The sequence below is a fragment of the Pleurodeles waltl genome, chromosome 5, assembly GCF_031143425.1.
Source record: "Pleurodeles waltl isolate 20211129_DDA chromosome 5, aPleWal1.hap1.20221129, whole genome shotgun sequence".
Classification (NCBI taxonomy): Eukaryota; Metazoa; Chordata; class Amphibia; order Caudata; family Salamandridae; genus Pleurodeles; species Pleurodeles waltl.
Genome location: NC_090444.1, coordinates 1,600,850,788 through 1,601,933,328, shown reverse-complemented (window position 1 = coordinate 1,601,933,328; position 1,082,541 = coordinate 1,600,850,788). Strand labels below are relative to the sequence as shown.

The window sequence follows — 1,082,541 nt, the reverse complement described above, 5'->3', positions numbered from 1 at the left end:
CGTAAATTAAATATTACAAGAGCAGGGCAAGGCCGGTGGAACCCAGCTGTGGATTCTGGATGAAGAGGAACTACAAAAGGAGACCGTCCAGTCCATGCAGGAGTGTCCAGGTGGGGCAGGAGGAAATGCCCACCCCTCTGTGGGTGAAGATCCAGGACGACAGTGGTGGATGAAGTCCAGCTGCAGAGTCCAGGAGCTGCAGAGGACTCCCTGAAGTCACCTAGGAGCTCTCCTTCGCTGGTCTCTAGTTTGACGACGGGTCAGTGGTCAGGAGGGCCACCAACAAGCACAATCAAGTGCAACTGGAGCTGTTGGAGATTTGTTGAACTGAAGTGGACCAGCAAGGTCCTGGAGACTTGACCATTTGAGGGGAGCTTGGGCTGACCCTGAGAAGACATGAAAGCCAGCAGAGCAGTCTGAGCCCCCGAGAGCAACCCACTGGCAGCAGGCACAGTAAGTTGCAGTGAGATCCAGGCAGCACACCTGAAAAGAAGTCCTACGTCACTGGAGCAGCAGAGAGGAGATTGTCCTTGCAGAGGTAGAGTTCTGGGGGCCAGGCTACTTGGTGCCTGAAGATCCCTCGGAGCAGGAGTCAACCAGCCTTGGTTGCTGCTACATTTGAGGTGCACAGGGCTTCTGTCTTGGAGGAAGAGGCAAGGGCTCACTGTCTCCCAAGTTGGACAGAAGGCAGAGAAGACTCCTCAGAACTACCACTTGTGCTCAAGAATCTTCACAGGTCCAGAAGACAGCAGATCCCAGCAGCCGGACGTTGTTGCCTTAGGTGCCTGCAGATGCAGAGGAGTGACTCCTTCACTCCAAGAGAGATGCCTTCTTGCTTCTTTGGTGCAGCTGAAATCTTTCTGACCCCAAAGGATGCAAAGCCATAAAAATGTTGCAAGTTGCTGACAGGAGCAGCAGAAACTATGTTGCAAGGAGAGGTTGTTTCGGTGTTGCACTCTTGTTTGGTTCCTGTGAAGTCCAGCAGCGGTTCCTGTGACACTCTCCAGGTGGGTCATCTTGTGTCTAAAAATGTGTTACTCTCTGGCGAAGAAAGTCCCTTCTGAAGGTATCAGCGCCCATTCTACTAGGGCTAAGTCTGCTTCCTCTGCCCTAGCGAGAGGAGTTCCGTTAGTCGATATATGCAAAGCAGCAACTTGGGTGTCCCTCCATACCTTCGTAAAACATTATTGTTTGGACTCTGAAGTGAGGAGGGACGGTCATTTTGCTCGTTCGGTATTGCAAGATTTCTTGGTGTAATCAGGCGGGCACCCACCACCGAGTGCGGTACAGCTTTGGGACTCTATTCATAAGGTGAGGAATCCACAGGTAGTTGTATCCATCAGAAGAACAAGTTACTTACCTTAGGTAACGCTTTTTCTGGTGGATACACTAGCTACCTGTGGATTCCTCACAGTCCCTCCAGCCTCCCCGTTGCCTGCCTGATTTCACAGTTATCTTGTAGTGGTTGATTTTTGCTTAAATCTGGAGATATGTTTATTTGTGTGTGTATGTATATATATATATATATATATATATATATTTTTTTTATGTATCTATGTAAATATATGGGTTCAATGGAAAATGTTATTGTGTGTGTATATATATCTTTCTTTATGGTTTTTGATGGGTCGGTTCTCACCTGTTCGCCTCAAGGCACGTAAAAAATGAGGTGAAACTGATGTCAGTACACCGACGAAGACCTCTTATTGGCACATTGACATCAGACAGAGTCACGTGGAGCCGTGCCATTATGACGTCCTCGTCGACGTGGACAGCTAGGAAGAAGACTTTCCGTCGGATGCTGACGCAAGGACGAATTCATAAGGTGAGGAATCCACAGGTAGCTAGTGTATCCACCAGAAAAAGCGTTACTGAAGGTAAGTAACTTATTCTTTTGCTATATAAAAACAATTGGCCTGGAGTCAGTCATTGAGTGTGTGCCTCCTTTATTGACTGTGTGTACACAACAAATGCTTTGCACTAGCCTCTGATAAGCCTAGCCTAACTGCTCGACCACACTACCACAAACGAGAGCATTAGGATTATCTACTTTAGCCTCTGTTAAGCGTCTGGGGAACCCCTGCACACTATACCTTATTTTGTTATAGTACATACAAAGCTAGCTTCCTACACTAGTGAATCAGCAGTGGAGTCTACGACTTTGCATTTGCTGGACTACTCAGCCAATATCTTATCACATGACTAAGTTCCAAAATTGCCTTTAGATCAATTGATTTTTTTCTAAATTGTTTTGTTTTAAAAGTCCTGCTAGGGCCTTGGCTAAGTCTCCTTTAGCATATCATTTTTTATTAAAAGGTTACTATAGTTAAAGAGAAGTAGTTTCTAGCTCCTAAAAGAAATCCACAGCCTTAGTAACAAAATGAGCAGCTCAGAGGACATGGTTGTGGAGCTCAACCTCACCCCTTACCTCCATCTTGGAATGAGAGAGTTTAGGTCCCTCAGCAGACTGAAACAGATTAAACTGGTTTCAACTCTACCGAGGTTAAGCTCCAGGAGCTGTTGGCAGAGTATGTAAAGGAACACCCTGCCGAGGAGGGAGACCTCCCCTCAAATGGGGAAGAAGTTAGGGATCAGGAGGATGAACTTCCCCCGCCTAACCTAACTAGGGAGGACAGGGTCCAAAAGCCCCTTACTCCAAGGACAGTACTACAGGGTTTAGGTCTCCCTCAGAGGAGTCCAGTCCCTCTGGGAACATTGAGGGCAGCCTTAATGAAGAGGGCCTTCTTTTAGCAAGGATGGCCAAAAGATTAGCTCTGGAGAGACCGCTCCTGGCCATAGAAAGGGAGAGAGATCAGAAATAGGCTTAGCACCCATTAATACTGGCAACAACTTAATCCTTAGGGGCAGAGAGCATTCTGACAACCCTAAAATCCCTAAAGGGATTGTCCCCAAGTATGATGATGATGATGATGATGGTGATGACATCACCAAGTGGTTCATAGCCTTTGAGAGGGCCTGTGGAACCAGAAGATTAAAAAAGTCTTGTTGGGGAGCTCTCTTTTGGGAACTGTTTACTGGTAAGTGTAGGGATAGGCTCCTCACATTCACCGGTGCAGATGCTGAATCCTATGACATGAAGGCTACCCTGATTGAGGGCTTTGGATTCACCACTGAGGAGTATAGAATTAGGTTCATGGGGGCTCACAAAACCTTGAGACAGTCCTGGGTTGATTTTGTAGACTACTCAGTAAAAACACTGGATGGTTGGGTAACTGGAAATGAAATGCATGACTATGATGGGCTTTATCATTTGTTTATGAAAGAACACATTTAAGTAACTGCTTCAATGACAAATTGCGTTAATATCTGGTAGACCTAGGCCCAACTTCTCCCCAAGAATTGGGAAAGAAGGCAGACCACTGGGTCAAGACTAGGGTAACTAAGACTTCCCCTGGGGGGACCAAAAGAAAGGGGTTACAAAGCCTCCCCAGGAGAAAGTGGGCGACACTCCTAGATGTAAAGAAAGTCTCTGTAGGCCCCCCAAAATTTGTCCAGGTGGGTGGGCCCCAAGATGCACCCTAAAACAAAAATGGGTATCAGGGTAAGAACTGGGATGCCACTAAGGCATGGTGCCACAACTCTAAACAGACAGGGCACCATACCAAGGACACTTCTTGTCTCAAAAACAAACCCCGTAGCAAAATCCCAAGGGTTACCAGTGTAGCCATTGGGGATGACTCCTCAGATGAGGATGTCCTCATAGCCTTCAACTGGAGAAAGGGCCCAACAAGTGAGTTGGAGATTCCAGAGGGAAGTAGACACTTCCACCACCTACTGGTGAATGGAATCCCTGATGGACACTTGTGCCAGTCACACTGTTGTGCATGACAGGCTGGTGCTATCAAACCAGTACATCCCAGGTGAGACTGGCAGAGTAAGGGTTAGCCCAGAAAAGGTCACTAATAGGCCAGTGGCTTTAGTGCCCCGGGAAGTGGGGGAGACTTTCATCTGGAGAAGGGTGGTAGTCATTACAGACCTCCCCCTTGATTGTCTCCTTTGAAATGACTACCCGGAGGATAGGCAGAGCCCAAAAGAGGAACTGGTCCAGTACCAGTCCTCTCTCAAGGATTCTGGTGGTACTGCCCTTGCAGTGTCTAAAGGTAGGCCCCAGAAGAGAATAAAGAGAAAACAGTGCAGGAAAGGTGGACAACCTTTAGCCAAGGTTTCAGCAAGCCCAGGAGATTCTGCTCCAGTAGTGGAGAACTCCAAAAGGGGCACTGGTAAAGTCCAACCTGACCCACAAGAAGTCCTGAATTGTCAGGCAACTGTTAATCATGAGTGGGTGGCTCCTCAGCTAACAGAAGAAAGAGTGGAAGGAGGGTGTTTACTACAAGAAGTATCAACCTCCCACTCTACCACAGCAGACAGGCACCCTGAACCCAAAGAAACCTGTAACTTAGCCTCTTCCCTTGTTGGTGAAGAGCTGAAGGTGTGGTTCTGGGCACTTACAGCTGTCAGTGGCCTCTGCTGAGTGTTAGCCTTTATGGCTGCACTGTCCTTGGCATGGTGGTCTGATCCAATGCCAAATAGCAAGTTAGGCCCCCTGACGCTGTTTATCATGGTGGGGTTACTTCAGCTGTGGGTAACCTCTTTGGGTAAGCTAGGTGTGACCCTTGCTAAGATAAGATTAGCAGAGGTGGATACCTCTAACCCCAAAATAAAAAGGATGGGTGAAGACCTTAAAAACATATACCAGAGGCAATTCAGATTGGGTCCCATCGCTGTTGAGGTAGGTCCATTGCCCAGAGGGAATGACCTAGACAGGAGGATGTAAGGCAAAGTAGGCCCTGCAACAAAACAGCCTGTTTCCCTGCTCTTCCGCTCATGACAGACTAGGAAGACTTTCCCCGGTTTGGCTGAGTCTCCTGGCCTGGGGGCTGGTGGTGGTGGTGGTGGTGGTTGGGGGGGGGGGGGGGGCTTATGTAGGAAAATGGCCCTTGTTGCAGTTACCCTCCCCCACTTTTTGCCTGATATTGATGCTGACTTGACTGAGAGTGTGCTGGGACCCTGCTAACCAGACCCAAGCACCAGTGTTCTTTCACTAAAAATGTACCATTGTTTTCACAATTGGCACACCCCTGGCACACAGATAAGTCCCTTGTAAAAGCTACCAGTGATACCAAAGGCCTTGTGACCAGGAAACGTCCCTAAGTGCTGCAGCATGTGTTGTGCCACCCTAAGAGACCCCTCACCTAACACATGTACACTGCCATTGGAGATTGTGTGTGTTGGTGTGGAGAAAAAGTCAAAGTCGACATGGCATCCCACTCAGGGTGCCATGCACACAAAAGAATGTCTGTGGCATAGGTAAGTCACCCCTCTAGCAGGCCTTACAGCCCTAAGGCAGGGTGCACTATACCACAGGTGAGGGCATAGCTGCATGAGCAATATGCCCCCACAGTGTCTACGTCCATTCTTAGACATTGTAAGTAGTGTGGCTATATTAAATATGTGGTCTGGGAGTTTGCCAAAACAAACTCCATAGCTCCATAATGGCTACACTAAATACTGGGAAGTTTGATATCAAACTTCTCAGAATGATAAACCCACACTGATGCCAGTGTTGGATTTATTTAAAAAAAATGCACACACAAGGCACTTTAGAGATGCCCCCTGTATTTTACCCAATCCTTCAGTGCAGGACTGACTAGTCTGTGCCAGCCTGCCACTGAGAGACTGGTTTCTGACCCCCTGGGGTGAGAGACTTTGTGCTCTCTGGGGCCAGAAACAAAGCCTGCACTGGGTGGAGGTGCGTCACACCGCCCCCCCCTACAGGAACTGTAACACCTAGCGGTGAGCCTCAAAGGCTCAGGCTTCATGTTACAATGCCCAAGGGCACTCCAGCTAGTGGAGATGCCTAGCCCCCGGACAAACCCCACTTTTGGTGGCAAGTCCAGAGGGATAATTAGGAAAAACAAGGAGGAGTCACCACCTCAGCTAGTACCACCCCTAAGGTATCCAGAGCTGAAGTGACCCCCTCCTTGCAGAATCTTCCATCTTGGTTTGAGGGACAGGGACCAATAGGGTTAGGAATGTGCCCCCTCCCCAAACGGAGTGGGCACAGGAAGGATGTAGCCACCCTCAGGGACAGTAGCCATTGACTACTGCTCTCTGACCCCCTAAAATCACCCCTAAATCTTGTATTTAAGGGCTCCCTGAACCAAGCTAGTCAGATTCCTGAAGACGTCACAAAAAGAATGACTTCTTAGCTGAAACCCCAGCAGAGAAGGAATGGAGACAACAACTGACTTGGCCCCAGCCTTACTGGCCTGTCGCCTGCTTCAAAGAACCTGCAGAAGAAAATGAACACATCCTGCAGGTCCAGCAACCTCTGAAAAACCTCCAGAGGACTGCCTGCATCACAGAGGATCAAGAACTCCCGTGGACAGCGGCCCTGTCCAAAGACGAACAGAAGAAACCTCTTCTGAAGGATTCCCACCTCACTCCAGAAGCGTGAGTCCTAACCACTCTGCACCCATTGCCCACAGCCCAAGTCCAGGTGGGCCAACCGACCATAGAGGACCCACAGGTGACACCAACCAAGTGCCCTCCCTGGGTTGACACCTCCACGACGACGCCTGCAGAGGGAATCCTGAGGACCCCCCTGACAGTGACAGCCCTGGACGAAGATAACCGACGCCAAAGGACCCAATGCACCTGCAGCCCCCAGGCCTTGGAGAAATCGACACCCGGTGCAGCGATGATCAACAGGCGGCTCTCTTCCCTATCTGACCGGTGGTGTGCCCGAGACATCCCTCCCCCAACCCCCACCCCCCCCGGACCGCGCCTGAGTGATCCCCCAGGGTCCCCTCATAGAGCTTCATTGGAAACCCAACTCCCTGTTTGCACCCTGCTCCAGGCCCCCCAGTGCAGCTGAGGGTGTAGGATTGGTGCCTACTTGGGGCCCCTCCAGTGCTCCTCTAATCCCCCCTGGTCTGCTCTCCGAACCGCAGGTACTTACCTGCTGGCAGACCGAATTCCGAGTACCCCCTGTCTCCATAGGAGCCCACAATAAAATTGCTCAACTTTGACCTCTGCACCTGGCCTGCCCCGTGTTGCTGGTGGTGGGTGTTTGGGGTTGACTTCAACCCTCAACGGTGGTCTGCCTATAACCCAGAGATTAGAACTGTAGGTTGTGTACTTACCTCTAAAACTGCACTTTATTTTCTTCCCCAGGAACTGTTCTGAAAATACAGTGTCTACTTTTAAAATAGATATTCTCTGTTTTCTTAAAAACTGTTTTGTTTGCTAAAGTGAATCAGTTACATTAATATCTGTGTTGAGTACTTACCTGCAACAGTAATTATTTCTGTACTGAATCCTGTGGTTCTAGTAATAAAGACATTGGTCTGTAGTTAAGTCATTGAGTGTGTGTTTCCTCTATTGCTTGTGTATGTACAACAAATGCTTAACACTACCCTCTGATAAGCCTAACTGTTTGACCACAGTACCACAAATAGAGCATTAGTATTATCTGTTATTGCCTCTGTCAAGCCTCTTGGGAAACCCTTGAACTCTGTGCACACTATGGTCCTCATTACGACCCTGGCGGTGAGTGATAAAGTGGCGGTAATACCGCCAACAGGCTGGCGGTAAGTGCCTCCAAATTATGACCATGGCGGTGATAACTCCTATAGACAGCCAATGTACCACACCAACGGCCAGGGTGCAAACAAGTCACCACAGCGGTAGCCGTCAATAGCCAGGTGGAAGACAAAGTACCGCCCACCATTTTAAGACACACGAATCCTCCACCTTTTTCGGGGTGGTACCAATGCCATCAAGAACCTGGCGGAAACAGAGCTTGGAAGTGAACTGACACACCATCGGAGACACAGGTAAGAACTACGCCACCATGGAACCCGAACTGCAAGTCTTCCTGATGATCTTCTACATTATGCTCCACCTGGAACACCAACGCCGATGAGTACAGCCGCCTAGCACACAAGGGAGGAAAACGAGAGTGACGCACACACCAGACACACACATACCATACACACAGCCAGTTGCAGAGGAAAAACAATGACACACCGCACAATAAAACAAGAACCAGATTTTGGAAGTACTGACAATGTATTAGCATAGCAAAACTCACCACACAAACAAAATATATACAAGTGTTCATGCCCATTTCATTTTGCTGGGAGTGCAAGGCCACAGTGTCTCAGGTGGGGAACATGCCCACTGGTTCTGGAGGGGGCTCCATGCCCATTTCCCAGTGTTTGGGAGTGCAAGGCCACAGTCTCTCAGGTGGGGAACATGCCCACTGGTTCTGGAGGGGGCCCCTTTTGCAGCCCTCCCTGGTGGGTGGCCTACATGTCCTCTGCTGGCGGTGATGGCTGCACTGCCTCAGCTGGTGGGGAGGGCTGCTCTGTGGCAACAGGTGATGGCGCCTCCTGGCCTGCCTCTGTTGGTGGTGATAGCTGCACTGCCTCAGCCGGTGGGGAGTACTTCTCTGGCAACATGTGATGTGCCTCCTGGGCTGTCTCTGCTGGTGGTGAGGGCTCCGTTACCACAGGTGGTGGCGGTGGTAGTTTCACCCTCCCAGCCTCTAATGGAGTTGAGGGCTTCATTCCATGGCAGGAGGTGTGGGAACCTTCCCTTTCCTGACTGTAGGTGTTGTGGGCTTCTTCCCCTTACTGGCTGTAGGTGTTGTGGGCTCCCTCCCCTTCCTGGCTGTAGTTGTTGTGGGCTCCTTCCCCTTTCTAGCTGTTGGAGTGGAATCCCTCACAGTCCTGCCTCCATGACTAGGAGGTGCCTCCACTGTCCCCGTGGACTGTTTGGCTGGGCTGGCTGGTTGGGACCCTGGTCCTATGGGTAGGGTGAGGGGGGAGGGGAAAGGGAAGTTGGGCAAGGAAAAGCTTTTTAGGGATGGTGGGGTGGGAGGAGGAATGTGAGCGGATGTTGAGGGAGTGGTTGTTGGAGGTCTACATCTGCTGGACTTGGGTGCATGGGCAGTGTGCGTGTGTGAGGTGGATGGCTGTTGGGTGTCAGAGTGCTTGCGTTTGTGTCCTTTAAGGGAGGGGACACAGACACAGTGGGAGGAGACACGGGACAAGTGGGTGGATTTTGTGGACGTGTCTGCTAGTGAGGTGTGTGCTGCTTGGTGTGGTGATGCTGGTGGTGGATGTTGAGGCAGTGCATGCAGGTGTGAGTGTGGACGTGACTGGGAGGGAGGTGGAGGAGGAGGGGGAGACAGCGGAGGTAGTGGATGTGGTTGTGTCTGCAACTGTATGGTGTTTGCGTGAGTGCTTGTGGGCTGAAGTGTGGTGTTTGTGTCTGTCTGTGCCACTCTTGGGTGTTGTCTTGTGTCTATGCTCATCTGTATGTGTGCCTGGGATGGGTTGGGGTTGAGGAGAACGGGACTGGGAAATGGTAGTTGGAGGGAGACAGTAGAAACCGGGACAATGACTGCCATCAGAGAGGAGGCCAGAGCCTGAATCGATCTCTTTTGGGCTGCCAATCCACTGTGAATACCCTCCAGGAATGCATTGCATTGCTGCATCTACAGAGATGGGTCTCAGGAGGTCAATAGCCTCCTCACTCAGGGCAGCAGGGCTCACTGGGGCAGGGCCTGAGGTCCCTTGGGCAAAGGAGATGCCCACCCTCCTGGGTGAGCGGGTACAGGCAACTCGCTGAGGGGCTACTGGGAGGGTGGTGCTGGTACGGGGATGGCAGCTGTACCTGCACCTAGGGTGGTTACAGAGGTGTACTCCACCACCAGGGAGCTCCCATCGGGGGAGGATTCTGAGTCTGTGTTGTCTCCTCCAGTCTCTGCCGTGGTGCACCCCTCGCCCTCCGTCCCACTGATTCCCTCTGCGTCGGTGGACTCTGGCTGCTGGGTCCTGTGGGATGCAGCTCCCCCTCTCCTCTGCCAGATGATGCTAATGCACACAAGGACAGGATGACAAAACAAGAAAGTGGGGGGGGGGGACACAAAGGATACACTTGGTCAATGACTGCCCCAACACCACTATTGGCATGCACATCACCGTCACACACAGGGAACAGGCTTGAGCACTATGCATTGCACTACCAGTGATATGGCTAGTCACTAAGGCAAGATGAGGACCACACACCGCCAACTACATCACTTCTGGGACCCACGATGCCCTAGATGAAATAGACTGCTAACAAGCTAGGTTACCTGTATTTGTCATGCACACATTACCCTTCAGTTGCTGCAATGTCTGGCCCGGCGTTAGGGGCACCCACTAACACACATCGACCACCTGGATACCACCCCACCAGCCAGAATATGTATTGATACCCACTGTACTCACCTCCTTGTGGCTGCTCTGATGCCGTCAAGCACCCATCCAGCTCAGGGTAGGCCACCGCCAGTATGTTGGCCATCAGGGGGGGTCAGGGTCTGACGGGCACCCCTTCCTCGTTGGGAGGCCATCCCCAGCTGGGCCTCTGCAGTCTTCTGCGCCCAGCGTCTCAGGTCCTCACACCGTTTGTGACAGTGGGTGCTCTGCCTGCCATAGACCCCCCAGTGTCCGCACGTCCTTAGCGATGGAACACCATATTCCCTTCTTTTGATGGGCGCTGACCTGCAGAAGCAACGCAGACTGGATAACACCATTAGACAAATAGTCCAGCCTGTCACACAAACGGCCCACCATACCCGTTTCCATCACCATTGGCACACACATAGACCAGCGCACAACATGTAACCCGCCACTAGACATTCCCCCCACCCTCTCCTCCCTTACACAATGCTTGCACACACATCTTCATGCATCCTTCCAACATGCATCGTGCCCAAAGTGTACTCACCTGTTGGTCTGGAGGCCCATACAGCTGTCCGTACTGGGGTAGGACCCCATCCGCCAGTCGCTCCAACTTCTCCAAAGTGAAGGCTGGCGCCCTTTCCCCGGTCACACGGGCCATGGTAGTTTCCAGACACAGGTCACAGCAGCACACGCAGTGTAGGTGTTCTCCTGTTGAAGGTCAGGAAGCAAGTGAGGAATCAGATAGAAAATGGCAGTCATGTCCGCGGTAGTGTACATTGTCACCGCCGGCATAGATCCCCATTGGCCACTGTACTCCACAGAGTTCCATATTATACAATGAGGAATTGCATGGTGGTGCAAGACCACCTTCCGCCACGACACCCAACATCGGCGGAATTACCTCACTTCCACCTGTCCCTCCATACAGGACAGGCGGTCGCCATTTTGGGGGAGCGGGCAGGGGGGAACAGGCCTATCGACAATTACCGTGTCACAGATTAGATTGGCACATACTTTGCCATTTACATTGTCCCAATACATCAGTGCGCCATGTGGGCTGCAGTTGTGGTTTTGTTGTTCCAATTGTGACACCCTACTCACTCTTGTGTCCCTTAGATACCTACCGCTGCGGATGAATAGGAGGTGGAGACATAACCTCGTGTACAGACCTCTGGTGGACAGGTACATAATACTGACCTATAGACTGGACAGGGCCACAATCACAGATGTGTGCCCAGTTGGAGCCTGACCTGAGATCAGCTATCCGTCATCCCACTGGGCTCCCCCCTCTTGTGCAAGTTGTAAGTGCTCCATTCCCTGGCAACTGGTTCTTTCCAAGTGACAGTGGGCTTGGCAGCAGGAATGTCACAGCCAATGTTTTCTATCGTGCTGGCAAGAGTTTTGTTTGCCATTGTGAAACACGTGCAGCTACATAGCTTTCCCCCAGATGGAAGATTTGGCCACTGTGAAGGCCGGATTCTATGCAATGGGACATAACCCCAATATCACTGGTGCGATTGACGGGACACATATTGCATTGTTCCCATCCCCCGCCAGAATGAACAGGTGTTCAGGAATCGTAATGAATGTGCAAATGGTGTGCCTAGCAGACGAGTACATCTCCCACGTCAGTGCTAAGTATCCTGGGTCTGTGCATGATGCCTTTGTTCTGAGGAATAGCAGCATCCCAAATGTGTTGGCCCAACTACAGAGGCACAGGGTGTGGCTAATAGGTGAGCCTTGGTCCCCACCCACTTTATGTTAGAGTATGCCTCTGGTATCAACCCCATAGTATTGTGTGTGGCTAAATGTTGTCCCTGAATACTTTCAGGTGACTCTGGCTACCCAAATCTATTGTGGCTGCTGACCCCTGTGAGGACTGCCAGGACAAGGGTTGATGAACGTTCTAATGAGGCACATGGGCTAACCAGACGGATCATCGAGAGGACCATTGGCCTCCTGAAAGCCAGGTAGGTGCCTCCATCTGACAAGTGGATCCCTGTGCTACTCACCTGAGAAGGTCTGCCAGATTGTAGTGGCATGCTGCATGTTTCACAACCTGACCCTCAGACGACATGTACCTTTTCTGCAGGAGGAGACTGGATATGCCCCTGTCGCAGCAGTGGATCCTGAGGACATTGAGGATGAAGAGGCTAAGGATGAGGACAACAGAATGTCAGTAATTGGTCAGTACTTCCAATGACACACAGATGAGACCGTGCAGATTAACATGTCTATGACTAATGGTGTATTCTGTGTGGCTGTGGCAAGATGACATTAACTTCCTTTTACCTCTACTTACTGCCACCTATGGTTTGTCATTTTGCAGATGTTGGTGATATAACAACTGTGTACTGATGGGCTGACTACAGCCAGCTACAGGTCATTATTTCTATGCTCTCACAATGTACAGTACATTTGCAATGAATGTAACTGTTTCCAAGAATACACAGTTTCAACACATGACATACAAGTAGTCGAGTTGTGTCCAAGGGTGTTATTGTAGTGCTAAGAAATTGAGGGGAAAGTGCAATAGAATGGGGTGATGATGGAGGAAAGTCCAGGGTATTGTTTCAGTCTGTTTGTAGCATAGGTCCAGTGTCCAAGGAACCATAGGAAGGGGAGCAAAGACAGTTCAAAGGTGACAGAGTGGGACACAAGGGGGACAATCAGGAGAATCTCATTTCCTGGCGGTGGTCTTGGCAAGTGTCTCTGGCTTCTTTTTGGTCCGCAGGGAACGTTTGTGGGGTAGTTCACCTTCTGCAGGTGGAGGGGTGCTGGTGGCATGTGGGTCCTTTGGTGGGGACTCCTGCCCACTAGCGGCAGCAGAAGTGGAGGGCTGATTGATGGACTGGCTAGTGGTAGGGGCCCGCTGGTGTGCTGATGCCTCCCTCGTGATTTGGCCAGGGTGGTGTTGATGGCTTGCAAATCTTCCCTGATCCCCCTGATACTGTTCCTCCTTCAGCCGCCTGTTCTCCTGAACGTTGTCTAAGATCTAGCCCATTGTGTCCTGGGAATGTTGGTAGGCTCCCAGGATCTCGGAGAGAGCCTCCTGGAGAGTTGGTTCCCGGCTCCTGTCCTCCCCCTGGCGCACAGCAGTCCTCTGAGTGTCCCTGTTGGCCTGTGCCTCTGTCCCCTGAACGGTGTGCCCACTGACCCAAGGTCCCTGAATGTCTTGGGGCGAGGTGTGGCCTAGGGTCCCAGTACAGGTGGGCACACTGCTGATTGACGTGTCCTGGGGACTGAGGTGTGGGTACGCAGGGTGGGTGCTGTGATGTTGGATCCTGATGGGTGAGGCTCCGTGGTGGTCTGTGAGTGGGCTTGGGTGACCAGCTGTCCTGTGATCGCTGATGGGCCAGGTCGGTCATCCAGATCCAGAAGTCCAGAGTTACTGTCATCACTGAGGGCATCTTTTGTTAGAGGACTGGATAGTCATGGCACCTCCTCTCCACTGACATTGGCTGGGGCACCTGTGGGGATGTAAGTGATGTATTATTCTTCATGTGTATGACATATTGTACATCCCTGGCTTCCCCTCTATGGTTGCTGTTGCCTGCCACCTTTTGTTTTTGTATGGGGCTGTATTGTGGGATTGTTAGTTTCCCTATGCTGTGCATGCTTTTGTGATGAGTGTCCATGCAGGGATGGGAGGGCTGTCCATGCATTGGTATAGCATGCATGGGGTTAGTCATATGTGCAGGTGCAGTGCGTGGGGTGTAGTGGAGTGATGGGATTGAGGGTGAGGGTGTGAGATGGCGTGCAGGTATGGGGTGGAGATGATAGGTAGTAAATGTTACTTACCAGTGTTCAGTCCTCTGGCTACTCTAGCGAGTTCCTCAGGATGCAGTAATGCCAGTACTTGCTCCTCCCATGCTGTGAGCTGTGGGAGAGGAGGTGAGGGTCCACAGCCAGTCCTCTGTATATGCGAGCTGGTGCCTTGCTGAATGGAACGTACCTTCCCCTGTAGGTCGTTCCACCTCTTCCTGATGTCGTCCCTTGTTCTTGGGTGCTGTCCCACGGCGTACACCCTGTCCACGATTCTCCGCCATAGCTCCATCTTCCTTGCCATGGATATCTGCTGAACCTGTGCTCCAAACAGCAATGGCTCTACCCGAATGATTTCCTCCACAATGACCCTTAACTCCTCCTCAGTGAAATGGGGGTGCCTTTCTGGTGCCATGGGTGTTGTATGTTGTATGTTGTATGTTGTGTGTTGGTGAGAGTGTGGTGGGTGATGTGGTGGGGTGTGTGATGTGGGGTGCGTGAGGGATGTATGGGTGTCAGTGGTGTGTGTGTAGTTTTCTCTGTGATGTTGGTGGCTAACTCTTGCAGTCTTTTGGTGTTGGCAAAGGGTTGTGGGTAATGTGGATGTGTGTTTTATAGTGCTGTTGGTGTGTGGGTGTGGTATATGTATGAATGTGAGGTGTGTGTCTTTAGAATTGGCCAATGTGGTGGTGTTTTGTTTGTGGGTGTCCATTCTGAGCACAGCGGTATGTACCACCAATGGTTTATCGCCATTGAATATCTGCTGTTGTGATTCATGTCTCATAATGTGGTGGGCGTTGTTTTGTTGGCGTAACGGTTTGGGTGTTGGTACCAACACTTTAGTACTGACCTTTGGGCTAGCAGATTTGTGTGTGTGGCAGTATTCTGTCGGATTAGTCTGTGTGTGTCATAATATAGAGAACAGATATCCGCCATCACAGCGGTATGTTGGCGGCCGTCAGCGCGGCGGTAAGCGGGATTTACCGCCAGTTTAATAATGAGGGCCTATATCTCATTTTGATATAGTGTATACAGAGCCAGCTTCCTACACTCCTCCAGGCTTACCAGGACAATGCAGGAGGGCAGGAGAAGGAAGAAGCAGAAACTGACCCTCCAGTCCAAGACGGGGTAGACTTAGGCTACACTGGGAGGGTCAGGAAGAACCTGGAAAACACCACAGCCCTGTTAGGAGCACTGCAGGTAGTGAGAAAGGGGGTCATGACATTAGGCCCACCTTTATTCCTAGAGGGTTGGTCCAGAGAGTCCCCCGGAGTAGGGATGGGTCCTCCTCTGTCCATACTCATGTCTCCTCAGTATTTGAGGGGATCCACTGCTCCACCTCAGTGGAAGATTCCTTAGACAGGTAGCATAGGAAACTGAGGTTGGAGGAGGCCAAGCTGAGGCTCGAGCAGCAACAGCTGGCCCTAGATAGGGAGGCCTTGACAGTGGAGAGAGAAAGACCGGATTAGGGGTTATCACCCCTTGGTGGCAGCAACCTTAGCTTTAGGGACACCAGATTCAGGGATGACATGATTCTAGGAACCCGAGCAGGGTTTTCCCTCTTTACAAGATGTGAGATGGCATTTATAAATGGTTCACTGCTTTGGAAAGGGCCGGTAAATTTCAGAAGGTTCCCCAAAGGCAGTGGGCAGCAGCAATCCTGTGGCCCTCCTTCTCTGACAAAGGTAGAGACAAACTCCTCACTGTCAGAGAATATGCAGGCAATTATACAGCTCTCAAAAGTGCACTGTTAGATGGTTTTGGTTTGACCACTAAACAATACAGGATCAGGTTCAGGGAAACCAAAAAGGAGTCCTCCCAAGATTGGGTAGATTTTGTGGACTGATCAGTTAACGCTCTGGAAGGCTGGTTGCATGGGAGCAAAGTGAGTGACTACTTATACAATTTAATTCTGAGAGAGCACATTTTGAATAACTGTATATCTGATCAGCTGCATTAGTACCTGTTGGACTCTGATCTGACCTCTCCCCAAGAATTGGGAAAGAAGGCAGACAAGTGGGTCCGCACCAGGGTGAGTAGAAAAAAAACACACAGGGGGTGACCATAAAAAGAAGGGCGAGAGGAGATCCACGAAGCCGGTCGTCCAGCAGCTGCAACATTTCCCTGGCTGTGCATCCTCTGAGGGCAATGAGTCTTCAGCCTGCACAAGAAGTAAGAAGGAATCTCCCTTGGAGTGAAGGAGTCACTCCCTGGCAACTGCAGCAATGACCCGCTGCATGGATCCTCTCTCCTCCATAACTACGTGGATCATGCATCAAGGGTAGTAGTCTGGAGTGGTCCTATTGGTCCTCTCTACCAGCTGTTCAACTTGGTAGACAGTGAGTTCTTGTCTCTCCTTGCAGGACATTACCCCGTGCACTGTGACTCTTCCCACTACCAAGGCTTGTTTGTTCCTACACCAAGGGATCTTCAGCGTCCGTATAGCCCCGTCCCCCAGCACTCATTCCTGCAAAGCACAGTCTCCTGCCTGCTGCCAAAGTGACATGGAACACTTCTTCAGGTGTGCTGAGTGGGCTTCACTGCAACTCCTGTGCCTGCTGCCTGTGGGTCGTCTGTGGGGGCTGCCTCCTCTTCTTGTGAATCTCCCGGCTGCTGACCATCACCTCGGACTCCCCTCTTTGGGTCAAGTCCCCTGGACCTTGCTGGTCCTCTTCAGCCTTGCAAAACCTTCTTCTCCAACTCTTGCATTTGCCAAGGCTGGTTGGTGGTTTTCCAGCACCACTGACTGACTGCATTACGACTGCCAACGTGGGACATCACTTCTGGAACTCCTGTTCTGCGCCTGTGCTGCACTGCTGACTTTCTTCATCCACCATCGACCTGGTCCTGCGTGTAGAGTGGGTAGTGGCTCCTGCCACAGCCGGACACTCCATCATGAACTGGACTTGGTCCCCCTCCTTTGCAGGTCCCCTTCTGTCAGGATCCACCTTTGGTTTCTTCCAGTCTTTTCTGGGTCTTGCACAGTCCTTTTTCCAAAGTCCTCCTGTTGGTTTTGTGGAAAACCAAGGGCCATATTTATACTTTTTGACGCAAAACTGCGCTAACGCAGTTTAGCGCCAAAAAAATTTGCGCCGGCTAACGCCATTCTGAAGCGCCATGCGGGCGCCGTATTTATTGAATGGCGTTAGCCGGCGTTAGCCGACCGGCGCTGCCTGGTGTGCGTGAAAAAAAAACACGTACACCAGGCAGCGCCGGCGTAGGGAAAAATGGCGTTTGGGCGTCCAAAAATGGGGCAAGTCAGGCTGAGGCAAAAAAATCGTCTTAACCCGATTTGCGCTATTTTTTTGGGGCGCCCAGACGCCATTAACATGACAAAGACAGGAGTCATGCCCCCTTGCCCAATGGCCATGCCCAGGGGACTTCTGTCCCCTGAGCATGGTCATTGGGCATAGTGGCATGTAGGGGGGCACAAATCAGGCCCCCCTATGCCACAAAAAAAAATAAAAAAAATACTTACCACAACTTACCTTTTCTTCCCTGGGATGGGTCCCTCCATCCTTGGGTGTCCTCCTGGGGTGGGCAAGGGTGCAGGGGGTGTCCCTGGGGGCTTGGGAGGGCACCTCTGGGCTCATTCTGAGCCCACAGGTCCCTTAACGCCTGCCCTGACCCAGGCGCTAAAATCCGGCGCAAATGTGGGTTTTTTTGTCCCGCCCACTCCCGGGCGTCATTTTTGCCCGGGAGTATAAATACGACGCATATGCATCGCAGTAATTTTTTAAGACGGGAACGCCTACCTTGCATATCATTAACGCAAGGAAGGTGTTCACGCAAAAAAATTACGCTAACTCCATGAACTTTGGCGCTAGACGCGTCTAACACCAAAGTATAAATATGGAGTTAGTTTTGCGTCGAATTTGCGTCGAAAAAAATGACGCAAATTCGGCGCAAACGGAGTATAAATATGCCCCCAAGTACTTACCTCTTCTCTCCTGGTCACTGAGGGGCACTCTGGTACTTACCTCTTGGGGTTCCTAGTTCATCCAGCTCCCCTCCACTGATTCCACTTCCTTGGGTGGGGGTCTGTCTTTCACATTCCATGTTTTTTAGTATATGGTTTGGCCCTCCCCAAGGACCCACCCTGTTTGGTATTGGTTTTGCCAATACCTATTGCTTTCTATGCTATTTCCTGATTGCTAAAGTGTATATAATAGTGTGTTTACTTACCTCCAGTTGGGGTATTGCCTATACAGTATTTTAGTATTTGCGTTACCATAATAAAGTACTTTTATGTTTTTTAACACTGGGTGGTTCTTTCATGTGTGTAAGTGCTGTGTGACTGTAGTGGTGTTGCATAAGCGTTGCATATCTCCTAGATAAGTCTTGGCTGCTCACCCACAGGTACCTCTAGAGAGGCCTGGCTTCCTAGACACTGCCTACACATCACTAATGTCTAGACCTGGTAAATGGTGATATCACCATAGGTGCTCACCACACACCAGACAAGGTTCCTACATTCAGGATGTCATTCCACTCCTAGAGCAAGGTGACTGACAGCTCTAGCTCTAAAGGGCACCTTCTTTCACATACCAATTCACTCTGCACACTGAAAATACTTGTCATTGCAGGCAAACATTATCAGTTCAAAGTCCTTTCATTTGGGGGTCACTACCACTCCGAGGGTTTTGACAAAATGCTTAGCAGTAGTCGCAGCACACCTGCAAAGACAAAATGTACAGGTATTTCCTTATCTGGGCAACTGGCTCATCAAACCCAGTTTACTGCAACCATGTCAACAACACACTCAGATGACAGTGGCTCTCCCCCATGAACGAGGGTTCACCCTCAACATTCCCAAATCCTTTCTCCACACGCTACAAGTTCAGCCTTACTTGGGACCAATTTTGAATGCTAAGTTAGGTTTAGCAAACCCCAGTCCAGTTCGCATTCACAATTTTCAGACACACCTCAGTTTGAGGAAAATCAATTCTATATGGTAAGGATCATTATGCATCTCTTGGGGGTAATGGCTTCTTGCATTGCTATAGTTCCCCGTGCCAGACTACATATGCATCCCCTACAGCAGTGTCTGTCTCGCCAATGGTCTCAGTCACAGGGTCACCTGTAAGATCTAGTGTTGTTAGACTGCCAAACTCACAGTTCTATGCAATGGTGGAACACCCAACAACTTCTTGAAGGGACGGCCTTTTCTAGGCTATGTTCCTCAAATCACACTGCCCACATATGCATCACAGTTGGGAGCTTGCCAAACACCACTCCCTACACATCAGCTACCTGGAGCTTCAGGCAGTATTCCTAACACTAAAAGCTTTCCTTCCTCACCCGTCTCACAAGGTTGTCCTAATACGGGCAGACAACATGATAGCCCTGAATTACTTAGAAAAACAGAGGAGTACACAGTCTTCACAATTATCACACCTGTCTCAGACTATATGGAAGTGGGATCTTCAGCACCACATTCACCTGTTGGCGGAATATCTCCTGGGAGTGGACAACGACTTTGCAGACCTGCTCAACAGCATGCAACAACAAGTCCATGAGTTGAAACTCCAGTTATACTTCAAAAAGTGAGGGGGCCCTCACATACACCTTTTTCCCACAACAGAAAATGCTAAATGCCCAAATGTTTCATCCATGTACCCACACCCACTATCCAAGGGCAGCACTCTAAGGATGAGTTGGTCAGGGATATTTGCCTATGCTTTTCCACCTCTCCCTCATTCCTTTTCTGGTTCAGAAACTCAGGCAAACATCCCTCACCATGATGCTTGTGGCTCCTACCTGGGCCTGCCAGCCATGGTTCACCACACTCCTGGATCTGTCAGTGGTCTCACACAAGAAGCTCCCCAACAGGCCAGACCTTCTTACCCAGAATCAAGGACAAATAGGATATCCAGACTCCAAGTCACTTAACCTTACTATATGGCTCTTGAGGACTTAGGGCCAGATTTATACTTTTTCACGCAAAACTGCGTTAGCACAATTTTGCGTGAAAAAGTATATCGCTGGCTAGCGCCATTCCAAGACGCTGGGCGCCATAATTATGGAAGGGCGCTATTCGCCACTAATGCCCTGTTAGCATCATTGGAAAGGGCGCTAACAGGGTGGGGGAGGCGTAGTGGAAAGCAGGGCTTGTGCGACGAATTATGACGCTACACTGTTTATAAGGAGAAAAATTGCCTTTAAGCAGTGTAGCGCCATGTTCTGGTGCACAACCCCCATGGACATGGCTCCTGTCTTAGTAAAGACAGGAGCCATGCCCACAATTCCAATGGCCATGCCCAGGAGACAAGTGTCCCCTGGGCATGGCTATTGGGGCCAGCATCATGCAGGGGGCCCCAAGTCAGGGCCCCAGAGCGGGGTAATAGAAAAAACAAAAATACTTACCGGGACTTACCTGGGTTGGGTCCTCCATCCTGTGGTGTCCCTCTGGTGTGGGTGTCGGTAGCGGGTGTCCCTGGGGCCAGGGAAGGGCACCTGTTGGCACTTTCCATGGTCTCTGACCATGGAAATATCCCTACAGGTCCCTTAACGCCTGCCCATACCCAGGCGTTAAATAATGGTGCTAAGCAAGCTTAGCGCCATTATTTAAAGCCCCCATCCCCCGTGCTGGATTTTAGCACAGATGATAAATATGGCGCAAAGGCCATATCGTCCTTTTCTGGAAGGGAACGCCTACCTTGCATCTCATTGACGCAAGGTAGGTTTTCACATCCAGAAAACGTTAACTCCATAACTTTGGTGCTAGATGAGGAGTTAGGTTTGCGCTGAATTAGCGAAAAAAAATTACGATATTTCAGCGCAAACTAAGCATAAATATGGGCCTACGAGTTTGACTACCTTGGTTTGCCCGCAGAACGTATGAACATTCTCAAGGAAGGATGCAGACCAACCACTAGAGCCTGCTGTGCTGCAAAATGGAAACGTTTTGTTTGCTACTGCCAACCCAAACATATTGATCCAATGAAATTCACAGCGTAACAAATTGTTTGCTATCTGCTTCATTTGCAGAAAGCAATTCAAGCACCCACCTCCATTTGCTCGCATCTCACATCAAAAGCTGCATATCTCTAAAATAGACAACATATCTCACTATTCAGCATCCTAGTAATTAAAGCTTTCATGGAAGGACTCAAGTGAGTCATTTCTCTTCAATGTGTCCCCAGCCTCTCAGTGGAACCTTAACATAATACTCACGATCCCCCATTTGAGTCACTTAATTCATGCTTACTTTAGTTTCTCTCATGAAAGGTGGCTTCCTTAGTCGCCATTGCTTCACTCAGACGTGTTAGTGAGCTCCAAGCACTTTCATAGAGACAAAGTAGTTCTTCAAACTAATCCTTAGGTGGTTTCCCGATTTTACCTCAGTCTGTTGAGCTCCCAGTTTTTCCCACCACCAGATGCTTTTGCGGAAAGAGCTCTTCACACCCTAGATGTCAAAAGAGCACTCATACTACATAGGACTAAAACTTTTAGGAAAAGTAAATAATTCTTTGTAACTTTTTCTCCATCTCATAAAGGCAACCTGAAATCAGGCAGAGCTAGATGGATAGTCAAATGTATTCAGACTTAGTACATAAAGGCCAATAAACCTTTACCTGTTTCTCCCAGAGCACACTCCACTCATAAAAAGGGAGCTACTATGGCCTTTCTTGGAAACATTCCCATAGCTGACATTTGTATGGCAGCTACTTGATCTACACCACACACCTTCACTAAACACTACTGTGTGGACATTTTAGCAAGCCAGCGTAGGCTAGGCAGTGCAACATACCCTTTTTCAGACTGCTGCAAATCCCAGGGGCAAGCCACTGATTTGAAGGAGGGAACTGCTTTACAGTCTATGCAGAGCATGTGTATCTACATCCACACATGCCATCAAATGGATTATGTTATTTTCCCTGTAAGCATCTGTTCATGGCATGTAGTGGTGTAGATTCACATGCGTCCACCTTCCTCCCCGGATGCCTCTGGCCATCGCAGTTACATTATTATATATGTATGTGTATGTATATATATATATATATATATATATATATATATATATATATATATATATATACATACATATATATAAATAAGTTCCTTCTAGCGGTCGCAGTAGGTAGTTTTAGTTTTATAGTTAGGACTGTGTTTCCTTAGGAAAAGCATTTTTTGACTTGCCTATATCTTTGTAGTTGTTTGATGAATCTTCATAATATTTTCCCAAAAAGTTTGTTGTGTGATTCTTGTTGTGCATGGAAATTTGTGGGGTGATCTGTCAAATGGGGACCGAGAAAAGGGAAGGAGGGGGTCCAAAGTGCGTTTCCCATATTAATTCCCATTGGAATTTTGAACACGACTACAGCCCGAATAGTGGCTTTGGGCTGGATATTTACAGTGCGTTGGCCACAATGACTGGCCACAGGCCAGGTGATGCGACCAAACCCTGCCAGGGACAGCCTTTGGAATGGTTGCATTAACATATAGTAATTTAAATTACTTTACTTTAAAAAAACATAGAAATTCACTGAAAAAACAAAGGTTACAGGGACGTTATAGTTAGTAAATCAAATTAAAAAAAACTGCAATTCACTCAAACAAAACAAAGGCTACAGTGACGTTATAGTTAGGATCTGAATTTACTCCCACAGAACCATAGAAATACAGCAGTTATAATTACGGTTAGCTCACGTAACTATAACCCGTGCCCTTGACATGCACTGCTAATTACCCCGCATAATACATCACTCATGACATCTTTGATAACTTGATTGAAAATATCAATGTAACATTTGAAGTATAATGTAGCAGAAAACTGCATGACGGGCACGCTCTTGGCCTGGTCTTGGCCGGGGCACAAGCTTCTGTGTATCCCATGCAGCGGGGAAGCATCCACGCCTGTATAGCGCATCAGGCAGGCAGATTTCAGCAGGGCTCACCCCTCCTGAGGGATGAAACACCACTCCAGGCGAAGTTACAGGCACAGGCAAGCCCCTCCAGTGAGTCAAAATTCCGTAGTGAGTTAAATCCCTGCTTGGAAGTTTGTTCGGTCTGCAATATATGCAATTTCTTTTTTAACAACCATGCCACTAGGAATATAGTCAGGAGCTACCTATGAGTTTCCAAATGCCATGTACAAAATGGCCATTTTCATTAAAGCTACCCACATGCGAATACCCTGAGTTAAGTCACTCATTGTGACTCATTTCTTAAAAGGTTTGCAGCTCGTTTTCTCCTTCCCCTTTCATTGTACTCCAGCAAGACTTGACTTTGTTTTTGCCTATCTAATGTGTTCTCCTTTTGAAACCATGCATAGCTGTCCTCTCGGGCTTCTGACTATTAAGACAGTCTACTTGGTGGTTATTGCATCAGCATAGAGGGTGATCACGCTTCAGGCCCTCACTGTTTGTTCACCCACCGTATACTACCTTCTTCCAGGAAAAACTAGTTCCTCGAATCCCTTTCACTTTGGTCAGGCGAGTACCCTTCTGACGTTCTTTGCTCCTCCCCACCGAGAAAGAGACACCATCATTTGGGCCCAGAGAGAGCCCTTAGTTTTTATATTGATCATACTAAGGACCACCGAAGGGATGATCAGCATTTCATTGGATTTACCAGAGCAAAAAAGGGCAGGGCAGGGACGTGCAGAAGAGGATCATCTATCAATGGATCATATGCTGCATAAAGATCTGCTAGTAATTAGTGGAAAAGCAGCCTCTAGAAGGCATGAGGACTCCCTCCATCTGAGCCAAGGCTGCAACTACTGCATTGGCAAAGAGGATGACTGTCCTCAACATCTACCAGGCAGCTACACGGGAGTTGCACCATACAGTCACAGAGCACTATTGTCTAGAGAGTCAGGTCTGTCAAGATGGGCATTTTGCCCACTCGTTCCCACAGGTCTTTTTGGTTTAAGCCAGTTTGTGGTCCTCCTAGGAGGTTATTGCTGTCGTATGTATTCTAAAAAACAAAAAAGGAATATGTGGTTAGAAGACTCTTTCAGAAGAACAAGTTTCTTGCCTTTTCTGGTAGAGATAGAGGGGGTCATTGCCAGGGTTGTTATGACGGAAGCACCGCCAACAGGCTGGCGGTGCTTCCCAGGTCATTACGACCGCGGTGGTAATCTGCCAGGGCAGCGCTGCCCAGGGGATTACGACTCCCCCTACCGCCAGCCTTTTCCTGGCGGTTCCTGGCGGCACGGGGCCCTGTCAGGGGGCCTCTGCACTGCCCATGCCACTGGCATGGGCAGTGCAGGGGCCCCCTGACAGGGCCCTGTGCAGCTTTTCACTGTCTGCTATGCAGACAGTGAAAAGCACGACGGGTGCAACTGCACCCGTCGCACAGCCGCAATACCGCCGGCTCCATTTGGAGCCGGCTCCTGTGTTGCGGCCGAGATCCCCGCTGGGCCGGCGGGCGGAAACTAAGTTTCTGCCCACCGGCCCAGCGGGGATCTCCAAATGGCCGCGGCGGGGGTGCGGCCGCCCGGCGGTCCGATCAAGGTCGTAATGAGGGCCAGCGACTCAAACTGCAGATTCCTTACCGACCCTCTCTTCGTCCTTGCTCTGCAAATTAGATTCCTTCTTCGGGAAGGTCCTTCTAAGATTCAGTACACTGGTAACCATTCTGACATAACTCCCTGTCTGTGGGCACAGAACTTTTCACAAAAGAAACTGACATCAGCGTGCTGTGGTTTTACTTATATAGACACTGCACACCTGACTTGGAAGACATTGACACAGCTGTTAGCGCCATCTACCGATGTACAGAGGTCCTGTCAGGATTTTCTGGATCTAGTCTGATGCCTGGGGAATGTTCTTTGGTAGGAAATCTGTGATTGGAGTCTACCAAAAAAGTCTGTTTATACTTGACTCTACCCCTGCAAGCTAAGAATGGTAGATGCCCCCCTGAAGCCTTTGTTGTGTCTTGCAGTTGAGGAGAAAAAGTAATGCTCAAAGTGATGTGGTGATAATTTGGATGCATCACAGTGCAGAAGACAATATAAGCCTTGAAAAGGAGTGCTAACTGCCCTATGCATGTATTGTAGGGCCACCTGTAATCCAACCCATGCGTAAAACATCTTTCAATGACTGCTATGCTCTTTTTCTTCATGCAGTGCTGCACAAAATGAAGCCATTGACAGCATTGCAAACAGAGTAGCAGTGACATCTACCTTGAACTACTCAAAAAGGGCACAATATAAGCAACTGCAATGCAAGGTCCACTTTCTTTGAAGCGATGCAGTATAAGCAGCAGTATAGAACTTACAAATATACATAACTGGTATAGCATAGGTGGCAGCAGAGAAAGCGTACCAACATTACCACACAATATGTACAGTTGATTCAGCAGAAGTGTAATCTTTTGTCCCAGGGCAACAGCAGTAAAAGCTTCCTTCGTACACAGACTAGGTACAGCACAGTCTTAAATGGTTCCTATGAATCAAGTAGGACTGTGTATCTGGTCAACATAAACATCAGAGTATAGGGACTCAGTCCACATATACAATGGGGAAATGTTGATACGATTTCTAGTTAGCTCACAGTGCCCCGGTTGAACCACTAAACACCCCAGGGTACCAAATGGGTTATGCAGCCTCCAACATGGCTATTCAGATTCCCAAGGAAATTGTGGAAACAGATCTTCCCTTTCTTTGTCACTCAGAATACCCAAGATAAGACACAAGAAAGATGGAAAAATTTAGTTTAGAGCATTTATTGCAACAATTTTATTCTTGCGTAAAAACATGAGCTGTGATTATTAGGTAGACAAAACAAAGCATGGTAACCAGTATTATGGTGAAAAAGATAATTCAACCTTGATTATGTTACTGTGTTGGTATACTCCTAACTGTAACTACCTATTCTGCTGAGAGAATAGTGGGAGTACCGTCTGCCAGATCAATTGGGAAAACCTGACTCCCATACCTAGGTAAGATGTTCCAAGAAGCTGTCTGGTGTAATGCAGGCTATTGGTCCTGTAGAGGGTAGAGGTCAGATTCAGGATCACGTTACGTTACTGGATAACCCCAGCAGAAGTGTTCCTTTACCGCAAATGCGCAGTCAGTTTTTATAAGACAAGCACCATTTGTGTCACACTGTCAGAGCTGCAAGCTCAACGCTATGAAATATCTACAAACGAGGAGCTGTCTTTACAGACAATCAGAATACTTAGGGCATCGCGTCCGTTGTGCTCTTCCTTGAGCAGAGAGCCCAGACTAAATGGCATCAACGCTTAGTAGAAACAACAAACATGTACAGTAATTTCTCAGTACATTGTCACATGAATGAAAAGCCATGTACAAGGTTACCGACATAAAGGAAATGCTAAGTGATTATGTGCATTTAAAAATGGAGGCTATAATTGGGCCTTTATGTGCTATACCACTCCCCCACTTGGCTGTGAGAGACAAGCATAAGCTAAAATAAGAACATAAAAACGGACCTAAAATACATATAGAACAATATACATATAAAATTAGGAATGCACTTCAATGATAAAAGCCAAGAAGACATATGTCTCCAGAAATATGGCAATTAAAAATCCTATAAAACTAATAAAAGCAATTTTATTAAAAACAAAAAAGGGGGCGGAATCAAAATCTAGGAGGTTACTGACATACTTTCATGCCCAAAGTCAATGGGATCAGGAAGAAACTCACAACCGTAAAAGACAGATTCACTGAGGCCCGAGTAGCAAGTGCTAAAGAACAGAATTGGTCAGATTCAGCCAAGTCAGCCAGTGCTGGAGGCAAGAGAGCCAACTGTGTATCCACTTGCTTAGAGACAAATTTCAGCGACCCTGGAGCTGAAGCTTCCATACCATCAGGAAACACATTCACTAGCAAAGGCAGTCTCGTGGAACAACACTGAAGGTGGATCCTCAACAAACTCATGTGCATATTAATGTCCATAGACTGAACCATTTGCATAACCAGACACAATGCCACTGCACTCTCAAAAGGGCACAGCAGGCAGCAGAACACAGGCTGCACACATTGTAACCACACTTGTCGAAAGGACAGAGACCAGTTCCTATGTTTATTTCCTGGAGCAAAGTCACTCCGAAGTACTGTATCATGCATTCACGACACACCAGGACATGTGGCAGATTCATCAATATTTATCCTCGTTGTGGTGGAACATCTATTGTGGAGCAGAAAACCCAAAATAGTGATGGCAGGAATAGTACAATCAGTATACCTCCAAAAACCCTGTAAACCCAAGAATGCAGAAAGGACAGGATCACTCCATATACAGTGTGGAATGGGCTCACAAACCCAGACCCAGTCGCTTCGAAAAACTGTACCACTCCTGCGGTGTTCAATGCATTAAATATCCGGTGAACAAGTTCACCAAAATGCTGGGGCAAGTTAGTGCACAATAGCAATTGAACTTCAGCAGAAGACCTTGAAACTTAGGGGATCATTACGACCCTGGCGGTAGGTGGTAAAGCGGCATTAAGACCGCAAACAGGCCGGCGGCAAAAAATGGAATTATGACCGCCACTTCACCATTCCGACCGCCATGGCGGTGAAGACCGCTGGGCTGGAGATTGCGGTCTCCAGCCCGGCGGTCGTCACTAGACCGCCGACGGTATCAGGACCCTGCATACCGCCATGGATCTCGGGTGGTTGGGAACCGCCATGAGATCCATGGCGGTAGGCACTATCAGTGCCAGGGAATTCCTTCCCTGGCACTGATAAGCGTCTCCCCCACCCCCGCTACCCCCCATGAATCCTCCCCCCACTCCCCTAGCCCCCTGCCACCCCCCCAAAGGTGCCACAACCCCCCTCCCCACCCCGACCCCGAACATGCACATATACACACACCCACAACATGCACTTATACACACCCCTACACGCACACATACACCCCGACAACACATACCCGCACACATACAGACATGCACACCGCCCGACCTGCACAAATTTCCCATACACACAACACCCCCCACACGCATACACTCACTCACCCCCTCTACACTCTCACATGCACACCCCCATGCACGCACACAACACCCCCCACTCCCTTCTCCCTTCCCCCTTCCCTAACAGACGATCAACTTACCTTTTCCGTTGATCCTCCGGGAGGGGACAGGATCCATGGGGGCAGCTCCGCCACCAGAACACCATCACCAGAACACCGCCACACCGAATCATGGGATGGGATTCAGTGGGTAGTGTCCTGTTGACGTGGCGGTGGAGGTTGAGCAACCTCCACTTTCCCGCCGTCCGTCAGTATGGCTGCTGGCGGCTTTCCGTATGAAAAAGGACGGCGGGCTGCCAGCGGTCATAATGGCGGTCTTCAGCACGGCTGTACCTCGGCGGTCTTGCGAAAAGACCGCCGAGGTCGTAATGACCCCCTTAAAGTTCAAAGGGCTTTCTAGCAGATGTTAAAACATCATCCTTCTGAAACAATAAGGCTTTCATTCAGCTCAGCTTATTGAAATCCACACTATAAATAGGGATGGAAGGCCACATTGTATTTTCCATTACTATGTGCATGGGCGGAAATAACACTATTCTACAGCAGTCATGACCCTGGAGACTGTCCCCATATATGGGACACCGAGGGGCATATTTATACTCTGTTTGTGCCGAATGTGCGTCAAAAATTTTGACGCACATTTGGCGCAAACCGTGCACCATATTTAAACTTTGACGCCCGCGGACGTCAAAATTCCTCCATGTGAGTCATTTTTTGGATGCAGGAAACTTCCTTGCGTTAATGACATGCAAGGTAGGCAAATTACTTTAAGTCCTGTGCGCCTTATTTATACTCCCGTGTCATTTTGACACACAGGAGAGGGTGGGCCTTAAAAAACGGCGCACAGCCTGATGTGTGCTGTTTTTTAACGCCTGGGTCTGGGCAGGCGTTAAGGGACCTGTGGGCTCACTTCCATGGTCTCTGACCATGGAAGGAGTCCAGAGGTGCCCTTCCCTACCCCCAGGGACACCCCCTGCCACCCTCGCCCACCCCTAGAGGACACCCATGGATTGGGGGACCCATCCCAGGTAAGTACAGGTATGTTGAGGTATTTTTTTTAAAGTGGCATAGGGGGGCCTAGTTTGGGCCCCCCTACATGCCGCTGTGCCCAATGACCATGCCGAGGGGACAGAAGTCCCCTGGGCATGGCCATTGGGCAAGGTGAGTAATTTCAATGGGGGGTGTGCGTCAAAAAATGGCGCAACTCCAGTTTGAGGCATGATTTTTGCCTCAAACCTGACTTGCACCATTTTTTGACACACAACTCCCATTTTTCCCTACGCCGGGGCTGCCTGGTTTGAGTCATTTTTTTTTTACTCTGATCAGTCCTCAGCGCCGTCTAACGTCATTCCTTAAATAAGGCGCCCGCATGGTGCGTAGGAATGGTGTTAGCCGGCGGTAAAAGTTTTGACGAAAACCAGCACCGGCGCTGGTTTGCATCAAGAAGTATAAATATGGGCCCTCGTTTCATCCCACAACAACCTTAGTTGTTCAGAACAAAATAACTCCCATTCGAGAGTAATCAGAACACTGGGCGAATCAAGGAGACTTGGGCACCTTTCAGATTGCAAGCTGAATTCGCCATAGACTCATTACATGCACCATTCAGCATGACCCCTTTACAAAGTAATGAGTGGCCAAAAAAGTTTCACAATCCTTTACACTAAGGAAGACTTCAGTTTTCCCATTCACAGACATGTAATTGAAAGTCAGAACTCAGGTTTCGTGAACAAAACTGTCCCCCATAGCTTCACATCTTCCTACTGGATAATGTTTCAAACAGGATGTAAACTGGAATATAGAGATATAAAGCAATTGTAAGAAGCTGCTCTATATATACTATACCAAAGTAAGGTATAGTGTGTGCAGAGTCCAGTGGTCCCCCAGAAGCTTTACAGAGGCCAGAGTAGATAATACTAAAGCTCCCTTTTGTGGTAGTGTGGGTGAGCTGTTAGGCTTATCAGAGGGTAGTGCTAAGCATTTGTTGTACACACAGTCAAGAAATGAGGCACACACTCAGGCCCATATTTATATTCTGTTTGCGCTGGATTTTTAAGCGAATCCAGCGGAAACGTAACTCTATGGGGCATATTTATACTCTGTTTGCGCCGAATGTGCGTCAACATTTTTGACGCACAATCGGCGCAAACCCTGCCCCATATTTATACTTTGACGTCCGAGCCCACGGGTGTCAAAGTTCCACCCTGTGCGTCATTTTTTGGAAGGGGGAACCAGCCTTGCGTTAATTATATGCAAGGTAGGCGTTCCCTTCCAAAAAATGACTTTAAGGCCTGTGCCCCATATTTATACTCTGACGTCATTTTGACACACAGGAGGGGGCAGGCGTTTTTTAACGCCTGGGTCAGGGCAGGCGTTAAGGGACCTGTGGGCTCAGAAGGAGCCCAGAGGTGCCCTCCCATGCCCCCAGGGACACCCCCTGCCACCCTTGCCCACCCCAGGAGGACACCCAAGGATGGAGGGACCCATCCCAGGGAAGTTGAGGTAAGTTGGGGTAAGTATTTTTTTCAGTTTTTTTTTGTAGCATAGGGGGGCCTGATTTGGGCCCCCCTACATGCCACTATGCCCAGTGACCATGCCCAGGGGACATAAGTCGCCTGGGCATGGCCATTGGGCAAGGGGGCATGACTCCTGTCTTTGCTAAGACAGGAGTCATGTCAATGGAGGTTGGGCGTAAAAAAAAAATGGCGCAAATCGGGTTGAGGCCTGAATTTTGCCTCAGACCTGACTTGCCCCATTTTTTGACGCCCAAACTCCATTTTCCCCTACGCCGGCGCTGCCTGGTGTGAGTCATTTTTTTTTACGCACACCAGTCCGCAACGCCGGCTAACGTCATTCAATAAATAAGGCGCCCGCATGGTGCTTTGGAATGGCGTTAGCCGGCGGAAAAATGTTTGACGCACAACTGCGTTGGCGCAGTTGTGCGTCAAAAAGTATAAATATGGCCCTATATCTATAGTTTGATGCTAGACACATCTAGCATCAAAAATATGGAGTTAACATCGTTTTAAGGATGCGTGAAACCACCTTGAGTCAATCAGACGCAAGGTAGGTGTTCCTGTCCAAAAAATGACTCAAACACCCTAGCGCCATATTTATCCAACAGGGCAAAAATGATGAACGGTTGGGAGGCGGACACAAAAAATGAAGCTAACTCTGATTTGCGTCAAATTTTAACGCCTGGGTCAGGGTAGGCGTTAAAAAAATGAGGCGAACACACCCACTACGTAAGGAAAACACACACAAACAACATTACAGACACAGACCAACAGGACAACTTGGAGGTGCTACTGATGCAGCTTGCAAGACAATGCTGAGCACAGGACCAACGGTGGCAGGCACCACCACCCCAACGCGGCCCGCAAAGGCAACACAGAAGGCAGGAGAGACTTTTCAGAAACAGGACAACCCTCCATGGCCTCAGGGAACAGATCATCATTCGGAGGTATCGACTCAACTGGCAAGCCATACAGCAGCTGCTGCGCCACAACTAACAGCTAGCCTGTAGACACCACACACCATACCACCTGTAACCAAGCTGCTAGCTGTCCTGCATATGTTGGTAAGTGGCTCCTTCCAGACAATGGGTGCCCTGGTCGCTGGGGTATCACAGCCCTCATTCTCGGCTTTCCTCCCCAAGGTGTTAGATGCCATAATCTCCCTTACACGCTGCTACATCAGCTTTCCCAACACCCAGCAGAAGCAGCAGGAGATAAAACAGGGATTTTATCAAATCCATGGCTTCTCGCATGGGCTCTGTGCAATTGACTGCACTCATGTCTGGATCGTCCCACATGCAGCAACAGAGCACCTATTCAGGAACAGAAAGCACACACATTCTATCAATGTGCAGGCCATAACTGACCACCAGGGATTGTTCACAAACATCTTGGCAAGTATCCTGGGACTGTCCATGACTTCTTCATATTCCGGCACAGCAGGATCAATGAGCACTTCCAGGATGGACAATATGGCAATAGCCTTCTTGTCAGTAAGTCAATAAACCTAGCAATATACACACACAGTACAACAACCCTATAGGACACACAAGATATACACCACTACAGTGACACATGGGCAGGGTGACACTGAGGTGTGATACTGGTAGTTATGTTGTACACCCTGACACAATGTGATACACACCTCTGGACAAATGACGACTGCCACAAACATTAGCTGCCACTCTAGAGCACCAAGGGACCAATGTCAAAGCCCACAGTGACAAGGACATGGCCTGCACTGTAAGTTCAACTTGGAAGATGAACTATTTACAATTACATTAGGCCACATAGTCAATCGGCCACCCTCTTAAGCAGTATGTAGCGTGGAAGGGGTGTGCAAAGTGTGTTGCAGCAGGTCTAACACCATGAGACACATAGCATGATGATGCTGACTCAGATTTAGGTGACACAGAAATACTGAGGTAGTCCCAACATCATACACCACTCCTGGGGTGCTGTTTGCAGGTTGCAATAAGGGAGTGGACTGTGCTATGAACACAACTGCTGCACACACTGAAAGAGCCAATTGTCTATCAAAACAGCATATGTACAGGGAGATGGCCATTCCTGCACAGATACATCCACTTCCACAAGGCAGTTAGCCAAGTTCCCTTGAGCAAGTTCGGTAGTGTAGGTGCACAGTTGTACATGAGCAACTGGCAGAGGGAACAACAAAGGCTTGCCTAGAAACAAGTCACACATGGGACAATTGTGCTTTGTCAATACTGAACAGATCAGTGCTGCTAACTTATGGAGATGTGTTGTGCATTGTCACCTACCCAATTCAAAGGGCCTCAGTGTAGCATTTCATCTGCAACGACACGTCTAAATGGATAGAAAGTCCAGGCCATGTAGTGCAACCATCTAAGAAAAGAGCAAACCGGGGCACTCCAAACAAAGAGAGTCCAAACTTCATATGGTGAAACGGCAGCGTTATCAGACGCTGCAGTGGCAAGCACATACGCCTTTGTTACTTGCTTCCCGAACTCTACGGTTAGAAACAGCCTTGAAAAAGTCAGAGAGGACGAAACACGTGTTGGCTGTTTTGTTGCTCATCTATGCCTGTTCATTCTGAGGAGTCAGTTTGTTATTGTAACCTGCTATATACTTTCTCATATGTGGATTCAAACAATTTTGAACTATGATTCAACGACCAATTACTGAGGTTTAAACTTTTCCACACTAAGTCATCCGACTTTTGGACTCTCTTTGTTTGGAGTGCCCCGGTTTGCTCTTTTCTTAGATTTTGTAACCTACAGCGCTCGACAGAGGTGGTTGTCGCCATCCACCTCTGTGTGTGTGCACCTTGAAACCCTCGGTGGTTGGGTTTCTCTGCACCAGGCTGGCACCCGCCACAGGACTTGCTGACGACATACTATTGTGTTTGTTGTTTTTTGTTTCTTGGTTTCAGATGTGCGTCGCTAAGCATCAACCACCTTGTTTCAGTATTGTAGTTGCCATGTAGTGCAACCATGTTACCACCACATCTGAACCCATTGTATGTGTGGATGTATCATGTCCCCTCCAGTAAAAGCACACCGATACATATGGGACACTACACAGCACATGGTACATACATACTAACCAACAGTTAGGAAACCAAATCATAGATCCCAGGTCCATGAGCCTAACACAAGTTGTCATGTCAAACAACTCAGTGCTGAAAAGACTTCACAGAAGCCCAGGAACTCACACCATACCACAAACACAAATGAGTCACAGATAACACAAGATATCAAATGCCATGCTACATGACATTCCTGTTGCAAGCACTAACAAAATACTCACTTCTATTATCTTTTGCAGGGGATCAGGGTTATGGGATCTAGCCATGGATCATGATCCCATTCCCCAACCCAAGCACAGCAGCAGAGTGTGCCTATAAGGAGGCACATCAGACGACATGCACCATTGTGGAAAGGACTTTTAGCATCCTGTCCAGAATCAGGTGCTTGGACATCACAGGAGGCAGCCTCCTATATGCCCACACATTGTGTGTAAAATTATACCGACCTGTGCATCCTGCACAACATTTGTGTGAGGATGAACATCTCATTATAAGAGCCGGACCAAGAACTGCCTGAGGAGGAGGAAGAGGATGATGGTGGCATTGAAAATGAGGGGGAACGGCAGAACACAGCTGCAGGAATGCGCCGTAGACAGCAAATTGTGCAGAACTTTTTCACTTCATAGTCGCTCTACACACCACACCTTGTTAAGAGATGTAAATAAACACCTTACTTGATCACGCGATCCTGCTCTGGTGTCTTCATTCTCTATCACATGTACCTTAGGAATGTGAGTATTACCTCAGGGAGCATGTCACAAATAGAAATCTGACTACTTCTGATGCAACATCACATGTGATGCGTATGATTGTACAGCAACTATCATACACATAACAAAAAGACTCATCTCTTGAATGTCACAAATGAAGGACACAATCAATGGACCACAACATATGAGTCACATCCATGTTGCCAACATGGTCAACTGTAGCACATGACACACAACTATGACATTATAAGGTAAATAAGGGGCCCATACATGAGGCAGTGGGTGTGAAATATCAGAAGTACAGTAATGTATGAACAGACACCTGACATTACTAAGTGTGACACTTGCAATGTCTGCAAGGAGCTTGTGTGAGAAGGGGAGGCATCATTTGTGACAATGGGTAGCATGATTGTCCCAGGTATGACAAGCAATGTTCACAACACTTGCCCTGCACAATCAGTCCTGCCTCTGCCATGGAGCCCAATCCTGACACAGAGTACACATGCCCACACACTTGGACTGGACACTTCTGTGGAATGCACATCTAAAAGTATGTGAACACATGGAGCTAGGGCAGCAGGTTCATCAAAGCAACACAAGTAACCTGCTAATTGTAATGAGTCAAACTGACATGTACAAAACATTTTATGGGTGGAATTTAGACACTGTTTCAAACATAGTACGTATCAAACATGTACACATGTCAGACATTTGTGTAGTCTGCACATGTCACCATGAACTCATAACCAACAATTAGTGACATATGAGGGGTAACATATCCTACATAGCACTCATCAATCATCCTCAATGATGCTTGAGTTGTGTTTGTCATCTGATATGTAATGTCCTCTACATCAAACAACTACACACATCAGGAGTCAACACATTTCACAAACACATACCATGACTGTTGTAGATCACTAACTGCTTCAAATGTAGATACACATTTGACACACATTCATACATATGCGTGACGTCCAAAGTATCGCATGCCGTTCCTTCAGAAACACACACATCGTTGTTACAGACCATTCACACCAACTCCCGAAGTTGCATTCTCTACCACATGTGACCATACATTATATTACACACTGCTGCCCAAACAATCCTATTTTCATGTTGATACAGGGTGCATCCATGGTAAATATAATAAAATCATGCAATCACAGATAGAGTAAACATTTTGACGCTAATGCATCGAAAAGACCCGCAAACACAAACTACCGATACATGGGCCCTTAGCGTGAATTCCACCCGCCCACTACACTCATGTGGATATCTACTGAAATCGAAGTTTACAGGTAATGCATTGTATATTGCCGCACATGTAGGTAATGCATCGAAAATAGTCACGCAAACATCTTATGCGTAAAAAAAATACATGCATTACGTAAAACGTGTCGCAAGGGGACAGGAAGTGATGTAATAGGAAATCCTGTTTACAGGCATGATACAGTGGGTGTACTTTCACTTTACAGTCTGTGTATTGTTGACTGTGTGGCTGTGTCTCAGTGTTGCTGGTGTGTTGTATGCGAAGATTGTATCTTATGGTGTCTCTCTTGTGTCTGTCGTGAATTCTGTTTGTTACTTGTAACAGTGTATGTGATTTTGTGTAGTTTACTGTATTTTATATTGTATTTGTACTATCGGGTGTCTGTCTGGTTGTTAGATTAGTTGGGTTAGTCGGGGCTCTTAAGTTTGGGCAGTAAGTTTCCTTTATTCTCATTTTTTTCACTATTTAGTGTTTGAAATTGTGGTTGAGGGATATGTCAGGAAGGGCGAGTCTGACACGGATGGGGGAGGAGGAGCTTGGGGGCTTCATGTGGCTTGTGTGCCACTTCCAAGGTATGATTCTCGAGATGGGTGGCAGGGTGATACAGGGATATCAGACAGAGGCGAGGCGGCTGCTGTGGGGCAAGGTGCCATACCAGCCGTAATGAGCACCAGCTAAAGCATCGCTGGGCTGACCTGGTGGCCAGAGAGCAGGATCTGCTGGCCCACCTTTGTGTGGGTATTGGTGGCCCTGTTGGTGAGTATCACATTGATATTGTGTACAGTAGAATGCTCCTGAGTTACAGTAGCATAAATGTTGGCATGCCGCATGCAATGTTTGTGGCCAAGTTGAATGCAACCAGAACGAAGTGTTAGTGTCCCAGTACAGAGATGGAATCCACATGTCTATACATGTTAATGCGGTTCAGAGGTTTGTTGATTCATGTACGAGTATCACTTAGGGCCACATGTACAAAGCTCTTTTTTTTCGTCGCAAACGGCCCAGTTTGCAGAAGTGGGCCGTTTGCGATTAAAAAAAGCTTTTCCAAATGCACAAACCCAATTTTGCCATTCGGTAATCACATTACTGAATCGCAAAAAGGGTTTGCGAGTCGCATTTAGGAATGGTCATTCCCTTCATAATTGCGAGTAGCAGTCTGATGTGTGATTGTTTTGTGACTGCAAATGCCATCACAAAACAATCGCAGTTAGCACCAGTTTCAAGCTAGTGCTAACCTATTCGCAAAAGGGAAGGGTCCACATAGGACCCCTTCCCCTTTGTGAATGCATGCGAAAACATATTTTCGGAGCAGGCAGTGCTTTTGTTTTAGAAATGCATTCCGTTTTCCTTTAATGAAAACGGGCTGCATTTAAAAAAAAAAAGTACTGCTTTATTTAAAAGCAGTCACAGACATGGTGGTCTGCTGACCCCAGCAGGCCACCATCCCTGTGAGTACCGCCATTCCCAATGGGTTTGCAAATTGAGACCTACCTCATGAATATTCATGAGGTAGGCCATTTGCTACCCCATTGTGAATCACAAACAGTGTAATTGACAGTGTTGTACATCAGCTTTTGTGACTCGCAAATTGTGAGTCACTAAATCTTGCAATTTGCGACTCACAAAACCTGATGTCCATACATATGGCCCTTAGTCACACATTTCAGGCGCCATGGCACCTGTGCCCATGCATTCTGTCAATGATGATCAGGCAAGACACCGTCAGGGCAATCCATGTTTAGTGCTACATTGTCATCATAACACACACATGATCCCTGCCATTATGTTGGCAAACGGGGCATACCCCCCTTAGGGGACACTGGCAATGGGGCATTTGATACCAACATACAACTGTGCCACATCAGTCATGGACCACTGAAATCATGCCATGGAGTGCCATCTTAAATGGATTAGCCACATATGGTTGTTGTAGGGTTTAGCACCACATGAGTCTTAGGCCCAGTGCATGTGTGCGGATGTGTGGCTCTCAATCACCGGAGTGTCAGTGTCAATGTGAGTTTGCAGTGGTATGTCTGTTGTACTGTCTTCATGCAGGATCATTAGCTCACTCATGTAAAATGTTACACACTGTGATATGTTGTCCACTTGTATGTACAGTTATATGACATTGAGCATATATTTCCATCCATGTCTTACAGGTGGACCTGCCCCCTACACCATCGGAGAAGTGGCAAGATTTCAGGACCCAGATGTATCCAGTAAGTGTGATAATGTCTGTCCCGTGTAGTGATTGCGGCTGTTGTGTGAGTGACAATTGTGTGTTGCACTCAATGCTAGATATGATGAGCTGGCACGTGATCAGATATCAAAGTATGCTGTATTGTGTCCTGTGCAAGGGTTACCCATTCACAAGCTGAGCATATCTTGGGAGTCTTGTGCTGCGCAAAAGGCAGCAGCGTGTGAACAAGGTGATTAGTAGTCACATGTGGGCACACATGTGACTTGGAAGTGCACCGGTGTCAATATATTGGCACTGGGTCATACCGTCATTCTCACAACACAGTGATGCACCAGTTTTCCACACAAATTGGTGCATCCCTGAATTCTAATGTACATGTAGGCCTGGGTGGGTAACTGTCCCCCGTTATGTAGCCCCATAAATTGTACTCCATTTACGTGACACTTATGTGGTATGTAATAGGCGTGCCTGCAGGTCAAGGCGAGACGTGTGCTGGCATCAATGTGGATGTTTAGGGAATCGTGTTGGCAGATCAGGTGTTGATGGTTGTCCACACCTGGACACATGAATGTAGATGTGAATGACCAATGGATACCTGCTTCCTAGGTGGCAGCCTTCCTCACATGTGTTCCACTCCCTAAATCCATGTATAAGTGGACATGCCTTTGTGGTGGACCGCAACAGTTGTGATGATGGATTGCATGCCCATCCCTCCTGAGGCACAGGGGTAGGGGAACTACATATATGTAGGTAGATGTGATGGTCACAGTGTAGATGACAGTCATTTCATTCAGGCGTGCATGTGTCCCAATCAACACTGACCCCTTATGATTAGCAACTGCATACCATACTCCCAATTACATCTACTAGTTACTGGTGTTGTAAGCTTTAAAGTTGACTCAGATTATGAAGATTAATGGGCCTGGCATCGCTTTGGTGTCAGTGACATGATGGGTAGGCAGCATTGCTGTTACATTCATCAGGGACATTGTATTATCTGGACTATGATTTGGAGTGCATGTGCAAATCGAGGCAGAGTGTTAGTGTTTCATCTCTACATACAGCACACAATGATGACACTGATGGTTGCCTGTCTCAATTTAACAGCTGCCAACATGGATGTTGTGGAACTCAGGGCGTTCCAGAAGAGGGCAGTGTGGTATTGCCACATATTGGATGTGGAGTCTGGGTACTGCAAGATGGCACAACACTATCGAAAAGAGCGAGCAACTGGGGAATGCCGGGCATTCCACCAGGGGGGACCCGCATTGGCCACAAAGAGTGGACCGTGCGCCACAGCCGCTACTGTCACATCTGCTCCACCTGCAGCACCCTCAACATCGGCACCACAGCCCACCACGCCTGCTGCAATGGACATGTCGGCAATAAACAACCTACAGAGGGACATGAAACAGGTCCTCAAGAAGCTGGACAGCCTAAGGAAGGAGGTGGACCGCAATACAAAGAGACTGAAGGTCATAAGGAGGGCACTCCAGAGCGCCAACCTCTGAACAGATGCCTCCCTTCTCCCTTAGTTCAGTCCCCTCCCTCTAGGGGTTAGTGATAGGTTAGATTAGCCATGAGCCCCTTGGCCCCCCCTCTACCATCACCATGTGTGTGCCATATTTAAAATATGGTGCACCATGGCTCAGGGGAGGGGGCAATGGTATCAGAATTGTGATACTATTGATGTAGTGTTCATGGTTAGCGCCAAAATGTTGGCACTAACCCTGGACAGTACATAGGAGCCAATTATAAATAATGGTGTGACCCCTTTTAACGCCTGCTCTGAGCAGGCATTAAAAATGCCCGAAATAACTCTTTGATTTTTTTGCTCCATTTTTGCAACCCCACCTAACAGGTGGAACGCCCCCCTTGCATACATTATGCCTGGCGCAGGCATAATTTGGTGTAAGGGGTTACAGAGAGGCGCAATGCATGCATTGCGCCACTTTGTAAATATGGCGCAGCGTTTTTGGCCATCTAACGCCATATTAGCGTAAAGAAAATGACTAGGTCCTGTTACATCTGGGGCATAATTCCTAGATCTTTTCACACATGTCCCACCTAGGTGGACCAGGCTTGGTGCCGTCTATTTGCATATAGACAAAAGGGTACAATTTACATATTAAAATGTGTATGTGTCACACATGTACCTACTAACTTATGCGAACAGTACATATGTTTCGACATAGGGAAACAAAGTTAACTCGGATATGAGCACATAGCCTTGAGACAATGGCTGGCATATATCCTTGCTGGGATGAAGGATTGGTATTTGTCACATCACTAAACACACCCCTGTAGTATGCATTACTTTTCATATATTAAACATATCTTTTCACACACAAACATGTCACATACATACCAACAGTGACACATCAGCATACCATCTCCAACAGTGTGCATGCATGGGAAACTATACGTTACATGTATTGATTTGCATCATGAAGTTTGGCCGTCAGTGCACACCAAAGTGTGAGACATATTTGCACATACATTGACATGGGTTACCAGATCTTAACCCTGCCTTCGTCAACAGCATCCTTTGCTAAACATATGTAAGGGTATATTATGCATGAACATGTTTTGGACATGACCCATCCTATCTTATGCTGTGTTGTGGAACAATGCGGTAGACTTACAATATGAGTTCCATCTCATATGTACACTCACAGTACAGACATAGTACACATGTGAAAACCTGTATGTGGAAAATAGTCTTCATACACATGCACATTTCCAAACAGTATCAGTCCTCCCATGCATCACACACACCTACAAACGCAAACACATTCATGTGTTACTGGTACACAGTGGAATACTCATGCATACACATGTTGGCCTGTCATGCAAACAACAACATAGCCCCTGTAACTAGGAATGTTAATCTGGGTGCCCTGTCAGCCTTCCCCATAAAATCCATGCATGCCCATCATGCGTCAAAAAAATTATGCATAAGGTTGTTGTTCATAGATCGCAAATACCAAAAATGACAGCTCGCACCTGCGTGTCTAATTGGTTGTGCCTTGTCAGCCTTCATACCAAAATCCACGCATCGCCCTCATGCGTCAAAAAAACAACGCATATGGTAGTCCTTCAAACATTGGGAATACAGAAAATGGCGCCTCACACCTGCGTGTCTAAAATTAATGGTTATGCATTATCAGCCTTCATATAAAAATTCATGCATGGCCGTCATGAGTAAAAAAAAAAAACTACACATCAGAAAACGTGACGCATACGCCTAGGAAGTGATGTAATAGCACTTCCTTGCTCTACGCGTGGTAAAGTGAACTTACTTTCACTTTCACTTTACAGTCTTGTAGTCTGTGATTGAGAGAGGTTGTGTGGTGTTTGTGCTGGTGTGAGGAGTGTTGGATTTTTTAGCCTTTTGTGCTGTGTCCTGTTCATCCCTTGTCCATCTTGTAATATTTGTCTTATTATTGTACATTAGTGTCCTCTTATTGTGTAAGTATTGTGCGATGTCTGTCATGGGGTTGATAAGTTTGTTGGGGTAGTTGGGTAATATTTTTTGTGGGGTTTTTAGGCTGCAATGGAGGGAACCTGCAGCATGTCTAGGAAGGGAAGGGTGCCGAGAATGACTAGGGATGAACTAGGAGGGTTTATCTGGTTAGATTGCCACTACCTCCCCAACATATTGGCTATGGGTGGCCATGTGATCAAGGGCTACCCAACAGAGGCAAGGAAACTGCGCTGGGGCAAGATGCTCTTCTAGCTGTGATGCATCCTCTTGAGGGAGTGCACTGACCACCAATTAAAACACCGTTGGGCAGACTTCATCAGCCGTGAAAGGGATTGACTCAATCACCTGGTCACTCGGGTCAGCAGAACATTTAGTAAGTACCTGTTAGGCACAGCAGCATCCTTATTTGCATGTGAATGACAGTAGGACATAAGGATTACTTCAGCATGGCATGACAAAGCTGAGGACAGCAAGTTTGTGTCTCAGCCATCCTGCATTCATTATAGGTCAGCAATGCACCGGTTGTGGACAATTAGCACATTCCTCTCTTTGTACCCTGTGTATCGCATATACATATTGAAGTGCCGAAAAGAAAAGACATGTGCAATGGTGCAAGGGTTCTTGTTTGCCAGGCACAATATTTCATGTCCATCATGGGCTTGACAACAGTGAAAATTTGCGAAGAAATGTTTAAGTGATGACAAGCATGACACTGGAGTATTGTCAGTCATGAATATGAGTGTTCCTTGAGTCATGTATTTGCAGAGTGACACAAGGACTCAAGTGTAGGAATGACTTAGTAGCTCCGAATGCAACATTAGTGTCATAGGGCCTGATTTAAGGAAAGTGGTGCAGCACCACTTTCCTTGCACCCCTTAGCGCCCCCTAACGCCACCATGTGGCACACCATAGCAGTAGATAGGGAAACTAGGGTCAACATTTTTGACACTAGTTCGGAGTTGCAAAGCCCTTTGAGACTCATTGAAAACAATGGTGCACCTCCTATTAATGCCTGCTCTGAGCAGTCACTAAAAGTGCCGTTTTTTCATCCCCCACTAACAGAAGAACACCCTCTTTGCATTCATTATACCTGGCGCAGGAATAATGTAGCACAAAGAGTTACAAAGAGGCACAATGCATGCATTGTGCCACTTTGTAAATTTGGTGCTGCATAAAACAATGACGCTAACGTGGCACAAGGAGGCGCTAGGGGCTCTTAAATCAGCCCTATTGTTTTTTAAGGTAATGCGGCTGATGGGGGCAAGTAATGCCACACCATATATCAAAAGGTGCGCAATGCTAGTATTGTGGCACTTTTCTACCCTGGTGCCACATAATGCCTGTGCCAGGCATTATGAATGCAAAGGTTGTAGTCCTGCGGTAGGAGGCACACAATACCTGAGCAGTTAAATCTACTAGGTTCTACTGTGCCATTTTTGGAGTTGACTTGAACGCGAGCCTAAGGGATGGTTGGTTACGTGACACTCCCATTGTTTTAAATGTGCCTAATTTTACTTAGCAGGTTTGGCACCTTCATGTATGGTGCAAAGCATGCTAAGTGCCAGCAAAATATTATAGTTTACAAGGTTAGTGTCCTGACATACGGCACAGTGCACCGAATATCAAATATGTCACACATATGGTGGAGTTATGTGGTTGTAGGGGGTGGCAGAAAAAGGGGAGTATCTGAGTTGATGCTCCACTTTCACATAGATTTACTACATTATACTAAGCTTCTAACAATTGACAATGTTCTGTCCCCAAGAAATTGTTAGGTGTGTATTTGAGACATCTACATATGGATGAATTCCATATCATACGTGTTTTTGTGGGCTTACAATGTATGTGTAGATGACATATTATAGATGCCAGTTGGTCATTCCTAAAACTAAGTTGACTAGGTCACTCAGCTATGCAAGTGGGATGTATAACAGTTGTCAATGCTTTTCTTTGTTTGACAGTCACAAAGCTATGTTTTCCTATCATGTCTTGGAGGTGGACCTACACCAATGGCGAGGTTTCCAGTTTTGAAGACCCCAATGCAGCTAGTATTACCTTGTATGTCAAATGTGTAGCTCAAAGGTTGTTTGTGTGAGAGTATGATGTGTGCAATGCTATTTTCAAATTGCATGTGTGTTAATTAAAACACCATCATCTATATCTAATGTAATGTTAAGGGTGTGGAATGAGTTAAATGATGCACAGGTGCTAATATGTGCTGCAATGGAGTTGAGAGTCTTTGGAAAAAATAAACATGCACACAAACAAAGTGATGGAAGACAACATATATGTGTCAGAGGTGCTGGCTTTCAGTAATGTATGGATGTTGCCAACATATTTGTCACAGCACGTTACTGCATGCATTGCGTCACTTTATGAGCCTTTGTGCCAAATTATGCATGCACCATGCATAATGTATGCAAAGGGGACGTTCTCCCATTAGGGGGACTGCATAAACGGCACTGTGGAATCTAAGAGTTTCCACTGCGCCATTTTTAGCAGCATTATTTAACACCTGCTCTGAGCAGGCCTTAAAAGGAGGCACACCATTTATTAAAAAGGGCCGCTATGTACTTTGCAGGACTAGCGTCAACATTTTTGGAACTAGTCCTGCAAAGTACATCAATAGCATTAAATATTTCAATACTATTGCCCTACTCTGTGCCATGGTGCACTGTATATTAAATACGGTGCATACATGGTGGCAATAGTGGGTACTAAAGGGCGCTAGAAAAGTGGCACTGCAGTGGATGCAACACCACTTTTCTTACAAATGCACCATAGATTTTAGCTCTACTCGTGATGGATGGGGGACATGTCTACAGATAGTAGCAAACATGATGTGTGTAGATGAACCTATGTGATCTATCCATCATGATGAGTGTGAGCGAGCATGGTCACATCACATGTTTGAGATGTGCAGGCTGAGTGTTTACCTGGTACTTAGGAGAAGTTTTAAGCTTGTGCACAGATAGTGTGCAACATTGGATAGCTGTTATCCCTGCAACATGAACAATATATTGTAGATGCTTGGGAGGCAGATTGGTATAGATTTGGGGCTTTACGATGTTTTAGGATGTCTGGTGGACAACATGTGTCATCTGAAGATGCTGTTTCCATTGCATGCCTGTTCTTCCTCTATCCTACACAGTATTTGATGTCATGTTCTACTCATGTTTTAGCGACATTAATGACTCCAGCCCAGAAGTGTGCCTTTAAAAAGAAGGCAGAGGGATACAGGCACATCTGTGAGGTGCTGAGAGGATATCACAGACAAATGGTACAGACAGGAGAAAGCATTGGGGTCGTTCTGGCATTTCCTCATGGAGGACCAGCCAAACAACCTGCTAAAATCTCAAAAACAAAGTGTAACCTCAACGCAGAGGATCAGGAGTGGGTCTGCAGGTTTGGCCCGCAACATCCATGGCACCTACCACAACAGCATCCACAACAGCATCACCCAACAGCCACCACCTGCTGCCACTGGCTTTCGTTTTGAGGTGGAGATGCGCAAGGACATGATGGTTATTAAGTCAAGGTAGCCAAACTGGAGGAGGTAAATGAGTGAAACTACAGACTCTTGAAATACATTAAGAAGAAGCTGAAGAAGCTGTAACTTTGGACAGTTCCCTCTTTCAAGTTCCTTCCCTTCCCCTAGCTTTAATTGTAAATAGGTTTAGTGGGTTTTTGGTGGGTAGGCATTGGTTGGGGTAGCATAGATTAGGTCAGTTTTATGACATAGTATAATTAGGACAGGTGGGTTTTTGGATTACTTTTTTGGGAGGGTGGTGTTAGGGAGAGTTATGTATAGGGGTATATGTAAAAAACAAAAACAAAAAAAAAGTTAAAAAAAATACAATATATTTGTTTGGGCAGTAGGTTTAGTTAGTCAATGTTTAGCTTTAGTTCATGTTGTCCTTATCGTCTAGTCTCTCTTAAGGGAGCTGGGTGGTGGTGGGAATGTTTATTGTGTAGCGTTAAATGTATAAGATGTGTTTAAAATAGGATAGTTAGCTATGGGAATAAGTTAAGATAAGTTAGTATAGGTTAGGTTAGTGGAGGTTAGTGTGTAGTTTAGGTTGTGAATAAGTAGTATATTTTTAGTATAAATAAATCTTGTTAGTTTTCTTCTATATGGTGTCCATGATGTATGTCTGGGTGATATCATGTCTGCACTGGCCATGTTAGACAAAGGCCTTTGGGTGTGCATGCACTATTGATTTACATGTGAGACTATGGGGCATATTTATAAGCCACTAGCGCCAACATGCGCCAAATTAGGGTAATATTTTTTACGCTAATGTGGCCCAACGAGGCCAAACTCCTTGCGCCACATTTACAAAGTGGCACAATGCATGCATTGCGCTACTTTGTAACACTTTGTGCTACATTATGCCTGCACCATTAAGGGGGGGTAAAAAAATGGCGCAAGGATATATAACAGATTTCCCTGCGTCATTTTGTACGGCACTTTTAACGCCTGCTCAGGACAGACGTTAAAAGGGGGCTTCCATTATTCATAATGGACCCCTATGTACTCTGAAGGAGTAGAACATTTTGGTGCTACTCCTGCAGAGTACATCAATAGCATCATGAAAAATGACGCTATTGCTCCCTACCCTGCACCAGGTGCGCCGTTTTTAAATACGGTGCACACATGGTGGCGGCGGGGGGTGGAAAAGGGCGCAAGAAAAGTAGCGCTGCACACAATGCAGCACCACTTTTCTTAAATATGCCCCTCTGACCAAGGACCTGTCAGATTGGCAGCGGGATGACATCAGCTACTTAATACACTTTTCTACGCAGTTTCTAACACTCTGATTGTGTATGGATACAAATTCTAAGACAGCTAATCAGGCAAAATCGATTGTTTGCATTAAGTTCTGTGACTTCATTAGTGAAACGTTTAGCACATTGCACTCCACCTCAATTGGGGAATGGATACTGGCACACAAATGGCTGCCCCTCACAGTCTTACATATGCCAATTTTGTTGGCCACGTCAATGTTGTACTGGTACAATTATAAGGGATACTTCCAGACACTTGTGTTCTGAAATACACATGCCAAATGTAAACTTGCATGGTACTTCTTTATCACATGCTTTGAAGACTCAGACATGTTTTTCATAGCCCACAATGCTATCAGTTACCTTAATCATGTTTGGGTCTATGTGTGTGGATTTGAGTCTGACAAAAAGCCACACATGTCCTTTTGTTCTGTAATCATTGTCCTAGTTTCACACAATGCATACATTTGAAACAGTTGATGGATCACAGAAAAAATAACAATACATATGTGATTATGTTGATTTGTTTACATGTGCAAGTTTTGTTACGGATGATGTACAATGTACAGTTCACTGACCCCATGAGAGATCCCAAGTCATTGAATGTCCAGTCAGAGTCCAAGGGTGAAAGACATGTTATGAGACATGTGTAGGATAGGTGAGATTCAGTTAGGAGGTGTGCAAATTGACATGAGGTAGAAATTGAGACTATGGCAGTCCAGGCAGTCAAGGCATGATGAGTCAACTGTGGTAGAGTGAATAGGGCACTGGCATGATTTTAAGCACAGAACTAAAGATATACTGTCCATGTGGCACAGACTGTAGCTACCGGGTGATTTTTCTAGTGAATTTTGTTCCTTTTACATCTTCATCCTCTGATGTGTGTGGTGACTCCTGTACTATGGGTGGTCTTGTTGTTGCAGTTGAGGGGGGCACACACACATCAGGGGATAGAGATGTGGAAGCAAAGGTCCAGGCAGGTGCCTTTTTTGGGAAAGCATAAGGAATCACTGCAGAAATGAGGAACTGCTGGTTTCGCAACACAGCAGCTACATCAAAGTGGTAGGCAGCGATGTTTTTATTGAGGGAGGCCAGATCCAGCTGCATGGACTCCAGGACATTTTGGATGTCCCCCAGCCTGTTGTCAATCATGCTGCTGCCATTTTTGGAGGGCAATTGTTCCAGTCTCTGCCTCAGGACAGCAGCTATGCCGACCAGGGACTGCTGACTGGAGTCCACGTAGCAGAGGGTGGGTGCCTCTGATGGGAGCAGAGTTGCACTTATTTGGACTGAGGCACCTCTGCACTCCCTGTAGGCTGCCCTTCATGGTCTCCATCTTCACCCGCACACGTTGTGCCAGCTCCCGCTGGACTCCTTCGACTGTTCTCTGAAATATAATGTCTGGGTCATCAGAGACCAGGGCTGTGGCTGGACTGGTCAGTGCTGGTTGTTGGTTTCATATAGAGACCTCACAACGCTGTGTGTCCTCCCTGTGACTGGATATGTTGTCTGGAATGAACCCAGGATATCCTGGAAAGTTTCAGCATTGAGGGTCTGCAGCTGGTCATCCAGACCATCAGGAAAATCCAGGACAGGCAGCTCACCAGGAGGTAAGGCTTCATTCTCTGCAATGGGATAATGAAAGGTCAATATAAGACTGCGTTGGCTGTTGACATGCATTATCATTTACTTGCTACTGGTGGCTTAGTAACATGGTACTGACCCACATATCAAGGCATACATTTCTGGACCACTAGTGGCACACTATGCCAGCTGAGCATCATTTCTATGGAGTCACCACTGGCACAATCTGCCGGTCCACATTTCCAAGTGTGTTACCCCCACCTTGATTGCCTTATCATGGTCTACATATGTACCCCTTTCATTGATTTGACTGTGTTACATATGCATGCCATGGGCATTGTTAGTGATTTGTGCACATACCACAAATGGAGATGTACAGAATATTTTGCATTTGGTTTTAGAGATATTTCAGTAAGTAACTGATTCCTCTGCCACTCTACATGTGTTTTTGGAGTGATGAGAGGGTTTGAGATGTCAACATGCATCCTTCTAGCCACTTTGGCCAATATTTATACTCTGCGCTAAATTAGCATAATTTTTTTACGCTAATTCAGCACAAACCTAACTCCATATTTATACTTTGGCGCTAGACACGCCCTTGTGTCAGTGAGATGCAAGGTAGGCGTTCCCGTTGAGAAAAGGACGATATGGAATTTGTGTCATATTTATTCCCCATGCTAAAATCCAGCACGGAGGGATGGGGGCCTTAAATAATGGCGCAAAGCTTGATTTGCCCCATTATTTAACCCCTGGGTCTGGGCAGGCGTAAGGGGGGCAATTGCCCACAGGTGCCCTTCCCTGCCCCAGGGACACCCCCACCCACACCAGGAGGACACCTAAGGATGGGGGACCCAAGCCAAGTACATCCAGGTGAGTATTTTTTTTTTTTCTTCCCAACACCGCTCGGGGGCCCTGACCTTGGGGCCCCCTGCACAGCGCAAGATTACTAAGACAGGAGCCATGTCCATGGGGGTTGTGCACCAGAAAATGGCGCTACACTGCTTAGAGGCAATTTTTTTTCTCTAAACAGTGTAGCACCATAATTTAGCGCACAAGCCCTGGTTCTCCCTACGCCTCCTCGGCCCTGTTGGGGTTCTTTCCAAAGACGCTAACAGGGCCTTAGCGCCATTCCATAAATATGGTGCCCGGCCGAAGTCTAGGAATGGCGCTATACTTTTTGACGCAAACCTGCGTGAGAGTCAACCACTTTGTGTGTATGTGTGCAAACAGGAATTTCTCCCTACTTGCAGAACAACACTCATCCATGTATCACAGGTTTCCTTGTTGCAGAGCTGCGAGTATGCCACTTCCATCACTCAGACAACACAGGTGAGGTGGCACAAGGATGTTACACATTTTGAGGCTTGTTGATGTGTGGATGCATCATGTTGGGACACCACATCAGGGGTGGCATTGTAGTCACAGTACTGGTGACTAACATTGTTGTAATCCTATTGTGGAATACTTTCAATTTGTGTTGAAATCATCATCCATTATTGTAGATGGCAGATAGCATTCCTGTTTGTTAAATTTGCAGGATGTGTACCTTTCTGCATACGTCCATTAGGAACGGCAAGAGGGAAACCCCTACACAATGCAGTTTGTGTGGCAAAGTTGGTATTGTCTGAGATATGGTTCGGCATAAATAAGGCTAGTTGAGGGATACATTGCCTATCTGTGACAACTACACATCCCTGCACATTTGAAATGATGCAGCATAGCACATCAAACTGAGCTGTAGCACTGCGTCTTCCTTCATAAATAGGTGAATATGTGCCACAATATCCGGACACAGACATCATAGTGCTCTACCAATGGATATTATTTTACAGTACACTCCAGTGGTGGATAGTAATAGCTCTTAATTACCATGCCAAGTTTTGGCACCTTGCATTACTTATCCTGTCCTAAATCTCATGTGCCCCTCTCACACCTGAGACTACATGTAGTAGGCATTCAATGTGTATATTTGGGATCTTCCCATGCAATACATGTGTGACCCACCCAGTTTCTGAGGCCTTTACAAATATTGCACATCTGTAGTTGGTTCAGTGTAGTCCAGGAAGTTAAGGGTGGTGTGGGAGTAACAAATGGGTGTGTGACAAATTTGTATTTCCAAAGAATGTAAGCCCAAATGTATACATCTGATAGAGAGTTCTAGCTGCAGCTTCCTTACCTTAGAATTCCCTGGCGTCAGCTTCGAATCCGGAGTTTTTTCTGAGCAGTACCCTGCGTGCGCACCGTCGGACGGCGTCGTTCGGATCCGCGTGCGTCGACCAGCTCCGCGTGCGTCGTCAGCGTCATTGGAGTCGTCTATGACGTCACGGTTGTCTATATAGACGCCGTCTCGGTGCGCGTACGTCAGTTCTTTTCCTTCCGCGCCGGTTAAGCGCAGTTTTGAAAAGAGCTACCCTGCTTCGGCGGTTTGTCAACGCTTTTTTGACTGTTTGGAGTTATGTCTTCGAGAAAGACAGGATTCAAGCCGTGTGGTGCGTGTCATCGCACCATGTCGGTGACGGATCCGCACCGAGTTTGTCTTTGGTGTCTGGACAAGGACCACGATTCCACCTCGTGCTCCGATTGTCGGGCCATGGCGCCGAAGGCCTTGAGGGAGAGATCCCTTAAGCTTCTTGCGGCCCGACATTCGTCTTCGGTGGCGCGACTCCGCGGAGTTCACGGTCTCGCAGTAGGAGGAGGTCGCTGCACCGCTCCCGGAGCCCCAAGTCCTCTTCCTCGCATTCGAGGTCATTGGAAGGTAAGAGGCACAAGAAGAAGAAGAAGTACAAGCGGACTTCGTCTTCGCCATGCCCGTCGACCGACGAGGCGTCTAGGGAACGTCGACGTTCCGAGCGCGGTTCTGCAGAGCCGTCGCCAGGGTCGACTCCGCGTCTTCCCCCCTTTCCGGGGACCGGATCGACCCCCGCTCAAATTAAAGAATTCTACGAGGCCATGTGTCTCGTCTTTGAGCGGGCTGTACCCTCGGGTGGGTCTTCAGGCCCCGCGGGGTCAGCAGGGGCCCCTTCGGATTCGACGCCGGCAGCTTCGGCCTCCGCGCCGTTGGGGACCTCAGGATCCTATAACGGATCTGGACCGGCGCCGGTCTCTCACAGTCGACCTCCTTCGGCGCCGGGTCTGACGTCGACGATTCCGCCACCGGCGCCCACCGGTGGCAGCCCCATCCTTATTCCGGATGATCCGGAGCCGGAGCGACGTTGTACGATGTCGACTCCGACTTCGACGGAGCCGATTCGCCCCAGATCATTGTCTGAGCATTATTTGGAATAGCCAGACGCAGGAGAGGAATGGGAGGGGTCTCAGGACCCTTTAGAATCAGGATTGCAGCAGGACTGGTATGTGGATCTAGGGGAGGCCAGTGGACTGGACACATCTCCAGATCCTGGTATGGTCTCTCCTCCTAATGTGGCTACAGAGGAGGAGGCTTCTTTCGCTATGGTGGTGCGTAGGGCAGCTGAGGTCTTGGACCTAGATTTGCCTACTTTGCCAGTCAGGACAAATATCCTGACAGAAGTGCTTCAGCCGGGGGTGTCAACATCAGAACCGTTGTTGCCCTTCAATGAGGCTCTTACAGACGTCCTTCTAGGTACGTGGTCCAAACCCAGCACAGGGGCTCCTGTGAATAGGACGGTCGGCCGCCGCCATAGACCCGCTCCCAGCAACCCTAGTTTCCTGACACAACACCCCACTCCTGAGAGCTTGGTTGTCCAAGCCTCTACTTCACGTGGTGCCTTCTCTTCCGCTCCCTCGGATAGGGAATCCAAGAGGCTGGATCAGCTTGTGAAGAAGATGTTTTCTTCCTCCAGCCTGGCATTGAGGTCTGTAAACACCTCTTGCCTATTGGGCCGTTATTCCCATACTTTATGGGATACGGTGGCGCAAGTGCTGCCCCAGGTCCCGGAGGGCATACGGGACACTCTCACCCAGGCTGTAAAGGATGGGAGAGATGCAGCCAAGTTTACAGTCTGGTGTGTCTTGGACACAACCGACTCGCTGGGCAGAGCGATTTTATCGTCAGTGGCCCTTCGTCGCCACGCCTGGCTACGTTCTACTGGCTTTTCAGGGGATGTCCAGTCCAGCTTGATGGACATGCCCTTTGATGGCTCTCGCCTTTTTGGCGAAAAGGCAGACTTCGCGCTTGAGAGGTTCAAGGATTCTCGAGCCACGGCCAGATCCTTGGGCCTTTCAACGCCGGCACGACAGCAGTCTGTCTTTTGCCCCTTCCGAGGCTTCTGGAGGGGCGTGGTACCACGCCAGCCACAGTTTAGCCACCGTCCTCAGGCTTCACAGCATCCCGGAAGAGGACGTGGTCGTGGTACCATCAGACCCAGAGGGTCTGGCCAGAGGTCGGCCGCCACACAGCCCCCCTCCACTGCACCCAGGCCCTCCTAGAGTGGTTCTGCGGGATCACGTCCGTCCAGTTGGAGGGAGGATTAATTTTCATCTCCCTCACTGGCTTTCCATCACCACGGACAAGTGGGTCCTGCAGATCATACGGAAGGGCTACTCCCTTCTCTTCCAGTCTTTCCCTCCTTCTATCCCTCCGACAAAGGAATGGCTGATGGAGGACCATTTAGCTTTGCTCCGCGAGGAAGTTACAGCTCTTTTGGCCAAGGGAGCCATAGAAAGAGTCCTGATATCAGAAGTAGGCAGTGGTTGTTATTCCCGCTACTTTCTGATTCCCAAAAAGAAAAAAGGCCTTCGCCCTATTTTGGATTTAAGGGACGTCAATCTCTTCCTCAAGAAGGAGAAATTCAAGATGCTCACTCTTGCTCAGGTTTTGTCTGCCCTAGACCAAGGAGACTGGATGGTAGCGTTGGATTTGCAGGATGCGTATTTCCATATTCCTATCCTGCCAAGCCACAGGCGTTACCTGCGGTTCAAGGTGGGCCGCGAGCACTTTCAGTTTACCGTGCTTCCCTTCGGTCTCACCAGTGCCCCTCGGGTGTTCACAAAGGTGATGGCGGTGGTGGCAGCTCATTTGCACAGGTCAGGGATTTCAGTCTTCCCCTACCTGGACGATTGGCTGTTGAAGGCTCCTACGCCCCAGGCTCTCGTCACCCACCTCCAGACAACGGCGGACCTCTTGCATTCGCTGGGGTTCACTATAAATGTGCCGAAGTCACACGGAGCTGTTCTGGACACAGTGCAGTATCAGGCTTATCCTCCCGATCAGCGGGTTCAGGATATTCAGGTTATGACTCCGATGTTTCGGCCTCTATCCTGGATCTCGGTGAGACAGACTCTGAGGCTGCTGGGACTCATGGCTTCCTGCATCCTGTTGGTCAAGCATGCCAGATGGCGCATGAGGGCTCTGCAGTGGGACCTGAAGTTCCAATGGGCACAGCATCAGGGAAATCTTACCGACGTGGGTCAGATCTCGGAGAGGACTGCGGAAGATCTGCAGTGGTGGTTAGTGAACTGCAAGTGGGTCAAGGGCAGACCCCTCTCCCTTCCACAACCAGATCTAACGGTAGTGACAGATGCGTCACTTCTGGGATGGGGCGGCCATCTGGGGGAGGTGGAGATCAGAGGTCACTGGTCTCCGGCGGAATCTGGGCTCCACATCAACTTGTTGGAGCTTCGGGCGATCCAGCTAGCATTAAAAGCATTTCTTCCTGTTGTGAAAGGGAAGGTGGTGCAGGTGTTCACGGACAACACTACCGCAATGTGGTACTGCAACAAGCAGGGCGGTGTGGGGTCGTGGACCCTTTGTCAAGAGGCTTTACGCCTCTGGACATGGCTGGAACAGCAGGGCATGACCCTGGTGGTTCAACACCTGGCAGGTTCTCTGAACGCCAGAGCAGACGAACTCAGCCGAAAATGCTTAGAGGATCACGAATGGTGTCTCCATCCGGAGGTGGCGCAAGGACTCTTTCAGCAGTGGGGAGAGCCTTGGTTAGATCTGTTCGCCTCCGCAGAGAACGCGCAATGTCAGCAGTTTTGCACGTTGGAGTTTCCAAGGGGGTTATCGCTAGGCGACGCTTTTCGTCGCGAGTGGAGTTCAGGCCTCCTGTACGCTTTTCCGCCTATACCACTTCTGCCCAGAGTTCTCAAGAAAATCAAGAATGACCGGGCCCAAGTAATCCTTGTGGCTCCGGATTGGGCACGGAGAGTTTGGTATCCAAAGCTTCTCAAAATGAGCAACGGTCCTCCAATCAGGCTGCCTCTTCGGGAGGATCTTCTGTCGCAACAGCAGGGGAAGGTTCTTCACCCGAACCTGTCAACTCTGCGCCTTCATGCGTGGAGATTGAGCGGCGACAGTTGATGGCTTATGACCTCCCTCCTGAGGTCTGTGATGTCATTCTGGCAGCCAGGCGTCCCTCAACTAAGTCGATTTACGCCTGCCGTTGGAAACGTTTTAGGGCATATTTATACTCTGTTTGCGCCAAATGTGCGTCAACATTTTTGACGCACAATCGGCGCAAACCCTGCCCCATATTTATACTTTGACGTCCGACCCCGCGGGCGTCAAAATTCCACCATGTGCGTCATTTTTTGGAAGGGGGAACCAGCCTTGCGTTAATTATATGCAAGGTAGGCGTTCCCTTCCAAAAAATGACTTTAAGGCCAGTGCCCCATATTTATACTCTGACGTCATTTTGACGCACAGGAGGGGGTGGGCCTTAAAAAACGACGCACAGCCTGATGGGTGCCGTTTTTTAACGTCTGGGTCAGGGAAGGCGTTAAGGGACCTGTGGGCTCTGAAGGAGCCCAGAGGTGCCCTCCCGTGCCCCCAGGGACACCCCCTGCCACCCTTGCCCACCCCAGGCGGACACCCAAGGATGGAGGGACCCATCCCAGGGAAGTAAAGGCAAGTTTGGGTAAGTATTTTTTTCTGATTTTGTTTTGTGGCATAGGGGGGCATGATTTGGGCCCCCCTACATGCCACTATGCCCAATGACCATGCCCAGGGGACATAAGTTCCCTGGGCATGGCCATTGGGCAAGGGGGCATGACTCCTGTCTTTGCTAAGACAGGAGTCATGTCAATGGAGGTTGGGCGTCAAAAAAAATGGCGCAAATCCGGTTTGAGGCCTGAATTTTGCCTCTGACCTGACTTGCCCCATTTTTTGACGCACAACCCCCATTTTCCCATACGCCGGCGCTGCCTGGTGTGAGTAATCTTTTTTGACGCACACCAGTCCGCAGCGCCGGCTAACGTCATTTCATAAATAAGGCGCCCGCATGGCGCGTTGGAATGACGTTAGCCGGCGGTAAAAGTTTTGACGCACAACTGCGTTGGCGCAGTTGTGCGTCAAAAAGTATAAATATGAGCCTTTGTTTCTTATTGTTCAGAGAGGTCTATTGATCCTCCTTCTTCTTCTCTGTCTAACATCCTTTTGTTTATTTTGTCTCTCGCCCAGCAGGGTTCCTCCTTGGGGACTCTTAAGGGCTATATTGCAGCCTTATCGGCTTTTCTTCAGTTGCCTGATCAACCATCTCCGTTTAAATCTCCTATAGTACAGAGGTTTTTGAAAGGGCTTGTACATCTGTTTCCGCCTGTGCCTTTCGTTATGCCCCAGTGGGATCTTAATCTTAATCTTACCTTCCTTATATGTGCTCCTTTCTAGCCCTTGCATAACTGTCCTCTCCGGCTGCTCACTATTAAGACAGCCTTTTTGGTGGCAATTACATCTGCCAGGAGAGTGAGTGAGCTGCAGGCTTTATCTTCTAAACCTCCTTATCTAATGTTATATCCTGACAAGGTGGTGTTAAGAACTCCTGCCTCTTTTCTCCCCAAGGTGGTGACACCTTTCCATCTGGGTCAAAATATCACCCTGCCCACCTTCTTTGCACCACCGCATCCCTCTAAGGAAGAGGAGCGCCTCCATCGACTGGACCGAAAAAGAGCGTTATCGTTCTACCTTGACCGCACTAAAGAGTTCCGGGTGGACGACCAACTCTTTGTGGGGTACGTTGGTGCAAAGAAGGGTCGGGCAGTAATGATCCATTTCGCATTGGGTCGTTCTCTGTATAAAAATATGCTACGCTTTGGTGAAGAAGCAGCCCCCTGAGGTCTTGAGAGCTCATTCTACTAGGGGGAAAGCTGCTACCACTGCTTTAGCACGTGGCGTACCGGTGGTGGACATATGTCAGGCCGCAACGTGGGCTTCTTTACACACATTTGCGAAGCACTACTGCCTGGATAGCCAGGTGAGAAGAAAGGGGCATTTTGCCCGTTCTGTCTTGCAGGACTTCCTTATATAAAAAAATATAAAAAATCTCCTTCAGACCCACCACCATGGGTTATAGCTTGGGTATCTATTCTAAGGTAAGGAATCTGCAGCTAGAAGTCTCTATCAGATGAACAAGTTACTTACCTTCGGTAACGAGGTATCTGGTAGAGACTCTATCTAGCTACAGATTCCTTACACCCACCCAAGCCTCCCCGCTCTGAGGAAATTTTTTCTCATGTGCATATGTGTAAGGAAATGCCTCCTTGGCATGGTTAGCCCCTGACTTTTTGCCTTTGCTGATGTCAAGTTATGATTTGAAAGTGTGCTGAGGCCTGCTAACCAGGCCCCAGCACCAGTGTTCTTTCCCTAACCTGTACTTTTGTTTCCACAATTGGCACACCCTGGCATCCAGGTAAGTCCCTTGTAACTGGTACCCCTGGTACCAAGGGCCCTGATGCCAGGGAAGTTCTCTAAGGGCTGCAGCATATCTTATGCCACCCTGGGGACCCCTCACTCAGCACAGACACACTTCTTGCCAGCTTGTGTGTGCTAGTGGGGATAAAACGACTAAGCCGACATGGCACTCCCCTCAGGGTGCCATGCCACCCTCACACTGCCTATAGGTATAGATAAGACACCCCTCTAGCAGGCCTTACAGCCCTAAGGCAGGGTGCACTATACCATAGGTGAGGGCATAAGTGCATGAGCACTATGCCCCTACAGTGTCTAAGCAAAACCTTAGACATTGTAAGTGCAGGGTAGCCATAAGAGTATATGGTCTGGGAGTCTGTCATGCACGAACTCCACAGCACCATAATGGCTACACTGAAAACTGTGAAGTTTGGTGTAGGAAGTTGGCTCTGTATGTGCTATTTCAAAGTAAGGAATAGCATGCACAGAGTCCAAGGGTTCCCCTTAGAGGTAAAATAGTGGTAAAAATAGATAATACTAATGCTCTATTTTGTGGTAGTGTGGTCGAGCAGTAGGCTTATCCAAGGAGTAGTGTTAAGCATTTGTTGTACATACACATAGACAATAAATGAGGTACACACACTCAGAGACAAATCCAGCCAATAGGTTTTTGTATAGAAAAATATCTTTTCTTAGTTTATTTTAAGAACCACAGGTTCAAATTCTACATGTAATATCTCATTCGAAAGGTATTGCAGGTAAGTACTTTAGGAACTTCAAATCATCAAAATTGCATGTATACTTTTCAAGTTATTCACAAATAGCTGTTTTAAAAGTGGACACTTAGTGCAATTTTCACAGTTCCTAGGGGAGGTAAGTATTTGTTAGATTAACCAGGTAAGTAAGACACTTACAGGGCTTAGTTCTTGGTCCAAGGTAGCCCACCGTTGGGGGTTCAGAGCAACCCCAAAGTCACCACACCAGCAGCTCAGGGCCGGTCAGGTGCAGAGTTCAAAGTGGTGCCCAAAACACATAGGCTAGAATGGAGATAAGGGGGTGCCCCGGTTCCGGTCTGCTTGCAGGTAAGTACCCGCGTCTTCGGAGGGCAGACCAGGGGGGTTTTGTAGGGCACCGGGGGGGACACAAGTCCACACAGAAATTTCACCCTCAGCGGCGCGGGGGCGGCCGGGTGCAGTGTAGAAACAAGCGTCGGGTTCGCAATGTTAGTCTATGAGAGATCTCGGGATCTCTTCAGCGCTGCAGGCAGGCAAGGGGGGGGTTCCTCGGGGAAACCTCCACTTGGGCAAGGGAGAGGGACTCCTGGGGGTCACTTCTCCAGTGAAAGTCCGGTCCTTCAGGTCCTGGGGGCTGCGGGTGCAGGGTCTCTCCCAGGCGTCGGGACTTTAGGTTCAAAGAGTCGCGGTCAGGGGAAGCCTCGGGATTCCCTCTGCAGGCGGCGCTGTGGGGGCTCAGGGGGGACAGGTTTTGGTACTCACAGTATCAGAGTAGTCCTGGGGTCCCTCCTGAGGTGTTGGATCGCCACCAGCCGAGTCGGGGTCGCCGGGTGCAGTGTTGCAAGTCTCACGCTTCTTGCGGGGAGCTTGCAGGGTTCTTTAAAGTTGCTGGAAACAAAGTTGCAGCTTTTCTTGGAGCAGGTCCGCTGTCCTCGGGAGTTTCTTGTCTTTTCGAAGCAGGGGCAGTCCTCAGAGGATGTCGAGGTCGCTGGTCCCTTTGGAAGGCGTCGCTGGAGCAGGATCTTTGGAAGGCAGGAGACAGGCCGGTGAGTTTCTGGAGCCAAGGCAGTTGTCGTCTTCTGGTCTTCCGCTGCAGGGGTTTTCAGCTGGGCAGTCCTTCTTCTTGTAGTTGCAGGAATCTAATTTTCTAGGGTTCAGGGTAGCCCTTAAATACTAAATTTAAGGGCGTGTTTAGGTCTGGGGGGTTAGTAGCCAATGGCTACTAGCCCTGAGGGTGGGTACACCCTCTTTGTGCCTCCTCCCAAGGGGAGGGGGTCACAATCCTAACCCTATTGGGGGAATCCTCCATCTGCAAGATGGAGGATTTCTAAAAGTTAGAGTCACCTCAGCTCAGGACACCTTAGGGGCTGTCCTGACTGGCCAGTGACTCCTCCTTGTTATTCTCATTATTTTCTCCGGCCTTGCCGCCAAAAGTGGGGCCTGGCCGGAGGGGGCGGGCAACTCCACTAGCTGGAGTGTCCTGCTGGGTTGGCACAAAGGAGGTGAGCCTTTGAGGCTCACCGCCAGGTGTGACAATTCCTGCCTGGGAGAGGTGTTAGCATCTCCACCCAGTGCAGGCTTTGTTACTGGCCTCAGAGTGACAAAGGCACTCTCCCCATGGGGCCAGCAACATGTCTCGGTTTGTGGCAGGCTGCTAGAACTAGTCAGCCTACACAGATAGTCGGTTAAGTTTCAGGGGGCACCTCTAAGGTGCCCTCTGTGGTGTATTTTACAATAAAATGTACACTGGCATCAGTGTGCATTTATTGTGCTGAGAAGTTTGATACCAAACTTCCCAGTTTTCAGTGTAGCCATTATGGTGCTGTGGAGTTCGTGTTTGACAGACTCCCAGACCATATACTCTTATGGCTACCCTGCACTTACAATGTCTAAGGTTTTGTTTAGACACTGTAGGGGTACCATGCTCATGCACTGGTACCCTCACCTATGGTATAGTGCACCCTGCCTTAGGGCTGTAAGGCCTGCTAGAGGGGTGTCTTACCTATACTGCATAGGCAGTGAGAGGCTGGCATGGCACCCTGAGGGGAGTGCCATGTCGACTTACTCGTTTTGTCCTCACTAGCACACACAAGCTGGCAAGCAGTGTGTCTGTGCTGAGTGAGAGGTCTCCAGGGTGGCATAAGACATGCTGCATCCCTTAGAGACCTTCCTTGGCATCAGGGCCCTTGGTACTAGAAGTACCAGTTACAAGGGACTTATCTGGATGCCAGGGTCTGCCAATTGTGGATACAAAAGTACAGGTTAGGGAAAGAACACTGGTGCTGGGGCCTGGTTAGCAGGCCTCAGCACACTTTCAATTGTAAACATAGCATCAGCAAAGGCAAAAAGTCAGGGGGCAACCATGCCAAGGAGGCATTTCCTTACACAACCCCCCCCCAAACGAAAGAGGATGAGACTAACCTTTCCCAAGAGAGTCTTCATTTTCTAAGTGGAAGAACCTGGAAAGGCCATCTGCATTGGCATGGGCAGTCCCAGGTCTGTGTTCCACTATAAAGTCCATTCCCTGTAGGGAGATGGACCACCTCAACAGTTTAGGATTTTCACCTTTCATTTGCATCAGCCATTTGAGAGGTCTGTGGTCGGTTTGAACTAGGAAGTGAGTCCCAAAGAGGTATGGTCTCAGCTTCTTCAGGGACCAAACCACAGCAAAGGCCTCCCTCTCAATGGCACTCCAACGCTGCTCCCTGGGGAGTAACCTCCTGCTAATGAAAGCAACAGGCTGGTCAAGGCCATCATCATTTGTTTGGGACAAAACTGCCCCTATCCCATGTTCAGAGGCATCAGTCTGCACAATGAACTGCTTAGAATAATCTGGAGCTTTGAGAACTGGTGCTGAGCACATTGCTTGTTTCAGGGTGTCAAAGGCCTGTTGGCAGTCCACAGTCCAGTTCACTTTCTTGGGCATTTTCTTGGAGGTGAGCTCAGTGAGGGCTGTCACAATGGATCCATATCCCTTCACAAACCTCCTGTAGTACCCAGTCAAGCCAAGGAATGCCCTGACTTGAGTCTGGGTTTTTGGAGCTACCCAGTCCAGAATGGTCTGGATCTTGGGTTGGAGTGGCTGAACTTGGCCTCCACCTACAAGGTGGCCCAAGTAAACCACAGTTCCCTGCCCTATCTGGCATTTGGATGCCTTGATAGAGAGGCCTGCAGATTGCAGAGCCTTCAAAACCTTCTTCAGGTGGACCAGGTGATCCTGCCAGGTGGAGCTAAAGACAGCAATATCATCAAGATAAGCTGTGCTAAAGGACTCCAAGCCAGCAAGGACTTGATTCACCAACCTTTGGAAGGTGGCAGGGGCATTCTTTAAACCAAAGGGCATAACAGTAAACTGATAATGCCCATCAGGTGTGGAGAATGCTGTCTTTTCTTTTGCTCCAGGTGCCATTTTTATTTGCCAGTACCCTGCTGTCAAGTCAAAGGTACTTAGAAATTTGGCAGCACCTAATTTATCAATGAGCTCATCAGCTCTTGGAATTGGATGAGCATCTGTCTTGGTGACAGAATTGAGCCCTCTGTAGTCCACACAAAACCTCATCTCTTTCTTTCCATCTGTGGTGTGAGGTTTGGGGACTAAGACCACTGGGCTAGCCCAGGGGCTGTCAGAGCGCTCAATGACTCCCAATTCCAGCATCTTGTGGACTTCCACCTTGATGCTTGCCTTAACATGGTCAGACTGTCTAAAGATTTTGTTCTTGACAGGCATGCTGTCTCCTGTGTCCACATCATGGGTACACAGGTGTGTCTGACCAGGGGTTAATGAGAAGAGTTCAGGAAACTGTTGTAGGACTCTCCTACAATCAGCTTGCTGTTGGCCAGAGAGGGTGTCTGAGTAGATCACTCCATCTACTGTGCCATCTCTTGGGTCTGATGACAGAAGATCAGGGAGAGGTTCACTCTCTGCCTCCTGATCCTCATCTGTTACCATCAACAGATTCACATCAGCCCTGTCATGGAAGAGCTTAAGGCGGTTCACATGGATCACCCTCTTGGGGCTCCTGCTTGTGCCCAGGTCCACCAGGTAGGTGACCTGACTCTTCCTCTCTAGTACTGGGTAAGGGCCACTCCATTTGTCCTGGAGTGCCCTGGGAGCCACAGGCTCCAGAACCCAGACTTTCTGCCCTGGTTGGAACTCAACCAGTGCAGCCTTTTGGTCATACCAAAACTTCTGGAGTTGTTGGCTGGCCTCAAGGTTTTTGGTTGCCTTTTCCATGTACTCTGCCATTCTAGAGCGAAGGCCAAGTACATAGTCCACTATGTCCTGTTTAGGCTCATGGAGAGGTCTCTCCCAGCCTTCTTTAACAAGGGCAAGTGGTCCCCTTACAGGATGACCAAACAGAAGTTCAAAGGGTGAGAACCCTACTCCCTTCTGTGGTACCTCCCTGTAAGCGAAAAGCAGACATGGCAGGAGGACATCCCATCTCCTTTTGAGTTTTTCTGGGAGCCCCATGATCATGCCTTTTAATGTCTTGTTGAATCTCTCAACTAAGCCATTAGTTTGTGGATGGTAAGGTGTAGTGAATTTATAAGTCACTCCACACTCATTCCACATGTGCTTTAGGTATGCTGACATGAAGTTGGTACCTCTGTCAGACACCACCTCCTTAGGGAAACCCACTCTGGTAAAGATACCAATGAGGGCCTTGGCTACTGCAGGGGCAGTAGTCGACCTAAGGGGAATAGCTTCAGGATACCTGGTAGCATGATCCACTACTACCAGGATATACATATTTCCTGAGGCTGTGGGAGGTTCCAGTGGACCAACTATGTCCACACCCACTCTTTCAAAGGGCACCCCCACCACTGGAAGTGGAATGAGGGGGGCCTTTGGATGCCCACCTGTCTTACCACTGGCTTGATAGGTGGGGCAGGAGAGGCAAAACTCCTTAACCATGTTGGACATATTGGGCCAGTAGAAGTGGTTGACTAACCTCTCCCACGTCTTGGTTTGTCCCAAATGTCCAGCAAGGGGAATGTCATGGGCCAATGTTAGGATGAACTCTCTGAACAGCTGAGGCACTACCACTCTCCTAGTGGCACCAGGTTTGGGGTCTCTGGCCTCAGTGTACAGGAGCCCATCTTCCCAATAGACCCTATGTGTTCCATTTTTCTTGCCTTTGGACTCTTCAGCAGCTTGCTGCCTAAGGCCTTCAAGAGAGGGACAGGTTTCTTGTCCCTTACACAGCTCTTCCCTTGAGGGTCCCCCTGGGCCTAAGAGCTCAACCTGATAAGGTTCAAGCTCCAAAGGCTCAGTTCCCTCAGAGGGCAGAACTTCTTCCTGAGAAGAGAGGTTCCCTTTCTTTTGCTGTGTTGCAGTTGGTTTCCCAACTGACTTTCCTGTTCTCTTGGTAGGCTGGGCCATTTTTCCAGACTCCAGCTCTACTTTTTCACCCTGTGCCTTGCACTGTGCTCTTGTTTTCACACACACCAGTTCAGGGATACCCAGCATTGCTGCATGGGTTTTTAGCTCTACCTCAGCCCATGCTGAGGACTCCAGGTCATTTCCAAGCAGACAGTCCACTGGGATATTTGAGGAGACCACCACCTGTTTCAGGCCATTGACCCCTCCCCATTCTAAAGTAACCATTGCCATGGGATGTACTTTTCTCTGATTGTCAGCGTTGGTGACTGTGTAAGTTTTTCCAGTCAGGTATTGGCCAGGGGAAACCAGTTTCTCTGTCACCATGGTGACACTGGCACCTGTATCCCTCAGGCCCTCTATTCTAGTCCCATTAATTAAGAGTTGCTGTCTGTATTTTTGCATGTTAGGCGGCCAGACAGCTAGTGTGGCTAAATCCACCCCACCCTCAGAAACTAGAGTAGCTTCAGTGTGGACCCTGATTTGCTCTGGGCACACTGTTGATCCCACTTGGAGACTAGCCATACCAGTGTTACCTGGATGGGAGTTTGGAGTGGAACCTTTCTTGGGACAGGCCTTGTCTCCAGTTTGGTGTCCATGCTGTTTACAGCTATGACACCAGGCCTTTTTGGGATCAAAGTTTTTACCCTTGTACCCATTGTTTTGTGAAGAGGCTCTGGGCCCACCCTCCTGTGCAGGTTTTTGGGGGCCTGTAGAAGACTCTTTACTATTTTTAGTTTTGGTTGTCTCATCACCCTTCTGCTGGGGAGTCTTTGTGACCCCTTTCTTTTGGTCACCCCCTGTTGAAGTCTTGGACACCCTTGTCTTGACCCAATGGTCCGCCTTCTTTCCCAATTCTTGGGGAGAAATTGGTCCTAGGTCTACCAGATGCTGATGCAGTTTATCATTGAAACAATTACTTAACAGGTGTTCTTTCACAAATAAATTGTACAGCCCATCATAATTACTTACACCACTGCCTTGAATCCAACCATCTAGTGTTTTCACTGAGTAGTCAACAAAGTCAACCCAGGTCTGGCTCGAGGATTTTTGAGCCCCCCTGAACCTAATCCTGTACTCCTCAGTGGAGAATCCAAAGCCCTCAATCAGGGTACCCTTCATGAGGTCATAAGATTCTGCATCTTGTCCAGAGAGTGTGAGGAGTCTATCCCTACACTTTCCTGTGAACATTTCCCAAAGGAGAGCACCCCAGTGAGATCTGTTCACTTTTCTGGTTACACAAGCCCTCTCAAAAGCTGTGAACCATTTGGTGATGTCATCACCATCTTCATATTTAGTTACAATCCCTTTGGGGATTTTCAACATGTCAGGAGAATCTCTGACCCTATTTATGTTGCTGCCACCATTGATGGGTCCTAGGCCCATCTCTTGTCTTTCCCTCTCTATGGCTAGGATCTGTCTTTCCAAAGCCAATCTTTTGGCCATCCTGGCTAACTGGATGTCCTCTTCACTGGAGTTATCCTCAGTGATTTCAGAGTTGTTGGTCCCTCCTGTGAGGGAACCAGCATCTCTGACTATTATTTGTGGAGTCAGGGCTTGAGAAGCCCTGCTCTCCCTAAGTAGGACTGGAGGGGGGGAATTTCCCTCCAAGTCACTATCTTCATCCTCTGAGTTGCCATCCTCAGAGGGGTTGGCCTTTTCAAACTCTGCCAAAAGCTCCTGGAGCTGTACTTTGGTAGGTTTGGGGCCCATTGCTATTTTCTTTAGTTTACAGAGTGACCTTAGCTCTCTCATCTGTAGATGGAGGTAAGGTGTGGTGTCGAGTTCCACCACATTCACATCTGTGCTAGACATTATGCTTCTAAAAGTTGGAATACTTTTTAAGAAACTAAAACTGGTTCTAGAATCTAATTCAAACTTTTACAAACTTTTAAACTCTAAAAGAAATGCTAAACAGGATCTAACACAAGGCCCTAGCAGGTCTTTTAAGAATTTAGAAAACTTTTCAAATTGCAAAAATCAATTTCTAATGACAATTTTGGAATTTGTCGTGTGATCAGGTATTGGCTGAGTAGTCCAGCAAATGCAAAGTCTTGTACCCCACCGCTGATCCACCAATGTAGGAAGTTGGCTCTGTATGTGCTATTTCAAAGTAAGGAATAGCATGCACAGAGTCCAAGGGTTCCCCTTAGAGGTAAAATAGTGGTAAAAATAGATAATACTAATGCTCTATTTTGTGGTAGTGTGGTCGAGCAGTAGGCTTATCCAAGGAGTAGTGTTAAGCATTTGTTGTACATACACATAGACAATAAATGAGGTACACACACTCAGAGACAAATCCAGCCAATAGGTTTTTGTATAGAAAAATATCTTTTCTTAGTTTATTTTAAGAACCACAGGTTCAAATTCTACATGTAATATCTCATTCGAAAGGTATTGCAGGTAAGTACTTTAGGAACTTCAAATCATCAAAATTGCATGTATACTTTTCAAGTTATTCACAAATAGCTGTTTTAAAAGTGGACACTTAGTGCAATTTTCACAGTTCCTAGGGGAGGTAAGTATTTGTTAGATTAACCAGGTAAGTAAGACACTTACAGGGCTTAGTTCTTGGTCCAAGGTAGCCCACCGTTGGGGGTTCAGAGCAACCCCAAAGTCACCACACCAGCAGCTCAGGGCCGGTCAGGTGCAGAGTTCAAAGTGGTGCCCAAAACACATAGGCTAGAATGGAGATAAGGGGGTGCCCCGGTTCCGGTCTGCTTGCAGGTAAGTACCCGCGTCTTCGGAGGGCAGACCAGGGGGGTTTTGTAGGGCACCGGGGGGGACACAAGTCCACACAGAAATTTCACCCTCAGCGGCGCGGGGGCGGCCGGGTGCAGTGTAGAAACAAGCGTCGGGTTCGCAATGTTAGTCTATGAGAGATCTCGGGATCTCTTCAGCGCTGCAGGCAGGCAAGGGGGGGGTTCCTCGGGGAAACCTCCACTTGGGCAAGGGAGAGGGACTCCTGGGGGTCACTTCTCCAGTGAAAGTCCGGTCCTTCAGGTCCTGGGGGCTGCGGGTGCAGGGTCTCTCCCAGGCGTCGGGACTTTAGGTTCAAAGAGTCGCGGTCAGGGGAAGCCTCGGGATTCCCTCTGCAGGCGGCGCTGTGGGGGCTCAGGGGGGACAGGTTTTGGTACTCACAGTATCAGAGTAGTCCTGGGGTCCCTCCTGAGGTGTTGGATCGCCACCAGCCGAGTCGGGGTCGCCGGGTGCAGTGTTGCAAGTCTCACGCTTCTTGCGGGGAGCTTGCAGGGTTCTTTAAAGTTGCTGGAAACAAAGTTGCAGCTTTTCTTGGAGCAGGTCCGCTGTCCTCGGGAGTTTCTTGTCTTTTCGAAGCAGGGGCAGTCCTCAGAGGATGTCGAGGTCGCTGGTCCCTTTGGAAGGCGTCGCTGGAGCAGGATCTTTGGAAGGCAGGAGACAGGCCGGTGAGTTTCTGGAGCCAAGGCAGTTGTCGTCTTCTGGTCTTCCGCTGCAGGGGTTTTCAGCTGGGCAGTCCTTCTTCTTGTAGTTGCAGGAATCTAATTTTCTAGGGTTCAGGGTAGCCCTTAAATACTAAATTTAAGGGCGTGTTTAGGTCTGGGGGGTTAGTAGCCAATGGCTACTAGCCCTGAGGGTGGGTACACCCTCTTTGTGCCTCCTCCCAAGGGGAGGGGGTCACAATCCTAACCCTATTGGGGGAATCCTCCATCTGCAAGATGGAGGATTTCTAAAAGTTAGAGTCACCTCAGCTCAGGACACCTTAGGGGCTGTCCTGACTGGCCAGTGACTCCTCCTTGTTATTCTCATTATTTTCTCCGGCCTTGCCGCCAAAAGTGGGGCCTGGCCGGAGGGGGCGGGCAACTCCACTAGCTGGAGTGTCCTGCTGGGTTGGCACAAAGGAGGTGAGCCTTTGAGGCTCACCGCCAGGTGTGACAATTCCTGCCTGGGAGAGGTGTTAGCATCTCCACCCAGTGCAGGCTTTGTTACTGGCCTCAGAGTGACAAAGGCACTCTCCCCATGGGGCCAGCAACATGTCTCGGTTTGTGGCAGGCTGCTAGAACTAGTCAGCCTACACAGATAGTCGGTTAAGTTTCAGGGGGCACCTCTAAGGTGCCCTCTGTGGTGTATTTTACAATAAAATGTACACTGGCATCAGTGTGCATTTATTGTGCTGAGAAGTTTGATACCAAACTTCCCAGTTTTCAGTGTAGCCATTATGGTGCTGTGGAGTTCGTGTTTGACAGACTCCCAGACCATATACTCTTATGGCTACCCTGCACTTACAATGTCTAAGGTTTTGTTTAGACACTGTAGGGGTACCATGCTCATGCACTGGTACCCTCACCTATGGTATAGTGCACCCTGCCTTAGGGCTGTAAGGCCTGCTAGAGGGGTGTCTTACCTATACTGCATAGGCAGTGAGAGGCTGGCATGGCACCCTGAGGGGAGTGCCATGTCGACTTACTCGTTTTGTCCTCACTAGCACACACAAGCTGGCAAGCAGTGTGTCTGTGCTGAGTGAGAGGTCTCCAGGGTGGCATAAGACATGCTGCATCCCTTAGAGACCTTCCTTGGCATCAGGGCCCTTGGTACTAGAAGTACCAGTTACAAGGGACTTATCTGGATGCCAGGGTCTGCCAATTGTGGATACAAAAGTACAGGTTAGGGAAAGAACACTGGTGCTGGGGCCTGGTTAGCAGGCCTCAGCACACTTTCAATTGTAAACATAGCATCAGCAAAGGCAAAAAGTCAGGGGGCAACCATGCCAAGGAGGCATTTCCTTACATTTGGTATCAAACTTCTCAGCACAATAAATGCACACTGATGCCAGTGTACATTTTATTGTAACATACACCCCAGAGGGCACCTTAGAGGTACCCCCTGAAACCTTAACCGTCTACCAGTGTAGGCTGACTAGTTTTAGCAGCCTGCCACACACCAGACATGTTGCTGGCCACATGGGGAGAGTGCCTTTGTCACTCTGTGGCTAGTAACAAAGCCTGTACTGGGTGGAGGTGCTTCTCACCTCCCCCTGCAGGAACTGTAACACCTGGCGGTAAGCCTCAAAGGCTCACCCCCTTTGTTACAGCACCCCAGGGCACTCCAGCTAGTAGAGTTGCCCGCCCCCTCCGGCCACAGACCCACTTTTGGCGGCAAGGCCGGAGGAGATAATGAGAAAAACAAGGAGGAGTCACTGGCCAGTCAGGACAACCCCTAAGGTGTCCTGAGCTGAGGTGACTCTGACTTTTAGAAATCCTCCATCTTGCAGATGGAGGATTCCCCCAATAGGATTAGGGATGTGCCCCCCTCCCCTCAGGGAGGACGCACAAAGAGGGTGTAGCCACCCTCAGGGCTAATAGCCATTGGCTACTAACCCCCCAGACCTAAACACACCCCTAAATTCAGTATTTAGGGGCTCCCAGAACACAGCAAGATAGATTCCTGCAACCTAAGAAGAAGAGGACTGCTGAATTGAAAAACCTGCAGAGAAGACGGAGACACCAACTGCTTTGGCCCCAGCTCAACCGGCCTGTCTCCCCACTTCTAAAGACACTGCTCCAGCGACGCGTTCCCAGGGTCCAGCAAACTCTGAAGCCTCAGAGGACTACCCTGCATCTAGAAGGACCAAGAACTCCCGAGGACAGCGGCTCTGTTCCCCAAAGACTGCAACTTTGCAACAAAGAAGCAACTTTGAAGCAACACACGTTTCCCACCGGAAGCGTGAGACTTTGCACTCTACACCCGACGCCCCCGGCTCGACTTGTGGAGAACAAACACCCCAGGGAGGACTCCCCGGTGACTACGAGACCGTGAGTAGCCAGAGTTGACCCCCCTGAGCCCCCACAGCGACGCCTGCAGAGGGAATCCCGAGGCTCCCCCTGACCCCAACTGCCTGCTTCAAAGACCCGACACCTGGTAAAGACTCTGCACCCGCAGCCCCCAGGACCTGAAGGATCTGACCACCAGTGCAGGAGCGACCCCCAGGTGGCCCTTTCCCTTGCCCAGGTGGTGGCTACCCCGAGGAGCCCCCCCTTGCCTGCCTGCATCGCTGAAGAGACCCCTTGGTCTCCTATTGATTCCTATTGCGAACCCAACGCCTGTTTGCACACTGCACCCGGCCTCCCCGTGCCGCTGAGGGTGTACTTTCTGGGTGGACTTGTGTCCCCCCCAGTGCCCTACAAAACCCCCCTGGTCTGCCCTCCGAAGACGCGGGTACTTACCTGCTGGCAGACTGGAACCGGGACACCCCCTTCTCCATTGAAGCCTATGCGTTTTGGGCACCACTTTGACCTCTGCACCTGACCAGCCCTGAGCTGCTGTTGTGGTAACTTTGGGGTTGCCCTGAACCCCCAATGGTGGGCTACCTTGGACCCAAACTTGAACCTTGTAGGTGGTTTACTTACCTGCAAAAACTAACAAACACTTACCTCCCCCAGAAACTGTTGAAAATTTCACTGTGTCTACTTTTAATATAGCTATATGTCATTTGTGTGAGAACTGTGGGGCATATTTATACTCTGTTTGCGCCGAATGTGCGTCAAAATTTTTGACGCACAATCGGCGCAAACCCTGCCCCATATTTATACTTTGACGTCCGACTACGCAGGCGTCAAAATTACTCCATGTGCGTCATTTTTCGGAAGGGGGAACCAGCCTTGCGTTAATTATATGCAAGGTAGGCGTTCCCTTCCAAAAAATTACTTTAAGGCCTGTGCCCCTTATTTATACTCTGACGTCATTTTGACGCACAGGAGGGGGCGACCTTAATAAACGGCGCACAGCCTGATGGGCGCCGTTTTTTAACTCCTGGGTCAGGGCAGGCGTTAAGGGACCTGTGGGCTCGGAAGGAGCCCAGAGGTGCCCTCCCCTGCCCCCAGGGACACCCCCTGCCACCCTTGCCCACCCCAGGAGGACACCCAAGGATGGAGGAACCCATCCCAGGGAAGGAAAGGTAAGTTCGGATAAGTATTTTTTTCCGATTTTTTTTGTGGCATAGGGGGGCCTGATTTGGGCCCCCCTACATGCCACTATGCCCAATGTCCATGCCCAGGGGACATAAGTCCCCTGGGCATGGCCATTGGGTAAGGGGGCATGACTTCTGTCTTTGCTAAGACAGGAGTCATGTCAATGGAGGTTGCGCGTCAAAAAAAATGGCGCAAATACGGTTTGAGGCCTGAAGTTTGCCTCAGACCTGACTTGCACCGTTTTTTGACGCACAACCCCCATTTTCCCATACGCCAGCGCTGCCTGGTGTGAGTCATTTTTTTTTACGCACACCAGTCCGCAGCGCCGGCTAATGTCATTCCATTAATAAGGCGCCCGCATGGCGTGTTGGAATGGCGTTAGCCGGCGGTAAAATCTTTGACACACAACTGCGTTGGCGCAGTTGTACGTCAAAAAGTATAAATATGGGCCTGTATATGCTATTTTGCTAATTCAAAGTTCCTAAAGTTCCTAAGTGAAGTACCTTTCATTTAAAGCATTACTTGTAAATCTTGAACCTGTGGTTCTTAAAAAAACTAAGAAAATATATTTTTCTATACAAAAACCTATTGGCCTGGAATTGTCTCTGAGTGTGTGTTCCTCATTTATTGCCTGTGTGTGTACAACAAATGCTTAACACTACCCTCTGATAAGCCTACTGCTCGACCACACTCCCACAAAATAGAGCATTAAAATGATCTCTTTTTGCCACTATCTTACCTCTAACGGGAACCCTTGGACTCTGTGCATGCTATTCCTTATTTTGAAATAGCACATACAGAGCCAACTTCCTACATTGGTCGATCAGCGGTGGGGTACAAGACTTTTGCATTTCCTGGACTACACAGCCAATACCTGATCACACGACTAAATTCAAAAAATTGTCATTAGAAACTGATTTTTGAAATTTGAGCTATTTTTCTAAATTTTGAAAAGTCCTGCTAGGGCCTTGTGTTAGTCCCTGTTAGCATTTCTTTTAGAGTTTAAAAGTTTTGTAAAAGTTTGAATTAAGTTCTAGAGATAGTTCTAGATTCTTAAAAAGTATTCCAACTTCTAGAAACATAGGGGGTTATTCTAACTTTGGAGGAGTGTTAATCTGTCCCAAAAGTGACGGTAAAGTGACGGATATACCACCAGCCGTATTACGAGTTCCATAGGATATAATGGACTCGTAATACGGCTGGTGGTAAATCCGTCACTTTTCCGTCACTTTTGGGACGGATTAACACCTCCTCCAAAGTTAGAATAACCCCCATAATGTCTAATGCAGAAGAGAATGTGATGGAACTCGACGTCACCCCTTACCTGAATCTTAGGATGTCAGAGTTAAGGTCTCTCTGCAAAACAAAAAAGATTAGAACTGGTCCAAACCCTACCAAAATACAGCTCCAGGATGTTTTGACAGAGTTTGCGAAGAACAACCCCTCTGAGGATGACCTCCCAGAGGGGGAAGCTATTGAATTGGAGGAAATCCCACCTCCAGTCCTAGTTAGGGAGGCCAGGGCTCCTCAAACCCTGACTCCAAATGTGATAGTCAGAGATGCTGTTTCTCTCACAGGAGAGTCCAACACCTGTGGGATCACTGAGGACAGCCTCAGTGAAGATGACCTACTGTTACCCAGGATGGTCAAAAGATTGGCTTTAGAGAGACAGCTCCTAGCCATAGAAACGGAAAGACAAGAGATGGGCTTAGGTCCCATCAATGGTGGCAGCAACATAAATAGTGTCAGAGATTCTCCTGACATGTTGAAAATCCCTAAAGGGATTGTACTAAATATGAAGATGGTGATGACATCACCAAATGGTTCACAGCTTTTGAGAGGGCTTGTGCAACCAGAAAAGTAAACAGATCTCACTGGGGTGCTCTCCTTTGGGAAATGTTCACTGGAAAGTGTAGGGATAGACTCCTCACACTCTCTGGAAAAGATGCAGAATCCTATGACCTCATGAAGGCTACCCTGATTGAGGGCTTTGGAGTCTCCACTGAGGAGTATAGAAGTAGGTTCAGGGGGGCTCAAAAATCCTCGAGCCAGACCTGGGTTGATTTTGTTGACTACTCAGTGAAAACACTGGGTGGTTAGATTCAAGGCAGTGTTGTAAATGATTAAGATGGGCTGTACAATTTATTTGTGAAAAACACCTGTTAAGTAATTGTTTCAATGATAAACTGCATCAGCATCTGGTAGACCTAGGACCAATTTCTCCCCAAGAATTGGGAAAGAAGGCGGACCATTGGGTCAAGACTAGGGTGACCAAGACTTCCACGGGGGTGACCAAAAGAAAGGGGTCACAAAGACTCCCCAGGGCTAGAGTGTTGAGACATCCAAAGGAAAAATAGTAAAGAGTCTTCTACAGGGCCCCAAAAACCTGCTCAGGAGGGAGGGCCCGGAGCCTCTTCACAAACCAATTTTGGGTACAAGGGTAAAAACTTTGATCCCAAAAAGGCCTGGTGTCGTAGCTGTAATCAGCCAGGACACCAAACTGGAGACAAGGCCTGTCCCAAGAAAGGTTCCACTTCTAAATCTACTCCAGCTAACACTGGATTGGCCAGTCTCCAAGTGGGATCAACAGTGTGCCCAGAGCAAATCAGGGTTCACACTGAAGCTACATTAGTCTCTGAGGGTGGGGTGGATTTAGCCACACTGGCTGCCTGGCACCCTAACATGCAAAACTACAGGCAGCAAATCTTAATTAATGGGACAAGTGTAGAAGGCCTGAAGGATACAGGTGCCAGTGTCACCATGGTGACAGAGAAACTGGTTTCCCCTGGTCAGTACCTGGCTGGACAAACTTATCCATTCACCAACGCTGACAATCAGACTAAAGTACATCCCATAGCTATGGTAACTTTAGAGTGGGGAGGGGTCAATGGCCTGAAACAGGTGGTGGTCTCCTCAAATATCCCTGTAGACTGTTTGCTTGGAAATGACCTGGAGTCCTCAGCATGGGCTGAGACAGAACTCAAAACCCATGCAGCCATGCTGGGTATCCCTGAACTGGTGTGTGTCAAGACAAGGGCACAGTGCAAGGCTCAGGGTGAAAAAGTGGTGTTGGAGCCTGGAAAAAGGGCCCAACCCTCCAAGAGATAAGGAAAGAAAACTGGGGAACCAGTTACAACACAACAAGAAAAAGAGAACCTCTCTTCTCAGGAAGAAGTTCTGCCCTCTGAGGGAACTGACCCAATGGAGTTAGAACCTTATCAGGTTGAGCTCCTAGGCCCAGGGGGACCCTCAAGGGAACAGTTGTGTAAGAGGCAAGAAACCTGTCCCTCTCTTGAAGGCCTTAGGCAGCAAGCTGCTGAAGATTCCAATGGAAAAATAACAGGAACACATAGGGGCATATTTATACTCTGTTTGCGCCGAAATTGCGTCGTTTTTTTCGACGCAAATTCGACGCAAAACTAACGCCGTATTTATACTTTGGCGTTAGACGCGTGTAGCGCCAAAGTTCATGGAGTTAGCGTCATTTTTTGGCGTGAACACCTTCCTTGCGTTAATGAGATGCAAGGTAGGCGTTCCCGTCTTAAAAAATGACTCCGATGCATGTGCGTGGTATTTATACTCCCGGGCAAAAATCACGCCCGGGAGTGGGCGGGGCAAAAAACCCCGCATTTGCGCCTGAATTTAACGCCTGGGTCAGGGCAGGCGTTAAGGGACCTGTGGGCTCAGAATGAGCCCAGAGGTGCCCTCCCCTGCCCCAAGGGACACCCCCTGCCACCCTTGCCCACCCCAGGAGGACACCCAAGGATGGAGGGACCCATCCCAGGGAAGAAAAGGTAATTTGTGGTAAGTATTTTTTTATTTTTTTTTGTGGCATAGGGGGCCTGATTTGTGCCCCCCTACATGCCACTATGCCCAATGACCACGTCCAGGGGACAGAAGTCCCCTGGGCATGGCCATTGGGCAAGGGGGCATGACTCCTGTCTTTGCTAAGACAGGAGTCATGTTAATGGGGGATGGGCGTCGTAAAAAAATGGCGCAAATCAGGTTAAGGCGATTTTTATGACTCAACCTGACTTGCCCCATTTTGAGACGCCCATACGCCATTTTCCCCAACGCCGGCGCTGCCTGATGTACGTGTTTTTTTTCCACGCACACCAGGCAGCGCCGGTCGGCTAACGCCATTCTATAAATACGGCGCCCGCATGGCGCTTCAGAATGGCGTTAGACGGCGCTAATTTTTTTGACGCTAAACTGCGTTAGCGCAGTTTAGCGTCAAAAAGTATAAATATGGCCCATAGAGTCTATTGGGAAGATGGACTCCTTTACACTGAGGCAAGAGATCCCAAACCTGGTGCCACTAGGAGAGTGGTAGTGCCTCAGGAGTATAGGGAGTTCATTCTGACCTTAGCTCATGATATTCCTCTTGCTGGGCATTTGGGACAGACCAAGACGTGGGAGAAATTAGTCAACCACTTCTATTGGCCCAACATGTCCCAGAAGGTCAAGGAGTTTTGTGTCTCCTGTGCCACCTGTCAAGCCAGTGGTAAGACAGGTGGACACCCAAAGGCCCCCCTCATTCCACTTCCAGTGGTGGGGGTCCCCTTTGAAAGAGTGGGTGTGGACATAGTGGGTCCACTTGAACCTCCCACAGCCTCAGGGAACCAATACATACTAGTAGTAGTGGATCATGCTACTAGATACCCTGAAGCAATTCCCCTTAGGTCGACTACTGCCCCTAGCAGGACCCCCAAAAGGGTGATCCATGTGAACCGCCTCAAACTCTTCCATGACAGGGCAGATGTGAATCTGTTGATGGTAACAGATGAGGACCAGGAAGCTGAGAGTGAACCTCTCCCTGATCTCCTCTTCACAGACCCTAAAGATGGTTCAGTAGATGGAGTGATCTATTCAGACACCCTCTCTGGCCAACAGCAATCTGACTTTAGGAAGGTCCTGCAACAGTTTGCTGAGCTCTTTTCCCTAACCCCTGGTCAGACACACCTGTGTACCCATGATGTGGACACAGGAGACAGTATGCCTGTCAAAAACAAAAGTTTCAGACAGTCTGACCAAGTTAAGGAAAGCATCAAAGTGGAAGTCCACAAGATGCTGGAATTGGGAGTCATTGAGCACTCTGACAGCCCCTGGGCTAGCCCAGTGGTCTTAGTCCCCAAACCTCACACCAAAGATGGAAAGAGAGAGATGAGGTTCTGTGTGGACTACAGATGACTTAATTCTGTCACCAAGACAGATGCCCATCTGTAGGAAGTTGGCTCTGTACAGAATGTGCTATTTCAAAGTAAGGAATAGCATGCACAGAGTCCAAGGGTTCCCCTTAGAGGTAAGATAGTGGCAAAAAGAGATAATACTAATGCTCTATTTTGTGGTAGTGTGGTCGAGCAGTAGGCTTATCAAAGGAGTAGTGTTAAGCATTTGTTGTACATACACACAGGCAATAAATGAGGAACACACACTCAGAGACAATTCCAAGCCAATAGGTTTTTGTATAGAAAAATATCTTTTCTTAGTTTATTTTAAGAATCACAGGTTCAAATTCTACATGTAATATCTCATTTGAAAGGTATTGCAGGTAAGTTCTTTAGGAACTTTGAATAATCACAATAGCATATATACTTTTTACATAAAACACATATATCTATTTTAAAAGTGGACACAGTGCAATTTTCAACAGTTCCTGGGGGAGGTAAGTTATTGTTAGTTTTTGCAGGTAAGTAAACCACCTACGGGGTTCAAATTGGGGTCCAAGGTAGCCCACCGTTGGGGGTTTAGAGCAACCCCAAAGTTACCACACCAGCAGCTCAGGGCCGGTCAGGTGCAGAGTTCAAAGTGGTGCCCAAAACACCTAGGCTTCAATGGAGAAGGGGGTGCCCCGGTTCCAGTCTGCCAGCAGGTAAGTACCTGCGTCTTCGGAGGGCAGACTAGGGGGGTTTTGTAGGGTACCGGGGGGGACACAAGTCAGCACAGAAAGTACACCCTCAGCAGCACGGGGGCGGCCGGGTGCAGTGTGCAAACATGCGTCGGGTTTTCAATAGGTTTCAATGGGAGACCAAGGGGTCTCTTCAGCGATGCAGGCAGGCAAGGGGGGGCTCCTCGGGGTAGCCACCACCTGGGCGAGGGAGAGGGCCTCCTGGGGGTCACTCCTGCACTGGAGTTCCGATCCGTCAGGTCCTGGGGGCTGCGGGTGCAGGGTCTTTTCCAGGCGTCTGGATTTTGGAATCAGACAGCCGCGGTCAGGGGCAGCCTCGGGATTCCCTCTGCAGGCGTCGCTGTGGGGGCTCAGGGGGGACAACTTTGGTTACTCACAGTCTTGGAGTCGCCTGGGGGTCATCCCTGCAGTGTTGTTTCTTCACCAGTCGAGTCGGGGTCGCCGGGTGCAGTGTTGCAAGTCTCACGCTTCTGGCGGGGATTGCAGGGGTCTTTAAAGCTGCTCCTCTGGAAACAGAGTTGCAGTCTTTGTTGAACAGGGCCGCTGTTCTCTGGAGTTTCTGGGGGCCATATTTATACTTTTTGACGCAAAACTGCGCTAACGCAGTTTTGCGCCAAAAAAATTAGCGCCGGCTAACGCCATTCTGAAGCACCATGCGGGCGCCGTATTTATTGAATGGCGTTAGCCGGTGTTAGCCGACCGGCGCTGCTAGGTGTGCGTGAAAAAAAACGACGTACAACAGGCAGCACCGGCGTAGGGAAAAATGGCGTTTGGGCGTCCCAAAATGGGGCAAGTCAGGCTGAGGCAAAAGAATCGTCTTAACCCGATTTGCGCCATTTTTTTTGGGCGCCCAGACGCCATTAACATGACTCCTGTCTTAGCAAAGACAGGAGTCATGCCCCCTTGCCCAATGGCCATGCCCAGGTGACTTGTGTCCCCTGGGCATGGTCATTGGGCATAGTGACATGTAGGGGGGCACAAATCAGGCCCCCCTATGCCACAAAAAAAAAAAAAAAATACTTACCACAACTTACCTTTTCTTCCCTGGGATGGGTCCCTCCATCCTTGGGTGTCCTCCTGGGGTGGGCAAGGGTGGCAGGGGGTGTCCCTGGGGGCAGGGGAGGGCACCTCTGGGCTCATTCTGAGCCCACAGGTCCCTTAACGCCTGCCCTGACCCAGGCGTTAAAAAGAGGCGCAAATGCAGGGTTTTTTGCCCCGCCCACTCCCGGGCGTGATTTTTGCCCGGGAGTATAAATACCACGCACATGCCTGGGAGTCATTTTTTAAGACGGGAACGCCTACCTTGCATCTCATTAACGCAAGGAAGGTGTTCACGCAAAAAAATGATGCTAACTCCATGAACTTTGGCGCTAGACGCGTCTAACGCCAAAGTATAAATATGGAGTTAGTTTTGCGTCGAATTTGCGTCGAAAAAAATGACGCAAATTCGGCGCAAACGGAGTATAAATATGCCCCTAGGTCTTTTTGAAGCAGGGCAGTCCTCTGAGGATTCAGAGGTCGCTGGTCTGGGGGAAAGCGTCGCTGGAGCAGTTTTCTTCCGAAGGAGGGAGACAGGCCGGTAGGGCTGGGGCCAAAGCAGTTGGTGTCTCCGTCTTCTCTGCAGGGATTTTCATCTCAGCAGTCCTCGTCTTCTTAAGTTGCAGGAATCTAGTTTCCTAGGTTCTGGGGAGCCCCTAAATACTTAATTTAGGGGTGTGTTTAGGTCTGGGAGGGCAGTAGCCAATGGCTACTGTCCTTTAGGGTGGCTACACCCTCTTTGTGCCTCCTCCCTGAGGGGAGGGGGGCACATCCCTATTCCTATTGGGGGAATCCTCCTTCTACAAGATGGAGGATTTCTAAAAGTCAGAGTCACCTCAGCTCAGGACACCTTAGGGGCTGTCCTGACTGGCCAGTGACTCCTCCTTGTTTTTCTCATTATCTCTCCTGGACTTGCCGCCAAAAGTGGGGGCTGTGTCCAGGGGGCGGGCATCTCCACTAGCTGGAGTGCCCTGGGGCATTGTAACACAACGCTTGAGCCTTTGAAGCTCACTGCTAGGTGTTACAGTTGCTGCAGGGGGGAGGTGTGAAGCACCTCCACCCAGAGCAGGCTTTGTTTCTGTCCTCAGAGAGCACAAAGGCTCTCACCGCATGAGGTCAGAAACTCGTCTCTCAGCAGCAGGCTGGCACAGACCAGTCAGTCCTGCACTGAACAATTGGGTAAAATACAGGGGGTATCTCTAAGATGCCCTCTGTGTGCATTTTTTTAATAAATCCAACACTGGCATCAGTGTGGGTTTATTATTCTGAGAAGTTTGATACTAAACTTCCCAGTATTCAGTGTAGCCATTATGAAGCCGTGGAGTTCATTTTTGACAGACTCCCAGGCCATATCCTCTTATGGCTACCCTGCACTTACAATGTCTAAGGTTTTGCTTAGACACTGTAGGGGCATAGTGCTCATGCACCTATGCCCTCACCTGTGGTATAGTGCACCCTGCCTTAGGGCTGTGAGGCCTGCTAGAGGGGTGACTTACCTATGCCACAGGCAGTGTGAGGTTTGCATGGCACCCTGAGGGGAGTGCCATGTCGATGTAGTCATTTTCTCCCCACCAGCACACACAAGCTGGCAAGCAGTGTGTCTGTGCTGAGTGAGGGGTCCCTAGGGTGGCATAAGACATGCTGCAGCCCTTAGAGACCTTCCCTGGCATCAGGGCCCTTGGTACCAGGGGTACCAGTTACAAGGGACTTACCTGGGTGCCAGGGTTGTGCCAATTGTGGAGACAATGGTACAGTTTAGGTGAAAGAACACTGGTGCTGGGGCCTGGTTAGCAGGGTCCCAGCACACTTCTCAGTCAAGTCAGCATCAGTATCAGGCAAAAAGTGGGGGGTAACTGCAACAGGGAGCCATTTCTTTACACCATCCCATTCCAAGGGCAGATTAATTAATTGATAAATTAGGTGCTGTCAAATTCTTAAGTACCTTGGACTTGACAGCAGGGTACTGGCAAATCAAAATGGCACCAGGAGCAAAAGAAAAGACATCATTCTCCACACCTAATGGGCCTTATCAGTTTACTGTTATGCCTTTTGGTTTAAAGAATGACCCTGCCACCTTCCAAAGGTTGGTGAATCAAGTCCTTGCTGGCTTGGAGTCCTTTAGTGCAGCTTATCCTGACGATATTGCTGTCTTTAGCTCCAGCTCGCAGGATCACCTGGTCCACCTGAAGAAGGTTTTGAAGGCTCTGCAAGCAGCAGGCCTCTCTATCAAGGCATCCAAATGCCAGATAGGGCAGGGAACTGTGGTTTACTTGGGACACCTTGTAGGTGGAGGCCAAGTTCAGCCACTCCAGCCTAAGATCCAGACTATTCTGGATTGGTCAGCTCCAAAAACCCAGACTCAAGTCAGGGCATTCCTTGGCTTGACTGGGTACTACAGGAGGTTTGTGAAGGGATATGGATCTAGAGTGACACCCCTCACAGAACTTACCTCCAAGAAAATGCCCAAGAAGGTAAACTGGACTGTAGAATGCCAACAGGCCTTTGACACCCTGAAACAAGCAATGTGCACAGCACCAGTTCTCAAAGCTCCAGATTACTCCAAGCAGTTCATTGTGCAGACTGATGCCTCTGAACATGGGATGGGGCAGTTTTGCCCCAAACAAATGATGATGGCCTTGACCAGCCTGTTGCTTTCATTAGCAGGAGGTCACTCCCCAGGGAGCAGCGTTGGAGTGCCATTGAGAGGGAGGCCTTTGCTGTGGTTTGGTCCCTGAAGAAGCTGAGACCATACCTCTTTGGTACTCACTTTGTAGTTCAGACTGACCACAGACCTCTCAGATGGCTAATGCAAATGAAAGGTGAAAATACAAAACTGTTGAGGTGGTCCATCTCCCTACAGGGAATGGACTTTATAGTGGAACACAGACCTGGGACTGCCCATGCCAATGCAGATGGCCTTTCCAGGTTGTTCCACTTAGAAAATGATGACTCTCTTGGGAAAGGTTAGTCTCATCCTCTTTCGTATGGGGGGGGGGGGTTGTGTAAGGAAATGCCTCCTTGGCATGGTTACCACCTGACTTTTTGCCTTTGCTGATGCCAAGTTATGATTTGAAAGTGTGCTGAGGCCTGCTAACCAGGCCCCAGCACCAGTGTTCTTTCCCTAACCTGTACTTTTGTTTCCATAATTGGCACACCCTGGCATCCAGGTAAGTCCCTTGTAACTGGTACCCCTGGTACCAAGGGCCCTGATGCCAGGGAAGGTCTCTAAGGACTGCAGCATATCTTATGCCACCCTGGGGACCCCTCACTCAGCACAGACACACTGCTTGCCAGCTTGTGTGTGCTAGTGGGGATAAAACGACTAAGTCGACATGGCACTCCCCTCAGGGTGCCATGCCAACCTCACACTGCCTATAGGTATAGATAAGACACCCCTCTAGCAGGCCTTACAGCCCTAAGGCAGGGTGCACTATACCATAGGTGAGGGCATAGGTGCATGAGCACTATGCCCCTACAGTGTCTAAGCAAAACCTTAGACATTGTAAGTGCAGGGTAGCCATAAGAGTATATGGTCTGGGAGTCTGTCATGCACGAACTCCACAGCACCATAATGGCTACACTGAAAACTGTGAAGTTTGGTATCAAACTTCTCAGCACAATAAATGCACACTGATGCCAGTGTACATTTTATTGTAACATAAACCCCAGAGGGCACCTTAGAGGTGCCCCCTGAAACCTTAACTGACTACCAGTGTAGGCTGACTAGTTTTAGCAGCCTGCCACACACCAGACATGTTGCTGGCCACATGGGGAGAGTGCCTTTGTCACTCTGTGGCTAGTAGCAAAGCCTGTACTTGGGTGGAGGTGCTTCTCACCTCCCCCTGCAGGAACTGTAACACCTGGCGGTGAGCCTCAAAGGCTTACCCCCTTTGTTACAGCACCCCAGGGCACTCCAGCTAGTGGAGTTGCCCGCCCCCTCCGGCCACGGTCCCACTTTTGGCGGCAAGACCGGAGGAGATAATGAGAAAAACAAGGAGGAGTCACTGGCCAGTCAGGACAACCCCTAAGGTGTCCTGAGCTGAGGTGACTCTGACGTTTAGAAATCCTCCATCTTGTAGATGGAGGATTCCCCCAATAGGATTAGGGATGTGCCCCCCTCCCCTCAGGGAGGAGGCACAAAGAGGGAGTAGCCACCCTCAGGGCTATTAGCCATTGGCTACTAACCCCGAGACCTAAACACACCCCTAAATTGAGTATTTAGGGGCTCCCAGAACACAGCAAGATAGATTCCTGCAACCTAAGAAGAAGAGGACTGCTGAATTTAAAAACCTGCAGAGAAGACGGAGACACCAACTGCTTTGGCCCCAGCTCTACCGGCCTGTCTCCCCACTTCTAAAGACACTGCTCCAGCGACGCGTTCCCAGGGTCCAGCAACCTCTGAAGCCTCAGAGGACTACCCTGCATCTAGAAGGACTAAGAACTTCTGAGGACAGCGGCTCTGTTCCCCAAAGACTGCAACTTTGCAACAAAGAAGCAACTTTGAAACAACACACGTTTCCCGCCGGAAGCGTGAGACTTTGTACTCTGCACCCGACGCCCCAGACGCGACTTGTGGAGAACAAACACCCCAGGGAGGACTCCCCGGCGACTACGAGACTGTGAGTAGCCAGACTTGACCCCCCTGAGCCCCCACAGCGACGCCTGCAGAGGGAATCCCGAGGCTCCCCCTGACCACGACTGCCTGCTTCAAAGACCCGACACCTGGTAAAGTCTCTGCACCCGCAGCCCCCAGGACCTGAAGTATCCGACCTCCAGTGCAGGAGCGACCCCCAGGTGGCCCTCTCTCTTGCCCAGGTGGTGGCTACCCCGAGGAGCCCCCCCTTGCCTGCCTGCATCGCTGAAGAGACCCCTTGGTCTCCCATTGATTCCTATTGTGAACCTGACGCCTGTTTGCACACCGCATCGGCCGCCCCGTGCTGCTGAGGGTATACTTTCTGTGTGGACTTGTGTCCCCCCCGGTGCCCTACAAAACCCCCCTGGTCTGCCCTCCAAAGACTCGGGTACTTACCTGCTGGCAGACTGGAACCGGGGCACCCCCTTCCTCATTGAAGCCTATGCGTTTTGGGCACCACTTTGACCTCTGCACCTGACCGGCCCTGAGCTGCTGGTGTGGTAACTTTGGGGTTGCCCTGAACCCCCAACGGTGGGCTACCTTGGACCCAAACTTGAACCTTGTAGGTGGTTTACTTATCTGCAAAAACTAACAAACACTTACCTCCCCCAGGAACTGTTGAAAATTGCAGTGTCTACTTTTAAAATAGCTATATGTCATTTGTGTGAAAACTGTATATGCTATTTTGCTAATTCAAAGTTCCTAAAGTTCCTGAGTGAAGTACCTTTCATTTAAAGCATTACTTGTAAATCTTGAACCTGTGGTTCTTAAAATAAACTAAGAAAATATATTTTTCTATACAAAAATCTATTGGCCTGGAATTGTCTCTGAGTGTGTGTTCCTCATTTATTGCCTTTGTGTGTAGAACAAATGCTTAACACTACCCTCTGATAAGCCTACTGCTCGACCACACCACCACAAAATAGAGCATTAGAATTCTCTTTTTGCCACTATCTTACCTCTAAGGGGAACCCTTGGACTCTGTGCATGCTATTCCTTACTTTGAAATAGCACATACAGAGCCAGCTTCCCACAATATGTGTATATATATATGTTTCTATGTGAACATATGTATATGCTTCATTTTGGCAACTTTTGCCTTTCTTACAGGCATGAAAGTGTTTTTCTCCAAACAGTCAAAGAGGTTAAAAGTGTATTGGTTGGTTCTTCCATGACTCTGTGCTTCTGTGCTTGGGGAAAAGAACTGACGTACATGCGCCGAGACGGCGTATATATAGACAACTGTGACATCATGGACGATAGACGACTCCAACAATGCTGACGACGCACGCGGAGCTGGTCGACGCACGTGGATCCGAACGACGCCGTCCGACGGCGCGCGCGCAGGGTACTGCTCAGAAAAAACTCCGGATACGAAGCTGACGCCAGGGAATTCTAAGGTAAGTAATCTGCAGCTAGATAGAGTATCTATCAGATACCTCGTTACCGAAGGTAAGTAACTTGTTCTTTTTGATGCAAAACTGCATTTGAGCAGTTTTGTGTCAAAATGTATAGAGCTGGCTTGTGCCATTCCAGGATGTCAGCCAGGCACCATATTGATGGAATGGCACAATCTGGGCAAAGGGTGTGCTAGTGAAAAAAAAAACAATTACGTTAGCCGTGGGGGGCAGTGGTATGGGAGAAGGGGTTTTTGCATCAAAAAATGACGTTAGGCTGGTTAGAGTAAAAAAAAAAATTACTCTAAACAGCCTAGCGTCATTTCTTGACGCAAAACCATCCATACCACATGACTCCTGTCTTATAAAATGACCACCACCCCAATGGCCAGCACAGGGTACAAGGGACCCCTGGGCATATTCATAGCACCCAGTGCCATGTAGGGGGCCCATTTCAGGGCAATTTGTAAAACAAATTTAAATACCTACCTCTACTTACCCTACTTACCTCTACTTACCATCCTGTGGTGTCCCTCTGGTGTGGGGGAGGTGTACCCAGGGCCTGGGGAGGGCACCTGTGGGCTCTTTCCATTGTGTTTGACCATGGAAATGGGTCCACAGGTTCCCTAACACCTGCCCTGACCAGGTGTTAAATAATGGCGTTAAGTAGGCTTAGCACCATTATTTAGGCGTGCCCGTGCACCATTTTTACACGGGAGGATAAATAAGGCGCTAGGGCCTTAGAGTCATTTTTTAGATGGGAACGCCTACCTTGCATTTCATTGACGCAAGGTAGGTGCACACATCCAATAAATGGTGCTAACTCCAATATTTTGATGTTAGACTAGTCTAGCATCAAAATATAAATATGGAGTTAAGTTTGCGCTGAATTAGCGTAAACAAAATACGCTAATTCAGCGCAAACAAAGTATAAATCTGGGCAGTAGTTGTTTGTTGCGTGTTGCATTGTGCATCATACATAGGGCAAACTTTCATTGAATTTGGTACATTGATCCCAGACCACCATTTTCCTAGCAGCCCCCTTACCCCAGACAACAACACCATGAAAGCACCTTATGTACACTGCTGGTCACTATGGTGGACATTACCCCAGAAGACTAATGAGTTTTGTCACTATTGTGATGCTCTACTGCATTGGCACCATAAATGATGGCACTAATGCAGCAAAGCACAGGGCGGTCCGTTGCTTAGAATGCTTGCGTCACTTTCACATATGCCTTTGGCAGGCCTCACAAATTAGGTCTACAGAGATCACATTGCAGTCCTTATGGAATGTCTGCCCCATTTGTTCATCCCTCCCTGCATAAGAAATATTTCCTTGCATACATCATATATGGCACAGGCATATTGTAGTGCAAGCATGTACAAAGTGGATCTATGCACAAGGGGAATGGGCAGCTTCAGTCCACATTGGCATCATTCGATATGATGCTAATGTTGCAGTAAGGGCTTTTAATTATGGGCCCCTAGTGAGAGAGTAATACCACTTGTAGCTGATGTTATGCATGAAGGTGTCCCTTTTGTGCATGACACCTTCCATTCCCACTATACAGGCAACCTTGCTACTTGGTGACATGGAAGCTACTTGTATAGCAGCACAGATGGTGATCACAGATATGCCCCCATATGTTGTATCTGACCACTTTGTGGCCATTCCCAATGGTGTATGGAGGTGTCTCACATCTCTTGTTGGCCCACCCTGCGTAACAAGCATAGTACATGTCTCCCAATGAGTGTTCTACATGGTGGTTCAGGTGCAACCTTGTAGGGATTGATGTGAGGGATGGGTAATGGTCTGTGCATAAAGGGGGAAGGTCTAAGCGCATTAGAGGTGTTTGGCCATTAATGTGTCCTGATACAACCTTTTTGCATGCATTCAGTGTGACCTATGTGCCCCCCTTTCTGCCCTTTTTTAGTTTCAAGATTGCCCACCACTGCAACTTACCTTGCATTTGTGGTAGGTCTTGGAAGACTGCACTGTCCTGCCCTGAGACTCCCCCGTCATGACCGCTGCCACCATCTCCTCCAGGTCATCCAGGTCCTCCTGTTGTGCTAAATTTCCACCTTTGGTCTGCAGTGCTGCCTTTCAGTTCCTGGCCAATTTCTCTTTAGTTCTGTGCTTGCAATTGTGCCAGCACTTCTTATAATCAGTGACAGTCCTCTTCACCTCTGCCAAACTGTTTACTTTATCTACTATTGACTGCCATATTGCCTCCTTCCTACCTATTGACAATTTGGAGGTGACAAAAAGCTGGTGTTGGTGCTGCATCACCTCTCTGACCAAGATGTTATTCTCCTTCTCACTAAAGCAACACTTCCACTTCCTTTTCGCCTTCTCCTGTGATTTTGCTGCTCCATCGTGGCTTGTACTGGGCTGATTGAGGGGTGCCTGGGGTCTCTCCTGACCTGCTTTTCATCTTGGGTCCTTGTGTTTTTTTTCCTTTCTCTGAGGCCTTTTTTTGACTGTAATGCTGCAAAATATGGCGCTAACATGATTAGCATAAAAAAGTCCAGCAAATCACGCTAACGGCACTTTTGCAGCATTAGCGTCACTTTTCCTTACGACATGTCGCAAAGATTAGCGCCATTTTTTTTATGCTCAGCTTTCTTTAGCGCCATGGTGTGTTGTTTTCTAAATACAGCGCATGGATGGTGCAAGGAAATGTATTTAGGCAACGTGAGTTTTTTTGATGCACAACTGCTCTAGCACAGTTGTGTATATTTTTTCTTAATTCTGGTCCCTAGTTTTCTTATCTTTTGAGGTGGTAAAAATATTAGGCCTAATTTAAGAAAAGTGGCGCTGCATCCAATGCAGCGCCACTTTTCTTGCACCACTTAGTGCCCCCTAACACCACCATGTGTGCCCCGTACTCAACATAGAACACACCATGGGGGTAGTTAGGGAACTAGCGCCAGTTTGGCGCTTTGCAGGATTAGTATCAAATTTTATAAATAATGGTGTGCCTCCTTTTAATGCCTGCTCTGTGTAGTCATTAAAAATGCTGCAAAAAATGCTGCAAAGAAATCTTTTAGATTTCTTTGCTCCATTTTTAGCCCCCCCCCCAATGGAGGAAGTCTCCTCTTGCATACATTGTGCCTGGTGCAGGCATAATGTGGCGCAAGGGGTTACAAAATGGTGCGATGCATGCATTGCGCCACTTTGTAAATCTATTGCAGCGATTTCATCCTCGCTGGGCCACATTAGTGTAAAACAATTACGCTAATGTGGTGAAAGGAGGCGCTAGGACCTCTTAAATCTGGGCCATTGTGTGGGGTTTTGCTTATGGATCATTAGCTTAGTTTCTCTTGGTAACAAATGAGTCTCCAGGAGGCAAGTCACATATGGAGCATCATTGCGTATGACTTTCCAGACATTGTGTCGCTTCACTGGGTATTTAAATTTCTAGTACTCCACGTCAATACTCTAAACATTATCCCCTTTGTTTAAGTATGATAATTAAAGATCATTGTTTTAGTCTCTTCTCAAGTGCCACCGTCAGACAATAAATTTTGTTGAATTCTTCCCAAGGGGCTGTTGGAGTGCAAACATTATCAATAAAAATTGTGTCATTAAAACATAATAAAATGATATGTATTAAAAGGTTACACTGAAAAAGTGTGTTTTGGAAAATGTGATTACCCTGGTGTAAGCCACAATGTGGATCGACATAAAAATAAATAGGCCCATATTTATACTTTTTTAGCACAGCATTTGCGTCATTTTTTTATGCGAAAGCGGCACAAACTTGCAAAATACAATTGTATTTTGTAAGTTTGCGCTGTTTTTGCGTCAAAAAGCGGCGCAAATGCACACTAAAAAAGTATAAATACGGGCCATAATGTCTAATGAAAATTTATTTTATTTATTCATAATTAAATGTACTGAAAAATGAATATTAACATGTACTAAAAGGATTACTAGTTAAAATATTATGAAATGTTTTATTCTTCATGTTTTAGCCTTAGTTTAAAAGATCTCACATTTTAGTAATTTTCCAGACGCAATGTTTTAGAAAGTGTTAACTCTGCAAAATAATGTTTTTCTAAATATCCTGTGTGATTTGCTTCCTGTGGAAAAGTTATGTTCTTCTGTTGTAACATTTATCTGTCTTCCTGGGATGAGATAATGTGTACCCAGGAACAATAGTCTTCAGTGCTCATGTATAACCTGCAACAATTGTATTCTACTGTGGAAACTGGTGACCAGGAGCAGAGAAAAAAAGCCAATCATGAGTGCAGAAAATGAAGAAAAGATACTTCTGAAATGTGGATCAAGGATTATTGGTTGAACACTAGACCACCCCATAGTCTGACCAATAGAAACTTAGCTAGTTGCTTTCTGGGATTTGATATAGCAATGTTTGGGTGATGTAAGGGCAGTTCCTTGCAGTTCTTAGCTGTCTACAGAGTACTTCATCCTAAGCTAGTGAAATGATGTGTTCCTGTTTTCTTAGCTCTTTGCCTCTGATTCTGTCAGTTCAGATATATTAGGCCCAAATTTTACTGAACTGTTTCCCCATTCATAGTACTGATGCTGTACAATGAAGACCAGATGTTAAATTGATGAAAACGTTGCTGCTTCCTGATCCATTTAGGAGAGGTATAACCAAATGTGCATTTGTCTTTCTTGCAGATTTTATGATATTCTCTCAACTCAACTGCTATTTTTGGTTAGCGCCATATTCAGATGTTGTTCAAATTAATTTTTGTCTTCCTTTCTTTTTGCATGACGCCCCAACATGCTTATCAAATTGGAGTAATAGGTAAGGATGCCAAAATTTAAATTTGACTGTTTTATAAAATTTGATTGTAAACAATTCCTCTGTGATAACTAAATGAATTCCATTTCCATCATTGATCTGTTGTTGAAGTTATTCTGCATGGGGGTTCTTGAATGTTTAATGATACATATTCTGTGTAGGTTAAGATTCTTTCGAAGAATTGGTCAGCCTATATTGTTTCTGTACTTATATCATTTGGTCTTGCGTTTGATTTACGTGATCTTTGCATTGTTAGTTTACAGGGCAATACATGTTTGAACTTTATTAAACTGGTGTGGTGATTAATGGCCACTTTGGTCATGATGCGTATAAATTACTGACTCCAAATTGAAAGTGATGTTTGTTGATTTGATATTGTTAATGTTGTTTGATAGGACGTTATCACACTCCTATCTGAGTCCAAAGATTAGTGTCGACCTCTAAGGGTAATTGATAGTTACCCTACATGTGCCACCTTATAAATTAACTATCAAAAGAAATATGACTGGACACGCCCACAGGGCAAACTCTCCCTCCTCACTAACCCCTCCCCCAACTACAGCAATTCAAGACATAACAATTTCAACTTTGCATTAACGAGCAACAGTTTCCATGGTATGTCTGAGTCACCGCTCTGGTTCACCCTACCTGCCTCTCATCCAATTATACACCCCTGAAATACCAATAGATGTTACTATACAGTAGTCCCAATATTCCAGAGTTTGCTCTAAAAGTTCCTTTGTGGTCACTTTATAACAGGTTTCCCCCTTTGCTTCCTCCTCTCGATTGTTTTAATCTCTTTTCCCATTGGTCTCCTCTGTTCAGTTTAACCGGTTTGCCACTGGGCTTCTCAGGTTCCTCTCTCTTTTCTGGCAGACCCAGAAATGTCAGCTCTCCTCCACTGTTGTAATCAATCTAGTCTCCCCCTCCTCCTGTTTACATATCAGGGTGAAAAGGCAGACCCATCTGTAGCTGATTAGTTTTTTCCTTAGTTCTGATGTTACTTCCCTCATCGCTCTTCTTCACGCCAGAGTAGCCTGAGATACGTCTTGGTACAGCTACAGCAGACTTTCCTTTAAAGAGCAATTCTTATGTTTTTAGAGGAAGTGTATTTGAAAATGTGTGATATGTCCTTTGTTTGAATGACTAGCAGCATCTCAGGTCTTGCTGTACTTTTGAAGAATCTGTGTGTTTCATTGGGCGAGGTGCACCTCCTATAGCATTGTCAATGTGTGCCATTTGAGGCCTGGCCTGAACGTGGAGTTGCTTGTAGCCCATATGTCTGCAACTACATGTGAGGAGAAAGATCGGAGGCCATGAAGTGGGTGATGATCGACTATCCAGTGATGAAGAGACAACAAATTCTTTATTTAAAACTTTAGCTGATTCCGTGCAGGAGGAGAGGGACACAGTGAAAATTAAGGGGCATATTTACAAGTGGACAGTTTTTTAACGCACCTGCGATGCAGGTTATAGGCCCATATCTACAAGTCCTCGCAAAGCCACTTTGCGCATCTTTTCATGGCCTTGCACATCTGAAGTAAGGCAATGCAGCGCAAGTCGCTGCATTGCTTTACTCTGCATCAAAGAGATGTTCCATGGGGGTTGCGGTGTGTTTTCCCACGCAACACCCATAGATTTTGATGCATTACCATCCATTCGTAAACCTGGCCTAAAGCATTGCAGCGCTGCTCTGCATCTCCATCCCTTGTGTAGTGGGGTGTCTTCTTTTTCGCCCGCTTATGGCAGCATTGACCGGGAGCTCTCTGCAGACACTTCTACATTGTACTGTGTTGGCCACACAGCCCCTTTGTGCACATTTTCTTCTGGCCTGCCCTATGTTTTTCTCTTGTAAACTTGATGAACTGCTAGGATCAGTGTGATCGGGTCCACTCTTTCACATGATGTCAGCATAGCCTAGTTTTGATGACTTGGGGGCACCTAAAGTGAACCCCAAACCTACAAAAAGGTGGCTACTGCAATGCCTTTTCTTAGAGTCCAGGTACAGTTTGTGGCGTAGTCAGTCATTATAGTTCAGCATCCTCTGGAGGAAGTAATATTTGCCTCTAGCAGTCCAGAACCACAATACTAATATCCTCCAGCTATGAATAGTCACGTTACTCCTTTCAGACATTGAACTCTCTCAGAGTAGCAAGGGTGAGGATGAATGGCTTACTCCACGACGTGGAGGGGTTTGGAGATTCAAATTTAGTGTGACAAAGAAGAGAACACTGAATAACATTAATGCCAATTCAGTGATTTACTTCAGAAGAAAACGAAAATATCTTAATAGCAGGAAAGTAACATAGTATGCTTACAAATATGATGAGAACCAGAAGCTCTAAAGATCTTCTTTGTAAAAGGGCTTATTTTTTTTATCTCTTTAACACTCCACTTGTAGCTAACCTATGGGGGATGATTCAGGGTGGCTCAGTCCTTCAGCTAAAATTGCTTCAAAATGCAGGCATGGGTACTAGTGCTCAAGCTTTACTTTGATATAGGTGCCTATGGTACACAAGGATGTTCTACAATAAAAAAAACAACACTCACAAAATAGTCAAAACCGAGGGGCATATTTATACTCTGTTTGCGCCGGATTTGCATCGTTTTTTTTAACGCAAATCCGACACAAAGCTAACTCCATATTTATACTTTGGCGTTAGACCCGTCTAGAGCCAAAGATCTTGGAGATTGCGAATTTTTTTTAGCGTGGACACCTACCTTGCGTTAATGATATGCAAGGTAGGCGTTCCCTTCTAAAAAATGACTCCAAGGCATGTGCGCCTTATTTAAACTCCCGTGCAAAAATGACGCACAGGAGTGGGCGGGCCTTAAAAAATGACGTCCAGCCGCTTTTGCGTCATTTTTTAACGCCTGGTCAGGGCAGGCGTTAAGGGACCTGTGGGCTCGGAAGGAGCCCAGAGGTGCCCTCCCATGCCCCCAGGGACACCCCCTGCCACCCTTGCCCACCCCAGGAGGACGCCCAAGGATGGAGGGACCCATCCCAGGGAACTTAAGGTAAGTTCAGGTAAGTATTTATTTTTATTTTTTTGTGGCATAGGGGGGCCTGATTTGTGCCCCCCTACATGCCACTATGCCCAATGACCATGCCCAGGGGGCATGACTCCTGTCTGTGCTAAGACAGAAGTCGTTTCAATGGGGGTTGGGAGTCAAAAAAAATTGCGCACATCGGGTTGAGGCCAATATTTTGCCTCCGACCTGACTTGCCCCATTTTTTGACGCCCAAGCTCCATTTTCCCCTACGCCGGCTAACGTCATTCAATAAAAAAGGCGCCCGCATGGCGCTTTGGAATGGCGTTAGCCGGCGTTACATTTTTTGACGCACAACTGCGTTGGCGCAGTTGTGCGTCAAAAAGTATAAATATGGCCCCGAATGTCTTAGAAAGTGCTTATCCACCCACCAAAAAAACACCTCCACAACAGGATTTGCTCCCTCAGGAATCCTTGGCAACTCCCAAATGGCTATCTACTTAGGTAAACTAGGGGTCAGGGTCCTAGTGGCTGGACTCTAGGAATAAGTTGAATTTGGGTAAATATACATAGTATAAAATTTGGAATATGTTGAAAAGTCAGTGCACCAAAGTTCAGATACTTCTATTTTCATTACTATCATTTTCAGCTGATCATGGGAGGGCATATACAGAAGTCCAAGGTGTCACTGGTTGTGAAGGTCCACTGGTCAACAAAATGTATCTCTGGATTACAGTTTTAACCAAAATTACTCTGAAACCATTCCATTCTATTGAAATTTAGTGAGTGCATGGCTTCCCAATGCTAGCCATAAGGACTAGAACAATGTTTCTATTGGTTCGCAATGAGCAGAACATGTATCTTGTAGATACGGTGCATTTCTGCCCTTCCCTGGTGGTGCTGAGCAGCTGCGCTGCCCTGCCCCACAGTGCTTGTTAATAAGACCTATGCGAGAATGTACTCACTCAAACTAAACACACATACAAGAGAGATCCTCCTAATTCCTTACAATAATTCTTCTATACCACTTTCCTATGCTTCCTGAACGCGCCTCTGCCTTTTCTCCGGCCTCTTCTGCCTGGAATCAGGGCTTACATTTTGACCACAAGCTCTCTTTCATGTCAGAAAGCTCTCTCCTACTTGCATTCTTCTGATGAAGCTAATTCGTAAAGTTCTGCTTTTTCTTCCAGCTCACACTCGTACAACAGTTGTTAATGCTTTTAGCACAGGACTACTGCAATGCCCGGTTCTACGGTTCCCCTCCTTAATTTCTTCACCGGCTGCAAAATATTCAAAAGGCTGGAGCTCGCACCACACCGCAGCTGCTTAAACTGGTCTCCATGACGATGGCCTTCAATAAATTGCACTGCTTACCCCTTCATAAGTGGGTCATATTTAAAGCAACGCGCATCACCTTTCATGCTTTCCATCACCTCGACCCCAAATATCTGAAAAGTACATGTTTACACTACCGCCCTCTACGCTTGCTTTGATCCTGTGCAGCATTTTTCCGAGTCAGAACTGGTGGCCGTGCCTTCTCTGTGGTGGCATTACATAGATACATACAGGCAGGAGAGGAAATAAGTGGTAAGATGGAAACAACCAGTAGAAAGTATTTTTGCGAGTTTTCATCCATGTGTGCTGCCTGGAAACGAAGGCCCTGATTTATACTATTTGACACAAACCTGCACTAGCGTAGGTTTGCATCAAAATGTATAGCGCCGGCTTGCGCCATTCCAGGACGCCTGCCGGGCGCTATATTAATGTAATGGCACAATCCGGCACAAACGGTGGGCTAGCATCAAAAAAATTGACGTTAGCCGGGTGGAGGTGGTGGTATGGGAGATTGGTGTTTAGCACCAAAAAATAACGCTAGGATGGCTAGAGAAAACAAATATGAGTCTAACCAGATTAGCGTCATTAGCGTCATTTTATGGCACTAAACCTACCATGCCACATGACTCCTGCCTTAAAAAAGGCATGAGTCATGCCTACCACCCCAATAGCCAGCAGAGGGGACAAGGGTCCTCTGGGCATTGCCATTGCACCCTGTGCCATGTATGGCATTTGTTTAAAAAAAAGGTAAATACTTACCTTTTCCTACCTGTACTTACCTGGGATGGGGTCCCCCATCGTCCGCTGTCCCTCTGGTGTGGGTGGAGGTGTCCCTGGGGCCTGGGTAGGGCACCTGTGGAATAATTCCATGATGTTCTACCATGAAAAGAGCCCACAGGTCTCCTAACGCCTGCACTGACCCAGGCGTTAAATAATGGCGCTAAGCAAGCTCAGCGCCATTATTTAGGCCTGCCTCCCTCCCGTGCACAATTTTTGCACGGGAGGATAAATAAGGCGCACGGGCCTTAGAGTCATTTTTTGCCTGGGAACTCATTGACGCAAGGTAGTTTTACGCAGGCAAAAAGTTACTTTAACTCCAATATTATGACGCTAGACGGGTCTAGCGTCAAAATGTAAATATGGAGCTAAGTTTGCACTGAAATAGCTTAAAAAATGATGCTATTTCAGCGCAAACAGAGTATAAATATGCCCCTAAGAATGGCTGTAGTACCTTGCAGCAACAGTATCACTGCTACTAGACAATACCCCTACGTTTAGTACCAACATCATCACCCGCATATTTTATTTATTTTTAAGATCAAATTCTTTCAGGGCAAGATATTTTGGGCCAGATGTATGACCATTTCATTTTGCGAGTCTCTAATTGTGACTTTTTGCGAATCGCAATTAGAGACTCGCAAAATGAAATGTTCAAATGTGTCTCAGACACATTTAGCAATTCTCAATGGGGTCGCAAAGACCTACCTCATCAATATTCATGAAGTAGGTCGCAATTTGCGACCCCATTGGGAATGGCTGCACTCACAGACATGGGGGCCTGCTGGGGATAGCAGACCACCATGTCGGTGACTGCTTACTAAATAAAGCAGTTTTTGTTAATGCAGCCTTTATTCCTTAATGGAAAATGGGATGCATTTGAAACAAAAAAACACATTTTTCTTTTCATTTTTTTGGGGTAGGCAGTGGTCCATGGGACCACTTCCTGCTCTGAAAAAATACTTTCGCTTGTGTTCACAAAGGAGAAAGGGTCCTGAGGGGATCCCTTCCCATTTACGAATGGGTTACCACCAACTTCAAGTTGATGGTAACTGCGATTGTTTTGCCACCCCATTCACGGTCGTAAAACAATCTTACATAGCCCTGCGACTAGCTATTAGGAAAGGACACTCTTGGATTACCGAATCGCAAAATGGGTTCTGTACAACCAGAAATGCTTTTTGTCTGGTGGCAAACGGTTTGTGACCAGGAAAAAGCATTGTACATCTGGCCCCTTGTGCTTAAACTCATGATGCTAATTGTATAGTGCTTTCCAAAAGTTCTTAAGCTGCTCCTCCAATAAGGGTTCCAGGCAGATAAACGTATAGATACATTATGAATTATTTGTGGTGCTTTCAATTATTTTTTAGAAGTCTTCGAAGATGGCGCACAGAATATTTACTTAAATTTATGTAGATTTATTTGCCTTTTTTTTGTCCTGAGCAGCCCATTTCTTAAGTTCTTAAAAAAAGCATATCTGTAAAAAAAGATGCCATGGTGTGAGTCAATAATAACTGTCCCTCCTTAAAAGTAAATACAAGTAAATAAGGGGGCAATAGCCTTGCCTGCACGTTTAGGGATGGGGTTGGTTCTATTGCTCCTTAAACCAGGATATTCTTGAACTCCTGCAGTGTTTCATGGGAGTGACGAATTAGCGAGAGATGGCCTAGGTGGGGGTGGCTCATGAAGCAGCGGAGCATAGCCATTCTGAACCGAGAAGACCTTTCCATTTCACTGGTAATTTAAATCCAATGATGGCAGATGACAGGACATGCATAGTGCTGAATGTGAGTCAGTAGTTGCAGGTGGAACACTGATTTTTGGGGACCAGCACTTATTTCTCCTCAACAGACGTTGATCCAGAGCGCGTGAGAAAAAAAACCACAATAGGTGGTAGCAGAACCCCTTTCAGAGAGCCATGGGGTGCGAAGGGGCTACTGGGCCCAACTGAGGGGGTTGAGGTCTCTTACTCCTGATGTCCTTGGGCCTGACTTTTTATAGATCCTGAGGAACTAGGCCAAGTACTCTTTCTGCACTTGAATCTCAGTGGTAGGCACAAACAAGATGTCTAAGGCTCCCTAAGGGAGGAGGCATGGATAAAGATTAGTGAACACAGCTCGTAACCCAAAAAGCACTGACATGCAGCAGTAGCAATAAATCAATGTGCAGCCAAATACTTAGGGCCGTATTTATACTCCGTTTGCGCCGAATTTGCGTAGTTTTTTTCGACGCAAATTCGACGCTAAACTAACGCCAACTAACGCCATATTTATACTATGGCGTTAGAGGCGAATAGCGCCAAAGTTCCCGGAATGTGCGTCATTTTTTAGCGTGAACCCCTTCCTTGCGTTAATGATATGCAAGGGAGGCGTTCCCGTCTAAAAAATGACTCCCAGGCCTTTACGTGGTATTTATACTCCCGGGCAAAAGAGACGCCCGGGAGTGGGCGTGGCTAAAAACGGCGCATTTGCGCCACTTTTTAACGCCTGGGTCAGGCATGGCGTTAAGGGACAAGTGGGCTCAAAATGAGCCCAGAGTGCCCTCCCCTGCCCCCAGGGACCCCCCCTGCCACCCTTGCCCACCCCAGGAGGACACCCAAGGCTGGAGGGACCCACCCCAGGGACATTCAGGTAAGTATTTTTTTATTTTTTTTTTATGATTTTTTTTGGCATAGGGGGGCCTGATTTGTGCCCCCCTACATGCCACTATGCCCAATGACCATGCCCAGGGGACAGAAGTCCCCTGGGCATGGCCATTGGGCAAGGGGGCATGACTCCTATCTTTACAATGATAGGAGTCATGTTGATGGGGGATGGGCGTCGAAAATAAATGGCGCAAGTCGGGTTACGACGATTTTTTCGACGTAACCTGACTTGCCCCATTTTAAGACGCCCATGCGCCATTTTCCCCCTACGCCGGCGCTGCCTGGTGTACGTGGTTTTTCTCGCGCACACCAGGCAGCGCCGGTCTGCTTGCGCCGGCTAACGCCATTCAATAAATACGGCGCCCGCATGGCGCTTCAGAATGGCGTTAGCCGGCGCAAAACTTTTTGACGCTAAACTGCGTTAGCGCAGTTTAGCGTCAAAAAGTATAAATATGGGCCTTAGGCCCTGATTTAAGAAAAGTGGCGCTGCAGCCAGTGCAGCCACACTTTTCATGCACCCCTTAGCGGCCCCCCTAATGCCACCATGTGTGCGCCATATCTAAGATACAGAGCACCATGGCGGTAGTTAGGGGAACTAGTGTCAAATGTTTTGACGCTAGTTCAGAGCTTTGCCGGATTAGTGTCAAAGATGTTGAGGCTAATCCCGCAAAGCCCATTGAGGCCCTTTGCCTTTCAACTCCTGCTCTAAAAGTGCTAAAATAAATGATCCAAATCCTAATGGGGGAACGCCCCCTTTGCATACATTATGCCTGGCGCAGGCATAATATAGCGCAAAGGGTTACAAAGTGGCACAATGCATGCATTGTCCCACTTTGTAAATTTGGTGCTGCGATTTTGGCCTCATTGAACCACATTAGCGTAAAAAAAAACGACGCTAATGTGGCGCAAGGAGGCGCTAGGGGCTCCTAAATCTGCCCTTACTTTTATAACCAAAAGTACTATTTTATTCCTAACTCAACTCATTGAAATTAAGGTTACTGCATTCACAGAAAACAACAAATTTCCTCTTGAGGTTGGGGCTCAAATGTTTCATTGGAAAGTCCCAATCTGACTCGTTCTTCGCAACGTGATCGGGGTTATTTCCCATTTACTGGTGGCTGCATCTGAATAATGCTCACTAGCAGGCCATATCTCAAGTGTCCACTTTGATTCTTTGAATACAGACAAAAGTGTGTTAGTCCAGCAGCGCTTTTAGCCATGAGTCTCTAGGGCACTGTAGGCCTGTAACAGGTATTACCCACTCCAGTAGGGAAGAAGCATGCAGCCTCTTGTAGGGTGCCTCATCTGGGGGCTCTCACAGCAGCTCTGGTCCTGCTCAGGTGAGTCGGCTGCACTTGGACTTAGCTGCAGCACCCGGCAAGTGCTGGTTCTCTCCTTATCCTACTCAGTCATACTCTGGCAGGGATCAGAGATGCTCTATGCTTGTCCTGCAGGGTATTCACTCTCCCAAAAGGGGGTGAAAGGTGATTCTTATGCTCCTGATCTTGATCCTGCTAAGGTGACAATGCTCCCAAGGCAAACTCACATGGTCCACAGGGTCGGGTCAGTTGAAGTTCTTGTTGTTCCTGGTGACGTACCTGTCACCACTGCTCACAGTTCACGGGCTCCTGCCCAATCCTCATGGCACAATTTTTTCTGGTAGCCCCTCCTGTCATACAGGGTTGCCGCACCACTGCCACACAAGGCTTCCCCAATTACTGCATGGCAGTCCTTACCACAGTGGCTCCTCCTGGCATAAGGAGTCGCCACTACACGGTCAGGCAGGCTTGGAGCCTGATCCCAACAAAGTATTTTCCGCCGTGGCCCCTCCTGCCTCTTGGGGTGCCCTCAACAGTGCCACGCAGGCTTCTGCCCTTCTGCGTCGCAGTCTTTTTAGATGGCGATCTTCTTGGTGGCCCTGTCTTGGCATGCAGGGGTTGCAGACGCAGTCCTGCACACAGGTAATGACTCGGTCGGTGCAGCAGCAGTCTCCTCACACGTCGCACCAAGAGTCCACTTGACAGGGCTACCCGCTGGAACTTGATCGCTCCAACACTCTCCTCTTCCTCGCGTGACACACTGGTCTTGGCAAGCAGGCTGATGCTCCAGGCTCCAGAGCTGGAGACCTTTATTTCCCTGGTTGATATCCCCTCACCCACCAAGGAGACTAGGAGGCCTTGGCCCCAGGTCTTGATCACAGGCAGAAGTCTTGCAGAGCTTCCCTTCCTCATGCAGCCCATGTGGCTGCTTGGCAGAATGCATTTTTGGGGCCTCAACCTCCCCTTCTTATAGTCCATCTCCAGACAACAAATGTGATTTAGGTTCTGGGTCCACATATTTCTCCTCTCCCTTTTCCTTTTGAAAAGCCGTCTGTCACAGCAAGAGAGACTCCGAAGTTGATAGTCCCACAACTCAGGTCATAGGAGTGACTAGAATTGACACCTTGATGTCAGCCACAGCCATATATGCATGAAAATGTTAATCTCAGGTTTCCAGCCCTTCACATCTAACTGATGTAGGTGGATGAGTTAAGCGCACAGCAGCAGAACTTTAAAAAGTGATTGAGACTGTTGGGTGGTCAGATTGGTAAAACCAGTGGGAAAGTCCATCAGCATTCCCTTGGCTCAATCTGGCTCTGTGCTCCACTACAAAGTCTAACCCTTGCAAAGAAATAGACCAAATGAACATCTTGGGATTCTCACCCTTTATAGCCATCAACCATTTCCGTGGCTTCCAATCTGTTTGCACCACAAACATAGGGGCATAGTTAGCAAAAATTTAACATCACCCTTGCACCACGCAAGGAGGTGCGGGGGGATGCAAAACCTAGACTAAGATTTACTAAGCCACACAAAGCCACCTTGTGTGGACCTGCATGGCTTTGTAAATCTGAAATAACAAAAGGCAGCACAAGTTGCTCCCTTGCATCACTCTGCCCAGGAAGACATTCCATGGGTGGAGCGTGGGTGTTCCCACACATCCACTCATGGATATTGGTGCATTCTCAGATTTATCATGAATGGTAGACCTGGAAATGCATCAAAATGCTACACCTTTCCAGGGGAGGCGTAACGAGGAGAAATATGTTTATTTCTCCTTGTTTTTCCTTTTTCAACATGTGCTGCATTCTGCAACACACACAGAAAGAAGCAAAAACCTCAGAGGATTATTTTTGTGGAGGAAAGTGTGCCTTCAAAGACAATCCTGCCTGCAACGCAGGCACCCGCTCACCATGGTGCAAGGGTACCTACATTGGCGCTAGGTGGCCAAAAATGCACCAGCGTAAGGAGAGAGCAGGAATGCACCATATCTTGATTTGGCACATTCCTGCCCTCTCCCTTTCTCGCAGCGCAGTGCAGCAAGGTGTTTTGCTGTGTTGTGTGAAAATTGATACATATGGCCCTTAGTGCCAAACAAATATGTGGGGTCTTACGCAAGGCCCACACAATGGTAAAGTATTCCTTCTCTATAGCTGCCCAGTTCTTCTCTCTGGGTAGTAATCTCCTATTACTAAAGGCTACTGGACAACCTCTACCTTTCTCATCCACCTGAGCTAACAATGCTTCAACATGAAAGGCCAAGTGTATTGAGGTGCGTTCAGTACCTCTGCAGTGCATAGTGCCTTCCTCAGTTTCTTGAATGCTTTCTGACACTCTTCAGTCCCTATTACTTTCCTGGGCTGATTCTTAGAGGTGAAGGCAGTTAATGTGCCAACTATACTTCCATAGTTTGCCACAAAAAGGGCTTCACTTCAGTCTGGGTAGTAGGCATGTCCCACTACATCGTAGACTGGGTTTTGGCATCCAACTGGTGAATCTTCCTGTTCCCCACCTCATGCCCAAGGTAGACTTCCGAGGACTGCCCCACCTGATATTTAGTTGCCTTGATGGTTAGTTTCTTCCCCTGGGACCCAGCCAACACCTGCTCAAGGTGCACCAGGTGGCCCTTCTATGAATTGCTGAACCCCTCAGTATCATCCAGGTAGGCCACGTGGAACTGTTCCATTCCTGCAAGTACATGGTTCACCAGGCACTGAAACGTGAAGTGTTAGGAGCATTCTTCACCCCAAATTCTGCCATTCTGCATTTTAATGGGTGACTGTCACCCATGTCTATGTCATGCAGATAGATATTAAACCTGGGGTCAGCGAGAAGAGACTGGAAAACCGTCTCAACACCTTTCTACACTCTCTCTGCTGCTCAGGCTTTAATTCAGAGGCTAAATGAACCCCTTCAACAGTGCCAATCTTCATGCCAATATGCAGTAAGTCAGTAAGAGGCTCACTGTCTTCCTTGACTTCCTCAGTCATGACATTCAACGTGTAATCTCTTCAGGAGTAAGACTTCAGCCTGCTCACAGGGAACACACTCTTGGATTCCCTTGTGGCACCTGTAAACCTTCTGAACTACTTTGTATGGCCCACACCATTTGTCCTCTAAAGCCCTTGGACAAATAGGCTTTAGCATCAACACGTCCTGACCTAGCCAGCAAAGCTTTCTGATTGTACCATTCCTTCATCAGCACTTGGCTAGCCTGAAGGTTTTCCTGCCACATGGCCAACATTTACCAAGGTCCTGCGCTTTGTAACTTGCCAGTCTTGCAACAACTGTACTCAACACTGTTCTGCAAACCACTGTGGCCCATATTTATACTTTTTGATGCAAAACTGCGTTAACGCAGTTTTGCGTCAAAAGAATTAGCGCCGGCTAACGCCATTCTGAAGCGCCATGCGGGCGCCGTATTTATTGAATGACGTTAGCCGGCGTTAGCCGCCGGCGCCGTCTGGTGTGCGTTAAAAAAAACTACGTACACCAGGCAGCGCCGGCGTAGGGGGACATGGGGTTTGGGCGTTAAGAAATGGGGCAAGTCAGGTTGAGGCAATTTTTTCGCCTCAACCCGATTTGCGCCATTTTTTTTCACTCCCAACCCCCATAGAAATGACTCCTGTCTTAGCAAAGACAGGAGTCAAGCCCCCTTGCCCAATGGCCATGCCCAGGGGACTTCTGTCCCCTGGGCATGGTCATTGGGGATAGTGGCATGTAGGGGGGCACAAATCAGGCCCCCCTATGCCACAAAAATAAATTTAAAAAAACACTTACCTGAACTTACCTTAATGTCCCTGGGATGGGTCCCTCCAGCCTTGGGTGTCCTTCTGGGGTGGGCAAGGGTGACAGGGGGGGTCCCTGGGGGCATGGGAGGGCACCTCTGGGCTCCTTCAGAGCCCACAGGTCCCTTAACGCCTGCCTTTTGCAGGCGCTAAAAAACGGCGCAAAAGCGGCCGTACGTCATTTTTTTTGACCCGCCCACTCCCGGGCGTGAATTTTGCCCGGGAGTATAAATCCGACGCACATGCCTCGGAGTCGATTTTTTAGACGGGAACGCCTACCTTGCATATAATTAACGCAAAGTAGGTGTCCACGCTAAAAAATGACGCTAACTCCATGGTCTTTGGTGCTAGACGCGTCTAACGCCAAAGTATAAATATGGAGTTAGTTTTGCGTCGGAATTGCGTAAAAAAAAAGATGCAATTCCGGCGCAAACGGAGTATAAATATGCCCCTGTATATCTTGTCACCCAGCCCAGTGATTGTCTCTCTCCTACTCATTGGCAAATTCTGTCCCTCTGCACTGTCTGAAACAGCAACCCCAGCATGTCAAAAGCATTTTGGTAACCCCTTGTGTTGGATCACAATGTAAGATGTCACTATAATGGACTCACAATCATGGACAATGTACAGATAGCACTACAGCACTTTTCAATAAATAGCACTTACACAAAAAATCTGTCTCTGGGTAATGTGACATATCAACTGTGCAGTAGATAACTGAAATGTGCCTACTGTCAAATTACGTAGCTTGTCAATACAACTGTCCTGATAATATGTAGTCAGAGAAATCTGCACAGTGCCCATGATTGCATCATACTCTGCCCATCCTGAGGGACAAATCGGATGAAGTGAGAAACCATACACCATCATGCTGTGTTGGACAGAAGAATGTTTCCTCAGGGGATAACTAAGTCATCAAATAGTGGCCGCAAAATGTTGTCAACATGCAAATATAACACAAATAACATGGCACGCTAATCTAAGCAAACACTACAAAAACTGCATAAATGAAGGTGTCTGAGTTTACATACAAATAGGTAATCATGCTGAACTGTGCCACAATTGATGTATGAGAGTCATGAAGACAAGAATACAAGAGTGCCAATGAGAGCTCATCTTATAAGGGTGTCCTTGATCATCACACTGCAGTCAGACCTAAAACTGTTTCCCCAATACCAAGTCTGGAAGCACTGTTTGTGACTTTCAAAACACACTTATCAACAGAAACACATTGTCATCCATATTAATTGTGATTGGTGGTTGCAACGAAGGGTCGACACTTTGCAAGGTAGCTCTGGGCTAGCTGCCAATCATACAGCTCAGTTGGGATTTGTTTGTAGCATAGGACACAAATGTAATAGTACAAAATGTATGTATACTGAATCCAAACCCACGATCAAGTACCATTCAATACATACTATTAACGGTTAACCAAATATTTATTAGATGCTAATCACAATAGAGGAAACTGAGGGAAAAATCTAACCTACCCTAATCTACCCTGACTACTCATTACCCACAACTGTCCCTAACTAAGCTAAGCGAAACTTACTTATCACATGCAATGAAACGTTCTAAACATCTACCCCCCCCCACCCCACTTATGAGACTGGATACATGGGGGACAACACATACTAACCTAAAGACATACTATACTATCCTAAACAAATATATATATATATATATTTTTTATTTAAACACACAAGAACCCCAACATAGCCCCCCACCCACCCACCCACACACTTAATAAGTAAAAATAGAAAGAATCAGGACCCCCCACCCACTAACACTAACTAAACTAACAGCCTATACTAACCTAACACTAAGCCCCCTAAGCCCACTAACTATAAGAACAAGGAAAGAGGAGGGAGGGGAGGGAATCATGTCCATCAAAAAATGTCTAGAGGTTGGCCCTCCGGAGGGTCCTCTTAATAGACTTAACACGCCGGTTAATGTGCCGCACATCCCGGCTCAGGTGGCTCAACTTTCACAGCACACGGTCTATCTTACGTTCCATGTTGTGGAAGGCTGCAGGGTCAACAGATGGAGCTGTGGCAGTCTGGGTACCGGTGGAGGAGGTCTGTGTGTGTGTGGTGCCAGGCCTAGTGGGCTGTCCTGCACCAGTGGCAATGTTGGGGCCTGGAAGTCCTGCAGATGTAGGACCAACAGTCCCAGCTGTGGGTGGGGCCACCTGGCTTGGATTGGTGGTTGTACTGGTGGTGGCTGTGGTAGTCAAAGTAGGGCCACCCTATGGGAAGGCTGTCCATACCCCGGAGGCCCGTTCATGGCGATATCGCCGGGCCATCCTCCTGAACCCCGACTCCACCAGCAGGATGTGCTGGTATCTCATGGCCCGGCGCTGGAATTCACGGACCTGGTCTGGAGTCATGTTTGCAGCTGTGAAGACAAATGCAGATATTCTACATTAGTAACTGCATTGTGTGAAATGGCACAAGAAGTTAATCAGACAATACATCTACTGTACTTGTAACAGCTCATTTCACAATACAGATCATTGAATGTCCCTGAGGAAGTACATGGCAGGCCAGCCTACAAAGGTCACATCACACATAGCACATCCATAACCTACAAGATGGGTAACAACTGGCTTTGACTTGCAATCTGAGTTCTAGCAGTTATCAGCTAAGAATCATGCTGCATATCCTCCGCCAAGACCTGGGCTACAAATGTCAGTGTACGGAAAGCAAAACTAAAGCCACATGGTCTGCAAGTTGTAACTGGACTTGCCAGTATAGTACCAAGTGCCAAACCTGAGTGTGTATACTAGGTTGCAACCAAACCGGCACTTATTCACATGTATGTGTCACATACTGGTAGCATCAGTACTAGGTACCCCATTCACAAACCCATGCCCGTGTTTGAGGGTGGGGGGGTGTATAAACAACTATCAATTTCCAACAACATGTACACCGAGGAGTGTATAGAAAACTCCACACGTGTTTGGCTCTAAACACACACCACAGGTAAGGTCTATCAACAATTAGGAGTCAGGAAACCCTCGAGCAATCATAGGGCCACACATGTCAGGAAATGCAGAACTTGGTACACAACATATACTTCCAGTAAGGCCTGACTTACATCAGACACAGAGTTGCAAGAACGCCCATGATCATGAATTGCATGCACATACTTGTAGCACTACATGTGGAAGTACATGCTGCTAGGAGGTTCTACCTACTGTTTCATAATTACGTAGGTAATTAGGGAAGCAGATGTCTATTGAAAAGCAATTTGCTGTACCAATCTTGGAGAATGTGGGTCTGCCAGGCTGACTAAATCGGAGCTGACTTCCAGTGCGACTCTTAGTGATACAAGTGTCATCCACATGACTAACCCCTGTACTCACAGTGGGGCCTACAGGAATGGCCTACAATCCCTACATTATACCATTGGATACGCATTGGCCAACTCAAAACATGTGAGATACTGAATTCCCACTCATGGAACAAGAGAAAAGCTTGCCCAACGCATCACACCTTGCTATGCGTTCAACTCACACGAGTCCATAACCAGCAAACATAACACATAACAGACATATCAACTCTTACTGGAGTGGTCGGGGTCCTCAAATGTCACCACCTCTCCCACAGTGTAGGGTGCCGGTCCACCTGTAAGGTATGGAAGGAAGAAATGTGCTCAAAATCTGTGCACAGCGCAACCATTTCATAAACATATACAATGTGTAGGCTGAATAAGGAAATGGCAGCCATTCAGACATGATGGTACTGCATCTGATATATCACGGCCAACTTGTACATAGCATGGGTCTCCTGTGACAGTTGCACACATATCTGCACACATAGATTGGCCCTAACTATCATGTGGTTGCAAACATGCCCCGTAATTGGTGAGCAGAAAAAATTATGGAGTGTAATCGTCTCATCATGTGCATCCAAGAGACATCCAAGGCCTGGTTACTTGAGGACTGCATTACCAGTCAAACATGCCTTGTGGCCATGACACATTAATGACACATAGGTACAATGTACAGAGGGAGGGGCAGGGACTTTTGTAAGCCCCCCTGTTGTTACATTTGATTCAATTGATGTGGCCCAGCTATGCTGATTTGCACCAACCATGGAGATGTGAAGCCATGTGCATACACTTAGACTGCCATCCATATTTGGAATGTGGCACAACTAACTCCAACAAACATTCTAAGATGTTAGCTGAGGGCACCTTACACCTTTTCACGATGTTTTCAAATCCAGATCTGACATGTATCCAAAAAGATCAAGGAAAACAATAATCCCAAACATTCATAGTACTTCCGTGAACGCTTTCCTTCCACGCTCACCAGACTCACATGAGACATATGTCTGAGCCACTTTGCTATTTTCAATTGACGTGAAGGCAGCACTCATTTTCAGCATCATGTAATGATTTTAAAGTCAGTCTAGCTATTGCCTCAACAAAATTAGCCAATATGTTGGTACATCTTTACTTCTCTGTCATTAGTACCCTATATAGACATGATTGGCTCCTATTTTGTTTGGTTTTCTGACAAAAAGGTCGCACCAATTTACTTCATGGAAAAGTATCTTGCAAGTTTGCTGAGCACGTGCTACCTGACAGCTAGCAATTGTGAACCTTGCCATAGTGCATCCATTATCCCTTTATGTTTCCCCAGCATTACACACAGTCAGCAAGTTAGCTGGCAGACATTGTGCAAATCCTCTTATGTCACTACAGAGCATTTAATCGTGCACATTTACATGATTAGATGATTAGTACTCACCAACAGTGCCACCAATCATGATTCCCAGGTGGTCCAAGAGATCCTGCTCCCTGATGATGAGGTCAGCCCACCGGTGCTTCAACTGGGGGTCACTCCTCTGGCTGGCATACACATGCTGCAGGTGATGCAGCACCTTTCCCCACCGGATTCTGCGCGCCTCTGTTGAATACCCCTGTATCACCCTGCCCCCTGCCTGGATCATGAGTGGCAAGAAATGGCACACAAGCCAGATGAACCCCACCAACTCCTCTTCACCCATCCTGCCAAGACTTGGCCTACCAGACATACTTGAAAAGTGAAAGGGAATAGGGGTAAAAGAAATAGAAAGGGGAAAAGGGGGAAAGTAGGGGTATAAATACAGATGAAAAGTAAACTTAACCACTAAAAGAGCCCAACTATCCCAAAACTAACACTACCCACAACAGACTCCCACAAACAACAAAAATACAAGATAAATGGACAAATGTAGACAAAACATAGTAGTACAGTATACAGCAACAATATTTAATTCACAAATGGACTTTACAGATAGCACACAGGACAAAAGAGCACAAATTCTCAGGACACCACTCTCTACACAGCCACACAGTCTAGAAGGATCATAGACTGCAAACTGAAAGTGAAAGTACACCCACTGTACATGATCTGTAAACAGGATATCCTATTACATCACTTCCTGTATGAAAAGTCCCGCCTTTTTCGCGTTATGCGTCATTTTTTTTCTACCAAAACTATATTTACGTCATTTGTTTTTACGCACAGGAGTGAAAATGAGCCCACATCCACATAATAGTACATGGCCTGTACAAATATCTGGATGCGGGCTAATTTTCACTCCTGTGTGTCAAATAAAATGAAGCAAATACAGTTTTGGTAGACAAAAAATGACGCATAACGCTAAGAACGTCAACATTTCAGTGAATTAACTGGTTTTGGGCATTTTGTCTTGTTTTTTTGTTATGTTACATTTGGGACACATCAGAGATAGGCTGATTGAAGACACTATGGTGTTGATGGTGTATGTTCATATGTGTGACATCATACTGCAGCGGACCATGATCCGCTACTCCCTTCACAGTATTTTTACGGTTGGCTGACGCAATAGTTGGTCATAAGTGTGGCCTACATATATGTGTTGCACAAATTGTGCATGTTTGGCATAAGGAGAGGATAACAATGTGACGCACATATGTACAATACCTAAATGCCTTTGGCTGAAAGTGTGTGCTTTGGCAACTAATGTATTTGTTGACCAAGTGTGTGTGTATCACATGAAGTATTATTGCACATATGCTTGTATGAATGTGACGTCCATGTGTCCAATCCTTAGATGCAAGTCATTGTGGAAATGAGAGAGGGCATGTGTTAGTCATACACTTAGCAACATCCGTAAAGTGGACTTCCAAGATTTAGGGTCACGTAGACACCACATGTGACATAGCATGCACCAGATAGATGGCAGACGCTTGTTCATGTCAATGGTCCACATTTTCTACATCCTATGTCCTAGAGTATTGGTAACAGCTTCCTAGGCACTAGTTGGTGAATCCCACAGTGAGTCATACACATGCATTGAGGAAGTGGGTACCATGTTGTTTGCACAGACAGACAAGGTTGAATCTCAAATGTATGATGACACCACAGTTGAGGCCATAGAAGTGAGCCCCAACTATCAAGTGGCTGTGGTGGACCAGCATACAAGACAGCACGTGTCCACATATTTCCAGTGATCAATTGCACATAGGTGTCTTGTTCATGTGTGTGGTCCAATAATGATCCTGTATATTTTTTGGGGTGTAATTTGTCACAGTTAGGTCCAGGACTCATCATGAGTCAGTGGCAGCTATTCCTGTATCTACTGAGTGTCATTGGTTGATCAATGTGAGTAAAGTGGATGTTGACATGTGAACCTACATGGGGATGGTCCCACCCTGTCATGTAATGAGACAGTCAACAGGGCAAGCTTGGTGTGCCGAGTGAGATAATGTCTCAGGTGTCATGTTCCGGCAGGTGTCATTACTACATTTGTACACAGGTTAGCCTCTGCAATTCCCACTGCATCTGGGAACATCATAGCCCCTGTGCTGATTATTCTTGCACCTATTCACCACACACAGCCCATCACTATGTTGTGAGCACTGTGATTCTGTGTGTGAACTGTCACGGTCCTGACATGTGTGTATTTTTCATGGACATTATCAGAGGTTGCTGGTTGTGCTGAAAGCCCTGTACCCAATCTCTGCCTACGGCCCTGGGACACTGTCACACTTTGTCATTCATGCATAAATGCGACCCAGACAAGGGATGGGCCATGAATTTTGCTTTTCCCAGAGGATTTAACTCAAATGGTACAGTTAAAAGGCAGATGATGCTATCCAATGTATTTGTGTATGCATTGAAGAAGCCCATGCCCAATACCCCCTGATGAATGAGAGGTTTGCTAAAGCAAGTGTGGTACATATGTAGACACAGGGATACTTTAGTGTGACGCACAGACAGATGCCAGTCAGGCTGACAGAATGCAGGGTGATTCAGGATCCAGCAATTTGACAAGTTACATAATCAGTGGTCTGACTCAGACTGTTTGGAGGACAAACTAGAGAGTTGACATGTCAAACTGTGTATGTCCTGTGTTTTTGAAGGTGACAAATGAACCCAAGGGCTGTGTTACACAGCTTAATTAGTATTAATGCTTAATGGTGTAATTGACTAAATGGCAACTCCTATGCTGTTCCAGGCATCAGCAGGGGCAGTACTTTTTTAAATGGGTGGTGTGCATGGAGGTGATCACAGGTGTGGGCTGCATCTGTTTCTCACCAGTCCTGTAGGTGAGACTTGCATTCTAAGGGCCAACAGACATTTTCACACGGGAAGCAATCTACAGGTGCTAACAGGGCTTTGAAACTAGAAGACAGTGTATAAATTAACCTGACGTCCATGCAGTCAGATGTTCTATGACAATGGCATACCATAGGAAAGGGTGTAGCACACTGGTTTGCTAATGTTGGTCTGTGTGTGTAGATGAGGGAATATCAGGGTACACATCTTAGTATTCCAGGGACCTCTTCCGACAGGTGGGTTGTGACCAGGTGCATGGGTGTGTCAGGAGTTATGAAATGGGCTGACATGTACATGGAATGTCATGTGTGCAATGCTGCTCATATGTGTGGCACTTGCGCTGTCTATGTTCTGCTTCTATGGAACTCTGGTCACAGATAGTCCTTGCAAATATTGGATGCAGTTGGACTTACTGCTGTCAAGGGTCTGGTCAGACATTCCTGTTACTGATGCAAAAGCACATTGACTGCCTCATGTATGAGGCTTGTTTTCCCCTTATTGAGTGATGGTGTCTTAGTTGTGTTCCATATGCTGCGTTGGACCTTGATTTCAACATGTATGTGTGAAATAGTTGTGGTCCTCTGCTATTGGCCTTCAAAGGAGAAATGTACATGATATATGTCATTAACAGTGTGTGTGTACGTGACCATTGTATGTTAGGCATCACATTAGCTCTGGGATGTTCAGTGTCCTAATCAGTATCTCAGCAATGCTCCATGAGGCAACACTCTTATTCTGATAAGTAGAGATGAAGGTGTGCATAATTGAATAGCCAGACCATGATATGGTGATTATTATAGGTGTTTCTTTAAATTAGTTAACTAAAGTGGTGAAGGTGATTATATTCAAAAGAAATTGTTGACGATCTGTTGCCACCTGCGTATACCAGCGGCCGTGTTCTGTGGTTCCCCCTCATGTTGCAGGCCAGCATCCTCCTCTTCCTCCTCTTCAGGCATGTGTTGCTCTGGTTCCAGGATGGGAATGTTCCTTTTGATGCAAATGTTGTGCAATATTGCACATGTTAGGATGATCCTACAGACCATCTCCGGCGAATATAGGAGGCTACCACCAGTGATGTCGAGGCACTGGAACCTTGACTTGAGGATGCCAAAGGTCCTCTCAACAATGCTCCGTGTTCTCCTATGTGCGTCGTTGTAGGCACGCTCTGCAGCATTACTCAGGTTGCCAAATGGTGTCATAATCCATGGCTGGATGCCAAACCCTGATCAGCTGCAAGAGAAAATTATTGGGATCATATTGATGTAGCTGGCCTTATTGAAATGACCTTTCATGGCAGTAGTTGTCTTGTGTTGTCTGTGACTCTTTTGTGTTATAATGTAGCATCCTAGGCATGTAGGATGTACCATCTGCATTGTGTTGTTTCCTTGGCTGAACGAGTGTTTGTCTGCTAACCGGTTGTCAGCAGTATGTTTTGGGATTTGCAGTACAGTGTGCCCTCCCTAGCATTGTGACTTGTGATACAGGTGTCCGTGTGTCTTCACTGGGGGTGAGATGATAGTTCCATACACAGGTTAAAATTGACAGTGTTGTTAACACGTTCATAACAATGTACCTTGGACATCCCATACCTTTAGACTTAAGCAATGGATTAATGTAAAGGTCATTGGGACACTTACATTTTGCAAGGTGACATTTGTGCAACCCACTCCACACGTTGTGATCTTTGACGTCTTAACATTAGGCTGTACAGTAATTTCCGATGTGTGACAGGTTCAATGGTGACCTAAGAAACATGGCTAGCGATGTCACGACCTCAGTGTGTTCCTGTCCACATGTTGCTGTTGTGGTGTATGTGTTGTGTGTCCTAGAGGGTTGCTGTGCAGTGTGTATATAAGTAGGTTTTTGTACTTACCAACAAGTAGTCCATTGCCATACCGTCCATCCTGGAAGCGTTCATTGATGGTGCAGTGACGGAAGATGAATGAGTCATGTACACTCCCAGGATATTTAGCCACAATGTTGGTGATCAATCCCTTGTGATCGACTATGGCCTGCACGTTGATGGAATGTGTGTGCTTCCTGTTGCGGTAGAGGTGTTCAGTTGCAACATGTGTGCAGTCGATTGCACCAAGGACGTGTGGGAAGCCACTGATGAGGTAGAACCCCTGTTTTGTTTCCTGCTGCTTCTGCGGTGTTAGGGAAGCAGATGTGGCGGGGTGTCAGTCCAATGATGGCATCCAGTACTTTGGGCAAAAAGGCGGAGAATGATGGCTGTAATATTCCGGCAACCAGGGCACCAGTTGTTTGAAAAGGACCACTTGCCAGCATATGAAGTACGGCAAGCAGCTTGGTTTCTGTTGGGATGGCGCGGGGTGTCAGCAAAGTGGGGGCCAACTGCGGATCAATGTTGCGCAGCAGCTGCTGAATGGCCTGCCAGTTCAACCGGTACCTCTGGATGATGTTGTGTTCCCTGAGGCCCTGAAGGGTGGTTCTGGGGTGGAATATCCTCTCCTGCCTTCTGCGCTGCCTTGGGGTCCCTGCTGGTGTTGTTGTAGCTGCTGGTATTGCTGCTGGGCTCTGCGTCTGCGTGCACGCTGGATTAGAATCACCTCCATGGCTCCCTGTTGCTGCTCTGCTGTTGCTTCTGTGTGTTCTGATTAAATACAGGTGTGTTTGCCCCATTTTAACGCCTGCCCTGACCCAGGTGTTAAATTTTGACGCAAATCGGGCTGTGCGTCATTTTCTGGCTCCGCCTCCCGGCCGTCCGTCATTTTTGCCCGAAAGCATAAATATAATGCACGGCCGTTTAAGTAATTTTTTGGACGGGAACGTCTACCTTGCATATCATTAACGCAAGGCGGGTTGCTGCATCCAAAAAATGATGCACACGGCGGAATTTTGTCGTCCGTGGGCTCGGGCATCAAAGTTTAAATACGGGGCAACGTTTGCGCTGAATGTGCGTCAAAATGTTTAACGCACATTCGGCGCAGACAGAGTATAAATATGCCCCTATGTGACTTATTTACAAGCCCCTAGTGCACCTGAAGCCTAGCTTTTAGCAACGCTCCGGTGGCGCTGTGCCATTTTCCTTATTTACAAGGTAGCATTAAAGCCACTCTGCATGGCTTAATGCTGGCTTGCAAATATGGGATCCCAACGTAATTTTCTGGGGCAGTGAGGCGTGCAATAGGTGTTGCTGTGGGTGTTCCACTGCAACACCCATTGCATTTTGATGCTGCCCCAGATTTAGAAAGGATTCGTAAACCTGTGCCAGTAGCAAAAACTAACTCCACCCCAGGGGTGGCTCTAGCATGGCGCAACAAGGAGAAATACTTCTATTTCTCCTTGTTTTTGTTTTTTCTGCAGCACACACAGAAGTAACAAATCACCATTATTGATTTTTAATGTGCAGAAAGGGACATCTTTCTGCACATAAACAATCATTCGCCGGCAAGGGTGCCTGCGTTGGCGCCAGCACTAAGGGGCATATTTATACTCTGTTTGCGCCGGAATTGCGTCGTTTTTTTTTACGCAATTCCAACGCAAAACTAACTCCATATTTATACTTTGGCGTTAGACGCGTCTAGCGCCAAAGTCCATGGAGTTTGCGTCATTTTTTAGCGTGGACACCTACTTTGCGTTAATGATATGCAAGGTAGGCGTTCCCGTCTAAAAAAGTGACTCTGAGGCATGTGCGCCGTATTTACACTCCCGGACAAAATTCACGCCCGGGAGTGGGCGGGTCAAAAAAAATGACGTACGGCCACCTTTGCGCCGTTTTTTAGCGCCTGGACAAGGCAGGCGTTAAGGGACCTGTGGGCTCGGAAGGAGCCCAGAGGTGCCCTCCCATGCCCCCAGGGACACCCCCTGCCACCCTTGCCCACCCCAGGAGGACACCCAAGGCTGGAGGGACCCATCCCAGGGACATTAAGGTAAGTTCCGGTAAGTGTTTTTTTTTTTTTTTGTGGCATAGGGGGGCCTGATTTGTGCCCCCCTACATGCCACTATGCCCAATGACCATGCCCAGGGGACAGAAGTCCCCTGGGCATGGCCATTGGGCAAGGGGGCATGACTCCTGTCTTTGCTAAGACAGGTGTAATTTCTATGGGGGGTGGGAGTCGGAAAAAATGGCGCAAATCGGGTTGAGGCGAAAAATTTGCCTCAGCCTGACTTGCCCCATTTTTTGGCGCCCAAGCTCCATATCCCCCTACGCCGGCGCTGCCTGGTGTACGTCGTTTTTTTTCACGCACACCAGGCAGCACCGGCGGCTAACGCCGGCTAACGTCATTGATTAAATACGGTGCCCGCATGGCGCTTCAGTTAAAGGGAAAGTTAAAAAAAAAAAATACTGTCCTCTCTCTACTTCTTCCCCCTTTCTTTCTCCCCACCCCCTCCCTTACCACCAGTACCCTGTAGGATTAGAGAAGCAGGCACGTACCTGCGTAAGCCACGTCCCTCCACGGACGTGGCGGGTACTGTGGTTTTTCGGCCCGACCTTCGGCGGCGTTTCCTCCCAAGGTAGCGTCTCAGATTCCCTGCCTTCGTCTCCTTGCGTCATCAGTTTTTCTGCACTCGCGTCACCGTCGTCGTCTTCTTCGCTTCTCTCCTCCACTCCCGCCTCGGACGTGTCTTCCGAGTTCGGCCTCCTTTTAACCTGGATGTCCGGGCTATAGGAAAGCGCTTCCGCTTCTTGGCCATTGATGGTGCCCCTGGGGTATCGTGTTACCGATCACAGGGTATCGTTGCAGAACAGAGTGGTCCAGTCTCTGTTACATACACTCCCCCTAGTAGAGGGCTGTTCAAGATCCTGACCTATGGGATGCCTGGAGAGGTAGTCTGCAGTACATAACTGGCTCCCTGGTAGATGACGCACCTGAAATGTAAATGGTTGAAGTTCCATAAACCACCGCAAGATTCTTGGATTCGTACCCTTTTGTCGTGACAACCAGGTAAGAGGTGCATGATCAGTATGTAATATAAAAGGGTGGCCCAGGAGATAGTATTGGAGGTTCTCTATCGCCCATTTGATTGCCAGGCATTCTCTTTCAATAACAGGATATCGTTTTTCCTCTGGTAAGAGTTTCCTGCTGATGAACACAATGGGATGATTGTTATTTTGTTCATCTTTTTGAAATAGGATGGCACCTATCCCCACATCGGAGGCGTCTGTCTGTAAATAGAATTCTTTGGCAAAATCGGGACAACCTAGTACAGGCTCAGTGTTGTAAGGGGCTTAGGGGCATATTTATACTCCGTTTGCGCCGAATTTGCGTAATTTTTTTCGACGCAAATTAGACGCAAAACTAACTCCATATTTATACTTTGGCGTTAGAAGCGTCTAGCACCAAAGTTCATGGAGTTAGCGTCATTTTTTTGCGTGAACACCTTCCTTGCGTTAATGATATGCAAGGTAGGCGTTCCCGTCTTAAAAAATGACTCCGATGCATATGCGTCGTATTTATACTCCCGGGCAAAAGTGACGCCCGGGAGTGGGCGGGTCTAAAAAACCTGCATTAGCGCCGGATTTTAGCGCCTGGGTCAGGGCAGGCGTTAAGGGACCTGTGGGCTCAGAATGAGCCCAGAGGTGCCCTCCCCTGCCACCAGGGACACCCCCTGCCACCCTTGCCCACCCCAGGAGGACACCCAAGGCTGGACGGACCCACCCCAGGGACATTCAGGTGAGTATTTTTTTTATTTTTTTTTAATAATTTTTGGTGGCATAGGGGGGCCTGATTTGTGCCCCCCTACATGCCACTATGCCCAATGACCATGCCCAGGGGACAGAAGTCCCCTGGGCATGGCCATTGGGCAAGGGGGCATGACTCCTATCTTTACAATGATAGGAGTCATGTTGATGGGGGATGGGCGTCGAAAATAAATGGCGCAAGTCGGGTTACGACGATTTTTTCGACGTAACCTGACTTGCCCCATTTTAAGACGCCCATGCGCCATTTTCCCCCTACGCCGGCGCTGCCTGGTGTACGTGGTTTTTCTCGCGCACACCAGGCAGCGCCGGTCTGCTTGCGCCGGCTAACGCCATTCAATAAATACGGCGCCCGCATGGCGCTGCAGAATGGCGTTAGCCGGCGCAAAACTTTTTGACGCTAAACTGCGTTAGCGCAGTTTAGCGTCAAAAAGTATAAATATGGGCCCTTGTTCTAGGAGGATCTTGAGGGTCATCGGCGTCTCCCCATTTTTTAATTTTAAAGAGATTTATGTGCTAAATCTGTATTTTCTTTGGGTTTTCAGATAATTCAATTTTATAGGTAATTGGGCTTATTGTTTCTAGAACTTTATAGGGGCCCTGCCATTTGGCCAACAGTTTATTTTCTGAGCTAGGCAGTAGAATGCGTACTTTTTAGCCCGGTTGGAGCTGTCCATGGGTTGTGTTTATGTCATAATATTTTTTTTGTTTTTCTTTTGCCTTCTTGAGATGGATTCGGACTTTTTCCCACACTGTATGTACTTGATCTTGTAATTGTTGCGTATATTCAAGGAGATCTTTATCGGCGTTTTCCTCTTCCTCCCACATCTCCGCAGCCATGTCTAAGAGGATTCTGGGCTAACGTCCAAAAACCAACTCGAAGGGGCTATGACTAGTAGAGGACTGCACATGCGTTCTTATGGCATAGAGAACTAAGGGTAACCTTTTATCCTAGTCTTTACCGGAATCTGTAATTTCTTTTTTCAACATCGTTTTTAAAGTGCGATTGTACTTCTCTACAAGTCCATCCGTTTGGGGATGATAGACAGAAGTGAGTATCTGGGTCATCCCTAATATCTGACATATTTGGCCCATCAGACGAGCCATAAACGGGGTGCCCTAATCTGTGAGAATCTCCTTGGGGAATCCCACCTGTGAAAAGAACCCTATCATAGCATGAGCCATGCTTTTGGTGGTCATGCTAGTCAGTGGGATGGCTTTTGGGTACCTCGTTGCGTAGTCAACTAAAATGAGGATATACATATATCCTCTTGAGGAGGGGATGAGAAGGCCCACTAAGTCCTTACCCACCCTGGAAAAAGGGATATCAATAATGGGTAAAAGAAACAAAGGTGCTTTCTTTTGGGGACCTGGATTTATCAATTGACACTTTTGGCACTGCTGACAGAATCGGCATATCTCGGAGAAGACCCCGGGCCAATAAAAGCGGCATAAGAGATATTTCTCCATCTTCTCTTTTCCAAAATGGCCAGCCCCCATATGGCTATGGGCCAGATGCAATGTTTGAGTGTGGTAGGGTTGGGGTACCACCAACTGTGTTTTCTTTTGGTTATTGTGTTTGGTCATTCTATATATTAGCACTTTCTGGACTAGAAAATACGGACCCACCTGTCCTGATTTCTCTGTTACAGCGGATCCCACGCATGTTGTAGGGTAGGGTCTTCTCTTTGACTGTTGTGAAAAGGAGGTAGGGAGGCCAGCACTACCTTACTAGTATTGTCCCCCCATGGTGGATAACTTTTGCGTTTGGTATAGTTTCTTTTCTTCTTGTTTCACTTTTTTACTTAATGTCTTTCTCTTCCTGGAGTAATGTGTGTTTGTGAAAAGGGAGCTACTTCCCACCATAAGTCTGTCTTGTCTCTACTCCGGATACTGTCCAACAGTTCGGGGAAGTGGGCATAATCGGTGCCTATGATGATTTCCTCAACTAGATGTACAATAACCCCCATCATAATCATGTCCGTCTGACCATTCCATTTGATGGAGACGGGGACTAAAGGATATTGCTTCATGTCTCTGTGGATACAACAAATAGATATGGATTCAGTAGGTGCCCGTATTGTTGTGTCCACTAGGCTTGCCCTAATTACTGATTGGCTACACCCAGTGTCGATTAATACACTAGTGGTTTGGCCATTAACTCTCATCTCTTTCATATACCGGGAGGAATCTTTCCCTGTATAAAACATCCTCCCACGTTTGGGCCCAATTTCCATGGGTTCTGGTTTTTCGTCCTTATGAGGACAATTGCGGGCAATGTGTCCCCATTCGCCGCAGTTGTAACACTGGGGTTTCTGATTAGGATTTTTCTCTGTGACTTTAGGGATGAGTGCTTCTTCGGGTCCTTTAAATGGTTTTGGATGATAGGATGGTCCAGAGAGGCGATTTCCCGTAGAGTGCCCCTTTTGTATTCCTAGTTTAAATTCAGGGGCCCGATGGTACGCACAAGCTAAATCTATCGCTGTAGTGGTATCTATGTTGGGATGTTGTTTAATCCAGTTCCAAGTCGTTGAGGGTAAGACTTCCAGGTACAGCTCGAGTAATATAATCCGAATTACTTCATCCCAGTCTGTGCCGATTGGTCCCAGCCATTTTAATCCGAGATCTTTAATCTGAAAATAGAGGGCACAAGGATTTTCCATGGGGTTCCATTTAGTCTTCCAGAACTTGAGTCGATAATATTACGTATCGAACCCAACCCGCTCTAGTGTACCCTTCTTTATGTCCGGATAGGGGGTTGTACCTCTGGGGTTTACAGCTTGATACACTGCTTGTAAAGTTCCGGTCAGGAGGGGAGCTATGTATTGGCCCCACCTCTCTTCTGGCCAAGTAGCAGAAGCGGCTACCCTCTCAAAGTTTGTAAAGAACGCATCTGGGTCCTCTCCTTCTTGGAATTTCTGAAGGACTGAACTAGGGACGTTGGGGTGTACTCGGGTTGCAGCAATCATATCTGTTAATTTTTGTAGGGGGGTTTCGTGCACTAACTGGTTATTGGCTATTATCGTAGCCTGACTTTTTAGAGCGTTTTGAAGTGTCTCTCTGTCATTCCGTGCCTCTCTTCCCATACGTCCTGCAGGTGACGCTGTCCTTCGCCAACCTTTGAATCATATCTTCTAATGTAGGCTTAGCTTCCATTCTCCTTATGTACTAGTAGGTTTCTCTGCGAATTTCGTCTCCTATCCCACTTCTGACACAACTGTAAGGGGGTTCTTGGGGTCAGGTTGGCGACGTCAGTGATATCAACTGAGTCACTGAAATGTTTGAGTATGCTTTTATTAGAGGTTTTAGATTATTCTTGTCCACATATACTGATTCAGGGGCATATTTATACTCTGTTTGCGCCGAATGTGCGGCAAAAATTTTGACGCACAATCGGCGCAAAACCTGCCCCATATTTATACTTTGACGTCCGACCCCGCGTGCGTCAAAATTCCACCATGTGCGTCATTTTTTGGAAGGGGGAACCAGCCTTGCGTTAATTATATGCAAGGTAGGCGTTCCCTTCCAAAAAATGACTTTAAGGCCTGTGCCCCATATTTATACTCTGACGTCATTTTGATGCACAGTAGGGGGTGGGCCTTAAAAAACAACGCACAGCCTGATGGGCGCCGTTTTTTAACGACTGGGTCAGGGCAGGCGTTAAGGGACCTGTGGGCTCGGAAGGAGCCCAGAGGTGCCCTCCCCTGCCCCCAGGGACACCCCCTGTCACCCTTGCCCACCCCAGGAGGACACCCAAGGATGGAGGGACCCATCCCAGGGAAGTAAAGGTAAGTTCGGGTAAGTATTTTTTTCAGATTTTTTTTGTGGCATAGGGGGGCCTGATTTGGGCCCCTCTACATGCCACTATGCCCAATGACCATGCCCAGGGGACATAAGTCCCTTGGGCATGGCCATTGGGCAAGGGGGCATGACTCCTGTCTTTGCAAAGACAGGAGTCATGTCAATGGAGGTTGGGCGTAAAAAAAAATGGTGCAAATCCGGTTTGAGGCCTGAATTTTGGCTCAGACCTGACTTGCCCCATTTTTGACACACAACCCCCATTTTCCCATACGCCGGCGCTGCCTGGTGTGAGTCATTTTTTTTTACGCACACCAGTCCGCAGCGCCGGCTAACGTCATTCCATAAATAAGACACCCGCATGGCACGTTGGAATGGCGTTAGCCGGCGTCAAAAAGTATAAATATGGGCCTCAGTCTCTTGAAGGATTTCTGTTCTCCCTTTTGTTTTATGTCTTTCCTTTTTTCTCTTCTTCTCCTTTCTTAACTTTTCTGTTCTCTTTCTTCTGGTTACGTAATGTCTTTTCTTTTGCTTCTTCTCTGTTCTATGCTTGTCTCTCCATGATACTGAGCACTGTCGCAGGGCCCAGAAAGCAAGGACAAAACTAAGGGACAAGGTAAGTGGTCTTCTTTTCTTTGCTGTTAATGAAGGGTTAGGAGGTGTGGGCGTGGGCGTGGGGGAGAAACACCCAGCGAGTGTATATAGAGATCCTGGTATATCAAGAACCAATACATAGGTATACTTTTCTTGTGGAATCAAGAAAACAACTAACCGTTCTCTGGGTGTGCCACCGCTTTGTCAGGTTTCAAGAAGGGGAGCGGGGAACGGGGGTATGTGAAACCCAGTGGATGTTAGTGAGCAGAGGGGAAAGAGTGAATGGGAGAGAAAACAAAACTATACAGCCTACAGCACCTCCGTTCTTGTTTTGGTGGGAAAGGGGAAAGTAAAAAAAAAGAAAATACTTTCTTTCTCCCCACCCCCTCCCTTACCACCAGTACCCTGTAGGATTAGAGAAGCAGGCACGTACCTGCGTAAGCCACGCCCCTCCAGGGATGTGGCGGGTTCTGTGGTTTTTCGTCTAGACCTTCGGCGGCATTTCCTCCCGGGGTAGAGTCTCAGATTCCCAGCCTTTGTCTCCTCGTGTCTTCGGTGTTTCTGCGCTTGCGTCTCCGTCTCCGTCGCCGTCTTCTTCGCTTCTCTCCTCCACTCTCGGCTCGGACGCGTCATCTGAGTTCGGCCTTCTTTTAACATGGATGTCCGGGCTATAGGAAAGCGCTTCCGCTTCTTGGCTGTCAATGGTGCTCCCGGGGTATCGTGTTACCGATCCCAGGGTATCGTCGCAGAATAGAGCAGTCCGGGCTCTGTTACAGGGACAGACAGTGGTGCTCTGTATTTTCATAAATACAGGTCATCCCTGCATTTCTGAAGTGATGCAGCACGGCGCTGCCAATTTTGGTGCAGCACCGATGCACCACTTTCTAGAAAGTGAGATCCTATGGGCCATATTTATACTTTTCGACGCACAACTGCGCCAACGCTTTTGCGTAAAAAAAAACGACGCAAATCCGGCGCAAACGGAGTATAAATATGGCCCTATGTTTATTCCCACCTGCTCAAATGGAACACCTACAACTGGTAGAGGCACTAATGGTACATTAGGCCTCCCTCCTGTCTTACCACTCAACTGGCAAGCACAATAGGTTCTACATAACCTCTCTCTGTGCTCCCCTAGCCAAAGAACAGAGGGTTTTGCCTATCCAGGGTTTTTCTAATCCCCAATTCTCCTGTCAAAGACACTTTATGGACCAGTGGCAACAGGGAGTTCCTGTGCAGTAATGGAACTACTAGTTTCTTGCTAGGTCCTGGGCCAGGATTTGCCTGTTCTCTGTAAATTAGACCATCCTCCCAGGCAACATGGGCCCATATTTATACTTTTTGACACAAAACTACGCAAATGCAGTTTTGTGTCAAAAAGTATAGCGTTATATACTTAATTTATAATTTATGGAATGCCGCAAGCTGGCGCAAAGGGTGGGTTAGCGTATAAAAAAATTACGTTAGCTGCGTGTGGGTGACAGTATGGGAGAAGGGGGTTTTGCACCAAAAAATTACATTAGGTTGGTTAGAGGCAAAAAAAATGCCTCTAAGCAGCGTAGCATCATTTTCTGACACAAAACCATCCATACCACATGAATAGAAAAGACAGGAGTCATTCCCACCACCCAATGTCCCCTGGGCATGGCCTTGCACCTTATGCCATGCAGGGGGCCCCAAGTTGGCCCCCGATGGCACTTTAATTAAAAAAAAAATACTTACCTATACTTACCCTACTTACCTGGGATGGGGTCCCCCATCCTCCGGTGTCCCTCTGGTGTGGGTGGGGGTATTCCTGAGGCTTGAAGAGGGCACCTGAGGACCCATTCCATGGTGTTCAACCATAGAAATTGGTCCACAGGTCCCCTAACGCCTGGTCTGACCCAGGCGTTAAATAATGGTGCAAAGCAAGCTTTGCACCATTATTTAGCCCCTCCTCCCACCCGTGCGTCATTTTAGCACAGGGGACAAATATGGGGCTAGCCCATATTTTAGATGGGAATACTTACCTTGCATCTCATTAATGCAAGGTAGGTTCACGCAAAAAATGGTGCAAACTCCAATATTTTGACGTTAGATGGGTGTAACTTCAAAATATAAATATGGAGTTAGTTTTGTGCCAAATTTGCATAAAAAAGAATGATGTAAATTTGGTGCCAATGGAGTATAACTATGCCCCATAGTGCTTCCTGACCACTCCTTTGCTGACTTGCTTCCTTCCAAAGCCCCATAAGTGTTGGGCACTCCTCCTATGCCTTGTGGAAATCTTGTGGGTAGGCCCTACTGCAGCTAGCAAACTCTGCAGCTCTGGAAGGAACCCAGACTCCTGCAATTGGGCCACTTCTGGAGCCTCATCCTCCCTTCCGTCTAGAGCTGAAGCAATGTCCTCCCTGGCCATTGCCTTCCTAAAGTCTGCTCTTTCCTGTAAACTACCTTGCCCTGGTCCCTGCAAATCAGAGATGATCCCAATTTCACTCCTGAGACTGATGTGCAATCTGTGCCCTGGTTAAGACGGCTGACATTGACAAAGCCATAAAGGCTTCTGGTCCTAGCACCAAGCCAATTGCTCAAGAGGCAGCCTGCTCCTTGGTAGTCCCCTACCCAGACATCAATCACAGCATCGATTTCATTAAGCTCGATGTCAACCTGGCAAATGGATTCTCCATGCCCTCTCACTGGCTACCAATCCTGTATCCTTTGTTCCACAGAGTATTTCCTCACACGTAAGGTATTTTCTCTCCAACACAGTGTGGAAGGCTCTAGTATCCCTCAGGACAGGCACTTTTCTCCCATTGATACTAACTTCCTGCACAAATCCCATTGTGTTAGGATTAGATTAATGTGCTTCATAGCATCTGGGTCCTTCGTCCAAATGTCCATTGCTACTAGAGAGGTAAAGCACAATAGGGCCCATGTAGAGACTCCATTTTAGATTGCACATTTTAACTTAGCCTTTCTTTCTGATGGTGACTTTTTCCTCAGCTTTTTTCTTATGCAATAATGTACTGAGAAACCACTGTACATGTAGCCTGTTTCTTGTAAGCGTTGATGCCATGCAGTCTGTACACTCTATCAAAGACTGGGTACACAGAATGCGATGTCCTTGCATAATGAATGTCCTTTCAAGACAGCTCCTTGCTCACCGGCATATCATTGCATCAGGTCTGCACCTGACACAGTATGATATGAATAGTGCTTTAGTTATAAAAATTGCCTCTGTGCTACATTCAGTAGAGGAGCACTTCTGCTGGGACGATAGCCTGCACTACACCAGACCAGCTTCCTGGCTTCCCATTACATCTTACTCAGGTATGGGGGTTAGACTACCAATTGAATTGGCAGGGGGTTCTCCCACTATGCTCTCAATAGTGTAGATAGTAACATATAGGAGTGTAACAACACAGTAACATTATCATGGTTGAACTGTTCATCTTTTTCACCATTTCCATAATGCTGGTTACAATGCTTTGTTTCATTTGTCTATTAATCGCAGCTCATGCTTTTTATACAAGAATATGATTGTTGCAATAAATGTGTGAGAATAAATTTTAGTATCCTTCTTGCATCTGATCTTGGGTACGCAAAATGACACTGAAAGGATAGATCTGTTTCCACAATTTCCTTGGGAATCTGAGTAGTTATGTATGAGGTTGCAAACACCATCTGGTACCCTGGTAAGTTTAGGGGTTCAGATGGGGTACTATGAGAATTGTGTCAACATTTCCTGGTGGTATAGATGGATTCAGTCCCTATATCCTGACGTTTATGTTGACCTGAAACACAGTCCTACTTAATTTGTAGGAACCGTACTGCACTAAGTTAAGCGCAAACAACTCCTCTCAGGTCCCTCCACCCATGTGTAACATAATTGCTATCATGGTTGTCACCGGGTCAGGTTCTTTCGCCTAACAATCTCTCTTATAGTGTTCCAACTGGTGGCACTTTAAGCAATTTACCACCTTGGACTTGAAAAAGCTTCCTTGCCTTTCTTTCTCCTGGCGTTTCTTCCTGGATACACCATTAGTATTCCCATGATTCCTGGGCCCTCCTTGAGTCCCATGAGAATTACCCTGGCTCTTAGCCTCCGATTTGGAACTAGTCCATGGGGAGTTCTCACTTTTTGGTGTATAACTGCACTACTTTAGTCCTTTGTGAATCCTTTTTACTAACCACTTGTCAGCCAACACTGCGGGCCTCATTTACGAGGCCTGTGGCTTGGGCCAGCAATGCAAGAGAATTGCTGCGCTACCCTGTGGCACCGGGAAAGGGCACAAATGCACCGTATCCACAAGATACAGCGCATTTGTGTCCTCTCCCGGCGTGCTGGCGCACAAATTGCTGCCTAGCCCTAATGCAGGCACCCTTGCACCATGCTGCACAAACTGCCTAAGGAGAACTTGCTTCATTTGCTCATTTACAATTTAATGTATAGATGTATTGATATTACATTTTAAATAATAATTTTAAAAAACCTACTCTCCCTATTAGAAATGGGGTCTTTGGTTAGCAGGCAGGTTACCCCCTGTCCAAGCAAGGACCCACACTCTAGTCCGGGAAAAAAGAGAATCACTCTCAGCTAACCCCTGCTTACCCCCTTGGTAGCTTGGCACGAGCAGTAGGCTTAACTTTAGAGTGCTAGGCATAAAGTATTTGTACCAACACACACAGTAACGTAATGAAAACACTACACAATGACACAACACAGACTTAGAAAAATAGAGAATATTTATCTAAACAAAACAAGACCAAAACGACAAGAATCCACAATACACAAGTCAATTTATCAATTAAAAAGCAAAAAGAGTCTTCATGTAGTTTTAAACACACACGAACACTGTTAGCGTGAAAATGTACCTTGGGTGCGTCAAAAATAACCCCGCACGGGCGAGTGTGCTTCAAAAAGGGCTTGCGATGCGTCAATTTCACTCAGAAGCGAGACCTTGCATCATTTCTTCTTTCGTCAGGTCGGGCGCGTCGTTTCTTCTCTCTGCAGGAGAGCGATGCATCGATCCAGTCAGCACTCTCTGGTCCGGGCAGGCCTTGTGTTGTTTTTACAGGCCCAGTGGTGTTTTTGCCAGAAATCCAGCCGCACGATGATCTGAAAACCACGCAGCGTGGGTTGCCTCCATCAGCAATGCTGCGCATAGTTTCTCCAGCTCCGTGCATCAATTCTTCGGTCGTGTTACAGGCGAGCGCCAAGTTTGAGCCGCGAAGCTGGCGGCGCGTCGATTTCCCGGCCGCAGATCGGAGTTGCGTCGATCTTTTCCCTGCACGGTGTTCTGTGCATGGATTTCTTCCACTTAGGCTGCCAGCTTCTCCTTTCAGGGTCCCAGGAACTGGATGGGCACAACAGGGCAGAATAGGAGTCTCTCCAGAGAATTCAGGTCTGGCAGAGAGAAGTCTTTGCTGTCCCTGAGACTTCAAACAACAGGAGGCATGCTCTAAATAAAGCCCTTGGAGATCTTCACAAGATGAAAGGCACACAGAGTCCAGTCTTTGCCCTCTTACTCTGGCAGAAGCAGCAACTGCAAGATAGCTCCACAAAGCACAGTCACAGGCAGGGCAGCTCTTCTTCCTCAGCTCTTCAGCTCTTCTCCAGGCAGAGGTTCCTCTTGGTTTCCAGAAGTGTTCTACCGTCTGTGGTTTTGGGTGCCCTTCTTATACCCAATGTCTCCTTTGAAGTAGGCCTACTTCAAAGCAAAGTCTCTCTTGAATGTGAAATCTTGCCTTGCCCAGGCCAGGCCCCAGACAATCACCAGGGGGTTGGAGACTGCATTGTGTGAGGGCAGGCACAGCCCTTTCAGGTGTGAGTGACCACTCCTCCCCTCCCTCCTAGCACAGATGGCTCATCAGGATATGCAGGCTACACCCCAGCTCCCTTTGTGTCACTGTCTAGTGTAAGGTGCAACCAGCCCAACTGTCAAGCTGACCTAGACAGAGAATCCACAAACAGGAAGAGTCACAGAAATGGTATAAGCAATAAAATGCTCACTTTCTAAAAGTGGCATTTTCAAACACACAATCTTAAAATAAACTTTACTAAAAGATGTATTTTTAAATTGTGAGCTCAGAGACCCCAAACTCCGCATGTCCATCCGCTCCCAAAGGGAATCTACACTTTAATCATATTTAAAGGTAGCCCCCATGTTAACCTATGAGGGGGACAGGTCTTGCAACAGTGAAAAACAAATTTAGCAATATTTCAGTTAGGACATATAAAACACATTACTATGAGGGTCATTCTGACCCTGGCGGCCGGTGGCCGCCAGGGCCACCGACCACGGGAGCACCGCCAACAGGCTGGCGGTGCTCCAATGAGCATTCTGACCGCGGCGGTTCAGCCGCGGTCAGAAGCGGAAAGTCAGCGGTCTCCCGCTGACTTTCCGCTGCTCTTTGGAATCCTCCATGGCTGCGGAGCGCGCTCCGCAGCCATGAGGATTCTGACCCCCCCTACCGCCATCCAGTTCATGGCGGGAAAGCCGCCATGAACAGGATGGCGGTAGGGGGGGTCGCGGGGCCCCTGGGGGCCCCTGCCGTGCCCATGCCAATGGCATGGGCACGGCAGGGGCCCCCGTAAGAGGGCCCCGAAAAGTATTTCAGTGTCTGCCTTGCAGACACTGAAATACGCGACGGGTGCCACTGCACCCGTCGCACCTTCCCACTCCGCCGGCTCGATTACGAGCCGGCATCCTCGTGGGAAGGTCGTTTTCCCCTGGGCTGGCGGGCGGTTTTACTGGAACCGCCCACCAGCCCAGGGGAAAACTCGTAATACCCGCCGCGGTCTTTTGACCGCAGCGCGGTAATTTGGAGGGCGGGATCCTGGCGGGCGGCCTCCGCCGCCCGCCAGGGTCATAATGAGGCCCTATATGTCCTACCTTAACCATACGCTGTGCCCTGCTCTTGGGGCTACCTAGGGCCTACCTTAGGGGTGTCTTACATGTAAGAAAAGGGAAGATTTAGGTCTGGCAAGTGGTTACACTTGCCAAGTCGAATTTACAGTTAAAACTGCACACACAGACACTGCAGTGGCAGGTCTGAGACATGATTACAGGGCTACTTATGTGGGTGAAACAACCAGTGCTGCAGGCCCACTAGTAGCATTTGATTTACAAGCCCTGGCCACTTCTAGTGCACTGTACTAGGGACTTACTAGTAAATCAAATATTCCAATCATGGATAAACCAACTAACCATACAATTTACACAGAGAGTATATGCACTTTAGCACTGGTTAGCAGTGGTAAAGTGCTCAGAGTTCAAAAGCCAACAGCAACAAGTCAGAAATAAATAGGAGGCAGGAGGCAAAAAAGATTGGGGATAACCCTGCATAAGCAAAACAAGTCCAATACTCCCTAATAACATTATTCTTCTTTAATACTTATTACGCTTGGTTTAAATGTATATATTTATATTTAAGTAATTTGCAAACTTTTTATGATTTATTATAATAAATGAAATGTAATTATTATATTAAACAATAATTAAAAATATGATATTTTTTTTCTCCATATATATATATATATATATACCACAGTGTACTGTAACTCCTGGTGACTTCCACCCAAGGGGGGCAGGTGCGAGGAACGGAGACAGCTCACCGTATAAATGAAAAATTATTTGGTAACCAGTTATCTTTACCAGAAGAAAACTCACACTCTCCGATGCACCTTAATAGGAAAGCTTTATTGTTTACGTTTCAACCAACAGGTCTTCATCACAGCTATGATGGCCGTGACGAAGACCTGTTGGTTGAAATGCGTTACCGAATAAAACTTTCCTTTTAAGGTTCATCTGGGAGTGCAAGTTTTCTTCTGGTAACGAGAACTGGTTACCAAATATTTCTTCATAGATATATATATATCTATATAAAATTTGTGATATAACTGACCGTATCACCTGTGAAACTGAATATGTCGTATATGTTATTGAATGTGGCTGCCATAAAAAATATGTAGGCAGCACCATTCATAAACTGAAAGTCAGTTTTCTACAACACCTTAGAGCCATCAAGAACCATGATCCATCTTACCCTTTGGCTAAACATTTTTGGGATGTACATGAAGGCAATTGCAGCTCCTTAACATTTTATGGCATTAAAACCGTCATTGCCCATCCCCGGGGGGGGGGAATAGAACTGCCCACTTAAGACAAATTGAATCGAAAATGATTCTACTCTTGGGCACAGAAAACCCCTGGGGTCATAATTTGGATGCAGAACTTCATGTACATCTGTGAAATTTTAGACTTTTATGTTATCACATCCCTACATTAGAAATCATGAAATTCCTTCTGTATTAAAGTCTTTTTCGGGATCCTGTTAATGACCAATAAGACTTCCGGATTAGGACACAGTCCATTCTGTTATTTTATTTATTATATTATTAATTTCCTTAATGGTTTTACACTCACTTTATCACTTTTACACTTCATTATTAATCTTTGAGGGAAGTTTTAGCGGTTTGTTTATATATGTCCCTGTTGTTGGATTTGATGGGGTTCTCTTTTACATTTTTATATTAATAGGATCTTTGCCTATGTCATGGATATAATTAAAAAAAATTCTGTTGATATAATATTGATATTTGGAGGATTTTTTTACCATTTTTACGTACTGCATAATTATTTATCTACAATTGAATTTTATACTGTCATCAAGATTAATTGAGATATTTATATGTCAGCATAAATTGTATAGAATTTTGGTTATCTATATCTATTATCTATATATTTGTCCCTTTTATATATCTCTTATTGCCACTCTTCGATATATATTGGTTGGAATTATTCTGTTTATTTATAGCTTTTATATAGATTGATTGTATTGAAAACAATTTATAGTACATATATTTATTTATCTATTTGTATATCAAGCTTTTGGAATTGCTAAGCCAAAGGTGGACAAGATTTTGATACTAGAGAGAGAAAAAGGAAAAGAGAAGGGAAAAAAATATTTATATGTGGGTTGTCCTCCTCTACGCATTTATTAATTATCAATTGAGAAAAAATATATTTATTTATACATTCATAGGTAACCATATCATAAATGTGATGTTGTATCACAACATAAAAGACATACATTATGTTATATTTAAGAGTTTATATCCCATCTAAGCACAGGGTCTTGACTTTCCACCTTTGAAACCTAAAACTGCTACGTTATAAAATGGCCGCTCTGTTCGCACTTTCCTCCTAGCTATATAGTTAATAGCAAAGAAGGACTATAGGGTTTAAATAGTTGGGTGTAAAAATGTCTGCCAATGTCCAGTTGAAGGCTATTGCCGAAACGCGTCGACATTTGGTTGGGACAGCGTTTGTTTGTTCTTTGTGGGCACATTTGGGGGCATATTTATACTCTGTTTGCGCCGGAATTGCGTCGTTTTTTTTTACGCAATTCCGACGCAAAACTAACTCCATATTAATACTTTGGCGTTAGACGTGTCTAGCGCCAAAGTCCATGGAGTTTGCATAATTTTTTAGCGTGCACACCTACTTTGCGTTAATGATATGCAAGGTAGGCGTTCCCGTCTAAAACATTGACTCCGAGGCATGTGCGCCGTATTTACACTCCCGGGCAAAATTCACGCCCCGGAGTGGGCGGGTCCAAAAAAATGAGGTCCATCCGCTTTTGCGCTGTTTTTTAGCGCCTGGTCAGGGCAGGCGTTAAGGGACCTGTGGGCTCGGAAGGAGCCCAGAGGTGCCCTCCCATGCCCCCAGGGACACCCCCTGCCACCCTTGCCCACCCCAGGAGGACACCCAAGGCTGGAGGGACCCATCCCAGGGACATTAAGGTAAGTTCAGGTAAGTATTTTTTTAAATATTTTTTGTGGCATAGGGGAGCCTGATTTGTGCCCCCCTACATGCCACTATGTCCAATGACCATGCCCAGGGGACAGAAGTCCCCTGGGCATGGCCATTGGGCAAGGGGGCATGACTCCTGTCTTTGCTAAGACAGGAGTCATTTCAATGGGGGTTGGGAGTCGAAAAAAATGGCGCAAATCGGGTTGAGGCGAAAAATTTGCCTCAGCCTGACTTGCCCCATTTTTGGCGCCCAAGCTCCATATTCCCCTACGCTGGCGCTGCCTGGTGTACGTAATTTTTTTTCACGCACACCAGGCAGCGCCGCCGGCTAACGCCGGCTAACGTCATTGAATAAATACGGCGCCCGCATGGCGCTTCAGAATGGCGTTAGCCGGCGCTAATTGTTAGCGCAGTTTTGCGTCAAAAAGTATAAATATGGCCCTTGGTTTTTATACGTGCCTTTTCTTTACTATACTCTTTCATGCTGTGTGAAATTAACCTGCATTTGAACTCTTTTCAATAAATTTGAGCCGATGATACTACATACGAGTGCTCTTCGATTCTACATTTTACGAGCCTGTTTGGATATTGTGCAGCCCTTTGGTGTATGACTGTATTGCACCGTTTTTTAAAATATTATTGTTCCGCGTCTGGTTCGCGGTTGGGCTAGCACGCCGCTTGGAATGCGCGTGATACAAATTTACCAGACTCCCTTCATAGAAGAATGTCTACACTGCACCGCGCCGCTTGGATACAATGTTTCTCTTCCGTATGACTGCTGTTGTTGCCGAAGAGAGCTGGCAATCTCTGAGAGGTAAGGAGGTTTGCCGACGGGGATGGCTTGGAGATATCCATTGGAAGTATAACGTCGCTCGGCTCAAATGGACCATTAGAGTCAAATATTTGAAATATCCACTTCCATTTACCATTGTGTACGCTACGCTCGTGTGACCAACTTTTGTAGATTGTAATTCACGAATCTCTGTTGGCCCGTTTTGGAATCTAATTTTTTCTACAAACGCTGTCCCATTGTTTCCGGTCCGGTGTTCATGATTTTTTATCTACAGGATTTTGATCACCTATTTTTGGAATTTGTTTTTCTCCTTTGAATTTTTTCATCTTTGACTTCTGCATTTGGATCATTCGTGTTGCAGTGTGGGATTGACTTTAAATATATAAATGTCACTCTACAGGCTTGTAGACTGAAGATCTGGTTTAACAATTGTTCCACCCGACATACCTTTAATATCGTGCACCTAATTTATCAATTTTTGAACTATTTAAAACAATATGGCCAATCCGAAAGCTCTGTGGGAACAGGCTGCTACCACTTTATTTGATGGTGCTCCTGGAACATCAGCGGCTTCAAATTTATCAACACGCACTGCAGCCAATATTATTTTTCGAATTGGAAAAGGCAAGAATCCTAGAATTGAAAAAATGGTGGGAAATTACCTCATTGACCAAATATATAGAAAATGGTTGTGTACCACAAGGTCTAAGAATCTTAATATTACCCACCCTTGGAGATATAGATCCTGATCTTTTGGAACAATGGAGAGTACATACATCTGAATGTTCAGTCAAATTGAAGGACACTTTGATTATTCAATCTAAAGGACGCATGGAAGAACAAACACATAAGATTGAACTGTTAACTAAAGAATTAGAAAAAATGGGTAACTCTCCAGAGATACAACAACTATTGATGAAGATGGAAGAACGTATTGCCAAAAAAGAGGATGAAATCAAACTCTGTAAGGCCTCAAAATTCAATAGAGACAATGAAGTAGGTAGAATTTACACATTTGCATACAAATACAGGAGAATATTTATACTCTGTTTGAGCCGGAATTGCGTAGTTTTTTTTTACGTAATTCCGACGCAAAACTAACTCCATATTTATACTTTGGCGTTAGACGCGTCTAGCGCCAAAGTCCATGGAGTTTGCGTCATTTTTTTGCGTGAACACCTACTTTGCGTTAATGACATGCAAGGTAGGCGTTCCCGTCTAAAAAATTGACTCCGAGGCATGTGTGTCGTATTTACACTCCCGGGCAAAATTCACGCCCGGGAGTGGGCGGGTCCAAAAAAATTACGTACGGCCGCTTTTGTGCCGTTTTTTAGCGCCTGCAAAAGGCAGGCGTTAAGGGACCTGTGGGCTCTGAAGGAGCCCAGAGGTGCCCTCCCATGCCCCAAGGGACACCCCCTGTCACCCTTGCCCACCCCAGGAGGACACCCAAGGCTGGAGGGACCCATCCCAGGGACATTTAGGTAAGTTCAGGTAAGTAATTTTTTTTTTTTTTTTTTTGGGGCATAGGGGGGCCTGATTTGTGACCCCCTACATGCCACTATGCCCAATGACCATGCCCAGGGGACATAAGTCCCCTGGGCATGGCCATTGGGCAAGTGGGCATGACTCCTGTCTTTGCTAAGACAGGAGTCATTTCTATGGGGGTTGGGAGTGAAAAAAAATGACGCAAATCGGGTTCAGGCGAAAAATTTGCCTCAACCTGACTTGCCCCATTTTTTGACGCCCAAGCCCCATATCCCCCTACGCCGGCGCTGCCTGGTGTATGTCGTTTTTTTCCACGCACACCAGGCAGCGCCGGCGGCTAACGCCGGCTAACGTCATTGATTAAATACAGCGCCCGCATGGCGCTTCAGAATGGCGTTAGCCGGCGCTAAAATTTTTGGACGCAAAACTGCGTTAGCGCAGTTTTGCGTCAAAAAGTATAAATATGGGCCACAATACATTTAGGGCCATATTCAAACTTTTTGACGCAAAACTGCGCTAACGCAGTTTTGCGCCAAAAAAATTAGTGCCGGCTAACGCCATTCTGAAGCGCCATGCGGGCGCTGTATTTATTGAATGGCGTTAGCCGGCGTTAGCCGACCGGCGCTGCCTGGTGTGCGTGAAAAAAAAACACGTACACCAGGCAGCGCCGGCGTAGGGAAAAATGGCGTTTGGGCGTCCAAAAATGGGGCAAGTCAGGCTGAGGCAAAAAAATCGTCTTAACCCGATTTGCGCCATTTATTTTTGGCGCCCAGACGCCATTAACATGACTCCTGTCTTAGCAAAGACAGGAGTCATGCCCCCTTGCCCAATGGCCATGCCCAGGGGACTTCTGTCCCCTGGGCATGGTCATTGGGCATAGTGGCATGTAGGGGGGCACAAATCAGGCCCCCCTATGCCACAAAAAAAAAATAAAAAAAAATACTTACCACAACTTACCTTTTCTTCCCTGGGATGGGTCCCTCCATCCTTGGGTGTCCTCCTGGGGTGGGCAAGGGTGGCAGGGGGTGTCCCTGGGGGCTTGGAAGGGCACCTCTGGGCTCATTCTGAGCCCACAGGTCCCTTAACGCCTGCCCTGACCCAGGCACTAAAATCCAGCGCAAATGCAGGTTTTTTAGTCCCACCCACTCCCGGGCGTCATTTTTGCCCGGGAGTATAAATACGACGCATATGCATCGCAGTCATTTTTTAAGATGGGAACGCCTACCTTGCATATCATTAACGCAAGGAAGTTGTTCACGCAAAAAATGACGCTAACTCCATGAACTTTGGCGCTAGTCGCGTCTAACGCCAAAGTATAAATATAGAGTTAGTTTTGCGTCGAATTTGCGTAAAAAAAAACGACGCAAATTCGGCGCAAACGGAGTATAAATATGCCCCTTAGAGCACAAGACAAAACTGTAACAACAGATAGTTCCAATGTGACAGCCAATTCGGTGGAAGATAGTTCTGACTTAAGTTCATCAGCTGATGAAGCCTCCGCAAATAAATTGGATTTTCACGGGGAAATGAGACTATTACAATCAGTTACGCCACAATCAAACAGGAGCAGAGGACGAAGTCGAGGAGTTACAAGACGCGGAGGGGGAAGAGGCAGAAATCACAAATATCAAGACTAGAGGGAACTTTTCGATCTGACAATTCCAACATCATTGTAAATATTTCTAAAGCACAACTAACTTTGAATCAAGAACGCATTCTTAATTTAGGGCTAAGCTTTTGTCCAGACAATCATTGGGATTATGTTGATACCAGAATAGAATTGTATAAATATACACGTAAGTTGCGGTTGTTGAAACATTTTTCCAAAAAAAACACAGGCCATTACATCAGGGCCCAATACTAATGAAGATATGCCTTCTGGGTTTCACATCAGTGATGTCCCTGACTTAGTAGAAATTGGGAATTTGAGTTGTGCAGATGATACAAGCAACGATACAGGTAAAGATAATGACACTTTGATAGACATGGGATTTGTTACTAATCAGACCATTTCTAGTGCATTAAAACCTTCCAGTAGATTTAATCCTCAATTACCCACAGGTAATATGATTGATATGTTCTATGAACTGGTGGTTGATGATATTGATCATTTCCGTAACAATTGGAAAAGTACAAAAAAGAAAAAATCTCAGAGAACCAACTTCTCAGCCTCAGATTGGAAAGATCTAAATGAGCTTAAATCTAATAACACTATTGTCATTAAACCCTCCGACAAAGGAGGGAATATTGTCATCATGGACATAGATAGCTATGTAAAGGAGGCCAATCATCAACTTTCCAATAAACAGCACTACCCAAAAACTAACTATCAATCCCACCAGTGAATATCAAACCATCTACTGGGAGATGCTCGATATTTGGCATACCAATGATCTTATAGATCAAAATGAATATCTTTATTTAAAAGTTACATCTCCCAGAACCCCCTGTATCTATTTTCTACCAAAAATTCATAAAAATAAAAAACATCCCCCTGGTCGACCTATAGTCAGCATGAATTTGTCCCTCTTAGAAAACACCTCTCGTTACTTGGACCTCTTCCTATGTCCCTATGTAACCGAATTGCCCTCATACCTACGAGATACCAATGACTTTCTAGCCAAGATTCACAACGTTCCATGGCAATCCAATTATCTATTGGTAACCATGGATGTGACCGCACTTTATACCTCCATCATGCACGATTATGGTATTCCAGCTTATAGTCATTATTTAGGTACTCGTAAAATTGAAGCCCATATTTATACTTTTTGACGCAAAACTGCGCTAACGCAGTTTTGCGTAAAAAAAATTAGCGCCGGCTAACGCCATTCTGAAGCGCCATGCGGGCGCCGTATTTAAGCAATGACGTTAGCCGGCTGTTAGCCGCCGGCGCTGCCTGGTGTGCGTTGAAAAAAACGACGTACACCAGGCAGCGCCGGCGTAGGGGGATATGGAGCTTGGGCGTGAAAAAATGGGGCAAGTCAGGCTGAGGCAAATTTTTCGCCTCAACCCGATTTGCGCCATTTTTTTCCACTCCCAACCCCCATAGAAATGACTCCTGTCTTAGCAAAGACAGGAGTCATGCCCCCTTGCCCAATGGCCATGCCCAGGGGACTTCTGTCCCCTGGGCATGGTCATTGGGCATAGTGGCATGTAGGGGGGCACAAATCAGAACCCCCTATGCCACATAAAAATAAAAAATAAAATACTTACCAGAACTTACCTTATTGTCCCTGGGATGGGTCCCTCCAGCCTTGGGTGGGCAAGGGTGACAGGGGGTGTCCCTGGGGGCATGGGAGGGCACCTCTGGGCTCCTTCAGAGCCCACAGGTCCCTTAATGCCTGCCTTTTGCAGGCGCTAAAAAACGGCACAAAAGCGGCCATACGTCATTTTTTTGGACCCGCCCCCTCCCGGGCGTGAATTTTGCCCGGGAGTGTAAATACGCCGCACATGCCGCGGTGTCACTTTTTTAGACGGGAACGCCTATCTTGCATATAATTAACGCAAAGTAGGTGTCCACGCTAAAAAATGACGCAAACTCCATGGACTTTGGCGCTAGACGCGTCTAACGCAAAGTATAAATATGGAGTTAGTTTTGCGTCGGAATTGCGTGAAAAAAACGACGCAATTCCGGCGCAAACGGAGTATAAATATGCCCCTGAATTCCTTCAACACACCAATATGCTTGTAAGCATGTTAAGATTCTGTCTCACACACAATGCCTTTGTATTTGACAACCAGTATCACTTGCAGAAACAAGGGACTGCAATGGGAGCTTCATTTGCTCCCACTTACGCGAACCTCTACATGGGCTGGTGAGAGAAGGAGATAGCTTGGTCTGACTCCAATAGTAAATACATGGAACAAGTGATACTATGGGTCAGATACATTGATGATCTCTTTCTTATTTGGGATGGTGATGAAGGTTCTCTTGTACAATATGTCAACATATTGAACAATAACGAGTTTAATATCCACTTAGATCTAAAATATAGTGCCCAAACTATAGAATTTCTTGATGTCCAAATCTTTGTACAAAAGGACAGTTTACAGACAACTATATTTCGTAAACCTACTGCTTGTAATTCAATTCTGCATGGCAATAGCGGTCACCTGAAAGCTTTGAAATGGAGCATTCCATATAGTAAATTTCTACGGGCTCGTAGAATTTGTTCCAATGATGAATGTTTCAATACTGAAATTTTCACCATGACACAGAGATTTCTGGAGAGAGGTTATCCCTTAAAGATCCTTAAAGATGCACATTTGAGGGTGTTGAATATGTCCAGAGAAAAACTTCTTTTTAAATCTGGAGGCACCAACAATCAGGATCAAAATGATGGATCTCCACCTAGACTGTTTCTCGAATTCAATTCCCAACATTCTCAACTAAATAACATCATACAGAAAAATTGGCATGTTCTGAGACATGATTCTGCCATAAAGGACAGTATAGGTCCCCATCCACATATAACATAACGTAAAAATCAATCATTGGGTGACCATCTCACCAGAAGTCTATTTAGCTCCAAAGCTAATTCATCTTGGTTACCTAAGAAAAGTCTTGGCTTTTGGAAGTGTGGGCATTGTAAATCTTGTTTATATGCACAAAGCACTCACACATATACCACATTCGAAGGGAAAATTTGTGATATAACTGACCGTATCACCTGTGAAACTGAATATGTCGTATATGTTATTGAATGTGGCTGCCATAAAAAATATGTAGGCAGCACCATTCATAAATTGAAAGTCAGGTTTCTACAACACCTTAGAGCCATCAAGAACCATGATCCATCTTACCCTTTGGCTAAACATTTTTGGGATGTACATGAAGGCAATTGCAGCTCCTTAACATTTTATGGCATTAAAACCATTGTTGCCCATCCCCGGGGGGGGGGCAATAGAACTGCCCACTTAAGACAAATTGAATCGAAAATGATTCTACTCTTGGGCGCAGAAAACCCCTGGGGTCATAATTTGGATGCAGAACTTCATGTACATCTGTGAAATTTTAGACTTTTATGTTATCACATCCCTACATTAGAAATCATGTAATTCCTTCTGTATTAAAGTCTTTTTCGGGATCCTGTTAATGACAAATAAGACTTCCTGATTAGGACACAGTGCATTCTGTTATTTTATTTACTATATTATTAATTTCCTTAATGGTTTTACACTCACTTTATCACTTGTACACTTCATTATTAATCTTTGAGGGAAGTTTTAGCGGTTTGTATATATATGTCCCTGTTGTTGGATTTGATGGGGTTCTCTTTTACATTTTTATATTAATAGGATCTTTGCCTATGTCATGGATATAACTATAATTTTTTCTGTTGATATAATATTGATATTTGGAGGATTTTTTAACCATTTTTACGTACTGCATAATTATTTATCTACAATTGAATTTTATACTGTTATCAAGATTAATTGAGATATTTATATGTCAGCATAAATTGTATAGAATTTTGGTTATCTATATCTATTATCTATATATTTGTCCCTTTTATATATCTCTTATTGCCACTCTTCGATATATATTGGTTGGAATTATTCTGTTTATTTATAGCTTTTATATAGATTGATTGTATTGAAAACAATTTATAGTACATATATTTATCTATTTGTATATCAAGCTTTTGGAATTGCTAAGCCAAAGGTGGACAGGATTTTGATACTAGAGAGAGAAAAAGGAGAAGAGAAGGGGAACAAATATTTATATGTGGGTTGTCCTCCTCTTCGCATTTATTAATTATCAATTGAAAAAAAATATATTTATTTATACATTCATAGGTGACCATATCATAAATGTGATGTTGTATCACAACATAAAAGACATACATTATGTTATATTTAAGAGTTTATATCCCATCTAAGCACAGGGTCTTGATTTTCCACCTTTGAAACCTAAAACTGCTACGTTATAAAATGGCCGCTCTGTTTGCACTTTCCTCCTAGCTATATAGCTAATAGCAAAGAAGGACTACAGGGTTTAAATAGTTGGGTGTAAAAATGTCTGCCAATGTCCAGTTGAAGGCTATTGCCGAAACGCGTCGACATTTGGTTGGGACAGCGTTTGTTTGTTCTTTGTGGGCACATTTGGTTTTTATACGTGCCTTTTCTTTACTATACTCTTTCATGCGGTGTGAAATTAACCTGCATTTGAACTCTTTTCAATAAATTTGAGCCGATGATACTACATACGAGTGCTCTTCGATTCTACATTTTAGTGAGCCTGTTTGGATTTTGTGCAGCCCTTTGGTGTATGACTGTATTGCACCGTTTTTTTAAATATTATCTATATATATATATGTGTGTATATATATATATATATTTATATATATATATATATATATAATATTAAATGTTAAACATGCTAAACTCATTTTATTCATTTAACATTATCTCCTTGGGGGTGTGAGTTGAGTTCCCTGTCTCCATTATTTTATATTGCCATGTGTGATGCCTGTCTTACTTCAAGGCTGGGCTCGAGTACATTTGTGCCTCTTTTGACACCTTTAGGACTGTAGTAACTTTAGAAGTGTATTTTGTGGTTGTGATTATCTTTTACCTTTTGTGGGACATAACCCCTATTCCCCCTAAAACACCTCTTGAATTTCCCTAAACCCCTTGCATTTAGTAGTATTTTTCCACCTCCCCCAGGTTCCTCCCACATTTACTACTAATTTATATACTTACTTGTAAGGTGATCTCCACCACTGTGGAAAAGACAAGGTAAGGAGATGCGTAAAACTCCAATAGTAGGTTTATGAATTGCATTTTGTAGTTTGTGAGCAATATTACCTTACATACTACAAAATTCAGTTTGTGAATCTGGGGCCTTTTTATTTCACAGGCTCTTTGCAAATACCTGCATCATCAGGATCTAAATCCTGTAAGCTTTGGACCACAGCCTTTTCTTCAATTCCCTTTGTATAAGGAGAAAAGTGTGTCTTCCATACATCTGATATGTAATCTTCACAACCCTCTAAATATTTTCGTCATGCTGCAAGCAAATCTTCTACAGTGCAACACTTTTCTCTGAAGTTGCCTCCGCAGTTGTACCACTACGGGCGGCACCCTGCTTAAACATATACAGATTAGTGATTTGGTTTTTCATGTATTCGGAGTATGTACTGAAGAACAAAAAAAGAAATAAAACTTTCTTTCTATATTTATTGTAGTATACAAAAATAAATACAACCACAATGGTGTTTCTACTTTGTTTAAGGCCACAGAATGTTGTGTACCTGGCTGACCGTATAAAACTTTTTGATAATTTTCAATGCATTTTCATACAGAAAAAAGGGAGCCTGTTCAAATACCTACAGTGTACATATTCTGTAGTTATTTATTCTTGTGAAAATCTCTTAAAATACAGTGCTATTCACACTGCTATTTTCTTTAAGCATAGTCACTGAACCCCGTTACAGCGAAATGGAGGCTTGCAACATGGCTCATGTCAGTTATAGTCGAGGATATGGAGGTCAATCTTGTAGCAGACATAGGGATAATACTCTTGGTTAGCCAGCTGTAATCCAGGAATGTCCATAGTATTCTAGAGAGAAACACAGAATTCAAACAAATGTTTTATTATAGAGGTAAACATAAACAAATGCATTTAAAAATAGTTTGCACTACTATTATTTTGTAATTTCAAAACAGCAATTAACAAAAACATCCTTTTGAAGCAAGCAAGCTTCCCCTACTGTTGTATTTTCAGTTTTTGCTAGACATAGCTTAGGCAGTTGTGCAAAGCAATTACAATCTATACGGAGAAAGTATCAAAAAGTAACCTCTTTCTAAGCCATTGCCAGTATGCATTATTTGGCACAGGCCCTGACACAGCCTGTCAGCTCCCAATACAGAATTGTGAAGGACATTAATAAGTGGTTGTCTGTTCTTGAGCCTCCATGTTTTGGCAGGAGCAACCATGCCTATCAACACAATCACACACAAACTCGCCAATCAATGAAGATCTACTTTCATATATAAAAGCAGTTTCTAAGAAATTGGGTTATTAGTTGAGAGGGGTGGAAGCTGCACTAAAATAATAAACACAGTCTCTATTAGGGATGAACCACAAAAGTTACAAAATTATCCTGTGTTTAAATCTCTAGTAGCTTGGCACAATGGAGCGCAAATTGGAAACAGGGACCAGGCTAGTGCCGCAGAGTTACATTCTCAAGTCTAGAGTGTAGGGTGCTGTTCATGTTGGAGGAGGCCACGAGGAAGAGGAGGCTGCAGTGCGAGAAGCAGGTCGAGCACCACATATGGTCAGTGATGTAGCATGGAGAGCCGGTTGACACTGGAGCTTTCCGTTGCCGATGGTCACAGGCTGTTGCTGTCAACACAAAGTGCAGGTCTTGCATTGCTGATCATTGCAGATGGTGGCTGTCGGCACACAGAGCAGTCCGACTCGAGGTTTGCATTGGTGGTCATTGCAGGCAATGAATTTGTGGCACAAAGAGGTCATTTTGTGGTAGTGAAGAGCCCCAAAACTTCTGTATCTTCCCCTTTTCTTTAGAAGGAGTTCACACTGATGCCATTCACAGGTCAAGAGCCTTGGGGCACCACCTGGGAATCAGGACTCACTCCAGCAGAGACTAGCAGCAGGATTCTCACAGGTCTGAGCAGGTCCAGTTGGTGCTGAACAGGTAGGTAGATGCAAGGTGGACTCTAGAAGCTTGTTGGGTCCCTGTAGCTCCCACAGGAGGTCAGCCAGGTTAAAAGCAAGGAGTTCCAATATTCCTTCTTCTGTCTGCAGGGCAGTCCTTCTTCCTCAGACGACAGGGCAGTCCTCCTTCTGAATCTTTCACAGATCCAGGGATGTTCTGTTGAGAGGTTCTGAAGGTCCCACTTTTATACCTGAAACCAGCCTTTGTGTAGGAGAATTCTCTGACAAACCCCCAGAACTGGTTTTGGTCCTGGCTGTAAACTGTCTAGGGTGACAAACGCAAGGGTAGATTTAGTGAGAGGTTCATGTGTGTGTACAATGGGCATGGTCCTTCAAAGTGCAATCCGGGCAAAGTATAGCTCCTCCCCAGCCATCCGGTGAGGAAGACACTCTCCCCTCACACCTAGCTTTCCTTTGTCTCACTGTCTGAAAGTGATACACAACCCACAACAGCAGAGCTTTTCACAGTCATATGACCCTAGATACTGGCAGAAAGGCACAGAAAAATGCCATCTTTCTAAAATTGGCCTTTTCAAAATTGTAACCTAAATCTGACGTTAGCATTAAAGAGGATGTTAATTACAATTAATTTGAGTAGAGACTGCATGTCGCTATGCTAAACCGAAGTTAGAACTTTTTAAGTGCAATAAGGTAGCCACGTGTTAGTCTATTCGAGAAATAGGCCTTATTTTAGCAGTGAAATAAGTATTAAAAAATTTAAAAGGAACGTTCAAGCCTGCTAAAATGTTTATTTTGCGGGCCGGATGGCAGTTTCAAACTACAATACAGGCTGCAGTGGCAGTTTTAAAAGACTACTTTAGTGGGTGGCACAAAGTGTGCTGCAGGTCCACCAGCAGAAATTATTCTACAAGCCCTGAGTAGATGTAGTACCATATACTAGGGAGCCACAAGTAAATTAAACGTACTGATCTGGTATAGGCCATATTTACCATATATTAAGGACAGAGCAAAATCAAGTGCACAGATTCCTAAAAGCCAACAAAAACTAGTTCTGCAAAGGACGTCCGAGGACGGCAAAAATCTGGGATGACCCTGTAGAAAGGGCCAGATCCGACACAGTGCTATTGAATTTGTCAGTGCTAGTTATTCTTTGCAGACTATGGTTCATGAGAATTCCCAAATTAAAAGGAGATAAACAAGTCTGCAACATACAGTAGAAAAAGTGTTATCTGTGATCATTCAAATAAAATGCAATGACCAATGGCTGTGATTAGTCCTGTCCCAGGAATGTGTTTGAAAATATTTATTGGGGTTGACTCAGCTTTTGCTTAAGTGCTCCTACCAAAGTCGAAGAACAGCATCACATGATTTTCCTTAACTGTGTTACAAAGATAAATAATGTTCATTAATGGCACAAACATTTCACTCTGCATGAGGTTAAATATGTGATGCAGGTGATATATTTAGCATTAGTCGACACAAAGCAGAGGGCATTAGTAGGTAGTATTTAGTGAGGGAAGCCCATGCCTTTCAGTAGATCATCCAATAGCTAACAATGGTAAACGTTTTCAAAAGCTTAAATCAGTTTAGGATGCCTGATTAACAATCCACTCAGAGAGTACACAGAAGATTCACTTCATTCTTTTTGGGTTGCAAATACCCCTTCTGTGCAGAACCATGGTGCTGATTCATCAAGACTGTGAAGCACAATGCAGTGCAAAAATCAGCTGTACTGTATTACATGAACGGAAAAATGACGAAGTATTACATTTACAACATGTTGTATGATGATAATGTCACTGGCCACCTAAACACAAATAATGCTGTGCTTATGTGATGCAAAACAAGATGCATAAATAGCCCTTATGGATGTGATTCCTGGTTAATACTGGGAATGACCTCAACACTTAGGCCCATATTTATAAGAAAGTTGTGCAGGGCAGAGCAGCAAGTCATGTTTCTGCGTGCATCACTGGGAAAGACAGGAATGTGCCATATTTAAGGCAGACGGTGCATTCTTGTCCTTCCCCCTGCGTTGGTGCACAATGGGCTGCCTAGCACCAATGCAGACACCCTTGCACCTTTTCGTAAGGGTGACTGCATTGTATGCAGGATTGTTTTAGTGCAGGAAGGGGCACCTTCCTGCACAAAAACAATCCTGGGAGGCATATTCCTCTTTCTATGTGTCCCGCAGAATGCAGCACACATAGAAAGAGGAAGAAATGAGTAGAAATAGAGATATTTCTCCTTGTTATGCCTCGCCTGGGGAGATGTAAGAGTTTGTCGCATTCTCAGGTTCTTGTAAGTCTGGGGTTGCATCAAAATCCACAGGAGTTGCGTGGGAACACCCATGTAATGACTCCCTTGCTCAGAGGAAGCCAAAAAAGTGATTTGCGTTGCGTTGTCTTACTCCACATTTTTTAAGCCACTCAGCCATACAAAGTGGCTTTGTGTGGCCTCAAAAACCTGACTTAAGGCTTGCGCTACTTGCACCATGTTGTGGCAAAAGAGCAATGGAAACAGGGTCATAAATATGGCCCTTAGTCAATGGTGACTGACACAACCATAAAACTAGAACACAGTACTCTCTCAAGGACCTTGTGGGTTAATAAATAGATTTCAGAGTTATCTTGGGTGAACAAAAAATATTCTTCTTGCAACAAAATGTCATTATTATTTTTCAAGAAAAGACATGTATGTGAGATATCTCTCTTTCTCGACTGGAAAGTACAGAGATTATTTTGAACCCTATGAATTAATCTTTTTTTGGCCAACAATATAGGTGATTGTCGCACTTCATTATTTAACATCAAGTACAATTTTGTGTAATAAATGAATCTGATACAAAATATTGGTGGCTGGTAATTCTTTAATCATCATCTTTTCTGTAGGCCTGGGTGAAATTAAATGCGGCTGTTGTAATTCATGTAATTTTGAGTTATGCTTGTTATGCAAAATGTCTGAAATTATGCTTGTTGGGTCACTCCCAAACGTTTTGCCTTCTGCCCTCGGTTTAGCTGAAATTGTTTTTGTTAGCCTTAGGCCTCTGTGTACTTTAACACTGTTAACCAGTGCTAAAGTACTTGTGCTCAGTCCCTAAAATTACATAAAGTATGGTAAAACTAGCTTACACCTGACTGGCATATTTAATTTACTTATAAGTCCCTCATAAAGTAGTATCCCATATACCCAGGGCCAGTAAACTAAATGCTACTAATGGGCCTGCAGCACATATTGTGCCACCCACTTACACAGCCTCTTAAAACATGTCCCAGGCCTGCCATTGCAGCCTGTATAGTGTTAAACTGCTAATTTGACTTGGCCACACCTAAAACTCAGTTTTAATACATACAAGTCACCCCTAAGGTTGGCTTCAAACAGCCCATAGGACATGGTGAGTTGTATGTAAAATGTAGGGCATATACTTTTAAATTTTAAATGTCCTGGTAGTGAAAAACTCACAAATTAATTTCTCACTGCTGTGAGGCTTACCTCTCCCACAAGATAACATTGGGTTACCTTATTACATTTAATAGGTGATAATTTGTTTGGGAGCAGGTAGGACATTTTCTGTTTGGTGTCTAAGTAATTATAATTTAAAATCCGATTTAATGGTAAAGTCAGGTTTAAAATCCCAGTTCTGAAAAATGCCACTTTTAGAAAGTTGGCCTTTTTGATGTCCTAACCATTTGGTGCCTGCAGCCTGTTTCCTGAATCACATGACTAGATGTAGTTGAACCCAATATTTTCCAAAGACAGGTTGGCTGGCCTCCTGATTAGAGCCTCAGGGTCAGAAAAGGCTCCAACCATCTTGAACCAGCACCACCTGGACCCAGCCTAAGTGAGACCTGACCCTCCAAGTGGTGTCTCTGCGGTCCTGATCACTTGGAAGTATGCTAAAGGTGCCAGATAGCCTATATCCAAACATGGGACTTAGAAACTTTTCAGCCAACAAGCTCTTTGAGAACCAAGGTGCATTGCTAGTCCACCTGACTTTGCAGCTGTTTCTGCTACATTCCTCTGGGGTGGCATGGTGAACAAATGAACAATGGATTAAACCCAGATCTGTGACTGGGGGTGAGTGTATGACAAGTTTCAGCACTCAGTCCACCATCATTTTGTGTTGCTAAAGTTGCCCTAAGTGACAAGGGTATGCCCAGACATGGGTCCGGTGCTCTCTGTGCCACTGGATTCAACCTAGCCTGGCTGATGAAGGTTATACAATGAAACCGGTCCCAGGATACTTGTTTCCGGTCCAGGGAGGACCTGCCTTGGCAGTTCGGGCTGGACTGTCCCCATGGGGAACAGGGTCAAGACTGATTTGCCTATGGCTGGATCCAAACTGGGGTGGCATGGTGAGCAAAAGAACAATGGATTAAACTCAGATCTGTGAGTGGGGTGAGTGTTTGAAAAGCTTCACAACTTGGTCCATCACTCTTTTGTGTTGCTAACATTCATCTCAGCAGCAGCAAGTACTGTTCAATAGCTTCTAGCATAAAGTGGCATCTGGCCTTGTGGAGCCCTCATCCGCTACAGTCTGCAGCTTTATCCTGCTGGAGATTTTTGACTTCAATAAAAGTGATTAAGGGCTCATATAGAGTTTTGCTGACGGTTTACCCTGTAGAAACGTAAAGGATATCACCGCAGCCATATTAGGTGCTTTGATCTTTTAAATGGTATTTTTCACTTTACACTTTAACAATTCATAACTCTGACCCTACAAATTTGATTATTGACAGTTTGATGTCAAATGATTTATTAACATTTTCTCTATTTTTCCAAATTGGTGTTGGATGTTTACTGTGTTGTATTTTCACTTTCCTGTGTTGTATTTTCACTTTATTAACATTTAAGTGCTGCATAAATACTTTACACATTGCCCCTAAGTTAAGCCTGGCTGTTTGTGTGTCAAGCTACCAGAGAGTTAAGACCAGGTTAATTCAGTGACTCTTTGTGGCTCACCCTGCTAAGGTTGTGGCTGTTTCTTGAGTTTCTTGAGTACCCATCCAAATGTTTAAGGACACAATCTAGTCAGGGCCACCTTCCGTGCGGACCTTGTCTTAACATTTTTCCCAGGGTTCCTTTTGGTTTCCAGTCCAGCCCTCACATTTATCACAAATTAACACAGCAACATTCAAAAGAGAGCCCACTGGACAATGCTGCATTCAGTGACTTTTGACACTTTTGCGGTGATTGATAAGTCCACCAATCCATTCTACTAAAACATAATGCAACCCAGGTGTATCAATGATATCTTCATGATTTTGAGGGTTCTCAACAACCAGTGACAGAGTTGTTGCTCTCGCTCAATACACACATCACGGATAAAAGATTCACTACAGATCACAGAAGGCAAGAGATCAAGTACTTTGCTGTTTTGGCTTGTACAGATGATAAGAAGATGTAAACTAAATTTTATACTCAAAACCCTCATAAAGAAGTTCTCTATTCCTATATAATCACCATCATCCCCAAGGCATGGGGTATTTTTTTTTTAAGTCTTGTGCCTACAACGCCAATTTCCAACATACAGAGGATGTCTTCAGAGAAACTAAGGTCCTCTTTGACAAATCTCCCCTAAATGGCAAGCCTAACAAGCCTTGAAGCAGTGCTTAATTTGTGCTTGTTGTTTCCGGTGCAGAGCACTGCAACTAATTTTTGAGGGCCGGCACCTATTTTTCTACCTCAAGCATTTACTGCGAGCAAAAGACAACATGGGAAAGATGAAGGAAGTTAAAAACAAAAAAGTGTCACAATGGGAGAAAGCAGAAAGCTGCTAAAGTGAGCTGAAGGGTCAGGGAGTGGATGTACATGGATTGAAGAGGCACGAGATGGTTTCAGGGTTATGCTGCCTCAGTAGCCTGTGCTCACACATTTAATTGCAATAGCTGCGTATTTAAGAGAAAGGCTTTGGGCACCAGCACATTTTTATTTACAAATTAAGCACTACAGCTTTTTTTTTGCCCTCCTGTGTTGACGCTGATTCCTAAAAATAGGGCCGTAAAGAGTGACTGATATTTCCATGCAGCTTCATACTGAGTACTAATGAACAGACGAATGTGATGCTTGTGAATTGACACACGTGATCCAAAGTGACTTTCCATTGTCTGTTATTACCGTTCAAGGAGTACCAAAATATAAGGGATTAAGTCGTATAGGCCAACCACAGCATCATTCCCAACTATTTGATCAATCAGCTTGGGCCAGTACCCATTTCGGGCAATTATAAGTATAAACGACTGTTGTATGCAACTACACCTATAACGCCAAAGTGTTCAAACATTAAATTATACAGCTGCTTATGACTCATTTTAATTGCAACTACACCAGGGGTATACATTGTGTTATGGCATCTTTATTGGCTCATCTGGGTGGGTTAAGCCAAAGAATTGTTGAGATAACACATCTGTGGACATGTGCAGCACACATGGAAGAAGAAAGTAACAAGGAGAAATACATTTTATTCCTTTTTATTACACTAGTCTCATGTAGGCGTACTACTTAGGTGCAAACCCATGTTTACACATCAATAAATCTTGGTTTGTGTCAAACTACAAGGATGGATGCATAGAGATGCCTATGTTTTACCCATGGAAGTGTCTCAGCTCGAAATGTATTGCAATGCAACACAAGAAGCTGCATTGCGATACATTTCTTTGCAAAGCCACACAGGGTGGCGCAAATGACCCCCTTGCGTGGCACTGTAAATCTGAATTAAGGATTTGCCCTGCCTTGCGTCCAACATAACTTCTAAATAAAACTGGCCCAAAATTTCTTGCCACCTCATTTGATTGCAAGAGAAGAAGAGAGATCTTGGTTGACAAGTCAAACACACTATTAGAGGAGTGAAAATAAATCTAAACTATGTCCAGTCGTCAGACAAGTTTGACCATTAGATCTTCCAATGTCCACTGGACACATGAAAGAGTGGTATTAATGTTTCACTGTTAATATGATGCTTTCACTTATTTCTGAGCTCTTGGCTACAATAAGAGGACCAAGACAATAAGCAGATATCAAAGCATTTCCTTATAAAAAATCAGGGGTTGCCAATAACTGCACAACCAAGCAAGAGATGTGAACAGTTGTACCTTCACACATGATGCAGATCAGTATTTGTGTTTAACAACACGTCTAAAATACACAACCACTAGAAAACCGAAAATCATGCCAGTACAAGAAATACCTCACGCATTGTTTAAGAAGGAAGTTTAGCATTTCACAAAAAAGAGTTAAAGGTGATCTTGTGGGGGGTCTGTGAAACTGCAGTGCTTCACGCGCCATGGCAAAATGGAAGAAAATTACATTTATAGTGTCTGTAGATCTTATCCCTTAAACGCTTTGCCACTATCAATCATGTGAGTACTTGGCCACCAAACAGCGGCCAGACAATTGCTTCTATAGCTGTTAAAACAGATTCTGACTGTATCAAGCAGACATGCATGCCTCACATGTAGGACACCAACATCCCTGCATATATGCCTGCTCTCTCCAGTTTTCTTCTTAAAATAGGAGCCAATTGATGATTGCTTTTAGGCTAATTGATGACACCTTGGTGTGCTGGTGCTCGGGCTAAGAGTAACGGAGTCACCCAGACAGTAATTTTATTCTATTCTCATGTCTTACCTCTTTCTCGTTCTCAACCATGTAGTTCGATACAACATCAATTAAGAATAACAAAAGGAGGAGGAGAAGCCATCGTCAAGCAGCTAAAAAGCATCACAACAGTCAGGCTTGGAAGACAAATCTAGGTTCCTGACAGTCAACTTTCTCTCTGACATTCTTCATATATTGTAAGCCCGCAGTTGCCTGGAAAATGCCACAAAAGTCACCTTAGCCCTGACTACACCAGATGGAAAGTGTAACAATGTCTGCTGCATGACTTAGCAGCCTTTTGGTCGGCTTCATTGCTTTTAAAGACTTTGGAGAGCATGAACACCGATTCACCAAATCGCAAGATTCTATACCTAAGTGATATCACAAGGAGTGACATCATATGACCTTTGAGCCTGAACCCTAAGAAATTAGCCAGCAGTACCGCTAGCCCAATGAAATCATAAAAACCGACGTCACTGAAGCCTAGTTTATACCTCAACAGAAAGGGTATAGCAGAGCTAAATCACAGGGAGACGCACAAAAAGAGAGATTCAATTAAAACAGTAGTGGCGAGGCCCATTGTTACGTTTTGACATAATCGCTTGTAAGGAACTATTTACACTAGCAGAGCACAGAAGTGAGGGTTCTGTTCAAAAATATATATTTTCAATTATTCAAATGATGAACTGCAGCAACAGTTTATAAAAAAGAAATTCAGTTTTTTTTTTATTTGATACATTTTGTTTGGGATTATGAAGAATGCACATTGCACTTCGGAATGTATTTATTTGTAATTTAAAGTACGATCTCTCAGTGGGCTCTGCAGAAAGTAAACAGTGTTCATCAGGGAAAACAACTCAATCTCTTTGAAATCACAGCATCCCTCCTTAAAAAAAAGCACTCGTTCTTTAAAGTAAGGATTTTACAACAATAGAGTACCTGTCTTTAAGACGATCCTCTTCCATAGGTGTGGGCGAAAGACAGAAGTAGTTTACATTGGCCTATCACCCGTATGTTAAATCTGCTGCCACCTCGCAAAGATTATTTGAAAGCAAGATTATTGTCTGACAAGCTGGGCACATAGAGGAACTAAATTTTATAGGGGCCAAACGGATTACAAAATGAAATATTATTTCACCACTGTCCACCAGAGGGGAGTATTTCACTGTTAACATGAAACTGTTCTAAATTGCTCCATTCTAAGAAGAATAGCCCCAGCACATCACTTCATCAAATCTAAGGGTTTGGCAATAACTCTACAATCAAGTATGAATGAGCATAACCTGGCTGTGCCATTATGCTTCCTAAAACGTGATAAGAAGGGGTGGTTATTTTACTTTTTGTAATGTGTAAAATGAATTGCTAATAGTAGTGCACTGAAACATATTAGTAAAAGTGCACAATGAAAGTTAATGTTTCGTATGAGCCACATATAATACTCATTTGCAAGAACGTCAATGTTATAGTATTTTAGAAAAGTTATTCTTTATAATCATCTTATGTTCAACAAGCTAGACATTAATAGCACACTGAACTAAAAGTATATTTGTGTTCATTTTAGTTTGTCGGAGTGAAGGACCAGTCTTTTTGTATGTTCTAATATTCAACGTGAAAGCTTGTTTTTCCAAACATGCAGGTGCTGAAATTAACAAGGAGTTAGTTGTGCACAACAGATAAGAGTCTGAGAGAAGCGCTACTGGGCGAAAGGAGTATCCTGGCACTGGCAACTATATATTTTGAGATTCCTTAATGCAAGGGTGTGTCAAGGTCGAGTACCACAGGCTTAGGAAGACTGAAGTGTTAGTTATAATTGATTTGGAGTTTTTTTTTTTTTAAATGATAGTTTTGGTCATTATGTCATCACACCTGACCTGGAAAAACTAAGATTTACGTGTGGTTTAGTAGGCCAGAGATTCAGAATCTCTCTGCCCCTTGCTTAGAAAGGACCTTTTGAGGTACAGACCTCATACTTTCTATGCTGCTTTATGCCCCAGCACCTCTTTTGAACTGAAGGGCAGGCGTTAAAGTGACGCTAGGCTGCTTTATATAGGCCTACCCGAGCATTGCTGGCTAGCGTCAACATGTTTGACAGTAGTCCAGCAAAGCGTCACAACTGCATAAGAAATTCTGATGCAGCTGTGCAAACGGGCACAATGGTGCGCTGTATTGTAAATACAGCATTACCATAGTGTCACTAGGGGTGCAGGGCGGCACAAGCAAACCGGTGTATCATGATTGATGCACCAGTTTGTTGTAAACGAGGCTCTTAATTTTTATAATCTAGACAGTATGTAGGTTTCCTGATTTTCCGGATTAGTTGCTATTGAAGTCTTGGTGGCATATTTATACCCCAATTTGCGCCGAATTTGGGTCATTTTTGCTATGCAAATTTGGCGCAAAACTAACTCCATATTTATATTTTGACGTTAGACCTGTCTAATGTCAAAATATTGGAGTTTGCACTATTTTTTAGATGCCTGAACCTACCTGGCGTCAATGAGATGCAAGGTAGGCGTTCCCATCTAAAAAATGGTGCTAATCCCATAGTCCCATATTTATTCCCGTGCTAAAATGATGCACGGGTGGGAGGAGGGGATAAATAATGGTACAAATCTCGCTTTGCACCGTTATATAACGCCTGGGTCAGATCAGGCGTTAGGGGACCTGTGGATCCATTTCCATGGTTGAACACCATGAATGGGTCCACAGGTGCCCTCCTCAAGCCTCAGGAACACCCCCACCCACATCAGAGGGACACCGGAGGATGAGGGACCCCATCCCAGGTAAGCAGGGTAAGTATAGGTAAGTAATTTTCTTTTTTTTTTAAAGTGCCATCGGGGCCCAGTTTGGGGCCCCCGGCATGGCACAGGGTGCAATGGCCATGCCCAGAGGACACTGGTCCCCTGTGATAGCCATTGAGGTGGAGGGCATGACTCCTGTCTTTTCTAAGACAGGAGCCATGTGGTATTGATGGTTTTGAGTCAGAAAATGACACTAGGCTGGTTAGAGTCATCTTTTTTTACTCTAATCAGCCTAACATCATTTTTTGGTGCAAAACCCCCTTCTCACATACCGCCAGCCCCACCCGGCTAACGTCATTTTTTTTAATGCTAGCCCACCCTTTGCACCGGCCTGCGCGATTCCATAAATATGGCGCCCGGATTGTGCTCAGGAATGGTGCAAGCCAGTGCTAAACCTTTTTTGTGCAAAACTGCGTTAATGCAGTTTTGCACCAAAAGGTATAAATATGCCCCTTAGTCTTATATATGTGGTTTCGGATTAATATTGTGCAACGTCTTATTTCTCCATTGGTGATTTTGTATATCGATACTATGGTTTTGAGACTCACCTAAGTAACTTTGGCTTCAAGTCTGTAATAAAGCCCTTTGAAACTTTAATTTGAACTCTGAGGTTTAATGTGTGATTACTGAGTTGCAATGTAATTGATCTGAATAATCTGGTAAATTATCTCTTCACCCCTCAGAACACAGAAAAAAAATTAATCAGACCCAAAATGAAAAGATAGGGCCCCGTGCTGAATCAGTAGAGTTGTCACTTTACTCATGATGCAAATCAGTACTTAACACATGCAAAACCCTGGAAAACTGAGAATCATGACAGTATAAAATATGCTCCAGAATCACTGATTGTTTCAAGGAACATGGTTCACAAAAACACAGGGTTAACAGTGTTGTTCTGGAGAAAGTGACAGCAGCATTGAGAAGATCTCGGACAAAAACTTCACATTACCGGACTAAAAGCACTTGTACTCAGCTATTTAAATTTTTACGGGGTGTAACCTTTGAAACAACCGCCCTTGGAGCTACACCGCTGGGATTTCCTGCATTCTGGTGGCGAGAATGCAAACTCCCTCTACATCACTTATAAAATACCTTCATGCAGTGCTTCCCAAACATTTTAGAACTAAGGCCCAATTTTTGGAAAACAAGTTTCACAACCCACCTACCGTTAATGGACATGTGGCGGGTGATTTTTTAATATAACTAAAGCATCGTGGGGTAGCACACTTTCATTTACAGACAGCATATTTTTCCTTGAAATGTCCACTAAATTTGCACCGACAAACAGTTGTACTCACAAAACTATATTAAACACAAATGCTAATCTGTGGAAATCAGGTTACAGTGAACATTTAACATTTGTGCATCACCATGTAAAGTGTCTTGATTTGTTTTAATCCTATTAAAATCTTTGTTTCCATCACACTTTAAAAAATTACAAAAAATGTGCTTCATTTTTGTTTTCCTAACTGTTGAATGTCTACAGTTCACTTACAGGTATTTACATTTTGTTGTGCACTATGAAAATTGACATCCTACGGAACTTCTTTCACATTCTCTCTACCCAAACGAAATTGGCACATAATTCACTTTACTTTTCTTTCTCTGACTGCAAAGTGATAGGAGTTTGTAAACACCAATCCCTCTGTTAAAAAAACAATAATTTATCAGAAGACATAGCCTAACATTTGACCTCTGTCTTTTAAGCACAGCAAGATAGATACAGAATTTTTAGGGCATCTTTTTTATTGTTTGGCCTTTTGCCCACCAAAAATCGGTCAGGGCCCACCAGTGGGTCTTGACCCTCTAGTTTAGGAAACAATTCCTTAGTGCAATGACACAATGCAGGTGTCTGTGTGCCATTTTGTCTTTACTTTGGCGAAGCATTTCCGAACACTGTATGGAAGATGGGCTCCACTCCAAGTATAACAAAGGGTAACTGTGATACATAATTTGGCAACTACTCGGCCAGCATCATTGCATCTAAGGCCCAGATTTGCTATGTTTTCAAGTAGCACAGCAACCACTTTTTCTGTGCTGTGTTGTGCATGCTAGAAAAACAGCGCAGAGCTATATTGGCTACTATCATCCCCTGTGGTGTTGCTCTAGTAACCTTGAGGTGGGTTAATGAAGATGACCTGCCCCTGAGACAGTGATGGCGAGGACAATGGGAGAGCATCTCCCTGCTTCACTGGCTGAAAAGATACTGTACTGAGCCCGGTAGCTAAGACCGTGAACCTAGCTCTTAAATCTTGCTCTTAATGAGGAAATCAGGGCCCAGATTTATCACGCAGGGTGTTGTATGGGCAATGCAATCCTTAAGTCAGATTGGCCAAGCCACTTGACGCAGTGCAGTGCAGCGAGTTATCTTGTGCTGTGTCAAAGTTTGAAATCTGGCCCCAGATGTCTCTCTGAGGAGCATTGCATGTACACACTGCCTGTGGGACAGGCTGTTCAAGAGGAACTGAGGGGCATACATATACTTGTTTTGCGCCAAATTTAAATCTTTGTTATACGCAAATTCGATGCAAAACTAACTCAATACTTATACTTTGGCGCTAGTCCCATCTAGTGCCAAAGTTATGGAGTTAAAGTCATTTTTTGGATGTCGAAACCTACCTTGCGTCAATGAGATGCAAGGTGGTATTCCCATGCAAAAAATGACTTTATGGCCCAGGTGCCATATTTATCCCCCTGTGCTAAAATCATGCACGGGGGGAGAAAGGGTCAAATAATGGTGGAAAGCTTGCTTTGCACCATTATTTAACGCCTGGGTCAAGGCAGGCGTTAGGGGACTTGTGGGCCTACTTCCATTGTGGAACACCATGGAATAAGCCCATAGGTGCCCTCCCAGGCCCCAGGGACACCCCCACGAACACCAGAGGGACAGCAGAGGATGGGGAACCCCATCCGAGGTAAGTATAGGTAAGTACTGGTGAGTTTTTTTTTTTAGTGCCCCCCCAACATGGCATTGGGTGCAATGGTCATGCCCAGGGGACCCTGGCCCCCTGTGCTGGCCATTGGGGTGGTGGGCATGACTCCTGTCTTTTTTAAGACTGGAGTCATGTGGTATGGATGGTTTCACGTCAGAAAATGCTGCTAGGCTGGTTAGAGTAATTTTCTTTTACTCTAACCTGCCTAATGTCATTTTTTGGTGCAAAACCCCCTTCTTCCATACCGCCACCCCTACCCGGGTAACGTAATTTATGCTAGCCTACCCTTTGCGCTGGCTTGCACCATTCCTTAAATAAGGTGCCCGGCTGGAGCTCAAGAATAGTGCAAGCCGGTGCAAAACATTTTGATTCAAAACTGCGTTAATGCAAATTTGCACCAAAAAGTATAAATATGCCCCTTAATACTGATGACAGCATGGGAAGGAGAAAAGACATCAGAGTAGGAGTGAAGATTATAAGGTTAATCTCACTAGATAAAGCGTAAACAAATCGAGTTCTACAAGACACAGAGGTATGTGGATGTTCACACTGGCTATCAAAACTATTAACAGTTCTTCTAAAAGAACCTCAAGGCATCACATTATTATATAAAGGGCCTCAAGGGCAAGATATACAAAGTACTAGCTGCAAACACTCCATTTTCATTGTTCAGTTAAAATGTTTGTTTTCTCATGTACTAATCCTAAATTAGGATTAGGCATGTTGTAGGAGTCCCATCTAAATACCAAATCAGTATTATGTAACAGTGTTTTCCACCTGAAATCCATCGCAAAAAATGATATTTTACTGACACCTCAAAGAGCTGGTAATGCACTCATCTTTGTGAATGTAAATAAATATTTAAAGATGAGTCAGCAGTGGTCCAGAAGACCACTGACAACTCTTAAACATACAAAAAAAGTAAATTTCTCTTTTTAAATACTGTCCTGTTTCCTTTAAGAAACTCCTCTAAAAAAGTATGCTTCATTAAAAATGAATCACAAAAATGGTGGTCACAACTTGAGACCAGTAATTTGCGACCAAATATTTGTACATCTGGCCCAAGTGCTTTCCTCTTTTTTATACATAAATTTTGGAAGCTTCCTCAAAGCAAAACACACCAATGTGGGATATGCTGGACATGCAACATGTTTAGAATGAAATTAAGTGATTGTACTGTTAACTACATACAGCAAAGAAGTGATTTGTTGTATAAAGGCGGGATCTTTACACAGTGGTTATGAGGAACATTCATTTCTCGAGTACATTTGTTCAGCAAGAGAAATCACTATGTTTGCTCCTATTAGAGGTGTGTAGTTCCATTACATCAGTGACATTTCTTGGGTCCCAACTTGGGTTGAATGGAAAGAATATTAAACTTTACTCACTGGCTTCACAAAGAGTCACTGTCAAGAAGAGTGAGTAGAATAGACTCTGTCTCTGATCTGTTGTGATCAAGAATGAAAACTAGCCACATCTACCAGTGTTCAGAGGTTCTGAGCAATCCTTCCTAGCTTAAGTGGGCTGGGAGATCTTCCACCCTTGGGGACACTGGGGCATATTTACGAGAAAGTGGTGTATCACAGATGATGTGCCACTTTTCTTGTGCCCCCCCCCCCCCACCGGCACCTAAAGACACCATGGTTGTGCCATATTTACCATACGGCACACCATGGCAGTTGTTAGCACAATAGCATCAACATTTTTGACACTATTGTGGCGCTTTGCTACACTAGCATCAAAACGTTTGACGCTAGTGCAGCAAATTACAGGGAGGTCTATTGAATATAATGGGTGTGTCATTTTAACACCTGCTCTGAGCAGGCACTAAAAATGATAGAAAAAATGATGCTTCAAATTATGTAAATTTCACTGCACCATTTTTTTGGGCATCCCTGCGCTGGAACATCCCCTTGCATACATTATACCTGATGCAGGCATAATGTGGCGCAAGGGTTTACAAAGTGGCGCAAGGCAAGCATTACATCACTTTGTAAATATGGCACAGCAGAAAAGCCACCTTAGCACCACCTTAGCATAAAAAAATGAAACTGTGGCTAAGCTAAGGTGGCGCAATGGGCTTATAATTATGCCCCTTAATTTCCTCTGAAATCTCTGCACACGTACCTGGAGATATAACGATCCTCCTTGGATAGAGAATGAGGTTATGCATAGGCCTGAGAGAGCTTTTTCATTACTTCCAATAGATCACCATACTTGTGTGTTCTGTACCAATTAAACAGACTTTGACATGAGGACAGGAATTCAGAAAAGGTGCATCACACATACTCACCTTCTTCCTGCACAGTGACCATTGTAGTTTCCATGAAGCTAGTTCAGCTCAGTCAACATTTTGGTCTTTGGAAAACAATACCCCACAGCTATGCCATCACCAAGGCATTTGCTGGTTTCAGTGTCACAGTGACCTATAATACGCCTACTCCTTCACAACTACATTCTTGGACTAGAATGCTGAATATGAAAGAGAATTTCAAGCTACCTTAATTTAAGGGTTTCTCATCTGATATTACACACTATCCACAGAAGGCACGGTTAGCTTAAAAGACTGTGACCATGAGGATACTAGCGAGGAGAAATATCAGTCACAACCCATCGATATCATATTTTGAGGTTGCGATACTTTGGATATTTCTTGATGAAAGAGAGACTTATTTTATAGTGCTCAACAAAGCTGCCCTTTAGTTCTATGTACTACGATAAACCTTTAAAATGAATACTTATTCTTGTCCATTCTGTCATCTATTTGGGAAAGCTCAAGCCAAAAAATACTTTTCTCAGCTTGAGTCTGCACTCCTGTAACATTCAGCACGTGTTAAGAATACGCTTTAACATTGCGGATGGGGCCAATATACTAAACTGTATCCTCTGTATAGACTGGGCTGGTACCAATCCATAGTGACGCTACACTACATCTTTCTGGGCATTTCCCTCTCCTATAAAAGATATGTCCGAGCTCAGAGACACCACGATGCTCCATATGAGACGTGAGCAGTTAATATTGTTCTATTTTTTTTTCCCCTTCTGCTCCTGTTTTTTTTTCACAAGGAGAACGTGTACCAGAATACAAATTAAAACAAGCATTTGCAATGCAACGGGTCTCGCGTTTGCTCATGTTAGAGCTGATAGCGTTGTAAACTCCTAACCCGACTTTTCAGCTATCGGCAAAAGTGCATTTATATACATAACCTGAAAAAGTGCAATTAACTATGTAAAGCGCTCAACTTCTGCCAAGCGAGATCGCACTAGTAAATTAGAGAAAAAGTAGTCCACGAGACCGATGGAAAACAGCGAGCCTCGCATGTTTTCTGTACTTGGTCGCTGCGCTCGAGGAGGGCTAGCCACCGGAAAAGGCATGACGTATGCTTGCCTTCGACTAATGAAAGCAAGCAGATTTTATTAGGCAAGCCCACGAACCAATGAAAAACACTGACGTGACGTCGACAGGGCTCCGAGCCTTTTTCTAAACACTAAAGCGTCTCACTGTGATACGCATGCGCGAGCGCATGCAATGCAGGCTCGACCCTAAAAAGCAAGAGAATAGCTATGACCACTGATAAACACTGGTGCTCCAACCTCAATATTTGGTGTTTTTTTCGCAAAAGTAAACCCATTCTTAATAGGATTGAAAGAAAGTCTGTCAATGTGGTGGGAAGTGGGTGGACCCCTATAGAAAAATAATCGTGCTCGTTTATAATCATAAAGGGAAAGACGGTGTAGGGTGTGTAGGAGGCGTTTTAAGAGCTGACACTGCAAACTGCATGCAGCCAGAAGACACAGCCATTTTCATGTCAGTAATATTTAAATATGTTGTTGGTTGACAGCATCTTAAGTATTTGAAAGTTGCGCAAAATGTTACTTTCTGAAATACCACTTGCAACTAACAATATATTGCACGGTGTAATCTGGTGCAAACAAACGGCTGGGATTAGAATACTCTGGCGCGGTCCTCTGGACAGGATGGACGGCTGACGTGCACCAGTGTGTTTAATGGACGATGGCAGAACTGGTCCATTTGTGCACTCCTTCCCTCACCTCCAGCCTTTCTGTTGTTACATCATGTTTGTTCTTGTAGTTTGTGTACTGTGTGTGACCTGGGTGTTAGGAATGAAGCGCTGAGGGTGGTGGGGTTACATTCATTTTTATGTACTCTTTGACTGTGTGTCAGTGTGAGCTGTGAAATGAGCGTTGTCTTGGCTCAGATAGAGCGCGGTTGTGTGCCGACGGCAACTCGCATCTAGTGAGGTGGTGGTATATTGGTATATTGTTGGTCATTTGCATATATCTACGCAAGGGAGGTTCGTTTTGGTGAGGGATCAGATTGCAACAATGAGCAGTGCTGAAGGTGCTTATGTCGATGTAATCCTATCAGGTGCTCAGTGAGTGTGTGGGAGGGGATGGGGACGTTGTGTGCCTGTCAACTATGTTCGTCCCTCTGATGTTTGTTTGTTGAGCTAGTTCTTTCCTGACCAGATGTGGCCATGCTTATGCACCGTTTCCCATACAGGTTGTAGTGCTGATGGGCGTGTTTAGTAATGTACTCAGAGGTGTACGTCTGGGTGTCGTTCATCCGTGACTGCTGGAAAATTGTTATATATGTGAGATCGGTTAGTGGTTTACTTTATGGGTGGAAAAAGCTCTTCTCCTCGGATTAATGTGCTACGAAGTCCCATCCCTTTATTAACACTCAATCCTACGATCAATATCACTTTCGTTTTCCCCTTGCCTTCATCTACACCCATACTACAGATTATATGAGGCTAACTAAAATTGCTACTGACCACTGAAAAGGTGCTCCCGCCATAGCATGCCATGTCATTTCCTTCCCCTGCACACGCCTTCCATCAGGCTCTGGGCTCCTGGTGCTTGTATGTGCTAAAATAATTTGTTTTTATTTAATATAAAGAACCAGTTTCTAGGTTTAGACTTCATAGCTATTGATCTCTATTTTCAGTTGCCTTCTCTTTTTATCTCACTGAATAAGTGAAGTCCATTACCTTTTTCTTACATTGTTTTTGGTGGGAATGTCCTGCTTGTAGAAAGTGAGAGTTGTTGGACTTGACTCGATGATTTTTTTAAATTAAAAACAAAAATAAAAAGATTCCCCTTCCTGTGACGGTAGTCTCCTCTTATGTTTCTTCTCCGCAGAGAGCTATAACAGTCTACAAGATGCCTGTGTACTGAAGAGCAACTAATAAAATGCTTGCACCCCATCTCTCCTGTATATGCTTATTAACTCATCTGCAAAGAGGGCATCAGCAAAGGACAACCCTCTGGCTGCGTTTTCGCTGGTCCCCAACGCCTGCATGTTCTCCCTGCCCCACCTCAGTACCAAATGCTAAACACCCATGCACACTCTTGCTTCGAGACAACCACCTCAGTGCCAATGGCAATGCACCACTCTCATGAACACGCACACACCGCTACTAATGCTCAAGTCCTCAGCCCAGGGTCTGCATACTTCCAGAACCAATGCTCAATGCCCATTCTAGGCGCTGTGCCTTGATACCACACTAGAGGCAGTCATGTGCAGTACAAACATCAATAACATAGCAGTAGCACAACATAAGGTAAAATATCAATATACTTTTAGTTGAAATAAATTGAAAATATTAAACCAACACGAGTGGAAATTATTTCCGGCAGCTTGGCATTGATCTCTGAATGTCTTATGTTCTTGCTGGAGTAGCACAGGACCAGCATTCTATAAAAGTAAGGCCCAGATTTAAAAGAAAATGTGGAACGTGTCACTGCACCACATTTGTCAGTGCCGCACTACGTCATTTTCAAAGCGCAGGGTTTAGCTGTATTTAATAGAATACGGCGCACCCCCTGTGTTGCCCCCTGCGCCGGCGCTAAATTTGCTGGTGAGTGCCAATGCAGCCACCCTTGAGCCATGGTGCAAGGATGGCTGCACTGTGGGGGGGATTGTTTTTGTGCAGGAAGGAACACTTTTCTGCACAAAAACAATCTTCAATGGTGATTTGCTCTTTCTATGTGTTCTGCAGAATGCAGCACATATAGGCAAAACACTAGGGGAAATGAAAGCATTTCTCCTCGTTGTGCCATGCTAAGGCCACCCTACGAAAACTCGTAAATCTGTGGAGGAGTCAAAATGAAATGGGTGTTGGTATAGCACGCCCACAGCAACACCAGTTGCACACCCATTCCATGCAAACTGCTGTGTGTGAAGGGGCCGTATTTACAAGGTGGCGTTAAGCCACAAAAAGTGACTTAACGCCACCTTGTAAATATGGCGCACTGCATAGCGCCACCGCAGCATCACTAAAAGTGAAGCTCCGGTGGCGATAGGGCCTTTTAAATCTGGCCCTAAGTATGAGTGAAAGTAACTCACAATGTGCAGTTCTGTTGCCTGTGACAGTATCGGTGGATGCAGGCATTCACAAAACTCACTAATGTGTTTCAGTCACACAAAGGGGCATATTTATACTTCGTTTGTGCCGGAATTGCGTCGTTTTGTTTACGCAATTCCTGTTAAGTATAACTGGGTTTAGGCATTATTAACTAGAAAAATGTAATACATACATCTACCATCCCAGATGAAGCCGCCTCGTCCAAATGTTTGAAGATGGCATTTAGAACGTCTCTTAAGCGTTTTGTAGATTTCTTGTTTGCTTGCAGGAGCATTGCCTGAAAGTTCACTGGCAGCCCGTACCTGAAATAAGTGAAATACATAGGTTCCTCGGGTTATTTCCAACATGTTTAAAAGCAGCAGTACTGTCATATTTTTTCCAAAATAATTTAGAATTTTAACTTCATTTTGAAGCACGTGCTGAGAAGGCACGACAACATTATCCAAACAATAGAAAGTTGCAAACGTTAACATTACAGAAAGATAATTAACCGTGAAGCCTTTGCTTTGATGCTGCTTTGTGTGTTTTTAAACCTATGTTTATTTTCTAGTTGGTTCTAAATATATTATTTTCATTTTCTTGCACGGTTAATTCAAAAGATTTGGAACTGTATTCTAGGATAGATCTTGCATGTGCATGGAAATATTGTAAAGGTTGGGGTTTGTCCTCGGTTCTTCCTCCTCCATTTACAAATACTCTTATTATTAGTGTCGAGCCTACGAGGGCATGAGCCTGCGTCTATTATGCGAGTCGCTGTTGTGTTCAGTAAAGGGCATAGAGCCTGCCTGTCGCTCACTATTTATTGGATTGCGTGGTTCTTTTCTTTACAGCCTCATAATTCGTCAAGGCATCTCTGGCATCATTTCCATTCCTCTATGTGGAGCAGGGATCAAGCACTAATTGATTTCAACTTAATTAGTACCCGTCCACTGCTCCCGATGTAATCGCGGTACTATTTTGTTTTAACTTCGAGTGCCCCGCAGAGGGGTTGTGACTGGGAAAATGGTGCCCAGCAGGACAAACAAAATTGCAAAGTTCTATTTTTTCAAGCTAACTTTATTTTATTTTGTTAAGTTGTCTTTTCTCAGTTTCCACTCATGTTGTTTTTTGTTTTTGCTAGTGGGCGCTGTTGTCAAAAGATGACAGTTAACTTGTTCGAAATATGCGAGACCTATTGCATTGCAAATGCTTATTATTATTTTGCACACCTTTGCTCTTTGAAATCTCCCCCAGATAATTCAGGACTCCACATGGGCAACCTTCCAAACTGGGCCAAGTTTCCAAATTACGTTATATGGGCTAATTTGTACACAATATTTTTTACATTTTGTGGTAGCGTTTGCACACAATTAGATGACATGGAATTACAATGAAGGGAAGCTATTTGTTTTTTATTCTATAAACGTTTTCAAAATAAAAATAGCCATGATATATTTCCATTTGGGAATCTTTGGCTGTACAATGATGAGTTACATTACAAAAGGACAGTTTTCTTTTCTGTGTCAGAATGAAAGTTAGTAAAGAGTCTGTATTCAACTACTGAGGAAGTCTAAAAATACTTGTGTTTTTTCTTAGTGCATGAAGCGATGGTACAGGTAGTGGCACGATGTAAAGTGAGAGAAAAACAAACAGGTGTTTCGTCTACATTGGACCTTAGCAAGGCTGATTAGGTGGATTCACTTTAATCCAAAGAAACACATAGCCGGTACAAAATGTTTCTCCGTCCTAGGTTAATGGCCTTATATTGGGCAAGATATAGTAAGTATAAGAGAATGCATAGCTTCAATGTCAAGGATCAGGAAGAAAATAAAAAAAACTGCTCTAATAATATATAGCTTCTGAACTTGTGGTGTTACGAGTAAAGGACGGAGATCCAGTTACGATTGTAGCAAATCTTGAGTTAGCTCAACATGGCGGGTGGCTACCATACACCAGTTTCCTTTTACGTGACAGCTTACTATGATCTTTTGTCCAAGATTTGCTTGATTCTTGCACCCATACTACGATCCCAACTCAACTCATCTCTGTGCTCGTAACACCACAAGTTCCGAAGCTATACATTACTGGAGCCATTTTTGAAATTATTTCCTCATGATTGACATTGAAGTTATGCATCCTCTTATACTTAATACATTTTGCCCAATATAAAAGGAGTAAGCTTAATCACTTAGGGGCTTATTTATGGGGAACTGGCGTAGGGCAGCACCGTAAGTCTACTGCCAGTGGGTTGCTTCAGGACACAGAGGAAGAGCTGCAGATTGAAGGAATGCAAACGTTCAGCAGCTTGTCCTTCTCTGTAGGTACCCTGACATTCTATTGCAAACTATTTGCAATGCAATGGGTCTCGGGTTTGCTCGACTTAGACCTATTAGCATTGTAAACTCCTAACCGGACTTTTCTTGCCACATAAATTGAAAATTTAAAGTAAAACAGTTTCACATAACTAACCGGACTTTTCTTGCCATATAAACTGAAAAGTAAAAGTTTCACATAAGCGAGCTAACGGCTGACATCAGCGCAAAGCCGATGGCATGCAAAGCGCTGGACTACTGGCCTGCGAGATCTTGCTGCGAAATAAAGAGAAAAAGTAGTACAGAAACCAGACGGAAAACATCGAGCCTCGTATGTTTTCAGTAGCTGGTTGGTGCGCTCAAGGAGGGCTAAACAAAGGAAAAGGCATGACGTATGCATGCTTTTTACTAATGAAAGCAAGCAGAATTTAAAAGGCAAGCCCACAAACCAATGAATGTGACTGACATGACATGGGCGTGGTAGAAGCCCAAGAGAGATTACAACAGGGGACGGAGTGCTTTGCGCTTGCCCCTAAAAAGGAGAGGATGATTGAAAAAAGTTGCTAAATTAATAGGGCTGTCATACAGATAAACGTATGGAACATAAAAATGGCAATCTAATTATTAAGCACAAAAAATCAAAACTGTGGCCTATATTTATACTTTTTTAGCGCCGCATTTGCGTAATTTTTTTTGACGCAAAATAGACGCAAACTTACAAAACACAATTGTATTTTGTAAGTTTGCACCGATTTTGTGTATAAAAACAACGCAAATGCGGCGCTAAAAAAGTATAAATATGGGCCTGTGTTTGCAAGGTTTTATGTAAAGTTACCACTTAACCAAAATGTTGAGCTTCAATCTGAGGACAAACCTGACTTGTTACTCCTTACTGACTCGCAACGTGTACAGGCATCACACTAAATAAGATCACGTCTCAACATATTTCAACATAAATGCTGTAACTGCGGGCATTTTGTTAATAATTTAGGCACAGGTCTGTTCACTTACCTCAAAACAGATTCAACAAAAACCCGTAGTGCTTTTATATGAATCCACGCAATAAATGCTTCACTGAAATTCACCTTTAACCAGCGCAATAATGGACCCTGGAAACAGAAATGTTAAGGAGTTTGAATATTTTTGTGAAAAAAGTATGACAAGAAGGCGAGACTGTAATTAACATGTTGAGAAGGAGGCCACCGTAAATAGAGAACCTTCCATTTTAATCCTACTTACATATTGTTGCTTCTTATCAGCAGTTAATCGTGTCAGCTCTTCTTTTTCTGACTTCAGTTCTTTCTCATCAAAATAAAATTCTCGGACAATAAACCTGAAAGTAAATAACAGGTATAAGATTATGATTCTACATTTAGTAAAGAATCGCATGTCTCTAGTGCAGCGTAGAGACATGCTAGGGTAGTCAGTAACCCTGGCACACGGTTGTATGACATAATATTATGAACAACACTACCGACATACCAGAATATCCTGTCAGAAATACGGTCTACAAAAATATTGAGGGCCGTATTTATACTTTTTGGCGCACAACTGCGCCAACGCAGTTGTGCGTCAAAAAATGTAACGCTGGCTAACGCCATTCCAAAGCGCCATGCGGGCGTCGTATTTATGGAATGACGTTAGCCGGCGGAGCTGCCTGGTGTGCGTAAAAAAAATGACTTCTGTCCCCTGGGCATGGTCATTGGGCATAGTGGCATGTAGGGGGGCACAAATCAGGCCCCCCTATGCCACAAAAAAAAACAAAAAATTAAAAAAAATTATACTTACCTGAACTTACCTGTACTTCACTGGGATGGGTCCCTCCATCCTTGGGTGTCCTCCTGGGGTGGGCAGGGGTGGCAGGGGGGGTCCCTGGGGGCAGGGGAGGGCACCTGTGGGCTCATTCTGAGCCCACAGGTCCCTTAACGCCTACCCTGACCCAGGCGTTAAATTCAGGCGCAAATGCGGGTTTTTTTGACCCGCCACCTCTTGGGTGTGATTTTTGCCCGGGAGTATAAATACGACGCATTTGCGTCTCCGTCATTTTTTTAGACGGGAACGCCTTCCTTGCATCTCATTAACGCAAGGAAGGCGTTCACGCTAAAAAATGACGCTCTTTCTTCATACTTTGGCGCTAGACGCGTCTAACGCCAAAGTATAAATATGGCGTTAGTTTTGCGCCGAATTTGCGTCGAAAAAAACTACGCTAATTCGGCGCAAACGGAGTATAAATACGGGCCTTAATATCTTGGTCTGTAGATTGTGCTTTTTGTGATTTGGTGTAAATCCGTTTAGTAGTTTTTGAGAAATTAATGCCCAGATTTATGAGGGCTTAGCGCCTCCTTGCACCACATTAGCGTAATGTTTTATGACGCTACTGGGGCCCAACGAGGCCAAATTCGCTGCACCAAATTTACAAAGTGGCACAATGCTTGCAATATGCACCTTTGTAAGCCCTTGTGCCACATTTGGCATGTGCCAGGCATAATGTTTGCAAAGGGGGCGTTCCCCAGTTAGGGGGACCACAAAAATGGCGCAGTGGAATCTAAGAGATTCCACTATGCTATTTTAGCAGCTATGTTTAACGCTTGCACAGAGCAGGCATTAAAAGGGGGCACACCATTGTTTTCAATGCACCCCTATGTACTCTGCAGGATTAGTGCCAACATTTTGGAGCTAATCCTGCACTAAACCACTCAAATAATAGTACATCAATAGCGCCCAAAATGTTGACTCTATTGCCCCTACCCTGCACCATGGTGCACTGCATATTAAATACAGGGCACACATGGTGGTGGCGGGGGCGTGTAAGGGGCCGCAAGAAAAGTGGCGCTACATGTAATGTAGAGACACTTTTATTAAGTCTGGCCCTAAGAGTAAAACATAATTGTATATCTGGCTGCAAGAGGTTCAATAGAATCTTGCAGGACCACCAGTTTAAAAATGGAGCATTCTGGTTGGCCTAGAGAGCTATATTTCCCTTGGACTATCTCAGTTCGGCGGTAGTCAGACTCTAATTGGCTGCCAGCAACACATGAAAAATTTTGCTGTCAGCCATTACAGGACTCAGGGACTTAGAAATAGAAAAATAATATAAGGGAGCAGGGCAGGGTATCCTGACCCAATAGGCCCTATGAGGGTGACCCAGAGGAACCCATCTGGGGCCAAAATCAACAAAAGTTTATAAAAAAATGCAGCAGTCCAGGAGACTCGTATAGGATTGAAAAAAACCCACCAAAAGCACCACCAGGCCGCCTTTATTAATTTCATACCCGGGGAGCCCACCCCTGGGGCTGTATTCATATTCATAAAGGGGATGGGGTGCTGCATTGCTCCCCTCCCTGAGCCATTAAGGGCCTCGGGAGCCCACCATTGGGGCCGTAATCATGAAACAAGGGTAGGGAGGCCGCCAGGTCCCCTTCCTCGAGGCAGGAAAGGCCCTGGGAGCCCACCCCCGGGGCCAAAGTTTGCATGTTAGGGGTGTTAGGCCTCATGGCTCCCCTCCCCAAGCCTGCAAAGGTCCCAGGGGGAGCCCACCGCTAGGGTCACAATTTGCATGTTAGGGGAGGGGGCCACGTGAAATGCTTTCTTTTCAGGGAAAACAATGGAAAGTATTAATAGCATCATTAGTGAAGCATAACTCCTGACTTTTCTGTAATTTGGTCACATGGGGCACAGAGATGGAGATCCATCTATTGGAACAGATATGGGAAGTGCTGCAGCCCTATTTCAAGGAGGTCTTTAATGATGCAGAGAAGATCAATTAACAGCAAATGTGTTCCAAAACCTTGTTATTTTGTACACAGTCCCAGAATTTTATTATGCTCTCTTTTTCTTTACTGCTCATCAAGCATGTGCACTGGCAGAGGGATCTACTCTAACACTCCCTTGTGGTTTTTATTACTTCCAAAGTAGTGCACAGAAACTACAATCAAGAGCTGGAAATGCCAGACAGGAACAGTGATATGCACCCCCAAATCAGCACATCTACCAGCAAAACACTCTGATGCTGCTGTGATGCGGGGATTGCATGGGGGAAGACGCCTCTGTATTTTGGTGTCCCAGTATCACATAAGGCAGGCCTCAGTAATTTAATGCAAACTGAGAGCCTGTGGGCCTGATTACGACATTGGCAGCTCGACCAGCCCACTGCCAATGCCATGGGGAGGAAGCCACTGCCATACCGGTGGCGCCCGCCCTATTACAATGTTCCTGCTGGGCTGACCAGAGGGAACATTGTACTAGAGCGTTCCCGCCAGTTTGGTGGGAACAGTGCTAGGGTATAGGACTCGGGAGCCCACCACAAGGCCACCTCACAAACTATGTCCTGGAAAGCCCACCCCTGGGATATAGCAATGTGTTCTTGCTTGGAGGGATCATATCTGAATCTCCCAAAAAGTGGGCACAAACACCAAGGCCACTCCCAACCTAAGATAACTATAACTTGTGCCCTCGCCATGCACTGAGGTGCTAGGGTATAGGACTCTGCTCCCTTAAGGTAGCCGAGCCCTATACCGTAACACAGAGGGGGTTGACAAGCACCTTTGGAATGTGCACTGTCTGCATTCCGATGCTGCTGGGCAGGGGGGCCCGCCACTGCATGGACAGTGCTGGTGCCCCCTGTGGCCTTGGTTTTGGCTTTCCGTGGGGTCCCCACCATGACAGGGTTGGTAGGAAGTGGGGTTGTAATCAGCTAGGCGGAGCTGAGGTCAGCACCCCCAAGGCTGGTTACAAGCCCGACCGCTGTAACCCCTTCGGGATCTATGATCCTGGAGGAACGGCAGTCTTTAGATGGATCTGCCCACCAAAGTTGTAATTGAGGGGTCGTACGGCTTGGAGTGCAGCGGTCCAACCGTCAACGTGTAATGAGGCCTTATGATTACATATCAATCCCTATCATGCTGGTCTTTGTCTTACATGTTCTTGAGTATCAATTTATTTTTGTTTTAATTAATTGCAGTTTTTAATGGTTCAAACGTATATTCTCATAGATATGTTTTAAGAATGTCTAGCAGAACCCAAGGGCATCATCAACCCATAAGCAGGCACCTTTAGAGCAAGGCATGGCCCACAAGCTTTTTTTTTACAAGAGACCTGTGTGCATGTGAAGGGTAGTCTTGGGCTGAGGATTGAGGACACTCCTGGTGTACTACCCACCAAGAATTCAAGGCAAACATTACCCTACATGTCTTGGCAGGTTGTGGCTATTGCTGTCTCAACACCAGCGCATGCACCCAGCTCAGGAGGCAGTGTTTCCATACTTCTTTAAGTTTCCACATCAACAAATACGTTTTCAAAGGTAATATAGGTCAAAGAAAACTTGGGAAAGAGAAGGTTGAAAACAAAGCATGGGTGTAGAAACAGAGAACAAATAACAGGAAAATATGAGAAGAACGTCCAAGCCACAGGAAATCCATGCATGAACAGTGAGAAAAGACAAGTAAATTGGCAATCCCTAAAAAAGAAGCGTGGAGGACAAAGGGAAATAAGTAGCATGTCAGGACAGAAGAAGCCCAGCAGGCAAGAAGAATTAAGCTGTTACCGAATGAGAAATGACCAAACATCCTTTAGGACAAAGTAAGGGAGAAAGATTGTGGGTGTAATTGTAGGGAACAGTTTGAGAATAGCATGGCTTCCCTGTGACAAAATGAAAAAATAAAAAAAGTCTTCAAAGTAAACATAATTGAAGAGAATAAATCAAGCAAGGAACTTTTGAAAAAAAGCATATTCAGAGTGCAATATTTGAATTTATAATGTGAAATGTGGGTAGGGCCCAGAATTTTCTACACCACAATGGACACTACGAATAAGTAGGGAACAGTCCCTGGAATCTCTTATGGAGCTAAGATCACTCTGGTTAAGTTCTGAAATGAGAATGAACACTCTTTATTTTGATCTGTTGAGCTTGGTCATGTGAACTAATTCTGTGAAAAATTCAGTCCCTGGTGTGACTTAGGGTTATGGCAATGGATTATCCTCTGATTAGTAAACCCATTAATCCTGTAAGGGGAGCAAATATAAATGAAAGATGGACAGCTATTTTCAGGGGCTCTCCATCTTCTGCCCTTTCATTTGCCCACTAGTTCTTGGTTGATTGACAGTTGATTAGAGGTTGGAAGCCCTGCTGCAGGGCTGCACTTTCCTCGGGTCTTCAAATTAAAAATATGATTAGAAGTTTTGGAAGGATCCTCTGACACTTCTAAGAAGCAAAGCAATTGTGCAATATTTTGAAAACGCATCGGCCTATAGAGGTACGCCAAAAAAGACTACATTTACATACTTGTTTTGTCTTGCTTTGTTTTTGAAATCCTCCATCACTTTTCTGAACAGAGTTACAGTGAACAGCCCTGCTTCTGCATCTTCTGCAATCATTCTGCAAAAAGAAAAGAGCTTCATTGTACACATTTGAAACGACTTTTCTTTTACAATTTTAAATACAAATTACAACACAGGGAGCAGTGTGATTTTGCTGCAAACCTTGATGTCACAATCATGTCATATGTATCCATAACAACAATAAATGTGTGTTTAACATTTGACTAATGTAAAGTGGTGCACTCAAAGTCAATAATAAATTGCATTCACTGTAGTGTTAGGAAAAATATATTGTGTGCGTTAACTTTATTAAATGAAATGTAAGCAATGAATTGAATTTCATAACCATCCTCAGGTAATTTAAATGTTTTTGCACTAATAACGATAATTTATGTAAGGTGTGCACACGTTTTAGGTTTAATGTTGAAATATACTTCTCCATCATATCTCAACTCACTTATTAACGTTTGCTGCATTTATTTTAAATGTAACATGAAATTCTATTTGAATCTATGTACATGACATTTATATAAATATAGAATTGATATGTGCAAATGTATAAGGTGAAATTAATTGTGCATTAGAGAATAATGTTTTGCGTTTACATAACTAGGCCTGAATTTCTCTAAAGTGAGAAACTATTCTTTGATTTTCTGTTAACATGTCATTTCATTGCAGGTGCATGCTTATTTAGTTTGGAAATAGATGTGTTATTTTTTTACTAATAGAGGACCTCAGAGAAAAACCTTGAAGCGAGAACTCGAAGAGACCAAGAGGGAGATGACTGTCCCTTATTCACACATGTTGCAACCTATGTCTAGAGGACCAAGGACAATAATATTCTCAGGACTGGTATGAAAAAAGAAGCTAATGTTGCAAGTTAAACCATGGGACAGGAGAATACAATGGAGCCTGTGATGGTGTGATCTGGAGGGCGTTACCTAATTACATTTCATGGTATTAACTTGGGCTTACACAGATTGATGTTACAGACACTTTCTCCTGGACTTTGAAAGGTACCAACTTTCCCCTTTTGTCCCCCATGCTTTGCTGACTGTGGCTTGGACCTTTGCGTAGCTCTCTAAGAAGACCCTTGACAGAGCTTTTGAAATGCTGACATCTTCTTCTCACTTTCACCATTCATTTTTGCCTTAATTCTGCTCTTCACCTTTTCCCCATTGATCCATAGATACATAGTTAGATGCTTTTAACTCATGTGTAAGAGGGAAGACCGCCAATTTTTTTCCGAGCACCAGATATTGTTGTTGATTTTCTGTATTGTTGTAACAGAATTTTTGGTTTGTCTTATGCGAACCCATTTAAATTTCTTCAGAAGATATGGCTACCCTATTGTGATTTTGTATCTCTACAGTATATTTTTGAAATTTGTTTATATTAACAGGAGTGGTAATTTGTAATAAAACCCTCTAACTTTATTTCTGATTAGGGTCTTCATTGTGTGGGTAAATTGGTTACACTGTAAATTAATGATGACTGATTGCTACTAATTTACTAGTTAATCCCTTCGAGGGAGCACAACAGACCATCGCCTCAAGAATAGAGCATACAAATGCTCCATCACTATGCGTTTGCCCACGCTCGTGCAGTGTGGTATACAGTGTCAGCCAACTTCCTTCTCTCTTGCACAGTTTTCAATTTGAAGGTGGGCTAACAAGATGGCAATTGTTCTCCGTGTAAGCGCATAGCAGCATAATGTCAGTTGTACACAATTATATAGTAATGGCTTCCTCTATGGCTCTTGAATGAACAATGGGCTTCTGAAAATCCAAGAAAGTGAGAGATTGAGACTTGATTATAAATGACGCTCATTAAGCACACAACATAGGTTCAGACAATGAGAACACAAGTCTCAAAGACTAAGGGGCATATATATACTCTGTTTGCGCCGGATTTGAGTCATTTTTGTTTCGCAAATCTGGCGCAAACTTAACTCCATATTTATACTTTGGCACTAGACCCATCTAGTGTCAAAGTTATGGAGTTTGCGTCATTTGTTTACCGTGGAAACCTACCTTGCGTCAAAGAGATGCAAGGTAGGCGTTCCCGGGCAAAAAATGACTTTAAGGCATTTGCACCTTATTTATCCTCCCGTGCAAAAATTATGCACGGGAGGAGGAGGGCCTTAAATAATGGTGCTAAGCCTGATTAGTGCCATTATTTAATGCCTGGGTCAGGGCAGGCATTAGGGGACCTGTGGGCTCACTTCCATGGTCAGAGACCATGGAAGCAGTCCACAGGCGCCCTTCCCTGCACCCAGGGACATCCCCTGCCACCCTCACCCACCCTTGGAGGACACTCATGGATGGGGGGAACCCATCTACGGTAAGTCCAGGTAAGTTTTTCCTAATTTCTTTTTAAAGTGCCATTGAGGGGCATAACTTGGGCCCACCTACATGGCACTGTGCCCAATGGGCATGCCCAGGGGACAGAAGTCCCCTGGGCATGACCATTGGACAGGTGGGCATGACTCCTGTCTGTGCTAAGACCGGAGTCATGTCCATGGGGGTTGTGCATCAAAAAATTACGCTAGTCAGGTTAGTGTCAATATTTTTGACGCTAACCTGACTTGCACCATTCTTTGACGCACAACTCCCATTCTTCCCTACGCCTCTCCTGTCCGGTTAGCGTCATTTATTTTGACGTTAACCGGGCCTTAGCACCGGCTAGCGTCATTCCTTAAATACGATGCCCGGCTGTCACCAGGAATGAAGGTAGCCGGCGTTAACTTTTTGACACAAACCTGCGCTAGTGCAGGTTTGCGTCAAAAAGTATAAATCAGGGCCTAAATGCCGGAAACAATCAACATCAGGTAGTTCTCACACAATGTAGGAGGGTGAGAATGTACATGAAATTAAAACGTATTAAAAATGATCACCCCCTTAAGACTTGGAGGCTATTTGTTTCTCAGGGGTTTTGAGGAGCCTATGATCATGTCACACACCACTCAAATAATGCTTACAGCTTGCTTCTTGGGACCAATAACTCATTATTAAACATCATAATAGTGTTATCACATAAACTGTGCCACAGTTTCTAAAAGAAGAACATTAAAAACCCCTTGTTTAATAATGAAATGGCACAGAAAGCTTGGCATTCAAGGCTGTAATGTTTTGTAGGGCAGCACTCATTGGAATCATGTGGTTTGATACATGTATGAAATCCTTTCCCTGGCGATAGATATGAATTGCACTATCCCTTTCCACCAATCACATTTGTGCACTTCTTAATACCACTTTGAGCAATGCCCTGAGTATACAGAGTGGCTGTTGAGCTTGTGCAGGTGGTCAGTGGGTTGTGAATGACCCCCACATGTCCTGAAGATCAAATATTTAATTTCCATCATGGAGTCCTTTTCTTACCTCAGCAGATTCAGGCTGATCTTGCTTGAATGACAGACCATCACACATGAATACTGCCTTGCCAGTATGAGATATCAGACAACATTTAGTTGGTGCACATCTGGCAGAACTTTTTCACCGTCCAGCAGGAGCCCAGGCACACAAACGGCCAATGTTATATGTAGTGCAAGACACATTCAAAAATAATTTAGGTTGCTTTTGTGGCCATATAATTTGGTTAATAAAGCCAATCTGCTATCAGTATGCATGTCAGATTATAGAACTGTGATGTCTTCCAATAGACATTGTTAGAAATGGGGTTTCTGGTTGGCTAGGGTATGCACACAAGCCAGGCACAACCCAACCACTCTAGTCAGGGCGAGGGAGTTACACACCCAAGATAAATGCCCTGCTCACCCCCTTGGTAGCTTGGCACGAGCAGTCAGGCTTATCCCAGAGGCAATGTGTAAAGCAATTGCACAACATACCCAGCACATGTGATGCAATAAATACACCACAAAGGAAAACACAACACCCAATTATATACAAATAAACTGTATTGCATAAAACATCACTAGACCAAATGTGACATGTATCAGTAGTACCCTGCTACACAAGCAGTTGTCAGAACATTACATAGGTTACTAGTACTCTGCGAACATAAGCAGCAGTTAGGTAAACATATAGCGTACTTCTATTCTGCAACACAATCAGTAGTCCAGTTGTCATTATTACCAAAAATGCCCATATCATAATAAGCCCAGAGTCATGAATGGCAAGACAACAGTATGAATGCACATAAAAGGGGCATTTATCATGAAAACATTTCCATACTGTTCTGGTCACCAGTTCAGTTGCAATGCCCCTCCTGAAATGTATAGCCTGAACCTACACATGACAAGCACAACGTGATGGGAACTCTCGGGCAGGTTATACCATAATATTCAGCAGGTCACGAGAGCATAGCATCCTGGCGATAGAGACCAAGACTAAGGAGGTAAACCACTCCACGGTTCCTCTGGTATAACAGTTGCAGCTCTGCCATGATTCTTTTAAGCACAATACGGGAGCCAGGATGCGCTCCGTCCCCTCAGGAGCTCTTGTGCTCCTATTACTCAAGAGGGGGTAGGTAAAGGTGACAGTAACAGCACAATACCTCCGTTGAGGTTCGTCTCCTGTTCTGGCCAGCTGACATACACTGCCAAAAAACAACCCCTACCTCGAGGGCCAATCTTCCTGCAGTCAAGGGCCTCTGTGAAGAGGGCCCTGTGAGGGAAGAGAGGGGCAGCTCCAGCCAGATCTGTCTCCCTCCGTCATGTGAGACCCCATGACTCAGATAACAACATGCCAGGTGGGGCGAGCCTTCTGGGTCAGGACCCCATCCTGCCCAGAGTCAGGCTCTCCTAGGCAGAGGCAGGGGCTCCGACAGAGGAATCTTCTTACTCCAGCCTGACTGGTAGGTGTCCTTCTCCTTGGTGGCTTCTGGCAGTGCGGCAGCCCCTCTGGACCCACTTGGGTCGCGGCAGTTCCTGCTTGTGCCCCGGGGGCACCACAGACAGCGCAATTGCCCGCACAAGCTTCTTTGCCCCTCGTGACCTCTCCCACATCAGAGAGGTGGAGGGAGCCCACACCGGGGACACAGGTGCTGCCTTGTACCCCAAGCAGGGGCTGAGTTCAGTACAAAGAGCTCTTTGCGCACTTAGAAAAAAAAAAGAAGAAAGATGAAGCACTCCTCACGCTCAGGCATAGAGGGAACACAGCGCTTCTGTGCCTCTAGTGCTTACCTCGTGTTGGGAAAATCAATGGCGAAGCGCCCCTCCTCCGCTGTGAGGAAGGGGAAAATGCAGGGGAACTGGGGGCACACCACCCAGCCCCTGGAGACAATAAATGGGGCATAGGGCTGCAGGAGTCCATTCAATATCCAGATGCACTCTTGTGACACCTCCACCCTCCCTGGGTGATAAAAAATCCACCTATACCAGTAAGCAGCATTTCTCACTATCATTACAACCATAGCAACATACCTATGCTACCCCTCATATATTAGACAATACCACTTAGACATATGTTAGGGCATTTCCAATGCAATCCTATGAGAAAGGCAGCACTCACAGTAGTGAGAAACCCAATAGGTTATAAGCACAGAGAAAGGCCCACTTTCTAAAAGTGCCATTTCTATAATGGTGATAAAAAATCCACCTACACCAGTAAGCAGCATTTCTCACTATCATTACAACCATAGCAACATGCCTACGCTACCCCATATACATTAGACAATACCACTTAGACATATGTTAGGGCATTTCCAATGCAATCCTGTGAGAAAGGCAGCACTCACAGTAGTGAGAAACCCAATAGGTTGTTTGTCACTACCAGGACAGGCCACACAACCAGGCACATGTCCTGCCTTTTACCCACACAGCACCCTGCCCATAGGGGTGACTTGTAAAGTTATGTAGTAAAAGGGGAGTTCCAGGCCTGGCAAGTAAATGTGGATGCCAGGTCCTTGTGGCAGTAGACTATGCATGCGACAGGTTTGAAAGGCTACTTCTGTGGGTGGTGCAAGTTGCGCTGCAGGGCCACTAGTAGCATTACATATAGGCCCTGGGTATAGGGATACCAATGTACCAGGGACTTACAGATAAATTAAATGTGCCAATTAGGTGTAAGCCAAATATATCAAATTTAGAAGGGAGAGCACATGCACTTTAGCACTGATCAGATCAGCAGTGAGAATGTGCTCAGAGTCCTACAGCCAACAAAAAGAGGTCAGAAAAAATAGGCGGAGGAAGTCAAAAGTTTGGGGATGACTCTGTAAAAAGGGCCAGGTCCAAAAGGCATGAACACATCAATTATGTCACAAAATATGTAAAAGATGTATGGCTTAACACATTATATTAAGAGGAAAAAGATCTGAACATTCCTCAACTCTAAGGCCCAGATTTAAGAACGCCTAGCATCTCATTGTGCCACATTAGCTTCACTTTTCATGACACTCGTGGCTCAACGAGGCCAAATTCACTGTGCCAGATTTGCAGTGGCACCATGTATGCAGTGTGCCACTTTGTAACCCCATGCGCCATATTATGCCTGAACCAGGCATAATGTATGCAAGGGGGGCGTTACCCCGTCGGGTGACCACAAAAATGGCGCACTTGAATCTATGAGATTCCACTGTGCCATTTTTAGCAGCTATTTTTAACACCTGCACAGAGCAGGCATTAAAAGGGGGCACACCATTATTCTTAATGGGCCCCTATGTACCTTGAAGGAATAGCGCCAACCTTTTTGGCGCTAATCCTGCAATGTTCTACAATAGCATAAAAAATTATTACACTATTGTCCCTAATCTGCGCCATGGTGCGCCATATGTTTAATACAGTGCACACATGGTGGCATTAGGGGGGTGCTAAGGGGCGTAGGAAAAGTGGCAGTGCCCATTCTCAGTCCTCTTTCTGTGTCAAACTCTTATCCGATGCCGGTAATAAAAGAATAGCCGTTCAGTCAGCGCGTCCCTAATAATGGCGACAGACGCGCCTGACTGCTTTTCTTCGCATTCGCGGTTTAAATTGTAGTATGGGTAAGCACCATTCTTGTAGCTGAACACCTAGATAAGGTCTCTATCTCCTTTATTCTTTATCTATTCCTTTCTGTTTGAGAATTATTCTCTTGCAACCTGGTCATGTCTCATGATATTAATGAGCCCTGTTTGGAAACTACACAGCCGAGGTCCCCATTATGAATATGTTTTGCTTATAATGTTACTAATGATTACAAAATATTGTTCAAAAATGTGTTTGCGGGCACCTGCACATCTATAGCTATATGTCCTTTTCCCATGTTTTTATTGTTAGCTTATTTGCAGTGTTAATAATTCCTTATGTTATTAATAGAGGTCAACACGCACTTAAATAATGGGATGTTACTTATCTACGTGAGTTACTTCATTGAGCCATTGATTCTAGTTTTTGATGCGTTTTAATGGGAAAATTAGCACTTTTGAATTTCTGCATGAACAAATACCCAATAACAACAACTGCAAAAATTTCATTTTACGCATCACTAAAATATTGCTCTAAAACTGTCGTTAGATTAGAATTGTTAGCTCTTGATACTGGTCCAACAAAAGATACATGTCCTTTTCTTTATGTTTTCGTTTTCAGAATAGTTGTTGTGTTAATGGTTGTTCAGGACATCCTTAGAGGTTCAAATGTATCTTTATGGTATGCTATTCTTTTGTGTCAGTTATTCTATCGTTTAACTTCTTACATCACCCTAATCCAGGGTGACGGATCATTTGCATACTAATACTCTGCGGTGCTGGCACCACCAACTAGTCACAGATCTGAATTATTTAATAAACTACCTTTTCTCTCCACTACGTTCACAACTTGCGGTCTTAAGTTCTCACTTTCATTCTAGGTACCACCATTTGATCATCTTCTTTCCTTACCACTTTTTTAACTTTTTAAACTTTCAATCAGGGATTGCTCTATACCTTGGCACCCCTATTGCATGGATTTATAATGTCAACCGTTACTCTATTCTTCTTCATGGATAGATATGGACAGCATGCAGGCTTATGTATTCCTGATGAACCTTGGGTTCTCACGTCTTGGTGTTCTTTGGTTCTTAATTTCTAATCTCCCAGTCTTCTTAGATTCTTTTAAATTTGTAACTCCTTTTATCTTCCACAGCCTTGAGAAAGCCCAGGTGAATGCACCCCTTTGGGCGAAACATGTGTCGGCTGGCTGAATGTTCACTCTGTCCTATGATTTCATCAATCAAGTACAATATGGAATTGATCTATTTCTTCTGAATAAATTTCAATTTGGATAGCCCTTTGAGAAATGTCTTCGAATATTTCTAGGAACCCTCAAGAATAATTGGCAATTGGTTGCTTTAATGTTATTGTTACAAGTGGGAACCTACCATATACCAGCTAGTTTACGCCAAGTTTGGAGGATTAGGGTCCATTTCCTCCGGTTCGAGTTCCCACGTCCATCGCATGAACAGGCAATTGACACGGGAAGCACTTCAATTGGACCCTTTGTATACCCTTATCAGGCATCAGAAATGACACAACTTCAGCAATGCATCAAAAAGTGAGGCGATGCATTAGTACAGATTGACGCATTCAGCCTAATATGTGAGCACCACATGGTGGAATATTACCATCTACACTTTAACATTGGTTCTGAAGTAAGAGGTAATGTATGAGGTATGGTTATGTGTCACATTACAGTGGACACAGCCTACGTATGTGTATGTGGAGACCTGAATAGGTGTGACATAGTGAGTGCCAGTGTAATATAAGTGAATATAAGTGTATGTTGGAATCTGAAGTGGAAATACATGTGTTACCTATCTTATAGGAATACTTACCTGCTGTCCTTTGGAGTACGCAGACCTGGACTTGGGAACCCATTTCTCCTTCCAGAAGTGACAGTCCTGACCTATCCCTTGCAAAAAGTACATAACGTCACATTGCCTTGCTACAGTGGATGATGGGATCATAGGTGCCATGGTACGAGGTTGGTCAAAGGGTCCTACAACATGACTGGCACATGTGTAGACCTACTACAAACAGTGGAGAGGTGCAAAACAGACATCTTCAAAGGTGTGAAGTGGCTTCAAATGGCTAGATTCCTGTTTTAAAGGGTTTGCGTCAGTACCAATGCCTGGGTTTGGCTGGCATAGGAATTCTGACGCTTTGCAGGCTATTCATGAGGCATCTTGCATAAACATCAAATGGAGAAAATGTTGTAAATATCACTGCCTCAGTTGAGTCACTTTTTGCCACAGAAAGTCAACTTTGTATACATTTAAAACTATGTGACGTTTTTTTCAGGGCCAGCAAAAGTGACATATTTGGCCAAATGCATCACATTGTGAATATGGAGCCAGCACAGCCCCGCCAATGCGTCAAAAAAAATGATGCAAAGGAGGAGCAAGCTCCTTGTAGGTAAGCCCTGGACTTCTTGTATAAGGTTACAAATGGAGCTAAAAGTGTAACCATCCAATTGTGTATATCTCTTCAAAGACTTCCTTTCTCTTTTATCCTCCACCTAAAAACTGTAGATTGTATTTTTGTCATTCCAAGGAGGTACTATTTCTTTGTTGTGATATGTTAGTTTTTGTTTTTATCACTCATGGCTTCTTTAAGTTAATTGTTTCACTTTCAATTGTAGCTCCAGGTATTATTTTTTGGTTTTCAATTAATTAAAGAAAGTGTGCTTTTTTGTGTCAAAATGGTGTGGTTGTCAGGAGTGTGCAGAGAAACGTGTAACTTTTTACTTTTCTTATGCATATTAATACAATTTCACTTTTCAGGTCCTGGTTCAGTTCCAATAATATGCATCTGAATAACTTGAGGGACCAAAACCTTATACCCCAATGAGCATAAAACACAATTATGGTAATGTCAAACGAATTACCCCTCCCTACACCCTGGGCAGCAATATATTTAGTCATTGTTTAGTACCACGCATTGTATTCAGTGTAGCCTTTCAATATCCAAAGATCCCAGTAGCGCCAACCATTATTATATGTCATGTCATGTTATTATATGTCATGTTTACTCAGGAGGGTGTGAGCATCAGCCACTAAGTATTCCATCCATATATTTCACGCTGGCCCAGTCACAACTTACACACAATATTTGTCTTGTTATATGAGCATCACTAGAAAGGGTCTTTGGCTTCTCCACATGTTGGAAGCCAGGAGTACCTGTTCTGATTGGGCAGAAGTGGTGTGCTTTCAAAAACAATTGCATGCCCTTCACAGGGCTGTGATCATTTTATTTATTTATCCACATGTCTGAGGTTGAACTTTCAGGGGCACCCACACAACACTGTAATGATATAAAAGTGTCTAAGATAACCAGATAATTTAAGATGCTTTTCGCTGGCAGTAGAACAGAAGGGCAATCATTAAGACAACCATGTCTTTTTAGGTCTGGCTTAACAGTGCATTAATAAGTCAGACCTATTGGCATTACCAGTGCTTGTTAGTCTCACCCAATATGACAGAAGATGGTCTGATTTAACTTAAATGGCTATCAGGAAACCCTTCCACCTGCCCACTGACATGCTTCCACCACTCCCCCCAACCCTTTAACAGAGTGTAGGGTACGTAGTTCTGCCATTGTCCACTTATTTTCAATCTTCAGCCATGCCTTACATGCCACCCCATTGCCATGTTCCTCTTAGCAATCACCAAGGCAAGCTCTATATTTCAATATACATTCTTAAGGGCTTTGGATCACTGCATCTGCCCTAGTAAACACACCAAGGGAACCAGAAGCACTGTCTTCGCCATAATCTCTTCCGTAAGTTCCACAATTGAGAACCAAACCTCTGAATCTTTGAACATCTCCACACCATATGGTAAAAATCATCCTGTATTTGTCGGCATCTAGCACACAGGGCAGGTAACACAGGAAACCACACAGCTATCTTCTGTGGGAACAAACATGTGTGGTGTAAGAAGTTTATCAGGGTGTATATAAACCAGGGTTCCTCGTAACAATCTTCATGTAGCCTAATATACTGGCCCATGCACCATAACTAATCTCTCTTCCTATACATAGTTCTCAACACACCTTTACTTGCCGTATCTCGAAACAGAAGGCAGGCTCCATTGTTATGTATAGTATGGTCAGAGCATGTCTACAATTGTCTAGTGTGAGATTTCTACTGAGGACCTTGGATTTGCATGGTTGCGTGTTTTCTGCCACTAATGAGAGCTTGCAACAAGGTGAATTGCCCATCGGGATAAAAGTATCATTGCGTAGGCCCTCATAAGGGCACATTGTGCTTTCCTGACATAAGAGTACCCCAGTTCCCTGAATCCCAGTAACACTAGAGTGGTATATACAGTGCATAAATCGCCCCACTTTCAGATCTACTTACATATTTTTGCCAGAAGTGCTTAGCCACATGGATGGCCTTGGGGTAGCACTTCATTCCCTTCATGCTCCCCAGCAGTAACTATAAAACTCTGCCTCGCCAAGATTGTCTCAGATCTCCAAACTTTCCTAGTCCACTGTTTCTGTAATTCATTGGATTGGGCAGATCAACAGTGCAGCACAGAAGTACACCTCTAGGTTTGGCATTCTCATACCACCCTTATTTAGGGACATCGCAATGGCCAGTCTCTTCTTTTTAGTCGTCCAAATTAAGGCCCATATTTATCAAGGTTTTTCGTCACCTTTGTGTAATGCAAGGGCAACGCACAACTTAAATTAGATTTACAAAGCCCCACGTGGCTTGATTGTAACGCACAGCATTGCAAATCGCTGCCTTGCATTACTCTGCAGCAGTAAGGCATGCCATGGGTTGAGCATGGGTGTTCTGATGCATCCACCCATGCATTTTAACGCATTACCAGAATTACCAATACTGGTAGACCTGGGAATAGACTAGAACTGTACACCCCTTCACCAGAGGTGCAAAAAGGAGAAATATCTTAAATGTCTTCTTTTGTTTCCTCTTTCTAAGTATACTGCATTGTGCAGCACACATATAAAGAGGAAAATGCCTCTGAGGATTGTTTTTGTGCAGGAAGATGTCCTTTCCTGCACAAAACGATCCTGCTTACAACGCAGGTACCCTGCACCATGATGGAAGGATGCCTGCATTAGCGATAGGCAGAAGTTTGTTTGATAGAGCAAGCAGAGAGCAGGAATGCGCTGTATAATGTAGTATTCCTGCACTCTCCTTTCACACAGCGCAGCAATGTGTCTTGCTGCATTGCATGAAATATTGATAAATATGGTTCTTCGTCTATTAGGAGGCTGTTAATTTCTGTGAAAAACACGTTTTTGAAAATGAAACGGATGGCCATAAAGTGGTACCTCTTGGCACAGTTCACATTTTAGCAATAGCCATCCATCCCATAGGTGAAACGGGGAGTCTAGTCCAAAGGGGATGGAGCATCTAATTCCAGATACAGGGGCATATTTATACTCTGTTTGCGCCGGAATTGCGTCATTTTTTTAAACGCAATTTCGACGCAAAACTAACTCCATATTTATACTTTGGCGTTAGACGCGTCTAGCGCCAAAGTCCATGGAGTTAGCGTCATTTTTTAGCGTGGACACCTACTTTGCGTTAATTATATGCAAGGTAGGCGTTCCCGTCTAAAAAATTGACTCCGAGGCATGTGCGTCGGATTTATACTCCCAGGCAAAAATCACGCCCGGGAGTGGGCGGGTCAAAAAAAATTACGTACGGCCGCTTTTGCGCCGTTTTTTAGCGCCTGCAAAAGGCAGGCGTTAAGGGACCTGTGGGCTCTGAAGGAGCCCAGAGGTGCCCTCCCATGCCCCCAGGGACCCCCCCTGTCACCCTTGCCCACCCCAGGAGGACACCCAAGGCTGGAGGGACCCATCCCAGGGACATTAAGGTAAGTTCAGGTAAGTTTAAAAAAAAAAAAAAATTGTGGCATAGGGGGGCCTGATTTGTGCCCCCCTACATGCCACTATGCCCAATGACCATGCCCAGGGGACAGAAGTCCCCTGGGCATGGCCATTGGGCAAGGGGGCAGTCATTTCTATGGGGGTTGGGAGTGAAAAAAAAATGGCGCAAATCGGGTTGAGGCGCAAAAATTGCCTCAACCTGACTTGCCCCATTTCTTGAATCCCAAGCTCCATTTTCCCCTACGCCGGCGCTGCCTGGTGTACGTCGTTTTTTTTTAACGCACACCAGACGGCGCCGGCGGCTAACGCCGGCTAATGTCATTCAATAAATACGGCGCCCGCATGGCGCTTCAGAATGGCGTTAGCCGGCGCTAATTGTTTTGACGCAAAACTGCGTTAGCGCAGTTTTGCGTCAAAAAGTATAAATATGGGCCACTATTTTTCTGAAGTTTCCAGCTACAAGACATCCGTTGCTATGGTAGATCGGTTCCCTAAGATACTTGAAGTATCTGGCTCACATTTAAGGGGGTGTCAATGTGCAGTGGGTCAGCCAGACCACAGACTGGGAAAATCGGAAACAAACAGGATTTACCTTCAACCCAGATTATAGCCCAACTCACCCAACATTCCCATGCCTCCCGGCAGACTCGGCTACATCTCCCTCAGATACAGTAGAGTGTTATCTGCATATAAGGATACCAAATGTTTACCACTTGACAATCCAATATGTCACTTCAGGTCCCTTTCCCGAAGGGCACATGCAAGTGGCTCCTTTGCCACTGAAACTGTAGCAGAAAAAGCGGACACCCCTGTAGCATGCCCCCTGGGCCGGCTTTTGGGCGGTGCGAGCGGTGCGACTGCACCGGGCGCTGACCTCTGGGGGGCTGTGTTTAGCAATTACTTACGAAACTTGCGATTTAAAAGCACTTTCTGAAAAGTTCCTTGTGCGTTTAGCCTTCAAGAAACAATAAAAAAATGTCAAGATACCTCTTTTGATTAATGTTCCTGCTAGAGAGAGAGATGGTAGTTTTGCCTAGTGGCAGCTTTGACTCAACATAAAGTAGCATTGAGGGTTAATATGCCTGCTGCAAAAAACAGAACTAAGTAAAGTGGCGCTGCACAAAAGCCGGCCCTGCATGCCCCTCCGGATTACCCATGGTTAAGAAAACATGTGTCCCTTACGGACACTGGCCACAGGGTCCTTGTACAATAGTTGGATTCCCTTAGTATTTACCCCTAGCCACATTCTCCGTAGCACACACTCTCCCCAGGAGGGGGATAAAAAAGACAAGCTCTGTAAGTGGTGAGCAGTGCACCCTGGCTCAGTCAGCATGTAGCCCTCAGGCCTCCGAAGTCTATGCACACATGTCCACAGTCACATTTGAGGCATCCAATAATATACTACAGCTCACAGCCCCCCCCTCCGGCAATATCACCATGGTATCCCCAGTTTGAGCACCAGGGGGTGGGGGACTCATCAGTGCCAGCCAAACCTCACCTCAGCTCAATAGATTGTTTATGAATTCCGGAAGGAGGCATGAATACAGATTGGTGGACCACACTGATGACCCCCCACCTCACTGTTCCTAGTCCTCTACATTCAATGTACGCCTTGGCTTTTCTTTGCTTTGGCGTCTACCAACGAGCGCGATCACCTGAGGACCAGTTTTATTGCCTCAAAAAGCCAGCTATGCCATCCTGGGGGGTGGGGGCTCAACCAGTGCCCACCAGCAGCCGCTACACAAATCCCTTCTGTCCAATTCCATAAGGCCAATCTTTAGAGATGGAAAAAATGCTCTGATGGCGCCCACCTCTCTGTCTCTTCCATCATTTGGCTTCACTCGCCAGCAGCAGGGAGGCCTGTCCGGCGCCCGCAACCCTTTACCACTTCCTCCTCTGGTCCTCAAAGGTCACCTTATAGGACCCCAGCCAGTCCCGTGGGTCCAGCTGGCGCTCGATCAGCAATCGCCTCTCTCTGCTGTTGCTCCAAACACCGACCTCTGCTGGTTCAAGATGGCAGGCCGATCAGCCTGCTATAGTCAATATATTGGTCAATTATGGGGTGTCCTGCAGGAACAGCATTAGAATGCAACTTGCTCCATCTTGTGCTTGGCTACACCCCCCGAACATGTCTGGAATCATGATGGTGCATTCAAAGTTCCCTCTCTCATGCTGCTGAGTTCCACTGGCTGCAGTAGGCCACCTGCACGACTTCCGAATCTGTCCTTTTTGTTACAATACGAATCAGAAAATGGCAGGCATATTACCGTGCCATTTTATGGGCAGTTAAGCAGTGTTTCATTTGCAGTGCCCATGTGACAACAGTAGCTGTTTCAAAAGCTAAAGCTGTATCAAAAACAACAGCTATGAAAAGAGAAAGACTTTTTCACACAGAGTTCTTCTTTTTACTCAGGAGAGGGTGAAATGGCAAGATCCGGCAGCAATGTTACATCTCAGGGAGACTCTCTGATTTTGTGGCTCTTTAGGATCAACAGAACACTACCATTAACAACAATAATAACCTCCATCAAGGCATCCTTCAGTGCCTTAGACCACTGACCAAATCAGATGATGAACTGTGTAGCACTGAAAACAAGCCTGCCCCAGTTGAAGTGAGACAGGCCTGGTACTTCATATCAGAACTGTGAAAAGAACTAGCATACCTGAGATACAGTCAAAGCAGAGCTGAACATCTCCCAGGAGCAAGAGAGGGACATGAAAGTGGCCAGTAATCAATGTTTGACATTCATAAATTGTGACAGGGTCCTAACGTTGTCAGAATACTGCAAGAACACTCGAAAAAGCTGCAGAAACTGCAGACCATCAGGAAGGAGTTACTTGGTGATATGATTGAGGCACTACTGTAATATCCAGCAAAAACCATGGTGACACAGGAATGGCAATACTTCATTTTTACACAGGTGTGATAGATTTTAAGTGATTAGAGGAAGTTTAGAGCCAGTAAATTAAACCTATGTTTGGATGTGTCCTACAAACTGCTCTTGGCATCCAATGGTGAACAAAGAATGATGAAGGAGCTACCTTTTTAAAGGCCTTGGGAGTGAGCTTAGGGAATTACCATTTTTGCAGGCAATTATAATTGCCATTTCATGGTGTGGGGGAACTTGATTTCAGATGTGTGAGTAGTGAGTAGTGCAGACTGCGAAAGGTTTCAGGTCATGTTGAGCAAAACAAAAGGTTGAATCAAGTAATTGATAAGACTTGAAAGAAATCCTACACCAATTTATAAAAATATAGCTTATTTTTATATACATTTAGACACCAAAATGAACAGTATAGGTTTGGGAGAACTAAAGATATTGATTTTAGAAGCAATAGAAAATCACTGCAGAAATGGCATTTAAACGTTGCATTGCCATCAATTGGGAGATGTCATATGTTGCAAAAGTGCACTTAAAACACGAGATCCATAGAACCCTTTGGTGGGGTGGTTAAGGTAGTGCAGTCCCTGGGACCTGATCATGACAGTCACAGCAGTTTTACCTGGCCCATGGAGTGAGGTACACTATAAGTGCAGGCCGGCCGGCCCATAGAATAACAGTGGATTTAAGCCCCAGTTGACCAGGGCTGCTAACTCCATTATGGTACCGCCTAGATATGTCGAGTTTGGTGTCAAACAATATACCTTCTAGCACAAATCTCATGTCGAGGAGCAACTGGCATGCATCCAGATGGCGCACTAGAGGTTGCTCAGCAGTTTACCACCCTCCTTTGTGCTCTGGCCGGGCAGCTCATGCTTTTCCTATGCTTGCTGCTGGCCAAGACAGAGTTCTGACCTCCTGCAAAGCAGCCTGATTGCATGGGCAAGCTAGGTGCCACTTTAGCAAAGGTGTTTTTTTTCATAATTAGTGTCAACCCTGTTACCAATTACCCAGCCCTCCAGTACTATGAGTTAACAGTCCACAAAGTCCACCCAGGTCTGGTTCTGACCTTTCTGGGTGTCCCTACACTTCAGTCTGTACTCCTATGTGGTGAGTCCAAACCCTTCTATGAGAGTCTCCTTCATGTTTGTAGGGTTCAATCACGAGTTACATGGAACGCTTGGGGGGGTTACACTACTGTAGTTCCTGGGACCAGATCATGACAGTCAGAACAGTTTTACCTGGCCCGTGGAGTCTGGGTGCAGAGTTGTCCCTGCTGTCTGTGGTGCTGAACGGGACTTCCATTGAGGTCAATGGCAGCGGTGCCACTGGTGACAAACAACAACTTGGGGGTCGAGCTGTGGGAAACCCCTGCAAGGTTAAGCTAGTGCAGGCCCTGGGACCAGGTACAACAGTCAGTTCACTTCTACAAGGTTTGTGGGGGTTTGGGTGCAGAGTGGCTATCTGTGGTGCTGAACGGGGTTTGCACTGGCGCTGATTTGACCATACATACAGTACTGTGGCAAATGGGATGCAAAAACTCAGTTGTGGGGTTGTTGCTGATGTTGATCACAAGTGCTTGGCAATGCTTTCCTCTTGCAATGTCGAGTTAAGGGGTCAGTCACCTGGCTGGTGATCAATAAGCCTTGGCAGCTGTAAGCACAGCAAGATGCTTTGGAGACGTCTTGAGGCCCAGGGGGAGTGTGGCAGCAGCCTGTAACTTTGTGGAAGGCTGGACTATGACTCCCACCAACTGGATCCATTCAATCCCTCGACGGGTCAAATGGCTGACTATTTTTTAGTTCCGTGCGTCTTTTTACCTGCAGCTGGCAGGGGACTGGAGTTTCCTTCTTTTTGCTTTGGAGCAGTGGGCAGTTTCCGGTTGTCGGTGATGCCAAGCTTTTCTGTGTCCTTCTTTGAAGTGAGTCCATCAAATCTAAGGGTCTGGTTTTAGGGGTGTCTCTTAAATCCTGGATTTAGGGGAGTTAGGGGTGTGGAGACTAATGGCCAGTAGGCAGCTAGCTCCTACAGCTAATCTGTCCCTGAGGTGACCACATCCAGTGAGACAGGTCATCATTAGCTACCCAGAACCCTCTATTCTGAAATGCCTAATATGGCAGAAATAAAAATGTACTGCACAGACCCGGCTGCTCACCCTATAGGTGTGGTCAGCAGGCTGGGGATGTGCACAGTCCTGCAAATGTGCCTGGGGGTAGGGGGGCTGTGTCCTCGCTGGGGGACAGTGCTGATGGCTGGCAGGGGCGGTGTAGCTGTTGAAACTCACCGCGCTGATGGATCTATTCAGTAGGCCGGCTGGCGGGGCAGGAGGTGTGACCTCCTGCCCACCTCAGCCCTTTGTTCTGACCTCTGGGAGTGCCCAGGCTGCCAGGCAGGAGGTCAGAACTTTGTCTTGGTGGTAGCAAGTGCAAGACAAAGCACAGGCTGCTCGGCCAGGTGTATGCCGGCCGTTCTTCGACAAAAGATTTGTGTTGGGGGAGAGAAGGCACATTGTTTAACACCAAAATCAACATATCTAGGCAGTGACATAATGGGGCTAGCAGCCCTGGTCAACTGGGCTTAAGTCCCCTGTGACCAGCCTACACTTATAATGTACCTTAACAGAAAGGATGCTACAGAGGCATATAAGCTCTTCCTTACATGCCTGCACCTCAAATATAATGCACCCTGCCCATGGGCTGCAGGGGCCTTCCGTAGGAGTGTCTTACATATATGTAAGGCAGTGGATGGGATTTTGCCACTCATGGTGAGGGCACAGTCAAACTCGAGCTGTCTACACTGCTCTGGCAGTCTACAAAGGCAGACGTACCATTAGTAGTTTGCCTGGGTCCTCCAGGGTGGCACATCCTTGTGCTGCAGCCCTGGTGACCGCTTTACCACTAATGCCCTGGGTACCATCTACTAGGGGCTTACAAAGGGGTAAAGCTTTGCCAGTTAGGAATTCATCATGTCAACAATTAATTTACAGAACAAACACATACACTGGGGCCTGGTTAGCAGGTGTCAGTGCAACAGAGTTGAAAAAACAGCATCTATGGGTTCCAATGGGGGTAAAAATGGGGGAACATCTGCAAAGAGCCCAGTTTTCTCACAATGGAGAATTCTGTGCGTACTCTGAATGATAAAATCACAGCTGGAGGCATACTAGAAGAAACTATGCTAAAGACGCACAATGGAAGAGAAGAGAAAGCAGGCTCATTGCTACCAAGTGGACCTGCTGAGGACCCCAAACAATAGCACACTGATGAGAATGCAGGTCATGGAGTAGATTATTTAGTAAATAGATGAAGATGCAGATAGTGCTCAACTACTACATAATTAAATGAGTATTTAGGTGTGCCTCAAAATGAAGCAGCAAACCAGTCAAAGAACTCATCAATCAATCAATCAATCAGAGAATTTATAAAGCGCACTATGTACCCGTCAGGGTTTCGAGGCGCTGGGGGGGGGGGAGGGGGGGGGGGGTACTGCTAGCGTTCGAAGAGCCAAGTCTTGAGGATTCTCCTGAAGGTGAGGAGGTCCTGGGTCTGGCGTAGTGAGGTGGGGAGAGAGTTCCAGGTCTTGGCGGCGAGGAAGGAGAAGGATCTGCCGCCAGAGGTCTTGCGCTGGATTCGGGGGACGATGGCGAGGGCGAGGTTGGCAGAGCGGAGTTGACGTGTGGGGACGTAGAAGTTGAGTCTGGTGTTGAGGTAGGTGGGTCCGGTGTTGTGTAGAGCCTTGTGAGCGTGGGTGAGGAGTTTGAAGGTGATCCTTTTTTCCACGGGGAGCCAGTGGAGGTTCTTCAGGTGGGGGGAGATGTGACATCGGTGGGGTATGTCGAGGATCAGGCGGACGGATGCGTTCTGGATGCGCTGGAGTCGTTTGATGTCTTTCGTTGGGATGCCTGTGTAGAGTGCGTTGCCGTAGTCAAGTCTGCTACTGACGAGGGCTTGAGTCACCGTCTTTCTGGTTCCTGTTGGAATCCACTTGAAGATTCTGCGGAGCATGCGGAGTGTGTTGAAACAAGAAGAGGAGACGGCGTTGACCTGTTTGGACATGGTGAGAGCGGAGTCGAGGATGAAGCCGAGGTTTCTTGCGTGGCTGACTGGGGTGGGAGGGGGTCCGAGGGCTGTGGGCCACCAGGAGTCGTTCCAGGCAGAGGGTGTGCGTCCGAGGATGAGGACTTCCGTTTTGTCGGAGTTGAGCTTCAGGCGGCTGTTGTTCATCCACTCGGCGATGGATTTCAGTCCCTCGTGGAGGTTGTTTTTGGCGGTGAGCAGATCTTTGGTCAGGGAGAGGACGAGCTGGGTGTCGTCGGCGTAGGAGATGATGCTGAGGTTGTGTTGTCGGGCAAGTTGTGCGAGGGGGGCCATGTAGACGTTGAACAACGTTGGGCTAAGAGAGGAGCCTTTGGGGGACACCGCAGATGAGGTTGGTGGCTTTGGAGCGGAAGGGGGAGAGTCGGACTCTCTGGGTTCTGTCGGAGAGGAAGGATGAGATCCAGTTGACGGCTTTGTCTTGGATGCCGGCTTCGTGGAGACGGGTTAGTAGGGTGCGGTGGCAGACTGTGTCGAAAGCGGCTGATAGGTCGAGGAGGACCTCATTGCAATATACAAGTCAAAATATTTATCAATTGCCACTTATGGAACAGTTGTTTCGTGGTCTCAAGGCAATGGATGCTTTACAGAAGGTGGAAAATGAGTTTTTTGAAAAGGCTGTCACCGGTCCCTCAGAGCACTGCTACCCATGTTTGTCACACAGAGCTAGGCATGGACTACACTAAGACCATATTAGGCTACACCCTCTACTCCTTTGGTTGAGTAGTTGGACAAAAGAAGAGGCATTATTTAATCATTTGGTATTGTGTGACTGCCTGCAGACACATAGGTGCTGATTATGATTTTGGTGGTAATTACCGCCTACCGCCACAGTGACGGCCTCCAGCATACCACCGCAGTGGCGACCATCCGTCCGCCAGATTATGAGCAATGCCTGTCTTCCGCCACAATAAGGGCGGAAATCCGGCAGTGTTCATACTGGTGGACGGTGGTGACCTGGCGCTGCTACCACCAGCACCGCCCTGCCAGTAGAACGCCACCAGCCGTATTTTGAGCTGAAATACAGCCTGAGGACGGTGTTCTGCTGGTGGGGCGCTGCTGGCGGTAGCAGCTCCCCCTCCCTTTGCCTGCCAGAAGACCTCCTCGCCCAAGGTAAGTTGGACTTCTGACACGGGAGGGGTTGGGAGGGTGGGGGGTGTTGTGTGTGTGTGTGTCTGAGTGTGTGAGTGCATGTGTGAATGCGTCTGTGTGTGTTGTATGCCTAGTTGTATGCGTGTGAGTGAATGCATGTAAGAATGGTGCAGTGAGTGCGTGTCTGCATGTCAGTGTGCCTGTGTGTAAGAATGTGTGTGAGTATGTCTGGACGAATGCGTGTATGCCAGTGAATGCGTGTGTGGTTGTGGGGGCAGGTATGTTGTGGTGCGTGGCTGCGTGTGTGTGTGCGTGCGTTTAGGATGGGGTGGGGGTGAATGCTTGTATCGGAGGGGGTGGGGGTGTTTCAATCAGGGAAAGGGGGTGGGGATGGGTGTTTGGATGGAGGGGGCTGGGGGATGTCAGGTGTGTGTTAGGGGGCTGGGGGAGCCAGCTACTGGTGACAGGGAAGAAATTCCCTGTCACCGGTAGGGCCTACCGCCATGGTTTTTGTGGCGTTGCTAATGCCACGGAAACCAGGGCGGTAGGCAGGCTCATAATGCCACCGCTGGTACTCTGTGGGCCGCAGGGCCGGAGATTGGGATCTCAGGCCCAGCAGCTCATACTGCCATGGCGGTATGAGTGCAGAAGTGGGGGGTTGGATGCAGCCAACCCACCACACTCATAATGTGGAGGTATGTACTGCCAGCCTGTTGGCGGTACTACCACCACATTAACCCTGGCAGTCAAAAGACCGCCAGGGTTAAAATGAGGGCCATAATGTCCTGAAAATACACTGGCCAGCGTACATAAAGGAACTCAGCCTCAAGCTGAATCTGACTAAGTTATGCAGTGAACCTTTCCACTCTGTGCAAATATACAGTCAAACTAAAATGTCTTTCTATGTGTTGGTAGGAGAGGGAGCGTTCAGAGAGTTTGAAAAATACTGTGACAACTTAAATGAGTATTAGCACGACCTTAGACATTAAGCCCTACCTTACTTGGGTGCGTATAACTCAACATGGGTTCTTGCTGAGGTGCCTGAGATTGAAAACAGTGAAGCATTTAGTTGCTTTTTGCTACACCTATGTCTTACATGAGGCATTTGCCAATGTGTCACTGTGACTTTTGTAAATTCTATGTGCCCACTGGGAAAAGATATTTGGTTCCAATTTTAAGGAGTGCCAATTTTCGGCAATGTAGACGTGTGCTGTTTTTTATTCAATCACTCCCATTATTACATGTGCTGTTGTGAAGATTTGCTTAAGGTTGTTTCTGGCTAGGTTGAACATTTTATTCACCTATGGATCATTTTATAATGTGTATCACAGTTTTTATGTGGATGCTGAACATTTGCAGTGAGTATTATTTTTATGTATTTGTCTCTTTTATGGTTAAAAGTTTTAACCAAATAAAGAATTTGATCGAAAATGAATGTACTAAGCGCCAGCATTCAGAACAGATGATGGACAGAATGCTGAACTATGTCAAACATTTACTTACAGATCTGGGTCTGCATCCATTTTTGTTGCTCGCCACGCCATTCCAGTTTGGACTCAGCCATGTGCAAATGAGTCTTGCCCTGCTCCCAATGGGAAAGTCCAGCCTGAACTGCCAGCCCAGATCCTCCCTGGACTGGAAAAATCCTCCCTGGACTGGAAAACAAGCATCCTGGGACTGGTACCGACATCCAGCCATATTGGGAAACCAGATATGGACAAAGTGTGATGCAGATGACGCACGCTGACAGGGCAGACGTTTCAATGTTGCACTGCCCACCTGAATCAGGAAGTCAGACACTGTGTGATCAACAGAAAAGATCTGTTTCCTAAGAAGGTTTATGTGTTCTGTTCCATCTAGAAGGTGGCAGCATGAGAAAGACAAGGGTAGTAGTTGATTTTTTCAAACCTGAACTAGTGACTTCACTCCAAACGGCAGAACATGGCTCCCCAGTATTATTAATTGAGTCTACAATTTACATAATCCTAAACTACATAATTAAGGTAAAAGCAAAATAATGAAATAGGATCCCAGAAGAACACCTAATGGAGAGGTAAAAGACAACATACCAGATGACAAGGGTGAAGAGAAGAAATCAAAGATATCTCTGGAAATTTGAAAGGGTTTATTTGACTACAGTCTGCGTCGGTCTCATCCTGGTTCACAATGAATGGTTCTGCTCTTCATAGTCTGGCTACCAAGGAGAGAGTTGGCAAACAGAAACTTCAGTTCTCATCATTGAGAGGGAGAAATTTTAGATCCAATCTGAGTCATAGCTACAGCTATAGAAATATAGAGCTTTGGGATGTGTTTGAGGTAGTAGATACCCTTGGACAAACATGGTAAGATGCAGTGAGGAGACGTGATTCCAATTAGACTCTGGTCCTCGAACATTCTGATGTCAGGTCCAACATCTGAACTAGCACTTGTAGAGAGGAACAAATATGTGTAAGACAAAAGAGAACAAGAGTTATGATTAGAAATCTTGTTCCTGCCTTCTGATAATGCATCACCATGCTCATAAAAAACTATTATATGAAAATGCAAGGACATAGGGTTACGACTGCAGTTATTTATTGACAGTGGATAAGGCACATCTCTTTTAATCTCTGTGCCTCATAGTTCCTAAACTGCTACCGGCAGCAGCAGGGTCATGATGCCTCTATGGGGCTCCAGAGGCTCGGCTGAAGCAGATGATCCCCGCCAAGCGGCAAGAGATTTCCTAGCAGAAACTGTGGAAGCACACCAGAAGAACTTCACCATGATTCAGAGACACCCTCACCATGCTGTACCAAGTGAGGGATATCTGGAAATTGGGCCACCAGGCGAGGTCTTCTTGCAGGGACCATTCTGCCACTCCTTTGCAGATTGCTAAAGATGCATGTATGTTGACCGTGGTCTCTCTTGATAGCAATCTCCAAGGCTGACGCCTCTAGTGCGGCTTAACTCCAGCTCAACTCCGGTTGATGTTCAGGGGACCTGGTGATGTTACAGAAGATCAGCCTCACAAGTCACAGCACAGTGGTACAGAAATTCATTTAAGAGGAGTGCATGTCACCATCCTAGGAAGTGAGAATAGTGTTGATCCATTATAGACATGTTTCACCGGCGAATCCTGATTTTTTTCACACATAAAGATTTGAATGGAAACACAATACAGGAATTCTTTAAAAAAGAGAAAAGAGGAAAATATATTGCCTACTAGCAAAGCAGAGGTGAAGAAAAGAACGGAGGACTAAGGGAAGAGGTTGTATTAGCTAAACTTAGACTATCATCATTTCTTATCATCCAGGAAAAGGGTAACGGCCAAGTATCTACCACATCCACTGGACCTTAGCTTTATGCTTGGTAAAGAATCCTATGTTGGCAATGGGAGATATTTCATAATCGTTTGAATCTACTTAAAAGTAACTTTCATGTTTTAAGTTGTAAGTAATCCACATTACTATAAGAATTGGCAAAGCCAAATGGCTTGTTTTACATATGTGTGGCCAAATGTTATTGTGCTTCGCAACACTAAATATATACAGGACCCATATGCATTCAAAACCAGATGTATGCATGCTCACAAACGCACACAAGCAGATTCATACACATATAATAATAATGTGTAAAGGGAAGAACATACGTGCATGTACCTATCTGCGGGCAGATACAGGAACACATGCATTGTCTGACATTGATAACATCTCGTTTTTAAAAAGACCTCTTCATTAGTGTAGCTCACAATGTACTAAATTAAATAGTGTGTGAACTATAGGCAAGAAGCATAAAGAAATGTTTCAAAAGTGTGAGCTTTTGAATATGGACAAAACCGTCATAATATATCACATGTGACTTGACTAAACATGATCGCCACAGAATGTTCTTATTACAGCAACCTTTCTTTGCTGCTTAGTGTGTCCCTGGCTTAAGCTGCTTGTGAGTACTTTTATAATATTGCTGTTGCATAAAATAACAGCATGAAATATTAAAAAAACTAGTCATGTAGTAGAAACAAATAGCTTATTAATATAACTATGCGATTTTTCTTAATTATGATAAACATAGGGTCCTTTGCTCAATAGATTGCTGTTAGAAATTGGGTCTCTAGTTGGCAGAGGTATACACCCTGCCCAAGTAGGGACCACAATCTTAGTCAGGGGAAGCCAACAACCCAACCTAAATTATTCCGCGCTCACCCTCTGGTCGCTTGGCACAGAGCAGGCAGACTTATTCTTAGAAGGCAATGTATAACATATTTGTGCAAAAACTCATACAGTAACACAGTGAAAACCCCACAAAAAGACTGCATACCAGGTTGGATAACTTTAGAATATTAGAGTAAAACAAGACCAAAATGACAAAACTCCATCCAGTGAAAGTCGAGATATGAATTTTTAAAGATTAAATGTGAAAACTATGATTAGAAGTAACTAACAATGAAAAGGTTACTTGAGGTCACGAGGGACGGGTGCAAATCCAGACCAACTGCAATGGAGGGTAGGCTGGCTACAGAACCCAAGCAGGGCCCGTTGAAACGGTACATTTGGTGCAGCAATAGGCGACGCTGAGGGTACGATGCGTCAATATTTTCCATGCAGTCGGGTCACTGCATCGGCAGAGGGCTTCGTTGAGGTAAATGCGATACAACGTCAGGCTCTAAACCCACTGTTGGGAGACAGCTGCTGTGTCATCGTCATTAGAGATGCAATGCGCTGATTTTTCTGCCGCACTCAGGGCGTGCATTGATTTTTGTAGAACTGAGCTGCAGAACCCACTTCTGAGGCCCAGAGCTTGGAGTGGGTGCCTCAGTCAAGGGGGAAGACTCACATAAGGCAGAGTCCAGGAGAGTTGTGGGGAGTCTTTGTAGGAGTCTGGCCTGGCTTGTAGTGGTTACCAATGGTACTTACACCTTGTGCCAGGATCAGTTCTCCCTTATTAGTAGAGTGTAGTAGTGTTCTAGCAGCTTAGGCTGATAGAGGTAGCTATAGCAGAGCAGCCAAGGCTGAACTAGGAGACATGCAAAGCTCATGCAATACCACTTATATCATATAGGGTACTACATCATAAGAAAGACAATACTCATAGTTACTAAAAATAAAAGGTACTTTATTTTAGTGACAATGTGCGAAAAATATCTCAGAGGATATACTCCCTTAGGAGGTAAGTAACACACAAAATATAGACAACAAACCAAATCAGGTAAGTAATACAATAGGATGCAATAGGCCTAGAGGCAACACAAACCATATACTAAGAAAGTGGAATGCAAACCACGAATGGACCCTGAGGCTAGTGTAGTGTGTAGAGGGTCGCTGGGAGTGTAAGAAAACACCAAGGGTGTAAAAGATACCCCACCCCAAGACCCTGGAAAGTAGGAGTAAAGTACTACTATTTCCCCAGAAACACATTAAAGTTGTGATAAAGGATTTAGCAAGGACCACAACAGACTGCAAAGCACTAAAGACGGATTCCTGAACCTGAAGACCTGCAAAGGAAGGGGACCAAGTCCAAGAGTCGCTAAAGTGTCCAGGGGGGGGGGCAGAAGCCCACTAAACTCCAGATGAATGTGCAAAATGGATGCTTCCGGTTGGAAGAAGCTAAAGATTCTGCAACAACGAAAGGAAGTAGGAAGTTCTTCGAGCAGAAGATGTCCCACGACATGCTGGAGGATGCAGAGTTGTTTCCTTGGCAAAATACCGCAAACAAGCCTTGCTAGCTGCAAGAGTCATGGTTGGAGAAAAAGAGTGCTGCCGGGGCCCAGGAAGGACCAGGATGTCGCCACTTGGGAGAGGAGACAGAGGGGCCCTGAGCAATGTAGAGAGCCCATGCACAAGAAGGAAGCACCCGCAGAAGTCCTTGAACACGGGTTCAAGAAGACTGAACACAGCGGTTGTCTCAACACTGCAAAAAGAGGTCCCACAACACCGGAGATCAACTCGGGGAGCTGAGCATCGAAGGACAGAGTGCTGGGGACCTAGGCTCGGCTGTGCATGTAGGATTTCTTGGAAATGTGCACAGAAGCCCTTTTAGCTCCAAATCACACGTGCACATTACAGTCTGGAGAGGGGAGGCAAGGACTTACCTCCTCAAAATGTGGACAGTTGGACCACTGGACAGTCTGGGTCACTTGGGTCCACCACCTGTGTTTCAGGGGCCATGCTCGTGTGGATGAAAGGGGTCCCAGAGTACCGGTGAAGCTGAAGTTTGGTGCCTGCTGAAGCAGGGGGAAGATTCTGTTGACCCACCTGAGATTTTTTTGTGGCTTCCAGTGCAGGGTGAAGGCAGGTAGCCCCCGGAGCATGCACCACCAGGAAACAGTTGAGAAAGCCAGCTGGTAGTCTCCCGGCTACTTTGTTGTAGTTTTGCAAGCGTCCTGGAGCAGTCAGCGGTCAATCCTTGGTAGAAGTCGAAGAGGGAAGTACAGAGGAGTCCTGCTGGATTCTTGCACATCGTTATCTGAGGAAAAGCCCACTGGAAAGACCCTAAATAGCCCTCAGAGGAGGACTGGCCACCTAGTCAGGTAAGCACCTATCAAGAGGCCTCCAGAGTGCCCTCACACCTCTGGAAACAAGATGGCAGGGGTCTGAGACACACTGGATGAGCTCTGGGCACCACCCCTGGGGTGATAATGGACAGGGGAGTGGTCACTCCCCTTTCCTTTGTCCAGTTTCGTGCCTGAGCAGGGGCTGGGGGTTCCCTGAACTGGTGTAGACTGGCTTATGCAAGGAGGGCACCATCTGTGCCCTTCAAAACATTTCCAGAGGCTGGGAGAGGCTACCCCTCCTCAGCCTTTAACACCTATTTTCAAAGAGAGAGCTCTCAGAGGAAATGCTTTGTTCTGCCTTCCTGGTACTGGGCGGCCCAGACCCGAGGAGGGTATAACCCTGTCTGTGGGGTGGCAGCAGCAATAGTTGCAGAGAAAACCCCAGGGAGCTGGTTTGGCAGTACCCGGGGTCCATAGTGGAGCCCCTGAGATGCATGGAATTGGCTCCCCAATACCAGATTTGGAATGGGGGGACAATTCCATGATCTTAGACATGTTACATGGCCATATTCGAAGTTACCATTGTGAAGCTACATATAGGTATTGACCTATATGTAGTGCACGCGTGTAATGGTGTCCCCGCACTCAGAAAGTCTGAGGAAATGGCCCTGAACTATGTGGGGGCACCTTTGCTAGTGCAAGGGTGCCCTCACACTTTGTAAATTTGCACCTAACCTTCAGCAAGTGAAGGTTAGACATATAGGTGTCTTATAAGTTTCTTAAGTGCAGTGAAAATGGCTGTGAAATAAAGTGGTGGGGGTGGGAAGGACTTCAAAGAGTGGTTTTGAAGTGCACCAGTTCCTCTTTCAGCCCAGTCCTGTCTGCAAGGAGATATGTGGTGGCTACTCAGTCCTTTGTGTGGGGTAAGGCCACTATCATTTGAAGTGTAAGCGAGAGCCTCTCCACCCTTCATGCCCAGGAAGACTCATCAGTATACAGATGAATGGAGATGCAGTTGACTGTCCTGTCTTTATGGCTGTCTGGATGGAATGCAGAAGGGGAGCAGTCGCCCAGATCAGTCGTGGACTGGAAACAGGATGTAAGGCATATAGAGCAGTAAGAGCAGAAAAATGCCTAATTTCTAAAAGTGACATTTCTAAAATAGGAATGTTAAATGCAACTTTACCACTATAGAGAATTTATCTTTAGTATTCCAAAGATATGAAACATTATGTAGCTACTCCTTTCTGATCAGGAATTACAACTTAAACATATATTAAGAAATTCCCAATGCTGGCCTATAAGAGGAGCAGGCTTCCCTATGGGGAAAAACTACTTTGAGAGTTTTTCACAACCAGGACATGTACAATTTAAAAGTACATGTCCAGTCTTTTAAATACACTGTAACCTGCCCTGTCGGTTACATAGGGCCTATCCTAGGGGTGACTTATGTGTAACAAAAGGGGAGTTTAAAGCTTGGCAAAGTGGTTTAAATGGCAAGTCGAGATGGCAATAACACTGCACACACAGGCCTTGCAATGGCAAGCCTGAGACATGATTAAGGGATTACTTATGTGGGTGGCACAATCAGTGCTGCAGGACCACGAGTGGCATTTAATTTACAGGCCCTAGGGCCAATGTTAAAATGTTTAGGGGTTAGAGAACAAGCACTTTAGCACTGGTCAGAAGTGGTAGAGTGTGCATAGTCCTAAAACCAGCAAAAACGAGGTCAGCAAAATGGAGGGAAGCAAGCACAAAGGCTATCAGGTCTAACAACTGCATTATCGGATTTAAACCGTACACTCAAAGAAGAGCGTTATAAAAAAGAAATCATAAGACAAAACTATCTTCTGTGTACAGTTAAATATAGAGGTGTGCAAAACCTTTTTTTTTTCAAAGGTGTGTGAAATGTTGCTAGAGTAACATGACATTGAGCAAACAGTTGAAGTTTGGTTTGCTGCTACCTTAGTGAAATTTTTAAGTGATGGCCTACCTCACCTAAATATGTCACACAAGACACCTGCTGGAGACTGGTTCAAGTTGAAAATGTCTCTTGCCATGATATTCTTGCCTCACACAAGCAAAAACAATTATGCAAAATTGCATAATGTGATACTTTGTGGCATTACCAAAGTTCTAAAATGTTGTGATTATAAATAAAAATGTGTACAGGCTTACATAGCATACATAAACAGCAAAATATTGCATATATAAATACCTTTAATGAGAAGCCAGTATTTTTGTTGCACCTTAAAGAATGCCCATGGGCATACACATCTTTATTTTGGAAACAAAAAAAGGTGTATGTCCAACAACATGTTATCATGATAGTAAAACAAACAAATGTACCTATGTCTTCATGACAGGCTACGCATTCAAAACAATATACACTTCATAAAGAAAAAAGGTAAGATTCAGAAATAAAAAATATGTCATCAAAGTTGATTACAAACTACACGTCATGTTACATTTGCAGTTTAGCGAAATAACTACTTGATGCCCTATAACCAAAACCTAGTGGCATTACAAATGGAACACTGACCCCATCAATAATTTATTATGGTCTTGATGGACAGCCCATCCACCAAAACTAGACAAAACTAGAAAAACATATGAAGGCCATTGGCTCAAGCAGGGCTGCCACAAACTTCATTCTCTATCTGTACTCCTTTTATGGGACTTTTTTGAAGAATTGATGAGACAAAGGTAGCAACCAACTAAGGACCGGACTTAGACTTTGGCGGACAGGATTTACTCTACTAGGACGATGGAGTAGAGTATCTGGTTGCCCTGAGGGGGTACCTAGCCCAGTGGACTTCTCTCGCATTGACATTTGATGAAGCCATATGGCAAACTTTCAATGCTTGTCAATGTTTCAATATTTGCTTTTGAAAGTAAAACAAAGCAATGACCACCTCACCATGGGAGTTATCTCCCACCTCATAGGGGTCATTTTGCCGTTCTAACGGCCCTTTATCACCAGGATTTGCCTGTTGGTGATGAACAGTGAAAACTTACTATTTATTCGCCCACTCTAACACTCTAAATATGGCAGACAGACCAATGGCAAAGCCTTCAACGATCCTTACTCTGTTGAGCTGCCAGAGGTGTATGTTGGCCAGGGAGATGGAGCAATCTCTGCTCCTGACAACTGAAGGTCCACCGACTCTAAATGAAGAAGGAGGACCTTTGGTTTTGCAGAATCTTTGCAATGAAGTAGGCTGTCCACCAAACTCTGAATGGGGCCCTCAATCTTTCTGTAGCCAAACCAAATTAAAAGTTTTTCTGCATTCTGAAACCAATGAAATAATCTTACTTGTTGTGAAAAATTCTTACCACATCTGCAATAGTTTCTGTTTGAGACGACCAATAAGAATTATAATGAAAATACTGAAAATGTTACTCACTTAGTAGAGCGTGGAACCACCATATCGGAAAGAGATTCATATGTTTTCTGCCATGCAGCATAACTGTTTCTTTGAACAATAAAGTTAAAAAACATAAGTTAGTATATCAGAAGTCAAGTTTTTTTAACTGAATTATATTTAGTTTATTAAAAAATACAAAATATCTTACTTTGGAACTACAACCAGAAGAGTTATGAGATATTCTGAATTCAAGACAAAGTCTTCTCGTTTTACTATATCAGTTAATGTCCGTGTTAAGAGACTACCCCTGTAGCAAAATATAAAGAAATACATACAATTATTCATAGAAAGATTTTCTTCACTGGTGCATATAACAAACAATTACTGTAACAAACATATTTTCTTGAAAACACATGACAGTGAAATGTTTAGCAATTTGGGTCACAGCTATACGGGAAAGTTTCAAAATTATTCTTCATTTTGAGATCAAAATATAGCTATAATTTCATATTCCCTCTCTCTCTTTTCACTACATTCAGCCTTCCTACCGGCATCCCGCCCTCTTCCCTCCCAAGCATCAAATAAGACGGAAAAGCATTTGTTCTGAGACAAAGGCAGCTGTTCCCCCTCCAAATAGTAGGTAGGAAAACAAAGCTTTTCTGGGTAGACACCATCTGTTGACCTCCAGAACATCAGCTAGGACAAAGTGTTTCTGCTGAGATAGCATTCACTGACCTATCAAGTGTTGGCTAGGGATACAAAGCGGTTCTACTGAAACATCAGTAGCTAACCTCCCACACATAAGCAAGAATGGCAATGTATTTCTACTTGCCTCTAGGAATACACCAGCCACTGATCTACAAAACATTAGCTGGGATGATAAGATGTTTCTACATAGACACAGAAGTGTTTCTCCCAAGTATTAGTAAAGACAGCAAAGTGTTTCTAGCAAGTTACTAGTTGCGGATCTCCCACCATTAGCTAGGACAGAATTCCTCTAGGGAGACACCAACCGTTGACCGACTGAACATTAGGTAGACTGACAAGGGTTTTCTACTAAGACTGAAAATTTATTAAAATTATATTAAATAAAACAGTGGCTCAATGCGCTCTATTCTAATACATGGGACTGACCAAGGAGTCTACCCTATATTCACTAGGAAGTATTCACAAAGTACGTGTTCTCTCCGGACTGCGACAGCAGCCACTATAAATTCACTTGCTTTCACCAACCTGCTGAGGGTTCTATGTACATAACATAAAACACAGGAATGTTTTCTTTTTTATCTCAAGCCCTTTTTGTCACCTGGTGATTACTTTATTTGTGCATACCTATAAGAAGCATTTCTGAATGGACATTACATTTCCAACAACTCTGACACTAGAAAGATTCTGTATTGAAATACAGACTTCTTTAGGGTCTTCTTTTAGGAAATGCATGGTTGTCCTTTCTGTCAGCACATACTGTTACAAATGTCAAAAACATACTTATTTGTTTATGCTCTGAAGTTATAGATCTGAAGCATGTTAAAATGCTACAGGCTATTTGTGTTTTATTTCATAAATGTATAACATGCATGGTCGTTCAACACAATGGCACTTCCCAATCTGGATAGGAATAGTTTAACTAACTTACATGTTTATGTGAATCAACGTCGTTCATTTAAATGGGAAAATGACTTCTGTTGCTAACACTGTTATAAGAAAAAAGAAGCTAATGAGCGTGGCCAGATTATCCATGACCTGGGAAAATCAGTGTTAATGGGACAGTATCTGTGGAGAGTACAGACATTTATTTCTGGAGTCTTAGGGCATTTAATACAATTGCACTTAAACTTGAAAAGCCAAGTTACTTCGGGCCATATTTATACTCTGTTTGCGCCGGAATTGCATCGTTTTTTTTTACGCAATTCCGACGCAAAACTAACTCCATATTTATACTTTGGCGTTAGACGCGTCTAGCGCCAAAGTCCATGGAGTTTGCGTCATTTTTTAGCGTGGACACCTACTTTGCGTTAATGATATGCAAGGTAGGCGTTCCCGTCTAAAAAATTGACTCCGAGGCATGTGCGCCGTATTTACACTCCCGGGCAAAATTCACGCCCGGGAGTGGGCGGGTCAAAAAAAATGACGTCCGGCCGCTTTTGCGCTGTTTTTTAGCGCCTGGTCAGGGCAGGCGTTAAGGGACCTGTGGGCTCGGAAGGAGCCCAGAGGTGCCCTCCCAAGCCCCCAGGGACACCCCCTGCCACCCTTGCCCACCCCAGGAGGACTCCCAAGGCTGGAGGGACCCATCCCAGGGACATTAAGGTAAGTTCTGGTAAGTATTTTTTTTAAATTTTTTTGTGGCATAGGGGGGCCTGATTTGTGCCCCCCTACATGCCACTATGCCCAATGACCATGCCCAGGGGACAGAAGTCCCCTGGGCATGGCCATTGGGCAAGGGGGCATGACTCCTGTCTTTGCTAAGACAGGAGTCATTTCAATGGGGGTTGGGAGTTGAAAAAAATGGCGCAAATCGGGTTGACGCGAAAAATTTGCCTCAGCCTGACTTGCCCCATTTTTTGGCGCCCAAGCTCCATATCCCCCTACGCCGGCGCTGCCTGGTGTACGTCGTTTTTTTTCACGCACACCAGGCAGCGCCGGCGGCTAACGCCGGCTAACGTCATTGAATAAATACGGCGCCCGCATGGCGCTTCAGAATGGCAATAGCCGGCGCTAATTTTTTTGACGCAAAACTGGGTTAGCGCAGTTTTGCGTCAAAAAGTATAAATATGGCCCACCATGTCCAAACATTCAAGGATCCGGCTTCTTCCAAATGGCTAAAAATTAGTTGGGGTCATCTCACCCACAGTAAAAAGATGTAGTTAGGATGCTCATGAGACCAGAAGACAGATCTAAAATGTTTTACTGTTAGTTATTCTTTAACATTTTTTATTGATTTTTAATGAATGTGAAAACAATGCAAACAGTGGTAGCGATGAGCCCAGTTGCACCTCTCTCTGGTTGATTAAGATACTCTCCACCGTTTGCCATAGTGAAAGGGGGTAGACCGTGGCTGTGGCTGGGGTAAAAGGGTGCAGGCCTCTGATAATGACTAATGTTGGATAATAAAGCAGGGAGACTGGAGGTGGGGAAAAAATATGTCAGTGGAGTGGGATCCAAAGAAGGGATTGAGTAAAACTGGGAGGAATAGGTAGCCAAGGGTTAAAAGATGAGGAAATGGCTGGAGGAGTTGGGGGATGGGAAGGGAAAGAGGGAACTCATTAAAAGCTGTGTTGGTTGGGACTACATGCTAATTGCGGGGATGCCGAGGAAGCTGGGGGGCAGTTAATCTGGACAGCAGTTTTTCCCTGACATGGGCAATCAGTTAGCGAAGCAGCCTCTTGCCTCCTCCCAGCAGAGGGCCACGGTATCGGCCCCCACCCACTGGATGAGGGCATGTTTCCAAGTCACAGCATTGGGGAGTCATGGGTGCTTCCATTTCATTGTGATGGGTGCTTGACCAGAATGAGGGCCATGACTAAAAACATATTGCCGTCTTGTAAGCCTTAAGGCAAAAACGTCCCAAGAATTGATCCCTCTTATCTTTGTGACACCCTTGAGGTGGCAAAGGACCTCATCCCAGAAGGGCCAGATTTGAAGGCAGTCCCAAAGGCTGTGCTTCAGAAACACAGCAGGAACAAAGCATCTAGTGCATCTGTCAGAGGCTTCTTAGAAAATCCTAGAGATGCCATGGGGTAGAGATAGGCATGGTGGAGCATATAAAATTGGAATCCGCTTGTGACGGGCATTCCCAGAGATCTTTTTTGCGTAAGCCAGGGATTGAGTCCATTCATTCTCATGGAGGTATCTGGCAAATTTCTCCTTCCATAGCTCCCTACGTGCTTGGAGAGTGACTTGGGACTAAAAATGGGCGATATATTCCACCGGCAGAATTGGCAGAATTTTGTCCAAGAGTAATGCAGAGTCCTGGCCAAATTCCACCAACTGCAGTGGGACAGAGTTTTTTCTTGTGTGCGGCTCAAAAACAGTAAGTTGGCAAGCGAGATTTGGACTCCCATAGCATGATTTTTGGTGACTAGCAGGGCACCCAGCTAGATTTCTTCAAATCGAGTGGTTGCGACCATTCGTGGTCAGAAAGCTGGCATTCGAGTAGAAAACCTACTTGAGCGGCAGCAAAATCAACTAGAGAAGCTGCGCCCTCTGTGGTGTCGTTAGCACTGATTTTTCAGCATGGAACTAGCTCCCGGTGGTAAATCACAGCACGGATAGCATGAAGTGCAAATTTCCACCTGTTCACTAAATTTCACAGAATTTAGCAGAGTTTTTTTGTAACTTTATGAAATTCCCAGGCTTACTTGGGATGGCTCAGTGAAGGAGCAGGCCAGATGCAGATCCCCCGGCAACAACTCACCATGGTACGGAGAGGGTGAGTGGGGGGCTGTTCTCCCAGGACTCCTCAAAGATCTCAGAAGGTACAAGCCATTATGGCATAAACCAGAAACTGGCCTTCATGGAGGCCAAATTGCTCTCTTAAGGCCGCAAAGGGTAGATGCTGGCCACCTTGGAAGAGGAGTACCCCGGGAAGGACAAGGCTGCAGCTGTTGATTGTGATATGCCCACCCCAAACCTGCAAGCTCAGAAGAGGAATAATTGATGCATATGGAGCCAGTGAGCAAGTGAGGTGCAAAGTTCTACGAAAGCAGACTAGGTCCACTTAAAGCAACTGGGAAGAGCTGGGAGAGCTCTGGGGATCAGTAGTGGCTCGCGGGGCATGGTGCGCAGAAGGGGTGGCGTAGCGCACAGAGGGGGGGAAGGGAGGGAATAAACATTTATTTTATTTAAAAAAATAAAAACACTTACCTTTATTCGCCGTTGCTCCTCTCCTCCATCGCAGGCTGCAGACACAGGCTCCCAGCCTGTCCTGCGGCCAATACTGACACTGCTCCGAGCAATGTCAGGATTGGCTGGGAGCGCCCAGCCAGGGCACTCCCAGGCAGACTGGGAGCCTGTGCAAGCTCTCTCCAGCCCGGCATCTGTGTTGCTGGGCTGGAGAGAGCCTACTGCGCATGTGTGTTTGGTTGGCCCGAGACGGCCGGCCAAACACACATGCACTCCCCCTCACTGCTCGTCACCCCAGTGGCCTCGCCCCATTACAAGAAAATGATAATAAATCAAGGCCCATATTTATACTTTTTGATGCAAAACTGCGCTAACGCAGTTTTGCGTCAAAAAAATGAGCGCCGGCTAACGCCATTCTGAAGCACCATGCGGGCGCCGTATTTATTCAATGACGTTAGCCGGCGTTAGCCGCCGGCGCCGTCTGGTGTGCGTTAAAAAAAACGACGTACACCAGGCAGCGCCGGTGTAGGGGAAAATGGAGCTGGGGCGTCAAAAAATGGGGCAAGTCAGGTTGAGGCAATTTTTTCGCCTCAACCCGATTTGCGCCATTTTTTTTCACTCCCAACCCCCATAGAAATGACTCCTGTCTTAGCAAAGACAGGAGTCATGCCCCCTTGCCCAATGGCCATGCCCAGGGGACTTCAGTCCCCTGGGCATGGTCATTGGGCATAGTGGCATGTAGGGGGGCACAAATCAGGCCCCCCTATGCCACAAAAAAAAAAAAAAAAAATACTTACCTGAACTTACCTTAATGTCCCTGGGATGGGTCCCTCCAGCCTTGGGTGTCCTCCTGGGGTGGGCAAGGGTGACAGGGGGTGTCCCTGGGGGCATGGGAGGGCACCTCTGGGCTCCTTCAGAGCCCACAGGTCCCTTAACGCCTGCCTTTTGCAGGCGCTAAAAAACGGCACAAAAGCGGGCGTACGTCATTTTTTTTGACCCGCCCACTCCCGGGCGTGAATTTTGCCCGGGAGTATAAATCCGACGCACATGCCTCGGAGTCGATTTTTTAGACGTGAACGCCTACCTTGCATTTCATTAACGCAAAGTAGGTGTCCACGCTAAAAAATGACGCAAACTCCATGGACTTTGGCGCTAGATGCGTCTAACGCCAAAGTATAAATATGGAGTTCGTTTTGCGTCGAAATTGCGTCAAAAAAAACGACGCAATTCCGGCGCAAACGGAGTATAAATATGCCCCCAAGTCTATTATTGTTTTCTTGTAAAGGTTTTGCAGCTGCTGCTGCTGGCAGAGGGCAACGCTCCTCCTCCCCAACAGAGGTGTCGCCCCTGCTGGGGATTAACCACCGGAGTAAGGATGCTATGAACAACAGGGTATTGGAGGTCCCTGTGTCTCCTAGGTATCTGCCCGGAAGCCAGTACACAGACTACTGGAGCTGGGCAACCAGTAAGTAATACTAAAAGTTGGGGGCACTAAAGCCATCCCGGCCAGGGGGATACTGAAGCTTCAACAGTGCCATGCGCCAATGCAAGTTATGCTACATGAGGTCTCCCAAGAAGGCGCGCAGTCCCCGAAAAAATGCACTGGGAGAATCATCAGGAGGTTTGCAAAATAATAAAGTAAACGGAGAAGGATCACCATCCTGGAGACTGCGACTCTACCCGCTGGACAGTGGGAGAGATCGCCAAAACGTCACCTGTGAATGGAGGCCCTCTAGTTAGCGTCCAATAGGTCTGCAGTTTCATCGAAGACATGGATAGCCAGGAAGAGGAAGGAATCCGGTTCCCAACAGATCCCCAAATGTTGAGGTGCACCAGGGACAGCCCCGGCGACAGTGGGAACATGCATGATTTGAGCCAGTTGACCCAAAGGCCCAAAAGATCTCCAGACTCGAATAGAAGCCAGGCAATCGGGGCACAATCAACAGCAACCTCCACTAGATAGAAGAGGGCATTGTCAGCATACAGTGAGATGGTGTGGGTAGCATCTGGGAGGGGTATACCCCAGGCCTCACCCAGCTGTCAAGCTACCAGGAGCTTCATTGCCAGGGCAAAGAGAAGAGGGGACTGAGGGCAACCCTGCCTCATTCCTCTGCCCACTGGCATGGCCCTAGAAAATAGCTTGTTATAATGCACTAAGATAGTAGTTCCCGTGTAGAGAAGACGGATTAGAAAAGTGAGGTAGGGTCCTATTCCAAACCTCTCCAACACTCTGAAGAGGAAATTCCAACATAATGCATAGACGGCTTTGTGGAGATCCAGAACCTAGGCAGCCACACTTGGCCAGGACCACCATGCCGCCTCCATGACCCTGTGGAAGTGGCGGAGATTAAAAGAAGTATGCTTCTCAGGGACAAATCCATTCTGGTCCATGTGAATAAGACAGGAAAGAATTTGGCAAAGGCGGTCAGGCAGCAACTTGCTGAGGACCTTACAGTCCATATTTAGGATGGCCATTGGGCAGTCTCCCAGGTATCTCCCAAGTTTCATCAGGGACACCAGGGATGCCTTACACAATGTGGCCAAACGAGAGCGCTCCCTGGTGACCATGTTAAAATGTTTAGACCATTTGGGGTTTAGGATGGCAGTGAAAGTTTTATAGAACACCGCAGGAAGGACGTCTGTCCTGGGGGTATGTCTTGCTGTTTGGTTAACTGTGCCACTGTGACTCCAGTGGACCAGAGGCAGTTCAGCAGACACCATTTTTTGTCCCAACTAGTAGCTACAGTCAATGTTTCGGCTTGCACCATAAGGCCCTAAATAAGAGGTGAATGGAGAAGAATGCCAGTGTGGAATTCCACTCTACTCAGTCATGAGTAGGCCAAAACACAGGCGCAGGAATAACAGACTTGATTTTACCAACTGGAAAATCCAGCCAATATAAATATCTTGGGATTGGGGTGCATTGTAGCCTGGCTCTATTCCCTGGCTCACACCGACTCCCCTGCCAAGGCACAGGGGGAGCATATTATACCAAGCAATATCTTCTCCTTCTCCTCTCCTCCCAACCTCATTTCCCCACCAGCCACCATTTACATTTACTGAAAACAAGTGGAAAATGTGACTCTTAATCCCTATATAAAAAGGAAATAACTTACAGAATTCTGCACGTAAAATTGGATCTCCCCATATTATTTTCTAGTACACAGGGATTCATCATAAATGTGAGGTTGTAGCAGGGGGTTACTTAGTACTGGTGTTTACAAGTGTGGAGTTAATACCCTGAGGCCCATATTTATACTTTTTTAGCGCTGCATTTGTGTCATTTTGTGACGCAAAAGCAGCGCAAAATTACAAAATACAATTGGATTTTGCAAGTTTGTGCCGCTTTTGCGTCAAAAAGTGGCGCAAATGTGGCGCTATAAAGTATAAATATGGGCCTGAGTATCTGGCAACACATAATTGGGGTTGAATTATGCCGTCTGTCGGGGGGTTACCAAACTACACCACCACATCTACCAATCTACTAGTTTGTAGCAGTAGACTAGTGTGAAGGTCCAACTCTTACTTCAAACTGTGATAGCTCTGGAATTGTGAGGACTGAAGATGTGCTCAGTTATGTCATCAGCTAATCTCATCCAACAAGATACTACCCTAAATCTTTAGGCAGGTTGGAGTAGCAGGACGTTTTCAGATTCTAGGCTTGGTCTGAACTTTGAGGCGTTCTAATGACATATGGAGTCCTGTTCCTAGGAACTAATCCCTTGTGATGAGGCGAACAAATGTATACTTGAAGTCAATATGATGAGCAAGTCCAGACACTCCATGTTTATCCTATTTTATGGGCAAGCAGACTGACCGAAACTGTCAAAAGTTTGAATGTGTGGTTAAAACAATCCATCTAGTCCTAATGATTGAGCCAGGGGAACTCAACACATTTCTGGGAGAACTGTTACTGTCACAACAGGGAACTTCAGACAGTGTTTTTGTATATGGACTACCAATGTGGGATCTGGGTAAAACCCATAGGAAATCATTTGATTTATATTTTGCCAGAAATACTGGAATTTATATTTTGGCGGACGGAATATACGTTACTGTTGTGATGGAGTAACCTGTCTGCCAAAATCTAAATCAGGCCCTAAGTTTTCAAAACTCAGGCAATAACGACTACGTGCATCTTTGAAGTCTTTTTTTTACAAGGGTGTTGGACAGACACTAAGGCCCAGGTTTAAGAGAAATGTTACGTCATTACATGAAGTACCTCTTGTCTTGAGCCCAATTGCATCCCCCCAACCCCACCATGTGTGGACCATATTAATGATACAACGCACCATGGTGCACGTTAGGATCAATCCTGTCATAATTTCTGATATTATTGTGGTACTTTGCAGGATTAGTGCCAAAAATGTTGTAAAGTACATAGAGGCCCATTATAAACAATGATGCACCTCAATTTAATACCTGCACTGAACAGGGGTTAACAATTATGAGAAAAATGGTGCAATGGAATCTTATAGACAGTGGGCCTCCTAACGGAGAAACACCCCCCTTGCATACATTATACCTGCCGCAGGCAGGCAAGGGTTTACAAAGTGGCGCAATGCATGCATTGCTCCACTTTGTAAATATGCTGTGTTGTTTTTTCTACCTTACCGTGTAAGAAAATGACAGTAATGAGGCTCATGGTGGCGCTAGGGCCTTCTTAAATCTGGCCCTAAATGTCAGTTTGTGCACTCCAGGAAGCGGCCAGTTAAACACTCCAAGCCACATCTCTCTGTTGGGAGGCACATTTGTAGTTCATACAGTAGCTGCCATAGAGGTGTTGCTGAAATAGTAGCACCTCAACTTTGTTTTACTTTTCAATCAAAAGGTAAATTATAGCAACTATAACAGTCAACACAAGAGCATTCTTTATTTTTCATTTTCAACTCTATATAGTAAAATAACTAACCCTCTGTTGAAGATGACTTATTCTTTGAGCCCACTTGCAGTTGAAGGTAGCTTCCTTAAAGATACGTATGTTTGGATATTAAACTTTAGGTAGGAAGGGGCATCCCTACTCTTGTCCGTGTGGAACCATAGAATGTCTACACTCCGGGGTCTCAGGCAGGGTTTCATGTGTTCTCTGAGATTCAACTTCTACCACTGGTGTAGATTTTTTCAGGGCTCCTTCCTTTTGCTTCTTTACGTTTTAGGAGGCATCTATATAACTCACTGACTATCATTCTCGATTTTTCCATTTATGGTTTCCTTATTAGGCCATCTGAACTCCTCGTACAGCTCTCTACGTAGTTTCCCTTCTGTTTTCAAACTTCTACTATTAGTTTTTACTGCCCCCTCTCTTTCTACTTGCTCTCCCTATATACCAGGTTCCCCTACTTCTGCTTTGCGTCATCTTCCTCCTATTTTATCTTTTTTGAAGCCTTTCTTTCCAGTGGGTTAAAATCCTTTTCCTTATCAGCTCCTTTCTTTTGCTTTGTGAAGCACCTTCCAGCTCATTAGGGGCCGTATTTATACTCCGTTTGCGCCGAATTTGCGTCGTTTTTTTCGACGCAAATTCGACGCTAAACTAACGCCAACTAACGCCATATTTATACTATGGCGTTAGAGGCGAATAGCGCCAAAGTTCCCGGAATGTGCGTCATTTTTTAGCGTGAACCCCTTCCTTGCGTTAATGATATGCAAGGGAGGCGTTCCCGTCTAAAAAATGACTCCCAGGCCTTTACGTGGTATTTATACTCCCGGGCAAAAGAGACGCCCGGGAGTGGGCGTGGCTAAAAACGGCGCATTTGCGCCGCTTTTTAACGCCTGGGTCAGGCATGGCGTTAAGGGACAAGTGGGCTCAAATGAGCCCAGAGTGCCCTCCCCTGCCCCCAGGGACCCCCCCTGCCACCCTTGCCCACCCCAGGAGGACACCCAAGGCTGGAGGGACCCACCCCAGGGACATTCAGGTAAGTATTTTTTTATTTTTTTTTTATAATTTTCTTTGGCATAGGGGGGCCTGATTTGTGCCCCCCTACATGCCACTATGCCCAATGACCATGCCCAGGGGACAGAAGTCCCCTGGGCATGGCCATTGGGCAAGGGGGCATGACTCCTATCTTTACAATGATAGGAGTCATGTTGATGGGGGATGGGCGTCGAAAATAAATGGCGCAAGTCGGGTTACGACGATTTTTTCGACGTAACCTGACTTGCCCCATTTTAAGACGCCCATGCGCCATTTTCCCCCTACGCCGGCGCTGCCTGGTGTACGTCGTTTTTCTCGCGCACACCAGGCAGCGCCGGTCTGCTTGCGCCGGCTAACGCCATTCAATAAATACGGCGCCCGCATGGCGCTTCAGAATGGCGTTAGCCGGCGCAAAACTTTTTGACGCTAAACTGCGTTAGCGCAGTTTAGCGTCAAAAAGTATAAATATGGGCCTAGATGTTCTCCATACCAAGCAGCGTCGGTGTTTACGTTATGGCTCTTCTGTGACATGGGGGGTCATTCTGACCCTGGCGGTCCATGACCGCCATGGCGGAGGGCGGCGGAAGCACCGCCAACAGGCTGGCGGTGCTTCCTGGGCTATTCTGACCGCAGCGGTAAAGCTGCGGTCAGAAAAGGGGAACCGGCGGTTTCCCGCCGGTTTTCCCCTGGCCCAGGGAATCCGCCATGGCGGCGCTGCTTGCAGCACCGCCATGGGGATTCCGACCCCCTTCCCGCCAGCCTGGTTCTGGCGGTGTCCACCGCCAGAACCAGGATGGCGGGAACGGGTGCCGTGGGGCCCCCTAACAGGGCCCCACAAAGATTTTCACTGTCTGCTTTGCAGACAGTGAAAATCGCGACGGGTGCCACTGCACCCGTCGCACCCCTGCAACTCCGCCGGCTCCATTTGGAGCCGGCTTCCTCGTTGCAGGGGCTTTCCCGCTGGGCCGGCGGGCGGCCTTTTGGCGGTCGCCCGCCGGCCCAGCGGGAAAGTTGGAATGACTGCCGCGGTCTTTTGACCGCGGTGCGGTCATTCGGCGGTAACCGCATGGCGGGCGGCAACCGCCACCCGCCGCGGTCAGAATGACCGCCATGGTGTCACAGTATATAGATCTCAAAGCTGTATTCTTTTACAGCTATGCCTAATTTAAGGATCATGCATGACTAGGCATTAAGAGTCCCATTACCCAACTTCTGTTTCAAGAATGAAAGCCAGACTTTAAAACCTGATTCCTAGTCAATCCACTTTATGTATCAGGCAGTCATCATGGAACGTGTTCTACATTCTGTGTCCCTTTTCATACATCAATAGCTCCTGAATCAGATGTTTTGTTGATAGTGTTGACCCAATGTTTCTATATTTTGATTATTTTCAATACAAAAAATATGTCACAATGAGCAAACTGACCAGTGTAATACCAGAAAAAGACTAGGGGGCATATTTATGAGGGCCTACACCAAGCAACTCCCATGGTTATTGATGCAATCCCAGATTTGCCACACTTGGTAAACCTGGGAATGTGCCAAAAAGTTGGACCTTCTCAGGAGAGGCATAACAAGGAGAAATATCTTTATTTCTCCTTGTTACTTACTCTTTCTATGTGTGCTGCATTCTGCAGAAATAGGAGTATGCCTGTAAAGATTGCTTTTGGCCTGGAAGCTGCCCCATCCTGCAAAAAAACAATCCTGCATGCAGCTTAGGCACCCTGCCTGCATTGGCGGTAGGCAGCCCACTGTGCACCAGCGCTGGGGAAAGGACAGGAATGAACACTATGCCTTAAATATGGTGCATTCCCGCCCTTTCCAAGTGATGCAGCGCAGCAAATCAAGGTCAATTGCTGCGTTGCGCACTGTGCCATAAATATGGCCCTAGATTTATCCTGGATAGTTTTCCCCATTTCCATGCTGACACTGCAGGACTAAGCATTCCCAGTTCTGGCAGTGAAAGAGTATGAGCAGCACTTGCATGGACCATGCCGTCATGTGAATACAGTCCTGCAGGTGTAGTGAAACTTAGCAGTGTGCTGTAGCAGCAGCAATGTGAAAGGGTCAGCAACACACAGCTTTGTGCTGTGGGCTACAGAAGACTGTTAATGACCAACTGTGACTTTTTTGCCATAATATCAAATGGGCAAAACGTATTATCTTTTTTCTCGTCAGGCCAAACGATGCTCATCTGAACCTGCAGTGGTAGCTTATAAAACAGGACTTTCGTAAGCGCATTGTGGCATCAGATATCTTAACATTTGACAGCAGCTGTATGGGTAATCTGGAAATTCACATAAGCAGTAAAAGCCAGAAAGACAGCTATTTCTTATTAAATCATCAGAAAAAATAATAAAGTATGATCCACTGAGTGAATCCAGTTAGTACCTAAAATCATTCATGAAAGGTTTGGTTGTTCGCCCCCTTGTGCAAATGTTTGCAATTTCTAAATAACTAGGCACTAGGGCCCAGATTTATGCTTTTTGCTTTTTACAGTTATGCCTAATTTAAGGATCATGCATGACTGGGCATTAGCAGTCCCATTACCCAACTTCTGTTTCAAGAATGAAATCCAGACTTTAAAACCTGATTCCTAGTCAATCCACTTTATGTATCAGGCAGTAATCATGGAATGCAAAAGGTTTAGCACTGGCTTGCATCATTTAACAACGCCAGCTGGGCCCATATTTTTTGAATGGCGCAAGCCGGCGCTTAACTTGGGCTAGAGCCTTAGAAGAAGATGCTAGCCGGGTGGGGGGTGGTGGTAGGAAAGGAGGGGGTTGTGCGTCAGAAAATGACCTGAGCCTGGTTAGAGGCAAATAAAATGCCTCTAACCAAACTAGCGCCATTTCCTGGCACACAGCCACCAAAAACATGACTCCTGTCTTAGGAAAGACAGGACTCTTGCCCACCACCCCAATGGCCAGCATAGGGGACAAGTGTCCCCTGGGCATGGCCATTGCACCCTGTGCCATGCAGGGGGCCCCAAGTTAGGGCCCCCGATGGCAAAACAAATAACTAAAAAATACTTACCCAGACTTACCTGGGATGGGGTCCCCACCCTCCGGTGTCCCTCTTGTGGGGGTGGGGTGTTCCTGTGGCTTGGGGAGGGCACCTGTGGACCCATTCCATGGTGTTTAATCATGGAAATGGGTCCACAGACCCCCTAATGCCTGGTTTGACCCAGGCGTTAAATAAAGGTGCAAGCTTTGCACCATTATTTGGCCTCTCCTCCCACCCGTGCGTCATTTTAGCACGAGGGGATAAATATGGGGCTATGGGGATAGCACCATTTTTAGACAGGAACGCCTACCTTGCATCTCATTGATGCAAGGTAGGTGCACACATCAAAAAAATGGTGCAAACTCCTATATTTCGACGTTAGACTTGTCTAATGTCAAAATATAAATATGGAGTTAGGTTTGAGCCGAATGGGCATAAAAAAAAAAATGCAAATTCGGTGCAAACAGAGTATAAATGTGCCCCTAGATGTTTTAAAAAAAAGCTTTTTAAGGAAGCTCATTAAGCCATCCTTCTTTTTAACGTTTTAGACGCTGCTTCAGAATCATTATGCTTGAACTGAAATAATGGCCATTGTGAATACTGTGGCCGGAGAAATAGCACTCATCCGTAGTACTGTGCTAGGAAATAAAATACCTGTGTAAAAGCCTATATGTGGATACCTTGCAGATTTCTCATATCATAATCCACCAGACCTTCTGTGTGAAGAAACCATGTTCCTCACTCCTGCTAGAATGGCGGGGCTTATTAAATCTGCACCCTGCCACATGCCAAATTCAGGATGCTCCATAGAGCCTGGACCTCTATAATGCAAAACCATTATTAAATCATTGCTCAAAATGTCAGGAAATAAGTACATATACAATTAAAACAATAAATAACATCCCATTAAAAAATAAAACAAGACAAAACAGTAAACACTGTTCCCTTGCCATCCCATTGATCCCCTGTCTAACAGAGACAGAAATAAAGCGTAAACAGGCATTAGGACTCCATATCTGTGTCACAGCCCTAGGGATATTTTGGAAGATCAACCGTGATGGGCTAACAAATTCATCTAGGATGCTATGTGGCCATTTGTCTGATTAAGTAATGTGGTGTAATGCGGATAGGTTCTTAACAGTGTACTAGAGTATGGTGTCTAATTGCATGTTTTGCTTTCCAGAGAAGAGGCATGGTTTTGGGTTCCACCATTTGTTGAGTCATCAATAAACCAAGGGTCAGCTTTATCATTACTTCATGCAGTGCAGTAAGCCAGCTTGCTGCGCTGCGTGAAAGGGCAGGAAAGGGCTGTATTTACCATGATAAAGATATTTCTCCTAGTTGCGCCTTCCCTGGAAAGGCGTAGCATTATGACACATTCCCAGGTTTACTAGTGTTAGTAAATCCGGGAATGCGCCAAAATCCATGGGTGGATGCATGGGAACACCCACACATCCACCTATGGAATGCCTCCCTGGTGCAGAGTAACGCAAGGCAGTGATTCACGCTGCCTTGCATTATTCCAGATTTATCAAGCCACTCAGGCCACGCAAGGTGGCTTTGCATGGCTTGATAAATCTGACTTAGGTTTTGTGCTCCCTTGTGTGGAGCAAGAGCGATGCAAAAGCATGCTAAATATGCTCCCTAGGTTGTTTGGGGGTCACATTTATCAAACTTTCATGCATCGCCGCAAGCAACTTCGTTCCGCTGCGTGAAAAAGAAAGGGCAGGATTGTGCCATATGTTACATCATACAGCACATTACTGTCCTCTCCTTGCGCTAGCATCTATTTGGCTGCCTTGCGCGAAAGCAAGCATACTTGCACCATGGTGCAAGAGTGTTTGCATTGTAGGCAGGACTGTTTTTGCACAGGAAGAGATGTGGCAGTTGTAGATATATGACATTAAAGTAATGGATATTTGCAGGAAAAGATTTAGAAGCTTGTGGGTAAGCAACAACTTTTGAAAGTGAATCCACATTGGAACACCCACAAACCCTCTCCGTGACTATATTAGTGGACTTTGCACATGAAAACACCGTCATTGCTGATTCTGTGAATTAAGAATGAGATTTTGCCATCTAAGTGGCTTTATCTGTGCATATATGTTTCACTTGGGTGAGCAAATAGGTTTGTGAATCAGGCTCCAAATTTTTACGTAAAACCAGCCTACTCCGTGTATCTAATATAATTTGCTTAAAACAGATAAATACCACAAATACAAAAGCAGTTTATCCTACAATAACCATAACAGCAGGAAAGCCATATGGAAAAGTAGATCTTAAAGTTGACTGAGAAGATAACTCCTGGTGTGGACCTAAGGAAATGGCAAAATATTAAAAAGTGCTAAGGTTAATTATCAGTGGATTGTTTGGCGACAACTTGCATCATTTTAGTGTCTAAAGAATTGTTATACTGTCCTTTATCATATCAGCTTCTACCTATCCCTCGGTCTGCATTACACAACGTAAACTGGACTGTTGGTCTATGGCCTGGTTGTTTATCACCTGCTGACAAAACCAACAGGTTTACACAGTTAAAGTATTTATTTAAATGTAAACGTTTCTAGCATTGTTTCCCAACAGTACAACTGCTCTCAAAGGCAATGCCTTGGTCTCTCAAAACTATAAATAACAGTCTGTATCAGTGCCAGTACTTGTGACAGAAGTTTGCAACTTCACAATTATTAACTGAAATATGCATTAATTTGAACATGTTTGATCCTTGTGTATGTGTATCAGTGTGCATCGTGGACTTCTCTGACAGTCTTTATGATACAAAAATATGTGTATTGAGTGTTATAAAATAAATAAAAACAAATACAAAAAAGACTCACATAAAGGTCTATACATACACAGTTTTTCTCTCCAGACTTTGCAAATTTCCTTTTATGTTGTTATATGCAGACGCTCGGGACTTCAAATCTGTATCAATCTGTGACATTTGCTAAACATGAAAGAGAAATACTCAATATAAGGTAATCTCTAAAAATAAACAAAGTAGCATGACTATAAATGCAAAAATAATATCATACAAATCAGCAATAAAACAAAATGAATGCATGTTTATGTGTCTTCTGTAATGCTCAAACAGTGTCTATTTATTTATTGTCTCTTGGCGCAGAGATTTACATCATAAGTCATATTCACAAGAAAGTGCTTTTCATGATAATAGGTTACAGTCTATATATGAATAATGGAACAAGAATAGACTTTAGTTGTCCAACATAACCTGCAACATGACTTTGCATAAAGAATCAACAGCTTCAAAGAACAATATCCATGGGCGAAACAAGTGTTCTGGTGATGTTCAGAAAGCATCAACTGTTTGTCAAGTAAAGAGACAAATGAATATCTGCTCTCCCTTCCATTAGTTAAGGTTCTGAATGTTTATTTAAATCCTATTCCCTCCGCCAAAGATAAAGTACAACAAGCATTGGCAAAGCTAATATGTTTTTAACTTTGTCGATGTTCTTAACTATGTTGCACTGAAAGTAAAAGAAAAACGCTATCATGCGGCCAGATATGTAGTACAGCAGTACGAGAAAGTGAAAAAAGCAATATTACGTGGGTAGCACTGGCTGTGTCATGGCACTTTTTTTTATGCTGGAGATTGGGTAGGATGCGTGGCAAAATGGTGGCAAGCAGTGCGTGTGGTGGGGAGCACTGGTCCCGAGTCACATTGTTTCTCTTTGTTATGGTAGTTTGGCGAAAGGAGATGGACAAAGGAGGATGTGGCGGGTGACAGGGACAACACAGAGATGGAGGGAAGGCGGGTAGAAGGGGCAACACAGACAAAAGGGGAGGGCAGATGGCAGGGGCAATAGCGCGACCAACATAAATTATAAGTGGTGGGGCAGGTGGAGCGGGTGCATAGGGATTGCAGAAGGGGGGCCTCAAGTGGGACGCATGGGAGAGTTAATTAAAAAAGAAAAACACCTGGCACTGCCGGCCTCTTTGCGCTCCTCTGCTTCCTGGTCCCAGCAGGGACATCATGAAGACTCCCTGTGCAATCCCTGCGCTGCTTTCATGCTATTACCTGGCATGAATGCAGTGCAGGGATTGGCCTGAGCGGGCTGGTTTGCCGCTCGCTCAGGCACAGGAAATCTGTGCTGATTCTCCAACCCAGCTGTCAAATACAACTGGATTGGAGAAACTAACTGAACATGTTGGTTTGGCCAGCCTAGGACGGCCAGCCAAAACAGACATGTGCAGTTAAGGGCACACTCTACTCCACCGCCTCCCTCCCCCCTCCCAGGCCCAGCACCCTGTGCCCCATCCCCCTGCACTCACTAGCTGAGCCAGCAGCAAAAAAATTAAACAATATGAAATATCATTTTATTTTTCTGCTGCTGGCTTTGAGCCAGTGGGGTGATGCTCCTCTGCCATTGCGGAGGAGGTGCCACTAAGGGGCAACACAGACAATAGGGGAGGGTGGGTGGCAGCGGTAACATGAACAATGGGGGAGAGGGGTGGGAGGACCAAAGCGTGTGCAAGAGAAACACAGACAACATGAGGAGGGCAGGTGGTGGGGGAAAATACTGAAAAGAGAGGGACAGCAGATGGGAGGCAACAAGTACAATAGAGTGACGGCAGATGGAGAGGGCAACACTGAGGAGGGAGAAATACACGAGGGAGACAGCTGAAAAAGACACACTCTGGCAGAGCACCTAAACGAAAGAAAAACAGTAGCACCTAAAAAAAAGAGCACAGGACACAGGTAAATCATGTACACTCCAGGAGAATGATAAACACATGAAGAGGAAGGAAACCTATGGCAGCTGACCAAAAATAGACATGCAAATAGACATGCAAATGAAAGTGACAATTAACGAAATCAGTAGTAAGCAAAGGGCGGCCTCTAAGTCCCCTGTTAAAAACAATGTGTCTCGCAAGAGACATAATGGGATGCCAGTAGTTCTAGAACTGCCACAGTACCAGATAATGTTACAATGATATACTTTGGATCCAAGAATGAGTATCCCAATGGTGTCTGACAAAGCTTCTCCAGGAATTAATAGATTTTCTTTAACACTTAGTAGCAGATCTAGTTCTTTAGCTTGTAGCAGCAGTACTAGTTTTAGGTACTACTTGCTAGTTTGTTATCTATACCAGAGTCCTAACTGACAAAGTAGCATCTGTGGGTTTTCTGCCTTTCGTCTATATAAGGCTAAAGGTAAAGGTTTGCATTGACGTATAAAATGGGTTTTACAATAATTCTGGCTTGAAGAAAGTAGCAAGTAGAACCTATTATGACACTACATGTCACTGAAAATATTTTAGGAAATCAGTTTAGATTAGTATAATTATGTTGATCGACAGGCCCAAGTGTTATTGCAGAAGCTGTGATTTCCTCCTGTGATGTGTAATGCTCTATAGCAAAACATTCTGGTTTATATTAACTATCCCTTTCTGCAGAGCCTGCACTGAGGGATGGGTGGTTAGCATGGTGGAAAATGCATCCCTTAGCAACATAAAAGACCAGTGGTGTAGCAAGAACCCTATTGGCCTTAGAAGAAGCAAGGGAAATTACTTATCCTTGCCCCACGAGGTTTGTGAAACAAAGTGAAATCCTGACTGCTATCTTGACATACTTTCAGCAAGAGACCATAGTGAGGGAGTTAGGTTTCATTGACATATTAGTGAATCTTGATACTGTTATCTGCACAGTGTCCACAGACATTGACCTCAAAATAGGAATCAATGCAAGGTATACAGAAACAACCACTCACACTTTCTCCATCTTCCACAATCAACACACACATATCTACAGATGGACAACACACTCCGGCACACAAACACAAAAGTGCAGCCCAGCTCTCCTACAAGCCACACGCCCAATCGCACTAGATGTACAAACCAACATGAATAAGTGCCAGGTCGAAAAATGCACTTTGTCTGCTCCCAGCACCATGCCCTAATGAAACTGTATCAGAAAACATCAGGATCTCTTCTGAACACAATAATGACAGCCTTCAGTCGACGCATACTGAGAAATTATCAACACAACACAATAATCAAGCAGTAGAGCAGTCCAGCAATACCACCATTAACACCAGACCACGTTAGCAGGAAAAGAAGCACTCACTTACAACACGCTAGAGCAAAATTAAACACTAACATTCAAAGACAATACTGGCCAACTCCCTTAAAAGCAAACAGAATAAAACACACCACAAAAGAATCATACGCTTGTGGATATCATCCAGCTATCATCCACAACACCACAGAGTACTACACACTCTACATTTTTATGCACAGGGTATTTCGCATTTCAGCCTTGCACATCAAGGTACATCTCTACTCCTACATTGCACCTCTGAGGTACTCCAAATACAACTTCTTACAAAGAGCACTGCACTTCCCCAACTTAGCACACCAGGGGTTACTTCCTCAAGCAACTTTTCACAATAGGGTACTATACTTTCCCAAATTTGCATACCATGGGGGTGCTCCCTGCATACAACCTCTAGCAATAGGCTGCTACTGTTTCCCAACCTTCCATACCTTCGTGTACTCCCCCATACAAGAGGGTACTGCACTCCAGTTCACACTAACACCCACACGAGTGTACTACACTTGTATTACTCACAATGAGGTTTTATTATTCCCCACATCTGGGACACTTTGGCATGCACAACCAGCACGTATCCATCCACAGAAGACATAGGTGAGTACTACACTCTCATCTCCAAACTGCCAATGAGACTTCATTTGGAATTAAAAGTAAATGCTCACATAGTATTCCCAAAAAACAATGTTGGATAATTTAAACTTCCCAACTTGTCATGTATAATAATACAAACTCCATGAAAGCCAAATAACCTCGCTGATTAAGTAGCTACATGTCATAATTTGACATTTCAAACGTATAAAAGCGAGGCAGACAACATTTGGACTTCCCATGGCTTCAGGACACAGCACTTTCAATCAATCAATCAAGGATTTATAGAGCGCACTAATCATCCGTTAGGGTCTCAAGGCGCTGGGGGGGAGTGGGGGGGGGAGGGGAGCTACTGGTCATAGAGCCATGTCTTGAGGCCTTTCCTGAATGTCAAGAGGTCTTGGGTCTGGCGAAGGTGGAGCAGTAGGATTTCCAGGTCTTGGCAGCTAGGTGAGAGAAGGATCTTCCACCGGCGTTGGTGCGGCGGATGCGGGGGATGGAGGCAAGGGCGAGGCTGGAGGAGCGAAGATTGCAGGTGGGGGTGTGGAAGGTGAGTCTGTCCTTGAGGTAGGCTTGGCCTGTGTCGTGGAGGGCCTTGTGTGCGTGGATGAGGAGTTTGAAGGTGGTCCTCTTTGATACTGGTAGCCAGTGAAGGTCTCTGAGGTGGGGGGAAATGTGGTCGCGGCGTGGGATGTCCAGAATGAGGTGGGCGGATGCATTCTGGATTCTTTGCAGCTTTGTTAGGAGTTTGGTTGTTATTCCTGCATATAGGGCGTTTCCGTAGTCCAATCGGCTGCTGACCAGGGCGTGGGTGACAGTTTTCCTGGTTTCGGCGGGAATCCACTTGAAGATTTTGCGGAGCATGCGGAGAGTGTTGTAGCAGGAAGAGGAGATGGCATTGACCTGCTGAGTCATGCTGAGTGTGGAGTCCAAGATGAAGCCTAGGTTGCGTGCGTGGGTGGTGGGTGAGGGCACGGTTCCTAGGGAGGTGGGCCACCAGGAGTCATTCCAAGTTGAGGGGTTGGTGCCAAAGGTGAGGATTTCTGTCTTGTCTGTGTTTAACTTGAGGTGTCTTGATTCCATCCAGCTGGCGTTGGTGTGAAGTCCGTTGTGGAGGTTGTTCTTTGCAGTTGTAGGGTCTTTCATGAGGAAGAGGATGAGCTGAGTGTCGTCTGCGTAGGAAACTATGTTGATGTGGTGGGTTCGTACGATGTTGGTGAGGGGGGCCATGTAAACGTTGAAGAGCGTGGGGCTGAGCGAAGATCCTTGGGGAACGCCACAGATGATTCTGGAGGCTTCTGACAGGAACGGTGGGAGGCGGACTCTCTGGGTTCTGCCTGAGACAAATGACGAGATCCAGTCGAGTGCCTTGTTGCGGATTCCACCGTTGTGGAGGCGTGTGCGGAGAGTGTGATGACATACCGTGTCGAAAGCTGCGGAGAGGTCCAGGAGGATGAGTGCTGCTGTTTCTCCTTCGTCAAGCATGGTCCTAATGTCGTCTGTGGCAGCAATGAGTGCAGTCTCGGTGCTGTGGTTTCTGCGGAATCCGGATTGGGAGGTGTCGAGTACCTTGCTGTCTTCCAGGAACCGGGATAGTTGGCTGTTTATGATTTTTTTTATGACCTTGGCTGGGAAGTTGAGGAGGGAGATCGGCCGGTAGTTCTTGGGGTCGTCTGGGTCTGCCTTTGGTTTCTTCAGCAGGGCGTTGATTTCTGCATGCTTCCATCTTTCTGGGAAGGTGGCTGACTCAAAGGAGCTGTTGATGGTTTTGCAGAGGTGGGGGGCGATGATGATATTTGCCTTATTGAAGATATGGTGTGGGCAGGGGTCCGATGGTGATCCAGAGTGGATGGAGGCCATGGTGGTGGCGGTGTCCTCTATGTTGACGGGGGTCCAGGTGTGGAGGAGGTGGGTGTTGCTTGGAGCGTTGGGTTCTTGGGTGTTTGTAGTCAGCTGGTGGGTTTGGGGTTTGAAGCTATTGTGGATTTCTTCTATCTTTCAACGGAAGTGGGTTGCCAGTGAGTTGCAGAACTCCTGTGATGGTGGGGGTTAGTTGGAGCACGTCCTGGGGGTGGAGAGCTCATTGATGATGCCGAAGAGCTCTTTACTGTTGTGAGCGTTGGTGTCAATGCGTTTTTTGAAGTGGGTCCTTTTGGTGGTGCGGATCAGTTAGTGATGTTTGCGTAGGGTGTCCTTGAAAGCGATGTGGTTGGAGTTGGTAGGGGCAAGGTGCCAGGTTTTTGCCATTCTGCGACATAGCCGTTTGGATTCCTGTAGTTCTGGGGTTAACCAGCTGGCCTTGATTCTGTGGGAGGTGTTTGGGGGTTTTTTGAGCGGTGCGAGGGTGTTGGCGCAATCTTCTATCCAGTGATGCAGGTTGGTAGTGGCTGTGTTGGGGTCCGGGGTTTAAACAACATAGAGCTCGATTTTGAGTTTGATGAGCATGGTACTCTATTGTGGCCCTTCAGGTTTATACCAATGGAGTAAAATGTACTTTGCCAGCGTAAACCTTCCTCTGACAGCCCGAGAGAGTACATTCCGTTGGGGGTAAGCCATTGAGCCATCTGCCCTATTTACACTGGGTAGTTGAATGCTTTTTTTTTAATTGCTTTGTATAAATCACCATGATGGTGGTTCATACAAACCCATGGAGTTCACTGCAGGGATGGTGGTGAACTATAAATCTTGCCAACATAGTAGAGGCAGGGTAGCAGATGTGAAGTCTTCCTCCAGACTGTCTTTTCTCCATCAGCCAACCACTTAATCAAGCCCACCATCTAATTAATTTCTTCATTGTCCTTGTACAGTTAGACTTTTCTTTCTAAATTAAACACGGTACCAATATGTAGCCTTTCTTCAACATCTCCAGACCTGCTCCAATCAAACATCAGCCTACAAACATTTTTCATGATGCCCAAGTCTACATAATCAGTGCCTTTACTCCGATGCCCAAACCTAGATCAAAGACAGATGAGATTATTTTACGGCTAAGTAGCACTGCTGTGCTCCAAAACGCCATAATTTCTTCCAGTACCAATTAACTCATGCCAGAGAGGAAATTCCCCATGCACCTGGTGCTACATATTGTCAGAAGAACTTTGTCCAATGCCTTAATCATAGCATGAAAGAAGCTGTGTCATTTCCTCTGGTCACTCAATGCTGGACGCCATAAAATATGCGGCATGAACACAGGACCCTCAGAAGTCATGAAGTAGCCTGTGCCACAGTCAGCTTAATTGAGAAACCACGTCACATTTAAATGTATAACTCCCTGAAGCTCCATGGTTCATTTTAGAGTAATGCTTACTGTAAAAGATGTTTTCTGCCTCTTCCTCCTGTCTGCACAGCACTGCCCTTATAACACTGTCCCATAGCATTGTCCTTAAGCATAGGACTATACAGTGGGGCATGCCATCTCAGTTTATAACTCCCTTCAGCTGGCTTTATGTCCTTGCAGATCTTGTCATGCCTTGCCCATCTTCCTCACTGGGCTCCTCCAGGCCATTAGCATGTGCTGACACAACCTGGCAGTGGATTTGAGGATGGGAGGCCCAAACTAGTCTTTCATGGTCACAGAGCCATCTTTCTTCTCACAAGAGGCATCCTCCTCTGCTAGGGATGGCTCCAAAATCTCACCAGTGTCTTGCTGCATTTTCATGCAGGTCTGTTAAGTACTCATCGCTAAAATGTTGTAACTAGAGGGGAGAATATTATTACAAGATTCTTGAACCATTCACATTGGAGATAAGCTCTTTATTTCATGTTAGGCCCTTATATTACAGCAATAGCAAGTAGGTCCTGCTAGGGCTCCATCCTCTCTTCATCTGTCCCTATCTCCTAGCTTCCAATTCACACTTTCATGCCACACCACACACCAGGATTCTATTACATCATTCACCCTCAGCATTCCAAACACCAGCTCAGACATACATGGAATGGGGGACTCATAGGATACTACAGCACAGAAATAGATCTGCTTTAGCAGTCTTTGCTCATTCTATATATGTAGATATCTGCTAAGGCTGCTGTATTTGAGCTGTCGCCCATTGTGGCATTCTTGCTTTAATTATTGTACAGGAACCTGCCTTAGCAGCCCAGGTTCTTGTGGTAATTCTAATCTCACCTTCCCTGTTACCTTTGCTGAGCTTACCTCGCAGAGTGGGTGGACAGGGGATGACAGGTCTAAGTCTCTCACAATCTTTGGAAGTTTTGTCTAGCTGGCTTTTCTTTGGCTGTGATCTCACAGGATCACAGGCTACATGGGTACTGGTTGCTATAAAAGCAACCTGAAGAAATAAGCAATTCTACTTTGGAATTGAGTGTTCTGCATTCAAGTGCCATAGACACCAGAAAGTGTAGCACTAAGTGAAGACACTCTGAAGCCACTGAGAATGCAGTTCAGGAGCAAGGGGAGAACGCTATTACAAATCCAACTGACATTCCCTAACTGGGAAAGGTACTAGAAATTATCAGTATTATGGTTGATGCAGCACTGCAAGCTAAACAGGGGCCTCCAGCACCCAAGCTTCCCAGAATACAAATAGATCCTGACAATAATGACCCTGCTGAAGAGCAGGATGTGCTATATCTAAGGGACTGACTTGGAAAACATTTTGGTCCATATAAAATATAATTGTCAGAGTTAGCCTGTTCCTGATCCAGTATCAGAAGGATGCTATTGATGTTTTCACAACATTAATCCACATAGTTTGAACAATTACCTATTTTTAGCAATGTCTATAAATTGCAAGTCCGAATGTTAAAGGAGGAGGAAAAAATTATTTTTTCTGACACTCCTTTCGAAGTAATACTATTTACAAGGTTTCACCAAAGAGTTTCTTTCTCCAGTGGTAAAAGTGGACTCTCTTATGGTTATATTTCCAATGGTTCCATAACCTCAAAGAAGCATTATCTTTTAATTCAGTGGATAGGAAGGTGTAAGTGGCATTAAACAGATAGTAGTCAGCACAACACCTCTCTATTTCATCCAACCTCAATGTCACTTATGTCATGCAATCACTTTTAAGGAACTTTCAAGCTTCAGCAAATGCTATGCACCAAGGATTAAACTGTATGCCTCTACTTTTTATGATGGAGCAGTCAGTAAGGCTCCTGTTGGATATAAAATTTTATTTTCTCTGTGGCTGTGGCTCGTGCTTCAGGATTTTCTTTGACTGCCTACAGGCACTTGCTGATGTGCTCCAGGAGGGTAGACAATTCAATAATTTTAATGCATCTTTCCTTTTCTGGTTCAAAGCTCTTTGGCCCACAACTAGAGGAGATGGGATGAGATTAGCGGAACATCAAAAGTGATGATCCCAAGCAGACGTTTTCTCAGAAGAGCCATACGTTTCCCTGTGTATTCTAAAGCTCAAAGGCAGCCGTTAAGAGGGAGGAGTTAAGACGAGGGGGCCCTCTCCCAGAAAAATCCCAGCTCCAGTCTTCCTCTACTCCTACAAAGTCTTAGCTATCTTAAGATGGGGGCTTTAGAAAAGGTTCCTGTAGGAGGTCGGTTGGGGAGGATCGGATTGGGACAGAACAGGGGGAGATGTATGGGGGCTTCAAACTATTTCCCAGGGTTACATTTAATTTTCAGAATCCTCTCCAAAAACTTTTGAACAACTCCAGTTCTCTGATGTCCTATCTGAAAAGAAGCTATTGAAAGGAATAAATGACTTACTTTCAAAGGGAGCCATCATTTTAGTACTAAAAGCAGGGCTAAGAAGGGGTTCTTATTCCATTTGTTTCCTTGTTCATAAGCCAATGAAAGGGCATTGTTTTAAACCTAAAGGCATCAAGATTCCTCATACAACTTTCCCAAATGACAACACTTAAGACTATTCTTCCATTGATCAATTGAGGGTATTATCTGATGTCCCAGGTCTTAAGGTGTGCCTATCTGCATGTTCTGAAGCATCCAAAGCCTCAGAGGTTCCCCCAAATTTCTGTTTTAAACTAACATTTCCAGTTCTCTGTCCTGCTGTTTGATCGTTCCTTGGCATCATGGCTATTTACTATCATTTGTCCTGACTAGAGCATGTTTTATATTCCAGAGGCATCAATGTTTTTCCATGACTTGGCAACTAGGTAATCTCTGCTGCTTCGTTTTCAAAAGGTCTCAGAGATGTCCAAGTGGTTTGCTGAGTGTTCCAGTTATTAGGCTGGGTAGTCATCTGAAGAGAAATCCCTTCTCCATACAGTGCAGGATTTCCAGTGCACTTTTCTGAATGTATTTGGGACTCATTTTTCTTCCCCAGTCAAGAAAGGACAATCTGACAACTCAATTGAACTCTCTGATGTCCAAGAATCAAGCATGTGCCAGAGAGTGGTTGATGACTCAAGGAGAAATGGCAGACAGTCTGAACAGGGGCATGTTTCTCTTCCTTCCAACTCCTGTGGTAATTTCAACAGATGGTGGTTTACAGAGCGGGGAAGGAATTATGGGGAAGCGCTTCTTCTGGGGGTCATGGTCTTAAGAAGAGAGACAGAAGCCCTCTCATTGAAAAGAGTTAGTAGCCATCCATATAACCCTTCTTCACTTCCAGGATTCAGGACAAAATCATACGTGTAAAAACCCACAATCAGGTTGCCCACTTCTATGTCAACTGTCAAGGCAGTCCAATATCCCAGGCCCTATCAGCTTTAGCCCGGGATATATTTTAGTTGGCATAATGCAATATTCTTCACCTGATAGCTGTGTATTTTCAAGGGAAGGGGAATGAGCCTATTGACTGCTTAAGCCAAGTGTTTTCAATCTCAGTGTCACTGAATCTGTGCCTTGGGCCATTTCAAGTGATTGCGAAGGGGTTTGGTCAGCCATGGCTAGATCTCCTTGGCAATGGAACCAATGTTCATCTACCAAAGATTTGCTTCCTGTTTCTGTTTAGGAAGGGGATGCACTCTCTATAGCCTGGCCACAGCGCATTTGCATTCCCATTTGAATTGATCCCAAAAGTGCTGAGAAAAGTTATATATGAGATATTCTTCTAGTGGTACAGTGTTGGACCAGGTGGCTCTAGTGCCTTCTGTTAGTTTGTCTATCAGTCTAAGACCCATGAATCTTACCCCTGCATCCATCCTCCTCAAGCTATAGTCCTCACCCCTCATTAGGCTGATATTGAAGGTCTGGATCTTAAAAGGCAGGCCTTAGAAACTCAGGGTTTATTTGTTGTGGTGGCCCTGGGAATTCAGTAATCTCAAAGACCTAAAATGCTAGGAGTTTATGGCAAACAATGGAAGAATTTAGTTACCTGTGTTTTTCTAACAACCCTCAACTACCTTCTTATAATTGTGTTAAGATCCTAGATTTTATCATGATAGTTTAATTTTAGGACAGGCAGTCTCTACCTTGAAAAGTCAATGGGCAGCAATCAAAGTATTCAGAGGGGGTTTCCGTTGTGTCCCTACTTTTCAAGAGCTTTCTAAAAAGGCCAGTTGTCCAATACTTGAATCTTTCCTGGGATCTGGTTTGAGTCCTATAGGGTTTGTAAGACCTGCCTTTTAGACAATTATAGCCAGCAGACTTTAAATTCTTTTCCAGCAAAGTTTTTATTTTTTCTGGTAGGTATCTACCTGGGTCAAGAGTTGGGGACTTGGGGATTTTGTTATGCAAATTGCTGTTTCTTATATTTTTTCCATCATTAATATTTACCAAAGATTCGTTCTTCATTTCATTGTTCCCAAGACATTACAGGGAGTGCAGAATTATTAGGCAAATGAGTATTTTGACCACATCATCCTCTTTATGCATGTTGTCTTACTCCAAGCTGTATAGGCTCGAAAGCCTACTACCAATTAAGCATATTAGGTGATGTGCATCTCTGTAATGAGAAGGGGTGTGGTCTAATGACATCAACACTCTATATCAGGTGTGCATAATTATTAGGCAACTTCCTTTCCTTTGGCAAAATGGGTCAAAAGAAGGACTTGACAGGCTCCGAAAAGTCAAAAATAGTGAGATATCTTGCAGAGGGATGCAGCACTCTTAAAATTGCAAAGCTTCTGAAGCGTGATCATCGAACAATCAAGCGTTTCATTCAAAATAGTCAACAGGGTCGCAAGAAGCGTGTGGAAAAACCAAGGCGCAAAATAACTGCCCATGAACTGAGAAAAGTCAAGCGTGCAGCTGCCACGATGCCACTTGCCACCAGTTTGGCCATATTTCAGAGCTGCAACATCACTGGAGTGCCCAAAAGCACAAGGTGTGCAATACTCAGAGACATGGCCAAGGTAAGAAAGGCTGAAAGACGACCACCACTGAACAAGACACACAAGCTGAAACGTCAAGACTGGGCCAATAAATATCTCAAGACTGATTTTTCTAAGGTTTTATGGACTGATGAAATGAGAGTGAGTCTTGATGGGCCAGATGGATGGGCCCGTGGCTGGATTGGTAAAGGGCAGAGAGCTCCAGTCCGACTCAGACGCCAGCAAGGTGGAGGTGGAGTACTGGTTTGGGCTGGTATCATCAAAGATGAGCTTGTGGGGCCTTTTCGGGTTGAGGATGGAGTCAAGCTCAACTCCCAGTCCTACTGCCAGTTCCTGGAAGACACCTTCTTCAAGCAGTGGTACAGGAAGAAGTCTGCATCCTTCAAGAAAAACATGATTTTCATGCAGGACAATGCTCCATCACACGCGTCCAAGTACTCCACAGCGTGGCTGGCAAGAAAGGGTATAAAAGAAGGAAATCTAATGACATGGCCTCCTTGTTCACCTGATCTGAACCCCATTGAGAACCTGTGGTCCATCATCAAATGTGAGATTTACAAGGAGGGAAAACAGTACACCTCTCTGAACAGTGTCTGGGAGGCTGTGGTTGCTGCTGCACGCAATGTTGATGGTGAACAGATCAAAACACTGAAAGAATCCATGGATGGCAGGCTTTTGAGTGTCCTTGCAAAGAAAGGTGGCTATATTGGTCACTGATTTGTTTTTGTTTTGTTTTTGAATGTCAGAAATGTATATTTGTGAATGTTGAGATGTTATATTGGTTTCACTGGTAATAATAAATAATTGAAATGGGTATATATATTTTTTTTTGTTAAGTTGCCTAATAATTATGCACAGTAATAGTCACCTGCACACACAGATATCCCCCTAACATAGCTAAAACTAAAAACAAACTAAAAACTACTTCCAAAAATATTCAGCTTTGATATTAATGAGTTTTTTGGGTTCATTGAGAACATGGTTGTTGTTCAATAATAAAATTAATCCTCAAAAATACAACTTGCCTAATAATTCTGCACTCCCTGTATTGTCACTTCTTACTTTCCCAATCTAACTTCTGAAAAGAAAGAACATCTACACCTACAAGAAATCCATAGGGCTTTGTGTATTTTTTTAGACAGAACCGCTTCCTTTTAAAAATTCAATTTTTCATTTGTCACTTTTGATTTAACAGGACAGGGCAAACTTCCCTCTTATTTTACCCTCTCCAACTGGCTTAATCTTGCTATGTCCACGAGCTATGATAATAGAGGAGCATGCTGCATTTGGCAATAAAAAGAGGCTCAAAATAAGGATTTATACCTCCTGGGCCTTGTTTAAGGGAGCTTCAATCAAAAATAATTGTTATGCTTGTTATGCTGCCACATGTTACTTGCCTCACACTTTAATGGCCCTTTACCATTTACAGTTTAGACACAGGTTTTAGCAGATTTTACTGAGCATGTTCTGAGTAATGTAAGTGCATTCTGTTCAAGAACTACACTTGTCGATTTTTTGTTTGGTAAGGCCCTGCAACAATATATCTATGAGCTTGGGTATATTCTCGCTGGGTAAGTACTGGTGCAAGGAAGACAGGTGAGCAGGTAATGGGCAAGGATCTTCATTACTCCAAGTCTAAGTCTTCCTCTACTTTTTCCTTCCCTCCTCGTCCATTACTTGCTGAAATAGGAAGTAATGGGAGTGACGTTGCTCTTCTTCCAGCAAGAGGTGAGATTACGTTAGGCACCTAAGATAAATTACAAGTTTGTTTTTCCTGAGTATGGAAAATGCTGTCTGTGGACGGAGGCAGGAACTCAGGTGGAAGAGGAAGACTTGGACTCAGAGTAATAAATATTCCTGCAAAATAACCATGTCATTAATGTCATTAATGTTAAGCTTGGCAGAACAGTGAGGGTTGAGAACTAGGTATTAATCACTGAATAAAGCAAAAGAAGGTTTTCACAATAAACAATTTTGATTTGCTAGATCAGATAAAAAGTCTTGTTCGGTTCTCAGTGAAATATATAAAGTTAGTATCGCTTAAGCTTTAACTTGCCACTGACAGTTCTGTTTATATCACCAGAGTAAATGTACAGGTAAACCATACTCATCACATATGTTTAGTCTAACCAACTTTTCCTTTCAGTTGTTCCACAGAATCAGGCACTGATGACATAGTGACTGCGTGTAGGAGGCTGGACTGGCTTGTAGTGAGTACCAAGGGGTACTTGCACCTTGCACCAGGCCCAGTTATCCCTTATTAGTGTATAGGGTGTCTAGCAGCTTAGGCTGATAGATAATGGTAGCTTAGCAAAGCAGCTCAGGCTGAACTAGGAGACGTGTGAAGCTACTACAGTACCACTTAGTGTCATATGCACAATATCATAAGAAAACACAATACACAGTTATACTAAAAATAAAGGTACTTTATTTTTATGACAATATGCCAAAGTATCTTAGAGTGTACCCTCAGTGAGAGGATAGGAAATATACACAAGATATATATACACAATAGCAAAAATATGCAGTATAGTCTTAGAAAACAGTGCAAACAATGTATAGTTACAATAGGATGCAATGGGGAAACATAGGGATAGGGGCAACACAAACCATATACTCCAAAAGTGGAATGTGAACCACGAATGGACCCCAAACCTATGTGACCTTGTAGAGGGTCGCTGGGACTATCAGAAAATAGTGAGAGTTAGAAAAATAACCCTCCCCAAGACCCTGAAAAGTGAGTGCAAAGTGCACCAAAGTTCCCCTAAGGACAAAATAGTCGTGTTAGAGGGAAAATGCAAGGAAAACACAAATCAGCAATGCAACAACGATGGATTCCTGACTGAGGGTACCTGTGGAACAAGGGGACCAAGTCCAAAAGTTACAAGCAGCTCGGAGATGGGCAGATGCCCAAGAAATGCCAGCGGTTGGTGCAAAGAAGCTCTTACTAGGCTGAAGAACTGTGAATACTGCAGGAACGACAAGGGCTAGAGACTTCCCCTTTGGAGGATGGATCCACCACGCCTTGGAGAGTCGTGCAGAAGTGTTTTCCCGCCGGATGGACGCCAACAAGCCTTGCTACACGCAAATCGTGCGTTTGGCGTTTTTGGATGCTGCTGGGGCCCAGGAGGGACCAGGAGGTCGCAAATTGGACCTGCAGAGAGAGGGGACGTCGAGCAAGACAAAGAGCCCTCACTGAAGCAGGTAGCACCCGGAGAAGTGCCAGAAACAGGCACTACGAGGATGCGTGAAACGGTGCTCGCCGAAGTTGCACAAAGGAGTCCCACGTCGCCGGAGACCAACTTAGAAAGTCGTGCAATGCAGGTTAGAGTGCCGTGGACCCAGGCTTGGCTGTGCACGAAGGATTTCCGCCGGAAGTGCACAGGGGCCGGAGTAGCTTGCAAAGTCGCGGTTCCCAGCAATGCAGCCCAGCGAGGTGAGGCAAGGACTTACCTCCACCAAACTTGGGCTGAAGAGTCACTGGACTGTGGCGGTCACTTGGACGGTGTCGCTGGATTCGAGGGACCTCGCTCGTCGTGCTGAGAGGAGACCCAAGGGACCGGAAATGCAGCTTTTTGGTGCCTGCGGTTGCAGGGGGAAGATTTCGTCGACCCACGGGAGATTTCTTCGGAGCTTCTGGTGCAGAGAGGAGGCAGACTACCCCCACAGCATGCACAAGCAGGAAAACAGTCGAGAAGGCGGCAGGATCAGCGTTACAGAGTTGCAGTAGTCGTCTTTGCTACTATGTTGCAGGTTTGCAGGCTTCCAGCGCGGTCAGCGGTCGATTCCTTATCAGAAGGTGAAGAGGGAGATGCAGAGGAACTCGGCTGAGCTCATGCATTCGTTATCTAAAGTTTCCCCAGAGACAGAGACCCTAAATAGCCAGAAAAGAGGGTTTGGCTACCTAGGAGAGAGGAAAGGCTACTAACACCTGAAGGAGCCTATCACAAGGAGTCTCTGACGTCACCTGGTGGCACTGGCCACTCAGAGCAGTCCAGTGTGCCAGCAGCACCTCTGTTTCCAAGATGGCAGAGGTCTGGAGCACACTGGAGGAGCTCTGGACACCTCCCAGGGGAGGTGCAGGTCAGGGGAGTGGTCACTCCCCTTTCCTTTGTCCAGTTTCGCGCCAGAGCAGGGGCTAAGGGGTCCCTGAACCGGTGTAGACTGGCTTATGCAGAATTGGGCACACCTGTGCCCAACAAAGCATTTCCAGAGGCTGGGGGAGGCTACTCCTCCCCTGCCTTCACACCATTTTCCAAAGGGAGAGGGTGTCACACCCTCTCTCAGAGGAAGTTCTTTGTTCTGCCATCCTGGGCCAGGCCTGGCTGGACCCCAGGAGGGCAGCTGCCTGTCTGAGGGGTTGGCAGCAGCAGCAGCTGCAGAGAAACCCCAGGAAGGGCAGTCTGGCAGTACCAGGGTCTGTGCTACAGACCACTGGGATCATGGAATTGTACCAACAATGCCAGGATGGCATAGAGGGGGCAATTCCATGATCATAGACATGTTACATGGCCATATTCGGAGTTACCATGGTGAAGCTACATATAGGTAGTGACCTATATGTAGTGCACGCGTGTAATGGTGTCCCCGCACTCACAAAGTTCAGTGAATTGGCTCTGAACAATGTGGGGGCACCTTGGCTAGTGCCAGGGTGCCCTCACACTAAGTAACTTTGCACCTAACCTTTACCAGGTAAAGGTTAGACATATAGGTGACTTATAAGTTACTTAAGTGCAGTGTAAAATGGCTGTGAAATAACGTGGACGTTATTTCACTCAGGCTGCAGTGGCAGGCCTGTGTAAGAATTGTCAGAGCTCCCTATGGGTGGCAAAAGAAATGCTGCAGCCCATAGGGATCTCCTGGAACCCCAATACCCTGGGTACCTCAGTACCATATACTAGGGAATTATAAGGGTGTTCCAGTAAGCCAATGTAAATTGGTAAAAATGGTCACTAGCCTGTCAGTGACAATTTGGAAAGAAATGAGAGAGCATAACCACTGAGGTTCTGGTTAGCAGAGCCTCAGTGAGACAGTTAGGCACCACACAGGGAACATACACATGCACACCTATGAGCACTGGGGCCCTGTGTGACAGGGTCCCAGTGACACATACATATAGGCCACAAACCTATGAGCACTGGGGTCCTGACCAGCAGGATCCCAGTGACACATAACAACCATACTGAAAACATGGTGTTTTCACTATGAGCACTGAGGCCTGGCTATCAGGATCCCAGTGAGACAGTGAAAACAGTGACAAACACCCTGACATACACTCACAAACAGGCCAAAAGTGGGGGTAACAAGGCTAGAAAGAGGCTACCTTCTCACACAACCCCCCCCCAAACGAAGGACAATAAGGCTAACCTTGGCCAGTTGAGACTTTATTGTCTAAGTGGTGATAAGTAGAGAGTAGCTCTGCAATAGACTGGTTACTCCCTTTATCATCCACTATATGGTTACTTCCCTGTGGGGATGTAAACCACCCTGTTTGAAGTTTTTTAGCTAAGCAACAATGTGAAGATGTATTTTCAGAGTTTCTATCAGTAAGTTTTAGTTTAGAGCAGTGGGAATTGTCCACTGAACCTATTTGTAGTGATGGAAATGCCAGACAGGGATGCTGTCTCAGAAAAGCCATAGCTGGGCAAAAACTTTGTCCATCTGGCTGGAAGAGAGAACAGGGATGCTGTTTCTCTTGAGTTGGAGCAGGGCAGGGATGCTGTCCTATGAGCTCCACACTAGGGCAGGGATGCTGTCCTAAGTGTTGTGAGGTAGTGCAGGGTTTCTGCACTAAAGTTTCTCTGGAAGGGTTGGAGGGATGCTCCATGTTAACTAAAATGGTGCTGTTTTTCTCACCAATGTTAGTTATCCCACAGAGAGGTACTTCCACCTCAGGGAGTCCAGCTTTGCCAGCTGATGATTCCCTTAGAACAGGTGCCACCCCAGGAGAGGTTTCTCCCACCACAGGAATAGTATCCTGAATGGTAGGGTGGTTAGGGGATACTGTGATACCCTTTTTACCTGTTGATGGAGAGGGATCCTGAGTTTTCAGGCCTTCTCTCCTTTGCTTTTTCATTTCACTTGAAATGAGAGGGAACAATTCCTCAGGGATGCCCAGCATGGCTGCATGGGCATAAAACTCTACATCAGCCCAACCTGAGGCCTCTAGGTCATTACCTAAGAGACAGTCTACAGGTAAGCTAGGTGATACCACCACCTGCTTAGGGCCAGTAACTCCACCCCAACTAAACTGAATTATAGCTAAGGGAAGAAACTTAGTGGAGTTATGGACATCAATAATCTTATACTGTTGTCCAATGATGTGTTGTTCAGGAGGCACTAGGTTTTCAGTCACCAAAGTGAAACTGGCACCTGTGTCCCTGTAGGCCAAGGCCTCAACACCATTTATTGAAACTGTCTGCCTGTACTTATCCATTGTAAGGGGACAAGCAGCCAGTGTGGCAAGGCCAATGCCACTAGGTGTGACAGAAACTGTCTTGGGACTGATTACATCAGTTTCCACTATGGACCCATAAGTGAACCCAACTACACCCTTTGCTTGACTGTTGCCAGCAGTCCCACCACTAGTACCACTACTGCTAGGGGCACTAGAGCTTGATGTATTAGTGGTGGTAGGCTCAGGGGGTTTACCTGGACAGGACTTATCCCCTGGCCTATGGCCTCTGTTTTTACACACAAAGCACCAAGGCTTTTTAATGTGTGCAGGTTGGGAAGAAGAGGAAGAATTTGTTTTATCCCCACCCTCTGAAGAGTGTTTAAGATTTGAAGTGGGATCTTTGGTTTTACCCTTATCCCCATGCTTATCTTGAGATTTTTCACCATCTTTCTTCTTATTGCCATCTTTGTCACCCCCTGTATGAACTTTTCTGTTCACCCTTGTTCTGACCCATTTGTCTGCCTTCTTTCCCAATTCTTGGGGAGAGGTCAGATCAGAGTCTACCAGGTACTGGTGCAACAAATCAGACACACAATTATTAAGTATATGCTCTCTCAGGATTGTGTTATACAGGCTTTCATAATCAGTAACTTTACTGCCATGTAACCACCCCTCCAAGGCCTTCACTGAATGGTCAATGAAATCAACCCAGTCTTGTGAAGACTCCTTTTTGGTCTCTCTGAACTTTATCCTGTACTGTTCAGTGGTTAAGCCATAACCATCCAGGAGTGCATTCTTAAGAACTGTAAAATTATTGGCATCATTTTCTTTCACAGTAAGGAGCCTATCCCTACCTTTTCCACTAAATGATAGCCATAGGATAGCAGCCCACTGCCTTTGAGGGACATCCTGTACAGCACAGGCCCTCTCAAGTGCAGCAAACCACTTGTTAATGTCATCCCCCTCCTTATAAGGGGGAACTATCTTGTGCAGATTCCTGGAATCATGCTCTTTTGCAGGATGACTATGGGGAATACTGCTGCTGCCACCATGGGTATCTAAACCCAACTTCTGTCTTTCCCTCTCTATTTCTAAAGACTGTCTATCCAAATCCAGCTGTTGCTTCTTGAGCTTCAGTCTGGTTTGTTCCACTCTCAATCTATTGAGCTCCCTTTCTAACAATCTGTCATCAGGGTGGGTGGGAGGGACATTTCTAGATACAGAGGTATGATGGGAATGAACAGAAGGAGACCTGTCCCTTACAGAGGGCACCCTAACAGCTTGGCTACCAGCATAATGTGAGATCACATCATCAGTATGGTGTGATTCAACCTCTGTACCAACTATGCTAGACTGTCTAGTAATGGGCAGGCTGAGAAGTTTCTTTCCTGAACCTTTTCCTGGGGGAGTCCCTGGATCAGATTGAGAACCATTAGCTACTTTTTCTACAGATTGGGCACTTATGGCCTTATCCTGTACTCTAAGCATATTAATTAACAGTTCTAAGGAAGGATTCTTCCCTACACTCAAACCTCTCTCTATGCAGAGACTCCTTGCTCCTTTCCAGCTAAGGTGATCATATGCAAGTTTGGACAGTTCAACATTTTGGCCTGTGCCAGACATTTTTAGAGAGAGTTAAAGTGATAGACAAAGAGAAAAAAGTTTTCAGAACTTTTTGGAAAGACAGAAAAAAACTTTTTAAACTTTTAAGAACTTTTTGAAAGTTTAGTAGTACTTTTCAGCACTTAGAAAAGAGTGAAAAGAGGAAATGCAAAACTTTTTGGCTATGTGTATATACACTGACCTTGTTTTGTATATTTTTCTCTTATGAAAAGTACAATGACAAGAGTGGTAAGTAGTCTCAAGCACTTATCCCACCACTGCACAACCAATGTAGGAGGCTGGACTGGCTTGTAGTGAGTACCAAGGGGTACTTGCACCTTGCACCAGGCCCAGTTATCCCTTATTAGTGTATAGGGTGTCTAGCAGCTTAGGCTGATAGATAATGGTAGCTTAGCAAAGCAGCTCAGGCTGAACTAGGAGACGTGTGAAGCTACTACAGTACCACTTAGTGTCATATGCACAATATCATAAGAAAACACAATACACAGTTATACTAAAAATAAAGGTACTTTATTTTTATGACAATATGCCAAAGTATCTTAGAGTGTACCCTCAGTGAGAGGATAGGAAATATACACAAGATATATATACACAATAGCAAAAATATGCAGTATAGTCTTAGAAAACAGTGCAAACAATGTATAGTTACAATAGGATGCAATGGGGAAACATAGGGATAGGGGCAACACAAACCATATACTCCAAAAGTGGAATGTGAACCACGAATGGACCCCAAACCTATGTGACCTTGTAGAGGGTCGCTGGGACTATCAGAAAATAGTGAGAGTTAGAAAAATAACCCTCCCCAAGACCCTGAAAAGTGAGTGCAAAGTGCACCAAAGTTCCCCTAAGGACAAAATAGTCGTGTTAGAGGGAAAATGCAAGGAAAACACAAATCAGCAATGCAACAACGATGGATTCCTGACTGAGGGTACCTGTGGAACAAGGGGACCAAGTCCAAAAGTTACAAGCAGCTCGGAGATGGGCAGATGCCCAAGAAATGCCAGCGGTTGGTGCAAAGAAGCTCTTACTAGGCTGAAGAACTGTGAATACTGCAGGAACGACAAGGGCTAGAGACTTCCCCTTTGGAGGATGGATCCCCCACGCCTTGGAGAGTCGTGCAGAAGTGTTTTCCCGCCGGATGGACGCCAACAAGCCTTGCTACACGCAAATCGTGCGTTTGGCGTTTTTGGACGCTGCTGGGGCCCAGGAGGGACCAGGAGGTCGCAAATTGGACCTGCAGAGAGAGGGGACGTCGAGCAAGACAAAGAGCCCTCACTGAAGCAGGTAGCACCCGGAGAAGTGCCAGAAACAGGCACTACGAGGATGCGTGAAACGGTGCTCGCCGAAGGCGCACAAAGGAGTCCCACGTCGCCGGAGACCAACTTAGAAAGTCGTGCAATGCAGGTTAGAGTGCCGTGGACCCAGGCTTGGCTGTGCACGAAGGATTTCCGCCGGAAGTGCACAGGGGCCGGAGTACCTTGCAAAGTCGCGGTTCCCAGCAATGCAGCCCAGCGAGGTGAGGCAAGGACTTACCTCCACCAAACTTGGGCTGAAGAGTCACTGGACTGTGGCGGTCACTTGGACGGTGTCGCTGGATTCGAGGGACCTCGCTCGTCGTGCTGAGAGGAGACCCAAGGGACCGGAAATGCAGCTTTTTGGTGCCTGCGGTTGCAGGGGGAAGATTCCGTCGACCCACGGGAGATTTCTTCGGAGCTTCTGGTGCAGAGAGGAGGCAGACTACCCCCACAGCATGCACAAGCAGGAAAACAGTCGAGAAGGCGGCAGGATCAGCGTTACAGAGTTGCAGTAGTCGTCTTTGCTACTATGTTGCAGGTTTGCAGGCTTCCAGCGCGGTCAGCGGTCGATTCCTTATCAGAAGGTGAAGAGGGAGATGCAGAGGAACTCGGCTGAGCTCATGCATTCGTTATCTAAAGTTTCCCCAGAGACAGAGACCCTAAATAGCCAGAAAAGAGGGTTTGGCTACCTAGGAGAGAGGAAAGGCTACTAACACCTGAAGGAGCCTATCACAAGGAGTCTCTGACGTCACCTGGTGGCACTGGCCACTCAGAGCAGTCCAGTGTGCCAGCAGCACCTCTGTTTCCAAGATGGCAGAGGTCTGGAGCACACTGGAGGAGCTCTGGACACCTCCCAGGGGAGGTGCAGGTCAGGGGAGTGGTCACTCCCCTTTCCTTTGTCCAGTTTCGCGCCAGAGCAGGGGCTAAGGGGTCCCTGAACCGGTGTAGACTGGCTTATGCAGAATTGGGCACACCTGTGCCCAACAAAGCATTTCCAGAGGCTGGGGGAGGCTACTCCTCCCCTGCCTTCACACCATTTTCCAAAGGGAGAGGGTGTCACACCCTTTCTCAGAGGAAGTTCTTTGTTCTGCCATCCTGGGCCAGGCCTGGCTGGACCCCAGGAGGGCAGCTGCCTGTCTGAGGGGTTGGCAGCAGCAGCAGCTGCAGAGAAACCCCAGGAAGGGCAGTCTGGCAGTACCAGGGTCTGTGCTACAGACCACTGGGATCATGGAATTGTACCAACAATGCCAGGATGGCATAGAGGGGGCAATTCCATGATCATAGACATGTTACATGGCCATATTCGGAGTTACCATGGTGAAGCTACATATAGGTAGTGACCTATATGTAGTGCACGCGTGTAATGGTGTCCCCGCACTCACAAAGTTCAGTGAATTGGCTCTGAACAATGTGGGGGCACCTTGGCTAGTGCCAGGGTGCCCTCACACTAAGTAACTTTGCACCTAACCTTTACCAGGTAAAGGTTAGACATATAGGTGACTTATAAGTTACTTAAGTGCAGTGTAAAATGGCTGTGAAATAACGTGGACGTTATTTCACTCAGGCTGCAGTGGCAGGCCTGTGTAAGAATTGTCAGAGCTCCCTATGGGTGGCAAAAGAAATGCTGCAGCCCATAGGGATCTCCTGGAACCCCAATACCCTGGGTACCTCAGTACCATATACTAGGGAATTATAAGGGTGTTCCAGTAAGCCAATGTAAATTGGTAAAAATGGTCACTAGCCTGTCAGTGACAATTTGGAAAGAAATGAGAGAGCATAACCACTGAGGTTCTGGTTAGCAGAGCCTCAGTGAGACAGTTAGGCACCACACAGGGAACATACACATGCACACCTATGAGCACTGGGGCCCTGTGTGACAGGGTCCCAGTGACACATACATATAGGCCACAAACCTATGAGCACTGGGGTCCTGACCAGCAGGATCCCAGTGACACATAACAACCATACTGAAAACATGGTGTTTTCACTATGAGCACTGAGGCCTGGCTATCAGGATCCCAGTGAGACAGTGAAAACAGTGACAAACACCCTGACATACACTCACAAACAGGCCAAAAGTGGGGGTAACAAGGCTAGAAAGAGGCTACCTTCTCACACTGCGTTATCAGACAGTTCAAAATTATCTTAGAGCCAGTTGACAACTCATATCTGACACTTAAAAAAAACTATCTACGAAATATCAACCAACTCCTCTTTACCTTATGTAAACACCAATCAGTGCATTGCATTGATTCCTTTCCCGCAAAAGCATACTTGTTAATTTGAAATAGATCTGATTGTAAATACCCAGTTGTAGCCTGATGGTGTAGCCTGTTATTTGCCTCATGGGAAATTTTGTTTTGTTGCCAAAACACTGTTACTGCAAGGTATATTTTGGGCCTGAAAGGCTAACATCCAGGTTATCTGTATCGCTGAAATGCTTGGCAGAAATGGAGGCGGCTGCAGCTTCTGTGTGGCTTAATTATGTGTGAGACTGGTTATGTTAACTGATTATATTTCATAATTTTAATACATTTATTTGTATTACTATTCTCAAAAGCAAATCTTGGACAATAACAAATGGCAACAGCAATGACATACATAAGGGCATATTAACAAGGCAGTGATATAGCTTGGCGTTGCACCAAAATTGGCAGTGCCGCGCTGCAGAAAGCAGCACACATAGAAGTAGCAAATCGTCAATATTTAATTATTGTTTATGTGTAGGAAGGAACACCTTCCTGCACAAAGACAATGATTAATGGTTTTTTGCTCTTTCTGTGTGTTGCAGAATGCAGCACACATAGAAAAAAACGAAGGCCCATATTTATACTTTTTGACGCAAAACTGCGCTAACGCAGTTTTGCGTAAAAAAATTAGCGCCGGCTAACGCCATTCTGAATCGCCATGCGGGCGCCGTATTTATTGAATGACGTTAGCCGGCGTTAGCCGCCGGCGCCGTCTGGTGTGCGTTAAAAAAAACGACGTACACCAGGCAGCGCCGGCGTAGGGGGATATGGTGCTTGGGCGTCAAGATGGGTGTTGCATGGGTACGCCGACAGCAACACCCATTGCACGCCCCTTTGCTGCAGAAAACTGCATCATGGGGCCATATTCACAAGGCAGCATTAAGCCACAAAAAGTGGCTTAACAGTGCCTTGTAAATATGGCGCAGGGCACAGCTCCATTGCAGCATCACAAAAAGTGACAATCCGGTGGCACTATGAGCTTGTAAATATGCCCCTTAGATCTTCATCTTCATCAAGGCCTAGATTTATGAAAAATGGCGCTGCGCCTAGTTCTGCGCCACTTTGTGCCCCCCTAACGTCACCATGTGTGCGCCGTATTTAAAATATGGTTCACCAGTGCAGTAGTCAGGGAGACTAGCGTCATCATTTTCTACACTAGTGTAGCACTTTGCAGGAATAGTGTCAAAAATGTTGATGCTAATCTTGCAAAGCACTCAGAGGCCCATTGAACACAATGGGAGCCTCTGTTTAATGCCTGCGTTTAGCAAGTGTTAAAAAATGCAGATAAAAATGGTGCAAAGGAATCTCATAAATTCCTTTGCGCCAATTTTACAGCCACCCTAGCGCAGGAATGCTCCTTTGAATACATTATGCCTGGCGCAGGCATAATGTGGCACAAGGGGTTACAAAGTGACACAATGCAGGCATTGTGCCACTTTGTAAATATGGTGCAACGTTTTTGCCCTTCCAACGCCACATTAGTGTAAAAAATGATGCTAATGTGGCATTGGAATGGCGCTGCATCACCATAAATCTGGGCCCATATGTCTCACAAGAGACTGTGGATGAATGCCCATTGATGTCTTAAAGAATGAGTAATAACAGCAGTGCTAAATTTGATTTGGTGATTGTAAGTGAAGCCCCCTAGCACTCCTGGATGGGGATCTGCACTTATTTTTCCTCAACAGACTTTGATTCAGAGCATGGGAGAGGAAAACATAAAAGGGGGAAGTAGAAGGAAGGAAAAGACAGAAAAACAGTGAAAAGGGGCGAAAGCATGGATGAAAAATAACCTGCAAGAATACGATAGAGAGGCAGGAAAAGTCTGGTAGGGAATTAAAGAGGACTCAAGAGGAATCAAGGATATGCAATCTTGGTATACGGCACCCCAGTCTTCGAAAGTAAAAGGCACGGGCTTCTGTAGCAAAACGGTGGGCCCGGCAAACTAAGGGCCTGATTTAGAACTCGGTGGACGGGTTACTCCGTCACAACATTGACGGATATCCCAGCCTCTGAAATCTAAATCCCATTATGTCCTGTGGGATTTGGATTTCGGCAGACAGGAGATCTGTCACTGTTGCAACAGAGAAAACCATCTTCTGATTTCTAAATCAGGCCGTAAGCACTGAATGGGAGAGCAATGAGGTCAAGAGATAATGGTAATTGGGCTTTGATTCCAGTGAAGATAATTTTTGTCTGAGTGCTGATATCTCATTAAAAAATTGGTGAGTGGGCACTGATTTGTACAGAAGTAGCTTTTGAGTGATATCAATTCAACAGGAATAAAACACTGAGAAAAGTACTCCTGTGAAGCTGTAACTGGGCATGTCAAAGTAGACACTCAAAGAGAGGACACATGTCACAAGAATTATTCAAGTATTGATGTTACAAATTATTTGGTAATTGGGCTGCTTAGAGCTCACAAAGCAATCATCTTACCTTCAAGTGTTATGTAAATGAGCTGGATAAAATAAAAGCACCCTTACCTTTGATAAAGATTCCGTAATGGTCTTCAGAGGCTGCTTTATTGGGTATTTTGCCATGTCCCACTCAAAGCGAGTCAGGTAGGTCATGAGATCCACTGTAAAGATAATAAAGGTTATACCATATTTCCTGGGTCTTAGACGTGTTCCCAGATAAAAGTAAACACTCTACAATGTGCAAACAATGCACACTTACTCCATTAACAAACATCATCACCTTTACACTTCGTATCACTCCACGTCTCTTAATACAACCAAGATATTCATATTTCATGTTGTATAATCTACATAAGGATGAATTTGCAAACAAGAGAGAAAAGGATAATCATGACAGAATAGTATAATGCAGGGGTGAAGAACAGAAGCAATGCCTTAAAGTCTATTCAGGATTAGGTGAAGGGCCAGCCCCGGAAGTCCTGGGAGAAGAAATGAGACCTGGTCATCATGCCTACTCCATACCTGATGTTTTCTCCTCCTTATGGCTCCCTCTGCTTCCTTGTTTTTTCCCCACTTACCGGGGATGTGAAAGGTGATCCTTTCGGCATACTGTCTACATACTCCAATTTCTTCTCCTATGCTAACAGTCTGGCAGGTTATATGCAGGCACCTTCTGCAAGAAGCTAACCATCCTGGTCTCTTCTTTCACCGTGGAGATGCTTCTAACTAACTCATCTCTTGTTAAATAATAGGAAAGTGGAGTGGGTAATGGGTGGCTTAAACGCCATCCTCAGTAAATACTGGCTAGATAGATATATCATGTGCTTTTGACCTATTCTGAGCGGCTTGGTCCTGGGGAGAAATACATCAAAGAACATTAGGAAACTATATAAAATGAAGGAGTCACCATAACATCACGAAGCCTCTCTTGTCTTTGACCTGGAGAAGACATTTAATACACTAGCAAAGAACTAATTCTTTAAAGTCCCAACTAAATTCAGGTTCGAAAATTGCATTCCCTTATACAGCTGCTCTTCACTGACGCTGTCGCTTGAGTCTGACTGGGCAAGCTCATCCCTGCCCCCTAAATTTAGGCAGGGTAACCGACAGAGTTGCCACATGTTTCACGTACTTCTCAAGTTGGCCATTGTATCACTGGCCATGTGGCTGAGGCACAAGGGACAAGCATGGTGGATCCCACTACTGGAAAAAAACCATGTAATTTTACTTCATGTTAATATTGCCCTACTTTATTTAAAAGACTTTAGAAATGATCATTTCAGAATAGCACAGACTCTTGATGAGTTTGGAGCATCCTCTGGCATCTTTGTCAACTGGACAAAGTATTGCCTATTCCTACTATGCCCAGATGTACCCTCAATCTTATGTCAACCTGGGGAGGGTGGCCCCATTAGATGGAGAAGTGCTTCTTTCCACTAGATGGACAATAGATGTAAGAAATTGGGTCTCTAATTGCAGCGGTATGAACCCCGTCAAAGTAGGAACCACAATCCTAGTCAGGGTAAGTCAAAATACATGACCTAAATGAACCTGTGCTCACCTTCTGGTGGCTTGGTGCAGAGCAGGTAGGCTTAACTTAGAAGGCAATGTGTAAAGTACACACACACAATAATCACAGGAGATACACCACAAGAAGACTCCACACATATGTAGAAAATAATGCTTGTTTATCGGCATGAATCAAAATCAGAACAACAGAGATCCAATTATTCAATTATTAATTATTCACTTTGCAGGATTAAGTAAAGCAAGGTTTATAAATGATGATGGGATAGAAGAGGGGGTGTCGGGACTCCTTGGCATGCGTTCACATTGTCTCCAGAGAATATGGTAATGTCCAGGGCACACTCCTCTTGGAGAGCGGCTGAGTGTGAGGTTCCCGGGCGTGGTCACAAGGAAAGCAGGTGGGGACCGTGGAGGGACTGTGAGGAGGAGGCCAGTGAAACTGGGGGGGTGAGGGGGGGGGGGGGCAGAAGTCACTGCTGCGGCCACGAGCCCTGGGTGAATGAGCGAAAAGCAAAGCGTACAAAGCCGCTCTGGACCTTTGCCAAAAGTGGGAGGCAAAGTTCAGCAAAGGCATTCAAGGTTGTCGATCAAGGTGGGCGGACGAATTTAGCAAAGCTGCTCAGGGTGATTGATGTGAACGGGTGGCAGAATCCAGAAAAGCTGCTTGTGGTGCTTGTAGAAAGTGGGTGGTGAAGTTTAGTAGTGCTGCTAAGCGTGATTGTAGAAAAAGGGCATCGAAGTTACTCAAGATGATTGAAGATCGCGAGAGCAAAGTTTACCAGAGACGCTCAGGGTGATTGTAGAAAGCAGGCGGCGAACTCCAGCGAAGTCCAGCAAAGCCACTCAGGATGATTGAAGAACATGAGCGGTGTAGTTAAGCAGAGCTGCGCATGGTGATTGTAGAAATCGGGCAGCAAAGTCCAGCAAAGCCGCTCAGGATGATTGAAGAAGACGACCAGCAAAGTAAAGCAAAAGCTGCTCAGAGTCACTCTGGGGTTTGTGGATGGCTCCTAGGGTACTTGGCAGAGATCAGCAGGCAGCAGGGTGGTGCAGCAGGGCAGTCAGCAGTTCCTGGGAACAGCTAACCCTGGAAGAGTGGCAATCCTGACACACTGCAGCCTTTACTACAGCAGCGGTTCCTTGGGTCCAAAAGTGCACTGATTTGAGTGGGTCGGCCCACGACTCACACTAGAAAGTGCCTTTGATGAGGGGATAACTACACTACAAAGACTTCCTGTGAAGTGCACAGGTCCCCTCTCAGGACAGCCCCAGCTCCAGACTATCAGTGGGAGATAAACAGCCACTTTGTGTGGACTCTCCTCACTAGCCTTTGAGGTGAGTCTTTACCACCCTCCACCCCAGGAAGACCCATCCACCACAGAAAGACCCATCAACATGAAGATGAATGATCAATCAATCAAAGTATTTTTAAAGTGCACTAGTCACCCGTGAGGGTCTCAATGTGCTGATGGAGAGGTGGGGGGGCTGCTACTGATCAAAAAGCCAAGTCTTGAGGTGTCTCCTGAAGATAACGCAGATGCAGCTGAGTATCCTGTGTTGTGGGTGACTGGAGGGAATGCACAAGTATAGCTGTCACCTAGCCCAGGCCAGACGTGTATTGGAGATAGGCTGTGGGCACACTGGTGTGTCAGTTAGTGCAGAGAAATGCCCACTTTATAAAAGTGGCATTTCTTAAATAGTAACAATAAATCTGACTACCAGTAAAGAGGATTTACTGTTACTATTCCATTGGTATTAAATATCATGCAGCTACTCCTCTCAGATCAGGAATTACAGCTTAAGAGTAGTTTAAGGAAATCCCCATGCTAGTCTTTGAGAGGGGCAGGCCTCATAGTAATGAAAAACAACTTTGGGGGGGGGGGGTTCATTACCAGGACATGAAAATCTTAAAAGTACATATCCTGCCTTTTGCTTACATGGCACCCTAGGGCCTACCTTAAGGGTGACTCATATGTAAGAAAAGGGGACATTTAGGCATGACAACAGGCTTTAGATGCCAAGTCAGGTGGCAGTGAGATGCACACACAGGCTCTGCAGTGGCAGCTTGAGGCATGTTTACAGAGCTACTTTAATGGGTGGCACAATCAGTGCCGCAGACCCACAAGTAGCATTTAATTTACAGGCCCTGGGTATATGGTATACCACTTTACAAGGGACGTACATGTAAATTAAATATGCCAATTGTGGATACACCAATGTTACCTTGTTTAGGGGAGAATCACATGCACGTTAGTACTGGTTAGCAGTGGTAAAGTGCTCAGAGTCCTACGGTCAACAAAAAGATACAGCAACAAAACAAGAGGTAAAGCCAAAATGTCTGGGGTAGGACCACCCTAAGGATGCTAAGTCTAACAGTTGCCTATATCATTCTGAGTGAGATCTGCAAGAGGGCATTCTCATCAGAGCAGTGAGCTAAATCAGGACACAAGTAACCTTTTGGAGGACACTTCCACTCTCAACTATGAGACGCATTGTTTTGTCCAAAATGGTGAAGCTACCCAGTCTCCTATATTACTTTGCTAATATCTCGGTTTTCCTCACCTAAATGTTTTTTGAGGACTGGACATGCTTCTGGTAGATCTCATGTGTGGAAGTGGTTGCAATAGGGATGCAGTGGCCAAGCTGCACCTCCTGTTTAACCAAGTAGGGCCGGAATCACCCAAATTTGAGCATTCTTTTTTGGTGGCTATTGAGTCTTTCACTGGAAGAAACTGGTGAAGTCAGCCACCACATGAGCCTAGCAGAAATATATGACAGTGCCCTGAGAGTCAAAACTAGATGTGAGGTTTCTCGATTGGTGTGTGTAGCACAGCATTGCCTAGCCTGCAGCCTGCTGATCACTAAACATGTGATTCCCAATGCTCGCAATATACCAATGCTTGGCCTCCTCGGTTATTTTGAGATGAAGGACCTGCACTGTTGGGAGAAGGAAGGCATTATGACTTTGGATGACGTGTTTCAGGACGGCCTATTGCCACACTTCTACTTGCTTAGGGATCTGTTACATTGCTTAGGGGCCAATTCCTCAGACATTGCCTTCTACTCCATATTCTTAGATCCAACTGGTCTGAAAATGATACAGAATCTGCAACTCATCCTCTCATACAAATGTTATACCTAATTGGAACTTTGAGGAAATGCATCAGCAGGCTGTGCTTCAGAGTTATACACTTACTTCACTACAAGGCATATCAGACACCTGAGAAGCAAAGTTTGGAAATTGGTATACGAGGAATGTTACAGGGTACTTGAGTACCCACACACAATCTTGAATAATGCTAAGTTTAAATTAATAAAATTATTTCTCCTACATATAGAGAATATCTCCCCTTCAAAAATAAACAAGATGATCTTCTTGCCCACGATGAACTGCATCAACAGCAGATCTAGAACATGATATGTGACTGCTCATCTCTGGTGACATTTTGGTTGGAAGTCATGAAATTACTGGCGGAGAGCACAGGATTGCCTGTCTCTGATTCTTGGGAGGGCTGTAACCTGGACCAAGAACAATAAATTGGCAGCTCCGTTTCCACACTTGTATTTTTCAATCCTAAAGGCAATCTCAAAGAATTCAAGTATGTGGACCAAGAACAATAAATTGGCAGCTCCATTCTCACACTTGTATTTTTCAATGCTAAAAAGGACAATCACTTTGAGGTGGAAACCCACACTTCTACCCAGGGCCGGCACCTCCGCTAAGGTGGAGGAGTGTCGCCCCCCTGGATTTTCCATAAAATTAAAATTAAATGATAATAACATACAGTACGTTATTATCATTTTATTTTTCCTTGTAGTAAGGGGTGGGGCAGGGCTGGACTGGAGGGAGGGAGCGGGAAATGGGCTATGTGCACCGCAATAAGTGTGCATGTCTGCTTGGACGGCCGTGCTGGGCCGGTCAAACAGACATGCACACTTTGCATGTTTTCCACCCGGCTTTATTGCACAACCGAGTAGAGAACATGCCCAGACTCCCATTCCCAGTCTGAGTGGTGAAGGAGGCAGCTCAGACCAATCACGACACTGCTGTCATCCTGTTGACAGCAGCATAATGATTGGGTGGGAGCCTGTGCAGCCTGGAGGAGGAAGAGGATGGAAGGGGGACAAACACGTCTCCCCTCGAAGTTTTTTTTTATTCTATTTTTTTTTTTTATCTCCCATGTCCCTTCGTGCCCTGTGGTGCCCCACCACCCCTGTACAGTGGCTGTCGACACTACTTCCACCCTCCATCATGGCCTGCCGTCAAGTCACTATGAAATGAGCACAAGCAGAAAGAAAAGCCCTGCACAGGGAGGAGGCCAGGGCAGTGTGCACGAGTTGCTATTTGGATTGGTCTGTGGAAGGCGCCTAGGGACAATAACTTGCCTCCATAGAAGTCATCTGATAACTTCTCAGTGAATCAATAAGGCTAACACTTAGACTTGAATACTTTTGCAGGGACATGAGGTTCCCTGCCTCACCTCTACGCACACATGGAACGCATACTATCCATTGGAGTCCATCCCAGACACTCTTCCCCACTTCCATGCATTTTTTATTTAGACCTACTCGATATTCTAATTGAAGACCTGCTATCCTCACTTACCCCCAAGCATCTCTACTATTCGACATACTGGACTTTGCTCACTTAGTAGCTCCTGACAAGGGAAAGAACACGATTTAATGGCTACCTTTTCTAGCCCCCAGCCCTGTTCATTGACTGTTTGGTTTTTCACTTGCAGGGATACATTGACAGACATCAACTGCAAGTTATCTTCAATTGTGTATATTTGATCCAAAGTTGGTGCTTTTGTGTGTGCCCCCTCATTGCTCAGCATTGACAGCATTATCAGTAATTACACTGTAAGCATGCGTTGTTATCTATAAATACCCTGGCATATGTTTCTTTGAATGGCGTCTACCTGTTTATTAAGAAAATACCAATGAAGATAATAAGTGGATCTCGTGCGTGAGTCAAAACAGAAAATGGTCCATAAAAATACACTCACCTCAAGGCCTTGGACAGAGAGATGTCCCAAATTTGGAACAAACAGCAAGGCCGTCACAATGCTATGCTGTTTTTTTTAGATAATTAGGGGAATGAGAAATCCTGGTCTTTGATTTTGCTTACTCTGTTTTGCTTCCAATCGACCTTTAAATTAGCTAAAACCTAATACGTAGGAAATGTACTGTATGTGTCGAACAGACCAAGGGGCATATTTATACTCTGTTTGCGCCGGAATTGCGTGTTTTTTTTTTACGCAATTCCGACGCAAAACTAACTCCATATTTATACTTTGGTGTTGGACGCGTCTAGCGCCAAAGTCCATGGAGTTTGCGTCATTTTTTAGCGTGGACACCTACTTTGCGTTAATGAAATGCAAGGTAGGCGTTCCCGTCTAAAAAATTGACTCCGAGGCATGTGCGGCGTATTTACACTCCCGGGCAAAATTCACGCCCGGGAGTGGGCGGGTCAAAAAAAATGACGTACGGCCGCTTTTGCGCCGTTTTTTAGCGCCTGGACAAGGCAGGCGTTAAGGGACCTGTGGGCTCGGAAGGAGCCCAGAGGTGCCCTCCCATGCCCCAAGGGACACCCCCTGTCACCCTTGCCCACCCCAGGAGGACACCCAAGGCTGGAGGGACCCATCCCAGGGACATTAAGGTAAGTTCCGGTAAGTACTTTTTTTTTTTTTTTGTGGCATAGGGGGGCCTGATTTGTGCCCCCCTACATGCCACTATGCCCAATGACCATGCCCAGGGGACAGAAGTCCCCTGGGCATGGCCATTGGGCAAGGGGGCATGACTCCTGTCTTTGCTAAGACAGGAGTCATCTCTATGGGGGTTGGGAGTCAAACAAAATGGCGCAAATCGGGTTGAGGCAAAAAATTTGCCTCAGCCTGACTTGCCCCATTTTTTGGCGCCCAAGCTCCATATCCCCCTACGCCGGCGCTGCCTGGTGTACGTCGTTTTTTTTCACTCACACCAGGCAGCGCCGGCTAACGTCATTGATTAAATACTGCGCCCGCATGGCGCATCAGAATGGCATTAGCCGGCGCTAATTTTTTTGACGCAAAACTGCGTTAGCGCAGTTGTGCGTCGAAAAGTATAAAAATGGCCCCAAGTGTGTAGGGTTATGTTCCAATAAACTGTCTCAAAGAACTCTGTAACATAATGCAAGAGAGCAGCCGGTGAGACGTAGGCATACATCTGATGAAGTTCTTTTTGGAAATTCTGTTAAAAACATCAAGAACGGATGGGAAGACTGGGGGGCATATTTATACTTTTTGATGCAAAACTGCACTAACGCAGTTTTGCATCAAAATGTTTAGCACTGGCTTGCGCTATTCCTGAGCACCAGCCGGGTGCCATATATATGGAATGGCGCAAGCGGGCGCAAAGGGTGGGCTAACTTAAAAGAAAGGACGTATGGTATGGGAGAAGGGGGTTTTGCACCAGAAAATGAGGTTAGGCTGGTTAGAGGCAAAAGAAAATGCCTCTAACCAACCTAGCATCATTTTCTGACGGAAAACCATCTATACCACATGACTCCTGTCTTAGAAAAGACAGGAGCCATGTCCACCTCCCCAATGGCCAGCACAGGGGACCAGTGTCCCCTGGGCATGGCCACTGCACCCTGTACTTAACTATACTTACCCTACTTACCTGGGAAGGGGTCCCCCCTCCTCTGGTGTCCCTCTGTTGTGGGTGGGGGTGTTCCTGGGTGCTCGAGGAGGGCACCTGTGGTTCCTTTCCATGGTGTTTAACCATGGAAAGGGTCCACAGGTCCCATAATGCCTGGTCTGACCCAGGTGTTAAATAATGGTGCAAAGCAAGATTTGCACCATTATTTAGCCCCTCCTCCCACCCGTGCGTCATTTTAGCATGGGGGTAGATATGGAACTATGGGGTTAGCACTATTTTTTAACACGGAACGCCTACCTTGCATCTCATTGACGCAAGGTAGGTTCACACATCTAAAAAATGGTGTAAACTCCAACATTTTGACGTTAGACGGGTCCAACGTCAAAATATAAATATGGAGTTAGTCTTGCGCTGAATTTGCATTAAAAAAAACTGACGCAAATTTGGCGCAAATGGAGTATTTAATCCTTCCAATTGCTATTGTGTATTCTGCATTCCCCATGTCTCTACTACTTCAGTGCTTTTCTTGACATACCCATTGTGCAGTGAGAGTGGAAGCATTTGGGAGAGGTCCCACAGACCCTTTCAATATGTACCCATGTTTACTACTACTGGACCACTCTATAATACTGCCTATGTAAGATGTCTTGTAATATGCTGAAGTATCTGGGCACACTAAGCCCCTTTGTCTTGAGGTTACGATTATTGTCAGTTATTTAATAACTCTTGCATTAATAAAAGAGGATCAAATACTAGGAGAGGTGGGGGCACCGTTTTTTATCAGGAGTAGTCTGTGTACACTGGGCGGTAATAATTTTTGTGGAATCTGCACTGAGTCCAGAATGTGGCACACCAACCCTGTATTTTTCTGGTTCTGTAGGTTTTAGAAATGCCCAGGGTTCATTTATGGTTGCTGGCTGACCAAGAGCCAAAATAATTCGGCCATTCACCATATAAAGTGCAAGTAAATTAGTATTAAACTTCTTGATAGCCCTTATGTCAAAATGATGCCCAAATGAATCTAAATTTCCACTCGCTTGTCATGGGGATAGGGATGCTCTAGGCAGCAGAAAGACTGTTGAGGCTTTAGGAGTGAGGGAAAGGCACAATGATGGGACGAACCATCCCACCATATATTATTATAATATCGGGCATGCCACTTGGTGGAAGGCTAAGGAATCCCTTCAGTCTTTCTGTTTCAAAACTCTGAAATGATCACCGATCCTATCTTTTAATGCCCTCATGGTGCTGCCTACATGCACCTTACTTCATGCACAGTGTAGCATATACACAATGTATTTGGTATTGTAATTTAAGAATTCATAAATATTGTATTCATTTATTTTTTTGTTTGAATCTGTGTATTCAATTTAAATCATCACATTTTACAATACAGCAATAGAGTCATCCACATTTAGTGCAAAGTAGCCCATAACGTAATGACAGTGTGTAAATATTATCAAATGACAATCTTATTGTGACAAAAGAAATACAGAAAATACCCTAGGCATATCACATATGGCAGGACATACATGCATACATACATGCAATAACCTTGCTAAATTAACATTTTGACCAAACAACTTGATAGACCATCCAGCCCAGCCAGCTTCCACCCCATGTCACGATTGTTAGCTTGAAAATCATCACGACACCCCAGAATTGAGGACTTCGAAAAGTGTAAACATGAGGGACATTAGGAGGTGTGATACAGATAATATCTTGCAACAGCCTCTGTTATGTGTCCGGTATTCTTGTCACATTGCTAGTGTTATCACCTGGTTTGTGTGTTTGGTTAGACTGCAGATCAACGAGAATGTTGTCCCAGGGGGCAGCGATGGGATATTTCCACCGCCCGAGTGTGTCCTCTGTGCAAGGCCACATTTTCAGCTTGTGCCCAGTTCAGCAGCCATCGTTTCCAGGAAATAGGCAGTGGGGGTTCTGAAGATTTCCATCTTCAAATGATAAGCCCCTTGGCCACTATGAATCCCAGGTCTAAAAAGCGGGAAGTCATGCGTTTCTTGTGTCTACGATACAACCTTAGAAGGCATATTTCCCACTTCTGGCATCTTGTGCAAACTGTTAATGATGCATACCCAGTAAGCATGTAGCTTGAGACAGGCCCATAACATGTGTAGGAAGTTGGCATCCATGAAGGCACAGCGCAGGCAGGCCGTGTCAACTTTGTGAAAAACCAGTTCACGTTAGTAGGAGTAAGGTAAGCCCTGTGTACTATGTACAACTAGATAAGCTTAAACTGGGCATTGCACAGTACGTGTTTTGGTCCCTCTGGCAGGGCGGCCCATATCTTGCTGTGCCAGGGTGTGTTAAATCTCCTTCTAAACGTTGCTGCAGTTGAAGTAGTTGTGGAGCAGCCTGGGAACAAAGGGAGTCAGCAAACCAACCTATGAGGCATCTACCCTTGCCCATGACACGTAAATATTGAACTGTGAGATGAATAGGTGGTTCAGTAGACAAGTCTCCCCAGTGACCCTCAAGTGTGGCAACCAAGGAATTGTATAATAAGAATTGCCATGGGGGTAGGCCATCTTCTGCTATCAACATCTCAAATGGTGCTAGGGTACCATCCGTGTATAAATCACCCAGGGTCTGCAATCCTGCAGCATGCCATGTGGTTAATTCTGCTACCGAGATGGGTCCTCCAGTTCTGGGCATTCCCAGCAGTGCTAACTCTGTCGTGTGACGGAGCGACTGTTTAGTGATGCGAAGACAACGACAATAGCAACTAATGCTATCCCCAGCTATAGTGAGTCAGGCACTCGTGCACACGTGCAAGGGTGAAAGAGAAGTAGAAGAGCTGACAGGCTCCAACTAGGGGAGGATGTGGCCGTATCTGACAGCTGCAGATCTGCCAGCCACCTGGCAATCCACTGGATTTGGGAAGCTAGATAATAGTAATATTATATTAGATAATAGTGTTCAAAGTGCAGGACAGCTAGCCCCCCCCTATTTGTGGGTAGACAAAGTTTTGCTAATGTCATTCTGCATCTCGACTTATGCCAGATAAATTCTGAGATCTGTTGGTCAAATGCCCAGAAGAACGCTGCAGGAATATGATTAGACAGGTTGGTAAAGAAATATAGAAGATAGGGTAAACCCACCATTTTCAATAGTGAGCCACCCTCTCCACTACCGTCAGTGGCAAGTTGCGTCAAAAGGCCATCAGAGCACATACTGCTGGTACGGTGCGTGTGACATAGTAGACAAAAAAGGTGAATTAAAGAGTAGTACAGCCGCACTCCCAAGTATCGAAATGTATGTTGCTGCCAGGTCATGGCTGCCCCCTCGATAACAAAGCCGGGGTCTGGAACATCAGGAAGAAAAGGAAATAGGCATGACTTTGCCCATTTCACCCGTTGTCCAGAAATTACCACAAAACGGGCAAACAACATATTTGTGTTGCATGTCTGTTAGCTGGTGAGTGGTACGGGGAACATCAGCTGCCCTCGTCTCCAGAACTAGGTGGGAGAGGTCCCTATTGTTCAGCTGTCTCATGTTACCCTGTACTCCCAAGCAGTGTCCCTGCAGTGTCACCTTAGAGGCATCCCACTCTATCAGTCTCGTAAATGTTGTGTTAGCGTTATTATCAAAATACTCCACAACCATTAACCCAAGGGAAGTTCTGAATGGGGATCTTCTCGTAGTGCAGGTTGCAGAGGCCATTTAGGAATGGGAAGCTGAGTGGTCACTCAACGTAGCTATAGTAGATGAGAATGTGATCAGAATGGGTATTCCCCATTTATTCCACATTTGTAACAGAGGGGAGCAGCGATGATGAGCCAACAAATCTGTCTACACGGATGTGTAGGTTGTGCGGTACTGAATGAAAGGGGTATACCTTTGCGACTGGCTTACGGGCCCAGCAGAAACAAACAGATCCCATTGGCAGAGCCGATCGGTCAATGTTTTGACGTTGGTAGTCGCAGTTGTACAGGGTAGTTGGGTGAAAGAACAATCAAGGGTAGTATCCAGTACACTATTAAAATTTCCCCCAAGAACACATGGTGTGTCACTCCATCAAGATAGGGCACTGGAAAGGCTATGTAAAAAGGTGGTCTGTTTGGTGTTGGGGGCATAAATCGAGCTGAGCAGGATGGGGTGGCCATCAAGCCGGCCTTTCACCAGAAGAAAGCGGCCTTCTAGATAACAACGTGTCCTCAACTATGAGCGGAGCCCCAGGTTTAACCCACAGCAGTACCCCCCACAGACCTCACCCCCAGCATTAGTAGAATAATGTGTGGCAAATACCTGCCCACGCCCACTTCTTCGCAGCTTTAGAGCTTTGGAGTATATAGGATGGGTCTCCTGCAGCAATGCTATGTGTGTGCATCATCTCTTCAGGTAGGAATATACAGAGTATCAGTGTGATGGTGTGTGCATGCTCCTCATGTTCCAGGCGAGTATATTCAAATTAATCATAGTGAGAGGTGTACATCGCCCAAACAAAGAGGGTCATGGTAGTGTCAGCGAAAGGATAGTGGCGCTGGATGTGCTGGTGGAGGGCCTAAAGGGGGGCTGTGCCATGGTGGGTCTATGATCTTAGCTAACGTCATACAAACCTGTGACAGAAAACTTGAAATGTCAATGGAGCAGAAATACAACATGTTTCTGCCCAATGAGATAACTAGAACTCAGCAAGAATGAGAGAGATAAGATAATGAAGGGGGTGTACCTAGGTGGCCAATGAGGGAGTGCCCTGTATGCTGAGAGAGAAATGTACGGGCGCCCATGTATATTTGTCAGTGCATGGCCAGTCTGCTTACCACGGCATAGTTGTATTCAATGTAGGTTGTCCAGGGTTCAAGCACTTTTTTGGTCCCATGATGATAATCCCCTCCCCCTGCAAAACAGAAGCCAAGGAAATTGCATATGTCTTTTAGAGGAAGATGTGTGTGGACATGCCGGCTACTGAAAAGGAAATTGTCAGCCTTGACAACCATGTGAGTAGTGTATCAGATAAAGTCATCTGCTTCTTGTGGTGTGATATCGGGAAGACCCGCGAGTCTGTTTTGGACAGCCAAGTACTAGTAGATCCATCGTCGCCAAGTGTCTTGTCTGAATCATCATCCAGCCCAGAGCGTCGGTAAAGCTTACTAAGTGCTACGGCCTTCTGTAATGCCTGACGCCTCTCCTGTATTACTTGTTCCAGGTCAGGTGCATTTTTCAGCTGCAGGGATTGCCATGGATGAGAAACCCTGCCTCGGTGTTGTGAAGCTTTCCCAACATGTAACGTAATGCCAGAGCAGGCATGGCATTCTGCTGTGGAATGTCCTGTTGATTCCAGCCAGTCCCACACTTCTTCCGGGGTGCTGAAGAATTGTGTCTTATCCCCGGTTCTCACCCACAGTCGTGCCAGAAAGAGGAGGTCATTTTGGATATCTAGTTTGCAAAGTCAGCATTTAACTGCAGGAAAGGCGTTCTGCTGTTGTTGTACTATTAAAGTGTAGTCAGGAAAAAACATTACTCTGGTGCTATCCACAGTGACTTTATCGAGCTGCCGTACCTCGCCCAAGACAGCGTCTCTGTCTTTGTAGTGCAGTAGGTGAAACAGGTACAGTTGGAGGTTGGATCCTGTTGGAAATGGGCCTTTTTGCAGGGTTAGCCCTAAACTTTTTGCCTTCTTCCTCCTATTCTTTTAGGTCTGTTTTTGCTGGTTTATTGACTCTGTGCACTTTACTACTGCTAATCAGTTCTAAAGTGCAAGTGCTTCCTATAGAAATTGTACTGTTGATTGATTTATCCATGATTGGCATATTTGGTTTACTGGTAAGTCCCTAGTAAAGTGCACTAGAGGTGCTCAGGGCCTGTAAATCAAATGCTACTACTGGGCCTGTAGCACTGGTAGTGCCACCCACATTAGTAGCCCTGTAAACATGGCTCAGACCTGCCACTGCAGTGTCTGTGTGTGCAGTCTTAAACTGCCAATTCAACTTGGCAAGTGTACCCACTTGCTAGGCCTCAACCTTCCCTTTTACTGCATGTAAGGCACCCCTAAGTTAGGCCCCAGGTAGCCCAATGGGCAGAGTGCAGTGTATGTTAAAGATAGAACATATACTAGTGTGTTTTATATGTCCTAACAGTGAAATACTGGCAAATTCGGTTTTCACTGTGCAAGGCCTATCCCTCCCATAGGTTAACATGGGGGCTGCCTTTAAATATCCTTAAAGTGCAGATTCCCTTTGAGAGTACATAAAAATGTGGAGTTTAGGGTGTCTGAACTCAAAATTTAAAAATATATCTTTTAGTGAAGTTGGTTTTTAAATTGTCTGTTTGAAAATACCAATTAGAAAGTAGGCATTTTCTTGCTTATACCATTCTGTGACTCTGCCTGGTTGTGGATTGTCTGCCTGAGTCAGTTTGACAGTTAGGCTGTTTTGCACCTCTCTAGACAGTGACACAAAAGGGGGTGGGGTGTAGCCTGCATATCCTGATGAGCCATCTGAGCTAGAGAGGAGGGAGGAATGGTCGTTCACACCTGAAAGGACTGTGTCTGCCCTCACGCAATGCAGTCTCCGACCCCCTGGTGTGCGTCTGGGGCCTGGCCTGGACAAGGAAGGATCTAGCAAACACTTGAGACTTTGCTTTGAAGTCTGCCAACTTCAAAGGCAAAACTGGGTATAAGAAGAAGACCCAAAACCCCAGACTTTTAGAATCTTTCTGGAATCAAGAGGAACCTCTGCCCAGGAGAAGAGCTGATGGAGGAGTACTGTCCCTTTGCTGTGTTGCTTTGCTGGACTGGCCTGCAGTTGCTGCTTCTGCCTGAAAAGAGTGCAAAGGGTGAACTTTGCTGTGTGTCCTGCTTGTGAAAATTCTCCAAGGGCTTGGAGTAGAGCTTGCCTCCTGTTGGATGTTTCAGGGACACCAAAGACTTTAATTTCCTTGACCTGCAGCACTGGGAACTGTGTGTTTTGTGCTGTTCAAGAGGAGAAACCACTGCGACATCGCCAACGACGCTGCTGGCCTGCACCGTGACATGCCGACGCCACACGGAGTTGCATTGCCCCGCTTCGCACCGCGACCCTGGTCTCCCCGACACCTGTGGACACCTGTGGACACCGCTTGTGAGGGCCACGAAGCACCGTCCCGTCCTGCACAGCTGGCCTGGGCTTACCGACGACAGCGCTTCAGCAACGACGACACCACTGCCTGCACCGTGACCTGTGGAAACCACATGTCGCACGGCCCGCTTCACACCGCAGCTCTGGTCTCACCAATGCCGATGGACGCTGTCACCGAGCCGCTGCCTACACCGTGACCTGTGGACACCGGACGTCAAATCATCCTGCTGTGCACCGCAGCCCCGACGCCATCCACGCCAGCACACCTGACTTCACCAGCCTGGAGTTCGATCTGCAACACGTGTGACCTCAAGGGCCTGACGACTCCTGCACCAACTCCGGAACCGACACTGTGACGTCAGTGACGCTGCTCTCCGGAGCTCACAGCGAGGATCAAGACACCCTGCAAATCCAAGGTGCTGTTTGCAGGTCTTCCCAACACCATAGATGGCTTGCAATGCCGCGGCCGGCCTGAACTGTTGGTTTTGTTGATCATGACGCCGTGATAGCACCAGGTGGAGCTATCGACTTCAAGGAACTGTAGTTTTGAGTAAGTCTTGCAGAATTCATATTTTTCTTACTGTATGTTGGGTTTTTATCGTATTTGGTCTTGTTTTTATAGATAAATATTGGCTATTTTTCTAAAACTGGTGTGGTGTCCTTTTGTAGTGTTTTCACTTATTACTGTGTGTTATATGCAAAATGCTTTACACATTGCTTCTGAGATAAGCCTGACTGCTCGCGCCAAGCTACCAAGGGGGTGAGCATGGGTTATCTGAGCGGGTATCTCCCTTATCCTGACTAGAGTGAGGGTCCCTACTTGGACAGGGTGCAAACCGACTGCCAACTAGAGACCCCATTTCTAACAGATCCCGGTAGCAGTCTGCATGCTTGTACATGGTGAGCATGCTCCACCATGAAAAAGCACGAGAGAGCATCCTGAGGAAGTAGTTGGCGCAGCCATTGCTCCACGTATGTGACAGCCTCTGATCCTTCTGCTCCCTCCAGTAGGCCCACCACGCACATATTATTGAGACAAGATCGGCCCTCAGCATCATCCAGATGGGTTCCAGGATATTGACCAGTTCAGCCATCTGCTGCATTGGTAAGTCAAGGCCTCAAGTCTGGGGTTGCAGTTCCTCAAGAGACAACTCAGTGGTGTGTACCTCCTCTGCAAGTTTTCTGTGATCCACATGTAATAGTGACAGATCTCTTGTCACCATGTCAATTTTGCTATCACAAAGTTGAGTTTATCGCTTATAGAAAGTGGGGGTGCAGTAACATCTGAGGGTCCCGCATCCCTCACCAGTCGATCATGCTCCATGGAGGGTTTTGAGGGAGTTCCTTGCGTGATAGTGTGCAGTCGCCCCATTACCTTGGGTTGTGGCCAGTCAGTCCAGGGCAATATCTTGTCTCTACTCAGGGGCCCACTTGCCAGGTTGCACCATGGCCATTGTGGATGGCAGCATGTGCAGCCACTGAGCCCCGAAGGTCCAACAGACACTGTGGCCCATATATATCCTTTTGACGCACAACTGCGCCAACGCAGTTGTGCGTCAAAAATGTTACCGCCGGCTAACGCCATTCCAACGCACCATGCGGGTGCCTTATTTATGGAATGACTTTAGCCGGCGCTGCGAACTGGTGTGCGTCAAAAAAAATGACTCACACCAGGCAGCACCGGTGTATGGGAAAATGGGGGTTGTGCGTCAAAAAATGGGGCAAGTCAGGTCTGAGGCAAAATTCAGGCCTCAAACCTGATTTGCGCCATTTTTTTTTACGCTCAACCTCCATTGACATGACTCCTGTCTTAGCAAAGACAGGAGTCATGCTCCCTTGCCCAATGGCCATGCCCAGGGGACTTGTATCCCCTGGGCATGGTCATTGGGCATAGTGGCATGTAGGGGGGCCCAAATCAGGCCCCCCTATGCCACAAATAAAAAACGGAAAAAAATACTTACCCGAACTTACCTTTACTTCCCTGGGATGGGTCCCTCCAGCCTTGGGTGTCCTCCTGGGGTGGGCAAGGGTGGCAGGGGGTGTCCCTGGGGGCATGGGAGGGCACCTCTGGGCTCCTTCTGAGCCCACAGGTCCCTTAACGCCTGCCCTGACCCAGGCGTTAAAAAACGGTGCCCATCAGGCTGTGCCCCGTTTTTTAAGGCCTGCCCCCTCCTGTGCGTCAAAATGACATTAGAGTATAAATATGGGGCACAGGCCTTAAGTCATTTTTTGGAAGGGAACGCCTACCTTGCACATAATTAACGCAAGGCTGGTTCCCCCTTCCAAAAAATGACGCACATGGTGGAATTTTGACGCCCGCAGCGTCGGACGTCAAAGTATAAATATGGGGCAGGGTTTGCGCCAATTGTGCGTCAAAAACTTTGACGCACATTCGGCGCAAACAGAGTATAAATATGCCCCTGTGTACTTCCAATATGTCAAAGGGGGACTAAACAAGTTGTGTACTTGTTCCTAAGGTCTCCAACCAGAGATTGGCTGCCAATAAAAAAAAAAGGCAGTAGTTTGAATAGGTGCGTGCGATAGGGTCCACTTGCCTGTGCCAAATGATTGTTCAGGGCACGGCAGCACAAGCAGTCCTGCTTTTTAGATGGAAGGGGTATTCCGATCTAGTCTGACAGATGGCAGATAATCATCTTGGCATGGGCTGCTACAGAGAGTTCCACTGTGCCTGCTGCTTGTGTGGGGATGTGTAGGCAATTATACTTCACCCCCAAGTGTCTATTAAAACCCTTGAAGTCTGTTAGGCACTTATGTAGGACGGTTTGTTAATGTCCAGGTAGCACCTGTTTTTGTGCCATCTCATCTCTCAGTGTGTAGAGAAAAGTGTTTCTGTACCTGTGTAGAGCTCCCTGAGTCATGTCAATGATAACTCAATTTACATGAGGCTCCCCAGCACTTACAGTCTTGTGGGAGTAAGTAAATCTGTTTCTCACTTGTAGTTTCCATGCGTGGCAGCACAAAAGCGGTGTCTCGCTGACAATGCAGCCTAGCTCCGTGTAGCTCCGATATAAGTAGGCTGCATGATAAAGATAGAGGAGGGAACGGGGGGATCGGCCCGGTGTTCCGCCTCAAGCCCCGAATCAAGCACCAGGTGCATAAAATTTACAGGGAGACCCCCGGATTTGATAGTGCCTCAGCACAATCACAGCGCACGTTCCTCCCTGTCCACTGAGGCAGCAAGAGGGACAGCTCGCTGCACCCTCCGTGTCCGTGTGTGGCGCTCTAGGCCCTACCGGGTCTCAGGTGCAGTGAGGGCCAGCCAACTCACATCGAGGACCGCATTTCCAATACGCCTCCTTTGGTCCCTCGTCATGGCTAGTAACTCTGGGTGCGCGTCTGACTCTAGTGCCCAGAGGCCGCTCCGCCGGCGTGTTTATGAAGAGGTGCAGTTCTGCCGCTAGTCTCAGCCCCCATCAGCAACGGCTTCGCTCCCTTACCTCATCCGTCTGCGATGATGGTCTAGCAGGGCTGTGAGATGGTGGAGGGCACCTGGGGGGGTTGATGAGCAATGTTGATGGTGGGTTCTCGGTAGGATGGTTGCCGGATATGCGGGGCGAGCAGCTGAACTCTTTCAGAGCGTGTCTGCCATACTTGCCATTCAAGCATGCCCCTCATCAATTTTGTATTCATAGTTTGTATTGTATTGAAAGGACTTTATGCCATTTACCGCTTATCTACACATATTCTACATCTCCCACATTTGAAAAAAACATTTTTATTTATGTGCAACTAATTGTACTTGATAAGAAGTGCTAAGTAGCTAGGGCGGCTGATCAGGCTTTTGATTGTCCTGTCCCTCCTAAATTCAGTTGCTTGGTCGTCCAGTAATCAATTTCCTGGTGAGTTGATCACATGTTAGTGAATGCCAATGTTGTTTCAAAATGTTACTACTTTTACCAATATTGCAATTATAGTGCTTTCCCTCATGTCACAGAAGTCATCAATATGTGACAATATATGCATGTTAATCAAAGTATTAGTAGTTTGGATGTAGAAAGATGTCATGGAAAGTCATTTTAACTGTGCATGCATTTAAACTAGTGTTAGAAACCCTGGCGGTATTGCTTATATATCAAATGTTTGCAAGATTTAATTTATATTATGTTGTAATTTAGACCTTAGACTAACAGAATGTATTGAAACAATGTTGAATTTCTAATGATTAATGATTTAAATAAGTGTGCAAAAATAGAGAAATGCAGTTCTGCAATATATCAATTGAAATGTATTAACAGAAGTATTTTCGTTTAAAATGAATTCAACATGGATATTAAAGAATCCCTAATGTAGAATTCATAAGTTTGCATAATGAAATATTTCTATTGAAATGTATTAATTAAATGTATTGCTGTAATTCAATTAAATTAGCCTAAGTGAGGCCTGTAGTTTTATTTTGTGATTGTGCAGGAAACGTTGAGTCGATTTCATAATGGCTTTCTTTCAGACTTAGTTTCCATGACAAGACTAGCTTTTGGTAACAGGCATCTATTGTTTAGACATAGAGAGAAAATGTAACAGCGTCCTTGAGACTGGAACATCCTGAGCAATGGACTAACAAATTGTACAAATGTTTCAAATCTGTGTGGAACTTCATGGATGGATGAGTTTCCATGACAGACCCGGGAAAAGATGTTAATGCTGCAAACTCGAGAAATTTGACTGATTATTATTGGATGATGCCCCTTCAACATAATATGGACTGTCTTTCAGAGAGAATCAGATTGCTTTATGTACTTTAATATATCAGTGACCAGTTGGACTTTGGTCAGATTTTACAGATGCCCTTTGACCAGAACCTTTGCTGATGAAGAATCCCTCAATGTTGGGCCACTTAGAGAGGTATCTTTCTCTCTGCTTTGCCCCTTTGAGATGGCCCGCTGAGACTTAAAGATTTTTCTTCCTAACACTTGCAGAAGACTCTTGATTGAGCTTCTGACATGCTGATGCTTTCCTCTTTTACATATCTTTTGCCCACCTTGGTTAGTACCTTGTTGCCCACAACTTCCTTTTTCCAAATTCTTTTTGCCCTTTTTGTGCATTTTGTTTTTTTTGCCCGCACGTGCTCTGTCCCACACATGTTAATCCTTAATTTGGCTATGTTAGGGTTTTCCTTTGATCATCTGAAAACCATAACTAATGATTTGAAACTGACTGATGCTTGCTAAGCCTGAGAAACATGTGATCTCCATATCACAATTGACTTTGTTAATGTTCTGTACTTTCCTTATTGAATGCTTAGTTGCATTCTTGTTAGTCTGCCTGAATGTATTTTGTTGCCTTGGACCACCCTTGGTGATCCTGTAATTTTATAATTTTGTTTTGAAAGTTGTCTACATGGCTTTGAGCTTGAGTTTGTAATACATCCCTTACCTTTATACCTGACTGGAGTTTTCCTTGTATGGCCAAATAGGTCATACTGTTTAATTTAATTGGTTTGTACTGAAATAGAGTTGTATGATTCTACCACACCCTGTCACAGTGTCCAAAGGTCTGTCGGCCTTGATGAGCATTGATTCCTGTGAAGAATTAAAATGCTCGAGCACTGCTGACCTTATCATTTACGTTGCCCCTTTTCTTTCTCTTTTTGGAGATTCAGTGTAGATTCTCTGTCCACATGCTGTACTTGTCTATTTGTAGCATCTATCAGTATCATATCATATACTCGTACTCTGGATCTGTTCTTCATAACTAGGATATTCCTAGCAAGTTCAAGGCCAATATTACAATTTCTCTGTGTCCTTATCATTTTGCCAACAGGAGGGCCTTGATTTGGGATTTAGAGTGCAAACGTTTAGCATGCAGAATCGAATTGCAGAACGTCTCCTTCTGGAACATGCTACTGTTTAGCCTGTTCTCATACATATATATCTACAAATGTAAAAGGTTTATGTAGTTCTTACTATGACTTAGTGTAAAGCTCATATTGAACTCTTCTGATTTAGGTAGGCGACAAAGATTGTTCAGTTCTGCTACAGTACCTGTCCAAATTAGGATAATATTGTTGATGTATCGCCTGTAATAAAGTATTCTGACTATCCATTTCGAACAAGTGGGACCCAGACCACCTCACCCCCAAGACAGTCCATAAAAAGCCAGACAAACGAGGTGGCGAATCTGTAGCCTATCACGGTTCAGCATATCTTATGATATCACTTCTCATAGGAAAAAAAACATTATCACATAGGATAATATTCATCATCTCCAGCGGGATAACAGTATAATCCATTGAATCGGCTGATCTTTTGTTTAGAAATTATGCAAGTGCATGAATACTTCACTTATGGGTGATAGTTGTACAAAATGAGGCCATATCTAATCTTGCCAGGACCTTGTACAGCTCCCAAGGTAACTCATTAATTAGAATTAATATATGTTTAGTGTACCGTATATATGATAGAAGATTAAAAACATGCTGTCTCAAAAAAATTTCAACATATTCATAAAGTCGTTGTGTTGGGGTGTTAATTCCTGAGATGATGAGTCTCCTAGTTGAGAACAGTGCATTCTAACGTATTTTTGGTAATGTGTAGATACACCGATATCTAGGTACTTCTCTACCAAACTGTGGGCACATCTTCTTGTTGCACTTCTTTTTTTCTCATTTTGGCCTGAATACCTGGCACTTTCATTCTCCTGCATTCCCTTTCTCTTTTTTGGAGGCCGGTATATCTCTCTCACAAGTGCAGGAACTGTGTTGTGTAAATACTTGGTGGAAATACTGTATAAGACTGATTACTTTGTAGATCGATCTTTTCAAGCCCTCAAGAAGTAATTGTTCTATATGACATGTGTTGGCTAGATTGTGGCCAGATGAAATATTAACCACAGAATAAAGTGTCAATAAAGAAGACTTGGTCACACAGCCATACAGAGACTTTTTTAGATGTGCTTGCACTTTTTATATGTGCTTGCGCTTGTGCATGTGGATTGTGGTACATTTGTCCCGGATTGGGGACCAATAGCGAGGCTGCTTCTCCCTTTATGCTGAGGAGCACCGCTGTTTAACTTGGATGATTAGAACTCCTAACCAAATGATTCAGAGTGTGCCAACATTAACTCAGCCACCAATGCATTTTTCTCTGGTGTGTAGTGGGTTTTGTGAGTCCTCCTGGAGAGGGGGTAACTTTGGTGTATCCCCCTCAATATTGCCTCCCGGGAGGTAGGAAGACTGTTAGGCACTTTCTCTGGTGGGCGTATGGTCGAAACCTGGGTAGGCTGCCCAATCCTTCTTTTTAGGCCAATTTTTCTTTGGTATGTAGTGAATCGTCTGTCACCCTCTCCCGCAGGGAGGGGGCAGATTAAGGATAGATCCCTCCGATCAAAGACTGCTGGGTCTGTTCTGGGGTGAAGGCACGGCCTGATGCCTGGACAGGCTGCCTCAACCCCTTCTTTTTTAAACTTTCCCCTGGTGTTTAGTGGCCTTCCTCCCCCCCACCTTTTGGGGGTGAACCCCACCTCGGTCTGACCCCAGGAGGGCAGAACAACTGATGGGCTGGTTCTGGGGTTGGGGTTGGAGCCAGATATCTGTGAAGGCCACACCTAATTTTTTTTCTCATCTTCCATGGTGTCTAATAGGCTTTCTGCCCTTCCCCTGCTGGGGGAACAGATTGTGAGTTCTGTCCCAACCACTTCTTTCTTTTTCAATAGATTTCCCATCTCGTATAGTAGGCTTTCATGTCCGTGTAGGGCAGAAAGACTGATTACCATTTCACCCTGAAAACCTATTACCTGGTGTCTAGCAGGTAGATCCCTGCTTGGGAATCACAGCCCTGGGCGATACTCAAGAAGGGGTTGGAGGGATTGAGTAAGGAGGGAAGACTGAAACAGGGCACATTGCTGATAGTGTAATAGTACACAGGGCCCTGGAACACAGTGGAAAATGTTAACACCAGATACCAGATGGCCGCCTGCCCAGTTACCATATCCTACCTCTCCTAGGGCCTTTGATAAAAAGCCTGACACATCAGCATACGTCTGAAAATCCAGTTAATGGCTTTCTTGATGGTCACAGTAAGACGCTTTAATTAGGTATCAAGGTATGAGAGGGAGTAAGGGAACTCCCTCTAAAGTTGTAGTTTTGTTTGCTGATGCTCAATAGTTGTTAATGAAACCTAAACGTTTCCTGTTGTCAAGAAAATACATCACCCACTCTTTTCAATAGTTTCCTACCCCAGCTAGAGCCTCAAGTTGCAATAATAGGAAGCGGTGGTTCTGTGGTGCAAAAGGTGATGCATGTTTGGTCCAGTGCTCCTTTTCTATGAAAGGAATCAAGGTTGCTTCAATCTCCCTAATACTGGCCTGCAGTCTAACTCAATGAAGTCCCTTAAGCTATGCTTAACCCCTCTACATGTTTCTCAAGCTACTAGCACACCACTGCTACCATTCTCTGAGTCTTGTCTACAGTCAGCAGGTTTAAAAGGTGAAAGAAGTTTCATACATCATTTGGGGAAAGGCTTAACATTTGAAATGCCTGAGTGAACACCGCTGTCTGAGGCTTTTCAGGAACCAGCCAGCTGCTCAGGGGCTTTTACAGCACTGATGTGCACTTTATTCCCTTGCTTATGTGTTTTTCGTGAATGGTCATCTTTTCAAGGATCAGTTGATTAGGAATACAAAAGGACGTGCCAATAAAGGCATGGTTTTCATAACTGTTACTGTATAGAAATGAAAAGGAGACAACCTTATAGCACTGTCTCCCATATTTATGTTTCGTTCTGCACAATAAGACTTTGGTATGATGGAAAGTATGATGTTCATCACTATGTTCCTAATTGTAGTTTATTGTGCTAAACAGTTTGATTATGTAACTTACAACACCTTTGCAAGGCCCAATTAAGATTTGATTAGTAGAGGCTAGTCTCAGCTGCCAATGTTCTTGCAATGGCCATGCTAACTAATTAACAGGAGGGGAATGAGGTGGGCATTCCACCAAATATAGTGACATTTTGGCTTCTGCCCCTGCAAACAGGGAACCAAGCAAAGAAACATGTCTGGCAGGCACCACGCATTCATAGAATGGTGACCTGGGAGAAAGGATGATGGAGTGATGTAGAAGGGAACTGCCAGCTCAGACTTGGTGGGAGCTCCTCTATCTCCCTACCTGCGCCAGAGGGAATCCTAAGGTTCCCACTAGAGATGCCCATTTAGTCTCTTAGAGGAGACAGCAGTGGCTCACTAAGCGCAGAAGAGGCGGCTCGCGGGGGTGAGGTGGGAGGAAATAAAAAATACATTAATTAAAAAAAGAAAATAAACGTACCTTTGCCGCTGCACGCCGCACTGCTCCTCTGCTTTGTCGCTGGCTGCAAACAGGCACAGGCTCCCAGCCTGCCCTGCGCCAATCCTGATGTGGTTCTGAGCAGCATCAGGATTGGCTGGGAGCACCCAGTCAAGGCGCTCCCAAGCAGACTTGGAGCCTGCGCCGGCTCTCTCCAGCCCAGCAAGAGAGAGCCCAGTGCGCATGTATGTTTGGTCGGCCCGAGACGGCCGGCCAAACATACATGTGAAGTGAGGGGGAGTGCTGTGAACTCTCCCTCACTACTCGTCACCCCCGTGGCGCCACCCCTTTTACTGAAAACCGATAATAAACTTGGTTTATTATCATTTTTCAGTAAAAGCTTTGCAGCTACCGCTACTGGCGGGGGGACACACCTCCGTCCAAATGGAGGAGCCGCCCCTGGGAGACAGGGAACTCTATCACTCTTGCACTTATTTGTAATCCCTTAAATCATTCTCCTTTCTGAACGTTTAAGATATTACTGGCAATAAGAAAGCCCACTGTACATGTACATCTGTGTGATGGGGCTGAGAGAATTCATAAGTTTTCTCTTTGGCTGGGGGTAATTTTAAGCATACTAGAGGATAATCTAAGGGGTTATCATTATTCATTGTGCTTAAAGGAATCCTTCTGATTCTATACACAGTGTAGGGCGAACAGGGCTCAGTAGGAGGTGGTGTCAGAGATTCTCCAGGCCTGAGATACGGAGCATCCCTATTATTTCAAGATGTTAGTTCTAAATTCTGCCGGACTACCAAAGACTTTTGCCTAGGGAACAGGACACTCCATCAAGGTAGCCTACCATCTTGCTTATGAACTTTGTTGCCCCACCATCACCCTCCCACGGCCTGGTGATCATGGCATGGAAATTTTGAGGTGGAGATAAGAAAAGGCAGGGATAAAAGGAGGCCAAAAATATTTTCTGTAATCTTTCAAATACATAATTGCATTAAAATAATTTGTGTTTTGAGCAAGCTAAAAAATATAATGCAGCAGATAACACTGAACCTCAAAACTTGGGAAAGAGGGATCCTGTTATTTAATTATACCTACATAAGAAACCCACTCACTGGCTTTCTTGGATAAAAAGTTAAAAGATGCTAGTTTAGGTTGACACAGTGGCAAGAGTGAAACAACCTACTCTTATTGCCAAACAAGACAAATAATGGTGTCTATTCATGAACTGCATTTTGTAGTACTTTAGCAGTACTGCAACAACAGCAACATGATGGATGGAATGCTGAATTAATCTCAGCTACTGGTAATCACTCTGGACTGCATCACAGTCCATCACTGTTTGCTTACCATTCCACCTCGGTTTGGACTCAACAGTACTACAAACGAACTACAAAATGCTATTCACAAAATGGTATTCACAGTCATGTGTGCAGAGGTTCTGCCTCTCTGCACATGCAAGTATAAATGATAGTGGTAAATGTGGGAGGGACAATGGGGAGTGGCTGGAAAATTAGGAATATTTAGGACTAAAAGGGGGGGATTAGGGAGGAGTGAGGAGGGGTAAAGGGAGTGTTAGGGACGGATGTGCACCCACCACAAAAAAGTAATCCCATTGTGATTCACAAACTGCATGTCTAAAGTTACCATAGTTAAAAAGGGACCCAAAAGAGTAGTAAATTGCTCCAGCTCAGTAGGAGACTAAGCCCAGCACCAAACATGGCCAACCACTAGTACTGCAACACCCTCTCATAAACAAATATTGGAGGTAGACACTTAAAATAAAACCCCATATAAATTATTTAAAGTAATAAAAAATTTAAACAAATATAATTTATTGTTAAGAAAATTAAAGATAGTTTTATTTCATTCGTTTAATTATAAAATATGCTAATAACAATAATAATTAAAAAAAATCTGAAACATTAAGTTTTATTAAAACATACATTACTTTTAATTAATTCTTTACATCACTTTTTATAATTATTTAACAGAGCTTTTCTGGCCTCTAGCCATCCCAGGCTATCTATCGTTAACAGATGTCAACGTTAAACAAGTCGAACTTGCAAAATTAAGCAAAGTTTGTTTTAACACAGAAGCACGATTCCCCTTCTATAAATATGACAATCATAACAGTTCCCGAATTAGCATGAAGTCAAATGGTTAAGAAAATACCAAAAAATTCCATGCAGTGCTAATAATGTGTCCACCTTTTTTTTAATAGTCTTGACTTCAAAGACTATGACCTGATTTAGATCTTTGAGGTATTACAGCCAACCCGTGTCGACGGTGGGCCTGAAAAGACTGTCAAGGCAGCAGTCTACTACTGCTGTATTTAGATGTACTGCAGCTAAGCCAAAAACTGCCACAATTGAGTGCACACCGTCGCGCCAGCTGCATCCCGCAGCCGACACGGCGGGCTCCAGTGCTGACGAGTAGGCCCTCTTTCACCTTCTTGAGGGCAGCATTCCACTAAGCCTATTTAGATCAAGGAGCTGTGCTGGCGGTGTTTCAGCAGCGGGCTTATTACACCAGGAGTACATCACAGGACCCGTGCAGCATAGTACCATGTCTGTGACCACTGGTTGGATGTAAGTAGAACACAGCTGTTGTACACCTGCAAAACACACTATAAAAACTCTCCATTCCAGACCATGATCCTTTGCCATTACACTGCAGCAGACCATTCAGGCACCGGATATTTCTTGCCAGGAGAGAGGTTTTGCTTTATTTTGTTTTCCTCTCTCTGTATGTGTTTTGGTACAATTTACTTAATTTCATAAGCTTATTTTTTTGAGTACTATAAAAAAAATGTTGGTATTAAAATCCACAATGGCAGAGAGGAGAAATCCCTGTTTCCCAGAGGGAGAGCTGACTGTCATTGTGGATAAAATTATTAAGGTCGAGCCACAATTGTTTGGAACACAAGAACAAACTAATACCATTTCCCAGAAAAGGCAAATGTGGTTCAGAAAAGTGGACAGAGTGAATGCAGCAGCACACAGTAGGAGATTAGGAAGAGGTGGAACAAGCTGCTCAGAGGCCAGTGAAGGTCCATTCCCTGGCCTCCAAACGTCACCAGAGGACTGGTGCCCCCCTTTACAACTATTTCCCAGGGAGGTCTTGCAGTTTCTGAATCCTGAAGACTTCACTGGATTCCCTGGTGGAGTGGAGTCTGGTAAGTTGCACTAAGCAATGCCTACACAATCACAAATGGAGTTCTTTTCCTAAGTAAGATGTTTAGAATGCTTCAATACCCCTATCAAAACACTTTAAACTAAACCTGACTCCCTAAAATATCTTGTGTCATACCAATAACTAGCATCATGGTTGTATCTCTCTTTTGAAACAATGTGCAATATGTGAAGTCAGATGGTGTGTTGTTCACCAGGAATCATCCCTTGCATTCGTGTAGGCCCTTGGTTCCTATCAATGTTTGTTGCTGTTCTCCCAAAAACAGGCCCAAACTCTTCTCCCAAAAACAGATCCAAACCTCCATCCATTTGCATAGGAGGTAAAGTGTCTGTAAGTGGTATTCTCACCTATTCACATCATACCCATATGTGTGTGTATGTTGTATATATGTGTTCATCTCCACAATAGTAATTATAACGGATATCTCCAACTCGTTTCCAAACAAGTGTTGTCCATGGTGTGAACAGATTGTTATAACTACCACAAAACTCTGTTTTTGTAGCTGAAAAACTATAGTGTTGTGTAAAGTTGCTCCCACTTCCGTAACTTCCTTATGTGTCTCAACAAATTGTGCAATTCACAGTCACAATGTCAAGCTATGGTTTAAACTGTCAGTTGTTGTGTATCTCAAACATGTTGCCACCTTCTCATAGCTACCTTGAAGTGATGGAAACGCTCACATATCACATAGTCCTCTGCATTCAAGAGTTCCTACATTGTGATGTGGTATGCTGTGTAAAAGTAATATTCTCACACAATTTGCATTACACAGTCCATGTTATGACCAATGACAGTTACATTTTTAAGATGACACACATTGCTTCAAGTGTCTTTTAGTCTGCAAGGCCTTGGAGTGGTCCAGTACTGCAATCTACGCACCACCGTGCTGTATTGAATGTCTACTATATAGAATGTACAATGCTGAAATAACACTTTTGCATTCCAGAACATTTCTACAATGTCATTGCTGGAGTTGGCATTCGTGAAAATCAGCCTGCATGTGTAAAACTATAAAAAATCACATCAAGGCCTAATCAGTCGATCAGTCTGAATTTACTTTTTTAGACTGCCCCATTTGTAGAGGAAGACACATAACATGCACTAACTAGATATTAATTACATATTCTCTACATCCTTCTCAGGTTCAACACCCCGGACCAGTGGAACAACGACTGCCATCCAAGACACCTACACTCCTGACCAGGAACAAGCCTTCAGTGAGGACACTACTCCTAGAGCCCCAGTCCAGCAGACCCAAGACGTGATGGGGCACGTAGTAATTAAGCTCAGGAAAATCAAGGAGGTGCAGAGGGAGCTCATGTTGGAAATAAGTAATCATAATGGAAATATGACCTCCCTGACTGGGGTGCTGTTCAGTATATACCACTGTCATCTTCATTGGGCATTTCAACATCCTCGCCATGTGAGCAAGGCTTTTCCTATTACACCACTGCCAGCCACAGACAGGTAGGCCCTGCCACAAGAGGAGCCTGCTCCTCCCTCCCCAGTCCCTGCAATGCCCCGCCCCCCTTCCGCAGAGGGGACGGTCATCCGGACTACCAGGAGAGGATGACAAGACCGCTACCATCACTTCCAAAAGATGCAAATCCTATTTTCCTCCAGTGAGTGTCTAGCATTTAAGTAGTCATTCCGACCTCGGCGGTCTTTTCAATAGACCGCTGAGGGACCGCCGTACGGAAGACCGCCAGTGCTGGCGGTCTTCCGCACGGGCCATTATGACCGTTGGCAGCGCTCCGCGTGTTTCCGGATGAAGAGCCGCCAACAGCGATACTGGCGGCAGGTGGGGAAGTGGAGGTAGCTCCACCTCCACCGCCACGCCAACAGAACATCGCCCAGCGAATCACGACCTGTGATTCGCTGTGGTGGTGTTCTGTTGGCGTGGCGGTGTCGGGGGAGCTGCCCCCATGGGTCCCATTCCCTCCCGGAGGATCACCGGAACAGGTAAGGTGATCGTCCGTTAGGGAAGGGGGGTGGTGGGGTGTTGTGAGTTGTGTGCGTGCATGGGGGTGTGCGTGTGTGTATGTTGAGGGGGCGTGTGAGTGCGTGCATGAATGCGGGGGTGTGTGTGTATGTGCATGAGTGCGTGCATGAATGCGGGGGTGTGTGTGTATGTGCATGAGTGCGTGCATGAATGCGTGCGTGTATGTGTGTGTATATGTTGGGGATCGGGTTGGGTAGGGGGGTCCTGCAACCTTTTGGGGGTGGCAGGGCTGGTGGGGGGGTAGGGGAGGGAGTCGGTGGGGGTTGGGGGTGGGGGAGATCCCTATCAGTGCCAGGGAAGGGATTCCCTGGCACTGATAGTGCTTACCGCCATGGATTTCATGGCGGTCCCAAACCGCATGAAATCCATGGCGGTAAGCCGGGGTCAGGCGGGTTGGAATACCGCCGGCGGTATGTGACGGCCGCCGGGCTGGAGACCCAGGTCTCCAGCCCGGCGGTCGTTACCGCCATGACGGTCGGAACGGTGAAGCGGCGGCTGGCCATGGCGGTAACCGCCATGGTCAGAATTCATGAAAAATGACCGCCAGCCTGTTGGCGGTCTTACTTCCGCTTCACCGCCGACCGCCACGGTCGGAATGACCACCTTAATCTGTGGACTATTTCTGAGACACAGTTACCTTTTCTGAGGGCTGATGTATTTTGTATATTGGAGTCCAAACTGTTTTTGCTTGTACTACCATACTTTCATCCACCATGATAGACGTATATCTTTCATTTCCACTTTTTTGATTGACATTTCTGTTCTGTTTCTAAATGGTATGGACACAGACTACAAGATTACTATTGTATTATTTTGTGGCCTCTCATTTGTCAAATCTGTCTTCCACCATCATGTAGTTGTGTCTTCTGAAGATTTATTTGCAAAAGAAAAGTTCGATTGGCAAGGAGGTGGAGTGTTATCTAGTTTATTCGAAGGAAGCAAATACAAGTCATTATGCATATGAACATAAATAAGTTGGCAACATATCATTGAAGAAAATAAATCTGGGTTTCAATTACCAGGCCTAACACCAAGTGTCTGTGCTATACACTCCACAACCTTTATACAATGGAGGAAAGGGAATATTTGAGGGGGTCGAGTTAAATAGGCAAACTATCACTGAAGCATGACCTCCGTTGGGGGGCATACATCCTGCTCTCACAATAGGAATCCTAGATCAATAACATAATAGTCTAAATCATGGCAGTAACAGCATGTGAGGCTACATGACCAGCACAGGACATTGTGGCAGTTTCTTGTGCAATGACACATTTAATACAGAATGACCCTGTGCACTTCCAAATACTCATTTAAACCAAGTAAACAAACCTATGTGTGTTTTTCAGTGTTATCATGCGCTTTCTCTCTTAATTTTTCGTACATTTTCCCAGGCTCTCGGATTCTGGATGAGCACAGGTACGGAGTTAGGCCTCTTGATGTTACCTATAGTCTTGGCGTCTGAAATAGTGCGTAACGTTAATGCGGAGGGCATTTTTTCTTTCTTCAACTGGTTTTTGTGTTATTATAGATATACGAGTCTGTTTATATGCACGGAGCTTCGACTCCGTTGATCTGGACGGCTACACGTTTGTTCATTTTCTGATTTCACATCTCTAGTGGCTGCGAGGATTCATGGCTCTATTACTCACGTTTTAATTTATGCACATGGTATTTATTATACATGCCCTTGCCGCACCTGGCTAGGATATCTTTGTGCATTTTGTTTGGTGGTTTCTAGGATAATTAAGTGGCTGGATAGCTATATCAGAGTCAATTGAGGGCTCTATTTTTCATATTTAAAGGAAGATACTGCATACTACGTGCTCTCAACCGTTGTGGGTTCTCTGTATAGAATGTAGCTAATGAGTCTTCTATCTCGTTTGTATACTCTCCACAGGCTGGGTCTCATTGGACCGTCTTTTCAGTGGTTTTGTTGTAACACGGATACACACCACTGTACATTCCCTCATTTTTGGAAACGTATTTTTTTCCTGTATCACAAGGGACTACGTTACAATCCTTGGTAGATTTCAACTTGCCCTCCGCTTCCCCTTACTTATGCTCTTCACTTTTTTAATAAGAATCCACTATTATAGTCCTTTTTCTTTTTGGATTTTCTCTCGTAGACATAATACTACAAGTGAGGCATAACAGAAATACTCTCTATACTCCTTCAACTCAAACTGAGCGCTTGAGGTAAACAATTGCTCCCATTGGCTGCGTCTTTCCCACCGTGTACCTATGGTTTATGGCACATTGGAATACCATTGTTCTCTATTCCTTTGCCCAGTTTATCATCTATTCTTGTACCCAATTCTCACGTGGTGGCTCTTGACACTTCTACTCACTTTCACCATGACCTTGGTCCCACCTTTTTTCATATATTCACCATTTCCATGTAGGGTGTTATGTCCTCTGGTGTAATGCGTTAACAATGAGAATATCTCCACTTTGGTCTAATCCGTGCATGTTAGAAGGGATGTGCACCATGTGCAAAATTTATTTGCCTTTAATTTTAACTTGAAGGGGCTGTTTCACTGTTAAATGTTCCTACCGGATGGTAGTGATACTATTTGTAAAAATGCCTATTTGTCTTTGTTCTAAGCCTTGAAAAAGTCCGTGAGGACGAAACACATGTTGGCTGTTTCTGAACTCTCACATGCCTTCAGATGGATTTGTAATACTTTTGAACATTATTTCGTCTTCTCCAACACAAGGAATTAAAATATTTTATACGACTTTATGCATCTTGGACCTATTACTTGTGCAGTGCCCTGGTTGCTCTTCTGTTTGTTAAACCTATGTGTGTATAGGTGCTGCTTGGGTAATGGAACCTACCTGAAAACCCAATGGTGATCTAGAAACCAGACGCACTGCTGCAAGCCCATGGGCTTAGGTTACAAATCAATTTTTTAGCAAACTGTATAGCAATTTATGTCAATGGGTATGTATGATTTATTCATAGTTCATTGACAATTACTTCTAATATACCATTGGTTGACATTGAGCGTTGTGTATAAAAATTTTCTTACGCTTGTAATTTAACAACAATAAGCAACTAAACATGAATGATCAGCAACACAATCCTTTTGGAGAACCCAAAGTATTTTGGTAGGTATCACCCTTTGTCAGGGGGGTAGCTATAATAAACAAATAAATGCCATCTTAACCAACTGTGTTTTTCTGTGGTGTTCTTTAAAGCAAATATTCCTGGCAGCACAACATGTCAATTATAAAAGGTACTGGTTTTAGTTATCTACATGCTAACAACTGGAACCCTTACCACCAATAAAGGCAAACTATACTGAAGGTACACACAATAAGATCCAATTATGCCCTGTGTGCACACCACTTTGTATGAAACGCGCTCTTTTAAAAGCCGCCGAAAAGGAACAATCAAGATTCTGATATCCCTCATGTGCATGCACAAGTTTCACCACAAGAATTCCTTTTGTAGAAAAACAACAAAATGTGTTCCCTGTATGACGCAACTACTCAAAGCGATAGTACTTAAACAACTCCGGTGTAACAAGTGCTTCTGAATGTTAAAAGAAAGTGAATACAACACCCAGCATGCATCATTTTCTTGGTATGCATTGCTGTAAGGAAATGAACGAATGCTGCAAACCCAAAACAAAAGCCTAAAATGTTAAGATGTTAAATCTGCAAAATAAAATCCTTCAATGCGATATTCTGAAAAACTGAACAAATTTGTGTTCATGCAAAATATTATTTGCGGTCAAACATCTGAGAATGCATCTCCCAGGCACCCAGCTAACGAACCATCATTAAAAGGTTCCAGTTCTCCCAATATGCCTAATATTTAAAAAGTGCCAATTACTAACAATAGCACAGAACTCACAAAAATAAAGGAAGTATAAACAACTCAGTCTGGAGTTGTCTGATGCTGTACTGTCACATGGGATTCCAGCACATAATGTGTATTAGGTTGATCTGCATGATTTAACCCTGACATGGAGCCACAAATAGGTACAGTTAGTTTATATGCAGCAAGTTCAGATGACACTCACTCACAATCATCCATCCCAGTTTGTCCCATTCCAACACACACGTGTTCTACCATCCCCCAAATCCCTGCTCTCACTGACACATAGCAGCCCTTCTATCTTGCCCTTAGTCACTGTATGTGATGCAGACCATGGGTTCTGACACCTGGGAGTTGAGGCAGGAGGCCAATGTAGCTGTACGTGGGATTATATGCAAGGATTGTGCAGGTGGTTTTCCCTTTACTAGCTCGCAATGACTGTGTGTAATTCGGGGTGACTCTCACAACACGATAGGTTGCATAGCTCTGGCCAAGATGATGTTGTAGGCCTGATTAGGAGCTGCAAGCTACCAAGCAAGTAACAGCTAGCAAGTATTGATGGTGCTCATGAGATCACTGCAAATAAGTATTTCCAAGCTACCTGTAATATTTGGTTTAAAAAAAATCTAGTTACTGTTTGGTGAATGAATGTGTGAATATGCAACGTGTAATGTCACAGCAGTAGTGCCAAACATAAACACTCAGATTTGTTTTCTTGTTCTTTTCTGTCATCCATACAGGTCAACGCCCATCAGAAGCAGGAGATTTGGAAGGCCATCGCAAAGAAGGTGCGGACTCTGGGGGTCCACAAGTGGCACAGCCTGCACTGTAGGAAGAAGTGAGAGGACCTGTATCGCACGACACGGAAGTCTGAGAGCCAAGTTGGGCATTCCTCCCAGCGATTAAGGTGGGTGTGCCGCACTCTACCCCTCCCTCCCCCCCCCCCACCACAAGCCTGCATCCTTGTGGTGGCTTACCCAGAGCTTGATGGGCAGTTGAGGGCCCAACATCAGCAACAAGGGTGTAAGGCACTGTTTGCAGATATTGTGTGTTGACCTCTTTACTTTCCAGCTATGTTGTATGCCATCAACATTGAGGTTGACACTTACAGATTTCTGGAGATGTAAGTTGATCAGACAGTGTCTGATGCTGTGTGTGGTGTATTGTTTTGTGCTGAAGGACACCACTAGGTTCTTGCACACAAGGCAATTACTGTTGTGGGCAGACACATGGCTGCATGTAAGCAAATGTATTTCCAGCATTTTCACAATGACATAAGGGACAGTTTCACAAAACATGCCCATGTCATGATTGGGTCAGGTGGGATTGGAAATCACAAATGTGTGTAGTGAATGTAGGCCCCATTACTGGTAACTGTGGCAAACTGTGCAATTATAATTCATCTGATATATCAGAGTTGACATTGGTAAGATGTTGCTATGACAATATGAGAATGTGCATCTGCACCAAAAATACTGGAATTCTGTGTACAGGTGCATCATTCCTTATTTGACATGTTTGAAAGCTGTTTGTCCACCAAACATCTAGTAAGTTAATGTGGACAGTAGCCAGTAGGCCTGAGTCCTTAGTCCTTCACAAATGTGCATGTGAGCTAGTCTGTGATTACCAACATTAATTTGTCTGCCAAACTGTATTGATTGAATTGGACAGGAATGTGTCCACATTGGTGAGAGAGTTGTACTTCCCACAGACAACATTTTTGTGTCCTTTGTTCTGTCCTGAGGAGAAATTGATGATAGAGAGCAATGTGATACTGAATTAAACATTTGCATACGTAAGGTTACATCAAACAGATGTCGTGGTATCCCATCTTGAGCATCAATTTCCATCCCAAAACTCTGCCCTTTGGGAGACGTGAATCAATTTGGCTCTGTACTGCAGTGGTTCAGAAGTGTCTCCAGACCTATGTGTTTACTCATGCTGTGGGAACCCTTTGACATGAGAGGTGGAATGGAGGATTATTGAACTTAGTGCAAATGTTGTGTGATGTACATTGATGTCCAACTGTATTCTCACAGATACCCTAAAACTTTTGTATCTGTGTTTTCAGCATCATCTGTGCAAGGTGAAGGTGACAGTGGCCAAATCGGTGGGAATGAAGCTGGCCACTAGGGATCGGCTGTGGACACCAATGACACTGAGGGACAAAGTGCAACGGAGGGTGAGGGGATTGACCTGGAGGCCACAAGTGATTCAACATCTTCCTCGGAGGCCTCCAATGAAGAGCAGTCCGTAGTGTGGGCATTGTGATTGGATCGGCAGTAAAAGGGTCTGTCGTCCCACCACCAGCCACTTTTGCTTATGGGGCTGTCGTGCCATATGGCACCATTGACGCCGCTGACATCTAAATGGGACGGGCAGGCCGTCAGTGCAGAGGGTGGGCTTCCAGTCAAAAGGATGACAGCTGGACTGTTACCGCCATCATCTAATTCGGGCCTTATATTTGCTTGCAGTTTAACCCAGAAGTATATTTTTTAATGTTAAACAAGCACTGCCAAAAGCTGTGAGATCTGGCTTTCACGTACTATCAAATGTAAACAAAACAAATGCTGTTTGTATGCAATGTATAAACAAATGTTGTTTATCATATTAAAACCTGTCCTAGTGGCTTTGCCAATGCTAGGAAAAAGTAGCAAAAAATATTGCTCTCTGTGTTGAATGCATATAGAAGATACAAAACTGAATGTGACAAACGTCATAGTTGAGTTTATTTTTCAGATTTGGAATAATCCCTTATGCGTTCTAATGGAAACACATCATAGAAGGAGGGATGATACATCACCAGCTTATGGCATGAGATGAGAAAGTAATACTTCTCTGGATGGAGCCAAGCAAAAACTCCTGTTGTGCATATTTTAAAGAATTGCTAGAAACGTGTCCTCCAGGCTGCTGCACTGTCAAGCCAGACCAAAAAAGGAAAGTTTACATCCTGAAGAGAGGCCATTATTATGGAAAATTAACATTTGGTGTATTTTGTCATTCAATGACATACTATTTTAAAAGTGGTTTTCAGTGAATTTTTCACTACTTTTCCATTAAGAGAAAAGTACTGCATGCCTGTTAGTACCAGAGCATAAGCAAAATGCTGGTGCTAATTCTACACCAATAATTGTGGAAAAAGAGACAGAAACAATGGTTGCCAATTTATCTCTAAATTTGCAGTAATGTCACGCTAACTAGTAATGGTAACGGTATTACCGAATTGTGGTATAACAGTAAAACATCTGTTATTCTGAAAATGACTCCTTTAGTGAGGAGGTGCTCATTTCTACAAATGGCAATAAGGCACAGCTCCATTGAACACAAACAGCAGAATGTACTTCTAAAATTGCTTCCACTCTTGCCATAAAAATATTCTTCTAACTCAAAAGAAAAGGTTTTCCGTATTGCTCAACACCACAAAGGGCCTTATCATATGTCTCTGCTATCTCCTCCCCAGAGTGCATAATACTGGGGGCATTGATAAATGTGGAAAGGGAGGTGGCTATAGAAATAACAGGAATCACATGTCAGGCCCTGTGGGGCACCTTTAGAAATTATGAATTACCAGGGGAATCAGTAATTTGATTCATGGTTCTTCCCAGTGTTTCACTCTTAGTATTCCCATGCTTTTAGCAGGCAGAGTCCCTGAGTGACCGTTAAGAGGGAGTAAGGAGTTTGTAAGGTTCTGGATAGAGAAGCATTAGGGGTAGTAAGGGACTTTTATGATTCAGGGAAAGGTAGTTTTAAGGGGTACTAAGAAGTTTTTCAGGTTAACGGAAGGGTAGTGAAATTTTCAAGTTTCAGGGAAGGGCAGTGTTAAGAAGAGGAAGGGTTTTTGTAGAGTTCAGGAAAGGGTACTGTTAAGGGGTAGTTAGCATTTTTAGGGTTGAGGGACCGGTACTGTGAAGAGATAGTAATGATTTTTAGGATTCATGGAAGTGTTGGGTAGAGGGGTATTTGTGCATTTTTAAGGTACAGGGATGGGTTGAATTAGGTGTAGTAAAGTAGTAAAGGGTTTGTAGGGTTTATGGATTTGCCACATTAAGCTGTAGTAAAAGGTTTGTAGGGTTCAGAGAAGTGCAGCGTAAAGTGGTATGTATAGTTTGTGGCAGGATAGTATTAATGGATAGTAAGTAGCTTTTAGGTTTAATTCAGGGAAGGTTAGCTTTAAAGAGTAGTGAGGAGTTTTTAGGATGCAGGAAAGGTAGTGTTAAGGGGTAATGAGAGTTTCTTAGGGTCCAAGGAAGGATAGCGTTAAGGGTACCAAGGGGTTTAAGAGTTTAGAAAAGGATAGTGTTAAGGGGTAGCAAGGAGTTTTACGGTCCAGGTAGAGGTAGTGTTAAGAAGTAATAAGGAACATTAGTCTTCAGGGAAGGGTAGCATTAAGGCATAATAAGGTTTGCTAGTCAGGGAAGGATAGCGTTAAGGGGCAGTGATAGGGTTTTTAGGTTCTGGAAGGGTAGGTATAAAAGTGGGAAGGATATTTTAGCATTCAGGGACAGGTAGCATTAAGGAGTAGTAAGGGTTCTTAGGGTTCATGGATGGGTATCATTAAGGGGAAAGTAAGCATTTTTAGGGTTCAAGGAGGGGTAGCGTTCAGGGGTAGTTTGTGTTTAGGAATGGGTAGCATTAAGGGATATTAAGTGTTTTGTAGGGTTCCAGTGAAGAGTACCCTGAAGCGATATGTAGGGTTCAGAGTAGGGTAGTGTTAAGGAGTAATAAGGGGTTCTTAGGGTTGCTGGAGGCATAGCAATAAGGGGTAGTAAGGGGCCTCTAGGGTTTAGTGAAGGATAGTATTAAGGCGCAGCAAAGGGTTTTTATGGTTCGGATATAGCACCAGTAAGGGATAGTAAGGTTTTCTGGTACAGGAAAACATTAAGATGTAGTATGGCATCTTCAGGGTTCAGGGAAGGGTAGTTGTAACAGGCAGTAAGGATTCAGAGATGGTTAACACTAAGGGGTATTGATAGTAATGGGTTTTAGGGTTCAGGGAAGGGTAATTTAGAGGAATAATAAGGGGTTTTTATGGTTCAGGCATGGGCAGTGTTAAGGGGTGGTAAGGGGATATTGACATTCAGGACAGGGGTAGGGAATAGTAAGGGAGTTTTAGGTGCCAGAGAGGGGTAATGTTAACAGGTAGCAAGGAATTTGTAGGATTTACAGGCTATTAGCGATAGGGGCAGGAATGGATTTTTTAAATTCAGGAAAGGGTAATTTAAAATTACAGTATATTAAATAAGTAAATTAATTTCATGTAATATATAAAAATATTAAATCTAAAGTAAAATATATTATTGGTAAGGGTGTGAAAAAAAAATATGATTAAATTAACTTTTGAGAGCCAAGGAGGTTAAAACAAGTCTATCCAGTCCATAAATCTTAAAAGTAGAAACTAGAAGGAAAAAACACAATTTGCTCAAAGAGTGCCCTGTTAAGGTATCTCAGAGGTTGATATTGGAAAGGGAAGGGGGGTAGCTTTGACTTCAGGGCATACAATCCATCAGTTTGGTTAGGAAACACACATGAATTACCAATTACCATCACAAGTCCATAAATCACCAAGGGCCATATTTATACTCCGTTTGCGCCGAAATTGCGTCGTTTTTTTTGACGCAATTTCGACGCAAAACTAACGCCAACTAACGCCATATTTATACTATGGCGTTAGAGGCGAATAGCGCCAAAGTTCCCGGAATGTGCGTCATTTTTTAGCGTGAACCCCTTCCTTGCGTTAATGATATGCAAGGGAGGCGTTCCCGTCTAAAAAATGACTCCCAGGCCTTTACGTGGTATTTATACTCCCGGGCAAAAGAGACGCCCGGGAGTTGGCGTGGCTAAAAACGGCGCATTTGCGCCACTTTTTAACGCCTGCTCAGGGCAGGCGTTAAGGGGCCTGTGGGCTCAAAATGAGCCCACAGGTGCCCTCCCATGCCCCCAGGGACCCCCCCTGCCACCCTTGCCCACCCCAGGAGGACCCCCAAGGATGGAGGGACCCACCCCAGGGACATTCAGGTAAGTTCAGGTAAGTATAATTTTTTATTTTTTATATTTTTTTTTGGTGGCATAGGGGGGCCTGATTTGTGCCCCCCTACATGCCACTATGCCCAATGACCATGCCCAGGGGACAGAAGTCCCCTGGGCATGTCCATTGGGCAAGGGGGCATGACTCCTATCTTTACAATGATAGGAGTCATGTTGATGGGGGATGGGCGTCGTTAAAAAATGGCGCAAGTCGGGTTAAGACGATTTTTTCGACGTAACCTGACTTGCCCCATTTTAAGACGCCCATGCGCCATTTTCCCCCTACGCCGGCGCTGTCTGGTCTACGTGGTTTTTTCCCACGCAAACCAGGCAGCGCCGGTCTGATTGCGCCGTCTAACGCCATTCCATAAATACGGCGCCCGCATGGCGCTTCAGAATGGCGTTAGACGGCGCAAAACTTTTTGACGCTAAACTGCGTTAGCGCAGTTTAGCGTCAAAAAGTATAAATATGGGCCCAAGTATCATCATCAGTGTACCAGTAGTAATGTGCCCACATATATAAAGGGACCCCTGCCCTCCTACTAGTGGGGTTACAGTACTTCTTAGAGAGCCTGGTAGAAACAGGAAGATGGGGCACAGAAGCACATGGGCGCCTACTACTTATAATACAGTAATTTCTCCTGTGTGGTGTTCCTACTTCCGCGAGTTCTTGATGTGGGCCTCCATAAAGGACTTTCCCTGCAATGTTCTACTGAACACATGCCCCCAGGTAAGTCTCCACAGGTGGGGGGTACACTAATGGCACTAATGGCAGGACTGAGCAGAGAGACCTCGTCGGGTCTCCTGCGTCTAAGGGAATCCATGGCAGCTGCCTGCGACCGTGCAGCACAGCTGCTGTGGACACTAGCTGTCAGGAGCCGGTCCTAGTGAAGGGATTCCCCCACAGCTTTAGGAGGGGGCGGCCGTTGGGGAGATCCTTATTGTTTGGGCCATGCACCAAACTGAAATGCGGCTTTGGGGCTCAGCGCGTGCTGCCAGAGGAGCCCTCGCTGTCAGGACGTTGTGTATAGTGGCAGCCATCCAGTGCACAGTAGGACTTCCCTGCAGCTGCACATATCATATGACCACTGACTCAGGCTCACAAGGTGGTCTGCAGCACCCGACTCCTGCTCCTTGGAAAGGTGGTGCAAATGGGCCCCAGACACACTGCCCTGCAGTCCACAGGACACTTCCTTTGACAATCTGGTGCTGGATACAGGGAGCACATCATGCTGGGTGGCTCCTTGCCACTCAGAGGTCAGCTACGCGTTGGTGGGGGAAGTGCCCTGGCAAAGATGAAGAACTCCCCAGAAGCTGACAAGGAATGAAGCGCTCACCACGCGCTTGGGAAAACATAAGAGCTCTCCATGTGCAAGAGGCTACAAAGTGGGAAATGAAGTGCTCACCATGCACTGTACTTTGCAGAAGCCAAGGAGCAGGAAACAGCGCTCCCCACAATCTGGGCTCCTTCGGGGGCACTTGAGGTGCACAAAGGGGCAGGCAGGCCAACACAAAGAAGCAGGTAGGCTATATGACGGTTCCTCTTGCAGCGCAGGAATGCCTTGGCAGAACAGAGTCAGGAAGCAGCTGGCACCAGGGCAACAAACAGAACAGGAATCCAGTGAGTACTTTATGCCACCGAGCAGCCAACAGGCAGCAGGGCAATAACAGAAGAGCGGTCCAGATGAATCCTTTGTGCAGCTCAGTAGTCCTTCAGACAGAGATTCAGTCCCAGTTCCAAAAGTGCTCTCTCTAATCATGGGGTCAGAGCCCCTGTACTTATACCCCAAAATGTCTTTGTTTAGGGGGTGACTTCAAAGGGACTCTTTCAAGTGTAAACCAAACCATTTCAACACAGCCTTGGCTCGAGACATCGGAAGAGGGTAAATCAGCCCATTGTGTGAGGTAGGGACATAGCCTACACAACTGTAAGTGTGCACCGCCTCCCTCTCTCCCAGCCTTGGAAGACTATCAGTATGCAGATGCACTCAGATCCTCCGGTGTGATAGCTGTCTGAAAAGTATGCACAAAGTGTAGCTGCCACTCACCTCCAGACATGGGTTGAAGTCAAGCTGCAAAGCACATATATTTATAAGCACAGAAAAATGCCTTCTTTCTAAAAGTTGCATTTCTAAAATAGTAATGTAAAATACAACTACACCAATAAGCAGGATTTCTCACTACCATTCCAAACATACTAAACATGCCCATGCTACTCCTTCCAGATCAGAAATGACCACTTAAACATATATGAGGGAATTCCCAAATGCTAACCTATGAGAGGAGCAGCCCTCACAATATTGAAAAACAAAATAAGCTTTTTGTTACTACCAGGACATACAAAACATAAAAGTACATGTCCTACCTTTTATATACACAGCACCCTGCCCATAGGGCTACATAGGGTCTACCTTAGTGGTGACTTGGGTGTAGTAAAAGGGGAGTTTAGGCCTTGGCAAGTAGTTTGAAAAGTCAATGTGGTAGTAAACTGCGCATGAAGGCCCTGCAGTGGTAGGCCTCAGACAGGTTTGAAAGGCCACTTCTGTGGGTGGCACAATCAGCGCTGCAGGCCCACTAGTAGCATGTAATTTACACGCCCTGGGTATCTGGCATACCACTTTACAAAGGACTTACAGGTAAATTAAATGTGCAAAACAGCTGTAAACCAATCATACCACGTTTTAGGGGAGAGTTCACATGCATTTTAGCACTGATTAGCAGTGGTAAAGTGCCCAGAGTCCTAAAGCCATCAGAAAGAGGGTCAGAAAAATAAGAGGAGGAAGGCAAAAGGTTTGGTGATAACCCTGCAGAAAGGGCCATTTACAACAACCATCAATAGAACTACCAATAATACTACCCTCCATATCACGGACCATATCACAAATGCCACGAGGGACACAAATACCACCTTGAATACCACTACCATCAATACTAGCACCAGCAGTAAAAACAAAAATGCCAGACCACAATCACCATCATTAACATTAGTACCACACCCACAATGAATACCACCACCACAATACCACTACTACTGACAGCATCACAACCAGTACCACACCACAACCAATACTGTCATTAATATCACAACCACAAATATCACCGACAACACCACAATCAACAACACTACTGTCAGTCTCCCCACCATCACCAGTAATGCACACTATTACAAATAATAACACCAATACCATTGTCATAGATATCAACATTAACATTACCACCAGTAACAATTCAACACATCCACCAATAAAGCCACCAACATACCAATACCGCCACCAACACTAATATCACCACCTCTAATAGCACTGCCAATACTGCCTCCACTAATATGAATACCACCAACAAAAGCACAATCCGAATAGCACTACCACCAGTACCAAAATCAATATGACAATATCCTCACCCAAGCAGATATGCATCCACCCACACCTCACTACTTATCTTTCACAACCGAATATGTATCCATCCACGCATACTAGGATCCATCCAGCTATACATGAAAAAATAGACCCATTCAGCTAATCAAATGGATTCAAATGGCCTTTCAACCATCCTTTAATTTGTATACACTACCACACAACCATGAATTCCTCCATGTATCCAATCATAATTCATGTTCTACCTATGTGTCGGAGCTTAGAGCCTGGATCTAGGATCTTGCTGATGAAAAATTTGATGTCCATCCCAGCAACCAAATTTTTAGAAGAGAAGGAAGAATCTCAGAGGTTTATCTATTTTACTGGGACTAATTCCAGTGATACACCGGAATCAAGCCTACTCAAGGTACTCCTTTCAGACACCTACGTAACCTAGAGCTATACACTAATATCATAGTGAAGACACTGGAGCCCCACTTGCCTGAAGGTTCCATCTCCTAGACATGCTCATGGAAATGAACCATGGTAAGAAGTCATGGAGCATACCTCTTCATCACCCTAACTCTCTCAAACAAAGTCTAGGGTATGGCTGTTGAAGGCCACCTGTAAATTTTGTACAGTTATTATAGTATCCACTATACACAGTATGTTGCTGGAATCACAGGAGGAATGTTCATGCAGCTTCACACTGGCTCACAATAGGCCAGGACCATTAGCTCAAACGTTTTCTTTGTTTTGTCTGCTGAGAGGTAACTCTAATTAGAACACTGGAAAGGTGAGAATTTCACTGACGACAATGAAGGTTCCATAATGGCTGGCATAAGACTTCTGCTACAATATTCAAAAATGTGTCCTTCTGTGTATTTACTCTTTAGTTTATAATATTGAAGCCCCTGTGGGTGGAATGTTCAAATAGCTTTATAGCCCTTCTGCTTCACCCTAATTGTAGGCTCTTACCTGCAGCTCAGGGTTGCAACATCGGGTTCAGGGCCTTTAACAACTATTATAGCCCTCAACAGCAGGCTATAATGCTGAAATATAATGAGCATGACAACTTTGCCTCACGATATCACCTCAAGACATGGGGAACTCTACATGAACTGCATTTGGATAGTGCATAAAGAGGTTTTAAACTAATCCAAAGCTAAACATTGCCCCATTTGTGAACGTAAATGACTCTGCTGCATATCACATTATTAGGGAAACCTACTTCCTTCTTCCAATTAACTTCCCATGTATTGGGAAAACTAGTTTTAACACACGATCTGATGCCATATGACACATTGTTTATCGCCCTAGAGTTTACTTGGAAAATTTTGGGGAGTGTAATAGCGGTTTGGTTTTACTGAATCTATTACTCTTCAGAAGTCGAGAAAGTGAGTATCATTAAACTAGGAAATAGTAACTGAGGTATTACTTGCTAATAACCAATATATTATTATCATACGTGGAAATAATGATCGGTAATACTAATGTCCAGGAGTGGAAAGGTTGTGCGCTCATTACATGGAGTGATATAGTAATCCGAACCCAAGCCATCTATCACATATCACTTAGTAAGATAACTTTTCCTTGCACTGAGATCACTAAACGGTGCTCACCTCTCAAGTACATGTAATTATGTGTAAACCTTTCTGTTCATCCCTCGACTGTTTCCATATCAGCTGAGAATTAGTAATAAGCCCATGTTTAACTGCCGCATTTTCCAGGGACTAGAATGACTGTGCAGAGCGGGCTGCAGGGGCCTGAGCGGCGCATGAGTCACTGTCAGCTGGCTCGGAGCTTCTTTCCATCTCACAGAACCGAGTCTGTAATGGATCTGCGGCCCAGCTATTCAAGGAAACTCCTGAACTCTTTCTCTTTTTACGACGAGGTCACACAGACCAAGCGGTTCTCATGTTGCACAACATCAATTATGATTCTTTACATGGGTTCCGCATACTGTTTCCGGCTGTTAACCCCTTAGCTGCTGGGCCTTTCCCCCCCCCAGTGCTGAGCCCTTTTTTGGCTATTTGGGGTAGTTCGCGCTTAGGGCTTCATAACTTTTTGTCCACATAAGCTAACCACGCCAAATTTGCGTCCTTTTTTTCCAACATCCTAGGGATTCTAATGGTACCCAGAGTTTGTGGTTTACCCTGGAGGAGACCAAGAAAATAGCCAAAATACAGTGAAAATTTAGTTTTTTCCAAAAAAATGGGAAAAAAGGGCCGCCGGAGAAGGCTTGTGGTTTTTTCCCTGAAAATGCCATCAACAAAGGGTTTCTGGTGCTGAAATCACTATCTTCCCACCTTTCAGGAACGGGCAGACTTGAATCAGAAAACCACATTTTCCAACACAAATTTGGCATTTTACTGGGACATACCCCATTTTTACTATTTTTGGTGCTTTCAACCTCCTTCCAGTTAGTGACAGGAATGGGTGTGAAACCAATGCTGGATCCCGGAAAGCTAAACATTTCTGAAAACTAGACAAAATTCTGAATTCAGCAAGGGGTCATTTGTGTAGATCCTACAAGGTTTTCCTACAGAAAATAACAGCTGAAATAAAAAAATATTGAAATTGAGCTGAAAACAACAGCCATTTTTCTTTATGTTTTACTCTGTAACTTTTTCCTGCGATGTCAGATTTCTGAAAGCAATATACCGTTTTGTCTGCTGGACTCTTCTGGTTGCGGGGATATAAAGGGCTTATAGGTTCATCAAGAACCCTAGGTACCCAGAGCCAATAAATGAGGTGCACCCTGCAGTTGGTTTTCATTCTATACTGGGTATACAGCAATTCATTTGCTGAAATATGAGGAGTGAAAAAGAGGTATCAAGAAAACCTTTGCATTTCCAAAATGGGATCAAGATAAGGTTTTGAGGAGCAGTGGTTATTTGCACATCTTTGAATTCCGAGGTGCCCATACTAGCATGTGAATTGCAGGGCATTTCTCAAATAGACGTCTTTTTTACACACTCTCTTATATTTGGAAGGAAAAAATGTAGAGAAAGATAAGGGGCAATAACACTTGTTTTGCTATTCTATGTTCCCCCAAGTCTCCCGAAAAAAATGATACCTCACTTGTGTGGGTAGGCCTAGCGCCCGCGACAGGAAATGCCCCAAAACACAACGTGGACACATCCCATTTTTTCACAAAATACAGAGCTGTTTTTTTGCAAAGTGCCTACCTGTGGATTATGGCCTCTAGCTCAGCCGGCACATAGGGAAACCTACCAAACCTGTACATTTTTGAAAACTAGAGACCTAGGGGAATCCAAGATGGGGTGACTCGCGGGGCTCTGACCAGGTTCTGTTACCCAGAATCCTTTGCAAACCTCAAAAAGTGGCTAAAAAAACAAGTTTTCCTCACATTTCGGTGACAGAAAGTTCTGGAATCTGAGAGGAGCCTCAAATTTCCTTCCACCCAGCGTCCCCCCAAGTCTCCCGATAAAAATGATACCTCACTTGTGTGGGTAGGCCTAGCGCCCGCGACAGGAAATGCCCCAAAACACAACGTGGACACATCACAGAAAACAGAGCTGTTTTTTGCAAAGTGCCTACCTGTAGATTTTGGCCTCTAGCTCAGCCGGCACCTAGGGAAACCTACCAAACCTGTACATTTTTGAAAACTAGAGACCTTGGGGAATCCAAGATGGGGTGACTCGCGGGGCTCTGACCAGGTTCTGTTACCCAGAATCCTTTGCAAACCTCAAAAAGTGGCTAAAAAAACAAGTTTTCCTCACATTTCGGTGACAGAAAGTTCTGGAATCGGAGAGGAGCCTCAAATTTCCTTCCACCCAGCGTCCCCCCAAGTCTCCCGATAAAAATGATACCTCACTTGTGTGGGTAGGCCTAGCGCCCGCGACAGGAAATGCCCCAAAACACAACGTGGACACATCACAGAAAACAGAGCTGTTTTTTGCAAAGTGCCTACCTGTAGATTTTGGCCTCTAGCTCAGCCGGCACCTAGGGAAACCTACCAAACCTGTACATTTTTTAAAACTAGAGACCTAGGGGAATCCAAGATGGGGTGACTCGCGGGGCTCTGACCAGGTTCTGTTACCCAGAATCCTTTGCAAACCTCAAAAAGTGGCTAAAAAAACAAGTTTTCCTCACATTTCGGTGACAGAAAGTTCTGGAATCGGAGAGGAGCCTCAAATTTCCTTCCACCCAGCGTCCCCCCAAGTCTCCCGATAAAAATGATACCTCACCTGTGTGGTAGGCCTAGCGCCCGCGACAGGAAATGCCCCAAAACACAACGTGGACACATCACAGAAAACAGAGCTGTTTTTTGCAAAGTGCCTACCTGTAGATTTTGGCCTCTAGCTCAGCCGGCACCTAGGGAAACCTACCAAACCTGTACATTTCTGAAAACTAGAGACCTAGGGGAATCCAAGATGGGGTGACTCGCGGGGCTCTGACCAGGTTCTGTTACCCAGAATCCTTTGCAAACCTCAAAAAGTGGCTAAAAAAACAAGTTTTCCTCACATTTCGGTGACAGAAAGTTCTGGAATCGGAGAGGAGCCTCAAATTTCCTTCCACCCAGCGTCCCCCCAAGTCTCCCGATAAAAATGATACCTCACCTGTGTGGTAGGCCTAGCGCCCGCGACAGGAAATGCCCCAAAACACAACGTGGACACATCACAGAAAACAGAGCTGTTTTTTGCAAAGTGCCTACCTGTAGATTTTGGCCTCTAGCTCAGCCGGCACCTAGGGAAACCTACCAAACCTGTACATTTCTGAAAACTAGAGACCTAGGGGAATCCAAGATGGGGTGACTCGCGGGGCTCGGACCAGGTTCTGTTACCCAGAATCCTTTGCAAACCTCAAAAAGTGGCTAAAAAAACAAGTTTTCCTCACATTTCGGTGACAGAAAGTTCTGGAATCTGAGAGGAGCCTCAAATTTCCTTCCACCCAGCGTCCCCCCAAGTCTCCCGATAAAAATGATACCTCACTTGTGTGGGTAGGCCTAGCGCCCGCGACAGGAAATGCCCCAAAACACAACGTGGACACATCACAGAAAACAGAGCTGTTTTTTGCAAAGTGCCTACCTGTAGATTTTGGCCTCTAGCTCAGCCGGCACCTAGGGAAACCTACCAAACCTGTGCATTTCTGAAAACTAGAGACCTAGGGGAATCCAAGGAGGGGTGACTTGCGGGGCTCGGACCAGGTTCTGTTACCCAGAATCCTTTGCAAACCTCAAAAAGTGACTAAAAAAACAAGTTTTCCTCACATTTCGGTGACAGAAAGTTCTGGAATCTGAGAGGAGCCACAAATTTCCTTCCACCCAGCGTTCCCCCAAGCCTCCCGATAAAAATGATACCTCACTTGTGTGGTTAGGCCTGGTGCCTGCGACAGGAATAGATCACACAACGGTCAATGTTGGTCCTTACGTGAGGCAGCTGTTGACCCTGGGGTGATCCATTCCTGACACAGACACTAGGTGTAGGCACTCAAGTGGGGTAGTGTTTTTATCAGGACAGGTGAGGAGTCACTGGGTGGTAGGAATATTGTGGATCCCAGCATATTCCTGTAGTTTGTGTGACAGAAATGCGAGAAAAATTGAGTTTTTTTTCAACATTTCAGCTTTGCAGGGTATTCTGGGTAAGAAAACTTTGGGGAAGCCACACAAGTCACACCTCTGTGGACTCCCCCGAATGTCTAGTTTCCAGAAATGTTTGGGTTTAGTGTGTTTCTCTATATGGCCGCCGAATCCAGGACCAAAAACACAGATGCCTGCCTTACAAAACCAGTTTGTTTTGCCATGGATAATTTTGATGTCTCCACAATATGATTTGGGTGGTGGAATTTGGGGCTGAACTAAATTGGGGAGCTCCCAAGAGAGCACTCTCTCTCTGCTTGCCGCCGCATTCACCTGCTCTCTGGGTTGACCTAACCCACTATTACCCAGTTGCACAAACAGCTTGCGAAGGGACAGCAGGACTGTCCTCATCACCTCCCTCAGAATGTACTGGAAGAGGAGTTATCGAATGGGACTCCTCTGACTGAAAAATCACTCCCAGAGTCTGCGCCATTGTCCTATCCCTCAGATGCTGTCTCAGTATCTGATGTCTCAGTCTCTGATCCTATGTCAGAGCGGTCCTCTATAACCCGAGTGTAGGCAGCAGTCATCCATCAAGATGCCATCTCTGCTATTGGCTAAACTGTTGCTCTAAAACACTAGCCTACTTAGACAGTCACAAAATCGATGGTGTGTGAGATACGTGCAACAGTAGAGGCCACCTTACCTGCGCTTCTTCCCTCAATCAGCACGTACTTTCAAGACACTCAAAAAACACCTTGTCACATACCATTCGTCACAGTCTTTAGCACCTCCTGCGCCCAGTCCAACAATCATTATTGGTGCTCCCACTCCCTCCTCCTCGGATTCCCTCATTACCACCCAGCAAAAGTGCCCTTCATCTCTCCATAGACTTTGCTAATGTACTCAGCTATTTACATAAAATACAGATTTGCTCTTTGCAGTAGGCATATAAACCTTCTGCGCTTCTTTATGGCACTAAAACTGCCACTAGACAAGTCGGACCCTTTTCCCCCCAGGGAAACCACACACATATTGACAAAAGTGATATATATATGACAGCCAATCACCTGAAACTCAACTCAAGCAAAACCGAAATAATCCTCTTTGGCCCACACAAAAACACCTGGGACCCCTCATGGTGGCCCACCACGCTAGGCCCTGCACCCACCCCCGCCAACCACGCACGCAACCTCAGCATCATCCTAGACTCCTCCCTCTCGATGACCCAACAAATCAACGCTCTCACCTCCTCATGCTTCAACACACTCCGTATACAGAAAAACATTCAAATGGATCCCCACAGAGACCAGAAAAACTGTCACTCACGCACACATCAGCAGCAGGCTTGATTACGGAAACGCCCTCTACGCCGGCACCACTCTAAAACTCAAGCGCAAACTACACGCATCTAGAACTCAGCAGCACGACTCATCCTCGACCTCCGCCGACACGAACACATCTCTCCACACCTCAAATCCCTCCACTGGCTCCCCATTGACAAAAGGATCACCTTCAAGATCCTCATCCTCGCACACAAATCACTCCACAACACAGGCCCTGCCTACCTCAACGAGAGTCACCTTCCACACCCCCACACGAAACGTCCGCTCAGCTGACCTCTCTCTCGCCTCTGTCCCCCGCATCAAACACACCACCACCGGGGGCAGATCCTTCTCCTACCTTGCACCCAAAACCTGGAACGCCCTCACAACCCACCTTCGCAAGACCCAAAACCTACTTCTTTTCAGGAAGGGCCTCAAAACCTGGCTTTTCGAACAGTGAACCTCCCAGCCCCTTTCCCTCCCCCCGCCCCCCCCGCAAGCGCCTTGAGACCCTCACAGGTGAGTAGCACACTTTATAAATCTCTTTGGTATATATAGATCTACCTCTATATATATATATATATCTATGTACATAGATATATCTATAGATATATCCATGTACATAGATATATCTATCTACATAGATATATAAATATAGATCTATATATAGATCTATTTTTTTTAGTTGTTGTATGGTTTCCTTGGGGGCCAAAATGGCCCCCAGGGAAACCCTACAACATCTAAAAAAAAAATTGCCCCCACGGGGGGTCACCCTGCCCACGGGCGACCCCCTGTCATTTTTTTTTTTTTTAATTATTATTATTTTTTTTTAAAAACAATCCCCTGGGGGGGGGGGCGCGATCGCGCCCCCTCCCCCCCCCCCAGGGGGCACCTACCTTTTTTTTTTTTATTAATTATGCCCCCGGGGGGGGCGGCCCGTTTTCCGAGGGGGCCGCCCCCCCAAAGTGAAATCCCTGGCGTCTAGTGGTGTTTCCTGGCCCCCGATCGCAGCTGTGCTGCGATCGGGGGCCAGGAAACACTTTGAGAAGGCCTCGTAAGAAAGGGGAGACTCTCCCCCTTTCTTACGAGGCCTTCTCAAACTGTTTCTGGCCCCCGATCGCAGCACAGCTGTGCTGCGATCGGGGGCTAGGAAACACTTTCAGGAAGGCCTCGTAAGAAAGGGGAGACACTCCCCTTTCTTACGAGGCCTTCCCGAACGTGAGAAAGGCCGTTTTCCCCATCAAAGCAGGAAGCGGCCGCAAGGCTGCTTCCTGCTTTGATGGGGAAAACACCTTCGCGGCGCGCTGACGTCACAAAGGGGCGGGTGGGGGGGCGGGGGGAGACACGGAAGCTTCCGTGTCTCCCGGGGGGGGTTTAAAAAAAAAAAAATCCTCGGGTGCGACGCACCCGAGGATTTATTGATACCCTTCCTGGTGTCGGCCACTGGTCGTGACCCGCACCAGGGAGGGTGTGTGGGCGTTGGCCAGTGGCCGACGCCCGCACCTAAGCGGTTAAGCATATGATTAATTTAAGGGTTTGGTGATCGGGAAGAAAACAATCCAGATTTAACAAAGGTATTCGGTGCTTTCCGTTTGTGACAGTAATTCTGAGGAGGTGCTGCATACATAAATAGTCTCCCGCTTGTCTGTTAGCACGGCTACAAAGACTACGGCAAAATCATGTGCAACGTGTGTCTGCACTAACTGATGTGAGCAAAGATGCGCATATTTCATCAGTGGGGCCCCCATTAGTAGCTTGCAGTAGTTTGGTATGGCAATTTATGATTCCAGCCGGTATCCCTGCGCCAAATTCCAGGAATTATGGCCCATATTTTTACGTTTTGATGCATACCAGCGCCGGCGCTGGTTTGCGTAGAAAAATGTACCGCCGGGGAACGGCATTCCTAAGCGCCATGTGGGCGCCTTATTTAAGGATTGACGTTAGCCGGCGTAGGGGAAAATGGGGGTTGTGCGTCAAAAAACAGTGCAAGTCAGGTTTGAGTCAAAAATCATGGCTTAAACCGGACTTGCGCCATTCATTGACACACAACCCCCATTGAAATGACTCCTGTCTTAGCAAAGACCGGAGTCATGCCCCTTGCCCAATGGCCATGCCCAGGGGACATCTGTCCCCTGGGCATGGCCACTGGGCACAGTGGCATGTAGGGTGCCAAAATTAGGCCCCCTATGCCAATAAAAAAATAATACTTATCTCAACTTAGCTGTACTTACCTGGGATGGGTCCCCCCATCTATGGGTGTCCTCCTGGGGTGGGCGAGGGTGTCCTCCTGGGGTGGGCGAGGGTGTCCCTGGGGGCAGGGAAGGGCACCTCTGGACTGCTTCCATGTTCTGAGACCATGGAAGTGAGCCCACAGGTCCCTTAACGCCTGCCCTCACACAGGCGTTAAAAAACGGCACATATCAGGCTGTGCACCGCCTGTGCGTCAAAATGACGCAGGAGTATAAATAAGGCGCACAGGCCTTAAAATCATTTTTTGGATTGGAACGCCTGCCTTGCATGTCATTAACGCAAGGCAGTTTCCAGCATCCAAAAAATGACGCACACAGAGGTTTTTTGACGTCCGTGGGGTCAGGCGTCATAGTTTAAATATGGGGCAAGGTTTGCGCCAAATGTGCGTCAAAAGTTTTGACGCACATTCGGTGCAAACAGAGTATAAATATGCCCCCTATTTGCCACAGAATGCAGATTAACCGTACAAACTCTGAAATACCAGGTCCTTTTCAGTGTTATTTTTACAGTCTCCGGGCAAAAATTATCTGGTAGGTGGAAAATGACAGTGGGAGGGCTAATAAGGGTCAGAGGGTCAAGGGTTGGAAGATCAGGGCAGGTCAAGTCTGGATAATTGTTTCACAAAATTTCAGTTTACAGCATTTTTTATTAACACTATAAATGAGAACATAAACTGCAGACAGCACCGTTCACAATGACGTGAAGTGGCTCTGTCTATTTTTCTGAGCTCTGTTATCTGCAGTTTATGTTATAATTCGCTGTGCTGCTTGAGTTAGCACGTGCAGGGTTAAACTTCATGATTAGGTGAAAAACGGATGTACAGCTCCATTTTGACCCTGTACGGAGGCACACATGGTCTACATTTTATGGCACTGTCCCTAAAGCAGAATATATTTGCACTAACTTAGGTGGCTACTAGCTAGAGTTCAGGCACCGCCCAGGAGCAACGAAGCAGGGCGGAGAAGGACTAGTGGCGGAGGTTAGGGGAGGAGATGAGAACCTTTGAGCGGGCTGCACCCACTGCTCCATTAATCGCACCCCAATACGCAGCCTGATTTTACTGCGCCCGTTACCTGTCTTCAGGCTCCGGGGCCCTAAATAGACAGGTGGGAGCGCAGAAGTGCCCGCCATCTTTCAGTTTCTTTAAGAGGGCCCCTGAGACTGAAACTCACGATGAAGAGGAAAACAATGGCCATGTCTAAGCCGAGTAAGGATTCCTAAATATTTAATCACAAGCTTTTTAAGCAATGCAGCGGGTGCAATAAATTCAGAAAATTGAATGCGGGGAAGAAAGACTGGGGGCGTTCAGAAAGCATGAACACAACCTTATGACACAGATTCAGTTAGTATAGGGAATCTACACAGTGTGATTTGACAGGCGATGTCATTAACTTGTGTCTTTAATGGCAATTTATTAATTACAGGTGAGAGCACCCTGCCTAGTATTCTGCCATCCAGCAGGCTTGACCCTGCAGGTTTCCCACCCTCCAAAACGAAAAGGGGTACATCCTGTTCTGTGAACATCCAGGAAAAAATACTTAATCCAGGAGCTAAGCACTTACCCCCCGGGTTGTGGAACAACATTTGCCCTCAGCTTTGGACAAAGTGCATGATATTGAACAAATAGTAAATAACTCTGTTAAGATCCTCAAGGAGGTGCTCAAATCATAATTAGAGCCTATATTAGCTACACTCAGGGTCATTGAAGTATCCTCAAAGGGCTAATAGAACAAGACTCCTAAATCACCTTTCAGTGGTCAAGAGAGGTTTGGAAATGATCACAAACCCGGTGAATCCAGGCTGGTTATGGGATACGTAGGAAAAACAACTGCTGACCCTGCCACAATAAGTACTTTGGCGGCCCCTTGTATTAATGTTATGCCCTCATCTAGAGGTACCAAAGTAAGGCCACAATTGGGGCATTTCCAACCTCATTCACATGCTACTATATTACAGAATTGCTCTTCCTACTCTGTGCATCCAGATAATCTGTCACATCCAAAGGTTCTGCAACTACCTCCGGAAGATACACCACTGGTGATTGTCCTCAGAAATGTTCCCCCTATACAGTAATACCAAACTGAGGATGATATCCAACTTACAAATAAAGTTAGTCATTGGATGGGAAAAGCTCTTGAAAACAGCTGTAATGGAAGATCAAATAATGATATTTGTTCTGTAGAGAAAGTCCCGTGAGTGGGTAATGGTCCCAAAAGGGAGATGGGGAATTGTGCTGTTATTAATTTCAAGGACCCACAATTGGTTGGTTTCTGTTATACAGGCTCAATAGTACTAGTATTGTGGACAGCAACATAAAAACGGCCCTTTTAGGCTACTTTGACAAGTCAATCAACTGCACAATTTCTGATAATGGTTCTGCTTGTGGTCCAAGGAAAGGAATCCCTCTGATGATTTAGCAGGCAAAATCACTGAAATCAACTGTAATCCCTATCATGTTCAGAATTTACTCATTAATATTCCTGCTAGATGATCAATTGTTAGTGACAACTTTTATCACAATAATTTAATCAGTGTAATGCTGAACTTTCGAAGTCATTAGATTGTGTACTTAGTACCATACTTTTTAATTTAAAGGAGGAATTTGTAGTAATTTCGGCCAGCGACTTCAATAGTAAACTATGCACCTTTTCATGTGATGCAGGTTGTGACATATCAGGGTATCCTGATAACGTGGATTATTTGCATTTTAATCATACCTTGTGCCAAGAATTGTTTAATTAGATTATAACCAGGTTTGAATTAGTAATTAGTAAATAGATTTGGCTCCAATTGTGGAACAAAATCAAATTATTTTTACGGGGAAAGGGTAAAGAAAGCATGATTGATTATATTTGTATTTCGAAATCTATGGAGCACTTGGTTGCAGATTGTACTATTTTGTATATTTGTTTAAGTGATCATCATCCTTCGATACTTCCACTGTCCCTGGGTGGTGCACTCTTAAAACATGCCCAGGTTATAACTCCATTAAAGACGCATGTTAAAAGGGGTATTTTGAGAAAAGGTGTGAGCACTGACACAGTTTTTGTTGCAATGAAAAGGTGGGTCAAAATAAGGCTGAACTGTTAGTTTGTTTAAGGAATGGGGATGCCCCGCTGATCTACTTAATTGCTACAGCTCTATTTCTAGCACAGTCAAAGAAGTGTTAACAGCTATGGGTCATCGTAACAATACATATGTGTGAGGATTTGGTGGTATTATACGATTGGGCTATGGGGCCTTATCATGGGATACTCTGGCAAAATCTGTTTTGGCTCCAGTCAGACTCGTTTGACCAACCTTAAGCTCAATCCTGGATAACTATAGCTTTTGAGCAGTAAGGCTTGTTTGTACTAAGGAAATTAGTGTGAAGCATTTAACAGTACCAAACAAGGGAATAAGAAAGTCACAAAACACTAAAAGAACCAGGACACTAATAAAATATAGTATTTTTATGAATTCTAGAGATCTTAATGAGCATAATCCACCAGAGGGTTCCGAAGGTACAGATCTTAGAAGATATTATCACTTTTAAAGCAACCACAAACAAGCATTGGTCAACAAAAAGTTTGTAAACGTTTTAAAAGTTTGAAAGAGTTAGTTTAATTCCTCAGTTTGTCTCCTCCTTGGGCAACCAAATTCAACAGGATGGAGATCTAGGGGTACAGAAAGGCTACTTTGAACAGTTACTGGCCACCAAAGCCTTTTTCAGTACAGTTCTGGCATTTAGAGAACGACTGCAATAGAGTATAATGGAGTGGTCCTGATGCAGGGTGAAATGATGCTCAAGGATGCTTCGGTTGAGGTGCAGTCGACAGGGCTGCATTGGTGAGGATTCCTTGGTCCACTGGTGAAGTGCGGTGAGTTTGGCCACAGGGGCTGGGGTCCCACAGAGTCCTCTTTGATGCAGTAGTCGGCCAGCCGATACTGGGCTACTGGTCTCCTTGCACAGCGGTTGGGGCGAAATCCTTTGGTGAGGGCTAGTGTCCTTCTTGGGTGACCAATCCAGACTCAGTGGCATAACAAAAGACCCCGTGGTGCTGCTGTCTGGGTGCTCCTGACTGAGTACGGAGAATGGGGCGGCCCTCTTTGTATTTTGCAGGGAGACTCCTCAAGTTTTGTTACACCACTGTCCAGACTCTGACAAGACTCCAGGGTCCGACAGACTCAGGTGCAACTTTTGGCTATTTTGGATCAATCTCATGTGGTGCCCAGCAGCAGGTAACAGCGAGGCATCTGTGGTGGCTACCAGCTTGACACATTTGGGCTTCTTCAGTTCTAGTGTCCCTGGAGTTGGTTCCAGGGGAATCAGTTAACTGATCCTTTGAGTCACTACTTCAATCTAGGAATGAACTTTTCCCAAGCCTGGATTCACAAGCACAGTCCAAACTTCACAAGCCCAAAGTACAGCAAGTGCAGTCCTTCCGATGGGATAGCCTCTCCTTGTGCAGTTTCAAGTTCAGCAAGGCAGTCCTTCTTTGGTCCTTTCTCCAATCCAATGTGCTCTGACGTGCAGGGGGTAGGGTACCATATTTATCCCAGAAAAGTGTCCAGAAGGGACCAGGTGGTCACTAGCCAATGGGGTACCAGCTCCCATCCCTCCTGGTGACACATTTCCTGCCATGTGTGGCATCTGGCACATGCCAAAGTGAACTATTCTAGACACTCTCAAGATGTAGGAATCCCTCTTTGGTCATCAGGATCTTGGTTGCCCACCCTAGAGATGTAGCTACCTGGGGACTACAAGCCCACCGGAAAACCAGTTTGGGGATGTTTTTTCCCTCTCTTTCCCTGTCTTCAACTTGTCTACATGAACAAAAGGCAGCGTGCTCAGGAGTGTTATCAGCATTTGCCCTTCAAAGATGATTTGAAGCCTGCTTTTTGGGCTAACACCTCGAGTGGTTTCCTTGAGAGGGAAGGTAATACCTCGCCCTCACCCTGTAGCAGCTGCCTTTGTTCCTAAGCCTCGGAGTTGTTCACACGTCTCCCTGGGGTTTTACTTGTGACATTAAATTTGACCTGGACATCAGGTTGGGTTTAATACCACTATTGTTTTGATACCTTACAGTACCCACTTAGGTAGTCCTATTCAGAAAGTTAGACAGGCTGGGGTGCTAGCTGGTAACCTTGTGTTAACCAATTGTCCTACTAACTTTTTCCCAGCAAAACGACAATTTGGGGGGGTTTGCTGTTAAGACATATATAGAAATATAAGTTGCATATTTATACTTTTTAATGCAAAACTGCACTAACGCAGTTTTGCATCAAAATGTTTCGCACCGGCTTGTGCCATTCTACAGTGCCAACCAGGTGCCATATTTAAGGAATGGCGCAAGCCGCCTCTAAGCTTGGGCTAGCATAAAAAAAAAGCATTTTTCACTGCATTCACTTTCACTACACCATCACGATAGGAGCACCGTAAGGATTGAATTCAAACTCAAGAATGACTGTGTTTTTTTGTGAATATATAATAAAATATAAATTGTTGACAAAATGTGCACGTTTGAAGATTGTTTAAATATAGTTTACCAGGAAGATAAGGGTTTTACTTCCCCTTGTAGGACCATTGTTTAATTGCTTATTTAAATACCCAGGTTCTAGGGCTACGGGATATGCCTACTTTTCTCTAAATAGTTATTAGAGCAGTAGGTTGACTGCGTAGGCCTAAAAAACATAGTTTTGTAAGGCTGAGACTGAATAGTCCAACATAAAATTATGTCAGATAAAGACACTCTATCCTACATGGAAGATTACATAGACAGAATTCTAAGAGGCTCTACTTTCATTAATCAACCATCAATAACAGTGGTAGATGCCTTACAAGAAAAAGTGGCAAAACTTGAAAGGATAAAGAAAAAGCTAGTAAGAACACAGTTACATGGACATCTCATGAAGGAGTATTTACGTTCAAATGACATACTGATAGGGCTAAAAGTAAGGAATGAGCCGGCTATACTTGTTGATGACCCTAAATATAAGAACAATTTTAGCTTTGTGGCCAACCAGTGTTCACGACACTGGATGGTGTGGGGTATTGACACAACATTGGAACACATAAATCAATTGGAGAAGGAGATTACGGATTTAGCGAGAGAGATATGCGAAGACACCGCAATCACAAATGCTAAAGAAGCTTTAGAAGCTCTTGAAAAAACCACAGCTGAATTCTCATATATAACACAACAAAAAAAGCTGGATAAACTGGCGAAAGATTTGGTTAAATATGATAAGAGCATAACATACCCATACCTACATGAAGACTATTACAAACAGGACGAGACAGGAAAATATGTGAGTAGGGGCAGAAGTGGATACAGAAGGTACACAGGCTTCTCTGATACTTCAGCCATAGACAGCTCAGACAGTGAAGCACCTTGCCCTAATAAAGATAAGAGTCAAGAGGGACGTGGACATACAGACCACCCTGAGCCTTCTTTTTTAGGGTGGGGCAAAGGCCCATTGACGACACAGAGGGGGAGAAGAGGTCGAGGCAGAGGAGGATACAGGGGACGTGTTCCGTTTCAGGAAACTCATGGGGAACGTCAGACCAGATGACAACAGTACACCTGGTAGCCAATATAAGAGATAGAGCCACAAACCAAAGGGTTTTAATGGCTACCCCCACATCAGAACAGAATCCCGCAACTGTGGAAGGGACCACAGAGGTCCTTGCCACTATTCCCATACTCACACCCAGTCCTGAAGAAGTAGGCAAGAGTAATCTGGAGTCCCATATGGGGAACCACGCCTTAAATAACGTGACACCTATTTTTAATGTTTCTAAGTATGAACTTAAGGCTGAGGGAAGGTCGATTCTGAGTAAAGGTCTCTCCTTTTTACCCGCAGCTCACACAAACTTCTTTGAAATCAAGTTGGAGCTTCACAGAACTTTTAGAAAAATACAACTCAATCACTTCTATGCAGGGTCGTCTAATATGAGACAAGCGGATGTGACAGGTCTGAGACCATCATCCTGTTTCACACCACCATCCTATACTATGCCAAGTGAGATCCTGACCCTCGAAAAGATGGTCCTAAAGGATGTAGATACACTCAGTGAAAAGAGAAAGTATGTGAAATATAATCTCACTAATGATGAGAACAAGGCAATAAAAGGACTGAAGGATAACCATGACCTGGTAATAAAAGCAGTAGATAAAGGTGGGCATAGTTTTACAAGACATTGCCACTTATCACCAGGAAATTTTAAATCAACTCAGTGATGCCAAACTATACTAAAGAATAAGGAATGATCCAACAAAGGAACTTAAATCCAAGATTGGCTCATTAACTAAATTGGGCCTGGAACAAGGTTTCCTGAGTAAGAATAAATATATTTTCCTGAATAAAGAACACCTGAGAAAGACGGTTATTTATACTCTACCAAAAATACTTAAGAGCTTGGAAAATCCTCCGGGCAGATCGATCCTTTCGGGATGTGGTTCTGTTTTGGAACCCCTCTGCCAGTATTTGGATTTTTTCCTAAAAGCATTTGTACCCCTGCCTAGCTCATATGTGAGGAATAGCACACATCAGATCTCAATATTTGAGGATATGCCTTTTGATAACACCACGGATATTTTAGTCATCATCGATATACAGTCTCTGTATACCAATATCCCCCAGTGGGAAGCTCTCTGTGTTGTGACAAGCATTTTGGACTCTCGATCATAACCGGTCAAAGTACCTACTTGGTTTCTAGCTGCCATAATGGAAATAACTATGATGAAAAAAAAATCAATTCGAGAACTGCATCTATTACCAAGATAAAGGTGTGGCCATTGGGCCAAGTTTAGCCCCGGATCTAGTGAACCTTTTCATTGCAGACTATAAGGCACAGATTATTCACAACCCTGCAAACCCCTTCATGGAGCATATCATAAAATGGTCCAGGTACATTGACGATGTTTTTTTCGTTTGGAGAGGTTCAGTAACAGAGCTACATGCATTCCACAAATGGCTTAATACAAGATCAATAGACATACAGTTTACGATGGAATACAGTAAGGACAGCATTCTGTTCCTAGACTTGAGAATAGGAAATGAGGAAGGCAGGTTGTTCATGCCATTATACAGGAAACCTACTGAGAGAAACACATTGCTTCAGTACAATAGCTACCACCGAGAAGCTTGAGGGATAATCTACTATTTGGGCAGTTCCTACGCATCCGAATGAATTACATGAAAAAAGTTGATTGGTTTAAGGAATCGGACATACTGATCACTAGATTAGTTGAGAAGAGAGGTTATCCAAAAAGACTGGTGAAAAGGACGAGAAAGAGAGCATGGTTTAAGCATAGGGACAGCCTTCTGGAACCCAAAATTGAGAAGGTAGACATGGTTAGACTAACTTGTGTAACCACTTTTTGCCCCGCCAGTAATGACATTAAAAAAATAATCAGACACCATTGGAAATTGGTTAAGGAATATCTGACTGAAAAAGACTTCCCCCTTTTCTCTTTTAAGAGGGGAAAAAAACCTTAATGACACATTAGTGAGAGCTGCCCTACCGCAAGCCCTGAAAGAACCTGTGAACACATTATGGGGTTTTCCAACTGTTCTAGGACATCATAAATGTGGACAATGCATAGCATGCAATTTTAGTTTTAACACAATTGTGTTTTGTCACAATAATATTATGATAAATTGACTACTTTCAGTAATTGTAACACTCAAGATTTTGTCTATGCAATTTGGTGCCCATGTAATTTACTTTATATAGGTAAGAGCACACAGAAACTCAAGTGCAGAATTCTGCAACACAGGAGCAGAATCAAATGCAATACAGTGGGAGCTCCTCTGGTGGAACACTACAGAGCTTTGGGCCATAACTGCGAAGATATGAAATGGCAAGTGATAAAGAAAGTCACACTGGGACCCCGAGGGGGAGATAAGGACAGGTGTCTCTCAAAACGAGAACTGTACTGGATGGAGAAGTGTGGGACATTAACTAATGGCCTTAATAGACTGGAGGATTAGGGACAAGCATCCACCATCTCAAATTGGACATGATAAGTGCACAATTGTTTTATAACATAATTGTTGAGACATTGTTGTGTACATCTCCATGCATCTCGTTCTATCGTTATAACAAGTGCACAGCTGTTTTGTAACATAACTGTCGAGACATTGTTGTGTATGTTCTCCATACATTTCATTCTGTTGGTATAACAATAATTGGTATAAATTACAATCTGGAGACTTTATGATGTATGTCCTCTAGGGCTACAACACTGTTCTGATGGAAGCGACATGTATGTTTTTTTTTTAAACTAGATCTTTAGAAAGTACTAACAATGTAAGAAAAGGGGATTACAGATTCATCGTGATACTATTCACTTTTAAATCTGGCCCAGGCATGTTACACCCTAATGACAACAGAGGGCGCTCTATGGCCACAACGTGCACGCTTACGCACAGGATAATCTATTTCAGTGAGTCATTTGAGCGCCACCGGAGAGATGCAAGCAGTTATCCTCCAGTATGAAAAACAAATGAGTGGTGCTCGTTTTCGGCTTTACAATATGTTAAACTTTTGCAACAAGCTCCACTAGACAAGGGCTTTTCTGGGGCAGAGAGAATCCATGAACTAGGCTGTAATTTTCTGTTTCAATCCATTTATCTGTTTTACCGGTATGACAAAAGTAATGGGCATTAGACATCCTTTTGTTTATGAGGGGCTGAGACACTGTTAGTACGCATATTTTGTTAATGTTTGGAAGGGAGTATAAATAGCTGCAGGAGACAGGATGTTTTTTCAGGAAAGCGAACCCACAAATCCAGCTATAACATTCTGTCTAAATTAAATTATGTAATTGTTTTACCATCAAGCTGAACAGCTTTAACACAGATGTTACCAGTGTTCATTTAAGAAATAGTGCAGGATTGAATTGTTTCACACTTACAGAACTGTAAAATAACCTCAGTAATCACTGTGGGCTGCCAAATGATATGAGTTAACCAGGTGATTGGTATGAAACTAGTTGGGGTTACATTCAGTGGAGAAAATGGTCACTTGCTTAGTGAGTGTATTTACAAGCAGCTCCAATACAGCCTAGACAATTACGTGCTAGGCTAGGGCATGTGAGAGACCACAGGTGGGCTAAGCATTGCTCCTTTTGCCTTATAGACCATATGGAGGTACAGGGAGTGGACAGATACTAGGATCTAAAGCCAATGGAGGATGAGATGATTAAACAATCAACCTAAGACAGAATACAATGACTGACTGGTGCTACCTATAGCAAACAGCCCTGATGATGAACCTGGATAGATTGATCAACATAAATGGGGTCAAAAAGTCAAAATGTTGATAGTGTGGATTTTTCTTAACCCCTTAGCTGCTGGGCCTTTCCCCCCCCCAGTGCTGAGCCCTTTTTTGGCTATTTGGGGTAGTTCGCGCTTAGGGCTTCATAACTTTTTGTCCACATAAGCTAACCACGCCAAATTTGCGTCCTTTTTTTCCAACATCCTAGGGATTCTAATGGTACCCAGAGTTGGTGGTTTCCCCTGGAGGAGACTAAGAAAATAGCCAAAATACAGTGAAAATTTAGTTTTTTCCAAAACAATGGGAAAAAAGGGCTGCCGAAGAAGGCTTGTGGTTTTTTCCCTGAAAATGCCATCAACAAAGGGTTTCTGGTGCTGAAATCACTATCTTCCCACATTTCAGGAACGGGCAGACTTGAATCAGAAAACCAAATTTTTCAACACAAATTTGGCATTTTACTGGGACATACCCCATTTCTACTATATTTGGTGCTTTCAGCCTCCTTCCAGTTAGTGACAGGAATGGGTGTGAAACCAATGCTGGATCCCGGAATGCTAAACATTTCTGAAAACTAGACAAGATTCTGAATTCAGCAAGGGGTCATTTGTGTAGATCCTACAAGGTTTTCCTACAGAAAATAACAGCTGAAATAAAAAAATATTGAAATTGAGCTGAAAACAACAGCCATTTTTCTTTATGTTTTACTCTGTAACTTTTACCTGCGATGTCAGATTTCTGAAAGCAATATACCGTTTTGTCTGCTGGACTCTTCTGGTTGCGGGGATATAAAGGGCTTGTAGGTTCATCAAGAACCCTAGGTACCCAGAGCCAATAAATGAGCTGCACCCTGCAGTTGGTTTTCATTCTATACTGGGTATACAGCAATTTATTTGCTGAAATATGAAGAGTGAAAAAGAGGTATCAAGAAAACCTTTGCATTTCCAAAATGGGATCAAGATAAGGTTTTGAGGAGCAGTGGTTATTTGCACATCGCTGAATTCCGAGGTGCCCATACTAGCATGTGAATTGCAGGGCATTTCTCAAATAGACGTCTTTTTTACACACTCTCTTATATTTGGAAGGAAAAAATGTAGAGAAAGATAAGGGGCAATAACACTTGTTTTGCTATTCTGTGTTCCCCCAAGTCTCCCGATAAAAATGATACCTCACTTGTGTGGGTAGGCCTAGTGCCCGCGACAGGAAATGCCCCAAAACACAACATGGACACATCCTATTTTTTTTATAGAAAACACAGCTGTTTTTTTCAAAGTGCCTACCTATAGATTTTGGCCTCTAGCTCAGCCGGCACATAGGGAAACCTACCAAACCTGTGCATTTCTGAAAACTAGAGACCTAGGGGAATCCAAGGAGGGGTGACTTGCGGGGCTCGGACCAGGTTCTGTTACCCAGAATCCTTTGCAAACCTCAAAAAGTGGCTAAAAAAACAAGTTTTCCTCACATTTCGGTGACAGAAAGTTCTGGAATCTGAGAGGAGCCACAAATTTCCTTCCACCTGGCGTTCCCCCAAGTCTCCCGATAAAAATGATACCTCACTTGTGTGGGTAGGCCTAGTGCCCGCGACAGGAAACGCCCCAAAGCGCAACGTGGACACATCCAAATTTTTGGAAGAAAACAGAGGTGTTTTTTGAGAAGTGCCTACCTGTAGATTTTGGCCTCTAGCTCAGCCGGCACCTAGGGAAACCTACCAAACCTGTGCATTTCTGAAAACTAGAGACCTAGGGCAATCCAAGGAGCGGTGACTCGCGGGGCTCGGACCAGGTTCTGTTTCCCAGAATCCTTTGCAAACCTCAAAAAGTGGCTAAAAAAACAAGTTTTCCTCACATTTCGGTGACAGAAAGTTCTGGAATCTGAGAGGAGCCACAAATTTCCTTCCACCCGGCGTTCCCCCAAGTCTCCCGATAAAAATGATACCTCACTTGTGTGGGTAGGCCTAGCGCCCGTGACAGGAAACGCCCCAAAGCGCAATGTGGACACATCAAAATTTTTGGAAGAAAACAGAGGTGTTTTTTGAGAAGTGCCTACCTGTAGATTTTGGCCTCTAGCTCAGCCGGCACCTAGGGAAACCTACCAAACCTGTGCATTTCTGAAAACTAGAGACCTAGGGCAATCCAAGGAGGGGTGACTCGCGGGGCTCGGACCAGGTTCTGTTACCCAGAATCCTTTGCAAACCTCAAAAAGTGGCTAAAAAAACAAGTTTTCCTCACATTTCGGTGACAGAAAGTTCTGGAATCTGAGAGGAGCCACAAATTTCCTTCCACCCGGCGTTCCCCCAAGTCTCCCGATAAAAATGATACCTCACTTGTGTGGGTAGGCCTAGCGCCCGCGACAGGAAACGCCCCAAAGCGCAATGTGGACACATCAAAATTTTTGGAAGAAAACAGAGGTGTTTTTTGAGAAGTGCCTACCTGTAGATTTTGGCCTCTAGCTCAGCCGGCACCTAGGGAAACCTACCAAACCTGTGCATTTCTGAAAACTAGAGACCTAGGGCAATCCAAGGAGGGGTGACTCGCGGGGCTCGGACCAGGTTCTGTTACCCAGAATCCTTTGCAAACCTCAAAAAGTGGCTAAAAAAACAAGTTTTCCTCACATTTCGGTGACAGAAAGTTCTGGAATCTGAGAGGAGCCACAAATTTCCTTCCACCCGGCGTTCCCCCAAGTCTCCCGATAAAAATGATACCTCACTTGTGTGGGTAGGCCTAGCGCCCGCGACAGGAAACGCCCCAAAGCGCAATGTGGACACATCAAAATTTTTGGAAGAAAACAGAGGTGTTTTTTGAGAAGTGCCTACCTGTAGATTTTGGCCTCTAGCTCAGCCGGCACCTAGGGAAACCTACCAAACCTGTGCATTTCTGAAAACTAGAGACCTAGGGCAATCCAAGGAGGGGTGACTCGCGGGGCTCGGACCAGGTTCTGTTACCCAGAATCCTTTGCAAACCTCAAAAAGTGGCTAAAAAAACAAGTTTTCCTCACATTTCGGTGACAGAAAGTTCTGGAATCTGAGAGGAGCCACAAATTTCCTTCCACCCGGCGTTCCCCCAAGTCTCCCGATAAAAATGATACCTCACTTGTGTGGGTAGGCCTAGCGCCCGCGACAGGAAACGCCCCAAAGCGCAACGTGGACACATCAAAATTTTTGGAAGAAAACAGAGGTGTTTTTTGAGAAGTGCCTACCTGTAGATTTTGGCCTCTAGCTCAGCCGGCACCTAGGGAAACCTACCAAACCTGTGCATTTCTGAAAACTAGAGACCTAGGGCAATCCAAGGAGGGGTGACTCGCGGGGCTCGGACCAGGTTCTGTTACCCAGAATCCTTTGCAAACCTCAAAAAGTGGCTAAAAAAACAAGTTTTCCTCACATTTCGGTGACAGAAAGTTCTGGAATCTGAGAGGAGCCACAAATTTCCTTCCACCCGGCGTTCCCCCAAGTCTCCCGATAAAAATGATACCTCACTTGTGTGGGTAGGCCTAGCGCCCGCAACAGGAAACGCCCCAAAGAGCAACGTGGACACATCAAAATTTTTGGAAGAAAACAGAGGTGTTTTTTGAGAAGTGCCTACCTGTAGATTTTGGCCTCTAGCTCAGCCGGCACCTAGGGAAACCTACCAAACCTGTGCATTTCTGAAAACTAGAGACCTAGGGCAATCCAAGCAGGGGTAACTCGCGGGGCTCGGACCAGGTTCTGTTACCCAGAATCCTTTGCAAACCTCAAAAAGTGGCTAAAAAAACAAGTTTTCCTCACATTTCGGTGACAGAAAGTTCTGGAATCTGAGAGGAGCCACAAATTTTCTTCCACCCGGCGTTCCCCCAAGTCTCCCGATAAAAATGATACCTCACTTGTGTGGGTAGGCCTAGCGCCCGCGACAGGAAACGCCCCAAAGCGCAACGTGGACACATCCAAATTTTTGGAAGAAAAATGAGGTGTTTTTTGAGAAGTGCCTACCTGTAGATTTTGGCCTCTAGCTCAGCCGGCACATAGGGAAACCTACCAAACCTGTGCATTTCTGAAAACTAGAGACGTAGGGCAATCCAAGGAGGGGTGACTCGCGGGGCTCGGACCAGGTTCTGTTACCCAGAATCCTTTGCAAACCTCAAAAAGTGGCTAAAAAAACAAGTTTTCCTCACATTTCGGTGACAGAAAGTTCTGGAATCTGAGAGGAGCCACAAATTTTCTTCCACCCGGCGTTCCCCTAAGTCTCCCGATAAAAATGATACCTCACTTGTGTGGGTAGGCCTAGCGCCCGCGACAGGAAACGCCCCAAAGCGCAACGTGGACACATCCAAATTTTTGGAAGAAAACAGAGGTGTTTTTTGAGAAGTGCCTACCTGTAGATTTTGGCCTCTAGCTCAGCCGGCACCTAGGGAAACCTACCAAACCTGTGCATTTCTGAAAACTAGAGACCTAGGGGAATCCAAGGAGGGGTGACTTGCGGGGCTCGGACCAGGTTCTGTTACCCAGAATCCTTTGCAAACCTCAAAAAGTGGCCAAAAAAACAAGTTTTCCTCACATTTCGGTGACAGAAAGTTCTGGAATCTGAGAGGAGCCACAAATTTCCTTCCACCCGGCGTTCCTCTAAGTCTCCCGATAAAAATGATACCTCACTTGTGTGGGTAGGCCTAGCGCCCGCGACAGGAAATGCCCCAAAACAGAACGTGGACACATCACATTTTTTCATAGAAAACAGTGCCTACCTGTGGATTTTGGCCTCTAGCTCAGCCGGCACCTGGGGAAACCTAGCAAACCAGCACATTTTTGAAAACTAGAAACCCAGGGGAATCCAAGATGAGGTGACTTGTGGGGCTCGGACCAGGTTCTGTTACCCAGAATCCTTTGCAAACCTCAAAATGTGGCTAAAATACCACGTTTTCCACACATTTCGGTGACAGAAAGTTCTGGAATCTGAGGGGAGCCACAAATTTCCTTCCACCCAGCGTTCCCCCAAGTCTCCCGATAAATATGATACCTCACTTGTGTGGTTAGGCCTGGTGCCTGCGACAGGAATAGATCACACAACGGTCAATGTTGGTCCTTACGTGAGGCAGCTGTTGACCCTGGGGTGATCCATTCCTGACACAGGCACTAGGTGTAGGCACTCAAGTGGGGTAGTGTTTTTATCAGGACAGGTGAGGAGTCACTGGGTGGTAGGAATGTTGTGGATCCCAGCATATTCCTGTAGTTTGTGTGACAGAAATGCGAGAAAAATAGAGTTTTTTTTCAACATTTCAGCTTTGCAGGGTATTCTGGGTAAGAAAACTTTGGGGAATCCACACAAGTCACACCTCTGTGGACTCCCCCGAATGTCTAGTTTCCAGAAATGTTTGGGTTTAGTGTGTTTCTCTATATGGCCGCCGAATCCAGGACCAAAAACACAGGTGCCTGCCTTACAAAACCAGTTTGTTTTGCCATAGACAATTTTGATGTCTCCACAATATGATTTGGGTGGTGGAATTTGGGGCTGAACTAAATTGGTGAGCTCCCAAGAGAGCACTCTCTCTCTGCTTGCCGCCGCATTCACCTGCTCTCTGGGTTGGCCTAACCCACTATTACCCAGTTGCACGAACAGCTTGCGAAGGGACAGCAGGACTGTCCTCATCACCTCCCTCATAATGTACTGGAAGAGGAGTTTTCGAATGGGACTCCTCTGACTGAAAAATCACTCCCAGAGTCTGCGCCATTGTCCTATCCCTCAGATGCTGTCTCAGTATCTGATGTCTCAGTCTCTGATCCTATGTCAGAGCGGTCCTCTATAACCCGAGTGCAGGCAGCAGTCATCCACCAATATGCCATCTCTGCTATTGGCTAAACTGTTGCTCTAAAACACTAGCCTACGTAGACAGTCACAAAATCGATGGTGTGTGTGAGATACGTGCAACAGTAGAGGCCACCTTACCTGCGCTTCTTCCCTCAATCAGCACGTACTTTCAAGACACTCAAAAAACACCTTGTCACATACCATTCGTCACAGTCTTTAGCACCTCCTGCGCCCAGTCCAACAATCATTATTGGTGCTCCCACTCCCTCCTCCTCGGATTCCCTCATTACCACCCAGCAAAAGTGCCCTTCATCTCTCCATAGACTATACTAATGTACTCAGCTATTTACATAAAATACAGATGTGCTCTTTGCAGTAGGCATATAAACCTTCTGCGCTTCTTTATGGCACTAAAACTGCCACTAGACAAGTCGGACCCTTTTCCCACCACACACATATTGACAAAAGTGATGTATATATGACAGCCAACCACCTGAAACTCAACTCAAGCAAAACCGAAATAATCCTCTTTGGCCCTCACCAAAAAAACCTGGGACCCCCCATGGTGGCCCACCACGCTAGGCCCTGCACCCACCCCCGCCAACTACGCACGCAACCTCAGCATCATCCTAGACTCCTCCCTCTCTATGACCCAACAAATAAACGCTCTTACCTCCTCATGCTTCAACAAACTCCGTATACTGAAAAACATTCAAATGGATCCCCACAGAGACCAGAAAAACTGTCACTCACGCACTCATCAGCAGCAGGCTTGATTACAGAAATGCCCTCTACGCCGGCACCACTCTAAAACTCAAGTGCAAACTACACGCATCCAGAACTCAGCAGCACGACTCATCCTCGACCTCCACCGACACGAACACATCTCTCCACACCTCAAATCCCTCCACTGGCTCCCCATTGACAAAAGGATCACCTTCAAGATCCTCATCCTCACACACAAATCACTCCACAACACAGGCCCTGCCTACCTCAACGAGAGTCACATTCCACACCCCCACACGAAACGTCCGTTCAGCTGACCTCTCTCTCGCCTCTGACCCCCGCATCAAACACACCACCATCGGGGGCAGATCCTTCTCCTACATTGCACCCAAAACATGGAACGCACTCACAACCCACATTCGCAAGACCCAAAACCTACTTCTTTTCAGGAAGGGCCTCAAAACCTGGCTTTTTGAACAGTGAACCTCCTAGCCCCTTTCCCTCCCCCCCGTCCCCCCCCCAGCGCCTTGAGACCCTCACAGGTGAGTAGCGCGCTTTATAAATCTCTTTGATACAGATCTACCTATATATATATATATATAAATATATATCTACATAGATATATCTATAGATATATCCATGTACCTAGATATATCTATCTACATAGATATATATATATAGATATATACATATCTTTTTTTTTAGTTGTTGTATGGTTTCCTTGGGGGCCAAAATGGCCCCCAGGGAAACCCTACAACATCTAAAAAAAAAATTGCCCCCACAGGGGGTCACCCTGCCCACGGGCGACCCCCTGTCATTTCATTTTTTTAAAAATTTTTTATTTTTGAAAAAAAAAAAATCCCCTGGGGCGATCGCGCCCCCTCTCCCCCCCCCCCCCCCCCCCAGGGGGCACCTACCTTTTTTTCACCGCTGTGCTGCGATCGGGGGCCAGGAAACACTTTCAGGAAGGCCTCGTAAGAAAGGGGAGATTCTCCCCTTTCTTACGAGGCCTTCCTGAACGTGTAAAAGGCCGTTTTCCCCATGAAAGCAGGAAGCGGCCGCAAGGCTGCTTCCTGCTTTCATGGGGAAAACACCTTTGCAACGTCAGCACGCCTCGCGGCGCGCTGACGTCACAAAGGGGCGGGTGGGGGGAGACACGGTAGCTTCCGTGTCTCCCGGGGGGGGGGAAAAAAAAATAAAAATCCTCGGGTGCGACGCACCCGAGGATTTATTAATGCCCTTCCTGGTGTCGGCCACTGGTCGTGACCCGCACCAGGGAGGGTGTGTGGGCGTCGGCCAGTGGCCGACGCCCGCACTTAAGAGGTTAAGAGACTAAAAAGTGACTTCTGGACCTCTGGAGTAATATGAGTCCGTTTATAGAAGATCGCAGAGAATTTATGTTTTAACCACATCTTGTATATATTGTACAGAGCACATTTGAACAAATGTTTTTCACTACATTCACTTTCACTGCGCCATCACTATAGGAGCACCGTAAGGATTGAATTCAAAATCAAGAATGACTGTGTTTTTTAGTAAAGATATTATAAAATATGAATTGTTGAAAAAATTTGCACATGTTTGAAGATTGTTTACCAGGAAGACAAGGGTTTTACTTCCCCCTGTAGGACCATTGTTTAATTGATTATTTAACTACCCGGGTTCTAGGGTTACGGGGTGTGCCTAATTTTCTCTAAAATGATTTAGATCTCGACGGAGAAGGGGTTACTCCGTCGCAACAGTGACGGCTATATTATCAACCGAAATCTAAATACCACAGAAAACAATAGTTGTTAGATTTTGGCGGGCGGGATATGTGTCACTGTCGCAATGGAGTAACCACCCTGCAGAGATCTAAATCAGGCCCAAAGTCTAGCGCTATTGCTTCACACAAACAAAATGAGTCTCTACCAACCACAGACATGAACTATTACATTATAAGTAATATGCACTTCATACACTTCACCACATGCCCTAGCAAAGATTGATCCTGAGTAATTGCACCAATGCCCTAAATGCACGATGTACTATGCTGATTTTGTGGACCTTGTTTGGAACTGCACTGTCCTTAATGCATATTGGGTAAGGATCTTTGGCTTGATCTCAGATAAGACAGAGCATATAGTTGACCCCGATTCATTAATGGCGCTAATGGGCTAAGTTAAACCATTGCACCCAGGTTACTATTGGCCAAGCAATGCATAGTCCTTTGCTGGGGCAGCAGTAGAATCCCCACCACAAATGAATGGCTGAAAGACATGATTTACTGCAATATCATTAGTGAAATCCACACTCCACTGAAGCCACCAGCTTCGACACCCAAAGGCATTTGGCAACCCATACGTGATTATCTATTGACTTTCGAAAGTGATGTTGCTGATGATACCGCTGACTGAACTTGTTACTCATAACCTTCTGAGTCCCTTGCAGGAGTTATTCGCAGAATATACATGTGCCCGATGCCCCCTCTATATCCTATTTCCTGTGTCTCTGCTTTTATGTTGTGCCCGTGAAGCCTCACACATGCGCAATGTCTTCAGTATCTATTGTTAAACTACATATGTGTTTCTCTTACTGTATGACCTCAGGTGCAACCTACATGTATTGTGCAACACTGTCTCTGTTTGTCTTTGCAACAAATGAAGTTAAATACAGTTTTTTTTTAAAGGAGAGAAGGATAACCATTAGACAGGATGCTTGGGCACAAATATGTGAGGCCAATAACAGGAATGCCTTGTCTCTCTTCTGGAAAATGGTAAATGCGCCTTTTTCACTGATAGCCTAAACAGCACTGTGGATACTGTTATATCTTCCCATCAGTGAGTAGAGCATTTCTCCAAGGTTTATAAAAAACCCACAACAGATTTGAGAGGATATGGGGCCAGATGTAGCAAACGTTTGCGACTCGCAAACGGGCCGAATTGCAATTTGCGACAGTGCAAAATCGGAAATGGGATGCAAAAAGCCCATTTCCGACTCGCAAAAAGCGATGTGCCCCGTTTGTGAGTCGCACCCGTTGCGACCCCCTTTTGCGACCCGCAATGTGCGTGTTGCAATTTGCGAGTCGCAACCCATATGCAATTGCAACTCTCAAATTGCGACTAGTCGCAAAAAACCCAGTTTGCAAGTCGCATTTACCACTAACTCAGAGCAGGTGGTAACCATTACCAAAGTATAAAAGGAGACCCAGAAGGCATCTGGGTCACTCAAGATGGCAGACATATACCTGATAGCAGTGAGGAGGAGAGTCTACGCAGCCCAGCAGAGGAGGAGGAGGGGCCACAGACAGGAGAAGATATATAGAACAAGGCAGACCCTTTTCCAGCAAACTGAAGAGGAGATCTATGATAAATACCGCCTTAGCAGCGCTGCCATTCTAGAATTAATAGATTTACTAAAACCACAGCTAGAACACAAGACTCTGCGTGGCTGCGCCATCCCTACGCATGTGCAAGTACTATGCGCACTGCACCTCTTGGCATCAGGGAGCTATCAGGGGGTCATTGCCGTGGCAGGTGGGGTATCCCAAAGTGCAGTGTCAAGGTTCCTCAGGGCATTCCTAGATGCCTTAGTAGCGCACAGGTCTCAGTTCATATACTTACCAAGGAATGAGGCAGAAATTAACAGCACGAAGCTGGACTTTTACCGCATTGCCCACTTCCCCCAGGTCATTGGATGTGTAGATAGGACACACATTGAAATATGCCCCCCGCTAATCTGGAACATATTTTCCGCAACAGAAAGTGTACCCACTCACTCAACATACAGGTTGTTTGTGATGCCCATTACGTCATCACGGACATCGTAGCTAAGTTTCCAGGCAGTACCCATGACTCATACATTTTTAGACATAGTGGGATACATCAATGCCTGGAACGTGGGGAGTTTGGAGACGGATACCTCCTAGGTAGAGCTGCATACACCTTGCAGACATACACACAGGTCACTGTGCACGACTATCTGGACTTACTAACAGTGTACTTTTGTGCCCAACAGGTGACAGTGCATATGCTCTAAGGCCATGGATCATGACTCCATTTTTAACACCCAGCAATGATTCAGAGAGGCAATACAACAGTGCGAATAAGAGGACAAGGAACCTGATCGAGCGCACCTTCGGACTCCTGAAGGCAAGATTCCGATGCCTCCACCGCAGCGGAGGCGCCCTCCAATACACCCCCATTACCGCCTTCAAAATTGTGGTCGCATGTGCCATCCTCCACAACATAGCCACCAGACGTGGGCTACCTCTCACCCCTGCAGACCCAGATCCTGATGAGGAAGAGCAAGAACAACCACACCGCCATCATGGGGATAGGAGTCTAGCTAATCAAGGCAGACTGAGACAGGAACACATTGCAACGCAATATTTTGGACGGTACGTGTAAACTCCCACCATACTCACCCATTAACCAGACACTCCTTTTGTTAAGTGGAAGAAAAATAACTGTTTTAATAATGTAATGGATGAACTATATACAAGATTCAATTGTCCATGGGCAGGGAAATGCCAACCACTCATGTGGCACATTAAAGCCATGTGCCACATTTGTTTGTCCGGGCTGTTGGCTAACTTCTCCTGCCCGCCTGGCTGGTCCCAGCCGCATCTATGGTGCTCTGCCTCCCACTCCTTAGCACCCTACTGTCAGTGGCAGATACACTGCTCACTGTGGAGCCCTCTTCACTATCTTGGGGTGTTTCCCCGGTGGCCCTCGACATCTCACGTGTCTCCATTAGTTCAATGATATGTGTGAGACGTCCCAGGCCCCTGGCAACATCCCCAGCAAAATGGCCCATCTCAATTTGCAGGCCAACTGTCCTCCTCGACAGGCCTGTTGTGTTGATGGCTAGCCTGCCGATTGATGTGGCCATCCTGTCCAGTCTTAACATAATCTGCCTATCCCTGCGCCGCCCAGCCTCTGCCTGACCCAGCAGTCCGGCCGCCAGTTCCCTGATGGCAGAGGCAATGTCCCCAGTGTTCTGGCACATCAGGTCCATCCGCCTGTTGAGGTGCCGCATGCTTGCCTGGTTTTGTCTTTCAATGCGGTGCAGCACCCCACTGATCCTGCCCAATGTTGTGTTCTGCAGGCGCTGACCCCGCAGCAGATGTGCCTCACTGCTGGTTGGAGGATGAATCTGGAAATCAGACGCTCTTGCCCTGCGACGCCTGCGCAGTGGTGGCTGCCCTGTCCTCGCACCTGTATCCTCCCTGGCTGTTGCTGAGGCAGCTCCTGGCGTTGCTGTTGCAGCAAGCGTTACAACTGCAGGAATGCTGCTGACTGTGCATGTGGGGGTGCTGGAGGGTCCTGGGGTGTCCTCCTGGGCCTGGGTGCTTGGGGTGTAGGGGGTGTCTTGCTGGAGACCTGTGGGACATGGGGAACACACTGTCAGTGTCTAGTATCTTTTGCACAATTCCTAATAAACATTTGCCTATGCACTGCCTATTGGACTACATTTCCCATAATGCATCATTCTGGCTTTTTCTACCCTGAAATGGAGCTAATTTGGTTGTGCATGCACATGTGTACATGGTGGGTGGGGTATGACATTGATAGGGGTACAGGCTTATCACATGGTACTCACCGGTTGATGTGCTGGGCTCTGAAGTGTCCAGGTCCCCAAATCCACACACTGCCTCCGGCTCAAAGGTTTGCTCAATCCTGTCTTCAAGGGGTGTGGGTGGTGGCACAGATGATGGTCCCCCTCCAGTGCCTCTCATCTCCCGGAGCCTTTCTGCCACCCTCTCCTTGGTCCGGGAGCGGAGGTCATACCACCTCTTCCTTATGTCCTCAATTGTCCTGTGGCTCACCCCCAGGGCATTGATTTTCTCCTGCATTTCCTGCCAGATTTTTTTTTTGGTGGCCTCTGGAACAGTGAGGGCAGCTCTCCCAAAGAGCTCATCATGGTGCTGACAACATTCTTCGGTCAGCACCTCAAGCTCCCTCTCTGAGAATTTAATTTTCCTTTTTCGGGGGGTTCCCTCCATGGCTGCTGAAGCTAGCTCAGTGTGCAGACTGGCAGTTGTAAAAGGGTGTGGTCCAGCCTCCTCCCAGGTGTATTTGTTAACTTCCTGGCTGTGATGTCATCATCATGTGCCAGGAAGTGTTTCCAGAGTGTTTTGGTGTGCTTTCTGGAGTGTTCTGCTGCACCTGCAAGCAATTTTGAGGGAACTCGCAATTTGCGACACCAACTCGCTATTTGCGAGTTCGTTTTTTGCACACTCGCAAACAGCGACCTCGCAATCTGCGGACTCGCACACAGCGTTGCGAGTCCGGATGCGAGTCGCTAAATCGGACCGGTTTCTTTCCTGGCATACCAAATTGCGAGTCGCATTTTGCGAGTCGCATTGACTCGCAAAATGCGACTCGCAATTTTTATTTTTCCTACATCTGGCCCATAGTGCTTTGTGGGGCACAAGATGGATTGTACTGATCTTCCAGTGATCAGTCTGAAAGAGGTAATCACCACTATTGAAGAAAGCACAAGGAATAAAGCTGCAGGCCCAGGTGGGGTCCCCAATGACCAGTTCAAAGATAACTTAGCGCTCTGGGCACCACTTTCAGTAAATTTACTTAGAAGTGCCATGATGATAGGGCCTCTAAGGTCATGATCATACTGATCTATTATTCCCATATAAGGAAGGGTGATAGAGCTGATCCCCAGTGCTACTGCTCGATCTCCCTGATAGATTCTACAACTAAAATACTTGGTAGACTACTGTTAGGTCAGTTGGAGCGTTGGTCCACTGAAAAGGGGTATATTATGTGATATCCAGTACGGGTTTAGACAGGTTGCGGGGACCACAGAACAATGTTTAATTAGCAAGTATATGAGGGTGAAGAAAGTCTGTGTACATTTTACTTTTATGGACCTCATCTATATATTTGATTGTGTAAATCGGGCAAAGTTGTGGGACAGAATGCTTGAAATGGGAGTGGAGCATCATGCTTTTTAATTAAATTGCACACCAACCTGTCTGGGTTTATTAGGTATGGGCCGAACGTATTTTGTACTCCCCTTTTAAATATAGGCAGGGAGTTAGGCAAAGGTGTGTGCTTCCTCCCTTTCTTTTCTGCCTCTATATAAACAAGCTCAAATCTTAATTGCTGTGTGTAAAGGCTGACACACCTAAGGTGGGGACTAGACACCTCCCTGTAATAATGTACGCAGCTGACTGCATTCTAATGGCTAGAAAAGCGGGCAGTCTACGGAGATTATTAGAAAATCTTGCCCATTTCATGGATGACTTGGACATGTCTACCAATGTCTCCAAATCATACATCATGTGGCCGGTAGAGTAGGGAAGTGAAATCATACTGTTAAAAATACAAGACTATTATGTGTGTGCATGTTCACGCACTTAGGGACCCCTTTTGATGACAAAGTTTCTTGGGCACACTTAGTGAAAGTCAAGAATTCACCACTGAACCAGTCCATAGCTGCACTTTTCAGGTTTTCTGCTAAATTGGGCTCTAGTCCTCCAGATGTGAAGACTTGATAAAGCTAAATCCATTTCTGTGGCCACATGTGGTGCAGGGATTTGGGGAACTTGAGAGTTATCAGAACTCCATGTGACTGAAAATGAATTTGCCTAAAGATTGCTATCTGTCCTTTGTGGTACGTCCACATACATGTCACTTAGAACTAGGGTTATCATATTTTGAGGATTATGTGAAGCTTTTCCTTTTGATGTTGTAGCTTTCTGTATCGTCTAAAGCAGTGGTTCCAACCTTTTGACTTCTGTGGACCCCTACTTTATTATTACTGGCACCCAGGGACCCCCACTGAATCATTATTGGAATCCCGGAACGCCCTACTAAGGGCCTGATTACAACTTTGGAGGAGGTGTTAATCCGTCCCAAAAGTGACAGTAAAGTGACGGATATACCACCAGCCATATTACGAGTGCATTATATCCTATGGAACTCGTAATACGGCTGGTGGTATATCCGTCACATTTGGGACGGATTAACACCTCCTCCAAAGTTGTAATCAGGCCCTAAGTCTTTACTGAAAGCTGGGGACCTAGTCTGTTAATATTATTTTTTTTTTTAAGCAGTCGCAGACCACTGAGGAGGCTTTGCGGACACCCAGGGGTGCCCGGACCACAGGTTGGGAACCACTGGCCTAAACCACAAATTAAACTTAATCGACCTGTGATACTAAATTGCCTGAGGCATTAAAAAGCTCATAACATTCCATGGTTCATGTATATTAAAGAGCAACTCGTCCTGATGGGGCAGCCCGAACTTTTTGCAAACCCAGAATGTATTTACCATGCTACTAAAGCAGCTGTCAAATGGGAATATTTTGCCATGTTTATGAGGATTATGGATGTGGCAGAATGCAGCAAACGGAGGTTGGCTGCCTATCAATCATTATCGACCACAATTTAAATACAACGTTACCCTTATTTTGTACCTAATCAATCTCACAAATTTTATTTGGTTAGATTTCGTTTAAATATAGCTTTTGGTTTACTATATTAGAGCAGTGTATAGAGAGGTGGACCTGGCAACCTGGCCCATGTGATTCCACAATCTATGTTGCATTTCCTTTTCTTTTGTAAGCTCTATACAACCCCAAGGAAAATGTTTTTAGTACCCTTAAGAAAGTCTCTTAATAAAAGGAACTGCAGACTCGCGCTGTTGTAACTGCATCGTTTACAAACTGAATTTTGTCTGCTTAATGATACACAAATTTATTTCGGCTGCGGTCAGGCTAAGAAACATGATAGCCATGTAATTCTGGTTCATAATTTTTGTAAAGTAACTGAGCTTAGTACTTATGTTATATTATAGTTTGCTGTACTTTATTCTTAAACTGATTATGGTAGATAGGTGCTGTTTTTTATTATGTACTTTGGCACTTTAAGATCCAATCTAAATGAAAAAGCTTGTTATTGTATTTTAATTATTTTAATCATTTAATTTAGAATTTCAAAATTCTAAAATGATTATTGTTTAATGATTTGCTTGCACATGGATTAATTTTTTTATATGTATGCTGGCTCTACGATTTATGCTCATGTTCGATGACGCTGTGTACAATTTTTAATGTTTGATGTATAAATGCTCTTTTTGCTTAGGTACACTTTTATGGTTTATTATAAAGGAATAAAGGTTTTTCTGACCGAATTAGTACTTTTTAATCTGCTAAAATTATTCATGTCACGGTGCTCAATAGGATCAGAGATATGTGTTTTACAAGTGTTTTTCAAATTATTTTGGACTAATTCATAATTTCACCGGATCCTTAGCACTGCTTTAAATTGGTGCAAATATGTTTTGCCACAGTCGCAGCTGGGATCATCTAAGCTGTGTACTACTGATAAACACTTAAAATGCGCTACTGTCATGCTCATTTAGGATGAATAATGCGCACAGAAGTAAGGCCCATGTCGGTTTCATGTTTCAAGTTTATTTGTGTAGTTAATTAAACCAGTTGCAATGTATACAACTCTCAGTAAAGTAAAACATATCGAACGCAAAACGTTAAATTCTAAATTGTTAAAATGCAATCAATTTATGGGACAATACCCAGGCCATCAGATGCAGAATTAAAACACAATAAAACAAAATGCTCGACCATGTAGTAACATCTGTTTGTAAACAGAATTTCATTAGAAATGGGCCCATTCTGTAACTGTGTACATGCGTAGAACATGTTCATGACACAATAATATTCTGTCAGTGTAGCCGTGAGCAGGCAAAAGAGCGAGAAAAAATGCCTAAACTAAGGTGAGGAAAATCATTCAGTGCTTCATTTACTCAGTCCCAATGTAAATAAAGGGGAGCATAAATCGGTGCAGAAGAGCTGGAGGCTTAAAACCTTCCTGTCAGAAATTACTAGAAACTATTATCTGCTCATGCAGCACACCCACAAATGACGTTAGCTTTGTAAGCTGGGATTGCAACTAGCATGCATCCATTAAGCCTTCTATCCCAACATACAACTAGAGTTTGTCAATACCTTCATATTGCCTAACTTTGAACCTGATTATGACCTTGGCGGATGGGATAACCCGTCACAAACGTGACAGATATCCCGCCTGCCATTTTACATAGGATATAATGGAACTTGTAATACGGCGAACGGGATATATGTCATGTTTGTGACAGAGTATCCCATCCACCAAGGTCTTAATATGGCCCTTTGTGTTTGTGCTTCATGTGCGTTGGCTGTACATGTCTGCTTCCACAGTTTGTGCCTGCACCTATGTTTACGTGTGACTTGTATGAATGATGCCCACTCTCATCTACTTTGTGGTGTGCCTTGAACACTTCACCTTATTTGTGGAGATGGTCTCCTGTCTTGTCAGCATGTGTGTTCCCTTTATTCATCTTTGCACAAGGCACGGTGTAAGTGCTGCGGTCCAGTCTTGTCCCACATCGCTCCTAAAGTATGGAATGGCCTGCTGCTACACATAACAGCTTCCTCCTCGTTTTTTGAATTCCGTAAAAAGCTGAAGACCTGGCTTTTCGAGTAGTCCCACTAGGCCCTAAATGTGGCTGGACGCACACCTGCTCAGCTCCAGGAAACCCTCTGAGGTGATAGTGCTGTCTACAAATTTGAATAACATAAATATGTCTACAGGAAAGTGGTTGTGAGAACACTCCAGTCTTACTTACACAGAGCTTGTCTAATAGAACATGTCAGTGCCAACGGTATGCTTGGAAACGTGTTAGTGTTAGCAACGTCTCCATAGCCACCAGCGTTTTTTTAGCCTGTGTGAATGTTTGTTGTACATTGGCATGAAGTGCTTATTTTCTTTCAAGGCACTACATTTATGATTGCCTACTTTTCCCGTTGGTGACATTAATGTCTTGCTTCTGCGTAAAGCAAATATACTTTATGCTCGTTCCCATGTTGTGTCCCTGCTTGAAGAGAGATGTACAAAGTCTTAATTGCCCATTTTCATTTTTTTTACTAGTACTTGTCCTGAAATATGACATACATGTACATACAGCTTTTATTATTCAGCAACACCTTTTTCTTGTAATGCAACCAAATAAAAACCATAGTTAATCTATCTGTGAGAAATAGGAAACAATGTACAGGGAAGAAAGGAGACGATCATACTTAAGGTGGATCTTACCATCGGCTCCTTCTGTGGTAGTGATAGTTCATGCATTGTGCATGCAGCTGTCAGAGAGTAAGAGAAACGAAAACACACCAAACTCCACACGAATGTCGCTCGTTGAGTCGTATGGATATCGTGACCAAGCTACGAGGTTGTTACTTTAGAAATCCATCGTAACCTGATCACTGTATCCCTCCAGCCCAAACAAGACGCCTCCAGGAGACAGGTGAACACGGCATGCAAAGCAAACACAAACACAGCAACCTTCACAAATCGACCTACTTGGGAAACACGTCCTTGGCGCTTTCTTTCCTGAAAAAAGTATGGTAGAAAAAGCAAAAAAGTCGTAACATGTTCAAGGGAGGCGAGCCTTCAAGGTCCTTGTCTGTAAAATAATCAGCCGCGTAATAGGCAGGCCAACATAAATCAGAGAGCAAGGTGCCAGCAATCACCGAACTATTCTCTTGTCCCCAGGAGGCTACAATTATGTGCCTAGCCTAAAACTCCGCTGTAAAATGCTTCCAAACCCCTCTACTGTAGTAGAGGGCTGGATTTCAAACATTTTAGATGTATTTCCTGTATGATCCAGACACAGTGGTTCTTTGTAGGAAGTTCATTAAACATGCATCACTTTAAACACGGAACAAGAAACAGTACAATCATGCAGCACCCTAAACCAGACCTGTGGCTACGGCTTTACAATAGAGCATTTGTAGTCAGCTTCCTCTTTTCACTCTGTAAAACTGAAAAAAACAGAACACTTTGGGATTGGTCATGATAACAGGGTTTATAATCCCCGCGGCACAAACAGAGAACAACTTTAGTAATTGTTTGTTTATCACGCAGGGGAAACTACATTCTTGACCATTTTGGGTCAGGTTTTAAACAATTTTCAGGAAATCGCATTTTACAGGGATCCTTGCTCCCGGGCTACAGTCTGTGGGATTGTCGTCGATCCGCGAGACCAGTTCTAATCTCATGCTATTCCACGGTCATCCCTGGAAGATGGGTAGGTTTTTATCAAGGGGACGCGTCACTGCAACATGCTCATGGCCCTTCAGTGTCAGTGGAAGAGCTGAATTATTTAGGTGTCTTGACACAACGAAGTCAGTTTTCGAAACCCTTCTTTTCAGAAAAACATATAGACTCTGATCTAATGTTACATCCTTATACACCCACCCCCAGGCCCCTTCTGAGCTGCCCCAGTCCCTGCACTGGCCACACCTGCCTGCCACCACTCCATCACGTGCTCGAGTGAAATCCTACCCCAGCTTGCATAGCTTCAATCACCTAGGATCTCATTCACACAACCCTTTGTGGATGCTGCTAACACTAAGTGAAGATGCTGGGATGCTACTTTGACATGTTATGTTTTTGTATATTGCTCTTTATTTCCATTCACTTTAGGCAGCATTATAACAACAGGTTATATATGTTATCCGCACCACACATCGACCTTAGGGCATTCAGGGTGCTTTGGTACAAATGAACTAAACACTAGCTTTGTAAGTGCAGACGGGTGAGGGACAGTAATTAGAAGTGACTGTAAGTAGTGACTATGTATGGGAAAACGAGTCTATTCGCCATTAAACTGGACAGGATTAATTGTGTCAGGCAATTGGAAGGGTCATCTTACTCGGTTACTGTACTTGTCATTCTGTCGAGTGCTGGTAAATACTGTAATATAAATCCCTGCTGCCTGTATTTCTAGCTCAAAACTGGTCTCAACGACTCCGTTTTTTTACACTTCAAAGGTCAGGGTGGACTGGCGTAGATAATAATTATTATTATATGCTGATATAAAGCACTGTAGAAAACTGGTCATGTTATGAACAGTTTTCCGACTCAATTTTTTTTTTTTTTTTTTTAAGCCTGCTTGTTTAAATGTGAAAAATTATTAAAATGTATGCTGTGAGTCCATCCAGATGTTAATAGCGAGACTTATTAGCAGAAGCCTTGTGTACAGGTATCTGCTGAAAGTCACCAGGTAAAACCTAATGCTTTTCTGTGCACATTTCCTTCTTGCTGAAAGCAGCAAGAAAATATGGGCCTAAAGGATCCAGAACTGGGAATCTCATGTAGAAGTAAATCAAGCAATCTCAGATTTCGCAGGCTATGGCCCATTCCAGCCCCAGTACCTCGTGATGGTTGGTGTCTAAAGTGAAGATACGGGCCCGAAACTGTAAATCCAGGCCTTGTATCTCCTTTTTCAGCAACCAGCCCTCTAGGAATCGGCCCCTCAGAAATCCCTCTCCACAAAAGGATCGTGAGGGCCAAAGCTTGACGCAGCACACTACAGGCCTCATCCCGAGTTTCGTGGGGTGGCAGCCCCCGGTGTAGGGAGAGAGACCGCTCCAGGCACAGACAAGCTTTAGCGTTTCTCTCGGCCCAGGAATCCAGAGCTGAATGTGGAGCTGCGGGCAACTCCTCCGACCTGCCTCCAACAGCTCATGTATAGTAGTATGGCGGGAGCAAAAAGGTCCTCACAGCTGAAATAAAAAGCTCTCAGCCATCTCTTTGCCCCCTCGGCCACCTCGGCCTCTCACAACCAAAACAAAAGTCCCCACACCTTTTACCCCATGCTTTATGCAGAAGGTAAATGGGTGCAAACATGGGAATTTATTTTCCCCGAAAGGGGAAGAACACGTGGAATATGACTCGGTATTCCAGGGTCTGTGTGTTATTCTGCTTTCCAGGGAAATAACTTGTAATTCTTATTAATTTACAGGGAGATACTAGCCAGAATGTTATGTATCTCCCACTGGAGTAGTCAAGGGATTTCCTAATGACAGACAGAGTAGGCAAAACAATTAATACATTCACCTGCCCGTAGGTTGGAACTGGTGATTAATCTTGTCGCCAAGTAGCAGCGGCATTTGCCCGCAAAATAATTTCTCTACTTTAGGAATGAAACATAAGGATTCCCCTTAAATGACTAAGTGCAGATTAGTTTGTTACCTCCATTTGCCAGCAAATTTTCTTGGACCTTATCTTTTGAATCTTCCATCACATCCCCGATGTATTGTGCAAGCTTCTTGATGACACTGAAAAGTAACAGGAAATATATTTTAGTAATCAAATGACCACGAAACATCACGGCAATAACCTTATCAGAGCCTACCTGTACTCTAAAAAAGGATGCAAAGCGCCTTATTTGACTACTTATAACATTGATGTAAAACGAGAGTGAACTAGGCAAATGAAAACCAAACCAAAATAATCCCAATAGAAAGGGCTAATGCCATTTAATGAAAATATGGGATGCGTGGGTGTAGGAGATGGGTGTGAGACAGTGGTGTGGGGAGTCAACCACTTAAGCAGCCTAAGCGGGGGCTGCCACTGGGCCTGATGAACAGTGTCCCACTAAAACATCAATTAGAGGTTCATGGCCTATTCAGTCTCCAGGTCTGCAGACAGTGTTCAGGAATACCATGACATTAGGGTGTGGGAGTCAGGCTGATATGCACAGAAAAGGAAAAAATATAAATGATGAAATTATGAAAATAGGGGAATTCCCAGAGAGCAAGGGACAAAATACAAAACGTGCCCATAACAGAGTTAAGAATGAAAACTAAGGATGGCAGGCTGAGTATGGTAGTTAGAAAGAGGAAAGAAAAACCAGGAGGAGAACGGAAAGGTGGAAGGAAGGCAATTTAGAAGGCTGCAAGGAAGGCCATGTGAAAGGATATAAGGAAGAAAATTATTAGATTGGAATGGTGAAGGGAAGGGTAAAAGAATGAATGGATGGAAGGGTGAAATGATAGAGGATAGATAGATGTAAGGTAAAATCAAGGATGGAAGAGTGAAAGGACAGACAGGTGAAAAGGTGAATGGATCGTCAGATGAGGAATAGACATGGGGAAGAGTGAAATGATGGATAGATGGATTCATTACTATATTGGTGGATGGATGACTAAAAGGATGGATATGTATATGGATGGATGGATGGGTAGTGGGATGGGTGAACAGATGGATGGAAGGAAGATGAAATGGAAAAAGGAACTCTCTTAAGGAGGGTCAGATTTACTTGCTTTGCACCCTTGGTATAACCAGAGGTACGGGTCATGTGGAGTGATTTTTAACCTACTGGTTTCTGCCTTGCATATATGGGCTTTTGGACAGCAGGTTTCATTGATTGGTCTGGTAAATTCTCAAGCGCACTTTCCTTCCGCTCAATACAACAAACAGCATCATGCATACTTAATTTTCCCCTCTGACATACATTAAAGCAAAGGCAATTTTAAGTTGGAGACAGATAAAATAATGCCATTTTTGTCCTGAAATGGATCTGTTGGCATCTATGAGCAAGAGGCGATTAGATGAGCCCACTTCAACCACTGGCTCTTCGCATGAGTGACAGCATTTTTTCACTTTATCTATGTGTTACTTTGCGACTCACTATGCTTTAAAGGGCAAAATAGACCTCTGGCATCAAGAGGTTCACTGGCAACACAGTGATGGGCTTCCTAGATCACTGTTGCGCTACAATAATGTAGGGTGCATCTTAAGTGCCAGAGCTAAAAAATCAGGTCAGGAGTGTTCCCAGTGTGGATGTGCAGCTGGTTCTACATGACTTTCCCTTTTAGTACCCCCAGCTTGGTCCTACGGTGCAACTGTGTATATGTGGGAATTTGGATGTAAACACCCAACGAGGGACTTCATGATAAATACATATGAATGTACTGTGCACCGTGCAAACGATGCTGGCAGCCATTTTAAAACACACCTTTTCAAAGAGAATCATAGGCACCTGCAGGGGGAACTAATATGCTGTAAAATGGTTGTTGCCTTCATACCGCTATCCCTAGCAGTTCTGGTCACCAGCCCCTTTTCTGTGTTGACAGCTGCTAACCTACGGTCTTGCAACTTTCCAAATCTCCAGCTTATTGGCTGGAGAGTTGGAGCCACCACCAACAGGAGAGAATGTGGGTGTTCTAATGTAGGGTCGTCCCTGTTCTTTGCTATTTCAGATCTTGTTGTGCACACCCGAGCCTGCTCGGATCTCCACTCGATGCTCCACTGAGTGTTTTGAGGCCCTCTAAGTTTGCTTTACATACTTTGATGGAACATGCGCAGTACTGCTACATCCAGAAGAGGAAGGGTGAACTTCCCGAAATTGTTTCAAGTGCATTCATGTCCTGGCACAACTTACGCCTATGTGAGGCAATTACATGACAATTCAAAGCTAAAAACTTCCCACCATCGCACAGTTAAGCAATCGTTTTTGTTCACATCGGGTATTGTTGCACAGACTTCTCGTTTTAAGTGATGTGCCTCAGTACTTCTCGTTTTGAAACAATTAGGTTTTCTCTTAAGGCACTATGAAAATGAAAATCATATATCCGTTAAAGGGTCGTTTTCATGCATCCACGCCATGGGAAAGAATATGCCTTTCTATTGCTAGTAAAGTCAGGAACACATCCCTAAAGCTTGCTGCTCAAGTAAAGGCATTGTGAATAAGAAATACTCCAGCAGATTCAATGAACGCACGCCAGTGCCTGCCGACAAGTTTTACAGCAACGCAGGGCGTTACACTTCAGTAATTTGCATTGGAGGCAGTCGCCTTCCAGTAGTTGCAGTCTCTGGCACCGCAGGCCGCTGGATGTGACACATAGCTCCAGTTTAGATTGTCCTTACCAGTGCTGCTTGTCTACGACCCATGATTTACTAAGGAGCTGAGACTCCGCCTGTGTCCAGGGAACTAAACTGGTTCCTTTGATGGCCGTAAGAGTTGTGTACACAACTGTCTGCTGGAGAATAGCAGCAGGTGTCAGGCTACAATTTACTGGACTGCAAATGACTCTCCTATAGGATAAAGAAGCAAGCCCTACACACTATGGGCCATATTTATACTCTGTTTGCGCCGGAATTGCGTCGTTTTTTTTGACGCAATTCCGATGCAAAACTAACTCCATATTTATACTTTGGCGTTAGACGCGTCTAGAGCCAAAGTCCATGGAGTTTGCGTCATTTTTTAGCGTGGACACCTACTTTGCGTTAATGATATGCAAGGTAGGCGTTCCCGTCTAAAAAATTGACTCCGAGGCATGTGTGCCGTATTTACACTCCCGGGCAAAACTCACGCCCGGGAGTGGGCGGGTCAAAAAAAATGACGTCCAGCCGCTTTTGCGTCGTTTTTTAGCACCTGGTCAGGGCAGGCGTTAAGGGACCTGTGGGCTCGGAAGGAGCCCAGAGGTGCCCTCCCATGCCCCCAGGGACCCCCCCTGTCACCCTTGCCCACCCCAGGAGGACGCCTAAGGATGGAGGGACCCATCCCAGGGAACATAAGGTAAGTTCAGGTAAGTAATATTTTTTTTTTTTTTGTGGCATAGGGGAGCCTGATTTGTGCCCCCCTACATGCCACTATGCCCAATGACCATGCCCAGGGGACAGAAGTCCCCTGGGCATGGCCATTGGGCAAGGGGGCATGACTCCTGTCTTTGCTAAGACAGGAGTCATTTCAATGGGGGTTGGGAGTCGAAAAAAATGGCGCAAATCGGGTTGAGGCGAAAAATTTGCTTCAGCCTGACTTGCCCCATTTTTTGGCGCCCAAGCTCCATATTCCCCTACGCCGGCGCTGCCTGGTGTACGTAATTTTTTTTCACGCACACCAGGCAGCGCCGGCGGCTAACGCCGGCTAACGTAATTGAATAAATACGGTGCCCGCATGGAGCTTCAGAATGGCGTTAGCCGGCGCTAATTTTTTTGACGCAAAATTGCATTAGCGCAGTTTTGCGTCAAAAAGTATAAATATGGCCCTATGTTTCCACCGGTGTGGGTCCGTCGAAGTTCACACACAGCATCTGAATTTGCTAAGCAATCTGTGGCTGCTTAAGCGACATTCGAGCACAGCCCTCTGAGGCAGTTTGCAATGTTTTCCCAACCAGCTGCATCTAGGATGCTCTGTGTCCATATGTTTGTACTATGTATGTGGCACCCATAACATCTTGGCCCAAACCAGCTCAAGGCAACACCAGTGCTTAATGTTTGCTTGTTGTAACCGGTGCTGAGCACCGGCACTTATTTTTGAGGGCCGGCGCTTATTGTTTTGCCTCAAGCATTTACAGCGAACTAAAGACACATATGGGAAAGACGGAGGAAGAGAAACACGAAAAAGCTTTACAATGGGAGAAAGCAGAAAGCTGTAAGAGTGGGCTGAAGGGACAGGGAGGAGTTTTAAATGAATTGAAGAGGCCCGAGATGGCTTCGGGATTACGCTCTCAGTATTCCGTGTTCGCACATTTAATTGCAGCAGCCGCGTGTTTAAAAGGAGGGCTTTGAGCACCGGCACGTTTTTATTTACAAATTAAGCACTGGGCAACACATTAGATAATTGTATGTAATACGTCTCGTTTATCCTTCTAATTGGAAGTTGTCACTGCCGTGACTAACAGCATGGTGGTGGTTTGTCAAGGGCAAGCCCCTTCAGGGCTACACCCTACATACTTGGGGCCCTCATTTCTGCTAAACAGATGCTACTGGGGTATGTAACAAGCAGTATTGTCATTTCATTCTGAACCGCTGGGACTTGCTTCTACTGGATTACCACTTAACCTAATTCAAATTAATGCACAAGTCAGTTTTACCCCTGTCAATGTCGTGGTAGAGGATACCTGGTACTATAATGAACATATAGCACTGATTCTCCTTCTCCACTAAGGAGGGGGGTGTTTCAGCCTTAGCCTGCTTGTCTAAATCCCTGCTTGTGACCTTACTATCGTTGTGTAGTATGGAGCCTGCGAATAATTCCGCAAAAATACACATTTTTGCTTTCAATTCCAAAGTAAGTTATATCATATGTTGTATTAATATATTTGTATATGTTTTAGAAAGCGCAATGAGTGACGCACTGCAGCGAAAGTGTTTTTTCCTATTGGGTGAATGTGTGCTTCACACGATTAGTACTTATGTTTCTAGTAACAGGGATGTCTGTCTTCTTTTTAGCTCCCGTCCAATATTTATACATTTGCAGCCTTGTATTTGACTATGATTAACACTCCAGGGCAAGGCTTCTTTATTTCTGACTCAGAGCCAGTGCTTTAAACGGGCCGGTACTGCCCGGTACTGAGTACTGGCACTTTTTTATTTTGAGAGGGAGAGTACCGGCACATCTCAAGAAAAACGTAATACATTTAATTGGAGAGTAACCGCACTTCTCAGAAACAAGTAGGTACTCTGGCACAGAGTACCTGCACTTCAATTTTTCAATTTCAAGCACTTCTCAGAGCCTAAATCGTTTTTGGTCCACTGAAGTAAAAGGCACAATTTACGGAAAGGTGGTCTTCAGCCTAGTGATATGTTGTATATTCCATATCATAGTGCCCGCCATTCTGTTAAGCACAGACTGGAAAAGGCAATTTCTCCCCAGAGTCGAGGCCTACTGTCGCCCTGACCCTGCCCATCTTCAGATCAGACACACAGTTGCCATGAATCTCCTGCTGTTTGCGGGGAAATCACAAACAAAGGCCCAGATATACAAACCTTTTGCACTTGGCTTGCGTCACAAAAATGACACATACCCACACAAAATGTTTTTTGTGGGATTTACCTTCCAGCGCACAACGTCAAACGTGTTTTATGCTGGAAAGGTGCCTAAAAGTAATGCAAAGCAGTGCTTTTCTGCTTTACATTTCTCTGCGCCAACGTGGCTTTACATGGCTGGTATATGGATGTTCCCATGCAACCACCCATCATTTTTGGCGCCAGACCCTATCTACTAACAACGGTAGAAAGGGTTTTGCGCCAATAAATAATGGCACTTTCAAGAAGGCATTAAAAGGAGAAATACTTTAATTTCTCCTTTCTTTTCTGGCTTTGCATGTGTGCTGCACTGTACACAGTAACCTTTCAGCACAAAACCTATGGTAGACTCACTCAGACACCTCTGCGCTATTGTGTGAAGGTGCATGCATGATGCTCTTCAGACTGACTGTGCGCCGGTGCTACGGAGGAGGGGGGAGAAGGCCATATCTCTGTAGCTATGACACTATCCTTCTCTCTCCTTCACGCAACGCAGCGCAGCCTTTTTGAGAGAACCGCTGCGTTGCATGAAAGTTTTTGTAAATATGGGACAGAATTTAATCCTTCTTAGGTGAATAACATATGGATGGCGACGTTGGGTAATGGAAGTATCAATGCAAAGAAGAGAAGGGATTAATTTAAAACAGGGTAGTTTTGAGTTAGGATTTTTTTGGCAAAAGTGATTCGTGGAATCTAGCTCAGCATGGAGCGCCGCACATCAGAACTAAGCTGCAACGGCAAACCTGCTTTTGAGGTCCTAGGTATTTAAATCCAAATGGTGCTGTACATTAGCAGAGAGTTACTTGGAACAGCTGTTTGAGGCCTCCCAGCTTTGGAGTAGTTGGGTGGTGCAGGCCAGGTTTTGGGCGACAGGGCTGCATTCAGATCAATCGTCTGAAATAACGAGGTGCTGCAGGTAAGCGCTGGAGGAGATGTTACAAACATGCATGTGCTTCGCATTTCTGGAGCTAGAGGAAGTGGCGTGCTTCGGCACTGTTTGCAATCCTATTTTATGTCTAGGGTGCTGCTGGTTTTACCTCTGCCAGTTTTCGACTTGCCACATCTCACACAGACTGAGCTTACTCTGAGGTCTCCGTGAAAGATCCCTGTACTTACGCCTAATGTTCTATTTTCCAAGACTGAAATCAAACTCACCAATCATCTGTTGCGTAAAATACCAGAAACAACCCATCTCATAAAAAAAATGCGCGGATATTACACCATTAGCTAAGACACTAAAACATAGACTTTGCTCTAAATACTTATTTCTCAACATCAAAAGAAACAAAACACAGGATTCTATGACAATGACCCAAAATTTCACTGCCATCAGTAACATGTCACTGTGCCAGCAGCAATAAACAAAATAAAACCCAACTGCAGTGACACACAAAACATCCTACCAGCAGTGATCATACATCACACTCCTCTGCACAGTGACACTGCACACCCTGAGAGCAGGGACACAAAACACACTCGCAGTTCACACTAGCAACGGAGACACGTGCCTCAAGCTTAAATGACATTCAGCAACCTGCATATAGTGCCATATGGCTTTAAAGTGTTGTTGGTCTGTGCATGCTCTGTAGGCAGGTCTGCCTCTTGGATTTGTCAATGCCTATTTGATTTTGCATTCAAAGTGCACATCGAAATGCACGTGTTCCCTTGCTCTCTCCCCCCTGCTTGTTTCCATACCTACAAAGACTTTAGGACAATTTCAGGAGCAATGCTCAACTGCTTCAATTCAGGGACAATGTTGTTGTAGATTTTGAAACCATATTCCTTTCAGGATGGGTTTTCAGATACAGGAACGTGATTCGAGGAAAAGGAGGGAATCCTCAGGGTTAGTACAATACATCAGTGCAAGGTTTTACAAAGGCCAGTGTTGTTTTTCAGACAGCCGACCATTAAAGAGAAATCATTGTTCCTTAAGAAAACACAACTTCTGGCACAGCAGTACAAAGAGGATAACTTGCCTGGCAGTGGTGGACACACACCACCAGAGAGAGATGTATGGCTATGTAGAAGGAGTTCTACAGGGATGAAAAAGGAGAGCAGACCTTGCTATCTTTCTTTGCATTAGCTTCATGTAAGCTGCAGTAGGGTTACACTCAGGGCCGGCTTTAGAGCTGGTGGCACACAGTGCAACAATCTTTTTTGGCGCCACCCCCCTTGACCTCCTCGAAATCCCTCATTACCACCTGGCAAAAGTGACCTTCATTTCTCCATAGCCCCTATCATGCATTTGATTTGTTTTAAAGCACAGGTAGAGGCTGGTTTTACTAATCCGCACAGATAGCTACATAAAATACACAGATCTGTTTTGTGCAGCAGGCATATTAACCCTCTGCACTATTTTATGGCTATTCAAAACTGCTACTAGACAAAACTCTGATTTCCCTCCATTACAAGAGTTCTCTTGGCATTTTTAGTGTTCCCTGAATTGTGGACACACAAGGAACTCTGCAGCAGGTGTTTTAAAAAAAAGTCACTGCTCAACACTGCACTAACCTGCCAGTTCAGTGCCCCCGCCCCTTCCAGGTCAGTGTCCAGTGCGGCTGCACCAGTCGCACCACCCTAAAGCTGGTCTGGGTTGCACTCACGACAGGGAATAGGACTGCTGTGGATGTTTCATGGTGTTCTTCTTTCTCATCCCTGCACTGAGAAGACCTAGCTAATTAGAGTGAATCAGATAAGTTCTGTTCTACTGGAACTATCTGAGGAGCAAATCCATCAAGTTATTAAGCTTGGTTGGCATCCTGCATGACTGATTGACTCTCAAGGTGATCAACAGAATGATAAGGCAAAGAACTTAAGGAACTAGTAGACATCTATTATCTCTAATTTGTAGCAAAATCAAGCCAAGAGGCTCCTTTACATAGGTACCACCTACACAGCAGTACAGAGAGAGCTGACTCTGCAAGATTTAATCACATGAAAAAGGTCCTACAGTTCAAACATATCCCTGAGATCATGCACCATGGATGATCTCAAAGACCAACCTTTCTCGGGCTGTTTCTATTCACAGGACTTGAGGAGGCTTTAGATACAGAATGACAGGCCCTGATCTCACAACAATGCATACAGATCTATTACGTACACTCTTTACCAACAAATGGACAGTTCAAGAGATGATGTAATTGCTAATTAATCAGTTGCTGATTTTATGATGATTTTCTGTTTTCAAGACCCTACCTAATGAAGACAAAAAAGCACAAGATGAGTGAAACCTTTTATAAGATGATAAGCTCTATAGCAATTGGTTCCCTAACAATGAGCAGATAAATGTTCAAGATCAAATTTTCAAAGATTCAGGACGAAAAATGTTAACTTCTGATTTTAGTACTTGTTAGAAACTGGGTCTCTGGTTGGCAGTCAGTTTGCACCTTGTCCAAGCAGGGACCCTCACTCTAGTCAGGGTAAGGGAGTTACACTCATAAGACAACTCCTGCTCACCCCCTTGGTAGCTTGGCACAAGCAGGCAGGCTTATCTCAAAGGAAATGTATTAATTAACTTTGTCGTAAAGAGGCTGCATAGATCTGTCACTTAGGGTCTGTGGAAATGGGCCATAATACTGATGATGAACTTCATTATTTCTTCTAACATTATTCTTTGGGGATCATTGGCACCATTGAATCAAGCGTGTTGTTTTTAACACATGCCGTAAATATGACAGATGGAAGTATAGGGTGATTGTATGTTGTCTAAATATGGATGACATGCTTAGGTTACATGATATCTTGGTCGTAGTTGGAATTTGAACATATTATATGTTGATTTACTGCTATTTTGATTCATAAACATAATATTCTGTTTTTTTTATTGAATAATTGATAAGATGCTGGCATCAATGAATTGGGTATGACCAACATTTTTGGTCATTAAATATTTCCTACATATGTTGCAGTGATTTTTTACATCAACACCACTTTCGATCTAAGTATGGATGATATGCTCAGGTTACATGACAGTCTAGTCACAATTGGAAGTGACAGTTCCAAATGAGGGGATCTATTTAAAGATGGCCGTTATGGTCACGATTAACTCCTACAAATGACACTGCTTTTAAAACTAGTATTAATCTACTATGAGATTGAAGTGATGAAGAAAAGTAAGTTGTAATTACTCTCACAGTCTATGTTGAGTCATGAATACAACATCCGGCTCGCCCCCGTTTTTTTACTGTTAACAACTAATGAGATGATGGTTTTACAAATCGGCGACATCTTTGACTATTAAATATTTCTTGTTTATGTTATAGTGATGGTACATATTGGTATTATTTTTTATCTAGATTCTTTAATATTTTATTTCTTTATTGGTAGACATCTACAGTACGTTTGGACATAAATGAAGGGACCTGTTCAAAGATGGCTGCCATGGTTATGATAATTTTCGGGGAATGGTGCTCTTCTACACATGTGACTGGCTGCCTCGGGTTGATTGGTGGAACATCTCTGATGATGAATTGGGGGTAACTGGAGAGGCGGGTGTTTAAAATCGGGCACCTCGAACAACTCGGTTTGTTACATGTCTTGCGTATGGACACAGCGAGGACTGGTGTTCTTTTCTTGGCATGCATGAAGGTATTGGAAATTTATAAAGGCTATGACGAATCGCTATATTTTAACTATTTTCATTTTGAGCTTTCAAATATAAAATCATTTCTGATATTTGAGGAAAATGCCAAACACCAACAGTTTATGTTAACACGTGATAAGGGAAGTGTATGGACTCAGTTGCTGTTTTAAGATTATCGATGACTGCTACAAAATACGTATAACTCGCTATGCGAGGACTGTGTTTTGCTCTGGAGCAACATTGTTATATGAAATGGCAACAACCTATCTTTAGGTGCACATTACAAGTTGCTTAAAAATATCTATGATTATTATGGAGTACACATAACTCGTCCTTATGAGGACTTTGTTTCCTACTCTGGAGCAACATAGTAACAACTTCAAGGTGTTTGTTACATGTTTAATGGGTAGCGGACATGCTCCCTATTTAACATGATGTTACTGATCTTAGTGGATTGTGATCGGCAGGCAACTAGTAGATTGACGACTCAAATGAATGGCTTAGCAGTCCTTGATGGACCGCGTCTGTTAATTAGTAAATGAACTACTGACTCTTTGATTCTTTGTTATCATTGATAGTGAATTGTGCTTGCCGGTCGAATAAGATTGTTGAATGGTTTAATTGTAAAAATATCTAGTGTCGACATGTTGGAACATTGGCTCAATAAACATAGTTTGCATTTTAATGTATTAAAATCTTTTGGTGAAGTGATGCAGTCTCTTATTTTATATTAGGCACTGATACTGGATGTATTTGATATTTTTATCACATTGGGAATGACCCCTCAAATATGGCGGATCAAAGTGGAATCAAATTATTTGGTATGTGCAAGGTTTTTTATACTTACGCAAGTAATTATGGCTTAAATAAAAGTATAATATTATCATATACATTTTGTACTGGGTTACGTGAAAGGGTTTTATATTTAGGGTTTCAAACATGGTCTTTTGCATAATAAATATATATTTTTCAATTTTGGGATATTGATTAGAAAGCACATATAATTGGATATTTGGATAATTGAAAGTCTAAAACCAATTTAGTTTGAAACGGGATATCCCAGGTGTGTTTTTCAAATATAGGTTGTTGGTAGTATGTAGTCCTTTGCTTCTCCTTTCTTCTACATTTGTATATTTTCTGTTTTTCACAGCCGTAATATCTTTTTGTTTTGTTTGTATGAATAATAGGTTATTAATCTTTTTGTTTCTTCTGTCTTTTGTATATGTACTTTCTGCTTTTCATAGCTGAAGCATTCCCTTGTCAGGTTCTTTTCACAACAGGTTAGTGATCAAACTGTATGGTTCTTTTAAGAAGATGTTTTTCTTTCTTTAAAATATAGGTATCTCTTATATGTATTATTTTGTTTAACTTTATAGTGTTTTGTTGTTATGTATGTTTGTTGAAGTATATGTAAATGTGCACACTGAAAGGGAGTCATATTTATTATATTGTAGCCCTGAAGAAGTCCTTTGTTAAGGACGAAACACGTTGGCTGTTTCTGCTGTGAATATGTGCAGTTTTAAAAATTAAGAGAAGATCTGAATGAAACTACATTAAAGAATTTGACTTTTTAATATTATTGATTGTGATGTACTGCCAGTATTTAAATTGCAATGTGTAAAGTCTTTGTACCAACAAACAGTAATACAGTGAAAACACTACAAAATGGACACCACACTAGGTTAGAAAAATAGGCAATATTTATCTAAATCAAACAAGACCAAAACGACAAAAATTCAACATACACAAATAAAGTTATGAATTTTTAAATTAAAAAGTCTTACTCCATAGGAAACAATGGAAACGTTGTTACACAAAGTACCTGGTTTGCGTAAAAAATAAAGGTGCACGGGCAAGCGTGCATCGGAAAAGTCAGCAGTGCATCAATTCCTTACTCCCAAGTTTGGCTGTGCGTTGTTTCTTCTCCTGTCGGGTCGTCGATACATCGTTTTTCGATCCAACAAGAGAGCGATACGCCGATTTCCAGACGGGACACCTCGAATCCGCACAGGTTCATGATGATTTTGACACCCAGCGACGATGGGTGTAAAATCCGGACACACGGGGATGGAAAAAACAAGCTGTGAGGGGTTTGAGTCGATTTTATAGCCACGTTGCAGGTGGTGCATCAAAATTTTCCTCGTATGGCTTCCTGTGCATGGATTTCAGCCTTCTTTTCTACCAGCTTCACTTTCAAGGGCCCAGGGACTGGATAGGGCACCACTTGGCAGGGCAGGAGTCTCAGCAGAGAGTCTAAGTGCTTGCAGAGGAAGTATTTGATGGCCGTGAAACTTCAAAACAGGAGGCAAGCTCAGTCCAAGCCCTTGAAGATACTTCACAAGCAGGAATATACCACAAAGACCAGTCTTTGACCTCTTTCAGGCGGAAGCAGCAACTGCAGGTTCCTCTTGGTTCCAGAAGTAATATGAAAATCTGGGGTTTTTGGGTCCACTACTTATACCTCTTTATGTTATTGAAGTAGGCAAACTTAAACAAAAAGTCTTTGTTGTTCACGAAATCCTGCCTTGCCCAGGCCTGGCTCCAGACTCACACCAGGGGGTTGAAGACTGCATTGTGTGAGGGCAGGCACAGACCATTAAGGTGTAAGTGATGACTCCTCCCTCCACTCTAGCCCAGATGGCCCATCAGGATATGCAGGCTTCACCTCAGCTCCCTGTGTGTCACTGTCTAGTGGAGATTCACAAACAGCCCAACTGTCAGTCTGACCCAGACAGAGTATACACAAGCAGGCAGAGTCACAGAATGGTTTAAGAAAGAAAATGCCCACTTTCTAAAAGTGGCATTTTCAAACTGACAGTTTAAAAACCAAATTTCCCAAACAATGTATTTTTAAATTGTAAGTTCAGAGACCCCCAAACTCCACATCTGTATCTGCCCCCAAAGGGAAACTAAACTCAAATGTTATTTGAAAGGCAGCCCCCCATTAACCTATGAGAGTGATAGGCCTTGCAACAGTGAAAACTGAATTTGGCAGTATTTCACTGTTAGGACATGTAAAACACATCAGTACATGTCCCACCTTTAACATACACTGCACCCTGCTCATGGGGATAACTCAGGCCTACTTTAGGGGTGCCTTACATGTAGAAAAAGGGAAGGTTTGGTTCCTGGCAAATGAGTACACTTGCCAGGTCAAATTGGCAGGTAAAACTGCACACACAGACACTGCAGTGGCAGGTCTGAGCCATGTTTCCAGTGCTACACATGGGGGTGGCACAACCAGTGCTGCAAGCCCACTAGTAGCATTTGATTTATAGGCCCTGGGCACCTCTAGTGCCCTTTACTAAGGAGGTGCCATCCTTTCTATCATATATGCCAATCATGGAAAAGCCAATTACACATACAATTTACACAGGGAGCACTTGCACTTTAGCTCTGGTCAGCAGTGGTAAAGTGCCCAGAATACCAAAACCAGCAAAAACAAAGTCCAGGACACAGTCAAAACAGAGGATGCAGAGGCAAAAAAGATAGGGGAGACCAAGCCAAGTATGCCAGGTCTAACAGCCCTCATAAGTCTTAATCCACCACTGAAGTATACTTCTCAAGCACCCCAGCATCTCAGGGGTGGCACCCAGAGACTTACTAGCAAGCAGAGGCTACAGCAGAGTCCAGTACAGGTGCAGTTGCTACTGGTCAGCTGGGCAGTTGCACGAAAAGGCCTCTTGTGGCTTGTTGTGTCCCTGTAGCTGTAACAGGAGGTGAACCTTATGGCCATTGGAGTCCACTTCTTTGTCCTGGGTACAGAAGGGAGAGTGAGTCCAGTTTCCTTGGCTCTTCTCAGGTCTCAGACACCAGGTGCAGTCCTCTTCTGATCTTCACAGGCCCAGAAGTGTTCTGCAGTGTGTGCCTGGAATGCCAAATTTATAACTGGGCCAAACTAGTGGGTAAAACTTACCTTGGGGACCCCAATGAGGTAAAGGCTCCAGGGGCTACACCAATGAATTAGGCTTGTAATAAATATTTTAAGAAGTCCACATATGAACTCAGTAGCTGTTTCCTAAGCTGAGATAACAAGTATTACAATTAAAACCCTGCCACAGTGAAAATAGCCTTGTCACTCTAAGGACAAGTTTAACATTCAGACTTTACATGTCCTCCTTGTATATACACCATGCACTCTGTCTTTTGAGCATGTAAGGCCAACTTAGTGGTGACATTAATATTTTAAAGGAGGGTTTGGGCCTGTCAAATGTGGTCCTTTTGACAGGTCATATTTGCAGTTTAAACCTGAACAGCAGGCTACTGGTGGCAGGCATGCAGTCATGTTTACATTGCCACTACCGTGGATGGCACAATGTGTGCAACATTTTACTTGTGACATTCAACTTACAGACCCTGGGTACACTGTGATACTAGAGACTTATAGGTAAACTAATTATGCCATGTTGAAATGAGGAGTAGAAGCACTTTCCACTGGTTGGCAACAGTTCTATTGCAACAGTTCTATAGCCAGTGTTAGAAATGGGATCTCTAGCTGGCAGTCAGTTTACATCCTGCCCAAGTAGGGACCCTTACTCTAGTCAGTACAAGGGAGTCACACACCCAAGATAACCCTTGCTCACCCCCTTGGTAGCAAGTCAGGCTTATCTCAGAGGCAAAATGTAAAGTCTTTGCACAAACACATAGTAACACAGTGAAAACACCACAAAAGGACTTCACACCAGTTCCAGTTTAGAAAAATAGCCAATATTTATCTAAATCAAACAAGACCAAAAGAACAAAAATCCAACATACATGTTAGACCTGACAGCCTGAGGGTGGTCACCCCAAACATTTTGCCTGCCCCTTCACTTTTTTTACACTGTTTTTGCAGGTTTTAGGACTCTGCACACTTTACCACTGCTAACCAGTGCTAAAGTGCATATGCTCTCTCCCTTAAAACATGGTGACATTGGTTCATACCCAATTGGCATATTTGATCTACTTGTAAGTCCCTGGTAAAGTGCCCAGGGCCTTTAGATTGAATAATACTAGTAGTGGGCATGCAGCACTGATAGTGCCACCCACAGAAGAAGCCCCTTAACCATGTCTCAGGCCTGCCATAGCAATGCCTGTGTGTGCAGTTTCACTGCCACTTCAACTTGGCATTTACTTGCCAAGCCTTAAATTCCCATTTTTCTACATATAAATCATCCCTAAGGTAGACCCTTGGTAACCCACAAGGCGGCAGGGTGCTATGTAGGTAAAAGGCAGGACATATACCTGTGTGTTTTATATGTCCTGGTAATGAAAAACTCCTAAATTTGTTTCCCACTGCTGTTAGGCCTGCTCATTTCATAGGCTAGTATTAGGGCTACCCTAATATACTGTTTGAGTGGTAGATTATGATCAAAAAGGGGTAGACAGGTCATATTTAGTATGGCCAGAATGGTAATACGAAATCCTGCTGACTGGTGAGGTTGGATTTTATATTACTATTTTAGAAATGCCAGTTTTAGAAAGTGAGCATTTCTCTGCACTTAAAATCCATCTGTGCCTTACAGCCTGTCTCCAATACATGTCTGGTTGGGCTGGTTTACAGCTCCCTTGTGCATTTCACCCAGACAACCACAAACACAGAATGCTCAGTCACACCTGCACTCATCTGTATACTGAATGGGTCTTCCTGGGCTGGAAGGGTGGAGGGCCTGACACTTATCTTTTAAAGGACAGTGGCCTGCCCTCACACAGTGGACTGCCAAACCCCCTAGTGGGACCCTGGCAGACAGGTTGTACTGAAAGGGGGCCTTGTGGACTTCAAAACCACTCTTTGAAGTCTCCCCCACTTCAAAGGCACTTTTGGATATATAAACTGGGTACCTGACCCTACCAACTCAGACACTTCCTGGGGCAGACACTCTGAACCAGATCCTGCAACCTGCCAAGAGGAGCTGCCTGGCTGTCCAAAGGTCTGACCTGGACTGCTTTGTTGTGAAGGACTGCTGCCTTGCTGGCCTCTGGCTCTGCTGAGAAGTGCTCTCCAAGGGCTTGGATTGAGCTTGCCTCCTGGTCCTGAAGCCTTTGGGCCAAAAAGACTTCATCTCTGCAAAGGAACTCCTCGTGTGGCGAAAATCGATGCACAGCCTGCCGGAATCGCCGCACAGCCTGCCTAGCGGTGAAAGAATCACGCATCGCTGACCCGCAGCAACGCAGTCTGGCTCACCGAGTAGAGATCGATGCAGCGTCAGCGTTGCGACAGAAACTCCGACGCATCGCCAACTGGATCGACACAGCACCTGTGACTTTGTCCTGCACGCCCAGGATTTCCACGCATTGTCCCTGGGCGTCATAACACCCCGCATCGTAGTGAGGATTCAAGACTGCGTGCTGGAATTCGACTCAAAGCCCTTACCTCGAGGATAAGAATTGACGCATCGTCCGTGCGTGTCTGGAAATCTGACGCACACCTTCCTTTTCCACGCATCTCTTCCTCTGCGGTCTTCGTGCGTGTAATTTTGACGCATACCAGGTACTTTGTGCACAAAAGAGACATTTGTTGATTTTTAAAGACTTAAGACTCTCCTTATCATTGCAAAAGTGATATTTCAACTTGTGATTATCAAATCTTGATTGTTTTGACCTTAATTTACTCAGATAAATATCTTATATTTTTCTATACATGTGTGGTGTATTTCTGTGGTGTTTTCACTGTGTTATTGCATGATTTATTGCACCAATACTTTACACATTGCCTTCTAAGTTAAGCCTGACTGCTCTGTGCCAAGCTACCAGAGGGTGGGTACAGGATAATTTGGATTGTGTGTGACTTACCCTGACCAGGATTGTGGTCCCTACTTGGACAAGAATGTATACCTCTGCTCACTAGAGACCCCATTTCTAACAATACACAAAAAGAGATGTTTACAGTAAAAAGGCTCTTAATCCATAAGAATCAATGGATGCGTTGTTTTAGCAAAAAGTACCTGGTATGCGTCAAAAATAAAGCTGCTGGAGAGGTGATGCGTCGATTCCTTACTCACAAAGTGAGGCCGTGGGTCGATTCATTTCCCGACAGGTAGTTAATGCATCGATTCTTTCCAATGCAGGCGAAGGATGCATTGATTTCCGGACACGTAGCCTCAGGTGCTTGCTGAGATGTTGAAGATTTGACGCCCAGGGTTAATGTGTGAAAAATTCCAACGTGCCGTGTAAAGGGTCCACATGGAGAACAGGTGCTGCGTCTATTCACAGCCAGGCCGAGGCACAGAATGGTTAAGCAAGAAAATGCCCACTTTCTAAAAGTGGCATTTTCAAACTGACAATTTAAAAACCAACTTCACCAAAAGATGTATCTTTAAATTGTGAGTTCAGAGATTCCAAACTCCATATCTCAATCTTCTCCTAACAGGAAACTACACTTTAATAAGATATTTCAAGGCAATCCCCATGCTAAACTATGGGAGAGATAGGCCTTACTATTGTGAAAAACGAATTTAGCAGTATTTCACAATCAGAACATGTAACACACACCAGTACATGTCCCCCTTTTAAAATACACTGCACCCTGCCCATGGTGCTGCCTTGGCCCTACCTTAGGGGTGACTTACATATAGTAAAAGAGAAGGTTTGGGCCTAGCAGGTGAGTACACTTGCCAGACCGAACTGGCAGTTCCAAACTGCCTACACAGACACTGCAGTGTCAGGTCTGAGACATATTTACAGGGCTACTCATGTGGGTGGTACAATCAGTGTTGCAAGCTGTAATAGGGGTTGCGCAATGATGACACTAAGCCCGTGGTTAGATAGTATACACACAGTCTTTATTTTTAGATTATAGACAGTTCGTTCTATAGATGTTATATTGTTTGGCCACTCTTCCTTTGGTTGTTATTTCTTGTCTTCTTCTTTCCAGGAAGACTCTCAGGAGGCACATGTGGGTAGAAAACGGAGACAAACAATGGTAAGTGGCCTGGTGAGTGGGGTTTCTTTGTTTTTTTCCTTTCTTTCCTTTCTTTTGTGTTCATTTGTTCTTCTCTATTCTTCTTTTTTTCCTTCCTCCTGTTACTCCCTCTTTTCCCTTTTTCCTTTCTTCCTATTGTTTTCTTTCTTTTCCTTTCTTCCTGTTATTTTCTCTCTTTCTTTTCCTTTCTTCTGGTTCCTCTTTCTCTGTCTTTTCCTTCGCCTGGGCCTTTTCTTTTCTTTTCTTTCCTTTCTTTTCTATTCCTTTTCTCTCTATCGTCTCTTCTTCTTCCTTCCTGTCCCTTTTCATCCTAGTCTTGACGTATGTCTCAATACTATAGTGTCACAACTGGTGCCCGTAATGAAAATGAAATTGTGTAGAAGGAAAATAAAACAAAAATAAAACAAAAGATAAACAAAATAAGCCCACAATAAACCTTCTCAATGCTCAACGGGGAACTGTTACCCGGTTTATACTCTCTCTTTAGTCATCGTTTTTCTTCTACTCCCCCCTCCCTTTGAATTAAGTAAGTTCTGCCCCACACACCTGCTGTGGCCACGCTCTTACCAAAACGTGGCCAGGGTCTGGTGAACTGCCTCCTGGTTTTCCGCCGCATCTCCTGGTGCCGCTCTCCACCTCCAAACTGCCGCTTGGACTTCCTCTGCCTTTCTCCTCTCTGCCGTCCCCGTGTCCTCCACCGCCTTCTCTCTGCCGGGGTTTGCCACCTTCACTCCCACCGTCGCTGCTGCTGTTCCTCTCGCTGTTGCTGTCGCTCTCGCCGTCTCTCCCTCCTCTTTCCGCTTTCTCCTCCTCGCCGCTGTTGGTGGCGGTGCAAAGGGCCTCCTTCTGCCCCTCGTCACCCGGAAGTTCCGCCTGATTGGTTCCTGACCGGAGAACATCCAGGTCGGGAATCGCATCCATGGCGGTGCCCCAGGGGTATGGCGGAGCCAGCAGTTCCTGCCCGTCACACAGGCCCACTAGTAACTTTTGATTTAAAGGCCCTGGGCACCTCTGGTGCACTTTACTAGGGACTTACTATTAAATAAAATATGCCAATCATGGATAAACCAATTACCAATCCAATTTAGACAGACAGCACTTGCACGTTAGCACTGGTCAGCAGTAGTAAAGTGCCCACAGTCCTAAAGCCAACAAAAACAGGTCAGAGAAAACTGGAGGCAAAAAGGTTGGGGATGACCCGACAAAAAGGGCCATTTCTAACAGCCAGCAAAAATAGGGTTAAGCCTTAAGGTCAAAAAATTGGGGTGACCCTGCAGCGAGGGCGAATTTCCAACAAGAACCGTGCAGAATTTTGGTCCTGCAGCCTTCAGCAACTCCTCCACTCGAATCTTGTGTACCTACTCTGTCTTTGTACACCATATTCTGGTGAGGTGCATTTTGGTTTGACAGGTTCCTGTTTGAAGGTAACACGCCCTGATCACCCAAGGAAGTAGAAATCTTGTACGGGCTCACACATTGTGTCAATAGGAAGGAGATGCTTACTTACTTGAGGTGTAAAAATCCAGACATCACCTTATTGTAGGAGAAGGACCAGTCAACTGCATAATGTGAGAAACTGATGTGTGTTTGAGTAGGCAACATACCATTTACAGTTACAACACAGTCCTATTTCACAGATTAGCAGACTTTCATGAATGCAAAAAAGGTGAAGTTTCACTTTTGATCAGGACGACCCTAATGGTTCATACTTTGAAACCTCTATCTGTCCCACTGGATTGCTATGGTTTTGTCAAAGTGAAGCTACAAGACCCAGTCTTCATAGAGGGAACCATTTATACTACAGTGGGTGACAGCGGTCAAATTCTGTTCAATCAACTTTTTACCTCCTATGTTCATAGTACCCGTTTCTGCATTGATTTCTTCCTGTCAATGACCTCCCACCCCACCAACTGCATACGGTTTCAGCAACCAGAATAGTGCCTGGAAGTGTGTCAGACAAAGATTGTATATACAAATATATATACAAATATGTCTATACCTTAGTTTGACGAAGCCACCGATGAAAACAGATGTATATAAAATAACAGAAGACAAAAAAGAGGCTAAATTCTTATCTAGAATCATGTGTGGAGGCCAATGAGAGTTCGGGCCACTCCACTTGTGTTGTGGGCATCCAAAGAGGCTTATATTTAAGGGGAGTTAACGCAGGAAAATGCCAACGTTAAAAGAAATCCAGGGCTGTTAAGACTGCTCTAGAAGACACCATTCACGAGCTTACCTCAATCAATGATTTGTCCCCTTCCTCAACAGCAAGGAGAGCCCTCACAAAGCCAAATATGGCCTCACCACCCTCTATAAAGCCCAGGCAGAATATACGCTTTGCTACCTAAAGAGCCATGGTATGAATATGGGGAAAAGGTGAGTATGTTACTGCCAACTCAGTTGAAGTGACAGGAATCCCAAAACAATAGAGTGGCCATTCATAGTGGACAGGATGGCTTTATGTCACACCACCTGAAATTAGTACAGAATTCACCTCATTCTTTAGGACCCTCTATGACTTTAAACACCTTGACACATCAACAGATGACAATGTATGTTGAAAATCAATGAAAATCAAACGTATGGCCTTGATAGAAAGTGGCAGGGCCTGCTGCATAGGGACATCAAATGAATAAGAACTATCAAGGGCCATTTATGGTAGGAACACAGGTAAAGCACGGCTGGGTGATGATGGCTTTACAGCTTAATATTATAAAATGAATAAAGCGAAGTTGCTGCCACAGGGTGTACAAAGATGCTGACGATCGTAATAGTTTACTACTTTCTGAATTTAGCAGAGCCAGGGTTTCCTTGTTTTTAAAAGCTGTCAAGGACTCCCAATTTATGGACCAACTATAGACCAATTTCTTTTAAGTAAGATGAACATGAAAGTATTGATCAAGGTCTTTGAGAACAGGCTGTGAAAATTGATACCGCTGCTCATTCATCCTAAGCAAGCTAGGTATTTTCCAGGCCGATTATCTGGCAATCACTTTAGAACCTTTTAACATCTGCTCTGGTAGATAAAGGATGATGCAGACAACAAACTGGCATCATCATTGGATGCAGAAAAGGCCTTTGACTGAGTGTAGTGTATTATCTATTCAGAGTAATGGAAAAATTACGTCTGGAGAGGGATTTCACTGATGAGGTCTGGTAGCTGTATGTGTTCCTTCCGTCCTGAAAACCATCCAAAATTGCAGGGGTCTAGTCAAAGGGATTCTCTGTCACTCCCCTCCCCCCATTATGTTTGCTGAAGCTGGAACCTCTAGTGATGGCGATTAGCCATAAGAGACAGTCTACAATACAACATCTTCTCACAAATTCCACCGTCCTTTATGGAGTGAGCAGGAAGACACACATTCTTAGATATCTTAAAATACAGAGCAGCTGCTTCAAAGCCACTCCATGTTTACAGAACAGGAGGCAACCTGCTTGCACTTTCAAGAGGGATTAGCGATCCCCTAGCAAGCGGGTGCAGTAAGTGACTGCACCTGCCTGAATTGGGATGTCTGTGGGGGGTCAACGGGATCCTGTTTCTCGCCTTTAAGGGTTGCTCTCAGGGGGTGTACTGACATTGCGCCACTTTTTTGTGGAGCACTTTCAATGTGCCTCCTGAGGGCACATTTGCTTCTGCACCCATTGGGGTAATATGGCAAGGGTACAGAGGCAAAGTTATTCCCTCACTTGCATGATGCCACACCCCAACGCAAATGAGGAAATGCCCTCTTGCTGTAGTACTGGTGCTACACGTACACCAGTGCTATCAGTGTTACAGAAGGGGCTGAAGCTCTTCTATAATACCTAAGCGCCGCAGGGGTGCAGAAAGCGGGAGCACACACCCGTTACACCCCCCTGGGGCAGTATCGGCAATACAGCCCATAGGTTTGATTAAAATATTTCACACCTCTGCTGGGAAAAGTGCTAGAACAATAATTAAAAGGAATTTTCCACTTAGTTTATAAAACATGAACTAATGTTGAAATCAGATTTGTGAAGCCCTTAGTGGAAAGTAACAATATACAAATTTACTGTTGGCTGCCTTTGGCAGAAGTTGCTTAAAACCAGTTCTGTCACTCATCAGAGCTACAGAGGACACAACACATCCTCAGTTGAACTTGATGGTTCGTCCTGCCAAAGCAGACTAGCCTGACCTCTGGACTCAGGAAAGCAGATGCATTGTCGCTAACTTGTCACTTAGCATGGACTGGCCATCTAGGAAGTATATAGGACAGCTGGCAGAACAAAGGACAGCCTTACCTCAATTTTGTTTTGACTTTCTGATACTAAATGGAGCTGACAGGTTGTGCTGGGTGTGTTTTAATAGTTGCATGTGCCTGTCTTTACCCCTAGTTTGCCTTCAATTACCTCCACCCATTTAGTAGCAGATATTCCCCATTTTCCAACCACTTCCCTTTGCCTCTCCCATATTTACATTTAAAACGTATAGCTCTGCTCCAGCAGGGTAGAGAACTAGCTGTAACCGTGAGAGAGGAGTGGGAATCTCATCTAAATCGGGAAGGGTCTAGAGGCCTGCCTGGTTCTGTTCTATAAATAAACCATCTTACAAGTAGGACTAGTAACTCAGATCCTTCACTATATGACTGAAAATCATCAAAGCCAAAAGAGTACGGCCTTGGCTGAGTTAGTACCCATGGTACCCACTCCTTCAGGTTAACTGTAGCTTGGAAGGGTTTAAACCTAGGCCCATATTTATACTTTTTGACGCTAAACTGCGCTAACGCAGTTTAGCGTCAAAAAGTTTTGCGCCGTCTAACGCCATTCTGAAGCGCCATGCGGGCGCCGTATTTATGGAATGGCGTTAGACGGCGCAATCAGACCGGCGCTGCCTGGTTTGCGTGGGAAAAAACCACGTAGACCAGACAGCGCCGGCGTAGGGGGAAAATGGCGCATGGGCGTCTTAAAATGGGGCAAGTCAGGTTACGTCGAAAAAATCGTCTTAACCCGACTTGCGCCATTTATTTTCGACGCCCATCCCCCATCAACATGACTCCTATCATTGTAAAGATAGGAGTCATGCCCCCTTGCCCAATGGCCATGCCCAGGGGACTTCTGTCCCCTGGGCATGGTCATTGGGCATAGTGGCATGTAGGGGGGCACAAATCAGGCCCCCCTATGCCACCAAAAAAATATATAAAAAAAAAAAAATTATACTTACCTGAACTTACCTGAATGTCCCTGGGGTGGGTCCCTCCATCCTTGGGGGTCCTCCTGGGGTGGGCAAGGGTGGCAGGGGGGGTCCCTGGGGGCATGGGAGGGCACCTGTGGGCTCATTTTGAGCCCACAGGCCCCTTAACGCCTGCCCTGAGCAGGCGTTAAAAAGTGGCGCAAATGTGCCGTTTTTAGCCACGCCAACTCCCGGGCGTCTCTTTTGCCCGGGAGTATAAATACCACGTAAAGGCCTGGGAGTCATTTTTTAGACGGGAACGCCTCCCTTGCATATCATTAACGCAAGGAAGGGGTTCACGCTAAAAAATGACGCACATTCCGGGAACTTTGGCGCTATTCGCCTCTAACGCCATAGTATAAATATGGCGTTAGTTGGCGTTAGTTTTGCGTCGAAATTGCGTCAAAAAAAACGACGCAATTTCGGCGCAAACGGAGTATAAATATGGCCCCTAGTTTCCAGTGAGCCTCGCTCAAATGCTCAGACCATCTAAAGGCTATTAAAAAAAAATACGTGACAAGCTGTTATGCCCCGATTACTGAGCATTACCTTAAAGTGCGGCTGAGAAAGAAATCAAATACGCAGGGATGGAAAGTATGAACATAGCCCTGATGAACAGTCGGTGACATGGAAAGACACTCTCACAGTTACCGTCTTCCCTGTAAATTAATAATCAAAGGATGTGGAAACAATACACCCTGAAAACTCCTGTTCCATGGAGAGAAGCGGTGCTGGCTGGTTCACCCCGCCTCTCTTCACGGGCTTATCTGTCCTTGTGGAAATAGCAGGCTAGCAGGGAGCCTGCACCACTGCTCGCTCTTTGTTAGGTCACCGGGTTCTAGGCTGTGAATGCTCTTTTGCGCACAATAGAGTTTACGTCATCAGTATTCAGGAACGTTTTTTTACACGTGAGCTAAATTTACACCATAAGGGGAATACAACAAAACTCTACACGAGTTTGCTTTCGTGCACTGATCTTGTCACAAAAACGCGTTTCGCATACACTTGCTAACAACATCACATTTGTGTTGGCTGCATGCAAACTTAAGCAGACTAACTATGGCACATCCGAAGTGTGTGGGAGTGCTAGTCAAATAGTTACCGTTGGCTGGTTTGCCTCCTCTTTAGTCCTAAACTACTAATAAAAATCAAGCACTGAAAAAGCCTGCACGTCTCCCTTTTTTATAAGTGAAGGTGTTATTTACTTAATGTGTATGGTCGTGTGGACTGCGTGAGTGGGCGGGTGAGAGAATGAGTCAATGGTTGCATGGATGAATAAGTGGCTGAGTGTACGGATGGATGCATGACTGAGTAAATGAATGGGTTACTATAGATGGTTAAATGGGTTAGTGCACGGATGGAGGAAGTGGTTAGTGCATGAGTGGTTGAATGAGTGAGGAATTAATGAATGCGTTGTGACTTCGTCTCACAGAGAGTAACGGGGCTCTTAGGAATCGGTAGCAGAAACTGAGGAAACAGCACATCACGTGTCAGCAGGATCTCCAAACAAAACAAACGAGCATTCACACCCACAAAACCAATCTTAAAACAAACCATCTTTACACAGCTAGGTGGATTGTCTAAAAAGAGAAATGGCATGCATAATCAAGTACATTGATTGTACAATTCAGTTTTATCACACACAACAGTTCGACTCCAGGGTTTCCTTAGGGCTCCCCAAATGTCTTTGTTCACATGATAGATGTGGGGATATGTCAGCATGTGTAGGGTCTCCATTATGACAAAGCGGTACCAGACATGGAAAGAGGATGGACTGCACCACACGAAGTAAGAAATACTGTCAAATGTTTTGAACTTTATATAGAAAAATACATTCTTAAGCTTATGGAAGACACACAGAACATTTAGAAGTGCTCCATTAATTTTCAGCTAGGTTTGTCCTTTACAAATACCACAACATATGTACAGACCCTCCCCCCCAGAATCTTATTAATCTAAAAATTATGCAACATAAAAGTGGACATTTTGCGGCACACATTTGCATTTATTGCAGCATTTTTTGCAGCAAATACAGCGATTAAAACTTTTTATACTTTTTAGGATACCTCAGTGAGCTACTCACTCCCAAAAGACGATTCCAGGCATCTTGCTACCCACAAACCATCCCTAAAAACCAATATACTTGTCATCCTGCATCTCTTCTCACCCGTCATAAGACTGTGTCATTGTTAGAAATAAAGCCACTTGGAAGACAATCTGTTACATAGCTTAGAAAAGCTGTGCATTCCTGCATTGTAAATTATTTTCTAGCTAGCTCTTCATTTTCCTGTAGTGAACTTAGCAATCATGCAAATCCACTGGAAAGGCACCATCTTTTTTGGTGCTGTTTGCCATCCATGCGGCAATTGAGTGGCCAGAGTCACCATATGTGTTCTTCCCCACCCAGTTGCGACTGCCTCTTCAACCCAAACTATGTTGTAACTGGAAGTGTTGGTACTGGCCTCATAGTAGAGGGTCATAGGCCTTTGCTTCTATACCTGTAGATGGAGAATGCCCATCGACTTTCCCTAAAGATCCACCAGGTGCCTATAAATTTATTTTGCTTGCCTTCTTCATGTATGGGCATATGTGAAAGTTATGTGTAGATGTGTATGTGGTTTACACAAGAAAGATTACACTGTGGTTCCATTTTGACCCTGTGTGCGGTGGAGCATGACTCTCTTTTGGAAAGACTGGGTATTTCCAACATGACACTTCTCCCTCACAGGCCAGCCTCTGCAAAACCAGCTGTAACAGCAGAATTGTGGAAGATCACTAGCATGTTGCTTTGATCTAAATAGCATGTTGTAATATGTTATACCTAAAAACATCATCATACAGAAATAGCCTGTCTTAATACCCTACAAACTGTACCTGTAAATTACACTAGGTGTACATTCCTTATTGATAACCCCAGTAGGACGATATGTTGGTAAACTATACTTAGGAATCAGTATTTCTGTCTGACAATATTTGGTTACAGTTTTCTGGTACCATACTGCCTGAGTGAAACTCAACCATCCCCATCTTCCAGTATTATTGCTGGCCTTCTAGAAAATAGTAGCAAATTGGGAATTGTGTTTGATCTACAATTCACAAAGTAACAGGAACAGTTGATACTGCTTTGACCTGTGACACTTGGCTTTGTAGCTAATGAAAACTGTACAATGACGGTGAGATGCTCTTTGGCCACCAGAGAAGGACAAACACATAAGCCATTATTTTGTACAGGGACTGTGCTATGAGTAGTATACTACATCAAAACAGATAAAAGATATTTCAGTAAGACCACAGCCCTGCTGAGTAGCTACTTTCCATCCGGACTGGCCAAAGTTCAAGAATCCTATGTGAAATCTCTGCAATGACCTGAGGAGAAAATAATAGCTTATTTGACTGCATTAGGAGCTAGACTGTGCCTGTCAGAAGAAGCCACCTTGATTTTTGGCATATCCACACAATACCCAGGTGACTGGATCATGGGTGTGGAAGAGGTTCCATTGGGAAAAAGTCACTCAGTAGCCCAGGTGGTCAAAATAACAGAAAGAACATTCATATGAAATGTCACCTGCCTTCAATAAGTAGATAGTCCTTCTCCATTCATGAACTATCTTGTAACTGTAGGTGTTACATCGAGTGAGGTGGGATTGACACTGACCCACAAACACATGAGTTGTTACAATTCATAAACACAACATGGCACAGGAAAAGACCTGTAATTTGGTTTTGCCAAGTGCTAACAAACATGACTAAAACTAACATAAATGACCAGAAAACAAAATGGGAAATGGGCTTGATTAGTTACGTCGACAACCGAGAATGGGGATGTATATTACGAAATACAACAAATCATAAAGTATGAAGAAATGCTTGCTTTTAATATACATAATGTAATTTCCTACTTCGCACTTACTTAATTCCCAAGAAACCACATAAGATACCTGAGACAACACCATTGACAGTCTCTAGATGCTTACAGACACTGAGGGGCATATTTATACTTTTGGATGCAAAACTGCACTAACGCAGTTTTGCATCAAAAGGTTTAGCATCGGCTTGCACCATTCCTGTGACGTTAGCCGGGTGGGGGTGGCGGTATGGAAAAAGGGGGTTTTGCACCAAAAAATGACATTAGGCTGGTTAGAGGCAGAAAAAATGCCTCGAACCAGCCTAGCATCATTTTCTGATGCAAAACCATCCATACCACATGACTTCTGTCTTACAAAAGACGGGAGTCATGCCCACCACCACAATGTCCAGCACAGGGGACCAGTGTCCACCTTGGCATGGACATTGCACCCTGTGCCATGCAGGGGCCCCAAGTTAGGCCCCTGATAGCACTTTAATAAAAAGAAAATACTTACCTCTACTTCCCTACTTACCTGGGATGGGGTCCCCCATCCTTCGGTGCCCCTCTGGTGTGGGTGGGGGTGTTCCTGTGGCTTGAGGAGGGCACCTGTGGACCCATTCCATTGTGTTTAACCATGGAAATGGGTCCACCGGTCCCCTAACATCTGGTCTGATCCAGTTGTTAAATATTGATGCAAAGCAAGCTTTGCGCCATTATTTAGCCCCTCCTCCCACCGTGTGTCATTTTAGCACGGGGGATAAATATGGGGCTATGGAGCGAGTACCATTTTTTAGAAGGGAATGCCTTCTTTGCATCTCATTGACGCAAGGTAGGTTCACATATCTAAAAAATGGTGCAAACTCCAATATTTTGACGTTAGACGTGTCTAACATCAAAATATAAATATGGAGTTAGTTTTGCACCGAATTTGCGTAAAAATAAATGACGCAAATTCGGCGCAAAGCAGGTATAAATATGGGCCTGAGTTTTATCATATGGTATGGAGCTATCCTGACTTAGACAGAGGGCTTAATGGAGCAGCTTGAAGATGTAACAAGGAGAGTGAACATGTGCACACCCAAAGACTGCTTCCTAGGCTGCTTCATGCAACTCAAGGCTAAGATATTGGGTACCAGATTTGTAAACCTGGTTGACTATGGCCTGGAAATGTCCCACAGCCCCATCTTTGAACAATGGAGGCGATGGGTACAAAAATGGACCAATGTTGAAAGTGTGACGCTGTATAGGGAAGAATCTTGAGCCTTAAAGAAAAATTACACTGCACGTCATTAAGTACTACTGGCCTTCCTCTCATTGCAGGATAGCTTTTCAGCATAAGTTGACAATGGCTAGCATGTATCCTGCTAGGTGTACAATATGGGTGTGGGGAAGGGGTGGAGGTGCAATCAAAGCAATACTCTCAGTTACCCTCCATAATGCCCACAGTATGACCCAAGGGTATGACTAGGGAAGGTAAAATATTGAAGCCTGGGCTCCTCGACTTTTGCACACTAGGGACCCCGCACATGGTGTATGAATCAAGCTCACACAGGAACACTTCCCTACCACGACTATTCACAAACTACAGGAGACAATACATTTAAATAGATAAAGGACACACTCCCAATTTCAGCTAAAGCCAAAGAAAGCATACACAATGCCAACCCAAATGACCCAACAGTTCTTTCAGTTGAAAAAATAAAACAGCTGACTGGCTGTGAGCTTCACCCTCACCCCTACAGAGAAAGACGTCTCTCGTTTCCTCAATTCAAAGAACGGCAAAGGTGAGACGGTAACTATAAATGAAGAGGACCTAATTTATCAACACTGCATCGGTTTGTGTCCCTTTTGAGATTAAAACCAGGCATAAAGTGTTAATTTCGAAATCTACTTTCCAGAACAAAGCATATTTTGTGCTGGAAGGCAGCTTCAAAGTAACCTAAAGTAGGATTTGCACCACTTTGCATTAATGGGGCATACAATGGTGTGACGTGAGCATTCCTATGCAATCACCCATGGGTTTTTGACAAAAAATCCCTATCTACTAATATTGACAAGAGATTGGCAACATACACCTCCTTGAGGCAGGCGTAACATTATAGAAAAGTTATGTTTTGTCCAACCTTTTCTATATTGCATGTATGCTGTATTGTGCAACACACATACAAAGTTATAAAAGTGTTAAAATATGTTAAAGCAATAGTGGAAGTATTTTGTGCTGGAAGGGTCCCATTCCAATACAAAACCTATACTTGACATCACAAGTACTCTGGCACTATGGTGCAAGGGTGTGTGAATTTGCAAAATACAGCCTACAATGCACCAGCACAGGGAGAGAGAAAGTGAGATATCTTACTAAATATGGCACTGTTTGCTCTCTCCCTTTCACACAATGCAGCATACCAATTCTTATTGCTGCTGTGCTGTGTTACAGGAATTCTTTGTAAATTTGGCACAGACAGTATAGAAATTACACAGCTCATACGACAAAATTGTAAAGGGTTTATGATGAACAATAGATAATGTTCACAGTATGACAAAAAAAACTTGAAATGTGTTATAAGGTGCTGTAATAAAAACAAATTGGCAATAAAGTGGAGTTTAGCTTTTTGTAACATTTTGTGTGTATATATATATATATATATATATATATATATATATATATATATATATATAATAGAGCATACACATTAAAATATTTCCATACAGTAATTGACAACAAATACAACTCATTGCAGTTATCAAACTATTGTTTAAATGACAACTGAAGTGTCATTATTTGTTTCCAGTCTTCTCTTAACATAACGCATAGGATTAGTCAACCCAGACAATGTGCTGAGAGTTTTATAGCACATTTCCTTGTCCTTTGCCACTGGATCAACTGACTGCAAGGATTCCTTTGCTTTTATAGCAGCAAATTCCGGCAATATTGCGGGGATCAGGCTTCACAGCTGATTTTGCGTGTACTTTGCAAAGCACAAAATTGCAGAAAGCTGGAGGGACTGATATTCACCACAACATATATACATTCAACATGGGTGTAAATGAATGAATAAGGACTAGCGATTTAGTACAGTGTACTTATCCACTGATTACACATCACAATTGAATACTAGAAACAAATATGCCTATGGTAACACAATATCTCATTACTTTAGATTATATTAGTAAATACAAAATGTAAAACAAGGTGCAATATTGTAGTAACCGGGTGGGAATCTAATTGGAAAATTTTGTACAGAATGGATCAAACAATGTATTCATGACAGGGGAAATCTGACAGATAAAAAAAAAATATATACATAATTTTTAAAAGGTGCGAGGTATAGTTAGCTTAGGGCGCGAGTTGTAGTTACTTGAAATAAATCTAACTATAACTGCTGAGTTTATTATAACCTCCCTGTAACTTTTGTTTTTTTTCAGTGAATTTCTATGTTTTTTTTTTTTAACGTAAAATAATTTTAATTGGTATACCTTAATCCAACCACTGACGTATACAGCCTGTGGCAGTGCATGGCGGGGGTTGGCCGCAGGGCCTGGCTGCTGTCAAGCCCTTATAACCACCCAACCTCGCACTAAGCACAGCTTTTGGCCTCAGGGGTGAGTGGGTATGTGAGTGTCCGAGTAGGTCTGAAAGTGGGTGTCTGAGTCTATGAGTGGGTGTGTGAGTCGGCGCATGAGTCTCTGGGTGCATGTATGAGTGAATGAATTAGTGAATGAATGAGTTTGTAAATGGTTTTTTACATTTTTTTACCACCATGTGCAATATTCGTCAAATATTTGCAAATATTCTCAAATAATTTGTAAATATCGCACATGATGAAAAAAAAAACGTAAACCCATAATTCGACCCTCAGGCACCCCTACATCACACTCCTGGGGTCAGGGTACCTTCTCCCTGACCAGTTATGCTACTTTTAATTTTTTTTTCAGCCACAGAGACCGTGTCCTGGGATATTAAAATGGCGCCTGCAACTTTCTGTTGAGGTTGTGGCCAGACAATTACAGCGCTTCTATTCGCAAATATTCACAATTTATTTGAGAGTCCTTCACGCCTCTAGATATCTATATTTCTTTTAGTATCTAAAAAACAACTACTAAACAGATTTTCACCAAACAAGAAAAGGGTTTCTTTCTGGAGCAAATCTGGTGTAATTCCGTTCAGCAGTTTGGGCTGTAGTCGTGTTCAAAATCTTTATGGAAATTAACATGGGAAAAGCAACTTTTTTGACGCCCTCCTATTTCTTGGCCCCCGCTTAACGGCCACCAGCAGCATGAAAGCAGCATTAGGATCGAACTCAGGACAGGCTGGGAGCCTGTGCCTGCTGTGAAGGACCAGAGCAGATTGGAGCTGCGCAGCGACAAAGGTACGTTTTTTAAAATTATTATATATTTTTTTGTCGTCCTCCTCCCCGTGCCATCCCGCCCCTTTTCCCTACTGCGAGCTGCAACTGAAGACATCTTTTACCTTTGCAATGTTATCTAAGTATAGAAAATGGTTACATGCTCTTACCCATAGTATTAACATATGTACAATAATGTGTGACAGAACCGAGGAGGTCCACGTAGATGTTAAACATGATAGAAGACACTAATACTTAGGCAGCTCAACATGAAAGTGAACAGATGACAGATCTTGAAAATCCTCTTCATACTGATAGAATTTTTGTGTATCATTCTGAGTTACCCAGGTAGAACAGCCAATTGCCACCTAAAAAAGGTAGATCGCCAGCAGCACAGAGGCCTGAAAATACGCGGTCTGACCTCCAGCGCCGTCAGCACCACGACCAACCACTGACCTTATTACAAGCACACAGTCACCATAGCAGACCCATATGGCGGTGAGCCAATGGCGGTCCGAACCACGGCAGTCTGCGTTCACCAAAGTAATACACAACAGCACACTGAATTAATTTTAAAACAACACATCTGACATACATTGCCACACTGGACACACCTGCAAAGGTAACTATTAAACACACCCCTACACAGGCCACAATCTTTTGCATTTAGAGTGCAAGACAATGAAGCCCGAGCACCTTTTTCTGTAGAGTACATAGATGAGGCACCACTTTTTTACCATCCCATTGAACACCCTGCACACACTTTTGTCCATTCACACCCTATTGCACTTCCCCTGTTAAGTAAGTCACGGTCACCCATTTATTTTTATTCCACCATTCCACCATCCCACCACGTTCCAAAAATCCCAGTTTTTCTGAGGATAAGTTAAGAGTCATGGCGGATGAAATCATAAGATTTGAACCACAATTGTATGGAACACAAATCCAGCACACTCTTCTCAGTAGGAAAATCGAAATGTGGGACAGGATAGTTGCGCAGTGTGGTGCCTGCAGCATTCACTCTGTCAACTATCCTGTCCCACATTTCGATTTTGCAGGCACCACACTGCGCACAAAGGAGGGCATTAGGAAGAGGTGGAATGACCTCATGAGCAAGGTCTGCTCCAGGATCTCCAGGCACTAGCTGCAGGCCACAAAGACTGGCTGTGGCCCTCCCAGTGCCCCATTACATATTGTTTCCTGGGAGGAGAAGGTCTTGGCAATCTTGCATCCTGAGGGCTTGGCAAGAATACCTGGGGGCGTGAGGTCTGGTAAATATCAACACTAAAAATGTCACGAAAATGCAATGTCATGTATGCTCACGTGTCACCTTTTGCCTCGTTTACTGTTACTCCACTCACCAGCCCAGTGTTCACCTGTCCAAATACCTCTATTTGGCAACTCTCAATTGAAGTGTACTTACCTGGGGAGATGACACTTGTATAGTGTGTGTAGTACAGGGACTGACATGACTCCAACTCACAGCGGGCACTGTTTCTATAATTCCTAACACCACCAACGTGTTCACTTGTCCAAATAATCCTGTTTGTTATCTATACACCTGGAGAGATGACACTTGTATAGTGTGTGTAGTACAGAGACTGACATGACTCCAACTCCCAGCGGGCACTGTTTCTATAATTCCTAACACCACCAACATGTTCACTTGTCCAAATAACCCTGTTTGTTATCTATACATTTAAGGGTCCACACCTGGGGAGATAACATTTGTCAAGTGTGTGTAGTAACTGACATGACTACAGCTCCCAGGAGGCACTATTCTTGTAACTACAAACACTAACACAGTAGTCACATACTACGCCTGTTAGTGAACTCTTCAATTGAAGTGAACTCACCTGGGGGTAGAACATTTGTCAAGTATGTGTAGTAGAGAGAGTGACATGACTGCAACTCACAGGAAGCACTGTTTCTCTGACTCCCCACACCCGAACAGTGTTTACTTGTGTAAAGATCACTGTCTGGCAACTCACAATTTACGATTACTCAGCAGGGAGGATACTATTTGTCAAATATGGGAAGCAGAGGGAGTGACATCACTACTAAGGCCAGGAAGGCCCTGTGTCTGTAAATACAACCATAAGTCCAGTGTTCTCTTGTCCAAATACCATTGTTTGGTAACTCTCAATTGACGTGGACTCACCTGGGCGGTTAACATTTGTAGAGTGTGTATTACAGGGAGTTACATGGCTGCAACTGCCAGCAGACCTTGTGCCTGTACCTCCAAACACCAGCACAGGGTTCACTTGCTCAAATACACCTGTTTGTAATCTCTCCAATGCTCTTCACTCACCTGGGAGTCTACCATTTGTCAAGTGTTGGGAACTAGAGGGGGTGACCTGAGTGCAACTCCCAGCAGGCCCTGTATATGTAACTCCAGCCACCAGCCCAGTGTTCTCTTGTCCAAGGGTCCCTGTGTCTTAACTCTCAATTGAAGTGTATTCACCTGGAAGGATACCATTTGTATAGTGTGCAGTACAGGGAGTTACATGACTGCAACTCCCAGGAGGCTCTGCTACTGTCACTCTAACTACCAGTCCAGTGCCCTCTTCTCTAAATACTCCTGTTTGGCAACTCACACATGAAGTGTACTCACCTTGGGGGATGATATTTGTATAGTGTGTGTATCAGAGAGAGTGATGTGACTGCAACTCCCAGCAGGCCCTGTATCTGTAACTCCAAACACCAGCACAGTGGTCACTTGCCCATATGCCCCTGTGTGGCAACTCACAAATGAAGTATACTCACCTCGGGATACAACATTGGAAAAGTGTGTGAACTTGATGGAATAACCTGACTGCAACTCACAGAAGGCATTGTTTCAGGAACTCAAAACACCAGAACAATGTTCATTCGTTGAAAGGCCCATTTGCCAAAATGACCGTTGTCAGTAGTGGACTGTGCTCTCCTGTTAAATGCCATCTGTGCACTACAACATACTACAATGGTGTTTGAGTGGTAGGACCTACATCAGAAGACAGGATAAGGACGTTTGTGAGGTCAAAAAAACTTTATTGCAGGTGTGACTTAGTTTATAAAACCCAATACAGCATTTCAGGCTGCCAAAATGACAGCTGCCTGACCTACTCCACTGAACATTAGGAACCGCCCGCAATCACCAGCGGAAGTTGTCATGGCGGTAGGCGGTTGCAATCATGATAGACACAGCCACAGGCTAACATTGTTGCCATCTGTGGTCGCGGGCCAATGGCTATGCATTCCAACGGTGACGACTGTGTACATGGCAGGTGTGAACGCCATGTTCTGTAGATTTACTCACTTGACTCTTCACACTGCTGTCAACAACACTTCCACGACCTGAGCTGCTGTGTGCTGCCTCTGGGAGCAATCATGCCACGTCCAGCAGGTGATAGGGCCCCTGCCTTCTCTCCAGAGGAGCTGGAGAGGCTGGTAACTGTGGTCCTACCCCTGTATGAACAGCTCTATGGCTCACTATAGGAGCAAGAAAGTAGCTTATGTGTACAATTTTCTCTGTACTTCACTATCCTTTCCCTCCTCATAGGCTAGAATGTGCCCATGTGGGCCAGTTAGACATCTTATGTGCCATTTGTTGCAGTCTGTGTGGCATCAATGGGATGGAAAATGTGCAGGTATTGGTGGCCAGTGCCATATGTTAAGTTCAGTCACATTGTGTTGTGTGAGGTTTTTGAGGTCCTTGAGCCTCCTTGTGTTGGATGACATAACTAGGTAAGGAGACATTACTGCCAACCACTGACATCTATTTCCTCATGATTTTCATAAATGTATGTGCATGACAGGATGAGCTGTGTATGCATGTTGTACGAGTCAATTGTGATTCATGTGAGCAATGTATATAGTGCCACAGATCTTTCAAACCACATCTAGCCCTGCTAAACTGTTGTCTGCAAGGCATATCATGACTCACTCTGCCCTTCGGGTTGCCACACACGCCACATGCCGAGTTGCTGTCGGCCACATGATGTACTGTCATGCATGGAAGTGATGGGAATGGAGTGTCATGTAGGTTCTGTCTGCTCAGTCTGCGGACGACCAGGCCTGCCAAATGTATCGCCCAGTATGGGTCCTAGTCTAGGCTGTGGGAGATTTTCAGTGGTTATGCAACTGTGGCACCGTGCCCACTGCCTGTATCCCAGTAGATATGGGCATGTGGCCAATATGATCCTCTAGTGGCACAACTTGCCAGGAATGCCTCAGTCCTTTGACTAGATTAGGCATGGGTACAGAGATAAATCATTCATCTAGTCCATATGTGCATTATGCATCATTGTCAATGCGTGTCTTAGACTCATGACATGTGCCCTACTCCCTCAGCTCTGTTGTCACCTTCACACAGGTCATATTTGTCCTATACAGGTGTATTGCATAACTGACAGTTCCATAGTGCAGACAGTGTTGATTCCTTGGAGGCCATGATATGTGACTCAATAGCTTGGTCACATAGTAGAAACTATTGGATACCATCTATATAGGATAGAAATATATGTCCAAAGGAAGGAGTGTTCTGTGGTACAGGTACATACCACAGAACCCCTCCCCTAAAATGGCATGAGTCTGCATTTGATATTTCACATATCCACACATGGACGAGGAAGACACTTTCTGCACCCACCATGCCAGCCCCTTGATTGTTACTCATATGTAATGTTGGAGTTTCTACTCTGGCAGTTGTCTGTAGGGACTGTATGCGGAGAGTCATTCTCACAGATTGTGAATGTGTTGGTCCATTCATGCCTAAGGAGTTTACCCTTCAGAAGCCACATAGGTGTGTAGTGTTTAATTGTGGCCCACATCACAGTACAGGTTGCTAGAGCATGGGCTACCTGATGTCAGTAAGCTTACTTAGTCATTGTAGGCCATAAGCAGGGTAGTGAGTTAGTCTGCAGATGCAAATACATATAACTGTAGTCAGGTCCCGGTAGTTATTGGCTTGTGTGTTTCACACTTGGGGAGTATTAACAAATAGAAAAGTCTTGGTATTACTGACATGTAGGTGGCTCAACCATTTGTGAAAAACTTGTGATTGTAATCTCTTGATTTGTCTTTTGCATTCATGCCGGTCAACGCCCATCGGAGAAAGGAACCATGGAGAGCCATCACCAAGAAGGTGTGAACCCTCAGGGTCCAAAGCCGGTGGAGCGCCCACTGTCAGAAGATGTGGGAGGACCTGAGTCGTGGGCCTGGAAGGTCGCAGAGGTCCAGCTGGGGATGTCCTCCCAATGAGGGAGGGGTGCCAGTCGGACCATGACCCCACCTAATGGCTGAATTCTGGTGGTGGCCTACCCAGACCTTGATGGGCATTTGAGGATAGTACAGCAGCCACAAGGGGGTGAGTACAGGGCATATTCCTGCCTGTAACATTGCCAAGTGAATGTGTTAGGTCTTGACAGCTCCCCCTGACGATTTAGGGATGAGCCATGTATGACACAGTAGATGAGTGATTGTTTGTGTAGACATGTCATGTGTTGTACACTGATGTGCTTTGCCTACTAGCCAAGGTACCTAGGACAGAACTGTGTACAATCCACAAACAACTTGCTCTCCAGGGACAACATATGGCTGTGTACATTGATCAATCAAGTACTGTTTGTTGTTGTAGTGGTTTTAAATTCTCTGCAACAGACCACTACTGCTCAGTGTTACATGCCAAAGGTAGGGAAGTGATGGATCACTGTCCTCAGCAATGTGTCTGGTTAAATGAGTATTTTGGCATCTGCCACCCAGAGGCTAGTTGTCTTCAGTGTATGATGTGTGCTGGTGCCTCACTACTGTCTGTAATGTGAAGATGGCCATCATACATGTAACAGAACATACATTGTTCTTTGAGTGCATCTACAGATCAATACTTTTCCCGTGATGAGTTGGAAATGCCCATTGACATGATTTATATGCCACTACTGTTGCCAACATTCCTTATGCCTACATGTCAGCATGTGGCCCTTTCTCTTTAGCAAAATATTTGTAAGCAGCTGTTTCATGCATGATCTACCTGTGTTGATCGGATGAGGTCTGTATTCCCTCACATATATGTGCATGCCAACTTGTGTGTGGAATAAGACATTTACAACGGGGGTACATTTTATGTTCTGCCATGTGTCACCATTGTTTGTTTGCTGACACATACTCTTACGTGTCATAGCATGTCATTTGGCATGTACAACTGCAGTAGCAATGAGGGACATAACAGGTAGGCCTAGAGTTTTTAGCCACAATGTGCTTTTCTATGCCATTAATGTAAAATCATATAGCAATGTGCTTAGCACATGTGAAATGGGTAAGGGTTGTAACCTGACTGTTGGCATGCATAACGGACTGACTTGTAGTTATGTTGAGATTAAATGTGTTTGGGGTCAAGCATTCATCTACAGACCTCTGGGTTTGAATGACCATAATGAAGACAATGATGTAGCTTCCAATTGGGCAACATGTTGAGAGCCTTCTACAAGTACTTGCAATTCTCTGGGCTGCTCCAACATCCAAGGGACCAATGGCATCTACTGATGAACTCAGAATATGTCATTGTAAGGGGTACCAGACATTAGTGGTGATTTCCCTGGGACTTGCTGATTCATTGTGTTGTGGAGTTTAGAGACATAGCTCCCTTACATATTGCACATAATGTCTACAGTGTACATTTCTATGCCAAATGTGTGGCCAGCTGAGAAACCTTAGTACTACCTCAATGAATCTACTGGGACAGATATCAATTGGTGAAGAGTGCATAACTGCTTCCAGTGTGTCAGGAGTATTTCCATGTCACCTTCTCCAGGCTATTGTACTTTTGTCAGCAACATGCCAGTATTTAGGAGCATCATTTATTATTGTTGGGTCATTATGTATGTGAAAAATAGATGTGTGCATAACCTTGTGTGGGAATGCAGTTGGCATTGGCCTAAAATTGTATGACAACAGGTAACTGAGGTATGCTCCATGGGGCAAAGCATTGAGGGTGATTAGGTCTCCTAATAGTTCAATGGTTACAGTGATTGCACAACTTCATCCATGCAATTGTAGTTGTCTGAGATCCTGATTTTCATACGGGCAACTGTTGAAAGTTCAGTTGGCATTCATGCATATGGTATGGCACATATATGGGCCACTTAGGTAGAGTTTGTTGCTGGGGCCTACTTGACATCATGGTAATGTTTGCTAATCAGAGCTGCTGTTCAAGTGTGATCAAGGACATGTGATGACCGCATTTCTCTTTATATTTGCAGCATCACCCCAGGGAAGCAAAGGAGACAGTGCACTGTTGAGTGAGGAAGTATGTGGCCACGGGACCTCGGGTCAAAACAGCATTGACACAGGGACCCAGTGTCCCAGAGGATGAGGGAAGTGCCACAGGGGAGACCAGAACAACAACCTTTTCATCATCGGATTCGTCCTGCAGTGGCCACTCCCTAGTGGTGGCGGGCCCATTGGGGCATACCCATGTACCATCCTTGTCTGCCACCCCCAGTTCTATCGCCACCCTCCCTGTTGCTCCCGACCCAGTTAGCCGTGCCCACTCACCCAAGAAGGTGGGTGCCCCTTTGCCTCAGGCACCTCTGCCCCAGCCCCTGTTACTCCTGCTGCCCTCAGTGAGGAAGCTATTGACCTACGAGGAGTATCTCTATGGGTCAGACAGCCATTGTGAATACCATCAAGGGATTGGCAAACCAAGGTCTCAGCCAGTCCGCCTAGTGGGAAAGTGGTGGCAGCATTGTCTCCGGCTAGTAATGGAGCCAGAGACAATGCTGTCGCCTGCAGGGTGCACCAGCACCCTCTAAGTGTTCACTGTCTGCACAGCAACAGTGTGTGTGCAACAGTAGGGGGGGTAAAATGTACTATTCCCACTGCAGTAGGGAAAGCGTTAGACTCGGGAGGGGTAAAATTTATTATTCCCACTCCAGTGTGTGAAACAGTAGGGAAAGTGCTGGACTCAGGAGGGGTAACATTTACTATTCCCACTCCAGTGTCTGCAACAGTAGGGAAAGCGTTGGACTCAGGAGGGGTAAAATGTACTATTCCCACTCCAGTTGCTGCAACAGTAGGGAAAGCACTGCACACCAGAGGGGTAAAATGTACTATTCCCACTCCAGTCGATGCAACAGTAGGTAAAGTGCTGGACTCAGGAGAAGTAAAATGCACTATTCTCACTCCAGTCAGTGCAACAGTAAGAAAAGCGTTAGACTCAGGAGGTGTAAAATTTACTATTCCCGCTCCAGTGTGTGCAAAAGCAGGGGCAATGTTAAACTCAGGAGGGGTGAAATGTACTATTCCTACTCCATTCAGTGCAACAGTAGATAGAAAGTAATTCACTTCAAACCAATAACATGTTTTAACAATTCTATTAAATACACTTTTTTTAAATTCTAATTATATGTCGAAATTTTAACAAAAATAAAAAAAAATAGATATTTATATTTTTTTTTAATAATTAGTCATAATTAGCAGTTAAAACAAAAATGACTAATATAATGCAATTGAAATAAAAAAGTATAACACACCACCCAATTCCTCTACAAAGTGAACAACACACAAATAAAATATAACTTAACAAATAGGATACTTTATCAATTAACATAATGGTAAATTAAATCATTAATAATAAATTAGGGATTCATTACTAATAAATTATTTCTTAATTAACTTCCCATCCTTTACCCCGACAAACTCCACAACCCGCACCTAAAACAAAAATCAAAATAAACTACACAATTTACATAATGATCAATTAAATAATTACCAATAATTTAAATTAATTCTTAATAATTAACTTTCACCCTTTACCCCTACAAACCCTACAACCCGCACCTAAAACATGACTTAAAAAATAAATTAATTATGCAATTTACTTAAATATCAATTGTCATTAATAATTAAAATTATTCATTAATTATAATTAATTTACTCCCTACCCTGTGCCCCTACAGACTCCACGACCCGCCATGACACTAAAAATTACAATTAATAAATAAAATGTAAAAACCACTAAAAATTTACAAACTATATTAAAAAACATTAACAATAATTATACAAACAAATTATAACATATACAGTTAAAACATATACAAAAATACATAAAGATAATTAAAAGTGAGATTCTTTACCACAATATTTTTGTAAACAATATTAAAAACATAGATAACATCGATATTACTTACCTTAGGCAATTGATATTTTTGGCAGTTATATTCCTGCATCACGAAATTAAGTGACACAATATTAAAAACTTGATATTTGTGTGCCTTGATATTTTTAACTCAATATTTTGTCTGAATACCATAATAGCCATCAAAGGGATGGTGGCCTGATGGGGTCAGCAGTGCACCATTACTGTGATAACTATGTAATAAAGCAAACTTTTTTTTTTTTAAATGCAACCTGTTTTCCGTAGGAAAACAGGATGCGTTTAAAAGCAAGAATGTAACTTTTAAGTTTCATTTTTTACATTCTCCAAGGGGAAGTGGCCCCTTGGAGTCCCGGTCCCATTTGCAAATGGTTCCCACAACCTTTTAGTAGTATGTAAAAAACAGAATGTTTTGCAACCGCAATTCGGCCCAAACTAATTCATACATCTCTGCAATTCTGAATTTGGAAGGAATGTCCTAAACAAGCCCCTTCCAAATACTGAATCTCTAAATCAAATTGTGATTCAGTAAAAAGTTACAGAATCACGATTTGGCATTCATAAATATGTAAAACTTTTTTTTAAGTCAGAAACGGCCCAATCGGCCCACTTCCAACTGCGAAAATGATTTGAACTTATGGCCCTAGATTCCTCAATATATAAGTGAGCAAAATGCTGTACTAAACATTGTTACACATAAAGGGGGTCATTCTGACCTTGGCAGTCCATGACCGCCATGGTGGAGGGCGGTGGAAGCACCGCCAACAGGCTGGCGGTGCTTCCTTGGCGAGTCTGACCGCGGCGGTAAAGCCGCGGTCGGAAAAGGGGAGCCGGCGGTTTCCCGCCGGTTTCCCGCTGGCCCAGGGAATCCGCCATGGCGGCGCTGCTTGCAGCACCGCCATGGGGATTCCGACCGCCTTCCCGCCAGCCTGTTTCTGGCAGTGTCCACCGCCAGAACCAGGATGGCGGGAACGGGTGCCGTGGGGCCCCTGGGGGCCCCTGCACTGCCCATGCCACTGGCATGGGCAGTGCAGGGGCCCCCTAACAGGGCCCCACAAAGATTTTCACTGTCTGCTTAGCAGACAGTGAAAATCTCGACGGGTGCCACTGCACCCGTCGCACCCCTTCAACTCCGCCGGCTCCATTCCGAGCCGGCTTCATTGTTGAAGGGGCTGTCCCGCTGGCCCGGCCGGCGGTCTTCTGGCGGTCGCCCGCCGGGCCAGCGGGAAAGCCAGAATGGCCGCCGCGGTCTTTTGACCGCGGAGCGGTCTTTCGGCGGGAACCGCTTGGCGGGCGGCGACCGCCGCGGTCAGAATGACCGCCAAAGTCTTCCACAAGAACCCTTACTGAATGCGCTGGCACCAAATTTTAAACTGTTTGCATTTACAAGTGAGCACCATTTACTGAATGCACATACAATCTGATACTAGATTCTTCATGATTGCATATGCAATGTAGCACTGTATTGGTCATTATTTGCACATATTAACTTAACATATTGGGCCTGATTGGGGGTTTGTGAAAATCATTCGCCGAACTTCTGCCACACTGGCTACCTCCTCGTCTGACCCATTAAGAGTCTCCCACTAGGCTGGTGGGTGGAAACCTAGGTTTCTGCTCACCAGCCTAGCGGCAAACAGGCTACAGCATTGCCTCCGGCTCGTAATCAAGCCGATGGCAATGCTGTAGCCAGCAGGGTGCACCAGCACCCTCGCAATGCTCACTGTCTACAAAGCAGACAGTGAACACTGCAATTGTGCTGGGCAGGGCTGGGCAGGGGGGCCCTTGCACTGCCCAAGCCAAATGCATGTGCAGAGCAGGAGGCCCCTGTGGCCCCCTGCACCTGTTCTCCACCAGCCTTTTTATGGCGGTGTTTCCGCCATAAAAAGGTTGGCCATGAACAGGCTGGCGGAGAACAAGGTCGTAATCTGCAGGGCACACTGCATGCAGTGCTGCTCTGGTGTGTTAGGATCTCTGCAACTGCTAGACTGCCAGATCCAAGATCCTGGCAATGCTGGCGGTCAGACCGCCAGGACTGTTATGTGGCGGTCGGACCACCACATGAGGCCCATAATCTGTCACCTAATTTCTCACACAAGTTATTAGGGAGTCCCTGCTCATTTGCTTTTGGTTTGGGCCCATTGGTTTTGCTACCTGATTAAACATATCACAGGTATTGGAGATCATATGTCCACAGGGAAACTCTGTCATCCATTGGTGATGCTTGCCAGAAAGATAGCAGAACAGAAGTTGTTTGCTCTCTGCATGATGAGCCCAGTAGGACAAGTCAAAATGTTCCAAAAGTTCTTTATATTTTTAAGAATACCCTCTTTTGGAATCCCTAACGGATGGTTTAGGTTGCTTATCAGCTGGGTCATTGCCCTACTCTGAATAGGTATGGTCCCGACAGCGCGAAAGTCCACCCTTCTTCGATGGCCTGTGAATGGTGACTTAGTAATTCCAATGCCTGAAAAATATTACTGGTCCTCCCAAGTATAAATACAATACTCTTGGTTTAGTAACTTCACCTGTCTGATCCATGTCCAGACTTACTGGTGAATACTATATTGTCACCCTTGAAATTACTTAGTATTTGATTCAACGTCAGGTGAAATCACGCAAGTCCATTGGGCTGTCTACCTATTTCTGACATAAGACACTGAAACAGCTCAACTACACCCAGAAATGTCTACATTGGGCAAGCCAGCAATCCTTCTATCACTGCTATGGCAAAGGTATAGAAACTGCCTAGTAGTACAGGACCTTAAGTAGACTTCTCTCGTAAGCTTTTCAAAACTCTTAAAATGGAGGATAATATACCCCCTCGGAATTCCTGTCCTATCAACTCCATTACATAAATTACAGAGCCAGACTGGATTGCTTCAACTACCACTACCCATTCTTCTGACCTCATCTGAGGGGAGAAGGACTGCAATACTGTTAAAAGCCCCTCTGCGTAGGCAAGATATAGGTTAATTAGAAACAAGAGTCTTCATTGCACATATGTCACCTCCAGGAGGCTGCATTCAATCAATCCTGCTAGATCTGGTGAATGCCTCCACTGTCTGACCCTTGCTTATTACATATGGTCTGGGATTGCCCCAAAGACCATAACTTATGGTCTGTTATCATTAATAATTAATACTTTGAGTGCATTGTCAGCTCAGCTTTACCACCGCCCGTGACATTCTGCCTACTACTTACATTGTCACCCATTGAAGTTTATATAGTTTGCTAAGCTAATAGCTAACAGGTTCCTTGATATACACTGGCTGTATTTGCCAGTTGCCATCTATTCCCTTTAGCTTCATGCGCTTATTTCTACTGCGCAGTTATGACCAATCTATACCACTGTCCGCCGACCCTGTTTGCATGCTTTGAACTATGCAGAGCCTAGTTTCCTTCTGAAACTTGGGACCTGTCCCGACAGGTCCAAGGCACTCCCCATTATTTACACGTTTCTTAGAAAATGACTGAGTGTATTCATTTAGTTACCGTTATTGCTATCTGAGGTTTTATGTTTAAAGATAAAAACAAATATTAAAAATAGAGCACTGTAACAGAGACTAAAATAGACCTTTTGGCTCTTGATGTAGGCCTTCTACGTGATTAACAGAAAATGACCAATAAGGTTAGTGAAGCCAAAACTACTTTGTCAGAATCGAAGCTTGGTCTGGGGAACTAAGCAAACTGGTCATGGAGTGGTTAGAGAGGGTGTGTTGTTTAGACTATAGGTCAAAGGATGCTGAAGAGTGATCCAGGTGTAGTAAAATAAGGATCATGGGAGTACCTGAATGAGCATAAGGGACCAGCATCAAACTCCTCCTGCAGAAGTGGTTGAACACCACTGTAGTAGCAAAAGGCCTGATGAAAGTTTTCTCTGTTGAAAGAGTACAGAAAGCACCCATTCCTCCACCCCTGCCTGGGGCTGTCCTCAAAGAGCCTGTGTTAAAGGGGTAGTATAAAAGTGAACAATGAACAAATACTTATTTTTTGGATAACACAGTGGTGGTATAACAGCAATTCTGGTCTTTTGGAGGTTAAAAAAGTTCCGCTAACTGCACATTCAACACTTATTGCTATTCCTGGCAAAATTTAAAGTACTCTATGGTGGAAGTGACTTTTTCTTTACAAACACTTCAGATGTCTTGGACTAGTTGGAGAGACAAGTAACCGTGGCGGATACGAAGCTGCAACCCCCAACCACTGAGAACCTGTACTAAGCCCAGAATTCAGGTATGCAATTGAGCTACCTTGAAGGCCTCCTCACAGCAAGCGATTGACGGTAGAGTGACAGTGGTAGAAATAGTTGGGGTGATCAAGAGAGGACAGGCTCATTGACACATACAAGCGGCAAGAAACATGAGGGCTCATCATCCGGAAATGACACATCTGGCCACCGAAATTGCTCCCACAGAATCTGATCATTTTTCTGACACGTGTTCACATGAGCTAAGCTGTCTGCGATATGTGCAATGGAAGGTGGAGTGAGTTGTGACCTCATGAACGACATGTGGATTTTATTATACCAAAGCTTTGAGGATGATTGTTGATGTAGTGGGGAATGGGAGATGGTGGGCGATTTCTCTACCTAGTCTACTTCTAATTATGGAGCTGGAGTTTCTACTTAATGTCCCATATACTGAGTAGCCTTGTGTGTGATATTTGACATTAATCCAGTGTCATGTTTGGGCACACAGAGTAAACTCTTGTTTGACAAGTTTGGGGTATGGGATCATGTTGGATTTATGTTAGGGTGACAGGCACTATGCTCAATGGGCTAGTGGGCAGTTTTAGGCTCACAGTGTGACAGGTGGGTAGGGTGGAAATGGGGAATAGTTGTTTGTTTTGTAGTTGGGTGAAAATGGTGTGACATGGATATGAGAATGATCCCCATGATTTGGTCCTCTACTCCATTTTTACCAGCTGCAATTCCTTTTCCAATGTACGTATAACTTTAGGCATCCTGATAATTTGTTTGACTTTCACGCTGAGGGTCTTTCTGTTCTGCTTTAGCCATCCGAGATGCACTTAAGTCTGCTGTATTGTATATTTAAATAAATTAGCTATGCAGCAATAGTGGTCAGTTCTGGTGGGACAGGAAGGTCTCCAGGGTACCTAAATCAAGACACCTGTAATTCTTCTCAGAGTCTTTAGTGGAACATTGTGATCTGTGTGTCCTTCATTCACTGAGTCGGAGAAAAAAAAACTTCAAAAATGGCCCGCATTGGATAGATAGTAAATCATGATTCACATAATGCCTGTCAAACTTGAGTTCAAATTCTTTCATGGAGTTAACATAATATCCTAAAGTGGCATTTGTAGATTCAACGTTAGGAGTGGTCCAGGCCAAAGCACTGCCATCAATGTTTATCAGAACAGCAGGACCTTTTGTTCTTATTTAGTGTATGTCAAGCTTCGCACGATTCCACCAGGGCCGCAGAGGGATGTACTTAGTTGCCCTGGTGACTACAGCCTGCTGTATTTATTGTTCTCCACCAGACAGATGGAGATAGCTGTGCCACGGTGGCTTTGCTGTGAACATACCATGCTCAATGTGTAGAGAGAGCATAAAACAAACTCCCAAATGCGGAATAGATTTTGGAAAAAAAACAGAGTTCCTCGACAAGCATTAGTTTTCTCCAAGAACATGGGGTAATGTATTTATTTTCTTATTCTGAGCAACCAGGTTTTCCCACAAGACAGAAAATAAACACTAATCTGTAAAGTTGCAATGTTTTTTTACATGTTATTTTTTTAATTAGAGGTACAGTACAGCAAGTGGTATAATGAAATCAGAGGAACAATTATACATCTTCAAAGACAACCAAGAAAAAAATAGCAGAGTGTACATCAAAACATATTGGTAATCCAATCAATCTGCAGGTTCAGCCTCACACAGATTTAGTGCCACGTTTACCAACATGACACAGGCAGAGGAGCAACAGAAACCAACTGGACGGAACTAGGATTATCACAATAGCAGATCATACCAAACAGGATCCCAGAAATTTATAGGGCGTAATTTAAAATGGAATGTTTCAGTATACTCCCCAAACTCAGTGTTGCAATATGTAATCTCCCATAGCCAGTGTTTTACCTTGGGTGCAGTTCTACTCTTTCAAGATATTGCTGTCTGCATTTTAGCCAATAAAAGGGCCATTTCAACAAATAGTCTCACTGTTTTCGGCATATCTGAGTTGCACAAAAAAGTGCTAGGCTTGGATCCCTTGGAGATGGATATTCACCGTGCTACGCCACTTAGTGAGGAGCACAATGACCCAAAAGTCTTGTAGCTTAGGACATGACAATGCCATATGCAAGAAACCCACATTCAACATTCCACACTTTCTGCATGTAATGTGAGTATGGGGAGCAAATGTAGCCATTCTCTCCAGAGTGTACCAAAAAAGGTTGAGAAATTTAAAACGTAATAACTTATGTCTATAATTGAATGGTAGTTCTTTAATGTAAGTATAACAATATATCCATGTCTTATTAGAGATGGGTCATCCTAGCTCTCTCTCCCAGTCCAGCCTGACTTTCAGTGGAGGATATTAACCTAACACCATCATTTCTAAATATAAAAAAGGAGATAGATTTACCTGCATTGGCACGTTCTATATACTTAGGGAGAATCACAAATTCTTTAGGGGGATTGGGGAAGTGTGGGAAGACGGTTTATGTCATAGAGCGCAGCTAGTGATAATAGACGATGGCCAAGGGAGTGTCCGGATATAAATGAACCAACAGGGAAGAGGTCATCCAGCGTTGTTATCCCCAACCCTTGCAATTTTGTCCACTGCAGTTTCTTGAGTTGGGGAAACTAGTAGATTGTGGTATACTGGCAACACTGGGGAATATGGTAAATTGCAGTGCGCGAGGTGTTCAGGTTTCCACCAGGCACTTCACATCGTGCTGATCACATGGACATCATCCCTCAGAGACACTGACCTCTGGCAAATTGTAACCCTCAGCGGAGTGGGGCGTTACAGGGTTCGTTGTGTGTGTGAATGAACAGGTGGTGACTGCAGAGTAAGTCAGTATTTAGTATAGTGTGGCTGAGCCACAAGAAAATAGACTCAAGGATCTGGCACCAACAGACCACCATCCACCACTGGCCTGACAAGGACAGACCATTGCATGTATGGCTGTTCATGTTCCCATATCTGCTGCGTGCTGGAAAAATTCTGCAGCACTGCCTACAGGGATATTTGGAAATAAATACAATATTTTGGATAGAATAATCGTTTTGATAAGAGCAATCCTGCTGAGCATTGAAATCTGTGAGCACAGCCATCGCTTTATTTGGGTTTTAAATTAGGCCAATGCAACCACAATGTGCATCTCACCGATCTGGTGATGTCCCTGATTACATAGAGTCCCAGGTATTTTACTGTCTTCATACACAACCTCAGAGGGATACTCTGTAGTTATTCTCCCTGTGCCATCAGTCAACAGGAAAAGCTCAGACGTATCCTAGTTGATCTGGAGTCCAGAGAAACCCCCAAACGTAATAATCTCCCTAACAATAGGTGTAAAGTTAATGTCTGGTGTTTGTACGCATATGATGACATCGTTGGCATTAACGGACACTATGGAGCTGCCACCAAAACACAAGGGATGATGCAAGTGGGGCTCCTAATTCCAGAGCAGAAAATCAGGGCCCAGAATGGACATCCCTGTCTCATGCCTCTGGTAATTGTGATTCATTCTGATTATTAGTTAATAATTTCGACTCGTGCGCTTAGGTTTGTGTAAAGTAGAGTAATCATTTTCGTTAAATAAATGAGCAAGGAGGTCCGTGCAGTGGAGAACCTTGTGACCACAAGGCCACTCAAGGGCACCAAACGCTTTTTCAGCTTTGAATAATACAGCCACCACTGATCAATGCAGATCCACATGGTGGAGCAGAGCCATCAAGGTACGAAGATTAAAGGCCCTGGATCTATTGGGTAACCCCAAATGTTCTGGTAGCACTGAACATTGCAGGAGCGGTACCAGATGCTGCATTAACATTTTCGGAAATACTTTATTGTCAGAATTCAGCAGTGACAAAGATCTATAGGAAAGGCACTGCGTCGGGTCCCTGCCTGCCTTTAGCAGAACAGGAAAGGTAGCGTCAAGTGTCAAGGAAGTGACTTGCCCCTTAATAATGGTCCCATTATAGACATCAAGCAATCTGAGGGCCAGCTCATTGCTAAATTCCTTGTAAATTCAATAGAGATGCCATTTCCCTCATTGGCACTACTACTAGCCAGTGCCTTAAATTGTACCCTTGACATCTTCCAGAGTCAGCGGAAGATTAAGTAACTCTTGTTTCTTGCCCTCTACCTCTATCCAGCCCAGTTCTATGTCATCAAGATATTTTGAAACTTCACTTGATAGCCATTGGTACCTAGCTGGGTATAAGGAGCGATAATATGGTGTAAATGCCACTATTGATAGTGCGAAGGAGAGGGTGTCATTGCCCATTTTTATACAGGAAATTTGACTATGGGCTGTACATGTTGTGACAACGCAAGCTAACATTTTCCCAGGCCTATCCCCTTTGTCAAACTGTTAATCGCTGACCTCTCGGTTTGCTGCTTTACTGAACACTTCAAGTGTGGTAAGCAGCTTATGCAAGGTAGTTTTCACTTTTGAGGCAGATTATCTCCAATGCTTTAAAGTGATCCAATGTATCCTGCAAGGACCAAAGGATGCCTGATTCTTTGGAGATACATTTGTAAGCCTTGAAGACCATAAGGTATCACCCTCTGACACCAAGTGTGTATTTAAGGCAAACTTCTCTAACATGGCCATATGCACTCCACGCAAAACACGGGGGGCCTGATTACAACTTTGGAGGATGGTGTTAATCTGTCCCAAATGTGACGGATATACCACCTACCGTATTACGAGTCCATTATATCCTATGGAACTCATAATACAGTGGGCAGGATATCCGTCACATTTGGGACAGATTAACACCGTCCTCCAAAGTTGTAATCAGGCCCTGGGTCCTTTAAGCCAGATCCCTTTAAGCACCATGTATTGAAGCACCAAGGCATCAGGGGGTTCATCATTGCCAGCGCCACAAGCAAATGGTCCGGCAGTGTACTTGGCAAAATATGAACCTTGGGGGTCTTGTCTTAGCTATCATATTCCATGTGACCAGCCACATGTCAATCAACGAAGCCATGTTGTGTGCTGATGAACAAAGGGTGTAATCAATTGCATCAGGATGAAGAACCCTCCATGCATCAAACACCCCCTATAATTGCAAATAACCCACCTTCATATACTTGCCACAAGTCCAGACTGCCTACCCATTTGTGAGAGCAATACAATGTAAAAATCCCCACCCCACAAGAAGGGCCAATTACTATTCTTTGCACAGTTCAACATGACATCATGAAAGAAGGCAGGTTCATCAAATGTCAGAGCCATACACATTCACCAATAATATTGGCCTGGAATTAAGTATGCCGGCACCTATCACCATTTCGCCCTTAGTATCAGTTATACGTTCTTTGAATGCAAACGTCAGGGACTTTTTTTTATAAGAGTAACTTCCCCTTGGCAATAAGCAGAATATGAAGAGAAATAACGATGCGGGCCCCATGCAGATGCAAATTAGGACCTGGGCGGTAATGCCATGAGTGTCTCCTGCAACAATGTGACGTCAATACTATGGCCCTCATTACAACATTGGCGGGCGGCGGTAGTTGTAACTGCCGTGCGGCCGCACTCCCGCGGTGGCCATTACGACATCCCAGCTGGGCAGGCGGGCGGAAACCGAGTTGGCTGCAACACAGGAGCTGGTTCCAAATGGAGCCGGCGGTGTTGCGGCGGTGCGACTGGTGCAGTTGCACCTGTTGCGCTTTTCACTGTCTGTTATGCAGACAGTGAAAAGCTCCATGGGGCTGTGCCATGGGGTACCTGCACTGCCCATGCCAAAGGCATGGGCAGTGCAGGGGCCCCCAGGGGCCCCGCGACACCCCTTTCCGCCAGCCTTTTCATGGTGGTTCCTACCGCCATGAAACGGCTGGCGGGAAGTGGACTCATAACCCCCACTGTGGTGGAAAACTGCCGGTCCCGGCGGTGCGACCGCAGCGCTTCTGCTGGGGTCGTAATACCCAAGATTGCACAGCCAGCCTGTTGGCTGTGCAATCGACAAAACAGCGCTGGTGGTCTTTGACCGCCAGGGTTGTAATGAGGGCCTATGTCTGTCGAGCTAGGCTAAAAACCTGCCTAGCCTTGCGATGATTGTTAAGACCTCTAATGTTGCAGCTGACAAAATGAACCATAGTGTTAAGTAAAATCCAATTCAGGTGGTACGCATCTGCACCAAAGAAGCATCATTATATTGAAAATGATCCCAGATAACATGAAAGAAAGGCCCCAATGTAATTTCCACAATAATGAAAAAGGAAAACCATATAACATTCCCAACCTCCCACTTCCACGATCCGCCACCCACGTCAACCCCAATTGTCAGCGAATCCCAATATTCTAAAAAAACAAAGAACAAACCCAGTACAGCATTTCTCATGAATGCCTTATGTGTGGTCCATGTAAGGTGGTGCTGTGGAGCACAAGCCAGACCTGGGATAATATCCCTATCTATTGCTAATACTAGAAAGGTCCCACATGAGAGAGAAAAAAAAAGAAACAATAGCAAAAAAAAGAAAAACATCAACAAACAAATCTGAAAAAAGACTGCACTCAAACCAAAGCTACAAGTGAAGTGCATGGTGTGACTGTCAATGTATACAACAAGAGAGTGACAGTTCAAGGCAAATCATAAGGAGATCATAACATGGAGAGAGAGGCAGTGATAATCATAAAGAGGGAAGCACCACACCTCCCCAACTCAGCTAAGATATATGAAGCAAAGAATCACCACCTGCCTAAAGGATGGAAGACAGAAATGATAGTCTCATAGTGACTCAAAATCACTCAAATTGGAGTCGGCTGCCGACCCAGAAGTAGATCTCTGTCGAAGATGGAGATTGGTGAACTCAGTCCATCTCAGAGTACGGCTGTGTGAAAAAGTGCATTTTTTGGTTGTGTTCAACGCAAAAATGGACTGGGAGAAGCATAGGGTACTTTACAGCATTTTCACAGAGGATTTTCTTGACTACTAGGAAGGACCACCATGCTCCTTTCACCACTAACATAAAATCAGGATAGAATGCTCTGGGTGTGGCAGCATAAGTGATATCGAGGTGGTTCTATCAAGATGAAGGAATTGATCCCTATTCCTGCAGCTAGGAGTTTCACTATAATGGGCCTAGCGCTTTGTCTTTCCCGCAGTTTAAGGGCTCACTTCACTATGAAAACACTTGATAGAGAGTCACGACCAAAGAGAGATTCTAATAATTGTTCTACAAACTCTTCCATGTTACCTATATTGGTTAATACAGCCACCCCTATTATGCGAATATTGTTGCAGCGGGATATACCTTCTATGTCTTAATTTTTGGTGTATACTGCCTGCATCTCATGAATGAGACCATTTGATGAGTCAGTTTGTCTGTTTTGCTGTCTATTGTACAAAGACTTACTTTAATGTCTCGTACGAGTGAAGTGACATCACTATGCAATACATCCGGCACAGGCGATTGGCTGCCCTCAGCTTGGGAAGCACCCAGCATTTTATCGACTGCCATTTAGATTGTTTATGATCAACCTTGTTCATGTTGATCTTTATGAAAATGAGTGGGCTGTGTGGGAGAAATACTGTTTCTTCTCAAAGTGGCAACCAAGTACTAGAGCAAATACAGGGAGTGCAGAATTATTAGGCAAATGAGTATTTTGACCACATCATCCTCTTTATGCATGTTGTCTTACTCCAAGCTGTATAGGCTCGAAAGCCTACTACCAATTAAGCATATTAGGTGATGTGCATCTCTGTAATGAGAAGGGGTGTGGTCTAATGACATCAACACCCTATATCAGGTGTGCATAATTATTAGGCAACTTCCTTTCCTTTGGCAAAATGGGTCAAAAGAAGGACTTGACAGGCTCAGAAAAGTAAAAAATAGTGAGATATCTTGCAGAGGGATGCAGCACTCTTAAAATTGCAAAGCTTCTGAAGCGTGATCATCGAACAATCAAGCGTTTCATTCAAAATAGTCAACAGGGTCGCAAGAAGCGTGTGGAAAAACCAAGGCGCAAAATAACTGCCCATGAACTGAGAAAAGTCAAGCGTGCAGCTGCCACGATGCCACTTGCCACCAGTTTGGCCATATTTCAGAGCTGCAACATCACTGTAGTGCCCAAAAGCACAAGGTGTGCAATACTCAGAGACATGGCCAAGGTAAGAAAGGCTGAAAGACGACCACCACTGAACAAGACACACAAGCTGAAACGTCAAGACTGGGCCAATAAATATCTCAAGACTGATTTTTCTAAGGTTTTATGGACTGATGAAATGAGAGTGAGTCTTGATGGGCCAGATGGATGGGCCCGTGGCTGGATTGGTAAAGGGCAGAGAGCTCCAGTCCGACTCAGACGCCAGCAAGGTGGAGGTGGAGTACTGGTTTGGGCTGGTATCATCAAAGATGAGCTTGTGGGGCCTTTTCGGGTTGAGGATGGAGTCAAGCTCAACTCCCAGTCCTACTGCCAGTTCCTGGAAGACACCTTCTTCAAGCAGTGGTACAGGAAGAAGTCTGCATCCTTCAAGAAAAACATGATTTTCATGCAGGACAATGCTCCATCACACGCGTCCAAGTACTCCACAGCGTGGCTGGCAAGAAAGGGTATAAAAGAAGGAAATCTAATGACATGGCCTCCTTGTTCACCTGATCTGAACCCCATTGAGAACCTGTGGTCCATCATCAAATGTGAGATTTACAAGGAGGGAAAACAGTACACCTCTCTGAACAGTGTCTGGGAGGCTGTGGTTGCTGCTGCACGCAATGTTGATGGTGAACAGATCAAAACACTGACAGAATCCATGGATGGCAGGCTTTTGAGTGTCCTTGCAAAGAAAGGTGGCTATATTGGTCACTGATTTGTTTTTGTTTTGTTTTTGAATGTCAGAAATGTATATTTGTGAATGTTGAGATGTTATATTGGTTTCACTGGTAATAATAAATAATTGAAATGGGTATATATTTTTTTTTTGTTAAGTTGCCTAATAATTATGCACAGTAATAGTCACCTGCACACACAGATATCCCCCTAACATAGCTAAAACTAAAAACAAACTAAAAACTACTTCCAAAAATATTCAGCTTTGATATTAATGAGTTTTTTGGGTTCATTGAGAACATGGTTGTTGTTCAATAATAAAATTAATCCTCAAAAATACAACTTGCCTAATAATTCTGCACTCCCTGTATAGTGCATCATGGAGCCATCAAGAGAGGCGAACCCCAGGTCATGTTGTGTCAGGTTCACCTCCCCACGCTTAGGGAGCACTGTATGCGCCCTGCAGTGCTCAAGGAACAGGCCAAGCTAGCATTCTGCTCCACCCTCGATGAGCAGTGCCCTGCAGAGACACTAAGGGTGAGACAAGCGCTCCAGTCGCCATGACTGCAGCATAAAGGACAGTCCCCAGGGTCATACACCATCCTGGCGTGGGCCAAGTAGGAAGTGTACTCATCCCAATAGGTGCAGTCCAGCTCCCTGGGCAGCAGCTGCTATGCAGTTAAGTGTGTTCCTGCTGACCCCCCAGCAGTAGTGATGAGGGCCCCCCAACGATCTACTGATGGCGAGTGATAGGCCCAGGTCAGGTGCATAACAGCCTAGGCCCAACATGTAGGAAAGTACCATCTTGCCTGGCATGTTACCCCCATATTTCACTGTATATATGTTGTTTTAGTTGTATGTGTCACTGGGACCCTGCCAGCCAGGGCCCCAGTGCTCATAAGTGTGCCCTGTATGTGTTACCTGTGTTATGACTAACTGTCTCACTGAGGCTCTGCTATTCAGAACCTCAGTGGTTATGCTCTCTCATTTCTTTCCAAATTGTCACTAACAGGCTAGTGACCAATTTCACCAATTCACATTGGCATACTGGAACACCCTTATAATTCCTTAGTATATGGTACTGAGGTACTCAGGGTATTGGGATTCCAGGAGATCCCTATGGGCTGCAGCATTTCTTGTGCCACCCATAGGGAGATCTGACAATTCTTACACAGGCCTGCCAGTGCAGCCTGAGTGAAATAACGTCCACGTTATTTCACAGCCATTTACCACTGCACTTAAGTAACTTATAAGTCACCTATATGTCTAACCTTTACCTGGTAGAGGTTGGGTGCTAAGTTACTTAGTGTGTGGGCACCCTGGCACTAGCCAAGGTGCTCCCACATTGTTCAGGGCGAATTCCCCGGACTTTGTGAGTGCGGGGACACCATTACACAAGTGCACTATACATATGTCACGACATATGTATAGCGTCACAATGGTAACTCCGAACATGGCCATGTAACATGTCTAGGATCATGGAATTGTCACCCCAATGCCATTCTGGCATTGGGGAAACAATTCCATGATCCCCCGAGTCTCTAGCTCAGACCCGGGTACTGCCAAACTACCTTTCCCGGGGTTTCGCTGCTGCTGCCAACCCCTCAGACAGGTTTCTGCCCTCCTGGGGTCCAGCCAGGCTTGGCCCAGGAAGGCAGAACAAAGGACTTCCTCAGAGAGAGGGTGTTACACCCTCTCCCTTTGGAAAAAGGTGTCAGGGCTGGGGAGGAGTAGCCTCCCCCAGCCTCTGGAAATGCTTTGATAGGCACAGATGGTGCCCATCTCTGCATAAGCCAGTCTGCACCGGTTCAGGGATCCCTCAGCCCTGCTCTGGCGCGAAACTGGACAAAGGAAAGGGGAGTGACCACTCCCCTAACCTGCACCACCCCTGGGAGGTGCTCAGAGCTCCTCCAGTGTGCTCCAGACCTCTGCCATCTTGGAAACAGAGGTGCTGCTGGCACACTGGACTGCTCTGAGTGGCCAGTGCCAGCAGGTGACGTCAGAGACTCCTTCTGATAGGCTCCTTCAGGTGTTGCTAGCCTATCCTCTCTCCTAGGTAGCCAAACCTCCTTTTCTGGCTATTTAGGGTCGCTGCTTTGGGAATTCCTTAGATAACGAATGCAAAAGCTCATCAGGGTTCCTCTGCATCTCTCTCTTCACCTTCTGCCAAGGAATCGACTGCTGACCACGCTGGAAGCCTGCAAAACTGCAACAAAGTAGCAAAGACGACTACTGCGACCTTGTAACGCTGATCCTGCCGCCTTCTCGACTGTTTTCCTGGTGTTGCATGCTGTGGGGGTAGTCTGCCTCTTCTCTGCACTAGAAGCTCCGAAGAAATCTCCAATGGGTCGACGGAATCTTCCCCCTACAACCGCAGGCACCAAAGAACTGTATCACCGGTCCTCTGGGTCTCCTCTCAGCACGACGAACGAGGTCCCTTGAACTCAGCAACTCTGTCCAAGTGACTCCCACAGTCCAGTGACTCTTCAGTCCAAGTTTGGTGGAGGTACGTCCTTGCCTCCCGACGCTAGACTGCATTGCTGGGAACCGCGTGTTTTGCAGCTACTCCGGCTCCGGTGCACTCTTCCAGGATTTCCTTTGTGCACAGCCAAGTCTGGGTCCCCGGCACTCTAACCTGCATTGCACAACCTCCTGAGTTGTCCTCCGGCTTCGTGGGACCCTCTTGTGCAACTTCGGGTGAGCTCCGGTTCACTCCACTTCGTAGTGCCTGGTCTGGCACTTCTGCGAGTGCTGCTTGCTTCTGAGTGGGCTCCTTGTCTTGCTGGACGCCCCCTCTGTCTCCTCACACAATTGGTGACATCCTGGTCCCTCCTGGGCCACAGCAGCATCCAAAAACCCTAACTGCGACCTTTGCAGCTAGCAAGGCCTGTTGGCGGTCTTTCTGCATGGAAACACTTCTGCACGACTCTTCACGACGTGGGACATCCATCCTCCAAAGGGGAAGTTTCTAGCCCTTGTCGTTCTTGCAGAATCCACAGCTTCTACCATACAGTGGCAGCTTCTTTGCACCCACAGCTGGCATTTCCTGGGCATCTGCCCACTCCGGACTTGATCATGACTTTTGGAATTGGTCCCCTTGTTCCACAGGTACTCTCGTCTGGAAATCCATCGTTGTTGCATTGCTGGTGTTGGTCTTTTCTGCAGAATTCCCCTATCGCGACTTCTGTGCTCTTTGGGGAACTTAGGTGCACTTTGCACCCACTTTTCAGGGTCTTGAGGTGGGCTATTTTTCTAACCCTCACTGTTTTCTTACAGTCCCAGCGACCCTCTACAAGGTCACATAGGTTTGGGGTCCATTCGTGGTTCGCATTCCACTTCTAGAGTATATGGTTTGTGTTGCCCCTATCCCTATGTGCCCCCATTGCATTCTATTGTGACTATACATTGTTTGCACTGTTTTCTATTGCTATTACTGCATATTTTGGTATTGTGTACATATATCTTGTGTATATTTGCTATCCTCATACTGAGGGTACTCACTGAGATACTTTTGGCATATTGTCATAAAAATAAAATACCTTTATTTTTAGTATATCTGTGTATTGTGTTTTCTTATGATATTGTGCAAGTGACACTAGTGGTACTGTAGGAGCTTCACTCGTCTCCTAGTTCAGCCTAAGCTGCTCTGCTAAGCTACCATTTTCTATCAGCCTAAGCTGCTAGACACCCCTCTACACTAATAAGGGATACCTGGGCCTGGTGCAAGGTGTAAGTACCTCTTGGTACTCACTACAAGCCAGTCCAGCCTCCTACATTGGTTGTGCAGCGGTGGGATAAGTACTTTGCAACTACTTACCACTTTGTCATATTGAACTTTTCATAAGAGAAAAATATACAAAACAAGTTCAGTGTATGTACACCTAACCAAAAAGTTTTGCTTTTCTTCTCTCACTTCTTTACTAAGTGCTGAAAAGTACCTCTAAACTTTCAAAAAGTTCTTAAAAAGTTGTAAAAGTTTTTTTTCTGCTCTTTAAAAAGTTCTGAAACTTTTTCTTACTTTTTCTGTCCCTTAAAACTCGTCTATCATGTCTGGTACAGGCCAAACTCTTGATCTGTCCAGCATAGCTTATGACAACCTTAGCTGGAAGGAAGCAAGGAGTCTCTGTGTAGATAGAGGTTTAGGGGTAGGGAAGAATCCCTCAAGACAACTGTTAGTCAATATGCTCATTGAACAAGATAAGACCTTAGTTGGCACTTCTGGTGAGAAATTAGCTGATGGTTCCCAATCTGATCCTGGGGCACCCCTAGCAAAAGATTTGGGAGGGAATCTTTCCAACCTGCCCCTTAGCAGGCCACCTAGCATAGCTGGTACTAATGTGAACTCACATCACAGTGATAGTGTTGCTTCTCATCACAGTAGGAGTGTGACTTCTGTAGGCCACAATGTTAGAGTGCCATCTGTTAGGGACAGGTCTCCCTCTGTTCATTCACATCATTCTTCTGTGTCAAGGCATGCCCAACCCACCCTCCCTGAAGACAGAATGTTAGAAAGGGAACTCAATAGATTGAGAGTGGAAGAGTCCAGGCTGAAGCTTAAAAAGCAACAGCTGGATCTAGACAGGGAAGCATTTGACTTAGAAAAAGAAAGGCAGAGGTTGGGGTTTGGACCCCATGGTGGCAGCAGCAGTATTCCAAATAGTCATCCTGCAAAAGAGCATGATTCTAGGAATCTGCACAAGATAGTTCCCCCTTACAAGGAGGGGGATGACATTAACAAGTGGTTTGCTGCACTTGAGAGGGCCTGTGTTGTACAGGAGGTCCCTCAAAGGCAGTGGGCTGCTATCCTATGGCTATCTTTCAGTGGAAAGGGTAGGGATAGGCTCCTTACTGTTAAAGAAAGTGATGCCAATAATTTTACAGTTCTTAAGAATGCACTCCTAGGTGGTTATGGCTTAACCACTGAACAGTACAGGATGAAGTTCAGAGAAACCAAAAAGGAGTCTTCACAAGACTGGGTAGACTTTGTTGACCATTCAGTGAAGGCCTTAGAGGGGTGGTTACATGGCAGTAAAGTTTCTGACTATGAAAGCCTGTATAACGTAATCCTGGGAGAGCATATTCTTAATAATTGTGTGTCTGATTTGTTACACCAGTACCTGGTAGACTCTGATCTGACCTCTCCCCAAGAATTGGGAAAGAAGGCAGACAAATGGGTCAGAACAAGGGTGAACAGAAAAGTTCATACAGGGAGAGACAAGGATGGCAAGAAGAAGAATGGTAAGTCTTCTGACAAGGGTGGGGACAAATCTAAAAATGAGTCTTCATCAGGCCCACAAAAACACTCTGGCGGGGGTGGTGGGCCCAAATCCTCTTCAAATCAAAACAAAGAAAAGAAACCATGGTGCTATTTATGTAAAATAAAAGACCATTGGACAACAGTTCCCAGTTGTCCATAGAAAAGCACCAAGCCTCCTACCACTACAACCCCTGCTGCTACACCTAGTGCCCCTAGTAATAGCAGTGGTGGTGGGAGCAAACCTACTAATAGCCAATCCAAGGGAGTAGCTGGGCTCACTTTTGGTAACTTAGTTGGGGTTGGTCTGATTAGGGAGTCCACAGAGGCTGTGTTAGTCTCGGAGGGGGCTATTGATTTAGCCACCTTGGTTGCTTGTCCCCTTAACATGGATAAGTACAAGCAACTACCCCTAATAAATGGTGTTGAGGTTCAGGCCTACAGGGACACAGGTGCCAGTTTTACAATGGTAATAGAGAAACTGGTCTACCCTGAACAACACCTACTTGGTCACCAGTACCAAGTAACCGATGCTCATAACAACACTCTTAGCCACCCCATGGCTGTTGTGAATCTCAACTGGGGGGGGGGGGGTTACTGGTCCAAAGAAAGTTGTGGTTGCCTCAGATTTACCTGTAGACTGTCTATTAGGGAATGATTTAGAGACATCAGCTTGGGCAGAAGTGGAGTTGGAGGCTCATGCAGCAATGCTAGGCATTCCAGGGCATATTTTTGCTTTGACCAGGGCTCAGGCCAAAAAGCAAAAAGGACAGGGTGACTTGGATCCTGGAAGAATGGACCAAGTGCTCCCTAAAGCTAGGGTTAGTAAAGGTAAAACACTACCTACTATCCCTCCCTCTACAGTGGATTCAACTTCTGAGGAAGAAGAATTTCCACCCTGTGCAGAACCTACACCAGAGGAGCTGGAAGCAGACACTGCTGAGCTTTTGGGTGAAGGGGGGCCTGCCAGGGAGGAGCTGAGTGTGGCACAGCATACCTGTCCCACACTAGAGGGTCTAAGGCAGCAAGCTGTCAAACAAGCAAATGGGGATGTCAGTGACTCTCACAGAGTTTACTGGGAGGATAACCTTTTGTACACTGAAGCAAGGGATCCAAAACCTGGAGCTGCCAGGAGATTGGTGATTCCTCAGGAGTACAGAAAGTTCCTCCTAACTCTAGCCCACGACATTCCCTTAGCTGGACATTTGGGGCAAATGAAAACTTGGGACAGGCTTGTTCCCTTGTTTCATTGGCCTAGAATGTCAGAGGACACAGAGGAATTTTGTAAGTCCTGTGAAACCTGTCAAGCCAGTGGCAAGACAGGTGGCACTCCAAAGGCACCCCTTATTCCACTGCCAGTGGTTGGGGTTCCCTTTGAAAGGGTAGGGGTTGACATAGTTGGCCCCCTTGACCCTCCTACTGCTTCAGGCAATAGGTTTATCTTGGTGGTAGTGGACCAGGCCACCAGATATCCTGAAGCAATTCCTCTAAGGACCACTACAGCTTCTGCAGTGGCAAAGGCCCTCCTGGGAATCTTTTCCAGGGTGGGCTTCCCAAAAGAGGTGGTATTAGACAGGGGAAGCAATTTCATGTCTGCTTACTTAAAGGCCATGTGGACGGAATGTGGTGTGACATACAAGTTCACCACACCCTATCATCCACAAACAAATGGACTGGTGGAGAGATTTAACAAAACTCTCAAAGGTATGATAATGGGACTCACAGAAAAACTCCGCAGGAGATGGGATATCCTGTTACCTTGCCTCCTTTTTGCTTACAGGGAGGTACCCCAGAAAGGAGTGGGCTTCAGCCCCTTTGAGCTCCTATTTGGACACCCTGTGAGAGGTCCTCTAACACTTGTTAAGGAGGGTTGGGAACAACCTTTAAAAGCTCCAAAGCAAGACATAGTGGACTATGTACTTGGCCTAAGATCTAGAATGGCTGAGTACATGAAAAAGGCCAGTAAAAACCTTCAGGCCAGCCAAGAGCTCCAAAAGCAATGGCATGACCAGAAGGCTGTTTTGGTTCAGTACCAACCAGGGCAGAAAGTGTGTGTCTTGGAGCCTGTGGCCCCAAGAGCACTCCAAGACAAATGGAGTGGACCCCACATTATTGTTGAGAAAAAGGGTGAAGTCACCTACTTAGTTGACTTAGGCACTGCCAGGAGTCCCCTTAGGGTGCTCCATGTCAATCGCCTGAAACCCTACTATGACAGGGCTGATCTCACCCTGCTCATGGCAACAGATGAGGGACAGGAAGAAGAGAGTGACCCTCTCCCTGATCTTTTTTCTTCCACAGAACAAGATGCTCTAGTGGAAGGTGTAGTACTGGCAGATTGTCTTACTGCTGAGCAGAAAGACCACTGCATAAATCTCCTGGGTCAGTTTTCTGAACTCTTCTCTACTGTGCCAGGCACCACTTCTTGGTGTGAGCACACTATAGGTACTGGAGACAGCTTGCCTGTCAAAAGTAAGATCTATAGGCAGCCTGACCATGTCAGAGACTGCATAAAGCAAGAGGTGCAGAAAATGCTTGAACTGGGAGTGGTTGAGCACTCTGAAAGTCCATGGGCCTCTCCTGTGGTACTTGTACCAAAACCTCATTCCAAAGATGGTAAAAGGGAAATGAGATTTTGTGTTAACTACAGAGGTCTCAACCAGGTAACCAAAACTGATGCTCACCCTATACCCAGGGCATATGAGCTAATAGATACACTGGCATCTGCCAAGTATCTAAGCACCTTTGATTTGACTGCAGGGTATTGGCAGATCAAGTTATCAGAGGATGCAAAAGCAAAAACTGCATTTTCAACCATTGGAGGCCATTACCAATTCACAGTAATACCTTTTGGATTGAAAAATGCACCTGCCACTTTTCAAAGGTTGGTGAATACAGTCCTGCAAGGGCTGGAAGCTTTTAGTGCAGCATATCTTGATGATATAGCTGTCTTTAGCTCTAGCTGGGATGATCACCTGGTCCACCTATGGAAAGTTTTGGAGGCCCTGCAAAAGGCAGGCCTCACTATCAAGGCTTCAAAGTGCCAGATAGGGCAGGGCAAAAAGGTTTATCTGGGACACCTGGTAGGTGGAGAACAGATTGCACCACTTCAGGGGAAAATCCAAACTATTCTAATTCTGAGGGCCAGGATCAACCTGTTGCTTTTATCAGCAGGAGGTTGACCCCTAGAGAAAAACGTTGGTCTGCCATAGAGAGGGAGGCCTTTGCTGTGGTCTGGGCACTGAAGAAGTTGAGGCCATACCTGTTTGGCACTCACTTCATTGTTCAGACAGACCACAAACCTCTACTTTGGCTAAAACAAATGAAAGGTGAAAACCCTAAATTGTTAAGGTGGTCCATATCCCTACAGGGAATGGACTATACAGTGGAACATAGACCTGGGAGTACCCACTCCAATGCAGATGGACTCTCCAGATATTTCCACTTAGACAATGAAGACTCATCAGGGCATGGCTAGTCTTATTGTCCTTCCTTTGGGGGGGGGGGGGGTTGTGTAGGAAAGTACCATCTTGCCTGGCATGTTACCCCCATATTTCACTGTATATATGTTGTTTTAGTTGTATGTGTCACTGGGACCCTGCCAGCCAGGGCCCCAGTGCTCATAAGTGTGCCCTGTATGTGTTACCTGTGTTATGACTAACTGTCTCACTGAGGCTCTGCTATTCAGAACCTCAGTGGTTATGCTCTCTCATTTCTTTCCAAATTGTCACTAACAGGCTAGTGACCAATTTCACCAATTCACATTGGCATACTGGAACACCCTTATAATTCCTTAGTATATGGTACTGAGGTACCCAGGGTATTGGGGTTCCAGGAGATCCCTATGGGCTCCAGCATTTCTTGTGTCACCCATAGGGAGATCTGACAATTCTTACACAGGCCTGCCAGTGCAGCCTGAGTGAAATAACATCCACGTTATTTCATAGTCATTTACCACTGCCATTAAGTAACTTATAAGTCACCTATATGTCTAACTTTTACCTGGTAAAGGTTGGGTGCTAAGTTACTTAGTGTGTGGGCACCCTGGCACTAGCCAAGGTGCTCCCACATTGTTCAGGGCAAATTCACCGGACTTTGTGAGTGCGGGGACACCATTACGCCTGTGCACTATACATATGTCATGACATATGTATAGCGTCACAATGGTAACTCCGAACATGGCCATGTAACATGTCTAGGATCATGGAATTGTCACCCCAGTGCCATTCTGGCATTGGGGAGACAATTCCATGATCCCCAGAGTCTCTAGCACAGACCCGGGTACTGCCAAACTACCTTTCCCGGGGTTTCACTGCAGCTGCTGCCAACCCCTCAGACAGGTTTCTGCCCTCCTGGGGTCCAGCCAGGCTTGGCCCAGGAAGGCAGAACAAAGGACTTCCTCAGAGAGAGGGTGTTACACCCTCTCCCTTTGGAAAAAGGTGTCAGGGCTGGGGAGGAGTAGCCTCCCCCAGCCTCTGGAAATGCTTTGATGGGCACAGATGGTGCCCATTTCTGCATAAGCCAGTCTGCACCGGTTCAGGGATCCCTCAGCCCTGCTCTGGCGCGAAACTGGACAAAGGAAAGGGGATTGACCACTCCCCTGACCTGCACCTCCCCTGGGAGGTGCCCAGAGCTCCTCCAGTGTGCTCCAGACCTCTGCCATCTTGGAAACAGAGGTGCTGCTGGCACACTGGACTACTCTGAGTGGCCAGTGCCAGCAGGTGACGTCAGAGACTCCTTCTGATAGGCTCCTTCAGGTGTTGCTAGCCTATCCTCTCTCCTAGGTAGCCAAACCTCCTTTTCTGGCTATTTAGGGTCTCTGCTTTGGGGAATTCCTTAGATAACGAATGCAAGAGCTCATCAGAGTTCCTCTGCATCTCTCTCTTCACCTTCTGCCAAGGAATCGACTGCTGACCACGCTGGAAGCCTGCAAAACTGCAACAAAGTAGCAAAGACGACTACTGCGACCTTGTAACGCTGATCCTGCCGCCTTCTCGACTGTTTTCCTGGTGGTGCATGCTGTGGGGGTAGTCTGCCTCTTCTCTGCACTAGAAGCTCCGAAGAAATCTCCCGTGGGTCAACGGAATCTTCCCCCTGCAACCGCAGGCATCAAAGAACTGCATCACCGGTCCTCTGGGTCTCCTCTCAGCACGACGAGCGAGGTCCCTTAAACTCTGCAACTCTGTCCAAGTGACTCCCACAGTCCAGTGACTCTTCAGTCCAAGTTTGGTGGAGGTAAGTCCTTGCCTCCCCACGCTAGACTGCATTGCTGGGAACCGCGTGTTTTGCAGCTACTGCAACTCCTGTGCACTCTTCCAGGATTTCCTTTGTGCACAGCCAAGCCTGGGTCCCCAGCACTCTAACCTGCATTGCACAACCTCCTGAGTTGTCCTCTGGCTTCGTGGGACCCTCTTGTGCAACTTCGGGTGAGCTCCGGTTCACTCCACTTCGTAGTGCCTGTTCTGGCACTTCTACGGGTGCTGCTTGCTTCTGAGAGGGCTCTTTGTCTTGCTGGACACCCCCTCTGTCTCCTCACGCAATTGGCGACATCCTGGTCCCTCCTGGGCCACAGCAGCATCCAAAAACCTTAACCGCGACCTTTGCAGCTAGCAAGACTTGTTGGCAGTCTTTCTGCACGGAAATACTTCTGCACGACTCTTCACGACGTGGGACATCCATCCTCCAAAGGGGAAGTTTCTAGCCCTTGTCGTTCTTGCAGAATCCACAGCTTCTACCATACAGTGGCAGCTTCTTTGCACCCACAGCTGGCATTTCCTGGGCATCTGCCCACTCCCGACTTGATCGTGACTTTTGGACTTGTCCCCTTGTTCCACAGGTACTCTCATCTGGAAATCCATTGTTGTTGCATTGCTGGTGTTGGTCTTTTCTGCAGAATTCCCCTATCACGACTTCTGTGCTCTTTGGGGAACTTAGGTGCACTTTGCACCCACTTTTCAGGGTCTTGGGGTGGGCTATTTTTCTAACCCTCACTGTTTTCTTACAGTCCCAGCGACCCTCTACAAGGTCACATAGGTTTGGGGTCCATTCGTGGTTCGCATTCCACTTCTAGAGTATATGGTTTGTGTTGCCCCTATCCCTATGTGCCCCCATTGCATTCTATTCTATTCTACTTTTGGCATATTGTCATAAAAATAAAGTACCTTTATTTTTAGTATATCTGTGTATTGTGTTTTCTTATGATATTGTGCAAGTGACACTAGTGGTACTGTAGGAGCTTCACTCGTCTCCTAGTTCAGCCTAAGCTGCTCTGCTAAGCTACCATTTTCTATCAGCCTAAGCTGCTAGACACCCCTCTACACTAATAAGGGATACCTGGGCCTGGTGCAAGGTGTAAGTACCCCTTGGTACTCACTACAAACCAGTCCAGCCTCCTACACAACAGGCCCCAAAAATATCTCTGAGGCCAGGCCCAGTCCAGCCTCCTCAGTGCACCAGGAATCATGGCCTGAGTGGTCCCCCAACAACAACCCGGGTATTGGCCTCCTCCTCCCCCCAGCCACCTCCAACCTGTCTGCTGAGCCCAAACGGTAGCACAGGGCAGCATTCAGGGCAGGCCATATACAAGGCCTTGCCAGCCTCAGCGGGCCAGTGGAGGCAGACGATCTAGGGGTAATCTGCAAGACAGGGCACCTACTATATGAAATGTTTGGGCCCAAGGAAAGCACAAGAGTGCACCACCACAATATTCTTCTGCCTGTGGCTATATGTCGTGTGGGAAACTATTAAACAGAAATGGGCCAGTGGAGCTCAGCCATCAAACCACCTTCTGTATGCTCAGCTCTCTGATTCACCCAACCAGTTGCAGTCTTAAGGGGCATATTTATACTCAGTTTGCGCCGAATTAGCGTCGTTTTTTTCGACGCAAATTCGACGCAAAACTAACTCCATATTTATACTTTGGCGTTAGACGCGTCTAGCGCCAAAGTTCATGGAGTTAGCGTCATTTTTTGGCGTGAACACCTTCCTTGCGTTAATGAGATGCAAGGTAGGCGTTCCCGTCTTAAAAAATGACTCCCAGGCATGTGCGTGGTATTTATACTCCCGGGCAAAAATCACGCCCGGGAGTGGGCGGGGCAAAAAAACCCACATTTGCGCCTCTTTTTAACGCCTGGGTCAGGGCAGGCGTTAAGGGACCTGTGGGCTCAGAATGAGCCCAGAGGTGCCCTCCCCTGCCCCCAGGGACACCCCCTGCCACCCTTGCCCACCCCAGGAGGACACCCAAGGATGGAGGGACCCATCCCAGGGAAGAAAAGGTAAGTTGTGGTAAGTATTTTTTTATTTTATTTTTTGTGGCATAGGGGGGCCTGATTTGTGCCCCCCTACATGCCACTATGCCCAATGACCATGCCCAGGGGACAGAAGTCACCTGGGCATGGCCATTGGGCAAGGGGGCATGACTCCTGTCTTTGCTAAGACAGGAGTCATGTTAATGGCGTCTGGGCGCCCAAAAAAAATGGCGCAAATCGGGTTAAGACGATTTTTTTGCCTCAGCCTGACTTGCCCCATTTTGGGACGCTCAAACGCCATTTTTCCCTACGCTGGCGCTGCCTGGTGTACGTCGTTTTTTTTCACGCACACCTGGCAGCGCCGGTCGGCTAACGCCGGCTAACGCCATTCAATAAATACGGCATGGTGCTTCAGAATGGCGTTAGCCGGCGCTAATTTTTTGGGCGCAAAACTGCGTTAGCGCAGTTTTGCGTCAAAAAGTATAAATATGGGCCTTACTGTCTTACTAAGACACCACTCCTGAAGTGATTCTTCACTTTAAGAGTGGGAAGAGTTTCTGCTAGCCTCTTTCATTGGTACATTGGAACCTCAGTCACCAATGGGTCTGTAGTCAATGACAAACCTTCAGAGTCCAGTTGTGCACAACTTCTGACAGCAAATTGGTAATCCTGGAGCCTGGTTACTAGAAGCAGCAGCACTGTGTCTGAAGGTGAACTGCCTCATTCGTGCAGGCCGCCTTTCCATGGTGTTTCCATACAACACTGGGCTACCAAAAACGCCAATGCAGAAAATGGTAAGATGGGCTGAATCTCATATTCACAGTGCAGATGCATGGAAGGGTTGGACTTCATCACTACTTAACAGGATCAAGGATTTTGAATGAACAACATGTAGATGCATTAATAATGCAGATGTCAGGAGCAAACAGTTCCTTCTTTCCAAATTGGGGGTGTGGTATTGATCAGTACAAAAGGTTGTTTTGCCCTGTTTTGTTGGTCCGTTACCTTTTGTTAAAGATGTTCGAACTCTGGAATTTTAACTTTACCTTTGTAAAGTGATGGTAGAGGGAACCCCTTAACATGAGGACAAGGCTATCTTATATTTACAGAAGATTGTGAGATATAGAAAACATTTTTGTTTAAATAGCCAGGTGAGACTGTGAAGTTTAATTCAAGGAAGGTTGTTTTTAAGGGCACTGTCAGACCTGTTTTGGGGGGTGCCTGAAGACCAGGCAGGAGCTACTAGGCCACACGTGTGGTGTTTCTGGTATCCTGGGGCCTCTCCTACTGTGGCTTCTCCTACTGTGTCTCAGAAAACTGTCCCAAGTACACCCTTTCCACTCTTGACTCTCAGGACACTGAGGGAATGCAGTAAGAGGCAAGGTAGAGTGGGGGAAAGAAACTCAAGCAATCAAACAACAGACCCAAAAATTCACTACTCAGATTAGTGGATGCTTTTAATAAAAACAATGTAGTTTAATATCACAGCTAAACAAAATACTACATAATTAGATAGGGGATATAACTACATGGTTAATAACCCCACCCATGGTCTCTTAGTTAAGCACTGCCCCCTCTACAGTGGCCTTCTCCCATACTCTAGTGTTTTCAAATATATATGGTGACTTCCTTGCGATTAGATCATAGGCAAGATTAGGCAAAGGTGCAAGTTCCTTAAGCCGTTGCCACATCTGCAACTTGTAGGTCAGTTTGAACAGTTCTTAAGCCGAAAGAATCCTCACAGGCACCTTCCTATGGCAGGATTATGTGTGTGCATTCACAGTCTTTCAGTCTTTGGATGGCAGGCCTTGCGTTACCTGCTCAGCAGAGACACAGCTTTGGGAGTGCTGGATGGTACGCTCCTTGGGCTTGCAATGTTGGTGTCTTCTTCGGCATCACTCTAAAGTGTTAGGGGCCTTGATGTTCATTCAGGACACTGAGGGTATTAGTGCTGTAGGCTGCATTGACAAGTGCTTGTCGTCAGCAGTTGTGGCCTGCGGGCTGGGGCACTTCAGGAGCAATGATAGCTCTTCAGCAAAATATGCCACATAACACCAGCAGCAGCACCAGTCTTACAGGCACGCATCATGGGTGCCTGAAATAGGAGCATGGCATGCTGCCGTCATTTCACTGAAAACGAAATTGAAAGGAGCCGATCAGCTCATTTCACTTTCTCTGCCTCAGTGCTCAGGGGGCTATCTCATCCGCACCCAGCACTGAGGCAGACAGGTGAGATATCATTGGAAAGGGGAGAATATCCCCTTTCAAATGGTACCCCTCCCTAGTAGATTCCTGCTTGGGGATTGCCACAAGAGAGCTAAACCCAAGCAGGAATCCACCACTAGACACCAGAGAGGGGCCCCTTTGGCAAAGGCTTTTGATCCCCAACTTATTTTAGGGAATTCTGTCTTTCTGCCCCCCACCCCCACCCCAGGGAGCAGATGGGGACAATAGCCCGATCAACCTACCTCCCCACCCCCGGGGTGGGGGGCAGAAAGCACACTAGGCACCAGAGGGATTATTTTTTAGCTAGTATGAAGGGGTGGGGGCTGCCCAAAATAGGCATGCCAATGTCCCACCCTATTTTAATCAATGGGCAGTCTTTCTGCCCCCCAAGGGGAAGATGGGTATTATGACCCCAAATCTCACTAGACACCAGGGATTGTTTTCTTTTTTTTATAAAAGAGGGGTTGTTACACTGGGGGTCAGATGTGGCAATAGCCCCAGTCTACCCCTTGCCCCTGGGGGTCAGGAGGAGGCAGAAAGCCCACTAGGCATCAGGGACTTTTTTTTAAAGAAACGTCTAGGGGTGGTGGCTGCCCATGCCCACTCGCCCCCCCCCCCCTCTGGGGGAGTCCACATCGGAAAAGGAGAGTCCGTTTTGGGTGGAAAAATGCAGTGCATCCATGTTGCGTTTTGGGCCATTCCTTGTTGTGGGCACTAGGTCTACCCACACAAGTGAGGTACCATGTTTATCGGGGGACTTAAGGAAATGCTGGGTGGAAGGAAGTTTGTGGCTTCCCTCAGATTTCAGAACTTTCTATCACAGAAATGTGAAGAAAATGTGTTTTTTTGTCAAAGTTTTAGATTTGAAAGGGATTCTAGGTAACAAATTGTGGTGAGAGCCAAACAAGTCAGCCCACCCTAGATACCCATAGGTGTCTTCTTTTTAAAAAAGGTAGAGGTTGATTAGGTTTCCCTTGGTTCCGGCTGAGCTAGAATCCAAAATCTGGAGCTACCAACATCGGAAAAAGAGGGTCAGTTTTGGGTGGAAAAATGTGCTGCGTCTACAGTATGTTGCGTACTGGCCCGTTTTCTGTCGTGGGCACTAGGCCTACCCACACAAGTGAGGCACCATTTTTATCGGAATACTTGTAGGAGCATAGAATAATAGAACATTTGGTATTACCAACTGGATTGTGCTGCATTTGTGTCTTTCAAATGTAAGCCACTGACTAAGAAAGAAGACATTTTGAAAAATATCCTCCAAATCATACGCTGGTACGGGTATCTCCAAATTCAGAGATGTAGAAATATCTACTGCTCCTAAACTCTATATCTTGTGCCCATTTCGGAAATACATAAGTCTCCTTGAATACACATTTTTCACTCCTCCTATTTTGCTCTAAGAATTGGTCTGTACTTGGTACTCAATGAAAAACCATTGTACGGTGCTGCTAAGTTGTTTGCTCTGGGTAACTTGGGTTCTTGGAGAACCTACAAACTACATATCCCCGTAACCAGAAGGGGCTATCGGGCGTCATGGAATCACAGAATATTGCTTTTGTCAATCTGCCATCATAACAAAAAGTTACAGATAAAATTGTTGTCACAAATGCCAGTTTCTTCCTAGTCATTTTCAATATTTCTTTTTTTAACAGTTATTTTCCTTGAGAAAATCTCGAGGGATGTACACATATGACCCCTTGCTAAATCCATAATGTTGTCTACTTTTCAGAAATCTATAGCTTTTCTGGATCGCCCATGGGTTTTGTTCTGGTTTTCACCACAAACTGGAAGTAGGTTCAGACCACAAAAAATAGGGAAAATAGGCTACCGCTTGGAAAAAATAACAACAATGTGGTAAAAGATTTTTTTTTTCTTTAGCTCTGCATGTTTCTGAAAGCTGGGAAGATGGTGACTTTAGTATAGCAAACTGCTTGTGGATGCCATTTTTAGGGAAAAAACAGACACTTTTATCTGGAGCACTTATTCCCTTTTTTTTTTTTTTAAACTCAAAACTTTGCTATGTTTTGCTTGTTTTTTGCAGTCTCCTCCAGGGTAATCCACAAACGCTGGGCACCTTTAGAATCCCTAGCATGTTGGAAAAAACTGATGCAAAATTGGTCATGGCTACCTAAGTGTACCAAACATATGGAAGCCTAAGCGCGAACTACCCCAAATAGCCAGAAAAGGGCTCAGCACTTGGGTGGGGGGTAACCTAACAGCAAAAGGGTTAAAAATCTGTTGACTCATCTCCTCTCCCCTACTATCCACCTAATGGTCAGTGGCGTAACAAAGGCCCCCGCAGCCCACGTAGTCCGGGGTAGGGGAGCCGAACCTCATGCAGCCGCCTCAGCACAGTACACAGTGCACAGGACCATGACTGGTTCCGGGAATCAGAGGGCCCTCTACAGGTACTTTGCAAGGGGGGCCCTTAAGTTTTGTTACGCCACTGCTAATGGCTGTGCTCAGCAGAACTAGTCAGCTAATAAAAATGAACAGCATTTTCTTGCCACTTGTCTGAGGCTCTGTATTGAAAAGTGTTCTGGTGGAGAGAATGAGGGTGTCGGTCTGGGTGATATCCTTGCTCAGGGCGACAAGGATGCTTTATCAGTTTTCATTCGGTTGGCTGTCTGCAGCTCTTGACGCCATAATCTATGCTCTTCTTTTGCAACGTGTCGTCCTCTGCCTGTGCTCTGTGTAGGCCCCAAAGTGGATTATTTTATTGCCAGATTAGAGACAGTTGATTAAGGAGGCCACTTCTGTGACATCTCCTGAGCCAGTGAAGTGCCATGTTCCCCGACAACACATCTTTTAACGTCTATTTTATGCAGTACTTAGGGCCATATTTATACTTTTTGACGCAAAACTGCGCTAACGCAGTTTTGTGTCAAAAAAATTAGCGCCGGCTAACGCCATTCAAAAGCGACATGCGGGCGCCATATTTAATCAATGACGTTAGCCGGCGTTAGCCGCCGGCGCTGCCTGGTGTGCGTGAAAAAAAACGACGTACACCAGGCAGCGCCGGCGTAGGGGGATATGGAGCTTGGGCGCCAAAAAATGGGGCAAGTCAGGCTGAGGCAAATTTTTCGCCTCAACCCGATTTGCGCCATTTTTTTCGACTCCCAACCCCCATAGAAATTACTCCTTTCTTAGCAAAGACAGGAGTCATGCCCCCTTGCCCAATGGCCATGCCCAGGGGACTAATGTCCCCTGGGCATGGTCATTGGGCATAGTGGCATGTAGGAAGGCACAAATCAGGCCCCCCTATGCCACAATTTATTTTTTTTTAAAGTACTTACCGGAACTTACCTTAATGTCCCTGGGATGGGTCCCTCCAGCCTTGGGTGTCCTCCTGGGGTGGGCAAGGGTGACAGGGGGTGTCCCTGGGAGCATGGGAGGGCACCTCTGGGCTCCTTCCGAGCCCACAGGTCCCTTAACGCCTGCCTTGTCCAGGCGCTAAAAAACGGCGCAAAAGCGGCTGTACGTCATTTTTTTTGACCCGCCCACTCCCGGGCGTGAATTTTGCCCGGGAGTGTAAATACGGCGCACATGCCTCGGAGTCAATTTTTTAGACGGGAACGCCTACCTTGCATCTCATTAACGCAAAGTAGGTGTCCACGCTAAAAAATGACGCAAACTCTATGGACTTTGGCGCTAGACGCGTCTAACGCCAAAGTATAAATATGGAGTTAGTTTTGCGTCGGAATTGCGTCAAAAAAAACGACGCAATTCCGGCGCAAACAGAGTATAAATATGCCCCTTAATTTGTAAAAATCTGTGCAAAGGCTTGTGTATTTCTCAGGAGTCTCTTGTAGTTGTCCCAACGCACTGTCCCTACCAGCACTGCCAAATACTAACAATCAAGCAATACCAGCGTGACATCGTGGACTATTTCAGCTCACCTGAAGCTGTAAGGACGGCCTGAACCCCCGGTTTTATTATTATTATTTTAAGTATATTAAACACTTTGTTGATGAACTCTGCTAAATAATAGATCAATATCGCCACCATGTGGCAAACTGCCATAAATAATAACTCTTGTTTAGAAATTAGCGCCGATGCCGTGCACCAGCAAAACAGAAGCACAAATTAATCACTAATTGTATGACACTTGTGGATTTAGTCAGAGGACGAGGATTATATTTTCATTTGTATATGGAAGGTTGTGGATTACAAAATAGACGCAGATAGTCCTTTAAAGCCAACATTCAGACTGCGCTTGTATGTCATAAATCTCACACATGATGCTGTTACACCAGGCCATTCTGAGACCTCAGTATTGCTCCCAATTACTGTGGCATGATCATATGCCACGCCAAACACAGCTGGGTGTGTGGCCTACAGCAGTAAGAGTGGCGCAGATCCTCCACAGAAATTATTGTTCAAAGACAAGCAAAAAGTATGACTATCATTATCTAGCAGTGGAAGCCGCTGAAAGACGAAGGGAATATCAGCAATAAAAAGGGGAAACATTAGCAACTGGAAATTTCCCAACCGCGTACTCATAACAACCAAGTGGGCTGCTAGTGAGTCATTGTCTGCGCCATCCGCTGCTGGAGAAAACCAAAATACACTCGACTCTTCATTCACTGAAAACACTGCTGACCTTCAGCGGCAAACCAGATCAGGCGCTGCCTTCTGGTCCCCTGAGTTGTAGCCACAGCTCACCCGGCCGAGACACGGATTAAACCAAACCCAACCACCTCAGAGTAGCTCTGCAGCCAGGAATAAACAAGGCCGGCCTCGGTCTGAACGAGAACGCTGTGTACTGCAAAACAAAGCCCGCTGCTGGCTTGTGTGTAGTAAATAAGAGCGAGTTTACCTTTCAGCAAAGATATCGAGTTTCCCCAACTCGTCCGAGAGGCCAACAAGAGCGTCCAGTGTCCCCACCTGAAACAGTCCACACAAGGAAAGGTTAATTTACCAACACACGGGCAGCCAGCGCATCGTACAAGTACCAGCGAAACAGCAGGATTACACAGCTGTCCAAGCAGGCGCTGGCAAAGCCAATCGGTCTCGCCTTTTAATGCGAGTGCCAAACTAGGTGCTTTGCCAATGTTTGCTTATGAAGCCTCGTTTTTAAAAAAAAGAAACACATTACAAAATACTGGAAAAGCAAACATATGCTAAGGTATCTCAAAACAATACATCAAAATCAATGTTTTCATATCTTTGTAAATGGTAAGACATACTTTTCATTACGGAAACTCTGAACAGAATTTAAAACGAATAAGAAAATGTCAGAATATAAAGAAAAATGCTTGCCAAAGTCTAGTTTACTTTTCATAGCACCCTTGATCTGTACTAACGTGGAAGAAGTTAAGGCTATCTTATAATACATGTGATGCATTTCACATCTTACCCAAAGCATGGCGTAATTACTAAATATTAAACTTCTTGTTTTCTTGACCTCAGAAAGATAAAATGTTGGATTGTCTAAGCATTTTATACAACGATCACTGCGATAGTCTCAAAAATATATTGTATGTGAAGCATTCAGGCCCATGATCGCTATATGCAACCTACAATGTCCTTTTTCAGAAGCTTTCCTCTGACTTTCCTTTTTCAAATCATTGCCATCAGATTTGTTAAAGCAATGGTGTAATTTGAAACAAATCAAAACCACAGCTAGTAGAATGTGCTGGCTGAAAACTCAACAATGAAAATATGCTACCCAAGTGTGACACGAATCAGCAGGCCATGCTATCTTGTCTTTTACAAATTCGTGCTTTACATTGCCTTAGTTCAATAGGATCAACCTGAACAGACCTAGACTACAACTCCCAGAACGCGTTAAGTTGCTAAATAAAAGCTCATGAGTGAAGCAGTGTGTACTTTGTGACATGGAGCCATCTGACAACCTTACACTATGCTTGCACTAAAATAGTGGAAAGGGTTAATGCATCTGCTGTAGGCACATGTAGGGCAACTAACTGCAGGTTCAAGCGTACGGTTAGCTGATTACTACAGAACTCACTCTGTCCCATGTAAACATATCAGACAGAATTTTATTATCAACAAAATGACTTCTAGTCCATCCTTACTTTTTAGCCAACAACAGTCATCAGTGCTGTGCCTAGTGTTAGTCCATTTTAATCGTAAACTGAAACTACAAGTCCCAGCATGCTTGTGGCTTTTGGTTGACAAGCAGGCCTAGTTAGCTGAATGTCCTTCTAATGGCATGGTGCCAGCTGGAAACTCGGGGTCATATTTATGGCCAAGTCAGACAGTGCAGCACAGCAAGTCACCTTGCTGTGCTGCACTGCGTCACAGGGAAAGGGAAGGAATGCGCCGACTATAAGGCAATACGTGCATTCCTGCCTTTTCCGCTGCGCTGGTGCCCTTTAGGCTGCCTAGCACCAACGTAAGCACCTTTGCCTGTGTTGCATGCACGATTGTTCATGTGAAGGAAGGGGCCTCGTCCTGCACAAAAACTATCCCCTCAGGCTTTTTCCTCTTTCTATGTGAAAATAAACATATTTCTGCTTGTTACGCCTCTCCTGGGGAGGCTTATCTTTTTGGTGCATTCCCAGATTTACAAGTCCTTGTAAATCTGGGAATGCGTCAAAAGCCAATGATGTTGTATGGGAACACCCATGGAAATGCCTCCCTGGCATAGAGTAAGGTGACGCAGCAATTTGCACTGCATTACACTACTCGTGACTTCATAAATCTCAATTTTCATTTGCATCACTCTTGCACCAAGTTGCGTGGTACTAGAACGATGCCAAGGGGGCTCATAAATATGCTCCTATGTTTCTAGAGTTTTTATCTTGTATCATTTACATTTCAGTACTGGTGTCCTGCACTTTGAATGCTGACATTTAGGCCCTGATTTATGTAGGCGTAGCCATTCTAACGCCACATTAGCATAATTTTTTTACACTAGTGTGGCGTTAGAAGGCCAAAAACGCTGCACCATTTTTACAAAGTGGTGCAATGCTTGCATTGCACCACTTTGTAACCCCTTACGCCACATTATGCCTGCCCCAGGCATAATGTATGCAAGGGGGACATTCCAGCGCTGGGGGGGGGGTCGAAAAAATGACACAAAGAAAGCTATCATATTTATTTGCGGCAGATTCATCTGCATTTTTAACAACTGCTGAGAGAAGGCGTTAAAAAGAGGCTCCCATTGGTTACAATGGGCCTCTGGTTCCTTTGCAGGATTAGCGTCAGAATTGTTAATGCTAATCCTGCAAAGCACCGGACTAGCGTAAAAAATGAAGACGCTGGTCCCTTTGACTACCGCCACAGTGTGCCATATTTTAAATATGGGGCACACGTGGTGGCGTTAGGGGGTGCTAAGGGGCGCAAGAAAAGTGCCTCTTAATCTGCCACTTAATCTTCAAGTACCAGAAAGCAGAGTGTTGTGAGCTAAACTGGTAGGAGTCGTTTAAATCTGAGAACACACAGTTAGCCAGGGCTGGGTCGTTGTTAGGATTCAGACTAAAACCCTATCAGTGCTGCCATGTGCAACGCCTCATGTGGTATTTCCATCCATTCCTGGCTTTGGAACCACAGTCTTGCCTGTGACTTCTGCATTTGCGCATCCCACTCACACCACAGGCATCTTGTGATCTGTAAAGCACTGGCCTGGAATCTGACTGGCTCCTGTGGTCCGCCATTGGTAGGTTTAGAAGTCACTGCTCATGGCCCTTGTCTACATGTGGAAATGCCATGATGACGTCTATTGTCACCACAAAGGCAAACGTCTGCGCACTTGTGTGTCATTGCAGCAAAGAGGGCCGGACCCGGGAAGAACGGAAGAGGAGTCTGATCCTCGTCTACCGCTGTGTGTCCTCGAAGCTCGCTGGTGAGCAGTGTGGAACCATGTACCGCTCCGCGGGGCTCGCTCTCTCCGTGCGTTCCACCAGAACACCAGCCAGCGCCTAGAAGTGAATCCGTTCACCAGCTCTATCAGTGCTCGAAATTGATAAATAGAAGTGCAGGTTACCTGCTTATTTCTGAGAAGTGCCTGTACTCTCCAATTAAAAGTGTTACGTTTTTCTTGAGAAGTGCAGGTACTCTCCCTCCCAAAATAAAAAGAAAAGTGCCGGTACTCCGTATCGGACAGTACCGGCCCATTTAAAGCACTGATGCTGCTCTGTCCTACAAAACACATGCCCATGATATAGGTGCCTAAAAGAAACACGGGAACCACGGCACAGTTGGTGTGCCTGCCCACACGAGATTTCAGATAGGAAAGCTCAGATGGCCGAGCACCTGCTCCAAAGAGCTTGTGCAAGGGTCTCCCTGTTACTGTTGAATATGCCCGTCGTTATTTTGTGGGTTAAGCAAATACGCAGTACAATGTTGGAGAATGAAGAACTCGGACCCCTCTCATTTACTTACTGAATATTAAGTGTGGACATTTATTAACGAGCCGTATTACTGTTGAATATACCAACAAACACCTGCTGTGGGGGAAGAGGACAAGAAAGGTTCTGCAGGAAGGAGCAGTAAAATACAGAACTTCTGCACGTAACTGCCAATCAAGCATCTGAATACCATTCTAGAAGGTTCAAATGCTTAGTATAAATACCCAGCCCACAGGAGAGCTGTGTAGTTCAGCTTGGCGTCTACAGTTTATCCAAGAACATTTTTGTGTCATTTTGTGCCTCTTTCGCCAACTCAATGCCCTGCATACAAGATACTGAGAAGTTTCTTTGCCAACTCCTCCTCACAATGAGTGACAATATTGGGGATAAACCATGCTCTTCCTTCCCCGTCCACACATTTTCAGCCACGGCACCTTTACACACATGCCTCTGTGCACTGGCCAAGCCAATGTCTTGCTGACCTGTTGGCTTTACCAATGTGTTTTGCCGATGCTGAACCAAATGTCAACCTGAACATGTTCAAAAATCCATCTTGCCTTCTGCAGAACAGAGCGCAAGCACCGTAAGAAATGGGAAGCATATTTGTCAATAATTGGAAGCTCACCACTTCCCCTTCGTTCCAAACCTTAATTTCAGTGAGCTAGGTTTCAGTAGGTAATCATTTGTAAAATGTGGTGCGTATCACTCTGGGATCAGGGGACACGAAGTGTCTGTGGTTACGTGCAGTTGGACAAAGACGCAAAATGGCACTGTGCGAACGAGCGCGTAATGAGGGAATAGCTAGTTGTGTCCCATCAGAGGTATAAGCACTATATGGCAAGGGTTCTTAATCTTTTTACTTCTGTGGAGCCCCACTGAACCATTACTGGAGTCTGAGGGCCCCCACTGAGTCTTTATTGGAAGCTGGGGACCTTCGGCCTACAATGCACAAAATGCAAGAACAAGTATACACCGTACAGATGTTCAAATATAGAAATATTTTGTTTACTTCACAATCAAATACAGAAAAAGTTTTCACATTTCTAATTGTGTTTGTTTCTATATACTTCATTAATGTAAATGTATTAATGTTCATATTATTTGATTTTGTAAAACAGTTGCGGATCTCCTGAGTAGACCTCGCGGACCACCAGGGGTCCCTGGACAATAGGTTAAGGACCACTTCTGTATGGTACTACTGCTGTGCTCTTTCAAGAGGGGGGAGAAAAAGATGGTGAGAACAACATGGAGCACGGGGGGGTAGGGAGCTGAAAGAGAAAGGTAAAAGGAGCACAGAGGAACTGGGTGGGGTTAAAAAGCACAACAGAGAGAAAGGAAAACAGCATAGAAGGGGGAGTATTTCGAGAGGTATAAAGCACGAGATGGGGAAAGGAACATGGAACAAATGGGATGTGGGGGTAAAAAGCACATAACAAAGAGCAACAAGGAGTGAGGGTTTTTTGCGGGGGAGATGAGAGACAACGCAACACAGAGTGACAAAGAGGGGGAACTCAGGATGGAGACAACTGGAAAACACATGCACCCTCGTGTAGTGCTTAAGTGGAAAGAAAAAGTCTTTCCCTAAAAGTGAACAGTGGAAGAACACAAGAGGCTATGGTCCGGATAAGGAGCAGGCACAAAATAGCCAAGGCAAGCCATTAAATCGGAAGCAAGCAAACGGCAATGATAATAGTGGCAACCTAAGGGAAGGCATTTAAACCCCCTGTAAGGTTTGATAAACTGGCATAGGTTTCTGGCTACGAGGCACCTTGTGATGTCTGGTAGGCTCGACCGAAAAATGTGTTGGTGTCGTTTATACATGTTGAAATGCAAGTATGTTAAGTACTTTACTCTTTAATGTCAAGTTCTAATTACATTCAGTAATAATTATAGCTTCATGTGGAACATAGTATACTAAAAACTGTCACAAGATTGTCAATTCACTGAAATGCAAGGGGGAGTGGAAATGACATCAAGCACCCTTTGCGATTCCATGTCATCCCGTGTATGGCTCCTTGTGCCACCGCTGGACAGCGCTCCTCGTATGTGCCCCTGAGTGGCTAGCAGGAAAAGACAGGTTGGGAAATATACCGCTAAATATGGCTCTTAAGCTGTTATCTTTTTGTTGCCTTTCGGCACCCTTCCAGATCCCTTAGACCAATGGTAGCAGCTGAAGTCTCCCAGCCGACTCCCTTGTCTATACAACAGCCATGAAACTTAACAGGCAATGTTGACAGGTAATGTGAACGGCTAGCTGGGGTAGTAAACATGATATGCTTCTATGTGAAAGTAGGCGAGCGTCAGAGTGATCTTAAGTGGCGCGTGGCAAGTTTACATCACCCTACCTCCACCCCCAGTCACGAAGTTGCATAGATGCAGTCTATATCTTAAGTATGCACAGTTCTATGTGTGTGTGCGTGTATATATATATATACACACACCCCCCCGTCCCTCCGCCGTCTGCGTTGTATGTGTCAAAGTACTCAGGTATATATCTTAATGCCTATTTACCATCTGTACTGTATTTCTCAGACTATATATGTATATATATATGTAAATGCCTACCTATCACAGTGAGAGACATATATATCAAAATGAAAAATGATGACGTTGTCGGTATCTTAGTAACAATTTCATTGTTCCACATCTTTACTTTTTCTTCATATCTGCACCTGCGGCAGGTGGAGTACCGCTGCTGAACACACGACCTGTATGCGAACGGGGCCCTGCTCAAGCACTGCAACCTTCATTAAGGAGGGAGGGGGTAAGGTCGACGAATATATCATTGAGGAAAAGGCCTCTTTTTTTTTCTTTTTTTCTAGCGGTGGTGTTCTCCTTTTGAGAGAAGGTCAGCTGTTTTTTTTCTACCTGACCACAGATTCGCAGTGAGAAGTGTGTTTTAGCTAGATGTCTCTAGAAAAATGTTATTGCATGGGTAGGCACCGCCTCGCTTTAGAGAGCTGCACGTTTCACGTCATGTACCCACACACCTTCAGCATCTGCCCTAGCTAGAGGTAGAAGTTGAGCCGGGGACACCGATGACCCACCCTTCCGGTCATGTTTCATAATTCCTCTGCTAACACTACAGCCTCAGGGAAGAGCTCTCGGAGCACCTGACCCCCCTGGGCTGGAAGTGCCTTTTAAAAGACACAAATGTATACGCTTCAAAGAAGCCGCTGAAAGTCCACGTAACTTGTCCTGTCTCGATCTCTATGGGAAGTCTGAGGTCAGCATGGGTGGATGAATGGGTTTATGCAAGTAAGAATGCATGAATGGATGCATGAATTGATGCATGATTCTATACATTAATGGACACCATAATGGACGGACACAACAGGCCCATGAATGGATTTCAGGCCATATGAATGAACACGTGAATCAATACTTGAGTGAATTCATAGACAGATGAATGAACGCAGGCCTAATACAATAATGAATAAAAGCATGCCGCGATTGAACGATACACGAATGAATGCATAAACCAAAGTAATGAGTACAACCACGGATACATGCCTGTACATGTGAATGAATTACTCGATGAATGAACGCGAGGGTGCGTGAAATACTAAACCATTTTTAGCATGAAATGGTCCGATATGCCAGTCCAGGGGCACCTCTAAGCCTCCCCCCAACACATACACACAGAAACCTACCTTCAGATCCGGGATAACGAATCTGGAGTTGGTAGAAAGGTTGGACTTGGAGGTGACCGTGTTCATTCGCTCGAGGGCCTGCAGATTGCTCTTGTCCCCAGGAGTGGATATCAGCCAGAACTCCGACATATTGACGGGCAGAAGCACCCACGACACTGAAATCACTGAAACCCAAGAAAGAGGATGTGAGAACGACTCAAAAACACCCACAGAGCAGCAGGGAAGGCTCGGCCCCTTGTGAGCGAGTCATGCGGGCTCCCGGCCCTGGGGTGGGCAGCGGAGCTTCGCCCAGGCGTCCTACCCAGAAGCACTGCTTACTATGCCAGTCACCGAGCAGGGGACGGGCCGAGGCTTCCAGAAGCCTAAGAAACAGAGCAACGTCAGATAAGCAATACGAGCAATGGAAAAGATTCCCCAGCATGAAAATATATTTACATAAAGGTTTTGATTAAAAAAAGTGCATGCGTGCACGCAGCTTGGCACGTTACATAGCGAAACCACGCACTGTACGTGGCAGTTAATAAAGTGCATGAAGTAAATGAAATTAACCATGTAGCACAAACGTGTAGAAAACTAGGCGAGCCCTCTGGGAGCTGTGTAGAGCGGTGTAGTTCCTTCCATATTTATTGGAATGGTGTTGCATCCGGCGTGCGTTTTTCAGGTGATGTTGGGCTGTTGTAGTGTGGACCGTGGGGTCCCCTGGGGGAATGTGACATTTTAGGCGGCGAGATTTTAAGACAAAAAGTGGTAGTCGGTTGGCTAAACAATCGGAGCATTTAAAGGATGCTGTTATGTGGGCTACTCGAAAATAAGAGCTTTGGCCTGAAGTGGCTAGAGTAGTTCTCACCTCAAGGCAGGGACATTAAATGGGGACACTTGCTATCAAGTTTAATGTGGTGTCACATTCAACGTTTGGTGAGTTGCCTTTTGGGTATATATACTGTTTTTAATTGTATTATATTGTACAGGCATTTGTACTGTGCTATCCTACCTATTGTGAGGCGCTGAGTACTTTCTGGGTGGGCCAACCGTATGTATATAGCACTTTATACCCTGGTAAGGCTTTGAAGTGCTCTGATTTGCACTAGCATCTAGGCGCCCTGGAGTGTGCGATTGAAAGGGCGTTGTTTTTTATTTAGTCTCTTTGGGGCTTGCTGGGCGAGGCACATGAGATTTGATGAAATGGTGAAAAACATGGTGTGGGTAATGTTCCTGCGCATTAAGTATGTGGTGTGGCAGAGGGTATGTTAATAGAAACAGTAACCAATGTGGGTACTTACCATCTTTAGCAGTGGACAGTAGCATACATAGAAGCATGATACCACCAACTATAAACAGGCATTTGTCTGATGCCTAAGGACGCATTGGACATCTATGATTCTTAACACAATGTCTGGGGCATGGTTTACTATACTTTTACTTGTCAGTGACTACCAAGTCACATGTACCGCATCCTATAGGTTTAACTGATTAAAGAAATAGCTTTAATCTAATGTTAAACTATAGTTACAGAAATTTAGATTCAGCTCTTTGATGCATTCCGTATAATACTACTGTTGCCGGCAATAGGCTGATCCTCTGTCGCTGCTGGCTGAACTCATTATAATATTTCATGGTGGCTTAACAGTGCCTCCATTGGGTTAGTCCTCTAGTTTTTCTCGGGTAGCCTTAGTGTAAAGGTGAGTAGCTAGAATCTCAGTTCTACCGTGGGAGACATACAAGAAGTTAAGAAGTTCCATTTAACGCATTCGTATTTTAAATTCAGAAGACAAACGTACTTAAAGGGATACTATTCAGCGTATACTGTGCCGTCTCTTCTGTGGAATCCCCCTGCGTTACACACTAGTGCTTTCAAACGACGATTTCCTAGTCTGAAACATTCGTTACAGATTTTGATAAAAACGATTTTACTCTACCCAAATTAGCGGCACCATCACTACATAATACAAACAATTAAATATGTAATTTCTTAGCAGCTAGGGAACTCTGGCACTCAGATTACTCGCCCAGTCTGTTCTGTATTACTGAGGTAAAACACACGGCTCATTTAAGGTAAAAGTGCACGCAGGGATACGACTAAAACATACTGCTTTTTGCTATTTATTTGCGAAAAATTAGCCCTCACCCGACTCAGCATGCCCCACGTTATTAGAGAGGCGCAGGGTATCCGTTAAATGCAGGTGGCGTGGAAGAATAACGTTGTGCACCTTCTGTTATAAAAGTCATTAAAAACCGAAAACATTGTTTTTTATTATGTTTTACATTTTGGAAACTATTTATTTTATTCTATGAAAGAATAAATGTTGAATTGATTTGAAACTGGTGCCAGACCTAATCACCACGAATCCAGTCAGTCAGCCTTGCAGCAGGCGTATGATTGTGAAGATGTTCTTGGTGATGTGATTACTTGCCAACATAAGGCAAAGCGCCGACGTGACGACAGAGTGTGGAGGATTTGGCTATTGTGATGCATTTGAGAGAGGAATATTATAGGATGTATAAGGTGAGCGCCCCACCATTAAAGTATGAAAACTTTCCCTTCTGAATGTGGCGCGTCCACAGATTGGCATGGCGATGTCTCCTCCCGTTAGCACCAGTGGATCAGTTCCTACCTTATTCCGAGGAAACTCTGTCATCCCAGGTGCAGTTACTGTGCTGCCGATCTGTACAGTGTGTTGGCTCGGGTGGCAGAGGGCGAAAGTGCCTTAGCTGTCAGGTTACAGTGTTGGCAGTTCTGCTTTCCCCAGAGTTTTCCGACCAGGCAGTTACAGCACTGACAACTCTGCCCCTGTCCTGCACACTTTATCCTAAGTACACCTGATACAAGGGGACCACTCTGACGTCACCGCACTCAATTGTCTGGCGGCTCCTCACGATTTGCATATGGAGGAGGACCTTGGAGAAAGATTCAATGAGATAGTTTGTGGGTGTGTACGCCGAAGACGGCGGTGCTTTACAATCCAAGCCTCTCTTTGGTTCGTGAGTTGCTCGTTTCCTGCTCACTTATGGAGCTTTTCGCAGCTCAAGCATAAAGAAGTTGGGCCTTAATCAGTTGGTCAGGCCCAACTTAATTATTGGTGCAAAAAAGAGCATTTTTAAAAGCTATTTATAAAACGACAGTTACTAAGCATTTACAATAATTAAGTCAGAATAAAGATCACATACACATTTTATTGAAAAAATAGATTTTTATCAAGCATAATTTATTTTACAGATGTTAAATACAAGTAAACGCTGTTTCTCGTTAGTGAGAAACATTTAGGTCACTTTAGTTAGTGCCTTCACCCCTTTACAGCCACACTGACGTTCTTTAAAGATGGCCGCTCCTGTCGTAAGCGTTTCACAAACTTGCGGAACTGTTTCTCGTAGTAAGATATTTCTGCGCATGCGCTGCTGTATGGCAACAACGTGGGTACAGGGCAGCGGAAAAGTTGCAGCTGCCTGTGCAGCTTGAGAGTGTCGGCAACATGCAGGTATCCAACGTGAACGACGTAAAAATCTACAACTTAAGCTGCGGGAAATCTCTACCAGAGGTGAGTCTGTGTGATGGACCTGGCAGAATTGTAACCCGCTGCATCCTTTCCTTTGGCACTCACCAGTCTCGGCAGCCCATCACCCACTTTCCAAGCAGCACAAATAGCAGTGACCATCAAATACCGGTCAACATAACTTCCAACCAGCCAACCATTCACTTCTACGCAACTTCGTACCGCTCTTTTACTCACCTTACCTGTGACTACATTTTAGCAGTCGAGGGTTACCGTGGAATACTGTATTTGAGTACTATGAATCGTGGAGCGCATTTGTGGGGTTTCGCAGGCAGTCTCAGATGATATAACACGGTTGGACTTTGAGGTTGCAGAGTGTGATTCCTCTGTCCTATTGTATTTGTGTTCCACTTCCTTTACCACCTCCTGGAGTAAACCATGGCTGCACGCTAGTGCCTTTGTTGAGAAACAGATTTACAAAATAAATAACTCGGATCTTCAGGTGGAATGTAAATACCTCTGATGCCCAGAAATTCCAGTGGTAAATATCAGTGCCAACCACAATTCTGCCCAGAAACTGTTTACTGCAATTGAACCAAAAGTAAAGCTTTTTAAATGTACTTATTTCGCTTTTCCATTTGTCGAAATATTTGGAGAGGTTAGATACAGAGTCAGTGTAGGTAGCGTGTCTTATAGGATAACCATGACAGTATTTCTAAAGAGGTGAGTACGTTACTGGGGTGGTTACGGAACAAAATTAGATGTAATCCGTGGGTTCGTTTTAGACATGGACGTTTTAGACATTTGTCCTTTAATCTCGGCTTTATAGCTACATTTAAAAATACTGTAAATAAGCACTGTATTCTAAATCTGGGGAGGTCTCACAATCTAGTGGCATTTCACTGGAAAGGGCAGTCATTTGGCCCGGCCATCAGAATCACTGCCACCTCTGTTGTGGTCAAGTGGGCTAGTTGAAACTGTGGAATCAGGAGAAATGTTTTTTTTTTTTTTATTTAATCCAGGCCTCCCTTTTTCCAAATGTTGTGTTCTTGGGCAATCACTTTTTGAATGTGTGCCTCAGTTCTGTTTTTTTTTTTGGCAATTATAGGATTATTAGAAATCTCAAAGTTGCAAGTTGATGCATGGTAAAAAAAAATAGCAACTGAATATTATCTCAGGGGTGAGGGGGACTGCACACATTCATGACATATTCACCAGAATTCAATATCATGGCAAATTTATAGCCCGTTAAGCAAATACTAGTGTGTTGTAGACTCTGGTCTCCTACTTTAACACGTTGTTTGATCTTGGGCAAATCATACTCTCCTGTGCCTCTGTTGACTACTCTGACAATATGTGAACACTCTGAAAAAGCCTTAATGAAATAAATAAATTCCAAAGGTATATTCCTAGAACACAATCCAGTCATGGGGGTTGTTTAATGGCAGGTGGCCACGTTCTGCATTAGACCCTGTATAACAGAGCATGCTCCTTAAGTTGCATTTTGCAAGATTCCTCCTGTGCTGCAGCTCTTTCATCCTAGGCTCCATTAGTCACGTCTGTTACAACACATATAAAGACTTGCAAGTTCCGAGTTGAACATCTTCAAAGTGTCCTGCCTGGCAGCTCCAGTCCTCCCCTTCTCCTTGACTTGTGAATGATGAAAAGGACTTTGTTTTCCCACAGTAGCTCATTTTGGGTAGCAGGAGAGACCAGCCAAAAGCTGAGGAAACAGATCAGATGACCACTCTATATCTGAGTTGTAATTCCCATGCTACCTTGTGGAGCTATCCTTGACTGGCCGCTAACATACCCTTCGAAAGTCAAGTGTACAAACTTGTTGAAAATTGGGTTTCTGGTTGGCTAGGGTATGCACGTAAGCCAGGCAGAACCCACCAACTCTAGTCAGGACGAGGGGGGTCACAAACCCAGGATAACCCCTGCTTACCCCCTTGGTAGCTTGGCACGAGCAGTCAGGCCTAAACCGGAGGCAATGTGTATAGCGTTTGCACAACACACATGACACACTCTCCCTACCAGAAAGGAAACACAACACCAAGTTATATAAAAATGAACTGTATTGTAAACAACATCATTAGACCAAACAAAAGATGTCAATAATACCCTGCTACTCAAGCAGTCAGAACATTAGTCAGCATTAGTACTCTGCGAAAGCCAGCAGTAGTCACATAAAACACATAGGTTACTGGTATTCTGCAACAGAAGCAGTAGTCAGGAAAAACATTACTAAGGTACTGCATATGTCATAGTATCTCCATAAATGTCCATCAGAGGAACATCATAAGGCCATAGACACATCGTCAAAAATGACTATATCATAGTAACACACGATACAAAAAGGCCAAGACATTATTGAGAATACACCCTCACCCATATTATCCTAGGGGCGGTAACCCCATCCCCATAGATGAGGCGTAGGAGCTCCTCTGCTGGAATAATGGGGGCGGGGCTGGGGGCATCCACTGAGGATCACCACCCCGGCCTGACACCGATGCTGCAAACAAGAAGGGGATGGCCCCGGATTGGGGGGCGATCGGTAAAGTGACTGGGCCGGCATGGGACCTCCGTCGAGGCTCTCCCCCCGTTCCAGCCAGCCGTTCTCCTCTTTCTGCAGCACCCCTACCTCGGGGCTCATTTCTCCCCTGCAGCCCAAGTCTTCTGGGAAGGGGACATGTGAAGAGAAGGAGAGGTGGCTCCGGCAAGTCCTGTCTCCCTACATCGCAGAAGACCACATGTCTCCTGTAGTTGCACGCCAGGTGGGACGAGCCTCCTGGCTTGGAACCCTGTGTATCCCCAAGTTTGGCCCTCCAATCCCCAAACTGAGGATGCTCCGTCTTGAGAATCTTCTACCTTCTCCGCCGGCTTGGCGATGGCCCCCCCCACAGACTCCGACAGTGGACGTGTGCTTGTGCCCCAGGGGCACTATCCACAGTGCTTTGGACCCTGGGGACACCCAGCAGAGCACGGTTGCTCCGGGCTTCATCTCCTCGTGCCCTGGTGGTATGCTAAGAAGTGCGTTTCGAACGTGTAAGTGTAACCTGGGTCTCACCGGGTGTAAAGAAATGGCTCCCTGTTGCAGTTACCCCCCACTTTTTGCCTGATACTGATGCTGACTTGACTGAGAAGTGTGCTGGGACCCTGCTAACCAGGCCCCAGCACCAGTGTTCCTTCACCTAAAATGTACCATTGTCTCCACAATTGGCACAACCCTGGCACCCAGGTAAGTCCCTTGCAACTGGTACCCCTGGTACCAAGGGCCCTGATGCCAGGGAAGGTCCCTAAGGGCTGCAGCATGACTTATGCCACCCTAGGGACCCCTCACTCAGCACAGACACACTGCTTGCCAGCTTGTGTGTGCTGGTGGGGAGAAAATGACTAAGTCGACATGGCACTCCCCTCAGGGTGCCATGCCAACCTCACACTGCCTGTGGCATGGGTAAGTCACCCCTCTAGCAGGCCTTACAGCCCTAAGGCAGGGTGCACTATACCACAGGTGAGGGCATATGTGCATGAGCACTATGCCCCTACAGTGTCTAAGCAAAACCTTAGACATTGTTAGTGCAGGGTAGCCATAAGAGTATATGGTCTGGGAGTCTGTCAAAAACGAACTCCACAGCTCCATAATGGCTACACTGAATACTGGGAAGTTTAGTATCAAACTTCTCAGAATAATAAACCCACACTGATGCCAGTGTTGGATTTATTTAAAAAATGCACACAGAGGGCATCTTAGAGATGCCCCCTGTATTTTACCCAATTGTTCAGTGCAGGACTGACTGGTCTCTGCCAGCCTGCTGCTGAGAGACGAGTTTCTGACCCCATGCGGTGAGAGCCTTTGTGATCTCTGAGGACAGAAACAAAGCCTGCTCTGGGTGGAGGTGCTTCACACCTCCCCCTTGCAGGAACTGTAACACCTAGCAGTGAGCTTCAAAGGCTCAAGCTTTGTGTTACAATGCCCCAGGGCACTCCAGCTAGTGGAGATGCCCGCCCCCTGGACACAGCCCCCACTTTTGGTGGCAAGTCCAGGAGAGATAATGAGAAAAACAAGGAGGAGTCACTGGCCAGTCAGGACAGCCCCTAAGGTGTCCTGAGCTGAGGTGACTCTGACTTTTAGAAATCCTCCATCTTGCAGATGGAGGATTCCCCCAATAGGATTAGGGATGTGCCCCCCTCCCCTCAGGGAGGAGGCACAAAGAGGGTGTACCCACCCTCAGGGCTAGTAGCCATTGGCTACTAACCCCCCAGACCTGAACACGCCCTTAAATTTAGTATTTAAGGGCTCCCCAGAACCTAGGAAACTAGATTCCTGCAACCTAAGAAGAAGAGGACTGCTGAGCTGAAAAACCCTGCAGAGAAGACGGAGACATCAACTGCCTTGGCCCCAGCTCTACCGGCCTGTCTCCCCCCTTCTGAAGAAAACTGCTCCAGCGTCGCTTTCCCCAGGACCAGCGACCTCTGAATCCTCAGAGGACTGCCCTGCTCTAAAAGGACCAAGAAACTCCCGAGAACAGTGGCCCTGTTCACCCAAGACTGCAACTTTGTTTCTAAAGGAGCAGCTTCAAGGCAACAGCGTTTCCCGCCAGAAGCGTGAGACTTGCAACCCTGCACCCGGCTACCCCGACTCGACTGGTGGAGAAACAACACTTCAGGGAGGACCCTCCGGCGACTCAGAGACTGTGAGTAACCAAAGTTGTCCCCCCTGAGCCCCCACAGCGACGCCTGCAGAGGGAATCCCATGGCTCCCCCTGACCGCGACTGCCTGACTCTAAGATCCCGATGCCTGGAAAAGACCCTGCACCCGCAGCCCCCAGGACCTGAAGGATCGGAACTCCAGTACAGGAGTGACCCCCAGGAGGCCCTCTCCCTTGCCCAGGTGGTGGCTACCCCGAGGAGCCCCCCCCCCCCTTGCCTGCCTGCAGCGCTGAAGAGACCCCTTGGTCTCTCATTGATTCCTATTACAAACCCGACGTGTGTTTGCACACTGCACCCGGCCGCCCCCGTGCTGCTGAGGGTGTACTTCCTGTGCTAACTTGTGTCCCCCCAGTGCCCTACAAAACCCCCCTGGTCTGCCCTCCGAAGACGCGGGTACTTACCTGCTGGCAGACTGGAACCGGGGCACCTCCTTCTCCATTGAAGCCTATGCGTTTTGGGCACCACTTTGAACTCTGCACCTGACCGGCCCTGAGCTGCTGGTGTGGTAACTTTGGGGTTGCTCTGAACCCCCAACGGTGGGCTACCTTGGACCCAAACTTGAACCCTGTAGGTGGTTTACTTACCTCCAAAAACTAACAAATACTTACCTCCCCCAGGAACTGTTGAAAATTGCACTGTCTAGTTTCAAAATAGCTATATGTGTTGTATTTTAAAAGTATATATGCTATTGTGATTATTCAAAGTTCCTAAAGTACTTACCTGCAATACCTTTCATGCAAAGTATTACATGTAGAATTTGAACCTGTGGTTCTTAAAATAAACTAAGAAAATATATTTTTCTATAACAAAACCTATTGTGCATACTATTCCTTACTTTGAAATAGTGCATACAGAGCCAACTTCCTACATTGGTGGATCAGCGGTGGGGGTGCAAGACTTTGCATTTGCTGGACTACTCAGCCAATACCTGATCACACGACAAATTCCAAAAATTGTTATTAGAAATTGATTTTTGCAATTTGAACTATTTTTCTAAATTTTTAAAAGTCCTGCTAGGGCCTTGTGTTAGTCCCTGTAAGCATTTCTTTTAGAGTTTAAAAGTTTTGTGAAAGTTTGAATTAGATTCTAGAACTAGATTTAGATTCTTAAAAAGTATTCCAACTTTTAGAAACATAATGCCTGGTGCAGATGTGAATGTGGAGGAACTCGACCTCACACCTTACCTCCATCTTAAGATGAGGGAGCTAAGGTCACTCTGCAAAATAAAGAAAATCACAATTGGCTTAAGACCCTCTAAACAACAGCTCCAGGAGCTTTTGGCAGAGTTTGAAAAAGCCAACCCCTCTGAGGATGACAACCCAGAGGATGATGTTAGTGACATGGAGGATAATTCCCACCTTCCAGTCCTAACTAGGGAACCCAGGGACCCTCAATCCCTGATTCCAACTGTGATAGTCAGAGATGCTGCTTCCCTCACAGGAGGGGCCAGCACCTCTGAAATCACAGAGGCTAGCCTCAGTGAAGAGGACATCCAGTTAGCCAGGATGGCCAAAAGATTGGCTTTGGAAAGACAGATCCTAGCCATGGAAAGGGAAAGACAAGAGATGGGCCTAGGTCTCATCAATGGTGGCAGCAACTTAAATAGGGTTAGAGATTCTCCTGACATGTTGAAAATCCCTAAAGGGATTGTGACTAAATATGAAGATGGTGATGACATCACCAAATGGTTCACAGCTTTTGAGAGGGCTTGTGCAACCAGAAAAGTAAACAGATCTTACTGGGGTGCTCTCCTTTGGGAAATGTTCACTGGAAAGTGTAGGGATAGACTCTCACACTCTCTGGAAAAGATGCAGAATCCTATGACCTCATGAAGGGTACCCTGATTGAGGGCTTTGGTTTCTCCACTGAGGAGTACAGGATTAGGTTCAGGGGGGCTCAAAAATCCTCGAGCCAGACCTGGGTTGATTTTGTAGACTACTCAGTGAAAACACTGGATGGTTGGGTAACTGGAAATTAAGTGCATGACTTTGTTGGGCTTTATAATTTGTTTATGAAAGAACACATTTTAAGTAACTGCTTCAATGAAAAGTTGCATCAGTATCTGGTAGACCTAGGTCCAATTTCTCCCTAAGAATTGGGAAAGAAGGCAGACCACTGGGTCAAGACTAGGGTAACCAAAACTTCCACTGGGGGTGATCAAAAGAAAGGGGTTACAAAACCTCCTCAGGAGAAAGTGGGTGACACTAGAAACAAAGAAAAAGAGTCCTCTGTAGGCCCCCAAAAACCAGATCAGGTGGGTGGGCCCGAGACACAACCCAAAACAAAGGTGGGTACCAGGGTAAGAACTGGGATGCCACTAAGGCATGGTGCCATAACTGTAGACAGACAGGGCACCACACCAAGGACACTTCTTGTCCCAAAAACAAACCCCCTAGCAAAATCCCAGGGGTGACCAGTGTAGCCATTGGGGATGACTCCTCAGATGAGGAGGTCTTCATAGCCTTCAACTGGAAAAAGGGCCCAACAGGTGAGTTGGAGATTCCAGAGGGAAGTAGACACTTCCACCACCTACTGGTGAATGGAATCCCAGCCACTGCCCTGAGAGACACTTGTGCCAGTCACACTATTGTGCATGACAGGCTGGTGTTCTCAAACCAGTACATCCCAGGTGAGATGGCCAGAGTAAGAGTTAGCCCAGACATGGTCACTGATAGGCATGTGGCTTTTGTGCCCATAGAAGTGGGTGGGACTTTTAGCTGGAGAAGGGTGGTAGTCAGTACAGACCTCCCCCTTGATTGTCTCCTTGGAAATGACTACCCAGAGGTTAGTCAGAGCCCAAGAGAGGAACTGGTCCAGTGCCAGTCCTCTCCCAAGGATTCTGAAGGTGCTACCCCTGCAGTAACTGCAAGTAGGCCCCAGAAGAAAAAGAAAAGAAAACAGAGTAGGAAAGGTGGACAACCTTTAGCCAAGGTTCCAGCAAGCCAAGGAGATTCTGCTCCAGTAGGGGAGAACTCCAAAAGTGGCACTGGTACAGTCCAACTTGACCCACAAGAAGTCCTGGCTAGTCAGGCAACTGTTAAGCCTGAGTGGGTGGCTCCTCAGCTAACAGAAGAAAGAGTGGAAGAAGGGTGTTTACTACAAGATGTGGTAACCCCCCACTCTAATACAACAGACAGGCACCCTGAACCCAAAGAAGCCTGTAACTTAGCCCCTTCCCTTGTAGGTGAAGAGCTAAAGGTGTGGTTCTGGGCACTGGCAGCTGTCAGTGGCCTCTGCTGGGTGTTAGCCTTTATGGCTGCACTATCCTTGGCATGGTGGTCAGACCCCATGCCAAATAGCAAGTTAGGCCCCCTGACCCTGTTGGTCATGGTGGGGTTACTCCAGCTCTGGGTAACCTCTTTGGGTAAGCTAGGGGTGACCTGGCTAAGATAAGATTAGCAGAGGTGGATACCTCTAACCCCAAAATGGAGAGAATGGGTGAAGACATTAAAAGCACAGACAAGCAGCAGTTCAGATTAGGTCCTATCACTGTGGAAGTGTGTCAGTTCCCCAGAGGGCATGACCTGAACAGGAGGATGTAAGGCAGAGTAGGCCCTGCAACAAACCAGCCTATTTCCTCTACTCTTCCTCGCCTGACAGACTAGGAAGACTCTCCCAGCTTTGGCCGAGTCTCCTGGCCTGTGGGCTGGGGGGGGGCTTGTGTAAAGAAATGGCTCCCTGTTGCAGTTACCCCCCACATTTTGCCTGATACTGATGCTGACTTGACTGAGAAGTGTGCTGGGACCCTGCTAACCAGGCCCCAGCACCAGTGTTCTTTCACCTAAAATGTACCATTGTCTCCACAATTGGCACAACCCTGGCACCCAGGTAAGTCCCTTGTAACTGGTACCCCTGGTACCAAGGGCCCTGATGCCAGGGAAGGTCTCTAAGGGCTGCAGCATGACTTATGCCACCCTAGGGACCCCTCACTCAGCACAGACACACTGCTTGCCAGCTTGTGTGTGCTGGTGGGGAGAAAATGACTAAGTCGACATGGCACTCCCCTCAGGGTGCCATGCCAACCTCACACTGCCTGTGGCATGGGTAAGTCACCCCTCTAGCAGGCCTTACAGCCCTAAGGCAGGGTGCACTATACCACAGGTGAGGGCATATGTGCATGAGCACTATGCCCCTACAGTGTCTAAGCAAAACCTTAGACATTGTAAGTGCAGGGTAGCCATAAGAGTATATGGTCTGGGAGTCTGTCAAAAACGAACTCCACAGCTCCATAATGGCTACACTGAATACTGGGAAGTTTAGTATCAAACTTCTCAGAATAATAAACCCACACTGATGCCAGTGTTGGATTTATTAAAAAATGCACACAGAGGGCACCTTAGAGATGCCCCCTGTATTTTACCCAATTGTTCAGTGCAGGACTGACTGGTCTCTGCCAGCCTACTGCTGAGAGACGAGTTTCTGACCCCATGCGGTGAGAGCCTTTGTGCTCTCTGAGGACAGAAAGAAAGCCTGCTCTGGGTGGAGGTGCTTCACACCTCCCCCTTGCAGGAACTGTAACACCTATCAGTGAGCTTCAAAGGCTCAAGCTTTGTGTTACAATGCCCCAGGGCACTCCAGCTAGTGGAGATGCCCGCCCCCTGGACACAGCCCCCACTTTTGGCGGCAAGTCCAGGAGAGATAATGAGAAAAACAAGGAGGAGTCACTGGCCAGTCAGGACAGCCCCTAAGGTGTCCTGAGCTGAGGTGACTCTGACTTTTAGAAATCCTCCATCTTGCAGATGGAGGATTCCCCCAATAGGATTAGGGATGTGACCCCCTCCCCTCAGGGAGGAGGCACAAAGAGGGTGTACCCACCCTCAGGGCTAGTAGCCATTGGCTACTAACCCCCCAGACCTAAAAACGCCCTTAAATTTAGTATTTAAGGGCTCCCTAGAACCTAGGAAACTAGATTCCTGCAACCTAAGAAGAAGAGGACTGCTGAGCTGAAAAACCCTGCAGAGAAGACGGAGACATCAACTGCCTTGGCCCCAGCTCTACCGGCCTGTCTCCCCCCTTCGGAAGAAAACTGCTCCAGCGACGCTTTCCCCAGGACCAGCGACCTCTGAATCCTCAGAGGACTGCCCTGCTCTAAAAGGACCTAGAAACTCCCGAGAACAGCGGCCCTGTTCACCCAAGACTGCAACTTTGTTCTAAAGGAGCAACTTAACCCCTTCGCTGCCAGGCCTTTTCCCCCTCGTGTGCCAGGCCTTTTTTTGCCTATTTGGGGCAGTTCGCGCTTAGGCCCTCATAACTTTTTGTCCACATAAGCTAACCAAGCCAAATTTGCGTCCTTTTTTTCCAACATCCTAGGGATTCTAAAGGTACCCAGACTTTGTGGGTTCCCCTGAAGGGAGGCCAAGAAATTGGCCAAAATACAGTGAAAATTTCGTTTTTTTCAAAAAAATTGGAAAAAGGGGCTGCAGAAGAAGGCTTGTGGTTTTTCCCCTGAAAATGGCATCAACAAAGGGTTTGCGGTGCTAAACTCAGCAGCTTCCCAGCTTTCAGGAACAGGCAGACTTGAATCCGAAAACCCAATTTTTCAACACAATTTTGGCATTTTACTGGGGCATACCCCATTTGTGCAATTTTTTGTGCTTTCAGCCTCCTTCCAGTCAGTGACCGGAATGGTCATGAAACCAATGCTGGATCCCAGAAACCTAAACATTTCTGAAAAGTAGACAACATTCTGAATTCAGCAAGGGGTCATTTGTGTAGATCCTACAAGGGTTTCCTACAGAAAATAACAGCTGAAAAAGAAAAATATTGAAATTGAGGTGAAAAAAACATCAATTTTTCTCTACTTTTTACTCTGTAACTTTTCCCTGCAATGTCAGATTATCGAAAGCAATATACCGTTACGTCTGCTGGACTCCTCTGGTTGCGGGGATATATAGGGTTTGTAGGTTCATCAAGAACCCGAGGAACCCAGAGCCAATAAATGAGCTGCACCCTGCAGTGCGTTTTCATTCTATACCGGGTATACAGTAATTCATTTGCTGAAATATAAGGAGTAAAAAATAGCTATCAAGAAAACCTTTGCATTTCCAAAAAGGGCACAAGATAAGGTGTTGAGGAGCAGTGGTTATTTGCACATCTCTGAATTCCGGGGTGACCATAGTAGCACGTGAATTACATGGAATTTCTCAAATAGATGTCTTTTTTACACACACCCCTATATTTGGAAGGAATAAATGTAGAGAAAGACAAGGGGCAATAACACTTGTTTTGCTATTCTATGTTCCCCCAAGTCTCCCGATAAAAATGATACCTCACTTGTTTGGGTAGGCCTAGCGCCCGCGACAGGATATGCCCCAAAACACAACGTGGACACATCACAGAAAACAGAGCTGTTTTTAGCAAAGTGACTACCTGTAGATTTTGGCCTCTAGCTCAGCCGCCACCTAGGGAAACCTACCAAACCTGTGCATTTCTGAAAACTAGAGACCTAGGGGAATCCAAGGAGGGGTGACTTGTGTGGCTCGGACCAGGTTCTGTTACCCAGAATCCTTTGCAAACCTCAAAATTTGGCTAAAAAAACACATGTTCCTCACATTTCTGTGGCAGAAAGTTCTGGAATCTGAGAGGAGCGACAAATTTCCTTCCACCCAGCATTCCCCCACGTCTCCCGATAAAAATGATACCTCACTTGTGTGGGTAGGCCTAGCGCCCGCGACAGGATATGCCCCAAAACACAACCTGGACACATCACAGAAAACAGAGCTGTTTTTAGCAAAGTGACTACCTGTAGATTTTGGCCTCTAGCTCAGCCGCCACCTAGGGAAACCTACCAAACCTGTGGATTTCTGAAAACTAGAGACCTAGGGGAATCCAAGGAGGGGTGACTTGCGGGGCTCGGACCAGGTTCGGTTACCCAGAATCCTTTGCAAACCTCAAAATTTGGCTAAAAAAACACATGTCCCTCACATTTCTGTGGCAGAAAGTTCTGGAATCTGAGAGGAGCTACAAATTTCCTTCCACGCAGTGTTCCCCCAAGTCTCCCGATAAAAATGATACCTCACTTGCGTGGGTAGGCCTAGCGACAGGAAACACCCCAAAGCGCAACGTGGACACATCCTAAATTTTTGAAAAAAACAGAGGTGTTTTTTGCGAAGTGCCTACCTGTAGATTTTGGCCTCTAGCTCAGCCGGCACCTAGGGAAACCTACCAAACCTGTGCATTTCTGAAAACTAGAGACCTAGGGGAATCCAAGGAGGGGTGACTTGCGGGGCTCGGACCAGGTTCTGTTACCCAGAATCCTTTGCAAACCTCAAAATTTGGCTAAAAATACACGTTACTCACATTTCTGTGGCAGAAAGTTCTGGAATCTGAGAGGAGCCACAAATTTCCTTCTACCCAGCGTTCCCCCAAGTCTCCCGATAAAAATGATACCTCACTTGTGTGGGTAGGACTAGCGCCCACGAAAGGAAAGGGCCCAAAACACAACGTGGACACATCACATTTTTTAATAAAAAGCAGTGCCTACCTGTGGATTTTGGCCTGTAGCTCAGCCGACACCTGAGGAAACCTAGCAAACCAGTGCATTTTTGAAAACTAGAAACCCAGGGGAATCCAAGATGGGGTGACTTGCGGGGCTCTGACCAGGTTATGTTACCCAGAATCCTTTGCAAACATCAAAATTTGGCCCAAAAAACACTTTTTCCTCTCATTTCGGTGACAGAAAGTTCTGGAATCTGAGAGGAGCCACAAATTTCCTTCCACCCAGCGTTCCCCTAAGTCTCTCGATAAAAATGGTACATCACTTCTGTGGGTAGGCCTAGCGCCCACAAAAGGAAATGGCCCAAAACACAACGTGGACACAACATATTTTTTCACAGAAAATAGAGGTGTTTTTTGCAAGGTGCCTACCTGTGGTGTTTGGCCTGTAGCTCAACCGGCCCCGGGGGGGGGGGGGGGCAGAAATGCCCTAAAATAAATTTGCCCCCCCCAACCCCCACCCTCCCCCGCCGGGAGCGACCCTTGCCTACGGGGTCGCTCCCCCTGCGTGACATTGGCACCAAAAAACAAATCCCCGGTGCCTAGTGGTTTCTGCCCCATTGGGGGCAGATTGACCTAAAATTGGCCAATCTGCCCCCAGGGGGGCAGAAATGGTCTAAATACAATTTGCCCCCCCAGGGGAGCGACCCTTGCCTGATGGGTCGCTCCCCATCTCTAAAAAAAGAAACAACAAAAAATAAAAACACAAAAAAAAAATTGCCCTGGCGCCTAGAGTGTTCTGCCCCCCCCCCCCGGGGGCAGTTCGGCCTAATAATAGGCCGATCTGTCCCCCGGGGGGGCAGAAATGGCCTAAAATAAATTTGCCCCCCCAACTCCCACCCCCCCCCCCGGGAGCGACCCTTGCCTACGGGGTCGCTCCCCCTGCGTGACATTGGCGCCAAAAAACAAATCCCCGGTGCCTAGTGGTTTCTGCCCCCTTGGGGGCAGATTGACCTAAAATTGGCCAATCTGCCCCCAGGGGGGCAGAAATGGTCTAAATACAATTTGCCCCCCCAGGGGAGCGACCCTTGCCCGATGGGTCGCTCCCCATCTCTAAAAAAAGAAACAACAAAAAATAAAAACACAAAAAAAAAATTGCCCTGGCGCCTAGAGTGTTCTGCCCCCCCCCCCCCCCGGGGGCAGTTCGGCCTAATAATAGGCCGATCTGTCCCCCGGGGGGGCAGAAATGGCCTAAAATAAATTTACCCCCACCCCCCCCCGCCCCGGGAGCGACCCTTGCCTACGGGGTCGCTCCCCCTGCGTGACATTGGCGCCAAAAAACAAATCCCCGGTGCCTAGTGGTTTCTGCCCCCTTGGGGGCAGATTGACCTAAAATCGGCCAATCTGCCCCCAGGGGGGCAGAAATGGTCTAAATACAATTTGCCCCCCAGGGGAGCGACCCTTGCCTGATGGGTCGCTCCCCATCTCTAAAAAAAAGAAAGAACAAAAAAAAAAACCACAAAAAAAAAATTTGCCCTGGCGCCTAGAGGTTTCTTCCCCCCTGGGGGCAGATCGGCCTAATAATAGGCCGATCTGCCCCCAGGGGGGGCAGAAATGGCCTAAAATAAATTGCCCTCCCCCCCAGGGAGCGACCCTTGCCTAAGGGGTCGCTCCCTTTGCGTGAAATTCACGCAAAGAAAAAACTCCCTGGTGTCTAGTGGTTTCTACCCCCCTTGGGGGCAGATTGGCCTCATCAGAATAGGCCAATCTGCCCCCAAGGGGGGCAGAAATGGGCAAAATATAATTTTCCCCCAAGGGGAGCGACCCTTGCCTAAGGGGTCGCTCCCCACCAAAAAAAAAAAAATGAAACAAAAAAAAAAAAATGGTCCCTGGTGCCTAGAGGTTTCTGCCCCCCCTGGGGGCAGATCGGCCTAATAGTAGGCCGATCTGCCCCCGGGGGGGGCAGAAAAGGCCTTCCCGAAAATATGCCCCCCCTGGGAGCGACCCTTGCCCAAGGGGTCGCTCCCTTTTGTCAATAACAATAAAAAAATAAAAAAATCCCTGGTGTCTAGTGGTTTCTACCCCCCTTGGGGGCAGATTGGCCTCATCAAAATAGGCCAATCTGCCCCCAAGGGCGGCAGAAATGGTCATAATATAATTTTCCCCCAAGGCGAGCGACCCTTGCCTAAGGGGTCGCTCCCCACCTCAATAAAAAAAAATGAAACAAGAAAAAAAACAAAAAAAAACAAATGGTCCCTGGTGCCTAGAGGTTTCTGCCCCCCCTGGGGGCAGATCGGCCTAATAAGGCCGATCTGCCCCCAGGGGGGGCAGAAAAGGCCTTTTAAAAAAAATGCCCCGCCTGGGAGCGACCCTTGCCCAAGGGGTCGCTCCCTTTTGTCAATTTCAATTTAAAAAAAAAAAATCCCTGGTGTCTAGTGGGGTTTCAAAAGCCGGAGTGCAAGCAATCCGGCTTTTGAAACCCTCGGAGGGACTTCAAAGGGAAGGAAATACTTTTCCTTCCCTTTGAAGCCCCTCCGGGCCTCCCAAGTGATTGAAAAAGAAATGCTTTTGCATTTCTTTTTCAATCGCGCTGGAAGCTCTGCGCCCCTGCTCTGCGCGCGCTGACGTCACAGGGGGGGGATGGGGGGGGTCGGGGGTGGAAGGGGAAGGTCTTCCCCTTCCATCCCCGACTTGGGGGGGGAAGGGGGTGCACGGGGGGCGCGCTAGCGCGCCCCCAAGTTCCCCTGTGCCATGGACGAGATGATCTCGTCCAAGGCACAGGGGAACTGTAGCCTTGGACGAGATCATCTCGTCCAAGGCACAGAAGCGGTTAAAGGCAACAGCGTTTCCCACCAGAAGACTGAGACTTGCAACCCTGCACCCGGCGACCCCGACTCGACTGGTGGAGAAACAACACTTCAGGGAGGACCCTCCGGCGACTCAGAGACTGTGAATAACCAAAGTTGTCCCCCCTGAGCCCCCACAGCGACGCCTGCAGAGGGAATCCCGAGGCTCCCCCTGACCGCGACTGCCTGACTCTAAGATCCCGACGCCTGGAAAAGACCCTGCACCCGCAGCCCCCAGGAACTGAAGGATCGGAACTCCAGTGCAGGAGTGACCCCCAGGAGGCCCTCTCCCTTGCCCAGGTGGTGGCTACCCCGAGGAGCCCCCCCCTTGCCTGCCTGCAGCGCTGAAGAGACCCCTTGGTCTCCCATTGATTCCTATTACAAACCCGACGTGTGTTTGCACACTGCACCCGGCCGCCCCCGTGCTGCTGAGGGTGTACTTCCTGTGCTAACTTGTGTCCCCCCCGGTGCCCTACAAAACCCCCCTGGTCTGCCCTCCGAAGACGCGGGTACTTACCTGCTGGGAGACTGGAACCGGGGCACCCCCTTCTCCATTGAAGCCTATGCGTTTTGGGCACCACTTTGAACTGTGCACCTGACCGGCCCTGAGCTGCTGGTGTGGTAACTTTGGGGTTGCTCTGAACCCCCAACGGTGAGCTACCTTGGACCCAAACTTGAACCCCGTAGGTGGTTTACTTACCTACAAAAACTAACAAATACTTACCTCCCCCAGGAACTGTTGAAAATTGCACTGTGTCTAGTTTTAAAATAGCTATATGTGTTTTATTTGAAAAGTATATATGCTATTGTGATTATTCAAAGTTCCTAAAGTACTTACCTGCAATACCTTTCATGCAAAGTATTACATGTAGAATTTGAACCTGTGCTTCTTAAAATAAACTAAGAAAATATATTTTTCTATACAAAAACCTATTGGCCTGGAATTGTCTCTGAGTGTGTGTTCCTCATTTATTGCCTGTGTGTATGTACAACAAATGCTTAACACTACTCCTTTGATAAGCCTACTGCTCGACCACACTACCACAAAATAGAGCATTAGTATTATCTCTTTTTGCCACTATCTTACCTCTAAGGGGAACCCTTGGACTCTGTGCATATTATTCCTTACTTTGAAATAGTGCATACAGAGCCAACTTCCTACACCGGGGATTTCTTCTTGGCCACAACACAGTAGGCACTCACAAAGCGCTAAAGCCCCCAGCAACACCAGTGCTCTTCAGAGGGTTTGGGCCAACAAAAGGAGGGGTGCCCTCCAGGCACTAGAGGAATCAAGTGGCGTGCTCTGCGGGCACTTCACAAACAAAGCCAAGCACTCCTTCGTGCAGCAAAGCCAGTAGATGTAGGTGGCAGTGGCAACAGCACCCAGCCCGAAGAGGACACAAGGAGAGCACAGGTGGTAGGACCCAAAGCAGGCCAGCACAAAGGAGTGTGCAGTCAGTGGCAGTTCCTCCTAGTGACCCAGCAGGTCGCAGGTCAGCCCAACAGCAGTCCAAGGTGGTTCTTTGTGAGTCCCTCGAGCAGCATTCTGTGTCTAGTTCCAAGTATGTTTCTTGTGCATTTTTATGGGGAAAAATCCCCTGTACTTATACTCAGTTTTGCAAAGCAATTTTAATGAGGGGGAGAAGAGGTTCCAACTAGTTACAACTGGTTCCAGGAGTGCCCCCTCTCTCCTCCAGGACAAGCTCCAGACATCATTTGGGGGTAAACAAGCCCTTTGTGTTAGGCCAGGGTACAGCCTTTACAAATGCATGTGTGCCCCGCCTTCCCTTCTCTTAGCCCAGGAAGACCATTTAATATGTAGATGCTCCTCTATGACACCTCCACCCTCCCTGTGTACAGGCCATCTGAAAAGTATGCACAGAGCCCAGCTGTCACTCTGCCCAGACGTGAATTTGAGTCAAGCTGCAAAACACCAGAGTTGTAAGCACAGAGAAATGCTCACTTTCCAGATGTGGCATTTCTATAATGGTAATAAAAAACACTTACACTAGTAAGCAGCCTTTTTTACTACAATTACAACCATACCAAACATGCCTACGCTACCCCTCATAACTCAGACAAAACCCCTTAGAAATAAGGCAGGGCATTTCCAGTGCAATTCTTTGAGAAGGCAGCACTCACAGCAGTGAGAAACCAAATAGGCTGTTTGTCACTACCAGGACAGGCCATGCTACTAGGCACCTATCCTGGCAAGTAAGTTTAGATGCCAGGTCCCTGTGGCAGTAAAACTGCACACGCAGGCCTTGCGCTAGCAGGCCTGAGACAGTTGGATCTGTGGGTGGCACAAGCAGCGCTGCAGGTCCACTAGTATCATTTAATTTACAGGCCCTGGGTATAGGGATACCACTGTACAAGGGACTTACAGGTAAATTAAATGTGCCAATCAGATATAAGCCAATCATACCAAGTTTACAAGGGAGAGCACATGCACTTTAGCACTGATTAGCAGTGATGAAGTGACCAGAGTCATAACATCAGCAAAAAGAGTCAGAAAAATTAGGAGGAAAAGGCAAAACGTTTGGGGAATGACCCTGTAGAAAGGGCCAGGTTTAACAAAACTGATAGATCCTTTATTGAATTAATTAAGTAGTGTCATAGGCTCTGAGACACCAATGGTAAACATCAGTATCTACAGTGTAAACAGCTCAGTGACCACTTACTGCCTGGGACGTGTACGGAAGGCTGTCACTGAATCTTTCTGTGGTTGTCCTCGAGAGCTCCCAGATAGAGGCTTTATTTAGGCACAAAGTGTGCCATTCACTGGAGTTTGTATACACCAGCTAGATATGGCTCTGTGAGAACTATGAGACCTGACATCTACAATGGTTTTTACAGTTTTACCCAAATATGCTGACATTAAACACTGCAATTAAATGTAGATAGGGCTCCAGACACGGTGGTATTCCTTAAGGAGGTAAATCATTGGGTTTTACCATCACCCCTTCACCCCTGCACAGTTGTGATTTAGTTGATAAATTGGAACCTACAACCAGTAGACATGTTTTTTAATCCCTTTCTCCCCATGCAATCAAATTGTATGCTCTTGGTAAATCACTTTTGAATATATTCCTCTTCATCCCCTCTTGTTTTTTTGTTGCAAAAATTAGAGATACTTGTAATCAAGCTAAACATTGACAGCAAGTTTGTAGTAAGAGATTTAGACTTTATTCCAAACTGCTATAGAGGTAATTTTATAGGTCTTGAAACAGGCAGTATTATGTTGCAGTCTTGGGTTGCCGACTTACACAAATTGTTTGATCCTACGCTCTTCCTATACATTTGTGCTGTTATTTCCTATTATATGAGAACTTGGAAGCAGACTGAATACAGCGGATGAGTATTGAGGGTTTATTTCCTGAAAACCCCCCACCCCCGCCCAATATGTCTTTCATTCATACGTAATTATGTCTTCATTTTTTGTGATTATATGGGGATAGATGGCAGGCAATGGCCACTGATAAAACTTTTGTCCCTTATTAAAGGAACTGCATAGCACCCTATTTATTTTCAAGTGCTGCCTTTACTCTTATTATTGATACAATAACTGTGGGTAGAGATGTGTCCCAAAGCGGTGGAAAATAGATTTAATAGATTCCCGAAGTCACAAATAAATATTTTCCTTTTTTTTTTTACAGTAAGTTTATCAAACAGTGTGCTTAAAAAGGGGCCCTAAGATACCTAGGATACTTAGTCTAAAGAGTCTGCCTGGCTAACCAGGCTAATATAAAGGCTTTAGTTTTAGGGCTTCTTTGTTGCTGGTTTAGAGACACTTCTCTACAAATGCTCACATTTATCCTTAGTAACACCTCTAAAAGTAAGCATGTTGCTAAAGTGGCACACTTGTGACACCTATGCTGCAGGTCCTTCGTACAAATTGCCATGTCAAAAAATGCTGTCCCTTCGTGCTTTCCTCTTCGTGCCCTAGGTTAGTGTCAGTGCTAGGACTTCTTCCAGGCTAACTGCTTGAGACTTACCAGACACCTATTTGCTTTCTCCTGATTAACAAGCTGCTCTGAGGAGATTAATCTGTCTTCTCGGAGGTGTCCCCTATGAAGCATAACGCTAGACATTTCTCACCCTGCCCAAACTGGCTTAGCCCTTAGGACACATAGATGTGTCTGCTGTGTCCTGCATCATGTTGGTACAGTCCAGCAGAAATCTGGATGAAGTGCCATCCTTCTATCACTGACACGTTTTGGTGAATGTCCAGTTCTTTCAAAGCTTCCTGGGTTGTTATTTATGTTGATTTATGGATGCAACCCCAGAGATTTTTTAAGGCACAATCAAGTTCGGAAAAGGGTTCTTGGACACACTATCATGTAAAATCACTTGATACTCTCCAAATAGATCAGTCGTAGCTGAGCATGCAGCATCTCTCTCGTGCAGCATTTAAAGTAATCCTGAAAAAAACAGACAAGATCACTCTAAAAAACAAGTGATATGGCAAAACTGAAGAGTTCACCGGTACTACAAGAGTGGCAAAATCTTATGCCAATATGCAGTAGTATTGCCTGAGCCCGCAGCTATACCTTCACTGTTAGATCCGGAAAGTCTGTCTCAAGCAAATCATGGCTTCAAGGCTGATGGGCCTACAAATCAAAGAACTAAACCTCAAATGGCTCTTCCTCTCTCTAAGATTGTAATCTACAGACTTTACAATAAAAAAAAAAACATGAATCTTTTAACTATCTGCTTTGCTGCTGCCTGGTACTTCTGCACCCTCGGGGTACCCTGTTAAAACCACTTTTTCTAACGTGATCAGAACCTGCACAAAGGCAAGGAATCTTGTTTTCTCTATCTCAGCACCAACCGGTCTGGCCAACTTTGGCAAGTATACCAGCCTCACAGAAGCACTCCTAAAAGAGCCTAATAAGCCTGTACAAACTTTGCCTGGAAAGGTCAATCCCGATCTTAGCTAGTTATTGCCAGAACGTGGCAAATTCATATTGAACACATGCAGTGCCCGTTTACCACACCCCAAGGGCAGTCCAAAGTTCTCTGCATAGGAATTTCTTTCCAGCTGGTCTGTTTGCATTCAGTTCCAGGTACTAGCACTCTATCTGACAGATGCACTTTTCTGACAGATCTACTCAGCTATCACTAAGAACCGTATAATTCTGTGTGTACTTCCATGAGTGCTGCTACAATTTTAGGTTCTTTTCTCTGCACATAATGCTGTCTTAATTTATTTTAAGCATTCACTAATTTCCATTTAATGTATTTGTTCTTATATGCTCTATACACTGTAATCATTTTAACATTGTAAAGATTTTAATTAATTATACAATAAACTTGATGTTGGATGACTGACAATCAAGTTTGGTTATAGCTCAGCCCCACTTCTAAGGAATCTAAGATTGGGTTGAACAGATGCCTGCTGGTACATGTGAACTAGATTGCAGAGCTGCTGTCTGTTCTGGAATTGGGCTGTGCCGGGTGAACAGAGCTGCATCATAAATTTTATAACTCATATCTCCTTTATAAATAGGCAGTGCCCATCATGCCCAAAACCATAAGTTGTTATTGCCTGATCCATGTACACAATATAAAAACTTCTTGAAACTTAGCATACATTGATTTATTTTTAATTTTGCATTCATTTCATAGGTTTTTATTTAGATTAATTAGTTGCATTTTGACACAGTTTGTTATGTTTAAAAGCGTGCCTTCCACATGCCAGGTTAGGTATTGTGTGCACATGTTTTCTTACAGTTGTACTTGGGTCTCCTACTACTTTTTTGTGGGACATTACATTAATTTCATATCACACTTATTTTTAAGGCCAGGCATGTCTACAAACAACCCCAATGGTAACACTGCCACCCATCGTTCATAAACTTTGTGTTGAGAGGCTACATTCTGACAAAACGTGCTCTAGATAAAATCCATGTAATGTACCATTGAAGTGGGGTTCAGAATTTGCCTATGCTAAGAATTACTGTTATGCTTTGCAAACTAAAAACTGTTTTAAAGTGCATTTCCTATAAGGGATGCAGCTTGGTGTGCAGATTATAATTTGCATGCTGAAAAGCACCCCTTTTTAGGTCCACGCAGATGATTCTGAGGGGACATGGCCAACAAGATGGCTGAGCTCAGCTTCGCTTGTACCAAAACCTTTTAAGTATCCTGTGCCAGTGAATGCATCCTGATTCTCAATGCATGGGTGAAGTCATGCTGCACTTAAACACATCATTTGTGGGTGCCAAATGCAGAAAATGTGTCCGCAGGAGGCATGAATATCTCTGTAGCCCTGCATGAGAAAAGACAATCTCCTTCATGAGGCAAGATAAAATGTGTAGAAACACCCTGAGAAGAGAGGAGGAGCAGAGCCTATGACAGCAGAGAGCCCCGGATTGGACACTTGCTGCTGGAGGGAGCGTATTTGTGGCCCTACCCCTCCGTGTCTGGCAAACCAAAGAGGTGAGTGCCAGGGGATGGGAGCAGAGTTTAGGCCATTCTCTCTTTGTAAAATATGGTGGTGCAAGCTCTGTGCAGAACTGGGGGACAGTGAAGAGGCGGGGATGTGAAATTGGCGGTGGCTCAACCCTGGGTTTTTAAACTGAAGTAAGGAGGGTGACTTAGGGCTTTGCCTTTCCCTTGTATGGAGGACCTCAAAGACAGCCATGGGATCAGGATGACCTTGCTGGCGAGCTGGTCATAGAGGTGCCTGACACAGCTCTATGTGGGTTTTTGTGCTGAGAAGACTGCTTCTGGAGGCCAGAAATCACCCAATAAGGTGTAGCCTGGAGTTTAAGAAGGGGGTGGCAACCCTGGTCCCCCATGCAAAAGTCACTGTTGTGGGGAAGAGGTGAGAACTTAACTGGACCAACCCCTTGCAGCCTGCCTTGATTTGGGGAGGGTTGCTTAGAAAGTAACAGTCACCTCTTCCAAATGCTGTTGGTCTTAGGCAGAGAGGCCCTGATAGATTGAGGCCAACACTGACAGCTAGGAGCACGGCCAAAAAGGTTTGATATGTGGGCAGTCCCAGCAAATATGTTTAAAGTCACCAATCATTCTACACCAGTAAAGCTCAGTAGTTTGAGGGTAGAAGTTTAGTTGTTTAGATGGATATAGGTACCAATCATACACCAGTTTATATTGATATTCTGTTCTGTAATCTATATGAACGTTTTGTATTGTCTTTCCAGAGAGAGGATCCCATTGTTTATCTTCCACGGTTTTCCCTAATATAGTGGTCCAGCAGTTCTGAAACAGATGAAGAGTCACCTTAGTGGCGTGTAAGAGTTTTTTTCTAGAGTGCAGTTATTCAACCTTTAGTATCTCCTGCTTTGTTAGGGCAGGAGTAGCTGCAAACCTAACAGTTGGTTGTGCATAATGAAAGTCTAAGTGATGTTTCTGTTTTCTTTTTGATCTCCTGGCCTAACCACAAATCAGAAATCTTTCATTTTTCAAAGTCTCATGAGTGCAGAGCTGAGGAAAAACCTTGTCTAGTATGATTTGTAAAATGATCCCATACCTCCAAAATGTTTGAGTCGGTGCACTTGTCTAGGTATTTGGTAATCCCATATCACTTGTCCAGCAATTTCTCTAGCCATGCTGAGCCACTGCTTGTCAGTAGTTTGCATGGACCAGTCAGCTATAATCCACGGTTGGGCAGCTTTGTCGCATAATGGAAATTCAGGATGTGCCAGACCTCCTCCAGTTTTGGTAATAGTAATATTTTGTATCTCATTGTGGCTCTATGACTTTGCCAAATCAAAGCTGAGTATTCTAGTCTTTAGAGCAGCAAATAAATCCTGTGGGACTAGGATAAAGAGAGCTTAAAATAAGTAGAGAACTCTCTGTATAATGTACATTTTAATTAAATTGATTCTGCCCAACCATGATAGAAAAATTGGTGACCAACAAGGGGTCTTCCCATAAAATCTTCATCAATTTGGGATTATTGGTTTTGTAGAGTTATTTGTGTCTGGGGTAATATCAATGGCAATTTTAATAGATGTATTTCTCCATTTAAAAGGTGTTTGACTCTGTAGGGAGTTTTCATCAGTGGAAGATAGTGTTAAATTTTAATATTTCCAATTTATTGATATTTATTTAGAAGCCAGATACTTTTTCATAACAGTCGAATTAAAATAGCAAATGTCCCAGCAAGGTAGATAGGTATGTCAGGGTAAGACCTCTGCAAAGAGCTTAACTTTATGCCCCTTCCTAGCAAAAGGAGTGTCTTTTATGTTTTTTAAGCTCTAATCACTTTTGTGAATGGCTCAATACTAAGAGAAAAAAGCTTTATCTTGATACTGGCCTTGACTAGTGCTTCTTTGTAGCAAGATAGGAGCAAAAGAATTGAAACTAACGGTAACAGACGAGCAAGGGCTATAGCATCCTGTCATCACCATGTGTATAAAGGTGTAGCAAAATAGTTTTACTTAAAAAAAAAAAAAAAAATTCCAGTTTACCTGGTTGTAATGATTTGTGTTTTGACCACTGACTCCATGTTGCACCACTTTGCACTTAGCTTAGTTTGTCCACTGTCACACTAACGGTCACCAACTACAGACTCCATTTAGTATTCATCTTAGCCTTAGTCGCACTGCCATGTTAAAACTGCAGGTATTATTCCGTGAACAGCATGTTTTCGCTCATGTTTTTATTCTACGTGTCTGCGTGTTCTTTCTCATCAAGAGTTAAGGCATAACATGGGGGAGTTAGGCTGATAAGCATGTGGTAGGATGATGTTTATGATACGGCAGGAAATGGTTTGGTTTTGGGAGAGACACCTTGGGATTTTGGGAAGTTCCAACGTGCCCCTTTCAAAACTGACCTGATGTAGCCAGCATTTTTTAACAACAAATTATTGAGTGGGGGGGCGTTCTAGAAATCTCCTCTGTGGCTTTTTTAAGGTATATAAGAGACCCAGGATTGACGGTGGGGAGATTCAGGGACTTCGGTTCAGGGCCAGGACGCTGACGCCTGTCGTCCCCTGAGGGTAGATCTCTCTTTCTTTTCACTGTCGATCTTGGTGGTCTACGACTTGAAGCTACTGAGAGAAAGATGAAGCAGCAACTGCACCCCATGGTGATGAATTTTTACTAATTATTTGCTTTGCATTGTGTATGAATATATATATCTATATAGATATTTGCATCTTTGATTTTATATTTGCTGTGTATAGATTGAAGATTCTTTGTACATGTTTTCATTTAATTATTTTGCACGTTTTAAACGTGCATCCTCGGTTGTACTGACCTTCTTTTATGAGCCTTGCAGAGTGATTTAATACATGTATTCTCTAGACTAAGAGGTGCATTCCAGAATTGTTTTTCAGTGTGTGTGTGTGTATTTCAGCTCTGTCAGCAGTAAAGCAAAACACCGGTGGAAGGCTTTCCCTGCACTAAGTAATGCTGTTATGGCAGGGCATGTTTTCTCTTTAGCCTTTTTAACTAGGAGAAATATCCTTATGATATTATCATGCGTTTGTCTCCCCTTTATGAATCCTGACTGATCTGAATGAACCTAGATGGGAGTAAGGATTTTAATCTAGTCTTGATCTTGTAAGGTGAGCAATGGCTATTACAGGTCTTGGAAGACATTTCTTGCTAATGCCATAAGGACCCCTTCAATAATGAAGCCTGAGGAAAACATTTGGGCCCCATTATCGATAAGAGCCAGGTTTTTAAGAAGTCCACTCTGTCCAAGTTTTCCAGAAATTTGACAAAGCAGAGATTATTCTGGCATGAATGTCCCTCTTCTCATTTTGCGAGTTCCTTGGTGGATGTCAGCAAATGACCCACAGTTCTGGTGAGGTCCTTGACTGTTTCTTCATATGCAGAGATTCTCTTCTCTGTTTCAGTTACTTTCTCGGCCACAATCCAGAGATTCTGCTGTATGGGTGTTAATCATATAGATCTTGATATCCAGATTCAGCAAAGCAATGCACCTGTAAGAGTTACATTGCTGTGTGTTTTTTCCCTGGTTTCAAAATAAGGAAAATACTGGCTTCTGCTGTGGATGGAGTTACCCTGCCATTCTCTCCAATTGAGTTGAAAAGGGCGATCCGATGAGTAGCCAGTGTGCTGGAGAAAGCTTTGCAGAAATTGACTGTGTAGCCATCTGGGCCTGGAGCTTTGAGAAGTGTTGATGATAAGATTACTAATTTTACTTCCGCAACAGTAATTGGAGAATTGAGATACTCCTTGTCTACGTCAGAGAGCTGTGGTAGATCAAGCAATTCAAAGTACTTTGACTGCTGACCTCCATTTGGGGGAATCTTTGGTGTATAGAATGGTGTAGTATTCTCGAAAGGCATCTAGTTCTCCCTCGTCATTATTTGCAATTTGGTCAGTGCTAAGATGTTTGGCACTGTCCAAATTGCAGATAATCGACTATATTGTTATGTTCTAATTTGCACCTGAGTTGCCTAGCTAAATGTGTGCCTACCTTATTTCATTGATCATAAGCGGTTTTCGCAAGTTTCATTAAAGTAAGCTCAGCTCTGTTGGTGGCTAAGGCATTTACTTTCCCTTTGCTTGATATAACTTTCTATTAATTCATTTTCCTACAATATAAATATATATACTGTGTTTGATCCTCCTTTGTTTTTTTTAAATTAGCTAAGGCATATACATACGCCACTGCCTTAAATGCTTAGCAAGTGCATCCTACGCTGTCCCCTTTGAGGGATTATTGTGAAAAAAATCATGTGGTATGTTCTCTGGGCTCACTTTTTTTTTATACCATGTCTATTAAAAGGACTGTGTTAAATATTATGGGGCACAGGAGGCATTTTGTTTTTAGAAGATACTCCTATTTTTAAAAATATATATACTCAAACAACAACATGCAAAAAACATTGCGGTGATACCTAACGTCCGCCCCCCCAGGCCTTCCAACTCAAACCGACAGGTAGCTCATAATTCTGAATCTGGTTGAATATTAAAGTATGGCAGAGATACTGCAGGATGCGGCCGGTCGGTTCCAGATATCCAAGACACCGATTCCTCTGCCCCTTTCCCTGTCCGCCTCCCCTAAGGTCCACCACTAGACTTCATGGCTCCCTTGCCCTATTCTCACATGGATACCCCCCAACACTCTGTGAAATTTTCTTGAGGGCCCCAATGCTCATACACTAATTCCTCTGGCAGACAGCAGACCAGGAGGCATTTCCTGGGCCCTACATCAAGGTCAAATTGATTGGAGCATGAAGACTGATTGGTCCTTGTGTCGCATAATAGTGGCAAGAGCACAATACTCAGTAGTATGTAATTTGTTCTGGAGTATGTCTTTTATGAACATGGAAATAGAAATTATGGTCTGTTTGGGATCTGTTATGTACCCATATGGGATCCCTCAATCCCAGATCTTCTAAGTTTTCTTCAGCTTCTTTGAGAAGGCTTCAGATGAAAGGATTGCTGTCCTGATCTATTTAATATAGGGTCCCACCCAAAGCCAAAATCTCCAATTGAAACTATGTTGCAGACAGAAAACCCTTCTAACACCCTACGAAAGGGTGTAAGAAATGCATCTTAGCCTGTTAGGAGCATATAGCTTTGCTACAGTAAGTAAGTGGCCCCATAGAGACCCATTACCTATGACATATCTCCCTTCTTTATCTGTTTTTTGAGCTTGCAGTTTAAATCCCAGAGATTTGTGCAGGAAGCCTCACAATGATATTTAGTTCTGGGTGAAGAATGTAATAATCATGAGTATGCCCTATGGTTCAAGCAGAGATGTGGAATTCCTGTAGCCCGATGCTCAGGACATATTGTTTGGGGCTAAGGACTACACGTTTTCATGATTATTTTGTCCTTAGGACAAGTAGGCACAAAACCCTGCACCACAAACCCTTTAGCTGATAGTTTACACTATGTACTATGTCATGCTCTCTAGCTACTTTACTCAGATATCTAATAATAGGAACAAATGAAAACACAACATCATGGTTTGAATAAAAATACTTTATGTACTCTTGATTATAGAACCTTGTTAGTAGCAAGCTACAGCTTATTCCGTAGACTCATCGATAGACTTACATCATCCTAATGGATTCTTGGGACTCTGTTGCATCTTATTTTTACTTACATATATCCGAATAGCTAAAGCCTTGACAAAGTCTTGAAGACGAAACACGTGTCGGCTGTTTTTTCTGTTTGGACTTGTATTTTATGTGGTCACTTGATTGGAATTTTGACCATTGTGTGCTCACCTGTAATAATTATCGAGTGTCACCTGTTTGCCGGACGTTGATTCAATTCCTGAAGCACCATTTGGATCTACAATACGAAGTTATACTTTGGGTGTGCCCTGGCCTTTTGTTCTAATTACACAGGCTACCACTCAGTGATTCCAGTGGGTGTTCCTTTGACACCTGAGGTGGCAGGTGCACGGCTAGCCTGGTACCCACTACTAGCTGTTGCTCGAAAAAGACAATTACTAACAAACATTTGATTAACCTATGTCGATGTGCGAACGTCTTTGGCATTCCCCACCTGTTTTTGCTGTAATTTCAGTGACAAATGATTGATGAACTGATTGATGAACTCTGCTATTAATGTAGATATATTCATCTTTGTTAGCTAATGCTGAAGCATTAGAGCATATGTTTTCTCAAGTTCTGATTAGATTATGCTATTGGTGGTCACTAATGAGCTAACTTTGAACTGATTGAATAAAGTTTGATCTAACCTGATGACTTAGAATTGTAACAAATAGGGAAATAAAATTGATAAAACGTATAATTGAGTTGGGTTATTCATGAAATGGTGACGTTAATGTTTGATGATTAAGGTTTTGTTTATTGATTATTGATGTTCATCAATTACTACATGGCTAGGATACTCCATGCGATCCAAAAGGTTCATCGTCCTATATGCGTCTCCTTGTAAGTTTACTTACTAAGGACCAGGCGCGCTAACAGTTTTTGGTAGCAGCTTTATGGTTAGTTTCCTTAGAGAACTAGTTAAGTGGTGATTAATAGTTATGGTAGTAGTTTGAGCTAGGGTCATTTATTCATTTTATGAGGTTTGAATTTTGTGTTTCTGAAATGGCAATTGTAGCAAAGATGATGTCCCCTTAAGCCCAGAAATGACTCTCCCAGATCCTGGATCCCGATATTAAAGATGAGTATGTTCTTGGCGTTTTAGTGATGGTATGAAAGTAATAGGTTGTGCTTGCAGAGGCTTATGCAAACCGCAGGTGAATTGTGATGTATATGAGGAAAGTAGGGAGTCTGCGTACTCCAGTTGAGGTTTAGTAGGAGTGTGCGTACTCCTCAGTATGAGAGTAGGGAAGTCTAACTTCATATGTGTGTGACGCTTTGTGCTAAAAAATTGTTCACGTGGTTGTTGGTGATGTACGGACCCTGTGTGGTCTAGGACTATGGGGTATATTGACAAGTGTAGGAGACACTTGGTTATATGTTGTAATCTGTCTGGTTTAGTTGGTTGGTCGGGCGTGGTCAACAAGTCGGTGTGTAAGTTAAGTGAGTAAAAGATATGTTCGACTGAGATTTGGCGAGTCCTATGTGCACCAGGACAGACCCATTGATCAGTTGAGAGTGAAATTCATGGGTCGAATTTTGCTTGCGAATGTGGGAGACTGAGAAAGAGGAATAGCTGCACGAGCGAAAGTGCCATCAGTGAAAATCCATAAGGTCTCTGAAGCAATTGTGCACCTTCCTGTAGTAAACCAGCTGATTTGTTTTGGTTATTGGTTTTTGGTTAAGTGCTCGCAATAATTTTGCATTCGTTTTGTGTGAGTTGAAGATTAGGAGGACAAGCCGCAAGACTTTGTCAGCCGCAGTGTGTGTGTGTGACATCAGAGTGAGCCGTGCTAGGATAGGTTGTTTAGTGAGAAGAGTCGCGAGCGGATTGGCAGCCGTCTGTTAGAGGCAATTGGTTAAAAAAGTTGGTGAAAGGAATCTTGGGAGTAAAAGTAATTTCCTTATTGAATCGAAAAGTTACAAAAGAGAAAATGAAGTTTGTCAAAGTGTTTAGGAGTACCATGAAGGGCGATAGTAACATTAAGGCGACAGTGGGTGAGCCGACCCCCGAGAAAGGTCTACAGTATTTATTGGGATGGAGGAGCGAGGTGTCGCGCCATGTCTTTGGTTAAAAGCAGTGGTGCAATTTGACAGAGAAACAGGGAGCTTTAGCGTTTCCAGAGCATAGAACGTTTAATTTGAGAATTTTTGATCAGTTGCGAATGACATTATATGAGACTAAGCTACTTCCGAGACCGGCATAGTTTGAGGCTTTAGCGGTTTGGGAGCTCATAGCAAGACAACAGCAAGAAATGAAATTCCAGAGGAGAATAAGGAAGGTAGAAAAGTCTCTAGCAGAAGCGAGATGGGATTCTTAACAGAAAAAGTGGAGAGTGACAACGTTGCAGGGAGTTAAGGTATTTCCTGCAATTACAGAAGAAGATGAGTCAGAAGAGAAAGAGGATAGTAGCAAAAGTAAAGAGAGTTCAGGGAGCAAGAAAAAAAAAGACTTGCGTGGAAGAAGAAGATTCAGATATTGAGGACCTTATTACTCAGGTGTTGAGGGACCGACCTCCACCATATGCGGTGCAGAAGGGGGGGTCCAAGTACTAGTTTTGCTCCAACTGCCCCAGCCCAAGTGATGGGGACAGTGGGACCAGTGCAAGCAGATAATGGACAGGTACAAGGGTTAGTGCAGAGTACTCCTAATGCAGTGACTATTTTGGTGATTCTAGCGCAGATGCACCCTCCACCGATACAGAAAATTTATCAAGAAGTACCAATTCTTGAGACAACTTCGAACTTAGTTGTGCCGACGGAGCAAGTGGTTCCGAGGCCAATGTTAGTTCAGACTGAGCCGACTCCAATGTTGTTGCCTCAGGCACAGCCACGGGGTTTGCCGAAGTTCACACCAATGACAGGGACACAGTCAGACATGACACCAGTGATGAATCAGAGCATGGGAGTAGCCTTTCCACAAAATGCGGGTGTCAGAGCGGCACCAGATACAATATCGTTGCCAATTACTGTTGGTCCAGCAGTACCATTGTTTGCGCTAAATAAGCCGATTGCAAGAAAACTGGGTGAAATGTCATAAAGCTTCGTGAGGAGGGGGTGAGAGATCATGTGCAGGTAATTCATCTATGGGTCAGACCTTTGATGAAACTAGACCATTAATGGATCTTAGTCCACTTGTTGCACTTCCAGATGCTGTAAATGGCCCGAGTGAAAGTCAGAACTTGAAGCTTTTGACACCGCAAACTCCAGGTGCAGTGGTGCCACAGAAGCCATTGCTGAATGCAAGTAACATCTTGTTACAGGGATTAACAGCACTGCAATTGAATGAGTGGTTGGATTGTTTGAATTCTCCTCAAAACACATCTAAGGGTGAAGAGCAGATTAATCGTGTAAGATTGGCTACAGAGAGAACGCAGCTAGTTGAAGGAATGATGGGAGTGAATAGGTTAGAATCCTATACTGAAGAAGAGCTGAGATACTTGTGTCAGAGAATTACGAAAGAAGTGGGCAAGATATATCAGAAATTGGCAGATAAACATGATATAGAAATTTAAAAAATACAGCAATTGAAAAGGAGCTACAGGTTAGATTTCAAGGCAAAATATTTTGAACACATGAGGTCAGCAGGGATGAAAGCGCACCTTAGAGAATTATTGCAGAGTGCTTAGATTTGGGGAGCATTAGAGAAGTGGGAAGGCAGATGGGCTAAGAAGAAGGATAAATGGAAACGAGATTCACAAGAAGGGTCTGAGAGTGCCCAGAAGGAAAAGGATTCAGTAAAAATGTTTACCAATGAGAGAAATTCCAGGAGGGTAATTTGTTCATGTACCTTGGCACAGGAGTGATATTCTGTTATTCACAAATGATTATCCAAAATTGAGAGAGAAACCAGTTGAGTGGTACCAGCAGACAGACAGATTTGTGAAGCTTTCTAAATGTCTGTGGGAGGACTTGAATACTCTATTGGAGATAGTGGTTGCTGCTGATTTGTGGGTTGAGTGCAAGGGAGCAGTGGACTGGCCGGCGAGTGAACCAGAAAGAGATAGAGTTACAGGTGCACCATGACCTGAAGTATGAAACATTATTATAAGGTGATTGAGTTCCTGAAAACGAACATTTCGCCTAAAAATATTGATTGGCAAAGGACTGACAGGACAGTGCAGGAAGTGAAAGAGTCGATACATACTTATTATGAGAGATTGTTGAAACCATTCAAGGAGTACAGTGGAAAAGAAGAAATTGAGCCGAAGGACATGTTGCACTTTGTGTTCAGGTTCGTAGAAGGATTGAGACCTGAAATAGGTCAGATGATTAATAGTCATTTGATTTGCTGGCAAGCGAAGCCGACTGATGAGGTATTGCAGTATGCAAAATACTGTAGTGATAAGATTGAGTTGAAGCAGAAGTTGAAAGAGAAATCAATGGTGATGCAAGTTAAGGCAGCTCAAAATGGAGTGCAAGGAGCTTTAGTGCAACAGATGCCGCAACAGCAGAGAACTGTCATGTTCCAACCTCAGATGAGAGGTAGGGGTCGTGGAGTCAATATGAATCGTGGTCCGGATTTAAGTACTATAGTGGTTCAGAATGATGTGCAAGGGATGAAAAAGATGTTACTGTGTCATCTGCGGAAACGTGGGACACTGGAAGCAGGAGTGTCCGTTGATGGTGCAGGATGGTGTTGTTCAGCAAAGTGGTGATGTCAATACATTTAAAACTGTGAAAGTCCCTAGAATGAGAAGACTTAATCTGAATTTTCAGAATCAAGTGCAGAATTTTCAACCCATGCAACAGGTGTAAGTTCCTTGTGCACAAGTGACACAGTTGCAACCAATGCAGCAGCAGGTTCCTATGGTACATAGATAGCAAATGCAGATACCTCAAGCCCCAGTGGAACAGCAACATGTGACGCTTACTCAGCAGGTCACAGGTCAGAGACAAGATAGAAGAAGTGACAAAGTGCACCAATTACCATTACATAGTGAGAATGGAATAAATGATGAATGGATGAGTCTTAGTTTGGATGAAGAGCCATGTATGCTTGTAGCGTCCCTAGAGGTAGATCAGAGAGGACCTTTTGTAAAAGGAAAGGTGAAGGGTTATAGGGTCTAATTTCTAGTAGACACAGGAGCTACACGCTCTATATTCAGAAGTGCAGAAGTTCCGAACTTACTTCTATCAGGCAGAACAGTTCAGGCTGTGGGGGTAGCAAACAGACAGCTGATAAATCCGATCCCAGATCCAGTACAGGTTGAGATTAGCAACTTCCTTGGACTGCATATGTTTGAAGTCTGCGACTCAAGTCCAGTATCTCTACTGGGAAGGGACTTGTTGTGCAAAACCAGATGTTCAATTAGTTGTTCAACTAATGGAATAGAGGTTCAGACGAATAGTGATGATGGAGAAGAAAAAAATCCTGAAACGGAGACTGAAAACATTAATGAACAGTTTGTCCCGATGTTTACTGTGAAAGAGTTGCATGCTGATTTGCAAGGAACAGTACAGGAAAATTTGTGGGATCTAACAGGTAATGAAGTGGGTTTGATCAAGGGAGTGGAACCAGTTAAGATCACTTTGAAGCCAAATGTAGTGTTAACGCAGTTTCCACAGTATAGCATGGCACAAGATGTTCTGATGAAAGTGGCGCAAATAATTGGAGATTTTCTGAAACAAGGCGTTTTGAAACAAGGGGTTTGGAAAGAAGTGTTGAGCAGTACATGTAATTCACCGATAATGGGCTTAAGGAAGCCGTGTGGGAAAGTGCGCATTGTGCAGGATTTGCAAAAAGTGAATGATATGGTGGTCAAGTGTTGTCCTGTAGTGCCGTACCCAGCAGTAATATTGTTTCAGATTCCATGCGATGTTGAGTGGTTCACAGTGGTTGATTTGTCACAAGCGTTCTTTTCTATGCCTCTCCATGAGGATAGTCAGTTTCTTTTTAGTTTCAAATTCCTAGACAGAGTCTACAGCTGGTGCAGGCTTCCTCAGGGGTACACTGAGTCACCGTCTCTGTTCAATCAGATTTTGAAAAAGAATCTGGAGTCACTGGAACTACCGTACCAATTGACTCTGGTGCAGTACATTGATGATTTGCTTATTGCGTCCAAGACAAGGGACAAGTGTAAGTACGACTCGATTGCCCTGTTGAATCATTTGAGAAAATCTGGACATAAATTGTGAACCTTTGAAATTGCAGTATTGTCAGAAATCAGTGAAATACCTGGGACACCAAATTGAGAAAGGGTTATATGACAACCTCCAGGGAGAGGATTACAATGATATTGCAGATAAGTCGAACGACTTCACAGAGAGATGTCAGGATGTTTCTGGGAATGGTAGACTATTGTCGTCAGTGGATTCCGAATTTTGCTGAGATTGCTAAACCATTGCAGCAGGTGTCACATAACGAGGTTACAGATCCCATTACACTAGATCAGGACCAGATGAAAGCATTTACTGAGTTGAGAGAGAGTTTGTGCAGAGCTCCAGCGTTGGGAATGCCTGATTACACGAAGCCATACACATTGTTTTGTCATGAACGTGATGCTTGTTCTTTGTGTGTCTTGACACAGGTCCATGGAGGTGCTTACCGCCCAGTAGCCTATTTTTCAGCTACCTTGGATCCAGTCACAGCAGCTTTACCAGGTTGTCTGCGTGCTGTTGCCACAGTTGGTCAAAGCCTTTCCCAATGTGAGGGAGTAGTGATGGGATACCCTCTGACGGTAATGGTAACACACTCTGTTGAGATCTTATTGACAAGGATGAAAACGCAGTATTTGACTGGTGCCAGATTGACAAAGTATGAGACGAGCATTCTAGGTGCTCCAAATGTAACATTGAAAAGATGTACAGTGCTGAACCCGGCAACATTACTTCTGAGTGATACTGTTGAGATTGAAAAGGAGGAAGACATTGAGCATGATTGTCTCGAGGTAGCTGAGCTGTGTACAAAACCAAGACCAGATATCAGAGATACCCGATTGGAAGAAAATTACCAAATTGTCTTCATTGATGGCTCATGTCTAAGAGATGGTACAGGAACACTGAGAGCAGGATATGCTGTATGCACAATCACAGGTACATTAGAAGCTTCCTGGCTTCGAGGTGTATCTTCTGCACAAGTGACAGAATTGGTACCTCTTACTAGGACGTGCCATGTTTCTGTGAGACTGAGAGTCACAATCTATCCTGATAGTGAATATGGATTTGTAATTGTTCATGATTTTGGTCAATTGTGGGCGCAAAGAGTTTTCCTGACCTCTACTGGTTCTCCAGTAAGAAATGGTGACAGAATGAAAGAATTGCTAAATGCAATACAGTTACCTGAAGAAATTGCCGTGGTAAAATGCAGTGCACATCAAAAGACACAGGACTACATCTCACAGGGAAATAAATATGCAGATCAAGTCGCAAGGTTTTGCGGATTGAACTGTACATCGTTCAAAGACAAGTGGGAACTGATGTCAGAAGAACATAACCCATGTACAAGTTTTGCATTGAGAGTGATCAGTACTTTGGAAGAATTAAAAACATTGCAAGATAATGTTGACAAAGAAGAGAAACAACTCTGGTCCAAATTAAAATGTGTCCAACGCCCTGATGAGATTTGGGTTTCTGAGGAGGGTCAGATGGTCCTGCCCAATAATTTATTGTCACAAATTGCCCGTTATTATCATGGTCAGGCACACATTGGGAGGGATGCCATGGTTCGTTTGTTCAAGATTGACTGGTTTAATCCCAAATTTAGGCATGCAGCAGAGGAAGTATGTCATGGCTGTATAATTTGTCAGCAGCTAAACGTGGGAAACCGGACAGTGGTGAACTTCAGCCACACTGGAAGAGCAGGAGGTCCACTCAGCAGAATGCAATTGGATTTCATTGAAAGGCCTGCGTGCGGGGGCTTGAAGTACATGTTGGTGATTGTGTGTGTTTTTAGTCACTGGATTGAAGCATACCCCACAAGAAGGAATGAGTGTCTCACAGTAGCAAAGTTGTTACTTAGGGAGTTGATACCACATTTTGGATTTCCGATCTCTTTAGAATCAGATAGGGGAACGCACTTCAATAACGAGGTGATTAAACTCCTATGTGCGGCACTAAACATTGCTAAACATTGAGCAAAAATTGCATTGTAATTACTGCCCTGAAGCATCAGGACTAGTGGAACGGATGAATGGTACCTTGAAATCAAGAACTGCAAAGATGTGTGCAGCTACGAATCTGAAATGGCCAGATGCAGTGCCTTTGGTGTTGATGTTGATGAGAAATACACCTGGCAGTAAGATAGGGCTGTTGCCCCACGAAATTCTCATGGGCAGAGTAATGAGATTACCAGCAGTTCAAGGAAAGGCACTTGTAAACATCATAGATGATATGGTTTTGGACTACTGCAGGGGTCTGGCTGATGTGGTTCGCTCTTTCTCTCAGCAGGTGCAGGCCACCACCCTGCCACCCATCCACGATCCAGGGCACAATCTGAGAGCCGGTGACTGGGTCGTTGTCCGGAAACATGCACGCAAGACGTGTTTAGAGCCACGCTGGAGAGGGCCTTACCAGGTGGTCCTAACAACCACGACAGCTGTGAAGTGTGCAGGACTTCCAAACTGGACACACGCAAGCCATACCAAGAGAGTGGTACGTCCACAGGATCATGAAGAGGTGTTGTTGAGAGCACCAACAACAGCGAAACAGGTTGCCGCACCTGAACCAGAAAAGGAGCCAAGAGAGCCCGAAGTTGAACCAGAGCTGGTGGAAGATGGTTCTATTACCACTGTAAGAGACAAGAGAGAAGAATTACAGGAGGGTGCGGAAGAATCCATCTCAACGGATACAGCAGGAGAGCCTAGCTCAGCAGAGGTTCTCCCAGAAGCAGAGGGTGCTGAAAAGCAGACAGAGCAAGTGTCAGACCAAGAGGGGGAAAGAGTTGAGAGACGGATCAAAGTCAAGGTGATCTGACTCCTCCTGGGCCCGTTGTCGGAGAAAACACCATAGAGAAAGAAAAAGAGAAGAGTCCAATCCTGAGAAGAATACTAACAGAAGGATCGAGAAAAGGAGACAATTGGCCTGAGTCGCATGTAGGGAAAAGAAAGGAATTGGTCATAAATGAAACAATAGAGGAAGAGGTATATACTACGAGAAAAGAAGAATTGAGTGAGGGAGACCTAAGTGGTGATCGAAAGTTGAAAAGAAAGAGAATAGGAAGCCTTCGTTACGCAGGCCCTGAATGGGTGTATGCAACTACTAATGAATGGCAACACGAGTTTATGTCCTTTTGTTTTGATAAAGAAGTTCTGAGTCAGTACTTTGATGTACCCTGAAGGGGAACAGAGAGCTGATTTGTTGAGTTAATCTGATAAACCGGAAGAGACATTGATACCCAAAAGAGACTGCTGAAAATAAACTGGAAGAGTAATTTATAACCTGATTTGACATAAAACCGGATGTGTCAAGCTGCTAATCGATTTTGACAAGGGAAAAGGGTTCCTGGATGTGAAACTAAACTGTGAGAGAATTTTTTTTTTTCTTCTTTATTTTTTACTGCACTTTATACAAGAGTTACTTCTGCTTTCTGATTCTCTACAGATCATGGCTGAGCTAAATAATCGAGGTAGAAATACTAGGCGCTGTAGATATGAGTGTTGGATTGGCAATTATGTGTGGAATCTTGTTTATTGTGATGATTGTGGAATGTCTGTTCTTGATACGAAAAGAGCTGATCATACTTCTACGACTGAAACTACTACACTAACTGCTTTGGAGAAGTTTAAGTTAGATGAGAAATATTTGCATGATTATACTAATGCTCAAGGAGAGCTTTCTTCTAATGTCTTCTATCGCTTGTTGAGTGAGTATGGTGAGACGATGGATGCAAGGGATTGTCTTGTGTGTACACAAATTCCTTAGTCAGTAGAGGGAGTTACATACCTTCGTCAGTAGAGGAAATTACAGCAAAAACAGGTGGGGAATGCCAAAGACGTTCGCACATCGACATAGGTTAATCAAATGTTTGTTAGTAATTGTCTTTTTCGAGCAACAGCTAGTAGTGGGTGCCAGGCTAGCCATGCACCTGCCACCTCAGGTGTCAAAGGAACACCCACTGGAATAATTGAGTGGTAGCCTGTGTAATTAGAACAAAAGACCAGGGCACACCCAAAGTATAACTTCGTATTGTAGATCCAAATGGTGCTTCAGGAATTGAATCAACGTTCGGCAAACAGGTGACACTCGATATTTATTACAGGTGAGCACACAATGGTCAAAATTCCAATCAAGTGGCCACATAAAATACAAGTACAAACAGCAAAATCAGCCGACACGTGTTTCGTCTTCAAGACTTTGTCAAGGTTTTAGCTATGCGGATATATGTAAGTAAAAATAAGATGCAACAGATTCCCAAGAATCCATTAGGATGATGTAAGTCTATTGATGAGTCGATCACGTGGAGTATAGTAGCAAAGAAGGGCTATGATAGGCCTTGTGGTAATTAAAGTGTAACCATGCCGGTCGCGTCGGTGTCAGTCGAGGAAGACTCAACATAGCTAAAGCCTTGACAAAGTCTTGAAGACAAAACACGTGTCGGCTGTTTTTGCTGTTTAGACTTGTATTTTATGTGGTCACTTGATTGGAATTTTGACCATTGTGTGCTCACCTGTAATAAATATCGAGTGTCACCTGTTTGCCGGACGTTGTTTCAATTCCTGAAGCACCATTTGGATCTACAATACGAAGTTATACTTTGGGTGTGCCCGAGTCTTTTGTTCTAATCATTTGTCACTTTCAACGTCACCCAAAGAATACCTTACCTAACCCAAATTAGCATTAGCATGCGGAACTTCATGCAAAAACAATTTAGAAACACAAATTTAGAAAACATCTAGCCAAGAAAAACGTATTCAAACAGCGCAGTTGGTACCTAGAAAGAAAGGCACAAAAAGTTAACAGTCACATTGTCATAGCTACCTATCCACAGAATGGATCAGCAACAAAGTCAGTGTTTGTCTTCAGGTCATCAATCGATCAGCAATGCATCAGGCTCTCAAGAGCGTGAGCTCAATGATAGAATCTCAAATCACGTCTTCTGATATCATGAATTCACTCCTCGCATCTCTAAAATTTGTACCCTTTGTCATGACTTTTTATTAAGGTTTTCCAGTCCAACCCCCTAATTCCTAATTGGTCAGTCAATCACCAGTTAGTACCCTAACCAATAACTTAAATTTTTCAAATCAATGAATTCTAATATTACACCGTTCTCAGTTCATTGATTGGTTCACTGTACGATGTCCTCATCATCCGGCTCATCAGGTATCAAAAATGTTGCATCTTCTTCTCCAGTCAGTACTTCTATTGTTCAAGTCCTGGGAAAGTACATCGAGTCTGTCTTACACCAAAATTGTTACATACTCCAGTCCCTCATCTCCTGTTCGTCAGTACATTGCAGAAAATTCAAGCTTAGCAGATTTTATTAGCATACGCAGTTCATGGACAGTTCAACGCACCAGCTTCTCTGCAGGACGCTAGAAATTCAGCTTCTGTATGAGGCCTGGTAACTAGGCCACAACTTCGGCTAAGTTAACTCTACAATATAATGCAAAACATAGGTTATACATCTTAATATGACATACTACTACATTATTATTATGCATTTTCAATATTTTGTGCATTTTTATAATCCTTTTACTACAAATTTGTATAAACTGGCTGTCACTCTGTGTGGGCACATTTTCAAACGTGCATGTAAGGAAATGCCTCCTTGGCATGGTTACCCCCTGACTTTTTGCCTTTGCTGATGCTATGTTTTGAATTGAAAGTGTGCTGAGGTCTGCTAACCAGGCCCCAGCACCAGTGTTCTTTCCCTAACCTGTACTTTTGATTCCACAATTGGCACACCCTGGCATCCAGATAAGTCCCTTGTAAGTGGTACCCCTGGTACCAAGGGCCCTGATGCCAAGGAAGGTCTCTAAGGGCTGCAGCATGTCTTATGCCACCCTGGAGACCCCTCACTCAGCACAGACACACTGCTTGCCAGCTTGTGTGTGCTGGTGAGAACAAAACGAGTAAGTCGACATGGCACTCCCCTCAGGGTGCCATGCCAGCCTCTCACTGCCTATGCAGGTATAGATAAGTCACCCCTCTAGTAGGCCTTACAGCCCTAAGGCAGGGTGCACTATACCATAGGTGAGGGCACCAGTGCATGAGCACTGTGCCCCTACAGTGCCTAAGCAATACCTTAGACATTGTAAGTGCAGGGTAGCCATAAGAGTATATGGTCTGGGAGTCTGTTTTACACGAACTCCACAGCACCATAATGGCTACACTGAAAACTGGGAAGTTTGGTATCAAACTTCTCAGCACAATAAATGCACACTGATGCCAGTGTACATTTTATTGTAAAATACACCCCAGAGGGCACCTTAGAGGTGCCCCCTGAAACCTTAACCGACTATCTGTGTAGGCTGACTGGTTCCAGCAGCCTGCCACAACCGAGACATGTTGCTGGCCCCATGGGGAGAGTGCCTTTGTCACTCTGAGGCCAGTAACAAAGCCTGCACTGGGTGGAGATGCTAACACCTCCCCCAGGCAGGAGCTGTCACACCTGGCGGTGAGCCTCAAAGGCTCACCCCTTTGTGCCAGCACCGCAGGACACTCCAGCTAGTGGAGTTGCCCGCCCCCTCCGGCCACGGCCCCCAATTTTGGCGGCAAGGCCGGAGGAAATAATGAGAATAACAAGGAGGAGTCACTGGCCAGTCAGGACAGCCCCTAAGGTGTCCTGAGCTGAAGTGACTCTAACTTTTAGAAATCCTCCATCTTGCAGATGGAGGATTCCCCAATAGGATTAGGGATGTGACCCCCTCCCCTTGGGAGGAGGCACAAAGAGGGTGTACCCACCCTCAGGGCTAGTAGCCATTGGCTACTAACCCCCCAGACCTAAACCCGCCCTTAAATTTAGTATTTAAGGGCTTCCCTGAACCTAAGAATTTAGATTCCTGCAACTTACCAAAGAAGAAGACTGCTGAGCTGAAAACCCCTGCAGAAGAAGAAAGAAGACACCAACTGCTTTGGCCCCAGTCCTACCGGCCTGTCTCCTGCCTTCTAAAGAACCCTGCTCCAGCGACGCTTTCTCCAGGACCAGCGACCTCTGAATCCTCAGAGGACTGCCCTGCTTCCAAGAGACCAAGAAACTCCCGTAGACAGCGGCACTGCTCCAAAAGAACTGCAACTTTGTTTCAAGGAGCAGATTTAAAGACCCCTGCAACTCCCCGCAAGAAGCGTGAGACTTGCAACACTGCACCCTGCGACCCCGACTCGACTGGTGGGGAACCAACACCTCAGGGAGGACCCTCCGGTGACTCTGAGTCCGTGAGTAACCAAAGTTGTCCCCCCTGAGCCCCCCCAGCGACGCCTGCAGAGGGAATCCCGAGGCTCCCCCTGACCGCGACTGCCTGAACTCCATTCCCCGACGGCTGGAAAAGACCCTGTACCCGCAGCCCCCAGCACCTAAAGGAACTTAACTCCTGTGCAGGAGTGACCCCCAGGAGGCCCTCTCCCTTGCCCAGGTGGTGGCTACCCCGAGGAGCCCCCCCCTTGCCTGCCTGCGACGCTGAAGAGATCCCTTGATATCTCATTGAAAACCATTGTAAACCCGACGCATGTTTGCACACTGCACCCGGCCGCCCCCGCGCTGCTGAGGGTGTACTTTTTGTGCTGACTTGTGTCCCCCCCGGTGCCCTACAAAACCCCCCTGGTCTGCCCTCCGAAGACGCGGGTACTTACCTGCTGGCAGACCGGAACCGGGGCACCCCCTTCTCTCCATTGAAGCCTATGCGTTTTGGGCACCTCTTTGACCTCTGCACCTGACCGGCCCTGAGCTGCTGGTGTGGTAACTTTGGGGTTGCTCTGAACCCCCAACGGTGGGCTACCTTGGACCCAAACCTGAGACTTGTAAGTGATTTACTTACCTGACAAAACTAACAAAAACTTACCTCCCCCAGGAACTGTGAAAATTGCACTGTGTCCACTTTTAAAACAGCTTATTGTTTTATGTAAAAAGTATACATGCTAATGTAATGATTCAAAGTTCCTAAAGTACTTACCTGCAATACCTTTCAAATGAGATATTACATGTAGAATTTGAACCTGTGGTTCTTAAAATAAACTAAGAAAAGATATTTTTCTATAACAAAACCTATTGGCCTGGATTTGTCTCTGAGTGTGTGTTCCTCATTTATTGCCTGTGTGTATGTACAACAAATGCTTAACACTACTCCTTGGATAAGCCTACTGCTCGACCACACTACCACAAAATAGAGCATTAGTATTATCTCTTTTTGCCACTATCTTACCTCTAAGGGGAACCCTTGGACTCTGTGCATGCTATTCCTTACTTTGAAATAGTGCCTACAGAGCCAACTTCCTACAGTGCACATTAATTTTCCACATTAATTTCTACTGACATTTTCTTTGTTAATCAAAAGGCATGACATTCATTAATAATTCTAATTAACATATCTGCGTCAGCACTGTATTAAACCAGAGTGCACATGAAACACAGAAGACTCTTAACGAAGTGTTTATTAGCATTAGAACCTATTTCTTAAATAAATGTTTAGAATGCAAACCATGAACGATACAGACAAGTGTAAAATGTGCAGATGAAACACTGAGCAAAAATTATGTTAAATAAAAGCATGTCTTGTACTGCAGGATCAGCCTAGGTTCTTTGTGCGTTTCCACCTCTTGGGTTTGTTTGGACAACTTGGATGACTGCTTAGTAAAGCTGAACTTCTGTATAACATAACCATTGGAAATAGTCACCTGGCTGTGCCTTGACTAGATTATAATTTATCGATTTCTTGTCTTGCAGTAGCTACATTTTATGGGTTACACTTACAGGGACATTTAAGGTTTGACGCAACATTCTACTAGTTTCAGTTACTGAATTCTCTGTTCTGTTTCTGATAGTTGTTTCTTTTTTTTGACATCTTCATTGAAGCCTTTATGTTTTAAACAAACCATACCTTTGCAGTCTGCTAAGTCTTTATAACGCCTCAACGAGTTCAGTTCATAACTACCTGAGTTACTATATTTTCATTATACATTTTTATTGGTTAGGTTTTGAGTATTTAACCATATGTGTCTTGTACTTGGAGCACTACCATGGCTTCCCGTGGGGCAGTTGCTTACAAGAAACATATCTTTTTTTTCAAAGCCCTTCAAATAAACACCCTGCATAGTTTACACAGACTAACAGTCTTATTAGAACAAACAGATTTCAGAATCAAAGACCAAAATTAATTACAAAAGAAATTATCAGTGGATGGGATTAATTCAAGCATGCCATCCATTACTTTTTGTATTCTACATTGTGATGGCTTATGTGCAGCAGGGATGGTGAGGCGTGGGTCCCGGGGGTTACTGTGCCACCTGACTGAAGAGGCACAAATAGGCCGAAAACAGTGTTTGGTTGCTTGTGATCCAGTTCAGAAAGGACCTGAGTTGGCAGTTTGACTGGACTGTTCCTTTTGGAGCAGGATCAAGGCTTATTTGCATATAGCTGTGTTGAATATGAGGCGGTATGATGGGAAAAAAAGACGGGCTAGGATGGGACCCTGAGCAATTACTAGTGGCTGACATTAATGCTGGCTTTCTGTCCCATCAATTTTTTAAATTTAGATTTTAAACATGGGCATCCCAGTTACAAAACCACATGTATCTGCCTACCAGAACTGCAAATTACTGAAGACAGCTTGTGATCTGAGACGTCATACTTGTCACTGACAAACGAGGGTGTGTGCTTCATACAGATAAATCGCACATCTGAAGGGTTATGACCTAGTGGTAGTAACCTGCCTCGCCTGTTTAAGTCAGGAAAATCATCAAGCAGGAAATATTCTGATCATTTCTTTCTCTCAGAGGTCCAGATATATATAAAGGGTCTTCTCCTGGTCTGTCAATGTCAAAGAAAAAGGTTCCAACTAATATACTTTTAGACCATAAGTAATAAACCTCAGAATTGCATACAAGACATCTTATTAGTGGTGCTAATGGCTCTGTTAGGAACATTTCATGGAAAAAGTCAAAGTAGATATGCTGTGTAATATTTATTATGTTCTATATTTTACTGAATGGACATATTTGAATGGTATTTGAATGGTTTAAGCATTTTGTGCAGTGCTCATGACTATATGTAAACATAAGCTGTGCAGATGTGGCATGCACATCAGTACTACATCAATAAATTGGGCAATTTTAAAACATACAGTTACAATGTTTTGATTAAAAACAAAAATGTCATGGCTACTATGCATCCTATGGATTCTAGAGCCACTGTTCTTTTATTTTGTTAACCACCACTATGTAGGAGCATACAAGTTTTTTTGTCATGAGATATTAGTTGCATTGTCGTCCCTCCCCTTTTTAGAGTCGAGCCTGCAACGCATGCGATTGCGCATGCGTTTCGCTTGCGAGACGCTCTAGGAGTTAGAAATGGGCTCGGAGCCCCGTCCACGTCACGTCAGTGTCTTTCATTGGTTCGTGGGCTTGCCTGTTAAAATCTGCTTGCTTTCATTAGTGGAAGGCACGCATTCGTCATGCCTTTTCCGGTGGTTAGCTCTCCCTGAGCGCAGCGACCAAGTACTGAAAACATGCGAGGCTCGCTTTTTCCCCGTCAGGTTTGTGGACTACCTATCTTTTGTTGGCAGAAGTAGAGTGCTTTGCATAACATCGATCCTGTTACATAGTTAATTGCACTTTTGCCGGTTACGTAGATAACTGCACTTTTGCCGATAGGTTTCACTACGAGTGAACTGTAGCAGCGTGATCGCGCTGTTTTTTTCCATTCAATGTGGCAAGAAAAATCCAGTTGGGAGTTTACAACTGCTAATAGCTGTAACTCGGAGAAATGCGAGACCCCATTGTATTGCAAATGCTTGTTATGTATGGTCTGAGTTGACAACGCTGCTGTCGCCAGACAATTATGTGAGCGATACTAAAGAGGGGCTTTGACTTCGCCCACATATTGGGATCCAGAAGTATATGTTTTGATTGAGCAGAAGTTGTATGCTTCCAGAAAAAAAATGTGCGTGCCCTCCACAGAGTGGTGATCATTTTATTTATTTACTCAGCTGCCGAAGTTTGAACACATGACGTTGAAAGGCTATTAAAGGGTCTTAGATAATTAGATACGTTTTGTTGTTTTTATTTCACAGCAGCACAGATTGGAGGAGGGCTGTTATTAACCTACATGCTTTGTTAGGACTGCCTTGACAGTGCAACTGTCACGAGGCCTTTAATCTACCCTTATGTAATTCTAGTTGTTTGCTTTCACACAAATACATTCTCATGCTATTTACATGTAATCTTTCATATTACCAAACTATATGTTTTAAAGCTAGACCTATTGTTATTGCCAAATGCTTGTTTATATATTGAGCAAAATTGTAAGTTTGATTATTTCTCTATATAGACATTATTTTAATGCCTATTGTGATGGTGTATGGATAAGTGTGTCATGCGGTGTATTTCCGTCATTTTAAGCCCTAGGAACCCAAACTACTGCTTTATTGTGAATTTTTATGTTACTAGTGAGTGCAATTTTAACTTGATGACATCTACTGACACCTGATTGTAGCTTTCGACTACAAGGCTTAGACTGAGCCATCAAGTTGACGTGTTTGCAATTCGTGGACTGAATGCCATTGATATGAATATCAGTCACAGTTACATACTGGCCTTTGAAATGTTGTTTCCCTCGAAGAATGGTGAATGGTCAGTTCTGTTTTATGTGTAAGGAAATGCCTCCTTGGCATGGCTACCACCTGACTTTTTGCCTTTGCTGATTCCAAGTTATGATTTGAAAGTGTGCTGAGGCCTGCTAACCAGGCCCCAGCACCAGTGTTCTTTCCCTAACCTGTACCTTTGTCTCCACAATTGGCACACCCTGGCATCCAGGTAAGTCCCTTGTAACTCGTACCCCTGGTACCAAGAGCCCTAATGCCAGGGAAGGTCTCTAAGGGCTGCAGCATGTCTTATGCCACCCTGGGGACCCCTCACTCAGCACAGACACACTGTAAAGAAATGGCTCCCTGTTGCAGTTACCCCCCACTTTTTGCCTGATACTGACTTGACTCAGAAGTGTGCTGGGACCCTTCTAACCAGGCCCCAGCACCAGTGTTCTTTCACCTAAAATGTACCATTGTTTCCACAATTGGCACAACCCTGGCACCTAGGTAAGTCCCTTGTAACTGGTACCCCTGGTACCAAGGGTCCTGATGCCAGGGAAGGTCTCTAAGGGCTGCAGCATGTCTTGTGCCACCCTAGGGACCCCTCACTCAGCACAGACACACTGCTTGCCAGCTTGTGTGTGCTGGTGGGGAGAAAATGACTACGTCGACATGGCACTCCCCTCAGGGTGCCATGCCAACCTCACACTGCTTGTGGCATAGGTAAGTCACCCCTCTAGCAGGCCTAACAGCCCTAAGGCAGGGTGCACTATACCACAGGTGAGGGCATATGTGCATGAGCACTATGCCCCTACAGTGTCTAAGCAAAACCTTAGACATTGTAAGTGCAGGGTAGCCATAAGAATATATGGTCTGGGAGTCTGTCAAAAACGAACTCCACAGCTCCATAATGGCTACACTGAATACTGGGAAGTTTAGTATCAAACTTCTCAGAATAATAAACCCACACTGATGCCAGTGTTGGATTTATTAAAAAATGCACACAGAGGGCATCTTAGAGATACCCACTGTATTTTACCCAATTGTTCAGTGCAGGACTGACTGGTCTGTGCCAGCCTGCTGCTGAGAGACGAGTTTCTGACCCCATGCGGTGAGAGCCTTTGTGCTCTCTGAGGACAGAAACAAAGCCTGCTCTGGGTGGAGGTGCTTCACACCTCCCCCCTGCAGGAACTGTAACACCTAGCAGTGAGCTTCAAAGGCTCAAGCTTCGTGTTACAATGCCCCAGGGCACTCCAGCTAGTGGAGATGCCCGCCCCCCTGGACACAGCCCCCACTTTTGGCGGCAAGTCCAGGAGAGATAATGAGAAAAACAAGGAGGAGTCACTGGCCAGTCAGGACAGCCCCTAAGGCAACCTGAGCTGAAGTGACTGACTTTTAGGAATCCTCCATCTTGCAGATGGAGGATCCCCCCAATAGGGATAGGAATGTGACCGCCTCCCCTTGGGAGGAGGCACAAAGAGGGTGTAGCCACCCTCAGGGCTAGTAGCCATTGGCTACTGCCCTCCCTGATCTAAACACACCCCTAAATTCTGTATTTAGGGGCTCCCCTGAACCTAGGAAATCAGATTCCTGCAACTTACGAAGAAGAGGACTGCTGAGCTGAAAAACCCTGCAGAGAAGACGGAGACACCAACTGCTTTGGCCCCAGCCCTACCGGCCTGTCTCCCTCCTTCAGAAGAAAACTGCTCCAGCGATGCTTTCCCCAGGACCAGCGACCTCTGAATCCTCAGAAGACTGCCCTGCTTCCAAAAGACCAAGAAACTCCAGAGAACAGCGGCCCTGTTCAACAAAGACTGCAACGTTGTTTCCAGAGGAGCAGATTTAAAGACCCCTGCAATCCCCGCAAGAAGCGTGAGACTTGCAACACTGCACCCGGCGACCCCGACTCGACTGGTGGAGAAACAACGCTACAGGGAGGACCCCCCTGCGACTCAGAGACTGTGAGTAACCAAAGTTGTTCCCCCTGAGCCCCCACAGCGACGCCTGCAGAGGGAATCCCGAGGCTCCCCCTGACCGCGACTGTCTGAATCCAAAATCCCAACGCCTGGAAAAGACCCTGCACCCGCAGCCCCCAGGACCTGAAGGATCGGAACTCCAGTGCAGGAGTGACCCCCAGGAGGCCCTCTCCCTTGCCCAGGTGGTGGCTACCCCGAGGAGCCCCCCCCCCCCTTGCCTGCCTGCATCGCTAGAGAGACCCCTTGGTCTCCCATTGAAACCTATTGAAAACCCGACGCTTGTTTGCACACTGCACCCGGCCGCCCCCGCGCTGCTGAGGGTGTACCTTCTGTGCTGACTTGTGTCCCCCCCGGTGCCCTACAAAACCCCCCTGGTCTGCCCTCCGAAGACGCGGGTACTTACCTGCTGGCACACTGGAACCAGGGCACCCCCTTCTCCATTGAAGCCTATGCTTTTGGGCACCACTTTGAACTCTGCACCTGACCGGCCCTGAGCTGCTGGTGTGGTAACTTTGGGGTTGCTCTGAACCCCCAACGGTGGGCTACCTTGGACCCCAATTTGAACCCCGTAGGTGGTTTACTTACCTGCAAGAACTAACAATAACTTACCTCCCCTAGGAACTGTGATAATTGCACTGTGTCCACTTTTGAAATAGCTATATGTGTTTTATGTAAAAAGTATATATGCTATTGTGATTATTCAAAGTTCCTAAAGTACTTACCTGCAATACCTTTCAAATGAGATATTACATGTAGAATTTGAACCTGTGGTTCTTAAAATAAACTAAGAAAATATATTTTTCTATACAAAAACCTATTGGCCTGGAATTGTCTCTGAGTGTGTGTTCCTCATTTATTGCTTGTGTGTGTACAACAAATGCTTAACACTACTCCTTTGATAAGCCTACTGCTCGACCACACTACCACAAAATAGAGCATTAGTATTATCTCTTTTTGCTACTATCTTACCTCTAAGGGGAACCCTTGGACTCTGTACATACTATTCCTTACTTTGAAATAGTGCATACAGAGCCAACTTCCTACATTGGTGGATCAGCGGTGGGGTACAAGACTTTGCATTTGCTGGACTACTCGGCCAATACCTGATCACACGACAAATTCCAAAAATTGTCATTAGAAATAGATTTTTGCAATTTGAGCTATTTTTCTAAATTCTTAAAAGTCCTGCTAGGGCCTTGTGTTAGTCCCTGTTTAGCATTTCTTTTAGAGTTAAAAAGTTTTGTGAAAGTTTGAATTAGATTCTAGAACTAGTTTTAGATTCTTAAAAAGTATTCCAACTTTTAGAAACATAATGCCTGGTGCAGATGTGAATGTGGAGGAACTCGACCTCACACTTTACCTCCATCTTAAGATGAGGGAGCCAAGGTCACTCTGCAAAATAAAGAAAATCACAATTGGCTTAAGACCCTCCAAACAACAGCTCCAGGAGCTTTTGGCAGAGTTTGAAAAAGCCAACCCCTCTGAGGATGACAACCCAGAGGATGATGTTAGTGACATGGAGGAGAATTCCCCCCTTCCAGTCCTAACTAGGGAACCCAGGGACCCTCAATCCCTGATTCCAACTGTGTTTGTCAGAGATGCTGCTTCCCTCACAGGAGGGAACAGCACCTCTGAAATCACGTAGGATAGCCTCAGTGAAGAGGACCTCCTGCTAGCCAGGATGGCCAAAAGATTGGCTTTGGAAAGACAGATCCTAGCCATAGAAAGGGAAAGACAAGAGATGGGCCTAGGTCCCATCAATGGTGGCAGCAACATAAATAGGGTCAGAGATTCTCCTGACATGTTGAAAATCCCAAAAAGGATTGTAACTAAATATGAAAATGGTGATGACATCACCAAATGGTTCACAGCTTTTGAGAGGACTTGTGCAACCAGAAAAGTAAACAGATCTCACTGGGGTGCTCTCCTTTGGGAAATGTTCACTGGAAAGTGTAGGGATAGACTCCTCACACTCTCTGGAAAAGATGCAGAATCTTATGACCTCATGAAGGGAACCCTGATTGAGGGCTTTGGATTCTCCACTGAGGAGTATAGAATTAGATTCAGGGGGGCTCAAAAATCCTCAAGCCATACCTGGGTTGATTTTGTTGACTACTCAGTGAAAACACTGGATGGTTGGGTAACTGGAAATGAAGTGCATGACTATGTTGGGCTTTATAATTTGTTTATGAAAGAACACATTTTAAGTAACTGCTTCAATGAAAAGTTGCATCAGTATCTGGTAGACCTAGGTCCAATTTCTCCCCAAGAATTGGGAAAGAAGGCAGACCACTGGGTCAAGACTAGGGTAACCAAAACTTCCACGGGGGGTGACCAAAAGAAAGGGGTTACAAAGCCTCCCCAGGAGAAAGTGGGTGACACTAGAAACAAAGAAAAAGAGTCCTCTGTAGGCCCCCAAAAACCAGACCAGGTGGGTAGGCCCCGAGACACAACCCAAAACAAAGGTGGGTACCAGGGTAAGAACTGGGATGCCACTAAGGCATGGTGCCAAAACTGTAAACAGACAGGGCACCACACCAAGGACACTTCTTGTCCCAAAAACAAACCCCCAAGCAAAATCCCAGGGGTAACCAGTGTAGCCATTGGGGATGACTCCTCAGATGAGGAGGTCTTCATAGCCTTCAACTGGAAAAAGGGCCCAACAGGTGAGTTGGAGATTCCAGAGGGAAGTAGACACTTCCACCACCTACTGGTGAATGGAATCCCAGCCACTGCCCTGAGAGACACTTGTGCCAGTCACACTATTGTGCATGACAGGCTGGTGTTCTCAAACCAGTACATCCCAGGTGAGACTGCCAGAGTAAGAGTTAGCCTAGCCAGGGTCACTGATAGGCATGTGGCTTTTGTGCCCATAGAAGTGGGTGGGACTTTTAGCTGGAGAAGGATGCTAGTCAGTACAGACCTCCCCCTTGATTGTCTCCTTGGAAATGACTACCCCGAGGTTAGTCAGAGCCCAAGAGAGGAACTGGTCCAGTGCCAGTCCTCTCCCAAGGATTCTGGAGGTGCTGCCTCTGCAGTAACTGCAAGTAGGCCCCAGAAGAAAAAGAAAAGAAAACAGTGTAGGAAGGGTGGACAACCTTTAGCCAAGGTTCCAGCAAGCCAAGGAGATTCTGCTCCAGTGGGGGACAACTCCACAAGTGGCACTGGTAACGTCCAACCTGACCCACAAGAGGTTCTGGCTAGTCAGGCAACTGTTAAGCCTGAGTGGGTGGCTCCTCAGCTAACAGAAGAAAGAGTGGAAGAAGGGTGTTTACTACAAGATGTGGTAAGCCCCCACTCTAATATAGCAGACAGGCACCCTGAACCCAAAGAAGCCTGTAACTTAGCCCCTTCTCTTGTAGGTGAAGAGCTAAAGGTGTGGTTCTGGGCACTGACAGCTGTCAGTGGCCTCTGCTGGGTGTTAGCCTTTATGGCTGCACTATCCTTGGCATGGTGGTCTGACCCCATGCCAAATAGCAAGTTAGGCCCCCTGACCCTGTTGGTCATGGTGGGGTTACTCCAGCTCTGGGTAACCTCTTTGGGTAAGCTAGGGGTGACCCTGGCTAAGATAAGATTAGCAGAGGTGGATACCTCTAACCCCAAAATAGAGAGAATGGGTGGAGACATTAAAGACACAGACAAGAGGCAATTCAGACTAGGTCCTATCACTGTGGAAGTGGGTTAGTTCCCCAGAGGGAATGACCTGAACAGGAGGATGTAAGGCAGAGTAGGCCCTGCAACTAACCAGCCTATTTCCTCTACTCTTCCTCGCCTGACAGACTAGGAAGACTCTCCCAGCTTTGGCTGAGTCTCCTGGCCTGTGGGCTGGGGGGGGCTTGTGTAAAGAAATGGCTCCCTGTTGCAGTTACCCCCCACTTTTTGCCTGATACTGATGCTGACTTGACTGAGAAGTGTGCTGGGACCCTGCTAACCAGGCCCCAGCACCAGTGTTCTTTCACCTAAAATGTACCATTGTTTCCACAATTGGCACAACCCTGGCACCTAGGTAAGTCCCTTGTAACTGGTACCAAGGGTCCTGATGCCAGGGAAGGTCTCTAAGGGCTGCAGCATGTCTTGTGCCACCCTAGGGACCCCTCACTCAGCACAGACACACTGCTTGCCAGCTTGTGTGTGCTGGTGGGGAGAAAATGACTAAGTCGACATGGCACTCCCCTCAGGGTGCCATGCCAACCTCACACTGCTTGTGGCATAGGTAAGTCACCCCTCTAGCAGGCCTAACAGCCCTAAGGCAGGGTGCACTATACCACAGGTGAGGGCATATGTGCATGAGCACTATGCCCCTACAGTGTCTAAGCAAAACCTTAGACATTGTAAGTGCAGGGTAGCCATAAGAATATATGGTCTGGGAGTCTGTCAAAAACGAACTCCACAGCTCCATAATGGCTACACTGAATACTGGGAAGTTTAGTATCAAACTTCTCAGAATAATAAACCCACACTGATGCCAGTGTTGGATTTATTAAAAAATGCACACAGAGGGCATCTTAGAGATACCCACTGTATTTTACCCAATTGTTCAGTGCAGGACTGACTGGTCTGTGCCAGCCTGCTGCTGAGAGACGAGTTTCTGACCCCATGCGGTGAGAGCCTTTGTGCTCTCTGAGGACAGAAACAAAGCCTGCTCTGGGTGGAGGTGCTTCACACCTCCCCCTGCAGGAACTGTAACACCTAGCAGTGAGCTTCAAAGGCTCAAGCTTCGTGTTACAATGCCCCAGGGCACTCCAGCTAGTGGAGATGCCCGCCCCCTGGACACAGCCCCCACTTTTGGCGGCAAGTCCAGGAGAGATAATGAGAAAAACAAGGAGGAGTCACTGGCCAGTCAGGACAGCCCCTAAGGCAACCTGAGCTGAAGTGACTCTGACTTTTAGGAATCCTCCATCTTGCAGATGGAGGATCCCCCCAATAGGGATAGGAATGTGACCGCCTCCCCTTGGGAGGAGGCACAAAGAGGGTGTAGCCACCCTCAGGGCTAGTAGCCATTGGCTACTGCCCTCCCTGATCTAAACACACCCCTAAATTCTGTATTTAGGGGCTCCCCTGAACCTAGGAAATCAGATTCCTGCAACTTACGAAGAAGAGGACTGCTGAGCTGAAAAACCCTGCAGAGAAGACGGAGACACCAACTGCTTTGGCCCCAGCCCTACCGGCCTGTCTCCCTCCTTCAGAAGAAAACTGCTCCAGCGACGCTTTCCCCAGGACCAGCGACCTCTGAATCCTCAGAAGACTGCCCTGCTTCCAAAAGACCAAGAAACTCCAGAGAACAGCGGCCCTGTTCAACAAAGACTGCAACGTTGTTTCCAGAGGAGCAGATTTAAAGACCCCTGCAATCCCCGCAAGAAGCGTGAGACTTGCAACACTGCACCCGGCGACCCCGACTCGACTGGTGGAGAAACAACGCTACAGGGAGGACCCCCCTGCGACTCAGAGACTGTGAGTAACCAAAGTTGTTCCCCCTGAGCCCCCACAGCGACGCCTGCAGAGGGAATCCCGAGGCTCCCCCTGACCGCAACTGTCTGAATCCAAAATCCCAACGCCTGGAAAAGACCCTGCACCCACAGCCCCCAGGACCTGAAGGATCGGAACTCCAGTGCAGGAGTGACCCCCAGGAGGCCCTCTCCCTTGCCCAGGTGGTGGCTACCCCGAGGAGCCCCCCCCCCCCTTGCCTGCCTGCATCGCTAGAGAGACCCCTTGGTCTCCCATTGAAACCTATTGAAAACCCGACGCTTGTTTGCACACTGCACCCGGCCGCCCCCGCGCTGCTGAGGGTGTACCTTCTGTGCTGACTTGTGTGTCCCCCGGTGCCCTACAAAACCCCCCTGGTCTGCCCTCCGAAGACGCGGGTACTTACCTGCTGGCAGACTGGAACCGGGGCACCCCCTTCTCCATTGAAGCCTATGCGTTTTGGGCACCACTTTGAACTCTGCACCTGACCGGCCCTGAGCTGCTGGTGTGGTAACTTTGGGGTTGCTCTGAACCCCCAACGGTGGGCTACCTTGGACCCCAATTTGAACCCCGTAGGTGGTTTACTTACCTGCAAGAACTAACAATAACTTACCTCCCCTAGGAACTGTGAAAATTGCACTGTGTCCACTTTTGAAATAGCTATATGTGTTTTATGTAAAAAGTATATATGCTATTGTGATTATTCAAAGTTCCTAAAGTACTTACCTGCAATACCTTTCAAATGAGATATTACATGTAGAATTTGAACCTGTGGTTCTTAAAATAAACTAAGAAAATATATTTTTCTATACAAAAACCTATTGGCCTGGAATTGTCTCTGAGTGTGTGTTCCTCATTTATTGCTTGTGTGTGTACAACAAATGCTTAACACTACTCCTTTGATAAGCCTACTGCTCGACCACACTACCACAAAATAGAGCATTAGTATTATCTCTTTTTGCTACTATCTTACCTCTAAGGGGAACCCTTGGACTCTGTACATACTATTCCTTACTTTGAAATAGTGCATACAGAGCCAACTTCCTACATTGGTGGATCAGCGGTGGGGTACAAGACTTTGCATTTGCTGGACTACTCGGCCAATACCTGATCACACGACAAATTCCAAAAATTGTCATTAGAAATAGATTTTTGCAATTTGAGCTATTTTTCTAAATTCTTAAAAGTCCTGCTAGGGCCTTGTGTTAGTCCCTGTTTAGCATTTCTTTTAGAGTTAAAAAGTTTTGTGAAAGTTTGAATTAGATTCTAGAACTAGTTTTAGATTCTTAAAAAGTATTCCAACTTTTAGAAACATAATGCCTGGTGCAGATGTGAATGTGGAGGAACTCGACCTCACACTTTACCTCCATCTTAAGATGAGGGAGCCAAGGTCACTCTGCAAAATAAAGAAAATCACAATTGGCTTAAGACCCTCCAAACAACAGCTCCAGGAGCTTTTGGCAGAGTTTGAAAAAGCCAACCCCTCTGAGGATGACAACCCAGAGGATGATGTTAGTGACATGGAGGAGAATTCCCCCCTTCCAGTCCTAACTAGGGAACCCAGGGACCCTCAATCCCTGATTCCAACTGTGTTTGTCAGAGATGCTGCTTCCCTCACAGGAGGGAACAGCACCTCTGAAATCACGTAGGATAGCCTCAGTGAAGAGGACCTCCTGCTAGCCAGGATGGCCAAAAGATTGGCTTTGGAAAGACAGATCCTAGCCATAGAAAGGGAAAGACAAGAGATGGGCCTAGGTCCCATCAATGGTGGCAGCAACATAAATAGGGTCAGAGATTCTCCTGACATGTTGAAAATCCCAAAAAGGATTGTAACTAAATATGAAAATGGTGATGACATCACCAAATGGTTCACAGCTTTTGAGAGGACTTGTGCAACCAGAAAAGTAAACAGATCTCACTGGGGTGCTCTCCTTTGGGAAATGTTCACTGGAAAGTGTAGGGATAGACTCCTCACACTCTCTGGAAAAGATGCAGAATCTTATGACCTCATGAAGGGAACCCTGATTGAGGGCTTTGGATTCTCCACTGAGGAGTATAGAATTAGATTCAGGGGGGCTCAAAAATCCTCAAGCCATACCTGGGTTGATTTTGTTGACTACTCAGTGAAAACACTGGATGGTTGGGTAACTGGAAATGAAGTGCATGACTATGTTGGGCTTTATAATTTGTTTATGAAAGAACACATTTTAAGTAACTGCTTCAATGAAAAGTTGCATCAGTATCTGGTAGACCTAGGTCCAATTTCTCCCCAAGAATTGGGAAAGAAGGCAGACCACTGGGTCAAGACTAGGGTAACCAAAACTTCCACGGGGGGTGACCAAAAGAAAGGGGTTACAAAGCCTCCCCAGGAGAAAGTGGGTGACACTAGAAACAAAGAAAAAGAGTCCTCTGTAGGCCCCCAAAAACCAGACCAGGTGGGTAGGCCCCGAGACACAACCTAAAACAAAGGTGGGTACCAGGGTAAGAACTGGGATGCCACTAAGGCATGGTGCCAAAACTGTAAACAGACAGGGCACCACACCAAGGACACTTCTTGTCCCAAAAACAAACCCCCAAGCAAAATCCCAGGGGTAACCAGTGTAGCCATTGGGGATGACTCCTCAGATGAGGAGGTCTTCATAGCCTTCAACTGGAAAAAGTGCCCAACAGGTGAGTTGGAGATTCCAGAGGGAAGTAGACACTTCCACCACCTACTGGTGAATGGAATCCCAGCCACTGCCCTGAGAGACACTTGTGCCAGTCACACTATTGTGCATGACAGGCTGGTGTTCTCAAACCAGTACATCCCAGGTGAGACTGCCAGAGTAAGAGTTAGCCTAGCCAGGGTCACTGATAGGCCTGTGGCTTTTGTGCCCATAGAAGTGGGTGGGACTTTTAGCTGGAGAAGGATGCTAGTCAGTACAGACCTCCCCCTTGATTGTCTCCTTGGAAATGACTACCCCGAGGTTAGTCAGAGCCCAAGAGAGGAACTGGTCCAGTGCCAGTCCTCTCCCAAGGATTCTGGAGGTGCTGCCTCTGCAGTAACTGCAAGTAGGCCCCAGAAGAAAAAGAAAAGAAAACAGTGTAGGAAGGGTGGACAACCTTTAGCCAAGGTTCCAGCAAGCCAAGGAGATTCTGCTCCAGTGGGGGACAACTCCACAAGTGGCACTGGTAACGTCCAACCTGACCCACAAGAGGTTCTGGCTAGTCAGGCAACTGTTAAGCCTGAGTGGGTGGCTCCTCAGCTAACAGAAGAAAGAGTGGAAGAAGGGTGTTTACTACAAGATGTGGTAAGCCCCCACTCTAATATAGCAGACAGGCACCCTGAACCCAAAGAAGCCTGTAACTTAGCCCCTTCTCTTGTAGGTGAAGAGCTAAAGGTGTGGTTCTGGGCACTGACAGCTGTCAGTGGCCTCTGCTGGGTGTTAGCCTTTATGGCTGCACTATCCTTGGCATGGTGGTCTGACCCCATGCCAAATAGCAAGTTAGGCCCCCTGACCCTGTTGGTCATGGTGGGGTTACTCCAGCTCTGGGTAACCTCTTTGGGTAAGCTAGGGGTGACCCTGGCTAAGATAAGATTAGCAGAGGTGGATACCTCTAACCCCAAAATAGAGAGAATGGGTGGAGACATTAAAGACACAGACAAGAGGCAATTCAGACTAGGTCCTATCACTGTGGAAGTGGGTTAGTTCCCCAGAGGGAATGACCTGAACAGGAGGATGTAAGGCAGAGTAGGCCCTGCAACTAACCAGCCTATTTCCTCTACTCTTCCTCGCCTGACAGACTAGGAAGACTCTCCCAGCTTTGGCTGAGCCTCCTGGCCTGTGGGCTGGGGGGGGCTTGTGTAAAGAAATGGCTCCCTGTTGCAGTTACCCCCCACTTTTTGCCTGATACTGATGCTGACTTGACTGAGAAGTGTGCTGGGACCCTGCTAACCAGGCCCCAGCACCAGTGTTCTTTCACCTAAAATGTACCATTGTTTCCACAATTGGCACAACCCTGGCACCTAGGTAAGTCCCTTGTAACTGGTACCAAGGGTCCTGATGCCAGGGAAGGTCTCTAAGGGCTGCAGCATGTCTTGTGCCACCCTAGGGACCCCTCACTCAGCACAGACACACTGCTTGCCAGCTTGTGTGTGCTGGTGGGGAGAAAATGACTAAGTCGACATGGCACTCCCCTCAGGGTGCCATGCCAACCTCACACTGCTTGTGGCATAGGTAAGTCACCCCTCTAGCAGGCCTAACAGCCCTAAGGCAGGGTGCACTATACCACAGGTGAGGGCATATGTGCATGAGCACTATGCCCCTACAGTGTCTAAGCAAAACCTTAGACATTGTAAGTGCAGGGTAGCCATAAGAATATATGGTCTGGGAGTCTGTCAAAAACGAACTCCACAGCTCCATAATGGCTACACTGAATACTGGGAAGTTTAGTATCAAACTTCTCAGAATAATAAACCCACACTGATGCCAGTGTTGGATTTATTAAAAAATGCACACAGAGGGCATCTTAGAGATACCCACTGTATTTTACCCAATTGTTCAGTGCAGGACTGACTGGTCTGTGCCAGCCTGCTGCTGAGAGACGAGTTTCTGACCCCATGCGGTGAGAGCCTTTGTGCTCTCTGAGGACAGAAACAAAGCCTGCTCTGGGTGGAGGTGCTTCACACCTCCCCCTGCAGGAACTGTAACACCTAGCAGTGAGCTTCAAAGGCTCAAGCTTCGTGTTACAATGCCCCAGGGCACTCCAGCTAGTGGAGATGCCCGCCCCCTGGACACAGCCCCCACTTTTGGCGGCAAGTCCAGGAGAGATAATGAGAAAAACAAGGAGGAGTCACTGGCCAGTCAGGACAGCCCCTAAGGCAACCTGAGCTGAAGTGACTCTGACTTTTAGGAATCCTCCATCTTGCAGATGGAGGATCCCCCCAATAGGGATAGGAATGTGACCGCCTCCCCTTGGGAGGAGGCACAAAGAGGGTGTAGCCACCCTCAGGGCTAGTAGCCATTGGCTACTGCCCTCCCTGATCTAAACACACCCCTAAATTCTGTATTTAGGGGCTCCCCTGAACCTAGGAAATCAGATTCCTGCAACTTACGAAGAAGAGGACTGCTGAGCTGAAAAACCCTGCAGAGAAGACGGAGACACCAACTGCTTTGGCCCCAGCCCTACCGGCCTGTCTCCCTCCTTCAGAAGAAAACTGCTCCAGCGACGCTTTCCCCAGGACCAGCGACCTCTGAATCCTCAGAAGACTGCCCTGCTTCCAAAAGACCAAGAAACTCCAGAGAACAGCGGCCCTGTTCAACAAAGACTGCAACGTTGTTTCCAGAGGAGCAGATTTAAAGACCCCTGCAATCCCCGCAAGAAGCGTGAGACTTGCAACACTGCACCCGGCGACCCCGACTCGACTGGTGGAGAAACAACGCTACAGGGAGGACCCCCCTGCGACTCAGAGACTGTGAGTAACCAAAGTTGTTCCCCCTGAGCCCCCACAGCGACGCCTGCAGAGGGAATCCCGAGGCTCCCCCTGACCGCAACTGTCTGAATCCAAAATCCCAACGCCTGGAAAAGACCCTGCACCCACAGCCCCCAGGACCTGAAGGATCGGAACTCCAGTGCAGGAGTGACCCCCAGGAGGCCCTCTCCCTTGCCCAGGTGGTGGCTACCCCGAGGAGCCCCCCCCCCCCTTGCCTGCCTGCATCGCTAGAGAGACCCCTTGGTCTCCCATTGAAACCTATTGAAAACCCGACGCTTGTTTGCACACTGCACCCGGCCGCCCCCGCGCTGCTGAGGGTGTACCTTCTGTGCTGACTTGTGTGTCCCCCGGTGCCCTACAAAACCCCCCTGGTCTGCCCTCCGAAGACGCGGGTACTTACCTGCTGGCAGACTGGAACCGGGGCACCCCCTTCTCCATTGAAGCCTATGCGTTTTGGGCACCACTTTGAACTCTGCACCTGACCGGCCCTGAGCTGCTGGTGTGGTAACTTTGGGGTTGCTCTGAACCCCCAACGGTGGGCTACCTTGGACCCCAATTTGAACCCCGTAGGTGGTTTACTTACCTGCAAGAACTAACAATAACTTACCTCCCCTAGGAACTGTGAAAATTGCAGTGTCCACTTTTGAAATAGCTATACGTGTTTTATGTAAAAAGTATATATGCTATTGTGATTATTCAAAGTTCCTAAAGTACTTACCTGCAATACCTTTCGAATGAGATATTACATGTAGAATTTGAACCTGTGGTTCTTAAAATAAACTAAGAAAAGATATTTTTCTATACAAAAACCTATTGGCCTGGAATTGTCTCTGAGTGTGTGTTCCTCATTTATTGCTTGTGTGTGTACAACAAATGCTTAACACTACTCCTTTGATAAGCCTACTGCTCGACCCCACTACCACAAAATAGAGCATTAGTATTATCTCTTTTTGCCACTATCTTACCTCTAAGGGGAACCCTTGGACCCTGTGCATACTATTCCTTACTTTGAAATAGTGCATACAGAGCCGACTTCCTACACACACTGCTTTCCAGCTTGTGTGTGCTGGTGGGGAGAAAATGACTAAGTCGACATGGCACTCCCCTCAGGGTGCCATGCCAAACTCACACTGCCTATGGCATAGATAAGTCACCCCTCTTGCAGGCCTTACAGCCCTAAGGCAGGGTGCACTATACCACAGGTGAGGGCATAGGTGCATGAGCACTATGCCCCTACAGTGTCTAAGCAAAACCTTAGACATTGTAGGTGCAGGGTAGCCATAAGAGTTTATGGTCTGGGAGTCTGTCATACACGAACTCCACAGCACCATAATGGCTACACTGAAAAATGGGAAGTTTGGTATCAAACGTCTCAGCACAATAAATGCACCCTGATGCCAGTGTACATTTTATTGAAAAATACACCCAGAGGGCATCTTAGAGATGCCCCCTGAAGACATACCCGACTTCCAGTGTGGGCTGACTAGTTTTGCCAGCCTGCCACACACCAGACATGTTGCTGGCCACATGGGGAGAGTGCCTTTGTCACTCTGGCTATTAACAAAGCCTGTACTGGGTGGAGGTGCTTCTCTCCTCCCCCTGCAGGAACTGTAACACCTGGCGGTGAACCCTAAAGGCTCACCCCCTTTGTTACAGCGCCACAGGGCATCCCAGCTAGTGGAGATGCCCGCCCCCCCCTCCGGCCACGGCCCCACTTTTGGCGGCAAGGCTGGAGGAGATAATGAGAAAAACAAGGAGGAGTCACTGACCAGTCAGGACAACCCCTAAGGTGTCCTGAGCTGATGTGACTCTGACTTTTAGAAATCCTCCATCTTGTAGATGGAGGATTCCCCCAATAGGATTAGGGATGTGCCCCCCCTCACCTCAGGGAGGAGGCACAAAGAGGGTATAGCCACCCTCAGGGCTAGTAGCCATTGGCTACTAACCTCCCAGACCTAAAAACACCCCTAAATTGAGTATTTAGTGGCCACCAGAACCTAGGAAGATAGATTCCTGCAACCTGAAGACGAAGGACTGCTGACCTGAAGCCCTGCAGAGAAGACGGAGACACCAACTGCTTTGGCCCCAGCCCTACCGGCCTGTCTCCCCACTTCAAGAAAAACTGCAACAGTGACGCGTCCCCCAGGGTCCAGCGACCTCTGAAGCCTCAGAGGACTACCCTGCATCTATAAGGACCAAGAACTCCCGAGGACAGCGGCCCTGTTCCACAAAGACTGAAACTTGCAACAAAGAAACAACTTTTAAAGGACTGCACGTTTCCCGCCGTAAGCGTGAGACTTTCCACTCTGCACCCAATGCCCCCGGTTCGACCTGCGGAGAAACAACACTACAGGGAGGACTCCCACGCGACTGTGAGCCGTGAGTAGCCAGAGTTGATCCCCCTGAGCCCCCACAGCGACGCCTGCAGAGGGAATCCAGAGGCTCCCCCTGACCACGACTGCCTGCTTCAAAGAACCCAACGCCTGGTAAAGACACTGCACCCGCAACCCACAGAACCCGAAGGATCCGACCGCCAGTGCAGAAGCGACCCCCAGGTGGCCCTCTCCCTTGCCCAGGTGGTGGCTACCCCGAGGAGCCCTCCCCTTGCCTGCCTGCATCGCTTAAGAGACCCCTGGGTCTCCCATTGAAACCAATTGCAAACCCGACGCCTGTTTGCACACTGCACCCGGCCGCCCCCGTGCCGCTGAGGATGTACTTTTTGTGCTGACTTGTGTCCCCCCCAGTGCCCTACAAAACCCCCCTGGTCTGCCCTCCGAAGTCGCGGGTACTTACCTGCTGGCAGACTGGAACCGGGGCACCCCCTTCTCCATTGAAGCCTATGCGTTTTGGGCACCACTTTGACCTCTGCACCTGACCGGCCCTGAGCTGCTGGTGTGGTAACTTTGGGGTTGCACTGAACCCCCAACGGTGGGCTACTTTGGACCCAACTTTGAACCCTGTAAGTGCTTTACTTACCTGCAATACTCAACCAGGAACTGTTGAATTTTGCAGTGTCCAATTTTAAAATAGCTTATTGACATTTTTGCCAAAACTGTACACACTATTGTGTTGATTCAAAGTTCCTAAGATACCCGAGTGAAATACCTTTCATTTAAAGTATTGTTTGTAAATCTTGAACCTGTGGTTCTTAAATTAAACTAAGAAAATATATTTTTCTATACAAAAACCTATTGGCCTGGAATTGTCTTTGGGTGTGTGTTCCTCATTTATTGCCTGTGTGTGTACAACAAATGCTTAACACTACTCCTTTGATAAGCCTACTGCTCGACCACACTACCACAAAATAGAGCATTAGAATTATCTCTTTTTGCCACTATCTTACCTCTAAGGGGAACCCTTGGACTCTGTGCATGCTATTTCTTACTTTGAAATAGTACATACAGAGCCAACTTCCTACAAGTATTAACTTGCACTATCTACATCTTCACTGCGCAATAATCAAGGTGTAATATACCCAGTGTTTATATAATGTGTGCAGTCGTCAAGTGTAGGTGGAAAATGACGAGCCTTCTGATATACTTTTCTGTGAAAACAAAAATGTTGAATGGTCAAGACTATACTAGGAAAACCCTAGTGCCAAAAAATTGTGAAATTCTAGGGGATTTCAGACAACTTCCCACCTTTATGGGGAACAGGAAACATAGACCTAATTGAACTTGGCAAAAGGCAGTAAAAAAAATCACTAAGATGTGTGCAGGAAGTGCAGGTTTGCATTGGGATGTTTTGTAAATGGGGAAAAGCATTTGAGAATTAATTTTGCAATTTTAACATTTCTCCAACCCTGTGCGTGCACAAAACAAACAACGTGAAACCTACACAAAAGGTTGCTGCAGTAAACATGCAGCCATCTTTAAGAACACCAAACATTCAGCTTGTGTAGATGAAATAACCTATGGAAGTTTCTAATAATAGTGGCATAAGTTGCAACTTTCTTTCGAAACACTTCATGAACCAGTCCTTAGCAGTGCTAAATGATATGTTATAGAACATTCTGTGACTAACATTTTCATCTCCGTTTCTTCCAGTGGCTGTCGGATAGGAAGAAACGAGCACTACAAAAAAAAGATGTTGGTGAGTTTACTTTAAGTGTTCCTTAATTTTGGTGCAAGACTCCAATTAAAGTGCAGACCTTGCATTCAGTAGGGTTTACGAGTTGCTAACACAGAGGGTTCAACCGGATTCATGTTCTTAAAGTGTTACTGCTCCACCTCAAGAGAGGGTGATTGAAAGTTCCAGACTATATTAACAGTAGATAGGGAGTGTAATTCGAATTGTACATTTGCATTGTATTGTTTCAAGTGAACACGTGAATGTGTGAAATATTTTGTCATTTTCCATACATTCTTCTGCATCTTTCTATGAATTTTACGATATTATCTGTAATGCTGTGAAGCTGATCTTAGTACTGAGTGTTTAATTAAAATGGATTATGGTGTAACAGCTGTGTATTAGTTATGGCGAGAGCGAAAATTTCAAATGGTTTGTTATAAATGTTGTTAAGAATTAATGTTGTTTGTATCCACTTTGCTTTTGCTTTCTTAAAATAGAGACATTAAGTAACCCGGAAAAGTGTGATTCTGATCCTTTGTCAAAAGTTTTCTTCAGTTTATTGGAGGAAGCATCTAGCAGTTTCAGAGGTTGTATCGCACGGTCTGCTTACTAAACTAAGTTTCCTGGAAGTAGGTCTGCAATGGTTAGACAGGACTTGCTGTCATTGTCTTGACTTTCCAGAGGTATCTGTAGTCGAGCAGTCAAGGCTTACTAATTAACGACCATGGTGAAGATGCCTATGAATCTATATAGTGTGTGATAGTGTGTATGTACACCCCAAATGGCTTCTTGACACTAGAAATGCATGCTTCCAAAAAATAAGCCTAAACAGAGAAACAGAGATATTCTGTTACCAAACATAAAATAGACTTTTATCAAAGCAGAAATATCTGTAGACACTTTCTGAAGGCCAAGCTGTCCTGGATGTGCCTTTGCTGCACCATGACGTCTTTCCACAACTTGAGACCAAGGTGGCTACTTCAGGCCAAGCTCATCCTTGGGTAGAAAGGGGAGCAACGGCTCTAGAGCATAGACAGACTGGTAAATGTTATTTTATCCCTAATTGACCTTGAAAATCACATGATGCTCATTATAAAAACAAATCCTCATGAGTATTGGAAGACAGTGGAATTACTCCATACCTCATTAACATGATCAGATCTCCTCATCCCAGTGATTGTCCAGACTGCTACTGGTCCAGGACATATTCCGAAAGGTAGGGAATGTTACTATAATCTAGGCACAAGAAGAAGCAGGAGGCCTCCCCTTCACATAATGTTCACTGGGAATAAACAGCATAATCTTCCTCACTGGTCGCAGCAAAGATAAATATGCAGCCAAGATAGAGTTCTTTTGAGTCTTATAGTATAAGTCTTTTTCTAGAAAAACACCCAAACATTTTTATCTTAGGTGCTGTCATAGAGGAGTGGCCATAAAATTGGGTCACATCCACCATCATGTTGGATTTAGGCAGATTACAATGAGGTATGTTTTGTTGACACTAAATTATGAACCGTTACGACCCATCCGAATTGTACATTTGCACTGTAAGTTTGCAGGCAAACATATTAATATGGCAAATGAAGTCAAATTAAAATACCAGCTACGCCTGTTTATTGACTTTACTGATTCACAAGAGTATTTGAACTCTAACAGTCTTTATCCACCACAAATCAATTTGCGACTTTCCATTTGAGTGCCTTCAACATAATGTTCCAGACAGAGCAAATTTATGAGATCTGGGAACAAACTGAACATTTCAGGTGTGGAACAATGCAACGCCTTTCCTACATTCACGAAGGCTTTGCTTTTGTTGGATTCCTTAATTAAACATTTGAAAATGCACATTTCCATACGCAACTGAATGGCAGCCAGTCACTCAGTTTATAGTGAGTGGAGCATGTTGATCTAGACAGGCAATCGGTTATTTGCCATCAACCTATGACAGACCTTACAAGCCAATTAACTGATCTATTGAGTGAGTAATCTCAGACACCTATTAAGCAACATGCAGAAGATAGAACCTGAAGGCACCCTTCAATGAATTCCAACATGTTTAAAGCAACAGGAAATGAAAATGTCTGACGACACTGTTCTGTATAAAAAAAAAAACGGTAGTAAGCCAAACTGATACAAGGGTTCTAATCTCAGAATTATAGTCAGGGTTGAGTAATATAATAAAATCATCCCCACCAACATTTGTGTGCCGTTGACTTCTTCAAAGCATAACTGTCAGGTGTCTACTCCCTCTGTATTGTCCAGATGGAGTTAAAGCTGCTGAGTGAGCAAACTCCGTAGTGCGTTTACCTAGCACAAGTAGTAATTTGATAGTGTGAAAGTTATTGACCTTACTACTGTCAAAGATCTTACTTAAGCAGAGTGGAACATTCCCCTGATTTCTTTTTCAAGGACAATTAGCTATTAGAAGGGACAAGTTGATAGGTGCAGGTATGCACCCTGTAAAAACTGGGGGCAAAAGTCCTTACGAAGGGCAGGGGGGGCTATCAGGGTAATCCAGATTTGAGCGATTGTATGATGGAACCACGCATGCCTTAACAACACGGTCAGAACTACGACAGTGTTGTTTCTACGCATGCTTTTACCGCGCATGCCTTTACAACCATCAAGTCAACAAATTTTGTTGTAAAAGTATGCCTAGTTAAAGGCATGTGTGGAAACTGCATGCGTGGCTCTTTCATACAATCCCCCACCTGCCCTAAGGCCCAAGCAACTCTCAACCCTAATACCTAAACTACCCTGTCCCCCCCACCTGCCCTGAGCCCTAAAACCTTCCTCCTTAAATAAACTACCCCTCACCCCTGCCCCAACACCACTTACCTCACCATGTCCTTTCCCGAGCCTTCATCCTCTTCTCTCCACCTGCCCTTCCTTAAACCCTCCTCCACCCGTTTAAAAATAAACTACCCTGACGCCAACCCTTAGCTCTAAGCAAAAATAACCAAACTCCTCCAACCCACTCCTAAAAAATAAAATAACCCAAACACCTCCCACCCAGCCCCTAAAAAACAATTAAAAAAAGACTGACTCCCCACCGAGCCCTTAATCCATCCCCCACCTCGAAAAATTACCCTCAGCCCCACTTACCTCACCGCGTCCTCTCACGATCCACTCTGCCTTTTCCTGTGCCTTAACAGCGCATATGCGTAGTTTGTGACGTGTGGTTAAGGCACATAAAAAGGCAGTCGTTGTTTCGGCAAGCTTGCGTGGGAAATGTCTGCGTTGTTTACAACACGTTGTTCAGGACGTTTCCTGATTTGAGCCATTTTAGTGATGATGACACCTCCTCATTTCTAGCTAAAGAAACAGAAGAACAAGATTGATCTGTGGAAGGAGAGTAAAGCAGCATTGCCACCGGACGATGAAGTGATTTTAGGCCTTAATAAGTGATCTGTATTTTACTCACAAAAAAGCCCTACCATTTCATGCAATGCGGAAAACCTTTGAAGCAGGTATTGTACTTAAGGAGAACACTGGTTTCACAAAGGCCTTAATGTTGTTGAGTGGTACAGAAGACTTTTTAGCTTTGGATACAAGTAGACAGAAATACTTTTTTTGGCTAAATGTAAAGCTGTCTCATAACTTTTCATGTGATTTTTTTTTTTATATATAATGTTTTCTTAAACTTTCATTACATCAGTAATATTGTACCATTGACAACCTTAAACATATAAGCCAAACCCCCAAGACATTCTACTGCGGTAGTAATTCCATACAACAGGATCAATGATTACAGAAAAGGTACATCAGACAAGAACATATTGTGTTCTTTTCCCCATATTATACCCAGTGGGTAATCCAGAATCTTTGTAGTGTCATCAAGCGAGGGTTCCTCACCTTCCTCTAACTTTGTAAATCTTCCTTGACATAGTCATCTCATCTAAACTGACGGAGCCACATTTCGTCTGACACTGCCCATTCCCGCACATCTTTAAGCCAGCGCTTTACGCTGGGTCCCTGTGTGTTCAGCCAATTGATGGCCATCCGCCGTTTGGCTAGCAGTAAAGCCAGGTGCATAAAGTTTCATTAAATTTTTTACTCTTTTTTTGTCTTTTAACATCCCGTAAGAGGCATATCACCGGATTCAGTTCACGTTACTCCCACTATACACTTCAAGCTCTATAGATGTGGGAAACTAAGTGTCTACCTCCTCCATATTCCAGGAGGGTCCTGAACAATGGTGATGAGGTTGGGGCATCCGGGTACGTGGGCCATATTTCCCATACTGTATTAGCGATACTTGCGTGTATTAGAAATTGTCCCTGACACAGCCCAAAGGCCTCTTGTGCCGCCGCAAATGTTATGAAGATATCATTGGGGTAGAGATCTGCGAGTGTAAGACAATCTCCATCTCTCCAAGCACTGACATCTACCGCAGTGGTCAGCCGTTGAAAAGCCAGAAGGTCCCAGAACTCAAACTCCAGAACCTGAACTACAGTGCAACGGGGGCCCGTTTTAAAACTACCTTCACTGCTCATCCCAGACTATTGCTGTGTGTTTTTGTGTGTATGATAATGTGGAATCGGCCCGTCCACCCTCATAAAGCAGCTGCAGGAGCGTATCCTGACTAGCAGCGCCTTCTCCCACTAATCCTCCTCCGCCAACCAGTGTAACGCATGTGGCAGCTTTCAGGCTAGGTAGTAGAACTATAAATTAGGCAATCCCAGTCCTCCTCCTAACGGTAGGTGCAAGATCTCACGGGTCACTCTACTATGTCCCCTGGACTATACTAGGGTTATTAATAATGAGTGTAAATGCTTAAAGATTGACCTGGAAAGTGTATAGAGAGAGTGCTGCAGAATACATAGGCATCTTGGTAGGAATACCATCTTTGCTACTGCCACATGCCCCATTATCTACAATGGGAGGGTGTTCCAGAATTGCACAAACATAGTTAGAACCAGAATTACACGCTCTTTAATATGTTGGTTTCTGTGCCTGACCATATGGGCCACTGTTATTCAGAGGTATTGGAGTGATCAGTTTCCTATCTTAGTTGTAAATCCAGTAATGTATTAGGGGGCTGTGTGGCTAGATATCCCAGTAGAAATATCAGTGATTTATTCATATCGATGCGTAAGCCAGATAGGTACCCAAAGGTTTCTGGCTGTCCTATCAGTATTGGAAATGAATCCTTTGGTGCCATCAGATAAAAGAGCCTATCACCCACATATAGCGAGATCAGATGGTTCACCCCTCCCATCTGGATGCCCAACCATATCTTGGCAAAGCTCCAAAGCCATTGCAAATAGCAGTGATGACAATAAACACCCCTGGCTCGGAAGCAAATCTGAGCACAGGCCACCTACACTAACCCTAGCTGTTGGTTCCTTATAAAGAAGTAGGACTCATTTTTGAAACTGTGGCCCAATCCCCATAGCCGTCAACACCGACAGGAGGTAGTTCCAATTCACTGTATCAAACGCCTTGGCAATATCTACTGAGACCAAAGCTAGCTCATCATCCCTATCCTCTACTTCATGGAGAATGTGCATCAATCTACAAATGTTCTTGGTTGTATTCCGCCTGGGTATGAACCCACTTAGGTCTGGGTGGACCAGTCGGGCTATCTCCAGGCCCAGCCATATGGCGAGGACTTTACACAGGATCTTTGCATCCAGATTGATCATAGTGAAATGGCAATAAGATGCCGGATCGGATGCAGCAGCATCGGGTTTTGGGATCATTGCGATGATCCCTTTACACATTGACAATGAGAGTTTGTTGGTAGCTAGCGCTTCTTTCTACATCTCCAACAGCTGAGGAGTCACCACTGCAGCAAAAGTCTGATAGAACTTTGCAGTGAAGCCATTTTTGCCAGGGCTCTTACCCGATGGGAGAGGTTTAATGGCAGCTTTGACTTCCTCTAGGGTGAGGTCTAAATAGGATTTGTTCCGCAGCTTTGCCTAGCTGCAGTATTTGCATCCCTTTCAAACATTCCGACAGTCAGTTGCGTTCTGGGTCAACCGGACTGGCATAAACCTGCTCTAGGTGTTCCCTGAACACAGCCAGTATGTCTCTCTGTATTCTTGCATCTCCTCTCTGGGTGTTTGTCAGGTGGAATACAGAAGTGTTTTGCAGCTTCCATCGGAGGAGCCACGCAAGAAGTCTTCCACACCTATCATGATGTAGGAGTTGTTGATAAGATTTCATTGTGTATTATTCTAGTCTGTCTCTGGTGTCTGTCAATTGTCTCGAGCTCAGTTTCATTCCCTTGCCTGCATCCCTCACCTACTGGTCTCCTGCCATGCTGCTAAGGCTTCTTCCTTGTGGTGCAGTTCCACCTGCAGCGTTCGTCACACTCCACATGTGAGGCCCACACATCTACTCTGGATCACAGCTTTCAGGGCCTCCCATTCTGTCGCCCGACTCTGAGTAGTCGTCCAATTTTGTTCCATGTATTCTGTTACTGGCACTGCTATTGTTTCCCTGCCCACTCGGTCTTGGAGAATCTCTGAACGTAAACTTCTAGGTGTATATGTTTTGGGGGTTGCCTCCCCACTGAAATGTGCATGCAACTGGAGCATGGTCAGACAGGTATCGTGTAAGATCGATTACTTCTTGTAGCTTGGGAACTGTATGTTGTGTCACTGATATGCGTTCCGGTCTACTGAATGTGTCATGTGTTGTCGAGTGACAGCTGTATTCCTGGAGGCACGGGGATTGTCTCTCCATGCATCTCCAAACCCCAGCTGTGACATGGCTTCTACCAAGCTCCTGGTCTTTCTCGGCTTAGTACCCTGCTGAGGGAGATATCTATCAAATTCTTCATCTACTACACAATTGAAATCCCCTAAACAGAAAGTGTCAATCACCATGGCTGTTGACATTACACCAGTTAACGCTGGGTAGAAGAATTTGTCGTCTGTGTTCGGGAGACAGGAGTTAAGTACCTTCAGTTCCTGCCCGTCTATTATTGCCCGAATCAGAATGTATCTACCTTGAATATCTGCCTCCAAGTATGTCAAGGAAAAAGGCACCCCAGGGCTATCCAAATAAGCACCCCCACTAGCGAATGAGGAAAACGTAGCTTAGTATGTTTGCCCCCTCCATTTTTTAGCAAGTTTCTTTGCTTCAGAATCGGTCAAGTTGGTCTCCTGGAGACAAGCTATATCTACCTCATGGCACTTGAGTAGTGACTTTAGGAAGCTGGTCTGGTGTGTGGTGACCCCCTATTGTGTTGTGAGCCCCTATGGTGTTATCACCTTATACCAGGTCCAGGTATCCCCTAATAGTTGAATGTAGGCAGTGTCTAGGAAGCAAGGGCTTTCTAGAGGTAGCTGTGGATGAACAGCCAAGACTTATCTAGTAGACATGCAAAACATATGCAATACCACTATAGTCACACAGCACTTGGGCACATGAAAGAACCACACAGTGTTACAAAAATAAAAGTACTTTATTATAGTAACACAAATACTAAAATACTGAGTGGGCAACCCCTCCGCCCCAACTGAAGGTAAGTAAACACACTATTATATACACATTAGCAATCAGTAAATAGCATAGAAAGCAACAGGCATTGGTAAAAGCAATAGCAAATAGTGAGGGTCCTAGGGGAGGGCCAAACCATATACTAAAAAAGTGGAATGTGAAAGGCAGCCCCCCACCCAAAGAAATGGAATCAGTAGAGGGGAGCTGGAGGAACTAGTAATCCCAAGAGTTGAGTACCAGACTGACCCCCAGCAACCAGGAAAGCCGAGGTAAGTACCTGGGTTTCCCCAAATCTAACAGGAGGACTTTGCAAAAGGATTATGCAAAACCCAACGAAGACTGGAAGAACCCAAAGGTGGATCCTGTCAGAAGACGACCTGCAAAGGAAGTGGACCAAGTCCAGTTCGAGTTGGAGTGTCCGGTTGTGGCAGGAGCCACTACCCACCCTTCTGTGGATACAGGACCAGGTCGAAGGTGGACAAAGAAGGTCAGCAATGCAGCACTGAAGCCGAAGAGGAGTACCAGAAGTGATGCAAAGTCTGCTGTCGAGATACAGCCAGTCAGTGGTGCTGGAAAACCACCAACAAGCCTTGGCGAATGCAAGAATTGGAAAAGAAAGTTTGTAAGGGTGAAGAGGACCAGTAAGGTCCAGGGGACTCGACCCTAGGAGGGGAGTCCGGGGTGACCCTCAGCGTTGCAAGAAAAGGAGGCATCCCCCACAGGCAACCCACTGGCAGCAAGCACAGGTGGCGCAGTGAGACCTACTCAGCACACCTGAAGAGGAGTCCCATGTCGCTGGAGCAGCAGGCAGGAAACAGTGCTTTGCAGGAAGGAGTGCTGAAGGCCAGGGCTCCTTGGAGGAGGAACAAAAAGCCTTGATAGCTGCAAGAGTCACGGTGCACAGGAGGGATACTCTCCTGCAAGGACAGCTAGTAGAGAGGACCAAGGGGGGGCACTACAGACTATCACCTATGATGCAGGAACCATGCAGCTCCGGAGGAGAGACGATCCATGCAGATGGTCATCATTGCAGTTAGTGCCTGCAGATAGAGGGGAGTGACTCCTTCACTCCAAGGGAGATTTCTTCTTACATCTTGTAAAGGCTGAAAACTTGTTGCCCTCAGAAGATGCACAGCCGGGGAAATGTTGCAGTTGCTAGAAGAAGTCAGAGAAACAATGTTGCAGTGCGGAGTCCTCGCTGAAGTTGCAGATTGTTGGTTCCTGGAGGGTCCAGTTGCAGTCCCGGTGTCCAGAAGATGAAGTAAACGATGCAGAGGAATCCTGCTGGAGCCCCCAGAGTACTGGCAACAGGATTGGGGTATGATTCCGAAATGTTTGATGCCAAACAATCCCAAGTTCGGAGTTACCATTATGTAGCTGGATACAGGTAGTGGCCTGTGTCAAGTACACATGTAAAATGGCTTTCCCGCACTTATGAAGTCCAGTGGAATGGAGCTGGAGTTCATAGGGGCACCTCTGCTCATGCAGGAGTGCCCTCACACACATGTACCTGCACCCTGCCCTCTGAGCTAGGAGGGCCTACCATGGGCTACTTAAAGTGACCTGGTGCAGTGACCTGTAGTGAAAGGGTGCATGCACCTTTTCACGCAGGCTGCAATGGCAGGCCTTCAGACACATTTTGCATGGGCTTCCATGGGTGGCACGATGCATGCCACAGCCCACGGGGAACCCCTGGTGCCCCAAAGCCACGGATATAAGTACCATAAACAAGGGACTTATATGAGAGCACAAGTATGCCAATTGTGGGGTGTGCAAAGTCCTAAGCAACCAAATTTAGAGGAAGAGAGCACAATCACTGGGGTCCTGGTTAGCAGGATCCCATTAAAAACAGTCAAAACACACTGACAATAGGCAAAAAGTGGCGGTAACCATGGCAAAAAGAGGGTACTTTCCTACAGTGACAGCACTCTATATCGCTTAGTGCTGCTACCAAGCCCTCCCACATTCCAGGAGAGGAGTTTATATGTATTACGGACAACCATTGTGTGATGTGTTCTGAGGTCTCAATCTGCAAGAATATCTCCAGGCTAGAAAGGCTATAATCTCCCCATAACAAACTGTAATCCTTAGAGATAGAAAGTGAAACGAAATTCCCATGTCCCTTCCCACCCTCGGACAACCACGGCATTAACATGTAACTATCGGACCCCATTCACTGTAGTGTCAGGACATTCTCAACACACCTGCTGGTGTAACTGGGATCTGCTAACCATAACCGTGTCCAGCTCTTCTCCCAACTATCCACCCCTATTACTTTCCCAAACTATAAAGTACATTAATACTTTATGCACATTTATAATTCGAAATGAATGACCTGGATTCCTCTGATCCAAACCGGACGTGCGATCTGTCACCACCCCTTCCATCGATCTGCCCAACCACAATAAGTACCTTTATCAATGAGTTTGATGAAACATTAGTTTCTAAGGAGGTAGTTTGCAGATGGTCATAACAGATGGGACCTTTCCTTGGCTTGGTGATGAATCTCCTCAACCCTTTCTGAGCCCACTCTCAAAAACGTTTGTTCTGGAATCATCTCTGATTTGGGGCCATGATGTAATGACTGTCGAGGATAGCTGTCCTGGTGACTTGTCTACTCTTTCCGGTGATGTTGACTGTCAGGTGCATGGCTCCATCTTCCCCTATGCGTATTCTGTCTGAGCCCAAGGGGGTGAGATTTGGATTGTCTCTGCTGATGTGTGTGTTCACCTGGGTCCTTCAAGTGCCTGTCCACCGTTTCCAGCGCTAATTAGTTCTGCCCTGGGCTGTGGTATTAGGGACCCAAAGCTCAAGCCACTCCCAGACATCTTGAGGCCTATTAACAAAATGCTACTTGCCATTGTGTAGGACTTTCAGTTTAGCTGGGTAAAATAACATATATTTCAAACCCATTGCCCTCAGCTTCTGCCTGGCGGCATGAAGGAATTGTGATGTTCCTGGACAAATTTTTGCCTAATCCGGGAATATAGCAATGTTGCAGTTCTAATATTGCCGCACTTCTTGTTCCCAAGCTGCTCTCAAGATGCAGACTTTGTCCCTATAGTTGAGAACCTTAATAATGATGGCACTTGAAGGGGCTCCTGGGCGTGGTGGCGGAACCAGAGCTCTTGGGCCTGTTCAGTTACAAAGATGTCTGAGCGGAAACGGAGTTTCAGGGCTGATCTTATTCATTCTTCAAAGAGGCGTTCCACAGAGGTTTCCTCCACCATATCCGGGAACCCCATCATCTGAATATTGCAGCAGCGGGAGCGGCCTTCAGCGTCTTCCTCCCTTCTACCCAATTCTGCTACCATGTTGTTTAAAGTCGCCACTTCCCCCTGTAGGGCCACTATGTTACTTTACGCAGTAGTGACTTTGTCTGAAACTTTACATAAGTCCGCTCTCAGAAGATTAACATTGATGGATGCGATCTCTATCTGGCGTTCCAATGACGATCCTAGTCCCTGGATGGTCGCCATCAGATCCGCTCTTGTTGGTTCCAATGTGGTTCCGTCAGGGCCTTCTTCAGCCAAAGTACGTGACTGCCTTGTCAGCCTTTGGGTAGGTTGTCATGGGGTGGTATACTGTGTTATAGTGTTCAATCCCACTGCTCGAGCCACCTTGTCTTTCCCAATGATGGTCATCTTCAGACAGTCCTGTAAGGTGACGAAAAGTCACTTAGCTTTTAATTGAGACCGGGTTCTCTGTCCGAGCAGCGCAAGGGCCAAGTCAAGTATAAGTTGGTGGGTAGTTCCCTAGGAAGTTCAAAGCGGCTCTCCACATACTTCAAAGCCGCTATCACAGAGACTCAACCAGCGGCTTACTTCTCCCAAGGGCACCCTCCGTCCCCAGATTAGTCCTTTTGATTCACTGCAGGACTCATTATCAAAGACGGAGACCTATGAGTGCTGCCGTCCATGTGCGCTACCATCGAGCGATCCAGCCGTGCTAAGCTCCCAGAGGCAGCTATTTGTCTGATTATCCCAGCGCGAGCTGGTGCCCTCAAGTCACCGGGGAAGCCTCTTTCTCTGCTGTAGGTAGTATGATGCCACAGGCTGGACCTAGTGGAACTCAGCATAGGTTGGTTGCACAGCATTAACCCACAGAACGTTTCCAGGGGTCACTGAAAAGAAAAGGAGGAGGAGCCTGGGTAATTCGTTGATGTGCTTTTATGCAACTCGTGGGCTGTAAATAAAACTGCTGGGCCAGTCCCCTGTGGCGCTGTGGGATTTGCCCTAATCAGTCATAATTTCTGTCACTTAGTAGAAATGAGAGGCTTATTGAAGCCCCACTCGCATCTCCTGCGACCGCATGGCCCCCTCACTGGCTGCTCGGGCCCTCGCTTTGCCTCCAAGGACCTATGTTCGGTTCTGCTGCGTGCTGCCGGCAATTGCACTCATCGGACCCCAGAGAGGTTGCGCTGTCTCCCCTGGTCGCTTTACTGCTAGGTCTGCCATCTCAAATGGAGCAGCGCAGTGCAAGCAACCGCTCGCTCTCCGCAATCAGGTAGGGTGGGCACCATTCTGGATGGTTGTCTCCACTTGGGCGCCTCGAGGCGATATCCGCAATAGATGGGAGTCGCTGTAGTAGTTCTTAACTCCCACTACCATGGGCAGTAGACAGTCGGGCCCGATCCGTTCTCCTCGAGGGGCAACCAGGTCCAGGTGGGGCGGTAACTGCTCTCGCTGCCTACATGTGGGCACCCTCCTCACTCTCCGTCATGGCCTGCAATGAGTGCCGGCCACCGTAGGCAGGCCTTGCTTGCCTTTGCCTAGGGATTTGATTAGTCCGGCACAGTGGCGACCAGCAGCTTTGGGAGGGAGGGGGGCGGGCGGGACACACACACGCACGCACACACACACACACGCACCAAACATTCATTTTACAAGATCACACACATTCATTCTTTCACTCACATCCATTAACAACACTCATAACACTCAAACATGCACGTGCGCACCAAACATTCAATGTAAAACATAACACACATACATACACACACACACACTTACCCTCAGCCTCCAGGTCCCAGGCGGGTTTGGACTGCTGCCTTCCCTCAATGGCTGACCTTAGGTCAGCCAATGAGGGAAGGCAGCAGTCCCAGCCTCGTCACAGAGTGGGATGGGGTCAGTGAGACTGCTGACCCCACCCCACTCTGTGACGAAGTGTCACTGATTGGCACTCGCCCTGGGCGCTTCAGGGCTTAACCCTGAAGCGCCCAGGGAGAGTGTCAATGGGTGACGCTTTCCTCGTCACCCAGGGGAGGGCCTTGAGGCACCTTTGCTGGGCCGAGGAGGTCACGCCCATAGGAGCTGTGATCTCCTCTGCCCAGCAAAGTTCAGCTCAGGCAGTCAGGAGTCTGCGCAAATCGCGCATGGCTCACTCCTGGCTGCCTGACCTGAACATGAAGAGTGTCTGTCAGGCTGACCTTTGTTCAGCCTGACAGACACTCTTCATGGGGTGGGGGGGCGTGGCCTCTCCGCCCTAAAGGACGGGCTGCCACTGGTCCGGCACATCCATCGCCCCGGAGTGGGGGTAGGTCCAGGTGGGGCAAGTGCTGCACGCTCCGCTGCTTATGTGCGCATGTCTTCGGCCCTCGTCATCTGGGCCTGCCGCGGGTTCTGATCGCTCCATGTAAGCCTCAGTCTCCAGGCTCTGGGTCACTGGTCTCGACCAGCTCCCCGGGTGGGGGCTCTGGGTCGTCTGTCGCTTATGCTTTATCTCTGCCCGCAGTGCGGCAGAGTTTGGTGTCTAGTGAGGCTCCCCCGAGCCCAGGCCCTCTCATCCTGCCTCAAGAGTCTCGGGAGGGGACGGCCACAAGTTCTCCATTACCACCAGGCCTCTTCAGCCAGTCCTGTCCTCTCACTGCATTCTCCGATGAGTGACAGTCACAGCGGAGCTCTCCATTAGTTGCTATGTGTGTACCTTTGAAAAGTAGTCGCCGTGAAGGCAGGATTCTGTAGGATTCGAGGAGCAAAAACTCCTGGCTTGGAGAGAGCTCGGGAGCTCATGTCCTGTTGGCTATGATGTCAGACCACCTCATTTCATTTGGGATTTATGTGAGGTGGTGTGTTTGTTACTATTACCTGATTCATTGTAACACAAAGCTATCACAGTCAACTAAGGATTTTTATTATGCACTTTAATTGCGTAAAAGAAAAGTTAAAATAATTTTCTTACAAGCAGTCTTTTCCCCTAAAGAGGTATATAAATTGTATATGTTGCAGCTGTCAAGGACCTTGGAGTGATTTTGGATGGTGCTATGACACTGGTCCTGAGTCTATTGAATCTGTCAACCTCATTGAGCACTTGATCCTCCTTTCTGTAGTGAAATGGGTTCTGCCAATTTAATCCGCCCAGTTTTTTTGCTTTTGGATCACCTGGTTTTGGACTTTTATTGTGGATGAGCCCCACAACTGGTATCTCACCCACCGTAATCACATGGTAAATGGACTGCATGTGTTTACCGCCTATGTCGGCCTTTTAAGATAAGGGTTACGTGACGCAGCAAAGGTAAAAGTAGCTGTTTACATATGAACATGTGTGCACACGCATGTGGGTGCATGTGTGAGACCACTGTCGTGCGCAGCCCAGTAACTGCGCACAGATAGCTTGGTGCAGCGGGGATTCCGTGGGGTTAGGTATTGACCTTGGTGGGCCGTGTATTGTTAGTGGGCACTCCTTGGTAAAGTCAGTATGCTTTACTGTTTTGTCTGTAGTGACACTTTATTATAGAAAAAGAGGGAAGTCTGCCTTAGAATGTGTGTTCTCTTCCCTTTGGTCTACAAAATCCAGCAAGATGTCAAACTGCTGTCAAAAGTGTGTGCCCAGTCCAACTATGAAAGTCCCATTCAGATATATATAAATCTTATGGTCTGTCTAGAATTTTCATATTTCTCTGGCTTATTTCTCTGGCTCTGGATCAGAGCCCTGGCCTTTTGCCACCCTAAGTTAATTATCCTGCTCCACAGCAGAAAGAACAAAGTCAGCAATTAACAGGGCTTCACACTGCTCCAGAGAAGGAAGGAGAGGGAAGAAAATCTCTATCTGTTAATTAGCTGAACCAGGAGTGGGATGACCTAGGCCCACTAAACAAAGGAGGAAGCCCAGACTTCTGGAGACAACACCGGAAGGGGCTCCTCTTTGAAGGTTTGTTAGGAAAGGCCCTGGCAATAATGTCAGCGAGGGGGCAGCGCTGAGGCCTCAGGAGGAGATATGGCCAGTGACTTCCAGGCGACGCTGTCTTGAAATGTCCCAGTATGCTATGCAGGAGAGTTGGGACAAGGATGGAGAGGTGATGTGGCACCATAGGATTGACCAGGGGTGCCTGGCTTCTAGAACCCCCTCCTCCATATATACAAAAATAAATAAAAACTCCAGCAAAGGGAGAGAGTGTGCTTCTTTTTGTGTAGTTGGACAATGGAACTGGACAGGAGCAGCACCATGGACAACGGGAAGGACAAGCCCCTGATGTCCGAATGGACTAAGGATTTTGCCTTCAGTTGATCCCAGCACCTGTGGCTTTCTCCTGGACCAGGTAAGTTGGTCCCCTTAAATCCCCCACTGACCAGTGGGGAAAGAACTAGATTTCTGTGCTCCGGCAGGAGGATGGACACACCGGAGGACAAGAAAAAGGAGAGGTATGCAGGGGGCAAGTAGAACCCGCTCCCTGCAGAGTGTGTCACGTTCGAGGCCAGAAAGCCTGTGGAAAAGGCTCCAGGTGAGTAGGACTCACCATCAGGAGCAGAATCTGCCCTAGATCGTGGAGAACAGCTCAACGGGGTCTGAGAGATCACACAGAGAAGAATTTGACCTTTGACCCCCAGCAGAGAAAGCAGAGCATGTGGAGCTCCGTTGCAAAAGCTCAAGATGTCCCTGGGGTAGGCCAGTGCCCAGGGGTCGAAACAAGGGTATTGAAGAACCCTAGAAGGGGAATTTCCCTCTCCCCATACATCTTGTGGCCAATCCCAGGCCCTGTTCATATATGGGGGGTCCCCCATCTTTGCACCTGTGCCACAAAGGAGGAAGGGGAGGGCTGCTGCGCCATCCCCCAGGAAAGAAGATAGGGACATGGAACCCCGTTTCTCGGACCCTGACGCCACAGCAGGGGGAGTACCATTGGCCCTCAACTGCCCTCCCCAAAGAGGAAAAGAAAGGGGCCCGGGACCCCATCTCCAGGCCTTCAACTGCAGTGGCCCGCTTCTGCTACCCTTGCCTGGGGGGAGTGGACATGGCTACCGAACAAGGAACACCCTGCTGCATGGAGCGGGCGAGAGAGAAGCCAGTGGTCGGATCCTGCACAAGCTGATATGGATGCCCGCCAGGCGGGGATCCTAGCTGGGCAGCTGCAGGGTGGGCTCCTCATGCTGATTTGCATATGGCTGGGTCCAAACTGGGGTGGCATGGTGAGCAAAAGAACAATGGATTAAACCCAGATGTGTGACTAGGGGAGAGTGTTTGCATTGTTCAGCACTCCGTCTATCATCCTTTTGTGTTGCTAAAGTTGCCCTAAGTGGGAAGGGTATGCCCAGACGTGGGCCCCTTGCTCACTGTGCCACTGGATACAAGCTAGCCTGGCTGATGAAGGGTGAAACCCTGAAACCGGTCCCAGGATGCTTATTTCCAGTCCAGGGAGGACCTGGCTTGGCAGTTCGGGCTGTGACCTTTATTGGTTGGCTCTGTGGCTGCAGGGTTTGTTCCCTAAAGTGGTTAAAGAAAGGCTCAGGCACGCTTTATGATTATACAATGTTTTTATTTAAATGTGTTATTTCTGACCGTAATGATTTTTCATGAAATACTGCAATGCTTTATTTATTATAATGATGGGAGATTGATTATGGTTACTGAAGACAGTGATTGAGTGGTGTGTTATAACGTGGTTCTGGTCTTTAAGCGTGTTAATGTTGACAATTCCAATAAGCCTGCTTGATTTAAAGTGAGACGCTCCTATATGATTATGTGCTACATTATCTTGGGGAGGGGTGCAGTGATTTCTTGGGTCACAACCCTTTCGGCGTCAAATGTAATACCATCATAAGGTATATCCACCAACCTTATATAAATTACTGCATGGTATTAAGTAGTATGTGGGTAATAAATGTACTTTTCCTTTCCCAAACAAAAAGCATTGACTGGACAATCATTTATTGAGTTTTATTATTGTGTGCCTGCGAATGGTGATTACTAGCCCACAACACCTCCCCTGAGTAGGCTTTTGTCTGCTGTGCTTCACTACCCTGAAAGAGCCAAGTACTCAAATGAGGTGCTTAGTTCCTAGTGAAGGGCTAATTGTGGACCTGTTACATGCACAGTCCTCACATCCTGCATTATAATAGCCCGGTTTCTTACACTATCCTTGTTTCTGTCCATTTATGAGTTCAGAGGTAAAATCGTAGTATAGATCCTATTTTACTTCAACAATCACTCCTAGGGTCTCTGACATCTACCCTCTTAAGTTTGGGATGCCACATGGTCTTCTCTCAGCACATTTTACCATTTGCATGTCTTCAACTTCACAAAAACATCTGTCCATGTGATCTTTTTTTGTGTTGATAACTCTCATTGAATTTTGCCTCTTACTTTGAGGGTATAAAAGGTATAAAATAGATCTTTTTAACATAATGGCAGCACAATAAGAAATAAGTGTTAATAGAGTGGGCTGGGACATGTTAGATTTGTGTAGATGTCCATTCTTACTTTTTTTTTTTTTAAGTGTGGCCTTCAAAGAAAGGTGTACACCTATGCAAACTGTGTGCAGAAGTCTGCAATTTGTGCATTTATCTTTTTTGTGACAAGGGCATTTATCACCCTTGTTTTGACAAATTCACGAGTGCTTGGGAAAAGGCTAATCACTAGTATTGAACCTATTCAAGCACATTTACTACAAAAGAAAAGAAAACCATGCTGACAATTATTTTGTCATTTCTAAGTCTCACTACAGATAGCTTAATCTGTCTGGGAGGCCTCATGTCACTAATGCTTTAAACATTGTATGCAGATTCCAAGTAGTAGAGAGAGTATAGACTTCGTGTCTGCCCCTTCCAGTCATTTTCTCTCATTCAGTTTTTAAGATTTTGCATTGGTTTGTTGGGCAGTCGTCAAGCCTGTAGCAATTTGTGTAAAGACACATTGTCCCATCACTGCCCTCATTAGGGTTTGGTGCTAGAGGACGTTGTTACTTAGAAGTGGTTGCTATCAAATATCCATGAGCCGAGAAGTTAACTGCCTTCATTTGTCCGCTTGGATACTATCAATTCATTCATCTGACCCTACAAACATCAGGAGACCCAGCCTCTTTCAAACACTTAATAAAAGAGGTTTTCAGACATAAGTTATCAGGAGGTAGCGGCATATCATGATCACATTGTTGTTTTTGGCAGGACTCTGGAAGAAGAAAAACACAAATTACTGGAAATGTTGGACCTAAATGAAATACAAAGTCTGAAAGTCACTATCTAGTTATAGAGAAAGCCCTGAAAGCATGACTAATACCAACCGCTAGAAACCACATTGTTTCTGAGGTGTTTGTGGCTTCAGCAAAAGATTTGTATCTAGTCTTTTAAAAGTTGCAGGCCAATGACTCGGTTAACAAAAGGATATTCACACTATAGAAAGAAGGAGAAACATTAATTGAAACCTGTAGCAGTTTACAATAAAGTGTATGAACTTGTTTGGCTTAAGATGCAATCTACTGTGTCAACAATCATTCATTCAGTTGATCAGGAAACGTACCACAGCAGCAGCATTGGCTTATGCTGAACCACAGTTACCATACGTTCTGCATGTGAATGTAAGGCCATGTAGATTAGTTCAGTGGTTCCCAACCTGTGGTCCGGGGACCCCTGGGGGTCCGCGAAGCCTTCTCAAGCGGGCCACGAGAGCCTAGAAAATTAAAAAATATTAACAAATATTGACAAATTATGTCCCCAGCTTCCAGTAATGACTCAGGTGGGGGTCCCTGGATTCCCATGATGATTCAGTGGGGGTCCCTGGGTTCACTTAAGGTTAAAGTGGGAGTCCACAGAAATCAAAAGGTTGGGAACCTTACTGTTCTAAGGAAAATATGGAGAAGCAAGAATAATTGCTTTCAAAGTAGATGTTTACTCAGGGAATAACTATCCAGTGCATAATGTACATACTCTAGCACTCAGCTAGGCCATAATGGAGAAGTTTGATGATTACTTCCACAGAAGTAATCACTAGGACACAGTAACAACTGAAAGCAACTAATTAACATTTATGGCGAAGAAAGCAAAGTTTTATACAAATGGTCACATGATTAGCAGCTTCTCCTTGTACAATTTCCTAATCCTTTATCACCTTGAAAAGCTAACACTGATTCTTTGCCTAGAATAGCACATCCAACATCTACAGTGAATTGGTCTGAAGTACCAGAATTGGGCCTAAAAGGTATTGGTAGCATCTTAATTGATCAGTGTTATTGATCTATATGCTGTAGAATTTTGGGGCAAAACATCTTAAGCAGTACCTGATGTATACTGTAGTACTGTGAATCTGGCAATGCCAGAACTTAAGACTATATCGGAAAGTCGTAGAAATCTGATCCAGGAACAACTGAAGTGCTCAGTGCCAAGATGAATGGAGACCCTTCAGATGTAAAGAAGAATGACAATCCAGAAGTACATACACTACTGAGAATCCAGAAGAAATTGATTCTCTGTACATAATTTATCATTGCACAACCATGACTGCAGAATACCAGTCCAAGTTTCATGTTACTTGTAGACTATAGAAAACAAGCCTGTATGGACTTTGTGATATTTAACATACATTTATGACTAGATAATACTCTTGAATTAGTAAGAAGGACATTTCTTTGGCCGTACCTGGGAAGTGCTGTGGAAACATACTACGAAAAGTGTACTTGCTACACTGCTAGCAAAAATAAAATATCTAGGCTAGCTATATACATGAGACACTTGGAGACTACCATGGCCATTCCTTCTGTCATTAGAAATGGGCCGGAAAGAGATACAGAACTTTCAGATGATAACTTATAATTTCTTTACATGCTGGCATTCATTCTCTGCTAAAGATCAAAAGGCATTAACTGCTGTCAAAATCTGTTGGGAATAATACCTTGTCCATTAGGGCTAGTCTGTAAGAATACATTCTGATCAAGGAGTAGGCTTTGAATGCATATTATGGAAGCCAATGGCAACTTTATTGGGTTTTAATAAGATCAGAACACCCCGATCCAGGAGAAGGTTACGTAGAGCATTTCCAGCTCTCCAAAGGCACAACAGTTGAAACTAATACCTACTCCGCTGCCTACCAAGATCTCCATGGTCAGGAGCCCTGTTACCATGTAAGCACAGTCATTCTGCCATGTCGAAAGCACTAACTGACCTATCCCCTAGAAACAAGCATTGGCAGTGCCAATATGTCTGGCTTCAAATAAATTTTATATGGTAATGTGAACATTACAAGTAAACAGCATAGGAATCGATGTGTATTTGTGTGGAAACAAAGAACTGTAGAACAATATTGGTGTAGGTTTAAAGGTCAAGTAACAGTTGCACTATGTAGCCAGCCCTAAAAATCTATGTAAGTTAATGACTGCCCTCCTTCTGTCTGTGCTGCTGCCAGACAAAAATACCATAAATTGTCTAGTTATTGAAGACTCTTTAATACCATTACAGTGGATTTTGTGTTTGCTTTGAAAGTTCAATCTCAGGCAGCTGGATAAATGAATAAAATTATGATAGCTGTTTGGAGGGCAAGCACTTTATTAAGGAAGCACATAACGTCTGCCTAATCAAAACTTAGTTCTTGCTCCCTACGTGTGGGTGGAGTTGAAACCCCTCTCCTGGTGATTGTCACATAATTGTGTGGTGACAGCTGCGCTGTCAATACAGATCATAATAAGGTGACCCAGGAGCAGGCAAACAGGCTTGCAAAGTAGTCCACCAACTTTGGCTAACTTTTACCCACAGGAGCAGCAGATATTAGCTTCCCAACATGCACTGTTGGCTATGCTGACTGCTGTTGGATAGCAATGCACACATGCATCAACATTGCCCCTATTGTTTCATATGTTTATAGTCTCCAGCTTCACCCTGCCTATTTGAAATGGTAATTTCCCAACGTTTTAACTGAAGACCCCTGATTTTGTTCTGTGTATTTTATTTTTAGGTGTGGCTTGGCACACAGCTGTTGCTGTACCGTATGTGATCAACATAAAAAAGAGCTTTCAGGAGTAGTGGAGAGAGGGGCTTAGGCACTGCCCATATGTTGGTGGACAAGAGCATATGTTGTGATACCACCAAAGTTGTATTCTTATACTGAAAAGAGTGATTGTATTTTGTCTTGTGGGAAAGCTTTGGCTCAGCAAAGCAGGGCTGAGTTAGTTATGGCAGCAAACAAATGATGCTTGTAGGCTTGATCTGTTTATTATGAAATATGATAAAGCCAGCAGGCCTAACGCATTTATTGTAAAAAGCATGTGTTAACATAAATCCATTTTTGGTGTTTGCTATTTCACACACTACTGTACTCTATGCAACCCAGGGGTTTTCACTGTGATGGTTCTCGTTAGGCCCGATTGAGAGAGTTTATATATTGTTTTGCAAATTCTATTTTTCTGCATATCTGTTATTTTATAACTATGCTTGATAGTTTGCCAGTTTATGTGCACTTGAATAAGCCTGTGTTCGCTATGGTGCCGAGCCAATGGTAAAGGCTGTAGGCTTTATTGGTTCATTGGGAAAGGTTTTGCTGGATGCTGTAGGTTTGATCTGTTAATCATGAAAAGTTATGACAAAGACTGTAGACCTCACTTATTGTGACGAGTATGTGTTAAAAGCAAAAAGCTTTTAACAAGCAGTCATTATTAAAATGTGCAAAAGCCTGTAGGCAGGTATTTTATTACAAAGAATCTCACAAATTGCCATAATAGGCAAGGGGTTTGGTGCCGGGTGACCCACCTGAACAAACCGTGGGGATAGGCAATGTACACTACGATGATTTTTTTTTAACTTCTCTTGATAGGGATTTTATATTGTTTTGCCAACTGTGATTTTATATATATTTGTAATTGTACTACGGTATTCCTGATGTTTTGCCTTGTGGAAAAGGTTATTTCCAACAATATAGGTCAGGATTGATTATGGTGACAAGCCAATTGTCAAGGATATAGGCCTGATTGTTATGAAAAGTTACAGAAAAGGCAGCAGGCATGATGTATTTACTGTGAAAAGCATGCTTTAACCCCTTCTCTGCCAGGCCTTTTCCCCTCCTGTGCCGAGCCTTTTTTCGGCTATTTGGGGCAGTTCGCGCTTAGGCCCTCATAACATTTTGTCCACATAAGCTACCCACGCCAAATTTGCATCCTTTTTTTTTCCAATATCCTTTTGCAAAAAACGGGGTTAAAAAGTGCTGCAGAAGAAAGCATGTGTTTTTTCCCCTGAAAATGGCATCAAAAAAGGGATTGCTGTGCTACAATCACCATCTTCCCAGATTTCAGGATCAGGCAGACTTGAATCAGAAAAACACATTTTTCAACACAATTATGGCTTTTTTACTAGGACAAACTCAATTTTTACTATTTTCGGTGCTTTTAGCCTCCTTCCAGTTAGTGACAGAAATGTATGTGAAACCAATGCTGGATCCCAGACAGCTAAACATTTCTGAAAAGTAGACCAAGTTCTAAATTCAGCAAGGGGTCGTTTGTGTAGATCCTACACGGTTTTCCTAAAGAAAATAACAGCTGAAATAAAAAAAAAAATTGAAATTGAGATGAAATAAACAGCCATTTCTCTCCACGTTTTACTCTGTAACGTTTTCCTGCAATGTCAGATTTTCAAAAGTAATATACCGTTACATCTGCGGGACTCTTCTGGTTGCGGGGATACATAGGGCTTTTTGGTTCATCAAGAACCCTAGGTACCCAGAGCCAATAAAAAAGCTGCACCGTGCAATAGGTTTTCATTGTATACCCGGTATACAGCAGTTCATTTGGTGAAATATGAAGAGTGAAAAATAGGTATCAAAGAAACCTTTGTATTTCCAAAATAGGCACAAGATAAGGTGTTGAGAAGCAGTGGTTATTTACCCATCTCTGAATTCGGGGGTCCCCATAGCATGTGAATTACAGGGCAAATCTCAAATAGTCGTCATTTTGACACACTTTCTTACATTTGGAAGGAAAAAATTTAGAAAAAGGCAAGGGACAGTAACACTTGTTCTTCTACTCTGTGTTCCCCCAATGGTACCTCGTGGGTAGGTCTAATGCCCGCGACAGGAAACGCAACATTGACACATTTTTACATTGAAATCTGACTTGTTTTTTGGAAAGTGCCTAGCTGTGGATATTGGCCTCTAGCTCAGCCGACATCCAGGGAAACCTACAAAACCTGTGCATTTTTTTAAACTAGACACCTAGGGAAATCCAGGAAGGGGTGACTTGTGGGGCTCTTACTAGGTTCTGTTACCCAGAATCCTTTGCAAATGTCAAAATTTGGCAAAAAAAAAATAAAAAAATGTCCTCACATTTCGGTGATGGAAAGTTCTGGAGTCGGAGGGGAGCCACAAACTTCCTTCTACCCAGCGTTTTCCCAAGTCTCATGATAAAAATGGTACCTTAGTTGTGTGGGTAGGCCTAGTGCCCGCAACAGGAAATGCCCCAAAACACAACATGGACACATCACATTTTCCCAAAGAAAAAGGACCTGTTTTTTGCAAAGTGCCAGCTGAGCCGGCACCTAGGGAAACCTACCAAACCTGTGCATTTTTAAAAACGAGACCAATAGGGGCATCCAGGATGGGGTGACTTATGGGGTTCTCACCAGGTTCTATTACCCAGAATCCTTTGCAAACCTCAGAATTTGGCAAAAAAACACTTTTTACTCCCATTTCGGTGATGGAAAGATCTGGAATCTGAGGGGAGCCACAAACTTCCTTCTACCCAGCATTCCCCCAGGTCTCCCAATAAAAATGGTATCTCTCTTGTGGGGGTAAACCCAGTGCCTGCGTTAGGAAATGCCCCAAAACACAACGTGGACACATCAAGATGATCTTTACAAAACAACCTGTTTTTGCAGGTGGGGCACCTGCCTTTTTGGTCCCAGGTGCGGCGGTTATCTAGGGAAACCTACCAAATCCAGACATTTTTTAGAACTAAACACCCGGAGGAGTCCAGGGAAGTGTGGCTTGCGTGGATCCTCCAAAATGTTCTTACCCATACTTCTCTGCAAAGCTCAAATATAGCTAAATAAAATCACATTTTCCAAACTTTTCTCTGTTGGTGTGCCGATTAAAAACGATACCTCACATGTGTGGGTGGCCCAGGTGCCTGCAACAGGATTAGCCAAAAACGTGTAGAGATTGAGGGGATAGCACAGCAGTTGATGAGCACAATTTGTTTTAGTACATTTTTTGGTTCACTCTGCTTTGGGGACCCACACAAGTGAGGTATAATTTTACTTGCGAGACTGAGGGGAATGCTGGGTGGTAGGAAATTTGTGCCGACGCGGTGGTCCTATGAAGAAAAGTTAGAAAAATATGAATTTTTTTAAGCAAATGTTGAGGTTTGCAGGGAGCATGGGTAAGAATGTTTTGGGGGATCCACGCAAGTCACACCTCCCTGGACTCCCCCGGGTGCCTAGTTTTACAAAATGTCTGGGTTGGGAAGGTTTCCCTTGATAACCGCCACACCCGGGACCAAAAAGGCAGGTGCCCTCCCCCCAGAAAAACAGGTCGTTTTATAATAGATCATTTTGATGTGTCCACGTCCTTCTGTGATGTTCCAAACACTAAATCTGTTAAAAAGACCCCTAACCCACCAACCAAGTTGGTGAGATTCTTCATCATCAGGGTCCCACCCGAGACACCTAGCATGTCACAGGTGTGCTTCAACGCCTGATTACAGCGGAGCAGGTTTTTGCCATTTTTACCACACACACTGGTTGCTTTTGGACGAGGGTTAGTGACCGTTCAGTAGACCAAATTATATTATTTAGAGATTTCACAAAAATGAAATGCACTGTTAATAACTGAAAGGCCAACAAACTGAACCAATGACTCGCAAGCTGTAATGCTGCGATAAGGCACCAACCGCTTTACAGTCCATTCACACACCTTTCATACATGACATGCACAAGACCATTTATGCCGCCAGCCGCGGGCCCTGCACATTACAACACTTGCATCAACAGACAGTGCCATTCAAGGGCCCATCACTTTCACACGGCCACATGCCTGACACAGCATTCACACCAGCTGATGGGAGTGTGTGGACCGGCATTTGGCTAGCAGTCTGATGCAGTGGCCAACAGCAAGTCACTATTTACACCGCCAGCCAAGCGCCACTCCACGCACACTGCCAGCCAAGAGCCACTCCACGCACACTGCCAGCCAAACGCCACTCCATGCAAACCTCCACCCTCTTTTTGTTTTTTGTTTTGTTCTATTAAACAACGAAGAAACCACTAACTAATTATAAATAAGTACAAAACTACAAAGACAAAAGCTCTAGCTAAATACGCCCATGGTAGTTCCCAATAATTTTTTCGAGTGTGGTAACACCTGAACCAGCCACCCACACACAGCCCAGGCTTTGAAGGACAATCTGGGCAGTACATACAAATCTCCCTCCGGATATCTCTTCAAGCACAGACTCTACATTTCTTAGTGGAATAGTCTTTTGTGGGCGTGAGAGGAATGTGCTCAGCAAATTGGTGATCTTTCAATCTAGCCACATCCTTCACCACTGCTTCTCTAGGAACTCTTCCCTGTTCCACCACAACAAGGCTCGCTATGACAGACTCCTGAAATTTCACAAATGTCATCCTTGACTCTGGAGAACTATTCTTGAACACAACAAAAGCATTAAAAGTTGCCAAGTGGAAAATGTGAATCGCTAACTTCTTATACCAAACGTAAGACATACGAACAGCAGTATAAGGTTCCAACCTCTGATCAACTCTATCTACACCTCCAATGTGCTTATTATAATCTAAAATGCACACAGGTTTGCACACTTCGGCAACCTGTCCCCAAACAGTCACAGGGGAAGAACTCTCATCATGGGTGGTAGTTAGCATGTAGATATCCCACCTGTCTGTAAATTTGAGAGCTAGCAGCTCATCATTCCGCAAAGCACTGCCCCCTCTCAAGTTTTTTTTTTTACAGACAAGCTCCCTTGAATAGCCTTTCCGGTTAGAACAGATTGTGCCACAAGCAACAGTGTCCATTCTAAACAATTCCTTGAACAATTGCACTCCAGTGTAGAAGTTATCTATGTATACAATGGTGACCTTTGTTAAACAGTTGTCTACCAAGTTCCCACACAATTTTCTCACTATCTCCAAAAGTGGGCAGACAACCGGGGGGGGCATTACTGGAATCCCCACCAGTGTAGACCCAGAAATTATAAAATATCCTGTAATATCATGTACTACTTTCAGGCAGCATATACATTTTTATTCCATACTGTGCCCTCTTGCTAGGAATGTACTGCCTAAAAACCAAACAACCCTTGAACAGGACCAAAGACTCGCCCACAGCTATTTCTTTGCCTGGAACACAGACCTCCGAAAACCAACCTACAAAATGATCAATCACAGGCCTAATCTTAAAAAGACAGTCAGAATCAGGGTGATCTCATGGCAAGGCTAAAGCATTGTCAACAAAATGCAGCATCCAAAGAAGCAAATACCGATTACGACTCGTGGTTGCATTAAGGGACTAGTAGACCATGAAGAAGCCAGTGGCGGCTTCTTTATCAACCCCATCAAAAAAATGTAATCAAATAACTTTTACATTGCTTCCAAATTTGTGGGAATCCACTGGGTAGCTTTAGAGTGTGGCCTAAGTCTGGCAGCGTTGTCCCTCAAATACTGCTCTGCATACAAATTAGTCTGCTCAACCATCTCTTCCAAAAATACATCGTCCATAAACAGCTGAAAGAAATTGACAAGCAAAATGTTTTCCATATTTACCCAATACCCCCGGAGACCAGTAAAGACCGGCAACTCTGGCTGCTCCATGTTTGGGGCAACCCAGAGTTCAGGGCTTCCAGTGGAAAACCTTTCAGCCCCAGGCTGCTGCACTATTGGCACATCAGTGTCCTCCTCTAAAACAGGCCCTTCCTCTACACTGAGAGTGGCTTCATCATCAGAAGATTCCTCACAGCCAGAAAATTCACTGCCAGAATCTCTCACATGCAGTCAGTCTCATAATCATGGTCAGAAGACGACTCAAAAAGCATACCAACAACCTGCTAAGTGGTCATTCTGCGGCTAGCCATGATCCTTCCTACAAAAGTAACTGGACAAATGCGCCACCAACACACAGCACTGTGTAAGTTAAGTAATAAACAAAGTGTGGTTTATCACAAAGAGTTATGTACTCAAAAACTATACCACTCACTTGCCTGAAAAAGCTAGACTCACCAGTAACTACGCTGCACCTACACAGCAATCACCAATGATATTCTACTAAAAATAAAAAAATAAAAGAATATTAGACATAAGACAACACAAATATCATTGTGCACAAATGTAAGGACAATTTCAGACACACAATCCTGCATTTAGTGCACCACTTACAAAAATGTTATTCATGCATGGCAACTCGTTTGGAGTAAATAGTTTTTTTCTTACCTAAAACGTGCAACTACGCAAACTGCAGGTCAACCATTACCAAAACCTCAAGGAGTCACAGCAAAGGAAGCAAAAGTTTTGAACTAGAACAAAAAGGAGATACAAACCGTTATAATCACAAATGTAAATACTTTGCCTGTTGACAAACACCCCGCCACCAAACATTTAGAAATTTCCCCTGCTGTCTAGTGATTTCTGCCCCCCTCAGGGGCAGATGGGCCTAAAAACAAATAGGCCGATCTGCCCCCAAGGGGGGGCAGCAATGGCCAACAGTCAAGTGCCCCCACAGAAAAAAAACCAAGGAAAAAAATCCCTGGCGTTCCAATGGCTTCTGCACCCCTTGGGGACAGATCGGCCTCATAAACGGAAAAAAAAAAATATCCCAAGTGTCTGTTGGGCTGTCCTACAGTACGATCGGGCAGCAGGAATGCTAAAAGAGACATCGAGGGAAAGGAAAACCCTTTCTTTTCCCCTGCTGCCTCTTTTTTTATTCCTAAAAACACTGTGGGACGTAACCAAATACGTCTGCAGCACACAAGCAGTTAAAATCAATAGGCTTTAAGTGTAGTTTGTTATTATTTTGTGCTAAAGCCTACGGATAGCTATTTTGCTAAATGAAATCTCACAGATTACAGGAGTAGGCAAGGGTTTTGGTGTTTGTGACCCATTCTCACAAATAGAAGATTTTTATTTTAATCATTTTTGTAATGGCCAATAAGAGAGGTTACATATTATTTTGCCAACTGTAATTTTGTACATATTTGTAATTTTAAAACCTGTATGCATCATGGTTGACCGTTTATGTGCACTTCAGTTGGCCTGTGCTGGTTTTAGCACCAAGCCAGTGCTAATCGTTGCAGACCTGAATGTTATGAACAGTTATGATAAAGGCAGTAGGCTTGACGAACTATTGGTATGGAAGATTGGCACTGTCAAAATATCCTTGTTAGACCTTCTTGGGAGACATAGTATTTTGTGAACTGTAATGGATACTTTTGTAAATTTAGGAATGTATGCCTAATGGTTTCATTGTGGTAAAGCTTAAATTTAGTAGGCCTCAGTTGGTTATGGTGACAAACCGCTGAAAACAGCTATAGGCCTGATTGGTTGACTAGATAACGATATTTCACATGACATAGGTCTGATATTTTGAATATGAAAAGCCAGCTGGCAGGACATATTTACTATGTAAAAAATACGTTAAACCCAATAACCTTTTAGTGTTTTTGCACTGTTAAAGCCGGAAGTCAGTTATTTTGTTCCATGGGATCTCATAAATTACCTTTTACCGTTGATGACCTTCTTTGACAAACCCTAGGATATAAGATTGGATATATATATATTTATATCTATCTATCTATATCTATATATATATATATATATATATATATGTGTGTATTAATATATTTTTACAGAGTGGCGGGTAGCCATTCTGTAGTTATAACTAGGGTTACCAGAATTAGGGATTTCTTAGATTTTGGTCCCTTAATAACTTTCTACCCATTTGACGAATCTCTGCAAAACATTGCAGACCCCTTGCACCTGTTACATTGTTGAAGGATTGAAAGTTTTCTGCCGTGTGAACAGAGTGGGGCAAAAAAAAAGGGTTGGTTGAAAGATTCCCCAAACACGTTTGAAATCCAACACACTTTACATAGAATTTTGTGTTTCACGCAGGGACAAAATAGTTGAATGTATTGCAATGAAATTTCACAGCAATGTACATTAGACTATGTATGTATGTATATATACACAATGAGGTTCATAACAACAGTACAGTTTGTATTATTACATTCTTTGTTTTTATAATTTGTGAAACACTGGTTCCTTACAAGTACACACAGTTTGTACATTTCATTTTTTAACACAGTCTGCAAATCTTGCTCACATCTTTCTATATTCTAATCTGTACCTCTCAAAATCTATATTAACACATCTACACTTCCCCAAACAACTTTACACTCTGTAAGCATACTGTAGAATAAGTGGACCAACATTAGCCAACTTACTAACACTTCACAACAGCGTTTTTGAAATATATTGCTAAATACCTGCATTTGGAGTTCTTTCTTAAATCCAAATGACCATACCAGTCTGTTTCAACTCCAAATAAATTAACTTCTGCTGAGCACAACTCAAAGACACTTCATTCTCTTCTAAAGCACCAAGGACAAACCAAGTTATCTCTGGTTCTGCACACAGTCACATCACAGCATTTCTCCAACCATGTAATAAGAATGGTAACCATTGGTTGAGCCTTGGCCCCTTTTGTTTTTTTACCTCTCTCCATACGATCTTGCGTGACTCTTGTGGCATTATAAAACTTCCTGTGTATGGCCCAGTAATTTTCCATGCAAGTCTTGCATGATTGAATGACCCTTATGAAAATTATCCATCTACTCATAACAGTACTTATCTCCCACATGTCTTCTCTCAAGAACAAGCACCACAATATGCATTAAAACTAATGGAGTGTATGGAGAACTCATCTGTTCCTTTTCCCTTTTCGTGATCTCACAAGATCGTAAAAATTAGTTACAACGATATTCATCGGGGCGTGGGTAGCAAGATGGCCGACCGCCAGCTCTAAACTGGAGCTCCCGGCCCGCGGATAACATCCTACAACATCTTGCCGCAATGCCAACAACACAGTAGTCTCTGTGGACTGTAACAACACTGGGGCACACAAAGGCACATTTATATGCCTCTGGCTGCAGTCTGTGTCTCTTGGGGAAAGGCGTGGACCCGAAGGTGTGTTTGCCTGGGGGAGGGGCTGTGAGACGCAGAGTGGCTCGGCTGGTGAGAGACGATGCTAGAGGAACAGTGTGGTGACTTGCTGACTGCCCGCCTGCTGCCTTCCCTCAGACCCTGGAGTGACCAGTCTGGGCCTATGTGGGGACCGAGTTATGCTCCGTAACAGTGCGCCTAAGATGTCGGTGCCCAGGATCTGTTGAGGCCTTTTGCGTGGACTGGGCTTCAGCTGCTTGGGCATAGCTGCCCCATTTGTAATGGCGCTTGAACTTACTAATGCCTGGGTGTTTTGAACTGCATGGCGAGCGCTGGAGAAGCCGCTGGAGGTGCAAGTGCCGGAGGCCGAGTACACAGAGGGGAAAGTCTGGAAGCCTGGAATGCAGCCAACATTGCATGCAACGAGGACCCTGCTGTTGAGGCCTACATGGATACAGTGAGTGTGCCCCATTTCCCCCTCCTCCTCACTGGTGCTTTCCCTGGTGGAGACTGTGGGTGACCTGGCTGGTGGGGGCTGCAGGCCTGAAGGGCTACTGTGGGGCCTGCATGGAGACTGAGGCGTGAGGGGGCCAAATGGAGGAGAGCACTGAGCACTGAGCACTGTTAAGTGGGGACTGCTGCAACCCCAAGGCAGTCGGTCCTAGGGCCTGGGGTTACCCCTCACCGCTAACTGCCGCATGCAGAGACTGGGGGAGTACAGGCTTGAAGAGACAGATTGGCAGCCCGTTGTCTGTATTTGACTGACGTGACGCGACGCCCTGCAGCACTCCCAACACCCTTGAGGCCGATGTCCAAAAACCTGACATTGGACACCATGGGAGTGGTGCAGCAGAAGGCCCGCACAGACTTTCGAGGTATTGTCCGGGAGTGGTCACTGAAGTAACTCCCTGAGCAGGGAGCGGATATCAGAGTTCCCACAGTGCAGCAACAATGGGAGGTGACTGACGCTGCTGGTGCAGTTTGTGTACTACCATCGCTGAGGTACCCAGAAACTCAAAGTGGTATGGGGGCTTAATAAGTTGGCTGACATTCCTCCTGGATGCCTATGACTGCTCCTCATTGGAGATTTGGTCTGAGGGGGAACTGTCGGGCCCCATGTTTTAAAGTAACTGATCCTCCTAGGGCTATTGTGCTCGTAAGTGAACCGTGCCTTATTTGAGGACGAACAGGTTGATTGTCTGTGAACCCCTTGACGTGATGGGCAAGGACAGGAGCACATGAAATGGTCACCAAACAAGAATCGGCCAGTTCACGATGGGTCCAGGAGGTGGGGTGGACCCACCACTGGAAAGTGGAGCGTGGAACTGGCCTAGACTAACCTCCGGTCCCCACCAGGATGCAGATCCTGGCTGCGATTAAGTTTTCTGGTGCCGAAATTCAGGGAAAAATAGACACTGTATCCATTGAGGATAACCTGTTGCAAGTTGACCTCAGGAAGGTGGTGGAGTGATCCTTGGAGACGGAGCAACAGGTTCAAAGGCTCCAGGAGGAGGTGACTAGTCTTTATTCTACGGTTGCCGCAGTGACCATGCAGACGCACATGCTGGAGATGTGAGCGGAGTATGCATAGTGTCTCTTCCACCACAGTAATCTGTGTTTTGTGGAATTCCCGAAGGGTGCTGAATGGAGTGCCCCCAAATTATTCCTGCAACATTGGATTTTTTGTGTGTTGCCAGGGATCACTCTCCCCCGGTCTGTGTGGTGGAGCGTGCTCATAGGGCTTTAGAGCTGCCTCCACCGTTTGGACTCACACCCCTGGGACAGAGACACCATCCTGCAGGCGATCCCCAAGAAAGGAGACTCCGCCTTTGAGAACCAATCGATTCTTATTTTTCCAAGTTATAAGCAAAAAGTGCAGAAATTATGTCAGTCCTCGGGGGGGGGGTGTCAAACAAAAACTGAAGGAGATGGGTCTTACCTATATGCTCCACTTTCCTTCGAAACTCAAAGTACACCATGATGGGTGCTCCCATTTCTTCACGTCTCCTGAGGATGCATGGGAGTGGTTGGATGTCAAGAGAGAAGCCAGCATACTAGTGCCAGTGCCAAAGAGTCCGCAAGAGTAGTTGCAGGTTCAGAGCTTGGGTGATTGTCGCGATGGCAATGAAACAAAGGCCGAAATAAATCAAGATCTGATGAGTGTTGTGGTTTGCCATGATAAAAGGCTGGATGTGGGGACCCAGAGGTTGAAAAGAGAGGAGACGGCCAGTTGTGGAGTGGGTGACTTCTCCTTTGAGTGAAGGCGGCTTGGCAGTGGTCAAAGACATGCCAGAGTTCAGTGCCAGAGGCAGTGGTAGAAGACATGCCAGAGGTGAAGGTTCCTTGATGCCCAGAGGCAATTTTGCACCTTGGGACTCCTCTAATAAGATGGGGGTGTTAAGTCACAACCGTTCTCTGAGTGGTGAAGTTGCTTGGACCGCCCCTACCCCCCAACCCTCCCTTCTGTCCGGACCCATTGGACCTTGGACTATGGACTATGGACTAAGGACTATGAACTGCGGGTGTTATGTTCTGAACAATCTTGTGTCTCTGTGTGGTCTTAATCGGTCTTACTGCTCTGTGGGCTGTTGTGAGTGTTGTGGCCTTGGAACGTTGTAGCTCTTTGAGGGAGCGTGTGGGAGCACTTGACTTAAACACTGTACTGTACTGTACTATACTGTACTGTTTGTGTCTGGTTGTATAAGTGAGATTGTGTGCGTGGGTGGCTGTGGGGAGTGATTGTTGACCAACTGGGGCTAGAGCTCCTGTTTAATGCACACTTTGCTGCACTTGAAATTCCTTGGCCCCTGAAATAGGGGGGTAAGAGTGGTTCTCAGATATTATAAGCTTTTTGGGTGTGTCTACATGATTAGGGAGACACCTTTTGGCGTTCAGTGTGTTTACCTGGGGGAGGTGAGGAGGATTTTGGAGTTATGTTAAGATGTTCTTTTAGTTTTATGCAGCAAGAGGTTGATTAGGTGCTCAACTACCTGCCCGTGGTGCGACCTGGTGGGAGTCAGAGGGAGGCCCTTGTATGCACGGGTTGGCATGGGCAGAGTCAATATGCGATTCCTATTGGAGGGCACATGCAAATGGTGACCTGGAATGTGCGGGGTTTCAGCACATTTGCAAAAAGATACAGAGTGAATGTCTACTAGCACAAGCTGCGGATACAAGTTGCCATGTTGCAGCAGATGAAGGCAGATGCCCAGAAGCTCCCAAAAATGTTTTTCTCTTCCAATTCTTCTAGTTATACCAGAGGGATCTCCATCTGGATAGCACCACAGGTCCCTTTCAGGGTATGGAGTTTCAGAGCTGATATTGTGGGGGCTTCCTTGTAGTCTGTGGAACCCTGGACGGGTATAGATCTGTTTTATTAATGTGTATGTTCCTAATACTGTTAATGGGAATTTCTTTGTAACATTGAAGGAGGAGCTTATGCTGTATGTGGGGGTGCTGCTCATATGGTACAGACACTTTAATTGTGTGTTGGACAGTGCACTAGACAGGCATCCCCCTCGGTTTAGCACTAAGTCTCACATGACAGCTAACCTGGTGGAGTCCATGGACACGATGCGTTGCAGGGATATCTGGCGTGAGCTAAATCCGATAGTTTATTCTTGCTACATGCTGGCGCACAGGGCATACAGCTGGCTGGACCGGTTTCTGTTGACTGAGGAAGGTGCACATAGTGTACGCAATATTCCCATTTTCTGTCTGACCTTGCTCTGTTGCTTCTGGAATACGGGGATACACTGAGAGGCCGGTAGATCTGTTGTGGGTACTCCATCCTGAGGTGTTGCAGGATCCGGTCTTTCGTGACGAGCTTCAGGAGGTCCTTGCAGGTTACTTTGATTCCAACTGGGGAATCCACAGCAAGCCGCAGTACAGAATGGGGAACTCTAAAGATGGTGGTGCAAGGTGACTGTCTCTCCAGGGTCGGCGGCTTCCGGCAGGGACTTCAGTGGGATCTTACAGAGAGCCAACAGGCTTTGGCTTGCCTCCAGCATCGGGATCCTGACCCCGGCAGAGGCTGGGGACCTCATTGAGGCACATCATAAGGTGGCAAATCTGTGGGAGTTTCAACAGAGGCTCCATAGGGAGGGAGATAAATCGAGATGCATGTTTGCCTGGCTGCTCCAGAGAGAAAGACTCCCTTCTCTGATACTGACATTAGGTGCCCAGGATAGCTCTAGAGTATCTGGCCAGTTGGGGATCAATAAGTTACTCAGGACTCAGATGGCGGAATAGTATGAGAGCTCAGCCGCTGGTACAATGCACACTATTGGGGAGTTTTTGGTGGTGCTCCCGGGCCTTACTGAAGCCCAGAGGGAGCCTTGTCTAGAGGAGGTCACTGGTCTCCCTTTTTAATTTTATCAGACCTTTTTGGTGCTACTTGGTGCGCGAGTGCTTGGGGTATGTGCAAGGCCTGGGGACAGGGAGCATTGCCTCCGTCCATGCGGGATTTCTTTGTAGTTATGATCCCCTAGCCTCACAAAGAGTCGGAGGACCCGGGGTCTGTACCACTTGCTACCGATGCTAAGCATTGATGCAAAAGTGGCCTCTAAGATCATGGTCTCGCAGCTGTGCACTGTGGTTGCTAGCTTGGTCGCGGAAGACCAATGCAGTTTCATACTGGGTCAGGGAACACACATGAATCTACAATACCTTTCATATGTCATGCACACAGTGTATGGAACTGATGTAGAAGCCTCCCTAGTGGCGCTTGATATCGAGAAGGCGTTTGACACCCTGGACTGGGAGTACATTTAGGAGGTGCTATGGCACATGGGTATTGGAGAGAAGTTTCTTTCCTAGGTATGCCTGCTCCATGTGGAGGCCACTGCTCTCATTCGGACCAGGTCTATTGTGTCGGGACAAATACAGGTGCGGCAAGACAGGGTTGACTGCTGTCTCCACTGCTCTTCGCATTAGCAGTGGAGCAATGTGGCGTTCTTCACGATGACTGAGACTACAGATTTGTTTCAGTTGCAGCCCGGGCAGTTTTTGCAGTACGCAAAGATGTCCAGCACAGTCTGGGAGATCTGGACGGATTTTCCGGCCGAGCCAGTGGTATCCCATGTGCTCACACTGATTCTGGACATAGGATCAGATAAGGGTTTGATCTCCCGCCGGTATGCAGCACTGAGAGGGGATAGATGCCTGGATTTGGAAGGGACTTTTCTAGGCTGGAACTGAGTGTGTTGTGGGATCAGCTGACAGAAAGGGCACAGGTCCATGATATGGCTAACAACACGCGATTTAAGTTAACACAATATTTCTATCTGCATTGCGCTTGTCTCGCGCGACAAAGATTGCATAGAATTTCCCAAGTAGTCCGGACGGCTGCCCCAGGTGTGGAGGCACACCTTCACACACAATTCAAATGGCATGTGAATGCGCTAGACAGGGGGTATATTTATTGGACTGGGATGGTTGACACGCTACGCAGGGTGACGGGTGCTAGAGTGGAGAGGGGAATGAAACACTGCCTCCTGGGCTTATTGCCATGCCCGGTTAAAGGGAGTAAGATGAGGAATTGCTTTGCCTTGCTTGGTCTGGTGCTAGCAAGGAGACAAGATGCTGTTCACTCACTGGCCAACCCTGCACCGCTGCTATTGATACGCTGGCTGGCAGATCTTAGGGAATGGGCAGTGGCTGAGGAATGTAGGTTGAAAAGAGTGAGACAGGATGAACATGCAAAGCATGATCTGGAGATTTGGACCTAGGTTACCCGGAATGATTGGACCCCGCTGGAGCTGGGAGTGAGGCCGGCTGCGAGGCGGAGCCACAGTCTGTGGGGAGAAAGTAGTTTTGAAGACTATGTGAAGGGCTGGATAGACAATTGTGGCTAAGAGCGCGAGGGTTCAGTGTGTTTTATATTTTTTTTAACCTCTTTCTCCTCTACCCTCCTTCCCCTCCCGCCCACGTGACATGGTTAGTTACGGAATTCTGAGTAGTGCTATGGCATGCCAATGTAATACTGCTGCACAGTTGCATTGTTGGCAAATTGCTGTGACTGTTAACAAAACTGTTGTTAAAAACATTAAAAAAAAACAATATTTGTTTATTTTCTTCACAATAGTTATCCTTTAGACACACACACACACACACCATTTTCAACTCAAACCTTTCTCTTGGGACAGATTTTCTCTAGCCTACACCGCTACTTTTTATTTTTTATTTTTTTTAACCCATCCCACAAGACTTCTGTGAGTCTGGGAGCACCCAAACGTCTGCCTTCAGCTGTGTATTTGTCCGTGTCTTGCGAGTGTATTTCTCATGGACAACAAGTCTGTTTCCTTCAGTGTGGATAGAAGTAGAGTATTCAAACACATAAGCCTGAGCACCGACAGCACATCTCTTTAAACAATTTTCTTTACTGCCCTTTACCTTTTTTTTCACGATCTTGCGAGACCATACATTTTTTGAAGTCACATAATCTACACTCATTCATTACAGTACTTATAACTTTTACTTCCTTCTCCTAGGACTTTAGGAAAAAGTCACCACTCCAGCCCCAGCTTTCCACACTATGCCAGCAGTATATAGTAGGGAGTGAGGACAGACTGAACTCTTTAAAAACACCTCACCACAGGATAACCACGCTACATAGCTGTTTATAATAGGGACTGGCCATTCCACTAAGTCCTGTCCCCAGGACAACAAGGATGTGCAGTACAGGAAGGTGAAGAAGGCCTGGCCTCAACACTGTAAACCGTTTGATGAAGGGTGTGTGTATTATACTGTAGGAAGAAACTGACCTCTACACTGAGACCTCTCTCAGATTACAGTTGTGTGTAGTAGGGGGTGGGGCAAGTCTGGCCCCTATCCTTAAATCTCTCTCTTGGATGATGTGTATGCATAGTAGGGTGCTGGAAGGGACTGGCTTCTCTGCTGGGACATCTGTTAAATGGCTGATCTACAACTAGGGTGTGGGGAAGAAATGAGCTCTATACTAGAGAATTTCTCTTGGATGACAAGCATACAGACTAGGTTATAGAGGGACTGCTGCATCAGCTCAGACATCTCCCCAGAGTAACACGTGTACAAAATAGACTGTGAGTAGGGACTCCTCTCTGTGCTCATGACTCTCCTCATGATAATAAATGTCATTAGTAGAGTATAAATTGGAGTATCCTCTCTGTTGAAAACTGTGTCTTGGACAACCTGTGTGCAAATGTGAAGGTAAGGACACACCCGCCTCTCTCTTAGACACTGCCTTATGGGATTAGGGATGTATAGTAAGGTGTACACAGAGACACACCTCTGCACTGAAACTTCTCTCCAGAGCGACAGGCGTATTTCCTAAGATGTGCAAAAGAGCTGCCCTGTCCACCAGCTGAGAGCAATGCGTATTTTATTATGAGAATCCATTCGCTTTTGTGCCAAAATGTATCTCTTACATAAAAATCTTTATTCTACAGTGGGAAGAAGCACTAATCTCTCTATAGTACCATAAACATACATATGCAGCAACATAGTTACAGCTCTTGAAGATGGAACTGCCACTTTAAGTCAACATTGGAAGACTGTAATAATATTGAAATCTTTAAAAGCTATTGAGGAAATAAATCAGTAGTAACTTTAAACGTTTTAGTAAAAAACAATTTTACAACATTACACATAACTACTACAGTAACAAACTACAACAACATCTGTAAAAAAAAAAAAACAACAAACTTGAGCAATGTTTTACATTTTTTGTTTTTTCTCAATGCTAGGCAGTAACACTTTCCCCCTTTTTGCTTAATTTCCCTACTGGATGTACATAGATCTTCATTTTTTTTCCTTTATTTTATTTATTTTGCTTTGTTTTAGCCACCTTAGCCTGTCGAACAACATTGCCTTTAATCGACTTTTTCTGGCAGGCCACATGGCAAAAGAGTCTCTCCTCCTAATTGACAGATGTTTTTCTGGAATGTGGACGGTATTGGGGAGAAACATGTTAACAGTAACTGGCTTGCCCTGATAAGAAAATAAGCAGTCTGCCTACAGGAAACATGGGCTAACATAGATATCCATATTAATGGATTTCAATCAATCACAGCCCTGGCACTGTGAATGCCTGCATGGTGAAGTAGCGGGGGTCTGCTGACTTTGATTATTCGTTCCTCTGATGCTAATGTGACCAATCATAGAACTGACTCCTTTTACTATCAACTAGTGATGCTATTGGTGAAGGGTAGTCCGATAATGCTACTAGTTCATTTCTATCACAAAATTTTTTGAGATCTAATGTTGGGATCATATGTGCCCTAGCCAGGGCTTTTGAGGAGATGGTATATTGTATGGATAAAGATTATTTAATTGAGTGGGGTGGGGATTTTAATGTCTCCCTCTGTGTTGTAGAGGTTGATAAGGTCTGTGGAATATTTTGTGAGGATGACAATTACTCTCATTTTTCTCATAATCCCTGTTGGGACAAGTTAAATAATCTTATGAGGATTTATGATTTAGCACTGGCAAGTGATGGTTCAATTAATTGTACTACCCCTGATTTACTGGGAGGGGGCTTGGTTCGGTCATCTATCATATAATGATGTTAAGGTCATGGCTACATAAAATGGGTGCCTTTCAGGTAATTCCCAGCGGTTTAAGCGACCATAACCCACTGGTCATAACAATCTATGATGGTTTTAAAAAAACAGAAGCCTACTGAAAAAGGGATGTCCTATCAAATACCATAGATATAAAGGCGTACTATGTAAATGGCAAAAAGTGGATGCAAAAGCTCTCTTATCTTCTGTAGTTGGTAAAAACCTGGCAAATTTTGAAGCTTGTTTAAATGCGGAATCACCTCCAGCCCAGGTTTTGGGAGCTTTTGCAGATATCTGTGCGTTGAATCAAACCAGTAAAGTGGCTTGACAAAACATGTACACACACCCATGCTAATCTTATATGGGCCACTCCAAGGAATCAGACAGAAGTTACATGGTGTAAATCCCAGTATAAGAAGGCAGTCTCATTAAGGAAAAAGATGATTAGAGAAGAGGCATGGGAGAAATTAGTGGTTGCCTCAGCAGTAAATGATGGGGCTCAATTTTGGAAAGTAGTTAATACTCCCTTTTTTAGCCCTCACTCAAACAAGGGTGTTGAGGTTCACATCCCAGAGCACAGCTGGATTTCTCACTTTACCAAGATTTATTCATGTAATATGAAAGAGTGCGAAAACACTGACTCAAACAGTTTTGATAATCTCATTAGTGAGGAAATGGATATACATTTGAGTGAGGTGATATTGGCAATTAATGGCTCATCCCTCGGTAAGGCCCCCGGACCAGATGGTGTCCCAGTCGATCTTTTTAAGAACAATTTAGAACTATGGGCGCCAATTTTGTTTAATGTTTTCAGAGCTGCTGTGTTTGGGCCCCCTTTCTGTTCACATTTTATAGATAAAGCTTAGAGGAAGCCTAAATTGATGAAAAGGCAGACCCCCCTAAGATTGTTGGCAGACCACAACCGGTTCTAATGTATGCCGCCGATTGTCTCCTTATGGCCAGAACCAGGAGGGGCCTTCAAAAACTGCTAAATAAATTTGTGGAGTTTGACGCCGCTGGGTTTGACCACTAACAAAACAAAATCTTATACCATGGTTTGTGGCCGCCCGGGAAGTAGAGTGCCTCAGTTTTATACCGAAGGCACCCGTTTGAACTGTGTGAACACATTCATGTATATGGGGATTCCCTATGACAATGAGTGCAACTAGAATCACCCTAGAGAAATCAAGAACATGCAATACAATCAGGCGGTGGCAGCTTTGCACAAATTTATTACCCCACTAAAGGCTATCACCAGTATCTATAAGGCAAGGCCGACATCAATTGCTAGATATGGTGCCGAGGTGTGGGGCATATATACAGGTGCACCATCTTTGCAAATAAGTGAAAATAAATTTTTGAGAAGCTTACATTCCCTTCCTCCAAATGTAATCACCATTATTCCACATGAGGAACCGGGACTCACTTTTACTGAGGATTTGATCAAGTTAGCCCCCTTAACTCTCTGAATGTCCATTCGGATTAGACCAGAAGGGGCCCTTATTCAGTCATTGCTCATGGACTGTATGAGTCTGGACGGGTTGCAGAGGTGTATGTGGGTTATGTATGTTAAAGAAACCCTGGTTCACACTTAATAGATCAGACCTATTTTTTTATCCTAGGTCTATAACCAAACAGGGTGCTATGGTGGTAAAAAATTAATTTTATGGAACAATGGCTGATGGTAGATGGAGGTGTGACCTGGGGAAAGGTATAGTGGCAGCGTATCTTCCTCTATGTACTACGCCAAAAATGTATCCCTATCGGTTAGTTGTCCCATAGATTTTATCTGATGAGGCTTCGTCTGGGGCTGGCTCACTTTTTGGTGGCTTACCCACCAATGGTATAGCGCCCCAGTGGTCTAATACCCTGTCTATGCGATGCCCGTTCAGAGCAATCACAAATGCACATGTTTTTATTTTGTAAATTATACTGAGAGCAAAGAAGGGCTTTTTGAATTCCAACCACTAGGCTATTAAATATTAGTGCATGTAAGCAATTTTCTATCTGCAGCTATCACCATCCGATACGGTGTGCATGGTGATCTACCGTTTTTTTTGCTTCAGCAATAAAAGAGAGGAAAAGGTGGGTATCAGACTCTTAAATGTATGGATCTTTTGCTGGATATTTTCACAGTTTATAATACTCACTTAATCCTAATTTGATTCAGTGAACAATTTTAACAGACATAAAAGCTGTTTTCAATGTTATTTAAACTTAAGTAATGTTTCTGATGATGTACCTATCTGGATCTTTCTTTTATTCATTTTTGTAATGTTTTGTACGTTCTTTTATGGATATTTTTAAAAGATCAGAATAAAGATTATGGCTGACTGAGTTGAGCCGGGAACCAGTGTGTTACATCCATTTCAGGTTTGTAGAAGTATTGTAGATGCAGTTATTCTGAAACTTAGCTCTTGCTGCCAAACTACACAGTTCTTCAGCTGTCTATATATTCTTTCAACTGGCAGGTACAACTTTTCCACAGTTACTTACTGCTCAAGAAGATAATAACTCTGCTTGTATAAATAAAGCACTTTTTTGCTGTTTAAGTAAGCAAATATTTTGGAAATAAAAACAAGTAGAGCTACAGAGGACACACTTCTCCAAGGGTACAAATGCCGCTGTAGGCTGTAACAACATTATCAGCTGTACAATTAAATTTTTTCATGACTTTCCACACATTTACTGTCCCATCTTTCTTTCAAATTTTTGTTTTCCTCCTCCATATATTGTGTGATGTTACATCTGCTTTTCAAAGCTTCTGTTTTGCATTTTCCTCCTAAAAATACAAAATAGCCAAGAATGTAAAGTTATAAACTGATCAATAATTAATAACAGTAACAGTGATACATCACTATATTATCTGAAGATTGCTACATTTTCTACCCACAGTCAAAATATTTACAAGTATAATATCATTAAATTCATATTCCTTTCTCTTAAAAAAAAAAAAACTCCACACCCGCGAACACTGCATGTATCCACTATAAAATTATAACATGCCTTCAAACATGGTTCCAGAACAATTTGTAAAGTATCACCTTCCTCTTTACACACCTTTCCTAACAGTGAGCACAGTGTTTTACTCTAGAAATAGCAATACCTTTACTCAAACATCTCATAGGGGTAAAATATGTGTACAGTAATGTTGATAAAATACTAGGCCTTGTGTTAAGAGATTGCAGCTTCTTTTTAAAAAAAAAAAATCAGAAACACAGCCTCTTTTACTTTCAGCTACATACAGATTACACATGTCATTTTTAACACAACGTATAATACTCAGTGATATCGCTCTACATTCTTAGTTCTACCTCTCTAAACCTATATTAAGAAACAACACCATTACAAATAGATTTTGAATCACTAAACCTTGTATAGAATAAGTTTACCTACGGTCAGTGCTTAATTTTAGCCGGTGGTTTCTGGTGCAGGGCACTGGCACTTATTTTTGAAGGCTGGCACTTATTTTTCTGCCTCAGCACTTTACTGTGAGCAAAAGACACATATGGGAAAGACTGAGGAAGAGAAAAACGAAAAAGAATCACAAAAGGAAAAGCAGAAAGCTGCAAGAGTGATCTGTAGGGGCAGAGAGTGGCTGTAAATCAATTAAAGAGGCCCGAGATGCCTTTGGGACTACCCTGCCTTAGTATTCCATGCTCCTACATTTAATTGTACCAGCCGCATGTTTCAGAGGAGAGCTTTGGGCACTGGCACTTTGTTTTTTAATACAAATTAAGCATTGCCAGCAGTAGTGCTCTTACTGACACTTTTCAGCAAAGTTCATAAAGCATATTTTAATTATCTGAACTCAGAGAAGTTTCTTAAATATAACTGAAGACACCAGTCTATCTCAGTTCAAAATTCAGTCACTTGTCTTAAGCACAACTCTAGGCTTCCTTCTCCTCCAAATCATCAAGGACAATGTGAACTATCTCTGGCTCTGCACCCGATCACATCACAGCATTTCTTCAACCATGTAATAAAAATGGTAACTATTGGTTGAGCCTTGGCCCTTTTCTTCTACTCCCTCCTCCCCCCTACCACGATCTTGCAAGACCATGTAACAAAAATGGTAACTATTGGTGAGCCTTGGCCCTTTTCTTCTACTCCCCCCTCACTACGACTTCGCAAGACTCTTGCAGGATCGTGAAACACCTTGTGGTTGGCTCAGTAATTTTCCCTCCGGTCTTGTGAGCCTCTTGCAAGATTGCATGTGTCCATGGATTAAGCTTCACTTCCTGAAGCTTGTGAGCTACTATTGCAAGAGTCTTGTGGGTTCAGAACAAAATTGTAGGGAAATAGTATTATGTAGGATGGAGTATCCTCTCCACTGAGACCCATCTCTTACATGACAGGGTGGGGTGAGACTTTCCACACAGACCTCTGTCTCAGATGACAGGCGTACATAGTAGTGTGTGTGGAGGGACTGGCCTCTCCACTGACACCTCTCTCTTGGATTACAGATATGCATACAAGGGTATGGGCAGAGATTGGCCTCTTCTCTTTGTCCTCTCTCTTAGATCACAGATCTGTGTAATAGAGTGTAGGGAGGGCCGGGCCTCTACAGTCAGACCTCTGTGTTGCCTGATAGGTGTGCGTACAAGAGTACGTGGAGAGAGTGAACTCTCCACAGAGACCTCTCTCTTGGATGACTGATATGTATAGTGGAGTATAGAGAGAAACTTGCACTTCCACTGAGACCCTTCTCTTGGATGATTTGTGTGAATACTAGGGTGTGAGGATAGACTGGCCTTTTCCCTCACACCTCTCTCTTACATGAGGGGTGTGCATAGTAGGCTGTCTGAATGGACTGCCCTCTCTTTCTACACCTCTTTCTCATATAACAAGAGTATGTAGAAGAGTGTGTACATGGACTGTCCTCTCCTTCTAGACCTCTCTCTCAGGCTGTTTAGTAGAGTGTATAGCGAGAGACTGCCTCTCCACTAAGTCCTCTATCTCTCTCTCTGATGACTTGTGTACGTATTAGAGTGCGTACATGGACTGGCCTCTTCTGTCAGACCGCTGTCTCACATGATCTCTGTGCGTAGTAAGATGTGTACCTGGACCAGCCCCTCCTTCCAGACCTCTTTCTCAGATGACAAAATTTGCATAGTAGGGTGTGTGAAGAAAGTCTGGCGTCTCTAGGGAGATCTGTGTCTCACATAATGGGTGTGCATAGTAGGGTGAACACACAAACTAGCCTCTTCTGTCGGACTTCCGTCTAAGATGATGGCTGTGCATAGAAGGGCGTGTACATGGACTAGCCTCTCCCATAAACCAATCTCTCAGATGACAGGTGTGCTTATTAGGCTTTGTACATGGACTGACCTCTTCTGTCACAACTCTATCTCAGATGACGGGTGTTCATCGTAGGGTGTGTGGCGAGAGAGTGGCCTCTATTTTGAGTCCTCTCTCTTGGATGACAGGTTTGCATAGTATGCTCTGTCCAGGGACTGTCCCACCTGCTACTACCACTCTCTCTGATAATGGGTGTGCATAGTAGGGTGTGGGAAGAGACTAAACTCTACTCTAAACTCTTACAAAGTCGATGGGTGTAAATACTGCCCTCTGACAAACACCATCTCCAGTAATACCCCTTGTTACAGTAGCAAGTGTACATACTATAGTGTACTCATAGATCACCTACTTCTTTCTTCTATTCACGATCCCGCAAGAGTCTTGCAAGATCCTAACTTTTTTTTAAAAATAAAAATTAACCGTCTGCTCATCAAGGTTTTATCTCTTATACACTTTCTCTCAAACCATTTCATTTCTAGCATTCCAACAGCCAACCAATCAGAGCACTCGCAGGAGCCTCTCACGAGAATGTGAAGACTCATGGGGAAAAACAGGCCATTCTTTCTGTATCGTCTAATTTTCCTATGGAAAATTGCATGGGGAAAACGCATTTTGGGATCAACCAGAAATTTTCGAGGAAAAAGCTGAGGTGAATAAGAATTTTTTTTTGGTAAAGTTTTGCGAAGATTTGTTCAACAGCACCAATGTTAATAGCAAACCAAAATCCATTTCCTCTAGTAATGTTATCCTAACTATAGCTACCCACTGGGTAATATTTACACGAAAGGCTCACAAATTTCACAGAGACAAATTGGATTATGAACATGGCAGAATTTATACTTTTACACGTAAATGTGACACCTTGAGAAGCGAGGATAAGATGAACACTAGAGAGAATGTAAGTGTACAGCTCACTGATGTGAGTTCAGATTCAGGCTCCTATGCTGATGAGGCACCACTTAACAAGTTGAATTTTCAGGGGGAGATGCGATTGATGCAAATGGTCACGCCATATTCAGGCAAAAGCAGAGGACGAGGGCGTTCAGGCACAAGAAGAGGCGGGGGAAGAGGAAAACGCAGCAAACACCAGGAATAAATCGACCAAGTCAGTCAGAGACCTTGTCGGATGACTCCAATATCATTGTGACTATCTCAAACACCTGTCTTACACCAAATCAACAACGTATTTTGAATCTAGGACTGAGTTTCTGTCCAACAACAAATTGGGATTATGTTGAAAACATGTATCGAACTATATAAATTTGTTCGTAAATTACGTTTGATGAAACATTTTTCAAGCAAAATCACTATTTCCAATTAAAATTTGGATATTGACTGCCCTGAATTCTCAGGATTTACTATTGAAGACACCTCCGCTTTAGTTTCGATTAATGACCTAGCTGAAGAAGCAACAGATAACCCTATGACATGTAACAAAGAACGTGCGGATGGAGTGACTCTTAAAACTATGGGCTTTACCACCAATCTGACTGTAAAGAGCATGTTGAGACCGTCCAGTAGATTCAATCCCCAATTACCTAATGGCAATTTGATTGATGTATTTCATGAACTTGTAGTTGGCGATATAGATACATTTCGTACAAACTGTAAAATTAAGAATGTTGGATCTAACAGAGACATCCCCAGTAACTTTACATCTAGAGATTGGAGGGATCTAAACTCCTTAAAAGCCAATAACTCCATCATTATCAAACCCTCTGATAAGGGCATTGTTATCATGAACATGGATGATTACATACATGAGGTGCAGCACCAACTATCCAGTGAGAGTCATTATGAGAAGCTACGCATAAATCCAATTGGACAATATCAGAAGATTTATCATGACCTGTTAGAACGTTGGTTTTTTGACAAATTGATTAACCTTAATGAATATCTATATTTGAAAATTGACTTTCCCAAAACTCCATGCATCTACTTCCTGCCCAAAATTCATAAAAATGTACAACGTCCCCCTGGGCGACCTATTGTGAGCATTAATTTGTCTCTTTTGGAGAACACTTCAAGACATCTGGACCTTTTTTTTATGTCCATATGTAACTGAATTACCATCATATTTGTGTGGCACTAATGATTGTTTAGCCAAAATACTTAACATCCCGTGGCAGAAGAGTTATTTAATGGTTACTATGGACGTTGCTCCTTTTTACACTTCAATAAAGCACAAGTATGGCAGGGAAGCTTGTAGATATTTTCTTAAAACACACCATATAGAATTTCTACAACACAGTGAGATGCTCATGTCTATGTTATCATTTTGTTTGACACATAATGCCTTTCTGTTTAATAATGAGTACTATCTCCAAAAACAGGGTACAGCCATGGGTGCTTCCTTTGCTTCCACATATGCAAATCTCTACATGGGATGGTGGGAGGAAGAGATAGCTTGGTCAGATGCATATGACACATTCATGGACAAGATAGTACAGTGGGTGCGTTATATTGATGACCTGTTTTTAATATGGGATGGTCAGGAAGAATCTTTACCTGAATATATTCAGGTGCTTAATAACAACAAGCTGAATATCTGCCTTGAGACAGCCTGGAGTAGAGAGTCCATTGAGTTCATGGATGTCCAACTGCTCATCAAAAATGATAAATTGGAAACCACTGTGTATCGTAAACCCACGGCATGCAATTCTATACTGCATGGCAACAGTGGTCATCCGAAAGCTCTAAAATGGAGCATACCTTACAGTCATTTCCTGCGGGGGCACAGGATATGTTTGGAAGATGCTGGCTTTGGGGTAGTTATGGAAGACATGACTCAAAGATTTTTGAAGAGGGGTTACCCCCATAAAATTCTTGTTGATGCCTATAACACGGTCAAAAATAAAAATAGAGATGAATTGCTCTTCAAAAATCAATTCAAGTTGGACAACCCTGGCTCCAATCGATCCCCACCCAGATTGTTTTGGAATTTAACCAGCAACATATGACTCTGAAAAACATTTTACAGCGCAATTGGCACATTTTACAGCATTATCCTCACATTAAGGATAAGATTGGTCAACATCCCCAGATTACTTTTCGGAAGACCAATTCACTGGGAGTCTATCTGATAAGAAGTCTATTTACTACCAATGACAATAGGTCGTGGTTGACCAAGAAAAGTGTAGGATTTTTTAAGTGTGGCCATTGCAAGGCCTGTAATTATGTACGGAATACACAGAAGTATCGAACATTTGATGGAAGAAAATGCGATATCAAAGAACAAATTACGCGTGATACTCAATATGTGATTGAATGTGGCTGCCAGAAAAGATATGTTGGTAGCACCATTCTTAAGCTCAAAATAAGATTTTTACAACATCTCAGAGCTATCAGGAACCAGGATAGAACTTACCCTTTGGCCAAACATTTCTGGGAGGCACATGGAGGTGATTGTAGTACGTTATGTTTCTATGGAATTACATCTATCAAACTGGGCCCAAGAGCAGGCAATAGACAATCCAAATTAAGACAAACGGAATGTAAGATGATTCTATTATTGGGCTCATAAAATCCGTGGGGACACGATCTTGATGCAGAACTCCATGTCCATTTATGATATGTCACAGTATCATCTCTCATGGTATGCCTATGTTATTCATTATTTGACATCCATGGTCAGTATATAATCATTAGGTGCTTCTGCCATGAACATATTGGTGCTACTATGTAATTATCTGGATTTTGTAAGTAAGGTGGTTTATGTCTTTGTTTTTGTATACACATTTTGTTAATACTGTTTTTATTATTCAGTAGGCATAAGCACTTTTTTGCACTAGACACTTTAGGGTTAGGCCTGTGAGCTCTTTTAGAAATTAGTTGTGGTCTTCCTCCATTACTGTAGACAAGAGATGATGTATCTTGTGTATTAAGGTTATGACATTCAGGGACACAATGTTGCATAATCATGTTTAGGTGAAGTTGTTCATGTCTTTTCCTTTAAAATTGCCCAATTAGATACCCATGATGTATATTGATGGATATATTTTTTAGATTTAACAAGAGAACTTCTTGTTTTGATTCAACTATGCAAATAATTGTTGAAATTTTATGTTGACAATCATTTTATAAGAAAGATGTACACATTATTATTCAGGGGTTCAAAAAGTGTGAATACTGTTAGAGTGATATGAATAATTGCACAAATATTGCACTTTATGTCATAGATGATAATATCTTGATTATATGTCATGGGTTAAGATCGAACAACATGCCTATTTAAAGATGGCCGCCGTCTTTACAAACATCAGCTGACAATGGAAATAGATGAGGGCTCACAGGTGGCACATATATAGTGTGGGCTTTGAGGGGGCAAACATGTCCGGTTGAAGGCGTTTGCCGAAACGCATTGACATTTTTGACGGGTGCCAGCATTTTTCCTTTATAACGCATTTATAATAAAGCAGATGAACTCTATATATTACACCCCCCTATCCTACCATGGATCTGTCTGGGGTGTTGTTTACATCACTTACACTCTGCTTCCATCCATGGCTGCATGGGATAATGTTTAGTTCACATCAGTCATTAGCGCTCTTCCCCTGTGAATGATTGCATTTTCTGGTCATATGTGCTTCAACCTGAAACTTAATGTGCTTTAGTGTCAGGGCTGGTTGGCCTGACCTTTCTTTTTTAATTTCCTTGTTGTATAGTTACGCTTTCATTTGTTTTTATTCCAATTTTTCTTAAGCTCCCCAGGCAGCGCGAACAGGCTGCTTACTTGCCTCCCATTTAATTTGCAGTGTTCCTTATCCCAAATTACCACTTCCTCTAAACGAGGCAACGATAAACTGCGTACAATATCACTGCAAGACGGACACCTGTTGCTATGTTTACTTTTGCTATTGCAAGCATTTTTTGCTGTGTTAAGATGCCAAAATGTTTTTTTACCTCCTTGTCTTCTTTCATTTTATCTGGCATATGTTGTTGAATTTGTGTGTGTTTTATTGTGGTTGAGTCAGAGAGCAAACGCAAGAATGAGTCAGTGGATGGATGGATGAATGAATGCATGAGTTCAAAGGTGACAGAGTGCATTTATTAAGAGCTATTGACTTTCTACGCCCCCATCAGCGCCTTCATTCATATATCCTATTGGTATTGCCATTGCTTGTTTACTATGCTATGTTATGTTATGCTAATCATTTGTAAAACACATGGCAACCTGACGGGCTTCCCAGTGCTGAAGTCATGTCCTTTCGTTAGCTAGCACGAAGGGTGAATCACTCAAAAAGATGGGTTTTGAGAAGCTTCCTGAATTTGGTTTCTTTGTCCGTCAGTCTTAAAAATGGAGGTAGTGAGTTCCAGAGTTTAGCTTCCTAAAAGGCAAAGGAGCATCCTCCACTTTTTCACCTTCTTGATTCGAGGTGCCAAAAAAAGCTGCTGGTCAGCGAAACAAAGTGACCTTTTGGGAGTGTAAGGCGTTAGCAAGCTCTGAATTAAAGGGGAAATTGTATGTGTGATCATTTTATGGGCCAGACAGAGGGCTTTTAATTTGCTTGTTTTATAAACCGGCAGCCAATGCAGGGTGGCAAGGGAGGAAGAGATTGAATGATACTGTTGAATTTTCATCAAAACGCCTGCTGCAGCTTTCTGGGCCATCTGTAAGCCCTTGACCGCATACTCTGGACTTCCCAAGTGTAGTGAGTTACGTAATCGAGGCGGGACAGCTTAAGACCTTGGACCACGGTTGTTCAGGTGGCGGGGCAGCGAGCTCAAAATTTTCATTGGGGTCCAGAGAAGGCCGAACCAGGAGTTGGCAAGTTTTCTTACTTGGACCTCCATAGTTAGAAGACCGTCTATCGGAAACCCCAAACATTTCATTCCATCACCTTACTAATGCATGGAAGAAGAGAGCCTGGTCTGTCCCTTTTGGGTAAAGAGGAATCCAGCGTTGTTTTTTTAAGAAGTGGCTTCAGCATGGCATGTTTCCTTCCCAGAGGCACATCACCACTCTCTAGGGAGTGAAGTGATTGAGTATTTTGGCCATGAGGGGACAGATGGTTTTTTTACCTTTCAGTAGGATGTTAGGATGGGCAATGTCTAGCGGGGATCATGATTTGATTGTAGTAAGAAGACTAATATGTCTTCTGATTTGATTTCAGCAAAAGAAGAAAGATATTTCTTTCTCTGTTGCTGACATGTTGGAGTGACTTCAGCGCATGGGGGCGAAACCTTAGGCATAGAAGCACAGATATTATTGACCTTACCATAAAAATGGCTAGCAAGCATATTATTTCTGGCTTCAGAGGTGATTTGTTCAGCTTAGGGAGTAGGAGATTTCATAAACATTTTGACCATGTCGAAAAGTTATTTTGCAGAGTTGGCTGTGCTTTCCATCTTGGCACTTATAGAGGAGACCCCGGCCTTCCTAATGGCATAATGGTATTTTTTTTTACCATGCTGTTGTAGACTTTTTTTTACTATTGGTATAATGTTTTCTCCATCTTCTTTCTTTTTACATTTCTTTTTCAGGATTAGGAGATCATAAGAGACCCATGGGGCAGATACTTGGGTATGCAACTTTTTCGTATTTTCTTAGGAATAAGCTGGTCAAGAAAATTCTCAATCCAGTTTTCAAATGTGATGTACATTACGGCTAACTCTCCTTTTATGGGAGGAACTGAGGTAGATAGGATAGGTTCCCATTTTTCAACATTCAGTTTAGCCTAGCTTCTACATGGTCGAGACTGCCGGGTGGATGAAGGTTTAATTCCTTCTTTATTAACATAAAATGTATCCGATAGTGGTCAGACCAGCACACAGGGAGGTGATGTTCTAACCTTAATTCATGTAAGTTTGAGAAAATAGGGTAGAGTAGGTGCCGTTTGTATGTGTGGGCAGCAATACTTTTTGAATAAACTGGATGGCCTCAAGTTCCTGGATTAAATTGTTTACAGTGAGGCACTTTGAATTTTCAAAATGTAGGTTTAAATCACCCAGTACTAAAATATCCATCAGTCAGAGTTTGTAAAGTGCAACTGCTCACCCCTAAGTGTTTCAAGGCGCTAAGGGGGTTTCTCCTCAGAGCTTCAGTCTGAGCCAGATTTTAAGGTCCTTCTTGAATTGGGGTAGTGATGGTTACCGCCTGAGGTGCAGGGCCAGGGTGCTCCAGCTCTTTGCTGCGAGCTAGGCGAAGGATCTCCCACCTGTCGAGGTCTTCTGTATGACGGGTACGGTGACTAGTGCTTGTTGAGCGGAGAGGTCTTGTGGAGTAGTAGAAGGTAATGTGGTGTTTGAGGTAGGCGGGACCTAGATCGTGGAGAGCTTTGTAAGCATGAACAAGGAGCTTGAAGTTAACTCTCTTCTCAGTAGGGAGCCAGTGGAGGTCTCTTAGGTGATTGGAGATATGTTCGCAGCGGGTAATGTCCAGGATGAGTCAGGTGGAGGCATTTTGGATGTGCTGTAATTTCTTGAGGTTCTTCTGGGTGGTACGGCGTAGAGGGCGTTGCCACAGTCGAGCTTGCTGGTAACCAGGGCATGGGTTACGGTGGGTAACGGTGAGCCTTTTGCATGTTTAGTTCTGCCACTGTATTGGGCAGTGCCTGTAGGAATTGGGTGGGTGATACCAGAGGGCTATAAATTAATATACCAGACAGGGTGAACATGTGGGGCTCAGTAGAGAATGCAAGACTTTCACATTCAGGAATAGGGGTAGAAGAGAATTTACCATTCAGATCTTTTTCTCTCCTTCTACCTTGTTTTTGCTGGTCTGAATGAGATATTGTATAATTCTGTGGCAGGGTAACCATATCATTCTTCTTTCAACCAAGTTTCTGTCAAAAATAGCTGATCTGGCTGGGATTCCTCAAGGAGAGTGAAAGGTTATATTTTGTGTTTAGGGAGAGACCTACAATTTATTAAATAAAACTTTCAATTGGTGTTAGTTTCCCCCTCTAAAACATTTTTTACTTTTATGATTTTTTTTCTCTGAGCTGCCTGAGTATTTTTTGCATATTTTACAAGTAAAGTTACCAGTGAGTACGACTTAATTTGGATTTATACTATGTGTGCCACTCTTGCCTAGGGGCTGTTTTAGCCGATGTAGTTCCTCCTTTGAATCAATTAACCGGATGCAGAAAAAATGGGAAGGGGTTCTGGCTACTGGCCCCGTCTGGCCGTGGACGGGCGCAGGTGGGCTTGCCTCTGGCGTGCCTTTAGCACGCCAGATGCACACGTCCGCTGTACGTCCAAATCATCAGTCTCGTTTTAGTCTAATGTGGTAAAAACAGCCAGAACGCTAACAATTCTAGCATCTGGTCTACTTCACCCTCGCCTGGTGCTGAACATGGCCAGTGAGAGTGCAGCGTGCCGTTGGTAAAATCAGTTAAAAGCAAAACAAAGCACAGCAGTAAATCACTTCACATATGATTAATCTGCTCTTGTTTTTTTAAATTCAAACTATAAAAGTGCTCCCATAAAGAAATAACTGCTTACTGGGTGAGTCAGGACAGACCTACTCTGCTCTACAGGGAGTGCAGAATGTTTAGGCAAATGAGTATTTTGACCACATCATCCTCTTTATGCATGTTGTCTGACTCCAAGCTGTATAGGCTCGAAAGCCTACTACCAATTAAGCATATTAGGTGATGTGCATCTCTGTAATGAGAAGGGGTGTGGTCTAATGACATCAACACCCTATATCAGGTGTGCATAATTATTAGGCAACTTCCTTTCCTTTGGCAAAATGGGTCAAAAGAAGGACTTGACAGGCTCAGAAAAGTAAAAAATAGTGAGATATCTTGCAGAGGGATGCAGCACTCTTAAAATTGCAAAGCTTCTGAAGCGTGATCATCGAACAATCAAGCGTTTCATTCAAAATAGTCAACAGGGTTGCAAGAAGCGTGTGGAAAAACCAAGGCGCAAAATAACTGCCCATGAACTGAGAAAAGTCAAGCGTGCAGCTGCCACGATGCCACTTGCCACCAGTTTGGCCATATTTCAGAGCTGCAACATCACTGGAGTGCCCAAAAGCACAAGGTGTGCAATACTCAGAGACATGGCCAAGGTAAGAAAGGCTGAAAGACGACCACCACTGAACAAGACACACAAGCTGAAACGTCAAGACTGGGCCAAGAAATATCTCAAGACTGATTTTTCTAAGGTTTTATGGACTGATGAAATGAGAGTGAGTCTTGATGGGCCAGATGGATGGGCCCGTGGCTGGATTGGTAAAGGGCAGAGAGCTCCAGCCCGACTCAGACGCCAGCAAGGTGGAGGTGGAGTACTGGTTTGGGCTGGTATCATCAAAGATGAGCTTGTGGGGCCTTTTCGGGTTGAGGATGGAGTCAAGCTCAACTCCCAGTCCTACTGCCAGTTCCTGGAAGACACCTTCTTCAAGCAGTGGTACAGGAAGAAGTCTGCATCCTTCAAGAAAAACATGATTTTCATGCAGGACAATGCTCCATCACACGCGTCCAAGTACTCCACAGCGTGGCTGGCAAGAAAGGGTATAAAAGAAGGAAATCTAATGACATGGCCTCCTTGTTCACCTGATCTGAACCCCATTGAGAACCTGTGGTCCATCATCAAATGTGAGATTTACAAGGAGGGAAAACAGTACACCTCTCTGAACAGTGTCTGGGAGGCTGTGGTTGCTGCTGCACGCAATGTTGATGGTGAACAGATCAAAACACTGACAGAATCCATGGATGGCAGGCTTTTGAGTGTCCTTGCAAAGAAAGGTGGCTATATTGGTCACGGATTTGTTTTTGTTTTGTTTTTGAATGTCAGAAATGTATATTTGTGAATGTTGAGATGTTATATTGGTTTCACTGGTAATAATAAATAATTGAAATGGGTATATATTTTTTTTTGTTAAGTTGCCTAATAATTATGCACAGTAATAGTCACCTGCACACACAGATATCCCCCTAACATAGCTAAAACTAAAAACAAACTAAAAACTACTTCCAAAAATATTCAGCTTTGATATTAATGAGTTTTTTGGGTTCATTGAGAACATGGTTGTTGTTCAATAATAAAATTAATCCTCAAAAATACAACTTGCCTAATAATTCTGCACTCCCTGTATATTATTTGTACTGACAATTAAAAGTGATGCTTAAAGTATTTGCCACTAATGATACGTTTTTATGTACTGATTCTGGTTAGGCTGTACCTGGAATGAACTGTCAAACAACTTTCTGTTGCCTTGCCTTGCTTTACTAAGCTTTTGCAGGTGAACCAGTGGCACTACACAGCTTTTATTTTATGACTGCGTTCATAGCTTAGTATCCAGGCCTTTAGGTAGTCTATGCTGTACCACCTTTGGGAGCAAAACATGAATTTGCTACTTGAATCTCATTAACTGTCTCACACTAGGTGAGGGAGAGAAGGTATGTTAGAGATTAAAAGTGAGGTATTTTTGAAGATTATGTTCAGCTGTGATTCCATACACCTAAAAAGGCACATATTCAGATGATAAGACCGGTAATTACTCCAAATTGTCCAAAGAGATGAATAAACATAGTCTTTGGTGTTTTAGTATATAATTCAAAATGAATTGTTGTTTGCTGGATTTGTTTTAGTAGTAGACTGAGACTAATAATACATTGATGTTGGGGAAGCCCAGAGTAGTAGAGTTGCAAATTGCACACACTTTCATTTGCGGAATATCCCACTGTGCACTTCTCTGCTTCGTGTTACAAAGTAGTGAAAAGTGGATGCAATACTTGATACAGCAGCTCAACGTGTGGATTTTATTTATGTAGTTATAGTTTATGGCAAACTCAGCATAGGGTCTTTACACCCCTGCTAGAAGTGGAGGAGCCACTAGAGACTAGTAGTGATCAATGTGCCTTGATACTGGAGTAAATGGATAATAGGATCATGAAGAGAAACCAGGTGCTGAAGAATGAAGGGTGGGAAACACTGGTAAAAGTAGTCTGTATCAAAATATCGCAAGAGGAAAGTTAATTCCAAAATGTAAAAGAGTGGGCAGAATATGAATATCTACATAAAGGATAAAAGGTAGAAATCAGTGTCTGATTTTTAATAAATGTCAAAACATCTTTTCTTATTATGTATTAACACCTGTGGCCACTGGAACGGCATTAAATTCTCATGAATTTTCATGAAGGTAATTATGATGGAATGTTACCTATTTTGATAGTTATACTTATGATTTTAAAATGTTTTCTAGTTTCTATTAAATGTCGGTGCAGATTTTGCAGTACTTGGGTGATGTGATCATATTTTCTTGACCCAGTAACTGGGGTTTTGGCTGAATATAGTGAGTGACTACACCATGCTGGATATTAAAGTGTAGCTCACTGTGATGTGCAAGATCACCAGTGCATCAGCTACAGATCTGATTCTGCAGTGTGGCAAGAGAGCTGTAATTCTTCTTTGTTAGCACAATTGAGTGGTTGTCTATTTGTTTTACATGAAGTTTCTGCTGAAGATGTAAATCAAAGTGAAGAGAATTAACCTTTGTGTGCTTGTGTAGTGCAGGAGCATTGCTAAAGGTTGGTAGGATTTCCATTGAAAATTGAATTCTTAGAATGTTTATTCTTCAGTAATTGTAAGGACTTGTTTGGCAAATTTATTTCAGAGAGTGAATAGACTTTTTATGTGAGCAAAGGCTGTTGTGATGGTGATAATATCAACAAAAGCAGATAACTTTATGACTAGGTAAGCTACACATACCTGTGGCTGTCCAAGATCTTCAATTAGGATTGATGTTGGATTTTCTCAAAGGTTTTTTTTGGCCTTCTTGTGTGAATTACAGGAGAGTTGTGCCATAGGAATTCCGTCCCTCTACATGTTTAAGTTTATAAGTTTGATGTCAATCTCTTTGATATCTGCATCACTCTTCCTTTATTTGAAAGTACAAATCTGTCAAACTGTTCAGTGATTGCTCTTATGAATATTGATATATATGAAGCCAATGTACCGTCCATTGCTAATAGCTTTTATTTGAACTCTTACTAATGTGATCTGGTCTTAATTGTGTGATTCGGGAAGAATCTAAATTGTTCGTGCTTAAAATTATGAAAATGTATTTTACACTACACGTAAGTGTTGGGCTTTAAAGTTGGCCTTGATAATTCTACTGCCAGTTAGGATCATTTTGGCACGCAACCCTGGCTGTTACTGGCTGAAGAAGTAGAGTAAAACATAAAATGTGTGGGAAGGAAGGTAATTCAGTTTTGTACATGAATACCTAGCAAGTGTGCTCTCAATTTGGTAAGTGTATCGTTCTCCAGCATACCCTTGCTAGAACCACTCATTCAGTGTATTTATTTTAAAAGCTACCTATAATGCAGACAAGTGTTTAAGTCAATACAAATATCTGCTAGATTGTATCTTCTTTTGTATTTTTCTGTGAAAGTAGAGAACAGTAGATTGATTTTAAATGACCAGTCTTTCTAGATTTAAATTTAGGCCTCAGAAAAGCCTGTTTGATCTTCTCAAATCTGTAAAGCCACTTTTCTGGAAAATATACTTTTTTCTTGGGAAGACTTATGAAATTGAGTTATATCTGTTCACCAGTACACATACCACTTATCTCAACAGTCTACACAATAATCTGAACATTTAAAGACCAGACATTTTTGTGAATTTTAAAGATGGATTTTATTTTGGTTAAGCATGGCCCATATAGAGTTGAAATAGAGATCTCATGTTTAGAGCTAACCAATTATTTTGTCTCCATTTTACAGCCCTTCCTCTAATAACAAATTAATTTATGTTTTTTTTTTGCAGATGTTAGAAGAAGAATAGAACTCATCCAAGACTTTGACATGCCCACAGTTAGTACAAATCTTAAGGTTTCGAATGATGGGCAGTATATCCTGGCAACTGGTGAGTATGCTGTCCTTTAAACTTTCCTGATGCAGAAAGACTTCTGTACATGGAGGTCTGTGCCACAACTTCTGTTCTGCAGTGTATACAAGAAACTGGTCTCATGTTCAAAACCTTTTGATGCTAATTTCTCATGGCCAGATTCAAAACGTTCATGGTAAAAAGTGTTTAAATAAGAGAGTTTTTCTGGGATCAAGCCTCCTTTTGTAACAAAGTTTAGACCAGTGGTTCCCAACCTGTGGTCCGGGGACCCCTGGGGGTCCGCGAAGCCTTCTCAGGGGGTCCGCGAGAGCCTAGAAAATTAAAAAATATTAACAAATATTGCCAAATTGGGTCCCCAGCATCCAGTAATGACTTAGGCGGGGGTCCCCGGATTCCCATGATGATTCAGTGGGGGTCCCTGGGTTCCATTAATGTTAAAGTGGGGGTCCACAGAAATCAAAAGGTTGGGAACCACTGGTTTAGACATTTATGTGATATCCACTGGGAAATCACTAAGAAATCTAAAACCTATTTGTTTTTCTTTGACTACGCATATTGCTAAAATGTATTTATTCATAATTGTGCTGAGATGTAATGTGCCACATATGTAAATAGAATGGTGTTGAGCTTTTGGACATTTAAATAGTTTTGTTTCTTCAGGGGAAATCGTCATTTTGCCCTGCAGAAATCTCTTTTCTTTTCAATTTGGCAGTGCTTCCAATCCAGTCTTAAAATAGCCATCCCCTTGGAAGTAGTACTTTTTCATCTTTATCTAGGATGAAAGATAACCTACAAAGCTATTGTGAATACCTACCAACATAAGCCTTTGTGGGAGTTCAGGCGATTGGCTATAAACTTGCATAATACAACAATTCTTTCATACCAGTTGAATTTCTACATTCATTAAGGCCACCAATAAGTGCACAATTCCAGCATCTCCGATTCTGTGAATCAGGATTGGAATTTTACATTCATGACTTCCTGTTTGTCACACCAATTCGTCAAACGTTTGCATATTTTAGCCTTGGGTATTAAGAAAGATAAGTAATGTACAGGATTTGATTAGGTATTGTATTTTATGTTGAAGGCAATTTTCTAAATTAATAAGTTCCATAAATAGAATTTTGTTAAATAGTAAAGCTTATTGGTTTGTTTTAAAAATGTACACTTATAGCTGAAGGAAGTTTAAAAGTTAGTTTTGTGCCTATCAATCCTGCATCCTGAAACTGCAAGAAGCTAACTGTTGACTCATCTTTGCACTTATGACTCGTTGTGTGCAAATTGTTCCTGTCAGTTGTGTAATCCTGCGTAAAGATGAAACCATTTGATAAAATTAATGTAATGACTACTGATGGTGCTTGAAGAAATAAAATTTAAAAATAATCTGAGCAACTTTATTTATTAAGCATTAATAGGGTCTTACTATGTCAGTGTTCACTATATTGACAGGGATTAAGTCATTAGGATTGAATTAATAAAGCAGCAGATGGAATGGTATACAGTGAAACAAACATATTACATGTAATTTGTCAGAAGTTCTAGAAGTGTACGAAAATAGAGATCTGCATGAAAAACAGTGTTCTTTTGTTTGTAACTTCTTATAAGTGCTTTGGGATTCTGTATGTTTGATGTGGTTTAAAATTGTCTGGCAATTCCACATGCATGTTGAAGATAATGTGGAGCTTCAAAGCACTACAGTAAAGATAAATTGGGATGTTGATAATTATTTGAAGAGAGTTGCACTTATAATGGCCTCACGTTTGAGATGATATATTGGAGTTGGGAATCCTAAATCCATTGACTTTAAAGGCAATGTTTAACTTCCATATCTGAATAATCATGATTGAAGTCCAGACTGAGGTTTTTGGGGTCTGATTGTTAGTACGTAGATATCCTCTTTTAGGTGATGCTTATTGATCACTAATGATCTAGGTAGGCACAGCTGTAGAGTATTCGTTTGACTTGGTGACCCTGTTTCCCTTTCAATATTAGACCAGTATGAGGCCAGACTTCTGCAAAAACATATGAGAATATATGCATTGTGACTATCTTAGTTATACCATGTTTATGAGAAACTGTAGGGCTTCACAGTCACTGCTGTCCTTTTGCCACCTTTAACGAGCACTCAATTTTCACTTATTGAATAAAAAATATAGTGGTTAATTTGTACATCTTTCAATTTCTCCACAAGGGAGTATCATAACTCATAGGAGGTTTGCCTTCATGTGCCTCTGAATTTAATTTTAAACTATATAGATTTCTTTGAATAAATAAAAATGAAGTTGAGAACTTGACCATCAAGCTTCACTGAAAACTAAAGACATTTGACATTAGCAATTGCTTCAAGAGGATGTGGCGAAAACAAGAGTCCAGGGTGCCCATTTAACAAATTGTACAATAAGGAACAATGAGCAACTTTCTGAATTTAGGACAAAGGAAAGGAACCACATCAGCTAGGCAGTTACAAGTGTGAGGGTACATTTTAATATCTTCCACAAGTTAACTAACCCTGACACTACGAGAAATATTCCATGGACAACCTCACAAAACTGTGAAAATCTATTATTATTCTTCGAGCCTTAAATATCGAACATTTGGAAAGACAATCTAAATAAGCTAGCAGAACTTCTCACTCTCAAACTGTATCCCTGCCCGTCCCCAAAGTCCCACGATGTATTTAAAACTGTTGCAAATAGAGGATTAAGGAAGCTGGAACACACATTTATATGATTTAAATAATTGATGGACTTCTTCCAGCCTTATAAAGCTCTTGCAATGATATCCTTTGATACCAAGATCATCATTCATGCCTTCCTTGACATGGGGATAGTACCCTGTTAGACATGACATCTTTGGTGTGGTCTCCCCTGGCACACCTTTTGCCTTCTGACCTTGTGTTTTCTGACTTAGTTTCTGCTGGCTTTAGGACTCTGGGCATTTTGCCACTACTCCCCAGTGCTAAAGTGCACGCGCTCATTACCTAACACATGATACCATTGGCTTATCCACAATTGGCATATTTAATTTACTTATAAGTCCCTAGTAAAGTGCACTACATCTGGGTATTGAACACTGTATGCCTCTAAGAAGAGGTGTGTAGGAAAGTGCCACTGTTGGCATGGTTACCCCCTCAACTTTTTGCCTAGTGTTGATGCCAACTTTGATTAAAAGTGTGCTGGGATCCTGCTAACCAGGCCCCAGCACCAGTGTTCTTTCCCTAAAACTGTACCGTTGTTTCCACAATTGGTACAGCCCTGATACACAGTTAAGTCCCTGGCCTCTGTTAAGCCTCTGGGGAATTCCTGGACTCTGCGCACACTAAATCTCACTTTGATATAGTATATACAGAGCCAGCTTCCTACATCATTGTTGTAGGAGATTAACTAGGAATAACATTAACACATATATAATGACATGACTTATAGCACAATTAACATTTGCTACAATATAAATCTATGACAATAATTTTTTCATATAGCTAATAACTTGTAAAATATTCTACACTTCAAGTGAAAGAAAGCATGCAACCTAAATTAGCACAGGTACCAAGCACTCCCCAAATCAAGATTCGGTTCCTATCCCATCTTCACAACACTTCCCAGAAATAATCATGACAAGAAGACATGGAGAGACATACACTGCAAGAAAACAAAGTATTTTCTTTATTAGTTTTCTTATGGCTACATGCCGTTTATGTGATAAATGCAGTGCACTCGGTGCATAGAGAAAGGAAACATATACGAGATACTTACGAACAATATTAGGATATGTTACTTCCCAGGCTCTTTAATTTGTCATACTCACATATGACACATTTTATGTTATGTTTTTATGTTTGACTGAATAGGCAATGTCTAGCATAAAGCGCTTCATTCTTTCATAAAAAAAAAAAATATCAGTGGTACTTACGTTAACCTCAGAAAAAGTGCACTGAATAGAACAAATCACATCTAGGTTGAGATATGTCTGCAAAAAAAGACAATGAAATATGGAATTATCTCATGAATTTTATAGTTTCCTTCCTTGACTGTTCCTTCTAGAAGTGTCATTGTAACAGCTCTTTTGCTGCATGGAACACTTGTGGGGATCATAACACACTAAACCCTTGTTGCGATGTGTAAGTAAGATTGCAAATAAATGGTCACTGCTACTGATAATCACAAGCTCATGGTGTTAGCTTAGGATGAAAGAAGTGGGAACTAGCAGAAACAAATCACACTCACCTTGATGTCACTCACTGGTGGCCAGAATCACATTTAAGAGTCCTCGCACCAAACCCAGATGTCTTACTCAACAGACCACACTGTAGCTTCCACCAGGAACCACTGGTCAGCTATTGCATTGACTACCTGCCAACTAAACTTGAAAACACTAAAACATAAGGGGAGAACTCTGGGAGTAGAACCCCGGGCCTAATTCTCTCAACAACTTTTCTTTAAAGCTCTTCCACCAGCAATAAGACCACAGCTGAACAACCTGTCCTTCTGAAAAACTGGGCTGATCGGACACCACAATGTGTAATTCAATATGTTCCGAATCCTGCTATGCACAACAGACTCAAATGCACATACTAAATGCATCATCATTTCCAAAGTACTAACTAAACTCTGGGATGGCTGCCATTGATCCACGGCTGACCAATGAGGTTTACCACACAAATATCTTACTGTATGAGCCTTATGGCCAGCATATACTCACACAAAAGTATTTGTAGCCATCTTGTCTGACTATAGGTATGTGCTTCGAACCGACACATCCACTCATTCTCTCACTTACTTTTTTTGTTCAGAGCCCCTTAACTAATCATACTGTCTTCCTTACAACGCATCAAATTAAAGAATGCAACATACAGTACAGATTAGACACTATTTACCACCACTTTAAAATGTACCACTGGATAACCATTACCTTAAGTTGTAGTGGTAGTTTACCTTCTGCAAAAGGTTGGGGGCCCTAATTCTAGTCGGAAACTGCAATAATATGGAGAGTTGTTGGGACAGATAGATTCCTCACACTTCGTTTTTTCCATAGTATTTCTGTAGGTCGTCACACGTGCCCAACGCGGTGTTAATTTGAAATACTTCACTGAACAGAATTGAACACCAGTTTCTCTATTCTGTTTGTGGTATCCCTACACGTCCTCCTAAGCTATCAGGCATCATTACCCTCAGCCAGATGAGATTTACTCCCATTCGCTGAGGAGACATGTTTTTATACTTGACAAAAGGGAGTTTTCCCTAAGCAATTTTCTCTTTTGGATGAGCAGGCTGCTCATCAACAAAGACTGACCAACACAGATGTTTACGGTAACTAACTCCGGTGTTGTTTGTGTTTATATAGCTTTTTTTAAAAATCTGCACTGACTTGGCTTATGCACTTTCTGGTGATGATTAACTGGAGACTTCTGATATCATTTAGATTGTCCAAGGAGAGACTGTTTATAGAAGTGGTGATCTGTAAACTGAACATAAAGATATTTTTTCAAAAGAGTTATTCTGGATAGAGCAGCGAATGCGAAAGGAAAAATACAAAATTGTTTTTATGTGAGTGTGTGGATCTCACCTGTCCCTAGTGAGGCATAGGAGTTGACTATGTAATGCATTTGCTTGTACTCGTCTTCTAGTTCTCACGGCCGAATTGAGGAAGAAGAGACCAAACATTACATCTGAGCCTATGGCTTCAACTTACATTCATGAGATTTGATTCCACAGGAGTTTCAATAGTGACTCATGTTATTTGGATGCATGCAACAGAAATAATTTTAAAATAAATGAGTTGTGACCAGGAACTTCAAGCACATTTCCTTACAATCTCTTTTCATGATAGATTTATCTGAGCATAATTGTGCAGTTCTTTTTAGGTAGTTTGCCATTTGTCTAATATAGGACCATTTTGTGTTTCAGGAACGTATAAACCCAGGATTCGTTGTTATGACACGTATCAGCTGTCCCTGAAGTTTGAACGATGCTTAGATGCCGAAGGTCAGAATGCATGACATGATACTTTCATAAGAAAAACACAATGGTCTTCTTTGCTTCGTTTCTTCCTTCTTCCTTCCTTCCATATGTTTTTTCGTTCCTTCCGTCTCTTGTACTTCGTGACCTAAACTAACAATATTTTCTAAATATATACTTTTTCTAAGCTTTCTCAGACCACATGTGTAATACTGTATTAAACAATAATGGCTTTATTATATCAGTAAAACAATTTACAAATTAAGCAAAAATGCTGTAAAGTGGAGCTAGAAATAAAGTCCACAGTCAGTGTAAGGTTTGCGTAATGGTGCAATCTATCACCTGCTGTAGGAGGAGTAGTTGCAATGATGCATAGATGTCATATATAATAGGTCCTTCCTTTCACAGGTTAGCAGTATGTCATTCTTCATCCATGCAAACTTCACAAATCTGTTTGTTTAGCAAAGCATCCTACATTTAGCTTTTTCTGATCTGATGAGGTTGCTTTCTCATAATGTAGCATACTACACGGTTCTACTGATGTTTAACTGTCTTTTGTTTTTCAGTTGTTAAATTTGATGTGTTGTCAGATGACTATTCAAAGGTAAGTGTTTTAGGATTCACTTTCTTTTTTATAATAAAACATGGGTATTCGAGTAGCTACTTATTGCTACTTATTCAAGCTTAAGCAGTGTGTGAGTTAATTTATAGCTAAGGGCTGTAAAGTCATGCAGCAGTTCCAAAACAGCCAATTTACAATTGTGCGTCAAAAATATTGCAATGATCTGGAATCTGTTTAGCAAGGCCAATGCCTGAGCCAACATGTTAACTTCACATTCCTAACCTTACTCATATCCCCTTGCTATTGGCCCACATCCCCTTAGAGTGGTTTCATCACAGTTCATGAATATTAATGCAAGGGATTCTGTTGTGTAGATGGTTAACTTGCAGAGCATAGGCTGTACAGACGGACCCATGTTAGTGTTACCATTGTAGAACATTGGCTCCTTCCATACTATCCAAACATTTGGTCTTAGTACTTTAAATAGGTCCCTAGAAACACAACTATTCTGTTACTAACCAAGGTGGCCTTTTAGGGTGAAAGTTCATTGATTCTAGATTCTAGGTTACCAACTGTCTATCTCTTGAAGAAAAGTTTAACGTAAACGTGTACAGAAAATACCTTTGGTTTAAGCTGGGGAAATGGGTAAAAGTTATTTGTGAATCAGGGCAAGTATCTGAGAGGAGATTCAGATTGACAGTCAGTAATGATAGGCTAAGGATAAGTGGGCAATTGTGTTTTTCAGAACTGAGGTAGGCAATATAAGATGAGCACATGCACAGCAGTGTAAATATCAGTGAAGATCCTCTTTTCAGCAGGCGATACAAAATTTGTATTAAACTAAAAATTGAAGCTAAAATAACTGTTACTACTGTTTTAAGGCTTATATAGTACTTGTGTTTGAATTTTAAGTGACATAGAGCAGAGTTTTCTTGCATGCACTATTTACAATATGATTTATATAGGTGGCAGAATTTTGTGATTGTCTCCTCAAAATCTCAGTGCTTTGGACAGCATTTGTATAGAGGTGAAGGCTCCACTTCTAGAGTTAGCAGAACAGGCCGGAAAAAAAACACGGGCCAACCAAATCCAAATCATACTGCTGCCTCAGTGAATGTTATGCAAAGCGCCTACAGTTAGTCCTTTTGGATGAAATGCAGCCAGATACGCCACCCTGCTTCTGTCAAGAAACTGTACCCCTGAAGCCCCCGAACCATTTTTATCGCTCTATCGTCCTTCACATCCACTCACCTTTCCCTAACATCAAAGAACCCATCACCTATGCACTAAAACTCCACCTCTTCTGCACTTCATTGGCATGCCATCTCTCTACCTGATCTACATCATCCCGACTGGCTCCTTTCCTTGTACTTCTGAGTCCCTCTTTTTAGCATTCCACCCCAAAATCCAGATTGCCATGCTCCCCTTTTATTGTTTACTCATTTGCCTGCTCTTCCTTTGTTTCACCACTGCCTCTGACCTCTTAGATCATTTGAGTTAACCCTCTCTTACCTAGCTCCTCAACTGCTCTCACAGTCCTGTCCCATTGTTCATCTACTGCCCACTTGGGTATTGCTGACTAAAATGTCCACTCTCCTTCTCCTCCCCCCCTCCTCTCCAAGCCACTCCCCTCATGGCCTTTAATTAATACTAAACCAGTCTGATAGCTTCACAAACTAATAGATAAATGATGGTTTCCCATTACAGGCTGTGTATTTCACAGATTAAAATCTCAGAGGGATCTACTCTGCCATTTACCCTCCTACAGTCCCTAAAGCCAAAGTTGTGTTGAATTGGGCAATAATAAATAGCTGTTGTTGGTGCCATGACAAAACTTTAGTAGTGACGATCCACTTTTCAAATATAGATTTTTATGATATGTTAACCCAAACGTACCATCATAAGCCACCCCTGTTTCTACTTAAGTCTTTTTTGATCTATGGAAGGTCCAGTCCCTATGCAGCAAACCAATTTAATTAAAGAACACTTCTATTAACATTCCTTCTTTTTTCCACCCCCTCTTCCTCTCTCCTTCCAGACCATCTTCACTCTCACTGATACCTGGAAACAACAAAAGGCACGACTCTTTGCTGGTTTCCACAATGGTCTGACCTTTTTCACCTCCTCTTCCAAAAAGGGCAAATATTTTTGTTATATTTAGCAAAATCTTACACTATTTGCTCAATCCCCTCCTATTTTTCCTTATATGAGTACCTCAAAATATCCTTATAGGACAGCAAACTGTTTATTGACATTCTCTTCCCTTTATTTCCCCTTCTTTCCTCAATGACTGCTTCCTATACTCAACCTTCACGTCTCTCTGCTGACTGTCCAAGAATATAGGTCCTGAACTCAAACTGCACCTCACTGATAGGGTCCAACAAGGACAAAACTGTTGTGGGATTATTGCTTGTGTACCTGTGTAGAGGGGACTGGCCTTGTTGGGTAGGGCTAAGACGTGTCTGCATATGCTTGGCCTCAATCTTTGATTGCACAAATGAACTTCAGAATAGTGGACTGGAATGTATCTCAGAGTACTGACCAATTCCTGAGATGAATTCAAATATTCAAGCCATAACCTTTTTCTTAAGCTGGCCCTATTAATTAAGAAACTCTCAGCAGATCCCTCCACCCTATTTCCTAGATTGATTTGTTCTTCCTCTGACTTTGTGGGACGATTATACAAAATCTCTTTACACCTTTCTTGCTCCTCAATCATGACACCCACAAAAGGGTGAGCCAAAGATCCTGTCCTTGGCTTTCTGCTAGTTACCCGCTTCACCATATTCCTAGGTAGCGTTATGCCATTCTTTGGTAACATTTCCAGCAGCCTTACACGTAAGAAACTAATGTGACGTTTTGAATTCAACTGATCGGTTTAATGACCATAATGTAAGATAGCTAGAGAACTAGGACAGTTGTAATATTTTGATTTCTGCTTCCAGATTGTCTTCCTGCAGTGTGATAGATATGTTGAGTTCCATTCACAGCATGGACGTTATTTCAGGCTACGCATACCAAAGTTTGGAAGAGATTTCTCCTATCACTACCCATCCTGTGACCTATATTTTGTGGGAGCAAGGTAAAAAACCAGGCACATTACTTCTGTTTGACTGTTGACTTGTGACTGCTTGTTTCTGTTGATCAGTTTACTGTTGTTTTTCAAAGACAAAGGGCCTGATTACAACTTTGGAAGAGGTGTTAATCCGTCCCAAATGTGACGGATATACCACCAGCCGTATTACGAGTTCCATAGGATATAATGGGCTCGTAATACGGCTGGTGGTATATCCGTCACATTTGGGACGGATTAACACCTTCCTCCAAAGTTGTAATCAGGCCCAAAGTGTCACGTTTAATGATTACTTTCTGTTTGGAGTCCTACTGAACAGTAAGTTAAAAGGTCATTGGATAATTTTGTCAGTACTGAATCAGTTCTTATGAAACCTAGATTAATATGAAAGTTACTAATTATATAAGCTGATCCCTTATCACAGACAGTGTTTGGCAAAAATTGAAGTAGTGTGGGTGTGGTTGAACCCGCGTTTGTCGTTTGGTATATACTCATGAAACAGAAATAGGAGGCAAAGATAGATATATGCATTTCCACCTACAGGAAGCTGCATTGTTGAATCTTTTCAGGAAAGGAGCGAAGTGGATGCTGCCAAAAAAATGTGACTTTCTGTTTGACATGGTGCTATTGTTCTGGCCAGCCAGGGACATAACTCAGGCCCCTGCAGCCCCTCACTTCAGGGAGTCCCTTTGCAGTTTAAAGCTTCTGGATAGTGGTGAGATGTGGGAGTATCAGGGGCACCTCACTACCTTCTGCAGTGGGGTCACATCGTTTTGCTTTACGACGCTGTGGTCAGCTCACTATCACAGCCTGAATTGTGCACCAGGTACTTATCCATAGTAAACATATTAACCACATTCGTAAAAACACCAAGAACTTATGGTTTTATTAGAAGAAGGAATTGCTGTAGGAATTGAGAAGCCAGCCAGAACACGGCCACTTTTCTTTTTGAATTTTAAATCAGTCCCTCTGATTAAGTGATTGTGTGTCTTAAAATTTCCATTGTGAAAGATAAATCCTAAAATGTTTTAGGTTTGGCTAGTGTTAATTATTTATCATTTTAATGATGCAGTCAGTCATGTTGTAGGGGAATACTTTGCAGGTAATCAATCAATCAATCAAAAAATGTGTATAGCGCGCTACTCACCCGGAGGGTCTCAAGGCGCTGGGGGGGAGGGGGGACCGCTACTGCTCAAACAGCCAGGTCTTGAGTTGCTTCCTGAAGGAGAGGTGGTCGTGGGTCAGACGGAGGTGGATGGGGAGGGAGTTCCAAGTCTTGGCTGCCAGGTAGGAGAAGGATCTTCCTCCCATGGTGGCTTTTCTAATGCGTGGCACGGCGGCGAGGGCGTGGCTGGTCGATCGTAGCTGGCGGGTGGGAGTGTAGAAGGTCAGGCGGTTGTTGAGGTACCTGGGGCCCAGGTCGTGGAGGGCCTTGTGTGCGTGGGTGAGGAGGAGGAACGTGATTCTCTTGCTGACGGGGAGCCAGTGCAAGTCTCTCAGGTGTCCGGAGATGTGGCTGTGTCGGGGGATGTCAAGGATGAGGCGTGCGGAGGCGTTCTGGATGCGTTGGAGTCTTTTCTGTAGTTTGACCGTGGTTCCGGTGTAGAGGGTGTTACCGTAGTCCAGTCGGCTGGTGACGAGTGCCTGGGTGACCGTCTTCCTGGTTTCGGTGGGGATCCATCGGAAGATCTTTCGGAGCATGCGTAAGATGTTGAAGCATGATGAAGAGACGGCGTTGACTTGTCTGGTCATCGAGAGGGAGGAGTCCAGGATGAAGCCCAGGTTGCGTGCGTGGTCCGTTGGTTTGGGTGCGCTGCCCAGGGCAGGGGGCCACCAGGAGTCGTCCCAGGCAGAGGGTGATGATCCAAGGATGAGGACTTCCGTCTTGTCTGAGTTTAGTTTCAGGCGGCTGTTCATCATCCACTCGGCTACGTCTTTCATCCCTTCGTGCAGGTTGGTTCTGGCGGTGGCTGGGTCGTTGGTGAGGGAGAGGATCAGCTGGGTGTCGTCGGCGTAGGAGATGATGTTGAGGTTGTGATGGCGTGCGATGGCTGCGAGGGGGCTCATGTAGACGTTGAAGAGGGTGGGGCTGAGTGAGGATCCTTGTGGTACGCCGCAGATGACTTCGGTGGCCTCGGATCTGAACGGGGGGAGGCGAACTCTCTGGGTTCTTCCGGTGAGGAACGAGATGATCCACTCTAGAGCCTTCTCTTGAATTCCGATGTTGCTGAGGCGCTGCACTAGGGTGCGGTGGCAGACCGTGTCGAACGCTGCGGAGAGGTCCAGGAGGATGAGGGCCGCTGTTTCCCCATTGTTGAGCAGGGCTCGGATGTCGTCAGTGGCTGCGATGAGGGCGGTCTCGGTGCTGTGGTTGGCTCGGAAGCCGGACTGTGAGTGGTCGAGGGATCCATTAGTCTCGAGGAAGGCGGCCAGCTGTCTGTTGACGGTCTTCTCGATGACTTTGGCAGGAAACGGGAGGAGCGAGATGGGGCGGTAGTTCTTGAGGTCGGTGGGGTCTGCTGATGGTTTCTTCAGGAGGGCGCTGAGTTCGGCATGCTTCCAGCTCTCCGGGTAGGTGGCGGTGTTGAAGGAGCAATTGATGATGTCCTGGAGATGGGGTGCGATGACGGAGTCGGCCTTGTTGAAGACGTGGTGGGGGCATGGGTCGGTTGGTGATCCGGAATGGATAGTGTTCATCGTATGGATGGTGTCTTCGGTGCTGACCGGGGTCCAGGCGCGGAGGGTGGTGTTGGGGGGGCGTCTGTTTGGTGGTTGGGTGCGTGGTCTGTGCGCCGAAGCTGTTGTGTATGTCGGCGATCTTGCGGTGAAAGAACGAGGCGAGTGAGTCGCAGAGGTCTTGTGAGGGGGTGATGTCGTTGTTTCCGGCGCTGGGGTTGGAGAGCTCTTTGACGATGCTGAAGAGTTCCTTGCTGTTGTGTGCGTTGTTGTCTAGTCGTTCTTTGAATGCTGTCTTCTTGGTGGTGTGGATCAGCTGGTGGTGTTTACGGGATGCGTACTTGAGGGCGGTCATGTTGTCTGTAGTCGGGTTTTTTCGCCAGGCTCTCTCGAGGGTGCGGCAGTTCTTCTTGGAGTTCTTGAGGTCGTTGTTGAACCAGGAGGCTTTCTTGCTGTTGGGCCTGATGGGATGGGTTTTCAGAGGTACGAGGTTGTCAGCGCAGTTGGTGATCCACTGTGTAAGGTTGTTGGCTGCTTGGTTGGGGTCCGCTGAGCTGGCGGGAGGGTTCTGGCTCAGTGATGTGGAGAGCTGGTCGGTGGTGATCTTGTTCCAGCTCCTGCGGGGAGCCTGTTGTGGGTGGTGGTGAGTCGTGGTTTTTCTGAAGCTGAAGTGGACGCAGCTGTGGTCTGTCCAGTGGAGTCCGGTGGAGTGGCTGAAGGAGATGTACTTGCTGGAGGAGAAGACTGGGTCAAGCGTGTGTCCGGCGTAGTGGGTGGGGGTGTTCACCAGTTGCTTGAGTCCGAGGTTGGCGAGGTTGTCCAGCAGCGTGGTGGTGGTGTTGTCGTTGTTGTTCTCCAGAACAGTAACAGGTAACAGTAAGAAAAATGCTTTGTCACACTGAAAAAGGGTGCTAGTATGTAGGGCTAACAAGTATAGACAAAACCAGTCAATAGGACAAGACAGAAGAGAAGAAGTGCACTTTTAAGGCATTCTGGAAAGCAATCAGTTCAGTATTCATTTGTATCTTTTCCAGAGGTAAATTCTAGGTTCTCAGGTGAAAAAAGAGAAAGCTTGTTTCCGCATTTTTGAGATCTTGACATTCAGGTTTTCCGAGGTGAGATTTGATTTACTTTGTTCAGGTAAATTTAAAACCTCTTTCTTAGAGAAGTTTGTAGAAATTTCTGCTTTAACGTATAATTGTCCTCAAGTGAGTTTCACGTGAATGTATGCCTCTTTAGAACTGATATCATGAAGGTCACGTCTGTACTTAATAAAACACTATAAATAAATAAATAATCCGCTTTTGTTTTTTCAGCTCAATAATCATATATCTTCATGGTATTTTACACCAACTCTTAGTGCGAGGCCTTATATAGGTCATCACTAATTTGATCAATTTGTTTCTCCAGAACTATTCTGTCAGTTTCAGCATATTTCACCAAAATTCGAAATAATCGGTCCAATGCCTCAGTATTACTGTCAGTCCATTCTTTGAGCATCTCCGGATTAGGATTTTCAAAACTCTGTGCTTTAATATTCCGAGGCCCCTGGGTATTTGCCCCACATTTAAATATTTCTGTAAAATTTGTGCTCTCACCACTTAGTTTTTCATTCGTTTTTCCACAGTGTTAGCTTGTTTTTAGTGTTGCTGCTGTTAAGTCCTGCAGTAGCACGTTGGGACACATTCTCTGTATTTGCTCCTTAAATTTCCTTCTATTTGATAGGCCCGCCATATGTAGGCGATACTTCTGATGCTCTAATATCACTTCTCTCATATAGCAACACAACTAATTTTGTCCTGCTATCGGTTGCCGCAATCCCCTTTGATAACACTGGCCGAGAATCACACTCTGTGATCAGTGTTGTTTTCCACCTCCCTTTTACAATCCGGTTCTGTCCCCCCGAGAAGAACAGGCATATATCACAACCTCAAGCTACTATTGCTCTTCTCTGCTGCAGTAAGGTTAGACCAACATACAAAACTGTACCTATAGTCAGTAACTCAGGGATTGCATCTGGATTCCCCTTTTTCACTTTGTAACTATGAATATTCATCCATGTTCACAGCGCTCCCACTGAGAACCTGAAAGAGGAAGCCTTGATTTTACACCATCTGATGAGCCTTATAAATAATTTTCAATCTTTTGTCCCACGCTTTATACACAAATTGTAGACTACCGCCATATTTGTCAGACACATAACTAGTAGCAGGCTCTTCCCCTCTGTAATAGACAAAGCTCAATTAAATGTTCCTGAGATAAGGAGCCTTGGAGATGCAGGGAACGAATCCTTGACCCACATCAAATATATTTTTCATCTTTTCATTTTTATTTTTCTATATTGTGTTTTGACTCTTAATTATTTCAACCTTTCAAACATAATTCAAAACTTTATTTAAATGTCCAAAGCGCATGAGGATACTCTTCTGTATTACACCAGGCCTACGGGCTCCCCTTCACCGCTTAGCAAGTAGCTCAATGGTAGAGTTAACGAGCTTTCGAACAGTGGAATGCAGGGTTTGGATCCCCTTCCCCCATTATTGTTATCACACAAATAATTTTATTTTCATTTTGTATGAAGTCTTCCTCTTAATTTTGCAAAATGCTAATTCCTCTACCAAGCTTCTGGAGTCTTTATGGACACCATCTACAATTTACTAGACAGGTAAGCCTTCTGCATCGATATGCGGTATGGCCTTGCATGCCTCAGCTGTTTCTAATCAGATCAATGCGCCCAGGCAAAAAACAGGCACCCTTCGGCCGTGTTTATTTAGGAAAGAGAGCATCAGTTATTTTCTTCCTCTTGTCTATCTCATCGGGAGAACGAGCTAGAAGCGCTCCTCATTGTGGGAACGTCTTCCAACTTATACTAACCGCGTCTTTGAAAACCAGGTAATTCTTTTTCCTGAGCAGTCAGCAGCATGATTAATTTCTGATGTTTGACCTTTTCAGGCTTAATGAGTATGATACACAGAAACGAATGCATTGTACGTTCCACATACTTCAATTGGTAAGCCTTGTCCCTGTAAGAGAGGACTTTTCTTCCACAGTATACTTTTTATTTATTTTCTAATATATGCTTGCTTTTGGATTTTGCCTTGTAGAATCTTATGCACTGTGCCAGGATGCGGTATCTATCCAATAAGTCATCTACAGTGGCTACCCTATTGTAAGGCAACCAGTACATATATCCTACCCTAGTACTTTGACTTTGCAAACAAAACCAGTAGCATTTTCGCTCCTTTTTTAATTCTACTCTTCATATTAGTTCCCCAGGTCACTGTTTGTCCTGATTAGACCCTAGTATCCTTCCCAAGAGTCGAAACGTCCTCAACTGCCTACAAGACAGACCTCATTTGTCTCTATTTAGCCAAAGGGATGTCCTCAATAGATATTTCTGTCTGAACATTATAGAGACTGTCTTTGTGTAGATACACCAATAATTGAAGAAATAACAGTGATTGAGTATTTTTGTTGTTGTTGTGGTGTCCGTTTAACTTGGGGTGCACTTTTCTTCACCATTGCATCTTGTGTGATTACCATAAAAAGATAGCTTATGCTTGGATGGTTTCTCATAATGATAACAAATAATGTGTCTTTTATACATTTGAGTACTGGTTGCATTGTAAAAGAAGAAACAACGAAAAAAAAATTGTTGATAGATTGCTTATCTGTCTGTAACTATGCATTGCTCTCAGATTAACATAGGGGCAGAAATTTCAGCTTTAACGTATAATTTTCGTCAAGCAAGTTTCACATGAATGTGTGCCGGTTTAGAATTTAAACCTAGGTTCACATGAACATTCTGAGTCGCTCTTGTGTTCATTTACACACTTTACGGTATCAGAGCACTGTGTAAGGAAAGCTAATGATGGTTGTCGTACAGAAAATATACCTGTCACATAAAATACACTTAACATATAGTTTGAAGAGCAGCATTGTAGGAAAATGGCTCCCTGTTGCAGTTACCCCCACTTTTTGCCTGATATTGATGCTGACTTGACTGAGAAGTGTGCTCGGACCCTGCTAACCAGGACCCAGCACAAGTGTTCTTTCACTTAAAAATATACCATTGTTCCACAATTGGCACATCCCTGGCACACAGATAAGTCCCTTGTAAAAGGTATCAGTGGTAGCAAGGGCCCTGTGACCAAGGAAAGTACCTAAGGACTGCAGCATGTGTTGTGCCACCCACATGTGAAGGGACCACTCACCTAACACATGCACACTGCCATTGCAGATTGTGTGTTTTGATGGGGAGAAAAAGGCAAAGTCGAAATGGCATCCCCCTCAGGATGCCATACACACAAAATACTGCCTGTGGCATAGGTAAGTCACCCCTCTAGCAGGTCTTACAGCCCTAAGGCAGGGTGCACTATACCAAAGGTGAGGGCATAGCTGCATGAGCAATATGCCCCTACAGTGTCAAAGTCTATTCTTAGACATTGTAAGTACAGTGTGGCCATATTAAGTATATGGTCTGGGGGTTTGTCAAAACGAACTCCACAGCTTCATAATGGCTACACTGAATACTGGGAAGTTTGCTATCAAACTTCTAAGAATATTAAATCCACACTGATGCCAGTGCTGTATTTATAAAAAAAAATGCACACAGAGGGCATCTTAGAAGATGCCCCCTGTATTTTGCCGAATCCTTCAGTGCAGGACTGACTGGTCTATGCCAGCCTGCCACTGAGACGAGCTTCTGACCCCTTGGGGTGAGAGCCTTTGTGCAGTCTGAGGCGAGAAGCAAAGCGTGCACTGGGTGGAGGTACTTAACACCACCCCCCCCTGCAGGAACTGTAACACCTAGCAGTGAGCCTCAAAGGCTCAGGCTTTGTGTTGCAGTGCCCCAGGGCACTCCAGCTAGTGGAGATGCCCACCCCCTGGACACAGCCCCCACTTTTGGCGGCAAGTCCAGAAGAGATAATGAGAAAAACAAGGAGGAGTCACCTAACAGTCAGGACAGCCCCTAAGGTGCCCTGAGCTGAGGTGACCCCTGCCTTTAGAAATCCTCCATCTTGGTTTTGGAGGATTCTTCCAATAGGAATAGGGATGTGCCCCCTCCCCTCGGGGAGGAGGCACAAAGAGGGTGTAGCCACCCTCCAGGACAGTAGCCATTGGCTACTGCCTCCAAGACCTAAACACACCCCTAAATTTAGTATTTAGGGGCGACCCTGAACCCAGGAAATCAGATTCCTGCAACCTACAACAAGAAGGACTGCTGACCTGAAAGCCCCGCAGAGACGACGGAGACACCAACTGACTTTGTCCCAGCCCTACCGGCCTGTCTCCAGACTCAAAGAACCTGCACAGCGATGCATCCGACAGGGACCAGCGACCTCTGAGGAATCAGAGGACTGCCCTGAACCCGAAGGACCAAGAAACTCCAGAGAACAGCGGCACTGTTCAAAAACAGCAACAACTTTGCAACTTTTTAGCAACTTCCAAAGAACTCTCTCTTCCAGCCGGAAGCGTGAGACTTCTCACTCTGCACCCGACGCCCCCGGCTTGAGCTCCAGAGAACAAACACTGCAGAGAGGACTCCCAGGTGACTGCGACGACGTGAGTAACCTGAGTCGACCCCCCTGAATCCCTACAGCGACGCCTGCAGAGAGGATCCAGAGGCTCCCCCTGACTGCCTGGTAACAAGGAACCCGGCGCCTGGACCAAGCACTGCACTAGCAGCCCCTAGGACTGAGAGGAACCAACCTCCAGTGCAGGACTGACCAGCAGGCGGCCCTCTTCCTAGCCCAGTTGCTGGCTGGCCCGAGAAGCCCCCCTGTGCCCTGCCTGCATCGCCTAAGCGACCCCCAGGTCCCTCCATTGCTTCCTATAGCAAACCCGACGCCTACTTAGCACACTGCACCCGGCCGCCCCTGTGCCGCTGAGGGTGTGTTTTGTGTGTCTGTTTGTGTCCTCCCTAGTGCTCTACAAAACCCCCCTGGTCTGCCCCCCCGAGGACGCAGGTACTTACCTGCCAGCAGACTGGAACCGGAGCACCCCTGTTCTCCATCGGCGCCTATGTGTTTTGGGCCCTCCTTTGACCTCAGCACCTGACCGGCCCTGTATTCCTGGTGCAGTGACTTTGGGGTTGCCTTGAACCCCCAATGGTGGGATGCCTATGCCCAGGAGACTGACTGTGCAAGTGCTTTGCTTACCTGAGAAACTTAACAAAACCTACCTCCCCCAGGAACTGTTGATTTTTGCACTGTGTCCACTTTTAAAGTAGCTTATTGCTATTTTAACCTAAACTGTGTGTACTACTGTTTTAAATCAAAGTTCCCTATTTACCTGTGTGAAGTACCTTGCATTTTATGTACTTACCTCAAATCTTGAATCTTGTGCTTCTAAAATAAAGAAAATATATTTTTCTATATAAAAACTATTGGCCTGGAGTTACGTCTTTGAGTGTGTGTTCATCATTTATTGCCTGTGTGTGTACAACAAATGCTTAACACTACCCTCTGATAAGCCTACTGCTCGACCACACTACCACAAAATAGAGCATTAGAATTATCTAATTTTGCCACTATCAACCTCTAAAGGGAACCCTTGGACTCTGTGCACACTGTCTCTCACGTTGAGTTAGTATATACAGAGCCAACTTCCTATAAATATATAAAAAGAAATTGTGTACCATAACTAAACATGTGAGTGACAGAAACAGTAGAGTTCTCCTACATAGAGTTTGAGTAGCGAGGCATAATAACAGTAGTGTACAATAATGAGTAGGGTGGGTGACACTTATGGCACACGTTTTTTTAGTAGTAATGCTTTAACTTTCATCTTGAAAAGCCTGAATGAGGTAGTTGCTCTCGCTGCAGGTGGTAGAGAGTTCCATATTTTCTTAGCAGATCTGGCTTGTTCTAGTATGAGCGATAGAGCACTTCTAGAATCCATTCCTCCTCCTGCTAGTTTGATGCTACATGCCCTGTATTTTGGTCCAGAATCGTGTAGGGCTTTGTGTTGAATGCATGCAAAAGCATGAATAAAATGCAAAAAATAATTATCAATCAACACAAAGCACAAACGTTCCTCTGAGCTTAGGCAGACTACCGTTGCACGCCAATTTGATAACTTAAAGCACCAGAGGCTTACAAAAGGCAACCAATTATTGCAAGAGAATAAATCAAGTGAATCTGACTCACACTTGAGCTCAGAAATTGAAACTGGCTCAGAAGAAGGATTCGATTACAAGAGGAGTCAGCCTAGTGACAGGAAAGCTGTCAGTAACTGACAAATTAAATATTACATATTGTGTAAGAACACAAGGCCAAAAATACAAAAGCAGCAAAGGAAGTGGAGGAGGAGGAGAAGGCGCCAGCAACAAAACATCATCAGCAACATAACCAAACCAGAAATGGAAGAGAAAGTAACAAATCGCAATACAATTAGTAATCTCTCCAATATTGTATTAGGTAAAACAGAACAACAAATCTTGTCATTGGTGGTATTGTATTGCCCTGAAAGTGACATTTTCAAACTTACTAAAACATTTAAATTAATGAAGTTCCATCTTTCAAAAGGAAACAACAAGATGTGCCAACATTAAGAACTGATCTAGGTCATGAAAATGTGAAGATTTCGAACACTGGATTTATGAAAGAATTGAAGAAATTAACGAACAAATTATTGGGCATCACGGAACCCCTACCGAGCAAAACATAATTGAAACAATGCATCTAGATGTATATGGAGAAGCTAGCACCTCTATAAGCCATCATCAACATTCCTGCCAAGACATTCCATATATGTTTTCAATGATTTGATTTTCAATGAGGTTAAGAAGTTATATACACTTACATGTAACAGCAAACTGAAAAGGGTCTGGTAATCAGGAATTAGGGCGGGGAGGTAATATTGTTCTGTAGCCAATGGCGAAGTGCAATGATGAAGCATACTGACAATTGAATAATGCATCCTGCTATGCTAGAAGGAGCCATGAGGCAGTTAACAGTTAGCCGTGCTAAGACTCTCTGCCATCTGAAATTATTAGAATGGAGGAAATTGGGCTTGAAGATCTTTTTTCTATGAAATTATTATCCAAAAATTCTTTTTTTTTTTTACCTGATACCAAAGGTCTATAAAGATCCTTGTAAACTATCTGGCAGGCCTATAACATCGGCTCCAGATACCACATTTGAAAATACTTCCAAGTACGTAGATGTCTTTCTCCAGGAATATGTCAGCAACCCGCCATCGTACATCAAAGATACAGGGGACTTTTTTAAAAGAATATGACATACCACAGAAAGAGGACTATTTATTAATGACCGTTGATGTAAGTAGCTTGTATACAAGCATTTGTTAAAATGACTGATTACATGCATTAGACCATTTTCTGAGAGGAAGACCTTTGAATTTGTTCAAACATACCCAAATGCCGGTATCTATGATTACGTGGTGCTTGGAAAATAAGTTTTTCATGTTTGACAAGAAATTAGTTAATCAAATAAGAGGCACAGCGATGGTCACCTGTTTTGCCTCCTGCTATGCATGTTTGCATATGGACTGGTGGGAGGAACAGATTCTCTCAGGTGATTGTATGTCAGCACGGAGTGACCATATGGTATTTTGGGTAAGGTTTATAGATGATTTGTTTGTGATTTGGAATGGCTCGCTCAACATTACCAATGCCTTTATAGATAAGGACAATTTAAACTTGAATATTACAAGTTTAATTAGCTACTTTAAAGTGAAGTTATTACATTTGAAGTGTTTATCAAAGATGACAAGATTGAAACAAGATTATTTAGGAAGGCAATGGATGCTAATACTAAATTACATTCTACAAGTTTTCACCCTAAAAACCTAATGATTAGTATCCCCTTTGTAGAAATGCTGCAGATAAGAAGCTGCAGCAATGCAGAAGACATGTGTGTATGTCAGCGAGACACAATAGGCAGATTAGATTTAAAGAGCAGGATACTCAGGTGACCTGTTAGAGAGAACAGCCATGAAAGTCAGTCAGAGAGACAGTGAATCCTTGTTATTTGAAAAGGTCACTAACAAATCTGAAAGGAAAGGAAATTCAACCCTTTGATTAATCACAACACACTGTAATCAGTATGAGGCTTTGGGAGGGATTATTCGCAAGCATTGGCATCTGGTGAAGGGAGATCCCATCATGGGCACATCAGTTCGGAAAAAAACCTGTCCATTACTTTCAAGAGGGCAGATTCTATGCAAGAACTTCTAGTGAAAAGTAGCCCCGATATGATAGTGCACAATTCTTGGCTCCAACAAATCAAAGGGTTCCGAAGGTGTAATAGTTGTAAAGCCTGCCAAATTGGAATCAGTACTACTCAGTACATGACTCCTTTTCATGATAGGCCATTTAACACCCCGGGACATAGCAGGAGTCAGCCCTGGCAGATGTGATCCACAGGACCCTTAATGGCTCCAGAGGGGGGCTGTGTGCCCCCCCCCCTCCTCTTCTCAATATCGGCCAGCCCTGGGGAATGGGGACCCTGGGGCCGTAATTGGTCTGGAGGAGGCTACGTGCGCCCCCTCCCCTATAATAATATAAAGAATTCCCTTCAGGGCTGGCCTACCCAAGGGGGGGCAAAAAGCAAAAAAAAAAAAAAAAACGAGCACTTTTTCATTTTGCCACAGATCAACGCATCCTCTGTGGACTTTCAGCAAAAATGTTTAAAAAAAAAAAAAATGGGCCCCTGACAATGTGCCTGTGGAACTCACTCCAACACCACCCCTAAGGGGGACAGTGTATTCCTACCCTGCCTTCCTGTGTTTTTTATGTTTTTTCTTGGGACTCGGCTGATTCCCAAGATTGCTGCCAGCTTTTCCTGGTTGAAGTGGTGGCAGCCAGTCAGATTTCAGCATGAGATCTGTTGGATCCACTGACCCTCTGTGTCTCTATATATACATGAATCTTTTTTTTTATTACTTAAAAACTGCTGAAAGAATTTACACCAAATTACAAAAAAGAGATATTTCTTGACCAAGATCTAGCTTTCTGCCAAATTTGGTGTAGTTCCCTTTAGCGGTTTGGTCTGTCGTCTTGTCTAAAATCTCAATGGGAAATTGCATTGAGAAAATGCACTTTGGGACCCCCCCTTTTATTTCAGCCCCCGCTTGATGAATCACCCCAAAGCTTGTCAGACAGCAACTGAAGTGAGTGGCAAACAAGTTTTGAAAATTTTGTGAAGATTTGTGTAACACCACTAGTTATTAGCAAAAAAAAAGAAAAAAAGCTTTTCATATGGAATCTAGGTCCTTACCATAGCTATTACTGGTGACAGCCTGCAGGTAATATATATATCTTCCTGGGACATAGCGGTTTCCCTGCTCACATTGGTGCAGAAAGGGAAACCTGTGTTTGCTTTTGTTTGGCTTGAGCAATTTCAAAGCTCCCGCCAGGTCCACTTCCCAGCTGGTAGGACCTTTAAAAATGTTCCTGCTTCCTGGGAGCGGACTTCAGATCTGTTTCCCTGCCCACAGTGATGCAAGCAGAGAAACAGGTCTGAATATTGCTCCCACCCCCTGGGAGCAGTATTGTTGGCTGCTCCTTATGGGCGGGAGCAGTGCCGGCTCCTGCTTGATGTGGGGAGCTGGCCAGGGCTGCGGGGGCCTTAGGGCTCCTGCTGCCCCCAACCGGGATATGGTGGGTACCCTGGGTGGGAACCAGGGCACCCACCCTTGGTTTGCTGGGCCACAGTGGGTGGGGTCCCTGGGGCCAAAATCAGCCCCCCCCCCTTATTAATTGGCTACGCCCCAGGGGATAGGGTCCCCGGGGCCAATAACCGTGGAGGAGGAGTGGATCTAGCCCTCTCCCCATTTAAAAAGATAAAAGGTGGTGGGCCCCAGGGGATGGGGCAACTGGGGCCAAAATCAGTGCAGCCTCCCCCATAAATGTAGTGGTGGGGCTAGGGGGATAGTGTCCCCAGGGCCAAAAACGGATGTGTAGGTGGGCCACATACCCCACTTCCCTAAAAAAAAAAAAAAAAAAGTATTTTGGCCCCGGGGGATGGGGTCCCTGAGGACAAAATTGCCCATCTGCCCTCTTCCCCCTAAAATATGGTTGCAGGGATCTTATAGTTAGGTTCAGATTTTACACACTCATAACCTTAGAAATTCAGCAGTTGTAGTTATAGTTATCTCAAGAAACTATCATTTGTGCTCTAAGGTAACTACAACTTGCGCCCTTGACATGCACCCCATTACCCTACATATTACAGCACACATAACATCTTCTAATATATCATTGATAATATCACTGCAACATTTGCTGTAAAATTATTGATGAAAAAACTCCCCATGGCGGGGACGCGAGTTATAGTTACCTTAGTGCATGAGTTATAGTTACTAGAGAACTATAACTGCTGAATTTCTAAGGTTTTGTCTGTGTGAAATCTGAACCTAACTATAACATCCCTGTAACCTTGTTTTTTTTTTAGTGAATATATATAGTATACATGTTTCAACTGTCCATTGAATAACGTCCTTAGGATTCTTCCAATAAATATATAGATCTGCTAAAACAATGTTTGAAGGCAAAGAGTTTTCAAGATTGTTGAGATGTTAGATTTCACAGAAGTGTAGTTTAATAGTCGTATAAATCGGAGAGTCTGTAAGAGGGCAGGACTGTGCAGATTTGTGGATAAGTGCGGTTCTGCTGCTATGTGTGCTGAACCGATCTATCTATCTATCTCTCTCTAGCATTGGGGTCATCTTCAGGGAGAGTATGTGAAACAAAGATGATAGATTCTGAGCAAGTCTGTAATTCCAGCTGCACATGCTTTGACTAAGGGAGTTTTAAGCTTTTGTGATACATATGAGTGAAATGAGAGAAAGACACACTTCAGTTTGCCATTTCGTGTGTTAAGTGTGGGGAAAATCGAGGGAGTGGTAGTTCCAGCTGGAGATAGTCTAATGGGTTTGATTTCAGTGTCACTAAAAACTGGCTGCACCCCATAGCAAAGCTAAAGGTTACATTTGATGTAGAGAAAACACCCCGTTGTATGGCTATTGTCAGAAATAAACTAGACCAGCGGTTTTTAACATTTTAACTTCTGTGGACTGCCGCAGAATCACTACTGGAAGCCAGGTACTCCAAACTATGGAGTGTTTTAGGATTTGAACCTCAAAATATCACCAAAACTACAGAAACCAGTAAGGATTAAATAAATACATCCATTATAAATAAAATGCACTAACAACTTAATATGCTAAATTCAGAACGTTAAAGGTTGGAGCTTTTCAAAATGTAGTTTTGTCTCTAAAACAGTGAAGTGATATGGTGAACTCTAGCATATCAGTTTTTGTTTTGCTCCTAATATATTCTCTGTATAGAGTGGTCATTGCTAGATTCTGTTTAGTGGACTTCCGTTATTCCCACGAATTAAGACCAAGATACCAAACTTAATTTTTGTCTTACAGTTTCAAATTCCTTCACATTTACAGAGGTTTCAAAACTTTGTTTTACTTTTAGTGCATTTTTATTTTTTTCCATCTGCTAATATTTATTTTCTAAACAATTGCAGACCCCCTGAGTAGGCCTCCCGGACCCCATGTGAAAGACTAACACAGTTTAAAAGGCACTAAAGTGGAGATTGATAGTATTAATTCAGGCAGCAGTTGTTCTGCGTATGACCGGTTGGTGGCAGTCTTGTACTACAGAATAATTGGAAACTTAACGGAGCTAGCAATAGATCCTTATAATACATGTTAAGTTTGAGGCCGCTGAATCTTTGACGTGTTGTCCGTACACGTACCAGAGTGAACTCGGGTAGAGCAAGGGGAGAGTAAGGAAGATGTGAGGTATCAGTGGCATCGCTGAAAGTTATTTTTAGGGGAGCATATAGGGGGTCATAGATAAAACTGGGGGGCACCTATAACGTGCAGTCATGAACAGTGTGTGCACGTGCAATAAATATATTATTTCTCTCTCGCGCTATCTCTCTCTGTGAATTAAACATTACTAAGGTCTGTGGAAAGTGTAGCTGGTCCTCGGAGTTCTCCCCTTCACACCACTTTCTTCTGCAGTCTCTCCGTTAGACGCTGACCCCGTTTTTATCCTGATAACATTCTGAAACCCACCATCTGCATATCTGGCCCTTAATCTCTTTCCTGTTCAGCACCCTAAGTTCATTCTCTCCTGTACATACCTGCTCGCATCATCTTCACGTTACGTCCCCAAGCGCACACAAAGCATTCACTCACCTGTAAGCACTGCATGCTGTAAGCGCAGCATTCTGTAAGCGCTGCATGCTGTAAGCGCAGCATTCTGTAAGCGCTGCATTTTCTATAACTCGCCCTGACAATATTTTGAGCGCTGTGTATCTCCTTCACACACTTTCACGTAGAATCACAATTACAACTGGCACAGCTAACCGTGGCGTTGTGCACTGTGCAGAGAGGTCAAGGATTGCATGAGCATGCAGTTTGAACCACTTTATTACCCACTGACGGTCACTGCGAGAAATTGCCACTGCCTTTGGCCTGAACTCCAGAGCTCTCAATCGTGGCCCATCATAAACACCCACCCGCAGCCTGAACTCACACAGATTCAAAGAGCGGACTCTTCTGACTGTATGAGTAATACTGTATGTTGCATTGAAAAAAAACAGAAACCCAACATCCTGGGAAAAGCAAATACTCTGAGAAGAAGACAAGAGTAAGTAGGATGTAAATAGGAACAACTTAGCAGTTCCCGTGTTGAGAAGGCAGTGCGTGTTTTTGCTCGTTGCAGCTGTTCTCAGGTGGTAGGCCCGAAGGGAAGGGGCACCAGGACAGTTACGGGTGGGGGACCGGCCTCTTGCCCTCACTCCCTTTTAGTGATGCCACTGAGCGGGGATTAGTTTTATAAGTAAACGTAATGAAACTTTAATGTGCATTGTCAGCAATACATTTTCTGAGCTTTTCTCTAAACAGCATATTTTTTTTTTACTCTGTTTTATTGAGTTGATAACACACAATTTGAAATAAGAACAAAACAAGCAGTGCATTTTCATACGAGATATCACAATGTCCATTGTTCTCCGTGGCGGAGGATACCTATAGGCAAAAACATGGAACATATCCAATCAGACTGGCAGTAGCCCCCCCACCAAACCCCAAGGAGCTCCCATGTAACCAAATTGTTCATACACCATGTTTACCAGCGTTACTCTATTACGACAGTTGGTTGTCACCTATGTGCATAGCATAACATCCTACGGTCAAGGATCCTCATCTCCAATCAGAACTGGACTCCTGGGCTCCCGTGAAGCGTTCTTACAGTGTACTCCAGGCCATTATGTCTTCCAGTGCCCCTTCTTCCCTATGTATCAGTCTCATGTTTTGTTCTTTGGCCACACCCCATTCCAGAACATCACGGGACCAGTTGGAAGGGGATGAGCTTTGTGTACCCATCCACTCCATAGCCACCCTTCGCTTAGCCAACACCAAAGCAAGCTGCGCAAATCTGTATGGGACGCGCCTACCCTGTGGTCTCTGTATTGTACTCTAAACAGTTTTAAGTGGATTTGTTGAGCGAGTTGGAGAGAAACGGTTGTAGAAACTCTGCAGACTGTAGGTTCACTCTGCGACTGTAGGTTCTCTTCGAGTATGATGGCTAATATTTCCTGCTCTTAAGGGATCCAGTCAAAGTCGAAGCTGAGTTAGAGTATGCTATTCAGGCTTAGAGAAGGGGATAAGGTAGCAGAAAGAGAAAGCAAGGCCTACCATAAAAATTGCTTATGTAATGCATACTGTGCAGTACAGATTGTAGCCTGTTTCCTGTTTTATTACTTGGCATCCTTAGCACTCTTTGCAATAAAATTATTTATTTCACCATAGGAGGGCCCTTCTCTGAACCTGCAATAATAAACTGGTTAGTTGTACTGGGCAAGATTTCCAAAGGGTGTCTTGGCGCTAGGACTAGAGACCAGGTGTTGGCAAGCCAGGCATTCTGTTATCGCCCCTAAAAATGACCCGACAGAATAAATGATTTTTTTACGCTTAATGAATCTCCATGGATAGAGATTTGGTGCAATGAGATGCATCTCATTCGATTTGTAGGGACGAGAATAGGAAAATCTCTACTTCCACAATGTGCACGCCTATCGTGGGCCACTGACAAAAGAGAAGAAGCACCAGGGCAGAAGCAACCTCATGGAACATAGGGGTGAAGTCCGTCGAGACATATGGTTCCAAATCCTGACAAGAAATATGCAGCCACAGTGTTGTAAATATCGTGATCTGCATTATAGAGTACCAGTGGGGCTTGCAGCACCCTATCCGAAACATAGTCAAACCTCTGGAGACCCACAGCACCTGCACTGCCATATTCTGGACCCTAAAACTGAGATTACTGTTTGTCCCTCATGTTATCGTTGCTTTCTGTTTTTGTTTGCATTCTCAAAACCTGTCCTGCGCTTAGACTGTGTGAACTATTGCAAAAGTGTGTAAGCAAGTCATAAATTACGTTTTTTAATGAGACTCGAAGAGTTTGTCTCTAAAATGCTATATTTAAATAAAGTACATTATGCATTCCGATCAGCTGATATTATAACGAGACAATAGATGATCCAGAACGTAATTGAAACGAGAGCACATCTTCTAAGGGTCAGAACAAACGTTTTCAAAGAAAAGAAAACATTTACAAAGATGCTTTTAGTTTAACTGGAGCAGTCATAGACAAGTTAGTCCATTATTAGTGCAACACATCACGTTTTAAATTTTTAGTAGCTCCACATTAAAATCCATGATGTTTCTGCCCTCTGATGCAGTTTATGTGGCATGGACGTCATTAAAATAAGAGAATAAATGACAAGTCTCCTCAAGTCATCGGTGAAGAAGTGCATAGCAAGTCCAGAAGAAGAACGAAGCAAGTGTCATTTGTGTTCGCAACCTAGAGTGGGATCTGAACAATTCAGCCAGGCGTTTAAAGTGCAGAAGTGAAAAAAGTTCTAAAGTGTTCTTGTCTTGAGACTAAAGTGACCAAACAAATTTACCCACCTGTTACTGGGCTCACAGAAAGCTTCAAGAGGACATGATTAAATTGAGGAAACCATTCAGAAACGTCACGATACAAAAAGAAAGGGCTCTCGGGTGCTTGAGCATCGGATTCGTGAATCTTCTTTCTGATGCTCCGTTGAACTGGAACTGTATGTCCTGGGACATATTGTCTATAACAGACACAAAGCAGTGCTTGCACGTACAAACGCCTAACCGATTTGGACCGTGAATACGCAGAGAACCCCAGAAATGGCTGTGGGAGAATGGTGACAGCAAGGCATGCACATTAGCCCCAGTGGTGGACTCTCTGTGCTTACGTGGGTGTTGACGCCTGCGGGTGCTTACATGGAGGGTAGTAAACATTTCCCAAAGAAAAGTACTTGGTACATATTTGGAACCTGCTGCATCCTTCGTGTGACACTGCAGGAATAGCTGCATATCAGTGCTGTAAGAGTCAGAAGAGCACTACACCCAGTGAAACATTCAACCAGCACTTCATGGTATTGGAGCCTCCCTTGTTGACTATCCAGTCCTCTCTGTTCCCATCACCATATCAACCATTCAGAGTGTTTACTGAAATTGTTTTGTGTTATATTTTCTCTTTATTTACATAGCTCTTTCCATACCCTTCGTGAACCCTAAAGCACTTTTGTTTCTTGAGTAAATAGCTACACCGTAGCTCCAGGGGGCATTGAAACACGTCACGTTTGAAATGGCCCTGGGACACCCTTTTGTTTGTGATTTAAAAGGCTGCAGCTGGACGTTTGTGAGGCAGGCTTACTGCAGTGTATGTGGTTTGTAAGAACGGTACAGCTGTTCAGTGAACTTCATGATATATGGGGTAGATGTTATAGAATAGTGAAAGGCTAGGCACAGCGGTGCATGGAGGCACTTACCATCTCTTTGTAGTGGTTGTTGTAAAACCATTAGGTCTGGCTGCATCTGGTTGCGTTGATTGAATGGGAAGCTTTCCGATAATGTTGGTACATCTAGTGAGGTTGTTGCTATAAACCACGAGTCTTCAAACTCGGGGGTATCAAGCAATTCCGGCGAAGAAGTATAGCGGAGATAACCGTGCTTTGTTTTGAGCAGAAAAACATATATTGCATTTTTAAAAATGTAACGGAACTTACCTGCAGTGTTTAAATACGTGTAGACATATTTAAGCATGGCCAACTTAATAGAATTGTGAAAAATGCTAAAGGGGGATAGCGATTCCTTCCCTCCCCCCATCCTTTCACCCCACTAGGTTAGTGCAGCATTAAAAAGTTTGAAAATCACGATGTAACCTCATTGACTCTGCAGTAAAGCCAGTAGGATTTTGATCAATATAAGAAATTGTGGCACTACCCAGTTCCACGTTATGTGCTGCAAGTTAGTTGCCAGTATTTTTAGTTTTAGTTCAGTTTTTACAAGGCATATAATTTAGGAGGTTGAATTTTATTTTGGAAACAGGCAAGTTTTTATTGCCTTATCGAATTCTAGGTGGCTCTGATTCCCTTTATTTTTTGAGGCATACAGTCAAATCTGCTGGGTCAGTCTCACCACCTGTTTCCGGTACCTTTTGACGATTTTGAAAAGTTTAGGGGTAACTAGATAGCTACATCATAGTTCCAAATAAAAATGCTATCAATATCCCCCCATGTCGTGGTTGGCTATACATCCCTTGTTTCTCCAAACGCAGCCCCACCAGCCATCAAGAAAGCCACTGCGATTCGTCGACTGTATAGTCTAATTCATTGTGTGGAGCTCCCAGACCTCCCTCTCGAGTGGAATGCTAAAGTGTCCACGGTGGCAACCTCAGCCTGCCCCCATACCAGATCAGCTCACACAGCAGTGTGTCCAAATCTTTCAACCATGTCTGCAGTATCCAAATTGGGAGATTTGCTAAATAGTGTAGGATTTGCGGGAGGATCACCATTTTGGATAAAATGATGTCCGCCATAACGGGTAATTGGATACCCAAAAGGCATCACTACCAAAGAGTGCCTGCAGGGTCATACCCAGGTTGCCCTTGCTCACATCATTGTCTGCAAGATATATATTGACTCCCAGGTATCTCCAAGTCTGGGGCTTCTACTGGATTCTCTGTTGGGTTACTGACTCTGGGGGTTGTAATTTCTTAGGTGCGATTGCGAAGGCGCTCGTTTTCCTCCAATTGGTGCACAAGCTGGAGAACTGCCCATGGCTCTCCAGTTGGGAAACACATCATGGTACTCCAGAGTTCGTGTACAGAAGATACTTAAGCAGATTATCTGCATATGAGATGACATGCTCTGTGTCACCCAGACCGATGCACTGCCCTCATCCCTTCTTTCTCACCATACTAGTGAAGGGCTCCACAGCATAGGAAAAAAGGATGGACGAGAGAGAACAACCCTGCCGAGTTCCCAGTAATACCTGTAAAGTCTGTGAAATACATTGCACTATACACACAATGGTGCCCACATACAACAGAGTAGCACATTTTTCCCATATGTCACCTAAATTCATGTGCCGCATGTCTGCTGTGAGATGGAACCAGACCAGAGCGTTGAATGATTTTTGAAGGACAGTACCAGAGCCCCCAATCTGTCAAGTGGAGAAATGTCATCCAATAAGCAATGGATGTTTAGTGATGTATTACACTAGGGGATGAAACCATTCTGGTCTATGTGTATTAAAGACTGCAGGTGAGGCTGTTACCGGTTTGCGAGGACCTAGCTGAATATTTTATAATCCAGGTTGAGCATTGACAGCTGTCTGTACAAAGCCACGTCTAATGCCTATTTTCGTGGCTTAACAGTTGACATTATCAAAGCCTATTGAAAAGATGGTGACAGTGATCCCTCTGAAAATGCCCCTGCATACAACTCCACCAGGCGCAGCACAAGTTCTCGGCTTGTGTTACCCCCACCAGCAATCACCCAGCTTTTCCTCCCAACAGCATGATCTCAGTCTTTACTGTATAGTGGTGTGCTGTTTCCACATTTCCAATAGTCCAGGTTACACCGAAGGGTCGAGCGGGATATCTGTTTCCAATCTCTTTCTAGAGTGCGCCTCACTCCCACCTTCTGACTCGAATAGTATCCCCGTATCCCCAGTTTGAAGGCTTCCCATTCAGTTTGTTTATAGTTGGTTGTGTGACTGTTGAAATGAAAAAAAAATTGTGGATCCTCTCCTCTCTAATGGCTCTCTTAATGGGCGGTCCTGTATGGAGGCAGTTGGGAATCTCCAAGTCTGTATCGGGATCAGTCAATGCCCCTATCGTAAATGTATGAGTAGTGAGTTATGGTCTGGTAATATACAACCAAGTACTCAACCTGCATGACCTTATCACTAATTCTAGATGAGCAGCATATTTTGTCCGGTCGGGAATGCAAAATGTGAACTGGAGAGAAGAAAGAATACTCTCCAGGTCCCTCATTTCTGATCCTGCAAACATCACTGAGTCTTCACTGTCCAACCCATTCTCCGTAGCCATGAGCTAATTTATAAATTCAGGGAATCCCGCAGCAGAGAAGTGGAGCGATCCAATGGCACATCTGCCACACAATTAAGGTTCCCACCCGATAAAGTATGGGTGATATGGTGATAAATGGCGATAAAGTCTCCAAAAAAGGCATTTGTCCAGTATCCAGAGCATAGAGTGCCCAGCCTCACCTGAAGGCCATCTAATCACCCGTGCCGTGGAGGACTATGTTCCACCTTTCTTGGTCTATGCTAGCATTCGTGGCTTCAGATAGCACCCCAGTTCTAATCCAGAAGAGGGAGCCCCTGACGTAGGAAGAGAAGCCTGTAGCCTATATTGAACGACCCCATCTCCTCCATAGCTTAGCTCTCTTTCTCTCCACCAGCTAGGTCTTCTGAAGGAATGCTGTATCCTTTCCTCTACTCTTCAAGTATGCTAATGCTAACACGTCGGTCCTTAATAAGTAAACTTACAAGGTGACGCGTATAGGTGGATGAACCTTTTGATTCACATGGAGTATCCTAGCTATGATGTGACCAATGTTCTCAGTAATCAGTGCACAAAATTCAATAACCATTAAACAAGTTGTTAATCAATAAAAGCAATAAACCTCACACCATGACTTTCCAGCCATGAATAACCACACCTTAGTGTACGTTTTAGTATTTTTATTTCCCTTTTGTTACAATACTAAGCCATGATAATAATTCAGATCAATTCAGATAAGAACAGCATTCATTTGTTAGAAGACGCCAAAAACATAATCTAATCAAAGCTTGCATCAAAGTATATTCTAAAGCATTTGTACAAGTCAATAAGAGAATCAAAGGTAATATTTCAGTTCTAGACATGAAGTTCAGCAAGACAGTCCGTCAACCTACTTCGTCTCTGTAACTTGCCAATTGTCATGTAATAAACCTTAACTAACCCAGATTAGCATCAGCATGTGGGACTTCATGCAAAACAATTTAGGAACAAGAATTTAGAAAACATCTAGATATGGATACTATTCAGACAGCGCAGTTGGTACCTAGAAAGGAAGGGCACAAAAATACAGTTCAGTCACATTGTCATATCTACCTATCCACGGTATGGGTCTGCAACAGAGTCAGTCTTCGTCCCCAGGTCATCAGTCGATCAGCATCACATCAGGGTCTCGGTCAGAGAGTATGAGCCCCATGATAGAATCTCGAATCGCCTCTGCGGTCTCGCAATTTCGCTCCCCTAACATCTGAATTTCAGAGTAAGGTTCTGAACTCTTTTCCCTCTGTCACGTTGTTATGTCAAAGTCACCCAGACTATCCCCCAATTTCCAATTGGTCAATTAATCGTATGTTATTACTCTGTCCAATAATATCTATGCACCAAATCTATGAGTTCTAATATTTCACAGTTCACATGTCGTCGATTGGACCGCTTTACGATGTTCTCATCATCTGGCTCGTCAGATATAAAAAGTGTTGCATCTCCTTCTCCAGTCAGTGTCTTCATTGTTCGCGTCCTGGGAGAGTACATCTCCTGCATGTTATATGCAAAAATGATACATTCTAGTAGCTTCATCTCCTATTCGTCGGTTCTCATGGAAAGCTTTGACTAAGCATTTTATTTAACAATGAGCAGTTCACAGTTAGTTCATTTTGTCAGCAGTTTCCATTAAACGTTAAGAAATACAGCTTCTGCATGAGGCCTTGCAAGACTAGATCAAGACACTCGCTAAGTTATGACCTACAATTATTAAACAAAGAACATATATTAGAACTCTTAATATGATATATTACTACATTAATCTAATACATTTCAATATTTCCTATATATTAATCACTCATTTAGTACATGAGTACTGGTGGCCGTTCTCCGAAGTCACAATTTCAAGTGTGCACATTATTTTCTACGTTATTCATTTTCTATCAAATTCATTATGGAAAATACATAAACATTCATTAATAGTTTCTAATTAAGACATTTGCGTTAACACTACTACTTTCTACCTTTTGCCCACTAAACCCTTGCCTCATATATTCTAAGTAAGGAATGTGTATTCATTTCTAGTGTATTTTATTTATTTCTATTGTGTGTCCTTTGTCAGAGTGTATTGTGGCCCATCCGCCAGTGCCTTCCATTGCAAATTCCACTACATCCTCGTAAGAGGGATGGCTGTCATGTGGCCACTGTTTGTCTATTTGATTTTATATGGATTATGATGCGCGTGGAACCAGACTGGGTGTTCAAAACAGAAAAAAACATTCCCCAGGTCAGAGTGGCAACGACCACCCGTCCATTGAACTGCAATAACTGCATTTGTTTGACGAGCTCGGGACTGCCCCCAACCCCCTCTGCCCCCCCAACCTACGTAGTTTGGGGGGGTGTTGCTGCAGAGTAGTGGCTGTGTTAGTGCTGTCGCTTCCACACCCGATCCCTCCATCTGTTGAATTATATATTACAGCTCTCATCCTGCAGGTTTTCCTACCCACATTAGGCAGCATTATGCATCGCCAGATGTGCAACCATACAGACACACGTGCCCCCTCTCAAAGACATATTATCTCTATCCATAAAAATAAGTATTCATCCTGGGTGTCAAGCTCGGGTATCACCAACTCCACACAGGGCCACATCTGGATCTAAGCTATCTCACAATAGATTAATAGAATTCTCATTCGGTGACTGCACAGTGAATATTCTGAATGTTCTGTCTCTACTAATGCCAACTTTTCTTGTTCCACATGCTCTCTATTTGACCTTTGGGGCACTGATTTTTCATCTGCATCATTGTTGCTGCTTGTGCGGTGGTGATCTCTAATCTCTCATGCAATGCATCAGAAAAGAGTGGTTTAAGTTTTTAAAATTATGAAAGTGAAGATGGTAAGAAATTAAATGTACACCTAGACGTAGTGTAAAGGCCTTAGAAGAAATGGTTTTAAATGGAGAGCAAGTGGAAGAGTGCATTTATATAATTGTAAATGTACTGAGAGCGGCTAAAAGTAAAAGGTGTTCAAAATAGAATTTTTATTATGTTATAAAAAGAAATGTGCTTGGAGAAGTTGGGAAAAACAGAGAGTGGGTTAAATGAATGCACTCATGGAGTGCTTTCAGAAAAAGGCAAAAAATGGTGAAAAGCAGATACTAGTGGAAGGATAGAGAGAGACAATCATAGAGATGGCTGTGCTCCATGGAAGGGACAAAGACTAGATGGACAGGCTAAAACAAATAAAACCATCAAATAGAAAGCACGAAAATAAGAATAACAAAACTAAAAGACAATGAGTGGAGTTGCTTTCCATGTCAGCTATCAACATGTCCTCCATGAGTTTTTCGCAACCATAGAGCTGTGTTCACTAGCAGACTTCGACCTAAAAAGTGCTGATAAGTCAAGTAGCAGTAGGGCAGCAACTCATTTTGAATATACAGTGTTCTTAATGTCATCCCAGATAGCAGTTAGTACTGACTCTGTGCCTCTTGTAGGCCAGAATCCAACTGTTGGTCAAAGAGGAGCTTGTTATGCTCAGTAAATCCAAAATCTGGGTCAATGCTGCCTGATTTTGCGGTTAGTTTACCCAAACATCATCTGTTCGATTTAGACCTATAGTTTTTCTGGTTGTTGGATTCAAGTCCTTTCTTTTTCAAAGTCGGTTTAAAGAGATGATGTTCTTAGTTTGGTGGGGAATTTTCCTAAGAGATTCATTTTTGCCAGCTCATGCTGATATGGCTGTAGTTGTAGTTTTGGGGATGTTTTGAAAATATATGAGTTTTGCATGTGAGTTGCAGCTGTGGTTTAGGCCAGGTCTAATGTGATGCTGTTAGTAATTGTTTTTATTAGAAAGTAAGTCTCACGATTACTAGCATTTTAAGCAAAGTTGTCATTCTCATAGTTGGTCTTTGTTTTTTGCCTGAAGGACACTGGGGCAGGAATGGGGATTGTGTAACTTAGACTTATCAATGTGCCCAAGGATCTGTTGACCTCTTTGGTGGGGTAATTGAGCATTTCTGTAGTCAGTCTAGTGAGTGTGCTAGTGGTTCATCAGAGCTTTTCTCTATAGGTACGAGCCTTGGATTCCTCTGGTCAGGAGTACCTTTTAGAAATGTAGTCATCTGTTTGCAAATTTGCAGTGGAGCAACCATGGACAACGGTGTTCTACTAAATCTATTGTGTGTACGCATGATTTAATCATATATTGTTCACTCCAATATTTGAAACCATTTTTGATGTCGTTATTGAGGACGTCGCTAAGAATGCACAGTGTCATCAAAAAAATGTGCAGTGGCTTTGCTGCAACATAGCTTTTCTTTTGTGTTACTTTTTTAGGTCTTGGGTAAGACAGAGCATGTACAGTCTGTTTGCAAGACATATTGTTAGCTTACAGTGGTCTTACAATTCGTTGGCTACATAGACACTCACATTTGCTTGCTATCTATTTGTCAGCTTCTGTATGTTGGCTGTCCATCCTCTTCTTGGATTTGTCCCTGTCCTGGTGCATGGATGCTTTACTTGTGTCCTTCAGTGGCTCATTTTTCCGGTGCTACTTTTTTTCTTTTTTTTAAGGGTCTTTATGGGAGTGCACGTGTTTTACAGCTGGTTACCTTGTATACTTCTCCCTATGTCCTTCTTTCTTGCCCTTTTTCGGTTGCTGTTCATCCTGCCCACCTTCCCTTGCCGTTTTGCTTCATCACCCCTTGTCTGTTTGATTCCCCAGCATCTCCCACCCACTGTCTGTTGTCACCTTGCTGCCTCAACCCTTCCTGCCCATCATCCATTGTCAACTTGCTGCCCCATTCCCTCCCACTCACTTTGTTGTCAGCTTTTCCACTCTCCCACCATATTGCCATAACCCCCATTCCTTCTCCCATGTGTTATTTTGTTTAATTAAAAACGCGCATTCGATGTGTTGTGTCATTGCGCTTTTTTTACTAATTATTTTTAGTAGTGCTATGCAACAGCCGCGATTCCTGTTGTCTTTGCCAATGCTTGTTGATTAGGTAGTGTGTAGTATGAAATAAATTGTTGGCCTTTTATCAAGGCAGATTTATGTGTCGTAGTGATGCTGTGCATTTCATTGTCTGTTAAACGTCTGTAAGCACAACCTCATGAGAACACATTTGATGCTTTGAATTTTTCTACTGCTTTTATATGTAGTATTCATGCCTTTATGTTTATTTTCTAATAGTTCTGAAGTGTACAGGTTGAACCTGGAGCAGGGACGATACCTAAATTCCCTTCAAACTGATGCTTCGTAAGTATCTGTACCGCCTTGTTGTGTTATAGTGTGGTTAAACTGCTGGGGATCGATGTCGTCAGCGATCTTCACTTTTACTTGTTACTAATGTCAGTTGCGTCCTTGTGACGTCGCTGTTGTAAATAATTGTTAACATTGTAGCTATGTTACTGCCTTTAAGGCAGCAGATGCAACGCAATGTTGAGAAGTGACATATTACCAATACCTTTTGTGAGTTCTCCTTTTTGTGGGTATCGAGCCCGCAGGTTTCTCATGTAAGAACATGTGGAGGGACGCATGTTGGAATTGTGCTTATGCGGCTATCCAGAAATGGAGTGTCATGTACCGAGTATTCAGTGAATCAGACTGTATTCTAACGGGTACATTTTTAGAGGTTGATGAAATATTATGCCAGATTTTCCCTTTTTTTACCGCTGTAGAATGGGATCAGGTTTACTCTGCTGCTCCACAGGTGGCAAAGAAAGAAAGCCCAGCTCAGGAGCTCTGCTAGGAGGCCAGTCAGTATGTTTACCTGACTGGTAATAGCATTACGGTTAAATCTTTGCTACAACCCCTGACGGTGCTCTTGAAACAACTTCCCCATCAGGGCAACACATGTGCAGCGCCTCCCAGCAGGGTTTACCTGGTGCTCTGAGGCAGGTGCCACGCACCGGCTCCCCTGCTTGTGGCTTGCTTTGATTTGCTGTAAGTGTCTGGACAGTGTAATTAACTTAATACAGTTACCATTAAGGCAATTACAGTGCTGGATGGCACAAGAGTTCCTCGTTCTGTGCATTACTCACTGCGCACAACCAGGATGACAAATTATTGTGCTGCCGGGCATGTTGCCTACATGTTTCAGAAAACGTGGACATCTTCTCCCTAATGTTACAAAACTTCATAAATGCTAAAGAATCCTAGGCCAAGTTCGCTGTGACCTATATAAATAGAAGTTGTCCGCGAAACAGATCTCCGACAGAAAGAATTTTCCTCTCTTTGGTGCTTTTAATAAATCCCCCTCTCCCCAAATTCCCGCCCATAGGTTGCTATGGGGACACACTGGGTAGAATACATGTGCATAGTCGAACTAAGAAGTCTTTCACCAGTGGGTGATGGGAGACTCCATACAGATCCAATGGCTCTCAAGAACGTCTTCCTACATAGCATAACATGATGAGCCCATGAGCCAGAGGAGCTAAAAATAACCCCCGAATAAGGAAAATTGCTGGTGTTTAGTAATACTTTATTACCTACCCTAATAGATATAGACTTATTCCACTTTGGCCCAAACTACATTAAAAATGACTTAGTAAAATTAGTTTGCAAATTTAATTTTGCAATAAAGTCGACAAAATTGTAAACTAAGAGACACAGGGCCTTAGATGTGTGGGCTATTAAAAGTGTATCATCTGCATAAAGTAGTACAGGGAGGGGAACACCCCTGACCCTAGGCACATCTAGGGTACACCTGCTCAACTTTGTACTCAACTAATTCATATATAAAATGAACTGGAGTGGTGAAGGGTCACATCCCTGCCACACCCCCTGATCAGTTCCAAATTCATGCACCACCTCCCCATTTCTCCCAAACCTAACTCTGGCCTCGGTGCCTGTTTACAAGGAAACTAGCAAGTGTACAAGGGAAGAATCTATTTGTAAATAAATAAGAATTTGTCAAAGCTTTCCTCGGTCCACACAATCAAATGCCATGGATAACTCCATAAAGGCTAAATATAAAGTAGACTTCTTAGCCACTGTATACTTGCCAATGATCAAATTTAAATTGTCATTGCTCTGTCGCCCCAAGGCTACTTCCAAAACCATACTGACACTTATGTATTACATTATTATCATTGGCCCACTTAACTGTCCTATTATATAATACTCTGCCCAGAAATTTAGCTGATATATCAATCAGAGAAATAGGCCTATAACATTTGGGGTCTGCCCTATTTCCCTTTTAAAAAATTGGGACTATATTAAAGTCAACCAAGAACAGGGGATCAGTGATTACTTCAAACATTTGTACGCATTCGTCAACAGCAGGGCTCAAAGATCTATGATACATTTAGTAACATCTATTGGGACTCTATCAGGCCCAGGCTCTTTCCCACCCACACTCTCCTGAATAGCCAATGCCACTTCGTGCAAGGTGAACAATGGAAAAGATGGGACATCCCATGACCGAAGCTGCAAAATACTCACAGTGTCCGCTGTGTATATTTGTGTGAAATGAGCTGCCCAGTCCTCCCCCTTTATGTGGCAACCAGTCAACACCGTTTTAGAATCCAGGTAGCACAGATGAGAAACAGCCCTCCAGAATGATTCACTATCCTTCATACAAGCCACAACAGCTAGGGTTTCCCATTGTTCAGTAAAAACCTCCTTCCTTCTCCTACCAGTAACTATTTTATACATTTTGGGCCACTGAAATACGGTCACGGGTCTGATGGTAAAGCCCTACACAAGGCCCGGCTAGCAAGAGAACAATCCTGGTCAACCACTGTGGACACCCAGAATCAACTTTAATAGGTTTAGAGAGGGAGTGTTTGATCTGCTTACATAGGCTAACAAAGGCATTGAAAAAATTAACTTTGCCTGCACACAGTTGTAAGCACTCCAAGACCGTTTGCACATTTTTGGTAATTATCTAATTTGTAATTTCCAACATAGCCTGAGTTTATCACGTGATGGGTATAAATTCACAAGGCTTGGTACTTCCTGATTTAACTCCTTATGCGGGACTCCCAGAGTAATTATATTTGGGTTATGATCCCCATAATTGGTTGCAATAATTGCCCCATGCAACAGCAAGCCCCTCAAGTTATGTGAGCTAAAGATATAGTCATTAATCGAGGAGCTTTTTCTGCCTTTATAAGTTGGTAAATCCTGCGTGGATATTCCATCCTCCTCCATAACATTGAATTAATCTGCCACGGCCACAAAAGCTGCCAACTCCTTGCCACGATCAATACACCTGCTAGCCCCTATTAGATCCCCCTCTCCTCCTAGGTGTAAAAGGCTGGCATTAAAGTCCCCCCACCCCCCAAGGCACAGATACAATTTTGGGCCATGCTGAGTTCTATCTTCCAGTAAATTGGAGATATATGAATAGAGACCTGGGAATCTTTGGATAGATACATTCTCAAATTAATTATTATAAAAATTAATGAAGGTTAGCACCATTGCCCCTGCAAGCTGGAAGTCAGAATTGCGTGCATTTACTTCCTCCGCCCGATACCTTAAAAAAAGGTTAACCCAGATTGATAACCTGACAGCCGTCCTACCCGACCGAGAGGGTGTTTCTGGAACACTAAAGCACCTGTACCCATCAAACCCAATCGTGTTTACTTCCCATGTTTCCTGCACCACAACAATGTCATACGATCTAATAAACTTTTGCCAATCAGGTAGTATAATCTTAGCACATAATCTGGCAATGTTTCAATTTATTATCTTTAACCCATTGTTTTTGATGGGCAAGAAACTAACCACAGGTATTTGTTCGCTGCACCCATGCATTTGCCTAATAAAACCGGGCAACATATTATCAAGGTACTCAGTTACACCGACAATACCACAATCAGTTCGGTCATTTGGGCCTCTCAATATGGGCACCTCAATTACTTCCAATGAGGCCTCAATTACTTCTGTCAAAACTCCATGACAAGACCCCGGAAATAGGGGGTTAACCTTTATGCTGGGTAACAGACATATTTCCACTCTACCCCATCAGAGTCCATTAATGGGGCAAACCTATTTTGGCAAGAAAAGCCCCATTCTATCGGCCGTGACACACTTTGGAACTTGCTCTCGCTAGGTTGAATAATCAACTTATAAAAATAACCCAGGGGCAATGTGGTAATCTTAGACCTCTTTAACATACTCAAAGTGTGGACACCCAATAATTTCTTTACGATTACAGGGTGCTTAAAATTGACTACCACGCAATCACTATCTATGTCTTTTTTTGATGGGCCAATCCACACTACGCACCATAAGGATGTGGCGACTGAAAAGGTTATACATACTCAGCTAGCTAGAAATCTATTATTATTATTATTTCGAACACTGTTCCTTGATTCATTCTGGCCAGCTCGCAGCGTGGGAACCCCTGCCATTATCAGCACAAAGGGACATGATGCCGTCGGTAAAACTCAAATTAATTGTGCTAGGAGCAAAGTATGTCTTCATGACTGTCATTTTGAGCAGCTGGATGACAATTTCTAAGATCAGCAGAGTTATCAGAGAGGCTATCAGCAGGGAGAGAGCAGTGTTGAGATACGTTGGATGCACATTAACACCCGACTGTGAAGTGGGCCCTCCAAACCAATGAAAGAGCACAAGTTAATACTTAGGGCATGTTTCCCTGCTTACTCATAATAACACTTGTATGCTCAATATGCCCTGTATGCTCAGAACCTCTAACAGTAGTGGCTAAATGACTTTCAATCTTGTCAAGGCAATCCCTTATAGGCTGCAAGAAGGAGGTGAAGATTCTTTCAAAATTGCTAATGCCTCAATGGAAACATTAGCCGGAGATGCCTTAGGGGTGCTAGGTTCCTTTTTTGACCCTATTGCCTCCGCCCACGTTACCTGCATAGAAGGATTATTTTAAATAAGCACAGGTATAGAAATGGGCAGGGTAAGAGGAGAAGAACTGGCCTGCAACAACACACCCCTCTTGATATTTACTTCAGAATTAGCAGTTCCCCTCCCCTCCTCCGGGACTGCAGCTGGAGCTGAGGGCACTGTATGCTCATAGGTGCTTTCTGTCATGCTATTAATTATTGAAGTGTCACCAGTCTCTACCAAGGCTTTGCCTGGCCCCCCCAAACCGCATGTCCCAGAGACAACCGTCGCTCAGTGAATGCAATTTCATTACCCACCACTGATACATCGCTTTCCAACATTACGTCAATGGTTGTAGGTTTATAGGGCACCTTTTGAGGCGGGCCTGGCCAGGCCACACCCTTGTTCTTTCCCATGCCTCAGAAGGTATCCGCACAAATATAAAAATACAAAACGGTATCTCACCACTGCAGCCACAAGTTCAAACACCATCCGCTAGTACAGGAAAAAGGCGGGGATGGTTCAGCCCAGCCACAGTTGGCGTGGACCGGTGCAGACAGACCATGTCTTGGCCCGGTCTTTGCCCCGGGCACTGCGGGACACCTGGTCTGTTTATGCAGGATGCCTCTGGGTGCAATGTTGTCATTTGCGGCCTCCAGCCGCAACTCCTGCTGGGAAAGGTAGTCCTTCTGTAGCCATCACTTTCTCAGACAGGCTCTACTCCCCTCGATGTGGGACACCCCCGTCTGTTTATGTAGGACACCTCCGGGCACAGTGTTGTGGTTGGCGGCCCCCAGATGCAACTCAAGCGGGAACCACTGCGGGCTCCACCGCCTCAAACAGGCACCGCTCCCCACACTACGGGACACCCAGTCTTTTCATACAGGGCACCTCTGGTCGCAATGTTATTGCTGGCCCACCAGGCTCCGCTCCCCATGCTGCAGGACACCCGGTTTGTTTATGTAGGTCGCCTCTGGGTGCAATTTTGTCATTGGCATCACACCAGCCGCAACTCCTGCTGGGAAAGGTAACTCCGCTTCTAATGTTATAGTCCTTCTGTATTAGGCAATGCTGGTCTTAAAGGCCCCCTTCCTTGCTGTAGGTCCTTGTCTATAGCTTTGGCCTGTTATCAAGGTGGAGTTATTTAACAATCGGTATAGCTCTTTGAAGCATGCTATAATTTGGAATACTGAAATTGGCTCAGCAAATTGGAATACCAGCATTAACTACTTTTGTTTGCCAGCATTTAAACTTTATTTCTTTTTTGGCTGTGTTGAGTTATATTAAAGAGGTAGATGGTAATAGCCCTATTGTCGACATCCTGTCCGATGCTACCAGCTTTTAATAGCTTTTCCCTGCATTTAAAACCCTCAACTTAGCCTTAGATTCATAATTCTGCAGTGTGTAATTACCCATTGTTAAAACCACTGTTAATACTATAAGCAAAGGAAATGAACACGTAAAGATTATAAGGCAGATAGTTTTTTCCTGTATGTGAGCTTTTAAATAGCCACTTGCCTCTCCTCATCTTTATTGGAATCTAAAAATAGATCGTTGGTGTATGTGAGATGCCCCGGTGAGGTAAGAGATATAATAAAAGAATATTGATGAATATGTAGTATATAGGTTCAAATCCAATCTACCTAATTGTTGTTCTTCACTTTTGTAGTATGATGAAATTAATCTTGTTTTCAGTACAACAAATGGTTTGTGATATTATGTGGCATAATGAACAATTGATACAATAACACTGTTGTTTTATTGATCCATAGACAGTCGGTGTTGAAATACCTAATAAATACCTAATAAAATGTGTGTTTCTGTTCTTATACAGAGAGAACAATTGTTGTGATATAAATCAAGTTCACCACCTTTTTGCAACGGGGACAGCTGAGGTATTTTTTCTATTATTGCAAATAATTTTGACAGGTTAGCACCAGTATGTTTATTGTATTACAACAACTGATTAGCAGTATAATATTCGATACTGGACATATGTTCTGCTTTACTTCAGACCGAGAGGGAACAAAGTGAAAGAAATGCAAAAAATGCAGCACTCTTAGACTGAGTAATGAATTTAATAAGCCACTTCCCAAGTTACACGAAGATTATAACGTGAGCAGCACATGTGCAACTCTTAAAATAATCAACCAGGAGAATAATAATGATCAAACAAAATGCAATACATCAACAATGAATATATATATATATATATATATATATATGTATGTATGATATATATATATATATATATATATATATATATATATATATATATATATAGATAGGTAATGGATAGTGCCTACGTATTCATGCATGTACACTGCAAAGCTAGACAAAATTTCACTACCATAGGGCTTGACTTCGACATCATCCCTTGTCTCCCAACTTCAGGTTGTGGAACTCTGACAACCGAAAGACAAAATAGAACCACTCTAATGGGATTATTTTCTGGGCAGTGCGTCCATTTCCGGAGAGGAGTTCCTTCTTCTTCTAGCCGTCAAGCTTCCCCACATTACATACTTTAAACAAACTTAAGAGGAAGTTTCTAGAACCCCCCCTCCCTTTGAGTAAGTTGTGAAATTCAAGTGCTGGCTGTACCAGGTCATTGTTGAAAAAACACAATCAAGACTGGCCAGATCTCACAGTGTATTTCCAAGACCGAGCTGTACCCTGCTCTACCATAAACATTCTCAGCCTGGTACATCCTTAGCTACATTCCTCCCCCATGTTATGTTCCCTTTCCTAGTGAGAAAAAGCTAAAACACTTTAGCAAGCTGTGTGCATAAAAATACCTGCACTACCAATGTGACGGCGTTTGTAGCTAAGCTAAGCACAAAATAGAGTCAGTGGTCAAAATGGAACCAGTGTTTAAATACAGATAGCATTGCAACATACTGCTGGGGAAAAAAAGAAATATATAACATTTGAAGCTCCATCACACAATCATCTTTAATAATTGTAAGGCCTCTGTACTGCACAAATGTCAAAAGGTGTGTCAATGTCTTTGGCATATGTGTTTACGAGAAAACAGGGGGAACCCTATAACCCTAGCCTGCCCAGGGTAAATACAACTGATTTAGGGCCTCATCAGGACTGAAGAAGGGCAATCATAGTTTTGTAGAAGAACACACGAAGGACACCCAATCACTTTTATTGTCTCTCTTCCTCAAACGTTGCGCCAAGCTGATATTGCTTATTTAGAACGAAGTTAACCAGCGAGGCTCATACTGACCACCGGGTACGGCGTGTCCTGGTAGCACTTTCTTTTTCGGCACGATGTCCGTTGCTATGTATAGCGTCAGCACGCTGTAGTGAACGTGACGTTGCTTAGCAACTACCCATATACGGAAGACGTGTTCCGAGGCAGCCGTGCCGAAAAAGAAAGTGCTACCAGGACACGCCGTACCCGGTGGTCAGTATGAGCCTCGCTGGTTAACTTCGTTCTAAATAAGCAATATCAGCTTGGCGCAACGTTTGAGGAAGAGAGACAATAAAAGTGATTGGGTGTCCTTCGTGTGTTCTTCTACAAAACTATGATTGCCCTTCTTCAGTCCTGATGAGGCCCTAAATCAGTAGGCCGAAACGCGTTGACTTCATTTTATTGCAAGTGCATCGGGCTTGTCAAATAACGGACTATATTGTAAAGACTTAAAAATGCACTATATCACGCTTGTGTGAAAGAAATACACAATACGTTGATATTAAAGTGCATGAAAAGCCCATTGCCTTAGTTAATAGAAGTGGATCACAAGCGAAGTTATGCAATAGTGACCACTATTCAAATATGCAGGGTATCAATTTTGGTTGGTTTTTCTTCACTGTGGGTTATTTGTGATTATTGTGAGTAATGTTCTATCCATTCATGTAATATGTATTAAGTTTTGTATTAGACAATCATAGATCCTTTTTTACTATAAAATCTTTTTGAAATAAATAAGTGAAATAAATAAATTGAGGAGTAACAGAATTAATGACTGTTCGTACAACTTAGGTTTAAATTTGTCCCTACCTGCCATCTTCTTTTTTCTGATGATTTGGCATATGTGTTAGCAAGTATAAATGCTTGCTTGTATTCACCTCTTGCAGTAAAAATGTATTTCCCATTGTCTGGTAGATATTACTCAATATTTAACGGGGTTTACATTTGCCATTGCCACTCATGTGTGCTCCCCTGAGAGGATTAAGGGAGAATGGCCCAGGTTGCATACAGATTAAATCTGCACGTATCAAGAGATGTCCCTGTTCATTCCTGGATTGAAGGCTGACTTTTTGACTAGAGATGCCAACCACTCCCCATATACATCCTCTACTACGTACTTTTTTTAACTTGCACTATTTGTAAAGAGGAACATTTTGGTACCTGAATTTATCTGGATGTGACTTGGAAACTTGCTTCTTTAGAATGCAGATATTTTTTACTGTGGGTCAAACATATAATTATCACAAGCTCTGTCAACTGAACCTCTTTAAGGCAAATACACCCCAAGAGTATACATATTATGAGCAATCTGGATCACAGGACTCAACCTCTAGTAGATCCCCCAGACTAGTTAGAAATCGAAACTGTGGGGGAGTGTAGGAAGTTGGCTCTGTATGCACTATTTCAAAGTAAGGAATAGTATGCACAGAGTCCAAGGGTTCCCCTTAGAGGTAAGATAGTGGCAAAAAGAGATAATACTAATGCTCTATTTTGTGGTAGTGTGGTCGAGCAGTAGGCTTATCAAAGGAGTAGTGTTAAGCATTTGTTGTACATCCACACAGGCAATAAATGAGGAACACACACTCGGAAACAATTCCAGGCCAATAGGTTTTTGTTATAGAAAAATATATTTTCTTAGTTTATTTTAAGAACCACAGGTTCAAATTCTACATGTAATATCTCATTTGAAAGGTATTGCAGGTAAGTACTCTAGGAACCTTGAATAATCACAATAGCATATATACTTCTTACATAAAACACATTTAGCTGTTTTAAAAGTGGACACAGTGCAATTTTCACAGTTCCTGGGGGAGGTAAAGAAATGTTAGTTCTTGCAGGTAAGTAAACCACCTACGGGGTTCAAATTGGGGTCCAAGGTAGCCCACCGTTGGGGGTTCAGAGCAACCCCAAAGTTACCACACCAGCAGCTCAGGGCCGGTCAGGTGCAGAGTTCAAAGTGGTGCCCAAAACGCATAGGCTTGAATGGAGAGAAGGGGGTGCCCCGGTTCCAGTCTGCCAGCAGGTAAGTACCCGCGTCTTCGGAGGGCAGACCAGGGGGGTTTTGTAGGGCACCGGGGGGGACACAAGTCCACACAAAAAGTACACCCTCAGCAGCGCGTGGGCGGCCGGGTGCAGTGTGCAAACAAGCGTTGGGTTTCCAATAGATTTCAATGGGAGACCAAGGGGTCTCTTCAGCGGTGCAGGCAGGCAAGGGGGGGGCTGCTCGGGTTAGCCACCACCTGGGCAAGGGAGAGGGCCTCCTGGGGGTCACTCCTGCACTGGAGTTCCGATCCTTCAGGTCCTGGGGGCTGCGGGTGCAGGGTCTTTTCCAGGCATCGGGATTTCAGAGTCAGGCAGTCGCGGTCAGGGGGAGCCTCGGGATTCCCTCTGCTGGCGTCGCTGTGGGGGCTCAGGGGGGACAACTTTGGTTACTCACAGTCTCGGAGTCGCCGGAGGGTCCTCCCTGTAGTGTTGTTTCTCCACCAGTCGAGTCGGGGTCGCCGGGTGCAGTGTTGCAAGTCTCACGCTTCTTGCGGGGATTGCAGGGGTCTTTAAATCTGCTCCTCTGGAAACAAAGTTGCAGTCTTTGTTGAACAGGGCCGCTGTTCTCTGGAGTTTCTTGGTCTTTTGGAAGCAGGGCAGTCCTCTGAGGATTCAGAGGTCGCTGGTCCTGGGAAAAGCGTCGCTGGAGCAGTTTTCTTCTGAAGGAGGGAGACAGGCCGGTAGGGCTGGGGCCAAAGCAGTTGGTGTCTTCTTCTTCTCTGCAGGGTTTTTCAGCTCAGCAGTCCTCTTCTTCTGTAAGTTGCAGGAATCTAAATTCTTAGGTTCAGGGGAGCCCTTAAATACTAAATTTAAGGGTGTGTTTAGGTCTGGGGGGTTAGTAGCCAATGGCTACTAGCCCTGAGGGTGGGTACACCCTCTTTGTGCCTCCTCCCAAGGGGAGGGGGTCACATTCCTATCCCTATTGGGGGAATCCTTCATCTGCAAGATGGAGGATTTCTAAAAGTTAGAGTCACTTCAGCTCAGGACACCTTAGGGGCTGTCCTGACTGGCCAGTGACTCCTCCTTGTTTTTCTCATTAATTCCTCCGGCCTTGCCGCCAAAAGTGGGGCCGTGGCCGGAGGGAGCGGGCAACTCCACAAGCTGGAGTGCCCTGTGGTGCTGGAACAAAGGGGGTGAGCCTTTGAGGCTCACCGCCAGGTGTTACAGCTCCTGCCTGGGGGAGGTGATAGCATCTCCACCCAGTGCAGGCTTTGTTACTGGCCACACAGTGACAAAGGCACTCTCCCCATGTGGCCAGCAACATGTCTCGAGTGTGGCAGGCTGCTAAAACCAGTCAGCCTACACGGGTAGTTGGTTAAGGTTTCAGGGGGCACCTCAAAGGTGCCCTCTGGGGTGTATTTCACAATAAAATGTACAGTGGCATCAGTGTGCATTTATTGTGCTGAGAAGTTTGACACCAAACTTCCCAGTTTTCAGTGTAGCAATTATGGTGCTGTGGAGTCCGTGTTTGACAGACTCCCAGACCATATACTCTTATGGCTGCCCTGCGCTTACAATGTCTAAGGTGTTGCTTAGACACTGTAGGGGCACAGTGCTCATGCACTGGTGCCCTCACCTATGGTATAGTGCACCCTGCCTTAGGGCTGTAAGGCCTGCTAGAGGGGTGACTTATCTATACTGCATAGGCAGTGTGAGGTTGGCATGGCACCCTGAGGGGAGTGCCATGTCGACTTACTCGTTTTGTCCTCACCAGCACACACAAGCTGGCAAGCAGTGTGTCTGTGCTGAGTGAGTGGTCCCCAGGGTGGCATAAGATATGCTGCAGCCCTTAGAGACCTTCCCTGGCATCAGGGCCCTTGGCACCAGGGGTACCAGTTACAAGGGACTTACCTGGATGCCAGGGTGTGCCAATTGTGAAAACAAAAGTACAGGTTAGGGAAAGAACACTGGTGCTGGGGCCTGGTTAGCAGGCCTCAGCACTCTTTCAAATCAAAACATAGCATCAGCAAAGGCAAAAAGTCAGGGGGTAACCATGCCAAGGAGGCATTTCCTTACACAACCCCCCCCCCCCAAACGAAAGAGGATGAGACTAACCTTTCCCAAGAGAGTCTTCATTTTCTAAGTGGAAGAACCTGGAAAGGCCATCTGCATTGGCATGGGCAGTCCCAGGTCTGTGTTCCACTATAAAGTCCATTCCCTGTAGGGAGATGGACCACCTCAACAGTTTTGGATTTTCACCTTTCATTTGCATCAGCCATCTGAGAGGTCTGTGGTCAGTTTGAACTACAAAGTGAGTACCAAAGAGGTATGGTCTCAGCTTCTTCAGGGACCAAACCACAGCAAAGGCCTCCCTCTCAGTGGCACTCCAACGCTGCTCCCTGGGGAGTAACCTCCTGCTAATGAAAGCAACAGGCTGGTCAAGGCCATCATCATTTGTTTGGGACAAAACTGCCCCTATCCCATGTTCTGACCCCCCATCTGTCTGCACAATGAACTGCTTGGAGTAATCTGGAGCTTTTAGAACTGGTGCTGTGCACATTGCTTGTTTCAGGATGTCAAATGCCTGTTGGCATTCTACAGTCCAGTTTACCTTCTTGGGCATTTTCTTGGACGTGAGTTCTGTGAAGGCTGGCACTATTGATCCATATCCCTTCACAAACCTCCTATAGTACCCAGTCAAGCCAAGGAATGCCCTGACTTGAGTCTGGGTTTTTGGAGCTGCCCAGTCCAGAATAGTCAGGATCTTAGGCTGGAGTGGCTGAACTTGGCCTCCACCTACAAGGTGTCCCAAGTAAACCACAGTTCCCTGCCCTATCTGGCATTTGGATGCCTTGATAGAGAGGCCTGCTGATTGCAGAGCCTTCAAAACCTTCTTCAGGTGGACCAGGTGATCCTGTCAGTTGGAGCTAAAGACAGCAATATCATCAAGATAAGCTGCACTAAAGGACTCCAAACCAGCAAGGACTTGATTCACTAACCTTTGGAAGGTGGCAGGGGCATTGTTTAAACCAAAGGGCATAACAGTGAACCGATAATGCCCATCAGGTGTGGAGAATGCTGTCTTTTCTTTTGCTCCAGGTGCCATTTTGATTTGCCAGTACCCTGCTGTTAAGTCAAAGGTACTCAAGAATTTGGCAGCACCTAATTTGTCTATCAGTTCATCAGCTCTAGGAATGGGATGGGCATCTGTCTTGGTGACAGAATTAAGTCCTCTGTAGTCCACACAAAACCTCATCTCTCTCTTTCCATCCTTGGTGTGAGGTTTGGGGACTAAAACCACTGGGCTAGCCCAGGGGCTGTCAGAGTGCTCAATTACTCCCAATTCCAGCATCTTGTGGACTTCCACCTTGATGCTTTCCTTAACTTGGTCAGACTGTCTGAAAATTTTGTTTTTGACAGGCATGCTGTCTCCTGTGTCCACATCATGGGTACACAGGTGTGTCTGACCAGGGGTTAGGGAAAATAGCTCAGCAAACTGTTGCAGGACCTTCCTACAATCAGATTGCTGTTGGTCAGAGAGGGTGTCTGAGTAGATCACGCCATCAACTGAGCCATCCTTAGGGTTTGATGAGAGAAGATCAGGGAGAGGTTCACTCTCAGCTTCCTGATCCTCATCTGTTACCATCAACAGATTCACATCAGCCCTGTCATGGAAGAGCTTAAGGCGGTTCACATGGATCACCCTCTTGGGGCTCCTGCTAGTGCCCAGGTCCACCAGGTAGGTGACCTGACTCTTCTTCTCTAGCACTGGGTAAGGGCCACACCATCTGTCCTGGAGTGCCCTGGGAGCCACAGGCTCCAGAACCCAGACTTTCTGCCCTGGTTGAAATTCAACCAGTGCAGCCTTTTGGTCATACCAAAACTTCTGGAGCTGTTGGCTGGCCTCAAGGTTTTTACTTGCCTTTTCCATGTACTCTGCCATCCTTGAGCGAAGGCCAAGTACATAGTCCACTATGTCTTGTTTAGGCTCATGAAGAGGTCTCTCCCAGCCTTCTTTTACAAGAGCTAGTGGTCCCCTTACAGGGTGGCCAAACAGAAGTTCAAAGGGTGAGAACCCTACTCCCTTCTGAGGCACCTCTCTGTAAGCGAAAAGCAGACATGGCAAGAGGACATCCCATCTCCTTTTGAGTTTTTCTGGGAGTCCCATGATCATGCCTTTTAATGTCTTGTTGAATCTCTCAACAAGGCCATTAGTTTGTGGATGATAGGGTGTAGTGAATTTATAAGTCACTCCACACTCATTCCACATGTGTTTCAGGTATGCTGACATGAAGTTGGTACCCCTGTCAGACACCACCTCCTTAGGGAAGCCCACTCTGGAAAAGATACCAATGAGGGCCTTGGCTACTGCAGGGGCAGTAGTCGACCTAAGGGGAATAGCTTCAGGATACCTAGTAGCATGATCCACTACTACTAGGATGTACATATTTCCTGAGGCTGTGGGAGGTTCAAGTGGACCCACTATGTCCACACCCACTCTTTCAAAGGGGACCCCCACCACTGGAAGTGGAATGAGGGGGGCCTTTGGATGTCCACCTGTCTTACCACTGGCTTGACAGGTGGTACAGGAGACACAAAACTCCTTAACTTTCTGGGACATGTTGGGCCAGTAGAAGTGGTTGACTAGTCTCTCCCACGTCTTGGTTTGTCCCAAATGCCCAGCAAGGGAAATATCATGGGCTAAGGTCAGTATGAACTTTCTGAACGCCTGAGGCACTACCACTCTCCTAGTGGCACCAGGTTTGGGATCTCTTGCCTCAGTGTACAGGAGCCCATCTTCCCAATAGACCCTATGTGTTCCAGTTTTCTTGCCATTGGACTCTTCAGCAGCTTGCTGCCTAAGGCCTTCAAGAGAGGGACAGGTTTCTTGCCCCTTACACAACTGCTCCCTTGAGGGTCCCCCTGGGCCTAAGAGCTCAACCTGGTAAGGTTCTAACTCCATAGGCTCAGTTCCCTCAGAGGGCAGAACTTCTTCCTGAGAAGAGAGGTTCTCTTTTTGTTGTTGTGTTGCAGCTGGTTTCCCAGCTGTCTTTCCTTTTCTCTTGGTAGGCTGGGCCCTTTTTCCAGACTCCAGCTCTACTTTTTCACCCTGAGCCTTGCACTGTGCCCTTGTCTTGACACACACCAGTTCAGGGATACCCAGCATGGCTGCATGGGTTTTCAGTTCTACCTCAGCCCATGCTGAGGACTCCAGGTCCTTTTCCAAGCAAACAGTCTACTGGGATATTTGAGGAGACCACCACCTGTTTCAGGCCATTGTCCCCTCCCCACTCTAAAGTTACCATAGCCATGGGATGAACTTTAGTCTGATTGTCAGCGTTGGTGACTGGATAAGTTTGTCCAGCCAGGTATTGACCAGGGGAAACCAGTTTCTCTGTCACCATGGTGACACTGGCACCTGTATCCCTCAGGCCTTCTACACTTGTCCCATTAATTAAGAGCTGCTGCCTGTATTTTTGCATGTTAGGAGGCCAGGCAGCCAGTGTGGCTAAATCCACCCCACCCTCAGAGACTAATGTAGCTTCAGTGTGACACCTGATTTGCTCTGGGCACACTGTTGATCCCACTTGGAGACTAGCCATTCCAGTGTTAGCTGGAGTGGAGTTAGAAGTGGTAGTTTTCTTGGGACAGGCCTTGTCTCCAGTTTGGTGTCCAGGCTGATTACAGCTACGACACCAGGCCTTTTTGGGATCAAAGTTTTTACCCTTGTACCCAAAATTGTTTTGTGAAGAGGCTCTGGGCCCACCCTCCTGTGCAGGTTTTTGGAGGCCTGAAGAAGACTCTACTATTTTTGTTTTTGGATGTCTCAACACTTTTCCCCTGGGGAGGCTTTGTGACCCCTTTCTTTTGGTCACCCCCTGTGGTAGTCTTGGTAACCCTAGTCTTGACCCAGTGGTCCGCCTTCTTTCCCAATTCTTGGGGAGAAATTGGTCCTAGGTCTACCAGATGCTGATGCAGTTTATCATTTGAACAATTACTTAACAGGTGTTCTTTCACAAATAAATTGCACAGCCCATCATAATCATTAACACCACTGCCTTGAATCCAACCATCCAGTGTTTTCACTGAGTAGTCTACAAAATCAACCCAGGTCTGGCTCGAGGATTTTTGAGCCCCCCTGAATCTAATCCTATACTCCTCAGTGGAGAATCCAAAGCCCTCAATCAGGGTACCCTTCATGAGGTCATAAGATTCTGCATCTTTTCCAGAGAGTGTGAGGAGTCTATCCCTACACTTTCCAGTGAACATTTCCCAAAGGAGAGCACCCCAGTGAGATTTGTTCACTTTTCTGGTTACACAAGCCCTCTCAAAAGCTGTGAACCATTTGGTGATGTCATCACCATCTTCATATTTAGTTACAATCCCTTTAGGGATTTTCAACATGTCAGGAGAATCTCTGACCCTAGTTATGTTGCTGCCACCATTGATGGGACCTAGGCCCATCTCTTGTCTTTCCCTTTCTATGGCTAGGATCTGTCTTTCCAAAGCCAATCTTTTGGCCATTCTGGCTAACTGGATGTCCTCTTCACTGGAGTTATCCTCAGTGATTTCAGATGTGCTGGTCCCTCCTGTGAGGGAAACAGCATCTCTGACTAGTATATTTGGAGTCAGGGCTTGAGCAGCCCTGTTCTTCCTAAGTAGGACTGGAGGGGGGGAATTCTCCTCCAAGTCACTATCTTCATCCTCTGTGTTGCCATCCTCAGAGGGGTTGGCCTTTTCAAACTCTGCCAAAAGCTCCTGGAGCTGTAGTTTGGAAGGTCTGGGGCCCATTGTTATTTTCTTTATTTTACAGAGTGACCTTAGCTCCCTCATCTTAAGATGGAGGTAAGGGGTGATGTCGAGTTCCATCACATTCACATCTGTACTAGACATTATGCTTCTAAAAGTTGGAATGCTTTTTAAGAATCTAAAACTAGTTCTAGGTTCTAATTCAAACTTTCACAAAACTTTTAAACTCTAAAAGGAAATGCTAAACAGGGACTAACACAAGGCCCTAGCAGGACTTTTAAGAATTTAGAAAAATAGTTCAAATTGCAAAAATCAATTTCTAATGACAATTTTTGGAATTTGTCGTGTGATCAGGTATTGGCTGAGTAGTCCAGCAAATGCAAAGTCTTGTACCCCACCGCTGATCCACCAATGTAGGAAGTTGGCTCTGTATGCACTATTTCAAAGTAAGGAATAGTATGCACAGAGTCCAAGGGTTCCCCTTAGAGGTAAGATAGTGGCAAAAAGAGATAATACTAATGCTCTATTTTGTGGTAGTGTGGTCGAGCAGTAGGCTTATCAAAGGAGTAGTGTTAAGCATTTGTTGTACATGCACACAGGCAATAAATGAGGAACACACTCAGAAACAATTCCAGGCCAATAGGTTTTTTTTATAGAAAAATATATTTTCTTAGTTTATTTTAAGAACCACAGGTTCAAATTCTACATGTAATATCTCATTTGAAAGGTATTGCAGGTAAGTACTCTAGGAACTTTGAATAATCACAATAGCATATATACTTTTTACATAAAACACATTTAGCTGTTTTAAAAGTGGACACAGTGCAATTTTCACAGTTCCTGGGGGAGGTAAAGAAATGTTAGTTCTTGCAGGTAAGTAAACCACCTACGGGGTTCAAATTGGGGTCCAAGGTAGCCCACCGTTGGGGGTTCAGAGCAACCCCAAAGTTACCACACCAGCAGCTCAGGGCCGGTCAGGTGCAGAGTTCAAAGTGGTGCCCAAAACGCATAGGCTTGAATGGAGAGAAGGGGGTGCCCCGGTTCCAGTCTGCCAGCAGGTAAGTACCCGCGTCTTCGGAGGGCAGACCAGGGGGGTTTTGTAGGGCACCCGGGGGGACACAAGTCCACACAAAAAGTACACCCTCAGCAGCGCGTGGGCGGCCGGGTGCAGTGTGCAAACAAGCGTTGGGTTTCCAATAGATTTCAATGGGAGACCAAGGGGTCTCTTCAGCGGTGCAGACAGGCAAGGGGGGGGGGCTCCTCGGGGTAGCCACCACCTGGGCAAGGGAGAGGGCCTCCTGGGGGTCACTCCTGCACTGGAGTTCCGATCCTTCAGGTCCTGGGGGCTGCGGGTGCAGGGTCTTTTCCAGGCGTCGGGATTTCAGAGTCAGGCAGTCGCGGTCAGGGGGAGCCTCGGGATTCCCTCTGCAGGCGTCGCTGTGGGGGCTCAGGGGGGACAACTTTGGTTACTCACAGTCTCGGAGTCGCCGGAGGGTCCTCCCTGTAGCGTTGTTTCTCCACCAGTCGAGTCGGGGTCGCCGGGTGCAGTGTTGCAAGTCTCACGCTTCTTGCGGGGATTGGAGGGGTCTTTAAATCTGCTCCTCTGGAAACAAAGTTGCAGTCTTTGTTGAACAGGGCCGCTGTTCTCTGGAGTTTCTTGGTCTTTTGGAAGCAGGGCAGTCCTCTGAGGATTCAGAGGTCGCTGGTCCTGGGGAAAGCGTCGCTGGAGCAATTTTCTTCTGAAGGAGGGAGACAGGCCGGTAGGGCTGGGGCCAAAGCAGTTGGTGTCTTCTTCTTCTCTGCAGGGTTTTTCAGCTCAGCAGTCCTCTTCTTCTGTAAGTTGCAGGAATCTAAATTCTTAGGTTCAGGGGAGCCCTTAAATACTAAATTTAAGGGTGTGTTTAGGTCTGGGGGGTTAGTAGCCAATGGCTACTAGCCCTGAGGGTGGGTACACCCTCTTTGTGCCTCCTCCCAAGGGGAGGGGGTCACATTCCTATCCCTATTGGGGGAATCCTTCATCTGCAAGATGGAGGATTTCTAAAAGTTAGAGTCACTTCAGCTCAGGACACCTTAGGGGCTGTCATGACTGGCCAGTGACTCCTCCTTGTTTTTCTCATTAATTCCTCCGGCCTTGCCGCCAAAAGTGGGGCCGTGGCCGGAGGGGGCGGGCAACTCCACTAGCTGGAGTGCCCTGTGGTGCTGGAACAATGGGGGTGAGCCTTTGAGGCTCACCGCCAGGTGTTACAGCTCCTGCCTGGGGGAGGTGATAGCATCACCACCCAGTGCAGGCTTTGTTACTGGCCACAGAGTGACAAAGGCACTCTCCCCATGTGGCCAGCAACATGTCTCGAGTGTGGCAGGCTGCTAAAACCAGTCAGCCTACACGGGTAGTTGGTTAAGGTTTCAGGGGGCACCTCTAAGGTGCCCTCTGGGGTGTATTTCACAATAAAATGTACACTGGCATCAGTGTGCATTTATTGTGCTGAGAAGTTTGATACCAAACTTCCCAGTTTTCAGTGTAGCCATTATGGTGCTGTGGAGTTCGTGTTTGATAGACTCCCAGACCATATACTCTTATGGCTACCCTGCACTTACAATGTCTAAGGTTTTGCTTAGACACTGTAGGGGCACAGTGCTCATGCACTGGTGCCCTCACCTATGGTATAGTGCACCCTGCCTTAGGGCTGTAAGGCCTGCTAGAGGGGTGACTTATCTATACTGCATAGGCAGTGTGAGGTTGGCATGGCACCCTGAGGGGAGTGCCATGTCGACTTACTCGTTTTGTCCTCACCAGCACACACAAGCTGGCAAGCAGTGTGTCTGTGCTGAGTGAGGGGTCCCCAGGGTGGCATAAGATATGCTGCAGCCCTTAGAAACCTTCCCTGGCATCAGGGCCCTTGGTACCAGGGGTACCAGTTACAAGGGACTTACCTGGATGCCAGGGTGTGCCAATTGTGAAAACAAAAGTACAGGTTAGGGAAAGAACACTGGTGCTGGGGCCTGGTTAGCAGGCCTCAGCACACTTTCAAATCATAACTTGGCATCAGCAAAGGCAAAAAGTCAGGGGGTAACCATGCCAAGGAGGCATTTCCTTACAGGGAGGAACAAGGGGAACCAAAGGCATTGCATGCCTCAGTGGTAGCACATTAGCAAAATCCAGGTAGGTCCCAGCCTCAAAGATATTAATTATGGACCTGTCTCATAGATGTCTAGAGTATGACACCACAGTGCTCCAGAAGTGTCTATCCACTTCCAAGCAACATTTAAACAAACTAATGATTTATTTTTCGAGTCCGTTTATGCAACCGCTGCCTCGTTCCAGGAGGACTTCCTCTCAGTCTTCACATTTAAATTGAAGACCTGGTGCCACATTCATGTTTTTGGACTTGAACTCTTTCTTTATTGCCTGCATCTTCTGTGTGCACCAAAGGGTCCCGGGATGTAATTCAGGAATAACAGTTACCCATCCATGTGGTGCAAGCTATTTTTGCTTACCGGGTGCTGTCAGTACTGCCCCACAGTCTATGTGCTGCTTAGTTCAGCAATTATGGTGCCTCTGTCCCCTTGTCCCTTTTCATAGCGTATTGGTCACCAGAACTGCTGGTCGGTAAGAGGCCATCTTAACCCCCTTTTCTAGAAACCTCTGTATTTTGACACATAAAAACACCCCATTATCTCCTTGAGATAAGAATCTCAAAGTGCATTGCATAGAAGCCCTTCTAGCACCCGCTAAGATTTCAAGCTGGGTCTTCAACTGCATCATGGCTAGCACAGTACAGGATGGAAGGTCTTGTAGCCACTTGTTCGATACATGAGGCTTCTCCACTGACATCTCCAGATTGGATACCAAGGTTTTGACCGCAGCATGACCCTCTTTACTGACCAGAAAAAAAACACTGTTTCCTCGATAAAGAAACATTTTATTCAACTGTAGCTTACATTTGGAAAATCAAAGCACATAGTGCCAGGCAGGGGTTTTTGTTAATAGAACCTGTAATCCCGACCAATTCCAGGGAATACTCAAAACTTAGTGCAATGTTCGTGTTCGTCAGGGAGCCCGGTTTGCCCCTCTGTTACAGTAGATGGCTTAAATGTGTAGAGAATACTTCCTTGTTTGTTAAACTGTTTACTAATAGTGCTTAACACTAAGTGAGAATGTTTCTACAGACAGGTGCGAAGTCTTAAGTAACTGCTCAGAATAGAACTCTAAGTACATTTCCAAGTATTGCAGTTCTGATTGCTTGTGTTTTTTTTTTTGCCTTTTGATGTTCTGATTCTCCTAAGGCTGTTTTTTGTTGATCTAAAGTGCTATTGGTAACAGTGTTCTCTTTCATTTACGTTGGTCGGGGAGGAACCTTTTGTATGGCATCTGGTTACATTTCTCTTAGAGGGTTTATTTCTCTGGCCTTCGTCATGTATGACTGTATTGTAAGATGTTATTTTGGAAAAAATGGGGCAACCCAGTACCCTGGGATCTGGGTAAGTGAATAAGAAAGATTTTTGGTCCCTCCGTGGGAAGGATATGAATTAACTTCCACGACAGTGGTTGTACCATAAAGAACTTTCTGTACCGATGAAGTTTGTGAATAATAGATCACATTTACTAGGAACTCCACAATTTAAAGTAAAGTAATCAAGGTGCAGTGTGAGTGAATTATGTCTTAGTATAAGTGTTGCAGTGCTATTTACATGAAAACTAAAACCAAACTGGTTAAAAGCATGAGTTCTCAGATAAGCACCTATAACAGTAGGTGCTGTCAGCCTGCTGAAGTTTTCAAAAGCCAATCCATATTTCCAAATTCAGTGTCGACGTTTCGACCCCCAAAAAATAAATTAATTCAAGCGGGTCATCATCAGTACAGAATATTAAAATAGGAAGCACCTAAAATACAGTACAGAAAGCATGTATCAGTACTTTGCCCTCCATCTGGTCAGCATCTATTAATTCAAAAGTACAACATATTATATGGGTATATCATCGAATCCATGTTTGACATGAGGTCACTACTTCTTTATGTGATAGTTAATCAACCTCATAAGAGATAGAAAAAAAATGTACCTACTTAATTTGGAAACTAAACCAATTTGAAGAGGTTCTTGCCCCCCTTACATGTGCAGAGGCAGAGATAATTCTGATTTTCAAGAAGGGCCTAAGGTCTCTTCCTTACAAATTGTAGCCAATTAATCTTATTGATAGCTCCCAGAAGCTCTTCAGCTGTATCGTGTTGAATAGGTTGCCTGACTTGACAGAAGATGTGGGCCTGTTGACTCCTTTGCAAGCTAGGTTCCGGGCAGTGACTACCACAATTGACCAAGTATTTTGATTAATCGACTGGAAATATGTTAACCTAGGGGGTAGATGTCTTTATGTAGTCTCTGTTGACCTCTGGTCAGCCGTTGTCCTCGTACTGATGGAGGCCCTACAAAGGGTTTTTACTGACCTGGGAGTTCCCAAATACCTTGTAGATATTAATAGTAGGCTCCATTTAAACAACTTTGCACAGGTCAGATGCAGCTTCCTTGGTGAACAGACAGTGCCCATTCCAGTCACACAAGCCATAAGACAAGGGTGTGTACTAGCTCCCACCCATGTTTCTATTGTTTATTGATAATCGGGTGGCCCTACTAGAGTTGTACAACCATGATGCCCCGAGTCTGGCCAATGGGAAGGTCTTGGCGCTCTTGTTTGGAGACAACACCTTACTGGTCTCAAAATCTCTTATAGAATCCAAAATCTGCTAGACCAGTTTGCAGTCTTCTGCAGACAAAGAGGCCTGGAGGTTAACCATACTAAAACCAAGTAAACAGTCTTTTATCCCTGCCCCTCGACTCAACCACATCCAGTACCTAACTGAGTCCCCCTGGAGAAAGTCTGCACATTTGAATATTCAGGGTTCACGCTCACAGACCAGTTGGGCTGGTGGTCGCAGATACAGAAGAGCAGACTACACGGAGGACATCATGAGGGGTCTGCATGGCTCCACATTTTATCCAATATCCCCAGACCTCTAAATTTATAATTCACAAGTGCTTGGAGCATCATTATATGGTGGGGAACTTTGGGGGCATAAGAATGTAACTGATATAGAGTTAGTTGAGAAATGTGTTCGTCGTCTCCTTACTAACCTTCCTGTTGGTACCCCCACTCACTCCCCTCCGGTTAGAACTAGGCATTAGAGCCCTCACTCACAGAGTAGGTCTCTGACCACTGCTTTATTGGCTAAGGGTCTGGGCATCTGCATATCTAGTGCCCTATCGGATGGACCTAGAGAAGATTTTAAAACAATCTGGGGCTGCCAGGATTCCCTGATTCAGGTTACTCAAAAGTTGCCTAATTGAGCTTGGGTGCGAGTATCTTTGGATGAATCCAGAGATCGCATGCAGAATTCCGAGTCTCTTCTCAAGGGGCTATGTTGGATGGTGAAATCTGTAGGAATGGGAGGGTGGGCTCTCATACTACAAACTTCCTTGAGTTTAAAGATGTGTACTCTTGGGAGATTATATGGACGAAATTGAGCCCCCACTTTCCAAAGCACTGTATATACAATTTTGCATTGGGATTTGCTTCTTCGTACGGTCACTGTTAAATGGCCACACGTTTGTATAGCGTTAGAGATGTCTTGTCCCTTTTGTCCTGAGGCAAAAAAATTATTGAGCATGGTGTTTTTTTTGTCCCTAATATGATGTCCTTAGGAGGAAGTGGATATTGTTGCTTTGCCACAGTTTTGAGACTAGGGATTTCAGGATAGCTGCTAGGATATTAAGAACTACTACAACACAACCTATTGTATTTGCTGTCTCTTTCTGTTAAATATGTGGAGAGGTAGACAAAAAAAGCCAGCCCCTTGAATGTTGTGAAGGCTGGATACTGAGTTAGCATCTCGAGCTGTGTGTACAATTATATGATTTTATGACTTGCTAAACTTTATGCTCGATGGGCTGTATTACAAACCATGATTGCATCTATTAATCCATGTTGCAATTTTATGAATTTTATATGTATTGCTTACCATGATCCTAAGGCTTTTACTAGATGTTATGCCCTTAAATTTGTATTCTGGACAGTTACTGCACCTAGTAAATTATACTGCTGCTGTATGAGTTTTAATTTTACATCAAATGTTGAGATGATTTTAAATGGTTTTATTTTATTGATGTTTTATTTGATGTCCTTTTGTGGCAGTTTCTGCCAATTAAAGAATAAAGACAGTTTACATAGTGGCGGGTAACTACCATATTACTTGTCTACTTAATTTTGCGCAGCCTGTGTCTAGCTAATCTGTGTAAGTATTTACAGAACACATGTGTTCCTAATGTAGTATAGGTGTGTAGAGATATTAAACATATTGTAAATCTTTATATTGAAGAGTAACGCTGTGTGCAGGTGACATATTTATTGAAAGGAAAAACAAATGTATTAAGTGCACTAAAACCAACCTTATCAAAGTGATGAGTAAAAAAAGTAACAGATCCCGAGAAGCCCAGAGGCAGAGTATACAAAGAGAAGAGCCATGTTTTCAAATGTTTACAAAACAAAGATGCTGTGCATTCCAAAGATTTGCTGCAGCGCCCGAGAGGGAGCGTCCTCCCCATCTAACTTTGCGGTAACTAGGAATAATCACCTTTCTGCTGGAAGATGATCTGAGAGATCTGCGTTCCTTGTACTGATTGAAGAGTTAAGACGCCTAGGTCTGTTGTGATGTAATGCCAAGATTACCATACAAGTCACTTTAAAGGTTTCCCTTTTTAGGTCCAACGCTCAAGTGCTTTGACCTGTTGTAAGTATTGTGGGCTTTTAACCATCCCCATCACTTTCATTCATTCATGGGCTTGCCTTTCAAAAATCACTTAATGTCAATGTTAAATGCTTTATGTTTGTCCCGCCTTGAGGCTGTCTTTTCATGCTTTGCAGACTGCCCCTGTTACATGGATTATTGCGCGATTGCCAAAATACTCCAGCCTGGATGAACTATTTTCTTCTTTTGTATCTCCCCTTTGTGCTGCATGGCCGCCATGGCGCTCACAGCGCGAACAGGCACAACAGCGCAAACTTGATCGCGGTATTAAAGCGATGGTCACATTGTTCACAGTTACCTAATCAGAGTCATTTCTTGTGGCTCTCCCCTTTAAACACCTGAAATTGGTAAATGCTTGACGTAAAACAGAAATTCACACAGAGAAAGCGGCTCTCCTGGCACAGCCGGAGAGAGCCAATACTGTAATTATCACTGCGCATAGGAAACTCTTCCCATAATGCTTTGCATGGCATTACTTTTACAAAACATTTTTGCTCATAACTCAGCATGCGGTGGTCCTAGGACAATGGGACCATCACCAAAATGTTCAGTACCTTGCACTCTGTCTTTCTCGGTCTAATCTAGGTCCCCGTGCTAGGTTAGTGGGGACCCCAAAATAATAACCCCTCCCACCATTCAGTGTCTTTTTGAGTGCCCTCATAGCTGGAACTGTTGTTTTGCAGCTCGGAGTAGCTTGTGTTTTAAGGGCCTTAAAAATGTGTAATACACGCCCTCTAGGGGCTAAATATATGGCTTCACTGCATTACATTCTCCCATTCTTTTTTCATGTGGTAATGCTTTCTAAGTGCTGAATAGTTGGTTACATGACCGTGTTTCGTACAAATGATATTTTTTGTTATGGTGCCCTCTAGACCCTGTTTTGAGCATTACATTCTAATGCCAAACGTTTATTTCTTTTAAAGGTTTATATGATAATTCAATCAATCAATCAATCAAAAAAATGTGTAGTGCGCCCTACTCACCCGTGTGGGTCTCAAGGTGCGGGGGGGAATGGAAGTCAGGTTCACTGATCGAACAACCATGTCTTGAGGTTCTTTCTGAAGACTAGGGGGTCTTTGGTTTTGCAAAGGTCGGTGGGGAAGGAGTTCCAGGTTTTGGGGACGAGGTAGGAGAAAGACCTGCCTCCTGTGGTGGTGCGTTGGATGCGGGGGACTGTGGCTAGGGCGAGATCGGCTGATCGGAGGTTGCGTGTGGGAGTGTGGAAGTTGACTCTTTTGTTGAGGTAGGTTGGGCCGGTGTTGTGGAGGGATTTGTGTGCATGGATGAGGATCTTGAATGTGATTCTCTTGTCTATGGGGAGCCAGTTAAGGGTTTTGAGGTGTGGTGAGATCCGTTCGTGGCGGGGGAGGCCAAGGACGAGGCGTGCAGCTGTGTTCTGGATTCTCTGGAGTTTGCGTTTGACTTTGAGTGTGGTGCCGGCGTAGAGGGCATTACCGTAGTCCAGTCTGCTGCTGAGGAGTGTGTGAGTGACTGTCTTTCTGGTTTCTGGGGGAATCCATTTGAAGGATTTTTTTTAGAGTGCGGAGTGTGTGGAAGCAGGAGGAGGTTAGAGCATTCTATATGTTTTAATAATCTTTCCTTGTTACAATTATGCCCATGATTCAGGCCAGTTTAACATCCTTATTACGCTATGTCTGTTTGAACACTCTTGGTATGTTTGGGTGACCCTTCTAGCTTATTTTTTCTCTGTGGCTGTATTGTGTCTGTGTTTTTTGGGGAATTGTGTTAGCCAGCCAGCACCTCCGATAGTGGGGTGATGAAAGTGGTATTCTATTGGAATTAGCATGGCAAATTTAAATTAGGATGCTAAATGGCAACATCTTCATTTTTTGCTGCAGATAGAGGAAGAAGGTAAATGGACGCGCTTTAGTTATATGCAGGGCCACTGGAATTATATGGCAGAAAAACACAAAATTATGAGGCAGGGTTGACCAAGTTATATAGCAAGAAATGTCCAGTTGTGAATTAGCATACCAGAAGCTCTAACTCGAGCAAATGCAAGACCTATTGCACTGCAAATGATTGTCCTACCTAGAAGCCAGTAGAGCGCATGAATACACTCTCTAACTGAGAGACGCTTAGGGATATTCAGAATGAGGCGTGCATTTTATCCATCTTTAGCTTTAAGAAATTATCTTTAATCTAGATGCTGATGCTGAACGTACACTGTTTTAATTTGTACCAACTCTACAGAAGGAGAGACTAACAAACGAGCCCAGTGGCACCCCACATGGAATACCAAAGGCTGTAGCCTTGAAATTTCCACAGCTGACAATTTGCACCCTATCTGTGAGAAATGAGTGAACAAGATTAAGAGTAGTATTACACACTCCAACATGCTGTAATCGTGGACCATTCGTAAGGATGCGAGGGTAATCAATGTTACAGACAAGTTGAGCAGAACTAAGATAGCTGCCCAGCCCTGATCTACCTGGAGCCGAATACTGTCTGCTACACCAATGAGCACTGTATGTATACTGTGTCCACTCAAACCCATTCTTTGATGTATCCAGGATATCATGAGTGTCTATCAGTTTCACCAGTTCCTGGTTCAAATATTTATCTAATATTTTGGCTGGTTCGGGTAGCAAAGAGATTGAGGTGGGAATTTTTCAAACCGTCGTGGTCAACATTGAGTTTCTTCTGTAAAGGAATAACTATGGCTCCCTTCCATGGTCTCAAAAAAATATGAGTTTTCACCATATAATTAACAACTCTTTGCACATTTTCTGAAATACAATGAGGTGCCAGCTGCAAAAGTTTAGGTGGACAGTGGTCGGCAGGGTACCCTGATTTAATGCTCATCAGAAGTTCCTTAGTTTGCGGGGTAGAAATAGTTAACTAAGCAGAGAGCAACAGGGAATAGACGGAAGTGGTAAAGCCTCCACTGGAAAGTCCCTAGCCACTAAAAGATTACATTGACTATATATTAAGAATTCTATCTTTAAAATAGGTTGCTGGTTTGTCGCCGAACCCTTGCGAAGTGTCCATGGAGCCTTGAGTAGGGGATTAGACAACTCTTGAACCACTTTAAAGAATTCCTTCGACAAGTTACTTGCTAATTTAATTTTCTCACTATAAAAGGATGATTTAGCTTCACCTATAGTACGTTTGTAGCAGAGTAAAAAGAGCTTTATGTTCCTCCTTTTCTGTGTGAACAAGAGTTGCTTGCCTTCTCCGCTCTTGTCTGCAGCATTGCGGTCTAAGGTTTTAAGTTCTTCCAAGAACCAAGGCACTGTTGGTTTGCTTCTGGTGCAAAGTTTTACTTTTAATGGTGCCACAATTTCTAAAGCTGCCTTAATCCACCCTTGAATGCCTTCTGCTATATTTCCGTAATAGCCGTCATTACTGGTTGCAGAGATAATGAGTGCCTGTTCCAGGCCTGTCGGGGTAATTGCGCTCAAATTTCTGCCAGACACTGATTTGTGTTTAGGTTAGGCTGAACCTGTGTTTTGCACTAACTGCTGCAGATGGCTATCGAAAATAACCTTCTGATGATCTGGACAACTAAGGGGAAGTACGGTCTCCTCAATAGAAAGGGCATTAAAGTTCGTAAAAATACCATCCAAGGTATGACCTGCCATATGGATGGGTTATTTTATCAAGTGGGAAAATCGAAAAATTTGTCACAAGTTTCAACAATGAGGTTGAGTCTCTACTAGAAAGATCTTCCAAATGAAAATTAAAATCACCAAGAATGGTAAAGTTGGGGTGAATAAGAAATGGTTCTGTAACTTGACACCAAGCTGCCAGAAAATTAATTTGTGGACTAGGTGGACGACACACCAATAATCCAGAGAAAATAGTTCACGCGAATGTTTAAATCTGAAGAGAGCCACCTCACAAGAATCCAGTGAGTGCATGGGTGCTGGATCGGGGAACAATTAAAGGAATCTCTGGATATAATCGCCAGTCAATTTCCCCTGCCCCAAGGCGATCTAATCTAGAAATAACATAACCCTGCAGGATTACCTCAACCAGATTGAGTCCAGGATCCTCAGCCCATGTTTCTGTTACAAACAGCCAAGAAGTAAAGATGGAACTAACTTGTGGGCTTCATTGTTTTCTTTAATCAGAGAGCAGGCATTTATTAAAGCACAGGAGACCTCACTGTGTTTAACAAAGCCCTTACCTGTGCCCTCAAGCCACCCTTAACCTCTGAAATAGGTGTCCGAGGGCCTCCCAACACATTAAAATGAATATTACAATTAGAACAAAGAATGCCTATCTCATTAACTAAATTTAACTTCGTACAGTCCGCCTTATTACCTTCGGGGCATAGCTCTAGTAACTTTGTTCAAGAGTACTGTAGCACGCTGGGAGCCGTTATCTCTGATTGCAAACTGGTAAACTATAAAGCAAACTAACACACTCATTGGATGATGTAATCAATGATGCCATCTATGATTTCATTTGAGATGTCATCAGTGATGTCATAAAACATCTAATGAGTGATATAATATGTGAGTTCATAAGTAGTGCATGGGGTAGGCTCAAGTTATTGTTAGCACTGCTAAGTATAACTGGTGAATTTCTGAGCTTTTTTTTGTAAGATGAAAATGTTCATGTTGTTACTGACTTATTCGCAGGCTTTTTCAGTGTGGAAATAATATAACCTAGTGGCGGTCGTCATAGGTAGTTAAAGTTAGGAGGATCATGTTACCATAGAATAAGCATTTTTTTACTTGCTTATATCTTTCAAACTGTTTCACGAATCTTGATGAAATTTTCCCAAAAAGTGCCCCAGGGATTCTTGTTGCGCATGGAAAGTTTCAAGGTGATCTGTCAAGCGGGGGCAGAGAATAAGGGGGGGGGGTGTCAACAAAGTTGCGGTTACGATGGTAATTCCTATAGGACCTTAAGACACGACTACAGCCCAAACTGCTTGACAGAATTATACCAAATTTGGCAGAAAGGTAGCTTTCGGTATACAGATATGTTTTTGCTTATTTGGTGTGTATCTGTTCAGTAGTTTTTGGGAAATTTAAGGAAATCCAAATTTGTATATCTCTGGCCGCGAGGACTTTATGAATAATGACGCTCTTGTGCAGGGAAATGAACAGCTCTGATTGGCTGCCAACACTTCAGCCAGGAAGTGTTGGCAGCCATCTTGTGACTCGGCTTCACCTGAGTCCTTAAAAACAATAAACAAAAAACGTGGAAAAAAAGGAAAGGGGCCAGGATAGAGATACCCTTACCCCTTAGCCCTGGGCATAAAAGCATTTTAACAAAAACATTTTTTTTTGCTGCAAATCCACAAAATGCACAAATTTGCTGTGAAAAATAATAAAGAATAAAACAGCAAGCACCATCTCCCGGGCTTGCATATTTTTAAAGCCACTGGTGGGCCAGGTCCCGGGGCAAATAAATAAATAAATAAGGAGGGGGTACACGCCATTCCCCCGCCGCTGGGCTGTTTAGTTCCCTGGGGACTGCCACTTTCCCAGGGATTATTTTTTATTTAATGCAGGGGGTGGATGTCCCCCTCGCAGCCCCGGAATCGCCACCTCACCCGGGCTTCCTTCTTTTTGAATGCAGGGGGCTGCGTGCCCACCACCCCTCCCTGCAGCCCCAGGGATCACCACCTCCCCAACATGAAAAAAAATAGAAAGGGTTCTAAATTCACAGTTGGAGGTGGGCCTGACGGACCCCCTCAAGGAGCCAATAACTAGCATGAGGACTGCCACACCCAAACCCCACCCCAGCTGGCATGTCCCACCAAGCAAACAAACCTTGCTTTTTGCAACTGACAGCTCTCACTTGTAGAAAGTGGAGTTTTCTTCTGTCTTCCCTGCATGCAAATATGCGTGCTGGGAAGACAGATGAGAACATTGAAAACATTACCTGCTTGGGTGAGCAATGCCGGCGCCTGCAGGACACAGGGAGCTGGCTAGGACCGCAGTGCATTTAGACTCCCCCACCGTTTTCTTTTTTATTTTCTCTCTCTTTCTCTCTCCTTCTCCTCCTCCTCTTCCTCCCCCCATTGATGGGATGGAAGAGTGAGAGATTGATACTGCAATGGGCTCTACATACAGTGTGCCTTCTAAGCATCACTGTTGCAGGATGTTTGGTTTGGCAGACATACTTTTTGAAGCACAGGAAGACGGCTTTCAACACATCTTCTGCGCAAAGTTGAGCTTCTTTGTGTAACCTTAGGGTGTTTTTATGTTTTCTAAGGCAATTTCTGTAGGACACATGCCCTGGACCGCCGCATGATGTTACCATTTAGGAAGAAAAGACAATGATTATTGTAATGATTATACTGACATATCGTATGCTTACTTACATAAATGTAAAGTGATTGTGATTTAGACTGTCAACTGAGGTATAGATGTACAGTTTAAACTAGACAATACAGAGATCTCAAGAGCCACCCAGGATGACTGCACTAGTTAAATACCCAAGCATCAGTTTCAAAGGCCATTGTTTCTGTTTGTAACTCCTGCTTATGATGCAACTCAAGGTGCAGTTAACACCACTCAGTTCTTTTGTGCGACAAGACACTCCGACCCCTACAGAGTTTGTGCCAAAGCAAAGTTGTCCTCATGTTATTTTGATGTGGGATAGCATTTTGAGCATTAGTGTAACTCTATTGCTCACAGTTAAGTGCAGAGGTTTAACGTTCATGGGTGAATTTGTAAGCTTAAGATCACTAGCAGTGTTTACAAGAGCTTGGTCTCTGAATCTGAGAAAGAAAATATGCATATGCAAACAATGAACCTGGGTTTCCCGGTCATGCTGTGCCTGGCTTGCCCGGCTTTTGGGAGCCCGGTAGGCCAGTGTGCATCAGCTAAGATAATCACAGGAATGCAAACTGCTTGATTTAATTTATTATAAGAACATGCATCCTATCTGATGATCATGATATTTACATCCTGCATGCCTGTTCAGGGAGGGTTTTCTGCCATTGCTGCTGCTTTAGTGTACAGCAGAAGCAGGTCTGCTGCCTGCATGTGCCACACTTCAATGTTTTGAATTCCTTGATGTGCTTGTGATGAACTCCGTGTTATTCTACAGCAGTAACAAAGACAAGAATTTGTGTCCACCTTGGAAATGTAAAACTAAAGTTTCTTTGACTGTATCAAGGTAGAAATGGTGGTCTCGAAAATTGGGTATTCTTTATTAAAATAAAAGTAGAATAAGTTCAGCTCTCAAGCCATCGTGAAACCCAGATGTACATTCATGTAGATTGCTGCAATGTGCAGTTGTTTGTGCATCACGCCAGCCTGAACTACTAAAAAGCACACACCAAACCTAGCTTGTTATTAAAAAAAAAAGTAGGTTTTATTTTTGTATATTAAGAAGTTCTCACTACTTCATAACTTCCCAGCCACTCAGATACTGATCGACTCACTCATAGACCCATTCAGACATCACACATCCACTCGCAGACCCACTCACACCCTCACGCACCTATTCAGACCCTCATGCACCTACTCAGACCCTCACGCAGTCACCTACAGACCCACTCATACACTGACACACCCCCTCAGACACTGACGCGCCCACTCCCAGACCCACTCAGATACTTATGCACCCACCACACACCAACGCAAAACATCACACATCTGCTCACAGCACCACTGAGACCCTCACACACCTTTTCTCACACCCTTCTATGCCAAAAACATTCTCATCCTTGTACACTCTTGTTAGCGTTGCATCCCCCATGCTATTTTCCCTTCCCTAGTGAGAAAAGCGAAAACACGTTAACAAGCTGTGCGTGGAAAAATACCTGCACCACCGATGTGACGGCTTTTGAAGCTAAGCTAAGCACAAAATGGAGTCAGTGATCAATATGGAATCGTGGTTAAATACAGATAGCATTACACATGCGCAGCAGTAGTAGGATTGACGTATAGAAATAAAAATTACTTTATGAACAAAAAAAAACCAAAGGTTACAGGGATGTTATGAATTTACTCATACAAAATCATAGAAGTTCAGCAGTTATAGTTAGTTATTTCAAGTAGCTATAACTTGCACCCTAAGGTAGCTATAACCCGTGCCCTCGCCATGCATTGCTAATTACCCCAGACATTACAGCACTCATGGCAACTTCTATAATGTCATTAAAAATGTAAATGAAACATTAGCACTTAAATTATTGAAGGGAAAACACTTCATGGCGGTAACTATAACTGCTGAATTTCTGTGGTTTTGTACAACTAAGTTCAGAGCCTAACTATAAAGTCCCTGTAACCTTTTGTTTTTTCAGTGACATATCTATATGTATGTATACATGTGTGTGTTGCAGTCACCAGTAGGTAGTTATATGCAGGTCCTAGTTTCCATATGAAAAGCCCTTTTTGTTTTGCAAATAACTTTGGCGCTGTTTGCCGAATCTTCACACAATTTTCTGAATTAGTACGACAATCACTTCAGCTGCTGTCCTGAAAGTTTCTGGGTGATTTGTCAAGCAGGGGATTGAGAAAAAAGGGAATGGGTCCGAAAAGGATTTTTCCCCCATGCAAACTCCATAGGGATTTTGAACGAAATAGAGGTTGAGTCCTGAGATCCAGATTGCTCATAATATGTATACTCCTGGGGAGTATTTGTCTTCAAGAGGTTCAGTTGATAGAGCTTGTGATAATTATATGTTTGACCCACATTAAAATATGTCTGAATTCTAAAGAAGCAAGTTTCCAAGTCACATCCAGATATATTCAGGTACCAAAACTTTCCACTTTACAAATAGTGGAAGATAAAAAAAAAGTACTTAGAAGAGGATGTACATGGGGAGTGGTCTCTAGTCAAAAAGTCAGTTTGCTTTGTGTCGATTTAATCTGTATGCAACCTGGGCAATTCTCCCTTAATCCTTTTAGGAGAGCACACACGAGTGGTAAAGGCAAGAGTAAACCTACAGCCCGAACCACTGGACGGCATTACACCAACACCTCTTGGTCAATAAAGTGACCTTTTTGTAATTTGGTGTAAATCCTTTCAGTAGTTTGAGATTCCTACAAAAAAAAAAAAAAACATTTGTATATGTAGAGGTGCAAACACTTTGCAAAGCCTCCCGATCTTGTGCAAAGATCTGATTGGCTGCCAACACATCTACCAGGAAATGTTAGCAGCCATTTTGGGACTCTGACTCAGTCCCTCCAAAAAAAGTAATAAAATAAATTAAGAACAAGTTAAAGGGGGTAGGGTAAAAATACCCTAACCATCTAGCTTTGTTGCTGGGGTAATCCTGGGAACCCGCAAGGGCTAAAAACTTTAAAAAATAAAAAAAATAAAAAATTGTGCTGCAAAATAGTGACAGAGGAAAACAAAAAAGCAGTCTCTCCCACGTTAGTTAACATTATGGCCCCCAGGTGGGCCAAGTCCAAGGACAGATTAAGATGTAAAAATAAGGAGGGGTCAGACAAGACCCCCCTCCTAGGGCTCTTTTGAACCCCGGGGACCACCACCTCCCCAGGGCTTTATGTTAAAATGGTAGTGGGGCCATGCACACCCCCCTCCATTGGGCTCCTTGAAGGCCTGTGGACCACCCCCCCAGGGCATTATTTTTAAAATGGATGGCGGCCGCTTGGACACCACCCCCTCTCTTTTTCCTGGGGCTTAACTTTTTCCTGGGGACTACCACCTTCTCGGGGCTAAATTAAAAACTATGCTGGGGGGCTGTGCATAATCCCTGGCCCCAGGGACCACCACCTGCCTGGGGCCAAAAAACATTTTGAAAATGGACCAAGAACTAACTTTCTGCTAAATTTGGTGTAATTCCGTCCAGCAGTTTGGCCTGTAGTCGTGTCTAAAATCCCTATGGAAAATAGCATGGGGAAAAAACATTTTGCCCCCCCCCCCCCCCCACACACACACTTTTCCCAGCCCCTGCTTAACGAGTCACCCTGAAACTTTCAAAACTGTAGCAGAAGTAAGTGACACACTAGTTTTGACAATGTCATGAAGATTCGTCAAACAGCACCAAAGTTATAGGAAAAACAATAATTGCTTTTGCTATGGAAACTAGGGACCCGATTACGATCTTGGCGTATGGAATATTTCGTCACAAACGTGACAGATATTCCATCTAGCGTATTATGGTCTCCATTAGATATAATGGGATCGTAATACAGTGGACAGAATATCCATCACGCTATCCACAACCGCACACTCTATCTCTTGTGATCACTCGCTTGCTGAAATAACCGTTTTTTGCTGAATTTGAAAGCTGTTTTTTTATGTATGTTTTAATGTCTGATAGGGTAAAGTGGAGTGCTGGGACCCTCGCACACGTAATCGAGTAGGACTACTAGATTGTGCTTTGGGAAGCTTAACGTCAGACACAGAGTAAGTAATACAATCGAACATGGATGTATTTAATTTCCTGAAGCAGCATTGCAATACACAATACAGTTTATGTATGTTAATTTACAGAGGAATAAGTTAATCATTTAACTCAAAAAAATTCTTGGTAATCTTTGCATTACGAAATTATGTAAATATATTACAGTTGGCGTATTCATTCTTACATTTCTTCATACCATTTCTGAATGTCCACTTTTGAATTGCAGATACATTTTTGAGAAATAATATCTTAACAAAAACATACGCAGAAAAAAATATTGTGTTCTATTTTCTGGGCATGCAAGCAGGGATTTCGATCCCATCGGTAGGATCGCTTTTAGACCCTACAGTTGATGAGATAGTCTGTTAATCTGCAGAGTAGTGAGTACTGTCAGGTCTCACTAATCCACCTAGGGGTTCTGTATGGAGACTTAACAGAATTGCATGAGACCCTGGCAGAATTTCTTTAGGTATGCTTCTGATTTTGGGTCTGAGAAGTGAAGGAACAGGACAAGACTCTTTCACACATCTTTAATATACTCTGCCCTAGTAAAGGAAGAATGGTACACCACTGTTTCCAGTGATGATAAAAACATTAGTGTAGGTCAAAAATAAAGAGGAACCAAAGAAAATACCTAACATCTTTTAATAACTATCTGATAGAACCTGGTCTTTTTTTCTGCTATTGTTTTGAAATGTACAGAGTTCCACATATCTCACATTTATTTCAGGTTCATAGATAGAGGAATCATATCTAGTGCTGTGGGATTGTCTAGCCTTATATTTATTTTGATACTTTATTTATAAGGTGACACATATAGGGTAACCATCAATTACCCTTAGAGGTCTACACAAATCTTTGGACTCGGATAGGAGTGATAACGAACAGCATTGACAATATCAAATCAATAAACATCAATTTCAATTTGGAGTAAGTAATTTATACGCACCGTGACCTATATGGCCATGAATCACCACACCAATTTTGTAAAGTTCAAACATGTATTTCCCTTTAGATTAATAATGCTAAGATCACGTAAACCAAGCACAAGACCAAATGATAAATGTACAAGAATAACACAGGCTGACCAAATCTTCGAAAGGATCTGAACCTAGACAGAATATTTATAATTAAGCATTCAGGAACCAGCATGCATAATAACAACAATAACAGATGAATGATGAACACAGAATACATTTAGTTATTGCAGATGAATTATTTACAATAAAATTATATGAAACAGTCGAATTTAGACTTTGGCATCCTTAACAATTAGTAAATTTGATAAGCATGTTTGGGCTTCATGCAAAAGAAAAGACAACAACAATTAATTTGGAAAACATCTAGCTATGTCGCTAACCAAAAAAGCAGTTCGATTTTCTAAAAAGAGAAAACATAAAAATCTGCAAGAAAGACAAATGCACATTTGGTTATTCCTCTGCAAAATGGATCAGCAAGCAGGAACGTCTTCATCAGTGGAGCATCTGGTCTTCATTGTTCAGCATCAGTATTATGAATGGGGAAACAGTTCAGTACATTTTAGGCCAAATGTATCTGAACTGACAGAATCATAGACAGGGAACTCGGAAAAACAGGAACACATCATTTCCCTAGCATAGCTGACATCACCTACACTTTGCTATATTAAATCCCTAGACAGCAGCGAGCTACATTTCAATTGGTCAGACTATGGGGTGTTTTGGTGTTCAGCCAATAACTCTTGATCCACGTTTCAGAAGTATCTTTTCTTAATTTTCTCCATTCACGATTGGCTCATCTTCTCTGCTCTTGGTCACCAGTTTCCGCTGTAAAATGCAATTGTTGCAGGTTATACATGAGCACTGAAGACTATTGTTCCTGAGTACACATTATTTCATCCCAGGAAGCCAGAAAAATGTTACAACATAAGAACATAACTTCTCCACAGTGTGAAAGTCAGACAGGATGCTTAGAGAAACATCATTTTGCAGAGTTAACACTTTTAAAACATTGCCTCTGGAAACATACTAAAATGTGAGGCCTTTTAAAACCAATGCTAAAACATGACAAATAAAACATTTCATTATATTTAAACTATTAATCCCTTTAGTACATATTAATATTCATTTCTCAGTACATTTAATCATCATTAAACACAAAACATTTCATTTTACCTTATTTATTACATATTAATGCATATTATTTATGGTGCCCACCATATCAACTACACGTTTTGATTTATTGATAAATGATCTCAAATAGACTTTTTAATATGTTATTTCATACTATATTTAATAATACCATTTTTAATAATGTTTCCACTCCAACAGTGCTCGTCCTCAGAATGTACCATAGCACAGCAATTATCCTGGTTTGCTACCTGCTAAAAAAGTGGACATTTTCTGTACTGTGTTACGCTAAATAAAAATATTTGTGAACAGTTAGTACAAGTAAAAGAGTATAAACAGACAGTACACATGTCCCCACATATTCTTGAGAAGAAGGCATGAGATTTGTACATGTCTGAAACTCAATACTAACAATAGGAATTCTATTTTCCATGTGGCCTATCATGTCATTTTACAAAAAAAAAAGAATTGAAACAAATATAAAAAAACTATACAAGCCTATTAAAAACATCACTAATCTGCAAGTCTTCATTGCATTGGAAAATTACACAATACATCTTGTATTGTATTTCCTTACCAAAGACAAAGCTTAAAGAGCATGGGTCACAAACCTTGGGTCAAAAATCAAGCCCTGACACATAGGCTTCTTTTTTCTTATTAATAATGAATCATAGAAAACCATCACATCATATCAAATATAAAATATACTGAAAATAAGGCAGTAAAAAGATGCCTCATGTTATTTGATATGGCCCTTGCCAGAGCAGATTTTACAGTTTTGTGTATGGTAAAAATAGCAGTTCTCAGTATTATCCAGTCTAATGGAACTGTACTGACCTAGAAAGGATAAACGTATGAGCCAGTCGTTCGAGAATTTTAACCTCTGACCTGCTGTTTATTCACAGATTTCTGCATCATCCACTTATCAACTTATCTCAGTGTACTGGTGTACAGTTTCAAGTTGTATTTGCATTGGGCCTTTTCACTGGGAGTTGGAGCAATATTCAACAGCAATAATTGCAAAAGTAATGGGACACAGCAAATGGCTGCATTATGCAGTTCATAATTACAGCACAGTAGTACATTTGGTGACAAAATGTAAATAGGATTTGGATGGCTGTTGATGTAAAGTAGATGTGGGAATTGTGGAGGGACAAAGCTCCAGGCAATAGTTCAGCAATATCCTTTTCTGAGGAATTGGCTTCTTCTGGTTTGTGCGTAAGCATCAAAACAATAATCGGCCAGCAATATGCACACTAGCGTGTACCCCTTGTCATTGATTGTTAAAAGAAGGTATCTTTGTATACACATTTTGAAATGTTCATTTTCAGTTTGTATTGATGTATTTCATATCACCCTGACGAGAATCAACTCTCTGGAACTGAGTCTATGTCAGCACATTCTAAGTAACATTTTTATAAAACTTGTTTTGCAGGATTGATGGTTTACCCTCCATTTCTGCGCTTAAGTTTAATGGAGCTTTGCAGATGGCTGTGGGAACATCTACTGGACAGGTAATAGTGGTGGACTTGGTTGTTTCTTAAACACAAAGTGAACATTTACCTCTGCTCTGAGAACTCGGCTTCCCCTCCAGTTACTCATTGTATTTATGCCTCTCACCATGTACAGCTCTTAGCTCCCTTTTGTCTGCCTTTGTGCATCACAATTATCACATACAAAGAAATGTGAATTCTTGTAGGAGACGGCAGTCAGCACATCAGATTGCTGATATGGTACTCTGGCATCGCTGTCCCAAAAAAATAAAAGGAGCTGAGGGATAATTGAACCTCAAGTGAGGATGAAATGCTTCGAACAAGAGTTGTGCCCCAAGGTAACCCTGCTATGTACTGGCACCATGAGAATAGCCATTGACATCCTCCGAGTGTAGCCCTCGGAGTCCCTGATTAGAGCACAAAATATGGCTGCAGCTGTCCCTCCGTGAGAGCTGCTGCTGCTCCTCCCTCTGACTTACAGCTGCAGACTAGGTGGTGCATGATGGCTGGTGCCTCCTAATCCGAATTCTGAGATTGGAGGTGGAATCACAGAGCTGACTGATGCCACAGAAGGAACAGGAAAGCAGAACACCTAAGGAGTTCTTCCTCTGCTGGGAGTCAATATGGATTGGCTGAAACAGAAGGTGACTCCTGGGTAGCTCCTTAAAGTTAGGGGAAGCAATATTGGTGGACGTTTTTAATGATTTAACTGCTGCCATTAGCAGTATTAATTCTACAACGTCTGCTTGTAAAGTGTTTAGAGGGTTATAGAGAAACCTTGGAGGACTAAGCAAGAGGATACAACATCAGAAAACTTGGATTTCCACAATTTCAGGAGGCCAACCACCTAGGGTGTTTGTGTGATTCTTCTTGGAAGCTATGTTGCAGAGTGAGCAGGCTGTGCAGCTGGTTATACCTTTGCAGCAGGAGGTGATAAACTTGTTTTATGGGCATTTTATAAAACAAGAACAACAAAATTGCTCCGTCATCAAGTTATGTAAGATTTGGGTGGGTCTTTTACATTCAGTGCTATCCGCCATCCTTAGTTTGCCCCTAGTTCATTGAATTTGATCAGGCTGATCCCAGTGTGTGGCTTCACACAGATGTTCTTGTACTTTCAGTAGCCACCATTTGCTTCCCATGCAAGGGAGGAGATAACTTGGGCTACATCCAAACTGAAGGACCGAGCATCTGAGACTGTAAAATTATATTTGTTTTAAAATTCAGACGTACAGGCCAGGACAAATGAAAAGAGTTATTAAGCAAAAGAAGAAAAGCCTCCTGACTTGTAATGTAACAGCATCACTCTGGTACTCAGATAGATTATGAGTCTTTAAGGGGGATATTCTTATATCTTTAAACAGTTTGTTCCACTCTTGATTTCCTGAACTATAAACATATTGAACGCCATGATTCACATTGTTGGTGCCCAACTGTGCAAACGCTTCTGAAAGGCCCTGGGCAAGCAGAAGTTATTGGGCCACAAACTTGGTGTTTGAGGCCTTTAACCACTTCTGTCCTTGGGCCTGGCCAACTATGGTGTTTCAAATTGAACTCCAAGACCACCCTTTCAGCTCTTGACCCTCAGATTAGGAGGCAAGTAGTCCAAATCTTTTCAGCCAAAGAGTGGGAGATTGAGTCTCAAAGCTCGAACGTTATCAAATAGTATGCAGTAATGACTGTCCAATCCAGTGAAGATAAGTAATTCATTAAACAAATACACATAAAGAAATATGCCTGTGGGCACAGGTGCTACATGGGAAATATTAGCAACACAAAAGGATGATGGACGGAGTGCTGACAATGCAAACACTCACCCCCAGTCACAGATCTGGGTTTAATCCATCGTTTTTTTGCTGCCCATGCCATTCCAGTTTGGACCCAGCCATATGCAAATCAGTCTTGACCCTGTTCCCCATGGGAACAGTCCAGCCCGAACTGCCAGGCCAGGTCTTCCCTGGACTGGAAACAAGCATCCTGGGACCGGTTTCGGGGTTTCACCCCTCATCAGCCAGGCTAGCTTGAATCCAGTGGCATGGGAAGCACGGGACCCACGTCTGGGCATACCCTTCCCACTTAGGGCAACATTAGCAACACAAAAGGATGATGGACGGAGTGCTGACAATGCAAACACTCACCCCCAGTCACAGATCTGGGTTTAATCCATTGTTTTTTTGCTGCCCATGCCATTCCAGTTTGGACCCAGCCATATGCAAATCAGTCTTGACCCTGTTCCCCATGGGAACAGTCCAGCCCGAACTGCCAGGCCAGGTCTTCCCTGGACTGGAAACAAGCATCCTGGGACCGGTTTCGGGGTTTCACCCCTCATCAGCCAGGCTAGCTTGAATCCAGTGGCATGGGAAGCACGGGACCCACGTCTGGGCATACCCTTCCCACTTAGGGCAACATTAGCAACACAAAAGGATGATGGACGGAGTGCTGACAATGCAAACACTCACCCCCAGTCACAGATCTGGGTTTAATCCATCGTTTTTTTGCTGCCCATGCCATTCCAGTTTGGACCCAGCCATATGCAAATCAGTCTTGACCCTGTTCCCCATGGGAACAGTCCAGCCCGAACTGCCAGGCCAGGTCTTCCCTGGACTGGAAACAAGCATCCTGGGACTCAAGCTAGCCTTGCTGATGAGGGGTGAAACCCCGAAACCGGTCCCAGGATGCTTGTTTCTGGTCCAGTGAGGACCTGGCTTGGCAGTTTGGTCTGGACTGTTTCATTGAGGAACAGGGTCAAGACTGATTTGCATATGGCTGGGTCCAAACTGGGGTGGCATGGTGAGCAAAAGAACGATGGATTAAACCCAGATCTATGACTGGGGGTGAGTGTTTGACAATGTTCAGCATTCCGTCCATCACTTGTTGTTTTTGCTACATGGGAAATAGGCAAAAATATATCCTGCTTAGAATTATCTCACAGGTGCTGGCTCAGTGCAAATAAAGTATGCAGACCTCTGTGCTGGTGGCCCCTGGGCGAGCCCCTCAGTGCCACAGTCACTAGCACACCCCAATACAGCTTTTCTTAAAGGTGAAAGAGTCCAACTTTCTGATGGATACTTCTACCTGCAGATTCCTTACCTGTAGAATAATCTCATGTGACAGACTGGATCCGGAAACTTCAAAGCTCTCACGTCACTAGCAGGGTGTACTGGCTTTTTGACAACAGAAGTGGAGTCAGTTCACATCATTAAAGCCTTATAGCACCTGCCCCAGTGCAACATCATCAGTTCCCTTTTTTACTGCGTCTTTGATGCGGATCGAGAATTCATTTTCTCTGAGAGTTATGAATTTTCCTCACAAACACATTTTTTTAAAATTCACTGTTATGTCTCCCCCACCCCACACCCTCAGGCTTCAACCCTTATAGGGACTGCAAGGGACAGATATCCATCAGAGACACCTACACCATCTGCTTGTGGTGCCTAGGCTCTGGCTACGATTTCTGCTACTACAACGTTTTCAGAAGTATGCACCTAAAGGGGGTAAAGGAGCCAGAAACCAAACTCTGTATGGCTTGGACCCTTGAGCAAAGACGTTAGAGCGAGGACAACGTCCTGATCCCCATCCTCTCATTCTTCCAAAGCAAAGAAGCACAGGAAGCACAAGAGGCATGAACGGAGGTAAGTTGCCCAAGCGGCCTGGACTCCAATGAGATATTCGTCTTCTGAGCCTAAATTAGTTGAAGTAAAGCCTTCTAAACCTTCTGCAGCTGGTTCTAAGCCTGTTCCACAGCCAGACCTGACCCTTGAGCCGCCCACACCAGCGTAGGCTACATCGGCGTCAGTCCCAGGTTCGTCTGGCACCTGAGTCTCCAGTGCTGGGTACAGGCCCCACAGCATTCCTCAATGCAATGTTTGGCATCTTTGCTATGACTTCAAACTCCTGTGGAGTACCACTGGGAGCTGGAGCGCCATATGGCCTTCGTATGTTTATACCAGTGGGTCCATACGGCACGAAAACTAGTGCTTCAAGACTGGTTTCAACCTTTAGAAGGTGGATAATTACTCCATTCTGCCTTCAGTGTCTTGGCCAGCCTTGCCCTGAAGCCACCGATGACTCCGCATGAGTCACAGCTGGAGTCGCTGGCACCACCACCCCCACCACCTCTTCCTATGGAATTACCCCTGCCTCGGAGGTCTAGAAAAGGAAGTTCAAAGCTTACTGGAAAAAGAGGAATCTAAACTGGATCCATGACCTGTTTGATTTGGACTCTGATCCCCTGAACCTTTGCGCTCAAGAGGGTGATCAGGAAGCTAATCTCTATGAAGTTCCAGGATTGTCGTCAACTAGTGGCCTGGATTCTTCTTCAGAAAAGGAGATGGAGTTTCCTACAGGACCTGACTCTGGATGTTGCCTTGTTTCACTGAGTGGTCAGAAAGGCGACAGAGGTGATCGAACTACAGTTCCTGTTTGTGGACATAAAAACTAATGTCCTCAGGGAGGTGCTTCTTCCATCTGTTCTGACATCGGAATCAGTGAGGCTCTGGTAGAACCAGTCCTGGCGGCTTGGATAAACACTCCTTTGAACTAGCAGTTAACGCGTTGTCAGGTGACATCGCCCTGCTCTAGAAGACCCATCTTTTTTCTCAGCTCACCCTTCACCAGAGAACCTAGTGATCCAGGAATCCTGTTCTTCAGTCCACACACACTACAACACTGGTAGCTAACACACTTAAGAGAGAGTGAGAGGAGTTTGTACTCTGTATAGACAAACATACAGAGACAGCCAAACCTCTTATGGAATTATCATATATTCATGTGCTCACAAAGAATGATCAATCCTTACTTACTTAATTGGTATGCTACACTAGTGCATTCCACACCAAGCACTGGAAAGCATCCCAGAGCACTGCTGTTCTCTGGTTGTACAGTTTCCTAGTTATGGGTTCCCTAGTATAGGTGACACTAAGTTCCTATATCGTCAGGTATTTTATCCCTTTCTTAAACTGCTACACCTTTATTAAAATTGTACGTGGGTGACCTGAAAATGGTGTTAACTGGTGTATCTACCATTAAACGGGGTGGGCAAGTGTAGGAAGTTGGCTCTGTATGTGCTATTTCAAAGTAAGGAATAGCATGCACAGAGTCCAAGGGTTCTCCTTAGAGGTAAAATAGTGGTAAAAAGAGATAATACTAATGCTCTATTTTGTGGTAGTGTGGTCGAGCAGTAGGCTTATCCAAGGAGTAGTGTTAAGCATTTGTTGTACATACACATAGACAATAAATGAGGTACACACACTCAGAGACAAATCCAGCCAATAGGTTTTGTTATAGAAAAATATCTTTTCTTAGTTTATTTTAAGAACCACAGGTTCAAATTTAACATGTAATATCTTGTTTGAAAGGTATTGCAGGTAAGTACATTAGGAACTTTGAATCATTTCAATTGCATGTATACTTTTCAAGTTATTCACAAATAGCTATTTAAAAAGTGGACACTTAGTGCAATTTTCACAGTTCCTGGGGGAGGTAAGTATTTGTTAGTTTTACCAGGTAAGTAAGACACTTACAGGGTTCAGTTCTTGGTCCAAGGTAGCCCACCGTTGGGGGTTCAGAGCAACCCCAAAGTTACCACACCAGCAGCTCAGGGCCGGTCAGGTGCAGAGTTCAAAGTGGTGCCCAAAACGCATAGGCTTCAATGGAGAGAAGGGGGTGCCCCGGTTCCGGTCTGCTTGCAGGTAAGTACCCGCGTCTTCGGAGGGCAGACCAGGGGGGTTTTGTAGGGCACCGGGGGGGACACAAGCCCACACAGAAATTTCACCCTCAGCGGCGCGGGGGCGGCCGGGTGCAGTGTTAGAACAAGCGTCGGGTTCGCAATGTAAGTCAATGAGAGATCAAGGGATCTCTTCAGCGCTGCAGGCAGGCAAGGGGGGGCTTCCTCGGGGAAACCTCCACTTGGGCAAGGGAGAGGGACTCCTGGGGGTCACTTCTGCAGTGAAAGTCCGGTCCTTCAGGTCCTGGGGGCTGCGGGTGCAGGGTCTTTTCCAGGCGTCGGGACTTAGGTTTCAGAGAGTCGCGGTCAGGGGAAGCCTCGGGATTCCCTCTGCAGGCGGCGCTGTGGGGGCTCAGGGGGGACAGGTTTTGGTACTCACAGTCGTAGAGTAGTCCGGGGGTCCTCCCTGAGGTGTTGGTTCTCCACCAGCCGAGTCGGGGTCGCCGGGTGCAGTGTTGCAAGTCTCACGCTTCTTGCGGGGAGATTGCAGGGGTCTTTAAAGCTGCTCTTTTGGATAAAGTTGCAGTCTTTTTGGAGCAGGTCCGCTGTCCTCGGGAGTTTCTTGTCGTCGTCGAAGCAGGGCAGTCCTCAGAGGATTCAGAGGTCGCTGGTCCCTTTGGAAGGCGTCGCTGGAGCAGAGTTCTTTGGAAGGCAGGAGACAGGCCGGTGAGTTTCTGGAGCCAAGGCAGTTGTTGTCTTCTGGTCTTCCTCTGCAGAGGTTTTCAGCTAGGCAGTCCTTCTTGTTGTTGCAGGAATCTAATTTTCTAGGGTTCAGGGTAGCCCTTAAATACTAAATTTAAGGGCGTGTTTAGGTCTGGGGGGGTTAGTAGCCAATGGCTACTAGCCCTGAGGGTGGGTACACCCTCTTTGTGCCTCCTCCCAAGGGGAGGGGGTCACAATCCTAACCCTATTGGGGGAATCCTCCATCTGCAAGATGGAGGATTTCTAAAAGTTAGAGTCACCTCAGCTCAGGACACCTTAGGGGCTGTCCTGACTGGCCAGTGACTCCTCCTTGTTGCTTTCTTTGTTCCCTCCAACCTTGCCGCCAAAAGTGGGGGCCGTGGCCGGAGGGGGCGGGCAACTCCACTAAGCTGGAGTGCCCTGCTGGGCTGTGACAAAGGGGTGAGCCTTTGAGGCTCACCGCCAGGTGTTACAGCTCCTGCCTGGGGGAGGTGTTAGCATCTCCACCCAGTGCAGGCTTTGTTACTGGCCTCAGAGTGACAAAGGCACTCTCCCCATGGGGCCAGCAACATGTCTCTAGTGTGGCAGGCTGCTGGAACTAGTCAGCCTACACAGACAGTCGGTTAAGTTTCAGGGGGCACCTCTAAGGTGCCCTCCGGGGTGTATTTTGCAATAAAATGTACACTGGCATCAGTGTGCATTTATTGTGCTGAGAAGTTTGATACCAAACTTCCCAGTTTTCAGTGTAGCCATTATGGTGCTGTGGAGTTCGTGTTTGACAAACTCCCAGACCATATACTCTTATGGCTACCCTGCACTTACAATGTCTAAGGTTTTGTTTAGACACTGTAGGGGTACCATGCTCATGCACTGGTACCCTCACCTATGGTATAGTGCACCCTGCCTTAGGGCTGTAAGGCCTGCTAGAGGGGTGACTGACCTATACTTGCATAGGCAGTGAGAGGCTGGCATGGCACCCTGAGGGGAGTGCCATGTCGACTTACTCGTTTTGTTCTCACTAGCACACACAAGCTGGCAAGCAGTGTGTCTGTGCTGAGTGAGAGGTCTCCAGGGTGGCATAAGACATGCTGCTGCCCTTAGAGACCTTCCTTGGCATCAGGGCCCTTGGTACTAGAAGGGACTTATCTGGATGCCAGGGTCTGCCAATTGTGGATACAAAAGTACAGGTTAGGGAAAGAACACTGGTGCTGGGGCCTGGTTAGCAGGCCTCAGCACACTTTCAATTGTAAACATAGCATCAGCAAAGGCAAAAAGTCAGGGGGCAACCATGCCAAGGAGGCATTTCCTTACACAACCCCCCCCCCAAACGAAAGAGGATGAGACTAACCTTTCCCAAGAGAGTCTTCATTTTCTAAGTGGAAGAACCTGGAAAGGCCATCTGCATTGGCATGGGAAGTCCCAGGTCTGTGTTCCACTATAAAGTCCATTCCCTGTAGGGAGATGGACCACCTCAACAGTTTAGGATTTTCACCTTTCATTTGCATCAGCCATTTGAGAGGTCTGTGGTCAGTTTGAACTAGGAAGTGAGTCCCAAAGAGGTATGGTCTCAGCTTCTTCAGGGACCAAACCACAGCAAAGGCCTCCCTCTCAATGGCACTCCAACGCTGCTCCCTGGGGAGTAACCTCCTGCTAATGAAAGCAACAGGCTGGTCAAGGCCATCATCATTTGTTTGGGACAAAACTGCCCCTATCCCATGTTCAGAGGCATCTGTCTGCACAATGAACTGCTTAGAATAATCTGGAGCTTTTAGAACTGGTGCTGAGCACATTGCTTGTTTCAGGGTGTCAAAGGCCTGTTGGCATTCCACAGTCCAGTTCACTTTCTTGGGCATTTTCTTGGAGGTGAGTTCAGTGAGGGCTGTCACAATGGATCCATATCCCTTCACAAACCTCCTGTAATACCCAGTCAAGCCAAGGAATGCCCTGACTTGAGTCTGGGTTTTTGGAGCTACCCAGTCCAGAATAGTCTGGATCTTGGGTTGGAGTGGCTGAACTTGGCCTCCACCTACAAGGTGGCCCAAGTAAACCACAGTTCCCTGCCCTATCTGGCATTTGGACGCCTTGATAGAGAGGCCTGCAGATTGCAGAGCCTTCAAAACCTTCTTCAGGTGGACCAGGTGATCCTGCCAGGTGGAGCTAAAGACAGCAATATCATCAAGATAAGCTGTGCTAAAGGACTCCAAGCCAGCAAGGACTTGATTCACCAACCTTTGGAAGGTGGCAGGGGCATTCTTTAAACCAAAGGGCATAACAGTAAACTGATAATGCCCATCAGGTGTGGAGAATGCTGTTTTCTCTTTTGCTCCAGGTGCCATTTTTATTTGCCAGTACCCTGCTGTCAAGTCAAAGGTACTTAAGAATTTGGCAGCACCTAATTTGTCTATGAGCTCATCAGCTCTAGGAATTGGATGGGCGTCTGTCTTGGTGACAGAATTGAGCCCTCTGTAGTCCACACAAAACCTCATCTCTTTCTTTCCATCTTTGGTGTGAGGTTTGGGGACTAAGACCACTGGGCTAGCCCAGGGGCTGTCGGAGCGCTCAATTACTCCCAATTCCAGCATCTTGTGGACTTCCACCTTGATGCTTTCCTTAACATGGTCAGACTGTCTAAAAATTTTGTTTTTGACAGGCATGCTGTCTCCTGTGTCCACATCATGGGTACACAGGTGTGTCTGACCAGGGGTTAGGGAGAAGAGTTCAGGAAACTGTTGCAGGACTCTCCTACAATCAGCTTGCTGTTGGCCAGAGAGGGTGTCTGAGTAGATCACTCCATCTACTGAGCCATCTTTTGGGTCTGATGACAGAAGATCAGGGAGAGGTTCACTCTCTGCCTCTTGATCCTCATCTGTTACCATCAACAGATTTACATCAGCCCTGTCATGGAAGAGCTTAAGGCGGTTCACATGGATCACCCTCTTGGGGCTCCTGCTTGTGCCCAGGTCCACCAGGTAGGTGACCTGACTCTTCCTTTCTAGCACTGGGTAAGGGCCACTCCATTTGTCCTGGAGTGCCCTGGGAGCCACAGGCTCCAGAACCCAGACTTTCTGCCCTGGTTGGAACTCAACCATTGCAGCCTTTTGGTCATACCAAAACTTCTGGAGCTGTTGGCTGGCCTCAAGGTTTTTGCTTGCCTTTTCCATGTACTCTGCCATTCTAGAGCGAAGGCCAAGTACATAGTCCACTATGTCCTGTTTAGGCTCATGAAGAGGTCTCTCCCAGCCTTCTTTAACAAGAGCAAGTGGTCCCCTTACAGGGTGACCAAACAGAAGTTCAAAGGGTGAGAATCCTACTCCCTTCTGTGGCACCTCTCTGTAAGCGAAAAGCAGACATGGCAAGAGGACATCCCATCTCCTTTTGAGTTTTTCTGGGAGCCCCATGATCATGCCTTTTAATGTCTTGTTGAATCTCTCAACTAAGCCATTAGTTTGTGGATGGTATGGTGTAGTGAATTTGTAAGTCACTCCACACTCATTCCACATGTGTTTTAGGTATGCTGACATGAAGTTGGTACCTCTGTCAGACACCACCTCCTTAGGGAAACCCACTCTGGTAAAGATACCAATGAGGGCCTTGGCTACTGCAGGGGCAGTAGTCGACCTAAGGGCAATAGCTTCAGGATACCTAGTAGCATGATCCACTACTACTAGGATATACATATTTCCTGAGGCTGTGGGAGGTTCCAGTGGACCAACTATGTCCACACCCACTCTTTCAAAGGGGACCCCCACCACTGGAAATGGAATGAGGGGGGCCTTTGGGTGCCCACCTGTCTTACCACTGGATTGACAGGTGGGGCAGGAGAGGCAAAACTCCTTAACCTTCTGGGACATATTGGGCCAGTAGAAGTGGTTGACTAACCTCTCCCACGTCTTGGTTTGTCCCAAATGCCCAGCAAGGGGAATATCATGGGCTAAGGTCAGAATAAACTCTCTGAACGACTGAGGCACTACCACTCTCCTAGTGGCACCAGGTTTGGGGTCTCTGGCCTCAGTGTACAGGAGTCCATCTTCCCAATAGACCCTATGTGTTCCATTTTTCTTGCCCTTGGACTCTTCAGCAGCTTGCTGCCTAAGGCCTTCAAGAGAGGGACAGGTTTCTTGTCCCTTACACAGCTCTTCCCTTGAGGGTCCCCCTGGGCCTAAGAGCTCAACCTGATAAGGTTCAAGCTCCAAAGGCTCAGTTCCCTCAGAGGGCAGAACTTCTTCCTGAGAAGAGAGGTTCTCTTTTTCTGACTGTGTTGCAGTTGGTTTCCCCACTGACTTTCCTTTTCTCTTGGTAGGCTGGGCCATTTTTCCAGACTCCAGCTCTACTTTTTCACCCTGTGCCTTGCATTGTGCGCTTGTTTTTACACACACCAGTTCAGGGATACCCAGCATGGCTGCATGGGTTTTTAGTTCTACCTCAGCCCATGCTGAGGACTCCAGGTCATTTCCAAGCAGACAGTCTACTGGGATGTTTGAGGAGACCACCACCTGTTTCAGGCCATTGACCCCTCCCCATTCTAAAGTTACCATTGCCATGGGATGTGCTTTAGTCTGATTGTCAGCGTTGGTGACTGTATAAGTTTTTCCAGTCAGGTATTGGCCAGGGGAAACCAGTTTCTCTGTCACCATGGTGACACTGGCACCTGTATCCCTCAGGCCCTCTACACTTGTCCCATTAATAAAGAGCTGCTGCCTGTATTTTTGCATGTTAGGCGGCCAGGCAGCTAGTGTGGCTAAATCCACCCCACCCTCAGAGACTAGAGTAGCTTCAGTGTGGACCCTGATTTGCTCTGGGCACACTGTTGATCCCACTTGGAGACTAGCCATTCCAGTGTTACCTGGATTGGAGTTTGGAGTGGAACTTTTCTTGGGACAGGCCTTGTCTCCAGTTTGGTGTCCAGACTGACTACAGTTTCGACACCAGGCCTTTTTGGGATCAAAGTTTTTACCCTTGTACCCAGGATTGTTTTGTGAAGAGGCTCTGGGCCCACCCTCCTGTGCAGGTTTTTGGGGGCCTGTAGAAGACTCTTTACTATTTTTATTTTTGGCTGTCTCACCACCTTTCCCCTGGGGAGGTTTTGTGACCCCTTTCTTTTGGTCACCCCCTGTGGAAGTTTTGGACACCCTAGTCTTGACCCAATGGTCCGCCTTCTTTCCCAATTCTTGGGGAGAAATTGGTCCTAGGTCTACCAGATGCTGATGCAGTTTATCATTGAAACAATTACTTAACAGGTGTTCTTTCACAAATAAATTGTACAGCCCATCATAATTACTTACACCACTGCCTTGAATCCAACCATCTAGTGTTTTTACTGAGTAGTCTACAAAGTCAACCCAGGTCTGGCTCGAGGATTTTTGAGCCCCCCTGAATCTAATCCTATACTCCTCAGTGGAGAATCCAAAGCCCTCAATCAGGGTACCTTTCATGAGGTCATAAGATTCTGCATCTTTTCCAGAGAGTGTGAGGAGTCTATCCCTACACTTTCCTGTGAACATTTCCCAAAGGAGAGCACCCCAGTGAGATCTGTTCACTTTTCTGGTTACACAAGCCCTCTCAAAAGCTGTGAACCATTTGGTGATGTCATCACCATCTTCATATTTAGTTACAATCCCTTTAGGGATTTTCAACATGTCAGGAGAATCTCTGACCCTATTTATGTTGCTGCCACCATTGATGGGTCCTAGGCCCATCTCTTGTCTTTCCCTCTCTATGGCTAGGATCTGTCTTTCCAAAGCCAATCTTTTGGTCATCCTGGCTAACTGGATGTCCTCTTCACTGGAGTTATCCTCAGTGATTTCAGAGTTGTTGGTCCCTCCTGTGAGGGAACCAGCATCTCTGACTATTATTTGTGGAGTCAGGGCTTGAGAAGCCCTGCTCTCCCTAAGTAGGACTGGAGGGGGGGAATTTCCCTCCAAGTCACTATCTTCATCCTCTGAGTTGCCACCCTCAGAGGGGTTGGCCTTTTCAAACTCTGCCAAAAGCTCCTGGAGCTGTATTTTGGTAGGTTTGGGGCCCATTGCTATTTTCTTTAGTTTACAGAGTGACCTTAGCGCTCTCATCTGTAGATGGAGGTAAGGTGTGGTGTCGAGTTCCACCACAGTCACATCTGTGCTAGACATTTTGCTTCTAAAAGTTGGAATACTTTTTAAGAATCTAAAACTGGTTCTAGAATCTAATTCAAACTTTTACAAACTTTTAAACTCTAAAAGAAATGCTAAACAGGATCTAACACAAGGCCCTAGCAGGTCTTTTAAGAATTTAGAAAACTTTTCAAATTGCAAAAATCAATTTCTAATGACAATTTTGGAATTTGTCGTGTGATCAGGTATTGGCTGAGTAGTCCAGCAAATGCAAAGTCTTGTACCCCACCGCTGATCCACCAATGTAGGAAGTTGGCTCTGTATGTGCTATTTCAAAGTAAGGAATAGCATGCACAGAGTCCAAGGGTTCCCCTTAGAGGTAAAATAGTGGTAAAAAGAGATAATACTAATGCTCTATTTTGTGGTAGTGTGGTCGAGCAGTAGGCTTATCCAAGGAGTAGTGTTAAGCATTTGTTGTACATACACATAGACAATAAATGAGGTACACACACTCAGAGACAAATCCAGCCAATAGGTTTTGTTATAGAAAAATATCATTTCTTAGTTTATTTTAAGAACCACAGGTTCAAATTTAACATGTAATATCTTGTTTGAAAGGTATTGCAGGTAAGTACATTAGGAACTTTGAATCATTTCAATTGCATGTATACTTTTCAAGTTATTCACAAATAGCTATTTAAAAAGTGGACACAGTGCAATTTTCACAGTTCCTGGGGGAGGTAAGTATTTGTTAGTTTTACCAGGTAAGTAAGACACTTACAGGGTTCAGTTCTTGGTCCAAGGTAGCCCACCGTTGGGGGTTCAGAGCAACCCCAAAGTTACCACACCAGCAGCTCAGGGCCGGTCAGGTGCAGAGTTCAAAGTGGTGCCCAAAACGCATAGGCTTCAATGGAGAGAAGGGGGTGCCCCGGTTCCGGTCTGCTTGCAGGTAAGTACCCGCGTCTTCGGAGGGCAGACCAGGGGGGTTTTGTAGGGCACCGGGGGGGACTCAAGCCCACACAGAAATTTCACCCTCAGCGGCGCGGGGGCGGCCGGGTGCAGTGTTAGAACAAGCGTCGGGTTTGCAATGTAAGTCTATGAGAGATCAAGGGATCTCTTCAGCGCTGCAGGCAGGCAAGGGGGGGCTTCCTCGGGGAAACCTCCACTTGGGCAAGGGAGAGGGACTCCTGGGGGTCACTTCTGCAGTGAAAGTCCGGTCCTTCAGGTCCTGGGGGCTGCGGGTGCAGGGTCTTTTCCAGGCGTCGGGACTTAGGTTTCAGAGAGTCGCGGTCCGGGGAAGCCTCGGGATTCCCTCTGCAGGCGGCGCTGTGGGGGCTCAGGGGGGACAGGTTTTGGTACTCACAGTCGTAGAGTAGTCCGGGGGTCCTCCCTGAGGTGTTGGTTCTCCACCAGCCGAGTCGGGGTCGCCGGGTGCAGTGTTGCACGTCTCACGCTTCTTGCGGGGAGATTGCAGGGGTCTTTAAAGCTGCTCCTTTGGATAAAGTTGCAGTCTTTTTGGAGCAGGTCCGCTGTCCTCGGGAGTTTCTTGTCGTCGTCGAAGCAGGGCAGTCCTCAGAGGATTCAGAGGTCGCTGGTCCCTTTGGAAGGCGTCGCTGGAGCAGAGTTCTTTGGAAGGCAGGAGACAGGCCGGTGAGTTTCTGGAGCCAAGGCAGTTGTTGTCTTCTGGTCTTCCTCTGCAGAGGTTTTCAGCTAGGCAGTCCTTCTTCTTGTTGTTGCAGGAATCTAATTTTCTAGGGTTCAGGGTAGCCCTTAAATACTAAATTTAAGGGCGTGTTTAGGTCTGGGGCGTTAGTAGCCAATGGCTACTAGCCCTGAGGGTGGGTACACCCTCTTTGTGCCTCCTCCCAAGGGGAGGAGGTCACAATCCTAACCCTATTGGGGGAATCCTCCATCTGCAAGATGGAGGATTTCTAAAAGTTAGAGTCACCTCAGCTCAGGACACCTTAGGGGCTGTCGTGACTGGCCAGTGACTCCTCCTTGTTGCTTTCTTTGTTCCCTCCAACCTTGCCGCCAAAAGTGGGGGCCGTGGCCGGAGGGGGCGGGCAACTCCACTAAGCTGGAGTGCCCTGCTGGGCTGTGACAAAGAAGTGAGCCTTTGAGGCTCACCGCCAGGTGTTACAGCTCCTGCCTGGGGGAGGTGTTAGCATCTCCACCCAGTGCAGGCTTTGTTACTGGCCTCAGAGTGACAAAGGCACTCTCCCCATGGGGCCAGCAACATGTCTCTAGTGTGGCAGGCTGCTGGAACTAGTCAGCCTACACAGACAGTCGGTTAAGTTTCAGGGGGCACCTCTAAGGTGCCCTCTGGGGTGTATTTTGCAATAAAATGTACACTGGCATCAGTGTGCATTTATTGTGCTGAGAAGTTTGATACCAAACTTCCCAGTTTTCAGTGTAGCCATTATGGTGCTGTGGAGTTCGTGTTTGACAAACTCCCAGACCATATACTCTTATGGCTACCCTGCACTTACAATGTCTAAGGTTTTGTTTAGACACTGTAGGGGTACCATGCTCATGCACTGGTACCCTCACCTATGGTATAGTGCACCCTGCCTTAGGGCTGTAAGGCCTGCTAGACGGGTGACTGACCTATACTTGCATAGCAGTGAGAGGCTGGCATGGCACCCTGAGGGGAGTGCCATGTCGACTTACTCGTTTTGTTCTCACTAGCACACACAAGCTGGCAAGCAGTGTGCCTGTGCTGAGTGAGAGGTCTCCAGGGTGGCATAAGACATGCTGCTGCCCTTAGAGACCTTCCTTGGCATCAGGGCCCTTGGTACTAGAAGTACCAGTTACAAGGGACTTATCTGGATGCCAGGGTCTGCCAATTGTGGATACAAAAGTACAGGTTAGGGAAAGAACACTGGTGCTGGGGCCTGGTTAGCAGGCCTCAGCACACTTTCAATTGTAAACATAGCATCAGCAAAGGCAAAAAGTCAGGGGGCAACCATGCCAAGGAGGCATTTCCTTACAGCAAGGAAATAACTTGCATCTGTTTTCTGTTTCAGCACTCAAATATTGCCCTAACGGGTCAGGTGCCTTCCTCAGGACTGTAGGTCTTGGTATCCAACATCAAATATTGTGAAACAGTCCCTGTCGTAGGGCATGTTAAGCAAGTGCGTTCAAGTTATCTTTTATTTTTCCATAGGATAGGGGCAACAGCAGGGGAAACATCATTTTCTCATAGAAAAGTTATACTCTGGGCAGAAATTTTGCATGTTTCCCGCTTCAGGAGACAAGTGTAGCTAGGGCAGCAGCAGCATAAGCTTTCCCCATCATAGGACATGTGCACATCAGGCAGCAGCAATGCAAGCTTCACTTTCTCACCGAACATGTACATCATGACTGTAGAAAAGCAAGTTTCCCTCTTTCACAGAAGGAAGCAAGTGCAGTCTTTTATTACCTGCAGTACAGATAAGGCAGGGCAGACTAGCAGAAGATTTCACTGCTCACAGACAACGTACAGTTTGGGCCTCAGTGATGTCGTTTACAGATAGATCTCTTCCATGTGTGCCTAACTCATCGAAAGGAATATAGTGGATAAGTTACTGAATAAGCCATTTCTGACACCATTCTCACATAGATGATATTCCGCGTCAGCATCCTGGTGGAGCTGCTGCTGTCACCTGAAGATCTGCGGTTAGTGGTGATTCTTTGGGTGTCCATGTAGTGAGAAATAGCCAATACTTAGTAGGGTATTGTTATTTGGAGCAGTCCCGACATATCATAGGCTACTATGATGCAAACTGGACCACAGATTCCAACCTGCTTGATAAGATTTTAATTCCGTGTGCTAAATAGGGAATAGCAATGTCAGCCTCCATGCTTCATTTGTTCAAAATAGCCGCCACTCCTCCCTTTTATTTACATTTAAAACGGTCTGTATTGTTTGGATTAGGACATGAAAGGCCTGGCCAATCGGGTATGAATAATATTAACTTAATTTTCTTCTTGGGTACAATGCCAAATTTGCACAGTGGTACACGCAGCATTTCTTATGGAAATACAGACATCAATCAAAAAAATAAAAAACACCTGCCTGCTGCCTGCATGAAACTGTGTTAAGCTTACACCCATTTTCATGTGCCTTCATGAGCATTAATCAGTAACACATGCTTAGATAGTGGCCGGAACTTGTAATAAACTGTTCATACTAGATCAATGATATTTACATTAAAACCTACTCGAATTCAGTTTTTATTTGCAAGACTTAAGGTGTACAGTGGACCGCCTTACACTCATCCCATGGTTTCCCTATTTAGTTTAATGTAAGGCGCGCTCCATTTTCATTGTTTAAATGCATCTTTCTGATTTTGTTTCTCTGATGAAAGACTTGTTTGTTTGTTGCAGGTTTTGTTGTATGATCTCCGATCCAGTCATCCATTAATTGTTAAAGATCACAACTACGGGCTGCCAATTCAATCTATACAGTTTCACGACAATTTAGAGTTGATTTTGTCTGCTGATTCCAGAATTATAAAAATGTGGAACAAAAATACAGTAAGTATTTTTAGCTGGGATCGTAACTTGTGCTTCCACAATGAATTGCTTAGTAAAATTACTTTGCTTAGGTATGTTTTTTATCTGAAATTGAAAGACCTGGAAAATGTTTTTTTTCTTTTTTACTCGACTGTACTGCTCATGGGCTGCTAACGTGCCATAGGATATTTCTTTTTTATCTTGTTTGCAGTGTCCTCTGGAGTAGAGCCACACATCATGAAGATTTATTTATTATAAACTGTTGGTCCCAGACAACTACTCTGTCAGATTAAAAGGGACCTAATGTGAGTGGGCACGTGATCTGTTACCTTTAAATGTTAATCCAGATCAGACCTGGGTAAGCCGTCAGCCGACCACTTATATTTATAGATACAGACTGTCTTCTTAGCTTTCTGCCTCCTTGCGTGTACCCAGAAGACCAGCGATGCAAGGGGTATATAGTGGTAGTGGAATAATGCATAAGATACCACAATGTAACGAGTTTTTCTATGTGGAAAGGAAATCTAGCCAACCTGTGCACACATGCATAATATACAAATTAATAAAGGGATTGCCCCTCCAATAAGTTAAAACAAAAAGGCAGCACTATCTAAAACGTATTATAGTGCTGCGTTTTTCGATGTCTGTCTAATTATCCTCTAATGCCTGCCTGCTGCAACTCTTAAACAAAAATGAACCGAATCACTTTATTGACTATACTCAAATTATTTCTTTGACATGGCCCTATTTTACGTAGAAACCCGAGCAAGACAGTGTATTGACCCAAAATAACTTGGTATTTTTCATTAATCAAATGGAAATAACCTAGCTGTGAACGTACATTTAATTTTCGCCACAGTGCAGTGGTGTCTGCTTTCTGATATACTCCATGTGCACCTTGCGTTCATCATTTGCGGTAGCTATATAGTGGTGTTAGGAGCACATTTCAGATGTCACTAACACAGCATAGTACATTCTTGAACAATTAGACCACATCATTCCAATCCCTCTGTTACCCCTTTCTCCATCTTGCCCCTCTGACCTAAGCAATTCTTTCTTAAACCACTTTACCTGTCTCTCCCCCCTAAAGGGACAAGTGGCCATATGTACGAACACTTTTTCCCATAGACACAGAATGGGTAAAAACCTTTGTTACATCTGGCCCAAGATACCATACAACAGTTCTCGCCCTAGAAAGCCTCAGGTTTTTGGCTTGTGCTGTCCACGACTAGATGTCATGTCAGTGGAATCACCTAATGCAGTGCTCCAGTGCTATCTGACTTTGAGCCTCCTCATCAAAACGCCATGACTTTTATTGATACAGGCGGCCAGTGCTCCCCGATTGCCACCCAATGTGATACAAGTGTTGCAGAGAGCATTGCAGCTCAGTAAGGCGCCCACATGCAAAGGGCAGCTGTCATATCTGGGTACGGCTGGTGCAGAGTGGTGTTTGCAGGGAGTGGTTTCAAGCAGTCTGCCAGAAGCGGATCTGGGACAGTAAAGGGAGAAATAGCAATAAGTAAAGTGAAAGACAAATGTCTGTTTCTCAAACTACCACAGACTGCTCAGTTCTCTTATCCCTTCTTGAGTTGAACGTGAACCGTCAGTGCAGAATAGTGTCTAAAATCGCACCCACTAAGTCAGCCTGACACCTACTCTGGTTGTATAAACTTGATGTAGAGACACCAAAACTGACCATTTTTGTTTTTTGCTCATAGCAACATGTTTGTAAATCTCTCTATTCATCCTGCAAAACACGATAAAGGGACAAGTAGAATAAAAGCAGTTAGCACCCTGGGTGTACGTTGGGAGCTGGACAGCCAATGAGATGGCTCCCTTTGTGCACTATACATATTGTTATAGGCTCGTTCAAGAGGCATTCTGTGGTTCCAGCTGGCCCCAGCCTAACGGCAAGCAATGGGGGCGGCAGGAAGTAGACCAAGAGGTGAATCTCACCTGACATAGGAAAAAAAATGCTTCACTCCCACGGCCTCCTCCTCCCTCCTGCACGGTAGCAGCTATTTCAGACATGTCGGCCCTCCAAATGCATTGATAGTATACATAAATTTGCTTTAAAAAATGTTTTAACTGCTCTGTGTCAACCTGACTTACATTTCCCTTCAGCAAGGGAGGTCCTTAAACAGCCTGATCTGAAGTGGGCGCTGTGAATGAGGTAGAAGTAACAAATAATAGAGAGATTTCAGCTGCTGCTGTGCTACCTGTTTTGAGTTATGGCGTTGCTAATAGCCTTATTTGTCTTACCTGCAGGACAATGATAGCTGTTAATTAACCCCTACTTGTTATGTGCTGTCACCTGTGGCTCGGGCCCATAACTGCAGGCAGAGCTTTTAGCAGCTCTTACTAGTCGCAGGTTGGGACACTAAAGTTTAAAGTTTATTTGGAATACTAACATTTTGGGAGCTCCAATGAAGATAACTGCTTGTGTAGGCCTTCTTCAGTTCCAACATTCAAATGCTTGACTTTCTGTTTCTTCCTGCAAAATTGTTAGTCTTTGTGGGTGACAGTTTTTGATTAGTAAATATGTTATATTAGGGGTTCTTTTGGGTGTCGAAGCTGAGAAAATAATTCCTGTAATGAGACATAACAGGTGTTGTGTGTTAGAAGCAGTGGCGGTCGGCAGCTTTGGGTGGGAGGGGGGCGGGCGGGAAGCACACACACGCACACAGATACACACACACTCATTCTTTCAAACATAGAAACGCATGCACGTACGCACATCCATTAACAGCACTCATAGCATTCAAACATGCACACACGCACCAAACATTCATTTTAAAAGTTCACACACGCTCATTTTGCACACACACACACGCACGCACGCACGGACATCCACTAACAACACTCATAACATTCAAACATGCACACGTGCACCACACACTCATTCTTTCACACACACACGCAGGCACACACATCCATTAACACTCATAACATTCAAACATTCACGCACTCACCAAGCATTCATTTTCAAACATCACACACACTTACCTTCAGCCTCGGAGGTCTCAGGAGGGTTGGGACTGCTGCCTTCTCTCATTGGCTGACCTTAGGTCAGCCAATGAGGGAAGGCAGCAGTCTCAGCCTCGTTACAGACTGGGATGGGATCAGTGAGACTGCTGACCCCACCCCACTCTGTGACAAAGTGTCTCTGATTGACACTCGCTCTGGGCGCTTCAGGGCTTTAACCTGAAGCGCCCAGGTCAAAGTCAATTGGTGACGCTTTCCTCGTCACCCAGGGGAGGGCCTCGAGGCACCTTTGCTGAACTGAGGAGGTCACGCCCATAGGAGCTGTGACCTCCTAAGCCCAGCAAAGTTCATCTCAGGCAGCCAGGAGTCTGCGCAAATCGCACATCTCTCACTCCTGGCTGCCTGAGCTGAAAATGAAGAGTGTCTGTCAGGCTGACCTTTGTTCAGCCTGCCAGACACTCTACATGAGGGGGAAAAGGTGGGGGGCGTGGCCCCTCTGCCCTAAAGGACGGGCTGCGCCTAGTTAGAAATCTTCTGGGCAAACTGCAGATCCAGTCCTTCCAGGCCCTTGATGTGTATTTACCCCTCGAGACAAGCAACAATGGTAAGGATCAGTTGGAGTGGTTCGGTCATTGTCAGAGGAAAATCAGATCATCTAAGTAATAATTGTGGCCAGTTGTCCCCCATAAATGCACCTTTGTGCTCAGTGATAGTATTATAGATCTTTAGTATTTAACAAAGTCCCAAGAGAAACCAGTTCTTTGTATTTCCCCACTCTTAGGTGCTTCATTTTGATAATGCTTCCCTGTGGTTTGAACTCCCTTAGAACAAAACACTTAGTTCGATGGCATCTGTCGCTGTAGATACACATGGTATGCATGAGCGCGGGACCGAGTGACTCCACCTTCTGTGCTCATTGCGCATGGGCGTCGACTCCATCTTCGATTGTTTTCTTTCCGCCATCGGGTTCGGACGTGTTCATGTCGCTCCGAGTTTCGGAACGGAAAGATAGCTGAAGACGGAAGATTTTCGACGGTATCGTTGCGATCCGGTTAGAGATAGACACATACGACGACGCGTTGAACATCGAAGCGCTTCGGTGCCCTTCGGGGTAGATTTCGGCACCCCGTCGGGGCCTAGTCGGCCCGACCGCGTGGAGGACAACGCCGATGGATCGGACCCCGTTTCGATTCTGCCCCGAATGCCACAACAAATATCCTTATACGGACCTGCACTCGGTCTGTAATCTGTGCCTGTCACCCGAGCACAGTGAAGAATCCTGCGAGGCCTGTCGGGCGTTCCGGTCCCGAAAAACTCTGCGCGACCGTCGAGCGAGAAGACTGCAGATGGCGTCCACGCCAAAAGAGCGTCGACAGTTCGAGACAGAAGAAGAACAGGAGGAATCCTTTTCCATCCAGGATTCAGACTCCGACGAGCTACACTCTACAAGAACTGTGAGTAAGACGTCGAGATCAAACCTTAAAAAAGGAAAGAAGGCCCAGGGGACGCCACTGCCAACCGGCCATGGCTCCACCCAAATTCTCGGTGACCAACAATCGGCACCGAAAAAGGCCCATTCAGTGTCGAGATCGTCCGACTTCGGTCGAGACACCGGCACGCAGCCTCCTCGGGACCGAGAGAGTGCTAAACAGAAGCATCGACACCGAGAGTTCGGTGTCGACACCGATCGACGCCGAGACAGTGGCGCCGAAGACCATAGAGGCCAAGAATTTTCGGCACAGAAAAAGAGGAAGGTTACCTCGGAGCCGAAAAAACAATCGACAGGGCTTTCGGAGCCGAAAAAAGCGACACCAGACCCTGTTTCCGGCTCCTATACCGAAGAGCATTCTATGTCTTCTCAAATGAAGAAACATAGATTTGAACAAGAACTGCAATCCACTGACGTGGATCACACGCAAAAGCGTATCTTTATTCAGCAGGGGACTGGGAAGATCAGTACCCTTCCACCTGTCAAACGAAAGAGAACGCTTCAGTTTACTCCTCAGCAACAAACAACACAAAAGGTAACACCTCCTCCCTCGCCTCCACCTGTAACTCCGGCTTCGCCAACTTACACCCCATCACATTCGCCAGCTCACACCGCCATGAGCCACGACGACCAAGATCAGGATGCGTGGGACTTGTACGACGCACCAGTGTCTGATAACAGCCCAGACACATACCCAACTAGGCCATCACCACCGGAAGACAGCACAGCCTACTCACAAGTGGTGGCTAGAGCAGCTCTATTCCATAATGTGGAACTACACTCGGAACAAGTAGAGGATGATTTTTTATTTAACACCCTCTCCTCAACCCACAGCTCCTACCAAAGCCTGCCGATGCTCCCAGGCATGCTACGCCATGCAAAGGACATTTTCAAGGAGCCAGTTAAAAGTAGGGCAGTGACGCCTAGGGTGGACAAAAAGTATAAGGCGCCTCCTACGGACCCTGTCTTCATCACCTCTCAGCTGCCACCAGACTCTGTGGTGGTAGGGGCTGCCAGAAAACGGGCAAACTCACACACTTCTGGGGATGCACCTCCCCCAGATAAAGAAAGTAGGAAGTTCGATGCAGCCGGGAAGAGGGTTGCTGTCCAAGCAGCAAACCAGTGGCGCATCGCAAATTCACAAGCGCTGCTAGCGCGATACGACAGAGCCCACTGGGATGAGATGCAGCATCTCATTGAACATCTCCCAAAAGATCTGCAAAAAAGAGCAAAACAGGTTGTTGAGGAGGGTCAAAACATTTCCAACAATCAAATACGCTCCTCCATGGATGCAGCAGACACGGCCGCAAGAACCATTAATACGTCGGTTACCATCCGTAGGCACGCATGGCTCAGAACGTCTGGATTCAAGCCAGAAATTCAGCAGGCAGTGCTTAACATGCCAGTAAACGAGAAACTTCTGTTCGGTCCGGAGGTCGACACAGCTATAGAAAAGCTCAAGAAGGACACTGACACTGCCAAGGCCATGGGCGCACTCTACTCCCCGCAGAGCAGAGGATCTTATAACACCTTCCGCAAAACACCTTTTAGAGGAGGGTTTCGGGGTCAGGCCACACAAGCTAGCACCTCACAGTCCGCACCGCCCACCTACCAGGGACAGTACAGGGGAGGTTTTCGGGGCCAGTATAGAGGGGGGCAATTTCCTAGGAATAGAGGAAGATTTCAAAGCCCCAAAACCACTACCAACAAGCAGTGACTCACACGTCACTCACCCCTCCCACACAACACCAGTGGGGGGGAGGATACATCAATATTACGAAGCATGGGACAAAATAACTACAGATACATGGGTCCTAGCAATTATCCAACATGGTTATTGCATAGAATTCATGCAATTCCCTCCAGACATACCACCAAAATCACAAAATTTATCAAAATACCATTCACAACTTCTAGAGATAGAAGTTCAAGCACTACTGCAAAAAAATGCAATAGAATTAGTACCAAGCACACAAATAAACACAGGAGTTTATTCACTGTACTTCTTGATACCAAAAAAGGACGAAACACTGAGACCAATTCTAGACCTCAGGGTAGTAAACACATTCATCAAATCAGACCACTTTCACATGGTCACACTACAAGAAGTGTTACCATTGCTCAGAAAACACGACTACATGACAACCCTAGACCTCAAGGACGCATATTTCCATATACCAATCCATCAATCACACAGGAAATATCTAAGGTTTGTATTCAAAGGAATACATTACCAATTCAAAGTATTGCCTTTTGGTTTAACAACCGCTCCAAGAGTATTCACAAAGTGCCTAGCAGTAGTCGCTGCACACATCAGAAGGCAGCAAATACATGTGTTCCCGTATCTAGACGACTGGCTAATCAAAACCAGTTCGCTCACACAATGCTCAAACCACACAAATCAAGTCATACAAACCCTCTACAATTTAGGGTTCACCGTCAACTTTGCAAAATCAAACATTCTGCCAAGCAAAGTACAGCAATATCTAGGAGCCATAATAGACACGACAAAAGGAGTAGCAACGCCAACTCCACAAAGGATCCACAATTTCAACAGGGTCATTCAACACATGTCTCCAAACCAAACAATACAAGCAAGAACAATACTACAGCTCCTAGGCATGATGTCCTCATGCATAGCCATTGTCCCAAACGCAAGACTGCACATGAGGCCCTTACAACAGTGCCTAGCCTCACAGTGGTCTCAAGCACAGGGTCACCTTCTAGATCTGGTGTTGCTAGACCGCCAAACTTACCTATCGCTTCTATGGTGGAACAGTATAAATTTAAACATAGGGCGGCCTTTCCAAGACCCAGTGCCACAGTACGTAATAACAACAGATGCTTCCATGACAGGGTGGGGAGCACATCTCAATCAACACAACATAAGAGGACAATGGAACATACATCAAACAAAACTGCATATAAATCATCTAGAATTATTAGCAGTTTTTCAAGCACTAAAAGCTTTCCAACCAATCATAACCCACAAATACATCCTTGTCAAAACAGACAACATGACAACGATGTATTATCTAAACAAACAAGGAGGAACACATTCAACGCAGTTAAGCTTGTTAGCTCAAAAAATATGGAAGTGGGCAGTCCACCATCAAATTGGTCTAATAGCACAGTTTATTCCGGGGATCCAGAATCAGCTGGCAGACAATCTCTCTCGAGATCACCAGCAAGTCCACGAATGGGAAATCCACCCACAAATTCTGAACACCTACTTCACACTCTGGGGAACACCACAAATAGACTTATTTGCAACAAAAGAGAACGCAAAATGCCAAAACTTCGCGTCCAGATACCCACACAAGCAATCCCAAGGCAATGCCCTATGGATGAACTGGTCAGGAATATTTGCTTACGCTTTTCCTCCTCTCCCTCTCCTTCCTTACCTAGTAAACAAATTGAGTCAAAACAAACTCAAACTCATTTTAATAGCACCAACGTGGGCAAGACAACCCTGGTACACAACACTGCTAGATCTGTCTGTAGTACCACACATCAAACTGCCCAACAAACCAGATCTGTTAACGCAACACAACCAACAGATCAGACACCCGGACCCAGCATCGCTGAATCTAGCAATCTGGCTCCTGAAATCCTAGAATTCGGACACTTACAACTTAGCCAAGAGTGTATGGAAGTCATAAAGCAGGCCAGAAGGCCATCCACTAGACACTGCTACGCAAGTAAGTGGAAAAGATTTGTTTGGTACTGCCATCATAATCAGATACAACCACTAGAGGCAACTCCAAAACATATAGTAAATTACTTGCTCCATTTACAAAAAGCAAAGCTAGCCTTCTCTTCTATTAAAATACACCTTGCAGCAATATCTGCATACCTGCAAACTACATATTCAACTTCCTTGTATAGGATACCAGTTATCAAAGCATTCATAGAAGGGCTTAAAAGAATTATACCACCAAGAACACCACCTGTTCCTTCATGGAACCTAAACGTGGTTCTAACAAGACTCATGGGCCCACCCTTCGAACCCATGCACTCTTGCGGAATACAATTCCTCACCTGGAAAGTTGCCTTTCTCATCGCCATTACATCTCTAAGAAGAGTAAGTGAAATTCAAGCGTTCACAACACAAGAGCCTTTTATACAAATACATAAAAATAAGGTCGTCCTACGACCTAATCCAAAATTTTTACCAAAAGTTATTTCTCCATTCCATCTAAATCAAACGGTAGAATTACCAGTATTCTTCCCACAGCCAGATTCTGTGGCTGAAAGAGCACTACATACATTAGATGTCAAAAGAGCATTAATGTACTACATTGACAGAACGAAGAACATCAGAAAAACTAAACAGCTATTTATTGCATTCCAAAAACCTCATGCAGGTAACCCAATATCAAAACAAGGTATAGCCAGATGGATAGTTAAATGCATCCAAATCTGCTACCTTAAAGCAAAAAGACAACTGCCCATTACTCCCAGGGCACATTCAACAAGGAAAAAAGGTGCTTCAATGGCCTTTTTAGGAAACATCCCAATGCAAGAAATATGTAAGGCAGCCACTTGGTCTACGCCTCACACATTCACCAAACACTACTGTATAGATGTGCTATCCGCACAACAAGCTACAGTAGGTCAAGCTGTATTAAGAACTCTATTTCAGACAACTTCTACTCCTACAGGCTAAACCACCGCTTATGGGGAACTAACTGCTTACTAGTCTATGCATACCATGTGTATCTACAGCGACAGATGCCATCGAACTGAAAATGTCACTTACCCAGTGTACATCTGTTCGTGGCATCAGTCGCTGAGATTCACATGGACCCACCCACCTCCCCGGAAGCCTGTAGCAGTTCAGAAGTTACCTTCAATTTTTGTACATTTGTATATATATTACTTAATCCTTTAATAGGTACATACTTACATTTTTCATTGCGCGGGCACTATTACTATAGTACAACTCCTACCTCACCCTCTGCGGGGAAAACAATCGAAGATGGAGTCGACGCCCATGCGCAATGAGCACAGAAGGTGGAGTCACTCGGTCCCGCGCTCATGCATACCATGTGAATCTCAGCGACTGATGCCACGAACAGATGTACACTGGGTAAGTGACATTTTCATTACTTCACTCCACTAGCTGCCCAGTACCTGCGCGACCCCATAGCTCCTCACAGGGGTCTTGGCAAATTAGGGGACTCTGAATCTTGCTCCAGGCGTTGAGCAGATTTCAGTGTCTGAGTAGAGATCTTTCGATTGCTTTAGCCTTTGGTTTTTCAACCCATCTTCCTCCACTCTCCTTTTAAACTCCCAGTTTCCTCAGGTTTTGTCTTTAATGCAGTCCACTAGTGATATTTCACTTCCAGGCCCTGGGTGCACTTTTTACCATATACTAGTCACTTATAGGCAGGGCCACTGGAATTATGCGTCAGGAGAAGGCCAAATTATGCAGCAAGGTGGAGTAAATTATGCGGCAAGAATACCCACATTATGCGGCATAATGCGGCACATTTTGTAAAAGTATAACTTTATTATTTAATCATTTTTATACTTGTTAACACTGTATGGAATTAGTTGCACACCATTAGTACCAGTTTAACACCCAAATATAGCAATAAGCAACAGAAAGGTGACCAGAACAGCTTTGCAAAGGGCCTTCCACTGCGCTGCAACACGTATTGCTGCAGCCTTAGTCACTTTTTAACCTTTTGAGCTGCAAACATTTTTTTGTTAAAATCAACAGATTATGTGGTATATGATATCTTATGTAGCAAATGCCTCAAATCTTTAATTATGTGAAAATTGTCGCAGCCGCACAATTGCATAATTCCTGTGGCCCTGCTTACAGGCAAGTTAAATACATCAATTAGCAACATGCCAATTCGACCATGTTATGGAGAATGAACCAGGACAAAGCAGACAGGTACATGTTAAAATCTGCCCTGAAGACCCTACCACTAAATGATCCTGGCCATCTAATGTGCCCCGCTGGCATACTGCATTGATGCCAGCACCAACATAAGCAAAGAAATCTTTGCCACTGTGAAAGTTTTTCACCTTACCATCGGCCACCTCCAACTTGATCACCCCCTTGAGGGACCTCTGCAGCAGTCCCTCACAACTCTTCAGCAACAAACTCACTGATATTTACATCAACTTCAGCCCGCAACAGAACCGGACAGACCTTGGCCTATATTCACTCCAGAAGAAACCACCAGCACCATGAAGTTCATCCACTAAGGGGCCCCATCGGACCCCTGCCCCACCACCCTTACTTCAGAGGACTGCAACCCATCAGTGCCATTCTCACATCCAGTCTGAATGCATCCACCTCTTTTGCGACCTTCCCAGATGATTGGAAATATACAACTGTCCTCCCATTGTGGAAGAAACCCTTTGTGAACCCTTCAACACTTGCCAACTACAGACTGATCGTCCCTGCTACCTTTCTCAGCCAAGGCTTTGAAGAAACTCATCAACAGACACCTCAATGACCACCAACTACGTATCGCCACTTAATCTGCTTTGAGATCCAACCACAGCACAGAAACTGCCCTTATCACTGCTACGGAAGACATCAGTATGACTCTGGATAGAGGAGACACAGCAGACCTCATCCTCCTGGAACTGTCTGCAGCATTTAACACAGTTTCCCTCCCCATCCTCACCCAACTCCTACACAACATTGGAATCCAAAGACACGCACTCAGATAGACCTGCTCCTTTTTTGACTGGATGGATCCAGTCAGTCAACATCACACCATACACCTTGGTTGCCCACGATCTCATCTGCAGAGTTCTGCAAGGCTCCTCCCAGAGCCCAACCCTTTTCAATGCATATATCTAGCCAGCATCATCCGCTCTCACAGTATCAACATTCTATCCTAAACTGATGACATGCAACTCATTCTCTCTCACTCACTGATACGACGCCCAGTACCTGGATAAAGTTCAGGGCCTGCATGACTGAAATCACTGACTGGATAAAGAGCACCTGTCTAAAGCTGAACACCGACAAGAACAAAATCATGATTTTTCAGAAGAAGACATCACCGTGGGACTCCACTTGATGGTCAACAGAGATAGCAGCGACACCCACTCCCACCGCTCAAGCCAAGAACCTGGGGATCATCATCAACAGCAAACTTGACATGACCTCCCAAGTCAATGCCCTCGCCGCCTCATGCTTTCATACCCTAAAGATGCCAAGAAGGATTTTCAAATAGCTCCCAAACAGCACCCGGAAAACCGTCATGAATACCGGGATCAACAAAAAACTCACCAGAAGGCTGCAGACCATTCAGAACTTGCCAGCCAGAATCACTTTAAACCTCCCACTCCTGCCTCACATCACACCACACCTAAAGCAGTTACACTGGTTCGCTTGCTAAAACTAGCACATTTTAAACTACTCACCCACACGTTCAAGGCAGTACAAAACACTGGCCCTGCATACCTCAGCTCATCTGGACTCCTACCTGCAGAATTACCACGCATACGGAAAACCAGATCTGGTGGTCGAGCCTCTTTCTATATCGCTCCTAAAGCCGGGAACGACCTGCAGCAACACATAAAAGCCTCTTCCTCACTTCCTGAATTCTGCAAGAAGCTGAAGACCTGGGCAGGTGTGCCTAGGCTCACACCTGCTGAGTGCCAGGATACCCTCCCAGGTGATAGTGCGTTCTACAAATCTGCATAAAATAACATGTGTAAAGGAGGAGCACAGGCACCTAACAGGTTTAAAACTCACAGACTTCTAAAGTCAGAAAAAATATAGGGTCCTTAAAAGGCGAAAAAGATGGAATGACCATGCAGAAAGGGTGGATTTCCTTCCAGTGTTATATGACTTATATCACATGCACAGTACCTCGAGTTTAATTTGCATTTATAAAGCATTTAACCACTACGTATCATTTAAAAGCATCCAGGATAACTTAAAAAGCTAGGTACAGTTTTTCTGTTTTAGAATAGATTCCTATCTATCAGTCCTGAGTTTTTCACACTTGTTGTGAGAACGCATATAAAGCAGGTACGACATAGTACATGTACTCTGCAAGGAGGAGATGTTTTAGCTATTAAAGTCCCATCACGTCCATATCAGTCCCAGTTTGATTTTCTTTTCCGACTCAACTCTGAATGCCCATATTTAGGTATTTTTCTTTATGCCTTTAGCTGCTCTTCCATAGTATCAACTATTGGGATGTCCTCTTCTGAAGGTGGCACACAACTATACAGGCATAAATGAGCTTCACCTGAATCTTTTGAACATGTCTGTAGACACATTAGGGATGGAAGCAAGCCATCTGTTTACAACTATGTAGTGCCAAAACAGAGAAGACCTTTATTAGTATAAGTGGTTAATTGTGTTGCTGATTTGCACTGGAAGACGATATAGACATTTCTGTTGAGAGGAGCCGCAGGAGATCCTGAGGCTGCAGTAGATGTGTGATAGTGTGCTGGAGCACTCAGAAGGATTAGTTGTTTATTCTAGTACGTGAAGATTGCTGCCAATTCCATTTTATGTGTGACTTTATAGCCTTTGGATCATGGAGCCACTTCTTAAAATTTGGAGTTCCGTGAAGTGCTGAACCCTAGTGTACAATGGTGAGGCATACATTAACCTCCTGCCACATTGTCAACAGCTTGTTTGGTCACCTTGAGCTCTGATTTGGAATTGCATGTTTTTACTTATATGCTGAAGGTGAGGTTGGCTCTAAGGCGTATGTATGTAACTGATCCTGTGATGAGTTCCTCTTTGAAGTGCCGCTGTATTTCACTCATTAATAGAATGTGTGGAATGCATCTCTGATGGCTCTTGAAATGTGACACAAAACTGGTGACACAGTGAGAATAAAGGGAAGATGATTTGAATTGGACTGAGTCTCTGTGAGCTGTAGTAATTGAGGAATATCCTGCCAGTACTTGTACATGACGCTCTGATGGCGACAGGGGTGAGTTACGTCTTTTATAGTTTCGTCACTCTTTTAGAATGAAATGGATTTTACCACACATCTTCACACAACAGTTCCTGATTATAATTTGTTTGTAATTGAAGGAAACAGAAGACATGGCTTAATTTACTATTTAATTCCTTAGTACTATGGTTACCGTTTAGAGTATTATTAATCTTGCAGACTTGTTTTCAAAGATGTCTCTGAGAGCTGGTATGCCATTTTGCACACATTAAAAAGTGGCTAACAAAAAGACTGTGTTACTCAAAATGGCAATCACGGCATGGTTTTGGGACCCTAATGAGACATGTGGTGTTTGGGTCCCATGAAACAGCCTGCGACTGGGTCGATGGCTGTGAGAACCTGCGTGGGGCATCAAGGAACCATAAGAAAGTAGTAGAATCCTTGGTACTGCTTTTTCGTTGACATTTGTTTATCTTACATGGACTGTGATATTAGCACCCACTCGGCCTGCAAAGTGAAGGGGATTAAGATGGCACTCTGACTGTCACTTAATGACTGATTTACTTATATGGAATATCTCGCTTCCCTGCCATATTGGCACTATGTCAAACAATCTGGGCTGTGCTACTTTCTTAAGATAAATGGGGGATGGGCCGGCACCAGGGTGAGCACTCTCATTTTTCAGTTTTACTTTGCCTTACTGGAGGCAACACTCCCTGTCCCTAGTGCTTTCCTGCTGTGGGATAGTGGTTTGTGGATTCCTGCCTTTTTGACTGGAACGTTACAATGGATTTTGTGTTTCTTTTCTGTGCTGAGTTGTGTAGTTTTGTGGAACATGGTCTATTGGTACCACCATTTTTTCTGTGTGCCTTGTGTGGGGAACGCTTTTTGTTTTTTGTAGTCACCTCAGGCCTCGTTCCTTCTTGGGGGGGGGGGAGGTGGAGGATGTGTGTGTGTGTGTGAAGGAGGTACGAGGGAGTGATGGCAGTGATGCATTTCTTTGCTAGTTCGGTTCAGGTGGCGACACTGATAGCACACTGGTGGATGTTGCAGCCAACTGGGATGCCTCGTGATGATATTTTGGTACTGAAGATATGGCATGCACAGAGCATATAGTGACCTGGAACGTCAGTGGTCCCTAAATGTATCCTGAAACGCACAGTATACTTTTGCACATAAAGGCACAGTTGCTCGTTTTTTTATCTTCCTACAAGGAACACACTTCAATGCAGAGGAATATTGAGAATTGTCAAAGAAAAGGTGTGGATAGTTATTTTTTTCTTCACATTCGTCTCATTCTATGGAACATTCCCAGTGGTGCATGGTGTAAACTTCCACCCAAGTATGGTTCTTAAAGTTTAAAATAACAGGTGTGTGTTTGTACGTTCTAATAATTCTTATTTCTGAAATCTGATGTGTGAATAGTGAGTTTATGAGTAGGAATTTGTTTGACCATTCACTGCTGTTGATTGAGTACCATTGAGATAGACCCTGCATACAACCCAATTGGTGATTCCAGGTGAGGATGCTGGATTTTAATTGGATCTCTGCACAAGATACAGTTGCCCCATGTTGACAAACTGAGGTGCGGAATCCTCTGGAACCCCAAATTGGGAAGCCATAACATAGATGTGGAATTCCTATCGCCCAACGACCGTTACATATTGGTTGGGGTCAAGGGCAACAAGTTTTCATGTTTATTTTGTCCTTGGGACAAATGGGCCAAACCCCATGCAGCGCAAACCCTTTGGCTGCCAGTTTACTGCGAAGGGAGCTGTCTGCAGTTGAGGTAATATGTGTGTCCGTATGTTAATGCAGTTCAAAATTGTATATATGGTTCATTAATGAAACCCTTCATTATTAGGGTGAGTGCTGTAAATAAACAGTTTAAGGTAACACTGCACTACTGACAGTGGTTCCAGAAAAAAAAAGTGTACACATGTTTGAAAAGTTTAACAATATGAGGCTAAGTATAATGCTCCCAGAATGCTCTCTGGTTAGAGGCAAGAAGCTTGTAAGCAAGAGGGCTGATTCTTTGATTTCAAAATAAAATGTTTAGAAAAAAAATGCAAGTTGGAATAAAACGTTTCTCTACTAGGGCATTTTAGGTGCTATTTTTTTGAAGCGTCATTTAGAAAAATGTGTTGATGCATGCTAGTATTTCCCAAAAAATATTCCTAATGGAAAATCAGTGTAACCATTTTCAACAAGATTATGGGATGTGTGAAAATAAACAAGCACTGGCAAAGACAAACCGATCCCCAAAAAAATTGTGAGTCTTTTGGTATGGTCAATGCTTGTCTTGTTTTGACATGGCTTTTGTAACACTTTATTGTTGTGGGAGCCGCTAGGCCCTCACCATTGTAACAAACACTGAGAAAAAGAAAAAAAAAAGTTTTTGGTCTCAATAACACACATTGCCATCAGTGGCGTAACAAAAGCCCCACCACCTTCCTCCAGGGGGACCTGCTAGCTCAACACCTGCCCTGAATGAGTCTGAAGGGGACCCTCCATGTTTGTTGCAGGAGAGGGGGGGGGTATAGTTTTGTTACGCCATTGATTTCCAGAGTAGTTCCTGGCACTGAACAAAACTACTTTGTGGGCCAACATGCTCCTTGCAGAAGAGCAGAATGAGATCACTCACAGTAAAGCTAGCCAATAGAGACAGAAATAGAAGTTTAATAAAAACTCAATGTCTTTGTTAAAGCCAGACATAATTAGGGACCCAATTCTTAAAAAAAAAAAAAAAAAGTGCACCCATGGTATATGTCTTTGAATTAGTGGCTTTCATGAATTCACAAGAACTTGCGGAAGTAGACCAGGAAATCGTACTCCTTGAAAATATTTGTGAACTGTATTTTAGCACAAGCAAATATGCATGTGTAGATTTGTGAAAATCTATTGAGCGATTACAAGTTTACTTTCTCTCCAACCACTTTTTTCCCAACCCTGGAAGAACTTCTACTTATGCCATTGTCAGGAGGAAGTTTCCAACCTTTCTCTTTATGGGAAAAGATTAGATAAGAGCTGGTGAAAATCCTTAAAACATGCAAGTTAGTCGGTTTGCAGACTCAAAGTTATTCCAGCCTTGGAACTTTTGCTTATTGCTTCCTCCAGCCCCAGGATGTAGATCTACAGAAAGGTGGCAAAATAAGGGAATTGCTATAGTAGGGATTACAATTGCAAGTATTCAAGTCCTTCTATAGTAGTAGCCCTGGCATAATCAGAGAGGCTATTATAAGAGCTCTTACATAATGAGTTTGCTGCCATAATTTGTTGCCACACTACATGGCACCAAAGGGATATATAGATTTTTTTACTGGACAAGTAGATTTAAGAAGCAACCTGTCCCTTGGACAAGTAGATATTTTATTAAGTTCCACGCCCCTGCATTAATGTGGTGGTACATGAGCCCTCCTTCGGTGAAGTATCATAATATATCCATAACCAGCAGTGGTTCCTGCCTTAGATGTCCGATGATAATGGTGGGTTTCTTGTGGTATGGTCATGCCCAGTGGTAAATGATTATTGGAAAGATTCACTAAATCATCTCTGTGGTGTGGATGAGCAGATTTGTGGCTGTAGCATTACGGATGGTTGGAGTACTCAAGTCTACCAACATGTCATTCAAAGCCATTCCAATGCACTTCCTGATCTCTAAGGGAAATAGAATCTTTTTTGTCCCGGAAGTGTAGTTCTGGATTCTTCTGCCTATCAGTGTCTTTGCCTTGCAATCTGTCTGCTGCTTGTCTATAACGTAAACAGTAGCTGTTTTATTTTTTCATTCACTGTTAAGAAGTACTCTCCTCTCTCTCTAAGAAATACTTAGCCTTCTTATTAGCCAAGAAAAGTCTGCAGTTGCATAGACCCATCAAGGTTTTAAAACGATTACAATAAACTGGCTATTACTTCTGCAATGTTGTGCATCCTTGAGCATAGCAGAGACATGGTAAATAGTATCACAAAATCTTCGTCCCAGACAGAGTATTTTCACTGCATTTGAACTTCAAGAGAGTTTTATAATGCCTGTACAGGGCTGAAATAAAAATGAATACCCCAGTGAATTTCTACAGATAGATGCCCTCATTACGAGTGTGGCGGTCCACCACATTACAACCGTACCGGAGCCACCAGGATCAGACTGCCGGCAATGCCAGGTTGCCACCAGTCAACAGCCTGGCGGTCTCAGCAGTCGTAATCTGCCAAGGCAGCGCTGCCCTCCGGATGACGAGTCCCTTTTCTGCCAGCCTTTGTATGGCGGTCGGACCGCAATGCAAAAGCTGGTGGAAAGGGGACGTCACGGGCCCCCTTGGACAGCCCTGTTGCACTTTTCACTGCCTGAATTATGCTCAGTGAAAAGCACAACAGGTGCTGTCGCACCCAACGCACTGCAACATTGCCACTTGCTCGATTACAAGCAGGCGTCAATGTCGTGGTGAGTTTCCCGCTGGACCGGTGGGAAATTGTAATAGGGCCTGCACAGGGATGGCCGTATAGGCAGTCATCCCGATGCAGGACTTTGGTGGGCGGCAAAATCATAATGAGCCCCAGAGTCTTTAGTCATAATAAAGAGCTGGGATTTCTTTTCACTGACTTACTGACTGCTGGAGTATATATTCCTTTAATCACTTTTCATAGTTTTATTTCTTAGAGTGGACTACCTTAACATATTATACAAACTTGTTTTACTTGTAGGTTCAGGAGAAAGAGATATAGAATGTAAAGGGAGAAGGGAGCAAGAGAGTTGGTTCGTTGGAAGCAAAAAACGTAGAAGAAATAGAAATTAGAACAAATTGGCCTCAAGCAAGTGCATGTCTACCTTTTGCTTTTTACATTTCAGTACACTGTTGTGAAATGATGGAGGTTACATTTGTATAGCAAACAAAGAGATTAAGTGGCAGTACATTTCGCCAGTGACTTTTTTTTATCTAGCTGTGCTGGAATGTTGTGGCAGGAGCTCGTGGTGATCAGGCGATCTTATCTCTAGACACGATAAAGGCTGGTGGTTGTTGTCATAGGTCCCCGATTTGGCCTTCTCCCATTATTGGGGACAATAAGGTAACCATACTGATTACTTATTAAACTCATGGATCCTCCCTGTATAGTAGATAGGAAAGGGTTAGAATTTAAAAGACTTAACATTGGGTTGTATTTTTTTTTTTTGTACGTATTGAATTAACGCAGCTATTCTTTTCTTCCTATCAACAAGGGCCCTTGGATAGAGCAGTGTGTGTGACTAAAGTCAAAGACGGGATGGGACAATTTGAATGTCTGCTACACTGGTATCATTCACATTGATGTCTGGATTGTTTCCTTCTATGGCAGCAAAGCTCTCTCATATATATATGCTATTGAAGTTTAAAAGAGAAGCCATTGTAGTACCCACCTCCTGCTGGGGGTGAAGAGCGCCTGTTGCTGAACCCATGTTCCATTTTGAACTATTGCAACTCAGAGCACATGCTTGCCATATGGAGTTCATACTCTGTGTTTATAGTCTGGCCACTGGACTTATGTGACAGGAGGATTAAATTATGCATCAAGGCCTACTAAATTATGCAGCAAGAAAAGGCAAAATATGTGCCATAATGTCGGTGTGTGTGTGTGTGTATATATATATATATATATATATATATATATATATATATATATATATGTTCGATGGCATGTGTAGCTGCAGATACACATGCTTTGCACATCCCGCCTTCTAGTGTTGGGCTCGGAGTGTTACAAGTTGTTTTTCTTTGAAGAAGTCTTTTCGAGTCACGAGATCGAGGGACTCCTCCCCTTTCGGCTCCATTGCGCATGGACGTCGACTCCATCTTAGATTGTTTTCTTTCCGCCATCGGGTTCGGACGTGTTCCTTTTCGCTCCGCATTTCGGTTCGGAAAGATAGTTAGAATCTCTGAAAATTTGACTGCATTGTTTGCGTTCGGTATCGGGTTAGTTACAACAGATCGACACCGAATTTTGAAGAGCTCCGGTGGCCCTTCGGGGTTTTCGATCCCCTGGCGGGGCCTGGTCGGCCCGACCACGTGCATCTTCAAGGCTAATGGAACGGACCCCATTCCGCTTCTGCCCCGAATGTCACAACAAGTATCCTTACACAGATCAGCATCTGGTCTGTAATTTGTGTTTGTCTCCAGAACACAAAGAGGATACCTGTGAGGCCTGTTGAGCGTTTCGGTCGAGGAAGACATTAAGAGACCGAAGGGCGAGAAGACTACAAATGGCGTCGGCGCCGACAGGACAAAGACACTTGGAGGAGGAAGAAGAAACCTTCTACATCGAGGATTCGGACGAGGTCAATCCCGAAAAGACGCCAAAAACCGTGAGTAAGACGTTGACACACAAAACACACGGAAAGTCCAATAAAGCCCAGGGGACGCCACCGCCAGCAGGCCATGGCTTAACTCGGAAAGTAGGTGACCGACCATCGGCACCGAAAAAGGGCACGCATGTGTTGAAAGCATCCGACTCCGGTCGAGATACAGGCACAGAGCAGACTCGACCCCGAGAAAGCGGGTCAGAGCAATTTCGGCACCGAGAGGGCGGCACCGAAGCAAGTCGGCATCGAGAGATCGGAACGCCGAAAATTAAAAAAGTGGCGTCGGAGCCGAAAAAGACTGCCGAAAAAGTTTCTATACCGAAACATCCGGCCTCGGAACTGAAATCAAGTTCCTACACAGAGGAACAGGGACTGTCCTCACAAATGCAAGGACATAGGTTTGGACAAGAACTAGAGTAAATGGAGCCAGATTACACTCAAAGAAGGCTCCACATCCAAAAAGACACACTTCCCCAAATTCGGATGAAAAGAAGACTTGCCTTCCAAGAGAAAGACAAGCAGCCACAGGCAAAGGTGACAAGACAAGTAACCCCGCCACCATCTCCACCACGCTCAACACAACCATCACCGATAGCCACTCCACCACTGATGCAGTCTCCAACTCATACTGGAATGAGTCAGGATGATCCCGACGCATGGGATCTTTATGATGCGCCAGTATCAGATAACAGCCCAGACTGTTATCCAGCGAGACCGTCACCACCTGAGGACAGCACAGCCTACACACAGGTGGTGTCAAGAGCAGCGACGTTCCATAATGTCACCCTACATGCAGAGACTATTGAGGATGACCTTTTATTTAACACACTATCGTCCACACATAGCCAGTACCAGAGTCTCCCTATGCTACCTGGAATGCTAAAACACTCCAAACAGGTGTTTCAGGAGCCTGTGAAGGGCAGGGCCATAACTCCAAGGGTGGAGAAGAAATACAAGCCGCCACCAACAGACCCTGTATACATCACACAGCAATTAACACCAGACTCTGTGGTAGTAGGGGCAGCTTGCAAGAGAGCAAACTCACACACCTCAGGAGACGCACCACCTCCAGACAAGGAGAGTCGCAAATTCGACGCTGCGGGAAAAAGGTTGCAGCACAAGCAGCCAACCAATGGCGCATTGCCAACTCACAGGCATTGCTGGCGAGATATGATAGGGCTCATTGGGACGAAATGCAACATTTCATTGAACACTTGCCTAAAGAGTTCCAAAAAAGGGCCCAACAAGTGGTGGAGGAAGGACAGAGCATCTCGAACAATCAAATACGCTCTGGAATGGATGCAGCAGATACAGCTGCTAGGACAGTAAATACAGCAGTGACCATAAGGAGACACGCATGGCTGCGTACATATTCAAGCCGGAAATACAACAAGCTGTGCTGAATATGCCATTTAACGGACAGCAGTTGTTTGGGCCGGAGGTGGACACTGCCATAGAAAAACTTAAAAAAGACACAGATACGGCCAAAGCCATGGGCGCACTCTACTCCCCACAGAGCAGAGGCACATTTCGAAAATCACAGTTTCGAGGGGGGTTTCGAGGACAAAGCACGGAACCCACAACCTCACAAACAAGGCCCACTTATCAGAGCCAATATCAGCTGGATGTTTTCTGGGACACTATAAAGGGGGGCAGGTCCCAAAAAGTAGAGGAAAGTTCCAAAGTCCCAAAACTCCACAGAACAAGCAGTGACTTCGACGTCACAAATCCCCAACACATAACACCAGTGGGGGGGAGACTAACCAAGTTCTACAAACAATGGGAGGAGATAACAACAGATACTTGGGTCCTAGCAATTATCCAGCATGGTTATTGCATAGAATTTCTAAAATTCCCTCCAAATGTCCCACCGAAAACACACAATATGTCAAAACAACACATGGATCTTCTACAACTGGAGGTCCAAGCGTTGTTACAAAAACATGCAATAGAACTGGTACCAGTTCATCAGAGAGGAACAGGAGTTTACTCGCTGTACTTTCTCATACCTAAAAAAGACAAAACTCTAAGACCTATATTAGATCTCAGAACATTAAATATCTACATCAAATCAGATCACTTTCACATGGTGACACTGCAGGACGTAATCCCATTGCTCAAACAACAAGACTACATGACAACACTAGACCTAAAGGATGTGTACTTCCATATACCGATACATCCTTCACACAGAAAGTACTTAAGGTTTGTATTCCAAGGGGTACATTACCAATTCAAAGTGTTGTCATTCGGGATAACAACCGCGCCAAGAGTTTTTACAAAATGCCTGGCAGTAGTGGCTGCTCATATCAGAAGGCAGCAAATACATGTGTTCCCGTACCTAGACGATTGGTTAATAAAAACCAACACGCAGGAACTGTGCTCACAACACACAAAGTATGTCATAGAAGCCCTTCACAAACTAGGTTTCTCACTCAACTACAACAAGTCACACCTTCAGCCGTGTCAAGTACAACAATACTTAGGAGCAACAATCAACACAACAAAAGGGATTGCCACTCCAAGTCCACAAAGGTTACAAGCATTTCACAATGTAATACAGGCCATGCACCCAAAACAAAAGGTACAGGTCAAGATAGTGATGAAACTACTAGGCATGATGTCCTCATGCATAGCCATTGTCCCAAATGCAAGATTGCACATGCGGCCCTTACAACAGTGCCTAGCATCACAATGGTCACAGGCACAGGGTCAACTTCAAGATCTAGTGTTGATAGACCGCCAAACAAAAACCTTGCTTCAATGGTGGAACACTATAAATTTAAACAAAGGGCGGCCTTTCCAAGACCCAGTGCCTCAATACGTAATAACAACGGATGCCTCCTTGATAGGGTGGGGAGCACACCTCAACCAACACAGCATCCAAGGACAATGGGACCCTCAACAAAGACAGTTTCACATAAATCACTTAGAATTACTGGCAGTATTTCTAGCGCTGAAAGCTTTTCAACCTATAATAACACACAAACACATTCTTGTCAAAACAGACACCATGACAACTATGTATTATCTGAACAAACCGGGAGGAACACACTCAACACAGTTGTGTCTCCTGGCACAGAAAATTTGGCATTGGGCGATTCACAACCACATTCGCCTAATAGCGCAGTTCATTCCAGGAATTCAGAATCAGTTAGCAGACAATCTCTCTCGGGATCACCAACAGATCCACGAATGGGAGATTCAACCCCAAATACTAAACACTTACTTCCAAAGATGGGGAACACCACAAATAGATCTATTTGCAACAAAAGAAAACGCAAAATGCCAAAACTTCGCATCCAGGTACCCACAGGATCAGTCTCAGGGCAATGCGTTATGGATGAGTTGGTCAGGGATATTTGCATACGCTTTTCCCCCTCTCCCACTCCTTCCATACCTAGTAAACAAATTGAGTCAAAACAAACTCAAACTCATACCAATAGCACCAACTTGGGCAAGACAACCCTGGTACACAACACTACTAGACCTTTCAGTAGTGCCTCATGTCAAACTGCCAAACAGACCAGATCTGTTAACTCAACACAAACAACAGATCAGACACCCAAATCCAGCATCACTGAATCTAGCAATTTGGCTCCTGAAATCTTAGAATTCAGACATCTAGACCTTTCACATGAATGTATGGAAGTCATAAAACAAGCTAGAAAACCTACAACAAGACATTGCTATGCAAATAAATGGAAACGATTTGTTTATTACTGCCATAGTAATCAAATTCAACCCTTACACGCATCTGCTAAAGACATCGTAAGCTACTTACTGCACTTACAAAAGTCAAAACTAACTTTTTCATCCATTAAAATGCATCTCACCACAATTTCAGCTTATCTGCAAATTACGCATTCAACTTCACTCTTTAGGATCCCAGTCATAAAGGCTTTTATGGAGGGACTAAAAAGAATTATCCCACCAAGAACACCACCAGTTCCTTCGTGGAACCTCAACATTGTCTTAACACGGCTCATGGGTCCACCGTTTGAACCCATGCACTCATGTGAGATACAATATTTAACATGGAAAGTAGCGTTTCTCATTGCCATCACATCTCTAAGAAGAGTAAGTAAAATACAGGCATTTACCATACAAGAACCCTTTATTCAGATACACAAGCATAAAGTAGTTTTACGAACTAATCCAAAGTTCTTACCAAAAGTCATATCACCGTTTCACTTAAATCAAACCGTAGAACTACCAGTGTTCTTTCCAGAACCAGATTCTGTAGCTGAAAGAGCACTACATACATTAGACATCAAAAGAGCTTTAATGTACTACATTGATAGAACAAAACAAATACGGAAAACAAAACAACTGTTCGTTGCTTTTCAAAAACCTCATACAGGGAATCCATTATCCAAACAAGGCATTGCCAGATGGATAGTTAAATGTATTCAAACCTGTTATCTCAAAGCAAAAAGAGAACTGCCTATAACACCAAAGGCACATTCAACTAGGAAGAAAGGTGCCACTATGGCCTTTCTAGGAAACATTCCAATGACTGAAATATGTAAGGCAGCCACATGGTCTACGCCTCATACGTTTACCAAACATTACTGCGTGGATGTGTTAACAACACAACAAGCCACAGTAGGACAAGCAGTACTACGAACATTGTTTCAAACAACTTCAACTCCTACAGGCTGAGCCACCGCTTTTGGGGAGATAACTGCTTACTAGTCTATGCAAAGCATGTGTATCTGCAGCTACACATGCCATCGAACGGAAAATGTCACTTACCCAGTGTACATCTGTTTGTGGCATGAGACGCTGCAGATTAACATGCGCCCACCCTCCTCCCCGGGAGCCTGTAGCCGTTTCGAAGTTGATCTTCAACATTTGTAAATTTGTAAATATATCACTTTAAACCACATTATGTACATACATATTTACTCCATTGCATGGGCACTATTACTATAATACACAACTCCTAACTCACCCTCTGCGGGGAAAACAATCTAAGATGGAGTCGACGCCCATGCGCAATGGAGCCGAAAGGGGAGGAGTCCCTCGATCTCGTGACTCAAAAAGACTTCTTCGAAGAAAAACAACTTGTAACACTCCGAGCCCAACACTAGATGGCGGGATGTGCAAAGCATGTGAATCTGCAGCGTCTCATGCCACGAACAAATGTACACTGGGTAAGTGACATTTTCCATATATATATATATATATATATATATATGTCACAATGCAAAGCAGATAACAAGAATTAGAAATGCATTACCATGAGGCATGGGTAAATCTGCGTCATCTCCCTCCTTATCAGCATCAGACCGCCAGATCCCAGAATCGATTGTGGAGAGAGAGATCAATTATCCTCACAGGAAGGATGACACACCTCAGTGTCTTGAGCATGTCCAAGATCTGTGTCACTCCCCGGTCCATCTGGTCTCGGCCTCTTATACACTTTTAAACAAACCAGAGAGGAAAAGTCTAGAAACCCCCCCTCCCACTGAATAAGTTTATTATTAAAAAATGCTGGCTACTTCAGGTCGGTTTTGAAAAGAACACGTTGGGAATTGGCCAAGATCCCAAGGTGCCCTCTCTCAAAACAAAACTGTTCCCTGCGTACCATAAACATCATCCTAGTACATTCTTATTAGCCTAAGCCCTTGTTGAGAAAGAACATGCAAACACGCAGAATAAAAACATGAGCACATTGAATAACGTGGGCATGGAAAAATACTTGCAGCTTTTAACATGGCAGTGGCTAATGCTAAAATAAAGTCAATAGGCAAAATGAAGCTGGTGGTCACTAAGGTGATGGTGTGCTGCTAGGCTAAGTGCAACGTGGAGTCAGTGGTCAAAACACAAATATCTTTACACATTCCTAACAAATCTTCCTGCTAGGTGCTCGGTCTCGACTAGCCTAAGTTCCCTTATTTGGCTACAAGTCTGTAAAAGAGCTATTTTTTAAGCTACTCTGCCATGCGCACCAAACGATTTATAATACTGGGCCAGCAGCTCTAAATGGTAAAGTTGTGTTTCACAAGTCAGTGAGAGCCCGTCAATCTGTCAGTCAGGCCATTATTCACTATAAGAGAATCAGTAGAACTCATATGGGTGGGCCGCTTCTTCACTTATTTCCACTGGAAAGTTCTTCCTCTTTACTTACGTTCAACTCCTGATCTTTTGACTTTTCTTAAGCTGTTGAAGACGTAGCTATTCCCTCATTTTTTGTTGTTGTTGTATTTTGTGGACATGGGGTTTAGGCTGATGTGCTTTATGAGTATTATAAATATGAATATAAAAATAAAGATACTGAGCAAAGGAAAAAGAGGACCATGCACTCAGACTTGAATCTGTATAAGCTTTCAGTTTATTAGCTATACAGACACAAATATAGTTCTGGTACTGTGCAGAATCCCATCAAGATCCTCTTGCTATAGCATCCACGTGCTACACCTGGCTTGAAAATAAGTCTAAAGAATATTGTAGGGATATTTAACGAGGCTAAATGGATTCACCACACTTTCATAAAAAATCATCCACACAGTTGGCAAACCTGCCCTAGGGGTCTCCCTGAAATGCTAGATTGTATGTACATATTTGGACTAGTAGTGGCATAGCAGACAGCAACATAACACTGCAAATGAAAAAAGTAAAGGAATAGTTTATGGTAATGTGTAAGAAGGAATGTCCTACTTGCCAATGTCATGTAGGTAAGGTTTATTTTAAGTAGACTGGAAGGAATTAGCAACAGTAAATCCCACAAGCTTCTGCTAGCTTCCCTGAACCGACTCCTTTCAAAGAGCAACATTCTCACAACATGATCGGTGGACTGATATTCTTAACTGTAATTAAAAAATTCTGTCAGTAAGTGACGAAAGGCAATCTTGAAAACGCATGTATGCTGTATTCATAGGTGGGTACAGGTAGTCCTGGCCCCTTGATAGCGCTCATTGGGAAAAAAAATTGTCCAGAGATTTTTATTTTTGTTTTGTGTTTTTGTATTATTAGAGAAGTAATTTAGCTTGGGTAGGCATTGGTGAACTGGACCAATAATTATTATATTTTTTTGTCTTTTCTTGATGAAATTTTTAAAAACAGCAGATGTGTTGTGGTGATGATGTAATATTTAATTTACGATGAGACCTATACTCTTCATTTTTATATCAAAACATATGTTTTGGGAGTCACGTAGTCTTATAGAGACCAAAAATAACTCCTCGGAGCAACCCTTCTGCCATTTTCCATCATGGCGGCTCTTTAATGATGTGTTTTGACCATCATATTGGTTATTTATTTTAATATTGTTTTTGTTTCATGTTTTCTGTTGATTCAAATTTGTAAACATGAGGGAAGCAGGCGGTAGCAGAGGATCTTTACCTCCTGTCAGAGTGTTGCTGACTAAAAAATCTGAGGACTCCTTGAACAAAGAAAAATATGTGATATGCCACACTAATCTGAAAGAAAAGCTAACATCAACTGCAGCTGGACAGACAGGAGTTTGAGATGCTGCCGAAATTCAGCAAGACAAAGTTCACAAAAGATTGAAACTGATGGGTGAAGAGGATCAAATATTTTATTGTTGTAACAACAAGTGTTCCAGGTCACATACAATGGAAAAAAGCGTAGAATTTTTTTTGTCACAAAGCAGCAGAAACGAGTTAATCACAACAAGAATCTATATCTTCTGATAGAGCGACGACAAACTAACCCAATGCCCATCCACTTAGAAGATCGATGGCTACCCCTCATCCACTTCCAACAACTGATCAGAAAGCAGAGGATCTTCAATGTGTTACCTGTGGTTTAGCCAGAACAAGGGCCAAAGGGATTGACAAAAGAATAAAGGACCGAGTATGTACGTTCTTGCTGCCAAAATAATATCACAGGATGCAGTAAAATCCGCACGAACCATTTTAAGAAATGTCCAGAAAGTTTTAGATTTTGGTCTTAATGACAAATTTTGTGATGCCCCAGAGATCCACAAATCATGGGAGTCAACAAGAATGCCTGATGTTGTCTTAACATTTTTTACATCGTTGTTTAATATCAGCAAAACAAAACTGTTACAAACTAAAGTTCTTGAGTTCGGAACAGAAGCCAGCAGCATTGCTGACGGCTTTGAAGATATAAGCGAAGAAGTTGAAGACAAGCCAATGAACCTACAGGCTTATGCTGTGCAAATTTACTGTCTTTTCCAAATCATGTTTTATGATTTACATCACGGCAAAAGGAAAACTCTGCTACACATGATGACTGCCCATGCAATCTATGACAAGTGCAAAAGTAGACAGCTAGTCACTTAAATGAATAGGATTGGTGTATCAACAAGTTATAATGACAGTACGGAGCAGAAACTTGTAAGAAGGTCATGCTGTGAAATCTTGTGAATCAGACAGCACACCACTTCAAAATCACTTTACCACTAAAGGATTTACAGTTACTGCTCTTGATAATTTTTATGTTTACTGCATTTTTCTTTGTCTGGAACATCTATCACACATGATATTGCCATGGTGTTTTTTCAATACTGTACAAATAAAGCAGCTGCTGGAAAACAAACTGTGTCAGCTGTAGGCATAAACAATTGAAGCTGTAAACTGTTAACCCAACTTCCTTGCCAACGTTTGCAAAATCACTACAAGCCATCAACGCGTCTGCCAGAAAGATTCAAAGTGGCTGACGACATGGATCTTCTTCTACCTGATGCTGCAGCCCACAGAGCTGATTTAACTGTATTTATCATTTTGCCTATTCGGTGCGGACTGAAGGATGAGGAAAAGCCAGTTCCTCCTTAGCTGGAATTAATGCTTTGATGTCACATTATACTGTCCCACTGAAGAAGGTTGGGTTTTTACAAGTAATACCATCTCCAGTCACAAACTATGCAACAGTATACACAGCTCTAAAAAACAAAATCCAAAATGTCCATACTCAGCTTGAACACATCAGCTTATCCTGCCAATTTTCTGCGATGAAGGTGTTTTCCGTACTGTAGCTCATATTTTTAGGAGCAATCCAGTAGAATTTGATATCCAATGATGGGCTTTTTCCACATGACTAAAGTTGTGTTGCAGTGTACAGGAAGTTATCTCGGTGAATGTGGCATAGACGAGGCAGTTATTGAGGCTGAAATCTTTGGAAACAAAACTGTCCCGTCAGTATTAAGCAGAAATCATTATGTTCATTCGTTACAAGGTATGCTCATCATATCTGAGGCTAAACAAACATTGCGTTGGAATGCTTTCTGGAACAAGAGTGACAAATTAGGTTTTTCATATCTTATCTCAGCAGTGAACAAGGCACAGGGTGCACTTCATTCAAAAGACAATGCAAAGCAAGGCAATGTTCAATACTCTCAGTTCAAAATCAGAAAACATGAAAACCAAGTTCATAGAGTTTGTCAAAGAATGTGAATAAAAACCAGAACTTTGCAAGTACTGGGGAAATGTTTTACACATGATAGCTCTAGTGAAAAACTTGGTACATGCTGATCAGGAACGTGATTGAGAGCTGCATGTGAAGACTGTGGAGTCACTGATTACTGTGTTTCTTAAACTATCTGAGATATGAATCCTGGTATTTGGAAAGAGTGAAGAAGCTAGAGGTGAAAAAAACATAATTCTACAGAAAATTAATCCAAAGACTTTTTGTGGTGAAAGACAGAGACGGAAGAGTAAATGCAGTGGCTCCAGATATGAAACTGGAACAGACGATCCAACGATCACAGAAAAGTTCCAATGGAGTTGTTAGTTAGACATGTGAAAGTGAATATGTTGCTCAATGGCAGCTAGTTTACCATGAATTGCTTTCTATTTGCAATATTTTCAAAGAGATGACAGATTCAAAATGAATGGACCATTGTGAAACTGTTCCTCACCACGGACTGGTGGGAAAGAGAGGGGAACGTTGTGATAAACATGTTGACAGCCTTCTTCGTTTCATGCAGCATTAAGGACACCCCTTTGAAATGACTGAGTCTGTGCGACTGCACAACTTTGTGACCAAACAATATGTGGATAACTATATAAAGACCCATCTACTAGATATTCTGGAACGTGGATCGAAACTGTAAGCAGAACTGAAGCAGGAGAGATTTGTATTGAAAGAGAATAAGCTATTTGACAACATCGCTAAGGCTAAACTTCCATGCTTTAATTGCCATAGTAAGAAGTTCGTCCATCCAGCCACTACAAAACAGGGTACAAAAAACAACTTTCGCAAGCAGATAGAGAAATGGATGTATCCAAAGAAAGGGGTCAATTTATAAAGGGCATTCTGTCGCATGATCTTCTTCCAACAAACGCATTATTTGATGGAGATGCTGCAACCAAACCAGTGAAGCACAAACTCGTACAAGAGTTTGAAAAAAATCTTTCATCTGAAGAAGGTTTCCTGATTGAAAACTGATGTTGTTGTGGACTATATGTCACAATTGCGAATGGCCAATATTTCATTCTTGCAAAACTTCAGAGAGGTTGTTCAGACTGTTGTACAGATATCAAAGTCATTGTGCACCTTGCAAGAACTGCACATTGTCTTTGACAGTCAACTTGAACTAGCCGTCAAAGAAAGTGAGAGAATCAGATAAATGTCTACAAATGAAACAATTGACCTTGCCTGCATCAAAAATTCAACACCTATACCTGCGCAACCTAATAAATTCTAGTCATCAACATCGAACAAGATGAAGTTGAAGATATTAACTCACCAAAACATTGCTGACGCTTCATTGAACACTGAATTTCCAATTATTGCAAGTGGAATGATTGTCAATGAGGAGTTGGTGCCTGCATAGATATATTCAAACAGGCCATATTGTTTAAGAACTTAACAGCAAATTGGAGGAAGCTGACCTTTGTGTTGTGCCAGATGTTGAGTGGGCTGTTCAAAATGGTTCCAATCAAGTCATTGTGCCGTCAAGTGACACAGATGTTATTATTGTGCTACTTAGTTTTGTTGCAATGTTCATAAGTCAAGGATTGTCAGAGTTATAGATACATTATTGAGCAGGTGAGAAAAGACACTTAATGCTGCTTCATATTCTGTACAAGAAACTTGACCCAGAGATACCCAGTGTTCTTATCAAGGCCCATACTCTTAAGGGTGATGACACTATGAGCAAAATTGGAAGAAAGCTTGAAGTTTTAACTGCTGAACCTGTGAAGTTTCTAAAAGGATTTGCTGAGACAGAAAAAGAATGTGACTTTAAAGATGTAGAAAATTACCTAGTGCGCGTGTGGAAAATGATTTTGGAGTGTCACACATTTGACGATCTTCAGTACAGTGAGTTCAAGAGATCAGTCCTGACAAGTGACCTTCTACCAATGTCCTATTCTGTGTGTGGACACATTAAAAGAGCATTCTACTTGATAACAAGATGTGTAAATATTTTGAATCATGCATATGTAGAGAAAGATATGTGTGAATTTTGTTGGGAAGATATTGATGAGGTATTAAAACATACGAAATTTCCAAAGCCTCTATCCACAGAACTTACGTGTACATGTACTTGGAAAACCTGTGCTACAAAATATGTCCCTGTCGATATGCTCTTCTAAAATGTTCATCAACATTCTGCAAACATACCACGAGCGATTGCCGAAACAAATAAGTAAAGTGAACTATGAAGATGTGTGTAAACAGGAGTGACACGCATTTTTTATTTTCATTTTCAGATAATAAACATTGTTTGGTGTTGTATTAAAAGGATTAAAAGGCATTATTGTCTGTTTCATTTCTGTACATGTATCTTCTTCCTCTTTTATAGCCTCAGTTTTGGAAAATGGCAGAAGGGTTGCTTTGAGGAGTTATTTTCTGTCTCTATAAGACTACTTGAACCCCAAAACCTATGTTTTGACACCAAAATGAGGTATATAGGTCTCATGGGACCTGAAATATTACCTCATCACTGCAACAGGTCCGCCACTTTTTAAAATGGCTTCCAGGAAAATTCAGTCCGGATCAGCAATGTCTACCCAAGCTAAATTACTTCTCTAATGATCCAAAAACACAAATCAAAAATGAAAATCTCTGGGCAACAATTGGTTTACTGAGGTATATCAGGAGGCCGGGATTAGGGTCCTGTCACACAAAATGTTCACCTTGCTCCACGTGATATCATTAGCACTATGAGTTCATTTCCATAGGAGGTTTGGCTTTCTTAACTAGCATTGAATAGGAATTCGTTTTTGTAGCAAGTTGGGCTTGTAGTAAGATGTGGAACGGTAGACTCATGCTTTTCACTTCAGCAGCATTTCTTGTTGCAGTGTCAGTCTGAGCCATACTGCAGAGAACGTTGGTGAGAAGAAACATCCCAGCTAGCACCTGCTTGTTTCCCCTACCAACTTTTAAAGAGAAATATTCTCAGAACGAGAACAGTGGTACCGCTTTATGCGTTTTATGACTAGTGCACCGAAAACCCCCCGGGGATAATTGCGAAATAACCACATCGTGCTCAGTGTGGTGGCAGTTCTGGGGCTGTAGGAGCTCAGTGACACTTCAGCTCCAGAGACCTATACTTGGGACAGATTTCCACGTGTTTGGGCTGCACCAAACCAATGGCCAAGCTGTCATGGGCTAAAGGCCACCCTTTTGTGAACTGAGTGGAAACCTGTGGGACCAGGTGACACCACACAGATTATGGTCACAAACACTACATCTGTCCATGCCCGCAATATACAGGTTCAGATCCAATCCTCAAATGGCAGGAGTCTGCATAGCATGTGGTTCTATGCCAGCAATGAGGCTAAATGTTCAGGTACAAGTAAGTATCATCTGTCCGTGATTCCTTTGCTACATGTTGCTGTCATTTTTATTGACATCCTGCTTATTTTCTTAAGAAAGTGAAGGGCTGCTGTTTCCAGTTTTCTGGGCTATAACACCGTGTTTTGCTGGCTTTATTAATTGAAATGTCTGACATTTTCTGCCTTTCAGGGAAAGGTTTTTACCTCGATAGAGCCAGAACATGATGTTAATGATGTCTGTCTTTATCCTAATTCAGGTATGTGATGAAATACTTATCTTAATTTGCTTTGCTGTAACTTTTAGTTTTTACACTTTGCCAATATAAACGTGCATTTTAGGGTCCGTTTTTCTCTATGAAAATGTGGGACATATGTTAGTTTTTCATTGAGTTGACTGAAACCAGTATAGTTCACAGTCGATCACCATCACTGTACCCAAATAAAACACATTCTTATATAAACTTCTTTATATGGAATAATAATAATTGGAACAGAACTATATCCATGTTATCTTGCACGAAAGATCTCATTTCCGATTTTCAGAAGTGGGACAACTATTGTAAATCGGCAGATGTGTTGCCTACTAAATGAGCCCCTGCCCGACCTCATTTAGAAATGGTAAAGCTGCCTGGTTTGCGACAGCAGAGCCTCAGAACATATTAGAAAATATATGGATTATGTTTGAATAAAACACCACCTAAAAGTTGAACCATTACAATGCAAGTGAGCTTGTTCTGCCTGTACTTCTCCATCTCATTTAAGACATTTGTATAGATGAACTTTTACCAATAGATGTTTTGAGGGAGCAGATCCTCACCTAAATACACTTATTTTTACAAAATGCATAATTTGTAGGCTATTTGGCGAGTGGAGTGGCATCTGACAGATTAGCTCAGCATGGAGTTTTGGATTTTATTCGTTACATAGATGATCTACAGAATGAAATCTGACACATCACCTCTATAGTAAATTGTGCGGGCCAGACCCTGTGCATCAGAGCCAATACTGCATCAGGACAATAGATTCCCTGGGAAAGTCTTTGCTTAAATATAAGGTAATCACATTGGGATTAACCTTTAATTGCGAAATTCATTTTTTTGTGAATATTTGCAAATCAATAAACTTTACACTTGTTCATGCTCCTACCAACTATACAAAACAAGTAAAGTAATCCTTGAGGTTAAATAAAATGTCCAAGCTTCTTTTAGGTAAGCTTTTACAGATTTGTTTAAACATTTCCATATTATAATTTCTTTAATAAAATCTCCCTTGGAATTGTTTATTTGACTTTATGGGAATTTCTGCAACTTTACAATGTTTGGTAATTATAGAGCTGGGACTAAGATCTATAATTACCAAAAATTGGAAATGGTGGCAGAAGTTGCTTTCTTATGGATACATCTTCTCATAGATTCTGTGTCTTTGGATCTTCTCTTGATGTCAGACTGGATCAAGAAACATTTTCTACATAGCAATAGTTCCCCTGCGAAGCAAAGTTGTGCCACTGCAACTCCAGCTATGCAGGTGCACTTTGTTACCCTGGTTATGATGCAGATGATCCATATAGTTACTATTTGCATTTCTCAAGTCAGTTGCTATTTTCTGTCTTCTACAGATATGAGAATAAGTACCTCCTTCCATTTTTGTAACTATTTTTCAACTTTGTCCGTTTTTAACTGGTCCTCTCCCCAAAAATCTGCACATGTTCAATGAGTTATGTCTCCCTTGAAAACTTTGGAGTTTGAGCACTTGCACTTTACATTATGTAAACTGTGTGTGTATATATGTGTCAGCTTACATGTGGTGTTTATCGCCTCTGCACAGTGCTGCTTCCTATGAGAAGTGTTCCAGAATGTACAGAAAATCCAGAGTTATTTTAAGTCCTATTATGTTGGGATGTTGGATTAAACTCTTGCTTATCAACATAAAGATGTGCGAGTTGTCAATTAAAGTCTCCTTGTCACAAGAAGAAGTGAGATTTTCCTCATCTAGGTGCCACTTGCCGTCCAGCAGAGGGCAGAGGAGTTGTCCACACAACACTGTCTCCTGAGGATGTGGGACTTCCTTAAAATGTACTATTCTGAAAAAACAACCTCCTGTTCAATTTACATTTTCTTTGCAGTTTCCTCTCAGGTAGTGATATTCCTTAAACCAATGCTAGGTATTTTAGAAGGTACATCAGTCATCTGATAAGCCCACTGAAGCTCCTCTAGTGGAGTCATCTGCTCCATTCTGGCCCTGAGCCCACAACTTGTGCTTCTATGTTGTTGTAACTTCATTCTGCGGCAACAACACTGTAAGTGCCATAGACCAATTAAAAGCTCATTGAGATTGCACCAATAGAGTAGGCCTTGTCAGGAGTGATGCCAGGATTAATCCTGTCTGGGTTAGCTACAGGGCCAGGACAGTCAGATGGAGTGGCTTTTCAGGTATCGTTTCCAAAACATCCTTGGTAGATGCTGTTTTGAGGACGGCCAACAAGCGAGTGGCTGCAGAACATGTACAATTGCCTCAAATATTGTGCCAGTGTTGAGCCTCTTTTAAGCTCATATTCAGGTGAGTCGCAGTATCAGAAAGGTGACAATGATGATAGCGAAATAGACAACTTGTTATCTTGTGTGGACTCTGATGCCTGTCTCTGTCTGGGCAGAATGCCAGTAAGTGAGTTGACTGATATTATTTTGAGCATTCTCATGACTAAAAAAGGTTTGAGCAGCTACTTGTTATTAATATATTTGGAGCTGGGCATCATAATGATGTGGGTCTATCTGGATGTTATCCAGAGCGCACATCCGCACTTTAATATCAGAGTGAGAAAAGGCATTGGAATAAGTAAGTGTAGGTATTCTCAAGAGCTAGGCCATTCTCTGAGCAAGTTTGGTCTCTAGCAAGTGTTGAGGGAATCTCAGCATTAGCAGGAGGTAAGACACCTGCTCCTGGGTACTAGAAAGAGCAGAAACAACTAAATAGAGCCATTACTATAAAACACAAACATTTACTTTAGTTCTAGCATCTGGACACTAGACATCTTATGGATTCCATTAGTAACAGGAAATAAGTTTTAGGCGGTAAAATGTTCTCCCAGTGTTTTAGTGATCCACTTCCATCATCCATCTATACAGGAAGTGATATCATTGGATATCCCATCATCCATCTGCACAGAAAGTGACATCACTAGATTTCCCATCATCCATTTGCTGGAAAGTGACATCACTCCTGCCCTCCCCCCCCCTCCAAGGACATACTTGATGGGGGCTGCCGCACAGATGTGCAGTGGACGTGCTGAAGTCAAGCCGTCTGTGCCAGGACCATGCCCAGCACCATGAACCTTGGCCCTTCCCCTTCCTGACTCTACACCACTGTGATCCCCCTCCCATTGCCCTTAACCCTGGCTGCTGCTCCCAGGGCTGCTAGGTCACTGCATCACACAACGAAGAGGGGGCGTTCCTGCTGCACTTCTTGTAAGTTTTCATGCAGGCACTCATATTCAATAGTCACAACATCTGCACTATTAGCATCCGGCATCTCACTCTCCCAAACTCACACAGTCCTGTAACCACCCAGACAACAATCCACAGTCACACGTCTGTTTCTCAATACCTTCTCATGCACCAGACATGCCACAGAGATCTGGGACCTGCTGCACAACAGCGCCCAACCTACTTTTCCTCTAGGAAACCTGACTGAACCCCGCATCGACACCTGACATCGCCACAGCTACCCCCGCCAATGCTCCCAGCTACAAGATTGCCATGCAAGACATACTTCACAAACTCAGCGGCAGAATGGCTATCATCCACAAAAATGCCATCAGCTGCACCACCTTCACGGACACAACATCCTCCGACATGGAACATCTGTTGTTCAGGCTCTCGCACTACGTGGCGCTCTCATCTACAGACCACTGGGACTGTGCACCAACTTCACCAACACCATCATGGACTTCGTGGCACCGCTCATCCTCAACACTAGCATTTGTATCCCACTCGGAGACCTGAACTTCCACCTGGAAGACCACGCTAGCCCCAACTCAAACTCACTCTTTAAAGACCTTGATAGTCTAGGCTTCACTCAACAAATAAAGGGACCCACCAACGTTGCCAGGTACCTCTTGGACCTTATTTTCACTTTTCTTTGACATCTTAGTCCATGAGCCCACACCAGTCTTCTGGATAAACCATGTGCTCATCAAGCTAAGCATCCCCTTCTTGGTCCAACAGACACACACACACACACACACACACACACACACACACCCCATCAGTGGACAAACCCACTGAAACTGGTACAGCATCACTGATCAGGACTGGAACACTGCTTGCAACAGCCTGCCATCTCCCTGGCCACTTTCAAACGCAGCAATACCACAAGGTCTAAACCCTATGCCAGTAGATACATGAAGGAACTCAAACTGATGAAACGCCACTGCAAACAACTGGTGTGCAAATGGAGAATGAGTCTGAAGCCTGTTCAAATCCACCCTGAGTTGATACCACCAAATGATCCAGACCAATGAACATGCCAGTCTGTCAGACTGCATCAACGCCAGCACAGCAGAAGCAAACACATTTTCGCCATTGTGAAGGGTTTCACATTACCAGAAATTGCTGCCAGCTCGACCACCCCATCAAACTTCTGCAGAAGTCCCTCTCAATTCTTCAGCAATAAAATCAAGGCCAATTACAGCAACTTCAACCCACAACTGGAAACTGACAAACCTTACCAAACGCCTGCAGATCTTATCCGAAGAACCTATGCTAACTATATGGCTTGTTGTCACCTCAGGAAAAACCACAGTCCACTCAGGGGTCCCATTGTACCCCTGCCCCCATCATGCCTACTCCCAAGGACTGCAGCTCAACAGTGCCATGCTCACACCCATGTTGAATGTCTCCACCTCTTCTGTAACCTTCTCAGGCGGTTAGAAACGTGCAACTGCCTTCCATTGCGGAAGAAACTCTGCAGACCCTTCAATGCTCACCAGCTACAGACAGACCTCCCTGCTACCATTCCTGGCCAAGGTCTTAGAGAAAATCATCAACAAATGCCTCACCGACTACCTCAAATTTCACCAACTCCTCAACACCATTCATTCTGATTTCAGACGCAACAAAAGAACAAAGGCTACCTTTGTTGCCACCATGGATGTCTGCATGTCTCTGGATAGAGGAGATATGATGGCCCTCATCCTTCTGGACCTTTCTGCAGCATTTGACACAGTATCCTACCCCAACCTTACCCAATGCCTACACGACATTGGAATCCAAGGACACATATGCCAAGATATATTCTCCTTCCTGACTGGAAGTACCCAGTCAGTCAGCCTAGCATCATACACCTGGGGCTCGTATGACTTAATTTGCGGAGTTCACTAAAGATCCTCCTCAATGCGTTTATGATCCCGCTAGCCAACATAATCCTGTATTGTGACATCAAAATCCTGCACTACGCTGCTGACATGCAACTTATTCTTTCCCTCAAGGACAACGCACCCAGAACCTGGATCAAGTTCACTGCCTGCATGACTTAATTCGGTGACTAGATGAAGACCTACTGTCTGAAGCTAAATATATACAAGACGGAAGTCATGAGCTTTGGGAAGATCGCTTCACCTGTGGCCAACAGAGTTAGGTTTGACACCCACCCCTAATATCCACATCAAGAACCTCGGTTTCATAATCCACAGCAACTCAACATGGCCACCCAAGTCAGTGCTGTCACCTTTTCATGCTTCCATACCCTGAAGATGCTGAGCAATAATTACAAATTGCTCCCAGTCAGCACCCTAAAAACTATCACTCACACCTGGACACAAGCGAGCTGGAACACACTAACACTGTCTATGCTGCGTCAACAAAAAGCTCACCAGAAGGCTGCAGAGCAGTCAGAACTTGGCAGCCAGAATTGCTCTCAACCTCCTATGCTGCACTCACATCGAACCCCACCTGAAGGAGTTCCACTGGCTCCCCATACACAAACGAGCACAATTCAAACTCCTCACCCACACTTTTATGGCACTACATATCACTGACCCAGCACACCTCAAAATCTCATCTGCTTTCACAAACCTTCCAGACACCTCTGGTCCTACAGACACTATTTGCACACATCCTGGGCATACGAACAACAAGATCCAGCAGTTGAGCCTTCTCCTACATCACTCATAAAACATGGAACAACCTTCTACTTAATACAAGAATCTCCTCACTTCTTGAATTCCACAAGAAACTAAAGTCCTGGCTTTTCGAGTAGTTCTACTAGGCCCTATGTTTGAGTAGACTCTAACCTGCTCAGCGCCAGGATATCCTCCTGGGTTATAGTGCACTCTACAAATCTAGACAACATGATAACACTTGTTTTTTTAATATCCTCTCACTGCAAGCTGGCGATCCACATTGTAAGAAAATGGAGAACATGACTACTCATTAGCAGAGCTCTGTCATAGGGCTGCTTTCTATTCTAATTTGGGCTTATTTCACTTACAGATCACTGCATCTCCAATGACACCTCTTCTAAGCACCATCGTTGTCTAGTTATTTTGCAGACATGAGTTATAAAGGGAGAATGCTACAGAACTTTGCCTCAATTTAATTATTTAAACTGAATGAAGGGACGGTTCACCTCTCCTGGATGCAGAATTTCTTGCTAGGGAGTTACTCCATGTAGTCGGCTTGGAGTAGTGAGGTACTGATTGAAATAGAACCTTAAAAAGGAGAGAAATCAATTTTCAAAGTGCCAGTTTGGACAGAGAAACATCGCTAAGAATTATACTTGCTGGAACATTCTCTTCCTAACCTAGAAGGCGTTCAACATGCTAGACTTGGGAGTACATGATTTAAGGTATATGTGATTTTTATCACATTGATGAAACTGGCACACACTTCCCCGATAGCCATTGTCAGAACTAATAAAATCTTCCTTGTCAGTCTGGATTTACCATGGTATTCTACCGAGCCGTCCCCTGTACCGTTTGTTCATTGCCTTAGCTACAGAATCATTGGACTGTGATTCCACAAATAAATTACATCAAAACAAGATCAATAATTGAGGAGCCCCACAGCTAATATTGCAGCATGCTGATGACATCTTTATCTGAAGAATCTGTCAGCAACGTGCTCAGATATCCTAGTGTTATTGAAGGGCTTAAGCATGCTCGGAGTCCTGAGAATTAATTGAAAGCAATGACATCTGTATCCGGTATTGGGTTGTGTAAAGCAGCAATTTGAGGGTGTCAAAAGAGCCATCTAGGATGAGTTTAGAGTCAGAGGAATTTTGTAATATGGATTTGACAGAGAAGCCACAGAATGATTGCCATTTGATTGGACTTCATGGGCAGATTCTTGCCTTGACGGATAGAATGTATTTCACTGTCTAAACTTCCCTGTCAGCAGTCCTTGACTGCTGTATGTCTTTCGGGTCAAGCTAATGCATATGCTAAACACTTTCTTTTTAGAATTGATAGGGCTATTTCCTTCTTCGTTTAAAAGATGAAATGGTCAGGATTGTTCTTGACAGTTTATTGCTTCCGCATTACAAGCTAGGTTTGAAAAGCCTCTCTGCGAGCATTATTACCAGACAGTTGTGCTGCAGCATGGAGTTGTCTTACTCGACTCCCCCTACTGGAGTCAGTTTCTAAGCTTCTACGATTGGTACTGGGAGACATGCAGATTATTTTCCTGCAATATCAACTAAGTTTCTGGCTACTGCTCCGACCATGAAAGCTGTGTGGACTGCTGAAGTGCCTAACAAACCTCTGCCCCTCTGATAGAGCAGTGCTTGCTGTAGTTAGGGATTCCCCACATTCAGAGCAGCAATCTCATTGCCTTTAGAGCAACCACTGGTATGGCGGTTGCTCTGAAAGCAGAAGAGTTTACCAAAGAGGCACCATGTCATTTTATTTTCCAAAAACAAAACTTTTGAAATCAGGAGTTTGTTTCTGAAAAACAAAAACTGTGACTGTGTAGCACATTTTGTGCCTTCACGTTGGGGTGGGGGTGGGAGGGGGGGATTGGAGGGTCCAGCCCAGGACCAGCATATCTTGCCCACTACCAAATGATCCGGTTTGTCAAATGTTTCCAATAGTTGAGCTCCAGCTCCGGAAACCCGGCACATTTCCCACCTGTAAATGAGGCACACATACTGGGAAATGCTGGACAGGTGGTCTGCCAAAATCTAAATGCCCTCACTAAATGTCCACTGCACATAAAAGCAGTTCTCATGGTGAGAAGCTATATGCAGTGCCACCACATGGACAGCATATAGTAATTGAAAATGATCAGCCAGCCACAGGAAGATTGCTGATTCATTACTTTTGACAGAACCACAACTTGTTATAGATATCTGCCAATGGGATTTCTGTAGTGTGAACTCATTGCTTTGGGTGCCTGAATTAGGTGTCTAAACTTCTCAAATGTTGGGGGAGAGGGAGCGGCACACACAACCTACTTACCTACACTCGCCTTTGGAACACGGGGCATGGTATGAGCGTAGCGCAGCAGATCACCTCTCTCTATTCTATATACTAAGTCTCACTAGTGTGTACCTCTGACAGTTGCACAAAAAGTGTATGCTAGGTGGGAAGTAGATCTAGATGCGCAGCCAAGTGCAGTGTTAACTGGAACATAAAGTGTGAACATGTTAGTCATTGCCTGGAACAACAGATTCAGATTTATTCAGCAAGAGAACTATCCCAACTCCACAAGCGATCCACAGAACGAATCCTGCTTGTAAAGTGCCCAAGATGTTTCAAAGTAGGTGTGAACTTCTGGTATGTGTGGTGGGAATTTGAAGCCTTCAAACAATTGGGGGACATGGTAGTGACACTAGGCAGTCTTCTTAAAATAGCATCTCGTGAAATAGTGCAGCCTGTGCCTGTTGGGGTTCTCATCAACCCAAAGGAACGCAGCAAGTTTGTGTTCTGCTAGTGCGCACACACTTGAGAGCCATGGAATGGAAGTACATATATGATGTTGTGGAGGATATTAGAGCTCTAGTGGGAAACCCAAAATTGTGTTTTAAAATTTTCATATTAGGTTAGGTGACATTTATCTGGTCCAGTGCTAATGGTTTGGGGTGAGACTGATTTCTTCTAAGGTGACTAGCATGATTGCATTTACTGTGCTTTTGTAACCTGCTGTAAATAAGCTGTCTTTCTCTGTGTTTGCTCGCCATCCCGGACGCTATGTCTCTATTACTATGAGTTGCTCAAGTATTGAGTTATTGGCTGTACCATACAGTTGTATTTGTATTTATATAGACTGCTATTATGTTGTATTTTTGTAAGGTAAAACAAACATCTGTATTTATTTAACTTTTTATATAAAATGAACCAATAGCAATAGCAGTGCGCTTTACAATTGTACATAAGCTTTTGTGCTATACATTCAGAAATATATAAATTATCCAGAAGACATACGTGGGAAACAAGAAGGCTCGGAGTCATCTTCAAATGCTGTTAAAAATGAATAGATGGCATACAAATAGAAATAATATTCTGTTTTTGTTGGAGCAACAACACACAGCTTGCACATGATCATAGACTATTTTCAAATTAACAGTTAAACATTTTACTTTACAACTTGTATTCAAACAGTCTCGAGATAAGTCAGTGGAGGACATGAACATTGGGTTTATGAACTCTTCATCAGTTTTGTAAGTTTTTTTTAAAGCAACAGTATAGGAAGTGCAGGTGATATATACATCTTGCCGTCAGCATACCTGAAACCCATCTCACTAGAGCGGGCCTTCTTGCGTAGTCCAGTTACAAATTCAAACTTCTGATAGCATTGATAAAAGTACTGCTCACAAATTTCCCTCTAAGGCTCATTCACAAGACTGAGAATGGGGGTGGGGTTAGAAGCAGGGTGCCCACAACTTAACAGTTATACACAGCTCTGGCTTACTATCCAAAAGGCACAAACATCAGTAGCACTAACTGCCCCCTGTCCTTTCAGTAAGATTAGAAATCCGATATCAAACTAAAGTCAACATGCGATCAATTACATTACCCAGAGCTGGTGTATCCTTTCCCATTTCTAGAATTCTTTTTGGAGCACAAAAACTCTCATTTTGCCTCAAGTTGCACAAATTGGAAAGTTTTGTCCTCCTCCTGGATTGTCACTCCTGCAGAGTACAGAAGAGAAGCGTCTACACTTAGACCACTCAGCTTGTTTTTATTGAGACTTGGAGGTGTCCGCATGAGTGACGTGATTAGATATGAATAAAATTGAGCTTTTAAATTATCTATCTATAGGTCTCTCTTCCCACCAGTGTTCATAACACTTGTTCTAGTGGCCGATGATTTACAAGGTTGGCAAGGATTGTCCCCTGTCCCTTTGTCCTGGGGACCTGTGGTATGAAATCACACAACTCTAAAGCATGGGATGCATTTCAGGATGCAAGCCAGACTAAATTAACTATAACTCGGCCCTCTATCATGCACACTCTTCTTATAAATGATGTAATTTCAGAAGCCATGAGTATTCCGAATGCTATGATTTAACTTGCTATATGTAATGTGATATGAAAAGGTATAAGCAATGCATGGTGAAAGCGTGAGTTGTAGTTGATTTAGTCTGGCTAGCAAGTTGACAGTGCTCTTTACAGAGGTGCCTGAATAGAAGTAAGATTTTGGTGGGGCGTAGATTATAACTTTAAGTTATATCTATAACTTTAGAATTTCTAAGGTTTGTGCAGTTTAGGTTGGTTTTATATGGAAATAGCACATTAAGTTTTCCTAACTGTAGTCTTAAATCTTTGTTTTTTTCATTGAGTTTTTTTTTTTTTTTAATTTGTTGCTAATCATATAGGGGCTCAATATAACATTGGCGGTAAATACCGCCTACTGTCGTGGTGACGGCCGCCAACATACCACCACGGCGGCTACCATCCGTCTGCCATATTATGAGCACTGTCTGACTTCCGCCACAATAAGGGCGTGTCTGCATGTCATTGTGATTGTGTGTGAGAATGTGTATGTGTGGAAGTATGCGTGTATGAATGCATGTATGCCAGTGTAAGTGAATGGGTTTATGCGTGGTGCGTGCGGAGGGGGTATGGGGTGAAGGGCGCTGTGACTGTAGTGGGGAAGGGGATGTGATGTGTGTGTGGCTGTGGGGAGCGTGGTCAATTGTGTGGTGTGTGCGTGTCTGCGGGTGTGTGCATGTGGGGGGTTAGTTTGTGTATCGGAGGGGGTGGGGGAATGAGTTTGGATGGAGTGGGGGTGGGAATGGTGTGAGGTGACTGTTGGAGAGATGGAGGGGCCACCTATCACCGGTAGGGCCTACCGCCATGGTTTTTGTGGCGTTGCTAACCCCACGAAAACCATGGTGGTAGGCCGGCTCATAATGCCATGGGCGGTACTATGTCGGCCGCTGGGCTGGAGATAGACATCTCCGGCCCGGTGGCTCATACCGCCATGGCAGTATGAGTGGCAAAGTGGCGGGTAGGCTGCAGCCAACCCGCCAATCTCATAATGTGGCGGTATGTTCCGCCAGCCTGTAGGCGGTAATACCACCACATTAACCCATAATGAGGCCCATAATATAGTTTATTATGGTGTTAATTCTTTTAAATTTTTGTTTTGGTACCACAGTACTTTTGAGAAAAGGCAAAGATCAATATGATTGTCAGTGTCATCTGCGTAATTGTTTTGCTTTCAATAGCAGTTCCTTAACAGTACTGCTGTACCTCCATCAATTTTTTAAAATGATATTTACACCAAACAATTATTTTATTCAAACTATGGGTTCACGGTTTCATGGTTTGTTATGTTTGTTAATGGTATATATGTTAGCACTGTAGTGTAGGCTGTGTAGTACAGAGATACCCCGAGGTAATTTTGCTTTTCTGAAATAGCAATTCATTAGCTGAGAACTCTGTCAATTGTAGGAAACAGGAAGCGTATACTCCTTATCTCTATACAATTTGATATCTTCAAAGAAAAAGGTTGTGCTCTTTGAGGGAGGGAAAATCTTTTGTTTAAGAGCCACCTTGGAAGTTCTGAACAACTGCAATGGCTGAAGAAGATGATCCTGGGCTGTTGCAAGAGGAGGTAGAAGAGATGAGGTGGAAGAAGAAATTTAAAGAATCCATAGTATGAGAATCTTTTTCTTTGCCACTTGGTGGCAAAGAAAATAATTCCAAACTTGTTACATGCAGACAATGAAGCAAAGCTATTTCCCAAGGGAACAATAAACAGTACTCCTTTGGTACCACTGAGTGCAGGCAGTTCCTTCCACCAGGTTGACACATGCAGAAATCAGGCGTCAGAAGGAGGTAGGAAAGGCCGTAGCAGGAAGATCAGTAAAGGCCACTTCTTTGGTTACTGTAACAGCTTTGACTGCTTCTGGTTCATAAGCACCTCCCAATACAAAGTTATATCTCCTGTTCTTAGGTTGATAATTAAGCATCCAGGTAGTGAAAGATTGGATTTTAACAAAAAATCCAGGGGAAAAACCTTTGTATTGGTTTGGCTGAACTCCATCCCCTATGCCTTTCTAAAAGGAGTCACTCTAAATTGTTGATATCTTCTGCACCTCTAGCAACACCTGGTGCCTCTGTCCCTTCTAGCAGTACCTGCTCCTGTTGCCACTGTACCAATACATCTTTGAGGTAGAATTTCAATATAGTATAGTAATTTGGCAGCACAGCAACATACTGCCTCCTCTGCCATACTGTCATTGTTGCGGGAAAAAGAGATATGACCGTCTATCATGAACTTGTTATGGCTCACCACTGTCCTCCCCAACAGCCTTAGTATTGCCTTTGTTGTCCTCCTGTTTCCAGACTTTTGTGTTGTTGATCGTGTTGACCTTGTTAAAAAAAAAATATATATATTTCCAGAAAAAATCAACAAAAAAAAAGAAGAGGGAAAAAATTGTATTTTCAGAACATACCAAATGTCTCAAAAAATAAAAATAAAAAGCTTCTAACAATATTAACCATACTGTTTCAGGTGTCAAAAATATGAAATTGTAATTAATATAAAAATAAATGTAAGTGTGAGCTAAGTTGAATATGTGCCTTATAGGGACTTCTATTAGATCACAAGTTAATAAAAGACTACTACAGTGGCATCTGAATGTATTATAAACATAACACATTCAGTCCATCATTGTTTTCCTTGCTATGTGTTTTCAGACAATACTACCATTTCTATTACAGTACTGTCATCATTTACAACAAGGTGCCCATACGGTAGTAGCCATCATGAAACATTGGAAATAAAAAAACTCCTTTGATGCTGTGCATATCCATGGGAATGAGAAAAAACTTGCAGGCAATTCATTCCACCAGGTTGGTGCATGCGGAAAAAAGCGTCACAAGGAGATAGAAAAGGCTGAGGCAGGAAGATCAGGAGCGGACACTTTTTCGGTTAGACAACACCTTTGGCTTCTTTTGGTTCATCAGCTCCTCCATCTCCACCCATTGCATCTGCCCATCCAGTAGCACCTTCTAATTCTTCTGCTCCTTCAGCACCTCCACCAACTACCTGGCGCATCTATCCCCCCCCCCCCTCCCCTTCCCCAGTACTTGCTACTGGTACTGCGGTGCCAATACTCCTTTTCAAGCAGAATCACAATATAATAGAGCAATATGGCAGTACAGGGTCTTATGATGGCTTCATAGTAAATGGTAAGTTAATAATAGACTTTTACAGTGTTATCTGATTGTATTTAATAAGCATATCACAGCCAAGCCATCATTTTATATTGTCATATATATATTTTTAGATTTACATAACTACTGCAGCACTTTCTCGATTCTGTCAAGCAAGTACTCTGGTACATTTTAACCTTTTAAAAAAATATATAAATCAATGAAAATACTTTGCCTATCTCTACAGACTTTGCTATACTGCATTTCTTCCTATACATTACAAAAAGAGTAACAAGCTATATTTGACACTGAAACTCAGAACTAAGACAAAGTGTGGCCTAAACAATATGACTCCCTTTTTATTTTGCAAGGGATTTGATTAACCACAAATATTGTCATCGCCCGGTAATGCAGTATGACGCAAAGGTACCATGGTATACCACAGCTTAGTATATTGCTAGGTTTTTGTTTCCTATCACTTAAACACAGCTGAGCAAATTCAGATCAAATAACAAAAAGGACCCTTTCCACACCATAATCTATATTCCTGCCAAATTTACTGTAAATCGGTTCAGCCATATTGTGGCTATGTCTGTTTGAAAAGTCTATGGAAAATGCATTGGTGAAAAAGCCCCAATTTTTTCTTTGCACCCCCTTAATTAATCGCCACAAAACTTTGCATCATCAGCCAATATAGAAAAAATTATATGTCTACAAATTTTCCTTGAGATTCATCAAATGGTGCCAAAGTTATTAGCAAGCACAAATTTGAAGAATTCCTTTCTCTCTGATTCTAACTAACATGCGAGGTGCAAAAAGGAAACATGGCGACGCGTTTCGGTCTGGATCCTTCAACTGGCTATAGTGTTACATAGTAACAGAGTGTATGTAACATGTGGAGTTTCACCCACCACCTATTAAAATATATCATACACTGGACCGCTAACCTTATAGTTCTGTGGTCACCATCTTGTCTCTCCTCGGTTGCATTGGAGGTAAAGATGTTTCACAAAATTCTTTTCAACACTCTATTTTTTATTCTTTATTTTTCTATTTAAAGAAGAGTGTACTGTGCTGGTAAAATGTTATAAAATAAAGTGCTGATCTACTATTTGCATTTCAACGTGACCTATGCACATGACCCTGATTATGACCATTACTTCTTGGCCGTATTTATATATCCCTAGTAAAGTACTATTTATTACCACTCAATACTCATTAACATAATCTCTCCCATTACTAATCCTCCTCTCTGTTCTTCTTACACTGTTTATTTAACCACAATTTTTAGGTCTAGCCTACAATAAAGTACTGACTATGGTCCGTTATTTTACCATATTTCTCATTATTATCAAATTGTATCCCTCCTAGCATTGTCAAATCATTATGGCACTGTTACAAAGAGGTGAACATTATGGCTGATTGGATAATCAAACTGTATATGTAGCTGAAGGTGCTTTTGTTTCTTCCTAGATTATTTGGTGAAGTAGCCAAAAACCTCTACTATATGCTCATTATCTGGTCACAGGCACCTTCTATTTTCTTGATCTTAATGGAGGAGAGAGCTTCATTTTTACTTGGGTATAATCCCTATTACTAGTTTCAGAAAATCCATAGAGAAATTTCAAAGAAAGAATTCGAACAAATTTCAAAGTTCAAACAGTCCAAAAAACATTGATTGAGTTCATGGAAAAGTATATATATACTGGTTAGAAAAAGCCAATAGTTGAAAGTGTATTAGAGGCAATAGGTCTGTTTGACAGCTGTGCTGTTAAAACCAACACCTAACAACTACCTTACTGGCCTGTTAAACCTCTTAAATACAAAAACAAAAATTGAGCCAAATTCTTCCATTTCTTTATGAGAAAAAAATAATCAAGTGCTCGCTCTTAAAAAGGACTGGGCCATATTTTTTAAATTGTATTGTAATGGAGCCTTTAGTGAAGGTTCCCTTGTCATTAAGTGCACAGAAACAATGATTTTCAGAAAATCACCTTTCATGTTCTTGATCTCTGACCTTCCTTACATTTTACTGATCCTATTCCAACCAGGCCTGTGAAAGACCTTGGACCGTCCATCACCAAGAAGTGTAACACAGGGCTCTGCAGCACAGGGGACATGCCTTCCAGGGAGCATCCACCCCTTCAAGTGGGAGCCTATTCAGGCCAAGGAATATTTGGAAGATATGGGAGATTCAAGGCCCTTTCATCACATTCTACAGGGTGGGCCTATCATTTTATGTTAACTCACTGCCCTCACTCCAAAAATACAGAATATGTACAGTGCTTGTCTGAGTCAAATTACATGCCCTAACTGTCTGCAAATAGGGCGCAATACAACATTAAAAATTCAGACAGAGACCTAAATAGTTTTCACCCTTTAGCTGACCTAATTTTCCTTGCAAAGGATCCAGTAATGTGTATTGCAATGCCACTTAAATTAATGACTCAAACAACTTATGCTATGAATTTTCGACAAAGTTGAACCCTATATCCTCCTTTGTCTTCACCTGTTAGCATCAATCCTATAGAGAAGCTAGTTACAGATTCCTTGCCTTAGAATTTCCCCAGGTGTCATTCTGGATCCGGAGTGATTTCTTGAGCAGTACTCCTGCGCTCTTTTAGGTGGCGTCGATCTGGTGTCCTATATAGGTGCCAACCCGGTGAGCTGACGTCAGTTCTTTTCTTTCTGCACCGGCCAGCAAGATCTGAAGAAAAAGCTACCCCTCAGTAATTTTTTTACTTTTTGTCAAAGTTTTTTGAGTAGCGATACTCCTGGTGCATCGAGGAATGTCTTCTCGGAAGACCGGGTTTAAGCCCTGCGGGTCCTGTCCTCAGGCAATGTCGGACCTCTGCCTTTGGTGTTTGGAGCGTTACCACAACCCAGAGTCCTGATCCCAGTGCCGGACCATGCATCCAAAGGCTTTAACGGAGCAGTCCCAAAAGCTGATGGCTGCCGGGCGCTCAACTCTGTCTAAGTCCCGATCTCGGTGGAGAGGGAAGGTCTCAGGATCAGTCACGGAGCCCCCCTTCTTCATCATTCCACTCCAAGTCCTCAGGGCGATCGGGTAAGTTGAAGCACAAGAAGAAGTCAAGGAAGACCAAGCGTTCTTTGTCTTCACCCCGGCCGACGAGACAAGGGAATGGGAACATCGTCGCTCTAGGCCTCTGTCCGTGGAACCTGCGTCTGGGCCAACTCTGCGTCTCCCCGAGTTTCCGGGAGCCGGAGCGACCCCTGCCCAACTCTGAGAGTTTTATGAAGCTGTGTGCCTCATTTTTGGACAGTTCAACTGCGCTGAAGCGCCTTCAGACCCAGCAGAGTCAGAAGAGGCCCCTTGGAGTTCAGCGGCTTCGGCTCTGAGGGGCACCCAGGGATCCATTTCTGGGTCCGAACCAGCATCAGTCAAACCACCTCTACCTTCCTCCACGCTGGTTCTAATGTAGATGCTCCTGTCACCACCCGTGCCCCCAGGTGGCACCTACCCCATCCTCAGAGCCGACACGGAACCGGATGGGCATCATATGACACCAACTCCAGTGCCGACAGGGGCCTTGCCCCCATATGTCAGATCCTGACCCTTATTCATATGGATTAGGTTGTGACAAGGAATGGGAAGGGTCGCTGGACCCTTTAGAATACCAGCTCCAAGACACCATGGACTGGCGTACGGAGCTGGGTGAAGCCATTGTTCTGCATGCCTCACCAGATACTTGCATACTTTCTCCCCCTACTATGGCTATGGAGGAGGGAGGGTTCTACTTGGTGGTCTGGAGAGTAGCCAAGCCCCTGGACCTTGAGCTGCCGTTGGTGGCAGTCAGGACTAACCTCCTGACAGAGGTGCTTCAGTCTGGGGCTTTAACTTTTGAACCCCTTCTCCCATTCAGTGAAGCCCATACGGATGTCCTGCTGGGTATCCCCAGCACAGGGGCTCCTGTGAACAGGACAATTGGCCACCGCCATTGCCATGCACCGTGTGACTGGGGTTTCCTGGCGCAACACCCTACCACTGAGAGCTTGGTTATCCAGGCCTCCACCTCCCAAGGCGCGTTCCCTTACGCACCCGCGGATAGGTAATCCAAGAGGGTGGCCACAGTTGGGAAGAAGATGTTTTCTTCCGCCTGCCTGGCATTGCAGTCCGTGAACACCGCATGCCTTTTGGGCTGTTATTCTCACACACTGTGGGACACAGTTGCACAAGTGCTACCACAGGCCTTGGAGGAGGCCCGGGCTGTACTTTCCCAAGCAGTTGCTGATGGGAGAGACGCAGCAAAGTTCACGATCTGTTGCGGACCGGACATGGCCAACTCACTAGGCAGAGCGTTACTTCGACAGTGGCCCTGAGGCACCACGCCTAGTTGAGGATGTCTGGCTTTTCGAGGGGTGTTCAATCCAATCTTATGTACATGCCCTTCAATGGCACCACTTTCTTCAGAGAGAAAGCAGATGCGGCGCCCGAGCGCTTCAAGGACTCTCGGGCTACGGCCAGGTCCTTGGGCCCCACAGTTGCTCCTCACCCCCCTCAGTCTGCTTTTCGCCCGTTTTATGGCTACGGAAGGGAAGGCCTGCCATGTCCATTTCCCTCCAGCCACCGTGCCATGCATGATGCTCAGCCTCCTCATGGCCGTGGATGTGGGATCCACCGAACTTGTGGATCAGGGATCCAGCGGTTCGGCCAGTCGACTGCCCCACCTCTGTAGTTGCCTTCAAACCTCACTAACCTGACTCTCCTCAACCAGGGGCCAGAATTTGCCATCACCTGCTCTGCTGGAAATCCATTGTGTTAGACAGTGGGTTTTGCAGATAGGCTCAAGGGACCCCTCCCTCCCCTCCTAGACTACCAATCCATCCATAGCACTATCCTACGATCAGAGGATCACTTCGCACTTCTCTACGAGGAGGTTATGGCTGTCTTGGCCAAGGAAGCAATAGAGAGGGACCCTGTATCAGAAGTAGTTTGTGGTTTTTATTCTCACTACTTTCTGGTACCCAGAAAGGAGAGAGCCCTCCACCCTATCCTAGACTTTCGGTCCCGCAACCTCTTCCTCAAGAAGGAGAAGTTCAAATTGCTCATTCTGGCTCAGGTTCTGGATCCAGGAGACTGGATGGTAGAGTTGAACTTGCAGGACGATTAATTCCACATTCCCATCCTGCCTTCTCACAGATGTTAGTTGCGATTCACAGTAGGTGACAAGCACTTTCAGTTCACCCTCCTTTCCTTTGGCCTTAACAGTGCCCTTCGGATGTTCACCAAGGTGATGGTGGTGGTTGCAGCTCATCTGTGCAGATCGAGGTTGAAGACGGACTCGCCCCAGGCTGTTGCCCCCCACCTCCAGACTATGGCAGACCTCCTGCATTCTCTGGGGTTCACTATAAACGTGCCAAAGTGACATCTGGCGCCCTCTCAGACACTCCCTTTCATCGGATCTGTTCTGGACACAGTGCAGTTTCAGGCTTATCCTCCAGAGTGGCGAGTCCAGGATATTCAGGCTATGATATCAATGTTTCAGACTGTATCCTGGATTCCTGTGAGAATGTCTCTGAGGCTGCTGGGCCTCATAGCCTCATGCATCCTGCTTGTGACACATGCCAGATGCCATATGTGAGCTCAGCAGTGGGACCTGAAGTTCCAGTGGGCATAGCATCAGCAGAATCACTCCAACATGGTCCAGATCTCTGAGGGAACTGCATGAGATTTGCAGTGGTGCTTAATGAATCGCAATTTGGCCAGTGACAGATCCCTCACCCTTCCTCAACCAGATCTCACAATAGTGACAGATGCATCACTCCTGGATAGGGAGGCCATCTAGGAGAGGCAGAGATCAGAGGCATCTGATTTCCGGCAGAGTCCGGACTCAACATCAACTTATTGGAACTCTGGGCCATCAGGTTACCATTGAAAAAATGTCTTCCCTCTCTCAAGGGGAAGGTAGTGCAGGTGTTCACAGTCGACACCAGTGCCATGTGGTGGTACTGCAACACGGAGAGCGGGATGGGGTTGTAGACTCTTTCTCAAGAAGCTTTGCGCTCTTAATGTGGCTGGAACAAAATGGCATTTCACTGATGGTTCAACATCTGGCAGGCTCTCTGAACGCCAGAGCGGACAAACTCAGATGGCAATGCTTAGTCGATCACGAATGGTGTCTCCATCTGGAGGTGGCGCAAGTTCTCTTTCAGCAGTGGGGAGAGCCTTGGTTAGACCTGTTTGCCTCTGCACAGACCGCGCAATGTCAGCAGTATTGCGCCTTGGAGTTTCCAAGGTGACAATCCCTCGACAACACTTTTTGTCTTGAGTGGAACTCAGGCCTCTTGTACAACTTTCCGCCCATAGTTCTCAAGAAGATCAAGAACTACTGGGCCAAAGTAATCCTTGTTGCTCTGGACTGGGCATGAATGATCTGGTATCTCAAGCTATTGAGCAGGCCATTCATCCTCCGATCAGACTGCCACTTCGGGAGGTTTAACTGTTGCAGCAGCAGGGGATGGTTCTCCACCCAAACCTTTCTAGTCTCTGCTTTCTTGCATGGAGATTGAGCGTCAACAGTTGACGGCTTTCAACCTTCTGCTCAAAGTCTGTAATGTAATCTTGGCAGCCATGCGTCCCTCCACCAAAACTGTATACGCCTGTTGTTGGAAGAAATTTGTGGCATGGTGCACAGAGAAGTCTGCTTCTCCCTGAGAGGTTCTATTGTTTATACTTTCGTTAGCCCAGCAGGGCTCTGCTTTGGGCACTCCTAAAGTTTATTTGTCTGCAATCTCTGCTTTTTTAAGGTTGTCTGATTAATCTTCTTTGTTTAAATCTCCTATTGTAAATAGGTTCCTTAAAGGCTTTGCTTATATGCTTACTCCATCCCTATTCATTATGCCCCAATGGGACTTGAATTTGTTTTTTATATTTCTGATGTGCGCTCCTTTTGAGCCTCTCCACAATTGTCCTGATCACTGAAAATATTCTTGATAACATAGCATTGCAGTGTGGGATAGGGGATTAGCCACAATACCAAGAATTCAAACCAAAAAGTACATTTATGGCTCCTATATCACACAAGTCACTTGATATTTTTGAAGCACAGGGGAAGAAAGATTTGGGTCTTTTGAATTTCAAATTAAAGAAACATGGCAATATGTCTCACAAAGAGTACGCAGTCCTAAGGTGTCTATCAACAAATCAGCAAGTTACTTTCCAACTAGCAGATAAAGGAGAAGCTTTAGTTCATTGAACATGTGTCAGACACAGCCACTTACATGCCACTTGGCCCAGGTCCTACAGCAGCTTTTGTGAAGATTCTGTCTAGTATTCTAGATAAGGCATTGTCTCTAGTATGGCTTAGTACAACCACCAAGTTGTTTTTGACTTGTGAATATCTGCGACAACTGTAATTGTACATGCTACCGAAGATACATAAATATCCTACTGATCCACCTTTTAGGCCCATTGTTTCTGGTCGTGCATCGATCCATGAACCTCTGGGTAGATACTTAGAATTTTTTCTAAAACCATTTGCACAACAATGGAGGTTTTACATTAGAGAAGCAACAGATTTTCTCAAGCAATTGCAGACCATTTCTTTGGAGAGTTCAGCAACTTATTGGCTGTGCACTATTGATGTGACATCTTTATATAAATCTGTCCCACATCAAGAAGGGATTGGGTAGTGGAGTGGGCATTGTTGCAGCAATCAGGAGTCCCAGCTAATAAAGTTTTATATTTCTGTCCTCACAGCTATTTCACCTGGGTTGGAAAGATTTACTTGCAAAAAACAGGCACATCTATGGGTTTTTCAGGGGCTCCGGTGTATGTCAATACCTTCATGGCAAAATTTGAGAACGATTACATCTTTTAGGAGCTGTCATGGATACAAAACCTGGTGATTTACTGTTGTTACATAGACAATATATTTGTGGTTCGGAGAAACATCGAGGAAAGTTGGGAAGAAAACATCAGTCTTTTGAACTCAAAGAATCCCAGGATACATTTCACTTTTAACATCATCAACACGCACATAACATTTATGGATGTTAGGGTTGATTTGGTTGAATCGAGTTTACGTACCAGTAAAGAACCATTTAAGAACCAGTACCATTTAAGAAACCCACAAATAGGAACAGGGCCTTATTATTTCAGAGCTTTCATCCCACTTCTTTAAAACGACATCTGTCTTACTGACAATTTTTAAGAATAAGGAGAATTACTATTGATGATGCTAAATATGAGTCTACCATTGAGGAGCATTAAAAAGTTATACTTGGCATGAGGTTACCCCAAAGACTTACTGGATGAAACAGCTGATTGAGTGAAACAGCTTGATCGTAACACTCTTTTGCAAAAGAACAGTGTTTCTAAACCAGAAAGAAGTATTTTCATCTCCAGGTTTTCCACCAAGTCAATGGCCATTAAAACACCATCAATAAGAGATGGGTAAGTGTTACAAACAGAACATGACTTAAAGGGTATTTTTAAACGCAACCCGTTTGCCCAAACCCATTCTCAGAACTTGAAGGAGATCCTTACAGCTACCAGGACAGTAATATCTGAATGGAGAGGAACTAAGAAATATTCCAATTGCATCCACTACAATAACGTGATTACTGGCAATTCAGCCTTTGACCTGATTAGGGGTAAACAAATCAAATTGAAGCTTTCGGTGGACTGTAACACCAGTGATAATTTACAGCATAAAGTATCCGTTCAGATTGCTGTATATCGGTAAAATTAAGAGAAAAGTGAACATTTGGATGACTAACCATAAAAGTATGATCCACAAGCAGAATCATACCTTAATCCGGTTCCGCTTTCAGGTCTTGGAAGTCATCAGAGCTAATCCCGAGACTAACTTGTTGAGACTGTTAACACAACGTGAAACTCATTAAATTAGAAGCTTTGATACTTTAGCACCTCGAGGTCTAAATGATACGTTAGATCTGGCATGTTTTCTTTAAATGAGATCTGATGGTATGAGTCGTCTCTTAAAGTAGTAACTTGATCCATGTCAGATATCTTATAATTACATAAATTCAGTGTGCTGTGATACGGTGGTTCCAATGGGAAAGTTGGTTTATTATGGAGTGTTCACATGGAAACTATAAGCTCTTTCATACCAAGTCCGAGACAGTCGTCTCACTGTTCAGTTTGCACATTAACAGATAGAGTAAGCACTATAGTTTGATTAAGACAGTCAACTGATTACAGTTATTAGTCGAGAAGAAAGAACATGTTTTTAAGCACGTTCGGTGTAGTTGCTTAAATTGATTTCTGTAGTGATTATTTCTCATCCTGACATTCAGTGACTGCTCCTAATTTTGTATGTAAGCACAGATACCATAATCATGTTAATTTTTCATGAGACTGAGTGTTGCTATCGATTCTCATTGTTTCGGTTTCAGTGACTGCTTGTACCTTTGTATGCAATCACTGATAACATAATCACGTAAAAAAAATCACATGGCTAAGTTATTACTGCATGTTGCCATTGATCCTTGTTGTTTTGTTTGACATGTTTAACACAGTTAGATACTGATTATGATTGCACATGGATTTTTATAATTGGAATCACACTATTAAAGAATCCGTACCCAAATGATTCATTGGGGTTGGTTAGAATAAATAATGGCAAACAGGATGCTGTTGATGATTATAATTTTTCATATATATAATGCACAGCATTGCATGATTTTACCTCTAGATTTGAGTTTCAACACAGAGTAGTTACATACTGTAAGAAGTTGGCTCTGAATATACTATTTCAAAGTAAGAAATAGTGTGCACAGAGTCCAAGGGTTCCCCTTAGAGGTAAGATAGTGGCAAAAAGAGATAATTCCAATGCTCTATTTTGTGGTAGTGTGGTCGAGCATTAGACTTATCAGAGGGTTAAAAGTTGGGTCCAAGGTAGCCCACCATTGGGGATTCAAGGCAACCCCGAAGTTACCACACCAGCAGCTCAGGGCCGGTCAGGTGCAGAGGTCAAAGAGGTGCCCAAAACACATAGGCTTCAATGGAGAACAGGGGTGCCCCGGTTCCAGTCTTCCAGCAGGTAAGTACCCGCGTCCTCAGAGGGCAGACCAGGGGGGTTTTGTAGGGCACCGGGGGTGACACAAGCAGGCACAGAAAGTACACCCTCAGCGGCACAGGGGCGGCCGGGTGCAGAGTGCAAACAGGCATCAGGTTTTGTATCGAAAGCAATGGGGGAGACCCGGGGGTCTCTTCAACGATGCAGGCAGGCACGGGGTGCTCCTCGGGTAGCCACCACCTGAGCTAGGCAGAGGGTCACCAGAGGGTTGCTACTGCACTAGAGTTTGGTTCCTTCCGGTCCTGGGGGCTGCGGGTGCAGTGTTGGTTCAAGGCGTCGGGTCCCTTGTTACAGGCAGTCGCGGTCAGGGGGAGTCTCTGGATTTCCTCTGCAGGCGTCGCTGTGGGGGCTCAGGGGGGTCAACTCTGGCTACTCACGGGCTCCCAGTCGCCGGGGAGTCCTCCCTGTAGTGTTGGTTTTCCGCAGGTTGAGCTGGGGGCGTCGGGTGCGGTGTAAAAATTCTCACGCTTCCGGCGGGAAATGTGAAGTCCTTGTAGTTGTTTCTTTGTTGCAAGAAAGTTGCAGATGGTTGAACAGAGCCGCTGTTCACGGGAGTTTCTTGGTCCTTGGGTGCAGGGCAGTCCTCTGAGGCTTCAGAGGTTGCGTGTCCCTGTTGGATGCGTTGCTGTTGCAGTTTTCTTCGAAGTTGGGAGACAGACTGGTAGGGCTGGGGCCAAAGCAGTTGTCGTCTCCGTCTTCACTGCAGGGCTTCAGGTCAGCAGTCCTTCTTCTTCTTTAGGTTGCAGGAATCTGGTTTCCTAGGTTCTGGGGGGCCCTAAATACTGAATTTAGGGGTTTGTTTAGGTCTGGGAGGGCAGTAGCCAATGGCTACTGTCCTTGAGGGGGGCTACACCCTCTTTGTGCCTCCTCCCTGTGGGGAGGGGGGCACATCCGTAATCCTATTGGGGGAATCCTCCATCCACAAGATGGAGGATTTCTAAAAGTAAGAGTCACCTCAGCTCAGGACACCTTGGGGGCTGTCCTGACTGAGGGGTGACTCCTCCTTGTTTCTCTCATTATCTTCTCCAGCCTTGCTGCCAAAAGTGGGGGCAGTGGCGGGTGGGGCGGGCATCTCCACTAGCTGGGATGCCCTGGGGTGCTGTAACAAAAGGGGTGAGCTTTTGAGGCTCACCGCCAGGTGTTACAGTTCCTGCAGGGGGAGGTGAGAAGCACCTCCACCCAGTACAGGCTTTGTTCCTGGCCACAGAGTGACAAAGGCACTCTCCCCATGTGACCAGCAACATGTCTGATGTGTGGCAGGCTGGCAAAAACTAGTCAGCCCACACTGGAAGTCGGGTATGTTTTCAGGGGGCATCTCTAAGATGCCCTCTGGGTGTATTTCACAATAAATGGTACACTGGCATCAGTGTGCATTTATTGTGCTGAGAAGTTTGATACCAAACTTCCCAGTTTTCAGTGTAGCCATTATGGTGCTGTGGAGTTCGTGTTTGACAAACTCCTAGACATATACTCTTATGGCTACCGTGCACTTACAATGTCTAAGGTTTTGCTTAGACACTATAGGGGCATAGTGCTCATGCACTTATGCCCCCACCTGTGGTATAGTGCACGCTGCCTTCAGGCTGTAAGGCCTGCTAGAGGGGTGACTTATCCTATGCCACTGGCAGTGTGAGGTTGCCATGGTACTGCTGAGTGAGGGGTCCCTAGGGTGGCATAAGACATGCTGCAGCCCTTAGAGACCTTCCCTGGCATCAGGGCCCTTGGTACCAGGGGTACCAGTTACAAGGGACTTACCTGAGTGCCAGGGTTGTGCCAATTGTGGAGACAACAGTACAGTTTAGGGAAAGAACACTGGTGCTGGGGCCTGGTTAGCAGGGTCCCGGCACACTTTCAAATCATAACTTAGCATCAGCAAAGGCAAAATGTCAGGGGGTAACCATGCCAAGGAGGCGTTTCCTTACACATACTAACTAATGTCCACGTACTAATATGAAGGTAGCAGGAGATTTAGTTGGGTGGCATAAATGTTTAATTATGAAATGTATTCCATTGTAACTTTAAATGGTTATGATTGGACCTTCTGTTCTGGTTGGACACAGTAAATAAAGGCTTGTTTAAATTCATTAATTTTTCAATAGGCTTTCAGTTGTAGTCTTTGTCGCATTGCTAACAGTCTGTTGTTTGTGCCTATGATGTGCGATCACTTATGGACGTTTTTTACAGAGAGGAAAATCCTGCACTAATCAGAGCGGGTATTCTTGTTGAGATGGCGGCTAGTGGAGAGCGTCATTAATTAGTAGGCAGCACGACATAGGGTAGTGCGTCACCGCTGTAGGTCAAAAAGTTTCTTATCTAACGATGCAGCGTTAGCAGAAAGAGTAATTGTCTCCTTTTCCTTTTCTTTGTTAATAGTTTTCCTTTTTAGACAGGACTAGGTTTCCTTCACTTTTAAGTGCTAAACGCAGGGCAGAGGCAAAAACACAACCATGAGAACGGATTTTAAGGTAATCTATAGAGCTTTGAGTTCAGTCAAATCATAATTACTATTTGTGTACTTGACGGAGATGAGACCGATAATTATAAGGTTTTATGTCTAATTTTCAGAAACGGCAGAAATCAGTTTTACACATCGTTTGAGTTGCCACTATACGATCAAGTGTTTATTATATTAGAATTATTTTAATAGTTAGTGAAGTCTGTAGTAATCTCACAAACCTGGTTTCACGTTCAAGATTATGATTAGGCATGGCAAGAGTTGATGGAGGTTTTTTTGCTTTCGAGCGTTGAATGTGCGCTTGAACATGTGCTGGATAAGTCGGAGCGCCATCGTTTGTTTTTTTTAAGAATCCGCAATAGTACGTGAACTTGTTCAGTAGATTGACTAATATGCACAGAGGGAAATGGAGGAGCACGATTGGAGGTGGTTTATTGTAACATCACTGCCTAGAACATCCATTGAGGGGAGAGATTGTTTTTCTTGAAGGGTGGGAACCAAAGTGTTTCAAATTGTGTGTTGGTTCATAGGTGATGGAGGAAAGTCCCTCTTTTTGGCATGGTGACCCCCACTTGTTGCCTGTTATCAGTGTGCTTAGACTGTTTTCATTGGGATCCTGCTAGCCAGGGCCCCAGTGATTGTGCTCTCTCCTCTAAATTTGGTTGCCTTGGTACTGTTTGCACCCCACAGTTGGCATACTAGTGTACCCATGTAAGTCCCTAATATATGGTACTTAGTACCAGGGCACTGGTACACAAGGGGTCTCCCAACTATGGTAGGCCGTTTCAGTCCAAAGGGCAGGGGCAGGTTCCTGTGTGTGAGGGCAGCCCTGCATGAGCAGAGGTGCCCCTCAAACTCCGGTTCCAATGCACTGGACATTGTAAGTGCGGGGAAGCCATTTTACCAGTGTACTGGCCACAGGTAGTCCAGCTGTGGTCCAGATAGATAATGGTAACTCTGAAACTAGGCATGTTTGGTATCAAACATGTCTGAATCATACCCCAATGCTAATGCCAGTATTGGAGGCATGGTTGCATGCACACTGGGGGCTTCTTAGAGGACCCCCCAGGATTGCTCCTACCAGTCTTCCAGGGTTTGCAAGCACCTCACCCTGCTGCAGTCCCTCAGACAGGTTTCTCCACCCACCCGATGGGTGGTGCCCAGAGCTCCTCCAGGTGGCCACTTGATTCTGCCATTTGGAAGCAAGATGTGCAGAGGCCCCTGGGAGCATCTGGTTGGCCAAGACAGGTAGCTGACGTCAGTGACCCCCTCTGATAGGTGGTCACCCTGCAGCGTGACCAAGCCACCTGTTAGGGCTATTTAGGGTCTCCCTTGTGGGTGGGTCCCTGGATTTGGCATGCAAGACTCCACCAGGACTCCTCTGCAACAACCGCTTCTGCTCCTGGCCATCGGAACTGCTACTGTACTTCTCAGGAACCAAACAAGCCTGCAGCACCCAACACGACCTGTCCTTGTGACATTGTTTCTCCAGCTCCTTCCAGCAATTGCACAAGACTTCAGCTGCACCAAAGAAGCAAGAAGGAATCTTCCTTGGAGTGAAGGAGTCACTCCCCTGCATCCACAGGCACCCAAGGCAATCACATCTGGAAACTGGGATCTGCTGTCCACTGGAACTGTGTGGATCTCCCAAAGCAGGGGGTGGTTCGAGTGGTCCTCTTGGTCCTTTCCTCCTTCTGTCCAACTTGCGAGACGGTGAGCATTTGCCTCTCCCTGCAGGACAGAATCCCTGTGCACCGCAACTCTTGCAGCAACCAAGGCGTGTTGACTCCTGCTCAGAGGGATCAATCAATCAATCAATCAAGGACTTATAGAGCGCACTAATCACCCGTTAGGGTCTCAAGGTGCTGGGGGGGGGGGGGGAAGCTACTGGTTGTAGACCCTTGTCTTGAGGCGTTTCCTGAATGTCAAGAGGTCTTGGGTCTGGCGAAGGTGGAGCGGTAGGGAGTTCCAGGTCTTGGCGGCTAGGTGAGAGAAGGATCTTCCTCCGGCGGTGGTGCGGGGGATGGAGGCGAGGCTGGCGGAGCGAAGATTGCGGGTGGGGGTGTGGAAGGTGAGTCTGTCGTTGAGGTAGGCTGGGCTTGTGTTGTGGAGGGCCTAGTGTGCGTGGATGAGGAGTTTGAAGGTGATCCTCTTTGACACTGGTAGCCAGTGAAGGTCTCTGAGGTGGGGGGGAAATGTGGTCATGGTGTGGGATTTCCAGAATGAGGCAGGCGGATGCGTTCTGGATTCTTTGCAGTTGTGTTAGGAGTTTGGTTGTTATTCCTGCATATAGGGTGTTTCCGTAGTCCAATTGGCTGCTGACCAGGGCGTGGGTGACAGTTTTCCTGGTTTCGACGGGAATCCACTTGAAGATTTTGCGGAGCATGCGGAGAGTGTTGTAGCAGGAAGAAGAGATGGCATTGACCTGCTGAGTAATGCTGAGTGTGGAGTCCAAGATGAAGCCTAGGTTGCGTGCGTGGGTGAGGGCGTGGTTCCTAGGGAGGTGGGCCACCAGGAGTCATTCCAAGTTGAGGGGTTGGTGCCAAAGATGAGAATTTCTGTCTAGTCTGTGTTTAACTTGAGGTGTCTTGATTCCATCCAGCTGGCGATGGCGTGAAGTCCATTGTGGAGGTTGTTCTTTGCAGTTGTAGGGTCTTTTGTGAGGGAGAGGATGAGCTGAGTGTCGTCTGCGTAGGAAACTATGTTGATGTGGTGGGTTCGTGCGATGTTGGCGAGGGGGGCCATGTAAACGTTGAAGAGCGTGGAGCTGAGCGAAGATCCTTGGGGAACGCCACAAATGATTCTGGAAGCTTCTGACAGGAACGGTGGGAGGCGGACTCTCTGGGTTCTGCCTGAGAGAAATGACGAGATCCAGTTGAGTGCCTTGTCACGGATTCCAGCGTTGTGTAGGCATGTGCGGAGAGTGTGATGACATACTGTGTCGAAAGCTGCAGAGAGGTCCAGGAGGATGAGTGTTGCTGTTTCTCCTTCGTCTGTGGCAGCAGTGAGTGCAGTCTCAGTGCTGTGGTTTCTGCGAAATCCGGATTGGGAGGTGTTGAGTACCTTGCTGTCTTCCAGGAACCGGGATAGTTGGCTGTTTAATTTTTTTTCGATGACCTTGGCTGGGAAGGGGAGGAGGGAGATCGGCCAGTAGTTCTTGGGGTCGTCTGGATCTACCTTTGGTTTCTTTAGCAGGGCGTTGATTTCTCCGTGCTTCCATCTATCTGGTAAGGTGGCTGACTCGAAGGAGCTCTTGATGGTTTTGCAGTGGTGGGGGGCGATGATGATGATTGCCTTATTGAAGATATGGTGTGGGCAGGGGTCCGATGGTGATCCGGAGTGGATGGAGGCCATGGTGGTGGCGGTGTCCTCTATGTTGACGGGGGTCCAGGTGTGGATGAGGTGGGTGTTGCTTGGAGCGTTGGGTTCTTGGGTGTTTGTAGTCAGCTGGTGGGTCTGGGGTTTGAAGCTATTGTGGATTTCTTCTATCTTTCGACGGAAGTGGGTTGCAGAACTCCTGTGATGGCAGGGGTTCGTTGGAGCAGGTCCTGGGGGTGGAGAGCTCATTGACGATGCTGAAGAGCTCTTTACTGTTGTGAGCATTGGCGTTGATGCGGTTTTTGAAGTGGGTCCTTTTGGTGGTGCGGATCAGTTGGTGATGTTTGCGTAGGGCATCCTTGAAAGCAATGTGGTTGGAGTTGGTAGGGTCAAGGTGCCAGGTTTTTTCCATTCTGCAACATAGCTGTTTGGATTCCTGTAGTTCTGGGGTGAACCAGCTGGCCTTGATTCTGTGGGAGGTGTTTGGGGGTTTTTGTTGCTTATGTGGGTGTGAAAAAACGTCGGGCAGTGCAGAATAGAACCATCTCCAGATTGTTCGTACTCTGCATTAAAATGTGCTAAGAAGCACCGCCTTGATGGTTTGCATGCTCATTCTACCAGAGCTAAAGCTGCAACCACTGTGTTAGTACATGAAGTTCCAGTACTGGACATCTGTCAGGTGGCAAAATGGGCATCCCTGCACACGTTTACCGAACACTATTGCCTGGACAGTTAGGTCTGCAGGGACGGACACTTTGCCATTTGGTCCTGCGGGACTTTCTAGTGTGATCTTGGTTCCCAGACCCACCTTTGGGGATGGTTTTGCTTGGGTATCTATTCTAATGTAAGGAATTAGTAACTAGGTGTCTTCAGGCTCCAAGTAGCCCCTGCCTTCAGCACGTCATCCATGCAAGGACAGTCTCCTCTCTGCTGCTCCAGCGACATGGGACTCCTCTCCAGATGTGCTGACTGGGACTCAGTGCAACTTACTGCTGCCAGAGGGCTGCCTTTGGGGTTACAATTGTTTCTGCTGGCTCGCCTGACAGCTGATGTTCAGCCCGGACTCCCCTCCAAGGGTCAAGTCCCTTGGACTTTGCTGGTCCTCTTAAGCCCCGCAGCTCCTCTTCTGCCTGGTTTTGCACTTCCCAAGGCTTGTTGGTAGTCCTCCTGACCACTGACTCATCTGTAACTTGGCGACCGACGTGGAACAGCTTCTGCACGACTTCAGGGACTCTGCAGCTCCTGGGCTCCACAGCTGACCTTCATCTTAAACACACCTGGTCAACCTTCCTACAGGTGGGAGTATTGTGAGGTTCCACCATGTGGAAGAGGAGAACAGTACATGTTACTAGGATGAGGATGAGTACCTTCATGGAATCAAAAGTGACTAAATATAAGTCCATGGTATTTTCCTTTAATTTGCTAATGAATATGTATGCTTGTTGGGGAGCAGTACATTCATAGATGATCTTCACATGTTACTAACAATTGGTGGTGGATGTGAAAATATTAATCTTGATAGTGAGGGCATCAAACTAGAAAATAATATAGTATTTATTTATTTTACCTTCTAGGCTATTCGTTTTTAATTTCCTGCCTTATTCTCTTTTTCACAGTCACCTCTGAAGAAGGGACACTGTTAGTCCCGAAATGCATGGGTTTTCAGCTTATACTGAAGTTCGAAAAAGCCCTGACAAAAATTGATAGTTGTTAATTGGATTATGTATATTCTACGATGTTATGAAAACTGAGAAAAAATGTCTGTTTATTTTTTATCTGATATTTATGATTTCATAAGAACAAATTAAAATAAATGTATGATAAATTTTGGTAAAATTGAAATGAATTTTCACCGCAAGCAGTGCACACTGGGACCGAATCACGGTTGGTTTGGCTTAGTGACTACTTTTTATGTACCCCCATATCCTTCTAAGGAAGAGGAGAGACTGCACCTCCTGGACCCAAAAAGAGCATTGGCATTCTATCTTGATCGTATCAAAGAGTTCTGGGTGTATGATCAACTTTTTGTTGCTTATGTGGGTGTGAAGAAACGTTGGGCAGTGCAGAATAGAGCCATCTCCAGATTGTTCGTACTCTTCATTAAAATGTGCTAAGAAGCACCGCCTTGATGGTTTGAATGCTCATTCTACAAGAGCTAAAGCTGCAACCACTGCGTTAGTGCATGAAGTTCCAGTACTGGACATCTGTCAGGTGGCAAAATGGGCATCCCTGCACACGTTTACCGAACACTACTGCCTGGACAGTTAGGTCTGCAGGGACGGACACTTTGCTGAGACATTTAAGCTTCTGTCATGTATATGCTGACGACACTCAACTGTACATGAAAATCTGATCCCTTAAGGACATAACTGCCCTTGCTCAGACCCTCAAGGACGTTGAACCTGTCACGTCGAGCCAACCCACAGAAATGGAGTTCCTTTAGATCCTGGCTAGATGCAATCAAAGTGCTTGACTGCAAACCATCTGTTGTCAAATGCAAAAAATCACTGGGCTTCTTTCTAGACGATAAATTTAATGCAAATGCTTACAATATCGCTGTAACTACAGGAGCTTAATTTTAAATCAGACTTGTCCATGGAATAAAATCCATTATGCTCAGAGACTTTAAATAAAACTTAAATATGTAGCACTTGTCATTTCAAGATTGACTTTGGAACCTCACTACTGAGTATCATCCCTAACATACACCAGTCTTTAAAAATAACCCGGAATGCCACAGCTTGGCTTATATCTGGACACTAAAGCCCAGAACCGGTGATTCCAGTCCTTTAAAAAAAAAAAAAAAATGGCTTCATATAGAAGGCAGAAGCTTATAGAATAATACGTATAAGTGCATAAATGTATTCACATAGGTGCAGCAAATTACCCAAGCAATAAATTGATTATTTCAGGATGTTCCTGCTCAATCCAAAATACTGACATCCTCCTTACAGAAACTCTTCAGAAAAGCAAGCTCTTTAAAAGCTTTTTCAGTGAGTGGTCCTAAAGTCTGTGATTCTATCCATACATGTTTGTCTATCCACCCATCCATGAATCCATCGAATAACCTGTCTGTCGGTAGAAAAGTGCCCTCTTTCTTGGCATAGTTACCACCGCTTTCTGCCTGTTGTCAGTGTGCTTGACTGTGTTCATTGGGATCTGTTAACCAGGACCCCAGTGATTATGCTCTCTTCACTCAATGTGGTTGTTAGTAACCTTTTCTCTCCACAATTGGCATACTGGACCCCCCCATCTAGGTCCTTACTTTATGGGTACCTAGGTACCCAGGGCATTGGGGTTCCAGGGATCCCGATGGGCTGCAGCAGTTATTCTGCCACCCATAGCGAGCCCATGCAAAGGGTTCTGCCGGCCTGCCATTACAGTCTCCGTGAACCGGGTGCATGCACCCGGTTTCACTAAAAGTCACTGCATCAGGTCACTGAAAGTCACCCGTTTGGTAGGCACTCTCAGGCCAGAGGGCAGGGTGCAGGTACCTGTGTATAAGGGCACCCCTGCACTAGCAGAGGTGCCCCCACAAACTCCAGCCCCATTTTACTGGACTTTGTGAGTGTGGGATGCCATTTTATATGTGTACTGGACATAGGTCACTACCTATGGCCAGCTACATAATGGTGACTCCGAACCTGGGCATGTTTGGTATCAAACATGTTGGAATCATACCCCAATACTGTTGCAAGTATTAGAAGTATGATTGCATGCACTCTGGGAGCTCATTAGAGGACCCCCAACATTGCTACCATCAGTCTTACAGGGTTTTCCGGGCAGCCCAGCTGCTGCCACCTCTCAGACAGGTTTCTGCCCTCCTGCTGCTTGATCTGATCAGGCCCAGGAGTGCTGAACAAAGGATTTCCTTTGGGAGAGGGAGGTAACACCCGCTCCCTTTGGAAATAGGTGTGACTGGCTTGGAAGGGGTAGCCTCCCAAGCCACTGGCTTTGCTTTGAAGGGCACATTTGGTGCCCTCCGTGCGTAAACCACTCCACACCGGTTCAGAGACACCCAGTCTCTGCTCTGGCACGATAGTGGACAATGGAAAGGGGAGCGACCACTCCCATGTCCATCACCACCCCATGGGTGGTCCCAGAGCTCCTCCGGAGGGTCCCTGCGTTCTGCCATCTTGGATCCAAGGTTGCCAGGGAACTCTGGGAGCATCTGAGTGGCCAGGCACCCTGTGATAGGTAGTTACCTGGTTAGGTGACCAGATCCCCTCTTTGGGCTATGCTGGGTCTTCCTGTGGGGTGGCTCCTCAGATTCGGCTTGCAAGATACCAGCAGGACTCCTCTGCAACCTCTACTTCGACTTCTGGCCTCCGGAACCGCGACTGGACCCTCCAGGAACCTACAAACTGCAGATCCATGAAGAAGACTCTTCTTCAACATTGTATCCAGAATTCCTGCCAGCTTTGCAACATTTCAACAGCCGTACATCCTCAGAAGACTGCAACTCTTTAGCCTGCACAAGAAGAATAAGGAATCTCTCTTGGGGTGAAGGCATCACTCCCCTGTAACCGCAGGCACCTGGCTGCAACGACGACCAGCTGCCTGGCTCTCCCCTCATCTTGAGTGGCGTGGGCCCTGCATCAAGGGTGGTGGTCCAGAAAGTCTCACTTGTTTTTTTTTACCACTTTGGTGGTGGTAAGTCCTTTCCACTCCATGCAAGACAGCACCCCCGTGCACAGCGTCCTTTGCAGCTGCCAAGGCTTGTTTGCTTCACCTCCAAAGGGAACATCAGGCGACGTGTAGCTCCAGCCCCCAGCACTCCCTCCTGCAACTTGTGGGCCTCTGCATGGTCTTCTGGCGACGTGGGAGCAACTTCTGTGGTGCTGCTGCTGCTGCATGGGCTGCTTCAGCAACTTCTGTGTTCCTGTCCTGTGGGACGCCTCTGGGTGTTGCCTCTGCTCCTGTGGGCCTTCAGCGATGCAGAGTGTCCCCTGGATAGAGTCCTCCTGGACCGTGTTGGTCCCCAGCACCGCCTCCTTTCTTCCAACCGCGAATTTGCCTTTGCCAAGGCTTGTTGGTGAAAATCCTTCACCAACACCCATCTGCAATCCAGCAACCAGCATGGGACACCTTTTGCAATCAATCAATCAATAAATTTATAAAGCGCGCTATGTACCCGTTAGGGTTTCGAGGCGCTGGTGGGGGGGGGTGAATGCTGCTATTGTTCGAAGAGCCATGTCTTGAGGAGTCTCCTGAAAGTGAGGAGGTCCTGGGTCTGGCGTAGTGAGGTCGGGAGTGAGTTCCAAGGCCTGTTTGCTTCACCTCCAAAGGGAACATCTGGCGACATGTAGCTCACGCATCAGGAACTCTTCTACAGCTTCTGTGCTGCAGTGCTGACCTGTCTTCCTTCTTTGTCGACCAACTCCAAAAGGTACCTAAGGATGGGTAGTATCGCCTACTCCTCCCTGCACTCCACAGACACTTATGGACTTGGTCCCCTCTTTCCACAGGTCTCCATCTTTGGTAATCCACCGCTGGTTCCTTGCAGGCTGTTCTCTGTGACTTATTTTTCTTCTTTTCATCCTTAGGGGTGTTTTTGGGGAAATCCAGTGTTTTACTCCTGCATTCCTGGTCGCTGGGGGGTACTGCATTACTTACCTTTGTGGCTTCTTAGTACTCCCAGCTCCTCTCTACACGATTTACTTACCTACGTGTGGGCCCTGTGTTTGCATTCCACTTTCTTAGTGTATGGTTTGGGCACCCCCTAAGGGCTACTATTGTTATTTCTATTACTTTTCCAACATTTTCATGCCTCTTTACTGTTTACTAGTGTGTGTGTGTATATCTATATATATATATATATATATATATATATATGTATGTATATATATATATATATATGTATATGTATATATGTTCGATGGCATGTGTAGCTGCAGATACACATGCTGTGCACATCCCGCCATCTGGTGTTGGGCTCGGAGTGTTACAAGTTGTTTTTCTTCGAAGAAGTCTTTTTTCGAGTCACGAGACCGAGGGACTCCTCCCATTTCGACTCCATTGCGCATGGGCGTCGACTCCATCTTAGATTGTTTTTTTTCCGCCATCGGGTTCGGACGTGTTCCTTTTCGCTCCGTGTTTCGGGTCGGAAAGTTAGTTAGAATCTCGGAAAAATCGTCGGTATTGTTTGCGTTCGGTATCGGGTTAGTTACAACAGATCGACACCGAATTAAGAAGAGCTCCGGTGGCCCTTCTGGGTTTTCTTCCATTCCCGTCGGGGCCTGGTCGGCCCGGCCACGTGTCTCTTCAAGGCTGATGGAACGGACCCCATTCCGCTTCTGTCCAAAATGCCATAACAAGTATCCATATACAGATCAACATCTGGTCTGTAACTTGTGTTTGTCACCAGAACACAAGGAGGATACTTGTGAGGCCTGTCGAGCGTTTCGGTCCAGGAAGACACTCAGGGACCGAAGAGCAAGAAGACTGCAAATGGCATCGGCGCCGACAGGACAAGAGCGTTTTGAGGAGGAGCAAGAAACATTCTCCACCCAGGAGTCGGACTCTGAGGAGATAGATCCTGAGGAAACACCGAAAACCGTGAGTAAGAAGTCGAAAGCAAGAACTCACGAGAAAAGCGCTAAAGCCCAGGGGACGCCACCGCCAACAGGCCATGGCTTAACCCGAAAAGTAGGTGACCGTTCATCGGCACCGAAAAAGGGCGAGCTGGTGTCGAAGTCATCCGACTCCGGCCGAGATACCGGCACACAGCAATCTCGGGCCCGAGATAGTGGCTCAGAGAAGATTCGGCACCGAGACAGCGGCACCGAAACGGGTCGGCACCGAGAGAGCACGACGCCGAAAGTAAAAAAAGTTTCGTCGGAGCCGAAAAAAGCAGCCGAAAAGGTTTCAGTACCGAAATATCCGGCCTCGGAACCGAAAACAAGTTCCTACACTGAGGAACAAGGACTGTCCACACAAATGAAGACACATAGATTTGGACAGGAATTACAGGCAATAGAGCCAGATCACACACAAAGACGGCTCTTTATTCAAAAAGATACAGGGAAGATCAGCACTCTTCCTCCAGTCAAAATGAAACGCAAGCTTGCCTTCCAAGACAAAGACAAACAGCCACACGCAAAGGTGGCTAAACAAGTAACACCGCCACCATCCCCACATCACTCTCCGCAACTATCACCGGTAGCCACTCCACCAATGATGCAATCCCCAACTCATACAGGAATGAGTCAAGTTGACCCTGACGCATGGGACCTTTATGACGCACCAGTGTCAGATAATAGTCCAGAATGCTATCCAACTAAACCATCGCCACCAGAGGATAGTACAGGCTACGCACAGGTGGTGTCAAGAGCAGCTGCATTTCATAATGTCAGCCTTCATTCAGAGCCCATTGAAGACGACTTTCTTTTTAATACACTGTCGTCCACACACAGCCAATATCAGAGTCTTCCTATGCTACCCGGAATGCTAAAACACTCAAAACAAGTGTTTGAGGAGCCTGTTAAAGGGAGAGCCATTACTCCAAGAGTAGATAAAAAATATAAACCGCCACCAACAGACCCAGTGTACATTACACAACAGCTAACACCAGACTCTGTTGTAGTGGGAGCAGCGCGCAAAAGAGCCAACTCTCATACTTCAGGAGATGCACCACCTCCAGATAAAGAAAGTCGAAAATTCGATGCTGCAGGCAAAAGGGTGGCGGCACAGGCAGCAAACCAGTGGCGTATCGCAAATTCGCAAGCTTTGCTAGCCAGATATGATAGGGCCCATTGGGATGAGATGCAACACCTTATTGAACATTTACCCAAGGAATTCCAAAAAAGAGCGCAGCAAGTAGTAGAAGAAGGACAGGGTATCTCCAATAATCAGATACGGTCAGCAATGGATGCTGCAGACACAGCTGCTAGAACTGTCAACACTGCAGTAACAATAAGGAGACATGCATGGCTGCGTACATCAGGATTTAAACCAGAGATACAGCAAGCTGTGCTGAATATGCCATTCAACGGACAGCAGTTGTTTGGGCCGGAGGTGGACACTGCGATCGAAAAACTTAAGAAAGACACTGACACGGCCAAAGCCATGGGCGCACTCTACTCCCCACAGAGCAGAGGCACATTTCGAAAGACACAATTTCAAGGGGGGTTTCGAGGGCAAACCACAGAAGCCACAACCTCACAAGCAAAGCCCACTTACCAGAGCCAGTATCAGCGGGGAGGTTTTCGGGGACAATTTCAAAGGAATAGAGGAAAGTTCCAAAGTCCCAAAACTCCTCCAAACAAGCAGTGACTTCAAGGTCACAAATCCCCAACACATAACACCTGTGGGGGGGAGACTAACCAAGTTTTACAAACATTGGGAGGAAATAACAACAGACACTTGGGTCTTAGCAATTATCCAGCATGGTTATTGCATAGAATTTCTCAAATTCCCTCCAAACATCCCACCGAAAACACACAATGGGGGTTATTCTAACTTTGGAGGAGTGTTAATCCATCCCAAAAGTGACGGTAAAGTGACGGATATACCACCAGCCGTATTACGAGTTCCATAGGATATAATGGACTCGTAATACGGCTGGTGGTAAATCCGTCACTTTTCCGTCACTTTTGGGACGGATTAACACCTCCTCCAAAGTTAGAATAACCCCCAATATGTCAAAACAACATATAGATCTTCTAGGACTAGAAGTTCAGGCATTGCTACAAAAAGAAGCAATAGAGTTAGTACCAAAACAACAAATAAACACAGGAGTTTACTCCCTGTACTTTCTGATACCCAAAAAAGACAAGAGTCTGAGACCTATACTAGATCTCAGAACATTGAATACCTACATCAAATCAGATCACTTTCACATGGTTACATTACAAGACGTAATCCCACTGCTCAAACAACAAGACTGCATGACAACACTAGACCTAAAGGATGCATATTTCCATATACCAATACATCCTTCACACAGAAAGTACCTAAGGTTTGTATTCCAAGGGATACATTACCAATTCAAAGTGTTGCCATTCGGAATAACAACTGCACCAAGAGTTTTTACAAAATGCCTAGCAGTAGTAGCTGCACATATCAGAAGGCAGCAAATACATGTGTTCCCGTACCTAGGCGATTGGTTAATCAAAACCAACACGCTAAGACGGTGTTCACAACACACAAAATATGTCATAGAAATCCTCCACAAACTAGGTTTCTCAATCAACTACACAAAGTCACACCTTCTGCCGTGTCAAACACAGCAATACTTAGAAGCAACAATCAACACAGCAAAAGGGATTGCCACTCCAAGTCCACAAAGAGTTCACACATTTCACAATGTGATACAGACCATGTATCCAAATCAAAAGATACAAGTCAAACTGGTGATGAAACTACTAGGCATGATGTCTTCATGCATAGCCATTGTCCCAAACACAAGGTTGCACATGCGGCCCTTACAACAGTGCCTAGCATCACAATGGTCACAAGCACAGGGTCCGCTTCTAGATCTGGTGTTGATAGACCGCCAAACATACATCTCGCTTCAATGGTGGAACAGTATAAATTTAAACCAAGGGCGGCCTTTCCAAGACCCAGTGCCACAATACGTAATAAAAACAGATGCTTCCATGATAGGGTGGGGAGCACACCGCAATCAACACAGCATCCAAGGACAATGGGACATACAGCAAAAACAGTTTCACATAAATCACTTAGAACTGTTAGCGGTATTTCTAGCGCTCAAAGCATTTCAACCCATAATAAGACACAAACACATTCTTGTCAAAACAGACAACATGACAACAATGTATTACCTAAACAAACAGGGGGGCACACACTCGACACAGTTGTGTCTCCTAACACAGAAAATATGGCATTGGTCGATTCACAACCACATTCGCTTAATAGCACAATTTATTCCAGGAATTCAGAACCAGTTAGCAGACAATCTCTCTCGTGATCACCAACAGATCCACGAATGGGAGATTCACCCCCAAATACTAAACACTTACTTCCAAATGTGGGGAACACCACAAATAGATATATTTGCAACAAAAGAAAACTCAAAATGCCAAAACTTCGCATCCAGGTACCCACAAGATCAGTCTCAGGGCAATGCGTTATGGATGAGCTGGTCAGGGATATTTGCTTACGCTTTTCCCCCCTCTCCCACTCCTTTCATATCTAGTAAACAAATTGAGTCAAAACAAACTCAAACTCATACTAATAGCACCGACATGGGCAAGACAACCTTGGTACACAACACTACTAGACCTCTCAGTAGTACCTCATGTCAAACTACCAAACAGACCAGATCTGTTAACACAACACAAACAACAGATCAGACATCCAAATCCAGCATCGCTGAATCTAGCAATTTGGCTCCTGAAATCCTAGAATTCGGACACTTAGACCTCACACAAGAATGTATGGCGGTCATAAGACAAGCTAGGAAACCTACCACTAGACACTGCTATGCAAATAAGTGGAAAATATTTGTTTATTACTGCCATAATAATCAAATTCAACCCTTACACGCATCTGCCAAAGATATAGTAGGATACTTACTACAATTGCAAAAGTCAAAGCTAGCTTTCTCTTCAATAAAAATACATCTGACTGCAATCTCAGCCTACCTGCAAATTACGCACTCAACTTCATTATTTAGGATACCAGTCATAAAAGCATTTATGGAAGGCCTAAAGAGAATTATACCACCACGAACACCACCAGTTCCTTCATGGAACCTCAACATTGTCTTAACACGACTCATGGGTCCACCTTTTGAGCCCATGCACTCTTGTGAAATGCAATATTTAACATGGAAAGTTGCATTTCTGATTGCCATCACATCTCTAAGAAGAGTGAGTGAAATTCAAGCATTTACCATACAAGAACCATTTACTCAAATACACAAGCATAAAGTAGTTCTACGAACAAATCCAAAATTTTTACCAAAAGTGATCTCACCGTTCCACTTGAATCAAACGGTAGAATTACCAGTGTTCTTCCCACAGCCAGATTCTGTAGCTGAAAGAGCACTGCATACATTAGACATCAAAAGAGCACTAATGTACTACATTGACAGAACAAAACTAATTCGAAAAACAAAACAACTATTTATTGCTTTCCAAAAACCTCATACAGGGAATCCAATTTCTAAACAAGGCATTGCTAGATGGATAGTTAAGTGTATTCAAACCTGCTATCTTAAAGCAAAGAGAGAACTGCCTATTACACCAAAGGCACACTCAACCAGAAAAAAAGGTGCTACCATGGCCTTTCTAGGAAATATTCCAATGAACGAAATATGTAAGGCAGCAACATGGTCTACGCCTCATACATTTACCAAACACTACAGGGAGTGCAGAATTATTAGGCAAATGAGTATTTTGACCACATCATCCTCTTTATGCATGTTGTCTTACTCCAAGCTGTATAGGCTCGAAAGCCTACTACCAATTAAGCATATTAGGTGATGTGCATCTCTGTAATGAGAAGGGGTGTGGTCTAATGACATCAACACCCTATATCAGGTGTGCATAATTATTAGGCAACTTCCTTTCCTTTGGCAAAATGGGTCAAAAGAAGGACTTGACAGGCTCAGAAAAGTCAAAAATAGTGAGATATCTTGCAGAGGGATGCAGCACTCTTAAAATTGCAAAGCTTCTGAAGCGTGATCATCGAACAATCAAGCGTTTCATTCAAAATAGTCAACAGGGTCGCAAGAAGCGTGTGGAAAAACCAAGGCGCAAAATAACTGCCCATGAACTGAGAAAAGTCAAGCGTGCAGCTGCCACGATGCCACTTGCCACCAGTTTGGCCATATTTCAGAGCTGCAACATCACTGGAGTGCCCAAAAGCACAAGGTGTGCAATACTCAGAGACATGGCCAAGGTAAGAAAGGCTGAAAGACGACCACTAATGAACAAGACACACAAGCTGAAACGTCAAGACTGGGCCAAGAAATATCTCAAGACTGATTTTTCTAAGGTTTTATGGACTGATGAAATGAGAGTGAGTCTTGATGGGCCAGATGGATGGGCCCGTGGCTGGATTGGTAAAGGGCAGAGAGCTCCAGTCCGACTCAGACGCCAGCAAGGTGGAGGTGGAGTACTGGTTTGGGCTGGTATCATCAAAGATGAGCTTGTGGGGCCTTTTCGGGTTAAGGATGGAGTCAAGCTCAACTCCCAGTCCTACTGCCAGTTCCTGGAAGACACCTTCTTCAAGCAGTGGTACAGGAAGAAGTCTGCATCCTTCAAGAAAAACATGATTTTCATGCAGGACAATGCTCCATCACACGCGTCCAAGTACTCCACAGCGTGGCTGGCAAGAAAGGGTATAAAAGAAGGAAATCTAATGACATGGCCTCCTTGTTCACCTGATCTGAACCCCATTGAGAACCTGTGGTCCATCATCAAATGTGAGATTTACAAGGAGGGAAAACAGTACACCTCTCTGAACAGTGTCTGGGAGGCTGTGGTTGCTGCTGTACGCAATGTTGATGGTAAACAGATCAAAACACTGACATAATCCATGGATGGCAGGCTTTTGAGTGTCCTTGCAAAGAAAGGTGGCTATATTGGTCACTGATTTGTTTTTGTTTTGTTTTTGAATGTCAGAAATGTATATTTGTGAATGTTGAGATGTTATATTGGTTTCACTGGTAATAATAAATAATTGAAATGGGTATATATTTTTTTTTGTTGAGTTGCCTAATAATTATGCACAGTAATAGTCACCTGCACACACAGATATCCCCCTAACATAGCTAAAACTAAAAACAAACTAAAAACTACTTCCAAAAATATTCAGCTTTGATATTAATGAGTTTTTTGGGTTCATTGAGAACATGGTTGTTGTTCAATAATAAAATTAATCCTCAAAAATACAACTTGCCTAATAATTCTGCACTCCCTGTACTGTGTAGATGTGTTAACGGCACAACAAGCCACAGTAGGTCAAGCTGTACTACGAACATTATTTCAAACAACTTCAACTCCTACAGGCTAAACCACCGCTTTTGGGGAGATAACTGCTTACTAGTCTATGCACAGCATGTGTATCTGCAGCTACACATGCCATCGAACGGAAAATGTCACTTACCCAGTGTACATCTGTTCGTGGCATTAGTCGCTGCAGATTCACATGCGCCCACCGGCCTCCCCGGGAGCCTGTAGCCGTTTAGAAGTTGATCTTGAACATTTGTAAATTTGTAAATATATTACTTTAAACTTCATTATGTACATACGTATTCACTCCATTGTATGGGCACTATTACTAGCATACACAACTCCTACCTCACCCTCTGCGGGGAAAACAATCTAAGATGGAGTCGACGCCCATGCGCAATGGGGTCGAAATGGGAGGAGTCCCTCGGTCTCGTGACTCGAAAAAAGACTTCTTCGAAGAAAAGCAACTTGTAACACTCCGAGCCCAACACCAGATGGCGGGATGTGCACAGCATGTGAATCTGCAGCGACTAATGCCACAAACAGATGTACACTGGGTAAGTGACATTTTCCTTCTTGTATTTGCTTACCTCCTATTGGAGGGTTGCCTCCCTAGTATTTTTTGATACTGTGTTTCAAAAATAAAGTACTTTATTTTTGTACAACCAAGTGTTTTCTCTCTTGTGTGTAAGTACTGTGTGACTGTAGTGTGGTATTGCATGAGCTTTGCAGGTCTGCTCGATAAGCCTTGGCTGCTCATCCGCAGCTACCTCTAGAGAGCCTGGCTTCTAGACACAGCCTACACTTCACTGAGAGGGGATGCCTGGTATAAGATGTAAGCTTCCTACACTGTCCATCAGTTTATACATCTATCTAACCTCCCTTCTCGCTCTTTCTTCATCAGTCACACACAACTATCCATCTGCCTTTCTCTTGCCCTGTCCATTCACCTATCTTGTTGTCCATCCATTCACACACTGGCTCATTCTAACCAGTTTTACTTCTGTGGATACACCCATTTTGTTTGTCCAGCCATCCTCCCACTGTCCATCTGTACAACTATTCATACATCGATGGAGTCCACCCATCACTCTATCCATCAGCCTTTTTCATGTGGGTGAATGTCTGATGATGTCTGTAGATGTGTGATGGCTCGATTTGGTGATTGATGGTAAGTTTGAATGTGTGAGGGTGTGCATGTAATCACAAATACAAAATCAACGAAAAAACTCATTAACAAAATTGCCAGTCCAAGATCTCTTTGGTGCGTCGCAAAGAATATTAATAGCTCCTGGGCATGCTCAGTGTATCCTCTTGTCTATTTTGCCTCATCTGCCCGTCAACCATAAACCCCATATAAAGAAAGGATGTCTAACAATTTAAGAGATTTGTACTTTAAGATAGAACCTCTATTCACTCACGTAGTTTATTTCCAAATACAACAGCACTCATGACAAGGATGGATAAAAGCATACAAAACCAGATTAATTCAATTGAATAAATAGAACATCAGTGCTGAAGGAATTGCCCCAGAAAGCTTTACATATGTATTTATATACCATATGTTATATAAAGTTCAATGTACAAAAATTAAAAATAAATCCAATTTAACAGATGGAGCAATTGCTACAATGCTGTCTTGTGCAGCATAACAATTGTTATATAAAGGTCTGTTTAAAAAAAAAAAAACGAGTGCGGTTACCAGAGTGCGCGTTTTGTAACCCGATAAATCCTGAGAAAAACATTACTTTGAACTTGTAGTCTTTTGTGATCATGGCTACATAGCATGGTCACTGATGAAAATATGTGTCAGAAAAATGACATCATCCTAAAGCAGTAATAAACAAGCATAGGGATAAGAGGCAGATGTGAGCCTTACGCTGCTGTTTACTGCAGGCTCCTTCGACTACAGCCTATATGTAGCATGTACTATTTTACATGAGATTCTAATAAACCAGATCATGTCAGTTAAGAACATGGTCGTTCAAAATCAAAAAACATTATGTGCTTCCCTTGATGGGTCCAAAGCCAGCTAGGAAAGAGTTTTTTTTTTAATTCTGTTATTCTCACAAAAAGCACACGTACAGCATTGTGTATGTTAGAAAGGAAGGTAGCGTTATGAAAACCAAATAATACTCATTTATACCATTATTATATTATATAGGGAAGTGCAACACTCAGCGTGCCAAACAACAATTGAAAGTAACTAAGTAACCCAACTTATTTCAAGGTGTTGCACGTAGTGGAAAGCATGTTTCAAGAGAGCAGAGGAGTGCTTGGTGCTCAGTACGTAAGCATCCACCAGAAAGGCATCCCAAAAGAAAATGAAATTGTACTGGGAATCACTGCAAAGTATCAGTAGTTTTCCTGCCGAAATAAAACTTACATGTTCAGTTGCTTTCTTTCGTGTTAGGGGAACACATTTAATTACCAGCACTAAGAAGTTTAACAGAAGGCAGGAGTAGAAACAAAATAAATGGACATTTTTTATATTTTGCTGTCCTTCAGACCGCTAGACTTGCAGCAAATGGGCCGGGAATCGTTTTCTGACGTGCTATTAAAAGATAACACTATGATCTCTTCAAGGGACAACCGACCTATAAATCCTAGCAATTATAAAAGCATAATTACAGCTCCTGGTATCCCAATATGAGGCTTCTGTGGCAGCTAGTGAAACGACGAGGCTTTTAGGCAACACCTTCTGAAAGGCGCGCACTTCATAGCTATTGTGTGTGGGGGCACCCACCAGTAGATATGCTTGAGAAGTTTAAAGCTATCGGGGGCTGTACTGGTGGAAATTTGCACCCAGATAAGCACTGCAAGTGGGAAAGCATGGGTGGATGGCACAAACTGGGGCCCTGAGCCATGTTGCGTCTTGAGCCTTCATCAGCACATGCACAGGAGCTCTGCTCGAGGCAGAGGAACTTCATAGAAACAAAGATAAGCACACCAGTCAAAACAGATGGTGCCAGAGGACATGAGGCGACCTCTAAAATGTAAGTCATGGCTCGGATTGGCAGCTGTACAGTTTCATGAATAAAGATTCTGAAATGTGCCTAAAAATCTGTTGCAAAAAAACATAAGGAACTTCTTGTAAAAACAGAGGTGCAACTTTTAATACTGCAGCAGGTTCAGTGGCTGTGGGGCCCAGATGTGCGAGGGTCCCACTTCACTCCAGTTGGTGACTGTTTTGTTGCAGTCCATATAAGTTGCTTGTATTAGTCCTTGGCACCCTTGCCCAGGTGCGGAGCTTGGTCAGTAATTTTGGATGGGGTGTGAGCTTCAGATTTCACAACAACCACGCTGGCCTATCTTAAGAAACATTATCTTAGAAGCAGGACATGAGGGGTAAGTGGAAAGAGAGAGTAGTGCGGATTATTAGCAGCACTTAAAACAAAATATTTGATAAAATAACCAACATTTGTCAAGAACTTAAAAACAGGTGAGAGCGAGAGTGTGTATATGTGTGTTTTAGTCTAAGAGTGCATGTAAAAATCTAAGGTGAAATCCGACACACGTTTCACCATACCCGACTGAAAGCACCTGTTCCCAACTATTTACTACAGAATACATTTATTAAGGGGGTGTAACAAAAGCTACGCCCCTGCCCTTGCCACACGCCTCTGGGTAAAACTGACTGCAAAATCTTTGAAGCTCATTTCAAAAGCCAAGAATAATAAGCAGTTTGAAGTGATTACATTGGCCAAATGTTTTTAGAAACAAAGCCTTGTTTTAGGTTAACAAAAAGCTCAATGAGGAGAAGCACGTGGTTGAAACTAACAAAAACAGGCAGTGGCGAAAGAGTAGGAGGGCAGGGAACTATACTGGTAGGAGAGAGCAATACAAGTGTTGGTGAAGAAAGCAGAAGCACACGGGTGAAACAGCAATATGGAGTGTGAGCAGTCATGCTCACAGGTCACAGAAGGGGCGGGGTGCACGGGGGGGACACATTACTTTATAAAAAATATTTTAAAGAACATTTACCTCGTTCCTCGACAAGCCACTCCGCTCCTCCGTCTCACTGCAGACACAGGCTCCGAGCCTGCCCTGCGGACTGGCAGCCTGGGAGCCTGTGCAGGCTCTTTCCAACCCGTCAACTGTGTTGCTGGCATGGAGACACCCTTTTGCACATGTGTGTTTGGCTGGCCCAAGACGACCAGCTAAACATACACTCCCCCCTCATTGCTCATCACCCCCGTGGCCCTGCCTCTTTTACCCCCTAAAACGATAATAAACACAATTTAGTATCATTTTTGGGTAAGGTTTGCAGCTGCTGGCGGGGAGGCTATGCTCCTCGGCCCTTACGGAGGAACCGCCCCTTGAGTGTGAGGTGCAATTGGGGGTGTGCACAGAAGCACACCCTGCGAGAGAGCATGGGGGAGAGCAGCATACAAGGTGACACAGCTGTAAAGCATGCACACATATTCATTGTTTCCATCAAAGAAAGAGTTCCTAGAAAAGCGGGCACTTGTATAACAATAGAAGGAGACAATCAGAAAGGTGGTAAACAGGTTGTGCTTCACAGGAGGACTTTACACGAGCTGAACAGCTTAAAACAAATAAAGCCAGTAGTTAGAAAACAAGCAAATGTGAGTGACAGAAAGGACAGCCAATGGTAAGCGATGGGTGGAATGGATTTCTAAACAAGCTTTCAGCATTCCCCACTGTGGACCTGATTACCATCATGTTGGTATTTTAACACCCCTTTGTGTAGTATTCAACTTAATCCTGTGCCTTGAAAATGTGGGTCAACCAGACCAGGATGAAAACCCATGAACCCCCAAGGATTACGCTATTGGAGTAGCACAGGGATGCTAAACCTGCAAAGGGAATATGTACCCTCTCTCCATACCCCCGAGCTCAGTCTTCCCACCCTCTGGAAATGTATTAGTTTTCCTATCTCCCCAGTACACCCCTTTGTACTGTCTTATGTGAAGCTCCCTGACCCACCCGACTTTGAGATAACATTTTCCGGCACCGACTAACATCATGTCACATTTGCCCTTCCTGGCAATGGCAGTGTCGCTATTCATTTCACACCTCAGTTACCGGGTGGCCAGCAGCATGACCTTAAACTTTACGTCCCTTTACCTAACGATGGCTCACAAACGAAGGCTGCAGGAGTAATTGGAAAATTAACGGGAGTTAGCTTTATTCCGTGAATTGTTCGCTTAAATATGTATACATTTGGTTAGCTTCAGGGAAAGCCCAGCTGGCTTGATGTGACGAACAATCCTACCAAATTCTGCTTTTACTGAACCATTTTCTTTTACACTACTGCCGGACCCTTGGATTGCTGTTGGCGGCTGGCCACAGCAGCAGTCAACAGTGGCGGCCGGGGATGGTTTCATGGTTTCCTGTTGCTGTTAGATGAATGCGGGTGCATTAGACTGGTGGAAAACCTGATATTTCCCCTACAAAGGAGCCAGGCTTGTGCCCCCCACCCCGACAGCACAGGCAGGATTTTTATCAGCTGCGCCACCTTGTTCTGCATGGGTGCTTGTAGGACTTGTTTTTCTGTACACACGGGCATGACAAAACACAAGTACAACCAAATTACCGTGTATTAATTACCTCTGTGCAGAAAACCGGGTTTTGCGTAATTCTCTTATTGTGACAACAATTCCATATTCTGCGTAGCCTGGTTGATGCTGCCTAAGTTTGAACAAAGTGTTCCTTTTAAAGTCTTATTTGTATTTCTGTGCAGTTTGGGCTCTGCCTGTTCTGAATCTTCATGTGCCGAGGACCGGCTTGGTCTGTTCTCAAGTAAAGTTCCCAAAACAAACTTAGCGACTGGGCGCATGAGATTGTGAGCTGGAGCCAAGCTACTTCAAGAAAACATGATGAGAGTTTGCACAGCAGCGTCTTATAAATAGATGTCTGGCCTTGGAGCACAGCCTAGCAACATAACCAGCCTGGTTCGCCGCTTTAACTGTCCTGTGAGTTAGCAATCGATTTATCTCGCCAGTACAGAAGGGTATGGGCTAGTTGTGAACAGTTACAAATTATGTTAATTACAAGGTTGATTCTCATGCTCTGAGTGTGACCTCTTTGGTGCATATTCTTTCTGTAAAGACATAGCGGTGGCACCTCCCACCTGGTCTCCCACCCGGATCCCACAAACTCAGACCACACCAATTTTTGCTTTTGTGGAAGAATTGAGGCCGCAGTTTATTAGGCAATTTTCAACTTACAAGCGATCCTTCAACCACCATTTTCACTTCTTCAAAGAGCTATTGCCCTTCTTTTCATGGGCCTCCAAAGCACTGTGCTCTACATTCAGTGCCGGCCCATCTGCCCCAGGTGCCTTATCACCATGGGGTGTGTAACCATTTGTTTGCATTCAGGGCAAGCGTCTGCTTCCAGCCCCAACCGGAAACCATTTGTTTGCATTCAGGGCAAGCGTCTGCTTCCAGCCCCAACCGGAACGAGCCTGTGCCCTCCTTGTCACGGCCCCAAGCACTGTGCCCTACATTCAGCGCTGGCCAGTCTGACCCAGGTGCCCTATCACCGGGTGACCTTTCACTTCCGGTGCATCCACTCAGTTCCTTCCGGGTAAGCGTCTGCTTCCAACCCAGCCGGGTGACCTTTCACTTCAGGCACCACCACACCTTCCTTTCGGGCAAGCGTCTGCTTCCAGCCCACCGGGTGACCATTCACTTCTGGTATCACTATTAATTTCAATCAGGGCAAGCTTCAGCTTCCAGCCCAAGAATGAATTGGTATCCTGGGTGAACGTTTCCACCCTTCTTTGCCAGTTGACCTAGTCACCTCTACACCAACTTCTTCCGGGCCACAGGCTCTGCCCTTGATTGTTTCCTTCCGGTTTAACAAACAAGGCCATTGTGGTAGCCTGTCAGTACCACCCTGGGTCCTGACTGTCACCTGTTTGTGGCCTGTTCCCCTCCAGCAACTTGCCATTATTCTTTAGGATCGCATTGTAAGTACCGCCATGCCTTGCTGGGAGCTTTCGCTGCCTGCAAGGCCCCCCCACTAAGTAGGTGCGCCTCAATTCTTCCACTCTACGAATTACCTCTTTCATTCAATGATGCACATCTGATATGTGTACCCCATGGGGACAATGCTAGTCTGGCTGCTGCAAATTAAGCTATGCTTAATCCTACCTCTGGCTACCCCCAACAGGAATTTGGTCATGAGGCCGTTTAGCCTTCATCTTGACAACTATATGCTATATTGGGATTGAGCCCCTATCTAGGACCTCCTGGGGATGGTCTCTGATGATATCACCTCTTTCACATCCATGGCCCTAGCCAACTCAGTGAGGGATTCCCTCAATCTGAAACAAGGTGCCCCTCGATAGCGGATGATCAAAATATCTGAGTATCTTGCCCGGGCTCGGCATGCCTGAATTCTACCCCCTGCAGCCCAGGCTTTGCGAGCCATTCGACCCTTGCGTGCCGAAGCAGGAAAATTGCATCCTCCCCCTGCTGCCGGCTCTTTATGCCCTTCCACACTCCTGACAGTGTGCTGTCACCGGCTCATCCCATTCCTCGAACAGGCATCAACTCCGAGAACTCATCCAATTCACCATTTTTCAGGCATTAGTGGAACCTCCTTGTTGGCCGATCCCTTTCCTTCAATACTGCCACTGAGCCATGCACAAGTGTATTTTTTTTTTTTTTTTTTGCTACCCCCTGACACCTCCATTATCTTTTGTTGTGGCTTGTGGTAGCACACCGATACGCCCAAGTTAGTGTTTAGGTATTACCAGTTATAAAATTCCCTATTGTGACTCCTCTATGTTCTTTGAATGTGCACTCTGGTAAGGGGGACGGGGGTAGTTGTCGCCTCCAGAGTATGTTTTCCAGCCTGGTAGTTCACCTCCTGGTTCACCCCAACCAGGACCTGCCACGTCCTCCGAGGCCAGACCTAAATCGACGCTGTAGGGCACTCCCTCCTCAGGACTCGTATGATCCACATCCGTTTTGCAGCTGACCTAAAATGAAATAGGCGTTAGCATAATGAAAGGTGTCAGTGTTATTGGAGTGCAAGTGCGGGCACCTTTTTTATATTCTAACTAGTGAACCCTGAAAATCATTGGGGTAATGGAACGGACTTAAGGGTGTGTCCACCTGTAAATGCAGATGGACCTGACTCAATGGAGAGACATAAGATCTGTCCTACTTCCTTTCCCATAATCAGACCCACTAGTCCAACACTTTACTTAACCCCATCCACCTTACTATTGTGCATCCATTATGAGACTGGAACGAGGGGGTCTGTGGGGCTTTTATTGTGGGAGGGAGGTTCGGGGGTATAAGTACTTGGAAATACAGGTGGACTCCGTCCATCCATACTAGCACCATAGTTTTACGAGCAGAGAGAAAACAGCTCAGCCACACTTACTGTGCCTCCCGTTCCTGCTTGCTCCACCCAGTTGCTTAAACTTATCTGGTGTTCTTGCCCCCGGCCCTTTACATTTTTCCTGTTTCCCTTTTCTTCATTAGTTACCCCCTTTGCCATTTCCCTGCAGTCTCTCCTTCCTTGTTAACAATCTTGCTCAATTTCACCTGACTACATGCATTTGCCCCCCTGCTGTCCCTCCCTGTCGCACTGGACACGTGCATTGCAACACCTGATATGTCCAAGAGTTACCCCATGCTTTTTTTCTTTTTTTTTTTATTGTTTTTTTTTTATTTTCTCTTCCCTAAAAGCCTGCTAGGCATCTACTACTGTTCCTTGAAATTACGGTATTAAGCTGAGTTACCTTTGGCACGTTGTATGCACTCAAGCTGCTTTGACTACCCACTCATCTTTCCTTCACATGTGTGCTCGTCACTGAGGAGTGCTTACTTGTGTCCAGGTTAACTTTCCCCCGCCTGAGTACCTGCCAATGTTCCCCTTTATTTTGTGTGATAGTCTTTATTTTCCATCTGTGAAAATTCTTCTTCTAACATCTTTTGTTAAACGTTACTGTGCTCACCTACCTAGAACAATGATGACAACCTGAGGATGCCTGAGAGGCAACTCAATCCCTTCCCATTTCACCACAGACCTAAAAGCTTTTGAATCCCCCAATATAAAATTATCCAGTTTAGCATTTGTTTTGCCGCACTTTGACTTATACCCATACTTGGAATTGAAAACTGTTTTATGTGCACCAACCTCCAACAATTTCTGCCTTTCACATTCCCCTGATCAGATGTGTTTCTTTTTTTTTTTTTTTTTTTTTCCAAACCTACTACTCTTTCTGCCTTTCACCAGGCCTATATTATGCCATACCGCACTCCCCTTGACCCACCTTGCACCGATGTGGCGCACTGGGGAGGGGGAAGAAGGAGCGGAGAGTGCTCAGTATCTCCCAACTCCCTCCACCCCAAACCCTCGGCGAGGTGCCTTGCACAGCCACCCAAGTCAGAAGAGGGCCCAGGTATACCTCCCACTACAGCCAGCCGGGTGGGCTTTCTATTGCAAACTCCCCTGCCAACCCCGAGGACTATGCACCTGCTGTAGAGATTGCCGTCTGTCCAGCAAGGTGAGAACCTAACAGTAAAAGACAATGCTGTTGTTGAGGCAAGTTTTTTTTTTTTTTGACTCATTGTAGTTTCACCCCCTTGGGTCACCCTGAAAGCCTAAAGGGTAAATAATGCTAAGGATAGGGGTCTCAACCGTAACGCACGTGCATCACCACTTGTGTAACTGGTTGATATGCTCCCCCATTTAAGGGTAGTACCTAAAAAGACCCACCAGAAACACTGCATTTGCTAATTGTTGTTGGGTGATTGTTTGCACATGTTCCCCTTTTGCATATCAGTCTTTTCGATCCCTCTTGGTTGTGCTTTTCCACATCTCCTTCATCCCTTTAAATACATTATGCACCCATTCCCCTGTAACCAGTGCATTTTCATATTTATTGTTTTGTGTGAGCCTTATTCTTTTTTTTTGTATACCTCATTCCCATACCTCTGCTAAAAATTACCATTGCCAGCAGAATACATCACCACTGTACTCTATGCCACACTACTTCACCCCATAGTAAATTACCATTAGTGAGTACATACAAACCAGGAATTAGGCAAACCCTGTAGGATGCAGCATCTGGCTTGCTGCCATTGTTAGTGGATCTGACTACTTGGTGGTAAAATACTGTTAACCATATCCTTGTGCCCCACCACTCCTCCTATTGTCCTTCTTGCCTTGTTGTCAATTGACCCGGTATTGTGACGCGATCACCCTGGGCAAGGTTATCCGGAAATGCCACTGTTCTCTATAAAAGGTTCCAGACTTACCTTGCATACTTTGTCCCTGAGCCTTAATTCCTCCTCCTGTACCCTTTATACGCCACTGCTGACCCGGGTTGCCCCACTACTGTCACTGCCTTTGCTCAGGTGAACATTGCCTTTTCCACCTCGTGGATGAACTCCTTCCTTCATTGTCTCCTAGAACGGAAAACACCAGGGGTACCAGTTACAAGGGACTTACCTGGATGCCAGGGTGTGCCAATTGTGGAATCAAAAGCACATTTTAGGTGAAAGAACACTGGTGCTGGGGCCTGGTTAGCAGGGTCCCAGCACACTTCTCAGTCAAGTCAGCATCAGTATCAGGCAAAAAGAGGGGGGTAACTGCAACAGGGAGCCATTTCTTTACACAAGCCCCCCCCTAGCCCACAGGCCAGGAGACTCAGCCAAAGCTGGGAGAGTCTTCCTAGTCTGTCAGGCGAGGAAGAGTAGAGGAAATAGGCTGGTTTGTTGCAGGGCCTACTCTGCCTTACATCCTCCTGTCCAGGTCATTCCCTCTGGGGAACTGACCCACTTCCACAGTGATAGGACCTAATCTGAACTGCCTCTTGTCTGTGCTTTTAATGTCTTCACCCATTCTCTCTATTTTGGGGTTAGAGGTATCCACCTCTGCTAATCTTATCTTAGCCAGGGTCACCCCTAGCTTACCCAAAGAGGTTACCCAGAGCTGGAGTAACCCCACCATGACCAACAGGGTCAGGGGGCCTAACTTGCTATTTGGCATGGGGTCTGACCACCATGCCAAGGATAGGGCAGCCATAAAGGCTAACACCCAGCAGAGGCCACTGACAGCTGTCAGTGCCCAGAACCACACCTTTAGCTCTTCACCTACCAGGGAAGGGGCTAAGTTACAGGCTTCTTTGGGTTAAGGGTGCCTGTCTGCTGTATTAGAGTGGGGGGTTACCACATCTTGTAGTAAACACCCTTCTTCCACTCTTTCTTCTGTTAGCTGAGGAGCCACCCACTCAGGCTTAACCGTTGCCTGACTAGCCAGGACTTCTTGTGGGTCAGGTTGGACTTGAACAGTGCCACTTTTGGGGTTCTCCCCTACTGGAGCAGAATGTCCTTGGCTTGCTGGAACCTTGGCTAAAGGTAGTCCACCCTTCCTACACTGTTTTCTTTTCTTTTTCTTCTGGGGCCTGCTTGCAGTTACTGCAGGGGCAGGACCTCCAGAATCCTTGGGAGAGGACTGGCACTGGATCAGTTCCTCTCTTGGGCTCTGACTAACGTCTGGGTAGTCATTTCCAAGGAGACAATCAAGGGGGAGGTCTGTACTGACTACCACCCTTCTCCAGCTAAAAGTCCCACCCACTTCTATGGGCACAAAAGCCACAGGCCTATCAGTGACCCTGTCTGGGCTAACTCTTACTCTGGCAGTCTCACCTGGGATGTACTGGTTTGAGAACACCAGCCTGTCATGCACAATAGTGTGACTGGCACAAGTGTCTCTCAGGGCAGTGGCTGGGATTCCATTCACCAGTAGGTGGTGGAAGTGTCTACTTCCCTCTGGAATCTCCGACTCACCTGTTGGGCCCTTTTTCCAGTTGAAGGCTATGAAGACCTCCTCATCTGAGGAGTCATCCCCAATGGCTACACTTGTCACCCCTGGGATTTTGCTAGGGGGTTTGTTTTTGGGACAAGAAGTGTCCTTGGTGTGGTGCCCTGTCTGTTTACAGTTATGGCACCATGCCTTAGTGGCATCCCAGTTCTTACCCTGGTACCCACCTTTGTTTTGGGTTGTGTCCCGGGGCCCACCCACCTGGTCTGGTTTTTGGGGGCCTACAGAGGACTCTTTTTCTTTGTTTCTAGTGTCACCCACTTTCTCCTGAGGAGGTTTTGTAACCCCTTTCTTTTGGTCACCCCCAGTGGAAGTTTTGGTTACCCTAGTCTTGACCCAGTGGTCTGCCTTCTTTCCCAATTCTTGGGGAGAAATTGGTCCTAGGTCTACCAGATACTGATGCAACTTTTCATTGAAGCAGTTACTTAAAATGTGTTCTTTCATAAACAAATTGTAAAGCCCAACATAGTCATGCACTTCATTTCCAGTTACCCAACCATCCAGTGTTTTCACTGAGTAGTCTACAAAATCAACCCAGGTCTGGCTCGAGGATTTTTGAGCCCCCCTGAATCTAATTCTATACTCCTCAGTGGAGAATCCAAAGCCCTCAATCAGGGTACCCTTCATGAGGTCATAAGATTCTGCATCTTTTCCAGAGAGTGTGAAGAGTCTATCCCTACACTTTCCTGTGAACATTTCCCAAAGGAGAGCACCCCAGTGAGATTTGTTCACTTTTCTGGTTACGCAAGCCCTCTCAAAAGCTGTGAACCATTTGGTGATGTCATCACCATCTTCATATTTAGTTACAATCCCTTTAGGGATTTTCAAAATGTCAGGAGAATCTCTGACCCTATTTATGTTGCTGCCACCATTGATGGGTCCTAGGCCCATCTCTTGTCTTTCCCTTTCTATGGCTAGGATCTGTCTTTCCAAAGCCAATCTTTTGGCCATCCTGGCTAACTGGATGTCCTCTTCACTGGAGTTATCCTCAGTGATTTCAGAGAGGTTGGTCCCTCCTGTGAGGGAACCAGCATCTCTGACTATGATTTGTGGAGTCAGGGCTTGAGAGGCCCTGTCCTCCCTAGATAGGACTGGTGGGGGGGAATCACCCTCCAAGTCACTATACTCATCCTCTGTGTTGCCATCCTCAGAGGGGTTGGCTTTTTCAAACTCTGCCAACAGCTCCTGGAGCTGTAGTTTGGAAGTCTGGAGCCCATTGCTATTTTCTTTAGTTTACAGAGTGACCTTAGTTCTCTCATCTGTAGATGGAGGTAAGGTGTGGTGTCGAGTTCCACCACATTCACATCTGTATTAGACATTATGCTTCTAAAAGTTGGAATACTTTTTAAGAAACTAAAACTAGTTCTAGAATCTAATTCAAACTTTTACCAAACTTTTAAACTCTAAAAGAAATGCTAACAGGGACTAACACAAGGCCCTAGCAGGACTTTAAAGAATTTAGAAAAATTTCAAATTGCAAAAATCAATTTCTAATGACAATTTTTGGAATTTGTTGTGTGATCAGGTATTGGCTGAGTAGTCCAGCAAATGCAAAGTCTTGTACCCCACCGCTGATCCACCAATGTAGGAAGTTGGCTCTGTATGCACTATTTCAAAGTAAGGAATAGTATGCACAGAGTCCAAGGGTTCCCCTTAGAGGTAAGATAGTGGCAAAAAGAGATAATACTAATGCTCTATTTTGTGGTAGTGTGGTCGAGCAGTAGGCTTATCAAAGGAGTAGTGTTAAGCATTTGTTGTACGTACACACAGGCAATAAATGAGGAACACACACTCAGAGACAAATCCAGCCAATAGGTTTTGTTATAGAAAAATATATTTTCTTAGTTTATTTTAAGAACCACAGGTTCAATTTCTACATGTAATATCTCATTTGAAAGGTATTGCAGGTAAGTACTTTAGGAACTTTGAATCATTACATTAGCATGTATACTTTTTACATAAAACACAATAAGCTGTTTTAAAAGTGGACACAGTGCAATTTTCACAGTTCCTGGGGAGGTAAGTTTTTGTTAGTTTTTGTCAGGTAAGTAAATCACTTACAAGTCTCAGGTTTGGGTCCAAGGTAGCCCACCGTTGGGGGTTCAGAGCAACCCCAAAGTTACCACACCAGCAGCTCAGGGCCGGTCAGGTGCAGAGGTCAAAGAGGTGCCCAAAACGCATAGGCTTCAATGGAGAGAAGGGGGTGCCCCGGTTCCGGTCTGCCAGCAGGTAAGTACCCGCGTCTTCGGAGGGCAGACCAGGGGGGTTTTGTAGGGCACCGGGGGGGACACAAGTCCACACAAAAAGTACACCCTCAGCGGCACTGGGGCAGCCGGGTGCAGTGTAGAAACAAGCGTCGGGTTTTCAATGGAAATCAATGAGAGATCAAGGGATCTCTTCAGCGTTGCAGGCAGGCAAGGGGGGGCTCCTCGGGGTAGCCACCACCTGGGCAAGGGAGAGGGCTTCCTGGGGGTCACTCCTGCACAGGAGTTCCGTTCCTTTAGGTGCTGGGGGCTGCGGGTGCAGGGTCTTTTCCAGCCGTCGGGAAATGGAGTTCAGGCAGTCGCGGTCAGGGGGAGCCTCGGGATTCCCTCTGCAGGCGTCGCTGTGGGGGCACAGGGGGGACAACTTTGGTTACTCACGGACTCGGAGTCGCCGGAGGGTCCTCCCTGAGGTGTTGGTTCTCCACCAGTCGAGTCGGGGTCGCCGGGTGCAGTGTTGCAAGTCTCACGCTTCTTGCGGGGAGTTGCAGGGGTCTTTAAATCTGCTCCTTGAAACAAAGTCGCAGTTCTTTTGGAGCAGTGCCGCTGTCCTCGGGAGTTTCTTGGTCTCTTGGAAGCAGGACAGTCCTCTGAGGATTCAGAGGTCGCTGGTCCTGGAGAAAGCGTCCCTGGAGCAGGGTTCTTTAGAAGGCAGGAGACAGGCCGGTAGGACTGGGGCCAAAGCAGTTGGTGTCTTCTTTCTTCTTCTGCAGGGGTTTTCAGCTCAGCAGTCTTCTTCTTCGGTAAGTTGCAGGAATCTAAAGTTTTAGGTTCAGGGAAGCCCTTAAATACTAAATTTAAGGGCGTGTTTAGGTCTGGGGGTTAGTAGCCAATGGCTACTAGCCCTGAGGGTGAGTACACCCTCTTTGTGCCTCCTCCCAAGGGGAGGGGGTCACATCCCTAATCCTATTGGGGGAATCCTCCTTCTACAAGATGGAGGATTTCTAAAAGTCAGAGTCACCTCAGCTCAGGACACCTTAGGGGCTGTCCTGACTGGCCAGTGACTCCTCCTTGTTTTTCTCATTATCTCTCCTGGACTTGCCGCCAAAAGTGGGGGCTGTGTCCAGGGGGCGGGCATCTCCACTAGCTGGAGTGCCCTGGGGCATTGTAACACGAAGCTTGAGCCTTTGAAGCTCACTGCTAGGTGTTACAGTTCCTGCAGGGGGAGGTGTAAAGCACCTCCACCCAGAGCAGGCTTTGTTTCTGTCCTCAGAGAGCACAAAGGCTCTCACCGCATGAGGTCAGACACTCGTCTCTCAGCAGCAGGCTGGCACAGACCAGTCAGTCCTGCACTGAACAATTGGGTAAAATACAGGGGGTATCTCTAAGATGCCCTCTTTGTGCATTTTTTAATAAATCCAACACTGGCATCAGTGTGGGTTTATTATTCTGAGAAGTTTGATACCAAACTTCCCAGTATTCAGTGTTGCCATTATGGAGCTGTGGAGTTCGTTTTTGACAGACTCCCAGACCATATACTCTTATGGCTACCCTGCACTTCCAATGTCTAAGGTTTTGCTTAGACACTGTAGGGGCATAGTGCTCATGCACATATGCCCTCACCTATGGTATAGTGCACCCTGCCTTAGGGCTGTAAGGCCTACTAGAGGGGTGACTTATCTATACTGCATAGGCAGTGTGAGGTTGGCATGGCACCCTGAGGGGAGTGCCATGTCGACTTACTCGTTTTGTTCTCATCAGCACACACAAGTTGGCAAGCAGTGTGTCTGTGCTGAGTGAGGGGTCCCCAGGGTGGCATAAGATATGCTGCAGCCCTTAGAGACCTTCCCTGGCATCAGGGCCCTTGGTACCAGGGGTACCAGTTACAAGGGACTTACCTGGATGCCAGGGTGTGCCAATTGTGGAATCAAAAGCACATTTTAGGTGAAAGAACACTGGTGCTGGGGCCTGGTTAGCAGGGTCCCAGCACACTTCTCAGTCAAGTCAGCATCAGTATCAGGCAAAAAGTGGGGGGTAACTGCAACAGGGAGCCATTTCTTTACATTAAGCAATTACACATCGTGTCTGTTTTTTAAAGCAGCAGGCGTTATTCTGACCCAGCAACTATGATATTTTGATTAGTGTATTGTGACAGAACAGAGAGCGGGCTGTCGCGGCTCTACAACGCGATCCCGAACTCAGATCAGGAAAAGACACCCCGGGACTTCCAAGTACGGGGATCTGTGCAACCATGCACGATACACCGTGTGCCTGATGTTCGGTCTACCAGGGGGCATGCCCTCATAATCTTCCCTTGTATTTTTTTTTTCTCTTTTTTTCAGGCATTTCTTCTCGGGTGAGGACACTTCTAAGTGTCAGGCGAACCTGGGTGTCTGGCGATTAGGGCACTCAAGGGCATGCTCGGGGTCACTTCCTGACAAATGTGAGTAGCGCTCTTCCTTATCGCCTAGAAGAGAACTCGTGGAGAGAGACCATGCGGGGAAGGGCGCTGGGGGGAAGTGAGGGTCGAGAGGCACTAAAGGGAGCCCAGACAGTAATTTTTGTGCAACTGACCCAGGGCCACATTCCATTCCACCTCAGTCACTTAACTAATTTTGTAGCCCTGGTGCGGTGGCCTGGCGGGGACACGGGTAAATAGAGGTCAGTGACCACGTGCTAGTGCCTATTACATGCCAATAGACTCTATTCAAGCAGATGACTCCTGATTTTTGAAGAAAAAAAAAAAAAAAGGTTTGTTTAGCTGTCTACCTTCTGCATTTTCCGCGACTTGCAACATTAAAACATATGTAGCCACTTCAGAGTAGAGCCTGGGTCATTTGCGATCACTTCAGTTAGCAAGGAGGGCTCACACTGCCTGCTTTCTGCTTTGTTGCGCAGCGTCCCGGGCTCTGGCAACAGCGTCTCCAGGGAACCGCCCTCCCGCCCCTACCTCCTGGCTGCCCCGGCCCTGCACGTGCAGATCCGCGGAGATAGCCGGGGCGCCGCTTTCAAGTTTCGGCGCATCCTGCACGCGCTCACGAACCCCGGTGATGGTGGTTTCTAAACAGCTGAGCCTCGGAAGCACCAACAGCCGCACGCGCAGGCCAGAAGTACCTTGGCAGGGACCAATGCAACGAGCATGAGCTGTGCGGGAAAGCGGGACACAGCAGTACCGAAACAAGTATGTCAGCCGTACATTTGGGAATACGTGCAAAGAACGTCATGTTTAACAGATGCTTCGAAGCACCTCGATTTTATATTTCTCCTGCAGACTAGACATTATGATGCTCGAAAATTCATACCAATCTACCAATTGGGTCTCCATTGAAGGGGAGATTCAGTGTATTTGTGGGGTGATCCCACTAAAATCACGAAGAGCGAAACATTTTTTTTTTTTTTTTTTGGACAGTGGACAAGGTAATTCAGGGCGGTTTTACAGTCAATATCCATGTTACTTGTTTGATGGGTGATCCGGCCTTGAAGGGGGCACCCTCCAAATACGGGCGATAGGTAATCATGCAAATTGCCTGCTTCCTTTTATGTTCACCCTATTAATTCCGTAAGAACAAGTCAGACGGATTAAACGAGAAAAGCACAAATTATGACTGTACCTAAATATCTTAGTGAAACAACGAGTAAAATGCACAACACATCCCCTGTAATCTTCAAATGAAGATATATGTACATTCCCTATGGAAATCTATACATCGCTAAAATATGTATGTATACCTCCTAGATCAAACTGAAAGGATGCAGGCATTTTTCGCCCCCCTCAGCAATTACTTACAGATATCTTCTTTCCCCGCAGCAGCCTGGGGTGCGATCGAATCGTGTTGAATTATGCCCAGCTGAGATGGCTCCTTCCAGCAGCTCCTAGCCCACGGTCCTGTGCTTGCATCGCACTCCTCCCTGCGTCCTCTGAAGAATCCCCAGGAGAAAGAGGGCCCCGTGCCAGGCGCCCACAGTTAAATACCTTCCCGGACACATTCCTTTTGCTAAATTTATCACCGGGCTGGACCCAGTGTCCCATTTCCTAACCAGTAACCTTCCTTGCCTGCCTTATCTCCCTCCCTTACGCCTGCCAGGTCCGGGTTCTGCTCCTTGGGGGATGGCCTCCACTAAGGCCCATGGTCCAGCTATATCCCCCCCCTGAAGGGGGGGGGGCTGTACCAAGGGGAAGTGCTTAGGAGCCAGAGCTCGGACTTGCTGTTGACAATGAATGTTAAATCGCTTTGCCCTTGGTAACCTGGCTGCCTTTCAGCTCTTGTTTATGGGTGCATAAGACACGTTTCTTGTGCACTAGGGAGAATCCTTTGCCTTTGTAGCAGTACCCCAAAGGAATTGTTTATTTACAGTATAGTCATCACTCGGAGCTGTCAATTTTCTGAGGTCCATGCGTGAATAGATTACCAAGACTTGAGGTTTCCTTTGCATTCTGGTACCAGTAGTCTTGCTTTTGTAAGGAGATAAACAGGATTACAAGTTCCAGAATAAAAAGAAAGAACCTGGACTGGATGAACTACTAACTCGTGGAATTTGGAAACTGGAGCCGGTGGAAGTCACTTGCACTAGTGATAAACCGAGGGGCAAAACCATTTGTTCAACATTGGCTACATGTGAAGAAGTGGATTGGAGCTTACTGTATATGCATGATGGCAAACATGATAAATCTGACTTCACAATATGTTCTTGTGTTTTTGTCGTGATAAATTGGGAAAATGTATTTTCTCTTTTCCGATTCGAAAGATGGGGCTGCAGGGATGTGGAATTCCTATCGCCCGACGCCCAGGACATATTGTTTGGGGTCAAGGACAACAAGTTTATATGTTTATTTTGTCCTTGGGACAAGTAGGCCCAACCCCCTGCAGCACAAATCCTTTGCTTGACAGTTTACAAAGAAGGGAACTGTCTGGAGTTGAGGTAATATATATCTCCATAAGTTAGTGCTGTTCGAACTTGTATTTATGGTTCATTAATAAAAAGCCTTCATTATTAGGGTGAGCGCTGTAAATAATCGTTTTAAGATCACACTGCATTACTGACAGTGGTTCCAGAAAAAAAAAAGTGTAATGCTTCCAGAATGCTCTATGATTAGATGCAAATGTTTGCTGAAGCTTGTAAGCAAAAGTGATGATTTTTTTGCTTTCAAAATACAATGTTCAGAAAACAATTCAAATAGGAAAAAAATCATTTTGCTACTATGACATTTTAGGTGCTATTTCTCTGCATCCTCATTTAGTAAAATGTGCAGATGCATGCTAGTATTTCCAATAAATATTCCTAATGAAAAATCAGTGTAACCATTTTCAATAAGATTATGGGAAGCATGAAAATAAACAAGCTCTGACAAAGCCAACAGATCCAACATTGTTTTGGGAGTCTTTTGGTTTCATAAATGCGTATCTTGTATTGACATGGCTTTTGTAACACTTTATTGTTGTGGGAGCTGCCAGGCCCTCACCATTGTAACAAGCACTGGCAAAAAGAAAAAAATGTTTTTGGTCTTAAAAAGCACACATTGTCACCTGTGGCATAACAAAGGTGCCGCAGCCCACTCCAGAGAACCCCCCTCAGCACAGCACCTGTCTGAGTGAGTCTGGAGGTGGGGTGGTCTGCATGTTCTTTGCAGGGGGGCGCCAGCTTCGTTACTCCACTGATTGCCACAGTAGTTCCTGGCACTGAACAGAACTATTTTGTATGCCAATATACTCCTTTTGAAAGAGCAGTAAAGCCAGCAGATAGACAGAGAAATAGAAGTTTACTAAAAACAAAATGTCTTTGTTAAACCAGACCTAATTTGGGACCAAATTATTAAAGAATGTCACAAACATGCCCCCATGGTATATGCCTTTGAGTTAGTGACTTTCATGAATTCACAATTACTTACAGAAGTAGACCAGAAATCCTGCTCCTAGAAAATATTTGTGAACTGTATTTTACCACAAGCAAATATGCATGTGTAGATTTGCTCATATGAAACTCTGTTGAACATGTACAAGTTTACTTTCCCTCCAACCACTTTTTTCCCATCCATGGAAGAACTTCTACTTCTGTCATTGTCAGGAAGAAATTTCCAACCTTTCTCATTATGGGAAAAGATTAGAGAAGAGCTGGTGAAAATCCTTAAAACATGCAAGTTAGGTTTGCATACTCAAAGGCATTCCAGCCCTGGAACTATTGCTAGCTGCTTCCTCCAGCCCCAGTATGTAGATCTGCAGAAAGGTGGCAAAATAAGGACATTGCTATAGTAGAGATTAAAAGTGCAAGTATTCAAACCCTACTATAGTAGTAGCCCTAGCATAATCAAAGAGGCTATTGTCAGAGTTCTTACGTAATGAGATTGCTGCCATAATTTGTTGCCGCACTACACAGCACCAAAGGGATAAGTAGATTTTTTTACAGGACAAGTATATTTAAGAAGCAACCTCTCCCATTGACAAGTAGATATCTTATTAAATTCCACACCCCTGTGGCTGTCTTTTGAGGGGATATCATTTTGTTCCGTATTGTTACACACAAGTGACAAAAACGATGACAGATCAGTTTGTTTTTTCAGTTTGCTAGTCGGTTGCATTATGTTGCAAATCTCCTTGTGATGCATGTAAAATGATCTAGAACCTCAAAAATGTGTAAATACGTTTGAGTGCCACTGCAGCATATTGTTTCGAGTGTTGACATGGTGCAAAACATGTCTATAATATGGAATTGCAATAATTTGTTAGTTTCGTTCCTTACAGTCATAAAAAAAAGCATAAGTCAGATTTGCACTGTTATTAGTACCAGCTTTTGTAATATATCCCCAATCTCCATCTCCTGTGGTGTGTTTTGATCCCTTAATGGGCTTTTTTCAAACACATTTTTGCCTGTGCTCTTAAGACAAAGAAATCTGCATTATTTAACTCATTCCTGAATGTGTGTGTAGTTCTTAGACCTTTTAGCTGCCTTTGTGTACTAAACCAAAATCTTATAAGTGGCTAGGAGCCTACCCGTTGCTTACCAGTGGTTGGCTTTATTGTCACTCCCCTTTGGTTGCTTTTTATACGACTGCTTACTTTCTTATTCTTGTGTTTGTCCCTCCCCATGAGCATAGCATCTTTCCAATCCTTTTGATTGGATGATTTGTATTCTTCCTCTGCTCTCATTCAGGGAACTACTTTGTTTCCTTTTTCTTTCAGCGCTCCCTCATGTGCTGCCTCCCCCCCAGACATCCCCTGTGGACTCTGTTGCTCACTGCCCCTTACATTTGACCATTGCTTTCCTCACATCCTCCCTGGCTTTTCTTTTTCATTATTTTTTTCTGGCCTTCCACAGGCCCAGCCACCAACACCTTCTTTGCTCTGTTTCCCACTGACTTGTTACTTCCCCCATCCACTACTTCATTGCTCCCTGAACCCCTTGCAGTCCTTTGCAAATGTATTCATTTAGTTTGAGGGCCCACCAGCTGCCAGTTGCTACCAGCCCACTTTGCTGCGCAAAAAACAATTTTGCACAACTGAAATTTCATTTTATTTTTTAATTTAGCATTCCAAATGGCATCTGCTTTCTTGGATCGGTAAACAAACATAGCAGCGACAAAAAGCATTAGCAAAACCAGTAGGTCAAAATGGGGATCACTGTTTGTTATGCCATGTCTTATTAATTTAATTTTCATTCTCTTTGCTCCAGACTGCAGAGGTCTGGTAGGCTCGACCTAGTGGAACTCCCGTTGACCCTGGTTTGATCAGTTTTTGTCATGGATACTAGTCCCAGCCACACAAGTGGTGTGGCATTTTTATCAATACAAGTGGGGGAATGCTGCGTGGCAGGAATTATGTGATTCCCTGCCTATTATGAAAGGTAATGTCACGGACATGCAAGGAAATGTGTGATTTTAGGCAACATTTGAAGTTTGCAGGGCATTGTGAGAAAGAAGACATTATGGGATCCACACCACCCTGGAATTCTTTGGGTTTCTAGTTTTAAAAAATATCTGTGGTTGGTAGGCTTCCGTGGGTGGCAGCCAAGCACGACCGCCAGTACTGCAGCTACCCCTATCGCTGGTCTCTCCACAGAAGTCTTTAATGCCTGTTTTGTCCTGGTCTCTTGGCCCACCCACACAAGTAAGTACCTTTGTTATCGCGAGACATGAGAACTTTGAGTTGTAGGAAATTTGTGGATCCCCACAGATTCTGGAACTTCTCCATACAGGAAAATGTGCGTTTTTAGCCAAAGTCTGAAATTTGCAAGGACTTTTGGGTAAGAAAACTGGGTGAGACAGACAAAAGTCACACACCCCTGGACTCTCCCAGCTGTCTAATTTTCAGAAATATGGAGGTTTAGTAGGTTTCCCTAGGGGTCAACTAAGCTCTGGCACCAAAAGCACAGTTAAGCAAACTGCAAAAAAGGATTGTTTCTCAGTGGAAAAAGTTGATGCATCCATGTTGCATTTTGTGCCCTTTCTTGTCGAAGGTGGCTAGGCCCACCAACGCAGGTGAGGTACCATTTTTATTGGAGGACTTGGGGGTGCGCTGTGTGGTAGAAAATTGTGGCTCCCCACAAACTCCAGAACTTTCCATCATACACATGAGAACAATGAGTGTTTTTAGCCAGAGTTTGAGGATTGTAAGGGCTTCTTAGTAAAATACCCTGACAAGAACCAACCAAGATGCCACCCTGAACTCTTGTAGGTGTCTAGTTTTCAGAAAAGTAGAGTTTTGGTAGATCTCCAAAGAGGCTACCTGAGCTAGGACCCAGAATCCGCTGCTACAAATTGCAAAAAAAAGGAACGATTTTCAGTGGAAATAGTTGGGGTGTTCATGTTGCGTTTTGGGCAATTTCCTATTCTGGGGGCTAGGCCCACCCATAAAAGTAAGGTACCATTTTTTATTAAGAGACTGGAGGAAACTATGGGCAGAATGATATTTGTGGCTCCCCGTAGATTCCAGAACTTTTAATTTTATAAATGTGTGTTTTTAGCCAAAGTTTGAGGTTTGCAAGGGCTTCTGAGTAAAATAACCTGGTGAAAGCCGCACAAGTCATGCCATTCTGGACTCTCCAGAATGTCTAGTTTTTAAAAATGTGCCAATTGGTGGGTTTCCCTGGGTGCTAGCTGAGCTACAGCCCAAAATCCACAGCCAACAAAATTGCAAAAATAGAGTTGCTTTAAATGGAAAAAGTTGATATGTCCATGTAGCATTCTGGGCCCTTTTCTGTCGCCAGTGCTAAACTTACCCACACAAATGAGGCACCATTTTTATCAGGAAAGGCGAAGAAACTCGGAGCGGTAGAATATTTGTGCTTCCATACAGGTTCCAGAACTTTCCATCACAGAAATATGAGGAAAATGTTTTTTTATAACCAACTTTATTTTCTACAGATAGAGCTAGCTCGATCCATACTGTACAGGTATTGAATGATGATTTTCCAGATCTGCAATAACACATACAACAACCCTTGCAGGGTTCAAGCTATCTATAGCATCAACCCATGGTAAGCTTGCCATTTCCCCCACACTTTGTCATGCTTCTGAGGACAGCCTTGTGAGTCATAAATAGTTTTTTTCCTTGCTGTGCACACCAGTCAAACCCGGTTCGCTACACTGATATTGACACAGGTGTAGACTGCTTCCACATTCGGGCTGTGTCCTTTTTAGCTACAAAACAATCCATCCATATAAAGGTTCGGTCTGCTCATAGCCCCTCAGTTCCTCCAACAGTCCCAGCAGTGCTATCCTGGAATTAGCATAATCAGGTGCCCCACGACCTCTGAGATCGCCTGCCCCACTGCTCTCCAGAAGGGTTGGAACTCAGGACATTCCAACACCACATTAGAGGTCTGCTGCAGGATGCCCACATCTTGCACAGATAGGACGGGTATTGGAGAACATTGTATGCATGATGAGTATAGATAGGTCATGTGAAAGCAGTTAACCTGTACCATACACAGGTACGTGGATATTGCCAGGCATTCCTCCCTCCAGTCATCATTGTCATGGTCCCCCACCCAGTCCATTTCTGTCGAAGAGATTCAAAGCTATCTGGGGCATCAGTAATCAAGGCTCAATAGATCTTAGTTGTCTGTTTTTTACCCAAGCGCCCCATTCATATGTTAGCCTTAAGCGGCCTATATTCTGGGAGTTGCATGTCTGGGGTCAGGTGTTACCTGGGAACGTGACACTTCTGAAGAAAATTGTAAAAAGTGGTTGGTTTTCAGTGAAAAAAGTTGATGTGTCCTTGTTGTGTTTTGGGCCCTTTCCTGTCATGGGGACTAGTCCACCCACCTAAGTGAATTACCAGTTTTATAGGTATGGTTGGGGGAACGCTGGGTGGTAGGAAATCTGTGGCTCCCCGCAGATTTCAGAATTCTCCATCACAGAAATGAAAGGAAGAAGCCAAAGTTTGAGGTTTGCACGGACTTAGTTAGAACCACAGAAGTCACACCACCCTGGACACCCCCGGGTGTCTAGTTTTCTGAAATGTCTGGATATTTTAGGTTTTCCTGTGTTGCGGCTGAGCTAGGGCCAAAAATCCACAGCTACCCTTGTTGAGAAACAAAAAAACATTGATTCTGCTGGGTAAAATAAGATGCTACCAGGTCACTATTAGTGTGTGAAGGGGGGTCCAAAACCACAATCTTCCTGTATAAGAATGCCTTTTAATAATGCATAGCGTGGGAGCTTCACCAGAGCACATTGGACCCTAGTCCTCCATAGGGAAAGCGTAATTCGAAATTAGGTGTGTTCCCACTAATTAAATACAGTTTGTTTCTCAAAATCAGCTTGTCTTTAAACGTGTAACATTCATCAAGAAGGCTGTAATCAATGTAAATATTGCTCCAAATCCAGTTTTAATTTTAGAAAAGCAAACAACTCGCAGTAGAGATGTAGACAATCATAAATCCAGAAAAGTGTGTGAAAACTAGGCCAGCCAACACGTGTTTCGCCCCACAGGCGCGTAGGCCAGGGCTTTCTCAAGGCTGGGAAAGAAAGAGAGATGTCATAAAATAAGAGAATAGTGTAGTTATATTAAGAAGGGTGATGAAAAACCAAGAACTACCGAAGAATCCCAAGAGATCCCCAAAGGAATGGAACCCAAAAATCCATGAGAAGAGTCATGCAATCCAAAGACATAGTTCTTAAATCCAAGAGAAGCCAAAAGAAACCTGTGCCGAATGATAAGTAAGCAAACAGTAAAATGAAAAATATACAGAAACTAATGAATGAATATTGGTTGTTGGTGACTGTTACAGGTGTCCTTAAGAATAAGGAAAGGTGACCAAAAGACAGTTGTAGAGTTACCAGGACTGACTTATTATAAGGGAGAGCATGCGATTTAAATGAAAAAGTTTAACGTTACGCTGAAAGATGGTAATGTGATTGGAAGCAATAATTGTGAGTGAACAAAAAATGAGAAACCACATACCATTCTTAGTAAGTTGTGTTCTGGTAGCAAAAATAGTCAATAGTTTAAGCACTAGTTCAACAAATAACCTGAAACATAAGTATATACATATAACACCATATAACTGTATAATTAACTTAAGTGAAAGTCGACAATCAGAGGAAAATATCTTGGAACGGAAACGGGCTAAGTGGTAGTGCCTAGTGTTGAGGAACTATATGGAAAATAGTATCAATTCCATAAGAAATACAACAACTTTAGAATTGCCATCTTGGCTCAGAAAAGAAAGTGAAGATTAAATTGGTGCAAAGAGCCAGTCGGTAAAGGTCAGTGTTTGTAAAGTTATCAGAGGAAAGTATGTAAAAATTACTCACATTCATATTGCCTAAAAAATACTAGAGAATGACACTCACCCGTTATGTGTCAGTAGAATGATTCAATTATGAATGTAGCTGTCCGTCGCCAAGAAAAATTTATAAAGAGAAGGCAGCGCGCCGATTTCACACCGCGTCTTATATACAGGACCGGTGTGTTTTTTTGTGTGTCCTACCTCGATGTTGGGTATGAGGTATGGACACCGAAAAAGGACTAAATAAATACAGCCTCGATAAGAGCAGCCAAACAAATGGACGGTGCCATCTTGATTGTGTACAGAGGCGGCGCCATCATGCAATGGAGAAGAATTTGTCCAGCTAGCTACCCACAGTTAAAGGTCAATTTAATTTGGTTTCTTTTTGATGCAGTTTCCCTGCTTGACATTTTTTAATCAATCCTATACATCCTATCTCTGGCTGGGTCCACAAGCGGAACTGGAGAGTTTTACATAGCTAAGCTGGAGGGATACACAGTTAATCAGCTGAAGGGCTTTTGTAAGGGGATGGCGGTACCTACCCGTGAGGCCTCCAAGAAAGAGGAGTACCAAAAGGCGCTAAGAGTCTGGGCAGAAGCCTGCTCACAAGAGCATAATGATTTGAGGGAGCAAGTGGATGGTTCTTCTGAGGAGCTGCCAACAGAAGTGGGGGATGATGCCCCTGTGTCTCAGTCACAGCCTGACCGCAGAGTAAAGGAGAGAAGAGAGAGAATTCAGGCTTCAGTTGGCTAAATTACAAATGGAGGCAGAGGAGAAGAAGGCTTAGAGAGCCTTGGCAGAAAAGAAATTGCTTCTGGCTCATGAATTGAGTCTAAAAGAGCTGGACCTCAAGGGTAGGCAGTCTGAGTCCAGCAGTGATGGTGGCAGCATACATACAGTTCCTGATGGAGACAACAAGGTTCGTATACCCAAGGGTTTGGTTTTCTGCTTATGAATTTTAACTGAAAGGGTCTTCCTGGGCTGGAGGGGTGGAGGGCCTGACAGTTACATTTCAAAGGCTAGTGGCCTGCCCTCACACAATGGACTACCAGACCCCCTGCTGGGACACTGGCAAACAGACCTGTACTGAAAGGGGAACTTGTGCACTTCAAAACCACTCTTTGAAGTCTCCCCCACTTCAGAGGCATTTTGGGGTATATAAACTGGGTGTCTGACCCCACCAAATCAAACACTTCTGGACCTGAACCTGCAACCTGTTAAGAGGAACTGCCTGACAGCCCAATGGACTCATCTGGACTGCTTTGCTGAGAAAGACTACTGCCCTGCTGTTGCCCGGCTGCCCTCTGACTTTGCTGATTGCACTTGCCTCCTGTTTTCCGAAGTCTCGGAGCCAAAAGTCTTCATCTCTTCAAGTACATCCTTGTGTGCTGAAAATCTCCGCACAGCCTGCCTTGCGACCGAGAAATCCTCGCATAGCCAAACTGAAACGATGCAGCCCGACTTCCGGATTGGAAATTCGATGCAGCGCCTGTCTTGTGACAGAAAATTAGACTCACAGCCCTACTGGATCAATGCATAGCCGAACCGGAACAACGCAGCCGATTCCCCGAGTGGAAAATCAACACAGCGCCTGCCGTGGAAGAGAAGATTTGACGGATTGTCCTACCGGATCGACACAATACCTGTAACTTCTTCCAGCATGCCCAGGATTTCCCCGAATCATCTATGGGCATCAAAAAGGTCGCCGCTCCACAGTGAGGAACCAAGACTGCGCAGCAAAAAATGATGCAAAGCCCTTGCAGTGTGGAAAGAAACAGCGCATTGTCTGTGCCGCGTCAGAAAATCCAATGCACACCTTATTTTTCCACACATCTCCTCATCTGCATTCTCTGTGCTTGTTATTATCTAATCAAACCAGGTACTTTGTGTAATCAAGAGACAACTGTTGAATTCTAAGATTTAAGTCTCTTTTTAAACTTGCAAAAGTGATGTCTTAACTTGTGCTTATTGAATCTCTGTCATTTTGACACTATTTTATTCAGATAAATATCAACTATTTTTTTTAACCTGTCTGGTGTATTTTTGTGGTGTTTTCACTGTGTTACAGTATGATTTATTGCACAAATACTTTACACATTGCCTTCTAAGTTAAGGCTGACTGCCCAGTGCCAAGCTACCAGATGGTGGGCATAGGATAATTTGGATTGTGTGTGACTTACCCTGACTAGGATTCTGGTCCCTAATTGGACAAGGGTGTATATTTCTGCCAGCTAGAGACCCTCTTTCTAACACTTAAAATTTGTTTTACAGAGTTGCGCCAGCACCAAGTTAACTCTAAGCTGACTGATCCCAGGAAGCTTGCTGAGGAGGTGGACCTCTGGGCTAGCATCAGAGTGTCCAAAAAGGTATCTGGGAGGACACCCGCAAAGGTGGTCAGGGTTCCCAACAAAATAAAGAGGGTTGGAGAAAAACCTAAAAATAAGGAGTTCTCTAAAGGCACCTAAAATATTTCCGAAGGGAACAGTGGTACCTACTCCTAGTCTGGTACTAAGAAGAAAGGGTTCTTTGATCACAAGACAGGGAGGTGGGTTCCCCAATGTGCAGAGTGCCCCAAGTGTGGACACGCTAAGGGCGGCTCCAAATGTCTAAAGAGGGCATAGCCCCCCACTGATGGGAAGACACCTGGTTTCGCTAGTGTAGGGCTCAGGGAGGAGGTAGTCCCAAATAGCGTTGGGGAACAGACAGTGGTAAGCCTAGTGTCCCAGGGGAATGCAGATATGGTGCCATAAGACCATATGCTTGCCAATACTTCTAATTATAGGCAGTGGGGCACTATTAATGGGTAACCGGTTGAGGCTCTGCGTGACACAGGAGGCAGCAGAGCTGGTTCTACTGAACAAATTTCACCAATTCATAGTCAATGACAATTGTGAGAGCCAACTACCGGTGGCTCTGGTTCCCTTTGAATAGGGGGGGTCTGGGGTACTCTAAAAGTAGCTGTGAGTCCTGCCATGCCTGTAGATTGTCTGTTAGGTAATGACCTAGAGCACAATACCTGGAGGGAGGTAGAGCTCAGGTCTCACTTGGAGATGATTGGACTGCTCGAGTGGGTCTGTGAGACCACATAGTCCATGGCTGCCTGGGAGGGAAGTCAAGGGCATCTGCAGCATTGAAAAATGTCCCAAACAGCTGCCAAAGAGAGGTGCAGTGGGCGTGGGATACCAGCCCCCGAAGTTCCCAGTGTGGAGGTTTATGGGGTCCCTGAGGAGGGAGGGCCCTGAGCCAACCAGGGAAGACATTTCCACCCTAGGTGACCTACCTGAGCTTGCTGGTTGGCAAATTAAGGGTGGGCCCACCAGAGAGTCATTCTGCAAAGCATAGAAAGTGTGTCCCACTCTTGAGGGCTTGAGGCTACAGGCCCCTCAGCTAATTTAGCAGGTGATGCCTCTGGGAATCACCTGATCTACTGGGAGAATTAACTCCTATTTAGTGAGCCTAAGGCTCCGGGTACTAGGGCAGGACGTGTGCTGGTGGTCCCCCAGTGCTTCCGGGCCTTCCTACTGGGTTTGGCTCATGACATTCCCCTGGCAGGACCTTTGCCAGGCTTGACACCCACTTCTCTTGGCCCGAATGAAGACCGTCTCAGATACATTCTGCAGGTCCTGTCACACATGCCAGGCCAGTGGAAAGTCAGGGTAAAAGCTGAAGGCTCCCCTGATCCCACTTCCCATCGTTGGCACCCTCTTTGAAAGGGTGGGTGGGCTTTGACGTAATTGGTCCATTGGACCTCAAGACAGCCTTGGGCAATAGGTTCATCCTGGTCTTGGTGGACCATGCTACATTCCATCCAGAGGCAATTCCTCGGAGGACGGTGACTGCACCTGTGGTGACCAGATCTTTGATGGGGATCTTTACCCATGTGGAATTCCTCAAAGAAATAGTGTCTGACAGAGGCACTAACTTAGTGCCTGCATACATGAAGTCCATGTGGGATGCGTGTGGTGTAACTTACAAAATTCACCACATCCTGTCACCTTCAATCCAGTGGTCTAGTTGAGAGATTCAGCAAGACCTTGGAGGGCATGATTACAGACCTACCTGAGGCATAAGTGGGATGTCCTCTTGCCATGCCTTCCCTATGCTTGCAGAGGGGTGCCCCAAAAAGGGGTAGTGTTCAGTCTCTTTGAGCTTCTGTATAGCTTCCTTGTCAAGGCGCACCTAAGCATTGTCAATGAGAGGTGGGAGAAAGCTCCCAGACAACCCCTCCAGGATGTGGTCAATTACATGTTGGCATTCCGCAATCGGATGTACCGCTTCTGGAAAAAGGCCAAAAGCAACCTTGAGGCCAGTCATAAGGTAATGAAATGCTGGTATGACCAGAAGGCCACACTGGTGGAGTTTTAACCTGGTGACAAAGTATGGGTCATGGAACCAGTGGAGCCCAGGGCTCTTCAGGATCGCTGAACTGACCCATATAAAGTAAAGGAGCATAATGGGGAGGCCACTTACCTAGTGGACCTCCAGACCTCTAGAAACCCCCTAAGGGTGCTCCATGTAAACAGACTAAGGCCTCACTTTGAGAGGTTTGAAGTCACCATGCTCCTAGTGACAGATAAGGATGTGGAGGAGGAGAGTGAACCTCTCTCTGATCACCTCTCTGTACAAGAAAGTGATGGGTCAGTGGTGGGTGTAAACCTCTAGGAATCCCTGACCCTATACCAGCGAGGTGACTATTTACGGTTACTGGGACAGTTCTCGACCCTGTTTTCTCTCAACCCTGGGCTCACTCATTTGTGCATCCATGATATTGACACGGGAGACGGTCCCCATGTAAAGAACAGAATTTACAGGTTGTCAGACAGGGTGAAGGCCAGCATCAAGAAGGAAGTTAGGTGCTAGCTTTGGGGGTGATTGAAACCTTTAACAGTCCATAGTCCAGCCCAGTGGTGTTGGTACCTAAGGCTGCCCCACCAGGCGCCAAACTAGAACTTTAGTTCTGTGTTTTCTACCGAAATCTCAACTCCATCACTAAAACTGACACACACCCCATCCCCAGAGCTGATGAGCTCATTGACAGGCTAGGCGTTGCCAAATTCCTCAGTACCTTTGATTTGACATCAGGATAATGGCAGATCGCCTTGACTGAGCGGGGAAAAGAGAGGTCAGCATTCTTACCCCGCTGAGAGACATTACCAATTCCAGATGATACCCTTTGGCTTGAAGAATGCCCCTGCCACCTTCCAACGGTTGGTTAACAAGGTCCAGGCTCTGTGCCGCCTACTTAGATGACATTGCCGTCTACAGTGCCAGGTGGGAGGAAGCCCTGCTTCACCTCCAGGAGGTCATCCAGGCCCCTGCAACAGGCAGTACTGATAATCAAAGGCAGTAAGTGCTAGTTTGGGCAGTGTTCCGTGGTGTACTTGGGACACCTAGTAGGTGGTGACAAGGTGCAACCCCTCTAGGCCAAGGTTGAAACAATCATGGCTTGGCAACCAGCTAGAACTCAAACTGAAGTGAAAGGTTTCCTAGGTCTCACTGGGAACTACTGCAGATTTGTTATGGGATATGGTACAATGTTGCCCCCTTAACTGAGCTGACTTCTAAAAAGCAGCACAGGTTGGTGATCTGGACAGAAACTTGTTATAAAGCCTTTGATTCCTTCAAGGAAGCCATGTGCACAGCACCTGTGCTCAGGGCCCCTGATTACTGAAGGAGTTCATAGTGCAGATGGATGTTTTGGAGCATAGCATAGGGGCAGTCTTAGCACAGCTGAATGAGGAGGGCCTAGACAAACCAGTAGCCTTCCTTAGCAGGACGTTACTTCCACAGGAACAGAAGTGGAGTGTCATTGAAAGAGAAGCATTTGCTGTGGTCTGGGCACGGAAGAAACTGAGAGCATATCTGTTTGGGACTCATTTCTGGGTTCAGACAGACCACAGGCCCCTCAGATGGCTCATGTAGAGGAGGGGTGAAAATCCTTAACTCTTGAGGTGGTCCATCTCCCTTCAGGGAATAGACTTTACGTTGGCGTATCGCCCGGGGACTGACCACGCCAATGCTGATGGTCTCTCTAGACTCTTCCGCCTTATTGATAAGCGCTCTTAAGGGGATGGGGAGCTCTCCCCACTTTCAGCTAGGTGGGACACATGTTAGACCTGACAGCCTTAGGGTGGTATTCCCCCAACTTTTTCTCTGCGTTCCTGCGTTTTTCTGACCCTGTTTTTGCTGGCTTTACGACTCTGTGCCTGCTACCACTGCTGTCCAGTGCTAAAGTGCATATGCTCTCTCCCCTAAATATGATAACATTGGTTCCAATCCAATTAGCATATTTATATACCTGTAAGTCTACATGTGCCCAGGGCCTGTAAATTAAATTCCACTAGTGGGCCAGCAGCCCTGATTGTGCCACCCACCTAAGTAGCCCTTTAACCATGTCTCAGGCCTACCATTGCAAGCCCTATGTGTGCAGTTTCACTGCCACATCGACTTGGCATTTAAAACTGCTTGCCAAGCCTTAAACTCCCCTTTTTCTACCTACATGTCATCCCTAAGGTGGGCCCTGGGTAACCCATAGGGCAGGGTGCTATGTAATTAAAAGGAAGGACATGTACCTATGTGCTTTACATATCCTGGTAGTGAACAATTCCTAAATTTGTTTTCCACTACTGTGAGGCCTGCTCCTCTCACAGACTAGCATTAGAACGGCCCTCATGTTCTTTTAAGTGGTAGATTCTGATCTGGGACCCTGTATAATCTATCTATATGTTGGAATAGTTGGTTTGTTAATGATTTATACAGTCTAATGTGTCCCACTGAAAAAGCAAAACAAGCATCAATTGCATATACTATTTGTGTTTAGTTGTTTGTGACTCCCTTTGTGCGGTAGTCTCTGTAGTGCTGCACATGTATGCCATCTGAGTTGTTTGAAATATTTCTGCTTTTGTGGTTTCTGCAATGCTGCTAGCTCTACAAGCCACCTGGAATTTTAAATGTTGTGATCACTCGGAAAATAATTGTCAAAAACACTAGTATAATGCTGCCAAGGCTACTATTCTGTGTCAGCTCTTATACGCCTGGACATTAAAAATGTATAGTTTCTGAAACATAGGTTGTGTTGAGAATTCTGTTTAATTCAAATGTTCCCAGTACTCTGTTGGCTTTGGTTCATTTTTTAATGCTGTAGAGATGATGCGATTTCTGCCAGCCTTTCGCCTCCTGGATTGGGCACTGTAAACATTGCGTCTTGTAAAAGAGGATCTCTGGCTAATCCAGTCCGAATTGCCTCAGATAATATGACTCACAAGTTCGCTGTTTGATATGTGTCAAATTCATTGAGATAACCTTTTCTAGGTCTTGCTGCAGACTATGCCCCATTTAATTAATTATTCAAAATGTTACAATAAGAAAATGCATAGAATACAGAAAGGAGGAGGTTTGGATCAGCCCCCTCCCGCCAAGGGCCAAGAGGGTTCTTAATGCTTCTTGAGAGCTTGGGTGGGGATGTCTGTCCAGACCTTCCGTTTTCAGGAGGATTGTATTTTCCCATTTTTTTGATGAATTTGTGAAGGAATGTTAGTCAACTAGTGGTTTGGAGTCATCTGACTAGCCAATAACTTATTCTGATTTACTGCAAATTAAAGTTCCACTTGTTCACAGTTCAGATTTAGAATTAGCATTGACATAGATTCTTTGCCTTTCTTCATCACCTTTCCCCATCAGTAGGGCTCTGCACAGTATTGGAGGTCATTGTACCCTACCTTGTGTCTAAGGAGATATTAAACAATACAAAACAGTACAATAATACTTTTTTGAGGGTAGTGCACACTCCCTCAATCTCTCCATACTTGCAAGGAAGTATCCCTATCAGTTTCACCTCTTTAGAGGCATGATTTAGAGCTTCACTTACAGACCACATCAAGTTCTACCACCCCATCAACAGGCACCTCAATCCTTTCTGTGTAAAAGATCCATCAGTTACCTTCAGGCCTGCCAGGACGCGCACCTCCTGGTTTCTATCCCAACTGCCATGCCGCTTTTGTTTAAACTTTTAGCGGCACATGACCACCACCCCTTTGGGAGGTAGGATTAGTCATTTTCTCCATAGATGGAAAGCCATAGTATCTGACAGGTGGATTCTCCAGATAGTGTAACAAGGTTATGCCCTGTCATTGCTTTCTGTTTTGCTTCGTCTTCCATCCTCACGAGAGCAGCATTTGGAGGACTATTTGTCTATTTTACTATTGAAAGTTCAGGTGCTTTTGGACAAGAGGGCCATAGAGAGGGGCCCTGCATTAGAGATCAGAACTGGATTCCACTCCTGTTATTTTCTCATGCCTAAAAAGGAGGAAGGTCTCTGCTCTAATTTTTACCTTCAGCCCCTCAATTTCTTCTACAAACGGACAAATTCAAGTTGCTTTTGCCATGGATTTAGGAGATTGGATGGTGGCTTTGGACATTCAGAACATCCATTTCTATATCCTCATCCTGCAGGCTCACAGGACCTACCTGCAGTTCAATGTGGCCACAATCGTTTTCAGTCCGCCATGCTCCCTTTTGGCCTCACTGTTACCTGTCAGGTGCTCATTAATATGATAGTGGTGGTTGCAGCAAAGCTTTTGGTGGTTGTGCGTCCTAGTCTTTTCCTACTACAATGATTGCCTATTGAAAGCGGGCTTGCCACAGTTTAGTTGTAGACAACCTCCAGGCAACGGCTGACCTCCTGGGTTAACAATCAATCAACATATCAAAGTCACACCTGACTCCTTCGCAGAGGCTCTCTTTTATCAGAGCCATCCTGGAAATGGTACTTTCTTTTGGGCCTTCCCTCCCAATCAACGAGCCCAGGAAATTTGGGTTATGATCCTGATGTTTCTTCCTAAGTCTAAGTGAGGATGGCTGTGAGGCTTCCCGGCCTACTGGCCTCCTTCATCCTGCTCGTCGACAATACCAGATGGCACACGGAGGTGGGAAAGTGTGTATTCTAAAAATGGGGAGAACCCAGGCTCCATCTGTTCACCACTTCAGAGAAAGTGCAGTGTCAACACTTTATTTTGGAGTTCCTAAATAAGTTTACTCTTTGAGGGACAATCCACTTAGAGTGGAGCAGGAGACTACTACATGCCTTCTCCCTGCTGCCTATATTGCCTTGAGGTTAGAACAAGAGTAGGAACAACTGGGCCCAAGTCATTCTAGTGGCTCCAAATTGGTCCAGAAAACTGTGGCACCCGAAACGTCTGGGTATAAGCATCTGTCTTCTGATCAGGCTGATGCCTCATAAGGATCTTCTCTCACAACAGCAGGGCAAGATCTTGCACCGGGACCTGTGCAACCTACACCTCCTTACGTGGAGGTTGAGCAGAGGCATATTATTCAATTTGATCGACCTCTTGAAGTAATGGATGTCGTCCTGGTGGCCAGGCACCCTCCTTGAAAGTCTGTGTACACTCGATGATGGGACAAGTTTGTGGTTTGTTGCAGCACCTGTAACACAGTCCCATTGTAGGCCAAAATGTCAGATGTGTTACTCTGCTTTACCTTTGGCTCAATAAGTACTTACAGTGGGCTCTGTTAAAGGTTACTTGATCGCCCTTTCAGTTTGTTTGCCTTTCCAAGACCTCCTTCCTTGTTCAAATCACCTGTTGTGATGTGTTTTCTCAAATGATTGCTCCATGTTTGTTCCAAAGCTTTTCGTGATGCCACAATGGGAACTAAATTTGATTCCTAATTTTCTTATGTGTATTCCTTGTTAGCCGTTGCATAGCTGATCCCTACATCCCCTGACCCTGAAGACTGTTTTTCTCATTGTGATCACTTCAGCTCATCTCGTGAGTGAGCTTTTGCGTCTTTCAGTGCATCACCTTCTTTCAGGACAAACTGGTACTGAGGACTAGAGCGTAATTTCTGCCAAAGTCTGTGACTCCCTTTCACATTGGTCAATTCATCACTCTTCCAAAGTTCTTTGCCCCACATCACCCCTTGAAAGAGAAGCATAGACTCGATCGTTTGCACGCCCAAAAGAACGCTGAGCTTTTACATCAGTTGCAGCAAGGAAATCAGATGGACTATCAGCTCTTTGTTTGGGTCTCTTGGGTAAATTAAAGGCAAGGCAGCATAGCAGAGAACTTTATTCAGGTGGATAGTCCTCTCCATCAAGATCTGCTAGGTTTTGTCAAAGAAGCAGTCCCCTAAGATATTGAGAGCTCACTTCACCAGAGCTAGTGCTGCTAAGAATGGGCCGGCATGAGGAGTCCCTGTCCTGGGTATTTGTCAAGCTGCTACATGACATTAGTGCACAGGTTCACTAAGCAGAATTGCTTTGGCATCCAGGTCCAATGAGAAGGGCATTTGACTGTTTGGTTCTCAAGGTCTTTTTGGTCTAAGTCATTCCACGACCCTACATAGGGGGAAGTACTGCTATGGTATCTGTTCTTAAGGTTAGAGGTTAGAAATATCTATTAGATGAGTTACTTACCCTTTGGTAGCGCTTTTTGCAGTGGATATTCTATCCAACCGCAGACTCCTAACCACCCTCCCACCTTCCTGTTCTGTGGGATGGACTTTTTTCCATTTAAAATGTCCCAATATAGAGCTCTGCATGCTGGTATGGACAGTTGTTTTTGAGCTCTGTGTCTGAGGGCATGGAAATTGTTCAGAAAGAAGCTAGCATCAGTGTGTTTGGGTGGCACCTATATGCAGCTCCAGCTTACACTGTCAGGGTGGATCAGAGTTGACACTGAGCCGCCAGATAGCACCTACTGGCGAGCAGGGGCGGTGCTGAAAAATCTTCCATCAGCCTAAAGGTGAGAAATCTGCGGTTACATAGTGTATTTATCAGAAAGAGTTACTAATGTTAAGCAAGTTGTTCACTTGTATGATTTATGGGTTTACAGTTGTTACCAAATGTTTTGCAGTTGTATGGTTACTATAACCATTTTATATAGAAGTGTGTCTCCGATGTTGTCAAAAGCTCACACATGCTTCCTTTATGCCAGCTCTGGGATGTTCCCTAGCAGTATGTGAATCTTGTCCTCATACTTAAGACTTCTGAACTGAATTATACTCAAGGCAGGCCCCCCAAAATTGTTTCTATGTTTTGCCACATTACGGACCATATATGAGGAAGTAAATTTCAGTTCCAACTAGGCCCAAGTCCTGATGTTGACGGATACGGCCTGCTGTGCTTTCCAGGTTTGTCTTTTGTGCTCTCTTTTGGTCTTTGCTCTGTACTTGGTCATCAGTTGCCTGTGTATGGACCGCTTCACTGTTGTTAAATACACACTTTTGCCATGTAGTTTCAATTGTGTTAGAGATTTTAGTGGTAACCTCCAGAACTGAACTGAGAACAGCATTCACCCAGACTCCTGTCTTGCAGCCAAATTGTTCCAAATTGTAGAAACTAGCGATCAGGGATGTGTTTGGTTTCATGAATGTTCTTACTGTCTTGTACTTCCAAGATATGCAGAGTATTTTCTGGTTCAAATGCTGAGGCATATTGTGATGTTCACACTTACACCAGAGAAGACCACATTTATGCTTCTACACATGTTTTAAACAAGAACATCATCAACTGTTGTAGCACTCAAGCAATAGCTAGTTGGGTGGCTACGAAACGGGCACCAATTGTATGAATGCATTTGAAGATAGTTAAAAAGAGAAACCACAGAATGGCATGGACATTTTGTAAGATGTATAATATATCTGAATGATCTAACTATATTGGAGCCACGCTGAGCTGTAGATCAATTTGGAAGAAGATTTATTTGCATCAAGAAAGGAAATAGTTGTGGGCGTAGCCGGCAAGATGGTCCATTAGCAGCACTCTTCGCGAGCTCAGTCGGCTCAACCAAAATCCTTAATTGATCCTGCCCTACATCTGCAATCCAAGCTTAAAATTGCCCCCCAAGATATTTGGGGTCCCTGACGCCATTGGTGCGTTTGTGCCTTGGAGTGTCTAGAGCTTCCGAACGATGGCCATAGCGACTTCAGCGCACTGGAAAATGGCCGTGGCTGGGACTGGCGCAGAAATCAGCCTTGGGTGAGGGGTGTGAGGCAGTGATCAGAACAACAGGCTGCAGCTGCTAGTGCAACACCCGGCATAGACTGATGCTGCCTCACACCCCTCACCCAATGCCCTCTCTGTCTGGTGCTGTGCAAAGTACCGGAGAACTGCTGGGGCTGTGCCAGCAGAGGCAGCATCTGTATGAGCTGAACCCAAGGCAGCAGCCCGGCAGTGAAGAGGCGTATGCTGGCATTCGGTCCGCGCTAGAGGAGGGTGTGCATGCACACACTGATAGTGGAGCCTGCCACTCCCTTCTCCCCTGTGAATGCAAGTTTGGTGACACACAGGGAGGTCGGGGGCTGGATGACATCACCAGGAGCCCTGCTTTCATCACCGCACTCCCGCCGGCAATGGCACCCGGAGAAAGAGGCCTGGATGTGGACCATACAATTCAGTGCCCGGCTGACCTTGCCTGGGGCCCTCCCCTCTCCTCCTGCATATGAGAGAAGCAAAGGCGGTTGGCCTGACTGCCTCAGTTTACCCGTTCGCTCGCTGATGCTGCAATTTGAATCAAACAGTGGCGGTCTACTAGTGACTCTCAGTGTAGATCCCACCAGTGTCAGGGAGGGACGAAGGACGCCGCTAGGTTACCTGATGGAATGGACCAGTGCTGGTCGGTGATCTCCCTCCTATTGCATTAGCCACTGATTGCAGTGTCTGGGGTCAGGAAAGCGACCTCGACCACCTGGTCCCCCTAGTGGCTACACAGTGTAAGAGTGCAGGGAGCTCAGAACCTCACATGCATACATCTAGGGACACCGTCAATACAGGTTTTAAGGAAGCGTGGGTGCTCAGCTAGGCCCCAGTCTACTCTCAAGACGACTGGCACAGGAAGTGGCAAGCTGGGAGAGGGAAAGGCAGTGACCTGCAGGGACAAGAGACCAGGACACCAGTGATGCAGGGACACACTGCTCACTTCCTCCCACAGTGCAGTTAAACACATGAAGACAAAGAAGCAGAGGGTTGGGTGCCTGTGGGACAGCCAGTTGGGGGCCCTGCAGGCCACGGAAGGGGGAAGCCAGAGTGTCAATGAGTTCAGCTGTGCTCATGAAGCAGCAGCAGCGTAGAAATCTTTCACAAGGCCAGCGTTACACATCTGGGGAAACCATCTGCTTGGTGTGGACGGAGCCCACGTCACGGTCCGAGATAAGGACCACAAACCCCTAAACAGGGGAAAGTGGACCATTACACAAAGATTATGACCCATTGAGCAGAGGCAGAAGCTCCGGCTATGCCGGCCAACGCATCGCTTCTGATGGTAATTCAATCCTCCAGAGAGGTCCTGGAGGGAAGAATAAAGGAGGTATGTTCTGAGGTCTCCCTTCTACGACAAGACTTGTGGGATGTCTGAGAGGGTCAGGACAGCAGAGGATAGAATTCTCAGAGGTGGAGGACATAGTGAAGGGGCAACAGAAAACAGTGACTGAGCCCGGTGGCACAACAGAGGAGTTGGTCTGGAGAATAGAAGATGTGGAAAACCACGAAGAAGAAGCAATTTGCTATTTGTGGGCTTTCCAGAGGGGGCTGAAGGGTCCAACATGTGCACTTATATGGTCAAGTGGCTGAAGACCTCCCTCTCAACAGAGCAATTTTTATCCTGTTTTGTCATAGATTAGGCCCATAAGGTGCTAAGTGCAAAACCACCTCTGGAAGCCCCTCATGGCCTGCGATTGCACTCTTCTTGAATTTTTTGGACAGATAGATTATACTAAGGGACGTTCATCACATGGACGAGAGTCGTCATGAAAATTCCAAAATAGTGGTGTTCCCAGACTACACCTTTGAGGTGCAGAGACAGTGATGCACATTTGACTCAACGAGCCCTTCTACAGTATATGTTGTTCCGTGCAAAACTCAAGTTCCTCTATGAAGGAAAGGCATTATTCTTTCATTTGCCCAAAGAGACATGGACCTCGGTGGAGGAGCGCCCACCCTGGGGGGCAGGTGGAGGAGGGCGTCTGAGTGCCTCCCAGATGGTGGGGCACGAGGCCCAAGGACCCGGGGGAGGAGAGAGGATCGTGCCCCTGTATCACAGCACACCGGGATCCCACTGACAACCCGGGGACAGGTACAGAAGTCTGGAACCTCCTTAGCCACTGAAAGTGCGTTACCCTGTTCCCAGAAAAAACTAAACATGGCAGAGTGCCACTCTGGACGCTTCAGAGAGCTATCTGTCATCAGCCTCTGACGGAGCCAACCCTCTGGCTGTAAAAATAGCTAACCTGGAAAACGACCACCTCCTAGGTTCTCCCCGAGAAAGGTGTGAACTTGAAGCCGGATGGACTGGTCAGCTGAAACTAGGCATCGAGCGGAGCCCATAAGGTCAATTCGAAGCTTGACTACATCTTCATTCCCCAGGGAGAGGTGGGTGAGATTGCCCAGGCAGACTTCCTGGCAAGGGGCCTTCCGGACCACTCGCAGTTTTTAGTCCAAGTGGGACAGCTGGGAGGGTCGGAGGGCCACAGGGTTGAAGTTGAATGCTTGAGACCTGACAGACCGGGAAGTGGCACAGGGTAGTTTACTGAAAACAAATGGTCCATAGAATCCAAGATTGTGTTGTGGGAGTCGTTTTAGACTGTGCTCTGTGACAGGGCCCAGAATTAAATTGTACCGAAGAAGAGAAGGGAAGTGGCGGAACTCAGAGTAGGCAGACCAGATCCTATAGCTCAAGGAGTCACTGGAATGGAAGCCCGACCCCCTTGGCCTATGACAGATTGCAGCACGACAGGCGGAATACAGGTACTTGGCACAAGACGGGCCAAAAAACAGATGATGGCCATGCTTCATCGCCTATTCAAGACAGGGGACAAGGCTGGTAGACTCCTGGTGTGGCTGAGTAGACGAGAACAAGAAATGCGCTGGGTGTATAATATCATCACTCAGTCTGGGGTCAGGTGTTACACAGATGCACTAACTGTTGTCAGGTTTGCTCATTACAATGAACAGTTTCATAAGGCCAGACCATTTAATGACTCTGGCACCATAGTACAATACTTGGCCTCTGTGCCCAGAGTCGCTGGAGGACAATCTAACATTGAATGAGGTTCAAGCTGCCATTGCCAAACTGAGGCCAGGAAAAATTCCAAGGCCTAACGTAATCCCAGCTGAATTCTACAAAACTGTGCAAACATACTGGGACCCATACTTGCTGAACCTGTTCCGGGAGGTAGGGGAGAAGGGGGAACTCCCTCCAGATATTCAGAAGGCTACTATCGTAGCTCTCCCCAAAGAGACAAAACCTAGGGACTGGTGCAGCTCTTATCGGCCAATCTCTTTGCTCAATATTGGGATGAAGATACTGGCCACTATCCTGGCCACACGACTCATGCAGGTCATCACACTCCTAATCCATTGTGACCTGGCAGGATTCATGCCATGCAGGTCAACCCGCCTGAACTTGAGGGGCTCAAGTCAAATCATAACTGGCTGATGACAGTGCAGGCACGTCAGTCACCACATGTTTGTCTCTCACTACACATGGAAAAGGCACTTGACACTGTCCACTGGCCTTTTCTCAAGCAAAAGCTACTGAAATTTGGCTTTGTCCCCCAATTTTGGAATTGGGTGGCAGTGCTGTATTGTAACCTTTAGGTTACATGGAAAGATGTCCGCTGAATTCCTGATAGAAAGAGGAACCAGGCAGAAATGCACCTTGTCCCCGCTCTTATTTGCCTTAATGATAGATTTTCTGTCCTGTGCGGTAGGGCCTGCCCTTGCAGTTGACGACATTGCAGAAGATATTGTTGTACACGGACGATATACTCCTATATGCAACAGACCCAATTACCACTATTCTGATACTCTTCCAGATACTAGAGGAATATGGGGCCTATTTGGGATATGGAATTAACTGTGAACAATCAGTGCTCTATACTCCTCAAGGCATACAAGACCCGCTGTCACTCCTGCTGGGTTTTCACGTGGCTGACAACAGCTTTAAGTACTTGGGGATGTTTATAATGGCACAAAAGGAGCTCTGCTCCAGCCATAATGTTGGAAGGGTTTTGTCAAGCTTTTGGGTCGATGTTGCACAATAGAGGGGACTTCTATTCTCCTTGATGGGGCAGACTGACTTCTTTAAAATGATTAAACTTCTCAAATTGTTGTATGTGCTCCAGAACACATATTAGCCAGTTTCCCAGATGGTGTTCACTAAGATTAATGGGGACCTGAGGACTTTGCTATGGGACAGGACCACCCTAGGATATCACTCAGAACTTTACAATGCTCCCAATACAAAAGGGGGCTTACACTTGCAGATACTGAGGGATACTATTGGGCGGCCCACTTGACCAACATCAATACCTAGATCTCTGGCCCCAAGGATCACCCAACATTTAGGCTTGAGCGAGCCATGCTAGAACAGCGATCACACACACATTACCTCTGTGTAGTTAGAAGAGCCTAAAGATTTCCACCAGCACCACAGGTTGCTCTGATGGCTTGGGGCAGGGCCACAAAGACACTGGGTTGGGCACATAGTATCAGCAGGGAAACACCCCTCTGGATAGGGACATGGCTGAGGGAAATAGCGAAGCTGTGGCGATTCTGGCGTGGGATACCATAAGAATCTTTCAAGTTTGAGCCATAAACAAGAAAGGTGACATTATACCCTTCACATCGGCCCAATGGGAATACCACCTGCACCCAACCCAATTGTTTAAATATGAAGAACTACGGCATGCCTGGTGGGCCAAGGGGTTGGAGGAGACAGAGACTGGAGTACGCCCCTCGAGGAACGTATATTAATGGAAGAAATGGGTAGGGTTGCAGTCTCCCAGACATACAGAACTATCAACAATAATATGCCAGATACACTGGGTCAGCTCAGAGAATGTTGGGGCGAGACATGGGCAAATTTGAGGACAACGTTTTTGAGGCAGCGTTGATGCACCCACAGGAGGTTGCCATTTAGTAGCACCTACGCTTGATACAATTCAGAATACTCCTAAGGTATATTATGACTGCTGTAGACTGCACACTATGAGTAGGGCGCCTACACCAAAACCGTGGTGTGTTGAGGCTGAGAATGTCCCCATATACAAATCTATTGGAGAGCGGTTATCCAGGAGCTCTCTGACATTCTGAAAGTCCCACTTCTGCCAGTGCATTTTCCCTCACCTTTCTTAGGGTTCGAAAAACGCTTTATTTTCCTTTAGGTCGATGGATCTTTTTCGCTCAGTGAAGAGTGTGGTAACCATTACAATCAATTCATCCTAAACAACAATTTAAACACTATGACCCATGTGGCCATGGAAGAACCTTCCAGTGAAGGAAGTTTCAAAGCTTGATTTTATAACCACAAAGCCAAAATCACAAAAATGGAGTAGAAAATGAAATTGTAAAGAGAAAAACAAGTTTAATCTACTCAACATTAACACAAATAAACATTCAAGAAGAACAATACATATTAATAAAGCAATCACTTGTGAGATAGTGACATGTTTCAGTTTAGACAGTGAATTCATTAGTCAAGTCAAATTGCACAGTTTCAGAATTCAGGGATTGTTACATAGGTTCTCCCTACTACTGACCTAATCAGGACAAACGTGTGGGAGCTACACATGTGGGCAAAAGTCAAAAAGAAAAGACAAACATAATTTGGAAAATGCCTATCTGAGATAAGGTAAACTAAGAAAAAATAAAAGACAGGTGTCAGCATGCCAGCTCTACTCAGAAAAGCAGGTCAGGGGAAAATAACATTTACATTAAAATATACCTTTTCTAGGTTCAGCATTCAGTTCACTTTCATCAGCAAAGTATGTAGATCATCAGCAATGCCTATTAGAAGCACCATCAGGGGGGAAAGTGCATAACTCGGGCTGCACAATGAAATCTGGAAATATCCATGGGGGACAAGTTAACAGAACACAATTCAAGAGGGGACTGCCACAGAAACTTACAAGTGCTTCCCTAACTAAAAATACTCAATATAGTTTGATTTGGTCTATTTGATGAGTCCACATTACCCAAAAGGGGCAATATCCAATCCGTCCCTTGGCAAATTCAAGCTTGCAACATCACTGCAGTTTCACACGTTTGGTCTGGTGTCATCTCCTGTTTCCATGTGACTCCAGTAAATTTAACAATTTGTAAATCACTGGTTGCAATCCATGTTCCTTCCCATGGCACAAGATGTTTTTCTCCTTTCTCATGGCAACAGCTCCTTTAAACAATAGTACTACTCTCCTTTCAGCCATCATGTTACAATGTTGAAACAACAAAGGACACTGCAGTGTAAAACTTACACAAAGTACAATAGGACTCTTTACTAATCATGTGAAACAACCTAATGGAAAAATGTATGTAAGAAGGAAAGAAATGATTTAGCATTTTACTACTGCTGCTGCAAATATGAGGACGTCAGGCCTAATTACGCAGACGCAAGAAATACAATGCCGTAATATCGTTAATAAAACACATAGGGCCTGATCACAAGTGTGGTGGTCTATAGACCGCCACACCCAAGGTCCAACCGCCACATTACAAACCTGGCAGTCGAACCGCCAGCTCCACCAGGAACTCAGATTCCGGCGGCCTGGAGGATGGCGACAGTCCAAATCCACCAGGGCAGCGCTGCCCTGGGGATTACAACCTTGTTCTCCGCCAGCAGTTTCATGGCGGTACCACCCCCAGAGGCCACTGTACTGCCCATGCACTTGGTCTGCAGGCTACAGCATTGCCACTGGCTTGATTATGAGCCAGGGACAATTATGTAGCCTGTTTCCCGCTAGGCCAGTGGGTGGAAACTCAGGTTTCCACCTGCCGACCTAGCTAGAAACTCTTAATAATTCCGGTGGAGAGGTCGCTGCGTAGGCGGCGGCTATCCTGTCGGGAGTTTGGTAGACGGGCTTTACCGTCTATTAAACCTGTAATAGGGCCCCTAATATTCAAGCTTATAAATTCAGCATTAATAATATATTATCAAAATATGCAGAAGCATTTTATTAATGATGGCAATCTTGGTTAGAACATCACACTAAGTACGACAGATGTGCATTTATTTTTCTGCACACATAACTTCATACTAATAAATGATAAGTCATTATGGGCCATATGTACCAAAGCATTTTCCCATTGACACAGAATGGGTAAAACCCTTTGATACATCTGGCCCTATAAATCATATTCATTTCTACTAATAATCATTCTAATGATTACAATATATTTCAACAGCACTTAGTCAGTTCTGGTCGGCACAATGTCTGCCACGGTAGGCACAATGTCTGCCATGAAATAAAAACGTGAACACTTTTAAAATACGTGTCAATGCAGCTCTCTCTACGTTAGGCTTTTTAAGCATGAATATAAATGTTGCCTGTTGCTGACTTCTGGTGCACTAAAAGTATTACTAAAATTGACGCTCCAACTCTCCCACTTGATCCAAAGTATATAATGCTGGGGATCACCAGATGACATTGATATTCCATGTATTAAGCTCCTCTTTAGTGCCCTGGAATTTCTGGTATCCAAAAGAGATGTGGCCAAGTACTGGGGAGCACCAGAAACATCCACAATAAACAAATGTAGACAGATGACAGACATCTATATAGTAGCAGAGAAGGTGACCTACCACAGCAGGGGCTTGCCTCAAACTTTTCCAAGATCTGGGGATGGTGGAAAGTGTACTGTGGGTTGGAGCTAGCAGAGGCTAGCTCTGGGGTACCCCCTGGTCCGACTGCTGGACAGACCCCACCTAATTGAGGACTGTATTGCCAGGCTCCACAAGTACTACTTAATGTCTATTATTTGTGTTATTGTGTGCGATGTCTGATACTATTCAATTTTAATGTATCACTGTGCACTTAGACTAAGTATCAGTGAACCTTGGCGCATGTTGCTCGTGACCGTATTGGCTTTGTTGGTTTGAGTATTAACAAAAAAATAAAAACGTATTTGGAAAAAAAAAAAAAAGCAGAACATAGTTTGGATATGAAATTTAGGGGTTGAAGAAGGGATCGTAAATTGCAATGCTAATGATAACAGAGTGAAATTGCAGCTATGGCAACTAGTACACCAATCAAGAAGACTACAGTGCTATTACATTTGGTTAATTTTAATTACCAGCATTATGCAGCTACATGCTGCTGAGACCATTTTTAAAGCCAAAGCCAAAGGCCTACAAAGATTGGGTGGCAAATCCAGTATTGTGCTATGACTGGCCAAAGAATGACTTAATAATTTATTCATATATTTAATTGTTGTATAAAGCGCTGGCTTGTTGCCTTTCTTGCACTTAACAGCACTTGAGAGAATGTAAACATATGACGTTTCATGGAATCTCAGTTCAAGGCAGTGGGGCTCTAGACAGTCCTGAGCTGTAGCTCCATTACCTAGACAGTGTGAATTGAAACCTTTTCTGCACAGGGGTCACGAATGAAATTGCAGTGTGTAAGGAAATCTAAGGTCTTATAATTACAGTATGTGTTGATTTTCACAGCAAAGCTGAAGGTGCTCTGCCAGGGACGAGCTTTTAATTCCCCATGGAGCTTGGGATTGTATAAAGATCAATACAACAAGGCAAAAATAATGACAGGAGGAACAACAAACAATGAGCAACGGCCGCAAAAGATAGGAAACATCTAGTGCTACAAAGAATAAAAGAAGCAAACAGAATGAGTTCCGAATTGGGAAGTATAGATTAATTTGTAAAAACTAGGAAGGTAGTGACAATGACTGGGGACAAGTTAAAGACCAAAACAAGAGATGACAACAAGCAAAAGATAGATCTTGCCTTAGACATTGGACATTAATAGAGCCGTGCTGGAGAGCTGCAACAACTGGAAAAAGTAGTATACATGAAATATAGACAGGGGAAAATAAGTTTGGAACACCGGGAATAAAAGAAGGTTTTAAATAGCAGACGTTGTCATGCAATACCTTGGTATATTGAGAGTAGGGTGACAAGTTGCTTCCTTCATATATCAGCAAAGAGTGGGATTGGCATCTTCCTGGGTAGATGAAGTGTTGTTGAAGGACTTAGGCTTTTATGGGAGGGAGCTTGGGAGTTGGGAGTTTCTATGTTGTAATGGGTGAGAAGTTTCCAGACACTTTTTCATTAGCATGGGTGAACAGTTGAATTCCTCCTTGTGGAGGTTATAATTGACACAGTGCTAATCAGAACCAGAGCCGTTATGGGGAAGATGGGCAATCCTAAGGAGTTGGGCACAGCCTGAAATGTATAACCTGGAATGCTAACATGCTTAGGTATCAGATTAAAAGAGGGTTAGTAAGGCAGGTGGTGAAACAACAGAAGCTGGATGCTATTTACACAGGAATATCATTTAGTGGCAAAACAATGTCACTTTGTAGGTTTAACATATGAAAATCCATTGGCCCGTGGAGAGTGATTTAAAGGATCCTGAGAGGAGTGTGGAATTTTGTTCTTGAGAATTAAGCATTTAGGAAGGAGAAAACTGGGATAGACCCTATTAGATACCACACAATAATCACTGTGGGTCCTGAGTGCAGACTGATGGTGACGCATGTGTATGTGCGCTACACTGTACAGTGCGGTATATGAGAAGAGTAGATTGCTAATTATGGAATTACCGCTAGGCCAAATAGAGTGGAAGGCTTTAATGCAGTTATGTCTGAAAATTAGGACATTCATTTTGTCGCAAACGTAAGGCTTGGGACCCACTGTGTTAATGATATATAGAAGATGCTTCATAGAAATGGAAACTAAAATCCTTTCTTTCCAGCGCTTCAAACTCTGTCAAGGATGGACTTCTCTTTCATTACTTGCAATGAGGACAAACAGATAAGAGTAAATAAATGTTTTTGAGTGAGGGCTTTCATATCACTCCTCTCTACTTATGATACTTAGGTACCCACTACTGAGAACCTCTGATAAAGTTGGTAACAGTGTTTACTTGCTCCATTTGGATTATGAGACTCGTGGTAACACACTGCACTCATACATGTCCCCCAGGGATACTGATCGCTGAAAGCAGATGAAATCTGTGGTGAATAATGCAGTGCAGAATGGGAATGTACTGGGGGATAGGACCTAGAATTGAGTGTCTTCTCAGTATTTCCTCATTTTTCAGGAGATTCTAAGGATTGAACTTGGAATCCATGTTAATTCTACGCCCCTAACAGCATCCCTATGATCCCCTGGAGGTGAAGAATTAACATTCCTGCACAGATGGCACTCAGAATGAGGCTTTATGTGGGTTAAGTGGATGAGCTTGGCCACATGTGGAGACTTAAGGTACCTGCATCTTCCGGAGATGGTCAAACATCTGACCAGAGTTAACCATCTGGCTCGTCATGGTAATATTTTGATGTAAATAACACTTTGGTCCCAAAGTCAACTTATTTGGAGTATTATAATCACTGCAATGTGAAATGCCACAGGCTTCTTCTTTCATAGAAAGAAATGTGTGGAGATAAGATTAGACAGATTGAGGGGGGCCGTATAGATCCTAGAGAATAAATGTTTGATTGGCCTAAAGCTTTGCCACTGTGGCATTGGAATCAGACATTAGTACTCCTCCGTGGAGTCCATCTGCGGGATGGCAGCTATTAAGTATGGGCTAAAAAGACTGAGATTACAAGGTCCAAATTTAGTCAGTCAAACCTGGAAAGAACATTTTTCTATCCTTATGAAATCCTCACACGCATCCAATGGGAAAAAAGCTTGTCTATGACCTCGAACATGAACCTACTGTCATAGAAATGGATAAATGCCTCTTTCAGCAAGCAATTTTCCATCATAAGTCTAAACCCAAAAATAAAATGAGACGCCTAAGGAAATTTACACCTTGGCGGTATTGTTGACTGGTTTGATTCCTCACAAAATGCCCAGTAATACCTAGTCCTGCTTTAAACCAAAGCGAATGAGGACTCTTCACAATGGCGAGTGGTGGTTTCCTGTTACTAAATGCCACCAAGAATAGAAGAAACCCTGCCGAATCAGACAAATGCCTCTGTGGTGTGAGAGAGAGGACATGGAATACTTTATGCTGTCATGCAAGTTTTACAACACAGATCCAATTCAATAGCTAAGATCTTACGCAAAGAGCAGCTCAGTAATTCTGTGGAGCAAATATTTGATCTGTTAAGTGACTTTGTAGACCACACAACCAATGCAACTGGTTTGTATCTAAAAGCTGGGATATCCAAACAATACACCAGGACGCATAGCAGCCCAACGGACTATATAGGAGTCTTTGTATATATTTTTAGGGATAATATTTTTATAGGATTTTTAGGGTGTTAAACCTGCTAAATATGGTCATTTTTAGCACACTTTTATTATATAACATATCACAAATTGTGTTTTGTTGTATTTTGTAAAATGTTAATCTTTAAATGGTCGTATGAAAGGCAGCTAGCTATGTTTTCCATTGTTGATCGAAAGCTCTTTATAAAATGAAATAAAATCATTTAATGTAGGTGTTGAAAGTATTATTGTATTAAACGGTGTGTTGTACCAGAGAATATCCTGCAAGCATTTGTTAATCCTGCTGATCTCTCCTTCATATCATGGTGTCTGCCTTCTCTCCATGATAATCTGTCATTCATGTATGAGCTATATTTATTATTTTGTCTTCGGTCAGATGGATGGACAAGATGTAATAATTTAAAACAAGCTTTCAATATTAAACAAGCAGCCATCTTTTCTGTTTGCAGGAATGCTGTTAACAGCCAACGAGGCACCAAAAATGAATATCTATTACATACCTGTAAGTCCTGCATATTATATGTGTTATGTGTTTGATTTATTTGAATTGGGGATTTTTCAAAAGCTTTTGTAAACTGGATTAAAATGATAAGCATTTTGTGGTCTAATTACGGATTTGACAGGAGGAAATTATTTCCAACTATGATACTTAACTCTCAATCCAAAGAGAGGGGTTGGTTTAAAAAATATAATTGTCCTTATGTTTTTTTTTAAAATGAACTAATGCTGCTTGTTATTGTTACTATTATTGTTAATAACACCTGCACAGCACCATCTGCCATTATTGCAAGCCTTTTTGGGACACATAGGGAAAGGACAGTGGTTGCGGAAATCAGCGTTATGATTGGCTGAAAGAGTCAACTGGTTTAGATTTATGAATTATGTATGAAGTGTAGCTATTACACTGCACTAACGTGGCTTCTAGATCGTTCTGTGGTGCCGCTGTTACAGAGCAATACAGTTTCACAAGAAGCTGTTTGACACAGTTGCCTTCTGCAGTAAGTTGTGTGGTTATCAATAACGGACTCAATTGTGTCTTGTTATTAAGATTTATTACATGGGCCTATTTTCAGCAGGGAAATAAAAACAGGAAAATCGTCTATTAGACAGGCAGATGGAAAGATTTGGAAAAAAATATCTGCAGCATGTTTGGTTGTTTGTCTGTTCATTTGAGGGAAATGAACAGAAGTAAAATTATCAAGATTATTAATACACCATGTATGTTGTAGTAGAAAATTAAACCTGGTCGGGGTCATTGATAACCCCTTACCATTTTTTTAGAATGTGAAGATCTTAAAAAGCAGAAAACTCTTTTTTCATAACCACACTTTACAGTATAAATTGTACCAGCATGTCGGAAAAGGAAAGATTTAAATTCTTTGAAAGTAGTATAATAAAAACAAATTAAATTGCCAACATCCCAAATCCATACTATGGGCCTGATTCTAACTTTGGAGGACGGTGTTAAACCGTCCCAAAAGTGGCGGATATACCACCTACCGTATTACGAGTCCATTATATCCTATGGAACTCGTAATACGGTAGGTGGTATATCCGCCACTTTTGGGACGGTTTAACACCGTCCTCCAAAGTTAGAATCAGGCCCTATATGCTTTTATTATTTCTTTAACCCCTTCACATGTTTATCTCTGCATGGGCAAATGTGATGAGTTGCCTTTGTCATGGTTGACACCTTAAGCCAGTTTTTTAACACTTTTTTTAGCCACCAAAACTATGTATCTTGGAACTTGTATCTTTGTTTTAATATTATATTATATGCCTGCCTGTGTTCAGGCAGGTCACTCCCTCTGCCACCGCGCAGACCCCCTGTGCGCCGCTGCTTCTCCTGACTGCCTCGTTGCTCCTGTGTGCCCTTGGTTGCTCATTGTTATTTTGTTTGTGATTCATTTTTTTCCCTTCGTTTTTCGCTATTTGTGTGCCCCTGTGTGCCCCTTCTCTGCCTGCCTACACTGTTATTTCATTTTGTGATTCATTTTTTTCCCTTTGTTTTCGCTCCTTGTGTGCCCCTGTGTGCCCCTTCTCTGCCTGCCTGCACTGCCAATTCGTTTTTGTGACTCCTCAGTGTGTTTTTTGCACTGTGCCCTCTCCCCCTCCAGCCCCCTCTTGCCTTCTGTATCACCTGCTTCCCGCCGCTCGCGCTCCCCGCGGCCCCGCCCCCCGCTTCCCATTGGCCGCCCCGCTCCCGCCTCCCAGCTGCTCCTCCCTCCCTCTCCCCCTCTCATGGAGGCCGCGCAGTGGGCGTGCCGAAGGCAAGCCCATCAGCGCCCGTCCGCGCCTGGACCGCGCCCAGCGCCAGAACCCCTGGCCCCCGTCAAGGACAGCCCACCAGACGGATCTATGATGCCACCACCCTCCACGCACTCAACACCGGCCGGACCCCCGCCTGCCACCGAGCAACCCCGAAACGCACCCACGTACCCTTCACCTGCCAAGCCTGCAAATTCACCTGCCTCCGCACCTCCCCCCCCACCCGCCGGACCAAGCATCAACAACAACCACCTCAAGTGCATCCTCCTCAACACCCGCTCCGTCCACAAACACGCCGTCGAACTCTGGAACCTCATCGACACAACAGCACCAGACGTCGCCTTCCTCACAGAAACCTGGATGAACACCTCCTCAGCCCCCGACATCGCCATAGCCATTCCTGATGGCTACAAGATCACTCGGAGGGATCGCACCAACCAAACCGGAGGAGGCATCGCCATCGTCCACAAAAACACCACCCGCATCACGACCAACTCCAACGACACCCTCACCGCCGCCAAGCACCTTCACATCCAGATACACACCGACCACAAGACCACCCTCAGAGGCACCCTCATCTACAGACCCCTGGATTCACTTCATCAGCCCACTTGCCCTCACCTCCTCAGACTACATCCTCCTAGGGGACCTCAACTTCCACCTGGAAAACAACAATGACAACAACACCACCACCCTGCTGGACAACCTCGCCAACCTCGGACTCAAACAACTGGTGGACATCCCCACCCACTATGCCGGCCACACACTTGACCCAGTTTTCTCCTCCAGCAACCACATCTCCTTCAGCCACACAACCAGACTACACTGGACAGACCACAACTGCGTCCGCTTCAGCTTCAGGAAAACCATGATCCACCACCACCCGCATCAGGCCCCCCGAAGATGCTGGGGCAAGATCACCACCGACCAGCTCACCACCTACCTGAGCCAGAACCCCCCCAGCAACACAACTGACTCCAACGAAGCAGCCCGCAACCTCACACAGTGGCTCACCAACTGCGCCGATGCCCTTGCACCAATGATGAATGCCCCCAGCAGACCAGGCAGCAACAAAGCCTCGTGGTTCACCAACGACCTCAAAATCTCCAAGAAATCCTGCCGTACCCTCAAGAAAGCCTGGCGCAACAACCAATCAACAGAAAACATGACAGCCCTCAAGAACACCACCCGCAAGCACCACCAGCTGATCCGCACCACCAAAAAGACGGCATTCAAGGAACGGCTGGATAACAACACCCACAACAGCAAGGGACTCTTCAGCATCGTTAAAGAACTCTCCAACCCAAGAGCCAGCAACAACAACATCACGCCCTCGCAAGACCTCTGCGACTCACTCGCCTCATTCTTCCACCGCAAGATCGCCGACATACACAACAGCTTCGGCGTCCACACCACGCTCCCATCCACCGAACTAACACCCCCTACCACCACACTCCGCATCTGGACCCCCGTCAGCACTGCAGACACCACCCACATGATGAACACCATCCACTCTGGCTCCCCAACCGACCCATGTCCACACCACATCTACAATAAAGCCGACTCCATCATTGCACCCCAACTCCGGAACATCATTAACTCCTCCTTCGCATCCGCCACCTTCCCAGAAAGCTGAAAACATGCGGAGATCAGCGCCCTCCTAAAGAAGCCCACTGCGGACCCCACAGACCTCAAGAACTTCCGCCCCATCTCGCTCCTCCCGTTTCCCGCCAAAGTCATTGAGAAGATAGTCAACAAACAACTAACCGCCTTCCTCGAGACAAACGGCTCCCTCGACCCATCTCAGTCAGGTTTCCGAGCAAACCACAGCTCCGAGACTGCCCTCATCGCAGTTACCGACGACATCAGGTCCATGCTCGACAACGGGGAAACGGCTGCCCTCATCCTCCTCGACCTCTCGGCCGCCTTCGACACTGTCTGCCACCGCACCCTAACTACACCCCTCCACCACGCCGGTATCCAAGGAAAAGCCCTGGAATGGATCGCCTCCTTCCTCGCTGACAGATCGCAGCGAGTCCGCCTTCCTCCCTTCCACTCAGCAGCCACCAAGATCATCTGCGGCGTTCCTCAAGGCTCCTCGCTCAACCCCACCCTCTTCAACGTCTACATGAGCCTCCTCGCAGCCATCGCATGCCAACACAACCTCAACATCATCTCCTACGCTAACGACACCCAGCTGATCCTCTCCCTCACCAACGAACCCGCCACCGCTAGAGCCAGCCTCCAGGAAGGAATGAAAGACGTCGCGGAATGGATGAAGCTCAGCCGTCTGAAGCTGAACTTGGACAAGACGGAAGTCCTCATCTTCAGACCATCCCCCTCCTCCTGGGACGACTCCTGGTGGCCCCCTGCTCTGGACACCGCCCCGAGCCCACGGACCACGCACGCAACCTGGGCTTCATCCTGGACTCCTCCCTCACGATGACCAAGCAAGTCAACGCTGTTTCATCATCCTGCTTCAACCCCCTGCGCATGCTCCGAAAAATCTTCCGATGGATCCCCACCGTAACCAGAAAAACGGTCACCCAGGCCCTCGTCACCAGCCGACTGGACTAAGGGAACGCCCTCTACGCACGAACCACAGCCAAACTACAGAAAAGACTCCAGCGCATACAGAACGCCTCGGCACGACTCATCCTGGACATCCCCCGCCACAGCCACATCTCCGCCCACCTAAGAGACCTGCACTGGCTCCCCGTCAGCAAGAGGATCACGTTCAGGCTCCTGACCCACGCACACAAAGCCCTCCACGACAGGGGCCCCAAATACCTCAACAACCACCTCACGATCTACACACCCACCCGCCAGCTCCGATCCGCTAGCCTCTCCCTCACCACTGTCCCACGGATTCGCAGAACCACCATCCGGGGAAGATCCTTCTCCTACCTAGCGGCCAAGACATGGAACTCCCTCCCCACCCACCTACAGCTGACCCAGGACCATCTCTCCTTCAGGAAGCAACTCAAGACCTGGCTCTTCGAGCAGTAGCAGCACCCCCCCTCCCAGCGCCTTGAGACCCTAGCGGGTGAGCAGCGCGCTTTACAAATTCTTTGATTGATTGATATAATTTTTTAATAAAAAAATCTCACCAAACTAAAGTCATTAGGCAAAAAACATAAGACTGAGCATGTACGTTTATTAGGCATAGGGCTTTTTGACAGGTGTGCCTCTCTGTCTATACGTGACTTGTGGTTGCCCATATATGTGTCTGACATTGTCTGAATGCACGTGTTTATCTTGTCTATGTGCATAGGGGTCTCTAAATGTGTTGGTCTGTATTGCCTGGAAGCCTGTAACTGCTATGCTATTTACACGATGGCCTGTAGGTATGCAGGTCTTTTTCTAGCATTTACCTTTGAATAAGAATTATACAAAAGACAAAAATATTAGCTTGTTAATGAGGTTTTGATATGGCTGTAGTCTACAGTCACTGATTTGACTCAAATTTTACAGTTGTGACTTAAAAGATCTTGTACCAGCTGAAGCATATTTTTATCTCATGAGACAGCCGTCCTACTCTAGTCTAAAGCCACTAATTTGGTTAAAATTTTGCATTTGTGACTTTAAAGATCATTTACCAGCTCAAACCAATTTTTCATCTCTTGAGCCAGCTGTCATACTATGTGTATTGACTCCAAAAAAGGAAGGCACTCCTTCTCAGCTTTACACAGTTTGTAGAATGAAAGGCCTGACATTTTCTTTGCAGTTTGAAATGCCTATATTTGAAAAAAACTGTATGCCCACTGCTTAACAGCTACATACTATTGTACCTCCATTTTCCAGTTGTCCTGGTTTTTGCCCTTGAGACATTTGCTGTTGTGTTGCAACAAAAAAATGGTTATTTAGACAGAGAACCCTTTACAGCAAACCTAATAAAATCTGGATGCTGCTCTGTTGAAGGCCTGGTTAAGCTATTGAAGTATTTCATTATCCAACTATTTGATCTTTTGACTGGAAGGGCCAGAGTTGGAGCAGGTCTTGTCTATAATTAAGCCTGGGCACAGTTCGCAGAGTTCTGCTACGTGGAACTCTGCGATGTGCCGAAAGTGTGGTAAGTCGCACTGCTTACGCTGATTTTGAGCACCAGGAGTTTGTCCTGTGCTGTAAAATCAGCGCAAATGGCACAATGCGCAGCACAAGAGGTCGCTGCTTCTTTCTGCCACTTGAGTAGATTTTCTACTTGAGCAGCAGCTTCCTCAACTTGAGCGGCAGGTTTCTCAACGGTGATGGTCTAGTGTGTGATTTTTCTCGCTCATCAAACTAATGTTGGCCAATCCGCAAGAGAGGAAAAACTCTGCTCCGCGCTTCTCTGCAGAGTTTTTCCGAACTCAGAACTCTGCAAACTCTGCCGGCAGAGCAGAATTTATCACAAACCCCTGTATACAATGCTTTGTTCAATAGAGTGAGATTGGTGCATCTTGGTAAAGGGCTCTCCAGATACCCCTTGAAGTCTGGAAGGGCAATCATCTCTTCTTCTGGTGCCAGCATCAACACAGTGCCACCTATTGGTGCAACAGAGCTGCTGTGAAAATCGGCCAAATCCAGTCTGATTCCTGAGGAAATTCACATTTTGAGGAATCTGCAATTAGATAGAGTCCCTGCCAGAAACAATGTTACTAAATCTTGGAAATTGCCTTTTCTGCAGCTTTTTGCTTCTGACCTCCTGTTTTGATCCTCTACTGAATTTTGTTTTTGCTGGCTTTAGGACTCTGGGCATTTTACCACTTTTGACAAGTGCTAAAGTGCAAGTGCTCTCTGTCTAAATTGTATTGGCGATTGCTTTGTCCATAATTGGCATATTTGATTTTGAGTAAGTCCCTAGTATAGTGCATCATGTGTGCCCAGGGCCTGTAAATCAAATACTACCAGTGAGCCTGCAGCACTGATTGTGCCAACCATAGGAGTAGCCCTATAAACATGTTTCAGATTTGCCACTGCAGTGTATGAACTTGCCAGCCCAAACCTTCCCTTTTAATACATGTAAGTCACCCCTCAGATAGGTGCAAAGCATTCCCATGGGCAAGGTGCAGTGTATTTAAAAGATGTGACTTTTACTGGTGTGTTTACATGTCCTTATAGTTAAATACTGCTGAATTCAGTTTTCACTATTGCAAGGCCTGTCTCTCCCATAGTTTAAGATGGGGATTGCCTTGAAATATCTTTTAAGTGTAGCTTCCCATTGAAAGCAGATAGAGATATGGAGTTCGGGGTCTCTAAACTCACAATTCAAAAATGCATCTTTTGGTGAGGTTGATTTTTAGATTGCAAGTTTGAAAATGCTACTTTTAGAAAGTGAGCATTTTCTTGCTTAACCATTCTGTGCCCGTCTGGGGCAGGATGACAGTTGGGCTGTTTGTGAATTCACTCCAGACAGTCACACAAAGGGAGCTGAGGCGTGGCCTGCATATCCTGGTGAGTCTTCCTGGGCTAGAGTGGAAGGAGAAGCTGACACTTGAACCTGAATATGGCTATGCTTGTCCTCACACAAAGCAGTCTCCACCCCCTAGAGTTTGTCTGGGGCCAGGGCATGAAAGGCAGGGTATTGTGCACTACAAAGACTTTCCTTTGAGGTTTGCCTACTTCAAAGGCAGAAATGAGTATAAGTATTGGACATCTGAGACCACAACTTCAGAACACTTCTGAACTGAGGACATTCTGCCAGGAAGAAGAGCTGGATGCCATAGGAGAGACTGGCACTCTGTTGCTTTGATGTGCTAGCCTGCTGCTTCTGTCCTGGGAGTGGAAGGACTGGACATTGCTTTCTACATCCTGCTTTCCAAGGTTATCCACGGGCTTGAATTGAGCTTGCCTCCCGTTAGAAGTGGCAGGGACATCAAAGTCTTCATCTGCCAGTGCCAAATCCAGTCCCTCTGCCCTTGGAAGTGGAAACTGGTATCCTGAAGAAGGAAATGCACCATGGCTGAAAAGCGAAGCAACACCTGGCTTGTGGCTGAAGAATAGTTGCAGCGCCTGTCTTACTGTGGTACAATTGATGCAGCGCCTGTTCTATCGCGGCTCCGTCATCACAGCGCATCTGGGTTTTCCCACTCATTGTCCTGGGTGTCACTTTCTCATTGCCCCACACCACAGCAAGGAACCACGGGTGCATCTCTGCAAGAAGAGAACCAATGCATCACCATCCCTGTCAGTAAGGAACCGACACATCACTTCCCCTGCCAGTAAGGAACCAACACATCACCTCCCCTGAATAGTATGGAACCAACGCATTGCCTTGTTTTTATGGCGTCTCGCCTCCTCTGCAGCCTGCATCGTCTTTGTTTTTTAAGCATCCTAGGTACTGTGTTAAAAATATACAACCATTGATTCCTCTGGATTAAGACTCATTTCAATTTTTTTTAAAGTGATATCTTTAAGTGTGTATGTTGGATTTTTGTCGTTTTTGGTCTTGTTTTATTCAGATAAATATTGGCTATTTTTCGAAAGAAGTGTGAAGTCCTTTTGCAGTGATGGGTGGGTGCATGCGTTTGAGTGTGTGTACACAAATACTTTACACATTGCCTTTTGAGATAAGCCTGACTGCTTGAGCCAAGCTACCAAGGGGGTAAGCAGGGGCTATTTTAGCTCTGTGACACCCTGACTAGTGTAAGGGACCCTACTTGGACAGGGTACAAACCACTGCCAACTAAAGACCTCATTTCTAACACAAAATATAAATACCTTGTTCAGTTACCTTAACTGGTAATTTAATCCCTTTAAAGATGAAGAGCAGCATTCAGGAGCACCGGTGGTTCTAAGGGATTTTTTTATTTTAATCGCGCCTTACAAGGTTTCTTTCTGGGTGTATGATGGAACAACGCATGCGCCAACCATGCATGCCTGAACAACGTTGTCGGAAGAATAACAGCATTGTTTCCATGAATGCCTTTACCACGCATGCCTTTATGATGATTTTTCATTGTAAAGGCATGCCTAGTAAAAGCATGTGTGGAATGGCCTGCGTGGTTTTCACATGCCACCCCCCCCACCTGTCCTGAAAATAAAACAGCCTGCCACTCCCACTCGCCCCTAAAAGCTACCCCGACCCACCCTAAACCCTCAAACCTACCCTAACCCCCCACCCGCCCTAAAAACAACTGACACCCACCCCCAAAAATAAAACTACCCCACTTCTAAAAACAAAATTACGCCAACCCCCCCCACCCCGCCCCTAAAAACCAGACCTCCCCACCTGCCCTAAATACAAAATTACCCAACCCCCCCACCCTGCGTCTAAAAATCCACCCCCACCCACCCTAAATACAAAATTACTCCACCCCAAAAAGAAATTACCCCAACCCCCCCACCCCTGCTTCAAAAACCATAGTACCCCTGCCACCCAGCCCCTTAAAAAAACTACCCTCAACCCTTTCCCAGCTCCACTTACCTGATCGCGTCCTACCCCGACCCTAAAAACAAAAATTAGCCCTAGACCCCTGCCCCTAAAAACCCAACCTGCCCTAAATACAAGATTACCCCGACCCCCCCACCGCTGCCCCTTAAAACCCGACCTTCCAACTTTCCTAAATGCAAAATTACCTCACCCCCTAAAAACAAAATTACCCCTATCCCTTACCCCAGCCCCTAAAAACAAAATTACCCCTCCCCCTGCCCTAAAAACAAAACTAACCCCCAGCCCCACTTACCTGACCGCGTCCTCTCCCAGTGCTGACTCCCTTTTCCTCTGCCTTAACCATACATGTGTATTGTTCAGCACATGCGTTGTTAAGACAGAGAAAAAGGGAGTCGTTAACGCGAGTGTGGTTCTACTTGCGTTAACATTGTAGTGGTGCCGCCATCATTGTTCCGAACGTTTCCCTTTCTTTCTGTAAGTGTAATCTCTGAGTTTATGCGGAGCTGGTAAACATAGAAATAATGTACACATTTTGAGCACTGAAGAAAGATCAGCTAATTTTAAATTTAAATTTCATATTACATTTATTGGTAGACACTATCACTGACTGCAGCCGTGGTCTTTCAAACTAATTATGGTACAAGGCACTGATTAAATGTTGTTAAGAGTATGTCAGGAGCATTTTGCTGTCAAGGGTTAGAGCATGAATACTCAAAGTACGGCCCGCGGGCCTCATGTGGCCCCTCTGACCTTTACATTCGGCCCCTGGGGCAACAGGAGCACTGGGCAGCTGTTTGCTCGACTCCGCACTAACAAAAATATTAAATACACACACAATCATTTATTTCAAACTTAATTGGTGCTAAAGAAAGGAAGTAACTAGGGACTCCTGCACTTAACTTTAGAAACGCCTTCATTTTTAAATAAATCTTGCAGCATAAGTGTAAAACTAAGACAGTTTCTTCAAAATTAATTAAGTGTATTTAGTTAACATGCAGAACCTTTTCGCCTTAGTACAATTTATTTTATCAGTGCATTGAGATGTATTCTTTTTAAAGTGATAGTTTTCCAACATAAATTTGGAAACATTAATTATTTCCCTTACCATGAGAACACCACCAATAGTAAATTAAAGAGGCAAGTCACTTGGTATGTGCACTTTAGGGGTGGCCTGGGTTCCTATCATACATAAACAACGTTATAGTTTATTAAATCAAACATAGAAGCAGGTTTTGTGCAGCGCACACCATGAATCATGTATTTCGAGGTCATCCTAAATGTGATAATGCGGAAAAAGGAGGGAAAGTGACACTAAACAATTGCCTAGGATTACACAATTTGGAAAAGTGGGTAAGCCTGGATTAATTCCAGGTTTTCTGGTTTCCCATTGTTTATTTCAGCCACTAGATGTATATCCTTTGCTTCCCCTACACCTACCTTGCCACCAATCCCCCTAGTCACCCCACTGCCACCACCCTGGCATCAATGCGGCCCCCAGGCACGTCACAGACCAAACTTTTTGGCCCCTGGGAAAATGTTTGCGAGTACCCATGGGTTAGAGTAAAGGGAAGCTCGCAGACGCCAGTTGGCTCTGCTGAGAGCATGCAGGAGTTTGCACCATTTTCATGGACTCCAAAGTCAAAATCGATTACTGGGCATGTGAACCACACACTGGGCCTCACTCAAATCCCGTACCAAATGATGCAGTTACTACACAGTACTGGTTGATCACACCCCAGTCATTTTATTCATAAGTGTTTCTCCCTTTGTTCGTGAAAAAACTAAAAGTTTTTAGTAGACTGAATTGCGGCATCGTATAATTATCGACAGTAGACTCAGCTTACTTAGAAGAATAAAGTATTGGTCACTGACCTGCACGTCACCTGCCTTTGATGTCTCAGTGGCAAACGTCTTCAAGTTCTGCTACAAAGACTTTGATTCATCCCAGGGCCATCAGGATGCAAGCTGGCTCACAAATCCTTGAATACTGTGTTCCTCTTGGGCTGCTACACACAAGTTGTGTTGGAGATGGCAAGCAAAAACTTGCCTGCCCTCCTGAGGATTTCAGGGACTCCTTTGCCTAGGCTATTCAGGATGGCCATGGTGCTTCTTAATAAATCCTGAGTGACGGCCTGGATGTTACAGATTGTGTCGCCGAACCATGGGTACAAGTGTTGTTGTTCAGTACCATGCTTGGATGCATACTACTGCCTTTTCCTGAGATGTCCAAGCTTCCCTGATTGCCATGGCTTTTCAAGGAGCTATTCTTTTGGGCAAAAAAAACAGATTTTGTCCTGAAATGGTTTGAGGACAGTTGAGCTATGGCTTGCTCTTTTGACTACTTTCTCACCAGTTTCATCGGCAGTACAAGGATCCGATGTTACTTAAGGTAGCCTTGCCGACTGTAAAAGGTAGTTCTCGCAACTTGTTCAGGAATCACTACAGCTATTTCATGGCTGTTAGTGGTCCAGCAACCAGTTCAGCCCTTGCATGGTGCCAAATTAAGGACGTAGGCAGGGGGCGTTGCAACCAACAGATTCCACAGTTCTCTTTTTTATTTATCTTTGTCTGCTGCAACCTCAACCAAGCCACTCTAGTTTGCTTTTCAATAGTCATCTGGTACCTTTAGGGCAAAATCTGTTTTTACCTATCCAGTTGGCATGCAATTCATTAGGAGCAGTGGGTCCTTCAAGCTTTTTAGTTCGGATACAACCTTTCATTTATATCTGCTCTCATGTTTTTTCAAGCTTTTCACCAGACATCTGCACGTCATACACATATTAGCTCTGTCTCCTTAAAACTCTGTTCACCAAGGTCAAGATCGAGGTAGTGACCAAGTTAGAGAATTGCACCAGATGCTACTCTTCATACGTCCTTGTTCCACAAAGGATGGGCCTGAGGCAAATACTAGATCCTGGGCTTCGAAACGCCTTCCTAAGGAAGAAGATGTTAAAAAAGCTGATTCTGGCACCGGTCCTCTAAGCCTTGAATCCCGAAGCCTGGATAGTATTCTTGGTCGTGCAGGATGTGTATCTTCAATGTGCTGATCCTGCAGTCCCTGAGGAGCTACCTGTGGTCTGTGGTATGCTCAGTATAAGTCAAATTAATCGTCCTGTCGTACAGCTTTAACACAGCCTCCTGGGTGTTCACAAAGGTGAAGTCGGTAGTCATAGCCCATCCTGGTCATGGATACACTTATTGCCAAACCTTGAAAACTGGCTGCTGAATAAGGTGTTGTCTCAGCTAGTTTTTTACCACCTGCAAGCAACAGTTTCTTTGTTGTCCTACCTTCCTCTTGTTCTGGCCTGGATAGTTCTGAAGCTTCTTGGGCTCATGCCCTGTGTCACATGCAGGCCTTGCTGGTGACCCTTAACCATCAATGGGACAACACTGAGGCTGCCTTTTGGACAAAAAGCCAGTATCAGACAATGTATCCTTAATACATAGTGTTACAGTGTAGCCAGACCGAATTTCCTTCAACACTCCTGGATGGGGCATGCTCTTGGAGCTGAGACAAAGTGCACATTTACACAGGAGCATTCATAACTTCTGAATCTAGTCATGTGAGTGATGCTTTAAAAAGTACAAGCAGGTGCCTAGGCTGAGATCATTAGAACAATTCAAGCAACCTTCAAATATTAACAATAATTTGAAAACATTTCAGTTGAGTAAGCTAGATTAGATATGTCTTGAATGCCACGAGATAGCTACGGTTCAACGTAGTAGATGAGCAATTCCTGGGCCTTCTTTAGCATGAGTAAAGAGCATAACTGAACAGGTTACTGTTACACTAATACATTTCTGCATTTTATCTTTAATAATTAGACTGGCATTGTTTTGTCAAAAACTGAGAAACCTATTGAAAAAAAGTTAAAGTGAAGTTATGTTTGTGATTTCCAGTCGACAAACCGCTGAAATCGCCAACTTCTCATGGTTCTGCCATGCATGGCACATGATCTCATACATGACATCTGTAATGACATCCCATATGACATAATTGAAGACAGCACTGATGAGATCGCATTAGCTCACAGAGGCCATCACTTCAAGGGAAGCACAATGCCTAATGTAGAGCGTGTGAACGACAAGAGAGCAATAAAAATGTCCTGTCAGTCAGTCACTAAATAAGACCCTGAGAGAGTTAATACTAGCCACTGGCATCTTTTATGATCTGTAGCTCACGCTGTTGAATTCCATCCTTCTGATCTTAGTAAACAAGTTACTGTTAAATTGTTTAGTAATAGCCCTTGCAATTTAAAGTGCTTTAGTTGGCAGAAGTGACTTTTGAAGGTTAATTTTGCCACAGTCACCAGTCCACAAGACCACAAAACATACCGGCATCACTACACACAGACAACAGCCATACACAACCATGTGTAGTTGGATTCTCAAGCAGTTCTGCATCGGTGCCACATAGGCTGATGTGCAGCAAGGGCATGGAGGTCAATTCACAAAAATGGCAGGGGTAGCGGAAGTGACATCACATACCCTTTGAGTCACTCACACAGATATACTTACACATACACAAAAAAATCACTTATATACACTCTCTATCTCTCACTCACACATAAACACAAACTCATCCGCAAACACACTCTCACAATATACACTTAAAAACGTTTTTTACTAACCTCAGCTGCCGTGGAAGGGCATATTTCAGCTAATTGTACTCTATTTTAATTACATTGTTGTACTGTAAATTGACAGAAAGCAAAGAGTGGAGCCCCCACTGACGTCCATAAAGACGAGCTATCATTGTGGGCCTGGCGCAGTTTGCCACCACTGAGGCCAGGGGTCGCAAAAGACACACCAGGAGTCGCAGCTGCGACCCCTAAATGAGCCCAGAGCAAGGGGTGCAAGTAAAGTAGAGTAGAGCAGAGGAGCGCAGCGGGATGTGCTCTCCACTGGACTTCAAATGAGGCCCTGCAGGGGGGCACTAGGGGTCACGTGAGAGTAGTGGGTAACATGCTATAGGGGAGCACTATTGGACTCGCTTAAAAATATCTTTAGTTAGATAAATGTCCATATTAAGGCAATATGATAAAACATGACAGAATGTATCTCCCGATGTGAACACAAGGTGGAGCTGCTTATCCTGAATGAAACCCTTCAAATGGTCCTCTCTTGGGCCTGAATCTGATAGCCACGTGAGACGGTCCCAAGTGCAGCATATCGTACCAGTAATTCGATCCCCTTTGAAGAGAACTTGCTGAGCGGCATGAGTCAGCTGTCATCAGCAGGCAGGGGCGAAGGGAGTTTGAAGTCAACTCCTCAATGAACGCCAGTAAGAGGAGACCAGTGGAATAGACTGCAAGCACTGACAAAGCGCGCCACACATACAGGGCTGCGGCGCTCAGTCATTGAGATGCTTGAGAAATCCTGCCAGGCAAGGAACTCTGATCCACGCTCCGACCCGTACACTTCTTTTGAGGCACGTCAAAGTCGGTTTTAGAGAGATTCAGACAGAAGAATTCCAAGTTCAAAAGAAGGAAACCTAGCCTGATTGGGTCTTAAACAACCGTTAGCCGTAGTTAGAGATATTTAAAATGAGTGTGACTGTGGTGGCGCACGCGTTTGTGCGGCTATTGTATTAGTCTGACTCTGGCATATTGGAAGGTCCCAACTGCACATGGCATGTTCAGAGCGGCGCAGGCTATGAACATTTAAACAGAGGTCCTGTGAGTCAATAGGGGCCTTTTCGGAATGTGTAACAGCGCCTCTTTTACGTTTTTAGACATTCACTTCTGTAATGGTCATTGCAATTCAGAACAAACTTGAATTTTACGACTGTAACTGAATCTCTGCGGTGAGGAAATTCTGCTAACAGCCCGACCTCATAGAGGCAGACCAGCAGCATTTATTAAATTAAGTTTCTGTATTTCAGTATTTAACAACTTCCTCGGATTGGGGACTGGGTGCCACCCAAAGCCAGCATGGATCCTCGTGCTAACCACTTCGCCGGGCCCCTCTCTCCAGAGCTCTCCATTTTTAAATTCCCCACCTTGAGAAAGCGGGGGCTTTCAGTCCGTGATGCAGCCCAGTGCATTGCCCTGCCTCCCCCCCACACCGCCATAACTCCCACAACATGTGGCGTTCATCAAATACAGCCAGTGCACAAGTCCTTAAAAAAGAAGTAGGAGGGACTAACCAAGTTAGGCAGTATGCAAGTGACATCATGGCATCACAGGAAGTGACATCACAAGAAGTGACAAAATCTTAAGACCTCACACATAAGTTTGGCAGGCCTATCATGAATACATTTAAGCTCATTACAGTATTTAGCAAATTAGTTTTTTTGTTGGGATGTACCAAAAAAATGACAGAATTCCAACGCAAAATGTGGGCCTTAACTTATAATTTTTTTTTAAAACCCTGCCACAAAGAAATTGACAACAAGGAGACACCTGGCAGTAAATCTGTTCTGCTTAGTTGGTTGCAAAGTCAGCATTTTAAAATATCTTATGGGGTTAAGACACCTGCTGCAGAGATCTTTGTGTGCCTGGTAAATCTCATGGAATAATAATAATGGTAAGATAACTCCAGAGGTTTAAGTATTTGCTGGAGAGACCTGTGTTTTATATAAACCCAGTTTTAACTCAAAGTTGCATAGAGGGTTAATATGTCTCTTGCAAAGCACATTATGTAACACGCAGATGACAGATTTTTATTTTATATAGCTGGGTAAGTAAGTTACTGCTTTTAACACAGATCCTCTTGTTATTTGCAGTTTACAAATTGTAAACCTTGTAATATAGCACAGGGAGCTATGGAGAACATGTGGCAGCTACACCTTCTAAACCTGACTGACTTATCAGACCTAAAAAAATCTACTTGCCCTTTCACTATGACGAGTCATGTTTTATCAGGTCGAGCTATCTTTAGGACCTACTCGCCCCTTCTAATGAGTTGACAAAGAACAAGTGTTCTGTTTAGTCAGAAAGTGAAAGAGCAATAAAGACACCTTTAAATTGTGTTCTTGTCACATTTGCTCTGTGTTCAGAGACAGCGGTCAAAAGTCAGTTCGTCTTCTTACAATTAATTTTCCTTCTGGCTGCAGTATATATTTATTTAAAGTGAGCACTTAAACATAAACTGAGAAACACTCCTGCCCTGATGTCAATTCTATTAGTAAACTAAGATGCAAGTCATGGATCATGTGTCTCCTATATGTGGCCTAGATTCTTATTATGCATGGAAGAAATGTTTGGTCTATTTAATCAAACAAAAAACTTTTTTTTTTTAGTACAGCAGAAATGCTGAGCTCACGTATTTGAAAGTGCACTCATGTGAGAATGAAGAAAAAGGCGACCCTATAAACTAAAATATTTGCCTAGAATCACACAATTTGAGACCCATTTACAGGTCAAGTACATTACAGTTCGGTTGAGTAGATTATTGAAGTTACTCGACCTGCAGGTCTAGTAACGTTTTTATGATTTCTCGAGGCCTGCTTATGTTACAAATCCTGTACATTGATTTACAAACATATGATTTATTATCAATGTATAATGTGTACGTGCCTGATGCCCCCTTAACTTTGGTCTTTGTTATGGGCCCAGCTAGAATCACTCCAAGCCTGATCGTTGTTGCTCCTAACGGAGCAGGAAACACGCAGGCGCTGCTGAATGTGTCCTAATGTCTGAAAAATACAGTGGGACACGTTGAGCATATTCCTGTGGGGAACAGCTTCTTGACAGGGTAGACAGCATCCACTCTGTAACAGAAAAAAAGTGGGGTAGACTTTGTCTACCCAGGTCTACCCTCAACTTGTGCCCTGAATACAGCGTTGTTATTTAGGTCTAGCTGATGACGCAGCTAACTGTTATGTATTGTTAACCAATTTTCAAAACACACAAATGATGAGACTTGCGGCCATCCAGAGGAACTGTTAGTGCTTCACTTCTTGCTGTTGGCTGTTCAGTGCAACATTCTGCCTTCCACCAAATGCTTCATGAGAAAATGTTGCTTTAATGCATATCTACACTAAAGACCAGAGGCGTTTTACAAAACAGGAACAGTTGGTTTAGTTAAATGCAGCGACCAGGAGAGTGCAGTACAGAGTCGGGATCTGATGACTGTCTCTCAAAGTTACAGAGTTCTTAGCACCCTTATATACAATTGTTGAAGGGTTATAAAACAATTCTATACATTCTTTATAGAAAGGAGTCTGGGCCTACTCACAGAGTTGTAAATCTGACCATATGATAAAGTGCTCAGGTGGGTCTCGACCTTGCATGAGCAAAATGCGGGCCAGTAGGCAACATGTCCAGATGTCTGGCATGAGAAGCGCATGATAACTGCATGTTGTGTGTGTGCTGACTGTCTGAGTGTTCCTAACTTCATGTGGCACCTAACATTTATGGTGTTTTTGGAATGTGTGCCCCTCCGCCCAAATGTGTGTTATTGGGGGCCAGTCTCCTACGACTATTGTGGTGTCGCTGCCTATCTGAGGGATCGATCTGGGTTTTTCCTATTAAAGCTTTTGTCTACAGGCTACATGTCACCCCACCTGTGATCTATTAATCAGTAGCTTCAGACTTATGTTGCAGGGCTTGCCTGACTACGTATTTCTGACTCTGGGTTGATGGGGAGGTCATGTCAGGTGGATTCAACAACAGTGATGCGAGTTCGTTGTTATGCTGGCACATATCATGGCATACATTGACATCCTTTTTAGGCATATTAACATTCCCCCTTTAGTTGAATTTTAAACTTCTCTATCCACCCAATAGTTCATGACAGTCACATTATTTGAGGTTTGACGTGTTTCTGTTGTATCCACTACTATTTTGCTAGTTACTTGCATTCTACCTAATTTGAGGACTGCGTTTTTACAGCAGAAACCCCTTACTTGTATGAAACAGCGCAAAAACAGCACAAGAATGAGGATCAGAAGCCATAACATGCACAGTCCGGTCTCCCACTGGGCCAGGAGCACCCCCCTCCTTCTTCATGTTGGCTTGTAGATGATGCAATGCTTGGATGGCAGAAGTTAGTGTCCCATTGTTTAGGTCATTACCGGGGATAAAGGTACAACAAGATGCACCGATCTTGGTGTATATCCCATCCTCCATTGCGGTCATCAAGTCTAACACATACCGATGTTGCATCACTATGAGGCGGATGGCTCTTAGTTCCTCCCTGATGGTGTTTAGGCCGAGCTCAGTATCGTTATCATTTTCAACATTTCCCACCTAGTTATCTGCAACCAGCAGGTGTTTGCTTTTGTCTGTATGGTGTAGAAGGGTATGGACCCCCCTGCGTTTTCTTGAGCATCAGTGAATAGTCTGAATTCTTCCAGCATGTCCTTGTACTGAGTCCATCCAAAATAATCGTCAGTTTTTTTTTTTTTCAAGGCTGATTTAACAAAGTTGTGTTTTTTCCTGTAGCCAATATTGGAACAACTCAGACAGGTCTTCTCTAGGGATTGCCAGGGTCGGGGAGGGGGGGTGTTTAGTCACGAAGGAACAAAAGCCCTTCCATCCAGGGGCAAGCTGGGCCTAAGAGAAGAATTTTGTACACTGCCAGTAGAAGTCCATCAGCGCGGAGCTGCCCTAGTGCATGTCTGGTATGTGCAGTATTGATTCACAGTTCTCATTTGTGCCAAGCGGAATCATTTCTTTTCCTCTGAAACACAAGGAATACAGTGTAAGTTTTCATACAATTAGGCTTTCCCCTCCCACTTCAACCACTTGTACCTATCTATCTCAGCACCCCAGATTTCCTGACGTGGGGCATCTATGCTGGTATTTAATCCTCCTCTATGAGACTCTTGTATCAATAAGGTGTGTGGCCCTACACAGCAACTTCATGTCTGGTGTCCATTCGTTATTAAAGAAGACTGTCCCAGACACGCTAAGGGCCACCCTGGGGCCACTGACGGAGGCGGGTGCGGATGAGTTTGTGCACTGGTGTGTTGATTTTGCTGCCTCCAAGAACCTCTTTTCTGGAAAGTCTCAGAGCCAAACAGTGTCCTCCCCTAGTTATCTGCAACCAGCAGGCGTTTGCTTTTGTCTGTATGGTGTAGAAGGGTATGGACCCCCCTGCGTTTTCTTGAGCATCAGTGAATAGTCTGAATTCTTCCAGCATGTCCTTGTACTGAGTCCATCCAAAATAATCGTCAGTTTTTTTTTTTTCAAGGCTGATTTAACAAAGTTGTGTTTTTTCCTGTAGCCAATATTGGAACAACTCAGACAGGTCTTCTCTAGGGATTGCCAGGGTCGGGGAGGGGGGTTGTTTAGTCACGAAGGAACAAAAGCCCTTCCATCCAGGGGCAAGCTGGGCCTAAGAGAAGAATTGTGTACACTGCCAGTAGAAGTCCATCAGCGCGGAGCTGCCCTAGTGCATGTCTGGTATGTGCAGTATTGATTCACAGTTCTCATTCGTGCCAAGCGGAATCATTTCTTTTCCTCTGAAACACAAGGAATACAGTGTAAGTTTTCATACAATTAGGCTTTCCCCTCCCACTTCAACCACTTGTACCTATCTATCTCAGCACCCCAGATTTCCTGACGTGGGGCATCTATGCTGGTATTTAATCCTCCTCTATGAGATTCTTGTATCAATAAGGTGTGTGGCCCTACACAGCAACTTCATGTCTGGTGTCCATTCGTTATTAAAGAAGACTGTCCTAGACACGCTAAGGGCCACCCTGGGGCCACTGACGGAGGCGGGTGCGGATGAGTTTGTGCACTGGTGTGTTGATTTTGCTGCCTCCAAGAACCTCTTTTCTGGAAAGTCTCAGAGCCAAACAGTGTCCTCCCCTAGTTATCTGCAACCAGCAGGCGTTTGCTTTTGTCTGTATGGTGTAGAAGGGTATGGACCCCCCTGCGTTTTCTTGAGCATCAGTGAATAGTCTGAATTCTTCCAGCATGTCCTTGTACTGAGTCCATCCAAAATAATCGTCAGTTTTTTTTTTTTCAAGGCTGATTTAACAAAGTTGTGTTTTTTCCTGTAGCCAATATTGGAAGAACTCAGACAGGTCTTCTCTAGGGATTGCCAGGGTCGGGGAGGGGGGGTGTTTAGTCACGAAGGAACAAAAGCCCTTCCATCCAGGGGCAAGCTGGGCCTAAGAGAATAATTTTGTACACTGCCAGTAGAAGTCCATCAGCGCGGAGCTGCCCTAGTGCATGTCTGGTATGTGCAGTATTGATTCACAGTTCTCATTCGTGCCAAGCGGAATCATTTCTTTTCCTCTGAAACACAAGGAATACAGTGTAAGTTTTCATACAATTAGGCTTTCCCCTCCCACTTCAACCACATGTACCTACCTATCTATCTCAGCACCCCAGATTTCCTAACATGGGGCATCTATGCAGGTATTTAATCCTACTCTATGAGACTCTTGTAGCAATAAGGCGTGTGGCCCTACACAGCAACTTCATGTCTGGTGTCCATTCGTTATTAAAGAAGACTGTCCCAGACACGCTAAGGGCCACCCTGGGGCCACTGACGGAGGCGGGTGCGGATGAGTTCGTGCACTCGTGCGTTGATTTTGCTGCCTTCAAGAACCTCTTTTCTGGAAAGTCTCAGAGCCAAACAGTGTCCTCCCCTATAATGCCTCACCTGCGCATCCTGTCTAGCTCAGATTGAATATCACTAGGCTCGGTGTAAAGGTACAGTGCAATGGGATTGGTCTCATATGGAGTGACATTTACTGCCACCCTATGGGATCCCAATCTAATAGTTTGTAACTTGGCTCTGACCCTACATAGGTACAGATGGATGAGGCATTTTGCTTTCTCTGGAGCTGTTTCCTGGGATAAATAAAGCCTATCAGCACCTACGGTGTGAAATCAGTGCACAGACTAACATGGACTGGCTAATATCTGGGTGCCCATGGAGGTCATGTGCTGATACTCTGTGTTGTGTAAGAGTGTTCTGTGTAGTGCATGTGGAATACTAACATTAGGTTCAGTGTAATTGTAAGTGATGTGGGAAAGGGCCCTACACAAGTGCTGTAGTAATGTTGAGGTAGGCTACGTGTGACTAAGCAGGCTTTTGGCTATGGATGGATGCAGCCTTGCCCCCAACAAACAGAGGGTATACAATGTTGCAGGAAATCATAAAGTTTGGAATTTTGCTGGTCTTGGGATGGTTTGCTGGGGAAACCTCTGCAGTCTTCTGGCGATCGGGATGTTTCTGCTCCTACAAATGCTGCAATATTGAGGTTGTCTTTACCTTGGTAAGAGCGTTCCTATAAGAGTGTCCAAAAAAAAGTCCAAAAGCAGTCAGTGGTCTTTGTCTTTCCACACTTGGGTTTTGTCAGAGTTCTGGATGTTGTTGCTGAGGAGGAAGCGGTCCACTATACAGGTGGTGCACTCATGGTTTGGTCGCAGATCTGTTGGATAAGAGCTGTGGGCTGTAGGGTAGCTTTAGAAAAACATACCTCATTATTTAGTCTCAGGAGATTCCTGTGCATTTCTTTTAACACACGTGCTCTGCATGTATTTTTAAGGTGGCCCAAGTTGGGACAACTACATTAGGGAGCGAGGAGTGTTTTAGTCATGGGTCATCTGAGTTTTGTTTTATGGGTCATTTGGTCCTCTCCTCACACCATGGCAGAGGAGACTGTTTCTATAGGGTGATCTTCATGGGACTATTCCTTTTTTCCCCCTAACTTCTGTTTCCTAACGTGTGTGTGTGTGCGCTTTACTGATGTGGTTGGAACTTTTTGACCTACACATGCGTGGTGCAATGTGAAAGAGAGGGGCGTGTCGCAATTTGGGTGTTGCTTGTGGTTGCAGCGTGTTCCAAGGACACGTGTATGCCCCTCTAGTTCTTGCATGTGACGTGCGATGAGGTTCTTCCTAACAGAGTCGGGTGTCTTGGCTACGTCTTCTCTCTGAAAGCTTAGTTTTGGGCTACTTTTGTGTGTCGTTGGGCAATTCCCTAGATTTTCATGCAATGCTGTTTTTACTGCAGTATGCAGGAGAGAGTCGGAGAGGTACTCTGTGGCGTCCGTGCGACCTTTGATGCAACAGTGACTGGGATCAGGCCTATTGCTTCCTTGGAGTGTGTGTTTGAGGCTTGTATGATTTGATAGGCAGGCCGGACGCAGCAGCGAATATATCTGTGCGCCTTGCATGGGTCTGTGATGGTCATTTACAGAGTCCCTTTTTTTCCTGGCACCCCCCTCAGATCCAGGATGTTTTAGGCCTGCTGCCCTCAGCTGTGGCCAGGCACTTCTAACCGGCATCACGCTACTCCCGCTATTTTGGTGGGACATGATCCAACAAGCAGACTTTGGAAGCCTTTTGGGGAAAGGAGGAGGCAGATCATTTGCTTTTGGTGGGAGTAAGGTGCGCATCCAGGAATCACCAAGATTTGCCCGATCTGGGTAATGAATTGGGATGGCTTATTGCTCTGGTGAATTTCCCTACTGACTTGGTGCCATGTTGTTGCTTCGTAACCTGTTGGATTTTCATGGACTTTGATGTTTTTATGGGGACATTATTATCCCAAGTCCGTGGAGTACCTGGCTCCCAACACTGAAACATCTCTTTGTTTTGGAGCTGAAAGGAGGCTTCCATTAGCTGGAGGCCTGTTGTTGATGAATCGCGTCCTTTCGACTTGTACCCAGTCAGCAAGGACTTGGATGCGGGGACATGGGTGCTTGCTTTTATGGATTGTTGGGGGGGGCCTGCCCTGCCCTTTCATCAAAATGCTCCACCCCCCTGGGGTGTGGCCAGCCAACACCCTCCCTGGGGGACCAGCAGCAGGTTGGGGCCTACACCCCCTGCAGGCACCTGAATGGCAGACTCTAGTGTGGATTCCCGATAGATCTAACTTACAGCAGCCCTGAGTCTTCCCGAATGCAAGTAAAGGCATGAGTTTTTTCCTAATGTTGTCACTGGTCTTTATTTTCGAGATGGGTTTTGAAATAGGTATGATGTAAATGTAAACTTTCGGGGGATTTCGGACCAGCTGCATACTTGGATTTTGCGATTGTGTAGACACTGCCATCCCAGACAGTTACCTCTCCCTGCCGTGGCTGTGACCTCGGTCCTTTCTGGGCTGGGTTCCCTGTCTACTACTGCTGTTGCCATGTGTTTGGCCAAGAACTTGGTCCCTTGTGGAGTGTTGTGGTGTCTGCCTGATTTCCGTGCAGCTGAAAGTAGGATGCATTTGGGTAGACCTGGTTCTGTGGATGAGGATTTTGCAGTGACTGGCCAAGGCTTATCACACTTTGCTCATGATACGCCTTTAGGCGGCATTGGTTGGCCATGTGGCCTATTCTGCAGCAATAGTAGCACTCCCTGAGATCTGGCTGCTGCCAGCCTTCCCTGACCTCTGTCGCTGCGACTGAGTGAAAACCCTCTGGGGTTGTGAGGTGGAGCTCCCTTCAAGACTGGTGCCGTTTGCACGCTTGCGGCAAGTGCATCTCCCTCGGGTGGTATTTTTTAACTTATGTTGGACCAATGTAGCGTTGTCTCTCTTGGCTTGCTCACGTTTTCCCTGTCCTTTTCCTGTTTCTCCCTGTGGTAGTGTAATATGTGGGCCTGTATTTTCCGCCAAGGTTTGGTGTCTTACCCTACTATGCTGTCCAGCCCACTCTGTATTTTGGTGGGCAGCCCCTTTTTGAGGATTTTGAAAAAGAATGCAGCCTGGGGGCAGGTGTCAGTCCATGGCTGTCCTGTCTGTTGTCCCGATCACTGCCTTGTTCTGACTAAAAAGTCAGTCATGGTTTGCCCAGTCTTCATACCTTCTGCCATCAATCCTCCTATACCAGGCAGTCAGGGTACATTTCCCTCAGGGCCGTCCATATCTGGTGTCTGAATGAATTGAATACGACCCCATCATGCTCCGTATTCGTCGTCATAGCTGTTGGAATGTGGGCTCAGGAAAACACAGTGTTAGTCTGCTCTCCGATGATGCTTCTGAACAGACTGTTTTTCTCAAAATATGTGATCCATTTTCCTGCCTCACCCTCAGTGGGGTAGTTTGGTCCTGAGCCCTTCTTTGTCCATCTGCGCCCATGGCACGTAGATGGTCACTGATGTGCCCTTCTGTAACAATGGACATATTTTGGCTGGAAATGGCTCCGCTGGTTTTTCCTCAACGTAACGCTCCCATCTTATCAAACATTCCTACATGTAGGGGAAGTTCCATTTGGGATTCAGTATTCCTCAACTGCCCTGTCCTCCAGTTCAAAGGATCCCTCCTCTGGCCAGGGTTTATCATACTGGCCCTCCCTTTCGGTCCAGCGGGCCAGCAGGTAGCAAAATGGTTGTGCAAAGCCTTGCCTTCTTCTCTAGACACTATCTCTCTAGGGGTCAGTCTGTCTGACTTGCGTGTCCAGGGAGAGTGGTGGATGTCTTCATCGCTGCTTTCCTCATGCGAGCGTACAGGTGCCATTTTGCATCTCCGGTGTCTTAATTGAGTTTGGACGAGGCTTCTGTGATCCCTTATTTCTTGGTCTGCACCTCTCCTGAGCTAACAGTCTGGTGGGGTTTGAGTTCTTGATCGGGCCTCCCTTCTGTTTCTACTTCAGAATCCTCTTCATGTGGAGCCCTGGGCCTGGCTTTACTGTCCTCTAGGGGAGGTCCCCCTGCTCTGCACTTCCTAGGTGAGAACTCATGCGCTCTCTCTCCTTAACCTGTGCCTTTGTCTAACTCCCACCTGGGCTGCCTCCTTCGCTTGGTGCTGCGTGTGCTTCTCATTGATGGGAATGTACCCTCAAACTTACTTTCTGTTGTCTCTTCTGCTGCCTGTGCATACTTTGGAGGAGTGTACCCTGTGGCTTCCTCTCCGACATTGAACCCTGGAGGGCTGGGAACATTTTCCTCCCCCCTACTGATGGTGTCACTGTCCAGGACCACTCTGGACCTCCCAGTCATCTGAGCGCGTTCTACCAGACGGGTTGGAGTGTATTCCACATGCGCTGCTGGGGTCTAAACAACGGAGCATTACAGGTGGGGGGGGTCGAGCTTGTGAACCCCAGTGCAAACCTGGGCTGGGAGTGGCACCCCCCAGCCCTGGATTCAACGGTTTGCTGCCCAGCGGGGAACACTCAGGGCCCCACTACCAGTGGATTAATGTAACCTAGTGCGGGCAATGGCTGGAATTACTGCTATATCAGAGAAAACACCTCTGTACCTACATATGGTGGAGGAGGTGTAGAAACCTTGCTTCTGGGTGGTTGCATGTTGGGCCTGTTAAAAATGGGGTCTTTGGTTGGCAGTCAGGTTACCCCCTGTCCAAGCAAGGACCCTCACTCTAGTCAGGGTAAAAGAGAATCACCCTCAGCTAATCCCCGCTCACCCCCTTGGTAGCTTGGCGCGAGCAGCAGGCTTAACTTCAGAGTGCTAGGTGTAAAGTATTTGTACCAACACACACAGTAACTTAATGGAAACACTACAAAATGACACAAAACAGGTTTAGAAAAATAGAGAATATTTATCTCAACAAAACAAGACCAAAACGACAAAAATCCACAATGTACAAGTCAAGTTATCAATTAAAAAGCAAAAAGAGTCTTCATGTAGTTTTAAACACAACGCTAACACTGTTAGTGTGAAAATGTACCTGGGTGTGTCAAATATAACCCCGCACGGGCGAGTGTGCATCAAAAAGGGGCTTGCGATGCGTCTATATCACTTACGAGCGGGACCTTGCGTCGTTTCTCCTTCAGTCAAGTCGGCGTGCGTCGTTTGTTCTCTCCGCAGTAGAGCGATGCGTCGATTCAAACCGCTTTCTCGGGTTGGGGCAGGTCTTGCATCGTTTTTGCATACCCAGCGATGTTTGCATCAGAAATCCTGCCGCACGATGACCTGAAAACCACACAGCGCGGGTTGTGATGTCACCAGTCTCCATCAGCGATGCTGCGCGTCGTTTCTCCAGCCGCAGGCGTCGATCTTCTGGTCGCTTTGCAGGTGAGCGTCTATTTTCAGCTGTGAAGCAAGCGGTGCGTCGATTTTTCCCCTGCACGGTGGTCGGTGCGTGGATTTCTGACTCTTGGGCTGCCAGCTTCTCCTTTCAGGGTCCCAGGAGCTGGATGGGCACAACTTGGCAGAGTAGGAGTCTCAGCAGAGGCTCCAGGTGCTGGCAGAGAGAAGCCTTTGCTGTCCCTGAGACTTCAAACAACAGGAGGCAAGCTCTAAATCATGCCCTTTAAGAGTTCTTCACAAGAAGGAAGGCAACACAAACTCCAGTCCTTGTCCTCTAGCACAGGCAGAAGCAGCAACTGCAGGATAACTTCACAAAGCACAGTCACAGGCAGGCCAGCTTTTCTGCCTCAGCTCTTCTCCAGGCAGAGGTTCCTTTTAGTTTCCAGAAGTGTTCTAAAGTCTGTGGTTTTGGTTGCCCTTCTTATACCCATTTTGCCATTTGAAGTAGGCCTACTTCAAAGAAAAGTCTCTCTTGTTTGTGAAATCCTGCCTTGCTCAGGCAGGCCCCAGACACACACCAGGGGGTTGGAGACTGCATTGTGTGAGGGCAGGCACAGCCCTTTCAGGTGTGAGTTACCACTCCTCCCCTCCCTCCTAGCACATGGTTAGGCTCATCAGGAAATGCAGACTACACACCAGCTCCCTTTTTGTCACTGTCAAGAGAGAGGTGCAACCAGCCCAACTGTCAAACTGACCCAGACAGGGAATCCACAAACAGGCAGAGACACAAAAATGGTTTAAGCAAGAAAATACACACTTTCTAAAAGTGGCATTTTCAAACACACAAGCTTAAAATTAGACTTTACTAAAAGATGTATTTTTAAATTGTGAGCTCAGAGACCCCAAACTCCACATTTCTATCCACTCCCAAAGGAAATCTACACTTTAATCATATTTAAAGGTAGCCCCCATGTTAACCTATGAGAGGGACAGGCCTTGCAACAATGAAAAACAAATTTAGCAGTATTTCACTGTCAGGACATATAAAACATATTACTATGGGCCTGATAACAACTTTGGAGGAGGGTGTTAATCCGTCCCAAATGTGACGGATATACCACTCGCCATATTACAAGTCCATTATATCCTATGGAACTCATAATACGGTGGGCAGGATATCCGTCACATTTTGGGACGGATTAACACCCTCCTCCAAAGTTGTAATCAGGCATTATATGTCCTACCTTAACCATACACCGCACCCTGCCCTTGGGGCTACCTAGGGCCTACCTTAGGGGTGTCTTACATGTATGAAAATTGAAGGTTTAGGCCTGGCAAGTGGATACACTTGCCTAGTCGAATTTACAGTTTAAAACTACACACACAGACTGCAGTGGCAGGTCTGAGACATGATTACAGAGCTACTTAGGTGGGTGGCACAACCGATGCTGCAGGCCCACTAGTAGCATTTGGTTTACAGGCCCTGGGCACCTCTAGTGCACTTTACTAAGGACTTACTAGTAAATCATATATGCCAATCATGGAATAACCAATTACATACACATTCTGTATAGGAACACTAGCACTGGTTTGCAGTAGTAAAGTGCCCAGAGTTACAAAAACAGCAAAAACAGAATCCAGCACACATCAACAACCTGGGAAACAGAGGCAAAAAGTTAAGGGAGACCATGCCAAGAATGAAAAGTCTAACAGGGCCACCACAAAGATGGCCCATAGTTCTAACAGTGCTTCTCTTTTAGCCTTATTTTGCCCTACAAATTTGCTCTGCATTTGTGTCCTTGTGTGCTCTATTGTATTGGAGAGCGCATGTGCCTTAGTATGTGCATGCCATTCACAGCAGTATTTATCTAGCTTTTTAGCCTGCGTAGGGAATCTAGTTTGCTTGTGGCTTAACAGCAACTCCATGATGGGTTGGGAACCTTTTTACGAGACTGGTACAGTTTGAACTTTCTTAAATTTTATATAATCCTAAATACTACTCTGATTGTGGGGAAATATGTAGATGGGATTATGCTGGCAATAGCTGTTAGCTGTGAGCAGGAATGCACCAAACAGACTATTCACAATATATAAAACAGCACATATCAAAAAATCACAACCAGGAAGAAAGTGCAGTGGTTACTTTCAGTACATTATGAAACATAACGTTTCAAAATGAACTGTTTTTTAGGCAGAGAGCAGATATGGAATAAAAGTCTGTAAGAGAAAATTAGCAATTCCTTCATACGCTCATCAAATCACTTAACAAGACATAATATTTCGGCATAAAATATAGTTGCAATAGGTTATCAGCACCACAGCATCAACAATGCATCAATTAAAATCCACAATGGAAATAAAGAGAAAAGAGAGGGGGAAAAAAATGACAGAGAAAAAATGCTGACTTTGTCCAAAAAAAAAAAAAAGAAAAGCACTTAACCCACTGCTAGTGCATGCTGCCCGATGCCAAGGGGATGCTCTGCATGGTAAACAGGAATAGGAATAAGTGAGCCCGATAGTCTGTCAATATCAGCTTTGGGACAAAGAAAGCAACAATTTACACAGAGAAGAAGGAACAACTCGACAACTACAGGCCCTCTTCATCCAAGCTCAAGCTACACCTAATCCCCAAGCTCCAAATCTTTCCCTAATGTCCAAATTGCACCCTGTTTCACATGCCGGGGCTTAGCGTACCATCTGTCACACCCAGCAGCCCAAACAAATAACACCATTCATTTCTTTCGGATATAACCTGAGACCGGTAGTGCTGAGAAAACACTTTTAGACTAAAAAATAAGATTGAGATGTTGGTTCTCTATTACACCCAGAGCTTATGTGTCCCATCTGTGTCATGCCCTCCGGTCCAAGCGTTGAGGCCTCATCCCTATGTCACACTCGGGGGTCAAGTATACCACCTCTATCTCGCCCAGCGGTCCAAGCAGAGTACTGTATCACATCCAGAGTCATGTGTACTATCTGTGTCTCAACCAAAGGTCCAAGCGGAGCCCTATTTCACACCCAGGGTCAGGTGTACCATCTGTTTCTCGCCCAGCGGTCCAATTGGGGCCCTATATCACACCCAGGGTCCGGCATACTATCTGTGTCTTGCCCAGCGGAGCCCTAGTTTTCCATATGCCAAATGCTGGGACTAAGGATCAGATATAGGGATTACTCCGTCCCAAAACGTGACAGATATCCTGCCCGCCACTTTATAAGTTCCATAGAATATAATGGAACTTGTAATATGGCGGATGGGATATCCGTCACGTTTGGGACAGAGTGATCTCCTCTGCCAAGGTCGTAATCAGGCCCATAATCTCTTACCAACTGACATCGGTTTCAGGATGGACCTCTGCCCCGCGGATTGAGAAGAGCTTTCCTTTTAAAATTAACGATGTGCAGGTACTCAGTACTGGACATTACCTGCCCATTGCAAAAGCCAACAAATTTGCTGAGGCATTGAAAAAAAACTAGCATGTAACCACACAACACGTGTCATTTAAAAATATAAGAAGGTTCTTTAAAAATGCAGAAATGCCATTAATGTTTCATTTAGTACATTAAATAATATATTTGTATTTAGAGATGCGTATTAAAGTAATAGTATCTAAAAATTAACATACAAATTCAAGATTTGCATCCCATCCCCCACCCAAGGCGCTAAAGACCTTCCCATTAGGGACCCGAGAACACATTTGTTTTGCATAGTGCACTATATGTGTAACTAATTTTGCTACTATAACAGTAGCAGCGCAGTGGTTCTTAATCTGTAGGTGTCCCGGGACCCATGGGGGTCTGCAACTGTTTAACAGAATCAAACAATATTAAAATAAATTAACGTTACTAAAGTATATGCAAATAAAAAAGCAAACCTGAATATGTTAAAACTTTTCCAAATTTGATTGTGAATCAAAGTAAATATGACAGTGTTTGGGCCTTTTTTTGATGTATATATGTCTTTGTATTTTTATGTATTTGTTGGACTCAGATCATAGAAATTAAGGCTGAGGGCCCGGCTATCATAATAAACTCATTGGGGGTCCCTGGAGTCCAGTAATGATTCTCTGGTGTTTCACAGCAGTCAAAAGGTTAAAAACCACTGCTATGGCACATTAAACTGTACACGAGTGAGACTTTTTTTGAAGTGCGAGCTCAAATATGAATTACCTTGAGGTGCTCCCAAATTTGACAGACTGGAATAATGAAACACAATTAAATAAAGTGATGGCCCGAGCATGGCACAGTTTGGCCAAGTGTGCAAGCCGGGTTTGAACATAGATTTCATGGTCACACAATTCAGCACTGGGCAATACCGGCTCATTACTCCAGTTTACCACTAAAGTGCAATGCAATAACTCATCTTGTTTCTTTTTTTTTAAAGAATTGGCGAAAATGCAAATGCTAGGTGGTACTTAAAAGAAAAGTATATTGACAAGTTGGTAGTGCAGCAGTGATGCACGTCCTTGAGCCTTTAATTTGTATTTCCCCTCTTACCATTAAAATTACCCCCACGAACAGTGAAGGGAGCCCAACATGCTGTATTTTGTCTTCATGTGCTGAGGGATAAGTCCTGGAATTGAGTCGCTTTGTTCATTGGAGGCAGTGAAGAGAAAGGAGTAACGCTTCCTACTTTTCATTCAAAATATGTGGAATCACCAACCATGAGTGGACATGCCAAGTAACTGTCATAGCAGAAGTGAGGCAGTGACTCACCTACGATCAGCACAGACATCCATAGCCTCGGCCCTGTGTAACTCACCCACCTTTGCTCTAGTCTCCTATCCAAGTTGTACAGAAAGTGTGGTTAAAGCATTGCAGTTAGGCTTTAAAGAGGCATTAAGCACAAGGAGGGTTAATCCTCTTTTCAATTGCCACTTGTTTATTTGCCTTAAGTAGTCAGTGTTATAATTCTGCAGTTACCTTTATGCATCCCACTCCCAAATTCAAGGTCCATGGTTCCTCCAGGAAGCTCAGCCTTACTGGTGGTCAATCACGGAGCCTTGGGCATTTTTAGCCCTTTCAACCTTCACCTGTTTCTGTGAGATCTCCAGGAACACTCACCAAAAGCTGTGATATGGTTGTATTATAAACACCCCTCTGGCAATTCCCGAGGCCATTTACGTTCTAAGGTAAAACTTGCATTGTGTGATATTGTCTTATGTGTAAAACACTAGACTGCTATTAATAGAGTTTATTGGTGCTGAAGTGATATTGAATATGGTACATCATTTGTCCCTCCTTTTGCACACAAAAGCTACGTTTTAACAGATTTGACCAAGCTTGAGTATCCTGTAATCCTCCAGATGCCAAAAGGACGAATGTTTTAAACCTTTGCTGAGTTCATTGTGGGAGCCGGAGCCCCCAGCCTAAGCATGGAAAATAATTTTTGCTGTGTCTGAATTTTAACAGAAACTCCTCTCGAGGAAGTTGTTGTAGTGTACAGAGTAAGCACCAGTATTGGCCTGCCTTGGGATATATACCTCGGGGGAAGACCCTTTTGTACACTATATTTAGCATATTGGGGTTGTTATTCGGATAGGGCAAGGCAATAGAAGTTGTGGCTTTTCTGATATGGATAACATAGTACAGTTGGCTAGTGAGTCAGAGGATGTCATCAAATGGCGATCATCTTGGAGACCTACAGTTCTTATCATTGCCTCAGACAAAGGAGAATCAATTAGAATGTCACACTCAACACGCGGGCTTTGTGGATGTCTTATTCTAGGTGTGAAATGGCTTTTTCCGTAAGATTCTTGAAAAGCAGGAGGTATGTTGTCTCTTTTCCCAGAGGAACAGCAGAATGTTGAATTATGATAGTACTTCTCCAGAAGAAAATCCTGGCAAGTCATTGTCTTCTTAGCCTTCTAAAGATTAAATAACATATGTTTTTAAAGCTGTTGACCTTAGAAACCATTCAGAACATCTTCTTGTAACTTTGAGACTTTTGTCTACCGTACCTGAGGTAATATGAAATTGCCTTGCTAAGTCTTCGGAGCCAAATCATAGAATACCCCAGCTGTATGTATGTATGTGGTATTTCTGTAGCGTGAATCTAGCCAAAATGCAATTAAGTACTTTACAGGGTCAAAGGCAAGCATAATGTCAATTAATATTGTTTGAAGTAGCTGGTTTGTAGACTCATAGCTGACAAAGTTTCAGATTGCTTATGTGTGACATTTTTATCGTTTCATTGTCCTTATGAGTGACATTCAATGACCAAATGTGTGACAATTCAAGGGCACTTTCTCGTTAGCAAAATCAAGCAATGAAGTCCATGGAACAGATAAATATCACATAGCAGCCAAGTTTTAGGTTTCATTATGTGTGACATTTCCATGTTTGTAGGCTGCTGATGTGTGACATTTCCGTACCTAATGTGTGATGCCTTTGCCGGGTAGTGGCGTCCAAGCAATGAGCTAAATTTTCAGCTATTGCTACTTAAAATTAAAACTTGCACTTTAGATATGACCCTAAGATGGCTCAAGGTTCCGGAACTAGTTACACAGGGTCACTTACCTAAGTCCCTTCTCTAACATAAACAAGTATTTACAATCAAAGATGTGTCCAATCCTTAGTATAAAATAATGTACCATACACAACTGTTTATATTTACTTAAAATATATTAACCAACACTTGGTCCTGCAGACAAAATACATCATACTCCTAATTTCAAAGTTGTTTTTTACTGTTAGCATGATTAGACCCACAAATAGAACATGCAGGACTCACTTCAGTTGCTAGGAGCTGACTGGCTGGCTGGTGGTTATAGAGCAGCATCAAATCATGCCAAGACAGGTGAACTGTTTTCCAAAAGTAACCCGATAATATATGAGATTTTCGGCCAGTTATGACATTTCTTATCCTATATAAAGTTGCATTCTGGAACTTGTACGTTTACCTGAACTGTTCTGTGTACAGTTGACTGAAAAGTCAGAACTCACCGAAGAATTCTGACAGGACAAATAAGACAAGAAGACATGGAATGTTCTCTGTTATTGGAACAGAATGCTTCGTATGTTGTGCACTCAACAGAGACCTCATTTGTACATGTTCCTGACACCATGCATGCAGGGCTACAATAAGTATTCAGGGCCTGCTGACAGTTTAGAGTTAACACAGTCCCTTATTAGTACACCTTGAAGGGCAGGAGCACCCTTGCACGGCTGTGTCGCAAAGCATCCAAGGTTATGGTCTCTGCTGAGATCACCATATTGCACAGTGCCTACTGGCAAGGCCTGGGAGAAACAAAAAATGAAAGCAGCCTTAAGTGTGGCATGGGGAAATGTCATGCAGGCTATTTATAGTAAACTAAATTCATTACAAACATTGTTCTAATGTCTGCCCAAAACACAAAAGCACACAATTACATGAGGTTTTGGATTCATGACATGTTTCCATTAAAGGAGTTATAAAGAAAATGGTATATAACACTGAAGCATTCTAAAGATCTGTTGTCAAAACATTATTAAAGTAGCCATATGTATTTTCAATGAGTGTCTGGAACTGTTAAAATGATGAAAATACAAGGAACGAAACTACAATTATATGGACTGCTTCTTTTGTGATACTTTGTCAACAGAGCTTTAGAGTGCTTCAGAGTTATATATCTGTTGGACCAGGCCCTTTTTCCAGGGTCATCCCCAAACCTTTTGCCTCATTCCTCCTATTTTTCTGACCTGTTTTTGTTGGCTTTAGGACTCTGGGTACCTTACCACCGCTGACCAGTGCTAAAGCGCATATGGTCTCTGTCTAAATTGTATTGGTGATTGGTTTATCCATAATTAGCATATTTGATTTACTAGGAAGTTCTTAGTAAAGGGCACTAGAGGTACCCAGGGCCTGAAAATCAAATACTACTAGTGGACCTGCAGCACTGATTGTGCCGCCCACATGAGTAGCCCTGGAAGCATGTCTCAGACCTGCCACTGCAGTATCTGTGTATGCAGTTTTAAACTTTTATTTCGACCTAGCAAGTGGTTACCACTTGCTGGGCTCAAACCTTACCTTTTTCTACATGTACATCACCCTTAAGGTAGGCCCAAGAAAGCCGCATGGGCAGTGTGCACTGTATTTAAAAGGTAGGGTAGGTACTGGTGTGTTTTACATGTCCTAACATTGAAATACTGCTAAATTCATTGTTTCACTATTGCAAGGCCTATCTCTCCCATAGGTCAACATGGATTGCTTATAAATACCTTCTGAGTGTAAATTTGCATTGGGGAGCAGATGGAGATATGGAGTTTGAGGTCTCTGAACTCATAATTTAAAAATACATCTTTTTGTGAAGGTGGTTTTTAGATTGTAAGTTTGCCAATGCCACTTTTAGAAAGAGGGCATTTTCTTGTTAAACCATTCTGTGCCTTTGTTTGACTGCTGAATCCATCTCTTGGTCAAACTGACAGTTGGGGTGCTTGTGAACTCACTCTAGACAGTGACACAAAAAGATCTGAGGTGTGTCCTCCATATCCAAATGAGTCTTCCTGGTACTAGAGTGTGTGTGTGTGTGGGGGGGGGGAGGGGAGCTGTCACCTGCACTTGGAAGGGCTGTGCCTGACTTCACACAGTGCAGTCTCCAACCCCCTAGATTGTGGCTAGGGCATGGCAAAGAAGAGGCAGGGTCTTGTGCACTACAAACACTTTCCTTTGATGTTTGCCTACTTCAAAGGCAGAAATGAGTATACGTATTGGATTGCTGACCTCACAACTTTAGATTACTTCTGGATCAAGAGGAACCTCTGCCAAGGAGAAGAGCTTGATGCTTGAGGAGGGTCTGCCACTCTGCCTGTTGCTTTGCTGTGCTGGTATGCTGCTGCTGCTTCTGCCTGGGGAGTGAAAGGACTGGACTTTGCTTTCTGAAATCATGCTTGTGAAGTTTCTCTATGGGCTTGGGCTGAGCTTGCCCCCGTTCTGAAGTCTCAGGGTCATCAAGGACTTCATCTGCTAGCACCTGGGCTCTCTTGCTGAGACCTCTACCCTTCCTAGGGGTGTCACATCCAGTCCCTGGGCCCTTGAAAGAAGACGCTGGTGACCAAAGGTGAAGATCCATTCTCTGGAGCTGAGGTGCACAAAAATCGACGCAGTGCCTGCACCGCAGCTGAAAATTCGATGTAGCACCGGGGAAATCGATACATCACCATCGCAAGGTGGATTCATCGCTGCAGAGTGTCTGGATTTTCCACGCATCGTCCCTGGGCATCAAAATCTTCAACGTCCCTGCACGGACTCGAGGCTGCTTGTCTGGAAATGGACGCATTGCTTACCCGGTGGATAAAGAATCGATGCACAGCCTCAATTGCGAATAGGAATCGACGCATTGCTTATTTTTCCAATGCACATTCGCCTGTGCGGCTTTTTTTTTTCTACGCACACCAGGTACTGTGTGCTAAAACAATGCATCCATTGATTTCTATGGATTAAGAATCTTTGTACTTTTAAAAATGCATATCTTTGCTTAGGTATGTTGAACTTTTGTCGTTTTGGTCTTGTTTGATTTAGATAAACATTGTCTGTTTTTCTAAACCGGTGTGGGGTCCTTTTGTGGTGTTTTCACTGATTACTGTGTCTGTTTCTACAAATACTTTACACATTACCTCTGAGGTAAGCCTGACTGCATGTGCCAAGCTGCCAAGGGGGTGTGCAGGGGTTATCTTATTTGTGTGACTCCCTTTCCCTGACAAGAGTGACGGTCCCTACTTGGACAGGGTGTAAACTGACTGCCAACTAGAGACCCCATTTCTAATAATATCAATGAGTAGAACTGACAGTGATTGCTGGGGTGAGTGTTTGGACTCTGTAGTTGCACAGACATGTCTGGCAGCAAGGACCTAATCCATTCACTGTCTTCAAATGTCAGTGGCACAAACACGAGCACAGTTTAAAAGTTATTTCCCACATGCATTTCCTAGCCAGCCAGGTTCTACTCTTTTGTCTTGCTTTCACTTGTGGAGCTCTCCATGTGCAAGCCACAGCCCCAGTTTGTAAGCATGACAACCACCTCTCAGTGCCTTCCAGGCAGCAGCTAAATGCTAGTCAAGTTCAGCACAGGATTAAGATAACCCTTGTAAGCCAACACCCACCTGCATTCATTCTTACTTGTCTGGATCATTCAGCCAGTCCCCTTAAGAGAAACTTTAATATGCGTGACAATTCTGGCAAGTGCAGGATGTGGGAAAATTCCTAAATGTGCGTTAGCCTAACCCATGTTGAGTGACGCTTGGCAGGACTGTAGACTCTTAATGCATTGTGAGTCAATGTTATTTAAAGAGGTGCTTCTCCAATTCTTTCCTAAATTGGAGCAGGGTATGAATGGTCCTGATGAATTTGGGCATGTTGCTCCAGACCCTGGGTGCATACATGGAAAAGGCCTGTTGTCTTGTTTTTTTAGTTTTTACATGTCTTAGTCTGCAGTCTGATGGTGTCCAGGCTACTAGTTTGTCGAGAGCCTCCAGAGATATTGATCTTGACTGTAGGATAAATGAGGGTGTTGGTCCTGACAGCTTTGTAAATCATGCAGCTTGTTTCTAAGATGGTGCAGGCTGGCAAGAGGAGGTGATGAATTTCCATCAGGATGTGGGTGATGTGATCATATTACTGAAGGCCCAGGATGAGACGTGCTGCGGTGTGTAGGATGCCCCTATTGATTGTCAAATCTGGGAGGCCAAGGAGTAGAGTGTTACCACCATCAAGAAGTTCGAGCACAAGGGCCTGATCGGTTGTGCTAAAGTTGTTTTCTGGAAGCAACAGTTTGACTTTCTTTAGAAGAGAAAGCTGGCACTAGGCTGTAGCTGTCTTATTTCAATGTGTTTCTTGAGGGTTAAGTTGGTATCCAAGGTGAATTCAAGTGACTTGGTGTGCTGTAAAAGCTAGGGTTCAAAGCTGTTCAGTACATTTCATTGAGCCAGGTTTGTATCATTTCTTGCTTATTGTCCTTGGCAAATAATAGGAAATCTGTCTTAGTTGGGTTGAGCTTTGGGTAGACGCCTGCCATCCAGGTCTGAATGAGAAGTAGGCAGTGTTTGAGAGGTTGGATGTTTGGAGCAGAGGAGACTTTGTATAGTCTGCATATTGGTGAATCCTGATGCTGTTATCTGTGAATAGAAATCTAAGGGGCTCAAAGTAGAGGTTGAAGTTGATAGGAGTGAGTGTGGAATCCGGAGTGATGGCTCTGCAGCCTATATGAATCTTTTTTGGGACCTATAGTTGCCCATATGATTTAACAGATGTTGAATGGAAATAGAGAATAATCATTGAAGGACATTGCTGTAAATCTCATTCTAGACTCCATGGTGTGGATGGGGATAGGATTGTCGACTATGTTGAAGGCAGCTGAGAGACCTGCAATATGAGGAAGCAGGGGCCATTTTCATCTGTGGTCAGTGGGGTTTTGTCAGCATTCAGATGTCAAGGTCCTGATACTTGTCCATTTCAGATGTCAATGTCCTGAAACCTGCCTAGTGTCTTGATTTCCTCTTGCAGGTTATCCATTGCTGGCAGCCTAGATGAGGAGTGATCAAAAGTGTGTGTGTGTGGAGCACAATCCAGCACAAACACACTGTACCACTTGTATTGTTTTCTGTCTGTTCGGAGATGGAGGAGAGGCAGAATGGGACTATGGCACCCCTAAGACAGAGCGAAGCAAAGTAGGATGCCAGATATCAGGGTGAGTGCAAGAAGGAGGAGAACCTTCCCAAAGTGTGACTTATCCTTTAAGGAAGGAAAACCATATCCACATCGAGCTGTGCAGTCACACTTAGCCCCAGCCCAATCCTGCCTGCAGAAACCTGTGCAAAAAAAGAGGAAGCATGGGTGCTTCACTGTGGCATTGACAGAATGTTGCTGCCTACTGGCCGTGCTTCCGTCCACCATGTCAACTCTTTCTTTTCGAGAGAAGACTAGTTCTGCCTCATGTACCTGCACCCTACATTGTGTGGCTTATTGGAGCTGTTCCTATTTGTTTTGCATAGCAGTCATGGGACAAGTGGTAAAGGATCAGGGAAAGTTTTACCATACCTGGACAGCCTCTCACCCAGACCAGCAGCGTAATGATGAGTTACCATGGTCTTCTCAGCACAGTCCTGAGATTGGATAGTAATGCATCAGTGACATTGATAGTTTCCCACTGTCAGTTGCTGGCCTGCAGGAATCTTTGCCTGAAACCCAGGGAATGAGCAACATCGTCTAGTGTTGCACTACCAACCGAGAACAAACTGAATGATGCTGGTTCCTTCTGCCATGATATTGGCACTCGTGCAGTGGAGGGCTTTCTCGGATGTCTGTCAGTCTTTGGCTGTGTCCTTCCACTCCAGGGAAGTGTTTATGAAGGGTCATGGATTTGTTGGGGGTAAGTGGAGGGCTTTCTCGTATGTGTGTGTCAGTCTTTGCTTGTGTCCTTCCACTCCAGGGAAGTGTTTATGAAGGGTCATGGATTTGTTGGGGGTAATGAAAGGCTGTCTTAGAACCAGGCAGCGAGGTGGGAAAGTGCTGCTGCCCTGTGATACCCGTTGTGATACCAAACTAGTAGCACTGCCCGAACCAGGACAACACGCCTCCAGCCGTGTACATGGTCCCACCGTGGTCAGTACCGTGCTCTACTTCCTGATACATTTCTCTTTGTGAGAGACTTACATTTTGCCCTGTGTTTTCAGTAGATTAATTAATCAATATTGTAGGCCTATAAAAAAAAAAGACAGATAGAAGCAACTTCGTAAATCTGAATGCTGATGTAGTGTCAGTAGTGCAGTTCAACACTTCTGGAGTTGGGAATGGAAGTTCACAGATACTTTATGCCTTGTACGTATTATTCATATATATATTTGGGGGTTACAACGTCAGCTGATTCTTATCAGGTGCTGGGGTGACTCCTCGCCTGGTATAATGACCCCTTGTATGCCACATCACACTGTTTTTCTGAGAGGTTAAAGGTACATTGGTTGAAAGTAGAAGGGGCTCTCGATCGAAGATCAAAACCTTCACCTTCCCTGAATAGCTTGCTTGGGTGAGATTTGCATTAGACGTATCGCATCGTTCTTCTGTACTCTACCAACTGTGACTACACATCGTGGCCACTGCGATATGCACATTGTATGCACAGTAAAGAGCTCTGATGTAGCTGGACTGCTGGCTATGTTGTTATAGAAACTGTTTAACAAAACAAAGTTACTCTAACATATAAAGCATTCAAATCCTTTCGTCTTATCAGAAATCCAAAGTTCTTTTAATGCAGCTTCCTCGATCGCACGCTTCTGTGAATACACTTAAGTGTTGGTGGACGACAGGAAATATTGGGTGTCAAGTGCACGGTTAATAGTGGCTGGAACGTGTGCGCATTTCCGGCAGTGGAAACGTCTGCTTCCTATCTGGACGCAAACACTTTCAAGGTTAACGAAAGCAAGCCTGGCACGCTCTACCGGAGGAAATCCCGCTCATTTCCCACCAAGACCGGGTTGAACAGGAAGATAAGCCTCTTGTGTGGCAGGCCAAAATTGTAAGGCTCGTACGGGATATTTATGGACTTCTGTCTGTCCTGTTCCTTTTAAACAAGACATACCACATTCCACTACGTGCTGGGGTGGCGGGAGGGAGTGGTTGTTTTCGGGTGTGGGTGCTGTTAAATTCTTCACTCTGTACTCCTCCCTGCTCACCAACGACCTTACTGTATGTGTGAGGCGTCGTCAACACCTTTTAGGTGGAAGCCTACCAGACAGCGCTTATCACTTCTTGTGGGCATTATGAAAGCTTCCCTAGGAATCCCTTTTCCCAATTGCTTACTATTGGCTTTGTGGTTTGTAACTCACTTTTGCTTGCTTTTTATTTGCTGTCTCTTTTTGTTTAAGGCTGTCCAGCTTGATTCGTCCCTCCCATGAGCATCTTCTGTAAACAGGCCTTTAAATCGTGTTCTTCTCTTGTCACATTTGCTGTGAATTCAAAGGCAGAGGTCACATATCATGCTCTGTCTCTGATGACTTTGGTGTTTTTACTTTCTTTCTCTGACATTAAAGTGAGAGAGTTTTGGGGTCATTCCGACTCCCGCCGGCCGCGGTAACCGCAGGGCCGGCGGGATCCGCCAGAATACCGCTGCGCGGTCAGAAGACTGCCGCGGTTATTCTGAGTTTCCCGCTGGGCGGGCGGGCGACCGCCAGAAGGCCACCCGCCCTCCCAGCGGGAAACCCCCTTCCACGAGGATGCCGGCTCCGAATGGAGCCGGCGGAGTGGAAAGGGTGCGACGGGTGCAGTTGCACCCGTCGCGATTTTCAGTGTCTGCATGGCAGACACTGAAAATCTTGGTGGGGCCCTGTTACGGGGGCCCCTGCAGTGCCCATGCCACTGGCATGGGCACTGCAGGGGCCCCCAGAGGCCCCACGACACCCCTTACCGCCATCCTGTTCCTGGCGGTTTTGGCCGCCAGGAACAGGATGGCGGTAAGGGGTGTCGGAATCCCCATGGCGGCGCAGCAAGCTGCGCCGCCGTGGAGGATTCCCCAGGGCAGCGGGAAACCGGCCGTTTCTGACCGCGGCTGTACCGCCGCGGTCAGAATGCCCAGGGATGCACCGCCAGCCTGTTGGCGGTGCATCCGCGGTCCCCGGCCCTGGCGGTAATGACCCCCTTTGTGTCAATCCATCCTGCTGGGTACCCATGTGAGAGGGTGTATATTCTTTTTTGTAGCATACAACAAAAATGTACGATGCTGGTATTCCAGAATGCCTCAGAATTAGGAAAGTAGAAACAAAGTACCTTTTTTTTGTAATTCTGGTGTGCACCGTAAAACTGTGTGTCTGCAAACGTAATAGTAATTTCAAATGGAATTGTGTTGTCTGTAATGACACTGCATTAACGCACATGCATGCGCCGCTCTGTCACTTGACTTTACATTACTCCAGTCTACAGCACTACTTAACACCACTCTTCTCTACAACACTCTAATCCTCTCTGTGCCCTTCCACTTCATGCCACTCCCTTCTACGACACTTCACTCCAGGACATGTCACCCCACTCTATGCTCCTCCACTCTGAGACACTCTATGGCACGTCTTGTAACGTCACTCGACTTCACACCACACTGTGGTACTCCACTCTACGCCTATCCACTCTACACCACTTAACCCACTTCACTCCAATGCATCCCACTCCATTCTACACCACTTAACCCACTTCACTCCAATGCATCCCACTCCATTCTACTCCACTCCAATCCACCCTAACTCAGTCTTTACCACTCCACTTACTCTAACCCAATCCACTTCACTCAATCTACCCCACTTCACTACAAACTACCCCAATCTACTTCACTCCAATCTACCCCGCTCCACTCCACCCAATCTGCCCCACTCCACTCCAGCCTACCGCACAGCACTCCAATCTACCCTACTATATCCCATTCCACTCCAATCTACCCCACACCAGTCTCCCCAGTCTACCCACTCCAATCTACCCCACTCTACTCCAATCAGTATACCCCACTCCACTCTACCCCACTCTACCACAGTCCACCCAGTCTACTCCACTCCATTCCAGTCTACCCCACTTCTATCCACCCCAATCAGATCTACCTATCTCCAATCAGATCTACCCAACTCCAATTATATCTACCCCATGCCACTCAAATCTACCCCCTACACTTCACTGTACCCCACCCCACTTTACCGAGTCTGCCCCACTCCACTTCAGTCTACCCATTTCACTCCAGTCTCCACTCTACCCCAATCTGTTGAACTTCACTCCAGTCTACTGCACTCCACTCCAGTCTACACCACTCCACTCCGCCCCACTCCAATCTACCCCACTTCAGTCTACTACAACCCATCCCACTCCAATTTACCTCAGTCAACCTGACTCTTGTCCACCCCACTCTACCTCACTGCAATTTACCCCACCCCATTCTACCACACTCCACTCAAATCTACCCAACTCCACTCAAATTACCCCACCCCACTTCAGTTCAACCCACCCCACTTTACTGTACCCCACTCCAATCTAAACCCATATGCTCTACTCCAGTCTACTATGCTCCTCTCCAGTATACCACACTCTGCCCTCACTCGCCCCACCCCAATCTACCCCACCCAATCTACCCTACACCATGCTACCACACACCACTCTACTCCACTTCACTCCTGTCTATCCCACCCTAATCTACCCCACCCAAATCTACCCCAATCTACTCCACTCCAATCTATCCCTATCTACATAACTCCATTCCAATCTGCGCTACTCCAGTCCACCAAATCTACCCCACTCCAATGTACCACACTCCACTCCATTCTGCCCTAACCCAGTCCACACCACTTTACTCTTCCCCAAATCTAGCCTCCCCACTCCAGTCTACCCCACTCCAATCTGCCCCACCGCACTGTACCTCACTCAGGTCTACCCCACGCAATTCAAGTCTACCTCACTTCACCTCATTCTACCCCAATGCACCCCAGTTAAATCTACCCCACTCCACCCTACTCCAATGTATCCCTCTCCACTATAAACTACCCCATTCTACCCCACTCCAATGTACTACACTCTATTCCACTACAATCTACCCCACCCCACTCCATGCCACGCCACTAACTTTTAGCCATGTGGAGCACCAATCACACTGGTGTACAGCATGGCTAAAACACATTGCCAAAGCCAATAGCTCTCACACAGGCGCGACCTGTTGGCTTGCCAGTGCTTTTTAATATTATTAACTGTGTGCAGTATGATATCCCAACATCCGATTGTGAAGCATGTCATTTATATTTCCGAAACTCATTGATCACTTATTTATTTATGTTGGATTGCCAGAGAAATGGTATGTACTAAGGCAAAAAAGAAAGTAGAGGTTCATTAAAAGATAAAAAGACTTGTAATTACTAGCTCAGAAGATCATGGTAGACAAATCATCAGAGAAAAATACATTTTTTAGAACTGATTAGATTACAGTGGCCTTAAGATAACTAGCAGGACATCACCAGGTCAGGTCGGGCGGAACTTCTCTTCTTCAAGCGAGATTATTTATATGCACTACGCCCTAGCAAAGCCGAGAACCAGCTCGCGTTCCCATTGCTACTTATTTCTTTACGTCCCCACCCTGGAAAGATTGAGCGGGACACGGGCAATGGTGACCTGTGCTAATGTGGGTTTTTCTTGGTGTAGCTGTTATAGTCAAATTACTCATTACCCATAAATGTTCGAACTTGGCATGCCAACGAATTGTTAAGGGTGGCATTTTGGGCTAGTAATATTATGTCCCGCCAAACCCACATTTGGATAGTCTGCAGGAGAAGTGCTAAATATAGAGATAAAAATCCAAGCATTAGTTTGGCCCCTGCTGGTTCCAGTCAAGTCCCCCCCCCCCCCCCCCGCCCCATACCCGCTATTCCTCCCTACTTTCAGATCCTCTCTTTCAGTGCAAAGGATAAGGCAACTTGAGACGTGTCGTGTACGCACACGTACAATATTCTTCTTTGTGAATAACTTAGCTGCTGGCTTCCCCTTTCTACATTCTTGCTGCGCGTGAGGATGGAGCAAAAGCGTGTTGTAAAGAATGCAGTTCACGTAGATACCATCTTTTGTTATGCATTCCACACACGCTGTCTCTACGGTGCCTGAAGCCAGGTTCTCATGTTTCCTTCGGGAGAGTCGGACTGGGACAGAAAATAGGCCCGGGCACCAAAATTAAAGTGCCACCCATTAGTGACTTAAACAGCTAAAAAAGTGGCCCATGTTTGTAAACTGAGGCAGCGTTGAACTTGTGAAGACATGGCGGTATACGTATTTTTCAAGACATAGAAGACTACATAGATTTTAGCTTGCTATGGCCAGTATTTGTTTTGAAATTGGGGGAATCCGCAATAAAAACAGGCCCACCAGACCATAAAATACTGCTAGAGAGGCCCATCAGACACTGTCTAATTGACCTATAGGCCAGTTCTACCCCGTCCTTCGGCATTATTTGCAACTCCGTTGAAAATCATGCCTATAATGCTGCTACAGGATATTGAGGCTCTTCTGTTTAGGTTAGTTGGGAGCATATGCATTAAGATAAAGACGTTCCTGTTCTGTGGACCCTTGACCAGGTGTGTTCTTCGCTGGTACATTCCAATAGGGCAGTGGTTGCTATAAACGTTCGTCCTTGGACCCCAAGAAATCTTGGAGGGATCACAATGAGTTATAACGCCGTTCAGTAAAAGTAAACTACTGCCAGTGCAGGGGAGGGAGGAGCACCTCTAATCAGCTGCACAATGTAGAGCTTTCCAGGGGAGTGCCAGAATGAGTCAGAAATAACAAACCGTGCAGATTAGTAATACTTTACAAAACCACGCATAGCCTTTATATCTCAGCACAGTGCCCTCAAGCATCACCACAAAAGACTTGTGCCGATCTCACACCATGTGCAGTCTCATGTGCCGTCCGATATTGTTGGCAGAAGAACAAATGAGGTTTCTAATATTTTTGGGGGCGATATTATGATGGCCAAATACGACACATCTTGTAGTGTACTCAGTGGCATGCCAGGCTAGGGCAAAGCCAATAGTTCGCACCTTTTGGACCTATTTGGTTTGCCAATGCTGTTTTGCTTTGCAGAAAAAGGTGCAGAATCGCAGCCACTATTGCGCATAGCATCTTTCTGTAGGTGTGTGCATGCATCACCACAAATGCACACCTACAGAATTATGCAGGCATCATTTTACTATTTTATTGACCAATCTAAGATGGCAAGTTCCAGTTAGATAGGTTGTTAAAAAAAAAAAAGTTAACTGTGTTATAGTGCTTTTGATGTACCAGAGTGCCTAGGAGCAATTGGCAGCAGCGGGGCCCTTTTAAAAAAAACAAAAAAAGTGCACAAAAATAGTTGAAATGCCCCTGAAAGGTAGGAGAAAGCAACTTGGGTGGATAAAATATAAATAAAGTTGAGTGGGTGAGAAGGGGCAAAGCAGCGCATGAGGGAGATAGCAACATAGAGCACAAGAGCAGGATAAAAATGCAGAGTGGTTAGCCAGCAACGTAGAAGAGAGAAACCAGTATGGGGGGGCAGAACGGGGAGAAGCACACGAGAGAGCAGCACATCAGGGAGAGAGCAACACATAGCACGAGTGGCAATAAATGAACCAATTGTAAGTAATGGGCAGGCTCGAAGGTAACTACGTTTTTAGTAAGCTCACCATAGGTAAGACCTAAAAACAAGTGGATAACTTTGGGGTGCTCAAATTAAAATGAGGAAATTGCCAGAATTACTGATTCCTCTGAAAGACCATAAGAGAGGAAGAAGTCAGCCACACATCAAAAATGCCTTTCAACTGTGAAACATTTGAAAGAGATAAAATGAGCATCATTCAGGTCGATAATATTAATAGCTGTATTTTATGATGGGCCAGATTGAATGGGACAGAGTCTGTCACATGCCACTTACGTCGCACTAAGTCTTTAATCATTCTGAAGGAGAGACATTGGTAATTTGTCAAATTTCCACTCACTGCCAAGGGAGCATTCTAGTTACAGTGTCTGTTACACATACAGCTATAATGTCAGTTTTGCCTCTTTTCCCATCACTTTCATTTGATAAGGACGGTTGGTAGGTTAACGTGCCTTCTGCCACGGCTAGACTGTAACAAAGTTTAAAGAGTGATCCACAGTCTGTCTCATGTAATGATTGAGCATTCTAAAACCAAGAAAACCCATTTGTCTGCGCTGCCTTAGAAATACGCTGCCTTTAGTAACTCCCAAAGACTTGAAAGTGTTTACAGCGAAAGCTGTGGTCATGGGGAAACCGCTAAAAAAAATTATTTGACATGTTAGCTCTCAGACAACACATTTCTTTCATTGCGCTCAGTCCGCCAGGAGTAAGTAACCATAAGTATCTTTACTTTTTCCTTTTTATTTTATTTTATATGTTTCTTTTATTTTTACATCAAATATCAAAGGTTGGTGGAGAATTAGAAGGAAAAAAGCAAAAGTACTTATGGTTACTGAGAGAAATTGTGTGACTGGTCGAGGGGGGCAAAATCCTACTCAAGCAGGAATCACAATCCTTATCAGGTTGAAGCACAAGTAACCCCCAAATTAACATGTGCTCAACCCTCTGGTAGCTCGGCACAGAGCAGTAAGACTTAACTCAAAGGCAATGTCTTAAGTATTTATGCAGCACTTGAAATAGTAATAAAAATGAAAATACAACACACGAAAAATCCCACACCAGTTCAGAGAAATACTGTACAATGTAATAAATAAATCAAGACCAAAACAATCAAAATCCAATAAGTACAACCGGAGATATGTAATTTTAACGGTGTAAGTGAAAATAGCACCAAAAGCACTACTTTCAGCTATTTGGTCATGGGAGACAGGGAGAAAGTCACACATTCAGGCTGACTGTAATGAAGCGCGGTTCAGATACAGGTAGTAGCTTAGTCCCACTGAAATGTTACCTTCTCAATCCAGCGAAAAGAGTCCCGTTCTCAGAGGAGGGGGTCCCAAGGAGTAGGGAAGCATCGCAGATGATCATCGATGTAGCGTGAACAGTAGGCTTGCCGTCGCAGGCGGTCATCAGTGTTGCACCAAGATCCTGTTGGTGTCATGAACAGTTAACCCTCTTCTTTGTGATGCTCCCCGTAAGCAGTCAGTGCTGTATGCGCAGAGGGTCGCGTTGAAGGAACTTCACGTTGGCAGGAAGTGTGAGCGACAAGGTTTTGGTGCCAACAGGTCCGTTCGTGGTTGTAAAAAGTCTAAAAACTTCAATTCTGCTCCACTAAGGCCATACCAAAGCCCTCGGACCAGAGGGGAACCACTTGGACGCCAGGGGCTTGCTCCACCAGGATCTGAGTGCTGGTTCAGATGGTTGAGAGCCTGTTATGTCCTTGTGGCTCTGAACAGAAGGCCAGCAGACTAGCCCTTGGAGTCACTCTGGGAGTCCTGGTTCCGGTGCAGGTCCAATCATTCTGACTTAGGCAGGAGGGCAGCAGGACAGCAAGGCAGTAGTCCAGCAGGGAAACAGTCCAAACGTGTGGCAGTACTTTCACCAACACAGCAGTCCTTTTTCCGTGCAGTGTCTCCATAGGTCCAGAAGTTTACTGAAGAGTTGGTGTCTGAGGTTCAATATTTATTCCAGGCACCTCCCTTGAAGTGGGAGAAGCTTCTAGAGGTTTCTCTTTGGAGTGCACAGGTTTCCTGCCTCCCCTGCCCTGGCGCCAGCCTAACTACAGGGGGTATGCAGCCCTTTCTGTACAGGCAGGACATAGCCTATTAAAGTGGGAGAAGGGCTGTACCCAGCTCGCCCCTCCCATCCTGCCAGTGATGGCCCATTCATGCACACCTAAGCCCTCTACTGTGTGTGGATGTCTAGGGGGAATACACAGAACTCGACTGTCATCTACATCCAGTCATGTGACCCAGAGACAAGCTACTTGCACTTAAAGGCTAGGGCAGGAAAATAACAACTGTGTAAAAGTGGCATTTTCAAAACTGTAATTTGAAATCCAAATGTACTATACAAGAGGATTTGTCATTGCACTTCCAAAGACACTGAACATGAACTGGTTACCTGTTCCCATTTGGAAGATATAGCTTATTAATAATAACATATCTTCAATGTTATCCTGTTGGAGAGATGGGCCTTGCAGTACTGTAAGAGTTTTTCACTACCAGGACATGTACAACTAAAAGGTACATGTCCTACATTTTAAATACACTGTATCCTTCCCTCTGGTCTATCCAAGACTTACTCTAGGGGTGACAAATGTACTAAAAAGAAAGATTTGGACCTGGTGAAAGGTTTGTTTCACCAGGTCAAAATGGCAGGCCTGAGACATGTATGACAGGCTACTTAAGTGGGTGTCACAATAAGTAATGCAGGCCCACTAGAAACATTTAATTTACAGGCCCAGGATACACATAGTACCACTTTACTGGGGACTTCAAAGTAAATTAAATATGCCAATTGGGTATAAGCCAAATCTACTATGTTTTAAGAAGAGAACAAAAGCACTTTAGCACTAGTTAGCAGTGGAAAAGTGTGCAGAGTCTTAAAAGCGAACAAAAAAGGGTTTGAAGACAGGCTGGAACCTGTGCAGCCACAACTTCTAAATTTGATGAGCATCACAAAATTATTAGCACTAATATCACAATACAGAACAGATTATTACATTATTGTGATACATGTGATGTGAAGATGGCAGCTCAAACCATTAGGCATTTCTAAAGGGTTTATTGTCTTTCTGTAGATCAGAGAGAGTTGTAATTTTTAAGAATATTCTCAGAGTAGCTTGAGACCATAAGTTCATCTAATTACAGATACTTCATGAACCTTAAATTGGCATTTATTTTTTGAAGCTAATCAAAGGAACCTTCACTAAAGATGCCAGCTGGGTCCTCTAGTCATTCATGTGTTTGATCAAGCCACTGATACGTTATCTACTTGGCGAATCGAGTCACTCCTAAATTCATGAGGTTTGTTGTTTGCTCACACACACATTTGACTAGGACTGTTTTTGGTCATGGTATCATTGAAAAGCAGTTACGATTTTCTACCCGTGAGCTACTATTTTGGCTCTAGACAGTAACAAAAAACCTGTGTGGAAACAATGACGTGTAGTACTGCAGGGAGGCTTCATCGTACACCTCAGTTACCAGCATGTCTTCTGTGAAAACAATCCCAGCATATTCATTGATTAAAAATATCTCCTAAAATCATCTGAGGTTAAGCTGAGAAATAATTGCCTCGGGAAAATGTATCTAAGAAGCAGGACAAATCGCAGTAAATTCAGACTTTGAATCTGTTTGATCAAAATAAGTGTTTCAAGCTGCACTGGTTAAAAACACCTGTTTTCGAGCCTTGGTTTATCCAACTGGACTGTTCCTGTTGGTTGCAGTTTGTTATTCATCGAGCTGTTATCTTGAAAAAATAAGCTGACTACGAAGGAAACTGTAGCTTTCTTGGGAAGAAAGTTTCTTTTTACTGTTTATGCTGAAGTTGAGCCTTGTAACACTGATATGTGTCACACACAGAACGTTCTTTGCCTAGGACAGTACAACCAGAATGCAATACTTCTTGGTACTACAGAGAAAATGATTGTTGATTTGTAGGGAGTATTGTATTCCTTTTTTTCTTATAGATATGCAGTGTGTGTGAGATAAAGTACCTCATACCTTACATTATAAAGCACCTGTGTGACGCAAAGGAGATTTTTAAAACATTTTCAGCGTTTAAATGTGGGGGTGGTACGTCATTCTTTATAACACGTTTTCACTCTCACCCTCCTCCTTAACACTTATGCTGTGATGCTTTCTGTAAGGCAAGGGTTGTCTCTGTGCAAGTAAATAAACAGCGAATCCAATAGGTATGGCTTGCTTTTTAAGCATTAGATAAATATTTTTTTGTAAAAAAAAAAAATCTTACTGCAATAAAAAAAGCAAAACAATACTTTTATTTTCAGTAAACAACGCGTCTATGAGATAAAGGTTTTAGTGTATGATGATGTAATGCACTTTGATGTTTGAGATGTAAAATAGCGAGTGGTGGAAAGTAGGGGGATCGGTCCAGATCCCAGTTCCCACAGCTATTTCTGGGCTAGATCTGGGATCCATCCGACCCAGGTAAATATGCTGAATTTGTCCTGGTGACACAATTCAGCACCACACGTTCTCTGCATTCCGTTCGGTGTAACAACGTGCAGGCAGAAATTGGACTTACTTATTTTTACTTTCAGCCAGGCAGTAACAAAGACCTAATTTAAAGTGCCGTCAGCTGTTCTTTTGGTCAGTTATCATCCTGGCTGGGTGTCATTTGGAGCCTAACACCTAGATGCTAATGCAATGGAAGAAAAACAAAGTGACATAGCTTATAAGGTCACAAGTACTTTAGAAAAACTATACGACTTGGATGCAGGTTTTTGACTTTGTTCATCTCCCCACTGTAAAAGAATGTGCACTGTAAAAAACCATTATTTATCTGTGTGTAGAAGTATTTACATTGATAATGATTTAAATGGCACCATCTAATTCATTTTTATTTAGTTCCTTCATAGCGCTACTCATGCACTGTAGAATATCGGAGGACTTTACTTCACACACAGAGACATAATAAATCACATGTGTGTAAATCAGTGTGCAAGAAATTTTACTTAAGACAAATGAAGGCCAGAAGGTGTAGGAATTAAATATCGTCCATGCTTCTAGATATTTTATGTTAAAAGTGAATGGTCTGGAGAAACACAAAGTCAGGATATAAAACGTAGTGCAGTGATTGGGGTTGTTTGTAGTAACCAGACTTAATAATTACCAAAAAAAATCCCTGCTTTGCTATCCCAGAATGACAACAGATTGAGAAAAAATAATAAGGATCTAAATACCTGACTTACATTTTGGGTACAACACATTGATAGCCAGTAAATAGATCACTGTGTTGTATTAGAAGGATTGCAACTTATGAACTGGAAGTGACAAAATGATCTGTGACAAAAGCAGTAGCCTATTTACCTTTCTACATAAAATACAAATCTTTAATCTGCGTGTTCAACAATGTGATTCAACAGGCACAGTAACCCTCTATGCTACTTTGAGTCATAGCTGTGATTGAACAAATCACAGAACTCTCATCTCAGAACTGCAATAACCACCAGAGTTATGTTTTAGCTATTATAATCCCCTCAACATTTCTGGGCCCACGAAGATCTCTGCAGCAGGCTTTGTGACCCTCAAAGATATTTTAAAATTTAGACTCCATGTTACTAATTAAGGATGATAGAACATATTTTCTGTCACATTGTCCTTGTTGCCAATTTCTTTGTGGCAGTTTCTTTTTTAAATAAATGTATACGTTGACTGTCAGGCTTTGCTTTTCAAGCTGCTCCCGCTTCTCACTCCTCCCCCTTTCCTCTGCCACTACTTGACCCCCAATCTATAAGTTGCTAGAGTAATTTTTCCCAATTCCAGCTCTGAAAATAGCTCCCCAACATAAAGGATCAGAATGATGCTTCAAACAGCCAATAGCATGAGGTGAAAGAGTGGCATAATTCAGTGAGCCGAGCCAAAGCCAACTCCACATAAACTTTGAAGAATTGGTAACAATATGTAAAACAGACCACGGCTGGGCGGTCAACTGGACCTGAAAATTCAGAATCCATGTTATCAAAACATAGCACACCATCTTGAGGCTTCAATTTGTGGCAAAAAAACGTGAATGAGCATGATATATTTTACATACCCGTTTTAAAATATGACCGAAAATGCACGTCTTCTCATTTTAGCTGAACTTTAGTAGCACACCCCCAGTCAGAAGAACAAAACCGCTACAAATATAATTTATTGTCTTCATATCAGCTAATGACTGACCCTAGAGGAATTCACAAGATAAAAATCTGAAGTGGATATTTATTTGCATCAGAAGGTACTGCTGAAACCAAAGTGAGGTGAGTACATGGAAAGTATGGCCAGAATATATAAGGATACCCCAGCACTCCATGTGTTACAACAACCTTATGTGCGGTGGCTTAGTGCTGAAGTAGCCTTATAGCACGAGGCTCTGCAACTCTTGTTGGATTGGTTTGCGCATGTTCAATTCATGAAACCCTGTTAGTGTCATACAGCTTTCATGTAGGCATGCCCTGTGTCTGTGTTTGTATATGGCATTTCTGTAGCACAGTCCTACCAACAGGCAGCAGAGTGCTATAACAGGTCAAAGACAAACAAAAAGTAAAGTAGTAGGAGGAAGGAAGCTGAGTTGTCGATGGATAATGCACTGTGATATAGTCTCCTTCAAATAGAGAGTCTTCCACTTCCTAAATTGGAGCAGTGTTGGGGCTGTTCTGATGGATTCGGGGAGGTTGTTCCAGATCATGGATACATAGGTTGAAAATTCCTCCTGTCTTGTTTTTTTCCTTCTTTTTTACACTTAGTCTGCAATCTGGTGGTGTCCTGGCTGTGGGTGTGCAGAGAACCATCAGTGATGATGAGCCTGCCTGCAAGGTAAACATCGATACTGGTTGTGATAGCTTTGTAAATTATGCATCTGGTTTTGAAGATGTTGTGGACTGGCAAGGGGAGCCAGTGGAGTTCCAACTTAAGGGGGTGATTTGATCATATTTCTTCAGGCTCTGGATGCAATGTGCTGCTCATAGGATACCCCTAATGAGTTCCAGTATGGAATCTGGGAGGCCTGGAGTAGGGCATTACCACCATCCAATTGCGAGCAGTTCTGAAATCCCTTTCTGGAAGAAACAGTTTGACTTTCTTTAGAAGAGAGAGTTGCTGCCAGACCATTTTTAGGGTCGAGCCTGCGTTGCATGCGTACCGCAGCGAGACGCTTTAGTTATTAGAAAAGGGCTCTGAGCCCTGTCAACTTCATGTCAGTGTGTTTGATTGGATCGTGGGCTTGCCTAGTAAAATCTGCTTGCTTTCATTAGTGGAAGGCATGCACACGTCATGCCTTTTCCGGTGGTTAGCCCTCCTCGAGCGCAGCGACCAAGTACAGAAAACATGCGAGGCTCGCTGTTTTCTGTCGGATCGTGGACCACTTTTTCTCTATTTTCCTAGCTCGATTTTGCTTGGCAGATGTCGAGCGCTCACACATTTCACTTTTTTACGTACATAAAAGCACTTTTGCCGATAGATGAAAAGTAGGGGTAGGAGTTTACAACGCTATCAGCTCTAACAAGAGCAAACGCGAGACCTGTTGCATTGCAGATGCTTGTTGTTTTTTGCCAATGTGTTTCTTGAGGTTGAGATTGTTGTCCTGGGTGAATACAAGTTACTTGGTATTTGGTGACCTGATCTTTTGCTGAGAAGAAATAATCCACTTTGTAGTGGACCAGACCCTGGAGTCCTGCATTATTTTAGAAGTCTCTGCTTGTAATTGTTAGTGAAACATGTAGCTTTTTTGTAAAATATGTTTAGAAAAGTGTGCTATTGTATGAATAATTCGAGACACATTAAAAAAATATGTTTCTTGTTGGACGAACCCTCTCACCTCTGAACCCCGTTGTGGATTCTTGAACTTACACATTTGTTTGCCTTTTTCAGTCTGGGTCTGCTATTGAAATCTTTTTCAGGGCTCCTCTTGGTTCAGTTCAGTCCAAAATCCTGAATAATCTCGAATAATTACAGCTCCTGTCATAGCCAGGAGTGAGCAGTGGATTGATGTTATATTTAACCTTGAAGGCGAACGGCAGCCCACAAGTCAGTTGCCTTTTGCAGTCTAAAAGTGCTACTATAGGCAACATCTGTTGCCCTAAGAAGCTATAGTCTATTGCTCATGGTCAATGTGAGATCATTGGCTTTTCACACGCACTTCAACAGTCTAATGTCATTTAGAGAGGACTTTCCTTTAAGTACTTTTACAGATGTGATCCAATGCCATATTTGTTTGGACTTGCCACTTCGTGGCTTTGAATGGTACCCGATTCCAGGTTCTGGAGCTGGTCAGAAGTAAGTTTGATACTATCTTATCCCCCACACCCTTTCTCAATGAGCTTTATGATGTATGCCAATGACACACATCAGTAATTTAACTTAACATGTTAAAATATATTTTGACATGCACACATCCAAAATAGTGCAGCCATGCTATTATCACTGTAATTACCAAAGAGGAACCACTTGCTGTGTGGACAACGCAAGCAAAACATCCCTTATAACAGTAATCATCCTGCCTAAGATTTGGTAAGGTAAAATATATTTTGTTAGTCAATTAAAATCATTACAAACAAGTCAACTTTATACATATACTCTATGTGCATATTTCTGGTTATCATAGCCCTTAAACAGAAACTAAGAAGCTCACTCGTCTGTAGGAGAGCGTGACAAAAACCATAAACAGTTCATAAAACGTAATGATTAAACTCAAAAGTAAAGATATTATTAGTCACCTTTGAATCAGTAGTTAAAAATTTGCATCAGTGTGTTACAAAAAAACTGATAGTATGCGCGCAAACTTTACTTTTAAATCCAGCTGTTGGAAGCATTGTCCCTGTATCCATCACAAGACAACATTACAGCATGTGTAATACTTTCAAAACCAGCATGCAGTAATCATGCCCATTTGTCTTCTTGCTTGCTAGATGAAAGAGTGACTCCTTCCTGTAGCCACACTGCCTACCTGCGACAGTTAGCCACATGTGAGCAATACCAGTGTCTTAAAAAAACACACACAACACAAGCATTGGCATTGCAAATAGGTCTCACCTTTGGAATCTTATAAGTATTTAGCCATGCAGCACATTAAACCTTTATCAGAAATAAACTGTGTTTGTGCATTCCTTCATACATCCCCTAGAGGGCACCACAATAAAAAAAAAGCATTTGGAAGAAACATGGTTATGTAACCATACAGTCAGCCCATAGAGGGCATAACCACATAAAAAGAGAAGGGCAGAGAGCATTGCAGTATAACTATATATTCAGCCCCTATAGGGCATAATACATTACACAATTTCAAGCTACCCCCAGCTGTAAAGCAAAAGCTCCAGCCATGAGAGAGCTTAAAAAGACATTGAATGTTGGGAAAGGTTTTGATTTTGAGGACTCCCCCAGCCTCGTGTGTGGGAGTCAGAAGATGAGCTGGATAGAAAGAGCATGTTGTGCTGAATGTTTTAGTGGTGGTCCCATTACCACCACGGGCTGAGTTATGGGCAACAATGTGTTGTAAAGGGAATGCCCCGCAAAGCATTATGGAGTAAGTTTCTTGAGTGCAGTGAATATTGTAGTTTTGGCTCTCTCACTGTGCCTGGGAGAGTCGCATTGAGGATTTCCCTTGTGTTCTTTCCATTCAAAAAGCACTAGTTTGTATATTTTTCAACTGCTCAACTTGGGAAGAATTTAGGGCTGCAAATTTAGCTGGTGCTCATGTAAATGGATCCAATCTTTTTGTCGAGTTTTAGCTATATAAATGAATAATAAAGAATCCCCCTCCAGCGTGCAACTTTTGTCAGGTGCAGACACAGCAAAGAAACAACGAGATGCCAGAGGAAGAAACAACACACCGCCATGAGCGCAAAGCGGAGAGGCAAAAGAAAAAAGTAATGCGCCGACACTAAGGTTTATGGCCAATCGTGCAATAAGCCATGTAACAGGGTCAGTCTCCAGGGCTGGAACAAAACCACCTCAAGGCCAGAATAACCTAAAGCATATACATAGCAAGCCAAAGGAATTTTGAAAGACAGGCCAAAGAACGAATGTAAGTGATGGGCATGTGATGGTGACGGTGAAAGCACACGTAAATAGATTGCAGCATGTCGAGAGAGAGCGCATGTGCGCTGCCTAGGCTCGACCTAAAGAAGGGTTTGGGCAGAAATAACCTAATTTGAAAGGCGATGTAGGTGATCTGATAGGTGTTGCTGAAAAACTGAAGAAAAACACTGTAGTACTGTAAACAGGGCAGAGGATAAGGAAGAAATCAAGTGAAAAATACAGAGCAACCTGAAAGACTTGGCAAAAGAATACTAGGAGAAAACTATCAGAACAAGGGGATTGAGTGCAACAATAAAATATTTGAAATCATTTCTGCTGAAGGACTCTTTGTTCCAATTGCTTTTATATAGAAAGAGATTTTTTTTTACATAAGATCAAATTTGACATCATTGAAGATTGGCAAATTTCATCTCTCTTCTATGGGGTTGTTTACATTTGAGTTTGGAGTGTTACTGGGGCAGGCTCCTTTCATTCAGACATGGTAGAAAACAGAATGACAAGAGACAGGTAAGTGTAGTTCCTCATTGTAAGGTAGTGCCACACCTAAGAAGGCACATCGCGTGTGCATGTTGGGACCAGTAAATAGTCTTAGCCACTTAGAGGATGCTGTGAGTGGGAACAAGACCTTCAGCAAGGATGAGTGTTGTGACCAGAGAAACCCCCAGTCACCTGTAGTTACAAGGTTGGGAAAAAGGACATGATGCAAACAAATTCCTGTTCCAGCACTTGACAGCAAATAAGCAACACAATGAGAATGATGTGCAATTGTAAAGCTGTTTAGCAATAAAGTATCCTTTAAAACTGTGAACCTGCCAGACCTGACCCTCCGCTGCTCGGCATAACAAGTCCTAACTTGTGAAATATTAGACATACCCTGCCCAACACCTGACTTGTGCATTGTACATAAGACAAAGACTCCAGGTTACAACTACTTTGTCATCATCCTCTCTCAATTTGTGAAGGTTCACTAATTTGAGAGAAACATGGACCTGAAAGTTAATTTCATAAATTTACATTTAAGTATCTTGGGAATAGGTATGTGCATGTAAAGCTGCCCAAGTGGCGAAGAATCCTGCACCAGCCATACATGTTTTTTCTTTGCAAGATCCAGAAACTCACCCTTAATTATGTATGACAGCCGTGGCAGGCGTGCTGGCCAATCTGATGACAATGCCTCCATCACCCAAAAATAGGAAATAAAAGAAAGAGATAAATATACCTATGGTTGTTTTCACTGTGAGTTCAAGAGACAATGTCACAATGTTGCTGAAAGCACAATACAGTTGGAAAACAAGTGAACGAAGAGAAAAGGAAGCTGCATGATGCTCAGAGCTTACTGGGGCCATCTCCTGCTGACAGACTTGCAAAGAAGTGCTTGAAAATCAGCTTCTCAAGTTAATTTGTATCTTCTAAGTGTATCATCAAAATGGCACTTGGGTGCACATTTCATCATGTGGCACCAAAAAAAACAGTCACTGATTGTCATTGCATGAAAAAATACCACTTGCCATGCTGTGTATCTTTTTCACTTAAGAGTAATGTTTGGGAGGAGAGGGATTACTTAGAGAAAGAACTCTGTGCTTGAGGTGGCCGTAAAATGGCCCAGAAGTTTATTTCATGGCCTTCCCTGCCATCTTCTCCTGGAGATCTCCTAGATGTTAAATTGGGAACATCCCTGCCTGGCAAATTAGTGTATTGGCAGTTTCCTTTCCTCCCTCCACCCACAATCCCCTTCACAACAAAGAGGCTCTTGCCTCTCTTGATTTTTGAGGCGGAAAAGTCCTTTGCAAGCTGATAGACATGCACCCCTGCCCTGATTGCCTCAACTGTATTGATATCTGGATCCCTAATACAAATTTTTGTTGTCCTGGCTGGACACAGACCAGCAGTTATGCAACACAGTGGTGGCAGCCTACTGTATAGTGATAAGTAGTGGTGAACAGGTCCTTTTCACCCATGTCACTGGAGTGAGGCCTACAGGTTCTCTCACTTAAAGTTCCACTGCAGTTTGCTTAAAGCACCCTTGGCATACATTGGTTTGGTGTGTAGTGCTGCCAATGCATTTGGGGTGTATGTGTTCTGAGTGTATGTGTGCATGTGAATGGTGCAATACAGGGATTATGCAGTGCTGATCTGTGCATGTATATTGTATGCATGTGCTGAATGTATTTGTGCCTGGTACGGTACAGTACATTTAAGACTCAGGTTCCATTTTGAGAGCTCCAGGTCTGACTGGAGGAACATGTGTAGAGGAGATTGAGGAGTGCCCACAGGCAGATTTGTGCATTGCTGAATTCCTGTGAGCTGAGTGGGACACACTGGAGGAAGTGAGAGCCAGGCTCATCATACACTTCAGAGTGCCCTTTGATTCAAGGATAGGTCACTGGGAAGGGGCCTGAGTACATCTCAGTAAGGAGATGGGGTTGATAAGAGAATCAAAAAGAATAGGGTTGAGGCCCTAAAGTAACCTTTTGATACACTTATCACTGCGACTGACGTCCAGGTGTGAACCTCTAGTTGTTCCCATGGCCTGTGTTGTGCAGCGGTTAGATTTGGAGTTGCTCCTGCTGTGACAGACCTTTTTCTGGAGGATGAAATACAGAGGAAAGGACACCTCAAAAGGAAGCACACTGCCAACGTAAACCTCAAAGACTCACTCTAAATCACATTTGGTGTCTTTAAATGGACTAAAAGAAGGGGAGCTTGAGACCTCCAAAATCATCAACTACCAGCCAGTCAATCGAGCTGTGCAAGGAGGAGAAGCTTTGCAAGAATTCTGCCTGCGACCAGGATTGGGAGACAGTACCTGATACCTGATAGTCTCTCTGCTGGTGGAGGGGGACATTACCCAGGGAATCCAAGACCTCTTGCTATTGGAGCCTAAATCACCAGTACTGCCTGCCCTGTGAGGGAGAGAGTTGGAGTGGATCCCTGTAGCTAAGTATAGGGAGACAGCATCTATACTGATTGATTCAATGCCTATGTACTCTGAAAAGTCGTCAACCCCTGTATGACAGAGGAGTGCAGCCATGACGTGAGCTGTGACCGTTGCTGCACCGAATGGGTCATTCCCTGTGTACAGTCCCAAATAGGCACCCCCCCCATGCCAGATGGGGCTACTGTGAAGATTGCTGCCATGCTGAACGGGCTGTATGTGGTATCAAGTCAGCAACCCTATATGCTAGGTGGGTCCGCCATGGAGATTGCTGCTGAGCCAATTGGGCCGTAGGTGGTATCAAGTCAGTGATCCTGTATGCCAGGTGGGGCTACTGTGAAGTTTGTTGCTCATACCGATCGGGCCACAGCCCGTGTGCCGAGGAGGAACTGTGACCCTGTGTGCTGGGGTGAGTCTGTGGTCTGGTTGAGTCCATTGACTGAGGAAGGAGGCTACAGTGATGACTTAAGTGCCCAAGCCATGGCTGAGGACCAGGATCATTGCACCCCCCCAACCCATGAGAAGGAACCCATGAAACATTACCAAGCATCAGAGAAGCATTGAGGATGCCGCTACAGGACAGCAGGTGAGAAACTCTAGGATATCTGACAGACCTGTCAGCTCTTGGCATGGTTTCCCCAGTCTTTTTGGCTTCTGACCTCCTGTTTTCATCCTGTGCTGAACTTTGTTTTTGCTGTCTTTACCACTGCTGACCAGTGCTAAAGTGCAAGTACTCGCTGTCTAAATTGGATTGGTAATTGGTTTATCCATAACTAGCATATTTGATTTACGAGAAAGTCCTGAGTAAAGGGCCCTAGAGGTACTCAAGACCTGTAAATAATATGCTACTAGTGGGTTTTGTGCCACCCACGTGTAGCCCTGTAAACATGTCTCACACCTGCCACTGCAGTGCCTGTGTGGGCAGTTTGGAATTGCCAGTACAACCTCGAAAGTGTACCCACTTACGTGGTCCATACCTTGTCTTTTACTTCACAGAAGTCACCCGTAAGGTAGGCCCTAGGCAACCCCATGGGCAAGGTGCAGTATTTTTAAAAGCTGGGACATGTACTGGTGTGTTTTACATGTCCTGATAGTGAAATACTGCTGAATTTATTTTTTTACTATTGCAAGGCCTATCTCTCCCACAGTGGATTTAAGTGTAAGTTCCCATTGGAAGCAGAGATGTGGAGTTTGGGGTCTCTGAACTCTCAATTTAAAAATACATCTTTTGGTAAAGTTTAGTTTTTAAAACGTTATGTTTGAAAATGGCACTTTCAGAAAGTGGGCATTCTCTTGCTTAACCATTCTGTTCCTCTGCCTGGCTGTGGAATACAAGTCTGGGTCAGGATGACAGTTGGGCTGTTTGTGAATTCACTCTTGACAGTCACACAAAGGGAGCTGGGGTGTGCCTTGCATATTTTAATGGGTCTTCCTGGGCTAGAGGGGAGGGAGGAGTTGGCACTTGCACCTGAATAGGGGTGTGCCCGTCCTTACACAAAGCAGTCTCCAACCCCCTGGAGTGTGTCTGGGGCCAGGGCAAGAAAGGCAGGGTTTTGTGCACTACAAAGACTTTCTTTTGAGGCTTGCCTACTTCCAAAGCAGAAATAAGTATAAGCATTGGGCCTCTAAGACCACAACTTAAGAACACTTCTGGACCAAGGACATACCTTGGATGCGTCAAAAATAAAGACGATGCGGGCCGCAAAGGAAGTGATGCGTCAGAAAAGCAAGTGATGTGTGCTATAAGGATACAACCATTGATTCTTCAAGCTTAAGGCTCTTTTCAACCTTAAAAAGTGCTATCTCTCCGCATCAGGACATAGTGCGCTCTGCATCAGGAATACGTGTGACTGTCCCTTTCCTGTTTTTTAAGGGGTAGAGATTTGCTGCTGCTGATTTAAGCCCCTCCCCCAATACATTATGTAGATGGGTGTATCTGAATATAGTCACTGGGCCAGATAACAAGTGCCCCCCATGAAGCATGCATTGATTTTGTAAGATTAAACAATTAGTCCTGCTTCTGAACAGGGTGTACAGACTAGATGAAAGGACCGTATTTCATCAAGCTTGGTAATTATCTACAGTTGTGAAGTGCACCCTCATTAATGCCAGATTGGCTGCCTTCTGTAGGCTTGGCAGTCATCTGTAGTCATGAAGTAACCCTCATTAATGCTGGATTGGCTGCCCTCCATACACAGTATGACCAAGACAAAGACTGTTATCAACAAACCATGTGTGCCTATCCAATATCCTTTCTGGGGGCTAATCTCGGGAGTCCCCTTCCAATTCAGGTCTCTCATTGAGTCTCAGTTTCTCATCTTAGTCTCACTGTGCATGCAGCAGGCTAAACAGCAACACTGAATGGTTTTGGCATAGGACGTGTTATGCAAGTGCCCATACTCGTTCACTTATTGACTGCTTTGGTGCTAATATTGGAAAAACCTTTCTACCAGGTGGACTTGTTTGGATTTGTACAGGCAAGCAGTCAGAAGATTGTAAAAGTAGACTAGTTGATTTCAGCTCTGTTCTTTCTTCTGGCTATATTTGTGAAGCAATTCTGATTTGCTGATGTTAGCAAACCTAAATTTTGTGCTCAGCAGTTGGTAGGTACGTAGATATATTTGTAAAGTGCAGACCTAGCTGGACAGCAAAGAAGCACAAAACCACAGAGGTGGGCTCTGAAGTATGATTACTGATTTATTTACAAAAGGCAGATTACACATGGGTTCCTTTTGAATGGACTAGTAGTTTTCTTTGAATTGCAGGATGGTAGGAGCCGTTCTAATGTTAATGTGGCCATTGTTTCAATTTTGGGTTGCATGGTTAAGGAGAGCCTATCTTTTCTCAATTCCATTCTGGAGATATCTTCCATCCTGGTTTGGTGCTGATCTAAGGTGGTAATTTTCTCGGTCAGGGATGCAAGGATTCTCTTTTTGATAGCCTTGTAGGTCATGCAGCCGGTCTCGAAGGTGATGCAGGCTTGGAGTGGTATCCAATGTAGTTCTTACATTATTTGGGTGATGTGGTCAAACTTTTTCAGGCTTTTGATAAGGTATGCTGCTCGTGTAACATGCTTTTTTAGGGGTGCCAAGGTGGTAAGGAGTCCATCGATTAATGTGTTTCCTCCATCTGTGTAAGAGAGCACTAATGTCTATACAGGTTTGGTGGGCCCAAAAGGAGACATAAGCTCACTTATAATTTGCAACATGGCCTCTTTGAAGGCCTCAATCTGGTGTGGGATTGATGATGACCCAGGAAACTCGGGGTCATCAGGATCAGCTGAGGAGTCGACTCAATGATCAGTGACCTTAACGGACTGTGACTCACATCTTGATGCTCTTGAGATTTCTTCTTGGGGTTGATGTAGCAGAAACTTTAGTGTTGTCCCTCATGTCACAATGATTATCTATACGTGACAGCTTATGCATTATATTAACCAAAGTACTAATGGTTTGATTGTAGAGTGATGCACTGAGAAGCCCTTTAGGTGTGCATTAAGTTAGACTAATGACTTACACCCTGATGGAATGGAAGTTGAATTAAATGTTTGAAGGATTAAACTGACATTATTTTATAGTTTAAACTCTGAACTAAAAGTCTGCATTGAAACAATATTGAATTTCTAATAATTAATGTTTTAAATATGTCCCTAAAAAATAGGAAATGTAGTTCTACGTTATACTGACTGAAATATATTAAGAGTCATTTTATTCACAGTTAATGTAACATGGATGCAAATGGAGAATTATTAATGCAAAATGTATAGTGTGCAAATTAAAATGTGTTTTATTTGATGTAAATGGTAGAGACTTCTAGCTGCAGATTCCTTACGTTAGAATTCCCTGGCATCAGCTTTGAATTCGGAATTTTTCTGTTGATCAGTACCCTGCGCATGCCGTCAGGTGGTGTCGCTCGGATCCGCGTGCATCGTGTAGAAGACACTTGGTTAATTTATTGTCTACAGTCCGGTACTTGTTATGAGACGTTGTTGACACTGCCAATAGGTTTCCTTGAGTGAGTTTTGGTTGGTGTCAAGTGAGTGAATCGTGAGTACACATGGAGGATCTGTGTCAACCGAAGTGAGAATTGCTGGTCAAGTTTCACTCAAGCGATTGTGAATGCTACAGCTGGAAAGTGTATCTTCACTCAGCTTTGAAGTGTTTGAGTTCCTACCCTGTAGTGTACAGACAAGTTGTTGGTTTTTGGCTCACAATATTTTGCATTAGGTGTTTGATCGAATGTGTGAGAGACAATTGTGAAGTGACTGAATTGCTGAAAAGAGTGAGTGTCACTTTAAAGTGTGCTGCGCTGGTGTAGGTCGATTGTTGTGAAGCCACGCTGGTATTTGTGGACAGTGCCGCATTGCTATTGGTTGAGAACATTTAGAGAAAAGGATTGTGGGATTGAAGTTACTTGTACTCAAGTTCCAAATCACTGGACTAGAAATCGGAGAAGGCAGCCTTGTTTTGCTCTCTGGCTTTCCCTTACTTTATAAATAAAGTACTTTTTGATGTAGAGAGATGACAGAGCAACTGCGCCCTAAATAAACCAAAGGGGGTGCCTGTGTGCTCTCTATTTCCCTCTTTCTTATTCTAGTTTCCCAAACTTGTATAAATAGGGGGAGGATGAGCTGAGAGAGAACGTAACCAAGATGCAGACGTTGGAGATGAAGATGGTCATGCAGCATGAAGAGGCCAACTGTGCAGGAATAAAAAAAAACAGAGATTGTAAGGAAGGGTGGCTGGATGGTTCAAAGGGTCGCTACCAACAAATGAGGGTTAGATGTGCGCAAATAATTATTTTGCCTCACCCCAGGGAATCAAAACAGAAAAGTTGGGAGCCTTTTATCGGCATGACCTACAAAAGCCCCACAGCAACAGTGAAAAGAAATGTCATTAGTTCCTGATTTATTTTTGTTCTGCATAGATAAGTGTCCTAGAGTAGAGTGCTTCTAGGATTACCTTCCCATCCCAAATCCTGTGGCATTGAGCCACATGGAGATATTTATCTTCTGGACAGAGGGCCATTTAAATGTCTGAATGAGGCGCAATTTGAGGCAATGCTGGCCTTGTCAAAAGTAGAATATAGCTTTGATGTATAGATATCAAAGAACTAAGGACTAAAATTATGGACCAGAATGCTTATAAAATTTGGTTGGTGTAAACTCTAAACATATGACGGGACTGCCAACAGGAAGGGGTTGAATGCACAGATATGACTTATTTTACAAACAAGTATGCTTCTTCTGGAAACTCTGAAGCAGCCAACAGGATGCATAGTGAGTGGTGTGCAAAACCTGACTGCCATAACAGGGAAGATGCAAGAGATATTACAAAGTGTTGTCTAACAAATAGAGTTGTAGTAATCAGTTAAATTGAGAGTCCCATGAATGGACAATTAAACAGCTTGTAGAATAAAAGGCTGCAGGGCTATTAAAATCATACTTACTCCCTTACCTCACGCTGGAAGAACTGGGAGGAAGGGAACATGATATTAAATTATATGAAAATTGTAAATATTAAATGATATTAAAGTGTGTAACAATGATGAAAATATTAAGTTACTAAAGAAGTGAACTTATTTATTTATTCTGTAACAAGAGGCAGGAGGTACCATACGTATGCGAGACACAGCCCAATCATTTAAGAGTTACAGCCTCTTAAGGTCGACCTCGATCAACATGTCCAAGGAGAGAAAGAGCGAACCCCACCCATAGCTCCCCCTTGTTGAGCTTTGTCTTGTAATCATGGGACTAGCAAGGGTTCGTCATCCGACCTGATAGAAATTACCTTCAGTTAGTAGTAGTAGTGCTAACTTGGTGAAAAAGAAAGAAAAGGTTACCACATCTTGACCCTTTCCTCCAAAACATTAACACAATCGAACCTGCCAATACTCTTTCCTGGATTTAACCAGTCTGTGTGCATAGGAGGTAGCTTAGAAAACCAGTTAACACAAATGTCTCTGCGTGCAATTAGTACCAAATTAAAAATAAGGTAAGACTGAAGCTTCCACACTTCACCTCTTGTCCCTTACCCTCCCTGTAAGCCAAATATAACCAATGCCAGGCTTACCTTTATTTCTCTTCTTATTACTGCTGAGAAAGTCTTACTCAAATCTTGCCAGAAGGTTTGGATGTCTCGACACTGCCACAGTAGGTGTACATCTGCTTTCTCCATGGCACACTTTGAGCAGGACCTCATTCTCTGCCCTCCTTGTTATCGCCAGCTTTTTCATCAACCAGTAGGCCTTGCACAATGTAAACAGATGGTTTCTCCTGAGAGGTATGGACTTCACAGCAGACCAAAGCGTGCGTATTGATACTTGTCAAAGGTGCAAGATGTCGTACGAGGGCAGGCCTGCCTTCCAAATACCTTCTGGCAGTGTGAGGGGGCATCCTCCGCCTGTGCCAGAATCTCCAGTACCATTTAGTTACCTCCTTCTTTGGGTCCCGAGTACTTTGTTATTCCTCTTTCCATTCTGTTCTGAGCCCCTCCTTGGGTTTTCCACTGAGCCAACTCACTAGTTGGAGGAATTTAAATCGAAATAGCCTGTTGTAGACCTGATTAAGGTGTTCCATGAGTTCAAAGCAACACCCTCAACCAGCTGTCCCCATCTTATTATTCCTGCATCCATTAATGGAATGGCCATCGCTTCTTAGGGGCACTGTGGTGTCCCAGGGAAGTTCCATATTGGGGCCATCTCACTATGGTATGGGATTCCCAAGATTCTTCTCACATGGAATCATACTATGCAGGCCACATTTAACACTCTAAGCCTTCATAAAGTATTTCAGATGTCCAAATTTGCAGAGAAAATAATTACCTTCCTCCCACAGGTCTCCTGTGCATGAAGGCGGGGGCGCCTGCTGATAACCCCTAGAAAGTAGTAACCTGACATTTTTTCAATTGGAAGGCCCAACAATATAACTGAAAGTCTGGAAGGGCAATTCCACCGTCTATTTTTCTTTATTTTTTTTGTTTTTTAAAATTTCTTCGAGGCAATTCTCAGACATTTATTCACCCAGATGAAACTGGAGAGTTCCCCCTGTAATGTGTTAAACTATTCAGCTTTAAAATGTAAAGGTAGGGCATTAAAGATAAACGTAAATTTAGGAAAAATCATTTTGATTACATTAGTTCTTCCTAGGATGCAGAGTGGGAGGCAGGCCCATAAATGTGGGAGTCTCTTAGTTTCTAACATGAGTCTAGTAAAGTTTACTTGTGCCATGTTTCCCAAGTCCTTCACCACATGAACTCTTATGTATCGGATTTCCTCCTTTTCTAGGGGGTTATCGACAAGTCCATTCCAGGTCATCAATTCCATCTTGTCAGTATTAATGAGATGGTCTGAAACTTTCCCAAAGTCATTTAGGATATCTAATTTTGCTGGAAAAGAGCTTTGGAAATGTTGTGAGTAGATCATTAAATCCTCTGCATAGAGAGCCTCCTTGTTGACCCAGTCATGATGTTTAAAAGATAGGATCCTCTGATGTTGCCTAATCCGCCTAGTGAATGGTTCAATAAAAAGGTTGAACAGTAAGAGAGACAATGGACACTCTTGCCGGGTGTATCTTCCGATTTGAAATTGTGATGAGAGATTACCATTAACTAAAATCCTTGCGAGAGGGGTTTTGTAGGTCGTGTTTATTTCCTTGAGGAAATTACCTCCTAACTTATTCTGCTTAATCACTGCCTGTAGGAAGGGCCAGCTCACTCTTTCAAACACCTTGGCGTTGTCAGTCCTTATGGAGAGCAGAGAGTTTGTATCCCCTGCCACATCTATTGCGGAAACCAAATAGTGGGTCAATTCATATAAATGCCTATCTCTCATGAAACATTTTTGATTGTCATGAACCAACCGTCTCATTACTTTGTCTAACCTTTATGCCAATATTTTTTTTAACATTTTATAATCATTATTATGCATGGGTCTATATGACTCCCACCTTTTGGGATCTTTATTCAGCTTTAAAATCAAGGTTGTGATAACTTCATTACAGATGTATGATGGAACAACGCATGCGCCAACCAGGCATGCCTGAACAACGACTGCGTTGTTTCCATGCATGCGTTTACCACGCATGCCTGTGCCACGCATGCCTTTACAACGATTTTTCGTAGTAAAAATATTCTTAGTAAAGGCATGTGTGGATCGGCATGCATGGTTTTTGCATGCCACTCGCCCTATAAAAACAACTACCCCGACCACCCACCCACAAATTAAAACTACCCTGACTCCCCCCCACCTGCCCCAAAAGTAAAGCAACCCCAACCCCCTCACCTGCCCCTAAAAACTACCCCAATACCCTCCACCCACACTGAGCCCTAAAGCCTACCCCAATCCCCCACCAGCTCTAAGACAACCGACTCCACCCAAAAACAAACTACCCCACCCCTAAAAACAAAATTACCCCAACCCACCATCCTGCCCCTAAAAACCCACCCTGCCCTAAAAACCAAATTATCCCCACCCCGCCATAAAAAACCATAGTGCCCCGACATCCCACTCCGCCCTAAAAACAAAACTACCCTGACCCCCACCCCTTAAAAAAAATAACCCAACCTACACCCACCCCTAAAAACTACCCACAATCCTCTCCCAGCTCCACTTACCTGACTGCATCCGACCCGCCCCAAAAAAACAAAATTACCCCGAGCCCCCCACCTCGTCCCTAAAAACCTGACCTCCCCATGCGCCCTAAACACCCACCCGCCCTAAATACAAAATTACCTCGACCCCCCCCACCCTCACCCCTAGATATCCATCTCCCCACCCCAAATACAAAATTACCCTGACCCCCCCACCCTGCCCCTAAAAACAAATTACCCTGATCCTGCTCACTCCCACCCTAAATACAAAATTACCCCCACCCCTAAAAACCCACGCCCCCCCAAACCTAAATGCAAAATTACCCCATCCCCTAACCCCCGCTCCTAAAAACCTAACCCCACAGTTCCACTTACCTGACCGCGTCCTCTCCCGATGCTGACTACCTTTTTCTCTGCCTTAACTACACATTTGCATTGTTCATCACGTGTGTGGTTAAGGCAGAGAAAAAGAGAGTTGTTGTTTTGGTAAGCGTGGTGACAGCATTGCGATAAATGCATCTTGTTGCATTTACCGCGTTGCAAGTGATATTTCCTCTTCGTTCCATGATGCTAGAACAGGAGAGGCTTCTATGAACAAACGTTTATTTATAACTCACTTGGTATGCCAACGGGCCTACTTCTGCAATATTGATCTGTTGGTTAAGGTTCTGTTGCATATCGTGATCTAATGTAGGAAGGGCATCCCCCTTTAACCACTTGCCTATTTCCTCTTCATTGGTTAAAGCATCATCGGTATGTAAGTCACAAAAAAAGTTAACAAGGGCCATCTCAATGTCGCGGTCTTCTAAACAATATTAATTGGTCTCTTTGATCACTATTTCCTTGATTTTATTTCTGGCGTTCTCTGTCCTCACCTTCCAAGCCAATAACCTCCCACACCTCTCACCATATTCGTAATGTGCTAGCTTACTAGCTTCACACTTCTTACGCACAACTCCCTCTAAGAATTCCACTAGGGATCCCTTGGCCTCTCTAATCTGTATTTTTTTTAATCTACTTGTCTAAGGGGGTCATTACAGCTGTTGAGCATTCCATATAATTCATCAGTTTTTGACTCTAACTCCTTCACTCTGTTATTATTCTCTTTCCTTCTATATGCAGCATAACTGATCAGTCTTCCCCCGAATAAAGGCTTTGTATGTATCGGTTGAAGAAAGACTGGGGGGTATTAAAGAAAACACCTTTTTACTCGCCCCCCCCCCACCCCCCCCCCCCCACCCATGTCCAAGACAAGTAACACTGTGACTATGGGAGGGGTGGAGGGAAGGACCCCCTGAAGGCTAGTAAGGCAAAGAAGGGGCGCAAGATAACAAGCATACAAAAGGGATGTGTCCTGCAGACGAACTAAACATCTCCTCTGGTAGAGAAGACAACCTGTCCATTAAAGATAAAGATGCCATTGTGTGTGGAAGATACTCCCTATAAAATGGAAGAAGTCCAAACCATAGAATTTGAGCATGTCGAAGCCAAAAGCCTCCAAATCTAACGGGTCTAAGTGGAGCAATTCCCTGGCCTGTAAGCCATCTTATATACCTGGGAAAAAAACAGACGGTGGAACCCGTGGGTCCCCAAGAACCCGAGGCCAATTGTGGGGACAAAGCCTGCATGGAATCCTTGTTAGAGAGAGCCCTTAAACCTCTAGTAAACTTGTTGCAGAGTATAGACTCCACACTAAAACACTTACTAGAACCCACAAAGTGTAGCCTAACCCTTATCCTGAACACTGAGCCAGACACGTGGTCTGTCCCTCAGGCCCAGCACCAGAATATTGTGCTGTGGTACATCATAATTGCCAACATCCTAGATTAGGAGGACCAAATAAGCTGATGAACACTCGTATGGAGCAGCCCGCCAGTTGCAGTAGAATTCCAGCTAATTCCTTATCTCCACCGTTAGGGAATAATGGGGGAGGACAGGCCCCTGGGAGTACAGGGCTGACGGAGTTTAAAGCACACAATTCATCTATGGGAATACAAATTCTCCAACCTATGGAAAAACAAATTCTCCAGCTTCCACCACAATGTATCCCTTACTTATCCATGTTGAAAATGTTTCCCCCCCATCACCCAATACTAACGAGCAGGATGACCAACTCAAAAATAAAGTTGTCCATTGGCTAAATAAAACTCCGGGGGGAACAGTGAGTGCATTTGGAGTGGTATTATTGGAGTAAGGAGGGTACTTTGGTTGGGTAACATTAAGAAAAGCCTCCCAGATGATTGTGTGGTAGTAAATTTTAAAAACCCACAGCAGGTAGTATGGATACTCAAGTATTGTGAAACCACGCAGCAAAGTAATGTCACCATCCAGGCTGTACCACTGAGCTATTTTTATCAGCCACCCAAGGGCATCAGCAGCAACCCTGGTAATGCCTCTACATTTTCTGTCCCCACTAAGAACATATATAGTTCTCTGGGCCATTATCTAGATGAAGTTGATTGACTTAGAGAGAGTGACAGGCCTTTGACTTTGACCCATTCGCTCACTCTGACACAAATGATGAATGCAGACATAGCCAATCATAACTGCAGTCACCCTCAAAATAGTCCTGATAGTGGGGGCACGAGTGAACACAAATTCAGAAAGGAAAACCCTATTGACCAGAATTTGGAAGTTGAGAGTTTTGATATATGGGGCACAATTCCATTTCACAGCATGCAGGGGCTGAAAGATCTTCCACGCAGCACTGGCAGACACTTTTGTGGAATGTAGCAGGTATTGGGAAGAAATACCACAGTAATGATTGGCTCGCCTTGTTAGAACACAAGCAGGTGGTTTGGCTCCAAGAAACATGGGCCAATAGAGCAATTTATATAAATGGGTTTTAGACAGTCACAACCATGGCTACGTGAAAACCTGTCGGGCGCAGCAGTGGGGGGCTAATGATGCTGATCAGCAGCACCTCAGACGCTAAGGTAACTAAAGGTACAACTGACTGCCCTTACTATCAACTAGTGTTGCTGTCCATGAATGGCAGCTGGTTAATGCTCCTGGTCAATTTTTACCATAATAATTTTGTGAGCTCTAACATTGAGATTATACATGCCCTAGAGAAGGCCATTGATGAAATGGTTTGTTGTTTGGATAAGGATTTCATAATTTTATGGGTTGGGGATCTCAATGTCTCCCTTTGTTCCACAGGGGACGATAGGATTTGTGGATTAAATGATGAAGATGATTACAACTATTTCCACCTTACCCACAACCCCTGTGGGGACAAGCTAAATAATCTTATGAGGACTCATGATTTAGTGATGGCAAGTGGCATCTCACCGACCTTTACTCTCCCCGATATTACTTTCATTGGGAGAGGGGCGGGTCTGTAATTGATCATGTAATGATATCAAGGTACTGGCAGGACAAACTGGGTGTTTTTAAGGTTGTGCCAAGTGGCCTCAGCAATCACTATGCGCTGGTCCTGTCGTTCAAATATAGTTCCAAAAAGAGAAGTCTTTAGAAAATGGGAGGCCCTGTGGAATACAATAGGAATACCAGCGTGCTATGTAAATGGCAAAAATTGGACAAAGAAACTCTCTTAAGTAGGGTTGTGGGCAAAACATGGACACCTTTGAAACCTGCCTTAACACTGAGCTACCCTGTCCAAGGTCCTGGGAGCTTTCCCGGACATCCGCATGGCAGTTAGGGCACATTTAACTCCACCTACCCAGTATCCCAAAATCAAACTTGTGAAATGGTTTGATAAATCAACCACTTACGCTGATTCAAATCTCTTTCGGGCGTTAAAATCCACTTAGAGAAACAAATCAGAGGTCACGAAATGCAGGGCTCAGTATAAAAAGGCAGTTTCGGCTAGGAAGAAAGTGATAAGAGAAGAAGCATGGGAGAAATTGACCATTGCCTCCGCTATTAATGACGAGGCACAATTCTGGAAAGTTGCCAATACCACTTTTTTTTTTTTTTTTTAAGCTCTGATACCAACAAAGGTACACATCCCAAAGCAGAGATGGGTCAGTGATTTTAGAAAGCTGTATGAAGGTTGATTGGATGACTGCGAAATGGCTGTCGTAAATGCCCCTGCCATGCTTGTCATTGAGGAACTGGATATTCAACTGAATTGTGTCATACTAGCTATTAAGGGCTCATTGCTGTATAAGGCCCTAGTGCCACATGGGGTCCCAGCTGATCTCTTTAAGTAGAACATTAATCTTTGGGCTCCCGTTTTGGTAAATGTTTTCAGAGCTGCATCAACATCTGTCCTTCCTCCTTCATGGTCCAGTGTCATTATTGTCCGGATTTTTAAGAAGGGAGACCGTAGTGATCCCGCTTATTATCGTCCAATTTCTGTGATTGACGCCACCGCAAAGACTTTTGGGAGAATCCTCCTTGATCATTTGGAAGACTGGGCTCTTGACAAATACATCATTTCCAAGTCTCAGTTTGGTTTCAGGAAGGCGTTTGGGACAGTCGATTAATGTTTGAACCTCCACCTGATCAGAGAAAAGTACGTGGGGCGAAGCAATGGTGTCTTTACTTTGCATTTATGGATCTAACGGCAGGTTTTGATAATGTGGGCATAAGCAAATTATGGGCAATTCTAACCTATAAAGGTGCTAATCCAAAAATAGTGTCCCTGTTGGCCCAACTTGACAATGATGTGGAAGCTAAGGTCAGATTTGGGCAAGAGGGGCGCAATGCACAAGCCCCTTTAAGGTTAGGAAAGGGGTAAGACAGGGTTGTGTTCTTGCACCCTTCCTCTTCGGGTTCTATATAAATGGTCTAGAGGAAGCTGTGATTGGTGAAAAGGCAGATCCCCTTAAGATTGCCAACAGACCACAACCGGTATTAATGTATGCCGATGATTGTGTCCTGATAGCACGAACTTGAAGGGGCCTTCAAAAACTTTTAAACAGATTTGTGGATTTCATGACAGCCTTGGGTTTGTTCACAAACAAAACAAAATCATATACTATGATCTGTGGCTGCCCAAGAACTAAAGCCCCTCAGTTTTATATTGAAGACATCCAACTGAGCAGTGTGAATAACTTCACATATTTGAGGATTCCCTTTGATAATGGGTCTACCTGGAAGCACCTTAGAGAAATTAGGGTCACACAATACAACCAAGCAGTGGCAGCTTTATGCAAATTACTTATCAAACTAGGCTGCGGACCACTAAAACCCATCACCACCAACTATAAGGCAAGGCCTACTTTGATTGTCAGATATGGAGCTGGGGTATGGGGCTATACAGGTGCATCATCTCTGCAAATAAGAGAAAACAAATTTCTGAGAAATACAATTCCACATGCAGAATTAGGTCTCCCTTTTCTGGAGGACTTGATTAAGTTAACTGCTTTAGCCCTCTGGATGTCTGTTCGGACTAGGCCGGAAGCAGCTCTTATCAGACACTGCTTTTCGACTGCACGAGGCTGGATGGAGTACAGAGATGTCCCTGGGTTATGTACATTAAAGAGTTCCTGAGCAGCCTTAACAAATCAGACATATTCTTTAACCCTGGGGCTATAGTCAAGCAGGACATCCCAGTAGTAAACAAGCATTTTCAATGCAACTGGTCTCGCATTTCTTGAGTTAGTTATTAGCAGTTGTAAACTCCCAACCGGACTTTTCTTGCCTCATTTAATGGTTAAAAGGCATTCACACTGACCATGTCAATAGCTCTTACATTGCCGAAACTTACTGGCTTTGCCAATACTTGTTTAATATTTCACCTAACTACTGGGACGTCAGGCAATAACACCCGATCCTGCGCCCTAACTTGTACATCGTGCAACACTTCTATGCTCTTCCAGCATTTAATGGTGCCGCACAGCTCGCTCTTAGCGACAATTTTAACCATAAAGAGCATAGAATTTCCCAGTGAAGTTTAAGCCTTCCATGTAACAGAAACATATTAAATAGATACATTTTTTTAGTGCTTGGTGAAGAGGTACTAATGCCAAATAAATTTTAGGTGAACTGTTCCAGTGATGGGCGGCCAAGTGTTTTTGCGAGGTGCGTGCTTTGTCCCCCGGTTACTATGAGCTGTTCACTAAGAGCTACGTCTTATGCAATCACGCTGCTTCCTGTTGCTAAAAAAGCACTGTGGATGATTGATTTACTCCAGAATAGGGAACATGGGAAGATGTTTAACACTTCCTGCTACACATACAATACGCACAAAAGCACAACAGCCTAGTCGTGCGAACAAAGGTCTCCCTAGACTTAGTCTTCCTCCAACACCTTCATTTCAGAACTACTTGCAAGCTAACTAAAGTGGTCTATAAAGTCACTGGCCCTTTACTGTTTTAAGATGCCCCATTGTGCTTCCTCTGGAGAGCCGGATAGGCAGCCCATTAAGACACTGTTTCTTTCCCTTCTCTAGGCTCTACGTTATGCAACCACGCGATGGTGACACACTGTCATTTTGCACTGACATGCGCACCATGTAACTGGAGCCCTAAATTATTTTTTGTCCTTACTTGTGCAAATGCTGTTTTTGCATCAGTTGCTCACAGCAGATGTTGCTTTTGCGCTGGTTGTGAAGTGCTAAGGTAAGCCAAGTGCAAAATGGCACCGCACTTATAGATTGTCCTGTGTAAGGTAAACTGCTTTGCATGAGTTAAATTCTCCACAATAAGGAGCGACCAAACCGGAAGCCATTGCAGAAAGTGAGATAGAACTGTCCAAAAGAAGGGGCTTGAGAATATCTAGAGGCATAAAGGACCCCCCCCCCTTCCACAGGGTTGGTTTAAGTATGTCAGAAGCAGTTTTGTTTTTCACAATTTGACTTGAACAAATACAAAAGGAACTATGCTGCTCATACCGAGTTTCCAACACTGGCTGCACATGGGGTCTAAAAAAATAAATAAATAAAAAATGGCACAAATGTTCTCCTTAACTTTAACCCCCATACACTTCACTGGCGCCAGGCCAAAGGGCAGCTTCTATTTAGCAGACATTAGAAAACCACCCTTCTGGAAAGTGTCCAGAACCCTTTCTTCTTTTAACTATAAGCACGAATGAAAGTTCCGCTGGGACTCGTTTTAGCCCATGGTGTAAATTCTTAGAAATACTACGGATGTTCTTTGATTGTACACAATTTCAAATTGAGGGAGTATTTAGTTACGTTTGCAGTCTAAGCAAAGCATGCTTGCCACATTGAATGGAAAAAAACAGCGTGATCGCGCTGCTACAGTTCACTCGTAACCGGCAAAAGTGCAGTAAACTGTGAAACAGGTTCAATGTTATGCAAAGCGCTCGACTTCTGCCAAGCGCGATTGCTCTGCGAACAAAAGATAAAAAGTAGTCCACAATCCTGACGGGAAACAGCAAGCCTTGCATGTTTTCAGTACTTGGTCGCTGCGCTCTAGGAGGGCTAACCACCGGAAAAGGCATGACGTATGCGTGCCTTCCACTAATGAAAGCAAGCCGATTTTAACAGGCAAGCCCACGAACCAATGAAAGACACTGACGTGACATGGACGGGGCTCCGAGCCCTTTTCTAACTCCTAAAGCGTCTCGCAAGCGCATGTGACGCAGGCTCGCCCCTAAAAATGAATTTCAAGAGAAATTGCCCACTGATAGAGAGAGGCACGATTTGGGGAAAGGCATGGTGATAGCTTATCTTCCCTTACGTACCACACACAAAATCAAACCCTATCTTTTAACTGTCCATCGGCACCATAGATTTTTTCTGACAAGGTTTTGCCTGGGTCTGGCCCATTTTTAGTGGCTTATCCCCCATAGGTGTGCCACAATAGTGACCTAATACCCTGTCCACGTGATATGTGTACAGAACAATCAAAAATGCATATGTTTTTATTCTGTAAGCTGTACAAATAGCAGGGGAAGGTCTTTTTAATGTCACTTCTTAAATCACTAAATATCAGGAGGTGTAAGGAAGCTATTCGACATCTGCAGTTACTCCAGTCTGATTTGATATGCATGGTCATTTATAGTTTTATTGCTGCAGTGATAAAAGAAAGGAAATATCTTGATTATAACTGCTAAGCACTTAGTTATAAATTTGCACAGCTCGGCAAATATTTTAGATGACCAAATGACTATACAATAAGGTATGCACATTTTAAGAGGTTCTAATTATTTTACTGTTCATCTTATGTACATATAACTCATTTGCTATTTTTTGATGCACAGTTCGGCAAATAATATTTTAGATGACCAAACGACTATTTGATTAGGTATGCAATTTTTAGAGGTTTCAATTATTGTAATGATCATCTTATGTGCATATATCCTATTGCTATTTATTGATGTTTCTTTTTATCTTTTTAACTTATTAATTACATTTGGACATATGCTCTTTTATGGATATCTATGAAAGATCCTAATAAAGATTTTTTTTAAATTTGATTTTGATTTGTATCCCATACAGTGTGAATTGCAATGGAGCTCTCATTTAGTTAAACAAATTCTTTGGCGTCTCGCTTCAGATGATTGATGATCTCATGCTCTCTTAGTAGTGACCTATCGAGGGTCCCAGTAGGGGGAGGGAAGGAGCCAACAACCAAGAGTTCCACTTGCACCGCAGAGTGATCTGAGAGGTGCCCTGGCTGGTGTGATACCCCCTTGAACCTGACATTCATAAAAAAAAATATAGATTCTAGAGGCATGTCTGTATTTTTTTGTTATAGTAGGTGTAACCCTTAGTCTGACCAGCCAACCTGCACTAGGCGCCTGTTAAGCCCAGGTTCTTCATTACATGGTGGATACACTCTCTCATCCTTGGTGAGTTAACCATGGGCCTAGAGGTAAATTTATCTAAGACGGGGTTTTACAAAAACTTAAAATACCCTCCTATTAAAAAATTCCCCTTCTCAGCTAGTTGATTATAGAACTCCCGATGAGGAGTTCCATGTTTGGACCATATTAGGTTGCAAGTGAGTAGCGTTTGCCATGATGCATGTATTCTGATATTGGCAATGGGTATTTGCACATCTCTCAATACTAGCATGTGAATTACAGGGCATTTCTCTAATTCACTTCTTTCTTACACACTCCCTTACATTTGAAAGGAAAAAAGTAGAGAAAGACAAGGGGCAATAACACTTGTTCTGCTACTCTGTGTAGCCCCAAGTCTCCCGATAAAAATAGTACCTCACTTGTGTGGGTAGCCCTAATGCCCGCGACAGGACATGCAACATGGACACGTCACATTTTTACATTCAAATCTGATGTTTTTTGGAAAGTGCCTAGCTGTGGATTTTGGCCTCTAGCTCAGCCGGCACCTAGGTAAACCTATCAAACCTGTGCATTTTTCAAAACTAGACACCTAGGGGAATCAAGGATGGGGTGACTTGTGGGGCTCTCACAAGGTTCTGTTACCCAGAATCCTTTGCACACCTCAAAATTTGCCCCAAAAACACTTTTTCCTCATATTTCGGTGATAGAAAGTTCTCGAGTCTAAGAGGAGCCACAAATTTTCTTCCACCCAGCATTCCCCCAAGTCTCTTGATAAAAGTGGTTCCTCACTTGTGAGGGTAGGCCTAGTGTCCGCGACAGGAATTGCCCCAAACACAACATGGACACATCACATTTTCCCAAAGAAAACTGACCTGTTTTTTGCAAAATACCTATCGGTGGATTTTGGCTCTAGCTCATCCGGTACCTAGGAAAACCTAGCAAACCTGGACATTTCTGAAAACTAGACACATAGGGGAGCCCAGGATGGGGTAATTTGCGATGCTCTGACCACATTCTGTTACCCAGAATCTTTAGCAAACCTCAGAATTCGGCAAAAAAAAAAACACTTTTTCCTCAAATCTCAGTGCTGCAATGTTCTGGAATCTGAGGGTAGCCACAAACTTCCTTCTACCCAGCCTTCCCACAGGTCTCCCGATAAAAAAGGTGCCTTACTTCTGTGGGTTGGCCTAATGCCTGCGACAGGAAATGCCCCAAAACACTACGCAGACACATCAAAATTATCAAATACAAAACTACTTGTTTTTGCAGGGGGGCACCAGCATTTTCGGTCCTGGGCTCAGCAGCCATCTAGGGAAACCTACCAAACCCAGACATTTCTGAAATGTAGACACCCGAGGGAGTCCAGGGAGGTGTGACTTGCATGGATCCCCCAGTTTTCTTAACCAGAATCCTCAGCAAACCTCAAATTTAGCTAAAAAATTATTTTTTTCCCACATTTCTGTGTGGGATCACTGCACCGGTACAAATTTCCTACCACCCAACGTTCCCCTCAGTCTACCGATAAAAATTATACCTCACTTGTGTAGGTGGGCCCAAGTGCCTGTGACAGGTAAAAGCCAAAAACATGTTGAAATTGAGGGGGGAACCAAAGCCGGTCAAAAAGGGCAGTTTGGAAAAAAATGTTTTTAGGCTGACAACAGGGGCAGAATTTCATCGGTACAGATACAACAATACTGGGTGGTAGGAATTTTGTGGATTCCTGTAGATCCCGGAAGGTTCCATCACAAAAATGTGGGGAAAATGTGTGATTTAAAGCAAAGTTGGAGGTTTGCAGGGCTTTGTGGGTAGGGAAATGGTGCGTGGTGCATGTGAAGCACACCACCCTGGACTCACGCCGATGTTTAGTTTTCAGATGTGTCCAGGTCTCCTAGATGTTTCTACATGGCAGCGTCCCAAAGTCCAAAAAGTGCAGCCCTCACTGTTCCAAGTGGGACGATTTTGAGAGTTAAACAAGCTCTCACGGCCCAAATGTAAAACCAAAACCCAACATAATCAAATGTCCTCTTGCTTGTCGTTGGAATGAGATCTTTTAGTGTGTGGGGGGAGAGCCGAAAGACTGTTACCCCCTTTAGTTGGGGTGGGGTCATAACCGTGCCCATACTGATTGGTAGCCACCACCCCACTATTTTTTTTATTTTGATAATTCCCTGGCATCTAGTAGGCTTTATGCCCCCCTCCCTCCCCCCGGGGAGTGGATCGGGGGTAATTGCCCAATCTGTCCACCGGTGGCAGAACAACTTTGTCCCCATTTATTTGGGGTGGGGGTCTGGCCATACCCCCCCTCTTTTTTCGAAAACAATTCTTCCCTAGTCTCTGCTGGGGTATCTGCCCCGCCCTAGGGGGGAGATGGGGCTTCCAAAAATAAGCCGATCTGCCCCCAAGGGGGGCAGAAATGCCCAGCAGCAATGTGCCCCCATGGGGAATGACCCTTGCCCAAGGGGCTACCTCTCCAAACAACACACACACACCATTCCCAGGTGTTTGAGTGGTTTCTGCCCCCCCCTTCCCCCCTCCCCAGGGCAAATCGGCCTAATTAAATTAGACCAATATGCCCTCAAGAAATGGCCTAAAATAAATTTGCCCCCCAGGGGAGCGACCCTTGCCTAAGGTGTCACTCCCCTTGTGTGTAACTGACCTAATAAAAATAGGCCGATCTGCCCCCACGGGGGCAGAAATGGCCTAATCAATAATTTGACCCCAGGAGAGATATCCTTGCCTAAGGGGTCGCTCCCCTCCTGTTGCCAAAAAAAAAAAAAGTAAATAATCCCGGAGGGCAGAAAAGGCCTTTAAAAAAAAATTGTCCCCCTGGGGAGCGACCCTTGCTCAAGGGGTTGCTCCCCTTGTACATAAACAAACAAAACAACAAACTCCCTGTTGTCTAGTGGGCATTTCTGCTGCCCGCTTGCTTCACTATCGGGCTGCAGAAATGCTCAGAGACATCAAAGGAAAGGCCTTTCCTTTCATGCCTCTGCCTGCCTCTACCCCCGAGAAATGCTTTCTTCCCATTGCTCTTTGCGTGGGCAAGGTAACCGCCCTGTTCTGCTGCTGTGACCCACTGAAATCCCTCTTCTTGTGTTGTGGGAACTCTGAATTCACCTTGTTACCCCTTGTAGTGAGCTTGTTTCCGCCTCCAGATCTTACTACGTCTGTGTCTAGAGAACCTGCAGAGCCCGGCCGGTCTATTCTTTTACTAAGGGCCTGCCTCATGGTGGCAGAGGATTTTGCTGCTCCTTGGCATCTGTTTTTGGCCCTGAGCCCAGATGCACCATATGTAGGGCTCATAGGTCTTTGTAATTGCGTGTCCTGTGCTGCCGGCTTTACTGAAACTACAGGGGAGAAGAGCGATTGCAGCTGCCAGCTTGTGCTGACTCTGCCTGTACCCACCGGTAGCCTATCCAGGCCGCGGCACGCCAGCCCCAACGAAGCCACAGGGCAGCCTGTGACCACAGGAGCCACAACGTCCCATCACCTGTGGGACCAGGTTGCAAGGAGCAGGAGAGGTCGAAACCACTAAAATTAAGCCACCCAGCCAACCTGTAATGCTCCAGCAAGGTCACTTTGATAATCCCAAGGTAAGAGGAAGCCTCAAGAGCTGGTCAGCCGTAAGTCACGGCTCCTGAGAGAGGGAGAGCTCCCAGTCTGCATGCCATGTGGCCGCCATGTTCCCCATAAGAAGTGAACTTATGTAAAGAAACATATTAGGTGTACTGTGGAATTTTGGGGTTGTGTAAGATCAAAGCAAAGTTATTGTGACCTTTGAAATGCTATTTCTCAAATTAGATCTGCTCTCTCAAAAAGAGGTGAAAGTATGTCATTAAAATTCAGCCCTCTTTCTATAGGAGGAAGAGAAGGGCTATTTGACAGACAGGTCCGCCTTCCGAACAATGTATGCACATATTAAAAGAAATATGAACATGATTAATCTGGAAGTGTTAGGAATTTAGTTTTGATAGTTTACACATGAAGTTACTTGAAGAGGTCTTGGTCTAACAACTTGAATATTCTTATGGAGTCTTCTAATCTCAGATTCCTCACCTTGTTAATGTCCCCAGTCGTCAGAATGGATCATGATATTCAGAAAGTAATGCTCCTGTGCATGAGTAGATGCACTGTGTAGCTCCACATGGACATATTTTGACAGCAAAAGTGAGGAACGCAGCCTCATTTAAGCATCACCCATCCACACTAACATTAGTTGCTTTCTTTCCACGCCTTCAAATGTGGATCCGGAGCTCAGGTCTTTTTCTTCATCTCTTGAAGAGATTTTTTTTCTTGACTATTTTTTTCTCCAAATCTACCAGTTTACAAGAGAACATATCACCTCCTAAAACTACAGAGTTCAAATATGTAGGGACTGTCACAAACAGATGTCTGTGACAGATCCCCACAAGTTGTGCCTATGATGTTTGCATTTGGTGCACGATTCCAAGGCCTGTGAGTACTGCACCCAAAAGTACCCCAAGGCCAACCAAGAACATGAGGTGAAGCCCTATGTGGCAAAACGCCGCAAGATTTCATGGAGGTACTGCTCCTAGTTGATGCTTTGTTTACGTAACAGGTCTTTATCTCAGTGGAAGTGTTTAGATAACTCCAAGAAAGAAAAAATAAGAAGCTCAGGAGGGACTCTTGACTCTTCTTGCTCCTCACAAGAGAAGGTGTGATGTGTCACTTTGCCACTCTGTCTCACTCTCATTCCACTGAGGAGCTGAATCTAACCCTGGTCCTCATGCACCGACCTTCTGGGTCCATCCACAATGTGACAACAAATTGAAGACTTTAGGGAGGCCATACTACCCATCTTTGGCACACTCCTAGCCCTCTCTGGTGCATCTTTGGGCCCAAAGGATCCACAGGCTCCTCCCGTTGGGTTACCACCAGCAGCTATGTTCTTGGCACCATCTGTGCCCTTTGAACCCACTTCGGGTTCCACACCGGCATCAGTGCCAACTCAATTCTGGCACCAAAGTCAGCGCCGGTCCTGCAGGGCGTTTTGCTTTGAGTCATTCCACAGACCACCATGGGAGGTACTGCTTTGATATCTATTCACAAGGTGAGGAATCTGCAGTTAGACATATCCATCGGAAGAAGAAGCTACATATCTTTGGTAACACTCTTTCTAGAGTGTAATCTCTCTAACTGCTTATTCTTCACTGCCCTCCAACTTCGCCGTATTGTGGAATGGTCTCCTTTTCCATTTCAAAAGTTTCCAATTTAGGAATTCTCACATTTGTCCTTCTAATTTGCTAATGTGCTCTGTGCCTGAGGGTGGGGATAAGCCTTTGAAAGAAACTAATGTCAGTGCACATGGGTGGCACTAATATTTAACACCATTCACCACTTCCGGGTCAGAACAAAGTTAGCACAGAGACTCACAGCGTTACCTACTGGCAATCAGGAGCATTGCTTTTCCAGTTTCTGGATCCAGTATGGCGCCTGGGAATATTCACAAGGTGAGGAATCTGCAGTTAAATAGAGTATCCACGAGAAAGAGTGTTACTGTTAGACCTGACAGCCTTAGGGTGGTCATCCCCCAACTTTTTGCCTGCCTCCCTTAATTTTTCTGACCCTGTTTTTGCTGGTTTTATGACTCTGCACACTTTACCACTGCTGGCCAGTGCCAAAAGTGCATGTGCTCTTTCTCCTAAGCATGGTAACATTGGTTCCCAGACAAATGGCATATTTAATTTACTCCACAGTAAAGTGCACTAGAGGTGCCCAGTGCCTGTGCATTAAATGACTAGTGGGCCCGAAGCACTGGTTATGCCACCCATTTAAGTAGCCTTTAACCATGTCACAGGCCTGCCATTGCAAAGCCTGTGTGTGCAGTTCCACTTTCACTTCGACTTGGCAGTTAAAACTACTTGCCAAGTCGTAATCTCCCCTTTTTCTACATGTATGTCGCCCCAATCTATGCCATATGTAACCAATAGGGCAGGGTGCGATGTAAGTAAAAGGCAGTACATGTACTTATGGGTTTTACCTGTCCTGGTGGGGGAAAACTCTCAAATGTGTTTTCCACTACTCTGAGGCCTGCTTCTGTGATAGGCCAGCATTAGAACTGCCCTTATGTACTTTTAACTGGTAGATTCTGATCTAAAAGGAGTAACCTTTTCATGTTTAGTATGGCCAGAATCTTAACAGAAAATCCTGCTTACTGGTAAAGTTGGATTTAATATCACTATTTTAGAAATGCCACTTTTAGAAAGTGGGCATTTCTCTGCACTTATTGCCATCTGTGTCTTACAGCCTGTCTCCAATCCACGTCTGGTCTGTGCTGGTTGACAGCTTCCCTCGTGCATTCCACCCAGACAGCCATAAACACAGGACACTCAGTACCATCTGCATTTGTCTGCATACTGAATGGGTCTCCCTAGGCAGGAAGGGTGGAGGGTGAGCACAGGATAATTTGACTTGTGTTGAGACTTAACCTGACTAGGATTGTGGTCCCTACTTGGGCAGGGTGCGTACACTGCCAACTAAAAAACACATTTCTAACAGTTACAACGAGTAATTAAGTTGTTGGTCTAAACTTATTTGATCACTTGCACGCACCCAAAAATATTCCACCTGTCAGTCATCAATTTTTATTGAAATAGCCATATCAGTTTCCATTATATCTCTCTGAAAGTCACAGCTTCTCAGTGTTGCTTTGAAGAACTAAATCTTTCATTGAGAAATATAGCTCATAAAATATAGCTTGTATAAAAGTCCATCTTCCTTTGAGAAATGTAGCTCATGAATTTCGGGGAGGGTAGATTCTCGTGGATCACTTTTACGCAATGCCATTCACAAACATGAGGTCATATTTTTTGGAAGAAAAGTGTATTTATTTTGCTTCTTTAGCAACATGTATATTTAAAATGCAAGTTTTACCACAAATTTGACTTTCATTTCGGTCACTATGTTCATATGTATGTACAAGAATGTATAGAAGATGAATTTAGCCAAAGAGCACTGTGCATGAGTAAACACCCTTTATTAGGGAGGTGCCACACAAATGAGGTGGTATTTGTAATGATGTGCATTCAGTTCTACCAGAAGTAAAGGAATAAACAAGTGAGTAAGATGTGTTCGGCCCACAGTGACATTACAATCCAAAACGGGCTCTATCCTGTATACACAGCATGCTACACAGGGTGAGCTCTAGTTGCATTACACATAGGTATATCAGTCAACTGCAAATACAGGTCTGGAAACTGACCCTTTCTCGACCAACCTTACACTACTCCACGTTACTCCAGATAATAAAGCAGAGCTGGATAGCCCTCTTACGTTGATGGAAATAGAGATGTAAAACACTGGCAAAGCCCCTGGACCAGATGGAATACCAGTAGAATTCTACAAGGCTTATGCAACCCAACTGGCTCCACACTTGCTGACAATGTACGAGGAGGCCCTCTTGATTGACAGGCTCTCAGGTTCCCAGAGGGAGGCCACAGTCATCTCCTTAACAAAGCCCAATAAAGACTTCTTACTCTTTGGCTCCTATAGGCCACCAACACTACTCCATTGTGCACTGCTCCACAATACTCGTGGACTGCCTGGCACCCTTGGTCCTGTCTTTGGTTCACCCAGATAAAAACAGGTTTGTTCACACTCACAACACTTCCTTGAATCTGCGCTGCTTCTTCAGTCATGACTTGCCATGACTTATGACTAGCATGCATGGCCTCGTGCTGGATGCCTGGTCCTAGACCTTGAAAAGGCCTTCGACTCGCTGGAGTGGGGGTATCTCTTTTCCATGCTCTCCCGATATGGTATTGGCCACCGTTGTCTTCGTTTTGTGAAGTTGTTATATCCCAACGCCTTAACTAGGGTCAAAACCGGGCATTTTCTCTATAATGTTATTGCCATACATAGGGGGACGAAGCCGGGTTGTCCGCTATTGCCACTATTGATCTCCCTGGCAAGTGAACCCCTAGCACTAGCAATGCACCATTATGGGGCACAGTGGGGCATCCCCTTGGAAGACAGGAAACATGCAATATTGTTATATCCAGACGATATGTTACTGTACATCCGGGACACACGCAACATCCATGCCACAATAGCCTTGACACTGACCCATTTTGCAGCCATCTCCAAACTACGAGCCAATTGGACGAAATCTTACCTGTTCCCTTCTTCCTCAATGTACCTGATCCATGCTTTGTCATAGATGGGTCTCAGTTGGACTGGTAGCACCACACATTCAGATATTTGGGAATGCAAATTTACCACTTTCTAAGTGACATTTTTTAAGGTAATGTTACATGGTCGGTAACATTGTTGCACGCACAGATGGCCTTTTGGCGCATACTGCCACTGGGTGTAGTGGGTAGGGTGGCATTGCTGAAAATGGTGGTTTTATCTAATCTTTTATATTTCTTTACTAATCTTCCTATCTACATTCCTAGTGGATTCTTCGGTATGTTTGAACAACAGATTCGTGAAATCATTAGGAACAAGTCAAGATGTAGGGTGGATTTAGAAAAACTCTTCTTGCCAATTGACAAAGGGAGACTAGCTGCCCTGCATTTCAAGCAGTATTATCTTGCTGCCCAAATTCAGTGGACAACCAAGTGGACTCAGCTGTTTCCTCCCTTAGCTGGAGTTTGCCCACTATTATGCACTTATTTCACCCTTGCACATGGACCAGGTGTTCAGAGACACTATCACTAGGAGTTGCATTCCGTTGTTTTCGCAGGTGTCTCTATATCACCCAACAGGTAATCCCATATTCTCCAGGATTGGCCCTGCTGGGTACACATAGGATATCAACAGCTAGGCTGGCATCATGGCATGCAATGGGCGTACACACACACTGGGAGAGCTGTACAGGGAAGGTACACTGGCCACGTTTGAGGTGCCAGTGGAGGATGACGGCCTTCCTCCGGGTCAATTATTGCTTCATAATGCAGTAATTGCCACGCTGGGGCACCATTTGGGCAATTTCACTGCTGAACTGCCTGTGCACCTCACGATTCAATACTTACATGTGATGGGCAGGGGTAGACACCTCATACGCTGATTCGCTCTGTTTCCATACTGCTCCCCAGCTCCTCTCTCTGTGCCATTGCTGGGAGGCGGATTTGGGATGTCTTTGCACCGAAAAGGAATGGACTGCCTACTAAGAGAGCCCACATCATGTGTCACGCAACGCCCGATTTAAACTTACTCAGCTTTATATTGTACATAGGGCTCACCTCACACTTGCGAACATCCATAGGTTTTATGACAGGGAGGATGGGGCTTCCCCGTACCGGTCCCATGTAGATGCTGATGTATAACATATGTTGTGGCCCTGCCCCGGCTTACACACACGTGTCCTACGTCACTTCACGCTTGTCTGCTTGTACCGAACGCCCTGATCTGCATAAGTGGGAGGTATGCCTTTTGGGATTGTTTCGTAGTAGAAAGAAGCATAGGGGGTCACATCCTGCTTTCTAGATTTGGGCGTCATAGTTGCCAAGAGACTTATTACCCGTAGATAGAAAGCCCTGAAACCGCCATCGATAGCAGCATGGGAGCAGTCAGTGCTCACCGGGCGCAAGCTGAAAATGCCACCCTGCACAGAGAAGACACACTGGGGCTAAGAAAATAACCCATTGCTATGCACTGGTATGCCATTTTATCCGAATTGCAATCACACGAGTCTTCTGAAACGGACAGCAGCTCTGGCCCAGCAGCAGAGGCGCTGAATGACCAGCAGACGGCGGTGCACTGATGTTACCTATTACACCTATGCTTGCACCTCACACACTTTTCCTCCCCAATCCCTTTTTTTTTTTTTCCTTTCTTCGTGATGATAATTAAATCACGCAGTATGGTCGGACCTGGCATGCACAGTTCACTGTGACGGCTGTTAATTCGTGGGGTTCATTATATTGTTCAGTTTGGATGTCTGTTGCTCAATATTTAATCAAAATACGTGATTGTGTGCCAGTGTCAGTTGTGACTCCACCGGTGCTCTCTTGATGGGAGTAGTAATGGATGAGACTTATCATCTGAAAGAGAATACACATCTTGCTTACGTACCCTTAATGTAGCTAACTTCTAGAGTTTCCCATATTAAATGGCTTACCGAGGCATGCGTATAACTGATTCAACTGTGTTGTTGAATCAAGGTGATCATAACAATGTGCTGTTAAGAATATATGCCACCGTGTTCTTCACTTGTATGCCATGTTATTCGCTCCTTGCTCTGCCCTTGTATTATACGAAAATGTAAAACTTTAAGAGAATAAAAAAAAAAAAAAAAGTGACAAAGATGGGTGGAGTTGCCGATCCTTGGAGTGTAGCAGATGGCTTGTCATCTCTTTGGCGGCTAAGGAGTTTCATCAGTATATGTATGATAATCAGTTGCACCTGACTACATCATCAGTAACTGACAATCCCCTCCAGTGAACTCTACCTTGTGAAACCCCAACAATGGATGTAGGACAAATTCTCAAAAAGTAACTTCCTCCTACTCAAACACTGAAATAAGTTTGACCGCATTCCTCTAAACAAACCATAGGCCAATTTCCCTTCCTCCTCAGTGGCCTTAATTGCTAAATCCCTGTAATTCATGTTTGCCATTAAGCTCCTCACTTTTCTATAACATCAGCAGAGTTACTTAGCCTGGTATTGTCCACGACGACTCTGCAGACAAGCTGAAGCACAGTCCACCACCCAAATGAAATTTGAAAGTTACATTTCACATTTGGACTTCAACTATGTGCCAGATGTATCATCACGGCCCTTTGCGATTCGGAAATAGCGATTTGTAAGAAATCGCTATTTCCAACTCGCAAAGTGTCAGGTATCACATTTGCTATTACCGATTTCTTAAAAATCGCAAATGTGATTACCGAATTGCAAATTGCGATACCGGCCCCATTCGCAGCTATGGGCCTGTTGGCCCATATCTGTGAATTTTAGGCATTTCCAAAATTGCGATTTCTGAACCAGAAATCGCAATTTTGGAAATGCAAAACCACAGGGTGCTAGGGGGCTAAGGCCCCCTCTGCTGCACCCCAAATTATTTTGGGGAGAGACATGTAAGGTGCACACATGCCAAAAGGGCATGTGTGCTTTACATGTACAATTTAAAAATGCAGTTTAAATGCATTTTTTAATTTTGCACATGGTTACCACCAATTCAACTTGGTGGTAATTAGCGATTCCTACAGGCCAAAATCGCATTTAGGAATTGCTTCATACATGTGCTAAGAAATCGCAAATAAGGAATCCTTATTTACGATTTCTAATTTAGAGAGTCGCAATTTGTTACTCTCCAAACAGGGTCGCAATTTTAAGGAATCGTTATTTTAGCGATTCCTTAAAATTGCGTTCAGAATGTACTTCATACCTTCTGAAATGGCATTTTGCATTCGCAAACGGGCATTCGCACCGTTTGCGAATGCAAAATGCTTTCATACATCTGGCCCTATATCTTTTCATATTAATTAAGAATCCATATTAAATTACTTTGTTTGAATTTAGTTGCTTTAAACATTATTTATTTTCCTAGACATCATTTACACATAAGATTTGGTTCCCAATGAGTAAGTTAGAACTCTGAATCCATCCCTGTTCTTTACTAAAAAATTATTTGACGCTTCATGTAAACTGTGATACTAAACCAGCAGTTCTCTGTTTGAACTGTTTATCCTTAAAAAATATATATTTTTTAATATTAGGTTTTGTAACCCCCCCGCCTCCCAAAAAATAGTCTTGAATCTGATTTATTTATTGCCATTCCCATCTGGATGGTAGTGGACCAATCAGATTGAAATTTGAAGAAACATATTGATATTTCTAGAGTTTCTAAAACATCAAGTTGAAAGCAAGGCTAAATGTTTCAACGGCCTGCAAAGAGCACCAGATTGCCAAGACCTCTTTAAGGCTCTGCCTGTCTTTCCCAGCGAAAGTAGAAGTTCATCCGTCAAATAAATGAAAGCGCCCAAGAGCGTCAATGGCTATCTTTCTTTGATAAAGGCTAATCTTTGTAAGTGTGCAGTTGCAGCAGCTAAGCACTGACAGGTTGGGAGGTTGATCTTTGGCACTGCGGCAGAGAACTCCCTGGGAGCGGCATTACCTGCGTTTGATCTCGCTCTCTCTCCTGAAAGATGGATTAGTTAATTACCTGCTTATTTGTTGAAATTAGCTTTCCTTTATATTCCCTTCCTACGTTTTTTTATGATGCCAATCTGCACTTTACTTGTTTGTATATTATCAAACGTTTCTATTTTCGAAAAATATTTATTTCAAAATAAGTGAAGAGAATGTCTTGGATATTATTTTTCTTAGCATACCTATTAAACCATTGGTAAGTTCTTGCAGCAGTTTAGTTTCTTTGAGGGCATGGCTGCGTGCCAGTAACAGCCCCACGTTATAGCTGAGTCACACCCATGGCCCCACGTTCTCGGTATCTGTCACTACCGGGCACCGAACCTGCTGTTGATGTAGCTGTGACACGTTTTGGGAGGGTGCACATTAGATAACCAGTGTTTCCAAGTGTTGCTCAATTATAAACCTGTACAATATCGTTTTAAATTATCAGTATTCTAAAGTAAATAGCGTGGTTTTCAGCAGCTATCAACGACCTGAGTCACAGAGCAGAAATGTTGATTTTATTGTTGAGGCAGGACGATAATGCCATGGACTTCTACACCTTATAATTATAGTAAAAAGTAAAAACCTGTTGTGGATGCAGACGAGCAGTTTCATTTACACACCGACTGCACTTATGATTCTTGCAGTTAGGGGTAAAACCTCTTTAAAATGTTGTCAGGTGGTAGTGCCTTCTCATTTTTCTCAAGTGCTCCCGTTGTAAAGCATACCACTCATAACATAATGAAGTGCGCAGTTCCTATATAATTACCAAGCACCCGGACCATTATTAATATATCAAGAACTTTACCTGTTAAGAGAATAAATATGTCTGTGATGCAAGCACACCACGAACAAGCCTCCCCAGTGCATTACATTGACTCTGATATTGTCAAATTCTGCACTATAGAACCAAACAACAATAGCTTCATCTGATGTTTATTGTAATTTTCATCATGTAATTAAAACCAAAAATTACACCACCTTCCAAGGTTAATAAAGAACTAAGGTTTATTGACACCCAACACGCGTGAGACATGTCACCGACACATAAGATGAAGAACATATAACCCCACCACAGAATCAATTTCTTGCGATGTGATGAGAACAACCTACTTTTGAAAATGACAGATGAGCCAAGGGGTTTGGAACCACGTGGTGTTTATTTGTCAAAGGAACGGAATGCTTCGGACGTCTACTCGCCCTGTAAAATAAAAAAAAATGCACGTGTCTCATTCAGTGTCATGAATTGAGGTGATATATTATGGCACCATTCTCATTATATCAGAGCTTTGATAACAGCCACTCTAATTATGCCCAAACTCATATTTTGCTTCGGATAGGATGCTAGGGCGGAATTTATTATACTACTTTTATGATTATTCTAGACTTTCAAATATACCTGGGCTGTGGTTATGTCACATATTTAGCTATTCACAGGCATATCGTATGCTGAAGCTCTGTGTAGGCCAGCTTTCTGATCAAGGTAGGATTCTCAGTTTGCCTGCACTTTAATTAGGCCAGAGATCTGATCATAGCTGAGTTCAAGATATATAATTTTCCTAATTGTATCATGACTCCCGTTCTTACTTTAGTTTTTGAAAAAGCGTTTTGTAAATCGCTTTGGCAGATCACCTTTGAGCATTTGCTCGACTTCACAAAATGTTAGTTTAAAAGAACCCAGAAATTAATCAAGCCCAGTGCTTAATTTGTGCTTGCTGTTTCCGTTGCTGAGCACCGGCACTTATTTTTGAGGGCTTATTCTTCTGTCTCAAGCATCTGCTGCGAGCAAAAGACACATTTGGGAAAGACGGAAGAAGGGAAAACCGAAAAAGCGTCAAAGGGAGAAAGTAGAAAGCTGCAAGAGTGAGCTGAAGGGGCAGGGAGTGGCTTTATATGGATTGAGGAGGCCCGATATGGCTTCAGGATTACGCTGCCTCAGTATTCCGTGTTCCCACATTTAATTGCAGCAGCTGCGTGTTTAAGAGGAGGTCTTTGGGCACCGGCACGTTTTTATTTACAAATTAAGCACTGATTAAGCCTGACCTCCGCATGACAACAGTGTAGTTAGTCCTTGGGCAAATCGTTTGTATTGCTGTGCCTCAGTTCACTTGGTTGCCATATTTGCCAGCATGTACCAAGTACTAGATTTGTTGGTGGTTTCATTTTACTACAGGCCTTGTCAGTCAAAATGGTATCTGCTCAATAGTGAAAGCTATATGCACGTTTGGCCTACACCTGCAAAAGTTGTTTTAAACTCATAAAAGGATTTAGCCACATGAAGATTTTCATGTGAGCAAATCTACTTACATGGCGTTTGAAGTGGGTGGGACTTGGCGGTTTCAGGGTTGGAAGCCTTGTGAGTTTGTGCGTAACCTCTAATGTATATGTTTAAGAAACTACGAGTTTACCAATTCCTCTTCAGCCCAGCCTGGAGAAGTTCGAAAAAATAGTCCTGACGAGCTGAAGGAAAATGTTTCCCAGGTTGTCAAGTGACCTCACCCCCTACGAAACAAGACTTGCGGAGAGGGGAAAAGAGCTTCTTTATTTCTCCAAAATGAATATATTTTCCCCCGGGGCAAAAAAGAAAAAATGTTTTAATGCATGCATTTGTATTTGCTCTACAATTATGAATTTGGATTTGCCTTACAGCTATTTACATGAACAAATCTACGCAGGTACATTTGCTCAGGCAAACTAGAAATTCACGTGATTGTTAGGAGCATGTGTTCCAGACCTTTTTTGTAAACTAGTGTGAATTTCTGGAAGTCTTAAATTGGCACCCACGCAAGGTTTGAGAAATGTAGATGCACTTTGGGACCCTCTTTAATGACAAAGTGACTAACATTTTCTTTTTAACATATTAGCCATAATTGTTTTACACTTCCTTAAAACAATATTGCCTTTATTATTCTGCATTTATTTGCCTATATAATCAAGGAGAACCCCTAAGGCATTATGAATAGCCAGCCATTATCAACGTCAACAAACATATATGAACATATTCATATAGGAATCAATGTCCCTCATGCAAGCTGAGCTTAAACTCTGTGTATTTTCTAAGAGCGCTCACCCTAAAAGTACAGGCTTTGCATCAGTGAATCCTATGTACTGTTTTGAACATCTTATATAAAGGGATGATTATTTTGCAGCAGACAATCATTTTTCCCCAAGCCATACTATAGAACTGTAAACTGACAGCAAAAGTATTTGTCTTATAAGTTATTTGGCCTACTTATTCACTGGACACCGTAAAGATGATGACTTATTGGCTTGACCCTAAACAATATGTCCTGAAGGGTGGGCTGTGGGAATTCCACACCACTGTGAGCCTATATTCTAATTTGGGTTTATGACCACAGTAACCAGGATATTAAAAAGCCATAATCTCGTAAGGTGGCTTAGCTATTTATACTAGACTTTAATTTAGCTTTGTAAATAGAGAGTCAACATGTCAGAACATGGACCAGACTTACGGCCTCATTACGAGGCTGGTGGTGCTAGGACTGCCAGCCCCGCGATAGCGGGTATACCGCCACATTACAACATTGGCGGGCTGACCCGCCCAAAGACTGCCGTCCCACCAGAAACATGGTTCCCGATATGGTGACGGCAGTCAGGCTTGTAACTAGCCAGGGTAGCGCTAAACTCTGCGCTGGCTGGTTTATGACAGCCCCAATTTCTGCCAGCCTTTTCATGGCGGGGACTCTGCCATGAAAAGGCTGGTGGAAAGCCAGTGCCGGAGGCCACATGGGGGCCCCTGAGCACCTTCGGAAATTGCACTCTCTGGTTTGCAGACAGTGCGCATTCCAAGGGTGCTGGAGTGCTAGGAAATTGGCCTCAGCTACCCTAACGGAGCTGAGGCCAGTATCTTAGCACTGTTCCGGCCGGTCAGCCAGGTGGGAACATTGTAATATGCTCAAGGGGGACATCACTGCCATGGCGGTGGTGCCCTGCCCCATGAGTTTGACGGTGGGACCGCCAAAAACTTAATGAGGCTCTAACTATCTTTGACTCAACCCTAGCTTGCATTTTCTTTTCCTTTTTCTCTTGGATTTTGTGGAGAGCCTTGGAAGAGATCAGTTCTTTATGCTGGTGTTTCTTGGGTCCAAGTAACCCCTGGCAAGTTGATGTCACTGTTTCTTTGATCTTCTCCCACTGACTTTCTACTAGGTGTTTGTGGTGCTCTAAGTATTTCAGGACTTGAAACTTTTTATTGAGGGTGAGTAAGTATTCACTCTGTTTCTGTGCATCTTTGAGGAGGGTGCTGTTAGGTCGCTGGCTTTGATTTGTTGGTTCAATCCATTCTTTCTTCAGCTTTAGCTTTCACCTGACCACAACAAAGTGATGGTCAAATGCTATGTGCGCTCCTCTCATCATGCCTTTGGAACTTCTTGGCAATGCAGACATGGGTGATCTAATTCTCTGTTGAATGATCTGGTGACACCCATGTTGCCCTGTGTATTCTTTTGTTTGAGAATACACTACAGCCCATCTCTAGATTGTTCACGGGATAGAGAACCATAAGCTTTTCACCATTCTCTTTCATGTTGTCAATGCCATGGTTGCCCATGACTTCTTCATACCCAGTGTTGTAACTTCCCATCTTGGCATTGAGGTCCCCCATCAGTATGGTGATGCCTCTCTCACAGCACTTTTGTAGGATGAACTGGAGTCTGTTGTAAAATTGTTATTTTTCCTCTTCTTTGCAGTCCTTTGTAGATGCATAGCATTGGATAACATTCATGCTGATCCTCTTTTCTTTGTGCGGAAGGTCGCTGTGATGATTCTAGGACCATGGACTTCCCATCCAATCAGAGCTCTTTTGGCTGCTGCCGTTAGCATCAGTGCTGCTCCCCAAGCATTTGGGGACATTCTGTCCCTCTTTTCCAGGATACAGCAGCATTCCAGGACATCGCTGCATTCCTCCTGGAGCCAGTCTTTTCTGTTCGTACTGTGTCCATCTGGTCTGGAAGGAGGGCTAGCTCATCAAGATCCCCAAGAAATGTAACCTTAGTAAGTGCACAAACTACAGAGGAATAACACTTCTATCAACCCCAGACAAAGTGTTCATCAGAGTTAACCTGAGCAGAATGAAAAAACAAGCATTTGTAATGTAATGGTTCTAGCATTTTCTTGAGTTAGACCTATTGGTATTGTAAATTCAGAACTGGACATTTCTTGCTACATAAATTGGTCAACCCTGTCTCATAATTTTGTCTTTTCCTGCCCTGTTTTGGTGGTCACTGGTGGCTACTGACATCAGAAATCAGAAGCCCTTGAGTAGAGAAGAGACTTCAGAACAGAAATTGGAAAATAAGACTGGCAAAATATTTTATTTGTATTTTAACAAAATGAAACGTCTTGCAAGAGTTCTTGTCTGCTTTTCAACAAAGCCCTAATGAAGTTAACAATATCAGAGCTGCCTGACAAGATTTATGGCCCCAGTAAAGGAGATAAACAATGCCCTGTGTGCCACGTCCTGCATGCTGGCAGGGAGGGGCCCTGGAGAAAGAGTGTCTCTGTAAGGCTAAGCAAGTTTCACATCATTGCTTCTAAGTTTAGCTACATTCTTCCAGAAAGGGCTTCTGTGAGCAGCGAGCTAAGCAACCTTGTGTTTCTTTTGTAAAATAAGCTTACTTAAGGAGCCAGAGGTAAACAAGGACATCACTGGAATAAAGAAAAAACAAATGTCAGCAACATGGGAGAAGGTGAGAGGAACAGAATGCTGCAATAAAACAGGCAACTACCAGCCTAAAACACCCACAGTGAAAAGGCAGCAACAAAATAAATAATTTAAAAAAAAGTCTTTCACAGTAACAGATAAAGAAACCAAAATGGAATAATACAGTAGTTGGTCACTGCTGTGAAACAGAAAAAGGATGGAGAAAAGGCAGAACTGGCCACTAGCGAGCAAGTATTTTTAAAGGACACTGCAACCAACTAATAAAATTGCTTTAAGCCATAAGAAGTATACCAAAAGTATACACGAGGTCGAATGTTTACGCTTGATCTAACAAGTCAAAGCTCAGTTACGAGATCAGCAAGGTGGCTTCCGCAAAGATAAATCCTGTACAGAAAAGATTGCAACACTGTGCATCATCATTAAGCAGTCTATGAAATTGAACTCTTCCCCCCCGTATGTCAACTTCGTCGACTATGAGAAGGCATTCAACAGCATGGATAGAGAGACCCTTTGAACCTCCCCCACCACTATGGTATGCCAGATATACTTGAAAGAATTACCTGCAACTCTCACAAGGGCATGACCTGCAAGATTTTCCATGGAGGTCAACTCACGGAAGCCTTCCAAGTGAGGACCGGAGTCCACCAGGGTTGCTTGCTCTCACCTTTTATCTTCCTGCTGGCCAACGACTGAATCATGAAGAGATCCATAGAAAGGAGAAGAAATGGGATCCATTGAACACCCTGGATGCGCTCGACAACGTGAAATTTGCAAAGGACTTGGCCCTACTCTCCCATACCCATCTGCAGATGCAAGAGAAGCCCAAAAATGTGTCAGCCACATTAGCACAACTAGACCTCAACATTCATAGAGGGAACAATCAAGATCCTAGAGGCAACCATGGCCAGCACAACTGCAGTCACTCTTCCAGAAGGTGCATTCGAAGAGTTTGGGGCCTTCACCTACTTGTGCGGTGTCCTAGACAAGCAGAGTGGCACAGACTTCAGCGTCAAGGGAAGAATCTGCAAAGCAGGAGTTGCCTTCATTCTGCTAAAGAAGATCAGGAGCTCCAAGGGCTTAACATCCAAGGCCTTGGGCTGACTGCAAGGACACATGTTACACATAGAGGCAGATTGAAATGAAAATCCCAGGACAGAGGTAGTTGGAGAGTGCTGGTTGTTGGCCGATACCCAAGGAGGGGTAGTAGCCATAAGTAAGTAGTAAGTAGCTAGCATTTTAGCCTCTTTTTCAGTTTTTTTGTAGCATTTTAGTCTCTGATATAATGGTTCTACAGTATTTAGTTGAGTAGGTGGATGTGCTGTTGCATGCATGCATTACTTTAGGGGTGTGCATTGTATATGGACATTATGGGCCTTATTACGAGCTTGACAGAGAGGTTTCCTCCATCACAAATTTGGCCATCTGCCATATTATAATCCCATTATATTCAATGAGGATCGTAATATGATAGGCGAGATAACCGTCACATTTGTGATGGAGGAAACTCCTCCGTCAAGGTCATAATAAGGCCCTCTGTGCCTAAGTTCATCTTCTGGGCATTTTGCCACCTGCATTCAGCAGCAAGATTACATACCACAGCTGGTGCAGATGGGGGAAAAGTTTTGTAGAGGGGAGAAATAGAAACCCCTTTTAAGACAGAGAGAGATAGATTTATGACTGAGGAAGCGTGTATTAAATTAAAGAAAAACAGACTTTGGTTTGGTAAAGGGCCATCCACTGCAATGAAGGAAAGCAAACGAGGACTTGAGGTACCCTGTTAAAAATATAAATGCCACCACCAGTCAATGTGGACCTTTATGTTGGCGTTAAGGATACAGCGGCAACAGAGTATCCTTATTGCCAACATAATGGTCCTCCCAACAAATTTAAAAGCAGTGGACAATAGTTTGGCAACAGTGAAAGCTACTTCATTTTTCCATGGCTGAACTTCTCCGACAGCATGACTGAATAACGGCTAATAGAGAATTGGCTATATGTTTGCCCGCCCAATTAAAATGGGCTGACAAATATAGAATTATTTACTGCTTGTCACCACCAGGAAAACCCTGGAGGAAAGGGACGGTAAAAATATAAAAAAAAAATTGTATTTTCAAAAAGAAAATCCTGTACTGTAGCTTCTGTTCTAAGATGGGAAGGTGGAAAGATTACCCCAATGTTTGGAAGGGGTGGTTGCAGGGAAAAGACTTTCCTATGGGGAATTATGTTTTTCCCACATAGAAAATAATTAAATTGTGCAAATACACACAGGTTCACAGTGTTCTTTAATCTATGCAATGTACATTTCGGCACAGGGAGAATAGGAGCCTGTGATAAGTCTCCTGCTGTTCTCATTAATACACTTGGAAACCTGAGCCTGGTGCAGCCTTTCTGAGGTACATCTGGAAATTGTTGAGAATTTGAAAAAAGCTTAAACGTACTTTCAGGCAGTAATGCAAATCTGGACCCATACTTTTATGTTTTTTGCATGAATGAATGCTGCCCAATTTGTAGGGGAAACTTAATTATTTGTCCTTGAAGCCTTTTAAATCAGGCAAACGACAGGACACTATTGTCCAGCGTGTTCAAGAAAGTCACATATTCATCAATGTCTATAAAAACACAAGATGACAAAAATGTAATTACCTCTGATTTAGGTTTACTTTGTCATTGGTCTGGATTGATCACTAAAACTCTAAAAACTTTTTGCCCATAGTCTTCTTGTTGCTGCCACGATTACATAAAATACTGTGAAAGTTAGCGGTCTTCAGAACCATGAACATTTTGATACACGTTTGCACGATCTTGCTGTGTACAGGCTACTGCAATAACCGTTGTAATTCTTAGGAATAAAACTTATTGGAGAATAAAAGAACATATGTTTTTAGGAACACTCTGGCTATGATCTGAAGTAGTTGACATATGTTGATAAAGTATGTCACCCCTTCCCCACTTCCACATCTCACTAAATGTAAAGAGAGAGAATATCTCTTTCTCTGTCACTTAATGTTTCCTTCTGTGGAGAGCCTTTGTGCTTGCTTCAGAGCTTGCCTTTATTGAAACTGGAGCTAAAACAATTTTTATAATTTAAGAAGCTTCGTTGGCAGACTTAAAGCTGATGCCGCAGAACAGAGAAGAGGCCTCATCTTGCTGTGAACCACTGTGGCCAATGTTTTAGGACAGAACACATTTCAGCCATTCAGGGAGCATTTAGGAAATCTGTATTTTTGTTAGAAAGAGGTATTATTCCCAAATTCTACCACATGGTAAATATTTTGTTATATGAAAATATATCTTTTGGTGGTGCATTGCATGATGGGCTTTGGCCCATCCTTCCTGGCATGTCTTGGGTTATTATACAGGAATCCATTGGCCAGAGTATGAGGCAATGGTGCAATATCAAGGGAGTTTACGGTATGAAGGCACCTAAACCTCCCCCGACCTACCCCCCCTGCTGTTTGCTGTTGTGATCAAGCCACTGGTGACATGGATACTGGGAAAATGCAATTGTTCATGGTCCGAGATGGGATCTGGAGTGGGTGGAAAAACTTGATTTCACTATATGCTTACAACATACTCTTATATCTGGCTGACCCTGGGAGATTCATCTCGAAAACTCTGCAGATTCTCAAGCTGTTTGGGACCTATTCTGGGATCGGCATCAAGTGGAGCAAATCTGTAGTGCTCTCCCTGACTGACTGGGCACCGCTGAGGGTCTGGGGCTCTCTCTTGAAATTGTTCTCCACTTCAATGCTGCCCACAGCTACCATCTCTCTAGAACTTTCATCTCTTCCTGTTAGTTATCCCCCCCACACCATCGGTTTGTTTCTTTCTAATAAAGCTCTTTCTCCATAAAGTCTGCTCTTGGACACTGCTCTGTTGCACTGTAGTTATATTAGTAAAATAAAAAGGTTATACATAAATACATACATATAATCAGTACTTCTCCCAGTTTACATACCGTATTAGACCTGCAGATACCATGTTAGACATATTTGTGACACCAGAGTATCACCATGGTTTGAGAGCATACAAAGAAAGTTGAAGTCTGTAGCTAGAAAACAGGAAACATAATAAAGACTATTTCTAGGTCTTGACTAAACCACGTGCCAAGAAGCCCTTGCTGAGTAGATGCCAAAAAAACATTGAAATAAAAAAAAAAATACTTTTGGATTATTTTAATTGGCAAGCCGTTTCATACGTAGTTGCTCCATGTTCTCCGTGGATGGCCATAATTTCAACGTGATTTTCATTTTGAACTAGGAGTGTGGGATTCCTCCAGTACAGATATTTTGTGGAGCAGTTATTTTCAATCTTAAATTTTCTTCATTTTCATAATTCTTTTTAACGAATCAGTGAAATCTTAGCAAAAGTACAATTATTTATGACATCAAAATGAAGCTTTTGTGTCGCATATGAGCAGCAGCTACCTAGCCATCTTCACTTTCATTATGGATCATTGGTGTTGAGATTTAGGTCTGTGGTCCACCATTGTATAAAGTGCTGCAATAAAGGGCTTTCATTTTGGTCTGTAGTTAGTTTGTGTCTAGGTTATGCAAACTGCAAAAGGTGCAGTTCCTAGAATAGAGTGATGGTCAGGCTAACAAAAAGTTACATCAGTCCCTCTGTTAATAGCTCAAAGTGAAGGATATGGGTTCTTTGAAAATCTTGTTTGTGTTCTGTACAAAGTCCAAAGGCCATCTTGCAAAGAAAATGCCATTCTCATGCAGCATATATTTTGGCATTGCCTTTCAAAGTTATTGCAGCTAACTACAAATGTCTGTATGAGTGGGCCCCAAAATGTGAATGCTAGTACATTAGTAGACATGCCACAAATTAACTCTTGTGTTATGCCTTACAGAAAGTGATTGTAGTAACCAAGCTGGAACGTTCCCGAGGTTAAGGATAATTTATTCAGGCACCACCCCAAAGATAGTGCTCACATCTAAACACACAAGAGCAATTGCCAGTTTAGATTATACATAGATTGGAAAACTGAGAAGGTAAAATGTAGGTGAATTCCATTGGGACAGTCCACATTTAATTAAAAATATAACACATCTTATTCCCTTTACAGTTCAAGAATATGCAATGTAAGATTAACTTCTTGGGTGCCGCGGGCGAGCTGGTCTCGTCCAGGAACACAGTTCCCATGTGCCTGGGACAAGACCAGCTCGTCCTGCACCCAGCCCACAGTAGGAGTGCTAGGGCTCCCCCATGGGCCTCCCTCCTACACCCCTAAAATATTTTTAGCCCGATCTGCCCCCTTGGGGGTGGCAGAAACCTCAAGACACCAGGGATATATATATTTTTATTTACTTTATGTTTTTATGTATGGGTCGCTCCCCTGGGGGTCAAATTGTATTTAGGCCATTTCTAGCCCCCTTGGGGGCAGATCAGCCTATTTTTGTTAGGCCAATCTGCCCCCACAGGGGGCAGAAACCACTAGACACTAGGGATTGGTGTGTGTGCATGTGTGTGTTTTGTTTGGGGGGGGGGGCAGCCCCTTGGGCAAGGATTGCTCCCCATGGGGGTACATTACTGTTGACCATATCTGCCTCCCCCCCCTTTGGGGGCAGAAAGCCCACCAGAGACCAGGGAAGATTGTTTTTTTTCAAAATAAGAGGGTGGGGGTATGGTCATACTCGCACTCCAAATAAATGAGGCCAAAGTTGTTAGTTACCCCCAATCCACACCCCGGGGGTGGGGGTGGGGGCAGAAAGTCTACTAGATGCCAGGGAATAAAAAAAAAAATTGTGGGGTGGTGGCTACCAACCAGTAGGGACCTGGTTTTGCCCCCACCCCAACTGAAGGGGGTAACAGTCTTTCAGCTCTCCCCCGCACACTAAAAAATCTTATCCCATGGCAAGCAAGAGGCCATTTGAATATTTTGGGTTTTGTCTTTACATTTGGGCCATGAAAGCTTGGTAACTCTCACTTGGAATGGTGAGGGCTGCAATTTTTTGACTTTGGGACGCTGCCATGTAGAAAAATCCTCAAGACCTAGACACATCTGAAAACAAAACATCTGGTTGATTCCAGGGTGGTGTGCTTCACATGCACCCGCACCATTTTCTTACCCATAAATCCCTCAAACCTCCAACTTTGCTGGAAATCACAAATTTTTCCCACATTTTTGTGATGGTACCTTCCAGAATCTGCAGGACTCCACAAAATTCCTGCCACCCAACATTGTTTCATCTATACCAGTAAAAATTCTGCTGCACTTGTCAGCCTAAAAATATATATTTTTTCAAACTGCCTTTTGGACCCGCCTTGGTTCCCCCTCAATTTCTACATGTTTTTGGCTCTTCCCTGTCACAGGCACTTGGCCCACCTACACAAGTGAGGTATCATTTTTACCGGGAGACTGAGGGGAACGTTGAGTGGTAGGAAATTTGTCCCAGTGCGGTGATCCCACGCAGAAATGTGGGAAAAATGTGATTTTATTAAGCTAAATTTGAGGTTTGCTGAAGATTCTGGGTAAGAAAACATCGGAGGATCCACCCAAGTCACACCTTCCCGGACTTCCTTGGGTGTCTAGTTTTCAGAAATATCCGGGTTTGGTAGGTTTTCCTAGGTGGCTGCTGAGCCCAGGCCCAAAATGCAGGTGCCCCCCGTAAAAACAGGTAGTTTCGTATTTGATCATTTTGATGTGTCCAGATAGTGTTTTGGGGCATTTCCTGTCGCAAGCACTAAGCCTACCCACACAAATGAGCCCCACAAGTCACCCCATCTTGGATTCCCCTAGTTGTCTAGTTTTCAAAAATGCGCAGGCTTGGTAGGTTTTCCTAGGTGCCGTCTGAGGTAGAGGCCAAAATCCACAGCTAGGCACTTTGCTAAAAAACAGCTCTGTTTTCTTTGGGAAAATGTGATGTGTCCACGTTGTGTTTTGGGGCATTTCCTGTTGCGAGCGCTAGGCCTACCCACACAAGTGAGGTACCATTTTTAACGGGAGACTTAGGGGAACTCTGGGTGGAAGGAAAGTTGTGGCTCCTCTCAGATTCCAGAACTTTCTGTCACCGAAATGAGAGGAAAAAGTGTATTTATTTTTTTTGGCCAAATTTTGAGGTTTGCAAAGGATTTTGGGGAACAGAACCTGGTGAGAGCCCCACAAGTCACCCCATCTTGGATTCCCCTAGGTGTCTAGTTTTCAAAAATAGTAGGATTGGTAGGATTCCCTAGGTGCCGACTGAGCAAGAGGCCAAAATCCGCAGTTAGGCACTTTGCAAAAAACAGCTCTGTTTTCTTGGGAAAATGTGATGTGTCCACGTTGTGTTTTGGGGCATTTGCTGTCCCGGGCGCTAGGCCTAACCACACAAGTGAGGTACATTTTTACCGGGAGACTGAGGGGAACGTTGAGTGGTAGGAAATTTGTCCCAGTGCGGTGATCCCACGCAGAAATGTGGGAAAAATTTGATTTTATTAAGCTAAATTTGAGGTTTGCTGAAGATTCTGGGTAAGAAAAATCGGAGGATCCACCCAAGTCACACCTTCCCGGACTTCCTTGGGTGTCTAGTTTTCAGAAATGTCCGGGTTTGGTAGGTTTTCCTAGGTGGCTGCTGAGCCCAGGCCCAAAATGCAGGTGCCCCCCGTAAAAACAGGTAGTTTCGTATTTGATCATTTTGATGTGTCCAGATAGTGTTTTGGGGCATTTCCTGTCGCAAGCACTAAGCCTACCCACACAAATGAGCCCCACAAGTCACCCCATCTTGGATTCCCCTAGTTGTCTAGTTTTCAAAAATGCGCAGGCTTGGTAGGTTTTCCTAGGTGCCGTCTGAGGTAGAGGCCAAAATCCACAGCTAGGCACTTTGCTAAAAAACAGCTCTGTTTTCTTTGGGAAAATGTGATGTGTCCACGTTGTGTTTTGGGGCATTTCCTGTTGCGAGCGCTAGGCCTACCCACACAAGTGAGGTACCATTTTTAACGGGAGACTTAGGGGAACTCTGGGTGGAAGGAAAGTTGTGGCTCCTCTCAGATTCCAGAACTTTCTGTCACCGAAATGAGAGGAAAAAGTGTATTTATTTTTTTTGGCCAAATTTTGAGGTTTGCAAAGGATTTTGGGGAACAGAACCTGGTGAGAGCCCCACAAGTCACCCCATCTTGGATTCCCCTAGGTGTCTAGTTTTCAAAAATAGTAGGATTGGTAGGATTCCCTAGGTGCCGACTGAGCAAGAGGCCAAAATCCGCAGTTAGGCACTTTGCAAAAAACAGCTCTGTTTTCTTGGGAAAATGTGATGTGTCCACGTTGTGTTTTGGGGCATTTGCTGTCCCGGGCGCTAGGCCTAACCACACAAGTGAGGTACATTTTTATCTGGAGCTTGGGAGAACGCTGGGTGGAAAGAAATTTGTGTCTCCCCTCAGATTCCAGAACTTTCTGTCACTGAAATGTGAGGAAAAAGTGTTTTGGGGCCAAATTTTGAGGTTTGCAAAGGATTCTGGGTAACAGCCCTGGTAGAGCCCCACAAGTCACCCCTCCTTGGATTCCCCTAGGTGTCTAGTTTTTAAAAATGTGCAGGCTTGGTGGTTTCCCTAGGTGCCGGCTGAGCTAGAGGCCAAAATCTACAGCTAGGCACTTTGCAAAAACACGTCAGATTTCAATGTAAAAATGCGATGTGTCCATGTTGCTTTTCCTGTCGCGAGCATTAGGCCTACCCATGCAAGTGAGGTACCATTTTTATCGGGAGACTTGGGGGAACACAGAATAGCAAAACAGCTGTTATTGCCCCTTGTCTGTCTCTAATTTCTTTCCTTTCCAAATGTAAGGCAGTGTGTAAAAAAGACGTCTATTTAAGAAACGGCCTGTAATTCACATGCTAGTATGGGCACCCCGGAATATAGAGATTTGGAAATAACCACTGCTTCTCAACACCTTATCTTCTGCCCATTTTGGAAATACAAGGTTTTCTTGTTACCTATTTTTCACTCTTCATATTTCAGCAAATGAATTGCTGTATACCCGGTATCGAAGGAAAACCCATTGTAATGTGCAGCTCATTGATTTGCTCTGGGTACCTAGGGTTCTTGATGAACCTACAAGCTCTATTTATCCCTGCAACCAGAAGAGTCCAGCAGACGTAACAGTATATTGCTTTTAAATATCTGACATGGCAGGAAAAAGTTACAGAGTAAAACGTCGAGAAAAATGGCAGTTTTTTTACCTCAATTTCAATATTTTTTCCATTTCAGCTGTTATTTTCTGTAGGAAACCCTTGTAGGATCTACAAAAATTACCCCTTGCTGAATTCAGAATTTTGTCAGAAATGTTTAGCTTTCTGGGATCCAGCATTGGTTTCACACCCATTTCTGTCACCAACTGGAAAGAGGATGAAAGCACAAAAAACGTAAAACTGGGGTATGTCCCAGTAAAATGCCAAAATTGTGTTGAAAAATGTGGTTTTCTGATTCAAGTCTTCCTGTTCCTGAAAGCTGGGAAGATGGTGATTTTAGCACCGCAAACCCTTTGTTGATGCCATTTTCAGGGGAAAAAACACAAGCCTTCATCTGCAACCCTTTTTTCCTTTGTTTTGTTGTTTTTGTTTTTTTAACAACATTTTTGCTGTATTTTGGCTAATTTCTTGGTCGCCTTCAGGGGAACCCACAAACTCTGGGTACCTCTAGAATCCCTAGGATGTTGGAAAAAAAGGACTTAAATTTGGCGTGGGTAGCTTATGTGGACAAAAGGTTATGAGGGCCTAAGCACAAACTGCCCCAAATAGCCAAAAAAAGTCCTGGCACCCGAGGGGGAAAAGGCCTGGCAGCGAAGGGGTTAAAACATGATTTTAGTATTAAAGAAATTGCAGAAAACGACGTACAGTAAAAGAATTTTGCAAGGAAATATAAGTAATGACAATTATAGAATTGAGATGGGTATCTGGTGAAATTTCTGAAATGGCATACGGAAAAGTTAATTACATACATACAGTAGACTCTCATCCAGCAAGCAGGATGTCTCCTGCTACCATCTCCCAAACCCTTTTTGATTTCAAAGTGTTGCAGTACTTAGACCACCCCACTCCTTTCCAAGGGATCAGAGGTACTTCCACTACCACCTGAAATTGCTCTACCTGTGCTAATGTGACTACTGGAAATCACCTCGTAGTCACTCATGAGCATTAAACCACTACAGCCCTCACTGCCACATACAGCTTGTGGACAGTAACCACCTTTGTGATACAAGGCTACCCTCCTCTGATTCCAAAGCTGGTCATTCACCAATTCAACCCAGACACTTAGCACTTTTCCTACTCCGCAAAGACTCTTGAGCGTGGAAAACCACTAAACAACTGGTGTCCCTTCCCCACACGACTTTCATGCTAGAGATTTTGGGAACAATTCTTCTGCCAATCAGGAAACATCTTAGAATCTCTAATCCTGCCCTTCATCAACAGAAATGGACTTGTACTTTCCATTTCTGCAGTGATCCATTGGATGGAGGGTTAACGGAAGATTATGCAAGGTGATCTTCATATCTTTTATACCACAACCCTTCAAAAACAATTTTATCTCCAGCTAAGTCAACGAGGATCTCTTGTCCATGATAAGGACATAGGAAAACCTTCCCTATAGAAAATATACTTGATGGTGGACTGTGCGGCTATAGCCCTCACAAACACCTGTTTTATCCACTCGAAATATGTCAGTCACTACCAGTGCATATCTTAATGTTCTTGTAATGACCTAAAAGACTAAATTAAATCAAGGCAGTTTTCTCCTGTGGAACACCTGGACCTTCTGTATGCCTGCACCACCCCTGTTTTCAAAACTTTGTCTCCTTCCTTACAAATTAAACATGTCACAATCCACTTGTGTGTTTCAGCGCCCTGTCCCGCCCACCAAAACCTCTCATTCAGGCATTTACTTATCAATGTCTGGCCCAATTAGCCTTCATGGGCTAGTGTGAAAGGTTTGGATGTAATGGCTTGCAGACGGATAAACGTATATTTAATGACACACTTACTAGCTAACATTAGCTTATCTAATATATGTAAGTATGACTTGGCACACACTGGTACAGATCTTTCTTTTGGGCGTCTTGCTTGTCAATTCCTTCACAACCATGAGGACACTATCCTGGGCCATGGCAACTTCTCTAAATTGCTTTACATACACTGACTAACCCTCAGTCTCCAACTCCTCAGTAGCCTTACCAGCATCAGGTAACCTCAATAACTAGTCTGCCACACAATCTGTCCATCCCAGGAAATACTCGAGGATAATTGAAATGTTGCAATCTGGGTGCTAGCCTCAGCAGTTTTCCTCACCTAGTTGTCCCTAGTATTTTGCACAGAGGTTTGACAGTCTCCCTGCTACAAATGTTTTTTGCCTTATGGCACACTTTCTGTATATTCAGTGTTTGCAGTTATAATTTAGGGTGCTATTTTTATGATCTGTTTTGTAGATGTATTTTGAATTTTAGGCTCAAGCTTGTCTTCCTTAATCCTGAGGAAGCGTTAAATTACAACAGCCGAAACGCGGCAATGTCAATGGAGTTTAATTGAAACATAATTTTTTTTTGTGATTTACTTCATTCAAAGAGAAACAAGGAATCTGATCACTATTTTCCCTTTTTGAAGACTTTGACTATCTCAGGGTGGATTACTTTTTGGATTCACTTTATAACCACACCACTTAAAGAAGCAAAGACAAAACAAATTGACAATTAACCTTTTCTAATATGGACACTTCCATTTTCGCATCTTGAGGACTGCAGCTGTGGCCTCTGAGGGGTGCCCTCTTTCTCTTGGCTTCATACTGGCGCAGTGCTCTGCTTGCCTTGTGGGTTCACTTCGCTTGTTTGAAGGCATGTTTCCTTTTCATTCTTTCTGCTGCCATGCCTTCGTGCTTCCACTCATTTGTGTCTTCTCCTGGGGGCAGATGCAGAGCAGTTACTCTGTGTTGAACTTGCTGTACCATGGCGAAAGACAGGCCTCAGTGAAAAGTGCAAGGTAACACCATCACCCAGTACACTACTCCATGCCAGGCCACACATAGGATTACCAGACAGGGTCCTTGGGATACGCTGGAGCGCACTCAGCAGTATCAGGAGGAACCATTGCATGTTGCCCTTTTGGAATCCATTCAGGGATCCAGGGTAGCATTGGAGAAACAAATTGCAGTTGTCTCTGTTGGGCTTGAAATGTATCACAGTCTGTGGAGGGTGTCTCAGGCCGTGTGGTACTCCATGATGACGGCACTATGGAAACAGTAGCAACGGAACTGCAGAAAGTTGGAGTCCCTTAAGGAAGCATCTTCCAAAGTCGATGAGGATTCCGATACTCCAGCGAATACTGGTGACATTGTTCCTGACACTAGGACATGAGGGGTGGGCCTCCTTATTTTGGGGGTGGGGGAATCACCTTGGTTGTGCAGTTTCCTTATTGGGGGTTGTAAATATATGATGCTGGGCGTGCTGGGGATTGCCACAATGGTATTTTTGAGTGTGTAGTTTGAAGTGGGTGTTGTACGGAGAATGGGGAGGGTGGTTAGTTACCTCTTCCTGGGTTTTTTGCGACAGTTTGTAGACGTTTCCACCTGTTGGGGTAGAAAGGTGGGAGTTGGGGTGTATTTGTAAGATTTGTGTCTGTGCTTCATTGTCTATGAGGATGTCCGTGTGGTCACGTTCCTGGGCATCGTAATTAATATTTTTTGTTGTTTCATGTATGTGGTTGGGGGTAGGGATGACCTATGTCCGGTGTGGGGGATAGGGTGTTTTGGTTTGTGCGAGATGGGAAAGCGATGATGGACATCCTGGCACATTGATCACTTTGGACTTGTGCATGGTTCTTAATTAATGCTACTTGACTGGGAGGATTGGGAGGTTCTGTGAGGCTGATTCTTATTTTAGGTTAAGAAGTTCAATGCCATCTTGACATGTGGTGGTGTAAGTGCTTTGGCCACTTGGGGTTCAGACTTGATGGCTGTCCCGAGCAAGTATAAGCTCCTGTCTTGGAATATGCGGGGTCTAGGCTCGTACAAAAAACATTATAGGGTGTTATCTCCCCTTAGCGGCATGATGTTGGCATGGCATGCCTACAGGAAATCCACCTTACGACATTGAAGCTATGAAACTAGCAAAGAAATGGAGAGGCCAGGTGTATTACGCCAATTATTTATCCTTCTCTTGGTGTGGGGGGGTGATGGATTGGTTTGCCCCTCTTGTGCCGTTCATACAGTATTGACTTACATAGAGGTGGAGGAGCGGTATCTGCTATTGCCGGGTAGGTTGAATGGTGTTGAAGTGGCTTTTGCCAGTTCCTACGGGCCAAACACGGATGATGCGTCCTTTTATTTCACAGTGCGGGATGTGGTCTCCCCAGCAGCTAACACCAGTTTGAAGTGAGTAGGGGACTTTACCTTCATTATGGATGGTGCACTTGACAATCTCCCTCCCCGGGCACACCAAGCTTAAGATGGCGTCCATGCTGCAAGAGGTTATGGGGCACTTGGAGTTGTGTGCTGTTTGGAGGGAGTCCCACCTAGCGAAACAGGAGTTTACCTGCTTCTGTCCAACCCATGGTACTTTTTGCAGGCTTGATTGTATCTTCTTGTCTACCCCTTTGGCCTACAAAGTACTAGAGATGACTCAGCTGTCCGCTGTCTCTCTTATCATGCTCAGGTGACATGTTTGCTTGAATAGGGGTAGCCCTTGGTCTCCGTCCACGTGGAGATTTCCCCCAGAGATATTGCAGGATCCTGTGGGCAGAGATATGCTGGAAGGTGACCTGATTGACTATTTTGAGATAATTTGAGCTTCCACTCAGAGCCAGGCAATGGAATGGGAGGCAATGAAGGTTGTCTTGTGGGGATATTGTGTATACACAGAGCGATGTAGTATAGACCCTTAGGAATCACTTGGCTCAAGTGTATACCTACCCATGGCGAGCGGATCCAGGGCCTGTTGTTGACTTTTTGGCAAGTTCACTGTTTCTGTGGTTGGGGGTTGTGGCGGCCTAGGAACTGGATGCAGACCTGACTTTAGAGGAGGTTAGGATGGTTCTTGCTTGCCTTACGGGGGAAGATGCCGGGGAGGGATGGCTTCCCTGCCGAGTTTTATTCTGCCTTTGCCCCAGGCATCACACAGCAGCTGCTTGAGGTGTATCAAGAAGCCCATGATCATGGTGTTTTGCCCCATCCCTGCACGAGGGTTGTATAGACATGGTGTTGAAGCAAGGTGCAGTGGCCTTTGACCCATCAGCCTATCGACCTCTTACAGTGACTAACATGGACACGAAGATTTGCTGTAAGGTGCTCGCTCATCTGGCACATGTGGATCAGTGTGGTTGTATTCTGAGGTGTAATGCTACCATGAACCTGAGACAGCTGATGCATGTAATAGAGAATAATTGGCAGTGGTTTCTATTGATGTTGCTAAGGCGTTCGATACAGTGGACTGGCATTATCTGATGTTTGTGCTGGAAATAATGGGTTTGGGCACGTAGTATTGGTCATGGGTGTGACTGTTGTATACTGCACCAATGGCTTGGGTGAAGGTTGGTCACTTGTACTCTGACTCCTGGGTAGTGGGTAGGGGTACACGAAAGGGCTGCCCTCTCTCGCTATAGCGCTTGAGCCACTAGCGATCCAAATTCGACAGAAAATGTTGGAGTAGGGTATCCGAGTGGGCAACATCATTTGGTGTCCCTCTGTGCAGACAGCACCCTCTTTTATTTTACTGCCTGTGGTAGTCCTTACCTCTGCCCCAACAATGTGTAGACACACTTTTGGATCTTACAGATCTTAGGATTAATCAGGGGGAATCACTGCTGTTTTCACTGGGTGTCCTGGTGGACGGAGACCCTGGCGGATGGAGACCCTGGCTTCCTGCCACTTCTTCCCTTCCGATGAGAAACCTATCAGTTCTGTGGTCAGGATCATGGTGGCCCGCACTGCTCTGCAGTGATGACGTTGCAACATTGATGCAATTACGGAGGGTCTGAGTGCCTTGATCCGATTTTGGAATTCGCTTCTGCTGTCTCATGGGTCGAGTAGCCAGAGCTAAGATGGTGTTTTTGCCACAGTGTTTGACCACCATGCAGCATTCGTTTGACACTCTCCCACAGGATGCATTTCGGAGAGTGCACTCTTTTCTTAGGACGCTTGTATGGGCAGGTGCTGTAGGAGTAGGGTAGCACATGAATTTCTGTTTTTGCCTACTTTGAAGGGTGGATTGGTTGTCCCTAATATTGAGATGTATTATCTGGCCTCCCTGCTACAACATGCTGCTCATTGGTTGTCAGAGAGGGAGAACTGGGAGAAAACACTTCTGGCGGGTGGTACACATGGTACCACTCTCCCACAGTTGTTGTTCTCGGGGGGGGGGGGGATAAGACACTGCTATTGTTCCTCATTAAGCATACGACGCTCCTTTGGGAGAGAGCCGTCAACGTGGCGCTGAGCAGAACCCCCTTTGCACATGAGTTTACTTTCTGGGATCTCCCAGCTTTTCGTACTCTTGCGGAGTCAGTTGATGTTTCTGTCTGGCTTGTCGGCAGATGCGAGACCCTGGGGGACTTGTATCCCATTGAGGACTTTATCACATTTGAATTGGCCCTGGGTGCCTTTGGAATAGGGAATGGACACTTCTTAACGCGTGTCTGTATTGCTGCCATAACCGGGGAAACATTGCCCACGTTTCCGGCTGCACCGTCCACTTCAATTTTGTTTTGTTCCGATGATTTTTGGAGCTGGAGGTGCCCACCACTTAGTCTCACACCTATATAGGGCCATGATCCCTGACAGACCTGTGACCCCGTTCCCGGCCAGGGCTGCCTGGGAGGAGGAGCTGGGAATGCCCCTGGAAGATGCATAATGGACTAAGTCATGTTCTATGGTCTGAACTGACTTCTGAAGTGCACGATTTAAACTGGTCCATTTTAATTTCTTGCACTGTACATATATCACTTTGATGCTGCTTCACAGGATAAACCCCAGTAGGCCTAGAAGTTGCCACCGGTGTCCGGCACAGGTGGCGTCGTTCTTGCACCTTGCCTGGGGCGGCCCCTTGCTCACCACCTTTTGGGAATCTGTATAGGGAGACGGGTGGCCACAGTCATTAGTGCTGAGTTGGAGCTGGATCCAGTTGTCTGCCTTTTGGGAGCTATTAAAAATCGTAAAAGCAGAAAGGTAGAATTTAAATTTCTGAAGTTGCTATTGTTGCTTGTGAAGAGGAAAGTTGCATTTACCTGGAAAGGGCAGGGTGGGCCTAGTCTGGATGTTTGGGAGTGGGATGTGAGTGAGTGTCCATTGCTCCCAGACATGTTAAGAGCCACTGCCCTAACGCCTATGAGGGTGCGCAATGTGGGATCAGTTCATTTGGTGCTCGCTCCAGAGAATGATGTATGATACAGTATATAATGCGCCTAATGTGTTTCATGTGTTACTTATGACACGTGCTTTGCTAAAATGTGCCATTGGATATGGTTTTACACAAGTATCAAATAAAAAGAATAAAAAAACTGAAATGGCATACTGGACAAGTTGTTGTACTCCATAGTTAACTGTAGTTGCCAAACCCTAAAAAATGATAGGACATTGCTGAGCTCTGAAAGCAACAGGCAAGATTTTTGCATAATCCAAATGACCAGGTTTCTAGTCTTATTGTGTAAGCCTCGGTTTCTCTGTGGTCAGTCATGAATGGCCATAGTTGGAACATGGTTTTGCCTGTGCTCTTGAACATGGTATTCTTTTGTAGTGTGGGATTATTCCAGTATAGTGTATGGCAAAGAAGGTGTATCATCATATACTGTAAGTATATTTATTTCTGCTTCACAATGACTTTAAGTTAAGCATGCTCGAGTGACACAAAGGCTTTCCCTTGGTTTATGTTGGGGCTCTGTTGCAGCTTAAGTAGATGTTAAGTTAGTAACAATGCAAAACTGTTTTGGGAATTTGATAACCCCAGCCGGAATGGGACAATATCGTTAGGATTATGGTATAATTGAAAGTAAGCCCTAATTGAATAGATAATCAATAAACATTACCTAACCCAGGAAACATGGAGAGTGTCGAAACTTTCATCTTGGCCAGGTCCTGACACATGACCCAGTTGCACCTGATTCCCCCTCCCTAGAATTGTGGATATTTGTATTTGTCAATGGAATGTGATTTAGAAAACTTAAGATATGTAGTGCTTTTGTATTTTTAATGGATATACTTCCCGTCTCATGTTATATTTGCGCCACAGTAGGTAGGACGTCAAGAATATTTCACTCACACTTAATTGTGAATTGCAGTAATATCATTGATAGATATCTTATAGACGTTCAGCTGACAGCTAAGTAATTGACTGCTCTCCTCCCTAACCACATCAACATAATATGCAGGGACTCAAAGTCACTGTACCAGCCTTACAAAGACAAAGACTGGTAAGGTGACTGACTCTAATCTAGCCCTTACGGCCTTCAGGAGGTACCAGCCAAGCCTGTGATAGTCTGTGCCACACCCTCTGACCCCACAGTATTTTTGTCTTGTATATGACATGCCATAACAGTCCCACCAGCCTTCTAGTTGCTTTAGCTACTTATTAGGCTTTTACCTTTTTAGTCACATGACCCTACGATGGTACATGTGCTACATTATTTCAGCTTTATCCTATCTGTACCAGCCATATAGAATCATCTTGCTTGTAGGTGAATGACTGCATTCCTGTGCCAGTCTCTGAATATTCAAGAGCAGTTGTTAGTCTGATACGTGCAGGGAGGGTAGTTTCGATCAAACTAAAACAATAAGGCAGTGGTTCCCAACCTGTGGTCCGGTGATCCCTTGGTGTCCACGAAGCCTCCTCAGGGGGAGTCAGCGACTGTGTAGAAACTTAAATAATATTAGCAGATTAATAAAGTGTATATAAATAAAGAAGTTAAATGTACAATTCAAAATTGTAAAATGTATGGTAAAAGTGAAGGAATTGGAAATTGGGGGCTAAAAATTAAATTTGCATCTTCAGATTGATTTGTGGGAGCAGTGCAGGTGCATCAAACAGAATATAGTATGGACAATGAGTGGTCTCCATTAAATTTAGAAAAGCTCCACCTTTCTATTAAAATTAAAAACGTTTTTTTTTAATAAACGTGTTTGTGGGTGAAATAAAATGTGTCATCATTTGTGTATTTGTTTGTGAATGTTTTTTTCTGTACTTTTGTGTATTGTTTTGCAGTTCAAATCATTGACAATGCTTAGGCTGGGGTCCCCGGCTTCCCATAATGACTAATTAAGGGAGGGGGAGAGTGGGGTTTGGGGGGACGGATCCTCAGATTCCAATAATTCAGTGGGGGTCCCCAGGTTTCAGTAATGTTTCAGTAGGAGTCTCCAGAAGTCAAAAGATTGGGAACCACTGCAATAAGGTATTCATCCGTAGTTGCATCAATGGGAAAAAATAAATAAGCAACAGCTTTTGTTCATCTCATTGATGCATAGCTGATCCCACATTGGTACAATTCCAGTTGTGCATGTGCTAACCAAACGCACTGAGGTACCCCGTCCATACACTCAGACCTTGATAGCGCATTCTTCAGTAGCCCAAATAAACTTCAGTGTTCCAGAATTTGTTAGGGTTATGGGTTAATCACAAATGATAAATGCTCAGACAGCTCACTGAATGCCACTTTTTAATAGTGCAAGCATCTATCACTCAACTTGCCCCTGGTTTCTCTGTTGGGTGCCTTCAAATCACAAGCTCATATATTTAAGCAGGAGCACTGGTATTAGTACTAACGCCTACACAATGTGCTGTACCTCAAAGGTTTGTATAATAAGCTCTACAATGATTTAAATGGGATTCCAGATGCTTCCATTACCACATGATAACAGGAAGCGATTGCCTACATTGCCATAAGATCAGGGGTTTTTGAAGCACAGCCATCTTGTTTAACAAAGTCCAATGTGAAGCAGCACCATTATGAAGAGCTTTTTAAGCCTGTCTTGGAAATTGTTATTGAAATTTGTATTTCTTTGTCAGATCTATGTTTCCAGTGAAGTGTAGCAAGAGTTGGTCTCCTTCAAGTCTGGGTGGTGCCATCTTGCAGGACAAATAGAACATAACATAAGAAACACTCCCTGTCATACGAGCATGACCTGACCCCTACCATGCTGACCTTTCAGAAGCATCCACCTATGATCTGATCAGCGCTGACCCAGAATGAACAACCCCTCGAGAAAACAGCAAGACGCAAACTAATCTTAAAGGCCAGCATGGTAGGGGTAAGGAAACCCTGCATCCCCTACTTATTTCATTCTTATTTTGGTTGCCTGGAATGTGCTGGAAGATTTCTTCCTACCAGGCACACAACATAGCCATATTTCCCAGTCTCTTGCTCTGCACCAGTTCTTGGTAACTTGTTTTCCACACCACTGTAGGACTTGTGTTGGGGGGAGGGTTGGCACGGGGGGGGGCTAATGGCTCTAGGTCACAGGTTCCTTATATCAAAACAGTGTCATGGCTCACCTGATAAACAAAATGACCAAAATATTCCTTATGGGTTTCCAGATGATGCATTTTTTGAAATTTGTCCTTTCAGCACGGTTACCCTGGATTTTTTGCCAAATCCTATTTTTTACTGCCCATAAAACTCTGCGAGCTTTACTGCTGCTAGGAGTAAAGAGGTTATGTTCTCCCATTTTAGCATGTTGAAATTGGTATGCACCTGATTGGAATTTTCATTTACCTATAATTACCTAGTAAATGGTACAGATTGTAGTGAGGATCTTTTAGTTAAATGTTACTAGTGGGCTGCTTCATCTACTATGCCACCGACTGCGGTGGCCCAGAAAACCTGTCTCCAGATCTACCATTGTATCCTGGCTGTTGTAAACTGTCCAATCAACCTGTCAAAATAACCCTTTATGAAAGGTTAAAACCTTTCTTTTATATATATGATTGAGCCATCCCTATTTAGACCTTATTGCCCACAAAGCGTGTTGCATCATATTTAAAAGTAGGATATGTAAAGATTTATTTTTCCACATCTCCTCACAGTAAAAACAGGCCCCAAATATATTTTCAGTGTAGCAAGGCTGGCTGCTCCATTTTGTTTAATGGGTTACATTATTGCATCAAATCATGCTATAACTATTAAAGAAAGTGTCCTTTTGGAACATTATCTTTTCCTGCCTAATGTCAGTGGAAGCTAATCTGCAATTTTCTCACCCACTTCTGCCACCCAGTAATTAGTGCCTGAATAGGTGTGAATGTGGCGTGAACCTGCTCCCAAGACAGGGACAAAGGGTCCTGGATATAGGAAATGTTGTTGTGCCCTTAATAGGGATGGCCTGTGGGCTGGAGCCCAGGAGCTTGATTAACTTGAAAGAGGTCTACCCTGCACAAGCAGATGTAGCTAACATAAAGGCCTTCACCCTTCTTTGGTCTCCCCAGCCAGACCGACCACAGTCACAGTCGGCCTCTGCGTCAACTATTGCTGGAATGTCAAGAACTGCTTGACAGCTCTTATGGGGTTCTACATATCCCACTTGGGGCGCATTTCTAAAGGGCAAGAGCCAGATGCCAAAACAATTCATTTTGTATTCACTCTCTGGTTGCTGATCAACTGTGATTTGTTCTACTAGGTATCTATCTCTGGGTTTGTCGTAGATATAGGGACTGCCTCAAACCAGATTTTGGTGTGAGGTGTGGTAGCGCGCTAGTATTAACATATTACACTCCTTACATACACTCCAAACCCTTAGTGTCCACGTTTAGTGTGGCCAAAAGCGGCTGCCATCTTGGAAATGCCTAAAGTGGGCACAGTTATCCTTGGACATCTTTACCCAATTGGTTTGGTCATGTCCAGTGGGTCATTCCCACCCACTAACTTGTGCCAGGCATAACTGTGGCATTTCCTTGCATCCACTTCTGAAAACTCCTTGTCCTGAAGAAAAGCAGAAGACGACAGGACCTGCTGTCTGTGACCTGAGAAGGGCCTTAGAGGAATAGCCTTGGTCTCCCTCTTGTACCCAGGAAAAAAAAGTGGACTCCAGGGGTCATAAGGCTCACCTCTTGTGTTCAAGATACAGAGATACAACAAGCTACAAGAGGCCTTTGCTGTAGCTGCACAGCTGATCAGTGGCAACTGGACCTGGAATGGACTCTGTCAGATACTGTCTGACACTCAGTGAGACTCCAATTGCCTCCGCTGATGTTCTGGGGGCTTTAAAAGTGTACTCTTGTGGTGGACGGTCAGGAGGTATAATATTTGACTAGGGTGACCTTGGTTGATGTATCTGACCTGCACTATTGCAGAAAACTTTAGTTTTCCAATTCAGTTTGGGATTTTTATTGTTTTGCATTTTGAATTTATTACTATTTTGAATCTGCATAAATGCTTTTCACATTGTCTACATGTTAAGCCTGTCTGCTCCATGCCACAGTTACCTGGAGGTTAAGCTCAGATTTATTTAGTGACTTTTGTGGGTCACCCTGAAACGGGTTGTGATTCCTACCTCCTTCAGCTAATAACCCAATTTCTTGCATGCACTACTTATGGCCTTGATTTAGACCCCTTTTTTTCTCTCTCGATCTCTGCACTGTTAATGGTCCCAACACCCCTACGGGTGACCTACTTCCTGAGCCCTCCAATGCTACTTTTATCAGCCACTCGCATTACACTTAAAAGCCAGTCCATTCTTTTCTGCCGTGCCCAAGACTTTTGTTAAAAATGGTGTCTCTATTTGGCAGTCGGTTTACACCCTGTCCAAGTAGGGACCCTCACTCATCATGGCATTTATCTAAGTGTTTGGGGACGGAAGCAGTGTTGCAGAGTGGCTTATTATGGCTTTGATTCGAACTGGAATTAATATACTTTGACCAAAGGAATAATACAATGGAATATATGCAGTTGAAAACTTTCAGGAAGTGTAATGGGAAACTTTAACCTTCTACGCAAATAAAAACACTGATGCCCTGAGGAAGTACACAGGTGGTGAATGAAACACTTTGGCTGTTGTCTGTTATGTTGAAGAGAATAAAGGATCCCATTGAGCAGCATATTTGGATGATTACTTCCTATATGAACTTTGTCGGTGCCCCTCTAATTGCAATTCAAAAATAGGGACCCTCACTCTAGTCGGGGTAAGGGAGTCACACACCTAAGATAACCCCTGCCCACCCCCTCTGTAGCTTGGCCCAAGCAGTCAGGAATATCTCAGAGGCAATATGTAAAGTATTTGTACACACACACAGTAACACAGTGAAAAATCACAAAAGTACTCCACACCAGTTTAGCAAAATAGCTAATATTTATCTGAATAAAACAAGACGAAAATGACAAAAATCCAACAGACACAAGAACAGTTAGCAAATGTTAAAGTATAAAAGAGTCTGAATCCATAAGAATCAATGGATGTGTTTTTTTTTAGCACAAAGTACCTGGTATGCTTCAATAATAAAACCGCAGGAGAGGTGATGTGTCAGAAAAGCAAGCGATGCGTCGATTCCTTACTCATAAGTGAGGCCGTTCATAGATTCTTTCCCCGCCGGGTAGGCAATGCGTCGATTCATTCCCCCGCAGGAGAACGATGCATCGATTTCTGGACACACAGCCTCAGGTCCTTGCTATGATGTTGAAGATTTGACACCCAGGGTCGAGGCATGGAAAATTCTGACATGCTGTGTGAAGGGTCCGCGTTGAGAACAGGCGCTGCAATTAATTTTCAGCAGGGTACAGGCGCTGCATTGATTTTATTTTATTTCGAATACTTGAATTTCTTTTTTGATTTATTTATTTTTCTATCTGCTCCCAATGGGAAAGTAAACTTAAAAGGTATTTAAAGGCACTTCCCATGTTAACCTATGGAAGGGATAGGCCTTGCAATAGTGAAAAACTCATTTGGCAGCATTTCACTATCAGGACATGTAAAACACACTAATACATATTCTACCTTTTAAATACACTGTACCCTGCCAGTGGGGGTGCTTTAGGCCTTATTTAGGGGTGATTTACATGTAGTGAAAGAGGTTTGGGCCTGGCAAGTGGGTGTACTTGCCAGGTCGAACTGACAGTTTAAAACTGCACACACAGACACTGCAGGTCTGAGACATTTTTACAGGTCTACTCGTGTGGGTGGCACTATCAGTGCTGCAGGCCGACTAGCAACTTTTGGTTTACAGGCTATGGGCACCTCTAGTGCACTTTACTAGGGACTTGCTAGTAAATCATATTTGCCAATTATGGAGAAAAACAATCACCAGCCTAATGTAGAGACAGAGAGCACTTGCACTTTAGCACTGGTCAGCAGTGGTAAAGTGCCCTCAGTCCTAAACTCAGCAAAAACAAAGTTCAGTACAGGATCATAACAAGAGGTCAGAAGCCAAAAACACAGGGTAAACCACGGCAAGAGCTGACAGGTCTAACACCTTTTTTTAACCATAATGGCACAGTAGATATTTTACGAACAAGAGAGTAGGGCACCATATTTCTCCTCTTTTCTCTTCTCAGGAAGATGATCCAGTTGGGCATTATCTGCTTGGAGCATCACTTATTCCTTTTTCTATTTCTTCTCTGATTACTTCTCATGGAAAAGAAAATAAGACTCATATTAGCAGGTATCTTAATAATGAACCTGGAAGAAGGAAATAATTCAGGTTAGTTTTAATTTAATTTCTTTATCCCAGATTTCCTTTGCCATCTGTGAGGAAATTGGGTGCATTTTATGGTTTGGTTGTGTGGTTTAACTGTGCAATACACTTACAAACAAATCCCTTGAGGGCCACTAGGTTTCGTTTGCTAAACCTTAAGTTCATCCTTGAGTGGCTGTTGTACTGAGCAGCAAGGCTTACACAAAAGAACAAGTGTAACACATTTAAACAGTACCAAAATAATTGGAAAAAACCTTACAAGACACTCAAGAAATCTGACACCAGTTTATAAAAATACTGTATTTTAATGTATATTTAGACACATCAACAAAAAAGATCCACAAAAGGGTTCCAGAGTTACATCTATTACAAGGCATGGTACATATGTACCTTTTCACTTAACAGCGAACACACATTGGCAAATTCCACAAATTTGACATGTCTAAACTTTTTCAAGAAACACTTGGGTAAGTATCAATGCAGATACTCTTGGTGACCAACTCCAGCATGGAGTCAGTCAGGGGGACCAGCAAGGCCCTCTGAAACTGTTACCTGAGAGGAAGAAGCACTCTTCAGGAAGTTCCAGGCACTTTGATCCCTTTGCTATAGGTTTCTATGGAAGTGGTCTGGCTGCAGGGGATACAGGATGCTGAAGATGCTCAAGGATGCTGTTAGTGTGATGCGGTTGACAGGGGTTTTCCTGCGGCTGCTCCTGAGCGAAATCCTTTCCTGGGCAATAACTTGCTTTCTGGGCGACTATGCTGCACTCAGACGACTATCCTTGGTCCAGCAGATTCGGTACAACTTTGAGTGTCGGGTACTGGTCTCTACTGCTGCACTGCAATGAGAAATGGCCCAGGGAAGATTTGAGCTACCAACTTTCCCCAGCAGGCTACTTCAGCTGTTGTGGTCCTGTGCTGCAAACAGGAGGTCAGATAGTCATTCATTTGATTCAGCTGGACTCCAGAGATGACTTCTCCAGGAGCAGGACACAGCAGGCATATTCCCTTCTCCTTTCCACCCACGAGGTTTAGCTGGTACATTCACCACTAGTGCAGCCTCTCATTGCCTGTTCTTTGGTGCAGCAGGTCAGTCCTTCTTGAGTCCTCCTCTCCAGTTTGTCACGATCTGAGTTCTGTGTGCCGGGAGTAACTTATTCATACTCAAGAATCGTCCTCAAGGTGGGATGCATTTGGTGGTCAATGGGCTACCCCGCCCCCTACGGATGACCACTTTCTGTGAAAATTGGCATCTGGGAATTCTAGGATGCATCATTCTGCCCCACTTCCAACATGGCAGAAACCCTCTCTTGGCATCCAGAGCCACCTAGCCCAACCTAGAAGTGTGGCTACCAAGGGGGCATCAGGGGCCTGGAAAACCAGTTTACCAACTGGTTTCCCGTTCCCTACTTGAGTACCAGCCTTTTTTCCCTCAACAGTAGGACAGTCCCTCTCCCAAGTGTTCCCTATTTGCTAGAAAGCCAGAAATCTATCTCAAGGAGAAACCCCTTAATACAGCTATAGATGGACATGGGATTTAGGGCAACAATGAGGCAACTTTGTAACAGATGCACATTTCAACAAGTTAAAGTCTTTTAAACTTGAGCGTCACATTGGGCTTAGTGTAACAAGTTGTTTGATAACGTACAATATCAACTTTAGTAGTGGCAGCCTGCCTCTCTGTACTCACCAATGGAGCTCTGGGCCTTTTTCATAGTAAAAATGACTACTGAAGGTTTTTACTGTAGGAATCTGTAAAACACGTTTCACTTTATAATGTACAGCACCCTGCCTTATGTCTCGCTAGGCCTGCCTTTGGGGTGACTCATGTACATTGAAAGGGAGTTTCCTTGACTTTAAATAGCAAAGTTGAGTTAGCAGTTCCAAACTGCCCTTTCAGCCTGCAGTGGCAGACTAGGAGCCATGTTTTGCTTTTGTCACACCCAGGGTTGCACAGCCAGTGCTGCAGTCCATGAGGTCATCTTCTAGCTTACCAGCCCTGGGTACCTGTGTACCATGTACTGGGGACTTACAAGTAAGTTGGCCTATGCCAATTGGTATAATTCAATCAACCATACACAGTTTGAGGTCAGGACACAGGCACTGAGGTCTGGTAAGCAAGCCTCAGTGCACTAACAGAGTAGAAAACCCAGCGGCATCAGTCTAAAACTTTGGAGGTGCCTCCTTCTTTTGATTTTGAGATTTTAAATTTGTTTGGACAAATTGGAGAATAATACTTAGAAAAGTCAGGACTTCTCTTGAAGGGTGGAACTGAGTATGGGTCTGCCGCTAAACCGTGGTCAGTAGATTCAGTTCAGATTTATTTACTGGCAATGAAAAGTAATAATTTTAAATGGAAAGACATAGGACATTCACCCAGAGATGGCATCCTGGGAGTTATTCCCTATGGACGAGGGCAAGCTCTTTATGCGCCTTTACTGACTAAACTGCTCCAGTTGATCTGGGCAGTTAATGAGCTAGAGAAGGTAAAGGCCACCTTTCATTAATCCATCAACAATAAGTGGCTTTTCATCACAGCAAGGAGTGTGAGTTTGTAACCAACAAGGATTGTTTATGAGAGTAGGCTTGGTACCAAAAGCGAAAAATTGACTGAATCTTATACTCCTTCAGAGGGTAGCAGCAGCCAGGTGTGTGTTTTCTAGAATGGAAACAACAAACTTCCTGCCTGTGTTGCCTAGAACCAGCTGTTTCACAGGTCAGAAGCAGATAGGTAAAAAAGGAAGCTGTTCTTTCCAACAGCTCTTGAGCATCCCTGCTCTTCCACATTACTTGTGAATGGGGAGTTGCAAATGTCTTGTGTGTGCAACTGATTACCTTGGAGTTATGGATCCTCACAGTTATTCAGCTTTTTAAATTGGTGTTCCTCATCCTCCCAGGACAAAATATCTGGAAAGAGGGAGGATCAGTTTGACAGAGAGCACATTTTCTTGGTTGCCTTGGTATATTAGGATGGTTAGGAATTATTTTTTTCCTGTATGTGATTTATTAATTTGAAAGAGATTTCTAGTTGCAGATTTCTTACCTTTGAATTTCTCCCTGGCGCCAGACTGGATTCAGAGACTTTTGTGAGCAGTACCCCTATGCACCGTCAGGTGGCGTTGATCAGCTCTGTGTCCGTCGTCAGTGTTGTCTGCGCCAGATATGATGTTACGATTTCTATGTGGACGCCACTCCAACGCTCGGATGTCAGTTCCTTTCTTTCCATGCCAGCAAGTGCTGACCCAAAGGAAGCTACCCCGCAGTCACTTTTTGACTAGCTTTTTTCCAGAGATTTTTTCAAATTTTCAACTCCTGGTGCATCGAGAATGTCATAGAGGAAGACTGAGTTCAAGCCCTGCGGATCTTGTCATCAGGCGATGTCCATGACAGATCCACACCTCTTGTGTCTTTGGTGTCTGGAGTATCACCACAACCCAACAGTCAGCTCCGTGCAAGTTGAAATCTCGGTCGAGAGGAAGGTCCCGAGATCAGTTGCGGAGTCCTCCATCATCGTCATCCCACTCCAAGTCCTCTAGGCAATCATGTAAGTCGAGGCACAAGCAGAAATGTAAGAAGTTGAAGTATTCTTTGACTTCTTGTATGTCAGCCGAAGAGACAAGGGCCCGTCAACATTCTAGGCCTAGCTCTGCGGAGCCTACGCCGGCTCCGCACCTCCCTGAGTTTCCTGGAGCAGGAGTGACCCTTGCCCAATTCCCTGAGTTTCCAGGAGCAGGAGTGACCCTTGCCCAATTCTAAGAGTTTTATGAGGCCATGAGCCTCCTTTTTGAGAAGTCCGACACTGCTGGCGCACCTTCGGGTCCTGCAGAGTCAGAAAGGGTCCTTTCGGGTTCTGCGCCTGTGGCTTCGGCGCTTAGGCGCACCCAAGGATCCGGACCAACATCTTTTACCGCTCCAACCTTCCCCGACACCGGTCCCAACTCCTGGCGCCATCCACATTGTAACACTCAACCCCCACACGGAGCCAGATGGGCGTTGGATGACGCATATTCTGACGCAGGCAGGAGCCTTGCCTACTAGGTCAGATCTTGAGCCCCTTTCTAATGGGCTAGGTTACGGAGATGAATGGGGGGGGTTGCTGGAACTTTTAGAATGCCAGCTCCAGGGAGAACAGTCTATAGACTGATATGCAAACTTGAGTGAAGTCAGCAGACTCGATACTTCCCCAGATCCTGGCATGCTTCCTCCCCCTACCATGGCTATGGAGGAGGAAGTTTCATATTCTGTGGTGGTGAGTAGGGCAGCTGAGGTCCTGGACCTTGACTAGGTGGCAGTCAGGACTAATCTCCTGACAGAGGTCGGAGATGTGGAATGCCTATTGCCCGATGTCCAGGACATATTGTTTGGGTTCAAGGGCAACAAGTTCTCATGTTTATGACACCCGGGACATATTGTTTGGGGTCAAGGTCAACAAGTTCTCATGTTTATTTTGTCCTTGGGACAAGTAGGCCCAACCCCGTGCAGCATAAATCCTTTGGCTACCAGTTTACAGAGAAGGGAACTGTCTGCAGTTGAGGTAATATGTGTGTCTATATGTGAATACTGTTAGAACTTGTATTTATGGTTCATTAATAAAAAGCCTTCATTATTAGGTTGAGCACTATAAATAAACTTTTTATGTGCACACTGCACTATTGACAGTGGTTCCAAAGGGGGGGGGAAAAAAAAAGTGTACCAACATGTTTGAAAAGTTTAACAATATGAGGCCAAGTATAATGATCCCAGAATGCTCAATGATTAGATGCAAATGTGTGCAGAAGCTTGTAAACATGAGTGACAATTCTTTGCTTTCAAAATCAAATGTTAAGAAAAATATTGCAAGTAGGAAAAAAAAAGTTTTGCTACTATGAAATTTCAGGTGCTATTTCTTTGAAGTGTCCTTTAGTAAAATGCGTTGATGCATGCTAGCATTTCCCAAAAATATTTCTCATGGAAAATCAGTGCAACCATTTGCAACAAGATTATGAGAAGCATGAAAATAAACTGGCACTGACAAAGCCAACCAATCCAACATTTTTTGTGAGTTTTGTGGTTTCGTCAATGTGTGTCTTGTTTTGACATGGCTTTTGTAACCCTTTATTGTGGGAGCTGCCAGGCCCTCACCATTGTAACAAACATTGGAAAAAAGCAAAAAAAAACGTTTTGGTCTCAAAAAGCACACATTGCCACCATTGGTGTAGCAAAGACCTCGCAGCCCCCTCCAGGGGGCCGACTGGCACAGCACTGAGGGAGTGTGGAGGTGGGGGGGTCCCTTCATGTTCTTTGTAGGGGGGCCACCTCTAGTTTCATTACGCCACTGATTGCCACAGCAGTTCCTGGCACTGAACAAAAAAACTTTGTGTGCCAGTATGCTCCTTGTGGAAGAGCAGAATACGATCACTCACAGTAAAGCCAGCCGACAGATAGAGGGAGAAATAGAAGTTTAATAAAAACAAAATGACTTTGTTAACGGCAGACCTAATCAGGGACCCAATTCTTAAAGAAAGTCACAAATGTGCACCCATGGTATATGTCTTTGAATCAGTGACTTTCATGAATTCACAGGAACATCAGGAAATCGTACTCCTGCAAAATATTTGTAAAGTCTATTTTAGCACGAGCAAATACGACTGTGTAGATTTGCTCATGTGATAATCTATTCAGCGTTTACAAGTTCACTTTCCCTCCAGCCACCTTTTTCCGAACCCTGGAAGAACTTCTGCCATTGTCAGGAGTACATTTCCAACCTTTCCAATTATGGGAAAAGATTAGAGGAGAGCCGGTGAAAATTCTTAAAACGTGCAAGTTAGTAGGTTTGCAGACTCAATGGCATCCCAGCCCTGGAACTATTGCTTACTGCTTCCTCCAGCCCCAGTATGTTGATCTGCGAAAAGGTGGCAAAATAAGGAAATTGCTATAGTGGGGATTGAAATTGCAAGTATTCAAGCCCTACTATATTAGTAGCCCTGGCATAATCAGAGAGGCTGTTATCAGAGCTCTTACATAATGAGATTGCTGCCATAATTTGTCGCTACGCTACATGGCACCAAGGGGAAGTAGATCTTTTTACCGGACAAGTAGATTTAAGAAGCAACCCTTGAGAGGTGCTACCACTGGGAGCTTCCACATCAGAAGCCATGCTCCCATTTAATGAGGCCCTCAGGGATGTCCTTCTGGGTACCTGGTCCAAACCCAGCGCAGGGACTCCTGTGAACAGGACAATTGCCTGCCGCTATGTCCCGTTCCAGGGGACCCACGTTTTCTGACGCAACATCCCGACCCAGAGAGCTTGGTTATCCAAGCCTCTACCTCCCAGGGTGCATTCCCTTCTGCACCCCAGAATAGGGATTCCAAAAGGTTGGACACACTTGGGGAGAAGATGTTTTTTTCCACCAGCCTTTCATTACGGTCCATGAACACTGAATTAGTTTTGGGCTGTTATTCTCACATGCTGTGGGATACAGTTGTGCAAGTGCTGCCATAGGTCCCGGGCAGTACTTTCTCAGGCTTTTGCCGATGGGAGAGATGCAGCTGTGGACTGGACACCACTGTCTCGCTAGGCAGAGCGGTTTCCTCGAAAGTGGCCTTCAGGTGCCATGGCTGGCTTAGGACATCTGGCTTTTCAGGGGATGTCCAAGCTACCTTGATGGACATGCCCTTGGATGGCATCCATCTCTTCGGAGACGAGGCAAAGTTGGTGCTCGAGCGATTCAAGGATTCTTGGTCTACAGCCAGGTCCATAGGCCTTGCAGCAGCCCCTCATCCCCCCAAGTCTGCCTTTCGCTGCTACAGAAGAGGTTTTTTTAGTCTGACTCTCCCCCACCTAGGGCTAGTTGGAGGCAGGATTTGCCATCACCTGCTCCGCTGGCAATCCATCACGTCAGACTGGTGGGTTTTTGGGAAAATTCCTTCATCTTAAAGACTACCCCTCCATCCATGCACCATCCTACGATCGGATGATGTAGGATCACTTGTCCCTTCTCCCCAAGGGAGTTATGACTCTTTTGGCCAAGGGAGCCATAGAGAGGGTTCCCAGGCCAGAAGTAGGTCATGGTTGCTATTCCCGCTACTTTTTGGTACCCAAAAAGGACAAGAGCCTCCACCCTATCTTAGACCTTCGGCCCCTCAATCTCTTCCTCAAGAAGGAACAGTTAAAGATGCTCATTCTGGCTCAGGTTTTATCTGCTCTGGACCCAGGATACTGGATGGTAGCGTTGGATTTGCAGGACACTTACTTCCTATTCATGTCCTGTCTGCCCACAGGCTTTACTTGCAGGTTACGGTAAGCCACAAGCACTTTCAGTTCCTTGTGCTCCCCTTTGGCCTTACCAGCGCCCCTCGAGTTTGCATCAAGATGGTGGTTGAAGCTCACCTGCACAGATCAGAGGTTTCAGTCTTCCCCTATCTCGACTACTGGCTTTTGAAGGCGGGCTCGCCCCAAGCTGTAATCTCCCACCTCCATACTACAGCAGACCTCCTGTATTTGTTGAGGTTCAATATAAACTTGCCGAAGTCACGCACGACTCTCTCTCAGACACTCCCTTTCATAGGAGTTGTTCTGGACACATTGCAGTTTTGGGCTTATCCTACTGAGGGGGGAGTCCAAGATAGTAAGGCTAAGATTTTGATATTTCAGCCTGTATTCTGGATTTTGGTGAGAATGAGTCTGAGGCTGCTGCGCCTGCTGCATCCTGCTGGTGACACATGTCAGATGGCATATGCGGTCTCTGCAGCAGGACCTGAAGTTCCAGTGGGTGCAGCATCAGGGGAATCTCTCTGACAAGGTCCAGATCTCAGAGGAAACTGTGCAAGATCTGTACTGTGGTTAACAAACCGTGACTGGGTCAGAGGCAGATCCCTCTCCCTTCCCCAACCAGATCTGACAGTAGTGACAGATGAGTCACTCCTGGGATGGGGCGGCCATCTGGGAGAGATGGAGATCGGAGGCATCTGGTCTCCGGCAGAATCCGGACTCCACATCAACAATACCGCCATGTGGTGGTGTTGTGAACCCTTTGTCAAGAGGCTCTGCGACCCTGGATGTGGCTGGAACAGCAGGGCATATCCTTGGTCGTTTAACATCTGGTGGCATCTTTGAACGTCAGACCAGACGAACTCAGCCAACAAATGTCTAGTGGATCACGAATGGCGTCTTCATCCAGAGGTGGCGCTAGGTCATTTTCAGCAGTGGGGAGAGCCTTGGTTAGCTCTGTTTGCCTCCGCAGAGAACACACAATGTCAGCAGTTTTGCATATTGGATTTTCCAAGGCAGCTGTTGCTCGGATACGCTTTTCATCTCAAGTGGTATTCAGGCCCTCTCCACATCTTTCCACCCATACCACCTCGGCCCAGAGTTCTCAAGAAGATCAAGAACGACCATCCCTAGTAATCCTTGTGGCTCCGGACTGGGCATGGATAGTCTGCTATTCTGAGCTGGTGAGCATGTCCAGATCAGACTGCCCCTTTGGGAGGATCTTCTGATGGAGCCGCAGTGGAGGGTTCGGCACCCAAACCTGTCCACTCTCCACCTTCTTGCATGGAGATTGAGTGGTGACAGTTGACAGCTTTTGAACTTCCTCCCGAAGTCTGTAATGTAATCTTGTCCGCCAGGTGTCCCTCCACCAAAACGGTATATACGCCAGTCGTTGGAAGAAATTTATGGCATGGTGCGCAGACAAGTCTCTTGACCCCCTTTGTGCTACTCACTCTCTGAGGCCCTTTTGTCTATCCTTTTTCTGACCCAGCAGGGCTCTTCTGTGGGCACCCTAAAAGGTTATTTGTCTGCTATTGCTGCTTTTTTCAGGTTGCCTGATCAGCCTTCTTTGTTTAGGTCTCCTGTTGTAAATAGGTTCCTCAAAGGTCTTGCACATCTCTTTCCTCCATCCCATTTATTATGCCCCAGTGGGATCTGAATTTGATTTTGACATTTCTGTTGTGCGCTCCTTTTGAGCCTTTCCACAATTGTCCTCTCAGGCTTCTCACTTTGAAAACAGCCTTCCTTGTGGCCATTACATCTGCCCGCAAGGTGAGTGAGCTGCAGGCATTGTCATCTAAGCCGCCCTACTTTTCCATCTATTCAGACAAAGTGGTGCTTCACACTAGGAGGGCTTCCTTCCTGCCAAAAGTGGTTACACCCTTTCATGTGGGCCAATCATCACCTTTCCTACTTTTTACGTACCACCCACATCCTTCTGAGGAAGAGGAGAGACTCCACTGCCTGGATCCAAAAAGAGCATTGGCGTTCTACCTTGATCGTACAAAAAGAGATCCGGGTGGATGATTAACACTTTGTCGGTTATGTGGGTGCAAAGAAAGTTCGGCAGTGCAGAAGCGGACTGTTAGAAATGGGGTCTTTGGTTGGCAGTCAGGACCCTCACTCTAGACAGGGTAAGTCACACACAGTCCAAATTATCCTGTGCCCACCCTCGGGTAGCTTGGCACTGAGCAGTCAGGCTTAACTTAGAAGGCAATGTGTAAAATATTTGTGCAGTAACTCATACAATAACACCATACAGCACCACAAAAATACACCAGTGTTTAGAAAAATATATAATATTTATCTGATAAGATGCAGGTCAAAACGATTAAAATGCAATAAGTAAATGTTGAGATATCACTGTAAAAGTGATATAAAGGGGGTGATTCTCACCCTGGCGGGCGGCGGAGGCCGCCCGCCAGAGTTCCCCCCTCCAGAATACTGCACCGCGGTCATTAGACCGCTGCGGGTATTCTGGGTTTTACACTGGGCTGGCGGGCGACCGCCAAAAGGCCGCCCGCCAGCCCAGTGGAAAACAACCTTCCCACGAGGACGCCGGCTCTGAATGGAGCCGGCGGAGTGGGAAGGTGCGACGGGTGCAGTGGCACCCGTCGCGTATTTCAGTGTCTGCAAAGCAGACACTGAAATACAAAGTGGGGCCCTCTTACGGGGGCCCCTGCAGTGCCCATGCCATTGGCATGGGCACTGCAGGGGCCCCCAGAGGCCCCACGACACCCCATACCGCCATCCTGTTCCTGGCGGGCGAACCGCCAGGAACAGGATGGTGGTATGGGGTGTCAGAATCCTCCATGGCGGCGCAGCGAGCTGCGCCGCCATGGAGGATTCATTTGGGCAGCGGAAAACCGGCGGGAGACCGCCGGTTTTCCACATCTGACCGCGGCCAAACCGCCGCGGTCAGAATGCCCTGCGGGGCACCGCCAGCCTGTTGGCGGTGCTCCCGCCAACCCTGGCCCGCCGGGGTCAGAATGACCCCCAAAGTGTTTTAAGTCTTTGAAAAACAAATAAATGTCTCTTAAAAACAATAAAGGTCTCTTGCAAGCACAAAGTACCTGGCTTGCGTTCAAAATCTCCGCAAGGGACCACAGAGGAGGCGATGTGTGGAAAATGGGGAGCTGGGCGTCGGTTTCGCCCCTTCGCACACCGACTTGCGTCATTATTTTCCACGCAGTGGAAGACTTTGCATCGATTTCCGGCACGCTGACTTGTTTCCTCTTCGAGTTGCAGGGTTTTCTGGCACCCCGGGGATGGTGTTTGGAATCCTGGGCTTGTGGAGTGAAGCCACAAGCGCTGCGTCGATCCAGTGGGCGTTGCATGGAAATTTCTCCTGCACAGCATGAGCTGCGTCGATTCTTCTCTGGAAGTCAGGCTGCGTCGTTCCAGGTTGGCTGTGCGTAGATCCAGTGGGCCGTGCGTCGAAGTTCCAGTCTCTACGCTGGTGCTGCGTCTATCTTCTCATTGCGAAGTCGGGCTGCGTCGTTCTGGTTCAGCGTGCGGTACATTTCTCACCGAGTTGCAGGAGTGAAGTCTTTTTGGTCCTGAGACTTCAGGGAACAGGAGGCAAGCTCTATCCAAGCCCTTGGAGAGCACTTCTCAGCACAACCACGGAGCACCAAGGCAGCAATCCTTCTCAGAAAAGCAGTCCAAGAGAGTCCTTTGGGCAGCCAGGCAGTTCCTCTTGGCAGGTCTGGTTCAGGGATTCTTCACCAGCAGGTTTCATGTCCAGAAGTGTCTGTGAGGTAGTGTGTCTACCCCAAGAAGTGTCTAAAGTCTGTGGTTTGGGGTGCTCTTCCTATACCCATTTTGGCCTTTGAAGTAGGCTCACTTCAAAGGAAAGTCTCACTTGTTGATTCTGAAATCCTGCCTTGCACAGGTAAGGCCTCAGACACACTCCAGGGGGTTGGGGTCTGCATTGTGTGAGGGCAGGCACAGCCCTTTCAGGTGAAAGTGACCACTCCTCTCCTCCCTCCTAGCACAGATGGCTCATCAGGTTATGCAGGCTACACCCCAGCCCCCTTTGTGTCACTGTCTGGAGAGAGGTGCCAGCAGCCCAACTGTCACATCAGTCCAGGCAGGGAATCCACAAACAGTCACAAAAATGGTTTAAGCAAGAGAATGCCCACTTTCTAAAAGTGGCATTCTCAAACACACAATCTCAAAACCAACTTTACTAAAAGATGTATTTTTACATTGTGAGTTCAGAGGTCCCAAATTCCATATGTCTATCTGCTCCCAAAGGGAATCTACGCTTTAATCATGTTTAAAGGCTGCCCCCAGGTTAACCTGATAGGCTTTGCAACAGTGGAATCCGAATTTGGCAGTATTTCACTGTCAGAACATATAAAACACATTAGTATATGTCCTACCTTAACCATACACTGCACCCTGCCCATGGGGCTACCCAGGGCCTAACCTAGGGTTGTCTTATATGTAGGAAAAGGGAAGGGTTAGGCCTGGCATGTGGGGACACTTGCCAAGTAGAATTTACAGTTTAAAACTGCACACACAGACACTGCAGTGGCAGGTCTGAGACATGATTACAGGGATTATGTGGGTGGCACAACCAGTGCTGCAGGCCCACTAGTAGCATTTGATTTACAGGCCCTGGGCACCTCTTGTGCACTTTACTAGAGACTTACCAGTAAATCAGATATGCCAATCATGGATAAACCAATCAACAGTACAATTTTCACAGGGAGCATATGCACTTTAGCACTGTAAAGCCAACAAAACAGGTCAGAAAAAATAGGTGGAAGGAGGCAAAAAGTTTGGGGATGACCCTGCAAAAAGGGCCAGGTCCAACATGGACCATTTCCAGATGTGTTGTTCTCTCTATTAAGACCTGCTACACACTGGCCTAGATGTAATCTTATGATGGTTTGCGTGCACATTCTAGCTGAGCTAAAGCTGCTACCTCTGCATTAGCATGCAGAGTTCCAGTCCTTGACATCTGTCAGGCAGCAACATGGTCATCTCTGCACACATTAACCAAACACTACGACCTGGACAGGCAGATCCATAGGGACAAGCACTTTGCCTGTTCATCCTGCAGGACTTTCTAGTATGAACTTGGTTTGCAGTCCCACCTCCGGGGATGGTATTGCTTGGGTATCTATTCAAAGATAAGGAATCTGAAACTAGAAGTCTCCATCAGATCAACAAGTTAATTACCTTTTGTAACGCCCTATCTGATAGAGACAACATCTATTTGAAGGCTCATTATCTTCCCACGCATCCTTCCCGCTTGTGAACTGATTTCTAGGGTCAGGTCCTCCCCTTTCAGGACCTTAGTTTTGATGTACCAGTAGTCAGCTTTGCTCTTCTCTCATGAAAAGTTGTGAAAAGAAACAGACGTCAGCGCACCAGGGTGACATCTATATAGGAACTGTGACGTCATATCTGGCGCAGATGATGCTGACAGTGGATGCAGAGCCAATCATTACCACCTGACGGCGCACAGGGATATTTTTCACAAAATTCTCAGAATCCAACCTAACACCTAGGGAAAATTCAAAGGTAAAGAATCCTCAACTAGATATTGTCTCTACCAGATAAAGGGCCTGATTCTAAGCTTGGCAGGTGGCGGGAGCCGCCCGCCAAGCGGGAACCGCCAGAAGACCGTACCGCGGTCAAAAGACCGCGGCGGTCATTCTGGGTTTCCCACTGGGCTGGCGGGCAACCGCCAAAAGTCCGCCCGCCAGCCCAGTGGGAAACACCCTTCCCACGAGGAAGCCGGCTCCGAATGGAGCCGGCGGAGTGGGAAGGTGCGACGGGTGCAGTTGCACCCGTCGAGAATATCAGTGTCTGCAAAGCAGACACTGAAATTCTTTGTGGGGCCCTCTTACGGGGGCCCCTGCAGTGCCCATGCCATTGGCATGGGCACTGCAGGGGCCCCCAGGGGCCCCACGACACCCCATACCGCCATCCTGTTCCTGGCAGGTCAGGATGGCGGTATGGGGTGTCAGAATCCCCATGGCGGCGCAGCAAGCTGCGCCGCCATGGCGGATTCCCATGGGCAGCGGAAAGTCGGCGGTACACCGCCGGCTTTCCGCTTCTGGCCGCGGCTGTACCGCCGCGGTCAGAATGCCCGGCGGAGCACCGCCAGCCTGTTGGCGGTGCTACCGCCGACCCCGGCCCTGGCGGTATTTACCGCCAGGGTCAGAATGACCCCCAAAGTGTTAACAAAGGTAAGTAACTGGTTTGTTGGTACTCTTTTTTCCTTAAAAAATGTGGTTAGTGGAATTTGGGAAAGCTTAAACAGTTTCTGGTTTACAGCCAGGAAGATATTTTTCTCCTCAGACATCTTGATTAAAAATCATTAATTAACATAGCTAAAATTGAAAGATTCTTATTGTTCGATTATGATAGGCAGCTTTTTTTTGTGGTTAGCTTCATGTTTTTTGGATGCATACAGTTGAAGGCCTCAAATGCCAGCTCTTTGTCACCTCCAGGGTCCTTCAGAAAGATCCTGTGATCAATTATGGTGCTCCTCGGGTTGTGGTCCTTGAAGGAATTGCTTAAATAGATGATGTTCTCCAGGTGTTATAGGCTTCCATGAAACTTACCTTGGTACGCAAGGAGTGGACAGAAAATATTAGAAGGGCCTATCTCCTGTGAATAGGTAGATTTAAGAATCATGGGCATGGGCACTGGCCTACTCTCAAGTTTTATTGAGAATCTGTTTCCAGGTCCCTGACATTTGTTATAGTAGCTTCACGATATTTCAGATAGAGTGCAAGAGACATGCCTTATATATTACGATATGATCAGATTGAATAGAGATACCAGGTTTGGTGCCTTTGAAACATGGAGTCATGGCTGTGCCATTTTTAGGTCTTGCAAAATCTCTTCATAGAGACTGATGATCTCATTTTGGTTAGGGTGCTTCCTACAGAAAGGTGTTCACAGATCAGGCTTGGAGGATGTTGTCATTGTCTCACCTTCAAGTTTTTGGTGAAACTTTTCACTGGTGAGCTTCTCAGTCTTTCTAAGAATAGACCGTATGTGACTGCTACATAATGTAAAACTATTTAGAAGGTCAAGGATCAGTGACATTGTAACACCTGCTGTGGCATTTCTACGAATTCTGTCTAAGCAACAAGATATAATTTCCAATGTTCTATGGTCCAAGTGCCTCTGATGAGACAACAGATTGATAATCCAGCAATTAGAGTCTCCAACCCAATATACTCTGTTGTTCAGCAAATGCTGGAGAATTGCCTTTTCCATCTGTTCACGGATATGTAAAGTGCTCAGTTGCAAATCCCTGTGCAAGCAGGAACCACCACTTCTAGTCAGGGTACACTAGATACACACTTAGAGATTACCTGTGCTAACCCTCTGGTAGATTCACACATAGCAGGCAAGCTTATCTAAAGAGGCAATGTGTAAAAGTATTTGTGCAACACGCACACAGTAACACAATAAAAACAACATAAAAAGACTCCACACAGATTCAGAAAAATAGAGAATGCTTATCTGAATAAAATGAGACTAAAACAACAATAATCCAATTAGTAGAAGTCGAGATATGAATTTTTGAAGAATAAAGCAAAAATAGTGCTTAGAAGTCAGTAGCTTTAAACGTTACTTGAGGTTGTGCTAGATTGGGGTACATCCAAAAGGTCAGGCTGACCATGATGGAGGGCAGGCCAGCTACAGGACTCACGCAGGGCCCGCTGAAAGAATACCTTGGATTGAGCAAGACATCAGTGTCGAGATCAAGTTCTTATAACTAAAGGTGCCTTTGAAGTGTGGGTGACTTCAAAGAAGGGTCTTTGAAGTATACAGAGATCGTTTCTTACTAGCTCTGGCTCCAGACTATCAGTAAGGGGTAATCAGACCTTTGTGTGGGGACAGGCACTTTCCTTTACAAGTGTGTCAGTTCCCCTCCCCCTTCCTGTCTAGGAAGGCCCATCAGAAATCAGATGAGTGCTCAGACACACCTGGCTTTCCTGTGTTTGTGGCAGTCTAGAGGAAATGCACAAAGTGTAGCTGTCACCTACCCCAGACTTGTATTGGAGATTGCAAGGCACACAGAGCAGAGAAATGCCCACTTTCTGAAAGTATCATCTCTAAAATGGTAATGTCAAATCCAACTTTACCAGTAAAGTGGATTTATCATTACTATTCCAATGATATGAAACATGATGTAGCTACTCCTTTCTGATCAGGAATTACAGCTTAAAAATATAATAAGGAAATCCCAGTGCTGGCCTACGAGAGGAGTAGGCCTCACAGTAGTGAACAAATGACTGGGAGTTTTTCACTACCATAGCTACATAGCTTCCTGCCCTATGGTCTACCTACGGCCTACCTTACGGGTGACTTACATATAATGAAAGAGAAGTTTAAGGCTTGGCAAGCGGTTTTAAATGCTGAGTCGAAGTGTCATGCCTGACACAGGTTCAAAGGACTACTCAAGTGGGTGGCACAATCAGGCCCACTAGTAGCATTTAACTTGCAGGCCCTGGTTATGTGGCAGTGGTTCTCAACCTTTTGACTTCTGTGGACCCCCACTCTTTATCGTTACCGGTACCCAGGGACCCCTACCAAATCATTATTAGAATCTTGGGAACCCCACTGAGTCATTACTGGAAACCGGTGCCCCGAACTAAACATTGTCAATGATTTGAAACACAAAACAATACATAGAAAATACAGAAACAAGCATTCATCAAACACATACACAAATGAAAACACATTTCATTTAATTTGCAAACAAATATATATATATTTTTTTTAAGCATTTTAATGTTAACAGGAAGATTGTAGCTTTTCTAAATTCAATTGACGCCACACATCGTATTCTATATTATGTTTGATGCATCTGCACTGCTCCCACAAATTAATCGAAGGATACTAATTACATTTTTAGCCTCCAATTTCAAATTCCTTGACAATTACAGTATGTTTTAAAAATTTCAGTTGTACATTTAGCCACTTTATTTATGTACACTTTATTAATCTGCTAATATTATTTCATTTTCTAAGCAGTCACGATCCCCCAGAGGAGGCTTTGTGGACCCCAGGGGTCCCAGGACCACAGGTTGGAAACCACTGGTATATGGTATACCACTTTGCAAGATACTTACAAGTAAATTAAATATACCAGTTGTGAATACACCAATGTTACCCTGTTTAGGGGAGAAGCACATGCACTCGAGCACTAGTCAGCAGAGGTAACGTCCACAGAGTCCTAAGGCCAGCAAAAAGATACAGCAAAAATGTGAGTCAAGCAGGCAAAACATTTGGCGGAAGACCACCCTAAGTCTGACAGATCTAACACCTACTGTTTATTCTTTTATCCTTTTGCAGTGTTAGATCACAATTAGACAGCATGTTATTGAGAACATGTAATGCTGGTGATCCTGGCTTGGCATAATCAACAGTTGTTTTCAAAGCTCTTTCAGTTGCTTGTTGAACAGCCAGTCCTGTTTCCCCCAAGTGTGAAGCACTGACCCAAAGGCCTACCCCGCCCTCCGTCAAAGGGGACAAGTTTCATTATGAAATCATGAACCCCTAACACTCGGAAGAAATACTGTTCCCTAATGTGCTTAATTTTCTGCTTGCTGCCATTGAAAGCATGTAGATCTTGGAGCTATCTTATATAACTTAATAGATGATGTGATATGCACAATTTCTCCAGTTGAGAAATACTTTGTGGGCCAGGATCTGTTGTAAGATTGCTGAGGTCTTTTAAAGGGGCCAAACGGCTGACTCCCAAGTATTCACATAAATAGGACTTCCACATATATTCATTAGGACTAAATGTCATAATGTATTACTGCCTCTGAAATGTCTTCTTAGGGTTACCAACTATTTGTTTATCATAGGCCCTCAAATATGGTGCTATTCGAGGATTTCCACTATGCATCTTTGGCTCCAGCTAGCCCTTTTCAGCTGATGAAGAGAATCAAAAACAAACTCTTCTCTTACTTTGTTTTACTACTTTACCTGGTGGAGTTGACCTCCATTGGCTACAACTGATTTGCCCTATGAGATGCACCACCTCTTCATAATTCCTGGATGTCAAAGAAAAGTCTCATCAGCCTCCTTAGCAAGGGCATTATGGGACGGCCAGGCACTTCTGTCTCCATCTTCAGTACTCATTCTGTGGTGGGAAAGCTAATAGCAAAATGGTCACGTTTGAAACTTGGGTGGGGAGGTGGGGTGGGCAGATTGTGCTTGCGCCTCCCGTTTTCACAAGTTTGGCCCCACAGTTGTAAAACCTGCATTTTCTTACTCCTTGCTTAGATTACATGCAGGCTTTATACTTGTAAATACCAGGTTCTGTGAAGTGCCTTAAAATGAAGATTTACCAAAAGGCACTTGATTGAAAGTTATAATTTTACAGATGGGACAGAGAGGCCGAATAACCCACCTCCCCATCTCACTGGTTTCCTTCACCAGGTTTGATTAATTATTTGGGTTATTAAGTGAGAAGGTTCCATAAACTGAAATTGGATGGTTGGCAGAGCCTATTGCTGGCTAACGGAGCCCTGCTGGAGAAAGGACACTTTATTCTGTTAAATTTTGAGTTTGTCTGGAAACCATTCTTCATGGCAAAATGAGAGGAGGAAACTTCACATCGACATCATCTATTAAGAAACGGGTTGTGCATCATAGCTCAGACTCATATGCTTCTCTATCGATGTTTAAATATTTTTTAGTTTTTACTCTTTTTCATGCATTAATAAGGACATCAGGTCACCATTTTCTGCACCTTTTTGTTGTTTAAAATATTCTGACTTTACTTCACATTTGTAATCGAAAACCTTTTTATATTCTGAGGCTGTCTTGCCCTACCCTCTCCTTTTCTGCTTTTTCTAGATTAAAATGTGGTGTACTTGCTGGTGTCGCTGTAGTAAAAGTATCCAGATGGATTCATTTTTCTGAAACCCTACGTGGTAGTTTAACTTCCGGTTTCCTCTCCCCTCTCACACCATGTGGTAGTAGTTCCCATTGTCAGTGCTTCTCTTTGGTTTATCATAAACGTCAGCTTTATCACTCCAGGTACACACATCAGTAATTGGAAGGGACTCAAAATGAAACTTCCATAGAGATTTCCAAGACAAATGTAACGTTATCTTTTGCGTAAAATAAGTTGCCAAGAAAGCATAAGTTGAAAGAGAATGGGCTCCCTGTTTATCCAAACAAAGTTTTTTTTGCAAGGCTGTGTATCCCCTTGATCAAGAAGGGAACGTCAGTGCTGCCTTCCACCTACACCACTCCTTCTTCTCGGGTTTACTATCCTCTGATTTTTGTTTTTCATTCTCTTAAGAATGTCTTCGTTTTCCAAGAGATTTGTTAAACACAAAGATAGGTATTTAGCCTAACTCTGACAACAAAGTATATGTGTTGTTTTGTGTATCTGTTAAATTTCTCACAGATATAGCACACTGAATTTTCCATTAGGTACTCTTTATTTCTACATGGTCCAACAAATAAAATATCTGTTTTCATGCTTTATGTTATCTGGTATCGATTGTCACTTCCGTGTGTTCCTAGGCTTTGGGTCCTGCTCCCAAGTGGTGTTCGTTCCTAGACAACTTGACTGAGGAGTTGGAGGAGAATCCTGAGAGTACAGTCTACGACGATTATAAGTTCGTAACTAGAAAAGACCTGGAAAACTTAGGTAAACCTTTGACATGTACAATTTGTTTTCACCTGTCATTTATGATTGCAACTCAGTTGTAGTTTTGTGAATGTTGATGTATCATAATGCTAATACTGGTTTGATATGGCCTCTTCGAACTCTCTCCACTTGTCCATTTTTCAAATATAAAACGAACATAACTCATTTTCTACATTGGAACTAGAATGAATTAACCTTTTCCTGCATGCCGACAGACAGATGTGTAAGTGAACCGAAAAGAATATTGCCTTGTATTGGATTATTATTTTGGATATTGGACACTCCTACCAACTCAGAAAAAAAGCAGTCTAGTTAGGCTTGAACACACCATTTGGACAAAAACTTGCTCAGCTTGGCACTAGCAGCAGGCTCAGTTCTACAGAGTAATGCATGTTAAGTTCAAGTAATACCAATACTTTTAAAGTGAAGAAAACACTACAGTTGAATTCCCCGACCAATTTAGGAAAATAGAGGAACATTTAATGAGCAAAAAGACACCAACATTTTTGAAGTTTATAAGGGGAAGTGAGCTATGAATTTTCAATGTTTTTAAATAAGCACATAGAAAAAGTAAGGCGCTAATGAACAAAATGAGTTTGTGGTGACTGTGACTTAGGCTCATTTTCAGGCTCAGGGGGATTGGGCAGAGGATGGATACAGCAAGCGAGTCACCCTGGTCGAAGGGGGGTGGAAGCGCAGTGTTCGCTATAAGCAGAAGCGGCAGTGCTACTTTATTCGACTGCCTTTCAGTAATTCTGCTGTGGTTCTGTTGTGTCGCAGGCAGCACATCGAAGATGCAGCAAACCCTCTTCATCCAGTTAGTCTTAAGCTGCTGCAGTATAGCACAGTCCCTGAATTTGAAGGGAGAATTCCATGCAGTATTACCTGACAGCGTGGGACGGAGGTGGCAAAGCAGCGCAGTCCTGCTCCTTTAGTCTCAGCCTGTCGATAGTCCTGCTCTTCTCTCTCTTCCTCCAAGCCGGCTAATTGGGAGGGTGGTGGTACCTGGAGGAGACAGTACTTCTGTGACCCACCTACGAGTGGTTTATAGCAGCTCTGCCCTGCCCACTCCCACTTCCCTTTGTCATTATACAGATGCAGGCAACTGGCTTCTGTTTGCCCCCTGATAGGCCTTTGCTTAAAACAATGTGTACAAACTATAGATTTCATATTTTCCATTTAGCTTGAGCTGAACTGGTTTGCCTATAAGCAGTTTCCTTTGGTAATAATTCCTTAATCCTTCTTTTTTTAAATGCAACATAAGTTATAGGATTTTCCTTCAATTAGCTCTTAATGCAACACTTTGGAAGTTCACATTTTCTTGGGTAAGATTTTTGTATGGCTTCTCTAGTTTGATTAATAGTTCTGAGTCTCTTAATTTAAATGAATTGAGAGAACTGTTTATTCCATTCGCATTTTCCTTTCTCTGGGCTTCCTTTCAGAGCAGCAATGCCAGTTCTATTGTAGCATGTTCAGAAAAGTGAGCATTACAAATCTCAACATGTGCAAGTATATTGGAGATAGGTTTCTGCAATAGAAAATAGTCAATCTTTGATTAGCAATTTCGAATCGAGTATAATCCCTTTTAGATTGCTTGACTAACTTCCAAATGAGGCATAGACAATGTTCCGCCACTTAGTGCGGTCAACTCCCCACTTTTGAGACTTATCCTTGCTCCTACCAAGCTACTAAACTGAAGTCCACTCCATCTGTTACAGCGGGTTCATGCCCAGCTACTCCATCTAATACAGAGTGTTAGTGTCCTGTATCTTCTGTGAAATAAAAAAATGGCGAAGTTCTAGATTGGCCAAAACATTGTCCTTACCTGGTGAATTCAGTTTCACCTGGAGAATCTTTCTCTGATCAGTCGCGACAGTGCCTTTGGTGCAAACTAGTTATTTTATGAAACAGGATTCTCAGTCCTCCACTCTTGAAAGGAAACTATCTGCGGCTCATTAGCTTCAAAGTGCAAAAATACCATTTGAGTTTAAAAAATAATAGGGTATGTTCATGCACCAAATAATTTAAGTCGTGTGCAGTCTGTGTTATTACCTTAATAGCACTGAATAATCAGGAAATAGGAACATATTGTAATGTTCCACTCCGGATCGGATCAAACTACCCTCAAATAAAAAGATAAAACATTATTTAAAAACATAGATAAAAACTGTGGGGAGCACGCCAAGCAACAGCAAAATAAAAAAATAAAAATAAAATAAATGAACTTGGATACTAGGTGTGCTATAAACACTGTTTCTCTTATTAATTTCTCGACTTAATTAAACTTTTGGGGGCTTGCATTATTTAGGGTCCTGGTGTGCCAGTGCACTGCACACATGATCCCACCTGCACGGATTTTAAGAAAGCAGTTTCTTTACGTGGTAAATCGCAGCAGAGCAAAACATCTTGAATGATTGGTTTTGTTATATTTGTTATCAAGTATATTATTTTGATGATAGTATCAACGAACTTTCTGCAAGCATGTATTTAGAGAGTATGTTTAATATCCTAAATTTTCGTTTTATTTGTCCTCCGGTTATTGGTTGTCACTTTAACTTCTTGCGCCTTGACTGGTATACATTAAAAGCTTTACAGTTATCAGTTTGCTATTAATTTATTATTGTATAAACGTATGTAGCCAAATACGGCACAACATCTTGTTGTGCCTTCATCTCCAAAGAGGAAATCGTTCAATCACTTGAATCCCAGCTTAAGTTGTGTTTTGTGTTTCAGGTCTGGCTCATCTAATTGGATCGCCAATGCTTAAGGCATACATGCATGGCTTTTTTATTGACATACGATTGTATCATAAGGTAAGAAAAAAGGGAAATAAAATGTGCCTGGTTTGTCACCTTGTTGCACATACTGTGTGCAGTGTGGTGTAACTTGAAGCGTGCACCTCATCCATATTTTCCCCTTTTTGTGTCTAAAGGTGAAAGCAATGGTTAATCCATTTGCTTATGAGGACTACAGAAGAGAAAAGATAAGACAGAAGATCGAAGAAACACGCGCACAGAGAGTCCAAATAAAGGTGAAATTGCAAATATGCCAAATGTTGCCATTTTACATACTCTTGAATGTCATTGTAGCTGCACAGCGTATATCATTTTGAGAAATGTGTGCTGTAGCTGGTTGTGCTGCAGTGTCCCGTGGGCAATGGGGGAGGGTGGGACCACACCAGTGCTCTAATAACCTGGGGAACTAAGAAAAACGAAAAGGTGAAATGTGTGGCTTAATCTCACTCTGACAACAACTGCAGCTGTTTTAGACTTTTGAAAAAAGAAAGAGATGCCTACGGATTCACTGTTGTGAGGGCGGTGGATCAGCCACACCATTAAATATTTGTGCTCAAATAGGCCTTGGAAGTGTACAAAGGAGCACAGCTGACGTTTGTGTCCTTTAATATGGTCTCGCCTCCGTTCTCCTTTGTGGTCACGTCTGCATCACATAGGATACATCAAGGCGGTCCATGATTTAATAAGAGTCCATCATCGGAAAAGCGCATGATGTGGCCTCTTCGTGCAGGGAGAATGTAAATCAGACAGCGTAACTGCTGAGAAGACTGGAAATAAAGTATTTAGGACTTGATTCATGCAACAAAAGTACAAAGAACTCATAAACCAGTTGAATTTGAGAACATTCAAACCAGCACTGTTTTTTCAGCTTTGCTGCCTTTACAAATCATATGGTGTGTAACAAATTAGAGGTAAAGCTAAATTGGTTAAAAAAAAAATACTTTTAATTCCATACATGAAAGTGATCCGAAAGCGCAGAATGTTATTGACAGTTGATGTCACAGTTGTTACCAGGTAGATGACAGCAGGTTGTTCCTCTTTCACTGTGGTGGTGTTCCTGCCAAGCCTCATATGTCACAGTCATACGTGACTTAGTGCTTACTGGACATTCTACCCTTGGAACACCATCCTCAAACTTCTAAACTAAATGGTCCCCACATGTTGCCAGACAGCAGCCATGATGAATATTGGTGTAATCCCAGTGGCTATATACCCAAACGGAGGAGTGTAGAAAGCTCCATTTTGTTTTTGGGTACATTTTGCTGTGTATCTGACTGCAAATCTACAGCATTATAGGTTGAAGGGCTTGGTCATCTTGTACAAGGCCGATGTTGGCACATTCCAGAGTGCACAAAAGAAGAAGTTGGTGGTGGTGGTGATTAATATTTCTGCCTCAGGTCCCGGAGGAGGTCAAGGCCATACTCTCCCAAGCACTAAAAGACGGGAGGCACGCAACAAAGTTGACCATTTCGTGTGACTTGGATAAGACTGGCTCGCTAGGCAGAGCGGTTCCGTCAATGGTGGCCTCAGAGTGCCATGCCTAGTTGAGAACATCTGCTTTTTCAAGGGAAGTCCAGGCAAACCTAATGGACATGCCATTCAGTGGGACTCGCTTGTTTGGCGAGAAGTCAGACTGGGCACTGGAGCGCTTTAAGGACTCTCGGGGTACAGCCACATCCTTGGGCCTCTCGACAACCCCTCATCCACCATCTGCCTTTTGTCCCTTTTGTGGCAATGGAAGGGGCGTGGTACCATGCCACCCCTATGCCAGCCACTGTCCTACGCAACCACCCCAGGCTATGCGAGGACAACAGCACGGTGCCTTCAGTCCTAGAGGGTCTGGAAGCCAGACGTCATCTGCCACCCAACCCCGGCAGCTGCAGCTTCAAAGCCCTCCTAGTTTGGTTCTGCAGGACCATGCTTGCTCAGTTGGGGAGAGAATTTACTATCATCTCCTCCACTGGCAGTCCATCACATCGAACGCATGGGTACTGCAGATCATCAGGAAGGGCTATGCCCCACCTTTCAAAACCTTTCATCCTACAATATAGCCAACATTTGAACGGCTGGTGGAAGATCATTTGTCTCTACTCCAAGAGAAAGGTACGTCTCTCTAGGCCAAGGGAGCCATAGAAAGGATCCTGATATCAGAAGTAGGCAGTGTTTGTTATTCCCACAACTTTCTGATACCCCCCCAAAAAACAAGGGTCTTTGCCTTATTTTAGACCTACGGACCGTAAATCTCTTCCTCGAGAAGGGAAAGTCCGATATGCTCACGTTGGCTCAGGTTTTGTCTGTCCTAGACCTAGAAGACTGGTAGGTAGTGCTGGACTTACAGGATGCGTATTTTCATATTCCCATCCTGCTGGCCCACAGGCATTACCTGCAGTTCAAGGTAGGCCACAAACCCTTTCAGTTCACAGTGCTGCCATTTGGCCTTACCAGTGCCCCTCCGGTGTTCACCAAGGTGATGGCAGTGGTCGCAGCTCATCTGCACAGGTGTAGGAAAGTGCCTCTTTTGACATGGTACCCCCACTTTTTTGCCTGGTTTCTGGTGTAATTTTGACGGAAAGTGCACTGGGTCTCTGCTAAACAGGTCCCCGTTGCCAGATCTCTATCCCTACAACTGCACAGTCGTTTTTCCCAATTGGCAAACCTTTAGTTGCCACTGTAAGTCCCTAGTAAATGGTACCCCTGGTACCTAGGGCATAGGGTACTAAAGGCAGGCACCTGAGGGCTGCAGCACACATTGTGCCTCCCTCAGGGACCCTCTCACCTAAGTGCACCCAGTGCTGCCTTGCAGACTGTGCGTCTTGGTGCAGACCCAAAATGAAATCACAACATGGCACACAATCTGTGTGCCCTGTCCAGCTATACTGCATGTAATATATGTAAGTCATCCCTCTGGCAGGCCTTCCAGCCCTAAAGGCAGATTGCATTATATTACATGTGATGATATATCTGCATGGGCAGACATGCCCCTGCTAGGTCTTTGTCAACTCTCAGTCATAACCAGTGAACAGTGAAGCCATTTTAAATACATGTGCTGGCAGCCAGTCAATACGAGTTCCTCTGTATTCTTTGTAAATAGAATGTCCTGTTTCAGATTGAGTGAATCAATTTAGATGCAACAGCACTGTAGAGCTACAAAAGGACAAGGTCAGTAAACCATGTCAAATCGAAAGTCCTTCCGTGTATGTGTCGCGTTACATACACGGAAGGACTTTCGACACAGTCCGAACGGACTACAAACTAGGTTACGCAGTGCATAAATCACCCATACCTGTGAACTGTACATTTGGATTTTATTGTATAAACAACTACAGGTTAGTGATACTCTTGGGCTTACTGACTTCGGGACACCTTTGTTGCTATCTTCATTTGACATGGTTTACTGACCTTGTCCTTTTGTAGCTCTACAGTGCTGTTGCATCTAAATTGATTCACTCAATCTGAAACAGGACATTCTATTTACAAAGAATACAGAAAAATAAGCCTTGATAAAGTCCCGCTTGGGACGAAACACGTGTCGGCTGAATTGGATTATGGCTGAATTGGATTGTTGATCTACAAATTTTTTCTACATCGGTCTGAAATGGATTATTAAATTACATGTCGATCTTCCACATTGGATGACAAGAACTTTCAGTGCAACAAACCAATGAATTGGATATTACTCGGCTACTGATGAACTTATTGCAACATGAGGCTTGCACATTGCCAAAACACAAAATACGAGGCTGTGACTAAGTCATAGGTCTTGGGACAAATGTGTGGTGTTCTTGCTTATTCTTGACTTGGCTTTATTATAAATATTTCTTGTTGGTCTTTCACAAATTTTTTGTTGTACACATGCACATTTTATAGATATGCTTGGTATTAAAAGTATTGTAACAGTACAGTCTCGGATACATCATACACCATTGTCTTACAGCGTAGGTCTATTTTTCTCTTAAATCACAGTACGACTATTTATCAAATTTCTCAACAGTATTATGGATTCCATGTATTGTACTAGAAATTGTAATCCCTTTCACTTGTTTAGGTGTGCTCCATTCTTAATTTGAGCTATAAGTTGTTGGTACAAGTTCTCTTGTCCCAGAATACATGTTTGACAACAGGCATGTTCAGAATGTATTGAGCACCAATACTATACTCTACACTAATGGGAATGTGAGGCCATATAGCAAGGTTTTCTGTTGTCATGTTAATTAATTAATACGAGTTCCTCAGCTACATGATGGCTTCACTGAATATAGGGATGTTTGATATCAAACATCTCGTATTAACAAACCCTCACTGAATCCAGTGATGGATTTATTAATTCATGCGCTCAGAGGGCACCTTAGATGTGCCCCTGCAAAACCTACTAACTCCTAACGTGGGCACGGACTGGTCAGAACCAGTACTGCCACCTTAAACAAAGATCTGGCTCCCTGAGGTGAGAGCCAGTGCTCTCAAGGGCTCGGAACAAAATTCTGCTCTGGGCAGAAGTGTGACCTCATCTCCCAGGCAGGATGGACATTCCAGTGTGGGGAGCTTCAAAGCTTTGCTGCCTTTGAAATGTGACCCAGGCTTCTCCAAATATGGAGGACGCCGACAGTTCCTGACCCCACTTTTGGCTGCACATGTGGCGGGAACAGTAGGTAAATTAGGAGGAGTGCCCACTTCATGCTAGCCCCCCCCCCCTAGGGTCGACAAGCTGAAGTGGACACTAGTTTTAAAATTCCTCCATTTTGTGTGGAAGGAATTAGGCCAGTAGGGTTAGGGATCGAAATGATGTAGTCACAATAAAGGTGAGTACCATATTGGCTACCACCTGGCACTCCCTGTAACAACCCTAAATTCAGTATTTAGGAGTTACACCTGAACCTTAGAATCAGATTCCTGCAACCTTAGAAGAATCAGACCCGTTGCTAGCAGAGAAGACTGAAGACATCAGCTGACCTGGCCCCAGCCCTGCCCGCCTGTATGCAGCCTTCAAGAAAACCTGCATCCAGAATATTGCTATCCTGCAGCCCAGCGATCTCCAAAGCCGTGGGAGGACTGACTGCCTTCGAGAAAGACCAAGAACTCCTGTGGACAGCGGACCTATCCAGAAGAAACCATCTTTAAAAAAGAGGAAGCCTGGCTGAGGAACTGTGAAACCCGACACCAGAAGTGACCACTGCACCTGACGCCCCTGGCCTGAGTCCAAGTAGCCCACCCATCCAGTAAAGGTTCTCCGACGCTTCCAACCAAGAGTCCAATGTGGGTTGACCCCTGCCGGACTCCCCAGCGACGCCTGAAGCCTGAATCTGAGGGACTCCCACAGACCACAAGCTGTCTGGTGAGCGGAATGCTACGTCTAAAGATACACCTGCACCCAGAGCCCTTGGGCCTTGGGGAGCTGAACCAACGGCGTCCCCATGACCCCCTGGCATCCTAGCTTACCTGGGCAGCTGTTGGTTGACCTCTCCTGGCCAGACTATGCAGCCCGTTTCTGGAAGCCACCTCTGCCATAGAAATACATAGGATGCCAGATGCTGTATTTGCAATCTGCACCCAGCCGCCCCTGAGGTGCTGAGGGTGTAATTTTGGTACTTCTTTGTGGCCCCCCCTTGTACTTACCTCAACACCAGGAGATTGACCTCTGACCTTGCTGTACTCACCTATGTGCAGCACTGCAGCAGATAATCCCTGTCTCCATTGGAAAGCTTTGGCGGCCCTACACTGTGTTGGCACTCTGCACCCAGCCGCCCATGTGCCCCTGAGGGTGTAAGTTTGGTGCTGTCTTGTGACCCCACAGGTGCTCACCTTAACCGCTGGAGACGGACCTCTGCCCCAGCTGGTACTTACCTGTGAGCAGCATGTCAACTCCTCTCCCCAGCCTCCATTGACTAACAATTGGGCATCAACCTCAAATTAAACCTCTGCACCCAGCCACCCCGTGCCACTGTGGGAGCACCTTAGATACCAACCTGAACCTTGCCCAGTGGTAGCCTAAACCCGTGAAAAGTGGGCCGTAAGTTGTGTACTTACCTGCGAAACTGTATCTTTGTTTTCTTCTATAGGCAAACATTGAAGATTCTGAAACTTGCAGTCGATTTTATAAACAGTAAAATATTTTTAATCTGAAAACTACTTACCTTATAACTAAGTTCTATGGTTCAAAGCATATATAAAAGCAACTGTTATTTTTCTAAATTGGTCTCGGATTTATTCTTTCTGTGTGTCTCTCATTTATTGCCTCTGTGAGTACAACAAATTATTAGCACAACTCCTTTATAAGCCTAACTGCTCGACCACACTTCTACCATTAGAGCCCTAGAAATATTGATTTCTGCTTCTGCCCATCCTTGGGAATCCCCTGGACTCTCTGCACAGTGTACTTCATTTTAGTATACTATATAGAGAGCCAGCTTCCTACGGCAGTTCAAGGGTTTCAGTCTTCCTCTACCTCAACAGCTGGCTGTTAAAGGCAGATTTGCCCACAGCAGTTGTCTCCCATGTCCAGACTACAACAAACCTTCTGCATTTGCTGGGGTTTACTATAAGCGTGCTGAAGTCACACCTTACTCCCTCTCAGATGCTTTCTTTCATTGGAGTTGTTCTGGACACTGTGCAGTTTCAGGCTTATCCTCCCGAGCAGGGAGTCCAGGATATTCAGGCTATGATACAGGTGTTTCAGCCTCTATCGTGGGTTTTAGTGAGACTGATTCTGAGGCTGCTGGGCCTAATGGCCTCCTACATCCTGCAGGTTAATCATGCCAGAGAGCATATGCAGGCTCTGCAGTGGGATCTGAAGTTCCAGTAGGTGCAGCATCAGGGAAATCTCTCTGACCTGGTCGAGATCTTAGCAGGAACAGCAAAAGACCTGCAGTGGTGGAATTATGAACCGCAATTGGGTCAGAGTCAGGCTCAACTCCCTTCCGCAACCAGACCGTATGGTAGTGAGAATTTCTTTCCTCTGTTAAGTGGAAGTTAGTGCAGGTGTTCACGGACAACACCACCGCCATGTGATACAGCAATAAGCAGGATGGGGTGGGGTTGCTGACCTTCTGTCAAGTGTCCTTGCGTCTCTTGGCATGCCTGGAACATAAGAGCATAACCTTGGTGGTTTAACACTTGGCAGGTTCTCTGAACACTAAATCGGACAAACTCTGCTGTCGATGCCTGGCTGATCACAAGTGGTTTCTCCATCCGGAGGTGGTACATGGTCTCTTTCAGCAGTGGAGAGAGCCTTGGTTAGGTCTGTTCGCCTCCGAAGAGAACGGGCAATATCAGCAGTATTGCACGTTGAAGTTTCCAAGGCAGCAATCGCTTGGCAATGCTTTTCATCTTGAGTGGTGCTCAGGCCTCCTGTATGCCTTTCCGCCCATACCACTCCTGTCCAAAGATTTTGAAAAAATCAAGACTGACTGGGCCCAAGCAATCCTTGTGGCTCCTGACTGGGCACAGAAAGTCTAGTATCCCAAGCTTCTGAAGTTCAGCATTGGTCCTCCGATCAGGCAGCCCTTTCAGGAGAATCTAATGTCACTGCAGCAGTGGAGGGTTCTCCACCTGAACCTGTCAACTCTACACCTTCATGTGTGGAGATTGAGAAGCAACAGTTGACAGCTTTCGACCTTCCTCCCAACGTATGTAATATTATCTTAGTAGCCAGGCATTCCTCCACAAAAACGGTATATGCCTGCCAAAGATTTGTAAAATATTGAACAGAGAAGTCTTGAGATCCTCTTGCTGCCAGTCTCGGTGATGATCTTCTTTTCATTCTATACCTTGCCCAGCAGGGCTCTGGGCATTCTTAAGGGCTATCTGTCTGCTCGAACCGCTTTCCTGCAGCTGCCTGACCAAGCCTCAGTAGTCCTGTATTGTTAATAGTTTTCTAAAAGGACTTGTACATACGTTTCCACCTTTGCCCTTTATCATGCCATCTAGTTCATACATACCTAATTTGTGCTCCTTTCGAGCCACTCCACAATTGTCCCCTCCAGCTGCTTACCATCAAGATAGCCTTCCTAGTGGCAATAGCATCTGCCCGGAAGGTGAGTGAGATACAGGCATGGCAATCCAGGCCTCCATATCCCACAGTGTTTCCTGATAAGGTAGTGCTTCACACCCATACCGCTTTCCTTCCAAAGGTGGTGACCCCATTTCATTTGGGACAGACTGTCATTCTGCCCACCTTCTTTGCTCCCCGCATCCCTCTAAGAAAGAGGATCAACTCCGCTGGCAGGACCCAAAAAGAGCATTGTCGTTCTACCTTGACTGCACAAAAGAGTTCTGGGTTGACAACCAACTCTTTTTGGGATATGTGGGAGCAAAGAAAGGTCGGGCAGTACAAAACTAACCATTTCACGATGGGTCGTTCTCTGTATAAAGATCTGCTACGCCCTTGCTAAGAAGCAGCCTTCTGAAGGCTTACAAGCCTATTCCATCAGGGGAAAACTGCAACTACAGCATTAGCTCATGGAGTCCCAGTCCTGGCCATATGTCAGGCAGCACGTGGGCATCCCTGCACACGTTTGCCAAGCACTACTCCCTGGACAGTCAGGTCCGCAGAGATGGGCATTTCACCTGTTCAGTCCTGCAGGACTTTCTGGTTTGAAAGCATTTGTCCGCAGCCCACTGCCAGGAGAATATGGCTTGGGTATCTATTCAAAGGTAACGCATTATCTGGTAGAGACTGTTATCTAGCTGCAGCTTCCTTACACCCACCCATGCCTCCCTGCCCTGCGGATTTATTTGCTAGGGTGAGGGTGATCCCTTTCAGGGCCCCGGTTTGGGGACACACACTCGTTAGTTCTTGTCATGGCTCTGAACTATTGGCAAGGAAAGTCGTGGATAAAGTAACTGACACCCGGGCTCCTGAGTGGTGTCTATATTGGTGATCACAACATCACTTTTGGCGCTGAGGATGCCACACGCAACCGAATGGGGCCACTCAAGGTTCGCACAGGTGTATTTCTCGAGCAAAAGTTTCCGGATCCAGTCAGATGTCAGATGTCTGGGGAAGTTCAGAGGTAAGGAATCTGTAACTTTGACTCCAAGGTGCGAAGGAGAATGGTTCACCCACACATTAGGTGGGCACCCAGTGTAGGGGCTTTCTCCACATGGATGAATATTTTGAGTGGAGAAAATAAAAAACAAAGTGTGTGTTTACACAGGAGCTCCATCCCCCTGTGCAGACATATCTGCTGTGGAGAACAGTGTGCCTAGACTGTAGGAGCTGTTGCCTAGAATCACTTGAGTTTCCCAGACAAGTGTCGGCAAACTTGTTTGATGCAGTTTTCCAGGCATACTTCTAAAGAGGTTTGTGATACCCAAAAAAGTAGGACATCTGCAAAGAGACGTAAATCTATAAGTGCCAATTTACTACTTTATTTCTGTAATTGGACCCTTCGTTTTCAAAACAGCTAGGTTTGCTTACACAGTTTCACGCTTTACAGTACAGAGAAAAGGTCCTAACCTTTGATTAAGATGACGTATTTATCATTGCATTCCCAGATCTTGAGATTTGAACTTCGTCCAGCTCACATGCCACTCTTGCTTTGATTTTTAAGGTGATTTCTCCTTTTACATTGTGTGTATGCCCAATTTCTCATGCTGTGCTAGCTGAAATGCAGATTCAGCGTGGAACAAGAGAAATACCTCAATCTGTGCTTTGTTCCAGGGTCTGTTGCTAGTCCCACAGAGAACAATGGCCTTTGTCATCGAGAGTCATTAGTATGTTAATAAGGGATCCTTCTGAACTGACCAGCCCTTGACATTCATAGGGAAGCTAGTATTTTGTTTGTTTCACCACTCCAGTCCAAGGAATGTGCATTGGGTGAGGCTTGAAAACAATAACAATCATAACCAACAAAAATGAGTTTTGTAAAAGGAGCCTCATATACTTCTTTGACTTACTGTTTTATCTAAATATATATCTATTCACTGAATTCGACTGGCTACCATAATGCCTACAAAATATATTATTTTAATTCTTAATAAACACGTCCTAATAAAATAGACGTTTAGTTCCAAGTGCACAATGATATGTACAGTATAGCACAGCATGGTTTAGACAGTGGGAAAATGTGAACATCTTACTCTGTTCACTTGACAGAATGTACAGTGACTAGCAGAGGCAGCTGTATATGTGTTCATTGTATTGTACTGCAGCATTTATATACTGCTTACTACACCTAGAAGTGACACTGAAGCACTTGGCTACATGACCAGCATGCTACACCACATAAGGTGTGTGGTTGGAAGGCTGTTGTCTTTGTTTTGTGATCGTATGTAGGATGGTGGTGATGATCACAGTGCGGTTATCATGTCCTGGGATGCAGCGGTTAGCAGTGTGTTGGATGATGATGTGTGAGAGACACGCAATTTAAAGTTTTCATTAGGGTCTTCCTTATGATCATTGTCTTCCTAGCCTGGTTAGTGCACTGAGTTGTCCAACGTTAAATTTTGCTAAAGTTTTATTCCTGAGCTGGCACTATTGGAGAGAGAGAGAGAGAAAGAGAAGAACTGAAAAATATACTGGCATGGGCTTTGTTACTACCATCCTATATCTAAGTTAAATTGTGAGATGTAAAAAAGGAGTTATTTGGGACCTGCCTTAGTGACTAGATTAAAATTGAGGCACATCTGTTCAGTTACTCAATACCGGTTCACTTGGTGGAGGCTGGTTTATTGGCTGGCACAGTACTAGCGATGGATAAGTTCCATAGCAGACATTAATTAACACCAGTGTAAAAATGGTAGGTTACAGTTGGCTTTCTACCACTGAGTGTCATGATACTAGCATTAGGAAGGGCTAAAATGCTATATATAGATTGACATGACTGTATAATATTCTGATGGACAATAGATCAACTCTTTTTCCCTTATCTGCATTTTGAAAGTAGTTTGCTGGTTGAGTTATTCCCAGTCTTTGGACTGTAACCTGGGGATGGAACTTGAAGATGTGAGTAATTGTCTTTCCTTGTTCTATCTGATGGATTTGGGATGGTGTAGTTATCTTTGAAATAGCCATGTTTTCAAAGGTCTTCCGAAGTTCATATGCTCCTCAATGCTTCAAATGTTCGCTGGTGGTGCGTTCCAGAGCTTTGCAGCTTGTCCTGAGAAAGAACAGCCTGCTATGGATTCCTTGAGGTAAGGTGGTATGATGATGGGTGGGGCAAGCCTGGAGAGTGGTATTCTGTTTTGTTTGTGTTGCTTGAATTTAACTTGTAGGTATAGTGGTCCTTTCCCTTGGGAGTCTCTGGGACAATGCAGGATGATTTAAGCATTGTCCTTCTATCTGTAGGCAGCTAGTGGAGTGGGTGTTGAGCAGTAGATGGTCTTTCATCATCCATGTGTTTGTGGTGTGAAGTCAGTCGTCAAGATTTGAGTTTTAGGGGTTTTTCGGGCAGTCAATTTTAGAATGATTTGAGTGTCATCTGCACAGTTATAGCAGATGAGGCTGAATGTTTTAATTAGATTTGGTAAGGGAGTTAGGTAGATGTTGAATAATGTAGATGTTTTGGACCATTGAGAGATGCCACTGTGTTGGATGTGAGGAGCTGATGTGAAAGGTGGTAAGTATACTGGACTTTGCCTCTGAGATAAGAAGCAATCCATTTTAGAGCATTTCAAGTACTCGGAGATTATGGAGTCTTTGTAGTAGTGTGTGGTGTTGGACAGTGTCAAACACACCTGGTAAATCATAAGCAATAGGGCAGCCACTCTGTTCTTGTACACTACAAGTTTTATATCATTCCAAATGGTTATGGTGGCTATGTGCTTCTGCCTGGTCTAAAGCCGGACTTTTAGTCTGCAGCATGTAGGTTTCTTGGTGGGGGCTGAGGGTTTTCTTTTGTGAAGTGATCTAAAGTAGGAGGTTTTGAGCTTGGATGACAATGAACGTAGTTCCAGGGACTTGTTGAGTAAGCATCTAGCTACCTCCCCTGCATAGGTTGTACAGCGGATTTATTAAGAATTTTGGAGGTACTGAGTCTAAAGTTGATTCTAACGGTCTACATGTGCTGATAATGTGAAGGAAATCCTTTTTGAGAGGGTATTGAAAGTATGTATTGAATGAAGATTGCTCGTGCCTCTATGTTGGTTAGGTCATGTGTTAGTGTGGTGTTGTCTGTGTTCTCCTTAAAGTGATTGTTGTCTTTTTAATTTTTTTAGACTAATTCATAAATGTATTTGAATTGTTTTGGCACTCTGGATTGCAGAATTCGGCTAGAACCTTGTGGAGTTCTTAGAAGTTAAGTTGGTTTCAGTTATACCTGTGGAGTGGTGTTGCCTTTGGGGTTCTGATGGCTCTTCTGCAGTCTCTGTTATAGTGGCATAGTATGCTATTGTCAGTTTAATTTCTTGATTTTCTCTTCTTATACTGTAGTATGTTGAGTTGTGTTTCATTCTTGGTGTCATCAATCCATGTGATGTTCTTATTGTGGTCAGCCACGGATATGGTCTTTATTGGAATCTGTTTGCCCAGAGCAGTGGAAATCCAATTGTAGAATGTGTTTTGGTTGCATGTTGTTTGGGGTGCTTTCAAGATGGGAGTTGAGTTTGTGGATGTCTGTTGTTTTCCTTTGTCCGTATGAGTGTTTGTTGTTGTTTTTTGTGTCTTGGAAGTGTTGTGGTTATTAAGTGTGTTGATCCTTGAAGGTAATGACAATATGGCTGCTCCAGCTTACACGTCAGTTGTCTGTAACTTAGGCTTGTGTTAAGGATGCAAATATGACATCTACAGTGTGTCCAGCGGAGAGAGTTGAGCCAGAGGCAATTTGTAGGAGATTGAAGGCTTCAAGGTTGGTTGTGATGGCTGTGGTTGTGGTTAGATTCTTCTTGTCAAGCCATAAGTTGACATCTTCTAGTATGAATTGGTGTGGGTGGTCCAGATGGGTCTTAGTCACTGTAGCTAGAAAGATATCTTTAAAGTTTTCTTTGCTGGGTGGGGGTCTGTATTCTAGGAGGAAATGAAAAAGTGCATGTGGGAAAACTGGGCTGATCACAGAAGCCCCCTCACTTTTTGCCCCTATTTTTAGCTGATACTGGTGTTTCCTGACTCTGACTGTGCTCTGGTCACTAACCCTTCCCAGGGCCAGTGCTCTGTGCCCATTTCCTGCTCCCCCAGACAGATGGGAGCCTTAGTGATTAGATTAGGGGAGGGGCTGGAAAGAGTATGTTAAGATAGACTTAACCACAACAGTGGGTGGACTCAGCCAGATCAAACCTCCAAGGATGAATTTTCTCCATGTTGGATTTTTGGAGAATGTTGCTTTCTGGGATTGATTTTTGCCACACTTCACAGGAAGTGGTCAGCCCAGAGGGTGTCACCCTGCACCTCATTGAACAGGAGCACCCCCTTGATTTCCAACTGGGGAGCAAGGATAAATATGGCAGAGCTGCCCCCACAATTCAGATCCCTGCTGGAAGAAGATACTGGAGAAGATGGACTGCCCCATTTGGACCCCTGTCCTGCTCCTGAAGAGCTACACTCACAAGGACTGCACCAGCTGCCCACTTTGGACTTCACCAAGCAAAGGGCTTTGCCTTGCTTCTGCAACTTCAGAAGTGGACTTCCTGTGAGCTACAGGTCCAGAGGAGCTAACCAGAGTCCCCTGCATCAAGTCCTGCAAGAAGAGCTCAGCCGGCCAGCGTCCAGTGGCCATTTGAGGATTCTGACCAGTTGCATTCTAGGAATTGTAGTCCCAAGGAGCAAGTCAGAGATTCTGGAACCTTGGATCAAGTTTATGGACACTACAAGAACCCAACTGGACATCTGGAAGACGATCCAGAATTGTGGAGAAGTTAGGAGCAACTGTTGTACAAAGCATAAGTTGAAGAGGTGTATTTTGGGAGTGGTAGTCCCAGATCCAAAGAGAAAAACCAGAACCTCTGAATCCTTGGCTCGTGCTGTGGACAACTTTCCTTTCACTTTTTTTTTTAACTCTTTGAACGTTATTTGCTTCTAAGCGCTAGTTTTACTTTTAATCTTTAAAAATGAATATCTCTGCCTCCCTACTTTGGATTTTTGTAATTTTGGTATAATTTTAAAGATAAAAATATTTCTTATTTGTATAAATTGATGTTGGATTTTTGTTCTGTGTTGTGCTTTACTTGTTTACTGTTAGGTTGATATTTAAATGCTTTATACACCTGTCTCCTAAGTTAAGCCTAACTGCTCGTGGGCCAAGGTACCAAGGGTTGAGCAAGGATTAATTTATGGAGAATTTGTCTGGGTCTAGTGGGGGATTGTGGCCTATTACTAAGTGTAGGTACCTATCTGCCCTTACCAATCCCCCACTTTCCAAAAGTGCACGTTTGATTAAAATGGGAGTCCAGTTATGCGCCTGCTCATTCAGCCAAGTCACACATACTGTGGCTGTATACTTGAAAGAAGCTGTGTTGTATTACAGCGGAAACACCTAGGGACTGAAGACAAAAAAATGTGTGTCAAAACGATGAACAGTGTGGAAAAACAGTCATGTTAGTGCCACACGTGATTCCCATGCTTTTTAGCAAAATCTGGACTTTCGAGGTGCATATGGGAGCCTCAATGTGCAGATCAGCACCAGACTGCCCTAATATTTGCGAGGTTCAGTGATTTAAGTATTGACTGCACAGATCACATGGCAAAAAGTATCTCCTTTGAACAGCAGCAATACCACTATAGATATATAGTGTGTTCAGTCTAAGCTGGCACTTTGTGATAGACTAAGGTAAAAAGCGCGAACTAGGTTTCCACAGCTATCTTTAGGATTGAGACAGGAAGGTTTAAACAGTCTTAAAACTTTTTTAAACATATTTGGAAGAGCGGAAGATACTCAAAGACTTTTATGGCGATGATTTGAATTATTGCATTTATTGTAATTTCCCAAAAAAAAAATATTGCATTTACAAATTAAAAGTCTGACTAAGTATGCCCTAAAGTTAATCTGCGAAGCTTCTGTTTTACATTGTTACTATTTGTGACCGTGATTGTCTATTTTCGGTCACGAAGGCCATAGTCTCACAGGTTCTGAAACAATTGTTCATTCATCTAGAGATAGATAGTATCCAAGCCACCGTCTTTCAAACATATGTTTTTGTGTGTGGAGAGTGACGTGGTCATTTAACATGTATTGTAGGAATGTCAACAATATATCAGTCCTTTGCACAGCGTCTGTAATTTAGTTCCTAGGTGTTTGATCTTGAGCTCACCTCTGAGGATCTTTGTTTTAGACTGGCACTTCCGTATACATGATCATTATATATTTTCGACTTTTGTACAGTTGATTTCAATATGGTGTAAACAATTGTAGTGTCTTGTCTTTTTACTATCATAAAATAGTAAAAGTCGTATTTAAAATACGACAAGTATAGATATACATTGTGCTACTGTAGAGCAACCAATCACCACTCAAATACAAAGTGTAATTATATATGACAAAATACATGAACTGTTATTCAGGAATCAGACTCAAAACTGTTCAACTTAGGAAGTGCATACATACGGGGAATAGACTGAACTCACCCCGTCCAGTGTCAACTGATAACATTCCCTTCACTATTCCTACAATCAAGTTGTTTGTTATATTTATTGAATTTGTTAGCTGATCTTAGGGTCCATCTGTGCATTGTGATTCTAGCGTCTTGTGGATTGAGTGGTAGTACAGTTTGCTCTATGTTAACGTCTGCGAGATGTATTCTATACCATAAGTTACTGTTTTTGACCGAGGAAAAGGTACCGATGGACTAGTGAAAAAAAAAAAAAAAGGTTGTCTGAAACTTCTATAAATTTATTTTCCTTCGTATTACCTGTATGGATTCCTCAATGCATTTCCATTCATTCACTTGTAGAAATTGCCAAAGGTTAATAAAGAGCTGGCTCTGAAGTTATATGAGGAAGAAGAAGAACGGCCAACGCAGAAAAAGAAAAACAAGGTACAGCAACCTTTTCCCTCTTTGTGTTTTTTTCCTTGTAGAATATGTTCACAAAGCTCATTTACATTTAAATGCAAAATATGTCAGCATGCCTACAAGGGCTGTGGTGGGCAGCCGGCCAGGCGTGGGCTCCGTCAATCTGTGCTCCACCCAGCCCCAATCTCTAGAGTCCCCAGCGACAGGAGCAGGCGCGGCAGTGGCCATCTCAGGTGGGTGCAGTAATGCAGCCCCGCCTGGGCAAGGATTATTGCAGCCCAGTGGTCACAACAGTTGTGGCCTTGATAGCACTGGAGGTAGGTGCAGCCCTGATCACATCTACTAAGGTCACAGTGGCTGCAACCCCTGACTGGGCCAACTTTGATCATGACAGTTGCGCCCCTCCTGATGCGGATTCAGTGAACTGTGCAGCTACAGCCCCCTTATGATGGTCACAACAGGTGTAGACACCAGGGAATTTTTCTATTTTTTTGGGGAAGTTTTCATAAGGGGAGCGGCCCCTTGGGCAAGGGCCACTCCCCAAAAGGGGCATTTTATTTAAGGCCATTTCTGCGCTCCCCCTCTCCCCCGGGGGCAGATCAGGCCTACATTAATTAGGCCAATCTGCCCCCAGGGGGGCAGAAGCCATGAGACACCAGGAATTTTCTAATTTTTATTTTAAAATATATTGATAAGGGGAGCGGCCCCTTAGGCAAGGGTTGCTCTCGGGGGGGGGCAGCAAGTTGTTTTTGAGCCATTTCTGCCCCCGGGAGGGCAGAAACCACTTAGACACCAGGGATTGGTGTGTGTGTTTGTGTGTGTTTTGTTTGGGGGGGCAGCCCCTTTGGCAAGGGTCGCTTCCCATGGGGGCACATTACTGTTGGCCATATCTGCCCCTCTTGGGGGCAGATCGGCCTATTTTTGAAAGGCCCACCTGCCCCCAAGGGGGGCAGAATGCCCACCAGAGACCAGGGAAGATTATTTTTTTTCAAAATAAGAGGGTAGGAGTATGGCCATAATACCGCCACCCCAAATAAATGGGGCCAAAATTGTTCTGCCCACCAGTGGGCAAATGGGGCAGTTACCCCGGATCCACACCTGGGGAGGGAGGGGGCAGAAAGTCTACTACATGCCAGGGAATAAAAAAAAAAAAAGAATAGTGGGGTGGTGGCTGCCAACCAGTATGGGCCTGGTTACCTCCTCAACCCACCTGAAGGGGATAACAGTCTTTCAGCTCTCCCCCCACACACTAAAACATCTTACCCCACGGCAAGCAAGAGGACATTTGATAATTTTGGGTTTTGGTTTTACATTTGGGGCATGAGAGCTTGACTAACTCTCAAAATCGTCCCACTTGGAATGGTGAGGGCTGCACTTTTTGGACTTTGGGACGCTGCCATGTTGAAAAATCCAAAAGACCTAGACACATCTGAAAACTAAACATCTGGGCGAGTCCCAGGTGGTGTGCTTCACATGCACCCTGCACCATTTTCTTACCCACAATGTTCTGCAAATCTCCAACTTTGCTGGAAATTACACATGTTTCCCCATTTTTGTGGTGGAACCTTCACCCTACCACCCAGCATTGTCTCATTTATACCGATAAAAAATTCTGCTCCACTTGTCAGCCTAAAAATGTTTTTTTTTTCAAAATGTCCTTTTGGACCTGCTTTGGTTCCCCCTCAATTTCAACATGTTTTTGGCTCTTCCCTGTGCCAAACACTTGGCCCACCTACACAAGTGAGGTATCATTTTTTCCGGGAGACTGAGGGGAGCGGTTGGGTGGTAGGAAATTTATCCTGGTGCAGTGATGCCACACTGAAATGTGGGGAAAAAATTATTTTTTCTTTTTAGCTAAATTTTTGGTTTGCTGAGAGTAAGAAAACACTGGGGGATCCATGCAAGTCCCACCTCCCTGGACTCCTTCAGGCGTCTAGTTCTCAGAAATGTCTGGGTTTGGTAGGTTACCCTCTATGGCTGCTGAGCCCAGGACCAAAAAATGCAGGTGCAATCCCCCCCACCCCCCACTCCGCACGAAAACAGGTTGTTTTGTATTTGATAGTTTTGGGCCATTTCCTTTTGTGGGCAGTATTCCTACCCACACAAGTGAGGTACCATTTTTATCGGGAGACTTGGAGGAACGCTGGGTGGAAGGGAATTTGTGGCTTCTCTCACATTCCAGAACTTTGTCACCAAAATGTGAGGAAAATTTGTTTTTTTGTCCAAAGTTTGGGGTTTGCAAAGGTTTCTGGGTAACAGAACCTGGTCAGAGCACCACAAGTCTCCCCATCTTAGATTCCCCTCGGTATCTAGTTTTTAAAAAATGCACAGGTTAGGTAGGTTTCCTTTGTTGTCGGCTGAGCTAGATGACAAAATCCACATCAAAGCACTTTCCAAAAAACTGTTCTGTTTTCTTTAGGAAAATGTGATGTGTTCACATTGTGTTTAGGGGCATTTCCTGTCACGGTCTTTAAGCCTACCCACACAAGTGACGTACTATTTTTAACAGGAGACTTGGGGGGACGCTGGTTGGAAGGAAATTTGTGGCTCCTCTCAGATTACAGAACTTTCTGTCACCAAAATTTGAGGAAAAAGTGTTTTTTTGGCCACATTTTGAGGTTTGCAAAGGATTCTGGGTAACAGAACCTGGTGAGAACCCCACAAGTCACCCCATCTTGGATTCTCCTAGGTCTCTAGTTTTCAAACATGCACAGGTTTGGCAGATTTCCCTAGGTGCCGGCTGAGCTAGAGGCCAAAATCTACAGCTAGGCACCTTGCAAAAAAACACGTCAGATTTCAGTGTAAAAATGTGATGTGTCCATGTTGCGTTTCCTGTCGCGAGCATTAGTCCTACCCACGCAAGTGAGGTACTGTTTTTATCGGGAGACTTGGGGGAACACAGAATAGCAAAACAAGTGTTATTGCCCTTGTCTTTCTCTACATTTTTTTCCTTCCAAATGTAAGACAGTGTGTAAAAAAAGACGTCTATTTGGGAAATGCCCTGTAGTTCACATGCTAGTATGGGCACCCCGTAATTCAGAGATGTGCAAATAACCACTGCTTCTCAACACCTTATCTTTTGCCCATTTTTGAAATACAAAGGTTTTCTTGATACCTATTTTTCATTCTTTATATTTCAGCAAATTAATTGCTGGATACCCGGTATAGAATGAAAACCCATTGCAAGGGGCAGCTCATTTATTGGCTCTAGGTACCTAGGCTTCTTGATGAACCTACAAGCCCTATATATCCCCGCAACCACAAGAGACCAGCAGATGTAACAGTATATTACTTTCAAAAATCTGACATCACAGGAAAAAGTTACAGAGTAAAACGTGGAGAAAAATGGCTGTTTTTTTTTTTTTACCTCAATTTCAATATTTCTTATTTTAACTGTTATTTTCTGTAGGAAAACCTCGTAGGATCTACACAAATTACCCCTTGCTGAAGTCAGAATTTTGCCTACTTTTCAGAAATGTTTAGCTTTCTGGGATTCAGCATTGCCAAATAGCCTAAAAAAAGGCTTGCCACCTGAGGGGGAAATGGCCTGGCGGTGAAGGGGTTAAAGTGGTTTCCCAATTCCATATCAACTAAACCATTGAACTACCAGTCTTTTTTCCACAGCGTGACTCAGTTGCAGAAAGAGCTCCACACACTTAAAATGTTAAACCTGCACTTACGTTTACATTGACTGGGCAAACGATTTTAGGAAAACTAAACAGCTATTTGTAACTTAGATGGATAGTAAAGTGTATACAAACTTGCTATGCTAAAGTAAAGAGACAGTTACCTATCACTCCTAGAACACATTCTACTAGGAAAAAAGGAACCACTATGGTTTTCCTTGGAAACATACCTATAGCTGACATTTGTAAGGCAGCTACATGGTCTACACCACGTACATTTACAAACCATTCCTGTGTGGACATACTAGCACGTCAGCAAGCCCCAATGTAGGTCAAGCTGTGCTACAAACAGGTTTCCAGTCAATTGCAACTCCCACAGGCTAACCACCACTTTTATGGAGGGACTGCTTTACAGTCTATACAGAGCATGTGCATCCACAGCCACACATACCATTTAATGGAAAATGTAACTTACCCAGTAAGCATCTGTTCATGGAATGTAGTGCTGTAGAATCACGTTCACCATTCCTCCGCCCCGGGATCCTGTGGCCGTTTCAGTTACTTTATGTTGGTATATTGTTGTACACATATAGTTACATTTGCATGAACCTCTCCTTATACTTCCTTTACACTCCTTTTCTCAACTGCCTGCGGGAAAACAGTCAAACAAAAGAGTCAAAGTATCCCAAAAAGAGGAGTCACTCCATTCCTGTGACTTGAAAATGCTTCTTCTAAGAAAAACAACTTTCAATACTCCAGACCCAACACTAGTTGGCAGGAGTATGCAAAGCATGTGAATCCACAGCCACACATGCCATGAACACATGCTTTCTGAGTAGGTAACATTTTCCTTTCTTATGATTTTCCCCATGAAATTTAGGAAGGGTGCTCCAGATGCTAAAATGAGAACATATTTTCTATAAAGTCACACTATCTTTCTCAGCCAAATGAGAATAACGTTTGACATTCTCAGTAAAACATGTACTTCCAACAGGAGCAGCCTATCGGTTGATTCCTTTGTGTTTAACTGCAGCCTCCCAGAGTGTTCTAAAGAACAACTAGAGTGATAACAGTCTTACTTATGACAAAAGTGTGGCACACCTAAAGCCACCTTGATTGAATCAAACTGGTAAGCCTTTAACATTTAATTTAGAAAGGAACAAAATGAGGGGTTTGTTTTGTAGTAGAAATTATGGTTAGAGCTGCAGAAAGAAAAATTAAGACATGTTTTAAGTGAGTACTCCAATATCTTTTTCTTTTATTTCAATAAAACATTCTGACATCCTGACTGAAACATTACTTTCAACACCAACAGCAGACTGACAGTTACTTCCCTGGTGATCAGCAGCTTACAGTGGTCTAACTAGCAATTAGACTGCTGACATTCAGAATTTATGCCAATCTGGCACATCTGAACACCATCTGGATGGAATCAGAGTGGATAACAGAAAGCCTTTTCTACTGAGGATACTGCAGTAAATAAGGAGATTAGGGAGCTTGATAACAAATAAGTCTCCCAAGATGCCCACCTGAGAAAAAAGAGCCCAAATGTAGCACACATATAACCAAAATGTAGCCCAATTATAGCCCAGTGACAGAAGTGTGCAAAACACTTAGGGGGTCATTACAACCTCGGCGGTCTTGCAAAAAGACCGCTGAGGCTGCGGGAGACAGAATACCGCCATTGCCGGCGGTATTCCTGGCTCCCTATTATGACATTTCTGCTGGGCCAGCGGACGGTAACAGTGTTACCGTCCACTGGCTCAGCGGAAATGTCACATCAACATTGCTGCTGGCTCGTAATAGAGCCGGCAGTAATGCTGATGTGCAGCAGGTGCAGTAGCACCCGTCGCGCATTTCACTGCCCGAAATTCGGGCAGTGAAATGCGCGACAGGGCTATGCCTGGGGGCCCCTGCACTGCCCATGCCAAGTGCATGGGCATTGAAGGGGCCCCGCAGGGGCACCCCAAGTCCCCTTACCGCCAGCCTTTCCATTGTGGTGTTTACCGCCACGGACAGGCTGGCGGTTGGGGACTAAGTGTAACAAATAAACAAGTGATTAACTGGATAAATAACATAAAGATAGCAAGTAGTTTAAAAGTGGTTTGTGGATATTTGAGACCTCAAAAAATATGTCCTCATTTTAGTTTTTTAGAGCACTAACCATAAATTATTTGGAAATAAGACCCTCTTGCTCTATAATTTCTAAAGGAAATGCTTTAGATATTACTTTTGTATAAATATAGAATGTTAACAATCTAGTTGTTCATCAGTATACTGTGGGGAGGCAGAGGTCAGGGGCACGGTCTCAGATAATTGAGGGCAGGGAGGAGGGTGCAGAGGCAACAAGAGGACCATGCTGGGCAGGCGTGAGGGGCAGTAGCAGTACAACGGACCATGAAGGGCAGGAGAAAGGGCGCCAAAGGCAACAAACTGACCATGCAGGATAGCCAAGAGAGGCTGTGGCAATATAACAAACCATTGAGGGCAGAAGGAAGAGTCAAAAATAGTACAACCACACATGCCAACAGACCCAATTCAGGCAGGAGACTCCCGATGTTTTTAAGGCCTAAATGGCTTTATTTGTTTCTGTTTCCTGCCTAAAATCTCCTCTTCAGTGTAAGTCAATGGAGAAAACCAATTCTCTAGTTTTTGTTTTCAAAATCTCCCTCTTACCAAGTTTAAAATGTTGGTAACTATGGTACATTGGATCACAGAGGGCAGGAGTAATGGGGTAGTGACATGGACTCAGATAACAGAGAGCAATATGGAGATGGGCAGTGGCACCAAACTGACCTTACCGGGCAAGCGTCAAGAATTGCAGTAGCACAATACAGCACAGAGGCCAAGCGGGGTGGCAGTACAGCAAAAGCAATAGGGTGGGCAGTGCCATGTGCATGGACAATAGAAAGGAAAGACGCAAGGACAGCAAGCTGACCATACCCGACAGACAGGAGGGACCCTTGCAGCATAACAGACCATGAAGGGCAGGAGGGAGTGGACTTGTGCGTGGACTTGGACAACAGAGGGTAGGGAGGAGGTGGATGAGGCAGAGAAGGAAAGGCAGTGGCAGAACACTGGCCGCACAGGGTTGTAGTGAGGGAGCATAGGCATGGACTTGGATAATGGATGGGAAGGAGGAGGTGGGAAAGGAGCAGCAAGCTTGGGTGGGGGCAGCACAATGCCAGGCCAGGCCCTGCATCCAAAACCCCACTCCCAACCTCAACACCACCCCTCCACATCCCCCACGGGTGCATGGCCATGGGCATCTTGCATAACATTTTTTTTAAACATAGAAATTCACTGAAAAAATCGAGGTTCCAAGGACGTTATTATTAGTAACGCAGCGCTGCCCTGGGGATTACGACCTCGTTCTCCACCAGGCATTTGGCTTGCAAATAATGGGTGCAGGGGGCCCCAGGGTGGCCCATGCACTTGGCATGGGCAGTGCATCCCCCCCCCCGACCAACACCCTCGCAATGTTCTCTAACATTGCGAGGGTGCTGGTACACCCTACACTCAACAGCATTTCCCCTGGCTTGATTACAAGGTGGAAACAACACTGTAGGCTGCTTCCCGCTAGGCCAGCAAGCGGAAACTCCGGTTTCCGCTTGCTGCGCTAGTGGGAAACTCTTAATGGGCCCAGCGGGGAGGTACCCAGAATGGCGGCAACCTCCCCGTCGGATGTTCGGTGGACGGTGTAAACCATCCGCCGAACTCATAATCAGGCCCTATATGTTTGGCGGAGTTGTCTAAAAGGGGGGGTGTTTGTAGTTCATTAAAGAAGGTAAGATCTTCTTGATTGAACATATAGACTGAAGCTATGTTAAATGTAACTGCCCCAGTTTTCAAAGTGACAATTTCACACCTCCTTTAGTGGCTACCATACTATGCATAATCTGCAATTGTTTTTTTGAAAAAGAAGATTGTGGTTCCCTTAATAGAGCTATTGACAAAGGTGTCACAAATTAGATTGTAGTATAGCCTGTCTATTTTTTTATATTTGGCTTTCTTGCAGGCAGGGATATCTGGTTTCAACCTCTTCAATTCTTGATTCATTTGTTTTTTGTTTAATTTTAGAATTTAGCCCCTTAATGTTTAAGTTAACAATCCAGATGCGTGATGAACTCATCGACACCATGCCTCAAAATTCACACTTGCCTTCGACTCCAATAATAATTGCAGATGCCTGGTTTTTGTTTTTTACGCAGCACCGCGACCTCTCTTGCTCTACAGGGTTACCCAAGCACCCTGCTTCAGTACCTTCCAGATTTTGCTTACTACCTCCTCCAACTGTGGTCCCCTGCAGCTCATGTGGTTAGTCGAAAGGACCTCCCCACATCCTTTCTATTGGATGCAAAAGTGCACATACCAAAAAATATGGTACCCCTACCAGTGGTTCTCTGTTTTATATCCTCTCATTCTGATTCTTCAACCCTAAAAAAAAATCCATTATGTTTTTCATCTCGTAACTGTAGTCAAGTGTAGAAAAATACATTGTTGAGTATCGGTTGAATCTGAGAAATCCTGAAATGCACCCTCCCAGCTAATTCTTAAATTGAGACCCTCAATCGACACTGAAATGAACAGAGCCTTGAAATCAGGAATCCTAGCAAAAAGATCTAGTTTTCTATTGACTGTCTATGCTGCTATATATGGGAGCATGGAGAAGGAACACCCTTGCTTGGAAAAAAATGCAATCTTTTTTTGGCTACTTAAAATGTTAGCTTTTTCAGCCTAAAATCCGCAAACTACGCAATAATGGTTCTAGGTTTGATACTGGATTTAGGTGCAGCTGCAGGAATACAATGAGCCCTAGCAATTGACAGGCATGGAGTAAGGATAGCATATTTCAGCTCATTGTATCTCTTAGTAGATGGGAGCCCCGAAGATGCATGTTGGATTTGCCAATTTATGTGCCTTCAGAGATCCCTACCATATGTAAGTTTAAATGCCTAGACCGATTGTAAGGTCTTCACACATTTTGGGCAGTGTCTTCAGCTGCTGATCATACCAACTGATATTGTTCTTGGCTTGCTTCTCGAGCCGTAAAATGCCTATATTCCTGTCTTTGGTTCAGTGAAGCCGGCAGGCCACAAATCAAGGGCATCCACTTTTTTTATTTATGGCTTCAGACTTTGGTATTAGTTCTGCTTGAGTTCTTTTCATACCTTGTGTTTTCTTTTAAGATACTTTTGAACACTTGATTTCTAGGCTAGTTGGGCTTATAGACTGTTTGTGAACTAGCCAATTCAGCTAAATGTCCCAATTCTAGGCGCATGGGTTCACAAGGGGTTCAGGGGAGACTCAATAGCTCCATATATTTGTGGTTGTTAGGCCGGATGGCCCTGTACTTGGTTATTCATCTCTACCAATTGGTTAAATCAGGTAGAGTATGGGTAAAGGTGGATGTCAGGAACACCTGCAGTAACAAGCATGTATTGGGCATATTTTAATAGATTTCTAGCACTCCTTCTTCTCAAATATTCACAGTAATGAGATCTCGCATAGTACTAGAGTACTTTCCCTTGATTGTGGTAAATTAAGTAATATACCAGTGCTTTGTGGTAGTGTTTAAGGTGTTGCTGTTACAAGTAGCATTAAGTTGTCATGAGATTCTGCTTGGACTCCCATTGGTTTCTCTGCATCATTTTCTTCTTCTGTCAGATAACTGGCCTCGTATTGTGGTTGCTTTAAGCCTCATAAATCCTCTGCTTGTACCATAGTCGATAGGGGGGGTTCTGCCACAGGTGGAAGAGGTTCTCGAACCTCCAGACCATTCGTAATGTTGGGGTGGATACTTCTTGGACTGCTTGGTGGAATACTTTTAGGCTCGGAACAGGCTTTGCCCTCCCCGCAGCTCTTTTTGGCTACCTCTGGACTATGTTAGAGCAGCTGATCTCTTTCACCAAGGGATGATTTACTGCCTCCTTCTTTGTCTTGGCCACCGTTGTCACCACATCAGATACCAGACTTTTGTTATTGTGTTGTTTTCCACCCTCTGTGAATTGAGATAAACACTAAATATAGATTTGGTGTCAGAAATAGAGCCGCTTGGCACAGAAAGATGGGAAACGAAAAAGGGGAACCCTGAGGAATCAAAGATGTTCTCAACTTGGGGGACATATATGCAGTTCCTTTTTATTCACCTTCTCCTCTGTTTCCTTTTATTTTCCTTCCTTCCCTTTCTCTTCTTTTCCTTTTTTTCACTCTCTTTTCCTTCATTTATCTTACTCTTCCACTTATAGGTATTGTTGCCCCTCAAGAAATTAACATGGGGCAACCCTGTATTCCTGGGTATCTGGGTATCAATTGTATCTATAAACAAAGGTTCCCTCAGACAGTCAAAAGCGTTTGCTCCCTATGCAAAACAAGTGTATACAGTAACAATTTCTGTTGCGAGATTTAATAGAAATAACTATATGCGAAGACCTCAAAAGACAGACAGCTTAGTATTTGAATAGTGGGAGCTCTAGTGAACGATGCAATGAGTCATGCCAAAAGTGAATGCTGATTCCAAAACAAAGACTAATACAGGGAGTGCAGAATTATTAGGCAAGTTGTATTTTTGAGGATTAATTTTATTATTGAACAACAACCATGTTCTCAATGAACCCAAAAAACTCATTAATATCAAAGCTGAATATTTTTGGAAGTAGTTTTTAGTTTGTTTTTAGTTTTAGCTATGTTAGGGGGATATCTGTGTGTGCAGGTGACTATTACTGTGCATAATTATTAGGCAACTTAACAAAAAAAAATATATACCCATTTCAATTATTTATTATTACCAGTGAAACCAATATAACATCTCAACATTCACAAATATACATTTCTGACATTCAAAAACAAAACAAAAACAAATCAGTGACCAATATAGCCACCTTTCTTTGCAAGGACACTCAAAAGCCTGCCATCCATGGATTCTGTCAGTGTTTTGATCTGTTCACCATCAACATTGCGTGCAGCAGCAACCACAGCCTCCCAGACACTGTTCAGAGAGGTGTACTGTTTTCCCTCCTTGTAAATCTCACATTTGATGATGGACCACAGGTTCTCAATGGGGTTCAGATCAGGTGAACAAGGAGGCCATGTCATTAGATTTCCTTCTTTTATACCCTTTCTTGCCAGCCACGCTGTGGAGTACTTGGACGCGTGTGATGGAGCATTGTCCTGCATGAAAATCATGTTTTTCTTGAAGGATGCAGACTTCTTCCTGTACCACTGCTTGAAGAAGGTGTCTTCCAGGAACTGGCAGCAGGACTGGGAGTTGAGCTTGACTCCATCCTCAACCCGAAAAGGCCCCACAAGCTCATCTTTGATGATACCAGCCCAAACCAGTACTCCACCTCCACCTTGCTGGCGTCTGAGTCGGACTGGAGCTCTCTGCCCTTTACCAATCCAGCCACGGGCCCATCCATCTGGCCCATCAAGACTCACTCTCATTTCATCAGTCCATAAAACCTTAGAAAAATCAGTCTTGAGATATTTCTTGGCCCAGTCTTGACGTTTCAGCTTGTGTGTCTTGTTCAGTGGTGGTCGTCTTTCAGCCTTTCTTACCTTGGCCATGTCTCTGAGTATTGCACACCTTGTGCTTTTGGGCACTCCAGTGATGTTGCAGCTCTGAAATATGGCCAAACTGGTGGCAAGTGGCATCGTGGCAGCTGCACGCTTGACTTTTCTCAGTTCATGGGCAGTTATTTTGCGCCTTGGTTTTTCCACACGCTTCTTGCGACCCTGTTGACTATTTTGAATGAAACGCTTGATTGTTCGATGATCACGCTTCAGAAGCTTTGCAATTTTAAGAGTGCTGCATCCCTCTGCAAGATATCTCACTATTTTTGACTTTTCTGAGCCTGTCAAGTCCTTCTTTTGACCCATTTTGCCAAAGGAAAGGAAGTTGCCTAATAATTATGCACACCTGATATAGGGTGTTGATGTCATTAGACCACACCCCTTCTCATTACAGAGATGCACATCACCTAATATGCTTAATTGGTAGTAGGCTTTCGAGCCTATACAGCTTGGAGTAAGACAACATGCATAAAGAGGATGATGTGGTCAAAATACTCATTTGCCTAATAATTCTGCACTCCCTGTAAACAACCGTGTAGATAAGACAGCACTTTGCTTTAAACAAAAACAAGACTGGTTTAGAGTACAATTTGAGCAGTTGGCTCTGAATGAAAATCTACATGTTGTAGCTTTGACCTTTCGACCCCTTCTATATTACTTAGTTGAGTACTTCCTCAGCACTAGGTGGTAGCACCTATAATAACAATTGAAGAAACAAATGTTGTAGGGGTCATCAAGAATGAGGCCTAATTTAGGAATCCATGCATGTGTTCCACTTACCATGAACAATAAATGATCAGGGACAAAAAATGATTAAAGCTGTCCCTTTTGTTGTCAGGATACACTATTCTGAGAAATGCAACAAAATCTGCTCTTGTATTACACATTCCGTGTAGCCTTACACCACAAAATAAAAAATCATGCACCATGGGCATACATCAGAAATGGAGGCTTGAAAAATAGGGAGATGTGACTTAGAATAGGTCAGTTGGGAAATGCACCCTTTCATGCAAAAAATGTTGAAAAACAAGTATCTATATTAAGAATTTAGCTAATCCTGAGGAATTAGAAGAATCGTTTATATAAGCTTTAAAAGCTTTTTAACATGCATCGTTCTGAACGCTATATGACCAAGACACTTCAGCAAATAAATTGAAGTAGTGGGCCTCCACTGCTTCTTTGGTGTTGACCTACATCTATCCATCGGTCAGAAAACTGGCAGATTCCTTGGCTAGAAATATGGCAGTCCCTGGACGACATCATGGGTGAAGTAAAAACTAAGCATTCATGCTAATTATGGAGGCTCGTGTATTGGAAAAAAAAATGAAAATAAAAGAGGATGCTCCCCGTACCAGACATTGTTATTTAGTTGGTTATCTATGTAGCCACTACTAGTGAAAATAGAAATAACTTTCCTTATCCTCACTCAGAAAATATGCTGAACCTAACAAATGGGATGGTGAAGGGATCTGTTGAAACCGATCAGAAGTAAAAGGAGTATGTTGGAAATGAGATAGGAGGATTTATATATACTTATGTAATTGAAGATAAGATCCTCACAAGGAGTGCTGCCAGTATGTGTATCACAGAGTCCTCAGCCACTCCAACTGCGAAACCCAAATGACTTACATTGAACCGTCCCACATCATTCCCTGTTCCACATTCCACCACCACTCGCAGCATTTTACTTACCAATCTGTATCCCACACACCTTCCCCATTGAAACAATGAATAAAATACACAACAATATAGAAGTGAAAAATAGAATTAACAGGAAAAATCCAAATAGCACACTAAGATATAACACACAAATAGCCAACTGATAATCATCAAAAATGTGCAGGTGGTCTCCTTACTCTTGCACCCAGCCGCACATACTCGTGTATTCCACAATAATTGTTCCTTTCATTCACACCACAACCACCACTACTTCCGCCACCACTTCATTTTGCTACATGTCAGCCATGTCCGGCAAAGAAGAATCCAAAATCCAAGATTATGTATGGAAAACTGCATCCCAATTATCTGATGTGACCAAATCATAAATGTTCAATGCATATTTAGGAAGGGAATAAACAAGGTTAATAAACATACCTTGAAATTGTGTGGAGGAAAAACACAAGAAAGATCTAGAGTGTTAGGAGCTAAACGGAAAGACCCCACGGGAGTTATAAATCTGAACAGGACTTAAAAAACAAGAGATGGGACCAACCAAGTAGCTAGCATTTAATTCATGTGTACAGGGTTGAACTACGTTTAAAGCTTTCAATTGACTGGAATTATATACTAGGTTGTCCGGAGGAGCAATAGACAAACGAACATGATGGCTTAGGCGGTCTTGCCTTGGATGCACCTGTGCGTGCCAGTGTGCAAAATAATTGGGCGAAAGGGGGAATGAGGGCCCCTCCCACCAAAAAGAGTAGAGCATGCCAAAACCCAAAATAGCGGATCTGAAAATGCAAGTCAGGTATAAAAACAATCCATAAAACGTGAAAAATACAAAGATAGTCTTTTCAACTAGTGCCAGTCTAAAGTTAAACATTTTTAAATTCAGAGCAGTGACACAGGCTCTAACTTGAGCTGCCCGTCTGTGCAAATGAGCGAAATTAATTGACGAAGGCCAGAGAGAAGGCCACACCCACCAAAAAAGACTAGAGCATGCTAACACCCAAAATGATAGCTCTGAAAAAGCAAGTCAGGTATAAAAATAATCAATAAAAAGTTAAAAATACAAAGATAATCATTTTAACTAGTGCCAACCAAAGTTTAAAATACATAAAATAAGGGTAGCAGCAAACACTCTACGTTCTGCAAAAGAGGCATTTCTCCACGAGTACCATTTGTGAATGTTCTTCTTCATATCTTATTTACATATTCAAAAGAATGCATATTCTTTCCAGGCCTCAGCAGTATGCAGTCCCCTGGAAATCATTTGCACTTTTTCGATCCATTGTATCTCTATTCTAGATAGTAGGTTGGAGAGGACTCCTCATCTCCCATCTTCTCTAATCCTTTCAGCTACGAGCCGATGAATGTCCTCTGACATGTGCCTCTGTGCTTGATGATGTTCAACCAGCGTGCCCCAACAGGGACACACTTGATCCAGCTACTGTGCTGTATGGTGTGATTATTTACCATCTGTGTAGTCTGGCCAATGTAAATCATGCCACACAGGCTCCAAATTGCATATATCACATCTTTAGAGTTCAAGTTTGTAGAGCTTTTAAAATCTATCTTGACATTCTGGTGAGTGAGTGTCTTGCTGTTTCGGCTACATCTACATGCCACAGTGTGTCCTCATTTGTGATGTTCTACCAGCGTTGAGAAAACACATAGGGTCTCATTACGAGTTTGGCGGAGGGGATTACTCCGTCACAAACGTAAAGGATATCCCGTCCACCGTATTACAAGTTCCATTATATCCTATGGAACTTGTAATACCGTGGGTGGGATATCGGTCAAGTTTGTGATGGAGTAATCCCCTCTGAAAAAATCGTAATGAGGTCCATAGTTTGTCGATAGCCTGCCCTCTTGGTTTAGGTACGGCAGCCCTGGCTTTGCTATCTTTCAGATTTGTCCCCCCATTAAACAAGGACTAAGGTTTATCAGTCTAAGATGCCTGATTTTTCCACAGTCCCAATGTTTGAAAATGTTTTTTTATTTTATTACTCACTGTACTAAAGCTGTTAACACAGATCAAACGATATAAACATGTCATTTGTTTCTGCTGAATAAGCTTGCAACACGAGTACTCAAAGGACGGCTGACTCTTGGTATATGCTGTCGGAGAAGCTGGCCTTGTGTCACAATGTAACAGTTTTGTGTTCACATACATCTTGTTATATAACCATAAATCAAGACTATGAACGTCTTGAGCGTGATTACTGTTGAAAGTTTTAGCCCTTCGGCTTGTGCCCTTCTACACTGATTCTTGCTATAAGCCGTAGTAGACCCCTCGTAAACAGTGCGTAGCTGAGTACTCGCATGAGCGCAGGCCTGCAAAGCAATCCGGAACAGAACACAAGACCGTTACTGCGGACGGAGATCCCTGTGATGCCATTTTGGGCCCCTCCTCACCTCCTAGGTATCGGTTACCACAATGGCTAGACCGCAGTGGTTTTCAAACTTTTTATGCTGCCCCCTCCATAGGAAAAGAAATTATCAGGTCCCCCTCACAATTTTTCACAAATATTCTATTATGTTGGCAAAGTTTAAATATGTCTAGACTTAATTAAACATTGCAGTTCTGGTACCTTTTCAAAAAATGCAGTGAATGTTTTTCTGCTTAGAACAAAAAGCACTGTTATCTACATAATGCTGCTTTTGGCCAGAGCCTAGCGTTCCCCGCCCCCTGGGATCGCTTGAGCCTCCCCCAGGGGGCCCCACCACCCAGTTTGAAGACCCTTGGCTCTCCAAGCACCCCAAGAAGGCCATTTTAGTCACTAGGCAGGTCCCTGCTTTTAAGCAACCGAGAAACCTGGTGCAGTGGGATAAACTGGACGAACGCCTTAAGTTGACTGCTGGTGATGCTAAGGCGGTGCTACAGGGAGTGGGAGCAGCCTCTCGACTTAGCTCCCTTGCCGTGTTTTCAGAAGGCTCCCTCCCTTGTTACAGCTGAAGAGCAGTAACCGGCCACTGCCATGGGAGTCCTGACAGCCCTCTCACGTGTCCTCGTTTTTCTGGATTTTTACATTCTAGATATTATAGCTGCAGCTCTTTACTCCTTCCTTGGAACCCCATTTATTGCTGGACTAATAGAAACGTGGACATAATTCATTATATTCAGCATGAAAAGAAATGCAAGCCAAGCAGTGAGTTCGTTTTATGGTTGGTGATTCACCGGTTTATTATCCCTTTCTTTGAAACTTGACAGGTAAAGTTAAAACAAAAGCACTTTGCTGATACAATGCAGGGACAGCGTTCGAACATAGCTCCTAGGAACACTGAGGGAAAGTATGGACCTGCAGTCGGGCTCGTGTGCAAGCATTTGGATTGTTTGTGGGATTAAATGTGCAATTTTGCATTTGTAGGAGATGATGTACTTTTCTATTTACGCGTACATGACTGTCAAAACAACTTTACCAAGGCAAGCCCGTTGGAAATAAATGTTACTGCTGGAGGCTGCGAATATAAAGCTAAAAATATCATTCGCAGAGTGAAATCAAGCCTGAGGTTTCCAAATAACAGCTTGTGTTCAGGAAAGTGTACCCCATCGACATTATCACTACGGTTGACTCCATCTTAAACAGCGTGGGGGTCGGGAGTCATAGGCATTTTCGTTTTGGAACCAACAGCTTCTACGTAGTTTTATACCAACGTGAGGAAATAACAAAATATTTCGGTTAAGGCTGAGGATGAGATTAGCTTCAGATATTTAGCCTGGTATTAACTTTAAAAAAAACAGGCACTAAAAGTCTGACGACGTTTTTAGGAAATATTGATGAGTCCTGTATGTGTTACCTTTTAGATGTCGTGTAAGTAATACTAGCCTCTTCTATATCCTTGTATCTAAGGGCACCAGTCATGTTGCGTTTTACCACTTTTAAAAGTAGGTTTGCGGTGATCGCTGGACATCAGTAGCCTATTTGGGGATTATGGAATGCTAGCCATACTTCCTGCCTGACTGTGATTGAGTACGGCCCTCCTACAGTGGTTGTCACTTACAAGCAAATGGTAGGTGTGGTTAGGAGAAGATGCGGTGGTTATTCCTTCAAGGCGAGCTTATCGGTGTCAATCATTTTGGCTTTCTGTGGCAGTGCAGCTGGATGGATTCCTCGGTGTGCTTCTCAGTTCGAAACAACTCCGGGAACTTGTCCTGCGTGAAGATCTCCATACATTACAAAGCGCTTAGACTCGAGCGATGATTAATATTAGTTTTTGTGGATTTTTAAATTGGAAGCGATTTCTCCTCGTTCTCTTGGCTGGTGATAATTAGGAAGGAAAAGTGTCCCCATTTAATTAGCAACAAAGAAGTGTCAGGAACTAAGTACTAGAAATAATAGACTTGTTCTTATTATTTTATTCAACGGCTTGTTATAGGGTGAACTTAGCGGCAAGGGCAACAGGGTGCTTTTGTAATTACCTAAGATGATCAGTCAATACCATATACATTGACAGGAGTAATAGAGGGTTTTAGGTGTAAGTAAGAACAGAAGATATACAACGGGAACTTTTGCAGGAGCACATGGCATAAGACAACATTATTCCCTTTGACCACAAGATCATGGCTGGTGTGTTCTGCAATCACATTCCACCCTCTAAGTTTAGAGTCTGACCTTTTGGTATTGTCCAAAAGTACTTGTATTTAAACATGTCCAGCTACATGAACCAGAATACAAAGTGTTTTGGCAAAAAAGCCTTAACTGGCAAAGCTGTCACCCTTGGCATGGGACTACTTGGTGCCTATGTGTTGGATGGTTCCTTTATGATTTAGAGGCAGATTTTGAACAGGTGTTTATATGCGCACGGACCTGTGCATCTACAATCATTCTCAGCCCAAAATACGTTCTTAGTTAGTTGGGCCTGGATAGCTATTAGCAAGCCAGCTCGAACTCCTGATTTTATTGCTAATGATGGAGTCAGTGTATCTATGAATAAAAAGCACAAAATGTATTGATGATAAACGGAATCAAGCTCATCTTCACTTTCTTGTTTGACAGGAACATTTTGTGCCTTGACATTGAGGCGTACTTGTATCTCTTACTCTACTCACACTTAGTAGATATATTAAACTCCACAAGCAATCTGGGTGTACTATTGGTTTTATACAGCATTTTACTTACAGTGGTTACAATTTAGATCTTGCTCCTTTCGCCCTCCTTGACAGAAATGGTTAGAAAGAGAAATGCATTGACTATCCAATACTTTTGGGTTTTGTGTAGTTAAAATAGTTAGAAAATGTAATAAGTGGCAAGTGAATGGACTTTACTTCTGGGTACAGGCCCCCAATGTTTGTAGCAGTGTTCCCTTATCCTTCTATCATGACCATTTTTATATGGTCTTCCAACTGGCAATATCTGGCTATTTTGGTGACATTTTATCACATGGTGCTATAAAACCTTTTGGGGGTTTGACCGCTTACTATAACTTTCTCTGTAGCACAGAGAGAACAGAAGGGTGGAGGCTGTGGGTTGCCATCTGAGGAATGTGATTCAAATTAGATAGGCTTTAGTTGATTATGGAGGGATGTATGCAACATGGACTTTGGGGGCTAGGGTGAGTTGACAGATGCAAAATGCATCCCAAATAAGTGATTTTTTACCATTTTGGCGTAACCACACATCATTATCATTTTATAGGCACATACCATCATTTTCTGTGCCCTTTTTCCAGTGAACGCGACATTGCCCTATTAAATTAAGCACACAGCACTAACATTTCCAGTAAACGTTACCGCCATTTTGCAGATCAGAGCCATCATTGCTAATTTCCAGTAAGTGCACCATGGTCAGCTTCCTGATCTGGCATCACTTCCAGCTCTTGTTTGGCATTACAATGCTAAATCACTGGTACCGCACAAATGGACCCTAGGTTCTCACTGTGTATAAGGGGTTCACTATGCCAAGAAGCTATTCATGGTGCCAGGGTTTATGCTCAGTGCGATAGAGCATGTGCAGGTTACATACAACTGCACATGCTACGTATAGCCTAAGATAACATATCTGATATTGCCATAATGCCAGTTTCCCTGTTGTCAATTAGTGTAAAGCACATCTTACCAAGACAGATTTTTGCATTCTCTCACAACGTTTGAAAAACGCATTGCATTGCAATTTTCCTCATAAAGTGCCAAGTCAATTTCCCTATTACCGCATAGTGTGAATCGTACAACCAATTGCCTCTACACTTTCAGCAAACCACCTTATGTACGTTTCCACATTGTCCCGTTGTGTGAAGCATGTATTACATGTATGTATATTTTGGCATTTCTTAAGCGCACACGTAATTGGCTAGGAAAGGGGCAAGCTCCAATGGGGATTTTTGAAGGAAGAGTATAGAGTGACAAGGTAGAGCTAGTGGTTGCGAGTAACCACAAAAGCAGCACTCCTAGGCTACCCATTCCGGTGGACGCCAAAACGTCTTAAATACGTAGGAGTGCTTGTTAACCCTGGACTGGCACACATGGTGGCGGACAACATTGACCCTCTCATCACGCGGGCGAAACTGGACTTTGTGAAATGGACCCAGTTAGGCCTCTCCATGTGGGGCAGAGTACAAGCGGTTAGAATGGTGACGGTACCCCACTTCACCTATATCCTAGGTCTCCTGCCCTTACAAGTGCCCCTTTCCACACTAAGAGGCATCAATGCACTAATTAGATCATTTGTGTGGGGCACAATGTGACCACGGCTATCACCAGCCAAGCTTTTGGCCTGCCGCATAAACGGGGGAATGGGACTCCCATCGGTAGAACACTACTCTTTAGCCCTCCAAATGTCTCAGCTATCCAATACACTATCGAATATACCAGACCCCCCCTTGTGGATAGCAGTAGAAAAACGACTCCTGGCTGCGAACGAAGGACTCGGTGGACCCTACCGTGCAGACCTCCCAGCCACTAACTCAGTGAATCCTATCCTGGCGGCGACCAGGGCATCCTGGCAAAGGGCCCACCGACTGTTTGGGGTCCACCCCCTAATACACGCCCAAGCGCCCCTGTGGCACAACAGTGGCCTACGCATAGGTGGCGAGGTACTCCATTGGCCGCAATGGAAACAGGCAGGCATCTTCACCCTCTCACAGGTCCTGGAGAACGATGTGCTCAAACCCTTCCCCAAGTTACGGGAGGAGTTCGGCCTACACCCAAACCAGGAATGGAGATACATGCAACTCAAGCATTGTCTCTCCCGAGGGAATACACCTCCACTGCGGGGCTCCCTGCCCTCACCGATAGTGGCTTACCTGCAACAATGGGGACAATACAAGGGAGTAATGTCGGGTCTCTATGATCTAATTATTCGACGACTTTACTCCCAACCGCTAATGGACAAACTACGTCTACAGTGGCAAACCCGGCTGCAGCAGGATCTAGACCCAGATGATTGGGAAGCTATCCTAGAGGCACTAGACAGAGGTACCCGGGAAGCACGCTTGAAATTCTGCCTCTTCAAAATCTTACATGAATGGCACTGGTCCCCAGCGAAACTGCACAGGACCGGACTCCTCCCGGATGCGAACTGCTGGCGATTTCCAGAAACATCCTGTGACCTGATACATATCTTAGTAAACTGTACAACAGTACGACCACTCTGGGATGCTGTGAGCTCCACTCTGGCTGAAGTAATGTCACTTCCGTCACCACTTCCTCCTGCCCTCATACTTCTGCAAGATACGACCTCCCTACCAGACCTCCCTAGACCACACAAGAGACTGTTGCACACAGTGTTAGCTACTGCAAAAATTTGCATACTCAGACACTGGCGGTCAGAGAACCCCCCCCAACTCCGGAGGAATGGATTATAGCCATGATCCGCACTGCTATGCATGAACGGATCATCTATAACTTACAAGACCAAGCTCAAATATTCCTACAGGTATGGGCTCCCTTCCTTACAAGGGGGCGATAGTGCCCTACCCGGAACCACCACTGTTCCCTTCCCTTTCCCTCCCCTCCCCCACATGCGTCTCTTCCCCCCTTCTCCCCCTCGCTTCCCTACCCTCGCTCCCGTACCTCCCCCTCCCTCTGTACTCTTCCCCCTCTCCCCCTCCTTATCTCCCCTTCTCTTCCTCCTCTTCTCTATTCTTTTCTCCTCTTCCCCTCTTCCCCTTCTACTCTCTTCTTCCTCTTCTCCCCCTCCCTTTTCCTACTGTTTCTTCTTTTCTCTTCCTTTTTCCTTCTTTCTTTCTCTATTCTCTATTCTCTCTCTCTCTCTCCCCCCTCACCCCCTATCCCCACGCCTCTTTTTAAATACCCACTAGAGTCCGAACGTCGCCTTCCAGCAACACTCCAAACTGACCTCCATGGTAGATCCTTCTTCCTATGTCGTCTGATAGTCACCTGGTTCCAGCCGAAACTGACCACAGAGTTGACATGAGCTGCAACACCCATTATCCGCGCAGCGACATCCCTTGCTTCCCAAGGTGGCACTCCCCGGTCCCCTCGTCTGAACAGGTACAACCTACCCCTCACCCTTATATCTTTATTCTCTTTAAACCCCCCCCACATAGCTTAAAATATGTTGGAAGTGAACTCTACCTCAGGTTTTCATATTACGATTGATACCTTGTTTGTGCCTTATGCGTTTTTCTTCTTCTTTGGTTTTCTAATATCACTGATCTGCAATTACTTTCGAATTATGGGACCCTGATCCCACTGACTTTGTATCATACTGTGTTATTAACAATAAAAGAAAAGTAAAAAAAAAAAAAAAAAAGGTAGAGCTAGTGGATGGAGTGAGAAGACAACTTATCCGAGATAGTGTTGAAGAGGTTAATTTTCAGTTTCTTGGCTGGATTGATGCACCAGAAAAGCTGTAGTGTTCATATAGTGCCTTGAATTTCAAAACCAACATCGCTGATGGACCCGCCCAAGGTGTAGCTTTGGTGTCTGGGCTCAGGGCATGACTCCATGTTGTACAATGAGTGTGCATTATACAACTAAAGGCATCCCGGCAAGCTGTACATCCCCAAACATCGAAAGAAGTCACAAAACATGTGTAAGTATCTTTCCTAGTCCAAGTCCAGGGCGCTGACCCGTTCCATCTCTTGAGCTCAGTACCACAGCAGAACCTATTAGTGGTCAAAAACATTAGGTAAGTCGAAGAAGAAATACAAGAAGGTGAAGCGGGACTCTATCCGATCCCACCACTCTCTATCGAAAGAGAAGTCAGAAGGGCATCATGGTACTGGTCGGTCTCGCAACCGATCCCTGGTGGAGGAGCCGATTCCGCAATTGATTCTGTTGCTCCCAATATTCCCGGCACTATTGACCATGTCTTAGTGGTAAAAGGACTGGGTGCAGGAATTGATTAGCAATGAAGATACCATTCAACAGCAGGAGGCCCAACATCTAGAACATAGTTTTAAGGTTGCACCAAGGCAGCAGGACAGCATGTTGCTACTCCTGGGCTTTCCATTCAACAACACTATACATGCTTGAGGTTGAAATCTGCTTCAATTAAACCCACTGAATTAACAATTTCAGACCTACTCTGAAAGGAAATACAAGGTGCACAACTTGATACATCCCTTGTGACACCCCAACTCTTGGGGGAACTATAAGAGCCAAGTGTTATAAATTGACCCAGTATTCTGTGGTCCACTCCATAATGTCAGTGGTGTAACGCAGTAATGTTGGCCATACTGCAGAACGTGAAGAAAGACCCGTGAATATAACATATCTCGCATATATTCATTGACCTTGGGTGGATGGGGGGGCCCTTCAAATTTTAGGCGGGGGCTTAAGGTTTGGGGCCACCCAGTGTTATGCCCATGTATAACGCAGGTAGAGTGTTGATAGTGAGGGGAAAAAAAACAGACTGTCCGGATGGGGGTGCCCAAATCATACTGTTTAGATACAGCTGAAAGCAGAAGGTCCAGTTAACACAGCTACATAGTGAGAGAGGTAGGCATGGAAAGCATTCGGAGTGCGTGTGTAGCGTAATTTCTGGAAACGTGGCCCTCAGTGCCTCCCAGAGTACTCCAGCCACGTTAGTAACTGGAGAAAGCCTGGAATATGCTGCATCCTAGGAGAACAGTGCACTTCTGGCTCTGAGCCACAAGGCTGCAGGAGAAGCCCATCCTGGTTGCAGCTGTCAAGAGTCAAGAGCCACAGCGCTGCTGTTCAGCTTCCTCGCACCCATAAAAGACATGGTTTTCCCAGGAATGCGACCACCTGCTGCGAATGCCCCTCTGAGGTACTGGTCCATGGATACCAGACGTGGCTTTTCCCTCCACCCCAAGTTTTAACAATCTACCTTGTCAGACACGGACTTTAATTATAACAAATGTCGCCATACACTTCAAAACCCCAAACACACATCATCAAACACAGCAACATTGAATAATGTCCTTTTGTTGGTGGTTGTTAGCCATGCAGGGCTCCGACGAAAGGCTTGGCAGTTTTGTCTCCACTGGAAGCGCTCCCCCCCCAAAAAAACGAGAAAAAAAAACGTCCTTCCTCCCTTTGTGGATGGGTAGGTCAAAGGGCTCTGTTGGTGGAGCCTAGCCTACCGCCTACCCTCTGCCCCCCAAAATCCTCCAAGAAAACCGCGCCTAGGCCACTGTCAACACTAGCTAGCAATGTCTTAAACCCGGGCTGCTGTTGCCTTGTTATTCACTGCTTCAGAGTGAGGGAACGCACAGTTACTGCTTTTTATAGAATTCTAAAAGGATTCAAACAAAATCCCCCAAAATAGGCAGACGGTGGTGTGATTTTTATTACACTAAGATTGGCTCAGTGAACCATTCAAGTTTAGTGTGTCCTAAAACTTGGAAATAATCATGTTGTTTTATTTAATTAAGAATACCAAGTGCTTGGCAGGGCACATGGTCTCCTATAATAATGTTTTTTTATTAGCCTGTTTTACACACACTGTTTTCGCTATGTCTTGCTCATCTTGTAACATCATGTAAACAAATAATTGTTTTTATATTTTTAGAGCATGCCAAACATCCTTACTGATGACCGATTCAAAGTCATGTTTGAGAACCCGGACTTCCAGGTTGACGACCAGAGCGAAGAGTTCCGACTTCTTAATCCACTTGTTTCAAAAATAAACGAGAAGAGAAAGAAAAAACTAAAAATTTTGGAAGAACAGGAAACTCGAGCAGAGGTAAATGTGACTTCCCTCTGTACGGAAATTGGATTGTGTTATACTTATAAACCTTTAGCGTAAGATGATGTCAAGGAAAAGTAAGTTGTATACGGATTCTGAGACGGAAAATTCCTTTGTTAATGGGTGAGATTTCATCTTTCCACAGTGCACCATTGAATAAACCGACAGTGCGATATACTGAATAATGGGCACTGCAAGCAGAAGCAATTGGCGTGTGTGCAAAACCCCAGCCTTTTCCACAAATCTTCAGCAGAATAGTGAAGACACTGACAACTGCGCGAGCGACAGAAATAAACTTAGTTAATAGTTTTCAAAACTAATACGTTCAATTTCAAGGTTCTAAAAAATGTTATTCATACACCAGAGCACGTTACCCTTAGTCTGTGCTCCTCCTATGAAAGATTTAATTCGTAGCAATTATATTGAGCAAAGGGAAAGTTTACTGCTGGCATAAATTGACTCATTTGGTTTGGGGTTGAGTTCGGACAGTGTTCTTTAACTGGACAGGTGTATTGCATTCATTGATTGACACCTTTTTGGTTTCGGTAACTGAACAGTGATTTCAGACCATTTTAGATTTCTTTAACTTTGATGACCTGCTAACTGCTTGCACCATATAGGCTTACCAGAACAGGCCTAGGAACAGTCGTCTCTCCTTCCTCAAATTGTTCATGGAAAAGTTGTTTGCAGTCCTGAATTGAAAAAATGCTTTTAGGAATTGATCTGAAACAAAATTCGTTAGATGACTGTTGTGCCAGGGGAAGATTCATTTGAGGTGCAAGGTCCCGAAGAGTGAGTACCCACCTTATTCCAGACACCTGATAATATGTAGAAAAAGGTGAGGGCAGTTCACAGAATTAGTTAGCTCACCAGCATGAGAATATTTTGCTGAGTTGATCAGCACTGTCACACCCGGTAGTGCGCAGCACCGATTGTTCAGGCCCTAGTTGAGAGTGGTAGTTTAAAACATCATACCATTAAGGCTTTTCATGGATGTACTATGAGTCCTGCGTTTTGAAGGATAATGACTTTTATCTCATCAGAGGCTCTTTCTGGATTTGGCCAAGACAGGAAAGGGATGTACTCAGCTTGCAAATTCATTAATGTGTTCCTGTAATTGGGTCAGGCCGTGAGGAGCTAGTTAGGCTATTCCTTCAGAGGAAAGGGACAAAGCTCTGTAAAGGGTTAGTGTTCAGTGCACAACGCTGATAGGTGGGGATGGGGTGGCACTGCGTTTCCTGAAGGAGGTTGCTGCCTCTCGCCCCCTCTACAATGGCAAGTGTAACCACAAGAGAAAGTGGAAATATAGGTGGGATGGTGGTAAGTCCTCTGCAGGCACACGCACAAGGTGCTTGCAGAGGTGTTAAGTCCTCTGTTGATCAGCCACTACTTTGCATCCAGACCCACTAATTCAGATTGTGCGCATAGGGAAGCGACCATGCATAGTGGCTTTGCTCACACTTCCAAGCCCCTTCTTCTGAAAAATTAGTGGCGTGGAAGAAAAATACTGTGTCAGTGTAATCACTTGTTGCATTAAGAGGTTTGTGGCTAGTACAGTTAGCAAACCATTGGTCACGTTTTTTTATGACTTAGGCCCAAAATAATATGTATTTCTGATTAATACTTCTACCCACATAGTCCTCATCTTAAAATAATTCCCAGGCACAAGACTGGTCAAGAAACATTTCTCCAGCTGTGCTCTGCAAGCCGAGAGGTGGTTCCATGCAGCTCATCGTTAGCTCCATTCCCCCCCAGAAGGGAAACACCCGGAAGAACGATTCCGGAACCACAAGGTTGTGAAAAACGAAAGCGAAACAACACTTTCGTTTTCCATGACTTCCTGGTTTTGGACCCTTAACCAAGCATGTCTGAACAACGTACATGCGTGGTTTACGGTACAGAAGGGAGTCGGAGTGGATGCGGTGAAGGAGGAGGTAAGTTGGGCTGGGGCTTTTTTTTGGGGGGGGAGGGGCTGGGGTGATTAGGGTTTAGGGGGGCAGGGTTTAGGTTTTAGAGGCGGGGTGGGGACTCAGGGTATTTTTAGTTTTGGGGTGGGGGTGATTAGGGTTTAGGGAGGGGAGGGGGTCAAGGTTTAGGTTTAAGGGGCGGAGTGGGGGGACTGGGGTGGAAGCATGCTGGGTCGTGCATGCTGATTGCTAATGCCTTTACCAGGAATGCGTTTACAACAGTAAAATCTTTGTAAACGCATTTGTGGTAAAGGCATTAGTAGTTAGAACGAGGTCGTTGTTGAGCCACGGGTGGTTTAGGCACCCGTGGTTCCGAGATATAGCCCCCCCCAGAACTTTGGAAATAGAGCCACAAATAAATGCCAACACTACGCTCTGATGTCAGTTCCTCTTTCTTTTCCGGCCTTGCAGTGCAGATCCGGAGCTCCGTTCCAGATTTCATAGGCATTCTCACGACTTTCAAACTTAATCTAGTGTGCTAAGAAACAATGTTCCCTCCCTAAAAACAACAGGTTTTAAACCATGCAGAACTGTAGGAAGCAGATTTCTGATAGAGACTTCTAACTGCAGATCCATCACCTTTTCAACATTCTCCCAGGCATCAAACTGGATCCTGAAAATCTTCAACAGTATCCCTGCATGCTGGTAGGTGGTGCCAGCGACCCCACAGCAAGGTTGTTCCACCCCAGGCATGACGTGCGCTGCCCTGTGTAGTGCCCTATATAAGTGCACTGACATCTGTTCCTTTTTTTTCATGTCAACCGATGCAGATCTTGAGCTACTCCTCCTGCAGTGATGCACCCCAAGGTTATCTGGGATTGGGGAGCCCTTCAATAAGACTTTACCTCATGACCAGTCGAGGTTGAATGCCAAGTCACAGTCCCGTTGCCAAGGACAGTCCCGCAACAGATAATTGTAGCTATCTAGATTCTCAAATAAGTCCAAGAAAAAAACTCAAGAAGTCCAAATGGGTCTCAGTCCCATCCTGTCATTCCTGATCTCTTGAGAAGGCGCAAAGGCTTCATAATGCCTTGAGGTCTCACTCCTGAAGCCATTCCACTTTGAAGTCGACTCTGACCCTTGTTCCATGGTAACTGGAATTCCAGGTCTGTCAGAGATGCTTTGGGAGATTGAGGAGTTCCGTTGCAGCTTTTTGGTACATTACCAGTTCCTTCTGGTGCTTTGGGTCCTACGGGCCCCAAGGAACGAATAGGCCTTCCAACTTGGATTTTGCTATTGGGTTTGCCATCTGTGCCAGCTTACGCCCTCAGGATTAATCTCAGGATCCAGACTGACCGTGGTAGAAGTTCCCTCTCCAGTGCTACCCCCATGCCAGAACATGAGCCACTGAAGCCAGGGCCATCAACTCCGGACATCAGTGGCAAACACGTAGTGCTGACTAAAGCTGAGGCAGTGCCACCTGATCCCAACCAAGGCCGCAGGCAGGTTTGACTATGCCACAGCTGTTTATCCAAGCTGGTTGACTGATACAGGGCCTCTGCCATCCGGTAGGGCTCATGTCCTACACAAATTGTTTATCAAAGACTTAGACAATGGTAGCTGTGAGGTTAAGAACAAACTTTCCTAACCTTATCAGGAGGATAACTGGGATGAGGACCTCCAGACTGCCAATGTCTGGATACCTCCCCAAACGCTGGTTTGGTTTCGCCTCCGGGTCCTGCCATGAAAGAAAGTGCCTCCTTCCCCAACATTATGCAGAGGGTGGTAGAGGTCTTAGATCTTCAGCTTCCTACCCAGGAAGTGAAGACCAACGTTTTTTGCATCAGCCGGGCGAAACAAATTCTGAGCCTTTACCTCCCTTTAATAAGGCTCTTACTAACATCCTTTTGAAGACATTGCTTGAACTCTGTTCAGGCTACCCTGTCAATTGACTGGGTTGCCAGGTGCCATCGCTCAGCTCCAGGTGATCCAGTTTTCCTCACCCAGCACCTTAATCCAGAGAGCGTAATGATACAGGCTTCGGGAGCTAAAATACACTCAGATGTGTTTCTAACTACTTCCCCTGACAGAAATTTGAAAGAAATAGAGACCTCTGGAAAAAGGTGTTTTCCTACACAAGCTTGCCTCTTTGTTCTTCAAAACCAGTTATCTCCTGGGCTGCTATTGTCATGCTTTATAAGAATTGGGGCCCCAGGTTCTACCCATGGTTGCAGAGAAAGCCTGTGCTCTTTTATCACGGGCTATGCAGGTCAATCATGATTCGGGCAAGTTCACAATTCGCTGTGGGTTGGACACAGCTGACTCACTTGGTACAGCCATCAGCGCTAGTGCAGCCCTTTGCAGGTATATCTAGAAGTGGTCCACTGGGTTTTCGGGTTGTTCCAGAGAATATGCTGGACATGCCCGAGCCTATTTAGTGTGCCTCTGCCAGCACACTGCCATACTTTCAGAGGGAGGATCTGACATTTTCTGTCATCGTGGCAGGCAATAACTGCGGACAAGAGGGTCCTGTGAATTGTTGAATGGAGTTACTTGCTACCATTCTTTGACACCCCACAGCATCTTCCACTATCCCCAAAATGGCTGATGTAGGATGACCTGTCCCTGTTGCAGCAGGAAGTGAAGGCTGTTTGGCCAGTGGAGCCACAGAGAGGGTGTTGATGTTGGAAGTTGGTTGTTGTTGTTATTCCTGCCACTTCCTTGTGCAGAAAAAGGGGAGAGGCCTTGGTCCCATCTTGGATCTCCACCCTCTCAATGTCTTACTGGAAATGAACAAATTCAAGTTGCTCACCTTGGCCCAAGTCTTGTCTGCCCCGGACCCTGGAAACTTGGATGGTTGAGTTGGACCTGCAGAATGCTTATTTTAACAACCCCTTCCTGAGGGTCCACAAGTGCTACCTACAGTTCACGGTGGGCAACATTTTTAGCAACCTGCTCTTCTTTGGTCTCACCAGTTCTCCTTTGGTGTTCATAAAAGGGATGTTTGCAGCACATTGTGAGAGGTGGGGGGGTCTCATTCTTACACTACCTCGACAACTGGCTGTTGAAAGCAGACTCGATCCAGGCTGCAGTCACTCATCTCCAGACTACAGCAAACGTCGTAACCTTACAGGGATTCACTATCAACGTGAAGAAGTCACACTTGATTCCTTCTCAGATGCTCCATTTCATCAGAGCAGTTGTGAACCTGGTGCAGTTTCCCTCAGAGTAAAGATTCCAAGATATTCAGCTATGATTTCATTCTCTGTCCTGGATCTCAGTGAGGGTGACACTGAGGCTGCTGGGACTGATGGCCTCCTGCAACATGCTTATCAAGCACGCCAGATGGCAGATGTGGGCTCTGCAGTGGGATCTGAAGTCACAGTGGGAACAGCACCTCTGGGATCTTTCCAGTGTGGTCTGGATTTTAAAGGAGCCTGCAAAAGACCTGCAGTGGTGGCTGCAGAATTGCGATTGGGTCAGCAGCAGACCCATCTTCCTATACCACTCAGAGCTCACAGTGGTGACCGATGCATAGCTCCTCAGTACGGGAAGCCATCTGGAGGAGGTGGAGATCAGAGGTGTTTGGTCCTTTTGGAGGCCCAACTCCATATCAGCCTTCTGGAGCTGAGAGCTATCCGCTTGGTGTTGAAAGCCTTTCTGCCATCCATTAAAGAGAAGCTGGTGCAGGTGCTCACAGACAACACCAACCCATTGTGGTGCTGCAACAAGCAGGGTGTGATAGGGTTTGTGGACTCTGTGTAAAGGAGGCTTTGCTCCTCTGGACAGGGCTGTACCGTCTAGGAATTGTTCTTGTGATGCACATCATGGCAAGTTCCTTGAACTCCAGAGTGGAAAATGGAGCCTTTGGCACCTAGCAGAACAGAAATGACAACTACATCTGGAGGTGGTGCAGAGTATTTTCCATGAATAGAGAGAACCCTAGATCGATCTCTTCACTAATACTGAGAAAACGCAGTGCCAACATTTTTGCACCTTGGAGTTTCTAAGGTGTCTCTCACTCAAAGATGCTTTCTATGTATAGTGGTACTTGGGGCTGCTGTATGCCTTCCTGCCTCTGCCCTTCCTTCCCTGAGTTTTGAAAAAGATCAGGAATGACCTGGCCCAAGTCATTCCAGTGGCCCCTGATTGGACATGGAGAGTATAGTATCCCGAATTCGTAGGCTTGAGCATCTGATCAGGCTGCCCTTTCGGGAGGATCTTCTGTTGTAGCAAGATGGCAGGGACCTCCACCAGAACCTGCACAGTCTATACTTCATGCATGAGCGGCAGCAGTTGATTGAATTTGATCTGATGCCTGAAGTGGTGGATGTCATCCTTGCCGACGGGTTACCTCCCACAAAGTTAATTTATGTGGGCATCTCTATAAATCTGTGGCCTGGTGTGGTATCCACGACATTGACTCTTTAGAAGACAGGCTGTAGGATATTCTTTTGTTTGTTTTGTCTTTGCCCCAGCAGAGTCTTGCAGTGGGAACTAACTATTAAAGGTTATTTGTCGGAACGTTCGTCTTTTCTACTTGTGCCTGACTAATCATCCTCATCTGATAGAGACTTCTAGTTGCAGAATCTATACCTTAGAATTCTTCCTAGGCGTCAGACTGGATCTGGAAGATTTTCGTCTGCGCCAGAAATGATGTTGAAGTTCCTATATAGGTGCCACCTCGGCACGCTGACATCAGTTCTTTTCTTTCCGCACCAGCAAGCCCTGATCTGAAGAGAGCTACCTCTCAGTCGTTTCTTTCAATTATTTTTTATTTTATTTTTTTATTTCTTTTAAGCATTTTTCAAGTGTTCTACTCCTGGTGTGTCCAGGATGTCCTCCAGATAGTCCAGCTTCAAGCCCTGTGGATCCTTTCATCGGCCATTGTCCATGATGGATCTGCGTCTTGTGTGTCTGGTGCCAGGAGCGTGACCATGGCCTGAAGTCATTCTCCGAGTATCGAGCCGTGTATCCAAAGGTTTTGAGGGAGTGGTGCCTGAAGATGATGGCCGCCCGATGCTCAAATCCACGCAAGTCGAGATCCCGGTCGAGAGGAAGGTCCCGTGATCGGCCTCAGAGTCCTCCTTCGTCTTTGTCCCACTCCAAGTCCTCGGGCGATCGAGTAAGTCGAGGCATTAGAACAAGCCCTCATCCATTGGCCGATGGGAAGAGGGAGCGTTGACGCTCTAGGCGCCCATGTGCGGCACCACTCCCATTGTGATCCCCGCCTCCGACACGAAGACAGATGGGCATCAATGCCAACTCCAATGCTGGCAGGAGCCTCGCCTTCTAGATTTAATCCTGAGCCCTTTTACTATCGGTTAGGCCTCGAGGATGAATGGGAGAGGTCGCTGGACCCTTCAGAATACCAGCCCCATGGTGGAATGGACTGGCGTGAAGACTTGGGTGAGGCCAGCGGGCTGGATACTTCTTCAGATACTGGCATGCTTTCTCCCCCTACCATCGCTATGGAGGAAGGAGAGTTTTATGCGAAGGTGGTGAGGAGAGCGACTGAGGTCCCGCAACTTTAACTGCCTATGGTGGCCATCAAGACCAATCTCTTGACAGAGGTGCTAAAACTGGGAGCTTCCAGCTCCCATATAATCACACCCTCATGGATGCCCTACTGGATGGCTGGTCCAAACCCAGCCAAGGGCTCTTGTGAACAGGACGATTGTCTGCCTCCACCATGGCCCCCAAGTTTCTTGATACAGCACCCCACCCCTGAGACCTTGGTGGTCTAAGCCTCTACCTCTCAGGGCGCGTTCCTTTTCACTCCTTTGGATAGGGAATCCAAAAGGTTGGACTCACTTGGGAAGAATGCGGTTTCTTCCACCAGCCTTTCATTGCTGTTTGTGAACACTGCATTCTTTTTGGGCCGTTATTCTCACATTCCATGGGCCACGGTTGTACAAGTGGTGCCACAGGTCCTGGAGGAGTCCTGGGCTGTACCTTCTCAGGCTGTTGCTGATGGGAGAGACACAGCAAAGTTCACAATCGGTTATGGACTGGACATAACTGACTCACTGGGCAGAGCAGTTTCATCAACAGTGGCCCTCAGGTGCTACGCCTGGCTGAGGACATCTGGCTTTTCAGGGGGTGTACAAGCTTCCTTGATGGGCATGTCCTTTGATGGCACCCATCTCTTCAGAGACAAGACAGACTCTGTGCTTGAGCGCTTCAAGGATTTTCAGGCTATGGGCAGGTCCTTGGGCCTCACGATGGCCCCGTGCCCCTCAGTCTGCTTTTTTCCCCTTTCGTGGGTATGGAAGGAGCCTCCAACCACGTCCATTCCTGGCCATCCACTGTGCCTCACATGCTTCCCAGCCTCTGCATGGCCAAGGGCGCAGGATCCACCGACCTTGTGGATCAGGTAGTCAGCGGTCTGGACCGTGTGGCGCCCCTCCCTTAGCATCAGCCTTTAAACCTTCCTAGTCCGACTATCCACACCATGGACCAGCTGGCGGCAGGATTCGCCATCACCTGCTCCAATGGCAGTCCATCACATCAGACAGGTGGGTTTTTCAGAGAGTCTGAAGGGGCTTCTCCCTCCCCTTCAAGAGTACTCCTCCGTCCATGCCACTGCCATACGATCAGATGATGGAGGCTCACTTGTCCCTTCTCCGTGAGGAAGTTATGGCTCTCTTGGCCAGGGGAGCCATAGAGAGGGTTCCCGTTCCAGAAGTAGGTCATGGTTGCTATTCCCGCTACTTTCTGGTCCCCAAAAAGGACACGTGTCTCCACCCTGTCCTAGACCTTTAGACCCTCAATCTCTTCCTAAAAAGAAGTAGTTCTGGATGCTCACTTTGGCTCGGGTCCTATCTGTCCTGGACCCAGAAGTCTGGATGCTAGTGTTCGACTTGCATGATGCTTATTTTCATATCCCCGTCCTGCCTGCCCAGAGATGTTACTTGCAGTTTCACGGTAGGCCACGAGCACTTTTAATTCACCATGCACCCCTTTGGCCTTACCAGCTCCCCTTGGGTGTTCACCAAGGTGATGACGGTGGTTGCGGCTCATCTGTGGAGAACAGGGGTTTCAGCCTTCCCCTATCTCGACAACTGGCTGTTGAAAGCGGACTCGCCCCAGGCTGTCGTGTCCCACCTCCAGACTACGGCAGACTTCCTGCATTTGCTAGGGTTCATTATAAACGTACCAAAGTCACACCTGATTCCCTCTCAAATGCTTCATTTCATCTGAGCTATTCTTGACACAGTGCAGTTTCGGGTTTATACTCCTGAGTGGCAAGTCCAGGATAGTCAGGCTATTTTACCAATGTGTCCGCCTCTATCCTGGATTTCAGTGAGAATGACTCTGAGGCTACTGGGCCTCATGCTACCTGCATCCTGCTGGTGACACATGCCAGATGGCATATGCGGGCTCTGAAGTGGAGCCTGAAGTTCCAGTGGGCACAGCATCAGTGGAATCTGACAAGGTCCGGATCTCAGAGGGAACTGTGAAAGATCTGCAGTGGTGGTTAACAAACTGTGATTGGGTGAGAGGCAGATCCCTTTCCCTTCTCCAACCAGATCTGAGCGATGGGTCACTCCTGGGATGGGGCAGACATCTGGGAGAGGTGGATATCAGGGGCATCTGATCGCCAGTGGAATCCGGACCCCACATCATCCTGTTGGACCTCTGTGTGATCTGGCTAGCATTAAAAGCATTTCTTCCCTCTAACAAGGGAAAGATGGTGCAGGTGTTCATGGACAACACCACTGCCACGTGGTACTGCAACAAGCGGGGTGGGGTCATGAAGCCTTTGTCAAGAGGCGCTGCACCTCGGGATGTGGCCAGGGACGTATCCCTGGTGATTCAACATCTTGTGGAACCTCTGAACACCACAGCGGACAAACTCAGCTGGAAATGACTAATGGATCACATATGGCTTCTCCTTCCAGAGATGGTGCAAGGTGTCTTTCAGCAGTGGGGAGAGCCTTAGTTACAGTTTTCAAGGTGGCAATCGCGTGGAGACGCTTTTCATCTCAAGTAGAACTCAGGTCTCCTGTATGCCTTTCCACCAATACCACTTCTGACCAGAGGTCTCAAGAAGATCAAGAATGACCAGGCCCACGTAATCCTTGTGGCTTCAGACTGGGCACAGAGAGTCAGGTATCCCTAGCTGGTGAGCATATCCACTTTGTCTACATGAACATGTAAACTTTTCAAAATCTCAAATTTAGTTTCCATTTTTAGGTCGACCATTAGCAGCATGCAAGCACTGCTTTTGCTTTTCGACTTGTGGTTATCTATCCTGTGGGGTTAAACCACACCCATCACTTTCAATAGCTCATGGGCTTGCCTTTTAAAATTGCTTTGATTTTATTAGTGAAAGGCATGCATACGTCATGCCTTTTCCAGTGTATAGCCCTCCTCGAAAGCACCAGCCAACTATAGTTAACATACACAATGTTTTACACATTGTATCTGGACTACTTTTTTTAAATTATTATTTCTTACACAGTGTGAACTCATGCACTCCATGGCGATTTCAAAGTTTCACACTGCGTGATCGCGCTCAACTGTTTTGGAGAAATTTGCATGACTAGCAGTGGTGGCCCGTCCTTCAGGGCGGAGGGGCCACCCCCCCCCCCACCTTTTGCCCCTCATGAAGAGTGTCTGTCAGGCTGACCAAAGGTCAGCCTGGCAGACACTCTCCATGTTCAGCTCAGGCAGCCAGGAGTGAGACATGCGCGATTTGCGCACACTCCTGGCTCCCTGAGCTGAATTTTGCTGGGCTGAGGAGATCACAGCTCCTATGGGCATGACCTCCTTGGCTCATCAAAGGTGTCTTGAGGCCATCCCCTGGGTGACGAGGAAAGCGGCACCAATTGACACTCTCCCTGGGCGCTTCAGTTTAAGCCCTGAAGTGCCCAGGGCGAGTGTCAATCAGTGACACTTTGTCACAGAGTGGGGTGGGGTCAGCAGTCTCACTGACCCCATCCCACTCTGTGACGAGGCTGGTACTGCTAGGTCAGCCAATGAGGGAAGGCAGCAGTCCCAACCCTCCTGGAGGCTGAAGGTAAGAGTGTGTGTGTGTGTGTGTGTGTGTCTGTGTGTGTGTCTGTGATGTTTTAAAATGAATGTTTGGTGCGCACGTGCATGTTTGAGTGTTTTGAATGTTTTGAGTGTTGTTAATGGATGTGCGTACGTGTGTGTGTGAAAGAATGTGTGTGTGTGATCTTTTAAAATGAATGTTTGGTGCGTGCGTGCATGTTTGAATGGTATGAGTGTTTTTAATGTGTGTGTGTGTCGCGCCCCCCCCCCCCCACCCCTTCCCCCTCCTAAAGCTGCTGGCCGCCACTGATGACTAGAAGGTACTTTTGTTGTTTATCCTTTGTGCCCGAGGCCCTTTTGTAGTGCTTTCCTCGATTTAACTCCAACCCCCATTTCCTGTGCACCCAGGCCTATGGCGCAGCAGCTGATGCCCCATTCATTCAATTGCAGTGTTTATGTTCTGGCCGTGCATCGTCACAAATGAAAGTCAAACTTGCACGCTAGAACTGCTTATGTGCCCATAATAATTTGGTTCCAACTTGTGTTCAGTCAGTATTGTCAATTACGTTCGAGCAGTGCCTCCTGCGACCTTTACAACCAGTGATGCGACTTTCAAGTAGCGGTGTTACCGTAACGCGTTATAAACTGTACTCCTCGGGAGCATATTATTTTAATGTATTTCTGTGGCAGTTGGTCCTTGTTTGATTTGGAGATAGACTTGAAAGTGGTGACCTGAAATAATTCACAAAAATATAATTTTAAATTGAAAAATGTTTATTTTTTATTTTTTTGTGTGTACATAGAAATAATGTGCATCATTGAATGGAAAAACTTGCGTATGTTTAAAATGAATTGTACAGCACAGTATTGCACGTTTATTTCTGTATCATCGACCTGCTTCTACTTTGCATACTGCAGCTAGATTTCTACTTGCCACACCCTCAAGTAAAATAAATCTCGAAGTGTTGGCAGATTTTTCGATGTCTGACTCCGTTCTGAAATAACCTGCTTCTGTCGCTTCCCAGTATCCAGGATCATTTTATTTTCCAAAAGTCAATAGCAACTTTCCTGTTTTGCTAATCCCTATTCTATCCTTAAAGATTTATAGTCGCAAACATTTTTCCACAGTTATCAGGAATTTGATGTTTTCTCCTTTGCAGTTAACAAGATCAAGGCCTTTATATTTGAAATTCTTCTGCTGTTATTCCTTTTACTGTTCTCTGGTGGTCCTCATACTCATTTTATTCAAGAAGAAAATGGGTGGTCTCTCTAACTCACAAGATCATATGGCCAGTTAGTATAACATATTTGTGCATCTGTGCACATACCTGAATTCCTCTATGAAAACTGTAACATCTACAGAACTTTGGATGCAATTCCTCCTTTGCATTTAGGATTGACTGCATTTCTCTGTAGTTGAATACCCTGTAGACATCAACGCTGGAGAACAGCTGCTGCAAACACCTCTCAGGATCCCCTGCTGATCCACTGGTGAGACGCACACTGTAGGTGATCCTCTCCTTGCACTGGAAGGCACTCAATACTCAGTCCTGAGCCAGGACGCAGTTCCCTTTTATAGTGGCAACCACCAAAGATGGCTGCTGCCTAGTCTGCTTGGAGTTGTAGTCCAAAACTCCCCATAATTGTTAGCATGCCCTAGAAGTATTAACACTCCTCAAAAGTCCTTCGTATTAATCCAAGTACTGTTCAATGCAATAACCTAAAAAACGAAGGGCCAGATTTACAAGGCCCTAGTGCCTCCTTGCGCCACATTAGTGTAATGTTTTTACGCTAATGTGGCTCAACAAGGCTAATCTATAAAGTGGTGCAATGCATGCATTGTGCCACTTTGCATACCCTTGCTACAGATTATGTCTGCACCAGGCATAATGTATGCATGGGGGTGGTCAGATGGTAGGAGGCCCGCACAAATGTCGCAATGAAATCTCCAAGATTTCATTGCACGATTTTGGGCGTCATTTTTAATACCTGCTCAAAGCAGGTGTTAAAAGGATGCACTCTTTGTAATCAATGGGCCTCCTTGCACTTTGCTCCACTCGTATCACAATTTGTGACACTAGTGAAGCAAAGCACCACAGTATTGTCAAAAATTTCAACACAATTGTCCTAACGGCGCAACCATGGTGTTGTTTGTTGGTGGTAGGGGCACGCAAGAAAAGTGGCGCATCAAGACTGATGCTCCACTTTCTTGTAAATCTTGCCCTAAGTCTTCCTGCATAGTCAAAAATGGCTAAAAACAGTGTTTTACAACAGATAATCATTCTTTGTTTTAAATCCTCATACCAGCTTCATCCTTAATCCCCATATCTGTACTTTATGCAATTCTGTTCAGTACCCTGTCGTATAAGATTGATACTTATAGCAATTTAGGAATAAAAATGTCTATCTGATTTAGGTCGAGCGTGAAGTGCTCTGGCCTATTGTAATCTCTCTCTGGGCTTTTAACCATGCCCATCACAAGTGCATCGCTATCACTTGTTCATGGGCTTGCCTTTCAAAAATCCTTTGTTTTCATTGGTAAATGCTTTACGTTTGTCCCTTCTTGGGGCAGTTTTGATACCGCCTTGGGCATCGTCCCTGTTACATAGTGAATTACACGTTTGCCGATACGTTTTACTGCGAGCGAACTTCTTATTCTTTTTGTGTCTCTCCTTCACGCTCATGCTCTTGGCGGCCATGGCGCTTTGAATCAGCTCGCTTATTTCAACTGTTTTACTTTTCATTTTCAATGTATGTGGAAAAAAAAGTCCAGTCTGTTCAATGTGTTTTTTTACAGATTGACGGGGGCCCAGCAGCTTCTTCAACAATAGAGTTTTCTATAAACAGTGTTGCCAAGGCCTATTAGATTTCCAGTCCTTATTTTGTATTATTTTTATAGCTCGGCTTGTGGGTGACTATAGATAGACTTTGTCATTGCTTCACTTTGCATCTCTAAAGACTAAAGGGCATGGGGTAGGTAACTGTGAATGCCTGTAAACCAGGAAAATGCAGCATGATAAATAGTGGAAATGTGTATACTTTGTCATGCGTAGGGAGGCAGCTGAACAGAGTAACATACACTCTTTCATTTAAAATACAGGTGTTTGTCTTACTTTTACCTGTTCTAATTATTTATAATTGGGAAAATTGTGCACATCGGCATTTGTAAATCATAGGTAGGGTCTACATCCAACGCATTAATTTAAGTGACCTGCTAGACTTTTCTTCCCTAACATGGTGCAGTTCATTTGTGGATTTTCGGAGACGTGTTGTGGCATTAGGGAGCGGACATCAGAACAAAACTGGTACGGGGGTTCACTGCTAACATCGTGCTTTGTCGGAGGTTAAGAGTTTGAATCTGGAAAAGCAGACTCAATCTTTCCATCTTTTTGTAAGCTGTGACACTGAGTATCATACATTAGGTGATTATAACGTGTTTTTGTTGTTGTTTTTTTACAATTACACCTCTTAAAATAGCCGAAGTGCAGTCTAACGTTATTACTGACCTATTTTATTCTGAGCATTCACCTTGCACGTGAATGGAGCGCTGGCAACCATCTCATTGCTTTTACTCATGTATTTACTGCCAAGCAGCATCAGTAGTTTTATCTTTACGGGCTATTGTTAATGTTTTTAGAAAGCAGGTAAGAATGATGTAAGTGCTGGCACTTCCCCATCATGGCTGTGAGCCACGCTGGCGATCAGCATGTATTTGTGCAAACTAATGCTATCTTTTACTTTTAGTCTACGTTTCCTATTTTCTTAGAGAAGTATTCTGCAACTAAGTTTGGGAGTTTTGACAGTGCAGTGTAAGCACTAGTATTCTTTTGAAGTTGAAGAGCGATTGTTCTAGTTCCTGCTGCCCTGGTGGTTGATGGAGCTTTCTTCCCGCTGCTTACAAAAGGGCATTTAATGACGTACATAATATATGTGGAACACTTAAAGTGATGCATGCTGTAGTTGTATTATGATTCTTTACAGCTATCTGTAGAACCGTAAAAGGAATGCACACATTTTCCAAAATCTTTGAGAAGATGGCCTGGATAAATAATGCATGCACTGTAATAAGGCCTTTAACACAAATGTATGGTACAAGTATCATGGCAAATCAGTGGTTAATTTGCTAACACTTGAAACCTCATGCACGCACAGGTGCTCATTGCAAGATTTATAACTCTAAAGTCCGAACTATTGACTTTTCCAATGCTAGTTCATGTATGCCGACTGATCCTTAGTTTAAAAATCATGGTTGTGATTCTCTCAGTACTTTCGGTTATAAGATGGTGAATGTGGGACATTTTTATTTGAAAAGTCAATCCTCTGAAATCCGAAATTCTCCTCTCTCCTGCATACTCATTCCATTTGGTTCTTAGTGTCTATATTCCATGTAAGGATCAATTCACTCCCTCCTGTGATGGTTGGTATTCTAGGCATTTTTCCGGATTCTGAGCTATTGCTTAATCAATAGCATGACACTTCCAATAGCAGCACCAATGGACTGGACATGAGCATTATCTCCTTTTCTCAGGATCGGGCTGAACAGAAAAAAGGCTCAGGCATCAAATTAAAAGTGACCCCCATTACCGAATCAGATAACTAAGAAGTGGCCCATACAGACCTTGTAATAATAGACTTATCTAGGAGTTTTGCAAGCTACAGGGAAATGCATGCATTTGAGCTTGCTGTAGTTAATGTTTGTGATAGAAACAGGAAAGTCAACAGTAAAAACCGTCCTGCAAGACCATAAAACGAGCCCATGTAAAACCTAAAAAGAGGCCCACACACTGATCTTTCAAACCAGCTCCTCAGGCAGTGTCAGATAGCCTTATAGGCCAGTCCAATTCTGTCCTTTCTTAGGTTCTTCAAATAAGAAATTGCTAAGAATCCATATGTCTCTTGTTGATGAGACTTTGTCAATGACTTTTATCACTATCTACAGAGCTATGCTAAAACATGCTGGCTTTGGGCTCAGACCATGACTGTATATACTTTGCTGAGATGTAAGAAGTTTGAGTGCATCTGCTATGGTTTTTATGCTCTGCATGGACATCTGTCCAAAGTCCTGTTATTTCTGCTGAATACTACTTTCCGCATATTCCTCATGTTTGGACTATCCCCAGGCGCAACCTGGATTGGTAAATGTTTCCTCTTAGCAGTAGCTCTCCATCTTTGGTAAATGGCACCATGTAACTCCAGTCATGGCTCTGCCCATCCGGGAATTGACAACACCAGCCTAAATAAGGCACCATGAGTTGCCCTGTCATGTGTTTCTGTTTTTCCATGCCTTGCCAATGCGGGTCCAGAGATATCCCTTAGTTTTCACTGATTCCCTTTAAAGTCTAACAACATTTGTTCAGCACACTAGGTCAAATGTCACCTTCAATGGTATCAAGGTTCATACAATATCGATGTTGCAAATAGATGCACATGTCTTCCCTCCCCTTCTCCCCCCCAAAACATCTTCATATGGTGCATGATCACAGTCTATCAGCGTGTGACTATCACGCCTCTATGTATCTGAAGGCCAGCAGGGAGTGGAAAGATACGTTATTCTTGACTCCTAGCCTTAAGGATACCTCTTTGTGTTCTCTTGTTCCTCCTTCAGGATAAAGGAAACATTATAGAAAAAAGTCCATTTATCAAAGACCTAGTTCCACTTCCGAGACCATTTGGAGAGTCAGCAGCACTATTCCTTGATGCTGGCCCCTTTCTCTTTTTCCTCTGAGTTGATTCCAGTCCTCAAGAAGCTTTCATCATTTTGGACTCTGTCCGACACTCTGAATTTGAGACTTTTCAACAGATCATGTATAACCTTTTTGGTACTTTCTAAGTCACAAGAGTGGACCAGACACTCTGTCCCAGTGATTCTGGGTGTTCTGCCTCAAATGCCACCCAACTGCATGTCTTCACAGGCTGTTGCTTTGTTGCAACTTTTGCGGAAGCTGCCACAGTCTAGGTTACCAGTGAGTCTGATATCATTGCCGCTTTCAATGTCATATTTGATGCTGCCTTTAGAGTATAATTCTCGAAATCTATGAATGGGCCTATGTTAATCTTCTTCAATATGGCCTGAATATTTGTCATGAACCTGGAAAGCATTTGATATTTAGGTATCTTCTTTTCCGGTAGACACAATTCATATCTACTTATACAGCTGAGAGACATTTTTGATATATTTCCTTCATGCTCTAGTTGCATTTATCTCTTAGTCAAAGCTCTGAAATACTCTACTACCACCCATTTGGATGTAGCCAAATGACTTACACTTCAGAATCTCTACCCCATGAGGACCCTAAATGCTATCTCAATGAAGAAATATTCTACATCAAGTAAACCTCTAAAATACCTTCTGAATTTTACTGCCTCCCTGGTGATCTATTTGGTCATTAAGAACTTTTACCTCAGCATGCGCCTACCCGACCTACGACTACCATAACTATGATTGTTTCTATTGCACTGTGCTCAAATTGCCCAAAAGATTGCCCTGCTGGTGTAACATACGAACATAAATATTTGTTGGTCAGGCTTTTCTGGATGATTTGCAGCTTACTCTTGGGTGAGCTTACTCCACTTCAGGAGCTTGCTCTGTTGACAACAGCAGCGACACCACCATTTGAGATGGTGCAGTGAGCTCCATGCACTGTTTGTTGAGAAACCATCCACAATTTTCTTGGTGGCTTTTGTATTTCTTTGTACTCATCCATGCTTTCTGTGGGTTGTTCAGATGTATTAATTAATGCATTACCCTAAGAGTGTTCTTTTCTAATGCAGTTCAGCCCACTGTGCAAAAGCTGTGTACCTTTGATTTTAAGAAAGCCATTTATTGCCGTATTGATTAGACCACTCTGTTCAGTTGCAGCTTTTATGTTTTTCACTTGTCTCCTAATGATAAAACTGTCTACAGACAAGGAGTCTGCCAATTTGAAGTCAGATGAGTTGTGCTGTAAATTAAATATCTATTGCTTTTTCATCCTAGGCCCCATTTATATGCCACTGCAGCAGTCTTAAGAAATATTTTCTTTGTGTAACTCTGCTAACAATCTTCCCGAAGATGTGTTCATACCATCTCTTCATACGTTCTTTAAGCATTACTCTCCTGATTCTAATGCCAGGTCAGGCTGATAACTGAAATTTCCTTTAGTTAAACTGTTCTCTGCCCGAGTTATGTAGTGTTTGATGCAGCTTGTTAGTGTATGCAAGGATGCGAAAACACTATGTGACTTTAGAGGTTGAATCAATTTACTCAGTTAATAAGTTCTTATATACCCTGACTCTCTCCTGTTTTCAGGGTAGAAGACTTTCACCACTCTTCATATCAATGAAGATTTCTTCCGACCCTATATACTGTGATCAAATTTATACTGCACATTTACTAAATCAGGCACACAAGGGTTTTGCACCCTTGATGGCACAAAGCAGCCCAGTAGGTGCCAGGGGTCATCCACTTTCTGTCACGGTGGCAGAGCATTACATCCGATAGGTGGGTCTTCCAAATTGTCCAGCAGGGCTATGCTCTGCCTTTCCTTTTGGGCCCGCAACACCTGCCACCTACATCAGAGCGGGTCTCTGAGTACTATTTGTCCATTTTCCATCATAAGGTGCAGGCTTTTTTACCCAAAGGAGCATTAGAGAGAGTTTCAACCTTGTAAGTAGGGACTGGATGTTATTCCAGCTTCTTCCCTGTGTCAAGGACAGAGGCTTTTGCTCTATCCTAGATCTAAACCCTCCGAATGCCTTCCTGCACAAGGAAGGACAAACTCAAGATGCCCATGCTGACACATGTTTTCTCTTCCCTAGATTCTGGAGACTAGATGATGGTACTGAACTTGCAGGATGCCTTTTTTCACATTCCTGTTGTGCAGGCCCACAGGTCTACCTGCCGTTCAAGGAGGGCCACAAGCATTTTCACTTTGCTGTGCTCTTTTTCAACCTCACCAGCCTTTTGGTGTTCACGGTGGTCACTGACCATCTTCAAAGGTCAGGGGTATCAGTCTTCCCCTACCTTGATTACTGGCTGTTGAAGGCAGGGTCGCTACAGACATTCGCAGAGCACCTCCTAACATCATTGTCTGGAGGGTGCAGGCAAGCGTGTGAAAGAAACTGATGTTGGAGCGCATGGATGGCACTTGTATGCAACTCCATCCATCACAGTGTCATTGCAGAAACTCACTGCTCCACCTACCAGCATTTGGGAGCGCTGCTTTTTGACTTTCCAGAACCTTCTGGTGCCAAGGGATATTCAAAAGATGGGAAATATGCTGTTAGAATAGCCACTACCAAGAGTGCTACTGTAGGAAAATGGGTGATTAGTTGTGCAGGATGTAAGGTCTGCAGAAGTAATAGGTCTATAATTGTCTCCTTTCTGGGACCCAAGTACCACATTGTAGCACTTGACTATCTCGGGGTAGCAAAGCAAAGGAGCCACAGGTCTACTCAGGGGAAGTTGTTCGTCTGTAATCTCCATCTGGTAGCATGCAGTAACAACACCCAATAAATCATTGTCCAGTCAGTGCTTTTTCTTTGGAAAATAAATAGTACATTTAATACACACACACTACTAAATGCTATGCATTAATTACAAATATGTACATCAGCTAGATGACAGTACCATTGGTGGCATTCTCAAATCACATTTGATCCCTAGTGGGTCATGATTCTCCATAAACACAATACCCCCACCTATACCAGATATAATTATAATATCACATGATAAGGGGGAGTCGTAATAAGTAAAGAAGGCCTATTGGCTTTATCAAAGGGTCACCACATGTAGCTGCATGTTAGTACCACCATTGAAACCAATAGAAACAAACACATTCATTATTACTAATGCATTGCAACATGTCTCATTAACCGTTGTCAATAAAGCATAGTCAGTAAAACACTTTGAGCAATGTTTCGCAAATAAAACTACTTTGTGTCAGTTTTTCTTTGCACTCATTAGGCAACTATATTGTAGCCTTAGAAACCAATAGGGCCCGATACTCCCAAGCTGTAGAGCAAAAGCTCCACATCTCGCAGTGCTTACAAATATAGTCAAGTCTCCCCAGGTCATGCATTCTAGGACCTGGGAAAATAGGGTTCATTTTTTTTTTAATTAATCCTATGTGTTGGGGGCGCTGCTGCACTCTGTGCTACTCCCACAAACTAAACTTATCATTGGCGTTGCCTCTGCGCCTCCTTGGGGCACCACAAGGAAATACTTATGGCAATAATCCCTTGTAGGCATTATGGTTGCTCCTCTGGAGAGCAAAATGCATATTTTATGAGTGGGTTCACCCACTGTGCGGCTTTGCAGCACATGTTTTTCTTTCTGTTTTCTTTTGTTCCTTTTTGGTTGCTCCAGTCCCACCTGGGGCACCCACAGCCTCAGTCAGCATGTGAGCAGTGTGGAAAGTCCGCTGTTGTGCTGCTATACCAGCTCCCTGACGGGCAGACGCATTGCTGGCGCAGGAATTGACATGCTTACTTTCCTGTCTGAGTCATCATGACATGACGGTGTGTTTGTACTCTGCTCCCCCCAGGTGATGCCCTGGGGGAACAGGAGGCAGCACACACAACAATGCGCCCCCCTTTTGCCTCCTGTGTCCTCCTTTTGTCTGGGATGGGGTCCTGGAGCCTGCCAGCAAGGAGATGGCCCAGCAGCCCTCTTTGTTGTGCTGAGCCCAGGGAGATGGGGGTCCCGGGGCCATCAGCTTTCAGGGGGAGAGAACCCAAGCAATACTGCTCCCCTAAGCAATAAAACAAGGAGAGCTATTGATTCACTGACCCCGCAGGGCCTGGCCCACCCTGGAAGGTTTCCTGAAATGGAGGAGGAGTGCAAGGTGCTTCGGTTTTCATTTTAGGTCAAAGGTCAAATCTTTACAGGTGCATATCTCTGACCCCATTGAGCCAATTTCGGTGATCTTTGGCTCATTGTGCTCCTAGTGGTGAGCTCTAGCCACCTGGAATCTTTTTAGCAGGCTTCCTGGCCACTGAAAGGGCATGGTTTGCGGGGCACTGGTTTTACTTACTCCCTGCGCCAGCCTCCTCCTCTTCCTGCCCTGCACAGGCCCCGTAGCCTCACAGGGTGGCAGTGGAGTCCAAATCGTCCTCAACTATTCGTCTGCACATAAAAAAGCCAGAGCCACTGGCCCTAGGTTAAATAATAATGAATGGTTCACTGAGGAAGTAAAGATAGCAAAACGTTAGTTGTTTTGAATTCATCCAGGTGAAATTCTGATTGGACTGCGAGAAAACATTTTTCAAACAGTATGTGCCAAATACAAATTAAATGTTAGGCAGCTAGTGCCTGGGATTTGAAAAGTTAAATGTTACTGTTGTAAAACACTTCCAGCCATTTAGTCTTCCTGGATGCTTTTCATTTGATCACCCTGTTTTTGGACCTTGAATATGAGCGAGTCTCCCTCACAGTAATTAAAAGGCCATTGGACTGTTAGTGTCGGCTGCCAGTGTCTGTCTTTTAAGATAAGGGTACTGCCGCACAATTAGGGTAAGGGGCACTGGGCTAGTTACACATCAACACAGGTGCACATTTGTGTGAATCAGTGCTTACTGCACTTAAGAGACTACCGTTGTGCGCACCTTAGTAGCTGCACCCAGATAACATGCCAGTGGCAATTTTAAATGCCAAATTCGACCCTTCAAAACAACTCCTTTTGACAGGCTTAAACCTTCCTTTTAAATATTAATAGGTCACCCTAAAGAAGGCTTCACTGCCAAAAAACAGGATGCACTGTATTTAAAGATAGGCCATGTAAAAGTTACATACAGTAAAAAATGTTTTTCTTGTGAAATACCCCCAGTAGCTATTTTTTTCACTGTTGCACGGCTGGCTGCTTCCTAAGGGAGACACCATTCATTTGTCACCTGGCAGGACCTCCTCTCACCTGGATGGTCCTCCTGTGGTGAGATGTGTATTGCTCCCCGTCAGAAGATAAAGGGCTTGATTGTGGAAATGTGCTGTCCTTCCCTTAATAGGATGGTTTGGTGACTGTCACCAAGGACTTGTTACAGTTCAAAGGGGCCTACTCTGACACAAACGGATCAACCTGACACCAGGCCAGCCCCCTCCTCCCTTCGTTCCTTTAACCAACTTGGCTCTAAAACCATTGGGAGGGGAAGCTGCCCCAGAACTGGTTTGGAGTCACCAGAAGAGAGGGCTTGCTCATTACCAAAGCCACACCTCTGGGTTTGCGGTGAAGCTTGGAACAGGGAAAGAAGGATCCTGCCATATTGGGATGTCCCAGAATGTTGAAACATACAAAAGGTGATGGGAGAAATGATTGCATTTTGTCTAACTACTGGTATTCACTATGGGTAGTATCCCAACTAATTTCTGTTTTTCTCATGCCACCTCAGTTTGGATCCAACCATATGCAAATCAGTCTTGAATCTGCTCCTCATAGGAACATCCAGCTTGAATGGCAGGTAAGGTTCTCCCTGAACTGGAACTCAAGCACCTAGGACCGGTTTCACCCTAGTTATGTGCTCCTCAGCTGGGTACAGCTTGGCTCTAGTGGCACAGTGAGTGTATGACCCATGTTTAGGCATAACCATGCCACTTAGAGTGGTACATGAAACACACAAAAGGTGATGGAAGGAACGCTGGTAATTTGTCTAATTACTAGCAATTGCTCAAGGTAGCATCCCAACTGGTTCTTTTGCTTACCATGGCTTGGCAGTTCTGACTGGACTGTGGGGCAGGGTCAGTGCTTAATTTGTGCTTGTTGTTTCCGGTGCTGAGCACCGGCACTTATTTTTGAGGGCCGGGGCTTATTTTTCTGCCTAAAGCATTTGTTGCAAGCAAAAGACACATATAGGAAAGACAAAGAAAGGGAAAAACGAAAAAGCGTCACAAAGGGAGAAAGTAGAAACCTGCTAGAGTGAGCTGAAGGGGCAGGGAGTGGCTTTATATGGATTGAAGAGCCCGGACATGGCTTCAGGATTACGCCGCCTCAGTGTTCCGTATTCTCACATTTAATTGCGGAAGCCGGGTGTTTAAGAGGAGGGCTTTGGGCACCGGCGCATTTTTATTTACAAATCAAGCACTGGGCAGGGTTGAAACTGTTTTGCATATGGCTGGGTCAAAAGTGCGGTGGCATAAGAGCTAACAAACAATGGGTTGGAGAGCTACCCCGAGTTATTGTCAGGGGTTAAACTTATTGCAAGCAGTCTCCCATCACCTTTTGTGTATTTCATGCACTGCCCTAAGTGGCTTGGGTATGCCTAGAAATGAGTCTCATGCTCACTGTGTCACTGGAACCAAGCTGTACCCAGCTGATGAGCTCATAACTAGGGCAAAACTAGCCCTTGGTTGCTTGTCCTCCAGTTCAGGGAGGACCTGGCTTGGCAGTTCAGACTGGACTGTTGCCATGAGGAGCAGGGTCAAGATTGACTTGCATATGGCTTGGTCCAAACTGAGGTGGCTTGGTGAGCGAAAAAAACAGTTAGTTGCAGTGTGACCCCAAATGATTTCCAGTGGTTAGACTTACTGTAGGTAGCAGCCTTGCATCACCTTTTGTGTTTTGCATCTTAGGATTGGCCAGGGGCACCTGCCATTTAGAATGTTCCACCCACAATTATACATCCCTGCACAAAGGAGAGGCATTGAGCAAGATCCTCGACCTGGATGGTGACGAAATCGGAATGATGGACACCACCTAATGCTCTGCTAAGAACCCTGTCTGCAGATGAGCACCATGACTGTGCACATGTGTTGGCGCGTAACCAGCTCAGTGCCCCTTACCCTAGTTGTGCGGCAGTACCCTTATCTTAAAAGACAGACACTGGCAGTAGACACTAGCAGTCCAATTTCCTTGAAATTACTGTGAGGGAGACGCGCCCACAATAAAGGTCCAAAAACCGGGTGATCAAATGCAAAGCATCCAGGAAGACAAAATGAGTGGAAGCCTTTTGCAACAGTTACATTTAACTTTTCAAATCCCAGGCACTGGCTGCCTAACATATAATTTGTATTTGGCACATACTGTTTGAAAAATGTTTTCTCGAAGTCCAATCAGGATTTCAGCTGGTTGAATTCTAAACAACTAAAATGTTGCTACCTTTACTTCTTCAGTGAACCATTCGGTATGTTTGTTTGAGGCATCCGTGCTGACATGGTTGCATTGTATGCTTCTGAAAAGTCGTCCCTGTTATTATCTTCAGATTCTTAACCCAAACAAATTCAAGGTCACCACACTTGGACGGACACTCACTAACAATTGAGAACTGCACATAAAAAGCCTACAGTCACAATCCGAAAAATAGGCAGTTGTTTTCAGAGTAGTCAATGCAGTATTAAAATCGAAAACCATTGCCCGGCACTTGTTGTGAGGGGATCTTTTAAAACTTTGACTATCACTAAGATTTTTAAGATGTCCTACAAGTTTCTTAGGAAGCGTCACTCATCTATCATGCAGTTAGAGTTTAAAAACTCTTAATAGGTAGCTTGTTTCAGCAGACATAGCTAGCCCCATTTGTGATTTAGTCATACAACTTGGACATGAAAAATGCTAAATTAAAAGAAAGATCTTATTTAGAGTACATTTCACAGCCACTGTGCTTGTTATGTATTTTAAATCAACGGAAATACTTGAATTTCCACAAGCAAACAGGAACACAAATATGTAATTTTGTGAAACAATCCCACAGCGAGTTTGATTGAATGCACTGCATAGCCGATGCCTGGCTCATGACTGCTTGTAGTACAACAACCCTTATAGCCAGTGGTTAGTTTGTAAATAAAAAGGTGTAGGTGCCCCTCCTCTTAAACACGCGGCTGCTGCAATTAAATGTGTGAACATGGAATACTGAGACGGCGTGATGCTGAAGCCATCTCGGGCCTCTTCAATCCACATAAAGCCACTCCCTGCCCCTTCAGCTCACTCTTGCAGCGTTCTACTTTTTCCCTTCATGACACTTTTTCGTTTTTCCCTTCCTACGTCTTTCCCATATGTGTCTATTGCTCGCAGCAAATGCTTGAGGCAGAAGAATAAGCCCCGGCCCTAAAAAATAAGTGCCGGTGCTCAGCACCGAAAACAACAAGCACAAATTAAGCACTGCTTATAGCATGTAAGCTGCCTTCACTCTCGCATCATTCAATCTGTGACCATAGATCACTGATTAACTGAAATGTAAATCCTATAGCTGTGGAGAATTTAGGTTACTCTTAAGACTCTTTACATATGTATTACTCTGAATACTTTAAGTTTGAATCCAGTAACTGTAGCATATTTGTAAGAATTGTGTACTCCTCTGTAAATACACCATGCTTACCCCATTTCTCTGAATGTCCCTTGCTTTCAACACCCTTAGCCATATTCACATATAAGAAATACCTCTAATAAAACTTAATAAATACCTCTGACCGCACTTCATGGTTGTATAAAAGAAAACAAATGTTGAAAGGGTAGTAATTATGTTGGTTTTGAATATTTATAACTGTGAAGTACGAGACAGATTGCCTTAAAAGTGTTGGTTGTATTTACAGCTCCAGACCAGTTATTTTATTTAAAAAAACCTAGAAATGAAATGAAAGACCGCAGCACTATACCACTTTCATGATTTTCATCACCAGTGTTCTAATCATAAAACGTGAAGGCTAATACCTTAATGCTTGAAAAGAATCTTCATTAATCCAATAGTGTTGAGGATGGAGACCTGGAAGTGGCTGTCAAAAGAAGGTCATACCTTGGATTTGATTCTGTTGTAAGGATGGTGCTGTATGGCCAAATTATTCAATTAAACTATGCGTCTTATGCCGTTAAAACAGAGATCCTTAGTGCCTGAAATCAAACCTCCTGGTGTGCTCAATAGTTATAAGGCAGGTTTCTGAATTTGTGTGTTGATCCTGCTTGTGACATCTGAGAGGTTACTCCTGTCGTACCTATGATGTTGATGGTGTTGAGGACAAGGGGTTGGAGTGGGTGTCATTAGAAAGGTGTACCTTTCCTGATAGTCTGGCTCTTCAACAGATCATTACATCATAGGTCAAGGCACCATAGCTGGTGCATCTGTGTTGCTCAGGGATTATACATGTTCCTACTACTACTGCTAATGAGGAAATGTCTATGGGCTCCTCCTATGGCAGCATCATCAACTTCTTTGGTTCCTGTGACTGCAGATTAAGTAAAACAGATAAATTCCACATTTGGGTCTGTTCAGAGATGTGTGATATATTCCAGAGTTAGTAAGGGCAAAATCACCTTAACTCGCCGACACTCCAGAGGAAAAAGTTAAGGACGACCCCAAAAGCGATGACCTGGAGATAGAAACAAGGGGAAAGTACATTAGATGTTAAGTGATGAATGAGGTTATAGCTCATCTCTTGAGAACCAGCCCTCCCACATCTACAGGTTTGTCACACCTCCTAAGTACTCAAAAACTGATTATTTACTAGAGACGAGCACCTCAGGAAAGGACCATCTTTCAGTTTTGGCTTTGATCCTACTCAATCTATGGTTCAGGACTACCATTTACAGTGATGTTGGGTACTAATGCACTTCTTCCAAGTCTGGCTACTTGGATTGCAGTAACTGTAGGTGCAAACACTCTACTGAATGTAGGATGGTGGCTCAGTTTATGGTGTACACCTATGGTGTGGCACCCTATAATGAGTCCAGGCAGCTCTTAGTGATAGTGAATAGGTGTCCAGATATCAAAAGCTCTCTAGGGTTAGCTGAGGTGAGCAGCTAAAGCTTATCCAGGAGGAATGTAAAGCACTTACAATAACACAGTAGTCAGACAGTACCTCACTCACAAGAAAGAACCACACAAGTGTTGCAAAAATAAAGCATACTTTATTATAGCACTACTACTAAACTGGCATTGGTATATCTCCCTTTGGAGATATTACACACAATCTACACATAAAATAACCATCAGAAATGGCATAAAAATATACAGAGTCCTAGGGGAGGGCTAAACCATATACTAAGAAAGTGGAATGGGATATAGTGACTCCAGCCAAGGCAAGTGTGGTGGTTAGCTAGGGGCTGGGGCGGTTAGGAACACCAGAGGTAAGTACAGTAAGTGACCCCAGCAACCAGGAGTAAGTCAGTTACCCACACAGTTGTCCCATAGACTAACAAAGAGAGTAGTGGTTGAAGGTTGTGGAATTCAGGACAATTCCCAGTGGACCCAGAGGGAACCAGCAGGTAAGAGGATGGATGAGAGTGCCCCTACCCCAGGATACCCAGAAGACAGGAGTACCTACACCAGGGACCCGGATGTAGAGGAGAGAAGGGCCTCTGTCTTAAGACTGTGGATGCCTTAGATTGTCCAGCTGCTGTCACAACCCATTGGCCAGGCCAGTGGACCCCAAAGACGGATTCTGGACATGGAGGACCTTCAAAGCAATTGGACAGAGTCCAGTACCTTTGGAGGTGCCCTGGTGATGCAGGTGGCAGTGCCCACCCTCCTACAGATAAGGCTCCTGCAAGTTGGTGTACGAGGAAGTCACGCTGCAGGGTCCAGGAGCTGCAGAAGATCCCAGGAGTCACCTACGAACTGTCCCTCAACGGTCGCTGGATTGCAGGAATCTGAGGACCCACCCGCAAGGGAGCCCTTAAGTAACCTTAAAAGGGGGTTGGTCGGTCTCTGCAGTTACCCAGCTATCAGAGGGGTCATTGAAGTCATCTACCTGGCCTAACCAGTCAGATCCTCCTGGGGGCATTTGCACTTCTTATTTCCAAGATGGCAGAATCAAGTGGCCACCTGGCAGAACTCTTTGCACCTCCCTAGGGAAGGAACTGGACAGGGGGTGGTTACTCCACTGTCCTTTATGTAGTTTTGTGCCGGAACGGGAACCGGGTGTTCCTGAACTGGTGCAAACCAGATTATGCAAGGAGGGCACCAAATGTGCCCTTCAAAGTAGTCTGGTGCTCAGATGCTACTCCACCCACCCCTTAGACGCTTAATACACAGGGAGAGGTGGTCACACCTCTCCCTTGCAGGAAATCCTTTGTTTGGCTCCTCCAGCCTGGCTCACCAGCAGAAGGGCCGAACAGTGTCTGGGGTCAGCAGCAGCATGGGCTGGCCGCTAGACCCTGTAAGGCTACACAGGCAGAACTTGGGGATCCCCTAAGGAGCCCCAAGAGTACATGATATCTTGCAACTAACACTGGAATCCGTGTAGTTGCATGATTCCAACATGTTTGATACCAAACATGCCTAGGTTTGGAGTAGCCATTATGTAATTGGACCACTTGTGTTGACCAGTGTCCACTACATACCTTAAGATGGGTTCCCCACACTTAGAGTCCATGAATTGACCTGGGGTTCGTAGGGGTACCGTGCTCATGCAGGAGAAACCTTACTTAGAGACATGCCCCCTGCCCTTGGACTGAAGGGCCTACCAGAGGGGTGACTCATAATGTCTAAGTGCAGTGGCATGCACCCTTTCACGCAGGCACAATGGCAGGCCTGCAGTCACAGTTTGGATCCTATGGGTGGCATAATATATGCTGCAGCCCATGGGGGACCCCTGGTGTACCAATGCCCTGGGTACCAATGCACTGAGTACCATATACTAGGGACTTACATGGGTGCACCAGTATGCCAATTGTGGGTGTGAGAGGTTACCAACAACAAAATTTATGAGAGCGAACACAGTCACTGGGGTCCTGAATAGCACAATCCCAGTGAACTGCAGTCTAAACCCACTGACATCAGGGAAAAAGAGTGGGTAACTATGCCAGAAAGAGGGCACTTTCCTACACTGAACAGCAATGATAAAATGATAGAGGAATCATTGGAGTGGGTTCATTCTGTTTTTGCCTTTTTACTTTGCTCCTAAACTTATTCAGCTTACAGAGCCAAATGATTGGTGCATGAATTTGTTGCCCCATCTGTTGTGAGTTGGGAGGGGGGATCCCAACCATGATATCATTGAGAACTAGTTGTAGTTCTGTATGTGCATCTTCTGCAACATTCACAAAGCATCATCTTGTTTCGGCCATGGCAGGAAGAACCAAAGTTGGTTACGTATTTGACCTGGAGAATGCTCAAGAGAGGCTATGCTGCTGCAAAAATCATTCATTGGCACCTTTATCCACAGTTTTACCTATCTAGTCGTTTCTCCCCTTCTTTCTTCTTTTCTGGATCAACCAGTGATCCACCTCTCATATCAGAATAAAAACATGGACTTTTCGCAGGAGGAGAGTTGAATTAGGTCCCGATGCTTGTGCTCTCTAAACATTGCAAGATGCTTGCAATATAGACGGACGTGGAATGTCTATAGCCAGGACATATTTTTTGGGGTGAAAGGCAATAGGATTTCATGTTCACACTTCGACTGCCAGTTTACAGTACCACATTATGGAGAAGGTAAGGGGCTTGTGTGCAGATGAGGTCATATTTGTGTCCTTATAGTAAGGCTGTTTGAACTTATATTTATGGTTCGTTAATGTAAAGCCTTTATTATAAGCGTGAGCACGCTAAATAAATGTAAGCTCAGACTGCATGACTGACAGTGGTTCCAGTAAAAAATGTGTAAACATGTTTGCACAGTTCAACAATATGAGGCTATGTGTAATGGTCCCAGAATGCTCTCTGATTATATTCACATATTTGCAGAAGCTTGCAAGTAAGATTAATGATTCTTTGCTTTCAAAATAAAATGTTCTAAAATAAAATGCAACTAGGAAAAAAAATGTTTTGCTAAATTAGTTTGAAATTTTAGATACCATTTCTTTGAAGCATTATTGAGTAAAATGTGTTGATGCATGCTGTATTTCCAACAAAATAGTCATAATAGAAAAATCAGTGTAAGCAGTTTCGACAAGATTAAGGGAAACATGAAGATTAACGATCATTGGCAAAGCCAACAGTTCTCACAGTGGTGGTCAGCCTTTTGGTTTTGTCACTGCATGTCTTTTTTTGACATGGCTTTTGTAAAATGTTATTGTTGTGGGAATTGCAGGGCCTTCACCATTGTAACAAACATTGGCAAAAAGCAAAAAAAAAATGTTTGTTCTAAAAAAGTATACATTGTCCACAGTAGTTCCTGGCAATGATCAAAACTACTTGGTGTCCTGATATACTCCTTGTGAAAGAGCAGATTGCTATCATTCATAGTGAAGCCAGCTGACACACAGCCGATAGAGAGACAGAGAATTTTAATAACAACAAAAGGTCTTGGTTAACACCAGAGCTAATTAGGGGCCCATTCCTTAAAGAACAGCACAAAAGTGCACCCAGCATACTTGTCTTTGCATTAGTGCAGATTTATAAATTTCATGAATTCACAAGCATGTACATAAGTAGACCAGAACATTGTAGTCTTAGAAAAAATGTGTTAACTGTATTTTAGCACAAGCAAATGTGTAGGGTTGCTCATGCGAAAATCTGTTGAGCATTTACTAGTTGACTTTTCCTCCAACCGCTTTTTTCCCAACCCTGGGAGAAGTTTTAATTCTGCCCTTGTCGGAAGTAAATTTCCAGTCTTTCTCAGCATGGGAAAAGATTAGAAAAGAGCTGGTAAAAAACCCTTAAATCATGCAATTTGGTAGGTTGGCACAGACTCAGAAGGGCATTCCATCCCTGGAACTATTGCTTACTGATGACTCCAGCCCCATTATGTAGGTCTGGGGAAAGGTGACAAAATAAGGAAATTGTTTGTATTCAAGCCCGTATTAGCTCTGACAGAATCTGCAAAGCTATTATTAGAGCTCTTATATAATGAGATTGGTGCCATAATTTGTCGCTGCACTACATGGCACCATAGGGACAAGTAGATTTTTTTCCTTTTTTTACAGGACAAGTAGATTTATGAAGCAACCTGTACCATGGACAAGTGGATATTTTATTACATTCTGCACCCCTGATAGAGTTCTGATCTGTTGCCCCAGATTTAGAACTGATTTGTACTCTATGGCCTTTAGACACAGTAAAAAAGATTCTGTACAAACAGAGATCACATAGCTTCATTGTAGACCTGTCAAGGAAAGGAATTTGGGAGTGCTTTTCATTTTGTTTGTAATATTAAAATTATCTGACTCACTTTGTTCCTTTAAAGACTTAGAGGGTGATCTGATCTGGTTAGGCAATATTATCATACAGGATCACAAGATAGCAGTGGGTAATACTATTGATGGCTCTAGGTGTGTTCCTGGCAACCATTGGGCATAATAACAGCCTACTTCCAAATACCTATCAACCCATGCCACGTTAAAATGCTTGAATTTGCAAAACAGTCAATTTAATTTCAATGTCCTCCAATAAGGCCTAAAGTCTATTTTCAAACTAGTTTGAAAGCACTAGTTTCCATAGTTGGAATTTTGCATTCCAGTGAAATTTCTGTCGACGGCTAATGAAACGCCTTACTTGCACATGCATATTTTCATTCTGTCTTGCTTTGTTCTATTCCTTCAATATACTGTTCCTTCTTTAGCACCATGGTACCTTTTCGATATCAGTGTGCTCAATGGAACTTCAGTAAGGGCATTAATTTTAACCTGCCCATAAGGAAGTTGTAGAATAGTTAATACAGAAAAAGCACTTTCTGCCTTTGGTGGCCCACAGGGGCAGCAACCCAGTATCAAGGAAGGTATCAAGCCAATTGGCGTCCTTTAAGTTTGTATACAAATTGTTGTCATTATAATGTGATGGCAAATCATACCTCTCATCTCCATTATCTTCTCCTAATGGCAGGAAACCCTGATCAGATTCAGACTTGAAAAACTGGTGGACCAATTGAGGACAGCCCCGTGGTAGAGTCAGTCTGAATCTCACTATACGGGAATTGGGTGCATCCAAATGAATTCAGGAAGTGATTTTGGTCAGGCCAAGACGTGTTCTGCTTGGGGTTAGCCATTGTCATTGGCAAAGAATCATCCTCCGGTGCTGGTGGAGAAGGGGCCAGCATCGACTTTGAAGGAACCAGCATATTTTGTAGAGCTGCAGAGGAAGTCTGCATCGGAGTCAGTGTGGTACCCAAGACAGGTACAAGAGGCACAGACTGCGCAGAGCATGGATTCACCAATGGGGTTCTAGATAGAGGCCCTTGCAACTTACAGCTTTGCTTCACTGTCCCTGATCACCTTTGAGTTTGTGAAGGCACATTCTTCACATGTTTTAGAAATGGGGTCTTTGGTTGGCAGTCTGGTTGCCCCCTGTCCAAGCAAGGACCCTCACTCTAGTCAGGGTAAAGGAGAAACATACCCAGTTAACCCCTGCTCACCCCTTGGTAGCTTAGCACAAGCAGAAAGGCTTAACCCAGAGGCAATGTGTAAAGTTTTTGTACTAACATACGCAGTAGTACAGTGAAGCACTACGGAATGGACACCACACATGTTTAGAAAAATAGTAATATTTATCTGAATAAAAGAAGACCAAATACAATAAAAATCCACCATACACATTTAAAAATATGACTTTAGCACTTAAAAACACAAAAATAGTGCCCAGAGTGCTGCAATCTGATGTTAAAGCGGCATTGTGATGGAGCAGTTTCCCACAATGCGACACCACTGGCGCTGTTTACAGAGTCGCACAAACCCCCAGGTACAGTACCTTATCAAAAGTGTGGAAGAACAAGCTGGTGTACGGAGTTAGGCATCGCTGGATCCGATGCGGCGTTGGTTCCAGTGCTGCAGGGTGAAGGAGAGGTGGAGTTACAAAGAGGCGTCGGATCTTTGTTGCGGAGCGGTTGAGGTGAAATGGCGTCAGTAGCGAGGATACGGTCCCTTGGCATCTCTGGCAAAGTCAAAGTCCGGCAAAGTCACAATGCTGCAGGGCGACCTCACAGCGTTGTGATCACATCATAGGGTCACAGGTGATGCAGTGGAGTTGAGTGTCATGAACGTTGGGTGTACAACACTCCACCTCACAATTTCGTGCAGATGTCAGCGGCTGCAGCAACGCTGGGCCTGCGATGTTGGTGAGTCATTGCGCTTCTGCAAGGGCCACGGCTTCAGGTGTAGGCGGCCTCCTTTGCGAAGACGCTCCGAGTCGTCCGCCGTCGTATCACGGGGTTTCACCAGAAATTCACTTCCAGGGGCCCAGGAACTTGAATGGCACCCTCTGGTAAGCTAGAGTCCACAGTAAGCAGACTTGGAACTGGTTGGTCAAGCCTTTGCTGTACCTGAGGCTTCAAAAACAGGAGGGAAGCTCAGTCCAAGCCCTTCGAGATACCTCTCAAGCAGGAATGCACAACAAAGTCCAGTCTTTGTCCTCTTTCAGGCAGAAGCAGCAACTGCAGGCCAACCCCAGCAAAGCACAGTCACAGGCAAAGGGTCAGTGCTCCTCCAGCTCTTCAGCTCTTCTCCTTGGCAGGGTTCCTTTTGAATCCTTGAAGTAATCCAAAGTCTGGGGTTTTGGGTCCACTACTTATACCCCTTTCTGCCTTTGAAGTTGCCCAACTTCAAGGAAAAGTCTCTGTTGTTTACAGGATCCTGTCTTGCTTAGGCCTGGCTCCAGACACACACCAGGGGGATGGAGACTGCATTGTGCGCAGGCAGGCACAGCCCTTTCAGGTGTAAGTGACCACTCCTCCCTCCACTCTAGCCAAGATGGCCCATCAGGATATGCAGGCTACACCCCGGCACCCTGCGTGTCACTGTCTATTGGAGATGCACTAACACCCCAACTGTCAGTCTTACCTGGACAAGGAATTCACAAACAAGCAGAGTCACAGAATGGCTTAAGCAAGAAAATGCCCACTTTCTAAAAGTGGCATCTTCAAACTAACAATCTATCTAAGAACCACCTTCACCCTTCACTAAAAAATTTAAATTGTGAGTTCAGAGACCCCAACTCCACATTTCTATCTGCTCTTAAAGGGAAGCTGCACTTTAAGGATATTTAAAGGCAGCCCCCATGTACATGTCCTACCTTTAACATACACTGCACCCTGCCCCTGTGGCTACCTAGGGTTTACCTTAGGGATGCCTTACATGTATATGTTTAGGCTTGGCAAGTGTGGACACTTGCCAAGTAAAATTGGCAGTCTTAAACTACACACACAGACCCTGCAGTGACAGGTCTGAGCCACGTTTACTTGTGTGGGTGGCACAATCAGTGCTGCAGGCCCACAAGTAGAATTTGATTTAAAGGCCCTAGGCACCTCTAGTGCACTTTACTAGGGGCTTACTAGTAAATCAAATATGCCAGTCATGGAAAAGCCAATTACACATGCACAGTTTACACATAGGGAGCACTCGCACTTTACCACTGGTCAGCAGTGGTAAAGTGCCCAGAGTAGCAAAAACAGAGCCCAGCACATAGCAACAACCTGGAAAGTCGAGACAAAAAGTTAGGGTAGATCACTCCAAGGGTGCCAGGTCCAACAACATGACTTGAAGTTATGCCTTGAGTCCAAATACCAAAAGCACATCCTGTGCGAGTCCGCCACCGATATCTGTTTCCCACAGTCATGGCATAGTTTGAACCCTGAACTCTTAGGTGGGGATATTGGTCCTTTACCCACTGGATTTCAGTTTTTGGAAAACGTTTGTTAATTCTGACTAAAAGAGGTAGCACATAAAGAAAGGAACTGGCATTGACACCACAGTATGGTGCTTATATGCAGCTTTGTTCCCTTTAGAGGGAAACAAAGTCAGCACGGAACTGCACAATGCCACCTAGCACCTCGAGGGAGTACAGCTGTGAATACTTATAGATCCATTATGTCGCCAAGGGAATACTCTGTACAATTAGAAGTATCCATCAGAAGCATGTGCTCTGACTCTTTAACTAAAACCTTCCACATTCCTTTTAGCAGACTCCTGGCCATTGAATTCCAGTTGTGGCTGGTAAAAGTCAATATTTCTTAGCAGAAGGCTCTATCTTCACTCGGCCAACTAGTAATTATAGCTGATGCCAAGAGTTGGGTGCAGTGTTACCCCTCTTTCTGGATTTCACCCTCCACCCGGATAGTTTCACCCAGATCTACAACTAGTTCAACATTCAAGTCATGGAAGGATTCCTGTAAAGGACAATATTCTACTAGATAAATATTGCTCAAAGTACTGGAACAATCATTCCCATGCTTAGGTTTGTCATTTGCGTGTCTGGTCCTTCCTTGGTCGAACAGGACCATTAACATGATCAGTAGGGTGGGAAGGAACTTGTGTCAAACATTTAGCTCCCTTTTACTTTCAGAAATTATAGTTTCTTCTCCATCTGATATCATGTGCTGCCAAGCGGATTCTGCACCTCTCCCTGTCTGCCTGTGGATGGCCAATGGTTCCTCCAGTCCAGACACTTAGATAAAAATTGACAGCCAGGAGCCTTAATTTCTTGGTCCAAAAGAAGTAGCAGTAGTACTTTCACCATTTTGCAGAGAGACCACCATTACTGTCAACACGGCGATCATTTTATGCCTGTTATGCTATATTGCCCCTTAGATTTGGGTCCTATGATCCCCTACAAATACCCGATTTTCTTCAAGATGGCTTCTACTCATTTGGTTTCTACCATATTAGTCCAGCTTACTCCTAAAGTGTATATGGGAAACCAAATACAGGGATGAATAGAAATGTATATGTCACATTTAGGCTGCTTCTCCTCACACATACCTTCTTTCCTTTGGCTGGGATCTGCCTGTAGTTCTTAAGGCCCTGGCTTCTCCATTAAGCACCTGGAGGACATTCTTTCAAAATATCATTGGGTAGGTTGTGTTTTTGGTCAAAATTACTTCATTGAGAAAACTGGGAGAGCTGGGTGCCCTTTTGCTTAACGAGCTTAAGTTTATGACAGAATGCTTGGTACTCTGTTTCCAGCTTACATTGGGCTTACAGCCCGCAGAATGCTTACTGTTGCTTGGCTTTATTGTCACTCTAATTTGCTTGCTTCTTATTCTATGGTTTGCCTTCCTGTTCCTCTCGACCCTCGAAGCATAGACTCATTACAATACTTTTAATTGGCTAACTTGTATCCTTCACCTAATTACATTTAAAGAACTACTTTGTTTCATTCGTCACTCGGTGAGTGTACATGTGTTTTGTAGCTCTATTACTTGTGTGCTTTTTTCCCCTCAGAAACACCAGACTCCATGCTTTGTTACTCCTCACCCCTCTCAGCTTGTCAGTAAAAGCACAATAGTAGGAATATGTCTTTTAGGTATGACTGTAGAGAAGACTTTTGGGTGCTTTTCTTTTTTCCTGCATTCCACATATTGAGTGAAAGCTCATGCTTTGGCACATAAAAGCTTATGATCCTGGGGAAAAGCCAATTGTTGCACTCACATGTCTGGAGTCTGAGGCACATAAGGTATACTTAGCATGACACATGTCCTGTAGACCCATGTTATATGTTCCTTGTTACTTTCTAATTATAACACCCTTTCATTGCTTGTGTGATGACTAACTATGCCAATGCTTTTTCTTTTCTTGCAGTCTCTTGCATTTTGTACAATCTATGGAACAACGTTTTTTTATCGGCATGCACATCTCTTTTTGATTCACATTTTTTAAATTGAAAGATATAGCTCAAGTAACTCAATTAAATTCTTGGATAGCTTGGTATTTATTCTCTCGAGAATTACCATATGCCCTGTGAGAGAGGAGGATTTCAAGCATGAGGAATGAGTGATAACATTTTGATTTAAGTGAATCAACTGTGTTTCCTTCCACAGGAAGACGAGGAAGAACCAGAAGGAAAACCCAGTGATGCAGAAAGTTCTGAAACTTCAGATGAGGAAAAGGGCTGGGTTGAAGAAGTTAGGATACAACGAAAGCTTATACGTGAAGAGAAAAAAGTAAAGAGGCAAGAAAGAATCAAGGAAGATCAGCAAACAACACTGAAACCTAAGTTTTTTGAGATCAAAGCAGGAGAAGAATTTAGAAGTTTCCAGGACGCAGCCAAAAAGCAAAATTTAATGAAGTAAGTGCCATGTTAATCTTTGTATTCATAGTTTTTCTTTTTTAACCATGTAAATCTTAATATTCATAAACAAAAATACCATACCTTGGATGTCAATTAATATATTTGACTCTACATACGATTTTTACTTTGGTGTAGCATCCCAATTCCCTTATTTAAGTTACATACATGTGTATTATGTATATATTTGCGTAATAAATGTGCCTCCTGTATAAATTTGCATGTTCAGTCCTTTTTTATTGATATTCTCCATTTTATGCCACAATCGCATGAACTCATTCAATTTGATGCCATGCTTCACCCCAAACTCCTTTCCAATTTCTACTATTCATCTTCTCCTCACCTGGTATCATTGGATAGACCCCTCATAGTGTGCCAAGGCTTCACGCAGCTTACATAAATCACAATGCAGTACCTCTGAAATTTAACCTAGGCTCTTGGCAACTGTTCTTCATTGATATTTTATCTCTCAGTTACATGTTGACCAACTATAAGCTGTATACCCGGGACTGGAACTCTATCTCTGTTTTATTGTCAGCCTCTCTGTGTGTGGGAATTTTCAACTTTTTGTCACACTTCTCCAACACCATTGCTTGGGACTTCCATATGGTCTTTTGACCCTCTGTCATACCCAGAGGCTCGTGACTCAGTGCTATCACCCACACACTTTTGGCCCTTATCTGTGCTGCTTGGCTGTTTTCCTGGGATAACCATTGCAGTCAGGGCTGTCCAGACATTTCCTTTAAGACTATTAATTTTGGGTATCTCATAGTTCAGGAAGACACCAAAAGCCTCTTGGGTCCAGTTCACTAAGAAAATAATGCTCAGCCTGCATACTAATGTGCCTCATTGGGTCTGCAGTACTGTTGGAGATCATGACCAACTTGGTTGGCTTTCCATCAGTTCTTCCTCATAATGCCTCCTGTGATCTTACTCTTTACCAAAGTTTGCTATGTGACTTCAGATATCTTTTCTCCTGGGTTTACTAGAGCTCTCCTCTTCTTTATCCTTTCATTCCCCTTTTCGTCTGCTACCACCATTCTGCCACACAACACAGAGTGCCACTCTTAATGAAAGGAGGTAGGGGTTAGCATCTCCATTTTGCCTATTTTTCTTTTTTTTTAATGGATTGTATTATTTTACCTGCAGATTCCTCACCTTTTAAATATCTCAGGCATCAGTCAGGATCCGGAAACTCTCCAATAGCCCTCCACTCTGGTATGGGGTGCTGGCTCCTTATCATTGCCATATACTGCATCCTTGGAGCCATACAGCTCCCCTGTTGGCTTGCTGATGTCCTGTACCCTTTTTTCACGCCTTTCATGCAATCCGGAACTCTCAAAATCTCCTTAGGAATTTTCAACCAGTCGATGCTTTTCACTAAAAACATTTTGTACAGGTGCAGTTTCATCGTTATGTTACCACGCAAACGGTCAGGTTCCAAACCTTTTAGGGAGTGTGATGGGCACATGTCCATCACAGATGCTGGACAGATGTTCTTCATAGATCTGAGCCTGACGTCAAAGGTTGCTGCACCTCTGAAGATGCATCCTAAGGCCATAAAAGAATGAGAAGCATGCACTAAGGGCAAATTTCTTGAACGCCATTAATCCAGACCAAGACGGGAGCCCCCGACGTACTCAGTCATTCAAGGAAAAGCATAAAAAGAGGAAGAGACATGAATCAGGATGGCACCATAAGTGCCTAAAACAGCGGCCTCGCCTCAACCATTGGCACTGACCAGGAGCCGATGGAGAAAGACACAGAAAATCTGAAGCTTGCGACTCCTTCTGACCAGGGACTGATTCAAGAGATGCGATTGCCTGTTCCACTGGCCCCAAGGCTGCAGTCTAATCAGCCGGACATGGGGCTTTCCACTCCAGGGGCAAATTTATCAGTGTTCTTAAACACCATGTCTGACATCTTTCTCAGGTCCATGGTACCCTCTCGAGCACTGACTGGCCCCATGGGTCTGATGGCATTTATATTTGCAGGCTTAATGATGTCATAATATTGAGCACTCTTCACGTCATTCCTTCCCTTGCCTCCTGTTACGTGGGCCACAACACCAGTGCCATTCAAAATGTCAGGTTCAATGCCACGACTGATGCCACCTCCACTGACTATCCCATCTGCTTCATCCTCATCCCCGGATCCCACAAACCCTATGCACCGCAGTTGACGCCACCATCAGCGATGCAGACAACACCATCAAAACTTGGATCAACACCCCCAGGGAAGCAAATATAGAGAATCCTTTCTGGCAGGATTCTTTACATTTGACTGCTGGTTTTCCACCAGGGTAGTGATGAGTCCATGAGCCGCCCCCCGTGGGTCCAAATTACTCTGAAAACTTGTAGAATGACACATTTTTGTGCTTGTCATTTTGGTACATAAATGAGACAGACAAGGTTCACACAGTGCAAATGAAATATAATGCCCAGCAAATGAATGAAACTAAGCAATAGTTACTGTGCACAGCTAACTAGCAAATCGACTGATTCTGAGGTTCCAATCTGTCATTAAGGCGTAGTCCGATAGAATAGGTGTCAGAACATGTTGACAAATAGAAGATATTATGTTTGACACAATTATGCTTACGTTCTCTGTTGACAGACTGTGAACATCCCTACCAATGCAAGATGCTGAAATGGTTGCAGGTTACAGTGTCTATATTTCCCACACCAGATAAAGAACCAAAAAATCCTGTCCTCGTCACGTAAACCCAAAACACCATTACTAAACAAGATAACAGACTAATCTAAAAATGGCCAGCCAACAGCAAGGCAAAACTATTCTTCTGAGCAGTACAGACTTAACCCAACGAATAGCTGTCAACCTTTATAGAGCCCCTTTAATTCAAATCAACTGGGTATGAATTGACCAGGATCAAAACAATACTATCCCGAACACCAGTACTAACTTCACCTAGACACCTTGTGCTCACCAGAGACTCAGCAGTGTGTGGGATAATTACTGCCAAAATTCACAAGGTGCCTTTGAAATTAAATAAGTCCTTCACTTCATCGTTACATGACTCCATGCCCAGCTTGGGAGTTGGATCTAAGCCTTAAACTTATCAGTGCTCTCTCGTTTGCCAATCAGCCTAAAGGAGTAAACAGCATAGGTAATAAAGATGACTTATTCCATGTGCATGAAGAGGACTTAACTATGATGGACACCTGTATTTCACTCCATTGCACTTTCTTTACTACTGATCTTCTGAACAGCGACTTAAATAGTTCTGCCAATACAAACATAATGCAAGGCAAATTGAGCATTAGCCAACAAAATAATACAACTCCTGAAACCCTGCCCGCCCAACTTATCCTCCCACTAATGAAGAAAATGTGTTGGACATTTGACAAAATAGCAGGGATTTTGACCTCCCAGTCAACAAAGTCGGATGCCCAAGTTGTGGTTATGCAAGAATTGGCATCTTACATTGCTGCCATCAACAAAAGAATTGGAATAATGGCTAAGGCAGTGAAGGATTCACTGAAAAATCTCGCCACTCCTAAGCAAACCTTATATGTGCTCAGCAATTCTAATTTAGGAGAATTTCCAGAAGTTGTCCAATCAGTGCTATCAGATTGTAGAAGGAGTATAATGTCCAAAAGGAAACATTAAGCAAGTCAGTTACTGACAAGTATGATAAAAACAACCACAGTACCCCTCCTAACTCATACTCATTATTAGAAAAAGACCCAACGGGACCCAACTACCATGGCGGACAGGCAGGATTCACACAAAGAAGCTGCTGTGCAAGCCATATTCACTAAAAGCCTTCAAAAAATGAAAAAACTGCAGTTACAAAACAGAAACACAAACTATGGGAAGAAACTGTATGCAAAAGTTACGAGAGAACTATGTGAGCTTACCACGTCCTCGCCTGTAGTTCGTGAAGAAGACGAACTTTCAAATGAACGCTTAAATATCGATTCAGATCAAAATAATTTTCAATATGAACCCTAAGCTACCTTGCGATAAGTCCTGGACAATACACACCCACGTGCAGAGAATTGCAATATAGACCTAAAAGTTGCAAGGGAGGATGCATTAGTGGATACACCATCCAGTTTGGCCAGTCAAATTGATTCCACCACCCCAACTAAATTGCACACACTAGAGACCATCTAAGGCTGGGGCATGGATCAACTAGATGAATGGGGCATCCAAGGGACCATGGGTGTCTGAGCAGGCTTCACCAGCACATCTCTTCCATCTCCTGAAAATCACTTTTGTGTAAATAATAACGTCCAGCAAAATAAATCATTTTTTACCACCAAAAAGATCATCCTTAAATGCAGGGGCAGAACCCTACCATGCCTTCCATGCTCACTCTAAATAACAACAAACTTTATTTAATCTGGGCTTCTCACTGAAGGAATGTGAAAGGTCCAATTAATAGAATATATACAACCTGCAAATTCTAAGAAGAGTTCCTTTTGATGTGAACTAAAAGTCAGCTGTGCAGATTAGTGTAATTTACTAAAAATGTAGGATGAGAAGGCAAACAGAATGACTAGGACAGGAAAGAACAAACAATGAGAACATCGACATACCTTGTGGAGGAGCATCAGATGCCTCTAAAGCCCCTGGCACTCTTGTTAATGTCAGACTGGACATTATCCTTTCCACTCCAAGGTATTGATCCAGGAGACCTCATGAAATCCTGAACTTGGAAAACATATTGAAAATTATCAATTCTATGCCAGGCCTGGAGCCCATCTCATCAAATAGTTTGCTATCTGTAAGACTCCTGGACCTGAGCTTGAGTGAAAATGGAGAGTCCTCTGAAAAGATATTGGCTAACTGGAACTTGATAGAAATAAATTCGACCCACCATGAAATACTAGAGAATTGGGTCTAACAATCACCAAAGGAAGAGAAGAGCCTTACCCAAGACATCTTTGAAGACCGTGAAGGGGGAGCTCTGAAATGTGAAACATACAATTGATTGCTGATAGGACAACATGCAATATTACTTCACATAATTTAGATGATCTATATAACCTGAAGATTAAAATTCACCAAAGCAACAGAGTTAAAAAATCCTTGAGCCCTAATATAAGCATCATAATAGCTCCTCCAACTCAGTTCACCAACGAGGCTTGGTGCTGGCTACCAGTGACTTTATATGAGCCACTGAAAAACCAATCTGATAGAGACTTCTAGTTGCAGATTCCTTAGCTCAGAATTTCCCCCAGGCGTCCGACTGGATCCAGAGATTTTTCTTCAGGCAATACCCTTGCACGTCGGTAGGTGGTGTCAGGCGATTCTGCGGGCGTCTTTGGCGTTGTAGTCGACATGATGACGTCATTAGTAGTATATACACGCCACCCTCACGCAGTGACGTGAGTTCTTTTCTTTCCGCGCCAGCGCTGATCCGGAGAAGAGCTACCCTGGTCTTTTATTTTTACCAACTTTGACTTTTTTGTAGAGTTTTTTGTGAGAACTTTGGTTAGTCGAGGATGTCCCCGAAGACCAGTTTCAAGTTGTGCGAGGAGTGTCATCGTACGATGTCGGTGTCGGATCCTCATCGGGTTTGTCTGTGGTGTCTTGAGCACGACCACGACCCGAAGTCGTGCTCCCAGTGCCAGGCCATGCACCCGAAGGCTTTGAGGGAGCAGTCCCTAAAGCTCATGGCGGCCCGGCACTTGACTCCGCGTTGGTCGCGGAGCCATCACCACTCGTCTTCTTCCAAATCCTCAGGTCAAGGTTAGAAGAAGTAGAAGAGATCCCATTGCTCTCGACTTTGCCCCATCGCTCGGCTGACACGACTTGTGAGGAGCGTCCACACACAAGGCCTCCGTCCTCGGAGTCTGGGTCGGCTCTGTGCTTCCCAGTTTCCCTGAGTAGGAGCGACCCCCGCCCAGCTTAAGGAGTTTTATGAGGCCATGCTCCTCATCTTTGGGCGGTCCGACCCCGATACGGCACCTTTGGGCCCAAGGGGTTCGGATGAGGGGCCTTCGGGTTCCGCGCCGGCGGCTTCGGCTCCAGCCACCGAGGTCACCTCCGGATCCGCACGCGGATCTGCACCGGCACCGGTCGCACCTTTGAAACCTTCCCTGGTGCCGGGTCGATTGTCGATGCTCCCAACGTCGGTACTGGCCACTATCGGCGTTGACCCAATTCTTATCCCCGACAACTCGGAGTCGGAGTAGCGTCGGCTGACGCCGCCTTTGCCCTCGATGGGGCCTATTCACCCCAGATCAGATTCTGACCCTTTTTCTAATGGGTATGAATATGGGGAGGTATTGAAGGGGTCCCTGGACCCTTATGAATACCAGGATGACCCTTCTGTGGACTGGGCTCAGGAATTGGGCGACACCAGTGATCTGGATACTTCTCCTGGCACTGGCATGCTGTCTCCTCCTACCGTGGCTATGGCGGCGGGAGCGACTTATAGTATGGTGGTCAGTAGGGCAGCTGATGTCCTTGGTCTTGAGCTTCCCACTATTGAGGTGAGGTCTAATCTCCTGACGGAGGTGCTTCAGCCTGGGGCTTCTACTTCAGAACCCCTTTTGCAGTTTAATGAAGCCCTCACCGATGTCCTTTTGGGTACCTGGTCCAAACCCAACACAGGGGCTCCTGTGAATAGGACTATCGCACGCTGCCATCGGGCTGGTCCGAACGACCCTAAATTCCTGTCCCATCACCCCACTCCTGGGAGTCTTGATATCCAGGCTTCCTCTTCTTCAGGCACGTTCCTTTCCGCACCCCCAGACAGGGAATCCAAAAGGCTGTAACAGTTTGACAAGACGTTATTTTCTTCCTCCAATCTCGCGCTGCGGTCTGTGAACACCGCATGCCTTTTAGGCCGTTATACCCACTCTTTGTGGGATACGGTTGCGCAAGTCCTGCCACAGAGATACCGGAGGAGGCCCGTGCTATCGTCTCCCAAGCTGTGAACAATGGGAGAGATGCGGCAAAGTTCACAATCCGTTGTCGCCTGGACACGAGCGCCTTACGACGCCACGCCTTGTTGTGTACTTCTGTTTTTTCTAGGGATGTCCAACAGTCACTCATAGACATGCCCTTTGATGGCTCATGTTTCTTCGGAGACAAAGCGGACTCAGCCTTGGAGAGGTTCAAGGATTCCCGGGCTACATCTCGGTCCCTCGGTCTTCCCTCTGCCCCTCGCCCACCACAGTCCGCTTTACGCCCCTTTCGTGTCCAAGGAAGGGGCTCCCTGTAACGTCCTCCACCCAGCCACCGTGCCACCCATGCAGTTTGGCCTCTGCGTGGCCGGGGATGTGGAATCCAATGTGGCCGTGGAACAGGGAACCAGAGGTCTGCCCAGTCCACCTCTGCCCCTGCTGCAGCCTCCAAAGCCTCCTAGTCCATCTCCTCACTCCCGTCCAGTTGGTGGCAGGATTCGCCATCACCTGCATCACTGGGAAAACATCACCACGGACAGGTGGGTTTTGAAGATAGTTTGAAAGGGCTACTCCCTCCCTTTCAAGTCTGCTCCACCAACCAAGCCTCTATCCTTCAGTCACCTTCCAGAGGATCATTTGTCGCTTCTCCACCAGGAAGTCGCAGCTCTCTTGGCCAAAGGAGCTATAGAAAGGTCACTCTGCCCAAAGTAGGTTGTGGTTGTTATTCCCGCTACTTTCTGATACCAAAAAAAGGACAAGGGCTTACGTCCTATCTTAGACCTTCAGGACTTAAACTACTTCCTCAAGAAGGAGAAATTCAAAATGCTCACCCTGGCTCAGGTTCTGTCTGCCTTGGACCCAGGCGACTGGATGGTAGCGTGGGACTTGCAGGACACTTATTTTCACATCCCCATCCTTCCTGCCCACAGATGTTACCTACGATTTGTGGTAGGTCACGAGCACTTTCAGTTTACCCTGCTCCCCTTCCGCCTTACCAGCGCCCCTCGGGTGTTCACGAAAGTGATAGCGGTGGTTGCAGCTCATCTGCAGAGGTTAGGGGTATCGGAATTGCCCCAGCAAGTCGTCTCCCACCTTCAGACTATGGTGAACCTCCTGCACACGCTGGGGTTCACTATAAACGTGCCAAAGTCACACCTGACTCCCTCTCAGATGCTCCCTTTCATCTGAGCTGTTCTGGACACAGTGCAGTTTTGGGCGTATCCTCCCAAAAAGCGAGTCCAAGACATTCAGGCTATGATTCTGATCTTTCAGCCTCAGTCTTGGGTTTCGGTGAGACTGACTCTGAGTCTGCTGGGCCTCATGGTCTACTGAAACCTGCTACTAACACATTCCAGATGGCATATGCGGGCTCTGCAGTGGGACCTGAAGTTCCAGTGGGCTCTGCATCAGGGGAATCTCTCCAACATGGTCCAGATCTCAGAGAGGACTGTGAAAGACCTGCAGTGGTGGCTTTCGATTGCGCATTGGTTCCACGGCAGATCCCTCTCCCTTCTCCAACCAGATCTCTGTATAGTGACAGATGCATCACTTCTAGGTTTGGAGCGGCCACATGGGAGAGGCGGAGATCAGAGGGCTCTCGTGTCCGGTGGTGTCTGGGCTCCATATCAGTCTTCTGGACCTCTGGGCGATCAGGCTTGCGTTGAAAGCATTCCTTCCCTCTCTCAAAGGGAAAGTGGTGCAAGTGTGGACAATACTCGACAAACAGGGCGGAGTAGGGTCCTGGACCCTTTGTCAGGAGGCACTACGCCTCTGGATATGGCTGGAACATCAGGGCATTCCCCTGATGGTTCAACATCTGGCGGGTTCCCTCAATGCCAGAGCGGACGAACTCAGCCGTCGATGCACAGCCGATCACGAATGGCATCTCCATTGGGAGGTGCCTCAAGGTCTCTTTCAGCAGTGGGGAGAGCCTTGGTTAGATCTGTTTGCCTCTGCAGAGAACGTGCCATGTCTGCTGTTTTGTGCCTTGGCGTTTCCAAGGCGGCACTCGCTCTGAGACACTTTTCATCTTGAGAGGAACTCCAGCCTCCTTTAAGCCTTTCCGCCTACACCTCTTTTGCCCAGAGTTCTCAAGAAAATCAGGAACGACCGGGCCCAAGTCATCTTGGTGGCACCGGACTGGGCACTGAGAGTATAGTATCCAGAGCTATTGAGCATGTCCATCAATCCGCTACTCAGACTGCCTCTTCTGTTGATACCCTTTCTGCCCCTCTATCAGAGGTTCTTTTGTTCATTCTTTCTTTTGCCCAGCAGGGCTTTGCTTTGGGGATCCTTAAAGGGTATTTGTCTGCCATTTCGGCCTTTCTTAGGTTACTTGATCAGCCCTCACTCTTTAAATCTCCTATTGTGAGTAGATTCCTAAAGGGACGCACCCATTTATTTCCTCCCAACCATTTATCATGCCTCAGTGGGATCTCAATCTTGTACTTACTTATTTGATGTGTACTCCCTTTGAGCCATTGCATAATTGTCCCTTGCGTCTCCTCGCCTTCAAAACTGTCTTTCTTGTTGCTATCACCTCTACTCGCAGGGTGAGCGAGCTTCAGGCCCTTTCCTCAGGCTTGCTTCCTTCCTAAGGTGGTCATGCCTTTTCATGTAGGCCAGTCCATCACCCTACCTACTTTCTACGCACCCACTGTTTTGCTTTCTCTTATCTTATGACAGAGCTGACAAAACTTCTCTGGAATGCACTTCTTAGTTTAAAGAAGACATTTATTATTACTTCACCACGAGGTTCCTGAGAGATGAGATTAGTAGGTTGGAAGCACACGTTTAAAAGTAGTCACAACAATGAAAGGAAAATATATCAAAGTACTTCTCAATTCCAATGTACACAGCAAATACATGTGATTATATTATAGCATAACTTCAAAGCAAAGAATAAAAGTCAAAATTCATCACCGTAGGGCCTATCACTGCTCATCATCTTTCTCATGCCTGCAAGTTGATGACTCCTTTTCAACTGTGAGAAAGAGATTTTCCACCCATACAGGAGGTCAGGCAGCTGACGTCCGCTCCTTACTGAAGTCTTGGAAAATTCCCCTCGCTGCTGCCCAGGGACACTCCTTTATAATGAAAAAGCCTGCTAACAGGCCCTTTCCTCTAATAGTCAAAACATGCTGGCTGCTGTACATCAGAGTGGGAAAAGAACAAGCATTGGAGAGTGGCCAAGTCTCCAAAGCTCGCTCGTTCCCAGCAGAGGGAAAAACACCAAATATACGCTCTCTTATCACGCTAGGGCTCGGTGAGAATTCAAAATACGAAAAACACAGCTTGGTCTACCATGTGGAAAAACACAGCTCATCTGCAATGTCTCAACTGCAATGTCTAACTCCACGATAAAGCCAATAGGCAGCTAAACTAAATACAAAATGTAATGTCTAATGCCACGTTAAAGCCAATAGGCAGCTAACCGAAATACAAAATGTAATGTCTAATGCCTTGTTAAAGCCAATAGGCAGCTAAACTGAATACAACATGTAATGCGCTACTGGTGAACATTGAACAACTAATATACGCAGTTGTGAAACACAAAGTCAGTGGTCAAACACAATTAATGGCATAACACCCCCACATCCTTCACACGAGGAGGAGAGACTTCACAGTCTGGACCCAAAAAGAGCGTTGGCGTTGTACCTCAATTGTACTAAAGATTTCTGGGTGGACGATCAACTCTTCGCTGGGTACGTGGGTGCAAAAAAAGGGAAGGAAGTGCAAAAGGGTACCAAGTCTCGATGGGTGCTTCTTTGCATCAAAATGTGCTACGCTTTGGCCAAGAAGCAACCTCCTGAGGGCTTACATGCTCATTCCACAAGAGCAGCTGCTGCTTCCAGTGCGTCAGCATGCAAAGTTCCTGTCCTGGATATCTGCCAGGCAGCTACGTGGGCGTCCCTGCACATGTTTGCTAAGCACTACTGCCTGGACAGTCAGGTCCATCGGGACAGCTATTTTGGTCGTTTGGTCCTGCAGGACTTCCTAATATGATGTTGGTTCGCAGCTCACCACCGAGGATGGCATTGCTTGGGTATCTATTCTAAGGTAAGGAATCTGCAACTGGAAGTCTCTATCAGACAAGTTACTTACCTTCGGTAATGAAATATCTGGTAGAGACATATTCTAGTTGCAGATTCCTTACCGCCCACCCATCCTCCCTGCTTGCGAACTGATTTCTAGGGGCAGGGATTCCCCCTTTCAGGTCCTTAGCTCTATAGCACCAGTCTCAGTATTCTTAGTGGCTCTGCGCCCTGGCATGGAAAGTCGTTAAAAGAAACTGATGTCACTGCGTGAGGGTGGCGTCTATATACTACACCCGATGTCCTCACTGCGACTACGACGCCAACGACGCCTGCGGAGTCGACCGACGCCACCTACCGACGCGCAAGGGTATTGCTCGAAGAAAAATCTCTGGATACAGTCTGACGCCTAGGGGAATTCTAAGGTAAGGAATCTGCAACTAGAATATGTCTCTACCAGATATTTTGTTACCGAAGGTAAGTAACTTGTACGTCATGTAAAACATACTTGAATTATACTGGCCTACCATTGTATTCAGTCCTTAGTTGTAACATGGCCGGTGTCATATGAAAAAACAAAGACGACAAAGAGTTGGGCTACCTTTATAAAATCTTAAGATATATATGCTGTGTCCATGCAACCTAGGCATCAGAAGAAATCGAATTGGATGACTAAACCTCTCATTTTGTCCCTGCAATTAAGCTCAGAAAGAGTAGGCCCAAGTGTGAACTAATGATCTGGGTTTCCACATCCCTTACAGTTAAAATGCAAATAAGCACTAAAATTAACAACTACATACACCATCTAATGTTAAAAAGCGGGCAGTGGTTATTGGATAGCTTCAAAATATACCTCCCACCAGGCAAAATGCGTAACAGAAACTCTCTCTTAAATGAACTAAAACTAATTAGAATCAAGACAAGACATAAACTAAACAAGCATTTGCAATGCAATGAGTCTCGCGTTTGCTTGAGTTAGAGCTACTAGTGTAAATACGTAGCTGAACTTTTCTTGCTACATAAATTGAAAATGAAAAGTAAAACAGTTGACAGAAGTGAGCCGATTCAAAGTGGCATAGCCACTATGAGCATGAAAGAGAAGGAGAGACACAAAAGGAAAAATAAATTTGCTTGCAGTCAAACATATCGGCAAAGGTTATCCATGTAAAAGGGTCGGTGTACAGGGAGGTAACAAAACCTCCCCAAGGAGGGAAAAACGTAAAGCATTTACCAATGATAAAGGATTTTTGAAAGGCAAGCCCATGAACGTGTGATATTGATGGGCGCGCGGTGGGCGTGGTTAAAAGCCCACATAGATACCCAGATGTCGGAAAAGCAGTGCTTGCGCACTGCTATGCTCAACCTAAAATTGAGGAACTTCAGAAAGAAGCAATGGAAGTCCGGATGCAAGCCAGGTAAAGCAGTGGTAAAGAGGAAATGCTCCATGGGAAGGACAATCAAAAGACTGACAAGCTAGGGCTCAAATTAGAATCGCGCAAATGAGCATCAAAGAAAGCTAACCAATGGTAAACATTGGGCAGGCTCCAAGCCTATGTTCACAGACGGCCACAATACGCCTTACAACAGAATAGAGAATATGTTCATGCACAATATGGCATATACTGTCCACAAAGCTCGTACTATGCTGTAAACATATGCTATTCTGAACACAAACAGCACTCGCATATATACTGTGGAAACCATTTTCAAGCTAATATGCATGCAATACCCTAAACAAATAAATAAATAACTCAAAACAATGGGGTCTTAGAAACACACAGCATGCTCGCACAACATGCAGACTACACACTGCATAAGCTAAGAAATTACTGTACAAAGAAATCATGCCATTGACTGTTCCAACGCTTAATCTCGGCTTAAATGCAAGTTTTTTTTATTTTATCACGCACATACATTTTGCATCCACAAACATGAGCAGATCTATCCATGCAGAAACAGCATACAACATCCAAGTGAGCGGTGGCAGAGAACTGGCAATGTGTCTTGCAGTTAAATGGCTGAAGCTACCCCAGGATAAACCCTCAGCACTACAAACGTACAGAACAGTGCAGTAAAGGACAGACACACCAAAAACTAATTATCGGAAACAAAGAAGAAATATATTGTAAAATGTCTTGGAATCATTGTCTTTGTGCACAGTGAGAGATTTCTTCCAAATACTGGATGTAGGAAGTTGGCTCTGTATATACTATCTCAAAGTAAGATAAAGTGTGCACAGAGTCCAAGGGTTCCCCTTAGAGGTTGATAGTGGCAAAAGTAGATAATCCTACTGCACTACTTTGTGGTAGTGTGGTCGAGCAGTAGGCTTATCACAGGGTAGTTTAAAGCATTTGTTGTACACACACAGGCAATACATGAGGAACACACACTCAAAGACTTAACACCAGGCCAATAGCGTTCATATAGAAAAAATATATTTTCTTAATTTATTTTAGAACCACAAGATTCAAGATTTGAGGTAAGAACATAAAATGCAAGGTACTTTACACAGGTAAGTATGGAACTTTGAATTAAAGCAGTCGTACACACAGAATAGGTTAAAATGGCAATAAGCTAGTTTAAAAGTGGACAAAGTGCAAAAATCAACAGTTCCTGAGGGAGGTAAGTTTTGTTAAGGTTCTCAGGTAAGTAAAGCACTTACACAGTCAGTCTCCTGGGGATAGGCAGCCCCCCGTTGGGGGTTCAAGGCAACCCCAAAGTCACTACACCAGCAACACAGGGCCGGTCAGGTGCAGCGGTCAAAGGAGGGCCCAAAACACATAGGCGCCTATGGAGAACAGGGGTGCTCCGGTCTGCTGGCAGGTAAGTACCTGCGTCCTCGGGAAGCAGACCAGGGGGGTTTTATAGAGCACTGAGAGGGACACAAACAGGCCCACAAAACACACCCTCAGCTGCACAGGGGCGGCCGGGAGCAGTGTGCAAAGTTGGTGTCGGGTTTGGTATAGGAAGCAATGGAGGGACCCGGGGGTCACTTCGGCGATACATGCAGGGCACAAGGGGGCTTCTTGGACCAACCACCGACTGGGCTAGGAAGAGAGCCGCCTGCTGGTCCTCTTGGTCCTGGGGGCTGCGGGTGCAGTTCTTGGTCCAGGCGTCAGGTTCCTTGTTACCAGGCAGTCACGTGAGGGGGAGCCTCTGGATCCTCTCTGCAGGTATCGCTGTGGGGGTACATGGGGGTCGACTCAGGTTACTCACGTCATCGCAGTCGCCTGGGAGTCCTCTCTGCAGTGTTTGTTCTCTGGCGCTCGAGCCGGGAGCATTGGGTGCAGAGTGAGAAGTCTCACGCTTCTGGTGGGAAGGGAGAGTTCTTTCAAAGTTGTTTTAAAGTTGCAAAATGTTGCAGGTTGTGAACAGTGCCGCTGTTCTCTGAAGTTTCTTGGTCCTTCGGGTTCAGGGCAGTCTTCTGAGTCCTCAGAGGTCGCTGGTCCCTGTCGGATGCGTTGCTGTGCAGGGTTTTGAGTCTGGAGACAGGCCGGTAGGGCTGGGGCCAAGTCAGTTGTCGTCTCATTCGTCTCTGCTGGGATTTCAGGTCAACAGTCCTTCTTTGTGTAGGTTGCAGGAATCTGATTTCCTGGGTTCAGGGTCGCCCCTAAATACTAAATTTAGGGGTGTGTTTAGGTCTGTGGGGGAGTAGCCAATGGCTACTGTCCTGTAGGGTGGTTACACTCTCTTTGCGCCTCCTCCCTGAGGGAGGGGGGCACATCCCTAATCCTATTGGGGGAATCCTCCAATCTCAAGATGGAGGATTTCTAAAGCCAGGGGTCACCTCAGCTCAGGACACCATAGGGGCTGTCCTGAATGGTGGGTGACTCCTCCTTGTTTTTCTCATTATCCTCTCCTGCCTTGCCGCCAAAAGTGGGTGCAGTGGCCGGAGGGGCAGGCATCTCCACTAGCTGGGATGCCCTGGGGTGCTATAACAAAAGGCATGAGCTCTTGAGGCTCACTGCCAGGTGTTTCAATCCCCGCAGGGGGAGGTGAGAAGCACATCCACCCAGTACAGGCTTTGTTCCTGGCCACAGAGTGACAAAGGCACTCTTCCTATGTGGCCAGAAACTCGTCTGGTTGTGGCAGGCTGGCAGAAACTGGTCAGCCTAGCACTATGAGTCGGACTGGTATTCAGGGGGCATCTCTAAGATGCCCTCTGGGTGTATTTTACAATAAATCCCACACTGGCATCAGTGTGCATTTATTGTGCTGAGACGTTTGATACCAAACTTCCCAGTTGTCAGTGTAGCCATTATGGAACTGTGGAGTTCGTGTTTGACCAACTCCCAGACCATATACTCTTTATGGATACCCTGCACTTACAATGTCTATGGTTTTGCTTAGACACTGTAGGGGCATAGTGCTCATGCACATTTGCCCTCACCTGTGGTATAATGCACCCTTCCTTAGGGCTGTAAGGCCTGCTAGAGGGGTGACCTACCTATGCCACAGGCAGTGTGAGGTGGGCATAGCAGTCTGAGGGGCGTGCTATGTCAACTTAGTCATTTTCTCCCCACCAGCACACACGAGCTGTGGGGCAGTCTGCATGTGCTGAGTGAGGGGTCCCCAGGTTGGCATAAGACATGCTGCAGCCCTTAGAGACCTTCCCTGGCAGCAGGGCACTTGGTACCAGGGGTACCATTTACAAGTGACTTATTTGTGTGCCAGGGCTGTGCCAATTGTGGGAACAAAGGTACGGTTTAGAGAAAGAACACTGGTGTTGGGGCCTGGTTAGCAGGGTCCCAGCACACTTTCAGTCATAACTGGCATTGACAAAGGGCAAAAAGTCAGGGGGTAACCATGCCAAGGAAGGCATTTCCTTACACCGGCACAATAACAATACTAACAATGGACATTTTTCAGCCCCATCAACGAGGCCTTATATTAAATGGGTATGGAGTCTTGACTTAAACCTTCTGGTGGACGGTGTGAGAAGCTAGCATCTGTGGCCAGTGTGAAATGTTGGCTCAGGTGAGCAGTGAAAAGGTGTAAGTGATGGCCAGTACAAGGAACGCACACTGCTGTCAAGCACTTCAGACCAGCAGTGCTCTCAATTTCATATTTTTCAGCCAGTCCAGATGCCCACAATGATGCCACCCAGTGCGTAAGTTCACAAACGGAACACGTGTACACAATAAAATAACACCACAGCCCTTACTATGTGACAAATGCTTCCAATATGTTTATGTAGTTTCCAGCCTACCTGTTTTATCCTCGCTGATTAGAAATCACTGTTCATAGAGAGACAAGACTTATTTGTGTATAGTTAGTCTTTGTCCTGAGCCCAGCACAGTTAATCTCTGTTCAGCAGGACAATTATTAAAAATGAAAAGAAAAACAGTTTCACATAAAAGCGGCAACGTGAAAGTCATAGGCCATCTAAAATAAACATTTGTACTTATATTTACTGTGGGGTGGTTGGGGGAATAATGCGCTATTGTACCGACACTTGCAGGTATCTAAAAACAGTAAACATCAAGGAAACAGAAGTTCCCTCAGAGTCAAACGTACAGGCAAAAGTGTAATTTTCCATGTAACCGACAAAGGTTTATTTATCCATGTAACAGGGTCGATGTCATGCAAAGCACTCGACTATTGCCCAGCGAGATTGCTCTGGGTAGGAAATAAAAAGAAAAAGTAGTCCAGAAACCATACAATAAACATCGAGCCTTGTATGTTTTCAGTACTTAGTGGTGCGCTCGAGGAGGGCTAAACACTGGAAAAGGCATGACGTATGCATGCCATTCACAAATGAAATCAAGGGAATTTTAAAAGGCAAGCATGCGAACCAACTAAACTGATGGGCGTGGTTAAAAGCCCACAGAAAAATTACAACAGGGTAGGGGGCTTGCGTGCGCTCGACCCTAACAAGTGTGGAGCAGAAGCAAGAATATGAAACGCAACTCATGTTGGTATCTAGCAAATGTAATTTTAGATTGTATCTCATGAGGCAGAAGCAGAGAGTTACGCAGTGAGGAGTCGTATTGGGAATCCAATATTTATACCTAATAATCTCAGGAGCACCAGACCAACCTTTAACCACGTTAATGGCTGCGATCGCTCGCTCTACACTCAATTGACGCACTGAATCGGATGTGCCAGTAAAACAAACCATTTAGGCCTAGCAGACATGCAGGTCTAATTGATTATACGTTACTGACTCTTGAGTCATGGCACCTTGCTACTCGTATGTCGTTGAAAATAGAATCAAAAGTGATGACAAGGCATTAATTAACAAATTCCTTCTACCTGGCCTTAAGTTTTGCCTGTTTAAAATAGAGCGACATTTTGCTTCTGCCAACTTGGCACTTAAAGACAAACAACAAAATCTTGGCTGCAAACCTACAGCTACCAAAACGCGCAGCCATGAAGTGAGTGAGCACTGGAAATATAAATACCGTGGCATATTAAAAATGGAGGCGGCATCCTGTAAAGGGGCAATTTACAGATTGGAAGCTTTAATAAAATAAACTTTGGCCAGTCCTGCCAAAGACTGCATCTAATACTGCTACAAGGACACAGATTACCAATACCGAGTGGTTCAATGACAAATTCCTGAGATGTAAACAGAAATTAATAACTGCACTAAATACTAGTCACTAAAGCCCAATGACAGAAGAGTCTCAAATGCCTAAGGCAAGATTATAAAAAATTAATCAAACTCAAAAAGAGGCAACTCCAAAATGATAAATGGGAGGCACTTCAAACGTCTTTCAAATCAAAGAACTCCAGGGAATTCTGGGAGCCTGGTAGATGGGGCTGTTAGGGGGTCTCACCAAATTTGGAGACAGGAGTCTGCTCTGAAGACTATGCCAGCACTTCTCATCCTCAGCTAGGAAAACAATCACCTTTGATTCAACTTTCGGGGAGGTTCTGTTAACACATGACATATCGAACTATTCAAGTCCAGGACCAAACAAATCTCAGTACCTGAATTCACAGAAGATGAGGTTACTAAAGCAATAAACACCCAAAGGCTGTTTCCCTTTGGAAGTTTTCTGCACCAATTTAACATGTTGGGCTGCTTTCCTGAAAACTGTTTTTAAAACTGCTTGGGTACATGGAGAAGTTTCATCTTCTTGGAGAACGGTAATTCTAGTTCCAGTCCATAAAAAAACGCTCTTGTTCGATTTGCTGTTTCCAGGATTGCACAGAAAATTTGAAAATGATGTCTGATTATCAGGCTGGCTTTAGGAAAGGATTGGGGGCTGTAGACCAAGAAATTAGATTTTACTTCACATGCATGAAACCTATGATGTTAAAAAGATCTACTCTTTATATGCTCTTCATAAACCTAAAAACCTAAAAACATTGCTAGCGCGCCTGGTCCTTAGTAAGTAAACTCACAGGGGAGCCGTATAGGTCGATGAACCTTTTGAATCGCATGGAGTATCCTAGTCATGCAGTAACTACTGAAACCGTAGCTAACATCAATAATCAAGAAACATTTTATGAAAAACAATGTTAAACCATACTAATCAAGAATAACCACTACTCAAGAAAGAGTTTAACAATTTTTATTCCCTATTGATTACAATTCTAATTCATTTGTTAGTTCAATCTTTATTCAAATGTATCTTTTATTTACTCATTAATAGAAAGACATTAATCCTTAAAGAAAACATGCAACAATGCAATACGATAGGCTATGAATATCAGCATTAATAATGTAATTCAACAATTAAGTTTGTCATTCATTTGTCACTGTCAACGTCACCCTTAACAGCCTACCTAAGCAAGATTAGCATTAGCATGGGGGTCTTCATGTTAAAACAAATTAGAAGAAAAGGCACAAAATCGTCAGTCACATTTTTATAGCTACCTATCCAGGATGGATCAGCAACAAGTCAGTCTTCGTCTTCAGGTCATCAATTAGTCAGCTGCGAATCAGGCTCACAGAGTATGAACCCAATATCAGCACCTCTGACAGCGTCTCCTGATGTCATCGATTTCTCCTCCGAATTCTCCTAAATTCTGAATTCTTAGCCCCTTGTCATGACTTTTTGTTAGGGTCTCCCAGTCCATCCCACTAATTGCTAATTGGTCTGTCGGTCTGCAGATATGATTTTAACCTATAGTTTTTGTTTACCAAATCTCCGGCATCAAAATTGGTGCATATGGCTCTCCAGTCAGTGCCTCTATTGTTCAAGCCCTGGGAAAGTACATTTAGCTTGCTCTACACATAATTGTATCCAATTGTCTTCATCATCTCCTGTCCGTCGGTACATTGCTGAATGTTCTAGCTACGTAACTTGAACTTTGGGCAGTTCAAGGTTGCTGTCCCCGGTTACCAGTCCCTTGCAAGGCGTTTGATTTCTCCGTGTTCAGAGTGTGCAAGGCCAAGTGAAACTAGGCCTCTAGTTCAGCTAATTTAATAATACAAAATAGAGGTTATGCGTCTCATTACGACATACTGCTAAATTGTTCTTGTATATATTCATTATTTTTCACATTTTAGTCGTTTTAGTACACATGGTGATCACTCCCCGAGGGCAAATTTTCGAACGTGCACATTATTTCCTACAATTAATTTCTCTGCACATTTTTCTCATTAGTAAACACACATATTTCATCATTAACATTCTTAATTTGCATATCTGCTCCAACAGTCCCTTCTCTGGTGACTAAATATGTCATCATACCTTCCCTTAACGTCACCTTACAATTCTGTTTCAGCTGTACTTTGCTCTCTCTTCCAATTTTCTACAATAAATTATTCTCCTAGGTGGTTCTTCCCTCCTCTGATCATTCTTGGTTTTCCTTAATTTTATCTTTTGCCACAATTTGCATGTACCCCATAATCCTAATATAGAAACAATCATAATTAATATTCCCTGGACGATTTTCCATAATACCCCATTCCAAATTTGACTAAACCAATTACCCACAGAAGCAAATCCATTTCCAACCTTTTCCCAAACTCCTGGCTCCTTCAATTCCTTCAAATCCTTACTCAAATTAGTTAAATTAGTAAGTAAGTCTCTTATCTCCTTATCATTATTGGGTATGAATGAGCAACAATGCCTAGCATTAATCATTTTACAGACTCCGCCGTCTTTCGCTAAAAGTATGTCTAAAGCAAGCCTATTTTCAAGCGTCATAGCTCTGTCCGCAGCCAATTCAGTATCTAACAGTAGTATTGCCCCTGTAAAGTTTGTCAGCATGTTATCCACAATAGTAGACAACTTTCGTATCGTAATTGCATTCAAAATAACTCCTACAGAAGGAGTTACTGCACCAAATATATTTCCCACAATTGCAGAAGAGGTTTCCCTTCTCTGTCGCTTATGATGTAATTCAGTCACTTTCGGAAACTTCTTTAAATCATCTATCTGATAAATTTAAGGGAATAACTATCCCCAAATAGCATGTCCCATACCATCCTCTAGGAAGACGGTAATAAGCATTAAGTCCACAAATATAATAGATCCCAGGAATCGCACGGTCCTGGCCATTCATCATAAAAGTCCATTTACTCTGAAAAAAAAATAACACATGCCTACATTCACTCGTTCCCACAAATAAAGTGTCAGTGCGTGATTTCGACCTATATATACAAAGCTTTCCTACATGTAATGCATCTAAAGCTAATTTCCCTTGCATTTTAATAGCAGTGTAAGCATAATCATTTTTATAAGTCCTTTTCTCCAATCCTTTCTCTAACTTCTCCTTCAATGCCTTCCTTCTGTCATCAGTATGCCCTTTGAAGCTCTTCTCTAACGGGGTTAGTAAGCAAGTTAAATTATTCCTGTGAACGTACGCGGTGCCAAACGTTAATGTTGGTTCAAAGAAGCCTCTAACAAATACTATATCATGCTCTTTAGCTACTTTACTCAAATATCTAATAACCGGAACAAAGGAAAACATGAGGTCATAGTTAGAATAAAAGTACTGAATATACTCTAGGTTATAGAATCTGGTTAGTAGCAGACTACAAGTTATGCCGTAAGTTAAAGGCAAGCTATGGTACGTAACCCCTTCTTCCACAGAGGAAGGAATATGCGGACACACAAGACAATTCCTTGCATCCATCATCTCAACATACTCAATAACCGATAGAACACATTAGAAGAAAGTTCTCCTTGAGCATTAGTATAGTCATGCAAGTATTTTTCATCTAACTTAAACCTCTCTAAAGCTGTTAGTGTAGTAATCCCAGGAACAGAAGCGATAGTAGCTTCCTTCATTTCGTGAACAGACATTCCCACAATCATTATTATGAACATTATTCCACACATAATTGCCACTCCAATGCTCAAATACCTACAATATCTAATATTTCTAACACGGTTATTTGACTCAGCCATGATCTGTAAAGAATCAGAAAGTAGAAATAACTCTTAGATAAAGTGCAACAGAAAAAAATCAAAAATTAAGAAAAATAATTCTTCCTCGCAGTTCAGTTTCACACAGAGAAGCCCTTTTCTCCTTTGTCAAAATTGGTTAGCAGCTTGTCACATCAGGTTATCAATGTCTTTTCTGGTTTTATTTCAACAGTCGCTCTTCAGTTTTACTTTAGATCAGCTCAACAACTCAGTCTATTGATCGCCTTCAGGTTGCATCAAAGTTCTGATTCGGAACGTCTCTGTCGAAGCAAAAGGACATAAACTTGTTTTGCTATTCACTTGTTGCTTCATATGCCCACTCAGGACCTGCGTATCTTCGACTTGCCACTCTCTTTCTTTTCAACCTTCGATCTCCACTTAATTCTCCTGCACTCAGTTTGTCTTCTCTCGTAGCATCCACTTCCTCTTCTATTGGTTCATGTATAACCAATTCCTTTTTCTTCCCGATTCGCGACTCACTTTTGTCTCTTACAGGGGTGATTGACCCATCTTCCACCAGTTCAGGATCAATCTCATGATCAGCTTGTTCTTGCTCCGGCTCAGGTACAGCCACCTGTTTTGCTGATGTTGGTGCTCTCAACAGCACTTCTTCATATTCTAGCAGACTCACCACTCTCTTTGTATGTATTCAGTTTGGCAGTCCTGCACACTTTACAGCTGTGGTAGTTGTTAGCACCACCTGGTATGGACCCTTCCAATGTGATTCTAAACAAGTTTTTTGAACATGCTTTTTGATGATGACCCAATCTCCAGCTCTCAGATTGTGACCTGGGTCATGGATGGGTGGCAGGGTAACAGCCTGCACCTGCTGAGAAAAAGAGCGAACCACATTAGCCAGACCTTTGCAGTAGTCCAACACCATATCATCTGTAATATTTAGAAGAGCATTGTCAATATTACAGTGTTTGCAGTAGTCCAACACCATATCATCTGTAATATTGACAAGAGCATTGGCTGTAATTGCTGGCAACCTCATTGCTCTGCTCTTGAGGATCACAAGGGGTGACAGTCCTGTCTTCCTGTCTGGAATATTTCGCATTGACATCAGTATACCAAAGGTAATGCTTCTGGCCATTTCAGATTAGTTGCAGCACACATTTTGGCAATTCTTGATTTCAATGTACCATTCATCTGCTCCACCAGCCCTGATGCTTCAGGACGATAACTGCAATGTAACGTCTGCTCAATGTTTAATGCTGCACACAAGAGTTTGATTACTTTGTTATTGAAGTGTGTTCCCCTATCTGATTCTAAAGAGATCGGAAATCCGAACCGTGGTATTAACTCTCTAAGTAACATCTTTGCTACTGTGAGGCTGGCATTTCTTTGTGTTGGGTATGCTTCATTCCAATGACTAAAGACACACACAATCACCAACACGTACTTCAATCCACTACATGCAGGCATCTCAATGAAGTCCAACTGCATTCTGCTGAATGGTCCTCCTGCTTTTCCAGTGTGGCTCAAATTCACCGCTGTCCCTTTTCCCACATTTAGTTGCTGGCAAATTACACATCAATGACATACTGCCTCTACTGCCTGTCTGAACTTCGGATTGAACCAATCAACCTTAAACAGTCTAACCATGGCATCTCTTCCAATATGTGCTTGGCCATGGTAGTACCTGGCCATCTGAGTCAACAAACTATTTGGCAACACCATCTGACCCTCCTCAGAAACCCAGATTTCATCAGGTCTTTGAATACACTTCAACCTAATCCAAATTTGTTTCTCTTCCTTATCTGCATTCTCTTGTAATGTTTTCAATTCTTCTAATGTGTCAATTACTTTTAAAGCAAAATTTGCACAATCATTTTCTTCTTCAGGCATTAGTTCCCACTTGTCTTTAAACGATATACAGTTCAATGCGCAAAACCTTGCGACTTGATCTGCATATCCATTTCCCAAAGAAATGTAATCCTGTGCCTTTTGGTGTGCACTGCATTTCACCACAGAAATTTCTTCAGGTAACTGTATTGCGTACAACAACTCTTTTATTCAGTCACCATTTCTCACTGGTGTTCCAATAGAGGTCATAAAACCTCACTGTGACCATAACTGGCCAAAATCATGAACAATTCTAAATCCATATTGGCTATCAGTAAAGATTGTAACTCTTACTCTTGCAGAAACATAGCATGCTCTGGTAAGAGCTACTAATTCTGCCACTTGTGCAGAGTATACACCTGGAAGCCATGAAGCTTCTAATCTTCCTGTAATTGTGCACATGGCATATCCTTCTCTCAGTGTGCCTGTTACTTCTATGAAACATGAACCATCAACAAAGACAATTTGGTCATTTTATTCTAAACGCGTGTCTCTAATATCAGGCCTTGGTTTTGTACACAGCTCAGTCACCTCAAGACAATCATGCTCAATATCTTCTTCTTTTTCAATTTCAACAGTGTCACTTGGAAGCAAAGTCACTGGATTCAACACTGTACTTCTTTTCAATGTTACATTTGGAGCACCCATTACGCTCGTCTCATACCTTGTCAGTCTTGCACCCGTCAAATATAGCTTTTTTGTCCTTGTCAGTAAAATCTCAACAGAGTGTGGTACCATTACCGTCAAAGGGTATCCCATGACTACCCCCTCGCATTGGGAAAGACCTTGACCAACTGCGGCTACCGCACGCAGGCAACCTGGTAAAGCTGCTGCGACCGGGTCCAAGGTAGCTGAAAAATAGGCTACTGGGCTATAAGCACCTCCATAGACCTGTGTCAAAACAGACCAAGAACAAGCATCACGTTCATGACAAAATAATGTGAAAGGCTTTGTGTAATCAGGCATTCCCAACGCTGGAGCTCTACACAAACTCTCTCTCAATTCAGTGAATCCTTTCATCTGATCTTCATCTAAGGTAATGGGATCTGTAACTTCCTTATGTGTCAACTGCTGTAAAGGTTTAGCAATTTCAGCAAAATTTGGAATCCACTGTCTACAGTACCCCACCATTCCCAGAAACATTCTGACATCTCTTTGTGAAGTCAGGGGACTTCTCTGCAGAATCATGGTAATTCTCTCCCTGGAGATTCTCCTTTGTCCCTTCTCAATCTGGTGTCCCAAGTATTTTACTGATTTTTGGCAATACCGCAGTTTCACAGGTGAAACTTTATATCCAAATTTCCCCAGGTGATTCAACAGGGCAATTGATTCATGTTTACACTCGTCCCTTGTTCTGGATGCGATCAACAAATCATCAATATACTGCGCTAGAGTCGATTGGTATGGCAATTCCAATGACTCCAGATTCTTTTTAAGGATCTGTTTAAACAGAGATGGTGACTCCGTAAACCCTTGTGGAAGCCTGCACCAGCTGTAGACTGTCTAGGAATTTGAAACTAAAAAGAAACTGACTATCCTCATGAAGTGGTACGGAAAAGAAGATCTACCACTGTGAACCACTCTTCATCACAAGAAATCTGAAGCAGTATCACTGCTGGATTGGGCACTACTGGACAACATTTAACCACCAGATTATTCACTTTTTGCAAGTCCTGTTCCACACGCACTTTCCCACATGGCTTTTTCTAGCCCATTATTGGTGAATTACATGGGCTGCTCAACACTTCCTTCAAAACTCCTTGTTTTAAAAAGTCTCCAATTATTTGTGCCACCTTCATCCAAACATCTTGTGGCATGTAATACTGTTGAAGCTGTGGTAATACTGCATTGGGCTTCAAAGTAATTTTAATCGGCTCTATTCCCTTAATCAGACCTACTTCTTTACCTGTCAGGTCCCAGACTTCTTCCCTTACTGTTCCCTGCAAATCTGCTTGCAATTCTTTCACAGTGAACATTGGGAAAAATTCAATCAACGGGTACTCTTCATTGGCATTGTTAACTGTCATTTCAGTCACCTTCTCTTCCTCATCATCACTATTTGTTTGAACTTCTATTCCAGTGTCCGAATAATTAATGGAACATCTGGTCTTACACAGTAAGTCTCTTCCCAGTAAGGATACGGGGCTTGAATCACTCACCACAAATCTATGCAGTCCTTGGTAATTACTAATTTCTACGTGCACTGGTTCTGTGATTGGGTTTGTCAACTGTCTATTCTCCACTCCCACAACTTGAACTGTCCTGCCTGATAACGGTAAATTTGGAACTTCTATACCCCTTACTGTAGAGACGCGGACCTCCTGTATCCACTAAGAATGAGACCTTGTAACCCATCACTTTTCCCTTCACAAAAGGCCCTCTCTGATCTACTTCTAGGGAAGCAGCAAGCATACAAGCTCTTTCATCCGAACTGTCACTCATCCATTCTTTGTTTATTTCATCCTCACTGTAAAATGAGAACTGATGCACTGTGTTATTACTACTGTCTCTGACCTGTGACCTGCTGAGTAAGCATCACCTGTTGCGGCTCCATCGGGGCTTGAGGTATCTGCATTTGCTGTCTAGGTACCATTGGGACCAGCTGCTGTACTGGTTGCAATTGGGTAAGTTGTGCACGTGGCACCTGCATTTGCTGCACTGGTAGGAAATTCTGTCCCCGTTTCTGAACATTAGGAATAAATTCTTTCATTCTTGGTACTTTCTCAGTTTGAAATGTACTGACATCACCACCTTGCTGAACAACACCATCATGCGCCATCAACAGACACTCCCGCTTCCAGTGTCCACGTTTCCGCACAAATGACACAGCAACATCTTTTTCATCCACTGCATGTCATTCTGAACAACCACAGTCCCTAAGTCCGGATTACGCATCATGTGAACTCCACGTCCTCTACCTCTTACTTGAGGCTGGAACATAACAGCTCTCTGTTGCGGCGACATAGGCGGTACTATAGCTCCTTGCACTCCTGTTTGAGCTGTCTTTATTTGCATCACTATTGCTTTCTCCATCAACTTTTTCTGTTTTATTTCAATCTCATCACCACAATATTTTGTATATTGTAATACTTCATCAATCGGCTTTGCCTATCAGCAAATCAGATGACTCTTAATCATCTGTCCTACTTTTGGTCTTAAACCTTCGACAAATCTGAACACAAAATGCAACATGTCTTTCGGCTCAATTGCTTCCTTGCCACTGTACTCCTTGAATGCTTTTAACAATCTTTCATAATAGGTATATATTGACTCTTTAGAATCCTGAACTGTCCTGTCAGTTCTCTGCCAATCAATTCTTTTGGGAGAAATTCTTGTCTTCAGGAACTCAATCACCTTATAATAGTTTTTCATCACCTCAGGTGAAGGTGCACCTGTTATTTTATCCCTTTCTGGTTCACTCGTTGGCCAGTCCACTGCTCTCTTACACTCAACCCACAAGTCATCTGGTACCACTATCTCCAATAGCGTGTTCAAGTCTTCCCACAGACATTTGGAAAGTTTCACAAATCTATCTGTTTGCTGATACCACTCGACCGGCTTCTCTCTCAATTTTGGGTAATCATTTGTAAATGACAATAAATCACTCCTGTGCCATGGGACATGAACAAACTGTCCTCCTGGAATCTCTCTCATCAGAAACATATTTACTGATTCCCTTTCTTTCTGAGCATCTTCAGACTCTTCTTGCAAATCCCGTTTTCGTTTATCTTTTTTCTTTGTCCATCTACCTTCCCACTTCTCTAATGCCCCCAAATCTGAGCATTCTGCAGCAGTTCTCTCAAATGTGCCTTCATTCCTGCTGACCTCATGTGTTCAAAATCCTTTGCCTCGAAATCTAATCTGTAACTACGTTTCAAATGCTTTGTTCTCTCAAATTCAATGTCATGTTTTTCTGCTAGCTCTGCCAATTTCTGATGTATTTTACCCACTTCTCTTGTTATCTTCGGGCACAAATACCTCAGCTCATCTCCTGTGTAATATCCCAGTCTGTTCACACCCATTGTTCCCTCAACTAGTTCAGTTGCTTCTACATTCAGCCGTACACAATTTATCTGATTCATGCCCTTGGATGCATTTTGAGGAGTGTTTAGACTATCTAACCTTTCCCTCAATTGCTGAGCTGACAGTCCCTGTAACAAAATGTTACTTGCATTTGGCACTGGTATCTGTTGCACCACTGCACCTGAAGCTTGCAACGTCAAAAGTTTCAAACTCTTACTTGCATTTGGGCCATTCATTGCATCTGGAAGTGCTACAAGTGGGCTAAGATCCATTAAAGGTCTGGATCCATAAAAAGTCTGACCTGCGGACGACATCATCTGCACAGGATCACTCACTCCCCTTATAATGCTCTGTGATATTTCATTCTGCTCTCCTGCATTTGGTTTCTTTTGCGCAAATAAGGGTACTCCGGGACCAACAGTAATTGGTAGCGATTTCGCATCTGGAGCTGCCCTGACACTCGCACCCTGTGAAAATGTTACCCCCATTGCCTGGTGGTTCATAACTGGTGTAATATCTGACTGCATTCCTGTCATTGGTGTAAACTTTGGCAAACGCTGTGCCTGTGCTGAAGGCAATAACATTGGTGTCGGTTCTGTCTGAACCAGCATTGGCTTTGGAAGCACTTGCTCCCTTGGCACCATTATGTTCAAGACTGTCTCAAGAACTGGTACATCTGGATAAATTCTCTGCACCAAAGGCGTATGCATCTGCGCTTGGGCCACAGTAGTAGTCTCTGCATTAGGTGTACTTTGTACTACCCCTGGTATCTGTCCACTATCTATCTGAGCTGCTCCCTCGGATCCTTGTGCTTGTGTTGGAGCTGTTGTAGTGGCACTAGTACTTGGACCCCCTGAGTATGTCGCAAAAGGTGGAGGTTGATTCCTCAACAACTATGTAGTGAGATCCTCAACCTCAGAATCTTCATCATCTGCATAACACCTTCTCTTTTTCTTTCTTCCTGCACCTTCATCCTCTTTAGCACTATCTTCCTTTTCTGTCTCATCTCCCTCCATAATGGCAGGAAACAACTTAGCACACTGTAATGTCTCTATTCTCCATCTCTTCTGCTCCCAATCCCACCTAGCTTCAGCTAAGGATTTCTCGACTCGCTTCATTCTCTTTTTAAACTTCATTTCTTGTTGCTGTCTGGCCACTAGTTCCCAAACCGCTAAAGCCTCAAACTGTGCTGGTCTCGGTAACGGCTTAATCTCTTATAATGCCATTTGCAACTCATCCAAATTCTCAAATTAAACATTCCATGCTCTGGAAACGCCATAGACCCTCGCTTCTTAGTTAGCTTGCACCATTGTTTTAACCACAAACACAGTGCTACACCTGGTTCCTCCATCACAGTGTAAGCCAGGGAATTTTCCAGTGGGGTCGGTTCCCCCACTGATGCTTTAATGTAAGAATCGCCTTTCATCGCACTTCTAAACGCCTTGAAAAACTTAATTTAGTCTATTTTATCTTCTTTGATTCTATAATGAAATGACCTTTACTCCCAAGATTCCCTTCATCCACTTACCCAACCAGTTGCCTCTTACGGACGGCTACCAATCCGCTCGCGACTCTTCTCACTAACCAACCTATCCCTGCGCAGCTCACTCTGACGTTACACCCACACACAGCGGCTGACAAAGTCTTACGGCTTGTCCTCCTACTTCGACTCACACAACTAATGCAAATTATTGCGAGCACCTTAACCAAACAATAACTAAAACAAACCTGCTGGTTTACTACAGGATGGGACACAATCGCTTCAGAGACCTTAAGGATTTTCACTAATGGCCCTTTCGCTCATGTAGCTATTCCTCTGTCTCAGTCTCCCACTTTCGTAAGCAAAATTCAACCCGCAAATTTTACTCTCAACTGATCAATGGGTCTGTCTTGGTGCACATAGAACTCGCCAAATCTCAGTCAAAATTTCTTTTACTCAATTTTTCACACACACCGACTTGTTGACCACGCCCGATCAACCTACTAAACCAGAGAGATTACAACCTATACCCAAGTGTCTCCTACACTTCTCAATATACTCCGGAGTCTTAGACCACGCAGAGTCCGTACATCACCAACAACCACGTGGATCATTTTTTAGCACAAAGCGCCACTCACATGTGAAGTTCAACGACTTCCCTACTCTCATACTGTGGAGTACGCACACCCCTACTAACCTTAACTGGAGTATGCAGACTCCCTACTTTACCTCACATACATCACAATTCATCTGTGGTTTGCTTAAGCTTGTGCAAGCGCAACCTACCACTTTCGAACTATCACAAAACACGCCAAGAACATACCCAACTTTACCAGCAGGATCCAGGATCTGGGAAAGTCATTTCTGGGCTTAAGGGGACATCATCCTTGCTACCATTGCCATTTCAGAAAAACAAAATTCAAACCTCATAAATATACGAACAACTAACCCTAACTTAAACTACTACCATAACCAATAATCACCACATAATCAGTTCCCCAAGGAAACTAACCATCAAGCTGCTACCAAAAACTGCTAGCGCGCCTGGTCCTTAGTAAGTAAACTTACAAGGGGACGCGTATAGGTCGATGAACCTTTTGAATCTCAAGGAGTATCCTAGTCATGCAGTGACTACTGAAACAGTAGCTAACATCAATAATCAAGAAACATTTTATGAAAAACAACGTTAAACCATACTTACCAAGAATAACCACTACTCAAGAAAGAGTTTAACACTTTTTATTCCGTATTGATTACAATTCTTATTCATCTGTTAGTTCAATCTTTATTCAAATTTACCTTTTATTTATTCATTAATAGAAATACATTAATCCTTCAAGAAAACATGCAACAATGCAATACGATCGGCTATGAATACCAGCACTAATAATGTAATTCAGCAATTAAGTTTGTCAGTCATTTGTCACTGTCAACGTCAACCTTAACAGCCTACCTAACCAAGCATTAGTATGGGGGTCTTCCTGCGAAAGCAAATTTAGAGAAAAACATCAATTTAGAAAAATTCTACCTAAGTGAGAATCTCTATAAAACAGCGCAGTTGGTACCTAGAAGAAAAGGCACAAACTCATCAGTCACATTTTTATAGCTACCTATCCAGGATAGATCAGCGACAAGTCAGTCTTCGTCTTCAGGTCATCAATTAGTCAGCTGCGAATCAGACTCACAGAGTATGAACCCAATATCGGCACCTCAGACAGCGTCTCCTGACTTCATCAATTTCTCCTCCGAATTTTCCTAAATTCTGAATTCTTAGCCCCTTTTCATGACTTTTTATTAGGGTCTCCCAGTCCATCCCACTAATTGCTAATTGGTCAGTCGGTCAGCAGATATGACTTTAACCTATAGTTTTTGTTTACCAAATCTCCTAATTTTCATACGGTTCAAATCACAAAGGGCTGACCGGTTCTTAATGCGATGGCCTCATCATCCGGCTCTTCTGGCATCAAAATTGGTGCATATGGCTCTCCAGTCAGTGCCTCTATTGTTCAAGTCCTGGGAAAGTACATTTAGCTTGCGCTGCACATAATTGTATCCAGTTGTCTTCATCATCTCCTTTCCTCCGGTACATTGCAGAATGTTCTAGCTAAGTAGCTTGAACTTTGAGCGGTTCAAGGTTGCTGGCCCCAGTTACCAGTCCCTTGCAAGGCGTTTGATTTCTCCGTGTTCAGAGTGTGCAAGGCCCAGTGAAACTAGGCCTCTAGTTCAGCTAATTTAATAATACAAAATAGAGGTTATGCATCTCATTACGACATACTGCTAAATTGTTCTTGTATATATTCATTATTTTTCACATTTTAGTCGTTTTAGTACACATGGTGATCACTCCCCGAGGGCAACTTTTCGAACGTGCACATTATTTACAAAATAGAGGTGATGGTTCTGAGCCAATTTTACTCTTTTCTTTTTTCTCTCTCCTACATACACCTATAGTCTGTGTTCATCATAGATCTGACCATTCTTGGTAGAAGATCTTCGGTTAAGAACTGCCACCTTTACAAGGGGTGGCCCGTCAGACATTGCAGCGCCGGTCTGACGAGGAGCTTGCCCAGTGATGAAGCTTGACATCCTATTGGGTGTGTGAGGGCTCTCCTAGCTCCTGACCATCTATAGCCCTGTGTCTTTTTCAACATTTTCATTTCTGGAACAGTGTACTTTGTGATTTTCACTGGAGGGAGGCCTACAGGCTTACCGTCATAAAAGTTCAGCTGCTGTGTGCTTAACCTACCATTGGCCTACACTCAGTAGCGTGCTGAGTGCTGACCAATCCTGCTCAGCACTCAGTAGAGTGCTGAGCAGGATTGGTGACTGCATTGGATGTATGCATGCCTGGGAAGGCTACAGTACAGGAATAGAGCACTGCTGTGCAGCACAAGCATGGTTAGTGCTTGTACTGAGAGTGTGTATGCCTGTGAGGAGTACATTCCATGAGAAAAGTAGTGCTGTGCAGTGCGTGCAGTTTGAAAGCATGTGATGGGTGTATGTGTGCTTGCAAGAAGTACAAAACATGAAAGGTGAAGTGCTGTGAGGCATGCACATAGTGTGTGTCTGTGTGTGTGTGTGTGTGTGTGTGTGTGTGTGTGTGTGTGTGCTTGCAGTGTGTGTTTGTGAATAGCACAGCTTGGTACCATACAGAAAGGATACAGTACTAAGCAACGTGCACGGAGGTTACTGTGTGTGCTGGATGTATGTGCACCTGAGGTGCAATACACGGAGGTGTCGGTACTGGACAGTATGTGTGCCATTTATGTACAATTAGTTCAAGTGTGCCTTCTATGGTACATTACATGGAGGGCCCTGGGTTCCTTTTTGGGAAGCCCCAGTCTTCCTTGTGAAGACATGAGAAGAAGAGGAATCCCCAAGACAGATTTGTGGATTGCTGCATATCTGTGAGCTGGGTGGGACACACTGGTGTAAGGGGAGAGAGACTCCCCCTGTAAACTTCAAAAGGGTGCCCTTTGATTGAGTGATAGATCATAAGGAGGGGGCATGAACACATCCCAGGAAGGAGATGGGCCTGATAGGGGAATCACAAAGAGCGGGTCTGGGAGGCTGGGATTAACCTTTTGATGCACATATCAATGTGTCAGACAACCGGATGTGAACTTTAGTCACCCTTATGGCCTGTGTTGTGGGACTATTGGCTTTGGAGTCTCTCCTGTTGTGTCAGACAGTCTTTCAAGAGGAAGAGGAGAGAGAAACGTGTACACTTCAAAAGAAGCAGAACCCCAGCATAAAACTTCAGAGACCCAGACCCTCAATCACATTTGATTGTGATCTGTGTAAGAAGGGAAAGCTCTGCAAGACTTCTGCCTGTGACCAGGACTGGGGGCCAAGGCCCGCTAGTCTCTCTGCTGGGTGCGGGGACATCACCTAGGAAAACTAAGACTGTCTGCCTTGAAGCACCTGTCTGCTTACCAAGACCAGTGTGACTTGTGAGGAATAGAAGAGGGTTGTAGGGAGTGAGATCCAGTGGGGAGCCCTACCGAGAGGACTCCCTTTGTGAGGAGACTGCTGTGTACCAATCGGTTTGTTGCCCGTATCCAGGAGTGATTTGATTACACCTTGTCTGCCAGGATAGGGCCGCTGTGGACTGAGCCTTGCATTGAGTGCCATGCAGGGAGCAGCACGCCCATACCACCTCGTTTTAGTGACCCCGTATGCCAGAGGGCGCTACAGTTGAAGTGATTGTTACGCAGATGGAACCACTAAGGGCTGAGTTGGGCCTATACACTATAGAACCTGTATAGAGTCAGTCTTCTTTCTCTTGGAGTGCTTTCACTCCTAGCATTCACAAAAACTGGTCCAGCAGCAAAACCACCTAGGCCTCTGTGACTGCATAATGGGGGCCAGGGAACTTTGTTGCACTTTATTCTCCTGTGCACCTAAATACTATAAACGAGGAGGCAGCACCTCTGCCCACTATTTAAGAAGCATATCGCGAGACTTTGCAGGGAGGCTAAGGTACTATGCTACTAGATGGATTCAGACATCCGCTTCATGACGGTTGCCTCCTATATTGTTTCAATGTGGATCACACTCAGACCTGGCCGTTCCTAGCTTCCTGATTTGCTTAACTTTCTTAACACTGCTTGATTTTATTAACTTTGACTGATCGTTCGCATTTTAAACAATTATCTTATGTTGATTGTTTTATCTGTATTGCTTTTTAGATGGAACAATCAGTTCAAATTGGAGAAGGTTCTCAAGGTTCAAAGAGATGAATATACACATGTTCAAATCGACAGTGCAAAACAGTTAGCAGAATATGGCCATTTTCTTCCCATTCCTAGGCACTGGGCTCCATGTTTAGACTCCAGCTATACCCCAAGTCCTATTGTCTTTTATAAGTTATGTTTTATTGTACTCTGACCACACTTTCAAACATACCACTTATTTACAGTCAGTGTCTAAATTGCAACTTTTCTCATTTGCCAAGGCTTTGGAAGGTCATTAGGTTCCGTGAGCACTCGTCACTTTTCCAGAATGCCCTTAAGCAAAAGCTCTCTGGTTTTACAAGTGGGAAATCCATAATATTGTGTTGCACTGGACCTTGAGTAGGTGGGATATTCTAGAGGTGGACGTGTTTTAATGGACATGAGCAAGGAGTGAAATCTCTTTTGTTCCAGATAAGTTATGATTATCTGTTGAGGCTTTCACCTTTTTTATGGTATTTAAAATGGCCAACTTGAGGACTTTAGTTGTTCCAGTTCAATTGTAGAACTTTTAGTCTGCCATTGTGTGTCCAGCGTGGCTGCTGCTGGCTTTGGGCCTGCTCTTCGTTATTGAAACATCTGTACTCTTGTTTTCCAGGCATTTTCCTTTTGGGCCATAGGAGATTGTAGGTCTTCTCTGGATTTCATCGTTGAATCGGATGAGTGAAATGAGATTCATAATTACCTCTGCTTCAGAGATTTCACACACTCATACTGTTTGTTGCATCAGCTCAAAGTTGATGTAATATAGCCACTTGTGTACGGCTACAAATTGATTATAATCATTGTTTATTTCTAGGCATTTTTTTATGCTTATGATTTAAACTGTGTCCACTGGTGGAAGAAGTATTGAATAACATCTTAGGGCCCCATTAAGAGTGCATAGGTAATCCCTGAGTCTGGGGTTACCAATAGTGGAAATTTACTACAGTCCAGAATTTCCCTGTTGAGATTTCACCAGGACAAACCTGACGATATGTACACGTGGCAAGCAGGTCAAAGAGAGGCCAAAAAGGCTGTAGTTTGATGTGCAAAGTCCAATACCACATGTTATGTCTCATTCAGACCTCCTTATCTCAGGATGTGTCAGTAATTTTGCAGTGTGGTAATGCACCCAACTATATAGGTTTTACCACATGAAAAATTACTGCACAGAAGCCCAGTGTAGTCACTTTTGTAATAGTTGTTTGCAAAGCAAGCGTGCGTTGCTCAGTAGATAATATGAAAATGTATTGATTCCAGAAAAACCCTTGAAGATCGTTTGAAAGTTGAAGAAAAGCTTGGAACGCTGAATGTTTCTGACACCGCAGTAGGCAGCAAACAGTTGACTTTCACATTGAAGAAGGTAAGTGAAAACTGAAATGCTGGTTAACAGTTGTAAAACGTTTTAACTTACTTCAACTATATCCTTAAAATTTTATTTTCACTACTGTCTTTGTATAATTTTTCCATAATCGTACGGTTACAGAAGCTTCCTACAAATGTGTCTTCTAGTACGTTAACCAAAATGATTTAATACTTGTTGTATGACTGTTCACGAATGGATGAAAACAGAACTGAACCAAATCATAAGTAGTAATGTGAATAGATGATAAGCGATCATAGATGAAACAGAAAAGTCTAAAATATAAAGGCAAAAAAATGAAAGTTAAAAATTTTGGAATATTTAATTTGAAAAACATGTTCATTCTTTTTTGTTTCTCACAAAGTTGTATTAAATCAGGGTACCAAGCTAGGCTTAATTTTAGGGTTCGGCAGAGTCAGAGCTAGGGTTAGGCACAGGGATAGCATTAGATTTAGAGTTAAACCTAGCATCTAATAGAGACTTTTAGTTGCAGATTTCTTACCTTAGAATTTCCCCAGACGTCAGACTGGATCCAGAGATTTTTCTTCAAGCAGTACCCTTGCGCGCCGTCAGGTGGCGTTGGTCGACTCCATGTCCATTCTTGGTGTCGTGGTCACTGTGATGACGTTGGGGTCATATATAGGCGCTGCCTTGGCATAGTGATGTCAGTTTTTTTCTTTCCACACCACACGCTGATCCGGAGAGAGCTACCCTGCTTGTTTTTTGACCGAATTCAATACTTTCGTCGAGTTTTTTTTATGAGTTTTGGTGCGCCGAGGATGTCTGCGAAGTCCGGTTTCAAACCTTGCAAGGTCTGTCACGCATGATGTTAGTGATGGATCCACATCGGGTCTGTTTGTGGTGTTTGGAGCGCAACTACGACCCGAAGTTGTGCTCCAAGTTCCGGGCCATGCACCCAAAGGCTTTGAGGGAGCAGCCTCTAAAGCTCATGATGACTCGGCGCTCGACTGTGCATCGACCCTGTCTCGCTTGAGAGGAAGGTCTCAAGACCATTCGTGGAGTCACCACCACTCGTAGTCCTCAAAGTCATCGGGTCACTCGAGTAAGAAAAAGAAGTTCAAGAAGGCTAGGCATTCTTTGACTTCACTGCGCCGCTCGATTGTTGCAACGTGGGAGGAGTATCAACGTTCCAGGCCTATGTTCGCGGAGCCTATTTCTGGGTCCGCTCCACACCTCTCTGAGTTTCCGGGACCCGGAGCTGCCCAATTAAAAGAATTTTATGAGGCCACGCGCCTCATATTTGGGCAGTCCAACTCCTCTGCAGCACCTTTGGGGCCTGGGAGTTCGCATGGGACCCATTCATGTTCTGTGCTGGTGGCTTCAGCCTCCGCCTCTGAGGGCCCCTCCGGATCTGCTACCGGATCCGTGCCAACACCGGTCGTATCATCACAACTTTCCCCGGTGCCGCCTAGGTCGTCGACACTCCCAACGTCGGTTGTGCCTACGATCGATGTTGACCCAATCCTGATCCCGGACGACCTGGATCTGGAACGGCATCATTCAATGCCACTTCCAACTTCGATGGGGCCTACTCACCCCAGGCCAGATTCTGCCCCTTTTTCCTTTGGGTACAAATATTAGGAAGGATTGGAGGGCTAGCTAGACCCTTATGAATACCAGCTGGATGACTCTAACATAGACTAGGCAAAGGAATTGGGTGAGGCCAATGGTCTGGATACTTCTAAAGATACTGGTATGCCTTCTCCTCCTACCGTAGTTACGGCGGAGGGATCCTCCTACTCTGTAGTGTTCGGTAGGGTGGCTGAGGTCCTTGGCCTCGAGCTGCCCACTGTAGCGGTCAGAGGTGCTTCAGCCTAGGGCTTCTGCTTTGGAGCCCCTCCTCCCCTTCAATGAAGTCCTCACTGATGTCCTTCTGGGTACTTGGTCCAGACCCAGCACAGGGGCTCCTGTGAATAGGACAATTGCTCACCGCTATCTGCCAGTCCCAAACGACCCTAAATTCCTGTCCCAACACCCCACGCCTGAGAGCCTTGTTATCCAGGCATCCTCATCATCTGGCGCATTCCCTTCCACTCTCCCAGATAGGGAATCAAAGAGACTGGACCAAATTGGTAAGAAGCTGTTTTCTTCCTCCAGTCTGGCACTGCGGTCAGTGAATACCACATGCCTTTTGGGCCGCTATACCCACTCTTTCTGGGTCATGCAAGATCTCCTGAAGATCCCAGAGGAGGCCCGGGCTATCATCCCCCAAGCCGTTGCTGATGGGTGAGACGCAGTGAAGTTCACTACTCGATGTGGGCTGAACACAACTCACTATCTAGGTAGATCGATTGTGTCAACTGTGGCCTTGAGGCGCCACGCCTGGTTCAAAACATCTGGTTTTCGGGGAATGTCCAACAGACACTTATAGACATGCCCTTTGATGGCACCCGTCTCTTTGGAGACAAGGCGGACTTGGCACTTGAGAGGTTCAAGGAGTCCCGGGCTACGGCTCGGTCCCTTGGCCTTTCTGCTGCCCTTCGTCCCCAACAGTCCACCTTTCGTACCCTTTCGTGGCCATGGAGGGGACTCCCTGTCATGTCCCTTTCCCAGCCACTGTGCCACCAACGCTACTCAGCCCCCCTGCATGGCTGGGGATGCAGAATCCCACAGGCTCGTGGGACAAAGAACCAGAGGTCTGCTCAGTCCACCCCACCCCTGCTACAGCCTCCATACCTTCCTAGTCCGTACCCCAATCTCAAACCAGTTGGCGGCAGGATTCGCCATCACCTGTCCCACTGGGAATCCATCACTACGGACAGGTGGGTTTTGCAGATCGTCCAAAGGGGCTACTGCCCCACCTTCAAGACTGCCCCACCAGCCATGCCTCCATCCTACAGCCGTTTACCGGAGGATCATCTGGCACTTCTCCATGAGGAAGTCGCGGCTCTCTTGGCCAAGGTAGTCATAGAGACAGTCCCTGCTCCAGAAGTAGGTTGTGGTTGTTATTCCTGCTACTTTCTGGTGCACAAAAAGGAAAAGAGTTTACGTCCTATCCTAGACCTTCGGGCCCTCCATCTCTTCCTCAAGAAGGAGAAGTTCAAAATGCTCACTCTTGCTCAGGTCTTGTCTGCCTTGGACCCAGGAGACTGGATGGTAGCGTTGGACTTGCAGGGCGCTTATTTCCATATCCCCTTCCTGTCTGCCCACTGGATCTGCGACGCTTTTCATCTCAAGTGGACCTCAGGCCTCCTTTACGCCTTCCCGCCTATACCACTTCTGTCCAGAGTTCTGAAGAAGATCAAGAACGACCGGGCCCAAATAATCCCTGTGTCTCCAGAGTGGGCATGGAGAGTATGGTATTCAGAGCTATTGAGCATGGCCACAGATCCTGCAGTCAGACAGCCTCTTCGGGCAGCAATAGGGGAGGTCTTATACCCGAACCTGTCTATTCTTCGCCTTCATGCGTGGAGATTGAGTGGCGGCAGTTGACAGCTTTTGACCTTCCGCCTGAAGTCTTTGATGTTATCCTAGCAGCTAGGCGTCCCTTCACCAAAACGATATACGCCTGTTGTTGGCATAAATTTGTGGCATGATGTACCAACAAGTCTGTTGATCCCCTCTCTGCTCCTCTCTCTGAGGGTCTTTTGTTCATCCTCTCTCTAGCCCAGCAGAGCTCTGCTTTGGGCACTCTTAAAGGTTACTTATCAGCTATCTCAGCCTTTCTTAGATTGCCAGACTAGCCTTCTCTTTTTAAGTCTCCTATTGTGGGTAGATTCCTTATGGGCGTCACCCATTTGTTTCCTCCCACTCCGTTTATCATGCCTCAGTGAGTCCTCAATCTTGTTCTTAGTAATTTGATGTGTGCTCCCTTTGAGCCGTTACACAATTGTCCTTTGCGGCTCCTTACTCTTAAAACTTCATTTCTTGTTGCCATCACCTCTGCATGCAGAGTGAGTGTGATCCTCAAGCTCTTTCTACAAAGCCCCCATTTTTGTCTGTTTTCCCTGACAAAGTGGTGCTCGATACAAGGACCTCCTTTCTTCTCAAAGTAGTCACACCTTTTCATGTAGGCCAATCCATCACTTTGCCTACTTTTGACGCACTCCCATCTCCTTCTCATGAAGAGAAACTCTACCATCTACATCCAAAAAGAGAGATGGTGTTCTACCTCAATCGTACAAAAGATTTCCTGGTGTATGATCAACTCTTTGTTTGATATGTGGGTGCAAGGAAAGGGAAGGCGATGCAAAAGCATACCATCTCATGATAGGTACTACTTTGCATCACAATGTGCTATGCTTTGGCTAAGAAGCAACCCCCCGCCCCCATGCAAAGAATGTGCCCTCATCAATCCAAAGGTGATCCAGGAACATGAATCAAAGCTTTTGGTCACCAAACACCGATAAGAAATTGTGCAAGTCCTGGTCATGTTTGAAGGTGAGAGTGCAGACAAGCTACTGAGGTCATTACTGTGACATGTCTTTGTTGGAGGCAAAGTCTTTGGGTAAGTCTAAATCATGGTCAAAGTGGAAACACAAGAAAGGAAAGCGGTACTCATCCCCATCTCACCTCTTTCCGTCTCCAGCAAAGTTGAAAGGGCATCAGCGTGGCATTAGGCTTCACTCCCGATCTACTGAGGTTCCAATTCAACTATAGGTCCAGATGCACCCAGAGTTCCCTAGGTCACCAGCAATGGGGCAACAAGTTGAGGCCTTTAGAGAAGCCATGCTACACATCTTTGGTACTCATCTGGTTCCTCTGGTGTGCCTTCTTACCCCTGTGATCCACAGGGGCCTCCAATTAGGTTACTGCCAGCAAATCACTCGTTATCAGCGACAACTGTGCGTATAGGACCTGCTTGGGGTTCCACACCTTCTTTGGTGCTGACTTCTGCTCTAACACCAAAATATGCACTGGTCCCTTCGTCTTTGATGTTGATGCCAAAGGAAGGGCCTCTGTCTGTGTTGGTGTTCGACTCTGATCTGAACACGTCTGTAAGGAAATGCCTCCTTGGCATGGTTACCCCCTGACTTTTTGCCTTTGCTGATGCTATGTTTTGAATTGAAAGTGTGCTGAGGCCTGCTAACCAGGCCCCAGCACCAGTGTTCTTTCCCTAACCTGTACTTTTGATTCCACAATTGGCACACCCTGGCATCCAGATAAGTCCCTTGTAACTGGTACCTCTGGTACCAAGGGCCCTGATGCCAAGGAAGGTCTCTAAGGGCTGCAGCATGCCTTATGCCACCCTAGAGACCCCTCACTCAGCACAGACACACTGCTTACCAGCTTGTGTGTGCTAGTGAGAACAAAATGAGTAAGTCGACATGGCACTCCCCTCAGGGTGCCATGCCAGCCTCTCACTGCCTATGCAGTATAGGTAAGACACCCCTCTAGCAGGCCTTACAGCCCTAAGGCAGGGTGCACTATACTATAGGTGAGGGCACCAGTGCATGAGCACTGTGCCCCTACAGTGTCTAAAACAAACCTTAGACATTGTAAGTGCAGGGTAGCCATAAGAGTATATGGTCTGGGAGTCTGTCAAACACGAACTCCACAGCACCATAATGGCTACACTGAAAACTGGGAAGTTTGGTATCAAACTTCTCAGCACAATAAATGCACACTGATGCCAGTGTACATTTTATTGTAAAATACACCCCAGAGGGCACCTTAGAGGTGCTCCCTGAAACCTAACCGACTATCTGTGTAGGCTGACTGGTTCCAGCAGCCTGCCACACTAGAGACATGTTGCTGGCCCCATGGGGAGAGTGCCTTTGTCACTCTGAGGCCAGTAACAAAGCCTGCACTGGGTGGAGATGCTAACACCTCCCCCAGGCAGGAGCTGTAACACCTGGCGGTGAGCCTCAAAGGCTCACCCCTTTGTCACAGCACCACAGGACACTCCAGCTTAGTGGAGTTGCCCGCCCCCTCCGGCCACGGCCCCCACTTTTGGCGGCAAGGCTGGAGGAAATAAAGAAAACAACAAGGAGGAGTCACTGACCAGTCAGGACAGCCCCTAAGGTGTCCTGAGCTGAAGTGACTCTAACTTTTAGAAATCCTCCATCTTGCAGATGGAGGATTCCCCCAATAGGATTAGGGATGTGACCCCCTCCCCTTGGGAGGAGGCACAAAGAGGGTGTACCCACCCTCAGGGCTAGTAGCCATTGGCTACTAACCCCCCAGACCTAAACACGCCCTTAAATTTAGTATTTAAGGGCTCCCCTGAACCTAAGATTTAGATTCCTGCAACTTACCTGAAGAAGAAGACTGCTGAGCTGAAAAACCCATGCAGAGGAAGACCAGAAGACACCAACTGCTTTGGCCCCAGTCCTACCGGCCTGTCTCCTGCCTTCCAAAAGAAACTTGCTCCAGCGACGCTTTCCAAGGGACCAGCGACATCTGAATCCTCTGAGGACTGCCCTGCTTCAAGAAAGACTAGAAACTCCCGAGGACAGCGGCACTGCCCCAAAAGAACTGCAACTTTGTTACAAGGAGCAGATTTAAAGACCCCTGCAACTCCCCGCAAGAAGCGTGAGACTTGCAACACTGCACCCGGTGACCCCGATTCGACTGGTGGAGAACAAACAACTCAGGGAGGACCCTCCGGCGACTCTACGACTGTGAGTAACCAAAGTTGTCCCTCCTGAGCCCCCACAGCGACGCCTGCAGAGGGAATCTCCAGGCTCCCCCTGACCGCGACTGTCTGAACTCCATTTCCCGACGGCTGGAAAAGACCCTGCACCCGCAGCCCCCAGCACCTAAAGGAACGGAACTTCGGTGCATGAGTGACCCCCAGGAAGCCCTCTCCCTTGCCCGGGTGGTGGCTACCCCGAGGAGCCCCCCCCTTGCCTGCCTGCAACGCTGAAGAGATCCCTTGATCTCTCATTGAAAACCATTGTGAACCCGACGCGTGTTTGCACACTGCACCCGGCCGCCCCCGCGCTGCTGAGGGTGTACTTTCTGTGCTGACTTGTGTGTCCCCCGGTGCCCTACAAAACCCCCCTGGTCTGCCCTCCGAAGACGTGGGTACTTACCTGCTGGCAGACTGGAACCAGGGCACCCCCTTCTCTCCATTGAAGCCTATGTGTTTTGGGTACCTCTTTGACCTTTGCACCTGACCGGCCCTGAGGTGCTGGTGTGATAACTTTGGGGTTGCTCTGAACCCCCAACGGTGGGCTACCTTGGACCCAAACCTGAGACTTGTAAGTGATTTACTTACCTGACAAAACTAACAAAAACTTACCTCCCCCAGGAACTGTGAAAATTGCACTGTGTCCACTTTTAAAACAGCTTATTGTGTTTTATGTAAAAAGTATACATGCTAAAGTAATGATTCAAAGTTCCTAGAGTACTTACCTGCAATACCTTTCAAATGAGATATTACATGTAAAATTTGAACCTGTGGTTCTTAAAATAAACTAAGAAAATATATTTTTCTATAACAAAACCTATTGGCTGGATTTGTCTCTGAGTGTGTGTACCTCATTTATTGTCTATGTGTATGTACAACAAATGCTTAACACTACTCCTTGGATAAGCCTACTGCTCGACCACACTACCACAAAATAGAGCATTAGTATTATCTCTTTTTACCACTATTTTACCTCTAAGGGGAACCCTTGGACTCTGTGCATGCTATTCCTTACTTTGAAATAGCACATACAGAGCCAACTTCCTACATTGGTGGATCAGCGGTGGGGTACAAGACTTTGCATTTGCTGGACTACTCAGCCAATACCTGATCACACGACAAATTCCAAAAATTGTCATTAGAAATTGATTTTTGCAATTTGAAACTTTTCTAAATTCTTTAAAGTCCTGCTAGGGCCTTGTGTTAGTCCCTGTTAGCATTTCTTTTTAGAGTTTAAAAGTTTGTTAAAAGTTTGAATTAGATTCTAGAACTAGTTTTAGATTCTTAAAAAGTATTCCAACTTTTAGAAGCATAATGTCTAGCACAGATGTGAATGTGGTGGAACTCGACACCACACCTTACCTCCATCTACAGATGAGAGAGCTAAGGTCACTCTGTAAAATAAAGAAAATAACAATGGGCTCCAGACCTACCAAACAACAGCTCCAGGAGCTGTTGGCAGAGTATGAAAGAGCCAACCCCTCTGTGGATGGCAACACAGAGGATGAAGATAGTGAATTGGAGGAAGATTCCCCCCTACCAGTCCTATCTAGGGAAGACTGGGCCTCTCAAGCCCTGACTCCACAAATACTAGTCAGAGATGCTGGTTCCCTCACAGGAGGGACCAACTTCTCTGAAATCACTGAGGATAACTCCAGTGAAGAGGACATCCAGTTAGCCAGGATGGCCAAAAGATTGGCTTTGGAAAGACAGATCCTGGCCATAGAAAGGGAAAGACAAGAGATGGGCCTAGGACCCATCAATGGTGGCAGCAACATAAATAGGGTCAGAGATTCTCCTGACATGTTGAAAATCCCCAAAGGGATTGTAACAAAATATGAAGATGGTGATGACATCACCAAATGGTTCACAGCTTTTGAGAGGGCTTGTGTAACCAGAAAAGTGAACAAATCTCACTGGGGTGCTCACCTTTGGGAAATGTTCACAGGAAAGTGTAGGGATAGACTCCTCACACTCTCTGGAAAAGATGCTGAATCTTATGACCTCATGAAGGGTACCCTGATTGAGGGCTTTGGATTCTCCACTGAGGAGTATAGGATTAGATTCAGGGGGGCTCAAAAATCCTCGAGCCAGACCTGGGTTGACTTTGTAGACTACTCAGTAAAAACACTAGATGGTTGGATTCAAGGCAGTGGTGTAAGTAATTATGATGGGCTGTACAATTTATTTGTGAAAGAACACCGGTTAAGTAATTGTTTCAATGATAAACTGCATCAGCATCTGGTGGACCTAGGACCAATTTCTCCCCAAGAATTGGGAAAGAAGGCGGACCATTGGGTCAAGACTAGGGTGTCCAAAACTTCCACAGGGGGTGACCAAAAGAAAGGGGTCACAAAACCTCCCCAGGGAAAAGGTGGTGAGACAGCCAAAAACAAAAACAGTAAAGAGTCTTCTACAGGCCCCCAAAAACCTGCACAGGAGGGTGGGCCAGAGCCTCTTCACAAAACAATTCTGGGTACAAGGGTAAAAACTTTGATTCCAAAAAGGCCTGGTGTCGTAGCTGTAGTCAATCTGGACACCAAACTGGAGACAAGGCCTGTCCCAAGAAAGATACTACTTCTAACTCCCATCCAGCTAAAACTGGAATGGCCAGTCTCCAAGTGGGATCAACAGTGTGCCCAGAGCAAATCAGGTGTCACACTGAAGCTACATTAGTCTCTGAGGGTGGGGTGGATTTAGCCACACTGGCTGCCTGGCCCCCTAACATGCAAAAATACAGGCAGCAGCTCTTAATTAATGGGACAAGTGTAGAGGGCCTGAGGGATACAGGTGCCAGTGTCACCATGGTGACAGAGAAACTGGTTTCCCCTGGCCAATACCTGACTGGACAAACCTATCCAGTCACCAATGCTGACAATCAAACTAAAGTACATCCCATGTCAATGGTAACTTTAGAGTGGGGAGGGGTCAATGGCCTGAAACAGGTGGTGGTCTCCTCAAATATCCCAGTAGACTGTTTGCTTGGAAATGACCTGGAGTCCTCAGCATGGGCTGAGGTAGAACTGAAAACCCATGCAGCCATGCTGGGTATCCCTGAACTGGTGTGTGTCAAGACAAGGGCACAGTGCAAGGCACAGGGTGAAAAAGTAGAGCTGGGTTCTGGAAGAATGGCCCAGCCTACCAAGAGAAAAGGAAAGTCAGCTGGGAAACCAGCTGCAACACAACACCAAAAAGAGAACCTCTCTTCACAGGAAGAAGTTCTGCCCTCTGCGGGAACTGAGCCTATGGAGCTGGAACCTTATCAGGTTGAGCTCTTAGGTCCAGGGGGACCCTCAAGGGAAGAGTTGTGTAAGGGACAAGAAACCTGTCCCTCTCTTGAAGGCCTTAGGCAGCAAGCTGCTGAAGAGTCCAAAGGCAAGAAAAATGGAACACATAGGGTCTATTGGGAAGATGGACTCCTGTACACTGAGGCAAGAGATCCCAAACCTGGTGCCACTAGGAGAGTGGTAGTGCCTCAGGGTTTCAGAGAGTTTATCCTGACCTTAGCCCATGATATTCCCCTTGCTGGGCATTTGGGACAAACCAAGACGTGGGAGAGGTTAGTCAACCACTTCTACTGGCCCAATATGTCCCAGAAGGTTAAGGAGTTTTGCCTCTCCTGCCCCACCTGTCAAGCCAGTGGCAAGACAGGTGGGCACCCAAAGGCCCCCCTCATTCCACTTCCAGTGGTGGGGGTCCCCTTTGAAAGAGTGGGTGTGGACATAGTTGGTCCACTAGAACCTCCCACAGCCTCAGGAAATATGTACATCCTAGTAGTAGTGGATCATGCTACTAGGTATCCTGAAGCTATTCCCCTTAGGTCAACTACTGCCCCTGCAGTAGCCAAGGCCCTCATTGGTATCTTTACCAGAGTGGGCTTCCCTAAGGAGGTGGTGTCTGACAGAGGTACCAACTTCATGTCAGCATACCTAAAACACATGTGGAATGAGTGTGGAGTGACTTATAAGTTCACTACACCATATCATCCACAAACTAATGGCCTTGTTGAGAGATTCAACAAGACATTAAAGGGCATGATCATGGGGCTCCCAGAAAAACTCAAAAGGAGATGGGATGTCCTCCTGCCATGTCTGCTTTTCGCTTACAGAGAGGTGCCTCAGAAGGGAGTAGGATTCTCACCCTTTGAACTTCTGTTTGGCCACCCTGTAAGGGGACCACTTGCTCTTGTTAAAGAAGGCTGGGAGAGACCTCTTCATGAGCCTAAACAAGACATAGTGGACTATGTACTTGGCCTTCGCTCAAGGATGGCAGAGTACATGGAAAAGGCAAGTAAAAACCTTGAGGCCAACCAACAACTCCAGAAGTTGTGGTATGACCAAAAGGCTGCACTGGTTGAATTACAACCAGGGCAGAAAGTCTGGGTTCTGGAGCCTGTGGCTCCCAGGGCACTTCAGGACAAATGGAGTGGCCCTTACCCAGTACTAGAGAGGAAGAGTCAGGTCACCTACTTGGTAGACCTGGGCACTAGCAGGAGCCCCAAGAGGGTGATCCATGTGAACCGCCTTAAGCTCTTCCATGACAGGGCTGATGTAAATCTGTTGATGGTAACAGATGAGGACCAGGAAGCTGAGAGTGAGCCTCTCCCTGATCTCCTCTCATCAGACCCTAAAGATGGCTCAGTAGATGGAGTGATCTATTCAGACACCCTCTCTAGCCAACAGCAATCCGACTGTAGGAAGGTCCTGCAGCAGTTTGCTGAACTCTTTTCCCTAACCCCTGGTCAGACACACCTGTGTACCCATGATGTGGACACAGGAGACAGCATGCCTGTCAAAAACAAAATATTTAGACAGTCTGACCAAGTTAAGGAAAGCATCAAGGTGGAAGTCCACAAGATGCTGGAATTGGGAGTAATAGAGCACTCTGACAGCCCCTGGGCTAGCCCAGTGGTCTTAGTCCCCAAACCTCACACCAAAGATGGAAAGAGAGAGATGAGGTTTTGTGTGGACTACAGAGGTCTCAACTCTGTCACCAAGACAGATGCCCATCCCATTCCTAGAGCTGATGAGCTAATAGACAAATTAGGGGCTGCCAAATTCTTAAGTACCTTTGACTTAACAGCAGGGTACTGGCAAATCAAAATGGCCCCTGGAGCAAAAGAAAAGACAGCATTCTCCACACCTGATGGGCATTATCAGTTCACTGTTATGCCCTTTGGTTTAAAGAATGCCCCTGCCACCTTCCAAAGGTTGGTGAATCAAGTCCTTGCTGGGTTGGAATCCTGTAGTGCAGCTTATCTTGATGATATTGCTGTCTTCAGCTCCACCTGGCAGGATCACCTGGTCCACCTGAAGAAGGTTTTGAAGGCTCTGCAATCTGCAGGCCTCTCTATCAAGGCATCCAAATGCCAGATAGGGCAGGGAACTGTGGTTTACTTGGGACACCTTGTAGGTGGAGGCCAAGTTCAGCCACTCCAACCCAAGATCCAGACTATTCTGGACTGGGTAGCTCCAAAAACCCAGACTCAAGTCAGGGCATTCCTTGGCTTGACTGGGTACTATAGGAGGTTTGTGAAGGGATATGGATCCATTGTGACAGCCCTCACAGAACTCACCTCCAAGAAAATGCCCAAGAAAGTAAACTGGACTGTAGAATGCCAACAGGCCTTTGACACCCTGAAGCAAGCTATGTGCACAGCACCAGTTCTAAAAGCTCCAGATTACTCCAAGCAATTAATTGTGCAAACAGATGCCTCTGAACATGGGATAGGGGCAGTTTTGTCCCAAACAAATGATGATGGCCTTGACCAGCCTGTTGCTTTCATTAGCAGGAGGTTACTCCCCAGGGAGCAGCGTTGGAGTGCCATTGAGAGGGAGGCCTTTGCTGTGGTTTGGTCCCTGAAGAAGTTGAGACCATACCTCTTTGCTACTCACTTCCTAGTTCAAACTGACCACAGACCTCTCAGATGGCTGATGCAAATGAAAGGTGAAAATCCAAAACTGTTGAGGTGGTCCATCTCCCTACAGGGAATGGACTTTATAGTGGAACACAGACCTGGGACTGCCCATGCCAATACAGATGGCCTTTCCAGGTTCTTCCACTTAGAAAATGAAGACTCTCTTGGGAAAGGTTAGTCTCATCCTCTTTCGTTTGGGGGGGGGGGGGGGGTTGTGTAAGGAAATGCCTCCTTGGCATGGTTACCCCCTGACTTTTTGCCTTTGCTGATGATATGTTTTGAATTGAAAGTGTGCTGAGGCCTGCTAACCATGCCCCAGCACCAGTGTTCTTTCCCTAACCTGTACTTTTGATTCCACAATTGGCACACCCTGGCATCCAGATAAGTCCCTTGTAACTGGTACCTCTGGTACCAAGGGCCCTGATGCCAAGGAAGGTCTCTAAGGGCTGCAGCATGCCTTATGCCACCCTAGAGACCCCTCACTCAGCACAGACACACTGCTTACCAGCTTGTGTGTGCTAGTGAGAACAAAATGAGTAAGTCGACATGGCCCTCCCCTCAGGGTGCCATGCCAGCCTCTCACTGCCTATGCAGTATAGGTAAGACACCCCTCTAGCAGGCCTTACAGCCCTAAGGCAGGGTGCACTATACCATAGGTGAGGGCACCAGTGCATGAGCACTGTGCCCCTACAGTGTCTAAAACAAACCTTAGACATTGTAAGTGCAGGGTAGCCATAAGAGTATATGGTCTGGGAGTCTGTCAAACACGAACTGCACAGCACCATAATGGCTACACTGAAAACTGGGAAGTTTGGTATCAAACTTCTCAGCACAATAAATGCACACTGATGCCAGTGTACATTTTATTGCAAAATGCACCCCAGAGGGCACCTTAGAGGTGCCCCCTGAAACCTAACCGACTATCTGTGTAGGCTGACTGGTTCCAGCAGCCTGCCACACTAGAGACATGTTGCTGGCCCCATGGGGAGAGTGCATTTGTCACTCTGAGGCCAGTAACAAAGCCTGCACTGGGTGGAGATGTTAACACCTCCCCCAGGCAGGAGCTGTAACACCTGGCGGTGAGCCTCAAAGGCTCACCCCTTTGTCACAGCACCGCAGGACACTCCAGCTTAGTGGAGTTGCCCGCCCCCTCCGGCCACGGCCCCCACTTTTGGCGGCAAGGCTGGAGGAAACAAAGAAAACAACAAGGAGGAGTCACTGACCAGTCAGGACAGCCCCTAAGGTGTCCTGAGCTGAAGTGACTAACTTTTAGAAATCCTCCATCTTGCAGATGGAGGATTCCCCCAATAGGATTAGGGATGTGACCCCCTCCCCTTGGGAGGAGGCACAAAGAGGGTGTACCCACCCTCAGGGCTAGTAGCCATTGGCTACTAACCCCCCAGACCTAAACACGCCCTTAAATTTAGTATTTAAGGGCTCCCCTGAACCTAAGATTTAGATTCCTGCAACTTACCTGAAGAAGAAGACTGCTGAGCTGAAAAACCCCTGCAGAGGAAGACCAGAAGACACCAACTGCTTTGGCCCCAGTCCTACCGGCCTGTCTCCTGCCTTCCAAAAGAAACCTGCTCCAGCGACGCTTTCCAAGGGACCAGCGACCTCTGAATCCTCTGAGGACTGCCTTGCCTCAAGAAAGACTAAAAACTCCCGAGGACAGCGGCACTGCTCCAAAAGAACTGCAACTTTGTTACAAGGAGCAGATTTAAAGACCCCTGCAACTCCCCGCAAGAAGCGTGAGACTTGCAACACTGCACCCGGCGACCCCGACTCGACTGGTGGAGAACAAACAACTCAGGGAGGACCCTCCGGCGACTCTACGACTGTGAGTAACCAAAGTTGTCCCTCCTGAGCCCCCACAGCGACGCCTGCAGAGGGAATCTCCAGGCTCCCCCTGACCGCGACTGTCTGAACTCCATTTCCCGACGGCTGGAAAAGACCCTGCACCCGCAGCCCCCAGCACCTAAAGGAACGGAACTTCGGTGCAGGAGTGACCCCCAGGAAGCCCTCTCCCTTGCCCAGGTGGTGGCTACCCCGAGGAGCCCCCCCCCTTGCCTGCCTGCAACGCTGAAGAGATCCCTTGATCTCTCATTAAAAACCATTGTGAACCCGACGCGTGTTTGCACACTGCACCCGGCCGCCCCCGCGCTGCTGAGGGTGTACTTTCTGTGCTGACTTGTGTCCCCCCCGGTGCCCTACAAAACCCCCCTGGTCTGCCCTCCGAAGACGCGGGTACTTACCTGCTGGCAGACTGGAACCGGGGCACCCCCTTCTCTCCATTGAAGCCTATGTGTTTTGGGCACCTCTTTGACCTTTGCACCTGACCGGCCCTGAGCTGCTGGTGTGATAACTTTGGGGTTGCTCTGAACCCCCAACGGTGGGCTACCTTGGACCCAAACCTGAGACTTGTAAGTGATTTACTTACCTGACAAAACTAACAAAAACTTACCTCCCCCAGGAACTGTGAAAATTGCAGTGTCCACTTTTAAAACAGCTTATTGTGTTTTATGTAAAAAGTATACATGCTAAAGTAATGATTCAAAGTTCCTAGAGTACTTACCTGCAATACCTTTCAAATGAGATATTACATGTAAAATTTGAACCTGTGGTTCTTAAAATAAACTAAGAAAACATATTTTTCTATAACAAAACCTATTGGCTGGATTTGTCTCTGAGTGTGTGTACCTCATTTATTGTCTATGTGTATGTACAACAAATGCTTAACACTACTCCGTGGATAAGCCTACTGCTCGACCACACTACCACAAAATAGAGCATTAGTATTATCTCTTTTTACCACTATTTTACCTCTAAGGGGAACCCTTGGACTCTGTGCATGCTATTCCTTACTTTGAAATAGCACATACAGAGCCAACTTCCTACAACGTCTTGATGACATCGTGTCCCATATCTGCTTTGATGCACCCAGTCCCTGTTCAGTCAGGTTAATGTAGAACACTGCCTTTGACACAGACCCACCCTCAGATGCCCCATCAACCTTTTGGGTCAGATGCTGATCAGTCAGTCAGCTTTTGAAAAAGACAATGGAGATGAAGGGGATGACTTACCCACCACATTATGATGATGGCAATCTCTTCATGGATTTGGAGGAGGCCAGTGGGCTGGATACTTTCCCTGATATTGGGTTGTTTATTTACCCCCTCCCAGGACCACCAGTGGAGGAAAGTGTTTCCTTTACTATGGTGATTAGATGTGCAGCTGAGGTTTTGGACCTAAAAAGCCTTCTGTGGAGGTAAAGACTAATGTACTAACAAAGGTGTTCGAACCTAGGTAGGCTTCAGCTGAACCATGCAACTGAATCCTTATTGACAAATTAATGAGCACTTGAGTGAAGCCTTCTGGCCCTTCAGTGAACATTCAGGTTGCCTGATGCCATAGACCAGCACCAGGCAACCCCATTTTCTGACTCAGCATCCAGCTCCAGAGAGTCAATTGCTTCAGGCTTCCTTCCACCAGCAAAGTAAGCCCCAAATAATTTCCCATGACCCCTCTCATAGAAAGTCAAAGAAAATTGAGGCATTTTGGAAAAAGAGGTTTTCAGTGGTCAGCATACCCTTGGAGTGTATCAATGTCAGTTGCCTACTTTGCAGATATACACATGCCATCTGAGACATTGTCGGTGAGATCTTACCGGCAGTTTTTGAAGGCTTGCAGGCCTCCCTGGCACAAACCATTCAGGATAGTCAAGATGCGACTAAATAAGTTATTCTGTCTGGCCTGAAAATTACCAATTGCTTGAGTCAGTCAGTTGGCATCAGTGGTTGCTCCATTGCCCCTCTTGGATGAGATCTACGGGCTTCTTTGGGGCTCTCTAGGTGTTCTTCATGAATATGCATTTTGACAGGTCTCACTTGATTCACAAGAAGGCAGATTCAGTCCTAGAATACTTTAAGGAAGGCCGAAACAGTGCATTCCTTGGGCCTTTCAGCACCCACCTGGCACTTTTGAACCTTTTGGGGATACTCCGGAGGGTTATCATACAGGCAGCACCAGCCGCCTCCTTACCTCACAGCAGGCAACCCAGTCATTTTGGGATTGAGGACGGGGTTCAGTTAGAGAACTTGCAGATTAGCAGGGGCAGCGATCATCCCAGTGCTGCAGGCCTATGGCATCAGCTTCCAAGTCACTTTAGCTTGCTCTTAGTGGCAATATCCAACACTTTCTACAAGGGTGGAAAAAGACAAAATCCAACAAATATGTCCTCTAGATTATTAAACATGGCTGTATCCTTCCATTATTGTCCAGCCCACAGAATCTGTCACTCTCATTAGAATGGCTTTCAGAGGAGCTCCTGGCCATTTTGTTGTGCATGATGCAGGTGCTGTTCTTCAAATGGGCCATATTGAGGGTACCTACCTTGGAAATATAGACTGGTTGTTGCTCCTGCTATTTCCTTGTGCTGAAGAACAGAAGCCTTTGTCTAATTTTAAATCTCCACACTCTGAACTCCTTGTTGAAGGACATATTCAAGATCCTCACACTGGTCCAGGTTCTGTCTGCTCCCTATACAGGCAACTGGATAGTAGCCCTGGACCTGCAGGATGCATATTTCCATATACCTGTCCTGCAGTCCCAAAGATGTTACCAGTGGTTCAAGGTAGGTCGAGATCATATTAAATTTTCTGTGCTCCCCTTCGGCATCACCATTGCCACTCGGGTATTTACGAAAGTGGTGGTGGTGGTCACGGCACACCTCCAGTTTTCCTGTGTCTCGATGACTGGCTATTGAAGGTGGACTTGCCAAAATCAGTCGTAGACCACCTTCAGATGACAGCAAACCTCCTGACATTGTTGGGAACCACAATCAATTGTGCTGGTATTCACAAAAGTGATGTTAGTGGTTGAGGCACACCTTCAGAGGTTTGGGGATACCAATTTTCCCCTACCTCAACGACTGGCTGTTGAAGGTGGGCTCAACAAAGTCATTTGTGGCCCACCTCCATACGATGGCGAACCTCCTGTTGCCATTGGGTTCACAATCAACGTGACAAAATCACACCTGATTTCTTCACAGAGGCTTCCTTCATTTCAGACATCTTTGATATGGTGCAGTTCATATTCTTTTCTCCATTGTAATGGCTTCAGGACAGTCATGTTCAGATTCTGGTGATTCAGCCTCGGTCATGGGTCTCAGTGAGAATGGCTCTAGGGCTTCTTGGCCACCTGCATCCTTCCTGTTGACTGTGCCAGGTGGTATATGCTTGCTCTGCAGTGAAACAGTGGTGTTAGTACACATGTTCACTAATCACTAGTGCCTTGATGGAGAGGTATGATGGGAAGGACACTTCGCTTATTCAGTCCTGCAGGCCTTTTTGGTCTGAGCCCATTCCATAGTCCCTCCATTTTCGGAGGAGCTGGTTTGCTATCTTTTCTAAAAGGGTAGAATCTGCAATTGGAAGCACCCGTCAGAATAACAAGCTACTTATCTTCAATGGCGCTCCTTCTGGTGTATAATCTGACCTCAAATTTGTCACTGCCCTCTCCACCTCCCTGTTCCACGGAACAGTCTCTTTTCCCATTTAAAGAGGTCCTAAGCTAGAAATCTGCACAGTGGTACTCTGTCTGTTTTTTTGGGCTCCACATCTGAGGGCACAGATAGAGGCTAGAAAGAAACTCACATCAACATGCAAAGATAGCGCTTAAATGCACCTCTGTTTATCACTTCTGATTGGAACAAAGTCTGCCTAAAGCCTCACAGCGCCACCTGCCAGCACACAGGAACTCTGCTATATAAAAGTTTCCAGATTCAGTGTGGCACATGGGGATATTCTAAAAGGGAGGAATATGCAGTTAGATTGAGTTTTCTCCAGCAGAAGTGTTACTGAAAGTAAGTTACTTGTTCTTTATTACCATTGATAGTATGGGCCACAACCTATGAGAGGCAACGCTTTGAGTGCAGTGGTGCCTCTCCACTCCCTCTAGATTGGTAATCAAATAATATCATATCACTTGTAGCACATCTTCATATATGGTTAATACGATGTCAGTTTTAGATCTTACATAGACAGCTTTTGCTATTTGGCAACCCCTCATGTGACCACTATACACACACTGCCCATCGTACAGCACAGAGCATACAACCTACACAGAGAAATACAGAAAGACTGAAATCTTGAGAAAGGGACTCTGGATCACCCTTCTTCAGTCATTGGCTTCTTTCTGTGTTACCTTTAGCCATTGTCTGACCAGGTTGTCAGTCAGGTTTGTCATTGCACTTTTCAGATGTCTACATGTTTTGTCAAAGTTAATGCTTGAAATATTTGTTGTATAGTCATGATGTTTGTTTTTATTTTTTTGTGTACAGGTTCTTTAACTAGCATTAGTTTCCTGTAAGCTACTTGCCCATCAGTGTTTGCTTTAAGGCATTAGCAGGTGGTTATGTATATTAGAGTAAAAATTTGAGTTGTGGCTTCTTTGAGAGATGTCTCTAAGACGTCTATAGGCCGTGTTCCAGCAGTATCAGGAGCTCACTTCCCCCACCACCAGCCTGAAATGTTGAAGGCACATTCCTTCAAGCGCTGTGGCTGCTCACTCTCTGGAGCCTCTGTAGTAAACTGGGGCCGTGGCTACTCTCAGTCCTACTCTCTCCTTCGCTGACATGGTTCCACACTTGCGCAAGCTCTGCTCAGAGACGTAGCTTCAGGATTTTTTGGGGGATGTGACACCCCTAAATAAATGCATTCTTGCCTTAGTTGGGCCTAGGGGCCCTGAGTCGGGTCTGCTATCTCTATGTTGGTTTTTCCAGTGATGAGCCAAGAATGAAAGACAAAACAGTGGCCTGTGATATAAACAGGAGAGAGAGAGAGAGAGAGAGAGAGAGAGCCCGACAGACAGACAGAGATACCCACCTAGTGACTGAATTTAAAAAGGTGGGACCAGATAACCGGGAATCAATACCAGCTTCACTTCTTCTCCAAACTGTGTGATCCTAGGCAAATATTTTATTTCACAATCCTCCTTTTTCTTTATATCACATAGGAGTCTACTTTTAAATCCTTGAGTTCAGGATGTGTGTTGTACAAGTACCTTTTATGTTTGATTTTAATAGACTGTAATGTTGCTCCATCTGTAATAAGAATCTAGGCCATGTTTAGGGTTACATGACTATTGACTTGCTTCTTAATTCAATAATGACACTGTCATTATGGGGGTGATCCATGAATGTTTCTTAAACTATCTCATTTAATAAATGTCTGTTTATGCACTGATTTAAACTGATGTACTGAGGTGAAAAGGTTTCTATGTGCTAAAGAAATACACGTTATTTAAATTTTGAAGAGATTGTATCACATTTTTACATTATGGTTGTTGCACGATATATATGTCAAACCTTTTCATGACTTGGCATGTGCACTGCCCATGGTTCAGCTCTGGCTCGACTCGCCCTAATAATTTTCCTGCATGCCCTCCTCTATTTGCAACTCAGCTTAATACTTCAGGCCATCAGTCACTAGAAAAAGTGATTTGTAAGAGACTAGGATTAGAAACATGAAGCCCTGCCAACATGCACTGATTTAACAACTCTACCATCAAGGCTTCATGTAGCAGAGACAAAGAGGGCATGCAGTTAAAATACTTTTAAAATAAGTGACTCAAGGCTGTTTGTTGTTCGTGACCATAGCCAGAAGTTCCCAGGGAGACCTACCAGTCTCAGTTGGGATGGACAGAGGAGTAGCTTTCTAGGGGATGTGTTCAGGGCTTGATACCCCTCAAATGCATTTTTCTTTGAGAGTTCGGTCTCGGGTCCCTGAGTGAGGTCTGCCATGTCTATGTAGATTTTTCTTGTCGTTCTCATTTCACTAAGAGGTTGTAACGTGTTCATTTTTTAAATTGGGTTCTTAACTACATATAGTGACTGTTTTACCAAAATAGTAGTAATTTTGCACCCACAGAAGTACTCCTTGAATGGGTGCAGATTTATTAGTTTTTAGAATTCACAAGTATTGGCATTAGTAGACTTGGAAAACTGTGCTAGTCTCAGGTTTCCAGCCATACTACTGCCAATCAAACATCCAATGCTTGCATATAGTCTAACCAGTGGCAGTCGCTCAGTGTATGATTGAAACGCATTGCTTTTCACCAACGTTGCCACCTAATGCTAATCAGTACCGACCTTGTTCCTCATGGTAACACTCAATCCCAACCCTAGGCCATCTCACCCCACCACCCCACTGCTTTTTCAGTTAGGAAATTTGAGATTCACATCTCCTGAATCTCACTGACTAAGTTATGCCTCTGCTTCTTGCCTTAACCTAGCAGGATTCAAAAGTATTGGTATTCTCTTGCTGGGTCTATTCGTTCTGACAAATAGTTGTCAAGCTAATGTATTAAAAATATGGGGCTAAGGCACAAGCTATGTGGATTGCCACATGTAAGAGAAGTAAACTCTGATCTGAAACAAGGGAATCAAACAGCTTCTGTGCATCCAGGTAAAAAAAAAAAAAGGTTTGATTAAATGTAATGCCACGGAGACAACACAGATACTGCAAAGCTTACTTATCAACATTGGATGGTTGTTAGCATTGAACGCTGCTAACAAATCTAACAAAATTAGGGCAGCAACCCTGCCATAATCCAAGGCAACAATAAGAGCTGTTTCCTTCCCATGGGTAGGTCTAAAGTCTATTGGGTTGGACAGAGTGGTGCTTTAAAGGGTCCTGGTTGGTTAGGAAGTTGCTTTTGAACCAATACAACAAGAACTTTGGAATGCAGAGGAAGTTGTGAAATAGGTCTGTAATTTTTAATTTCTGAGAGGTTCACAATGGATTTTGTGGGTAAAGGAAACACAATTGCCTGCTTTAAAAGAGAATATCCTTTCAACATGGAAGACCCAAGGATTACTGGGGACCTGGTGTAATAACTATAACAAACATACACTGGTCCCTAGTAACAATACTTTAGATTCAAAGAACCAAAAGGCGAATAAAATGTATTCAAAGGAGTTTATGAAAAAACTTTCAAGCCACATAGCAATGCAGTGAATATTGGTGGAAAATAAACATGCTTGGTGCTCTCTTTAGAGGTGATACATTCAAGTGATAAACAGTGTATCAACAAACACAAGAACACCACTGTACTTTACAGCCAAATCTCAACAATCTTATGGGGTCAGTGTTTTTAAAGCTGATACCGTTGCGATCCCAATAAAAAATGGCAGGATCATCATCAGAACTCCGGGGGATGCAGCGAGCCTGAGAGAGAGATTATGAAAGATTAATGCAGTTGCAAAAGGAGAGGGTCCCTGGTGGCAAGCCTCAGGAACAGAGTGGTTGGGATTAGCCTGAGCTGTTGATATACTGGATACCCATGGGGGGTTGCAATCAACTCACAGTGGGAAGCACACGTGATCTGGGTCTCAAGGATGAGTGCCAGATTGCTTCACTGGGCTTGAATTAGTCCAAAAATAGAGATTCACTTTTAGCACTGACTGGAGGCATGAAGTCCTTCCAGGACAATGAGTTCTCAGAGTGTTGCCCCACATCCCCTACATCAGTCCTTACCTTTGTGTAGTCTGGCCAGCATGAGATACCAATATGTCACAATCTTAGCAGCAGCTTCCATGCTTGAGGTGTTACAAGCTGTCCTGCAGATTTATCTTGTGCGAGGGGGGCAGTGCAGGTCAGGAAAGCGTAAAGTTTAGTGATCATGCATTTGTCGTTATTTGTAAGTAGGGACAATTTCTCACATGTGGTGAGCATTCTTCTTGCTCCCTCTAAGATCTCTGGATCAGGGATGACATATTGTGTTTTCAGTTGCTCGAATGGAATGGTACTGTCAGCATCAAAGTGCCCAATGACCCTACAGCCAGCCTGTTGCCAAGCCCGGAAGGCCATGGGGTGGAAACCGGAGTAAAGTCTGGGTTACCCACAATGAGTGTGAGGGCGAGTAAAGGGAAGTTAGGCCTCGTTGTGTAGCCACAATATCCTAAAACTGCAAAAGTAGCCCTGGTGATTAGTGAAGAGTAGAGTCCCCACATCTGGTGTTTCCATTGTAGCCACATTATTTTCCAGAGGTGCACCCCTGTTACAGCTTGATCCATGAAGTACCAGTGCTTCTCGGATTCCAGAGGGCCCACTCCACCAGGAAGCAGAGTTGCGCCGCCTAGTAATAAGGTAGAAGGCTAGGTACCCGAGGCCTCCCTCTCCTGCAGGCCGATAGATCAAATGGCAGCACATACATGGAAGTTTGTTTTCCCGATACAAAGCTTTTAGCTCTGCCTGGATGGAATTGAGCAGTCCTGCAGGTGGCACCACTGAAAGGGCTTGAAACAAAAACAGGACTCTAGGAAGAATTGTCATTTTCAAAGCAGCTATACATCCGAACCATGAGAGGCAGCAGTGCCTCCATTGGGCAAGGTATGTCTTAATCTGACGGAGCAGGGTGCTATAATTAAGACAGACTGTGTGCCAAAGCATGGGGGCAATCTGAATCCCCAGATACAAGGACATTGCCCATGCCAGAGGGTGAATGGCTGCAAATTGCTCCTATACTTTGGTGGGGGAAGATGTGGCACTGAGAGGTTGAAGGCCTGGGATTTCTGTAGGTTTATGCTATAGCCTGCTACATTGCTGAGCCGATCCTGTTTCTCCAGAAGGGCTGGCAGGAAATGCAGAACGGTCATCAAGCACTACAATAACATCGTCTGCATAGAAGCCTATGGTGTGGGAGTTGCCTCAAAATTTTTATCCGGCGGTTATCGTCTGTGCCATCAGCTCTATGAAGAGAGCAAATAAAAGGGGTAATAATGGGCATCCCTGTTGAGTCCATCTGCGGATGGGAAAGGGGGCCAATAGTTTCCCGTTGACATGGATCACCACAGTAGAGTTGCTGTAACAACTAAGAACCCATCTGTGGAACCAAGTACCAAGGCCAAAATGGGCCAGAGCAGCTTCTAAGTATGGCCAATGAACTCTGTCAAATGCTTTTTCAGCTCCTACTGTTAAGAACATAACCTCCTGGCTGGAGCGCACAGCCCTATCAACCAGATGTAGAGTTCTCTTGATATTATCTCTGCACTGTTGTGGAGAATGAACTTGGATTGGTCTGGATCCACTAACCTGGCAGGAGGTGGTTGAGGCGTGTCGCCAGGGTGCCGTGAATAGCTTGACATCTACATTTATAAGCAATATGGGAAGATAGGAGCCACAGCAGCACCAATTCTTCCCGGGTTTAGAAATGACCATGATCGAGGCATCCAACATATTGCGGTGAAGTGTCCAAGTATCAGCAAAGGAGTTAGTCAGATCAGTATCGGTACAAGGATGCGGCAAAAATTTAAAACAGTGCCAAGAAGCCATCTGGGCCAGGAGATTTGAATGGCTTTAGCCAAGAAATAGCTAAGATGATCGAGGGAGTCACCCTGTTGCCTGGTTATCAGAGAGGTAGCAGCACCCCAAAGGCATTGGTGGGTTTCGGTCGCCTAAAGATTTTGTGTACAGAGAAGAGTAAAAGATGTAAAATGCCACAGCTATACCAAAGGCGTCTGTGACCTCAGCACAGTTGTTTGTCATTATTGCATGACCTGCTCAGCCTGGCATTTAGCTTTGAGTTTATGGGCCAGTAACCTACCACACTTTTCACTTCCACCGTAAAAGGTGTCTCTCAGGCAAAGCATGGCGTATTCCGTCCTATCCAGGTTGAGGCTGCGCAGCTGAACCTGTACTGCCTCAAATTTCTGCCAGACTCGTGGTAACTGGTTATGGAAAGCCTTGAGCTCCCTCACCTGTCCTCCAAGTCCCATCGCTTTTCTTAATGCAGCTTATTTTCTCCTGCAGAGGTGGCAATGATCTCTCTTCTCCCCACTACCTTTCAAGTCTCCCAGAGCATAGCTATAGTTGTGTACGCAAGGTCATTGGTGGCAAGGAAGTCAGTGATAGTGTGCATGAGCTTTTGGACTGTCTTTACTGTGGAGTAGACTGTTCCAAAGCAACCAGGGAGCAGTCAGCCACTGAAGTGTGTTGACCTGTAGTGAGTTCAAGGGCAGCATGGTCCTCTAGAGACTGAGGCACGATCTCAACCCCGTGACCCTCAACTGCAAGACCAATGTCCCTGGAAGAAGTCTATCCTGTAGTACGTTTTTTGTGCCACTGAAGAGAAGGTGTAGTGCATGTTTGTGGATGGGCTGCTGTCAACAGGTCACATAGTCCCACCTCTTGTAGGCAGTGGGCTTCTCTGCGAGGGAGGGCCCTCATCTGGCCATAGCACTAGACAGATATGTCCCATTCACTATTTATAATAAGGTTCAGGTCGCCTTCTGTCAAGACTGCCTGGTCAGGGGAGTCTAGTGTCTCCAATAGTGCCTGTTTCAAAAATATCTCTTGGTTATGATTCAAGATGTATATAGGTGCAGTGGCAGGGCACGTCAACCCATGTGTATGCTGTCTGCAAGTAATCTACCCCATATTTCAGCCACTTCCCCCCCATAGTCCCTCGTAAGGAGTGGCCGCCCTCCCCCACCCGTTTTTAGTGTGCCTGGAGGAGAGGAAATAGCGTGATTTCAGCCTATAACAATTACATGTCAGTAGGTGTGTTTATTGGAGAAAGCATATATCCCCTCTGCTGTGCCCAAGGTAGGACAATACAGCTTTGATTTTGACAGGATTGTTGAGCCCTCAGACATTTAGGGAGATAAACTTCAAATCAGAGTGTGCGAGCGTATGGGCGCATGTACGAGCGCCAACCTCTGGCAGGGGAGTGAGATTTGTAGGAGGGGCTGTCAGTGTGGGGTGTCATAAGTACCATGGTCTGTGCTGAAGTACGTGTGCCGAGAGTGCTGGTTGGTGGAGTGAGTGTGTTCCCGGAGTACACCCCAACAAGAAAAAAAACATAACAACATCTCATTGGATATTATGGATCCTTTAGGAGCTCTGAGATACGGGTTGTGATAGTACACATCCGGTTAACTGCTGCAGGAGGTCTGCCCACCGACCCCCAATGCATGCGGTGGAGTGGTGTGCCTCATTGGCACCGCTGTTGTCATTTCCAGAGGCCCCCAGTCTCCATCCTTATTCTTCTGTGGACACTCTGCTTCACTCACCAGGTTATCAGTTATCACTTGCCTCTCTAGAACCATAGTCTCTTGATCCGATCGTAGGCCCGAAGACAACCTAGGTTGGTGCAAGGCTTCCTCCCAGCAGAATATGAGGCGGAACCTGTGACCCCAGCTGTATGAGACACCTTCGTCCCTCAGGTATTCCGTGACTGGAGAGAAGGTTTTACGTTTTTGCAGCGTCAGTGCTGGGAGGTCCTGGTACAGCGCTGTTTTGTAGCCTCAGAATTGTACAAGATGGGTATCTCTCACTTTACGCAGGATACTTTCTTTAAGCTGGACCCACGCAAGGATGCCTGGAGGGTGTCCCCACTTTGCTCTGGGGGCCGTACTCGGAGGACCCTGCCTAGCTGCTGTGTGGTCTCATTGGTCTCATCTGCTGAGTCCAGCATGTGCCAAAAGAGGGCCTGCACGTGGTCCGTGGGATCCGGTCCCTGAGCTCTGTGTGGCATTCCTCTGATACAAATGTTATTCCTGCGGGAGCTGTTCTCTAAGGCCTTTGTGTGGGTTTGTAGCGTTGCTTGCTGATTCTCTTGTCTCAAGACTTCTTGTAATAGGTGTTCTACCCCGCCGATGTCACATCTCCCCTCACCTGAAGGACCTCCATTGGCTCCCCGTGGACAAGAGGATCACCTTTAAACTCCTCACCCACGCACACAAGGCACTACACGACACCGGACCTACCTATCTGAACACCAGACTCAACTTCTACGTTCCCTCACGTCAACTACGATCTGCCAACCTTGCCCTCGCCATCGTCCCCCGAATCCAGCGCAAGACCTCTGGCAGCAGATCCTTCTCCTACCTCGCCGCCAAGACCTGGAACTCACTCCCGACCCCACTACGCCAGACCCAGGACCTCCTCACTTTCAGGAGACTCCTCAAGACATGGCTCTTCGAACGATAGCAGCACCCCCCCCTAGCGCCTCGAAACCCTAACGGGTACATAGCACGCTTTATAAATTTATTGATTGATTGATTCTACCTCTTCACTGCGGGATCTCGTTGTCTTCAAGTGTAGAGGTCCTGTTGTTTTCCTCCGCTAGATCATGCTTCACCTCTCGAAGCTCCTGCGTGAGTTCCCTTATGACTTAGTGGATGCCTTCCCCTGTAAAGGTAAAAACAGCTTCCATAAATGACCTAGTTTTTGGTTCCTCTTCCTTTTACCGCTCCACCATGTCTGGAAGTTGTTGCGTTTCATGACAGTCCCCTGTTTGGCCCCAGTATGGTCTTTGGAGCATCTCCTTCACTAAGCAATCTTTCTTCCCTCGTACCTCTGTCATGGTGTGCTGCTGATCTCAGGGCTTAGGACCTTGGCCTCGTTTGGGGCCTGCTGCCCTGCGGCCCAGTCAACTTCGAGCCGCAAGGCCGATGAGCCGTCCACAGCGCGCAGCTGCCATGGAGTATGGATGCAGAAGCAGGCTCGCCGAGGCAGGAGCATCTGTCTGCAGAAAGGAGAATTCAGAAAGGTGAGAGCGGCAGCCTCAGAGACCGATGGGGTCCATTGCAGACAGGCCGCAGCTCATGAGTGACAGGGCCCAGGCGTGATCCCGTCAGCGAGCAGGGGCCCCGATGCTTTATGTAGTCATTGTCTCTAGCGAGGGGCCAGCGCTCTTGCAATCATGGTGGCAAATGCCCCTGGTTTCTGTTACAGTCGTGGGGGAGCAGACCCTCACCACCACTCCCATCAGGGCACCTTCTGCAGTTCTGGATACTACCCCACCGGTAGGCATGGGAGCCACAGCATCGGTTCTGGGTGCTATTCGCACCCGCTGCCAGCAACAGTCTGCAGCACGTCTGCTGTCCGCTGCCATGATCCCCGTTCTCAGGCAAGTCCATTGCCCCCAGGTGCCGCCGTTGCCATGTTGTGTTGCGTGGCTCGCGGCCGAGATTTTCACCATGGGTTCAGAGATTTTCAGACATGGTGGCTGGGGACCTCCACCCGGCCCGCGTAGCTCCAGATCAGTGCCCGGAGAGTGCCCCTCCGATCTGCGACAGCTCAGCAGTTGGGGACCGGTTCCAGGCACCTTGTACAGCGGTGGGCGTCCAGAGGGGTCGGTTCAGGCGTCTCACACGACAGCCATCTTGACAACACACCCTTTATTATCGTTTAAAGCCAGTGGTTGTTACTGTTGGTGAATAAGACCTTTCTTTTATGCACCTGCATTTATTTCCCTGGTGAACACTCACAAAACTAAATCTGTTCTCGGTAAAGTTAGTGGGCCCGATAAAACATGGTAGACAACTGAAAATACATTATAGGAAAATATGAAGTGCCACTGATTGAACAGCTTGTAGGAGTCAGTAGAGAGATTACCAGCAAGTAATAATCATGACAATCCCTACTCTCACCAACGTGAAAGATATGAGAAGTCATCTGAGCGCTTAAAACATTTAATTGACTGGGCAAGCTTCAGTGCCCACGCCGAAAGGCAAAACCGGGGCTCCATGGTACAGAATTAATACTAAATGGCTGAGAAATGTGTTTTTTCCATTGTCTGGGCCGCATTCCACTGCCTGGCGCATGGTTTTCAATTAAGTGTGGTGGCAGACCCTCTCTCCATAAAGGGTGGTGACATGCAAAGCATCATTTACTTAACTCGCTAAACTCGTATAGTATGCCAGAGTTTTGATTCTCTTAAGTTTGGCCAACCACAGCTACAGCACTAACCTGTTACCTTGCAAAACTTTGACTCCCTTTGGTTATTTTGTATTAGAAAATGTTTCTAAAGTACACTAACATCAGTAGGTCTCATGGTACTATACTATAATACAATTGTAAACAAAATGGAGAATTTATGGAAAATACAGAACAAACATAAAGCATATTCAGTACTTTTTAAAACTATAAAATGGAAGGCATTAATCTAGTCTACATGAAGGAGCCAGTCAGGGGGGCCTTGCAGAATCGAGGAACTTGCATTAGTGGAAATTGTGCTGAACCTAAAGATCTGTGTGTACAGTATCTGTGGATATAATTAGTAATGGATTTAAGAAGGTTTCTACAGGTAGAACCATGAAAAATGCACAAGACTTTAGAGGTAGTACATGCCTGTAAAGTACAAGACAATAGACGCAAGCAATACACAGTTAATTCAGTTATACTTTTATAAAACATGGTCATGCTGTCCAGACAAAGCAGGAAGTCCAGCCCTGGGATGTGCTTCACCCCAGCCCGCTGGAGACATCTCTCTCTTTCCTCTGGTTCATGGGGTCATCATGTGGAGCCCCGGCAATCGCTCTACTGTTTCTGTAACATAGACAGTTCACAGCCAATGCACCAGGCTGATAAAGGCAAACATCACCCTCAGGTTAGCCTATAAAATCTGACATGCGTTCCGTTGAAAATAGCTAACAAGCAAGCTAAAATAATGCAAGCCAATTTCCATTTCAGTGTCCAGAGCTTCACTGTTACTCAGTTGGACCATGTGATGCTAACATTCATACATTTTTACACATTCTTAGACATTTTCTATCAATGGAAGTGAGTAAGAGCAAAATCACCCGATAAAACAAGAGCTTGAAGATAATGACTACTGAGCAGGTGCCAGGTTCTTCTCCTGGGAAGAAATGTGAGAAGTCCTTGACAATATGAAACGAGTAACACTAAAGAGTTGACTCCACTACTTTCTAAAATCCTTACTTTGCTGTGCCAGCCTCAGAACGAGGTTAAGTTGTATTAACACAGTTCAGTATATGTTCATTTGTACACTATGGAATTATATAACTTCAGTACATTTAAAAACGATGTAAATGTGCAGGACTTCGAAGATTTTATTGATTTTAAGCTGGTATGAAAATGACAGCAAATCAATAATAAAATATGTAACAGTGCACATTAAGGCACACACCAGCAATGCCATTTTCTTAGTGGACATATATGTTTGTAGACACAGATCTGGGTAAATTGATTTTCTAATGAGCTAATAAACAGACTTCAGAAGAAGAGTAGCGAGGCTGAAACAAGAGGCTGCTACTAATAGCATCTGGTTTTGGGTGAAATGTAACAGATCGACTAAGCTGGAGTTAATTCCCAAATAAATGTTTTCGCAGTAATCGAGGCAGGAGCCTATGAGTGCTGTTGTAATGACACACAGATTCTATTTGGACAAGAGAGGCAGTTTTCCCCAAGTGAAATGTACAGACAGAAGTTAGTGAGGCAAACTGATTAGTCATAAAAAGAGATGAGGGCAAATTCCACAGTCAAATGGCCAGTGGGTGCCTATCCAGTTCCTCACTGCAGAGAGACAGTTTTTAATGATGCATCATTAATTAATTATTCACTTAATCAGAATAACATTTGAGTGTCGGTTTATGGATATAAAGGAGGCCAAAAAAGCACCTGAGGGCTACAAGAGGCCTCATATGTAGATCAAACAAGGAAGGTGACTAAAACCCTAAGAGATCATGTTGATAGAAGGTTAAAATTAGCTCAAAATAATTTACTGGGATCTTTCAAAAACGAAAGAAGAAAACCATCCTAAAACTTTATCATGGATATCCCCACCTGAAAATAAGTTAACAGACGTTCATGACGACAGTGTCAAATGCAGCTGACAGACCTAATAAAATCAGTGCACTGACGCTGTTGATAGCTGCAGCCAAGCAGAGGTAGCATAAGACTGCTTGTGATATATCTGCTACCCTGTGGATACATTTAAAAAAGTGCTGGAGCATCATCTAAAATTTAGATTTTTTTCAGGAAAATAACAGAGCACGCTGTCCACATGAAATTCTAACACTTTGGCAGTAGCTGGCAGTGGGAGGTAGCCTTATAATTGAGCAGTGTAGAATATTCAGTCAGGGTTTGTTTTTTGAAATGATAGTCTTTACACTTCTTTTAAAAGATGAGAGCCAGCTGTAAGCGATGAGTTCCGGATCGCTAAAGGGGAGATAAAATACCTTTAAGCATAGTAAATAACAAAATCAAAATAGAGGTCTGAAGAAGAGCCAGACTCGCAGTGTGTTAAAAATTGTAAAACAGAGGGCAGATCTATTAAATGAAAGTTTATCTACAGAGTGCAAGATGAGCTAATGTGAGAGTAGACAATGTATGTGGTATTGTTCCTTGGCAATGCTGTCTCTGATGTGTTGGGTTTTTAGGATGAAGAATGACACAATCAGGCCAAAGAATTGTTGTGCTAGAATCCATAGTTAACAGCTTTCTTGCTACTGAACAGTTCAGTAATGAACTTAACCAGTTGTTTGTTATTGGCAGAGGAGATTCTCATTGAGTAGTAGGAAGCCTCCTTTAAAGTGGATTTGTACTTGGACAGACTAAGGGCCTAATGTAGAGTTTGGCGGACGGGTTACTTCATCACAGACCGCACGGATATCCCATCCGCCTTATTATGATCTCCATAGGCTATAATGGAATCGTAATATGATGGCCAGTATACCCATCACGTTTCTGACAGAGTAAACCCATTCGCCAGACTCTAAATCAGGCCCTTTGTCTGTAATCCCCATTATCGATGAACTATAGTTCTTCTGCCAAGGGCTATGCCCATTTTGTGAGTTTGTTTCAGGGAGCCAAGGAGGACATAGGAAACATTTATGTTGATGTTTGACCAACTTCATCGTAGTAGAGGAGATAGAGTTGAGATCAGCATGCAAGTTACTACATTAGTGCAGGGGTGGCTCCTCCATTAGCGCAGAAGAGCGTCACCCCCCCCGCCAGCAACGGCAGCTGCAAAACCTTTCAAAGAAAAATATAATAAACTATGGTTATTATCGTTTTCTTTGAAAGGGGCGGGGCCACAGGGGTGACGTGCGCTCGCCCTCACTGCACATGTATGTTTGTCCGGCCGTCTCGGGCTGGCCAAACACACATGCGCACAGAGGTCTCTCTGGCTCAGCAACACTGTTGCTGGGCAGAGAGAGCCTGCACAGGCTCCTAGTCTGCCCGGGAGAGCCCTGGGTGGGCACTCCCTGCCAATCCTGATGCTGCTCTGAGCAGTATCAGGATTGGCCGCAGGGCAGGCTGGGAGTCTGTGCCAGCACCAAGAAGATGGAGGAGCAGATTGATGCAGCGCGACGGAAAGGACGTAAGAGCTTTTTTTTTTTGCTTATTTAATTTAATTTTAATCCCCCCCTCCGCGCACACCCTGCCCCTTCTGCACCCTGCAAACCGCCACTGCATTAGTGCACATATTTTTCTGTCTGAAGTACCCACTGGGAGAGACTGATCAAAAGACAGTTGTATATCAGAGATATGCAGAGTCCAGTGGATCACCAATTGGTATAGCAGAGGCAGAAGTAGATAGGATTAATGCTCTATTTTGTGATAGTGTGGGTGAGCAGTTAGGCTTATCGGAGGGTAGTGCTAAGCATGTGTTGTACTCACAGAGGCAATAAAGAAGACACACACTCAAAGAATAAATCCAAGACCAATTGAGAAAAATAAAATGTCATTTTATATATGTTTCAAACCCAATAACTTCATGATCAGGTAAGTAGACTTTTAAGCATAAAGACTTTGCAGTTTCAGAAATAGACAGTGCAATTTTCAGAGTTCTCTCAATGTTATTCTATGGAGAAAAACCATCACAGGGTTCAGCAAACACAGGGTTAACAACGACTTACAAAGCCAATCTCACTGAGTTAAAGTAAATACAGGACATTGATCAGAACCACACGAACAGGTCACACCGGGCAGCACTGGGGCAGCCTGGTGCAAAGGTGCAGTAAGGCATGGGTGCCCAATAGTTTCCTGTGGGAGTTTGGTCCTCATGAAGACAGGCTGCAGGCTCTGGCTAGGAAGCAGTCAGGGACAACAAGCAAGTGGGTATTAGACTTGGGATGCTCAGGGACGTATGTACACCTTTGTTCCTCTTCTCCTGTGTCCAGGGGCGACGGATGCAGGGGTGTCCTTAGGGTTGGGTTTTCATGTCCGGGAGCACTCGCGGTCAGGGGTTCTTGTATGTTGAGGCTGCAGGTGTCGTGGGGGAGTCCAGCAGGGGTGGACTCGAGCTTCTAGGAGCCGGGGGACGTCATTGGCACAGATGACCCCCCTCAGGTCCGGTCAGGGGCCTCAGGTGCGGTGGTTGCTGTAGCTGTTGACTTTTCTCTCGCCACCAGCCTGTGTGAGAGGAGGCCTGCATGCAGTGGCCGCAGATGTCTCGGGGGAGTCCAAGATGGGTGAGACCATACTGGACTCTATCTCTGGGCAGCTGGGGAACCGCTTTGGCATCATCGGTTGCCTTCACCTCAGGTCGGGTACATGAGGTGTAGTGGTCACTTCTGTTGTTGGGTTTCCGGGGTCCAGCAGCTGCTGAGTCTTTTCTTTGGAGTTTTCTTCTTGCAGGGCAAGTTTGCTGTTTCAGGAAACTTGAGTTGAAGGCTGGGCGAGTTGGCTTTTTTTGTGCAACATTCCTTGAGGCTAGCAGGCAGGCCGGGTTGGTTGCTTCCAGGTCAGCTGCTCCTTCTTTTCCTCTTCTGCGAGTGCAACTCTTATTTGTAGAAATCTGAGTTCTAGGGTTCAGGGGTCCCACCTAAATGCTCAATTAAGGGGAGTTACAGGAAATGCAAGGCAGTAGCCAATGGGCTGACCAACTTTACAGTGACTACATTCTTCTTACTACCACTTTCCATGGGAAGTGGGCATAACCCTAATTCCTTCCAAACAAGGTGGAAGAATTTTAAAAGTAGTGTCCACTTCAGTTTGTCCAACTTAGGGGTGGGTCCGGCATGAAGTGGGCACTCCTTATAATTTAACGAATTTTCCCGCCTGTGCTGCCGCCAAAAGTGAGGTCAGGACAGGGGGGTTGGTCATCTCTGCCATCTGGAGAGAACTGGGTTGCATTACAAAGGCAGTAAGGCCTTTGAAGCTCCCTGCCCTGGACTGCCCATCATGCCTGGGAGAGGAGGTCACACCTCTGCCCAGTGCAGGGTTTTGTCTCCAGTGCCATAACGAAGACCCCGGCAGCCACTGCAGTGCAAGGGCCCCTCTCAGGACAATGCCCTGGCCTGAGAGCTCCTAGATGAGTTCAGAGGGGGGTCCCTCTATGTACTTGGCAGGGGGGGGGGGACCCCCCCAAGTTTTGCTACACCACTGTTTGTCTTAGGCCCTAAAGAGTGCTGGCCACTTGGGGTGCCAGAAACGTGTCTGTGGTGGCTGAACTGTTCAGGACCAGTCAGTCAGTGCAGTAGTAGTTGGTATGTTTTCAGGGGGCATCTCTACAGTACCCTCTGTGTGCATTTTTATTTAATTCATCACTGGGGTCAGTGAGGGTTTATTATTCTGAGATGTTTGATACCAAACATCCAAGGATTCAGAAAAGCCATCATGTTGCTGGAGTGCTAGTAATGATCAGTATCCAGCACATGCATTTAGAATGGCTTCCCTGGACACTTACTATGTTTGAGAACCGACAAAGGCATAGCAGGGGCATATCTGTCCATGCAGATATTCCCTCACATGTAATATAATGCATCCTGCCTTAGGACTGTAAGGCCTGCTAGAGGGGTGACCAACATATATTGCATGCAGTGTTTAGGGGACATGGCACACAGATTGTGTGCCATGTCGTGTTTTCAATTTTGGGAGCACCTTGTCACACAGCCTGCAATGGCAGTCTGCATAAGGTTGGTGCTAGGTCCCTCAGAGTGACACAAAATGTGCTACAGCTCTGAGAAGCCCTCTTCAGTACTCATGCCCAAGGTACAAGGGGTACCATTTACTGGGAACTTACAGGGGGTCACAAGGGCCTGGTCACTTGGTGATCAAGTGACCAGGTGTCTTGGTTTAGAAAAGTGACACTGGCACTGGAGACCTGGTTAGCAGGTACCCAGTGCACTTCAGTCGAAGTTGCATCTAAAAAACAGACAAAAGGTGTGTGTGTGAGGAGGGGTACTGCAACCAGAACCTAGCTCCCTACAACAGTTTTAAAATAGGTCCAAACATAGTAGTTGAGATTTTGGTCCAGTCTCTGGAGAGCCCATAAAGAGACTGAGGTGCATACGGTTTGATCTTTAAAGGAGGCACAAACTCAGTCATGATGGTCTGACCAGCCAAAAGGACTGATGGTAGAGTCCTTAAAGAATCCAGCTGGAGCAGTAATTTCAAAATATGATCGACATCATGAGACAGATGACAAAGCAGAGTATGTTTAATGTCAGTCTGTGGGTGCATTAGGGCTCAGAAGGGATATCAACATGAATGTTAAAATCACCCCAGACGATAAGGTTAGCTTAGAAGTAGCAAAATCCACAGTGACATCGGAGAACCCCTTAAAAATATTAGTGGTGCCAGATGAGTGGTAAAGCAGCATACACTAATAGGTTGTGTGAGAAATGGGAGTACTGTTTAAAACTAAAACTTCTGGTTTGTGCAGAGGAGAATGTAAGTGGGGGGAAAAATAACAAAAATGGCATCTCCTCCACCACACTTTTCACCTTCACGATCAGAGATATACTTCAAAATTAGGGGTGCGGCCTGTGTCAAGTAGGTGGAAGACCAGTATTTAAGGTAGGCTTTACTAATATACAAGGTGTGTAAATATTTCTCTTCCAGAAGGTATTGAATTTCACTAATTAAAACTGCTTTTAATTAATGTGTTTCAGGAGAGGTGTTTTGCATCAGAAGAGTGATAGGCAGGAGTATCTTCCAACAAAGAATTGCAGATAAAGAGATAAAAACTTGATAGTCTGAGCATGACTTGAGATGGTTGATCAGTTTGACTGTGTCGAAGACGTAATCATTTTGACACTGCGAACTCAAGGTATCTGGCACTGTTAAGTGGAAGAATGGAAGTCAATAAACAGGCAGCATTGCTGGCCTCTGGACTCAGCGAGGCACCAATGGGCTTGCTTTTGGCACTTGGTTGCGTTTGGCACCTGTGATGTGCCACTATCATGCCCTCTGCTAAGCTTCAATGGATAAGCTTTTATTTTGTCCTAGGTCTCTGCACATGCTCAGAAGGACGGTCAGAGCTAGACCACAGAGAACAGCACTAAGCAGAGAACCTGGGGCATGTTGAGGAAGAAAGACCTGATTCGTAACCCAGGAATAGGCGTAACAAGGGAACAAGCATTGGCAAAGCCAATAGGTCTGGGTTTAATGTGCTAGCATGTAGCATTATTACAAAGGACTGAGACAGTACGGGAAAGTGGCACGAGGAGCAGACAGAGAGGATGGGCATTGTCAAGTAGTCCCTCCTGCAGTTCATGCACTCGAGCAGAGGTGAAAATACACTCATGCAGCCAATAGCATGAATATTCCAGGCTGTGCAAAGGCATGATTGACAAAATCACAAGCCAATAAATGAAGGAGGCTGGTCAAAGAAAGCCATTGGCTGAAAGGGGTTGACTCAAAACTCACTCCATGTATATTTTTAGTAATAGTTCTGTTTGACAGCTCCATTGCCAAAACTAGGGGTGTGATATAAACTCCACTCTGGCGGCAGAGTTTGCGAAATTTTGGCCACTCAATTCCAGCCAAATTCCACCGAATGCGTTGTAAGAAAGTTTTTTCTCCAGTGGATCTCGCCCAACGGTAAGTGGCCAGCGTGAGCAAGAATTGGCGTCCCGTAACAGGAATTTCTGGCGCTATGAGGGCACCCAGCGACATTTTCCTACAATGGGCGGTTGCGACCATTTGTGTTGGGAAATCTGCCGCTTGAGTAGAAAACCTACTTGAGCTGCTGTAAAACCAACTTGAGCAGCAGTGCCCTCTGGCATGCTGTTGTTCACTCTCATTTCTCAGCGTAGAACAAACTCCTGTTGCTAAATCGTCCCACTTGCGGAACTCTGTGGAATCTCGCAGAGTTTCAATGTAATTCTGTGGAATTCACGGAGTGAAACTCCACGAGTTCCGCCTACCCGTAGTCAAAATGAGACTTTAATACCCTCATTTAACTTTAATTGAAGAAAAAGAGGTGCACGGTAAAATGACAACTTGCTTTTTTGTTTTTATCAAAAAACCTACAGCGAGGTAACTAAACGTTGTAAGAATGATTGTAAAACTTCGATAAGACTATGGCGAGATAAATTACATGCAAGAATTCAAAGAAATGAACATGTGGTCTGGAAAGGCAGGGACAATGAGGAAACGCGGGAAAGAGTAACAGTCCGGATTCAGTATTAACATGTACAGTATTGTTAAAACGAGACCCTAAAGGCGATAACCTTGATTTATTCCGGTCTGGACTTGCCACCCTGGCTTTCCAACTGCTAAAAAGATGACTCTGAAAATGGTAATGTACTTAACCGAGTCATGCACAAATATTAATTAATAAGTCCATCCGTGGAAATACGTAAGAAGGAAGCAAGCGTCCGGTCATCACGGAGGGTGTGCGGTAAGAGAGTTCTCACGTAATAAAATATTCACTGTGCATGTTTCAGAGTAAACGTGAGTACGCTCTCAATAGCAACGAGGAAGCCCTAGCAGACCCTTCTCATCTGTGCCCAGTTTTTTTGTTTTATTTGAGCTCACTCACCAGTTGCTGCAACTGATAAGGTCCTGCCTTGCAGAGTCACAAAACGGCCCCGCTCGGTAGCGTAGGCACATTCCTCTCACAGTGACGTTAAAATAGAAAGTGCTGAGCCAGGAGCGCTTCCCACTGCACAGTTCACGAGCCTGGGATGCCACAGCTTTGGAACGCTGCTAGCATGACTCGTACATTGCGATGCCGCTTGGAATGAATGGATTCAGCTCGAAACGGGTCAGTTTTGAAGAGGACCACACGCAAAGGTGCATGCACGTGGCATCAGTGATTAATACTAGGTGCTGGTTATATGAAAGTACAACGTAGTAATCTCGTATGAGCAGTCAGACCACCCTAGCCTCTCTAGGATTGGATGGGATTTCATTAGCTGACATTTTCCTCTCCGTGTCACGGCTCCCTCTCTCCCAGCTGCCTCGGAATGGGGGAGTTCGCTCTCTCCTATCCTATTATTAGGCCTTCTTCGCCGTATAACTTTAGTCTTTCAACTTCATGGCCTATTGTACTTAAAGATTCAGTTGCTCACTTACAAATGGTTTCTACTTCATATAGATGATTACATATTTTCTGTACATTGAATAACCCATTATATAGTTTGCTAGAACAGAGGAGAAGCGCACAGATTCGGCCGAATCTGAAGGAAGCTTTCAGTCACTATCTTTCTTTTGCTAATGAATAAAGAATATACCAACAGAATGTTGTGTCCTGTGGAAGTGCTGTGAGTCAAAAACAGGACTGTAGCTGAGGAAACTTATTCTACAATGAGAAGCCAAGTGCTGCTTTGGGGGAGGGGCGCCTTTGCAGTAAATTTGTCAGGTATCGGTTTTCTTTACCCTTCACAGGTCTGTGAAGCATCCTTGTGTGGAAACTTGGCATTAGACTTTGGGTAGATTGCTGCTTGAGCTTACTTTCAGGTAGTTTTTGTTTTATCTTTGTGATTCAAGGTACCACCGTCAAAATTGTTGGGTACAGCGAAATAATCTTAAAAAAGCAAATTAATCCGCTGAGTTGTTTGAAATGAAGAAGCAGAGCAAGGTCGTGCCGTTTAGGTGCCTGGGTGCGGTCATGTTCTGGTGGTGATGCACACACCCAGCAACCATGACAGGAAACACAGTAGCAATCAGAACTAACATTACCAAAAGTATGTAATCTTTCACATCCGTTGGCGTCTCTTCCACTTAACAGAAATTATAAGTAATTACAAGTCAGTTTTCTCATATGAAACAATTTGTACTTTAAAAAGCGAAATTTGAGATTAGCAATAACCTGTATGGAAAGGATAAAACGTGTGACACAGCCTCATCTTGTAATCGAGTTAATGTATTTGCAGTATACTTCTATCTACATATTTGTCAATTTCTATTTTCTGTAGCACCTTGAATTTTCTGTCCCTAAAAAGTCTTGGCAGTGGTCCAAGCACCTGCGGCAATACCGGCTGAGTGGATTATCTGAAAGACAACTTTCTGGCAGCTTGTTATGTGGAAAAAAGATCAGACCTGTACCTAGAGATTAAAGGAGAAACTGAAATGAATGCCCTTCTCACAATCTGTCTTCCCACAGATCCCCAGCCTCCTGAAGCTCTTTGCTAATAATGCCACAATACACATTAGATTGTCTACCAGTGATTTGAACCGTGGCATTACTTATCCTCTGACTTCAAGTCAGCTGAACCTGTTATCTAAACACCCACACAGTCCTCATGAAATTGGCAGAATTCCTTTGGTGTCTAGTTTCGGCTTCACCGACACAACTTTTTTGCTGCCATTTAGTTTTCACTATGTCCTTTTTTACTGCAGGCTTGTCTTCAGTTGACTGCCTAATCTTGTCTGCCAAATAAGGCTGTGTCATTTTTTTTTTACTAATCAAGAGTTCCTGTTGTGTCTTCGTCTCGGACATATAGTTATGTGGAATGCCTTTATGTTACAGGGAGTAGAATATAGATGTCAGTGCGATTTACACTGGTAACGTGGGGGCTGCGGGGACCTTTGTTACACCACTGTTACTGACAGGTGACATTAGTAGCAACTAGTTGCAACCAGTGGCAGCTCCTCTGTATGGGCGGAGGAGCGTGCCCCTCCACCACCACCCCCCCCCCCGACCCGCCAGCAGCAGAAGCTGCAAACCTTTTACAAGGAAGGGACAATAAATTATGTATATTGTCCCTTCCTTGGGGGCGTGGCCATGGGGGTGATGAGCAGTGAGGGGAGTGCTCTGTGCACAGCGTATGTATGTTTGGTTGGCTGTCGCTGGCTGGCCAAACACACATGCGCAGAAGGCTGCCGGGCTGGAGAGAGCCTGCACAGGCTCCCCAGTCTGCCTGCGCTCCCAGCCAATCCTTGCTCTGCTCTTAGCAGTGCCAGGATTTGCGCAGGGCAGGCTGGGAGCCTGTGCCTGCCTGCAGGACAGAAGAGGAGCAGTGTGGCGAGAAGCGGTGCAGTGTGGCGAGAAGCGGCGCAAAGGTACGTTTTTATTATTATTATTTTTTAACTAAAAATTCTGCACCCCCCCTGCGCACACACTCACATGCCACACCGCCCCCTGTAACCTGTGCGAGTCGGTTCTGGTTGCAAATGAGTCCAGAATAGATCTTGTTCTCTATTTTCTCTGTGCATGACCCATCTTATGAACGGCGAGGAGATTCTGGACTCATTGAACCACTGTATGCACAGAATGGGCGCGCAGGGCCCCTTTGAAATTATATGACAGTGGTGCGCCTAAATCATTGGGTGGATCAGGAGGTGTTAAACCTCAAAGTCTATGAGACAATGTGTCCCTGGAGATGCGTTTCAAAGCAGCATCAGAAAATAGTCATTAAGAAAGTACGGACTCAAAAACACGAACGTTTATCAAAAAAGAAATTAACGTACACCACAGACATAGTAAAATGTCGTCGCAATAATAATCTCACTGAATTACGTAGCAGTCATTTGTCATGAACGCTACCAAATACAGAGTAATATAACAGTAGGCAAACATTGGAGTAATGCTAAGTACCAAGTGTGCAGCAAATTCAGCAAGAACTTGGACAGCATGCCTCAAGCTTGGGAAATGTTTCTTGGCTCACCACAACAGTTTTCTTGCATAGAAATTATAAATACTGCAAAGTTAACCTAAGTCAGAAAAACACACTTTAACCCATCATAACGAGTTTGTTTCAGTTGTAATAGCCCTGTGTCAGTATGTATATGTGTGAATAAAGTGCAGAGCAGCTGATATTAAATGCACGTTTTAACAAATTCACACAAACTCTAACATTAGCATTTGCCAGTGGGTGTCTACAGAACAGACGTCTGGGATATTGAGCACTTATTCATCTCTGCATTTGGAGAAGGTCTGTGTGTTGGTGTTGCAACAAGCTCCTACTACTCCACTGTGAAGATCCATAGCGGAGCTGAAGCTTGTGAGCTACTCCTTTGTGGAGTTTCTTCAATTAATGGTGAGTGGCTTCAGTGGGATGGGCCTCGAAGGCCAGGCAAGCAAAGTCAAGCACAAACAGTGACATGTGGACATATGCATTACTGCGTTCTCTGATGCACATCCACATCAGCTTGTATGGTGTGTTAATTGGTTGTATGTGATTTCATAGAAAAACAATTTTATGGAAGGCTATTTCCGAGAAGCCATTTCATATAAAATGTTTAATGGAAATTTTCTGAACGAATAGCATTTCCCATTTCATAAAAAACAATTCATAGAGTGTCTTTTTGTACATCTTGGCTTTTTCACACTTTCTTTTTAAGGTTTAAATATAATGGCTGCAGGTGTATATTCAGACAGTTTTGTGGGAGGTATTTATTTTAGTACTTTACTTCAGGGGACATTATTGCAGATGTATATATTTTATATATTTTACTCCTGATATTTCTGATGCTTCTAATTGGCTGAGCCCTCACCACCCCTAAACATATTTCATCCCGGTCCCCTCACAAGCCCTAGACACCATCCATCCCTCTTGCCTGAAAACCCCTCATGTCTATAAAACACCCATCCCTGAACTCTAAATACCCTTTCTATCCATAAACCCCATTCATCCCAGAAATCTACACCTAAACTGCACCTATCCTAGACCGCCAAACTACATCTGTCCCTGAACCCTAAAAGCGCTTTCTATCCCTACACTTCTCCCTTCCATACAGCTCCTCAATACCCCTAAAGTATACCCATTCCTGAACCCTACAAAACCCTTTCTACTCCTAAACCCACCCATTCCTGGCCCCTTAAAACCCCTCATCACCTGTAACCTTCACCCATCCCCGAACCCTAAATAAACTTACCACCCTTAAGCATCACCCTTCCATGACCCCTAAAATTATTTACCACCCCTAAACTTTGCCCATCCTTGAACGCTAAAAACCCTTTCTACATCTAAACACCACCTATCCCTGATTCCTTAAAACTCTTCACCACCCCTAACCTCCACCCATCACTCAACATCAAAAGCCCTCCGTGAACCCTAAAAAACCCTAAACTCCACCTATTCTGGATACCTAAAAAAAAAACCTCACATCTGTAAACTCCTCCAATGCCTGAACCTTTATTAGAAATGGGGCCTCTAGTTGGCAGTGGTTTGCACCCTATTTAAGTAGGGACCCTCACTCCAGTTAGGGTAAGGGAGTCACACAGCTAAGATAATCCCTACTCACCCTCTTGGTAGCTTGGCACGAGCAGTCAGGTTTATCTCAGAGGCAATGTATAAAGTATTTATACAGTAACACAGCGAAAACACTGAAAAAACACTCTACACCAGTGTAGAAAAATAGCCAATATTTATCTGAGTAAAACAAGACCAAAAGGACAAAATTCCAACATACCCAAGCAAAGAAACGAATTTTCAAAGATTAAATCGTAGTATACCGCTTAGAAACACAATAGCTTTAACTGGGGCTAGCACAACACCTTGACGGAGTCGTTCACAACAGTCTGACACCATCTGCGAGGAAGTGCAGGCGGTCATGGAGTCGCACGGACCCCAGATACTGTACCTTGGAAAACGAGGAAACAAAGACATTGTACAGAGTCGGGACGTGAGGCGTCGCTGGAGCCGGTGTGGCTTTGGTTCCTTACTGCTACTGGGGAGGTGAGGTGTTGGTTCCTTACTGCTAGGCAGGGGAGGTGAGGCGTTGGTTTCTTATGGTTGCAGGGGAGGTAATTTGGTGGAGAGGCGTTGGTTGCTTACGATCCGGCGGCATAGATGAATCCTGCAGATCTTAGACGCAAAGCGTCAACTTCCCGGTGTCGCAATCACGCCATAGGTGCTGCGGTGGAGTCTGATTCGGGTGTCACGGATGTCGGTGACACAGCACTCGGGACTCACTCTGTGGTGGCACTTCGGCGGTACTGCAGCAGCGTCAAGCCTGCGGCATCAGTTGCGGTCATTGCACTCAGCAGGGACCACAGCTCTGGTGCAGGCAGTGGCGCGGATTCCAACAGCAGCACCAGTTCTGAAGTTGCTCTGGACTCGATGTGCTTGTTTCTTCTTGGTTACACCAGAACTCACTCCCAACGCCCCAGGAACTGGATTTAGAACCACTTCGTGAGTCAGGGCTCTCAGGTGCTGGCAGATGAAGCCTTTGATGTCCTGGAGACTTCTTAACAGGAGGCAAGCTCAGTCCAAGCCCTTGAAGAACCTTCGTAACACGGATCTAGTAAGCAAAGTCCAGTCCTTTCACTCCCAGGACAGAAGCAGCAGGCCAGCACAGCAAAGCAACTGTCAGAATGGCACCCCCTCCTACAGCATACAGGTCTTCTTCCTGGCAGAATGTCCTCAGGTCACAAGGATCCTAACTTTGTGAGGTCAGAGGTCCATTACTTATACTCATTTCTGTCCTTGAAGTAGGCAGACTTCAAAGAGAAGTCTTTGTAGAGCACAAGACCCAGACTTTCTTTGCTCTGCCGACAGACACACTCCAGGAGGTTGGAGACTGCTTTGTGTAAGGACAGCCACAGCCCTATTCAGGTGCAAGTGTCAGCTCCTCCCACCACTTTAGCTCAGGAAGACCCATCAGGATATGCAGGGCACACCTCAGCTCCCTTTGTGTGACTGTCTAGAGTGAATTCACAAACAGCCAATTGTCATCCTGACCCAGACGTGTATTCCACAGACAGGCAGTGGCACTGAATCATTGAGCAAGAAAATGCCCACTTTCTAAAAGTGGCATTTTCACACTTACAATTCAAAAACAACTTTGCCAAAATATGTATTTTTAAATTGTGAATTCAGAGATCCCAAACTCTAATCTCTATCTGCTCCCAATGGGAAATTAAACTTCAAGGATATTTCATGGCAATCCCCATAGTACTGTATTGGAGAGATAGTCTTTGCAATAGTGAAAACCAAATTTAGCAATATTTCACTATCGGAACATGTGAAACACACTATTACATGTCTTAAATACACTGCACCCTGCCCATGGGGCTACCTTGGGCCTAATTTAAGGGTAACTTACATGTAGTAAAAGGGAAGGTTTGCACCTGGCAAGTGGGTGCACTTGCAGTGGCAGGTTTGAGACATGTTTACAGGGCTACTCATGTGGGTGGCACAATCAGTGCTGCATGCCCACTAGTAGCATTTGATTTACAGGCCCTGGGCACACAAGATGCACTGTACAACCCACTCTACTCTACTATATACCACTACGCTCTTTGCTGCTGCCCTCACCATTACTCGAGTCTAGGCCACTCCATTCTACACTGCAACCACTCAACTTTACCACAATTCCACCCTATGCTTCAACACTGCAATCTGTGCCACTACGCTCTACACCAGTGTAATGTACTCTGTACCACTCTACTGTATGCCAGTGCACTCTTTTCCAATCCACTTTATGCCACTGTAATCTACTCTGCACCACTGCACTCTCTTCCAATGTACTCTATGGAACTGCACACTACTCTGTACCACTTCACTCCACTCTATGCCACTTCACTATACTCTGAAACAATCTACTCTATGCCACTGCACTCTATGCCACTCCATGCACTCCCCTCTATGCCACTACAGTCTACGCCACTCTACACTACACCAGTGCACTCTACACCACTTTACTCAAACCTAATGCACTGTACGCCACTGCACCCTATGCCAATCTACTCTGCACCACTGCACTCTATGCCACTATACTCAACTCTGCAACACTCTACACCACTGCACTTTATGCCACTGCCTTCTACACCATTGTACTCTGTCACTGCACTCTAAACCACTGTATTCTTCTCTGCACACTGTACTCAAATGCCACTGCTCTCTACGTCACTTAACTCTGCACTACTCTACTCTACATCATTGCACTCTGCTCCACTCTACTATACACCACTGCACTCTACAACAGTCTGCTCTGCAACAGGATCCTACAGCACTCTACGTTATGCCACTGAATTCTGCACCATTGCACTCTACTCTGCATCACTTAGCTCTATGCCACTCTACTCCAATGCACATTATGCCACTACACTCTACACCACTGCACTCTACCCTGCCCCAGCTCACTCTACTTTGCACCACTACACTCTACGCCACTTTACTATGCCACTGTACTCTGCACCACTGAGTTCTGTTCCACTGCATTCTACTCTACCCCATTCTATTGTACTCTGCCAGTGTACTCTACGCTGCTACACTCTACGCCACTCTGTTCTGCACTGCTGCACTCTACAACAGTCTATGCCTTTCCACACCACTTCACTCTACCCTGAAACAATCTACTCTATGCAATTTCACTCTATGCCACTCTATTTCACTCTGCACTATTCCACTCTACTCTGCACCACTGTAGTCTCTGCCTCTACACTACTCTATGTTGCAGAACCCCACACTATTGCACTCAACATTACGCCACTTCATTTTGCTACTGTACACCTCTGCATTCTGTGCCACTGCACTCTATGCCACTCTTTTGCACTCTACACCAATGCACTGTACGCCACTACACTCTGCTCCACTCTGCTCTGCATCACTGCACTCTACAACACTCTGTGCCACTGCATTCTACTCTAAAACAATCTACTCTGTGCCACTGCACTCTAAGCCAATCTGTTCCACTCTACGACATTTTGCTCCACTCTGTCTTGCGTCACTCCACCCTACTCTGCATCACTAGGCTCTACGCTACTGCACTGTATGCCACTGCACTCAATGCCACTGCACTCAATGCCACTGCACTCAATGCCAGTGCACTCAACACCGTTCTACTCTACACCATTGTACTCACTGAACTTTACACCACTCTATTCTACATTGCACCACTGTACTCTTTGCCACTGTTCTTTTACTTCACTGTTCACCGCTCCACGTCAGTGCAATCAACACTAATGCACTCTATGCCACTCCAACCTACACCACTGCACTCTACGCCACTCTACTTTGCGTCACTCTACTCTGAGCTACTACCCTCCTTGCCACTGCACTCTACTCTTCACCACTCAGCACCAGTGCACTCTACAACACTACTCTCCATGCCACTGGACTCTACACCAGCCCATTCTTTGCAACTCAAATCTATTGTGCACTTCTGCACTCTGACACTTCACTCTATGCCACTTCACTCTACATCTCTTTACTCTGCACCACTCATCTCTGTGCCAATGCACTCCACCCACTCTACTGTGAACCACTGCACTCTTTGCCACTGCACTCTACACCACTCAAGTCTAGGCCGCTCCACTCTTTTCTGCACTACTCTACACCATTCAACTCTATGCCACTCTATTCTTCAGCTCTCCACTCTATGCCACTGCACTCCACCCTGTACCACTTCACCCTACGCTAGTGCACGCTATGCCACTACTCTCTGCCTCTTCACTCTACCCTGCACCACACCACTCTTTCTTGCAGTACTCAGCGCTATGCCTCTTCACTCTAATCTGAAATAACCTTCTCTACATCACTACACTCTACCCCACTAAACTCCACTCTGCGCAATGCAATCTATACTGTGCCACTCTACCCTACCGTACGTTGCACCACTCTACTATACACCACTGCTCTCTATGCTACTCCATTCTAAACAACTACACCTACTCTGATGCGCTGTATACCACTTTACTCAAAACCAATGCACTCTGTGCCACTGCAGTCTACCTCAACTACTCTGCACCACTGCATTTTGTGCCATCATAATCTGCAATACCCGACTCTGTGCCACTGCATGCTATGCCACTCTTCATCATTGCATTCTATGCCACTCTAATCTACTATGCATCCGTATGCTCTACGTTGCTGCTCTCCTTACTACTCTACAGCACATTATACCTCTGCACAGCACTCTATGCCACTGCACTCTGACACTCTACTCTGCAAGACTGCACTCTTTGCCACCGAACTCTACACCACTCTACTCTGCGCTACTGCACTCTATGCCACTACACTCTACTCTGCACAACTCTACTGCACTGTACACCAATGCACCCTACACCACTCTACATCCTTCCACTCTGCCACTGCAATTTACTTTGCACCACTGCACTAAATGCCACTGCACTCTACACATCTGCACTCTACCATACTCTACACCACTCTACTTTATGCCACTGTACTCTACTACAAAACAATCTACTTTAAGTCACTGCAGTTTACGCCACTCTTTGACTCTACACCACTCCACTCTACACCACTGCAGTCTACGCTGCACCACTCTACTCTACCCTGCACCACTCTACCCTACTCTATGCCTCTCCACTTAATGCCACTTTACTCTACTCCAAAACAATCCACTTTACGTCACTGCACTCTATGCCACTCTGTTTCACTCTACACCACTCCATTGTACACCATGGTGCTCTGTGCCACTGCAATGTACCCTGCGCCACTCCACTCTGCACCACACTCTTCTGTGCCACTTCAATCTATGCCACTCTGTCACTGCACTCTACGCCAATGCACCACCACTTTACTCAACACCAATGCACTCCATTCCACTGCACTTGAGTGTATGATGGAGGCATAGCACTGTATGACCTCCAGAAATACTATTGGGCCGCTAAAATAGTAAAAACAAAATTAAATTGTCTCCTTTCTACAGAGAGAGCCCTCTCTTTGAGTCAACAGGCATGCAAGGAGGCCTCAGCGCTACATACCAGCTCTAATCTACCCCACTGCACTCTACCCCAATGCACTCTACGCCACTTTACTCAAAACCAATGCACTCAACATCACTGCACTCTATTCCATTTTACTGTGCACCACTGTACTTTGTCACTTCACTATAGGCTACTCTTAGGCATCTATGTTACTTATGACCTGTATCTGAAATTTTCTTGGGGAGCTCAATTAGATCTGCGAGGATGTGAGACACTGCAGGAGTCTGCCCCTCTCTCTATTAGGACATGCATCTCTATTCAAGATGATTGTTTATGCATCCTTCAGAACACACCCTATTGGGTCCTTCTTTAGGCAACTTGAGATTGAACTACACTTTTATGGGATGGAGACTCTTGCAACTATTGTTACACATGCTAACCTGCAGGGTGTATGATGGAGGTATAGCCCGGCATGATCTCCAGAAATACTACTGGGTCACTAAAGTGCAAAAAAACAAATTAAAGGGTCTTCTTGCTACATGGAGACCCCTCTCTTAGAGTCAACAGGCATGCAAGGAGACCTCAAAGCTACATACCAGCGTTCATAGCAGAAAGGGACCCCAGATCTTATCAGATCACAACCTGTCAGTGATAAAGGCATGGAGAGCAGCAACTCAACCGCTGGGTTGGAGCATCACTTTGAGCTGCTCTATGTGGCAAAACAACCTCCTACGAGAGACTGAGCAATTGGAATGTTTTCAAAAGTGGGGCTTTAATACCATCACTAACTTAGAGGATATCTGGAATCAAAATGGGCTGCTTTCTTTCAAAGCGCTTAAAAGGGGGGATAGATTTGTGGTTACCCAAAGTATTGTGACATCTCAGACATGTTCCGACAGTTCATCTGCTAGATGCTACTTAATTTGAATTAAGGTACCACTTGAAAGTAATGTGACTTCTGAACCCTTTTTAAAAAAGGCTTGTTCCTAATTATACAGGAAGATTCTCAATAATACATCCTACACACTGGGCAGGTTTGGGGAGAAATGGGCTGCCAATTGGTGCAGTTTGGAAATGTAGTCTGAGAAGAGACCGCAGAGTCCTAGAGAGGTGGATGTGAAGGCTATTTTCCGACTAGTCCAAATTAAGGTCGCACATGGAATCTACTACACTTGAGCACAAAAGCTCAGGCTTGGCAAGGCTGCATCTGATGTGCCTCAGTAGCTGTGGTTAGACTGATACTTTACTTTATATACTATGGTCTTGTCCTTTTTGCAGCTTTTTTGGGAGGGAGTCAATTGTTGCTTAGCACAGATCACCTATTTTCTCTTGGAGAAGAAAGCAAGACCATTTTTCCTGAGGAATCAGATTTAAGAGACCTCGCCTAAATATTTGAAATTGCTCTGCATTCTGGGCCCAGTGGTGGTTAGGCAAAACTCATCCTGGCTGACTGGGGACAGAGAATCCTCCTGGGGTAAACACATGCAAGGCTGACATATGTGGCAGTGGAAAATCTGTCTATGGGGCACCCTAAGAAATATGATAAGTTGTTGAGCCAATGGAGTACCTACACAAGTAGGATGAGGCCCGTGTTTGGGACTGGAGAGCAACAGTGGTAGGTGTTGGGTGTCTCTTTTATGTTGGGTTACTAAACTCTTCATATCTGATAGAGACATCTAGCCTCAGATTCCTTACCTAAGAATTATTTCCAGGCGCCAGACTGGATCTGGATATTTTTCCCAGTCATACCTCTGTGCGTTGGAAGAGGGCCTCATGCAACTAGCGATGTCGTCCACAGGATGTGACATCAACAAAGTCCATATGAACCCCTCTGTGATGCACTGACTTCTGTTCCTTCATTTCCATGCTACATCATGGATTCGGAGCAGGGTCCTTGACAATTTCTTGTTGCGGGAACACTTTGCCACCCCACACCCCCTTTTTTTACTACATGTCCTTGGGGTTCAAACCCTGTGGGTCCTGTGACAGGCAGGTGTGGATCACAGACCCTTTTACTGTTTGGATGTGGTGTCTCGAAGAACACCATGACTCCGAGCGGTGCGGCTCCTGCCATCGCCTTTGTCTCAAGGCATTTCGGGAGTGGCATATGAAGATCCTGGCTGCATTTCTGGCGGAGGATGTCGGTCTCGTTCTAACTCCGAGGAGCAATCGCAAGTCAGTTCCAGAAGCTGTTCCCGTGAGCGTACGTCACATTCGATGCCAAAGGAGTAGACTTGAAAATGTAGGCGGTCTAAGTTGCAGCATCCACCCACATCAAGTAAGTCCTGCGTTCCCGACGCCCCCTCCCAGCTTCCGGCTGAGTCGTCGCCACATGAGTCCACCCGGTAACTCACTGCTTTCCCCAGAGCTGAGCCAACTCTGGCCCAAGTGCAGGGTTATTATAATTTCCTCCATGTCATCTTTGGGCCCCTACTTCCCTCTGGTGCGCTTTCGAACCCCAAGGAGGTGAGAGGAATCCTACCAGACTCCACGCCGGAGTGTTCACCCTCTGCATCAGAAAGGTCCTCTGGATCCATACACTGATCCGTACCCGCTCTAGTGCACAGCTCTTTGAGGTTTTCACCTGCGATGCCACTGATCGATCTGCTGACGGCAGCGATGGTCTATGCCAAGCCGATCACCCTGTCCGATGCCGAGACAACATCGCACCAGCGCTGGATGGCGTTGGGTGCGGCGCCAGTGGTGCAGTCTGGCTCACACCCCTCCCTCCCCCTTCTACACAGTCCCTTGCTGCTTTTCCTCTGGGGAAACAAGCTTTTGGAGGTAAAGGAGAGGGGTTGGGGTTTAGCAACCTCGTGAATGAAATTGTCTAGCCTCCTGTAGCAAGTAGTTAGCTTATGGAGCTGGGTGAGGCTAGTGGCCTTGACTTGAGTCGTCGCCGGCTTCAGACCTCCTTTCCCCACCCAGCCTTGAGACAGAGGTGAGCTCCTCATTTGCCGAGGTGCTGAAGAGGGCTGCAGTCCTAGATTTGCAACTTCCCTCTGTGGAGGTGACCACTTACTCCTTAATAATAGTGCTTCACCAGGCCCAAACAGGAATAGAGCCTGTGCTCCCTTATAGTGAAGCACGCTGTGATCTTTAATTAAGTACCGGGGCTAAGCCCACTGCAGGGGCCCCTGTGGACATATCCATAGCCCATAGACACCAACCCACTCCTGGGGACCCGGCTTGTCACTCCCGGCACCCAACTCCGAGAAGTTTTGTGGTGCAGGCTGCTACGGCCTCCTCTGACCCCAACATCTTCCCTAACGTTCCTCCGTACGAAAGTCCAGATGGCTCGAAACTTGTGCACGGAAAATTTACTCTGCAGCCAGCTCAGCTTTGTGATCGATAAACACTGCTTGTACTTAAGGCAACTTTTCTAGGAAGATATGCCCTACGATGGCGCCCCCTGTTCGGCACAATGCCAATTCTGCATTGCAGCACTTTAGGGGCAGGTGGGGTAAAGTATTCTTAAATATGTCTCACAGATGCTTCACTAGAGAGGCCAGAAAAGGCTAGGGGCGCAGCCCCTTAGCCCTTGAACACCAGCAGCCCCTGTTGTTAATGCTTGTCCTGCCTTCCCACATTCTCTTGCCCCATCCCCATGGGCGTAGGAAGTGTGGGGGATGCAGGGGATGTATCCCCCCCAGATTTTAGAGGGTGGGGGACACGGGGGACAAGGGGACAAAATAATTTCCCCTCTGACATCTATTATTCAGAGGGCCATTAGCGCACAAAAGCGCTACTTATAATAGCCCTTACCATCCTCCAACCTGATGGTAACAGAATGAAGGTGAGTCAGGAGGCCCCCTGCACCCTCTGCCCTTTTGTTTGTCCTGTTCACAGCTGTGTGCATTAAGGGTGCTCATAAGAACAAAGGGCACGAGGAGGAGAAAAGAGTTTTTGATGATTACTGTCTGCATCACCTGCCGCCTTGAAGAGGAGCACTGCAGGAGGCCTTCAAGAGGAGCTGCAAGACAATGAGGACGCTCTAACCCTGATGCCTGCAGGCTAGAAAGGAGACTGTGAAACACAATATTTGTATTTGCCTAAGATCACACCAGTTGGTGAAACAGTGAAGTCGAGATTGAGCCCAGATTTGGCCTTTTCACATAACAATTTAGCTATTAGAAGGGTATATTTTTCTAACATTTATGTTTAATGTTTAGGGTAATGAAGGGCTTGATTACAGCGTGGCTAACAGGGAGAAGCCATATTTCATTTTGCCGTTATGCCTAGCGTTATTATTTATGTTGTTGTTATCGTTACATACTTCAGCATATTGAAGTTAATTATCTTTTCTTCACTCTACTCTGAAACAATTTACCCTATGCCACTGCACCCTATACCACTTTTCTCCACTCTTTGCTACTCTACGCCACTGCTATCTATGCTTTACCACTACACTCTACACCACTCTACTCTGTAGCACTCTACACTACGCCACTGCAATCTATGCTATTCTACTCTAACCATTGTACACTACACTCCTGCACTCTGCCAATGCACTCTTCACCACTTTACTCAAAACCAATGCACTCTATGCCACTGCACTCTATGCCAATCTACTCTGCACCACAGCACTCTATTCCACTGTGTCCAATGCCACTGTACTCTGCGCCACAGCACTCTATGCCACTCTACAATACACCACTGTACTCTGTGACCCTCTAATCTGCAACATTACACTCTCTGCCACTGAACTGCACGCCCCTCTACTCTGCACCACTGCACTCAGTGCCACTGTACTCTGTCCTACTGCACTCTTTCTGCACCACTGCACTCTAATCTACTCTACACCACTCCACTGTAGGACACTTCACTCTACTTTGAAATCATCTCCTCTATGCCACTGCAATCTATGCAACTCCACTCTGTGCCATGCCAGTCTAATCTACCCTGCACCATTCCAATGTACCCAGCGCCACTCCAATCTGCTCTGCACCACTCTATGCTATTGCACTCTATATCACTATGCTCGACTCTGCAACAATCTACTCTTCACCACTATACTGTACTCTGCAGCAATCTACTCTATGCCACGGCACTCTATGCAACTCTATTCTACTCTGCACCACTGTACTCTAAGCCACTCTTCTCTACTCTGCATCAATCTACATCACTGCACTCTACACCAATGCATTCTATGCCACTCTACTCTACACCACTGCCCTTTATGACACTCTACTCTGCAACACTGCACTCTGCCACTGAACTATACTCCTCTCTACTCTGCACCACGGCACGCCACTCTGCACCGCTCAACTATATGCCACTCTACTGAACTCTACACCAATGTACCATATGGCACTACACTCTATGCCACTCTACTCTGCATCACTGCACTCCACCACTGCACTCTACATCAGTCTACTCTACCTTGCACCACTCCACTCTACCATGCACCGCATCACTCTGACACCGCACTCTGCACCACTGCAATCTATGCTGTGCCACTCCACTCTGCGCCCCTCGACTCTTCACCACTCTACGCTACTGCACTGTACGCTAAACCAGTGCAGTCTTCGCCAATGCACTCTACACCTCTTTACTCAAAACCATGCACTCTATACCACTACACTCTACACCAATCTACTTATGCCACTTCACTCTAGACCACCCAACTCCACTCTGACACTTCACTCTGACACTTCACTCTGACATTACACTCCATGATACTAGACTCTGACACTCTATTCCATTAAACTCTAACACTTTCTCCACTCTGTAACTCCCTACACAACTCCCTATATGCCACTCCATTCTACTTTACTCCACTCTATGCCACTCCACACCACTCCATGCCACTTCAATCTACAATACTCAACACCACTGCACAACCCTCTATGCCACTCCACTATACAACAATGTACTATACTCAACAACACTCTACCCAACATTCTCTATGCCAGTTCACGTTACTTTACTTCACTCTACTTTATGCCTTTCCACTCTACGACACTCTGCTACTCCACTCTGAAACTCTATTACACTGTGACACTACTCCACTCTACTACTACTTTATGGCATTGATTGCCTTCTCATTCATATGAGACGTGAGTCAGATTTATCTTCGCCGTTTTGGTTACAAGCACTCTGTAACCCTTTTATCTCAAGCTTAACGAAGGCTTAGGATGATCCTGATACTTGTCTAGGGGATCGAAATATCGTCGGCCAAAGTACCTTGACTTGAATTTGTGATATTGTACATAAGGTGGCATAAGCATAGGTACTATGAGCTAATGACTTCTAGATTCACTATTTGAGTCATTCATGTAAAAGTCGGGGTATAAAAGCTTGTAAATCATTATTGTGGATGCTAACCTTGTAGGAAAGTAGCCTCTTTCTAGCTTGGTTACCCCCACATTTGGCCTGTTTGCAATGTGTGTTTGAGTGTGTCTACTGGGATCCTGCTAATCAGGACCCCAGTAGTTATGCTCTCTCCCTTAAATTATGGTTGTTGCATACGGGTAACCCAGTATTTCACCCAAAATTGGCATACTGGTGCCCCCGTATATGTCCCTAGTATATGGTACTTAGGTACCCAGGGCATTGGGGTTTCGGGGAGATCCCTATGGGCTGCAGCATTTCTTTTGCCACACATAGGGAGCCCATGCAAAGGCTTCTGCAGGACTGCCATTGCAGCCTGCGTGAAAAGGTGCATGCACACCCTTTCACTGCCAGTTACACTGCACCAGGTCACTTATAAGTCACCCCTATAGCAGGCCTTCCATCCCTGAGGGCAGGGTACAGAGTACCTCTGTGTGAGGGCACCCCTGCACTAGCAGAGGTGCCCCCACGACCTCCAGGACTATTTTCCCAGACTTCATGAGTGTGGGGATGCCATTTTACATGTGTACTGGAAATAGGTCACTACCTCTTCCCAGCTACATAATGGTAACTCTGAACATACGTATGTTTGGTATCAAACATGTTGGAATCATACCCCAAGGCTTTTGCAAGCATTGGTTGTATGATTTCATGCACTCTGGGGGCTCCTTAGAGGACCCCCAGTATTGCTATTCCAGCCTTCTGAGGTTTTCCAGGCAGCCCCAGCTGCTTCCACCTCTCAGACAGGTTTCTGCCCTCCTGTTGCTTGAGAAGCTCAAGCCCACGAAGGCAGAACAAAGGATTTACTTTGGGAGAGGGTTGTTACACCCTCTGCATTTGGAAATAGGTGCTACAGGCTTGGGAGGGGTTGCTTCCTTCCCCAGGCCACTGGAAATACTTTGAAGGGCACATTTGGTGCCCTCCTTGCATAATCCAGTCTACACCGGATCAGCTACCCCCAGTCCCTGCTCTGGCACGAAACTAGACAAAGGAAAGAGGAGTGACCACTCCCCTGTCCATCACCACCCCAGGTATGGTGCTCAGAGCTCCTCCAGAGGGTCCCTGGGTTTTGCCATCTTGGATTCCAAGTTGGCAGCGAACTCTGGGAGCATCTGAGTGGCCAGTGCCTGAAGGTGGTGTCAGAGCCGTCCCCTGATAGGTGCTTACCTGTTTAGCTGACCAATTCCCCTTTCAGGGCTATTTAGGGTCTCTCCTTTGGGAGGTTCTTCAGATTCAGATTGCAAGACTCCAGCAGGAATCCTCTGTATCCTTTACTTCACCTTCTCACCGAAGAAACTGCATCTGGATCCTCCACGAACTCCACAAACTGCAACAACGAAGCAAAGATGACTTCTGCAACATTGTATCTTCAGCTCTTGCCAGTAAATGCAACAGTTTCCCGGTCGTGCATCCTCAGAGGACAGCCTGTCCTCAGCCTGCACCAGAAGAATGAACAAATCTCCCTTGGAGTGAAGGAGTCACACCCCTGCTTCAGCAGGCACCTCTCTGCAATGATGGCCATCTGCGTCGGTCCCCTCTCCTGACGAGTTGCATGGATCCTGCATCATGGGTGGTGGACTGAAGTGGTCCCGATGGTCCTGACGTCCTACTGTCCAACCTTGGTGGAGGTAAGAGCTTGCCTTCCCACGCAAGGCAGTACCTCTGTGCACCACGTGTTTTTCAGTTGCCAAGGCTTGTTGGCATCCTTCTATGGAACTCTTTGTGCACAATGTAGCTCTGGCCCCCAGCACTCCTTCCTGTGATGCACAGCTTCCTGAGTGGTTCTCTGGTGGCGTGGGATCCTTTGTTTTTGTGCTGCATGGGCCTCCTTTTCAACTCCTTTGTCCCTGTGCTGGGGACTCGTATGCGCTGGCTGGTCTTCTGTGGGCTCTCTGAGTTGCTGAGAGCCCCCTCCCACTCCTCCTCCTGGGTAGAGTCCACTAGGTCCCTCCTGGTCCCAGGCAGTGCCATTTTCCGCTAACCGTGAGCTTTGCGTGTGCCAAGGCTTGTTGGCAGAATCCAGCAACGCAAACCAGACTGCAATCATCCATCCAGTGTGGGATATCATCTGCACCAACCAAGAACTTGCATCCGTCTTCTTGGGTGCAGTACTGACTGTTGTTCTTCACCAGTGGTTCTTCTTTTGCACCTTGATTCGGGTTAGCAGGGGCTCCTGTCCTCCCTGGACTCTTCTGTGCTTCTTGGACTTAGTACCATTCTTCCACAGGTGTTTAGGTCCAGGAGTCCACCCTTTGTGTCTTGAAGTATCTTCTGGTTCTTGCATTATCTTCTTTCTCGTGTTCTTGTGTGTTCTTGGAAAGTTACTGTGATTTACTCCTGCTTTCCTGGGCTCTGATGTGGGTTCTATTACTTACCTTTGGTGTTTTCTAATACTCCCAGCACCCCTCTACACACCACACTTGCCTAGGTGGGAAACTGACATTCGCATTCCACTTTCTTAGTATATGGTTTGTGTTTCCCGTCGGTCCATTTCTAACCATTGTGACTTTCACTAATTGCATTGTTTTCTAACTGTTTTTATTGCTATTGTTGCATACTAGTGTATATATTTCGTCTATTACTTACCTCCTAAGGGAGTATAGTCTCTATGGTATTTTTGGCATTTGTGTCACTAAAATAAAGTATCTTTTATTTTTGTAACACTGAGTATTTTCTTTCATGTGTGTGAGTGCTGTGTGACTACAGTGGTATTGCATGAGCTTTGCCTGTCTCCTAGATAAGCCTTGACTACAGCTACCCCTAGAGAGTCTGGCTTCTAGACACTGCCTACATTTCACAAATAAGGGGTAACTGGACGTGGTATAAGGTGTAAGTACCATAGGTACCCAATACAAACCAGGCCAGCCTCCTCTAAACCACTGTACTATATAGGTTACTTTTTACATTTTTCTTGTAATTGGTGACATTGGGTCATCCAGATAACTTGTGTAATGCCCAAATACCAGTCTTTCTCGATTTCCCCTATTGATGTTTTCCCACTACATTTGATCTTTTATATTTTGATTGAATAAATGCATGAAACATTCCATTTGCATGCTACTTTAATATCATTGTTTATGGGAGTGGTGTTGCATTTTTTTCAAGGGACCCTTGTTCCTTTAAAGTTAGTTTACTGCTTACTTCATGACACTACGCCACACCAGTCGATGACACATCATTCTCCTTTATGTCATTAACTTTGAGCCATGCTGAATAGTAGTCTCACTAGTGTACAGCATGGCTAAAACACATTGGCAAAGGCAATAGAACTTGCATAGGCGAGACCTATTGGCTTTGCCAATGCTTGTTTATAATGTATGAACTTCAAGGTGACTTGCAATATCCTTATGTACGCAGGGGGTATTTTACCCCATATAATACATGATCACACCACTAACTTTCCCACAAACCACTTAAAACCTTAGTGCATACCATCTGTCATTCCAAGCTATTAAAGTAGAGCAGAAGAAAGAAAAGCAACGTTCAATTTTTTGCTTTAAACAGCTGCATTAATTATGCTCTGTGACCTGATCTGCCTTTTATCTTGGCTGCTAGGTCTGGCAGAAGGCATTGTAATGTCAGATTTCGACCGTAATAACCCTATCATAGTAATTTTCTGATGTCTTTTCTTTATAATCAGTGAATGTCTTTTTTTTATACGCAGTGACTTGGTGCATCACAAACAGCCGTTTCTAAAGAAATTAGTGACTGCAGTTTATACAGAGATTAGAGAATCCATGTTTATATAGCCTGTAACTCCAAGAGCTTCTTCAGTTGAAATACTCCTAGTTATGACTGATGTGGAGCTGAGCTTCCCAAGATCACACACAGGAGTAGAAGTGCTATTAGAACTATGGTTTCCGAGCACAGTTTACAGCTGTTGTACGTTATCGCTTTTGATATCTCCAGTGCGGTTCCAATTGGCATGAGGCGAAGGGCATGATGGGTATGGGGCGCATAGGGTATGTTCTTCCTTTTTACCCTCCTACCTTTATTTGCTTGGTGCATGAAGATGCAAGGTTAATCAACATGTTATTTTCACATTTGAGCTAATTACTTTGTGAATGTAAATAACAATAAAAGATACTTTCAGATTGGGAAAACATGCCTTCCTTTCTCCCTATTTCACTTCCAATATATATGATTGTGTATATTTATCGGATCCTGCAGTTCGTAAACAACAAGCGATTTGTATAGGGTTGATTTAAAGTTCCCAAGGCTGTCCCTGCCCCCCCCCCCCAGAAATGTATTGTCTCCTACGCCCCTGCCCATCCCTTCCACCCTCCTCCTGCGTTGTTGTCACGCCCCACTCCTGTTTTTTTGTTGCTTGTCGTGTCCCTCCTGCATTTGACGCTGGCCCTGTCTCTCCTACCCCTCATTTATTTTCTTCCTTGCCTTCTACCTCCATTGGTATATCTTGCCCTGTCCCTCCCGCCCCCTCTCACGCTGTTGTTATTGCTTACCCCGTGCCTCTCACACCTCCCACGATGTTGTTTTGTTTGTCCGACCCACTCCCCTCTCGCAGTGTTGTTGCTGCAGTTGGCCCTCTCCTGCTAGAAACGAGGGCCGTGATTCGGCCAGCTCTGATTGCCTCCTAAACAAAAGACCTTTGCCTTGTTAACTTTCTGCCATGCTGTACAGCAACCATACTACTGTACAGTGTGGCAAAAAAACATCGATAAAGCCAAACATCGCCCTTCAGTAATGCTTCTTTAGACAAGAGAGTAGCTCCAAAATTAAAATACCCCCCACTCTGAATGACACTTCGAGTCACGCTAAGATTCTTCCACCCACCACCATTTCGCCCATTCGTTAAATTTTCCACCTATTTTCATTTTCACTTAACAATCTTTTCTTCAGCCTATTCTTTCATCTTTCCCTTTAGTTTGCCTTTCATCCTTCCATCTATCCTCTTACCCTTCCATCTAGAATTCCCTGCAAACTTCCATCTGTTCATTCACTTTTTCCTTTCACCTTTCCTTCCTACATCACCTTTTCTTCTTTCTTCCCTTTCATGTTCTCATACTAACTTTCAACCTTTCTTCCTCCTCCAGTTTTCTTCCCATTTTCATCAGCTCATCTTGTTTTCTCCCCATCCGTACCGCTGCGTTCTTTCCTTTCTCTTTTTTTCAAAGACCTTCTTTCTATGTTCCTCTCTCTGTTTTTCCATATCTTTATCATTTCTCTTTTTGTTTTCTTCACTGTACTTGTCAGCCCAAGAACCGCAGCCCACTGTCATAATATATCCCCGGACAATGTTATTTCTGAGCATCTGTTTGCAAACCTACAAACGAGAGGTCTGTGAACAACTAATATTTTACTGGACCGAGTTCACCAGCCCATGGGGCTCAGTGGCACCCCTTGTTTGATCTGGTAGAGCAGGGATAGACGATTTACTCAGTCTTTTGGTTTTCCGTCCCTCATATCCAGTCCACAATTCATTTTCTTGCGATCACTATGAACGTTGTCTATGACATTACTGTGGGTTTGTACTTGGAAACAATAGCTGTGATGTGAGTGAGCAGAATGAGTGACAATTCTAAAGAAACAAGTGAGAAGAGATATATTTGCTTATAATGGTATCAGATGAAGGGGCTGGGCACTGCTTAAGTATGAGGTCATGGAACGCTCTTCAGCCAGGGCAAATACAAAGAAACGTGCAGTGATTAAAAAGTTAAAGAGCTTTTCTGGGAAGTGTGATAGATATTTTGTGCCATGACGTACACTATTCTTGTAGCTGTCCTTGGAACAAAAACGTTGAGTGAGCCAGGAGCACAGTTTGTTCTGCAATTGATGGACTTGTGTCAGCTAGGCATTAGCATGGCTGTTGCCAGGTAAGTAAACTTAGATTCTTAAGAGAAGATTCGCGTGTCTCATACCTCTCTGAACTTGAAACAGGAACATTACTATTGTTTGGGAAGAAGAAAACTGCTCCAAATATGTTTGTGAATGAAATGTATGCTGTGTTTAAACCTTACTCCAGACTATCCCTAGGAAACAATTTTAAGTAAATAGTAAAGATTGTTAAAATTAATTACAGGTCAACTTGTCCAGCCTAGAACTCGAATTCTTGAACAATATCTTGGCAGTTGTTGCTCTATAAATTTGAGGCACACATTCGCTCCATTGGCCCATCACAGAGTCCGAAACAGCAACTTAGTTTGAAAAGCCATGAGTAGTGTCTTTATTGTGTCTGGGGGGTTATGGACTAGACTTAATTTGTCATTGTTATTTATTTCCGATAAAGGAGTGACTAATTTTCTGTCGAGGAGTAGGAAGTAAGTTCGATAAATGAAACACAATAGATTTATAAGTGTGACAGTCAGTATTTATTAATGTTTTTATAGCGCAATATGTTAACTAGACTCTAGCCCTTAAAGAACAAGCTAGTTACTGAGGAGGACACACATTTAACCATGTTTAGTAACGACTTAAACTTATAAATAAAGGGTGAGGGTTAATGCACCTTTGTGTGTTTTACCAGAATGTAACTGGTTCAAATCCTGGCAGGCCAAATTAGCCGCATGGCTATCTGAAGATAACATAAATACCACTGAGTTGAGTAAAAGCACCTAATCTAACTGCCTTGAAGCGCTGTACTTGTACAGTACAGTCCAGTACATAATTATGCTGCTTATTGTTATTGATCAGGAGACCTTCTTATCAATTTGCCTTATTTTCTCTCCACTTCTCCCTTCGCCCCTCATCCAAATTAGTCGGAGCAGCAAAAGAAACGCCAAGAAGATGAGAGGAAACATCAGGAGGAGAGGAGAAAACTTCGACGTTCTGCGGGCCATCTGAAGAGTAAGCCTCAAAAGGGCCGTGCCTTCTTTTGATAGCTCTGAAATTCACAGCTTTCCACCTGAGATTTCAAGAACATCTCGTCAATAGAAATGGATTGCACTGTACATAACAATTAACACCTACAAAGGGACTGCGAAGCTACATAATGAAAATACCTACCTAGCCTACCATGGTCTTGAACTTATACTACAGAGTGCTAAGACGAGGCTGCACATCATCATTGCGGCTAGAAAATGACTTGTCTGTAAATCATCTGTGAACATCGCTGCCTCTTAATAAATCTCTTTTAGATAACTTGTTTGATAGTGTTTGATATCAAGCAGTGCGACCATTTTAGCATTCAAGTGATTGCTCGTTGGGAACCCCAGAGGCACCAGAATTTGAATCCTTTGGCTTGCTGCATTCAAAATTATAATTGTGATGGGACCTAGCCTAGTGTGTATCTCATATATTCTTATTTTACATTTTCTGTTTCATACACCTATCTTCAGATGTTTTGTTGTGTTTTTGCAGCTGTTCCCAGTTGGTACATGGATCACTATAATGGAACAATAATTTGGATTTTTTTTATTGTGTTGTACATTTAAAGATCTGTAGCACTGCATTGCTCAAGTATATCAAATGAACTAAAATTTTACAGAAAGTGAGAGAGAACTCAGGGCCTACAAAATCTTATGACAGCACCAGCAGCAGCTCCTCTGCTGTGGCGCAGTAGCGTCACTCCTCCCCTGCCAGCAGCAGCCACTGCAAACCTTTAACAACGAAACAATAATAAATTATGTTTATTATCGTTCGGTTGTTAAAGGGAGGGGGAGTGCACTGTACAATCCCCTCAGTGTGCATGTGTGTTTGGTCTGCCACCTCGGGCCAGCCAAACACACATGCGCACTGTGCTTTATCCAACCTGGCACTGTGTTGCCGTGCTGGAGAGAGCAGGTACAGGCTCCCTCTCGTCCTGGGAGCGCCTTGGCTGGGCGCTCCAGCCAATCCTAACGCTGCTTTCATGCATCATTAGGATTGGCCGCAGGGCAGGCTGCATGGCTGTGCCTGCTGAGGGTACGGAGGAGTGGGGTGGCAGGTAAAAATTATTATTTTTTTGTTGTTGTTGTTTTTTAATTCTTAACAACCCCCCCTTCCTCCACATGCTGCCCTGCCCTGTGAAACCCCCGCGAGCCACGACTGGACAGCACTGAAAATTGATCTCTCCATGCCAGTGAGAGACAGCAATGGATGCCATAGCATAGTCTGCCCTTAAAGCACTCCTGACCACAGTGTCTTGTTACACACTCTTAGTTATTGTTCTCCCTTTTTCTTGCTCTTTAGGACGCCCTCCAAAGGTTCCAGGTTAAGTTTTATATTTAAGTAATTTTGTTTTCTTATAGTAACAAATGTGTGCATTTAAGTAGTAGCATTATTGGGTTTTCTTCTAGAAAGCTGAATCAAAACAACTTTGGCGTTAATGCATTCTTGGTTTAGGTCTCCATTTTCGTTATAGGAAAAGACAACTTTTCCAAGAATTCTCCATTTGTTGAAAATACATTGGAAAGTAAGATGAAGTGTGTAAGTTCCAGTTTGTGTATCAACAGATTGTAGTGGGCGAATTGGTCATGTAGGCAGCCATTTGTAAGCACTAACTTTAAAGCACTCATATATTTGAAAGGAGTGTCTCAACAAAGCTCACATCTCATTGAGCATAATTTCAGTCAGGGAGGAAAGTTAGGTAATCCAATTACTAAAATGTTGCTTTATATGTGAAGGCTCTGCCCTAAATTCTTCAATGAGGCCTGACAGGATAATGGATAGACTGCTTGCTCTTTGAACCTTTCTATCAGGCTACTCCATGTTTCTCATATCTTAAGACTGGGGCCGGATCCGGAAATGTAACCATGTAGATAAGTTCTTATGACAAAATTTGAAGTAGAGTGTCTCCACCTAATGGATAAATGATTTTGCAGTGCACAGAAGTCTGAGTTCCCTTATCTGCTAAATACTGCGAAGGCTCAAAGATATAAAGTTCACATGAAATGCTAAGCTAGTTATCCATTAAAGAGATTTATGTTAATGTTGTGCTCGGAATCTGGTTTAAACTGTACACCAAGGTCAAGTGCCATGTGTAGTAAGGTATTACAAGAGAGCAGTAAACCATTTCTGATGTATACTTCTAATCAAAGATTCCTCATCTTTAGAAACTCCCCAAGCACCAGACTGAATCTGGAAGATTTAAGAGCATGTTCTGGTATGTGGTATAGAACAGCTCCATGCTGACTTCTTTCCACCCTGTAAGTGATAAACAGAGCCGCATATAAGTCCCACCCCAGCACGCTGAAATTACTTCTTTTCTTTTCATGCTTTCGTCTATGAGGATCCAGAGCTCACTCCCAACTTTTTCTTTGTCAGTTGACAAGTTTTTTCTGTTTTCAGTGTTCAAGGGAACTATGTCCTTTCTTAAAAGTACAGGGTTGAAGCCTTGTAGAAACTTTCACAAACAGAAGCCTGTGACAGATTCCCATGGTCTGTCTGCCTGCCTCTGGTGTTTGGTGTACAACTCCAAGTCCTGAAAGGAGTGCACCCTTATGAACCCAAAGGAATTCCAGGAACCTGATGCCAAGTTGCATCTCGCCTAACACAGAAAGAAGCACCTGACGTCCCCCTCAAAGTGTGCAGACCCGTTCCTATCTCTTGAGGACTTTCCTGTGACCTGTCATCGTTGTGATCCAATTCTTCAGGAAAGTTGAAGCAGAAGTTCAAAAAGACCAAGTGGAATTTGTCCCAGCCCTGCCACATTCAACCTGAGAATTCACAACAACATCAGGGTGCCTCTGGGTCTCAATATCTGTTCCCAGTTGAAGAGTAGATTCTGCAGTTGATCTGAGTGAACCCAGAGTTTCTGCGTCTGCTGGCAATGTCACAGCAAATTGAGGCCTTTAAAGAAGCTAAGTTGCACATTTTTGGAACCCTTCCAACTCCCTCTGGCTTACCTTCAGGCCCCAAGGACCCATGGGTGCCTCAAGTCTGAATACTGCCTCCCCTGGGCGTGCCTGTGCCTCCAGAACCCATATGAGGTTCCCCTCTGGTGCTGGAGACAACTTCCAATCTGGTCCTAAGATCCACACCGGTCCCTGTGACTTTAATGCCAGCACCGATGCCACAGGTGCCAGAGGACGACCCTGTTCACATCGTCCTCTCCAACTCTGAGCCAAATTCTTCTTGGTCTCAGCCAAGGTCGCGTCTCCATGCCCTACCTATGCACCCAGCCCCAGTTGATTCTGATTCATATAGGATCAGGCCTCTACCTCAACGCTGCTTTCCAACTCTCCAACAACTTTCATTTTAGACTCTGGCCAGAGCCTCCCTCCCTTTGAGGGTAGCAGTGGTGATGAGGAGACGTATTTTCCCCAACATTATGATGATGGCAACTTATACCTGGATTTACAGGATGCCAGTGGGTTGGACACTCCCCTAGACACTTGGTTGTGTTCTCCACTTGACCCACCAACAGAAGAGTGCCTCCTTGACCATGATGATGAGGCATGCAGCAGAGGTTTTAGACCTACAGTTTCCCCATAAACTCAAAACCAATTGCCTAATTGAACTTTTGCAACTTGGACAAAGGTCTTTACGGCCATTACTCCCATTTAATGAGGCACTGACTGACTGTTATGGGCATCTGGGCGAGGCCTTGTTCTGGTCCACCAGTAAACAAGAAAGTTGCTAGACACCACAGGCTGGGGTCAGGCAACTCTGATTGTTTTGACACAGCAACCTACACCAGAGTGCTTGGTGGTTGAAGTTATCACCATCAAGGTGAGCCTCATTTATTTTCCCACTACTCCTCCTGACATAGTCAAAACTCCTTGAAACTTTTGGCAAGCAGATATTTTCACTGGCTAGCCTATCCCCCACGTCCTTCAGTCACTCAGTGACAGCTGCTTGCCCGAAAGGTATAGCCATGCTTTATGTGAAACGGTTGGCAATATCTAGCCAGCAGTCCCTGAGACACTTTAGCCCAATTTGGCTCAAACCATCCAGGATGGTCAGGACACCGCAAAGTTTATCATTCTTTGGGGGCTGGCCACTACTGACTGGTTAGGCTGAGTAGTTGGCACTGCTGCGGTGCTTTGGCATCACTCTCTAATATAATCCCCTGGCTTCTCTGGGAACATGTAAGCTTCTTTAATGAACATGCCATTCAGTGGATCTTGCCTGTTTGGAAAAAGGGAGAATCAACTTTGAAGAAAACTGGGCTACGGCATGTTGTCTACGCCTTTCTACCTCAGTGAAACAATATTCTTACCAGTTTCATCCCTTTCAAGGCTACTCCAGAAGATTGGCATACCACTCACGGCAAGGTCACCACCCCCTCAACAGGGAACAACATCCTTTCAGAGTCTGGCAGGGAACTAGCAGAAAACACACAGGCAATCAAGGGTAGCAAGCCTCACAGCCCCACCCCCCCCACCATCACCACACCACCCCCTCTCTAGATTCTTCCTCGAAGCGGCTTGTTTACCCTTAGCAGCACATAACCACCTTGTTGGAGGCAGGATCAGATATTTCCTATGGGGTGGCAAACTATAACATCCACCAGGTGTGTCCTCCAGATTGTCCAAGGAGGTTATGCCCTGCCATTTAGTTACAACCCTCCGAACCTCCCACCTTTGTCGGAATATCTTTTAAAGGAGTCGTTGTCCATCTTGTGTGCAAAAAGTGCAAGCTTTATTGGTCAAAGGAGCCATAGAGTGGGTCCTGCCCAGGAAATAGCCAATGACTATTACTCCCATTATTTCCTGGTGCTGAAGAAGGACAGAGGCTTTCATCCTATTCTAGATCTTAAACCTCTGTGTGGCTACTTTCTCAAGGACAAGATGCTCTTTCAAGATGCTTACACTTGCCCAGGTTCTGTCTGCCCTGGATCCAGGCCACAGGTTCGTACCTTCAGACCTGAAGGAGGCTTAGTATCATGTTTCTGTCCTGCATCCCACAGATGCTACTTTCGGTTTTGGATGGGCCACGAGTATTTTCAATTTGTCATGCTCCCCTTTGGCCTCACCAGCGACCCTTGGGTGTTTACAAAAGTGACGGAGGTGGTCGTGGTACACCTTTGGATATTAGGGATCCCCGTTTTCCCCTACTTCGAGGACTGGCTGTTGAAGGCGGGCTCGCCATAGTCAGCCATGGGCCACCTCTGGATGAGGGTGATCCTCCTGACATCATTTGGACTCACGATCAACATGCTGAAGTGATTCCAGACTCCATTGCAGAAACACCCTTTATTTGGAGCTATCCTTCATACTGTGCAGTTTTGGGGCTTTTCTCTACCAAAATATTTCCCAGACATTTAGGCTATAATCGCAATATTTCAGCCTCTGACTTGGGTCTTGGTAAATTTGGCGTTGAGGCTTCTTTGCCTCTTGGCATCCTGCTTGTCAACTATGCCAGGTGACATGTGGGAACTCTGCAGTAGAATATGAAGTGTCTGTGATTCTCAGCACCAGGGAAGCCTATCAGATTCAGTCCAGGTTTTGGAGCAGACTGCAGAAGACCTGCAGTGGTTGCTCAACCACAATTGGATGGCAGCGGACGCCTCTCTCTGCCCCACCCAGAGCAGACGATAGTGACATATGTGTTATTGCTGGAACGGGGAGGTTATCTGGGGCAGTTAGAGATCGGAATACTTTAGTTTCCAGCAGAGACCTCGCTCCATATCAGCTTGTTTGAGTTATGGATCACTCACTTGGCGCTGAAGGCCTTCCTACCCTCAATCAAAGGGAGGTGGGTTCAGGTACTCAAGGACAACATCACCACCATGTAGTACTGAAACAAGCAGGGCAGGATCCTGTGCCAGGAGGCACTTTGACTCTGGGGCTGACTGGAGAACCAGGGCATATCCCCGTTTGTGATCCACTTGGTGGGATCTTTAAAAAGAGGACAGGTGAGCTCAGCCAGTGGTGTTCAGCATCTTCCAGCAATGGGAAGAACTCTGGCTGTATCTTTATACCACAGCTGATAATGAGCAATGTGAAAACATTTGCGCACTGGAGTTTCCAAGAAGTTTCTCTCTTGGAGATGCATTCCGGATAGAGTAGAGCACAGTATTCATGCATGCCTTCTGGCCACTGCTTCTCCTTCCCCAAGTTCTGAAGATCATCAGAATGACTGGACCTCATACATCCTAGTGGTTCTGGACTGGACAAAGCATGGATAGTACTCTGAACTTCGGGCATGAGCATCTGTCGTCTGATCAGACTACCTCTTTCGGAGAATCTCTTGTCAAAGCAGCAGTGCAGAGTCCTTTACTTAAGCCTGCATAATCTGCACCTCCACGTGTGGAGATTGAGTGGTGCAAGTTGACTGCATTCGATCTTCATCCAGTGGCTGTGAATATCATTGTTGCTGTATGAAGCCCTTCTACAAAGTCTGTCTATGCTATGTGCTTGGGCAAGTGTGTAGCCTGGTGTGACAACCACAATACAGACCCCTTACAGGCCAAGCTATTGGATGTTCTGCCATTTGTTTTATCCCTGGCCCAGCAAGAACTTGGTCTTTGCACAGTTAAAGGTTATTTGTTGGCCCTTTTGGTCTTTACACATTTACCAGAGATGTTGTCCTTATTCAAGTCACCTGTTGTGATGTGATTTCTATAAGGTTTGACTCATTTGCTTGCTCCCAAACCTTTTGTGATGTCACAGTGAGATCTTAATTTGGTTCTCTCTTTTTTCCTTGTGCACGCCATTCGATCCCATGCACAACTGCCCACTATGTCTCGACTCTGAAGACTGTATTTCTGGTTGCAGTAACTTTGGTGCACTGTGTGAGTAAACTCCAGTGTCTCTCAGTACAGACACCATGTACCATTTTTTTTCCCAGACAAAGTGGCATTGCGGACCAAGGCAGCCTTTTTACCTAAAGTTGTTACTGCTTTCCGTGTTACACAATCCATCACTCACCTAATGATTTTTATCACACCACACACTATGAAAGAGGAGGAGAGACTCCCATCTGCTAAATCCTGAAAGGTATTTTTGCTTTTACAGTGATTGCACAAAAAAAGACTATAGGACGAATGATCAGCTCTCTGTGGAGTTCTCTGGGGCTAAGAAAAGCAAGACAGTGCAGAAAAGGAGTTTGCGTCTTCTGCATCAACATGGGCTCCGTACTGGCCAAGAGGCCGCCTTCAGAGGGGTTCAGGGCCCATTCTACCAGTGCCAAGGCTGCTTCCACTGTACTGGCATGCAGAGTGCCTATACTTAAAGTCTGTTGGACCGCGATGCTGGCATTCCTACACATGGTCATGAATCACTACTGCCTTGAAATTCATGTCTGAAGGGAAGAGCATTTTGCCTTTTGAATCCTGCAGAACATTTTGATCTGAGTCATTGCACAGACCCACCACCCTAGTAGGTAATGCTTTTGTATCTATTCTAAAGGTGAGGTATCAGAAGAACAAGTTACTTACCTTTGGTGACCCTCTTTCTGGTGGATACTCAATTTACCGCAGGTTCCTCGCTCCTCCCTGTTCTGTGTAATGGTCTCCTTTCCAAACTATAAAGGTCTCATTGTAGGAATTTGCACACTGATATTAATGATTATTATATTGCTCTGCATATGGGGGCGTAGTCAGAGTCCAGAAAGAAACTGACAGCGCTCAGGGGTGTCGTGTATATGCAGTTCTGTTTGTCACTTCAGAGGCTGAAAAGTTGGTATAAAGCGCACTATGCCACCTACTGATGCACAAGAACATTGTTTGTAAATCTTCCGGATCAATCTGGTGTCTGGGGACATTCTAAAGGTGGAGAAGCTGCAGTAAGCGTATCCACAAGAAAGAGTGTTATAGAAAGTCATTTATTCTTTCATATTACAGGTGATTTATAATGTCACAACCAGACTTTAATGAGAAAATTAAGTTAAAGTGTTTACATGGCGCAGCCTCCTTTTTGTTATGGATTTATTAAGTGCAGATTTAGTGGCAATATAAACGGAAGACTGACTTTATTGTAGGCCACATGTCTTGGCCTGAATGAGGGTGTGGAAATCATAGGTCCAGATAAACTATTATCGGTCCAATTAGTATCTGCTGCCATCTCTTTAGAGCAGGAATCAGGAACACTGACTCAATTAGGCATGTTGCTGGTCTTTAACCTGAAATGCACTGCTCTAGCTCTTCAACTATTGATGACACCGGTCAGCCCAAACCTGATAGTGTCTGGCTTAGCATTACCAGTGCTCACTTTATGTGTAGGGCCCTCTGTGGTATAAATATAAACATTGTATAGCGGAGTATAAAGCCCTGTTGGTCAAGGAGAAATCAAACTATATCTCCCAAATAATGGAGCCTTCCAAGAACTCGCCCAAAGCGCTATTTCAGGCAGTGAAAAAACTTTAGTCAACCCCAGAAAAAAAATCATAATCAAGCTTTTTGTAATTCACTTGCTACCTTCTTTCTGGATAAGGTCTTCCTTATCTATCAGAAGTTTAGTACTAGTAAAGGAACGGGGAGAGAAACACTGACCAGGTAATTCTAGGGGTAGAACAGCCCAGTTTTTCAGACTTCTCTCCTTTTTCCATTGAGCAAAGAACAAAACATCTCCTGGCTAAATCAGGCTCGCCTCTTCAGTTTCTGTCCCATCCGTGAGCAAGTTAGCACCAGATATCATTGCCTCCAGTCTTACATCTATTTTCAGTTTCATGTTTAACACAGGCAACTTCACCAAACTATGTAAGGTGGCCTCTCTTCTACCTTTATTAAAGAAACCCAACCTAAATCCAGCTGCTACCAACAACCACAGGCCCATTTCTCGTCACAGGCCTATTTCTCGTTTCCCATACCTGCAAAAAGTTTTAGAACGCTATGAGTCAGCAGCTTTCACACTTTACTGAAAGTAATCTCATATTAGATTCCACCCAACTCTGATTTTGCAGTGAGCATAGCACTGAGACTGCTCTCGTCAAAGCAAATGAAGAGATAAGCGCTGCCCTGGATGAAGGGGGAAGTGCAGACCTCGTCCTACTTGACCTATCGGCAGCATTTGACACTGACTCAGAGTGGTTGGGATTGGCGGGCTGCTTCAGTCTTTTCTGTCAGATCTGGAGCAAATGATGGCTGTGGGTCACTTTGTGTCAGAATCCTTTTCACTACCATGTGGGGTCCCTCAGGGGTCTGCTCTTAGTCCTACAACGTTTAAAGTGTACGTATCTGACTTGGCCACCCTGATTATATAATTTGACTTTTTATTTAACATCTTATGCCGACGAGACACAAATTGCAGTAGCTATGACAAATAACGACAAGAGCACAGGATCCAGGTTCCATGACTGCATTTTGGCAGTTAGCCATTGGATGGATAAACTCAATTCTGAGAAGACAGAGGTGATTATATTTGGGAACTAGCCCTCCTTCTGGATGCCACAGTGGTTATAGAGGACCTGGGAACTGTGCCCATACCGGCGAACAAGGTCAAGAACCTTGGAATTGTAATGGACAATAAACTCTCCTTTGGAGACCAGGTTAGTGCAGTTACCTCTTTTACTTTTTATACACTGAAATTGTTAAAAATAATTCATCCTTTCGTGCCTTTTGAGACCCAGAAAACACGAGTAATGGCGCTGCTGCTCTGAAAACTGGATTATTGTAATGGCATCTATCTTGGTATGTTACAGCAGCATTTAAATAAACTTCAAATGCTCCAAAATGCTTCTGCTAGTCTTAGGAATCCCAAAATTTAAATCTGCTTCTTCAGCAATCCAGGCATTGCATTGGCTTCCCATTAGGAAACAAATTCACATTAAGGCGCTGTGTACAGCCTATAAAGCATTGCGTTACACTGGCCCAGACTATCTCAGGCATAAATTCAAATGGTAATAACCAAGGCACAGCCTAAGCTCCTTGGGATCTAAAGCTTTAGCTATTCCAAAATTTAAATGGGCCAAGTGGGGATGTAGGAGCTTTGTTTTTAATACAGCAAAAAGCTGGAACCTCCTCGTAACAGATTCATGCCCAACCTCCTTTCTTTCCGTAAAGAACTAAAAACCTGGCTCTTCCGTGTTTGATTTATTTTTGGGCGGCATTCCTGTAGTAGACTTAGCACCAGGACACCTCTGGGCAACCGCATGATTTGTAAAACACTTGACATTAGCAACGCATCACATTATTTGGCCTGTGAGCTTGCAGTGTGGTGGAGCACACAGCTGTGTGTCCTGACAGTACTATCATTGGCAGTAGGCAGAGGAGTGTCAAAAGTAGGACTGAAGGTCATTGTTTGGAGAAAAAAAGTGGGGGTTTGGGAAGACCTTAACATTAGGAAAACCTCAATATAGCCTCTGGAATCAATATCAGCGGAGAAAAATGACCCCTGAGCTTCCTATGCTGCATTAATAGTACAGTGATGTAGGCATATGTGTGGGTACGGTGATTACCATGTTATGCTATGTCTATTAAATCCTTGAAATGGAGATGTTAGAGAAGAGCAATGCCGAACTTTCTGACATAGCGAATCTCATCCCCATGTTCAAGCTTGACAAACATTGCATTAATGTTCCAAGCCATCATTGACTCCATACTGCTAGAAGGCTTTGCTGTTATTTATAAAGAAAGGCGGATGAACTAGGGTGTTTGGTATTGAAATCATCTACAGAAATTCCATTACTTGCAAATGCATTCCCACCCACATGTTCCTACTCTCAGGTGCCTCAAACTTTGGCTCCAGCATTCACTGTCCATCTACATGTCATCTAACACCCACCGAACCAAAATCTAATTTCATTATTCAGAATAGAGACTTCCTTTCTAACAGCCTAATGATGTCCCCAAACAACATGTTCAGAGGATATTTCAGCACTGACACGTAAATTCAAAGCTATCATTCTACTATAGAATCTGCTAAGCATTCAAAATCTTGTCTAGTTTTCACATAAATACCCAGTGTTACATACCAGACTAAATGATATAGTAAGAGACTATATAATCTATTCTTATAACCAAATTAAAGTTCACACTGAGCAAATTGCCACTTCTAACTTTGACAGAATCTTGTTCCACTGTGGTCGTTCCAATACCACCATCCCTTCCTCTGTTCCAGTACATCCATCAGCTTACAAATGCACGAGCTCTTCTTCCACTTCACTGATAAAATCAATTTAATAAAAGACCTAAAACCCAGAATTCATCTGTCTGCTACAGAAAACCAGTACCACTGGGTTGACCATTATCAACTTTGAATACTGTTGATTATAGTAGGCTAGCCACATTGCCTTCTGTTGGTAAGTCTTTCAATTGGTTCTCCTCCTAACCATCAAGTGTCAACCGGGTTGAAAATGATGTGGCCCAGTTGAGGGAGGGGGGGGAGCATTGGAATTGTAGCACTATGAGTGTGATATGGTCTGAAGGCCCTGGGTGAGACATGCTGTAGCTCATAGTACGCCCTTCAGAAGGACCAGCGGGGGAGTCTGGGAGGATAAGAGAGAGAGCACAAGGGCTTGAACAGCAGTTCTGAGGTTGCTTTCAGAGAGGAACCATTTTGCTTACTCTTGTGAGACAACTGGTACCAGGCCATCTATGTTTTCTTGGCAATGCGTTCCTTAAACATAGGCTGGTGTCCAGGATGAATCCAATTGACTTGCTGTTGGGTGAAAGCTGGGGTATGAATCCATCCGGGTTCATGTGATTGAGCCCGGTTTGAACTAGTTGTTGCTTGTTCTTGGGAAATAACAGGAATTTGTTGTGGAGGGGGTTGGGCTTCAGGTAGCTGAAAGAAAGCTAAATCTGAATGAGGTGAAGGTAGTCTTTGAGACATAGGATTCATGAAGCAGAAGTGATTTCAAAGTGAATCTTCAGCATGTTGGTGAATTTTATTGGTCTTTTTGGTGAGTGGAGCCTGAAGGGGATACCAGGTAGAAGATGAAGACGAGGGAGAAGATGAAATCCTGGAGGACTCCACTGATGACAAAGGATCTTCCGGGACCTGCAAGTGCTCATTTGAACAAACCGGTGTTGGCTAGATAAGTTGGAGGAGAGCCAGTGAAGGACTTGAGATTTCAGAGTGTGGATAAGGCTTGGATGGTTGACGGTGTGGTGTTGAAGGCGGGTGAGAGGTACAGCAATGGCTCATCACTATTTCTAGTCCAGAAGGTATTGTCTGTAATTTGTAAGATAGTCAACTCTATTCTGCATTGTGATCTGAATCTGAAGATAAATTGGTAGTCTTGAAGGAGATGGTTTATAGTGATAGGCGGTTTATATTGATGATATCTTGAAGGTGAGCATAAGCTGCATTTTCGGTGATCTAACCAATGGGGGGTAGTTGAGTGACGAGTCAGTAATTGGTGAGGTCATCCTTGTCTGGCCTGAGGAGAAAGCTTCTGGGAAGACACCCTAGTGAGGCATTGACAGAGGTGAGTAGGCAGCTAGAAAGCTTCTTCAGAGAGGGCTTTGATGAATGACAAGAGTAGGACATCTTTCTGTGAGGTGGGTTTGAGGGAGTTGAGTAAGTCAGAGCAATCTGCAAGAGATAGGGTGTTGAAGTATGACAATTGTAGGATACTAGAAGATGGGGTGGTGCTAAAATGAGACAGCTGGGAAGGCATTGTCAATATACCGCCCGATCTGTATTGTTCCCTGAAAAAGAGATTAGTGGTATCGCAGGTGTCTGTTGAGTGGCAGAAATTAACATCAAGGAGAGGGGGGTGATGCAGTGCTTGATTGTCTTGAGAATGTTCTGCTTCAGTTGACAGATTTATTGATGGTGTTGGCCTGGTACATGGCTTTAGCTGATGTGATGAGTTCTCTGAGTATTGCATGGAGTGATTAGAGTAAGATCAGGCAATCAGGTCTGTTTTTCTTCCATTTTCTTTCCTGTCTTTAGATGGATCATTTGTTCTTTGCAAAGCCTGTGGAGTACCACAGTGCTGATGGTTTCAGCTTGCAATTGTGTGTTGTAGTAAGACCATGGATTTTTACATGGTTTTCTAGAAAAGCTATGAAGATGTTTAGAAGGAAGTTGACATCAGACATGGAACAGGCAGGGCGAGAAATGAGTTCAAGCTTTAGGTTATCAAAGGGGAAGTCTTTGAAGGATATGAAGGTTTATACTTTGCAAAGGGCTGACTTTGGAGTGTTGGTTGGATGCTGAGCAGGAAGATGGTTATGATGAGGTTGTTGATCCAGTCCTCAGGTATGGGAGGTTTGCATTGGATAATTGGTGATGTTGAGGATGTGGCCTTGGGAGGGTGTAGATAACTTGCTGTACCACATTGAGTGTATTGATCAGCTTAAGGAAGGGCATGTGTGTTTTTTGCATGTCTTGTCTGTGTGTATGAAATCACCATGAAGTGATGTGGGCTTGTTATATGGATGAAGTGAGGAGTGTTAGACCTGGCATCCTTAGGGTGGTCTTACCCTAGACTTTTTGTCTTTCCCTGCTGTTTTGTTGCTGTATCTTTTTGTTAGCCTTTGCTAACCAGTGCTAAAGTGCATGTGCTTCTCCCCTACAAACATGGTAGCATTGATGTATCCACAATTGGCATATTTAATTTACCTGTAAGTCCCTTGTAGAGTGGTGTATTTTATGCCCAGGGCCTGTAAATTAAATGCTACCAGTGGGCCTACAGCACTGATTGGCCACCCACGAAGTAGCCTTGTAAACATGTCTCAGGCCTGCCACTGCTGAGCCTGTATGTGCACTCTTACTGCCACCCGACTTGGCATTTAAAACCCCTTGCCCAGCCTTACACTCCCCTTTTGCTCACATCTAAGTCACCCATAAAGTAGGCGCTATGGTGCCCATAGGGCAGGGTACCATTTAAGTAGAAGGGCAGGACATGTACCTCACCGTTTCCATGTCCTGTTAATGTAAAACCCCTCAAGTACTTTTTCATTGATGTGAGGCCTACCCCTCTCATAAGCCAGCATCAGGAATTCCTTATAATAACTTTAAGTTGTAATTCCTGATCTGAGGGGAATGGCTGGGTCATTTTTAGTACCATTAGAATGGTAATAATAAATCCTCTTTACTGGTAAGGTTAAATTTATTATTACTAGTCTGGAAATATTACTTTTAGAAAGTGGACATTTCTCTGCACTCACTGCCCTGTGATCCTACAGCTTCCCTTCAATACACGTCTGACTGGGGTGGGGTGACAGTTCCACTTGTGCATTTCCTTCAGACACCCACAACACAGGATATTCAGCCATATCTTCATTCATCTGCATACTGATGGGTCGTCCTGGGGAAGGGGTGTGGAGGGTCTCACACTTACATCACAAATGGTAAGGGCTGGAGTCCACACAAGAAGGCTGACTACCCCCCAATGGATGTCTAGAGCCAAGACCCACTTAAAGGGGGACCTGCTCACTTCACAAGCATTCTTTGTTATTCCCCCCCCCACCTCCCCCCCCCTCGACACGGCCTGTCCTCCCCCACCTTCGCCACAACCAGCATTTATTCCCGCCGCATTGGTAAGGAAGCCGGATTTTGCCCAGAGATACTTTTCTCATCCACTCAAGGAAGGAGAGTGCAACCGAGAAGATACCGTATTACCTGGAGGTGAAGCGCCTCCACATTTTGCTCGCAAATCCGCGTAACTGTGCCAGACACTCAACTTAGTAAAACCTCATCATGGTGCATACCCTGAAGCACTTTTATTCAAATTATAGCATAGCGTTTCCATAATATTACCAAATTGAATCATCATTGAATCACATCTGCTGAGATAAGACTGAGTGGATTATTACTATTGTATTTCTGACTTGCCCTGACTAGAGTGGGTGGATTTTGCTTGGCTGAGGTGCCTACCCTAGCCAACCATAAACCCCATTTCTAATACAGAGGTATTCTGATAATTTTTCAGTGAAGGCCTGTGAATAAAACGGAGGGTGTTAGACTGAGTTGCAGAAAGTGGGAAATGACACGTGATGAGCTCTTAGAAATTGAGTGCTGCTTGCTTTCTGAGGGTGCAGGGTCAGAATGGCTTATGGATAATTGCAAGGTTTCCTCCCTGTTCGTGTGTAGTCTAGCCTGTGGAGCAAAAGCATGTAGGATGTGCAGGGGTGTAGGGGTTTGCCATGTTTTTGTGATGAAGGGGAATGAGGCTGGCAATGTCTGTGACAGAGTAAAACAGAGTGTGATAATAATCATAAGTTAGAATGTGTGATTGGTAGTTTTAGTGTGTGTGATTGTTAGTGAAACATGTTTGAGGTTGCTTCTATGTGTTGTTAGGAAATGGTGTGTGTCTGTGGTCTGGATGTGATTGAAGGGATGGATAGTGCAAGGTGCTGGGCCCATCTTATGGTGAAATATTACCTTGTAATTGCTCGCTACGGTGGTATTAGAGTAAGGGTTCTGGCACAAGGCTGTTCCTGACTCTAACAGGTCCAAACGGGTAACATCATTTCCTAGGTACACCCTTAACCGGGGTGCAACCTGAAGGAGGAGCGTCTTGAGTAGGTGCATTAAGTAGGGTGGAGGCAAGAGGTTTCAGGTTGAAAGTACAGTGATCTCACTTCATAAAGAAATGGATGCTGAGGATGTCAGTGATGTCACTTGCTGTAGAGGTGGATTTTGGAAAATAAGGTCTACTTCTCTGGCTTCTTTTAAAAGGAATTTGGCAGGAATCATTTAAGTGTTGTGTGTTGGGAAGTATAGTGGTGTCACCTTCTGGGTGGTGGATTCTGGGAGGTTCAGTAATGTCACTTCCTGTATAGGTGGGTGAAGGTAAATGAGGACCACATCTCTGGCTTCCTTTAATGATGGGTTTAGTGAATACCAGCGATGTCACTTCCTGAAGAGATGATGAGTGCAGTGATGGCTCTTCCATAAGAGATTGAGTCTGAGAAAATGCAGTGATCGTATTTCTTGTGGAGGTGGTTGCTAGTGGTAATATTGAATACAACTGGACCTGTGGGACCACTAACCTCTCTTTCTGTTTTGCTTTTTGAGTTTTTTGTTGCTCGAAAGTGAATATACCTTAAAGAACAAGAGACGCTTGGCAAAACAGGAATGGTTTGTTCATTTAAACATCACGGCCGGGAGAGCAGTTGCAGAACAGGGGACTGAGGACTGTCTCTCAATGTACATCAGTTTCAAGTAGGTTTTTATACATTTTTTGAGTACCATAAAGCAATAAAAAACATTCCTTTCTTTGTTAAAAATGCGAACAGTTATCATGGAATCATAAATAGAGTTCCAGATAATGAATGCAGGTGGGCCCCAATCTTGCGTGGAACACAGAGTGGGCCAGCGAGTACGTGTCTAGATGTCTGGCCTGAGGGGTGCATGGTTGCTGTGTGAGCTGTGTTGTTGTGATTGGCTAAGTGTTCCTAACTTAATGTGGCATCTAACTTTATGGAGTTTTTGTGAATACATGTACCCACCTGGTCATGTGTGTTTTATTGGGGCAAATCTATGGGGACTATTGTGGTGTTGCTGCGCCTATCTGTGGGATCTGATCTAAGCTTTCCTGTTAGCATGTTTGTCTGCCAGTTCAGTGTGACACCCCACCTGTGATCTGTCATTCAGTAACCTCAGGCCTAAGTCTCAGCAGGGGAATCTAATAATGGTGATGCAACTTTGTTTGTGTATATGAATGTGTTGTGTGCATTGAAATTGATTACTCCAATATTAACATCCCCCCCAGCTGAATTTTCAACTACACCATCAAACCCACACATCATGACAACCACATTGTTGAGAGCTTGTTGTCCCACTTCTCTAGCTACTTATATTCTACCCAATTTGAGGATTGTTTTTTACAGCAGGAAACCCTCCACTTGCAGTAAACCACACAAAAACCGCAATATGATGAAAATTAATATCTGATAGAGACATCTAGCTGCAGATTCCTTACCATAGAATTCCCCACAGGCGTCAGACTAGATCCAGTGATTGTTCTTTGAACAATACTCTTCTGCGTCGTTAGGTGGCATCGTTCAACTCCGCGGGCGTCATTGGCATCGTAGTCGCTGTGATGATGTCGGGATTAGTACACAGATGCTGCCTCAGCGCGGTGATGTCAGTTCTTTTCTTTCCGCTCCACGCGTTGATTCGGAGAGAGCTAGCCTAGTCATTGTTTTACTGCTTCGACCTTTTTGTCAGATTTTCAGTCAAGTTTTGGTGCGTTGAGATGTCCCCGAAGACTGGATTCAAACCTTGCGAGGACTGTCACCACATGATGTCAGTGATGGATCCGCTTTGGGTCTGTTTGTGAGGCCTGGAGCGAGACCACGACCCGAAGTCATACTCCGAGTGCCGGGTAATGCACCCGAAGTCCTTGAGGTAGCGGTCCCTTAATCTTATGGCGGCCCGGTGCCCGACTCTACATTGGTTCCTGTCTCTCTTGAGAGGAAGGTCTCGAGTCCATTCGTGGAGCCGCCACCACTCGCCATCCTCTAAGTCTTTGGGTCAAGGTAAGAAGAAGAAGAAGTAGTAGTCAAAGAAATCTCATCATCCTTCAACTTCACCCCGTCGCTCGGCTGATACGACACAGAAGGAGCACTGATGCTCTAGACCTCTGTCCTTTAAGCCTACTTTTGGGTCCTCTCCGCATCTCCCCAAGTTTCCAGGAGCCAGAGAGACCCCTACCTAATCAAAGGAATTCTATGAGGCCATGCGCATCATTTTTGGGCAGTCTGACCTCACTAAGGTGCCTTTGGGCCCAGGGGTTCGGTTGGAGGGCCTTCAGGTTCCACGCTGGCGGCTCCGGCCACCAAGGTCCCCTCCAGATCCGATCCCGAATCCGTACCAACTCCGGTCATACCATTGAGACCTTCCCTGGTTTGTTTGACTGCCGACGCTCCCGATGTGTGTGGTGCCCACTATTGACGTTGACTCAATCCTGAGCCCCTTGGGAACTTGGAGTCGGAACGGCATCGGCCGACAACGCCTCCTTCTTCAATGAGGTCTATTCACCCCAGGTTGGATTCTGACCCTTATTCTTATGTGTATGAATAGGGGGAAAGGTTAGAGGGATCCCTGGACCCTTATGAATACCAGCATGATCCTAACATGGACTGGGCACAGGAGTTGGGTGAGGCCAGTGGTCTGGATACCTCGCCAGATGCTGGCATGCTGTCTCCTCCTACCGTGACTACAGCAGAGTGAGCAACTTATTCCTTGGTGGTCAGTGGGGCGGCTGAGGTCCACGACCTTAAGCTGCCTACTGTTCAGGTCTGGTCTAATCTCCTGACGGAGGTGCTTCAATCAGGTGCTTCCACCTCTGAGCCTCTACTTCCATTCAATGAAGCCCTGACTGATGTCCTTTTGGGTACTTGGTCCAGACCCAACACAGGGGCTCCTGTGAACAGGACAATTGCACGCCGCCATTGGCGCACCCTGAACGACCGTAAATTCCTGCCCCAACACCCCACGCCTGAGAGCCTTGTTGTCCATGCATCCTCATCCTCTAGCGCATTCCCTTCTGCACCTCCGGATAGGGAATCAAAGAGACTGGACCAATTTGGTAACAGCATGTTTTCTTCCACCAGTCTAGCGCTGCAGTCAGTGAACAACGCATGTCTTTTGGGCCCATATACTCACGCTCTGTGGGATATGGTTACGCAAGTCGTGCCGTATATACTGGAGGAGGCCCATGCTATTGTCTCCCAAGCTGTTACCGATTGGAGAGACGCGGCACAGTTCACTATCCGAAGTGGGCTGGACACAACCGACTCTCTGGGTAGATCCATTACGCCGAAGGAGGGCTTGAGGCGCCACACCTGGTTGAGAACATCTGGGTTCTCAGGGGATGTCCAACAGACACTTATGGACATGCCCTTTGATGGCACCCATCTCTTTGGAGATTAGGCGGACTCGGCGATTGAGAGGTTCAAGGACTCCCGGGCTATGTCTCAGTCCCTCTGCCTTTTGACTGCCCCTTCTCCGCAACAGTCTGCGTTTCGCCCCTTTGGCGGCCACGGAAGGGGCTCCCTGTCGCGTCCCTTTCTCAGCCACCATACCACACTTGCGGTTTTGCACATGCGTGGCCGGGTATACAGAATCCCACGGGGCCATGGGACAGGGAACCAGAGGTCTGCCCAGCCTAACCCTGCCCCTGCGCCAGCCTAGTTCCCCCCTCCCACTCTGGACCAGTTGGCGGCAAAATTCACCATCACCTGCCCCACTGGAAATCCATGACAGGCGTGTGGAATTTGATAAACTATATACTTGTCCATGGGACGGGTTGTTTTGTAAATCTACTTGTCCTGTAGAAAAAAAATCTACTTGTACCTTTGGTGGCATGTAGAGCGGCAAAAGATTATGGCAGCAATCTCTTTATGTAAGAGCTCTGATAATAGATTCTCTGATTATGCCAGGTCTACTACTATAGTAGGGCTTGAATACTTGCACCTTTCAGCTGACCTACGTACTGGGGCTGGAGGAAGCAGTAAGCAATAGTTCCAGGGCTGGAATGCCTTTAAATCTGCAAACTTACTAACTTGCATGTTTTAAGGATTTTCACCAGCTCTTCTCTAATCTTTTTCCATAATGAGAAAGGTTGGAAATTTACGTCTGGAAATGGCAGAAGTAGTTCTTTCAGGGTTAGGAAAAAAGTTGTTGGAGGGAAAGTGAACTTGTAAATGCTCAATGAATTTTCACATGAGCAAATCTACACATGGATATTTGCTGGTGCTTAAATACAGTTCGCAAATATTTTCTAGGAGTCCGGTTTCCTGGTCTACTTCTGTAAGTTCTTGTGAATTCATGAAAGCCACTAATTCAAAGACATATACCATGGGTGCACTTTTGTGACTTTCTTTAAGAATGGGGTCCCTAATTAGGTCTGACGTTAACAAAGACATTTTGTTTTTATTAAACTTCTGTTTCTCTATCTATTGTCTGGCTTTACTGTGAGTGATTGCATTTGCCCTTCCACAAGCAGCATATTGGCACACAAAGTAGTCTTGTTCAGTGCCAGAAACTACTGTGGCAATCAGTGGCATAACAAAACTGGTTGGGGCTCCCCTGCAAAGAACATGGAGGACCCCCCCCTCGAGACTCACCCAGGACAGGTGCTGTGCTGAGGGGGCATGTTCGAGTGAGTCTGCGGGCCTTTGTTACACAACTGGTGGCAATGTGAGCTTTTTGAGACCATTTTCTTTTTGCCAGTGTTTGTTAGTGGTCAGTGCCTGGCAGCTCCCACAACAAAAACATGTTACAAAAGTCATATCAAAACAAGAAACGCATTGACAAAACAAAAGGCTCACAAAAAAATTGTTTGGATCGGTTGGCTTTGCCAGTGCTTGTTTATTTTCATGCTTCCCATAATCTTGTTGAAAATGGTGACACTTCTTTTTCCATTAAGAATATTTTTGGGAAATACTAGCATGCATCAATACATTTAACTAAGTGACGCTTCAAACAAATAGCACCTAAAATTTCCTACTTGCATTTTTTTCTGAACATTTTATTTTGAAAGCAAAGAATCATAACTCTTGCTTACAAGCTTCTGCAAACATTTGCATCTAATCAGAAAGCATTCTGGGACAATTATACTTAGCCTCATATTGTTAAAATTTTCGAACATGTGTGTACACCTTTCTTTTTTTTACTGGAATCACTGCCAGTAATGCAGCGTGGCCTTAAAACGTTTATTTACAGTGCTCTCCCTAATAATAAAGGCTTTTCATTAGTGAACCATAAATAAAAGTTCGGACAGCATCAACAAATGGCCACATATTACCTAAACTGCAGACAGTTCCCTTCTCTGTAAACTGGCAGCCAAAGGGTTTGTGCTGTAGGGGTTTAGGCCCACTTGTCCCAAGGACAAAATAAATATGAAAACTTGTTTCCCTTGACCCCAAACAATATGTCCTGGCATCGGGTGATAGGAATTCCACATCCCTGCATCACTACCGACAGGTGGGTTTTGCAGATCGTTCGGAGGGGCTACTCCCTCCCCTTCGAGACTGCCTCACCAGCCATGGCTCCATCATGCAGACATATTCCGGAGGATCATTTGGCACTTCTTCGCCAGGAAGTCGCAGCTCTCTTGGCCAAGGGAGCCATAGAGAGGGTCCCTGTGCCAGAAGTAGGTTATGGTTGTTAATCCCGCTACTTTCTGGTACCCAAAAAAGACAAGGGCTTACGTCCTAGCCTAGACCTTCGGGCCCTCAATCTCTTCCTCAAGAAGGAGACATTTAAAATGCTGTTCCTGGCTCAGGTCCTATCTGCCTTGAACCCAGGAGACTTGATGGTAGGGTTGGAATTGCAGGACGCTTATTTCATTATCCCCGTCTTGCCTTCCCACAGACATTACCTATGATATGTGGTAGGACACAAGCAGTTTCCCTTTACCATGCTCCCCTTCGGCCTTACTAGCGCCCCTCGGGTGTTCATGAAAGTGATGGCGGTGTTTGCAGCTCATCCACGCAGGTTGGGAGTTTGTCTTCCTCCTACCTCGACGACTGGCTGTTGAAGGCGGACTTGCCCCAGAAAGTTGTCTCCCACCTTCAGACTACGGCGAACCACCTGCACATGCTGGGGTTCACTATAAACGTGCAGAAGTCACACCTAACTCCCTCTCAGAGGCTCCCTTTCATCGGAGCTGTTCTGGACACAGTGAAGTTTCTGGCCTATTCTCCCAAAAAGCGAGTACAGGATATTCAGGCTATGATTCTGATCTTTCAGCCTCTATCTTGGGTTTCGGTGAGAATGACTCTGAAGCTGCTGGGCCTCATGGCCTCCTTCATCTTACTAGTGACACATGCCAGATGGCGCATGTGGGCTCTGCAGGGGTACTTGAAGTTCCATTGGGCGCAGCATCAGGGAAATCTCTCCTGACATGGACCAGATCTCGGAGGGGACTGTGAAGGACCTCCAGTGGTAGCTTTCGCATCAGCATTAGGTCAACGGCAGATCCCTCTCCCTTCCCCTACCAGATCTATCCATAGTGACGGACTTCTGGAATGGGATGGCCACATGGGGGAGGCGGAGAACAGAGGCCTCTAGTCTCCGTCGGAGTCTGTATTCCATATCAATCTTTTGGAGCTCCGGGTGATCAGGCTTGCAGTAAAAGCATTTCTTTCCTCTCTCAGAGGGAAAGTGGTGCAAGTGATTATGGACAACATCCCGCCATGTTGTACTGCAACAAACAGGGTGGAGTATGATACTGGACCCTTTGTCAGGAGGCACTGCACCTGTGGACATGGCTGGCACATCAGGACATCACCTTGGTGGTTCACACCTGGTGAGCTCTCTGATCGCCAGAGCAGACAAACTCAGCCTTCGATGCATAGCCGATCACAAATGGCGTCTCCTTCCAGAGGTGGTGCAAGGTCTCTTTCAACAGTGGGGGAGAGCCTTGGTTAGATCTGTTCACCTCCGCAGAGAACGTGCAATGTCAGCTGTTCTGAACGTTGGAGCTTCTAAGGCGGCACTTGCTCGGTGACACTTTTAGTATCGAGTGGACCTCCGGCCTCCTTTCGGAAAAAGTCTTTGGGGCAATGTGCAGTTAGAGATCCCATTGGGAGTATTCATGTGGGAAGTCCTTGGAGCGGGTTGTAGCTCTTCATCCTGTTGGATGTGAAAGTTCTTGGAGAGTTTGTGGCTCTCAATTCTGTTGGGGGTACTGGTGTGGCGGATGAAAAGGCGATGGTCCGCTGTAGAGATGGCGCACTTAGAGGCTCGTCTGCAGACCTGTTGGACAAGAGCTAAGTTTGGCCTGTTATGAAAGAAAGAACATTATATCCTTGTATGTTGGCAGTTATTTCTTAGTAATTCCTTAGCTTTCTGTGATTTTAGTAAGGCAGCAGAAGTTGGCTGCACTTGGGATACCTAGTTTTGGAAAAAATGGGTTATTGTTTAGGCACATCTTGATTTTTATGGGTAGTTGGGCCTCCACCCTCTCCGTGCCTAAGTGTATACTTTATGAGGTGATTCTCAGGCATGTGGGTAGTTTTAACTGTTAACTGGTGCTCTGTCGGCATCGCCAGCCCTGCAGTATCCTAGTGTGTGTCCACGAGGGTGCCATCGGTGAGGGCAGTGTTTTTGACCTACACATTCCTGGGGGGATGTGTAATAGAGGAGGCGTGTCTAACTGAATGTTGGTCGGTGATCACACTGTGCCCTCAGGTCACATGTGTAACCCTCTACTCGGGCATGTGGCGTGCAATGGGACCCTCCGAAGTGGGGCCAGGTGCCTTGACAGTGCTCTTTCTTGTGCACCAGAGGAGATCGGAGAGTTGTTCCACAGCCTCCAGGTGCCTTTGATTTACGATGTTCAAAATAGAGATTGTTGCTCCCTTCAGTCAGTGTGTGCGAGGCCTTGCGTGTCAGCTGGTTGCTTGGCCTGATGTGGAGGTGTGCATAGCTCTGTGTTCCCTTCTGCTCAGAGCCATAATTAATCTGTCGGTCTCCCTTTCCCCGGCACCCCACTCTCCCTCAGACCTATATTATTTGGACCTGTGGTTCCCGGCTAGTACTGGGAAAGCTTTGAGGGAAAGGAGGAGGCAAAAACATTGCTGCTCAGGTGTCTGGAGCAAGGCTAAGAACACATCAAAGTTTGCCCAAAATATGGGAATGGACTGGGACGGTTGGATGTTCTGGTGAACCTCCTTGCCCCTTCTACTACCCTGGTGCCATTGGGTGCTTTGCAATCTGTCAGAACTCTTGCGTGTGCTCGTATCTAGAAAATCTTTTATAGTCTCCCCAGTCTTTATGGTTTCTGCCATCAACCCTCATACATCTGGGCATTGAGGGAACATTTGGTGCCGGTATGAATTGAATGTGGTCCTGTCATGCTCCGTGTTTGTCAGCATGATTACTAGGATGCGTGCTCGGGCGAACACCGTGTTAGTCTTCTCTCTGATAATACTGTGTAGCAGACTTCTAACATTACCTATCGCTAGGGTTATTCCCAGGGTGTTCTTCTCAAAGCTTGAGATCCATTTCCCAGCACCATCATACAACAGCTGCAGCTTAACTCTTAGCCCTTCATTATCCAACTGAGCCCATGGCACATAGATGGTCCCTGAGAAGCCCTTCTGCATTAGCGGACATATTCTCCTTTTGGGCAACTCTACAGGTTTCTCTTCAACATAGCATTCCCATTTCCTTAGACAATCCTGCTTGTAAGGTAAGTTCCACTTGGGAACTCCCTCACTGTGCTGGATGCAGTCTTCTGCCACAGCTATGTCCTCTGGTTCAAAGGATTCCTCCTCAGTCTGCGTTTTTTCATGCGAAGATCTCGCCTTCCTTGCCCTCCTCGTGCCTTCTTGGTTCTCCTTTGTCTAAGCCAAGTTTGCACCAGGCTACCTTGGTCCCTAATTTCCTGGTCAGCCCCTCTCCTTTGTTGGTGCTCTGGTGATGCACGGACCCCAGTCAAAAGCCTTTCTTCTGATTCTGGGGCTCTGTATCTACCCCTGCTCTTCTCAGGTGGAGGGTACGCTGCTCTACTCTCTCGTTGGGCTTCCAGGGTGCGAGCTCTCCCTCTCTCCCTCCTTAGTTCACGCCTTTCCTCTGATTCCTATGTAGATTGCCTTCTTTGCTCTTAGCTATTTGCTCTTCTTCTTAGTCGGGACCTGCCTTGAAGCTCACTTTCCGTGGCTTCCTCGTCTATCTGAGCATACCCTGTGGCTCTTCCCTTGTCATCAGATACCAGAGGACTGAGGCCCCTCTCCTCACCACCACTAGTTGTCTCACTGTCCAGAACTGCTATGAATCTCCCTGTCACTCAGGTGTGTTCCCCAGAACCAGTGGGAATGTGTGTTTTCTGTATCGCTGAGGTTCGGTGGCCTGAATGCGATGGACGCAGGGTTGAACTTTGGGGAGCTCTGGCGCTGGACTGGGGTGATGCTGGGAGTGCCTGGGATTTCTGGCCTGGTAGTCTATCATGTCTAGACCTGACAGCTTGTTGTTTAGTAGGAGCCCCATGGGCTCCCTCGACTTGCGGATTGGTGCAGGCTAATGCTGGGATAGTGAGCATCGGGGAGAATACCTCCATACCTACATATGGCGGGGTGGTGTAGATGTCTCATTTGCTGATGGAAGATTAGTGCTGTCAGCCTGGGCTTACTCAAAGATGGACCATAATTCTAGTAATGCTTCTTTTTGTTCCCCTTTTGCCCTGTGTATTTTGTTTGTGTTTTTATGTTCTTGTGTGTTCAGTTGCGTTGATACCAACGGTTCCCTGTTTTGGCCAGGGGAACGTGCGTGCCTTAGTGTGTGTGTGTGTGTGTGTGTGTGTGTGTGTGTGTGTGTGTGTGTGTGTGTAACTCGTGGTAAAACTTGATAAGCGTTTTAGTCTTTGTGGGGAACCTACTTTGCATATTCTTGCATATACTTTGAAGGCGATTTTTATGATGGGTTTGGGTAGTCTTTTAGGGGATACTTACTCTTTTAAACTTTTATGTTTTTAGGGGGTTTTAAGTTATACGCGTCTTAACTTCTCTGTTTTTATAGAATTTTAAGTTTTACTCTGGTGGCGGGGTAATATGTGCATGGGGATTACCAGTTCTGCTCTGGTAGTACACTATCGGAATCAGCAGTTCCATTCTGGCATCTGGAAAAATATACACACAGGGATTACTAGATCTAATAAGCTCAATGTTATTCACAGATGCATCAAAATAAACATTTAACCAATACAACCATCAGTGCATATGAATGATCACAACCAGGGAAAAAGTGCAATTGTTAATTCAAAACCCCATAAAATTAGGTGTCAAAATAGCGAGCCTTACTTTGGCATCAAATAGCAATTTGTGAGAATCAGCAACACCTTCATATAACATTAAATCATTGATAAAACGAAACACTCAGCACTTAAGGCAAACGTAGTCTCAATTTACCAGAGCGTCAATATCAAAACAAAACCATTTCAACCTGCACAAAGAAAAGCTGACAAGGCACAAAAAATAAAGGGAACAGCCTGTCAGAAACAACTTAGCCTGCTCTTAGCGCATGTTGTCCTGTGACCAGGGAAAGCTTTGCGCAGTGCTCAAGACTAATTGCGCCTGATAATCTTGGCAATATCAGCTCCAGGGTGAAGATTACAACAATTTATATGGAGAAAGCAATAAATAACTTCAAAAACCATAGGTCTTTCTTGGCCAAACAACTAGCTATGCCTAATCTCCGGGATCCCAATCCTTCTAGTTCCCTAATGTTTGAATTCTAGTCCAGGAGCACTCACAGTTGTGGGATCCTGTGATCTGAGGCTGCATGCATTGTCGAGGAGTCCAGGAGGGGTGAAACCACAGTGGACTGAAGCTCGGGGGAGCCGAGAGATGTTGTTGACACCAGGGGTCCACTTCAACTTGGCCCAGAGGGGTGAAACCACAATGGACTTGGACTCTGGACACTTGGCACTGGAGGTCCACTCCCTCTTGGGTCGGTGACAACGGGTGCAGTGGTGACTTCGGGCTTCGGGTCTTTGCGGTTCCGGAGGCTGCACAGTCCTTTCTCTGGGGTTGGTTGGAGAGCAGGTCCGCTGCTCTTTGGCGACTTAAGTCTTTTTTAAAGGCAGGCAGTCCTCCTAGATTTTTGGAGGTTCAGCTGCAGGACGTAGTGTCTTTTTGGTACAGTGTCCTTTGAGGAGTGCAGACAGGCCAGGGGGGTTGGTCCAGGGTCATCTGCTGCTGCTTCTTCTCTTCTGCATGTGTGTCTCTTTGTTCTTTTCTTTGTAGGTCATCAGAATCTGAGATCTAGGGTTCAGGATTGCCACCTAAATACTCAATTTAGGGGCATTACAGGAAGTGCCAGGTGGTAGCCAATGGGCTGACCACCTTTAGAGTGACTACACCCTTTCTGTGACCATTTACGCTGGGAAGTGGGCATAACCCTAACCCTAGTGGCCTAATTCCTTCCAAAAAAAAATGGAGGAATTTAAAAAGCGGTGTCCACTTCAGCTCAACCATATTAGGGGTGAGACTGGCATGAAGTGGGCACACCTCCTAATCTACCTAATGTTCCCACCTGTTCTGCCACCAAAAGTGGGGTCAGAACAAGAGGGTGGTCATCTCTGCCACCTGGAGAGACCTGGTTTGCATTACAAAGGTGGCTAGGCCTTTGAAGCTTTCTGCCATGGAATGTCCATTTTGCCTAGGTGAGGTGCTAACACCCCTGCCGAGTGCAAGCCTTTTTCAGTTGCCCTCAAGAGCCCTGGCTCTCACCTTTAGGGTGGGGGCAGAAACAAGTTTAAAGTGGCTGAACTGGTCAGGACCAGTCAGTCAATACACTAGTAGCTTGTAGGTTTTCAGGGGGCACCTCTAAGGTGCCCTCTGGGTGCATTTATTAATAAATACCTCACTGGAATCAATGAGGGTTTATTAATATGAGTTGTTTGATACTAAACATCCCTGGGTTCAGAGAAACCACCATGTAGCTGGGAAACCCATGATTACCAGTGTCTAGCACATGTATTTAAAGTGGCTTCCCTGTTCACTTACTAGGTCTAAGAATCAACAGAGACATAACAGGGGCATATCTGCTCCTGCAAATATGCCCTCACATGTGTCCTGATGCACCCTGCCTTAGAGGTGACTTACACCTGGCTAATGCAGTGGTGGGGGACCTGGCACACAGGAGTGTGTGACAGGTCTTGTTTTCAATTTTACCTGCACCAGCACACACACACTGCAATGGCAGCACTGTGTGGATTTGGTGAGGGGTCCCTGGGGTGGCAGAACTGGTCCTGCAGCCCTCAGGGACCTTCCTTAGTACCCTAGGCACCAGGGGTACTATTTGCTAGGGACTTAGCGAGGGTGCTAAAAAGTGTGCCAATTGTGGAGAACAAATGTGCAGTTTTGGGAAAGATCTCCGACACTGGAGACCTGGTTAGCAGGGACCCAGTGCACTTTCAGTCAAAATCACATCAGATACCAGGAAAAAAGCGGGGATTGACCATGCCAAAATAAGGTGTTTTCCTACACTAACTACATCTGACATCTACCTTTGTGGTGTTTTTGGAAATGCATGCACTCCTCTAGCCGTGCATGTTTTTTGAGGGCCAATCTCCGGTGACTATAGTAGAGTTGCTCCGCCCTTCTGTGGGATCTGATCTAACTTTTCCTGTTTGCGCATTTGGCTGCTGGCTAAGTGTGACCCCACCTATGACCTGTCAGTAAGTAACCTTACGCCAAGATCTCAGAGCTTGCCTGACCACGTACCTACATGCGGGGTTTGAGAGAGAGTTCACGATGGTGGAATCTAATAATGGTTATGCAACTTCATTAATGTGTATGCATGTATTGTGTGCATCGACATCGATTACTTCAATATTAACACTTTGCAGGCAGAAGATGTGACTCAAAAATACCACTTGTGTATCCTCTTAATGTCTATGTTTCTCCTTTGGTCTCTCTTCGCCATGCCGCATATCCCTTACAAATAAAACCTTTTCATTGTCTGATGGAGTAAGTGAACACCTGCCTCCTCATCTTGCCTTCATTTTTCACTTCACGTCAGGAGTAGGAGCAGTATTTAAATCCATTGAGAACATCATGTATTGACTGCAGTATACTCAAGAGAAGCCACTGACCAGGTGTTAAATTATCGATCAAGGCAGTCTCTGATATATAGATTACCTTATTGCTGTCTGCTGCAGATGAGGCTCCAGGCTTGCAGGAACAACTTACAGCAATAGGTGACACCTCCAAATCTGCCTCCATTAACTCTTTAAATGATGTCTTCCACTTTGTCTCAGACAAGTCATGGTGGCAGTCTTAGGCTAATGTGTACTGTTGGGCTGGGAGTACTCATAAAGGGGATGGGGAAAGTGCAGAAAGAAATCTAACATTTTCATCTCAGTCTTGTGTACCGCAGTCGATCGCCACTTCTCAGGGTCTTTCACTCCTACACTTTAGTCCCCAGTTTAAAGTGTTCATCAAGATGACCAGCACAATCTTGGATCCAGAAGCTATGACGGAGCCACTGACTCTACTTCTGATCTCAGACCTCTGCTCACTGTAAGCTTCTGTAGGGGGTCTTTTGAATGTCCTGCTATTCTCCAGGCTCCAGTGTCCAATTGAGCTCCAGTTGCCATCCAGGTCCAGGCTAAGAGATCACCGTAGAAGGTTTTCTAGGTGGAGATTGATGGCCATTTTCAGGCCCACTTAATCAGGGCCTGCCACCCTTTGTTTTAAAGATAAGAAACCAACAGTTTTTCTGTGTCGTTCAAAGAGATCAAATACTTTATATTTCGTGTACATCTGAAATTTTCTGTACAAATGCTAGTCATTCTCTATCTAGACTTTGGTAATTTCACTATAATATTTAACCTCTCTGTGGAGGAAATCATATTCAAGATGAAGTAAGTAGTGGAGTGTCAGCACCCATTCAGTCCTTAGTCTATTCTTGGAGAAGTACATTTCACCTGGGTCTGTGCACCCTCTGTATTGATGGAGTGCACTTTCCATTCCTGGCCTCATCACATGCTACAGTGTGTTCTATTGTCTTCACTGGAATCTTGCTTATGTAGTACTGCAATTCTTTTTCGTCATCATTATAAGCCTAAAGTGTCATATCCATTGCTGTCAGATTCATAAAAATCAAATAACATGTATACATCTCTGTGCTTATTTAAAAAACTACTTTCATGTAGTATGTTATTCCAATTTGGTGAATAAAGCAAGGAAGTACTTTAAGCTGCATTTGTTACCAGTAACTTTTTTACTAGTCTTTTTTTACTTTTAGTTGAACATGTTTGAGTGTCTACACACCTGGTGCATTGAGGATGTCTTCACGTAAGATCAGGTTCAAGCCCTGCGGATCCTGTCATCTGGCGAGGTTCATGACGGATCCGCACCTTGTGTGCTTTTGTTTGGAGTGCAAGCACGATCTGAAGTTGTGCTCAGTCTCGGGCCATGACTCTGAAAGCTTTGAGGGAGTAGTGTCTAAAGCTCCTTACGGCCCAGAGCTCAGCTCTGCATCGCTTCCGATCTCAGTTGAGGGGAAGGTCCTGAGAATGGTTGTGGAGCCCCCATTCATCATTGTCCCACTCCACATCCTCAGATGGTCAGGTAAGTTGAGGCCTAAGAAGAAATTGAAGAAGTACAAGCGTTCTTCGACTTCACCCCATTCATCGGCCGACGAGGGAAAGGGAGCATCATCCCTTGAGGCCTCTGTCCTCTGAGCCTGCGTCTGGGTTGGCTCAGTGCCTCCCTGAGTTTCCGGGAGCCAGAGCGACTCCTGCCCAACTGAGAGAGTTTTATGAGGCCTTGTGCCTCATCTTTGAGCAGTCTGACTGCACTGGAGTGCTTCAGGCCTTGTACGGTCAGCAGGGGCCGCCTTGGACTCCAGCCTGTGGTTTTAGCCTTGGCTCCAGGGGTCACCTATGGATCTGTTCCCGGCTCCACACAGGCATTGGCCGTACCAACTCGACCTTCTCCAGTGCGGGTTCCGATGTTGACGCTTCTGATGCTGCCCGTGCCCCCGGGTGGCGTCAACCCCATCCTTATTGGACACGGAGCTGGATCGGCGTCCTGCGACGACAACTCAACCTTTGGCAGGGGCCTTGCCCCCTATGTTGCATCCTGAGCCTTATTCCTTTGTGTTGGGGTACGGTGAGGAATGGGAAGGGAAGGGTCATTGGACCCTTTTGAATCCGAGGTCAAAAACACTGTGGACTGGCAGATGGATTTGGTTGAGGCCAGTGGCCTAAATACTTCCCTGACACTAGCATGCTTTCTCCCCCTACCATTGCTATGGAGGAGGAAGTGTCCTATTCACTGGTGGGGCAAAGAGTGGCCGAGGTCCTTGACCTCGACCAACCCTTGGTGGCAGTCAAGAATAACCTCCTGAGAGAGATACTTTAGCCTGAGACTTCATCCTCTGAACCCCCATTTGCCCTGTAGTGAAGCCCTTCCAGATGCCCTGCTGGGTACCTGGCCCAAACCCAGTACAGGAGCTCCTGTGAACAGGACAATCACCTGCCACCATAGACCTGCTCTAAATGACGCAGCGTTCCTGACACAATACCCCACCCCTGAGAGCTTGGTTATCCAAGCCTCTACGTCCCAGGGCACATTCCCTTCTGCACCCCTGGATAGGGAATCCAAGAAGGCTGGACAACTTGGGAAGAAGATGTTTTCCTTCTCCAGCTTGGCATTGCAGTCCCTGAAAAGTGCATGCAGGTGCTGCCACTGGTCCCAGAGGAGGCCCAGGCCATTCTCTCCCAAGTTGTTGATTCGGGACAGACACAGCAAAGTTCACAATCAGATGTGGGCTGGAGACGACTGACTCACTGGGCAGAGCGGTTGCATCGACTGTGGCCTTGAGGTGCCATGCCTGGTCTGGGATGTCTGGCTTTTCAGGGGATGTCCAGTCTACCCTTATGGACATACCCTTTGATGGCACTCAGCTTTTCGGAGGGCAAAGCAGACTCATCACTTGTGTGCTTCATGCATTCTCATGCTGCGGCCAGCTCCTTGGCCCTTGCAGCTGTCCCTCCCCCCTTCAGTCTGCTTTTCACCCCTTTCATGGTCATGGAAAGGGCATCTGTTCCCCTCCAGCCACCATGCCGATCATGCTGCCCAGCCTCCACGTGGCCGGGGATGTGCAATCCACTGTCCTTGTGGATCAGGAAGCCAGCGGTCCAGCCAGTCCACTGCACCCCCCACCCCCCACCCCTGCATCTGCCTCCAAACCTTCCTAGTTTGACACTCCACTACCAGGGACCAGTCGGAGGTAGGATTCACCGTCACCTGCTCTGCTGCCAGTCAATCACATCAGACAGGTGGGTTTCGCAAATAGTCTGAAGGGGCTACTACCTCTCCTTCGAAACTACCCGTCCATCCATGCCATCATCCTATAATTGGATGATGGAGGATCACTTGGCACTTCTCCGTGAGGAGATTACAGCTCTCTTGGCCAAAGGAGCCATGGAGAAGGGTCCCTGTGTCAGAAGTAGGTTGTGGTTATTATTTGTGCTGCTTTCTGGTACCCAAAAAGGACAAAGGCCTGTG

General features: G+C 45.0%; 2 protein-coding genes across 2 annotated transcripts; one reads left to right on the top strand and one right to left on the bottom strand.

The window, feature by feature from the left end:
- Positions 1-136,947: 136,947 nt before the first annotated feature.
- On the bottom strand, positions 136,948-405,710 carry ATP6V1C2 (ATPase H+ transporting V1 subunit C2). Its single transcript, XM_069235932.1, has 13 exons — positions 405,522-405,710; positions 402,910-403,073; positions 395,758-395,825; positions 322,694-322,779; positions 239,940-240,034; positions 213,870-213,961; positions 197,467-197,565; positions 197,298-197,366; positions 166,542-166,634; positions 161,501-161,594; positions 161,273-161,370; positions 158,143-158,272; positions 136,948-137,168 (listed from the first exon to the last, which is right to left on the bottom strand). The coding sequence occupies exons 2-13, from the start codon at positions 403,036-403,038 to the stop codon at positions 137,073-137,075; spliced, it is 1,149 nt and encodes a 382-aa protein (XP_069092033.1). The 5' UTR covers positions 403,039-403,073; positions 405,522-405,710; the 3' UTR covers positions 136,948-137,072.
- A 591-nt stretch (positions 405,711-406,301) lies between these two features.
- NOL10 (nucleolar protein 10) lies at positions 406,302-1,050,947 on the top strand. The gene is made up of 21 exons (XM_069235931.1): positions 406,302-406,442; positions 468,046-468,091; positions 524,430-524,528; positions 530,414-530,491; positions 531,031-531,068; positions 533,972-534,108; positions 561,352-561,417; positions 567,806-567,866; positions 595,931-596,016; positions 599,558-599,636; positions 616,476-616,625; positions 649,210-649,276; positions 740,783-740,835; positions 876,285-876,411; positions 879,145-879,224; positions 879,344-879,442; positions 895,020-895,103; positions 918,877-919,050; positions 955,537-955,784; positions 990,360-990,462; positions 1,050,566-1,050,947. Exons 1-21 carry the CDS (start codon positions 406,377-406,379, stop codon positions 1,050,683-1,050,685), a joined length of 2,061 nt encoding a protein of 686 aa, XP_069092032.1. The 5' UTR covers positions 406,302-406,376; the 3' UTR covers positions 1,050,686-1,050,947.
- The last annotated feature ends 31,594 nt before the right edge of the window (positions 1,050,948-1,082,541 follow it).

Bases quoted from the DNA above. Each gene is read 5' to 3' on its own strand.
- ATP6V1C2 (XM_069235932.1), bottom strand. From the start codon at position 403,038: ATGTCGGAGTTCTGGCTGATATCCACTCCTGGGGACAAGAGCAATCTG. The intron at 161,595-166,541 runs GTATGTAAATGT...ATTTACTTTCAG, and splicing joins AACAAAGCAAGACAAAACAA to GTTTATTGTCCGAGAATTTT. The intron at 137,169-158,142 runs GTATGTATTACA...GTTTCTCTCTAG, and splicing joins CTTCATCTGGGATGGTAGAT to AATACTATGGACATTCCTGG.
- NOL10 (XM_069235931.1), top strand. From the start codon at position 406,377: ATGCAGGTATCCAACGTGAACGACGTAAAAATCTACAACTTAAGCTGC. The intron at 567,867-595,930 runs GTATTTTTTCTA...AATGTCTGATAG, and splicing joins TTGCAACGGGGACAGCTGAG to GGTAAAGTGGAGTGCTGGGA. The intron at 876,412-879,144 runs GTAAACCTTTGA...TTTGTGTTTCAG, and splicing joins AAAAGACCTGGAAAACTTAG to GTCTGGCTCATCTAATTGGA.